Source organism: Rhinolophus sinicus, chromosome 5, assembly GCF_057876585.1.
Source record: "Rhinolophus sinicus isolate RSI-liver-muscle chromosome 5, RSI-T2T, whole genome shotgun sequence".
NCBI classification, from domain to species: Eukaryota; Metazoa; Chordata; class Mammalia; order Chiroptera; family Rhinolophidae; genus Rhinolophus; species Rhinolophus sinicus.
Genome location: NC_142505.1, coordinates 55052340 through 56071828, shown reverse-complemented (window position 1 = coordinate 56071828; position 1019489 = coordinate 55052340). Strand labels below are relative to the sequence as shown.

The 1019489-nt window shown below is 40.2% G+C and overlaps 3 protein-coding genes, 1 long non-coding RNA gene, 2 other non-coding genes and 3 pseudogenes across 13 annotated transcripts; 7 read left to right on the top strand and 2 right to left on the bottom strand.

The window, feature by feature from the left end:
* The first annotated feature begins 20397 nt into the window (after positions 1-20397).
* Positions 20398-26203, top strand: FEZF2 (FEZ family zinc finger 2). The gene is made up of 5 exons (XM_019728366.3): positions 20398-22580; positions 22949-23861; positions 24197-24331; positions 24519-24651; positions 25534-26203. The coding sequence occupies exons 2-5, from the start codon at positions 23007-23009 to the stop codon at positions 25791-25793; spliced, it is 1383 nt and encodes a 460-aa protein (XP_019583925.2). The 5' UTR covers positions 20398-22580; positions 22949-23006; the 3' UTR covers positions 25794-26203.
* A 33090-nt stretch (positions 26204-59293) lies between these two features.
* On the bottom strand, positions 59294-75467 carry CEP15 (centrosomal protein 15). 6 transcript variants are annotated; one of them, XM_019728368.3, is made up of 6 exons: positions 75372-75467; positions 74623-74706; positions 73909-73992; positions 72364-72487; positions 63680-63754; positions 59294-61806 (listed from the first exon to the last, which is right to left on the bottom strand). In XM_019728368.3, exons 3-6 carry the CDS (start codon positions 73959-73961, stop codon positions 61672-61674), a joined length of 387 nt encoding a protein of 128 aa, XP_019583927.2. In that variant the 5' UTR covers positions 73962-73992; positions 74623-74706; positions 75372-75467; the 3' UTR covers positions 59294-61671. The 6 variants fall into 6 exon arrangements, with proteins under 6 accessions (XP_019583927.2, XP_019583926.2, XP_019583928.2 ...); XM_019728367.3 differs by having other exon boundaries at positions 73909-73989; XM_019728369.3 differs by having other exon boundaries at positions 73909-73989; positions 75349-75403.
* A 31964-nt stretch (positions 75468-107431) lies between these two features.
* PTPRG (protein tyrosine phosphatase receptor type G) lies at positions 107432-801288 on the bottom strand. Of its 3 annotated transcripts, none has more exons than XM_019728372.3 (30): positions 800087-801288; positions 616011-616115; positions 403955-404134; positions 393641-393789; positions 322038-322133; positions 263900-263966; positions 243053-243210; positions 232532-232724; positions 212487-212671; positions 209366-209474; positions 203697-203746; positions 201139-201919; positions 187236-187368; positions 175326-175412; positions 162838-162929; positions 152000-152091; positions 144873-144969; positions 136229-136311; positions 135907-136041; positions 134780-134914; positions 132655-132827; positions 131058-131193; positions 130329-130475; positions 128299-128392; positions 127341-127417; positions 126729-126857; positions 123334-123480; positions 122489-122631; positions 112493-112628; positions 107432-111915 (listed from the first exon to the last, which is right to left on the bottom strand). In XM_019728372.3, exons 1-30 carry the CDS (start codon positions 800169-800171, stop codon positions 111769-111771), a joined length of 4341 nt encoding a protein of 1446 aa, XP_019583931.2. In that variant the 5' UTR covers positions 800172-801288; the 3' UTR covers positions 107432-111768. The 3 variants fall into 3 exon arrangements, with proteins under 3 accessions (XP_019583931.2, XP_019583932.2, XP_019583933.2); XM_019728373.3 differs by having other exon boundaries at positions 187236-187365; XM_019728374.3 differs by lacking the exon at positions 175326-175412 and having other exon boundaries at positions 800087-801287.
* Positions 447580-447683, top strand: LOC141567421 (U6 spliceosomal RNA). Its single transcript, XR_012490003.1, has one exon. It is a non-coding gene; the product is annotated as a U6 spliceosomal RNA (small nuclear RNA).
* LOC109445750 (small ribosomal subunit protein eS7 pseudogene) lies at positions 472430-473089 on the top strand (annotated as a pseudogene).
* Positions 722705-751503, top strand: LOC109445754 (U1 small nuclear ribonucleoprotein C pseudogene; annotated as a pseudogene).
* On the top strand, positions 766496-767738 carry LOC148758253 (NAD kinase pseudogene; annotated as a pseudogene).
* On the top strand, positions 792605-792708 carry LOC141567374 (small nucleolar RNA U13). Its single transcript, XR_012489969.1, has one exon. It is a non-coding gene; the product is annotated as a small nucleolar RNA U13 (small nucleolar RNA).
* A 43038-nt stretch (positions 801289-844326) lies between the features above and the next one.
* LOC148758252 (uncharacterized) lies at positions 844327-1014767 on the top strand. Its single transcript, XR_016021438.1, has 3 exons — positions 844327-844466; positions 913852-913960; positions 1014629-1014767. It is a non-coding gene; the product is annotated as an uncharacterized LOC148758252 (long non-coding RNA).
* Positions 1014768-1019489: the final 4722 nt, after the last annotated feature.

The window sequence follows — 1019489 nt, the reverse complement described above, 5'->3', positions numbered from 1 at the left end:
CAGTGTTTGCATTCAAACAAAGCGTGTGCCAATTATATATGATTCTTATATATTTGTTAAAGCATTTTACAAGATTCTCTAAGCTATGGAGCACTCTTCTCCTTCCTCAGTCCTTGGCAGAACTAGAATCACCTAGGCTTGAAAGAAGTCAAACATTTTGTGGCCTTATCTGTTTTACTGTGTCTGTCACTAAATCAGGCTGATCTTTCCTTGGGGCTGACTGAGGTTTTAGAGAAATGACTACTTTTCCAATAGGACCAAGTAGAATGCTCACCAGTTGGTCTCTACAAATCAGCTCCTCTAAAGAGCATATCCCATTCGTGTTTAATCCTTGAGGTCTGCAGGTGCAAATCAGCAGTCCTTCCTGCCTTTGGTGGGATTATAAGAATAACTCCCGTTTATTGAGCAGCTATTCTATGCCAGACATCCTACATGTATCACCTCATTTAAATTTCACAACAACCTTAAGAGGAGAGAACTGTTATTATCCTCATTATAGATGAGAAAATGGAAGTCAGAAAGGTTAAGGTAACTTGCCCAACTGCTACACAAGTCCATGTAGAAAATGAATCCCGAAATCCTAGCATCGCACTGGTAATACAAGTGGTACAGCTATAGCATTCACCCGATGGCACAAAGTTAAGTCTGTGTGGCAAAGCCAGGGTTTTAAAAAAATACATTTGTATTAATTATGTTTTGAGGTGCAAAGCTAAAGCATATTTCCTGCAATAATTACAATTAAAAATGTGCAAAGTAAAGAGGGAGCACATGCCCGGAGTACAGGAGCCGGGAAAGGGGAAAATTCTCAGGAACACTGGAGGAGAGCTACTTGAGTGAGTTAAACAACTAACCAAAAGACGTGATCCAAAAGGCATAAAGAGAAGCAAGTCAGAAAAGACTCTCCAAAGACAAGGTTTAAAACAAAATCCCTTCACAAGCTGGCTTCACTGCAGGCTAGCACTGGTGGCCCTATTGAGTAGCATCCCCCGTTGGCGACCCTGGAAGGAGGGCTGTGGAGAAGGAAGTGACGTCAGAAGAGATCAGGGAAAAAGAACTGACCAAGGTTAAGTCTCGGTTATCCTTGACACGCTCTCAAAGCTGGGAAGGAGTCAGTTTTGGTATCTTGATCTTTGTTTTTTATTTCCTTTGGGACGAATCTTAAGTTTTCTTTCCCTTTTTGTTATTTTTTTTTTAATTAAAAGACAATATACATATAGAATGCACAAATCAAATCCTCAGCAATTGGTGCAATTGCTGGGTGATAGGGTAAAGAAAGGTATATTCATTTTTAGAAGACACTGCCAGTTTTCCATAGAAGGTGGGTGAAATTATATTCTCACCCGCAGAGTATCAAAGTCCCTAATAACACTAGGTATTGCCACTCTTTCTAATTTGTATCATTCTGGTAAATGGTGTAGTGGTTTATAATTGTGGTTCACTGATTACAAAAATGGAGTTGGTTGTCTTTTAACATATGTATTCGCAATTCACGTAGTCTCTCATGAAATGCACGTTTCTTTCCCCTTTTCTGAAAAGAGGAAAATTGCAGAGCTATTTGAGAACTGGTAGGGAAGAGGCCGTAGAAGAAAGTACCAGATGGATGGTGAGGCATAGAGATGTTGAGGGAAACGTTAGCCTGATGTAAAAGCATGCGCTGTATTAACAATCAGTCCACAATAGTTGAGTACACACTGATCAGGCACTGCTAGAAACACCCAGGCTCTTTGTAATCCATTCTCTCTCATAAGTCAGCAGGGCCATTCTAAAAGGAAGTGTGATCTTGTCCCTCGTCCAGTTAAAAGCATCCAGTGGCTCCCCTTGCTCACAGTATGAAGCTCAAGGTTATTGAGGCGCATACACGGCTGTGTGCAATCTGATCTTCACCTGCCCCTCCAGTTTCCTGGGTTAACTCTGCTCCTCTTGCTCTCTAGGTTTCAGCATCTGCCACCATCGTTCACTTCCTCCTGTGCACCATGGTTCCTCCCACCTGGGACCCTCCTCCTAAGTACCTCACCTCATTCTTCAAACTCCAGCTAAATTTGACTCCCCAGGGAGGCCTTTCCAATCCCACCCTCAAGTCAGCATTTATTTCCCTGATATATATCCTCATAACACTCTCAACTTCTCTTTTATCACTATTCATCACACTATTCGTGAATGGGTGATTTGCCTCATTACGTGTTTCATGTAGCATTTCTCCAATTCAGGAGAGTGTGGTCTGCACCAGCTTCCCTACTCTATCTTTATTCACTAAATATATAATTAATAAACAAAAGATAAAAGTACAAAAATGTAGATGATTTGATTGCTATTCTCTTAGAATCTTTAGTTGGGGTTGTATAAATCTTCAGAAGACCCATATAGATTAAATATTATAAGATTCAGAGAAGAATGAAGGGGAGGAAGGCTTTCTGGAGGAGGTGGGTCTTAAAGAGCACACAGAGAGGACAGGAAAGGAAATGACCCAAAGAAGTGGTAGGTGAGGGGATGTGCCACTTGGCTGAAGCCGTTTTCTTCTCTGATGGATTCCCAGTGCACCTTGTAAACACTCAACAAATACTTGTTGACTTAAGACATTCATGAATATGCTCAGGGTGTTAGGAAAACCTGGCTTCATGGAAAGATTTATGTAAGGGGTTGGGAGAGATTAAGATGGGAAGGGCGGATTAAGGTTTCAAAGGACAACAGTAGTTTCATTTAGTTTGGGTTTCTTGGTCTGCATAACACAGCGCTAACCAGTATTTTTATTTTCTCAAAATATTTAAAGAAAATTTTTAAGTTAAAAAAAATCAAATAGAGCAGAGTTATATGATGCCTCTTCCTTCCCCAACTCATTTCCCCAAAGTAGCCATTGCTAACAGATGGGCACATATTCTTCCAAATATGTTCAAATCATATACAAGTAAGTATATTGGATATATATATATATATATATATATATATATATATATATATATATATATATATATTCCAATATAGGATCATTTCCATGTCTGCACATATAGATTTTCCATATTATTTTTAATGGTTGTGCTATATTTAAGATTTTCTGGTCAAAGAAGAAACAAGAGCAAAGTAAGATAACTGAAAATCCAGGATGAAATTTAGGATGGATTAAAACACAATGGAGGAAATGAGCCATCTGTGGAAGTAACCCAAGAGACTGTTTGAAATGTGTGACTAAAGAATTTCTGAAACCCTCCCAATCCAATCCCAGTCTAACTAGACTTTATTCTAATTATGTTTCTGTATCTGCTTCTCACTAGACGGCCAGCTTCTTGGGGTCAGGGATTGTTTGTGTATGCCAGGCTGGTGCCTGGGGTCTGGTAGGTACCCTAAGGATTGGGTGGATTGAATGGGTGCGCATTATGGTCACACCTGAGGATGCTCATGAGCAAGAAAACAAACTAAACCTATTGCAGTGCACTCTGTCAATAAAGAAAGAATTGCTAAATAAGGTGAAGCATCTCAACAGCTTTAGAAAAACTATCCACCTCACTACTAACATGACCTGAATTTCCAGTGGAGGCACGAACAGACATGCTGTCATTAATGTGGGTTTCTATAATAATCTTACAAAATCAACCAACCAACAAGGGTGGTATCATTGTTGTTTTAGCATAAATTTAATTAGGTCATTTTATTTAAATTTTAATCTCCCAAATAAGTGCATGTGTTCTTTGTGGCCAGTTTCCATCACATGATTAACAAATCTGAAATGAAATCAAATTATGCACAATTCTGCGATTCTTGGTAAACAAATTTTTAAAAATCAATATTCATCTTTTATTCAAGATTGTTTTGCTTCTTCATCTAAATACTAAAATTATCATCTGTTTTCCTTCTTATGAAACCGTGCATTTCATCTAAAGCTGTAAATCTGCATTCGTTGTAACTAAGCAAAACATGAGAAAAAGACCAGTGATGGTGCGATCTGCCAGCAGAGTTCTCTACTCTGACAAGATGTTAAAGGTCAAAGAAAAACACTGCACAACAAATTAATCACAGCCACCAGCTAACAAAGGGATGAAATGATCACAATTAATACACATAACTATAAGATAAGAGGAATGCCAACGCAACAATAAGCCAAAAGTACACAAATAAAATTTCTTTTTATTTCCTAAGAATTGATGGTGCAATGGCAAAAAGCAACCGTAAACATAGTTAAGTTGGCATATTTCCCTCCGTCCATCAGAAACAAGTTGGCTTGTTTCCTAGGTGGTGAATACAATGGAGAAGAATAAACAAGGATTTGCTTAAATCTCCAAGCAGAAAACATAATTGAAGACAGGACAAATTTCAGAGAAAGTGTTGGAAATGTTGGAATGTACTTAAAATCAAAGGCAACATAAGAAGACAAATAGTGGTGATATTTGGTACAAAGAAAAGTACAATTTATGTGGAAGCTATGACTAAATTCAAGTTCCAACGTCACTATGTTATTGTAACTATGACTACTGAAATATGCACTTCACTCCATCTCCTCAAACACCTTCTGAACAGGGGTTTGAGCACAATAAATTCCTCCACACTATTCTTTGGTGCAATTACTTTCATTTTGAATTAAAAGTACCCTTCAAAAAAATCAAAAGTCACGATTATAGACTAAAAATTCCAGAGCATTTGAAGAAGGTCGATATTGCCATGATTTGGAAAGTTGAACTCATTTTTTTTTTTTTTTTTTTTAGTTTCAGGTGTACAAAACAGTGAAATAGTTAGACATTTATCATTGATATCACTCAAACAGTGACAACCCCCTCCCCCCATTCACTACCCCTCTGACATCGCACACAGCAATTATGTTTCCACTGTCTCTATTCCTAATGTTGTACTCTGCTTCTTGTAAATATATATATATATAAATATATAAAATTGTAGTTGACATTCATTATCATTCAGCTTCAGCTTCAGGTGTACAGTGCAGTGATCAGGCATCTACATCGTCCCTGAGGTGGTCTCCCTAATGAGACAAGTATCCATTGGATACCCTACAAAATCTTTACAACATTATTGATTACATTCCCCAAATTAACTTTCGTAACCCTGTGGCCATCTTGTGGTTACTGACTGTGCTTTCTAATCCCCTCACCTTCCCTCTTATCCCCACCCCCTCCCATCTAGCAACCCTCAGTTTTGGAAAGTTGAACTCTTTAGAGAACACTTTAACTAAACGACCACCTCTAGTTTTGTTATATTTTGAAAGCTGAAGTCCTATGAAATGATCTTTGGCAGGACGAGGAGATGACTTACTCTCCCAAACTCAGAATAGTTCTGATAACATAATTCTGGAGATTAACAGTGTGTAATGATCTCTGAATCATGCAAATGGGTTTCTTTCTGCACTGATAACAAGAAAAACCACCCCTGATTTATCTTTTACAAGTTTTAGTCAGAACGTTTATATTTCATTGAGTCTAAAACAAAACTTTTTTTCTCTTTTAACATCTCTCTAAAATTGGGATTCCTTCCAATGTAGGGAAAGAAACTCACATTGTGTCTACCCTCTGCCACTACCATACCTACGTAACAAGGACGCTATGCACACAAGCTTGGGTTAATCATCCTTTGGAGAATGCAAGGAGAATGGGGTATCTGTCCCAGGGAAGAGTCTTCCACACACTGATCTGGGGGCAGAGGCAGAACTAGGAACTGACTCAGGATGGACAGGAAATAGGTGCCCCTGTCCCCGATATATTGGAGAAAGATGCTTCTTGAAAAAGGTGACCTAGATCCTGTTATTATAAAGAATGGGGACTCCAAACACTGTAGTTAAATGTTAAAGTAAAGGGGAAAGTAGGGTCACAGGAGTGTAGACCATTGGGTGACAGGGGTAGCAGGAGGGGGTAGAAGGTAGAGATGAAGAGCACAGATTCTAGAGTCAGGCTGACCTTGGTCCAGACTTCAGACAATCAGTGGCCATCTAGCCATCTGACCATGGTCAAATTACTTAATTTTCCTAGGCCTCAGTCTTCTCATCTGTAGAATAGAAATGTCCAGAATAATACCTTAAGCATTACCTATTGTTAGAAGCTCATTGGGTTACCACCAACATAAAATGTGTTAATACATGTAAGCTGCAAAAAAAAACAAAACCAAACAGACAAAAAATACCTACTAGGTACTCAGTAAATGTTAGCTAATATTTTAATGTTAATTTCTTAAGCTCTTAGAGCCTGCCCCATGTTACAGGCTCTGAACAGATCACGGGTATGGCTAGTCACTACCCTTTAGAAGTTGGGTTCTGCCACTCACTGTCCCTACTCCACCTCTTCCCAGTACATGACTCATGACCAGCTGTACCCTGGGCAGAAATGTGTTGAGCAAGGTATTGTTGATACCCATTCTTTTTTTACCATTGCTTTTGTACCTTGGAAAAGCAGCATTTGTCCCCCTTGTCTATGTTTATTTGCACTCTCCTTTTCTTTCCTTTGACTGTGGATCTCAGTAAATAATTGCTGAAGGAATGAATCAATGAATCAATACATTTCTTTCCATGTCTCCCCTTCTTTATCAATCACTGCTTTAATGTGGGTTCCCTGGACACAGACCCTGAAACAAGGATTCTAATGCAAATAGCTTACTTGGGAGGTGTCCCCAGGACACACCAATAGAGGAATGGGGAAGGGAGACTGGGAAGGGAAGGCAGCCACTGGGGTAGCTACAGTTTGATCACTCTAGAGAAAGAGGAGCCAGGGTAGAACAAACATATATTTTGGAGTTATCCCTCCTAAAGGTGAGAGAGCTGGGGTATTTATACCCCAAATCCTTCTCATCGTTGGTTGAGGGTGGCTGAAAGGTAAGGGCAGGGAAGGTAATGAATTCTCCGTCACTTCAAGCCTACAGGACAGGCGGACAAAGAAAACTCTGGTCATCACACAGAGCCCTCTGGCAAATAAATACAAGAACAGCAGTGGGAAAATCAGGGCCAGTTGCAGTGAAGTGGTAAGGACCAGGGAGTGGGTCCGGCACCAACAGCATCCATTATAATTGCCTTCCTACAACCCAGGGCAGAGACGGTGGTCCATGTTGGCCTGAGGACAGCAAGATGGAAACAGCATTTCTTAGGCCAGAAACGTTGCCTCACCAGGCTAGGCTTGAAAGCCTCCAAAGAGTAGTGAAATAAATTCCAACCTTCACTACAGTGGAATACAATGGAACCAGAAAAAGAAGTACAGTAGATTTTTATGTGCTGGTACTGAAAAATATCCAAGATACATTGTTGAGTCCTTTTAAAAACAATCAAGGGCAAACCAGCATTTAAAAGAATTAAAAAGTAATAAATCAATCTATCTGCATGCATGTGTGTGTGTGTGTGTGTGTGTGTGTGTGTATATATATATATATATACACACACACACACACACACACACACACACCTTTTCAAGAGATTAAATAGACATTTGTCATTTTGGCTTCCCAGAATCGTAATCCAAAATCCATGGAAATAGAAGAGAAACGGAGGTTTCTTCTTCCTGCCCCCGACAGCTAGAATGTGGCCAATGAACAGATGCTCTAGCTTAGAACTTTGACTCTTACGAGACAGACCTGAAAGCAAGGCAGCATTAGAGGACATTCCAGGGGCCTCTGGTGACAGGACAGCAGAGCTGGCCCCGTGGCTCTTTATGGTATGCCTCAACTCACGTCTTTTGGTACCTGACCAGGCGTGTTTCCCCAGTCTTCAACAGAGTCTAGGAGCCACTTCATAAACTCTTGTTCTGCTGTCAATTTCTGTTGTTGAAAACTAAGAGCACTGAGCAATATAGGAGGGATTCAGAAGCTGGTAACAGTGTTTACCTCTGGGAAAGGGAACCGCAGACTTTGCATGGAAAGATGTATTAGGTTGGTGCAAAAGTAATTGCGATTTACCAGGTTAAAAATAATTGCAAAAACCGCAATTACTTTTGCAGCAACCTAATATTTTTCAGCTCATATTGTTTTATGTTGTTTGATTACTTTAGCCATGTGCATTTATTACTTTTTCAAATTCAAAGTATTTTAAAGCAGTATAATTTAAATAAATTTACTTTGTAAAGTGTCCCGACAGAGCAGCCTCTGGACTAGAAAAATGTGGAATTTAATTACAGTACTAGTAGTGGGTGCAGGATGGAAGGTTAAATATTGCCCTCTAACCTCTCATCAAAAAGAGATTCTTAATCTGGAGGGTGTAGCTAGAATTCAAGAGGTCCATGAGCTTGAATAGGAGGGCGATGAAAGGAGGCAGCAAATCACAGTAACATTTACAGCATCTGTGACTTTTTCACCAAGAGAAATCATAGGTAATTTCACATTACATTACAGTTCTTGCAATATCCCAAATTATCATTTATACCATCAGTACTTCAAAATTACCTTAGTTATTAGACCTGCCACCAGAAAGAAGCATATATATCACTGTATCACATATTTATTTTTTTAAGATTTTAATAACTGTATATCAATATAATTGGTCTCTTTTGGAATTGTACACATTTTATCTTATGCATTCAAAAGCATTACTTGGAGAAGGGCTCCACAGTCTTACCAGACTGTCAAAGAGGTACACACACACACACACACACACACACACACACACACACACACACACAGGGAAAGGCTGATAACCTCTTCCAAAGCTCTTCATCTTTCCCTTCCTCATCCTACTCCTTCCTTTCTCCATTGTCTCTCTTCCTAATTTCCTTACCTATAAAATGGGCACAATGCATTTTCCCTTTTTATACAAACCATGTGAGCTATACCCTTTTAATTTGCTGAAAGAAATCAAACCATCAAACTGGCCAAAATAGTATGACAAATGATAGTCTATCGTTTACTGTTTAGGGATATTATTAGTAGGTCATGTTTTTGTATTTCTAGATAGGATCAGATAATAGTTGAGAGCAATAGGTGCAGGGTCCTATGCTGGTTAGCTTTGAGTCTTGGCTCTGCCACTCACTTAAACATGGGGACTTCCACTAGTCACTATACCCGCCAAGCCTCGTTTACTCCATCTGATGATAGGGATAACTGTTCCACCTGCTCTCTAGGGTCACATGGTTAATGCAATACTAACAATAATTGCTAATAATTACTAATCTCACAGGGCCTGGCACATAGTAAGAAACCAGTAACGGCAGTTGCCTCTGGGGAAAGAGACTAGAGATTTAGGATGGAAGGAAGACTTGATTTTCACTGCATATTGTAATATGTCGCTTGAACTCAATAAGTGTCAGCAATTATTGTTACAACCAAAAAGTCCTTGAGTCAGGAAACTCAAAACTCTGATTTACTAATAACCTCCTAACTGATCAATATCAATTTATTGGGCCGGCCCTGTGGCTCAGGCAGTTGGAGCTCTATGCTCCTAACACTGAAGGCTGCAGTTCGATTCCCACACGGGCCAGTGCCAGATGGCTCAGTTGGTTGGAGCACGTCCTCTCAACCACAAGGTTGCTGGTTCGACTTCGGCAAGGGATGGTGGGCTGTGCCCCCTGCAACTAACAACGCCAACTGGATCTGGAGCTGAGTTGCGCCCTCCACAACTAAGACTGAAAGGACAACTTGACTTGGAAAAGTCCCGAAGTACACACTGTTCCCCAATAAAGTCCTGTTCCCCTTCCCCAATAAAATCTTTAAAAAGAAATCAATTTACTTACTTCTGCATACTCTTTAGGTGAGAAATTAATCTAAACGGCACACATAATTCAAAGGAGAATACTTTCCACACGTAACTATGCTAAATAAGCATATACTCCAAGTTTATTCAACAACAGGGATAGAGACTTACTTACTATGGCTCTTATTTCATTCCCCAAGCAAGCTTTTATGTATGGAATAGTAAGTTTGTCCTGTACATTACTTTGTACCACTTCTGCTTCCATCCCCGAGGAACCTACGGAGATGTAGGTGGGAGAAAGAAGCTCTGAAGGAAATCGTTATTCTGGAATTAAAATAATATCTTCTCAAAATCCAAGGAAAAGTCTGGGATGGCTTCCTTCTCTTCAGATAAAAACTAGGTACCTTTTAAAATATGAATAAGGAGAATGAAAGCACCAGCATGCATTCCAGAACCAGAAAATAAAAAGTGAGTTTGCCTGCTAACTACAGTCAGTAACTAAGAATCTTCACTTGTGCTGAGCAGCATTACAGGATGGGGAGATTGGGGGTGGGGGTGGGCAAAGGACTGTGTCCTTAAACCAACATGAGACCTACCCTGTCTTTAGACACTAACAATATGTGGGGGGGGGGGAAAGATGTAGTGCAAAAATGCAATGCTGTAAAGCTGAGTTCAAAGGTATACATGGCAGAAATATAAAGAAAAGAAAGCATGATTCTTTCAGTTGTTGGATTCATCCAACAAACCGAGTGTGCTTGGTGTCCAAGGGGTGGGTGTGACGGCAGGGACCAAAGCTGGACAAGAGAGGCCCCTGCCGCCCAGGACTTCACAGGCCAGGGGGCTTAGACAGCAAAGATTTACTCTCAAAGGAATGTTCAAGAAGGAGTGGCAGAAAGAAGGGCAGCATCTTAAGAAGTGAGTTTTTAAAATTGCCAACACCACGGGGATGCTGTCAGCAAAACGCAGACTGTGGAAAATTCCACAGAACAAAAAACAAACAACAACAACAAAAAAAAAAAACCACAATTTTTTTCCCCAAGAAATTACAAGGGAAACAAGAAAGAGATGGAGAGAAACCTATAAATTAAAAGAGATTTAAAAGGCATAACAAACAATTATAATGTATGGACCTTTTTGGGATCATGATTGAAACAAAGAATTATTTTAAATTTAAATTGATATAAGACAATTGGAAATGTGAACGCTGGGTATTTGATAATGTTAATGTATTAGTATTAATATTTTAGGTGATGGTACTTAAGTTATTTATAGATAACAAAATATTATGTCTGTGACTTGCTTTAGAATAATATGAGGGGGGAGTAAATGGGGATGCAGATGAATCAGAATTGGCCATGGATTGATTTTGTTGGGGCTAGGTGTTGATACATGGGTTCATTATATTATTCTGTACTCTGCATATGTTCAAAATGCCTCATAATACGGCTTGGTTATTTTTTTAAATCACCAGGAGTGATCAGTAGAAATCAGAGAGGTAATGAAAAGTTCGCAGTTCCCTGACTGGAGAGAAGCTCAAATCCAGCATGAAAATCTAGCCCATGTTGAGTAAATAACCCTCCTCTTTGCACCTTCTCTCCTATTTGTGTCTATTGACAGGACCCTCTTTTCATTTCTAGTACTTCCTTCACCTGGAGCTTCTGATTTTTTTCTAGGCATGGTGAGAGATTTGAACTGGTCCCGTTGTTCTCAGGAGTGCTCTGGTCCTGGCCCACCAGCATGCACTTGCAGAATGTCTGACCAAGGCCAGACCAAGGTCCCTTGGGAGCCCTTTGGGACAGACATAGACCTCTTTGGCCTCATCAGCCTGAGGCTCTCACTCACAGCTCCAGGTCAGCACCCCATGCGGGACCTAGCTGGCCCAGGAGGAGACAAAGGTCTACAATAGAAGGGGCAGCAGCTCTCTTTCTGACTGGGAGCTTCTGAAGAGCAATGGAGTGAGGAGGTTTCTCAAGGAAATCTTCAAAATCTAAAGCAATCTGGAACCATCTGGATGCCCCAAAGTATGTGACACTGGCCTCCCCTTTCTTTGGACAGTTCTCTCTCTTTCTGGGACATCCTTTTCCCATGTTTCTTTCTCTATTCTGTCACCCAGTTGTGTACCATCATTTCCATGTTCCAAATTCTTCATAATTTGGTACCTGAGCCTGCCCTGGACAAGAACATAGGGGCAGGAATAGCAACGAGATACCATTTGGGACTTATCAAATTGGTAGGGGTTTTTTAAATGATAATGCCCATCATTAGTGAAGGTGATGGGAAAGAGGCATTGTACAAGGTCTGACATTTAAGTTCGCAAACTTGTTGCAACAATGTTGCTAACCTTTTTTGATATCAGAGGGATTATTCATTATGAATTTGTACCAACTGGACAAACAGTTAACCAAGTTTATTATTTGGAAGGGATGAAAGGCTGCATGAAAAGTTTAGATGACCTGAACTTTTCACCACCAATTCAAGGCTCTTGCATCACGACCATGCACCAGCTCACACAGCACTGTCTGTGAGGAGGGAGTTTTTAGCCAGTAAACAAATAACTGTATTGGAACATCCTCCCTACTCACCTGATCTGGCCCCCAATGACTTCTTTCTTTACCCAAAGATAAAGGAAATATTGAAAGGAAGACATTTTGATGACACTCAGGACATCAGGGGTAATACGATGACAGCTCTGATGGCCATTCCAGAAAAAGAGTTCCAAAATTGCTTAGAAGGGTGGACAAGGCGCTGGCGTCAGTGCATAGCTTCCCAAGGGGAGTACTTCAAAGGTAAAGAGAATGATATTCAGCAGTGAGGTATGTAGCCATTTTTCTAAAATGAGATCGTGAACTTAATTGTCAGACCTCATTCTCCCTTTCCGAAGGGCAGTTTGCCAGTTGGTATCTAAAGCTTTAAAAAAGTCCCTATCTTTTGCCATAGTAATACTACTTCTGGGAATTTGTTCTAGGGGAATTAGTTATGCACAAAATTTATGTATGAGAATGTTACTGATAGAACTATTGCAAAAAATTGTGAACAACCTAAATATCTAATGACAAAGGACTGTTTAACTCATGGTAAACTATATTGTGGAGTACTACAGAGACATTGAAGTCATATCTTAGCTGCATACTTAAAGCATGGGAAAATATTCATGCTATATCAAATGGAAAAGCAGATTATAAAGTAGTAGGTATACGATGTCAACCTTGTACATACATAGAAAGCACATATGCCAAAGCCTTGTCTGTGATTTCTGGGTAGTAGGATTTGCACAGTTTTAATCGTGTTCTTTGTAATTCTCTGCTTCTCCCAAAATGTCTCCACTGATTACTTTTTAAATCAGAAAAAAAAAACACCTCACTTTATTTACAAAAGCAAGTAAAGAGCAGAAAAAGAAAGTTAGTTGCCCTCTTCTTCCCTTTCTCCCCCATCAGACTGAAGAACCATAGTTACAAATAACAATGGTTATTGTAATACTATTGTAATAATGATAGCAAGCGTCCTCGAGGAGCTTTCCTTCGGCCAGTCACCACTGCTGAGTTCTTTCTGTGCATTTTCTCTGTTAGCTCTCACCACCCTGTGACAAAGTACATGTTCCTCTCCTTTCAACAAGGGGCAAGTCGGGCTTGCAGAGGGCTTTAGTGACCTGCCTCTGGACACAGCTAAGGGAGGAGCCAGGCTTCTAACTTGATCTGATTCCAGAACCCACTCTGCCTCAAAGACACTCAGCCCTACAAAGCCCAGAAAGGAGTTTCATGTTGTGTTATAACATCTTAAGAAATGCCATGCTCCAGAGAGACCCACACTACCTGGACCAGAACTCAAGTGTCAGAAAAGGCACCTGGCAATGAGCCGCCAAAGGGGATGTCTACCCACCCATCACAGAAATAACTCCAGAAACCCACTATTTATTAGTTCAGGGTGTGACCTCCGTTGGAGTGAAAGTTTCTTAATTTTTTAAAAAATGTTTATTGGGGAATAATGGGGAACAGTGTGTTTCTCCAGGGCCCATCAGCTCCAAGTCGTTGTCCTTCATCTAGTTGTGGAGGGCGCAGCTCAGCTCCACATCCAGTCACTATTTTCAATCTTTAGTTGCAGGGGGCACAGCCCACCATCCTATGTGGGAATTGAACCGGCAACCTTGTTGTTGAGAGCTCGCCCTCTAACCAACTGAGCCATCTGGCCACCCCTTCGGAAGCTCAGCGGCAGCTCCTTGTCTTCAGTCTAGTTGTGGAGGGCGCAGCTCACTGGCCCATGTGGGAATTCAACTGGCAGCCCTGTTGTTCAGAGCTCGGGCTCTAAACAAGTGAGCCACCAGCCACCCCTCTTAAATTTTTTAACTTCGCCCTCAGGGAGTTCTTTGGGTATGTTTTTATTTGTTTGTTTGTTTGTTTGCTGTGGGTTTTTTTTACTTTTTCCCTCCGGCTCTGCCCTCTTTGAGAATCTTGGACCGTGCCCATTTTCCACGCCATTTCTGGTTTACAGAAGATATTGATGCATGCCTATTGGTTGCTGGAAGGAATGTAAGCCGCATGAAAGGAGGGATTTCCTCTATCTTGGTAAGCACTATGTACCTGGCATGTAGGTGGTGCCCAATATAGAAAGTCTCAAAATAGTTGTACTGGCTAACCAATGAATGAATTATATCATCTTGTGAGATAATCCTCTCACTCTTTCAGGATAAGAGAATTTCTATCTTCTTAGTCTATCTAAATTAGAGCTCCAGCTCTTACCTCCTCACCACCACCGTAATTGCTTTAGTTGTAAGTTCTTGTTATCTTTCTTAAAGTGCTGAGTTCAGATTTGCCACCAGTGCGACTGGCAGAATTCAACATGGATTTGCACAAAGGGACTGATTAGGTTTGGTTTCTGTGTCGCAAGGCTTTTTCCTGCTAAAATAAACTTCCCCACCCTCTCCCAGAGCAAAACTGCTAGTTCTGCTAACTGGGTCACTTGCCAGAGAGCCAAAATTCTGTCTTTTTTCCCCCTGGTCTTGTCTAGGGCCAAGACCCAGTGAGTGGAGCTCTAAAGACTTGCCAACGCTTTCTATTAATGCCAGTTCCTACAAACGTCCCATACCCCATCCTCCAGTCTTCAAACAGATCCTCTACTTCTCAAGGCAACCTGCCAGACTGTGTCTCTGGAAAGTCTAAAGCAGTTCCTGGCCTGAGGTTCTTCACCTGGAGACCTGGGCAAAGAGTACATATCCAAGTTCAAAGCTGCTGCCCCACTGCTGAGGTCTTAGGTGAAAAGAATGCTTCAAATGAGCTCCCCTGATTAAACATTCTTGAGCCCAGGGAAGTTGGATCAACTGTCCAGGCTCCTATGACAGTTGTGTTAGAAGTTTGGATGCAGCTTGTTTTAAAAAATCCATACAGGAGGCCAATTAATTGATGTGGTTTTCTGGTCCAGAGGAAGAAATTCAAGGTGCATTACTCAAGAAGCAGGTGAGGAGCATACTCTTTGGGGAAATGTGTGAGGGAGGCAGGTCAGATAAATTCACACTGATTATTCACTTCTTTAACAAATATAGAGACATTATAATAGATATATAGAAATGTAAACAAATAAATGTATTTGACAGACATACAGAAGTATAACAAATATATAGAAAATATTCAAATAGTAAATGTATACGGCTCAACAATATTCATAAACCAAAACCCTGATCAGAAAATAGAGCCTTACCAGTACCCCAGAAGCCTCCTTTAATGCCCCCAAATTTTGCCTATTTTTTTTAACTTTACTTAAATGGAGTAATGCAATATATAGCCTTTATATCTAGCTGCTTTTGTTCAATATTATGTTTGTGAGACTCACTGATGCTGTTTAGCATAGTAGTGATTTGTTGGTTCTTATTGATGTATAGTATTTAATTTTGTGAACATACCACTATGTATTTATGATGGTTATTTATGATAGTTATTCAGACAATTTCCAATTTAGGACTATGACAAATAGTGCTTCTATGAACATTCTAGCACATGTCTTTTGATGAACATAAGCACACATTTCTATTGGGTATGTACTAGTTAGGTGTGAAATTGCTGAGTCATAAGGAATGCAAATGTTCAACTTTAATAGATGCTGCCAACCAGTTTTCAAAGTGTTTGTCCCAATTTACACTCTGCCAACAGTTTAGACTAGTTGTTTAGCTCTGGTTTTCTAGTATGGTGGTTAGGAGCACAGCTTCCCAAAACGACCTCTTACCAGTTATGTGACCTTGGACGTGTTATCTAGCTTACGAGAGCCTCAGTTTTCAAATCTGTATAATGGGCATATTGATTACATACACTAATTTCATAGGGTGAAGTGAGAACTAACTAGAGTGGGTATTTAGCTTAGTACTGTGTCTGGCCTGTAATAGGCCCTCAGTAGTAAGTAACCATCCACTAATGTCTAAGTGGCTTAATCCACAAAGAGGGAGGGTCTGTGTGTGTGAGGGAGACAGTGATAGAGGCAGCAAGATTGATTCATTCTTGGTGGAGCTCTATTCAGCATTTTTGCAGTTCCCATTTTGTCTTTACCTAAGTTAGACTACAAACTCCTTGGGTGAAGCGTGCAGACAGAAATATTTACCCAGGTGAACAGAAGATGGAATTCGGCTGAACATGTAAAAGCTCAAGAAACCAGAGCAGGGAAGAATTTTTTCATTTGCATGCACACCTGGAAAGTTTCAAACCAAAACAAACCAAACCAAACCAAACCAAACAAAATACAACCGAGAGATAGATTCGCTTGCGAAGGGATCCCAGCGTTTCAGGCTCTTATCCAATGGACCATCCAGGTCAGACCTACGCAGTCCTGCAAACTTCCAGAAGTTTGGACGAAACTGAAATCAGTTCCTGTCACCCCATTGCCCCTTCAGCCCCTCCTTTACCCTGCCGGCTTCACTCGTGTTCTCGGCACTTAACGCTAACACCTTTGGGCAGGCTCCACCGTGCAGTTTAACTAGCTGCCAAGTTAAATAAAGCGGAGGCTCCTAAGCGGTCTTCCCAGGAAGTCAGAATTCGGCATCACCGGAACTAGGCAGGGCCTGGTACTCACACAAATGCCTTTTTATTTCATATGTGTTTTTAAAATATGCATTATACACACTCATATATGTATATGTGTATATAATATGTATTTAATATATCCCAGTTGTTCTTTAAAAACGATTGTTTCCTTTGGGTTGCACATCAAAATCGCGTGGCAAAAGGAAAATGCGTTTGCGCGAGGCGACTGTGTTCCGCACTGCGCCTCCCAAAATGACACGTCCGCTGGCAAATTTGGGGGCGCGGGTATTGGATCAAATTCCTAATTAAGTGGCATTTCTAAGTGAAGGGTTGTCGATAGCAGTATATATAGATCCACACATATATACACAATATGCATACATATGCATATATATGATATATTTTAAATATGTGTGTGATTATATTTGCCTCCAAGGCAGAGAGGAGAGCACATCTAACTTGCAGGGTAAAGACTGCAGATCTGCTCTTTTGGGAGAATCCCTTTGGCCTAGAAGCGCGCGCACTGCCCAGATTTCCGAAGACGCAGCGAATGTCCTCTGAGGTGATCACGGAATGGGTTGGGAGGATTCTGGAAATCATGACAGGTTTGCACCACCACCCCCATCCCCCACTGGCTACAAAACCGGCTGCCCTTGGCTTGTAGGTGCCTCTCCTTTTCCTGGGTGAGAACGAGTCTGTGGGTGCATTGAGATTTACAAACCAGTCCCCGAATACAACGGGTTCTTGCAAAACAGCCGCCCGATGCAGTGGGACGGGCGCTCGGCCACCTCGGCTGTGGGCGTCGCAGCCTCCCCGAGGACGCGGGCAGATGCAGACGGCTCTGGCCCATCTGTCCCTGGAGGCCTGGTCTGAGACTGTGCTGGCGCGCTCTGTGCGGGCACCCGGAGCCCGGGAGCTCTCCAGGCGCGACTGGCCTCGCCTGGCCGGTGTGTCTGGGACTCTTTGTCTCCCGGCCGCACTAATCCTGCAAACCGCGCGCACGAAGGCAGAGGCCCCTGAGCCTTGAATGAGCCCGCCACTGGCAAGCCGGTTCGAATGTTTTCAATAAAATGCTTCCGGGGGGGGGGGGGGGGAAGGGGGTCACAGAAGAATTTCTCTTTAGGAGTTAATCTATTTTCAGCGGTTAAGCGCAGCACCATGTAAATCAGATCCCAAATGTCCCTTTAGAAAGAAGTAAGGAAAAGAGGGAGACTCCTTAAACCTTAAAGTTTGTTTAGCTTGGTTCCCGCCCCCCCCCAAAAAAACAAGTTACAGAGGAGCGGGGAGAAAGAACATCAAATCTACACAGTGGGTGTTTCCCCAAACTCAGCCGCCTTAAGCATATTGTCTGCCCCCAAGCTGTTCAATTCCTGGGAAGATGGTACAGGACAATGCATTATGTATTGCAGCCTAATAATCAGGAGAGAAAATAATAGTATTTTAAATAATAGTGTCTCTTGGCATCTAGAGCCCAGAGATACAAGCTGCCAGGGCTGGAATTACAACCCCTTTTTGGAGTAAGACGCTTGCTTTTCCCCTCTGTGATCCCAGAAGTGATGCAAAACGTTCGCTCAAGAAAGGGGTTTTCCTCTGAGATTGTCTACATAGTGGAAGGCATTTGCTAAGTCATTTGTCCTAAAGTGAGGGCTATTTCAGGCATTAAATTTTTTTTTAAACAAAAGTCATCATTACAGTGTTCGGGTTAGTGACCATAAAAAGGCCACTGGGAGGGGGCAGGAGGAGAGGCTCTATCCGCGCCAGTCATATTTAATATGCTTCCTACAAGAGAAGCCCCTGAAAAATCAATAGACAGCAGCCAGCTGTGCTTAAACTGCGATTTCAATTAAAACATTGAGCTCCATTGGGGTTGAGCCTGGATCCCCAACCAGTGCTGTGACAGTGGCTTGGCCGGGGTGCGGCGTCCCACAGCCCCCAGATGCCCGAGGTCGCGCGGTATGGGCCAGGCCCAGCGGAGCCGCAGCCGCCGCCGGTGCTTGGCACCCTGCTCTGCAACGTGGGAAGAGCACAGGCCGTGGAGGGGCGTCAGGCCTTACTCTGGCAGTGTTTCCCCACCGCAGCCGACGTGTTGAGGCCCGAGCTTGGGCCAGATGGGCTGAGGCGAAAGCGTCTGGCTTTCCGCTGAAGCGCAGGAATGAGATGGGCACGTAGCTGAGGCCTCAGAATGGAGGAAGACCGCACAGTGGGCCCAGACCTGGCAGGCCAAGAGCGATGGGCTGCAGCCCGCGCCGTCCAGTGAGGCTGGCCGCCGCCGACCTGAGCTTCCCGGGATTGCGGGAGCGCAGCGTGGGAATCCGGCATCTGGGGCGCAGAGCGCGCTGAGGCCTAGTGGGCCTTGCTGGGGCCTCGACCGCGTGCCCCCAAATCAAGTGGCTCGCTTGGTCCAGCTGTCCGCCCGAACGCACCCGAACCTCCAACGTGGAGTTTGTATACCAGTCTGCGTTGGGAGAGAGACCGGGACTTTCATTCAGTTTGTCACCACGGTCTCGGTTCACTTGGTATCGGAAAACCATCGTGTAAAAGGAGAGGACTTCTTGGAGCGGGAGGTTTCGGAAAACTTTATTTTCCACGAATGGATCCACACCCTTGACACATCTGCTTATCCCCGGAGCTTCCTCTTGCCCTTCATGTCGAGTTATTTTGGATTCTTTTCTCCTCACTGAAAATGTGTAGGTAGAAAAAGGTTAACTGTTCTCTCTCAGGACCCCTCCAACAAGTCTCTAAAATTGTCAAATTTCAATTCCTATGGTTATCCCTCTTAAAAAAAAAAAAAAAAAAAAAAGCATTTCAGCCTCAAAAGAAAGAAAGACAGAAAAAGAAAAAAGATAATGCAATTGAGAATGAATTTGGAGGATTGGGGGGCTGCGAATTGAAATCTCAGCACTCCCTCCACCAAGCGCCATGTTTCCCTAGGACTCTATTATTCTGCCTGAAATCATCTCGTTTACAGAAAATATTTGTTTGCACTATTAGTTGGTACTGGAGTTAATTACTCAATGTGTTAACGTGAAGTAATATGTATAAAAGTAGGATCAGTGTTTATTGTGTGGGTGAGCTGTTGAGCGGTGCTTGAATAAACTGCAATTAGGGTTAGATAGAGATTAATTAACATGTGAGTGGCAAGGTGTAAAATAGTTTCCAACCCTCCACTTCAATATAATCTGCAGGCGAGGGAAGAAGTTTGTGGAAGCTAATTAAATACTTTCATAAAAGCCAGTGTATTCACCCAACATTTGGAAAGAAAGGCGCATTAGGGGCAACTTGTTTTTACCCAAACGTTTTCTTTCTGTGGAGGTAGCACTCCTTTGTGATGCCGGGAGAGATGGCTTATGCGGCTACGAAAAGAGCTAAGGATGGCAAGGCAGGTTCGCAGGAAGACTTTGGGAGCCTTTCAGCCTGATGGAGCTTTCAAACCAGCATATCATTCGAGCTGCGGCTGAGATCAACAATTACCCAGTTTGGAAAAGGGGTTGGGGTACAGTGCTGATGGCTAAACGGGCTTCACTGGGAAGTCTGGATAGAAATTCAGGTTTTGAGATCCTGTGGGGTCTGTTTCAATGTCGGGGTGAGTTGTTGGTTTGTTTCATGTTTGGTGGTGGTGGTGGTGTGTATGTGTGGGGTTCATCTGTGTTTTTGTTTTCACATTAACATAGAGATGGGGGTATATTGGTCTGGAATTGTGCCTCTCTAACATCTAAATGAAATGGGCTGTATGGAAATTGTCCTCCAGACAACAAGCCCTTTCTAGCTTCAAAATCTGGAAGTTGGGTGTGGGGGGTGGGGAACAGACTCACCACCGCTGAATTTAGGGGCAGTTTCTGAGCTTGACAGGCTGAAAAAATTAACCTTCGGCAGTCACCTTCCAGGCCACTTTCCCTCAGAGACTTTTCTTTGTTCCCTCTCCTTGCTTTCCAAGTACACTTTTCCATTCTCTTACCTGCCATGTCAATATCCTGTTGGAAATTGCACTCAGAGGGTGAGTGAGTAGAGAGAAGTTCTGAAGGAAAAAAAAAGGAGTGATTTGCCTGAAGTTAAAACTAGACCTTCTCTTGTCCCTTTTTTTCCCTGATGATTTTCCGGGGATGTTTTGCAGCAGAGAGGCCGCGGTGGAATGCTCAGCCCCTCCAGAGTGAAAAAGGAGAGGGTTAGCGTCCACCAGCACTTCCTTGGGCTCCACAAGATCGTGTGTCTTTGGAGATGGAATTTACTATCAAACTCTCAACCTTGTTTGCTCATATTATACCCACCATAATCCTCTTAAACTGTGGTTGCGGCTACAAAGCTCGTGGTCTTGCAAAAGCCGGCTGGCAAGATATAATTGTCCCGCAAACAAAACCATCCAAAAGTATTTTTTTAACCATGCACCCCCTCCTCCTTTCCTAAACCTAATTCTCTCCCTCGCTGTCTTGCTAGCCATCCCCCTCCCTATAAGAACCCTCAGCTTCGACCACTTTTGTTATCGCCAAGAGCACCGGGCCTGTTGAAAGTGCTGGAGCGTCTTTGAGCAGTTTGTTGTGATACGCAGGTGGAATGGTCTGCAAACAGATGAATTCAGCCCCTCCAAACCGAGCGCGGAGCGCGCTGCTTTTGTGCGCCAGGCACAAAACGCTGAATTCCTCCGAACTTAGTTGGGGCCTGTCTAGAAAAGGCCCTTTTCTTCCTTCTGCTTGTACCTCTGGCCACACTAAGTCTCTCCCGTCCCCCTTTAGGCCCCCTCTCTCTCCCTTCTGATAATCCTTCTCTTTATTTTAGAAAAACACAAAACCCGGTTCCACGCGGTGCTTTAGTGGCTAAAAGTGAAAGAGCTGCCTTGGCAGAATTCAGCTCTATGAATCACTTCGGAAAATTGGTTCGACTGAATGGCCTTAGGAGGAAAAACGTTTTAATAGGATCCAGGGGAGATTCTGCTGTTTCAATCTGCTCCTTAAACAGGTGGAGATTGGACCTTCCCAATTATGCAAACAGCAAGTACCCATCAGCGGGGAGAGCTGCCCTCCGAATCCTCCCCGCACGTAGCCCTAAACCAGCAGCAGAGCCGGGCTTTGCCTCAGACACCCGATCACAAATCAGCGATTCTGATCGATTAGGATCTCAAACAGTTCTCCAGCTTGCGGTGCTGTCTCCCGCAGCCGCAGGCGGGGAGCTGGCCAGAGAGGGGGAGGCGCACCCGCTGGGCGCCGAGGTTCCAGGATCTGGGCTCCGGGCCTTGCTCTTCCCCTCGCTTCGGGGTCGTCCTTAGGCAGCCGAAACTCTCTCCCGACCTCCGACGCCAGCCAAGGCGAGCTCGTTGTTTTTGCATAAATTAATATTTCCCCATTAACAAGTTCCCCCCTCTAAACGCGGCGCCCGCGTCCATGCGCCACATCCTAATGAGGTAATTATCATTTGCGCGTGTTCGGGGCTGGCGCCGGCTCCGTGGGTAAATGGCAGTTTATTAGCACGATGCCCAATTCGGGTGCAGAGGGCTAAGGGATACTTCGGCAACTAGACGGACACCCAGGGGCCCTTTGGGAAGGCGAGTCCAAGATCCTCTGCCCTCCCTGCGTCCCCCAAACCTGTAGGCCCCCAAAGTTGTGAATCACGCACGGAACTCTGCCTGGGTTTGGGCTCCCCCCCCCCCTTTTTTCCACCGGCAAAACCATCACGATTCCTCCCCCTCCCCCTTCCTTCTCTTCCCTCCTTCCCGATTCGCGAACCGCTCGCACTTTCCCAAGGGGAGCGCGGGCGCCAGTTGCCTCCTTTTAAAGTTTGAGGGGCGGTGGCGGCCGGCAGGCGCAGGGGGACACAGGGGCCGCTACTGGAACTGCGCCGCCGCCCAAGTCATTCCACTAGAAGTGACTTCATGTGATGTCAGCTGAATGTAAAAGACAGTGATCTCACGCGGAGGGGAAGATGTTTGCCATCAAAATGTGACAGAGGAAACACGCTGCATGGCTCGGAACGCATCTCCTTGGCGGTGGGGGAAAGAGGTAAATGTAAGGTGGTTCTCCTGGCCCTCTGTAACTTTGCCCCTTCACTGTCCACCTCCCAGCACGCGTGGAGGAGGCCGGGGTCCAGGGAACGTCTCAGGGGGGTTAATTTGAGACTCTTCTTTCTCTCGCTCTCTTTTTACCCCTCTCTCTTCTTTTCCTTTGTAAACCCTCCCCCTTCTCCCCTTTTCAAAGTCCCAGGGCAGGGGCTGGTGGGTTCCTTTGCGCGCCGGGTTAATGGGCGGTAATTTGGTACCCTTGGGTGCACTTTGTTCTGTCCCTGTTCATTTGAATGCAAATGGATGACCTGGACCTGACAAGGTGCTTATTAAATTGCGGTTTCCCTCCCTGCCTTTTCCGGAATGCAGACTTAGAGAAGAGTGGCTGCACCCTGGCCCAGACCGGCACGGCTCGGCTCGGCGCGCCATGGCAAGCTCGGCTTCCCTGGAGACCATGGTGCCCCCGGCCTGTCCGCGCGCTGGAGCATCGCCGGCCACTTCCAAGACGCTGGCCTTCTCCATCGAGCGCATCATGGCTAAGACGTCGGAGCCCCGTGCGCCCTTTGAGCCCCGGCCAGGGGCGCTGGAGGCGGACGGCAGCCAGGGCAAGAAATTGCTCAACCTCTGCTCGCCGCTGCCCTGCATGATCCCCCTCCAGCCCCTGAGCTATGACTTGCCGTCCAAGACGCTGCTCAGTTACTCCGAGCTCTGGAAAAGCAGCCTCCGGGCGGGCAGCAGTGGAGGAGGAGGCGGCGGCGGCGGCGGCGGCGGCGGCGGGGGGGGCCCGGTGTGCGGCGCCAGCGGCTTGTGCAAAACCAACTGTGGCGTGTGCTGCAAGGCCGAGCTGGGCCTGGCGCCGTCTGCGCTGCCCGCGGGCAGGGTCATAAAGCCGCAGGTCATCAACCACGCGGTGGGGCTGCCGGCCAGCGGCTCGCTCTACTACTTCAACTACCTGGACTCTGCGGCGTACCCTCCATCTGAGCTCCTCGGCGGCCACCTCTTCCCGTCTGGCCTCCTCAACGCACAGACCCCCGCCGCCCTGGCTGCGCACCCCAAGCTCTTTTTGCTGGAGAACGCCAAGTTGGCCGGCCTGGCCGCGGACAAGTTCCCCCATCCGGCCCCCTATGCCCATAAAGAGCGCTTGCCGGCGCCTCTGGAGCAGGTGCTGAAAGAGAACTCGGCCCTGACCGCCGAGCGCGGTGGCGTCAAGGGCCACGGCAAGCTACCCGGGGCCTCCGCGGATGGCAAGCCCAAAAACTTCACCTGCGAGGTGTGCGGCAAGGTGAGGCCTGGGGTCCGTGGGAGCTGGGAGGGGTAAGCAGCAGTAACTGCTTCCCTGAAGGCATCCTGGCATTCCCCTTTCTCAAGTTTAGAAGCTCCCCAGTAGCTGTTTACTCAAATCCGGGGCCTCAGTTTCCTGTTCTGTAAAATGGGGATGCCGTTGTCAGTGGCCACACAGGACTGGATGAGCTGTGGGTTGGAAAGCCCTTTGCAAAATGAAAAGGGTTCTGTTTTCTGAAGTGGGGTGTTGGTTGGGCAAGGAAAGCTGTGGCCTCCGCAGGCTGATGCTAAACTCTCCGACAGACACACACAAGGCCCCCTCGTATCCTTCCATAGGTGTTTAACGCTCACTATAACCTCACCCGCCACATGCCGGTCCACACCGGAGCCAGACCGTTCGTGTGCAAAGTCTGCGGCAAAGGCTTCCGCCAGGCCAGTACGCTGTGCAGACACAAAATTATCCACACCCAGGTACGTGGCCCCGGGTCCAGCCCGGCCAGCTCGCAACACCCCGCGCCGTTGGGGAGAGGATAGCCAAGGGTTTCCCTTACCCCTCCCGTGGGGCCGTGTCCCTTTAAGGTGCCCCTTCAAGGTGCCCCCGAGGTGGCCTCTCCCTGCTTGGCACTCAACCTCACTGTGCGCGCGCCCCTCTCCGCAGGAAAAGCCTCATAAATGCAACCAGTGCGGCAAAGCCTTCAACCGCAGCTCCACGCTCAACACCCACATCCGCATCCACGCGGGCTACAAGCCCTTCGTCTGCGAATTTTGCGGCAAAGGCTTTCACCAAAAAGGTAACGTGCGGGGCGAGGCCCTCTCCTCATCTCACCTCGGGACTCCGCGGGTCACCGCTAGCGGGAAAGCATGAAAGGATCCGGAGAGAGGGAGCGTGAGAGCTGCAGGCTCGCACGCAGCATTTCTTTGGAATCGGGTTGTGTCGGATTCGGGTGGAACCACTCCCCGCGGGGTTAGTAGACCTCTCTGGATTCCGGCTGTTTGCACAGAGAAACTCCGAATTTGGGAGGTAGAAAAGAGGGAAAGAAAGTAGGAGAAAAAGAGGGTATTGCCCTGTGGAAAAAGCTTCCCTTTGTAGCCGGGATTCCCCTTTCAAATGAAAAAAAGAAAAAAAAATTCGAGGCAAAATCCACCTCCTGGGAATAACTTAAAACTCAGGGAAACCGCTACTGTCCCTTATCCTGCAGCCCGGCGCCCGGCGTGGATTTTCCAAAGCACTGTCAGATCTCCAGGTCGTAGTTTGGGGACTAGAGGGAGTAATTCTTTTTAATGAGAAAAAAAGTAATAATAAGGGAAGAAGCCAGGGTTCGTGCTGATTTCTTGGAGCCAAGCTGCAGCCGGGAGCAAGACCCGATGTGTCTCTGGGCTGCGCAAAAGTTTCCTGGCGGGTCGAGCACAGCGGGAGGGACGCGGAGGGGGCGACGAGACCGGGCGGGGTAGGGGCTCGGGGCGGCTACGCGGGACTCGGCCTTCCAGCCTTGTCGTGAGAGCCCGGGGCTTGACGCATACGAAGTTTGACAACTTCTTCACTCGGAGAGGTCGCGCCCGCCTAGCCAAGCGTCGCCTTCTCTGCGCGGGAACCTAAGCCAACCCTGGGACGCCCAGACATCCCCCCTCATTCCACTTCATCCCCCCACTTTTTTGTTTTTGGTCTCCTGTAGGGAACTACAAGAACCACAAGCTGACCCACAGCGGCGAGAAGCAGTACAAATGCACCATCTGCAACAAGGCCTTCCACCAGGTCTACAACCTGACTTTCCACATGCACACCCACAACGACAAGAAGCCTTTCACGTGCGCCACTTGCGGTAAAGGGTTTTGCAGAAACTTTGACTTAAAGAAGCACGTGCGCAAACTCCACGACAGCGTGGGCCCCGCCGCCCCCTCCACAAAGGACCTGACTCGGACAGTGCAGAGCTGAGAGCTACTGCCTCGCCCTCCCTTCTGGCCCCATCCAACCCCCAAACAGATCACACGTATAAACTTATTTCTAAAATTAAGAGGGAAAAAAAACTATAGCAGAGGCTAAAATCTATTTATCGAAACCAGCATATTTTTGGAAAGCTAAACGTTTCCTCGATGACTGGAAGCAAACGAGTGGCTCCCACCTTTGTATATGCAGGAAACTTATTTAAACCCTGTGCGCCGAAACGTATTTAATTCCAGGCCTCGGCTTCTCCTTCGGGCGGTGGGTTTTAACCCCAGCCTGTCACGTGAACACCCGGGAAGAACTCGGCGCCCCCAGCCATCTTTCTACAGCAATGTAAATCCTCCTGTACAAGCGAACACGGAATATATACATATATCACTCAATAAACAGAATCATTAGTGCGCGTTTTCTTTCCCCCCTTTCCCCTTGCCGCGAGGTCAACTCAGCAACTCCAAAGAATGAGAAGGAAACAGGCGTTTATAGAATTTCCCTGCCCCAATGCGACTTCTTTTGGGGCGCTGGGGCCAGTGTGAGGCCAAAGCGGTGTTCCTGCGGCGCTGGTGCGTTAAGACCCCACCCCTTTGTCCCCACCCCCCCCAACCAGGGTACAAAGGCCTACATGTGATGCCAAGTTTCTATTTGGTGACTGTTCCGACGCTTGGAATTCTGGGTGTTGCCTTATTTGGGTGAGAAAAAAATTTTTAAAGGGGTTAAAAGTGGCGGGTTGTTGGCGAGCAGGTTTGGGGTGTGTCCTGGAGCAAAGCGCCGCGCCGCAGGGGGATTAGCTGCGGAGGCACTGCCCAGCCGGGGCGCTTGTGGGTATGTCCCCTTTTCCAGGCGACTTAAAGGGAGCAATTCTTTCTCCCTATTTTTCCTGGGGGCGAGAATTGTAGGCCAAGGGCCTGCAGCCCCGCCAGAGCTCTGGGGCTCCCTGGCCCGAGCCACTGATCTGGGACTGGACTCCGGGTGCTGTGCGCCCTGCCACGGGAGGGCGCACCCGGGCTCTGGGAGCTCTTAGCCGCCGCCTCCCGCTTCCTGATTACCGCGCGGTTAGCCCATTTCCTGAATAGCTATCTCCGCCGCCGAACTCGCTGATGAAATGATCTCACGCTTGCTTCCTAAGTAATGACCCAAATTAAGAGAGAAAACAGAGACCCTTCAAACAGCATTACATTAATCATCTAATCATTCTCAGGAGGGGGCCGGCCGCCGCTGCCCCGTTTGATCCGAATCTGGATAATCAAGAGCTCGGATTACTGGCTCGGCGCGCCGGACACCCCCCCACCCCCCACCCCCCCACACACACTCTTAATATTCGCGCGGCGATTCAGCCCACGTCTTCTGGAACAATGTTCCTCAGCGCAGGGAGAAATGCGGCGCGGGGCTGGGGAGTACGCTTCCATAGAGCCTTGTCATTGCAAGAACTAGAATGGCAAAGACTGGGCGCTGATCGGACGCGGATTTCCTCCGCAGGTGGAGGTTATTTGGAGGGAAAGATGGTTAATGAGAAAGGAAACCCCCAAAGTAACTCTGAGCGTGACTTGAGTGCTGGTTATGCCAACGCCCGGTATACAGTAGGCATTCAGGGCTTCTCGCGCCAGGGGCTTCCACAATCAGGTACTCGACACATATTCATTCTTTCGAATGTTCCCAACAACCCGTAAGATGGGGATAATTATTCCCAGTTTACGGACGAAGAAATTGAGGCAGACATATAAGTTAAATGTCATGCCCAGGGACACAGGACTAGGTAGGGTCTGCATTCGAACTCCAGGCTAGTGGGGAATCTAAACTGCTTTCAGTTCTTGTCGGTGGAAGAGGAATCTCCAGGTTGGGACCCGAGGAAAGACATTCGACTGCTGAGTAGAAGCTTTGCCCTGGTCACGAAGGTCCCCGGCCCCGGTCCAATTCGCAGACCCATTGCGCGGGGAAGAATTGTCGATTTTGTTTGCACAGAGGACGGCGACAGCTTCCTCAGGCTGTCGCGGGGGTATTTTTAGTACCTCCGATTCAGAAATAGGAACGTGTACATTAGAATTCCATTTCCTGAAAGGAGAGCGTCCTCGTTTTTTTTTTTTTTTTTTTGTATCCTCCTCTCCCCCCTCCCGCGTACCGCCCCCCCGCCCCCCCGCCCCAAGTCTGGGAAGACGCAGCCAGGGGAGGGGGGACTAGGAAGCGAGGAGGAATTTAAATGTTAGTTTGTTCTGGCTGCAGTTCACTAAAGGGAGATTGGGACCCGGAGGGATATGCAGATTTAACTCCGAAATCTTGGTAGATGCCACAAAACCCAGGAAACCCCACGATGGGCGAAGAGGACTTGGCCGCTAAGGATATGGAAATATCGCCTTGCTTTTCCCAGGCATCCATCCCCACCGGAGTTGCGGGCTCGGGCTGGTTTGAGTAGTGAGCGCCTTTCCTTGTTCTCAGAATAGGTTTTATTAGCCCCGCCTCATATACAGACCCCTTCGGGAGCATTTCTGGGAGATCTTGGGTGCGCCATGACTGTCGTCTCAACCAAAATCCTTTCCTTCTTGCACTCCTGAAAGGATCCTTTGCAGATGTGCTTCTTGGAGACTAGACAATGGTCAGGACAATGCCCCCCTCTTTATAAATAGTTCTAGAACTTTGGGCAAGGGGCAGACACCACACAAAATTTAGTGCAAAAGCATCTTATTAGAGAATTTGGTTAAAAAGTTGGCCTGCATGTGGAAATTGTGATCAAGTCCTCCTCTTTCCCTTTAAGAAGAAAATATACATTAAAAAAAAATGGGGCACCCCCATCCAGTGAAATAAGTTTCTATCAAGTGAGAGAACTTTGAGAAATTCTTCTGCAATAAAAAAGACTAAAAGTGTGGCCCATCTCATAAAACTGGAGAAATTTGTTTCCAGGTGACAGTTCTGAAGAGGAGTGAAGACAGCATGCTTGCAAACTAGATAGCAAATGAAATAAAGCTAATGGGGGGCGGGGAACAGGAGGCATCTCTTTTGGACTGCTCATCTCTGCAGTAATTGTGGCTGTAGGGCAAACCTGAGCAGAATTTCTTGCTTACTCTAACTTCCTTGAGGTTGTTTCCTCTTAACCTGATAGTTACTTAACCTTCACACCAGCTCCTGTCAATCGCTCTCACCTGAGAAGGTGTCATTTCACATCTGGTGGTAATTGTAGATAAAGAGTTCATCTGTATCTTTAGTGCTTAGCTCTGCTTTCCACAGGTTTGAAGTCACTCCTCCAGGTTTAAGATATCTGCTTCCTTCAGGCATGGGCTTCAAGAAAGGATTCCTCCACCTGAAAAGTAGTGCGAAGAGAAAAGAAAACTTTTGCCTGAATTACTAAACACCTTTCAGAGTGCAAGTTCTGAAGTCAACGCTAAGTGCTTTTAGTAACCATCTTACTAGGGATCCTTTTTAGTTACTCACCATGCATGGGAATTGATGAGTGAAAAGTCTTTGTTTTCTGACTTTTTTCCCTCTTAATGTTAAACTGTTTGCATGACTTGTAGTTTGCAATATTAATAAGTGACTTAAACAAGGTAGTCATCAGCTGCATATTAATATTTTAACCTTGATTAAATTGAAGAGGCCACCCTTAAAAATATTTGAAAAAATAAAATTGCGGGGGAGGGGAATCCTGTCACAGACACAAAAAAAGGCTCCAATTATCTTTTCCCCTACAAGATGTTTGTTCTGTCCATGACTGCTCACACTTCAGCAATCTTGCCAGCAAGACTCAAAAAAAAAAAAAAAAAAAAAAAAAAAAACCTCTCCTTCTTCCAAAGCCACAGCCTTGTACATAACAGATTGTACAGTCCTATTGCCTTAGGCGGGTTAGAGGTTCCTCTCTGCAAAGAACGACACAGAAGTTGCCAGCATCCAGACATATTTGGGGGAGCACTGTGCTCCTTCTTGCCTTGGCTGCAGAAGTGGGTCTATAAGGTCCCCATTTTCCTATTTGGCTCACAGGAGGCTAGGGGGCTGCCTGAGCCAGGCCCAAGAGTTAGAGCAACCAGGCATCCAGGTGTGCTGGTGCTGAATGGGCTGGGGGAGGGAAGGGGAGGAGTAAGAGTGAGGGTGGGGGCTGCCAAAGAGAGGACAGGAGTCTTGAGAAAACGCTGGGAAATAAACAACCTCAAGGCAGCTGCGTTGCCCTTTTCCCTGCACTTCCCTCTCAAACGTCTGAGCAACCAGTTTGCTCCTAGAAACATGTTAATTGCCAACGGAGCTCATTAAGGCATGCACATGCAAAACACAGCAAGAAAGATTAAATGGACAAAAGCGCAATAATGAACTGTCAACAATCGGGCCCATCTACGAGACCAGGATCACTCAAGAATGAGGCATTTAGAGGCAACAAAGGATTGTCTGGGACAGGAAGAAAAGACGACCTAGACTTTTGTTTAGTCAACACAATTGATTACAAATGAGAGATTAACAGGATAGCTTCAGATTTTTTAAAAAAGAGGCAGAAAAGAAAAGTCCAATTAAGTCCACCGAATGTTAACTACATTGCGTTCCATGCCTAGCCCCAAAGAAATTCTCATTAAACCATCCCTGGCGATCCCTTTTGGAAAGTAATTTGTCTCCCTGATGGAGCAGAGAAAGAGAATCGTGTAAAAGAAAGCGTTAGTTCTTGGCACAATGAGCTTAGGAGACACACTAGAAAGAGCCAAAGGGGGAGTTAATGAGCATCTGACAAACTGCTTGGATTCAGGCCTAGAGAACAGCGATGAAAAGATGAAATTGGCCAACAACTATTCTTTATATCAAACATAAAAAGGCCAATCTGAAATGGGGCTGCTCAAAACTGGTTGAAAGCACATAGCCCAAGAAAAGGAAGCCACGGCAAGGCTCCTGGGTGGACACTAGACAGTCAGAGACAGAACTCAACAGGCCATGAGCTAGGAAATCGGCAGAAAAGTGGGCTCTCCATCATAGAGGAAACTCCAACCACCAGCCCCAGGTCTTTGGAGGTGCTGATTTGAAGCTGTTGGTCCCCCCACCCCTACCCTCCGGGTGTACCGTTCATGAGTGAAAAATGTATCAGACTAGCCTTTGAGGGTTTCCTAAAAGTTCTGGTGATCTGGTCATTAACTCCTGGCATTCACCAAACTATTCCTCTCTCTTTTAGGGCCATAGGCCCCATCCCCCAGGGGCACCATATATCACCAGTTCACATTCAATTCTTCTACTCCTCCTCCTAGTGACCATTCAAAACCCTCACCCCAGGTGACCGCCTTCCTAATTCTGCAGAGGTAGCAAGGAAATGAAAACTGATCACACATGGCTTTGTGGCACAGGTCACGAAGTATTTAAATTATTTCTCATAGTTGTTCATCTGGCTTTAAGGAACCACCTCATTTTAACATTTCCTTTTTTGGAATAAAGTAGGTCAATGGTATATATCGATTTGAGACATGTAGTACATCTTAATTAAACATAAACGTCCAGGCACCCCAACAGCAGAAGTGTTTTGGAGGTTATTTTACATTCAATGTCCAGTAGAGCCAGATGAACATAATCCAGCAACTGGGGTGGGGTTTTCAACTGAGTCCACCAGCTAAGGAACCCAGAACAAATTCTGTGCTTCCTTAATGCTTTATTTCTTCCATCTTTGACGTGGGACCAGTGCCATCTCAGATACTAGAGTGCAGCATTTTAAATCTTGATTCTAGGTTTTGTATTCTTACTCTCAGATCCTAACAGCTATCACATTTCTGAAGCCTTGGCTTGCACTTCAGGCTTTGCTCATGCTTCATGGAAAAAAAACTATATTGGTGTCTAGAAGTAAAGAATGGAGAAGTAGTATACCAATTCAAAATAAAAACAGCCATCTAAGATTAAAGACTAGTGCTGGTTTTCAAAGCACGGAGGTGTTATAAAATCTAGAAAGGTGCATTTCAGGGAAAAGGGGTGGGGAATGAGACTTTACTACTGCAGACAAACCGGAGTCTGATATAAATAGTTCTTCACCAAGTCATCCTGTCAAGGCTACGTGCACTAATACACTGTCATCATTGTTTCTCTCCTTTCTTCAGTGTTTTTAGTCGTAGGTCATATTTAGAGCTTTTTTTTCCTCAAACAGTTTCAGTGTCTTCATTTTGACCCCGAAAGTGGGTGAGAGTGAATTGTGTAGGAAAGGATGACGTATTATCTGAGTGGTTAGGAGCCTGGCTGAACAGCTGAGTTCATATCCTCTCTCAGCCACTTATCAGGGAAAACTGTTTCCTTACCTGCAAAATGGACATAGCAAGAGTACCTGTCTCAGAGGGTTGTTTTAAGGCTTCCATGAGTTAACACATATAATCAGAACTTAGAGCAGCACCTGGCACATACATAGTACACATATCAGAAGTTAGCAATCATTATCAGAAAAACTCAGGTAGTAAAACTTTAATACCAAACTATGTAAAGAAACATTACCTTTCTTATTTTTTTGAGTTTTCATTACACATTGATATGGAGGCTTTCTTCGCCCCATTTTAAAGAGGAGCAAACTGAGTCGAAGATAGCATGAGTCCTTTGTTCACTCAACTGGAACGCGATGGGTGGGGACTCAGATGATTCTGTCTGACGATGGGACCACGGTTCTCACAGGAATGTACATAAGGATCACATAAAGGTTTTGCTAAAGGTATACCCGAATCCCATTTACTGACATGCTGAGTCAATAGTTTACTCTGTGGCCCGGGAATCTGCATTTTAACCTGGAGAAGTTGGCTCCCCAGACTACACTTTGAGAAACACTGATTAGCATCTGCGTTCTTTCCATCTCACCATGATACTGCCTTTGAAAGATAAAATAACATCATCAGCTCTTCATAAATTAATAAGCTTGATCATTCATTCAACAAACATGATGTGAACACCTCTAATGTGTCAGACACTGTGCTGGGCGCTGAAGTTACAAGGAAGAGAAGGACATAGCATCTGCTTAGAGTTTATAGATTAGCAGGGAAGAAAATCACATACAACAAAACTCCCCATATGATACTTGGTTATGAAGATGAAATTGGGCATTTAATCAGTCTGGGTTGGTGTGTGTAGTGGACATCTGTTATTTCTGCCTGCTCATCATCCTTCTCCCGTCTGGTAACAACATCTAACATTTCCTTTGGAGATGTCACCCCTCCCCCACTCTGAGTCCATATGGTTAAGGTGGGGGCTATTCCTTCCCTGCGTGTGCATGTGACCCAGGCCTGGCCAATCAGAGCACAGCATCTTCCTGGCCACATGAATGACTGGGGACTGTGCACCTGACCCAAATGGGGCCAATAAAAGCCCTACCCTGGCTTTCTGCTAGAGCAGAAGCCTTTCTTCTGTGGTTAATAAGTGGATTGGATGTTAGTCTGGGGTCCTGGTGTAGGGATATTTGTTACAATGGTAGGGAAGAACTTTCTGTGCTGATAATATTAGAGGTGGAAAGGGGAAGGAATAGAGAGTTGGCCCTAAAGGCCTCATTGGCCGAGGTGTGATCGAAGCCTTATGCACCCTTGACTTCACAGCTATTTGCTCTAAATGGAGTCTGTCTGCTCTTGCCCTAAGACTCCTGACTGATACTGGGCAGAAGAAAAGAAGTCTGAGATGCCTCTCGGGAGGAAGTGATGCCTGAGTTGAGTCTTCAAAGAGCAGGAGGTGTTAGCTATAGAGAAATGGAGGAAGGGCTCTCTTAAGCAACCTATGTGAAAGCCCCGAGGTGAAAGAAGGTGAGTTGATGCAACTTACAAGGGGTTTGGTATGGCTGGCTGGGTTTAATATCAATAGGTGTGACTTTGAAACTTACTGCTGCTCTGAGCAGTTGTAGGACTTGGGGCTAGAGGCTAAGCCTCAGATTTCCCCTCTGCTAAATGGACACCAAAAATAACATCCGCTCTAGGGGCTGTTGTGATTCAATGCAATGAAGCACGTCAAACACCTGATTCATTGAAGGCATTCAGGTAAATGATCGCAATTATTATCACCTGAAGATGAGGCATCTTAAGAGGGAGTGAATGACTGGTCAGCATTCTAAATTTCCTACATAGTCCCATGCAGTGGTCTACTGAAGCCAGAGATGTCTTAGGGAAGAGATAAGTACCCTAGTACCCTATGAACATCTGTCCAGCTCCTGAAGCCTGCTTGTTTCTGAGTGAAGCAGGAAGTGTAGGTGAAATATTATAGACTTGACAGTCACATGGATCAGCTGATTCAACAGTCACCACAGTGTGACTGTGGGTCCTTCCTCTTAACATTCTGAGACCTAATTGCTTCATCTTTTAAATCTTTAACATTCACAAGGGTGTTAGAAGGATTTAAATTAGATAATATGTGCAAAGTGCATGGCACATAGTAAATGTTAAAGTATAGCTATTTACTCTTACTACTGATTACTACTACTACGATTATTAGCATTCAAATAATTTTGAGAGCCTTAGCAGAGCAAGCAGGACTCACTGGTTTTTTAGCAAATAAAGTGCTGTAAGCACTACGAGGACAGGGATTCTCTGCTTTGTTCATTGCTGTGTGCCCAGTGCTTGGCGCATAGTAGGTACACTAAAATTAAGAGGCAGATATCAGCTTCTACTCTCCATTTGCAAAAGGTTACACTGCTCAATCTTCTGGGCAGCCACTTGCACTCTCATCATGTAGCAATTCAGTCATAAAACAAATACCTATTGGAAGGTCTGTGTGTCAGGCATTGTGGTTGGGATATATATAACTGAACAAGACAGACTTTGACCATGTGGCTCTTATATCCTAAAGGTGGAAGACAGATGAAGAACAATCCATTAAAAAACAGAATTCAACTGAGTAAATTTGAAGATCTTATTGGCTTTATTAAATGATTCATGAATTGGGCAGCATGCCGTCTAGAAAAGAAGGGAACACTAAAGGGTTGTACAAAATGGAAGGTTTTTATAGGAAGAGGAGCTATTAACAAAAGAAAGAATTACTTTTTAGACCAAAACAACTTCTTTTGGGGAAAGAGAACTGCAAGGGTTTTTATCATGCAAATTGCCTCTTCTTTCTATGGTGGTGGTGGTAGGGAAATGGAGAGGGCCCATGTGACAAATTACCTTACTGTTGCTTGACCAGAAGATTCCAGACTGGTTAAGATTATTTCTTGGAAAGGTTGAAACAGCAATTAGGTCAGGTATGAAATCTTGGTTTGTATCATGGACTACATCATCATGTTAAAGCACAAGTGATGCCATTTGGGGCCTGTGGTTTTTCTCTTTACCAGTCAAGAAATAGGAAATAATTTAGGATTATGGTAAGCAGCAGGAAGGAAATAAGAGAGAGTGACCTCTTAGGCTATATGTAGGTGAAGGCTACTTGAAATAGATGGCCACTACCAGTGTTGGTGCAGTTGAAGCCCCTGTTACACCCAGAAACTAAAAGAATTAACAACTCAAATTGGCCCCTGGAATCAATCCACTTGGACTTCAGCAGAAAGCCTCTCTTTCCCCACAGCTTGCACTTGCCCATTGGCTGGTCCAGCTCAAATCGGCTTGGGACTCAGAAAAAGGGTTTTCCAAGGTATGCTACAGAAAACAGCGCCCCCTGGGCTGTGTGTGCTCAAGGCCACTGACCCACATACCATTTTCCCACTGAATGGCATGGTAATTGATCAAAGTAAAAAATTTATAGAAAGAGATAGTGCTGCCATGTTTTTAAAGCATGCATTTCCCAGCCAAGTCTCCAGATGGAATCACCGAAGCAGCACGTCCTTGACTTAAATGTGACTGTTTAACAGTTATATTGGGTAGGCCATATTTTTCCACAGGGAGGTGGTTGCTTGTCTTAGGAACTTGAGACTCTTTAACAGACTTTTGGGTAAGAGCTTTCCAGGATACCACTCTCTCACACTTGCTGAAGTCACAGAGGTCAGAGACCTAGCTGTAGTGTCAGGAGACGCGGTTGCACAGCTCATAGAATGAAGAGGTTTGTAGGATGTCTCAGTGCCGATGACTGTCACTAATGAACAGTTCATAAGCGTAAGGATGGTTCAGGTGTTTGTTTTTGCCTGGTTATCCGCGTTCTGATTTTGCTTTGAGAAAACTGCCCTTCTCCACTGAGCACAGACCACTGGAATTGTGAAGTGGGCCTCCCATGACATGTGCACGGGCTACCGGACAGACATGGGCATAAGTTAGGTCATACAGATGCTTTCTTTGGAATTTGACCCTTGAACAGAGGGATAAGACTACACATAACTGATGCTCATTTATTCCAAGGAGACTGTGAATCAGCCTGTTACTTACGTATCCTGAGTTGCCCTAATCCCTGCCTTTCTAAACCTGGTATTACAACCTTCCCTTTGTTCTATTAGCTCCCCCATAACATTCCAGCGAGTTAGTTTTTCACATAAATTGGCTAAAGTTGTTTTCTGTGGCTTACAACCAAAGATGCTGACTAGTACAGTAATTTTCCAACCCATGACCTACCTTCTCCTTCTAGTCCTTAGAAACAGAACATTTGAAGACCAAAATTGGATTTTCCCGCCCAGCATTTTTCTTGTCTATCTGAGTCCCTTCTTTTAGTTCTGAGAATTTTCAAGTAGAGATGGACTACTTTGCTACATGAAAAAAATTTGGAGGAAGAAAACCCTATGACCCTATCACATCCCACTTTTATATTCTGAATTAAAATGTCTTCATGTTGAGGTGAGGTTAAGGCAAGCAACTCAGGGAAGAGGGAAGTTTAAAATACAGCACAACAATGATGAAATTTAGGGTTATTTTGCTTAGAAAGAGCTCTGGCTGGAGGTGGAGGGAGGAATGGGGAAATGTTTGTCAAAGGTACAAGCTTCCAGTTAGAAGATGGTTAAGCTCTAGGGAGCTAGTAACACAGCATTGTGAATATAGTTAACACCATTGTTTGAATGTTGCCACAAGAGTAGACCTTAAATGTTTTCACCACAAAAAAGAACTGGTAATTATGTGATATGATGGAGGTGTCAGCTGATGCTACCACGGTCATCATATTACACTGTATAAGTATATATCCAGTCAACACGTCGCCGTGCACCTTAAACTTATATAATGTTGTATGTCAATTATATATCAATAAAATTGGGGGGAAAAACAAAAACAAAGCACAAGTAAAAGAACTCCTCTCCCCCCACCCCCATGCCCCCCAAAAAGAGCTCTCAGGATATATATAATCTGATTATTTTTTTCCAGGGCTCCCATGATGTAGGGACAACTTGTTAAGTGTAGTCTATTAAAGAGGACATCTCAGCATAAACTTTAGGAAGAGAGTTGGCTAAGATCAATCGGGGAGATGGGAAGAAGGCTGGCTTTCATTCCTGGGGCCTCAGCCTAGAAGTCTGTGCTTTGTTTATTGAAGAACACACATCCTAAAACCTGGTGCACATTTGGAGCAAGAAGCATATTTATCATTTGTCCCTTTCCAAAAATGAATTAATATAATTTAACCCAAAACCTCATATAGTCAGTATAAACAGAAAAGGAAGATAACGAATGGGAGAAAAATATGCTAGCTGCAAGGATTACTGAGAGAGGACTGATTTGACAAACATTGAATCTCCTGGTACCACGGCAAAAGGGGAGGGACAATGAGACCTAGCCGAACCATCAGCTCTAATCTGTCTTTTGGAGCAAAAATTAATATAAGACCCGGTCTTATTTTACTATAATTTAAGACCGGGTCTTAACATAACATAATATAATGTAATATAATATTTTTGCTCTAAAAGACACATTAGAGCTGATTGTCCGGCTAGGTCTTATTTTCAGGGAAACACGGAATTATATGGATATTCTTCAAGAGACACCAGAAGGCAAATAGAACAGCTTCCTTGATCAGATTTTCTTGTAGCTTTCCTTTCAAGTTATCTCTTCAGTCTTGAATATTGTGAAGTATGTACTCATAGGCCTGCATGTTGATCAGGTTCTTATAGGTTAGCACCCGTTGGGTTGTGTGGTAATAGCTAGAAGGTACCAGCCAACTTCAGTCATGGCACAGCATTCCTGGAAAAAGAAATAGAGGAAACCAAAGCCCCGACTATGGTGGCTGATTCATGAAAATGCATGGCTTTTTGTAAATTGTCCTCCTGGCTGGAATTTTCTCTCATAGAAATTTCTCATATTTACACATCTGTAATCAAATTTGCAGGTTTTCTCCAAGCAGATTTGGGAGCAGATTTGGATGTCTTGAGTGAGCCAGAGTAAATGTGGGATTTAAACTGTAGGTCCAAGATTAATTTGAAGAAGATGCACGGGGTCTCTACGGTTTTCTTGCAAATGTATAAAATTGACATAAGACCATTGACTACCGCAGAGGAATATTTTGTTAGAAAAAGAATGTACTGGTGTTTGCCATTGCATCCCTCGAGGGGTGCTTTGTAGAACTCACAAGTGGCTGCTCTAAGCTTAAAGTACTCATCACATCACTTCTGGGTAGATCGTGGGAAATCAGTAGCTTTGGAAGTCAGTGTTATACATTCCATCCTCTGGGAAAAGAAAGGGCAAAGCATCTGGGAGATCTGGGAGATTTTATCCATGGAGTGGCATCTTTCTGCCCCCTCCACCTCTCTCTTCTTATGGCTACCTCCTTCTCATCCTCTGAATATAGATTACTTTGGAAAAGTCTTTGTTGGAAAGCAGAGTTAAATAACACACATTACTACATAGGTTTGGCCTGCAAAGAGGCTTATCCTTAGAGCCTTTACCTCCACTCCCTCTACTTTATCCTAAATGTTATTCTGCTGTTCTCCCTCACATTCACTCCACATTTCTTCCCTTCTTTTCCTTCATAGTACTTACCACAAGTCATATTTACTTGTTCCTTTCTTGTCTGTGCCCCACGTACACTGGAAGTACCCCCGTGTAGGGTTATGTGGTCACCAGTGTGTGCCCAGTGCCCAGTTCCGTGCCTGGCACATAGTAGGCACTCATCATGTGATGGCATGAATGAGGTCATGTACTTCCTCCTGAAAAATTTGTGTATTGAAAATAATACGCAAGATTTGGATTGTTGCTGGTTCTTTGCTCTTAAACTGGGGAGCAGAAACTCACATCAACAGAATGTATATGCTGTGATGAGAACTAGCGTTTATTTGGCATTTACTATACACAGGGAATTTTATGAACACTATTTTTAATTCTCTCAAACCTGCAAGGCACATGTCATTTTATTTGGAGGAAAAGAAGACTCCCAAAGGCTCCAGCTTGGCCCAGCTAGTACTGGCTGAGGAGGCCTTTGAAGCCGCATCTGACTCCCTGTCTATGCCCTTTCCACCTTCCCAGGATGTCTTCTCCCCTTCTGAACATGGCTAAATGGCTAATACCCTCAAAGCTCAGTTCAACACTACTTCCTTCCTCCAAAGGCCCTACGTGAGTTGTCTTTCTTTGAAACTCGTGCAGCTTTGTATCTATAGCTCTCGTATGATGTCTGAGATTTTTCTACCTCAGTCACCAATTTCTTATTCAGGTCCCTTTACCAGGGCTTCCTCATCCAGCCAGGTTTGGCTCCAGCCTCCTGCTACAGTCTCATCCTGTGTCTCTCTCTCCCCTGCCTGCTTTGGGAACTAGCTGTGCTGGTTTCTTTCTGTCCCTGCAACAGACCACATCATTTCATTTCTTGGGCCCTTGAAGAAGTAGTTCCCTCTGCCTCATGTACTCTTTTCCCCAGTGTTGTATTTAGCTTGCTTCTCTGCCTCCTTTAACACGTTGCGTACGGATCACGAGAATCTTCGTGTTTTTCTGAGTCTTCCTTGATACCCTGACCTAAGCTTCTCTGTGCATTCCCCTCACCATATCTATCATTATGCAATGTCCTTGATTTTATTTTCAGCATTATCACTACTAGCAATTATTTTTGTGTGCCAGTTTACTGGCTTTCCTTTCTTTCCCACCTGGGCATGAGCTCCGTGGAGGGGGGGGAGGGGGGGACCATATCTGTCATGTGCATTAGTATGTCCCCAGCACCCAAGTATGTAGCCTAGCGCAGTGCAGTGTTTGGCCCACAGTAGGTACTCAGCAAATATTTGTTGAAAAACATTGGATTGTGTCACTCCTTTGCTCAAAATCCTCTAATGCCTTACCATTTACAACTCAGAGTAAAAGTCTCACTGTGACTTACAAGGCCTTCACCCCGTCCCGTAGAACTGACATCTCTGAGCTCATCTACCTTCCTCCTGTCACTCACGCTGCTGCAGCTCCACTGGCGTGCTTGATGTTTCTCCTACACGCCAAGAACGTTTCTGCCTCATGACCTTTGAGGTCCTGAGGTCCTTTCTGCCTCAGGACCTGCATTTGCTGTGCCTTCTTCTGGAACCCTTTTGTCACCCTAACTGCTCTCTCCCTTCAGGTCTTTGCTCAGATTTTGCACTCCGATGGAGGCCTTTCCCTACCAATCATTTTGAAATGAACTTTTTCTTACACAGCCGCAGACACATACCCATGCTCACACTCACTCCCATACATTCCTTCTCCCAGGTCCCTGCTTTATTTATTGTCTTTCTTCCCCCTACTAGAGTGTAAGCTCCATTAGGGAAGGGGTCTTTATATATTTCTTCACTGCTGCATTCCCTGGCTCCCAGAATAGCACCTAACACATAGTAGGTGTTTAGTAAATATGGAATGAATGGCTGTCTTGCCCCTCTGATCTGCCCCATTGTTCTTCAAGAGATCCAGCAAACCTTCACTGAATATTACTTCAAAGAATGAATGAATCTGTCACTAGGTGCTAAATATGGTCCCTTCAAAGAATATACCAGACACATTTAAATAAACGTCAGATCTTCAGCAAACACTTGCAGAATTTTGGGGAAAATTATACTGAAATAATACTGCAAAGCTTTTTGCTTTCTGCTCTCATTGGTTAGTCTGGCTAATCATTAATGAAAGAAAATAATGTCTTTTCTTGCTGTGTTTTTTTCCCTTCTCACTGCTGACATCTCTGATGGCTTCCCCTCTGCAGACTCAGTTTCTTTTCATTGTAGACCTTCCCTAGGTGAGGGACCTGTCTTCTAAAGGACCGGCAATTGTAGTGATGCTTGGGGTGTCTATACTTTTGGTTTAGCTCTACAATCAACAGAGAAAAAAGCGAACAGAAAAAAATGAAGAGGTTGGATTTATGAAGCGTTTTTCACCCTTATTCATCCAAAGCTAAATGCCGCAGGTCAGGGGTTACCGTAATTCGTGTGGCTTTTTAATAACTGCAGGTCACAAGGTGTGGGATGGCACCTGCTTCTGTGCCAGCGGAGCTGTGGGATTCCATCATGTTAGAGTCGTCTTGAGTTTTCTGTTTTTGTTTGTTTTAAGAAGCAGCCCTTCCTTTTCATGTAGAAAACAGTTTCCTTTGGCCTAGATCGCAGGGCACTTTGCGGCCACCCACTGCAGTCTTTTCTGCTCAGCCAATCCTGTGAGCAGCTTTCCACCACAGCACACACTCATCAGCCTCTGTCTGCCTCACTTGTCAGTTTCCTCCTCTCTGCCCACCCTCATTTACAAGCTTCGTGGGCACAGGGAGAGTAGGAGTTCCCCCAAAAATTCATTGAAAAAGTAAGAAATGAATATAATTTGCTCTCCTTTTTCCCTTTCATTAGAGATTGGGTTTGCTAACTTTTATTTGACCTAAAAGTGAGTCACCCCCTAACTACTTTTCTTAGGACAGTTGAGGAAGATGAACTGTCTTATTTCAACTTTTTAGGAAATGTAGGCAAAAATATTTGCGGATTCTATACTCAACTATTCACCCTGATTTTTTAGAAAACAATTACATGTTAGCACAATTTAAATACTTCTGAGGGAGGCCTAATTAAAAATCCCTTCTCTAGCTTATTTTATAGAATATGAAAATCCACAGAAAATTTTCAAGGTTTAAAAAGCCATGAATTTCTGTAAAAACTCACCTTTTGTTAGCCACAGATACCCTTTAAGCCAAATAATTTCTACATCCTGCTCCAGAATTTTCTTCTGTTCTGAAGCACTTAGACCAGTTTTCAGAAGTCGTAGGAGAGAAAATAAATTCTGTCTCCAAATGATGTTTATAATCTCAAATCTAAATTAAAACATGTCGATTCCACAGCAATAGTCACTATGGAAATAGAAACATATAGGCCTCGATTCTAAATCAAGAGAGTGTTTAGCTGGGTGGTATATATTTTTCATCATGTTTTTGAAAAATCTGTTACAGTGTATGCATTTTCAAAGGCTTGGATTTGATAAGCTTCTAAGAAATAGTACATGTGTGGGTCAGATTAGAATTAAATGTACTTTGTATACTTTTCAAATGTAGTTTATAATTTCCTGCCCCTATTAATAAAAATCCTGTTGAATCATCAGACTGATTTTATGGAATTTTAAAAAATAAAACAAAAACATACATGAAATAAATCCATGGAAGCGTCTGTAGCAGGCAGATATCCTACACATTAGCTCCATTTAAATTCTTCTAAAATTCTAATGTTTTATTAAGAATACTCACAAGTATAGACTAGATTTTAAAGTGTTTAAATAGAATTGCCACTCACATCTCAATTTACACCTAATTATCAAGATTTATTTAGTTTTAGAAACTGTTTAAAAATATATTTGCTAGTTTAAAAAATTGTGAGCTTTAAAAAAAACAACCCAAAGGTAATAATAGAAATAATTTATTCTGAAGATATCATGTAAAAAGGTCTTTAAACTTATTAGAAGTGAAAAAGTTTTCTCCCCCTGCACAGTTGAATAAACAATAGATGTTCATCCTTTTAAAATTTCTCTCTAGCAATTAGTCAACAAATATTCCTTCAGCCAGTGTCTGCGTGCCTACTATGTGATAGGCCATGTTCTAAAATCCAATAGCACTTATCAAATAATAGAAAATAAACATATTTTTGATTATTTGCTTTAAATATCATAAGCCAAACATATAACTGCTTTACATAAAATTCATACTTATTTTCATTTTGAAATTACATAGTTCCTTTCCTTTAAGGAGCTCAAGATGTTTAGAGCCAAAACAATTACCTTCACATTATCCTCTGGAACTTAATGGAAACCAAGTCCTACCTATCTTTCGTTACAAAAGGCATGCCTTTCTAAAAAAGGGAAGGAATAATTATATACCCCTTGGTGGACAGAGTGATACAGCAATCCTGCCAGTTCCTTGCCACGTAATCTCGCATCAATTGCAGAGTGAGGTGGGCTAGACTCCCCTTCTCCACAAAAATGTCTGTTATCAAAATTTAGTCAATCTTCTCTCTTTTTTTCCCTCTCTCTTTCCCCAGGCATTAGATTAGATCAGCATCTCTTTCTCTGCTGATACTTAACCTTGAAAATCACCTGCTTATATATACTGTGCATGTAATGAAATAGGTCAGCTCATCTTGTGCCTGTGTTCAGAGCTTTGGTCATGTGCATATCCTTTTAAGTGCACAGCTTGTCTCGTCATTGGCCAGAACGCTAAGATCTTTGTCGGTAGCTGAAGACACCGTACGTCATGATGTGTGAGGTTTCCCCACCCCCCCATCCTTTTTGTTCTAATAAGGTTAACCTGGGTAGCAGTTTTCTTGTCTACCTTTTTGCTCGCTCTATTCACCTTCACCCATTTGCTAGAGAACCCCTAAACTTCTCAGAAAATTACGGTTAGGGTTTTTCCTTAATACCATACCAGCTCTTACACTTAGTTTTTGTTTTTGAGCTGAAATGACCAGCTGTTTTGGAGTCACACAGATCCACTCTAAGTTTAAGCTCCCAGATTGTTTAACAAATAATGGATATGAAGTTTTGCCTGAAATTCTGAAAAGCTACTGTACCATGTAGAGCTCTTAGCTGCAAGTAACATGCAAGTGGATTAAAGGCTAAGGAAATCGATCAGTTCACGTTATCAGCAGTTCAGGAGGAGGAGCAAGGTCTGTTTCTCTGTGATTCTTTAGATTGGCCCACCTCTATGTGAAGTTTTCCTTGAGGCTGATAGCAAGATGCTGAGGAGTTCCAGCCTCCTGTGCGGCTCTGACAATGTCCAAATGAACAATCTTCTGTCTCTTGAGAGCAGGAGAACCTTTTCCAGAGACCCTCCTGGCTGACTTGCTCTACTGTCTCATTGGCCAGAATTTTATCACATATTCGTTCCTAAACCAATCAATGGCAAGGAGAAGGGGATTGGCATGGCTGGCTTAGATAAACTGGAGGATATCCCCTGGAACTACCAGTTGGGGTGGGGCAGCTTCCCTGAAGTGCTCAAGGCTCAAAGAAAGGTGATACCTGAATGAAATCAAGTTGCAGTTAAGGGTGTGGACGAAGCAGCAATATAAATGCTAGGTCGCCAGCCATAGTGTAGTGACTGCTATATATGATTGTGGAAAAGAAGGCAAGAAAGGTATTCACAAAGTCAGAATGGCATTTTAGAACTAAAGGATGCTTTCCCCCAGGTTTGCAAAAGGTAGGTAGAGACTGATATGTTTATGTTTTGGATCATAGGTGGTTTTTTTTTAATACACACCTCAGCACAATAAAAACACTGAGTATAGATAGATTTATTTAATGTTAGGAATTCCCTCTTAGTACAAAAATAGAATTTGTCTTTTTTTTTAATTTAGGAGCTTATATAGTTAACTTGCTTTATAAATTAGCAGCTGTAAGTTACAACAGAAATAAAGCATTTAATAACCTCTATGTCCAAAGTTGAAATTATCAATGAAGAGAATTAGCTGAAGTCATCTGAATGTACTTTATAATTTGTTTTCCTCTAAATTTGATTTGACATTTATATTAAACCCAGATTTGAAAAAAAATGTTTTCGATGCTCCTTGGCATATCTTTGTACTACATTATGTGTTGCTGCAGAATTTACAAGATCAGCATTTAGATGTCACCAGGGAGACATACATCCTTGTACTGTGATAGACATTATCAGGCACTCCCAAAGTAGCAGCAGTTATTTACATTGAACTTAAGGAGGCAACTATGGAAATGTCAAGAAGCATTACGTTTTTGGAACTTGGAAACATTGAGGAGAATTAGGGTTTTTGTTTTTCATTTGCATTCAAGTGACCAAAAGTGTCTTTCATGTTAGAATGATTCCATATGAGTAGAGCAAAGACCAAAGTAGCTGATAATCTCAAACCATACATCACAAGCCTTTAGTGCATTTTGAACTCAACTTAGGGGGTCATCACCAGTGTTCTTTCTTCTTTCTAGTATTTAGTTTAAAAAAAACCCCAAATATCAAAGAGCATTATGTATAATAAGGGTAAGAATAGGTTCATTTCATTTGAACTTAATTTTTGTGTTATGAAAAATTTCAAGCGTATACACAAGTAGAAAGAATGGTGTCATGACCGACCTGTACCCATCACCCAGACCCAACAATTATCTAGATTTGTTCCATACCAGCTTCATCTTTTTTTACTTGTTGATATATTTTAAAGCAGATGACAGACATTATTTCATTTCACTCCCATATATTCAGTATGTATTTTTTAAAGTATAAACATTTTCTTACGTAACCATAATGTAATAATTATCATTCCTAATAAAATTAACAATTATTTGATATCCTGTAATATGCAATCTCCAAAATATCTAAATATTCCAATTTCCCCAATGGACTCTTTAAAAAATAAATCTTTTTACAATTGATTTATTTAAAACAAAACTTTTGTTTATGTGTCATACATCTGTGGTAAATCACAATGTAAAATAAATTTCTTAATGTGGGTTGCAGTCAAAAACATTCTGGAAAGTCATTGCTGAGTGCATTGACAAGGCTTTTTTGTTTGTTTGTTTTTAAACTTTATTTTAAGTGTGTTTTTTCAGGACCCATCAGCTCCAAGTCAAGTAGTTGTTTCAATCTAGTTGTGGAGGGCGCCGCTCACAGTGGCCCATGTGGGAATGAACTGGCAACCTTGTTGTTAAGAGCACCGCGCTCTGACCAAATGAGCTAACCGGCCGCCACAATTGGCAAGTTTTTGTTGGGGACTTGGGAGCAAATTTTTCTTCTTAAGGACAGGCAGTTTCTACAGAGGGCAAATAATATCATAAAGTAAAAAATTTCAGCAGTCAACTGCTTGTTTCTTCTATGTGGAGCTACGGAAATGCTTTGACTTTTTTTCTTCCAAAGGCAGTATCAGAATTTTCGTATTTTATGAGTATATAAGTCATTCATTCTGAGAGGCTATTGATTTGACTGTTTGTGGTACTTGATTAAATAACTAGACTAGAGGAGAGGCAGCCTCAGGTTTCAGAGTCAGAGTCTCATTCTCACATCGATAGTGGATTCAGAGTCTTGTTTGCTGTTACACAAAGCATTTTGTGGGGCAAGATGGCAAGGTCAAGTGTTTAGTTACATGATATATTTATACTCTTTCCATGTTCTCCAGGTCAACAAATTAGGGAACAGCAAGAAACAACCTTTTTTTTTCAGCAACTGTGTTTTCCAAAGTCTATTTTTCAATATCATCGTCTTGCCTTTCCAGCCACTGGGCCTTTGCGTATGCCGGTCCATTGGCCAAGAAGAATTAACTTCCTCATTCACTGTTTCTTCTCGTAGCCTTTTTCTTTTCTTCCTTTAAATCTGAATCTCCCCTTTCCTAGCAAAGCCTTCCCTGACCTCCCTAAGTCGTATTCCTCTACTGTGCCTCATGGACCACTCCTTTGTAGAACTTACTAGTATTGCAGTTTTACATTTCTCTGTTGTGGTAATTCATCTAATATCTCTTTGTCTGCCTAGTCTGTAAGCTCCATGAGAGTGGAGACTGTCCTTGCTCATTGTTGTAGCCTCTGCACGTTATAACAGTTGAACTCAAGAAATATTTGATGAATTTAACAAGTTTAAGTGCTGTCTACTGGACTGAATGCTGTCACCCATAGAGAAATGAAATATGCATGCTGAAAACATCTTTATAATTAAGCACCCTCATTTTTCTTTTGACTTAAGTTTTTTCTGGACTTTCAAAGAAGGATGGATGGGCAATTTATTAGGTGCCATGGTTGGTCTCTGTTCTTTTTCATGTTTAAAATAATGCAATGATTTTAGCAGGGCCACTTTTATAAATTGTGAAAGAGGTTTATAGATAATGACTTATAGATAATGACTGTTTGGTTAAGGCTACAAGAGAACGTAGTGATTTAAGATACATTAAGAAATATGTAAGGTCAGTTCTAGTCACTGAGACATTTTCGCCAGTTTGCAAAGCCATCACTTGTATTAGACACATGGGTGAATGGTGTGGAATGATTGGATGACGTCCCTGAGACGCAGCCTGGCACACAGGCTGTCCACAGTTTGGCCTCTCTAGTCTCAATTTCTGTCACTTCTTGCTTTAGCCTTAATGCTCCAATAATGTAGACCTTTAAATATGCTTTCTTGCCCCTAGCTCTGTTCTGAATATGAACCCTATCCCAATTCTCTCAGCTACATTCCTTGTACTTTAAAATATGTACACATTTTCCATAAATTATCTGTGTAATATTAAAGTGTTACATATAAAGATGAGGTCTTCTTTGACAATTCACTTGCTGCTGTGCCTTCCACATACAAATGGACATTTTCTCCTTGTGAGACATCTAGTATACTGTGTGTACACATTTTTAATAGAAATATATTGAATAATTCTGCATACTTCCTTTTTCACTTAAAAGTGTGTCTCAGAGAGGTGTCCATATTATCACATGTAGCTGGATCTCACGCCTTTTAACTATTGAGTATTATTCCATTGTATGAACAGATAATGAGGTTTTTAATCCAGTTCTCCTCGAAGGATATCCAAGTTGTTTCTAATTTTTTAATACTACAAGTCAAGCTTCAGTAAGCATGTTTGTATATATCTCATTGTCCAACTGTGTGAATGTTTCTCTAGAATATAAATGGAACTGTTGGGTCATAGGGTGTGTGAATTTCGGGGTTTTATAGAAACTGCAAATTACCCTGCTAAGTAGCTGTACCTGCTTTCACTCATACCAGCAGCATATGTGAGGGCATTTCTCCATATCTTTACCAACACTTAATGATATCAAACTTTGTTGATTTTTCAAATCTGATGGGTGATAAATGGTATCTTGGTTTAATTCACATTTCCCTGATTATTGTTAAGCTCTAGTATTTTTCCTTGGGTGATTGTAGCTATTTCCCTTTATGTGAAACTCTCACTTCTGGCTGCCCTCTCTGCTGACTTCTTTCTTGTTTGGGCCCTGGTTCACTGTTCTGGCTGCTCGGCTTGTCTGCTCTCACTGTTTTTGGCTCCTTGCTGGTTTTTCCTCTTGCTTTTGAGCAGGGCTATGTAGGTATTAACTTCTTTCTTTTTTAATTTATTCAAAGTATATTCATCAAGTGCCTGTTAAATGCCAGGCACTGTGAGAGGGGTTGACGATACGATGGTGACAAGACAGTGTCTCTACATCATGGAGCTGAATTTCAGTGGGAAAATAGACAACATACCAATGAGGACTACATAGTATAGTGTCATGTACTACAAAGATAAAGCAGGTAAGATGATAGAGGTTCTGGGCATAAGGGAGGCAGAGTCTTATTTTACTAAGGCCTTTTCTAAGAGGTAAGATTTGAGCAGAGACTGGAAAGAAGTGAGGGAGAGAAGAATCTTCTGAGGAGGTGGATTAGCAAGTGCAAAGGCACTGAGGCAAAAGTGAGGAATGGGAAGAAAGTCGGCGTGGCTGGAGTTAGAGGTCAAGGGGCGAAGTGTAGGGAAAATGTAGGAAATGATGTTGAAAAGGTAGCCAGGATCCAGATCATGAAGAACTTTGAAGGCCATGATATTCTTTATTTCAAGGGTAATGGGAAGCCTTGGAGGTTTGGGCCGATAGAGTGTCATTCAGATGACTCTTGTGCTCTGTGGTGAAAAGAGGACAAGTGAGGAAGTGTGGAGAGTAGTCAGGTGACCCAACAGTAGTCTGGACAATGGTGTCCAGGACTATGGCGGTGCACGGGGTGGTGAGGAATAGTCAGATAAGGGACTCATTTTGAAGGTGGAGGCAGCATGACTTGCTGATGGATTATGTGTATAGTGGGAGGGGGGAAAGAGTTGGTGGTGACTCTAAGATTTTGACCTGAGGTACTGGAGGTGCAGTGATGGCACTTACAAAGGTGGAGAAGACTGTGGGAGGGGAGTAGGTTTGAGGGGAGAAATCTAGAGCTCTGTTTTGGACATGCTTATTAGATATGCAAGTATAGAGTGGGCATTCAGCTCAAGGGAAAAATCAGAACTGAGAATATGTATCTGGCAGTTGTCCTCTTAGGGGATCACATTTAACACCATGGACTGGATGGTATCACTGAGGGAATAGCTAGAGAGGGAAATAGGGTCAAAGACTGGGCCAAGGGCCACAATAATATCTAGGAGTCAGGGACTAGGAAGCGAAGTCAGTAGACAGCGGTTGTCAAGGCTCTGGAAATCAAGTACAGAAGCATTTCAAGAACGAGGGAGTGACTAACTATGCCAAATGCTGCCAAAAGATTGAGAAGGGTGCATGCTTGGGACAAACATTGGACTTAGTAAGGTAGACGGCACAGGTGACCTCAGCGTGAGTAGTCTCAGTGGAGAGAGTTGAGAAGAAAATAAGAGGTGAGGAAGTAGAGATGCCCCTCATTTATAAGGCGGTTGGGTTGGGTTCAATGAGAAAGCTGTCAGTATTGCTTTTCTGCTATCTTTTCTTTAATTTTTATTGGGGAATATTGGGGAACAGTGTGTTTCTCCAGGGCCCATCAGCTCCAAATCGTTATCCTTCAGTCTAGTTATAGAGGGCACAGCTCAGCTCATAGTCCAATTGCCATTTTCAATTTTTAGTTGCAGGGGGCACAGACCACCATCCCATGCAGGAATTGAACCTGCAACCTTGTTGTTAAGAGCTTGTGCTCTAACCAACTGAGCAATCCAGCCGACCCCCTTTGGCAGTTCAGCAGCAACTTGTTGTCTTCAGTCTAGTTGTGGAGGGCGCAGCTCACTGGCCCATGTGGGAATTGAACTGGCAACCCTGTTCTTCAGAGCTCACGCTCTAACCAACTGAGCCATTTGGCCACCCCTGCTTTTCTGCTATCTTGAAGTTAGAAGTCTCTTGGCTAAATTCTCCTCTTTCACAATGTAGCACTGTTTCTTTCTCTCTCCCAGCTTCCTTACCTCTGTATACTCATCAGCCCCGTTCCCCAGGCTGTTAAAAGTCCTACCTTAGTCTTTTATATATATAACACTCTACTTTATCTGTATACACTGCTGACTCCGCAACAGACAAGAGGCTCTGAGGCAGCCACATTGTTTATTTCCTCCCATAATTCCTAGTCTATTCTGTGTCTCAGTAATAAATATTTGTTGACTTGAACTTTACTTCTGATTCCATTTCAAAAGGGAGGACGAGCTACAAGGAAGCTGTGTTCTAGTCAGAGGACAGTGAATTTGATGAGCATGTAGGGAAGTAAATAAAGAAAACGTGTTCTATTAGATGAGCAACCAACTATGTGATTGATGTAAAAATAGCACCACTTCTCTTGACACTGGTATTGGCAATGACGGCAGAGCAGAGCGTTTCAAGAACCTGGTGTATCTGTTAAAAAAAAAACGAAGTTAATTTTAAATGAAGGTTTGCACAAGGGTCTTTGCTCATAGCCTTTCACGAGTGAATGACAATGATGTTAATTCCATCTTGAACTCTTATGAAGTTAAAACATGCTTTACAGAGGCAGTGTTTCCTTTCAATGGAATTATAACTGGTAATTGCTTCTCTAGGGTTCCTCTGGAGAACATGTTGGTGTGGTAGTGGGAACAGGGGAGAAGCAGAAAGTAGGAATACTGAAACCCCAGGTATAAGAGGGGAACCCCCGGTGTGACTTCGACAGTCACTTAATGTCACATTGCTTCCATTTCGCCATCTATAATTTGATGATAGTGTTTGTAATGTGCTTTTCCTATACAAGATGCTTTGTTATCAGTATTAATATTGCTTCCAATGATTAACAAAGTCCTCTGAGGAAAAGCAAACCTCTGATTTCAGTATTCAGCTTCTTTTTATCTTATACCGTAAGAAAACCAATACCAAATTATTTGATCTGGCTTGCGGGCTCATGCTGTTTCATCTTTAGTAAATGTTCTCATCAAATGTACTTTTAATCAAGAGTCTGGTGAGAATGCAAATCCTAGTTTTAATATTCATTCAAAAGTATTTGTTGAACATTTATTATCTCCTAGGCATTGGACTTGGACTTGGGATTCTAAAAATGAACACACATCTAAATACAACTCTGAGGTCAAAACAATATTCTACTCTGCTCTTATAAACTTTCATTTACCTTCTGAGGTATTTTGTTGAAAGTGAATATGAGGGGCACTGGATGACTCAGTTGGTTAGAGCGCTAGCTCTCAACAACAGGGTTGCCGGTTCAATTCCCGCATGGGATAGTGGACTGTGTCCCCTGCAACTAAAGATTGAAAATATCGACTGGACTTAGAGCTGAGCTGTGCCCTCCACAACTAGATTGAAGGACAATGACTTGGAGCTGATGGGTCCTGGAGAAACACACTGTTCCCCAATATTCCCCAATAAAAAATTTTTAAAAAAAGAGAAAGTGAATATGAAAATGTCAATTAACTATTTAACCTTAAGTTTTTCCCCAAAATTCAGTAATTATAGTCTTCATTGTTAAATATTAGAGTGGATTTTAAAAAGTGCTTATGAAGTTACTGATTCAGGGCATTGCAAGGGCTCTTAGGATTCTCTAGTTTAATGTTCTTCAGTAAAATGTAATGCACGTCCTATATGTAATTTTGAATTTTCTAGTAGCTACTTTAGAAAAAGTAAACAGAAACAAGTGAAATTAATTTTAATGATATATTTAACCCAATATATTGAAAATATTTCCATATGTGATCAATACAAAAATTAACAAGCTACATTCTGTTCATATTGTCTTTAAAATCCAATGCGTATTTTACAGTTACAGCATATTTCCGCTTGGATGCTAAATTTTCATTGGAAATACTTGATATCTATTTATAGTTCATAAAACTTACCATTGAAAGAGTAGATTCACATACCCAAGCTGTTCCAAACATTCTTAAATTTTTTCCAATAATTGAAATTAAATAAAAATAATTGAAATTAAATAAACATTAAGTTTCCCAGTTACACTAGCTCCATTGAAGTGCTCAGTAGCCACACGGAAAGTTCTGTTGTGTAATGCAGGTGTAACGCACTGAGGAAACTCGAATAGCAGATCTGGAGCTAGAAACTTCTTTGGAAAGAGTTTCATAGACATTTAAAACCCACCCAGAACACTAACCTTTCAGAAGACAGGTGGTCAAATGAATTTCAGCACATTGAGTCATGCACTGTTTAGCTGCTGATAGAGAAGTTTTCTAGGAGGAATAACCTGCTACGTCCATGCTGGGTTGTCATGCATAACATTTAGATCAAATAGCTTACACCGTGGAAGTGTTCAGGTTATGTGCATTGAGGACTTTGTAAAATTGTGGCAACATATACATAACATGAAAGTTACCGTTTTAACCTTTCTAAATGTACATTTCATTGGCATTTAGCACATTTACACTGTTGTGAAGCCATTATCACCATCCATCTCCTGTTTTCATCTTTCCAAACTGAAACTCTGTGCCCATTAAACACTAACTCCCAATACCTTTCCCCAGCCCCTGGAAACCACCATTCTACTTTATCTCTGAATTTGGTTACACTACATACCTCGTATAAATGGAATCATACAATATTTGTCCTTTTCTGTCTCTCCTATTTCACTTAGCATAATGTCTTCAAGGTTTATCCATATTGTAGCATGTGTCGGAATTTTCTTCCTTTTTAAGCTTGACTAATATTCCATTGTATGCATATACCATATTTTAAAAATTGAGATAAAATTGACATAGCCTTATATAAGTTTAAGGTGTATATAACATGTTGATTTGATACATTTATATATTGCAATATGACTACCGCTGTAGCTTTAGCCAACTAGCATCTCTATCATATCACATAATTATAATTTCTTTTTTGATGTGAGAACATTTAAGATCTAGTCGCTTAGCAATTTTGAAGTATATAATACAGTATTGTTGACTAAAATCATTACGCTGTGCGTTAGATCTCCAGAACTTACTTATTTTCCAGTTGGATGCTTGGACCCTTTAACAATATCTTCCCAATTTCCCCACCTTTCAGGCCTTGGTAACCACCATTCTACTGTTGCTATGAGTTCAGCATTTTTAGATTCCACAAAGTGATATCATGCAATATTTGTCTTTCCCTGTCTGGATTATTTTACTAAGCATAATACCCTCAAGATCCATTCATGTTATCACAAATGGCAGGATTTCCTTGTTTCTTATGGTTAGATAACATTCCTCTGTCTGTGCTTGTGTGTGTGTGTGCTTGTGTGTGTGTGTGTGTGTGTGTGTAAAATTTTCTTTATCCATTTATTTGGTGATGGACACTAAGGTTGTTTCCATATCTTGGCTGTTGTGAATAATGCTGCAATGAACATGGGAGTGCAGATATATTTTCAATATCCTGATTTCAGTACTTTTGGGTACATGTCCAGAAGTGGGATTGCTGGATCATATGGTAATTCTGTTCTTAATTTTGGGGAACCTCCATACTGTTTTCCATAGTGGCTGAACACCTTACATTCCTTTCAACAGTGTACAACAGTTTCCTTTACTCCACATCCTCCCCAACATTTGTTGTCTCTTCTTGATGATACCCATTCTAACACGTGTGAGGTGATATCTCCTTGTGGTTTTGATATGCATTTCCCTGTTCATTAGTGATGTTAAGCACCTTTTGATGTATCTGTTGGCCATATGGATATCTTCTTTGGGAAAATGTCTATTCAATTCCTCTGCCCATTTTTAAACAGGATTATTTTTGTTGTTGTTATTGACTTCTGTTCTTTATATATTTTGGATATTAGCCCATTATCTGATATATGGTTTGCAAGTATTTTTTCCCATTCTGTGTGTTCATTTTATTGATTTTTTTCTTTTGCTGTGCAGATGCTTTTTAGTTTTATGTAATACCACTTGTTGATTTTTGCTTTTGCTTCTTGTGCTTTTGGTGTTATATCCAAAAAATCATTACTAAGACCAATGCAAGGAACTTTTCCCCGATGTTTTCTTTTAGGAATTTTACCATGTCAGGTCTTTGTGTAAGTCTTTAATTAATTTTGAGTTAATTTTTGTGAATGCTTTCAGATTGGACTACAATTTCGTTTTCCTGCATGTGGGTATCCAGTTTTTCCAGCACCATTTGTTGAAAAGACTGTCCTTTCCCTGTTGAGTGTTCTTGGCTCACTTGTCAAACATTAGTTAACAATATGCAGGGGTTTATTTCTGGGCTCTCACTTCTGTTCCTTCAGTCTATGTGTCTATTTTTGTGCCAATACCATACTGTTTTTATTCTTACAGATTTTTAGTATATTTTGAAATCAAGAAAATGTGATGCCTTCAACTGTGTTCTTCTTTCTCAGGATTACTTTGGCTATTTGGGGTCTTTTGTGGTTCCGTACAAGGTTTAGGTTTGTTTTTTTCTATTTCTGTGAAAAATGCCATTTGCATTTTGATGTGGATTGCATTGAATCTGTAGATGGCTTTGGGTATTATGGACATTTTACAATATTAATTATTCTGATCATGAATATGAGATATCTTTCCATTTGTTCATATCTTCAATTTCTTTCAGCAAAGTCTTGTAGTTTTCATTGTATAGATCTTTTACTTCCTTGGTTAAATTTTTTCCTATTTTTTTGTTTTTTATGCTATTGTGAATGCAATAGTTTTACTTCTTTTTCAGATATTTCATTTTTAGTATATAGAAATGCACCTGATTTCTGAATGTTGATTTTTATATCCTGCAACTTTACTGAATTCTTTATTAATTCCAACAGTTTTTAAAATTTTCTTTAGGATTTCCTCTATATAAGATCATACCATCTACAAATAATAACAGCTTCTCCCTTTCCAATTTCAATGCCTTTTATTTCTTTGTTTTGCCACCAACTTGCTCCAGGTAGGACTTCCAGTTGAATAAGAGAAATGAGAGTGGACATCCTTATCTTGTTCTTGATCTTAGAGGAAAAGCTTTCAATTTTTCACCATTGAGTGTGATGTTAGCTGTGGGCTTGTCATATATGGCCTTCATTATGTTGAGGTATATTCCTTCCATACCCAACTTGTTGAGGGTTTTTATCATGAAAAGATGTTGTATTTTGTAGAATGCTTTTCCTGAATCTATTGAGATGATAATTTTTTAAATCTTTCATTCTATTAATGCATATCACAGTTATTGATTTGTGTATGTTGAATCATCCTTGCATCCCAGGGATAAAACCCACTTGGTCATGGTGTATGATTCTTTTAATGTGCTGTTGAATTCAGTTTGCTAATATTTTACTGATAATTTTTTCATCTATATTTATCAGAGATAATGGTCTATAGTTTTCTTTTAGTGTCCTTATCTGGCTTTGGTGTCAGGGTAATACCGGCCTCATAAAATGAGTTTGGGAATATTCCCTCCTTTTAGATTTTTGAAAAGAGTTTGAGAAGTATTGATGTTAATTAGTCTTTCAACGTGTGGTAAAATTCACCAGTGAAGCCATCTGGTCCTAGGATTTTTGTGTTAGAAGGTTTTTGGTTACTGATTCAGTTTCTTTACTGATTACTGGTATGTTCAGATTTTCTATTTCTTTGTGATTCAGTCTTGGTTGGTTGTGTGTTTCTAGGAATTTATCCATTTCTTCTAGGTTATCTAGTTTGTTGTTTATAATTGTTCATAGTAATCTCTTATGATTCTATGTATTTTTGTAGTATCAGTTGTAATTTCTTTCATTTCTGATTTTATTTGAGTCTTCTCTTTTTTTCTTAGTCTAGCTAATAGTTTGTCAATTTTATCTTATGATAAAACCAGCATTACCTATGTTGATCTTTCCTATTGTTTTTCTGGTCTCCATTTCATTTATTTTTGTTCTGATCTTCGTTATTTCCTTCCTTCTGCTAACTTTTGGCTTGTTTTTTTCTTGTCTTTCAGTTCCTTAAGGTATAAAGTTAGGTTTGTTTATTTGAGATTTCTGTTTTCTTAATATATGTGTTTATTACTGTCTAGGAATTCCTTACTTTTCAAAAATTTGCATTGCACCACTTACTTTTATGAAAGACCTACATTGATACAATAATGACTTTTTTTGTAAAAGCAAAAATCTCCTTGGAGTTCTTTCAGTTAGTGAAAACAGGTATTAATGTAAGTCTTCTGTAAAAGCAAAATGACATAATTCAAACTTTTGGAAAGCAGGGGATATTCTTTGCTTTAAGTCATTCCGGCATACAAAAGGTTTCATAGGAACACTCTAATTTTGGATAGTGGGGGAAACCTGTAAATTTCTCTCTAAGAACTGTTTTCACAGCATCTCATAGTTTTGGGTATGTGTGTCTATTTTCTTTTTTTTTTCCAAGATATTTTTTGATTTCACCTTAGATTTCTTCTTTGATCCATTGCTTCTTCAGGAGTGTGTTCAGTTTCCACATATTTGTAATTTTTCTAGCTTTTCTTTTGTTGATTTCTAATTTCATTCTATTATGGTGGGAAAAGATTTTGGTATGATTTCAATCTTAAATTTGTTAAGATTTGTTTTGTGGCTTATCATATGATCTATCCTGAATAAAGTTTTGTGTCCACTTGAGAAGAATGTGAATTCTGCTGATGTTGGATGAAATGTTCTTTAAATATCTGTTAGGTCCATTCTGTCTAATATGTGACTCAAGTCCAATGTTTGCTTATTAATTGTCTGCCTGGATTCATTGCTGAAAGTGAGTTATTGAAGTCCCATACTATTATTGTATTGCTTTCTATTTCTCCTTTCACATCTGTTAGTATTTTCGTAATATATTTAGGTGCTCTGATGTTGGGTATATATATATATATATATATATATATATATATATATATATATATATTTCTGATTGTTGTATCTTCGTGATGAATTGACCCCTTTTTCATTGTAATGTCCTTCTTTGTCTATTTTTACTGTTTTTTTGCTTAGAGTCTATTTTGGCTGATAGAAGTATAGCTATCCTCACTTTTTTCATATACCACATTTTGTTTATTCATTCAACCAACAGTGGATATTTGGGTTATTTCCACCTTTGGACTATTGTGATTAATACTGCTATGAATGTTGATGTACAAATATCTGTTGAAGTAGTGAGGATTTTTTTTTCATTCTTTATCATAAACCTATTCATTAAGCTTACACAATGTTCAAATTAGTAGCAGTGGAAATGTTACTTCACTGGAAAATCCCCACTCAAGATCTTTGAATGGGGGAAAAAGTCTCTCTGTTCTAGTTATATTTTCTGAGAAACTATGAAACTGCTTTGTTTTCTTGCATTGAGAAGATATTCTAGAGATTTATACTGTATTAGACCTTCTCACCATTTAATATTATCAAGTATTTTTGTTTTTATCACTACCTTCAACCCTCTCTACTCGCTAACCCCTCCAGAATGTAAATTCTATGAGGACTTGGAGTTTGTTGAGTTGTTTTGTTAACTGCTATATTCTTGGTGCTTAGAACTGTGCTTGCTACATAGTAGGCAGTCAGTAAGATCTGTTGAATGAATGAATGGTGCTTGAATGTTATCCATCTCTATGTTTAATGGATATCATTTTTAAAAGCTCTGTATTTAGCTTATTTTGAACTTTTCAGTATTTGTTTTCCGACATTCTACTCCAAGGATATGTTTATAAGTGTTATAGATCTTATAAATAGTTGGAGACAAGGTATGAAAATTAATTATGTTGTATTAGGAGATCAAAGAAGATAGAGATGGACTAGAGAAAATATATAAATGGAATTTTGTCTCCCTTTAATTTGACTGTATTGTCCCGAAAATGGTATTGTGTAAAACATCAAAAATACTTCTACATTGATAACTTGGATTTAGGAAGGAATAATAAAGAATCCTTTGACCTTAACAGTGGAGAGTAAATGACGCAATTATCATCAAAAAGATAGAAAGGAACTAAATCGTCACTTTCTAAATTAAGAACATTTCACTGTTTCCACTCAATGCAACTATTTATTGATTTGTATTGCAGTCACCCAAGACACTACTTTAGCAGAATCTCAGTCTCTTTGAGACACAAATTAGAGTGTTTAAAATAGCAAGAACTTTAAAACATTACTATAAGGTAGAGGACCTGGTGCTTTTTCTTGTAAGCAAGGAAACTTGACTCTGAGAGGTAAGACGATGTCCGGAAGCATTTTTTAGCTTCTGTCTTTGTTGGAGTCATTTACCTTGTCTGCGATGTTAGTACGGATATAATCTCAGTTCCAGATAGAAAGGGCGATCACAATGCCAGGTGTCAAATCCACAAAGCAATCCTCTCCTTAATTGCTGGAGTTTGACAAGTCCCCCTGTTTGCCCAAGAAAACTCGAAATGTTCTTTTATTAGCAATAGAATTAAATTTCCTATGTAGACAAATTAACTTCTAAATTATAAGAGAAACAAACAAAAACACCACCAAAGAGAGAGAGAAAGATAGAGAGACCCCCTTATTTCAACCTGAACCTTTCTAAAATTTCTCTTTTCTTTCTCTTCTGCTTATTTTCCATAGATTTGTGTTTTCCTGTTTGAACTCACAGTCTAGTTATTGCCTTCTCTGAAGTAGTTTTTGGTCAGCAACCTAATTAAAGTGGAAGAGGTCAAAATAGACTATTGAAATGAAGCATGTTTTAAGCCATGTAGCTATTATATTTGGGCAATTCTTAAAAAGGGGGAAGAAACTCTTTAGAGAGCTTTAAAACTATTTTGTTTCACATAAAAGACTTAAAAATAAAATAAAAAGATGTGAATTGGCTTAGAGTAAAAAGACAAATTAGTAGACTAAGAAGGAAAAGAATATATTTTGTAGATAAGCCAAATTCATGGCCTTGTGCACCAAATTTTACACATTAAAATCCACCTGACAATGGTTTTAAAGTTTAATGTCTTCCTGTTGTCTCAACTGGCTGATTGCAAACCCTGGTTTCTCACATACGACATCCCCACCTCACCCTCAGCCCATCTCCAATCACGTCAGAAGTGACAAAATAATCTCCAAATAAGTTTAATTTTGATTTAAAAATATACCTATATATCCACCTTATTACTATTGTTATTTTGTTGTTGTTGTTGGCTAGAAAGGGAGAATGAGGCAGAGAAGACAAAATCGTGAAAAAAAACAAGTGAAAGATGAGTATTCTCATCTAAGTTTTACGTTGACAAGTTAAAACACCTTGTATATAATGCAGAGAAGAACAGTGTCTGACTTCTCTTTCATACATATTGCTCCCTGTGCATGGGAAAGGCCAGACGTCTGGTTTCCAGAGTATTAGGCTTTTTCCTTAGTATTTAGTAAAATTTATTTTTTGAACTTTGTAGAAAAACTGCAGCGCCTTCTGATCCTTAGCATTTTACAATTTAATAATTTCATATATTAGTGTTTCAGTAGAAAATGACCTTTGAATATTTATGCATTTGCAACAATCCAAGAAAGGCTGTGGAAACAAATGCTTGAAATGACCTTTATTTTGGAAAGGCTTTATTTTAAATTACAAATTCATAGTTTTCATGAAGAACAAATAGTAGGTATAATGTAGCGTATGGAAAAGGGACTAAATTGGGGTGGGGAAGGTAGGAGTAGATGACAGTTCTTTTTCCTTGTCTGATTCCTACTAATTGTGTACAAAAATACACATTAGATATGGTATTTCTCCCTTCCTTAATAAAACAATATTTGGAAATTCCTTGTAAAGCTAATTTGCCATGAGGAATAGAAAGGCTTTTAATAGGGTATCCAGGTCCCGATGGGATTTGTTTTTTCTTTTAAACATATAGCATGTGGTGCAATCTGTTGCAGTGTACAAGGAGGAGAATGGTGGAGAGAGCTCTGTGGGGCCCAAGAGTAAAGTCATCTCAGAGAGTTTTTGACGTATTAACTAGAATTGGAGAAATGGTATAGCTGTGACCTAGAAATACCTTACCCTTTGCCCTAAATCATAACTCAGGGTATAGTAAACTTATGCTTTCTTTAAAAACTATTTAGCAAGTTAGTCAGTTTAGGGGAGAAAAAACCTGAACCTTCTTTGGGATGGTTACATTGCTGTTTATTTTGTATTTTAATCTAACCTACTGGTGATTTAATTTACAGAACTCAAAGGAAGTGTACACTCAAATATTTGAGGACGTTAACGTATCAACCACTGTTTAATTTTGGAATGTGCCTACTTGCTTGACACAATATTTTACCATCTCAACAAATGTTTAGCCTTTTTTTCACTTGACTAAAGAGAAATAAGTTTCACATTGCTTCATTCACCTTCTTATGTGCATATGCTGGGAAAGATTGGATGTTAAAAAAAAAAAAACTTCCTCATGTTCCTTTCTACTATATCTAAATCTGTTTACCAATTCAAAGCTGCTAAAAAGCCCTGCATTCTCCTGCTAAATCAACTGGATGGCTAGAAACCAAACTGTAATGTAACAGGGAAAAAAATTATCAATTTATTTTTGTGACAGAACATTCTTGAGAAGGTATAAAAATTTTCTGGTCTTTTTGCCAGTTTTCTTTTTTCTTCCTTTCTCTGTCTTCCTTTTTTAAAGGCTTTCAGCGTTTAAGCTGATATTCTTTGTAGTTATATAACAGTTCTAATATTTTGTGACATTTTGTATTGTGACACTATAGATGAAATTGTCATCGGACTGACACTCTGTGCTGTTTATTCCTTAATTACAACTGTTAACACTGTAGAGAAGTGTGCTAATCTGCCAGTGCATATTATGAAAACAACGTTATTGTTACCCACACCAACACCCACTCAACAGGATATTTCCAAGATGATAGTTTAAAGGAACTTATCAGTACAATGGATGTTTCAGTATAGTTTGGGTGTTTTTTTTTTAGCTTGTCCTATTGTCTTCTTTTAAAAACACAAACCAGTTTGAAATATAAAATCTTTCATCGTAACATAGTATAGACTCCCTTTACTAGCAGGAGCTGCCTCCATAGTTAGGAAAATTATAAATTTTTTCGAGTGCTCCAACAGCAGTGGACTGAGGAATCTTAAAGCTATTTAGGGTTGTGACCCAAAGCTTTCTGACTGGCAGTTGTTTCAGAGATAATGAAAATAGAAGGGAGAGGGAAGGGCAAGTTTAAAGATGAAAAGATGAGAGAGGCGTTATTTGCACTCACAGGATTGGCAATCCTTAAATAACCAAGTCAAAATCCAATAACCGTTCCTAGCTCTAATAGGTATCCTTTTTCAGAACCAAGGCTGAGCCCTGCTGAAACTTGCTACGTATAACACACTTTATAGTTAGGGAAGTTTTTCCCTGCAGAACATTTAGAGGTTTGATTATCTATGATGGACAAAATACTATGAATCTATTTTCTGATAAGTATTACTATGCTAAAGCAGTTAAGTGTCACTGTCTTTTCATTTGATAAAAAAAAAAAAAAAAAAACTATAATAGCGAGAAAACAACCATGTTGATCCTGTGATTTGTCCCCATAATAAAATATCTGAAAAGTAAAGATTCTAGAAAATGTAAAATCAGAGCTAGCAATGGGTATTCACTATTTAAGTGATTTTTTTAAACAACACATACAGCACTCATTTAGCAATTTATTTAATAAACAGTCCACCTTTCAATAATAGTTTTTAACACTTCCATTAGTTTGTTAGAAAGCAAATTTGTGACCTTGAAATAGTAGTAGGTCTCTAAGTGATAACCTGAGACTGGCCATTAGATTCTCATAGCTTCATTGTCATTGAGGAGGTGATGGGACAGTATGAATATATTTGATTCCTAGAATTCCTGCAATGACCTGCATATACTTTAAAATTCAGCTTTACTAAACAGATTTTTTTAAATAGTATGTGAAGAAGTTATTGCTGTGCCTTGTTTCGAATGGTATTTTCTGCTTCATTTTGATTTTCAACACCAATAGGATATGATGCTCTTCCTAAAAGAAACTGTTCCCATTTGGGAATATATTCTTCTACTGATGCCCAGTAAAGAGTCTGGAAAAAAAACAACAACATCCAAAAGTAAAAAAGCATATCAAGCAATTGAACTTGGCTCTTCATAATAGTCTAAATGTTTATTCACTTAAGTGTGTGTGTGCGTGTACACACACACACACGCACACACACACACATATATGTAGAATGCACTTCCTCTACAGAATATTTTATGTTAATTTTAGAAAAAAATCTGGCTACTTACTAGTGTTAATTTTCAAATTTCTCAGTAAAACCCAAGGCTGGCAGAATTACAGGTTTTAGAATTTTATTGTGACTTTATACGCCCTCTTGTGGCCATTATTATCACTATTATCATTTGTAACTTTTTGTTTAATGTTCCAGATCCCATACGAAATGATTACCCATACTTAAGTTATTATTATCAAATGTTTAACACGAACAACTGCTTAAAACCTAACATAACAAGATCTGACCTGGGATGAGATCAGGAACTGAACTATAATTAGTGTGGTATAGTTGAATTGACCTCTTGAATTGAATTGTATGGGGAAAACATTTAAAAATGTATCCACTGTATCTTTCAGAGGAGCACTTGATATGACAAATTCTAATTTCTTCCCAATTTTTTTTGTACATTGAGAAAATAATATCAAGATTATCTAACCACTTTTAATTCAAATAACTTGGAAACTGAGCTACTGTATTATTGGCCTGACTGCAGCAGTCTATAAGTTACAGAAACATGTACAACCTCACCGTATCACGTCTACGAGCTTTAATGATTTCTTGGGTGACTGCACTAAGGAGGCCAAAGAAAAAGTAAATGCTTAACGCTCTGTGTCTTAGGAGGGCATTTTATATTAGATCATCATTATCAATCTCATTTTGGGACGTCGACCAAAGAGTTAGCTAGCAGTAAGAACACATAATGATTCACTCTGAGCATTAAGAAGGTACAGAGGTTCTGAAAGTTGAAAATGGTGAGGGATTCTACACATGTATACATCTATGCATGTGGTCTGAGAAACAGCCTGACATACTTAAAATAAAGGTCATCCTGCTGTGCAAGACTAGAGAAGAAAAATACCAACCGAGGCCTGTGGTTGGGAGTTTCTCTACCATTCACGGCTGGATTAACCCCTATTGTGAACGCCCTGTACAGGCTAGAGTAAGGTATTGGAGAACTCAACAAAGAAAAAGACGTGCCCAAGGCACAACTTTGTACCCGAGTTTTTTCTATCTTTGATCCCTGGCTTTTCTTATTACTCTAGATGACACAGAAAATTGCAGGGCAAATTCTCAGCCTTTAATCTGGAGTCTATTCACATCCCTGGTTAGGCAGCAAGCAAAACTGTATTTGAAAAAGGTCACTAAAAATATAAAATCAAACTATTCTATAGGTAGTAAATTCCCGTTCATAAAAAATTCGTTTATATGCCAAATATGGTTTTATTTTGCCAGCCATCTTCCCAATCTGTTCTTGAACTGAGCAAAATAAAACAGACAAAAGCCACACTGTACCACATACCACATATTTAAATACCATTGGTTCAGTTTTTGGTATGGGGACTAAACTGCTACTTCTAACATCAGCCAACAGGAGAAGCTTTGGTTAGGCATGCTGTCCTCTTAAAATGTAGTGCATACTGGCTGTTACGGTTTAACAGGATAGTTGTTGCTAAGTAACCAGGTGACAAGACACAGAATCTTTATAAAACTCGCACTTGATAAAATTGTTTTAAATTAAGATGTTTATCAGTTACCTGCTATGTACAAAGCATGGCACCTGTTTATTTTACTGAACAAATAAATGTGGGAAATGACACACATAGAACCACCGGCTGATTCACAACACACTACTACCAGAATAGGGACTCGTCTTTTACCCTTTGTTCCTTAGGGTTCTCACCTCAAGAGAAACGAGCTCAGGCGGTGCAGGTAGGTGAAGTCGGGTCTGTAGAGACTTTTCTGCTGCTTCTATATCCTGTAATGAACATCAGCATTTAAAAAACAATGTATTTACATAGCACACACAACCGTCACCTGTAATAGCATTGCCTATATCCTAGCTCTCTCACGTCAACTCTTCTCTGGATAGTTTGAAACTCACGGAGGGGCACTGAGGCAGGAAAACTGATCATCGCTTAATTTTCAAATAGAGAATTCAGGGTTTCTTTAAAATAAAAGGAGTGGTTCTTCTAAGTACTGTCTTTTCATTTTAAATAGTGAGTGCCAATAATTCTTGTAAAAAGAACTTCCTCTAAAACTGCTCCGAGCACTAACTTAGCTCTAAAATCATTAACAGCACCCAGATGGATAAAATAGACACTAAAAGCAGTCAGATACCCAGACCCACATTGCACCGACCTTCAAAGTGCAGAGATCTAGTCTCTCCAGATCATGTGCATGACACATTAATGACTGACGTTTCATTTGTTCAGTGTTCCACTGTTAAATTTTGTACTTGCGCAAATACCCCACATATTTAAAAGGTCAGTAAGGTACTGCAGTACTTTTCAACAAGAAACTTTTCACTATACTATCTAAGTTTTTAGTACTAGATTTCTAAGGTAATCTCAATGGCAAGTTTTATTGATAAGTAGTATATCATTCAGCTGATGGTGTTCAAGCCCTGTGCTTTAATTTGAAGCTTAACTTATAGATGTGGGTCTTTTCTCTTATGGTTGTAGAAACACAAGGGTAATTAAACTTAATTCATACCTTAATTCATACAAGGTAAAGATGTTACCTTGATACACATGTGAAGCATAAGCCCAGATATGTAGGACTCTGCAAGGTGTTCCTGAAACATTTCAGTCCTGTTAATGAATGCTCCCCAAATCAGCATGTTGTCATTTGCTTGCTATGTTTGTCAGGTTCACAGAGGCCCTGAGTGAAGGCCGTGTGAATTTGGTCTCTCATTTGAGCTTAGTGAGTTCATAGAAAAGAGAAAGTCCTCTGATGCATTGGAGCAATCTAAGTACAGGGCTGTTGGACAGACGGAGAGAGATGGAAAAGGGCGTGGGAGTGGGGTGTGAAGAAGCCAGCGCTGAAGAGGAGAAAAGAGATAGCAGATGGTAGCGGCGGGAGCGAGGAATGGGTGTGAAATGGAAAAGGGAAAAACAGGAAATTCCCTAAAGGGACTCCCCAAAGTTGCACAACCATTAATGCACCTGCTGTCTAGAGGAAGGTGATTTGAAGGGGAAAAACATCAATTTCGGGATAAAATGCCCATCTATTACCATGTCTCTCCCATACTAGAAGTTTACGTCTAAGCCACATGATAAAGAGCTTGTTGCTACAGCAGAGCGTGATGCTACAGCAGAGAAGACTAATTCTTCTGTGATTACATTCAGATTTTGGCAAGGTCCTGGAAAAATTATTTTTTACTTTTCTAAAACTAATAGAGTAAAATCACATCCCCAATTATACCATGATTCTAAGAAGTTATAAAGTTGTTAATGGTAGATCTAGGTGTCACCAGTACCTGTAGATAAGATTATAAACATTTTTCTTAAAGACCAGACAATAAGGATACTGAATGTCTCTTAATAGAAGATCAGATCTGCAAACGAGAGAACGAGTAGGGACACGTGGCCTGGTAAAGCATGACTGTTGTCTCTGCAGCATTTCCACAAGAGATTATCACCCTCCAGAGAACTTCTTCCTGAAGTGAGATTTCACTTTCTTAGACGTTTTGCTTACCTCTCTCACTCTTCTCTTTCTCCTTAGCTGGCTCCTTTTTCAGTCCTTCATGCTGTGTGGTCTTTCTTAAGATTTGTGACATCTGTCTTCATCTTTTTACTTTTTCTCCCTCCAAAATTGTCTCTTATCTAGCTTCAACCATTCATGTAGGGGGATGGATAACTTTTCTTCCAAGCCCTTATTCCCCAACCTAATAAAACTAAACTCATCTTCTTCTTACCGGATATACTGAATGTAAACAGTGGGGAGTCTACTCACGCAGCTATATCCTATATCCTCTATCGTTAACTCTTCTTATTCCCTATCATTTAAAAATCCAAAGCTTCAGGATGTCTCCTTGTAGCCCTTCCATGTCATTCCCAATGCTATGGCCTTATAATTATACTTATTCATTCAATAAGTATTTACCGAATACTTACTTGGACTTACGCCTAGACTATATCTCATTCTACTTTAATCCATACCTAACACAGAATTGATTAGTTTTGCTAAAAAATACTTTAAATATGTCCCTACTTGGACTGAAAAAAATTGATACCCACTACACAGAGGATGAAGTATGAATTCTTTAGCATGACTGAAAAATTTCTTTGACTATATGCTGCCAGAAGGAAAGGACTATACCGCATAGAACTTGAGAGCATCCAAGAATCTAACAAAGTTCAGGGTATGTACTTGACACTTAAATATTCATTACATGACGAAATGACTAAGGTATCAAAGAGTCCTGAGCAGAAACCACAAATGTAGAAATAGAAAGGTACCCAGGAGGGTAGGAGGAGGAAAACAGAAGAGGAGAGAGGCTAGCCTTACCTGACTATACCTTGTTATCTGGTTTTCTAGATTTGCCACTAGACCATTTAAAATTTATACAGTTTTAGAACAAATGAAAAAGCGATCTCTAAAAATTGAAAACAAAATGAGACAAATTTAACTGCTATCTAGTGGGTGGCATAACCACACAGAAATATATCAAGTGGTGCTAGAACACAGTGTTTAGATGGAGCATCCCTAGTGGGATACACCCTAGGACAAAAAAGAATTGTGAAAAGTATCTAACTGAACATCATTCTCAGTGATCATATTGTGGGTGGTAGAACTATTTGTATCGCAGGATAAAGTAAGTAAGTAGCTATGTTGTTCTTGGAAAATTCTTTGGGAACTGAGATTTTTTGGTTTGAGGAAAAAAAGTGAGAGGTCAAAGATTGGTGGTTTCAAGTTCAAAGTCTTGCAATCTTTTAATCGAACTGGAGTTATTGATATGAGCTCTTGATGTAGTTTATATTTAAAGGAAAGTTGCAATAAACACCCCGAGTGCCCATGTCAAGAGCTTTAAACATATTTCCTGCCAGAAGGATCCAGGGCTCCTTGGAGCAATGGTCAGTGCCAAATCTGGGCAGCCAGTGAGCCTGGAAGATTCCATCATACTGGAGAGAAAGGCAAACTGTTTAGATCATGTCAAAGGCCGTTTGGGGATAACTCGAAGAGGCTCCCTTTAGTAAAAACAGGATAAGTTGAGCATCAAAGGAGGAAAAATTGAAATGGATTGAAACATTTCAAATCCCAGATATATTTTTTAAAAAAAGAACAACTTGTAATTGGTCACTTTTGGAGGATACTAGAGAACTAAACTATCATTTTGAAAACTGATTACAGAGAAAGAATCAAACACTCATCATGCCTTTTCCTATATGAAGTGTATTTCAGTATAACCAAACAATTGACGAGGAGAAGTGTCTCTTCATATAGATAATCAGCAAGTGAAAAAGAAGGAATAAAAGAATTTGAATATCATTTTTTGCAACCCCTAATGAGTACATCTAGGCAATTATCATCTTTGACTGCTAACTCTCCCAAAAGAGAGACAGCCGGGCATTATGAAAGTTTTCTTCCCCACAACATACAACATTGAACCTGAATCTGATCAGGCCTCTAGATCTGAACTGGTCATTCAGTATCCATCAGCCTCATTAGCTGAGCACTTGACATGTGTCCAAATTAAGATGTGCTGTAAGCGTAAAATACACACTGAACTTTGAAGGCTTAGTAAGAAAAGGAAATATAAAATATTTACTTTTAATAGCAATTACATTTGAAGTAATATTTTCTGTGGGACGAAATTCATTTTAGTAACATTTTATTGAATCTCTTTTGATTTTATTGAAAGTGGTTACTAGAATATTTTAAATTGCATATGTGGCTCATATTATATTTCTGTTGCACAGCTTAGATTTTTCAATTTATAGGAATCCCAGGGATCAGAGGAACCTACTAAACGATACCTCAGCAATGTAATTAGCAACATCCAGACTCTTAGAAACTCTATAGGACAAAATGATCCAATTCCTTCAAAACTAAATTAAAAGAGGGAAAAAAGGGCCGGGGCGGGGAAGGACTTTTAGAGATTTAGAATATCTATCAATCACAAATTGGATTTTTTTGGATCCGATTCAGACAATTGTAAAAACATGTTTATAAATTAATCAAGGAAATTTGAATCCTAATTGGATATTTAAGGAATTATTGTAAATTGCTTCATAGTATTGGGATTTTTCTTGAAATAGTCCTTTTAGTGATAAACTCTGAAATATAGAGAGCTATATACTGGTCTATTTATAGATGAAACCATGCGATGTCTGAAGATTAGCTTTGAATAATCTGAGGGGCTGGGTTGGAGGAGAGGAATGTAGATGGAACAAGACTGGCTGGGTTTTGATAATTATTGAATGTAGGTGCTAAGCACATGGGAGTACATTCTTCTATATTCCCTCTCCTACGTACTCATAGATTGGAAATTTTTCATAATTTAATTAAAAAACAAGTTTCCAGTGTGGATGATGGCCTAAATGTTACTGCATGGCAGGATTCAGCAGCCTATATAAATGAGTTGACTCAAGACTAGGAAAGGTAAACTATGAGCACATTCTTGTACTGAGGTCTCTTTCTTCCTCCCCACACTCGACCCTCCCTCCCAACACAGCATATATATATATATATATATATATATATATGTGTGTGTGTGTATATACATATACATATACATATACATATACATATACATATACATATACATATACATATACATATACATATATATATATGGTGAACCCAGCTAAGGCGGGGCTGGGTTTAATCTTCTAATCTGCTGGAGGGGCAATTTCTAGGATAGAAAAAAAACAACACTAAGGCATGAGATACAGGATCAGTGGGACAAGAACATTTAAGCATTCATTACACTTATTCTTCATTGAATTGGAGGAAGTGAGAAATGCGAGAAAGGAAAAGGAGAGATGTGGACCTGTAAGTCACTGGCCATCCTGGGTGGCAGTTAGTTGGTTGAAGGCTCTAACTACCATGGGACACTAGCCTGTCCCATGAAGGCTTCCAGGACATGCCTGAGGGAAGCTGTCAGTGTATCAAATGTTCTGTAGCTCTCCTCCCATTCATTCTCACCTCTGGAGTTGATCGTCTTCCTCACAAGATGACATTTGTTACCACAAAATTGCCCATTTGGGTAAAACTAAGTTTTGTGGGGAGAAAGGTGGGAGAGATGGCAGTTCATATTCTGCAAATATAGAAACAAAATCCTCTCTTTCTCTTACAAATCCATAGCAATTTTATGTTTTTAAAAGGCAGGAAAAAAATCACCCAGCCTGTTTTCAAAGTCCACTATCTGTTAGGATACTTACCGATTTAAACCCTCACTGAGTTTTCTTCACTACTTACATTTCATATTCATTCTTTTACTAATATGTTTGCATCTTTGATGGGATTAGTGTCTTCCTTATTGCTATTCTTTTAAAAACACCTTTTGATATTCTTGCTAATTTATTTTCCCAAATGCATTTATAGAAACTTTACTGGGTTTGATGCACATTTTGTTGGGATTTTATTAAACCTAAAAATAAGTTTGTGATAACTGACTTTAAAAAAGTAATAGTCTCCCTAATCAGGATTAAGGCATGTATCTCCACTTATGTTTTCTCTTAAATCTCCCACTGAAGTGTAATAATTCTCTTTATACCATTCGTGCATATACTATGTCAAGGGCATTCCCACGTATTTTATAATTTTTCTAATGTGAACTCTCATATTTTCCAGCTGTATGTATAGGATTACTATTGATTTTTATATGCTTACCTTTTACCCCTTAATTTTAGTCAACTCATATTAGCTTTTAAAACAATTTTGACTTTTTTAAGTATGTAACCATACCATTTTAAAATGCTAGTTTTGCGTCTTCCTTTCCAAAAGTTAAAGCTTATTCCCTTTTAATGTTTATTATATTGGTCAGAACATCTAAATAAGGTTCAAAATGGATGGGTGATAGAGATCGTCCTTATTTTGTTACTATCTTTATAGGAATGCTTCCAAGTTTTAATGGCACCATTTTTGAAGCGTGTCCTGTACATACGTACATATCCTAATGTAACTTAACCTGTTCTCAACAAGGGGTATTAGGAGTAGTTATTATGGTGTCCATATCTCTAAACTAAGGGATTAGGGCAGATCAGTGTTTTTCAGTTCCTTAGAGCCATAGCAGGGCAGGCAAGGAAGGGCTGAATGGTGGGGTTTTGGGCCAAAGCAGATCCACTTTGATATATTTTACATCTCTATAAAGAGCTTTTATGCTAAACAAATTAAAAACCTTTGGATGACAATCTGATATAATCTGTACGCTTTTTAAAGTCTCTCCCAATTCAGAATTCTGTAATCAAGTCCTATTTATTTTACTTTCATAATAACTTCTATGGTAGAGCCATTAAAATTATTTCCAAAGTTAAAAAAAAACAACATAGTATGAAAAAAAGGATAAAAAATTGCATATACAGTTATTCAAAATATGTAAAAAAAAAAAGTCAGGGAAGAGACAGCAAGTCTGTGACAGCAAGTACTGGGATGTAATAGGTGCTCAATAAATGTTTATTAAAAACTGTAAAGAAATATACAAAAATATATTAATTTCTAGATAGGCAGGATGACATGGATATTATTTCATCTTATTTGCTCTTTGCAGTTTTTTACAGTGAAATTATATTACTTTGATAATCGGGAAAAAACCGTATCACACTGTTTTCTCATGACTATGAAACTAGGTTCATTTTCTTCCTTCTAGATGTGACAGTGATTTCACAGCTACTATTATATCCAATATCTCCATTCTTGAAATCACTTTGCATCTAAATAACAAATGAATCCTTCTTAAATACCCACTCCTATGTTTCTTATATAAGTCTCTCTTTTTCTTTTGCTCACACATTTCCAGTACTACATAATCTCTACATAGCAAGTCTTAACTTACTCATTTGGTCTCACAATACATATTCAACCTTGTTTCCTCTGACTTTCCAAACTAGTTCTCTCACAGTCCCATGAACATTCATAGGGCCACTTAGTCTTTTCCTGTTGGCTCCTCTGTAAGAATCCAGCCTTGCCTTCTGCCTATTCAAACACAACTCCAGTTTAGTTCCTCTCTGAGACTTCTTAGAATATTCTAGCTCTCAGATATTTTTTTTACATTTCCTCCTATACTAGGAGTGCTGAGTATTCCACATAACTTAGTGTTTGATCATATAGTCTCATATTTTGTTTGACAACCTTATGTCATCAACTAAGCCTGCTAGCTATTTGATATAAAGAACTCTGATTTATACTTATTTTGTTCCCACTTTCTAATCAGGAATAGCTCAACAGAAAGGCTCCTCAGGGCACTCATCAAATACTTGCTCATTAAAAGGAGGATGCTTGAAAACTAAACATTATTACCTGCACTTGCTGCAGGTAAGTAGTAACCAAGCCTTTAAGCCTTCTAACTTAGTTTTTCTGACTTTTCACAGCAAATTCCAAATTATCCTATAGATTTCCATTTAAAAATAAATATTGCAAACACCATTGGGCAAGTAAGACATATGGCAATATAGAATGCTTTGGTAGCACTATGGCTGTGACTTAAATTACTGTGGATCAAACTGCCAGAAGCTGAGAAGATAACTGAATTTTCCTCTTCCTTTATCTAGTGAGGACAGAAGATAACTATATTATGCCTATCGATGAAAATATTTAACAATAAAAAACTGAAAACACTGCTTTATAACTTAAATAATATAGCCTTACTTCCAAATGTTTTAGTCATAGGATCTCTTGGAAGCTTGACTGGAGGCAAACTTTTAGGGTTTTAATTATGGATGAAGCCATACAATTTTGGAAGCAAAGTATAGCAAGCAGCCAGAAATGTCACACATATGATTTTACTCCAAGTGGGCACATTGGCCAAATGGTGAGGCCCTGCGTAATCACACTTTGACCACCCCCTCCATCACCATCAAAAGACATCTTGGAAATCTGTTATCTTAGATAGGAATTCTGTGTGTTGACTATGGCTCCAGTAGGGCAAAATCAAATCGTTCTTATTTTTGTGATGTGAAATAGTTTTGAGTTGGATCTAACGACACTATAAGTACTCTATGGTATTTCAGGATCTCCGTGCAAATATTAAGTTGATGCAAAAGTAATTGCAGTTCAAAAGGTGAAAAATCATTGCAAAAAACGCAATTACTTTTGCACCAACCTAATAGAAGATGAAAGATGGAAAGTTACATCTTGTAATTATTACTTGTTGCACAAAAGATGACCTTAAAGTTCCTTCTGTAGTCATGGATTTTCTGGTTGATTGAAAACATTTAGCTTAAGCAAACTTCAATTTTTTTCATTATCAAAAATGAGAATCCATATGCTAATTATTTTATGGGTCTGAAAAATAGATGGTGCTTCATTAATTCTATTTATTACTCATAACAAAGGCATTACATAAATCACAATTATGAAATTCACTTAAACCCATTTTGCAAAGGTGGGAAAAATCTCTATACTCAAGTCATGGAAATTTACCTTTAAAAGACTAAGGTTCCTTTTAAAAGCAGTCTCAGCTGCTTGAATCTGAGATGCCTTTTCCTTGTTTTGCTCTCCAAATTTATTCTTCATTTGTTGAAGTAACATTAATCTTTGTGATACTCTAGAAAAAAATGAAAATTACTGTATAAAGTTTTTTTTTAAAAAAGGAAACATTGCTTGACCAATATAAAACGTTCATTTCTTAATTGTATTTTACTTTAAGTTCAACCTATTTTGAAAGCCAATTACTATGTCTATTAATAAGACAGGGAAAAACTTAGGTAGTTTTAAGTCTTAAGTCTGGATAAAATTATTTTTATTTTCATTAACATATATACTGTAAGTATATGCTTCTGTCTTTAGCCTCTCTGGTCTTCTGAAATTATTTTAGAGTGTTGAAAATATGTTTTAATTTTTGGTGAAAATGCAAACTGTAATACATATCCCTTTGTACACATACTTATATATACCTCCGCACACACATACATCGATATAACTTGCTATACGAAACCTTCTGCTTAACACTTCGATACCCCTGAATCTCATGTTACACATTTAGAATTGTGCTAAACTTCCATATGTTTGAAGAAGCAATAAAAATATTTTTTTCCTCCTTTTTTTCCCAAAGAAAGATGATGGTTCCCTATTTGAGTGAGAGGCTATGTATATGCATGCATACTCACAACAAGGTAAAACAGTAATTGAAGAAAGATGTAAAAAGTTATGAGTAAATTCTCAAACTACTTTATTATATATAGTATACTTTCAAAGTCTCTCAGTGGTCAAATGCTCATTTTACAAGTTTTCGGTCCCCTTAAATGTTTAATAAGTAAATATAATAGGTTCAATGATTTAAAAAAAAAAGATGTAAGTGGTATATATGACAGTCTAACCATTTCCCAAATAGTTGTGGAGATGTTCAAGAAACACTGTCTCATAGGGCTGTTATTGAAAGTAGAACTAAAATTGTGGTCTTTGAACAGTCTTTTTTTGTAAAGAAATTATCTTAGAAGGCCAAGGAAGAGGGCCTAGTAAATTAGAGAAAAGGAAAACATGGGAGTCCACAGACAGAGATGGAAACGGGTTAATACTAAATTTAAGGGCAAGACTGGCTATATACTTTGCAAGGCCCAATACAAAACAAAAATGTGGGGCCCCTTGTTAAAAATTATTAGGAATTTCAAGACTGCAATATTAGAGCATTGAACCAAGTGCAGGGCCTATGGGTGCAGAGATCTAGCGCTGGGTAGGAGGCTTAGAGGAGTCCATTAAATATTAGTGTGTAGCCTAGAAAAGGTGAGAGGAAGGGTGAATTTATCTAGATATTAGTAACAAAAAGTAAAAAGATATAGAACATAATTATACCTTTTAATCTTTGTTATTCTTAAGAGACAGTGACATTCTCTAACACCAAGATCTTGCAAATGTCAGAAAATTTAAATGACAAACTTTCGGATTTTTAAGTCTCTCTGTGCACATAATGTTTCATTAATAAAACCAGTATAATTTATACACTTAGATTAGCCTTTTAAAAAAACTTACATTTCTTCATGTCTTTTAGAAAGGCGAATTTCTTGAGCAAACAAGGAAGTCATCTTTAGTTAAAGCTGCCTTATAAGCTTTCTGCTAAGTAATAAAAACATTTAAAGTTACTTACACCACATGTCTTCAGCTTTGCAATATTTGATCATTTTAGTACCTCAGTCTATTGGTTCTCTTAGAAGAGAAAAATAAAACTTGAGATGTAATAAGGTATAAAATGAATTTAAAATGCATTTAAAAACATTTTTATTTGTGAGGCATAGTTCTTCTTAGGCCAGATGCATCCAAGAATAGCATGAGTCAGGTAAACTCAACATGTTTCACATTTTCCCTTCTTTTTTTCCCACATTTTAACCTTATTCAGAATTCAAAACAAACAAGCAGCTGGTACTAAGACTAGTAAACATTTTATTGAATCAACAGAAAAAAAAATCCACTCTGTAAAATTCAGCACACGAACACCATCTCTCACACGTGTGCACACACACATAGACAGGCAGGCAAACAAGTATGAGAACCAACTGGAAATTCATGGTCTTTCCTTTATTGGAAGATTGCCCAGTCCTACCATCTCTTTTCCAAATAGGAAAGTATTTTTTCATGTGTCATTGTGGGGAAAAGCACAATTGGTCCCTTCACCTGACCCTGGCTGCTCAGGACTCTCATTTGGAAAGTTTAGGAGAGCCCATTTTCACGGCACGTGAGCAAGCTCACCTTGGCTGAAGAGACAGAGGTCTAGTGAACTGCTTGGAGCCTGTAGGCAAATCATCCGCTTGGGTGCAAAAGTTGAAGGTGCTGCTGTAAGGGAAAATAAGACAGAAATAAAATTCCTTCCTGGAATGAAGCATTGGCTTTCCTAAATTTTATGAAATTAAACACTGACTGCTACCGCCTGAGTGTCCAGCGCTGATGGAAAGATTGAGCTCTTCCTTCAGCACACATGTATTGAGAGTAGGGAATTGGAAACGCCCCCCTGCCCTCGTCGGCTTTTTTTCAAGGCATTGGGGTCTCATCTTCAGAACCACGGACAGCAATTGCTCACAGGGTCCCCAGAGAGTGTCAAGTTACAGGTATTAATGTTTTCCTCTAAAATCACTGCAGGCCAATCCTGGCTTCCTTCCTCCCAGTTTCCATTGCAGCGCCAAGGAAGTCCCAGAAAGTTAGTCCCTGGTAACTTCTTTTCGTTACGCCTGCCATCAGCACTTCACACAAACCTCACAACAAATTCTGCCTTTTGAACCGAGGATCCGCACGGTCTCAGAGTCAGCAGCCCTCCCACCACCGGAACTCCCGCTTACACCCAAAGGACTCATACACTGGCCTCATCACCCCAGCTCTTCCCTTGAGCAACATCCACCCCACCGGCCCTGCAGGCACCGGTGCCGCCTCGGACAATCAGAGCGCCCACGCGCGCGGTGATGCTTCACTACCTTCACTCACCCAGACCCACGCCGACCTCTTACCGAAAGGCGCCGGTATCTGTGCAGAGGCTGGGTCGCTGCGCAGGCCTGGGCGTGGCCACGCCACCATCGTTGCGCACGCGCAGCAAGAGCTGCCATCACAGCATAAAGGGCGGGCCTCTGGAGCGCAAGGTTAGGTGGCGCTGCTCGGAGGGGAGAGCTCCCGCAGGCGGCCGTTAGGGACCCTGGGGAAGTTCCTTCCATTTGGCGGTAGCTCAATTTCAGAGCCTTTTAACGTGGGAGCGGATTATGTTCAAAAGTCTTCAGAGAGTGAAGCTGATTTCTTACAAGCTAGAATGTCACAGTGGAAGGTGGACATGAGGAAAAACGTCACAGTATGAATGGACTTGACAGCCACTAAAAGCACTGTGTGATGAACTTCACCCTGGGCGCCCGTGCTGAGCACAGGAGCGAAGGCCCTGCCGGCTTGTAGTTCGCACCCACGTTTTGGAGTTTGAGTGTCAGTAGCTGTATTTATGTGGATTTGCTCATTCATGGACTCCCCAGAACACCTGGTGAAATGGGTACAGTACCATTGTCCTCATTTGACAGAGAGGAAACAAGCTTGGCCATTCATTTATTTAGGTCATAGCTTGAAGCCAGCAGAGCCTTTATTACGTTTCCCACAGCCCTCAGGACACATCCCTTACTGATGTAAAGCGCATTCTTAAACATCCTTTTGCCTCCCCCCCCCTTTAAATAATTTTGTGAGGTACGTGGTACTCTCCTTAATTATAGAGGAAGAAACTGAGGTTCAAGAGGTAAAACTCTTTTCTTCCTAAAGGTTACTGAGTTAGTGAAGGGCAAAAGAGCTAGGACTCCAATCCAGGGTGTCTTTTATTTTTTTCTTTCCAAATTATCGACAGAAAATTTAGCTCCTGCTTCGGGACTAGGACACTTCATGTTTCCTTTTCTTGGAAATCCAGCCCCTTCCCCAGATTCAGTTCCTCATCTTTCAGTGTTATTTCCTCAGAGCAGTCCCTGAACCTCCAGCATAAGGTTGCAACTCTACTTCTTCTCTCTCTCCTCCTTCTCCTGCTTTATTTTTGTCCACAATAGCATCATTCCACTTATAATCACTTGGTCATTATTTACCAATTACACTCCCTACTAAAATCTGAATGACCTTAGAACAGGTATTTTTTGTTCTTTTGTATTTGCTGCTGTGTCCTCAGCAACTAGGACTGCCTGACATACAAGTGCTCATTAAATATTTTCAATGAATGGACAAAGTGATTCCCCGACTGAAATTTCATCATAGGTAAGAGGTCTGTCTTCAGTTGATAGGATCTTAGACTTAGCTGTTCCACAGCCTTACTTAGTAAAGATGAAAGAAAAATTAACCCTTGATTGCTTCTGTGTTCTGGGAATGCAATAGAGCTTTTGCATGGTTACATGGCACTCTTGTTTATCTTTTTTACATAAAAGGATTTTTTTTTTTTTCACAAATAAGGATTTTTTTCTTAAGTTGGTAATGGGTTGCATGAACTAGAGAACAGAGTGCACATTAAAGCATTTGTAGGTTGCTCGAAACAAACTTTACTCACTTCCCTGTTTTGTATAAGTTTGCCTAGTGACACAGTTGGGACAAATCCAGCTCTTTCAGTTTTGAGCCCAGCTTTTGGAGGTCATTGTCTGCCTTAGCAGTGAACCAAGGAATACTTTGGAAATTTGCATGCAAGTTTTAGTAGAACAGTAATCAGGAATACCTCACAGACACTTAGAGTTTATCTGCACAGACAGTGATAATTTATAGCATCCCAGAAAAGTATAACACTTACTCTCTACTTAAAGGTCTGCTATGATAGTTCCCTTCCTCATGACTTAGCTCACGATTGAGCCTTTCTGTGAGACGGTGTTGGGGACAAAGACTCTCTGGCAATTGCAGACTACTAGTATACAGCTTCTGTGTTTATTATGCAAATTTGGGTACTATCTGTAGTGAGATATTCATAAGCTATGCAAATTAACCGAAGTAACACCTGGCCCCCATAAGGGGGCATTCTGTCAGTGTGTAGTGAAGTTAGTATTTCCTAACCTTGGACTAGTTCTGTGCACCAGCCTCATTATTTAGAAAGTACTGTGTCATTTAGTCATAAATTCTATAAAGATATATTTATTAAAAATCTGTAAGATGTAGTCTTCGCCCTCAAGACCCTAGAACCTAGCTGGATGGATTCTTAAGGTATACCAAAAAAGCTAGAGGATAACAGCTGACAACATAAAAATAACTTAATATTTATTACGTGCTCATTCTTTACCAGGCATTTTGCATGAATTGCCTTACCTCATCCTCATAACAACCCTATGAGCAAGATGCTGAATGAACTCTTTCTATCCCCATTTTATAGCTGAGAAAACTGAGGCTTAGAGAAAAGATTCAAGATCACACTGCTAGTAAAGGAATTTCAGCTTGTTTGATGTTAATAGTCTTAAGTAATTATGTATATTATATTAAGAATGTGCAATTAAAAAGTATTATGCAGATTATAAGGGTGCTAGAGAAGAAAGAGCATTTTGGAAGACTGAGGTAGATTTTGAAAACAGTGGAATTTGGAGGTCTGGTTTTGTAATTGGGTGTATCAGGTGGCAGGAGAGTGGAACGTCTTCCAAGTGAAGGAGATGGCATGCACAGAAGTGTGTGTCATGAGAAAACATCTGGGATGAGGGCCAGTGGAAAGGACGCGTGGAGAAGAATGCTTTCGCCTCATTTCTGCCAATTTTGAAGGTTTCATTTCTGGTGTCAGAGGATTTTTAAATAGAGGTTTGACAGTAATAAGGAGGAGTTCTTGGAGAAGGTGAGACTGGTAAGTAGAGAATAGAAATAAGGACAGAGGAGGAAGGCTTGAGGGTGAAAAAGGAAGAACAAGCTTTATAGAGTAAGAAATAATTAAAAGAATTGTAGAATCTTTGACAATTTCAAAGATTCCAAATTACTACGTAACAGCAAATTCTATTGATAGCTTTTTTATACAGTCTTTTTAGACCTCCTTTGGGTTTACTCTGGGTATACAATTACAAAGAATATAAAGAACTCTTGCCTGAAATGGAGTTCGTTTATCTTCCTGTTGCAGGAAATCCCAGATGAAATTTGGTAAAGTGGGTCAAATTGGCTGTAATGGCTGTACTGCATTTCTTCACTTTGAAATAAAATCATTGGCAGTGCCAGGTGGGTACTAGACTAATCTGGGGTGGGGGGAGTGGTAGTTACCTCCTCAATTATACAAATGTTGAACCACTATGCTGTATACCTGAAACTAATATAAAATAATATCAAATTGTAATTGAGAAATAAATAAATAAATCATTAGAATTTTACATTTTTCTATAGTTATGGACTGTCCATTTTGTTATTGAAAAATATTCCACACTCAAAATGTATCTGAAATGCTTTAAATTGGCCCTTGATGGGTTTTGACCAGAGAAAATTTACAACCAGAAACCTCTTTAGGATCTTTTGTCAATGAATCAGCTATCAATCAAGGTCCAATCAGATAAAACTCTGCAATAGAGCAATCATTATCACAGCTGGTAGCTATATTCTTGGCTGAGAGAACAGGCCATGCTGATAAAACTATGCTCAACCCTAGAGATTTCCAGTGAGAATTTGCATATGCCTTTTCCTTCTTGAGAGAGCAAATTAAACCTCACTAGTTCTAAAAGTCACTTGAGAAAGCATTAGCATTTAAAAATTGAACTCACACATGATAATTCTCAGCAACTGTGTACAAAGTAAATATGTATACTTTTTTACTTTCCAAATATCAGTAATTTAAAGCTCACACATCCTTTTGTCTTATAATGACAGCTTTCCAGCTGTGTATAATTTATAAAGTTTTTTTTAATGTTTTATTTTTTTGCAAGTCATCTCTTTGATTTCCTAGTAGCTTTAATTGCATTCGCTAGTCTCTCGATAACTCTTTGAGTCAGGCTTTTTTTTTTTTTTTTTAAATAGGTATCTTGGCTCCCGTCTTCTCTGCCAAAGACTTTCTTCTACTTCTTTTTTTTTTTGATACTGGCATTTTTTTTTTTTTAATTGGAAAATGTTGGTGAACAGTGTGTTTCTCCAGGGCCTCATTGTCCTTCAATCTAGTTATGGAGAGCGCAGCTCACTGACCCATGTGGGAATCGAACTGGAAACCCTGTTGTTCAGAGCTCGTGCTCTAACCAACTGAGTTATCCAGCCGCCCCAGACTTTTCTTCAAGTTGGAATTTTCTCTTTCGTAGCCTTCCTGCCTGATTCTTTATTTTCTTCATGTTGTTTTTTTCTTTTGCTCTTACAGTCCTGTAACAACTTTATCATTAGTCCACTATTGCATAAGCAATTAAAAACCTTCTTAAATGCATACTTTACTTGGTAAGCATTGTATTCTGCCATTCTCATCTTTTTGTAATGCTCTGCAACTGTGTTTATTGAAAATATTTCAAGTCTCTTTGCACCAGCCATTTTATCATCATTATTGTTTGCTATATCCATGCACTTGAAAACTTTTATATGATTTTCTTTGAAAGAACAAGAGTTGCCGTTTTAGTGCATTGCAACTTCCTTGTTTCAGGATCTAATAGTATGTAAAAGTATTGTTCAAAAAGGCTGTTGTGGTTTAACGCGTTTGGGACAAATAATTTTTAAAAAATCCATATCCTTCATTTATATAAGAACAGCATGAGAAAATGTCTTACCTCACCTTTTTTAACATTCATGAGAATACATTTCTTCTTTTGTTAGCACATCAGGTCTTATTTTCAAATTGGATTTTATTTTTCTCTAAGTATCCTTTTTGTATTGCTTTTCAGTAACGACTTTTTAAAATTGAAATCTGAGCAATTGCACTGATGAAATATTCTGATAAATGTCCTCAAATTTGGATACACATGTCACTTTTAACTTAAGAATATTAAAAACTTTAGTTAAATATACACTTGGGATTTGGCTAATTTTTATAATCATGCTTTTAGAGGTAAAACATGAATTCTTAAATGTCTTTATATATGGGTCTGCTTTTCTTAAGCTCTGAAAAAAATGCAAATAAAAGGACATAGAAGTAGACAGCAAATTAATTTTATTTAAGTTTTGAATGCATTTCACCAAGTCCAAATGTGTAGTCAGTTGCTTATTGGCTTGTTTATACATTCAAAAGTAATGTTTTAATTAGGTTAAATGTGAGCCTAACCTTTTGGTCAACCTAAAATACTTGCAGCCAGTGGAAATGTTCTTTGAAAAATTGGATAAAGCTATTATTTTACAATTTTGTTGCCTGAAGAATATTTGTTTGATATGAAATAGGGGTTAAACATGTTGGCTTATATGCCTCAAACTTTGAAGAAGAATAGTGGAGGGGAAAAGAAATGGATTCATTTTAACTCTAGATGGCAGTTAAACACAGCTAACAAAGACCAACTTCTTTGAAATACAGAAACACAAAAATAGTAAAACACACACACATTCTGTTCTACCATCTAGTTAATTATATTCTCAAAGTGATGTCTTGGATTGATATTACTAAACAAACATATATAAAATGTAATTACACACAAGTGGAATAAATAGTGTAGGCCTGTAATTGCAAGATTTTTTCAGCTGGTAATATGGCCTACACCTGTGCAATGCTTTATATTGCTTGTATTTTATTTTGTCATTTTTACTAACATTTAATCTAGTGTAGTTTCATTTTATGTACAATTATTTACCAATATCAATTCAAGCCATATGCCATTGGGAAAACTATTACATATTTAATGTCTTGAAATTTGAAATATAAGCAAAGCCTATTTTCACGAAGAAATGTGTTCTATAAAAATCCACTCCAAAATCTGGGATAGATATCCATGCATGTACATTTGAGATTGCTTTTACTTTGCTGTGCATTTAAAAATATATTTTTACATGTAAGCATTTAATTCACTATGTTTGCTGTTACTTTTTAGGGTACTAAAATTATGTTTCTGATAATATTTATAAGGGAAAGGAAAAGCTTGTCAGATCATGCTATGTTCTCATCTCATGGTTTCAGCTGTTTAAATAAACTGTCTTTCTATAGACTTGTAGAGGGCAACTATCCCTTGTTTGTGATTGCTGTACATTGATATGGTGGTTAGCAAACAGCACAAACAGGACTTACTGTGTACCTGGTTAGTCTTGTTCGACTTGTCTGGGGGCTTAGAAAAGGGAAGGATGCGATATTTAAAAAAATGTTTTTTAATTGCAGATTCTATATGAAATAACTAAATCCTTTTGAGAGGACTTATTTGATTGACTTTTGTTTCTTGTGTGTAACAACTTATGCCCTGAGTCAATTTCCAAACAGTGGATTATTGAATAGGCAGCAGCTGATGCCCAGGGCAAATGTGTGCACCAGGCTGTTTATAATTGTTCCTTGGTTTCTACATGGAGCTGGTTCCAGGACCCCCGCAGGTACCAAAACTGAAGATGCTCAAGTCCCTTATATAAAATGACATAGAACAATGCATATAGTCGGCTGTCTGCATCCTTAGATTCCCAACCATGGATTGAAAATACTGTTTTCTATCTGTGGTTGGTAGGGTACTGAGATGCGAAACCCATGGATACAGAGAGCCAACTGTCGTTCCAAAACCTTGTAGGCCTTGCACAGTGAAGTTTACCTCTCAGCCACAAAGCTGGGGAGTTCAGTCAGGGCAGCCTACTGCAAGCTAGACTTTGAACACCTCTGATTCTGGAATAAGCATTTACCTTTTGGTAGAATAAATGTTCAGTAGGCTCTCCAAGAGATTGAATTACATCTTTGAGAGTTTCTGTGCCCTTGGAGTTATTCCCTAGACTCCGAACTCCTAATAGCAAGTGTTGGTTTGTAATAGGTTCTTGATTAATGCTTGTTGAATATAAGTTGGCAAGAGGATAAATGCTTTGTTTCTTTCTTTTTTTTCCCAAGCATCATAAAAACAGTCCCATGTTACTCAAAAACTGAAGTAAAAGAACTTATCCATTTATTTTAGAGAAGTTCCTACTAGAATTTTATAATGATTAATGCACTTGCTGCTCATCTCTAACAGATTGTTGCCTTGCTTGAATACAAAGGTGCCAGAGCTTCTGATTTTTCAAGTGAAGACAGAAATTTGGATTTTCACTTGAAATCTGATTTTTTCAGTGTTGGCAACTAATTCAAATGAAAAACAACAAAGCAAAAAAATATACATGCCAGCAGACGGCTGGTTTGCAACCATCAATGTGTACCACTCTCATTTTTTTAGCTTATTATTTTTTATAGCATGCTATAAATTTTTTTAAATTAAAGTTTATTGGGGTGACAATTGTTAGTAAAGTTACACAGATTTCAGGTGTACAATTCTGTATTACATCATCTATAAATCCCATTGTGTTCACCATCCAGAGTCAGTTCTCCTTCCATCACCATATATTTGCTCCCCTGTACCCTCATCTACTACCCCTCTCCCTTTACCCTCCGTTAACCACTGAACTATTGTCTGTGTCTATAAGTTTTTGTTTCTCATTTGTTTGTCTTGTTCTTTTGTTGTTTTTGGTTTATATACCACATATCAGTGAAATCACATGGTTCTCTGCTTTTTCTGTCTGACTTATTTCGCTTAGCATTATAATCTCAAGATCCATCCATGTTGTCACAAATGGTCCCATTTCATCTTTTCTTACTGCCGAATAGTATTCCATTGTGTATATATACCACAACTTCTTTATCCATTCATCTATCAAAGGACATTTTGGTTGTTTCCATGTCTTGGCCACCGTAAACAAAGCTGCAATGAACATTGGAGCACACGTGTCTTTATGTATAAATGTTTTCAGATTTTTTGGGTAGATACCCAGGAGAAGGATTGCTGGGTAATTCTATTCATAATTTTTTGAGGAACCTCCACACTGCCTTCCATAGCGGCTGCACCAGTCTGCATTCCCACCAACAGTGTAGGAGGGTTCCTTTTTCTCCACAGCCTCTCCAACACTTGTTACTATTTGTCTTGTTCATGATAGCCATTCTAACTGGGGTGAGGTGATATCTCATTGTGGCTTTTATTTGCATTTCTCTGATGATTAGTGATGTTGAGCATTTTTTCATATGTCTATTTGCCATTTGTATGTCCTCTTTGGAGAAATATCTCTTCAGGTCCTCTGCCTATTTTTCAATTGGATTGTTTGTTTTTTTGTTGTTGAGTTGCATGAGTTCCTTGTATATTTTGGATATTAGCCCCTTATCGGAGGCACTGTTTGCAAAAATCTTCTCCCATTCAGTTGGTTGCCTCTTTATTTTGTTGATGGTTTCTTTTGCTGTGCAGAAGCTTTTAAGTTTGATATAGTCCCATTCATTTATTTTAGCTTTTACTTCCCTTGCCTTTGGAGCCAAATTCATAAAACGCTCTTTGAATCCAAGATCCATAAGTTTAGTACCTATGTTTTCTTCTATGCAGTTTATTGTTTCAGGTTTTATACTTAAGTGTTTAATCCATTTTGAATTAATTTTGGTACAAGGTGACAGATAGCAGTCCAGTTTCATTCTTTTGCACATGGCTTTCCAATTTTCCCAGCACCATTTATTGAAGAGGCTGTCTTTTCTCCATTGTATGTTTTTGGCTTCTTTGTTAAAAATTATCTGACCATATTTATGTGGTTTTATTTCTGAGTTCTCAATTCTATTCCATTGGTCTATGTGTCTGTTTTTCTGCCAAAACCATGCTGTTTTGATTATTGTTGCACTGTAGTACAAGCTAAAGTCAGGGAGTGTGATACCTCCAGTATTGTTCTTTTTTCTTACGATTGCTTTGGCTATTCAGGGTCTTTGGTGGTTCCAAACAAATCTGATGATTTTTTGTTCTATTTCTTTAAAGAGTGCCATTGGAATTTTGATGGGGATTGCATTAAATCTGTATATTGCTTTGGGTAATATGGCCATTTTAACTATGTTGATTCTTCCAATCCATGAGCACGGAATGTCTTTCCATTTCTTTGTGTCTTCTTCAATTTCTTTTAAAAATATCAATTTTTAATGTCTTCAATTTAAAAATGTCTTGTAGTTTTCAGCATATAGGTCTTTCACATCCTTGGTTAAGTTCATTCCTAGGTATTTTATTCTTTTTGCTGCAATTGCAAAAGGAATTTTTTTTTTCTTTTTCTGAGATTTCATTGTTAGTATATAGGAATACAATGGACTTTTGTACATTGATTTTGTAGCCGACAACTTTACTGTATTCGTTGATTGTTTCTACTAGCTTTTTGGTGGAGTCTTTAGGGTTTTCTATATATAGCATCATGTCATCTGCAAAGAGTGACAGTTTAACTTCTTCATTCCTAATTTGGATGCCTTTTATTTCTTTCTCTTGCCTGATTGCTCTGGTGAGGACTTCCAACACTATGTTGAAAAGCAGAGGTGATAGGGGACAGCCCTGTTGTGTTCCTGAATGTAGAAAAAAGGGCTTCAGTTTTTCACCATTAATTATGAGATTAGCTGAGGGTTTGTCATATATGGCCTTTATTATGTTAAGGTATTTTCCTTCTATTCCTATTTTATTAAATGTTTTAATCATAAATGGATGTTGTATCTTGCCAAATGCTTTTTCTACATCAATTGATATAATCATGTGATTTTTGTCCTTTATTTTGTTTATGTGATGTATCACATTGATGAATTTGGGTGTGTTGAACCATCCTTGTGCCCCTGGGATGAACCCCATTTGGTCGTGATGAATAATCTTTTTAATGTATTGTTGCATTCGATTTGCTAGAATTTTGTTTAGGATTTTTGCATGTGTATTCATCAGAGATATTGGTCTGTAGTTCTCCTTTTTTGTGTTGTCCTTACCGGGTTTTGGTATCAGGGTAATGTTGGCCTCATAAAATGAGTTAGGGAGTACTGTCTCTTCTTCAATTTTTTGGAAGAGTTTGAGCAGGATTGGTATTAGATCCTCTTTGAAGGTTTGGTAGAATTCACTATTGAAGCCATGTGGTCCCGGACTTCTGCTTTTGGGAAGGTTTTGGATGACTGATTCAATTTTGTTACTGTTGATTGGTTTGTTTAGATTTTCCAATTCTTCATGGTTCAGCCTGGGAAGGCTATATGTTTCTAAGAACTTGTCCATTTCTTCTAGGTTATTGAATTTGGTGGCATATATTCCTTCATAGTATTCTTGGATGATCCTTTGTATTTCTGTGGTGTCTGTGATAACTTCCCCTTTTTCATTTCTGATTTTGTTTATTAGTGTCTTCTCTCTTTTTATCTTAGTGAGTCTAGCCAAGGGTTTGTCAATTTTGTTAATCTTTTCAAAGAACCAGCTCTTTGTCACATTAATTTTTTCTATTGTCTTTTTGTTCTCTATTTCATTTAGTTTTGCTCTGATTTTTATTATGTCCTTTCTTCTGCTGACCTTGGGTCTCATTTGTTCTTCTTTTTCTAGTTCTTTAAGGTGTAATGTGAGGTTATTTATTTGGGATTTTTCTTGTTTCTTGAGATAGGCCTGTAACGATATAAATTTCCCTCTTAAAACTGCTTTCGCTGCATCCCAATAATTTTGGTAGGATGTATTTCTATTGTCATTTTTTTCTATGTATCTTTTGATCTCTTCCCTAATTTCTTCTTTGGCCCAGTTGTTCTTTAAAAGTATATTGTTTAATCTCCATGTATTTTTGGTTTTTCCTGCTTTCTTTTTGCAGTTGATATCCGATTTCAAAGCCTTGTGATCAGAGAATATGCTTGGTATGATTTCAATCTTCTTAAATTTGCTGAGGTTAGTTTTATGTCCCAACATATGGTCTATTCTTGACAATGTTCCATGTACACTAGAAAAAAATGTGTAGTCTGATGTTTTAGGATGAAGTGCTCTATAAATGTCAATTATGTCCATTTCATCTAATGTGTCATTTAGGGCTGCTATTTCATTATTTATTTTCTGTTTGGATGACCTATCCATAGCTGTCAATGATGTATTTAGGTCCCCTAGTATAATTGTGTTTTGGTCAATTTCTCCCTTTAGTTCTGTTAGTAGTTGCTTGGTATATTTCGGTGCTCCCTGATTGGGGGCACAAATATTGATGACTGTTATGTCTTCTTGTTGTATAGTCCCCTTTACCATTATGAAATGTGCATCTTTGTCTCTTGTTACCTTTATCACCCTGAAGTCTGTTTCATCTGATATCAGTATGGTTACACCTGATTTTCTCTGGATACCATTTGCTTGGAGTGTCAATTTCCACCCTTTCACTTTTTGTCTATGCTTGTCCTTTTAGCTGAGATGTGTCTCTTGGAGACAGCATATGGTTGGGTTTAGTTTTTTTTCTTTTCTTTTTTAAAAGATTTTATTGGGGAAGGGGGACAGGAATTTATTGGGGAACAGTGTGTAATTCCAGGACTTTTGTTTTCCAAGTCAAGTTGTTGTCCTTTCAGTCTTAGTTGTGGAGGGCGCAGCTCAGCTCCAGGTCCCGTTGCTGTTGCTAGGTGCAAGGGGCACACCCCACCATCCCTTGCAGGAGTCGAACCGGCAACCTGTGATTGAGAGGACGCGCTCCAACCAACTGAGCCATCCAGGAGCTCAGCGGCAGCTCAGGTCAAGGTGTCGTGTTCAATCTTAGTTGCAGGGGGCGGAACCCACCATCCCTTGCAGGACTCGAGGAATTGAACTATCAGCCTTGTGGTTGAGAGCCCACTCGCCCATGTGGGAATCGAACTGGCAGCCTTCGGAGTTAGGAGCATGGAACTCCAACCGCCTGAGCCACCGGGCCGCCCCCTGGGTTTAGTTTTTGATCCAATCTGCTTCTCTGTACCTTTTTATTTGTGAGTTCAGTCCATTTACATTTAGGGTGATTATTGATATGTGAGCATTTCCTGTCATTCTATCTTTAGTTTTCTGGTAAGGCTGTGTCTCCATTGTTTCTTTGCCTTTTTGTTGTTGTCTATTATTTCTGTGTGGTGGTATTCTATGATGTTTCCCTCTGTTTCTTGTTTTATTACAGTATATATTTCAATTCTGGATTTTTTTTTGAGTGGTTACCCTTAAATTTATGTAAAAGAAAGTTTGATATTTAGAGTATTCCATTTTCTTCAGCACGCTTACTTTCTCCATTCCCATATTCCGGTTCAGGCCTTTACTCTCCCCCTTTTTATGTTTTGGTTGCCACAAATTGTCCCTGTTGATGGTGGTCGAATAGCCTCCTTTAGTATTTCTTATAGTGCAGGTGGTGTATTAGAAAATTCCCTCACCTTCTGTATGTCTGGAAAGGTTCCTATTCCTCCTTCATAGCTAAAGGATATCTTTGCTGGATATATTATTCTTGGCTCATAATTTCTCTCTTTCAATAGTTGGAATATTTGGTTCCACTCCCTCCTGGCTTGTAGAGTTTCTGCTGAAAAATCTGATGATACTCTAATGGGCTTTCCTTTGTAGGTTACCGTCTTCTTTTCCCTGGCTGCCTTGAGGATTCTTTCTCTGTCGTTGATTTTAGACAGCTTCAATACAATGTGCCTTGGAGAAGGCCTGTAGGTGTTCTATTTGGTTCTTGGATTTGATGATCCAGTTCTGTCCACAAGTTTGGGAAGTTCTCATCGACCATCTGTTTGAATATATTCTCTGTTCCCTTCTCTCTTTCTTCTCCTTCTCGTATGCCCATTATTTTTATATTGCTCTTTCTGATGGAGTCAGAAAGTTCTTGTAGAGTTCTTTCATTGCTTTTAAGTTTCAAGTCTCTTTCTTCTTCCATCCGTGTAATTCCAGGTTTCTATCTTCGATGTCGCTGATTCTTTCCTCCATCTGGTCAACTCTACTACCTAAGCTGGCTATTTCATTCTTAATTTCTTCTATTGAGTTCTTAATCTCCAGAAATTCTATTTAGTTCTTTTTTAAAATTTCAATCTCTTTCGTAAAATGCTCATGTTGTTCTTTGATTGTGTTTCTGAGTTCATTAAACTGCCTTTCTGTGTTTTCTTGCATCTCATTGAGTTTTTTCAGAACTGCAATCTTGAATTCTCTGTCACTTAAGTCACATATTTCCATATCTTTAAGTTCCTTTTCTGGAGACTTTTCACTTTCTTTCTGAGCTGTCTTGTTGCATTGGTTATTCATGGCAATTAATGATTTATTATTTCTCTTCCTAGACATCTACAGGAGTGGGTTCTGCAACAGGTTGATAGGAAGAGATCTTTCTTTTGTTTTCCAGTACGTGTTTGTAGAATGTTTTATTTTCTCTCCGACTGCAGCCTTTTTTTCTCTCTCACACTGCAGTGTTGTTTTCTGCAGTATTCCAGCTTCTCACACAATGGGGGGATTCCATGGAATGTGGGCTTCTCCTCTGTTAACAGTTCACCTGGGTCATAGGGCACCACGTCCCTATGGGGATGCAGAGAGCTTTTGAAGTTCCAAAGCTCTTCCTGCACTGGATTCAGAGCCCGTGTGTTTCAGCAGTTCTGTTTACTCCTGCAAGGATCCACCCAGATAGGTGGGGACAGGGGCGGGGTGAGTTGTGAGAATTGGCCCAGAGCAATGGCAGGCAACCATCACCACAGCCGGTCCTTCTTCCATAGCTCCCTCTCCTTTGCCGGAACTAGTTGGGCTGCGAATCTGTGTCTGCGGTCCACAGTTCTCAGAACAGCAAATATTCTGTTCTTTTGATCTGACACTGCTACTGTTCCGCTTCTAGCACTGGGCAGGTGGGGGCAGGGCAAGCTCTGGGAGGGTAGGGAGGGGGTGGCTAGTCTCAGTGCCTACGGCTTCCATCCTCTGCTCGGCAGTGAGGGTTTAAACCACTGTTTTCAGCCTTCTTCCCTCAGTGTTTTCTCCGAGGTCTCTGCCGAGAGCATTGGTTTCAGCCATGTTATATGCTGCCCCCTCAGCCCTGTGGGCCATAAGCGGAGCCCTAGCAGTCCGAGTTCTTCCCTCTTCCGCAGCTGTGGTAGTTCCAGGATGCAGCGAGCTTGGAGCACTGAGCTTGGTATGCGTCCTGCATCCACGCGGCTCCATCTCCGCACTTCTCCCTCACCTTCTCCCCCGCTCGCACAATTCGCCCACCTTTAGGTGAATTCAGTAGTGGGCCTCTTCTCTTGGTCTTGCCTGTCTGCTGTGCAGGGAGTCCTTTGTGGAGTTATAGTTGTTCAATTTGTTGTAAATTCCAGGGGAGATTTCCAGAGGATCACCTCATGCCGCCATTTTGATGATGTCTGCCGCATGCTATAAATTTGATTAATTTAAATCTTTTAGTTATAGTTGCTGTCCAGTCATACTTTTTTGAGGTTGCACTTTAGTTATGTTGAAATTAGATTTTGAAGTCTTTCTAAAAGTCTTCAATTTCATATCCACTGTGAGTCTCGAGTAATATCTACAGATACCTACTTCTGTCCTTTGTATTTTGATCCCTCCAAATTTCATTCTCAAAGAATAACCTTAAATTAAGTTTTGGGAGTAACTTGCTATAGTTACCATGTGCCACTCACTTAACTTTGAGTCTCAAAATGCAAGTACTAAAGAAATGTATGATAGCCTCTTCATTAATTTTTCTTCTACTTTTTTCCTTTCTACAATCTTCTCTACAGTTGGAGTGACTTTTTTTTTTCCAAAACATAAATCAGAACTTGTAACTACCCCCCACCCCTTAAGACCTGTAGTGGCTTTCGACTTCTCTTAGAGTAAAATCCACACTCCTTCACATGACCCATATCAGGCTAGATCAGGCACTGCTTCCCTCTCTTACCAACTCATCTCTTACCAGGTTCCCCCTCATTCACTCTGATCTCACTGATTCACACCAAGCTCAGTCTCAAGAACTTTCGTACTTGCTGTTCCCAATGCCTGAAACATCATCCACAGAGCTTTATCTACTCTTCAACAGGTCATTCTTAGAGTCCTTTCTTGCCCACTTTGTAAAAAAATAATGCCTTTCACCATCACTTTCTGTCCTTTTACCTTGCTTTATAATTTTTTAATAGTGTTTACCTCTACCTGATATATATATATATATATATATATATATATATATATATATATATATATATATTTATGTGTATGTGTGTATACACCTATACATATACATATATCTGATATACTGTTCCCTTGTTTAGTCTTTCTCTCCTACTAGAATATAAATTTCATGAGGAGGAACATTATCTTGCTGACTGCTGTATCCTTAATACCTAGAATAGCACCTAACCCTATTCTGCATAACAGAATTGTAAAATAAATGAATGAATAAGATCTAGGTAGCCACTGTAGTAAGTATTGAGTGGTGGAAGAGAGGTCTAAAGTTTAAAAAGGGCTGCAAAGGCCAAGGTAGGAAGTTATGACTCAGGAACCTCAGTGCTATGCATTTGATATATTTGCCCATCATTGAAGCCCATGACTCCAGTCACGTTTTTTCATTTTTAGAAATTTCATTTTCTGTGTTGTATAACAAAATTAAAATTGGTATGTTAAACATGCTTTGTAGAGCTACATTCATATAAATAACTTACTAAATTCATGGCATGGTTTTGCATGCAGACTACTCTAATAATATAAAACCTGTTGGGAAGTTATCCTTCTGAATCTACACTGCAATGTTAACATTTGAAGTTCACAATAAAATCCTGGGTATGTGTTTTATAATAATATTTTGAATTGCTATCAGCTAACTAAGGATTCAGAGAAATAAAATTAATTACCTATAGGGTATTTTTTTGTTTTGCATATTCTTAATTTTTGTAAGTTTTTGGTAGAGAAGTAAGTCACAGAGACAACATAGAAAATATATTAACTTGTTAAAATATTTCAGCATTATTAAAATCAAGATTTTCTTGAGTAGGTTTTTGTTAATTAAAGTTTATTGGGGTGACAATAGTTAGTAAAATTGCATAGGTTTCATGTGTACAATTCTGTATTACATCATCTGTATATCACATTGTGTGCTCACCACCCAGAGTCAGTTCTCCTTCCATCACCATGTATTTGATCCCGTTTACCCTCATCTACCACCCCTCCCCCCTTAACCTCTGGTAACCACTAAACTATTGTCTGTGTCTATGAGTTTTTGTGTCTTCATTTGTTTGTCATGTTCCTTTGTTGTTTTCAGTTTTATATGCCACATATCAGTGAAATCATATAGTTCTCGACTTTTTCTGCCTGACTTATCTTGCTTAGCTTAATAATCTCAAGATCCATCCATGTAGTTGCAAATGGTACTATTTCATCTTTTCTTATGGCAAAATAGTATTCCATTGTGTATATATACCACATCTTTATCCAATCATTTATTGAAGGACACTTCGGTTGTTTCCATGTCTGGCCACTGTAAATAAAGCTGCAGTGAACATTGGACCACAAATATCTTTATGGATAAATGTTTTCAGATACACTGTTGGTGGGAATGCAGACTGGTGCAGCTGCTATGGAAGGCAGAATGGAAGTTCCTCAAAAAATTAGGACTAGAATTACCATATGACCCAGCAGTCCCTCTCTTCGGTATCTACCCAAAAAATCTGAGTAGTTTGTTTTTATAATTTTGTTTGGCATGAGAGTCCTTTTTTATCTATCTATGTAAGACAAATATTCTAAAAAAGATTTAGTAGTACAACAGTGGAACATTATCTTATTTATTTTCCAAAGCTGTACAATTTTATGGTTCAAATGAACTGACAGCTGTTGAGTGCTTTTAAATTCCTTTTAGGATCACTGTTTTGTTTCCATTGATAGTGTATAGTCTGTTGAGAGTACTTATGTGACTTTATGGATAGCTCTGTGAAAAAACACTTCACTTTATCTAAATATATTTCTCTGCCAACTTTGCTATACATAAATATATCCATAAAAACTTTCCACCTTGATTAAGAGTAGACCACCTTTAAACCTAGAATGTATAAAAAAATATAAAAGTGATAAACTCACCTTGCTATCCCAGATATAATAGCAATTTTAATGTAGTTTATGCTATGAATCAACCTAAGAAGCAGAGTTCTTACCTTTACAACTTCAAACCTTTACAACTGAAATACACTGGAATCTTGGACTGATAATAGTTAGAGAGGCAGTGTGGTGAAATGGTGATATTGCCAAATTAGAACGCATGGATTCTAGCTCTGCATTTCAGGCTCAGGAGTATTTTAGTTCTAACTTATTCTATGAATTTCCAGCTCATATCTTTTCAAAGATAATATTTTCTCTCATCTCTGAAATAACATGAGCTGAAAAGACTGATAAACTCTAAATTTATTTAGCATGTGAATAAAGGTATTTATACATTTATGTAAGATGCAAATAAAGGTAAACTTTTTACAGTAAATCTTGGAATTGTATCCTTAGGTTTACATATTTTATTAGACTTTGTGAATTAATTTTCCCATGCTTTTTAGACTCAAAAGAACCGAGTCTTCATTGTTCATCCTGAAACTTACAAAAATTAATTCTCAAACTTCACTGATAAGTAAATTATCTAAAGTTAATTTAAAAATGTTTTTAAACCCACAGAGTAAAGTTTCCCAAGAGAGTAGAATTATCAAATCTATTGGACTTTGAGATATTTTTGGGAAACACAAAATTATGCGAGTAATTCTATTGAATCCCCAGATGTATGAAAAAGATTCAGTTATTTCTGACTTACTGTTTAGAAGAGAACTATACTACTTGTATTTAAATTCTGCAATTATTCCTAGGGAATTTTTAAGTAAGAGTGACCTTTATCTAAAATTATACAAGAAAATTCTGATCTATCTTTGAAAAAAGATATATTTTCAGGAAAATAATTGAGAAAACTGAACTATCTCAGACAGTCTGTTTTGTAGTCTTTTTTTTTTTTTTTGGCAGTAACATTATTAATATACCTATATCTTCAATAGCAAAAGTAAAGACCAAACTTTTTAGCTTGATATTTAAGGTCTTCCATGGTATAGATCTCGTCCTAATTTTCAAGTTCATCTAATTTTTTAAGATGAAAACTTTGTTTATTCAAGATTTTCCCCATCATCCACATGAACAAAATGGCCTTTATTACCTAATTTGACACTCAGAATTGATTGATCTCTTAAGGTTCAACTAAAGTATCCTTTCCTTCTTGAACTTTTCCTCTGAACTCCTGTGGCACTTATTTATGTTAATGATACTAATCTATTTGAAACCTAAAGATAAGCTGTCATGTATTGTTACATAAATGTTCAGGTCTGTAAATGTTCTTTGTACATGAGTATGTATGTTTATGTGTGTATTGAAAAGACTATAATTATTTTACATTATTTCTATCTTCTACAGGCCTTAGACTATATAGATAGGCATATACGAGGTGTGACAATTAAGTTCGTGAACCTACCACCGTGTGCTTTCATTGTCAGCTCTATATAAACAGCTCGGTAAGGTTTCATAACCTTGGTATATCAGTGTCTCACAGCTGTGCTCATGTCAATGTGTGGCGGTGTCTTGCTGAGTGGCATTCATTATTGTTGTTGTTGTGTGCCATCACGAGAATGCCTGAGCTTAAATTAGAGCAACAAACAAACATTACATTTCTTGTTAAACTTGGCAAGAGGAAGTGAAATTAGGGACATGTTAGTCCAAGTTTAATGGGATAATGCCATTAAGAATACAACAGTGTACAAACGGATTAAACATTTTTCTGAGGGAAGAGAATTCGCCACTGATGAAGAGAGGTCAGGGTGGCCAGTAACGAGCAGAACTCACGAAAACATTGCAAGAATTCATTGAATCGTGTGTCAAAACCATAGGCTGACTGTGAGAAGCATAGCAGACCAAGTAAACATTGATAGAGACACAGTTAGGAAAATCTTAACTGAAAATCTTGGCAGGAGAAAGGTGTGTGCAAAAATGGTCCCAAAGGAGCTCACTGATGAACAAAAGCAAAGGAGAGATGAAGTTTGCCAAGACCTTTTGGAGAGGCAAGATGATGTTTTGGGCCGTGTTATCACTGGTGATGAAACATGGATGTACCAATATGACCCTGAAACAAAGTGTCAAAGTGCACAATGGAAGTCAGCCAATTCTTCACAACCAAAATGGTTCCATTAGTCCAAATCAAGAATCAGAACAATGTTGCTAACCTTTTTTATGTCAGAGAGATTATTCATTACGAATTTATACTAACTGACAGACAGTTAACCAAGTTTACTATTTGGAAGTGCTGAAAAGGCTGAGTGAAAAGTTAGACGAAAACTACCTTAACTTTTCACCAACAATTTGTGGCCCTTGCATCCCGACAATGCACCAGCTCACATGGCACTGTCTGTGAGGGAGTTTTTAGCCATACATAACAAATAACTGTATTGGAGCACCCTCCCTACTCACCTAACTTCTTTCTTTACCTGAAGGTAATGGAAATATTGAAAGGAAGACATTTTGATGACATTATGACATTCAGGACATCAAGGGTAATATGACGACAGGTCTGATGGCCATTCCAGAAAAAGTTCCAAAATTACTTTGAATGGTGGACTAGGCACTGGCGTCAGTGCATAGCTTCCCAAGGGGAGTACTTCAAATGTGACTGTAGTGATATTCAGCAATGAGGTATGTAACACTTTTTCTAGGATGAGTTCGTGAAATTGTCAGACCTCGTAAAATACATCCAATCAATGTTAAAATGGTTATGATAGTTACTTTCTCCAGTAGTATAGTTCTTGGTTGGAAGTCTGACTTCACATTTAAAGATGGACTGACCCTGAATCAACTCCTAGAAACTAGAGCATAGACTCTCATTTAAAAAAAAACTCTGGCAAAAAAAAGTGTTAAAAGATCGATTAGGAAACGAACAATCTTTATACAGGTCTCAGTTACTAAAACTCCCTCCTCACATGGTCATAGTTGAGAGGTTATCTACCTGTCAACTTACTATGTTAAAGGAAAACCACTCAATCCAAGGCTTTTTGGGGGTGCTGGCCATTTTTATCTTTTAGTGCTGGTTTCTCCTTATAAGGTAACACCTATCTCATGTCCTCATTATCTCATGTTCTCATTCTTCACCCACCACCTTTATCTTCTCAGGAACAATGCCTGCTTTACAAGATACCAGATTAGGATAAATTGTTATATTAAGAGTGTAAGAACAAATTGGTTCATCTTACTATTAAAAGTTACAGGTTAACTAGTCAGAAACAAGAGAAAGTCATCATCTGAGCACTGGGTGGGAGTGAAGGAAAGGGCATTCCAAGTGAGGGAGTGACAGCAGTAAATGACTCAGAGTAGGAATGGAACAGTGAGCTGATGGATTAGTGACTGAACAGATTGGACTTGCCTAGAGCAAAGGTGTGAGTTGAGAAGAAATATGAGGTTAGATAAATAATAGTAAAGCGAGGAATGATGATATCTTTAAACCAAGAGTTGACATTTGACATGATTCAGAAGGAGAACTATTAAATGTTCTAAGGAGGACTTGGTTGAAATTTAAGAGCGATTAATTAACAGAGCTTTGTACTTGCATTCTCCAAAAATGTTTTTAAATTTATTTTTTTATATTTCAATTACAGTTGACATTCAATATTATATTAGTTTCAGGTAATGATGAGCGGGGGGAAAAGAAGGAGGGACACAGGCTGGAATGGGGCTAATGAATTTATTTATTTAGCAATATCTAATCAATTTAGTTAGCAATATCCAATAGCAAAAGACAGATGCAATTAATAGAATGTGCTAATTACAGAAAGCAAAGGTGGTTAAGAGTAAAATATGTACATTGATAACAATGTCATGTCAAAGGAGTATACATACATACAAGTTTAAGAGATCCCAACACGTTTAGTATTGATCAAAAATCACTTGGCTAAATATACAAATAACATCAGTAAGGAGTATCTAAAAGCAGTAGTAAGCTTTATAGGATAGTAACTATTACAATAGATACCAAAAGCTCACCAAACTGGGGGAGAACAGTACTAGAAAAGTCATAAATCAAAACATTGCCAGGTGTGTAGCTGAGAGAAACTCAGGCGTCCCCCACACCACTGTTTGCTAGTTCCCAAGAATGCTGCTGCTGTTACCGCTGTTGTTGTTGTTATTGTTGCAGTTGTTGGAAGTTAGCAAGGCTTCTGATACTGCAAGCTGCAAGCTGCATACAAGTTCCCAAAGATGCTAGAATGATGACAATTCACCAACAAAAGAAGTCTCTACTGTCCATTGAGGCAAGTTCTGATCTCTTACTCTGAAACAATCTAATCCTGAAAAGCAGTCCCGAAACAGTAGATCTTCTGAATAGCAATGTCTTGGAACAGCAATCAGTCAATATCAATATGCTACTTGAGGTCTGTCTTATATATCTCTTTAGATGCACCCCAGAGCCAAGTTTTGTGTTTCTGCCCCCCCTCTCAAGGAATGGCCAGTTCCGGGAGGGCAGTTACTGATATGAATGCTGTCCATCCGGCCGAAGGGCCAGTTCATCCGGATAAGCAACAAGGCCTGGCGATGTGCCTGTCTCTTCATCCTGATATAACTTAGCTATTTTTTTGCTTCATTTGCTGATGCGGGCAAAACAGAAAGTAACATTATCTCATATCTCTCCTACTCGGGAGGATGAGACTAAAGCGGGAATTCTCTCAACTCCTGATCACAGAATTTTTTTAACCCTAAGCTAACTATCACCTCCCAGCACAGACAGAGCAGTAGCTTCGTCTCACATCTCCCCTACTCAGGAGAATGAGACCAAAGTGGGAGAGAAAAGCAACCTCATCTCATGTCTCCCCTGCTCGGGAGAATGAGACCAAAGTGGGAATTTAGTCAACCCCTGATCACAGCACGGAAATCACCTCACATGCAGGAACAGATGAAAGCTAATAGACAAAAGCTCACATCAACCAATGAAGGCAAATTTTCCTCAACATCTACCCTACAATTCAGCCTCAAAATTTGTATTCATTGGTAATAAGTCATCATTGTCACTCGTATTTGAGTAGTATCCCAGTACACTTGATAAAACTGTAAATGATATGAATAATTTACAAAAAGCTAACCATCACCTCATAAGGAGTCTCTCATGTGAGGGAACAAAAAGCAAACCAAGGGAACAAAAAGCAAAGAAAGGTAACCATCACCTCACATGCAGTTTCTCATGTGAGGGAAAAAAACAAACAGACAAAAGCTCACATCAACCAATGAAGGCAACTTTTCCTCAACATCTACCCTACAACAACATTGTGGTTAGAAATTTATATAATTTATGAAGTGATCTCCCACCCCAATTAGTCTGGTACCCACCTGACATTATACATAGTTATTACATTATTGACTCTGTTCTCTATGCTGTACTTTACATCGCATGACTATTTTGTTACTACCAATTTGTACTTCTTAATCCCTTCACCTTTTTCACCCAGCCTCCCAACACCCCCTCTAAACCATCGGTTTGTTCTCTGTATCTATGAGTATGTTTCTGTTTTGTACTTTTTGTTTATTTTGTTCTTTAGATTCCACATATAAGTGAGATCATATAGTATTTGTCTTTCTTTGTCTGGCTTATTTCACTTAGCATAATACCCTCTAGGTTCATCCATGTTTTTGCAAGATTTCATTCTGTTTTATGGCTGAATAATATTCCATTGTATACATGTATTGCATCTTCTTTATCTGATTGTCTATTGTTGGGTGCTTAGGTTGCTTCCATAGCTTGGCTGTTGTGAATAGTGCTGCAGTGAACACAGGGGTGCATATATCTTTTTTCATTATTTTTTTTATATTTCTTCAGATAAATACCCAGAATGGAATTACTGGGTCATAAGGTAGTACTATCTTTAATTTTTTGAGGAACCCCCAAACCACTTTTCATAGTGGCTGCATCAATTTGCAATCCCACCAGCAGTGCATGAGGGTTCCCTTTGCTCCACATCCTTACCAGCACTTGTTTTTTGATTTATTGATGATGGCCATTCTGACAGGTGTGAAGTGATAGCTCATTGTGGTTTTTATTTGCATTTCTCTGGTGATTAGTGATGCTGAACATCTTTTCATAAGTCTATTGGCCATCAGTGTATCCTGTTGTTTCTTTGTTTTCTCATTTTGGCTGTTTCTCTGTATTCATTTTTAGGTATTAGGTAGATCTCCTATGTCTCCCAGTTTGCACTGGGTGGCCTTATTTAGTAGGTGTCCTGTATGGCCTGGTGGCACAGTCTTCCTGATCACTTGCACCATTGCTCTGCGAGTGTCCTTTTTGTGTGTTGTGTGTGCCCTCCTGTTTTAGTTGAGCCTTGATTGCTGTTGGCGAGTGGTGGGTGGGATTGACTCTCAGGTGGTTTGGTTGTGAGGATTGGCCATGCCCATAGCATAAGAGCTGCTGTGTGGGGCTGACCCCACAAAGTGGGATTTGCCCTTGTGGGCTTGTGTGCCTATTGAAACCACCCTTTGTGAGTGCCACTTGTGGAGCTTATCAGGTAGTGGTCTCTTGTGGTCTGAAGCTGACCTATGGGTGTGTTGGTTCTAGGTCCTCTAGGGAAAGGCATCCATGCAGGCTACTGCCTGTGACTGGCCTGGAGCTACCTGGTGGGAGCTACAAAGTGATCTGTGATTGGTCGCTGCCTGTGCTGGAACTGGAGGCTTGTGGGAGCTGCCACACTGCGAACTTAGGCCAAATGCCACAAGTACTGGGCCAGGGACAGCTCAGCCCAGGGCCCAGGGCAACCCAAGGCCTGATTCCATCTGCCAGCCTCCCATAAGGCTCAGGTTCTGAAAGAGCCTCAGGCAGTACTTGAGTTGGGTGGTGCAGGGTGCCAGGAAGTCACCAGGGTGGGGTGAGTAGTTTTTACCAGATTAATGCAGATTCAGGTTTGGTGCCAGTGCTGAACCTGGGGCTACTCTGCAAAATGCCCAGAGCACACCGAGGCCAGCCGCCGCTCTCCTCAGGGTTGCAGATGCCCAAGAGTTGTCTAAGAAAAACTGAAGCAAGGGTTAGGGCTGGTTGCCTACCACCGAAACTACTCAGGTGGCAGGCAAGCTGAGGCCGTCTCTTTGTTGCTACAATAGCCTCCTGCAGTGCATGGGGTGGGGCGGTTACCTCAGTGCCAAAAGTGCCTCCCACAGTGTGTGAGTTGGGCAAGGTGGGGTCCCAGGGAGTCACCGTGGTGGAATAAGCAGAGTTCACCAGGCCAATGCAGTTTTAGGTTTGGCTGTGGGGTGGAGGGCTCAACAAACACAAGATGGCACCCACCTGTAGGTTACATGGGAGGACGTCAGCATTATGGTGGCTGTACCTCTAGCCCTTGCCCTGAGGCCACATAATTCAGTCTTTCCCTGTTTGTCTCTGACGCTTCCCAAGTCTCCCTCCCTCTGCTGGAGTTTAGGGTGAGTGCCTGTGAGCAAGAGTCTGGCACTTTAAGAGCACACCTGGGTTTCCATTAACATTTAGTCTTGCCCAGATGGATGAAATCCCCACTGGTTTTTCACAGTCACATGTTGTGGGGATTTCTCTTCCCAGCACTGGAACCCTGGGCTTGGGAGCCCAGTGAGGTTGGGGCCCCTCTCTCCTCCGAGGGTACAAAGGCCACCAACATATTCCCCTTCACTGCATGCTGAACCACCACACATGGGTGTGAGGCCAGCGTGTTTCGCATCTCTCCCCTCCTACGTACCAATCTCAAGTGGCTTCTTCTTTATATCCTTAATTATAGGAGTTCTGTTTCACTAGTCTTTAGATGGTTCTCCAGGTTGATTATTCTGTAATTTAGTTGTAATTTTAATGTGATTATAGGCAGTGACAAGCTCAGTGTTTACCTCCTCTGCCACTTTACCTCTCTAAAAATGTTTTTTGAACATACTTGTTAAAAATATTCTTTTCTATCCCTTGTACTCCATATAACATGTGGCTTGCACATAGCCTGCATGATGCAAACTCAACAATATCTAGTACTTTGTTTTCTTTGGACACTATGCCAGTGTGTTATTTATTTATTTATGTATTGAAGACATACTGGTTATTCTCCAATAACAGATTTAATCTTTCCTTTTTTAAAAAAAAAAATTTTTTGGAGGAGGGAATATTAGGGAACAGTGTGTTTCTCCAGGGCCCATCAGCATCAAGTCATTGTCTTTCAATCTAGTTGTAGAGGGCGCAGCTCACTGGACCATGTGGGAATCGAACCGGCAGCCCTGTTGCTCAGAGCTTGTGCTCTAACCAACTGATCCATATGACCTTCCTAATCTTTCCTTTTTGATTTCTACTTCTCTTGCTGAATATTGTAGATATGAATCTGAGTGTAGTTTTCTGTGGTCTATTGGACTCTAACAAAGCAACATAATCTTAATAGCAAAAGATAAGTATGACAATATAATAACATTCCCTCTGCTAATTTTAACTCAGTTTTTACTCAGTAATTTAACATAGGGGTTGTACTAATCTCCTAAGCTTTTCCATAAACAAAATACATTAATAACTCCTAATTGGGCTATCATTAAAACATATTTGTGGAATGTCACCAGGAAAACATAGCTACACCAAATATTGACTTTTGAAAATTTGGAAAATAAAAATAGCTTGTAAGAGTATAGCTCTAAATAGAAAATATGTTTCATCTATTTACATAAATCATTGTGGAAGAATAACCTATTTACTAGATATTGAGTTCTGGGTTGTCAGGTTTCTTCTTACAACACTACATATGTCACTCTGTTGTCGCTCTGTATGGCTCATATGGTTTTTGACCAGAAGTCAGCTGTAATTCTTATGTTCCTCCCTTTTAAGTAATGTGTGTGTTGTGTTTTTTCTTAACTTTGGTTTTCAGCAATTTGAAAAGGATATGCCGAGGTGTCATGATTTTCCCCCCCATCCTTCTTGGTGTTCTCTAAGCCATTAGGATCTGTGGTTTGGTGTCACTAATAGTGGAAAATCTTGACAATTATTTCCTGAAATATATTTTTTCTGCCTTTCTTTCTTCTCTTTCTAGGATTCTAATTATGTATCTGTTACATTATTTGATATTGCCCACAGCACTTAGACTCTGTTGTAATGTTTTTGTTTGCTCTCTTTCTCTGCATTTCATTTTGGGTCCCATCTATTAACTTATCTTAAAGTTTTCTAATTATAATAAATATATTCATTGTGGTTTTATTTGTCATTTACATAATGGCTAATAATACCAACATCTTTTTATGTATTTACTTGCCATCTGTGTATCTTCTTTGATGAAGTATCTGTTCATCTATTTTGCCTATGTTTAAAATTGGATTGTTTCTTATTATTCAATGGAAGGAAATAAACTGAAATTAAGATAGCTACATTTTTAGCTTGACCAGCTGAGTATGTGCTACTGTTGTTTACTTAGATGGTAGAAGACTGGGGAAAGAGTAGATCTGGGGGAATAAATCAGAGTTGTGCTTTTGTCAGGTAAGTTTGGGATCCTTATTAGACTTACAAATGGAGATGTTAAATATTCAACTGGATATTAATTTAGAGTTCAAAGTATAGGTTGGAACTAGAGATATACATTGGTACTTATTGGCATATGAAAATATTTAATTCCATGGGATTGGATGGAATGACGGAGGCTGTAAATAGAGAGAAAAGGAGTTATTTTAACAGAAGCCTAGGGCATGCCAGCATTTAGAAGTTGTAGATATGAACGAATCCAACAATGGAGGCTTGAGAAATAGCAGATATTGAGGTAGGAGAAAAATGCTACCTTCAAACCCTAAGTAGTTTTCACTCTCCAGAAGTACCTAAGGGAGCCACATTTCTCAGACCTGAGATAGTTCTCAGAACCTTCTTTACCAGTAAAAAAAATCACAAGACAAATTACAGAAATTGTGGGGACAGAGCCAGGCTTCACGCAGTTTCCAGGCTCTCAGCTTCACGTGGAAAGGTGCTGGCTCAGGTAGTAAATGGCCATCAACTGTCATTGGATGGCCATCAGCTGTGGCTAGTTGGCCGTCAGCTGTAACCAGTGAGCCATTGGCCACTAATATAACTGCTGTGGCTACGCTAGTAGAGAATGGGGGCTAGCAAGAAGATGGTGGCTGAGCTAGCAAGAGTGAATTGTAGTTAGCATGGCGGATTGCAGCTAGCAAGTGAGGTTGGTTGGTTGGCAGAGAGAAGTGGACGGCAGGTAGCGGATAGAGTGGCTCCTACTTCCTGTGTCTCCAACCCAGCTGCCAGTGAGACTATAGTGGTGTGACCCCCCTATCCAGGGCTCTGTGGGTGTTCCTTTTTGGCCTCACCATATACTGTGTTCTTATGTGGGGAGGGGAGCTGAGACCCCACATGACATCCCTGCGTGACAGAAATGAAGAGATTTTTGAATTTCTAAACTTTATTTGTGGTGTTTTTGTTCAGTAGATGGGTCTGACCACTTTATCTGTTATCCCCATTACTGCTGTTCCCTCTCTGATTTAGTTTTCTTCTTCGCCCTTTTACTTGACATTATGTTAAATATTATTTATGTATTTGTTGTCTGTCAACTGTAAGTTCCATAAAGTCAAGGACTCTATTTTGTGAACTACTTTATTTATCTCTAGCGCCCAGAACACCCCCTAGTCCATAGTGGTTGGTGTGTAAATATTTATTGAGTGTTTAAAGAAGAAAGTGGTGGGGTCAATTGCTGACAGATTAGTGGAGTTGAGGGTAAAGAACAAAGTATATGGAGAACTTGATAAGAACTGTGGGATGATGATAAAGGAACCCCAACTTAAACATGTTGAGAGAATGGAAGAAAGGAAAAATCTCATGACTATAGACAACTCTCTCAAGAAGCTTTATAGTCAGAGTGAAACATCAAAACGAGATGCCAGTCAAAGGAGTCTTGGCATTAAGAGGTTTTTTAAGTTGGTGATAATAGAGCATATTCATATACCAAAATGAATGATTCAGTAGAGAAAGAAAAGTATCTGATTCAAGTGAGAAGAGGGCTAATTATACAAATGAAGTCCTTGGGAGGACAAGACGGCATGGACCACCTACAAGCAATGGAAGGTAGAGGGTTGGCCTTACATAGGAGCAAGGACACTTCTGTTGTCACCAAAGGGGAGAAGAATGCTATGAGTTTCAGATGCAGGGAAGTTGACAAGATTTGTAGTTGACTTTTGCCTGAATTATTGAGATAAGGCGACCCCAAACCCTTTACATTTTCTTATGTAAAAACCTTACCCAGTTGTTAGTGGAGGTGTCATAGTAAACCATAAAGTTCTGGAGACTGTCCGTATTACCATTTGGAGTGGTTTTGCAGTGTACAAAGCCATGTCTTCCGTTTGGGGTTTATGTTTTAGAAATAGAGAATATGACGGGGATGCTAACAATAGACCACAGTTACTGCCAGCTGAGTGGCCAGGACGCGCTTGCCGGGTGCACTCCCTTCTTTAGAGACATGGGTTACTTCTGAATCTAACCCAGAAAATTTTTATAACACTGAACAAAGGGGGGCTATTGAGGGAGATGAGGATGGGGTTAGCTGCTGCAGCATTTTATAAGTTTTCCTCAGTGCTGTTGAGAACTTGAGGGGATAGTTAGGCCTAAATCCTTTTGAGAATAGCGAGGACTCCTTTATCATTTTTTTTAAAAGCCAGGGATCATTTTTAAAAGCCAAAGGATGGTTCTGTAACTATACATTCTGGGTGCTCACATGCACACACTCACATGAGGCATTTAAGATGAAGGGGGAAATATGAAATGCTTTGTCTAGTAGAGAATAGCTGATTACTGGTACAGTGAAAGCTTAAAGGTAAAGAATCCTATGCAACCTGCTGGGATGTTCAAATATTCTTAAGCAATGTGAGAATTTTGTCCTAACTAAAGTGTCTTAATAAATAGTATTAATGATATGTTCAGTTTAAGTTCACATAGTTATTGTGCATCTTTCCATGAAAAGTTATTTTTTATATCTAGTATCTTTTTGTAATAGCTCAATGCATATTATTTTTTTAAATGGTCAATTTTGAAACATTTACAGGATTCATGAGTCATGAATATGTTAAATATTGGAATATATATTTTAATTATTAAAAGAACAAATTGTAAGATAAATAACCTTAACTTATTTATGCTAATTAATTCTTCCTTCAACAATTAATAAAGCTTTGGCAGAGGAAACAGATGATCTCATTTATGTAGTGAGATACTCTTAAATAATGTGCTTTATAGGCTTTAAGAACAGGAAATGTCTCTCATTTATGGCCACTTCTTCATAGTATGATAGTGAACAGCTAAAGAGGCCAAGTTACGCCTAGGATAGGGAAGATGATAGCTGATAATTACAGTGATATATTGAAAGTAGTGGACATGGTATAGAAGATAAAAATTGAGGACAAAGGAGTTATCTTCGTTTATATTCGTTTATATATATCTACTGTTTGTATTCGTTTATAAGGTTTGGGGGTTGAGCTAGGGCACTGTAGCTAGTGAGAGAAACCACATCCATCTTTTTCATATGTACACAGTATTCTGCATTTGGCGTTTGACATTGGCAAATATTATGAAGCCTTCTGTTTCACTTTTCTAAAATTATGAAGCTTTTCCTTTAAAATAAACTTTCTTTGAATGCACTGAGAGATTTAAACCATTAGAGAAATATTCCAGCCTTGGGGCATTGTGTATGTTTGTCCTTTCCGTGCTTCTGCAGTTCGTTTCTGGACAGTAACATATATGGATTGCTCTCATTGTCTGTCTTCATCCCCATCACCTCCCTTGGGTCTGATTTGATGCCGTGAGACTCCTCATTAGTGAAGGAAATATCTCAGTATTACTACTTAATTGGGCAAGCTAAGGTCATTGACTTTTTGTTTCATGATTGATAAGAGGCCTGCTAAGCAATTAAAGCAAAAAAGATTATAGGATAGTTATAATGGCTAATATTAATTGACTCTCCTAAGAGCTTTGCATGAATCATTTTATTCACTCCTCAGAGCAGTCCAATGAAGTAAACATTTGTTTCTCTATCTTACACATGAGGAAAATGGCATAGAAAAGTGAAGTAACTTGCCCCAAATCACCCAGTAAATTACTGGGCAATTCTGTCCAGTAAAGTGGCAGAACTGCTTGGAACCCTTGGCTGTTTGACTCCATAGTTCTCATTCTTTAACTTTTTTTTTCACTATGGAAAAATACTTTTCTAAGTTCCAGGAACAAATTTAATGCAGAATAAACAGAATTTTGTGAGCAGTCTATACGTTAGGGAACATCAATTGTTACAAGTTTTACTTGTTTGTTCACACTGATGAACAACCATCTTTTTCACTCTTTCCCTAAAATCATCTCTACTGTTGTGCCAAATTAAGTATTTTTGCATAAATTGGAGAACTAATTTTTAAGACTAAATTATAATCTTTGCCTCATCATCTGACTTGAAATGCCTGCCAACAACTTTACATTCTGTACAGAGTAGAACTAACATGTGGCCTGTGGTAGGCATTTAGCAAGTGCTTATGGAATGAATTCTAATGGAAAGCTGAAGATATCTACTATTTAGAATGTTCTCCTAAGCTGTGCAAGGCCCATTGGCTATTTCCACCAAGCCTGACTTTACACCCTGCAGAAGTACTGGAGGGTGTGGGGTAGGGAGGATAATAAGGTCATAGGCCAGTAACTATAGAAGTCGAATTATTTCACATTGCCATAAATCAGATAATTTCCTATTTTTCAGTTTTTAAGCAACACATGATTATTAGGTTCAGATAACCTGCTTGTCTACTGATCTCTCTGCCAAACTTCATAATCACAAAACCAATTGTATGCCTTGCTGGTTCCCAACTTTTTGCCCCTACCTTCTAATGCCTTCTGTTATTTTACCAACACAGGGAGAAATAAAACCAATGTCTTTACTCCTGTCTCTGAATCCAGACATGGTTAGTAGTGACTTGTTTCTAAATCTTAAGGTCCTCAACAGTGTGAATTAACTGTTCGAAAATGGATTTTGGGGTCAGTAGCTTTTGTTCTCATTTCTTTGCCCCATTCTTGGTGGCAGAAATGAAGCGTCCTTGTCTAGGTAGACTCTGGACAGTTTGTTAATTATTTTGAACAGTCAAAGCTGCTGCTGTATGGAACCACCTTTGGTGGACTTGGAAGTAGTTAGGAATGTAGGAACCCCCTTTGTCCCATGCTGGCTTCCTAGGATTGTAACGATGGAATACCCATGTGAATACCTCTGCTGCAGCCTGAGATGGAAGATGGTCTCAAAGTGCTTGTGCTCTTAGGATCCAGGCAGGTTACTTAAATGGCTGACAAATGGCAGACAGAAGCTGATAGAAGAGATGTAGACTCTGGTGAACTGGAGACTACATGCCTCACCCAAAAGGGGCAACCGACTGCTACTCCTTTCCAGCTTATTAGTGCCACGTGAGAACATCGGCCTGGTATTGTAACACCAACCAAGTTTGTGAAAGGAGCTTGAAATCTGAATCTTAATGTAAAAGTTTTCCTTTTTCAGATGTCGGATACTAGTAATATGAATTTTAACAATCATGGGCCAAATAAAATACATCTGTGGCCTGAATACGATCTACAGGCCGTCAGTTTGTGACCTCTGGTATACTCAGTATGTATTGAGTTCCCATGGGTGTAATTTGAGGAGGACTATGGTTGTATCATCAGTAATTTGTGCTGAAATTGGTCTCCCTCCCAGATACCACTGGAAAAGGCTAGTACGTCATTTCTTAAATTTCCAGTTTCTTAGGGAGAATGAAATATCAATTCTTAATCTCCATGGAAAGAAAAATTGGAGCTCTGATAGTAATGAGTTGAATTCCTGAATGTGAGGCCACTGAAAGTTCAAAGAGCATGGTGGAACCAAAGCTGCCAATTTCGGGACCCCTGTTTGGAAATGTCAGAATTCCTTCTAAGGAGAAGCAATTGTAGTGATCCTATTCACAGATGCTCCAGAAGTCTTTCCAGGATGTATCCTTTATCCTCCATAGTAAATATTAACAGGAAGAAGTTGCTACAAATCTAGTTGATACACTGGGGAAAATATTAATTCTTAACAGCAGACTCTGAATAAAGTTTGATTTAGTATGTAGGTAAAACTTTGTCATTGTTTACTGTTTAAAGGAGGAAGAACTCAGAAAAGATACTTCCTTTTGGTTTTCTCCTAATATTCATTTTACTACCATGGAAACTAAGATGAAGCATTAGTGGATATAAATGCGATCTGTTAAGGGAGACTGATGGTTCTATTGGATATATTGTCATAGAAATGCTCGGCACTAATGAATACATCAAAAACCATACTTTATTTTATGTATAGCAATACAATTTACATATTAAATAACACTATAATAGAATGATTTGATATAGTTTTAAACAGAAGAAAAAGGGAAAAATTTCAGGTTACAAAACCCCTCCCCCCTGAACATATTAAAAAAAAAACAACCACTTTTTCCAAATGGGTCAATGCAATGGATGTATTCAGTGACTATGTCTAATTCCTATTGCACAAATGGTCTGTGGAATTAAAAAACAAATGCCAACTTTCACAATCACTGCCTCAAAGAAATAACACATTGGATTCTCTTGGAATGCAAAGATGGTTGTTGCTACTTCAATACACGGAAAGTCGAATTCACATATCCACCACAAAAAAAACAAAAAAAAACACAAAAGAAACAAAACAAAACAAAAAACTATGACGGAGTTGAAACTAGAAAAAAATTAGCTTTATATGAAAATATAAAATTCTATGATTATATACCATAGATACAAAGTTCCCAGAAGATGCTTATCCAAGCAACAAAATATTTACAGTTTTAATGATTTTAGCTATTTCAAAATGAAGTGAAAGAAAGAGGAATCAACATGAAGGTTGAGTTTTTTGTTTTTTTTTTAAGAAACAATGGCTGCTTGCTAGTTTCAAATGTCCTAACAAAAAAGGAGTCACTACCCCAAATGTTGGAGAGTTGTGACATTTTATAAAATTGGCTGTCTCCTTTTCTGGAGATTTTTATTTCTTAAAACTCAAGATATTTTTCTTGAAATTAATTATCCTCTGTAGAAAATGCTTCCCTTTGCAAATATTTAACAAAAATACTAAAAACAGTTTAACAGCTAAGACAAAGTACAGGCCAAATATCATTATTACAATCCCTTCTTATTTGTATCATGCCTTCTTTCTAGAGATAAGTAAAGCCAGTATTGTATGTTAAATGGCAATTAAGGGAAAGCGCAAAGGGTTAAGTGAAATTACAGTTTTTTTAAAAAAAAAACAAAAAGCAGGCATTTTCCCTTCATATAAAAAGTCACTGGCACCATTTGAACATAAACTTTCGGAGTTGAAATGCATTTTCCAGTATAACTGCTAAATTCTTAAGACAAACTACATTTTGATTATTATTTCTTAAATAATGATGAGTTTGAATTTCTTTTTCATATTTTTTGCTTAGAATTAGTAATATGTATCTTTGGTAAATTGGTATCTATATTTTAATTTTTAAATACAGTCTATATGCATTTAAGAAAAATTCATAACAAGGCAGTTGTGCTGTGTCATTAAAAAATAATTAAGGGTATCTGTTGATTTAAACATGTCACTCTGGGCTAAAAACTCCAACAGCCAGACCTTGAACACCGTACCCTTCTCTGACCTTGTTGGACCCTTCAACTTGAAATAGACTTTAAAAGCTCCAAGGCATAAAAATTAGGAAAACCAATTACTAAGCTTACTCTTCTTGAAATTCAGAAGTTAACTTTTTATATATATATATAAAAAAAAATGTAGTTTTTGGATGCAAGAAAACGTTCTCCTGACGGAAGTGAGGTGTCGTTTCTCTGATGTCCAGCACGGCCACTTGGTCTGATCACTGCAGGTCCCTTTTGAATGATGTGTGCATTCTGTTTACCTAGAGCTGAATTCATACACCCAAGAAGCTTATCTTATAAAATAGCACACGTTAATTTGCTATTTCCTTTCCCCCTGAGTGCAAGTGGTAATCACCTTGTTATGTAGTTAAGCAATGTGCTCATGTCTCAAAGAAAACACCATCTTTGAAACTCTGCCTCTGGAAAGATGCAATGATGTTTTGCCAATAATAAATGAAGAATAGTAGCGAGGACACACTCTCTGGTGAAAGGGAGGAACTGCTGTATAGAACTCTCCTCCGGGAAGTGTGTTTGGGTCACTTTGGCAAGATGGGCAAATAGCAATTGCTCACAGTTTAGTGGGTCAGGATTTGTACAGTGGTTCAGGCCTGCTCTAGACACACAGTTGGCTCAGAGAACTTCTAAACCATCCCGTAACGTTTCTATTCTGTTTAAAAGTGGTCTCTTTCTTTTGTCATGATTCTGATGTCCATGTAAGAGATTGTCTCAGAATTTGTGTTGGAGGGTGTGCATTTCCATGAATCGAGCCCTCTGTAAATAGCACAGAAGGGAATACTTGCTATGTGTCTTCAAACCAATGTTTACTTTTACATTACGAAAAAAATTACTGAAGGACCATGAACCCCAACTGGAACATTACTTCTAAAAGTCAAGTCTACTGTGCCAACTACTGGAAAGAGTTAGCTCATATTAATACTCTCTACAACCAAAGTAACCTACTTAATTGACTAAGCTGATCTAGCTCTTGCCATGATCTGAAACCTGTCCCTTCCCGATTCCCTTTAGCCTTCTGGCAGTTGTAGGGTCCTACGTTCAAGCTTTTTCTGAAGTGTTAGGTAGAGCTTCTAATGGGAACAGAGGGGTTCAAAGGTGTCTTTGTTATCTAGCACATACAGTGTAGCAAACTTTGCTGCTTGCACATGTCCTCTCAAGTCAACACAGTTTGTCAGCAGTGGACTGTTCAGATTAGCCTAACCCTGGCAAGGTATGCAGTTCATGAAAATGCCCTTGACTTGGCCTGTGCATTGGAACTCCTGGTTTTGGCCTGTCGCCTCTCTCTCCTTAGCAGCTTTGTTCCTTCGACACCATTCTGACAAATTTCACAGGAAGCCAACTCAAGATACCCAGAACCTCAGTGCTGATTATCATTAATGTCCTAATGCCGACCTGTATAGTGTAATAGCCAGTGTGGATTTGAAGTTTACTGTCATAAAAGTATAACCGAAACCCTTTTATGCCTAACAGGCCCAGTTCTGGTGGTGATTTCACTGCTGACAGAAGATGTCCCACAAAAGCAAACAAGCAGTGGAAGAAACAGATCTAAGTAGCCTCTTTTTCTAACTAATGGAACTGAAATTCCTAATTAATGCTCCTAATTTTGCCGTTAGGTACTAGGGTGACTATGGCTCCAGACGCTAGACCGAATCACCTCCTTGGGCTGTGTCATGATCGTCAACCTCTTTTACTGGAGTGCGTCTGTTCTTGAGGCTAAATTACACAAAAGCACACAAAGCCATCTCTCTCTTTTAAAAATTATTTGAAAATGTAGCTATCACCTTTTATTCAAGATTCTAATTTTCTCTCTCCAAATCAGCTTTATCCACGTGTGGGAGTTTAGATAGTCCTAAGACTTTTGCTAATACAGTATTTTCAATGTAATCCTAAGTAGAAGAATCTATGTAATTATGAGATTTATCATGAAACATGTGGCAAAAAGGAAAGAATGTTAACTATATAGGTAGCTTTTATTACATTGCTGTATGAGTCATAGGGATTTTAGAGGACTAGTTTCAAAATTACACACCTGTAAAATTTTCATTATTCCACCTGCTGTGAGGTACACTATTATAAACCAAGAACCATTAATGGAGAGTCACTAAAGGGTTTCATAACTCAGTTGTGTAAAATACTGCCATCTCTCTATTGTAAAAGATAGCCCTGATTTTAGGGTGTAGCTATTTCAGAGTCAAAATGTAAATAACACACACTATTCACATAGCTACTGTGAAAACTGTAATACAGAGATATCCTTTATTTTGACACAATTGGGCATTTTTTTAATGTATGAATATAAATTTGTAACTAATAAGTGATGTTCACATGAAGCAAATCTTAAACCTTCTAATTTCTTAATTGGTATCTTCACCATCATAAATGGAACTGTTTCAAGGCCATGAGGATGACAAACCTTCTTAATAGCTCCCAATAACCTTCTGTTCTTTAAGAGAAAACAAAAGTTCACCCACTCCATTAAAATATAGAAGGAATACGGTATTGAATAATGTCTAAAACAAAATAGGAGAGGAGGACTGAGGAAAAATACAGCATTGCCTGCTAGTAGAATGCAACTGCTTTAGCAATAATAATAATAATAATAATAATAAAATCAAGATTCACTGTCATTAAGAAAGACCGTCACTGTACTGAAGTAAAAAGTAGCATGTATGTTGTTATGGAATGTCACATCAGGGTTTTAGGATTAGATTATAGGCAGTAACACTGATCAGATAGTGCAAACTAGGTGAAATTGCGTTTCACTGGGTGAAATGAACAGAGGTGCAAATGCTCAGTAGAATACCATTAAGACATAAAATGGCAAAAAATAAATATCAAAACTTTTATCAGTGTAAAAAAGTAACTGGGTTATTGTATAACCTAGAGTCTGGCAAAAAAGGCCTCAAAAAAGTTCTCGATCTTCAGAAGTTATACAAATTAAGTGCCCGTTCGGGATTCCAATCACACTAGAGATTCCATGCTCTCGGCAGGATCGGATTCATCGGCGATTAGAACAGCACCATTTTTGTCCACTGTCATGGGACCGTTTCCATTTTCTTTAGTGCTGACCAAGCTGAGCATTGCTTTATAGACAAACTGGTATTGTTCCTGAAAAACAAGAGGAAGACCCTTTGAGCCAAAGAACAGCTAACGTAGAAATACCCATTCAAAATGTAAGTGTGAAAAACATACTAGAGAAACCAGAATACACAGTTGATGCTGTCTAGGAAACTTAAAACATATTCTGAATCTTTGTAACCAAGACCTATGCCTTCTTCATGTCCTTTAGATCTCTGCTAGCTTGGGACTCATTCTCAATGTGGGCAGTACATTATGGTAACAGAATATCCGTGCCTTGTAACTAGAGAATACTATACTCTAGAAAGCAGAGTTTCTCAATGTCTGCACTACTGATTTTGGGCCAGATAATTCTTTGTTGTGGAGCTGTCTTATGCACTGCAGGATGTTGAGCAGTTCCCTGGGCTCTGCCCACTAGACTCCAGAGTACTTCTCTCCAGCTCCTGTTGGGACAACCAAAATAAGTCCCCAGACATTGCCAACATCCCCTGGGGGGCGGGGTGAGGGGTGGGGCAAAATCACTCCCAGTTAAGAACCACTGCTCTAAAGTGTGAGCCTAAATTTCAGCTGATGTTGTACAGAGTTCCTAAATAAGCAAAGTACTTACAATGTCTGTGAATACACCAGGTCTCATAAGATTGATCATTTTTGCAACCTGGAAAACATCCACAGCATTTTCATTCTCTAGTTGCTGGGACAGGGTGGTAAGGGCACACAACATTCCTGCTGAAACTGCTCCATATCTGGGGGAAGAAAAAAAAAGCTACTTCAGACTTACTAAGGGATTGAGTACGTTGGGATGAAATTACCATCACATATTTTCTTAGAAGCTAAGTGGACTGTAGTGACACTTATTCTAGGATACAGAAATGAATGAAATTCTGGACAGGGAGTGAGATTTCGAGGCTAAATCTTTAGATAAAGATGACATCTGTTTATGAATGTGAGATCTCCTAAACTGGTTTATCAGATACTTAGATTGATATTTAATATGAAACGAGAGGTTCAGTATTAAACTTGGGAGAGTTATAGAAGATTTGATATTGGGGACGAGTTGGGTGATATAATAGGTAAAAGAGAACCTTAATTATAGGCTTTTGAACAAGTGGAAAGGTGAAAGACTGAAAAATTTTTTTTCAGACAATCCCAATCAGCTAAATTGAACTTATAAAATATGAATAAAAATGGAAATGTATTGCTCAAATGCAGTCAAGTATTCTCAAAATAAGTTCCATATTAAGTAATTATTTTTGGCCATGAAGTGGAACTTTCCAAATGAAGGCATCTTCTATAAAATTCTTGGAAAAATATGGTTCTTTGCTTCACACACACACACAAGCTTAGAAGAAAACACCTTTTTTTATCAGGCAAAGATGGCAACTACCATTTTTTACAGGAACCTGTGATGGCACATAGTTTCCATATTAGTGATGAGAAAACAGAAGGATTAAATAAAATTGTTCAAGGTGGTGTTTCTACCGTGTTTCCCCGAAAATAAGACCTAGCCGGACCATCAGCTCTAATGCGTCTTTTGGAGCAAAAATTAATATAAGATCCTGTATTATATTATATTATATTATATTATATTATATTATATTATATTATATTATAGACCCGGTCTTATAGTAAAATAAGACTGGGTCTCATATTAATTTTTGCTCCAAAAGACACATTAGAGCTGATGGTCCGGCTAGGTCTTATTTTCGGGGAAACACGGTAGTAGAAATGAAACTAGATCTTAGATGCCCTGTGACCACTGTTCTGTTAAAAACTATTAAAGATGTAGTTTCTGAATTATTCTTACATGAAATTAAAACATTGCAGATGTTTTACATCTCTAATCCAAATAATACCAGTGTCCCCCTAACCACCGCCCAACTTCAAACTCTCTGGAGGTGAAAATTGTTATACTTTGAGACGCAGCTTTCCAGATTTAGGTGTATCAGTACATTTCAGTCCAGCTTGTTATTTCAGCTGCGGCATGCAGACTGGGCTTACTCATTTCCCTAAGGATGGGCGTGTAGGTTGCTTACATATGTTGTGCACATTAGAAGGGGTGCCAGCATATTAGAGCTAGGCCACAGGTGTGCCCATTGTCCGTTTTAAAGATATTGTCCGATTTCTCTCCCAAGTGGTTGTTAAATGTTTATACTCCTCCCAGTGTAAGAATATTTGTTTCTTCTCATCATTTTAAAGTTACGTGCTTTTGCTAATCTGGTGGGTACAAAATTGTATGTTACTGTTATTTTAATTTGCATTTATTGATTACCAGGGAAGTTGGCTTTTTATTCACTGACCATCTGTGTTTCCTCTTCTGAAACTGCCTATTAATATACTTGGGCCATTTTTCTATTGGGTTTGTATCTTTTAATGGACTCATAGAGGTTATATTATCTATGATACATGTTGCAAGTATATTTTTTCCAATCTCTAGTTTCTCTTAACCTTGTTTGTGTTATACTGAAGTATAGTTTAGATGTAATCAAGTTTATCAATCTTTCATTTTTGGCATTTTTGGAATCTTGTTTGAGAATGCTTTCTCTAGCCTAGAGTTTTACATTGTTCTACTTTTATTTTTTACATTTAATGAATTCACCTGAATCTTACTTTTGTTTTGATGTAAAGTAGGTTCTGATATTAGTTAGTTTTCCATTGGATAACCAATTGCCCCAGCATTTTTTATTGAATAGTCTCATCTTGTCTCATTGACTAGAGCAGCCTTTCAAACATATAATAAATTCTCATTTTTGCAGGCCTGTTTCTGAACTCTCTGTTTTTGCCCATCAATCAGTTTGTCTATTTTTTCATTTTGCCACATTTGTTTTATTTCATATAGGTTTTTAATAAGTCTTGATATCTGATAAAGCAAGATTCCACAATAGTTTTGGCTATCTCTACATTTATTGTTTCATATTGTTTTTAGTGCTTCAAACATATTATTTTTCATTTTTCACTTGTACACTCATTTCCAAATACGTCTACCCTTCCATTCCATCCCATGTCACATTAATTTTGAAATGGGATTGTTAAGAATATAAATTTTTTTTTTGCGATTTTGTTCAGGTGGCATTGAATGTACATCGGTCTGAGGAAATTAACATCTTTTTGAGTTCTTTCTGTTCATGAACATGAAGTCTTTATTTATTCAGATCTCTTATGGCTTTCAATTAGATTTTATAGTTTTCTTCACAGTCTTTGCTAATTTCATTTTAGGTTAATTCCTAGGTACTTTTGAGTTCACTTCAAAGAATGGACTCTTATGACATTTTCTGTTTGGTTTCAGTTGATGTACTACAGAAAAGTAGATTTTCACATGGTGAACTTGTATGCACTGCACAGCAGAACTCTCTTTAGGTTCTAATAATTTGTGGTTTCTCCAGGAAGTTGGCTACATCTTTGCCTGCCAATAATTCCAGTTGTGCCTCTTTCCAACTTTTACACTTCTTATATCTTTTGCTTTCGCTGTGTTGGTTAGGAACTCAATAGTTTTGTATTCTATCACTGCAAGGATGTATCACGTTCTATTCTTCAATGGTAAAACGTCTCACGTTTTTAATACTAAATAAAAATGTTTATTATAGGCTTCTGATAAATAACATTGATCAAGTTAAAGAGGATGCTGTACATTTTGTCTGCTGAGAGTGTTTTCTTTGGGGGGGCGGAGATTGTGAATGGGTATTGCTTTATTGTATGCTTTTCAACATCTATGAATTTTTAAAGAAATACCTGTAATAATGTCCTGAATTCACTGAGAGATTTTTGGTAACATTTAACCAGCTCTATATTCCCAGGATAAATCTTCTTTTTTTATGATGTATAAATCTAACACACTGGGTTTTACTGGACGGTATTTATTTAGATTTTTGCTTCCATATTCTAATAAGATTGACCTATACTTTTCTATTGTGCTGCTGGCCTTTTTTGTTTCCCTTTAAATCAAGCTAACATTAAATCTGCTCTCTGGGTGTTACTGTTCAAATGCAGCCTGTCAAGACTTAGTGGGACTTAACCGCTTTGAGAACTCACCCTTTTACTCAGTTCTTAGTCATCACTAACGTGTGCTGTGCTCTCACTACTGCCAGGCTCGCTCTTAGGTATTTGATATGCACCAACTTGAGCTTCACAATAATCCTGTGTATGTAGGTATTATTATCCCCTCATTGTGAGGTGGAAGAAACAAGCCACATTCAGGTGAAGTAACTGGCCAAAATCTCAGAGCTTTTATTTGAGCTGATACATGTAAATGGCTCAGAACAGAGACCTGCCCATCTACAGTATGTCTAAACAGTATCATTTGCGCTGCTTGTGAGCTAGGGCTAAAAATTTACTAGTACAGAGTTATAAATAGTTTCACATGTTTATTTTATATTCCTTAAAATATTTATATTTTTAACTTTTGTTATAGAAAAGCTCAAACTCACAAAGTACAGCAATCCTCACTTAGCCATCACTAAGTTACAACAATTACCGTCAACAGCTCAAGGGCAATCCTGTCTCATCTCGACTTCTTCCCTCAGATATTTTGAAGCAAATTCCAAATATTTTGTTCATTAATAGTTTAGTATAAAACTCTAAAAGGATTTGAAAAAGATAAACATCACACCTAAGCATATTAACAATTCTTAAATATTTCGATTAACTACAGATAAATGGTTTTTTCTTTTCTATTTTCCAAAGTGGTATCTTTTATTAGACTTTATTGCTTAAATTTTACTATCTCCTCCCGGCTCCCAATTGCTTTTATCTTTTAATTCCTTGCACTTTTTGTGGATTTAGCTGGTTCTTTTTCTGGCTTCTTGAGTTGAAACCTTAGTTTATTTTTAATCTTTTCTCCAATATACGCAGCTTAGGCTCTAATTTCTTTTCTCCCAGTGTAGTTCTCCTGGTACATCATACCACGTTTTGAACTGCACTGCCTTCGTCTTCATTTAATTTTAAGTATTTTCAATACCTCTTTAGCCCATGAATTATCTATAAGTAATTCTAGATATAAGGACTTCAGTGTCTAGGTATAAGGATTTGGGGTCTCATTTCATTGTTGGTTTTTAATATTAATGCACTGTAATCAATGAATGTGGCCTTGTATCATTTTGAAATGTATCAAAATTCCATTTATGGTCCATTTATCTAAGTAAACCATTTGCCTTTGAAGAGACTATATGGTCTCTCAATACAATCTTAGGTGCAGACTTTCATATATCACTATTACATCAGCCTTGTTAACTGTGGTATTCAAATCTCTCTGAATGTCACTGTTTAAATGTATTCTGATCATTCAATTTAAAAACTTACATCTTTATTCAGTTAGAAAATCTCAGCCATTAGTTCTTCCTCTTCGATCTCTCTCTCATCTCTCCATGGGATCACCTCGTAGACATGTTACAACATCTACATCTAGCTCCCATATCCTAGTTTGATTTTAGGTTTGTCCATTCTACTGCTAGCATCTCTCTTATTTTTTTCCATTTCTTAGGCTCTACTTTGTCCCTGTTTCAAAATACATGTTTTGAATTCATTTCATACAGTCTTCCTTTGAATCTCTGAGCATACTTTAAAATCCTATTATGATCGCTCTATTAACTGACGTACTGTTTGTTTTCTCTTTCTCATCCATCATGTTGTCTTTCTTCAGATTCTATATTGCACTGAGTTTACCACTGCATTCCAGCATGGTACTGATGCTTTTCAGGAAGGGAAGAATTTCACCTTTGCTTTATCTGTTCCAGTGAAACCGTTACACTCAGGGTCTTTTTCCCCCTGACCTCTGTCTTAAAGCTATGCGTAGCCATTCAGATAGAAAAGTCAGGTATTAGGTATTTTATTATGCAGTGTGCACTCCACGTGGGATCACTCTGGCCTTTCCTTGGACTGCCTTTCCTATGTGTAGCCACTTTTACAGAAGAACCTACATTAAAAGGAAGTGCCTACACGAGGAGACTTGAAACATGGCTAGAAACTAGGTCAAATCAATCAAGCACACAGATACTTTTAAGTATCTTCTACAAACCAAGCCTTAATATGGAACAATAGAGACTGAAAAAATACAGGCCATTTTCTTTTAGCTGTTTAGGAATTAAGTAGAATTAAAGGATGTTTGTCAAGTTTCAAAGATTTGCACTTAAAACTACAGGGACTTGGTCAAAAAGTGGAACAAGCGATTTATAAGCTACATAAAGTAAGACTAGTATATAAATTCACTGGCTTTGGCAGTTTGGTTGCCATTTCCTCAAAAGTAATGCTTGTTTAACTAGTGCTGTTATGGGGAAAAAACCTATTTTCATCTTTCCCTCTCTGTGCTCCAAAGAAATCATAAAAGAAATGCAAGTACTTTAAGTTCTCAATACACAGTCATGTTTTTAAGTGTTTTATTCATATTTTTTACTATTTCATATTACTCACAATTATTATAGTTTTGCTTTTAAGAACTTGTTTTTTAAATGAGAACCAAGAATGCAATCCAGTTATAACCCTCTCACTGTCAAGTGAAGCTTCCCTTAGAAATCTTTAGGGCAACAAGGAAAACAGAGTTAAAGCTTGGATCTGTAACAATCCTGGGGAAAAACTAGCAATACAAAAGCCTTGCATAGGACTTTAAGAAATTAAAACTTTGTAACTGGATTTAAAGTAGGAAACAAAGTAGGAAAAAACCCCAGTGTGAGGAAATTGGAGACATGGTTGCAGGAGCGTTTATGTGAAAACCCGCTTATGTGAAAACCAACGGGAGGCAGTGTTAACCAGCAGGATTACACAGATCTGCATCTGACTATGGCAGGGCCAGCTGCCAGACGTGCCACCTGTGCAGGTGTGTAGGGACCCTGCTTTGATCGGTTCCCCTACTCAGAAGGGTTGTGCACTTAAGTTGACTGCTCTGCTGTTGCCATTTGGAAATTCTTGTTTCTTAATAATTTTTGGATAAGGGTTCCTGCGTTTTCGTTTTACACTAGACCCCACCAATTCCGTGGCTGGTCCTGGCTCTGACACTTAACCAATGATATGTGTACACAGTCCGTATTACTTAGCTTCGCTGTGACTATCTTCTCCCAGGTGAAGCTGAGATCCTAAAAATGTCCCTCCTGGTGGGGTAAATTTGAGGATTTAATGAATCAGTTATGATTTGCGAGGTTTCTTTGCAGCAGTTGCTGGAGATGGCAGTCCATAGATTTTTGCATCTGCTATAAAATATCTCAGGACCACATTAAAATAAAAAGTTATTGAAAAATTCCGAAGAGCTTTTGCTTACTTGGGCTATATTTGTCAAATATTTACTGTATCAGAAATTAGAACCAGGAAAATGTTAAAACACAAAACTATGCAAGCCCACATTCCATTAGCCGTCAGAGTGAGGATCATTGCATAGCATGAAGTTCTGGAAAACTGTACTGTACATTCATGACAGAATGAGAGTGAACAAGGCAAACAGTATCTCTGCATTATTATGAAAATAGTTTTGACCTCTTGGATCTCCTGGAAGGGGCTTAAAGACCACTGCCCCAACCAGGAGCTCTTAGATCACACTTTGAAAACTGTTAAACGAAATTAGCCCACTATGATATCCCCAAATAGCCTACTGTGAGATCCAACAGGGTGACAGATGTATCTGCAGAGTGGATTAACTTTAAATATTTGCACAGGAAAGCTATTCTCTGAGTGAGTGAAGGTCTAATGTACTATTATCTCCTAAGACTGTATAAGAACCATGTCTGTCTTTAAAACTTCTGTAAAAACTAGGCTCTGTTTTTAAAATGACAGCAATGGTACAGCTCAGCCTCTGAACAGAATTGTCTTAAACAGGTGAATACAGGATGCAGTGAATAAAGCAGTTTGCTTTTAAGCTGTAAAGCAGTTTGCTCTTCTCAAATAGAATCAGTTTACTTTTTGGTGAGGAATTGTGTCCTTAGGTCATGTATCTAGAAACCATGCACGTGATACACAGCCACGAGGACCCTGTACCATTCAGGAGGAGCCTGAAAGTAGGTGTTAGAACGATCTCTATGGAGACCAAATAGATACCACGAAGGTGGAGCACTAACAGCTAGTATCTTTGAGTTACAGCAGAAGCACTCAGGTCTCCTTTCCAAATTTGTTCCCTTCTACTTTTGAGCTTAAAAAGCTTTGTAAATTGGCTTTATATGAGGTTGGTGCGAAAATAATTGCAGTTTAAAAGGTTAAAAAAAGAACTGCAAAAACCGCAAGTACTTTTGCACCAACCTAACAGTTCACAGTGGAATGTAAGCAGGCAAATTGACAAAACAAAAAGCAAGGTGCAAGGCACTCTGGGGAGAGCTCATACAGGGGTACACAGCCTTAAAACCTTGTAGGTCCTCACAATTTAAAGCACAGTACCCCTTCATGCCGATATCTGTCTAGCACCCACTATATGCTAGGCACTGGGCTCCACCCAGTGGAGACTGGAATAGAGAGTTACCACTGCTGGTCTCAGTGATGTGGGAGCGACGGGCCTGTGGACAAGTCGTTACAATATATGACAAACAGGAAGGGCACTGGGAAGGATGTGACGTTTACGAATGATTTTGATGATCACCTCTGAAATGAGTTGGAGACAGTTTCAGAGACAGTGACTTTGAACTTGTGTTGAACGAAAGGGCACTCAGAGGAAACAGTATTTGCAGGGGAAAGGTGGTCTGTAGGAAAGCACTTCAGTGGAGGACTGGGTGGTAGCTGGAAAAGTAACGTGGGCCAGACTGTAAAAGAATTTGAAAAGTGAACTGAAAGAATGGGTACCATCAACAAGAGCTGGTGGGCGGGGGCAGGCTGGAAGAGGATGAGCTTGGTTTTAGACGAGCCACATAGGAGGTGTTTGCACGCCACCGGGAAGGATAATGTAGAGGTGCAAAAAGCATGTAAGAGGAAACTGAAAGGCAGCTGGTATTCCTCCAGGGTAGAAATTTTAAAGTTGTTCTTGAGTAATGTGGAAAAATAATTTCTATGGAATCACTTAGCTCCTAAAGATGACGAATGGAGACCTGAACACATTTCTTTAGGTGGTTTTAATCCAGCTCACCTGTCTGGTATTTGTAGATCTACTAGTTTAGGATTAATTTTTTCTTTTCTAATGTAGGCCCAAGGGCAGCTACCTTCAATTAATTCCAGAGGTGATCTATTCAGCATGTGGCATAAAATAAAAGTCACTGAATAAGACAAACACACCCAAAAGCTGAATAGAGATAAATGAATGAAACAACTCTATTGAAATGGTCTAACTGGGCGATGGTGTTTTTTCTTTCCCTCTTCCCACACCATGAAACAGGAGGTTAGCTGCACTACTGACGTGAGGGCTGAATTCCTTGGAGCACTAGTATAATAGCCAAATTAGTCATAGAACTGGGGCAGCAACATTAGGATTTGGTCTGAATGGATAGGACACGGTAAAACTCAGATGTCATTTAAAAATCTGATTCAGTTTACTGGGGAAAAACTTCTAGAAATAGCCCTACCTTTATGTTATAACTGCCTCCCCTAAAGTTTCATAGCCAGTAGCAACTACCCCGTTATTTTGAGGCTGTCTGTGTGCTATCTAAACACTGCCGGTGGTTGTCACATTTCCAGGGACCTTACTTAGTGTGCTATTGAACTAAAGCTTTGATTATACTGCTCTTCTCATCTTAATTCTGAATCTAATTAAGTCGAGCCAACATTCTGAAGTAGTCGCTACTTCTTAAGAAAGACCACAGAACCCTTTCGAAGCAACCAGTCACTTCAAGTAGGAGACAAATACAGATTGAGGTGAGGTGCTGGCCTCGGCCAAAAATCTTTGTGCACTTCCTGTTATATCGTTAGTTCAAGGAAAATAAAAGACAACAATAAGCTTTACTCTCAAAGTTATTAATACCTATGCTATTGAAGTAGTTGGTAGTTTAACAAACATGATGAACGTACTGAGAATTTGCTGACCAAAAGAGCTAGAAAGGTCTGTGAGGTTCTTAACAACCTGGGGTTATGTCAACTGCAGGTTGGGTCCAGCTATGAAGTCTGACTCCAAATACGCATCTACCCTAAGTTACATGTCGGGCCCTTTCCCTCTTACCAAGGTGAAAGGGGGCTGGATCTGAACACCACTGGTACCTTAGAATCTCTGCACCAGGAGCAACTAGTTCTCTTTGAGATTCATATTTTTTACCTTTAAATCCCAAAGACGTACTATAAACTTCAAAACACATTGTAAACTTAAATAGTTTAATTTATTTATTACTAATCAACTAAACCATATTTTAAAAAAAATTTCTTCCCTAATAAATGTTTGCTAAGAGTCAGTGCAGGAATGTTACAATAAATGTAACTATTTAATGAATGTAAATAATGTAATGGTTTGAATATGTTGTTGAAACCTCAGAAAGCACATAAATCTACTGCTGTAGGCTGAGATGCAGTGCTTCCACCTTTCTAGAACCTACCCTCTAGGAGAACCTGAAGACTTGGAAGGTTTGACAAATTAAAATGCAAAGAGAACCAGATCACCTTGCGCAGACACACATGAGAAGTAAGGTGGGAGTTAAGGTTTGAAAATCCATCTTCTCTTTCCACTACTAGAGCAATGCAACAACAACAAAAATGTATGCTTTAAAATTACAAGACAGATCCATACTCATCATGAACAATGGTGGGGCCATCCCTGGTTAAGGCCTCTTCCTTGATGACGTTGATAAGTTCAAAGGTACTGCTTATGGGGGCATCTGGGTTAGGCCATTTGGGGCACTGGAAGTGCCGGACTTCTAGGACGTAGTCATCCTACAACCAATACAACAAGCATTTATTTCATTCTCTCTACAGTCGAATCACTAGAACTCGCTCCTGAGAAAGCACGTATCACAGCTGACTGAAGAATGCCAGATTAACTGACATGGACCTGGTAAGAAGGAAAACTCGAGGGAGGTCTGCCTGCTATTAAAAAATGAGCAGGTCACGATAGTGAAATATTAGAGTAGGATTACAGAATCCTACTGTATTCAGGCTAAAATTTCAAGTGACAATTCTTCTTATCTTTAAAATCAAAGGAAAAAAGGAAGGGGTTAGGAGATCATCATTTAAATTACTAATATAAGACAGCTTCTCTCTTCCCTGCCCCCTAAGAAGGCAGTTATTACACATCACAACATGTGTAACAAAAAGTCTTACCATCGCCGTAACACATTGCCAGGTTTACATTTCTGACGGCAGACAATATTGAGCTTTAGTATATTGTTTTTATAATTAGATCAACAGAGCTATTTGGATGTGTGCTCAGTCAGAGGACCTAGTTACACTTCACCTATCCAGCTGGGAAAGCAAATATTTGAAGGAAGAAAAAAAAAAGGGGAAGTGTATATATTTAAGATTAAGCCATACTCCAATGTCTGGCAGCCTCGGGGGTGGTAAATTACTTCAGTATTCCTTAGAAGGATGACCCAGGGCCAAGAAAGGCTGTTACTAAGGAAGTGAGGTTTAGGTTACCTGTGTAGCTTCAAGGATGAAGTCATGGATGATAATTTGTTCTTCATTAGACAGGCACAGCCTGTCTTTGCTGATGAGGGTGACGGTGAAGGCCTCGCAGTTCATGGATTCTTCTCTACTTGGCCAGTACACAAACTCGTCCTCTGCCTGTGGGAACAACAACAACAAAACGTCCTCTGCAGTGCTGCCAGACATCGGTTTGTGAATTTTCTTGCAAAATGATTCATTATGTTTGCCGTATCTCTCACGTCATCTTTGAAATTTGGTTCATAGAATTATATCCCCGTCTAATCGTTCTGATGTCAATGGTTATTGTATCCTATTTTAAAATGTATGTGATGGTAACTATTTTCTAGCACTTCTCACCTGTCATGGTAACAATCAAAATGCATCTATAGGGGATGTCCTAGCCCCAGTTGAGAAGTGCTTTGCAATATAATTGTCATAATGAAAAAGGAGCCGGGATTTAGGTCAATTAATTGTAACCTATTATTCACAATTGCTTAAGCAACTAAGACATGCTAATTGTTATTTCCTATGGATTATGTTAATAACAGTTCTACAGGGGATTAGCATCCTGCAAAGGACTTTCATAAACATTATGTAATTTTTACAACATACTAGTGAGGTAAGGGATTTTTATCATGTGCCTTTACAGATGAGGACTCCAGGGCTCAAAGAAGTCCATGTGTTGTCTAAGGTCACACTACTAATAAATGGTAAGGGAGAGAACCTTTATGGAAATAGGTTGTACACGCAGAAGCATGTTGGCTGGTAAGTACCAGGTGTTCTTTAAAAGTTAGTATGTTCACGTTAGGTTTCAAAAGGGAGTAACACAGAAAGTCTTTCAACCTTGAATGAGGGTAGCTTTCTTAAATGTTCATCTATTTTAAAAGTAAATATTCAGGCTTGGCACTTGTATTCTCTTCCTGAAAATTACAGAGGCTCCAAAAAAGTTAATTGTTGCATAGGTTGGAGGAATACAGTGATTTTGACAGTAAGCTCCCTTCCCCCTTTTCTAATCAGTTCAAACAGCAAACTGTAGTCTGCATATAATATATAGATTTCTATGGGCATTTTCTTGAAAATGCTAGATACGACTAGTGAAGTCAGAAATAACTCTGAATAGTGTTCAAAACAAAGAAGGTTTTGTTTACTCTTACATTGTTGCATCAGAAATGAGCCAACAGTCCAATAAGACTTATCACCCTTTCAAGTTTCAATACAGGTTATTGCCAAGTACATTTTTATTTTTAAAGCTCAGCATAAGGGGAAACAGATTAGCAATTGGGTTTAGTCTATACAAAAGAAGTCTGTAACTGTCATGTGTTTTAATACATTTTATCCAAGATGAAATGAAATTAGGGCCCTTTTAACAGATACTAAAAACAGAAGGTATGATGGGTAGGGCCTCTAAATTTAACCAATATATTCAGAATAAGCATAGGATTTAGGATTGGATGTGATCCTAAATAAATTAATCTATCCTAGCCTTGAATTCCACATCTGAAAAGTGGGAATAATGAAACTACCTACCTCAAAGACTTTTTATGATGCTACCGTGAATAGTAAGTAAATAATGTGACTGGTCTAAAGACTGCCAAAGGGATTTTAGTTATGATAGAAGAAAAGCAGAGAAAAACTTTCGGATAGAAGTAATAAACTAGGGGATAATAGATCATCTTGAAAGACTGAGAAACATAAATGCTACTTCTTAATTCAGTAGGCATCTGGTCTCGCGGTTATTTTGCTTACAAATATATTTATGTAGGTCAAAGATGCTTCGGCATCTGTAACGAACGGTGCTTTCTGAGGTAGGTACCGGGACTCTGGGCTAGTCACAGAATTGTGGTCTTGTAAAGTTACAGTATTAAGTAGCAAAAAAGCAAACGTAGGAATCTAGAGACATTATCTTTAGGAAAACTGCAATAAATCTGCCTTTGGATCCTGGAGCTGAGAATGCAGACATGCATGACTCCAGACTGGCCCCCTTAGGCCTCAGAGACGCTGAGACTACCCGTTCCAGGGCAGTTCCTGTACCCACTGTTTGCAGAACACCTATCCACTTATTTCCTCCAGTCTTCCCCTAGCCTCCCCATGCAAATGTGCTTGGGGGTAGATGCTTTTGGTGACTGCCCTCTGTTAAGTGACAATAAGAAAATACTGACTCATCCAACAAATGAACGAACATTTTAACAACCCTAAATGCCTCCAATTGCCACATGCCAAACAGAATAGACCCCTACTGCCAGCTAATTTGAAAATTTACACTCCAGTTTTTAGCTTCAGATTCTCAACTTTGTTGCCATTCTATCATGCAGAAGCAGCCTTGGTATTCGGAAGCTGGAGCAAAATGCGACAAAGTGAAGAAGTTCCTACTGACTGGCACACAGTCAAATGCATGTCATCCAGACTAGGGGTTCAATCACAGGCTGTTCTTTCTTGATTAAAAAACTCACTGATCTGACACTCATGGAGGCAGATCCTCAGTGGTTTTTGTTTTTGTTTTTACTCCATGGGCTTACATGTCCTTACAGTAACTTTTGAACCCAACTAATTCAAACTTAGAGATCTAAGCACAAACATTTAAGCTCATTTTTATAAACGTGCTGACCCTTCTCCTATAGAGTTTAGAGATCTCCATAGGGAAGGACTAAAGTTCTTAAAAACCACCTTTAAGCTGGAACGAAATAGCCTTTCCTTATCTCCTTCCTGTAACAGAGCTGGCTTACCTATGGCATGGAGGGAAAGGCATGATACGTTCTTATTACTTTTGATACAATTCAGGGGGTGAGGGTGGGAAACATTTTTATGATGAGGGTGGGACATACACTAGAGCAAAAGATTAAAAGCAATAGCTCTCGAGACGGTGACTCGGGTTCAAATCCTGACTCCAATTATTTGTATGTGCTCTTGGGCAAGTTATTTCCCTCAGTTTTCTCAGCTATTAAATGAGATGACAATAGTATCGTGTTATACAATTGCAGAGGGGACTGAATGAGTTAGTTACTACATGTAGAGTCCTAAGCACAGTTACATACTCCAGTGTTAGCTGCTATGATTTATATTTTTCAAAAGTGACATAGCAACTAAGAGGTTGGGTTAAGGTCATATATTAATGAGGTTAGTTAAAAGGGACTTTTCAAAACCTTTTATCACACTGCCATGTACTGTACAATTGAGGAGAGATAACCAGCATTAGAGAATCCAGTACTAGAACCCATAGGGATGGTAACTGTGAGACTACAGAAGGGATCTGTACGGACTTAAAGAGGAGAGGTTGAAATTCCCTCCCGAACATACACAGACACTATCGCCCTGTGGCAAGGTATCAAAGTAATTTATGCTCATGGCCCCACAGGCTCATTAATATATAGCAGATGTGCTTTACTTACCAAGCTCTGGTTGTCTGGCAGCATGACAATGATCTGTGCATTATGATCCCAAATCATCCGCCAGAAATCTTTCGTAGTATGTGGCAGGGGATGCTGGGTTATAATAAATTCATTGCTCCTATAATAGCCCTTCAGTGAGGGAGACGACAAATCAGTGATTATGAGTGTTTTATTCTAACTTTGCAGTAGTAAAATATATTCATGAATTAAGACAGCATTGTTTTGACGGTACTAAAATAATTGAAAAAGGCAGTCAGTGCATTTGGCTAATTTTTAGATGTAGGTCTGCTAACAAGTGTAGACAATTTTCTCTCTACATGCAATTCACTTCCAGTTACCCCTGCTGTTTTTACTTAACAGTAATTTCAACATTTATTCAAAGATTAGATGGGTGAAATTAACAATAAAATTAATTCCTTAACAAGCATTTTTCTACCCCCCACTGTTTTAGATGTCTTTTGTTAGCAATTTCAAGATACAGAAATCTCTATAATTTTGATATTACACATTGAGAAATTATTTGAAAAGTGAAATCAGTCACATAAGTGGTATCTGCTCTTTAGCACCTTGCAGTTTAATTGACTTTATTTATAATTAACTGTTGACTCTCACCATGATATACGAAGCATTAATGTAATCTGTTCCTTTCATTCCAGGCAATGGTGCAAGACCCACCCGAGCACGCTCAGCTATCAAATGGAAAAACACAAAAACACCACGTTGCCTTATTATACACATAGAACCAACGGCACTTTCTCAGATACACTTGGCGAGTAATATACCCCCTGGTTCTCCTTTCTTTTAAGACTTCACTATATTTTTAACCAAGCTCAAGTGTTATCGGCTAAGGTAGAATGACATTTTGCCACACATTTCCAGAAGGACATAGGCATTACAGGAATAAAATTTTACTGTGGGAGAGGTTTTCACAGCAGATCACTAATGCCCTGTGCAGAGGCGACAGAGGGTTTCAGATACCATTTTTCTCTGCTTTGCTATTCCTACAATTGTACCAGTGTATTTTACTTGGCTCTTCTGCCAGCCCTCTATCCATATCTTTCTCCCCACAAAGGGCATACAAGGCAGTGGCGTTTCCAGTAGGTACTCTCTCCAGTGCTCATGCCTGTGTAAGGAGCACACAGCATCCTCTGCGGGGTCCCGAGTTAGTTACACAAAGGTCACCACCTATCGACAGTGCTTTGATCTCAATAGCCACGATACTTTAGTGGTGTAGCTCTCCTTGTACAGGTTAACGCAGGACTCGAAGTTTTAAAGGAGTGTTAATGCCACAGTGGCAACACTTTCCTGTTTTAAATTAAGACAGGGTAGAAGTAACGTAATTGGTGAATTGTGAGGTGAACTGAACTGAAGCTAGATTTCATGTCACACGATGCAGAGACTTGCTGGCACTGGCAGCCAGCCCTCCCAGCGTCATCACACTGCCTCAGTTGTCCTGCACATGACCATTCCCCTTGGTAGTAGCTGCCTCTTTCTTTACATAATGTATAAATATCCAATGGCAAAAAACACTGGCACACTTAACCAAGTAAAACTGATTTTGAGATCTTACATGGCACGACTGAAGAGTTTCTGTTCTTTTCTTTGTTACACTCTTTCTGAGCACTAAAGCATTCCACGTATTTTGCATTACATTGTGTAACCAGCTGCAAGGAAAGCAACATTTTAGTTTTCATTCAAAGGTATAGTTGTAGACATGTTCACTAACATAACTATGATAATCATTTCACAATATATACAGATGACAAATCATTACTTTGTATGCCTTGAACTTATAAAGTGTTACCTATCAATTATATATCAATAAAGGTGGAAAAACAACAAAACAAACAAACAAAAGGTATAACTGATAGCATTTGACGATCTGGCAAAAAATACCAGTAATCAGATTACTAAGGAACAAAAACATGTTTAAATCCCAAAGAACACTTTTGGTATTTCACTAGTGGCACTTCTCGCAATGATCTTGGTTGTTCGTATGCTTGTTGTATTTCTGCTATCAGGTACTAGGCTTCTTGATGACAGGTACTACGGAAGTAATAGATATTTACTCAGTGTGGATTTTTCTGTGGATGTCATTGCTTCTGTAAATTTTGTTTGTGTAATTCCTCATAGGCCCATGAGCTCAGGTGGGTCTATGCTAGAAAAGACTGCTTCACGGGAATAAGAGCCAATCACATTTCTTAAAGATTAAGAAGTTCTCACTAAATTTCTTAGAACTGACATTGTTCTAAAGCTGTTATAAATAGTTAGCCCAGTAGTTTGGTTATTCTTTCATTGATATAAATTGTTTGAAGCATTTTGTCCATATTTTGGTCCATCATCGAGTTTACGGGAACGGTCTCTTCCAAATGCTTTAGTAATACTGTCAAGGGCCTGGGATGTAGTTTTCAAGTTTCTGATTCTTGTTTCTTTCCTTCTACTTAAGTTCTAAAGTGGTTAGTGTCTGGAAAAGAAGCAATTACCTGATTCCCAATGGAATAAACTGATTTCTTTGATGAATTTTTGTTTTTTTAAAGGATGTGTGAACATATATTGCAGAGATGATAAAGAAAGGCAGAATTTAAGAGATGCTGGTACTTAAGAATTCATTTGAAACATTTAAAAGGAGACACTACGGCCCCACTATGAATTGCCTCAAATGACTTTTAGAAAAGTAGTTGGGAGGTTATAAAAGGAGAGCTAGAAATTTGAAACTGTTATGACTGAACTCTCAGTGAAATTAGATCTATGTTTCATTTCATATCACTTATTTGCTTGGCAATCTCACTTGTTCAGCTGAGATTTAAATGAAGGTTTCAAAGTCTATGAGAAAGTTTTACCATGAAAACTGAAACTGTACAGATTCATCTCCTTTCCATCTTGACACAAAATGAGAAGTTACATATAGAACAAGGTGCAAAAAACCACAGAATTTAAAAGACTGAAAGACGAATTAGTGATTAGAGAGACAGACAGTTGAAAGTTATCATAAATCCTTTGAGATAATTCAGTTTTCTGATCTTAATTACTTTAATAGTCCTTATAGTCTCTCTTTTCACCTTTACTTGAAGTCAGTGCCATATAAACCTTAGATGCCTTTCAACTCGTGCATGCCCCGGTCAAAGAAAAAGAACAACCATTTAGGGAAAGTTAACCTTTCTCTAATATTCTTTAGTAACTCTTTTCTACTAGTTTCTAAATTATCTGCTAAGACAGTCTTTCAAATAGCTTTATTTTTTAGACAGTATGTCAATAATAACCGCTCTTATTAAGGGTAAGGTAGATTAGCTCAGAAAAAATGCCGGGGCTAGTTTTTGTACTGAAACGACTGAGTCAAAGCTTATGCCACTGTGGTCAGGGGCTGAGGTTTATGTTCAGATAAAGTCATAAAAAGTCGAACTGCTCACAAGAGCAGTTCTACTTGGATACCAACAGTGCATACATAGATGGAACTTTATTTTCCTTTGTGTTACGTGAGGAGTACAAATATTAATCCATTTCAGTCTATACATACACACAAAAAATGACACCCCCCCCCCAACTCAAGGCATTTCTTTACTTTCTTGCTATCTCACCAAAGAAATGTATGCGATGGCCTACCTTGAATTGTTTTTCCAGTCGTGTCTTTCCTCCTACTCCTGGTATGAGGATGCTGTTAACGTAGCTATGCAGTTGATTTGAAGATACTTCCGTCTCCTTCCCAAGAATGGCTTCCAGCAAGGCATCATGGATGAAGATGTATTGCTCCTGAAAGGGTCCAATGCATGGCGGTCACTGGGGAGAGCTGCTAAGGGGCAGTCACCTCTATCCCATTCACAGAACCTACCTTTGATGAGCTCTTCCGCTAACAGGCACCACCCAGTGAATCCTTAAGCATTTGCCCCGATACTTACTTGCTGACCCACCATTACTTGTTTTGGGGTAGAGACTATGTTTAGTTCTGTATTTCCATACATGCCTAACACAGTAGGTTCAATGCAGCACACAATGGAGAAATGTGTGTTCAGTGAAGGCCTTTAGAGTAACTCTCACATGTATTTCTCAGGTCAAACGGCATGTTTAACTCTTCATAGCATTGAACACAGCCCTACATACAACCGTATTTGCTACAAAAGTGCTCATGTAGTTGTTGAGAAATCCAAATTTAAGATCCACACAGAAATGGAAAACGATGAACCACAGGACAGTATCACGGCCAGGCTATCTTCTAATACAAACCTGTAAATTCCTTTAAGCTCTAAGAGAATGAATCTGTCTCCTCAATATCGTTCCACTTTCATTTCAAGAATGTGCTAGAGTCTCATGAGAGCACCGGCAGCTACTCCTTACCTCAGTCTGGACGAGGTAGTTACGCTGTGTCCTGATATGCTTCAGGAATCCCAGGACATTAACTGTGCTTTTGTCTTTGATCTGTTGCAGCATGCTGTCTATTACAATATAGGTGCCTGTCCTGCCCACACCAGCGCTGGAAGACATGAGGACACTCAACTAGTACCTTCTGCTTTGTCACATTGTGAACGCGGATTGGAAAAATTACAATCCAAATCTCTAAAGAGCATAGAAATAACCCTGTTGTTTCTATAAGTTATTAGTGCATTTCCTATCTCATCAGTCTTGATGGGGATCAAAGACTACCTTTTTATCATAAGAGCTGCAGAAAAAGGCCACACACTTGCTTTCTCAGCCTCCCTTGCAGCTCAAGCAAAGGATGCAACTCAGGGATGCAAGGGACCGCTAGGTGTCTTTCTTGGCAGCAGCCATCTCTACCCAAGGACCACATCTGCTGAGGCAAATGTGTAAGGAGTTTTCACGTGCTGTTTGGGCATGCACCTTGGTCTCCACCTCTCCCTGTGATTCTGGAAATGCCCATTAGCCTTTCAATAAACTCCCATTCTGCCCAACTCCCCCAGCCTGCTCAGTATTAGAAAGTTCCTATTTAAAGGGGCACTTTCTTTTAGTAATCCAGGTATAGAGTAAGAATACAACATCTGGAAAATATGGCCTCTTATTCACATTTTTGCTATTAAACGAAAATACTCAGGAAGATCTACGTTCTGTCGTACAGAATAGGAAGCTTCTTTAGGCAGAATCCTCCCTGTCTTCACCTCACACAACTCAGTTGATACCTAAGCTCTTTGATATACATTTATGTCTATTTTAATGATTCCTAAATGGGTTGGCAAAAATGTAGAGTACGCATGGGATTTGAAACAAAAGGCGGTTCGATTTCTGGAAAGGACCTTGCAGTAGTATAAGAACACCCCAAAAAAGTGCATAGCACAGGCTGTGTAGCTATGCAACATAAATCACACACTAAACAATACTCATTTGAATACCAAATGAAAAAAAAAAAGTTAAAAATGCAATTACAGATGCAACAGAATGAAAGCATTTTTAAATAACCAGCTAAGGTTGTTTAAGGTAGACAGAAAATAGGCTTTATGGAAGGCTTTCCCAGTGCTTTTTAAAGGTATTTTATATAGCATGTGTAAACTAAAAAACTAAAAGTCCTTTCATACATTTTATAATTATTATTTAGAGGAACCCTACAGAAAAGCTGTATACAAAAACTCAAAATCTCTAGTGTGGAAAGCTCTCAACTTGTGTTTAAGGTCAGGTTTTTATATATTAGGAGCAGCCTACAAGTCCTGTACAAACAATGGAGGTTTTATTAATAATAAGATGATATAAAAACTAGAGATTCATTGCCAAAGACTAGCTTTTGTTGTAACCCCAGAAGCAGCAGATGACTTCTTCATGTCATGGGAATACAGTTACTTTACATAATCCTAACAGGTCTTATTGGTCCCAGTTTTCAGTGGAAGACTCGGTCTCTAAATCAAACAAGACAGTAGCAGGCCCACTTCCACGGCCCCGCCCACTTGCGGTGCCGAATCCAGGCAGAAGGGCAAGACGCCAGCCCTACCTGCAGTGCACCAACACAGGGCCCATCTCCGGCGTGCGTGCTGCTGAGGATCTCCTCACGAAAGTCAGGACCGGGAGGGCGTACTCGGGAACTCCCATGTCGGGCCACTGCGTGTAGTGATACTGGATCACCACCCTTTCGTTCTGACGCCCTTTGGGATTTCCCTTCTGACCCTGTGAGAAAGGTGAGAAAAAGACGTCTTGAAGCTGAGTGTGGGCATTCTGGATAAAAATAACGTAAGCATGTTAAGGAAACAGGACCTCTGATCTCATTCGCCCTTATTACCATTCCTGGGCCACGTGATTTCCTCTTTGTGGCCATCTCATGCCATAAATGGAGACATTTCCTGGCTGGATGGGAAGTATCAGACATCTCTTAGAAGAGAAAATGGTTTAAGACTGTACCAAGAATGAATGCTTAATATCAGTCCTTTGGATTTGGAACCATCTAGAGCACTTTAGAATTTCCTGACTTCTTGCCCTAGCTCCAAAGGCCCTACTGCTTTGCTCTCATCCGCCTGTGGGCCACGGCTCCCTGCTTGTCCCACTGTCCAGGCTGAACTGTCAGGAACCCAATTGCTGGCTGCCGCTGTGCAGGCCGCGGAAGTGTGGGGAACGTCCTAAGTTACTATGGAGTCTCAATTTCTAGAGTCAAAGGCAAAAATAAATTTATCTGTCACCTTCATAAATGAATTTTTCAGAGTGGTTTTCCTTTAAGTGGCTGAACTTTTTACATTTGAACTACTCTGGATGAAAAATTTCTCAATAGATCACTTGCCGTGATACGTCTTTCCTTATTACCAATAACTCTAAAACTAAAAACAATTTTTGATGACTTAGGGTCATGAATAAATCAACACTGAAGCTTGTACGGTGTTTGGCCTGGTGCTACAAAGGCCCTGGATGGCTTTGATTTCTTAATTCTTCTGTTAACTCTCATTTTCCTGTTTCTTACTTGCAGTTATTATTTTATCCTCTCGTCAGTGTGCAAATATGTAAAGTTCCTATTTGACTTCTTCCCCTGACATAAGCTGTTTCTAAAATGAGAGTCCGTGGGCCATGTTTAAGTATGTGAAAGATTTCCCTGAGTATTGGGTTTTTTACATATAAACTGGTTATTGCTTAGCTTGAGCCAGCTAACAGTTCTATTACAGAGAACACAGATAACTACACAGATACTTCTGCCGTTCTCAGAAAAAAGCTATACATAGAAAGGACTCTTAACCTTGGACCAGAGATGGGCTTCAGAGTCACTGAAATAGTACATAATAATGTGAGTAAATGTGAATTCTTCTGGGGCAAGGAGGGTACAGTTTTACCACATTCTCAAAGATGTGCAAGACTCAGAAAAAAATTAAGACCCGATGCTACAAACAGCTGCCATCATTCCCAAGTCTCTGCAGAGTAACTCCATTTTCTTCATGACCATCTCGAGCTTGCAGCACTGCCATCATGATATGCAAGTCTTCATAGGACAATGGAGTTTGAACAAGAGAAACTGAGGTAACTTGAAAGCAACATTTCCACCAGATGTGATTCTCAGGATGTTAACAGTTCAATAGAAAGGGGTTTTATTGTTAAGTCACATTAGGAAACACCAGGTAAAACAAAGTTAAATAGATTTCTTAACTCTAACACTCTGGTCACCTATATTCATTGTACACGTCTAAGGGTGGGGATGTATGTTACACAGCATTCATTTTCCATACCTCATTAAGTACCAAAATCTGATTTTGCAAGCATTTTCCATTCCTTAGAACACACTTTGGGAAACAATGCTTTAAAGCTCTCAGAAAATTGGAATTAAAAAGCTAAATCAACAGATGCTGCCATATTTCCATATTTACTGGTTATCAAAACCTAAGAGGACCTTTTTTTTTTTTTAAATATGAAGCCTTCTTCATGAAGAGATTAAAGAACTCAATCAGGCCAGTTAAATTCTATTATGTGCTTTGCCAATATCTTTCACACAATGCATTGATGTCAATCAAAAGAGTTGTGAAAAAATGCTTTAAGATACTTTTTTAAAACCAAGTTGGTTCTGAGAATTGGCCTTGGTTGTACAGTAATTTTCATACAAGTTTTAAAAAGAGAGGCCTTGGCAGCCCACCCAATTCCTTTCGTACCTTTTTCACTTTTGTATTTCTGACTGAAAAACGACGAACAGTATAGCAGGCGTGTACTTTTGTGCTCTTCAGCGTGACTATAATGTTTCCATACTCCTCACTATTCTCTGTGGGCCAGTACTGATCACATTTTCGCTGCAAAAAGAAAAACATTATAAATTCCAACTGCCGTAATTGTACTGTTGATAATGTAATTTCAAGTGACAGAGTTAAGACACCGGTAATATCACCATGTAGTTGACAGAAAAAGGAACACAGGGGCTGAACTTCTTACAGGCAGGTATTACCTCTGAAGAGGTTAATCTTGGGACAAGTTTGGCCCAAGATCATTTGAGAAATAGGCCTACTATTCATGATCATCTTTCAACACATGATACACTTTAAAGAGAGCCTAAGAGAGAAACCTGTATGCTTGACCTTTAAGAAATGTGGGTAGGACATGTTATAAAGGGAGTTGAAGTGAGGCTGGGCCACATTCGGTTACCAGTAACTGAGAATATTCGTGTTACAGCTTGGGTCACTGAGGCAAAGAGGCACTCCATAGTCAGAGCGAAGCTGTAGTGATTCTGAGTACTAAACCTGGAACTTAGCCCTTATTCCAGCCTAAATTAGCACCATGTATTAAAAGTTCATTTTCTAACAAAGTCTAAAATATTGTCTTTAAAAAAGGTTCTCTTAATGATGGTCAAGGTGTTTAAAGTCCATTTAATTCCCCCAGTCTGAACTGTTAGTAGTTCTCTGACTAAACTATATTTCTTCCAACTTCCCTGCTTTTGCTCTATCACCATACATGGAATGCCCTGCCTTCTCTTTTCAGCCTCCTCTTAACATCGTTCAAATCTCACCTCATATAGTTTCTTTACAAAATATCTGTACTAGAAGATACATTCATGCATTTTTCTAACATTCACATAATACCTTATTCATCTCTATTATCACATTTAATCCATTCTTGTAAGTGGGTAGTTCTCTTTCCCCCTAGACCACAAGCAAGGTAAGGGCAGAGAGGGCACTTTTCATTTCTGTAACTCTTTATACCTGGTCAAGTTCCTACCTATAACAGGTACTCCATAAATATTTTTTGAACAAGGATACACGATTAACATATTAAGCCAAAAGGTGCTTACTCTTCCTTTTTCCACAAGATTCGTAATCATGATAATGATTCCAGTGTTTTGTTCCCAAATCATTCTCCAGAAATCTTCAAATGTAGACTTTAAAGGTCCCTGGGTGGCAATGTAGGCTTTTGCTTTGTTGTAACCCTTCAAAGGTGACACAGCACAAAGTACGATGAAAGCAGTATCACAGACCAGTTAATAATTCAAGTGCCATCCATATTGAATAAGCTGTGTTTTTAGTGTAAGCTCTGTGCATCATTAAAACACATTCAACAGTCTCTGAGGCACTCTTCAATTATCGAACAGGTTTATAAAAACATTTTTGACTTACATCGACATAGTTTGCATTAATGTAGTCGCTGTGCTTAGAGTCTTTTCCTGGTAAAGGTCTTAACTTCACTCTACTGTGATCATCTACAGAGGATAAGAAAAAAAAAAGAAAAAGAAAAACCATAATGTATAATTCAAAAACTAGCAGCATTCTGAAGCACACAATAAAGCAAACAGGTAATGTGGCGTCTCCCAGAAGCTCCCTGAGAAATCTTTTGCCAGAACAACAACTAAAAATTAAAAGATACAGCATTCAAACTAACTGCACAAATATAGGGACACTTCTGCCTCAGGCTCTGACCTGTGAGTGCCCAAAAAAGGAATGCTGAGGTCATTATTAGTTCATGCAAATTGCACCCCTCCAAAATGTTCTTGTCCTATGTTTTAAAACCAATTTACAAGGCCTTTGATTACCCATACCCCCACACCCCCCCATTAATACAAACATAAAGCCTGATTATTATACCAAGTTGACAACTTCTATTTTCAGAAGATTCCATTGCTAAATTCAGTTGGACTCCCCATGACTCCAACAGAACCTAATTGAGGGAACTACAACTGCTTCTAAGAGTAGTGTCATTGCAGGAATCTGAGTCAATGAACAGGTTTTTGGATCCACTTAACTTTAACTTATGAACAAAACGGATGTGATGCTATGTGCCTCTAGTTGCCCAACTGAGCTTGTAACTTTAGGATAACAAATTGAATAAAAAAAAGCTGAGATCACAATTTTATTTTTCCTTACCTAGAAAAGGGCAAAAGCCAATTTACATTTGTTTATACTCATGATCATGAAAGGCTAGTTCAGAGGATTTCAAGTCAAGATGGCAAAGTAGGTAAAGGCTGGGCTTGCCTCCTCTCATGACCACACGAAATTACAACTAAACTACGAAACTTTGAGAATCGTCCAAAGCCTAGCTGAACCAAAGACCTACCTCTAAGGACATAAAGAAGAAGCCACTTGAAGACTCTAGGAGGGGCAGAGAGATGGAATGGGCTGATCCCACACCCGTGTGTAAATTAAAAGTTGGGAGGGATATCTGGCTGTGGAGGTCCCCCCCAGAGGAGCGAGGGGACCCAGCACCATACCAGGCTCTCCAGCCCAGGGTTCCAGTGCCCAGGAGAGAAGTCCCCATAACTTCTGGCTGTGAAAACCAGCAGAGATTGTGGCTGAGATAGAGGGCAGCTGGAATCCCAGGCACCCCTCTTAAAGGGACAGTGCAGAGACTTATTCACTGACAGACTCACTTGCTGCTGAGCTCCAGTGCTGGGGCAGTGGCTCAAAAGATGCCAGGGACATAAATGGAGGAACTGAATTGTAGGGCTTCAGAGAAAGGGCTGGAGAGGCAGCTTTCTGCCAGAGAGAAGTGCTGCAGAAGACACTGTTCCTTTGTTGATCCCTACCCCCTGCTGGCATGCAGACACAGGTGGCTGCCATATCTAAGTCTCCAACAACCTGGCCAGCAACATTCATCAACCCCTCCATGGTGACTCCCTGAGACCGTCCCCTTAACTAACTTTAGGGCCCACCCACTCTGCTTCCAGTGGCTTTTCCACACAAATGGCCTGCCTTGACTTGCTGCAGACTTTCCTGAAAATCTCTCAAAGGCTCACAAACCCCAAACAAGTAGCATTTGGCTTTGGCATGTCCCGTACCAATTGCTGAGCAGGCCCAAGCCCAGCACTAGTGATAGCCGACCTCGGTTTGCAGCTTGGCCTCACGAGGTACCTCCAAGTTCAGCGTGGTGGCAGCCATCTGCAGATTGCTCTGTGGTTCATGCCAGGTGGCCCTGGGCGGGGCACAGGTTTCAACTGACCTTGGCCTGTGGTGGACCCCCCTCTCAGGGGGTTCCAGGGCTGGCATGGCCAGTGGCCAGCTTCAGACCAAGCAGGAGCATCACCTGGCCACCTCCAGGGATGACACACTGGAAGGGCACAATGACACACTCTGGGTAGGCACCAGAGCCCTCCTAAAGCGAATCCTGCTCCGTACAGTTGGCCTCTGCACCATAGCGCCTCCCCTGTAGCTATGGCGAGTCCTCACAACCAATCAGCCTGAGGGTCATTCTCTCCCACAGATGTACAAACAGCAACCAAGGCTCAACTACAACAGGAGGGCATACATTACCCACACAAGGGACACATCTGGAGCACCTGACAGAGGTGACCAGGGAGACTGTGCCCCTGGGCCCCTTAGTAAGGACACTTACTAAGTAAGGCCACTCTACTAAGACCGGGAGACACAGCAGCCCTACCTAATACATAGAAATCAACACAGGGAGGCAGCTAAAATGGGGAGACAAAGAAACATGTCCCAAATAAAAGAACAGAACAAAGCTCCAGAAAAAGAACTAAACAAAATGGAGACAAGCAATCTTCCAGATACAGAGTTCAAGACACTGGTTATAAGGATGCTTAATAATCTCAGGGAGAACTTCAATAAAGAGATAGGAAACATAAAAATGGAGATAGAAAACATAAAAAATACCCAGTCAGAAATAAAGTCTACAATAACTGAAATGAAGAATAACATTAGAGGGAATCAACAGATTAGATGAAGCAGAGGACTGAAAAAGTGATTTGGAAGAGAAGTTAACAGAAAACACTCAATCAGAACAGCAAAAAGAAAAAAAGAATCCAAAAAAAAAAAAAAATGAGGATTTTGTAAGGACCCTCTAGAACAACATCAAGCGCACTAATATTTGCATCATAGGGAACTAGAAAGAGAAGAGAGAGACTGAGGAATTGAAAACCTATTTGAAGAAATAATGACAGAAAATTTCCCTAACTTAGTGATGGAAATAGATATGTAAGTCCAGGAAGTGCAGAGAGCCCCAAACAAGATGAACCGAAACAGGCCCACACCAAGACACATCATTTTTAAAATTTCAAAGGGTAATGAGAGAATCCTAAAAGCAGCAAGAGAAAAGCAGGTAGTTACCTACAAGGGAGCTTCCATGTCACTGTCAGCTGATTTATCAACAGAAACTTTGCAGGCCAGAAGGGATTGGCACAAAATATTCAAAGTGATGAAAAATCATGGACCTATAAGCAAGATTACTCTACCCAGCAAAGCTATCACTTAAAATCGAAGGAGAGATAAAGAGCTTCCCAGACAAGAAAAAGCTAAGGAGCTCATCACCACCAAGCCAGTATTAAGTGCTAAAGGGATTTCTTTAAGAAGTGGGGAAACAAACAAAAAATAAAGAATATCAGCAATAAAATGGCAATAACTGTGTATCTGTCAATAATCACTTTAAATGTTTAAATGCATTAAATGCTCCAATCAAAAGATATAGGGTGGCGGAATCGTTAAGAAAACAAGACCCTTATGTATGCTGTCTACAAGAGACCTACTTCAGATGGAAAGACACACACAGACTGAAAGTAAGGGGATAGAAAAAGATATTTCATGCAAATGGAAACAAAAATAAAATCTGGGGTAGCAATACTTATAGCTGACAAAACAGAATGTAAAACAAAGGCTATAACAAGAGACAAAGAAGGACCCAGTAATCCCACTTCAGGGTATTTATCCAAAGAAACCCGAAATACTACTTCAAAGGGACATATATATCCATTATGTTCCATTGCAGCACTGTTTACAATGGCCAAGATACAGAGGCAACCTGGGTGTTCATCAATGGATGAATGCATAAAGAAGAGGTGGTACATAGTATACCCAATGGAATATAACTCAGTCAAAAAAAGAATGAAATCTTGCCATCTGTAACAACATGGATGGACGTGCAGTAAGTTAGACAGAAAAAGACAAATGCCATATAATTTCACTTACATGTGGAAACTAGAACAAAATAGACAAACAAAACAGAAACAAACTCACATACATTTTGATGGTTATGAGATGGGAGGAGGGTTGGGGGGAAGGTGGAAAAGCAAAAAGGATTAAGAAGTACAAATTGGTAGTTACAAAATAGTGATGGGGATGTAAAGTATAGCATAAGGAACATAGTCAATAATACTGCAATAAGTAAATATGGTTTCAGGTGGGTACTAGATTTATTGAGGTGATCACTTCGTAAGTTATATAAATGTCTAATATAATACTATGTTGTACACCTGAAACTAATATAATATTGTATATCAACTGTAATTGAAAAATAAAAAATTATGAAAAAAAAGGCTAGTTCAAAAAGAAGTCCAATAAATCGATTAGCCTAGCCATGAATGACAGAATATATCAAGCACTTTTTGATATACTCTTTACATTCTTGGAACTGTGAATTGTTTTTATAGTTCTGACAAACTCTCAGACTACAGCTGATATGAACAGGGATGCCCCAAATGAAAAATTTCTCCTAAGGCACCTGGAAACAAACTGCTCTGCCTTAGCAGCATTATACTGTATATTGTTACTGCTCAGACTGACCAGTAAAAACACATATTCTTCAAGTTGCAAAATTCATAATTAATGAGGCAGTAGAATGGCTAAATAGATCAATATAGGAGGTGGCGTGGTGGCATCCACCTGTACCTTGAAAGCTGTGATGGCTCTGTAAGAGAAGGCTTTTCCTACATTATTTTTCTGGTATATCCATGGACTAATTTTACTTGTTCCATGACATTTCCATGCTACTCTTTGCATTAATATAGGGGTAGACCAATGTGACAGATGATATGCCCAGAATCTGACCAAGTGGCCAAGAAAACACCAAAACCCAACTCTGAACTTATGAAAATAAAACCACATGGAATTCAATTTGTGAAAGTAAAACCAGAAATGAACTTATAAAAGCACAACCACACCTGACCGGAGATGGTGGTTTTCCAGCAGAATACCATGACACTTGGTCACATCACACAGAAGAAGTTGCTTTGATTTCCTCCCTCTTCTTAGCCAAGGCAGTGGAGTCACTAGAAGTAAAGGTTGCTCCGGTGGACAGAATGATGCGTGTGGCTATATTCAAGGCACATATGTGTACATAACCCTGCCTGACGTACATGGATAGAAATGAGTTCTATACATGGCCAAGTCCTCACAACCTCAGCAACGCCTTGACTGCATTGGACAACAAATATTGCCAGAGTCAATTCATTTAAAGACTTGGACAGAAAAGAAAAATTTGATTCTTCTTACTTGTTCTGTCTTTTACCTCCTCATTCTCTTAGACAACTGAAAGAAATAAATACTCTTTTTAAAAAATGACTTGTGGTTTTTCTAAAACTTTATTTATGAGAAGAAGTAAAACTATATTCTTGGATGACACGCTCTTGTATTTAGAAATCTTAAGGAATCCACAAAATATAACTATTAGAACTAATCAATGTGTTCAGCCAAGGCTATAAGACACAAGGTCAATATATAAAAATCAACTGTATTTCTACACATTAGCAATAAACAATCTGAACAAAGAATTAGACAATTCCATTTACAATAGCATTTAAAAGAATGAAATACTTAGAAATAAATTTAACAAAAGTGCAGTGTTTATAAAATGCAGACTATGAAACATTGTTGGAAGAAATAAAATATGACCTAAATAAATGGAAAGACATCCCATCTTCATGAATTGGAGGACTTAATATTGTTAAGATAGCAATGCTCCCCAAAGTAATCTACACATTCGATGCAATCTGTATCAAAATCCCAACATTTTTTTTAGAAATAAGTTGATACTAAAATTCATATGGAAACACAAGGGACCCAGACTACTCAAAAAATTTTTGGAAAAGAAGAAAGTTTGAGGACTCATGGTTCCAATTTCAAAACTTATTACAAACCTATCATCAATAATCAAGACAGTGCAGTATTGACATAAGGATACACATTAATGGAACAGAATTGAGAGTGCAAAAGTAAACCCTTACATTCATGGTGAGTTAATTTTCAATAAGGGTGCTAAGACAATTTGGTGGGGGAAAGTAGAGTCTTTTTAACAGATGGTGCTCGGACAACTGGATATCAACATGCAAAGAATGAAGTTGACCCCTACCTCACACCATTTATAAAAATTAACTCAAAATGAATCAAAGACTTAAATATAAAAGCTAAAACCATGAAACTCTTTGACAAAAACATAGGTGTAAATATCCATGATCTTGGATTAGACAATGGTATCTAAGATATGACACCAAAAGCATAGGCAACGAGAGAAAAAAATAGATAAACTGGATTTTACCAAAATTTAAAAAATATGTGCTTCAAAGGACACCATCAAGAAAATGAAAAGACAAGCACAGAATGAGAGAAAATATTTGCAAACTATCTATCTGATAAGGGATTTGTATCCAGAATGTATAAAGAACTTTACAACTAAAAAAAAGACAAGTAATCCAATTAAAAAATGGGCAAAGACATAAAGCAGAATGAAATCTTACCATTTGCAACAATATGGATGGACCTAGAGAACATTATGTTAAGTGAAATAAATCAGACAAAGAAAGACAAATACCATATGATCTCACTTATATGTGGAATCTAAAGAAAAGAATAAATGAACGAACTAATCAGAAACAATCTCAGAGACATAGAGAAAAAACTGAGGGTTGCTAGATGGGAGGAGGGGTGGGGATAAGAGGGAAGGTGAGGGGATTAGAAAACAGTAACCACAAGATGGCCACGGGGTTACAAAAGTCAATTTGGGGAATGTAATCAATAATGTTGCAAAGATTTTGTAGGGTATCCGATGGACACTTTTCTCATTAGGGAGACCACCTCAGGGATGATGTAGATGCCGGATCACTGCACTGTACACCTGAAGCTGAAGCTGAACAATAATGAATGTCAACTACAAGTTTTTATATATATACATAAACTTGTATATATATATGGTTACAAGAAGCGGAGTGCAGCATTAGGAATAGAGACAGTGGAAAAATAATGGCTCTGTGCGATGTCAGAGGGATAGTGGATGGGGGGAGGGGGGTTGTCACTGTGTGAGGGGTATGAATGATAAACGTCTAACTATTACATTGTTTTGTGCACCTGAAACTAATAAAAAAAAAAAATGTCTTCAGAAAAGAAAAAATGGGCAAAGAATCCAAATAGAGATTTTTTCCAAAGAAGATATACAAATGGCCAATAAGCACAGGAAAGATGCACAGCATCACTAATCACTAGGGAAATGCAAATCAACACCACAGTGAGATACCACTTCCCAGCCGTTAGGGTGGCTCTTACCAAAATAAGATAAATAAATAAGTAAAGTCACAAGTGTTGACGAGGATGTGGAGACATTGGAGCCCTTATATATTGCTGGTGGGAAAGTAAAATGGTGCAGCAGCCACTTTGGAAAACAGTTTGGCAGTTCTTTGAAATGTTAAACATAAACTTACCATATGACCTAGCTACTCCATTTTTAAGTATAATGCCAAGAGAATTAAAAATATATGTCTGCACAAAACCATGTATACAAATGTTCTTAGGGGCATTATTCATAATAATAAAAAATGTGAAACAACTCAAATGTCCATCAAATGATACATGAGTAAACAAAATGTGGTATATCCACACCATGGAGTATTATTCAGCCATAAAAAGGAATTAAATACTGACACAAGCTATAACATGGATAAATCTCGAAAACATCATACTAAGTAGAAGTCAGCCACAAAAAGCCACATATTAGATGATTCCATTTACATAAAATGTCAGAATAGGCACATTACAGAACGTAGATAAGTGGTTTCTAGGGACTGTGGAAAGGGAGGGATTGGGAGTGACTGCTAATGGGTAAAGGGGTTTATTGTTGGGATGGTGAGAATGTTTTAAAATTGGTGGTGACAGTTACACAAAAAAATCTGTGACTATACTGAAAAATCACTGAAATTTACTTTAAATTTAAGTCAACTTTAAATGAGTGAATTTTATATGGGATGTGAATTATTACCTCGCTGCAGTGTTAAAAACTATCTACAGTAGTGTTCAAAGTTAAATGGTGCAATTTAAATGCACCGTTACATAAAATTCTGTGTAGTGTGTTCCTTAATACCATGAATGTTAACCGTAAACATTTGCGCTCCTGCCCTTAATGTCAACGAACAACATTATCTGCCAGTGACCCAAGCCCCAGTGTCTAGGAAAAGTGGCATTCAGGCCAGAGAAGTAGCCGGTGCTCTGAGGGATTCCTTGAGGCGCCGTAAGAATCTACTTGAGTCCTGAACCTCCTGGATGCTCTTGACCCTGGAAATATGCGGGACAGAACAAAACACGGGGGCCACAGGGACTCGAGGTTTGTAACTGAAGGTACAGACCAATTCCCTAGTCTTAGAAAGGTGGGTTTGAAATCCAACTTACTTGATTCAATTCTCAGAATTTCTACTGTGTGTATTAAAAGACTTAGCTGTCATTGGTTAAAAGCCATGTCGAGATAACCACGACATTAAAATTTTGGTTCCCAGCACTGGATATAGAATCACTTCATGTGAAAACCGTGAAGCTCAGATACCTTCTTTCAATCATCTTATTATTAAGCTTAATGAAAGAGATCTGACAGCTTCATGAAAGACTAAGCAAAGCCCCCACTTCTTCCTATACACTGTTGAAGACGGGCTAATGGGAGGTTAACTTGCAAGTATAGTTCTCTCTTGGCACCCTGATTCTGACTGTTTGGCTTTCGGCTTATACCCAGCATGAAGATTTCATTTCCTCGTAGTTGAAGAGAGTTTCAAAGTTCAGTACTCACATGCTAAAATGTTGATGTATCTGTTTTTGTGCTTGTTATCTGGATGATTGGAATGTTCTGCAGTGATGTTCATATCAGCCGTACAGCGCTGGACTTCCTAGGGAAGAAAACAGCAAGATTTCAAAGATTTTAGACACACTTTAGACGTTGAACAACAAGGTTGTAGAAAGAGAGTAACTATTTACACCCAAAAGCATAATTTACTCCTCCCAAGCCACTGCCAGTGTTACCTCCCCAAACTCAACTTCAGAAATAATTACTACTGACATATTCATAACAAACCTGTGAAGGATGTGAAGATAAAAGGATTTCATTCTTTACTAATTCATCAATCACCCACTTTATTACAGATTCTGACGTAGGCAGGGGAATTACGAAACAGTATCGCTTTTTGGATATGTCAAAGTCTGATGCGTGAGAAAAACATGCAAAGAGATAATGAAAGTCAAATGTGATTAACAGAAAAGAGGCCTGAAGAAACTAAGATAGGAGCATGGAGGAAGATGGGAGACAGGAGGTAATTTCCGAGTCCTAAAGGATGAGCAAGAATTTTCCAGTCAGATGTATCATCTCCACCATGATTTGCAGTATGTTTACAGGTCACAGAGCCTCATTTTATAACTGTCAGACTGCAAATTGACTATAAAGACTCAGTCCTGAAATGACACTAATATACAGCCCAATCAGTTGTCATAACTGGCTCAAATATATGTCTCTGATGAATTATTTGGGAACTCTAATTTTATTTAAATTACCCTTCTTTAGAAAAACAGCAGTGGAAGAAGCAACTCTCTTTGCCATGGACAGAAACATCATCCATTAGCCTAAAACAAGGTTGCTGAAAAGTCAATTTTTTTCTCCCCTGTGTGCTTCAAACCCAAGAAAGTACGGGAGCTAACTAATAAGGCAAGTCATTAGCAGTGCACAGCTGCCGCAAAGAGCAGGAGCAAAGTGACACAAAATTATCAGGAGAAATGTTTTACACGTAGCAGATGTAACAGAGTTTAGGAGCATGCAGACTTTTTCTCACAAAGGAGCCACATGGCAATTACGGATGTTTCCTACAGTATTTACATTAGGCATAATGAAAACAAGGAACTGGCTGTCTTTTTTATGCACAGACTACTTCTCGGTGAGGAGCCCCTCTCTTCTCTCCATGGAGGAACTCACTTTTCTCAAGGAACTTAAGGTATAAAAACATAGGGGCCACTATTGATCCAAGACACCGTATGCACGGACTCCTTCTTCTTGGTTGCTGTATATTGAATTTTTCATAACAGTAGCCCTTCCCTGTTGTCCATTGAAAAAAGAAAACAAAAAGCCCCACACGTATTAATTCAACACAGCTCTCTGGGGAAAGTGTGTATCATGACAACTCTTACTCTTTTCTTAGTCTTACTAAATGTGATAAACTCTGGTATTTTCTATTCTACAATGGATTATAACCCATGGTTTGGCAAATGCTGGTTTAAAGGGGCGTAAGGCTGCCTATGGCTCTTTTCTCTGAAATAAGATAAAGTGTTTGGCACAAAGTAATGAGTCTGGTATCTTCACATCTACAAGAACACAGCGACGCGAGCCACGTTCAGCATACTTGGGGAGCTGGCCTCTGAGAATTGCCTTGAAAGCCTGAGCTATACTCAGGGGCAGAAAACCTTTGGAAATAGATTTGTATTCTGGAAGACACTAATTCAGTCTATACACAAACCCCTGAAATAAGTTGACTTCCTTTTGTTTCTGCGTTTTGAAGGTCAAACTTCCAGCGTGTACCTCTTCAGGGTTGCGTTGCTGAGATATCTTCTGCTGAGAGATTTCAGCTTTTAGTGCTTTTGTTCGAGATTTGCTTTGTTTATTGATATTTATTTTCCCCACTGTGTAAATCTGACCACCCCAGCTATGGACTAAGGTTGAGCCTCTATTATGATATAATGCAATTGACCAAGGCTGCTTGGGAGCAGCTGTCTGCACTGTTTAAAGCAGTCATTCAATATGGCCAATCAAACTCTTTGTTATCTAAAACCCTTGGTCTGATCCGTTGCCTCTATTTCACTTTTCCAATTATGTGAATGACAGAAAACAAAGAATAGTCATAAATAATGTTAAATCTGATTTTATTAGAACCCAAGGGGTTTGCCTAAGGCTTTCTGATTTTGTCTGGATGATAATGCCATCTGTAATTCCTTGCAGTACCACTTGGCTCATTTAGATGCTGATAATATCATCTGATCCTGGAGTGGCTTTTCTCCATCAGAACTGGCATTTCAAAGTAAATGTGATTTTAATTGGTGTTAAAATCCTTTGAAGTGACACTGGCCGATGGAGTGTGTACAGGAAAGTTACCTCATTCAGCACTGACAAACAGTTTAAGATTTAAGCTTGTATGTAATTTGTCTACATAACAAAGCTGGAATTCTCAAAATGAATATTCTGAGTATTAACAGGCACACAATCACAGAAGACAGCCAACTGGAAACAGAAGATTTAAAATAAAGTAAAACAAAAAACCAAGCAACCAACCACTAAAGTTGATATACTCAGAATTCTTGGGAGATGAAACAGGCTACATCATTTCTGCCTGGAGTTGATATGAGAGGTTGTTGAAAGGGAATGTGGAGACGTACTGTTCTACCACTCTGTGGCTCAATTCGAAAAAATAATTGAACGAAAACACACCGAGAAATCTTTCAGATTACTCAGCTTCACAAAGAAGCAGAGAAGACAATATTTTGGACTTGGTGACCCAATATGTAGAGTCTGAGTTCAGGCAGCCCACAGTTGTGTTAAGAGTACTGTCCCACAGAAGACTGATGAATGTAGGTCATGATTACAGCCCCGTGCTTCAGGGTTGGGTGCAGGTATTGGTCACGATACATCTTTCTGCCTCCTCTCCTCTGCTCAGGCTCCAAACGGCTGCCACACTGATTTTCTTCAAATATTGCTTTGACTTTATGCTCTTACTCCGAAACCTCTGGATAGATTCCACATTGCTTGACCAGGTTTTCAAGTTTCCATCCTGTCTTTCACCAACTCCCTGCCCAAATCCAGACAGTTTTAACTTTGTGCCTTTGAAATGACCAGAAGGTTTCCCCATCTTTCCTTCAGTGCCATTTACCTTGCTAGGAATGCCTGTCCTTCTCTTCCCCTAGCCATATCCAGATGGCTTTCTCTAAAACCACTGCCTTACTGCCCCAGAAAACCAGCCTATCTTTGGAGAGTACATCTCAATGCCTATCACACTATAGCAGGTCTATAAAATAATGTTTTTCTATACAATGTGTGAAATTCAGCAAACTCACTTTCCCCCTACTCTTGGTAAGAAGCTCAGCTTAACCAACCATGATTTTCTTCATAATAAGGGTTTAAAAAATGTTTTTCTTCAAGACATTTAAGACCTAACCTAGGCATTTTGTCACTGAAGCTCAGGAAGCTTTACAGGGTCGCTTTCTGCCATCTTGAAGGCAGCCTTACACCTCTGTTCCTGATTATGTCACGGGCAACACTAGACGTCTGCACTGGACAGAAAGTGACTGTGGCCACTGGTCCCTTAGCACATGGGCTCAGGTGGACAAAGCTTTTTCTCTTGATTTAAAATGAGCAACCGGCCCAAATTTAGCTCAGCTGGAGTTGACTGTAATGGAGGTGATGCCCCGAAGGATCTCGTCATGGGGGATTGGGCCTCTGGTCTGATCGCTGTGCTCAGCCTTTAAACTAATGAGGCTCCGGAGCCCTGCCTATTAATTCTGCCGCCCCCTAGAGCTTTGGAGCTCCCTCCTTTGGAAAGATTATACTACCATCGCGCCTTTGGAAGCCTCCTGGATTATGACTGTGGAGGCCAGGGAAGACTGAGGTTGCAGTCAGCTCAGGTAGCCAAGGGAACAGAGCCATCAAACACTATCCTGACACAAGGATTGATGTTATTTCCAGTGACTGCAAAATCTGCTAAAGGTAGAATGTCGCCAGCTTTTCATAGTCTCCAACATTTATCTGACAAGATCAAAAAGCTTGCTTTCAGCATCATCTTTACACAAAGACTCAATATTACCACTTAATCATTTTTCTCATTTCCCTCCAAGCAGTAAAGTTCTGAAAATATGACAGCTATTCGCCATCTTCCCCCACCACTTCCATCCATGATTTTTAAACAAGATGGGGCAAATAGAACTTTTGGTCAAATACCCAGTCAAAATTCATAGGAGCCCTTCTCCTTTGCGCTCCTCCACTTAATTTGCTTTGCCCTCCACCTACTTCAGCTGCGTACACTCTGGCCTCCACCTCCACCAGACTGAACTTGAGTGCAGTATCTCGAATTCATCTTTGTGTATTACATGGTGTCCAGAGAATAACAGGTACTCATAACTGTTAGATGAGTTGCTTTATTTCCTATTAAGGGCCAAATATCAACTATCATGTGGTATTTCTCTATCATCTTATGATTCGTTGACTAATTTTAAGATTTTTATAAGTCAGATTATCAGTGATCTGGGAAGGATCTAGACCAAAAAGATCATGTAATGGGGCTCCCAGCAGTCTTAGTGGGGGCTCCTTATTTTGGCTGCTCCCCCACCTGCTTTTCTGCCAAGGTAAGTGTTGGCCCGTCAGCGACATGATCAGTTTTGGACAATCACTGGTAATCTTGGTTTTTTTCTTCTTCTGACTTCAGCTCATTACAAGACACTGTAATGAAAGTCTGGAGGGTGTCAAAGTTAAACATGTAGACTCCCTTCAGAAAGCCCTGGTCTTAATACGTACTTCTGCCATTTCAAACAGAGTCACCCAAAGCCTCAGTGTTCTCAGGGGTCAAGTTTCCTCATCTGTAAAATGGGGACAATAGAACAGCACCCACTTCATGGGATGACACTGAGGAGCTAAGGAAATGCCAGCCATCATCATTCCACATAAAGAGATCTGGAAATCTGGGGTTGAGGTTACTACTCTCTTTCCATAAAGGTTTTGTTTTGTGGTTTTAAAAGTCACACAAGATCTCTTTTTCTGACCTTTGTTTTAGAGCTTATTCCTATCTCTTGTGGATAAAACAGCTGTTAATACTATCTTATAGATCCTGTTGTCAGTTTTGCTTTTTAGCAGATCCACCAAAAAAGAATAATGCTACTGGTTTTAAATACTTCAAATTTTCCCTAAATTAGAAGATGACCATATATTAGTAACTTTTTATACTGTGTCTCCCCGCCCCCTCCCAGCCCCCCCCCCACCCATGTTGCTACCTCACTGTTCTTTAAAGAAAGGATATTCTTCCTATTCTGAATAGCTCTGATTTTAGATCTTTCAAACCAGGAAAGATTTTGAAATGACAACAGTAAGACAATGCCTCCCTCCTCCCTGCCCTCCCCACTCCCTTCTTATAAATACCAGCTAATAATATTTAAGACATACAGCTTAATATAGCTTACAAAACCTAGCCACAGTAATTTTTTTTTTTTTGGATAGAAATAGGGTGCAGATGCCCAGGATTTGTTAACAGGCATGATTTTGATGCAGCAAAGCCCATTTTAAGTCAGATCAAGTTTACAGAGGTGTAGCTGATTAGTTTGAATAATTAAATGGTGTCAAAACCAGCTGTGATGAATAGCGCTGGGGTCTCAAATCATAAATAATTGAGAAACTGGAGTTGCATTTGATCGTCCTCATCAAATTCTGTCCTCTAGAGGATAAATGTTTGTCCTGAATACCATCAACATTGTTAAATGCCTCAATATTCTTGCTCAGTCATCCAGCCAACAGTCAATTGAACTAAATCACTTTAGCACCACACACATTTGCTGTCCTCATGAATACAAAATGTTTGACTTTAAACCGTGTTCTTTGTAGTTGAATAGGCACCTTTTTGGTAAGCATCTAACAGCCGCATTAAATACCTGACATGTTTTGTTTGTTCCATGAAACATATGACTTTGCAAAGTAAATCAGAAGGTTCCTCTCTACCACTTTCGCTTTGATTCTGCTCAAAAAACAAAACAAAAACAAAAAACGAAGGGAAAGACTTTATTTAAAAAGAGTTGTCAGTATAGATGCTCTCAATGGCCTTTGGGGACTCCGAATTTGCACAGAGACAGGAAGGAGCTGTTAGCTCTCTTTCTATTTCTCATCCTCCATGCAAAGTAATTGCGCCTCCCAGCTGTATGGCTCCTGACAGTCTCAAAGTGCTTACCTTCCATTACTTCCTTGGAAGCTCGTAACCAGTTTTGTGAAAAGAGCTGGGCAGGTTAGTCATGATCATCATTTCCATTTTAAAGTAGAAATGAGACAGAGAAAGGAACCGACTTACCCAGAAAGCTAGGAGACAGCTGAGCTGCCATGAAAACTTGGCCTCCTCGGCACAACTCTTGCTGCCAGAGATGTGCCTTAGTTAAGCGCCTCAGTGAAGAAAAGGGCAGTCTGTTTAATAGCTCCTCATCGACACCCTGTCACTGCTGAACTGGCAGGGAACCTAGAGTTGGCAGGGGGTGCAAGCTGCTCTCTACCTTGCTTCCTACACACCAGTTCTGAAAATCCAAAGGCTGTGTTAACCCATGTCTTCTCTCCAAGGATTAATAATCAGGACAATAACAACCACCTTTGCACCGTTAAGCCAGCCCTTTCAAAGATGTTAATCATTTACTTTTCCCAGTAACTTTAGGATGGAGGTGACATTAGCACCATTTTTAGCAACGAGGAAACGAGGGATCAGACTGGCCCGAGGATAACGAAGCTCACTACTGGTGGGGCCAGCATGGCGTGTCTCATGTCTCAGAGTTCAAATCTGCTGTGTCCCCTACCCCTTATGCATCCTGGAAATGACAGGAAATTAGGAGCCTTATCCTTTGTATTAGGGCTGTTGCCCAGGTCAGAATTAAAATGAAGAGAAAACCTGAGTTTGCCTCTTTTTTTTTTTTTTACCACTAAGCCACTGTTCTTTCACAGACTTGCATAGGTAACCAACTCCCTCCCTTTCACCTAATTTTTATTGGGCAAAGAATGCCTGTGAAAATTGTAAGTGTAATAAGTAAGGAAAAGAAAAATATCTCCGCTTTCCTCATTGTTGTGCTTGGAGTACATTCATGTCAAGTTTACAAAAATCTCTGTAAAATAAGAATTAGGTTTCTGGAAATTAATTTCATATTGAAACATACCTCAAAATCCTCGGAGAACCCATGCTGGTTATTAGAATAGAGCTCACCAATGTGTTTCACAAACTGTTTGACAGGAATGGCTTCCATGTCATCTGTGGGAATAAAATGGTATTCAGAGTCACACAGAATACTTCCACAGAACAAGTAACACAGACAAGGGATTACTGAAGACAAATATTTGATTTTTGGAAGGAGTCGTTATAATTGTATCACCTGAAATAGATGTCGTCAAGAAAATTATCAGGATTTATTTTACATGAGGATCTCAATTATGATTTTGAATACCTATAAGCTAGGTTAAATACAGTTTTTAAAAAAGGCACTTTGCAAAGAATTACCTTTTTTAATATTCAAGGCAGTTTACATATTTAAATTAATCACACTCAACTAAAAGTCTGATTTTATCAAGGGTACCTATTTGTCAAGAAATTTTATCACAACCTAGGGTTTCTTTATTTTAAATTGCTATTCAGTGGGGTCTAGCTTGAAGTTGGAGCAATTAAGTTCTATCTCCAATCTTTGAAATCTATGCAATTTTTATACACAATTAAAGATAGATGCCATTGTAGAAGCTGACTTTGGGTACAATGCCATCTATGTTTAACTGTTCAAAATCTGAGTTCAAGACAGCTGTGTGTACACGATGCCAAATAATCAGTTTGGCTGAATTAACTGTATTTTTTTTGTGTGTGTGTTGACAGAATAGGTATAGATTCAGGAAGATTCCACATTCCCATTTACTGTAGGGTCACTTAACAAGTATGTTTTCAGTTCATGAGCCCTCAGTATGTTTTAAGCTGATTTACCCAGATCCAATCTGAAACTTGAATAGTGCTGTAAAACTGCCACACCCCACTAACGGGAGCTCCCCAAGCTCTTCCCTCTCTTCTTCCCCCGACCCTCCCCCACAAATATTTCCTTTTAAAAATACTCCGCTGAATTTGAGATAAACAACAGACATGACATTTACTTTATTCAGAGTGAAAGATCTTTGGCAAACGCACAAACATCTAAACTGCCACAGATGCTTTTCTTAGCAAAGGGTATGAAGATCTGTATGTGTAAATGAGGTCCTACTTTGGCAAGAATGGTATAGATCCAGGCCTGACAATCTGATTTCTCTTCATCTGGTGACAGTTAACATTGACTATGTCATTCCTTCTCTACTTTCTTTCGAGAGAGCAAAGCTCTAGGGTGGCTTTTTGCATCTATTGACATTTCAAACTTGAATCATTCTTAAGCGGAAAATAGCATCTCTTATACTTTGTTTAAGGAAGGTGATTTATATGTTCATAATCCTAGCTGCTTAGCATAGAAATGTTACTTATCAAATAAGTGGTGCTCTGTAAGCACAAATTCTTTCTGTGTGAACAATTAAAGACCTAATCATTTTAATAGGCCACCTTATGAAAAAAAATTGCCAAGTTATTTACAAATATTTCAGGGTTGAAGATATTCATGAATATGCAATCATTTTGCACGCCCAAGAAATCTATAGCTCCATAATGATGTAACCAGCATTAACAAAGTAAGCAGAGCCAAAATGTTTCCCCAGAATATTTAGCAGAATGCACAGTTCAAGAAAAATTTCCAAAATTATCTGATTAGTTCACTTAAAATGTTCATAAGTAAGCAAATTCTAAAATAATTATCAAGTGGCAAAGAAATTATTTTAAGCTGAGGAAAGGGGTAACATGTGCAATGTTGGAGAGTCTCTAAAATATTAACCCAAGAATAAACACATCTTCAGACAGAGGCAAAATCAGTGAGATGGGACAGAACCTAGCCCCACAAACACTCCAGTATATAGACTGCAGCATTTCTCTCCTATTTATTTTGAAAGACTCAACATTGTTTCCAAGGGCAGAGTGACATCATTACCAGTGTTCACAATTTGAGGACAACATTCCACAGTGACAGTCTAGAATTGCAGATTCTTAATAGTTATGCAGCCATGATTAAGCAGACAAACTCTAGTTCAAAGTAACAAAAAACCTGTCAGCTTTAGAGCTAATTTACTCTACAAGGTACAAACCACAGCATTTTAAACGGCTTACCTAAAGTCATTAAAAAAATGCTTTTATGTTAACAACTTATTATTTTTTCCTGCACAGTGCTCAACTATAATACCCCAGCTAATGCCATACGTGCCCACAAACCAGTCTGCCTGCTACCCCCGTGGCCAGAAGCAGCAAAAAATCCAACAGAGCTCAGTGTGATAATCATGGCAATAACTGACTCACGAGGCTCTCCAGTTTGCTTCTTTATCCAAAGAAGTCTAACTGTACCCCTCCAGGTTTCCAGGCACCACCAGTAACATCATAAAACTGCCAGCCAGACACACACACACACACACACACACACACACACACACACACACACACACACACACACACAGTGTACTGACCACCATCAGCTACCCAGATAACACATTATTTGTCTTTTAATCAAGACAAATGAAACTAAGGGGTCATAAATCTTTTTTTCCTCAATATTAAGATGAATATAAGGCTATGACTAATTACAAGTCCTAATAGTTTTCCTCATATAGTTTTTCTATTAAATTTCTTTCAACATGAGCCAGATAATTATAAAATTGCTGTGTCTCGCAGAGGGCCAAGCAATTAGGACATCCTCATAGACCTGAGCTGCTCCATTTTTATGTGGAAAGACCCTGTGTTATAGGAAGATATCTATCTGTAAGATGTTATTTGTACCTAAACATCTGAGTTTCATTAATGAATGCAGAGAATATTAGCAGCGTAACTGTGGACCAGGCACTTTCTATGCCCTTTTATGTACATTATTAACATGTATTATTTTCATCCTCATCTTACAGTTAAGAAAACAAAATCAGAAAGATTAACTGAAGGCTGGAGTATGGCAGCGAAAGCTGGCCACAGACCCAAGGTAAACAGTGCTCTGACTTGAAGAGAATGGATATCGTCTGGGCACAGTGACTGGGAAACCACTGGACGAGGCATTTACTGAGGCCCTAGGACTCAGCCAGCTATTAGGGACATCGTCTCTGCCCTTAACATTTGGGTCGGAGCAGTGATGGACATAAGAAGGTGAGTGCCAGGAAAGTACGTAATTACACGTTGAAGACTACACAGGCCATAAAAGGGACAGATTTGATGACTTAGGTTGAGACTAAATGTCACTCATGTAATAGTGATGGGGGAGAAACATACAGATAAAAGGTGTGCTGGAATCCAAGTGAAGATGTTTTCACTAACTGCAGGTTAGATGGGAGATTGTTATGGTATGACGGAAACGGTGTGGTGATCGAGTTGGTATAATGAGAAGAGAGCTACCGTTTATTAAGCCCTTACTGGTTGCCTGGGACTGTGTTAAATACTTTTCATACATTTATCTTCACAAGAACTAGATAAAGCAGCCATTGCCACCCTCATATTACACATAAGGAAACTGAGGGAACTTGTCCAACGCAACCCAATCACGAAGTGGCAGAGCTGAGGTCTGAATCCTGGTGTTATGAACCCACAGCCTGTGCACCGTCGTTGGTGGGATGCTGTCTTCATTCTCAAGGAAAAGCAAACATTCTGAGGATCGCAGTTAATTTAATGAAATGTTACTTTATAATTTTGTGCCAAAAATGTTACTTAAAAGAATTTTCCCATAACAAAGGTTTAAATTAGGCAAAAGTGGGACCACTGCTGTTAGCACTAAATCACCCCATTAAAATGTTTGCCTTAGCTGTGTGAATCAGCTCTTGAAAAGTGGGCTTGTTATTAAATAATATTATTTATATTCTATTCCAAGATGGTAGCCTTTTGTGGTTGGAATTCAGTTCCGTAGGTCAGAGGATTTTTATTTTGGCCCATCTGCAACAAAACGTCCTTATGTACCACTTCTGATGAAACCTAAAATTAGTCTCTGGTTTGTAGGTTCCCAAAGCAGAACATTAGAAGGGGGGAAGGGGGGGAGAGGAGGGCGGTGAACGTCCACTGAGAAGAAAGTATCAAAGCTGAGAGAGTCTAAGGAGCAAAGAAAAAGAGCTGAATAATGTAGACCGCAACTGCAACACTGCAGGAAATAAGGAAAAATGCATTTGAACATAAAAATGCATTTGAACAAACTCTGTGGTTATGTGTGTTTGTACTTGCATTTCCCACCATTGGAGGGAAATCTCCCATACTTTGTCTATGCTTCTAACCTACTTGCATGTACTAAACTTGCTATCTCTTCATCTTAAGGAATAACAGATAAACAAAAATGGAAAAACTTAGCTTTCTTGTCTGCAATTTTGGGTTTTGATATTCGAAAGGAAAAATCAACAGCCGAGGCTGCCCCTGAAAAGCACCACAGGGAGGCACTGCCGAGGGCCCAGCCCAGGGTCCAGCCCAGGACATTGCTCTACGGTAGGTTCTGGCCTGTACTCAGTAAAATTGTGTAGCTGTTACTCTACCAGCCTCCGGTGATGAGGCTCTTCCTGTGTCTTAGGCACCAGAGGCAAAGGTGTGAATGGAAAAGCCAGCGCTAGACTGCCTGGCGATGTGACTTCACCTCTCTGTGACTCCTCATCTGTAAAACAGGAATAGTAGCAGTGCCTGATTCACGAAGTGTTATGGAAAGTAAACTAGGTAACATGAATACTTATAAGAGTGCCTGACATTTAGTAAATGTGTAATAACTGTGCTTACCATTAGGTGCTAACTGCTTTACATGTATGACCCTATGACCTAGGGGTTGTCATTACCTCCATTTCATAGATGGGAAAACTGGCTAAGAGAGACCACGTAACTTGGCAAGGTCCACTGTCATTATCAAGTAGGGCTAGGCTGACTCCAGAGCTGGCTTCTTCCACCTTATGTGACCTCTCTAGACCTTAAATTGAACATTCATGGTTAGAGAGGGCAGAGAACCATGTAATACATTTTAAAGAACCTTTCCAACAGGAAGGGCTGAAATGAATCACTTTGGCTTTAAGGGTAAGCGTCAGTTACTCAGTTACCTGGAAAACTCACACTGGCATTCTGGTCACCTTGACGATGCCAGATAAAAAGTATTCTAGTATTTACCTTCCTACCAGGATGCTTAGTGGCCTGCGTTGACTGGCTTAAGGTCTGTTTAAAAAATACCCCTGCTTGCTTACTCTGGCAGTGTGTGGGTACACATATAATTACCATTACGATTCCAGAGGGCCTTAAATCACTCACTCTGTGACCAATCTCTAAATTTCATTTAACCCATAGCAATTACCTCAACCATATTCTAAATTCCAACCAAATCTGTCCATGATCAAGGAGAACACACAAAGTCACAGTACAATACTTGGCAGAAGTCAATCCTGCTCAGACCTTCTCCCACAACCATAGCCATGACTGGGCTGTGGTTATCAGATACTGATAACCACTCCTCTAGTGGACAGACCTCGATTTTAGGAACTCAGTCCCCTTCTTGTCTGCCTTCTCAGCCTCCAAGGACAAGCTCAGGCCTCTCTCCATGCTTGGTAATACCTCTGTGGCAACTTAGGAAGATAAAGCAAATATGAACTAAAAGAACATTATCGACGTGTTAGCTCCTGAGTTAGGACACAACAAATAGATTTTTGTCCAGACTCTTAGGATGCAAGCAGTGTTGTGGATATTGGAACATTTTATTTCCTGCCATAAAAAGAAATATCTTTTCATTTATGACACAATGAAGTCAATAAAGAAAGGGCTTCATTATAGTCAAAAGACCAATGAATCTCCTTTGGAGATAATCTCTGTATAAATAAAATATGCCAACAAGGTTGGTTTAATCCCAAGGGTTTTAAACTGCATGTTTAAAACCCTTTTATATGCTGGCACCCTGCTGAAGCCAGTGACCTTCCAATTATTAAGATGTATTTTAACTGCTGGGAAGGCATGAATCATTTCTGGATTTCTAAGCTACTGGTTAGCAGCAACATTTTGTTTTGTAATGCTCTTATTAGAAAATTATATTTTCTAATTTCCAGAGAAAAGCATTTATAAGAACATCTGTGTTTAACAATGTGTACACTTGGAAAAGCCCTTTCAACATTCTCTATAAACAGGTTAATTTCATCAGCTAAGTTCTGATTTTAAAAAGCTATATATAATGAAAGTCTAAAAGAATAACATAATACAGTGAATATAATTTGTAGGTGACATAGGTACATAAAGCTTCATTAATAACTGCAATGAAAATATTCAAGTTTGTTGTTTCACAAGAATATCCCGAGGTTGCAAACACTAGATTTTAAGAGTACTTGCAGATGTTCAGAATAATATGGATGTCAAAGGACAGAAATTTGTGACCACTTCAGTATCTTAGAAGATGGGATGCTTATGAGGGGACTGCCAGCTAGATTATTACATTCAGATATGTTCTAGCCTCACACACTAAAAATGAGAAACCAGTAACCATGGAACATTTGATTGTGAAAAACCGTTAATGAAAAATGAAAGAGCCAAAGCCCCTTTCATTCTCCTACAGAAATCACAGTTTAACTTATCTGGGGGGCTGGCAAGGGGGGCAGAACTCTTTCCTCATATATTGTACAGAGAGCTGGCACTGTAGTTCAAACTTTTTGTGATGTCCCTTCTACAGAGATTGGACCCTAACCTCAAAAGCATTTCTTTCATGTTGGATAAATACTCTTGCATTATGAGTTTTCTAATGTGGCTAATTAACCTCAGCCACCATATTCCATCTTGAGCATTTCCACATTTTACATAAGTGCGGGTGACACCAGAGAAAAAAGTCTTTATTCTTACAAGACTGTGTTCCTATAGTGAATCAGAAGAACACACTGAAGAGTCTAAATTCCTAAATTTGTTAAAATTAGTAAAATTGATTAACTCAAGATTCCTCAAAAATACCTATAAACTACTGTCTCCAAATGCTGACTATCAAAAGGTTAGGAAAGCTTTTCTTAACGATTTGCCTGTTTTGTATTACTTTTCTAAAGTCAGCATAACTTACTGATTCTACTTATGCTTTGGGATTTAAAGACCTGAGCTATTTATTTATGAATTTTAACCACAGCAGAATCATCCAAAAGTTGCTGATTTAGTGTCTAAATTTATTCAACGTGTTTGTGAATTGCTCCTTAAGACAGTTAAATCACACAGGCTTATTTTTGCATAGGGAATAGGAGTATTGGTAGACTGAGTCTTTTCCTTAGGCAGGAAGAGAAAAAAAATGACTAGAAAACAAAGGTAAGAGATTTTTTTGATACGGAGGAAACTTCAACAGAAAAATGATGAAACACTCTCTAGGAAGATGAAGGAGAATTTAATGCAGAAGCAAATGGTCAGTGCTAGTGAAAGAAGACAGTAATGATAAAGAGCAACTCAGAAAAAAACTGAAGAGAATATTCACATTTTGAATTTGAATTCAAATTGCCTGATTTAATGAAGCAATACCCAAATGAAGAGCCTCAAGACGAGCTTTGAGAACTGTCAGAGCAGCATGCCAAGAGGTGGCAGAGCCATTTCTAAGCATCTGCGCTTTGAAGTCACACACAGAATTCCAATGCTCGCTTCACCATTTATCTATGCAACCTCAGGCAAGTTACATAATGGTTCTGAGCCTCAGTTTCTTCATCTGTAAAATGGAAAGGTCAATCGCACCAGTCTCTATAAAATTGTCGTTGGTAAATGCTCAGTAGATGGTGATGATGATGGTTTTTTAAAAAAATTTCATTGTAAAGGAAGTTCTAGGAACGGAATATATCATACATTTTACAATGCTGACCCAGGAGCTCTGTTTAACAACAGTTTGGTACCTGAATTTTCCACCTCACCCTGTTGCACACATTTTTAACCAGTATAATGCTTCAGTTTATTAGTAGTTGTCTGGAGATATCTTTTTTTTAATCTATTATAGAAAATGAGCTTAAGTGATAAAATAAGTTGATTAATCTGGGACCCAGTAGTCTTATTATTAGGTTTTGAACAACGATAATATATAACTAAAATCCAATGGGCAGAATAAGTATTCCGTATGAGCTGGATAAATATCCTGTTCGTTTTAGAAATAAGAACAATTAGTTAATTCCTAAGGTAAATCATTTGAAATGATCCCAAGGAGGTGTCCACTAAAAAAATTTTGTGTTAAGTTTTAACAGAGTGAAAAGAACAAATCTATTAAAAATTGTTTTTCTTATAATGAATTTTCTTACACAAGGCACAGCTTGTACTGTAATAACTAGAAGAGACCATAATAATAAAGAGAATAATAGATTGTTAAAGTGCTTCATAAATGACAGTATTTTATAAATGTAACTATTAAACAGGATGGTGGAGTTTTAAGAAAAATAAGAAATTGTCATCATGTTGAAAATTCTTTAAAGGTCATGTAGGGTATCTCCTTCCCAGTTAAGGGTGAAATAAGTTTATCTAGGCATCTCTTCATAGTCAGATAAGGCTAAACTACTTGTCAAGGATGCATCTACTATGCCAAGTGAGGCACAACTGCGTACCATGGATTTCTTAGTCAGTGGAGAACTTGAAGACATTTTCATTGCATGTACCAGTGAGCAAGAATTAGGAGAAAGTCACATTAAAAGAAAGGCCTTCGGGTTGCTGAGTATTTCATTTAACATCGAAAAGCATTTCTGGTCTAAGCTTCCTACTCACAGGTGTGGCAAGGCAGGTACGATCGCTGGCATTTTCTGAGAGTTCTGGTGAATGGCGAGTCCTAGAGCCCAGGTCAAAGAGAGTGGCCCACCCAGCCAGGCACATCCAGTAGATGTGGTTCAGGGTTAGGGACAGTCTTAACCTGAGGACCCTGCCATGCTTGTTTCCAGGGCTGCAGGATGAACAATATGAACAGTACTGTGATTTGGGAAGGCAAGCTTCAACAGCTGACACTGCTGGCTTACGTTATGGTTTCCAAAGTGCTTTCACACACATCATGCCACGTGATTTCTAAAGCTGCCTCACGTGCAACTCGGGCAGACATCCTGCCCCTTTACAGATTCTGAAAATAAGGCTTAGAGAGGCCAAGTCATTGACCAAAGGTTTCATGGTAAATACAGGGCGAGATCCTAGGTTTTCTGACTCCTAATCCAGTAGGAAAATAAAATAAAAACTGAGACCAGCGAAAGAAGTATCTCACCATTTAACCTTTTAAAATGGATTTCAACTGCCCAGCTACCCAATCTGCTTTGTTTGTCAGATGAATTAGTTCAGAGAGAGGGGCTCCCAGGCATTTCCCAGAGGTCAACAAAGATTCTAGGTGATGCAAGAGGAAAATGATTACACATGCGGTATTGCACAAATCTAGTACATTCGACAAAACTGCTTATTCTATGAGGATGGAAGACTGATGATTCCTTTTCTGCTTCTTCTCCTCTCAAAGGCAAGAGTGCAGTTTCCTCTACCACGAATTAAGGGAAACGGTTAGTAGAAAGGACACAGTAACACACCTGTTCTGTCTGTATGGGAATCATTTAGTGGTCACAAAATAATCCAATGAGAACTAAATCGAAGACTTTTCTGTAACCCTTTTGTTTCTGTGTGACAAGCATTCCTAAGAGAAGCTAACCAGATGGGGAAAACAAGGCCAATTCCAGCAACACCTAATGACTTAACAGGTACAGACACATAAAGGGCCAAAGAAGACCCCAATGAAAATGCACCTAGTGATTTGCAAACAACAGAAGCATTCCCTCCGGTCCTCAGAGAATGACTGTACTGCTGAGCTTCACAGCTTCACAGCCATGGCCTTTTAGGAACTTTCAGGAAGGTTTTCTGACATTCATTCATATTCTCTCTCTCTCTCTCTCTCTCTCTCTCTCTCTCTCTCTCTCTGTCTCTGTCTCTGTCTCTCTCTCTCCCTGTCCCTCTCTCTACCCCATCCCCCCACCCCCCATCTTTTACCAAGTTAAAGAATACCTGCTATGTGCCAGGTATTATTCTAGAACTAAGGAGACACCCCTTTTCCTTTATGAAACTCTCGTTCTAGTGTGTAGACACCACAAACAAACAAGTATAATATACGGTATATAAGACAGTGAAAACTGTTCTGGAGAATGAGGCTGACCAGTGGGATGGCCCTACAGTAAAAGTAGAACCTCTGTTTACAAAATAATAATTAATGTCAAGAGGGTGGAGATATAAGATATTTAAAGATAGGTACTTACAAGCACATAATGAAACGCAGAGGAAGAAGTTCAAATTGGGCAAAAAGGGAGGGACACCAAATAAACATGGTGGGGGCCACCTTCAAACCCCACAGCCTATCTGTCACAACTAAGCTGCTGCTGAACTTCTAAGTGGCTACGGCATTTGCTGGGATTTACTGCAGTGCATCCCACCAATCCTTACTCCTACCGTTAACCGACTGTTCTACCTTCTTATTAAACGACAAATGAAATATACACTAAACCAAGAACATATCCCTAGACATCCACACAGACATCATAGGAACCAGAACTTCCAACTCTAACATGAATTATTTTCAGAGTAAGGAATCATAGGAGAGAACTCACTTTAAAAAGATGTGCTGCAAATTGTGATTTTTTAAAAAAAGCAAGCACAAATTGCCTATCAAAATGGAATTTAGTCTAAGTAGACTGCAAATATGTAAGCATGTGTTCTCCCTTTTTCTTTTACTGTTACTTCCCTCCCTTGCATGGATTAAGTCAGTTATTTGTTCCTCTTAAAGAGGATTTCATTACTTTGCAGATATGTAAAGGAGCAAAGATTTAATTAAATTACCCTTAGCTAAGGATCTCTTAAACTGAGCAAGCTTTAAAAGGCTATACAAATATTTTGTCATGGCTGTCACATACAACTGAGAACAAAAGAGAAAAACAATTAGTCCACTGGAGAAATAAGAGGAGCGTCTTAACTTACCCGGAATAGGAATAATAGGAATACTTTCATTGGGGACCACCCGAGGTGAACTGCTATCTTCCACATAGAAATGAGCTGTCTGAAAACATTTTCTGTGTAGGAAAGAGAAAACATGCAAACAGTGAGACCACAGAAACACACTTTGTTTGAGTTCATCATTTTTCAATTCTTCCTTCACAGATTTCCCCAGCTTTAAATATCACACAGCACTGAGTAACAAAGTAACAAGATACAAGGACAACATTCAGCCTATACCAAGAACCCCACATAGCTGAAGAAGACCCGTTTTTATTTTATTTATTATACCACACCTATCGTGATAGTCAAATGGGAAAGGCTCAGTAATGAACCACTCAAATAAATGAAAATTTGGCACGGACAGAGTAAACTTGCTGCACAAACTGCTAGGATTTACCCCCTTTAATATTTCTAAATTTGACGTTACAAAGGAAGAGTTTACTATTCTAAACCCTCAGCACCAAGTTCAAAACCACACCTCGAACCCTCCCAAATGGAGTCATCAAACGGCCCAAGGACACAATAGCACCACAGTCTTAGTGCTTTGCAAAGGCCCTCAAAGCTGCACACAGCTTTTTAAGGGGGTCAGAGGGCTTCAAGGGGGCAAGCACTCAAAATCAGAGGCCGTTGCCGGACAAAATCAGAGATAAGGACCCGAGTCCCTCAAGTGTCATCTGCTTGGTTTGGTTTGGTTCTGTTTTTACCTGGACTTCAGGCAAAGCAGGGAGCAGACACTGGTCATCATAGGATAGGCAGTGAACAGAAAAGCCATCGGCAGCTCACTCAGCCTCTGCCTACTGATGCTGGCTGGCCCTGGGCTTTCCAGCACGCACGTCACTGCTCATTGCGGCCCTAATGAGCTGCCGGAAGCACAGGCTGAATATTTAATGAGGCTGCTCAGCGTGAATGGCTATTGTGACCAGAGCCGGGTCCCTGTTCATCTGGCAGAGGGGCTTCACAATAGCTGGCCCTACTGCTGGGTCTTTTAGCCAAGCAGGCGGCATCCTTCTGGTGCTCTGTGACTGGGATCCATCCTTCTCTGGCGTCTCCCACCAAGCCCCATTGATACAACAGCCCAGCTTTGCCTTTTCTGTACTCCAACCACTGGAGTAAGTCAACTTTTCTTCAATGTTGTCTTTGCTCATCTAATCAAAAGTGTCCTGGGATGATTCTGTTGGGCAGACTAGGTTTCTGTGAAGCCGAAGAAAGGGGCCGGGGGGGTGGGGTGGGGGGGTGGGAGGGCTGGATAAAACAACTCTCTAAAGCAAAGGGGATCTCAGCAGGAGTGGGGAGACCTCCAAGTCCTACAGATTATTCTACCTTAGCTTTGTATGGAGCTATTATAACCGCACACAATTAGAAATGGTCGCATGTCACAGTGTGAGGCATTTTTCTTTAAGCAGTGCCTATTTTCAGATGGAAAGAAGCTCTAACCAATTGTACATGTGGGCACCGCTCTAGAAGATCTGGATTGCGGCTCCATACCACTATGGGATCCGAACATAAATCACTGCCACTCTCGGCACATGGCGCGCGGGACGGCCCTTGCCGAGCACTGAACAATGATTTTTTTCTAGGAATTGCTTGGCATTTGTAATATAAATAATGAAATAAGTTGTCATCACTTGTTGTTTAGCTGCCTTTTACTAAATTTGGAAAGAACACCAGTCTGACGTAAGCTGTAAGGATATGAAATGCACAAAATGCCCTAGGGTTCTGGGGGTAACCAACCTTCTCCTGAATGTCAAATGATGGAAATCCACATGAAAAAAACGTGACTTTGATGTTTGAGGTAATAGCTTCTGTTTCTAAATTGGTCATCAAGTTTTCTACTCTTGAATTCCTCCATTTGTCCGTTCCTCCCGCCCCCCCCCCCCAACTTGCACGGATTTCCAGAATGCAACCTTTAAGTTAAAACATAGGTTATAGACTTCACAGATGAGCTAGAACTTTAACTGCCCAGTGTCATAGCTAAGAAAAACTTGTTTTTGTTGAGATATTGGACCATTCAAGTATTTAGTAGCTCAAAGAAGAACTCTACAACATTGAAACAAACGTGAGCACTCCTTACAAGGTCAGACTTTAACCAGAAAACAAAACAAAACCCATGGAAAAAAACCCACAAAGAAATAAGTCTATTTCAAGACAAAAATTACTGTGCCTATCACATTTCTAAAACATAAAGCAATTAGTAAAAAAGAATAGTCACTGGCCAAGGTACTGTTACTGTCAAGTGATTTGGAAAGGATAAACTATACTGTAGCTCCCTTTTCTGGAAGAAGACAAGCACATAGCTCACCAGTCTCTCAGTTACATGTGGAGGGAAAGACTCCACATTCTCTTGGAAAAAAGCAGTGTGGATCAAAGCAAATCACACTCCAGTGCCCCATGTGCTTCTCCTTACAATGGATTTTTCCTGGAGCAAAACAGCTCTGATTGCCAGAGAAGAGCACTGCCCTGGGCCTGGAGGGCAGGCCCCACAGCTGGGAGAGGCTCCCCACAGCTGCATCTAGCTGCCCTTCACACACACAAGGGCCGGGGAGGGCAACTAGCTACAGAAGACCTTTGGGGGAAATGTCTTCCCTAAGAATAAAGGTTTCAGTGGACTCAGCACACATTTGTTCAGCACCCACTGCACAGCAGGGGGTGTGCAGATAACACATTCAACACATTCTCTACAATCGCCCAGAAGCCTTAAAACCATTCCGTAAGGCTGGCTTAAGCATTCCAGTAATTTAGAAAGAATTACCTACATAATACACGATCTCTGCAGAAAAATTAAGAAGTACAAATTAACAATAAGAAAAAAAATCCACTAAAATTACCCCAAATCCTCTTCATAGTGATCATTAACATTTTGGGATGTTTTCTGTCATGCTTTTCCTCATTCACTGTTCCTGGATCGCTGATGATGAGGGGCTGGGACCAGACTGATAAATAAGACAGACAAGGTCCCTGCCTCATGGTGCTTATGTTCGTTTTCTGTCTCTCTCTCTCTTTCTCTCTCTCTCTCTCTCTCCCCCATACACACACACAAATGCACACACACACACCCCAGTAAATTTCAGTCAAGCAGTGGTTATTAACCAGCAGTGTATATCTCTTTGGATTGGAGAACTTTTAAAATACTCATGCTGCATGAGCCCCATTCCTGGTGATTCTATCTGACCAGGTCCTGGGGTGGGTGGTGGGTGGGTAAGGGTTGTCACAGGCCTGTGTATTCTAGAAAATCTCCCCTGAGGATTGTGGTGTGGACTGTCCTGATTAAGGAGCACTGTGATACAAGAGAAATGGTCCCTGAGAGTCTACAGTACTTTTCACTAGGGAAGCCACTAAAGAAGAAAAAAAGAATCTTGAACGGCAGGTACCATAAAATGACCATAAAATTAAGACTCCAGAATTTATAGGGCCCACATGCGATAGGAATCAGTGGCAAGTACGTATTCAAGGATGTTACCATAATCATCTCAAAAAGGGAAAGAAAAAACTGTACTGCACATACTTTGAACAGTTTTCTGTTCCATTTCTGTTACAACCTCGATTATCGGAAATAGGATGGAATTCTCTCAAATGGAGCAGTGTTCTGCCACCCATATTGAATAAAAGTTTTTTCTCAGATCACAGAAAAAATTTAGATTTCTCAAATGAAAGATTTTCCTCTTAAAGCTACCCTTGAGAGCTTGTTTGGAGGTTCTAGCAGGGGAGCGCAGCTACTCGTATACCCTTGACCGAGAAGACGGTCCTCTCCTCTATCGGGGAAGGTCGTCCTCTTCGACCGAGCGCGCAGCTTCGGGAGGGACGCACATGGATCGGTGAGGGAGGAAGGGGACACCCGCCTAGCCAGCCAGATCAGCCGAATCAACCCTGGCGATCAATGGGGTGACAGATGTCGCAGCCAGATCGCCCTCACATCCAAAGCTACCCTTTAAACCACCTTTGTGGACTGCTCTACGTGTCTGCCAGGGAAATAAATTTTTGTCTCTATGAAGGAATTGAATTTGTCATATTTACTTCACTATTAAGTAGTTCATGATGTTCTGATGTCCTTAACTCCAAGGGTCCTGCCACTTGAACACATTTGAAAACCCATGAGTTAGACGGCAAAAGACTACCCCACGAAGTACCAAGACAGACCTACATTAAATTCATTGAACACTCCCAGACGGAACCAAAAAAGACACAGCCCAGTTTGCACGAGAATTTTTCCTCAATTCAGACTCAGTGGGTATATGGGCCAGAATGAAATGGCAGATGTGAATCTGTTAGTTCCTGACTTGGTAGCAACTCTCATATACATGCCTGTCACAGAGTAAGCAGTAAGTAAGCATCTCGCTGTTCTAAATGTGAGCTGACTGTTTAATAAACATATGCTTTTTTTTTTTTCCATACAACCCAGCCCCTAACCTAATAATGTGTTGGCCATCTTTGGTCAAGCCAAATGCTCCTGGTGCTTGACCAAAGATGGCCAACACATTATTAGGTTGGTGCAAAAGTAACTGCGGTTTTTGCAATTGTTTTTAATCTTTTAAACCACAATTACTTTTGCACCAACCTAATAAATCTATGTGCATCTCACGGGAAGCTCTAAGCAAAAATTTAAACAAGCTTTCTATGTTACTCTCCATTCATCCATCCCTTTTTAGAAAACCACCATGGACTCAGTATTTTAAGATTTCTAAGAAAGATTTGATTGGAAGTCAAGAGGGTCAGGTGTGATATCCTGTCCAATAGCTGATCAAATTAATGTGGGTTGTGGTACTAGCTCTGTGGTCTCAAGTCTGCACCTCATGGCCCATGGCCCAGGCCTGGATGGTGCTGGAGGGCTTGTGGTAGGAATGGGCGTGGATGGATCAGTCTGGCTTCTGAAAAGCCCATGGACACTTTATACTTACAATCACGAAGATTTGGTCTTGGACTGAAATTTCTAAAAATAACTTTTCTTTCTTTCAGATAAGGGAGATATTTTGACGAGAGAGACTTTTTGAAAAATCAAAAATTCTACACTTGAGAAAGCATAGCACATGCCAGACAGACTACATCTTCTAGTCGGGGATGCAGTAAACATTGACCAGCATTAGTAAAGCCACCAACGTCAATTCCCTGAGCTCCGCACTGAAACACACACACTGCCAGCACATGACAGGCTTGGCGTGTGTAACTGGCCCTCTTGACTAATGAAACACACACACACACACACACACACACACACACACACACACACACACACACACGCACACAACCTCTGCAGCTGCTCTGACAGTGCTTTCTAAGTATTAGTAAATACTCAAGTTACAGAGGCTTAATAGTCAAACAAAATATAGCAAATGAAAAAGATAAGCAGGAATCTCTCGATTCTCCATCTCCACTCCTCTTTTCCTTCCAGGAATCTGACACACTCCTAAGGCAGAGCCCCCAGAATGACCAAACTTCTGCAGAAGGGTTTTCCTCACGCTGCTCCAGTTTTTCCAGGAACCTGCTTAGCTCACTTCCGACATGTCCTAACAACTTTCTTCCTTCTACTTCTTCCTCCCCTCTGACAAGAATCTGGGAATAATTTAGGTGACTGATACTTTTCAAAAGCAAAGTACTGTTTTTGAGCCTCGAAAGACTGAATACTGGGAATGTCCAGAATTCTACTCAGCATTGCTGTGTATCAAAAAAGCCCCTCAAAGGCAGCATCCAGTCCCGATTACAGGAGAGATGTGTCAGGTCAACAGATATCGGGGTCAGAATGTACATCCCTTTGACAAGCTTGAGCTGTCACACTGTCCTCACCCAGGGTCCTCGGCTTACAACAACACCACCACCTTCAGTGTCTATGACCGCTGGGGCAAGGGCGGGGGCAGGGCCACAGCACAATGTCTAGACTCCTGTGAAAACCTGTGATTATAAAACAATCAAGTGTTGATATATAGGGATTAGAAACCAAGTCACTGTCTTCAAATTAAGCTCAATGGTTTTATAATCACATTAGAGTGACAAGGAGTTTGTCAGCAGTGTGCAGTTTCAATTGCTAATTGCAGACTAGAACGGGGCAGTTGGCTGAGCTGCTGTTGAATATTAATTAAGCAATCTTAACTGATTTATATACTGCCCTCATTGAAATTTACAGTGGCACGCCTGCTAATAAATCCCACTTATTCTCCTGCTGTCAAGTATAGAAATCACATTAATATTTACTTTTGTAAATGGAGCTGTTGTAGTAAACCATGTATGAATAAGAGCCACTTATAAATAGAAGTTGGAAACATTCACATGCCTTCAAGGAAGATGATTGAGAGTGGTGTTAAAAAGAATGTGGAGATTGATTTATTAGGGCAAAATGTTTTGAGAAATTGAAGTGGCAAAGACAACAATAGGAGGAAAAGGCTGTGGGTGTTGTCGGGCTTTCCCTCAAAGAGGAGTGTCTGCGTGAAATAACTGAGGGGTCCCCCTTGGAAAAGAGCCCACTGTAAGTTCTGAATTGAGTTTTTTTATGTGCAACCACTCGCTGTCAAGTTTCCTTTGCTGTTGGTTAAGTGATTCTATTTGTAAAACTCAGATTGTACTCACAGCATCTTTTCAGGAAGGGTTCATCTAGAAAGAAAAATCCAGATTCGAGCCTCTCATTTACATATTACCCAAACATAAAAAAGACATGTGATCTGACAGATGTGAATGTACTTTTGGGGATAATCAAATGGCTATTTGGAGGGCAATTCTGGAAATCCTGGGACATATGGTTGTCATACCTTGGATAATTGGGCTTGTCGGATGTGAGGGGATGAAGGGAAGAAGGGAAGAAAGAGCAAACAAAATTACATTGGAGATGTATGCAGTGTGAGAGAGAATATAGATATTAAACCAGGAGAAAACATTTCAAAATATTTTGGATCTCACATGAGTAGGAGCGATGTCCTATTCAACTCTTGTTACAGCTGGAACTGACAAAAATCTGATGTCTGCAATGAAAATTTTACTGGAGGATATAAACTGCCTGCAATTCACATCTTAGGAAAGTGGGAGAAAATTAACAAATTATATACACAAAAGTTGTCTCAAGGCAGCATACGCTCTTGCTAAGCATTAAGTTTGCCAAGAAATCCTTGCAGGCACCTACAAAGAACTGAAATGCTCGCAGTAATTTCTAGGAGCTAGGAGAGCAAAGTTCATTTCATGAACCACATTTTAACAAGACCAAGAACCTGAACAGGGCAATTTTTAGGTGACAGCTGGCTTTAAGAAGTGAGCTCGGAGCAGCACCTCCCAATGCTCCCAGCTGTTACCCAGGAAAGGTGGCTTGAAGTCAGGGCTTTGAGGTGGCTGTTTCACACTTAGTGAAGATGCTGGCCTGGAATGTTCTGAATTTCTGCACCAAGGCTTGAGGGCCTCTCCAGCTCATCTTGCCTCTGTTTGAGGGCACTGACACAATCCCCCGCTGATTGGGGAGATAAATGGGGACACAATGGTCCCACTCGTTTTGGGCAGGAGATAGGAAATGGAAACTCACATTTTATTTATAGCACATATGACTGAGTACCTTATCGTAAAATGGTCTGGTAAAAAGCTTTTGGCAATGTGGGGACAGAGTCCCAGAGAGCAGTTTCCAGGCTCTCGGCCTCACGTGGAAAGGTGCTGACTTGGGTAGTAGATGGCCGCCAGCTGTGGCTAGTTGGCCGTCAGCTGTAACCAGTTAGCCAATTAGCCCCTGACATAACTGCCGCGGCTGTGCTGGTTGGTCATTCAGTTGGTTGGCAGAGAAGCGGACAGCAGGTTGCAGGTCGTGTGGATCCAGCCTCCAGTGAGACCATAGTGGTATGATTCCCCTATCTATGGCTCTGAGGGTGTTCCTCTTTGGCCTAGCCATATCCTGCGTTCTTATGTGGAGAGCGGGACCAGAGACCATGCAGGCCGCCTCGCACAGTGAGCAGGGTCGACCGCACGACAGGCACCTACTTATTTCATTAACATACAGACTTAAATAAGTCCGACTTTTGCCTTGAATGTTATTTTAAGGCTCTAGTGAGGTATTAAGTGCCTCTTCACTACATAGCCCCAGATTGTAGTACTTTTTAAATACTTGGGACATGGGGGGTGGGGGAGAGTTAATTCAGACATCACTCTATCAACCAGGTGAAATTCCAAATGATTTAAGACATTAATAATAAAATTTGAAACCATAAAAGAAAGAGTAACCTCAGAACAGAGAAAGACTTTCTAATGATGATTCAAAATCCAGAAACCAGAAAAGAAATTTATGGGTAAGTTTGCTTCTATAAAAGCAGCAGCATAAACATATGTAAAAGGCAAATCATAGATTAGCAAAAAATTTTTGGAATCTATGTTGTTGACAAGGGATGTCTCTGTTGATTACAAAAAGACCAACAATGCAAAGGGAAGAACGAACAAAAGATCTGAACAGTTTACAGCAAAATACAAATGACAAACACATCAGAGATGCTCTACTGTACTTGTAAGAGCAAACACATTAAAACTACACTAAGACACCATTTTAATTCACCTGAGGTTAGCAAAAACACCGAAATTTGACAACACAGTGTGCTGGGGAAGCTATAGGGAAATAAACCATGCTCCTGCATAGCTGATAGAAACCCACTGGGGAGGGCAATGTGGCACCATCAATCAAAATTAAAATGCGTGGAGCTTGTGATACCACCCATTTCTTGAATTTATCCTACAGACAGACTTATCTACTTGAAAATGACACATAAAGGTATTCACCACTGTATAGTTTATAATAACGAAAGACTGGGAACAACCAAAATGAAAGCCACAGGGGGCTGGTTAAGTAAATAACAACACATCTATACAGAGGAATACCATGCTGCTGTAAGAAAGAATGAGGAAATTACGTATGCATAGAGAAAAATCATGTTAAGTGAAAAAAGCAAGGTTTCTGATAGTGTATACAGCATTGTACTGTGTAAAGGGAGGTAAGGGGACACAGACTCGTATTTGCACGTGTACACACATAACAATGTCTGGAAGAACACAGAGCAAACTAGTTGTGGTGGTTACCTATTTGCCAGGAGGTAGGGAGCAGGGTGGGTGGGTGATGGAATGGAGATCTACGGATATACATAATTTGAAACTTTTCAATTTTTGAGCCGTGTCAAGTATTACCTATTCAAAACTTAAATCAACAACTTTTTTGCAAAATTAAATATGTGGGTTTGATTTTAACTGTTTTTTTCTTGTCTTTTCTGGGGGGATAATCAACTACAACTTTTTGCAGCCATCATCTTGCTTTTAGCGATTCTGCACAGACCCTTCCTCCCGTGGTGGGAGAGGGCTGTTTCAGAGAAGTGAGGTTAGACAAAGCGGCAAATGAGACACGGTCTGTAAATGCCCGTGCATAGGCTTTGCAACAGCTGTTTTTAATGTTTGGAGGGGTGCTATTTAGGCAGCTTTTGGGGCTTTTCTCTTGATTCCCTGCCACATTTTGGATGGAGATGCAGGCCACGAGAGGAGAGAAAAGGAAAATGGACAGAAAGAGGCAAAGGTGGGAGATGAGAGGCTGATTTTCCCTCATGCACTCCAGCCTCCCCAAGCAGCCTGGTGGAGGAGGGAGGCGCCGCCTGTCCTCGGGAAGGCTTTTTGTAGAGCAGTGGAGGATGGAAGTGAGTCCGGAGGCTGCCGCAAAGGCTGCTGGGATGGAGTAGGGGGACGTAAGGGGGCAATGGGCTGGCGGTTTTCAGTGCATAAAACCCTCAGGAGGAATCAGGAACTGTAGGCTCTGAAGGAACAGAGTAGGGAAGGGTAGCCAGCATGAGGAAGAACAGGGACTTTGAGCCCCTGGAGGACTGGATCTAGGTCTGGCCCATCTGGTTACCACGGAGTACTGAGGACAAGGGGCATTGCTCCGGTCACAGACCACCAGGGTGGCAGTCTCAACTCAGCCACCTAAGCAGGTGGCCCAGCCGAGGAACTTCTCAGAGCCTCAGTTTCCTCACCTTCTCAATGAGGTACTATCTTTCACACACAAAGTATTTTACATAAGTTACCTCATTTTATCTTCACAACAACCCCATGAAAAGGAACTATCATTAGACCCATTTTTTAAATTCGGTTGGTGTAAAAGTAATTGCGGTTTAAAAGGTTAATAATTGAAAAAATTGCAATTACTTTTGCACCAACCTAATAATGAGGAAATTGAAACTCAGAAGGCTTTGGTAAGTTTCTCAAGGTCACAGAGCCAGGAAGAGGTAGAAATGCAGCTAGAACCCACCTCTTCCTGAGCTAAAGTCTGTCTTTCTTAGCTACTATATTATTTAAAAAGTAAAATATATGATTCACAATTAGGTGGATTCCATAAATGCTTGCAGTTTCCAAGATGGTTCTCAACTTCTAGACCTACATGAAACTGTGCTTCCTCCAAGCTTCTGACACTTAGAAGTAGGGAAGATACCAGAGGGTATTGAGTATTGTGTAACAAAATACAGCCTCTTAGGATTTAAAATATGAGGTGTGATAAAAAAATATGGTGAATGTTTAAATTTTAAAAAAATGATTACAGTAAAAGACACATTGCCATTAATCTCTCTCAAAGTACTCCCCCTTACTTCGAACACACCTTATCCCATCATTCTTGCCACTTTCCGAAGCTGTTCTGGAAATCCTCTTTCGTGAGTATATTTATTTTATTTTTTAATTTTATTTATTTTTTCAATTTTTTAACTTCGCCCTCAGGGAGTTCTTTGGGTATGTTTTTATTTGTTGGTTTGTTTGTTTGTTTGTTTGCTGTGGGTTGTTTTACTTTTTCCCTCCGGCTCTGCCCTCTTTGAGAATCTTGGACCGTGCCAATTTTCCACGCCCCATTTCTGGTTTACAGAAGATATTGATGCGTGCCTATTGGTTGCTGGAAGGAATGTAAGCCGCATGAAAGGAGGGATTTCCTCTATCTTGGTAAGCAGTATGCGCAACTAAAGACACTCACCAAAGAGGACTTCCAGAACTGCTTCAGAAAGTGGCAAGAACGATGGGATAAGTGTGTTTGAAGTAAGAGGGAATATTCAGGGGGATTAATGCCCAAGTGTCTTTTACTGTAATAAATTTTTTAAATGTAAACATTCACCATAAAACTGATCACAGCTCGTACATCTGTAACAAGGCCACTCCCACAATGGGGGCCAATATGAATTAGAGTTAATACAGTCCATGGCTAAGGTATCATTTTGGGAGAGGACTTAGAAATTGGGTGTGCATTTACCTTTGTGCTGTCCATGAGGTGATACTGGCTTTTTAAAGAGTTAGTCAAAACCCCATTATATTTACAATGGACTAGGCATTGATATGTTGTCCAAGGTTTGTTCTCTCTCTCTCAAGATTAGATCTTTGAATCTATACAGGGGGGTTTCTATTTCAGGTTTACCCTGGAGCTTTGAAAATGGATTAGACATTGAAAACTTCAATAAGTAAAAAGAGATCAGAGAAAGAATAATTGTATTACCAGTATCAGCCGTTATTGCCTTTCCCTACAAGACCAAAATTGCATTGTACAGCTCAAAAGAAGGTAGATCATAGAGTTTCTCATTAATCTTTCATAATTCTTGTGCTATACCTTCTCAGATCTCATAGGTACACCTGATTATAGTGAATGGATATTGAAAATTTCATCTCAATAATCTGATTTACCTCCAACCAATGGAAACAAATCATTCCTTGTAAAAACCCTAATATAAATTCTACAAAATTGGTTCATTGAAAGTAATAAGGGACTACTCACAATATTGACTAGTGAATTATCCTAATTGGCAATTTAATATTAAAATATTAATTACCGTATTAATATTAAGTGGAGTTTGCCTAGATAAGCCTTATAGAAATATTACCAAGTGGCTCATGTGTGGTGATTAAGATTGCATAATCATAACTTCTAAAGGTTTATTATAAATCTTTCCAGGACAATTTTTCCAAGTATTCAGGCTATCTAGAATGCATGTGCTTTTATTTTTTTTTTTAAATTTCATCCTTCTTATGAAAAACACATGACATATCCCCCTTTGCTCACTTCTTTCTTCCCTTCCTGCTCTTCTTTGCAAACTTTTCTATAAATTTAGGTTTCTAAATAATATTTTTTTACTCGTACAGCTAAATTCATGCATAATGTTTTTTAATAAACTCTCAAACATGCGAACATCTGAAATTTAGGAAAGAAAATGGATGCAACAGACATACAGACCCACAAACATAGAACACCCCAGTATGTACCATCCTAGGAAAAAAAACACCCCCAAAACCGCAAAATGAAGCAAAGCAAGCACACACAGGACATACTTTAATTGGTACCAGCTACCCACAAGCTGCATTGGTATTTGCAAATCTTACTTTTGGGAGATGGGTGGGGTAGAAACAGGTGAGTTTCAGCATGTGCTGTCTAGAGGACTTTAATCCCCATGGCAACAAAACAAAAATCCGGCAAGCCAGTCCCAGCCAAAGAGACACCCCCCTTAAGCTTGACCGCCCCTCACCTGCTCCCCTTCTCTCCTCTCTCCCCAGAAGAAGGCACTTCATGGAAACGTCTGGGAAAGCCCTTCGACTTTATTTTGTTACACCCTCTAAATGGACAAAAAACAAAAGAGAACAGGTGTAGAAGACAGTACTTTCAATTGGCCACCAAGAGTTCCACACAAATGCCCTCCCTCCCATCCCCGTCATTGGGACTCCTTTGGGACATTTTCAAAAGAAAGCTTACACACAAAGGTGACTGGTTTTATTAATTTTTTTTAAATGCTGAGGCAAGAAATATGAAATGGCAATTTTGTTCTTAAAAAGCTGTTTTTACATAGAAACCTGTACCACCCTAGTATTAAGAGAAGGTTAGATTATCACCAACCCAATGACTTTTCTCATCCATATGCCTATCTTTCCACCTTTGACATGTTGTCCTGGCAAACAGGATGGCTTAAAATAAAATACTGTTGGAATGAACAGAGTTCAGCAGGCATCTAGGGGATACACTTTCAACCTCCCTTCCACCACAAATCTCTCTGAATTTGCTGTATTTTCCCCATGCATTTCTCTCATTGCTGGACAAACACTTTCCTGATTCACAGTACAGATTGTGGAAGCCGTGAGAGGCAACCTCAGAGAAGACAGTTGTCAAGTTATTACTATACACTGAGGGGGTATTTAGCTTCCCCATAAAACTCAACTAACCGGAGCAGATGAGACTTGGCTCTAACATTTGAAAGATGTACTTTTGTCATACTATAAGAACACCGGAAAGTGTTTATTTAATTTGATTTACTCCCTTAACCACCTGGGCTCTGGGATTTCTCACTGACATGACTGCTATTGTTTACAAACTCGGTTCATAGAACCCAACTGCGTGGAGGTTCTCTTTGGGGAGCTCTGTCGAATCCCCTCCAGAACTCTGAATTCAGGTATGTAATTCCAAAGCACATTTGTTACCTTCTGATAGACTTAGTGGCTTTTACTTTAGCAAGGAAAATCCTCTAATTTTCAAGTGTTAAGTTTTTCTTCTCCCTTCATGCAAACTTTCATTTATTTCGATTATTATTAGGTTCCATATTGGGCAAGAGCGCTTGGAACAGGAACCAAACTAAGGAAAAATCAAAACGTGGGAATAGGATGTAAAAGGGGGTGGGTGGGTGGGTGGGAGTGAGTGTGCTGTCATTCAGAACTTCTTGTCTCCCTCTATTGAGTACATTCTGGAACTACAACAACTGTCCTCAAAACGCCGGGAACATACTCAGTGCGGCTACAAACATTAATCTGAAGAAATCACGAGTGTGTTGCAGTGTTTTAGCAAATTTTCATAGAAACTTGAAATTTGCAGCTTCGTAAAATATTTAGACTTCTTCTCAACCCTTAGCCCTACTCTGAATTCTGCCAGATTCACTCTTGCGGGAATTTTGGAGCAGAGCCGGCTATCTCCGCAGTTTTTCCTCACACACAATCACAGGCGCTTAGAACTACCATTCGTAAACTGACAACATTTTCCTGAGAAGCAAATGCCATAAAACCAATAACTAATATCTCAAATAACCGAGGGGGCTAGCTGAGCAAACCAACAGAACAGACACAATTAATCCTGGGAGAGAGGACAGTCAATTCTAAGAAATCCAGAGAAAGGTGTTGGTGATGTAGAATCGACCGAACACAGTTTCCCTTTCCTGAAAAGTGAGCTTGATGTTAAAATGTGTCCATCCACTCCTTCCTTACCAGAATCAGTTCGTCTTTAAGTGTCATAGAGTATGTTTACATCGCAACCTTTAGTAGTGAATCTCTCCCTGCTTTTGTCTAATGACTACGTGTTAGCCTGTTCCAAGAGCTTGGACTGGTATCTCTGGGCCAACTCGACAGCAGGGGGCCGGTTACTATAACAACTGACAGTTCTCTTGAATTCTGAAAGGCCCCAGAGTAGCCATTTGGGAAAGTTACTGAGCAAAAAGTTGCCTGGGATCCGCAGCTTTGGCTGGCACATGACTCAGGTCCCCGCACACGGCTACGTGGAGAAAGAAAACAAAGGTGCCCCCCTCCAGGAACAGCTGGGATAATGAAAATGCTCCCCGCTGCCATGTCTTTTAGTGTCTCAGAGCAAGAAAGTTTAACGCCAGGGTCATTCTGAACCCCAACCCTCTGACACAAGTCATATTTTGGCACCAGGGAATGAGCCTCAGCTCTCCCTGTTGGATTGACACATTGTCAGGCTTTGAAGAGCTGAATTGTAAAAATTACTCCTAATGATTAAAAAAATATTGAAATTCAGCCACAGATGCAGGTTCCAAAAAGACACGGCACTCACCACTATTAAAAGAAAAAAAATCATGCCCAGAATATCTGTGGTCCCATGAAAGATTTGTTTGCAGAAAAGACAATAGGGATCATACAAAGCCACCAAAAGGTAGCTTTTGAAAGCTCGGATTTTTCTAGACTTGAGAAAAGTTGTATATAAACCTACCTTTCGATTCTTATTCGCTCCCTCGAAGGAGCCACACAAGAGCAGCTGAGACTGACCCAGTGCCTTTGCACATGCAGAATCCCCTGGAAAAGAGTCTGATCCCACCCATAAAAAAGGACTTTCTTCTGCAGAGAGGAAGGGCAGGTTGAGGGCACTTTCTCTTTGGCAATACTGAACACGCCACAATTGAGTGCCTCTTGGTCAGCTCTGACAACAGGTTCGTCTGCCCGGGGCATTAGTCGCTTTTCTCTGCTCTGTAAAAATCACAGCTGAACATTCTCTCCTCCACGAAGCCTTTCCTGGCTCCATCTCCCTCCCACCCCACCCTGGTGGGGGTCAGAGTCCTTCCCAGAACACACAGTCTCTCTGTTTGTCACCACCCACCACTGCAATTCAGGGGAACTCAACTGCTGGCACAGGCCAGGCAGAGGACTTCGGGGAGGGCAGAGACAGGCAGACTGTCGAGAGGGTGCCCTTCAAAGAGGGGCCGTCCTGGCGAGCTCCGTCCAGCCCACCTGTGCCACACGGATGTGAGAACAATGCTGCGGCTCTCCCAATTTATCACGTGAACCCAGACAGTTGGGGTTTTAATAAAATCTCCCTATTGTCAAAATAATCCTGAATTTTGAAAACAACGTCAACTAAATAAAACAGAGTTGGAAGCCCATGGTTTTTGACCTCTACTTGGGATAACCTTTGTTTACCAGCTCATCTCTTGCATTAACCGACAAGCTTCTGGAAGAAATTGACTCCATCTCCTCACTGAATCCCCCCGGTGCCTGCCACAAACTAGATGGTTAAAAAATTCTCTGAATGACTGAACAAAGGAAATAATACATGGGCCAGCCATAAAAGCTCTTAGGCCAATAAAACAAAACCCTAGGTGTGAGAACCTTCAAACCATACTTGCGGTATGATCCTGGGCAAGTCATTTCCCTCTGGAAACTTCCTCCCTTGGGAAGAATGTGATGCCGTCCTGGCCACCTTGGCTCCCACATCTGTCTGCTATGAGGATTAAATAATGGAATGGGTGCTTTGTATTAATTCAACCAGTATTGTTGTGGTTAGCGACGTCCAGTCACATGCATGGGAGAAATGCCTGCTGCGCCTGGCTCCTCTGTGGCTTTGCTGGGGTCGGAGAGGACCACATGCCTCACCCAGACCCAGTCCTCAGTGAGTAAACCTGCAAGTGTCAGCTGCCAGAGCAGATGGGCGGACAGTGTGCGCCCGCCCCACAGCTCTGAGTGTCACTGTTGCTCCTGGGGGAACACGAGCGGGATCTGAGTTCCACTGGGGCACACGTGGTCAGTCATTCCACAAGCGACAGAGGGGCGCTACCTCAGCCCTCAATTGACTTTCGCACGCATCTGTTTGTTTGCCGGAGCCTCCATTGTGCTAACACAAACCCCACACACATTTGCGGTTTGCATCGCTTCATATTTATTACACTATCTCCCAGTGAACATCCAGGGAAGAAAAAATTGCGATGTCAACAAAACTCACAGTGTTTTCATGAACAGCTTTCTTAATGAGGAGGCACCAACACGGGGCAAAATTTCTGAAAGTCTAAAGATGGGAGGAAAAGAGAGACCTTTTTCTGTCTGCCTCTGAAGCTAAATTGGTATTGACTGATTTACCACAGGATTCACAGATGGCTCGGTCATGTGCTGAGGAGGGGCTTGCATTTCTCAGTCAGAGCGTGAAATCCTTCTAATACCAAACTTTAACAAACCTGTGTCAGATGTTACAATTCCCACTTCAGAGTCTCGTTTTCTGATCCAGAGTCTGTAATTAGCTCAGTCCTAACGGAATCTGAGCAGTTAAGCTGCTCTACCTTTCTGGAAAGTTCTTTTCTGAGGTCGAATTATGGTCAATAAGATGCACAAGTTCTTAACAAGGTAATACAGGACTGATCAGCCGAAACTAAGACAGAACAAAGAGGTTATATTATTCCACATAAAAATCTATTCCGCTTCTAGAACACCTGGGTATACAGTTGGTCCACTTAAGTTTTCTTCCACACTGACCGTGGCAAATCCAAATCATAGAATCTTTTCAACACACAAATGTGCGCTATAAAAACAGGCTCTGGAAGGAAGTCAGTGCTTCCCGGTATGCCACTCCTCAGTCATGACCTCGTTTTGCCTAGGTAAGACAGTGGGCTATACAGTCATGCTCGCTGGGTTCAAATCCAGGATCCTCCAAAAATTAACAATGTGACCTGGGCATGCCATCCGATGATCTTACCAAGCCTCAGTTTTCTAATTTTCTGATCTTCGAAATGGATGTAATAATTCCTAGGGTTTAAATGTTGATCACATTTCTGGTATGATGAATATTCAATAAAAGATGCTTGGCTCTGTGGGCCTTCTGATATATAAAGCCATTTCAGGGGTGAGACTTTGCTGATCAGAGAGAGAAGAGCTACATTCAAAGCAATTTCCCTCAAGATTACAGAAAAAAAAAAAACCCTATAAACTAAAAAAAGCCTTCGCCAACACTCATCGTTTTAAGTGGACACCAACGTCTTGCTCACAGTGGCTAAGCTATTGTACAGAACAAGTTAATAAACAAGCTGCATGCTGATCCGACACCCTGAGCATAGCTCTTCTCCCAGCATCTATCTCAAGTTAGGCAAAGCAGAAAGAAACCTTCCCCAAAATGTCCTGTTCTTTTAGAGTGGCAGCAGCTCTGCTGCTCCATCCAAGTCTCTTCAGGAATGTGAGGTCACTGGTGCGTACAAACAGCTTGTGGTCGGTAAGGCAGGCGACCCAGAGCTGTAGGAAAGCACTTTCTGACTGTAGTCATTTAAAACGTGTTTTACTACCATCTTGAGCAGTGAGGCCAACATGACTCACTTCAACAACTATCATGTTGATTTCTTCTCCCTCATTTCGAGAGTAAGTACTACAGCTCTGACACAGATTGCAATATTTAAAAGGCATACACAGGGCATCGTTTACAAAAGGAAGCAAGCTGTAATTGTTAAGTGGATTTGTGTTGATTTTGTCTTCGGCAGCTGCCCCCCAACCCTGACCTGACTCTTGCCCCAAAACCCTTGGCGTACATTTCTTCCCAGCTTCATCGCGACTCTGCATTGTCATGGATTTGGGTTCCTACATCTCTTTAAGGCAGAGCACTCAAGAGAGAATTACACCATCCTATCTATAACAACACCTCAGCTAAGAATGTTTTAAAATAAACTTCTCCCACAAATCCATGTTGCTGCCTGTAAAAATACTGCTCAAATGGTCCCTAATGGGCCTCTGCATATCTTTCAGTTGACAAAAAAAGATCTGGGTTCTCTCCCTATGTTTTTTAGTTTGGGCCAAATGGGAAGTAATGAGACTAATGATTGTCCTCCAAAATTGTCCCTTTTGGGGAACATACTCTTAACCCAATGACACGCATGGGCCTAAATACTCCCGATTCTTGTGGCAGTGTTCACTGAATTCCCATGTGCTTCCGTATCTTATCTGTGTCCTCTGGGCTGTGTGACTCGCAGCAAATGGGATTGAAGGATGCCACGTCTGGGCCATGCCATCGAGAGCTGAGTGTCTCCTCGCTTTTCCCATCCCTGCTGCGCAACGTGGGAGACGTGTGTTCCAGAAAGAGGAGCCACACTGAAGGAGGGCTGCCCAACCCCATCAGACGTCACATGGGAGAAAACCTTTGAGCTGTGAGGCCCCCGGGGTGTTGGAGTGTCTGCTGAAGTGGCAATGACGCTTACTCTGATACACCCAACGCTGACCGAATGAGGTCGACCACGGGCATCAAAGTTGTTTGGGGGGGGAGTTATGGGTCATATCTTTAACCTGGTGACTTGGGGTTTGCTCCTCTGAAACTGCCTTTGGCCCCATTGGGAGCATCACCCAAACTTATTTCATCAACTTTCTTCTTTGGCCCAAAGGGGTTCTGCTCAGCTGGTTCACCTACCTCTACACTAAGCTCGAAACAAATACCTTTTATTTAGCTATTTCTAGGATATATACTGCGCACAACGGAGACCATTCAAAGACTGAACTCTAGAAAGAAATTCCAAAAGTTATTTCCAAGCAATGTGTGAAGCGACAGATATGTGATTAGAAATTGTGTACAGCTCTCCCGTGTGACTACATTTACGGGACAACATTCACTATCTGTAAATCTGATTTTTCTTTATTAAAGGACCACCACTTCTTTTTAGGCACACCAGGACCCAGAATTATGTTTATGTTTTTCTCTAAAGTCAGGGACAGCACAGCTCCGACCTCTGCATAGCCACACAGTTAAGCAAGGGGAGAGCACCTGCCTCGGTCACGGGAACCAAAGGGTGCATTTCTTCCCTGTTTGCAGGTGAGGAAACTGAAGGTGGTGGGCGAGTCTTGCTAAGGCAGTGTTTTAGTCTGTTTTTTTTTGTTTTTTTTTTTCCCATTGGCACCTCTTCTTAAGGGGACTTTAGACGTTTTTCCCCCCTAATTATGTACTATATATATACCTGTGCTTTATACACAAAATGAGTCAGTTTTTTCACCTCCTAAGAACCCATTTTTACCCCTTTGGGGACGACTGCAATCCTGTTAACAATCCATGCTCGAAGGCGACACAGGCGTGAGTCAGAGTGAGTGGTGGGGCTTGGCTCCAACTCCAGGCTCTGACTGGGCCCAGGCTCCTGCTTCTCACTCCACAGTCATGCCTCTTTCTCATCTGGCCTTCCTGCAGAGTCAGCTCCTTCAATGCCTTTTCGTCACCCTAAGGATACGGCACATATCCCTTCAGGTGGCACCTATGGCCTTAATGACCTGGCTTTTGCTGTCCCCACACTTCGCTCCTAGGACACTGGACCACATGGATCCGCTTACAAGAGGCCGGGTTCCCTTTCCCCAGCCCCAAGCTCCCCCACCCTCTTCACTGGCTTACAGCTGCTCATGCCTCAAGACCCGGTTTGGGTATCAGACCCTCTGGGGAGCTTTCCCTGACCCCATTCCCCTTCCCAGACCTGGCTGAAGTCCCACCGACACGCTACCATAGCAACTTGGACTTACTCCTTTCCAAACACTCTCCATGCTCTATTTACTCATCTGCCTCTGCCATTGGACAGCAAGGGCCTTGAGGGGAAGGACCTCGTCCCTGAGTCACTGGGCCCAGCACAGTGGTGGCAGGTATTCCGTAAGTACCGCGTGAATAGTAGGAAGCTGCAAGGGGCTCCGATGCCCATGCAACAGTATAAATGGCTTTGCAATTTCTTTAATAACACTTTAAACTGCTATATGCCCTCTCTGATCCTGCAGTTAGGATGGGGTTGAAAGGGGCCCTGATGTTTCCAGTCCTCAGCACATGCACGCATCACACCAGAGCCCTGAGAAGCTGAGGCTGGCCACACTGAGCTCAAATGCGCCCCCTTGTGTCTTTCCCACTATTCACATGGGTATTTCCCCGCTACCCAAGTTTGAATCTTCTTTTCTTAGTGCAAATCCCTTCTCTCCTGATCCCAATTTCACAACTTCTTTTAGAGGCAACCGTGGCCACTTCTGTCTGCCTGGTACCCCTTTCTAGGCCTTGATAGTCCTTAGGTCCTTAGGGTCCTTAGGGAAACACCTTTTCCAGCTTCCCCAAGTGTGGCTTTGATGGAAATGACTTCACTTCTGGGCTCTGCAGTTAAATATAAGACCAAGGCCTGACAAGAGTCTTCCATCTCTCTGGCCACCAGAAGGCTCTGGGGATGGACAAATGACTTGAGTCAGTCCTAAGAGACACCATCTTGGAATTAACTAGAACTGTTAGAGAAGACAAATTCCCTTTCCACTGGGATAGGGGTATACAAATCCAACACGGGCCCGACGGCACCAGGTGGGAACAGTCAGAGGGGCTGCCTGAGAGAAAAGACCCTACAGAGAACAGATCCATGACACTGAGAAGGAGAAAACAGAGACACACAAAATGAGCCGAGTCCTGCTGGTCTTGCTCCATCTTCTGAATTTAGCTGAGCCTGAGCCTCCTTATCTTTTCAATTCCACGAGCCAATCCCTTTCCCCTTCTCATGTGTAAGGCAGTTTGAAATAGATTTTTGTTAATGGCAACAAAAATAGTTGGATGAGAATACACTGCTTAGCCCACAGTCGGCCTTCAACAAATGTTCTTTCCCTTCTCTGGTCAAAGAAATGATGGTGAATCTAACTGTACGGCATTGGCTCCTGCCCATTAATCCACTAGTCCCCACTCCATCAGACTCAGCTGAACCTCAGTCACGCTGAGCCTTCACAGTATGTAGGTGTGAGGCCTACATCCTAATGGTTAATAAGCTCCTGTGTTCCAGAGTGAAGATGTCCTGTGTTTAGGACCAGGGTGTACCACTTCCTGCAGGACCCTGGGCAAGTCACTTGACCTCCAAGAGCTTTTGGTCCCTTTCTTGTAAAATGGAAGTAGTAATAGTCCCAACCATAAGGATGTGTTTTAAGCATCACATGAGATGGTGCCATCCAAATGCTTGGCACAGTGCCTGGTACTAAAAAAGAACCCGGTGAACACGAGCAAGCACTGACCCTTATCGTACAGTGAGAGACAAGGGGACAAACAGAATTCATAGAGACATCTGGTTTCATTTTCTACTATTTCATGAAGGCACGAAATTGCTGTGTCAACAGCTCTAAGTGAACAGACTCAGAAACCGGAACAATAGCTGCAAAGGGTCAGTCCTGGGTGGCAGAAGCTGCCACCACAGTGAGCTGCTTTCAACCCCTGGGTGCCTGGCCTGACAACTGAGGAAACGATCCAGAAGGTTTTGATCTGCCTCAGTGCTCTACTTATGTCAAGTCTACTTGTCACTCGCCCGCTCTCCCTGTGCCTCGAAAGGCAGAGAGCTGCTCTCTGTCCTCGCTTCCACCCTGCGTCGCCCATGGGAAACACCCGTCTCTTCTGCATGTACCCTTTTTCTGTGCGAGCTCCCCAATGCTTCTTTCACATTCATAAGAAGAAAAAAAGTTGGAAAGAAAAAAGGTCCTTGTCCCCTCCAGGCTGTTCTGCTTACGCACTCATCTGTCCTAGTGCTAATGCAGTTTTGCTTTCCTTGCTCTGGAAGAATCTTCTCCCTCACACTCACTTTTGTGTGTGGCTTTAGGAGTTTGGTAAAAGCTCACAGGCCAAGTCTAGTGGATGATGTTTAAAGCTCTGGTTACTTTAAACCAAGCTTTGAATACACACACACACACACACACACACACACACACACACACACACGTGTGTGTGTATATGAACATAATAAGTATATTTTAAACATGAAATATTAATGTATTATTCAATGTAGGTTTTCTATTCAGAGTTTTTCAAAAGTATAAACAATTGCCATTTTCTAAGAGGAAATAATACATCAACGGAAGGCTCTTAAAGCTCTCATTACTACATTTCACACTCTTTCCTACAAGCAGCCTGTACTCAACACACACGTTTTGGGCAGCCTGGTCTCCATGTCTGCTTGGGCTGTTCTGGGGGGGGGGGGGCAGAGGCCCAAGGGGGGTCTATCAGAAACAATCCTGGGGTTTTTGCTAGAACTGCTTGGAATAGGAACTTTTAACACTGAGACTGCTAAGCTAGGGTCACCCAGCTGTGGCCCTCTCTGCTCCTGTGCAGGGATTCAGACACTAAAACTACACAGCCCTGAGCAGAGCCGCGTGACGCAGGAGCAGACCTTTCGCTACGTCCACGTGCTCAGGTGAACCCATTTTAGGCAGCCTCCAATTTACCAATGGGCTCCAGACAAGTACTTGTTTATAAACCACTTTGTTCTGGGGAAGGGATGACATGGAGGTGAATCTAGTGTTCCTAGGTTCACCCCAACACACCGTGTAATTCACAATCTGGCTGGTCTGTCGCACGAACAGTGCTGTGATGACCGGGGGAAGCCTGAGATGGCCCCTTCTTTATTCCCTTGTTCCGTCCAATTGAGAGTAGACCCAAAGACATGACCAGTCTGTCAGCAGCTTCTGCTGACCTCCAGTCAATTCCCATCACTTCACGGCTACCCTCATCTAAGCCACCATCACTTCCTTTGTGGACTAGTAGTCCCCCAGCTGCTGGTCCCTCCACGTCTGCCCTTGCTCTGCTTCAGTCTCTGCAACACAGTGTCCAAGTCATCCTGAAGTCAGGTCACAACACTGTCGTGTACGAAACCCCTTTATCTTAGAGTAAAAGGCAACGAGGTTACAATGGCCCACAAGGCTGTACACGACCCCACTCCACTCCACCCTGTTTCTTCCTGACACCCCCTCCTACCACTTTCCCCCACTCTCATGTGCTCCAGCCACATTCACCCCTTGCTATCCCGAGGACATGCCACCCATGCTCCTGCCTCCAGGCCTTTGCATGTGCTGCTTCCACTGCTTGCAACTTGCCTCAGATGGACCCCATTTGACTCCCTCTTCCTTTGCTCAAACATCACTTACCACTTAGGCCTTCGCTAACAACTCTGAACACTCACCCCTAGGCCCCAGGATGCGCCCCCCTTTCCAGATTTAGTTTTCTCCATTACGTCCTTAACACCATCTCAGGTATCACATAGTTTACTTACTAGCTTTGTTTATTGCCTATCTCTGTCACTGAAACGTAAGCTCCAGGAGAGCAGGGATTTTTGTCTAGTTTGCTCCCTTTTACATCACCTGTGCCTAGAAGAGTGTCTGGCATACACTAGGGCTCAAAATTGATTGAATGACTGGAAAGGAGGGAGAGATGCAAATATAACTCCTGTTCAGCACTGATGAAGCTTGTTGGATAAAGGGCAGAAGCGTCCTACATTCGTCTGAAAGGTGAAAGCCAGGCCAACCAGTGGACCAGCCTGCCTCACTCAGCTCCACTGGCTGAGTGTGTAACTGAGGAAACAGAATTTTCAAGCAGAAGCTGCAAGCAGGCTTCCCACGGGAAACAGTGAGAACCAGTTCAAGGACAGTGATAACAGAAGGATGGCTTATAATCTGCCAATTATATCTTACATGGGTTAAATGCCAAATATGCTAAATGTGTTCCTATCATCGAATTTTCAGCAAAAGGCTATGGAAAGAAATTAAGGTAAAGAGGAGTTCTTATACAACAAGGTGAGGCATGGTCTCCAAGAAACTGGAAATGCTATGAAACTTATTAAGTCACTTTGCAGGTGTAGACACTAAAGCTCAAAGTGGAAATGGGATTTGAATCCAGCAAGTAGCAGGGCTGGGATTTGAACCTGGATCTTCCTGAGTCCCAAGCACAAGCTTTGGTACTAAATCCCAGGAGCTCTTCATCAGACACAAGTATTTCTCCCAGGTGGTGACGTTAGAAACACTCAACTGCCTTACCTTTTAGAATGAAGGGAAACCCCACAGGCCAGTCCCCTCCCAGGGCAGCGTGCTTCCCCTCCCCGCAGGCCAGCCCCCTCCCAGGGCAGCGTGCTTCCCGCAGAATCTGCCCCCACCTCCTCCCGTAAGTGCCACCCACCCGGCTCACTCACCTCCAGTAAACGAGCACAGCAATGAGAAGGATGAGGCACACGAAGGTCAAGGCTGATACCACAATCAGAGGGATGATCCACTCCATCCTCCCTGGAGAAGGGCGGCTTATCATCCCAGAGGTGTTCTTTTCTGCTGCAAAGAGAAACCATGCCAGTTAGAGGACAGAGCCTGGCAGAGACGGGGAGCCAGCGTGTGGCGCGGGCTTCTGTTCCAATTTGGGTGCTTTCAGAGACCTGGGCTCCCGCCCTGGCTGCCCGATGACAGCAGGGACAACCTGCTGTTTCCTCCTGTTTCCTACTGAGTCCCAACTCAAAAGGGGCCTTTTCTGCCTGCCGGCTGTATTCGCCCAAGTTCAAGACGTTTTTAAAGAGAGCTGTGCGGAAGACAGACATGCAGCCTTACTGCAAGAACATGACCGACCCAGGGAGGCCCATGGACACACTGCAGAAATGTGCCCAGCCTGCAGAAGCACCACACTAGCCTCTGGAAAGGGGCAGAGAGCCCCTTAGATTCACTCGCGCCCGCCGGGGCGGTAGGGGCGGGGGGGGGGGGGGATGGCGTGACAGGTTTTGCTAAGAACCGGCTGTGAAAATAATGGCTATGTATTTTCTTGGCCAGCTTAGCAGCTATCACCCCTTCCCCGAGTAACTGCACCCCAGTTCTGCTTTGGGAAACCACCTCGCCCTAACAGATAGTCATGGTGGGACAATCGTCCAGAAGTGGAGCTCCGCAGTCTCCCAGCCAAAGGTAAGTGTGGGAGTCAAGTTAGGACAATGGCTCAGCCAGCCAGCACCCAGATGGCTCTGCCCATCAGTTCCCAATCCCCGGATCCCTAGAGATCCTGTTTCTCCTCAAATCTGGGTCTACAGCTTTTCCTTTGATGCCATTACCCTCCCCCAACGTCCTCCTAAAAGCTCTAAGACAACTGAAGGTAGGAAGCCATGCCTCATTCTGCTCCCAGCACACATCTGCCTCGAGATAGCAGCCAGGCTAGGGGTTAACAGGGCAAGCTTGTGAAACAGCTCGAGGTTCTCTCTGGCTCACCAAGGCCTCTTACCCGAGCAGCTCCCTTCTCTGCCTCTCTCAGGCCCCGATCTCTTCACAAGTCCCCAGGAGACTCTGAGGAGAACCTGTTCTCTCTTGTAGCGTGAGGTAGGTGTGTGGAAATCTCCAGGAGGCCCAAATAAAGCTCAGGTGTGGTGTGGGGCTGGAAAGAACACAGGGGCACCAAGCAATCGTGGGAGGCAGGTGGCGAGAAAGCAAAGGTTAATGGTGATGGCAGGGAGAATCCCCTAGAAAAATCCAAAGCGGGCAGCAGGCTGACTTGTACTCAGCAAGGATTCCTCCTTCTCTGCAAAAACGAGGCCAATGTTCAGCCAGCACTACGTGTCCCTCTGCAGGATGGACTGAAGGCAGGGCAAATCAGGCTGGGTTTCCGAGTGAGAGAAGGTAGGCTGAGCAGGAAAGAGGTAACTAGCCTTGGGAGCAGATTTTTAAAGAGGCAAGGCTCCTGAGTGATGAAGTGTGTTGCAGTGCCTTTCACTGGGTTTCCTCGAATGTAGCTTATCTTGCTCACCTCCTCTGTCTCATGCCAGGCCATGTGAAACAGGCCAGACTTATGCCCAGCTCACAGGCAGGAAGACAGAGGCAGGCAAGTGAGGAACACCCTGATTGAAAACCACAAAGGAGCACTTCATGGCTTATAAAGTTCCTTCCTAATGATGACAGCCCATTTCTCTCGACCCCTAGCTCCACCATTTTTTGTTAGATACCTCGAGACAGTGCGGGTTTGGGTCCAGACCACTGCCACAAAGCAAGGAGCAGAATAACGTGCGTCATAATCTTTTTGCTATTGGAGGCTCTTGCCTTCAATTTGTTAAAAAGCACAACATCTGTGAAGCGTAATAAAGCGAATCACACAAAATGAGGTCTGCCTGTATCTACCAAGCTCCTGGTGTGTGCCAGGCGTGGTGCTAGGGGCTGGGGGGCATCAGAACATTACACAGGAATGACTCTATGCTAGTGGGGTAGGAAGCATTTAAAGGGGGAGAGGCAGATGTGACGCCAGGGGAAACACAAAGGGACTGGGTGGACAGCTGTCTTAGCCCAGGGGTCCTGGAGGGGCTCCCTGACATCAGGGGGACACCTGGAGGATGACGGCGAGTGAGCCAGGCCAAGTGCAGGGGAAGAAACGTGGATCTGACACAGGGCACTAATGCGGTGGGAGTATGAGAATGACGGGAAGCGGGACCAAGCTGGAGCGTCAGAGGCCACCTCAGCCAGGGCTTTGTAGCCCGAAGTAAGACCTGGGTTTAGTCCCAAGGGCAGTGGAAGCTACTCCAGGGTTGCAAGCTAAGGCAGACAAGGATGAGACATGCATTCTCTTCCTTGATATAAAGCTGGAAGAGCAAAGCTCGGGACCGGCCAGGAACCAGTTACAAGTGAGAATAACTTTGCAGGAGGCAGCCCCGCTAGGCAGTTACCTGGCTAGTGGGGGTGGAGGTGTATCTCAAAGACGTGGAGCTCCTGCTGATGGAGAATATGGCAGGAGGGTTGAACTCAGTATCCACCCTGGTAAGCCCTTGTGTCCTGGAGGGACTCCCAGCGTCCTCATTCTTGCCCTGCCTCCTTACAGGAAAGGGCTGCTACGTGGAAGGCAGGCGGGGGAGGCAAATCCATGTCCTAGTCATCCTAAACCGCTGAAAAGGACTCTAGGCCAAATGGTCCCTGTGGGGCAGAGTCCCAGAGAGCAGTTTCCAGGCTCTCGGCCTCACGTGGAAAGGTGCTGGCTGGGGTAGTAGATGGCCATCAGCCGTGACTAGTTGGCCGTCAGCTGTTACCGGTCAGTCATGGGCCACTGATATAACTGCCGTGGCTGATCTAGGAGGTAGGTTGGCAGAGAAGCGGCCGGCAGATTGCGGCTGGCAAGTGCAGTTAGCAAACGGATTGTGAATTGCGGATTGTGTAAATCCTACTTCCTGTGTCTCAGCCAGCGAGACCGGGGTGCAGGAAGACCCCGCGTTGGGGTACTGGCGTATGTTTGCTTTTGTGTCTCGAACAGCCGCCATTGAGAACACAGTGGTATGACTCCCCTGTCTGTGGCTCTATGGGTGTTCCTTTTTGGCCTGACCATGTCCTGAATTCTGATGTGGGGAGTGGGAGCTGAGATCCCGCGTGACACCCTGCATGACAGGAGGTGATTGGCACACGACATTGTATTGTCCCTGAGATGCCACGTGTTGGCTGTTATGTCTGTCCCGCCCTCCTCCCTCACAGAGTGAGGGTTAACATTTTCATCAGATTCTCAGAGACCTCCAGCAGTTAAGACTGTGAACTATTAATATGGACTCCTCATTGTCAGAGGAAAGAATGAAGGTCTGCTGAGGATCAGGGTCCCGATAAGTCACAGCTAGCCTGGGGCCAGGGCTAGGTTTAAACTCAGGTTTCACAACTGAGTCATTTCTCTTTCCAACACTTCCTCATGCTTATATGAAAATTTTTTTGGGGGGGAGGGGTTGACCATCATGTGAAATCCCACTCTGGACAGGCCCCAAATGGCAGTTTCTGTGGAGATCACAAGTCTGCAACAACTTGCAGTATGAGAGAGAGAACTAAGGAAATTATTCTGACAGCAGCTTGATCATGACCTTCACTCACAGCAGGCAGCTGGATGTGTCTGGGTCTTTTACATAACGGCCAAGCAAAAATACACACGTTACTGGATTTCCATGTGGGGCATAATAAAGTTGATTTCATTTTCAAGTTCACAGTATTGTTTTGCCTTCATGGTTCCAGGAGCCTACATGACATTCCATCTCCGCATAACCATGTGAAACCTGCTCCTGTCACTCTCCTGAGGAATTCCTCCCTGCCCTGAGGGACAGCCAAGCCCTTCAGGAGTCCCACCCCATCGTCCCCTGCCACTCCCCACCACTGTGATCCCACCACACCCACCCACCCAGCGATGTGCTGGCCAGTCCCACCTCTCTGCCACCTCTCTGCCGTTGTCCCTGCTACTCCCACTGCAGGAATGCCTTTCCCATCCTGCCACCAGAAACTCCTACTGCGCCCTCCATCCGGTTCACGTGCCACCTTCTCCAGGAGGCCTCCCCAAGCCTTCAGTCTGTGGTGTCTCTGGAGGGCACAGGTTCAAATCCTGACTTCTACTTTGTGACTGTTAACCAATAACTTAAATCAGTTTGGGCCTGGAGTTCATCATCTATAAAATGGGACAAAAGAACCTACTTTGTAGGTATGGTGGGAAAATTCAATGAGAGTAGAATGCTTGAAGTGTGCCCGGCCCGAGGAAATGCTCAGTAAACACTGTCATTGTCCTCGTCCTTGCCATCCTGCTCTTCTCTTTCCGCACACATCATAATCGTCACTGCTCCTTTATTACTGTAAGGTCTCCCAAGGTAGGGCTCATTTCCATCTGTATGTGGAAGACCAGTAATAAAGTTCTGTCCCCGAGAAGCTATGCAATGCCAGGCCAGTTACTTAACCTCTCTGTGCCTCAGTTTCCTCATCTGGAAATGGAGATAATAATAATATTGCTCACTATATGGTGGGGACGTGAGGATCAAATGAGCGGGAACATGTGAAACACTGAGAATGCTGTCTGGCCCATAAGCACCTGCTTAATGTTACCCGTCAGGATTCGCACCATCACCATCATCACTCACAGCGTCGCTCATTATTACTGTCACCATCCACTCCAACACTCAGCACAGCACCAATGCAGACGGAGCCATCGCACAGGACCTCAGAACCCGCTGGGCGTGAGTACTGGGCTGCCTGTAAGGAGACTGCCGGCCAACAGCCAGAACCCCAAGGTTTACCCTGAGACAGACCACACCACACTGCTGCCGGCCTTCAGAAGATACGCCTGCCCTGCTGCCTGACTCAATCTGTGGCCCAGCAGGCCCTCCAAGGGGAAAGTGCCATAGGAGAGTGACCTACTAGAAGCTACTGGGAACACGTAACATGGGCTGGGTACACACTTTTCCGCCCGTGCCTTCAGTCCTCTGACCACCTTTCCCATGCTGAGGTCTGCAGAGACTGGAACATACTATACCATTCCCAGTGCAACCAAGATCCTGTACTTCAGTGTCAGGCAGACCTGATTACACATTCTGGCCCAGGCCTTGCTAGCTGTGTGACTTTGGGTAAGTGACTGCATGTCTCTGAGCCTCTGGTCTCTCCTCTATTAAAGGGATACAGATGATAAGCTCACCTCTCGGGGGACTCACAAGGTTTAAATGAGATAATCCACATGAAGCAGACTGTGTAAATTATGACTATATAATTTACAGGGCCAGATGCAAAATCATGGGTCCTCTTGTGCAAAAATTATCGAAGACTTCCAAGATGGTGACAGCAGAGCATGAAAACAAGCACAAGGTTCCGTGTGACCGACTGCACAGGTTCCGTGCCCATGAAGCCACCCTGACCGGTCAGGCATTAAGCACAGTGCCTCGCTCAGTGGAGGTGTCCTGAGAATGTTCTCTCTTTTCTGTCTTTCAATGGAACCAAGCAACAGTGCTGACAGTGGGATAAAATCAGACGCCCCCAACTGTCAGGAGCAGCTTACTTGTATTCAGACCTTCACTTGTAACCCGGCCACCTCCTGTAAGGTCCAGCAGTACTTGGCTACCCCGTTACTAGAGGGTTTGCTTTCTTCCATGATGCCCAAATCCTGACACCAGGATAAGTGCAGGACCTCTGGGTTAACGCAGCTTCTCCTCGTCTCCATCTCTGATTTATCCAGATGGTTTGGTTCTCCCTGCAGGACTAGCCCTTCGATTGTTGCCTGCCATGGGTTGTACAAACTGGCAGCCTACAGATGTGTCTGGCTTGGTAGCCCTCCCCTGTAATTATTATTAAGTTGTGAGTTGGCTGTTAACATTTAATAAGCCATCGAGTCTACATAAAAATCAGCAGTGGAATCTTCTACCGGAAATGTTCGAGGTTGGCAACACAGGCATGAATTCCCACATGACAAACATCGGCTGGAACCACACAGCATGCTCTCTTCAGAGAGGGTGTGGGTCTCACTAGTTTGCCACAGTCCTCTCTGCTCCCTAACGTCACACACCAGACCTGCTGTCTTCATCCCTGACTCCTGTTGCCAGCTCACTCTAACCAGTCTAATTTCACTCTGTGGGACGGCTCTCCACCCAAGGTATCAGCAGAACAACACGAACTTAGGTCTTTTAAAAACGCCTCATAATCAAAAGCAAAAATCATTGTTTAATATACTCCTGACCCAGATTGTGAAATCACTAACCTGGCTCAAGAGAAGAGGCTGTTTCTATACAAGGCAGCTTTCCCAATTCAATATTTATTTTCAGAGATTTAATTTTCCAACCACTTAGAAATTAACCACCATGCTGTAGCTCCATTGATATGATGTGGGCCATATACCTCAGTAAATTTGGACTTTATTCATAGTCTTTCGAGAGCTGCACCTTGCTGGTCTGTGTGTAAGAGGATGAAATGTGAAGGGGTAAGAACTTACATCCCCTCCCCCACTGTGGATGTGATGTGCAGATGAAGGGCTGCTAGGGGGTCAGAAGACACAAGGTCAGCCGGGACTCAAAGAGCCTGCTTCAGAAAAGTCTTCCAAATGTGAGCATTTGCGGGAGGGAGGTAAGGTTCAATGACCTCCGCTCCCCCTCCCTAGCTTTCCTCCTCCCAGGTTTTATTTCAGCATCCAGCAGAATCTGAGTAAAGTGCCTCCATTCTGCTTAAAAAAAAAATTTTTTTTTTTAAAAAAGAAAAGTAAAACAGTTTTCAGTGGCATATGTCATCACTGAATTAATGCTGTTTGCCTTTTACTGGCTTGGCTCTCATCCCAGTAGAAGCAAATAAAAACGGAGTACAATGTACTATAAATGCTACAGGCAGTAATGCATCAGATGGACCCATCTGAAACGCTTCCTACCCCACAGTAAGGGCGCAACTTATGCTCCAGGACTAGAACCCCGATGCTGTCAAGATAAAATGGGCTTGGATCGGAGAGACCACTACCTGGAAGAGGGGAAAGCAGGATTCTTTCACTGCTCAAGAAAGATCAAAGAAGGACAATCTGTACACTCCTGAATCTACAGCCTGGTGTGACCACTGGCTTTTCATTTTTTCTGAGTAATACCATTCATTGAAAACCACCCACATCTGTGAATTACGGTTGCTGCTTTAAAAAAGAAAAAAATGTAGCAAAAAACATAAACTTTACCATCTTAACCATTTCTAAGACTATAGTGTTAAGTATATTCACACTGTGTGCAACCCATCTCCAGAATCTGTTTTCATCTGCAAAACTGAAACTCTGTACCCATTAAACAACATCCTGCTCCCCCCTCCCCCCGACCCTGGCAACCACCATTCTACTTTCTGTCTCTGCGACTTTCACTACATTAGTTAGGTACCTTGTATAAGTGGAATCACATATATTTGTCTTTTTGTGACTGGCTTATCTCACTTAGCATAATATCCTCAAGGTTCATCCATGTTGTAGCATGTGTCAGAATCTCCTTTTTAAAGACTGAATGATATTCCATTGGATGTATCGACCACATTTTGTGTATCCATTCATCTGTCAGTGGACATTTGGGTTGTTTCTAACCCTTGATTACTGTAAATAATGCTGCCATGAACGTGAGTGTATAAATATCTCTTCAAGACCCTGCTTTCAATTCTTCTGTTAATTCTATCTATCTATCTATCTATCTATCTATCTATCTATCTATCTATCTATCATCTATCTATCTATCAATCAATCAATTATCTATCTATCAGTGGAATTGCTGGACCATGTGGTTGTTCTATTTTTTATTTTTTGAGGAACTACCATTCTATTTTCCAGAGCAGCTGTACCATTTTACATTTCCACCAATAAAGCACAAGGATTCCAATTTCTCACCAACACTTGGTCCTGACCTGCCAAACCCCCACCACACACACGTCATTGCCACATCCCGTGGCTCTGGCATCAGTCAGAACAGAAGCTGTGTATGTACTACCGTATGTCAAATACACCACCCATTACAAACTGAATTCCTGACTCCAACCTCTCTGAAAACCTCTTTGTTCTCCATGGGTCTGGTTTCCCACACCAAGAGACATATAACCTGTTCTAGCTCAAAGATCACTCAGTAGGGGACAGAAACTTCCAAGGACCCAGATACTTTCTGGAGGAAAATAAACCACACTGGCAAAGAATAACCCCTTCAAGCCACTGCAAGCTAGTTTCTTCTGATATTCCCACGACGTGATAGGCAAGAGCGGGGGCAAGCAGAATTATGGAGAAAACTCCCGAAAAAGGAAGCTGACCAACGAAATGAGCCCTGGCTGAAAACAGCTCCAAGTGGTTGTCATACAAGTGCCTGCTGCTGTAATTTATTTTAAATAAAGGATGCTGCATCTCTCCCATCTCCATCACCCCCAGCCGTGTCTCACAGTCATGGTTTCTGTCCTGCCTTCATGACCCTGTATTACTACTTAGTTTTGTCCTGAACTACTACTTTCTTCCTTCACATCAACTTCTTTGAGAAGGAAACTTTCTGTTAATACTATAAAGAGTTCTCTCAGCCACGGCACCATCGACATTTTGGCCAGATACCTTTTTGTCGTGGGGACTGTCCCTTGCATTGAAGGATGTTAGCAGCATCCTTCGTTTCTACCCACTCACTACATGCCAGTAGCAGCCCTCCTGCGTAGCCATGACAATCAAAAATGTTTCCAGAGATTATCAAATGTCCGTAGGGAGAAGGAGGACAAATATTACATCTGGTTGAAAACCTTTGCCATAAACAGAAAGTTGGTGTATTTTTTAAAGCACACATTCAGATACTTAATAATTAATATTTCATCTAAAATCATCCTGTTGCCCACTTGGGGAACAAGCAAGTTACAAAGCACGGAGGAAGGCGGTCCTGTGTGGGGTGGATTCCCCTGAACCGTGGAGTCAGGGCCCGTGTTTGAGCCCTGTCTGGCCATGTGCTGTGATGCCCAGGGCACTTCCCGAACCTTCTGAGCCGAGCCTCTGTTTCCTCACGGCCTGACAGCAGCATAGACCTCATGGAGGTGCTGCAGGATAACTGACACAGCAGTTGGGCTGTGAGCACAGGCAACCCCAGCACAGAACTAATGTTAACTGGTGATGTTATTGTTTCTACAATCAAAGGTTTTCAAGCTGGGTTCCTTAGAGCTTAAGCACAAAGAGGTACCTCAGGGTTTTCCCAAAGGAGAGGGGTGGTTGGAGGTTAGCACCTTTCACTGTGGCTCAAAGCAGAACAGCGGCCACAGGTCTCTGACCAGGTCTGTTCGTTCTTATCTCCTGGGCAGGACAAAATTAGACCATAATTTGGCCTGGAGACTGGCTTGCTGACCACTGAACTGGACCATCCCTTTAGCAACTGGCTCAAGGGTGACCAGGGGGAGGTAGCTGGCAAGCTTTCAGTGAACCATTGTTTATACATTGGTAAAGACACAGTTTGCAAAAGGAGTTTCCCTGATTTAAGGAAACAAAAAAGGAAAAGCCTAGCACTAGGTGATGAGTTTGTAGACTACACCCACCCTAACGCCAGGGCATGCTATACTGACCCCAATTGATGCAAGAACATTTTCTTGCATCAATTGGCTTCTGGGGGTGGCTTTACCACATTCAGGCTATGGCTCCTGAGGGAAGGATCACATCGGCTTCCCATGCAGCACACATGCCACTGAGGGCTTCATGTGAAACACATGCTAGCAAAGGCCTTGGTGAGAGACGGAGTGATGGCACATAGGCCTCCAATCCTTCTGATCAGCTTCTAGGGCAGTTCCAACTACAGCAACCAACTCTACAGTACAGGCCAAGCACCAGCGTTCCTCCCCGGTATTGTGTTTCCCCGCAAATAAGACCTAGCTGGACAATCAGCTCTAATGCATCTTTTGGAGCAAAAATTAATATAAGATCCGGTACTATATTACAAATTATATTTATTATATTATATTATATTATATTATATTAATTATATTATATTATATCATGATGCATTCGAGCTGATTGTTCGGCTAGATCTTATTTTCAGGGAAACACGGTAGCACAGGTGAAGAAGAAGAAGAAAAAAAGAAAACCCGAAAAAATGAAGAAAGAAATTGTTTTTAAAATTTGGACTCACAGATTGGGCGATTCTGCACAAAGGCCTGGGTTTCTGGCTCACTAGGCATTCTCCCTGGCTGTCATCGGTGGGAACAGAGAACAGAGTGAGGTGGCCCTCTTTACAAAGGACGTGCGCTCTCTAGTTTGCTGTTGTCCTCACCTCTCCCTAATGTCTAACACCTGGTTCTCTTCTCTCCCGTTTGATTTCTGTAGGTGTCTAAGTTTGCCATTTGTTCTACAGAAGGATGCCCTCTCTTTTCCTTACCGGTGAATTAATACACTAAAGCTACTACTCATAGGACTTGAAAAGATGTTACCAAATGTCAAGTGAATTCAAACAAGCCTTTTGGAGATGCTGGTAAAAAGAGTTTGTACTTTAAACATTAATGCTTTTTTCAAAGACACTAAATATTGATTGAAATAGTTGTTTTTACTTAACATGAAGAAAAAAATAAATGTGGGACAGATTTTAACAAATGTACATGCAAAGTCTTTAAAATATGCCATGACTAAGATGAAAACGATGGCAATTTCATTTAAAAAATAAATACAAAGCTGAAGAAGGCAGACAGGGGAAAGAACAGGATAGATGGAAGTGAGGTGAGATACCCTGGGGGTCGTGAGCTGATGTGGGGGTTGAAAGTTTTACCCTCAAGTTACTCACATCCCTTATTGTCCAAGAGGCACAGACATATTTCTGCCTCAACTAGGGCTTGGCAAATGAGGGCTCACAGATCAAATCAGGCCTACTGACTGATTTTGTAAACACAGTTTTATTGGAACTGTCACATCCGCTTATTTATGTATTGTCTTTGGTTGTTTTGTGCCACGTGACAGAGTTGACTAGTTGCAACAAAGACCTATGGCCCACAAAGCTGAACATATTACTCTTTGGTTCTTTGAAGAAAAAGTTTGCTAATCTGGCTTTAACCAGTCACCACCCCCACTCTCAAATCAGAATTGCCTTAAAGTCTAAAGATCCCTTAGTGCCTTGGGAAGAAATGAACCTTCCCACGGAAATGAAGGTGGCGAGGAGATGCTCTGCTTTACCAGTGTTGGAGGAAAGTTCCTGGAGGTCATTTTTAATGCCAGCTCATTGGGGACCAGTCTCGTCATGCTCCTTCACGTCCGGGGGGACGAAAACCTGACCTGCGAGGGGCTTCCTCACTGTCACCGTTGTGCCTGTGTGGTCTTCCGACTGCTCACCCTGCCTTGTCACCGACAGCAAGCCTGACTCCATTTACTGGCATCTCCTTCTGCACTAAGGCTGTCACCATCCCCACTTTACAGAGGAAGACGCTGAGCCAACACGGCCTTAGGACCCCAGAGGATAAGGGGCAGAGCCTACGGCGTGACCTGACTCCAAAAGCTACTCTGCCAAGGTCGCAGACACTCAGAGGCCTGACAGTTGAAGCTGGACGTCCACCCGCCGCACGCCTGGCGTTGGGACTCCCCACGGCTTACCAAGTGGGTCTTCTCTCCTTTCCCTGGAATCTGCAATTTGACTCAAATGGCAATGACGTATTTCCACATACCTGGAACATAGCCCAGGTCCCCATTCCTGTCCAGTTCCTCAAGGTGTGAACAAACACTCCCCACCTAAGCTCTTAACAGTCCTCTTTCTCTGGAATGTGGGCAAGGAATTGTTTGAGAGGAGCCGCCTGAGAATACTACTTCACCAGAGCCTTCAGCCCAGAGGCAGAACCACTCAACTTCAGGTCCACCACTTGTTGCCAGGGAGACCCACAGGTCCAAGCCCACATCACCATCACCTCCCAATAGGCTTCCTGTGTGCACTCTTTATAACCCCACATAGAGCCCTGAGTAATCTTTCAAAAAAGTCAACCCGAGGAGGATGTCTCCTGCTGAAATGCAGCCCTGCTTTTCTGCTGCCGTCAGAATCAAATCTTCAGCATGGCTGATGAGCCCCTTGCAGATCTGAGCGCTGCCCATCCCTGGTCCTTCTGACCCTGTGGTCCACACACACGGCCTTTTGGTGGCTCCTTGCCTGCTCCATGTTGATCCCACGTTACAGACACTGGACCTGCTCTTCCTGCAGCTCTTCTACAGGTCTGTGCATGGCTAGCCGCTTCTCACCACGTGCGTCTCTGCTCAAATGTCATTCTCCCCAACTCTGGGAGTCACCACCACATTTGTTTATTGGAATGTTCTCAAGCTCCCCCACTAGAACCTAAACCCCAGGGAAACAGAGGCCTGTCTTGATCTATGTTCTGATCCCAATGCCTATTTCAGTGCCTGGTACACAGCAGCGGGTACTCAATACATCTTTAACATCTTCAAATATAAGAAATTGGACTTTTTCACAGCCATTCCTAGAGGGAATGTCAGTGTTCATGTCGGAATGCCATCCGACAGCTTCACCAGTGGCCTGATACTGCCTTCCCTCGATTCTGCAGAAGCCTCCTCTGCACCTTTCCCTAAACTCACGACGACTGAGCAACAGCCCGAGGAAGACCACACTTCAAAAAAATGAGTCCATACCGGCGTTAAGGAGGAACATAATTCAAAACATGAAAATTTATTCTAAGTTGTATCTTAACATACGAGATCTCAGCTTTAGATGAATTTTAATGTTTACAAGTGCAAAAGCAAATAAATATTTACCAGTTGCTTTTTTTTTTTTGCACTTTTATAACTCCACAACAGCTTAGATGCAAAAATTGTTGCTAAACATCTTGTAGTCTGGCAAAAGGAAGAATTTATTAAGAAAACCCCTCACAACAATAACAACCCCTGATGCTCAAGGCTTCCTTGCAGAAACTATCAGGATGGTTCATTAACATCTGAGCGTATAATGGAGCAACAAAGCTGCCACCAGTCAGGGTGATGGGGACACATCCTCACGGAGGAGTCCAGACCAGCCCTGCCCCGGTCTCACTACCTACACACTGGATAATTCATATAGCACATGGGGCTCTGGGATAGAGAGCCCCATTTCTTGGGATGGGACAGTGTGGGGAACAGTCCACCCCCCTGCCCCCGCCACCCTGCACACATTGGAGCCTCTCATCCTTTAAGTTTCAGGATAAATGTCACTCTCCAGAGTGGCCTTAGATAGGGATGTCCCTGCCTTTTTCACTGTTCTCTCTGACAGCACCCTGTTTATTTCCTATTACCATTTCACAATCTCCAACTTTAGGTAGCTGGTTTCTGTCTTGCCAGCTAACTCGCTTGCTTGCTTTCGAAACTTCCTGCTTCCTAACTTCCTGGCGTGCGCTCTAGCTAGCTGCTGTCACTTGTCTTCGCCTCTTTCTTGTGAGCTTCCATAGGCGGGGACCGTGCTCACCTGGCTTAGCACCCGGCGCAGTGCCTGCCACCAAACAGGCAGTCTGTAAGTACACGTGTTGAACAAGTGACTAAAGAATTACGTCTTAATGAACAAATTGCTTAAGAGCAATGTCTTCTTTATTCATTTAGTTCACTGCGTGGTTGAAGTCCTTGGAGCTATTCTGAGAAAAGTAGATTTTACCGAGAACCAAATATCAAGGCAAGACTTATTTCAGCAACAATAAAAAAGTAGGTTATTCTTATTAGAATAATATATATATATAGACCACACACACACACACACACACACACACACACACACACCCCCTTTAAGCCAGGGACATACACAAGTCTAAGAATATTAAGCATTTTCTGGATCTTCACACCCTACCCCAATTATTTTCTAAAGGGTAATCAGTCTTACACTGATCATAGCAGCATAGAGCCTCAATAGAGGACGGGCCACTTACCTGGATTAACAGTGATAAATCTGCTATCCTCGGAAAGCCGGTCCCCTCGGGACATAGGCTTTTTAGACGGCACTGCAGGGCTCTTGGGATCACTCCCTTCATAATGTTCCTCTGTGACTGTGGGGGGCACTTGGGTGGAGGTGACAGAATTGGAGTCCAGGCCAGGGTCGGCGTCCCTTGTGTCAGCGGGCTGGTCAGTGGGGATGGCAGTACTGTCTTGCTCGGGCCCAGGTATAGTCTGCTGCCCCCCATCCTGGGCAGTTCTATTGGGAGACGAGGGCATGGGGGAGGGCTCGGTCTGGTTCTGCTCTTGGGCGGCGTGGGTCACCCCACTCTTCTCCTTCTTCTCGGAGTCCTTCTCCCCCTCCTCCTCATGCTCCCGCTCCCCATCCTCACTCTCACTTTTCTCATCCTTTTCCCCTTGCTCGGTACCCTCATTGTCCTTGGTCGGTGCCGAATCGCCGTCCGGGCCTGGAGCAGCCACGGCCTCTGTGGTGGCCTGGACTGGCCTCACGGCCTGCTTGCTGGCCGAAGCTGCCGTGGGGAGACGCGTGGGCCACACGGTGCTGGGGAAGGAGGAGATGCCACTGCCGCTGAACCCCAGGCCAGCCAGGAGTGTGCTGGTGACCACCGAGGCCACTGTCGCCTGGCTGCCGCTGGAGGATGGGCCCATCCCAGTCGCCATGGAAACAAATGAGAAGGGGATGCCAGAGGATGTCCAGGTCGAAGACCCCGAGCTGATGGGGGCCATGTCGGCTGAAGAGGCAGGAGACGCTGTGGGCTTGAAAGGGTCACGTGAGAGGTTGGGAGAAGGGACAAAGAAAGAGAAAGCAGAGATGTGTCAGTCATTAGGAATGGGAATGAGGCCCTGGTGATGACCCTCAAAGGGTTTTACTGGTTTTTTACTTTACTCATGGGGTTTCCCAAAGCATGGTGTCAAAGCTGACATTAGGTGATCCGTGGATGACCATCTCTGGTCTTAACGGTGTTACAATTACTTTTAACTAGCACATCAAACCCAACATTTCACTGACATTGCTCAGGAGGAGGCTGGGTGGCAAAAGTAGCATTCAAGTTGGCTGAAAGGAAAACATCAAACGAGCAATGAACTGGCAACATCAGAGGTCTACTGTTCTTGCGTGACAGACACTGGGCGAGGCAGGAGGCCTTGCTTTATTAGCCATTACTAGAGCTTGTGGAGAACACACAGCTCTTAGGTCCAGAAAGGCTCCATGATCTGGTTCTGCCATCGGATAATGAGGAAGTGGATGCACAGAGAGGGGAAGTGGCCAGCCCAGGTCTGCAGGGGCAGGGTCAGGAGCAGGAACCACACCCGACACTGCAGGCCTTGGGAACTCGTTCACAGCCCTGCATCTCCATGTCATGCACAGGATAGGTGCTGCACCTTGCGGTCTCTGGGTTTATTCATGGCAAAATCTTTGCCCATGTACATGCCACAGTCAGAGTTCCACTTAACAACTGCCAACGATGTGCCGGGACTTCCCATGCTACCCGGGGGGCACACATAATCATCATCCAGTTCTACAGATGAGGAAACTGAGGCACAGAGATATGAAGGGGCAGAGGCAAGGCTGCCTGAGTCCAAACCTCAGCTCATTCTTCCCACCAAACTAAATTGGGGCTCGATTGTGGGTCTGTACTCACATACGGTACCTGAGGAAAACAAGAAGTGTTGGTCTGAGTTATGAGTTTCAGTTCGTATAACCTGGTATACAGAATCCAGATTCCAACCCGTCCGTAATATAGTTGAAAACAATATAGCCAGAACGCCTTAGATTTCATAACTTTATCACCAAGTTTTGGTGTGAAAACGTTATAGTTTAAGGACGATCAAGTGAGTGAATGTTGAGTTCTGGGGCTGGTTAATGAAATACCAGAAGCCACATAAGATAAGGCACTTGAGTCAATGAAGCCAAAGCTTGAGTCGACGATGCCTCACTTGTTCTCTGGGTGATGCTGGGCCTATTACATTAATAAGCCTCAGTTTCTCTAACCATAAAATGGGGATAATAGTAACACCAATCTGTGGGATGCGGTGAATGGTAAATAAAATAACGAAATTATCTGTGCTCGAAACCCAGGAAATGCTTAGTAAATTTTAGGTTATTATTGTTATTACCAATGATGTGATTAACATTATATTTAGTTGTACTAGAAATGGGAAAACATAGGTATTTATTGAGGTACCAGATATTTGCAAATCCATGTAACTCTGGGCAAATGACAACCTCTGAATTTTACAATTATGTGCAACGAAGGGCTTGGAGCAGACCTCTCGCATTCCTACATCCTACGATCCTACAAATAATAATAAAAAATCTGGAGAGTTTTCACCTTGACAAAAATTATACTGTGTAACACTACTGCTTGTTTTCATAGTGTACTGAATTATAAAGAGTGACTGTAATTTTTTCTGTATTTTAACCTCTTCACATTAAGTAGTTTAACAACATCATACTGCCACCTCGTGGGGACAATTTTAACTGCATGCAAATTAATAACCATCCATGACAAAGCAATTACCATTCTCTACTTACCACTCCTGTTTTAACAATTCTGGTCCCTTGGAATATTCGAGTGGTATTAGCTGAAAAAACAAAAGAAATTACACTGTAAACAATATGAACTTTTTGTTGTTTTTGTTCCCCCAAAAATGTACTTATATACATAAATCTGAATCACATATAACTTTCATGTCATGAAACTTTATTCCTCTTTAGATTTTTTTTCCAACCACTTAAGGATATAAACCCCTTCTTAGATGGTGAGTCATTAAAAAAGATGCAGAGGGCCAGTTTGCTGAATCTTGTCTTAAGCGAATAGTTTAAAATTTTTAAAAATTGTTACTGTTCTCTGATTTATTGAGGAAAAACTTAATACAATAAAATGTATTTGGGCAAGTAAATCTTAACTGTAAAGTCTAATTCATTTTTACCTCTGTAAACAGCTGTGTAACTATCACCCATACTGAGATACAGACATCTTCCAGCAGCACCGCAGGTTTGCATGCGCCCCCATCCACTCAATACCCCCCCTCAGAGTCCTAGTTTGGAACTTCATATACATCGAGTCCTGTTATTTCATTGTTCTTCTCTATTATCTTTTTGGTTTTAATTTCTTACATTATCCTTTCAGTGATTACAATTAACATCCTAAGCTTGTCACAGTTTACCTTAAATTAATACTTTTAACACTTTCTAAAAATGTAAGAATTATAGAATTATGTAACGCTATTTGCCTGCCTCACCTTTTGTGTATTGTCATATATTTTATTGCTACTTAAGTTTTAAAACCCACCGTTGCTTTAAATGGTCAAATTCTTTTCTATTAACCACACATTACTCTTCCTGGTGCTTGTTCCTTCCTGCAGTTCTGTTCACCCATGTCATTAAACAACATAGCTTTAAAAAAATGTTTAATTGTGGTAAAATACACGTAACAGAAAACTTACGATCTTAACTACTTTTCAATATACAGTTCAATAGTGTTAAGTATATTCACATTACTGTGTAACGAAGCTCTAGAACTTTTTCACCTGCACCCATTAAACAAGTCCTCGTTGTCCCTCCTCTCAGCCCGACAACCACCACTGTACTTTCTGTTTCGATAAGTGACTACTCTAGGTGTCTCATATAACTGGAATCATATACAGAGGGTGCCAAAAAAATGTATACACATTTTTAAGAAAGGAAAAAAAGTATTAAAATTGTAATACAATGAATGATGCAACGTTCATTTGATTACCGCCATCTTTTGAGTGAACATGGTACTACACATTGCTACCCAACTCAATTCAACTTCGAAAAGTAACACATAGATAATGTATCTTAAACTGTGTATACATTTTTTTGGTTCCCCCAGTACATTTGTCTTTTTGCAACTGGCTTACTTCACTTAGCATAATGTCCTCAAGGTTCAACCATGCCTAGCATGTGTCAGAATTTCCCTCCTTTTTAAGGCTGAATAATATTCCATTGTATGTATACCACATTACCCATTCATTATTGATGGATGTTTGGGATGCCTCCACCTTTTCGCTGCGAATAATGCTAAATAGCATAACTTAAAAATATATATATCAAAGTGCTTCTTTGTCATTATCTCAAGAACCAATAGTGCAATATAAAATAAGAGTTTGCTTCCTGTATATACATGGCACTGAAAAATGAGCAAAAAATGCTAAATACCAAAATAAGCAACATTTGTACCTGCTGTTGTCTTTATCTAAACTAGAAGTGGCAAGTGACCGACATAATTTTTGTTTGGCCTGCAAGCTATTTTGAAAACAATTTGCTGCCATTGTAAGCGATAGCTTTGTAAACATTATAAACAGTAGTTTTTACCTAAAAATCCCAATTTCCTACTTATCCTGAAAAAAAAATCACAATATTTGGCAAGACCAAGCTCACCTTCCTGCAGGAAAACATTTGGCTGGGGCTTAATGTCCGTTACCCCTTTTCAGTGGGCACATGATCTCAATGCCCACCGACAGGCCTCCCCTCATTTGTACATGTTCCCTGCGTGGCCTCGGGGGAACCCGAATTTGGAACCCTTGTCCTAACCATGGATTCATTTTGCATAGCTGGAAACTGAAATGTGCAGACAGACAAATGTGGAGAACAGACCAATCTAGAAATCAATAACAATCAGATCAAATGAGGCAGCCTAGGACGCCAACAGCTCTTGCCTGGCACTAAAAACAACCTCTTACCATCATTTAGTTGCTCTGGGATTAAAATTGCACTGCTTCAGACAGGTATATGCACCTCCCTTTGTTAAGGCAGAGAAAAAGGTTCCCAGGAGACCTGCTTTACCTGCCCTTTAATAAAAGGCTCTAATTAAGACCAACACACTAAACAGCCACTCCCATCAGCATGCCTGTTTTCATTAATCTTGAACAATTTTCAGCAGGGTCAGTTCTGGCTGTGGTGACTAGGAAGTTTCTACAGGAACTTTCAGGTCAGGAGTGCTTAACCTGGGTTGGTGGGCTGAATGGAATTCAGGGACAGGGAAAAAATGACACCGCACTGTCTGTCACTAAACTCTCACTGAGATATAACCCTTCCATCCACTATGAACACAAGTAACAATTTCAGCTGCATTAATAGGCCCTGGGACTTTGTCTCTGATTGAAATCAGTTCTTTTCAGACTGCCTTTCAGTTGTAGCTATTTTGGAATATCATTTCTGTTCATCATTACTCAGAAATCACAATAGCTAACAGACCCACCACTTGTCATTTAATACTTTAATAAAAAAGCACACATATTACTACATTCCAAATTTATTTGTTTAAAATATTTTGACAACTGTATTTGAACATAACTAGTTTCCTGTCCTATGTATTTCACTGTTTTTTACTTTAAAACATTTTGATAGAGGATCCGTCAGCTTTACTAGGCTGCCTAACACGGCTGTTGCTCAAAGAAAAAGCTCAAGAACCCCCATTTTCCATGATTGTTAAGAGTTGCAAAAAGGCTTTGAACACTTAGTAATGAATATTTTTATCCCTCTGTGGAAGACTGGGGGATGTGGGTAATATTTACTCTTTGGAGGTGGTCCATTGCTGTGTATAAATGACTGGGCTTTGGAATAAGAAATCCAACTCTGCTTAGTAGCCAAGTGATTTTTAACAAGTTATTCAAGTGCCCCGAAGAGCATTTGCCCATCTGTTAAGATAACACCGATATTACAAACTGCCATGAGGTCAGATGCAATAACTTATGGGCAAATGCTCAGTAACTGTGACCCAGCCTATAGATTCTGGTTGCCGTTATCACTGCCATATTTAGCACAGTAAGGTAAACGCAACATATTTATTGCTGTGTTATAGAGAACGTAAATATTGGTATATTTACAATGATAAGGTAAATATTCCATGTGACTTGCTCATGCTCCCAAACCAGATGTAAACTTTATCACTGGGAAACCTAATTATTCCCTATAAGACTTCCGTGAAATTCTGTAAGCTTTTCTCCTTTCCCTTTTTACAACTTAAGGCCAATAGTGGGTCCGTTTTGTACACTGGCCTCTACTGCTCATGAACTCCTACGTGGCTCACCAGACAGGTATGTTAGCTTACCTCGAATGAGATTTAGTTTTTACACTGCCCACTGGATGCTGCAGGGAAGATGCTAAAGCCACTGTAGGGAGGCCTGAAGGGCCCACACCTCTTTGTCAACACATGGGGACAAAGGCCGACATACAAAAAGAGCAAACTCATGTCCACCCCAAGCAAAGAAAGTCTGTGGACAAAGGAAACACCGGCCATTTTCAACAAGTTACTGTGATCAGATATGTTAAATATCCTGTGCTTAGAATTTATGGCGGACAAGGCCTTTTTGAATTATATTACATTACAAACATTTAATTTTTCAAAGTCCATGCAGAAGCCAGCAAGCTCAGGGAGCCTATTAATCAAGAAAGGCAGTTCTGCAGATTCCAGGCTCTTGGAGCACATGGGAGGCCTAATCATGATTTATGTGGCCTAAGTTCCAGGGCCCCAGCCTCAGCAAGCACCTACTCTGGCCTCCTGTTCTCTCTACCCTGGGCTGTTGCAGACCTGGCCTCGCCCACAGTCCCTCCTCAACCCAGACAAAGGGGCCAATACATTCAGGGCACAGGTAGTAGACACCCGAGCAGTGATTCATTTGTGAAAAAGATACATTCATGCTAATTTCAATTCGTTTAAAAGGAAGGATGAGATAATGTGAACATTAGCAAAGAATATTTAAATGCAAAATTGTAAAGCCAGAAGGGATCCCTGGAGGCTGGAGGGCTTTTTACTCTGGGTTCATCGTTTATTAGTTTTTATATCAAACCTAATAGTAAGGGGCTATTTATAGTCGGTACCAGACACTATGTGAATTATTTCACATGCATCACCCCATGTCATTCTAAAGGTCCCTGTGAGGTCACTACTGTTAGTATGACCACATTTTGGACTGTGAAAGTGCAGCTTAGAAAAGTTAATAAACATTCTCAGAGCTGCAGAGATACTAAGTGCAACCAGGACTCAAACTTGGGACCCCACCCCCACCCCAAATTCCAGGGCCCAATCTCTAGCCCAGGACTTCTCAGTCTTTAACGTGCACGCCAGTCACCTGGGCCATCTGGTTGAAACTCAGATTCCTGGGCCCCGCCCTCAGAGATTCTGAGGCAATTGATCTGGGAGGGGCCCATGAATGTGCATTTCTCACAGGCTTCCAGACGATGCTTCTGCTGCTGGTCCAAGGCCTACAGGCTCTACAGTGCCCCGAAACTGTATGCATGATTTTGGCATTTTCTAGGGAACAGCTTTCCTCAGATACATGACTCAAAAAGGCTAGAAACCACTGGCCTGGTATGTCGGTTTCTCTGAAACTGATGACCCATCGGGGAGGACCTGACTGGCAGAGCAAAGCCCGATGCCCTGGTCTCACCCTCCATGCTGGACTGCACACATCACAAAACCAAGTCTACAACTATGGCCCACAGGCTGGTGGCCCAGTTTTGCAAATAAAGTTTTGTTGGAACTAGGATTAGGGCCGGGCTAGAGCAAGAAGGACAGAGTAGATCCTGTCTTTATTTAAAATTCTGATATTTTGTTTATGATTTTTTAAAATTGATTTTGCTTCTAAAAACATTCCATTAAAATATGATTTATCTCAATTACTGAGGTTTTTTTTTTGATGCCTCTTTAAATTTTGCACCAAGACAAATGCCTCTCTCGCCTCACTAGTTCTGGCCCTAGAACTTTCTACTAGTCGCCAAATCAGGAGGAACATATATCTATTTCTCAAGAAGTTCAAGGATCCCGTGAACAGGGGGTTGTCTGTATGGCTTGCCAGCTGGGGGAGTGAATGGTATCTCTTTGGGCTCTCGTTCTGGAATCATCTAGAAATACAAGAGGACATTCCACAACACAGCTAGGATTTGTGCTCGGACTCGGCATTAGACAAATACTTGGTTCTCCACAGATGGAAAATAACAATAATAATGATAAAATCAACACTTTGTTTTTCTTTTCCTCTTCTGGCCTCTGAAAACCCCCACCTAAAAGACAGGCCTAAATTCCTGAGGCTTTTCAGGTGCGATTTAAAACCCCACACTGATTCTTAGACCAGGGTTGTTTTCTTTTGTTCAAGCATCGTGACAAGAAGAAGACAATGCACGAAGGAGGGGGCTCAGGGGCACTCCAGGCCGGACGAGAAGGAAAAGGGCCTCACCTTGAAAGAGCATCGTCTGACTGAAGTCGCTGCGCATGTCGTTCCGACACACAGCCTGGACACGGAACAGGTAAAGGCTATCAGGTGAGACATGGCTAATGGTAGCTTTCTGTAGGTGGAGAGAGAAAGGCCAGTGAGTTGGTCTGAGGGCCTGTACACACTTACCCTCTAAAGCCAAACCTAGAGGAATGCTCTGTATTACTTTACAGCCTGACAGACATGATGCTTCCACACTGACCAAAGGCTCGCTTTGAAAGGAAAGAGCGGCCAGAAAGAACCTTGCTTAGGAATCTGTTTTCAACACCGAAATATGCAGGATACAAGACATAACAATCAGTCTTGACTCGTAGTTTTTACTATGGCTTGGGCTGTATCTTCAACCCTTTCTATACTCACAGGGTTGGACTTCTTTCATAGCTACTGTACCTTATAAACTGTAATTATCTACCCTAGATGGCCTCTAGAATTATCAAGTGCACTGTATTTCCAGAGCCAGGCAGAGATTATAACATCAGCAACAAAATCTCTGCATGTCAGTTTCCTTGCAGTTTAAAGGTCTCGTATCTAGACCATGGATATTACAGGGCACGATGCAGGAAGGGCACCTTGCTAGAGGTCAGACAACATGAGATCTAGCCTTGTCACCCCATTTATCAGCTGTGATGCTGAGCCCGTTGCTCGATGTCTTTGTCCTCTGCTACCTTCAACAGTAAGGTGGGGAAAGGAACAGCTATCTCACAGGGTTCTTGGGAAAGCTAGGTAACATAGACCAGGCAAAGCTTGTTCATCGGTAGTCCACACAATGCAGCAGGAAGAACGCCCCTGGTCTAACACAGAGGCCGGCAAGCTCCAGCTCCCAGGTCAACTCCTCCCCCTGTCTGTTTTTATAAATAAAGTTTTATTGGCACACAGCCACGCCCATTCATTTACATGTTGTCTATGGCAGTGTTCACCCTACAATGTTAGGGCTGAATTGTTGCCACAGAGGACTCATGTCCCACAAAGCCTAAAATCTTTACTATCTGGTCCTTTCTAGAAAAAATTTGCCAGTCCCCAGTCATCGGACACCTGACAAATCCAGGTCCCTATTCCTGAAAGCTTTATTCCAAGAGCCTTTAAAAATGAGAAAACAGCAACTACCTAAGAAAGCAGACAACGTTTGCTTTGTGAAGAAACAAGCAACAAAAGCAACTGATTTCAAAGACTTCTCTAATGGATGAAATGTCTTGTCATAGAAATGTGTATTCTGGGCCAAGTACAAAAAGCAGCTCTGGGAGCTTAACCGCTGAGTGGGTTTTCCCAATGCAGCTATTGAAAACCTCTGACCAGGCATTAAAATGTTATTGTGGCCACACCTGCCACCATTGCCTAGAAAACTGCTTCCTGGAGAGAGCAGTAGGTTGGGGTCACATTATTTCACTTAAAGCCTCATTTATCTCTTTTGGAGGACGTAGTAGTCACATCTGCCCTACAGGTTTGCAGTGAGGATGTGGACCAGGCATGTAAATTGGAAAATGCTGCACCAACGCAAATTATTACTTTTCAGTTCTGGGCTACAATGTTAAGAGAACAGCTTTGTTGCCACTAAGTTAGCTGCTTGACTTCTTGAGGAATTAAGAAAATTAATTTTGTGTGTCCCAAAAGAAACTACCCACCCCGAGAAATTCTTATTAAAAAGAACTTGCTGTCAAAGCAGGTTTTTCTCTACATCTCTCTCTTTCTCTGAAACTAATTTATGCCTCATTCTCTACACCTCTGACCCCATCTTCTGTTCAGAGCAAAATCTTCCCTGCATCTATGCAGGGATTTATTAGAATTCACTCCAAGCCCCTATCTATTCATCTTTGCATGTTTAATTATTTTCCACTTAGAACAAGAAACTGCCTAAGCACCTACATAGTTTCTGCTGATTAATGCAAGCCATCTTTACTTCAGAAAGAGAAAAATCCCTTACGGACTCCCAGTAGCGACAACACAAAGGTTAAAATACATCATCACCTTGGGTTATTTCAATAGATTCCTCTCTGATTTCATGAAGCTCATCACTCCCTAAAATGACCCAGATAACAATGTCTAGTGGGGAAATTGAAAATATAAATGGAAATGAAGTAAAAGAATCTTCATCTAAAGGAATATGAAAAGTATTCTGTAACTGATTGAATGGGCTCCGGGGACTCTGTACTGGGAGAAAAAAACAAAGTGATAACAGTCATTAAGAATCCCACTCAGTGCGACTGCACTTTTCATGGGCATATACAATTACGGATTTCATTATTCTAAAGCCTTCCTTTGATTAAATATAAAAGCAAGGGCTTTCAAACCCAAATGTGTCACATTGAGTTTCTATGCAAGGACGTAAAGGCTAGTGCTTGTTGGAGGGTTCGCTTTTCCAGGGGAAGAAGGTGGCTTCTACAAACATCTGTTCTGAAGGGCTTTGTTGGGCATTGGCCACTAAATATTTATGCAAATTTTAAGATGAGATGTGGACTTGGGCATGTATAGCTCAAAGTGAGGTAAGATATTAGCAGTGTCTGAGAACAGTGGTTACAAACTACGTGGCCACAGGATCCAGCAGGTAGGAAAGTGTGAGGCAGATTGAATGTGACAAGGGAGCGGTGGGGACTGTGCACAGCTGCCTGGTGGTGGTGACAACAGCAGGAAGGAAGACGGGGAGGAGGATTCACTGTGATCACGAGAGCTAGTACTTATATATAGTGCTGGCCATGTGTCAGACCTGTGGTACATTCACGAACATTTACTATTTCTAACGACCCTATCAGATGAAAAGGGCTCAACAGAAGCTTTCTGTTTTTGTAACAACGAAAGAAAAAGGAGTCACTTTTGATGGGCCTAATTATAAAGAAATTAACTAGCTTCTCCTGTGGCACTGGCCGGTTGGTATACGTGAGGCTGGGATGGCACCCAGGCAGGCACTGGCCACAGCTCACCATGGTAGCGACACGCCGCAGCAGAGCCCGTGGCAGTGCCAGCCCTCAGGAGGCAGCGTGAGGCTGGGGTGACACAGATAAAGCCACCTGTGGTGCCAGGCAGAGATGTGGCAGGACCCTTCTCACAACCTCAAGGACAGCAGGGGCCCTGACAGGGAACAGAAAGATTTTACCAGGTCTTTGTCGCTGTCCTTTGTAAACGTCTTCTCCTTCTCGTCCTCGTTCTTCGTCCAGCTGTAGGAGATCATGTAGTTCATGATGGGGGGGTGGTAGATGGTCTCGGGCTGGCTCCAGGACACTTGCAGCGCCGTCTGGTTCAGAGGCTGCACCTTCATGTGGATGGGCGGAGAGCTGCAAACTGAAGACACAAACGGCCACGCTCAGGGGGCTTGCGGCCCCACATAGCACTCACTCCCCTGCCCTGCATGCTGAAGGAGTCCAACCTCGAAAAGGTGACACAGTAGTATAGGAGGCACCATACTCCCTTCACCCAAATCTGCCTGCTATTAGCATTGTACTGTATCTGTTCTCCCTTCTCTGTCTTTCTACACACACACACACGTGCGCGCGCGCGTGCGTGCAGTTTCCCTGCTAAATCATCATAAGCAAGTTGTGGAAATCCTGACACATCACTCCTTAATACCCTGGCCTGCATCTTCTAAGAAGAAGGACATTCTCCTATATGATTGCAATAGACTGAAGGCTTTGCTCTCCCACCCCCCCACATTTTTATGTGGAAATCTAATCCCGAATGTCATGGTTTAGATCATGAGGATGGAGCCCTCGTGAACAGGATCAATGCCCTTATAAGAGAGACTCCACAGAGTTCCCTGGCTCCTTCTGCCACATGAGGACAGAGAGGAGGTGACATCAAGAACCAGGAAGTGGGCTCACCAGACAGTGAATCTGCGAGTGCCCTTATCTTGGACTTCCCAGCCTCCAGGACTGTGAAAAATAAATTTCTGTTGTTTATAAGCCACCCAGTCTATGGTAGTTTGTTATAACAGCCTGAGCTAAGACAATAACCCTAATACCGTTACCACACCTAAGAAAATAAACATTAATTCAGTAATACTATCTGATACACAGTCCAGAATCAAATTTCCTCAACTGTCTCTGAAAGATTGTTTATAGCTGTTTTCCCCCTTATCGCAGTTGCATTTAATTGTTATAAGTCCTCTTTCAACCTAGAATAGGCATCTGACCTTTCTTTCTTGATGAAGTTTTTGTAGAAGCCAGTCCATTTGACCTGTGGGGTATCCCAACAAACTAAAATTGTAGATAAAATTTTATTGTAAATAAATCAGAGTATAAACAAATAAAATCTAAAATGAGACTTTAAATACGTTTACAGCAAAGGCACATACACAAAAAAAGGATGCTTCCCTCTGGACCAGAAGGACCGTGGATCATTATCCTGCTGGGGGGCACAAGGAAAAGTCAGGCTAGCCCTCTTTTTATTTATTCCTTGTGGCTGGCAGCTTTGAAGTGGGCGTGGTAGTTATGCACGTATAAAAGGGTTGAGAATATCACGTCGGCCTTTAAAGCGACATTTTAGCCTCCAAATGTGCTCTTTCTCTGTGGCTGTGGTTCCTGCCTCCATGGGGCTTGGAGTTTGAAGCAGCATTTCTCCGCCTCACTACTACTGACTTCTTGGGCCAGACTAGTCTTTGCTCTTGGGGGGCTGTCTTGTGTGTTGCAGGGTGTTCAGCAGCATCCCTGGCCTTCATCCACTGGATGTCAGTAGCAACCTCCCTCCAAATTATAACAACCAATAATGTCCCCAGATAATGCCAAATGTCCCAGGGTGGGGGGCAATCATCCCCAGTTAAGAACTACTGGTCTAAATGGGGAGCTGGGGATTCACCAAAGAGTCACATACGTGGCACTGACATTACACCCCGGATGGGACAGAGGGAGGGGAGGACCGGTATGAGACAGTTCCCAAGCACATCACAGGAGGCTTTGACTCAGGCTATGGGGCCCGGTGGACTCTCTGAGGAAGGCACACTTGAGAGCTGAGTGGAGATTAACTGGGTGGGAGTCAGGGGAAGAAGGAGAGGGCAGGCCAAAGAACCACAGGACGGGGCCCAGCAGTGCAGGGGGAGAGCTGCAGAGGGAGGCTGCATCGGCCCAGATGAAAATCCTGGCCTTTATCGTAAGAGCACTCAGAAGCCACTGGGAAGATCTGAACCAGAGCATGACACACAGAGGTGTGTGCTTTACAAAGATCCCTGGTGCTTCAGTTGAGCATAGAAGAACCTAGAGGGCCAGGAGTGGAGGAGGGAGGCCCGGGAGGAGGTGCTGCCGATGGCCAGTTGCCTACAGACCAGGGGGAGAGTGCGGAACGGCAGGTTCTAGAGGGAGTAGCCAGAGGTGAAACCCAGAGGCCTGGTGACACGCTGTCCGAGGAGGGGCCTGAGGGAGGGAGACGCAGTGAGGACCACACTCAGGTTTTGAGTGCAGAAGGTGAGCACCACTGGAGAAGCTGCGCCAGAGGACCCTGGTTGGGTTGGCGTCTCCCAGGAGCCCACCATGGCCAGACTCCCCCAGAGCCCCAAGCGCGAGGCAGCCCGAGGCAGCCCCGGAGAGCAGGATGGCCTCCCTGCTTTAAGGAGCAGACAGCTGGAGAAAAGAGGAGATTGGTTTTGACAGGGAGGCATTCTTTTGCTCTTCAACTGCCAAATCACGATGCAGTCGGAGAGATTTGCTTTGTGTGACTGAGACAGGAAGGAAGGGATAAATTAATGAAGCATTCCCACTGCCCTGAAGAACCCCGGGAGGCATCTTGCTGCTTGCCGCACACATGCCACCAGAGCAAGGACATCAAACAAAGAGTCTGAAGGGAGATGCGGGGGGTGAAATGACAGAGTGTGCACACTAGGTGACGCTAACATACCATTTTATTAATAAAATAGCTCAACTTAACTGGCTTCCAGTTTCTCAAGACAGGAAGGGGGAAAGTCAGAAAAGATCTACACCCCCATCTTTCCAAATGCCAATAATGAACCAAGGAGATTTATATATTGGGAAGCTTCCATCCCTCACAATGATGACCATGTCAGATTTCCTGACTTCTACATATTTTCTCACCTCCTACCATATTCTTATTTATCTCCCTTATTCTGAAGCCATCGCTTCCCTGCTCCAATTAGTGGTGAGCTGTATGGATGGTTCTGTGAGCTGGATGCATGTATCTCTAACAGTTACATCATAACCACATAAATAATTCTTATCACCCACACACGGAAGCAACCATTCTTCTTATTTATTCTTTGCAATTAAAATAGCTGGATTTTTCTTTGCTGATTAAGATGATTCATGTTAATGTTTTGTTTTGTTTTTAAAAAAAGAAACCCAAGTAATACAAAAAAAGAAGTTAAAAAAAAAAATCACCCCAAATTCCAGTACCCAGAGATAACTATTATTTACTTTCTGGGGAGTCAACATCCAGATATCTCTTCCTACACACGTAAAAGCACATACATACAATATGATGTAAATGGGATGGATAGGATGGATGCACTATGGCACTGTAACTGAGCATTTTATTTTTGCTGTTATGTTTTACTCAGTAAGTCATGGAAATATTCCCTTGTCAATTAATGGAGCTTGGCATCACTGTTTTGAATGACAGTAGAGAATCCCACTGTCCCAGTGTACCGGAAAACACTGAGATAAGCTCACATAGGAGTCAGGTCTGGCCGCCCTCTAACAGGACCACCTACCAGGACAGGAATTCAGTAACCAAGGTGTCTCCAAAGAACCACTCTTGTCCCACACTACACATCAGAGCTCCAGGCCAGGGGTTTGCAGGCTAAGGAGCCAAGTCCAGGCCTGTGCGGCATCCAGGCCTGTGGGATGAGCAGACAGAAGAGAAATTTCTCTTCTATTCTTCATCTCCCTCCTGCTTGAGAGGGAGGGGCTGTCTGGGCCAGATTTGGAGAAGGCATCTGCAGAGTACTAGCAGGACCTACAGGAGATGGCAAACTTTTTCTGTGAAGGGGCAGGTAGTACATCTTTTCTGTTTTGAGGGCCAGCCAGTCTCTGTCACAAATACACAACGCTGCTTTTGAAGCACAGGAGCAGCCTAGGTGATGTATGCAGACGACTGTGGCTGTACTCCAGGAAAACTCTTCATGGACCCTACCTGTCAATTTCATAGGCTATTCATGTGTTATTAAATATTCCACTGCTTCTGATGTTTTTCAACTGTTTAAAATATAAAAAACCATTCCCAGCTTGTGGATGTACAAAAAGTGGTGGTGGGTGAGTTTGGGTCGGTGGTTTGCTGGTCCCAGGTCTAGAAGACAAAGGGGAGGTGAACCGTTATCTGAAACATGTTTACCGACTGCACTGGTATTCTTTGCACTGAATTCTGCCCTTTACGACAGCCTAAGAGGCCCACCCCTCCACAGAGCTGAGATCCTTCCTTGCATGTAGTGCCACGTGGAATTACATTATTGATTTCACTGACTATCTCTAATACATGACCTAATTCCCCCACTAGAAATGTCAGCTCCACGAGGTTGGTACCTTTTCTGTCTTGTTTGTTACATTATCCTTGGTGCTAAAACAGAACCTGGCGCACACAGGGCTTGCGATAAATATTGGCTGAAGGGCATGCTGGTTGCATGGAATAAATTCCTTCTTTATCCTGGTCCACAGGTCCTGTGTGATGTGACTCCCTTCCATGTCTCCAACGTCACAGCTTCCCACTCTACTCCTCGGTTCCTCGTCTCTGGCAGCCCCCACGCCAGCCTGCAGGAAGACCGACTTCAACATCACGATGGTCCCCCTCGGGTCTCTGTTCCCAGAGCCACTGTGCTCCCCAGCCCCAAGAGCCAATCACATCGCCAGTCCGTGTCTCTGTCCCTCTGACTGAGCTGTAAGACCTCCAGGGCAGGACCAGGCCTCGAATTCCACTGATGAAATGACAGAAGGTATTTTGCTCTTTAGTCAGGACCCCTGATAAAACTCCCATCTACAAAATCGGTGCCACACAATCCATTCCTGGGCTCACCTTCAGGAGCCGCAAGCTCGTGTGAGGAACCTGTCCTCAGCCTTTAACTCACACTTTCACTACAGGGAGATCTGCTAAGCAGAAAAAGCACTTGGTCTGCTCAGGTGACAAAAATCCCAGCATGCTCGGCAGTTGGGGGAGGCGAGAGGAGCAGATGCCCTTCCAAGAACATGAAAATAAGCGGACAGCACACTAGTGTGCCTCGTGCTTCTCAGTTCTGCCTGCTTTTTCAGTGATGGAAACCCTCCTTTCAAATATAGCCTCCCCCCAAATTCCAAATATAAAACAGGCAAAAGCAGCACTATGAGATTTTACAGGAACAGTTTGGAAAAGCTGGTATAAACAAGGGGGGCTTTGGAGCCACACCCACACAGACCCTTGTGTTCTTCCTTATCTGTAAAATGGGTGGCTAGTACCCAGCAACAGTCTCCTCACACAGCGGGCTGAGAATCACAGAGAACACTGTGGCTAAACCCCAGTCAGTAGGCACGAGGCCATGGCACACACAGGGACAGGCGGTTGGGCCCATATGGTGTTTTACAAATTGGTGTATTTTATATGTAAAGCTGGATTTTTAAATTGCACCCACACATGGCAGCAGCTATGCAGAGCAGCGGAGCAGCTCAGACTGGGTGTGTGTGCTCAGATTTGCCTCAGTCTCCACCACTCCCCATTGCCTCTACCCAGCTCTCTTCACCCACAGCTGCCGGTCCCCATGGCCAGGGGAGTCGTCCACTGGTTTACACGGGCACTGGGAACCCTGCCACAGGACACTGCCAACGCCCAACACCCACTGCAAACCGCACCTACCACGGAGTCTGCCAGTCATCCTGACGCATCCTTTTGCACAAATGGAAGCCTTTTAACCATGTGGGAAGCACCACACCCAGTTCTCTAAACAAATGTCCCTGTGAGGTGCTCCTGACATCAGCCTTCCCCTTCTCGGGGCCTGATTACATTCCCTCTGGTGTCTAATTGCTTTGTCTCGGATGATGTTCATGCCAGCCCTGAGAATTTCTGCCTTTATTCTGAACCACCTTTAATTATGATCCCAGACTTGGTTAAATAATGAAGAGGCTTCTAGCAGAGCACCCAAGGTCCTCTGACTCTATATCAATGTCAAGGATATTTTCTCAGCGGTTCCACAAGTAAATGGTAGAATCCTCCACCCCTACCACACTCCTCTTCATTGTCAACACTCAACTAAAGTGATCTGTCCTGTGGGAAGTCGGTGTAACTTCCAAGTGCCTGAAACTGTTTGGAGTTGAAGGTCCTCCCTCCCCTGCGCCTGCCTCCTCCAAGTTTCACACGTGAGGCAACAGGCCCATTATTGGTTAGGAGGCAGGGACGGTACTGCTTTGGTGCCAGTGCACCAATTCACAATGCTTGTCAACAGAAATGGAACTGCTGCCCACGGAGGGTGGGGTGTGACATCATGTACCATACACGGTGGTGTCGGTGGTGTAGGAGGGACCAGCCTGGCCTAAGCCAGCCTAGGGACAGTGAGTGGATGCCTCCTGCCAGCAACTAGCAGGGGCAGAGAGAGAGAGCAGGAGCCCCGTCTCCTCTTACAGCAGAAGGAACAATTCACGTGGAATGGAGCCATGAGCCTTGCCTCAGACAGCTTAAACACCTGACATTTCTTTATCGCTGCAGCTCAGCTCAAGAACCCTTAAATATGGAGTCCTTTAGGGAAAATTTCCAAAGAAATGGCCTCGGGGAAGGATTTCTCTTTTTGAAGGGCCGTATTGAAGAGGTTTAGGTAAACACAAAATCCCCCAAAGAAGACTATGTAAGACTTCAAACCCGGGATCTTGGCACTCGGAGGTGTCACCTCCCCCTCCTTGCCTAAGCTCATGAAAGGGAAACTGCACGGAAAAGGTGCCGGAACCAGGAAGAAGATCAAAGCAGGACCCCACTCCAGCATTCTGGGGATTTACAACATCCCAGGAGTATCTAGTCAGAGCTGCCAGCTGCCCAGGGCATGCGGCGGACCAGGCTTCCTGTATTTCTCTCAGATGATTCACGCAGGCAGAACAGAACCCAAGAGGCAGGTTCGATTCCTCTCCCCATTAAAGATGGGTGAGGATACTGGGGTCCAGAGAGACCAAATCACTGGGCAGGGCTGCGGACACAGACTGGGAGGAGGGTTCAGAACCGGAACCCAGTCTGTCATATTCCACCAGAGGGATGGGCCGGTCAGCCGTGTGCTATCCACATACACCTTCCGCATCTGGTTTCCTATCGCAAGATGGTAACTAAGATGTCAGGAGGGTTAGTCAGAGTGCTTCAAGGTGAAAACTGTCCCACGCAGGCGCTATGCATCACTACTGCGGCCTTAGGTCTGTGGCTTCTTTGGCAGCTTAACTATCCTTTGTGCAAAAAGCTTCCTTCCCACTCCCTCTGTCTGCCTTCCCTACCTTCTGTTCTCAAGTGTCACGTGACAGTGTGGGGTCTGACAACTTCTAGAGCAGTCTTCAACTCCTTCAAGACCCTCTAAAGCTGGACACAGCCCAATCACCATTCTCCCCCATCAGAAATGCAAACTAAGTTCATGGTCCCTCATGCCATCATGGGGATGCCAGAGCCACCCCCAAGGCCTTCACTCTGGGCCGTTCTGTGCTGACATAGCAATAACAAGTCCCATCTGATGAGCCTCGCTCTGGGCTCGGTTAGCACATTTCACAAATTTGTCATCCAAACCTCACTGTCATTCTGTGGGGCTGCTGGCGCCTTCCTATTTTACAGACTGAGCTCCAAGACAGTCATTCAATCACTGATTCACTCTGGAGTCAGACTACTTCAGTTCTGGACATACCAGCTGTGTGCTCTTGGATAAATGCACGAAATGCACAAGCACAAGCTGACTGGTGTATAGGAAGTGTGCAATAAGGAGTAGTTCTTGTTAAATATTTATTGAGAACCTGCTCTATGCCAGGACCCTAACCAGGAGCTAGCGATAAAGGTGAACACAAGTTGACATGGTTCTTGACCTCCTGGAGATTATGGGCCAGAGGCAGAAACACACCAACCACTTAGTATCAGTTCTCTGTACTTATAATCTAGCTTTTTATTTATTTATTTATTTTATTTATTTTATTTTTAAGATTCCACGTAGAAGAGAAATCATACAGTATGACTTTCTCTGTCTGACTTAGCATAATGGTCTCAAGGACCATCCATGTTGCAAAGAGCAAGACTTCAATCTTTTTTATGGCTGAACAATCTTCCATTGCATATATAACACAATTTCATTATCCATTCACCCACTGATGGACATGTAGGTTGTTTCTATAACTTGGCTATTGTAAATAATGCTGCAATGAACATGGGGTGCATATATCTTTATGAGTCAGTGTTTTCGTTTCCTTCAGATAAATACCCAGAAGTGGGATTTGTGGATCATGTGGTAGTTCTACTGTTATTTTTTTGAGGAAACTCCATACTGTTTTCCACAGTGGCTGCACCAATTTACATTCCAATCCACAGTGCACCAGGGTTCCCATTTCTCCACATCCTCGCCAACACTTGTTATTTCTTGTCTTTTTGATAACAGCCATCCTAACAGGTTGGAGGTGGTATCTCATTATGGTTTTGATTTGCGTTCTCCTGACGGTGACTGATGTTGAGCATCTTTTCATGGACCTGTTGGCCATCTGTATGTCTTCTCTTATTCTAATATTTGGTCTCTGTCCCCAGTCCCTGACACAGAGCTCCTAAATCTCTGGTAAATTCCTAAGTGATAAAGAGCACTAAGGAGCATCTTTTGTTCTATGGAGTTGACTGTGGGTGGGGTCCTGGATGGCTTCTGGAAGGCGGCTGGTCGCTGGAAAGGCCAAGATATGATTAGAAGCTTGGAGTTTTCAGCCCCTGCCCCCTTTCCCAGAGAGGGGAGAGGGGTTGGAAATGGAGTTAATAATTGATCACGCCTATGTGACGAAGCGTCCATAAAAATCCCAAAAGTATGGGGTTCAGAAAGCTTTCCATCTGGCTGTTCATCTGTCTTCCTCTTTTTCACATCCTTTAATAAACTGGTAATCATAAGTATTTCCCTGAGTTCCATGAGCAACTCTAACAAGTTAACCGAACCCAAGGAGGGCGATGTGGGAATCTCTGATTTGTAGCCAATTCGGACAGAAGTTGTGGGTAACCTGGGGACCTGCTACTTGCGATCGGCGTCTGATGTAGGATGGGAGAAGCCTTGTGGGACTGAGCCCTTAACCTGTGGGATCTGAAACTACCTCCAGGTACATAGCATCAGAACTGAGTTAATTGTAGGGCACCCATCTGGTGCTGCAGAGAATTGCTTGGTGGGGGAAAACCCATATATATTTTGTGACCAGAAGTATCAGAAGTTAAGTGTTCGACATGAAAGGAGAAAGACACAGGAGTTGGACAGCTGTGTTTTTCCCTACTCAGGAGGGAGAACTGTAACTAATAGACCTGTGGAGTTTTTCTACACTGCCCTGTGGCATCCCTTCTATTCCTTGAACAAGCCTGGTGTGCAATCCCATTTCTCGGCCAACAATGGAGTACTAGATGCTCTGTGTAGCAATTACCATGGAAAGCAGCAAGTTGGAAAACTTCCTTATCCGTGAGCTTTCTCTGCTGTGTAACATATAGGAACAGCTCTGTTGCTATATGTAACAGAGCCACACACTCAAAATACAATAGCAGCAGCTAGTGCCTGGGAAGGCAGAGGCGGAAATTCAATTCTCCAGTTCTCCAGGCATGCAGTTCCGACTTTCCCACATTATGCTATTCCTGACCTCTCCTCCCTCCTTAAAGTTTTTTTATCTACGTAATATCCCTCTTCCTCTGAGAAAGGCCAAGGGAGGTGTCCATGTCCTGTGCAGGAAAAAGCATTGTTCAGCTCAGTGCTAAGGGAGGTGGCAAAGTTCAGAATAATGCATCTTCCTGGCCCCACTTGACAACAGCTACTTCTTGAACACTGGGTGGAAGGCTGGATTCCAAGGACCCTAGGGCCCTTCCCTCTATTTCAACTTTAAGATGCCGTGATTTCCTGCCCAAAGGGCCAAGTAGACCTCTCCCTGTTTCACTGAACACAGTATCCTTTCCATGTGGTACCTCTTAACTTCTGCCTTCTCCCACTGCCTTGCTCTAATCTAGGTTCCAACTGAGAGTCTGTAGCAGAGACCAGGGTGCAGTTTAGGGTGGGCAATTGCCCAGAACCCCGGTACCGGAGCTGGGTTTCCTTTGGCTGAGTCTCCTATTTCCCACCACTGAGATGATCTTACAGCCCTGTTTATTATAAAGAAACTCCGCAGGCACTTAGAGTCCTGTAGTTGCCCTCAGCAATTTGAGACTGTTATCTAAACACCATCCAAGATCTAAGATCCCATATGTTGTCTCTTAAGTAATCCCCATGGCCATGTCACGTGATCATCTAGTGACCCACACTGATGGGGTCAGCCAGGTTTAATTTACATCATTGACTCTACATGATTATGATACAATAGGTCAGGGTGCCCTCATTTGTTTCAGTTTGGTCCTGAAAATGATTTTTCTCTTAGAATTAGGTGTCACTAAGGCTTGGTACCTACTATATTTAGAAGGGGTGTCCTGGTTCTTGCTCAATATTCACCTAGCTAGCTTTGGCACCTACCTCTCTGACTAGTTCTGGTTCCGGGGGACCTCGGCATGAGCTCCACTGTTTAGATTCCAACCTTGGTTTGACCCCCAGATGTGGCTCTGCACCAACCAGTCATTTGGTTAGGGGTGGTTCCAGGGTCTCCCATACCTGGGGACTGGCCTCAAGCAACTCTTGGGCGTGGTCAAGAGGACCCAAGAGAACAGGTGGCCTGCCACGTGCATGGAGAGACCAGGCTCTGAAAAGGCAGCACCCAGTGGGGAATCCCCTAGGCAGCACTAGGGAGGGACTGAGAGACCTTGGCCTCTGTGTTGCCTCTGGTATGAGCTCGCGGAGCTAGGCCTTCTGGCTGGCTGGTGAAAACCAACAGTTTTAAATGGTCAGTATACTCTTCTCTGAGAAGATTCCTTTCTTCTGGGAAGCCTTTGCTGGTGCTAGTCAGAACATAGGAGCCACAGGGCGCCATGCACTTGATATATAATACCTGTTAGCATTTAGTGTCAGACATAGAGAGCACCTTCTCAACACAGGCAGACAGCTGAAACAGGGCAGCCAAGACACTCCTTTGGGTCCAAGCCCAAAGGAATCATAAAACCAGTCCAGAGAGGGCCCAGGAGTGAAGCCAGCAACCACGACGACCACTAGCTATGCTGAGAAGAGGAAAGAGGACTCGAGAGGACTCAACACGAGCTCCCAATTCAGTGCCTTTACAGATGCTCTTTGAATCTCAGGCCTCAGGGGCTGAGGAGGTGAGGCTGTTTCTTATGCTATGGGAAAGCCAAGCGTTCTCTCCAAGTTCATGTACCTGAAGAAAAACAACTTTAACTAACGTGTGTGTTTGCGGACTAATCAGTGGGAAGAATGGGGAAGATGAATAGTCCGTCTCCCAGCTATACTCGTCCTGTGATTCCAAGGAGATGCACGCACACATCTCAGAAGCTCATGCTTCATGGGCTGTGAATGCTAGTTAGTGAGAGAAAGGGGACGTGTGTCGCTCTGGGAAGAAGGATGCTGCTGGCCTTTATTAATTTCCAGATTGTTGTTCACAAGCACCGTGGTGCCCACACAAGTAAATGCAATGTCAAGGAAGGTTTTTCTAGAGAGCAAAGAAAAGCTGAAGCCCTAGGAGGGTGGCTAAGTCGGCCTTGAAGATCATACTCTGCCTAACCTGCCTGGAGACAGAGAGGACTGAGTAATTAGGGAATATTTATACTATGAAGACAGTAGACGGTCTTTGGCGTCTGCTAAAAATATTAGTTGAACGCTCCCTAGCCATAAAGCAGTTCTTCCTGGGAGCATCCTGACACTACCACCTGCCACTTTCAGTGCCTCCATTTCAAGTGTGCTAGAATGGTTGTTCCCTGGCTTGGAGAGAAACGCCCTCGCTCCATGGTTTTTTTGAGATGAATGCTTCCATCTGAGTGGCTTATGGTCAAAGTGAAGGATAGCGTCCCAAATCCTAGTAGCCTCTCTGATTTCAGGTGCGGAGAGTGACGCAGAGTCCTACTCCTACGCCCGTAAGAGCACGCAACCTGGGCTAGACCATAAATGCCCCAACTGGGTCATCTCTTGTGACAAGGATCTTTTCACTGCTGGCCACGTGGCATGTGTGGGTCAGTTTAGTCCGTCCGTCCGTCTGTCCAGCCAGCCAGTCTAATATTTACTGAGGAACTAACAGTGAACATTGCACTCCGTCTCCAACAAAAAAGAAAAAGAAGATAGCCTTACCTCTCATGGAGCTAATTTGAGAGCTAGATATCAGAAGAAGAAGAAAAATCACATGAATGTGCAATTCCAACTGTGCTACAGGAGAAAAACACTGGTGTTTTGACCCAAATGGCTGGGCCAAGGCCGTCAGGAAATCTCCCTGGGGAAAGGACCCTAGAGCCGAGCTATTTAGGCTGAGGAGGGGTCGCTTAGGCACAGAGGTGGGACATCGCACTCTTATGTGCAGAGTACTTTCCGTGTTTCAGGCTTCGCAGTGTATGTCCCCTCTGCTGTCTCATCTAAAGGGCCACAAGCCAAAGAGGGAGCTGTAATTATTATTTCCATTTCACAGACAAGGAGAGCAAGACTTAGGTTATTAACTAGAGTATGAAAATGTAGTAGTAAATAAATGGTCGACCTGGAATTTGAGTCCAGGTGTGCTTGACTCCAAAATCTATATTCTTACTCAGTGCCTTATACTGTCTCATTCATTCATTCATTCATTCATTCATTTAATGAAGAAGGACTGCACACCTACTATGTCCTAGGTACTGTGTTAGGGTCTGTTGATTCAAGGATGCATAAGATCCTCAGCCTGGAAGACCCCACTGTCCAGATCAAGTGGATGGACTGGCCTCGCAGGGACTGACCCTGTGATCAAGGCCTCAGCAGCCTGTGCCACAAGCACCCAATATAACCTGGTAAGAGCAAGCCAAGCAAATAAAGACTGATTCCTTCTGAGAAAATAAACCCCCATCTTTACCCTATCCCCATAAGTGTATTTAGTTGTAAAGCTCCTTCCTTTAGGGAAGGAGTAATAAACTGTGTTCTTCAAGCGGCCTGATGACATCTAAAACAAAGAGACCACACTTGTGGATTCATTGGAAGCTGGCAGTCCCTTTGAAAACAGAAAGAATGCTGCATTTGGATATAAGAGGATCTCGGTTTCTATCTCAGCTTTATCACTTCCTGGATGAAGGCTCTGGGTGATCACTTGCTCTCTCTGAGTCTCAGACCCTCATCTGTTAAAGGGAAACAACAACACTGCGTTGCTCTCTTTGCACACCCCATCACCCTCCATCCAAACTGTGAGTCAATCTCAGAGGCTCTATTCCAAAATCCATCCCTAAGGATCACTTCTACCTACACCAGGAACACAGGCATCCAACCACTGGCTTACTGCCTGGAATATTTCCATCCGCCTCCTGCTGCTCTTGCATATTCCACCCCAGGTCCTCGGCAAATATTTTTCACGTAACAGTGATGGGTTTAAAACCTGTTCAGATCATTCTATATCCCTGCTTCAGACCCTTCCAAGTCTTCCCACTGCTCTAAGATGACAATCTTAACTCCTTAACAAGAAAAGTCTTTCCCAGACTTCACTCTTACCCACCTCTCCATGCCTCAGGGCCTCTGCAAATGACCTCTTCCTCCAAGTACTTTCCAGGGCTCCCTCCTTATCTCCACTCCTGATCTATCCAGGGCACAGATCTCTTCCCCACTGCTTCTACGGTACCACTCTTAGCACACTACCCAACTTGATCTCTGAAGAATGCTGAAACTCTGTCATTGGTTGACTTGTTTATCTTTCTCCCCACAAAAATGTAAGCTCATGATAAGGAATTCTTCTCCTTTGTTCCAGTCCTTTATCTCTAGTGCCCAGAACTTGTTCATAGTTGATGCTCAACAGATATTTGAAAAATGGAAAGTGAATCCTGACAGAGGTTGTTTTTGAGGATTAAATGAAAACATACCGAACAGAGGCAGCTAGCATAGCACCTGGTACACAAAAACCCTCCCGTCACCTTTTTAACCATAGGTGCTTCAGGCACAGCTCCTAGAGAGTCAGGGATTATTTAATGGCAGATGAAGCTGTCTGACAGATGAAAAGAAATTCACTGGCTACAAAATAGAAGCCAATGTAGTTAATGCTACACGAAGTGTCTAGGAAATATCAACTGTATGCCAGCCACTCAAAGGCAACTTACACCAATTCTTTATATGTTTATATAAAATTATAGTAATCATGGGATGTCTGAGCATGTAAAAATGTTTGGCATGACCTTCAAAAGTATGAGGAACCCAGAAATTTGGAGAGTTTTAAAACAGCCCTACTTTTTGCCTTCTTTCTTACTCACTCCCAAGGTTAAAAAAGTAATAGCTAAATGATAGTTCTTTTTTAAAGAAGGAGGTTAAGAACACTCCATGGGGGCTGCATTAAAAATGTGTTTCCTCTAGTACTTTTCTGAGCTAAAAGTTTCTGGAAGTAACAAGATAACTTTCTGGAAGAGTTTCTGGGAAGAAAGTTGCCTACAAAAGAATTAAGTGCTCATATCAGAGCTTACTTCAATAAGATAAAATAACTCAAGCTCATTAATCTGGTGAGTGGAAATGATTAAACTGAAAATAGAACAACATTAATGTTTTCTCCAAAAATAGCAGAAAACCAAGATTTCAATGTCAAACTCTCTTAAAAAGCAATCATGGATTTACTTCTTTGTTTGCTAATTTGGGTGGAAAATGTAATGCTCTTTTTCAATGTATGCTGATTTAAAATAGGCTAGTTAGTCATTCTCACACAGTGGTACACGTCCTTAAAAACTGCTTTTAACCAAAACAGGAATTGAAAACGTGCCTAAAAAAGGGATCCCTCCATCAGCAGAAGCAAAGGCCATTTTCCAAAAAATACAGCACCGGCTGAGGAGACTGGAGGGTACAGGGACAGCCCAGTGTCCTCTCCGTTTCCCTTGCTTTCATTACATTATACAGTGTCACTTTAAGCCATCAAATCAAATTATCAGTTCAAGTGGTTTTGATTCCACTGTGATTTGAACAGGTTTCGTTAAATTAATAAACCATATGTTTCATGTTGTTGGAAGGAAAGTTATTTTTCTGCGTTCGCTGCTCCAAAAGTCTTCACAATAGACAGCATTCAGCACTTAATCGCCAAATGCTCTTCCTTGCTGGGATGTGTTGCAGAATAACTGAAATGACAGCCCATTAAATTCTCAAGTCTGTCCAAGTTATTTACCGACAAAGGGCAGACTGGTGAACTGGATGTCCCCTGAACAATCCACCAAGCCTAAATACTGTTTCCATTTACTGGAACTAAAGCTTTATACTTTTTATGGATGACATCCATTCTAAGTTCTTCTTCGGCAACAATGCAATATTAACATGCCATCCCCCCCTTTTTGGTGCCTCACATGGCCACGCGTCTCATTCTTGGCACTGAAAGGCTTGATTCTGTTTTCTCTATTCCAGTACATCCAATCATCCTGACAGAGGGCAGGATCGGGGCGCATTAACTCAGGCATCCCCCACCGTGCTGCTCTGTGAACACTAGTTAATGATCGCAGCCGGGGGGGGGGGGGGGTGAGGGACGTAGGGTGCTGTGTGCAGTGCACCGAGGCCCTGCTTACAATGCTGGTGGAAAAGATGAGCAGGTGTTAAGGTGAAGTGGTAAGTGGTTGGTTACCAAGTTACCAAACCTCTAATTGGTCCGTGGGTCTTGGAGTGGAATGGAAGAATAGAACCATCCAACAGACATTTTCACTGTCACTGCCACTACCATCTTTAAAACAGAAAGCATTTACCTTAAAGCAAACCTAAGATTAAGTTCCATCTTTGTTCAAGCCATCCACTGGAGCAGGGGTCAGTAAACTATGGTTCTCAGGTCAAAGGCAGCCTGTCTCCTATTTTTGTAAATCTAAGTTTTTTTATTTCTACATCCAGGCATGTATACCGGGGGTGCCAAAAAACTGTATACATATTTTAAGAGACGGTATCTATGTATTACTTTCTGAAGTTGAATTACAGTAGCAATGTGTAATTGTAGAAGTCAAACATGACTTGTATTCATCTTTTGTTATTGGAATATATTATTACAATTTTAATATAGTTTTTTCCTTTCTTAAAATGGGTTCACATTTTTGGGCACCCTCTGTATATTATCTATGGCTGCCTGAATGCCACGTGGCAGAGCTAAGAGTTGCAACAGAGGCGATATGACCCACTATTGGGTAACTAAAGAAGGTTACTGACTTCTGTTTTAAGTAATTAATTTATTTTTCTTTCTTCTGTGACAATAGCCCTATGAATGCGTAGCTCCATGCTCAATGTCACAGCTCTCCTAAGCCCTGAGAGCTTCCAATCGTGATCAGAGACAATGCCAATCAGACAGGATCGGTTCTTTCTTTTTTTTTTTTGCAGAAGACTGAAGAAAAAGGAACACTTCCTGTATCGGCTCTCTATTACTTAGATCTGCAAAGTACATAATCTAAGCCCTCCAGGCTGCGTGATGACTGCCAGCACCAGTGGTGTTTTCTCGGGGACAAAAAGGAGCATTTGGTCATGGGGACCATGGGTTCCGTGGCATGTGCATTTGAAAACAAACAGGGACATCATTAGTTATCAGGGACGTGCATATCAAAACCCCTGAGAGACACTACTTCACATCTACCAGGAGGGCTAAAATAAAAAAGATGTATAACACGTGTTGGTGAGGATGTGGAGAAGTCAGAACCCTCCCACATGGCTGATGGGAATGTAAACTGGTACAGTTGTTTTGGAAAACAGGTGGTAGTTCTTCAAAACTGTAAATGCACAGTTACCATATGACTCAACAATTCTGCTCCTAGGTTTATATCCAGGAGAACTGAAAACTGAAAACACTATGTTCACACAAAAACTTGAATATGAATGTTCATAGCAGCATTATTCATAACAGGCAAAAAGTGGAAAAATCTCAAATGTATAGCAACTGATAAATGGATAAACAAAATGTGGTATATCCATACAATGGTATACTATTTGGTCATAAAATGGAATGAAATTCTGATACATGCTTGAATATGGATGAACCCTGAAAATGTGATGCTAAGTGAAAGAAGCCAGAGACAAAAAGCCATATATTGCATGATTCCATTTGTATGAAATATCCAGAATATGCATGTCCATAAAGATAGAAAACACACTAATGGTTGCCTGCAGCTGGGGAACTGGGGGGCAGGAGAAAGAAGAGGAAGGACAACAGGAGAGCCTGGCTACTAACTGGTGTGCTGTTTCTTTTGGGGGGTGATAAAAATGTTTTGAAAGTATATGGTAGTGAGGACTGCACAATTTTGTGAATATACTAAAAGCCACTGCAGTATATACTTTAAAAGAAGGAACTTTATGGTATGTGAATTAAATCTCAATAAAGCTGTTATTAAAAAAATAAAACAGAAATACAATTCAGTAATGAAAAGGAGTGAGCTACTGATACATACAATAATATGGATAAAACTTAAAGTCCTAACACAGTGAAAGATAAAAATAGATCACAGGTTGCCTGGAGTAGAGGATAGGAGAAAGAACTGGCTGCAAATGGGCATGAAGGATCTTTCTGGGGTGATGAAAATATTCTAAAACTGGATTGTGGTGATGATTGTAAAACTATACATTTATTAAAAATTATTGAACTGTACACTTAAAATAGCTGACTTTTATGGTATGTAAATTATGCCTTAATATGGTGTAAAAAAATAGGAACTTTCGTACACTGCTGGCGGAAGTGTACAGTAGTATGCACAAATGATCAGTGTGGGAGACTATTTAGCAGTGTCTAACCAAATGGACACATGCACGTGTACTCTGGGCTAGTCTCTTTACTCCTGGGTGCACAGGCTATAGACATGTGTCCCTATGCCCATTAAAAGGCATGTTAAAGAATTTTCACAGTTACCAAAACGTGGAAATAATCCATACATTCATGTATATTGAAATGGATAAATTCAGGTACAGTCACACAATGAATTTAGCAATAAGAAAGCACAAACTACAACTACCTGCGACAGCGTAGATGACTCTCAAAACCAGTAGAGAGCAAAAAAAGCAAGATACAAAAACAGGACATCTTGGGTGATTCTGTTTATATGAAACTGACCAGCAGGCAAAACTAACTTGTAACTCATGGTCATGGTTACCCTTGGGAACAGATGGTGACTAGAAATGGAGAGATGGAGGTGCTCCTGGGAAGCTGATGTCAGCTTCTTGATCTGAGTGTTTGTCAACTGTGTGTATTCGGTGTGTGAAAATTCCTCAATTTGTGTATATTTTATGTATGTACTTTTTCTGTATGTTATACTCCAATGCTGTATTTAAAAAAAAATAGGACTGCACCTACATGTTTCTGCCTCTAGAAAGATCACAAAACATTTTAATATTCGTACACCTTGGGAGTCAGCAACGGACACTATGATAATTGCAACAAACCTTCAGAATGAAGAACTGACTCCTTATATTTAAGGATGGGTCCAGGGCTCGCTCAAATTCAGAGAAAGCCCTTTCAGGGGATGCTCTTGCCCTTTTTTTTTGACAATTTAAGGCAATGGAAACCATTATCATCACTAACATCCTTGGGTATTAAGGGCCACACCTTCTCTTTACAAGCTGTATCCTCAGCTTGCTCTTTAGGAAAATAACTTTCTGTCATAACCTCAGCAATTCTGAACGAGCAGATCGTTAGCTCATCTGCGAGGTACTTTCCTCACCCTCTATATTCACCTCTCATAAAATAGTCAACCCCTAAGAGACCCCTTTTTCTCCAGCCAGTTCTCTTGGGAGAAAGCTTTTGAGCTCTGTGGTTTTATTTTTAGTTTGGTTTCAAAAAAATTAGCCCAAGTGAAGTTTTTCTTTGCCAGCCCAACCTAAGCTATTTTAGAGGTTTGTGTGCCTAAGTCTCCCACTGTTACAAGCTGACAAATAATACCTTGGACAGAATGTCAGCCCCAAATTACTTGAATCTCACATGTTCTTTACAGAACCTGGCCAGGCTAACTTCTCCTCACCATCCTCAAACAAAATCACACAGACAGGAAGGAAATGATCACATTCTTAAAATTCCCTTCTTCTTCTTTTAGTTCTTTTTCAGATACATGAGCCCGGGAAATGGGCTCACTCTTATCATAAAAGTGCAGTTATTTGTTAAGCTCATTGCCCCATTCCTACAAAGGTCACATGCCAGTAATCTGGTCCCTTTTATTGGGGTTGGGGGCACTCTTGAAATGAAACCTCCCCATAAAACTCACTGCACTACAAAGAGTACGTGTTAATATAGTGCTGATAAATGACACAGCTCTTCCCATATTACCCAAGACCACAATTTTGAAGGAGAGCACTGACATGGAAAAGATCCATCTCTTCACACTTTAAGAAAACGCCTTCTTAGTCCCTCTCCCTTCAAGTAGTAGGACTTTGATCAGTCTCATTCCTCTAAATGTTTCCCAAGTTCTAAGCCACAATTATGACAAATCACAGACCTTGAAACGAGGGGTGCCAGGGTAGGATCAGACTTTCTAGTTTCCTGGGAGAGAAATTCACGTTCATTTCACATGAGAAAGTAGAAATGGAAAAGATTAAGATGCCTGAATTTATGTTTATCAGATAGGGGATTAAACCATTAAATAATAGTTTTAAAAGGCCATGCCGGGTGTGGATCTTAGTAAGAACGCAGCAGACTAGAGTCTTGGGAGCAAGTCCAAGGTCTTGATGTCAGAGCTCAGAGACAAACACCTGATCTCAACAGGGAAACAGTTGAAAAGTAAGACACCCAAGAGCTTTCTTTAAATATGGATGAACTAGTATTAATGTTACAAGGTAAAGAATCAGAGAGAATGACTGACATATTACTAGTCAAAAGGGCAATTCTGAACATATCTGTTTAACTGAAGTTATTCCCACAACTGCTTCTACTTATCATCCGAATAGTCTCTTTTAGGAGAGAAACATATGCTCTTGACACCGAGTTCCAATTTTTTGGCTAGTTTCGAACTCTTTTTAAATTAATTTATGACAAGGAATCTTCCTCAGGGCAAGGGCACTTAATCCACATATACCTTTAGAGGCTTCCGTCCCCAGTGGGTTTTCTAAGAAGTCTGTCATGTCATGGTTCCAGGCGTCTCGGACAGCAGACTTGGACACCACCCTGTCATTCAGACCCTGCTGTGGTCGAAAATTATTTCTCAGATACTCCACTGACTTGACGTGGTCTTGCTGCTCCGTGGTGAAGATAGAATAAAAAGCCTCGAGCTGAACAGAGAATGAGAGGGAAGAAAAAAAGAACATCAATTAGAAAAGCTACGTGGTCCAAAGCGGGTGGGGGTGTCAAGAAGACCAAATGGTAGGAAGTGCCAATGCCAGGTGTGACAAACCTGGCAGGACACATCACTACCATGGGGCTTATCGGTCTGAGGTTTCAGTCCTGCAAACTAAACAGGAAAACACTTCACTTGAGGGTGTAAAGAATTCTTTTAGTTTGAGTCTCTGACAGAGTCCAGTCTTTCCTCAGTGCCCTCTCCACCCACTTCCCGCAAGACCTTTACTTTACTACTATGGGAAGGAACACAGAGTTATGGTGAAAGTAGATTCTGGAGCCACAGACTGCTTGGGTGAAATTCTAGCTCCATGGTTCAACCACTCTGTGACCCTGAGAAAGTTGCCTAACTTCTCTGAGCCTCGAAATTTCCTCACTGAAATGCGATCATTTCAAAAGCATCTTTGTGTCAGCATTTAATGAGATAATCCATGTACAGTGCTTAAAAAACAGTTCCTGGTTCATAAGAGTTCAATAAATATTAGTGATTTAAGTCCTACTAAGTATCTTCTTACATACTAGGGATCCAGTTCAGCAAAGTTGCTAAAAGCATAGCTTGCAAGTTAAACGGCCCAAGGTCAATATTTACCAGATGGGTAATCATAGTCAAACTACTCAAGCTTTCTATAATTAAAGTTTCCTCATCTGTGAAGCATTTAATACTAGTACCAATCTTATCAGGTGTAGAAAAGTTTAAAATTGATATAAGTCACTTAGCATCTAGTAAGTCCTCAGTAAAGATTAGCAGCTATCATTATTATTAAAAAACATTTTCCACAAGGCTACTGACCAAACTTTCAGGGAAAAGCAAAGAAAAAAAAATTCAAAATGCCAGGGTCATATTTTTATTATCAAAAAGGATTCCCCTTGGCCCCCAACGTCCTGATCATGAAAACAGGTCTTTCTATTATATAATAGAAGAGGAAAGGAGTGGGGGCTGGTGGCAGAGGTTTGTTCTCAGTGGACCACAAAATTATTCTTGTTCCCAAAGAAATAGACCGTAATCTAAAATTCCCAGCCACCAAAAATACTAACTCCTTGATGTGGGGTAAGAAAATGGAATGAAGTAGTGAGAAGCTGAATGAACTCTTAGTGGCCCATCTGGCGTCTCGAACGCCCAATCAGAAGGTTACTGCAGGAGAGAATGACAAGGTGGAAAGAAAGGTGGTAGAGAGATGCTTCCCCAGTAGGCACTGAGAGGCCTCCCTAGGCTGCAGGACCAGAAGGGGCTAACACCACTGAAGGAAAGAAACAAGAGAATTACCACCTGGGTAATTCGAGGTAAGTCTGGATGGTCATTTTGAAGCCCGGAACTAACCCTAGAGTTTTTCAAACAGCCTCAGAGAATGAGGCAGAAAATGACCTGTTTCCAGTCCTGAAACTCCCTCTTTTTTGCATTAGAAAGCAATGAATACATAAATAAAATACACAGTGATTAATTCAGGCAAGAAAAATCATTTAAGTATATGGATTCACCTATCAATTCACCTGCCCTCCAATTTTCCTGCACATGTAAAGTGATAGTAAACTATGAAATTTTTTCTAATTGTTCATCAACATAGAACTAGATGGTCTCTCAACCAGCCTTTTGAAACCAAAAGTAGCCTGTGTTAGTCTAATTCTCTACTATTCACATAATATTGTTGCTATTCAGAATGTGCCCTTTATCTTTCTTCCTTCTGATGTTCCTTCTATATAGTGAAGGGAGAAAGGCAATAAAAGCAGAAAACATTGCTAAAATTGGATGGTTTACTCTGTCTAAATGTGACCCATTCAAGTGAAGATAATTGGAGGTGCTGAAAAGAAAAATCACCTCAACTTAGCCCGGTATACTCACTTGATACGACTACCAAAATCCAAACTGAATTCATCCAAAAATCAGAGAAGGTTTCTGATTTTCTTAGAGAAAATAACTTCTTAAAATTACATGAAAGGACACTCTGGAGACAGTCTAAGGAAAGACCAACCAAAATGATTAAAGGGATGGAGAATAAATCGTGTGTGCAAAGGTTAAAGGAAGTGGAATTGTTTAGCCTGAAGAACAGGCGAGTAAGGAGTAATTTGATTAAAGGCTCTTGCAAGTGGAAGATGCTGACCAGCTCTTCTCCATGTCCAGAGAGGGCCAAATAAGAAGACATTGGTTTAAATTAAAGCCTTAGAGACGTGAGTTGAATAGAGGGAGGAATACCTTAACTTTCTGCGTGATTTTTTTTTTTTTTTTTAAATGGACTGGGCTACCATACATAGCAAGTTAGAGTCAAGATTTATCTGTAAGAGATAGCCTTCTGTAGTGAAATAGTTTAATATGTGAGATGCCAGGAAAGGATGGCCTGGGAGACTGTCTCAGCAATACGACTCTAAGGTTTGTTTATTTTCTAGAATACTTGCTTCTTTCACAAGATAGCATTTAAGTCTAAAAAGTTTATTTCTGATGCCTCTGGAAAGAATTAGTCATACAACTGTAAAAACAGGCAGGTTCTCAATTTAATGCAAAAATGCTTTCGCTTAAATTGCTCTTACAGCTTAATGACATGCTACGGCTTAAAAGCCCGGCCACTTCCTTGTCATTAACTCAACTTGCCAAAGATTTCGAAGGACAGATCAGATAGTTCTGAAAGTGAACTAATGACCTGAGCAATATTATATTGTCAACTGGATCATACCTTTGCTTGACAGTCACACAAAAGACGAAAAGGAGGACAAGCTTAGCAGACTCATCAACTGTCCTTCGGTAGGTTGGCAGCATTCACTACAACACTGTCATTCCTCTAAATAGAATGAAAATTGCCAGTGGCCTCTCCTGTTGGTAAGTGGCGTGCTTGGCTATTGAGTGGAAACCTCCATGATCCCTGGATTGGCAAGGGGAGTCTTTTCACTTTGGCAGGTGAACAGTGATGATCTAGGCCAGAAATCTACTGAAACAGTAGATCCCCCTTATCAGCAGTTTTGCTTTTTGTAGTTTTAGTTACCTGTGGTCAAATGCAGTCTGAAAATACTCAATAAAAAGTTCCACAAATAAACAATTTGTAAGTTTTTAATTGAATACCATTCTGAGTAGCGGGATGAAACCTTGTGCTATCCTGCTCTGTCCCACCTGGAATGTCAATCGATCATCCTTTTGTCCAGTGTCTCCACACTGTATGGGCTCCCTACCCGTTAGTCACTTAGCAGCTGTCTCAGTTATCACATCGACTGTCTCGGCATTGCAGTAGTTGTGTTCAAATCACCCTTATTTTACTTAATAATGGCCCCAAAGCACATGAGTAGTGATGATGGCAATTCGGATATGCCAAAGAGAAGCCATAAAGTGCTTCCTTTAGTGAAAAGGTATGCATGTATAGGAAAAAACATAGTATATCTAGGGTTTGGTGCTTTCTGCGGTTTCAGGCATCCACTTTGGGTCTTGGAACAGATTCCCCGCAGGTAAGGGGAGATGACTGCATACCTTTACACAGATAATTCAGGTTGTCCCTTGATCCTTACCCGTGACATGTAACTACATTCGCTAAAGGTGAAACTGACCACCATCTGGGCCTCCATTTTTTTGATTCCAAAGGATGTCATTTACGGAGACCACAATGAGAAGGTGCCTCCTAAAGCTGTGCCACATGGCAGCCCCACATTCTGCTGGAGCCGTAGAACAAACTGTACACAGCTGTGCTTCTCTGGGCGTCTGACCAGCTTACTCTGTCCGACTCTTCTAGATCTGGTTAACAGCCAGACAGTGATCCTTTTAAACTGTACATAAGATTATGTCATGCCTCCATTCGATACCCTTCAATGATCTCCCATTGTCACTGTGGGGCACTAATGATTTGGCCTGTGCCGGATTCTCCAACCTCCAAACTCTTACTCTTGCTACCTAGGCTCCAAACACTGTTTTTAATCCCTGCTTGCTAAATACGTGACCGTGGTCAAAGTATTCAGTGTTTCTGACCTTTAGTTTCCTTACTTGTACAACGGAGGTAACATCCGCAGCTATCTCATGTGGTTTTTGTCACTATTAAATGAGTTACTACACATATGTGTTTGGCATAATTCCTGGCATGCGGTAGCTACTCAGTGTTATTATCATTATTAGTACTATTATTATTATTTTATGAGGAATGTGGTAACCATGATTGTACTCTAAGCTTCCAACAACTATAAGATGCTCTATCTGCTTCTCCCTTCTCTTTCTCCTCATAATGTATATTTATCAAACCCATTATGTGCCATGTACTTTGTTATGCACTTTAAAAACATTATTTTGGTTTCTAACTTACATTTAGCTTAAGATAACATTAAAGTAACATTAATAATAGCATGTCATTCACACTAGCAGCTACTATTTACTGAGTGTTTATTCCATGCAAAGCATTGTACTAGCTCAGGGTGTTACGTGCTTTCTCTTAGTCCTCATAGAAATCCCATAAGGTTGATGGTATTAGGATATCATTATTCTGATTTTTGACTGATGAGGAAACTGGGCTGAGCGATCTTAAATAATGTCCCAAGATCACATAGAAACCAAGAGGTGAAGTGAAGATTAGAAATCTAAGTCTGCGCGACTCTCTTTTTCAGGCTCAGCTGCTTCATGCCAAATGCATACCAGGCCCACAGCATTATTCACTGGAAGAGTGGCGCTGTAGTGGAGAAACTGAACGTGGTGACAGTAGAAGTCCCCAAACAATTCCTTTTAGCTAATCCCAAAAGACCGTTCATGCAGGGCACCCATTATCGGCACCATAAATCTATTTGCACTTTCTGCACTCTGGAAAGAAACGGCCTATGGACCAACACAGAAAGAACTGGGAACTGGGAACAAGATGGTGGACACGAAGAGAAAATGCTATCCACCTCACAAAGCCTGCACTTTCAAAAATTTACCTTATTCCTTTCCAGAAGCAGGTAATAAACACATTTGAATTTATCTTTACTTTAATATGTAATAACTAATGAAGTCTTTATCATTAGTAAAAATAAATGAAAGTTTTTATTTCTATAATATTAAATTGACTTTTTAACTTTTGAAGTCAACATGTAAAACATTTTTCTTTTATCCCTGCTTGGGGAGTTGTAATTGCATTTTTAACTGGTGCTGTTTCAAGAACAATTTTAACCTTGAATTGCAAATGTGTTAGCTGGAAGTGTATATAAATCATTTCAACTTAGTTTTTATTATAAAAATATTACAAAGAATAATTAGTTTTTAATCTGTTGGCTCAAATCAAAGGAAAGCTGAAATCTATTCAGGCCATTCGTGTGCAGTAAGAGCTCTCGTCCACAGGACGTAGGGAGAGGACCATTGTGGCTGAAGAGGGAAAATGAAAGAAAATCAAAAGTAATATTGTTATGAACCATTAAAAGGGCGATGTGCACAATATTTTATGGGATGGGTATATAATGGCAATTAAACAATGCCAGAGTCCGTTATAAGCATAGTAAGAAACTCCAGGGTAAGCATCAGGAACTGAAATATCACACCTAAGGTCAAGGAGGCACTTTAGCTTCACCATACATTTAAGAGGTGACAGGGGAGTACTGTTTTGTTGCCTCATCATTAAACAAGATAACAATGATGGAATATTAAATTCTCAATAGCCTGGAGCATCTAAAGTTTTACTTATTGGAACATGGCTGCAAAAACAAAACCCAAGAATAACAAACTAACTACAGGGCCATGTCCCCACCTTGTAGCTGCAGACATCTTTTCATGAAGGCAATTAGAGAAAGGCTTTCTACAGAAAGGAAAAGGATTTAATCACAATTAACAAAGAAAGCTATCTGTATGGATTAATAATGACACCTTCACCCCACCATTGAGGCAAACTTCATTCACATGCACTGCACATTATGTAGTTAGAATACACACTTTCTGAATTAAGTAATTAATCAGTAGTTGTGGTCCTGAGATAAACCACAACTACTGGAAGTTGCAACAGCCAGTAGTCATATGTAGCTCTTCCACCAGAAATGTGGCTAGCCCTACACATTGAAATAGTAATAATCTAGAAAAATTGGGCTAAATAAAATACAGGAAAATTCATTTCACATGTTTCTCTTTACATTTTCATTGTGGTTACTAGTAAATTTTAAATGACGTATGTGGCGTTTGCTTTATTTATACTGGAGAGTGCTGCCCTCCAGCCTTGGTGATCATTTAATAACAGCAACAAAAAGCCCGCCCAGTGTCTCTCGAGCACTTCCTGTGGTGCCGGGCACTAGTCCAGGCATTCTACACACATTCTATCATTTAGTCTTTGTAAGGACTCCATCAAGTAGGTATTTTCATCATCTCCACTTTACAGATGAAAACCAAGGCACAGAGTAGCAGAGTAGTTGAGTAATCTGGCTGAAGAATGGAGCCAGGGATGGAATGCAGGCAGTTTGGCTCCAAATGGAACATGGTCTTAAGTCGAAAGAGCTGCTCTCCTCTTTACTAGAGAGATAACATTGGTTTAAAAAAAAAAAAAAGTCATGCAAATAAACCTTTCCTATCCACTCTGGCTTACTGTTACGGGAAAGGAAAAAAAAACATCCAAAAGCAAACAGACTAGACATGTTCAGACATTTACTGCCTTTTTGATTGAGTCCCCAAGAAGCACTGAAATAAAATTCATGCTAAGGGAAATTATAGGCAGTGTCATATTTTAAACTACAGGAAGCAAACAGTCCTGGAAAGGGGAGGTTGGGATAGTCTCCAATGGCCAAAGCACCACCATTTGAGAGCCACTGCTCTAGGATAAAACACATCCTAGTACATTGGACTCAAGATGGTCGTGTTCTCCAACTAGTCATGAACAGTGCAGGCATCTGTCTCAACGTGGCAGGCCTGTTCCTTTAACGTCCTATACCCGGACGGAGAGTGCTGCCATTTTGTTTGGGTGACAAAGTCACGGCACGATTTTTGCCTGATATTAACAGTAGATGTTTAATGGAGCCACAGAAGCTATCCTGACTGCTGGCCAACCAAGCCAACATGCGATTTCATTAGCAACACCGTATTTAGATCTAGATTATCACACAAACCAGAGTCAAGAGTTCATGGGCTACGGGGCTGGTTTGAATGTCCACGTACACTCCCCAAAGAGAATAAAACAGAAAAAAGTAGTTGCTCATATTTATTCTGTAAGGCTACAAAGAAATCCACCTCACACAAGTCCACCATTTGCGCTCAGCATTTATTTTATGGTGAACATGCCCTCACTTTCATGCCTATGGGCACCCACACTATGCAAGAGAGAAGAGGCGACTGAGCCTTTGAAGAAAGAGAAGGATGAAGGGCCAGGGATATTTTCTTTCTGATAGAAGCAGACATAGAATTCTGTCTGCTTGGCTCTTCTGAATTGGCTATTCGCCTTTCTGAAATGAACATGCTGTGCTAACTTCAGAAAGAATGTTGGCAAGGTCAGGGTGAGAGGGTCTGATGCGATAATACTTGGATGGCTAAAGCTTTCCTTTCTGAGGGCTGACACAGCTGTGACCTCCATGCAGCTAGTGAGCAAGAATTCAGTTTGGCCACATAAAAATGAGTTGTTTTCCTCCTTTGGGAAACAGACAGGGATAGATGAAGCTGTGCTCGATAAAAGTAAAGTATTATCTTAAGATGGTTTATAGTAAAGGAACTGGGAAACAAATGTGATCAATTTCTTCACTATTTCCTTGAACCAATAATTAATACCTACAGAGAAGTCATATGCTGAAAGTCAGAGAGAAAAACTCTTCCATCATTTCTTCTCTTTGAGCATATAGGTGGCAGGAAGTGGAAGAGTAAACAGGTATTAACAAAGAAAGGCCCACTTACCAAATGTCAAATGTTTCTAATTGACAAACACTTGACAAGACATCCAAGCCTAAAACTCTGCCTTTTGTTTGGACCCACTAAATATCTGAAGCTGAAATAAAATCTAGTATGTGTGAATGGACCTTATTTCTTCCCAACTTAACTACCACTCTTTAGCTCTGTGCCCTTCACAGGGCCAAACTTGTATTTCCTAACCATGTCATTCCCAGCCCTTCTATCTCTGAAGACAAAAAGCATTTATCTTAATTGACAAGGATTCCTTTTCAATGCCCCTTCCCCAACCCTGAAGCTGTAAATCTATGGATTGTAATTTTATTTAATTTAACGAAAACAATGCTGGCTTCACCATTAGGAAGAAAACTTGTTTCATATTTCATTATCTCCTTAAGGCTGGCAGATCCTGTTCAGAAACCAAACTGCTAATCCTTTCTTCACAAGAGTGGAATTAAAAGAAAAAAAATCTGAAAGTAAAATGTCTGCCAACAACAGTGAGGCCAAATAATCAATTTTGCCTGGCCCTATACCATCTACCCGCGTTAGTGGGATAGGATATGGTGTCTCTTCTACACATAGCTCCTTCTGAACAGCCTGCTCCATTTACCCCTGATGTCTCAGGATGCTACCTGGCAACTCTGCTGATTTATTCAAACTGGACCCATGAGGACCCAGGGCCAGCCAATTCACTGGTTGGCCCATGTCTGCTGGATCTATCTTCTTGAATACTATGACATAAGACCCACATTGCTGTCAACTGGTAGCTGGTCCTAGAGCTGAAAGGCCAATTGGTACAAGAGTAACCATATTAGGCCACACAACCCAAACAAACAACAACAACAAAACCTATGTACAGGGGGAGAGAAGGGACCAGAATTTTGCAAAGGTACAGAATAATAAAGCCATGGCAGAACATCCAAGATTTAAGAGCCTGTGTGGCCCTGGAAAGAGAGCCATATATGCGTATGCCTCACTTTCTAGTTCCATTCCTGGTCACGATGGCTCCATCTCAGGGTGCCCCTGCCCTGCTGTTGTTTCTTGAAGATACTCCCTCTATTTGAGCTACCTTATATAGGTTTCTGTTTCTTATCTCCAAAACAGACCTGACCAGGACACCATCCAACGCTGTTTCCCCCTGCTCACTGTTCTGTATTCTTTGCCCTTGTAAGGAACATCTTTGGACCATTCCGCTGGCCAGCCAGGTTCATAACCTTGTGGACCGTGTCTTCAGTCCTATTACTGATATTATCACATCATGCCAAAACCTCCCCCTTCCCGTACAACATCCCTAGCCCTGGCTGTCAAACTCTGGGGAAAAAGCATTTCTATGAATGGCCCTGATAGGAGGAAGCTTCCATTTTTATACATTACTGGTCAATGGCTCAAATTCCGTATTTACAAATCCCACTCATTGTTCCTGGTTCTAGTTTCTGGAATTATGGAGAAGAAATCTACTGCTACCTCAGTGCATTCTGCACTTTTGACAACTAACATACCCCTCTAAGAATTGCCCCCTTCCATCTATTATCCCTGAGGCGATTTCAAGGCTCCTCACCCCCCTAGTGGCTTCCTTCCTCTGACACTGGCCCCCACCTCTTGTCTATTTCATCACTTCTTACCAGTGAACTGCTTCAGCCTAAATTCACCTTCCTATGAAAACTGCCCAGGGCATACTCAGAGAGGAGCAGTTCAGTACCGTGGTTAGCAATGTGGGTTTTAGAATCAGACAAACCCAGGCTTGATTTCTGGCTTTGACATTCGTGAACCACGACTCCTTGGCATGTTGTCCGATCTTTCCACGCCACAATGTACTTATGTGTCCAATCTCAGTGTAATACCATCTCTCCATGTTGTTTTGCATGTAAATGGACTGTGTATAAACTGCTTAGCAAAGTGACTGGCACATGGAAAGAGCTCAGTCAAGGGTGCTTTTTCTTTTATTTCTTCAGGTATGGAAATCTCTTCTCTGAACTTTGGGTAGATTTAGTGGTCCAGAGCTCGGTCTTTGTGATCAGACACCGTGGTGTGGTTATTGGTTGCGTGACCTTGGGCAAGTCACTACACTTCTGTGTCTCTCCTGCATGAAGTGGGTGCAAATAGCAGCTACGTCATAACACCATTGTTCATAAGGATGAAATGTGTTAACACATGTCAGGAGCTTAGAAGAGTTCTTGGCACAAGATATCATCATCATCTAGGAGAGCTCAAAATTGAATACTTCCCCTCAAAATTGAATACTTCCACAAAACCTGATTTCATGCCTGTAGTTTTCATCAGCTAGTTAATTTGTAGCCAAAAAACCGTGTTTTATATTTTATAATTCTTGGGTTCAAAAACATGCCTGTTGGAAAGAATGAAGGAAATCAATGAGAAGTAGAGGGTCCAAAAATAAAACATTCTAACTGGTGTATTCTAGCAATGTTATATAAGTAAGTCAACACAAACGAGTCAGCACAGAAGCCCCATGTGGGGCTCAATATGTACCTGATGGTAAGAGATGGGGAGTGGCTTCCGGAAGACGATCCACTCCACAATTTCACTACACGGTGGGGTGGTCAGAGAACCTGTGTACCGGTAATAGCTGCCCAGGGATGCAGGCAGGAGGTCCCGGAGGACGAAAGGATCCAGAAAGGTCTCCTTCTCTGTTTGGGGGAAGAGGGAAAAGAAAAGCACAATGGTAAGTCATACCGTGCTGCAGACACAGGCAAAAACCCTCTGCATGCTGGTGCCACATCACAAGCCTTATGTTTGTTTATATCCTTAGAAGCACTAGCATTTGGTGGTGGGAGAGCCACAGAAAACAAAGCGTGTTTCCCAGGGTGTGTTCTGAGGCACCAACATTGCACTGTATTTCATGAAAAATAGGTTCCATGATGAGCAACACTGGGCAACAATGCGGTCCCTCCCTCGTCCCCCAGGAAATGGATAAAACACTAGCATACTAGAGACTCTGAGCAGTCTTACGGGAAAGGACTGAGCTTGATTTTATTTAACCCAAGCCCTTCACAACCTTCTTTCACCACAGAACACTTCCCTATCTAATACGTATGAAGCAATAATCAGTGGAACAAACTCTGGGACACCCAGGAGAGAGCCAGCGTGAAACGAAAACTGTAAGCCCAGGGTAAAGTGCAGCTCCAAAGCTGGTTACGGCTCATGATGATTTCCCCAAGGCCTATGGAAATCAACATGAAACCTAACCAAGGAACAACCCTGAACTTACAAAACGGGGGCCCTGAGAATAGGCTTCTTCTTTTTACAAAAGAGGAGGGTCTTTCCCGAAGTAGAGGTAATGACATTTAAGCTGAGACCCAACAATTATACCTCACAATAAATCTATGAAGAAAACAAGGTACAGAAGGGGTTAGTACCTGCCCAAGGTCACAGCTCCTAAATAGCAAAGCTGGCATATGAACCGAGGTATGGTGACCTCAGAGCTTGCAGGGTCTGACTCAGCTGAAGTGAACTATGTGAATATTGAAGGGTAGGGGCAAAAGAGGAAGAGTATTTTAGGCCTTGGGAACAGCATGTGCAAAGGTGCTGAGGCAAGAAGAAATATAACACAACAGCTCTGTGTTATAATTCTCCCAGTCAGGCTCAGGAGATCCTTCAGCTTCTTTCACAAATCAAAGGAGGTTCTAGTATCTACCTGAGTCCCCAAAGGTCTAGCCCTGAATTTAAGGCTGGGATTCCTTCCTCAGCCCTTTTAGGCTATTACAGTCCTGCTAATGGCTTGCCTTATTCCTTAATGGCCTCCACAGGGGGCTGGGGGTGGAGAACCAGCACATGCTTGAGGCACGTTAGGGATCCAGGTTGCTTCATGGACACACCTGTGCCTACAGGAACATCCTTTCCAAGACTCACACCTCCTCCCTCTTCTTTCAAGCAGAACAAAGGGTAGTTATTGGGGTGAATGTGTATCCCTAACTTAAGAGGTCTATGTAATGGAATAATGTAAAACCCCCAACAGAAATCACTTAGAATAGTTAAAATTTCCTCTTAGTAGAGATTAGTTGAACAAAACAACATTTATTTCGCTTTTACTGCATGTCAGGCACTATTCTGAGTATTTACATGTTGCAAATATTTAAACAGCACTTACTGTATGTGCCTAGCCAAGTCCTGAGAGCTTTATAAAGATTAATTTAACACTTAAAATAGTGCTGTAACGTTGGTCCTATTATTACCACCAATTGACAGAGCTGGAATGCAAAACCAGGGAAGTGAGTTTAGAATCCAGGCTTTCATTATTATTAAACCTTCATTATGCTGTCACTTCATAACCCTATGAAGTACATCACTGTAATACTCCAATTTTACATCTGTGGAAATCAAGGCAGAGAGAGGTAAAATAACTAAGCTCAAGGTCACTACTGCACAGTGAAATGGCAGCAATTATTCATGAGCCTCAGAAACCATGGCTGATTCTTACATAGGTTTTTCAATTCATTTCTTAAAAGGAAAAATTAAATATTAACAATGAATGCAAAAGTCTTCAAATCAAAGGGTTTTATAATCAAAATGACAAAAGTGGTTCCTGTTGGACAAAAGGCTGGAAATAATGGAATTGTCCCTGCTCCCACTGCCAAGTCTGGACTTTAATTTAAGCCTGGTTCCCAGCCGCCTAATGATAGGGAGAATCTCTGTGAGTGTGCTTGGCTGGGAGAAGGAGCTAGTATTTTGGCCTTTGCTTGCACTTCCTGGGTTGTCTAAATAGCCAACACAAGGCTGGAAACAATTGAGGGTGCATAGGGCTTGGCATCACAAACCAGGAAACCACCACCTTCATTTCTCCCTCATGTTGTAGGTGAACTCGGCCTCGCACCACAGCCTACAACCTGCCTTAGGATCAGGGGCTCCAGACTGAATGAAAGTTTTTTCCTTAGGGGCCTGACCCAATATTAGGATCACAGTTAAGAATGCTGTAGGCAGAAGGAAGAGGCAAAACAATCACTGTAAGCCTTGAGGAGGCAAAGCCCACATGAAGTACCAGCCTTTGAGGAAAAGGCTGGGGCTTTAAAGAACATAAAAGATACAGCAGAAACAGCTGCGCTACCAATCTGAGACCAGATTTCAAAATGGAACACTGCTTCAGCAGGATCAGGACTCTTAAATAAGTTCTATGGCCTCGTGAATTCGGCAGGGACTCGTGGAAATTGCAGGCATGACCACTGCTACAAATGCAGAGGGCTTCTCTGTCTTTGACAAGGGCTTCTGAGGCAGGTTCTGGCTTTAATTGACTAGATGGATGGTGGGGCGGGCAGACCTGATGAGGGGGACAGAGAAGGTGGCTTCCCTGCTGGTTCATTCCACCACCACCACCATTGCCATTGGACGTAGAGCTCTGAGACCTGGAAGGTCCTGAGACAGCCCTAGTTCAGTGGCCTCAAGTGAAAGAACCCTTTCTTCAAACAAAAATCTTAGGTAGGAGCTGGGCAACTCAAACAGCTGAACGTGTAGGCACCACGGAGGAAGCTGAGCTGGGAACCCAGGGACAGTGAAAACCACTGCTTTAGTTCAATTCTTTAATTTTACGGCTGAGGAAATGGAAGACCAGGTTGAAGTAATGGAGCCAAGGTGAAAACCTGGAGAAGACTACAGGCTCTTGGATAGGGTTCTTTCTTCAAGGAAATGCCCTCGGATCTGGAGCAGTAAGCCTGGAAGCAGGAAAAATCACCTAGTGCTGAAAACCCAAATTGAAATGCTGCCCTCTCCTCAGCACCTCTTTTCTCCATCCCTACAGGGATTGGTGAAGGGAACAGATACTCAGTCTGCTGGTTCAAATCCCGACTCCTCCACCTGTGAGCTGTGTGATCTCAGTTTCTAAACGCTCCCAGGTTGTTCTGAAGATTAAATGAATCAGTACAAGAAAGGGGTTCAGAAAGAGCTTGGAACATAGTAAACATCTCAGAAACAATAAATATTATTCTAATTATTCATTTTGCTATTACTGTTATTATTATGCCTCTAAACTACCAAGGCCTAGCCATGTACATCTTACATAACCATGTATTTCTTTTAAGTGTTTGTGTGTGTGTCTTTGTTTTTTCCAACTGGATTACTAGTGCCTTAAAGGCACGTCATGTCTGACATTTCCTTCATCAACCTGAGCAGTATAGATGAGAATTTTTGAGTTCTTTGCCAAACATCTAGCATGGTTTTGGAACCAACTGACATTTAACAGCTGTGTGACCTTAGGGAAAGGTCTTAACCTCTCTGAGGTATTTCCCTTATCTGTAAAATGGGAATGATGAGAACGTTTACTCCTCAGGGTTGCTGTGACCATTAAGCAAGCTAATAAAGGTAAGGGGCTTAGTTAGCACAGTACCTTGTAAACCCTTATTTATCAAGGCCAGCACTTGGTTCAGAGCAGGCTGGCTCACATAATGTTTGAAATCAGGGATTAGCAAATGTTTTCTGTAAAGCACCAGGTAATAAATATTTTGGGTTTTGTAGGCCAAGAGGCAAAATCGAAGATGTTATATAAATTTCCACAACCTTATTAACATCATTCAAATGCTAATAATAACTGAGGACAATTTTTAAAATATAGGTCTTCTATAATAAGAACGGAATTCTTTTTGGGAGAAATTGCCATTTCACTTAATTAGGGTTCAAATGTAAGAGCCATTCTTAGCTTAGGGGCCATACAAAAATAGGCAGTAGAATTGATTTGGCCCTCAGGCCACATTTTACCTCCCCTATTTTAAGCCAAGTGTTGGGGGTTGGGGACTGTTAGAAAGTCACCTTGCTATTCATACCAGAAATGGAGGGGGCGGTGCGGGGCCGCTGGTGCGTGCTACAGGTTCTGGTGCCTCCATCACTAATGATGATTTCTTTTGTGAACATACATTACAGAATTAAACTCCTGAGTTGTTTTGTTTTCCTCTTGAGTTTTCTAAGTTCAAACTTAACATCAGTTTTTACTATCTTCCTAAAAATACCATTTCCTGTTCAGTCCCACGGGCAGTGATCCACTGACAAATGGGGTGCTCATGATGCTTAATTCTAAGTCAGAAACAATTTTAGAAATGGTAGCCCTGTATTTCCAGCACTTCCCACAAAGCCTACATAAGCCACGCTTAACTGGCTCGACCTAAGACTGAATATAGCCAGCTAGAAGAAGGAAGAATATACTTTTTAGCTGAAAACTCAAACTCTTCCACTAAGAAAATCTTAATACATGTAGACATTGTAAAGTAGAGAGAAGTGCTACAGCCAGGCCCCCTAGATTTGAATCCTAACTCATCTCTTTAAAGGTCTGAGACAAGTTATTTAACCTCTTTGTAACAGTTTCCTCATCTGTAAAATGGGATTATAATAGTATCGACCTCATAAGGCGATTCTGAGTATTAAATGAATTAACACTAGTTATGGCTTAGGAGTGTGTCTGGCACAGAATGAGCACATTACGTGCTTGTTAAATGAATCTTCTCATAAAAGGGCAGTTTGACTCCAAACCCAACCTGATCAGAGCATTCTGTCTCCAACTTTTATCCTAATTAGTAATTTGAATGAAAAACATTCCTTTTCCAGCCACTTAACTAGTTGAGAAAAATATTTGAAATACTCTACTTATCCTAGCACTCATTCCATTATACCATAATAAGCAGGCACTGTGCATTACTTGATAAAAGAATAGAAAATAAATGAATCTCATATTCCAATTTCAAGGATCCCAGTGCTGTATGCAGACAATATTATATTTTAATAATTAATTGTTCATCAAAGAAAAAGATGAGGAACAGGGATGCTAAATTCAAAGTTATTCAAATTGCAAAAATGAATAATGTATGACTTTTATATTAAATACACACTGTATTAAGTAGTCTACATTTCACCCACTCTGTCTTTCATTTTTACACATTTTGACCAAAAATATGAATAATCAGTTAGGGGAGGTTTATTTAGAAAAAGAAATACCTTATTTGAATGCAAACGGAGTATATCTGAAGATGATTACATTTTTCTTATCAATTAGAAAATTTTGTAGGAGGACTTTCAAGTCATGGTGAACCATTAAACCCAGCACGGCCCAGTTATCCTCGCAGTTTCCTTTCAACACTAAATTATATCTGGCTCGATTCTGTGTAATTTCTTATTTCTGATAGCAGTGCCAGGAGGCAATCTTTAATTAAAGAAAATTTGAAAGATTCAAACATGCATAATTGGATTAAAAATGTGATCATTAAAACATTAGATGATAATCATCTGATTGATTACATTTTTTCAGTGTGTTAATAACCTAGTATTTTCAATGCTTTAGTTATATAGGAAAAAAGAAAGCCCTTTATAAGATACGATGAACAATCAACATATAGGAGACCTGTTCAGTAACCAAGAATTATGGAATTGCATTGAGCGTGCGCGTACGCCACACACACACACACACACACACACACACACACACACACACACACACCAATGAACAAAGTATTACACTGGAAGTTGTACGGACAGTATGTGGTGATCTCTAGGGGTAGGAAGACTGGTACCACCCCAAAACAGGGAATCAACCAATTTTAGGGAAGTGTGTAAGATTAAACTAACAATCGAAAGCCCAAGCTTCTATGTTTAGATCAATGATTGTTTAGTTTTTTTCAGGGTTTCCAAAACTTTTTAAAAGGAAAAGCTACTACTTTTTTCTTAAATACTTAAAATCGCTGTGGTAGGGCTAGCCTTCTGCTTCGTGTTAGGGAGAACAGGGGGAATGATGGTGGAAAAAAGTGGGTATTAGGTCACTCTAAATGGGGGAAGAAGATTTATGACAGTGCTGCTCAGAGTTAGTATGCATGCAAATCACCTGGGGAGCTTGCTAAACTGTAGATTATGATCGAGTACATGTGGGGTGGTGCTGAGATTCCACATTTTTAATAATGCTGACCATACTCCAGCATCCAGTTTCCACAAGCACTGTACCCATGTGTCCCTATATCCTCTGTAGCCTCATCCATTGCTACTTTCTGACCCTTAGGTAGAGCCACAATGGCCTCTTTGCTGTTCTAGGTCACACTACCCCAGGACCTTTGCACTGGCTCTTCCCTCTGCCTGGAACATTTCTTCACTGCTCTCTACTCATGGCTGGTTTGGGATCAAATGCCTTTCAGCTGCTAACAACTTAGTCATATTTGAATGATGCATTTCTCGATGAGGTTTCTCCTGACTACTGTCTAGAACATGGCAATCTTAAGGGCAGGCTCACTGAGAAAGAATCATTTGATTAAAAACCTGAAGGCAGAAGTGAACTATGTGGCTACCTGGGGGTCCTGGCAGAGAGAAAAGCCAAAAGCCAGTGTGCAAAGGGATTCTGCCTGGGGTGTGGCTGGAGTGAAATGAGCAAGAGGAAAAGTAGAAGAAAAAGTTCAAGAGCTCAAAATATGACAGGCTCTAGGAGGAAAAGTCAGCTGCTGGTTAAGTACAAGCTGGAATTTGATGAAAAATTGGGAAGCAGACAAAACACTAGACACAGAGTCAGCAGTTCTGGGTTAAGTCTGGACCAGCCATGACTGGACTGTGTGATCTGGGAGGAGCAAAGGGTCTGACGGGTTGGTGACACAGCACAGAAGCCAGAAATGGGAGGTCAAGATGGAAAGAAAGAGCCTGAGGGCCAGATCCAGGGATTTTGGGAGCGTTGGGAGCGTGGCACCTAGAAGTCATCAGGAAGGTCAGAAAGCATTAGGTTTTAATGAAGACGGCGGCAGATGCCTCCCAGACGAGTTAATTTTATGATATAAATACGAGCAACGATGCTTGTTGTATATAACCAGATGTTGACTATCAGGCATGTCATCTCTCTGTCATCAATAAGGAGAATGAAATGGGAAAGACAGGGCAATGAAATGGGCTGGCCCGTTTTCAAGGTGTAGCTATCTACAAGGCTTCGTGATAGATGATTTTAAGGAATAAGCACTAGCCTGCCGTGACAAGATCCTGGGGAAGTCTCCCAAGAACCACGGAGAACTGTGGGATTCCAAAGAGTTTTAAAGGGTGCTAGTTCCATTTCATCTTACAAATGAGGAAAATGAGGTCCAGGGAAGGCGAGTGACTGAACCAAGATTACTTAGTGAGGTGGAGAGTGAACTTGGACCTCCCGATGCAGAAACATTCTCCACCAGTGTGCAGGAGATTAAATGCATACCCCTCGGCCTTCCCTATAGGCACAGTCCAGAGAAAATCCTACAGGCCCATATTACTGCATCAATATCTAGTATTATTACAGGGTCTGGGCAAGGGTGCCTAGAGAGGGAGAGAAGTCACCTGATTAATCAGATTCCTGTATTCGAGCCACTGAATGATACAGTCATATAGCGACAAAATAACAAAGTGACAATAATATCAAGAAGGCTAGCCAAATGAGAACCAGCCTCAAATTCAAATCTAACCTAAAAGGAATCACTTTTGAAGTCTTTTTCTGTCTTAACATTATTGTTAAGGACACTATTAGTGATAAAATAGAAGCCACACAGCATCCCATTTCCTGGGTTTAGCTAAGAAAAGAAACAGAAATAGCTAACATCTAAGGTGGGGGGTTTGACACATCAAAATGAAGGAAACTATGGAAATGGCTTAAGTGCGCCTGTTTCTAGAAGATTTTGAGATCAAAAGTATTCAGATAAGCACCTGCCCTTCCTGGATCCATAAAAGACATGAGCCAATTAGTCAAGCCCAGGGTGCTGCATATTTATAGCACACTTTCAGGAAAGTCCCATGTAATTAAACGCTAGAAACATAAACTTCAAACGGGAAATTCTGTCGCATGTTAAGATGTTCAAAATTACCAGTGGGCTATAGGTAATATAGCATTGGCTCTTCCATTCAAGTGGGAGACAATAATGTGAATGGTTTCTTTCTTTAAGGTAAACACTAAAACAGACACCTCTTTAATTCCGTTGATACACATTTCGATTTTATGGTAGTTTGGGCAAAAATCAAATCACCATCTCTGTAAAGTCTATCAAATGGTAAGGGATGACCTGAGTGGGTGTGTACATTGTCCCAACATAAACCAAACATTGTGTAAAGACAACAGTCTTAGCAGAGCTACTGTAATAGCTACAGGGTAGATAAGGCAGAGTTGACAAGCTTTCATGGAAAGTGCCAGAGAGTATTTAAGCTTTGCAGGGCAGGTAGTGTCTACACAACTACTCTGCCGTTGTGGTATAAAAGCAACTATAGACAATATGCAAATGAACAAGTGTGGCTGTGTTCCAATAAAACTTTATTTACAAAACCAGGCAGCAGGCCAGATTTGGCTCACTGATTGAACTTGCGGACTTCTGATTTAGAGGACAGTAAACACATGCCAGGCACCCTACCTTCTCAATATTTTCCTTGCCTTAAAGCATTTAGTAGCAATGCCCAAGAGGGAGATACTTTCATTATCCCCATTTTACATGGTGGAACCTCAGGGACAGAGAGATGCATCAATTTGTACAGGATCACACAGCTCACCAAGTTGAAGAGCTAGAATTCAGATCCAACACAGCCTGAACTCTGAAACATTGTTCCAGATTTCTTGCTTGGTTGTACTCCTGAGAGTACAAATTTCAGTGAAAAATAACAAAATTCCATTTCTTTAAAAGTACTCCATAATGCAGATTTTTTATAAAAACTTACTCCAAAGTTCCAACTGCTTATTCCTGTGAACACATGAGATTATTTTGCAGGCAATTAACATTAGTCTTTCTGACCAAGAACGGCAAAGCCAAAAAAAAAAAATTTCCTCTTGAGATTAAAATTTTCCCAAAGGGAGGGAAAATTTTGTTCCTGATCTTACCCTCAAACATTGAGTAGCACTTTTTAGGCACTCGGTGGGTGGGAGGATGAAGAGACACTATGATTAAAAGAACTTCAAATTCACAAACACAAAACAGGCCAAAGCCCCTCAAACCACATTAACTCACCTCTGCTCCATCTTCTTGCTGTGGGATTATAATGACAGACTACTATTTCTGCCTAATAGATGATTCCCCCCAAAAAAATCCCTTGTTCTAGGACTTGTTCTCTTCTTCCAAAGTCCATACAAGATATTTTTCATAAAACGTCAGCCACTTAGCCTCTGTCAGAAAGTTTACGTCAAGATCTTTGACCTCAGGGATATAATCACAATGGTGCCGGAGTGACAGTGACAGAATACGGTCCTGTTAAGTGTGTCTTCACTGGCCCCTTCAACAGTCTATATGATGGACCTCAATCCAGACTGAAAGAAGCAGGTGGTGACCTGGCTGAGAACAGAGGGGGAGACGGCCTGGGAGCACCGGGAGTCAGTGTGGAGTCACGGGGGCCTCATCCAAGCCACGCAGCCAGACCGCTTTCCTTGTTGCTGTCTGTACTGGGGGCTATGACAACTGTATTGCAAGAGGGTTTCTGGAGGACTCTTGTCATGCTGATTGGACCCTGGGCTGGTGCAGAGCCCAGTGCACCAGCACAGTAGCAGTGAGGGGCCTTTGTTTTTCTTCGTCACCTGACACCCCTGCCCCTTGATTTCTTATTTCCTTTTTCTAAATTCCAAAAGGAGGTACTGGCTTCCCAATTTATCTCTTAATGATATAATCCCAAGGCAGTTCTTTCTCTGGCCTCTGATCAATTTGTAGAGAGAACAAACAGCTTGCCAGGGCTACTTATGGTAAAAAGTTTATAAAAAAGAGCTGCCACTCCTCTCTTTGCTTGTTGTGAAGCCACTTGGTGCTTGATGGGTCCCAGAGGAAAGCACTGTCTGGATCTTACTTTGTAATGCTAATCACTGTCTTCTTTGATTGTGAAATTTAACATATGAGCAGAAAGGTGCACAAAACACAAATGTACTGCAGACAAATGATCCCAAGGCAAACCTTGGTGGGACCACCACTCAGAACAGGAGGTGCCCTTGCCACCCTCCTTGAGCCAGTTCCTCATCACTTTTCCCCAAAGAGTCACCACCATCCTCTTCTTAAAATAACCATTAGTTTTTTCCCCTTTTAGTTTAACCACCTGCATGTGCAACCCTAAACCATACAGGTAAGGTTTCCTCAGTTTTTGAATTTTAGGCTGAGGAAGGCTCTATGCACTCTTCAGACTCTTGCTTTATCATGGTGCTGAGAGGAGCCCGTGCTGTTGGAGGCACAGATTCTACTCGTTTCCATGGAGGAGAAATGTTCTATTGTGTGGCACACTATGCTGTATTTATCCAGCTTGCTAACAAAAGGCATTTGAGGCCTTTGTAGGTTTGGACAGTTAGAAAATCGATGCCACAGACATTTTTGTCCACTTCTCATGATATGTTACATCTGAGTTTCTCTAGAGGACACACACAGTAGTGAGACAACTGAATCCACTTGACGAGATACCGCCAAGTTCCCAGCCAAGCATTACAGTTCCCAGCATTCCTAGCCTTGCCAACGCTTGACACTGTCAGGAGTTTGACTATTTGACTATCTGGTGCGTGCTGCTAGATTATTTTTGAGATTTGTGAATATAACATCTTTGAGAAATTAATGTATTAAATATGTGGTGTATTCTTTAACTGATTTACAAATAGTCAAATGCACAAGTCTAAGGGGACAAGGTGGTAAATTTTTATATTATACCTATTAGTCATCCTGCAGGTCAAGGTACATAATATTTTTATCACCCAAGAAAATTCTCTCATATCCTTTCTCATTCAATATACCCTCCACCCCACTATTCTGACTTTTATCACCATAGATTACTGTCACCTGTTCCTGAACTGTATATAAATGGAACCATGCAGTATGTGCTCTTTTGTTTCTGTGTAAATCAAGTAGTTCATTATTTTTAATTGCTGGGTACTATAACACGGTATGAATATACCACAGCTTTATCTATCTAGGCGCCCATCGGCAGACGTGTAGGCTGTTTCCACTTTGGGGGTATTATAAACAAAGCGCCCGCATACAAGACTTCTTGGGGACACATCCTTTGGATATCTACCTACATGTCTAATTGCTGGCTCGGAGGGCAAGGCATATGTGTAACTTTGGCAGAAACGGCCACATGGCTTTCAGAAAGGGTGCACCATCTGCATCTCCACAGCACTTGTCACGGAGTGCCAGGAGTGCCACACCCTGGGGCTGGTTTCTTTTTACAAAGCGTATTTGTGGCCAGTGATGCAAGGCCAGTTGGATAAGATAAAGCCTACCCACTGCTTTAAAAGGAATTCAGATAGTTCCAGGTCCAGTGTCTCTTCTAGGTTATTCTTAATCATAGAAACTTCAATTCTAGCAGGTGGGATATGGAAAAAAAGACAGATGAGGAGGTACCAGCTCGTTCCATCACATGAAAACGCTTGACTGGATAATCACTTTGCAAATTGATCATATTTCTTCCCTTTCTGCTAGGTGCCTGGATTAGTTCTAGCTGTTCTATGGCTTCATCCATAGATTTGGGGAGTTGATGATGAGTATCTCAGGGCCGAGGAAAAATGGGTGGAATACATAGCAAGCAAAAGTGAACCCAGTGAATAAACCAGTTAGGTAGGGAATCTACTCCTCAAGGAAACTTTTGATCTTCTCATAGCCCCAAATCTCATTGCTGAGTGTTAACAAAAGCTTGTAAAAGCCTCGTTTTGTGACATTAACAGAAAGGTGTTCTCAGGTGACAATTTATTTGTACTTTCACTGATAGCTTTCTCGGAAGAGCCTGGGGAGGAAAGATAGGCAGCGGAGTCACCTCACTCTGACTGGCGGGCGAGGCAATTTCTAACTGTCCCCTCACATTCCACTCACTAAAGTAGTACATTCAGCAGAAGAGGTGAGTGATAGCGAGGAGGGGGACAGGCAAAGAGCGACAGAGAGTCAAAGCCCAACAATCAGACAGTCACTCAAGCAAGCTTCCTTTCAAAAACAAAACATTGGTCTTTCTTAGATAATTAACATGAGTGAATGAATGGTTAGTGTTTCAACGCCTTCTGGCAGTATTCTAGAATATGTACACTAACAGCCTGCTGGGTTTTCTTTGGGTGGCTACTATGAAAAAGAATAGAAAGCAGGTAATCCAAAAACTTGAAAAAATACTTTGTAATTCACATAGGATATAATGTATATTTCTTAGCATTGGTCAAATGGGTAAAGCTAAGGGAATGCCACATTTCTATTCAAGTTTGTGGATGCAGACTGGGGATACAAGTAATTCCCATATAGCACGGTTATTGGGTTCCTTAAAAATGCCATGTTACACGAAATAAAGAACTAGTACAAGAAAGGGTGTTAGGTTCCAAAAATTAAAAAAGCATACTATTATATTTTTATAATTAAGAGAAATATCTTTATTAAAGTGATTTCCACCAAAAAGTGTAACATATTAAAATGTATTAAATAATGTTTTCTTCGTCACTACTAAGCTTTTATTACGTTCCATTTTGTTTGGGGATTTCCCTAATTTCGAATGAGATATCTTTTACTTTTAAAAGCTCTTATTACATTCTGTGTTGTTTGGGGATTTCCCCAATTTTGAATGAGATATTTTTGCTCTTAAACGCTCTTATTACACTCTGTGTTGTTCAGGGATTTCTCTAATTCTCAAACCGTGTTAGAGTGAAACCGTGTTATAGAAATGCCATGTTATACAGGGATTACATGTAAATCAAATAAAAAAAAACTGGAACTAGCATTAAATGCTCCAATCAAAAGACACAGGATAGATGGATGGATAAGAAAACAAGACTCATACATATGCTGTCTGCAAGAGACCTACTTCAGATCAAAAGACACACATAGACCGAAAGTAAAGGGGTGAAAAAAGACATTTCATGTGAATGGAAATGAAAACAAACTGGGGTAGCAATGCTTGTATCAGACAAAATAGACTTTATAATGAAGACTATACCAAGAAACAAAGGGGGACATTACACAATAGCAAAGGGATCAATCCAACAGAGAACATCAACCTAGTGAACATTTATGCACCCAACATAGGAGCACCTAAATATATAAAGCCAATATTGACCAACATAAAGGCAGAGGTTAATAGTAACACAATCATAAAAGGGGACTTTAACACTCCACTGACACCAATGGACAGATCTTCCAGACAGAAAATCAACATAGAGTGAGCAGCCTTAACTGACACCCGAGACCAGATGGATTTAATTGATGTTTTTAGAGAATTTCACCCCAAAGCAGTAGAATATTCATTCTTTTCAAGTGCACATGGAACATTTTCCAAGACAGACCACATATTAGACCACAAAATAAGTCTTATTAAATTTAAGAAGACTCAAATCATCAAGCGTCGTCTCTGACCACAATGGTATAAAACTAGAAAACAACCCCCCACCCCACCCCCAAAAAACTGAAAAATACACAAATACAGGGAGGTTAAATAACATGCTACTAAATAATGAAAGGGTCAACAATGAGATCAAGGAAGAAATAAAATATACCTTGAGACAAATGAAAATGAAAACACAATGACCCAAAATCTATGGGACACAACAAAAGCAGTCCTAAGTGGGAAATTCATAGCAATGCAGACCTACCTCAAGAAACAAGAAAAATCTCAAATAAACAGTCTAACTTTATACCTAAGGGAACTGGAAAAAGAATAGCAAACAAAGCCCAGTGTGAACACAAGAAAGCAAATAATAAAGATCAGAGCAGAAATAAACAAAATAGAGACTGAAAAACAGTACAAAGGATGAATGAAACAAATAGCTGTTTTTTTTAAAAGACAAAATTCACAAACCTTTAATCAGACTCATTAACAAAAAAAGAGAGGACCCAAATAAATAAAATCAGAAATGAAAGTGGAAAAGTGACAACAGACACCACAGATATACAAACAATTTTAAGAAAATACTACAAGCAACTATATACCAAGAAATTGAACAATATGGAAGAAATGGATAAATTTCTAGAAGCATACAATCTGTCTTCCAAGGCTGAATAAATAAGAAACAGAAAATCTGAACAGACGAATTACTACCAACTAAATTGAATCAGTAATCAACAAGCTCCCAGCAAACAAAAATCCTGGACCAGATGGTTTCACAGGTGAATTTTACCAAACATTCAAAAAAGAATTAACACCTATTTTACTCAAACTATTCCAAAAAATTCCAAGAGAAGGGAAGCCTCCCAAGCTATTTTTACGAGGCCACCATTATCCTGACCCCAAAATCAGACTAAGATATTACAAAAAAAGAAAGGATAGGCCTATATTCCTAATGAACATAGATGCAAGAATCCGTACCAAAATACAAGCAAACTGAATAATACATTAAAAAGATCAAGTGGGATTCATTCTTGGTATGTAAGTTTGGTTCAATAACTGCAAACCAATTAATATGACACATCATATAAACAAAATCAAAATCAAAATCATATGGTCATAGCAATAGATGCAGAAAAAATGTTTGACAAAATCCAGCATCAATTTATGACAAAAACTCTCAGCAAAATGGGAATAGAGGGAACATATCTCAACATAATAAAGGCCATATATGATAAACCCATACTCAATGGGGAAAAACTCAAAGCATTCCACTTTAGATCAGGAACAAGGCAAGGATGCCCACTTCTACCACTTTTATTCCACATAGTACTGCGAGTCCTAGCCACAGCAATCAGATAAGAAAAAGAAATAAAAGGCATCCAAATAGGAAAGGAAGAACTAAAAGTGTCATTATTTGCAGATGACATGATGCTATAGAAAGAAAACCCAAAAGATTCCACCAAAAACTATTAGAACTGATAAATGATATCTCATTGTGGTTTTTATTTGCATTTCTCCGATGATTAGTGATGTTGAGCACTTTTTCATACGTCTATTTGCCATTTGTATGTCCTCTTTGGAGACATGTCTCTTCAGGTCCTCTGCCCATTTTTCAATTGGGTTGTTTGCTTTTTTGTTGTTGAGTTGTGTAAGTTCCTTGTATATTTTGGATATTAGCCCCTTATCGGAGGCACTGTTTGCCTCATTCCTGTTAGAATGGCTATCATGAACAAGACAAATAGTAACAAGTGCTGGAGAGGCTGTGGAGAAAAAGGAACCCTCATACACTATTGGTGGGAATGTAGATTGGTGCAGCCACTATGGAAGGCAGTGTGGAGGTTCCTCAAAAAATTAAAAATAGAACTACCTTATGACCTAGCAATTTCACTCCTGGGTATTTATCCAAAGAAATAAAAAAAACACACACTAATTTGAAAAAATATATGCACCCCTATATTTACTGCAGCGCTATTCACAATAGCCAAGATATGGAAACAACTGAAATGCCCATCAATAGACAATTAGATAAAGAAATTGTGGTACATTTATACAACGGAGTATTACTCTGCCATAAAAAAGAATAAAATCCTACCATTTGCAGTAACATGGATGGACTTAGAAGGTATTTGCTAAGTGAAATAAGTCAGCCTGAGGAAGACAAATACTGTATGATCTCACTTATATGTGGAATCTAAAGAACAGAATAAATAAGCAAACAAAACAGAAATAGACTCAGATACAGAGCATAAACTGATGGCTGCTAGATGGGAGGGGGGTTAAGGGGATGGGTGAGAAAGGTGAAGGGATTAGGAAGTACAAATGGGTAGTTACAATATAGTCACAGGGATGTGAAGTACAGTATGGAGAATGTAGTCAGTATGTGGTAAAAACTATGTATGGTATCGGATGGGCACCAGACTTATCGGGGGGAACCACTTCACAAATTATATAAATGCCTAACCACTGTGCTGTACACTGAAGGTAATATAAAATAATATTGAATTATCAACTGTAATTTAAAAATATACGTATCTGTGTATATATGCTCACGGCATGTAAAGTACAGCATAAGGAATATAGTCAGAGATATTGGACTAGCTACGTACAATGTCAGAGGGGTAGTAGACTTGTTGGGGTTATCACTTTGTGAGGGGTATAAATGTCTAATCATTATGTTGCTTTGTGTACCTGAAACTAATGAAAAAATTAGAACTATACTAAGTTCTTTGGAACCAATATTTTTATTAGGTGTGGGTACTCCCAAGGGCTGGTTCTTGTATATAAGAAGCACTATAAGTGACTGACTCCATGCCATGAACAGGAGTCACAATTTCTCCCTAAATCTTTCTTCTCCAGGGGATACTGGTGGTAGTGCAAATAAAATACCTGATTAGATACATTTCAGTGCTTCCATCTATTGCTGAATGGATAGACAGGACCAGAGTCAATAGTAAATCACCTCTTTCCATTCTATTGATATTTCTTCATGGCGCTCAAGTTTGTAAAAATCACAGTTTACTTAGAAAAATGAACACATACGAAACAGCACTCTATTTTGCCAAGAGGTTTCTAGGTTTACCTCCCCCCAACATTAGAGAAGCAATGTCACCGAGCTCAGAGCCTCAAACATGCTACATCTCTCACTACCAGACACCTTCATGTATACTGTTCCTACTTGAAACCCTACACCCTCTTCTCTGCCTGGACAACCTCTAAGCATTCTTTAGTTCTTAATGGTCACTGAGATACCTTCTCTAACCTCCCCGCAAGTCTGAGTTAAAATTTGCTGCTCCCTATTCTTCAATGTAATTATATGCTTAACCACATGAGTCTGCCAAGAGCTTATACACTCAGTGAGGGCTGGTCCATCTCTGCTGTGCTTTCTATGCCTAACTTCGTGGTATGCTTAGATTAGGCACTTAATACCTGTGCACAAAAGCAACGAGCACTGCTGTAAGAACCTCTGAGCATTTTAAAGACGAGAGAACCAAAATATGATTTGGGAAATGTCATTGGAAGAATGTGAAGCTCTGTGCCAACCATGGAAGTGCACCCCTAAGACCTTCCTTGCAGAGATAAAGTGCTGTGGGGAGACTCCTCAGCTAACAGCTTGGAGCTGCTGTACCTTTTGGATCCACCCGGTGTTCACATGGACGCCACTCTCACTGGGGTGCTCCAGCCAGTGAGCAAACATGGTGGGGAATCCAGGGCTGGGCAGGCCTCTCACAGGCAGTCTTGGCTCTGCGGTTGTCCGACGGCCTGGCCAAGACGTTCTTAGTGCTGCCTTCAGCCAGTCCTCCTGGCTTCCCTGTCTCCCCTCAGCAGTGTCAGATCTGTGCCGTGGTCCCAACACTTGCCCCGCTCCTCTCCACACACATACTCCTGCTTCCTCTTCTCTTCGTCCTTCACAGGCAGTCATTCCTGGCCAAAACAACTCTACTGCACTTACAATTGCATTTTGGTGTCTGCTTCACAGAGACCTTAATGACCAAATGCCAAGTATGGCTGGCTGGTGTGACCAGATTATTCATTCCCACTCCAGCTGAAGGAACATATGAGTCTTCCTATTAATAAAACATTCACTTAATGAGAAATTAATATTCTAAGATATGACTCCCAGAGCTGAAGAAATAAAAGCTAATTCTGGACTGTAACAAAAATCGATATTGATTTTTTCTCTTTACACACCACTACCATCATTCCCAAGCCAGAGATTCTGTGAGGGGCACAATTATTTATGTCCCATCAAATTAACAGGTCATTCAAATCCCTCACAGGGCCTTCAACTGAAAATGTTTCTAGTTCCAACAAAAGTTTTTTATTCAGCTATCTCAAGTGTTCACTCTCTTTTGGAAGAATGAGAGAGGTGATAAGGGTTATCAAAATGGACGTTAACAACAGCCCAAGAACAGAAAGCAAAATTATGTTTCCAACACCTGACCCTACTCCTTTGTCTTCCCAATCCAAGCAAAAACCTGAGTGGCCTTTAGTGTCTCCTCCCCCTCTTCCAGTTTTGTATTTTGATATTTTCACTTATTTGTATGCTTACTTGATTCATTCATTTGGTTACTATTTATTGAGCATCTACTATTTGACACACACCCACACTCACACCCACACACACACACACACCACATGCAGGGGTTCTTGCCCTCATGAAGCTCACACTTCAGTAGATAATGTATGAATAAATAAGCGGACAAAGTAATTTCAGATACTTTCATGTGCTCCGAAGAAACTTAGGCTGATATGACAGAGACTGATGGGAGTAGGGAGAGGGTGGGTAATGTGAGCTGATGATTCAGGAAGAACTTTCTGAGGAGGCAAGGTCTGAACTGAGAACTGGGAACTGAAATAGTAAGAGGGAGACACCTTTACTATGAGTGAAGGGATGACCTTCCTGACAGGAAACGGAAACAGCCAATGAAAGGCTGGAAGGAGAAACACACTGGGCAGTCTGCATGGGGAGAAAGGCAGCCCCTCACCTTCCTCTAGGTCCTCGAGGGCTGGCCTCCATCTGTCTTAGTCAGCACGACAACCCTGTGACCACACAGGGTGGACACAAAACACATTTGCTGACTGCATCAGTGAACTTCCTTTACAGGTCATTTCTTTTTGCAGGTCTCCTCTCTCAATTAGAAGACTGGGTTGAAACCACATCCCAGGCATCTCTGCCACCCTCCCATGCCTGGCAAAGCCTCCCTACATATTACAGTCTCTTAGAGGGTAACTGGATAATGAGTAAGGATAACACGGTTATGCCAGCAGCGCACAGCTCCTGAGCCGAATGATGACTATGAGTGAGCTTACTGAGACTTGGGGCTCTGAGGGCTAAAGGAAGCCCAACTGCTTATTTTTAAACATGGAACCTCCTTCAATTATCACTGTGCAAATAAGAACACACAGATCTACTCAAACACCATAGCTGGTGGAGTGCTTCCTCTCCGGCTGAAGAGTGGTACCTATTTTGAAGATTCTAGAATTCTTTATGGTGTGTTTGTTTTAAAACACAAAGAATAGTCTGGCGGAAGGGAGATCTATCAATCATTTACTATATTTCAAACTCCAAAACTCATTATCTACACTACGGACTAGAATTTCAAGAAGGAATTTGATCAATTGAGTGTTACGGGTACCTTTTGGGAAAGGAGGTAGAATACACAACATGCTGCCCACGACACAAGCTCTCTCTGCACTTTTGAAGCTGCCCAGCGTACAAGGCAAACTCCCCTATCCTTCCAAAGCCCACTATCAACATCAAAACACAAATGTGCAGACAGAATCAGTTCAGGCAAAAGTGTCTTGTTCCCTGGGGGAACTGTCATATGACCTACTTCCCCGCTCTGTGAGAGGTTTGCTTCAGAGACACAAACTGAAGTTGAGAAAAAGTGAAGGAAATGTTTTACATGTAAACCTGTACAGGGTGTTTCCAGTCACCCTTCTTTTTCTGCGTTCACTTAGTTTATTATTGTTACTTGCTGCATGATTGAACGGCTATGCGAGCAGAACAATTAATCCAAAATCCCATTTGCTTCAACTGAACACTGACAACTGGTTTTAGTTTCCCTGAGAGAAGGGGGGGGGGGGGGGGGAGGCGATGTTTGTTAAGCTCTGCAGAGTTGGCTAATGTCAAAAGACAGTCCTCCCAGAAAGGTGTGAAGGCGTTTTATCACAGCTGTGGAGATGAAGGGAGATTTATTATGGTTACTAATGCTACTTCTGCCAATGTCTTTGGAATTCTAATTAGAGTATTAAAACTTTGCAAATCATTATATTACATCTAGAATCCACCCCTCCCCTGTGACAAGGGTACTTTTGAAATTAGAGGACCCTGATGTCATAGGTAATGATGTATTACTGATAATAAAGTTGCAGGAAAATTTTCTCCAATAAAAACCAGTTGGGAAAGACAGAATCCATTTATCTTACTTTCTCCCTCAGTTTTATGCCTGAGGAAAAGATGTCTGCTGCACAGAACAATGGCCCAGCTTTTACCATCAGAGTAGCTGATGATGCTTGCTCACGTGCGACAAAGTTTAATGACTTGTCACGGCTACTTAAATTTTTTCCCTAAATCTGAGAGGCATCAGGAATATAATAACTGTGTATGGTGTCAGGTGGGTACTAGATTTATCAGGCTGATTACTTCGTAAGTTACATAAATGTCTAATTACTATGTGGTACACCTGAAACCAATATAATATTGTATGTCAACTGCAATTGAAACATAAAACAATTATTTTTTTAAAAATCTGAGCAGCAAATCAAGACATTTATGAATTAAAAGATAATTGACAGAAGAATATTTTTTTTGAAGCGATATGAGACAAGTGGCAGGTTTAACGGACATGAATGGCACATCTTAGGGCACTTTGATTTATAACATAGACATTCAAACTGGTACCTGAAAAGAAATAAATTGCTTACTGTTAACCCAGATCCATTTGTAGGTAATAAATGGGTGTGCTCTTTACCCATCAAATAATGGCTCTAATGCCCTTCAACATCAGTGAATGAGGAATGAGTGTCACCCTCTGTCCTCTGCAACATAACCCCATTTCTTTAGGAAGAGATCTTGGCCCTTCACATCCCAGCAAAAGGAAGTGTACGGGGCCTACTTACCGTGATGTACGACGCCCTTCAACCCATGGATAATAGGATCCAGTGCAGAATTGTCCCTTGGACTGACCTACATGTAAAGGAAACATGATTGGTTAAATCTATTCTGGCATCAGGCACAACAGTTTCAGTTTAATCTTCTAAGGAGAAGGAGGAAAAAATAGATGTGATCTAGCACGCTGCTTAGGTCTCACATAGAACATGGTTCTCACCAAACATAGGAGATCTATGACATAATATATCAAGTGAGGAAGTCTAAATCAAAAGAAACTTAGAATACACGAGAACAGAAAAGCAACACCACAGTCCCAGCAACATTTTGAAAAGCAACAGCAAGACTTTCTTCTTGCTTTGTTTTATTAAAAGTGGACCCTGATCAGCTAAAAACTCATAGAAAGTCATCACAGAGCAACAGCAATCCATCATTGACTGAACGTTTCAACCTCTTATTGTGATCGTGTTTATTTCTCGTTTTTAGAAAATGTATCTGTTCCTTGCAAGCCTACTCTCATTCTAAGGACCTCAGTGTTCTGTGCCTTGTCACATATTTATAAGAGCATTTCTAAGAGTCACTCAAAAGCAGGAGAGAGAAGAGGAGAGGAGAGAAGAAGAGCTTCAAGAGACAGTGTCTCCCACTTTCATTTCCTTCTAGGATTTTAAATCTCCCCATTAGTCAAGCCTCTTTGATCTTGACCCTCACCCATTCTTTCCCTTAACGTTCTGATACTGCTCAGCATATGTTCTCATTCTTGCCCTTTCTAGAAGATTAAAATTCCACCAGTATATTATAATTTTGGTTTGCAGGTACTTTCTTTTAGACACATACTGAAATATTTACAAATGAAATAGAAATGATGATTGAAATTTGCTTCCAAATAATCCAGGAGTGAGTAGCACAGGAAGACAGCAGGATATAAATGTAACAGGATTGTCCATTAATCAATCATTAATGACCTTGGGTGATGAGTACTGGATAAGTCATGATACAATTTTCTCTACTTTTGTGTATGTTTAACTTTTCCCAAATAAAGAGTTTTTCAAAATCCATCATCTGTGGTCAGCACAGCTCCTGAATTTGTTTTTTCAGGGACGGTATTTACGTTTAACCCACTTTTAACATAATGAAGTTGAGATATCAGTGAACTTTCAATGTATAGCAAGACCCAACTTATATTTCCTAATGAATCCAGAGGGATCCAGGGCCATCTTTGGTTAAATTTTAAGGTAACTGAAAACTTTCCACACTCCTTCCCTCTTTACAGACTCTCCCTGTTGGGTTGCTGTTCCCACTTTGCTCTTTGATAATAACCCACACCTCATACTTTTCTTCCTCTCTTCTACCTCAGCGTCTCCAGGTTAGAGCAGTAGTTCTCAGCTGGAGGCATGTTTATCTGTCTCCCACTCCCCACCTCACACCCCTGTGGGGGACATTTGGTCACGTCCGCAGACACTGTTGGTTGTCACAAGCAGGGGTGGAGGAGGAGGGTTACCAGTATCAAGTGGGTAGAGGTACGGCTGCTGCTAAATATCCCACAGTGTTCAGAACAGCCCCTCCACCCCATCCCTGGCCAAGCATTATCTGGTTCAAGATAATGGTGGAGAAGCTGAGGTGGAGAACCCCAGGTCATGTGATCTGTGAGTAAACAGTGATTGCATATTGTCTAGATCCCTGAGTGATAACTAAATTGAAACACAGGTATCATTATATGGTATTATTAGGTTGGTGCAAAAATAATTGTGGTTTAAAAGGTTAAAAATAATTGCGAAAACTGCAATTACTTTTGCACCAACCTAATATGTTTATGGACTAATAAAATTATTTGAGATTTGGTCCTATATCGTAAACACTGTAGGTATGGAAACAAACAAACAAAAAAGGTCCAGTGTATGAGATCACAAAAGTGGAATTCTGGGAGTTGGCGTAAGTGTACTTCCAAATTGCCAAACAGGAAGTTCAAGCCAGAGCTTTAACACAATGGTTGAAGCACAGAAACATTCTCCAAAGGCAAACATCCACAGAATATGACAAAAATGAAAAAAATTGTATTTGCACCATAGCAAATGATTGATCAAGAATTTTAAAACGTGGTCAAAATGAAACCACAACTCAAAAACACAAGATAAGAAAGTTTACCAGTAAATGTGGCCAATTTTCAAAAGTGACAGAACAAAACAGGAGACCAGAGAAATATCCCATATCAAACTGAAGTTATAGACAAAAAGATGGTCTCCCTCTCTCTTCTGCAGATTGAGTCTGGTAGAGATGTTATTGCCAATTCAACTACCTGTAGTTACTCTAATACTTGTGGGAAATGGCAAAATGACCACAAACTTCCTGCCATCCCTGTCACAGGCGTGTTTAAAGTTAACTCTGGGACTCCTTCCATCAAGAATGCACGTCAACTTTTCTACCCTTTGAAACTGGATACCACGTGACTTGCTTTGGTCAATGTGACAATAACCACACGATGCGGGGCGGGGCTTCCATAGGACTTGAATGCAGGGCTTTACACTCGCTTGCGACTCTTTGAAATCCTGAGACCACCAGGTGAACAATCCCAGGCTAGCCTACTGGAGGCTGAGAGAGCACATAGAGCAGACACAGGCAACCCCAGCTGAGGTGGTTCTAGACCCATCAGCCTGCCAACTACCAGACAGGAGAATGGTTCCATTCGAGACCATCTAGCCTCAGATGCACCCTGTGTAGTCTGCACAGACCAGCCAACCTATCGAATCATAAAGTCATTAAATAATTATTGTTTTAACTAATTGGGATCATTTGTTACAGAGAAAAATTTAGCTGTTAGAGTTTCTACGAGTGAGTAGAGATGGAGGGTGGGTGACAAGCTATGATATCAATAATTTTCTTAACCAATACACTTTCCTTATGGTTTGTCTTACAGGTTTCTCAGTGAGATTCTATGTCAGAAGACACAGCACTTGCTGTCAACCTGATCAACTCATGTACTTCCCCAAAAACGTGTTACCCTTTCTCTACCATGGCAACATTTCAGATTCTCTGATTTTTGATCCTATCTGCAGGGGCATGTGTTGTAGTCAGGTAGACCCTCAATGCATTTAGTTTGATTTGATGATGTGAAAACTCAAAGAAAAGTGTTTCTAATCCTTCATGACTTATACCCACTGATAACATTTTTAGCTCACGTAAGATGGAAATAACCAGACAACCTAATCCAATTTCAATTTCTCGTCCTTCTGACTAGAGCATCCCTGTGTCTAATCACTCAGGCCTGACCTTACTGGAGCTCAAGGGCCTGACCCCAGACTCTAATCAAGCCCACAAATGAAAAGCCTTCTATAACGCCTGTTCACCTCCACAGCCTCCACTGCTGGTATATATAGCTGGGGCTGAGAAGCTGGGTGAGGAGAAAGGACGAGAAAAATGGAGATGATTGGCTGGTCAAAGTAACTTAGTAATAATACTGAGCTCGTTCTCCAGCTGATATCTTGGTTCTAAAATTCAGGGTGGGATCCAAATAGCACACTAATAAGTGGGTTTGTTCCAGTAAGGCACAACCCTAACTGAAATAGTCCCTTCCACTCAGTTTTAACCAATTTGCCACTTCAAAAAAATTCAAGGACATAAATTAAGCAATTTGGTCAGTTTTGAAATATGCCTACAATAAAGAAGGTTGTTTTAGCAACCTGTGTTTACAAATTCTGGTCTCCATCCAGGGTTGAGGAGGCCAAGGGATAGGGAAAATATAGAAGTCTGAGCCAGAGATGAACCTTTCAGAGTCTCCATCTGTAAAATGGGGATACAATCTCATAATGTGTTATGAGGATTAAAGGTGTAATGCTTAGAGCATAATGCTGAGTACAAATGCAACTTTCTACAGGGGTGGACACAACTCGGCAACAATTTGACCCAAACACTGAAATTTAGGTCAATGTCAAACAGGAAATTTATCCCTGAACGTCTCAATGTGCTTAGCTCTAAAAGTAATGCTTCAGTTCAAATTTCAAAAAAATCCAAATTTATGTTTTATGTGACATCTGCTCAATTTCATAATATGTCACTCCTTTTCAAAGCATATGAGGAGTGTTCCTGGCTCTTGAAATTTGCTTCCTTCATAACTTGAAGATCAAAGGAGTTATGCAGTAACACTGAGAAGGTAGCAATTGCACAAATGAGCTTGAAATGGACGAGAAGAAATAGACACCCCCTTTCCCTGCAGAGTTTGTGCTATCATTGCAGAACTTCGCTCTGGGCACTTCCATTTTTGAACTTTCAAGGGATTTGTCATCCTCAAAAAGAGGGCATACGAATGTGACATAAGGCTCTGGTTCAAGCTTTTAAGTGTCTTTAGATATAACCAAAATACATATAGACATTAGCAATATAGGAAACCATGATATGTAGGTTTGGGCAAAAGGCCACATTTATATCAATGCTGATGAAATCGAAACTTCATACAGCTTTCTTTCCAAATAACAGTCTACCATAAGGATTCAACCAACTATCAAATTCATAACCAAGTGATCAATAATGTCCAGCGATGTTTCTATAATCCAGGCTCTACTGGAAGGTCTGTGTTTCTTCAGGCTTGAAGCAAAATGAAATGGAGACAGAGCGGTCCCGGCAGACCGCATGTGCCTGCGTTCGGATACGCGCTGCCATTTACTTTTCCTGTCCACACTGCCATTTGGCCCTTGACTTGGATCTTAATAATCTTCAATCTATCAAGCCCTGGCCATCTGCTAATAGGATGGCCAAGACAACCTACTTGCCTTGAATCCGACGTCGCCAGCTGCTCCTCTAGTCCTATAAACATCACATCCAGCCAATATCCTCTTGTGGGAAAAAGGATTTATTCCTGCTGAGGGTGAGCGGCTCCACCACTACCCATGGCTGCAGAGCAAAGCGACAAACAGCAGGACCAGAGACTCTGCACAGCCTTTAGAATGGCAGAGACGACGAGCTATCCTCGCTGATGACTGGCAGGTAACTGTGTATTCAGAAGTGACAGTGTCTTATCAGGACAGCGGTAAGTACTTCTCATCAGATCTGGTTTCAGGTCTGATTCTCCTCTCCTTCCATGGCTCTTACCTAAAGAGCCATGTAGTGAGGATGCTGTAGCTTCTTTCTTTCGGATGTGAACACCTTGGCTACCAGTCGCCAGATGTTGGTTCAAGTTGCTGTCAAGAACTTCCCGGCACAAACCATTTATAACTTGGCTATTTTTCACTCAATTGTATTTCAGTTAGGCCTTCCCAGGAGACAGAGTACAGACCAGATTTCTTTATTAATAAATTAAATATTTGTCAATAATTTAGGAAATGTACACGAAGACAATAATAGCTTCAAACCACTAACCACTGATCTATGTTGAAAACACCATTCTTCTCCCAAATGTCCTTTTTAATACTCACAAATATGACTTCTGGTTGTACAGAAGCCTATTGTCTCATTGTTTCTAATGTACAAATTTACTTCTTCTTTGTTGCTGTCCCAACACTTTCTAGTCTCTCCCGACTATCCCTGCTGCAATGAGATGACAAAAAGCAGAATCAAAGGGGCAGGAAGCATCCCAAACGGCCTGGAATAAGGTCAGAGAGGGAAGCAGAGCTACAATCCAGAGTTTGGCAGAACCGAAGAAAAAGGGACTCTGCAAAGCTGCAGGACTTTCCATGAAATGAAGGATTTCAGTCTCCCAATCAGCTAAAGGCAAGTAACCAAGAGTGGACACTCCTGGCCAGGAGGCTTGGTTTAACTTTGAATAATAAATTTCCAGCATCGTACATTTAGCTGAATCTGATAGAAATGCAAAACAGACAGAGGCATCTCACAGGAGAAGGAAGATCTCCAGTCGGAGGGGCAGGGTATGGCTTCCCTATCACCATTCATTTTCCAGCACTTGACAGCACAAACTCCTGGGGATGGTTTCCATCTACAGATCAGAAAGCTCCAAATTCCTCAGCCATGGGATGGGATTAATACGACAAGGCAACACAATTAAAAATGCTAATAGGACCCATCCTCCCCCCTTCAAATGGAGCTCAAGCACTGACACGCTTACTTAATGTTAATTCATAATATAAGCGGAAACCAGTCAATTCACCAGTTATTCATCTCAGGAGAACTGAGATTCATGGTCAGAGAAGGCCCCAGAGGAAGCGAGTTGAATGGTCTTGCTCTATTTAAACTGCCATTCTCTGTCCTCTGCTCCCACCTCTCCAGCCCACCAGAGTATTTATTATTTAATTGTCACACTTGGCTTGGAGGAGCCTATTACTGAAAAGAAAAACCAACGCAGCAGGGTGACCGAGAGGCCCAGCAACAAATCTGCACAACTGCAGAGCCTGCCAGCAGCTGGCTTGCCTATTGTCAGTACAGGCGATTTCTCATTTTCACCAGGATCAAACTGTCCCAGGCTGAGTTTCCGGTGCCATTTCCTCTGGTTTGGGATTCACTCAACACTCAATTTCAAAGACAAAGCAAAAGAGAGAGAGCGGAAGTGTGCAGGCTGGGGCTTGTGGCAAATGAAACTTTCATAGGGGCCCACATGGTGATTTTTGTCCTTCTTTGCCTTTTGAATGCCTTGTGTTTCAGAGCCCAGAAGGCAGTGGAGGAAGCCTTCACAGCACTTAAAGACAGAGTCCCGGAGCCCACCCGTCCCACCTCTGCCAGTCTGCTCAAAGTGAAGGTTGTTCTTGAACTGAAAAGAGGCAAAAAAGAAATTCCAACCTAGCAAAGAACAACCTAGAGTCTTAAGCTACAGTCAAAACATTTCACACAGATATTGTCATGACCTTTGAATTAAAAAAAAAAAGTAGGCGATCTGGGGAAGCCTGGGGCAAGAGAAGCTTATTTCGGGTTCAGTGACTAGCCTGCAAGTTACGTTGGATTCACTGTGGCAATGCTGACAACTTTGACTTTCTCTTGTTAATAATCTGGCCATGCACTGAAAAGCCCCAATAATATCAAAGGCTTAGGGGAGAAAGGAGAGCTGACTGTTACCATACGTAGCAAGTGACTTCAACTGAAAACACATTAGATGTGAACTCTCACCCTTGCCTTTTCATTCCCCTGAAGCAAAAAGCTGCTCAGGGCACTCCATTTACAAAAGACTCGGAACCCAAAAAGCCCTGTGTGGAGACTGCTTTAAATCTCCACCATGTATGCAGCAAGAAAAATATAAGAGACGAGGCATAGAGGATCAAAGTGGTCGCCAGAATGAGCCTTCTGTTGAAATTTTTTTTCTTAGTAGTAGGTAGGGTCATCACTTTGGAGAATCGGAGGTTCAGTAATTAAGCATCCAGATGGCATTTAGACGGGATGGGGGAAGACTATGTAAGTATCATGTAGGTATCATATATAAAATATTCAAATGACCTTGTTCATCTTACAGCTGTATAAAGAGGTGACAGGGGTAAATGGTATGGTGTCCTTAGTCCAAATCACAAGAGCCTAGCCTTCACGCTCATTCACTCAACGGATATGCACCAACTGCTTACTGTGCGCTGTGGCAGGCTGACTCTAAGAAGGCTCCCCCGGACCCTGACTTCAGGTATTCAAGCCCCTGTGTAACCTCCTACCTTGGAGGGTAGGCTGATCTAGTAGCTTACTTTCAGCCAGTAGAGTGTGGGAAAGGCAAAGGGAAATCATGTCTGTGATTAGGTTACGAGAGACCATACCCTCCATCCTGTCAGCAGACTCTCTCTGCCTACTCAGCGTGCACACCTCGATGAAGCACATGGCCATGCTAGAGAAGTCCATAGGGTGAGAAACTCAAGGGAAACTGAGGTCCTGAGAACTGAATTCTGCCAACAACCTGAGTGAGCATGGAAGTGGATCCGTCCCCACCTGAACTTTCAGATGAGACCCTAGCCCCTGCTGACACCTTGATTGCAACCTTGTGAGAAACCATGAAGCTGAGGGTGCACAGAAAGTGTGAGATGGTGAATGTGTGCTGTTCTAATTGTTAGGCTTGTCATAATTTGTTACACAGCAATAGATAACCACATGCCAAGAACTGGGTACCAGGATATGATATTGAACAAATCACACCACTCCTCTCTACAGAGCTTAGCATCTAGGTTTACCTCCCACAGAAGCAGGAAAGCCCTGGTTTCCATTGAGTCCACCCATCACCATCTTCCTCTCACAGGTACATTAGCTACTAAAAGCCAGTTCCCACCTTCTGAATAAACTCTTAACCTGTCACAGACCTGAGCCGCTATGTTACATCACAGCTTCTAGAGTTTCAGAGGAACCAGTATGTTTAGAATCTAAGTGCCAACCAGGAAAACGTGGCAAAAATCATGAGCAAACCCCAAATGATGCAAACAAACATTGATAATTCTGGGACAAAGAGTTTTCAGCAGCTTTTATGTTTAAACAAAGATAGAAAACCAATGAACTGCAGCATCAAACCTAAGGCCTTCTTCATGAAAGATATCTCTGGGCAACACACCCAGCGACATGGACTAGTGTGGGCAGCCACGCTAAGTGCAAGCTAATCACACCCCCCAGCGCTTATTGGAGCAGGTATTTCTATCCCATGCTTTCTGTGGAGCACTGAATGATTGCTCCCACAGTGTCATCTCTGCAGGCTGATTAAGTATCAAACCACTGTCCTAGGCAACACCTCTCAGGGCATTCCCTATGCCAGACCACACACTCACGTGAGGGCTTGGTGCCCAACATGATAAGGGGGCCTCTTCTCCCTATTACTGTCCTCTGAAATCAACCTGTGAACTCGTCTGAACATCTCACTTTACCCACCAACAAACCACTGAAAGTTGTTTTCACTAGACATTGTTAAAGCTGTCAGAGTACCTGATTCGAGAGCCTTTGGTAAGGGATACAGAAAGATTATTTAAGTGGACAAATGGATTCAAATCCACAAATTAGGGAAATTCTTTTCAAGTAAGTGGTAGTCTAAACAAAGGCCAGCCCTATATCACAGGGAAGACACAGATTAATGCTAACTGAACAGTTCGGTTTTGTATTTAAAATGCACCTGAGTTCAACAGAGGATAAAATTAAATTGCAAGGAAGAAAGACAAAATCTTTCCCAGCAGGTCTTGATTGATACAATAAGCCATTTGTAGCGGAACAAAATGGAAAACCAGAAAGTTTGTTCCCAGCGATTATTGCCTCACTGGGCCAACTTTCTCTCCTTTGAGAAAATAATATGATTTCTTCATAGAGCATGTAGTCTACTAACTTGTGCTCAGGATCTTTCAATTCCTCTAGCAGCTCAGATGGAAAAAATGGCCCCGGTGCGGGAGGTGTAGGTAACACTTAAACAGGAAGAAGCTCATCTTATAAAAACTGCCTTTGACAATAACTGAGAATAAGTCACTCCTTAGAAAACAATTCGGATTGATCTCCTGTAGTTCAATGTGATGAGCTCATTTTGAACAGCAACTTGAGAATATAAGGCTAGTGTAGTGGGTGCAGTTTTTGAAACCAGGTTGGTATACCTGGGTGCAAAACCTTGCTCTTCCCCGTAACCGCTGTGTGATCATGGGGGAAGTTCATTACAATCCTACTCTGCCTCAATTTCCTCATCTGTAAAATAGGGATTACTCCCTATTTTACAGATGAGGAAATAACCTCATAGGGTCACTAAGAGGATTAAATGAATGTTTAGCACAGTGCCTTAAACACCCGAGATTCTTAAAAATGTAGCTATAGCCACTCTTTTTGTAAAGAGGCAGGCATGTCGTGTTGGTATCCCCCGCACCACCACCCCCCCAGAGAGAGAGAGAGAGGCACAAAAATAACTCTACTTCTGGTTACAGACAAATAGTTTTGAGGTTCCAAGCTAAATTCAGTCAGTCGTGACCCCTCCACCCTCCCCAAACTTTCATTTCAATAAAATGGTACCATCTTTCAACACAGTAGACCAAACCCCAAACCAAGGAATTATTTTGATTTCTCCTGTTCTTGACACACCCACATATGATGTACAGTGTTTCCCCGAAAATAGGACCGGGTCTTATATTAACTTTTGCTCCAAAAGACATATTAGGCCTTCTGTTCAGGGGATGTCATCCTGAAAAATCATGCTAGGGCTTATTTTCCGGTGAGGTCTTATTTTCGGGGAAATACGGTAACAGAAAGTCCAGAAGATTCTACCTTCTAAACATAACTCAAATCTGTCCACAACCTTTCTCCAGCTCCTCCATACCAACTCTGTCTAGCCTAGCCCACCACCACCTTGAACCTGAAAAATGTCCAACAGCCTTACCTGTTTTCCCTGCTTTCTCATACCACCCCTTATTTTCTTTTCTACAGACATTGCACCAGTGATTCTTCTGGCTATCCACTGGAATCACCTTTAGTGTGCTTTAAAAGACCAAAAGCAGACAACGACAAAACACTGTTTTGTTTGACCTGAGCTTTAAAAGCTCTCTAGGTGATTTCTGAGAGTGAGAACCACTCAGAATGATTTTTCAAAAATTAAATTCCACACAAACTCTCCAGGATCTGGGCCCAGGCAACCTGCAAATTCTTCTTCTTGCCATGATTCCCATGGCTCATTACAGTCCAGCTCCCCTGGCCTCCACCTTCTTTCACAAGTATTCTGAGCATTTCCACCTCCAGGCCTATGCCCAGCTGTCCCCTCTGCCTAGAATGCTCTGCGCAGGGCAGATTCTCACTTTTCGGACCTCAGCTCAATGTGACTCCATCAGGAAGGCTTGCCTGATCACCTCCAAAGTGGACCACCCTAAATATTTGCTAGCTCATCACTCTTTAGTTGCCTCCCAGCCCTAATCTCTGCCTGTCAATACCTAAAGCTCAGTCTACAGCCCAGGTGGTCAGTGCCCTGGAAGGAAACCCAGGCTGGAGGACCCTCCAATGTCACCAGGGTACCGCCCATAACACATCCCCTCTCATAGCACTTACCACACTTTAATGACCTGCTTCCACATCTGCCTCTCTGACCGGGCTGAGCTCCCTGAAAGCAGGGCTCATACTTTTATTTGATTTGATATTTCAGCTCTACTTTAGTGCCAGCATAGAGCAGATCCTAACAAATGTTTGTTTTCTGGAAAGCTATTAAAGAGGTAAAAAGAGGAAAGCAGTAAGGGAGAAAAAGATAGAAGAACACTTTAGCCAGAGGATGTAGAGAATTGAAAGAATTTGGGGGTTTTATGTACAAAGAATTTGATTCAATTCCTGGCTGTGTATTGGCTGTGTGACCTGAGTTAAGTGCCTTAATCATTCTGGGCAACTGTATGATGATGCCTAACTCCAGGGCTGGACCTGGAGGGGTAAAATGAAGGGACGTGTGTGACAACAGGCATTACATTCCACAGCGTACATACCCGGGGATTACTGCACTGAGGGGAGCTTTAGTTTTATTTTCTTTCAATTCACAACTGACAAGTGGTACTGAGGCAGGATAGACAGCCTAAGAAATTGACAACACACTCCAGGGTACAATATGAGGTGCCTCACTGGATACACAAGTAACAAGTGACTGTATCCAGCACCTGTAGCTGGAGAAAAACAAGAACCAGTTTCGTCCAGTTATGTTAATCCAGGACAGGACCTTTAGCTAATTTTAATGACATTTGCATTGTGGTTACTAGACTCCCATCATGCATCTGACGCCATGACACTTCTGGAGGAACCAAATAAGTAAGAAGAATCGGGAAACAGAGGGTCCTGCCCAGGGGAGGAGATGAATGAACCATGTCAATGAGATGTCACCAATTCCTGCCCAGGAGGGATAAAAACCCCTGATCGTGATTCCCTGAGAGCAACTCATTTTCTGAGTTGGCCCACACTTCCCTCTTAAGTGTATACTTTCATTTCAATAAACTTTCTGTCCTTCCCGGCATCTGTCTTGCTCTTGAATTCTTTCCTGCGCAGGGACAAGAACCCAATCACTGTTGCTCCGGTTTGAGTTCTCTCTTGGACATCTCCGTGAGCCTCTGGCGACAGTATGGATATAATAAAGGAAGACTTTGCAGGGAAAGGCAAAAGGAAAAAATAAATACTAATGTATTAATGAAGACTACTAAAGCAAGTTTCTTGCCTTTTATTCTTAATTAAACACACGATCTTCAAAGTCATGTTGCTTTGCTTCAAACAAAAGTTCTATCACTGATGACGTGTGATAGGGGTCTGGAAACCATGGCTATTGGGATAATCCCACCCACACTGACTGTTCCTGTAAATAAAGTTTTATTAGAACACAGCAATGCCCATTACTTTACATATTGTCTGTAGCTGCTTTTGCACTATTAATGACAGAGATGTTGGGACACAAAACCCAGGGCCTGCAAAGCCATAAATATTTACTATCTGGCCCTTTACAGAGAAAGTTTTTGCCAATCACGGTTCTAAGCAAACAAATTACATAACATCCCTAAATCTCAATTTCCTCAATCTATAAAATGGAGGTACTAACGGTATTTCCCTGAGTTGCTGACTGAGAAAGTCAAATGAGATAATTCACATAAAATACTTAGCAGAGTGCCAGGCAAATATGACAAACTCAATAAATATTGATTAAACATTTTTGTTAAAATTATCAATGTAAAACTTCATCTGTTCATCCATCCAACCTTTCATTCATTAATTCACTCACTAACTCACACATTCAACAAATAGTTACTAAGCACCTAATAAGTGCCAACGATTGAACAAGGATATATTTTACTGCAGATATTTCTATTACATGAACAAAAGCCAAAATAAAAAAAGAAAATGAAAATTTTCTGTCCACAATGTGCTCAATAGTGACATAAGTATTAGTAGACACAGTATTAATACAATGTCAGCCAGACTTTGGGTTTTGTTTTGTTTGCAGAGGAAATGTGACAGGAAGCCTAGTGCCTCTCCCACAATAAGCCTTGAAAAGATTGTCGGGGAATAGCTGATTGATTGATGGCTGTTACAAAGGGTCCAACCACCAAGTAGCGAGGCTTCCAATGATGGCAGAGGAACCGCCCATGGCATAGCAAATGATCTGTTTGTCTGCAAATATCACATGAAAATCACCCAAAATCTAGGAACAGTTTTTTACAGGTGGTGCATTACTCAGATCTTGGTATCACTACAAAAGTAATACACGATGGCTGAGTGTACTGGGAAACTGAGAGTTGCTGTAGAATGTTAAATCTGCAGAGTTCAACACTGTGATATGAGATGCAGTACAGTAATTCTGTTGGTAGAACGCTATGGAGAACAAGTCACGTAAAGTAGTTTGTGAGCCTGCTTGGAGAGGACCCTTTTAAGTTCTCAAACGTTCTTAAATCTCAGATACAACCTTTATAAAATGTATTGTGTGCTTTATTGCCTTCTTAAACATAATCTAAGCCTCAGTAAATGACTAATTCTGGTCCTTCTTTTTTTTCCCCTCCCCCCTCCTCCCACCAACTCTGAGTCAAGCCGTTGTCCTCAGTCTAGTTGTGGAGGACGCAGCTCACTGGCCCATGTTGGTATTATGAGCATTGCGCTCTATCTGGCTGAGCCAGTCGGTCTCCAGCCATCAGCCTTCTTAACTATACCTGGGTGACCAGTTTCCAATAAAGCCTAAGTCTCAGGGTGTATGCCCCCCATGCTAAGCATCACGAGAAGGTAGATCACTGGAGAGTGTGGTGTGTGTGCACCAGTACATGGATGCACTGACATATAAATTAGTTCCTCTGAACCTTCAAAATTACTTTTAAATTACTGCCTGTGTATTACTCCTCAAGGTTGTCAGGTAACTGGCCCACAAGTAAGTTGGGTGCCAATAAGACATTGCATTAAGCATCAACTCTAAGATGCAGAGGTCCTTAAATTAAAAGGACCCTCCCATAGACACTGAGACCCTGGATAAAATGTGTGTTATGATTTATTTTTTATGTTCATTGTTAATTCAGGTTTAATAGAAAATAATGAAGTACACAAACCTTAAGTGTATAGCTATAAGAACTTTCACAGATGCAACCTCAGACCAGACACAGACAAATATTTCCAGTACCCAGAAGCCTCCCTTATGACCTGTCCAGCCCCCAGTTAGTATCACCACATACAATTAATGGAATCATGCACCAGTCTCTTATTTTGTTTGTTTTCACTTATCACTGTATCTGTGAGAGTTTCCATGTTCCAGGTAATAGAAGTTTGTTCTTTTTTTTATTATGGTAGAGAATCCCATTATATGAAAATACCACAATTTGTTTATCCAACAACTTGCTGTCTTAGTGGAAAATTATTTCTCTTTCTGTCATAGAAACCATCACCAATTTGTTGCAGTTTATGGAAAGCTTTTTAGCCAATAATGTACTTGTACATCAGAGAGGGCTGCAATGTTTCAGGAACACAGGGAACACAGAAAAGATAGCGAATTTGAACTTTATTCAAATGGTACCAAAAGGAATGGCCAATACTACGCTAGATTCTAAATCTGCCCCATGACCACGGGAGTCAACAGAGTATTTTGGTCAAGTGCGAAAACTTTAAAACAGGAGTCAGACAAGTTTAAGATCTTCAGGGTGAGTCCTAGCTACCTGCCTGCCTCTTGGCAAGTCACTTACCTCCTTGAGATTAAATTCCCTCAACTTTGAAATAAAGCTATCCTCCATAACTTCTTAAAACTAAATAATCCATTCATTGAATAAGCACATGCAAAATACTGGTTATTACTATATTATAATACTACAATATATGCAATATACTTGGAAAAATGCTTTCAATACATGCAAACCATGATTGCCTCATTAAAAACATAGTAAGCTTGTTTGTTAACAACCCTCCTACTTATATCCTCCCCCACTGTTAGAATGTACCCTGAATCAATCAATCCTGTGCCAGGTACAGTTACACTCTATAATTTAAATTGAAATTCTTACATAATAAAGAGAAATTAATACTACTGACTTCAAGCACATGTATAAGTGACATTAATTCTCTTCTTTGGGCTTAGCTGTCAGTCAAGAGCAAACATGAGTTTAACAGTCTTTCCTCCATTATCAATCACTTTTCACAGAGGAGTAACCCACTTGCTTATATTCCCAGCTCCTTGAAAATCTACTGATATTACTCAAAACTACAGAGCAAAATTTAGCTGGGAATTTGTGCCCAAGATAAACATTCTTTTTAATATCTTGATGGAAAGGGAAATTTTTTTGTTTGTGATTTGAAGTCATTTGCATTAGTGTTGAGAAGATCAACCAATAGGAGGTTTATCTATGAATTTTAGATACTCTGTATACCATCTCCCATGAAACCAGAGAAGATTAAAATCCTGTCAGATTGGAAGTCAGCCCAGTGGGGTATAGAATAATAAGGAGGTAGGACAATAAGAGACAAATGTGATGGTGGCCTCAAAATCTTTTTCGTGATAGTCTAAAAATCTACAAGCTTTGAAAGGGCCTGTGTACAATTGAAGCATTCCCTTAAATGCCATTTCAGCAAGGTCATGTTCATTAATGCTAACCCAAATGTATAAATTGCCAAATTTACTTTTGGTTTAAAGAACAGTTACTTTTTAGATTAACTTAGTATCTTTAGAGGTTATCATTCTTGTTAGTTTGTTTCCTATTAACTTTCTTATATAACTTAAACAGTTGAAGTACAGAAATCACTAGGCTACTGCAAATAGAAAGGAGGAAGAAGGAGATTCAATAATAGCACAAGAACTTTGTGAGTTCAAAAATGACCTTCAAATCAAAAACGCCCTATGTTGATGAGAAACCTGTCAAACAAATACAGGCATTCTTGTGTAGAGTTGTATTAATCTGGGATAGCCTTTTAATAAATACTGGGCATACTCACTGACCCAGAAAATTGTCAAAGAATTTATGTAAAGAAAAAAATTTGGATAAGTAGATAAGGGCACAAACATGTGAATACAACACTTTGTTGTTATTCATTATAGGAAAAAATTGGAAACAACTAAGAAAACCACCACTAATAGCTAAGAAGTTAAATAAATTGTGGTTATAACCTGTTCAGTGTAACACTACAAAGTGGTTTAAAAAGATAAGAAAAATCCGTATCTGCCAACATCAAGACATGACTATGACATATTACTAGGGTCAAAACCACTTTATACTAATTTCATCCTATTTAGATGACACATATTTATAAATGCTTTTAAAACTTCGGACACCACACAGAGCAAATATCAGTGGTTCCCTTGGGAGGATGGGATCAAGGACATACCACCTTCTTCTTCTTCCTAATGGACCTTCAGGCTGTACAATATGATTATTTGTAGAACCAGAAAAAAAGTTTAGTAGCATTTTGAGAAAACATTATACTCAAATGTTGATATATTTGTATATATCAATTTTGATAATATTTATATCTACATCAAAATTATGTGTATGTTGTGATTTCGATTGTGTACAAATATACAAATGAGAAAGGAATTAATTCAGATATGCCTGTATTACAGCAAGCGTTTTGGCAAAGACAACCCAGAATAAGTGGAGGCAATGCGGTGCTGTCTGTCTGACACACTGCCAGAGGCTGTCAAACAAGAGCATCACTTCTCAGTGGGTACCATACTAGGCCACACTCCCACATCACTAATCTTTAATCCCTTCTCCTCCCATGTGGACCTGGATGGGGACAGAAAATGCCGATATGGAATATCTCTGTAGACTTTAGGGAATCCAACCTCACTTTGACCTGGTCAAGGAAAATAAGGAAACGTTTTGCTAAGCATAAAACAATTTTTCCAAACAGCCCCAGAGTGAAATCAACTCTCAGACAACAATCACTACTTTTATTCTATGAAATAGTAAGGCATATGATTGCTTATACCGGAATAGGGTTTAAAATGACATAGTCCATCCACACTGAAAGGCAGATAAAATCTGAAGAAACACACTCCAAAGTGACTACTGGGAGAAGAAACACACTCCAAAGTGACTACTGGGAGAATAGTTACAGTGAAGAGTTGACATGTGACACCAAACTACAGGAGCTACCTTGCTGTTTTTCTTTCCCATTCTTCATGGACCCATCGTCACAGACTTGCACACACACATCTTAGGGACATAGTAATGGTTCTGGCTTAACTTAGTAGTAGTTACAACCTCTTCTATTTCACTAGCAGTACCTGTGCAAACATAGCTCAAAATGATTTCAATCAGGGGAGGAGAGCGGGGGAAGATCCAAGATGTCGGAGTAGATAAATGCTGTGCTTGCCTGCTCCAGTGACCATGTTAAAATTACAACTAAATTGTAGAACAATCAACCTGGAGAACCATCTGAAGTATAGTTGAACAGAAGTTTTATAACTAAGGATATAAAGAAGTAGCCATGTTGAGACCAGTAGGAGGGGTGGAGAGGCAGAATGGGCTGGCCTTACACTTGTGTGTAGCGGTTGAGAATCAGGAGGGATATCTCAGCCATGGAGTTTCCCCTGGCCAGGAGTGAGGGCCGCAATTCCACAACAGACTCCTCAGCTTGAAGTAAGGTGCCAAGAAGAGGAACCCCCAAATCATCTGGCTGTGCAAAACAGTGGGGATTCCGACCATCCCGATGGGATGGAAGGCTGCAGGAAAACCAGATGTACCTTAAAGGGCCTGCTCACAGAATCACTAGCTCACAGGCACTCACTCTGAGCTCCAGAAGAGGGACAGTGACTTACAAGATGTCAAAAGTAAGAGACCAAGTTGTGTGGCTTCAAGGCAAGGACTGCAGGGGCTGTCACCATTTTCCATCTATAGAATCCTTCAACCTTACAACAGGCAGGTGGGGACCATCTTTCCTGTGTTAAGCCCTCCTCCACAGGGTCAAATGTGATTTTGAATTAGCCAGATAAGCTCCACTCCTTCCATCCTGTGACTCCCTAGGACCCTGCTCCACCAACTCACACAATGCCAGAGGGAATTTCCCAGCAGTACCCAGTACCACCCACATTGCACTCTTTCTTAGACAACTCTCGGAGGTCCAAGGGCCCAAGGCAGGCAGTAGCTGGCTTCAGTGTGCTTTGAGACTTTTGCTGAGTAGTTCCTTGCTCAGCACTGGCACCTAACCAGAATCTAACCTAACGAACATCACTTGTCTCACCCTGGTGATTTAAGATCCCACCACACCCAACTTACATACTACATGAGGCTGTATCAGCAGCTGAGAATTATGAGAGGTACCAGGCAGCAGAAGGCCTTGGAATGTTGTGGGCTTTTGCAGAGCTACCCCAGGCTTGGTATTGGTGGCAGCCATTCTTGGTTTGCAGCATGGCCTCTCCCATGGGCCTCGTGGTCTAACACAGGAAGCAATCAACTACAGAGACGCTTTGTAGCTCCTACGACATAGTCCCCAGCCAGCCACAGGAAGTGGCTGACCTGGGCCTGCACCAGAGCCCCTCCCAAGAGGCCCCAAACCCAACATACATGGAGGTCAGCTTTAGATCACAGCAGAGCACCACTCAATTAGCCCCAGAAGTGGCACACCCAAAGGGTGGTCTCAATAGGTACCAGCAGGCTCTGGCAAATAGTAACTTATAAGGGAGCTTCCATAAGATTGTCAGCTGATTTCTCAACAGAAACTTTGCAGGCAATAAAAGGATTGGCACGAAATATTCAAAATAATCAAAAGTAAGGATATACAACCAAGACTATTCTACTCAGCAAGGCTATTTTTTAAAACGTAAGGATAGATAAAGAGCTTCCCAGAAAAGAAAAAACTAAAGAAGTTTATCACCACTGAACGAGGATCACAAGAAATGTTAAAGTGACCTTTAAGAATAAAAGAAAAAAAGAAAAATGAGTAATAAAATGGCAATAACTATTTATCTATCAATAATCACTTGTAATGTAAAAGGATTAAATGCTCCAATCAAATGACACTGGATAGCTGAATGGATAAGAAAACAAGACTCATATATATGCTGTCTACCAGATACCCACTTCAGATTGAAAGACACACAGAGTGAAAGGGATGGAAAAAGATTATTTTATGCGAATAGTAATGAAAAACATCTGGGATAACAAAAAATCGAAAAACTGTAAAACAAAGGCTATAATGACAGACAAAGAGGGATGTTACACAACGATAAAGGGATCAATCAACAAGAGGATGTCACCTTTATATAAACAAGACGGTATCACCTTTATTATGCACCCAGAATAGGAGCACCTGAATATATAAAGTAAATATTGACCGACATAAAGGGAGAGATCAACAGTGATATAATCATAGTAGGGGACTTGAACACCCCATTGTCACCAATGGATAGATCTACCAGACAGAAAATTTACAAGGAAAAAGCAGTCTTAAATGACACACTAGACCAGATGGATATAATTGATATTTTTAGAGCATTTCACCCCAAAGCACCCAAATATACATTTTTTTTAAAAGTGAACATGGAACATTTTCCAAGATAGACCACATGTTAGGCCACAAAACAAGTCTCAATAAACATAAAAAGACTGAAATCAATAACCAGCATCTTCTCTGACAACAAAGGTATGAAACTAAGAATCAATTACAAGGAAAAAACACTCAAAAACACACCAACACATGGAAGCTAAATATCATGCTACCAAATAATGAACGACAAGATCGAGGAAGAAATCAAAACCTACCTTGAGACAAATGAATATGAAAAAACAACAAATCCAACTCTATGGGACACAATGAAACTAGTCATAATAGAGAAATTCTTGGCAATAGAGGCCTACCTCAAGAAACAAGAAAAACCTCAAATAAACAGTCTAATTCTCAGAAAAGTGGGTAAAGAGGGAACATATCTCAACATAATAAAGGCCATATATGACACAACCACAGTGAACATCATACTGAGTGGGGAAAAGCTAAAAGCATCCCCCTTAAGATCAGGAACAAGGCAAGGATGCCCACTTCCACCAGTTTTGTTCCACATAGTGCTGGAAGTTCTAGCCACAGCAATCAGATAAGAAACAGAAATAAAAGGCATCCAAATGGGAAAGGAAGAAGTAAAACTGTCATTATTTACAGATGACATGATACTACATATAGTGATCCTGAAAGATTCCACCAAAAACCTATTAGAACTGATAAATGAATTTAGGAAAGTAACAGGACATGAAACTAATATTCAGAAATCAGCCGCAGTTTTATAAACAATCAGAAAGAGAAATTAATAGAACAATCCCATTTACAACTGCATCAAAAAAAATAAATTTAAGAATAAATTTAACCAAGGAAGTAAAAAAAAATTGAATTCAGAAAATTGTGAGACATTGAAGAACAGCACAAAGAAAAAAGAATCCAAGAAAAGGAAGAGTGTTTAAGAAGCCTCCTGGGACAACATCAAGCATACCAATATTTGCATCATTGGGGTACCAGAAGGAGAAGAGACAGCAAGGAATTGAAAACCTATTTGAAGAAATAATGACTGAAAACTTCCCTAACCTAGTATAGGAAATGGATCCTGAAACCCAGGAAGTGCAGGAAGTTCCCAAAAAATGAACCCAAAGAAGCCACACCAAGACACAGCATAATTAAAATACCAAAGATTAAAGCCAAAAAAAAATAAAAAAAAATAAAATAAATCTTAAAAGCAGCAAGAGAAAAGCAGTTAGTTACCTACAAGGAAGCTCCCATAAGACTGCCAGCTGACTTCTCAACAGAAAATTAGCAGGCGAGAGGGGTCTGACACAAAATATTGAAAGTGATGAAAAGCAAGGACCTACAACCAAGATTACTCTACTCAGCAAAGCTATCGTTTAGAATAGAAGAACAGATAAAGAGCTTCCTAGACAAGAAAAAGCTAAAGGAGTTCATCACCACCAAACCAGTATTACAAGAAATCTTAGAGGGACTTCTTTAAGATGGGGGAAGAAAAAAGATAAAAAATATGAATAATAAAATGGCAATAACTACATACCTATTACTTTAAATGTAAACGTATTAAATGCTCCAATCAAAAGACATAGAGTGGCTGAATGGATAAGAAAACAAGACCCTTACATCTGCTGCCTACAAGAGACTAACTTCAGATCAAAAGACACACACAGACTGAAAGTAAAGGGATAGAAAAAGTTATTTCATGAAAATGGAACAGCTCTCCCCAAAAAGCTGAGTAGCAATACTTATATCAGACAAAATAGACTTTACAACAAGGCTTTTAGAAGAGAAAAAGAAGAATCCAGTAATCCCACTTCAGGATATTTATCCAAAGAAACCCAAAATGCTACTTCAAGGGGATGTGTTCATCAATATATTCATTGCTGCATTATTTACAATGGCCAAGATATGAAGGAAGCCTGGGTGTCCCTGAATGGGTAAATGGATAAAGAAGAGGTGGAACATATGTAGAATGGAATATTACTCAGCTATTAGAGAGAATGAAATCTTGCCATCTGCTCCAACACAGATGGCCTAGAGTGTATTGTGCTGAGTGGAGTCAAGACAGCAATAGACAAATGTCATTATGATTTCACTTCTAAGTGGAATCTAAAGAACAAAATAAACAAACAAATGATACAGAAACACTCAGAGATACAGAGAACTTTTTGATGGTTGCCAAATGGGAGAGGTGTTAGAGGGATGGTGGAAAAAGGGACAGGGATTAAGAAGCACAAATTGGTTATTACAAAGTAGTAATGGCGATGTAGGGTATAGCACAAGGAATACAGTCAACAATAATGTAATAACTATATATGGTGTCAGATAGGGACTAGATTTATCGGGGTGATAGATAGAAGGTGCTTGAAGGCAGGGTAAAAAAAGTGAAGGGATTAAGAAATACAAATTGAAAGTTACAAAACAGTTAATAGGATGTAAAGAATAGGAAACATAATCAATAATATGGTAATTACTATGTATAGTGCTAGGTGGATAGCAGACTAGTTAGAAGGATCACTTGTTAAATTATATAAATGTCTAACCACTATGCTGTAAACCTGATATAATATACAGCACAGGAAATATAGTCAATAATATTGTAATAGTGTGGTACGATGTCAGATGGTTGCTGAACTTATCATGGTGATCACTTCTTTAGGTATAAAAATGTTGAATAATTATGGTATATACCTGAAACTTCATAATATTGTATGTTAGCTATAGTTTGATAAAAATCTTTTAAAAAACTGGAGTAAATGGGAAAAAAATTCAATCAAATAAGTTAGAATACTAAGGAATATATTTAACCAAGGAGGTAAAAGACCTATACTCAGAAAACTGTATGACGCAGAAGAAAGTGAAGAAGATAAAAAAAAAAGATAGCATATACTATGCTCATGGATAAGAAGAATTTGCATCGTTAAAATGTCCATACTGCCCAAAGCAATCTACAGATTCAGTGAAATCCCTATCAAAATACCAATGGCATTTTTTACAAGCGTAGAACAAATAATTTGTAAAATGTACCACAAAAGGCCCCAAATAGCCACAGCAAACTCGACGGGGGGAAAAAGGAGGTATCCTGCTACCTGATATCAAACTATAAGGCTATAGTAATCAAAACAGCATGGTACAGACACACAGATCAATGGAATACAACAGAGAGCCCAGAAAGAAATCCATGTATCTACAACCATTTAATCTATGGCAAAGGAGGCAAGAACATACAGGGGGATAAAGACAGTCTATTGAATAAATAGTGATGGGAAATCTGGACAGATACGTGCAAAAAAAAAAAAAAAAAAAAAGAAAGAAAGAAAGAAAGAAAAAGAAACTGGACCACATACTTAACACCATATACAAGAATAAACTCAAATGCATTAAATATTTAAATGTAAGACACAAAACCATAAAACTCCTAGAAGAAAATATAGACAGTAAACTCTCTGACATTGCTCTTAGTGATATTTTTTCTGATCCATCTTCTCAGGCAAGGGAAACAAAATAAAAAAATAAAAAAATTGGACAACATCAAACTAAAAATTTTTGCACAGCAAAGGAAACAATCAACAAAACCAAAAGACAACATACTGAATGGGAGAAGATACTCGCCAGTGAAACGAGGTCTGGCAACTAAACTCACGGACTTGTTGCAACAATGTTGCTAACCTTTTTTTGATATCAGAAGGATTATTCATTATGAATTTGTACCAACTGGACAAGCAGTTAATCAAGTTTACTATTTGGAAGTTCTGAAAAGGCTGCATAAAAAGTTGGACGACCTGAACTTTTTGCCAACAATTCACGGCTTTTGCATTACGGCAATGCACCAGTTCATATGGCACTGTCTCTGAAGGAGTTTTTAGCCAGTAAACAAATAACTGTATTGGAACACCCTCCCTACTCACCTGATCTGGCCCCCAGTGACTTCTTTCTTTATCCAAAGATAAAGGAACTATTGAAAGGAAGACATTCTGATGACATTCAGGACATCAAGGGTAATACAATGACAACTGTGATGGCCATTCTAGAAAGAGCTCCAAAATTGCTTTGAAGGGTGGACTAGGCACTGACCTCGGTGCATAGCTTCCCAAGGGAAGTACTTCAAAGGTGACCATAGTGATATTCAGCAATGAGGTATGTAGCACTTTTTCTAGGATGAATTCACAAACTTAATTATCTGAGTTCATACATCTGATAAGGCGTTAATATCCAAAATTTATAAAGAACTTACACAATTCAACACCAAGAAAACAAACAATCCAATTAAAAAATGAACACAGGACCTGAACAGACATTTCTCCAAAGAGGACATACAGATGGCCAATAGATATAAAAAGATGCCCAAAGTCACTAATCACCAGAGAAATGCAAGTTAAATGATGGCCTACATCATCATCATGCAGGTATTAACTCACTGCTGTCAGAATGGCTATCATCAACAAATCAACAAACAAGTGTTGGCGACAATATGGGGAAAAGGAAATCCTAATGCACTGATGGTGGGATTGCAAATTACTTCAGCCACTATGGAAAACGGTTTGGAGGTACTTGAAAAAATTAAAAATAGAACTACCTTATGACCCAGTAATTCCACTTCTGAGTATTCACCCAAAGAAATCCAAAATACTAATTCGAAAAGATACCTGCACCCTACGTTCATTGCAGTCCCATTTACAATAGACAAGATATGGAAGCAACCCAAGTGCTCTTTAACAGACAACTGGATAAAGAAGATTTGATACATACACACAATGGAATATTATTCGACCATACAAATGAATGAAATGTTACCATTTGTGACAAGATTTTCATAAGTGAAATAAGTCAGTCTGAGAAAGACAAATATCATGGGACCTCACTTATATGTGGAATCTATAGAACAGAACAAACAACAGAGAAACAGACTCATAGATACTGAGAACAAACTGATGGTTCCTAGAGGGGAGGGAGGTTGGGGAGCTGGGTGAAAAAGGGGATGGGATTAAGAAGTACAAATTGGTAGTACAGAATAGTCATGAGGATGTAAAGTGTAGCATAGGGAATGTTGCAACAACTGTGTATAGTGCCAGGTGGGCACTAGGTTTATCGAGGGGAATCACTTCATATGTATATAAATGTCTACCCACTATGCTGTACATCTGAAATATAAAATAATACTGAATGTCAACTGTAACTGAAAAAAAAATTTTAAAAAGAAAGAAAACACTTGTAACATGTAGAAATCATCACATTGTATACCTAAATATTACAGAATGCTGTATCTCAATTATATCTCAATGAAGCTGAGAAAAAAAACACTTAAAAATGACTTCAGGCACTGCCTGTATAATGCCCAGGTAGGATCTGCGGAGGACTACCCCACAGGCTGGCCGCAGTCTGTTCTCTGTCAAAATAATAGCAGTTGGTATCCGTTCGTATCTACTGGGAGGGTTTTATGTGCCATATACCACACCACGTGCTTTCCATTCATTATATCACTTTGCTTGCAACAACCCTATGAGGTAAGAACAAGTAATCATTCTCATATAACATATCTGGCAAGTAAGGGTTTGTGAGAACAAATGGTTTGCCAAAAGTCACAGCCAGAAACTGACAGTGTAGGTCTCACCTGAGGCCATGGTTTTTGGGTACAAGCTAAGTCGTGGCCTACATCATCATCATCATGCTGGTACCCCACATGCATGGCTCCCCTTCCAGGACTCCCGATCAGTCATCCAATCCTTCTAATGCTTAAGGATGGCAGGGGCCACCAAATATCCTTTAGAAAGCTGTACAGGTTCACACACACACGGATGAAGGCTTTATAGACAGATATGTACAAACAACAGATGCCCTAATTAGCATAGGGAACAGTATTTTGGTGAGACAATTGATGTTCAAGGGAAAAATGGATCCAGGTTGAATGGTATTTCAGGAATACCATGTTGAAAAATAATAGGTTCCTTTTATTTCAGGACGTATCAGAGAGCCTTTGTCATGCTACATTGCACTGTCAGTCTTTAAGAGGAGGAGGATACTGTAATAGAAAGCATTTCTCAGGACTCCATCGAGGTCAAGCATCTTGCTGGACCAGTGCTCCTCAAAGAATGTGCTGGGAAAGGCTGATCTAGAGAATTCCAGAGCATCACCTTCAGCCATGGTTCCAAGCTCCAACAGGTGAAGGCAACGCTTGTCAATGTGATTAAATGTCCCTGCAAGAATGACACAGAGCACAGAAAAGGGCACACAATTCCACTCAGGGGACTCACTGAAACAAGTCTGGAAGGACAGCATCTTAAATACAGAGGGAGCCAAAAACATGTATACACATTTTAAGAAAAAAAAACCACACTGTATTAAAATTGTAATACTCAATACATACCGATAACAAAAGATAAATACAAGTCACGTTTGACTTCTGCAATTACAAGAGGTGCTCAAAGTGGCTACCATCAGTGTCTAGACACTTCTGATTACAGCAAACTCTGCTTGAGCAAAGTGTCCAGTTGTACACATTTTTTGGCACCCCCAGTATTATTCTGTATAGGATACATGTATAAAGGACACCAGTATCTCAATCTGGCTCCATGAAGGTGCCTGTGGAAAGCTTCCAAAACCAAAATCTCTTGACACTGAGCCTTACAATCTCCAAACTAATGACATTGCAGAAAGCCTTACTGCTTCATCCCTCACAGCTGGTTTCCAGTAATTTATACAGTAAAAGACATGCCTCCTAAAGTCCCAAAGTGTACATATTCAGACACAATTTCAAAGATCTAGTGTCATAAACCATTTCCATTGATTACAGAGGACCTACCAATTTGCAGCCCTTGAAATTCCTACCAGCAAGTACTGAGTATGTAAAGAAAATGGGAAACATTCGGAAAGACAAATGAATGCCCAGGCACTTAGAAAGGTGAACAGATTGTATAGACAGAATACCCATGTCCTGCAACATTACTTAGTCTAGTAATACAGAGCAATGCAAATGCAAATGGGACTGTCGGCTGCCTTGCAAACTCTACTGCATTGTTGGTTAACTTTTTTTTTCTTATATATATATATATATATATATATATATATATATATATATTATTATTATTATTATTATTATTATTAGTTTCAGGTGCACAAAACAATGTACTAGTTAGACATTTATCATTTATATCCCTCAGGCAGTGACAACCCCCTTCACCCCATCCACTATCCCTCTGACAGATGGGAATGGGGGTGGGGATAAGGGGGAAGGTGAGGGGATTAGAAAGCACACTCAGTAACCACAAGATGGCCATGGGGTTACGAAAATCAATTTGGGGAATGTAATCAATAATGTTGTAAAGATTTTGTAGGGTATCCGATGTTGGTTAACTTTTTACACACCCAGGTCCCACCTCCCTGACAAACTTGCAAGGCAGGGCCTGCGTAGCATTCCTTTTTTAGCACCTCCTCCAGCGCCTAGCACGCTGATGTTACTGCATAAATCTCTGCCAAGTGAATAAATGCCTTCATATTATGGAGGCATAAAAGGGTATTGACTTATTTTGTACTCAAGGCAGTAAGGCTGGTGGGAATATTCAGCACCTCATTATGGACTGTCTGATGTAATCCATACGGAAATCAAATCAGTTAGTGAGCATGTCGAAGAAAACAGGGTGTTGGTCATGAGCTGGCAGTTCAGTAGCAATTAATTCTTTCTGCAAGTGGCTTTTTTCCTGACTCTTCTCTTTCAATCAGAGTCTAGCCAGGAGACAGAAACCACATCACAAATTCGAATATAAAGAATTGTTAGCAAGTAAAAGGTGGTCAGCTACCAAAGCAAGGGAAGAAAGAGAGCTGTAAGAGAAACAGGAGAAGGAAAGGCAGAAAGTGGCTACTACCTCAAGAACTGAGAGGGAGGGAGCAAGGAAGAAATTAAGAACGCAGAAGTAGGGCCTCCCCCAAAGCTGATGTTCAGGCCTCTTCAGGGAGGGTGTGGATGTTACAGGAGCATACAAACCAGGGCAAGGAACCTTGCCCGAGGGCGTGGGCTGACAATGAGCCAGAGGACTGGCCCCCTAGGTAGCAGAGAAACATGCTGGAGAGTGAGAGCTGGCCAGATCATATCCGGAAGAGTCACTGGTTGGGTGGTGGAGAAATTGACCAGGAGGCACAGGCAGAGAACAGCTGAACGGCTAAGAATGGAGTTGGGCTAGAGTTGGGCTGAAGGAGCAGCTGACCCCGTGGTGAGGAAACCTGCTGGAGTGTGTGGCTGTACCTGTGTGAGAGCTGCCACGGAGCCTCCCTGTTGCTCATCAGCTGCCTACCATGCCCATGGGGCACAGAAGCAGAAGCCTCACCCTTCGCAGCGTCCCCCAGCACCGTCTACTGACAAAGCTTAGTTACAAAGGAGACATGTTTACAGAGTTCAGCTCAAGTATGGCAACAATGGGCAAAGAAAGGTGGACTTGAAACTGAGAAGCAATAAATGGCTACCTGGCACCGTTTTCATTAGAGAGTTTGAGTGAGAAGGTAGAGATTTCCATTGATTCATCATCAATTGAAGCCAAAAGTTCTATAAGGCACAGGTTGAAAGTTTTTTCCTCTGTAACAGGAGAATTAGGAAATAGTAAATACTTAGTACAATGCCTGACACAAGTAGGTGCTCAATAAATATGTAATAAATGAATGAATAAACAAATAAGTAATTTTAGTGTTGTATCTTTGACCATGACTCTGGTTAGTTTTCCAGATTCTGGAGGGAATATCAGTATTCAGACCCAGTAAATGTATTTTATGCATTTTCTTTGTTGCAAGATCAGTTAAGAAAACCTTCACTATAATATGTAACATATATTATTCAAATTCAATTCACATAGAAAAAAATCTCCAGAGAAATTGTAATCCATTTTATACAATGGTATATATAGCCAAAATAAATATTTCTTCAAGTTACTAGGTAATTGCTTAGGATTTAGAACCCTTAGTTGAATTATAAAAAGCTGTCTTTATCATTAATATCTGTTATAACAGTTTTTCGTACATGTCTTTATGGTCCAGGCATATCAGTATACTTTTAACGGCCCAGAAGCCTCCTTTTTATGAAAACAAGGGGACAGCAAAATCTCAACTGGAATTTGGAAGTGATTAATCATTTTACAGACATATACTTCATTGTATAAATGATTTACCAGACCAATCGCTGGAACAGCAGCAGGCTCCCTTGATGTACCTAAAAATTTAGTTCTATTGACAAAAATTGTATTGAGACATAATCCATCACAGGCACGTCCATTGTGAAAAGTGAGATATAACCAACCATATGTCTATCATTTCTATTTCTATAACTAGCTATTCCACATTTCTCTTGTCCTCAAAATTAACTAGAACACCTTGAACACCTCTAATTTACAGGTGAGAGAGATCATGGTTCAATACCACATAGGAAATCAAGTTCTTAATGCTGACAGTCGCCTGACATTGATATTTCTAGTGAAGACATCCAAGGAAAGAGACAGCTACCTTTTTTCTTTTCAATAACGCTCTTATATTATCAATTAATTATATTCTTTTCATAAAACCATATGAACCCTTAGAAAGCAGACTGGGCATAAGTTGTATCCCTCCCCCGTCCCAAATTCAGCACTACAAGAACAGATTAAAATTAAAAAGATGTTTTCTACATGAAACAGCTACATCACAAAGAGCCATGCTACACGAAACACATCAGTATCTGTTTCTAGTAGAAAGCAGTTTTACTAAACACATTATGAGGTCATTAGGAGGTTGCAGGGAACCAAATAAAATCAGGCCGAGGACTGGGAGAGAATAACATATTGACACCCCAAGTGAGACAACATTCAGTCATTAGATACCTAATGGAGTCCTTCCCTCTTTGATTTCACTTTCCTGCCTGAGTTAGGGCTTGCAGTACTTCTCTGTTTAGTGCGTGATATCGGCCGAATGGTCCAAGAATTGGCTAACTAACTCTGATGCTACAGTCCATCGAACACTTAAAAAAAAAAAAAAAAAGTTTTACCCACCCTGAGCCCGTCGCTGCCCCTCTCTAGATTCCATTTCTGTGTCCATGATGATAAAACCATGGAAGTAGTAGAAAATCTGCCTATATCATCACCTCCCTTTCTGTTTTGGTAGCGAGAACTAATTTTACCTGGGTAAAATATACATAAACTTATGTATAAAAATATAGTTATATTTGAATGGTTACCACGACAATAAAATTTTGGAATTATACTTTAGATACACGATAAAGATCATGATAAAGATAGATGATAAAGATCAGTTATTGTGATATAGTCTTGCCATCTATAAGGAGCAATAATCCCTAAGTCTGTGACTATTACGCCAGAAAATAATTGTACCAGAAATCTTCACAGTGAAGCAGGAATTGCATCTATCATGCTCATTGCTGTATACGAAGCACATACTGCAGTGTTCACTGAACACTCATTAAATGAACGAATTAATATACTTGAGGAGAGACCAAGATCCAAGTTGATGTGTGATGATGGACAACTTGTTACTAGGTAAGTGAGTAGTCTCTGATGACCCAAATTACATGCCAAGGGTTCCATGTTATCTCTAGAAGTTGTAGGATTTATGACTTATAGACCCTCACCTGCCCAAACTGAAACGTTGAATCCACCCAAATTGAGTCTCTACTATATGCTCCCTTAAGCTAGTTTCTTATCCACAGGCCCCTTTTCCGGAAAGTCTTCCCAGAACTTTCAGGTCTTAAATGACTCTGGGCAAATGAACTAACACATTTCCAAAGCAAAGTCAAAATCAAAGAGGCTTTCTATGCTGCTTCTGTATTTATAAATCTTCACTCTCCTATTGACAGTGTAGTTTTATAGTTGTTGGTTTTATCGTCCATATTAGAAATTCATTTGCAGCAAGATAGTTAATAAGATTTTTAATTTCTTCAAGTTTTATTTGCTGGAGGAAAAATAAAGTCATGTCAAAACCCAATAAACCTATGACAGTAATTAACCCAAATCACACACCAGAACATTAATATAGGTATTCGGCCACACTGCTAATACAGATGCCCTAGAAATACAATGAATTTTTCCACTGACAATGACTAAGGCATGTTATTTGGCTTAGTGCAACTCTAGCAATAAATTTCCATGGCAATTTCACTATAACAACAAACTTCCTACATTTATTTTAAAAAATAGGTACTCATAACTCCACAATGACCACACTTCTTTAATTGAAGTGTTTTCCCCCTCAACTATAGTTAAAATAATTTATTTATTACATTCATCATTAATTAAAAGATGCTAATTGTAAGAAATTTAGAAAATACAGGCAAACTGAAAAAAAGTCACAAAGTTTATCTTATTATCTAGATGTAAGCAACATTAATATTTTGCTATATAGACTTCCACTCTATTCAATGCAATATGCAATCATTATGTGACAAATACTGTGCTAAGCTCTTTATGTGAATTATCTCATTAATTTTTACAATGACCTTATGCAACTGATAAAGTATTACCATTTCACAGAGAAGGAAATTCAGGCTTATAGATGTTAAGGCTTGCCAACGATCAACAGAGAAGTCCACCCAGGTACCCCTTACATTATGCTGCTTCCCAAGTGTATGGCAAGTATATGCACAAAAATAGTTTCATTTTTCCAGGCTATTAAATATTCAACATCACTGTTAGTAGCTGCTTAAGATGCTACTACACAGACAGACCATAATGTATGCAGCCCATCCCACTATCGGAACACATAGATCATTTTAAAATGTTCACTATTATTAATTTTCAGTTTGAAGGAACATTTTTACCGCTATGTGCATATCCATGTTCACTTCCTTAGGATAAACTTCTAGGGTAGATTTTTCAGATTAAAAAAAAATCTGGAAAGTTCTACCATTTTGGACTCATGGTCACCCATGGCTGCATTGCCAACTGTCTGTTCCAGACTTGACTCCATAGACAATGTACAGGAGGGCCTTTTCCCCATGAAGTGTTCACGTGACTTCAGTTCCTCACCACAATCAAGCCTAATGAAGTATCAGAGAATGCGCTCAAGCCCGCTATTTCAAATGGTCCTTGATGCCATAAACACACACACCATTCTACACTTCTCCACCAGATACTGAAACTGCTGTGAAATAGCCTACCCGTGCCTGGTGTATACCAGGTATTGTATCATCATTCACTAAGTGAACGACTGAATCAACAACTGAAGAAAGCCAAGATAATTACTAAGAGAAAGACAATTTCCAGATAACAAGGCACAGGACTGAAAGCCCTTTAGGTCAGACTTTTCAGGGTGATATAGAGTTGCAACTTAATCTTGGCCATTAGCGAGGGATTCTCACATTTGGCTCTCAAAACAACACAGTACAGAATGAAAGAACAGCACTCATACACTGTAATTCCACCGTGACACTGCACCTGAGTCCATGAGTTGGCTGAAACGGCACCATAACAACATCTTTCTGTCATTTATAATAATAATAAAAAAAATCCCTGCAAGATTCCAAACTAGTGTTGCCATAAAGTGCATTTTGTGTTCTTGTAGGAAGGCAATGTAGCAGAAAGTGTAGGCTGCTGCATGGTGTGTGCCCTGAAGCAGGGGGCACCATACAAATGATAACCTGAGTGAGACAAATATGCCACATGGCTTCCTTCATAGTCAAAACCAGGCAAGGCTTACTCTCTGCCCATGTGGTCAGAGTACAGCAGCCATGCTGAATCAGTTTTACCAGCTGGAACTGGAAGAGCTTTGCTATAATTTGAGAATGTTAGAACGGACTATTGGTGATTCAAGAGATTTTAAGCAGCAAAAATTACATAAGCATATAAATATGAGTGAGAGAGAGAGACTGGGAATACTAGAGTACTCGGAGGTCAACAGGAAGACATAGCCGATTACAGAGAAAATTTAAGCATACTCTTCCTTTCTGTGCCTTGTGTCAGAAAAGCCTATAATGTCAAAAGTTCAAAATTATCAGCTCTTCTATTTTTGCACTCCCCTCCAGAATGTTAGCTTGGCAACAAGTCAGGGGCAGAACTTTGCTGGTAGATCATTTTCGGTTGCACAGTCCAACTGATTTGATAATGACATGTGGATTTGATAACAGATATATCTAGGAGTAAAATTCTAACGTACTCTTCAGCAAAGCATAGTTCTGAGCAGCTATGCTGGAGAATCAAAAATATAGCAAACATTCTAGAACCTGAGCTAACAACACTGGTTAATTAGAGGGATGGCATAATGCTGACTGCACTTTAATTTTATTGATGATTTTATTGCAACAGGATCCTGCACCTGATGGTGAGGATGTCAAGAGAGAGAAAACATGACTCAAATTATGCGCAACTCTTACAAAATATGCAGGTTGTTTCAAAATTTGGGTCTGACTGAAAAATCACATCCAAACCACGTAAGCTGTTGAGACCCCAATACTCCTCCAAAGTGGGCGGGGTCGCCAGGCTGCCCACTTCCTCCACCGTGTCCCTGGGCACTGTCTCAGTCTGTGTGCCTAGATTCTCCAGTGACAGGTGTCATCAAAATGCAGACAGACACTATGCCACCTGGCCTGGGCTTGCTGCTTTTATTCCCCATCTGTCACAAAATGATAGCAGAATGAATAGAAGGAGAAAGCATCACAGGCTTGAATTTCTTCATGGGAACTAAGGAGATGGAATAAACTAGGGATAATTAAATAATCCTGCTGGCCTTTCTAGGTATATCTCAGACTATGGAAACAGGAAAGATTTTTTTTATAGCTATAAAAATCTCAAGCATTTGAAGTGCATGTATCATTCTTATTTTACTCCTTTAGAAGAATTAAATGTAGAATGTGTGGGGAGAGGAGGCAAAATCCCACTTAACACTGTAACTGGTGGTGAATTGGTGAGAGTTGAGTGCTACAAAATCTCATTAAGAGTTTGACTTAACGGCTGGCCCAGTGGCTCAGGCGGTTTGAGCTCCGTGCTCCTAACGCCGAAGGCTGCCGGTTCAATTTCCACATGGGCAAGTGGGCTCTCAACCACAAGGCTGCCGGTTGGACTCTTGAATCCCACAAGGGATGGTGGGCTCTGCCCCCTGCAACAAAGATTGAACACGGCACCTTGAGCTGAGATGCCTCCCAGATGGCTCAGTTGGTTGGAGCATGTCCTCTCAACCACAAGTTGCTGGTTCGACTCCCACAAGGGATGGTGGGCTGTGCCCCCTGCAAGTAGCAACGGCAACTGGACCTGCGCCCTCCACAACTAAGATTGAAAGGACAACAACCTTACTTGGAAGAAATCCTGGAAGTGCACACTGTTCCCCAATAAAAAGTCCTGTTCCTCTTCCCCAAATTAAAAAAATATATATGTTAAAAAAAAAAAAAAAGAGTTTGATTTAATGGACATATACCCAGAACAGTCAGAATGCAAAAGTTTGTCTTCCTTGTGTTGTGAGAGAAGCCAAACATGCCGCAGAAAAACGACAGTCTTTAGGTTAAGTATTCGATAGCTAGAAATACAAAATAAAGAAAATTTGATGAGAAAAATAACAGAAAAACAGAAGTTATGAGAAAAAGTCTATTTCAAAACCTGATTTTATAGGACTGAAAATCATGGAGGAAAAAAGGGAAGCAGAATACCACAAAAGATGGTCAGGATGCAACAAAAAGGCTTGAAGTTTAAGTCTTAACTTTCAATAACAAGATTAATAAATGGAAAACATAATGTCACGGAAATTATCTAGAGCAACAAGCTAAAAACATCTCAAAACTTGTTAATCACACTAAACCTTGACTTTAGATAATGGCATAAGTGCAAGAGAAATTTCTGTTAAGTGCCACACAGTATGGCCAATGTTGCAATTTCAGCCCAATACTCTTCCTTGTGGGATGGGGAGTGAGCTCACAAATCAGAGGCTTATTCCTGAGTCTTAGCGATTGATTGCCCTGTCCTCTCAGACCTCTCCAGGGTTCACCTCTCAGGAGTAGAAATCGTAATTTTAAAAAAAGATCTCCTAACAACAAGTATTATAGAAATTCCTACTCACAATAAACACCATTCTTTTCTTTCTATTTTAAAAGTAAGGTTTTAAAACGTGATAACAGGTATTTAATAACTTACCCTGAATTAGGCACTAGTCCAGGTACCAAGGAGGCAAAAATGGGTCAGATAACAGGACCCCCCCACCCCACTAGGAAGTTTACATTTAAGAATGAAGGACGAAGCTGTACCCTGCTGTAAAACAATATAGAACATGATAATAATAAAACAGGAAAAGATATGAACAAATATATTTTAAATGGGAAACAATGACTATCAATGAAAATTTGAAACATGTCCATCCTCAGTGATTATTTAAATAATAATAAAAAAAGTCTTTTTTTTTGGGCCTATTAGACCAGGAGAGATTTTGAAAAATAATAATGTCCACTACCTGTTTATGGTGAAATGGGCACTGTTATACATTTGGTGGGAGTACAAATTGGCATAACTCCTTCAGAAGACTGGAAGTAAGAATCAAGAATTTTTAAATAGGTCAAGCTCTTTTGGTTCCATCTCTAGGAAATGGTTTGTAGTAGAAGAAATCAATCTGCAGGGGTAGGTTTGGGCCACACTAAAACATCTGGATTTTATTCACAGGTAACTAGAAATTCACTGCCAAGTTCTAGACAAGCATAATGATAAAAACAAAGTGTTACTAGTTTCAAGGGACCATGTAGAATGGCCTGGGAAGGCTGTGAGTCTGAAATCAAAGAGAACATTTCAGATACTTTACAAAAGTTCAAGGGTAAGTGAATAAGGGTTTATAAAAAGCTTACAACTCAAAAGCCAGTCTTATACATGTCAAACCCATTAATATCATTATTTTAAGATTAGTTGAGTTGAAAAAAAAAACAAATTATTCTTTGGCACACTTTAAATCCTGTGTGCAAACAATGTGATAGACTGTCGTAATTCTTCACATTTCAATTGCTTGTTTTGGCATTTTATAGACTAAAGTTCTACGTAATTTCCCTGAAAATTTCCCTTTCAAACTAAACTTGTTTTGTCTCATGATGCAATAGAATCGCTGAGATAGCAGTTAAGTGTATGCTTCATTTTTGTTTTTTTAAACAGTTTTACTTTTGTGCACCCATTTGCTTCACAATCACTGAATTCCTAGGCCAGGTTCAGGCAACGGAAGAGCCTTTGTAGTTTTCTGATCTAGTAGGTTAAGATGTTTCCTTTCTCTGGTAGCAGGGTATAGGCATACCTGGCTGTTAGGCTACCATTCACAGGGAAAGCCAAGAAAACAGGGTACAGGCCACCAAAACAAGACCAACTAATCCCCCCGTGTTATGGCACAGGTTTCGCAATTCAAATCACCTGTGTTCAACAGTAAACTTACAAAACCTTTGTAAGATATGTTTCCTGTCAAAAATGGGGTCACTGCCATTGGTAAGACTGCAGCTATACATGCCTGTGTCACATTTACGACGTGTAGACAAAGACTGCTATTAGGCCACAGGGAACAGCTTTAAGTCCAATATATGTTGATCCATGATCAAGTAGATCCCTTTCTATTTCTGGAACTTGGTTAATTTTTCTGGTTATGATATCAAAAATTTGGTTTTCCTGAACAGTATCATCTGGCTCATGATTTTCCATCTTGAGCCTTATGATCCCCTCCCCAAAGGTGGTGCTTCCCCCAGTCTTCCTCAGCCCCTAAGGCTCGCTGCAACCTCTGTACAACTCTCCTGGGCGGATGCAGCCATCTTTGGCTGACACATGACTCATCCCAAGGTGGGTGTGGTCTTCACTTTTTTATGGTAATTTTTCAACATAAAAGTAGAAAGAGTAGTCCAATGAGCTCCTATGTACCCATCCCTCAGCTTCATGACCAATCTTCTTCCCTCTATGTCTCCACACTCCTCCAATTATAATGAAGTAAATCCTCAGTCATATTTTATTGGCATTTTCATATATATATATATATATATATTTTTTTTTTTTTTAAAGGAGCTCTTTCAAATGTTTTTAAACAGATTCCTTTAGACTTTGGGGTACTACTTTAGCATTGCAAATTATAGTTTATGGAGGCAAACATTTAAATATGGTTTAGCTCAGAGGTAGGAAAAAAATGAAAAAACAAAACCCAAAAGAATCCTGCTTCTACTTTTCACCAGCAAAAGACAAAAAAAAAAAAAAAAAAAAAGTCTATATTTGAAATAGCATAAACAACCCATCTGTCCACAGCACAATGGAGAGACTGCACCATTTGAAAATGCTTCCCATTATTTATTCCATAAAGTTTTTACTAGTACTTATCCCATGGCTAAAATGCCCAAGCATTTAGCCAACTCAGCTAAAAAATTATGAGATGAGAACCGAGGGAATCATGAATTCAGATCACATACTCCCATGTGCTTCTTGGATTTTTGCATGTGATTGGAAAGGAGAAAAGTATCCAGGCAGATTTGGTATTTGTCCAGATGCACACACTTTCTGACTAAAGTGATGCCAAATTAGGGGTAGAGGAAGCCTGGTCACTGTGGTTTGACTGCACAGAAGATGGAAGATATGGCAATGACAGGGAAAGGGCAGGTTTTCAATTGTGGGAGGTACACAGAAGGCTTCATCTTATTAATTTATTTAAACCTGCCTCAAGTTCTAATAACAAAAACATCACACACTCTTTATAAGATACAGAAAAGACTAGAACATAGGTCACTAGTACTGGAAATTGGGTCATATGCCCTTCCAAATTTTACATACACACACGAACACATTTTGCAGCATGGATGAGAACATTTGTTATGAACACCGCATAGGGCAGAACAACAATAGTGGCTAAATTCAGGGGTTTAAATACTGATTTCTCTACTTATGAGGTGTGTGACCTAATATCTGGACTCCACATTTTGCATTTAAAAGTGAAGTTACCAAAAAACTATTTTTCTCATAAATACTATGAATACTTACCTCAAAGTGACCTGATATATGCAAAGTGCTCACATGAGTGCTCGGTAATAGGTATTATATATGTGTTTCCTATTCCTAATTGCTTTGTTCGCCTATGGTATTAACATTTTTTCAACAAAATTAATAATGTGCTTTATATCATTAAAAGTCTCTATAAATCATAATTTTTAATGGCTACATAATATCCAATTTCAGGATGGGCCAAATTCGCTTAATCCTTTCCAAAATACTGGGCATTTGGGTTTGTTCCACCAATTGTACTACGATAAATAATAGTTAATCAACACTTTTTGTGCCCAAAACTTTTCCAACATTTGAATTATTTTCTTAGGATTGCTTTTCAGGGCTAACATATCATTTTGAAAGACTAGTCTAAGTAGTGATGGACAACAAGGAATTGAAAAATTAGATCCCACATTAAGGGTTTGTTAAACCAGAATTTGTGGTGAAAGAAGAAAGATGTTTATGAAAATTCCGAACTAATCCAACTTTGAATTCTAGTCACAAGTGCAAGCAAATTCTCCTTATACAGTCAAATCCCAGGCAAGGGCCCTAATTCTAGCACCAATTACAACAATTTCCAAGTGTGGGAATTTTAAAAATAAATCAGAAAACACAATATATGTGTAGGCTGGTGGCCATCAGAGGTACTTCATGTCTCAAACAGCTAAATTTGGATTAAAAATTCATCATCTCAGAGTTTGTCCAGTGACACTGAGATACACATTTTTGTTTCTAAGACATCCTGTGTTTTAACTCTTGCATCCTTACAGTCAGAATACATTGTGGTGGTAACCTTTCAAGTTCATGGATTCAATTCAGATCTACCATCTATTAATAATGAGCTATAAGCATCGAAGGTTAGGAACTATCAAACTTGGCTATCATTCTGAGAGTAAACATAAAAATATTTAGCATGACTTCCAGAACATTCACTTGACCTGTCCACACGTGAAACCTAAGAGAAGGCCGACAGATACAGATACATCAGCTTTCCTGGAAGGCAGTAGAGAAGACAAGCTTTATAAAAGCTAAAGGTCTGGATGCTAGTTCCAGCTCTGTGACCTTGGGCAAGTCACTTAACCTCTGCTCTTTCTTTTCCCCAAGTCTGTTAAGAAAAGTGACTAGGAAAAAAACCTGGGGCCAGGGTGGAGGGTGGAATGAAATCCATAATGCCTTATTTTTCTACTTGTCTTAAGGTTCAAACAATGCAAGTAAAGGCACAAGATCAATTGCCAATCCCTGTAGAAAAGTAAATGGATATTAAAATACTTGTTCTAGTTGTTTTATCAGTGAGTCATGTAATCTCTCAAAAGTTTAGTATCCATAATAAAAATAATCTCTAATTAGGATTAGTAAATCTCCAAGATAGTAACCATTCAAAGCTGGGAAAGTATGATGGCAGTTATCATTACTCTGAGATATCTATTGCCTGTTTTAATGATGGTTAATTTCCTAGCATTATATTTTGGATTTGAAAATTTTTTACTGAAAGTACTTTTGAGGATCCCAAATGCCTCCTCTTCTGGAGAGTGCTTTGTGAGATAACGATGTTTGGCCATGCTTGTCATCCCACTAAAATATTTCTAAAAACATAAATAACACACTTTGTGTACCTCATAAAACAGAAAAAAGGACTGAAGAGAAAAATCAACACCATATCGCTGTATTAAAAATGCATGATTTAATTTAACCCAAATTTCACAATAGAAAGACTACACTAGAATGAAAATTCCATACATGAGATTCTTTGGGAAAATGAATTTCTAGTTTTTAGGTATTTTCTGACTTATAATTCCGTATCTATTATTTATGAAATATATAATTCAATATTATTTTCATTATTATTTAATACACATAATGCAGTGAAGTTAACTATTGGACTATTGGGGTTCTTGGAAATTCTTTTTCTGGGCATTCTAGATACAGACAGTACAAAAGACTAATAAGTGAAGTTTATTTCGTGTAATTCACACAAGGGATACCGTCCAGAAATTTGTTTTCTAAACAGATCCCCTACTATGCTATGGTATTTTCTAATTAGATGAAGGGGTGTAGAGGAGTCAGCTTTTGCCCCTACAAGAGGTGTGCACACCTCCCCCATTCACATTTATATACCAGTAACATGAGTATGTAAAAACTGTACCATTACTCATGAGTGTTAGAACACTGGGTTCTGTTGTGGGGTTCATTTAGGTTTTCATTTTCTGGAACAGTTACAGGTCTGGAGTAGTATCACCTTTGGCAGAACATCCTGACCCGTACTTTATGGGAGTCGCAGTCTCACTCCTCAGCTGGAAGATCACATGAGCAAGATCTAAAGGAACTGGGAAGGCTACCCTTTCCCAAGTCTATTTTATACCATTAGGTTTTACAACCAATATCTCCTTTACAGTACTAAGTGGAACAGGCCATCAGTAACAAAGAGAATCTGAGCTCGCCTTTTGCTTAAGTGCACAATAATGTAACTGCTAGCTGGGGGTTTCTTTGTGTTTCTGACAGTGCGAACCTAATGGTCTCATGTTAAGCTAGCGTGGCCTCCTAATTTCCCTCAAGATGAATGGCTTTTTGCTTTGTGCTTTTAAGATGAGCTGGTAAACTGTGTATGTTTAAAAATCTTTCTGTGCTATAAATGAAGCCTAAATGAAAGGTCTTTGGAACTGTGAATTGCAATAGAGTATAAAATGCGATCAGGTACTTCAGCTAGGGACCATCCACTTAATTTGTTCTTTTATTGTGACCATTATAATAAGGCTTCAGCCTGATCACCAATCTGTTGTGAAACACAAGAGAGTAGAGACATAATGTGATACTATGAATGACGACTGTGATTTTCATATATCAGACATCTAAGGACTATTTGTAGAAACACACAAAGGAAATCCCCAAGAAGTTCAACCTACATGGGTTCACAGATTTCACAACACAGCAGCAAAATTAACTTGTGCAATGGAAAGCAGTCAATTGTATTTGCAGAGACGACACATGGCCAAATGCACACATGAATTGATAACCATAATCACGCTCCTGTCCAGCTCTCCAAAATTAAAATGGAACCAGAAGAAGACCGAAGTCCCATTCAATACACTCGTACAGAGCACAAAAGAACACATAAAGAAATAAACACAGCAGGAGAAAACATCAGATATGAAAAGCCGCAGGAAGTGATCACAGAAAAATTGCCAGTATCAAGACAAAAATGAGGATGTTTCTACAAACTTGATCATGAACAGCATTTATTATAAAGACCCGTCTGACCTGCTTTCTTACCCCAGAAGTGTTATTTTCATGAGTCACCAAGTTGCTTCCAATGTATGCTTCCAGATCCTGAAACTAATTTTCTTCCTCCTACGTAAGAACATAAAATTCCTACAATCTTGATAATAGAAAGAGATCATTTTTCCCCAGGTCTCAGCTACCACCATCTCTTTGCTTTATGCCAAACGGACGACAGTGCATCCTTCTGGGCTTCTCTCCAGCTCAGTCTTCTCACCTCATCCTTCTGACCTGCTCCAAAATGCCAACCAAGTTAGTCCCATGCCCAGCCAGTTTTGCAATGGCTTCCCGATAAAAGCCCCGAGTTGCTGGCCTTCAAGGCTCTGTGGGGTCCAGCTATAGCCTATGGCTTCCTTTCAGGTCCATGAACACTCGGTTCTCCTGCCTTGGGGCCAGGTCACATGCTGTTTATTCCCTTGGAGCTGAGAACTTCTTGACCCAGCGAACCTCTGCTCAATCACATCTTCTCATAGCCTTTCCTGACCCCCAAACTGAGCCTGATCCCCATCACATGCTATCAAAGCACCGAATGCCTCTTTCTTTCACTAGACAGAACACACGTTTAATCATGCATCCATCGGCACATTTATATGGTTAAGATCTATTCCCCTAACAGATCGTGATTCCCAAAGGACCAAGAATGCATGGTGATGTTCTTACCAGGGCAGCCCCAATGCCTAGCAGAGTGCCTGGCACACATTCGGCTACAAGAAGTATTTGGTGAATGGATACTGAGAGGCCAGATTATTCTCTACACATAAACTGGAAAGGTCTAGATAGTAACACTCTTCTTTCACTGAGAAGGCAGGATGGTCCATGATCCACTATACTGCTGTAATGTCCAACTATTGTCATCTGTATCCCAAAGAGCCTTGGAAGTCCCCAATTAGCTCGTGCCCAACCCAAGTCACAACGTTTCCTTTTAGATGCCCTTCCTTCCTTTGCCTCGCAGAAGGCCACAGGGGAGGTAGTTTTGACATTCTCACTCACTGGCAGCATCACTGCCTAGCAGAGTCCCCTCTGACACCAAGACTGTCTGCTTAACAACTTGTGATGGTAAACACTGCTCTCACTCTGCTTTATGGCCCAAGAATTTTTAAATGAAGCTTTTATAACAAGGATGTAATTGAAGGCATGGTACTTGCCAGGCACCCGGGCTGATTTTACACATTTGCCCGACAGAAAAATGCTGTGGACCATTTCATCATTTATAAAGCCGGAGAGAAGATTATTACATCGGGGCTCTGGCAGATCCACACACGGAAGGTAGATTATCATTCTGCTCAGCAAAGTCAGCCCGTGAACAGAAGTGCCCCTGTGCGGCAGGTCACAGCCTTCCTGATCTGGGAACATCAAAAAATGCCTCCTGGCAGAAGACAGCCAGATGTGAGCAGAACTGCTTCTGAGCTTCCAGAAAGTCTCAGCGGCAGCCGAGGCGTCCTGCAGCCAATGGCCCTTGGATGGCCTCAGCAGGGACATGGGGCTGGGCTACGCAGATCTCCAGTAGGTGCCGCCAGGGCTTAGAACATTCTAGCACAGAACATCCCCAATCTCTGACTGAGTCCGCGGGACTGGGGGAGCTGCATGGCAACAACCATAACCCCAATCCGATGGGCCTGACGCGAGGTTCCATAGGCAACCACTAAATATGATGCGTCTGCAGGCCGGCTAGGGAAAACATGAAAGCTCCCACAGCCTTGCATCATCCAACTTCTAAGAGAGCTGCTGGCAGGAAAAGTGGTTCAAAAACATAACTTTCCCGAATAAAGACTCTTCTTTGAAGTCCTAATTGCCTTAGGTCCCAAGTACTGTCACCAGGGCACCCACCCTAAAGCCGCACTCCTGGGAAGAAAAAGGGGAGCCATGAAGCTTACGGGATGGAAGAAGCAACATAATACTGAGGTTGAGAAGAAGGGAAGCGTCACCAGAGTATGAAAGGCATGGATTCAAAAACCTACCATTTTCTAGTCGAGTGACTTTGGGCAATTCGAGTATGTCTGGTTCTCGGCTTCCTCAGTGGTCAGTTAGGGACAGGAGTTCCTGCTGCACGAGTGTGAGGTGCCAAAGGACATAATGGGGACAAACTGGCCCACAGAACTTAGATGCATCTCTCATATATAATAGGAGTAACAGAAGGAGCCGGGGCATGAAGAGGGGATACAAACTTGCTCCCCACTCTCCCACATTCCCACTAAGGCTCACCAGCAGCAGGAATTTGTGCCGACACGAAATTAGTCAGAAGCGCTTAGGAAGAAGCTGTTTCCCCTCCCTGCAATTCCTTGCTCCCAGTTCCCCTCCCTTACCCCCCCCCCAGGCAGGGGTAGTCCCCCTTAATCCTGGGGTACTCAGGCAAGCCAGCCCAGCCCTCTCCTCTGGAGCTGCCTTCCCAGGTCCCCAGATGCAGCCTCGCCGGACAGATGGGATGCCCTTGCTTCCGGCTGCCAGCATCAAGCAGACCCTGAGCTCGCCCCTTGTCTTGGGGTTAATGAGCTGGCTTGCCCTACTTGGCCTGTTCATCCTCTGCAGGGGAAGAAACATAGAGACTCACGTGAGCCCCTGGTCCTAGCTGTCCTCTTCAATCCACCTTATCACTAACAAATCTCATCCTTGACTTTCTTGTGGCTCAAACAAGGAGGGGGGACGACGAGTAGTCTCCCTGACACTTGTGAGTGTATTACTATCTCGGATAATACAACAAGGGGGAGTCACCAACAGACAACAGCGCTTCTGGAAACTGTTCACCACAAAATGAGAACAGAATCCCAGTGGGAATGGTGGAACGCAGAACTGTGGAGGGAAGGAGGGTCATCAGGATCTCAGCAGTGGAGAACACGCTCTCAAGAGAACTAGAACGCCACAGAGTAAGGCCAACAGGAATCACCAACTGCCCAGCCAGGCAGACAGTTGGCAGGTAGGGGTGGGAGCAGAGGACAATTTCGGAGCCCAGGGAGCCCTGGGAGCCAGGCAGTGGACACGCTAGCAGAGCTCAACCTGTGCTGCACTTAAGAATTACACGAGGAGCTGTTGAAAATACTGATGCTCAGGCCACCTCCCAGACGAACGGCATCTACATCCTGGGAGTGGAACCCAAGCACCAGTATTATTCAAAGCTTGCTCAATGATACCAACGTGCAGCCGCTGATGAGGACAACTATTCTAGGCTCTCTCAGCCCACTGAGTTTACAGAGGAAGAGAGAAAAAACACCATTGGTAAAATGACACAGCCCCATTCAGGTGAGAACACCTTTCTTCTCACACAGGGCAGGTTAATCACTCCTCCTTTCACATTGCTAACTGCTGCACTTGATAACTGATGTTCACCACTGCACAACTGACAATACCTACTAGTGCTTAAATTATAACGAGCGCTAACATTTATTGAGGACTTATAAGGTACAAAGCACATGTTCATTTCACCTCTATTAACTAATATCAAGCCTCACAACAACCCTCCAAAGTTGGTCTCTTATGATTGTCTCCATTTCACAGATGAGAAAACCGAGGGAAGGAAAGGTTAAGCAAACCTGACTGAAGTCTACTACTACTAATAGGCAAAACTGGGATTTAATCAAATAATCTGGATCTAGAGTCTCCTTTCTTCGTCAAGCAGACTCTCGTGTAATCTCTTTTGCTTTCATGCAGTATCTCTGTGGTAAGCATTGAGGTGATAACACCAAACAAGCAAAGGTCCTTGTCTTAAGGAGCTTGCAGGGTGTGCGTGTGTGTGCGCGCGCACATGGAGTAACCTCCTTGATGACAGGGACTGTGCTTTACTTATTATTTATTCTCTGGACATTGTCCTGACCACTGTGCATGGGACACCACGGTGACTCCAGGACTGCAAAGGGCAAGAGCACAGAAGGCAAGGGAAGGGCCTCCAGAGAGGAGGGCGGGGTATGTGTACGGGGCGATCTCATCTCTTTACATGAACACAGAATCACAACTGCCAAAAGGCAGAAGGGAACGCCTCTCCCACTTACAGCCTCAGCCTTGGGACCACATCCAACATGGGGACGAATGAAACGAATGGCCAAAGAAGCAATAACTCCCATGCCATAGTCCTTAAAACTCGCATGATCACATCGTTATTGCCGGCAGTGCGTCCAACCAAGCAGACACTAACAGGGGCGCTCATAAAAGAGGATACATTTCCAGAACAAATACGGCCACAAAAACGCTGCCTGGTTTACGCCGTTAACACTGGAAAGGAACTAACCACCAGGAATTAAGCAGTCCTTTGGGGGCCAGAAAAAACGTTGATGGGGACTTTTTACTTCCAAATGGTGTCCCCACCATGTGCAGGTATCTCAGCCACATCAGTGTGTTACTTTTCTCTCGCCCAGCTGACGAGCTCCTCTAATTAAATAAGTATTTATGTCACCATCCAAGCTGTGATGACTAATCACTTGAGCTCCTCTTCAAAGTAGTCGGAGAGACATGTAGATGCTCCTTGAGGAAATCTGAATGTGGCTACGTCCTTCTGCATTACTGAGTTACAGCACCAATGGCAACACTTGGACTCCAGAACCTCATCCCACAGCCAAGGCCATCAGAGAGCTGAAGCACCCTCCACCAAAATGCAAGAGGACGGGGACGATGCATGTATTTGATGCACCCAAAGCAGTATATTTAATTTAATGTGTCTATTCTGGGCCAGGCTTCAGGATGTGGGAAAGTAATCGTTCAAAATATTCCCTTTCATTTCAGCATTTCAACTCTAGTTGTTAGTCATTATCATCACCATCAAAACTACTATTATTTTAACAAATTTTATAGAGGGCTTCAAAGTCTGCTCCATAGTGCTTTCATATACACGTTCTCACCTGAAGTTCACAGCAAGTGAACCAGGTATCAGTATTTCCATTTGATGGACAAAGGAATGAAGGCAGAGAGGGAATAAATACATTTGTCCAAAGGAACAAGCCAGTAAGTGGCAACTCAGAATTTTAGTATAGAACTTTCCACTCCAAAAACCCAACCCTTTCCAATGGCTTTCCTAGACATGAACTTCACAATCAAAGGGAATCTAAGCATCTGAGGAAGGTTCTGGAGTCAGAAGCTCCTTCTCAGAGAACTGTTACGAGCATTAAATAGGATAATGTATGTAGAACACATGGCAGAATTGGCAGTGAGCTTGATATATGACCAACATCCATAACTATCACCTATTGTTTTATTATTATTTATATTCAAAGAGAATCAGAAGCTGAAACTCTCTTTTTAGAACACTTGGGATTTTTTCACCTGTCATAACTGTTTAGTGGGATGAGGACATCTTTCACCCGTACAATACAAAATACAGAGGAAGCCAAGCTTTAGCCTATTTACATTAAAAAGAAAGAGGGAAAAAAAAAAAAAGAGAGAGTAGCCAAGCTACCAAGTTCAGAAGTGACCCCCTACACATTCATTTCCTTTGTTGAAAGATTTAGAAATTGGTTTTGTATTAGCTAGCTGCTTGCTTTTCTAAGCAATCTGGGGCTAACCCCTATACAGACATACCTCAGAGATACTGCGAATTTGGTTCCACACCATCATAATAAAGCAAATCCCATTAATATTTTGCTTTCGCAGTGTATATTAAAGTTATGTTTACACTATAGTCTATTAAGTGTGCAATTGGCATTATGTCTAAAAACACAATGTATATGCCTTAATTTAAAAACACTGTCTTGCTAAAAAACGCTAATGATCATCTGGGCCCTCAGCGAGTCATAATCTTCCTGCTGGTAGTGCGTCTTCCCTCGACACTGATGAAAATGTGGTATTGCGAAACGCAGTAAAATGAGGTGTGCCTTACTCAGTTTGGTTAAAATACAAATAGAACTAGTATCTGGCAGTCATCTCTGGAGAGTGCCGAAAAATAAAAACAATTCATTGAAACCTCAGTAGAATGGTGTTCAAGGATGCAAAGCTACCTACCAGGGAAAACACTGTAAAAGGTTGAGTAAGACCCGAGTAATGTGGATTGAGAAATCCCAGGAATTGAATTGTCAAAGAGTCGGAACTGGTTATTCAGAGATATCACTTTATTTCATTACATGTGGTTCACACTAGTAGTGTGATTTTAGGAGTGCCCCTCACCACACCCATTTATACGACATATACGAGTTCTGTTACAGCCAAAGGGCTAATATCAAGTGAACACTATATAAAATCAGTTGATAATACCCAATTGAAACACACAAATGAAGCAAATCCTTCTCATTGCATCGTGATCTGTAGTACTGATGTGCTAATTAGAAAGCACTAATTTAGAAAGCACTGATGAGCTTTCTGAAGTAAAATAAGTCCTGGCTTACTTCAATTTTGGACAAACCCAAATTCAAGATCTAAAATGAATTAGCTCTACTTAGCATTTTATACACAGCTACCTACGAATCTGCACACAGACCAAATTCATATAACTTAACACATATTCAGAGAACACAAAGGGCTGAGAAACACAGAATCTGCTGTACAAATGTGCCCAGGCGAGTCAATGCATAGGTCCATTTCACAGCTCTCACAAAACCCCAAACAGGAAAATCCTATGCTAATAATTTTCTCAGAAGACCTGGGCAGGCATACTAAAGAAATGATGTGACTTTGATGCTTACCTGTTGCAAGTTAAAAGACAGCAAAATAAAATATTTCTATTATGGAATTTCGCCCATCTTCTCTGTGTCCTAATCCCTCACAAACACAGGAGTTGAGCTCCTAAAAAATTCCCCAGTTGGCCAAACATCTTACCAAGAACTAGGTGTTAGAGAAAAAGGGGGTACTGGATAAATCAGAAAAGTTTCACATAGATAAATAAATGTGTTTCTTCCTAGTTTGCTGTCACATCATGTAAAAATAACTGACTGGATTTCCAAATAGGAAAGATCTGTGCAAACAGGTCTGTGTTTATACTATTTATGCCATGTGGTGTACAGGACATGTGCTTTGGGTGTATAGGTCAGGCACACTCAAGAGACACGCAGGCATCATCCAGAACAAACTGAGAAAACAAAAGCTCGGGGCTTCAGATGGTACAGACACACCATATACAGGAAGACGCCATCGGCAGAGAAAACGAACAGTACTTTTAGTGTAAACCCTAAACATGAAAGATAATTGCAAGCTTCTTGTTGTACGGACAACTGCATGTCGCAGCACCCCAAGCGAGCAGCATTGGGATTCATACAGTTAAAGGTGGCTACTCATTCCCTGAGACAATGCCTAGATAGCCAGAGAGAAAAAAGGTTTGGAAAAGAGACAATAACAAACATCTGAAATAAAACTAGCTTAATAGCTTTAAAATCCTGCCCTAGGAAATTACTTCTGCAATGCCATGGAAACAGCGTAGAGGTAGATTTGGGGGGCAAATTTTCCTGTAACTGTCAAAGGGAGTTTTCATTCATCTTTGAGTTTTTTACAACCAGCTCCCACTGATTTCGGGTTCAAAGGCGTTTGCACAAACTCTTACCTTTGTTTACATTTTTATGTCTGAGTTAAAGTTCTACTAAATTGGTGTGTTTCACAAATCATTGCAGTGCCTGCAAACAAATACCCGTATGGGCTCTTTAAGGGGGGCAAGATGTAGCTGACCTAGAAAAAGGGACGATGTCCGTATTTTAACACATAAATCTTTTTTTTAATGTTTTTCATATTTATTATCTTTTTTAAAGTTAGTTATAATTTTAAGTTTATACAATTTAAGTTTTGATAATGGCTGCATTTAACAACAGGCGAGCAAAATTTCCTGACAATTTAACAATGAGTTATCATGAGCTCTACACTACACCACTGAATTCTGTCCCTTAATACTGCTGTTCCAGAATGTTCCAGACTTGAGCCTTTTCTCTCCTCAACCTAAGTACCTTTCTTGCTTTAAGTACCTTTCTTGCTTGGTCTCAAAAAGTCTCCTGATCTCCCTATATATTCTTTTCCAGCCCAGACTTCTCCCCTGAGATTCACATCCACAGCTCCAAATATCCACAGAATATCTGTATCTAGACGTTTCACCAGCATATCAAACTCACGACCTCCAGAGTAGCTCCAGCCCCTGTGGTCTTCCTGTCATTGCTCACATCCACTCAGTCTCTCCCAGCTCCTTCTTTTTGTTCTCTTACATCCCATATTCAATCAGTCACCAAATCCTGCTGATTTTATTTGCAAAATATGTTTGAATCTGTTATTGCGCTAACCTACCTCTTTTTGTTAGGATGCTGAACCAGAATCCTAAATGGTTTTTTGGCTCAGGGTCTTTCTTCCATCACCACCCCTCTTTCTTCCCTTCTTTCAAATTATCCTCCACAGAACTGTTGGAGACGTCCGTTTAAATTGCGTGTAAATCTTTATGCCTTATCTTAGAATCCGGCTGACTAAACCTTGGTTGGCCAGGGACCAGGGGGTTTCTCAAGCATGGGGTTGTGAGTTATTATTAGTAGTTATTCCTATCAGCCACTGAATACCTCAAATAGCCCTCACTCCCTGCCCTCCACTTACTGAGATGAAAACATTCTGGTGTCTTCAAACAGTTGATAACCGTAAAGCAGGGTTTCTATACCTCAGCACTGACATTTGGGGCCAGATAATATTCTGTTGTGGGGAACTGTCTTGCACATTGCAGGATGTTGAGCAGCATTCCTAGTCTCTATCCACTCGATGACAGTAGCACCAAAGTGTCTTCAGACATGGCCACATGTCCTCCGGGGGGGCAAAATCCTCTGTCCCCTCTACTCCTTGTCCCTAAGAACTGCCATTAAAAATGCTAATACATGACTGAATCTTTACTCCATTCTTATCTGACCTTTGCTCACTATCCTTATCTAACTACACCATCCATTCAGTACCCTTTATAGTCTTTTCATAAAAAAGAGAAAGCGAATAAAAAACTGTCTTTAAATCTTTAAAATAATTACAGATGCAGAGCCCAAGACAATTTAGAATAGGATCAAAGAATTTAATTATGGGCAAAAAGAATAAGAACACAATTTTAAGTTATAAAAAAATAACTCTTCCGATACCTGCATAATTGGCAAAGCCCCGACAGCATTTATAGACACATGATAATAACCGGAGCTGGTGATAGAGTTTGCTCTGTATCTTCTTCAACGGAATACCCACATTTTCCGATTCAGTACTGCACTAAGAGCACAGACCCTGGAGATATACTGTTGCTGCTGCAATACTGGCTCCAACGTCTACAGGCCTGTGTAATCTTGAGGAATTTATATTGAAATAAACTCTATGCCTTAGCTTCTGCACCTGTAAAATGGATGTAATACCTTCAGGGGGTCCCACTGAAGATTAAACAAGATAATACTTAATGTAGAGACCTCATTTTAGCGTTTTAGTTTTACATAAATTAAATTAAGTCCCCGAGAAATGTTAACTTTTATTAGCAATGTTTGCGTTCTATTTGGAAGCATCTTGCCAACTAGTTTATCTGAGGGAGTGAGAGTGGGGAGAGGAGAGTTGCCAGTTGCTTCTAATCTTGGGATGCAAAGTGCCCTATGTGTAGACTTCTCCCAAGAGGTCTAATCAGCTAAAGCATTTAGTAGATGACACTCCAGGGAGGCCACAGCTAGGAAAAATGAGACAGCTGGACTGGGTGGCATGGAATTAAAATTCTTGCCTTGGTAGGTTCCAAAGAGCTATGCGACGGATCATGATCGCTGAACCTGTCGGAAAGCCAGGTCTCTCATCCGTCACTTTAGGACGATCACTACAGACTTGGTAATATGTTCTCTGAGACTACGGCAATTAAATTTTCTGACATATTAGAACTAATGTCTAAAACAACTAAATTCTAAACTAAATGATAAGATTCTAAACTTTCATTTAGTGATGGGGAAAGTAAAGTACTTGGTAATTGTCCTTGAACTGCAATGATTTAATTAAAGAAGATTTTCATAGGGTCACATTCAAAGACCTCAAAGTCTCTTAATTACGTAATGCTTCGCCAATTATTAAATAGTCCTCTGTAATGTCCACTAAGAGGAAATTTGAATTACAGGCCATTTGCAGACATGAGATGTACTGAAAACACCTGATAGGCTATAAATTCAATGTTGTACATCCACAAATCTGTTCCAAAATTGCATCTGAACATTAAAAATGACTCTGGCCTTCACTTAACGGCAAGTCCTATGAAATCAATTAGCTGTTAAAATAGTTTAATTGGAACATATGTATTTTAATTTTTGTGTGTGTATAAAAAAAGTCTTCTCAGTCAACCCAAAACATTTGGAAATTATACTTCTAGGTAATGTAGTGAAAGAATTGAACTTATAACTGGATGAAAGCAAGGATGTGGAAAATGTGAGAGGGATGATATTCAAACAGCAGCAACTGGAAAGGAATAAATTAAGAATCATATTAGTTTACTGCAATTATCCTGAAAAGCAGTGTAAAAAGTTTTAACAACCTACCACCATTCCCTGGAACAAACTCATATGTTCTCTAACTCAAAAACAGTTGCTGGGTTTTGTTGTTGTTTTTGTTTGTTTGTTTTGTGAGTGTTTGATAGATGGGTGTAATTACCATTTTTTTCTTCCCTCCTTCCCTCCTTGCTTCCCTTCCTTCTTATCTCTCTTTCTCCCCTTCCGTTCAGTTCCCTCCCCTCTCTTCTTTCCCCTCTCTTTTACTTCCCTGTCTCCCTCTTTCCCTTCTTATGGAGTGGGGGTCCTTGTTTCACATCACCAACAGGATCAGTTAAAAGTGAAAAAAAAAAAAAAAAAAAAAAAAAAAAAAGACCTATAGCAATGATAGAAAATGTATTCTTCATTTAAAAAAGAAAAACATTCCTCAGTATGGTAAAAATGTAACAAGACCAATTTATGTCACCATGAATAAAAGGAGTGATTTATACTTTAACAGTGGTGCTTCGCTATGTAGAAAAATGGAAGAAAGAAGAAAAATGGAAAGAGTCAAGTTCTAAAATTCACAAACAGGAACTTCATAAACTGAAAATGAAATACTCATTATTTTGGAATTACACACAAAATATAATTCTTGTATTCGTTTCTCGATATTTCATCTGCCTAACCTGCTCCATCTTCTATTTCCCAATGACAAAATACTGCTACTAGTGAAGAATTCAAAGGCCAACCCTTTTCAAAACTTACAGTTCCCCAACAACTTTGAGGGCAGGCTACACTTCTGAGGATACATTTGCCATGTTCATGGAGAATGACACAGAGAAAGTGCTTAATAAATACTGCAGAATGAGCCAATGAGTTAGCAAATGAGAGCATGAATGAATGCGAAAACATTTTGTTCACTTACAGAATCTGAAGGAGAAAAGGGAGAACGAGACAAACATAGACATGTAAAGACCTGGCAAGAGCAAGAAAAAGCAAGAATCATACATACAGGTGTGCTGAAACACACAGAAACTGATCCATCAATTATCACAGAGAGACCCTAGGAAAGAAATAGGAGAGACAGAAGCAAGCCACAAAGAAAAAGAGCAAAATAATAATAATAAAAAAATGTTTCTCCACCCACCATCTACTGAGATAAAAGCATTTTGGTGGCAAACTTTATTAAAACATTCGCAGACACAGATACATCCACATATTCTTAGCAATGAAACACTTCTTTAAGGTCTCTGAACGCACTTCTACTTTTAAGATTTTTAAAGCCCTGTTGCTTTTTCACAACTACAGGCCTAAACAGAGATGCATCCCTTTAACATCATGTCAGACCCAGTGGAGCCCCAGTTAGAGTCGCCATCCTCAATGAATCAGCCGACTCACAACCTTCAGTTTAAGGTCCTTCCTTGACCATCTCAAGAGTCTTGCATTTCTGATATCACCATCATCTTTCTTAGGTGAAGCTTACTTAGCCACCTAGATATATGCTTTTCCAATATAGTGGTAAGCACCCTGAGAAGGTTCCTAAAACTCAGTCGTACTCAGTACATACTTCCTGCCCTGCACCGTAATTCATCTTAAGACATTATGTGAGGTTTAGGGAATGGTTGGTAGTGCGATACAAAGAGAAGAGGAACAAGAAGACATGGACCTTGACCCTGAAGAATTTATATCTTAGTATTTCTCAGGTCTATACCACCTATTACCTGTTTATAATACCCTTAGGCTGATAGGCTATCAGGTTGTTCCTTGCCAATCAAGGATGTTTCTACTGAATTCAGCTAAGTATTTGCACAACCAAGTCCCAGAGTTAGCCATTTGCAAGAGGTGCAGCAATAAGTTAAGACCCCCAGTCCTCAATGATCTCACAGTACGAAGGCAGGAGAAGGTAAGTACAATTATAGCTTCAACGCAAGATGGAAGGCTAAGGAAACACGGGGTTAAAAGAAGGACAAATCACACCTATCTCTGGGGGCAGGGGGAAGGGGAGGTGAAATGCATGGAAGTGGAGAGAAAGACGTCCTAGCCAGCCCTGGATGGATGAGTCATCCAGAACCCCTCCTGCCTTCTCCGTGTCTATAAATAATCCCAGGTGCTGCCATTTCATTTAATTACTAAGCCTCTCCAGATGGAGAAAAATAATTAAGCAGTCTGTACCACCGACATGATCTAAAGAATGGGGTAGCAACTTGCGAAACATTTCAGTTTTTAAGTTTGCTTCCAACGATGAAAAAAGGGCAGAAATGAAGAGGGGGAAAGTGAGCTGCATAGACCTTAGGGAAATCCAAATGACTGCAGTCAGATTCTGGGTAGAAATTTAAATAGAAATTAAGAAAAAAAATACTGGTGCAAAGGGGCTCAACTCTCCCAGCAGAAGTAAAAACTGCAAACATTAAATGAAGAAACCTCAATAGAGTTCTTGAACATAGGCTGTAACAAAGAAATACTTTAAGACAATCTATAAATAAATCAGGACGCAATTTATTTATTTCTTAAATGTACAAGAAATATGCCATTGACTGGGCCTCTGGATGCAGACATGATAAAAATTTTATATCTTTGTGTCTGATGCAAATATTCAGACTACACCCAAAGAGGTCTAACAAGGAAGCTAGAAAGAATATCACACACAACAAAAGTTTCTAAATGTATTATAGATGCTCTTCAAGAATCATGCATGTATAATTCCAAAGTTCAATGGAATCAGGAAATATTAATAAAACTTCACGCATTTAAATAACAATGGCAACTGAGTCGTAAAATCAAAGAGATGTTTCCCCTCCAGATCATAAATTCAATGATAATCATGTGCTCCTTGGAAAAAACACAATAATCAAAGCTAGAAAACCACAATAATCAAAACTAAAAAAAGCTTGGGATTATCACATTTCTATGAGCATCAGACTGAAATCCATTAAGATGGTTACACGGTTAGAAGGCCTTTCAATCTGGTGGGAAAATGGAGAGAGGGAAGTGTTCATGAAGAATGGGGAAGAAAAGATTGGAAAAAAGAAAAACCAAATCAGAACCCAATTCAGAGGGTGATGATAGAAGATTCTAGGTCTAAAAAAATATAGGCCTAGTTAGAGGTAAAGTCTTTCTGAGTATTGGGTACTCTTTATAAACTTAAATCAGAACTCATTAAATCTTTTTTTCCCCTCAAAGCAAAGTATCCTTCTACAAATTACCTAATCATTCCACTGTCATTTCAACTTTCTTATAAACACAGGTTTTCATATTTTTATTTCTTTAAACAGACAGATAACCCATGTCGAGTATTATCAGAATAATAGACTATTTTAAAAGAGCATTTTAATGACTTGGTATTTTACATTTTTACAGGAATTCAAATCAGGCTAGCAGTAAAGAATGACAGAGGTTCCACTTTAACAAACAGAAAACAATCATTTGAATTTTTGTACTTACATAAATTAGCTAAATAAGCATTTAATTATTTCTTTAGTGGTTTAACAACAAATATCTCTATCCCTTGCCAATTTCTTATCTTAATTTATTTATAAAGCCTTTAAAGTCAAACTTCACCCTTCCTTTCCCTTATGTTGGTCCAAAGATGTGTGTGAACTATCAAACAGGTGCTTGTTCCTCTAGACACATTACTAACACGTGTTGGAAAATTGTAATATAGATTCCACTCAGCAGTGGCTATGAAGAGAATCCACCTTCTAGAGGTTGTGTGGGCCCAAATGCACACAACTGGACACGCTACCATGGTTTGCTATCTTCCATACATGGAGGCAGTCCTTCCTTCCTTCACTGGTGTTCACGCAAAACACTCAGGAGAGATCCAGCTGACCAACTTTCAGCCCTGACACTGACCTTCAACTCTGGCTGTAACCAAAGGGATTAGGGTAACGGCTGGGGTCATGATCTTAAGATCATGTTGACATGAAAGCACGAAGAACACTGCCCGAGACCACGCTGTAATGGGAATGCAAACCCCCTCCAAAGTAGATAGCCAGTGGGCCACTACTCAGATCTTGATTAGTTACATCATCTGGACATCTTACATAAAATCTTCCATATTTAACTAAAGAAAAGACTTGTGAACTCTGCAAGTCCAACAAGCATGTTGTGAGCCACAACAGGACCATCTGCAAGCAACCCTAGTCTAGGCCAATAGATGGTTCCTTGGTCAACCACGTGCCCCCCAGGTTTGTGCTTGTTTCGGTGTTTTGGAAACACGAATGTCATCATATCCAATCACAGCAAAGGCAGTGAGAGAGCCGAAATTGCCTGGATAATAGGCATATGGTGAGGAGGCAAAAAAGAAACAAAGGTAATGAAAATTTCAGTGTAAAAAAATTATTCTAGTGTACGGAGTAAGTCAGCATCAAGGCTACAAACAACACGTATGTGGGGCTTAGCCCTGCCTAGACATGGGCTCGTGGCACTCACCTCATGTCCCTCTGGATAATGAATATGTGGGTTTCTGAGCACTGAGTCAGCACAGCCACTGGCCAAGGGGAGGAGCTTCTCCACTCCCCTTTCTAGTCATAATCACACGGGACTGTGGTGGGTCCCAGTGGACAGGAGCTGATTGCATTTATTGTATTTAATGGAGCAACTAACTGGTAGCATTCCTGGCACGGAATCAGTGCTGAAAGGATGATAAATATTTTCTCACAACTGAAATGTAAGATGCCAGGTTTGAACCTGGAAGTGTATATCACGATTGTAACTGACTACTGTAGGAGAAATACCAAACTCCCAAATTTAACATTCCTATAAGAAGATTCAAAATATGAAGATCTCAAAATATAGGCTCTAACTAGACTGCCAAATTAAAATAACAATAAAACAGATTTCCATTGCATGTCACAGTGGGAGCTCAGATGCATAAATGCATACGTGGAAAACAAAGGAAGAAGCTCAGCACCGACACTATCTAAAAAAAATTCTGTTCTCTTTTATATTATATGCCCTCTATTTTGTGTCTGGAGGACAGCAAGCCAAAATTTAGATAAGAACATACCAGATGAAATACACATTAAATTTCTTTGTATGTGAGCTAGTAGTCGTGTCCCAGAAATCCTTTAAAAAGTCAAAACCTAGATTTCACAGTGAGGTGTTTTGCTGGTTTGTAGACTAATGTGCCTTGCCTACCTAAGAGTCTAATTGTTCTTATATTTAACAAGTGTTTATAGAGCTGAGAAAATAGAAAGCATTGGGGTAGAGCATGCTGTGAACGCGTCCTTCCAGTACTCATAAAAACATTTTTAAATTTTATTTTCCTATAATAAAGGTGACCTATAGATTAGGACCTGGTTGGAGCAGGCGTGGTGGGCATGACAGAGAAGGAGGCAGGGCTTAGATTTAATGACAGGGCTGTAGGAATAGAGGTCCAGCTACATGAAAAGCAGCATGCCAAGAGGACAATAACAGAAAACAAGGGATTAACCATGTAAGTGGGCATTGGTTAAGAATGGTTCAAGTGACCCAGTATTGCCAAAGACAGACTGATCATGTTTTAGAAGCAGAGGGCTTCAGGCAGAACCCAAGCAAGCTGCCCACAGGACAATGCCAAGGAAAGACTTCTATTCATGCGCAGACGACACATACCCCATGGGGTCTCAGAGCAACAGAGATAGATGGATATGGATACACAGAATTTGGCATTTACCAAGTGTCTGCTCTGTGCCAGGACCAATGCTACGGATTTCATTTAATGACTACTACGCGCTTGATAATGTAAAGTTGGTACCCCCATTTCACAGATATGGATACTGAGGTTGGAAAGTTTAAAGAACTACGTCACCATTATGTTAAGTACAAGAGATGGGATTCAAAAGCAAATATTTTTCACGGCAGTGAATAGCTCTTAAAACACTACTCTACTGTGGTTCATGAAAGTAATCAGGGAAAAGAGATAGGTGGGGGGACAGTGAGAACAATGGGGAGATCTGCCCAATACAGAGCATAAACAGATGGCTTCCAAAATACCGGACCATGATCCACAAAAAGAAATACATTTTATAACATGACCCAGTACATACACAGTATGTCTCTCTGTGTGTAAATAACTAAATAAAAGTTGTACAAAATTATTGTGATACACTGATATTTTCTGTGTTTTTTTTTTCTTGTGTTTTTTTTTTCACATTCTATTCATTATTTTTAAAATGCTGGTCAGGACTCACAGAAATGATTTCATAGCCTACTAGTAGGTCAGAACCCACAGTTTGAAAACAAATGCCATAACCAATGCCGATGACCACCACTCTATTGCTTTTGATGTTTGGGTAGAATATTAGCCTTTTCAATTTTTGACATATAATCTCCCATTTGAGCCTTTATCCCAAAAAAGGTAAGGGAGAGCGAGATGGTAGCTAAGAGGGAGAGATGAGCAGTGGAGAGAATCATCTATCATGTGTCACACACTCAAAAAGGCAGTGAAATTAACATACTCCAAATAAAAATGGCTCCAGCTCAATGACAAAGGTGCTTGCCCCAAAAGACAGAGGGTAAAGGCCCATAATGGAAAAGTTCTGATGTCTTTAGTTGTCAGGAAGACATCATTTTCCAACAATGACTCTGGTAAAAGGGCACCTCTATGTAGTCTTCAGGCAAATTTTGAAACTGAAAGACAAGTCACATACCTACAGCTCAGGTTACCTTCCACACAAAAAGCACCAGATCTCCTCTAGGCTACTTGTCAAGACACCCAATGATCAACACTACTTTAATTTGATTTGACTTATTAAAAAGTCTGGACAGCATTATCTGTGGAAGGATGCAAGGTTTGGCTTTTAGGTATAGAATCAATACATGAGCCAAGAACTCTCATAAATGCAAACACATTAAAAGAGAGAAAGGATGGGAAATCATAAAAGTACTAACGTGGAAATGGTCTCAATAAAACTTGAGTTGCCATAGGGATTTCTGGGAGGGAAAGAAAAGGGATCTCTTTAGAGAAGTGACTGATGCTATTTATTAATCTACTTCCAAGTAATGTCAAATTTTAAAGTTGCTCCAAAGAAAACCACCTTTTTTTTTTGTATCAGCCTCTTAATATGCTGAAGGAACCTGTTCAGAACGCTTCACCAGTGAAGTAACTTAGATGATAAATGTGTTCTTCAATCTGTGCACCAGTCAAGTAGCAATAAAATCAGAATAATTCATGCAAAAATTTTCATTATGTTTCTAAACATACTTATTTACATTTTAAATCACACAACAGACAATATGAAGTATCTTTCATTTAGACAGGTGTGAACGAGAAAACAGATGCGTTCATTAAACATAGAACAATTTGGTGAATTAAGAAAAACTACTCTGAAAACTCTCTAGGTGAAGTACTTGGGCCACTGTTAACTTACCTGAAAAAATATGGCCATGGCTCCGATTATTCTGTTTTCAGAAATTGCAGTTTGAAAGCTGTCAAAGTCGTCTGGATTGTAAAAGAAAATCTGCATCTGTAAAAGAACAATTAAAAATGTATTATGAAAAATTTTGACACCTACATGGAAGTAGAGAGAATAATACAATGAGCCCAGATTCCCCCACTTACTATAATTTTGTCAAATGTATTCATCTATCTGTAGTTTTTTCTTTGCTAAAGTATTTGAGAGCAAACCCCAGGCATCATATCATCATCATACCATTTTACCTCCACTTACCTTCACCAGGTATTGCTAAAACACACATCTTCTCACATAACAATGATGCCTTCTTGGAGCCCCCCAAATAAACAATACTGACACCTTCCTATTACATAGTACTCATGTCATGAAAGTTCCCTATTAAGAAGCAAAATTTTAATGGAGTTAAACATCTTGAAGTAGAAAGTGAACAAAGCCTGTGAGATTCAGTCCACGTGTTAAAATGATAAAGGCTCAAATGGGCGCATCTTTATAAACACTGGCCATTCTAATAAATGTGAAAGGTCCTCTCAGTAGCCTTGAGAAGTAGTCTAAATGGAATATTTGTTTGAATCCACAAAGAAACATAACGGTAGTGTTAGTAACAATGCCTTACACTTTACAGTTTGCAAAAAGTCATCACATACATTATTTCACTTAATCCATCTAACAACCCCTGTGAAGACAGGGCAAAAATTACTACACTCAGTTATAGATGAGGAAATAGTACTTCAGAAAGCCGATGTTAACATGGCTAAGATTAAACATGAGAAAGAGTATAAAATTCAGGTGCTCTCCTCCCAACCTTAAAGACCTTCTCTTCCATTTGGCTAAAATTTCTCATTCAAAAAGCAGAACACCGATAAATCAACTTAAATTCATTATACAATTTTAATGCTTGAACACTCCTTGATATTTCATACAATTCAGAGAAGAAAAATGGACCACAGAGTAGTCTCCTGAGCCCACATTTATGATAAAAATAACAGATGTGGGCTCCTATTCCAGCTCCCTCTTTCACTTGCCTGTGAGACCTCAGGCAAGCAAGCTAATTTCTGAGCACGGGCTTCCTCATGCACAGAATCAAGTACTTGCCCTTGGTGGGTGGATATGGGGAGCAGATGAGTGAGTATAGTGTATAGTATACAGCACATTAGACCCCACCAGTCTCAACAACTCACCACCATCGCCACCACATTGTAAAGCTAACATTTGATAGAGACCTGAAAATGTCTAATTCCACTGACTCTTCTAGACTGAATCTACTCCTTACAGAAAATCAAATCTCCTGTATCATTAGCTCTCTTCTATGACCTCTGCTTCCTCACTTTTCCAAATGATATGACGCTATTTTCTGTAATAGATGGAACAACCGCACCCCAAGTAGAGTTTGGAGATTTGATACTGAATGATAAATTCCCAGAGGGGAAAGTGAAGTTGCCGAGATTAGCTGAGGGAATAGCTCAAAGGTAAACAGAGTCCTGCTGACTGAATTAACCAAGGTGTTAAGAGCAAGGTGATATTTCTTTTCTGAAGGGTGAAATCAGGTTACCCAATCAGGACACTTTCTAGTAAAACTCAAGTACCCAAGTGGCTAGGAGAAAGATCGGTAGATTTTTGTCTAGGATTTTCTTTCTCAAAGCGAATTGTTTTTTTCTCAGACTGTAAATTCCAGCTGAATCTGGCAGCTTCTTACAAATGTGTTGCCTTTAGGTTTGGACAGCTGTAGACATCATGAATTCACAATGAGAAAAATCCATTCAATGAGGTACAGATTAAAACAGTTTAATATTGAATGAATTTCTTTGGATACATTGCCACTAGCCCAAGAAAGAAAATTGACACAAGCATATTCAGAAAATTACACTTCACTTTCCTTTTAAAACTCAGGCCCTCAAATTAAGTAAGTTCCCAGAGTGTTTTCTTATTCTTCAGTGCATGGGTAAGGGTGGCATTGTTTAATGTATCACCTGAATAGCGTGTGATACAAAATACTTTAAGGCCTCTTCAAGGGCATTTTCATTTACAACTGGATGAGAAAATTCATTTTTAGAAAATGTCTTTGAGTCATGGCTCCACCCATCAGGATAATAAAATGTCTCATGGAGAGAACAGTAGCATAAGTCTGAAATATCAATTTTCCTTGCTGTTTCTCTCAAGTTGTCGTCTACTGAATTATGTGAACTTCTGAAGCTATCTTAAATGTGAGAGTCAATAAGTACATGGAGTTTTGCTGAGTAAATTGGACTTTTAAGTTGTTTTAGTGTTATTGTTGATGAGACAAATTTGGGCAGAGGCTGGAAATCTATTTTCCAGAAATATCTTTGGAAGGTGTTGTGGTGGCTATTAAATATCTTGAGCAGCCATCAACTTTCTGTACCTGCTGTCAAGAACTATACTCAGAGCCTTCCTTTCAGCATTCCCCAAAGCGTGTTCTTTTGAATAATGTGAATCTAAGTGACGCTTACTGTATAGCAATCCTCCGGAAGAAACGTGGAGAACTAAGCTGAAGAAAAGATCTCAAAAATCCAGCAAGAAAGAGATCTTTCACTGTTCCCTCACCCACGACCTGCACCCACTGCCACCAATTATTTATATTTTGCCCCACTTACATCTTCTTTCCTCACATGCAATTTTTTTTTTCTGAATCATTTGGCAGGAAATAGGAGAAAATATGCCCCTTTACCTATAAATACCTAAGCACATAATTTCTAAGAATGAGTATAATTCTCTTATTTAACCACAGTATAATTATTAAAATTTGCAAATTTCACTTTGATACAATACTATATACAGTGCGTTTTCAAATTTTGGCAAGTGTCCAAATGAGTTCATTATAGATCATTATTTTGGTTCTCAGTCCAGGAATGCAATATACAATCAAATTTTACATGTAGTTATCATGTCTCTATACAGACCACTCTCCCACCCCAACTTTCATCTGGAACAGTTCCTCAGCCTTTCTTTCTTTACTTTGGCAATGTGAAATAGACAGGCGGGGTCTGTCTCATGGTTTTTCATGATTAGATTTAGGTGGTGCATTTTGGGCAGGTTACCCCAGAATTAATATTGTTGTCTTCACAGTGTACCATTTCAGGAAGCACATTAAGTGCGTTTATTCTAACAAGAGGGGTGTTTAACGTGATCACATGGTTAAGGTGATGTCTGCGAGGCTTCTCTACTTTAAAGTTATTAATTTTCCTTTTGTAACTAAAACGTACTTTGTAGGGAGATATTTTGAGATTACATAAATATCCTGTTCCTCGTCTAACTTTCACCCACTAGTTTTAGTATCCATTGATTATTTTTTAACTCTACCAGCTTTCAATATTCATTAATAGCATTCTAATGTAAGAAATAGCCTTCCCTCTCCACAGTTCGTTCGTTCGTTCGTTCGTTCGTTCGTTCGTTCGTTCGTTCATTCATTCATTCACTCATTGATATCAACAGAAACTCATTTGTTTTTGTTTCTATTTTATTCAGTGGGTTATAATCCATTACTACCAGTATTTATTTTTAAGCTCAAACTGTCTTAGATTTGCTCACTAGCAAACTCTTCAGATTCCTGTCATTCTGCCACGTTCCCACTTTTTTTTATTTTTTAACACCTTATTATTAGCTGGCACAGATGCTCTGCTCCAGTCCTAAAACTGGTCATTTCTTGAGTGAGCCCTGGTTCCTTTTAGTGAGGAATAGTATTTAAGACCTAATAATGTTAACTCTTAGTGTTTTCTAAATATGTTTGAGATTAGAACACTTTGGTTCTTCAACAAAATTACACAGCTGAAGCCTATATTTGTCTATTTCAACCAGACCCTCTTTGCAAGGCAAGGAAAGCTGGATCAACTTTGTATAAATGGATGTCCCTCCACCATGCAGAGTGCCATGAGACATGTAAGTCTTCCCAACAACAAAAACAAACCACATGAAGCTCAACTAAAAAGCCACTGGTAGACTGTTGAGCACCAGGGTGCGATCAGGGAACAGTTCTGAAAAATCTTTCATACTCATGAGCAAGAATCAGAAGGCAGGATGACTCATCGAATTCTACCTGTGAAATGGCTGGAATGGACAAACCCCCAGGCATGTCTCTAGCCAGATCAGGGTGGTAGATAATATAAAACATAATAACGCGTAACCTGATATTTGGAAAATAGAACTTTACAGGGCAGGGGGAAAGCCCCAGCACTGACCAGGAAGCATGTGCTAAAAGATAGATGTGGAAAATGCCTGAATGAATGGCAACATTGCCAGGCGATGGGAAAGATGAAATCGGTACTGTGAGCACAGGGTTGACAGCAGTGGGTGCTCTACTGTTGTTGGGTGTTAACATGAAGTACACAGTCACAACAATATGAACACTTAGGTTCCCTTTCTCCTGCTTTGCATTTAAAATGACTATAGTTGCAATTTGATGTAAAAACTACCTATATGCCTGGTTTCCTATTTGTATCACTCTGTGTGTTAAGCTGAATGAATAGAAAGCAACAGATCTGAAAGGCCATTGGAGGAAAGTGGGAATTCAGGGTGGTGACAGTCTCTCATTGGCTGAGCTGTTACTGGGCAAATAAGGAATTCTTCCCTCCTACTGAAGCAGTAAAGTAGTATTGGCTTGCAAGGTAGGCAGTCTCCTGCTGAGGTCAGCAATTGGTTATTTTTCTTGTGATTGATGTCCAGTTGTAGTGCATGGGGGCTCCCTCTTCTGGCCACCCTACTCCATTTTAAATGAAGTTTCCCTTTATTCTTACAACATGTATAGATAAATGTGACCCCACAACAATCAGGATGCAGAACAATTCCATCATTCCAAATTCCCTCACATGTAATCTCTGGAAACCACTAATTTGCTCTCTATCCTTAAGTATGGCCTTTCCCAGAATGTCATATAAATGAAGTCATTTAAAAATGTAAAAAAAAAAAAAAAAAAAAAAGGCGACAGATCTGAAAATTAAAGCCTTCTATATTTTTATTAATGTTGCTTTTCCAACATGTAGTGAATGCCTACTGTGTGCCAGGAACTGTACTACCATCATTCTTTCACACTCACTCAGGTAGCTACCACCATGATCCTGATTTTACAGCCAAAGAAAGCAAAGATTTCTAAATTTACAAAGCTCTTAAGGAAGGAGGGTAGGGTTGGGATAGACACCTCATCTTTCCAATCCTACTGAAGGTCTTAATCACTGTGCTTCCTTTCAATAGGCATAATTTTTTGCTTAATACCTATAAAATATAAGGCATTATGACAGATGAAGACACAGCTTATACTTGGGAAGACTAAACTATCAATAAAGAGATAAGTTAACTTTTGTTTTGAATGTGAAACTTGAGTCACAGGTAAATGTACCACAAAAAAAGCATAAGGCAATTAAATGGCTCATGGTCAAGTGAGGTATATATTAAAAGAACACTAAAATAATACAGGCAATGGGTGAGACATTTTCTTGAAGGTGGACTTTCTATTCTCTGATGTTAGTCAGCTCTCACGTCTCCATCCTAATGGTGGCAAGAGGATATAATCCTAACACAAGAGTGAAAAATCCAACAGTACCTTCTTTGGTGAGTTAGAAAGCACTGTATTTTACTTTCCTCTCAAAAAACTTACATTTCTTCAATACACACATACATGGCCCAAGAAAATTTCATGATGAATTAAGGAGGGAAAGAGCATTTAGATAGCTCAGAGGAAAAGCAATCCACTGACCATTTGGTAGACATTTCCAGAATACTGTTGGGCATCTTCAGTAGAGTGGAAGAACCCCCAAGAAAAGATACAGGAAAATAATAGGTGAGATGTAAAAAGGATGAGATAAAGATGGCGACCGAAAAGGCAACAGCAAGAATTAAAAATCACAGAGGAGGCAGGAGGTAACAAAACAGAAGAGGTGAGATGTATTTTTTAGCACACTCGGTGCTAACCAAGTAATTAGTTAAGCCGGCTGAGAACTTGGTGGGGGACAGGAAACTGTTGCCTAAGAATAAAAAAATGTGTAGTGAAGGCACAGTAGAAATCCAAACACAGGTAATGAACTGCTGGTTCCACGTATTAGAAGATTTGCATAGGATGATGCCAGAATTGAGGTTTTCATATACAGGTTCTTGATATTATCTGATTTTTAGATTATGCTGTACCCTAACTACCATTAAGCCAGATCACACACACTCAACACAACATGCTCTAATTCTTGATTCTGCCATTGTCATCAGACAGGAAGATCTATGCAGGCAGGACTCTATTTGCCTAATGCAAGGCTGGTCTTGAACAGTGCTGCTCATTCTAAGTACCAGTGATTTATTTGTGGAGTGAATGAGGAGGGACTCTGAGAGGCAGCAAAGATTGCCCAATGATAAAGCCGCAAACACAATAATGAGGTTCTTGCTATCTCAAGGAATCAGTAAGAAAATGAGTAGCAAGGAGAGATGAGAATAGTAAGAGAACAAACGGATTTACACTGAAGGAGAAAACACTGAAGAAAATGCAAATATATGCCAAAAATCACTGTGAAATGGCTAAGTGGCCCCAGGTATGGTTCCGCTAAACACAGATTATATTATTTTCTCTTTTATCTACAAGAAATTCAAGCAATTTCCTACCCAAGCAACTGCCTGAAATTTTAATACTCCAACAAAAGAAAATCTATTCATTTAAATCATGGAGAAAAATGACAAATACATACTATACATATCATATAAAAATGTATAACACAAACACTCTGAATTCAGAACTACGATATGGGTATTTTATATCAACGAACAGTTTTTACTCCCAGTTACCTTTTTACAGAGTCATTATTATATTTTTATCCCCTGCGATGGTTAATTTTGTGCGTAAACTTGATTGGGCTATGGTGCCCAGTTGTTGGGTCAAACATTATTATAGATGTTACTGTGAAGGTATTTTTTAGATGTGATTAATATTTAAATCAGCAGACTCTGAGTAAAGCAGACTACCTTTCATGACGTGGGGGGGACTCATCCAACCAGTTGAAAGCCTGAGGTCTCCCTAAGTAAAAGAAATTCTGCATCCAGACTGCAATGAAGAAATTCTACCTAAGTTTCCAGACTTTGGACTTAAGACTGCAACTCTTGCTAGAATTTCCAGCCTGTTCTGCAAATTTCAGATTTGCCAACCTCCAGAACGGAGTAAGCCAATCCCTTACGAACTCAGTCTCTCTCTCTCTCTGCCACCCCCCCCCCACATATACATGCGTGCGTGCGCACACACACACATATACACATGCACACACACATAAAAGAGAGGTACATCTCTCTGACCCTCCCTCCTATATCTATTATCTCCCCTATTGGTTCTGTTTCTCTGGAGAACCCTGACTAATACACCCCCCAAAGTCACTATGGATTTGAAGCCAACACACCCATATGTATGTTTATGTGTCTGTGTATCACATTGTAAAACCATTCTGCAATCCAGTTACTTTCAGAGCTTCTCCGAGCTCTGAGCCCTGTCTTCCCCATTCACCTCTTCTAACAGGCTTCTCTCCTAGAGAATGTATGTAGCCTGTGTTGCAACTCAGCTCACTCTCTTGTGACTTACAGAAAAATGTACATGAAGTTGGCAGCCAAAACGACTGGGTGATATTAAGTGAAGATCAAGGAACACGGGCTACAGCATTAGATCTGATTTGTATCCTGAAGACATTGGAGATCTCTAAGGTTCAGTGACTCCTTCTGTCAAATAGAGGTAATACTTACCTCATAGGATCATTGTAATAGATTCACTACTCACATGCTTTGGAAAAGTAAGAACAAACCAAATAGCTCTCACTTTTTATCATTACGTATCTTTATTACTTCCTTTATGACCAGAAGAGATATGTAAATTAAGAGGAAAACAAATTGTTTCCACAGGCCAGCCAACATCCCAATGAGTCATACCACAAGGGGTAGTAGAGAAATTTACTTGTGGGCTTCACATAGCCTTCACGGGAAGAATATTTTTAGAAGAACTAGGCTCCCAAGAATAGCAGGTATTCAGCCTCTTTGCAGGCAAGGTAGCATTTAGATAAACATTCTCAAATGCTTGCTTTATACAATATCATTAATCACAGAGTGCACTAATCCTAATTATTTCCTTTTCACACTTGACCTATAACATGAAATTGTCTTCATCTACTTTACAGCAGGAATCCAAAATTTTGGAGAAGAACCCAAATTGCACACCAGACCTGTAACTCATATACAATCAAGTGTCAGGATGATTTTGGGATCCCTTTTAAAAGTCTCGGTGTGTAACTTGTTTATGCCATTATAAGTCTATTTATTAGCTGATTTTTGGAATTTCTGTCTCTGTGATGCATCTGATTAGTCAAATAAATATTTAATCTTTGGAATTTTCCCTTGGTAGGGAAGAGTTCAGGCTGTTGCTTATAACAGTTAGTTGAGTCTTTCAGGAATTTACTGCGCATGATTCATGAGTTATTTTGTACATTTCAGCATAGCTTGAACACAAATGAGGTATGTTCAGCATCTGGCGGTATGTTAGCCAGGTACCCTTAATATACTCAGGTAAAGGGGCAGTAAGCAGTAGCTGTGTGACCCAGGTGAAGTTAGTCACCCTCTCTGAATCTCAATATTCTCATGGGTAAATTAGGAAAAGAAATACATCACTGAATCACAGTGGGGACTAAATAAAATGACAGGAAAAGCACCTGGCACACTGTAGGCCTCCAACTGATTCACATGTATTTAAAAACTAGTTAAAGGGGGAAAATACAAATAAATTAGTGAAAGGGCTATAGCAAATTGGAACCTGCCCAAATGCTAATCAATAATGGAATGGATAAAAAAACTGTGACATAGTCACACAATGGAATATCTAATGGAATGAACTACAACTACCGGTAACAATATAGACGAATCTCACAATGCTGAGCCAAATAAGACATATCTAGTTATCTATATATATATTTTAAAGGATATACCATGTGAGTCCATTGGAATAAAGTGCAAAATCAGGGAGAACCCATGCAGTTAGAAACTGCACAATGGTTACCCCTGGGGGGCAGCAACTGGAAGCAGGGTTGTGGGGGTGCCAGTAAGTGTCCATTCTTGATCTTGGGCCTGATTGCAAGAGTATAAAATTTTGCTCAGTTGTACACTTAATATTTGTGAATTTTCCCTTTGTATATTAGACTTTAAAAAGAAACAAATAATATTAGCAAAATAGGTGCACTTTTAAAACTGGGATAACCAAAAGTATAATGTCACCCAATAATAGAGCAGGGCCTAGTTTGGTTCTCTGCCCTAAACCCATTTGATTCGACAGAGGCTACTCTAAACCACAGGGTAAGGCCAGAGAGAAATTACCTGTCTGATAGAGCAAATTAAGGTGACTGTCTCTGGTTTGTAGAACCATGCCAGCCTAGGACCAAACAATAATTACGCTGACCAAGCCCTGCTTCTTCCCACTGTTTCCCTTCAGGCAGACACTGCAAATGAGTCCAAGAGACAGCCTCCTCCATAAAACATTCCACGAGGGCTGCTTAAATGCATCCAAATCTTTTCCAGACACGAAAAAGCTAAAAGAGTTCATCACCACCAAACCAGTATCACAAGAAATGTTAAAGCGGCGTCTTTAAGAAGAAGAATAAAAAAATAAGAATATTAAAATGGCAATAACTACAGACCTATGTAAATAGATTAAGTGCTCCAATCAAAAGCACAGGAAGGCTGAATGGATAAGAAAACAAGACCCTTACATATGCTGCCTGCGAGTACAAGAGACTCCCTTTAGATCAAAAGATACATGCAGACTGAAAGAAAAGAGATGGAAAAAGATATGTCATGAAAATGGAAAAAAAAAATAAAAAAAGCTGGGGTAGCAATACTTGTATCAGACAAAATAGACTCTAAAGCTAAGGTTATAAAAAGAGACAAAGAAGGACCCAGTAATTCCACTTCTGGGTATTTAACTGAAGACACCCAAAACACTACTTCAAAGGGACATGTGACATGGATGAAGCTAGAGGGTATTACCCTAAGTGAAATAAGTCAGACAGAGAAAGACAAACACTGTGTGATTTTCCTTATATGTGGAATCTATAAAACAAAATAAATAAAAACAAACAAACAGAAACACATTCATAGACACAGAGAACATTTTGATGGTTGTCAGATGGGAGGTAAGGAAAAGGGGAAAGGATTAAGATGTGCAAACTGACAGTTATAAAAACAAGTCATGGGGATGTAAAGTACAGCATAGGGAATATAGTCAATAATATTGCAATAACTATGTATGGTGTCAGATGGGTACTAGACTTATTGGGGCGATCACATTGTAAGTTATATAAATGTCTAATCACTGTGTTGTATACCTGAAATTAATATAATATCATATATCAACTGTAACTGAAAAATTAAAAATTATTTTAAAAAAGAAAGAAATGTATCCAAAGTTCACAATATTTTACATGAATGAATTAACTCCTTTAATCCTTCCCATCATCTTTGGGGTTAAGTACTATTCTTTTCTCCAGTCTATGGCTATACAAAAGGAAATTAAGGCTGAATACTAAATTTTGTCTAAGAAGTAATAAAACTGGGACTCAAACCCAGGCATTTGATTGCACCGCCCACATATTTAAAATCCTCTCTGTGCAACAACCTGACCAGAATTCTCATTAGCAATGAGAACTACCCATTAGCTACTTCTAGGATCCTAACATAAAGCTTCCAGAGCAGTGGTTCTCAACCAGGGGTGATTCTGGATACCAGGGGACATTTGTCAAGATCTACGGACATTTTTGGTCATCACAAGTGGGCAGAAGATGCTATTGGCATCTAGTGGGTAGAGGCCAGGAAGGCTGCTCAACTGTCTCTACACCCACTGTCACATGAAATCGAGTCAATGGATATGGCAACGCATTTTGATTTTCTTTCCCTTTCCCACTACGACTGAACTTTAAGGGGGTGGGAGGCACATGTCTGCTGCAATGGGGCTCAAAGACTGAGAGAGCAGTCTTGCCCCCACCCAAAAACCAGTAATTTCAAGACCATTTTTTACCTATTCATACGAGAGTTCCTGTAGTACCTTTCTATTAAAACAACCTTTCCTTGCTTCCATCGCTATTTTATACATAAAGTTGGTTCTGAAATGCTGTGGAGCTTAACACCTTGGACACAGTGGAGCGGGAGGGGGTCCATAGGTGCATCTGGAACTCATTTGTATTTCAAAAACACGAAAATAACCACCGCAGTGTTTGTGCTCTTTGTAATATGAAACTTTTTAGAAATTGCTTTGTACTTGGGAGTAACAGCCATATGATTCACCATGAAATGAAGTCTGGAAAATCATTTTGGATAAATGGACCTATAAATTCAATAGAATTTCCATGACAACATAGATTGCAACACTCAACCACAAATAAAAGGTTATAAATCATTCAAACCCAACTAGGAATCAGCAATATGTCTCCTGTTTTAAAATATAAGAAACCTAAAATGTAGTTTATTTGTTACTTACTCACCCAAAGTTCCCATTAGAGTTCTTTCCTCACTTCTGATATTGTATTTTCTACCCCATAATAGGTTTTTGGGAAATGACGATGCCAAGAGCTTGCAATTAAGTAGATAAAATTAACCCAGGATACAGTCGGTTGTATTCCTCCCTTTCTCCCGGCCAGGAGCCTACAAGAAAGCTTGTGCACAAAGTTATGTGGTTTTATCCAGAACACTGCTTTGTGCCCTATGCAGCTGCTGCCAAATCAATGTCTCCATAAGAAAAAGGTTTATGCGAAACATTTCTGAGAACACCTATGCAAGACAACCTGGAGCCTTCCCAAATGCTTCTGAGTTCTATAAATCAAAACCACACCCTCCAGTGTTCTCAGGACAATCTCTACAGTGAAGCCTTTTTGAAATGAGCTGCGCCAACCGAACTAGAATATCTGTTCTTTAAACCCGGCCACTGCTCCTCAGGTCATCTGTTACATTCTGGTGCAGGTTCCCTTACGATAGACTCTTCCACATACAGTATGCTCTTCCACGGTGGTGCTAGCCCCAGGATCAGGCACTCACTAAATGACTGGAAGTTATTTCTCCCACGGGAGAAAATGTGTTGCATCATCACTCTATTCAGAATCTCTTTCATTATTAAGTCTCCCTTACAGACAGCAGCTTTGGGGAGATGACTGGTGGAGTGGGGGGAAATAAACTTATAGAGCCACGGATCTGGCCTCCAGAAGAGCTGCATATCTGTAATACTGCCAAAGGTCTTACATGTGTGCACTGGACAGCGTCTATCACTTTTTGTCAGATGAACTATTATGGTCTCATCCATTACCACGTACTGATAATTCTTCACGACATTTTCAGCCCTGATCTCATGTCGTCAAAATCTTCAAGGGTTCTGGCAAGCCAGAAAGGTTAAGAATCATATATATATATATATGTAATATAATATATATATATATAATCATATAATATACATATGTACATAATATATGATTTTATATATATAATATACATTATATATATATATATATATATATATATATATATATATATATATAATCATGTCTCTATGAACACAAATCCTTTCTCTAAGATACCTAGATATAGATCAAACCGCCCCTGAAAAGGGTACAAACCTCTGGTATTCTAGGAAATGTATGAGAATACCAATCTTCCTACCCCATCGCTACCAGTGGATTTATGGATCCTTCTTGTTTTTTACTCATTGGAAGGATACTTAGGTTCTCATTTTTAATTTTCAGAATAACCAATAAAGAATGTGGATCTTTATTCATTTTGAAAATGATTTTTCCTTTTTATAATTCAAAGATGCTCTTTATTCAGAAAATTAAGACTTTGCCACAAGTGTTGCAAATACAAAGACAAATACACAAGTACATTGGCCCCACCATCCTTGGTATCAGGAAAAAAATTTGACATATACAGTAAATAGGAGAATTGGTAAAATAATCTATGGAAGGGAGAAAAGAAATTGACAAATAGGCACTGACATTGGAAGTTCTCAAAGATATATTGCTAATGGAGAATGTCAAGATGAAAATAAAAACACATTTGCCTTAGAAAAACCCGAACAACAAAATACTGTATGAGTTGTGTATGCAGCTGCAGATGCACAGAACTAAGGAAAGGAAAGGAAAGGCTGGAAAATAACGCAAACTAATAAGAGTGGTTTTCTCTAGGGAGGGGACCTGGTTTGGGGGCAAGAAATGTGGTTTGTTTTAGCCCAACTGTCTAAAATATTTGCTGGCTCTAAATAATAACTTATGGTGGGAGGGGATCTCCTTTAAAATGAGAAAAAAAGAAAAGAACAACTGAAAAAGAAAAGAACAAAACCCAAATCCCCAGCACTGCTACAGAGGTGGATCTGGTTAGGGAGCCACTCAGAAGACCAGCCTCATCAGCAAAGTGCTCCAGAGGAATGAATTGACCAACTCCTAACAACAAACAGCCCAGCAGCACACAGGAGATGGTCCTCCTTTATGCCTGATGTCACCTTGACACAATTCACTCTTCATTAATTTCTGCTGCAATGAAACACACAGCTACTCAAGCTCACTAACAATCCAAAGGAGGGAGGGAAAAAAAAGGAAAGACTGAGCCACTGTTTCTGATCTACACACACTATTCAATTCATTTAACACAACTGCTCTGTTGAAAAGCATATTCATTTAGACTAATAATACTTTCCCACTTACCTAGCCATAAAATTACGGTGTGCACACCTAGTAAACACAAAGTACTAATTCTCCCAGAATTAGTACTAATTCTAATCTTTGGTCAGCAAAACACCAGCGAATTAGGGAGCAAAACAAGGCTGCCCAAAGCTGGGCAAAGCGCCAGCTTTGCTGACATCCTGGGTACGACCTGAAAGGGGTGACTTCGGGAGAAGTTTTTAGGAAGCGGCTGAAGGCCTTCTGGTCACCACTAACGCTGGCGGACAGAGCTTTGCCACCATCATTGCTTTGATCAGAGCTCAAAATTCTCTTGACTGAAAGATCCTCCTTCGCATGAATTCCCCAGAGTACGATTTTGGATTTCAGAATCTTATAAGCAGAGTGAACACATGGTGGAATAGCAAAGGTATGATTAGAAAATGTAAATTCAAGTTCAAGATCTGCCTCATCTGGTAACAAAAGCGTGGGCAAATCACTTAATATTTCTGGGTCCCTGTTTCCAAACATGGGAAATTCAGACGATGTTATTAGATAACTTAAAAAATGTTTCATGATCAAATATAACCTTATAGACTTGGTATTAGGATATAATACCACAGGGAAAATAAGAATGCCACAAAACCTATGGGATGTTATCAATATTATCTTTTTCCTCATTATTACTATAACTATTATATGATATAAAACTTCTTTATAAAAAGTAAGTGTCTGTTCAACTCGTTACTTGGTACCAACTTCATCGATTGTTACGACTTTAGATCAAGTCCTTTGTGAGTTAGATTTTCCCATTTCTCATTTGGCTTCATATTCTCCCCACTCCCAACATTCACTATGAAAAAGTTTTAACATGAAATCAAAGGATATTACTGGAACACCTTCATAGCACCACCTAGATTCTACCATTAACCATCTAATACACTTGTTTTTCTCAAACAACAGTCCATTTCTTTACCCATCCATTTATTCAGATACTGAGCTTTAAAGAAAAAAAAAAAACGCACTGGCACTGGCACTGAGAGCCAGACATTGTCAAACTAGTAACCTCAGCGTTAAGAGAAAGCCAAGCAATGCTTTCCAAGCTTTGGGCCCAAGCCAGAGAAGGCCTTGCTGGTTTGCAAGGGGGTTAATAACTCTATTAATGAGAACATCTTGAGATTCTGATAGCTACATCTTGGCAGGGAACTATTAATAATTTGGAATAAAGACAGAGTTTAAGGGAGGGGATAAAAACAACAAACTATCATAAAGCTTTATGAAGCCAAGTATCTACAGGAGACAGTGTCAGCCAATAATCATGTTATTAATTGGCTCCATTCATATCTCGTCCTGATTAGCTAATACTTGAACACATTCAGAGAGACTATACATTAAATACAATTGTGCTCAAACACTTGTATGTTTTACTTGTCTTAAACCTACATAATACATAATGTAATACTGAACACACCCAGATGTCTACCCAGGAAGCCAAGCCTGGTTCACTATCTCTAAACTTGAGATTCAGCCACCATAGAGAGTCATCCCAACAAAACTCCAGTCCAAAATCTTAATGAAGAAGGTATTTTAAATCAAAAGATTAAAACTGGCTGCCTTAATTGGGATTTGAGCGGTGTCACAGATGTTACTACGGAGATTCATGGAGTTCAAAAAGCATTATTTATAATAGCAAAATGCTGTAGACAAGTTCACTGTCAATCAATAGGAGGAGGACTAAACAACTGTGGTGCATCCATACTGTGGGATATCATGCAGCTCTTAAGAAAAAATGGTATCAATTCTATGTCTGATATGCAAGGATGCCCCCAATATATTATTGAATTTTTTAAAAAGGCAAGTTATAAAACATGATGTACATGATCACCTCATTTTTCAAGTAAAGGAAAAATAATACAGAAATACACACAAGGAGGAAAAAAAACCCTGGAACAATCTACCAAAAATTTAACTGTGGTTACCTCTGAGAACTGAAAATGAAAAGAGAGGCATGAAGCAATGGCTTTAATTTTTACTTCATACGATCAGTACTGTTTAAAGATCTTTCAATGAGAAGAATTTCTACTGTAAATATTTAAAATAATAAATAAAAGAGCAACCACAAACGCAGACTACACTGGGACCAAACTGCACGTGAGATGACAAGATTTGTTACCAAACTTTATGTAAGCACTGACAGACATCCAGAATAGTGCACGTTGTAAGTGCATTCGTGAGTGACCTTGACATTTCAGGGTGAGCTCACCCATGTAACACTCTCACTGCAGGAGCCCCACCTGCTTCCATCTGGTCACAGTCCTCAACCAAGAGTAACCACCTCCTGAGTCCTAACAGCCCACATTCATGCTCCTGACCAGAAGGCTTTTATGCTCATTCCAAACATGAGATTCGACGATGCTTCCAAGAAACCTGTCTTTTCATACCAGGCCTCAGTCCACAGTCTTCCAAGGTTGCCAGCTGTAGGATGCTATTGCTTGTTCCCTGGTTTATTTATGGATGATGGCTTGTAGGAGTGGTATCAGTCTTTAGAGGGCAACCTACAGAACTCGTTTCAAGGTGATTGCTAGTAAGGTAGGTGGAATGGGGTCCTGAGGAACCAGAATTTGAAAGAGTCCAAGTGCAAAAATCACAATCTACACTTTGTGAGCTCCACTTATGACATGCACGTTACAGAGACCAGGAAGTTCTATGTTCAGGACCAGTCTAAGACGGGGGCACTATTGTTAGCCTCCTTTTCCAGACTCGGAAAGGGAGGCTTAGGAAAGTGTAGGAACTGCTTCACGAGCAGCTGGTGAGCAGTCCGGGACCCAGACCTGCTACTCCGCCACAGATCAGACACCTGGGGAGTGCCCCTTCGGGCTGGTTACATGCCCGTGATTCACTTCTGCCCGTCAAGAACTGCATGCTGCTGTGGAGTCCCCAATGGGCAGGACGCCCAGCAGACACCATAACGCGGGGCAGGGCAGGACAGAGACCTCGCCTGGGGATCAGAGGTCAGCATCAGTGGGTTCTGGTCACCGGGGCGCTGTTTTCTTTCCATGGGGAGCCTGCACCTGGTTTGTCTCACACCTGCTTTGCTCCAACTTCAGGCTCTGTCCCAGCTGCTACATGCTGTTAGCGACTCTGAATTCAACCTGGTCCCTACGCCCTACTAGAGTCACCCTGAGCAGCACCCAAGCATGTCCTACAGCCCAGCACAGACCAATGCCCACATCCCTGGTACACAAACTCCCCAGAGCCATAAACACAGGGCGAGAACAAAGGCTGGCACGATCCACAGGAGATTCTACCTGGATACTAACAAATGGGAAGAGGGCAGGTTTTGAATGAAAGAACAGACACATTTAAACCGAACATCTCAATGTCATCACACTGTCAAGCTCCCCCCCCACCAAAAGGCAACGTATGCTCACTCCCAGTTACCAAGAAGAGGTTAGGAACGGGGTTGCACCTGACACTGCACAATAAAGACACAGAGCTTATGTGAAGAACTATGGCCAGGTAAACACACTTTTCCATCCTGCTTTCTGAATTGCTTAGAGAATGGCTGGCTTCACGGGGATTTGCATGCTACGGAAAATTCATCTGCACATGCATTGTTGTATTTTCAAAGGGGTTGCTGGTGGGGTTTTATTTTTATTCAGGGCATTCTATTCCACCTTAAGAGAGCCTGTTGTCCTGTTCTGAAGGTTAGAGCACTGAGCTGTATTATTATTTCTTCAACTGCCTCCACCTTGAGCTCCTTTAACACGCGGGCTCAATAATTCCTACCAACGGGTCCCTCCACATGATTATCCATTTGTGCTGCACGGAGATACCTTGTTTTTTTGTTCCCAGCCAGCAAGCAGAGGCTTGTACAGATCATACAGCTCTCTGAGTTTCCTGAGTCTTCAAAAGCACATTAGGACCCATCTGGAGTCCTCAGACATTACCTTTTTGGGGTTAACTGCACAGCAGGTGGATGTCTTTCCTTTTCAAAGCCATTCTCTTGGGCTTCCAGGCCGTCAACACTGGCTCTTGGAGCCGTGAACCTGTACAGACACTGCTTTGGCAGAGTTATCTTTGTTAGTTGACATTCCCTGCAGTCAAGCTCTGAGTTCATTTTCCAGTTTTTTGGGCTGTTACCAGTGTCTACAACCATGACAAGAGAAAAATGCACTGACTGATGGGGGGGCATAAGGATGTCCTGGGGTATAGATACCCCAACACAGGAAATAACGTCCCTTGGGTGCCCTGGCAAATCAACCCACAAAGAAGCATTTTTACAAAAAGAAGAAGAAGAAAAAAAAAAGCTCCATCTTCCTGAGCAGTAGAAAAGAAAACAGTGTGAACTGGAGGATGGAGGGTGAGGGTGAGCCTTAAACCAGAATTTCTGGACAGCTCTGCCATGTCTGGCTGAGAGTGGCTATGGCTTCTCACCATAAAGAACAAGGTAAAAACATCACAAGGTGTCCTGCAGGTGTAAGCAGGGTTTACCGCCCCTTCTCCCAAAGTAGGAAGGCCCATTAAAACTCTGATCTTCTTTGCAACTATCTCCCCAAACAGTAAGTAAAACCTTAACTTCTGGTCTGCCATCAGGATCATTTGCTTTTTTTTTTTCTGAAACATGGATTAACCCCTTGTTGTTCCAATGAAAGATTGTCCTGCAGGGCGTCCGGCGGGGTCTCAGCTCCTGCTCCCCACAAGAGAACACAGGATATGGTGAGGCCAAAAAGACGCACCCATGGAGCCATAGGTAGGGGAGTCATACCACTATATTCTTGCTGGCAGCTGGGTTGGAGAAACAGGAAGCAGGAGCCACACTATCCGCAACGCGCCATCCATTTGTCTCTGCCAAACAATCTCACTTACTAGCAATCCGCTTCTCTGCAATCTGCAATCCACACTCCGCCACTTGCTAGCTCAGGCACCATCTTCTTGCCAGCCCCCATTTGCTGCTAGTGTAGCCACAGCAGTTATATTAGTGGCCAATGGCTCACTGGTTACAGCTGACGGCCAACTAGCCACAGCTGATGGCCATGCAATCACCGTTGATGGCCATTTACTACCTGAGCCAACACCTTTCCATGTGAGGCCGAGAGCCTGGAAACTGCTTTCTGGGGCTCTGTCCCCACAAAGATCTTTATCTCAAATTTATTCCAAAACTACTATTTTGCTTTGAAACACCTCCAACTGTCCAGAGAGTATGCATAACATGCTTTGGGTCTTTAGCTCTGCTTTCTCTTTTCCTCCTTCTCATGTCCACAGATGCCACAGAGCCCCAAGCAAGTTCAACAAGGACGGCCTGTCTTCCTCGCCCTCATCACCAGCACCGCTCCACATAAACACGACGTCTAAGCAAAACTCAGCAAGTGCCAGCCCTCCCTTTCTAACCAGTGGCTGCCTAATGCTGTCCCCCTCCCCCCCCCGGCCCCCCGGGATATGTGGTAATGTTTGGAGACATTTTGGGTTGTGGCATGTAACAGGGAGAGGCGAAGGATGATAGTTAAACATCCTACAGTGCACGTGACACAATAAAGAATCATCCAGCCCAGAATGTGAGTGCCAAGGTAAGAGACCCTGTTCTATTTAGACGACACAGACGACACCACATGCTTCTTGCACACAATAGAGGGCACGTAACTTGTATCTCAATGGAGATTCAAAACCTCCAGTTTCATGACAACTGGACTAACACTTCTCACCAAGGCATATTCCCAAGTCAATCCTGTCTGGCCAAAATGTTCAGCTCATGATGTTTGCACGATATACTTGGATATGGACCCTTTGCCCTAATGTGTGAGGGCACAGCTGTTAGAGCCTCGGGCTATGGAGTCACAGGGAGTTGAGACTGAATTCTGTCTCTACTGCTAAGTAGGTGGGTGAGCTTATGCAATGCTATGGTTTGAATCATGTCCCCTAAAAAAGATGCTGTGGTCCTGAATACCAGAACCTGTGAGTGTGACCTAATTTGGAAATAGGGTCTTTGCAGGTGATCAAGTTAAGATGAGGCCATTACAATGGGCTCTAATCCAATGTGACTGTGTCCTTATAAAAAAAAGAAATTTGGACAGAAAGACACCGGGAGAACCTTATGTGACGATGAAGGCAGGTGATGTATCTACAGGCCAGACCATGCCGAGGATTTGCAGCAAATCAACAGAAGCGAAGAGAGAAAAGCACAGAATAGACTCTCTTGCACAGCCCTCAGAAGGAACCAAGCGTGCTGACATCTGGTCCTTGAACGTCTAGCCTCCAGAACTGAGAAACAATCAATTTCTGTTGTGTTAAGCTCGCTGCTTGATGGCACTTTGTTATGGCAGCCCTAGAAAACTAATACAGGAAAGTTTATGTATGCCTGAATTTTCTGTATCTATTAAATGGGATTAAAGATAACAATATCTAATTCTGACGGCTGCTGTGAAAAGCAATTGTGATAAAGTGATGCAGTGACGAGCCCGTGTTAGATGTTCAACAAGCAGGTAGCTGTCCTCGCATTCGCATGCCCGGACTCAATGATTTGAACCCTTTCAGCTCTACTTCTGGTGCACCTTCACCCTTTTTTCTAACACATTTTGCAATTCTAATCCAACATGTAATACTGTAAGTACGGTGTCATCTTTAAAATGAGTGTAATGCTATAATAATAGTCCTGTATTAATTACTGCTTTAAATTTTGCAAGGCAGCAGAAGCGTGGACTCGATCCCACTAATACTTGAAACATAATTGGGCCTTAATTACAATATTAGCCACAATAGCAATTTATGATGTGAGTATATTAATTCAGAACAACCAGAAGCAGAAAAGCTTAAGATGTAATTCTACCTGGAAAACTGCTCCTCGTCTTTGAAGACTCACATGAAGTGTTACCGGCTAGGTGAAGCATTTCCTGACCAATGAACAATCACTGTCACGACCTGCCCCTCACAGACCCCGAGGCAGGGACTGCTTTTTACTCCGAAGACAGGTTGTAATTCAGCCTTTATAACTCATCTCTAAACCTCTTTGGCGACATACCTGCCTCTCCCGTGTAAGCACTGTGTAGTCAGAAAGCACATCTTTATCATCTTTGAAAGCCCTGTCACATGCTGCCGCATGCCTAATAAATGAAGAAATAATGCAGTTCTGTTAACACTGCTAAGTATGATTTTAAAAAGGTACACGTATAACAGGAATTTCCGCTGTTGTTTCCATTTCTGTAAAAAATGAATTCAAATGTCCCAAAGAGATGGTGATTAGGCAGCCTGACCTCATCTGTTAACATTGCCTCTTCCTCCTGACAGTCTTCCCAGGAGACCAGGTGAAGTCAAGGGACATCCAGAAGAAGCAGGACTCTCCTGACTCTTTTCTCTTCATCAAAGTGCCTGGCCCACGTCTCTCTCCCTGGAGGCCCCACTACTGTTAGGAAACAACAAGCTCAGCAGATCAACAGATCCTCACAAATGGGTCTGTCAACACCAACATCTTAACAAGCCCCTCCGAACATTATACATTGTACATTAAAGACCAAGTGGAGAGAGAGAAGACCAAATAGAGGGATCAAACCATAATCCAAAATAGTAGCTAACTAATAATGGACACCTCGAATACTACTGAAGACCTTCCAGAAGATTCCGGAGACAGACAGGACTTCTCCCTGGCTCAGAGCTATAGAAGCTATTGAAGTTTGAGTATCCCAAGAATAATATTCTAACACAGTCAAACTAGGATATCAGCAGCAATTAACTTTGGTCATGAACAGACTACAGGGGACAGAGGAGGACCAAAGTCAGCACAGCGACAACTTTGGGGTGAACATGAGGTCCCTGACTGGGAAAGCGCACAGAGGCAGACATCAAGGGTGATGGAAATGTCTCATCTCGTATTTTATCTGGATGGCGGTTATGTGGGTGTACATGTGTAAAATGCATCAAGCTGTACACTTCCTACTTGAAAACTTTATTATAGGCATGTTATATATACCTCAACGCAAAGTTTTAAAAATTCAGGGCTGCATGAACAGCTGGCTTGGCCGAGCTAGGAAGACAAATTATCTAACCACCAGTTGGAGCCCTCTGACCCTTTAAAAGCCCTGAGGGTGAGGGGGAATATGGGGAGTGTCCATACTTTAGTTTCCATTTGGAGAAGAAATCTTAGACCATTCCCTGAGGACACAGCAACAGGCCCCGAGTATAACTTGCTGCATACCTTTGATTCCCAGCACCGCAGGTGTGGACCAGATGTTGTGTTTATCTTTCTTAGAGCAAACAAATTCATGCCTTCAGAATATTAAGCACCAGCTAGAGGAGTTTCAAATATATAAAAGCAAGGCAGTGGAGTTCAAAATACAGATAATCGCTTACAAATTACTGATTTCCTTTGGAGAGCAATTACATTTATAAATATGAATACAGTCTATATTAAACCAAGAAAAATGACACTCAAATATCTGTCAAGAGTTTGATGTACCCTCAGAAAAACATTTTTTCGAAGTTGGAGAATGCACACTAACACATCGCTTTCTCGAATGGTATTGAAACTGGAAAAGCAAATGGATTTAAGAGATTCTGATCTAAAGAATAGTTTAAAGTTAATGTGTTGGTCTGAGCTGAGCTTCCTGGCCACACTGGGTATCTCCCTCTATTCTGTCAACAAAGCAATATGCAAATCCGACAAACAGAGGGTAGGCAATTTATGAACATGTAAATACAGATGAGGTATTTTCCTTACAGCTTAAATCTAACACTAAACGGCAGTTTATTTATTCTTCTTCTCTTCTGTCCTATCAAACTCACGCAATAAGGAAATGAAAGGCTAACCAAATGGGCCATCACATAGGGGCCAGAGTGCCAAAGCCTGGCCATTTCTTTTTTTAGAGAAAAGTGGTCTCTATTTTTTAAAAATCATGCATCTAACCCATGGTACAAATATTTTTTGTACATGCATTCCCACTATTTTTGTTAACTGGTAAATTATATACTTAGATTATTGTACTATATAACACAATACATTCATTCTAAAACATACAAAAGTAAAAATACAAAATGGATACAATAAGGGTAAAATAAACATTATTCCAAAATATCATGCTATCTTTACCACTTGGTAATAATTCACAAAACGTTTTTCAGGTGAAGTTGATGGTTAATGACAAGGGACATAAAAACATGTCAAATTTTCTTGATCATTTATAATTTTCATGACAGATCTGATTAGATCCTCATTAATTTTTACCTGTAAGATGGCTAACAGAGAGCAGGTTGATTAAGCCATTAGTCTGTTCTGGGAGTGGTGCTTTAGTTAAAACAATATTGACACCTACCTTCATTTATATAGGCACACAAAAACTGCAATTGATTGCAATATGTTGAAAGCAATTGAATGCTCACACGTTTTGGCATTCCCATACTTTCCAATGGATACCTGCCACATACTTGAAAGACATGTGACCACCTGACACACAGACCACATGACGGTGCCAGCTGCCATGTATATATCAAGTATTAATAAAGCTTTCTTTTAATTGATAAAACATAAAAATAGCATTGTAACAAACACTCTTGGCAGACCCCAGTGATACAATGTCATGCATCCATCCTGGAAGATAATTTTTTCATGTATCAGAAATCCCCTGGGTAGTTTAAAGTAAATACAGATTCCTAAGCTCAAGATCCAAAATTCCAAGAGGTCCAGAGTGGGCCCCTAGAATCCGAAGAGTTTAACATGATAATCCCAAATGAGGTACTCTGTGCCCCTAGCTTTGAGAAATTCTAACTTGGTTTGCAAGTACGGCAGAAACCCTCTGCAAATAATTATCCAGAAGACATTCAATCACATTTAGAGTATCCTTCCTAGCACAGTAGTTCCTCACCTTGGCTGCACATCGGGGTCATCAGGAGGCTTGTTGAAAAAGCACATTTCTGGGCTCCCAAGCTAGACATCCTGATGACGTAGGTCCAGAGCAGCCATGCCAAACAAATCCTGTGGCAGCCAGTAGTACCTAGTATCCTAGTGCCTCTTCAATCCAAACTGGAATCAATTTGACAGTGAGACTCTTGCGACTCTCTATATCTTCTTCATGGATGACACTCAAAAAATACTTGTTGGATTAATGGTCCCAATGGAAAGAGGAAAGAATGGCAGCCTGATGTTGTAGAGTAAGGAAACCTGGAGGTGAGCCTCCGTTCTGCTGCTAAGTAGCTTTACGTGCTGCCTACGGGACACCTGTAGGTTTAAACACCACCTCTCGTAACCAAGTTCTGGTTTTGTTTGGATCACAATTCACTCCCCACCCTTCGAAGAAAAGCTTCCTATGGCACTTTAGGCTCCAGGGGTGGATGTGTGATCCATTCAGACACAGCAGAAATAAAGTGGGATTTTTATAGTCAGAGAAGTATTTTCTTTTCCATTGGATTTGAACCTAGGAGGATGGAAGCTGGTGCTGTGGAAGGCAACCCCAAGAAGACAGCCTGCTTCAGAAGAAGAGCCAGGCCAGAGAGAGAGATTGCTGGTAACTGGTGTTGATTATCATAAATCAATCCTACCCCTGGCCTTTCCAAATATCTGAACCACTAAATTTGCACACTTTTCTTATCTGAGATTGAGATGGATTTTGTAGTTCCCAATCCAAACAACACTCACACACCTGTGCCACCCACTCAATATCCTGGTTCCCCACTTTCCTTCTGTAAAAAACAAGGACACAGGGCTGTCTCTCAAGCGTGTCAAGTCTGTACTTCTGTTATTTTCTACAAAAGTGAGGAGTCTCTGTCTCCTGTTTTGTTTTCATATACGAGAATAGATTTATGGTGTTTTCCCCATTGTACCTCCTTTAACAATGTCCCTATTTAGATATTATCCTTTCTTCTGATAGTGTCGACATCCACTAAAACACTCAACAAGCTTAATTTTTCAATCCTTCGGCAGCTTTAAGAAACTCCTTGATGTCATTTGAAGCACATAATCCATTTTTCTAGTATTTCCCCAATTTAACACTATTTTTTGATGGCTTTCAGGGTGCAGGAGAAACAATCTATATAAAGCCACACAGAAATTACTTCCTAATATCACTTTGCTTCAACCAACAAATTTTAGCTTTCCTCAGAATTTATCTGAACAGCTCAGAAATATTTTTCTTCGCTGCTCTGAATTCCCTTTGACTTATCAAGCACATTGGGGAATACAGAACTCACAAAATGTTCCACGTGTCATTTTTCCTCAGAAGTTTTCCCATCAACATGTTATACATAATATTCCAAACCTATGTAAGTTCAAAAACAAATTACCTCTCAGTATCTCTGTGAATAATCTAGACATTTCACTCCAGTTGATAATTGTAATGGGCACCAGACAACGAAAATCCTACACATCACTTGGAAAGTTACTGAGTAAAGATGCATTTGATTACATGAAACAACAATCACCTTCAAAGTAAACTTTTCTTTATTTATACATGCATTACCATGTAAATATATCAAATGGTAAAGACATTTTTATCAGACTGGGACTTTCAAAATTACTTCTGAACAAATCCTTTTACCAAATGGTTAAACACCTCATTAAGTTATTTGGAAATGGAGAAATTCTATAAACCAAGACTCATTTTCAAAAGAAAAGAGGATTGCATAATCTGGGGTAAAACCTTAAAACAGCACACATGAGGCTCATGTTACATAGATCTCAAATGGACAGGAAATAGCTTGAGTATTGAGTTAGCTGAAGGATACAAAGGCAGTTGGAAGAGTTTTTCTTTTTCCAGATTCTGTTTTTAAAGAACTAACTTTTTAGAGTCTTCACCTACTCATTCTGTTTCAAGGTTATCAACTTCAAATTTGTGTCAAAGTCATTTCTTCTTTTTGATATTTCCTCATTCGGTTCACAAAATATTCAGCTATACATTGTATCCCCTTTGAAAAGGCCAGAGAGAAACAGGCAGCAGGCCATTTGTTCAAGCTTATCTCAAACTTCTTTTGCTCAGAGCCTTTAATTAAATGAAAGTTATGTGCCTTCACTGGACCAATTTTTGAATTATACATATTCTCCAGCTTTGTTCCTTGCAGGAGGGGAAAAGGAACACATTCACCTTTACAGATCAAATGAAATGTGATGTGATGACACAGCAATTACATAATGCAGGTAACGTGCATGATTCTAGATGGAGAATTAAGGACCACAACATTTTCCTTCAATTTCAGTCTACAAGTGTTCCAGGAGCTCCCAGGCACTAAAACAGACTGCACGTTAGTAAGTTTAAAAGGCGGCAAGAAGACATAAGTTTATATAAAAGATTGTCCTTCCTGTTGATAACATTGCAATATTTCCCTACATCTTGACTTACAAGAGGTGATTAATAGCTATCGTTTTCTAATGGACGGAAGGATTTCCTTTCAATCTTTCTTGTCTACACTTAGCAGTCACAAAATATGTATTTAGGGAGAAATAAGAATACACGCTAGACTGTTTATTCCCCGAAGAATCAAAGGCAGGTAGCAGACAAGGTATAAATTGCCAAAGAAGCAGGTTTCAACACCCAGTACCCACCTGAACCCGATTAGATATTTTGGCTTGTGTAGACACTCTCCCCTGGGTATGTTTTCTCTAATTCTAGGAAAGAGCAACATTCATTGCCAACTTCTTTTCTTTCTTTTTTTTAAAAATAATAAAAGCAGGCTTTTTATCATCAGTATACAAATGCACCCTCTTTCTCCATAAAACATCATTATTATGTTAACATGTTATTTAAATATGAAACACTCAGAGGTGGCTTGCAGAGGTAATTGTCTTACTTTCAGCAGGCTTCTAAGAAAAGCAAGTTTAGCTTCCCAATATGAAATACAGTAATTAATGGAGTGTCAGATTAGTAATGCACATAAAAAAAAAACTACAAGTAAAATTAGCTATGCATCCCACTGTTTTAACTACAGACTGGAGCTAAACTGTGCTGGCTTTTTTGAGTTGGTGTAAATCTAAACCTGAAATCTGGCTGTAAAAGGTGGGGGGAGGATTGATAAGGATGGGGAAAGAGAAAAGCCTACTGCATTCATGAATTCAAAGGCCTCTGCTAGAATGATTTCTATCTGGGACGCAGTGGCCAGCCATCCTGAGGCGTATACCATCGCCCAGGACCTCAGCACTGCCACTGGCATTAAAGAGGAGGAAACACATATTACAGAAAGTGACAGCTGAATGGGGTAAAAAAGTCTTATATAAAACTTGAACTTCATGCAAGTCTGAAACTGTGGGGAGACTATTTAAATCACAGGAAGTTGGGCACTTGAACCAAGGAATCCAAACAGTCCCTGCATTCTAGAAGCTACTTTCAAGTAAGCATAGGGCTAATTATGTAGAAGTACATGGGGTCGTGTCAGATAGCATGTTTTAAACAGAAAGCCTAGGATTTAAATTTGAGATGAAACGTGCAAATCCAGCAGATAGGGGTTCTAATTCTGAGCCCTATTTGTGGCTCTGGCACTTATACACATGCAAATAACCCACTCCGTGTCCCACTTACATCATACATCATACGGGATGGTAATATTACCTACTTAGCACATTTGTGAGAATTGAGTGACATAATGTTCATAATTAACTCAGCACATAGTTAAATGCCCAATACACAGTAGTGGTTATCATTAGCTTATTTTTTCTGCTGCGTATGGCAGGTCTGGAACATCCTTTAAGGAAGGGTTAAAACAATCCAGGTAAATAACAAACACCTACCACTAAACTTAAGGATAATCTTCCCAAAAGATTTCTTTAAAAAAAAATTCTTCCTTGGAATGAAATGGTACCAAGATTTTGGCAGGGAAAATGTGACTGTAGGTGATTCAGATTGTAGGTGATACATGAATTCTGAAAATTTGATTTAAAAAAAATCAGCACATAATGGGTAAGAGACAGAAAGTTCCCCAGGCTGAACATAGGGGAGAAAGACTTGGACTTAAATGGAAGGTAGCAGATAGGTTTAATCTAGCATGCAAACGCTCACTAATTAGTGGTGGCTGCTTGGTTCCAATCTTCAAGACGGATTAGGAAATCCTGTCAGACTCAGGGGAAAGGATTCTATGATCAAGCAGAGTAGTCTAGCATGGGCTCGGGAAGTATACACATAAGGTATTCATTATTCCTTTATTACATACTGCTGTTATTCTTCCTAAAGAAAGAAGAGGCCAGTGGAAGGTGGACAGTCACATGGGAGAAAAACAGAAGAAATCCCACAGGGTTCATTCCCATATGCACCATCAAAACACAGACAGGGCAGAGTGAATGAGAGTACACAAGGATATCCTTTGGAGGAGAGAGCCTGGTATCATCAACCATCAACCTCATCCAATATAAGTCGTGCTCCAATTCCATTCTTACCTAGCTGGCCTTCTGCAGAAGGTTTATAGTGGGGAGAGGGTGCCCTGGTCAGGGAACTGGAGCATCCTATAGTTGACAGACACGGCCTTCAATAACAACTGAAGAGCTAATTGCTCTTTATGCAACAATCTCATGTGGGGGAAGTGGAGGCGCACAGCAGGTCCTGGGGAGTCATCCACTTTCCCATGAAGAATCCAAGACTGTGCTGGCCCAACTGAACACTGTCCTTGAGATGCCCTAGCTGAACAGTCACTGTCTTTGGCCCTATTGCATTGTCTCACTTTGCCCATCCAAAGTGTAACTCAGTCTTATTTCAAAAAACGGTATCTATGAATTAATGCAAAGCTTGCATTATAAAAGGGAAAGCTTGAGCATAGTTTTCAATGGAATATCACTAGGTCGGGGAGTGGGGAGGGAGGAGCTCAGAACCATGCGTTATACAGGTTATGACCTGCTAAGAGAAGAACTAACATATCTTATTCAAGTTAATGACTGGTGAATGATGGTAAGTGCTGAGTGACTGCTTTCACTCTACATCTATTTAAGTACTGTAACTCATTACCAGGGGCACTTGACGTGGTATAGAAATCAGCTTTCAGGGCGATGCAATCTACTTAACACATGCCATGTATATGCTTTCTGATTCGTAGAGATTTAAATCTAAAAGCTGGACAAAATGAGGTTGCATTTTACATAATTCATGTCTTTTGAAGAATTAAAAAGAAAAGAAAAGTCCAGTGAGAGAAAAAAATGCATCAGTTTCCTTTCCCATTTCTTGGTTAAAGGCTGTACTGCTAACTCAACATCAGCTTTGGAGCCTCCACGTGGGTAAATTTAAATTTCCTTCAGATAAATGTTTTACCAAATGAGAAAATGCAATTTTTAATGAAACCAAATAGCCTTAATTGGTTGTGATGGGAAGTAAACTCAGAGATAAACACTGCATAAATAATTCAGGGCTTTCCATCTGGGGAACTTCTTCCTGAATTGGATTACGAATATTCGACTTAAAACAGAGTTTGCAGGGGCGGCTGGATGGCTCTGTTGGTTAGAGCGCAAGCTCTCGACAACAATTTGCCGGTTCAACTCCCGCATGGGATGGTGGGCTGCGTCCTCTGCATCTAAAGATAGGAAAACCGCGACTGGACTTGGAGCTGAGCTGCGCCCTCCACAACTAGAATGAAGGACAAGTACTTGACACTGATGGGCCCTGGAGAAACACACTGTTCCCCAATATTCCCCAATAAAATAAAAACGAAAAAACAAAAACAGCGTTTGCATCATTTGAAAAGCAATAACTGAAACTAAGCTAACATCCCAACACACAGCTAAGAGTTGAGGTGGCATTCGGGGACAACTCTTTTGAGTTTCACAAAATGGCTGCCCTCACCCCGTGACACCGTCATTCCCATTCTTCCAATGAAAGCAAATTAAAACACTCATCCTGGTCACACTCCTTTATCCTCTCCTCTTCCACAGTACTGTTTAATTTAAAATAATTATTATGCTCAGGCTTGATGAAAAGGGTAGGTAAGAAATGGTGCCAAGTCTCCAGGACATACATGATAGAATGCATTATGTATCAAGGGCTCTAATAAACATACAGGAAAAAGTAAATAAGAATACATAAGAGTAATTAATTCCAATGGGTGAAGAGGGAACACTTAATGGAAGCGCTGGCATTTAGGCTGAGCAATGACATATCTGAGATTAGAAGGATATTAACAATAATGACAATATGGCTGCACAGTATATGTTATTGATTATTTTTCTTTTTTATAATAGGCACAGCTAAGATTTCAGAAGTATTTACTGTGTGACCTCCATGAACTAACTGCTTTACATGCAACAGCTCATTACAATAACCTCAAGAGGTTGGCATCATTGTTAACTCAACTGTAAAGACGGGGGGGGGGGGGGGGGGGGGGGGGAAAGAGCACAGAGATGTGCTCAGTACTGCACAGCTGGTCAGGAGCCAAGCTGCGAATCCACATTCATAATCAGATTCTGGCAATCCTGCCTCTGAAAATGGCCAGCATTTGAAATGTGACAGTAGAGCAGAAAAGGTTCCAAAGAGAGAGGCAAAGAGAAGTAAGAAAGGGGTCACGGCCAGGTAGAGGGTGTTGGTTCCATTATCAATGGGAAGAAATTATCTTCCAAATGCCTCACCCAAGAAAACTGAAAATTTCCACCTTAATCTTCCATCTTGCTTCTAGCTCCTTGTACACATTAACCATCTGCACAGAGCCACTCTGAGTTTTGAAAAAGCTGCCCTGTTCTCTAATAGCCTCTGACAGAGATTTCAAAACTTCATTTCACTGACAGTTTTGTTTTCTCTTTCATGTATTTTCTAACTAAATTACACCACCCCTTGGGGAGGGGTTGGGTCTTTCAGTTTTATGAAACCCACAGAAGCTATCATGATCCCAATAATAAAACTGGCAGGACTTTAGAAAAAACAAATGAGCCATCACTAAACCTTGTTTTCCTATACCTCAGTCAAGATGCTTTAAATTCTAAGCACACAATATAGTCCCGATTTACCAAATTTTAAACACAAGGCCAAAAAAGACCTTTTAAAACAGAGGACAGTATCTTATCTGCCCTTCAAAAATAAAACAAAACCACTTTTCCTTCTCTGTTGTCCTTCGTTACTCTCTCATACAGGGTTCTAAGTGATTGCATAAGGGGAAAAATCTAATTGCATTATCCCAAGGCAGATATAAAATTCTTTAATAAAATAAACACCGCCACATTAAAATCATTCTGAAATAGGCAGAAAAGTCATTTGGTGATAATTGAATGTTGATTTAAAAAGTCTTGATGTGTGCTGCTGGAGAGAGAAAAGAGAATATGAAAATAAACAATATTGCATTTTGGAAGACAAAACGCTGGAGGTATATCTATAGAGTTGACTCTACAAAATAAACATAGAAGCCTAATGAAAAAACATATTGGGCTTCCTTGTATTTGTTGATATGTTTTTATAAGATCAAATTAAACAGAACAGGAAAATGAGTTTTGCCTTTCTTTATGCCTTCTGTCTGTTAAAAATGAAAATTTCAAACTGATGAACTGATTACCGCCACCTAGCATAATAACCTCCTTGACACACACTACTCAACAACAACAAAATGTACCCTGAAGAGTATTTTCCAATGAGAAATTTGTTTTTACTACAGTGTGGTTAATTATATGTAAGTCAAGGTTTGACCCTTTACCATGTGGGTCAAAAGATAAAAGGTCACAGCCCTAACTCCTTATCCTGGGCTCCTTGATATGCAAACATGACATGAATTCACTTAAGTAGGCAACCAATATTTATGGAGCACCTACCTTATGCCAACGCATGTACTAATCCCTGAACACACAGGGATGCACGTACAGGAAGAGGTAGCATCTTTAGGAAGCTCATGGTCACACGAGAAAGACGAGGAGAAAACAAGCCCTTCCAGCATAATGTGACAGAAACTATGAAAGGAGAAGCACGTAGGAGAGGCACCAAAGGAGGAAGTTGGAGTCCTAAAGGCTTCTAGAACAAAACAATTAAGAAGAGACCCAGAGGATAATTAACAGTCAAGACTGGCCATGTGGGGTGGGGGAGCAGTAGGAAGAGAGTTTCAGGCAGAGAAACAAGATGCTGAAGGACCAATAATATAGAAAGAGAGCATGAGGCCCAGAATAACTGTCCGATGGCCGAGAAGGCTAAATATAGAAAGGGTTTTAGCAAAAGAAAGACATGCTGTAGAAATCATGTCTTTAAAACATGGACAGTGAACCACCCTGTGACTTGTTCTGACAGCACATGGTCATTGGATCCCGCCTTCAAAGCCCAGGTTTACTGCACACACATCCCTGGGCATGGCTTTAGGACAGGCTGTGTTAGGGCTGGAAACACTCTTCACATCTCTGCCTCCACAACCAGAGACGAAGCTCTTGACCAAAACTGTGCCTCTCTGAGTTCATCCCAAATTCTAAGAGCTCCAGAAGTAACTGGCGTGCCAACCACATCAGATTTTCAGTGACCTCTCAGAGGCAGCACACAAAGCAGACAAGAGCTAAGACAGGTCTGGGTTCTGACCTCAGCTCCCCATTTCCTGGGGTAAACCCTTGGGTAAACTAAACCCTGTCCACTGAAGAGGGATGACGATGACACAGAATCAAGAAGAGGCTATGAGGGTTAAATGAGATGACGCAAAGTACTTAGCACTGGGCAATCACGTGGCAATAAGTCAACACAAGGCAATACTATCCTCAGACTCACCAGCACCACCCAAACCACCATCACCCCAGCACCGTCATCATCAAAATCCTTCTCACCACCACCATCACTACTACCCGCATCATCACCACGGTATCGGTCACCATAGTCACAACCATCACCATCACAACTGTCACCACCCCATATATCTGAGCAGAAAGGTCTAGTGCAGGATTTTGCAGGCCGCAATGACAAGTTCCTTTTAGCTCACCACTTTAATCCACGAGAGTCTCCCAGAATTTCAAACAGGGCAGGGAGCAATAAAGGCCAAAAGGTGATTTCTAAGTACAGTAGAAAAACATCTGAATATTCCAAGAAAGGGGGAGTAGTTTTACCTTAAGGGAGGGATTTAGGAGAATTTCCCTGCATTACAAAGGGGAAGAAATCCAAGGACATCCTCAGCGCCTTGCTAATGTCAGGCTGAGAGTCCAATATGTTTCTAGAATTCACAAATGGTATCTCAACCTTCTGACACCAATCTGCTCACCCATGGGAAAATATGCTGGTGTTCTTCAAATTCTCAAGCGAAGAAATAAACATTCTGTGTTCTGAATTTATCAAATTTGCCATCCAAAGAGGCTTTAAGCCTCCAAGTCAATCGTTCTCTGAAGCACTGCTGCAAAGAATTACTTCTGCTACTCATTTGTACCAAAAAAATTAAAACCAAAAACAGTAACTATTTAAGGACTCCTTAATACCTTGTGCGCGCTGAACAGAAAGATCCACTATGCATGAGCTCATTTAATTCTCATCACTACCACAAGAATCAGATATCATCATCCACAGTTCACAGAGGGAGAGACTGAAATACTTGCGAGGTCATGTGTCTTCACTCAGATTCACTCAGCAAAGCGGGCAGAGCCAGACCTGAGAGGTTGGTCTGTCCAACAGCATCATCTGTGCCCAGTCTCTGCGATGCCTCCTGCAGCCTGGCGACCCCAGCACTTGGCCTAAGTAAGCCACCCAATCAAAGTCAGCAAAATTATTGAAAGTGCTACATGTGCAGAGCACAGCTTCCCCCTAGTTTTAAGAGCCGTACCCTCAGAGGCCTAGGATGAAGCTCCCTCAAAACAGAAATCAAGGTGTGGCCCCAGCTTACCCTGCCGTCACCGAGCAAGGTCTCAATCCTTGTACTTCACTACCCTATGTTCATTCAGCTTTAAAACTCTGTTCATGAGAACCATTCGAATAAACTGTGTGAAGATGGACGGACTTATCAGTTATGTCTCAGAGAGCTTCCACGGGAAATGAAATTGTATGTCTGAATCATTACCCACAGTATATTCCCCATAGGTGCCCAGTGCTACATAAATGTATTTCTTCAAGTGTGCCTTTGTGTCTGGCATCTTCCAAGACATTAAAACTGAGATCTTGGGGGAAGCTGTCTGCAATGTGAGAAACTTGGAATCCACTTTGGTGTATGAAATATAAATATGCTTAGAAATGAAAACACTTTCTTCTTATGTTCATTAGGAGGAGTCTTTCAAAATTTAGAGACAATCCTTGTATTATGCTTTATACACAGAAGCACCAAGCAGCTATAAAAGCAACTTTTTAAATATTAAAGACTTGGCGCTGGTTGTCAGCTGGAAAAGTAACTACCTATAAAAATACTTAACACTGAAAACCATCAGAAACCAACAATTTCTTATTTAATCTATTTAATGTCAAGAGTGTCTCACTGAGTAGAATAACTTTTTAAAATATTTAACACATAGAATCACTCGGCGGCTGAGCAGTTATTTTTTATTAAACATACTTAATGATTAGCGCAGTTCCAACGCTGGGGGAAAAGGCCCTGCCGTAACTATCAGAAAGCGAAGGCACCAAGTGTTTTCAGCTGTGCTGGAGCAGACCAGCGTCCTTACAAGGAGTATTGATTGACAAAGCGTATTTAAGGGTCACCCGCTGGAGGAGTGCCTACGTGGCTCATTACCCCAAACGTATCCTGAAATCAATTTAACGCACGGTCACATTTAACCATCATCTATGAAATAAATTCATGAGGATGGCAGATAACAACAGTTGTGTACATAGACTCTCTTCAGATATGACCAACAAAAAAAATGGAAGTTCAAATTTGTGTACGAAACCATGATTTGCTTTAAGTGAAGGAAAATGTGGGACAAACACCCAAGTCTTTGGAAAACATTCTATGGTTTCATGTTGCTGTTACTCATCTTGTTTCCACAATTCTATTAGAGGAAAGGAGATTTTTCCCCCCACAGCATGAAAAACTGATTCTTACCAGATATGGTAAGAAACTTTCCAGAAGCCTCTTCTTTTTTTTTTTTAACTTAAATAGTATATATAAACACATCCACTTGTTCTCTCCCTCCTACCCCATCACACACACAATTCTGCCTCATTTCAATTGTGGCAATTTTGTTGACTAAGAAATAAAGCATAATTATTCACTAGATAAATTATAATACATTGAATCAAATGTTCTGCAAAGACTACATCAAGTGCTACAAATTTAGTGTTAGTTTCTAAGTTTGAAGGAAGGTCTGCATCACCCACCTGAGGGTATGTATGGAGAGACTTTTGGAGAGAAATGAGAAACAAAAATCCCCTTCTTTTTAAAGATGACACATCTTAACATACATTGTTTCCATTTAATCTTCAAACCAAACCCATGAGGCAAACAGTACCAAGCCCATTTAGCAGGCCAGGAATTAGGCTGAGAAAGAAATAAGAAGCTGGAACATGAGTGCTACCTGTTTGACTCCGTGCTTTTTAACTTTCTAACATATCAAGGCTCAGTATTACGGACTGCATGTTCATGTCCCCCCAAATTCAAAACTTGAAGCTCTAACCGCCAGTGAGATGGCATTTGGAGACGGGGCCTTTGAGAGGTGATTACGAATAGACGATGTCATGAAAGTGGGGCTTTCAGTGCTCTTTGCGAGCGCGAGCTTGCTCTCTCCGAGCGCGAGCTTGCTCTCTCCATCCGAGTGCACAAAGAGGGCATGTGAGCGAACAGCGAAAAGGCTGCTACCAGGAGCCAGGAGCAAAGGCCTCAGAAGAAAACTCACCCTGACAGCACCTTGGTCTTGGACTTCGAGCCTCCAGAACTGTGAGAAATAAATTTCTGTTGTTGAAACCATCTGGTCTCAGGTGTTTTGTTATGGCAGCCCAAGCCGACTAATATATTCGGTCACAGCTGCACAGTTCCTAGATGGATTAGAAATTTGACTGGCGATGAAGAGTTTGACCTGGGCATCTGAGAGCCGACCTGTGTAGCCTGAGCATCTCAACCAGAGGTTCTCAAATAGGGGCGATTTCCTCCCAAAGGACATTTAGCAATGCTGGAGACATTTCTGATTGTCAAAACTCAGAGGGTGGTGCTACTGGCATTTAGTGAGCAGAGGCCAGGGATGCTACTAAACATGTTACGATCACAGGACTGCACCCAGCCCAAAATGTCAGTGTTGCCACGTTTGAGAATACCTGCTCTGGAGCAACGCCTGGCATACAGCAGGTCCTGAGTAATCACTGTTGAATAAATATCTGGATGAATTCAACAGGTACTTACTGAGCACCTGCTCTGCCAGACACTGCCAGTGTCTACAAAGGAAAAACAGGTTCTGGTCCTTCTCCAGGTGGGCTTCTATTCAGCAAAAGGAAATAAGTTTCCCAGAAACACTATGAGTAAGGTCTGGCAGGCAGGAGTGACCTACTCTGTAAACAGGTATAACTTCTCCAGGTTTTTAGAGAATGCAGACATCCAAGTAGAGAAGGCACATAGGCAAGGAAAGTTAAGAGGCAAGGATTCGAGGTGTCAACTAGAACATCAAGGAATAAATTCCAGGGGCCGGCCTGGTGGCTCAGGCGGTTAGAGCTCCATGCTCCTAACTCTGAAGGCTGCTGGTTCGATTCCCACATGTGCCAGCAGGCTCTCAACCACAAGGTTGCCGGTTCAACTCCTCGAGTCCCGCAAGGGATGGTGGGCAGCGTCCCCTGCAACTAAAATTGAACACGGCACCTTGAGCTGAGCTGCCACTGAGCTCCTGGATGGCTCAGTTGGTAGGAGTGCGCATCCTCTCAACCACAAGGTTGCCGGTTCGACTCCCTCGAGGGATGGTGGGCTGCGCCCCCTGCAACTAGAAACGGCAACTGTACCTGGAGCTGAGCTGCGCCCTCCACAACTAAGACTGAAAGGACAACTTGAAGCTGAACGGCACCCTCCACAACTAAGATTGAAAGGACAACAACTTGACTTGGAAAAAAAGGCCTGGAAGTGCACACTGTTCCCCAATAAAATCCTGTTCACCTTCCCCAATAAAATCTTAAAAGAAAAAAAAAATAGTGAAATAAAAACTTTCAGACATACAGCATTATTATAAAAAAACAAAAAAAAGAAATTCCACTGACCCAATAATAATTGTGCATCATACCGATACGAAGGACTAATCTGCATACAATTGAATACATTCTGGCATGCCCTCTGCAGCCAGACGGCCTGGGTTCCCCCCCGCCCCCATGCCATCACTTAACTAGCTGTGTGAGCTAAGCATCACTAAGGTAAACACTTGTGGCCTCAGTTTCCGTATCTGTTAACTGAAGATAAAAAAGCATGTCTCTAATAAGGTTATTTTGAGATTAGATAATGCACTCAAAGATTACCATCATTAAATAATGACCATGACTGGCTTCTGTACACTAGGGAACACCAGGAGTGCACTACAGGGGGTGGAGGGAAGTAGTAGCAAATTAAGCCTGAGTTATGTGAGTGCAGAGCTCTGCATGCGCCTGTGTCATCCCACAGCTGCAACATAGAGGAATGGAGCGGGCCCTGGAGGCCGTGATTTGCTCATGGCCATTTAATCAAAGGATGGTACAAATTACCCAGCATTTGTCTTCTGGCTTGTTCCGTAGCACATTGCCTTAGCTACTGCTGTTCTTGATGTTTATTTACACTGTTTCTTTTTGGACCCAAATCTCAGTAAAACTGCTCTGGGGACATTTTTATCTCTTTCCTTCCCAAAAAGTTGCATATATAAGTGAACCATTAGATCTGAATCAAGTCAGTGTATCACACTGAACACCCATAAAAGGTAGGCGAAAGTATGCCTGAAGCCAATACCCTCCATTTGTTTAACTCTTGAATGGATTTCAGGACAAACTGTACAAATCACATACACGTGTCACATTCTCCATGCTCCCTATTCAATCCAATTCCCAGTAGAGTGAGGAGTGGCAGGAGGGCTGGCCACGGCCCCCAAATAATGCCAGAGTGTGGACAGAAGGAAAGATGATTTGGAAGTTGGGGGAAAAAAAAAAAAAAAGAAAAGCACGTTTAGTTTCTAATAACCCAGGATCTATTATTCCCCAATATGGATTTTTGGTCCTACCTAATCTGCAATTCCCTCAGAGTTCTGAGATATTCCAGATCAGACTCCCCTCCTTCAAGGCTTTGCTTCACACCATTCTTAATGAGGCCTCTTAAAGCTATAACCCCCGGCCCAGTTATTTGCCTTCATCTACTCTGTTTTTCACAAGCACTTTTCACCTTTTTATCATACGATTATGGACAATGTTTTGTGGTCTGCCTATCCCTTGCCAGAACGTAAGTTCCATGATGACAAGAAATTTTACCTGCTCACTGATATATCCTCCCAAGTGCACAGAACAGTGTCTGGCATACAGAAAGCACTCGATAGTATGTTGACTACATCACTGCATTGACATGACATCAATCCTTTACCCATGAAATCTATAGGTAAAAATTATTAACAGTGCTGGACATGCACCTACAGCTGTGTGAGGCTTAAATATTACCCAGTGCCTGAGAGAACAGCTACTCTCAGCAAGGACTGCATCTAAAATGAGGAATTTCGCATTGGATGCACCGCCAACTTTCCATCTAGGAGCTGCAGCTCCTCCATTAGAGAATGATGAATGTCATTGTCATAATCAGAAAATTTCCATGGTTTTCAATGTGCTGGCTTTTATGCTGAAAGCCAAAGCATTAATAAAGCAATTGAAGGAGTAGGATTATAAGTCTATGAATGTCAGTGGCAAGGTTTCACATATGTCACTTTGCAATAATAAAGGAGTTCGGAGAAAGTGCCGGGGACTGGGCAAAGCAGGACTACTTGTATTCTTTTTTTTTTTTTTTAATAGAGGATAGTGAAGACCAGAAAAAAAGCAAATACATGAGAAAAATGAAGGGGGATTCAATTAATCATTTCCCCTACTGACACTTTAATGCATTATTGTTACAATTACTCCCAAATGTCCGAGAAGAATCTTTACACCTTCTCACCCCATCCTACCCTTGTCCATTTCTCAGGACATGAAAGCTGAACTGCAACCTTTCCGACGGGCTTTATGTTTGTTTGAAGGATCTGCTTCCCTGTTTCCAGGTGCTACTAAGGTTTCTGAAATATCAGGCTTGCCTGGTGACCAGGAATTCTTGTCACTCTCCTCTAGCTTTGACTTGTACTTGGAGAAAACAACTCTTCAAATGCAGAGTCTGAAAACAGTGCCATTTTCAAGCTCCAAGCAGAGCCTTGATGTTCAGATTTCAACTTGAAATGTACCCCAGGGCTTTGCTGTTCCGATCCAGTGGCGCTAAGTTACCCAGAGGCCAGGGGCCTGCCTGTGGAGCGCACGGTGAATGCGGGGCTCTCCCAACGTTTAATATTCTCACCCATCGCCTGGATCAGGATGGTACAGTCCTGCTGCCAAAGAAGGAGCCATGGATGAGGACAGCCACACAGACTAAGTTAATTTAAGAGGAACAGAGTGAGATCGCTCCCATTATAGTTATTGAACCGGCACCTCCAGAGACTAGCTGCTCTGGAGTGGAGGCCAAGTCCACTACAGACAATCACCACAAAACCCAGCAAAGCCACAGCACTGATTATATTTATTGCAACATCATTCATAGTTTTCTTCTGCTGGCATGGCTATTTTCTAACTTTCTTTTAGGGGTGGGGGTGCTGAGGGTACTGCTGTAATTCCTTCCTCTCAATCGCTGACTAGCCATGTAGTGACCCTCACAACAGACAAGTCTACACCAGCTGTTGAGAATCTCGATGGACATCTACCGCTGAGTATGACTCTGACAAACTAGGGTGACTAGAAGAGAGCGGCTTGAAAAACATCCTACCAATTGACCCAGCACACAGCTTGGAGCAGTGACCTTTCAAAAAGACCTCACAGAGGCAGCCACTCCAGGGTCTGAACTGCGGTGACACTTCTCAGTGCACTTCCTAGCTGGGTGACCCGGGGCTCGTGACTTTAACCTCTTCGTACGGCAGTTTCCTCATATAATGAGGAGATAATACCATTATCATAGGGTTCCTCTGAGAATAAAAATAATCCATACGCTCAGCACATCATGAACACTCAGTAAACACTAACTTACATTCTCATTTTCTCCATAAAAATCATCAGTTACCAAGTAATGTCCCTGGAAACCTCGAGTAGTCAAGGGGGTTGTTACCAAATTCTCTCCCTTTTTTCCTCCCTCCCTAACTTGCATTTACTGAAAAAGGACAGGGGACAATGAGAGTAAATAACAGGGAGACTAGCTAGATCTCAGCAAGGAAGAAAGAGAAAAAACTTCCTGCAAAAGTGACTTGTGAACTGAGACTTTGAAAAAGGGGAGTCTCAGCTCTGAGGCAGGACAGGTCAGGAGAGCAGGTCCAAAGGTCCTGGGGCAGGAAGAGGCAAGGCCATTTGAAAGACAATTGTGACTGAAAGTGGAGTGGAGAGAATAAGGGAAAGAGTATTTCCAGATGCAGCTGGGGTGGGAGGCAGGCGGGGGGTCATGTACATGTAATACTTTTATAGGATGCCTGTGTCGGCCTGTCACAGGCAAATTGAACATCCAATGTGAGATTAAAACAAGATGAACTCATCCTGTCTCTATCTTAGAACTAGGTCGGTCATTCAACCATTTCAATATTATCTTGCAGGAGCGAATTTATAGATAAGCCTGTGCAAATTCTGCCGTCTGATTCCCCTTAGCATTAATAGTTCTGCCTGACAAAACCATCTGCCCCGGCCTAACACTCCACTCTTTAAGTCTCTTACACATGAAGAGGCGTCATGATTTTTCACTGATCTGAAATTAAAATTTCCAGCCGTAAAAAATATATTTAGATCCAAGGCTACATGTCACTTCTGAAATCTTGTCATTTAAATCATGTTAGGCGTTGAATGAGATATAGGTGAAATTTAACTTTCACTGCATTTTAGTCTCGATCATGGCGAATTTATAACCCAGGAGTAAATCTTGCTGTCAAGGGAAATGTCTTCACTAAATCAGATTTGTTGCTTCCCTCCTTCCTTCAATACTTCTGTAAAATTGGAATGCTCTTCATACAATCCAGGGGTTTAATTCCTTCCTGGGCCACAAAAGGTCTATTGGTGTTGCCAATTTCACCACTGGAAATTTCAGAATTTCCTGTAATAGTATAACCTGGATTCAGGTTTGGTCAGCAAAGGCAGTGTTGGATACTTCTACTTAAATCTTTTGTTATTACAGCTAAAGCAGGGGTGTCCAAACTGCGGCCCTTGGGCCAACTGCGGCTCACAATCCATTGTTAATTGGCCCGCAGCAAATTCCAAAAATATATTTAGTTTACTTAAATAAACCAGGTGAGGCAATACGTACTTCACCTCGAGTAAGTGGCCCGGCTGTTTGTGTATTTTACTGCATATGGCCCTTGGTGAAAACCGTTGAAAAAAGTTTGGACACCCCTGATGTAAAGCAACTGACTGGGGAAAGGTCACCAATAAGCTTCTTTGTAGTTGAATTCCCTCACAGTCCTTTTCCCCATGTGATTTAGAGGGAACACGTGATACTGTTGACTGCTCCAGTATTTCTCAAAACAAATGTGTCCCTTACCTTGTGTACACACAAGGTTTCCTTTGCCTTCTCTGGCTATTCCACCTCAGTCTTCACTACACACCTCTCTTCCCCTAGTTGTCTCCTAAAGGCTGGTGGGACTCCCGGCTCAGGACGACCAGTTCTCACTCAACCCAGGTGTCTCAGCCACTTTTCATCAGCATGAACAGGATAACTTCCACAGGCATGCTACCCCCTCTCAAATCGGTATTTCCAGTTCTGACTTGTCTCTCGAGTGGCCGATCCATCTAACCAACTGGTTTTTTAGACACTGCCAGTTGGGCATACCCTTGTATATCTAATTGCAGGACGCATCCTGCCCCATCCACTGGGCTCACTGACGCAAGGGAGCACCACCGCGGACCCAGCTGTGCAAACCAAAAACCTGTACATCATCTCTCCATCTTCTCTCCACACCCAGCACTAAGACCGGTCAACCTCCTTTCCCAAATATCCCTCACATCTGTCTACTTCTTTCCCTGGCCCCTGCCTCCAGTCAGATTTATTAGACAAGTAACAATCATCATTTACCTGTATTAATTCAGGGACCGCCCAAGGTTCAGACTATCGGCGTCCTCAACGCATTCCCCCGTCCACTCCACAGTCCCAGGCACCACCTGGCATTACTCTGATGACATCACTCTTCTTCTTCAAAACAATTTAAAGGATTCGTATTTCGCTTACGATAGATTCCAAACTCATTATTGCCATATCCCCTGTCAACACCTGTAGTCTCCTTTATTACCGTGCTTTTACTCTGCTTTTACTCTGTCCATTAGCTGTGCTGAACTTTTCCCTCAAATGTGCTATTCGCTCCCTAAACTCTGAGTCTTGACAAGCTTTTCCCTATTCCTGGAACCCACCTTTCCCAGGTCCCACTATCCAACTCTTCTATATTCTTTAGGTTTCAGGTAATATGTAACTCCTCTCAGGAAGCAGTCCTTGAGCTTCTCGACTAGCTAAATTACTAATTTTATGTTCTTCCAATGTAGCGTGTAGGTCACCTATCATCCTGTAACTGCAATTAAGGTATAGTTCTACTTTGTGCACCTGTCAGAGACTGGTATACAGTCAGCGCTCCATACACCTTTGTGGGGGGTCAGTCTAAATTCCTGCCCCGTTCCAGAGGTGAATCAGCCTTCATCAAAATAGAAGACAATGGCAATTCCTTGTCTTGTTCACACTTGTGCACAGACACTCATGTCATACCCTTGGATTTGTCTGCAACTCACCCTTCTTCATTTCACACTGTTTGCTGTTCTTTAACTGCTCATGGCTGCCTTACATTCCAAACTGGATTTTATAATTTATGAATCCCCCACCATTCCAAGACCTACGCCTCCTCAATACTCATTTGAAAGTCAACTGATTGACCAATGATGGCATTTCCAGTAAAAGCCTAAAAACCTTTACCCGTAATTATGAAACATGCTCAAGCTGACTAATATCCATTTAACCACAATTCTATAATAAATCCTGAGACTGAAAGTCTTACTTTATATAAATGTTGTATCACTTATTAAAAATACTAATTAATCTTATGTATATTTTGTCCTCCTACCTACCTCTAATAATTCCCTAAAGCAATATTTCAATTAGAGTGTTTTTACAAGTAACTAATTTATGAGGATTTTGACAGGTTGATATTAGGTTACCATATAAATATCAATAACAACAAAATTTTAATCAACTTGCTTTGGTGATGTGTCATAATGCACTTAGGTAAGTGTAAGAAGTGACTTAAGTTAAAAAATCACAAGGGAAAAAATATTCCTAGCACACCCTTAAAAATGGCTTTTAGAACTGTGTGTATATGTAGAATACATATCTGCATAAAGGTAAACCTGTGTTTGGATACACATGATTTCACTAAAAGCTTCATGCAATTTAAAACCTGAGTCACTCAGAATACACAAATGATAGAGACAAATTGTAAATAATATATTTGCTCAACAAACTAATAGCCTTTAATAGTAACGTAAGGATAATCACGAAAGCAATTTATAAAGCCATTCAACCAGAGCCAGAAAATGCAAGTTAGAAAAATCAGATTGGACAATGCCTTGTGACAGGTGGAAAGTAGCCAGGCAAGAGGAAATGCCCTGTGTTACTTTAGGAACATTACTCTTGCATGGTATTCATAATTCACGTTTCATCATCACCTATAATAATGTTTAAAGTAAATGCAAGGTCTTATGAAGGAAGATCTGATCTCACCAAATAAACAGGAGGAGATATATCTGTGTGTATGCATTTCCCCTTTTTCATCCTTCCTTTCAGAACAATCAGAATAGGAACTGGTTGTCTGGGATAAAGAGGGAGTTTGAAGGTCACTCATGTTGTAGTCAATTTGCCTTGGAATTTAATTTATTTGTTTTTAAAATGTGGACAGCATCCAGATGGTAAGTTTTCCAACAGAGATGGATAAATTAATAAGTAAATAACTCAGGCATCCCTTCAGAGGACATGCTGCTATTTTGACTTGTTCATAAATAATACCTAGTGTTTTAGCCATTTTTAAGGGTGTGCTAGGAATATGAATTGCAGCTGGAACTCCTCTGTTCACCTTTTGATAATGGGCCCATTTTTAAATAACATCTTTCTCCTGTGTTCTAGGAGGCAAATCTGAAACTTCTGAAGATGGAAGCTGATCTTTGAGAATGAAGTAACAAGCAGTGTCTCCGAGTGGACTCTAAGAAACATCTGTGTAGTCATGCTTGTTAACCCATGTCCAGATGATACACAGCAACTTGCAAGACCACCACTCCTAAAATTTAATGCTGGCCCACATGCACATAGTCCTTCAGAGCTAAAAATGAACAAGTTCTTAGTGTGAGAGAGAAGGAACATTTTAGGGACTCATCCAGCCTCCTCTGCTCTGTAAACACCCACACAGAGGGTCGTAGAGGTAGGCCCAGGTCTGCCATGGGTGTTCTGCACACCATGGCCACGGCCAACTGGACCAGGTATGGACCACGTGACCCAACTGGACTGGTCAGGCACCTTTCTTTCCTGGGTCTTTGGCATTAGGTCCAAAGGGCTGCTGGTATCAATCCCTAGTCTAAAACCTCAACAACTATCAGGAACCAAAATGCATCATGAGAACTGTGAGAACCTGTTTAGCAGAAGATACAAAAGAAAGCATGAAGACACAAACAGAAACTGAAGATGTAGAAACAGATTTCTGTCCACTTTCTAGCCTCTTTCTAGCCACATTTGTGCCCGTGAGTTCCATGAGACACTCCTGTATCTTTATAAGAAACTATCCTTTTAGGTTTAAGCTGACTTGAGTTGGTTTCTGTTCCATGCAACCCGTGAGTAACAACAAAGCTACAGTATAATGACATTTCTCTAAAGAGGATGTACAGATGGCAAACAGACATGAAAAAATGTTTAATGTCATTAATAATTAGAGAAATGCAAATAAAAACCACAATGAGATAACACCTCACTCCTATCAAAATGGCTACCATCAACAAATCAACAAACAACAAGTGTTGGTGAGGATGTGGAGAAAAGGGAACCCTTGTACACTGTTGGTGGGATTGCAGATTGATGCAGCCACTATAAAAAACAGAATGGAATTACCTCAAAAAATTGAAAATGGAACTACCTTTATGACCCAGCAATTCCACTCCTGGGTATCAATTCAAAGAAACCCTAAACACTAATTCAAAAAAATATATGCACCCCTATGTTCATTGCAGTGCTATTCACAATGACCAAGATATGGAAACAACTGAAATGCCCATCAATAGACAGTTGGATGAAGAAACTGTGGTACATTTATACAATGGAATATTACTCAGCTATAAAAAAGAACGAAATCTCACTTTTGCAACAACATGGATAGACCCTGAGAATATTATGCCAAGTGAAATAAGTCACACTAAGAAAGAAAAAACTAAATGACCTCACTTATATGTGGAATCTAAAGAACAGAATAAATGAGCAAACAAAACAGAAATAGACTCAGAGATATAGAAAAAAAACTGTCGGTTGCTAGATGGGAGGTGGGAGGGGATGAGGGAGAAAGTGAAGGGATTAGAAACGGCAAATAGTAGACACAATGTAGTCATGGGGATACGAAATACAGTATGAAAAATATAACCATCAATGTTGTAAGGATTATGTAAGGTGCCAGATGGACACTGGACTTATCAAGGGGATCACTTCATAGACTGTGTAGATGCCTGATCAATGCGCTGTACACCTGAAGCTGAAGTAGAATAATATTGTATGTAAAATATATGTGTGTGTGTGTATCTGACAATTAAGTTCGAGAACTCACCCTAGAAAAAGTGCTACATACCTCATTGCTGAATATCACTACAGTCACCTTTGAAGTGCTCCCCTTGGGAAGCTATGCACTGACGCCAGCACCTAGTCCACCCTTCAGAGCAGTTTGGGGGCTCTTTTTCTGGAATGGCCATCAGAGCTGTTGTTGTATTACCCTTGATGTCCTGAATGTCATCAAAATGTCTTCCTTTCAATATTTCCTTTATCTTCGGGTAAAGAAAGAAGTCATTGGGGGCCAGATCAGGTGAGTAGGGAGGGTGTTCCAATACAGTTATTTGTTTACTGGCTAAAAACTCCCTCACAGACAGTGCCGTGTGAGCTGGTGCATTGTCGTGATGCAAGAGCCATGAATTGTTGGCGAAAAGGTCAGGTCGTCTAACTTTTGGTTAACTGTTTGTCCAGTTGATACAAATTCATCATGAAGCTGATTATGATGAATTCATCAGATTCATCATAATCCCTCTGATATCAAAAAATGTTAGTAACATTGTTGCAATTAGTTCACTAATTTAATTGTCAGATCTCGTATGTAGTCACGGGAGGAGGTGGAGTACAGCATAAGGAAGACAGTCAATGGTATTGTAACAGGTATATACGATGTCAGAGGGGCAGTAGCTTGGGGTGGGGGGGTTATCGCTTTGTGAAGGATGTAAATGTCTATTATGTTGCTTTGTACACCTGAAACTAATAAAATTTAAAAACAAAAGAAAAAAGCTACAGCATATAACAACATTCTGTTTTCAAATTGTGATATGACTTCCTTTCATGATGGCTACCAGGCAACATAATATGGTGGCAAGGCTTGACTACGAATAGTAAGGTATGTGCATATTTGGAAATGCAATCATAATACCTCAGAACTCCTGTTCCTCCATTTGAACTAAACAATTTTCTTCTGACGGAATTAACACCAGGATTTAATGAAACCACATATTTCATAATGTGTTTGGTCATGCACTTCAGTTCTGTTTTGAAACCGAATCACTTCTCTCCTAAAATATGACAGATTAAACTATTAAAAATGTATAGGCTGTAATTAGTGCATCGTTGCCAGAAACACAAGAATATTTTCCAGTATAATGTGGATGTCACCAAAGAAAGATCATTTGAACAAATGCTTTATAATATTAAAAATATAATGCATATCTTTCAACAGGATAGTAAAAGGGTACCTTTAAAAGTGTTTATCTCTTCTATGGAGGACGCCTTTTCTCCCCTTAAGAACAAAGAGCCATGCAGATTCTGACTTCCAGTAAACCACTGTCTCATCCTCTCCGTAATTAATGGATGCTTTGATACCAAGGAATCCTACAGAACATTTTTCAAGTCTTAAACACAGGCTGGGCTGATTCACACATAGCACATCTAAAAAGATCTGGAGAATAAATAATCTCGAGTTGCAAACACTTACCCCGAGCGTTTGGGCACCAACAAGATTTCCAACAAGGGATGTGATTTTTTATTATAACAAGGAAAATTACTTACTGAAAAACACAAAAATGTGCCTCTCTTCTAACCCCTGGCATTGTCCTACAGACAAAAACACACATTTCCTGGATGATCATTTAGCAAATCCTTTTTTAAAAAATCACTCTGGCTCTGGGGCACATTTTTTGATGGATTTGGAAATCCGTGCTCATGAAGTAAGTTTATTTCTTTGGTGCGGCCTCAGAACAGGTTAAGGTCTGATTAAGCTAGCCTACAGGTAAATTTTTGTCAGCTGCTTGGCTTAAAATATGAGTTGGCACTCGAAAATATTTGGAGAAATTAGAATTAACATGGCACAGAGGCTTTTTCAGGTAAGGGACAAATTCCTTTGAAGCACACACTTGCTTTCAGCCAGGATAGTGAACATATAAGACTCTGGCTGCTGAATGGCGAAGGAGGAGGTGATTTACTCTGACACAAGTCCATTGGGTAGAAGCTGCATTTTCCAGGGAGGAGTGGGGGCGGTATAAGAATGCTGTGGTTTGGAAGTAGAAGTGGAGCAGCCAGTCACATTCTACGACATGACTTAGAATGCCAGCCCTATAGGCGGTGGAACCAGTTTATGGCTGACTATGTGGACACAGCCAGGGCAATAGAGGGAACACAGACTTCCTTGCCCTTACAACGTTCAGGCCCAGAAGGTAGGTCTTCTCTGCCCTATTAATTAGCAATTTTGTAATCTTCTGCAGAAAAATAATTTTGAATGAATATAACGAGGTTCATTACCCAATTACCCTATTAAAGAGCCACTGGGGGAAAAACACTATGAAAAAGGAAAAAGAAACAAAATAAAATTCAAACAGTAAAGGGCCCTTTTCCTCAAGACAATACACTATCTAAGCTTACTCTAAATGGTTATTGTGAATGAGTCCAGTTTTGACTCAATAGTAGTAACAATAATAAGAGCAGATATAATCATAATAATTGTTACAATTTATTTGACCATGTATTAGGCACCCTGCCAAATATCATCAACACATATTTGTTTCGTTTTTTCCAATTTTTAAGATGAGAAAACTGAGGCCTGCAGAACTGAAGTTATGTGAGCAATTCATGCAGGTGGGAGTGAAAGGGCTGGCATGCAAACCCAGCAATACATGTTTGAGTTCAAATCTTACACACTAACTCCCCACATTACTCTTTGTGCCTCTAAGGAAAGCACAGAGTGGGCGCCCATAGTAACCATAATACTTTAATGAGCTATGGAAAAGTCAAGATATATGCAATGTAAGGACTTCTCTAGGAATTATAAAACATGGAGAAATAATGTAAAAAAAATTTAAAGGCAAAAATATTGCATTATCATTTTTTCTATTTTTTAAGATTTTTATTAAAATATAGTTAACATACAATATTATATTAGTTTCAGGTGTACACCATAGTTATTCAACATTGATGTACCTAAAGAAGTGATCACCATAAATCCAGCAACCATCTGACATTACATCCCCATGACTTATTTGTTTTATACCTAGAAATTTCTCCCTCTTATTCCACTTAACATTTCCGCCACCCCCCATTTTCATTTTTTATTACAGTTGACATTCAGCATTATTTTATATTACTTTCAGGTGTATAGCATAGGGATTAGACATTTACATAATTTAAGAAGTAATGCCCCGACTAGTATAATACCCACCTGGCACTATACTTAGTTGTTACCATATTATTGCTAAAGCATATTCCCTATGCTTTACTTTATATCTCCATGACTATTTTGTAACTATCAATTTGTACTTCTTAATCCCTTCACCTTTTTCACCCTGCCCCCAACCCCCTCCCATCTATCACCCCAACAAATCTAGTACCATCAGACACCATACATAGTTACTACAACATTACTGACTATATTCCTTATGCTATACCCTACATCCCCATGACGACTATGTAACAACCAGTCTGTCCTTCCTTTTTCACCCACCCCACAAATCCGCTCCCATCTGGCAACCATCAAAATGTTCTCTGTACCTATGAGTTTGTTTCTGTTTTGTTATAGGTGAAAATCACATTGCATCTATCTCTCTGACACTCCACTTAGCACAATACCCTTTAGGTCCATCCATGCCATCTTGCAGATGGCAAGAACCCATTCCCTTCTCCAGCCAAGCAATATTCCATTGTATATATGTACCACCTCCTCTTTATTCATTCACCCATCAGTGAACACCCAGGCTGCCTCCACATCTTGGCCATTGTAAATAATGCTGCAATGAACATATGGATGCACATATCCCCTGGAAGCCGAGTTTTGGGTTTATTCAGATAAATACACAAAAGTGGGATTACTGCATCCTTCTTTGAAGCTTGTTATAGACTTTCTTTTAAAATCTATTTTGTCTGGTATAAGTATTGTTACCCCAGCTTTTTATGTTTGTTTCTATTTTCATGAAATATCTTCTTCCCATCCCTTTACTTTCAGTCAGTGTGTATCTTTCAATCTGAAGTGAGTCTCTTGTAGACCGCATATATTAGGGGTCTTGTTTTCTTATCCATTCAGTTACCCCTATGTCTTTTGTTGGAGCATTTCATCTATTTCATTTATAGTAATTGTTGATAGGTATGTAGTTATTGCCACTTTATTATTCATATTTTTTATTTTTTTATTTTTCCATCTTAAAGAAGTCCCTCTAAGATTCTTTGTAATACTGGTTTGGTGGTGATAAACTCCTTTAGCTTTCTCTTGTCTGGGAAGCTCTTATAGGACCATCAATTCTAAATGACAGCTTTGCTGGGCAGAGTAATCTTTGGTTGTAGGTCCTTGCTTTTCATCACTTGGGATATTTCCAGCCTATCCCTTCTGGACTGCAAAGTTTCTGTTACTCAATCAGCTGACAGTCTTATGGGAGCTTCCTTGTAGGTAACTGCTTTTAAGATTTTCTCTTTGTCTTTAACCTTTGGCACTTTAATTATAATGTGTCTTGGTGTGGGCTTCTTTGGGTTCATCTTGTTTGGGACTCTGCACTTCCTGGGCTCCTACATCTATTTTCTTCGCCAGATTAGGGAAGTTTCTGTCATTATTTCTTCAAACAGATTTTAAATTTCTCAATCTCTCTATTCTCCTTCTGGTACCCCTAATGATGCAAATGATGGAAATCTTGATGTTGTCCCAGAGGCCCTCCTTTTTTTGGATTCTTTTTTCTTTTTGTTGTTCTGTTTGCATGTTTTCTGCTACCTTATATTCTAAATTACTGATTAAATCCTCTGCTTCATCTAATCTATTGTCAATTCCCTCTAATGCATTCTTCATTTCAGTTAGTGTAGTTTTCATTTCTGATTAGTCTTTTTTTGGGGGGGAGGGGAGAAGGGAACAGGACTTTATTGGGGAACAGTGTGTACATCCAGGACTTTTTTCCAAGTCAAGTTGTTGTTCTTTCAATCTTAGTTGTGGAGGGCGCCATTCAGCTTCAAGTTGTTGTCCTTTCAGTCTTAGTTGTGGAGGGCGCAGCTCAGCTCCAGGTCCAGTTGCCGTTGCTAGTTGCAGGGGGCGCAGCCCACCATCCCTTGCAGGAGTCGAACCGACAACCTTGTGGTTGAGAGGACACGCTCCAACCAACTGAGCCATCTGAGAGCTCAGTGGCAGCTCAGCTCTAGGTGCCATGTTCAATCTTTAGTTGCAGGGGGCGCTGCCCACCATCCCTTGTGGGACTCGAGGCATCGAATCGGCAATCTTGTGGTTGAGAGCCCTCTGGCCCATGTGGGAATCGAACTGGCAGCCTTCAGAGTTAGGAGCACGGAGCTCCAACCACCTGAGCCACCGGCCCAGCCCCTGACTAGTTCTTTTTTATTATCAATCTCCATTTTTATGTTTTCTATCTCTTTGTTGAAGTTCTCCCTGAGATCATTGAGCATTCTTATAACCACTCTTTTGAAGTCTGCACCTAGTAGATTGCCTGCCTGCATTTTGTTTAATTCTTTTTCTGGAGCTTTGTTCTGTTCTTTTATTTGGCACATGTTTCTTTGTCTTCTCATTTTGGCTGCCTCCCTGTGTTTGTTTCTATGTATTAGATAGAGTTGCTATGTCTCACAGTCTTAGTACCCTGTTTCCTCGAAAATGAGACCTAGCCGGACAATCAGCTCTAATGCGTCTTTTGGAGCAAAAATTAATATAAGACCTGGCCTTATTTTACTATAATATAAGACCGGGTCTTTAATGTAATGTAATGTAATGTAATGTAATGTAATGTAATGTAATGTAATGTAATGTAGTGTAGTGTAGTGTAGTGTAGTGTAGTGTAGTGTAGTGTAGTGTAATGCAATGCAATATAATATAATATAATATAATATAATATAATATAATATAATATAATAATACCAGGTCTTATATTAATTTTTGCTCTAAAAGATGCATTAGAGCTGATGGTCTGGCTAGGTCTTATTTTTGGGGAAACAGGATAGAATGGCCTTATGTAATAAGTGTCCTGTGTGGCCCAGTGGCACAGTCTCCGTGGTCACCTGGACTGGGTGCTCCAGGTGTGTCCCGTGTGGGTTGTGTGTGCCCTCTTGTTGTAGTTGAGCCTTGGATGCTGTTGACACATCAATGGGAGGGACTGACCTACAGGTTGATTGGTTGTAAGGATTGGGCCGTGAGTACAATGGAGGAGCTGTGGTGCAGGGGCTGAACCTACGGAGCAGGTTTCACATTGGCAGGACTCTGGTGCCTGCCCAGCCTGCTCTTTGGGTGTGCCATCCACCCAAGGCAGAAGGGGGTGTTCTAGCTCAGTCTGGACACTGGGTGTGTTATCCTTTGGGCTTTGTAAGAGGGGCCCTCCACAGGCCAAGTTCAGCTGCAGCCTTGCCTGTCCGGGGCTACCTTGCATGAGCCACAAAACAATCCACAGATGGTCACCACCCATGCTGGACTTGGAGGTGCCTTCAGAGACCGTCACGAACGAGCCCAGCTGTGGCTATTGCCAGGCTTACAGCTGCTCAGCAAGAGGCACGGGACATGCTAAGGCCAGATGATGCTTGTTTAGATTTTGTAAACCTTTGGGAGATTTCACAAAAATCTACAACATGAACCGAGATAAGCCATTTGTAACGGTTTGGGTGGGTCTGCAAGTTGGGTGGGGTATGGTTTCAGGGAATCACCAGGGCAGGGCAAACGGAGTTAGCCAAGTTGATGGAAACTCAGATATAGAGGCTGCCTGCATTTGGACCCTAGGAGGGAGGAGGACTCAACAAAGAAACAAGGGTCTCCACCAGACCTCTTTCTGGGAGAAAGCTGCCCTTCTAACCCTCACCTTAAAGCTAGACAATTCAATTCCTCCCCTAATGTCCCTGATGTCCTCCAAGCTGCTGCCCCAGTGCTGGAGCTCAGAGCTACAGAGTCCATCAGCGATTAAGTCTGAGCAGGGACCCTTTAAAAGGAGGGCCCGGAACTACAACCACCTTAGTCTCCCTCAGCCACAATCTCCACTGGTTTTCACAGCCAGAAGTTATGGGAACTTCTCTCCCGGGTACTGGAACTCTAGGCTGGGGAGCCCAATGTGGGGCTGGCACCCCTCACTCCCCCAGGGGCAACCTCCGCAGTGGAAACTCCCAGTACTAATGGTCACATGTGGGTGTGGGAACAGCCCATTCTGTGTCTCTGTCCCTCCTTCCAGTCACACAGTGGCTCCTTCTGTATATCTTTAGTTGTAGAGCTGTGACTTGGCTAGACTTCAAGCGATTCTCAATGATTTGTGTTCTGTAGTTTAGTTTTAATTTTGATGTGGTCACGAGAGGAGGCAAGCACAGCGTTTACCTACTCTGCCATTTGACTAGGAAAAATCATTTTCAATTTTTAAGCATGAAGTTACAGAAACCTCTGTATCCAAGAACAGCTAAGACTAATATTACAAAGCCCAATGATTAATACAATCATCATCAAACCCTTGTATGTGATAAAAGCTGCTTCGGCCCAAGAGATCAATTCCATTATGGCTATTTATTCAGTGATGCTAGTAACTAGGAGAAATAAACTAGCCTAACGCACACCATTGATTACCAAGTCTTAAGACAGATGGCATCACAAAGTTTAATGCATGGGTTGCAAAATCATTTTTGTCTGTAATAGCATAGCCTTTACTGAAAAAGAAATCGTTTAAACATCATTACAATAAAGTACTGCAATTTCTATTAACCTTTTGAACAACTTGTGATTAGAAATATGTCGGTAAAATATGAAAAAGAATATAAAAATAGTTTTGCCTTCTAAAAGCCAATACTTGAAGAAGACACTGCTTGAGGTTTTCTCGTTAACTCTGATAAAAACTGGCAAGGTTATCATGGAAGACTCTACATAAACTGTCCCAGCAACCTTTTCCAATCGATTTGCTTTTATTTTTTATGCTAAAACATTGCTAGCTTTTACGACTAGGTAGAAATTAAAGGGATAAACCATTAGAACCATTGAAGTCATATGAAAAAAATTCAAAGGGAAAAAAATTACTCCAGAATGGCTACATTTTACATTTGTCAACAAAACAAAATCTTGGATCCTCTTTGAAGTCCTAATAAATTAAAACCAGGTCATGTGAATCAAAAAAATAGATGAAAATTTGGTTATTGTGATAAAGGAAAAATAATATCAAAATAACTAGAAAAATAGTTTTATGTAGTATTGAATTGAGAATTCCTACAACTTGTAGATAGAGGAATACAAATAGCAAACATTCTCAAGAGCCCTCCTGGTCCTCTGCCAAGGTGTAAAACTAAGTACTCAAATACCGAAGCAAAAACGTAAAACAAAGTTCCTCATAGCAACATCGCTACATCTGTATGTTTGTTGCTATATATATGCATTCAGACCTATAATATTTTTACCGTAAGTTCTTCTCTTAAGCAAAGAGGTGGGTAGTGACAGCTCAGACACCACATACGAGACATTTTTGTACTTTGTCCACTCCCCATTAGTGTCTGACTCTGACTTTACTGCCCACATATGGAAACCTTCTGGTCTAACTCCCAGCCTATTACTAAACATCTTCCTTCTAACTGGGCTCATAAGCATGAGTTTCACACTCCAGGAAGATAACTCTCATGCTAATAAACAACAAGAAATTGCTGCAGTTAGGTCAAAATGACAGAGGTAAACGACTTACTGTTAAAATACAGATGATTACTGAAAATGTGGAATAACTTCCCATTATCGGATACCAGAAAATTGGAAAGTCTCATGTCAAAAAACAAGGCCCAATTCATGATCCTAAATACAGGAATATGAATTTAACTCTAAAGCATTTATCAGATCTACTGAGTTTAAATTCATTCATGAATTGATCAATCTTATCTATTAGAAAACATGTTAAGGATTAGAGAAGGAAGACTTATGTCCCAAAATTTTTACTCTCATTCTTCAGATACCCACCTGATAGAAAGGGTAACAAGTGGTGAAATGGTCAAAAAATTTCACAGAAAAGTGAATAAACTGGAAAATCCACACACAGCTAATGAAAATTCAGATCAACACTACTTGGAGTTTACCATCCACTCCATCTCTGCTTAAACACAGGTAGTGCAGGCTATCTAAGTTTGATGGAATGGAAAATAAAAAACGGTCAATTATAGTAACACAGCCAAACATTCTTTTGAAGTTGCCTGGCATTAAAAAAGCACATGTATTTTTTTCTAGCAAAAATACCAAAAAGATCAAGTAGTGAACTTTCATTATAGCTATTGCCAAAATAAATTACATCATGAAAAAGTGGGGAATCAGTAACAGCGTCTTGATAGAGAAATTCATTTGTTACTACTACCAGGTTGAGTTAAACTAACGTACATACTGAATTAAAGCAAAAAAGACTTGGAAAAGGATGAAAGTGAGTTGGTAACCACTAAATAGATATTCTCAAAACACAATTATTTCAATTGTCCTTCCAATAATGATCAAAGTTAGACTTCTTTGAACCTCTTGATGTCTGAGAAAACAACTATGTGTCCTAAGATAAGACACTCATTGAAGACATAATTATTTCCCAACAGAAATGGGGTTAATAGCACTATTACTGAAGGATTATTGCACAGTATCTTGTAGACTTGTTTTTGATAAACCTTACATTTATCCAGGGTTTACAATGTTCTAAAACACTATAACTACCAGTATCTTCTCTAACGTTTACCACAGATGAGAAAAGTAGATTTTAACCTCTCCATATTCAAGACTTAGCATTGCCAGTATTGGCTGTGGGATCTCAGAACAATCCATCTCCCTCGGTTTCCATAGCAGAAAAAAAAAAAAGGGCAGATTTTGGGTACCTCTAAATTTCAGAAAGTTTAATCATTTCTGGTAACTACGTCTGCAAATTATTTTTGTTTGTGTGTTTACGTATACATGGAAATAAGCAAAGATGATGAAGAGAGAGCAGAAATACATATTCGAAAATAATACTTGGGAGAAATGCATGGCAATAAACATTTTCCAAAGCAGAGGGAGCATTTACAAATAATTTTAGAAGAAAAATGGCTGCAGAAATCCTAGCAAGAAGATGTAAAGACAACTGGAAGGGACAGGAATCTTTGGCCGAAATGTCCAAATGGCTGTACACCAAAAAAATATTCATTTGTATCCGTAGTGCTGATGGACAGTTGAGATAAATTTCATCATAATGTTTTTGATCAATTCCATCTTTAGCCAAGAAGAGTTCTAATTTCCCAATGTTTCTGTCTAGACTATAAAGATAAAAACCTCAATATCTTCTTATTAATATATTTATACATCTGAGGTTTAGTCAGGGGGAGGTATGAGTATAACACAGAAGTATAATTTACTGAACAGATAATAGGCATTGTTGCTACTGGTTTTTTCTGTTTTATTAAACTATTTAGAACAGGTAATTTAATCACAATGTATGTAGCAACAGAATTACTGTAGCCTTTTGAGGTTAAATTTAATTAATTAGTGAAGTATCTTCCTAAGTAATGAGTGCTTTGTTTTGAATTTGTTTATATTATTTCAACATGCAATAAGAAAGTTGAAGAACACATTTTTTAAAAAGAACAGGCAGAAAAGGGCTTCAAGTAAACAATATATCACCAAGCAATTAATTATCCATTTTTATTAACTAAAGTAATAGTTTTTATTTCTGTAGAAATAATAGTTCTAGAGAAAAGCCAAGTATACCTCACATGCAAAATACCTTTCAAACACTAGTGCTTCTAGGTTTTTGGGGTTTCTGTTGTTTTTTTTTTAATCTTAAACTGTTGCTGGATGAATTTCAGATCCAAAAGGTGCATCATTCTAGCTCTTAGCAAATCGATTTACTAATCCACCCAAGACTCTATCAATCCTGGAGTCAATCTTTCTACCTATCACCAAAAACCAGGGTTCTATCCTCATTCATAAGAACATTAGACATGTCAAATAAATTGAAGGTCCTATTCAAATCCCAGCTCCCTGCCAGTTCTGATCTCTACCTCCATCATTCACACTATAATCTACTTAAATTGAACAAAGCCTGTTGGGTAAAACCTGCTGAACTTTCCACCCTCTCCTGAGCCAAGGGAAGGTGACAAGCATTGTGCCTGCCAGTCGGTATGTCAAAACAAAATGCCCATCAATACTGATTCTGGTATGCCACATGCTGGCACTAGAACTAGATGTGACTAAAAGATAGAGACATTTTGTAAGCTCCTTCTTGAGAACCTGAGCTGGCAGACTCCTTCTATGTCTAAATTAATTAAGTAAAGACCAGTGGATTTCATTCTTTTATTCTGCAAAAAATTTAAATAGGTCACCTACAACCTACAAGCTTTGTGCTGACGCTGAGGGTACAGAAGTTAACAAGAGGACAGCTCTAGTCCCTGCCCACTAGTGCTGGTAGAATAGCCAGTTTACTGACAGCTTGCAGAACTCTAGAAAATTCAGGAGACTAGTAATGAGGTTATGAAGAAAATTTTATGTAAATTTTATATATTCTGTACATGCGGAGGTAAAAAACAAATTAGTCCTATAGAAAAGGAATCTGTTCCTTTCTTTCCAGATTCTTTACCTTTTTTGGAGGGGTGGAGAGAAGAGTATCAGAAAACCATACTAGAGTCTGAATGACCATTAAATAAAAAAAATAAATAAAAAAGAGAAGACATCTAAACATACAAAATTTCACATATAATTTCAGGAGGTTTATTAGACCCATATTAGGAACTTTGCATCCTGGTGAGGGAAAGTTAATTATTATTATTATAAACAGTTTCAGAATTTATATATAAAACCACAAAAATTATATTCTCATATAATACCAAACTAATTAACTTCATATAGCATCCCGAACATTCTTAACTCATAAAGGCAAAGGCAGACAGTGTGCTTTGAGATTAAACATCTTGGCTAAGTGATCACCAGTTCTAGCTCAACAATAAGTTGTGATGGTCAAGGAAGTATATTTTACACAAAGAATGTAATACACATAAAAATACAGAGATTTTTTGCTTTTTCAAACAGATTTCCAGCTTCTTTATAGAAAACGCCAGAAGTTCTGACTAATGTTGGCTTCTATTCCCAAATGTGAACAAACCAAACCGCCCAACATAGTACTATGATGCTTCTAACAGCGGAAAAATGGGAACAGCCAAAATGGTCATCAACAAGGCACAGCTAAAATAAATTGTCACATCCACACAAATTTATTGATCAAAATTTATTGAAGCAAAAATGTATTGATTATCTACTATGTGACACTAAACTAGGCGCTTTATAAATTGCATACTTTTAATTCCTCCAAAAACTCTCATCAGGTGGAAATTAGTATTAAATACCAGTTTACAGATAAAGGAACAGGTTAAAGAGATTCCCAAAGTCTTCTAGCTAATAATGAAATTCAAACCCCAGTAATCTCAGAGCCTAAGCTATGCAGATAACTACTTACTGATAATAAAAGACTTCCATTCTCCAGCAAGTAGAAATGAGCCTATAAAACTGCAGCAAACTGGCATTTCTAACGAGTGTTATGTGTTTGCAGGAAAAACACATACTTTCTTAACTCATACATATATTGTTTGAACTATTTTATAATGAACATACATTACTTTGATAATCAAAAGACTATAAAACCATTTATTTGCATTTTGAGAAAAAAAATTTATGCTTTCATATACTACCTTTGTACTTGTTTCTGCTTAGAAAAAATAAGGTCTCAGAAATGCCATTAAATTAGACCCATTGTTCCATTAGCTCTTACCTAATCTTAAAGTAAAATGAGCTATTTGTGAAAAATTTGTAGAATGCAGCAAGGTACAAGTAAGAAAATTCATTTCTGAAGAAGTGAAGAATATTTTAAAATATGGAAAATACTCATAACATGTGAAGTGAGAAAGCTAGCTATGATCATATTCACTTTGACACTGACTATACTTTTATCTCTCCCCCCCAACCCCCTGCCAAACACTGGAAAAAAAATAGATGAAAATGATAACGGAGATCATCTGTGATTAGTAAAAAGTGGCGCCAAAGCTCAGACTCCACCCAGGTTCCTTAAGTGATTTCTATCAAGACAACTTTAGGCTCCACAGAGATTTCTATCAGGATGACTCTTAGAAAAACAGAGACACTGGTTATTAACTACTGTTTGCATGAAAAGATGTTTTTAATTAAGTGACGATTAAATGATACAATACTCATACATGTAGAGAGCTCTAAGTTCACATAGTAAGTAGTTTTTGAAAAGATAATTATTATTATTGTCCCAGGAGTTGTTCTGATAGAACTATGGGGGAGTATCATTTACTCCTCAACACCTGATTTCAGGAGGTCCCCAGAAGGACTGAGGGAATGAGATTTTGAAAACTCTCCTGATTTATGTGACAGGAACCCTGATAAGCATCTGAGGCTGGCCTGGGGGCTTTGCCCCAGTAGTAATCAGTTTCTTTATTTACTAGATCCTGTTTCTGTTGGTCCTGGCTCCATTCTGGGCCCCCAACATCGAAGCTGATTCCCTTCCAAAATACCCAGAGCCACCATCACACTCTGTCCACACACCACTGTTCACGCCAGCAGCTGCTCTCCAGGTGAGGCAGACTCGCCTATGGCCAGGCCAGCGACAAAACCGGTGTGCCTTCTAGACAGAACGCTTCCTCTTGCCAGTCCTTATCCGCCTCACACCGGTGGGATCGGGCCTCCTTCTGCCCTGGGAAGCAGCTCAGCTGGCCCTGTCCTCCCTGTGTCCTCTCATTTTACCTTAGGCATCTCATTCCAAGTGATGCCTTGCTCTTTACTAGTTACCACTCGAGCAGGATCTGTTGAGTTTTATTAATGTGCTCAGTAGAGAGAAATCTCATATTTTGTTCTTCTCCTTACCATTAGCATTTGAAGAAGTAGCAACACCTTAATTCAAATGGTGGAATCAGGCACTTTTGAGATTGACACGATAGTAGCCCTCAGTCAACGATTATGAGATACTGGCCCACTGGAAAGCAGGGACAACACCCCCAGAGTCTACAAATCATCTATTAAATTTGACTCCAAATCCAGTTCCTGCCTACATCATGGGATTCTAGTAAACGATGGAAAGGAAACAGTGAGACTGAGTAGAGTGGAGAGGCATTGGTGTCCACGTTAAGGATACAAAACATTTTATTTGAATGTGGAAAACAGACTGTCAATTCAGAGTTTTTGTTCTGTCGTGTTCTTTCACCAGTAATATGGAATGAGTGAAAATGACTTGAATTTAGTTTTGGGGGGAAAAAAAAAGAAAGAAAAGCCCATTTGATTTTGATGTAAATTCCAGTTAAGATTCACTCTGCTTGGCCTCTTGGGGGCCATGAAGTCAAGGGCTTTATTTGTCTTGTTCACTATGAAATTCCCAAATGCTTACCACAATCCTAGTTCTCAGTGAATACAGAGGAAGGCACTGTCTGGGATGGGGTGAGGGTGGAGCACAGGGAAGAACCTGGCAACTTCATTACTCTTTGTGTACGGGAACTGGAGAATGTTCTAGTGAATGAACCTGCAGAAAAATGCAGCATACAATTCGCAGGGCTCCTCCCTGAGCTCATGAATGAAACTGATAATCTGAACCTAAAATCCCCAAAGGCGTGCCTTTGAACTCTGCTACAGTCACTGCTCGTGTACGGATGAACAGCTCCCAAAAACCTGGACCTCACCGACTAATTGGAACATTCTGCCTCAATATGAAGATAGAATAGTTGTGAATATAAGCTGCACTGTAGAAGAAGAGACCTTAAAGAGATCACTTTGTGAGCTGCACAACGAATCCTCAGCCTAGCAGCATGAGGCAACAGGATGAATGGGTTTATTTGGGAGTAACTAATTTAGTTGGGTCTTTCACGTCCTTAATACAAGTGGTAGTTTTGGGGGAGGACCTGCTTCTTTAAACATCCCTATTATGAGTGAATTACAACTTTTCATTCTCAGGGATTAGAGTTCCTTGTCTTTTAAACCACTGAGACAAGATCAAGATAGGATACGAGAATGTTGGTTTCTTAACACATATTATCGCTAACCCTTTTATGGGACTGTACCCATCAGCGCCAAAATTCATCAAGATGGACAGACTCCTCTATCCTCCGGAAGCTTACATGAAGAGAGAGAGAGAGAGAAACAAAGAGAGAGAGAGAAGGAGGTGAGTTAATAAACAAGTAAACAAATCAATAAGTAATTTCAAAAAGTGATGGGTGCTAAGAAAATGAAACTGGGTAATAGAAAGGAAAGTGACTGAGTTGGAAAGAGGGAGAGCATGCAATGTTACAATGGGTAGGACTTGGAATGGAAAGAGCCACAAGAAGAATAACCAGGGATAGAATATTCTGGACCGAGGAAACAGCCACTGAAAACAAGATGGGGAGCATGGGTACTAGAATGAATGAGTAGCCAGATCAAGTAGGTAGGATCTTTGGATTTATTCAACAGCAGATAGGAAACCACGGGAAGATTTTAACAGTAAAAAGAAAATGTAATGCAATTCACATTTTTAAAAGTAAACTTGGGTTACTGTATATGAAGTGGATGGTGGGAGGCAAGAGAAATGTTTTAGGAGTCTACGGTGATGGTGATGGCTTGAACCAAAGTGCAAAGAGTGGCAGAGAAAAGAAACGGATGGACTGAGGATCTGCAGTCTGACGTGACACGACGCTCATGCCTAACACTGACAAACTCTTAGAACACGCCATGTCCTGCTCCAAGCACTCGACATCTCTTAACCCCAATTAAGCCTCCAAGAGGGGAGTTTGTTGTATTATCATTATGTTTAATCACTTTGCTATGTTATAGTCTTCTTTAGTGTCTCACATATTATGCAATAAAATTGGTATGTAATATACTTTACACAAATAAAATTTCAATAGTATATAATCAAATATTTAAAAGAAATATTAAAAATCAAATGCAATGCTATATTTTACAGACCGGTCAGTTATCAATGACTTTCTCTCCTCGATTTGCTTGTTTTATGAAGAAATTATCACCTGAGGTAACATCACTATCCTATCTCCCTTGATTAGCATGTTCTTCCCTCAAAACAATCAGAATTCAACCTCTTCCCACTGCACCCATCTCTGGCCTCAGCTACCATAAAATATTATAATCATCTTGAAATATTATAATCATCTTCTGACTTCCGTGTCCACAGGTGTTTCCTACTTTCAAGTGCAGCCAGAGGGATCCTTCTAAAATAGAAGACAAATAATGTCGCTCCTTTGCTGAGAATATTCCAAGCGCTTCCCTTCTGTCCCGGAGTAAAAGCTGCGGAGCTTCCCACACTCCACAAGGCCTCCTGTCATCAGAACCTGACCCCTTCTGCTGACTGCATTCCTATCACTCGGCCTCTTGCTCGCTCTACTAGGCCAGGGGGCTCTGCCTCAGGGACTTAACAGCTGCTGAAATCAAAGTCCCCTGAGGCCGGGGCACTTGGTGTCCCACACAGGGAAGATGCTGTTAATCCACTGAATGAACAAACATTGCTGATCATTTAGAAACCAAGACCATTGTAAGGAAGTAATTTAAATATATTACATAGCATCAGGGCATGGAAAGGGGCTCTCTACTGAACTGCTTGGGGCAGCATTTCCCCTGTGTATTCTCCTCATAATTAGTCTCTCAGGATATACAAATAACAAGAGTTCCACAGCCAACGAAGTTTGGGAGATTCCTGGTAAAAGGAAAAGTAAGCATGTTCCTCTACTGGAATATTTCTCAATAATTTTACTGTTAGCCCGTTAACAAGCGATGAGAGGGAGACATATTATGCAGCGTTTCCTAAACAGGTATATCTGACCACACATCACTTTTTACATAGAGCATTTAGACGGGCTAACAAGAATCCAGAAAATATACTGAGAGCACATATGTATGGTTAGGGTATTTCAGCCCACACTTACCCTAACAATAGCTACATATAAATTAAGTGGTGAAAAAAGAGAAAGAGGGAGGGAGAGGGGAGCAAAATTCAAAGGCAGAAGCAGGCTGAGAAACGTCAGATTATGGGATGAATTTTCTTTCACCCCAAGCCTTGGGGTGAACACTGAGGCATGAACTCAGATTCCTTGAAATACTGAACTTTACAAACCAGTGCAGTAAAGGTTTAAATAGGAAGATTCAGAAATCAAAGGTCTACCTGCATAGTAAGAGCTGGGATTTAGAGCTTATTTTATTATTAACCCAAATATCTTCCATGTATAAACCAAAGTTGTAAAGCCCTGTCTTCTAAGACATCCTCAAACATTCAAGAGATGAAATTTATATCTTTAAATAAAATAGGGTTTTGGTGAATTTGCCCAGCTGGTCTCCATATATCGCAGTAAATGTACCCAGAGCAATATCTGTGCTCAACACAGTGCCAGGCCATGCAATCCAGAGGGAAGCTTCAGGAATCTCCTCCCTATTCCATTAAAGGCAGGCACTGTGACATTCTATGCTGGGGATCGAAAGGGGAGGGCGGAAATAGACTTTCTTTCAATCTTGACTTCTTTCTATTCCTTATAAATCTTTCTGACTGTCCTTTCTGAGTGATGGTGACACTAAAGAACTTGCTAAAGCCTTTAGATTTAAGATGGCTTCAAACCTTCCTGCTCAAATGTTGACGGGACCAAAAAAAAAAAAAAAAAAAAAAAAAAAATTTAAGAGGGAGGGCATTTCTGAGCCATAAGCCCATAAATCTCCTTGATCTGAACTTACAGTAAACACACCTGACCTGGCCGCCCGAGGTACCTTTAGTGCACAAAGGGCTCCCAGCCAGCTTGAGTTCCCTACCTTGGAAGTAGATTCTCACAATAGTGTTCAAAGCCCCAGGAACAAATGTTGTAAAGACATAGATACAGAGACAGACAGACAGACAGACAGACAGACAGACAGACAGATAAGGAAAAACTTAAAGCTTAGAAAGAATAAAGCCTGTACCACCTCTAGGTGAAGGCTTTTCAACAACCATGTCAGATCCCAGTGCAAAACTGAACTACTCTATATATTTCTTCGTTGGAAGAGAAAAAGTGCAATAATTACCACAGTATAAAAATTCCTCCTAAAGAATTTTCAGTCTTTTGGCAAGTTTATGCTCTAAATTCCCTTAGTGTGAGCTGGAGCCCATAAGTCTGCATATTTCAGTACAGTAGCCACTGGCTGCCTGGGTATTGGGTGTTTGAAATGTGGCCAGTCCGCATCAAGATATGCTGTAAGTACAAAATACACACCAGATTTCAAAGATACTACAAAAAATAGAATGTGAAATATCTCAGTAATAAATTTTATACTGATTCCATGTTGAAACAGTAATATTTCAACGTATGAGGGTTAAAATAGATTATAAAAATATATTACAGTTTTTAATTGATTTTATAACAATTATATAAATTATATAAAATTAAATAAATTATTAAAATTAAACAAAATCACTTGTTTCTTTTTACCTCTTTTAATGTGGCTACCAAAAATTTTAAATTACAATGTATGTCTCACATTATATTTTCTATCAGACGGTGTTGCTCTATGTGATTAAAAATAAACTAAAGTTGTCAATCCAGATAAATGTGTAGTGTTTTCTACAGATATCTGTCAGCAAAGAGCTGATTTCATTTTCTGGTCCCTTCCCCTCTCCTCTCTGTATGTTTTACTATTGGTTCAACCATCATTGATCAATTGAAGCCCTCTGATTTTTTTTCTTTCCTGTTATACAATAAACAGCAGTTAAAATTCCCACATAATTATTTCCACTGCATTGGTGATTCTAAGAACAATTTGAAGATAACAAAAAAACAAAACAAAAAATGACAAGAAAAAAACCAAAATGACTTATTAAACAAAAAGAATGCTGGTTCAGATTTTGGAGACACTGGAGCAAGGATTCCGGTGTACTTGCAGTAAACCTCAGCTGAGTCCGTTATCTTCCCAAAGGCTCAGTTGTCCCATCTTTAAGATGGGTATGGTAAGAGCTCTTCACTCATAAGGCTGATGGGAAAATTAAATGAGGTAACTGACAGAGATAATGCCTATTAAATGGTATCTACAGTATTATCATTACAGTTACAACCACCAGAACCACAACTCCAGCACTATCGCTGCCACCCTAAGCCTTCTCTCTGGTTGTCTGAGGGCCCCCTCGAGTCATCAAGTTTCTATATGGAGAGTATCTCCAGTTTCACCAGGTTTTCATTTTAGAGAGTGTTGTCTGCTTGTCTGTGATTCTCAGTGTGATTCAGTCAGTTCTCAGCACGCCACATGTCAGTGACAAACCAGCAAACAGCCCTGAGCCAAGTTCACATGGGAGGACGATTGTGCATGACGAGGATTGTCAGACTTCACAGAGATTTACCACACCAGGGACCAGGGTTGCTTTTACCTCACAAAACCTGTTCTCCGGCTGTGTACAACCAGAATTCACTTCCCTACTGAGCGTGCTCTAAGTACTGGGGCCTCCTCAAACGTTCCTCTTAATTAATACAGGACACACACATAAAAGATCAGCCAGATGGAGATTAAATATTTCACTAGTAAAGGATGAAACATTCTGCTCTGAAATGGAATCTTTATTTCAATAAAGTCATTAATTAATTCTCAACCAATTCCCTTGCAATTTGATGGCAGTCACTACAGAGGTAAACACAATTAACTCCACCACAGAACAGCAAACAACAGATAACCGCAGAACCATCTCTAACATTGCCCATGCTCCAAGGGGGGGCAGAACAAGGAAAACGAACACTGTCTTGAGCGCCATCAACACAGGACTCTCTAGGAACAAAGCAATGTTTCAGAGAACCTGCAACGATTCCAGGCATGTAAGTAAAGGACGAGGGAAGAAAATGTGTGATGTTGCAAAAGTTACTTTTAGTAGAAAATGCTCAATTTCCCTTTAATGACAGTCCTCGTTAATGGCAGTTCTCTCTAAAGACAAATCAAGATAGTATCAAATTAACAAAGACAATAAATAACTGTTTTGTGTACAAGCGAACTGGTTTTATAATTTTCAAGATATTTAAAACCCAAATCATCACTGGTGTCCCCTGAAAACATTTATTTGAACAGGACTCCATTTCTTATTTCTTACAATGAATGTGGGCTAAAGAAGGAGAGGAGAACGATCTAAGCCTCGTTTCCAAAAGACTGGTATTACTAACTTACATGAATAAAGGAGAGGGACAGTGGTCATATCAGTTTGGAAAAACTCTGAGTCAAAGATAAACACATTTCTTCAATGGTAGATTCTTCAAAGACTTTAATACGCCAATGTACAAAATGAATCTTCAAGAAGGCATTTCGTACATCTAAATTCACTTCCAGCAGCAAAAAAGCGATACATAAGAAGTGCTAGCCCAACTGAATGCTCCAGAACACCAGGTTACTGGAACCAGGGATCAATGCGGGAGCTCAACCTCTGGCTGAACTGGTCCACATGTGAGTTCGGTAGCAGCCTGCCACACGTGCATGAGTGTAGAGAGGGTGATACTGTGTGATGCCTTTGTGTGTGTCACGAGTGCATGAGCTCACCTGGGAGAAGGCAGGCAGAGGCAGTCCCCTTGGGACAAAACCCAGAAAGCCAATGCAAGATAACAGTCTAACCAGAATATAACAGAAGCATCGGAAGACCCACGATCCCTTTCACAAAGAATACAACTGCAGACCCAAACAGAACGCTCAACTGGAAATGAATCACAGAACAAGGTCAGCCAAAGACTAGCAGCTTTTTGCTCCTGGACAAACCTTAAGTTTGACTAAGACTTTTGTACACTATCACAACAGAGCAGGGAGGAAGATGAGAGCAGCACCTTAACACATGTAGCCTACCAGGTAAACAAATGAGTCCATGTGCTTTTGTCATGGTTGTAACTAACACATGCTCTTTGGGGCATAAAACACCAGGGCCATGCTATGGAACCAGATTTTCAAACCCAAGTCCATCAGTCCTTCATCAGTGATCATGAAATCTCAAAAGCGTCTCAGACCAGAGGTGGTTTGTTATTGCTGTTATTTATGATTTGGGGGCAAAAAGTAATTCGGTGGGAAAACTTGACGTGAAGAGATGTAACACAATTTAGAATATTGATATTTCCTTAGTGTGAATATTCATCTGCATGTTGCAGAAATATCAATGGAGTCCAGGGGTACGTATAGTCTCAGATCCTACATGTCCTCTGGAATAAAACGGCATATGCACATAATACCTTTCTAAAAAGGAGATTCCAAATTCTAAAACATCTGGCCTCAAGGGTTTCCGTTAAGAGACTGCAGACCTGCACCATATGGTTATGTGAGCTTGGTATATATTAGGGAAAATGTCTTTGCCTCTATTCACTTGCTAAGATGCTCTAGACGGAGCTGAAATGAACCAGCTGTGGGTTTCACTGGAAAGGGCACACACAATCAATTTGGATCATTTAAGCTTACTGAAGACTTCAACTCATGAAGCACCAATAAGTCTGAATCAACAACTCCTGCAATCTCTAATTGTAATAAACAAGATTTTAATTACCTAAGACAACAAGCATGCAAGGAACCTGCACTTTAGTGGAGCTCTCAGAGGTTTTATCTGGAGATTTCTCTTTACCTTAACTCCACCGTCAGTTATTAGTGGAAACACTGAATGATTCAATCCCTATCAGTGTTACAGGAACATTCACTTAAGTTACCAATCACAGAACAGGGAATGAGTATGGGACAGGGAGAAAATTTAGGATAGGACAGAACCTGTCCGAACTGTGATGAGACAGAAAACACAAAGTTGAGTAGCGATGGAAGAATCAGAACAGGACAGTCTGATTCCAGTGTTTTAATTACTAGAATATCCTGAGCCTTCTGACTTTAAAGACACTGAATCATATCTGCAAAGTCCCTTTTGTCATGTAAAGTGGACTTGGGAGTGAGGGCATTACCCTGCCTACCAAAACCTCCACTGGTCTCTCTTTACTCCTTAAACTTACTAAGAATCACCTGCCTCGGGGCCTTTGCATATCCCTGTTCTACAAGCAGGGTCCAATCCAGCTCTTCCATTTTAGTAAATACTGCTTGATAAATATATTGTATCTTAATAAACATGTCTCCATAGAGATTTTCCAGCTCTCCTTTAGAGACCTTGTCATGCGGGAGACCTGCAGGCTCTCAGCTCCCGCTCCCCCCATAAGAATGCAGGATATGGTGAGGCCAAAAAGGAACACCCACGGAGCCATAGGTAGGGGAGTCATACCACTATATTCTCTCTGGCGGCACTATACTCTCATTGGAGGCTGGATCCACACTGTCCGCAAACCACCATCCACGCTTGCCAGCCCAGCCGCCATCTTCTTGCTAGCCCCCATTCTTTCTCCTCTTTCTCCTAGAATAGCCACAGCAGTTATATTAGTGGCCAATGGCTCACTGGTTACAGCTGACGGCCAACTAGCCACAGCTGATGGCCATGCAATCACAGTTGATGGCCATTTACTACCTGAGCCAGCACCTGTCTATGTGAGGCCGAGAGCCTGGAAACTGCTTTTTGGGGTTCTGTCCCCACAGACCTTATCACAACTGATACCACACAGCTATTTATGTGACTGCTTGTTCAGTTTCTGTGTCATGACTAGATCAAGGGTAGGGACTCTAACCTTCTGGTTTACCCTGTAACCCAGCACCTACACTGACAAAAGGCACTCAAGAAGACATTGGTGCTGGGCAAGAAATAAACCTGAATAATAGGAGGTGAGGATATCTAAGGATCCAGATTGCGTCTAGTCTCCCACAGGCATGGCATTGTAACCTGATTCCAACTTTCTTTCCTAACTGAGCTGTAAACAATGCTGGCTGGCGATTGAAGGGCTTTGGTTTGGTTTTGACAAGGACATTTATTTTTCTATTAGACTGGATGTTTTTAAGTGTAGGAACTACAAGACCGAGTCTAGGATTGCAGCCAGGAAAATGTGGAGAGGTCTAATTTCTGGATGTGTAGAGCTGTAGATGACCTCAATGAATTCCTGGGAAGCAGCAAAACCTACAAAATTGGGTTTGTTGCAATTTACCCTCAGGGGGCAGATCCAGATTCTTGTGGGGCATATGTTTAAAATTCCACCTGCAGAGCTGATGCACTGAGGCAGCTGCTGAAATACCAAATAGCTTGACTTTATCTTAAGGGGAATCTAAAGCAACCAGAACTAGCAATGCTCTTACCCAGAAGGCAAGGTACATTTCCTCCCTCAAAACCACAAGAGGATGGAACAACTCCTCAAGCAATCAGTCCTCATTATTCAATTATTCAAATTACTTAAAACAATGCCACACAAATAAAGGAAGGCTCCGTGCCACTAAACACACTGCTTTTCTACCCAAGAGTCTCACAACAGTAACATTTTGGGCAGGAGAATTCTTTGTCATGGGGGCTGTCCTATGAATTGGGATGTTTAGCAACATCCCTAGCCTCTATCCACTAGATGCTAGTACCGAACCACTGCCCACAACAGTGACAACCAAAGATGTCCCCAGACAATGCAGAATGTCCCGGGGGGGGGGGGGGGGGGGGGGGAGGGACACTGTCTCCAGTTGAGAACAATCCTAGTGCAATCTTCGACAAGGACTCTTCTCTGATGCAGTATACAAGACAAACACACAATATCTGGATCGCTGATAAATCACTACTTGATGCATTATCTTACCATAATTTTAATTTCTCGGAAAACAATGTAATTATATGGAAAGAAATAAACCAAGTCTGATATGTTCAAATAGTGCAAAAATCTCAGGAAGTGCTGGTATTGATAAAGAGCTCAAATAAAGCAATTTAACATAAAATATTCCAGACGTGTTTTGGGCAAAAGTGAGCAACTTTTATGTTCATATTTTAAAGTTAAGTTTGATCCTGTTACCTTTGATCTCTGAAATTCAAGTGCCTCTAAGTATATCCACTAAGTAACATGTTTATCACATTAAAAAAGAAAAAAAGAAAAAAGAAAGAAAAAAGAAAAGCTATGAACCAGATGGGCTTGGATGAGAAACCCAATTAATATAGGCAGCCTTACCATCTGACATTACTTAAAAGAAATAAATTCAAATAACTTGGTCAAACCATAAGTCTGGGCATTGTAGCTGCCGTTTCTCATTAGCTTCTGAATTTCATGGCACTCTTTGAATAAAAGAAAACTGAAATATTCACTGTAAGGCTTGCGGCGAGATAATGAGGCTAAGAGAGTCAGGCGGGTTGAGAAAGGTGAGTGCTTTATTCTGCGCCCCCGGGCAAGGTTCATGGGTCCCCAGAAGGGGCCGGTAAAGTCGCGCCCAGGGAAGAGCGAGGGAGGCATATATGCGATTTTTGGGGTGGGGGTTGGCTGAGTGAGGTGGCAGTTGAGCAGGACCCCCAGCGCAGATCGGGCACGGGCAGCTGCATCCAGGAGTTGTTTATCGCACCAGCGGTCTGCTGCCTTTTCGGGGAAACGCCAGGGGCCCCAGTTTCTGTCATGTGAGGAGGGGTCTGACTTGGCAGAGAGGTCTGACTTGGCTCCTGGCCGCTTTGACCATGCCCGTAGATGACTTAACATTCACTTAAAGTAATAAGTTAAAGAATATGCATCTAGTCTACATATATTTCCAGAATCCAATGGGAGGAGGAGACAGGCCCGTTTTGGCATGAGGGAGTGTGATTACGAATGAGGTGGAAGTCCCTAGCGCCCAGCTCCAGAGTTCTTTTCCAAGGTGGCTGCCAAAATAAGTTTTCAAACTTTCAAGCTCAAGTCTTTTGTCCAGAACAACACTAACTGAACAAATAGGAACCCAATTCTAAGATAAAGAGGCTTTAGAGCAAAGCTAGCTGGATACAAACCATCCCTTCCGCTCACACTGCCCAGGGGAACCCGTCAGTAAGAACAGAAGGGAAAGCCCAAACTTAAAAATATGATGTAATCTTGCTTCTAGGAATCAAGTTTTCCAAGTACAAATAGAGCTAAAACTTCTAAGAAATGATCCATTCATTCCATTTAAAGGGAGGAGAAGAGACCATTTAGAAAAACCCTACTCATGAGACTTATAATTACTGTGAGTAGGACAGGAAGTCCCACAGATAGATGACTCCTCATACAGGAAGAACTTTTCTTACTGAGAATTTCTCAGCTACACAAGAAAAAATATGAAGCATTTTCTCAGTTATCTCTGGTTTCTCCAGAAATTACAGAGAAGAAACAAATCTATCCATGAATTCGGGTATCTATAAACAAACGAATATTACTGATTTTCTCATCTTGTAGGGATCTTCTGCTAAGGTTCAAGGAAGCCTAAAGAGCCCGTGAATGGGCTTGCGGAGCTATGGTGAGGGAGGATAGCCTATACGTGATGTGCAAATCTGTGCGTCCATACAAGCATTTTCTCTAAGGATGGGAGTGTCAAGTATTCATCAGCTTATCAAAGTAAGTCATGATTTAATAGAAGTTATAAAACACTAAGAGCTGTCATCCCATATTCAAGTCCAACCATAGGCTTGAATGTACACCCATTCTGTTCTTCCATAAACTTGTAAATCTTACCACATGAGGAACCAAACAATCAGCAAACAAGGGTGTTCCAACAAAAGAATATTCACATCCCGATCACGATTAAAGGTAAAAATAAGGTTAGCCATGGAAGGGGTGTTCTGTCGCCGTCCTACACTGACAAAGGAGTCCAGAGACTTGCTCTTCCCCCCTCCCTCCTACACCAAAAAGAAACACATGACCTACTACACCCACCCCTTTCTTCTATAGAGCAGCATAGATCTTTCTGAAAACCGACACAGGGGAGGCAAAATGTCACCCTCAATCTCAGCAAAGTTAACACAGAATCACACCATCAACGGCCGAGTACTCTTTTTCAACAGCTGACAGGAGCAAACAAACCTTAAAACAGCTTCCCTATGAGAGAATGTTCTGAGACTGTTCTCCCTGTATCAACTAACTTTTCTCTTTTCTAAAGGATAAAAATGAAGTCACCTGAGTTTCATACAGAATTTCACCTTTAAAAAGCAGGGTTTTAGAAATCCACAGGGAAAAGAAACCGCATCAAATGAAACAAATACCTCAGTGACCAGAGGTGAACCTACTAAAACCATGATGTCTACATGCTTCTCCAGATAAACAAAAATGAGACACTTGAGGATGGATATTCACCTGTCATGCTGTATGTACATAAAAGATTTCCAGAGGCAAAGGTAGGGACGGTACAAGTTTGATTTACAAAATGACTGGTGGTAAAGACAAAGCATCTCATTAATGTAAAGACCTGATGCATAGCTACAGTTTGACATCTCAAGTTTCTCTCACCTCAACAGGAAACCGCCTGCCGTTGATGCTGTGTTCAGAGCCCGCGGAGCCGTTGCTATGGCCCCAGTGAAATTCTACCTTCTCGGCCTTGAATCTGCCAGGGAGGCCAGCGCCGCTGACAAAATAGTCGTCCTTCAGAAGGATGGCAACTGTATAAAATGGAAGGGGAGAGACACAAAGTGAGTTTCAAAACCAAACTTGAAAGATTTATGTGCCTTCAAATAATATTAGTTCATGATTGTTTGATGTGAATTATTTCCTCACGTACCTGTTAAAAAACAAGTCAAAAACAACTAGTCTGAATAAATTAGCACATTCTAGTTGCAGAATGTTCTCAAGCACCAGTTGATTCCAAAGCATGAAAATTCCCAGGGAATGGTCTCAGAATTTCCTATCCATTTAACAGATGGAAAACACTGGAAAACGATGACAGAGTAAGTCACTCTGAATCAGGGTCTCCTAAATCTTTTTGATAATCAAAGTTACCCGGAGAACGACATAACTGGGGCTTACCCCCAAGATTCAAGGTCTGAAATAAGATGAGAAATATATTATGTAAGACAGGTGTGAGAGGCACATTTCTTTAATCAAAAAACTGAGGCAAGATATCAGAAAATGTGCAGGTTCTTCCACTATTAAGGCAAAAACAGTGAGAAGGTAGCAGGGATTGGATATTGCCTTCATTGTTTGGTGCCCAGGAAAGGGCAGTGAAAATTCTACTCATTAACTCACTCAAATAACTGCAGACAACTAGATTTACTTTACTGTTTCTATTCATTCCAAGTATAAGAAAATTCCCTTGGCCTATCTAAAAGAACATGTAAGAATGTCTATGAGGTCCACAGGGAACCTAAATCAATTCAAACCCTAAATATCAAGAACACACCCCTCTACCTTAAAACATGGGAATGAGAAACCAAGAACAAATAACTTGACTTATACTAACAGAAAATTAGTTTTTCCAAAAGGAATGTAATATCCAAATGCCTAAAAAACAGATTTTATTTAAGTGATACATCCCCCCCTTTTTGCTTTCTAAGGTGAATTCATTCATTCAACAAACACTTATTGGTTGCTAAATAAATGTAAGATGCCAATGAATACACTGAATGATTTCTGATCAAAAGCCAAGCTTACTGACACCAAGGAAAAGCTCTTCTATCCTAACTGTCTCTTCCTAAAGAAATTCCAGTTCAAGCTTTAGAGAAAAATCCTGCAGAAAAATTAGGTCTCCATTAAAAATAGGGGCTAGACTAATAACCTATTTCTAAGACAATGCAATTATCTCCAACACTTCTCTATATAAAGGAAGGATTAAAAACAAGTAAAGGAACCCTGTACATATAAATAATCCCTTTTTATTGCACTCAAAAGGCAGTTTTTCCTTGAAATTCTGAAAAATAAATAATAAATGTTCAATTAGTGGGACAGCAAATTAAAGGATAAAACAAAGTAAAAGCAAGTGCTTCTTATGTTGATTAAACATGCTAGCTATGGCATTCTCCCACCTTTACTGTGTGCTAGGCAAGATTTAGAACAAGGGTTGGAAAACTTTTTCTGTAAAGGGTGAGAAGGCAGTAGATGGTTAAGGCTTTGTGGGGCCTATGGTCCAGATGCAACTACTCAACCTGGTTAGTCTCTGGGACACAGAAGCAGCGAAGCACAATACGTAAGTGAGTGGGTCAGGCTATGTTGTATAAAACTTTATTTATCCACACTGAAATTTAAATATAATTCTCACGTGTCATGGAATATTATTCCCCTTTTGATTTTTTTTTTTAACCACTAAAAAATGTTGAGTCAAAGTGGTGGGGTTGTCATTTGGCGATCTCTAAAATACAATATGATATTTAGAAGATAAAATATTATACTAAACCAATCATATACCTTCAGTTCCAAAACCAAAACACCTATGAATTAGTGCAGTAGCATCTTAAATACTATTGATTACGCTCAGCCTATTATAAATTCTATACATATTTTACATTAAAAGAATGAAAGCAAAGCATTTTGAGTGCATCTGTTACAACACACCCAGGGACTTCCAGCATCTTATAAATATTTGATTTTACCTACATCATTTATTTCTCTGTCAGGGGTCATTTTACTTGTTTTATATGAATAATTAAAAGCATAATTAGGAAACTGTACAATCTGAAACATTAATCTCATTTTTCATTTTACAGTATTTCTCACTAGAGCACACAGCATGTTACATGCATGCGCCTCCCTTCCGAAAGTGGCTTATATTTTTGTTTACACATAAAACTGGGAGGAGAGAACTTTCCCAGCTATCATGGAACAATTTTCTGATGACCACTGATAACACTGCTCTGTTTCAAAACAAAAGGCACCAACGGTAGTCACTGCAGAATACAGAATGCATTAAGGGCCATGAGCTCAGGAAATAGATAGACCTGGGTTGGAATCCCATTCTGTCACGTAACACTGGGGTGACCTTGGGCAAGTTACTCAATTTCTCTGTGCCTCAGTTTCCACTACTGTTCAAAAGGTGGCAGCCTGGCAAGGCTGCTTTGACACCTAAGGGAAATCACACACATTGCTGAAAAAAAAAAGCAATTAACACACTGCCAGAAACTCTGCATGTGCACACTCACTGTCGGTTATTGTCAAACTCATTTCTAGAAACATGGATGGAGCTCAAGTGCAGCAGAGACGAGCGCTCCATTTTCAGACAGAGTTCAATTTTAAAGCAATGCTGACTTTCCCATAAAATAAAAAGTGTATTGGGCAGGGATAACAGCCAGAGTAGGTGTGACTCAAACACTTGGGAGATCTTAAGTGTTGAGTACGTGCTGTGAGTTCACTAAAACACAGAGAAAGGTGACTGTCCTTTTCTTGACTGTATCTATCCTTTGGTCACATCACGGACAATAAAATCTCAATTTGGTGCTAATACGCCCTCCTCACTAGCTTGATACTCATTTCCCCCTTTTACCCAAGAGTAAGTATTATGCTAGAATTTAATAATTTTGGTAACTTTGATTTATTTTCATAGATTATAGACTTCTTTTTTGTTTAACATAAGTCTATCCATGTCAAATAGCACAGATTTTTCCATTATGGTGTAAAAAGTTCTTTTAAAATCAATTTGTTTATTTAAAATAAAGTGAGTCAATTGAAAGAAAACAGTAAGTAAACAATATCATAACAATAAATAAATTTTAATTTTAAAACAGCAGTAGAGTTGAATTTGGATAAAGTGACAATTGGGAAGGTAATAAGCAACAGCCGAGTATTGGAAAATGACGGCACAGCAGGAGAAGGCAGGAAAGGTATGTGTGGGAGTGGACTTTCCAGAACTAGGCCCTCTGGCTACTGAACTGCTAACATGAATTGTGATTAAAGCAAAGCAGAATGATGGACTGAGTGGAAAGAGCTGGGGGCTTCAATTTAGGGTTTCTTAACCAAGAGACGAAAATCCACAGCAATAGCCACCCATGGCCCCTGGGGTCTGCACCCTCCTGATACATTCTGAGAATGGGTATATATATCTGGACCCTAGACCCACTGAGTCTGAATTTCAGTCGAGACTGGCCACTGTCCATTTGTGGAACGTTATTGCTGTCCTCGGTGCCTCAGGTCCTGTTCTATAAAATTGAAATAAGACAACAGCAACTTCACAGGTTTGTTATGAGATCACAAGGGCTGACATACGAAGAATGGTCAAAAGAGTAATTCATACAGGACATGACAGCACAAAGACCGCACTGTATGAGTGTTGTTTATAAAGGTTGTTATCCTAGGGGGAGAGGAGCCACAGCGTTCAGATCCCCCCTGTGTCTGGGGAACCCCATCATGTAAAAAGGCGCAAGGGCAGGTAGGAGTCATACCAGGGTAAGGAACGCCTTTTCTCCTGAGTTTGAAGGGATGACCCTGTGGGGGCAGAGCCCCAGAAAGTAGTTTCCAGGCTCTCGGCCTCACATAGACAGGTGCTGGCTCAGGTAGTAAATGGCCATCAACTGTGATTGCATGGCCATCAGCTGTGGCTAGTTGGCCGTCAGCTGTAACCAGTGAGCCATTGGCCACTAATATAACTGCTGTGGCTACGCTAGCAGAAGAAGAGAAAGAATGGGGGCTAGCAAGAAGATGGCGGCTGGGCTGGCAAGTGTGGATGGCGGTTTGCGGACAGTGTGAATCCAGCCTCCAGTGAGAGTATAGTGCCGCCAGAGAGAATATAGTGGTATGACTCCCCTACCTATGGCTCCGTGGGTGTTCCTTTTTGGCCTCACCATATCCTGCGTTTTTGTATGGGGAGCGGGAGCAGAGACCACGCAGGTCTCCCGCATGACACATGGCGCAGCGAGCAGGGTCTCCCGCATGACAACCCACTCCTGGCATTCTTTGCAGGAAACCCACCAACTGTTTACAAAGTAAACCCAACATGTGTATATAATGCTGGGCTACACAAATGTTCGCACCAAAATCTGAGTAAACAGCACCAGGTGCCAAAAGTTAAATAAAAATTGACGGAAGAGAAAATGAGCTGCTTAATGTCTTACCTCCACTACCCCCCACCCTGGCCAATTTTTAACACTGTAAGATGGGAAGAGACTAGCGTTATTGGATCTTAATGGTGAGTCCCCCAGACCACCTGCAAACCTAATGCCCATCAGGGGGATTGTCATGCGGGAGACCCTGCTCGCTGCGCCATTTGTCGTGCGGGAGACCCTGCTCGCTGCACCATTTGTCGTGCAGGGTGTCATTCGTGGTCTCTGGTCCCGCTCCCCATACAAGAACGCAGGATATGGTGAGGCCAAAAAGGAACACCCACGGAGCCATAGGTAGGGGAGTCATACCACTATATTCTCTCTGGCGGCACTATACTCTCACTGGAGGCTGGATTCACACTGTCCGCAAACCGCCATCCACACTTGCCAGCCTAGCTGCCATCTTCTTGCTAGCCCCCATTCTTTCTCTTCTCTCCCTTCTCTTTTCTAGCGTAGCCACAGCAGTTATATTGTGGCCAATGGCTCACTGGTTACAGCTGACGGCCAACTAGCCACAGCTGATGGCCATGCAATCACAGTTGGCCATTTACTACCTGAGCCAGCACCTGTCTATGTGAGGCCGAGAGCCTGGAAACTACTTTCTGGGGCTCTGCCCCCACAGGGATCCTTTTGGGTCCCTGGTGAAGAGGGAAACACTCTGGTCTGGAGGTCAAGATACACGAGTTCTAGTTCCAGCCTCCTACTAATTGTCCTAGAGGGACCGGCATTTATGTTTTCAAGTATTTACCAAGTAATTACTGGGGAAGAAAAGCTAAGTAAATCAGACACAGCACCTGCCCTCATGCAGTATACGGTCAGTGGGAAAGATAGGCCACAGTAACTAAACCAACAACAGAAGCAAACCTGCAAGTGGAACGAGTGGGAACAGGTGAGCATCCAACCACAGACAGGAGAGGGGAGGGGGTATCATCAGCGAATGATGGAATCACCTAAGGTGAGAGTTCAAGGAGCCATCCTGGGGAAGTCCTGACAGGAGAGGAACACAGCAGGGGGAAAGCTCATGCAAAGGCCGTGAGGCAGGGAGAATGAGTAGGAAGCCAGGGTGAATGGCACTCAGAGAGGAGAGTGTGAACTAGAGAATGAGGCAGGGACAGTGAGCAGTCGGTCTTTATCCCCAAGAGAAATGGTTGAGAGAGGGAAAAACACACACACACACACACACACACACACACAAACACCAAACTTCATATAGTAGAGCAAGAGAAAGTACAAGAAAACAAGAGGGAGAGACAGACAGACAGACACAATCAGATAAGAACAATAAGATTGTTCTAGCTACTAAAAGGAGAAGGCTTGGGAGGAAAAGCAACAGTCCTCAGTAGGAATAAAAGTTAGGACGTTACTGCAGTCATCTAGAAAAGTGAAACTGGACATGTCAAGTTGGAGCAACCTCAGATATCCAAGAGGTGTCACATCACAGGATTATCCTGGGTCTCGGTTAACTCACAACTATTTCTTAAAACCATCTAAGCCAGACACTGTGGTATGTGGAGATAAATAGGCGAGAATGTAGGCAACGAAAAAATATATATAGTAAACAAATATAAAGTGGACAGATAGAAGTAAGATGCATTATGATGAATGCATCATGGTGTAGGGTGAAATAAAAATAGTGGGAAAAACAAGCAACAACAACAAAGCCCTCCAAATGGTTAAAATTCATTGGAGACCATGACTTATTAACATACATCAGAGGTTCCATCTAAGTATTAAATTCTGATCATTTAACTAGAAGCTAATGTTAGAAACAGCAAGATTATCTTGAAATGTTCTTGATGAATGCATTACCTTTTGATTCTACAAAAATGAAAGAAAGGGAAATAACTTTAGATGGAATCAAATGAGAACTGGCACAAAAGACAGTTATGGCTCCTCGGGAAGAAATAGAGAGATGCTATCTGTCTTGTAAAGATATTTTAGACAACTTTTGAGAAGCGGGCTCCGTACAACCACTTCCTCTATTGATGATGCTGGATTGGATATATAACACTCTCAGCATTAAAACTGTTTTATGGGAAAGTTACTGTCTGTACTAAGCTGCTTTAAATATTAACTTTCTTTATTCATATTTCAATATCCAGAAGACAGTCTATTTTACAGATAAGTGGTCTGTAAATTTCCACACACACACAAAAATAAATACTTCTTCCTGATCTTATTTCTAAAAGTACAAGGTTCAAGAAAAGACTTTTGGAGAAGTAAAACACATGTTGCTTAAAAATTAATGATTAAAGAAGTTTTTTCATCTAGGCAGGCAAGTTATAGTGAGTGATCCTAACAAAGACAGACCATGTGGCTCGTGACATGCGGTTTTTGCTAATTAAAGTTTTCTTTATTCTGATAATTGTAAATTCACATGCAGTTGTAGAAAATAATACAGAGCACCTGTGCCCCTTTGTCTAGTTTCCCCAAATGGTAAAATGATACCATGTATCATTACGCAGTACAATGACAGGTGTTTTTTTTAAACTGGTGTTATCCAGGTTGCCTATCCACACTACTGACTGTGGATATCACCAACCCCCACTTTTAATTTCGACACACAGCACCCTGACCCATATGTGTATTGTTGTTCAATTGCATTTCTATGATCCGTGCAAAACAGACAAGGCAACTCAATCTTCATTTCTCTAAAACACTGGAAAATTTATGAACTCACTTGCACTTTAAGGATTACAGGATGAAAGAAGTTTCTAGGTTTCTGCTTATCCAATAAATAAAACTACAAAGAACAACACAGGTTGATTTCTGAACCTAAGTTTCTAAACTGAGATAGACTGAAGTCTTCAAAAAAGAAACAAAAAATCCCCCCAGAAAAACAATTCCGCGTCCTTCTTTAAAATTCCCTATAAATGGTCGCCAGTTTTAGAACACCACTCCTATAGAATCATCTTAGGCTATTTATGAGCTATTATCCTATCAAGTATGAGGTCATGAATTGCATAGGAATAAGTACAGTCTGGGAAGTAACGAGGATTTATTTCTACGTCTCAGAGGCGGTGCTTCTACTGAAATTCCGGAGACAGCTGTGTTTCTGTTTGGATGGCTGTGTCTAAAACCAAACGCATGCACTTGCGGATGTGCAACAAGTTGTGGGTCACTCTGGGAAGTTAGCAGAGTGACAGAGATTGATAATCAGCTTCTGGAAGACAAAGGTAATGAATCAACTTCCATGGACTGAACCCTACACTCCTCTAAAACCTGTCATTGGTGATATCAAGCTGAAAGCTGTCACTGAAATGTGTTATCTTTGCAGAAGGCTGTCAAGCATTGCAAGTCAAGTAGAAAACCTTATCAGAGAGCCCAGCGGATTGCCTTTGGCAGGCTTCTGGAATGTGGCACTCAACTCCAAGATCTGATGACACCCAGCGTGGCAAAGCTCCCCTCCACCACAATCTGAGCAGCAAAATTCGCATCACAGTTCTCCAAAGGCCACTAATATTGGAAATATAAAACAGGACCACTGGTACAGAAAGTCCGAATTGTAGCAATAAGCATCCATCTACATGGGGAGAGTCGAGGAGGGTGGTGAAAACTTGTGTACAAATAACATGACGGTACAACATGTCTTTCCTGAGCTGAAATGGGTGAGTCAAGGTACAGCAGAGAGTAGCCTGCTATAAAGCCAGAATGAGAACTGTTTATGAGGATATTATGAAAAGGAGCCCAAAGCCAGGAATCATTGTGCTGAGTTGAGTAGGGAGCAATTCTATGAACATATCAGGCCAACCCAAAGCAATCAACCATGAATAATCCCAGACAAATGCTGGTTTGGAGAAAGAAAATGGATCCCCAAAGCTGCACGTGCAGCCAGTTAGACTACAAGAAAAGGCAACTGTGACTCACGCCATGACTGGGACCAAAGGGCTGATGGTGAAGTCATTTTAGCCCAGCATGAGGGCTTCAGGCAGCCAAGGCTCCTAAAAGGATTACTAAGAGTGGTTAGTAGTGACATCCTCCATTACAAAGGGGGGGGAGAGAGAGAGAGAGAGAGAGAGAGAGAGAGAGAGAGAGAGAGAGAGAGAGAGAGAGCTTGTTTTAATGGGTTAGGGTTATAAGATTCCAAAAATAAGATATGAAAAATATCTTTAGCACCAACAGAATACCAGATAGCACTAGTCAAAGATGTATCACTAACACTCTGATGTTTATTTTCACAGCAGACAGTGGGGCATAGGAAGACATTCTCTGGTACTTCCACGGACAATCTATAACCGACAGCTGCACAACAGCGATGAAGAGGGAGGCGGCTCTTTGCATCCGCAATGGTGAAAACGTAATGTTTCATATTCATAGATCCCAAAGCCCAATTCACAGGAGGATCAAATTGCTGGTCTGATACACAAAGGGATGAGTAAACGTTCATCTGCATTTTAACACAGTAAGAAATATTAAGAAAGCAAAATCTCATGGAAGATAAGAATTTCATTTCCACTGTCCAAGAGAACTTTCTGCAATGACAGAATGTTCTCTACCTGTGCTGCCTGATATCGTGGCTGCAACCGTATGTGGCTACTGAAATGTGGCACGTGAAACACGGCTAGTACAGTATCACTCAAAGCGATATACAGACTCAATGCAATCCCTATCAATATTCTAATGGCATTTTTCACAGAAGTAGTAGAAATGGTCCTAAAATTCCCACAGAACCACAAACAATCCTCAACAGCCAAAGCAATCCTGACAAAAAAGAACAAGGCTGGAGGTATTATACTTCCTGATTTCAAACTATACTATAAAGCTGTAACAATCAAAAAACTATGATATTGGCATAAAAACAGACACACAGACCAAATGAACAGAATCAAGAGCCCAGAAATAAATCCACGCATATATAGTCAACTAATATTTGACAAAGGAGGCAAAAATACTCAATGGGGAAAGAATAGTCCCTTCAACAACTGATGCTGGAAAAATGGGATATTCACATACAAAGAATGAAACTGGACCCTTACCTTTTACCACTCACAAAAATTAACTTCAAAGGGACAGAAGCCTTAAATCTAAGACCTGAAACAGTAAAACTCAGAAGAAAACATAGGGAAAAATCTCCTTGACATTGGTCTTGGTAATGGTAATTTGAATGACACCAAAAGTACAAGCAACAAAAGCAAAAATAAAGAAGACTACATCCAAAAAGCAAAAGGAACGATGAACAAAATAAAAAGGCATACTGTCACATGTCAACGATTTCTCAATACACCTGGAAAATAAACAAGTCAAGTGACCCCCCCATCCCCCCCCCCAAACAACCCATGAAGCCCTGAATGTGTATCTTCTCTGATTTCAAACACAGTAAATAAACAATTTAACAAAGGGACAGGAGGGAGTAGACGAAATGTGGCTAGCAGAACTGAGGAAGTGAATTTTAATCTTACTTCATTTTATTAATAAAATAAATTTAAATTTAAATAGCCATATGTGGCCACTGGCCCATACTGGACAGAACAGATTCTTGAAGTCCATCCTATATACTTTATGTATGTTGACTCATTTAATCCTTACAACCCTATTAGGTTGATACAATTTTATTATCCACGTTATCATACTTTTTTGAAATATGAGGCACAGAGTGGTTAAGGATTTTGCCCAAAATCACATAGCTAGTAAAGCAAGAGGCTGGTTCTCAAACTCAGGGCGGAGTCCCAAACTCTCACTGAGCTATACGTTCTCCATAGCTATGTTCACCACTTAAGGAGCAAGTCGTGGTTAAGGTAAATGCCAGAGACATCCAGAACTAGTTCATGTTGCTTTGTGGACAGGTAAAGAAGACATCGTCTACCTGTTTTCCCTGTGTTTTTCATCCAGGTTTTGTTAGAAGACTCATTGTCGAAGCCATCGAGTTGCAGCTCCTGGTACTCTTCCCCAATACGGGCGTGCTGGTCTAAAATGTCTATAGGAGACTGGTGACGGCCCCCGCAGCTGACACTAGATGTCACCCAGTGCTCAGGCCCATAGGCACCTGTTAAAAGAAAACAATACTTCAATCCTCGTGGCTTAAGGGTCAGGAATGGAACAAATAAGAAGTAGGACGTCAAGAACTGCATCTCCCACGGTACATTTTCCTGCTCGTCCCCACTCCAAAGAAGTCAGTGCATTGAAAACTAGGGATCCACGCCATTTGCTTGATAGGGCTAGAAGATGTAAGAAAAGATATGTTGCTTAAGATAGTTTTGCTTCTTGATTTGTAACAAACATTTGCTAACTTTATCTGTAATCAGATTAGGGGAGTTGAGCAGGTCAGAGTTGTTCACATTTTTTAAAAATTTCAAACAAGTTTCTGAAATAAGCAAAGCATTTATTCACCAGAAAACGCCTTAAACAATTTAGCATGCTTTGCTATTAGGAAGAGCATACTAATCACAACTTTCTTATTTCCTAGGAGTCAGTGAACCAGAAAAGGAAAAAATAAAAAATGAAAGCAACACAACACTGGACAAGTGTCATTACAAACAATCTAGGCAATGAGACAGGGTTTTCCTTTGGCTAATTGTGAAAGATTTTTTAATATGGCCAGAGTTTGTACACTTGTGAATTAAGGCACTCACCTCTCTGTCCTATGAGATGCAGATATGAGGTTTCCTTCAGGCTGGATTCAACACTCACATAAGTAAAGATTTTGGGGGCACATATGCCACAGAACAAAGTTAGAGAATGCATATTCCTAACGAGTACCAATCAAGCAGAGTCAGAGAAAACACACTGTGTCTGCTTCTCTGTCCTATTTGGAAATAATCCGGGGTGATGTCTCCTAAGTTGATAAGTAACTGAGATATTTCTGCCCCTATCTTTAACTTTCTTAACATGACAAAGCAGGAGAAGCTTGTTGGGGAAAAAAGATCCTTTGCAAGAAAGACTAAGATACATCTCTTTTTGAGAATTCAATATAGAGTAAGTCTAAACTTTACAATTTTTAGAAGATGGAACTTAGGCTAGCCAATTAATAAAGCATAGCTTGTGTATATACGTACATATACATACACATGTGTTCCGGGGCTTTTTAGTCTTATTTTCTTCACATATCAAATAGAAGAAGATGAACGGCCAAAGTGATTTTAGGAGACCAACTCGCCCAACAACACATATTTTGCTCTCTAGCCAGTCTTGTATGATGCAGGACACAAAGACACCTGAAGGTAAGTCTCCCTGCTACTAAATAAGAGCCCACACCTGTGGCCAACTCCCCACCACACACTTATTGGCATGGGCTTCCCCATTCCCCTAAGTCTGATCGTGCTCACAGCTGATATAAACAATGGTACCATGAGAAAAGGGAAAAACACAGAAAATCTTTTCAGTCATGGTAATGCAAGGTTCGTGACTGCAAGAACAATTGACACAGCAACCTAAAAATGATTCTCATTTTGTTATCTGGCAAATAACTTGGCCTCATTCTATGCCAGGGTCATTTCCCCTAATCTTCATCCCAAACAGTAAAAGATACTATCTAAAAAACAAAACAAAAACACAAATGTTCACTGATTGGCAAAGATTTAGCAACCTTAGGGCACTTTTCAAATTCTTTTACAAGTACTTTCTAGAAAAAGTTAACATCACCATTTTCTTTGCTGTAAGACTCCAACTAAATTCAGAACAGCTGAGGTCTTTTCACTCATGTTATTTTGCCTCTTGGTCGAATTCGCTAACGATGCATTTGTGATGAGTCATAAAGGAACAGAGTGCATTTGCATATATTCTAGTCAAACTTTATTTTGATATTGCATCAATATATTTGAAGAAAAAAAGGAGATGAAAGAGGACATAATGAGTGGACCCAATTATCCTGTCCACTCTTTAAATTTTCTTCCAGGTACCAAAAAATTCTGTTAAAAAAATTGAATGAAGTGATTGTTGATACATTTGATGGTTGACCAAGTGTAAATTCTGTTTAGCTACAATTGGGCCCATATATTCAAATTATGGAAACTAATATTTTAATATTGTGTGTGTGCACACACACTTGCGTGCACAATGATTTTTAGAAACACACCAGTACAAAGTACTCAGTGGAAAAATAAATACACCGTAAAATAAATCCAAACACGTATGACCCCAAAGACATACAAATATAAGCCATCACCTGTGTCATGCGGGGCAGCCTGCGGGGTCTCTGGTCCCGCTCCCCATACAAGAACGCAGGATATGGTGAGGCCAAAAAGGAACACCCACGGAGCCATAGGTAGGGGAGTCATACCACTATATTCTCTCTGGCGGCACTATACTCTCACTGGAGGCTGGATCCACACTGTCCGCAAACCGCCATCCACGCTTGCCAGCCCAGCCGCCATCTTCTTGCTAGCCCCCATTCTTTCTCTCTTTCCTCCTTCCTAGCGTAGCCACAGCAGTTATATTAGTGGCCAATGGCTCACTGGTTACAGCTGACGGCCAACTAGCCACAGCTGATGGCCATGCAATCACAGTTGGCCATTTACTACCTGAGCCAACACCTTTCTATGTGAGGCCGAGAGCCTGGAAACTGCTTTCTGGGGCTCTGCCCCCACAACCTGCAAAAACATATAGACACCTGATAATTAAGAGACTAATAAAAAAAGGTACTCTGCACCTGAAATCTATGTAATTTTACTAACAATTGTCACCTCAATAAATTTAATATTAAAAAAAAAAAAAAAAGGTTCTCTGCAACCTCTGAAAGTACTTGCAGTTCATATTACTTCTGATAACCTTCCACACATGGGTGAAATATAATTTAGCACTCTGAAAATATAATTGGGGTTCCTACCGTGGGGTTCATTTACTCACTGGTAACAATCTGAAGATTTAAGCCGACTACATGCTTGCTTTCACACTTCCACCCAATATACGTTCAAGTGAAATGTTAATTGAAACGGATCTTCCACTTCAGATTTTAAATTAATTCTTCTTTGGAGGGCTTCATGCTCCAGACACCCTTGCCTTACAGAAACCCCTATGTCATTAGTGGAGGAAACAGAACACTTTTTCCAGGCTTGCGGGTATTGATTACCTATTCTCACATCGAAGCACCACTGCCACTCCACCCTGTATAAATCTCTTCAGTCTTAAGACACTTTATAAAGGACTGAGAATTACATCATTAATCATTTGTAGTTGCACAAGTCTCTCAGTACTGAATGCTTTGTTTTTCAGAACTTTAAATAAATGCTTTTAAGTAAGAAACATGACACTAAATAAAGACTGTGGTTAACTTAAACCTCGTTTGGGGAAGCAAAAAAATATCAGCAAGAAGCCTTCCTCTCTCAGATATGACACTGCCCATCTAAAACAAGAAGGAAAAGTCACTTCCACATTAGTTTACCCTTACTGACTTGCCTGGATGAGCAGGATATTTACATTTTGGCAGCTGGACCCTTTTCGAACAGCTCAGCAACTCTGACATGGCCACCTAATATTCAAGGCTATCTTCTCAAAAGGGGAGGGGTGAGGCACACCGAAGAAACCACAGGGCAGCTGGAGCTGCCAAAAGTAATTTCCCACGTTCAGAATCTTGTAGGAATGAAATCTTGATGAAGACATACTGCCAACATAGTACTAAAAAGTCTATCAGTTTAGATTGAGTTTCTCACTCAACTATAATGAGAAATATTTTCTTTTTAATGAATGAAAAGGAATGCCTCTGAAACCTCTGGCTAAATGTTTGGTCTCAGTGTAAATATCTCCTTGCCGGAGAGGCTTCCGTGCACTGCACCCTCCTGGCGATAGGTTCTCGGTTTCCTTCAGACACGTATTTACTATTGTCATGTGTTTTGTATTCCTCAGTGTCTGCCTTCACCACTAGGTGGTTTACTCTATGAGAGCAGGTTCCTTCTGCGTCTTGTTCAACTTCATTCCAAAGCCTAGCACAGGGTCCCATATACAGTAAGTCCATAATACCTACTTTCTGGGGCACAAGTAAATGAATTGGAAGATGCGGTTAAAGGGTTGCATAATTCTGCCCTCTAATGATATGGACAGCATGTTCTCTGTGCATTATTTTGGTTTTAATTTTATACTTCTATTTGCTGACTTCTTACTAACTCTCCCTCACTCTCTTCACCTGTAGAGTCGGATGTAAAATTCATTTCTTTCTCTAGTCATTAATATATAAAATTAGTCTGAATGGTGATAAGGTACAATAAGCTGCAAGTATATGGAATCTATGTGCAAATTTCACAAGCCCACCAAAGGCAAGTGTGGTTTTTTAAAAAGAAAGGAACGTGACATAACTTTGCTTTCAATGCCTTTTGTGAAGCATGATTATTTTTAGTGTTCTCTTATTTTGTTCTGTTTTAACAGAGTTCTCTAATCAAAGCAGGTCAATCAAGGAGGAAAATTAGTCTTGTTAATCAATTCATCACTGTTTTTTTTTTTTAAATATTAATTTGACACCTGCTCAGTACCACAGTGCTGAGAAATGGGTGCCAGCGAGCAGGGCTGCCCCAGGTCCCTTGGGCTGCCTGCGGTTCAGTCTTCTCTCCTGTACGCTGGGGAAAATTCACAGTGTCCACGTGAAATGGTGGTTGTGAAGATTAGAGGAGATAATCCATGTACAAGTACTTCTAACAGTACCAAACAATAAAACTCAGTAAGTGGTTGCATGCTGCAATTATTGCCATTCTTATTGTGTTATGAAACGTGCAGCAAGCCTTCGAGAGCCTGACTACATAATGGCAGAAACCAACATGCCATCCAACCAAGGGCTAAGGCAGGTGGAGGCAGGCATTGTGCGGCACACAAAGAGAGAGCAGGGCCTCCCTCAGGACAGGGCTTCGAGAGGAGGTGACCCTTGAGGGGACTCACTACCTGAGGTTCAGTAGGTCCTTGGCCCTCCCACGTGAGCAGAGAGCGAGAATCAAAAGTAGAGTTGACCCCTCCGTGAGGTGAAGCTTAATCCCAGCACGGGCTGGATTGAGCGACTAGCTTCCAAAGCACAAAGCAGGGAAACAGAAAAATGGCAACTTCTGTTGGGGAAGCCTGGTAAGTAAGTACCACCTTAGCCAAGGGTTAACATTCCTCACAATATCGTGGATTATCATGCATATCCTCATAAAATGTGATAAGAAGAGCACATAGACTTTGTGGGATACTTTCTGAAAATCCGTAACCCCAGTCTGCTCATGACGAAAACATCAGACAAACCCAAACTGAGGAACATTCTACAAAATACTTGGCCAATACTCCTCAAAAAACCCAAGGCCGTGGAAAACAAGACTAAAAGAAACTGTCACAGACCAAAGAAGACTAAGGAATCACGACAAAAAAATGCAATGTGGTATTCTAGAGAGGCGGGTCCAAACATGGAAATCAGCAGGAAAACTCATGCGCTCTGAATAAAGTTTGGAGTTCCGTTAGTAGTAACATACCAATGTTTGTTTCCTCATTAATGCTTGTCATAGGGTCATTTTTTTGTAGTTACTCTGACAACAAGATGAAAACTGTTTATGCAACTGCACAGAAGCCAAATAAAACCTAAGTTTTGTTAATTGGGTTACATTTTAATATCCAGATTTTACTGGATTTACTGTTATATATTTCGGGGCAGGTCTGAGATCTAACAGATGAAGGAAGGTGGGCACATAATGCCGGGATTATTGTCAGATCTTCATTGCATGAAAGGAATTTGCATGGCGCAAAGCCCAAGGATAAAAGAGGCTGGCCTGGAGAAAACACAGCAAGCTTATGGCTGATATTTCATTATTTAAGATTATATAAAAACTTTACAAAGTTGGACCAATTCACCTTTAAAATTATGGTTAAGGAGCAGCATTAGTACCTTAACTTTTGACTCATTTGTACATTAAAAGAACCCAATTCTACCTCCTTGGTGTACCACCAAAAAGTCACTGTATTTTTCTCATTTTGAGATGCTACAATTCAGCAGACCAGCATCAGGAAGACATATTTCTACAGTGGAACAAATTAACAATTGGAGAATAATTCTAACTGGACTGCTTAAGGCAGACAGAATTCCCCACGTGAAAATCAAGGCAAATACTGTAAATCTGGGATAACGTCTGAGATCCCACTTGATGTTGTCCAGTGTTTCCTTAAGGAAGATTTAACCCCAAGAACTTGGGTGACATGCATACATTTTGAGCTAACCTAGTTATTTTGTTCAAAGAGAAAAATCAAATAAAAATCTGAGAGAAACATCTTATTTTGTCTACCACCTCCAACAATATTACTTGAGAAGTCCAAACATGAATAAATATAACTAGCTGGCAAAAGACTTCTTTACAATTTAACTGTCTCACTTCAATATAGTTTGCTATTAATACCTGACCTAAGAAAAAGAGATAAAAGATACTTATAGAACATCTAAATCTCACTTTTGTCTAAAAGCAGGGAACTTCAATATCTATGATTTGTATCCCAAACAATGGTTTCTTTAAATACATAAGAGGTTCTTTGCAGAAAATAAGCATACACCTTGAATTTATTTTACCATAATATATTCAAATAATGGTTTCTACTCACTAATGAAAAGCCATTAAAAATAATGAATTCTGTCCAAATCTAATTAAAAACAAAACTAATATATATGTTATATGCTGTTTCTAGTCAAATATGCTTATTAATGCCTTCCTCAAGGAATTTATATTAAAAGTATTACCTGCATCTTCCTGTATACTTTTAACCAACAGCAACAATCCAAAAATACGTGTATTCATTTTGTTACTTAATAGTATAATTAATGCTTTTTCTCCCAAATCTAAAACACATCTTTAAACTATTCCATTTTTTAATTAAAAAGCTTTATGGGACTTAGTTTATGATTCGTTTGCATTCTCCACGACTGGTAATTTAATTACCTGTTGTGCATCAATTGTTTTATAGCTAAAAAAAAAAGTGCTAAAAAAGCATTCATATTGCTCTACTGTTTTCATTTTATTCATGTATAATTATGAAGTTGTTCAACATTGTTGATAGGAATACTCTAATTTTTTAAGCCAGTTAAGAAGGTAAATTTACCTTCCAAACAATAAAATACTTTGGCAAATTTTTCAGTTTTAAATTTTAGGTATAAAAACTTCATTCCTCCTCCATTTCACATCAATGGTGTGTTTTAAGGTAATTATCAATAACTAACCATAATACTAGAAATATATCAGACAATAACATCAGAAATGGAATTACTTTATTCATTTTTTTTTAATACCAACTATTATTTCCCAGGATCTCTGTTTTAAGACTGAGTACTAAAACTAATTTCAGGTCAAATGAAACACAGCACACATTTTTAAATTGGGAGTTTCAGATTCTAACCCTGATGCTGAAGATCTGCCTGGAGCCTAACTGACTGTTCTAAAAAAGGAAATGAGAGTATTACAAAGAGTGAAGATGCCAATAGTGGGTACACAGGAGTTCTGAGCCACAGACTTGCAGGCTGATTGATTAGTGATGTCTGCATGAGCACTTACGGCAGTAGTAACGCATGCACCGTGAGCACGCAACTCCCAGACTGGAGAATCCTATAGGTCCTTCAAAGACAAAGTCTGTACCCGGGATTAAAAAGTTATATCTCTCAAGTTGAATCTATCCACATCCAAACATGCAATCAAAATTTCTACTACTAACTGGAATGGTTTATTCACTCAAAATCTAACTAATGCTGTTTAAAGTTGGGCCAACTTTATTTTTGTTTCTTGTACATACAACATAGAATTAGTTACAAAAAGCATCTGATCTATAAACAAACAAGTCACAATTCTTACTGTCCAATGCCAAACATGTGAAGTGTTTATAAACTGTAGGTAAGTTTGTTCCAGACCTGAAGATTTCAAGTTGTGTTTGTCTTCAAGCAATCAACACTCTCACATGACAAGGATCTGTTCTTTCAGAATTGTGACTGTCCCCGTAAAACTTAACATAAACAAGCATCCAAGGACTGAAAAGGTCACATGGCATAGTGTAAAAAACACTGGGTAAGAAGACTAGCAACTTGAATTCTAGTTCAAAGATGGTAAATCAGCTTTAACTCACATGTTAGTGCCAAATAAATGTATGATCACTTATCAATAAAGACAAGGTTAATTAGCAATGTCTGTCAAGGGTACCAGAGGACCAAGTGGTGACAGCCATGTCACACATTTGCTCTTTCCATTTTAGTTTCAACTCTGGAAAGTGCAGTTGAATGAGACAGTGATAAAGTTTTACAATGATTCCATTTCCTTACATACAAATTACAAGATTATATCATATCATTTCTAAAACTCGTAAGAGTTCTAAATTTTATAAAACACTTTTTGCAACACCTGGAAGAATCAAACCGGCACAGAAAACATTTGTTGACACTCTAGCAAACACTCAACCCTACTGGACACATTCCTAAAAGTAACCACAGGGATGTGATGAGGTTAAATAAATTATTATATACAGAGCATGTCCAGTACATGGCACATACTGAGTGTTCAACAAATGTGATGGCATGACTCCTCCTGGCTACAGAAATACGTAACTCCTGATTGGTATTTGGCAATGAGTTTAATCCCCTGCTCCTTAATAAAGAGATTGACTCAGGAAGGGATGTTAACCCAGGATTAAGCCAATTAGTGCACGGGATTTCCTGTCTGAGGGAATGGCTCAGTTTGGTACTAAGCAAAACAAGGCTGAAGACTCTAGTTCAGAGCCTGAGGGAAGAACCTACCTTCCTTCCAGAATGTGAATGAAGAGGAGGTAGAAGAGCAGACTGACTAGAAACCAAGAAAGAATCAGCTAGAGACCACAGCTGATAGGTAAACAGGCAGGCAACAGTCCAAAAACAAAAAAACAAAAAAAATAGAGGTAGGATCTGATCAAAACTATTCCTGAAATTTAAATGTTATCTCTGGACTTTTCAATTTTAAGTGTCTTTGTATTTAAAATAGCTTGAGTAAGCTTTCTATTATTTGTAGAAAATATAAAATATAATCAGCATGTTGGTTGAAAAAGACCCACAGTTGAATTATTTAATCCTTTCTACATTCATCACTAAGACGAAAATGTCAAATTATAAAGATAAAAATCATGCATGCTGGATGTTGTATATAAGGATATTTCCTGATTCCTCTTCTTTCCTCTGTCTCTTTCTTCCTACCCTCTTTCCCCACAGAAGAGGAATAAACTTGGGTAAGTGTTTAAAGATCTCAATTAGGCAAAAAGAGAGGGAAAAAGCTCTGAAGTTCCCTGCTGTAAATTCTTACTCTTGTAACACCGGAGTCACAGGGTAAGAATCCCGGAAAGTCTTAATAGCAACAGTTGCCTCTCACCAAAGTCTTCAGCCTTAGAGAGGAGCCACAGCCTGAGTTATTATGCACGGAAGACTTGTGGAGGGGACCACATATTATTCCCAAAGGTCAAAGCTGCCCCCCAGGGAGGGAAACAAAACTGACATTTAAGGCTGGGATTTCCTTTCTCCAGATGGAAGGCCTTTTAAGGCCTTTTCACCCCATTACTCTCTATTGTCAGCATCTTGCCCCACAATGTGTTGTCAAATATAAACTGCTCCAGCTCATGAGAAATTCCAATCACAAGTAGGAAAAGGAAAATTTCCAGAGACAGAATTTGGGAGTTTGGTGTTTGGGAAGGATAACCGTCTATATATATATTCTAACCTACCGACAAAAGGGCTGAGGGAAAAGAACAGGAAAGTGAAAACAGTTTTATGAGGCACTCACTTAACAGCTGAGGGACTGGTGTGTGGGGGTGTATGGGACAGGAACACACTTCAGAGGGTGCAGACAGGATGGTGAATACCCTTCCTATGACAACTATAAAAGGAGGAATGTATGCTCCCAAAGGTATTAACTATTAAACGCTATCTGGGGAAATGTCTAGACATAAAGCGCCACATTTATGAGGTGAAGTCAAAACAACATGATGGATTCTGTGTCTCTCTGTCACACTGTGAATAGTTCACTTTAACTTGGACTTTTCTCTATTACAATACATTTATAGTGTAAATAACTTCCAATAAAGAGGAACTAGAAAGAAAATCAGAGAGATTTAGCAGAAGGAACAGTGACAAGAACACTAACAACTCCCTTCATTCAACTAATCAGAGGAGCCTTGGCTAACCTAGCTGTCTAAAGTAACACCCCAACGACGCTCTTTCCTTATCCTTGGTCATTTCTCTTCCTATTATATGGTCCATGAGAAAATAAGATCCATGACGTCAGTACGTGCCTATTTTGTTCACACAGCACACAGAACATAATAAATAAATGCTGTGCAAAAGGGTTAGGAAGTAGGATGAGGCATTCACCAAAAATTCAGTTCTCAAGATCAATAATATTTTAATGCAGTATTTTATAGTTTAAAATGAATGCAAAAATTCCATGATGAACAAAATATAAAAACTGTAAATAAGAATATGATCAGTAACAGTGCTCTACAAAGTCATATTGGAGTCTGAGGCAAAAGGAAAAATCAGTAATCAAAAATATTCCACTAAAATATAATTCATCTTGATTGATGAGTTTTTTGACACCCTCATCCCAGCCCTACTATAAATTACTGAGTGACATTTAATAGTACACAGCAATAAAATGACATCAATAAGGTATCATCCACTTGGAGAATATTCACTATGTGCCAGGCAAGGTGATGAAACCTTTCTACATTTAATCTACTTTGATTCTTTCAACAACTTCTGTCAAGTATGTAGTAGTTGCCCCACTTCACATGTAACAAAACTGAGGTTCAGAAACTACAAAACTTGCCCTCAGATAGTAAATGACAGATCAAGGTATCAATTCCAGACTCAGGAAACTAACTTATACTCTAAAACAGGGGTTTGCAAGCTGTGACATGTGGGCCAAATCAGGCCCACCACCTGTTTCTATAAATAAAGTTTTATTGGAACACAGCCACATCCATTCATTTATGTATAGCAACGGCTGCTTTTGTGCTATAACACCAGCCTTGAACAGCTGTGATAGACACAACAAAACCTAAAATATTTACCATCTGGCCTTTTGTTTATAATATGAAGGAACTGGCATCAATGTAAATATTCATCAGTAGGAACTTGCTAAACAAACTACATTCATTACTTAATACTATACAGTGGTTCAAACGTAGATAATCCTACTTTAAGATAAATTCCAAATGGGTCCAAGATTAAAATATTTAAAATAAATACATAAAAGTAGAAAAAGCAGTTGTGGGAAAATTTGCAGTAGGGAAAGCATTTTTACATGTCATGTAAAAAGGAAAAAACTGCAAAGTCAGACAAAAACTGACCAAGTCAAATATAGTAAAAAATATTTAATTTTCTGATTCCAGAAAGCACCATAAAAAAAAAATCAAACAAATAATGAGCAAAATATTTGCAATTCATACCACAAAATGGAAAGTTCTTTAGTATATCAAGAGATTCTAGAAATAAACCCAAAATCCTGTATAAAAATGAGCAAAAGATATGAACCAACGGTTCAAACAAAGGCAATACAAATGGCCCCTTAATATAGGAAAAGTTGCTGTGCCTCACTAATAATGAGAAACGCAAATTAAAATTATAATTTGCAAACATCAAAATATCTGATTACACACCGTGAGCAAGGATATTTTCAAATAAGCATTTGCACTTATGGCTATTGACAGAGTGACACAATCTTTACAGAAGAAAATTTGACAGTAACTATTAAACTGACATAGTGCACTTCTTTGACCCTGGTATTAATTAAACAAATATGCTTGCATTTAATACAAGGTTAAGATTATTTGTGGCAGCATTGTTGGTAACATCCAAAATTGGAAACAAGACAAAAATCCATCACCAAAGGGCTAGTTAACTAAACTATGGCAAACCAGTGCAATAATAGTGTAGAACCAGTGCAACAGAACAGTGTAGAACAAGAAAAAGAAACCTAAGCTAAAATGGTAAAACTTACAAGTTATAGTTTTCAGTGTAAAAAACAATATACATTGTAATACACTATACCATTTGTTTAAAAATAACAAAATAAATGACCACCTACAAATATTTATTGTATGTACATAAAATGCTTCTGAAAGTATATTTAAGAACTGTAACATTAGATGATGAGGAAATAGAGATGAGAGATTTTTCACTACTCACTTCTTTTTACTCTTTGAACTTTAAACCATATTAATATATTACTTATTTAAAAGTTAAATTTTAAAAACTCACAGAAATTTACAAAGGAGGAAGGAGTACCTGACACCATTCAGTGGGGAGAAAGCTAATTGCAGAGCCATCATGATGGAATTACATCCTATGACGTAAAGACAAAAACTAAATATGAACTAACACCAGTGATGAAAAATACACAAAGATTAAGAGGAAATTTGCTAAACCATTAATGGTAGTTACCCCTGTGATGGGAGTTCCAAAGATGTTAGTACGATATAGGAAGCTATTTATTTTGAGAACACATACATGTAGTACTTCCGTAATTAACAACAACAAAAACTTACTTTAAAAAATTGGACACATACACTTCAAGACCTTGACCTGGTAACATTCTCGATGGAATCTGGACTTTCTGAGGTCTTAATACATTATGGCATGCTCTCTCAACAGGGGTAACATTCCCCCAGTACAGTTTATTCTTGGGGGCAAAATTTGTTACTTTTTATCTTTAAAGCACAGATAGACAGAGTACATAATCAGATATACAGTCTAACTATGGTATTAAAATTTCATAGGCTGGGGGTGATTAAGGCAAAAATGTCTAAAAAGGCTCCTCGAGGGAGGGGGGCAACAAAAGACAACAAGGTTGAGAAAAAGGGATTAGGGAATTGGGTGAGCAAAAAAGATCCACAGGTCTTTTTCATGTGATGGTAAGTCATATCCATATTAAATCAGAAATTCTATTTCAACCTTAAAATGAGACAATTATTTTTTAAAGCCAGTACTACTGAGAAGCCATTATGTTCCTCACTGTAATTTTACATTTTAATCCCATATGAAAACCCTGTAAATTAATAATATACCCTGTAAGTAATTACAAATGGAGAACTGAGACTCAACTTACTAGCTGTGCAAGCACTGAAGCTGTGATTTGAACTAGTCGGTACAGCTCTTCCATTTGGCTGTACCATCTGTTGCTCCTCTACTAAATCATATTTAATTTTCACCCATCATTCATGCCTCTCAGGAAGTGGGAGATCCTTATTCTGTCATCAAGTTTGAGACCTCTGCCTCCCGGCAACATGCCATTCACAAATTTAATAAATCCATCTCCTTTGTCAAGTTGTTGATAAAAATGCTCCAGGGCCAAAGATAGAACTCTCCATCATTACAGGGGTGCATTATCCAGAATTCCCTGGGAAGAGTTTTCCAATCTACTACAAATCCTCATTTCTCCATTTCAACTCTGAGAGTATTATCAAGAGAGAGTCTGTCAAGGCTCTCTCAGAAATCCAAATACCCGTGTTGGCTGCATTTAAAAATCTTGTAATGTTTTCAATACATGGCAGGATTCTAAAACGGGGGTAAACGAGGGACCTCCTCGAAGAATACCAGCACACAGTGCTTCGAGGGCAAGACACACTTTAATTTCCTCACCCCTGTTACCCACACCTGCCAGGGCAGGCATGGGATAAATTAGGGCTGCACCAAATAAATGAGGCATGCAAGGGAAATATAAAAAATAACGACTGTGAAAACACAAAAATGGCCGGCTTTCGTCTTTTTTTCATTCTGTCAAAAAGTCGTAGTCAAAATAAAATGGTTGATGAAAATCTTCACAAACCTTAAGGGTCAGTTTTATATTTTTAGGGACTAAATTGATCAATGATGGAGAAGAAACAAATTCCACTGTGCGAGTTACAGATGGGGTCTATTTATGCTGACAACAAAGAAAGTGGTCACCATAAACAACAACAACAACAAAAAACCCAGGAATGTAATTTGTGAGTGAAATACACTTTCATTTCAGAATTTAAGTGGCAAGATAGGGCCATGGAAAATGAAAACAGTGGCTCCCAAATGCTGAACCAAAGACCAGAGCCAGAGCTGGGCTTTATGCAGCGGAGGATGTCATTAAAAATAAAACCCACATTCCTGAGCCTATATCAGAATCTCCAAGAGTGGGGTCAAGAAAACTGTGCTTTGAGAACAATGAAAATAGCCATGAATAGTACTAAGAGCTGACACTGAATACTAATTGTTACCAGACATTGCACTAAATACTTTACAGGAATCATCTCACAGAATTCTCAAGTCAACCGGAAGCTATGAACTTCATTCACTATTATTATCCCTGTTACGTAGATGAGGCATGTGAAGGTCAGAGAGTAACCTGTCCCAGATCACAATCCTAGTAAGCAGCTTTTAACACCCCACCCCCACTCACACCCATGCGTTATATACAGCTAACATTTACAGGCCACTGGCAATGGACCAATGTCCATGGATTAACTTATTTGCTCCTGACAATACCAACCCTATTTCATGGAAGAAGATACTACAGCCTAGAAAGGTTAATTTATTTGGTATTTACATCACACCACTAAGCAAGTAGTGGAGCCAAAAGTCAAACTCACATAGTTGCTTCCAGAGACCCCCGTTAAAATATCCTGCAATGGTAATATCTACATGGGTGCATACTTCTTGACAGTTCTCATATTAACCAAATCTGGAGATCAATTTCAACTTGGATTGCATGCCTAGGTCCCAAAGCCTGCTCCACAAATAACTGAATCTCTCAGCCCAGGCAATTGGCTGGGGAAAATAGCCTACTGGTAGCTTTGACCTTGGTTCCTACTAATCAGCAGAGAAAATATTATCAAAGTACTAACATTTTAAACAAAGCCATGTGTTTGTAGGTGAGGCGCAAAGCTAAGCAGAACGATAAAGGAAAATGAGGTGAGTAACCAACTGCTTTGGTTGTTTAAAGACAGCTCTTCACAGAAAGACAGAATCCCCCATAATTACCATACTAAATTTGAGAAGACTAATGCCAGAAACATTACAAAACTAAGATGGAAGGAAAAACTGATGGAAAAATTACATGTTTACCTAATTAAAATCACACATCTTTCTGTTCTAAGAGGGTCTGTCCTAATCACTGTAACAAAAGATTTTTAAGAATTGACAAACAACAACGCACTCTAAAGAAAACTGTGGTGAGGCAACAGATATCTACAGTAAACACTCAAAGAAAAAAAGAAGGTTTGGTTTAAGGTGTGGCTGTGTGGTGCTGGTTCAGTAATTCTTCGACAAGGTGATTCAGTATCATGAAAAACCACCGGAAAAAAATATTCCACCACATTTGAGGTACATTATTAAGAAGACAGAGCACAATTTGACAGTTAAATGGGGGACTCCTATAAGTCTGGGATTCCCCCCCACACCAAAAAAAAAAAAAAAAAAAGGAAAAGAAACTAATCCTATTTTTTGACAATACAATGAAGAATCCTATTTGGCAAGATGCATAAAAACCAGAATTAATAAGAAACTGAAGTTAGGATCCATAGCTTGTGACTGAGCAGGAGGCAGGACATATACTTTTCCTTCTGGATTCTAGAACTACCACCCTGAATGATGCAAGCATATGTCAATTCCTGTTCACCATATTGATGAACTTAGTTGGAATTTTTCAGTTCAGGAGCTCACATCCCACAGAAAATGTTTAGTGATTTCCAAAACAGTAGGATCCTGGTTGTGAAAAACAAGCCCTTTAATTAGCAAATTAGAAGTCCCTTCCTTGCAGATAAAACTGCTAATGCAGACAAAGCCTCAATATAAAATAATCATTTTCAGAAGATGCTGGACAAAGACAAGAAAATGTGCTGTCATCAGCTTTCATTCTCTTTGCAGCCTTTGTACTCAACTGGGGGACCACTGTTGAAGGGGAATTTAGCCCTTTCCAGTTAGAAGAGGTTGCTTTCATTTATTGGCATTCAATTTTCTCCCCAACTCCCTCCAAAACCACCTAACTCAGGGGGAAAAAAAACAAAACAAAACAAAACAAAAAAACACATTTGATAAAGAACAGACATTTCTTTAAGCAGCAGGCTGTTAACCATGCTTACTGAGTCACGTGAACAGACCTCTGACACCACCGTGGTTCTAGGCATCACTTAAAGTACTTTACTGCCTATTTCATTCTCAATCTGCTTTGTAATAGGTCAAACTAGGGCTGTCCCCCTCTCTTTGGATAAGATCCCAGAGAGGGAAGCAAACTGCAGGACACCAGAGAAATCAAACTCCTCCATGGCCTGTTCATACTCTATCAAAGCTAATAGTGAGTAAAACTTAATACCCACATTGCTCTTGCCCTCCACTCCTCATTTGTCCAAAAAGTCCTGAGCCCCATGGACATGCACGCCCCTTCTGAGACTGGAGGAATCACTGGTACCGTCAGCTAACACTGCCCTGCAAGCCTGGAAGCCTGCAATTCTGAAAGGGGTCCTGATTCTGAGCCCTCAGGACACGCCGCCTCTTCTCTCCTAGGGATTACTGCGACTGTCTCCTACCCAGAGTCCTGACCCACCTTCCCCTCCTCCTGACTATTACCAGCACAGCAGCCAGTGATTTTGTTAAAACGTAAGTCAGGTCATGTCACTCACCTGCTTAAAACCCTCCACGGTAGCCTTCGTCATTCAGAAGCAAAGCCAAAGACCTGCAAAATGGTCTACAAGTCTGACCACATCCGCTCCCTGCCCCCGATTACCTCCCTGATCGCAGCTCCCACTTCTTTCCGTATTGATCTCTCTGTAAGAGCCAAACAGGCCACCTTGCTGTGCCTTGAACACGTGAAGCATTTTCCTGCTGTCCTACTTAGGGTAACAAGTAACCCCTCACCTCCTTGAGACTGTCAATCATATGTCACTTTTCAATGAGACCTGCTCTGCCACTCAAACTGCATCCCTCATCCAATGTGCTTTCTTCCCCTTTTTGTTTCTCACTCTATATAGCACTCACCTTCTAATACTTTACATACTCATTTGTTTTGTATATTATCTGTTGTTTATTCATGGCACCCCCTGGCATGAGAACTCTGTAAGGACAGGGATACACCTCTTATGTGCACTGCTGCATACACTCAGGTCAGTAAACATTCTCACAAACAAGGGAGTCTCTGTGCAAAACAGAGAGGGTTTTAACAACTTTGTGTAGGTTCAACCCTTTCTGGTGTACAATTCAATAATTTTTAGTAAATTTATAGAGTTGTATAACCATCGTGACAATCCAGTGTCAAAACACTTCCAATACACCAAATGGTCTAGAGAAGAATTTTTAACTGGAAATGTACCTACATTACATCTCTTCTCATTACACAATGAAAACTTCCTAGAAACTGCTAGAAGTTTCTGAAGGCCTTGCTCCTAGACCACTATTAGCCATCAACATATGATTTCCTTTGGTTTCAAGACACAAAACTATTTTTAGTTCATACACAGTACTCAGTCCTGTGAGAGCAATGGAAATAACATAAATGGAATCTGAATTCTGTTCTTTTACCAGACACTTCGGGTATCATATACAGGAAATCAACACACAAATATTGATTTCTAGCACTACCTCTACCAAATGGGGAAAAGATGTTCTGCACTGAATGGGTTGCTACAGTTCCAATGGGACGAGATTCCTCGCTCAGATATGCCCAGCTATGTCTTTCCTTGATGGCAAGCCTACAATTAGCAACCTGAACTTTTAGAAATTAAGTGCTCCTTCAAATTACTATTCACTAATATTCAAACCACCCAGGGACATTAAAGAACTAATGGCAGGACAGAGAATAAGCAAAAAGTTAACCAACCTCACACCATTAACCTTTGATTTTAGAAGGATTCAAGAAATTTAGAATAAGTAAGTGGCAGGTATAATTTCCCATGTAAGAGCTAACTTGGCTCAAATTCCTTAATTGGGTGGTTCGTTCCTAACTTGCCATTGCATGCCTACCAGTTTCAAAGTCAAGAATTCAATATGATTTGAAAATTCAGATCCAGATCCTAGGATTTTCATGGAGAGTTCCAAATAAACTCTGAACACCCACCTTAAACATCAAAATTAAGATACCACTACTAATCTACCTTTACTATTAATTATGTGAAACAACTCCTTCTAATCCCAAAGGTGGTTTATTTTGTCCCTTGCATATTTGTGGATAACTTCTTACACATTAAGAACTATCATATCAAAGCAAAACACACATTGGGTAGCAGGCCTTCAAATATTACTTATGATTTGCAGACAAAGCTATTAAATTAGCTTCCAAAAGCACCACACACTAATACCAAAATTGAAAATGGGGCAACTATGTTTTCTTTAGGCCTCATTACATGTTTCTATTTTCTGTACTTTATATGGTAATTTTTAAAAACAAGGAAGAAAGAAAAATTCCTTAAGTATAATTTTCTTCCAGACACTACACCACAGTCAGGAGACAACAAAGGAGTTAAAATCATTTTTCCCTTTTCCTCATGAGAGATGGAGTTTCTCAACACCACCCACAAGTCACCCAGGTACCCTACGCTGGTGAAACAAATTGACTTGAACTGACATTATTAACATAAACAACCAGAAGCGACACTTCACATGGTTCAAAAATGTGGCATTTCATTAAATTGCTTAAGAATATTTATGATTGAAGTGAAATGAACGATTATCCATGCTAAAAAGAAATAACAGGAATCTATCTATTGCTGGAGACAGATCTGCCTTAAAATTTATCTCAAACTTATTTTGAAATGTGATCTTAAAAACAGCCTCATTGGTTTCATATTAATTTGCACACCCATGTAAATAAATCTATCTCACAGATATGACTGAGAAAGCACATGGGCGTGTTCTATCTCCCCATTGGAGCTTTCCAAGGGGGGAAAAACGTTATCCCTGCATCTCTCCTCACCCATCACAGCCATGAGGCATGCGGGGCCAGATGGTTTGCTACCCAGGATGGCTATGTGCAGATGGAAGATGCCACATGTTTTAGTCCTGAATGCTCAGATGTGCTCACCATGTCCACAAGGCACATGCAAGATGGAGGGAAGGAAGGGCTCTAAGGCTGCAGCATACTGCGGGAAAACCTTTCTAAAAAGTGTGCTTTGGAAAGCCCAGCTTCACCTCACCTCCTCACTTTATTCCCTGAAAACCCTCCACTAACCAACCTGCCCACATCCTGCCCCGCTCAGTGAAACCTTCCCCATTTTCTGAGAAAGATCATTTGCATCATACAATTCAGACTCAGGCTATTATGTGCCCAACAGTTATTTTTTATTTCATGTACTTAATTAATATTACCCAAGAACAAGTCATTCATTCACAACATATTGATAACCTTTACTACTCCTATTACGCATTCCTTGATGCAAATATTTGTTCAAGGTTTTTATTTAGGGCTCATTTTTACTGAGCTCTCCATCCAGTGTACATCGAAACACCACTGAGGGACAAGGTTCTCTTCCCCAGCGGAGAACACCTTCTTGGGCACACAACTACTGCCACTCTCGCTGTAGTGGCAGGTACCTACCATTAATGAACCATTTATTGAACCAGCCAAATGGCCTGTAATACTTCATTTTACTCCTCATCCCGTCCTATGTCAAATATAGTATGACGTTCCCGTTATATAGATGTGGAAACTAATCCATGAAGGAGTTAAGTCACATGGACCTGGAATACAGACTCTGGTGAATCTCAGACTCATTTGTACTCTTAGTCTTAATCACACATGACATCAACATTTCAAGAAAATGTACAGAGAACAGACACCATGTCTCAGAAGAACTTAAGGGTTTAAATAAAAGTGAGCTATGAGAACAATTACCCAACAAATGTTCTTCAAGCTGGACCAGCTGTGTTAACATACATTTTCTTTGTATAATCCCCTAAAATGGCATCATCAATCCCAGGAAACACCACCACAACCATCATCCTTCACCCTGCCCCCACCCACCTCCCATTTAACAGGTAGGTGAAGAAAGTCAAGCAGAGGGGTCTGAAATGAATGGCTCAAAGACAATTCAAAAATGGCAGCACTTTGGTTTTACCATGTTCACACTCTGTATCAAACAGATCTTTCCACACAAGAAACTACTAAGGATCAGAGTACAAGGGCAGAAATATTTTCAGACAATGCCAAATATGTATTAATGTGTTAACAGTTTTCACATTAAAACCCAGTCATGCTACATGGGGGAATCGAAAAACCTAAGGAAACCCAGTTTAGTAAAGGAAGAGGGTAGTGCTCACACACCATTTTTATTATTACTTAAAATATGTCTTATATGCTCACCAAAGAAAACTGAAAAGCCATGTGTGTGTGTGTGTGTGTAAAATACATATGTAGTCACAAAATACGTTTTGTTTGTATATAATTTTTAAAAATATCCATTCAATTTGACCGAGAAATTATAATTCAAAGAATGCTTTCTTACAGCAATAGTCAGAGACAGACAGACAGCTATCTTAACTGACATGGAAAGCATTTGTTTAAATTAGTAAATTAATAATCAGTGTTCAGGGGCAGTCGTGTGTTCTGTATCTGGGAGAATGTCACTCATTTCTGATCATTATGCCATTGGTTCTGCTCCGCTTTTCACTATACACCTTTTCTTCCCAGTAAGAGAATGAATTGAGACATCTAAAAATGCAGCTAATGTAAGGCCAACGGTTTGGTGCATTACTAACATTTGGAATAAGGTTTGAGACCATTCCTAGGTTGTGCTAAGACTTCTTACTATCTCTGACAAGTAGAGTGGAGAGTGGGGCGTTGAAAAAAGCAGAGATGAATTATCTTGCTGATAAAACATGTAATAATAAAATTTTTCTAATGGTGGTTTTTAACACTCCATTCTGCCTAGTTAAAAAGACTTTACAATTCAGTGTGAGAGTTCCAATCACAGATGATCAGAATCCCCACTGACAGGCCCATTCCCCACCAGGAATATGGGTATAGGCCAGGTCTGTGACACTCACGGCAGGCCTGTGTCCGGTGCGTGATGGCCCAGGTCCGGCCTGGGCTCTGTGTCATATATTCACATTGCTTTCCTTTGGGGGCACTAATCTTTAGTTTTTCATTCATTTGCTTGAAAGATTTGAGCCTATTTTCCACCAGCCCAAGAATAAATTTCATGGCAGTGCCAACAAATAGCTACCATGTTTTCCCGAAAATAAGATCTAGCTAGACCATCAACTCTCATGCGTCTTTTGGAGCAAAAATTAATATAAGACTGATACTGGGTCTTATATTAATTTTTGCTCCAAAAGACGCATGAGAGCTGATGGCCCGGCTAGGTCTTATTTTTGGGGAAACAGAGTAGGAGAGAACTCGGGCCATGGACCTCCCCAAAGTCGCCTAAATAAACATACAAGCTAAGTAACAACGAAGTGCTTGTTTCCCCAACATTAATGCAAGGCAAATCCCACTAGCTCCAACTTCCACCTGTAGTGACTGACTCTCATATAGAAATGTTAGAGCCCACCTGTCCATTTTGCTCTCCATTGTTCCCACAGAGTACAGCAAAAGCATCAGCACCCAGACACTTGAGTGAGTAAAGTGAGGAACAAACTAATAAGTGAATGGCATGAAATAAAGTTCTACCAGCGACTGTAGTCATCTGAAAGAATGTCGTTCATAAGGAACTGATGTGGCATTATAAATTCTGAGTCTCTGTCCCAGAACCCCACCAGTGCCACCACAAGCCAACCTCGTATCAGCACACCTACCTAAAACAATGGTTTGCTATACAGGCTAAGCAGGCTACACATCCCATCGGAACAAAGCCATGCTGGCCTTCTTGACACCCCCACTCCCTGCTCACCAGGATGACTCATTAACAGCCCAATCTCAGGTGTCTCAGGTAATGTCTCATCCTCTGACTGCTGGTGGCTGCCTGTTTGCAGCACTGCCTGCTGTGCATACAAGCAATTAACTTACAATGCTTCACTGGCTCGCACACATTCCACGGCATCGAAAAACTCACCAGCAGACAGTTAGGCACGCAAGTCTCTTCCGAATTAAACTCGATAATCAAATATCACATGTTAAGTGTCAGTCCCTATGAAGACCTTGTGGGCATGTAAGTCACATGTCCGGTGAGGAGGCATGATGACTATGGTTAAATCTCACTCCTTTGAACTCCATTAATTCAGATGCTATGGCAATGCAGACAGAGCGAGAATAAAGGCTTGCTGTTTGCTACGGAAATGGGCTTGCTTGGAGAGTCCTGACATAAAGCTGTATGGATCAGGCTCGGCTACACGACACGCTCAATAACGAAAGACATCACGTATACATAGCCTAGTGATTAAAACCATGAATTCTAGAACCTGACCACTGAATCGCACCTTTGCCACTTTATAGGTAAGTAACCCGACAACTTACCTAAACTCTCTGCACCCCACTTTCTTCATTTGTACAATGAGGATAATAACAGTACCTAACACATAATACTATAATGAAGTAAAGTGCTTAAAATGGTACCTAGCAAATAGTGAGAATCCTACATATTAAATATTAGCTATTAATACTCCAAGCATTATTATTACCTAATACTGACTGATGATATCTAAAACTCACTTACGAACAACTTATACATCCTCTACTCATGAATATGGGTACTTCTTAAGCAATTTAACTTAGCATTGTACTTATTCTGGGTTCTTTACTAACTACACAATTATTTCATTTTTGTAGGCTTTCTTTTAAAAAAAAGAAGGCTGAATATTTCAGAGAGACACTAATCTAGACTGAATTTTCTTCTAAAATTCCAGGTCAATGAGAGGATATGCGATCAAATGAAAATAGTGGGTTGGAAATACCCAGTGACTCATCAAAAAGGCTTTAAAAGAGCAAAGCCTCAAGCTCAGGCTGAGCCACACACATAAAGCTGTGACAAAACAAGGACAGACAAAGGAACTATAATAAAGAGTGGAAAAAAGGGGCTGACGTAATAAAGTCAAGAGGAGATTCACATGAATGGAGAATTACTGGCTCTATAGGCGCTTGGAGAAACCCAGAGCAGGTTGTGTAACTTTCTCTTGGGTGAAGGGCAGTTTAACGACTTGGAATTCAACAACGCTGGACATGGGGTTTTGACCTTTAACTAACGTTTTGCTCTGGTAGAGGTGATGGAGATGGATGATGAACTCATAACCCCACAATAAATAAATACAGGTACAACGCTGCCCAGGAATGGACACCATGGGGGGAACCATCCAACACATTGCACAAATGTACAAGAAAGGATCTTTCCATGACATTTCCCACCTCATTCACTACTTGATGCCTCAGGGAGGACTGCTGATTAACTTTATCCTCTCTAAGTCATGGTTTATGTTATAAAGCCATCCTGCCAATATTAGCAGAATAGTGCCTGATACATATTAAGCACTCCAAAACTACTGACTAAAAATGAGTTATGTATCATTTATTATGATTTGATGATTTATAATCTTTGGTATGATTTATTATATTCACAGAAATGATTAACATTTGGTTAAATATGACTTATTGACTAACAAATGAGTTCACCAGTTTTGACTGTATTTCCCAAAGTCTGTACTCATTCTTCAGAAAAGCTTGATAAATTTGATTATGAGTACAAAAAATGACTCTTGAAGTTACAAACAAGTTTCCGATATGCATACCACTTAACTCTCACCATTTCTCTTTGAGATGAGTTGTGTTATATGCATTTCACAGATGAGGAAAACTGTATTCAGAGAAGTTCAAGACGTTCATTCAAGCCACGTAGTTTCAGGAGCAAAGCTGACATTTGGCCACCAGGTACACCTGATTTTAAACCCTCGTTTTCTAGTGCACTTAGAGCTGATTTTCTTATATCTTAAGGAATAAAATAATACATTCCTTTTAGGCAGTCTACTATCCAGCTCTAGTCTTCAGTGTCAACACAGCTGTCAACAGTCGTCCACAATGTTAAACAGACTCTTAGAGACACATCCCTCTCCACGTGTGTTTCTTACTCAGGCTTAGAGAAGCTTAGGGGACTGAAAAGCTTAAGGCGTCAGATCTATTTCAGAGAAAACACAAATCAACACACATACAACCCAGCCCTAAAAACCACACGAGTCCCTACATAAAAAAAGGTCTCTAGATACCAAGGAGGTGCCTTCACTAGTGAGTAGAACTAGATATACGGTAACACGGATGGCCAGGGACTATGAAGAAATTCAAAGCTAAATTCAAAGCAATAAATAATAAATGAGCCCATGTTTGTCAGGTTCCTCAGGTTCTAGCTACGTGAGAAGGGACTGATAAAGGTCTCTGCAGTCACCTCGGAGTTTCTAATTTAGAATCTGGAAATGGGCATTTCTCACCAGCTGCCAGGTAATGAGGGTGCCACTGGTCAGGGACCACACTTTGAGAGCCACTGGTCTAGAGACAGCAACTCCCACTCAGCTCCAGCCCACTGCTGAAACTGAGACATGGAGACCCAGGGAAACCTTGACAGTTTTCAACGAAGCTGAGTTTTCTCATTCTATCTTTATGTTAAAAGTAGTACATGGATCAAACAGAACAAAACTTCAAGACACGAGTGTGCCATGCTTGAACGCAGATTTGCCTCAACTTTATTATTCAGAGGCCGAAGCAAAGCATGAAGCCACATTTTAATCCCCAAAATCAGAATCCAATCGGACCTGGGCAATAAAGGGAAGTCAAATGGTTTGTTTTCACTTTCCTTAGTCAAGCAAATTTTAGAATTGTAAGATATCCACCCCCCACTGCCAAGGAAAAATTCTGCATATGTGGGTCCCCTCACTCAGCCCCAAAAATGTCCTTCGAAAACAATAAGGAAAGATAAATTCAAAGCAATAAATAATGAATGAATATATATTCACAGATGTTCACCTTGCCTAAGGTAATGTTTATGTGTAAGCTCTACCTTCCCCCTTGCTGGCCGCCTTCCAGGTAACATCTGTGGCCCCTGTAAGGGTCTCCTGGCAAGATTAACATGACGAAGAAGATGGTAATGGCGAAGTTTATACAATACTTAACTGGCTGGCTTTGTGTAGAGAACACATATCATCTTAATGAATCCTTACCAGATCCCTGCTCAGACAATACTAGTATTAGTCCTATTACATAAATGAAAAATAGAGCTAATGTATCAAATAACTTGCCCAAGATAATACAGGCATGCCTCGTTTTGTTGTGCTTAGCTTCACAGATGACGCATTTATTACAAATTGAAGACAAGACCCTCGACCAGCAAAAAGACTGCAACTCACTTTACTGCGGTGGTCTGCAACTGAACACACAATATCTCAGTGAATTGGGGCTGGGATTTAAACCCAGTCTCTAGTGTGCAAGCTTTTACCCACACCATTAACTGTAAAAATGTAAGAAGCTGGAGTACCTGAGTATGGGATACACTAGTCTCAATACAAAGCTGTAGCTTCTTACTACCAAAAGTAACAGGCCAAACCCCGGCTTGTCCTCTGATCCAGAAGCAAAGGGGGTAAAACTGCCTACCATGTTCATCCAATAAAACTTGTCTTATCTAGATGATTAGCCCTGCATTTGGGAAGAGAAAACAGTGACTCTCATTGGCTGTTAAGCAGAGTATATTACGTTTCTTTTTCCTGACACAGATTCCATTGATCTGTTTTACTTAGTCTCTAGAGTTGACTTAAGTGTATGACTTGACCAAATGATACAGAAAAACAACCCCCAAAGCGAAATTATATTATGGACATTGTAGAGTGTTATGTTCGTGACAGGGCAGCTAACCGCACAAACAGGGAACTTATCACCCTGATACGGAGGGCAGGGTTCAATTTCAAGTGCTCAAGAAGAGGCTATGTCACACCTCTAGGAGATGTATGACAACCAGACAACTGCATTTTAAAGAGACATTTATGAGACTCCAACTGTATACCAAGCACTAGCAACCAAGGTGAACAAAGAGAAGAGGGCTTAAACCTTAGGAGCTTGCATTCTAGTGGGAGAGAAAGGCATTCACAAGTAAACAAGAACAAACATATACAACTTCACCCTGTGAAAAAGAATATGAAACAACTGAAGGTGGAGTGAAACAGTCAGAGGAACTCTATATAATACAGGGAATCTTAAGGAGGTGACATTGAAGCTGAGCCCTGATGAATAGATAAAGATGAGGGAGAGGCATTCCTGGCACGTGGAACAGCACGAACACAAGCTGGAACAGGGAAGACAAGGGCAAGAGTAGCACAGAAAGCTGGGGAGCGGGGCAGGGCTCAGCCCAAGCAGATGTAAAATGAACGGAATGAATAATTCTCTACAAGTATAAAGAGCATGATCATTCTCATGAGCTCTACGGGTCCAGAAGAGAAAAAGACCTACAGACAGAGACTGACTGACAGATGCTGAGGCCATGTCACAGCAGCACCATCAAGCCAAGAGAGAGACAGTAAGGTAGCAGAGCGGGGCTCCCAGGACATCCCCATAAATGGCCCCTTTCTCGCCCCGAGTACTGGCTGGATGTACTTCTGAGCCTTGGGTCATAGAGACACACCTGTACTCTTCACATAAATTCCCCCCTTTGCCTGAAGAAAGTTTATGTGGGTTTCCATTCTTTCCACCCAATGGTCCTTGACTGATATAATGAGGGTTCAGAGGGTCTTTACTCTAGAAAATTTGACTATCTCCAATTTAACAAGTAATTACCAAGTACATAGTCTGTGTTCTGCAGAGCAAAGATGAGCACGACTCAGTTCCTGTCTCTGAAGACTTCGCCATCCAGGAGAGAGATAATCATAAAGGCAACTTGTGCATGGCAGGCTCATAAAAGAAAACAACAAATGAAAAACCCATAATTATGGAAGCATGCAAAAGAGGGTGATTAGTTTAAATGAAGGGGTCAAAGATGGCTTCATAGGAGAGGCAGCAATAAGAACTCTTGATGCTCATCTGTCCTCAAATAAAGGCAACATCACTACATTGCTTTTTTTTTTACCTGATTCAAGAAAATTCCTTGAATATTTGTAACCAGCCCAACGACATGCAAAAATAAAATAATAATGTCTACCATGGTTTGCTTGGGGGAACAGAAAGTGGATCCAACAGACCAGCAAAACACATAAACCTCATTAAGGCAAATCCTCCAAGCCAGATAAGGAAAGCAAAACACACGAGTCACAGATTATTAACTGGCTACAGACATCTGCTTTCAGATTAAGAAAGGGGTCCCCTCACCGCCTAAGTGCCATTGTTTCAGCCCAAAGACTCTAGCTGAGGCTTTCAGGTGGGCTGATTCAATAGTGCAAAACTGGCTGCTCCAAGTCCATTAAAATGGAATTGCATGAAAACAGGGGCTCTTCACCAACAGATGCAAAGGAAAAAATACAGAAACTGCCTGCAAGAGGCAAGATGTAATTCTTTTGACCAGTCACTTCAGAAATATGGGGAATACATTTCTTCCACTTTCTCACAGACAAACTATAGAATGACACCTACAAACTACTAACTGGAGGACACAAGGCATCATGTTGCAAGACTAATGATTACCTAATTGTTAGCAGGGATGGGAAAGAAGTGGCAATTACCGACACCAGCAGATCCAGTATTTAGTGATTACATGTTTGCATGCTCTCCATAAAAATGCTGCCTCCAAGTCAATAAATTTGTGGAGTGCATTATACAGCACAGTGCATCATTCACCTAGAACCACACAGCCACAGAAGCAGAGCAGATGGCAAGCGAGAAATATTGATCGCCATGAATAATTTTTACTAAAAAGCCTATCAAAACTGGATTTTAATATATTTCAAAATAATTTATTCACTGTGGCCTCACTGTTTTACATTTCTGTTTATAAATATTTACAATGCACTACCTTCATACAATAATTCTTATTCAGTGTTCAGAGGAAAGAGAAAGGCATCGGAGACCGACAGACTGACTCTGAGTGTGCCTCTACTAAGTCGTGTGACAATATTTTAATTTAGCATTAATTCTCAACTCTTCTCAGTTAAACAGATATGGCTTTATTTGCTCTGTTTCAGGTGATATTTACAGACAAGCAATACGCATCACAGGGCCAGTTTTTTTTGTAATGATTTACTGATACAGTGGAGAGACTTCAAATTCGTATTAATGTGGAATACTAACAAGTTTTCAACCCAACTTCCTACCTACGTTAAACAAGTCAACAGAGTAAAAGAAGCACATCATAGGGCTGGGTATGACACAAAGCAATTTCATTAATGAATGCTTAAAAGGAGTGAGACACACTGAGGTACTAGTCCAGTACAAAGAGAGATACATAGCCAATAAATAAAAACCCCTCCTGGTGTGACATAACCAGTCCAATCAGAAATGTCACTACATCCTAAAATGGCTCTGAAAATAAAGTTATGCTATTATGCTCTTCCATCGCTAACAAGAAAAATGTCAGCATACGGGTATGCTGAAGTTTTAGTATATTCTATCATTTTAACTTATCAGTAACAATCCATTTTGCTCTGCTCCATCTTCCTGAGGTTATTAGCTTTCAATTTCCCTAGACTCGACCTCACGATTTAGCGTCTGGTACATCAACTGAGTTGGATGTTGAACTAATTTTCAGAACAGGGATTGGTAAATGATCCTAGATCTCTCCAAACAAACCAGACTGTGAACTATTAGATCCTCACTGATCCTCGCTGATAATTTTATCAATGAATAGTGACGCTGCGGGGCAATGCTATTAAGTTCTGACCAAAAGTTTCAGTAGAAATGTTCTGAGATGATTCTGCATATAGAATGAACATTCGTATCAGTAATTGTTTCTTCTTCCATTACTTTCCTTCTCTGCAGAATAAATGTGTGAGTATACAGTGAGCATACGTGTATGTATATGAGGGCTGGGTGCTATGGTGATATATGCAATATAAATAATAAAGGAAACAAAAATTGAAAATAATTCCTCCTGGCACTGTTTGGACGATGGGAATCACATGTCTGTTGGAAATAAATACATGCAATACAACTCTAGGACAGAGAAGTCCATATTTTAATAAATACATTTCATTAGTTTACTCGTTTATGCTTTTACATTTTCAGGTTAAAATAATGGGTTGGTATTTGTTCTTTTCCCCAGAAGCAATGAACTTGGTAACTCCATCTCTGAAACTGAAATTATTTTCTTTAATGAGCATAACATATTATGTTGTGTTACCTACTTTAGGAATGAAGAAAAAAATAAGAATTCTGTGACACTCCAGTGATATGAAACAAAACATTTTTATTCCAGACAATATTAAAATCATCTCTTGTTAAAGAAGTACTTTCTCAAGTACATTTGTATATACACATAGATATGTGTGCCTGGGAATGCTATTATTTCAGTGGAACTGAAACACAATATAAATTTTCACTCCCCAGAGTAACACGGTATGATAATCACCAAGCACATTCCCCTGCCAAAGTAAATTTAAGACAAGGATATTTTTAATAATGGGAAACTGTAGGAAAATTTGACATTTAGTTATAATTCAGCAGGCAGATTTCTAGTCAGATATCTATGCTGCTCAGATTCTAAACATACACATAAATACATTTAAGCCATAGTTGTATTTTAAAGCCATTTTATTCCTGGTGCCTAATTCACATACATTTAATGTAGATGTTCACAAATTTTTCCTAAGTCCAAAATGCAAAAGCATAGTATTGTGTTTTAAATATAATTTTAAAATTAAAAATAATTTGAACATTAACATCATTAGCTAATGGTTTTTATCTTCTTCTGGGACAAAAGCATTAAAATTCAATTTATACTAAACATTTACTTCTCATACAAAAAAATGGTCATTAACATTTTCCAGTTAAAAACATCTAACATCCTACTGGGTCAAATAATAAAGAAGATAAAGGTCTGAAAAAAACATGAAGTAGAAAAGAAATGAAGCTCAAGGATATGATATATATAGTAAGCACACAGGTCTAGAGCAATCAGTAATTCTTACCCATCATGTTTTCAGCCTAAACCATAGTTTATATTCAAGAACTAAGGAGGGGGTTGATGTTAGATTAATTGATGGGCGATGCCATTATGTAAGGTCATTAAATTGAAATAATACCATGATTATAACAGTGTATCATCACAAGTTGGTTCGATCAGACCATTAGAAGTTTCCCAGGACATGTTTTTGTTGTTTAAACTCCAACACAGGCATCCCTTTTACATGAACTGTTTTCTCTTCAACTGTCTCCTTTTCCTTCTGATTTGTTAAAGCCCTCCGCTCCACATCTCAATGAGATGTTCTCTCCTTTACATCTCCTCTTGATCTTTCTGGTACTTTATGCTGCAGAATTCCCATAATTTCACCACGAGATACTTCCAGCAGATTTCTGCTATAACTTAGCGCAGGAAAGAAAAATGGATGTAGTTTGGGATTTTGTAAAGGATAAAGGGAAATATCTTACGAGTGTAGGTAACTGAAAAATCTTCGCCTTAAATTCCCCCCTTGCATCTCCTGAGTCCAGTCTCCCCTCTCCAATCTCACCTGTGCCATTTTTCAGGGTTGTAGGAATCATCTCCCCCATGAGTCTGTGCGCGTCCCTACTGCTTACTTCATTGAACAGAAAAGCTCTACAAGCTCTGCTTTCTCCAGCGACCCAATCCATTCCTCTTTGCCCAGGGACACTAAATACAAGTTGGCTTATAAGCTGGCCTTGTGTAGGAAATAGACGTCCCTTTAAATTCAGAATCATGGGAGACAGTCACTCTATGAACAGAGTACAATATCTGAGAGCAGCAGATTCCTACAGCACTCCTCATGTTTGCTCTGAGTGGTCGGGAGAGCTGCATGCCCTGTATACACTGAAGGGCCTTTGTTTCGTTTCCCCTCACTCTCAGAGTGCAGTTGAATGTGACGAGTTAAAACAGTGTAAGGTACATCTCCACAGTCCTTCTACAGTGGGGGAGAAAGTACAGCAGTGAGCCTTGGGGCTAGAAATTATGTTAATTAGAAGAGCAGCAGGGCACAGCCCCAGCCTGTGGGAGGAAGAGCCCCTGCCCCATAGGACAATACAACAGCCTTGTTTATTACACTGCTTAATTGCCATTGCAATACCCAGCACTGATTTACTAGGGAGATCTCAGGCAGACCCTTAGAAGTGCTGCTTGGTATCCAGGAGTGTTCACGTTCCTACAGAGGCAGTGAGACAAGAGATTCTCCCCAGTTTGTTTTGTTTTGTTTGTTTTTTTGGGGGTGGCTTTAGAGAAGTTTCAGGTGCGTAGCAAAACTGAGAGAAAGGTACAGAGATTTCCTATATACCCTGTCCCCACACATGCACAGCCTCTCCCAATATCAACATCCCCAACCACAGTGGTGAATTTGTTATAACTGATGAACCTACACGGACTCATCATGATCACCCCAAATCCATAGTTTACCTCAGGGTTCACGCCTGGTGTTGCACATTCTATGGGTTGGCCCAGGTGGAATAACAGGTAGCCATCATTACGGTATCATACAGAGTGTTTTCACTACCATAAACCTCCTCTGTGCTCTGCCTATTACCCCTTCCCCACCCGCCAACTCCGGTCAACCACTCATCTAATTTACCTTCTTACTGCCTCTAATCGCTTTGCCTTTTCCAGAATGTCATGTAGGTGGACTCATAGAGTATGTAGCCATTTCAGGTTATGTCCAGGTGTCTAAGTACCAAAAGACAAAGTCAACAACAGAAAGTCAACAATTCCTTTTCTAACCATTCCCTTTGTCTGAAAGCCTACACCAGTACCTCTGCTTTATTTTTGCTCTGAAGTAATCCTTAACCTTCAGCAGCAGAATAAAGGTGATGCTGGGTGCTGGGAGAGTGAGTGGGGCTCTGACATAACCGGGAGTGAGAGAAGCCTTCTGAAGGAAGTGATTTAAGCTGAGCCCTGCTGCATGAGTTAGACTCTACCCAGGTGTCAGTGAAAAGCAAGGCTGGGAGCTGCGGAAGATTGCCAAGTAGACATGGTTATAGCTGTAGATAAAGGGATTGCAGGGAAATTGTGGACTTGATGTGGGGCAAGGGAGGGACGCAGGGAGAGATCACAAAGAAAAGTCATCGTAGATTCTGGAATGTATCCTCAGACCGATGCAAAGCCACTGAAAGGTTGTCAACAAAGGAGTGACAGTCATATTTCCATCTTTAGAAGATGTTGCAGACTTCCATGCAAGAGTGGGGTCACAAGAAAGCAAACTTGGAGAGATTTCCCAAGGTTTCCATAGTCACCTATGCAAGAGATGATTAGAGTGGTGGCAGTGAGTATGGGGAACAAAATGGATTCCAGAGACATTCAGAGGTAAAACTGACATAAGCTGGCTAATGATGAACATGGAGGGAGAAAAGAATGCCAGGTTTGGAGCTAATGCGAATTGACTTATGGTTCTTCCATTCATTGGGACAGGAAGGACTTAAAGGAAACAGGTTGGAGGTGTAAAAAAAAAGTCGAATGAGGGGGTGTTGAATACTGAGCTTGGTTTTAAGGTGCCCTGAGGAACACGAGGTGTCAAGGAAGAAGGAGGCTACACGGCCTTTAGGATCAAAAGGGAGATCTCGGCCAGAAATATCAACTGGAGAGCGCTCCTGCGATAGATGGTAATTTAAGCCATTATGAGGTTGCCTGGGGAGACAGTGTACACAGTGAGCCCAGAAGGAACCTCCAGATAGGTCCTTAGAGGAATTCCAACAGTTACAGGGATTTAATGAATGACAATGGTTCGACCCTTTTATCATTCAGACCCTTGATGTGGTTAACATGATGGCCTGACCACAAAACAGCAAAGAATTCTCCTTCACTGCTCAAAGCAAAATTACCCACAAAAACTTTAAAATCCTGACTGATAAGCCAGGTACTCAGGTTATCCTATGAGGTCAGTGGTGGTTTTGGGGGGTGGGCGGGACAGGCTTGCAGTCCTTCCAAAAACAGCTAAAAATAACCTGCCTGTCCTTCTCAGATCTGAGAAATAGTGAGATTCTGAATCTGCAATTTTTGATTTGGGTTTGAGTTATTTGTTGATACCAGTTACACAGAGAGGACTTTACAGCAACAAACAATTCCATGGGCAACAAACAGAGCACACACTTTCTATACTTGGTAAGCAATCAGTATTTAGTAAGCTGTTGCCAAGGAGAAATCCTTGCACATTCTCCCACAAACATTTTCTGTAGACTGCTCAGAGCCAGGCCCGAAAATGGGCACTGGAGATACACAGGAACATGGAGCGAGTCCTCTGTCCACAGGAAGACCAAGGACAGAGGTGACACGTTGGGCTGCACCCTGCTGCTAATTGATCCAGATCTAAACACGTCAAGAATTCCTACCACCACACAAAGATGAAGAATGTTTCTGAAAAGGCTGCCTGAAGAAAATACATAGGCATGATGTGATAAGTACAGTACTAAGTGAAAGGATATATTTCCAAAATAACATAAAGATACAGTCTATAGAGGTTAAAGAAACAAGAATTCTGAGAAAATTTTGAATTTTATGAAATTTTACTATGAATTACTATGAAACCTAGAATACTAAAAGCTATAGTTTGAGGAGACCAGTAAGAAACCAATAAGAAAGGACATCACACTTGCTATACAGTTGTAGAAGAGGCCTCATAGAAAACACCGGACAGACTAGACTAGAAGTGATTGTCACTTCCAATTCTAGTAACTAGGAGAAAGAGTTCAATTGGGAGGGGAGAAGACTCTTTTCCAATAAAAAAGATAAGATCAGAAGAAGGTGAAATAGACTGAAGCATTCCTACTTTCTGCTTGGGTATGCATTATCACATCTGACAGTGGTTAGTCTCTCAGAGCTAACGGACAATCCACTGTCTCTTATACTACTTAGGAAAATTATATTTTTATCCAGTTCCAAGTTCCCTCGATGCAAGTTCTGCAAAGACAGTGACCTGAAAGGGAAAGACGGGATGGTTTGGAGTCTCCTGGGTTCATTTATACAGGAAGTGCTTGTCTCCACATCCAGAATCAAAGGATTACTGCAAAGCCTCCGTGATTTATCCCAGGCCATTCTATTCTTCAACATGAGAATGTTTATGAATACAGCCTGCCATGTAATAGTACCTGAGCTCTCTTTCCAGTTTTGATTCTATTAATAATTTAAACCTAAGGATCTAAAAATACCCAACTGCACATTTCCTGTAGCAGGCAAAAATATGGCAAAATAATTACGAGGGTTGAATCAGCCAGATGAGGTATGAATCAAGATTTCCTAAGTGAATGACGACTTTTTCACCTAATTACGGCAGTCTCCCCATATGGGACACATTCCAGGATCCCCAGTGGATGCCTAAAACTGTCAGGTAGTACCAAAGCCGATATATGCTATGCTATTTTCCTATACATACATACCTATGATAAAGTTTAATTTATACATTAGGTAATTTCATGGATAGAAGATTTGTTCTTACTGTAGATCTTAGCAACCTCAACATATGATATCCTTATTAAGTCAAGAACTTTTCTTTCACTTGAAAGGAAGCACTTGAAGGCTTCTTTTTTGCGTGTCCGAATTGCCGGCATCACTACTCTTGCACTTTGGAGCCATTATTAAGTAAAATAAGGGTTACTTGAACATAAACACATGATACTGTGATAAAAGAGTTGAGAACCTAACAGCTACCAAGACACTAACAGGCTCGAAGCCTATACAGTATGGATAACGCTGGACAAAGAGACGATTCACGTTACAGGTGGAACAGAGGGAAAGCACAAGATTTTTATCATGCTACTAAAAATGGTGCATAATTTAAAACGTATGAACTGTTTATTTCTGGAATTTTCTGTTTAATATTTTCGGACCACAGTTGACCGCAAGTAATGGAAACTACAGATTAGGAAACCACGGATAGTGGGGGCTACCACACCAGAGGTGCAAGAAAGCAAATGCAATCTCTCCCTAACACAACCACACGAAGAAAAACTTGTAATAGAGGATTTTTCAAGATATTAATAAAAACCATTTACGACATCATTGCTGCTCCTTAAGTTCTACTTGAGGCTTAAATCCCAAAAGAAATACCAAGAATTACTAGTCTTTTCAAAGGTACCATTTACACTTTTTCTTTCAGCATTTACTTCATCGAATACCTACTCTGTAACAAAAATAATAACAATATAAAACTTTTGCAAGACTGGAACTCGCAGAAGTTCCCACAGCCAAGCAACAGAAAAATACAATAGGAGGCATTAATTCATAACAGAGGTGTAAGCAAAACTGCATAGGTACAACAGGAAACAAGATGGTGGCAATTCAAAGAGGGGAGAGAGGTGGGTGCAAAACGAGTATCAGGAAAGATTGCACAACTCAGGAGCAGGTTCAGAAAGAACTTTGCAGTCCATGCAAAGTATTTAAGACTTTATCTTAACTGGTCATGCAAAACCACTCAGGGGATCTTGGAGGCAGGGTCCTGATCACCTTTTCAAAGTTTACCAGATGATCTGAGATAGTCCAGGCGGTGGTTAAAAAGCAAAGGCTTAGGAAGGAGAAATGTCCTGGGTTTCAATGCCTGAGCTGCCATTTGGCAACTGTGGGAACTTAGTTTCTTAACCTCTCTCTGTCAAACTCCTCACCTGTAAAATTAGGATAATACTGGTTCCCAAGCAGGGTGAGCAGTACAAAAGATAAACTACATTAGGCCCTTGTGCAGCTGGCATCACGGGGTAAAGGCTGCACGAAACCTCACCTGGATCATGGATTCTCCCCCCTCCAATGCCCAGACCCTGATTCTGCTCCCATACTCAATTTCTGAAGCTACTCTCCTTAATCAGACAGCCTGTATCAGATCCTTTCCTACATATTTGTAACCCTCAAAAAATAAACTGCCACAGAATCATCATTCTGTTACCATCAATAAGAAAAGCTGTATTATAATTTTCCACCTCATTTAAATCCCACTTTTTCCTCAGAGACAAAAAGCCCTTTTATACCCATTTTCGTTGTTTTTAAAGTCAGCGGGTCACACGCTAAACAAGAAAAGACCTTAGGGGGAATTAAAAAGAAAAAAAATCAGGCCTTTGGTCAGACCATTTGAGCATTCCCATTAAAAACCATGACATGTTAAGGTCCCATGGCATTATTTTCTTTATATATTTCGTTAAGTGCCTTTGACTCTCTGGAGTGTTAGCAAGTTGAGCTCTGTTACTGAAAGTGAAAAAGAAATGCTTTGTTCTTTTCCTGACAGCTATATTCCCACTGTGACAAAGATAATCATAGACATTAAGAGTGGTAACAAGCTATTAGATCATCGACTCAGTGGTTCTTCCAAGGAAGGCAAAGAATCTAAAATAACACAGTATCATGACTGCATCCTCAAAGGTAAATACATTAATTCTCACTCCCAATTAACAAGAAGGCTCTTTACACACATAAGCTAAATCCCTGTGTGCTTTATAAAATACTCCAGGTATCCACTGTCAGCCTCCTCTTCAGAGATGGTCAAACATTTCTACATCCTTTCTCTCTCCTTTTCTAAGATGCCCCATCTCTTACTCCCTTGATTATTTTTGCCACTGCAGAACCAGTCGATACCTCTGCCCTTTATTGTATCTATACAATATTTGGAGAACATACCCCACCCATTTTTGACCCCTACACCAACAGCGTGAAAATACAATAAGCTCAATGAAGAAAGGGATTTGGGGGTGTTCTGTGCACTATCGAACTCCCAGCACCTAGAATGATGCCTAGATATAGTATAAGCCCAATAATTCTTTGCTGAAAAGATGAATGAATGAATGAATGAATGAATGAATGAATGAACAGACCACAGTTTCCTTCCTAATTCCTTATAAAACAGGTGCTGTTCTTGCCTAGCCAGCTTTGACTCCTCTCCTTATGATGACACACATGTATTTCCTTTTGGGTAACTATCACCTCAGTCCATACTCAGTCTTTCTGAAAAAGGCAAGTAAGGTGCCAGGACCTCCTCCAAAAAAAGAGACAGGCAGAAATCCAGACCTAACAATTAGACAGACGCATCCCTCTGGATGCAGAGAGAAAGAGAGAGACTGCTCTAACTATCAGACCTTTGCAGGAAATGTTAGGGGGAAAAAAAGCCCTTGTTCCATTGGTATTGCAAGCCACAAGGGTGATTGACTTAAGCCCAGAAATGCTGAAAATCATAACAAGGAAAGGACCCACCTAGAAGGGAAGCCAAAACAGGCAGAGGCACACAAGACGTAGTCAAGCGGAGACCCAGAACCAGCCCAGGACTTTTCAATTACTTCAGTCCGTAAATTCCAATTTTTATCCCTTCACTGAGTACCTCTGTGCACTTTGTCTCCAGCTGCCATACCCATGTTGCCCAGGCACTGGTCAGAACCATCACTGCAGAAATTCATTCACCCCATGTGTTTTGTTTTTTTTTTTAAAGATTTTATTGGGGAAGGGGAACAGGACTTTATTGGGGAACAGTGTGTATTTTTCCAGGAATTTTTCCAAGTTGTTGTCCTTTCAGTCTTAGTTGTGGCGGGCACAGCTCAGCTCCAGGTCCAGTTGCTAGTTGCAGGGGGCACAGCCCACCATCCCTTGCGGGAGTCGAACCAGCAACCTTGTGGTTGAGAGGACGCACTCCAACCAACTGAGCTATCCGGGAGCTCAGTGGCAGCTCAGCTCAAGGTGCCATGTTCAATCATTAGTTGCAGGGGGCGCTGCCCACCATCCCTTGAGGGAAATCGAACCTGGCAACCTTGTGGTTGAGAGCCCACTGGCCCATGTGGGAATCGAACCGGCAGCCTTCGGAGTTAGGAGCATGGAGCTCTAACCCCATGAGACACCAGGCCGACACCCCCCCCCCGCCCCCATGTGTTTTATATGTATAAATTCCTCAGGTACAAATCAATCATTGTCCATTCCATCGTAAGGTAGTTTCATCAATTGTTGTGAATTCTCTTTTTTGGTTGTGCATTTTTAAACAATAATTCTATATACATTGAAAAGATACTCATTATACAGGCCAACCACAAAACTGACCTTCAGTCCATAAAAGTTTATCAACCTCTGCAGGCCCACCAATTAGCATGGGATCAAAAGCCCAAATGCTGATATATTTATGCTGGACTAATTATCACTGCAGAAAGAAAGCACTGTCATCTTGGTCAGTCCACTTTGGTGATTTTAAAAAGAAACCTGGGCCTTTCTATAAAGGAATGAATCTCTGCTGGAAACCTCAGAACCTCTTCCTGACTTAACCAGAGCACACATTCCCCAAGAACGGATTTTAACAGAACGCTAGTTCCTTTATAAAGGAGCTGTCACTTCTCATCATACCATGTCTAAATTTGTTCAAATGTTTTCACTAATTTGCAATCATTTGGTAAAAATGTTCTAGAAGAGATAAGATACCAAGAGGAAATCTAATGGAAGAACCTGCTCGTGTCCTACTGATTTACTGCGCTGGAAAAGGTCTTTCAGAGTTGAAAGTAAACAGATGTCTTCAAATTTCTGCAACAGAAGACAGCAGTGCCAAAATGGCACACTGATGTAATAAGCCGTACTAATTACTGAGCACAGGTATTTTTGGCCTCTCATTTACAATCAAGACAGAGCTAAATCCTTGGCAATGCAACCTATGTGTGCTCGGCTTACCTGTGGATAAGCATCCCACTGGGAATAAAATCTGCACACAGCAATTCCTGCCACAGAAAGAACACTTCTGAAGGCAGCCACAGACTCACTACTAAATGGTCCCACAGAACAGTGTGTGGGCGGGGGGGGGGCGAGGAGTGATGGGGGGATCCTGATGCTCTTCCTTCATTCTTCTTAATTATAACCTAAGTCTTTAGAAAATCACTTCTAAATAAATCTTCTCTGCTCCCTAAATTAAAGCCTTTTCTGTACCCCGTTCCAAACCTCTCAAACATACCAGGAATTAATGTTTTTATTTATTGAATTAAAAAGTGTGTTTTGCTCCTCAGCTTCTGCCAATGGTAGAGTTCCTCTCAGAGCACAGCTTTGATTATAGATCTGGTAGACAGAAAACTTGAAACTTATCATCCTGTGTGATTTCATTTATTGCTAGAGAGGGTGGAGCTGATTTGGGGATTAGATGAGGAAGACACAAAATACTAATCCCCAGAAGCACCTTGCGGACCTGCCAGCAAAATCAGTGTTTAATTTTGTGCTGTCTAAATATTTAAAAACTAAATCACAAGTCCAGTATTCTAAATAACACTTTATAGTTTGATACAAAGAAGAGACAAGAGTGAAAATACCTTGAATGAAAGAATGAGTCCATCAATCAAAAAACTTGGCAAGGCAGAGGAAAGCTCATTTCAACAGTGATGTTTAATAACCATCTAGCTTAGGCAAGCCACTTCACGTTTCTGTGCTTTATTTATCTCACCTATGGGATAGGAACAGTAACATCTGCTACTGGGCCTGACCCTCATGGTCTACATCAGCTTTGATTCTATATTCAGAGTCCTCAGGACAGTGCTTGGATACACAGTAAGTGCTCAACAAAAGGGTAGCCCTTGTTAATTTGAATAGACAAAACTAGTGTATCTTCACAGTATGTAGGCACGGTCTACCAGACACAGCTGTAGATGGATCCTTTGCGGTTCAGGTGAGTTCACGCAATCTCCCAGATGGGCCTCGATTTTAAGTTTGTCTTCAAGGACTTTCAGTGTCAGCTGGATCAGACGTTTCACCAGATGTCTGTCAAAGTATACAAAATTTCCTACTAGATTAAGACGTTTCTGATATTTGGTTTATAATGTGTTGGCCAGGACTCAAAACACATACTGATCTCCTGTTTAATAGTCACGAATTCAGATGTGCCTCTGTGCTATTCCATGCAGACATATCTCACAGTACAACCAGGTGAAGGAAAGAAAGAGAAACATATCCATTCAATGGAGGTCTTCTTGAGATACATTGTGACTTAACTGTCATTCCGTTCTTTCTCAGCAAAACCACTGCAGTCTGTAGGGCAGATCTCAGGGAGAACTTTACAAAATACTATCTTTGACACCACGGGGAATTTCAGTAAGGGGCGGGGCGGGGGGCGGAGCCAGCTGGCCAAAGACTCCACCTTGTCTGGGTTTCAAAAGGTTTTGATGCAGAAGCTTTAAAATCATACAGATAAATGCTAGACCATGCAATTAATTACAAACAAACAAACAAACAAAAAACAGTCCATCTATCACGGGTAGTAATATATCTCAGAGGAAAAGAGTACAGATTAAAATTGAAAAACAAAACTGTTTCAAGATTATACTTGGGCAAGGCAAAGCCTGACAACTACTGTAGCCATCCCCTCAAGAATTCAAAAGGCTTGAAACTACAGACAATTTGATTATAGTGGAGCATGAGGTTGTCTGGCCCTTTGGAAAAGGGAGATTCAGCCTGTCATAAAGTCAAACTGACAGGGACTTGAATTCATCTTAATTTAGGCTGCGGACTCTCACTGCAGCCAGGCAACTGTGAGCTGAGAGCGGAGCAGGAGGAAACGATGACAATGCCTGACGCGCTGTGTTCATCTACCATACAACGTCACCCACGCATCAGAAGGACATCGCCCTTGCCAATCCTAATTATGAGAGGTCATCAGTCGTAAGAAGCAACCCAATGATAGGGACGCTAATACATGAAAACCGCGCATCATAAAACTCAGCGGCTCTCAACCCAGGGCGATTTTGTTCCCTAGGGGATATCGGGATGACGTCTAGAGAGATGGTCACACTGGGAGGCACTACCCCTGGCATCTAGTGGGTAGAGGCCGAGGACACTGTTAAACCTCCTACAATGCACAGGACTTCCCCACAAGATGCCAATAGTGCTGAGGTTGAGAAACTGATGAATTGTGGTTATTTTGTTTGCTGCTGTAACCCCGGCATATAGGTCTTGCTCAACATATATTCCATTTTAAAAATGCAATTACTTTCAGTGTAACTGAGCTAAAGGAAGTATAGAGATAGCCCCAGGTGACACTACCACCAAAACCCTTGCTGCTCAGTTCGCTCTCTTCTCCAGACTCGGGCCTGGTGATGATCTCCAGGCATCTGTTAAACGTCAGCCACCCAGTCCAACGACAGCACAAGTCCTCTCTTCCATTCACGCTTTGTTCAAAGAGACCCCCACTAAGTGACGGGTATGAACATTTTCCAAGGATCCCATCAAGAGAATGAAGCACTTTACGGCATGATGAGGATGCTGGTAAATCAATGACATTGTGAAAGCCACTCTTTCTTTAAAAATCTATTAATTGCTCTGTGTTCTTCAGTATTGCACAAGTGTAATCCTACAAGGTAAGAACTACTACATGTGGTTTTATTAGCATTTATGTATCCACATTTTTAGAAAGTAGGCTCAGAACAACGAAACGATAGGCCCAAAGTCCTAGACAAGACTAGGGGTAAGCCGAAAACACCAAAATTCTGCCCCCTAATTCAATTCTCTTTATACTACAAATCATCATTTTAAATGTACACGGATCTGTTTTTGACATGGAGATTTTTCTGCATCTGAATGTTTGTGCCCAAACATCAGGAATAAAACTTGTAATGAAAACACAACGACGGATACACAAATCACGTGAATGTTGCAGTGACTTGTCGGCATTACTGGAGTATTCTATGCTGCAAAGCAAAGTAACTGTCTGTATCTGGAGAACACATCTGCTTCCAGACACATGACAAATATCTGTGGACACGGGTCTCCCCACTCTAACTATAAATGATGCCTGTCTCCTGATTGTAAACAATATTCTGGAAGTCTGAAGTGTCTACTTGAAGGAGAAGCTACTCTTTACTTTGCATCATAATTTATCTTTGGGAAGAAGGCTTAGCCTAAGTCCTTTTTTTTCTTTTTTTAAAATCACATTTTTCTATACCCTGGGACAAAAACAAAGGTACTTAATGGAGATATAATCCATTCTTGATTATTTTCAACATTAAAATGAAAACTGACCATATCTTTGTTTCAAGATTTAGAGCAGGGTTTCTACAGTGGAGCAGAGATAAAAATAACCAAGAACAGCCCACGGCTGGGTGACGTGCCTAGAGCTTCTAGTTAACAGCTGTGGAATCTGAGGCTAATTCAAAAACTTCTCTCAGCCTCAATTTCTTCATCCCTCTAAAAAAAAAAAAAAAAGAAGAAGAGAAAAGAAAAATGATAATCATTATCTATCTCTAAGACAGGTTGGGAGAATGAAATGAAGAATATGAATGAACCTAGCACAGGACTTAGCATAAAGTGGACAATAAATACTTGTTGGGCCTGACTGGACCTCCACTAATAAAGTGTGCCAAACTATAAATGACCAAAGGGGCCAGGCAGTAATAGGGTCAAGGGAAACACTGGATGAACTTGGCCTAATTTATTTTCCCTTATTTAATAAGTAGATAAAGAAAACAGGTATTTCACTTCTTAGATCTGCTACTTGGAAGACAACAGCAAATATGTGGTGACAAATAGCAACTAACATGTGGCCTCTGAGTTAGAAGGCAGTAGGGACAAATGTGGACCACGGCTAAGGCAAGAGCACCCATCCAGATAAGGGGAGCAGCGCCAGCTTGGCTCTGGCTAATTTTTGTCATGAATGCAAAGTATCTGATGTTTCAAGAAAAATAAATCTATGTTTTTACATGTTAGATAGCACATCAAACATTTCTTTAAAAATGAAATGTAAACCGACAGGGTGTGAGCCAAACTGTTCAAGACCATCTACAGCCAGACGGCCAATTTAAGAACTGCTCTAAAAGGCCAAAAAAAAAAAAAAAAAAAGGCAAAAAAAGCAAGGGGATGTTTAACTGGCCAAATTCAAGAGGTCAATTCAGCACACATTCATATTTTAGGACCCCCAAATCATTGGCCTCCCACTGATCCTTTCCCCCTATGAGAAAGCCCTTGTAGAGACTCATGTATCTCAGGCACTGCGCTAAGGTCTTTACCTGGATGAAACATATTTGGAGACAACAGGACAGTGGTTCCTAGAGAGTAATAATTCATTGCCATCTTTGATCCATCCAAGTTTGGGAGATAGGACTTTTCCTTCCCATGTAACACATGAAGAATATACAATGCCATCAGTCAATTTGCCCAAGAGGAACCAATGTGTTAGGATCAGAATGCCAATCAGTCCAACTTCAAGGACAGAATTACTTCCACCGGGCCACATCTGTTTCACCACCATGTACTAAGCATCGATTGAATCCATAGGACTCAATACAAAACAGAATAGAATTTGGTCTCTTCCTGAGTAAAATACATAATCCTCCTGGAAATAATCACAAGACATATATGAGCATATGGCGAATCAGATGCAGAAACAATTAGAACAGAAGCCAGCAAGTGAAAAATAAATCTCAAAACCGCTTTCAGAATTTTCTCACCATTTTGAATAAGAAGTTCTAAAGTCCATTACCACTCAGATTTCATTCCTTCACGCGTGATCTTTGCAATTCGTGCCATACCAGTTTGTCACCCGAATGACTGACTCCGTATTGCCCTATAAAATGACTTTTTTTTTTTTTTAACATTAAAGAAGATACAGAAGATATAAGTCATGCAACAACGTCAGAAACAGGTAGTGATGTGCCCACTTTGGCAACACTTATACTAAAAATGGAAATGATACAGAGATTAGCATGGCCCTGTGCCAGGATGACACCCATATTCATGAAGCATTCCATTAAAAAAGAAACGGTAGTGATGAAGAGACTTGAACCCAGCCAGACTTCCTTCGACTCAACTCGAAAGGTCTCCAGCATTTGATTTTGCTGTCTCTCCACCTAACATGGACACGTTAAGTTCTAGGTACAGCAACTCCATCTCTTTATAAAAGGGCAAGCTAGAATGTTCTATTCCGCTTTCCAAAATAGATCATTATTATTTTTGAAATAGCAAAAGTCAGCATTATTTGGACCCTTGGATCAAAGCAGGAGAATAAAGTTAAACACATCTGTCAAACTTTTCATTTACTATTAATAAAAACGGAAGCTCATGGTTTCAGAAATAGAGTATGGATTACATTCTCCAAAATGCAGCACCTCACTTCTTTCACACGCCCATACCTCAAAATAAAAATCTTAGAAAGTCTTAGGCAATTTCTCCATATTTGCTTAGCATTTTGCTACGGTGAGAGATTTAGCCATATGTGAAGACACTGCAATTTCATTAAGCATTGGCTTTCCTTTAGGCTCCATCACTTACAACTTTTTAGGAGCTCTACAGGTATTCACTCAGCTCCGCTATGCAAGCATCCTGTTTTGAAACTCACTGGAGGTCAGGCGCTTGTTTGAGGTCTGCGTAGCAGCACATGATGTCAAGTTATTCCATTGCGATTTGCAGTCCTACTGTGAATAAGTATAGAGCTGTTTTGCATCAGAAAACCATGTTTTATTTTTAAACGTTTCCTGAAGTTGTGCAAATGCTCCCAACACATTACAAGAGGGACTACCAGTTTGGCCTGATCTGCACAGCGTCCAAACAACTGTCTAAACCAGGAGTGTGGACCTTGTGGCTGTACCAATTTCTGGTTACCCAGGAGCTTCAGTAACATAGAATGACTGAAATGACACATTTACAGTCAACTTCAGCAGGCTATATCACGTCATTATTAATGTCTGAATTTAGTTTCCATTCATACAAGAAGGAGCAGTTTTTACATTAATTACTATGGGATTGAAAAGCCAATGCAAAAATCTGGTCACCATCAACAACTCCTGGATATTGAATCATGAACAGTTAACCAATACTAATACCTCTTCTCATTCCAGAAGATCTACCTGCTCATTTCTTCTAGGAAATAATTTTAATAATTGTCATTTTCCACTTTAAACTCAAGTTTTGTATAAAATATAGCGCAACAGCAACTATGTCAATGGACCACACCCTAAATGAGAAACTGGTGACAGCTTTCATTAGCAGGCCCTTCTGAAAGGTTATTGGGAAAATATAACTAATATAAGTGGGGTACTTATGCATTTCAAACACGATATCCATTATAGAGTGCTGAATGCTAAATCAATTTCCCTTCTCTACTGGCATTTACAGATTCCTTAAGAACACCTAAAATAGAACTTGATTCATAATAAATTTCAATTTACATAAAACTCCAGGGAAATATATGAGCCATACCAAAAGTCTTTTTCCAGATCAGAAAATCTCTAATTTGCAGAATAAGATGGTGAAAATACTCTCTTAAAACCCATTTTCAAAGTTTATGGCCATACAAAAAAGTTTATAAACCCATACCATGTGGTTATCCAACCAAATCTGGAAAAAAATTTAAAAGTAAAAAATAAAAGAAAAAAGACTGTGCAAGGGAAGAGGAAAAAGCCGTCCAGGGGGGAAAAAAAAAAAAAAAATTAAAGCTTTGTTAAAAATGAGCCATTCAGATTTGGTTAACTACAGAGAAAAGAAAGTTAGATTAAAAGGAAGAGTATTTTTAAAACCTTTACTAAGATAACATAGATAACTTCAAACACAGTCTTAGAACAGCGGGAAATCTTAAGTCCAGACAGAAGGAAAAGGTGGTGTTATAGTTTGAAATCCCAATAAAGGCACCCAGGGCAAAATTCTATTCTAAGAGAATTCACAGGAAGAAAACAACAACAACAAAAAAACCCAAGATCAAATGCAGGGTTGTTTTTCCTTTTCATTTACAGCTTAAAAGCTTCTTGGCAATACCAGTAATCTGTCAGAAAGGGTAAAAAATTATGCTTAATAGATAATTTTAAGACTTTACTCAAAAGATGTTAATAAATATACTGGAGCTAATAGTTGGAAGTGGCACCAGCAGTTAGATGGGCACAATGTCCTCCTTTTGCCGTCACCTATTATAAATCTAAAAATATGATCACTCTGGCTGCATGTTTCCTGCCTAAAATAAGCAAGAAGCTGTGAAAATGCTTCTACGTTGCCAGGTCTCAAAAAGAAGAGAGAACTCATAAAAGGAGATTTCTTCAGCTGTCTTCATCAAAGGCAAGTTGGTTTTACATTTTTAAGTGTTTGCTGGGAGTAACAGATATATGATCAACTCCAAATTCTCAGTGAGGATAAGGGGATTTCTAATGGCTTCTAAGACTCTGGGTCTGAGAACCAGTATCTAAGGATGGACTGGCCCAGAATCTGGGTTTAGTTTACAGGGACTGCAGCTCATCAAGTCCATGACATAAGAATGTAGCGAGGCTTGCGTAAGCTCCCTCGGGATTCCAAAGGACAGTTTGCCACAGTGATGAAGCCAGGTCTGATGGGCACATTCAATCTCACTACTTGCTGACTCTCACAGTTTAGGTCTCCTCCAAGACTGAGATCTTTCAAGGGAAAACACTTGCAACTGATATATCCTGAGTGCTTTCTTTGGACTCTGTATCTCAGCTAAGTGACAGGGGGCAATGATGCACTATTTAGAGACGTTTCCTATTTTAGTTCAGAACATGCTGAGGGATGTCTAAAAAGAAAGCCCCAGTCTGCCTGGGCACCAGATACCTGTGAGGCTTAAAAGCAGGAATTTCTTAAGTGTACCTCACTTTTCTGAATTTCTTCGAGAATCGAGTTTTGCTTCTAAGACAAACATCCTTTTCCTTCGTATAGCTTTTGCAAGGGGATGTTTTCAATGGTTGTTTTGTTATAAAGTAAAACCACAGAAGGTATTCCTTCCCTATTATCACATCTGGTCATTCTCTTCACATGTGAGTTATAAATAACACACAATTTCCACATCCTTAAAGGTCTGAGATATAACCCAGAGCGCTCACAGTGTTAGGAAGAACTTGAAAGTGATTTACCCCCATTTCACAGCAGACACATTAAGGAAAAGGAGAAAGGCATCATTTGAGCAATGCAGCTGCAATGGAAATGAGGCCTTTTCAACACACAGCTCTCCCCTCTGGCCCTCGTTTGTTCTTCCAGCAGATTGGGCACAGTTCTGCTTCGACTGGTGTGTGCACGCATATATACTGCTGTGTGACTGCCAGGGGTGGGCTGCTTGCGTCTAGTTTCTGGCTTTCACTAATCATTTCTTTAGTGCACACTAAAGTGTGACAGCGTGGGTTGTCCTGGTAAAAGCCGAGCTTCCAAGTCACAGCGGATAGAGTTTAATGACTGCTCAAGAGCATGAGGTCTGGAATGAGACCTTCTGGTACGGAGTCTCATTTCTGAGTAGGAAAACGGAGCAAGTTACTTGCCTTGCTTGACCTCAACTTTCTTGAAGAGGATGGAAATGGTACCTATTATGAAGGGTTATTAAATATTCTAAATGAAGTGTTTAGACCCCTGCCCAGGTCAGAACAAGGCTTAGGCAAGGGTGGCTATTACTAATATAATTTTAAGATATACATACTTAATATAATCAATTGGATTTGAGACATCTTGCAAATACGTAGAAAATATAACATTGTTTTAAAAAGGGAGTGAGGGCACCTGAAACTGAGGCTAGGAAAAAAGAAAAATCAACAGTAAAGCCACTGGCCAAAGTGAATCCCTACATGGCTGCCACTGCACTAACAGCGGCCCCCAAAGCATCACTGACCCAGCTACTCCATATGCCTAGACTCTCTGCCCTACTTCTCCCATCTTCTAGAGGAGGGTCAGGAAAGTTCATGCCTTCTACTTGCAGTGAAGATTATTTATGTGAATTTTTGGTGGGGCAGCCTATGTGGGTGGGTGTGTATGCGCATGTGTATCTCAGCCTCTCTGTGCCGCACAGAAAGGAGCTGCAGTCAAGAATGTGGAGAAGACAAGGTGCTCATCAAAAGCTCATGAAGTAGACTGCTTGCTTTCCATCTGTTACTTGAAAAACTGAGAAGCTATGTTCCATTCTGTAGATCACACTTTTAAATGAGAAATGAGCAAAACTGAAATGTGTTTGGAGGTGAGAGACAAGTATAGGGAAGGACCTCAGCTTTTGAAAACGTGCGACAGCTGAAAGTAATGTGCGTGCTGGGTGGGGGGAACACGGGGAGCGCTGCACCTAGCACCTGACTGACTTCGAACTAAGTAAAGGCACGTACTTGGGATGGGGTTCGATCTGCAAACCCTTGGAATAGAAGGAAGAGCAATGAGAGGGGGGTAAAAGAGGTTTGTGTAGAATTCCACCCTCAGGAAGTTCCAAAGATGAGATGGGCTCCATTTTATCCATTCACTCATTCAAGCAATACATCATATGCATCAGTGATGTGTCAACTACGGGTCTGAATGCCTGAGACACGGCATTTAACAGAACACACAGACTCCTCGTGGTGAAAGAATTACAAACCACGTCAATTCAACGGAAGGAAATGAGTAATAGAACCCTTAAGTTTTATCTGGGCAAATGGCCACCCAATTGACCACCTTTCCCACCTTCCCTGGCAGCTACATATACTTATGTGGGTAAAGTCTGATCACTATGACAAGGGTGGAAGTAGCATATACAGCTCAGGGTTTGTGCACATACGGAATGGGACCTACCCTCCACTTCCCCTTCGTACCTTCCAGCTGACCGGAGGGCTGACATGATGGCAGAATAAGAAGACAGAAGGCACCTAGGTCTCCAACCCTGTCACCCCATCAGCGTTCAACTGCTTAGCTGCAGACTATGACATGGGAATGAAATTCACCAGGTTGTTTAAGCCACTGTGACTTGGGCAATATTGTTTTAGCAGATGAACAAGACTGCAAATACACATGCCTAAAAAAGACACTTTGATTTTCTGAATGGCAGATCAGGTGAGAAGATCCAGGTCCCAGAGCAAATGCAAGGACATAATTCACTGTATCACTGAAACATGCATCTCCAGGGGTACTCGGACATTCATCAAAATACGCACTGTCAGTGATCCTAATTCTAATTCATATAAAATAACATATACATATGTATCTCCATATACAGAACTTAATGTGATGAGAGCTGTGTTTAAGATGGACAGCTTTCTTCTTACTCTAACTAGGATATGAAACTTGGATACACTCCCCCTATCACTGAGAATGAAAACACCCAGTAGAACAAGCTAATTGTTCTCACAAAGTGAGGTAATTATAACTGCATCTTTGAGTCCATGAAATATTCAGGCACCAAAACACAGGTGCAGGAGTGAAAGCTGGGACCCCAAACTGATCCACGTGTGGCTCACTTGCAGAGAGAAAATTTGTTTTCCCTGGGCTTGATGGCACAGACACCTAATGGGGTAAATTTCTACAGTGGATACTATTTTCAAACCAGCTGATCTACTGATTACTTGTTTGGTATACATGCCAAAGAAAGAAAAGACTGGTATCATTGAGGAGACAAGGGGGAAATCTATTACATTATCTCACTGCTACTGCTGAGACACAGAGTTTGAAAAACACTCTAGAAAATGTAGGGAAACAATGGGACTAAAAAGCGGAGCAGAAGATGGCTGACAGTCACCCCTGTTAATGTGAAAAGATCTTAGATGATCGTTTCCAAAAGTTTATTGCTACCAAGTTAGCAAAGAGTTACATGGTAGGAATCAATTAATCAATGAGTGGAAACTATTAACAGCCAACATTTTAGTTATCACTGTACTTCACCAGATGCTATAAGCAGAGTGACTTTGAGAATCTTATTTTATTCCCTCAAAAACGCTGAGCTGTGAACTGTTATTATGACCATTTTACAGATGAGAAAACTGAGGCTTACAATTGATGCAAAACATTTAATGAGTGTCTATAGAGTACCACACACAAGTACTAATAGAGGGCAAAGAAGATCAAAAAAAGACAAGGTCTCTGCCTTCACAGACGGATATTATAACGCAGAGGGCACAAGGTCATACATATCCCAGCAACACTCTGACTGGCCACCAAGTTTTTAAGATTTTATTATTGTTACTCTCTTAACTTGAAATGGAAGGGAGCATGAGGCTTTGATGGACACCCTGTCTTCTCTAAACTCCTGACTGCTTCATTCTGTGTGGCACAGAGTGGCAAATAAATGCAGGGAGCAGAGAGGCTCAGGCTGTACCATTTCCTACTACCTTTTACCTCCCCTGTTTGATGTGTTTATAACCCGTGACTGCATTCCTGCAGATAGTGCTTTGGAGAGGGAGAAAAAGAAAGTTTTTTCTCCAACAGTTTTGCTTGTCTGACCACAAATTCACATCAGTTTCCTAATTGGCAGTCCCCTCTCCAGACTTTAGATTAAAGCAGCAAGTGGGGGGTTTCACTGGTTTCTTCTAGCTCTAATCTTAGTCAAGATTAGCCTTCCTCATGCCTCTCAACAGAATGAAACAAGGAAGAGAGCATGGCACATTATCCCTGAAAACCTACAAGGGATCACCAATAAAGATCAAAGAAATGGTGAGACAAGTGAATTGTTTCGGACTATGTGACCAAGATTTCTGTCGTGATGGTAGTTACAAGTTTTGGGGTCAAAGGATACAGGTTCAAATGCCACCATCTTTCTCTTCCTTTGCAACTGTGCCAAGTCTCATGACCTCTCTGGACCTCCATTCCAACGTTGTAAAATGAGACTATAAAACACTACAATGCTGAAGGCTAGCTGTGATGAGGCAAATGAAACCACAAGAACAGTGCCTTGCCCACGGTCAGAACTCAGCAAATGACGGAATTAGATGTTGTTATATTTGACCCTTTTCAAGGCTAGTGCCAAATGCACTTGGTCAGCTCACGCTGGGAAGCTCATAATACATTTCAGCACTCACAGTTTTCTACATCTTTCTCCTAGCTAAGATGCTGGAGACAGCCAGAAATAATCACACTATTTGTGAGCCTATGTTTATGCAACAGAAACAAAATGGAATTTTATGGTCTGCTGTGCCCACACTGGGATAATTCCACGCAGCGCTGTGTAACAAGAATTTATGTAATATCCAATCCACAGATGCAGCTCCCAGGCCAGCAAAGCTTTACCAAACTAGTGGCTTCAGAGAGGAGCCAGCCAGCCCTACACCTGTAGACCTAATCTTACAACTAGCACTTGACAAGCAGCTAGGTAACTGACCTAGAGGGTAAATCTGATCATAACCATTTTTAAAAAGCAAACAGATTTGCCAGGGGAAATAGTCTTCACAGATAATAAGTTTCAAATAATAAAACAAAAAAAAGTGAGAAAAATAAAAATACAAATGCAGATTAACTGCCACATTTAGGATAAAATAAAGTGCTGCTAGTTGATAAGAAAGGAAGACAATGTAGAACAGTATGTTTCAAGCATAATCGTCAACAACAACAAAACCAAAGGTCTCGCTTTGGAGCTAAGCACAGGAACCGCATGCTGTTAATAAAGATGAGAGTTTGTGATGTCGTCCATTCAACAACAAACAAGGACTAAACATCAAAAAACGTTACCAGGAGCATTGCTTTTGAACAATCTATGGACAGTTTTTGTCATTGTTTTTATTTTTTGTTTTTCTATTTAGGGTACACTATTTATTTTTTAAAGAGGGTACACTCTATTTTTTTCTTAAACTACCACAAGCACACAGACCTGACTCCATTCCTAGTTTGGCTCTCCTCAAAAACGTAATCAGGGTAGACCACAGATTTAGCTAATATGCCCCCTGGGCTGAAGACGCAGCATGGTTGGAGGTGGCTGGGAAGGCAGCCGTCAGGAGAGAGAAGGCTTATGCTTTGAGCAGGAACCCAGCTGGGACCAGGCACACACAGTGCGCCTTTCCAGAAGATCCAGTGAGTTTAGCTTAACTCCCAAAGTAGCATGGAAGGCAGAGTGGTCACATCCTAGTAAGGAGGGAATCTAATGACTGTGGACATGCTATCACCTCGCAGGATAGGATGGAATGGAAAAGCTATTTGTGCTGAACAATAGTCCTATGTATTAAACACTGTCAAGCAGAATTCTAGAAAAATGGATGTCTGTTCCTTTAAACATTAAAATCACAATGATTTACATTATTGGGGGGGGGGGGGGAGTAAAAATTCGTCCATTCAACAACTATTCCCTGAGTGCTCACTCCATGGGGAGGGCAGGGGTAGTGCCTGAGGGAGTGGGTAGAGACAAGCTCTCTCCCTGATGGGGTTTACATTTCTGAGGTGGAACTATAAAACAATTCTAAAGCAACTAAGAAGTCCACAAGGTAACTTGGAAGGAGTCAGAAAAGGAATGAACCTTTAAGCAGAGACGCTGATGGGGAGAATAAGCCAGGCGCAGAGCCTCCCAGACACAGGGAACAGAGAGAAAAGGCAGATGAGACACTGCAACCTGAAGCAGCGGTGCGTGTACTGAGGTATCTGGAGGAAGAGACAGACCGGGCAGCTGAAGACCTAGTCAGGGAGGCCAGCTGCAGCCAGACCTCAAGAGCCACTGATATCCACAGGCTTTGGCGCTTCCTAAGTAATGAATGAAGGCTGCACTGCCGTTTTCCCCTTTGTAGTGGATCAATAGCACTACTACCAGTATGATTTCTTCCCTTATTTTATTTTAATTTTGAAACACCCAGAGATGATGCCCTGGAAGACGGCTAGCTCACCAACAACAACCACAGTCTACGGGACATTCAGAGTTTTGAGGTCTTTTGTTTTTCAAAGAGCTTTCAGTACTATGCTCTCTCCTTTCCCCGCTTGTAATTTGTCACTAACTGACTGATGAGGAAAATCGTTGTTACTAGTAAGTAAAAAGTAAGAGGTAATGATGTAAAATCCAGTCCTCCACTCCAAAATGAACTGATGTGATGGATCATCCTTATGCTGTGAACTCCTCATCACACAACTAGGGGGTGGGGACGGAGGGGGGGGAGGGGGGAAGGAAGTGGGAGGGAGAGGGAGAGAAGTAGGGGCTGAACATGTCACAACTCGGACCTTCAGAAAATCACCAACACGCTATTCTTCCAGAGGAAATTTGTTGGGACTAATTGTCTGGTGCGTTTGGGTCAAAATTTCTTTCAAAGTCATCCTAGAAAATAAAAAGCCACACAAAGTACAAACCCCAACTGATATAGCTACAAACCTTCTATATTCAAATCTTCCTAAAGACATGCATAACTGATATAGTCAAGAGGGCTCTCACCATCATATTTTGTACATACGGCTGTATTTATAGATAATGTAGGTAGCCCCATCTTTATTTTTCTCAATAAATATGTACACTGGCAATTTGTCAACCTGATCATGGAGAATTAAAAGCAATCGGTAAAAGTCAAAAAAGACCACATTCTCCATTGCTCTGTCATTGAGTATGTACACAATATCCAACTACCCAGGGAAAGAAAGGGCATTGCTAATAACTTTAAAATCTGAGATTTCAGGGGCCGGCCCGGTGGCTCAGGCGGTTTGAGTTCCATGTTCCTAAGGCTGCCTGTTCGATTCCCACATGGGCCAGTGGGCTCTCAACCACAAGGTTGCCAGTTCGATTCCTCGACTCCCGCAAGGGATGGTGGGCAGCGCCCCCTGCAACTAAGATTGAACACCGGGCACCTTGAGCTGAGCTGCCACTGAGCTCCCGGATGGCTCAGTTGGTTGGAATGCGTCCTCTCAACCACAACGTTGCTGGTTCGACTACCGCAAGGGATGGAGGGCTGTGCCCCCTGCAACTAGCAACTGGCAACTGGACCTGGAGCTGAGCTGCGCCCCCCACAACTAAGATTGAAAGGACAACAACTTGACTTGGAAAAAAGTCCTGGAAGTACACACTGTTCCCCAATAAAGTCTTGTTCCCCTTCCCCAATAAAAAAAATCTTAAAAAAAAAAACAAAAAACCTGAGATTTCATTACTGACAGATAATTCAAGACCTTTTATGTAGTAGAAATTGGTATACATGAATCTGTATGCATATGATATTCACCGAAAGAAAATAAAAATCAAGAACCTGAAACCGTACACAGGGAAACTTGAATGCAGTTCAAGGTCACAGGATGTCATTTTGCAAAGCACCCATGGATGGGTGATGGCCGCAGGGACAGAGCACACAGGGGGTGTCTGCATGGAGTTTGCAGGGTGGCGCTCACACCAAGGCTGGTAAACAACCTGTGCTTCACTTTCCAAATGCATTTCTGTTCATCTCAGGTCACAACTAAAATGAGTTGAACAGTTTAATTCATCACCTTTTGGGCAGTGATCCACAATAAAAAACTCACATCCAAAGGACAATTTGGCTCAATTAATGGGCTTTTCTCAAAGGAAGCGCACAATGAAAACCACATGGAAGCCAAAAGGACTATTTATTCATTTTACAGTTCAATGTTGAGTCCCAATCTAGGAAAGACACCTTAGAACTAAATACGTGATCATTTAAAAATCACTGAATTAAAAGAGAACAGTGTTAAAGGAATAGTCAATCTTGTAAAGCAATGAAAGATTTCAAAACTTAAACATTAATTTTCAATAAACTAGAATTTTATAACGTGAAATAGCACCTCCGTCTTCATTCCCAAGGACAGAACAACCACTAGGAAAAAACGTTTAGCTCAGAAGGTTCCCATTTGTTATTTTTTAAAAATAATGCTTTTTTACAAAGATAAATGTTTGCTACAATTTATACAAGTTTTGGGTAATGCCTTAAGTGTCACATTAAATAACAAAAAGCTCTGAGGCAGAACATTTGGTTTTGGTTATACCACTCCGGGGTTCGGCGGCAGCAGTACTGAGATTGTGGGCGACGTAATTCATTGACATGGGGGACGCCCCTGAGCATTGTGTGATGTGGGTAAGCATCCCGGGCCTGTCTCTGCCCACTTAGAGGCCAGCAGCAACATTTCTCCCTGTTGTGACAAGCACGAAAGCCTCCAGACACTGCCAAGTGTCCAGGGAAGGGGACACACAAAATCACCTTCAGTTGAGAACCCACACAGCTACACACTGTCACGACATAGGTGCCACCTTTACATAAACATGTCAAATTTGAAGAGAAATCACATTTTCAACCTCCTATCGCCAACATTTTTGTAATTTTGAAAATGAACCTAAAACTTCTAAAATAAAAAAAAACTAAAGTGAAAAAAAAATGACACTGGCAGTGCCTCAGTCTTCTCAGAGTCATATCATCAGAGGGCTATAAAAGCTTTAGTTTTATGGAGACTCCCAAACAAGGTCCGGTAATTTCAAAGCTACTAAACATCAGCAATTTACTCTAGGAAATATTGGTCCCATCCATAAAAGATAAATAAATCCCCTCCTCATGCAGTCCGACAATTGCTATTATTTTTCTTTCAGTAAATTCATGTAATTTAATCTTCCCAATAGAAAGTAAGGAATAAAAAAATGAACAGGGAGGCAAAATAACAAATTTGATTTGATAATGTGATTGGGTTTCATTCCACATCCACTTGAGACCAGAAAGCATCACATTCTGTGTGGTTAAAACACATCTGAGTTACCTCAGTGTTTCGTGGGATCTCGAGGTGGGGCTCCCTTATTCGGGAGGGGGAGACTCGGCATGCTGTGCTATCATACTGTCCAAGTTTCTCAGGCAAGTCCCCAGGCCGAAAGAAGGAGAGAGAACCATCAGGGGCAATGTAAGCAGCTGCGTGGGGAACCAGAGGGAGCTCAATGGGCCATGCAACCCTGCTTTGTCCTCCCAGTGACAAATGAAGTGATCGTGTGTCAGTCACTTAACCTCTCTCCTCATATTCCTTATAGCAGAAGAAGGATGGCGGATAATCCATCATCTGGCTAATTTATCTTCCTCCACAACTTCACGGAATACTCTCCAGATTCAGATAAGTAGCCGCCAAAAAAAAAACAAGTTACAGCTTCCTGACAACCCCTTTCCCACCCCATGCCCCCCACACCCCACCATCTTTGAATACAAACCTACTTTACTTGGAGAGGGGAAAACATCCAACGTCACCAAACAAACAATTATGAAATCTTTACAGAGGAATCTTATCTCAGTTTCTACTAAATATTAAAATTGTTACAAGAAGAAGATAATCTGATTTATAAACCATAGAAATTACACAGCTTTAAAAAAGCCCTCAATTTTACAAAGCAAGAAAATCCTACAGCGAGCTTTTCAACCTTATAGACAAACCACACCAAATACAGCCCCAGGGTTATTTTGTCTCGGTCATGCTTAAAAGGAATCATTTTGCAGACTCAGAAGAATAGCAGCAAACCAGCAAGTTCCCAAATGAAATCATGCACTTCTCAGAACCCAGCCAGCACAGCCACATAAATGGGATAGAGGGTTTCTGGCCGACACTCATGGCCAAGTTCATCCTGTTTCAACAGTACAGGATATAACCATTCTCAAAACAGCCAAGTGGGAGAGCTGTCCAGCTGGCAAGCAGACTTCATATAGGCCTCTCCTCATACGGCGCTAACAACAGCACACCAGTTAATGACATTCCAAGGGACAGTTGAGAGCTCTGCCTTACAATGTGTAGCAAGTCTTGAAAAGATGACTGCAAGAAAAGACCTGATGTCTGGGACCTAAAGATGTACCGTGAGACCAACCCCATTTCCTGTCAGCTAGGCTTTTAGTTCCTGGGGAAGCCCTCAGCATTTTGAACAGAATACATCTGAAAGAAAAAAAAACCCTGCGTGCTTTGGAAGCGAATGTGTCTACCGATGGAAAAGATCAAGTGAACCAAACAAAAAATAGAAACAGAATTCTGAAATGGAATTTGGTTGCTTAACTGTGGAGTTTCCTGTAGTCAAAAATAGAAGCCAGACATTTGACAGTCATCTGTACTCATGCAGTTGCCTGTAATGAGTGATGGCGAATGGTGTTGAAATAAAGACAAGAAATGCCGTGTCACCTGTACGTGCTAAAATATGAATAAAGAAAAAACATTTACAGATTTTGCCTTATTCGTCTAGACTTCCCCCTCCCCCCAAACCCCATAACACCATGAGCACTGCTAGAATTTGAGGGAGAAAAAAAGCAATGGGATGATCCTCTAACTAACTGTTGTCCACTATGAACACTGAACACCAAATGCACTACGATTTTAAATGTGAAATATCATGACAAACTGGAATTTATAATGGCATTATACCAACGGGGCTACCAACCACTCAATCCACTCCTTCTCCAAGTCTCGGTTTAAGCATCCTTAAAATGGCCTGCCATGGTCCTGTAGACCAGCACTTCTCAGACCGCAATGTGTCTGCAAATCACCTGAAATTTCGTTAACATGCAGGCTGGGTTCTGATTCAAAAGTTCACGGTGGGCTGTGACGTTGTGTACGTCTAACAAGCTTCTAGGTAAGGTGATACCCCTGGTCAGAGGATCAAGCTGAGAGCAGCCAGGAGCTGATTCCTATGGAAACACTATGGCTTCCGAGACAACAACCTTCTTTCTTCTCGATCAAAGATCCTTGAATTCATTGGAGAGCAACGTACTCAACCCAAAGGATGATTCATGCTGGAGACAAGCCAGTCCTGTGAATCCAGTCCTCGCTGCTCCAGCTTTGGCAAATGATTTGTAACAAGAAGTCTGCTGGACTTCCTGTGATGAAAAAGTAGTTTTTCTGGCTTCCTTAGCTCCTGCTTTGGTCTCTACCATGTGAGGCTGGGCTACAGAAAACCGAGGGAGCCATCTTGTAACCACAAGGTGACAAGGATGACAGTGAAAGGGCACCACACAAAGGAGACAGTGGGAAAAAAAAAAAAAAAAGGCAAGAGCAGGGGGGTCAGCAAGCTATGACCCACAGGCCAAATGAAGATTACAATCTGTTTTTGTAAATAATGTTCTATTGGAGCCAAGCCACATCCATTTGTTCACTGACTATTTATGGTTGTTTTTATGCTACAGCGGCAAAAATGAGTAGCTTCAGCAGAGACCATATGGCTCTTAAAGCCTAAAATATTTACTATCTGGCCCTTTTCAGAACTTTGCTGACCACTGGCCAAGATCATTAAATCACCTATCCATATGCTTTATTCCTTCTTCCATTTCACCTTTGTAGCACTTCCAGCATAAGGGATTACTTCTTCGATAGTTGTCTTCCCCATCAGATAGTACACACTTTAGCTACCTTGTACAGTACTAGGCACATGGGAGATGCCCAATGCCCAATAAGTTGAACAAATTGTAATTCAGCACATATCTCTTAATCAAGATGTTTTTGAAACGTCCGTTTCCTTCTTTGGCTCTCCAATAATATAAGGCATTTAGAATATACTAAAAATGACAGTTCCTAATATAGCCGCCTATTAATAACAATAACCTGCCTTTGAGCCTCCACAAACTCCGTTTCCTTCCTCTTAGACCACTTCCAGGCAGGACAGAATGACGTTTCCAAATCTGGAATTGCCATATCCAGAAGCGGGAGACCCTGAGCCTTGGGAGTCCAGGTCAGAATTTGCGTGACCAGTAGACCCCTGGCAAACAGCAGGATGGATGGTCCATGTTCCAACCAACTGGAGTCCACACCAGAGAGAACACACAATAGCCGGCAACCTTTGGTGAGCCCAAGAGGAAACAAATTTTGAATGAAAAAAGAAAAGGAAACAGAAGCAGGAGATCCAAGGATAATAAAAACCCCAAGTTCCTGCAGCATAAGAGCTACTGCAGGATATCTTAAAGAGACATTTAAAGTTTTTATGAAATTGTCTTGTCACCAAGTAGTATGATGGAAATGGATGCTTCACGAGTTATTTCAAAGATGAACAGTTCTCTTGATAAAATTAGCAGTTGATACATTCCTTCTACTATATTTTAAAGCATAATGGCACAATGATAAAATAATAAACATGGGCTGTGGAGTCAGAGCCTGGATGGAGCTCCTGCTTAGGGACCTGGGAACATCATTTTACCTTTCCGAGCCTCGGTTTTCTAAGCCATAAAATAGGTATAATACTAATACCTTTCCTATGTATATGTGAGATGAATACTTACTGGATGTTAAAAACAAAAAAAAATGTTGCTGTTTCATTTTTAAAGCAAAAATGTAGAAAGTCATTCAAATACATTACCTAAAAACCTTGATCCTTTTTAAAATTTAACTGCTTTTCCCCTCAAACTATTGTGACATGAAACCCTTTATTTTCTGTATTGCAAACACCCATCCCATATTATTTACCTGTAGCTGATCATTAATAATCTATTATAGGCTATGTCTGAATATTCCTCCTCAAGGAAATATGAATCACAAACAGAGATATTTAATATGAGGCCTTTGTTTTTAGGGAAAAAACAGACGACTTCACTCAGCAAGTAAAAATATACCCGGGAATAGCAAATATCATGTATGTTTAAATCCACTCTTAGCACTATTCTAAAGCTATTATTTGTCATTACACAGTGCAGGGCCCCTACCTACACATATGCAAAACAGAGCTTAGTTTCGTGATGTTTGGGGCAAACACACACAACTAGTTAAAGGGCTCAAATTTATAAAGAAGACGGAGCTGATATATCATGTCAGCACTAATTAACTTAATAAATTTTAGTCAGTTCCTATTAAGCTGTGGGCACTGGGAAAACAACAGGGTTCAAAGGGTTCAATTCTAATGGAAGAACATAACAATGGCTAGTGGGATAGCTTTTCAGAAAAGGATTAAAGGAAGTGGGGAGAAAGGAAGAGAGCGTGTCAGAAGTACTATTTTTAAAGGGCTTATTGGTATGGTATGTCTCCATGGGAAGGTGAAATTTGAACACACATCAGCATGGAGTGAAGGAGCAAGATATATGCCTTGAGGGTGGGGTGGGTGATGGAGGTACGGAGCAAAGCATGTTCCAGACAGGAAACAGTAAGTGCAAGGCCCTGAGCCTGTTCCACAGGAGGACCTTCCTTGGGTCCCACAACAATCTCTCTCTCCCTCTCTCTCTCTCTCTCTCTCTCTCTCTCATATGCACGCATGCTTTCAGTCTCACTCAAGCTCTCTCTCTCTCACACACACACACATACACACTCACTCACTCATTCACTACGGGAGTATGTGCCCCTTGGTGCCCTGTTGTTTCCTCCCTGTGAATCCCTCTACTGTTGCTAGCTTTCTCATCCATCTCCCACTCCTGACCATGTACCCACATAAAGCACAAAACCTGTTTGCCCAGCATTTTAGCACAAACATTCATGAAATGTTTGCTGAATCATGAAGCAAATTTTCTAGATGAATACGCAGGTGATCCAGGAGAGGTATGTTTTCCAACACTATTGGTACATTAAATTTTCGCCCAGAATAAGTCCAATAAGGTGACAACAGGACTGTGGCTGAGGGGAAAGGGCACGTTGCTGAGGAAAAGCATCCTAATGGCAGTTCCGGTGTACTTGGAAGTAAGTATGTGGCTCACCAGCCGCCCATCCTTGCACAAATTTCAGCAAACTGAAATATGCTGTCTGATTAAGTAGAATTTGCATTTTAGAAAAAGTTTCCTTTATACTAAATCTAGATTCATGTTTGAAACAATTACAAACAGGTCTAAATGCTTCATTTATGTTAAACATAAAGGCTATAGAATCTCAAGTGACACATAAGGATGTTAAGGTATGGTTTAACTAAGCTAAATATGCATGCGTGCTGCTTTTTGTTTTCTATAAAGACTTAATGGAAGGAAACCAATTTTCTGACCTATAACTACAGAATCCAGTAACATCCCTCAGCAAGGGGTATTACATTCCAATGTGTCATTTTCCATTTCAGATCTGCTTCTACTGTCCTCCATTAAAACCTTACAAACCTTCTCGTTCCTCCATCATTTTATTTTTATCCAGATTTATATATACCAGTATCCTGATGGTTAAATGAAAATCAAAGAAAATGAAACTTTACTGAAGCCAAATGAGTAGCATGCCCAATCCTGTTTCCCTTAGCTGCTCTCAGTAGTTGTTAACTGGAAGGAAAGGAGGGGGAGAGTGAAGGTAGAAGAGGGCGACAGAGGAGAAAGGAGGAAATCAACTCTTAATAATTTTATTAGAACAACACCCTCTCAGTTTGCTGCAACATAAAGTTACCTACTATAAGCCAAAATTTATGATGCTTGTTGAAAGACGTTTGTTTGTTTGTTTGTTTGTTTGTAAGTTTACAATTGAACAGGAGAGACCAAAAGAAAACATCAGAATTCCCCAAATCTAAGATAGCATCCATTCAAAATTTACCTTTATTAAATTATATCATTACAATTTTTAAAGTATTACGAATTCTTTAACGAATAGCATACCAATGTTTAAAAAACGCACTTATTTCAAAAATATAAAAATGTCCATCTTATTTTTTCAGTGTTATCAACTACAGTCATTTTGTTTTACGTTAGAACCTCAGGCCTTATTTAACTTATAGCTGAAAGTTTGTACCCTTTATCAATCTCTCACTATTTCTATCTTAAAATGTCTTCTTTGTCTTAGTATGTTTAACTTAAAATGGAGATGTACTTCTATCAAAACACTCAGCAAACACCTATTAAAATGGCCAAAATGGAAGCACTGATAACAACAAAGGCTGACAAGGACATGGAGGGACAGGAACCCTCATACGTTGTTGGTGGGGATGCAAAGCAGTACAGCCTGTTTGGAAGACATTTGGGCGGTTTCTTACACAACTAACCATACTCTTACCGTAAGATCCAGCAATCACTCTCACTGATACTTGACCCAAAGGACTTGAAAACTCATGTCCACATAAAAACCTGTATAGCAACTTTATTCATGACTGACAAAACCTGGAAATAACCAAGATGTCCTTCAGCAGGTCAATGGATAAATAAATGGTGATACACTCAGACAATGGAATAATATTCAGCACTAAAAAGATACTATCAAGCCAAGACAAGACATGGAGGAACCGTAAATGCATGGTACTAAATGCAAAGAAGCCAATCTGAGAAGCCTATATACTATACAAGTCCAACATATATGACATTCTGGAAAAGGCAAAGCTACAGAGATAGTAAAAAAGATCAGTGGTCGCCAGGGCTTGGGGGAAAGGAGGGATGACTAGGAAAAGCACGGAGGACTTAAGGCAGTGAAACTACTCTGTAGGACACTATCATGGTGAACAGACGTCATCATAAGTCTGTCCAAATCTGCAGAATGGAGAGCACTGAGCGGGAACCCGATGGCTTGGGATGATGATGACGTCAATGCAGGTGCATCATTTACAACAGGAGCCACCTGGCGGGGATGCTGATCCTGAGGGAGGCTACACCTGTGTGGGAACAGGTGGTATTTGAAAAATGTACCTTCCTCTCAATTTTGCTGTGAGCCTAAAATTTCTCTAAAGATAATATTTTTAAAAAAATTTTTAAAAACTCAGAAAAACCTCATCTGTGTACAATGGCATTCGCACATTTGGGAGGAGCTTGCAAATGAGGAAGGATAGCAATGATTTCTGGACATGTTGTCCCAGAGGCACAGAGTTGGAAAAACTTTGGAAAGTGCATTTGACAAGTGAGGATGGGTTTGTTCCAGAACTGAGCTGTGGCGACAAGTACGGGCATGCCTTAGCTCCTTACCAGGAAAACCTCTCCTCATGTGGGGACGCCCTCCTCCCTCCCCCACACTACAGCTCATCACACTTCTGAGATTACCTCTGCAGCGGGACCAGTCGGGTTTCACACTTACAACACTTCCTGTTATGGGCGAGAATCAAAAGAATTCTCTAACTGGTACCTGGGATCCCAGCACCACCATGTGATAATTTCTTCTTCTTCTTCTCATGGGTAACTAACAGAATTAACAGGCAGTGGCTATTGGTGGCTGCTCTTAAGGCAGGCCGAGGGAAGAAAGATTTCTTTCTGTGTCCCCGTCCTAAGGACAGGCTAAAGAGCTGAAGAGGGATGGGTGGAGGAAAGCATGGGTAGCAAATTTTTATCCAATTTCTGAAGCATTTTTGTTTTCAAAATGCTGCTTTCTCATACTAGGTGGCTAGATAGCGTTCAAAGATAAACTAAAATGGATTAAAAAATGTAAAGAGTTGATTTGAGCAAAAGTTTATTACAATGGGGCAGCACCAAACTAGAAGTGGGTAGAGCAATCCACTAACAGAAGGTGGGGAGAGACTTTTATGGAGAAAAGGTGGAAGCAAAGTAAGGAAACTACTGATTGGCTATGGCTTAAAGCCTAGTTGGATGTTTGTGATGGGTTGACCTTAGGATTTGATTTCATAACCTTGAAGCATTTACAGGCTTAGATTTTGGTTTGGTACATAGGCTGCCATTTCAGTCTAATGGCCTCCTTGTGTAATTAATTATAACAGTATATTAGTGGATAAGTAGGTCTATCAACAAATGAATCTAGATATTGTCTGGCTTTTTATTTGCTTTCTCTTTGTTGCAGCATAAAATACAGAGTAACCACTTAACCATTCTCTAGTTGTCCTGCTATCCCTGTCACATCCTTTGGAAAAGCCCCAACACTCCCCTATTCGATCACGGACCACCAACCACATCTGCACGTCCAACCCTCCACGCAGCACCTGGAAGGAAGCAACGGACAAGCGATTGTCTGATGGTTGGATGCCACGTAAAAACGACACTCCCAGTACAGTTCGAAAGCTGTGCTTCCCAAGGACAGTACCAGTCTCCTGGAGTTCAGGTCTCCGCCTTCACATGCAGGGATCACAGGAATGACAAGCACCAATGTGTTGACCTCTTGGGAGCATTTCCACGACTGGGAACCAAGTTAAAAACCAACTCACCCACTGCAGTGTGGGAGCAGAGTGCTGAGATTTCCCAGCCCCACAATCACAACCACTGGACGCTCCTCAAGAAGCCATTAACAGCATTTACAGAGGGATAATAGGACATTTACAGAACCAGGCTTTCCCCAGGAAGTGAGGTAGACTTTTTGACTCACAGTGCAAAAGAAATCAATGAGGACCAGTTGGCCAGCTATACAAAACGTACTTAAACAAAAAGGAAAAGGAGGTAGAGAGATGGTTTAAATCACTGCCATATTCAGTGAATGGCAAGGGCATTCCCCACCCCCAGCCCCCCCACTACATCCATGGTGTCTAATTCAAATACAGCCCCTTTCAAAACCTTAAAAGGTTATAGGAAACCATTCCAGGCACCTTTCTTGTCTGTGTGATTTCTGAGCTTACAGCTAAAACAAACAGACAACACTGATAGATTTACTAACTGCAACTGGCATTTACATACTATTTCCTATACTCTTATTATTTGTACAGGGAGATGCTATGCTCATTTTTAGATGAAGCTCGGAGAGATTAACTGCCATGCCTCTCTCTAGTTAGTGTGTCCCGTAACCAGAAAACGATGAAGCTGAGTATCAAATCCAGGTCTGGAACCCACTGGTTTCACCAGACTACCATGTAGCATCTGAGGGTGATTAAAAACAAATAAATAAAAATATGTATCTCCAGTTAATAATTGATTTCTTTCTTATTTATGGCCTGATGAGTCCAAATGTATCTGTGTCCTTATGACATAAGAACAGCTGTTTCTTTCTGAGTTGAGAGTGACTCACTTTCACACAGATATCAAAATTTCTGCTCATAAACCTATAACACCACATCTAGAAACCATCAATCCATCCCAGGCTCAAGGCAAGGACGTTTTGTTTAGCATCTTTCTCGGATCATTTTTCCGCCACACTGCCTCTCACCCCACTTCCTCCTCTGTTCTCATTTAAGAGTTCTATCAACTGCTTCCCACTTTAAACTTCTATTTTACTGATCTCTAAGCTGCATGGTGTCTTTGTTGCAGGATGTGGCCACATCCTTTATCAGTGCCTGTTTGGGTTATTGACTCAATGTGAAAAGAAACTTTCACTGAATGTTCCTTGTTAGCCAGACCCGGAACCGAGATTTTGAGAGGTGTTTGCTGAGCTCTCAGGAGCCTACAGATACTGAGACATCACAAGAAAGCTTGTATAAGAAAGGCGTGTCACCAAACTTCATACATGGCTCACACCAAGACAGGGTGTCATTTTAGCAAGATGCAAAGAACCTGCAAGACGAAGATGAGTTAGACGCAGAGCAACTGCCAGGCAACTTGGCATGTTCATCGCTTAAACACTCCATTTCATTCTAAGGTACCAAAACGATAATAGACTTTATTCTAATTGGATTGTCTGCAATGAGCCAATTTAAGTGCTAAATGCTGCAAATTATTCAGCCTGACATAGCAATGCACTGATGTGAGCCGCTGTAGGGCAGAAGGTTTGTGGAAAGTGTGGGTTCCTGAGGCATAATGAGGAGCCAGGAGTCTAGGCTGGAAGACCTGCACCGCACACATTCACACTGATTCAACAGCTGCCAAAAAGCACCGGCTGCCACCTTGACCAAAATGCATCTGCCATCAGCCAGCCAGTACTGATACTAAGGCATTCCAGCCCCCACATCACTGGGACAAAGACATGTCAAAGGCTTAACAGGAGGACAGCTCAGAACACAAGGAAAAATTATCCACAAGAATGGACATCATTCATCATCACTTTGGTTCCATTATTTTGACATTTTCAGAATGTAATTTTTAAACTTATAAAGACACTGTTATAGACTAGACTTTCATATATAGTGATGAAAAGCTTGAGATCTGGAATGGAAATGGATTTACCACATTTGACCAAAGTTAACTGACCCCAACGCAAGTTATTTAATATTCCTATACCTCAGTTTCTTCATTTTAAAATAGGCGTGATAATAGTGCTTATATGTCCCATGACTATTATGAGAATTGAATATGTGTGTGTGGGGGGGTGGATTTTAGACATATATAAAGCCCAATACAAGTTGGTGACTAAAAATATATAATGACTACAATGTATATAGATAAACATAATAACAACAATACCGTGTTTCCCCGAAAATAAGGCCTAGCCGCACCATCAGCTCTAATGCATTTTTGGAGCAAAAATTAATATAAGACCTGGTCTAACCCTAGTAAAATAAGACCGGGTCTTATATTAATTTTTGCTCCAAAAATGCATTAGAGCTGATGGTGCGGCTAGGTCTTATTTTCGGGGAAACACGGTTCATATACTTTTAACTTTTCTTCCAAAACAGGAATAATTCAACAGGCATCTACGGAATTCCATGTGTAACCCAAATTATCACTGCCTCATATTAGAGTACATATAAAAAGGTGCCTGATTTGAAAGTTGAGATTTTATTCACAGCACTGTTCTGCCATGGCTTCACTTCAATCACTTGTAAAATATAGAGGGGGGTCAAAATAGACAGTCTCTTGGATGCCATCTAGCACTAAAATTAGAATTTTCAAAATTAATTTAGAACTATGATAATCTTGTTACTAAAATAATTTTCAACACTGCCCTATTTCTAAATCAAACTTTATTTTCATTAGACCTTATAGTTCTGTGTATAAAGTAAAAGTGGCTAGAATGCTACGATAACCTCAATTTACAAATGCCAACAAAGAAAAATATAGAGCCAAATTTTAATGGCTTACAAAGAGAATGTTTCTTCAGCGTCCTGACTAAAAGGTAAATTAAGATTTCCCTCCTGTCAAATACAGCTTACTCCCTTTGGGCTGGGGGATTAAAGTGCGATAATATTCATGTCTGATTTAACAGTGCTCTGTATATATTCTATTCAACAGTTGAATAGTTTACTTGACGACTTTTAACTCATATGTCCAGACACATTAATTCACAAATGAGCTGTAATTGTTTCTGCTGTTCAGCTAAGAGTTACAAATGCAACCCAAGCTGTCTACTGGCAGTGTCACTATTTGGGATTTCCTGTGTTATTTGGGTCAAGTATTTGACTTTAAATCAAGCAATAATATGATGCTTTGTACTCTAATAATACCCAGTAAGATTTAGTGCTCTTGTTGAAAACTTAATTTCAATTAACACAGAATATCTGAAAAATAATCAGACACAAACACTTCCTGAACTTAGGGGGATGGAGGGAGGGGCGTGGAGAGACAGGAACACACAAGTTCCTTCTATAAGGCCTCACTCAGCAAAGCCTCAAACTACAGCTTCTGAAGAAGGATTCACAAACTTGATCGCACTGATCTCCAGAAACAGGCTAAGGAATAATAAGATGATGACCAATAAGGTATGTTCCACGGCTCTATTTGCTGAAAAACGCCTTCCTGCAGCTTGCAGCCTTCACTTGCTATAAAGCAGTAAAGAAACATGAATACTTCCACATTAATCAGGATTTCGGCACAACACCCAACCTCCCCACCCCCCCACCTCACCAGTGCATCCCTCAACCCTACCATACTCAAGCCAACAGGAGGGAAGTGAGAGGTGTCCTGGAATATTGAGAAACACAGAACAGGCAAAGTGGCTGAGAAAGATTGCCTTGCTTAGAACATGCCAGAGGGAAAAGGAATGCAGGATTACTAATAGAGACATTTATCTGAAAATGATTTTTAAAATTAGGCCACTTAAAAAATTATTTTGTAACTTAAACAAATTCTCATTTTAAAAGAGTCAAAAATACAGTGTTTGGTGAAACAAACTACATCCCTTACAAAACCCGTATGTTCCCTGCCCATTTTCTCCTCCTCTTCAAAGGAGAGGTTATGATTTATTAGGTGTATGTGTATCTTTCCAGTTCTCTTTCTATATAACTGACTTATAACTAGCTAATCAAACGTTCTCTTTAGGGTCAACCTTTTACTTCCTTAGTAATAAGCTAGGAAGAAAACTGAGCTAATGAAACTAGGCAGATATGTCACTCTAAAAAGGAAAACCTAATGTCACTTCAGAACAGTATCTTCATTCATAAAGACAAAGACGGTTCTGACTTACGTATGAAGAAAACTTTCAGATGCTTAAACCTGGAACAGGAAAACCAGGGGATGGGCAAACACCCGCTCCCACACCGCTGTCTTCATAGCATGAAAGAAACGTAAGACAGTGATGACTACCAGATGGCAGGGAGCTGCCAAATGCGGTGGAGTCCCCAGCACATTTCTTAAAATTGAGCAGGCGGCAGAAAGCTCAAGTCCCCAGAGGGCATTGATTTGACTTAAAGTAAAAGGCCTGTCTCCAAGAACATCAGTGAACTTTACATCTTATGCCAAGAGCCAGCATGGAATCACAGAGAAATATTACGTCAAGTAAAATTACCGCTTTCCAACATAGGAAAAGTGGGTCAAGGAAGTCAAAGAGACAGAGGAGACCAGTAGAATCTTTATCTTGACCTTCATCTGATTTCTGATCGTGATGTCAATTATAGGACCATCTGCCAGAATTCTGTTCCACTCAAGCTTCCATGAGAAGAAAAGCAACTCCATTTGGACGGGAAATAAACCAGAGTGTTATTCACAGTGATCCCACAGTGAAATACAATCAATTAGACTGAAAAACAGGTGGGGGGTAGTTTTCCTTTTGTTATAGCAGGGACACAAAAGAAAACCTCCTTAGAAAATCTGCACTAATCTCTGAGAGCTGAGTTCTTCCTCAGACCATGCCTCTCAGTTTACGTGGCTTTTGAAAAATCAGACATTCCCACCGGTGAGTAGAAAGCAGCAACATACGTAAACGCTGGGGATATTCCCTCAGAGGTTCCCAATGTAAGGGAGGGCACTCCACTTGAGATGAAACGAACAGGGTAACAATGATCCAGCCAAGGAGGCCGAGTTATTGAGGAATATGCTATAAACAGAAATAAAAAGGCCCATTCAACTGGATAGCTCTTCAGGAGGATCACAAAAGAAAGACTATAAAAAGGCAAAAGAAACCCACATAGACTCATCCCAGGCCGGCGATCACCAAGGAGAAGCCCATGCTCAGTTTGAGCGCGAAGATCGTGAGCCCAAGTGGAGACAAGCCGGCCGAGTTCAAGTCCTGCGTCTCCCAGGCGCTCGGACCTCAAGGCCCAGCTTCGGGAGCTGAATAAAACAGTAGCCAAGGAAATTGAGGTTGGTGTCGATCGGAGAGCTATGATAATCTTTGTTCCTGCTCCTCAACTGAAATCTTTCCAGAAAATCCAAGGCCGGCTGGTACGCGACTTGGGAGAAAAAGTTCAGTGGGCCGCACGTTGTCTTTAGCGCTCAGAGGAGAATTCTGCCGCAGCCAACTCGAGAAAGCCATACAAAAAATAAGCAAAAGCGTCCCAGGAGCCGCACTGACAGCCGCGCACGATGCGATCCTGGAGGATTTGGTTTTCCCAAGGGAGACTGTGAGCGAGAGAATGCGCGTGGAACTGGACGGCAGCCGGCTCATAAAGGTCCACGTGGACCAAGCCCAGCGGAACAACGTGGAACACAAGGGTGAAACTTGTTCTGGTGTCTGTAAGCTCACGAGCAAGGATGTTAATTCTGAATTCCCAGAGTTCCAGTTGTAAAAAAAATAAATAAAAAAGACCCAATAAAATACCATTCACAAAAAAAGAAAAGAAATCCACATGGAAATACAAAACCTAGAAAATTCTTAGCAACTATTCAAGTCCCACATCACAAAACCACATATCAATCCACCTCATTAGTGGACTGGAATGAGGGGAAAAGGCGCCCATTGCATGGGAATGCACCCACCATTTCTCCTTGCCCAGTGTCTTGTATGGTGAACATTTTGCCCAACTGTCCATTACAGCCCTTCACATGTAAAAGTTCATCCTATGTTCAGCATGAGAAAAACCAGTAAAGAGAAGAGAAATTGGGGAGAAAAATAAATATTCTTAACTGGTGTAAAAATAAATAAATAAATAAATAAATAAATAAATAAATAAATAAATAAATAAATAAAACCTAACCATCGTTATGACTTGCTTCAAATCCATGCAGTTCTGTCTCCCCAATAAATCCAAATACCCTTATCAAACCACTCTTGAAATAATTCTAGGCTCTGCATAATTTAAATGCTTTAGAAGAAACCCCTAACTGCATGGAGAATAAAGAAATGCCAACCTTCCAATCCTAGCTCCCAATTGACAAGAATAAGGGGAATTAAATATCAAAACTATGTAGATTATTCAAGTATATCAAACAAAAAGCCAAAAGATCAAAAAAACAGCCATGAAAGTTTTGGGAAAGATTGCCAGTCTTCTGTGCACAAGAATCAATCATAATGACAAATTCCAATGGATTTTTTCCTTGCTTTTTATGGGGTTTTTTTGTACATTAAAGGGTAATTGAGTCACGCTTAAGTGAAGTTTTGCAGTTTGAGTTCAGTAAGCAAAGCCTAATTCTAAATGATGCTGCGACACTATGGAATGCAAATCCATAAACAACTTTTAAATTTAAAATAGAACCAGGAAAACACACTCTCTATTATGTGAATTTCTATCTTTTCAGTGGAATATGTCTCACCCCAATGAAGAAAAGTGTTACTATTTTGGTTTGGTTTTAGCAGTGCTAAGGGGCCATAACTACATTTAAATGGAATTATTTATAAAGGAGTTATTTCTAAAGCTGACTCTATATTATTGCATATTTTCTAAGAATATCAAAGAATGTTATTAGAAGCAAATCCTGTGAGGTTCCAAAAAACTCAAAAAAGTAGTAAGTTGGAAGATAAGATCCTGACTGCTTGCTCCTTATGCCACTCACAGAATGGAAAGATTTGATTATGTTAGGAGGACATCAAAGGATGCACACTGACAATTTAAATACAGGAAATTGAGGGCGGAAATCATCCTGGTGAAAAATTTACAGATTTACCAGAAGAGAAAGAAATGCAAATGGAAACAACTTTAACGTTATACTTCAGAGACAGTAAATCACAAATAAATTATTAAACTTAATTTTGGTGGAGCTCTCGATAAACAGGTACATACTGCTTAGCAATGAAACCAAATAAGAGCTGTTCAAAAGCAGTAATTCTGAAGAAATAACGTGGGGGAAAAAAGAAATTAATTTATATCAAGAAATACTGTATTTCATTACAAAGTGATGAAATTGAAAACAACCTAATGCTTCAAAATAAGGGAACAATTATACAAACCATGACATAGCCGTACAGTATATAATGATATTTAAGCTAGTAATATACACACACATGCACATCCCTATTAAAAATAAACCTGTAGACAGTGTTAACAGAGAGGAATGTATTTAAGTATATTTATTTGATCAGCAAGAAAAATGCAATTAAATATATTTATATAGTAAATGCAGAACACAAAATCAAAAGGAGGCCCCAATGAACTAATGATCTAAATGTTCAGTAAAAATGAGGCACAAAGCCAAAGTCATGGAATCAGTATTTAATATGCACACACTTTCATCCCTCTGTCAACATCAATTAATTGCACTGCTGTGTGTCACGTGCTAAGCTAGACGCTTGGGATCCAGTAGAGAGAAATAAGACGCAGGTACAGACCTCAATGAGTTCCCAATGCCTCTGCTCCCCTTTTTGTCTTTAAAACAAAAAGTTTATTAAATATTGGAAGTGTAGAAAAAGTTTCAAAGAAGGAAGCAAAGTTGCCATGGAAAACAGAGAAATCTAACCTAGTGTGAAGATGGTTTTGGGGGGTGGGGGGTCCTGCTTTCCTGAAGATGTTATGAGAAACTTGAAGAGTAGATACTTTCCAGGCAGAGGAAGGCAACAGGAGCAGAGGGAAGAGCACGTGCTAGGCTGGAGAAGGCACAGGAAAGGTAAAGAAGAAGTTATCTGTGGCTGGAACACAGAGCCAGAGCCCAGGGGAGGACCTGAGTCAGTGATTAAATCACCGGGGTGGAGGGGGTTGGGGGAGTGTCCTCAAGACCCAGCAAAGACTCAGGCCTTTCTCCTGAAGGTCAACGAAAGCCACTAAAGGTTTTAAGCAAAGCAGTGACTCAACAGGGTTTGCTCACGTTTTCTTGGCTGCACTGCAGGGAGACTGGAGCTAATGAGGGAACAACTACACAAGTGCAAGCAACATTTTAGGTTGTTAAAAGGCCAAAAGAAATGCAAGGAGTGAGCTCAGGGGGTGCTTCACAGGCATCAAGTCTGCTCCAAGCGCTGCGAAAAACAACTTCATGGTAAACTTCTTAAACAGAGTTAACAAAAATGCAGCGACCACTGCTAGAAAAGTCAGGAAAATTCAATTTTTAAAACAGAAACAGATTTAAATAGGCAAATTCCAGGAGGGGGAAATCTAATGGTTAAAGATATAAAATGATATATATTAACCTCACTAGTAACAAGAGAAGACAAAATTAAAAGAGTTAAATTATTGGTAAGCTCATGTGAATCCATATACAAACAATGGTGGTATAGAATGGTACAGTCATTCTAGCAAGTGAAAGAGATGATTTGGGTGAAATTCATTAATAAACAAATTAGTTATTTTGCACAGTTCACCAAAAATTCAAGAAACCCATTTTTATATAGATGGATACATACCCATATACACACATCTTTGTATATAAAGGTTCTTAAGGCAACAGGTTATAGACAAGCCAGGTCCTTTCTGAGACAATAAATGGAATGGGATCAATGGATTCTACATAGCTATTGAAAGCAATTAACAAGATGTACATAAAACAATGTAGATAGATTTTCAAAGATGGCATTAATTAAAAATGCATAACAGAATGAGATCTATAGCATAAAAACCTTCAGATGAATTAAAACCATTACTAGTGAGGATCTTTGGAGAAAAAGAATGAATCAGAGTTCAGAAAAATAAAGATAAAACAATCCACAAGGGCCTGTTTAATAATGATAATATACCAGGGAATATACGATACTCTCTGATCCCTATGCCCCAATTTTGATAATAAAGTTTCTAAATGATTTTGAAACAAACTTTAATCTTTATCAGTGATGAAAACCTCACTTGATATTTTATCATATCATGGCAGCAATATTAGCAATTATATTTTTCCAACAAATCTTATCAATTGTAGCTTGTTTTTAAAAAATAATTTCGCTACCTTTCACATGTAAACTGCACAGTCCTAAAGATTAAACCCTGAATTGACAGAGATTCATATTAGCTAGCTGGAAAGGGTACACTTAGCTGAGAGAACAGCTTCTTTATCTCCAAGAAATACTTATGCAACTTGTACCATTTGCTTGACCTCTTGTAACAGGAAATCTGGGATTCCTGGTAACTGATCTCTGCATTTTCGACTCAAGAGCTGCCACTGAGCCTGTGGGCCCCAGTGTGCTCAAAAAAGTATCACAATATTGGCCAAGGAAAGAAGCCAAAAATAGCCTCGCTATTAAAAGTACCTGGTTACCAAAAAGGGTGGGGAAACCCATTTCATTTCTTCTCTTTGGAAAAACCTTTTTAGTCTTTCTGAGAAAAATAAGGCATTAGTTAGTGCAAGGGCAAGAAAATGAAAGGAACACCAGGAAATTGCACTTGGAATAGGCGGGCCCTGCTTGAGACCCCGCCAGCACATCAGCTTCCATGGACTGTCCAACAAATTCAGGCACTTGAGACCCTTATGTGTAAGCATACATAGCCTGAGAAGTGATTTAAGTCTGCCATCACAGCAACATAACTAATGCTCTTTCTTTTAAGTCAGTATTATTCACTTTTATGTAGATTCGTGGTAACTTCTGCCACACCAACAGATTCTCATTATGTCTGCTTAAGCACATAAAATCAAATTAATTCATGTTTGCTTTCTTCCTATCTGCCCTTAATTCCTGCAGAAAAGAAACAAAGAAGCAGAAGGTTCCAGGTTTTATTACTGTGCTGAGTCACTAAATTATGCAGGATTGAACTGTTGATCCTAAATTACTCAGAAGTCGAACCAAAATGAACATGTATACCAGGGGCCAAACACAGCTGATGACCTCCATAAATAAATATATATACATATACATATACATATACATATACATATACATATACATATACATATACATATACATATACATATACATATACATATATATATATATATATATATATATATATATATATATATATATGAAGTGGAGAATCTAGCTATATGGATATAGATATAGATTTCCATTTCTAAATATTTTCTAAAATACTGATTTTAAATGTTGGTTGAAACCTGTATCTTGGTTCTTGCTTAAAATTTACAAAGGAAACAGGTTTTTCAAGCTTTACCACAATTGAGAAAGAGGTTCCTCTGACTGTCCGATTTCAGATAAAATCAGAGCAACTCAAGATTTTCCTGCATGGAAAGTGATCATCTGTGTCCTCTTAATTACAGAAACTTTTATCTGCACTTTGCTTACCGTTCTACCTGGTGTTGGAATAACCTTCCAAACCAGAAATATAAATTCCTAGAATAAAACATTTCTTCTGTACTTCCCTTCAGCACAGGGTGTTGCTCATAAAAGGACCTTCCATAAATACTCTCATTCAAAGATGACAAACGAATTTCATCTTCATATGACTGATGGAGGCAGCTGGCAGAGCAGTGGTGCAAACAAGCAAGAGGGCACATCTGTGCTCAGCAAGGAAGGCTGATCGATTAGTGATGTCTTCCATGAGCATGGAGAGAGATGAAGTACCTGTGATCTAGAGTTAAGGCGTTCTAATTGTCCGGTTTTTAAAATAATTTACATTTGAGAGTCACCCTTAAGCTTTTCGTAGTAACACTACAAACAAGGTATATTGTAAAACAAATATTTACAATGAAACACCATTAATGTGAAAAAGGAAAAGGAGGGGAACTGTGAAGGAGGGCGGACTGGTAGCTCACTGTAACAGGAACTGTTATCCCAAAAAACAACTGCTTAAGAAAATGCTTTATAATTTCAAACTTTGTATGTGTTAGGTTGTCCAAATCAAAAGTGCAATGATTTCACTTAATGGTTCAATTAATTCCATTTTCTATTAAGGAAGAAAAATAGACCTTTCCCATAGAGAAAACCGGGCATTTTTCTAAATGTTTTAGCTGAGAGCAATAGTAGTCAGATACAATTTTTAAAACATAACTCAAATATGTTAGATTTCTACAATAGAAATACAATCCCACAGTTTTTAAATCCCAGGTTTTAAAATGTTTTCTTCAAATACAACTTCACTTTCTCCATAGCCAAAGAGAATCTGTCCAACTTTAATGACTATACATGCAACTCTGGAGCTAAATGAAAATCTGAAAATAAGGCTAAATATATTCATGGCTGTCTAAAATTAAACACATTAATGAAAAAATTAATATTTACATAATTCTTTCTGAAGAGCATATTTTCTCCAAAGCACAAAGGACCTTCTTCCTGGAAACACAATGAGTGTTAAAATATTAAATATGCTTCATTTCTTCCAGACAAGAAGTATTTGGAAAGTCAAAGGTACAGAGATAAAGAGTGAAGAAACTTTGGCCTTTGCTTGAATTTTTATTGATTTAGTTGAAAGACTTCTAATATTACCACTGTTTATTCCACCCTGAAAATCAACAAAGTTGGGCAAATATCTGAACCTGCTTGGTTTGATTTCAGCTCTCTCTTGAATGTATAGATCTTTCATTCACGTAGAAGCAACTCTGAGGACCTGCTGGGAGATGAATTTAAGACACTTTTTAAGTCCTGGGGATTTGTGTTAAGAGTACAACAAATGGACAAACTAGTAAATTATGCCAAGAACTGTTAAAAGACCACCTACACTCTGAAAAGATGTAAGTTCAATCCAGGAAATGAAGTTTGGAAGGCCAATGACCCAGAGGGTTGGATCAAGTGTCAAAAGACGGAAGGAAAAGTGATCCTGAAAGAATTACTCAGCCACTGAATCTGGTCTAGGCCAGCAGATTCTAATACGACTCCTGGAAGTTGCATGACAAGACCATTTAAAGGAGGGAGATGAATCTTGGAGGCCGAGGTTCACTACATACTGGAAATAAGTTCACGAGCAAGCCTCCTCCTACCTAACCTCAGTTTACCTCCACTGAAGTATATGCAGCTTGCCTGGCTCTCATGAGTAACACATATGTGAGTGTAATATAAACTACATCGGTCAGTGCAGTCAGGTTATCAGATAACCTCGTTATCAATTATCTATAGTGCAGCAATATAGAGCCGGGAGAAGCTTGTCCTTTTAAAAAAAAAAGGCAGCTCCTTTGAGGTTTTCTATGGGTTGATAAAAGCTCTTCCTTAATCAAAGTGTGGGAAAAGGCAAACAGCAGGAACCAAATGTAAAATTTTCTACTCATTTACAACTTTGCTCTTGAGCATCAAAAAGAAAGTCTTTCCGATTAAAATGCAAGATCACTTGATCCTTTGGAAACATTTAACAATTTACTTTCCTGGGGTGAAAACCCAGTGTAAAAGTACTGCACTGTTTTTTGTGAACTGGAAAAACTATGTATGTGAAACGCCTACACACTCACGCACGCGCCCCCAACTGCGTGTATGTGTATGTATATGCCCCCTTTGTGGCTTTTACACACTGGATTTATACCTTTTTAAACCACCTAGGGGATGGCTTTTTAAAACGACTACATTAAATTTTGAGTAACCATTTAAATGCAGTGAAAAATCCAGCTAGATGCTTGCAGATTACGTAAGAGTTAGAAAGGTGACCACAAAGCCGGAAGCCTGTGGGCATCTGACAGGAAGGTTTTAAATCCTGTAAAAGAGGCGGTCTACAGCCATGCTGCAAACAGTACAATACTGTAACACGGTCACTCTCAAAGGACCCTAGAAGGCCAGTTCAGCACTACCCACAGTTGCTAGGGCCTGTAGGGAGATGGTTATTCAAATGACATTAAAAACAAAAACACAGCAGTGGAAACCACTGGCCCTGCTTTTAGAGGCAGAAAACAGAGGGTGTTTGCATCCCTTTCTCTTGGCAAAGGAGTTTTTCTTTTCATGAATCTTTCACAGTCTCTTGAGTCCTGAGAAAAAACCCAGCTCCTTCTGGATGGAGACCTAGACTCACAGCAGGGCCCAGCTTCAAGTGGTGGGTTCTGGCAAGTCTGAAGCGGATGAAGGCCCCACAGCTGCACTTGGGTGTTGAAAACGAGGAAGAACGGGATGAGGTTATGCCAGAGCTGAGGCAAAGAGAAGCACAGGCTGGGTCTGTCCTGGGTACGGAAAAAAAATGCACAAACCTCATCAGATTCCCTCAGCCCCAGCTGGAGAAACTGAACACCCAGATGAAAAAGGCTATTTACAGAAGCATCTCTTCCTTCCAATACCTGAATGACATCCATCTTTCTGACTGACAAATTAAAGTGGATCCAGACATGTGAGAAGATAGAACAGACGCATATAAAAAGGAAAGGGGTGGGGAGAGCCTTTAGATTTTAATGACATGTTTCCTGTTGATAAAATACAAAAACAATTGAGTAAGTACAGGACTGCCATATGACCCAACTGGAAGACTCTAGTTGTAATTTGTTTAAAATAGAGAATATACATTTGTATAATTCAATGTGACGCTGGTATTCATTAGTAACATAGGACCTTTGGCCTGTAATTATTAACTGGATTTCCCTTAAGGTGCCTGTCTCCACTACAGTATGGTGTTCTCAAAGTACCATCTGAGCACAGCAGGGAAAGCCTAAGGAGATAAATTCTATTCAGATGGAAGGACTAGGAAAAGCATCAGAAGGAAGTAGCTTCTGGGATTGCTTGGGGAAGTTACATGTTCATGGCTGAGGGCAGGAAATACCGCGTGGAAAGAAAAACATGGGAAGAAGTAGGGAGGTGGGGCATGGCATGGTTTGTTCGAAGGATCCGGGATAAGCCATCGGTTTAGACAGAGTGCAAGGTACATAGAAAATGCGGGAGGGTTATGAACTATAAGAAGTTGGGCAGGTCTTGTACGTGTATATGCTCCTGACACACACATTCAACCCCAATGACATATCCAGGAAAAGCAGCTCTTCGTGGTAGGAAAGGAGAGCTGAGCAAAGGCGCAGTTCTGCTCATCACTTAGGTGGTGAGTCCTTTATCATGTCCACAGGGTAGAGTGCAACCTGCACCAGAACTAGAGTTCATGTTTCTGTTCACTGATACATAGAATAATGCCAGGTATGTACTATCTGCTCAATAAAAGGTTTTATCGATTGATTAGGAAGAAAACACCATTGGGAGAGAGTGGACAGGAAGAAAGTTCATGACTACCAAGTACTCACTATGTGCTAAGACACAGCTCAGATTTTACAGGTATGAGTTATTGTGGCCCTTAGAAATGTATGATGTGATTGCTTCCATATTTTATAACTCATATCTTTCTCTCTCTGAAATCAGGACAGATTTTGTAATTGATGGTATTTTTAGCAATACATGGAATTTCTTCCTTAGTGGTACATAAAAGAGTGCTAAGTTTACAAACTACTGTGAAATAAAATAAAATTTAAAATCCACTTGATTAAATAAAAAGACTGGGAATCTCAAAGTCCAGGTGACGGAAACTAGGCTCCATGAATTTCCGTTTGCTCCTTGGGCCTAGATGCTCCCATCTCCAAGCCTGTGCTCCCATGGCCCGAAGTATGAACAGCCCAGCCACGGACAGCTGCACTCTGGATGTTCTCCCACCTAACCCTGCCCTCGCAAGTGGGCCAAAAAGCTTTCTGAGGCCATCCTGGCAGCCATGTCACCCCTCTTTGACCCCGGTCAGCCTGGGGACAGAAGAGAGTGGCTGTCTCCAAGCCTCCAGAGCAGGTTAACTGGTCTGCATGTGGAACACCGCATGCAGAGGGAGACAGGGGCACCCCACACTGCATTATGACCAACCATCCATGGGTACTTAATATTCCAATCTCTCCATACCAAGCTGGTAGGAAATACAGTACCTTCTCATCCAATCTGATCTTTTCTGCCATGTTTCATTACAAGGTAAAAATCTTCACTGAGAAGAAAAAGGGTGTAAAAAATAGGCACTCATACCTATCAGGTAATATTATTTTAAAATGTCATTTTTATTAAATAGATTCTTTTTTTTTTAATGGTGCAACTATCTGGTGATAATATCAACATTAAAAAGTAAAAGAAAAGGCATTCTACAAAAAGTGGGTCCTGAATGTGTCTAAAATAGGATGGCTCAGACCCCAGGAACAGGTGGTCACGCTAGGAGAGCAGTTGGCAAATTGGCTTATCTCAGAGGCAGTGTGAAGAGCTCTGCGCTTCCTGAAGACTCTGGGATGCTATTAACACCCATTCCAGTTTCAACGGACAGTACAAAAGGAGACCACTTCTCTGAGGGTTGGGGGATCTCCAGGTGAAAATGGGGAGGGTATAAACTGTGCACATGTAATGCAGCTTTACCTCCTGACTTACTACTTCCAATGGAGCTAAAACACTACTTTGAGTTTTTCTTATTTCTTTTCAACTATACCTGACGTCAGTGTTTATCTCCCAGAGTGAACAATCGATACCCTTTTCCCATCATCAGCAGTCAATAGAGACATCCACTGATTAAGAGTAGAAAGCCATGATAACTTCGTGCACATAGAAACTCAAAAAGATGCAGCTCACCACCCACCAATCCAACCTTCAAACTCACTGTCTTATAAAAACACATTGTAGGGCAGCCAGATAGCTCAGTTGGTTAGAGCACGAGCTCTGAACAACAATCCCGGTTTGATTCCCACATGGCCCAGTGAGCTTCGCCCTCCACAACTAGATTGAAAACAACTAGCTGCCGCTGAGCTTCCGGAGGGGCAGCAGGATGGCTCAGTTGGTTAGAGTGTGAGCTCTCAACAACAAGGTTGTAGGTTCAATTCCCGCATGGGATGGTGGGCTGCACCCCCTGCAACTAAAGATTGAAAACAGTGACTGGACTTGGAGCTGAGCTGCGCCCTCCACAACTAGATTGAAGGACAACAACTTGGAGCTGATGGGCCCTGGAAAAAACACACTGTTTCCCAATATTCCCCAATAAAAATTAAAAAACAAAAACCAAAAAAACACATTGTGAAAAATCACCTACCATCATCACTGTGTGGTTTTATCTGTACCAAAAACTATAAACATCTACCGACATGGTAGCAAAACATAATTTAAGAGAAAGTCCCACAAAATATAAGCAATACAGACAGATAAATTTATTGGTTTCTGGGTTTAACAATATTTATATGCAGACTACTATACCCTCTGAGATCCACATTCATTCACCTGTTTTGCTTTCTGTTTCCACAGGGCACCACTGTCTTTATCAGCAGATAACACTGCTCAGCTATGCGGAGCATTTAATATGTGCCAAGCCCCCAACTAAGAATTTTCCATGCTTATTTGCATTGACCTTCACAGCACCTATATGAGAAAATTACTATTAGCATCCCCAAATTAAAGATAAGGTGAGATTTGGTGAAGTTAGACCCCTTGCCTGAGGCCACAATGGATCCTGGACCTGTATCTGGCCAGTCCAACTCCAGAACAATTATTCTATACTGCCACCTTCATTTTTGTTAAACTACAGGACAAGAATATAGTGGCAATTGCCTAAAATACTGTGTTCTGAATTCCCATGGACACTCCCCTCTAACCTGTCTGATAGTTATTACTACCTCAACAATCCTGCCTCCAATTTTTGAGGTGGAAAATGGGTTTATAAGCTGTAAATCCCAAATTTAACGCATGTACCTCTGCATTCATGGAACTACACTCGTCTTAGCATTGGAGAAAGGCAGCGTTGGAACCAAACTGCAGTCTATTTGGAGGGGAGCACGCTCAGGCATTCCTGCTGGGATGGATGAATGCCAGGAGAACCCACCTTGCATCAGGGGATGGGACTAACAGTGTCCTCGCCAACTCTGCAGGGATGCATCAATTTACGGACTTCTAACAGATCCACAGATGTGTCTGTGACAGAAGGAGCAGGCCTTTAATTGAGAGATTGGGGGAGGGAGGATGAACATCACAGCAGCAATGGTAGAAGTCATTTATTTTTCTAATTAAATTCTCAAATTGGTGGGAGTAACCTATTAAAAAATACAAAACAAACCAAATGGGAAAATGTGGATTTTAGAGGTTAGCATCAGCATTATTTTTTTTTAATGATGATACAGATAAAAGACATTACAACCTTGTGTTGTTTCCTTATTGCTTCCAACTTTGGGTTCTGGCCATCATGATACCATGTCATCTGATACTTATAATTTGAGCCGATGCACTCAACAAGACTATTTGTGTCTAAAACTGTGTCAGAAAATTACATTTCTTTAAAAAGGCATTTATGGAGCAATTTCTATTTGCAAAGTGCTTTCCAGTTTTTCGTTTGTTTGTTTTTTTGAAGTAATTCTTCACAACAACCATGTAAAGTAGGTCAGAGGTTTTATCCCTTATGCCTCCCTCTTTCAAAAAGCTGAGTCAAAGAAGGTACAAAAAGGTTAAGTGATTTTCCTGGGGTTGTACACAACGTTGCTGGCAGAACGTAAAATGCTTCTGTGAAACCTCAGATGGTGACTTCTTCCCAGTGGTCCTCATTCTTCTTCCAGCTCCGTTTCAGAATTTCCTGGGATCTTTGTCTCAATGAATATACACAGATTCCTGGGACCGTGTCCAAACCTACTGATTTAGGTCCGGGAAACAGCTCCTAAAAACCTATTCATAAATTCCCCACATGAATCTGCTGGGCACTTTAGTTTGGGACTCACTATGGTGGGTCTTCTGGAAGGTTCCCCCTCCTCTTGCACAGGCAGTTTTAAAGACACTGCTAAGACCTCACCAAGGCAGAAAGTGGCATCTCTCTGTAGCAATTCCATTTCCACATTCATTCCACAACCACCTGCTACTTGCCACCTTGTTGCCTGCTGATATCATGCAGCCGTCCCATGTGCAGCCAGCACCCCACGACCAGAACGCCTTCGGAGAGCACACGAGGTTCCCAGGCACTAGACAGAGTGGGTGACTTGGATTATTTCACTTAATCCACGCTGAGAGAGATGTCCCCATTTCAGATTTAAAAATTTTTTGAGGGATTGAACCAGTTGCCCAGGTATACAGTAATACTAATTCCCAGAACCCAGGTTCAAGCATGATTAATCTAACCCCACAATCAATAGAATCATTTTCTCTTTTTTTTAAAATATTGTTGCTGTTTTTTAAATTCTCTTTTGGCTCTTTAGTCCCCTGTATTTTATCACTTTGTGGCAAGTGAACCATCAACAAACAGCCCTCTTGGTATTTAAGGTCCTTCCCCATATGCTTTGGCCAATGATAAAAGAGAATCCATCGCAAAATCATATAGTGAGGAGGGCAATGCCTGGGGAAAACAATGCAACATAACATGTAGCACCTAATCCCATGGACAATTCAGAAAAGCTACTGTGTTTCCCTGAAAATAAGACAAGGTCTTATACCATATTTTCCCGAAAATAAGACTGGATCGTATATTAATTTTTGCTCCAAAAGACGCATTAGGGTATATTTTCAGGGGATGTCTTATTTTTTCATGTACAACAATCAATATTTATTCAAATATGGTCATGTCATCTTCTTCTGGAACATTGTCATAATGTACTAAATGCGTCCATCTGGCTGACAATCTTAACTGGGGCTTATTTTCGGGGAAGGTCTTATTTTCGGGGAAACACGGTAGGTGTTAAAAGGAAGTCAGATGATTCAGACGTATCAAATAACAGTATCTCCTCCAACAGTAGTGGCCCGGACTATCTGAAGCATAACTATCTGAAGAGATACAATGAGAAAGAAAGACTAAGTCACCCAAGATGGAGAGAAAAATAGAAGAGGCATGAGGGCAAACAAGTAAGGGCACCTGTGTGCGATGTTTTAAGAGCTGTAGGCTTCATGACTCCTTTCCTTCCCCAAACCCAGTATCATGAAAATAAAATGAGAAATTGAAGGATTAAAAAAGAAAAAAAGATGTAAGCTATTCAATCCTCTACACAACAACCTAAATAAGAAAAATCATATGTTCGTATCAATTGTCATAGAAAAAGCATTTGACAAAATCCAAAATTCGTTCATGATAAAACTCTGAGGAACTCAGAAATAAAAAAGAATTACCTCAATGTGATAAACAAGCATTTATTTAAAAAAACAAACAAACAAACAAACAAACAAACCTACATTTAACATTATATGTCATGGAGGACTGAATGCGTTACCATGAAAATAGGTAGTAGCAAGGAAAGGATGTCTGTCTGCTCTTGTCACTTATTCAACCCAGTACGAGAAGTTCTAGCCACTAAAAGAAGGAATAAAAAAGAAGTAAAGACATACAGAAAGAAAAAGATGAAATAAAACTATCTCTATTTGCAGACATGATTGTCCACACAGAAAACCCCAAGGAATCTGCAAAATAAAACTTTCTAGAAATAATGAGTGAGTTCAGAAGGTGGCAGTATAAAAGATCAACACACACACAATCACATGCTTATATACTAACAATGAAGGAGAAGGAAACAGAAACAAAAATGGCATCATTTATACTTACTCCAAAGAAAATGAAATACTTAGGTGTCCCTTCAACAAAACTTGTACAGCATCTGTATGGCTGAAAAGTCCAATGATGTCGAAAGGAAATAAAGAGGACCCAAATAAATGAAGACACACTGTGCTCCTGGACTGTGTGACACAACATAGTAAAAACGTTAATTCTCCACAAACTGATCTATAGTGTTAATGAAATTCCCATAAAAATCCCCGCCATTTTTGTAGACATAAACAAGCTTATTATACAATTTATATGGAAAGGAACAGCCCTAGTATAGCTAAAACAATCTTGACAAAGAAGAATCAAGAGGGAAGAATCATTCTGCTTGATATTAAGACTCACTATATAGTCACAGTAATAAAGAGAGTGAGTGCAGTGTTGGTGGAGGGATAGAAACACACATCAATGGGACCGAGGAGAGAACCCAAAAATAGACGGCACAAACATGCTCTTTTTAATGAAGATTTAAAATTAACGACAGAAAGATAGCCTTTTCAACAGATAGTGCTGGAATAACCAGACACCCACGGGTGGGGAAAAGAACATCGAGCTTACCCAAATATTAACTCCAAATCAATCATGGACTTAAAGGTGCAACTCTAAAACTTGTCAACAAAAACACAGGAGAAAATCCTTGGGACCAAGGACTAAAAGAGTTCTTGGATTTGACACCAATGGCATGATCTGTAAAGGAAAAGCTAATAAATTGGAGCGACTCAAAATTAAAAATCTCTGCTCTGCGAAAAGCCCATATGAAAAGAATAGGAAGACAAGTTACAGACTGATAAATACATGTGCAAACCTAAAACCTGACAAAGCACTAGTATTTACTATATATAAAGAACTCTGAAAATTCAAATGTAAAAAAAAAAAAATCCAATTATAAGAGAAAATGGACAGAAGACATGAAAACACATTGCACTAAAAAGAATATAAAGATGGAAAATAAGGACATGAAGAGGTGATGAACATCATTAGGGAACATCATTAGGGAACATCATTAGGGACATGAAAAGGGATGAACATCAGGGAAATACAAATGTAAACCACACTGAGATTAGCACTACATACCTATCAGAATGGGTAAAATAAAATACAGCGACAAAAGAAGAACTGGCAAGGATGCAGAGAAACTGGATCACTTATTCAGTGCTGCAGATGTAAAACGGTTCGGCCACCCTGGAAAACCATTTGCCAGTTTCTTATAAAAGTAAACATGCAACTACCATACAACCCAGCAATCGTAATCTTGGACATTTATCCCAGAGAACTAAAAACTGAGGGTCACACAAAAACCTGTACACAAATATTAGCAGCATCTGTGTTTGTAACAGCCAAAAACTGCAGTCAACCCAGAGGTCCCTCAACAGGTAAAAGCTGTGGCACATCCATCCCTTGCAATATTACTCAGCAGTAAAATGACACAGACTACTGATAACATGCAACAACTTAGATGAATCTGCCCATATTAGTTTGATGAAAGAATCCAATCCCAATTTTTGAAGTGACAACATTGTTAGATATGGAGGGCAGAATAGGAGTTTCCAGGAGTTGGGGATGGAGGTAAGAGAGAGGTGGGTGTGGTTGTAAAAGAGAATCATGAGAGATCTTTATGGTGTTGGAACTGCTCAGTATCTTTACTGTGCTAGTGGATACAGGAACCAACTCAGGTGATAAAACTATACAGAACTTAATACACGTGTGCATGGGCGCGCGCGCGCACACACACACACACACATAAATTAACCTCAGGAAAGCTAAATAAGATCAGCGGATGATATTAAGGAATATATGTCATATACATTATATATCCTACAATATACTAGTTTCATTAAATGTTACCATGAGAAGAACTGGGCAAAGTATATAAGAGATCACTCTGTATTATTTTGTACACAGGCATGTGAATCTAAAATCTCAATTAAAATTTTAATTAAAAAAAAAATGTAGGTGGCTGACAATGACAGAGAAAATTTTGAATGGTGGGGACCCTGCAATATAAATGGTATCTCTTTTAAATTTCTCAAAGGCAAGCCCAAAGCAGTGTTTTGAAATGCAAAGGATGCCTTTTTAAGATGAAGGACTTTCCAATACAAGGCCTTCTCAATTGGGATTTTGATAGAATACATCCAAAGAACCAACTCTTGCTTATCTGCACCAACAGGAGAAAAGTACCACATAAAAACGAAATCATACCATTAAATCCCAAACTTCATTTTTATCAATTGCTTCAGCCTCTATTCATAATAAAACTTTGCCTGAAATTGCTACCACAAAGCCCAATAAACAAATATTTAGGAACACAAAACTTGACTTCCTAAAATAAAATGCCTTCCTTGTGATATTTTCAAAGTCAAAAGGTGGCCTCCTCTGTCTTAAGATATGCGGATAATTGCTCCTCAGTTTATAAGGTCAAAATCCTACACATTTATATGCACGACACACAATTTTACAAGCTGGGAAATCTGGAGCAATCATTAGCTGAACTGTAAACTTAATCACTGGCAAGATAGGCCAGCAGACCAAAGGAAGATTAAAAGGACAGGGAGAAAAGCATTTAAACACCCACAAAGGGGCACACTCTGTTGCTAAGTAGGAAGCATAGTTGGCTTATGGGAAGGATGTGAGCGTCATCTCTTTGTGGTCACTTTCTCTAAAAGGATGGTCCAAGCACTAACCCAGGTGAATCATTTTGCAGAATTCCTTGGCTCCTGCCCAGACCTACTAGGTCAGAATAATGCTAAAACAGAACCACTGTGAACCAGGTACAAGTAATTTTATACACAGGAAGTTTCAGGATCCCTGTTAAAATAATTTCACGCTAATAATTCATTGCTATCTTCATCATACAGAGTAGTCTGGAAACATTTTGATTGTTACACTAAGGAGTGTAGTGAGGGTGGCTGTGCTATTGGCCTCTAGTGGGTAGAGACCAGAGATGCTGCTAACCATCCTACAATACACAGGACAGCCCCCACAGCAAAGAATTACAGGGCCCAAATTGACAGTTGTGCTGAGGTCCAAACTGTGACATAGAGGATAGTTGCACTGGGTTTAACAAGAGAATACTCACATACTATAAAAAAAACATGCAACCAACTTAGTAACTTACAACTACTAAGTGAAGGTGACTTCCAAGGGTACAGGTAGTTCTTATTCCCTTCACCCTCTTAAGTCTGATTCATCCCAAGGAAGGTAAGACTCTTTGTGATGGTTATGCTTCAAGAGCATCAATGATAGAGCCACAAAATCCAAGTCAGAATCCCAGTTTTGCTACTTAACATCTGGGTGACATTAAAGTAGGTAATTACCTTTGGTGAGTCTCAGTTTATAATCTAAAAGGGAACTCCATAACTGTTCTTCCCTTTAAGAGCTGTTAGGAAAATGAAAATAAGTAAAATATGGCTCTCAGAGATTCAGCATAGATCTCAGACAATAAATGCATTTTATGATTGTTAATGATTCTCACCCTTTCTCACCCTCAACTTTTTATTTCTCAACTGCCAGTGAAGTGAACCACTTCTGATTCTACCTACATCTTTCTCAGGTTAAAGTTTGTTACTCTTTTAACTATGTTCCTCTCCTGCAGTGCTAGAAAAAAGCTGGCCATTTCTAATTGGTCTATAAACTTAGTTCCAGTTGCTATCTCTGTGGATGATCCAATCAGCATATTTAGCTGCCATTTAATTCACTTCACTAGTACTCTCATACAAGGGATAACCTTCATTATGAGGAAACCAACCTCCTTCCCTATTATTTAAGCAATTCATCACAAGACTGACAACAAAGAAAAGTTTGGCAGATACAGAGGATGCCAAAAAAATGTATATACATTTTAAGAGAGGAAAAAACTGTATTAAAATTGTAATGCTCAAAGGATGAATACAAGTCACGTTTGACTTCTGCAATTAAAAGAGGTGCTCAAAGTGGTTACCATCAGCATCCAGACACTTCTGATTATGGAGAACTACTGCTACAGCAACGCTGACCAAAGTGTTAAGGTCTCTTAAAATGTATATACATTTTTTTGGTACCCCCAGTATATTCCTTAGGAGTTGTTTGTAGAAACAAAATGTTTCTTTTGGTCCAAAACCACACAAACTAGATGCCACAGCTCAGGAATCTAAGTCTGGTCAACAAATATTTGTTGCACACCACTGAGAGCCTGGGCGGTGAACACACAGGCATGGCTCCTTCCCTCATGTGGAAGGAAATGTTTGTGTCTAAAGAGTCCAGAATGCACCATGGAAACTAATTAGACAAAGGAAAATCTTTCAGTTACAGGAAATAGTATCCAGTCTTCAAATGGGTCTTTGCAGGAGGCTTCAAACCACAGAGGCAGCTCAACTATAGTGATTAAGAACTAAAACACTGAATGGCTCTTCTGCCTACAACCAATATAACCTATCCACGCTGGGTCTTATTTGCTCGGGATGTTAATAAGAGAGATAAAGCAGTACCCACCCCGTGGTGTTCTTATGAAGATTAAATGAGTTGTTTTAGACAATGCAGCTGGAGAGTACCTGGTGCTCAAGTACTAATGCTATGATTATCCTGATTACCAAAGGAATTTGAGTTTTACAACCTTGAATCTTATAGTTCTTGATTCTTCAACGTGTCTACCATAACATCTTTCAGCAGCTTGCAGGCACTCGTGCTTTCCCAAAACATTGATAAATTCTTAAATTTTCCGCTCTCAGAGCATTCCAATCAGAACGCCCACCCCATCACACATGGCTCCCAGCAGTAGTCATCTGCACTCATCAGCAGGTAGGATAATGACGTACCACCACTCAAGGTAGTAACATCTGTTCCATCCCTGTGTTAGAAACTGAGAATGGAGGCTCTGAACATATCAAGTTTGATTCTTTTCCCCTAGTATACCTTCTCCTTAGTGATTAGCCAGCCTCGACCTTTACGACCATGTAATTAAAAACTGAACAGTGTCCCTAATTTATTACTTCGTTAGTTAATATATGTAGATATTGATAATCAACTAGAGGGGTCCAGGTACCTACCTCAATGTTACAATCATACAGCGGGGCTTGAAACCTAGATCTACTACGTTAACTATAGCTGGATGGACTGGAGAATGTTCCTTACGCGGAGATAAACGTTCTCATCTATAAAATGCAGATGATACCAAGTACTTCACAAAGCTGTTGAGAAGACTGAATGAAAAGCTTTCTTAAAAATAGCATAATGCCTAGCATGTTATCAGCACTCAGTAAAACTGAGCTATTATTTTCATAGTGACAGCAATTTTTAAGTTATTTTTAAAATCAGCCAAATTCATTTATACTGAAAAGGAATAATCAGTTTGTGTTGAAAATTTAGTGAAATCTCACAACTGTCCTTTGAAAAGCGCTAACTTCAGGACTGAACCTTGTGTGTGCAAACATCTTATATTAACTATCTTCTTTACAGTGAGATACTGAACATCTTCCCATAACAAGTTCAAGGGTCAGAAAAGTATCAGTAAGTGCCTGATGTAGAATGGCTTAAAATCACAGTCACCCCGTGTGCTTTCCCGAAGATTAGCATCTTAAAAAAAAAAAAAAAAAAAATTCTGTATCTAGAACTGAATTCTCTGAATCATGTATCTATTCAAAATCATTAGGAAATCACCAGGTTGACTCACCGAAAAATGGACAAGACTGAAAGGATTCTTTTAAGTCTGCAGAGCTGTGTTTCTTCTATGAGACAAAATTAAACGGTTTGCACATAGAACTTCCATGTAGCCTTGTACCATTCCGAGGATTCAGAAAAAGGTCTCTCAGGGCCTGGATCTGAGTCAGCTGATATCAAATGCAGGATAGAATGGAGGATGAGAAAGGTCACTGTGATATTAAATTTTTTAATTTTTAAACAGATAAAACTGACACCTGAACCAACAGTTCCTTTCCATAGAAACACCAAATTTTCAAGAACCAATGTAATGATGTTAAACTGGTCAAAGTTTGTGAAAGTACATTACTAATTATAAAACAAAGAGCTGTCTTTTCATACTGACTTAACAGTTTCAACAGTATTTGCAGAACATTCCTCATTTTCTCTCACACTGATACAGGCAATGTCTTCTGTCAGAAACTCAATGGCTGAAATAGGGCTGAAGTTGGGTTTGGATTTAAAAAGCCAATTTTTATACCAAATACCCTTTTTCAAATTCAGGAGTTCAAGAAGTAGACTTGATTTCACCCTCTGCACATTTAGAACAAAAAGTGATGGACCCTAAATAACAGCTATTTCAAGGAATGCCTGTAATTTGATTGTTGCAAAAGCTGCCAGATGTCTTGGCTCAAAAACTACAGAGCTATTGAGTTAGGACCTGCAAAGAAAATTGACAAAACCAGAGTATGAAAAGGCCACAAAACAAAGAATAAAGACAAAACAAAAAACTCACAAATATTTCAAATCACCCATCACCTGTATGGGAAACTGCTGGGCTTGGCTAATCCAAAAGACTCAGAGAGGTTCACAGGGAAGGGAGACAAGGAGGATCAAAGAATAGAAATGACAACAACCTTTGCTAAATTGTCGCTGTAAATTTGGCAATGCAGTTAACCTTAAATATCAAGCTATGCATTATTTTCCATCCAATAAATACCTTAAGAATAATAATTGAGTTTCAAGTCTGACCTTCAGACTGCCAAGTGAATCATACTCTGCTACTAAAAAGAATGCAATAGCTGTCCCCAGATACCCTGCAGAAAGGCTTGAGAGGGAAAAAACTGAAAGTATGTTTCTTCAAAAACTATGAGAATAGTTATGTGTAAAATCTCATGATTTGGCAGCCCCTTGACAGAACACTTGCTAAAATGATTCCATGTGTTTCTCTCAGAGACTCTTCCCCATCCTCAGTTTCTCTGACATTGATTCTTGACTTGTTCGCAGGTATAGCTCTGTATTGTGTTTTTAATTAAATCCAGATTATGAATATGGGCCTGCTGCAGAAGTGACAAGGGAAATAAGCTAAATATTAGAATAAGAAGAAGGAAATACACACTAAATCACATCTGCAGCTCATTATGGGAATAGTTTAGCAGGGCACGACTGATTTCTGGGGTAGAGCGTGAAGCCATGCCCCTAAGAATCATCTACTTATTGGAAGATTCCAGGTTAAGACAATATTAATTAACTATAATGCCAAGACTAGCTAACAATTCAAACATACACACCAGAAATAATAACAACAGCCTTTTGTACGAGCAACGTGAAAATACTGATAGAGGGAGCAATGCAATCAGTAAATTTTTGCATCTTGGACTGTATCAATATTACATGATTGTGTTAAAATTTAACTTTCCTAATCAAGTTAGATATAATAGGGACATGTGCAAATGGAATGAGCTGGAAAAAATTCCACTAGCCAAATCTGAGGCAATCAATTTGAAAACCAAAATAATGATAGTAATAGACTATAACCCACTGAACAGAGCAAGACTACATGAGTCCTAATGATAAACATCAATGAGTGGATAAGTTTGTAATTGGGAGAGAAAAGAAAGTACTTCCTTCCAGCAGAATGACAACTAATGCTGAGAAGTAACTGTAGAGGGGTCACAGTCAGAACGTCACCATTCAGCAACCGTCATTAACAACATCAACAATTTATCAAAGGATGTTAAAACGAGTGGGTAAAAGTTTGATGAAAAAGAGCCTATTCACATAGAGGCAAAGTATCATCCAATAAATCACTTATTAATAACAACTCAGGAAAATAGTAGCTTTACAGTTGAGAAATCTGGTGGATTTCACCTGACACCCAAGCCTTCCTGATATGATGCACTGAGAAGAACACGACATCACCAATGGTATTCCAGCCACAATGCATGACCTAAATCAAATCATAAGGAAATATCAGAGATACCTAATTTGAGGGACATTGTGCAGAAAACAAACAAAGAACTAGCCTACACTCAAGATGTCAATTTCATAAACATGAAAAGAAATGCTAAGGAACTGCTCCAGATCAAAGGAGACTAAGAGGACCTGAGAACTCAATGCAATGTGTGATCCTGGATTGGAGAGGAAACCGCCAAAAGGGACAGAATAGAGGCAAATGGAATATGAATATGGAATGAGGATTCAGATAATTGTATCATATCAACATTGAACTTCCTGATTTAGATACATGAGAAATACCTTTTCCTAGGATATACAAGTCATGGGGCATAATGCTTGAAACTTTATAAAATAAATATACACCAATTGAAAAAAATTATTACAAAATTGGTGAATTGGAATCAAAGATACACAGATGCTTTTGTACTGTTCTTTCAACTTTTTTGAAGTTTGAAATTATATAAAAATACAAAGATACCCAAAAATATTCTTAAGAGTGTAGAGAAATACGTGAATAATTTACTCGGTCATGAAAAACATATTCAAGTACTTTTTATCTCTCTCACACTTTTTTTTTAACACATCTCCCTTATTTGATATTACCTTAATCCGTTTTAGTATTTTCCAGTACTCTCTGATTGAATCTATAACATTGTCCCTATGAAAAATTAGATTTTGAGTAATCTTACACTAATATCTTTGCATTTCCAGAAATGTGATCTCAGCAATATTTAGGTAAGTGGTTTATTAATTTTTGTTTAAGAGTAAAGAATATATGCAAAGATACTCTGAGGCCCTCTTTTTTGCCCTAAATAAATATGGATGATTTAACTGTCAGCAATTTGTTCCCTCTTTGTGTCCTACTGAAAGCTATCATCTATAATTAAAGCTTGGTAATATATGGCTTTTTTTTTGCAAAACATCAGTAATCCAATCATACTCGTATAATATGATTACTGCTCAAAGCCACCGCACAGCAAACAAAAGATTAAATAGCAGCTCACATTCAAAATCCCAAGAATTTCACTAATTATTAAGGTAAATAAATTTCCCTTCTGGTTATGTTTTTATTTTGCACTATCCTTAAGAAATCTAAATATGCTTCAAGACTGGGGACATGTTTGTAAATAGTGCACTGGGAAATCTCTAAGTGAGAAAATCTTCAAAGTTTTGTTGGACTCTATTCTTCACATATGTTTTTTCACTGTGTCTAAGGGTCTTGTCAAAATTGGTTTAATGGCTCTTGGTTAGGGAGAAGAAACGACTGCCAGGGGTTTAGAAATCACAGCAGTCTCATCCTGTAAATTTGTTTTCAGCTTTCCTTCCTCTCCACGCAAAGGGCTGTATTTGTTTTACCCAGCTGAATGAGTATTTAATGAAGGCACTTAAAAATAAGATGTTATAGTTATTTATACTTTAAAAACAGCATTTTTAGATAATGTTAAAGTGGAAGACAATCAGAAAATTGGAACCAGAGAGTTTTTTCCTCTTATTAGAAAAGCATAAAAGACGCTTCACTGCTTTGCTTGATCATCCATGAACACTGAGCACTGTTTGATTTCATCCCTCATCAAAACTTCACCTAAAAAAAAGGGGCGGGGGAAGTCCAGTCCTTTTGTTGACCGATTCTCCAACAGCAGAAAAATGCCCCAACACTCAGAGTCTATGAAGCAAACATATAATCAATTGTTTACACTCAATTAAGCAGAAAATAAAACCCTTCTATTTGGAAGAAGACTATCTATAAAACACAAATCTGAAAAGAAATAGAAAATGGAAGGGCTAGTTAATGTAGCTCAAAATGGTCTTGGGTCATAAGTAAGTAGGAAGTGTTTCTCCAGCAACAGGTCTTGTGTCAAATAACCCCTCCCTTCAGCTTCCCTATTACTTGATTCAAAAGGTCTACCTTTCCCTCTTTGACTTCTGTGGGTCCTAACAGCTATAGGTGGACTCCAGCAGAACATAGGATAAGATGTAGAACAACCAAGGACAGCTATCAATGACCTTGAACACTATCCTACTTACGCCCGGTCATCCATCTTGGCAATGGTTTCCTTGTGATCTCCAAACAAAATATCCAACAAACAAAAATACCATTCCCCACAAAAAGACACAACAAATATAGATAAATAAATGAACTATTAGGTAGCCATTAAATATGACATTAAGATCTGAACATTCAAAGAGGAAATGCTTACTTCTCTGTGTATTCTCAAATGACCATAGAAGGAAATGGTTTTATATTCCATCCCCTATAAGAGGAGAGTAATAATTTCTCCATGTCAATCCTCTCACCCTCTTCTCTCCTGAAGAAAGAGATGGCTTTTCTGATTTGTAACTGGAAGGAGAGGCCTAGAAAGTATAGTGAAGTATCTCACAGGTTCTCTAACTTAAGGAATAGCTTGTTCATGATAAGTTCTCTGCCCATGGATGGGTCCCAAGATTCAGACCCGAGGGAAAGCTGTAAAGATGCTTCACTATGACTGATGATCCAAGTGGTGCTGTTCAATTCAGCATTACCATGGATGAAATGGTTAGTTTGATCTGACACCTGGTCTTTATCTCAATTGTGGAGACTCATCGGGGGAAGAGTGAGAGGATAACAACAAAGTAGAATAATAAGACTTCACACACATGAGTTCCTGCATAAATTAACGTGAATGTGCACATTAAAAAAAGAAACTAGAAAATAATACTCTAATTAATAGTGGCTAGCTCTTGGTGGTAAAAGAATGGGTAATCATTTTTGCTTCTTTAGGCTTTAGTGTATTTTCCAAATATCCTACAGTATTAAAAGAAATCCGCACAGGTGTTTTTGGGAACAGAACAGCAGAGCAGAGATTTACAGACAAAACTGAGAACAAATTTTGCCCAGTGTCTGGTTCTAAGCAAAACTGTCACAGTTTACCCTGTTGCATGATCTTTGAAATTTACAAATTGGTTGAAAAGACAGCAAAAAATCCCACCTCTACACCTCATCTACTTGTATTTTCATAAAAGAACATAGTTTTCAAATTGGCAGAGTTAAACAAATGACATTTTGCTCCAGCCAACAATGAAAGCAAACACTACATGTCAAGATTATTTACCAACTACAAATGCGGGACGGATCTATAAGCAGCTCTGGGCATAAGAACAGGTATTCGGATTACACCTGAAACATCCTACTTTCCCAAGCTTTAACCATGTTTTTCCTCTGCGGTTTTCATTTGCTAGGGGCATTTTCAAATCTGTCAAGAATCAAATGTGAAGATCACTCCCTAAGAGTTTAGAAGTGGCATGTGGAAACACTGAAGCACCACGTCGGCTTGTATAAACTCCTGTTTTTTCAAATAAAAAAGAGATGAGGACTTTTAAAAATAAAAAGTTCACGCCTTTAAAGAGAACCGCACCATTACCAAAAAAAAAAAAAAAAAAAAAAAATCATGTCTTTGTTCAAAATACATAGCTATTCCTCACTTCTTCAAACATATCAACGCATTGCCAACCCTGAGGTCAACGGATAAACTGTTCCCTGGGCCAGAGACAACATCCCACCTCATTAACCAAGAAAAAACCTTGAACCGTCTTACTTTTTCATGGTGCAGCTTAAAAGCATTCCTAAATAGATCCTCTGCAACCTCTATTCACGGCAGATCAACTGTCTCAGAACTTTCCTTCCTGCATAGGGCTTAACACAACTTCTAACCATTTATTGCATATGTTTCTTACCTTTTGCAATCCCCCCACTAGACTCAAATCTAAGCTCCCTAAGGGCAGACTCAACATCTTCTCATGTAATTGTTATGCTCATTACAGCTCACTGGCACACCATGTAAGTGACTGACACCAACTCTAGTTCAATTTCTAAATCCATATTCTTCTCCTACAGCATTTGATTGCAGGAACATAAAAATCAATTTAGCAACCATACAGGTAAATTTCAAAGGGAGGTAAAGGGGAAGGCAGGAGAGAAAAATGTGAAAATCCCAAAACAATTTAACAGAGGCGAGAGGAGAGAAAGGGCCACAAATGTCCCAAAGATGTCATACATTTTTTATTGTTGTCTGCCATTTTAATCACCAAAAGCTTGTAAGTGAAGACAACAAAGATATACTAAGGTGGATGAAGGTGGTCCAGAGGCACAAACTTCCAGCTGTAAGATAAATAACTACTAGGGATGTAATGCACAAAATGATGACTGTAGTTAACACTGCTGTATGATATGTAGGAAAGGTGTTGAGAGAGTAGAGCTGAAGAGTTCTCATCACAGGGAAAAAGTATTTCTTGTCTATATATGAGATGGCGGGTGTTACTTTATTGTGGTTAATTTATTGTATGATATATGGAAGTCAAATCATTATGCTGTAGAGCTATAGTGCTCTTTGTCATTTATATCTCAATAAAACTGGACAAATTAAATAAATACTGAAGCAGGAAAAAAAAAGAATACAACAAGGTAAATACTTTAACCCATAAAAGTTATTTCAAACTTTATGACATGCATTTGTATATTAACCTCCTTTCTGGCTGTGTTTTAGATCCTAACTCTCTAGAGTGGAATTTTTATTGACTTTTACATATCCCTGTAAGTTACCTTAATTCCTTTTCTGGAACAGCATGACTTTTGAGTTACTAAATGAGAAGGAATGTTCTTTTAGAGGTATTTTTAAAGGACACCCTAGCAGGAGAGATTATTCTGCCTGGAGAAATCATAAAAAGATTCCCAGGTGATAGGACGTTTGTACTTCGCAGGACTTGTGGAATGGGCCATTGCTCCCCAGATAGAACCACAGAGAAGGACACAAAGGGAGAGGGACCATGAGGACCCCCACCAGTGCACAAGTGGTAAAGCACCTCGTATACTGTGAACAGAAAAAAGTTGAGGGGTGGTTTGGTTAGATGACAGGATAGGTAGTTGAACATATAAGTTTTATATAATTTTTCTTCAAGGTTTTATTACCTTTACAGTGATAATTAAAATTCCTTTTTTTAATCCCAAAAAGGATATACAACTTGGTGGCCCAGCCTCAAAACCTCTGTCCATATGAACTGCCAAGGCATTCAACAGTGGATGTCGGCAGCCTTGACGAGAAATTGAGAGCACCGGAGTTGAAGGTTATAAGGTGAGCTCTGTCTACTAAGAGGAAGACAGGCATTAGGGTAACATCAAGCACCTACTAGAAATGCCGAATCAAGATGGCAGAGACCCAAGATGGCAGCTGGGGAAAGGGAAAACTGCGGGCAAGTTTTGAGAGAGGTTTTGAAGGAAGAACAAGAAGAGACTGGGCCTCTCATATAATCTGCAAAGGTCTGTGTGTCTCCTTTCTTTAGGGACATGCCTGAGATAGAAATAGACAAAAACAAGTGCTTAGGATTACCCAGTATAGCAGGACAGACAGACAACACAGTGTAACAGGGATTCTGACAGAGTAAACCCAGAACACACTGAGTTCAAAGAGCAACACTCTAAAAATGAAGATATCAATGGCATGAGGTATAGCCATTTACATGCATAATTCTACGACTTAAAAATTTTGACATTCATGGGAGTGTGTGGGACTTCTAAACTTTTCTGGAAAAATACAGATAAGTGAAATGACACCGAGCTTAAAAACCTATAGTACCTCATACTCACCATGTCACCAAACTTGGACCACGCTGAATCACCTCCAGGATCAATGACTCACCTATCTAATGCAATCAGGAATGACTCCATAGTAAGTGCATTAATATAACTTCAAAGTATGTCCTGTCAGAGCAGCATGGTTTCCAAGACACTTTGGCTTCCCAGAGGGTATAAACCTATTTTAACAAACCTAGTCTTTCAGAAAGTAAATATATCTGAGTAAGCCATCCCGTTTGGAAAAAAACAGCTTTCCAACTAGTCACTGGCATTGTGTAAAAAGTGCAGGCAGTTGACTAAACCACAGTTTACGAGTTACCCAGATGCTCTTTAATTATATTTCAAAATGCCAAATGATTTTTCCATTTGGAAAATTGTTCCCAGCTTATGTTCTCAGGAAATGAAAGATTTGGCATGTACTTTATTGAGAAGGAGGGGCATTGTCAGTAGTAATACCATGTAACTGGGAGTTAATCAAACGTAGAATTCCCATCCCACAAAGCTCTTACCCACAACAGGAGACTTCAAGGGGAAAGCAGTAGTTCTGTTATATGTGTGTGTTACTATGTGTGGTGATTATAGAGGATTGTAAGAATATACTTCATAGAAGTGGGTGCCACGAAAGATGATTAAAACTCTGAAATAAACATTTATTTCAAAGGAGTTACACGCATGTTCAGAAATAGCCTCTACAAAAAAATTCAGAAATAAACACAATGACAATCGAATCTATTGCAGTGTTCATATTCCAATTCCAAATTCAACACCAGTACATGCTTTGTCTATGATTACTTTCATGAGTACTATGACAAAGGTTAATAAAACCCATTATACAAACATACAATAGAGGACTCTAATACATCTGTCTCTAAAGTTGATGCTTTATCACTAAAAACCTGTAAATATTCTTAGATGTGTACTTAAGACCGAAAAGACATAACCAAACTAATGCAGAGCCAGTGGTTCTCAACCAGGGCCGATTGTGACATGTACACTCCCACGCCCACCAACACCCCTAGAGGCATCTGCAATATCCAGAAACATTTCTGATTGTCACAACTTGGGGAGGGCAATGATACTGGCTGCTAAACATCCCAAAATACACAGGGCAGTGCCACACATAAATGAATTATATGGCCCAAAACGTCAACAGTGCCGAGGTAGAGAAACACACCTGAAGAGGAAAGCAGAGCTCCCAGATGATCAGAGCTAGTGATTTTCCAACTGTGTCCCATGGTCTTTAAGAGGTCCTTCAGGAGCTAAGCCAGTGAAACGGAAGGCAGCAGGCTAGGGACGTGGACTACTATTCTCTCTTCACTTTTGTAATATTGCAGGTGGGAAAGGGGAAGAGGAGTGTTGTGTCAAAGTATTTGAGTGAAATGTTCTGTAACCAGAAATCATCAATCAGGTCAACTCTATATTTTCAAGGAAATAAATGGCAACCACAACGTTCCTTTGAAGAAAGAAGCTATCACTTTTACTATCACTAACTTCCTTCCTATTCGGCTCGTAGAAAACTCAAATAGCTAGAAAACTCCTCCTGTCCAATGTAAGACAAGAACACAAATGATATGAAAATGATGTCAAGAAGGTAGCAAACCAGTGAGAGACGCCAAACGGAAACGAGAGGGAATGGTAGGGAACGTGGCAAGGAAGACAGCATGCTCTGTCTGAAGAGGTCAGCGGCTACCCAGGCTAACCTGCTCCAGTGAAAGAAACACTGGGAATTCTTGGTACTGAGACTAAAATCTCTCTCAGTCCAGCTTCCACCTATTGGCCACCAGTCTGAATGCTAATCACCGTGCTGCTGTGTCCAGAGGACAAGTGTTTGCAATCACTATCGTGTAACTTCCCTTTTTGGCTAAACGTTATGCCCTCAGCACTGACTCCTTTAGCTCATCCTCCAATTACACGGCTTCAGGCATTTTCACCCAGCCTTAAGTTTGCTCCTGAATGCATTTTAAAATAAGAATTCTTGCAGAGGTGGTGGGGAGCAGATAAAAGGCTAAAACTGTTCTGCATTTATTAATTGTGAATTTGCCTGCCTCTAGCAATGAGTCTAAATTTCTTATGAAGGGCTAGTTTTGTCCAGAACATCAATGATGCCTGATACTTGGTGAGCACTCAATACATATTTGGTGAACAAATGAATTAAAATATCCTCATGACTTCGGCTGATGTGACCATTCTATTCATAGAGCCGGAGAATGTGAAGCTCCTTTTTACACTGCAATGCAGTGAATATGCACAGAAAAGAAACTGTCACCTGAACCATCACTGGGGTCAATCTTCCTGTAAACACATAACAAGCCAAGTCCAGGAAAAGGTCAACGTGCTGCAGTGGGAACCACCTCTAGTGCAGTCTGTCACATGCTCAACTACAAAATGAATTTCAGTTTGCTTCGTTATACCGTAAAGACGTGTAGCAGCATCATGTGAGATTATCTACATAGCCCAAGAAGAAGATCATATACCCTAAAGGACAGTAAGAAGCCACGGATGCCTCGTCGCACTTTTCAGCACTTTACTAGAGATTCTAACTGGGGCAATTAGGCAAGAAGAAGAGACAAAAGGCATCCAGATTGGCTATGAAGATGTAAAACTATCTACACGTGCAGATGATGTGCTCTTATGTACAGAAAATCTTACAGAAAACTACTGAAACCCCAATAGGGCTAAAGAACAAATTCAGCAAGTTTGGAGGATACCAGGTGAAAATACAAAACTCAGAGGTTTTTCTATACACTAGGAGTGAAAAATCTAAAAATGAAATTAAGAAAACAACTCCATTTAAATGAATGTCTAAAACTACCAGCTATCATGGAAGGATATTAAAGATCTAAATGAATGGAAAGACATTCCATGTTCATATATCAGAAGACTTAAAATTGTTCTACCGTGTTTCCCCGAAAATAAGATCTAGCCGGACCATCAGCTCTAATGCGTCTTTTGGAGCAAAAATTAATAAGACCTGGTATTGGTTATATCATATCATATATCATATCATAACGGGTCTTATATTATAGTAAAATATGACTGGATCTTATATTAAGTTTTGCTCCAAAAGATGCATTAGAGCAGATGGTCCTGCTAGGTCTTATTTTCGGGAAAACACGGTAGTATTCCCAGCTGAAATGAACCTGAGTGACACAGACAGAAACAGCCTAGAAGCTGACAAAAAAAGCTGTCCCTCTAGGTTTTCACTGCCTTACTATTAATCAACAGGTTTGATCATGTAAAGTACAGCCTTGTAGCCCTGTACTCACGCTTCCCAATCACTTTTGTGAGGAATTTTTAGAATTTTGGTTTATTTCTTATCAAAAAAGGAAATGAGGTAAAATCCACAGGATTTATTCCTGGTGAACTTATGTTGATTCTTAATAATGACCACTTTTCAGTTTTTTATTCCCTCAGTGAGGTTTTCTATTACTATATGGAAAGAGCTGAAAAGACCCAGAATCCAAGTATACACAGGGTAGTGATCTTATAGAATAACATGCATTACTGGTTAACCCATGTCATTTGATTGCTCTGCAAACGGTCAAAGCATATGAAAATATCCTGCCCTCCAACTCAAAAACTTGTAGGATTCCATCGTGGTTTTCAAACCCGGGGAAATGTCAAGTCATAGCCAAAACAGCAATGTAAGCCAAAAGCACCTGGTGTTCACACTTTATATTTCCTAGCCTGCTCAGCAATCAACAATTATAGAAAAACCAAAAGAAGAGATAAAAGAATTAAATCCTAATGGTTCCCATTTACTATTCTCTGAAGAAGGAAGGCTCTGCAGAGCAAATGGATCTATCACTCAGAAGACTTGTCAGGTCTCCCACAATTAATTTCTTTCCATGCGACGCAGTTAATTCTTTAATATTCATAAAAGGCCCCATCAATAAAAGTGAAAATGTTAAGTGTTTCGGTGAGTTTTAGTGATAAATGCCAGAATATGAGCAACAATTCTGATACCCTGACATTTCCAGTGAAAATTATCTTATACAGAAAGTCCCAAATTTAACAACAGAGATCTCAGGAAGTACTTCACTCACTTAATAAGTCTTGGCCGAATTTCAAATTAAATACTCTATTGTGTATGGAGCTAATTAAGATTAAACCCAAAGAATGATGGGGACATTTACTGTACTTTCAGTAATTATGCCATCCTGCTATATTCAAGAATACAGCTTGTTATTCCTAATTTTGAAAGCTGTTACCACTAACCCAATAAACTGCACAACACAAACCGCTTGTTGGGAGTTTAAATATCTTGGCACTAAAGAAATACTTTAATTCAGCAGCCAGCATTAACTTTATATTTTCTTATTATTATCATGTTCATTATTTCAGTCCCATTGCATCAGACATTTCTATACGTAAACATGTTAGCATCCCAAGAGCTTGTTTCTGATGTGCAATTATAGTTGCATGTTACTGGTTTTTCTACCAAGGCCTACACACAACCGCTGAAGTTTATTCTGTTTAGTATATTTTTATTAACCACTTAAATATGATAAATTTCTGCAAAGTGTTTGGTCAGTTCCCCCTCCCCCCCCTTTTCCTGGTCTAATGATAAACTACAAAGCAACCAAAACTAGGCACCTATGTGGCTTCTCTGTGGTTTACTTATTAATCCCCTGCTGAGTGGCGTAAGCATTTGTACCAAAGTTTAAACACACAAAATTAACTTGTGAGAGCTGGGCCAGCATTCTCAGGCACCTCTCAACTGCTACAGAACACTTACATTCTCAATACTCAGGGAAGAAACATCCAAACACCAAGGCACACTGGTCCAAAAATTAAGTAAGAGCTGGAAATTGCAGAATTTAAATATGACTCTTCTTCTTTGCACATTAAATGTAAAATGTTCTTATATTTGAACCCAGACATTTGATGTCTAGGAAGTTACACTTTAGATACAAAATTAGATACAAAACAAATATTGCACAAGGTAAAGACTCCATAGTCTCTTTCTGATACAAAAATGTAGGTCTGAATTAAAAGATGTATCTCTTAATAACAATAAAGGAATGCACAGAGAGACGTTCAAGACTTTATAAATGAAATTTGGGGGACAGCTGAAATTTCCATAACTATATCCATAAATAAGTAAATACATTATGAGACTAAAAAATGTAATATTTTACAGCAGATAATTAGCATAAGGTAGAAATGCATGTACTGAAGAAAGCCGTGAATTAGTTAGGTGAGGAAGAAGGAGGCAAGTGATATTAGGTTTGTACACAAGTAACTGTGGTTTAAAAGGTTAAAAAATTGCAAAAACCGCAATTACTTGTGCACGGACTTAACAGAAAGGCTTACACAGGATAGTCACATTCTGTTTAAAAGGTATTACCTAGACATGCGTTTGTGAACTTGAAATTCTGGATTTGAACCCAACTTCTAACAGTAGGGGGTGGTACAGTGATAATGTGAGAGGGAGTGGAGATAGGAACTGAGTAGAAGGAAATTAATCGTTTCTACTTTATATTATTTAATTCTGTACTATTACTTTTATTATAAGACTATTACTTTTATAATATTTTTTTAAAATGCCAAACACTAACCTCAAAAGCTTCCTAATGTAAACTCCCTCAATTTAATAAATTAATTTTCCATTTAATCTTTGGAACCAACACTTTCATGGTTTTAATAATTCATAAAACTAACACATTTGTGAACTATTTATGTGAAATGCTACTGAAATTGCTATCTGGATGAGAAAACAACAGAAACTGTTTGTTTTGTTATACATATTACGTACTGCTTTTTAAAAACAACAAATTTGTGTCCAACAAATTTTAGATTTACTGAAAAACTGTACAACTGTTTAGTTTCCATATATCCTTTACCCAGCTTCCCTGAATGCTGTCACCTTACACAACCACAGTACAATTATCAAAACAGAAAATTCGCATTGTGTGACACTGCTGAACTAAAGACAGGCCTTATTTGAATTGCACCAGGTTTTCTTTTCCTGTCCTTTTCCAATCCCAGGAAGCTATGATGCACCGAGTGATTTCTTCTTAGCCTCCTGCAGTCAGTTAACAGTTTCACAGACTTTCCTGGTCTTTCATGATATTGACAAAAGAGTCCTGACCAGTTACTGTGGAATGTCCCTCAATTCGGGGTGTCTTGATGTCACCCCAGGATTGGAATGAAGTTTTGCACTTTGGGCAAGAAAACCAGAGAAGTGATGTTACGTCCCTTCTAATTATTGTTTTTAATGGTCAAAATTCCTTTCATGACATTGGGCTGTAAAATACAAAACTTTTTTTTTCTTTTAAGGAAAACTGCTTTTAGTCAATCATGATTAAGACTGAAAAAGTAGGAATTGGATTTCAATTACAAGGTTTCCCCCTCTACCAATTGTGTCCCACACCTTAGGTTCTTATCAAAGAATGAAATGGAATCTGGCCTATACTTCATCTCGATTCTTGGCTTCAAGAGGGTAGGAGTGAAAAAACATTCAACAAGCTCTGCAAGCTTTATTGTCCAGTTACACCTCTGCAAGGAATGATGAAAAAGAATAGAAGAACCTTGGCAAAGGCTTCTTAAAGCCAGTCCATAAAAAGTGTGTGTGTGTGTGTGTGTGTGTGTGTGTGTATCTGAACCACAACTCTAAGCACACAGCCCTTCATTTGACAGATGTCTGAACTGCCAGCTATCCAAGTCCCAAAATATGAAAACAGAGCAAACAGCTCTTTCAAGCCACTACTAGGTACCTTCATTTTGAAACACTTCCCAGTTCCCTTTATATATAAAATGGAAGTTTACTGATTAATCAAGTAGTCTGTATAACTAACATTAAAAACATTATGAGTCTTTTAAAAAGAGGACCCCTTTCTCTCAAAGCCTTTTGCTTTGCAGATGGAATTCAAGTGTCTCTGACGCCCAGAGCCCTTCTGAAATGGCTCCCTGAACGGTATCAATAGGAAACACCTCAAGTGTCAGTTGCTGAACCAGAATGCAGCAGAAAGAAGACTTCAGCCTTTATTAACACTTGATATTCTAAGCAGGTCTGTGCTGTGACATATGATTTCAACACACTGAAAAAGGAAGAAGAAAATGAGAAGAGGGATCAACAGCCAAAGCAACTGATTCCCTCAGATCTTTATCCACTCTGATTTTCCCTCTTTAGATAAGGGCACTTGGCAGAGGGAAAGGAGGGAGAATTTCTAAAGGTAACAATTTCCTGCTCTTGCTTATCCTATACACCAGATAGAGTCCTAGGATATGGGGGACTGAACAGGTTCATGCCACTCCTGACCTGCTTTGTCTTTCAGCTCTACATAAGAGTACGTCTTTGATGCAGGTTTATTGTACACTGAAATAACACCAACGTGATGAGGCCTTTGGAAGTCCAGTCATGGGCCTCAGCCTATACAACTCTCGGACCAGTCCAGGCCAGGATTTCTCAACCTCAGCACTATTGACACTTCGGGCTAAGTAATTCTTTGTTGTAGAGGAATGCCCTCTGCATTGCAGGGTGTTAACAATATCCCTCGCCTCTACCCACTAGATGCCACTAGCACACTCCTCGGCTTCAAGTGCTACCAATTGAAACTGTCTTCAGCTATTGCCAAATGTCTCCTCGGGAGCATAACCACCCCTGGTTGAGAACCCCCCACTGTCCTAGACCAAGTCCTACAAATTGAGAGTGTGTGAGGAAAAAGAAAAACAAGAAGGGGAAAAGTATTGTGGACATTTATGTCCTTTACTTGATTCGAAATGCACCCCATCCCAGAATTCCCCATACATTTGAAATTATCCTGGTGCCTTTAAATACCCAATCCATCAGCAACACTGAAAACATATTTGCATAAGCCAGATAAAACCCTGCAGAGAAGTACATTTGATGAAACGGCTAACATTTATGACACCACCTTAACCTGGATGGAAATTGGGAGGGAGGAGCTAGAGCCCTGGAGGAGAATCTGTGGGTGCAGTGTGCACGGAGCTAACACAGCGATACATGTGTGAGTGATGCCTGAGTCGTGAGTTGAGCCGCACCTAAGCGCAGAAGCTCCACGTGGCATGCCACAACTGTACAGACAAGATTGCAATCCTTTCTTCCCCCCAAAACAACTTTTTTTGGTGACGGAATACCTAGTGGACTCTTATTTTACAGTGCATACAACAACCTTCAAACTTGAGAGCATGAGCTTCCCACAGTTGGTTGAGGGAATCCAGCAATGCCTGCTAGGCCAACCCCAAATCTCAACGCACGGAACAGAGAGAAAACAGGGTAGCAGCACCTACTTCCTGTATGGCCCAGGGAGAGCTTCGATTGCAGAGATGAGCTGAGTACTGAGGAAATAGCGCATGCTCAGTGCTATAGGCTCTGGATTCTCGTGGCTGTGAAAGAGGGTGACTCAGAGCTTCTAGGGCTGGGGTCCTGTAACTGCGTTTCAAGTTGCTTTTCCTACAGTGATCTATAGCAAGGAAAAGCGCTAATGTTTATTCTGTGTCAAACACTGTCTGGTATTTGAATCAACAGAAATAATCCCATTCTCTGCTTACTACCCTGTGGACACTGTTCAACAAAAAAGCAACAGGGCAGAAGAAGGCTGAGTCTCTTGCCTCATACTCTGCAGTCATTAAGAGTGGGGCTTCCAGCCACAAATCCAGAAAGGCTGACTCAGCATCCTGACATTGCTACTCATCTACACTGCCTTCTCAGCTGTCGCTCATTTTTTCTCACATTAGAAAGCTAATGTGTGAAAAAATGTCTTCACGGTAAGCAGACAATGGGATGGGAAAAACTACCTTCCCACTCCCACGAAATAATACCCACATTCACACAAAACACTTCATGTGCCACGCAATACCAATTTATTTTCCTCAAGGAAATAATACTTGATAACATAAAAATAAATGCCAAATGCAAGCCAGAACCCATCCTATTTTTTTTCTACCAGCTACCTCAAATTAAGAAATGTTTCAAATGCCCAGAAATAATATAACTGACAGCCATATAGCCACTACCATTATTTAACAAGATCTAATGTTTGCTGCTTGCTTGAGATGTTTTAATATTGAAGATATGGAATGTTATAGGCTAAAAATGTATCCACCTTGATCTGTCGTAGAAGCGGCATGGTCCCCCAAGGGATGGATGCACCATATATATTTACCTATTGCCCAGTGAAAGTCTTTCAGGTTGTAGACATTTTTTCCCATCACAAACTGTTATGAACATTCTTGCACATGTCACCCAGGCTACATGTATCAAGAGTTTTCTCTAAACTACAGATGGAATTACCTGGTCATAAAGCATAAAAATGTTAAACTTTACTGCATGACTAAACAGCCCCCCCCCCCCCCCCAATGGTTATATCAATTTACTCCCACTCAATGGCTCTGCTAAACGGAAAAAAAAAAATCACATTTTTCAACTCAATAATTTCACTTTGTGACTCCTCACCATTTCAATGATGGATGGGTTTGGTTCCAAACCAACATCTCAGATTTGATAAGGATAGATCTCACATGAGAAATGAAATTTCCAGGAAAGCATCTTCTTTTCCAAAGTCATAGTTTTTACCAGGCTGGGTCCTTTACTTCTGGATTTTTCTGGGGACACCTGGATTGGACATTCAGAAGTTTCAAATACAAACCAGCCAGAGAGTGCTCACCTCTCAAGAAAAGCACTATGCAGCTCACTGAGACAGACAAATTGAAAAACTCCACAGGACAAATTACTGTGCCTCTGTGAGTGTGTGAGTGTGTGGGTGCGTTGATACACCTCACGGATGGTCAAGAAAAAGAATTGTAACTACTGCTGAGTGAGCACTTTCGTGCCAGGCGAGGCAAGAACTGCCTGCCATCACTAAGCCACCCTCAAGACTAAGTGTGACCCCATTTTATACGTAGGGAAACGGGCTCAGAGAGAATCAGTAACTTGCCCAAGAGCACCAAGCTAGTGAGCCTCAGCGCCAAACCCAGAAAAGCAATTCGTTCTTTCTCCAGAACCAACATTCTTATTAGGTATTTCAAACACCAGCTGCACTACAGAGACTGCCCTTGACTACAAGTGCACATTCTTTTCCACAGGAAATATATTTATTTGGACCAATCTTCTCCATAACAAGACATTTTGAAAAGTGTTTCCCTTACTGAGGTTTCAACAGTAAGGGCAGTATATGAGAAAAGCTCCTTTATCCTAGAATCAACTGCTTCCATGTTGGCTGAATAAGTGAAAAGGTATTTTCAGCTGCTGAGAGCTCTGAGCATGGCTTCTGAAATGTTGGGCAAGAACAACACTCAGCTTTGAAATACAGAACCCTGGTTCCTTACTGCCTAACGGCCTTTAAAGTTTAAACAGCCTTGCTTAGACCAACAGAAAGAAAAAGAGAGAAAGGGAGAGCCATTTACCTCCCTCCAAAGGGAAGGCAAGCAGACCGCATTGCTTGGTAGCTGCAGTTCCAAAAGCCTCGGCGATTTCCAGAACCGCTGCCCTGACTACCGAAGCTACCACCCCCAGAATCAATGGGAAGTGGGACACAAGATAAGGCCAGAGAGAAACAAGTCTTTCTCCTGTTCCCCTGTGCAAACTTGTCACTTTCAAGGTAGCTCATCTGAAACCGAACAGAATAGTGAGGTCCTGGCAGAAGAGGCCAAATAAAAAAAATTTAACGCATTAACAAAAATTTTAACACATTCCTCCTCTTCATGGAAATTACCACAGATTCTGTAAAACAATACATCCTACGATCCATTTGGGCCCAGAGGATGAAATTTTTCTACTAGAATCAAATTTCTAGTGGATAGGCAGCATTTTTACGCTTTTTAACAGTAAAAGGGAATGTGAGAAAAGTGGAGTGTTGGAAGTAACCTTCAAGATGCTCTATTTATGGCCCCTTCATTTTGAAAACAAGAAAACTGAAGCACAGAGAGACTGACAATCTAAAAAAACAAACGAAACAAAAGTATTCTCAATTTTTCCTAAAACCCAATTTGAAATTTCATCTATAACTCTAATCCACTGCTTATTCCTAAACAGTGGTTTTTTGTTGTTGTTTTTAGAAAAACTTTCTTAGTCATATTCATTAATTGAGTTTTTGGTAAATGACCTCATTTATTTCACAAATAGAATTCTAATAAAACCCAGCTATTATTATTATGATTGCTACTACTTTAACCCACATTTCAATAGGACTTCACGGTTCATACAGCACTTTCACATATTTTTATATAATCATCTGATGCTCAAAACTGGGAGGTAAGAATCATTCTTCCCACTTTACAATGGAAAATGTAGCATCAGCAAAGTGTATTGCACATAAAAACTATTTACATGTACTCCCAACAGAAGGCAAGAAAACAATGATACTTACACAATAGCGCATATATATATATATATATATATATATATATATATATATATATACTTTTTTCCTAAAATGATGGGAACAATAATGCTGGATGTTTTTACTTCACATGTATTCTTACTTGGATGATTTTAAATCATAGTATTATATTTTAATTAACTAAAACAATATGCATCATCATTGTTTACTCCCTCATTTAAAAAGATACTTGAAATGTTTTCAGAGTTACATATTTAAGTGTTTTCTATCTTTAAAGCCCTAACATGTACATATCTAAAATTTAACTTACAACGGCTCTTACACACTCCCCCAAAACAAATATCCCAATCTCTTCTACTAGAAATACTAATTTCCATATCAAAGAGAAATAAAATATAGATCTACAAAATAACACTTACATTTAAGCTTACAGCAGCTTTATTTATTCTAGCCTCAAAACAGAAGCAACCCAAATGCCCACCAACAGGAGAAGAGATAAATAAATTGTGGTACCAACACACAGTGTACTAGGACACAGCAAAAAGCAAGAACAAACTACAGGTACCTGCAATTACAGAGACAAATCTCACAGATGTGCTGAGAGAAAAGTTCTGGCTCAATAAAGTACATATATTAGTCCAGGCATAGGAAGACTGAGAACAGACCAAACTTCACGGAGGTCACAGAAATTAGAACAGCGGTTGCTTCCAGGAGAGGGCGGCTGATAGATGAGGAAGGTGTGCAAGGGACCATTTATGAGGCGCTGGAAACATTCCCTGCATCCTGCACAGTGGTGCTTACGTGGATATGAGCACGTACACCATTGGGTTGACCAGTGAAGGTGTGTGCACTGTGTGCACATATGTACTCTTTCATAAAAATAATAATAATAATAATAAAACTCATTCGCATAAGTATGCAGTAAGTGGCATATTATTACTGCATTATCTAACTGCTTCCTCAGACAAGGGACAGGGTGACAAGTTTGTGCTCAGTGAAGGGATACACCCTGAAAAGCTACAAAGATCTCTGTAAATAGTTAAAACATCTCTGATCAACATACTCCTTGGTGTATATACAAAGGCTAATAAATAGATACATCTGTGATTTTATTTGATAATATAAATAAGTGATATTCTATCGACTTATTAGCATTTCAATAATTAGAAGTCAAAACAAAAGGAAGAATAAAAGTTTTACTTAATAGTAATTGATCTATTAAAATGCTATTTTAGTTTCTATGTAATAGTATTCATTCACTTAACAGAGCCTTTCCTATACTACCATGTTTCCCCGAAAGTAAGACCTATCCGGACAATCAGCTCTAATGCATCTTTTGGAGCAAAAATTAATATAAGACCCGGTCTTATTGTACTATAATATAAGACCAGATCTTATATAATGTAATGTAATATAACATAGTATAATATAATATAATACCGGGTATAACATAACATAATATAATACCAGGTCTTATATTAATTTTTGCTCCAAAAGACACATTAGAGCTGATTGCCCGGCTAGGTCTTATTTTTGAGGAAACAGGGTATGCTATTTGAGTCTTACAATAACCCTAGAAATATATTATGAGCTACATTTTCTTAACATAAGTGAGTTAGGACTCAAATGAGTCCAATAGGCCTCTTGTGAAATGCACAGAGGTTCAACACGGAGCCTTCAGAATTGGAGAGCGGGGTACAAATCTTACACCTGGCACTTACTAGCTACCTAGTCTTGGGTAAGTTACTTCTCCAAGCCAGAGGTCAGCAAACTATACAGCCCACAACCCAAATACATCCCCACTCACCCATTTTTGTTTTGACTCATGGCTACTTTTGTGTGATACAGCAGCAGAGTAGCTATAAACAAAACCAGGGGCCCACAAAGCCTGAAATATTTGCCATCTGGCCCTTTCCAGGGAAGGTTTACCAACCCCTGCTCTAAAATTCATGGAGCACATCTAGGGAGCTACTGAGAAAGGTGTTTACGCAGAGGGCCTATGCCTGGTAAAGCTCACTGGGCACTGGTGAAGCAGGGGAGCAGGAGGGTAGGGGTCCCAGTGGCAGGAAGGGTGGAGTAGGAGGGGAGAGTCACACTGTTGAGAATGGTCCGCAGGGCTTCCTACCACCGTCAGCTTTGGGATGTTCACAGATAATTACGCTCAAGAATATATTGGCATAACCTGAAAGTGTGCAGTCACCTGACTAAAAAGCAAATATTCATTCTGGGCTTTGACATTTTTTCAGTCATGCAGCCAAAATACGGAAACTTGATTTAATTTGTCACAAAGATCTGCCCACAGCCTGATCTCAAGATGTTCTTTTTGTTCTTGCAAAAGAGGACCCAAGGGTACGTCAAGGACACCCGTAAGTCGAAATAGAAAATAAGTTCTGAATTCCTTGGAGATGCTTCAGAGAAGTGGCTGTGCAGAGAAATCGTGGTACACTACTCATCCTGTGTACCCCAGCCGTCACAGACAGCATCACCGATACACAGCGATGGTGAATGGGCTGATGGCAGGTATTTCAGAGCAAAAGGAAAACCAGTGGCAGGAAAGGCCATAGGGACGAGCAAGTGAAAATCCATCCTCCTACAGTCTACAAAGCAGGGCAGCGGGCCACAGATGGAGCCAGGTTAGTTTTACCAAAAAAGTTCTTAGAGGTGACCAAGCCAAAAGCCAAAGATCACATAATTCTGCTGAAATCTAAGAAAAATTTCTGAGCAAGTCATCAAATAAGACCTTGTTATAAATGTGCATGTTGAATTAAATATGAGGCTATTTCAGGTACAAATTCCCAAAGGAATTCAAAATAATAAGAGCTCTAGAGAACCTGCCCCTAGAAACCTCATAAACGATAAGAAATCGTATTTGAACTTGACCCTGAGGTGTTTGCCTTGCTTTGTGCTTACTCAAACAAACAACAATAACAACAAAAACCCTTTACAAACAATTTTCTGTTACAAATTAATCTCGGGGTAATTCTATAAGTCAAATGTATTCACGTTGCTCGTCGAAATCTTTAAAATCAAACTCACGCGACAAAAGTATAACAGAAGGAGAAAGAATGGAAGTGGGGAGAGAGGGCACTGAGAGCAAAGGGCCCAGGTGGGATGTCCACAGCTTATCAATGAACAGCAGAGAGGCCAGGGTGCTGGGGCAGAGGGGTAGGAAGTGAAGTCAATAAGATAACCAGGGTCAAGACCCGCAAGTCCTTTCTTCTAGAAGTTAGAGATTTGGGAATCAATTTTGAGAGAAGCAAGGAATCACGGGAGAGCATTAAGCAGAGAAGTGACCTAAAACACACTTCACTCTCTCTGATCTTATGGCTCTTCCACCATGAGATTAGACACAACACAATCCACTGCACAGAAGTTTTATAAGGGTGACATGAGATAACTAACATTTGAAATGCCCAGTCGAGAGACTGACACAAAAGCAGGTCGCAAGACATGTTCCCTCTGTTCTCCTTTGCATTTCTTCACTTGGCTAAGGGAGAAATTTGGGAGGTAAGTAAACAGTAGACCTTAAACACAGGTCCAGCTTGTTAACCACAGCTACAGGACAGCCACAGAGGAAGGGAACCACCCAAGCTTCTGGTGCTCTGGGGTGCCTGGAGAGAGGGGCTGAGCCCATCACGGCTCCAAGAGCTCACACCTGACAAACCATCACCAGGCCCCAGGCTCAGGCTGGAACTCGAAGCACCTCTGGGCTTCCTGGACCTTAAAAAGGGTCAGAAGCATTTGTTTATCCCCAACAACTCAATTTCAGGTCCATTAAGGGAAGGCCTATATCTTCCATCTCTGGAACTTATCCCCAACCTCGCACAGGATAGGTGCTTAAGGAATCCCTAAGGAAGGGTGAGAGAGAGACACAGAGAGAGATGGTGAAGTACAGGGTGGAGAGCCCGGGTTGTTAAAGAGCTGGAGCTGCCCCGAGGCCCTGCTTCTGCCATTTACCAAAATGGAGGGCTTCATTGTACCTCTCTGGGCCTCAATTCCCCTAATTTTAATATGCAATTCCCCTAATTTTAATAAGAGTCATGAAAGGATCAAGTGAATAACGAATGGAAAGGTCTTAGTAAATGGCTCATAAAAGCAATGAATTATGCAAGTTATTATAAAACAGAAAGGGGAGTAAAAAGAGAAGGGGAAAGACTCACAAACTTCTGGTTGTGGAAAGGTCACCCACTTCAGCCCCACCATATATGCACAGCCTCTGAACTAGCCAGCTGCCTGGAGGGAGCCCATTCTTTTGGCTGTTTGCTTCCATCAATTACCCATTTAACCATCCTTACTTCAGGCAACAAAGTTAGCTCAATGGGGCAGCTGGTGTGTCTCCACATGCAGCCACTCATGGGCCGTGGAGGACAGCTGCAGGCTGTGGGAGGCAGGGGGTACAAAGGCCATGCCAGGCCCTCAGTAGGGGCACCATCAACGCCTGCTGCTGCTGAATCGCAGTGACAAGAAAACCCTGCTCTTCTCCAGAAGGAACTTGTGGAGCCAGGAGGCCATCTGGTACTTTTCCCTTTCCAGTCCTGGCTTGAAGGTTGATGTTCTGACCCAGTCTCCAGTCAAACTCTTCTCTGAACTTGGGCCCTTTCACTCCCACGTCTCTCTTCCATAGGATAAAAGAGCAACCAGTTCGAAAGGGGAAAATTCTGTGTAATGTACACTGCATAGAAAGGAGCTCCGCGCACATCTCGCCCCCACCTCCGAGCCTGGTGCTCTACAGTGGGGACGTGGTCCCCCTTTCCCTGCTCATCTTCAGCCATAGTCACCATCTCACACCACTGGGCAGTGTCTCAGAAGCCTCCCAGCTCCTGACCAACATCACCTTCCTGTCGATTACAAGGCTACAGGGAAGGGAAATGATCGTGGCCCCGTGCAAACAGAAGTGTGTGTTACTGTGCGCAACATGAAGAACTTTTCTCTGTGCACGTGAAGACTGGGAAAAGGGAAGCATCACAGACAGTGTAGAATAAACAAAGTGATATCCAGTCACAGTAACTGGAGGCAATGTCCCTAACTAGTGGACAGGTCCAAGTCAGCCCATTCCAGGATGCTGGGGGAATGGTGTCTGCATGAATGCTCCAGACCACGTGTAAGTAGGCACAGAGGAGTCCCCGGGTTCTTTTCTAAAACTATCCCACAGGAGCCTTCCCGATATCCTTACGTTGGTCCATGAAAGGGGTGAAAGATTATACCTGTAAGCAAACCAGAGCCCCTCTGTTTGGCAAAGAAAGCCTGTATCGGCACTTACTTAAGTGCAGCCTTATTATGGCAACAGCCTACGGGATGCTAATTAGATGTCAGTGACTGTGGAACAACCGCTGAACCTCGGCATTGCCTAGAAGAGCACAGATGCAGCTGAGCAGTGTGACACCCCAGGCCTCCTGTGGCTGCTCTGGCTACACGGCCACCAGAGGAAATACATGTTATCCTTGAGGCAGTGGGCTTAGAAATCTGGCTACACTGGCAAAAGATTCACACGCAGAAAAGGAAGGAGAACTTAGTCCGGGAGAAGGCAAACGGAGTCTGCCATGTCCTGTCATGGAAGAAACTTGCGGCCACCTTCCCTGTCAGCAAGTCCAAAACAGGATGATTTTATTACGATCGTGTGGGTATGAGACCATCCGTATTAGAACAGCGCCCCTCCGCCACCTCCTCCACAGCTGAGAATAGCCAGGGAACAACACACAGAGAGTATAGACTCAGGTACCAAGTCCAGAGTGCCTGAGTTTGAATCTTGACTTCACCACGTACTAGACATTGCTTCGGACTGAGCACTCAGGTTTCTCACCTAGAAAATGGGAAAAATCACAGTACTTTCCTAAGAGACTTTTTAGAGAATTAAATCAAGATGATCGCACAATGAAGCTCTCTAACTGGTAGCTGCTATTATCATCACTGGTCCTGTCACTGTTGTGGTGGCACACATGGGAAGAGTTTGAGAATAGACAGCATTCTAATTGATACTTTTCTGACCCCACAAATACCCTGGCCATATACACAAAGCAACTCCCCAGTTTGCCTCTGGACATCCCCACTGATCAACAAAAAATAAATGGTCCTCGATCTGGACAGGCAAATGTGCCTGACCACGCCACACTGGGGGACCAAAGCAGAAAACAGTCTCAGAGTAAGTGAAGGAGGAAATGACTGAATGTGCCCATGTGATAGTGGCAAGCTGACACTAAGCATCCTTCTAAGACACCTAAATCTCACGACAGAGCTTCCACAGAACCATTTAAATAGCAGGGTACAGAGAAACACTGTGAAACAATCTGGAAAGAATGAGAAAACAGACACTACACATTATGACGAGATGGATCCCGTGGTCTCTCCTGCCTTCTCGGTCTATTCCGAAACTGTGGTCTCCTTTCAATTTCCAGAGCACAGATGTTGAAGGGAAAAATCTTAAAATGCCTGGGTTATTGAATGTTCTGCGTGGCTGGTGAACCAGATTTACAGACAGCAATGGCTGCCAAAGGATTATAGCTACAAGGTGAAAAATTAAGAGCGAAAACAAATTCAGTTCACCATGCAAAGCTGAACTTGATAGTTCATTAGAGAAAGATCAAGTGACAAGCAAATGACTCTGGTTTCCTCATCACCCTGGGATTTGCCATAGTTCTCCCAGAATCCTTGAGATGCTCAGCTCAGCTGTTCTGCTTATCAGTGGGCAACATTAGAAGGTTCGGAACCTCCACACCCAGTGACCAGGGGTGAGAAGAAGCACGATCCACTTCCCTATGTATCAAACAGAGATGCATATCTAGAGATCGGTGTCACAAGGCAAAGTCCCTATGTTGCTTTGAGAACCGAACACCTCTGTCTCCTGGGGTACTGAATAAAACCCTGAGTGAATAAATAAAGGGCTGAAATTAAGACTATGTCTTAATTAGGTAGCAGGAAGAATTCTATCACCCCAGGTAACATCTACGAAGCAACAGCAATGACACATGCACAGGGATTGTTTGATTTTGTTCTCATAATTCCCATGTGGTATTATTTCCCCATTTTACAAATGAGAAGGAATGGGGACTCAAAGAAGTTACATGATTGGCCTCAAGTTCCACAACTTAGGAGAGGGTAAGATCTAGGACTTGAACCCAGCGCTCTGGTTCCCCGGCCATTGTCCTTAACCAGCAGGCACCTAACCCTGTTCATGTTCTTCAGAGTCGGTACGGATAAGTTAGTTCTGTTGAACACGTATGAAAACTCTGACATTCGTTTCAGGAAATTCTCTTCATCTGCTGAACTGCCTCTTTTCTAGTGAAAGTTGCATATTAATTACACGTGCAAAGCTGGCTTTTCCTTGTATCAGTTTAAATGACATGTTCAGAATTTTATGAAAACCTAGGAAAAAAAATCGTGCTCATCTAAGGCATGCAAAGAGCAGGAGGAAGCAGAGCCCTGCCTTAGAAACCCCGAGTCATGTTTGTCCAAGGTCATGTGGGGGCTCCTGGGCCCCACAATGAAAAGCTGGGAGAAAGTGCCTTACACAGTAAATAAACAGAGCAGGTAAAGGGAACACAGAGGCATCCTGTACCCATTACAAATTCCTGCCCTGCAGACCCTTCTTGTTCCAGAAGAATGCCCTGAAAAGCCCAAGAAGGCCAGAAATTAAGTATATGCTAGTGGGAACTAAACACACACACTGATTTGCTCCCAAGGTTTAAGCCAGGGGTGTCCAAACTTTTTTCAACGTTTTTTTCAAGGGCCATATGTGGTAAAATACACAAACAGCCGGGCCACTCACTCGAGGTGAAGTACGTATTGCCTCACCTGGTTTATTTAAGTAAACTAAATATACTTTTGGAATTTGCTGCGGGCCAATTAAAAATGGATTGCGGACCGCAGTTGGCCCATGGGCCGCAGTTTGGACACCCCTGGTTTAAGCGATTAAATTCCCAACTAGATTTTTTCCCCTATATATTATCACGAAAATGTTCAAACATGCAACAACGTTGAAAGAATTTTACAGTCAACATATACCGGGGGTGCCAAAAAAAACCCATATACAAGTGGACACTTTTGGTCAACATTGCTGAAACAGTATTCTCCGTTATTAAAAGTGTCTGGACGCTGATAGTAACCACTTTGAGCACCTCTTGTAATCGCAGAAGTCAAACGTGACTTGTATTCATCTTTTTTTAATCGGTATTCATTGAGTAATACAATTTGAATACAGTTTTCCTTTCTAAAATGTGTACACATTTTTTTGGCACCCTCCGTATATGCCCACCACCTAAATGCTTTCATTGACATTCCCAAGGCAGACATATAGGTGAGGCAGCTGCAACCTGTCCTCACTAAAAGAGAGGCGTGAAGAAAGGCGACGCCACAGTACCAGTCCATTGTCAGCCCCTTCCTCAGAGTGTGAAGTCCTCACCGTGCCTGTCCCTGAGAACTGGCAACCCAGTGAGATTGGCTCATTTCATTGGACAGGCAGCTCCTGGGTCTGTACAAGAAATTCCAGGCCACCGCGCTAACCCATCAATCTTGCTTCAGAAAAAGGGGCCAGTTCCTCTACTTTATACCCACAGATTTTATTGACTGCTAAAACTTGGGAGTTTGGGGTCACCTAGTGAAATCTTTCATTTCACACCTGAGGCAAGTAAGACCCCAAGAGGTTAAATGTTATGCCCAGGGTCACAAATTAGGAGGGAACTTAGAACCGTCCCATTAACCGCCTTGAGTCTTCACAGACAGACTGTTTTAGCTGATGCCAGACAGAAACTAAGAAAACAGGAGGGGAATCCCTTGCAATAGATTTTGACAAGCAGAACTAGTAAACAAAGTCCAGACAAATAAAAGGTAACTGTATTCCGCCACCGCCACTCTTTAAGCCTGGAAAACACCCACGTTACCAGTAACCCATATCACTAATTATGGTTCCTTGGTTCAAGTTTCAGGGAGCTCATTATTCTAGGTGACAATTATCAAAAAGTTCCAATATGCGTATTACACAATGATACAATTTCAAAGTCTAAGAACCCCTTCAAGTCTCTGCTTGTGTCATTTCATATTTCTGCCCCCATAAGATTTTTTCAATCTAATTTCACAACTCACAATGCATGTCTCAAACAGCAGTGCACCCCTACCATACATGACAGAAAATTTCAATAGTGCAATAAACCTACAGGTACCCGCACTGCCCTCCTGTAGCAATGACGGTGGAGGAGTGCTCCAGCAACTGAAGGAACTCCAAACAGACTGAGTATGCCAACACATGCCCTCCCTCGCCCATCTCTAATTAACACCACTCTAGGCCTCCCTATAAGGCTTGTGAAAACCACTGCGACTGATCTGGGTTCCCCTGGAGCTGAAAATTACTTTGCCAATAGCAGAGACTACTACTTTCCACATAAACAATAACAAGGACAGCCTCTTTGGTGACCCCTTGTCGTTTTCCTTTATGTCCAGCATTTCTCCGAAGCTTTGAAGACAAAGGACAGGACTCCACTAACAGACAACTATAAGACAGTGAAAGGAAGACAGCATTTTCTGCCCTCAAGGACCTTTTTCAACAATGATGTCTTTGATCAAAGTCTTTGTGGTATTTTGTTTTCAGGCCCCAGTTTCACAAAAGCTTCAAGGAGCCCCATCTATGACAATTTTTTTTGACTAGAAAAAAGCTACTAGGTGGAAACTCTGGTGAACAACAATTATAACAATCTGCCTTTGACACCTTATGTCATTGAAAATACCATAATAAAAGCTGGATGACTAAAGGATCTCTTCACATAACAGTGCGTATTTCTTTAAATTGGCAATTAAAAAAAACAAAACACTTATTGATACACTCGACAATTTGGATGATTCACCAGAAAAAAGTCAGACTCAATGAAAAAAGCTAATCTCAGATTACTTACTGTATCATTCCATTCATATAACATTTTGAAATGACAAAATTGTAGAAATGGAAGATACCGTGTTTCCCCGAAAAATAAGACCTACCCCCAAAATAAACCCCAGTTAAGGTCGTCAGCCAGACGGACACATTTAGTACGTTATGACAATGTTCCAGAAAAAGATGACATAACTGTATTTGAACAAATGCAAGTTGTACATGAAAAAATAAGACATCCCCTGAAAATGAGCCCTAATGCGTCTTTTGGAGCAAAAATTGATATAAGACCCAGTCTTATTTTCACGGAAATACGGTATAAGACCTGGTCTTATTTCTGGGGAAACACGGTAGGTTAGTGGTTGCCAGGGATCGGAGTCGGAGGATGGGAGGAAGACGGGTGTGGTTATCAAGGGGCAACACCAGGGATCCTTGTGGCATCGGAACTGTTCGGTACCTTGACTGCGGTGGTGGAGACCTGAACCTCCACAAGTGATGAAACTGGACGGAACTTACTACATACACATATGCACATGTGCACGCACACACACAGCCAAATGTCTAAGAAAACTGGGGAGATCTGAAACAGTAAGCTAGGTGGGTTGTATTGATATCAATATCCTGGTTGTGATATTCCACTATAGTTCTGCACAATGTTACCACTGGAGGAGTTTCCCAGTTAACTAGGAAAAGTGTACAACTACCTATAAAACATCAGTTATCTCAAAAGTTTTAATTTAAAAAAAATCAGCTACCCGTCTATGCCCTGGAGGGAAAAAAATCCTTTTTTTCTCCCTGATGGCAGGGAAGGAATTATCTACGAGTCTATGACAGCTGGAAGGACAAGCCCAATTGTCAACAAGATGGAATATGATGATTGGGGGACATATTAAAATTTAGAGAAAGGATTTATTTCCTTCTCAATCCAGCACTCTTATTAGCTGTCTCAATTTCACTTCCTACCTTGAGGCAGAACTTTTCATTCTGAAATGTACATAGAATGTTTCCTCCTCTGTATCTCAACATCTTTGGTAACACGACAAAACAATTACACAAGATTAAATCCACTGATGTACGAACGGGAAGCCCTCAGTGTTTTTCCAGAGTTTACTAAATTTTCATAGCAAATGATAGTTAACAAAAATGTGTTCTATTGATCAAAATTGAGGACATAAGACAAGCAGTCATTGGACAGGGCCATTCGTTCTACAACTATTTGATATGCTCGACCTCTATCAGCTTTTCCATTCTTCAATTTTCTTGCTTATGAAAAAAAATAAGAAACAAATCAAGAATCTTGACCAGTTCAGTACTTGACTAGCAGCCATAACCATGGGCAGCCTACTACCGCCTCTAGCAAGCTCTGCTTGTGTCGGTTCTACACGGGGTTCCCATAAGATTTTGCTTGAACAAAGTTTTCCATATCTAAAGAAAGCACGTAAAGGGTAACGGGGCATGGGAATAAATAAGACTTTACTTCAAGAAGGCTCTGATTGTTCCTTGCTGTGACAGTCTATGATTTTAGACAAAGAGTAATTTAAAATCAAACCTTCGTTTGAATCTCAGCTCCGTGATTTAGTAACACTGTGAAAGAACTACTTAATAGTCCTCCCTGGGGCTCAGTTTCGTCACTCTCACAAAATTATATGGATTACAGTGAGAAAATGTCCTTACAGTCTGAAACAATGCCTGGCACATAGGAGGTATATAATAAATGGACAATAGTATTGTGATGATAAAGAAGCCAGACATCTTTAAATATTTTAAAACATTACTATTAAAATATATTTAAAATAGAATTATTTTGAAAAGTAGATTATCACTCTCTGTTCTTCGCTAGATTAACCTCCATTCCAGTTAAAGTTTTTTAAAACAACCCTAACCAATTCATAGACACACCCATAAAAATATAAATATCCATCCAGGAAATTTTTTGACCCCATCTTCTAATTTTCTCATCACAACCTGCCTATGCAAATCATTGGAAGTGGTATTTACTAAAACAGGAAAAGCAAAGGATGGTGTGTATTTTTAAATTTATTAGTGGGCAGTATATTAAACGGAGTTTGTAATGAACTACTCTATAATGCTAGAAATAAACTTTGTGGCTATAATCTTTAAAATTCAATTTATAGTCTTCTCCAACTGCACACAAAAGCATCATAACTAAAAGTGCAGGATATTTTACTTTTACTAGTAAAGTAGGCACTGAGCTGCCATAATTTTAGCTCCCCTCAATTAGCATCTCATGACCTATTTTCAACAGAAGCCACTTATAATAACAATGAGTGAGTTTCTTAACTAAAGTACTAATAAAGAGTAAAAATTCATTTACCTCTTCAAAAAAATACACATGGGACACCTAATATTCTAGAAAGGTAAAAAATGTCTTTTTCTGTGCTGCACTGAGAAAATAATTAACACATTAAAGTTATTTGGTTTAGTACCATGAAGATATTATCATTCTATTATGAACACTGTATTGATTATAGGTTTGTTTTTTTTTATACTAAGTGGCAAATTTGTACTCGTTTCTAAGAATAAAATTGGCTTTAGAAGTACTGTTAAAGTAGAATGTCCTTTTAAAAGAAATAAATGGAGTTGGTAATATTGTTAATAAAAATAGACTCAAATACATTCACTGAGAAAACGATCTCCATCAACTTTCTGGCGTACTTCTAATAGTAGTGCCACCTGTTGTGCAAAATGAGCTTCTGCACATGTGGTTTTCCTATTCTGTACTACCGGGAAGCAAAGCGTTCGACTGTCTTTATAAAGATAATAAGTGTTTATTTTCCTTCATGCTTTTTGTCACTTCTGATAACTAAAATACAAATGGACCACACAGAAAACAACCTTTAAAAAATGTATTACAACCTTTTTAAAGCATGCATCATTTTAACAGAGTCGCTATCACACAAGGGTCGTTTTGCATTTGGCAATACCTGCAGAAATCACAGTTGTCAAGACTGAGGTGTGGGGGTTTTGGCTTCTAGTAGGTAGAGAGGTTGAGGTCATCGCGGTTGCCATGCTCACTAGCACCTCCCCCAGTAGATATCAGAGCAATGAAGGAAACAGTGATGGCAGGAAAAGAAACGAACTCTTTGAGAGCTCTTCTAGGTGTAGAAAGAGGAGCAAACTGAGGTGTGCCCAGAGGGGTGTGTAGACATTTGCTCCCCCGTAACTCAAGGGAAATCCAACCCCAGGCTCCACAACAACTTGACATCAGCAGTTGTCTCTCCCTCAGCTTCCTTGGTTTCATGACTATCGGTCCCCTAAGGTCCCCAGAACATCAGCTAGACAGTATTCACACAACCGGAAGCTTTCAACCTCCACAAGCTTCCTATCATGAGGCCTGAAGCGCTAGGCAACCCAGAAACATGGGAAATAAAAGTAAGAAATTATGATAATTACATACATGCTTTCCTTTTAAAAGGTCTACCTTATTATTTTATATCCCCATATAAAACATTACAGAACTATAAAGACTACTTGACATAAACTTTGTGAAGCTATTTCAAGTCTTTCTTCAAACTGAGTTTTGACGTTTTACGTGGAAGACCAAAATATAGAAAGTAAAATTTTGTGAGACTCTATGGAACCACAGAATTTTAGAATACACTTTGAAAACCACCAGACTTGGGCGAGAATCCAGCTGTGTTAGAAGGGGTATGAGAGCATCTCTAGCTATACCGTGACAACATAGAGGGGGTTCATTACAAAAACTGACGGTGTAAGTTGCAACAAGATGATCACAAGACCTGTGGTTCTCAGAGAACCACTTGGGAAAATTCCAACAGGAAAGTGGGGGGGGGGGGGGGTCCACAATGAGCTACGAGAAGAGTCCAATTGTCCAGCTCTGAAATCTTTATGTCCTACTTCTGTCACCCCCTCGGTGCTCATGTATTAACAAAACCAGCAGCAAAGACACAGAGTTTAGCCATCTTTTTAGAGCCCTGAACATGGGTCTGGGCACAAAACAGACAAGAAAATGCTTGTTGTCAAACATCAGAATCATACAGTAACTATGCTCTCCTCCTAATGCAATGAAAATAAGAAAAAGACAAAATCACAGCCAAAAACACTTTATACCTCTATGAACTAGCAGCTCCCCACTTTTACTAGAGAAATTAATGCAAATATTTAATTCAGTCAGGGAAAAAAGAAAACTAAAACAGATGGGATTTTGAATCTTAAATTCAAAAGTGTAACATGCAGACACAGCTACAGCCTTTTTGGTAAACCAAAAAAACAAAATATCCCTCTCTACTGCATTGTCAGCATTCTCTTCCTCTACACAGCCTGTATCATGGATTTGTTAGGATGCCTGGTTCTCCAAAGAGTGATACTGTCACCTGAGATCTGCTTTAAATCTCAGGTCAGTATTGCTCACTCAGACTGCTCACATTACAGGAAAAGACCTGTTCTGTGTCTTATCAATGTCAGTCCAATAGCACAACTCTTAACAAGCCTGCAAATTGCTAATGCTATACATATACATATACATACATACAGAGGGTGCCAAAAAAATGTACACACATTTTAAGAAAGGAAAACTGTATTACAATTGTAATACTCAATATATACTGATAACAAAAGATGAATACAAGTCAGGTTTGACTTCTGCAATTAAGAGAGGTGCTCAAAGTGGTTACAATCAGCGTCCAGACACTTCTGATCACTGCGAACTACTGCTTGAGCAACGTTGACCAAAGTGTCCACTGTATACATTTTTGGCAACCCTGCTGTGTTTGTCTGTCTGTGTGTGTGTGTAAAAACAGTTCACTAATACAGTTTTCCTAATAGGGCAAGTTAAAAAAAAAGTTTGTACACACACACACACACACACACACACACACACACACACACATTCAAGAGGCACAGACCTTAAGAGAAAAAAATCTCAGTGTTTTGAAATGGCGTGCAGGGTTGGGGGAAGGTTAAATGGGTTAATAGAGGGAATAAATGAATGTCTTTATACACCTTCCCTCATTAACTTCTCACAACAGATGGACTGAAGTAGGTGAAATCAGACCCATTGTATAGATTAGAAAACCGAAATGAAACCAACCCACCTCAAAGTGGCTTAAAGAAGACAAAGTGAGGGGGTGAAGGGGCTTACTGGCCCACCTAACAGAAACGTCAGGGTCACCTGGTGCATCTGTATGTCCTACGACTAACGACAGCTCAAAGTCTCAGCTCAACGCTCTCTCTCATGCCAACTCAGTTCTGCGTCCCAAGGCCAGTTTCCTTTTCAAGCAGGCCTCCCTCTCCTGATAAGCTACCAGTAACTCCTACCTTCCATTCCTAATAAGCACAGAAACTGCAACACAGAAAGGCCTTCTCTGTTCATGGCAGTTGGAAGAAAACTATAGAACGGAGTCTCCTGAGAGGGGCCTGGGCCACACATCCACCTCTGATCCAGTCAAAAGAAAGATAAGACCCTGAATGCCCAGGCCTGAGTCACACACCCATTCCTAGAGCCCCGGCGGGGGGTGGGGTGGGGGGGCAGCTCATCAACTTAGAGGAGAAAAGGGAGGGGGGCACAGTTTTCTCCCCGACAGCCGTCTTAGGTAAGGGCTTTCCTGGCACCCTACATTACTTATCAATTGCTGTGTAACAAAATCTGCCAAAACTCAGTAGCTTAAGACATCAATAAACATTTATTATCTGTCACAGTCTCCATAAGGTCAGTATTCAGCAACAGTTTAGCTGGCTGGTTCTGGCTTGGGGTTTCCAAAGAGGCTGCAGTCAAGATGTCAGCCTGGCCTGCAGCCACCTGAGGCTTAACTTGGACTGGACAATCCACTTCCAAAGTGGTTCACTCACATTGCTGGCAAAACAGTGCTGGCCGTTGGCGGGGGCCTCGCTTCTTCCCCCGTGTCCCATGACATGGTGGTCAGCTTGTTCCAAAGGAAACAATCTGTGAGCCCAAGGCAGAAGCCAGGGTGCCTTCAAGGCCTGGTCTTAGAAGGGACAGAACAGTGAACAACACATACGAAAAAGTCCTATCCTTGTAGAGCTCACATTCTACTGTGGGAAACAGACCATGAATAAGATGAATGAACAAAATAATTTAAATAGTGATGAGTCTGAAGGAGAAAAAATTAAAGCAGAAGTATGAGAAAACTGAAGTGTTAGATAAAGGTGTGCGCCAGCCTTAAAACACCTGCCATGTTCCTCTCTTTCTGGTATTCTCGTCCTTTCCCACAGGGAATCAGAGCTGGTTTGTGTGATCAATAGAATATGGCAGATGACAGTCTGTGACTTCTAACAGCATGAACTGCAGGTTCATCTCCTCACCTCTCTGGGACTCAGCTGTCAGCGCATATAAGGAGCAACATATTTATACCTAAGAACTCGGCTCAATTATAACATCACTGAAGCTAGAGGTGACAGTATATGACTACGGTTTTAAAAAATTGTTCACATAAGAAAATCAGAATTGCACAAGTGGCTGTATCTAAACATAGACCTGAATCTTAGTGTCACATTCAGTTTTTAAATTCTTATCCCAGGTACAGGGCCCATCTTATAATCAGTGTAAAAAGTGCTTGAAATACAATCCACCGTGACAAATTCTCACAAAAGGTCAACATGAGCCTCATTACAATTTTAGAACTGACCAGAAAAAGAGAAAGCCAGACCACCTGGAAAAACAGTGAAGAAACAAAATGCCTCCTTTTCAAAGATTTTGTTTAAGGAAGGCTAGAAGCAGAGATAAAAAAAAAAACAGTATCTAGGATTGTCTTTAAACATGTGAGAAAGAAGTTTGTTAACAGACAGTTTTGTTAACTTCTCTAAAATCTAGGCACAAAATCATCAGAAATCTTTTCCCATCGACCAAAAATATAGCCCAATTGCATCAATACTGTATTTGTTATCAATTATTGCACAACAAATCACCTCAAAATTTAGTGACTTGAAACCACTAATACCTATTACATCCCAGTTTCTGAGGGTCAGCCAATCCAGATAACTATAAGGATAAAACATTAGAATATTATACGGCCCCAATTTAAGATGCCAATTTCTTAACCACATCCCTTTCGATTTTGTACTTTCAAAATGATGCTATCAAAGGCCAAAGAGAAAATAACAAACTGACTGTACTAGCCATACAAGAACTCCAATCAGAATACTTTCCTAGCATTGTAAATAAATAACCATGAAGCCATCAAGAATAGTCTAATAATTCCAGGCCTCTTTATTACGTCAATTCTCATTTTACTTCACCTTAGTCTAATTTTTTGAAAACAGATACTTAATTCAAACAACCAGTTCTCTGCCATGTGAGTAAACATGTATTAGATGTGAAAACCAAATTCTGAAGATGATAGGTATTGATAAATGAAGCTATGAGATCTATTAGTAAATTTATTCAGTGGCAGCAGATATTGTGGGTTTTCTGGCCACCCAGCAACGGTATTCCTCCTTCTGCTAAAAGCAGCTGAATCTCCTTTTGTGTTACTACGTCTTTCAGACTAGGTCTTTCGATGGACCATTCAAGCAAGGTATTCACCTTCCCCTAGACTTGGGCCATTGTATAACCAAGAGACTTTCAAATGCCAACAGTGAAGACAGGGTCTGAACAGATCCATCCCTGAATCTAACCCCTGCTGAATTGGGATTTTCAGCATTCGCAGAGATTTTCCCAACTCTCCTATGTTCCTGTGCCAAAGTCCATCTTTGCTTCAGCTTAGCCAGAGAGCCTTCTGTGGTTTGCAACACCAACGGACACGACAGATGCAGCACTAAGTTACTAACGTTGTGTTATGTGTGGACACAGTGAGAGTGCCACAGAGCAGGTGTTCACCAGCCAGGGCACTCTGCCATCCGTGAGCACGCAGACAGAGGGCAGTTGTTACCATTCTGAGAATCCCGCCTCACATGGCATCAAGCTCATTGCGGCTGTATGCTCTAAAACACCTAGCAGCAGAAGCTTTCTTTTATCAGACACATCATGGGGAAGAAAAACTGAGATCTGCTTTTACTTATGTACTACTTCATAGAGCGGCATGTCTTGCTTTGCAAAAAGGGTCCCTAAAATTTTGCTTAAAGAAGGTGTTGTCATTCTTGCAGTATCTATTAAAATTGTAACTGTACAAGGAGGCACGAAGACAGGTGTTCAGTCAAGTATCAATCTTAATGTCTATAAAATATAAACAATCTAAACATCCAGTAATGAAGAAGCAAATAAACAACCATAGAATAGCCCCAGTAGGAAAATACTACACATCACTTTAACACATGAAACAACTATGTAGGAAGTATTGTGGACAACATGTTGACACACAAATAGGGCAGACAGCCAATTTTATTTATATTTAGTATACTTATACACATATGTACACACACTAACATATTATACAAAAATAAAACAAGGATGTCAAATGTTTCTCAAGGGGATATAAAGATACTCTATATACACATTAAAAGCGAACTAGTAGTATAGTCACAAAACCAGTGAAAGCTTTTATTTGAGAGAAAGAAGTAGAAAGACCGGGGATAAGGGAGCAAGCTGGGAAAGACGTTTGTAGAGAACATTTTAATTTTTTACGAGGAGAATATAACCATGTATTTTTCTTACAATAATTATATGTTGCCATGCAGCAGCCTACCCATCTGTCTCCTTGTACCTGTCCCTAAAGAAAGGAGAGTCTATGAGACGGATCCTTTCAGGGACTTTGCTTCACCTTTGTGCTTGCACCTTATGTTTCCCTGTTTGGCCCCAAAAGACGGCTGAGTAGTCAATGACAGGTAAGATTCTCAATTGGAGGGGGTGGAGGGGGGGACAACCCAAGCCAGACACAGCCGCATGGGGACCATCTGGGGAACTCGTGGGGTCAACAGAGGTGGGCACAGCCCCCCATCTTCCCCCGGCTAAGGAGAGCCTCTGCCTCTGCGGCTGCATTCCTTCCCACAACCTGCAGGGGAAGTGACTCTCCATCTAGTCATATGCATAAAGGTTTTGTCCCTTGGGGAGGTACATACATCCTGAGACGGACAGTTCTGCTGCCTGCAGGCAAGGGTGATTGGCTTGAATCAGTTTCCTATTATAATGTATGGGATTCAGATCATGAGATTTACAAGCTTTATCTCCTTTACTTCCTCCTCACCTAACTAATAAAAGCTATGTGTTGGCCTGATTCAGTGCTCGGTCCTTGAGCTGGAGTCCCTTGGCCCTGCTTGCACTCTATTCTTGGCTGCTGTATTTCTTAACCCTGCATCGCCCTTCTAGCTTCTCACAACTTTTGTTGCGCGGGACGCGACAATTATAAATTAGTCATAAAAATATTATAGCCTGGAAATTTGCAATTCAGCTTAAGTCAATTCAGCTATTCCAACTTCTCAGAAACAGAACGAAAATACAAAAGGAGTTTCAACTGTTATGGCAAGATGATTCCAGACACAAAGACTGGGGTTAACAAACTAGTTCAGCACCCTCGTCCTTCTGAATCTGCCATGGGTTTACCTGGGACTTGTTCTATAATTCTGGCTACTTTCCGTAGGACATATTAATGCAGGACGAGGGTGCATGTAATATTAATATATTAATAAGGACATATTCGATGTAGTCACTTTTTGATTACTATGCAGACTTTCCTCACATATCATCGTCCCCTGTTTCATTAAGTTCATCATATATTCTCCAACAACAATTAGCAGATAGACATAGTAAACTGGGCTCTCGTCACTCACGGTGAAGTACCTTGTCTCATTTCAAATCCATTTTCCAGGGAACGCTTTCAAATAGTTTAAATCATATAGTGCTATATTCCCTCAACTACATGTATCTTTTCACTACATTTCCAGTTTATAAAATAAAGTCGTATAAAATTATTCATGAACTTCCTATATAATAGGTTCCAATAATTTATTCAGGTAAGAACTGGACAGACTGAACCATCCACCACTGTGCTGATCTGAAAGCACTAATTGTGGCAGTGGTTTTATGAAGAATGTTATCTATTTCCATCCTGTACACATTTAGGAGAAACTTTGGTTTCCTGTTCCAGGGTGCTGTCCAAAAAAAACCGACTCCACAGAAGTCTGCAAAAATAATCCTTGGCGTTTTGTTTCAAGAGGAATACTTGGGAGTGTTTCCCACTGAGAAAGGAAATGGGATCGTTCAGACTGCATAACGTCCCCATGTGCTCCAAAGACTTGCAAGAACAAACACAATTTTGGCTTTAATAATGTTTAATGAAATCACTCTATCACAGGCTCTCTCGCAAGGGGAACTGTGCTGTGATGTCAGGTAAGCTTCATGCTCTTCTCCAGCCAATCCACCTATTATGAGACTTTCTTAAGCCTCAGATTCTTCATCTTTGTTACAAGATGGGGATTATACCTGCCTCTTCATAAGATTCATTGCGAGGATTAAAATGAATGCATTGTGCTTAGCAGAATGCCTGGCACACAGTAGGGTACAACGACAGTTTTATCACACACACACACACACACACAGTTTGTTTCATAAATGGAGTATAAATGAAGTATTAAACAACTCAAGATATAATATAAAAAATTACAAAATGGTAGTTACAAAACACTCACGGATATCAAGTACAGCATAGGAAATGTAATCAGTAATATTGTAATAACTACATATAGTGCCAGGTGGGCACTAGACGAATTGGGCAAATCATTTTGTAAATTATATAAATGTCTAACCACTATGCTGTACACCTGAAACTAACATAAAGTCATACTGAATGTCAACTGCAATTGAAAAGAAAAAACGATGTAGTATACTGAACTACTTAGGGAAGGGCAGCTCTTTATGTTCCATATTCATTACAGCAATGACTTCAGCTTAACAAAATGCTTCATGAGTAAAAGTCTAAAATAACAATTCTAATATGAAAAGATTAATAATTTTTCAATCGTATTTGTTGCTGTAAGAGGTATATACATTAAAGACGCTCTAAAGTATAACCCTTTTATAATAACATCCTTAACTTGAAAAGATAAAAAATCCAAACATCCCTTCAGCATTTTCCCTTTCATTCAGACTCACTGATGGCCAAGTAGGCCAGCAGAGGCATTTCAGGGCCCAGGGGAGTGTGGCTCAGAGGTCAGGCGCACAGTTTGCTCTTAACCAACAACTGTAAGAACCAGCCTAGCATCTAAGGTACAGCCTCTTGGAAAGAAGGCAAAAACTGCAGAAAGGACGGTAACTCATCCCCACCCGCCGCCCCCCTTCCCTGGCCCCCAAAGCTCACAACCACGACCAGCACGTTCCAATCCCCATCCAGGAGGAGAGGCAGCCCCCAAAGGGAGGTGTTCACCTCTACTTCAGGCCTGAGATGCTACTCCCTGCCAGCCCTGTGTCCTGAGCCACTCTGGGCCAGGTTCTCTGACATCTGCTCCAAAGGACATCTAGCCAAACGAAAGGGTACAGAAGAGGTTTGTAATGTGCCCTCAGCCGTGGCTGGGAATTAGGAAAGGCTTTGCAACCCTTCCACATTGTGAAGCAATTGGAAAACCAGAGCAGCGAACCCTCCTCATCCCATCTATTTACAGCTCACGGTGTGGGGCTAGGAGTCCTTGAAAATACTTGTATACAGTCTCAAGAAGAAAACCAGGGAAAGGGCAGAGCTGGATCCAAAAGCAAGCTCTATATATAGAATGCAATTATGTAAGAGTTTAGCCACGGAGGCAGAATCGGAACTTCATCCTGCACAGAAGAGAAGGCTGCTTGGCCAGTTTCTCCAGCTCTTCCAGAACAAAAAGTCCCCGGCAATTTTTGGCTGTCTGACCGCTAGCTCAGTTTTAAGACAAAGCTTTTTGTTTTTTCCCCTTTAAAGCATTTGTGTGTTTTGCCCTTGGATTTCAGGACAAATAACATACTTCATATAACTCTTTCAACCTTCTGTACTTTTTTAAACTTAAGTCGTAGAAGCTACGAGCAGCCTCAAATCCCCCCAAACGTATTACCCCAATAGAACTTTCTGCAATAAGAGCATACTCAGTATGTTCACCATCCAATACAGTAGCCACAGGCCACAGGGGGCTACTTAGTACTTTGAAACATGGCTGGCAGGCTGTGTGTTTAGTTTGCTGGGGCTACATAGGAAAAGTATCACAAAGTAGGTGGCTTAAAAAAACTGAAATTTGGGGCCGGCCCTGTGGCGCAGGCGGTTAGAGCTCCATGCTCCTAACTCCGAAGGCTGCCAGTTCGATTCCCACATAGGCCAGTGGGCTCTTAACCACAAGGTTGCCAGTTCAATTCCTGGAGTCCCACTAGGGACGGTGGGCTCCGCCCCCTGCAACTAAGATTGAACAGGGCACCTTGAGCTGAGCTGCCTCCCGGATGGCTCAGTTGTTGGTTGGAGTGTGGGCTCTCAAGCACAAGGTTGCCAGTTCGATTCCTCGAGTCCCACAAGGGATGGTGGGCAGCGCCCCCGCAACTAAGATTGAACACGGCCCCTTGAGCTGAGCTGCAGCTGAGCTCCCAAATGGCTCAGTTGGTTGGAGTGTGTCCTCTCAACCACAAGGTTGCCAGTTTGATTCCTCGACTCCCGCAAGGGATGGTGGGCTGCCCCCTGCAACTAGCAATGGCAACTGGACCTGGAACTGAGCTAAGCCCTCCACAACTAAGATTGAAAGAACAACAACTTGACTTGGAAAAAAAAAAAAAGTCCTAGAAATACACACTGTTCCCCAATAAAGTCCTGTTCCCCTTCCCCAACAAAATCTAAAAAAAAAAAAAAAAGAAAGAAAGAAACAAACAAACAAACCTGAAAAAGTTGTTATTAAAAAAAAAAAAAAAAAAAAAAAACCTGAAATTTGCTGTCTCGCAATTCTGGAAGCTAGAAATCCCAGGTCAAGGTGTGAGTAGGTTGGTTCCTCTGAGGACTAGGAGGAAAGTCTGTTCCGTGCCTCTCTCCTAGTTGCTGGTGGTTTGTAAGCAATTATTGGCATTCCTTTGCTTGGAGAAGCATCACACTAGTCCCCCCTTCACGTTCAAATTGTGTGTCTATCTGTGTCCGAATTTTCTCCTTTTATAAGAACACTAGTGAAACTAAATGAGGGGCTCATCCTACTCCATCCAGTATGGTCTCATTGCAGCTACTTGCGTCTGCAATGATCCTATCTCCAAGTAAGATTACATTCTGAACAACCATGAATTTTGAGGGACCATGATTCAAACCAAAAGACTGAGGAACTTACTTTCAATTTTATTTCATTCAAATGAATCTAAATGGCCACTAATGGCTAGCAGCTACTGTACCGGACAGCATAGGCCCCCAAATAGTTTTCTCTCCCTGTACTCATTCACCAAGGGCTTACTGCGTCCCAGGCACCGCGTGAAGCTCTATGCACGGAAGGTACTTACCGCCAGTTATCCAAGGAGGAACCCTAAGTTCAGAGAGAGAAAGTACTTGTACTCTGTTCAATATCCAACAGCCTCTAAGTCAGGGCATGAATGAGTACGTGGAGTTTTTCAAACAGCCAAAGCCCACGCCTTGAGCTGATCCAGCAGCCGCTTCCATTACAGTGTAACTTCTGAGTCCGTCCTGGGACAGGCAAGGGTCCCATGGATGACAACATTCCTACCTGCCGCTTACGGGAAGACAATTCATCACTCAGATATTAATTGCTAGTATAGGGATTAATTACTGGTTACTGTACCATTGGCTCTTAATCAGGTAGCAATTATCTCTTAAACAGTACATGTACAAACAATAAAATGTAGCAATTCAAATCTTTACAGCATTTATCAGATGTTAGACACTGAAGTGAGTGCTTTATACAGATATCCTTCAATCCTGACATGAATTACTATCACTATCCCTATTTAATAGATGAGCAAACTGAGGCTTTAAAAGGTTAAGAGATTTGCTTCAGGTAACAGAGCAAATGAATGGTCCTTAACTCACATTTGCCAGGGTTCCCAAACGCTACCTGAACCACTCTGTCATATGATTTCACAAAACTTATTAATACATATGCTTAGGTACCAATGAAATAATGGAAAATGCTATGTTATCTGATAGGAAGGTTTTCACAGCCTCCAAAGGGTTCACCATGCAAAGATCCCACTGCGATGTAACACAGACAACCCAGAGACATTCTTTTCTAATCCTCCATAATACTATACACCCTTACGTGGAGTGTGTTCCTTGAAGATATTTCTGGTGAGAACGGTTTAACTCAAGTAATGGGTTTACATGAGAATTTAAGGATAAAGTATGTGATTTTAAAAAACAATATCATGGCTTTTCACCAGGAAAATGGAAATGTTCTTTCAAATCCCCAGATAATAAGATCAATAGACAATTCCCAGTGGAGGCACTTGCTTTTGGACTGACTAAAGCAAACGTCTCTGCAGTTCACCTCAAGAGGCCACTCCTCAATTCAATCATCCTCACCGTGAGGCTTCGTTCATCCTCCTCTGTAGTCTAAAATCCATTCTGTTTAATTTCAACACGGTACCCACAAGCTGCTCTCCCAAATAATCGCCCTCCCTCGGTGTTTTGCACCCACTACAAACCCTTGATTTGTAACTGTTCATTCAGAGCCCCTACCAGATACCTAAAAGATGCCTTTCAAACCAGTTCTAACACTTCAAAAACACAAAAGAACAATATGAAACAGTCTCCACCAACAAAATGCTTAAAACAAGATGCTTCAAACCGGCTGCTAGGGGAAAAAATGGGACAAACCTCAAGGAAACAGAATGAATGAATCAAATTTCCCTTTATTGATAAACAGTCAAGTAAGAAATGGATATTGGGCACGTCGTAGGTGACAAGCACTGTAATGAGACTAGGAAAAGAGCAACAAATAAGTCAGATATGGCCTTACCCAGTATGTATAGACTTAAAAATCTTTCAGTATTGTAATACGCAAGGTATTCAACCCCAAACTATGAAACCACTTAATATCCTTTTTTGAGTTACATAACAATACAGTTCCAGAAACTAGGATTGCCAGAGTTAGCAAATAAAATACAAACCAGTTAAATTTGAACTCCAGATAAACAAATACTTTTTTAGTAGAAGTATGTCTTATATTTTATCTGGCAAACATAGCGTATACTCTGGCAAAACAAATATGAAATAGAGATTTTTGTACCAGAACTCTAACAGTTAAATAACTTCAGGCCAATTAAAACACAACAATCCTCATGTTTAAGTGTAAGAAGCGAGAAACAAGAGAACCTGGATCATCGTGCAATTCCAGGAGAGTTGTAAATGGCAACTCATCGCAACTGGAAAGAGTATACCTTACACGAAGGCATATCGTGTGGTATAAGTGGCAAGCTACCTGTTTTACGATTGTCATTTTTATTATTTTTAATACTAATATTTTCCCCTGCCCCCCCCAATTGTTTTCAATTTAAATTGGGTGAACAAAACTGGAAGGTTTAACTAAAATTTTGTTATGAGATTGTGGTTTCTGGATTTGTTTGATAAATATAGTTACCGGAAACAATACAGTGTTGAACAGGGCAAGAGATAAATTAGCCTGTCTTTGAATACGCTCTCACACCCTACACCACATTTAATCCAAAAAAGTCAAGGTTAGCAACCTGCCCCTCCAAACATCTATCAATGCTGTGTGCATTCATCACTCAGCAGCAGTAAAATTTCTTGTTTCTAGCGAGAATACCACACACTTAAAAGGTGGCAGAGTCACTATGACACATACATGCACACATAAACACAAACACACATTCTGATGAGCAGACACCAGCCTGGTGAGCAGCAATCCTTGACTCAAGGATTGCTTGAATCTTGACCTTAGTCAGCACCAGAATGTTTCCAAGGTAGGATGGCCCAAATCTCCCTTCCATACATGTGTCACTTGTATTCCATGGCCAAAGAGACAATATTCTAAGGGTGCACATTAAAGCAACCCAATTTATATTTGGAATGTGCAAGGTGCTTATTGACAGGCTACAGTAAAGATATATACTGCTTCAATAAAACTTGTTTTTCTTCCTGCTGACACAAATATAGTAAATTTCCCAAAGTCCCTCAGTCCAGTGCAGGAACGCTCAACAGAAACCATGTAGGTCAATGGAATGTGGCAGAAGTGATGTGCGCCACTTCTAGGCCGGACCCAAGCTAGATGGGGATGCAGAGCTACAAGAAAGAAGGAGCCTGGGTCCATGAATGACAACCTAGATGGGAATTACTAACTTTGCAGGAGTTGAAAGAAAACCGTTTTATTATGTTGAGCCAACGAGATCTGAGAACCTCTTAGATTCACCAGTATTATTAATATATGCCCAAGTCATTGCAATGCAAATGGAAATCCAAATTGCATTTAATGAAATGAAATTTAATGAACTCGCTCTACAAATGTGTCTGTTGCTCCAGCTTGATTATAACACTTCCCTACTTTAGAGAAAAATCTTTTATCTCAGTTTCACATTGACTCATTCAGCAAAGAAAATCCACTTTTGCAGAGTATGTCTATTTAAACTTTCAGAAGCTACATTACCAGCATATTTGCAAGTGGCTAAGTTACGTCTACAGTTCCTCTGGAACAAGAAGCACCAGACAGTATTTGAAAGAAGAAAAATAAATACCAAGGGTTTTCATTACAAGAAAAAGCACACCCTACATTGTGGTACAGCAAAAACAATAGATATAGATAAATAAAATATATATATGGGGCCCAGAAACAGACCCACGTACAAACAGAAACTATTAATAAGAGAGAAATAAATGAATGTAAGATAGCACCTGCCTTCAGGAAGTATTTTGAGACAATGCATAGCAGGGAAAATTAATTGAAATGTTTTAGTGAAGAAGCTAAAATGCTAACTGAGCTTATATGTAAGATATTTTAATAACGGTGGCAGTTCCCAAATTCTTCAGTCTTTCCCAAATCCAAGAGGTATATTCCTGAGGCAATTTTCCTCTCTTTTCTATCACCATACCAAAAATATTCATTTTATTGGCAGAATTCCATTGACCAGAAAATACTTTTCCTTTACAACGCTGAAATCTTAGCTGAAATCCTCCTCTAATAAAGCTAAAGAGAAATATATTATTAGTTGATGCCAACATCTGATTCCCAAGGTCCTCTGGCAGAAAGTCTCTTCAAAATTGAATGTCTCTTTAAGAAGAATACAGTTCTCCAAGTTATCAATTCCTTGCACTTAAAATGCTGGAAAACGCAGACAAAGTAAGATAACACTGTAGTCTATGTTCATGCCATGGATATCTTAGGAAATTCAAATTCTACAACTACTGAAAGGAATCCCTTTCCAAACCCTCCTTTCACGCATAACTTCAAAGAGAAAGGTAGGAGATCGAAGAGCTTCTCATGTTCATTTTCAATCAACTTAATTAAGGTACAATTTACATAAAATAAAATCCACTCGTTTTAAGTGTATGATTTGGTTATTTCATAAAAGATAACTGGCACCACAATCAAGTTCTGCAACATTTACATAACCTCAACATGTTCCCTCAAGCCCCTTTTAGTCAATTTTCCTCCCTGGTGTCTGTAGACTACCCAACTGATTTTCATCATTATAGTTTTATCTTTTCCAGAATTTTGCAAAACTGGAATCATACATTACATCATCTTTTATGTCTGGCTTCTTTCACTTAACATAATGTTTTTGATATTCATCCAAGTTGTTGCATGTATTTGTAGTACGTTTCTGTGTACTGCTGATTTGAATTTCGCCGTAACAATGAATGTAGCACCAGTTGATAGATACTTGTTTCCAGCTGTTGACAATTATGAATACTCATGTATAAGATTTTTGTGGGCCTTATTGTGATCACTGTAGTTTTACAGTAAGTCTTGAAATCAGGTCAGTTCTATCCTCTAACTCTTTGGAATTTCTTTGGCTATTCTAGATCCTGTGTAATTTCTAATAAATTTTAGAATCGGGTTGCCAATTTCGATAAAGAGGAATGGTTGTATTTTGATTGGCCTAAAATCCATACACCAATTTCTCACTCTAATTTTAACAGATTCCAATATGAGTATGTGGGGTTCCAGTCTAACTTGTTTTCCATCTCACACCTCTGCCCACCCTGACACTGCCATTTAGACAGGGCTCCTAAACCACCATGCTGGCATGTAGTAGGAATAGCTCTGAGCATCCCAGAAGGATAAAACCTTCTCTTCCGGTTCCCACCGTTGCTCCTACTCTCCATAGGACTCCTGTACCTCCCTACAAACACTGCCCTAGGCAGCCTACATTCCCTCCTGGGTTGCACAGAATTACTTGATTCACTCCAACTGTGCCTCAGGAAACTCTCTTGGGCTCTGGCTTGCTCTGCCTCCAGCACCTCAGAGTAGCTTCTCAGGGAGATCATGACTCCTACATCAATCTCACACTGAGGTGGTGGGGCCGACTGCAAGATCCCACCACACAGAGCTCCCTTCACCACGTGGCACATCCATTTACGGTCCTTTGCTTAGGCACTTACCTGTACCCAAGCAACTTTACCATTCATTACCGTTTAGTTAATTTCATTTAGTAAATTGCCAGTGGATAGAACCACATCATTAGGGGGTTATCTGGTGTCATTTGTTAAGCATGAAAACATTTCTTGCATGTAGGCAGGTGGGTTGAATTTAACCACATCTCCTTTGACCCAACAGTCAAAAGGATTCAATAAAGAAGGTTTACAGAGTCCACCTTTTTGTACCTCTGGTTAATTCAATGCCCCATTAGTCGGAGTAATGACTTTATACCTGTAGGACAAAGATTTTTTTTTTCTTTTTCTTTAACAGAAAAGAAAAAAGAAAAAAAGAAAACCTCACAAAACTAAAGTCACTGTAAAAAGAGCAAATGGTGCTTAATTTCTCCTAGAGCAGGGGGGTCCAAACTTTTTTCAATGGTTTTCACCAAGGCCCATATGCGGTAAAATACACAAACAGCCAGGCCACTCACTCGAGGTGAAGTACATATTGCCTCACCTGGTTTATTTAAGTAAACTGAATATATTTTTGGAATTTGCTGCGGGCCAATTAACAATGGATTGCGGGCCACAGTTGACCTGCGGGCTGCAGTTTGGACACCCCTGTCCTAGAGTATGCACTGAAGATCACTTGAATTCATGTCTTTTCAACAAGCATCTGACTTGGAAAAACAAATGAAACGTTTTTCCCAGCTCACTATAAATGCTGTCTTAAATACACATAAAACACCTCTTTACAATTTCTTGTTTTAAATTCTGTAACAGTCACAACGTATGAGTTGATGCTTTTTTAGTTTTTCTCTTTGTTATACTTGGTGCAAATAATGGATGTATTAAAGGTATTATAGAAACATCAGAGATATCTATCTGAAATTACCTATTTTATTATTTGTTTACTTATATATTGTCTGTCTCAACACATCCCTCCTGCCTCCAAAGCAAACTCCAGAAAACAAAACACATTTTCTGTCCCATTCACCCACACCCAGAATGTGCCGGGCCAAGGGAGGCACAGTGATTCTTTGATGAGTGAAAGGGTTATTAAAGCCCATACTCAAATCATCATGACCAAAGTAAAACAGTTACACAAGTCACACTCTTATATCATTTATCATAAAACCCAAATCATCCTCATCACATACTTATTAACTGCTTATTAAATTACTTAGTTTAAAAAACGAAAGCCTAATTTTTTGTTGCCTTAGAACAATAACATTCATTTGCCCAAATCATAATTCAGTATGTAAGACATTCACTTTTAGATAATGTAGATAATATTACAACCAACAATACCTTAAACTTTAAAGATTTAATTAATAACTGGAAGAATACGGATCAAAATGGGTCCTGGATATCTGGACAGAGAATTAACAAAGAACGTTCTTGAGAAAGTTAATTATATTTAGTAAAAAGAATGAAAGGCAACCTAAACAATAGCAAAGTATTATCAATTAAGGTGCAATCGTACAAAGTATTGTGATTTAGCCATTATAAGTACCAGGAAATGCTTATGATACAATACCAGGAGAAAATGCAGGCACACATCTAAATATATCTGTGCATATAAATTACAAGTGTATACATTAATAAATGTGTTCTGTATTACCCAAATTCTAAGACTCCGTGAATTCTGAAATACACAGTCATTTTAATAACACCTTTGGGGAAGTCAAAGAAATAGCACCACATAAAAAACACAACGCTAAGATGCATTAGAACTACAAAATAACTCAAATGTGTGAGAACGTTGAGTTTTATAATGAAGACAATGCTGTGTAGGTGAGGGTACATGGGTGAGAGCTGATACAATACCACATGGAAGAACAGTTCTGGAATAAAATCCACAAAATGTCAAAAAGCAATTCTTTTTCCTTAATTCTTATTTTTATTTCTCTACATGTGTTTCTTCATTTTCCAACTTCTCTACATTGAGCATACATTGCCTCTATAATCTTCAACTTCATCAAAAACATCTTAAAGTGTTTTTTACAAACAAGCAAGTAATGTTGCTATATAAGTTGTATGAGGTCAATTCCTATCCTTTCAGTTCAAGTCTCAATTCTGTCAAGCGCAGTTTGAAACATTTCAAGCCAAAGCTTCTGGAGCTGGCCCATCCTAGAAATTCCACTCTTGTGGCAGCTGGAGAATATTTAGCGTTTTACTTTAGTTGTTTGTGCATTTATCTTCCTTGCTGGTCTGGGGTATCTAGGAGCAGCTGGACATATTTTTAAAGAAACAAAACAGTATCCTAGAACATTCTCTTGTGTCCACCACTTTCTGTGCATGTGAAAGAATAGTCTTTCATTCTACAGAGGCCAATCTTAGATTTATCTAACAACAAACATTTTTCAGGTATAATCAACTCAAGATAACATATATATGTTTAATACATCAAATAAGCTTTTCTTGACCAATAAAAATGATAATTTCCTGTGAAACAAAAATCTTTATTTCTTTTTTCAGTGATGTTTCTTATTACAATTCAGCATTTTAGAACCCACAAATCAAAGTTATTTATTACCTTACAGGAGATATACCTTGTTGGTTTTAGATTTGCTTATATTAAAAATTCTCTGATAATAACATAGAAATCAGAAACCTGCGCACTTCTCTCACTCCTCACTGAATTCAAAAGCACTAGTTTTCCAGACATTTTAATTAGTATGTGCTAACTTCATACTATTGTTCACTTAAAGACTAGCCCATTAAACATGAAAAGCTTAGATTTTATAGAGCTCCTTTTTAAATGCAATCTCTCAGAATTCTGGAAACAAAGACACTAATAACATGCTATCAATTTTATTTACAGAAACACAAGACAAGAACTAATTCCAAATGACAGTTTGAGCAGGATAAAGCAAATGAAGAAAAACAGCTTAGAAAGAATCGTAAGAATACTCAATTTCTCATTTTGACCAGTTGTTTGATATAAAATATTATAGTATTATGAAAATAAAACTTACTCAACTTTTTAAAAAGATTTTCTAACTTGGTATTTGATTCAAAAGGTCTGGTCCACACAAGCAAATTTAAGTCATCACTTACTTAATGAATCATCTTAAGGGTGTCACAGCCCTAAGCTGCTAAGTGGATTTATAAGGGGAAGGAAAGCTTGGTATGTATCCGTGAGGGTCAGTAGAGGAGGCAAGGCTTACAGAGGCAGGCAAACTGCGTAAAGAATATGGAAAAGTCAAGGGCATACTAAAACTTACTAAGAGGTTAAATCTGGCAAACATTTTATAATTAAATCCAAAACGGTTCTTTCAAAGAAAAAATAGTATACATACCTGTGTAGTTTTGGTGGCCTCAGTTTACCATCAGGACCAACCTCTTCAATTGATCTGAGGTAAGTCACCCAACAGCACCACCTTCCCAAGTGAACTGCCCCTCGTATACTAAGTTCAAGACTATGATCCCAGGGCCTTCTTTTGTAGATTTATAGATTCTTGCTTTGGTTCCCTTCCACTCACCCAATCTGGAATCTCAGGTCAGTCATTTAACCTCCCTTGGTGTTATGGACTAAAATGTGTCCCCCGAAAATTCCTATGTTGAAGCCCTAACACACAATGTGATAGCATTTGGAGATAGGGGCTTTAAAGAGGTAATTAAGATAGATGAGGTCAGAGGGTGCACCTCTAATTCAACAAGACTGGTGTCCCCACAAGAAGAGGAAGACACATAGAGGACAGACTAGATGAGGACACAGCTAGCAGGTGGCAGTCTGCAAGCCAAGGAGAGAGGCCTCATGCAGGAGAAACCAAACCTGCCTACACATTGATTTGGGGACATCCAGCTTCCCAACCGACGAGAAAACAAAAATCTGTTGTTTAAGCCCCCCAGTTGGCAGTGTTTTGTTACAGCAGTCCTGGAGGACTAATATACCGGCTACAGTTCCTTCACCTATTTTTGGATGATTCCTCAAAATTGAACACTGAAAGCACCTCACAGTTGAAACTGAAAAAGGCATGAAGCAAGGTGTCTGGAAGACAGTAAGGGCATAGTAAGTAGTAGCTGCTGTATTTGGTACCACTAAGCACACCAAGTAAAGGCAGGAGATGAAAACCTAGTGGCTTGTTCTGGAATTGAGCCTACCATCCTTGTACACTAACACCAGACCCCAAAATATTACCATCCCAATGCATTCACTTCAGCCATTTATTTCCAAGCACTTACTACACACTCAGAAAACAAGGTGGAAGGTGAGAGAGATCACAGGCTAGTAGATGAGACAGATAAGAAGAGGTACATGCTGTGAAAGAGTCACACACAGAGAATAAGGGTTTGGAAAGAAGAGACCGGGAAATTCAAGACACCTGTGGTTCCCAGTCACAGCTCAAAGAACAAGGCCTGAAAACACCCAAAGGGTCATTCACTTGCAGTGGGACCCAGATATCTGTATTTTTAACAAATGTTCAAAGTAATGCTGATGGAAATCAGGTTTCAGAAGCACCGATGGTTGCCAACAAGACTGCAAACAAGTCCAGACCATCAACGACTAGCATGGCGGCAATGTCATGAAGCGACTAAGGAAGAAAACTGACTCCAGCGTAGAACACTAGATGCAGGAAGGGCTGACTGTAGCTGATGCAATAACCTAAGCCCTTTACTTTGAAGAAAACCTGGAGGAAGGGTCCCAGTAATACAGCCACCAAAGGCAAGACAGATTGCATCTCACCCAATGGGCGAAAGACCCGGAAACTACCAAACCTGACAGCATATTTCTGAATATAAATGTAAATAATCTTTCAGCTGACCTGACATTTAAGATGTGAGACCATAGGTATATTTCTGTATTTAAAGATGGAAAGCAAAGTCAAAGGGAGTGTCACTATGAAACAGAGCCCAAAATGTAAATAAATCAGCCTACAAACGAAGGCTTCATTGGCTTGGAATGGCAATCTGGCTGAAATAAACTCCAACTGCCTAAGCCTGGAGCCCCGCATTCCTGATATGTCCACTTTAAAGAATTTTCCGGATGAGAAACCAAAATGAGAATCACACATCAGAACCAGATTTCTAAATAAATTAAGCTCAACAGGAAAGGAAGTTTTGTACTCTAAATTGCCCGCCTACCAGGGAGAATATTTTTGAGAGAAAAAAATTATCTTAAGGCCAAGAAGGCAATCTATGAAAAAAACTTGACAATAAAAATCTTCCAGATGATTGATTCTAAGGCCAGTTTTTATCAAAGTCCATTCCAACAATTGTAACTGCAGATTTTTTTTGTGAAGAAATGACTTGAGAGAGGCAACATGTCAAAAGAAGATGCTATAATAAATAAATTTCCTTTCAAGGCCAATGTCTTTTTTCACAAATAAGCTAAAAGAAAGGATATGAGAGTAGGCTATCTGAAATGTTTACTTGCCCAAGAACAATACCTTCTGAAGTCCTAACACTGACCTTCATTAATCATATTAAGTTACTATGCTGGGACTAATTGAAGAAGTAATGTAGATAAGAAATAAAGAAAACTCCTAACCTTGTGTATAAGAATACCTAACACTGAAACAGAGATCTCCTTTTATAGATGAGCTTGCAAGGAAAATACTCCAACACAAAAGGCACGAAATATGCAGAAATGCATGAGAAGGGGTAGGGGAAGAAGAACGTATCTGGGAATGGGTACACATACTGGGTACAAGCGTGCAGGTTTCTCTATTAGCTGTAGGATAACCGCCAATACAACCCCAACCCCAGGCATAAAATCTAAATTTATGAAATAAACCAGATTAAACCAGTAAAAGCTCTTGTGATTTCTTCTGTGAGTTTCTAAAAAGGTTGGCTAAATCGAAAGTCTGCATGCCAAACTTTGATAGATGTAGCAAACTCCCTGCAAAATTGAAAGTATCAAAGTACATGCCCTATAGAATATTTAGGAACTTGTGTAGAATTCTTTTAAAAACTGTCAATCAAGAGACTTCACCTACACATCAGACCAATTCTTCTCCATCTGTCCAAGAGGAAGAAGCAGGAAAACAGAGGATTAAGAATCAACTCTCTAGTCCCAGGAAATTATTCCAAGTCCCAGTTTTCTCAGCTGTAAAATGAAGATAACAAAACCTACCATGTAGGAGCACGGGGAGAAGTAGGTGAGACAGTGTGAAATAAGAGCCTGAATGCCTGAAGGCAGCATACAACAGTGGTGAACAATGTGAGCGCGGAAGCCAGAACACCTGGGTTCAAGTCCAAGCCAATCTCTTATAAGCTGTGTGACTCTGGACCAAAGGCTTACCCTCTCTGTGCCTTAAGAGTTCCATCAAAAATGAGACTGTACCAGCATTTATCTCATAGGGTTGTTATAAGCATTAAATGAGTTAGCACAGGCAAAGGGTTCTGAGCAATGCCTGGCATGCAGAAATATTAAAAAAGAGAGGGGAGTATTTTTTTTCGTCAGCAAATTCAGTATTCCAAACCCTATTTCCAAATCCAATAATTTTTAAAGTAGAGCCTCCATCACCATGTCAAAACTAAAAGCACAGCTGTGGAGAGGAACATGCCTGCTACAGCTAGATGGAAATGTGAACTCATCTGCATGGAATTGTGTATGCAAAGCACCTCCTCCTTCTTGTTAGGCTGAACAACATGATTACACTTATTTTGGCAGATATAATTTCTTGACTGACTCTCTCGGATATTTTATAAGATACAAATGTATAAATCAATGTATAAATAAATTTCTTTCTTCATCTGGAAATGTTTTCTTAAATATTTTTTGAAGAAAAAAAAATTCCACCTAGAATAGCTATAAACAATAAAGATGTGAGTTTATCCTCTTTTCTCTTCTAATAAGTAATTTTTTAGTCTTCTCAAGAGGCAATTAAAAAATTTTACCGCAATAACTATGCACTACACACACACACAGACACACACACATACAAACACACACACACACACACACACACACACACACACACAGTTAGAACAATTCGTATTAAAATTCTATCTCCTTTTTTCAGAGGAGAAAACATATCAAAAATATCCCATGAGAGAGAGAAGTCAAAAACACCCAGCATTCAGTTGGTTGGAGTGCACCCTCTCAACCACAAGGTTGCCAATTCGACTCCCGCAAGGGATGGTGGGCTGTGCCCCCTGCAACTGGCAACGGCAACTGGACCTGGAGCTGAGCTGCGCCCTCCACAACTAAGACTGAAAGGACAACAACTTGACTTGGAAAAAGGGCCTGGAAGTACACACTGTTCCCCAATAAAATCCTGTTCCCCTTCCCCAATAAAATCTTTAAAAAAAAACTAAAAAAAAACCCCCAGCATTTAGTAGTCCTTTCTGTGTTTTAATGGTTACTGGCATCATCTCAACTCATCCATTCCTGAAATTCCTGAGTCATTAATAAGGGAAAGTCTTGTAGATGGAGCAATTAGATTAACACAGTAAAAAGATAACAATGGAATCCATGAAAGAAAAATGAAGAGCCAGGAAAGAAGAATGAATGGTGGCAGTGAGTCTAACTTCACTGTCACCTGGGTGAAGCATCAAGCCAAGGAAGTGATATAGGGTAAAAAACAGGTGTCACCTGAATAAAAAAAGAAAAACACGGAACCAAAAGTTTATTGTAGTTGTGATACAAACAGGCAAAAATCACCCGATGACTTTATGCAAATTATGATTTAAAATTGTTCGCTTAACTGCTGTATTTTTTTAATATCTTCTTCCTTCTCTTCACCATAAATGGATATTGTGTTCTCTCACCAAGTTCGTGAGACAGATGTTTACACACAGTATTAATATAGTTCAGTGAAATAGTCTGCAACATCAGCTAGAAGTATTCTGAGCTATGACTGAATTTGATCCTTCCATAAAAATATGTTAGATACAGATATGGCATTACCTCAGCTTTAAGTATACAGCTCAGTAAATGAACACACTTCACAGATAAATGCCTATTACTCTTCTAATATGTCTCAAAAACTTGAAAATACCAGACTGCGCGAGTTAAGACTTCAAATATTGAAACTGAGTGTTTGTTATTTAAACATTCTCATTAGTTCTTAAAAATGAACAAAAGCTACCATGCAATAACAAAACACAAATTTCACTTTGGCTCCAAACATCATGATTTGCTGATGCTTCTCATGAGGAGAACCATCACCAGTTTTAATCAGCACAATCAAAGATGGAGAGAAAATCATTAACAACTCTGCCAAGGATCAGCAAACCTAGAGAAAACCTGCCTCCAATTCAAAATTAATATATATGTATGTATATACATGTGTCCACAAGTTTCATATATGTATATTTGTGTGTGTATACACACACACACACACACACACACACACAGAAGATTTCTGCTTTGTGGTTGAACTACAATCACACAACTAAATTAAACATGATCAACCTGAAAGACGAAAGCATCCTTCATTACAAGAGAGTAAGACAGCTCACGCTGTATAATTCCAAAGCATAGCAAAATTCACACGGTGAAGTTTCCAAAAATATGGCAATTCCGATTTGCTACACAGCTTTTCAGAACTGGCAGTATTCCCAGGGTTATGCCAGATGACATCACAGCATTTCTCATAGCCGGATTTTAAATACATTTTTAAGTGAATATATTTTACCTGCCTTTGATGTACATCTAACTTTCAGAGACAGTTACTGTGTATAAAAAAATGTGTTATCTTCACACTGCAGCATTGTAATATACCATCCTAAAGTTTTTGTCTTCTTTCTGTACGATATGTGCACCCTCTGGAGGGTGCAAGAACCTCATGGTATTACCAAAACTGAAATGGATGAAATGGTCTTCCTTATTTCCATGCTACACCAACAGTGCCAAACAGATCACAAAGCAAAACAACATTTTACTCCAAGTTCAGGACCACGATAGACCAGCTAACTAAAATTACCAGGTAATTTTCTGGACTGCAGGCCTCTTGAGGGTTGATAGAAATTTTCAATGCAAAAAAAAAGTAGCTGAGCCATACAAAAACACATAAAACCCTGCCAGCGTCATCAGTGTTGGAAATATACTTTTCTTGTGAATTAATACGCGCTCCCTGACAACACTGTCAAGTGATTTGATTTCAACTCTAGTAGAGTCAAATGCCGGAGGGGGCGGGGGGTGTGCAGAGGCAGTCCAGAGAGGATCAGGCAGCATTTGCTTTTGCGGCAGTTAACCCACGGAGGCATTTCTTTTGGACTGATCTTTAAGCTGGCTTATTTCCCTGGTGGTGTCCTTTAAGGCCGTGATCAGCTAAGTAAGGCGTGATGAATGGCCCCCAGCCTGCACCAGAGGCGACACAGGCCCGTTTGGCCCTGGCCACGGAAACAGAAAGGTCATTCATTACCAAATGTGAACAAACAGTGCACGTTTGTGATAAATAACGGTCATTATTGAACTACAATGCTCTCTGGGAATTCCTCAACACTTCCTTGACATTAATGTACTATGTGTGGAGGGCTCAGCGAGGTTCTCTCCATATGATTTAGTGCTTCGTGTTTTATGTGGGATACCAGACACATTCACTTCTCCTTTGTTGGGATGCATGTGTCTGAACAAATATGGAATACCTTCTTTTCTCATATTGCACATCAAATCTTCCTCCTCTCTCACATATATACACGCATACGCACACACATACATTCTATGTGCAAAGGATGTATATCTGTATCAATGCAAGCAGATACTAACAAAACATAACACTGAAAATACTGGAGAAATAGTCTGTGCTGGGCTTTGTCCTCTTCTGAGCAGAGAGTCCATTACATAGGTAAGTAAATTACACCCATGGTCAAAGGAATAGAAGAAAATACATAAGATATGGGCCCAAATAAAGAGGTTCCTCAGGGAAAAGAAAACCACAGCTCACCTTTTTTTTACATAATCCTTACCACTGTGCCTTCACACAAGCTGGTGTCACTGCAGGTAAGACTTGTCATCTCTCCCCACATGGCTTCACCAAGCCAATTCCCAATGACTTAAGTCCAATAGCCTTTCCAACACATCCCACCCCAGCCATGCACACTGTGTCACCCCCTTCAGGGGGTGCCAGGGTTTGCACAGTGTCTCCTTGAGAGCCTACATAAATCACCTTTTGGGGTGCCCAGCGCTTGTTACAGGTCCATGCATTCACTCACTATTTGGTGTTACCCACATGCCAGGAACTGTGCAAATAGAGAAGAGGAGGTCAGGCCATGTGTAAAAACAAACCATGTCTACCTTCTTCCAGTCTAGTGGCACTCTCCGCCCGGGGGAGGGAGGACTTATAACTTCTGTGGATTCCCGGACACTACCGACCACGCCTGGTACATTGCAGTTGCACAACACGTGTGTTGCTATATGGTTCCATGAAAGGACCTACACATGTATAAAAAGATATGAAATATCTTTCTTACTGTCACCCAGGTTAGATTATTGCATATGGAAGAGTGATTTACCCCTCCACCAGCCTAGGATTTTAAACCTTTAAAATGTGAATAATTATTTTGTTGCAATGCTTGTAATGTAAAATTCATATAACCTGACTTGATACACTAAAAAAAAAAAAATGGCATGTAGAAGAGGAAAATCACATACTTACCATAAAATGTAGCAATGAGTCAGTACTAACAGCTAAACAAAAACTAAGTATTGTACAGGGAACAAAAGCCAATAATGCATAATTGCCTTGATCTAATAATTATGAGTTGATTTAAGGAAAATATATATATACATATATATGTATATATATATTTTAATAGTAAGACCAGTACCTAATATGTCCAAATAAATAAAATAACACTAAGTATCTCTCTTCAAGAACTACACATGAGGTAATGTGCCATTTTATGATATCTTAATATAAACATTTTTAGGGTACTAATGAGGACAGTACATACTCTATTCTTCATGTAATTCTACAAAGTACATAATATTTTCTTAGATTGCTAAGCTACCTATATAAAAAAAGACTATCAGTGAAAATCCTTGTATTTTTCCAACTTGATATTAATATTTATCTCATTTTATATCTAATTATAATTGTACAATCTAATACTGGGAAGGAGATAGCTAGAGAACTAGATGCTATATACCATTTCCCTGAAAATAAGACCTAGCCAGACCATCAGCTCTAATGCATCTTTTGGAGCAAAAATTAATATAAAACCTGGCATTATAATTATATTATATTATATATTATATTACATTATTAGGCCCGGTCTTATATCATAGTAAAATAAGACCGGGTCTTATATTAATTTTTGCTCCAAAAGACGCATTAGAACTGATGGTCCAGCGAGGTCTTATTTTCAGGGAAGCACGGTATGTTATACTGCAGAAACAGTCCTCTGCAGAAACAGTCCTCCAAAACAAGAAAACAAGGTGTTTGCTCGCTCATGCTGCACCTGTACAGTCTAGGAGACTAGGTTCCACATCTCCCTCACTCAGGCGCTCAGCTGAGAGGAGCTCTACCTTCACATGTCCCTAATCGCAGAGGATTGAAAAGGGGTACACAGCACAGCCAGAACCCACTCTTGAAGCTTCCACCTAAAGGTGGCACTACACACACCCACTCACATTCCAGCTGCCTGCTCCGAATCAAAGGGCCATACCCAACTCAGAAGAGGGCAGGGAATGTTAATGCTACGTCTGCCTAGAGGTGTAAAGCTAAAAATATTTCTTGAAACAGTAATTACCACTTCAGTCACCAAATGACTTCAGGACAGGTTAAGTTTTGCCACCATATGACCAATTAAAAAAAAAAAAACTGCCATTTTCAGAAAATGTTATGTTTCAGCATTGTGTCTAAGAGACTTTAGTCCTATAGTACTTAAAATACAGAGAACAGGGGGGGTCACTTATCTTTGCTTAGAAAAAAGGTTCTACAGGGTCTCGGAATAAACAAGAGGCAGGGTAAGAAGCAAGTATTTTTATCACCATAAAAAAAAACACAAAACACTTAATTCTAGGCTCCCACCAACATACACACTAAACATCTAACTATTCTTACGCTTTTTAACAACTTAGCAGCCACCAAAAGTAAAAAGGGCAAAACAGTACAGACATTAGAATTTTAAGTTCTGGAAGATGTGGAGAACTAGATGAGGTGAAACCAAGATTACTGTCAAAAACTTTTGTGGAGGTGGGACAGCCAAGTGCAAGGACAAATGCCATTTCCCAGGGATCCCCAGTGACATGTATTAATCACCAACAACCTCCATGTCATTGGTATGTTGGATCCACTTAGCATCACTGCAGGTTAGTCTCCTGGTGCCTCCATGATTTTAATGTATTTGCCGTGATACCCACCATATGCAACACACCGTGGGGGAGAGTAGGTCTCTTTGACAGAAAACGGATGAGGGAGAAACAAATGAAGAGGCTTCTCCAGACCACACCATCCAAAAACCACACTCATCAATAATTTAAAAATTTTTTTTTAATTTTCAGAAATCTATTTCATCCTCTCAAAACTATACAGACTGTTCTTAATGATAATGGAGGACAAGAAATTTTGAGCACTCTCAATGTGCCATGCTCACTGTTTTTAATATGGATTATTTCTATGAATCTTATGAAATTGTCATCTTCACTTTCTTAAGAAGAACATGAAATTTGCAATAACAGAACTGTGATCAAATCTTGGTCTTATTCCAATTTTGTAAAATTTAGCTATCACATAATATTATCTTCTATTTAAAAAGAATTCATTACAATAGACATTATAAAATCACCTAATCGATAGGTATGGAATATTTAAATGTCCACATTTCCCGTTGTATATTCTGGTCCTTATTATTCCCATGGGTCGTGACCAAAAGCAAACTCATCTCTTAAATGACCACAAGTACTTACTTGCATACTTTTGTACTTGCTCTATTTAATCTGTGTTCAGTATGACCAGTCTTCTACTTGAAGCATTTATTTCACTGGGCTTCAAACTAAAACCTGAGAGGACAGTAAGCCCATTGGGTTTCTCTGAATTAGCTGTGTGCTGAGACACATGGATGCATGATATGATCAAGTTCTTACCAATAACCCAGAAAATCTCTCCGGACCATATAAGCAACAGAGGTTAAGTTTTCTGGGGCATTTCAGTGCACTGACCCTTCTCACAAATTCCCCCGCAGAGCAGACACAGGAGCCAGGGTGAGAAGACAATCCCTTCTCTCTACTCTGGAATGTCTCCTTCAGCTTGCCATTCTGTCGCTACCCAATTCTCATGAGAAGAGGTAGGGCTCTGAGCCATACCTGATAAATCAATTGGATGATGGGACATCAAGCACATTTCCCCAACTGTCCTGGGCTCTCTCTTACGAGGGTCATGAAATCTAAGGAAGCCAGTTGGACCTTATAAACATGAGACTGTATAAATCAAGAAAATCTCAGTGTCACTAAAACATCCCACAGAAAGTGAAAATGAACTTGCAGCTATGTTTTCCTGGCTGCAACAGAAGCCATTTTCAACGTACATGCCGGTTTGCTTCCATACTCTATAGTCATATACTATCCTACCTGAGCAACCTGGTACCATTGCTCTACTGTTTGGGAGAGAAAGCTGCTTACTATTTTATGAAGTACAACCTTACCAGCAAACGAATACAAATTCTACCTGGCTTCCCAGGCAGAATGAACACATTCATCTATAAATATGACAATTATTTTTGATGGAAAAGTCTAGAAAATATTTTATAATAACTCAACAGGAATATTTTAGTCTGGTTTGGGTAACTAACTACTCACGGTCTCTGACCCAAATCTCACGAGTGTCAACAAATTTTTCAGAATCACTAAAACATTGATACATATATTACCAAAACACCACGATGCATATTTTAAATATCTTACAATTTTATTTACCAATTATACTTCAATAAAGCTGAAAATAAAAGAATAAAATTTAAAAGAACTAATATATATCAGTCAATTTGTTGGACATACAAATTCAACAACTGACGTCCTGTTGCTCTATTTTATCAATTTCTACTTGCATTGTGAATCCATGTGAATTTCATGTCCATGAGGAACGGTTTTTTGGTGGGAGGTTTCTGTTTTATTTTCTTTTGTTTTGTTTCACCTAATATCTAGCCTACAAAATAAAAATAACATAAATGACCACAATAGTTTTTCCTTTCCATCACGTCTGCTAAGTTAAAATCTATTCCATTTTAATTACACAGATTTCTTACACCAAATATGCATACCACAGTTAAGCTCTACTTATTCCTCTGCACTGAGTAATATGATCTCACTAATTAATAACCCCTGTGCAACTGCTTCATTAACTCCAGCTCCATCAATCTCCCAATGTAACCAAACATTCAGGTGCAAAGTGCATGAAATGGGATGGGGTGAATGGTGGAAAACATTCAACCTAGGGTAATCAAATGCCTCAATAACTCCTGACGAGGAAATACAACACAAAAAATATCTTAGGGATGTTGACCCTCAACTGCCACAGAGCCCTTGTTCTTCTCTTTCCTTTGAAGACAAACACAGAGAAGGTGTTCTCAAACATCCTCAGCCATGTACAGGATCTGTCTAAAGCAAGCGTTGCCTTTTCTGTGTGTTCTTTTTGGGGAGGACGGTCTAAGGACACAGGTAGAGATGAAATTCTGCTACTATGTATGGCTGGCAGAATAAAGATTGCTACCCCAAGCATCACCAACTATTTCGGCACCAAAACTACCCTCTGAGTGGCCATGTGAAAAATAATCCCACATTGGAAAATTCCTCATTGTTTAAATTGAAAAGTATTAATAAATCTGTGGACTATTAGAATTTTTACAAATATAACATTCTCAAGGATGTAGCTCCTTTCTTTCAAGTGCCTGTTTTATTTTTCTTGTCTATTTGATTTTTCCAAACAGTAAGGATCCCTGTGAGAACAGAAAAAGATTTTCTCTCTTTGCTTTTCTCCAGAAGGTCGCTGTTCTGCATTCATTACCAGAGCTGGCTGTGAGTGCTTCCATTGGTGAATTATTAGTGAATAAAGTTCAGGGACAACATAAACGTGTTACACTTCATTAACGGAAAAGTTAAGTCTAAAGTCAGGGACAAAACAAAGAAAGTCTCTAAACATCAAGCCAAGATTCCCAACAGGCCAGATTATTTTCAGGCTGCCTTTTATCGTCTCCAATTATAATGTGAAACCCAACCATTACTTACTTCATACTCGGGAATGTGGATGGAAAGTGAAGAGGTGAACAATAAGTAACAGGCAAGGAAGTCAAAGAAACAAGAGTGAAAGGACAAGAATGTTTGCCTTAGAGGAGCTATTCCAAAAACAAACTGAACAAACTCACAGTGCTTCCCAGTCAGAAAACAGAGATTGTTTTCTTGGCTCTGCCATTGAAACATAAGTGCTTCAGGCAGTTACTTAACCTGCCTGGGGTGCAGTTCCCTAACCCCTAGGAGAAGGAGTAAGGCACATTACTATGATGGGTGAGAGGCAGTTAAATTACTGGGTCATGGTCCCGCACTGGTTTAGGTAAACCTGCCCAGTGCAAGTTACACAATGCCCTAGGAGCTTTGTTTACTCATCTGTAAAATGGACATAATGGTGCCGGGGAAATCCAGTGGTGCAAGGGAGAATGTCCTCTATTTGCATCATCATCAGTACCCTCATCACTCCTATTGTTCGTCACATATTTACATCACATCTTATTCTTCCCTCCAGTTTTTAACTTGATAACCTTCGTTGTCTCTCCCTCTTCTTATGTCTCTTTCTTGTACCCTTAGGGTCATCCTATCTTTCCTTTTTCATAAAAAGTCACTTATCATTTAAGCCTCAGTTTTCTGGCATTCAAAATAAAAGAAATAGGAATTGCCACAAAAAATTAAACAATGCAAAGAATGTAAATCTTCTGCAGGTTTCCGTCAACCTGAGAAGAACATACAAATGAGGACTGACTGAAAACCAACGAGAACAAACCAAGGATGATTTTTGTTGTTATCATTGTTAATATTACTGAAAAAGTTAAGGCTAAGGATAGCTATCAACAGAGCAAATCTACAATGAGATGAATACTATAAAGTGTAGACAAAATCCATTAAGAGACACAGCATTAAAAAATTCTGACTAAGGAAAGCAGTATTGGAAATGCTTGGTATACAAAAAGAAGTAAGTCCATAAATGTTTATGATGAATCAAAAAAACAAAAACGTGTCTTGTAAAGGTGTTAGAGGAGTAAGTAATGAAGTTCTTCAAGGGGCCCCGGAACCTTAGGAAATCACACTCACATACAATCTCCCACTACTCTAACTGAGAAAGTGCAAAAAAAGGAACCCCCTGAAGATGAATGCTGCAGCTGTTAGTTTAACAATCCCCAGCAACCAGGAGCCTCAATTTACTGCACAGCAAAACCTGCTTTTTCCATCTGTATGACCACAGTGATTCAACACCAAAGAATTACTAGTTTGATCACCGACAGCCAAGAAGACAAAAGAAACACAGGAATGAGAAATAAAAAATGTGCTTTCCATGGTGATGATTAATTTTATGTGTGAAGTTGACTATTTAGATTTTGGTGAAACATTATTTCAAGGTGTGACTGTTAAGGTGTTTCTAGATGAAATTAGCATTTAAATGGATAGGCTGAGAAAAGCAAATAGCCCTCCCCGATGTGAGTGAGTATCAAGCAATCTGTTAACAGCCTAAATAGAACAAAAAGGGCAAAGGAATAAAGTCAACCTCTGACTGCTGGGCTGAGACAAGGGTCTTAGGCCTTCGGACTCAGGTGGAACTTACACCACTGGCTCTTCTGGGTCTCGCGGGATTTTCAGCTCTATAATCACCTAAGCCAATTCCATATAACAAATGTCTTACTTGGATTGGCTTGGTTCGCTTTATTTTGATATATATATCTCCATATATCCTACTGGTTCTGTTTCTCTGGTGAACTCTAATAATATTCTAAAATTTCAAGTGAGTTATTCAGCGTCCCTTGTTCTCTTAGTTCATTGGCCAAACCTTTTTTCCCCTTAATTTATTCTTTTTCATTGTTATTAATAAAACCCAAAATATCATAAAACACTCAAAAATATGACTTACCAATTCCTAAACATCCAATATGCACAGCTTCCCAATTGCATTATAATTTTTTCTATTTTACAATTTCATTGATTCAAGATCCAAAAAAGATCCACACATTAATAGCATAAAGTGATGTACTCCTATGTAAATCTTTTAAATGACTGGTTCCCCTAGCATCTCCTTTACCCCTTTGTTTAAAAACTAAATCTTTTATATTGTCATGTTCCCATTGGTCTAGATTTTGCCAATTTTGCTAATTATATCCCCATGGTATCTTTTAACATGTTACCCTATTTATTTTCTATAAATGGATCTAGGTCTAGAAGCTTGATCAGACTATAGTTCCATATATTTCTGGCAAGACTAGTTCATACGTAGTGTTGTGTACCTCTATGAAGTACATCATGTCTAGGTGTCTCCCTTGTCATGTGAGTGGCCTTCGATGATTATTGCCTAGATCCGTGAATCTATTTGGGGTGGCAAATCGGGATCACCACTGGTATTATCTTCCCTGAATCCACCAAAAACTACAAGTATGACGATCTCAAAGACAAAACTGTGGCTTTATTAGCTGAAATATTTCTATTAAGATGCTTCATCAACCATTTAGTTACCTGCCTGTTCTTAAGACGGTCAAAGTTTTAACAAGTTTTAAGGTTGTCTGAATCTTATTCTCTACTAAATTCTTCAGGAAGAGCTCACAGGAATAATATTCCCTGATTTCTGGCACATTAACAATAACTTGCCTGCTGGTTGATACTTGAATATCAGTTTGGCTGGCTATAACTTTCATGGCTCAAATTTTCTTTCCATGATTATCTTAAATGTGATACTCCATTGTTTGTTTTCTTTTGGTTTTTTGGCATAAAGCATTGCTGTCAAGAAAAGTTTCATGAGAATCTAATTTTCTTTCCCTTATGTACTGGTAAAGTCATTTTTCCTGGACACTCAAAGATTTCTTTTTCCTTTCATTAAAGACCATACTTTGACTATACTATGTCTCAGTGATGATTTGAGATGATTTTATGAGGAACAAAGTGGCTCTTCCAATTATGTAGCTTCAAGGACTCTTATTTCAGTAAATTTTTATGGTTCTTTCATATTGTTTTTTTCTTGTTGTTGTTCTGTTTAATTTCCATTTCTTCTTGTAGGATTATTATATATATTTGGTTCACTTTCAGATAGTTTGTAGACAACTTTTCCTGAAATATTTTTTCGTTTCTACATTTTTTTTTTATTATTAAAATGTTCCATCTCCACCTCTTCTACTTTATCAAAGTATTAACAATTGTGTTTACTTGCTACTACATGTTGTTCTAGTTTACTTCTAATTTCTAAAATCATTGTTTTATTTCTACTTCTTTTCCTGAATTCTGCCATCTTTCTTTTCAAATCTTCATTTCTGAGTTTCTCTAATGCAGATGTATAATGCTTTTCTTTTTTCTTTTTTTTGTATAATGCTTTTCCATACCTCCTATTATGTTCTTAATATTTTTGTTTTTTGAAAAATACTAGGTATATAGCTTTCAATTAGCGTTAGTAGTGTTCCTTATTTTCTCTTTAACTATAATAACTTTGCATGGAGTTCAACTATAAATCCTATTGCTCATTTTTTATGTAAAATAAATACTCCCAAACATTGGGGGAAGGGAATTTGTAGTTGAGAGTCTCTCATTCAAAGGTCTAGATCTGCTGCTTTTATTGACCTCACAAAAGAACTGACCATGTGCTCACAGATCTGTGTGTTCAGCTCCCACACGTGTATCTGAGCCTTCTCTTTTCTTGACCCTCACTGCCCCATCTTGCTCAAGCTGGGTTCTACTCCCAGAACTTCCTCCTGGATGCTGAGTTCTACCATAGAAGGGACATTCAGTTGGTTAGTTTAGAAAATGATAGAGCCCAGACATCACCAGACCTTCCTCCATGGCCGTCTCCTTGTCCTCACTCAGGAACAAGAAAGATATCCTGTGGAACCGCTCTTAGCTATGGATGCACATTCCACGTGGGCCCAGCACATTTTCCTATGGGTATCTGGGGCTAATTTGGGAGATGAAGACATTCCCTTGTTTTCTTTCCTCTAGGGTCAATTCCACACAGGTCTTAGCTGTTCAATGGTTTGTCTCAGACACACATATTCTGAGATGGATACAGATACCTTATAACCTAGTTTTATTGCAGATACTGGTTGTGGTTTTGTAGTTTAGTTTCCCTACTTCCTCTATTTTTTTCATGGAAAAATTTGAGATTTAAAATCTGTCACCACTGGTGTTCTCTGCCCAGAGTTCATAGCAAACTGAAATTATAATAATTCTAAAGTCAAAAGAATCAATTCTTTTGTATTTCTTGTAAATATTAATAAGCAAAAAATATTTCAACTGTCCCTCAAATCAAATACCAATCTACCAATGAAAATCTATGAAATTTTTCAATCACTTTTAAAATTTCTCATGACATAATTTTCATGATTTAAATGAAAAGGGTTTAGAATTATCTTTTCTTAGATTAACATTAACTCTTTGTATAGGTATCATAAAATACATACAGAAAAAGATTCAATAATGAAACCCTCATGTATCTACCGACAAGTATCACAGCATTAAATTTAAATTAATATTATCAATAAATTATCTCTCCCCAAACACTCCATTTGCATGTGAATTCACAAAAGATACCATTCTGTCAATTCTGTCTCACCAAAAACCTTCAAATCTGGTTACTTCTCTGTATCTCCCCCATTATCACCCTCAATGAAACTTTCGTTGTGTCACCAAGACCACTGCAAAAACAGCCACTGATGCCACTCTTCAATCCATTTTCAAATAATGCATCAACAATTTGAATACATGTGGCTACGGTTACTCTTCTGGGGAGAAGGTCCCCAAAGAGCCCTTGGCCTCCAAAACCTTAAGAACCAGTAGGGCTACAACTGTCTAGTAGCTACATGGATACAGTCAACAGTCCACCATTTTTTCTGGGTTTAAGAATTTTGTTCAGGAACGCAAAGACACAAATGGCGGCAGGTCTCAAGTCCTACTCCGAACTAAGGTGCCTTGCTATTTGAACTGCACCTCATCTAATAAATGTCAGAGTTTGACTAGGTGATCTTTCAGTCACCTTCCATATTTCATAACAAAGTTAAAAGAGTTATTCGACAGCAAGCAAGGAATACCCAGCAAACTAAAGGTATTAGGTCTGCTACCGAAAAATCTTCATTTGCAGTGATATTTTCAGGGGTTAACAATGGCCAGTAACCAATGATTTTTACGAAATAATACAGCCTACTATTAAATAAAAATGAAAATAGTGAGAAGTCCATTTTAGGACTTCTAAACACTAGTTATGTTTCCAGGGCAAATTGGGAACCGGGTCTGCTTTGTTCACCTCTATCTCCAATGCCTATCACAGTGCCCAGCATGTAATGGGGCTTGTAAGTATTTGTTGGATGGACGCATGGGCCTCCCTTAACCTTAGGAAGAACCACTGTACCTTTCATTTTGCTTGGTAATGACTGAGACCATACAGCAACACTGGCAATAAAGAAGGGATAAACTACTTTTGCTCAGTAAAACAACTGAAGCCCATCATCTGGGTCCCTACAATCTTGCCAATATATAAGCTCATATTCTCCATTGGTTCAAATAAGAGATGACACTGGAAAATGGTTATCGCCATTATAATGTATTCCATCTCTAGGCAGCATTGGAAACAGGAGTATAGCTGGCAAGATGGGATTTCTTTTAATAATTAACAAAACTAAATCTGAGAAAGCAGAACCATTAACAACCAAACTAGCAGGCAGGTTACACAGAACCTGAATCTGAGGCAGCCCTTCTGCGCAGAGGGGAAATGGACTAGACTCAGGGCTCGGCACATGTGAATGTGAATCCTCTCTCTACCACTGGCCACCCTAAGCCTCAGCATCTTCAGTAGTGCAATATGGGGCCAAAACTGTAGTTGTGATGGAGGTGCTTCGCCGGGGTAAATGAGACCAGGTGTGCATAGCATTCTCCAAGTACTTGGCACAAAGCAGAAATGCAGTCAAATTTATTCTCCAGAACCCTGCCCAGTCATCCCAGATCAATTTTGAGACAGAGACAGAGAGAGAGAGAGAGAGAGAGAGAGAGAGAGAGAGAGAGAGAGAGAGAGAGAGAGAGAGAGAGGAGAGAGGAGAGATAGTCTGTAAAGGCACCCAATTTTTTACATATGTTCTTTCTTTCTCCTTTTACTTACACATTAAATAAAGACTAGACACCCTAGGTAGCTAATCCTAAATTTATACAATTTAAACAGCCTTCCATATAACTCACAGTTCCCTGAGGACTGAGAAGACTTTATGAGCATTCCTTAAATTATAAACAAACAACAAGTGGAAAACATTTGGGGCGACCAGGCAGAGGGTGAACTATATAGCAAGTCAAATCTCAACAAAGCAAGTTACGTCCAGACATAGTTCTCCTGGAGGATTTCAGAGCTGCTCTCTGTTAAGAAAAAGCAAAGCCTGTCCTTGACTCTGTTCTTTTATGTAAGAGGTGGAATGATGTCATGGCTACTGAACGCAAGCTCATAAGTGAGATGATTCAAGAGCGCATCCCAGGGTCACCAGCAGGCTGGGTAGCACTGGGCACAGTTAAGGAGCCCCCTGGAGGAGCTACAAGACCCAAGTTCAAATCCTCATCTACCACTTACTAATTGTGACGTTGGGAAGGTGCCTTAACTTTCTCCACTTTAATTTCCGCATCTATAGAAATATCTCATAAGATATTATTTTTAAGGATTAATGTAATAGCTAAAAGGCACTTAGAAGAATGCTTGGTACATATAAAAACACTACATACATGTTTGGGACATAAAGAAACCACTTTGCTTCTTTAGTCATATAAAAATGTTAACAGCCCCTTCATCACAAGATTGCTGGGATAAACTGAACAGATGTTCTATACAAAGAATATAGCACTGGGCCAGGAATACAGTATGTGTTCAATAAATGACTATTAATACCATAACTGCAACTAACACTATTATAGTAAAGGCATCCAGAACTCTTCAAGCTGTAATGGCTAAAAAATAAACCAGTACAATTACACACACACGTGCACATGCGCACACACACACAAAAGCAGATTTTAGTTCTTATATTCATCACTCTCTCTAAAGCCTTGGACCCCGTCCTCAGCCATCAAGTTCAGCCCCACGTGATACCTCATGCTAGAGATTTTTACTATGATCGACCTAACTAACCTGCCCTAGCATCTCAAGACCCTGGTCTTTGCTAAATAATGGATGGGAAATCTGTTTAACATAATCTAAGCAATTATTCATTGCATGTAACAATTCTGATCATAGGATTTGAAATTTAAATGTCTCCATAAAGCGCGGAGCATCTAAGACCCTAAGACAGGGATGCACATTTAAATGAACCCAGCATCCTGAACCAGTACGTATACATTAAATATTCCTCAAGCCAGCAAAAGAGTTGTTCTCAGCATTTGTATCTCTCTCAGTGCCCTCAGATACTTCCCCCACTCCTATGGGCATCACCGGATTTAACTCAGGGCTGGACCAACATAGGCAGGACTAGTAAGTGTGCGTAGTAGATCTTTAAAGACCCAGAACCATTCTTCTGATACTGTTTGCTGCCCCTTAAGAATCTGTCCTATGGAAACCAGCTAATTGAGGAGCTACCTGGAATCCTAGGAAATTTAATGGTGAACCTGACTTTAAGTTGGTGAGTAAAGCTGTACATGTCTGTTTAGAACAATTCTCAACCTATACTGTGGAAAGCCACTAACTGAGGCATTATGTGGAAACTTAGGAAATTGGGTAACAAATCTGGGTTTAAAATTATGAGTTTTCATTGTATTGTAAAATTACAGATCCATTTTCAATGATCTTCAACCTCGTATGAAAGATTATGATGTACAAAAGAAAAATTGATCATGCCCTAAGAAGAAGGTAGAGAATAAATTTGTTGAATGGCTGACAGATGGATTGACAAAGTGAATAAAGAAATGAATGTCAATACTGTTGCTCAATTACCTTTCAGAAGGTAAATCTGAAATCATGGCTACGACATCCTAAAAAGAAAATAAAAAATAAAACTACCAGAAAGAAGTTGCCTGAGAATCTGTTCTTTGCAGCGAGGATGTGCTGTATCAGGGGACAACCACCTCGTCATCCTGCAAAACCACATGCATCTCTAAACCTGTTACATCCCAGCAGTTTTACCACCCGAGACTAAGGAGAGATTCGTGGTTCTCCCCACTGTGTCCTCAAGCACATTCTGAAATAAAAGCTCCTTCTGAAGATGGGCCCACTAATAAATTAAATTATTTCTGTTATGCCATAACTAATGGAGAAAAAGTGCAGAGCTCAAGATGAACAATAATCTAAACCATTAGATCTGATTTGTAACCTAATGACATTCTGGAACTGGCAGAGGAACAAAACAAAAGCTGAGCTGTAATAACAGGCAAGGTGTGCTGTCAGCACTCTTGAGAAAGGTTTTATATCCTAAGCCTGTGGGAATTTGGACAAGGTCCACTGTACTATTTTTTCCTTATCTGACTGACACAGCCATTACACCTTTAAATTAAGTTTAATAATGTGCATTGCTTTTGTTAGTCAGAATATGAAAGCTACAGTTGTGTTTTTTGAAAAAGCAGAGCATTTTACAGTACTAGACTCAGGCATGATTGAATAGGGCACTTCAGTGGAATTCAGCTTTGGTCAAAACAGAGGGCGGGTTACATGACCCTAAGAGAGATTGATTTATTTCCCACATTGCTGATCACTCTGGCTCCTTCCTCAGTTTTCTGGACGATGAACGGATACATTAGTCAACTTGGCTGCTGTATAGGTCAGATTTCTGCTACAATAATATTATGTGACCAGAAAAAAAGAAAAGACTTTCGGTGGTGGACAACAATAGGGCTTATTTCTTGCTCAGGTACGCTGGATGACAGCCTTAAGCTGCAGGTGGGGGCCAGGACCTTCCACACATCTCTCATCCTGGGACCAGCAGCAACCTGGGAACGGGGGATATGCTCTTCTTATGGCAGGTGGCAGAGCAGAGAGGCCAAGTAAAGCACATTGAAGCCCTCTACTCATGTGCTTCCACTGACCAAAAAGAATCACAGGGCCCAGCCCAAAGTCAGCGGGGCAGCAAGGTACCCACCCACCTGGGGGCACAAGAGAGTCACACACCAAAGGGCCTGCATGGCTATTATAGGGAGACAATATCAAATCTGTACAATAATCAAGTCCACCACACATGAATGTCAAGTTCACCCTAACTTGCCCTCCTGCTGACAGCCTCTCATTCCCCACCACAGGGACATGGAAATCGGCTAAGGAAGGGCTTTGGATGCAGGGAAGATCATTCATAGATGAGCAGGTGACCAGTCAGATACTCATTCTCTCTCTCTGCAGCATCACCTTGACAGTGGAACACTAAAGGCCCATAAAAGCAATTTCAGCAGCCCTGTGTAAAGCCCTTCTTGGGGATGAGATTTCTCCATTTGTCCTTGAATTCCTTATAATACATTATTATAAGTGCCTGTTCAGTCTTTTTAGTTCAAGTGGGTCTCTGTCACTTGCCAATCGAATGGCCACAGTGGAGACAACTGAATTTTTATACAGAGAGAACTGAGAGCAGAAATTTGTCCAGAAGAGGTGCGAGTGGGGGTGCAGAGTCAGACCTGGGGGCTCATTTCCACCTGGTGTTGTGTAACAGATACACTGCTGTTTTTATAAGGTCATATGCCTTAGAGGAGACAGGAGCTAACGGAGATTACTGAAGGGAGTCATTTTAAAGTATGTTAAATAAGACGTCCCTTTGACACTGGCACTGCCTATGACAGGCCCCCTAAAAAGAAATCATTCCATTAGGTTCTTGTCCCAAGGTAAAGTATGCAGTAGGGCTTCTGGGAAATGTCTGATTCTGACAGAAAGAGCGGTACGGAGAGAAACTGTTCTTTTCTGCTATTCGCCCAGGCATGGGACTGAAATCACGAGAGGACGGAGCTTCAGTCTGTGCACCTAATCAAAAAGCTTCCAGGGTTCCCAAGTGTCAAGTGAATAGAGCCTACACTCCTTAGCTCAGTCTTACACATATCACCAGACGATGTCTTTCCACTCCCCTTCATTCCAACAGAGAATGATTATATGACTCGCCACGGGTCTTGGGAGCTTATAATGTGCCAAATATATTCCTAAGCACATTACACATAGTATGCACTTAATCCATACAATCCTGGGTGGTCAGTGTTACCACGTCCATTTTACCAAAGGTAAAAAGACCAGAACTCACATGCAAGTTTCTCTCCGTAAGACCACATCCTTTTTCAACCAGTATTTCTTGGGTACCTCTGTGTGCCAGACACTATTTATTCCACCATATCATTTCCTCTTCCAGGTCGTTCTTCTAAGCTTCCTCTCAAATATGGCAGCAAAAAGCCATAAGCAATCATATCTCCTCGGAAAAAGGTGCATTTTTCTCTTCTTTCCTCATGGCCTCCAGTCCTCCCAACTATACTATGTTAACTGAATTACACCTTCCACCAAATTTGAGGCTGCAAGGTCTTGACGAAGGTACGATCTGCTGCTCATTCATATCTAACTTTCCCACCCCACCCCATGGTAATAATAACAGAGAACAGTTATGGAATCTCTACTACGTGGAAACAGTAAGCTAACATTCCACATATTCTTTTATTTATTCCTGCAATATAACTTTATGAATTTTATTACCCTTGTTTACAGGATAGGAAACAATGTATGGTAAGAGCGAGTCAGCTGGCTAAGGTCACACCTAATAGGTAGCAAGAACAGATTCAAATCCAAGAGATTCAGTAAGAAATAACAAACACAATTTTAATGTTATGTTATGGGGCACCTCAGTTTTCATCAACTAAAACACAAAAGGTCTAACTATAAAGCACTTGGATCAAAAGGCTCCATCAGAAGTGGACCCAAGTTTAAAAGCCCTTTTTACTGCCAGATTTGAACAACAGACTTGATTTTGAGAAGAGCCTTCACTGTATACCCTGGCCCATTTCTATGTGGGAGGGCAGGAAAGGGAGGAGTTTAATTCAGTATTATTTAGGCGAAGGGATCCGTGCCCAATGTACTGTATGTTCCAAAGGCTTTAGGCCTAACTTGAAATCTGTGTGAGTTTTTTTTTGAAAAGGATGCTGTGTCTTACATAATTGAATCTGTTTTAAGATCCAATATCACATTATGGAATTTAAATGACTTACATTCAAAGAAATCAATTCCTGCTTGGGAAGGTTATGATGAGGCTGATAACCTATTTTAGGAGTTTCCAAAGTGGACCAAGGGACCACTTGCAGAAGTGCTTAAAGGAATATACAGATTTCACAGTCATGGAATAGGGATGTGTGCTACTTAGAAGGGTCCCCAGGGGTTCCGATGAGCTGCAAACTTTGAGAACCACTGGATTCTAGTCCAGCCCACACCTCAAGTGCTAACACTTTTGTAACTTAGCAGTTTAAAAATTACCAAACAAAATCAGTGAGTTTTCTCATCATTTTTTTGGCCTTAGTCTCCAACAACTGCAATTTTGAAGCGCTCCAGACTGTGATTATTAAGTTTCCCCACATTTGGTTACATCCACATAAAAGGCCTGATTCTAAAGAGCTCATTCTCTGCGTTTCAGTGGTGCCTGTTGAGAGTTCTGTTTGTGTAATGCTATCAGGATGGTGTCCGGGTAGGATTACATTAACCAGGGAGTGGGAAGCACATTCTGAGGAAAGCAGCTTGCCTTTCAATAATCTGATAAACAGGCGTTAACAGAAGCACCACAAGTGCTGGACGCCAAAGCCTGCACGCCTTTGTTGAACCATATGTCCAAGTGTTCCTAGCTCTACACAAGATCAAAAATGCAGCCTCCCAGATAAAGTCATTCTCTGAGCTTCCCAATGGAATAGGAGAGAAAGAAAGAGCTTTCCTTATAAGGATGATGCAGTCCCAATATGTAGTTCAGCATTTGAAAGGGTAAACAGCCCGATAGCATTCAATAATATATATGTCTATATACATACATATGTGATGTAGGCACATTCACATGTATATGTGTACATACATATTTGATCCTGTTATGAATATATTTACATGTAAATGTGTGTGTTTATAGGGTTTACACATCACTCACACACACACACACACACACACACACACACACACACACACTCCACATACACATACATATTTCCTGGAAGTCTTAGACTATTTCAGCTTGAATCCGTATCAGCTAAAAAATTAATAAAAACATAAAAAAATAAATAAATCAAATAAAATTAACCACCGGGACTTACACTGATCAAGATATGCAACACTGCACTGACCACAATTAAGACATTTATCAGCTACTAAATGATGAAAGAGAAAAGGGGAGAGGATGAAAGAAAAACGCACAGTTCTCAAGGTCAAATCTAAGTTCTGACAATGTCACTGGCATAACATACACTTCTGTCCCCAGGACAGAGTGGAAGCAGACATGAGTAATGACAAGTAAGTTTAATTAAACTCCCCATCTGCTTATAAGTCTGATGAACTTCAAATCGTACTTGCTCACCAAGTCAGGGTCTTTCCAAGCAATAATCCTTTCTTTATTAATCTTTGACAAACTATTAAATTTCCCATTTTTCCCCTGACCAATGGTAGAATGCCCTCTTTCCCTATGATTTACAAGTAGTCTCAGAAATTAGAAAGTGATGTACAGCTCATGCAATACATTTTAATAGGAGTTTGAATGGCTTCTCTTTCCCTTTTTCGAAGTACAATATCACGAATTGTCCTCTCTGTGCATGTGATAAATAACTTGGGCACAGAAAAGGAAGAATTTTTAAATGGCAAGAGAAAAGGCATGATTTTGTATTCTGTTTATGAAGGGCCTGCTCTCTGAAGTGATAAAAGCTGCAGTCCTGCTGTGTTTCCACCTGCAAAACTCCTATTAAATCTAATACAACTTACAGGGTACACAAGCCACCGCGAATGAAACCTAATTTCCATCTTGGTTCATTTGATTTCCTAAAATTACATCAACAGAAAAATCAGATAGATGGTGGATGCTGGTTTCATGGGGCTTCTAATAGGTAAAACCCTCTTTTAGTATTTAAAGAATCATTACCACTCTGTGGTTCACCCAGGGCCTGCTGGAATCTACTTTGTCATCTCCTTTCCCTATTTCGTCACCTCCTTTCCCAATATCCCAACAGATGTTGCCAACACAACTTGCTAATTCCTCTATCACATTTTTTAAGATAATTTCAGAGGGAAAAACGATATTCATTAAGATGCACTGTAAATCCAGAAGCACACAAACGTCCAAGATGCAGAATTCAAAGGGACTTAATCATTAAATTCAATTTTCCACTCATTGCATCTAAAATACGTCACAGAGCAGACAAGGCATATGTATTTAGAACTTGGATGAGAAGGGTGATAAAACAAAGTCTTAAACCCATCCTTTGCAATGCCCTTTGAATTATTATGGGGAGGCATCGCCTAGATGCCCTGTGCCGACAGATGTATAGGCTGACTTTTGAAACCCAACTTTGTTTCTGACCAACACCATAATTGCCCACAAAGTCCTTTCTAAGATTATTCAATCAAGTATGCTTGCTATAATCGGATTCTCTCCCTCTCTCTCCCTTCACTCTGAAAGACCAAAATGATAATGCTGAAATATTATTTCGGTTATCCCTGCCCCATAAGCTCCGGCTAAAATGGTATGCAAGCTCTAGCAGAAACCTAGGCACATAAAATTGTATTCAGTACATTTGATACTTGTCGATTCAAAAGAAATTAGCTCCAAAGGCCTATCCCAGGACTTTAACAATCATCCCACCAAATTTTATCACCATGTAGTAAAATCCATAAAAAGGTCTGTTTTCTTTTTCTTAAATGGCAAAGAGGGAATATGATGAACGGCTTAATAGAAAACACAATACATAATATAAAAACAAAAGGTCATGTCAAACTTTGCAAAGTGCAAGATTTGTAAATTCGCTTACCCCCTTTTCATTATCCAAAATCTACCCTTCATACACAATCACATCAAAATGAAAAATACGAGTATACCTCTGGTAAAGAATAACTAAAGAGCACTCCTTTATTTTCTTCCTATTACAAAGTAAATACACTACAAGATTTAATAGTTTATGTTTTCATGCATCCCAGCGAGATGGCCGATCTGGGGACTGAATCTATTACACCCTTCTCCTTAAAACTTCACAACCTCCTGGGCTCTGTTAATTACCGTAACCCAGAAAACAGTCCTCAGAGGGAAATATCATCAGTGGGTAACATACACCATGGGACCACTTTGATTTTTTTCTTTCTTTCCTTTTTACAGGAGGAGTCGACCTAGGATTTTCTTTAACAGGCAATTTATTATGAATATAGTTGGTGGCTTTTCACTTGTTGGTGCACTTTTTTAAGAAGAAATAGGAGACCAACAAACAGACCATGGCTCGATGCTAGAAAGCGTCCCTTACAGCAAAGTTTCTCAACGCTAGTGATTATTTGAACCAGATAATTCTTTGTTATGGGGGCTACGCTGTACATTGTAGGATGTTTAGCTGCACCTCTGGCCTCAATCCTTTAGATGCTGGTAGCTCCGGCCCTATTGTTAACAACCACAAATATCTCCAGGCATTGCCAAATGTCCCCTTGGAGATACAACTACCCCCAGTTAGAGGAAGAGAGACAGCCCCTTTCAAATTACTGAGGTCAGTCTCGGCACTGCTAGTGCAGGAGTGCTGTAGGTCTGTCCAACTCCCTGGGTTTCCAGCGCCCATCTCCAATGAAGCTGGGAGCCAAGATCACTAGCAAATGTATCAGCAGACCTTTATCTTCAGGGATCTGTCAAGTCCTTCATAATGTGCTATCATAAAACTGAAACCCAGAAGGGAAAAATGCCTGTGTCTGCAGAGGAGGGAGGAGAGGTAGCCTTCGTACATCAGGAAAGGGAAAAATCCTAGGCGTCAAAATTGCTGCTTTGGCAAATGCCTGATGCTACGAGACCTATTTTTAAAAGTCGGAGGGGAGAAAGCAAAGAAACAGAAAAGTCAAAGTATGTTTATAACATCTTTTCATCTTTTTGACATATCAATGAAGATTTTTTTTTTTTTTTTGGAGAGACAGAAAAGTCAGTAACTCGTGCAGTAAAAATAAAGAATGATCATATGAAGAAGCAAAGCTACCCATCAGCAGTTTTAAGCTACCCTTAAACAAAAAGACACTGATGAGATGGATTTATTTTAACCCCTTGGCAGAGGACATGTCCAAAAACAGTTTATCACAAGGTTCCTTTGGGATAAAGGTTACGATGTCATTTGGGTCTATAAAAGCAAAATCAAGTCTGGCAGCATGGAAGCTAAAACCTGAGATTACATTCCTTGCCCAAGAAATTGGGTTATTCACACCTCAGTAAAGAGGGTGCTAATATAGTTCTAACCACTAACCCCAAATGCCCCACAAAGTTAGCAACTGTCTTCTGGGAGGAGAAAGGCAGGCTCAGCAGTTAAGTCTTTGTTCTTAAATCTAAAGCAACAATGGAAACATGGGACTACTCCAAAACTACTTTGCAATGTGGGTTGGCCAATGGTAATTAACACTCCTTTGCTGTTCTGATACGTAATAAGATATCTAGAAGTCCAGTACACAGAACAGCAGGTTGATGTTATTTACAGGAAGTTCATGGGAATTTAAGGGACCAAACTTCTTCCCAGGGGCCTTGGAAACTGTCATTTGTCTGTACTTCAAACCTGCATGCCAATCTTTCTCCATGAATAAACGTGGTCATGTTCGCACCAAGCATTTTCCAGAATTTCCCAGTGAACCGTAAATCAACTCTAAGGGAAAGGTAGTGATTAATACCACAAATGGATTCAGTCACAGTAGATTTTTCATACCTGACAGCTGTGTCCTAGAGGAAGTACAAAAGACCTAGGCATTGCGACTTTGAACTTTCCAAATGCTGGCGATTCTTCTAACAGACCCAGAAGATCCACGACAAAGAGATGTTTTTAAGTCTCTTGAGGAGGAGACATGTGCGAGCACCCGGAAGCGAGGGTGTGGAGGGAGAGAGCCGAGCTGACCACCACATGTTCACATCCCAACACTGTTCCTGGTACAAGAGCAATATTCAGGAAACAATGTAGAAAATTGTTGGGGCAAAAACATACTCATCAGGTGTGCGATAAACCATGAACGTAAGTTGAAATGGTATTGTTCTGTGTGAGAGGTGCAGTATTCTCCAAGAAATGCTTCAGGCATACCTTCTAGAACCACATTGTCCAGTACTGTGGTTAATAGGCACGCACGGCCATTCAGGCAAGTGAAATGCAACTTAGTCAGAATTGACATGTGCTTGCCGTGTATAATACACACTGGATTTCAAAGACTTAGCAGGACAAGACAATGTAAAATGTCTCACTAATGATTTTTTTATTGATTCGATCTTGAAATATTTTAGAGATATGGAATAAAATAGACTCAAATTTAATTTCATCTGTTTCTTTTTTACTTTTTTAATGTGGCCACTAGAAAAATTTCAATGACATATGTGAATGACATGTATGATTCACATGACATTTCTAAAAGGCAGTCATGTTCTAGAAGAGGAGTCAGCCAACTTTTTGCCAACGCCTGACAGTCCATATTGTAGGCTCCTTCTCTGTTCATGGTGTGAAAGCAGACATAATATGGACAATAGATCAACAAATGGGTGGGGCTGTGTTCCCATAAGATTTTATTTACAAAACAGGCAGATGAATTTGCCCTGGGAGCCCGAGTTTGCCTTCTCTGGTCTAGATCATTAACAGTCCCCTATAAAGAGGAAGATAAAATATACCAGGGGCCCCTGATATGAATTCAGCCTGCAGATGTGTTCTTGTATCCAGCGTGCGTTTTGGGCAAATCTGAACTTGAACGCCTTAGACCGGGCGTGGGTGATCCAGTTCCCACAGTCACCCCGTCCACTCCTGAGTCTATCCGTCCTTCCTCGGGCAATGGCCACATGCAGTTAGCACTCCTTCTGGAAAACCGGTGTCATATAAACAGGTCTTGCAAAGAGCCAGACAGAAATGGAACCAGATAATGGGAGTTCCAATCAGGGGCTAAGTTAGCTGACCATATAATTTACCATCCAAACCAGGCCAATTCTGAGAATGAAAGGGGATGTAATTAATGATTACATCTGGATAACAGGCTTACACCAGAATGCATACAGTTATCCTACTGATAAAGGAAGCTAGGCCTACAATTAAAACACTGGTCATCTTTATCCCAAATGCAGACACACACAAGGATGGGAACAGCGGTGCCTCTTCCTCCAAAGTACATTGCGTTAAATGAACCCTACCTAACACAGCTAACAGGGTCGGCCTCCCCTAGTGTCTGTGGAATGCACACTGTGCTGGGCTTCATCTGCTCTCTGGTCACCTTCCCACACTCTGCATCAGCATCTCTGGGTAACAATCCTGCGGTTTTCATCTGGGTCGTCACACCTTCCCTATCCAAGTCAGGAACTAATGATTAAAAAGCATTCCACCCAGGCTGGGGAATGAGTACATGGGGGCTTATGACACTACTCCCTACTTTTGTGGATTACTGATTACTTCCATAGTTTATAAAAACGATATTTTAAGGTTACACCCGAACTTCAGGGTGGCAGCATGGCCCTCCGTTAGCTTAAGATAACTAACTATACCAATACCGGAACTAGGGTGCACCGGACACAGCTTGAAACACTGAACGATGGGGCGTTTGGAGAAAGGGCTTCCTCCCAAAGAACCCTTCCTGCCTCCTTGCTGTGGACAGTGAGCTGACAGCGCCATTGTGATGGGAAGTCAGTGTGAGGATAATGCTGACACTGGGGGTGGCAGAGCCCAGACACACAAACAAACAGTGTCTGGCCCAAACAAAAGCTGAGGACAACACAGACTTTATTCTTCGCCTTTTCTGTCAAAACCAACTTGAGTTTCTGTCACTTGCACCTAACATGGTTATTCATATAACCATCCCGTTCCCCTACCTCACCCCCCACCTCCTCCAACCCTCTTCTCTGTGTAAAAAAAAAAACACTACACACAGCAGACATATATATAGATAGATAGATATTACTTCCCTCCTCACAGTGGCATGTATCTGTGGTGTGTACACACACACACACACACACACACACACACACCCTCCAGGTACAGACCACTAGGGAGGAATCAGGAAAATATGTGTGCTTTTGAAGTTAAATTAAGCAGTCAGAAGCCATTTCCCACTTCACAAAGCACTCCCATGAGCTGCCAGTGCATCTGTTCTGTAGAAGCAGCTGGTTCCACACTTTCTCACCTCCCCAGGAAGTCCTTTCCTAGAGGGACTCTGACCCTGGCCGTGTGGGTCAGGGGCTCCGCTGGAGGGACACTGCAAAGAAAGCTTTTAACACATTTCTGCTTCCTTCTTCCTTCAAGGACTGCACAGAGCTAGGACCACAACACGGGTCACTCACTCTCCTTTCTCCACTGCTGTCACCTCAGGAAAATGTTACCTTGTCATTCAGCTTGAAACACCAGCCCTGTGAGAGCCTCACAGAGAACTCTAAGCTTCAGACACAACCTGGACATCACTCAGAAGGAGCAACTCCAAGGCCGCGAAGATGCTGAGATGCCTTCCTGAGACTCTATCTCCACAGTCTCGCCACCTACTCCCTGGATAATAAAAACTCTTTATCCTCGACCGGGGCTCATGGATTTTGTAAACCATGCGGTTTCTTGTTTGTTCTTATTTTTGAAATTGCTGCTGTAGCATCATGTCACCTGTCTTCAACTCACCTAGAAACCCTACCACCTTTCTACAAAACTGGATCTATGAAAAAAATACGTCAAGTAAATATAAAATCAATAGCCTGCCCTACACATACACACATACACACAAACTACTTTGTTCACATAATCACAACAATTACTTATTAGAGAATTAGAATTTGCCAGCCATTGGTTTAAAAAAAAACACACAACAACAACAAAACAAAATAGCATCAACAACACTTTGAATGCCTTAGGAGAGTGGTAAAGAACAGACTTTTTAAAACGCAAAGTGACTGAAAATATTTTATGCCTTTCTGGGAAAAGTTTTGTACACAGTCTAGGAAGAAAAGCCGGATACTGCAGAGTTATAACCAGCATTACCCTGGTGAAGCAATTTCAGGGCTGACAAATTTTTCAACTCCACTTACCAAAAGAATTCCTTGTCATCTACTGTCATATACAGTATTTTAGTGGGAACTTTTATGGGGGAGGGGGGGTACCTAAAATGTGGAGCTAGAACCTCCAGTTACAGTTGTGTCCACTATGTCCCGCACTCATCTGAAGTGTTTCTTTCCTATCTCACAGCCAATAAACACTTTGAAAGCCCTGTGCTGTGCTGGGCAGGGTGAATCTTTGTGGGAAAAGTTTATTCCTATAAGAAATAATTCATGCAATCATCTGTGTTAGAATGCAGACGAATACTTGAGGAAGAAAGACAACAGTATGCCTCCATACTATCTAACAGGATTACTACTGGGATATGCTTAGATTCAGCAGACACTTATTTTATGGAGGGAAGAAAATTCTATAAACTCTTTGTCCTTTCCTTTTTCTGTTCCCTTCTCTTCTCTTCTTCCTTGGCCCCACCCCACCCTCCGCCCCCACGTACTGGTCCTCCCTCTCTTTCTCTCTGATATTGAAAATAAGAGCTGAAGATCAGGGAACCCAGGAATGGAAATACAAGACCCCTTCTCCACAGCAGTCAGCACTAAACGATTATGACACCTGCTGAAGACCCAGAGTTTGTCTTCACGACTCTGAACACAGAGCTCCAAGGAGCCACTGGCAATCGATGGCACTAGAGAGGAAACCTATTTTCCAATACAAACAACTAAAAACCCTGATTTATGAAGGAGAGTATAGGGAGGTAAAATGACTACTGGTCAATAACACTAGAACTAAAAGAAACTAACCTCCCAGTTCCCAGACCTGGGCTTGTCCTTCCACAGGTGGGTGCCTTTCTCATAGTGATGTTTGTACCAATGCTGAGGAAAGATAAGGAAATCAACATTTATTATACACCTAACACTTCCTACAATTACCTTATTTCATGAAGTTGAAGAAGACATCACTGATTACAAGACGCATCCCAATTTCAGTGATGTTCAAATGTGAAAAAAAAAAAAACACACAAGAAAACCCGTCATTTTTCAAACACTACGAAATGAAAATTACATCCTGATTTCAGAGACGTTAAAATTTGAAGAAAAAAATCTCAGCATCAATGAAATCTGTGTCATTTAATCTTTAGGGGAAGCCTACAACGTGGTAAGCATCATCTCTGTGTTTCCCAAACAAAATGGAAACCACACTCAGAGTCAATGATGGACGTCTTAGCCCCTGGGATGGAACATTCACAAGATCCCCGGCCTTTAATAACCTGACAGATCAGAGACATGCTTTCTACCTTTTCCTACAGTCCTTCACTTGATTTCTTATTTCCACACATACCAAGGTGGATCCAAAAACTAGCCCTTCACCTGGGAGAAAACAGCGGTTACATAAAAATATATGGAATATGTGACGGGCCAGCCGCCACAAGTCGATCGGTTCCTGAATGGGGGAGTGGGAATGAATAAAAGACACTCACATATGATGGCGATCGCGGACCCCAGTGATGCTGGAGACACTAAGTTTATTTTACTGCACCTATATATGCAGTTTGAGTACGTGCAACTTAGCAACGAAAGTATGCATTATCTTAGCAACTGTAAATTCTTTAACTTTTACATAGGAGACACAAAATTCACTGAAACTCCCAAAAGTAATTATCTTATCAATTGCCCTGATAGGCATCAGCTTCTGTGTCCGGGAACTGGCCTTCCCACCACATACCTGAGCAGCTTACAAGCTTAAGCTCCCCCCAGGTGCAGGCAGAAACAATTGCCTCAGGGGGAGGAAACAGGGAGCATAAACCGAGCCATTCTGTAAAGCTCAGAGTTTCCTGTAACCATGGCTCCCCACAGGAATAAACCAACATTGACATTCGTGCTCTAAAGACTTTTCAGTGCTTACTTAGTACGTGCCACCGGCCCTCTTAAGCCTGAGCAGATCGTGGAGAAACAAAATCATGGCCTTGGTGTCCAGTAAGAGAGACGAAAACAATAAACACGTTCACAGGAAGAACACAAATAACGTGATATATTAATAAGGTAGGCGTGTTCTGGAGGGGTTACACTTAAGAACCAATTTTTAACCTGTGATCTAGAGGATTCAGCCATGAAAATACTAAGACAAGCGGATACTTGGAACCATGTATCCAAGGGTCCAAAGGTGTGGTCATGAAGCATGAAGGCACAGCCCCCATGCTCCCCTCTGACTTTTGCCAAAATGTCAATCCTACACACAGGGGTTACACAGGCATTCATCCCTACACACCTTCATTTTCCCCAAGGAACCATATTCTGCCCAGTCAGGCTCCTCAGCTGACAACCACCTGCTCTCCTGACTGGATTTAATAACACCTCTTCAATAACCCCTAGAGTGAGAGCTATTATTTAGTACTGTCTTTGTTTTTGAGTCGCAAAAGAGGGAAAAGCATCAATAATCTTTGCTTCAGGACAGTTTTCTACAATCTTCTATTTCTACAGCTAAGATTAAAGGGCCACAGATGCTCAGGAAACGTAACGCTAGTTACCTGAGTGTAGACTATCAGATTAATAACACCGACCATCGGCCTCCCGGGTCGTCCGTCTCTTTAATCTTGCTCAATGGTTAACATTTGGGAAACACTCCTTTGTCTCCCAGAGACATTCTTTTCAGTTATAAGCTATGGGGACATCCCACCTGGTCATCAAATTTATTGTGATGATTATTAAAGTGAATTTGCTAATATTAATGCCCACTTTCAACTTGAGGGTCTCAGCTACAAATTTCTCCTTACTTTGGCTGGTGAGGAGCGGGCCAAGGACGAAATCTGAATAAAGTTAAGGGGAAATCTGCTGCTGTTCAATTTTTTAATATATCATTTAAGACAGAAGTAGTGATGCATTTATCTACCCAAAGCCACAATGAACTTTTACTATCCAGAACCCTCTTCATCATGGTGGGGGGTTCTGGGGAAGATGCAGGAAGTGTGTATAAAATTCTACAGTATAACATAATCAATAGCCTTAATAACAATAGTTGGTTTTTACTGAGCACTTATCAGCCACACATCTGTACTTGTCATTTAACCTCTCAACATTTCAAATGGAGATACTGTTCTCATCTACTTTTTACAAATGAAAAAATGAAGATTTAGTGATGTTACAACTTTTTGACCTTCACAGCCTGTGCTCTCAAGGCCTACTCCACAAAGAAATGTATTTCAGAAGATAAATCGTAAGCAATGGACGCAGACCATCGGGGCTGAAATCTCAGCTCCACTATTAGTTGTACAACCCAGGAAAGCTAGTTAACCATTCTCAGCCTCACTTCCCTCATCTGTAAAATGGGGCTATCATAGGGATCAACATATAGAGTTGGTTGAAGGACGGAACAAGACACGGGGCATGGTGTCTGGAATATATGTATTAGGCACACAGTGAATGTTGGTCCCTGGTATTACTCAAGGTACTACTACTACTTAGAGTGATGTCACATTCCTGGTTGACTTTACAACATCAACAACTTCCTATTGATTTTTTATTTATTTTAGCCTCGCATATCATTACCAAATGAATCCAAATACCATCATAATACAACATGAACCAGAAATCATAGAGTACACAACACACCCAATCCATTTCTCATTCCCATGGGGAAGCCTGGAAGGTCCCATTGTCGTAAACCAATTCAGAGAATAAAAACACCACTTTTTAGATACGCTCCAGATGCCACAAAAATCTTCATTATAACCGGATGAATTCAACTCATTTTTCAGAGTACACAACCTGTAGATTATGGTTAAAATGCATAATGGAAATATCCATGTTTCAAAGACTTTTACATATTCAATTTGCAGGCAGCAATCTGCTCTGATATTAGTAAAGCATGCTATCACTGACATGTTACATTTCAATTTTCTTTACACCCAAACAACAAAATATTTAAACAGTTAACATCTGCTCAAAGACCTAAAAAAGGAAAGGCATAGGCGGTATATTGACTACGGGAAAAGTCACATTGCATAGGGGCCAAGTTTTTGAAAGCCTGACCTATTGTGTCAGAAAAGGAGAGCCAAATGCCAGAAAATGTATGGAGGGAAAACTGAAACCATAAACCATCTGAGAAAATTTAAATGAACAGATGGCAACAGGAGAATAAAGACAAGGAGAATTTAAAAAATAATAATAATTCTAACACATTCTTTAAAAAAAGAAAAGATATCCCAAACACAAGTCCATACTAATGAATCATAATACATTTTATTCTAATTAAAAAAGTAAAATGGGGTGGAGGTAGAAAGCAGGAGAAAGTAGTGGATAAGATAGGATTTTCAGCACAAAGCAAACAGATAGACCAAAACCGCATTGCTATCCACTTTTGGAAATGTGACCTCCTCCGTGGAAATCAGTTTACTCCAACAAGATATCTGGTGAAAACAACTTCAACATGCCATGGAAAACATCAGCTTTGCTATAAGTGAATAATAAAAAAGATGTTTATGTCTCTATAGCAGGAAGAAACAGAGAGCTGATAATTTGCAGTTTCTTTTTCACAACCTAGCCAAACATGGACTTAATTTCCATCCTTTCAGCTAAAAGGAAATGGGTGAAGTGGGGTACCCAGAGTGAAGACAAGCAGACAGCATCTAGAATACGGTGCCTGAACACCTGTCAATTTGCACGTTAAGGACCTGTGCTGATAATAGTAGCTTGTTTTTTGTGTGTGTTTTTAAATCAGCGACTTTTTGTGCCCCTCCCCCTAGTATATGACTTGGGTATCTTTTCATTGAAAGGGGCATCAATCTAAATTAATAAAGAAGAGGAAAAAGAATTAAATGACAAATAGAAAGTTTAAGGCATGAGGCTTCAGGTTCTGCTAGTTCCAGGGGCTGCAGAGGTATCATCACATCTCTGTTCTCCTTCTAATTTTCAGGCCAATAAGTTGCGCTCACAAGGCCAAAACTGCAACACACTTACCTGTGGATGCGAAACACATCTAAAAGAAGACAAACTCTGTTGGTGAGGGGTCCATCTGTAAGATGTAAGCCACTCACGAATGTTGCTTGGGACATGTGACCAGTCTTGAAACCACTACTATGGCTAGGTACTGGAACAAGCTTGGGTGACACACCTATCCATGTGAAAGAGACCAGGCTAAGTGAGTTGGCCCACGCCTGTTCTAATCACTGCCATGACCAGCCCTAGTAGAACCGTGTACAGTGGGGAAGGAGAGGGGATCTGGGGGAGGATGGCTGGACCAGAGAGACAAATCTGGAGATGCCTCCAATACTTACGACCGCTCATTCTCAGAGACCTTGGCTCCAATTGTTCATATTTCTTGTGCCACCCTCATCACCTCTCTTTCAGTTTTCTATTTAATAAATGAATGGTAAGCTGTGGGCTGGGAGAAGAAAAGAAAAGAAAACATCCCACGGGGAAAAAAAAGGTTAAGGGAAATGTGAAAATCACAATTAAGATTTGAACTGAAATTCCAGAATTCACGGGTGGGAAGGGGCCAAGAACTGAGAGATATGCGGCATGTGCCAAGATGAAGCCATGAAAGGCAGGCTCCAGGGCAAAGTGAAGCCATAAAGACTTGTGTGTGGAAGAAGGGGAGGGGCTCAGCATCCAAGTGCTTGCCAGAGCCCCCTTTGGTGACACTGCAGCAACTGTAAGGCTACAGATTCTTTCAAACTCTGCCAATTCCCCCTCCCCCCAAAAAAAAGCACTGTTCTCTGAGGTCACAGCAACCCCAGCAGAAAGATGAGGTCTAATAACAGGTATTCCAGCCTCTAGAAATCAGGATCCTACTTATTATTCATGAAAATGCATTAAATATGTAGCTTTCTGCTTTCTTCTTCTCTTAAAGCTTTGCAAATCACTAACAAAATCCAAAAAGTGAGAAAAGATTCAAATAAATTCATTAATAAATAATATCCTGAATACCAAAGACCACCTTAAACAATGTTCCAACTGGAACAGAGATTTGTAGTTTATAGAATAATCACTGAATAAGGATTACAAACCAATTTATTGTACATAGCAGTCTTGGGCACCTGAAACTGTTACAAATACCTGTCCAATCTCTGCCTCAAGGAGATTATCTACATAATAGGATCGTTTTAGTTCCTCAAGTTACTTGGTAATGATAAATCAAAGGCGGAACAACATGTCTCAAGGAACTCATCTTTGCAATAGGAAATAATTTCCCAGCCTCTGTGGGAGCAAGCCTGAATTACAAATCTAAGAAATAAGACAAGTATCCTAGGTAAATGCCAACTCTGTTTGTCCTGCCCTGAGAAATGATTTTTTCTGGCTTCCCAGACCTATCCTCAAAGCTTCATATCTAATAGCTCAGGATTAATTATATATAAAGATATGTGGGGAAGTAAAGTCACATAAAAATTACATCAGACTGCTTCCCCTGTTTTCATGAATAATTTAGCAACATGGCAACAACGGGTTGCATTTTTGTTGTTTTAAACTGATGACCCCTGTCTCATCTTAACACAATAAAAGGAAAAAAGAGATGTTGATTTATAATCCGTTTCAACCAAGAATTCCTTTGGTGATACACAACACCAAAAGATCAGATTTTACATATACTTTCTTATTGATACACAAAGCCTTAACAAATCAATCATTGTACCTACTTACAGCAGAGATGAATGACTTATTCAGACATACTTACCTAGATCAAATAATTAAACCACAACATGAATAACTGAATTTCAGGAAAGAAATTACCAAAAAAAGAAAGTCAGAGAAGACAAAGAATTTTAGAAATGGAAGGGGTTCTGAGCCTCAGAAGTTGTCTCTGTGAAGCTAACTGTCAAACCAATGGCCAAATCCATAGCTACAAAGGTTCTGCTCCAGTATTTAGTCCAGGCAGGAAAAGTATATATTCATAATCTTACAAAATATTTTATCCATGAAGGTCAGTAACACCTCAGCAGCAATTCGGTTTTCCATGATAGTTCTCATTCTAGCTGTAAAAGCTGAAATAAACTCTACATTGATGTTTTCAGTAAAACAGCATCTGTTCTGAGTTTTGCCATCAAGTCTGATTTTAAACCAAGTCACTGGACTAAAACACTTTTCATTCAACTGCAAGTTCATAATAAATAGGCTCTTAGGATACCTGTGAAGACAAGATGGCTCTGACATGTACCCCGAACTTGAGGAGGAGACAAGCAGGATGCAGGGGAGGAGTCAACAAACCCTAATGGTCCCCCACCCAGCAGCAAGTCCAGCAACTTCAGGGGATAAGGGCTTTCTAAATGAACAGAAAAACAATTGGTCCCCAGGTTTTGACCAGTGCAGGAGTGAGATGGAGAGAGGGCAATCATCCTCGGTCTTCCACTGCCCACAGACTAGACAGCAAGGGGTATCATCACCCCACGCCACTCCACTGAGCTCAGGTGCAACCTGTGAGCTCTTCAAACCAGGTGGACACCATCCATTGGAAGTAAACACAGCAAATTAAAACCCACTGGCCAAGCTGACACTGATGGGTACCAGGAAAAAGGTGCAGAAAGTGAAGTCCTACATAATTTGCTGTACAGAATCTCAACAAAGGTAGCATAAGCCAGTTGTGGAAACTCTCTTCGTGTGCAAAATTCACTGTTCCAGTTTTGAGGACTACATTTTAAGCATTATATTAACCTCACCTCACTTAAAATGGAAGCCTCTTTTAAAGGGGGTCAATTATGTGGTAAGAGATGAAACTAAACTTTTGGTGGTGAGCACACCATAGTATATACAGATATTGAATTACAATGGTGTAATTTGAAACTGACATAATGTTGATAACCAGTGTCACCTCAATAAAAGAAGGCATGTTGCAACAGACGGAATGCAGAATATGAGAATCCAGCTGTTTTCTCCTAAGACGAACACTGAAGAGATTTGCAAAAATGTAATATAATGCCACTCTTCTCACTATTTTTTGTGGTAAACATTTATGTTAACATGCAATGAATTTATTATTATAATTTTAATGAAATATATATTCACATTTAGAAGCCTAAAATAAAAACCAGTCTTTTGAAATAAAGTACATCCAAAGTAATATCTTATCACTATCTGAAAAAAACTTTCATTGTCACAATCTAAACACTTGAATGATTTCTGAACTCTGTGCTTTTCAAATAAAAGATTTAAATATTGACACTTATTTAACTATAAATTCAGATATATCAGGTCATGAAAAGAAATAAAAAAACATCTATAGAAAGGACTGAGTACAAAGCACACTGAGAGGTCTTCCGAAGGGGCAATATGGTATTATTTTTGTCCTCTTCATGGATCCAGTAACATTTGATGCTAAACTATGGTAGCAATCACAACATTATATTTAAAGTTACCCATTTATGTGTAGGTCTCCCCAACTAGTATGAGGTTCTGTAAGGACAGAAAATATATGTCAATCATACTTATAGTGTAAGAAACCAGACGTACCATACACCACTAAACAAATGTCATACACATTCATGACAACTTCAATATTACAATGGTTGTTTGACCTGCTACTAGATCTTATTATGCAATGTTAATAAAATGTTCATTTGTTGCATATCACACATTGTAATATTTTGATATCTCATTAGTTAGTTCCCTCTATAATCCTATGTACTATGATTTATAGTTTAAAATATCGATTCTAAATATAGTAGTCCTAGGCACAAAATGTGACCCTCACCCTTGATACTTAAGACGGCCCTACACAGAATGCCCAGAACTGAAAATAACTCTGAACCATGTGAATAAATCAGTATTAAAGTGGGAAAGGGAAAGAAGTGGACCAATATGCCGATTTGAGGACAGAGGAAGAAGCCAGCAGTAGAAGGCTCTGAAACTAGGAGCTACCAACTTTGGATACTGTGGCTGTTGCTACAGAGCCTTTATTTTTCTCAGACAAACTCACACATTGGTAGCCAACCCTATATCCCGCGCCATCTTTAAGAAACAACCACAACAGTGAAGACAGTATCCTTGAGGAAAAAATGGCCTAATTTCAAGACTTTTAACAGAACTCCATTGGGTAACAAGGGGTATTACTACAACCATCGTGGGCATGAATGCCTACCAAAAAAGGTAATTGTCCGAATAAGCAGAAATAGCTTCACAGCCCATCAAGTCAATAAATCGACCTTTTAAGAAGTTTCTAAGAACAAATTGACTTTAACAACTCCAAAGAAACCACTGTGATATAATCGTGTCTATCCCACCAAATTAAAGGCTTCCAGTAAGCAATGAACATTAAGGTCCAGAACAGGCAAAGGGAGACATTTATGGTCCAGGGGGTCAGTGAGGAAGCATTTACGTGTCCCCAGAAAGGCCTGATAAATTAGACCACAGTAATCCAGTTATTGCCTGTATCGTCCTGCATTACGTAGGGACCTTTTACTTCACAGCTCACTGAAAACCAAAACAGTAAGTAATGAATGATACCACTCGGAATCTTTCCAGTTTCCAACTCCAATGAGATAACGCATCCACTGAAACTAAACACAGGCAAGTTTTTTCAAACAAAGACAAAATGATGCTATCAATGCCACCTCCGGTCCAACAGGAACAAGGCAGAAAATGGAGTAACAGTATAAATTAAATAATTCCTTGTAGGAAGGTTTTCTTGTTTCTGGATTCTTTCCAAAGAAATTTTTCTTAACTTTAATCATCAATAGGAAATATAAATGAACAATGAACAGCCACTAAGAATTATTTGTCACTGTGATTCCTTCTTTAACAATCATCTTATTGGAGGTGAAGGGTGGGGAGAAGTTCAATTCAACAAGCAACTTGTTTCTCAGGTTAAAGAAGTTTCCCCCCCCCCTTTGGCCTTTTCCATATAGAGACTCCTTTAGCCAATGTCATAAAACACTTTTGAAGAAACACATTATTCACCTACTATTTTCCCTTTTGGGAAACAAGTTAAAAACTGAAAACTGTGCTTTGTTTAGAAAAACAAACAGTGGGACATGAAGACCATATCCCACTGTTTAATCCAGAAAGAATTCAGAACATATCTATTTTCCCTCTGTTGTTTCAGCACAGTTAAGTGTGTAATGCTTCTATTCCCACTGGGATATTTCAAAGACACCAAGCTAATTTTCCTCAGATTTAGCATATTCTAAATCTACATGATCTAATCAGACAGAGAACAATCATTTAAAAATATATTAGTTTCAAAACGTGATAGGCATATGTCACCTCTGATGTTTGAAAAAGATCATTAGACATAAATCTAAAAATAGAAGGGCCATAAAGGTAAAAGCAGGCCTTTGTCCCCAAAATAACACGCCTGCCTATTCCTAACACGACCAATGAGTATACCCATCTTCGGGATGGGTTTTTTCCTGCCTTTCCACATCTTCCCTACCTTGACTCTCCAACCAACCCTGAATCCCCACAACAATTATGACAACTAGCCCAGTCATTTTAAATGTTTTCTTAAACTTATCAGAGGATAAAGGAACATAAACTTGTGACCAACTGATAATGAAATGTCTCATAAGGCTTAGCTATCAAGTCAACCCAAAGCCAAAACTAGACTGAAATAAGATTTTATTATATCATCTTCCTAATCGTGAGGTAAGCCTAAACTATAGTCTGCGTTCTTCTCTCACATTAAAAGCTACAAAAAATCACGGAAGAAGAGAAAGAACAAACTGAAATTATCAGAAGCTAAAATAAAGCACTAAATGCCCGAGGCAAATCTTCCTCTTTTAATTTCTGAACAACCACTTTGATGCATGCATCTGACACCACCTACTCCACCCCTCTCAGATAACAAGGGAAAATATGTTTTTTAAATTTCACAGTGAATGGGAAAAAAGACAAGAGGCACCTATGATTTGGGGAGGGTACCTACACCTGTATGTCGTTGACTTAGGGTGGCATTTTATTTATAAATCTAATTGCAGGTTGTCAGCTCTAGTTGAGAGAGGGGTGAAGAACAGGGATAATAAATAGCAGGAATGGTGAGAGAAATGGTTCCTTACAGGCCAAGAGAAGTATGACAATCAAAGGAAGGAAAGTGCTCTGTGTGTGTGTGTGTGTGTGTGTGTGTGTGTGTGTGTGTGTGTGTTAGGCTGTACACTAGGGTGTCATTATCATGACCCTACATATATGTTCAACCCTGTTTACATGATTTCTAATGAATTCTCTACTGTTGTCTATGTATTTCTGAGTATAAAGATGCTGTATTCCAAGATGTGTCACTATCTGTGCCAGTATGCTTTCAATTTGATGTGCAATGTTTTATATTTCTTGTTTTATTTTCTCCCTGAAGGATATCTGTTTATGAAGTAGACGCTATTAATTGAAGCCAGGTCTATACCAGCAAAAGAGAGCAAGACCGACACAAATTATAAAGCTAATTTAACACCAAAAAATCTGTTTTTACCAGAAACATGCAGCTAATAAAGACCTAAGGACTTGGGAAAGACTTTAATTAGCTTGAATTATCTGGGTAATTACATTGATTTGTGCTAAAGTAAATGCATTCTTAACTGGTAAAGCTAATTATATAAATATATATCTCTTCTACAATTTTCTACAATCTCTTCTACAATTTTCTAGATTTTTCAAACAAAAGGGTTTTTCATTTCACTTTTCTAAGTAATAAATTCTGCACTTAATTTTATATTTCTATAAACAAACCCCTGCTGTGGACATGACCTAAAAAAAGCAATACATCTCTGAATTGTCTTTCCCCGAACTGGATCATTCTAAAAAACAAATATAGAGATTAATATGTATAACCTATACTTAAGTCACAAACGTGGCTTGGAAAAATGGTTAGCAGTTGCCTGTTAGAAGCACAGCCATGAAAATGTGTGCATTTCCACAAGTAATTAGCCTTTTTTTCCCTCAACTATTTACAAATGCATAAATATACCTGTGCTCTACGTAACAATGACAGACAGTGACAACATATTGATATACAGTGCCACTTCGTAGTTGGAAATGAATATTTCATTAGCTGAGTGATCACTGCTGGGTTATGACCTTCAACTCTCTAAATTTAAATTCATCCATTTTCAGACTATTAAGCTGTTCTTGAGCACACCACAGCAATTACAGATGTAGAGGTAAATTTTCAAGATAATTTTTAATTCCAAAAAAAGGTCAAGGACATGCATACTAAATTCTTTAGAAGAACTGTATCTCATAATAAGAGCAAATGGGTAATTCTGCTTGTTAACGATATTTGCTTCTACATGTAAAAAATGGAAAGGCAGAAGAAACAGAGCATGATCACTGAAAGAAATGATCACGCTCCTAATTTCCCAGTACAATGTACAAGAAACTTCAAAAAGATTAACTACCCAGAAGATCAACTATCTAGATCTAGTTTGTGCTTCATAGAAGATGAGAGCAAAGCATAGATGTCAGCTTCTAATTCAGCTTCAATTATCCCATTCACAGTACCCTTCCCAGGAATAAATTATGATTCCTTTTACACACACACACACACACACACACACACACTTCGGAGGTTACAAATATGTCCTTGCAGACTCAAAAGTATTTCTATATTATAGTACACATTCATAAGACCATTAGATGAAGGATAGTTGCTTCTTGCCTAGTCAAACCTCACCCCACCACACTCACCCCATCACCACCACCGTCACCACCAGCATGGCTGTCTGTTCAGCTGAGCTGCTAAGAACAGGATGACAGGCTCCCATAAGTAAGGCTCTATTGACACCATTGATTACTCTCCTCCTCAAAACTTTTGAAGCAGTTTCTGGCTCAAGAGTTTCACTGCACACGTTTCTCCGTTCCTAGCCTTCTCTTACCAGCTCTTGAAAAACTGGTGTTTCTCAAGGTGACGTTGCTCTATAAATTCATCTCAATTAATCCCAAATCTTCATTCCACTCCAAACTTCAGACTCAAAAAGTCAATGACCACAGGACTTTTCCAACAGGACATCCGGTTAGCACCTCAGATTAACTCAATCAATCCCCTGCACAGATCCCGTCCACAGCTCTCCACTTTGAAGTCCAAACCATGGCACAGAGACTCTCAACATTGAGGCCCCTATTTGGCAATCCACACATGGTCTCTACTGCCTGCCCTCAAATTTCTTCCAGGGTTGGGCATCTGCCTGTGGCTCCCCAAAAGGAGCTAGGTCAATTCTAATCTCCACACTTTGCTCATGCTTTGTCCACAGTGTCAGATATGCTGCAACCACCCCCACCCCACCCCAAACAATTTCAATCTCTACCCTCAATACACACCCGTCTAACCTTCAGCACCCAGATGGCTTCTATTTATGCTTTATGATTCAGCACAAGTATGACCAGCATCACCCCAAAAACACTTTCCTGCCCACCTAACCCCACCTTAGGATAGATTAAAGCTAAGTCCCACAACTGCATATACACTCCCCTATGACTGTAGTTCTCACATGACAGTTATTATGTGAATTGTCATCTGGGTCTCTCCATCCTAACTACAGTGAACACCATTTAAATTCTTTAGTACCTAGGGCAGTGCTTAGCACAAAGTGGATTGTCAATAAACATACCTTCAAAAGTGAATTACGAAGTTAAATAAATGACACTTATGTAATTATTATCTTGGAAGAAAGAGCAAATAACCCTCAACTGAACTATCCCATTAGCAAGGGAAGAGTCAGTGATGCCCCAGGGCAACCAGATGATAAATTCCTCTTATCTTTCTTCTGCCCTTGTCTCTGCCTCAGTTAACACCATCAATTACTCCCCTCCTTAAAACTTCACAGCTTCTGGCTCACCCAACACTCTTGCTCAACTGCACACTAAACTTCTTTGCATACGTCATACTTTTAAATCAATGACTGGTGAAATTATTTGTCTCATGTCTGTCTTTCATACTAACTAAGTGTGAAGGCATGGTTAACCAGCCTGTCGGACGGTTCACATTCAATTTCTTGACTGATTTAACACATGACTCAACTGATGAATAAAGCACTGTCCTCATCTATTACTAAATTAGCAGTGATTGGTCTGTCAAATAAGCCCAGCAATATTTTGAAAAATAAACAACATCTGACATTGAGGAGATGATAAGTGAGACAGGTACATGTGTTTCATTTAAAACAAGTTTTAATGAAAGTCAAAGGAGGATGGAAACATGACATACCTTGCTCTTTGGCCTTGTAAGACTGACAGTCATAGTGAAACTGCTATTTCCCAAAATTACAAAAATTGTACACAAAATAACTACCTACTGAATGTCTGCTTACGACTGTAATTATATCCATCCAGTGAGGTAGCACTTGTCAACCTGTGCTGAGCAGAAACTCTGACGCTTTAAATCACATTAATAAAAATGGGAAGACTAATAATTATTTAATAAATTCAGTTACTTTAAATAATCAACATTCTCATAAGTCAACTGAAAATCAAATGTTTATCTATATTTAAAACTGGATGGTGTAACTGTGCTGATAAAAACCCTACTATGGTCATGGACAAAACAGTCTTCAGTGGGGGCAGAGAGGGGGGGCAGAATGCAGGAAGAGATGGCATGGATCCCAAGTTTAGGTTGTGTTCCACACAAGAGTATTCTTTACTAGTTTCAAAAAGAGAAATCAAAAATAGATTTGAAATAATGATTGTTCAAAAGACAGTCATCAGACTGAAGTTACCGTATTTCCTATCATTTATTCCTATAAAAACAGACTGAATGCTCATATATCCTTCAAAGTTTTATCTGAAAAGCACACACAAGGAAACCTATTTTACAGGAACCACTTTGTAAATTCCATTTCACTGGTTCTTCTACTCCTAAAGGTTTATGAACTTTTTAAATGTAGGTGGAAGGAGGGAATCAATAATGATTGATTTCCCTGTAGATACAGCCACAGGGCATCCTCCCTCCTACAGAGGTCATCACTGAGCCATTCCGACCCAAATCCTTTTAATATCCCCCTGTTCCCTCACCTTTTTGGCAGACACTCTGAAGTCATCTGAAATTAGTTAACATAACTGAAGAGACCCAAGTCAGATACTCTAAGAGCTGCATAATTACAAAAATCCCTCCCCTTCCCTCTGGAGGCACATTCTGGGAGACCTCTGAGCTAATCGATGTTTTTGTTAACAAAATCCCATTAACTTACAATATCACAGCATCAAGTAAATCACTCTCTAAAACAAAGAAGAAGGACATAGGCACACATTTTCATTTCATAGACCTTTTATCTTCATATTGGAAGCTAATTGGCAGGAGGGCCTAGGAATTAAGTTTTTCAAATAGTTCATGAACTGAAAACAAATTCTCAGATCATGGATGCAAATTCAAGAGTCTCAGGGTTGGGGGGGGATGAGGCAAATAATATAAATGGCAGAGGGCAAGAAATTACTGAGCAGCAGGGACTGACTAGAAGGAAGAACTGTAGTCATGAAGGAGTTCAGGCTCAGTGCGGCCGTATTGCCTGATTTTATAGTTTGATTAAGAATGTATGCATTGTGCTCTTAATTCAAGGAAGAGATTAATAGTGATATTTCAAATTAAAATCCTCAAGTTTGAAATGTTGGAAACGAATTCAAAGCTGTTACAAATACCATGTAAACAAACAAAATATTTGTAGACCAAACACAGACCAAATCAGACACGAATCTAGTTTGCCCCTGATTTAATCACACGCAGGAAACACACTATAGTTTCATTAAGCATTCCCCAAATTTTTACTGAAGGCCTAAGTATCTGCCTGTCCCCTAATCAAGATTCTGATATTTTCCAACTTTATATAATGGTCCATCCCACAAAACAACAAAGTCGGATTGTCATTACCCAGAGCTGCTGATTAAATGATTCATTTCAAGTAACTTGTCATCATTTGATTCTACTTCGTATAATAACCCTGACTTTGTCTTAGTCTGAGAAACACACTCTAGGTTTCATATGTGACTTCCGTGTCTGATAATGAAGTTTTGTGGACATCAAGCTGTTGTGTCAACTTTTAAGGTAGAGTGTCTTAGTTTTGAGGTTCCGCAGAAATAGATCCTGAGGCGAAGAGTCAAGGGTCAATTCAAGTTGACCCTTGAATAACACAGGCTTGAACTGGGTCTACTTATATGCAGATTAATTTCAATAAACACTGTAAATGTACTTTCTATTCCTTATGATTTTCTTAATATTTTATTTTCTCTAGCTTACTTTTTTGTAAGAATACAGTACATATAACATACAAAACAGGTATTGACTATGTTATCAGTAAGGCTTCTGGTCAACAAGAGGCTATTAGTAGTTAAGTTTTTGTGGAGTCAAAAGTTATAGGAGGATTTTTCGACTATGTGAAGGGTTGGTGCCCCTAAATCCTGCATTGTTAAAGGGTCAATTGTACCAGTACTTTACTTAGGAGGGGACCCAGGGAACAATAAGGGAGGGGAACTGAGACAGGGAAGTATTATCCAACTCCAGTCAGTCAGTGGCTGCAAGCTGCTGGCTTAGTGGCATGGACTTGTCCACCCCTTCCCAACTACCAAGTACAAGTTTGTGTGGCTCAAAGAGCCTTCAAGCAAATACTCATAAGTGCCAGCAGGTAGACAGCAGGCCACTGTGGGGAAAGGGAAAAGAAGTCCTTGTAAACGAGAAGAAGAAATATGAGCAGAGTATTAACAGCATCCATGCTACCCCAACTTCTTGGCATACCCTCCTAATGAGCAAAGGCTTACACATGGAAAGTTAAGAAATCGATCCTCCTACATTTAGAAGGTAAGGTTTGATGGGAGGGTTTGACTCTGGGCTGGCTCATGCCCATCTACTTTCAACAGACCCTTCACATAACCTACATCCCTCAGCCTCTCCTATCTGCATCTCATTGTCTAGAGGGCAATGAAAAAACAAAAGCTCATCCTTGGGAGCTATTTTAGTCTCTTCCCTCCAGGGAGAAGTCATCGGTGAGGTACAGTGCCAAGCACCAGGCCGGCAGCCCCCAACACCAGCATGTGTAATTAGGAAGGCAATTAGGAGCAATCACACTCTTCTGGCCAATTACTGCCTCTCACAGCGGGCTCCCTCTCAGAACTAAGCCTGGACTTGAAACCTACTTGCACAGCATTACGTCCTCCACTTTTGTCTCTCCGAGGATTCATCAGATGTTCCCCCAGTTTACTTAGCCCTAAGCACTCCCACGAGAGTGTAGAACTCTGTGCAGTTTCTTAATGGATTTTAATCTATGGCCAACAGGAGTGTATCTCAAAATAGCAGTATGACCGACTATAAGAAGTGTTCAATAACATCTAAGATAGACTAAACCTTTACAAATTTCCCCTCCTTGGAGAATGAGTGTGGATGTGTGTGAGTGTGTGTGTGCACGCGCAAGCATAAGTAAATCTTGAAATAAATGTAAATATTGCTCACCTTTCATGATTGCTCATGCCCCTTCGGATCTCTGATACATCCCATACAATTCTGCAGACGCTATCTAGTACATACCTGCTTTCCTCCTCCCCTGCCTCTGGGACCTCAGCTCACATGACTCCCATCTCTCCCACTTTACTCAGACCTCCATGGCCTCCAGACAGATGCCAGCATCAGCCAATGGCTTTCCCCATCCCATGTCCTTTGTCGTACTCGCTACTCCTTCGCCTGGAAATTGTCCCCCCGCCCCACGCCCTCCCTCTCCGGTACATCACACGAGTGGGAGACCTTCACTTATCATCCACCTAAAATGGATCCTGACTGCTGTTATCTATCACAGGCCCATTCATTTCCTTCATGGCTACAATAGGTGAGTTATAGAAACTGATGTGTTCACTAGCTTCTTGCCTGACTGCCCCATAGATGGGTCTCATGAGAGTAGTGACCAAAAGGGTCACAATCCTTAGGACAGCCACAATGCCTGGCATGGAGCAGGCCATCAAATGTTTGCTGTAGGAATTAGCCAATGAATGAACGAATGTAAGTTTCCTGTGCATCTTCCACATGACAGGTATTCACCTATAAGCTAAATATGCCTGGTACCTAAAACCCTGGCAATTTAAGTGTCAGGGTTGAGAGTTAAAGGAATGGACAAAGTAACAGAACTTCAGAATGCTGTACTTTATGGGAGGCTCCCTTAGATATGGTTAACACATTACTCGATTACCATCGACCATGTTTCACGTATCTAGAAACATATCTACTCCTAATGCCCTCTGACCATGTGCCATAAAATACGCATGTGTTCACCTCACGTGACCATCCTGTCATATCCTCCTTGACCTCTCCAGTCTTGCCCTGAAGTCCATGGTTTTGGCTACAAACAGTCCTTGGCTTTCTACCACCCTTTTCTGTGTGTCCCCAATTCTCTGATTACCCTGGCAGCATCACACTTACTGTCCTGTATTAATGAGTGGTGGGATCTTATCGATCTCTCTGCAACACTGGGAAAGCTGCCCAAGTCCTGAAATTAACAAATGCTTCTTGGTAGCCCCAGGGCCTAGGAAACGTATTATCACCTAACAGGTGCTTAATAAAGAATTCTGAACTTAAAGAGGAACAAAATCCAGCTTCAAACAGCTTCTTTCTCTGCCTGTGCTGTATAATACAGTGGTCACTAGTCATGGGTGGTTATTTAAGTTTAAACTAATTAAAATGACATAAAATTTAAAATTCAGTTCCTCGGCTGCACTAGCCATGTTTCAAGTGCTCAGTGGGCACATGTAGCTTAATGGCTACTGTATTAGCTAGCACAGAACATTTCCATCATCGTAAAGAACTCTTTCGGACAGTGCTGGTATGGATCTTTACAAAATAAAGCTATAAAGTACACATTTTATTATGTATTGACTGGAAGAAATGTTATTTCTGTGTTCCACAGAGACATGTAATTCAATAAAATACATCAAATATTTATGTAGGAACTTCTCTGTGTATGGCACCAGGTTAGGCCCAGCAGAGATTCAAAGAGGAATGACGCTTAAAGCTTGCCCCTCAAAAATTTCACAAACCACCATGGAAAGCAAAGCAGACCAGTCAATAATTAGCTAAAATTCAGTGCAAAAATAATAATAAAGTTACAGAGGCATGCAATCATTAATTCAAACTGGGAGGTGGAGCAAAATTTAAAATCTGGCAATGTTTAGGCAAAGAAGTGGTTTTTGACATACATTTTGAAGACAGGGAGGATTTTAACAGACAGCAAGAGGCTACCCCAGATTCAAAATCTGTGTAAATTTGGATCCAACTGCAGGAAAAGTATGAAGTATAAGAGAGAAAATGGCAAAATATAAGGCTACAGATCACCGCGACCAGAGAACATCAAGAACCTGCAGCCTCCAGTTCAAGGGATGGAATTTCTTGTGTAGAAATAAGGAGCCACCCTAGGAAGGCCTGAGGGTAGATGGCACCTTTCTGGCTTACTAATGATGGTAGCTTCTCCGAAGTTTTTTGAGACTGAGAAACTACTCTGATCAAGAGAAAATAATTAATAGACACAAACTGGTTCTTTCCATAACCATCAAGTAATATCTGGGGTTTCTACTCATGTTTGGCAAAGGGGGAAGCACCCGTGTTTAGGTCCACCTGTTCAATAAAACTAAAATTCCAGTAATAATGGGAAGTTGGGGTCCCCCCAAAAGCATCTCACCTTTTAAGGAAGTAATTCAACTTCATGGCTTTTATTCATCCCAAGTGAAAACAAGCAAAACCCTTTTGGATTGGACAGCAATTCCATTCCCTCAGCAAAGAGTACCCCTTGGCCCCCAAATCAGTCCCCGTGACAAAGATAAAAATCGGGAAATGTGGAATTGTCACACTAACCTCATCCCCTGATATCAGAAGCTTCAACTCTCAGCCAAGAGCTTTAGTGTTTGCTCTACATAGGAATGAGATACTTATATGAAGGTATTTTTGAATGTTGAGCATTTGATAAAGACTCAGTTTATCTTTTTATCAATTAAATTATTGAAAGGAAGATTTCCTGTATAAGGCAAGCATTTTTCTTGCAACATTATTTAAATACTATTAAAAAAGATATGAACACATTCAGGAAATAGGGAAGGCCATGTTGCTTTGTAAGATTCCCCATAGTCTTGCAAGTTTCAAATACTGAAAGAATTTTCTTTAAAGGACAAAATGTGACACCCAATCACAAGCTGGTTAAAACTATTAAGTGGGGCGTCAGGGGACAGGACTGCTCCTGGGAACTGAGAACTACACAAGGAACTGGATGGAGTAGGTGTTATGTAGGAATACACTACAGCTGGGGGACAAGTCAGACACAGCCCACTACCTGGGCTACTTGGCATCTTGTCTAAACAATAACCTTTTTAGGGTTGTGCTTTCCTACCGTGTTTCCCCGAAAAGAAGACCTGGCCGGACCATCAGCTCTAATGTGTCTTTTGAAGCAAAAGTTAATATAAGACCCGGTATTATACTATATTATATTACTTACATTGTATACTGTACTGTACTGTACTGTACTGTACTGTATTGTATTGTATTGTATTATACCCAGTCTTATATGAAAATAAGACCCAGTATTATATATTATGTTATAATTATATTAGACCCGGTCTTATATTAATTTTTGCTCCAAAAGATGCATTCGAGCTGATGGTCTGGCTAGGTCTTATTTTCGGGGAAACATGGTAATAGTCTGAGAAGCTGCTCAACAGCGACATGTGCATGGGGGTGGAGCAGAGAGAGTAGCAGGCAAATACCCTGTACATTCTGCTGTCTGCATGCACAATTCTATTCATTTCTCCTGTGTTGATTATACTGATGCTGATTATAAAATGATTTAACTTTGAAATCTCCCAAGAGAGTGGTCAAGACACATTCCGCCTTATGAACAGAAACAAACTGAAACAGATTGGGGATTTGCATCAAACTGAGGCTGCCAGAATCTGTGTGCCCCAACGTCCTCTGGTGCTACTCTTATGCAACACAACTCCAATACCCATGCTCACATTACTTACATAAAAAGCCACATTTTCAAGTGCCAGGAAACAAACTCCAAATGGCGTACTAGTTATGTCCATACTATCTTTCTGCAAAAATGAATAGTTGAAGCATATAAATGAATAACTATGCAGTCTTGACCCAGACACACTTTCCCAGTGTACTGGCCACACTAGCATGAATGTCTTACACATGGAGACCCCTCGGTCAATAAACTCATTTGGACTTTGCCCGTGTGAATTAACTAGATTTTAGGAAAAAAATCTTCCTTTGATGTCATGTTTTGCTGTGTTCTGTGCGGTAAACTTTCAGGAAGGATTGCAATTTCTTAGATGCTCTCAAAGCCTGAAATGGATGATCAAGATGAGAGGCACAACTTTTTAACTCATGAACAAATTTTTACTAAGCACATAATATGTGCTATGCCCTTTTTTAGGATCTCAGGAAACAACAGTGAGCGAAAGGCAAGTTATTTAATTACGTTCCTTGATTGTCACACTTATAAATAACAATAATAACTGTACCCAACTCTTCGGATTGATGGTAAAAATTAAAAGACATTATTTTCCTAAAACATCTTTACACAAAGGAAATGGCCAACAAATTATTACTTATTCAATAACCACCTTCAATCCGACGTCTCTCATTTTGGCCACATGTATCAAACTTCCAAATCTACAGCATCCCTGGAACTTTCTTCCATTATTTTCCACCAAACTGGAGTCCTTTATTATTTTGCCATCACTCATCAATAATTAGGTATAAATCTTTCCTCTTGCTCTCTCCTCTCTTCTGCTCAAGTAAATAATAGATTTGAAACCTATCAACAATATATATAACAACATAAGCAAACCACTAGATGACATCCATTTCTCAAATATTCTATGAGGCAAAATTGCATCTCCTAAGTCTCTAATTAATAAGTAATTGTTATTGGATGGCCTTTGTCACTTTTTTCCTGAATAATTTCTACCTGACTACATTTCACCAGAAAACCTTCCCAAGATTTTATTAGATTCAATTTCACCAAACACAAACCTACCACTACACCAGCCCCCAAACTCATATTTATTCAGACATGCACCTGCATGTTTTGATATTAAACTCAGCAAACCAACATCTGATATTTTAAATGTTGTCTGCCTATAAAAGCAATTCCTTCGTGGTTGAAAGATTCACTTATTTTCCATCTCTATATTATGGAATTATTCCTGACATTTCTCCCATTACTTGGGATACAGAAATAATCAAATCTGAACAGCCTTGTACTAAAGGGCATGGAAAAAAGAAACATCATATTCTTTGATCTAGCAGTCCCATTTTTGACACTATCTTCTACAAAAATAAAAGCACCGGAACATAAGAACAAATACTGAAGCACTCTAATAGTGTCAAAAGCTGGATATAATGCAAATGTCCATCAATAAGGAAATGTTTGAATAACTTAAGGATTATGTACACTATAGAACGAGATGCAGTTATTTTTAAAAAACATGCTGTATTTATTGACTCACATGAATAACTACTCAACACTGTAAAAAGAATGTTACCAAAAATAAAATGGTTAAAAAGAGAATGCTATGAAAGTGTTTTGTATGTGTGTATTCGCACGCACACACGCACGTGACTAAATGTTAGAATAGTTACCACAGTTTTGCGCTCAATTCAAGCTACCCCAACACTACTGTGGTTCAAGAAAGAAAAGAGAGGGGGACGGGGGAGAAGGGATATCACTTTAACATTATTCCAAAGACAGTTCACTAAAATAGGGAACACATTAAGCCAAGGTGGAAAATACGAATTGTGTAGGCATAAATAATTATTTTTGGTGTTTTAGGATTTATATCTGATCTCCACTGTAATTAGTATGCAAAACAAAATAAGTTATGAGGAAAGCCAAAAGATTCAATTAATAACCCCAGCATCTTAATGATCTTTAAGTGTGAGTGAATGCGTAGACAGAAGTCACCTGTAAAGGTCAGCTCTTATAGTATAAATTAAACTCAAATAACTACCAGGATACAAAATTAATGTGCCTTTTAACATACATAGAAAGTTTTTAAAAAGACAAAAAGCCCTGAAGTTTCAACAACCCTTTTCTTCTCCCATTTTAGGTGCCAGAGTAAACCTGAGTTGAACACAGAGTAAAAGATTTGGCACATTTTCCAGTCTCTACTCAACATTATGGAAATTAAAAGCTTCATTATGGTCAAGTGTCAAAGTTTCATCATAATGCATCTTATTTTCTCTTTCTTCTGATTTTTTAAAAAGGCACCGTACAGTGTAAAAGAGATAAGAGTCCACTTTCTTTTCATTGAACATGACACCTCCCACCTCACCAACCTCCCCAAATATGAAAGACAAATAGAAGGAAAAATAAAGGAGGCCATTGCAAATGGTGAGCTGCAGCTGTCCCTGGAGAGATACAAGAGCCAGAGAAAGGGGCACCTTCTCTAGATCCATTGGGAGGTAAAGAGGGAAGGGAGAAAGTGGTGCCAAACTGAAGTTAAAAGCCCACGGCACAAAGGTAGAAAGTAAAAAGAGGTGTCACAAAGGGCACTGGTGTCCATGCCAAAGAAAAAATATTGCTTGGCAGGTACAAGACAAGTAAAAAAACGGTTTCATTCTGCTCCAAAATTGAAAAAGGCAACTTTTAATCGCATTAAAATACAAATCTGAAAATAATATTAAGAGTTACTAAGCTATAATTCTAGGTAAAATTCTAACCCATATTAACGTAATTTCCATTTTTCTAAAAGAAGGTCTCAAACTACAGCTCATTTTAAATTCTTTATGAATCCATTTCCACAAAAACTAGAGATTATCTGAATGAAACAAAAATTAAATTTGGGGGGATGGGTGAAAGGGCGGGGGCCAGGGAAGGACATGCAAAGAAAAGCATTCAAAGAATTAGTCCCATTCCCCCATACATAAAAAAAATACATGTATGTATGGATGAATGGATGCACATTCTGTAGGCTAACATATTCAGAGAATTAACATGATGACCTTATATACGGTTTTGATTTAATTCAGGCAGCATCGTTAATTCTTCACATAAGCAAACGTGAGATGAAGCACTATGGCTATAATCCATCTAAGGTAGACAAAGTCTAAAAACACACCCAATCGTTCATTGCTAAATATTAACCTTAAACGTGAATTGTACAGCCCAGGTGCAAATATATATCCCATTAACTAGGCAAATCTTTATTGCTCTTCATCTTCAGTCTGAGCTACAATCAAGTTCATCCAGGCTTTCCAGAGCTGATATGGCACAAACCAAAGGCAAATAAATTCTATGCCACTGTATTTATAGTAACAAATGGTTAAAATAAAAATAAATAAATAACACTTAAAACTCGCCCACCTGCAATAAGGAACCTTTCACAATTACCTAAATAAACTTGTAGGTCAAATACCATGGTAAACTTTTCTTTCTATCTAATATTTCTACACTATTATATACTGCTACTATCTATTATTATATGTCTTACATGTGCTAAAGCAGTGATTTTCAACCAAGAGTGATTTTGCCCTGCTTCCCCAGGAAGAACAAAATGAGAGACTCACGTCATCATTTTTCTTTCTCCATACTCTCCAATCACAGTAATTCCCTCTTCTTTCTAGAAATTCGATTTCCAAACTTAACGTTTCCAGGTACCCTCACTGCTGAGGCCCAACCACGTGCAGAATGACTTAATTAAAATCTTCCTTTTTATAACAAATTAAGTTCTCAGGGGGTTTATTCCTTTCATCGAACCATTGGTTGGTGACAATTCTATTACTTCCCAAATTCAATATGACATAAAACCATCCCACATTCCCATACATCATGACCCTTTTAAGGAGGGTATTATACAAAACACATGTCCATATATTTAAATGTAGTCATTTCTAGTAAATATTTCCATCTATGGCAACTTGAATACATATTTTCATCACATTAAACTAAATGGCATTTCATCCCCCAAGGAATTCTTTCATACACAAATGCTCCATTTCCAATAAGTAAGGAAGAAAGAGGAAAATATATGTGATGTACACTGGCATGGCTTTTCCTTTAACCAAGCATATCACTGTATTTTACTTCAGAGTTGATGTGAATCATGTGAAACTCATCATTGCAGACTGAAATTCCCCTGTACCCATACTCTGTAACACCAGCAAAGCCCTCTTAGGCTGTTAGGAAATAATGATGACAGAAGACTGATGCAGCTCCTGAGAACCCATCTCCTACCCATACTCTCCCACAAACAGCCCTCTGCGTCTTTCCCCTCCCTGCCTAATGCAGTGTGTGAGTGCAGAGTAAAGGTGAAGTGTCCAGTTCAATATTAAGAGTGGAATATTAAAGGCTCTGAGAAGTCCTGCAGTAAAGAAACCTGAATTATTATGTTCCTCTCAGCAAGTCCCAATCTTCCTTGGCCACGGGACCCTCCTGCCATAAAAAGCCTATTAACTAGTGTTCCAGGTACAGACTTTGGGACAACACTGAGCAACCACCTTTACTGGGCTCCTTGCCAAGGACAGCTTACACTGAGATTCAGTGGAGGTAAACCCAGAGATTTTTGAACAATTCTGGACGGATCATATATTTGTTTTCATAGAAACTCTACTTCCAGAGGCTAACAAGATATCAGTAAAATTATTTAAATCTTTAGATAACTAACAGTTAAACTAACTGTAAAAGTCTCCCAATGTCTAAAATTCATTCCAGTAGTAAATGTACCTACCAAAAACAGGACACACATCATACCTGGAGTTACAGAGACATAAATTCATGATTCGTTATAATAAAGGGAGGGACTGGTGGCTTTTCTGATGAATAACTCTGTCTTTTAATCGAATTCTAAGACCATAGACATGGATTCTAACAACGGTTTTTATTGCTGGTATTTTATAGACAAGAATCTTAAATCAGTATTTTTAATTATCACAGAGGGTGCCAAAAAATGCATACACATTTTAAGAAAAGAAAAAAAACTGTATTAAAATTTTAATAATATATACCAACAACAAAAGATGAATATGAGTCACTTTGGACTTCTGCAATTACAAGAGGTGCTCAAAGAGGTTACCATCAGCGTAATTTAATACATTTTCTTTTCCTTTCTTAAAACGTGTATACACTTTTTTCGCACTTTTGGCACCTTCTGTGTATTTCATGTCCTCTCAATGCATAAATCTATTCTGTTCTGTAATGAGAACTCAAAATCTAGTATCAAATATTCATCTGAACTTGTATTTTAAGAATTCTGTGATCCACTGACGTGCCTTTGAATTCTGAATGCATATTCATTCTACCTTTTATATTACAGCTGTACCTAATTTATTAAAATAACTTAAAACATCTTAAATGCCAAGCAATTAACCTGAAAAAATATTGAAATGCTCTTAATATCCTGCAAAATGTATTCTACAAAGGGCTGAATTCACTGGAGCTACCTTTTAGACAAATTACTCAGAATAATTTTGGAGTTGTCTACATAGGGAAAATTAGGAAAAAGTATTTACTACAGTGAAATCATTATGTATCTGAATAAGCTGAAAGAAAATAAAGAGCATGGTGTACCTTTCTCACCACTAAAAAAATCACTTACTAAAAAACTGGAGTGTGGCAATCCTCCTATTCTAAGTAACATATTTTAATAATGAATACCTGTTTTACAACAAGCATTTTTAATGAGGAAAACCTATTTTAATATAATAATGGTGTTAAATAATACATTTGTGATAGGAACATACTTTCCTTTTTGTAATGCAGTGTGTATTTCCAGAGAGATCTGAAATCTCCAATCTACTCCATTCGTCTATAGATGGGAACCTGCAAATGTGGTATCAATCAGCCAGGTTAGACTCAAAATCTAAGAGAAAAGACTTAAAAGAAAAAATACTCCAAAAATAAAGTCTCTTGTCAACACCAAAGACTGAAGAAAGTCTTTTGGAATTAGTCTAGAATGAGAGAAAAAATCCGGAGTAATAAAAACATGCTACAATAATTCCAACATCCAGCCCTTTGGGGAAAAAAGTGCGTCTCATGTGACTTTTGCCATCAATAGGCATCTAGACTTGAGCTCCAAATTTCAGGGACCAAGCGAGCTGGACAACCCACATCAAAACACAATTTAAGTGGATATGTCAATACTTTGGTGAGATGTTACCCTTCCAATTTAAAGAAAGAATATTTCTGGGCCAGCCTGTCCTATGAATGATCTGACACCTTTTCAAACTCTCAGTAGATCTACAATAAGAGTAACAGGATAAATATATTAGATCTTGGTATATTTAACCTTTAAAGTCAATGACTGTCACTGATGATGAAATTTTGTTTTCAAAAGAGAAAGAGGAAAAGCGACTTTGAACTCCCTGGGGGCAGGGACCACATGAACCCTTCTTTATATCTAAACAAGCACAAGAGGGCGTGAGACTGAGCAAGCACGTAATAACCATCTGCTCTGCAGAAGTTAAAAAGTCACCGTGACATGTGTAGATAAATATACACACATTTCTACACCCACACACAATGTAATTTTTGTTTAAAACCTACAAAGACGGTGAAAAATCCATTCTGGGAGGAAACTGTGGCCATTATTGTAACATTTACATAACTCCTAGCAAATATTAAGCTGTGGACACCTGACAAAACGCTGGATCTAGATGACCTGTCAGTCACCATTCATAGCTCAATTTTCCTTTCCACTCCCTTCGTTAAAAGTGATCACTGAAGAAAGTGTGTTATGCCCTGCCTTGCTTTTTTTTGATCATCTAATGCAACTCTCTGTCTGTCTGTCTGTATTTATTTATTTATTTATTTATTTGGGTGCTTCATCTATTTTACTTTGTTTTTTTATTAATTTCAGGTATACAAAACAATGTAATAGTTAGACATGCCCAGCTTTGAAGTGACTCATCAGGGTTTATACCGGGTAACTGTCAATTTTCTCATGGTGCTGCAGAGGCTTGATCAGTTATTCTGGGGGGGTCCTGCGTGGTTAACAACACTGAGACAAATATTATTTCATACCAGCCTCTTAGATCAAAGGGTTGACACAAAGAATAGTCACCAGGGACCTCAAAAATAATAATAATAAAAGCAATCTCACCACCTCTTTACTGCGTGTGGCTATCTATCATTCATCACCTTAACACAACGTGACAGGTGGGCTTTTCAGCACGACCAGAGCTGTGATTCATTTCTTAATGATTTCATGTATAGACTCCTGGAATGGTCAAGTTGCCAAGTTTTCCACTTCTCCTCTCCAATCTCCAAAGAAAACTGAACACCACACCCTTCACTTGATTCTGTAATAGCTTAGCCATCCTGCACCACACAGCCTGCTCTGAATTTGAGAAGCTTGGGGTCTTCCTGAATTTGAGAAGCTTGTACACTTGGAGCTTGTACAAGTTCTTCAAAAAGATCTCAAATCAACATCTGCATCTAATGCTTTCCCCGTAAAAGAGTGTTTGTAAGGATCAAGTTGCTCCACTTCCAAACAGCTCCAGTGGCTGGGAGGGCAGGGCCAGCAGAGAGGTGTCAGTGCTCTGGACAGGTCTCTGACTTGCTCCCCAGGGAGCCACTTCCCCACACAGAAGGTTTCCCTTTCTGCATATCTTGGAGGGTTGGTGTGAAAACCAATTAAGCCAGACAAGGTAACTAGCCCACTACCTCTCAATAAACGTTACCTGCGGGCTTCTCTATAATGTCTAAATCCTCTGAACAGTACTGTCCAATAGAGCTTTCTGCAAAAGATGGAGTTCTATACTTATGCTGTGTAAAAGGGTAGCCACTAGCCATCTGTGGCTACTAAAAATATGAAATTTGGCTAATATAATTTTTATTACTTTTTATTTATTTTATAACCACGTATGACCAGCAGTGACAGAACTGGACAGTGCAACTCCAAATACTGTAAAGGATCCCAAATTCATGAAGCTTTATTATTTTATTTGTACCACATCAGGCTTCTGAAATTAAATTTTCCTTTCAAAAGACATTTCTTTCCTATAACTTCTTGCATTGTTACATACCATGGAGTTGCTTAAGCTTTTACTACCTGGAAAAGATAAAAAGGACAGCAGGTGCCATAGGCTACTTGTCCAAAAGCCATTCTCCCTGCTACTTCTGGGTAAATCCTGATTGGTCTTGGCCAATCACGCTAATCCCATTTCTCTTGCCAGTGATTGGATTTAGTGTGCACATGAGATCCAGTTCTGACCAATGAGACTGAAGGATTGATTAGCCAGGGGTTGGTTGCTTTGAGGAGTATTTTAGCTATTCTTAGAGACAAAAGAAAGGGATGCTTTCTCTTCTTTCTCTGGACTTTATACCTCAGCACTGGACTGCTGGAACTGCTCGAGTCATACATAGTGCAGCCTTGAGGAAAGTGATCTTAAGGACCAACCCTACTGCCTAAGGATGGCAAAGGAGCAAGGACCGGGAGTGTACCTTAAAGATAGCGGAGGTACAAAGATGCTGCTGTCTAGATGTGCCCTGCATCTGTCTACAGGAGAAACAGAAAACTGCCCTCATTATTAAGCCAGGAGAATCTGGAGGTCTCTTCCAGAAGCTAAAACATGGTGGTGTATCATATGAAAACAAATCCTTATAACTTATATGCTCCTGGAAATGACTTCGGATGAATATGGGAGAAAAATCCTTGCAATACTGCCAACCGGGAGGACTTCTATGACAAAGGAAAGCAAATCGTGACTAGTTCCTTCTGGCACAGCAGGTACTTGGTCCAATTGGCCATGAGTGTTAAAAGTACCTTTTCACACCCCAGTGGATGGTGAGAGAAAGGGCAATTTTTACACGAGAAGGATGTTGTAAGATAGCTCATTAGGAAGTGGTAGAAGAATGTAAAAGCCACAGGACCTTCAAAAAGTGTCAAAATCACCCCCCAAGAGGAGAGTGTGGACTATGTACTTGGAACAGCGAGAAGAAAATACCCCTCATTATCACAGTGAGTCCTAGAAGCAGAAACACACTGTAAATGGCTTCTCTCATCTTTACAGACACTAGTCAAACAACCTTGTAGCGGTTCATATTTCATTTTTCTGCTAAAATTTCTCAAAATGACAAATCAATACCAAATGTACTCATGGCATACACACCCAGCTAAAAGGAAGAACATTGTCCTAAGAGCTAGACCTGGGGGGAAGGGTGGGACAGAGAAAAATGGGTTCCAGGAGGGAAAGAGGCCAACAATAATTGGGACAGAGAAACTAAATGATACCTTTGGAAGCAGCCAATTTCCATGCAGCTTCAAGAAGGAGCTTGTTTTCCTCGCGGGGAATGGCCTTCAAACTACGAGAATATGGATCAACATAAACAGGAAATCTGGATCAAGTGGCTTCCCAAGCCCAAGGAAGATGTCATGGTCAACGAAATTCACTCAGTGGGCTGCAGAGCATAATACATGCCCTAAAATATTGCCACAGTCCAGCTTTTCACTCTCTGAAATTGCCTCTATCGTGATAAGCAGGGAAAATATTTAAATCATTTGACAAATCAGAGGCAATAACCCCTAACAATGGATGGTGGAGGATGGGTTAGAGGTCCACTGCTTAATCCTGAGGAGGTCCCCAAATGGGAGGAGTGGCCAAGTAGGTGAGAGAGAGGAAATTCAGGGGTCTTGGGCCAGGAGGTAGTTTAAGATTTTTAATAATTTATATGGCTGTACCAGAATCAGGACATACAATAGGCCATACTTTTTAAAATTAGGGCACTAAATATTTTCCTTAATTTTTAACACAATTCTAGGAAACTTTATACCCTTTGTGATTTTTCACATCACGGATGTAGGATGACTGTATGGCATGTAAGAGGTTTCCAATTCTTCTAAGATGGTGATTATGTCTCCTAGAGAAAAAGACTTATTTTGCCATATTAGAATACCAGCTGTACAACTGCTAAGTTAAAATCTTTCTTTAAACTGGCTCACTTGTTATAAAATCTTAAATATATAATTAACGAAAAACTGAATACACCAAAATGGAAAATTAGCATGTCCTGCCACATATAAAGCGTCCCAGGAAATAATGAAAATCACAAGATTAAGTTCTAAAATATTCTAACAGCGGAAGTCTCTGGGAGAGAAGACCTGTTTCTGTTAATATGTACGCAAGGGACAGAAGTGTTCTAGACCTATTAGCAACAAATTCTGAGTTTCTCCTTGATAAAGAACTCAATAAAAAAATGACTTCATTGCGTTAAGGTCAAGTCCTTAAATCAGAGTAGAGTCAGTTTTCATATGACATAAAATTTCATTCAATAACACACTCAGGGAAAACATTAGTTATTATACATTATACAGTATTATTAAAGAAAAGTAATATCACTAGAAACCATCTCTAAAGAAGGGATGGTTCTAAGTTATATAAATACTTAGATTTTTTATTTCTGTTTTTTTTTGTTTTGTTTTGTTTTAAAGGAGGGCCCAGCTCACAGTGGCCCATGCGGAGATCGAACCAGCACCTTGGTGCTACCAGCACCACGCTCTAACCAACTGAGCTAACCGGCCACCCCATGATTTGTTTTTTAATCTCAACAAGGTCTTAGTTACATGATTTTAAAAATGGGGTTTGATATAAAAAAGAGGACAGGATAAATTTTAATAGTAACAGAGACAACCAAGAAGATACATTACCTTAATGCTACTCATCTCAAATAGGGTCATGAGACATTACCAGCTGGGGATGGAGATGAGGTTAATTTCAGGATCACTTAAGAAACCACTGAAGACTAACATCAGCATTTTACACTGTCATCAGACTGGAAGAACCCTCCAGGTGAACTGACCACAAGAGGACCATATAAAACACATCATTTTTGCTCAGGTACAAGATTACACTTAACCTTGTGAACTGAGTTCCCCTCTGCATTTAAACAGAGAGAAAATTTAATCTTTTAGTACACATTAGACACTTATTCCAGCTATGTATTAGCAATATTGAAAGTTCACAGTCCACCGAAATAGCTCTCCCTTAACTTTATATTGCCAGCGGGCTCACCCCACCAAGAGACAAGACAAGGTAAGAAGTAAGAGTGTAGTTCAACTTAATAATTTCAGCAAAAGAAGGGCCAATCTGGCGTTATTCGGCATGATATATTATCAGTATTTTATTTACCCCCCCAAAAAAAATCACACCTTAACAATATCCAAAGGGAAAGATTGAATATTCCCGTTTTATGTAGTCAGAGAGTGGGTTTTATGGACCAAATGAGATATAATAAATGAGTATATTTTGTTAAGTTAGAAAGGAAGACAAATAGCCTTAAGTAAATCACACAGCCAAATAATTGCTTTCCCATTATTAGGCATGTATGAGACTAGGTATATTTTCCCCTTGAACCTTTAAATTAGTTATGTCCCTCCACTCTGCACCCCAGTCCTGGCCCCAAGAAAATAATTGCAAAGGAGAGAACATCATCCTTTGAAATTTATGACTAGAAAAAAGATGTGTGACTTAGATCCATCACAGATACAAAAAATACACACTTATAGATAACTCTCTATATGCCTTCTGTAGACCCACTAAATTTATATATAAGTTACTGAATATTAGGATTTATGTTATATCAAAGGAAATATTGACTTCATCTCTGCCTGGGTCAATATCTACTGCTTTGTTCAATAAATCTTGATGTTCAAACTGAGTTACTATCAGTTCATTAATTTCTGCATGGTTCATATCAGCATTTTATAAAATCTGAAATGCCAGTGAAAATGTCTACCTAAAAATTTTAAATACAGCCAATTGAGAACACAAAAAGACTTTTGCTTTCCTTCTGGCTTTCTCTCCACTCAAAACTGTTACAAAGAAAACTGCCTGAATTCCATATAATTCAGCCATCTATTCTAAAATAAAAGGATTATTTTAAAAAACACTATGAATGTAGTGGTATAAGGAATTAAATATTCTAGATATAATTCTATATGATATTACAATATTAGAGAAGCATAAATGTAAAAAGGCAATATCCCTCATTTCTCAATGATAACTAAAATTAACTTTTGTGTGTAACCTCCAGAATTTTGATCTCTGTTCATTAATGGGACCTTATTGACCCTATTATTTTAATGTATCTTCTAGCTCGACCTATTTCATTTTGTAGATGTTTAGTTAGTATTCCATCATAAGGTTGTACAATAATTACCCAAGTCCCTACTGATGGTTATTTAGGCTGTTAAACACAATGCCACTGTGGGGATATGATATGCCCAGTGTTTCTGAAAGACAATTCCTACAAGTGCTAGATCAAAGACTATCAATATTTAACATTTTCACAAATATTGCAAAGAAGCCCTCCAAAAAGTCTCCATCAATAAAGAAGAGGTGGTACATACATACAATGGATTATTACTCTGATATAAAAAAGAATGAAATCTTGCCATTTGCGACAACTTGGATGGACCTACAGGGTATTATGCTAAGTGAAATAAATCAAAGAGACAAATACCGTATTTCCACTATATGTGGAATCTAAAAAACATAATAAACAAGACAGAAACAAACCCATATATAAAACAAACTGATGGTAGCCAGATAGGGAGCTGTGGGAAAAGGGAAAAAAAGGTGAAGGGAATTAAGCACAGACTGTCAGTTATCAAATCAGTCATGGAGATGTAACGTACAGGATGAGAATATAGTCAATAATGTCGTAAGAACTATGTCCGGTGCCAAGCGGGTACTAGACTTATCACGGGGATCACTTCGTAAGGTATATGTCGTTCACCTGAAATTAATATAATGTTGTATGTCAACTGTAATTTAAAAATTTGTTTTTAAACAGTTCAAAAAGGCTCCATCCCAGGGGTGGCCGGTTGGCTCAATTAGTTAGAGCACAGTGCTCTTAACACTAGCTTTGCCGGTCGGATCCCCACATGGGCCGCTGTGAGCTGCGCCCTCCACAACTAAACTGGGGCGACTGCTTGACTTGGAGCTGATGGGTCCTGGAGGAACACACTTAAATAAATAAATAATTTTTTAAAGGCTCCATCAATCCACTACCATCACAGCCAATTTAAAAACTAAACTCTCAGCTTTCCATTTACACGTTTTAAATGTCCCATCATAGCAACCATTGAAATTGTTATCACTGACACATATCACTTGGTATCAACTCAGCACTGAACAGTATTTCATCATCCTAATATGCTTTGCAAGGGTCACAAGGACACTAAGAAATTTATTGACGTCTTCTTATAACATACAATAGCATCAATTAACTCTACACACAATTGTGAAACCATCTCAAGAGAAAAGATTCCAAGAAACGTCAGAACTCAGGTGGCAAGGACTAGAATAAAGTGTTTTTTTCTAAAAGAACAAAAAAAGAAATCTCTAAGATGCAGGAACAATTTCTTTCAAATAGTGAAGAGGAAAAAAACCAAACCCAGCCAAGTACTGAAAAATGCTCAAGGTATCCTAAGCAGATGGCAACACATTTTTCTTTTATACATAAAGTCCTGATTAGTGTGTGACCATCTGTGTTTTTTCTCACCCTATCTATCTTTGTAATCACAGATCAAGTGTAAAAGAGAAAAGAGTACCTATAGGAAAAAACGGTTTGTTCCACAATGTGTTCCCACCTTGAGGCCCTCCTCTTCCACATTTAAGTAGGAACAGAGAAATACAAAGATTAATTACAGACAGGTTCTGCCCAAAGAGTATAAAGTTTAAAGGGTGTAAGAAATATGAATAGAACCATATGAATAAGAAATGAACAAAAGATGAATAAACACTCCACCACATCTCAACAGGTCCGAATTTGTTTAAATCTTTATAACCAACTCACCACCATTCCTCATTTACTCATTTTGAACTAAATGTAATGTCACCTTCAATCTTCCTGGGGATCATCCTGAACACTTCACTTTGCTTTCTCTTCCATGTGCTAATGGTAATGAATTCCCAAGGGCCCTTTCCTTTTACCTATCAAATCCCTGATGATACAACCCATCATTTTCCATCCTGCCCTCTTCCTCAATAACCAATCCTTAACCCTCCGACCAGGGGTCTTATTCAAACGTAAAATCCATTTCCACCATGAAATCCTTAACGACTCCCTATCATCCTAAGTCACAAGTAGGATAACATAAGGACTGTCCCTGGTACAACTCCAATACTCTGCGTTAGTCCCTTAACTCTCTCCAGCCGACCGTATGCTCTAGACGGACTGAGCTGCCTCCGGTGCCCCAGTCACTGCCAGATCATTTCACGCCCCAAGGCCTTTGCATGCCTGGCAAACACCTGCCCATCTTTAATGTCTGGGATCTGGCAGCAGCAATGCTGAGGAGCTCCTATGGCCCCTCCCAATAGGGCACAACACCTGACATGCAATAAGCAATCAATAAGTATACTGAATGAATAAATAACTTCTGCTGACATACTATAAATAGATTAATAGGGAACTGTAGAGAAGATAAACTTTAATTGTAAAAAACAGAGGGGAGACTGATGAGTAAGAGAGAGAGGGGTCAAGCTAAGCATCAAGGTGGAGGTACTTTTGAGCTGGGACCTGGGAAGATGGATCTTAAGGCTGATTCCTCCCCAACAGTGTAGTTCCATTAGATCAGAAGGTCTCTAATGCAAAGGAAGTGTCTGGGGAAATGATTCACTTAAGAGACGTCATAGGAGGCTTTAGGAGAGGGGCAAATAATATAACAACATTAACATTGAACTTTGAGGTGCTATAGTGCCTTCCATTCTTCTAATGACAAAAGCAGACTTCGGCAGGCATGTATATTTTGCTTTACCCTGTATAAACATTATTAAAAATAGGCATAGAAATGTTATTTTAGGAATTTAATTATATCTTAAGTTCACCAGGGGAGCTCATTACTTAAAAAGGATCCAACAGCGAAAACTTTTGTAAATCACCCAGTAATTTATCTGAATTCCATGGCAGGATCCCGTTAGTGAGTTCTGAACCACAGACTCTGGCATGAGCTCATTTATCCATCCATCCATTCATCCATCCACCCACTTGAAAAATATGCACCCAACATGCACAAAATGAAATACTCTTACACACAGCAGGAAAAACAAGGAAGCATAAGCTATACTAATCCTTGTCTTCAAGGATTCTACATTCAACTGGGGAAATGAGACGCATACCTGTGTGTGTGTAATAAAACAAGATGCTTATATGAAAAGTGTAGTGGGGTGGCATATAACTAAGAGCCAAACAGGTAATACCTATTCCATTCCAGAACAGAAGCCAAGAATTATACCAGGTTATTACAAATATCACCTCTAATCCTCAAAGCCATCCTGCAAGGTGTGTGCTTTTATCTCCATTTTACAGCTGAGCCAGGCAGCAAACCCTGGGGACAATCAGAAGGACCTTGCATATCTCCTCCCACAATTTCCTGGACATGGCACAAATGCCTCTTAGGATAATCCTGCCTGACCTTCACCTACCACAACACCAGATACCTCTTGCAAGAAATTTTGGTCATTGCATGTCTCGCTTTTGGATTTCTCTAAAGAGGAGAAATGTTCCCCTTCTTCTGATTCGTAGAATCTATCTACACAGAAGGAACATGAAATACAGAGTATTAAAAATGCAGAAAAACAAATAGGATAAGTTAAAATGGGGTAGGAGGAGAAACCGCAGCCTGTTTTTCTCCAAGTCTCTGAGGGGGAAGAGAGAAAACAGACAGCTTTATAAAAATGTCTCAAATTTCCAGTTGAACTTGTTCCAGATTTGTCTCTCATTTCCCTTTCCGGCAAAGATGACCTACCTAGCATGTGTTATTTTTTGTGTAGTAATTACAGAAGTTCTGGGCAAACTCCAAAATTCATGAGCTGTCATCACCTCAAGTAACACAGAAAAATATCTGTACCTTAGTCAAGTGAAATTAACAGAAAAGAAATTGGTTTAATACTTCCAATGAAACACTCTAATTTGAACTATTGCCTTTTTTTTTTTTGTCAGCGTAATTCTGCATGAAATACCTAAAAAGGTCTTTCCACCTTTTCCCCTATCTTGGTATAAGGAAAATAAATCCAAAGATATAAAGCCATCTTGAAATTACATTGCTATTATTAACAGTTAACAGTAATATCTTACATTTATGTGCTGTTTCATATATCTTATTCATGATATTTTCTCATTGAACTCAGATATTACGACCCACCTTTTTACAGCAGACAAAATTAAGAAGCTGAGAGGTAACCAATCTTCAGATGATCACAATGGGTCCAGAACACATTATCTCCAGGCTCCTCCAGTTCTCTATGCTAAAGCCGTAGATGGTCACAATGGAATTGTCTGATAAGCCTACAGACGTCAAGTTTTTGGCATGTCAAATATAAATAGGATGTATGTATTATCCAAGGTAATGCAACTTGGCTAGTCCTAAAGTGCAAAGTTACACTAATACTATTAGTGAATTACTATTGTGACAATATCCTAAAAACAAGCTATCTACAGCTGAAATGCAACTCTCCTCAAGTGACTGGGGTGGGATGCCACTGGAGTAACCAGATCAGTATCATTCCCCAAAACCCACCCACACAAAGGCAACCTAATGAATGAGCAAGACACAGTAACCCAGGGGGCCCGAGAACTGCCAGCATCCACCCATCTCCCTCATCCGTCTCCCACAGCACATCTTTGTTCCTTGCAAGTCCTCTCCAAAAGCAGCACCAGACTCACTAGGAATGCTAACTACAATACTCGCTGCAGATATTACAGCTCAAAGGAAGAGCAAGGCCAGGGGCTTAAAAAAAAAAACATGTTCCAAATCTCTGAACACTTCTGTTTGAGTCAGGCTAACATCTGCTCAAAAACCCAGGCTGTATCAGTGCGATCAGAAGTTGGCAAACCTTTTCTGTAAAGGACCAGATAATAACATTCTAGACTTTTTGGTGAAAGGCCTATGTGGCAACTACTCAACTCCTCAGCTGTAGCATGAAACCAGCCGAAGACAATACCTAACGGAATAGGCATGGCTGTGTTCCAATAAAATGTTACTCAGAAAAACAGGAGGGGGTTTGTAGTTTGCCAACCAACCTCTGAACTTAAGGATAGTTTGCTTAACCCTCATTCCCAAATCACAAATGGGTAATTCTTGTGAATTATAAATGATATAATTCAACTTGCTTAGCTGTCAGTATCACCTAGTAATCACCCACTGACAATCATAGCTGCCTACTGAGAATTCCAATAACAACAATATCAATCGCAGCAAAAGTAGTAATAGTGTCAAAAAGAGCAAGAAGTAATATTAGGTACTTTACGACAGGGATTTGTTCAATTTTCATACATATCATCTCATTTCATCCCCATAACAACTCTATGAAGGAAGTGGTAGTAATTATTCCTATTTCAAAGGTGGGGAAACTGAGGCTCCCGACAATTAAATAACCCTCCCAACCTCATAAAGATATTAAGAGATAAAACCTAGATTTGAAATGTAGTCTATATGAGTTCAAAATTCATACTTTCACACACCATAAAACCCCCAAGCATCAGTGGCATTATCTTAGGAGGAACAAAGACAAATCTGTGAATTAGAGGCATGAGATTGAAACCTGGACTATTAAACCAATCTTTCAGAAGTGTCCTGCTTTGCTTTTGCTACATTTAAAAAAACGTTGCCCTCTACAAACAACAAGGCTCTCGTTTGGCAGCCCCACTCTTCAGGCAACACTTAACAGCTAAAGGAATATATACCTGCAGCAAATAGTCCGACATCTGGTTTAGTGTGCTTCTAAGGCTCTGGTTTGAAGCGCCAAAAGGAACAGGCAACAAATCTTATTCCTTCCTGCCCTTTCTTTATCTATTTGCCAAATGCTAAGGAATGTCTCTGATGGACCCCAAGTCTTCTTGACCTGAGAACCAATATTCACCACTTCGTGAGAGTGGAAGCTGAATTTGCTACCTCAAAATATGCCTTTTGGGATATCGGTTATATGAAGTTGGTTTTTAAGAAACAGAAGACTCAGAAAGAAACTTTGGCCTTCCCCCTAACTGTGTAAAAGAACTGAGAGAGAGGACCTGCTCCAGGAAGGGAGCTACCATCACCGATAACTACAGTTTAATATGAACTAGTGTGTGACAGAACCCAGCAAGGCCCCTCTGATTGAAGTCCTCTGTGTCCCATTATTTCAAGATGGCCCAACAAACATTTGTTTACAAAACATTAAACTCTTTCCACCGCCTTGTAAATTGCCTTACTGCCCTCCAAAGTCCTAGACCACCAATTCCCACACCCTTCCTTTCTCTAGAATGACATGCATACCTCATTTTGCCTTATTATCTTTGGAATTTTTACGCTTATGTGAATTCCCCTTGCACACTTATTAAAATTTGATTTTCTCCTGTTAATCTGCCTTGTCATTTGGATTAGTAGTTCAGCCAGAAGAACCTTCTAAGGATAGGAAGAAATTTTATTTTTCCTCCCCCACAGGTGTGAAGCAACCACTGATATGGTGGAATTTTCAGAAAATTTAAAGCATGAGGACTCTGTATTGTCAACTGGTCAAAATAACTTCCAGACAATCCACCAAAAGGGTGGTTTATTCAGAAAAGAAAAAGAAACAAACCACCACAGCAGTATGAGAAAGCACTCCTCTGGCGGGCCTCCCAACCAGCAGCCCACGGGCAAAAAAATAGAGCCCCTTCCCCAGGTGGCCTCTGTATATATTATATACATATATGTATATATGGATCCCTCCCCCAGAAGTTACCACAAAGTTTCAACAGGAAGTCAGGACTAGAGAGTTAACAAGGGGCCCAGCTCTGCCCATAGTCCTCCCAGCTCTATGGTTAATCATTTTAAGATGCCAGTTCACTTTTATCAGTATCATCAATTGGAAACTTCTCTCATTCTTTTCTTCTCCTTTATTTCCTGCATTATGCCCAGCAAGTGACTTCACTGGTTCTTCCAAACCAGTCCATATCTTTCTGGGGGATTTCTCATACGACAGTCCTAACCCAATTTCACAGAAGAAATTAGAACAGGGTTCACAAACTATAGCCTATGGATCCTATTCAACTGGCCACCTATTTTACTGTGGGGTGCAAAAAAATAAATGGTTTCCATACTTTTAAATGGTTGAGGGGAAACAAATATCAATAAGAAGTATAATATTTATTGACACATGAAATTCAAATTTCAATGTTGATAAAAAAAATTTTATCAGAACACTGTGAGTTTGTCCAGTATTATCTATGGCTGCTTTTGCACGACAATGGTAGCTGTGTAGTTGCAACACAGACCATAAGCCCTGCAAAGCCTAAGCATATATGCATCTTTACAGAAAAGTATGCCAAACTCCTGAAGTTGAACTATCAGCCCGTCCACCGACAGAAGTTTCCAAGCGCAGACACAATGCATTCCAGAAATACAAAATGGAGACTCATTAAATACACCAGAATTAATGATATAAACAACTGCTCCATCTCAAAAACCACGCCACTTATGTCCATTCTTAACTAAGTAATAGGAAAAGTGTAAGCCTTTCATTCATTCCTTCACTGACATTTTCAATTGGAGATGCTGATGGGCTGTAACTCCCAATTTCCTGACTAACAGCATTATTATTCTAAATTGATGAATATAAGTAGTGGCCACTTTATGCCTCTTCCTAACTGATATTGGAGCCATAGAGTACAAAAAGATAAATTTTCTTTGGATTTCTTGGCAAGAAGATATAGATACGCATAAGTATGTGTATATGTATGTATGTATACACACCCGTAAGTTTGGCTTTCATCTCCCTATTTCCTTCATTTATCAAAAATGTTGACAAAAAGGCTCTAATTAGATCATTCTAATCACAAGGAACCGGGTGTGATGGAAGACTTCAGAATCACTATCTGTTCTTTGCAAAACAAAACAGATAGGCTATTCTCCCTGTAGGGGCAGGAGATTTATCAATAGACAAAAGGATGCAAAAAGCTAATAGATAAGGTGTAATTAAAGATCAGGCCTATTCATTTTACACTGACATAAATTTAAGAGGATATGCAGGAAGAATTTCTGCATTTGGAACCTGAGTATCATTATGAAAATAATACCTTACCTTTGCGTTCTGTATGCAACAACACTGCATAATATATAGATTTGTTATTAAGACTAATGTTCCATGCCTCCAAGCCCTCTCATACAAAGAACTTGAATTATTCAGTGCCAACGTAATTTCCAAAGTGGTCTATCTTCTTCAAGCATTCCTCCTTAATTGGCTGCAATACATTTTCCGTATATTTTTGAACATCAAAATCTTTTTTAGAAACAGTAATCCACCTATCATGTATTTGCTAGTTGTTGGAGGCATACTTTAGAAAGCTCTGTGTATTTTTGTAGGTTTCCACTTTTTTCCCCCTTAAAATGTAAGAAAGTTATTTACAATGTAATAGTCAACATGGTTATAATACTGCTCTTTCTCTCTCTTCACTGGCTCAAAGGCTGAAAGTCAAAATAAAAATGAAAAGAACTGCAGAACACCATCAAGTAGAAGGCTGAAGTATATTCAACTAAGAAGATCTGATTTGAAAATAAAGTTGCACTTTTTTAGATTGAACCATAATAGATTACTTTGATAGGGGATGCTTTATAATATTTAGCAGATATTTAGCAACTCAAGACTAGCCTTGTATTTTCTGCTCTCTGAAATCACGGTCACTGAAAAGACAGAAAAGGCTGTGTCTTTTGGAAAATTACAAGTTTGGTACACTAACCCATTAACAAGTTCAGAAAATAAATTGAGGGGAAAAAGCAGGTTGAGAAAACAGGTGGGAGAGATAAAGTACTTAATATAACCTTGAGGAAAAACAGTCTTGAAGATTTCAGCTTTTAGGAAACTACAAAAGGTTTGAGCAAACAGAAGTCAGGCATGAAAAGTGATTCAGAGTGTGCTTTTGAGTGAGTTGAATGGGATGTGAACTGGCCTGCTGACCCTGGTCAGACCAAGTCAACTTACCAGAGTAGGCCCAGTAAGGGTCCCCGGAAGCCTTGCGCCTGCGGATCTGCGCTGAGCTGCCGTGTCTGTTCTCCTGCAGAGCCCCAACGTAGCCTTCTGTCAGCGCTGGAAGACAGGGAGAGCCACATGAGACAGTCATCGCCCCCAGTAGACACAGGAAGGTTTCAAGTGCACACAACTGGGTGACTTCCTAGAAGCACAGACCTTGGAATAATTGAATAGAATCCCCTGGTTATACAGAAAAACAACTATAGGAGACCCTACAAAAATTACCACGGTTACTATTAGTATTAATCACAGCTTACAATAAGTCTTGACTTTGTGCCAAGAAGCACAATACACTAAGCCCTTTATATGCAGTATCTTATTTAATCGAAAAAAGACAACCAGGTAGAAGACACAATTATTCCAATAATGGGACCTGTGGGGACAGAGCCAGGAGTGCAGTTTCCAGGCTCTCGATCTCACATGGAAAGGTGTTGGCTCAGGTAGTAAATGGCCATCAACTGTGATTGGAAGACCATCAGCTGTGGCTAGTTGGCCATCAGCTGTAACCAGTGAGCCATTGGCCACTAATATAACTGCTGTGGCTACGCTAGCAGCAAAATGGGGGCTAGCAAGAAAATGGGGGCTGAGCTAGCAAGAGCAGGTTGCAGTTAGCACGGTGGACTGCAGCTAGCAAGTGGGGTTGGTTGGTTGGTTGGCAGAAAAGCAGATGGCAGGTTGCGGATCCTGTGGTTCCTGCTTCCTGTGTCTCCAACCCAGCCACCAGCGAGACCATAGTGGTATGACTCCCCTATCTATGGCTCCGTGGGTGTTCCTTTTTGGCCTCACCATATCCTGCGTTCTTATGTGGGGAGCGGGACCAGAGACCCTGCATGACACCCTGCATGACAGGGCCATTCCATAGATATGCAAACTGAAGCTTAGAGAAGTTAAGTAACTTGAATTTGCCCAACATCATACAACTTGACCTTGAACCTGTGGTTTTGGTTCCAACTACGGCCTAAGTGCTAATAGCCTCTAGCCTCATTTGATCCTCTCCATCTCTTTTGCAGACGGAGGTATTCAGGCTCAGAGACACTAAGTTACTGGTCCCAAGTCACGCAGGCAAATATGCAGCAGGTAGGGAACCCAACATCAGCATGCCTGCATCAAAGCCAGGCCCTCTACCCTCCACATACAGCACAGTCTGAGTCCCTGGAGACTCCCCATGGGGAGTATCAGGCCTCCACATCCTTTGGACTCCAAATAGTCACCTGTTGTACTTGAGGACATGAAATTTGAAACTCTCCCAGGCCAACATGCTCAGAAAACACCGCTTAATGATGTATTTTTTTAAAAAACTTAAAATGAATCCAATCTTCTGCCCAATGAATCCCAGCTTCAATGAATCCCAGCTTCAATGCTAGCTACAGTGTTCGAAGCCCTCCCCTCCCATCCCATCTTGGATGCAAATTTCTTTTGTGAGCCCACACCTGAATGCACTGATGTGTAAAAAGACAAATATCACAGGTGCCCAGAATCTAAAATGAAATGGAATTACACTTCAAACAATACATCCCAGCTGTCTATGTCCACATTTAAATGCACCCAAACAAAATCAAATGTGCTTTCAAAAAGCAAAGAAAACGGTTAGGGGAACTGTATATCCAATTAAAGATTAAGATGGCACCAAGAAAACACAATACATATTCTATTCCAAATTAGTCAAACTGATCATCATCATCATAATAATAATCTCACCATGAAGGCATTATTAGCTTTGTTGACAATTTGACAGTCACGAAGAAAATTAGGGAACATGTACTTTATGCTTACATGTCAATGCAAAGACTGGTTTTAAGAGAAGTAATGCCTGAACAAACAACGAAGATGCTCCACACAGATGAAGCCTTCAGAGGGAGGTGGGAATCCTCTAAAATCCTAAAACACATCTATAAAGTAAACCTGGTGTCACGCATGCTCACTGGTCCTAAATGACAAAGTCAAAATCTGAGTTACAACCCAATTTTAAAGTATGATGAAGGTTTAGGTACCTACCTCCCAATCCATTCTACAGTTTTACAGATGAGCTATTCAAAGACCAGGAAGCTGACAATTCTAAACCTCTAGCACTGAAAAATTAAATTCTCCATCTCCTAGTCTCTTAATCTATTTTTATTTCATACACTAGAGCACACCAAATAAATAACTGTTAGGCTTCTTTATCTTCTATGCATATGGGAAACTTTTTTATGTATCTGTCTACTATGCAGCTTAGAGCTAGTTCACTTTAAACAATTATTCCCAAATAAGTCTTCCTTTCTGTATCAGGACAACGAGTAAAAGAGTGTCTTGACCTTCCTTGGGAGTAATCCATGTGGTTTCCATTAGGGTATGTGGTTGAGCCTCAGTTTCGTTGTCTGTAAAATAGAGCTGAAAGTACCAACCCCATAGGATAGTTACGAAGACAACACAAGTTACTGTGAGCAGAGCACCTAACTCAGCACAGGGCATGTAGTGCTTCTCAACGCCTGAAAACCTGCTGCAGACACTGTTTTTGTCATCGTCATACCCCACTATCTCAGCCAGGAGTCACAGACTGGAGAGCCACGATCTCTTGCCTGCATCCCTGAAGCTCCAGGGGTGGACCAGGTTTGGCTTAAGCCTGTCAATTACTGTAAATTATGCCCTGACCCCACCCAGCGGTATGTTTGGGGAGACACTGGCCAATTGGAGACAGTCTTCTCTCTTCCCGAAGGTATTATGACATGAGCCTGAAGCCTCAAGGGGGTGAGTGAGGGTCAAGTAGGGGATCAGCAGAGGCCCACAAAAATGTAACAAAGCAAGAAAATCTATAGATGACTTCTGTTGACAAAATTTAAGCCAGAGACAAAGCTAATTTAAAACCAAACCCATGGGTGCTTTATATTGGGGGTGCCTAAAAAAATGCATGTACTTTTAAGAAAGGAAAAATCTTATTAAAATTGTAATATACACCGATAACAAAAGATGAATACAAGTCATGTATATGCATTTTTTGGCACCCTCTGTATTTACATGAACCAATTACCTTCCAAAGCTTACTTTTCTGTCTCTTGTATGCAGAAGATCCCCAAATGACACTAACTGTGTGTAATGCAGGAACTGTGGTCCCACTCCCCGCACAAGAACGCAGGACATGGTGAGGCCAAAAAGGAACACCAATGGAGCCATGGATAGAGGAGTCACACCACTATATTCTGGCTGGCGGCTAGTCGAGACACTAAAGCAAATATCCCCAACAAGGGGTCTTCCTGCACCCCAGTCTTGCTGGCGGCAGGCGAGACACAGGAAGTAGGATCCACACAATCCGCAATCCACCATCCAAGCTTGCTAACCCCACTTGCTAGCCGCCCTCCGCTATCCACCATCTGCTTCTCTGACAACCAACTAAACCCCCTAGCGTAGCGACGGCAGTTATATTAGTGGCTAATAGCTAACTGGTAACAGCTGATGGCCATCTGATCACAGCTGATGGCCATCTACTACCCAAGCCAGTACCTTTCCACATGAGGCCGAGAGCCTGGAAAGTGCTCTCCTGGCTCTGTCCCCACACTGTGATCTTAGTAACCTTCAAATAAGTCTCTTCAACTCCTGGTCACAAAGTTCTCCATCCATAAAAGGCCAGTTTTACAGCTTGGACTCTCACCCTCCAGAGACTGGTGTTTAATTGGTCTAGGGTGGGACTCAGATGTCAGCACTTAAAAAACATTCTCTAGGTGGTTCCCTTTTGAAGCCCGAGATAAGCACAAACCTCCCAGATGAGCTAGACCTAGGGTCCCCTTCAGCTCTGACATGCTGGATTCCTCCCCTCCTGCCTATAACTTGACAGGCTAAGGTCTAACACTAGTGAAGAGCTGGCTGTGCAGAAACGAACAGCCTACTGCAGAAACCACCCCGCTGTGGCGTCAACCTCAGAATATAGACACACAGATTTGAACTGAGCCAGAGGTCTAGCCAGAAAACTGAGAAACAAACGAACCAGGTGGGTATCAAAGTAAAGAAGCGATGAGGTTAAGGGTATTAATTCCTATACCTTTCACATTAGATGTTACCTAGTATCACAATCTCCTCTACCGGTTCTCCACCTTTTTTTTCTCCCTGAAAAGGGGGTGCTTTCCATTTCCCAAAACCTTTGAGAACATCAGGGTGGGGCAAAGGGGGACAAAGTCTGCCAGCAGTGTCTCTCATTGGAGTGGCTTCCGCAAATTACCCATCCTGTCAGGAAAGCAAAGCGACTGAGTCCAGAGCTTCATCGGGGAACTCTGAGAGCTTCCAAGTACTTGAAGTAGACCATAATGCCAAGTCTTTAACTAGACTGGATATAGGCCATAGGCCTTGGGGTCCCACACCTGCCAGCTCCCTGAGCCCACTAAACAATTAGTGAAAAAGCGAATTCAATGTAAAGATATATTGAATTCAAGAAGCTAGCGAGGTCCATTATCAGAAGGTCCTCCCAACACTACAAAGTAGTAGAACCTCTACCCCAGAGAGCAAATACCTTCCCAGCCATCCACATAGATCACACCGTGGTGTAAGGAATCTGAGCTGAGCGCTAGAACTACCTGTCTTAAAGGTGGCTCAACGTGGGACAAAGGTAAGAGGTGTGATCTTGCTGTATACAGACCTACTTGCAAGAAGTAACATAGGGGACAGGGCCATCCCACGGAAGGTGGCTTAATCCTGTCTTCATTTCACCCCCCGGAATACTGAAGTACAATGTGGGTTGGACACGGCAAGGTAAGAATGGGCAGGAAAACCTGTTTTTGAAGGGTATGCTGCATAGCCTATGAAGGGTTCCATACTCCATGAAGACAAGAACTCTCACCTACCACCCTGGATGGAGCCTGGCATATGGTATGTGATCAATAATTAGTGAGTGAGTGATTGAATGACTAAATCTATAAACAAGAAATAGAAAGGTTGATGGTGTCTGTGTTGGGGTAAGAGAGTGTGTGTGTGTGTGTGTGTGTGTGTGTGTGTGTGTGTGTGTGTGCATGTCTGTGTTTATATAATAAGCCACAAGCAAAAACACTACTTTCTCCTCTACTGTCTCACTTTCTAGGCACTGCCCACCTGTTACAAACAACAAACACCTACCACATGAACCTGGAAGGAATGACCACAAGGACCTCATAAGCCACCCCTAAGAGAGGCAACTCAGAAACGAACAGGGTAGCAAAGGACTTTATCACTCTAGCACCAGATTTCTATTTAACACATAAACTATTCATTAAAGATTACTATACTTGGTTTTCCCTTTTAATTCATCAATGTCAAGTAATGTGATTTTTCCCTGAATAAGAACATAATCATGTACCACTGGCACTTGCACATTTAAAAAAAAAAACATCTTAAGTCCAAAATGTATTTTAATCATAGACAAGTTTTTTTAAAAAATAACTTTTAAACATTATTATTTGAGCAGCAGTCAAAAAGGTGTATCGAGTATATTAAAAATGTGTGGTAAAGATACAGAATCAGCCCGTGAAATTCAATCAATTTTAATATTGTGTGTATTCTTCTAAACTCATACAGCCAACCAAGAGCGGCATGGCAATGACATGGTGAGGCCATGAATCATGCTATTGATTTTCAATATCTTCTGTGCAGAAAATTAAATTATGCAAATGCATGCCTTTACGGATCCTTACCTTAATGTGAAATTGCATACTTGCTTATGTCAGCAACTTAACTACACAATTAAAAATGGAGCATGCTGATGAAAATGTGTAGTCTCACTCTTCAGAATAGACAATAAGTGTAAGTCTGCCTATACTTATCATGTGACTCACAAGAGGGAGGAGTTGGTGTTCTGCAAACATATATTCTACCAAGTTCTACAGCACCAAGCCCACTATGGTTTATGGAGCTGAAGGTGTCTGTCAGCAGGGTTTTTAGTGGTGTTACAGTGCTCCAAGGAACTGTGACCGCAGTGATGGAACAAGTGTAGAAGACACAAAGGATAACGTAGTAGTGTACACTGGTACCCAATGCTAGTCAAAGAGGTTGTCTCTAGTGCAAGTTTGACCAACACACATAGGCACACACCCACACACGCATGAGCGCGAACAAACCTGAGCACGAGGAATACCAAACTCAGGCACCTTCAAGGATCTGGATACTGTAATCACGAAATGAGTTTGGAAAGGAAAAACCCAACTACTCCCATCATCCAGGACAATTTGAGTTTCTCAATTTTGACACGCTGAAAGCAGATTTCAAAACCAATAGCAGCATTAACTAGCCAGCTATGCTTAGGTCTCACTCAGCAGCAGGAATCTGGTTGCTAAGCAGAGAACTAAATGAGTGACAGGTATTTTCATCAGGAAGTTTTCATAAACTCTATCACCTCTCAGAACTTCTACCAAGCATACCTCATTTCCAGCCTAAAGTGAAAAAGATAAAAATGTTTCCAGACCCAAAGGACCAATCCTCTCCTATAAAAATATCCTAAGAGTTATCTACCACTGGAGATATAAACACAACTGTTTCCTATGTACATAATTTCATTTCCCAGAGCCACCGGACATACCGTGTTTCCCCAAAAGTAAGAACTAGCCAGACAATCAGCTCTCATGCGTCTTTTAGAGCAAAAATTAATGTAAGACTCAGTATATACTATAATATATTATACTCGGTCTTATAGTAAAATAAGACCGGGTATTATATTAATTTTTGCTCCAAAAGACGCATTAGAGCTGATGGTCCAGCTAGGTCTTATTTTCGGAGAAACACGGTAGTTTGTAACAAGAAATGGTTTTATTCTGGGAATATAAAAGCAGATGTGTATCCCATCAGCCTTAACTATAATCTTCAGGAGGTTTCTATGTAATCCTTACTCTCAGGGTTTCATAGAAATTTTGACTTGGGGGCAAAAATAGAGTTTTAAGCTGTGTTAACTCTTCTGTGTTAATTTGTAGGCTGAACATTTTTCATACAAAGAGACCAGCTCCTCTAAACATTACATTAAATAACATCTTGACATAGATGTCTTTTCTTTGGTTTTACAGTCAGAGAGAAGGGTTACTGAATCTGCATGGGATAAAAATAAACGCAGTTACCTATTGATAGCCCATCTTTTTTTTCCATAATTGCAAACACCAGAACTGAAATTACAGCGTACACAACTAATGTCTTGCTGTTTTTAACAAAGGTGGTGCATTTACATACGCATTTGTATATCAAATGGAAGTCTGAGGTACCCACCAAGAAAGGAAGACAGGAGGTCTCTAAAAGCATTTCAAAATAACTACAACATCCTTCCACATTTCAGTTTCATCTTACCATGCTGAACCAACAATGGCCACTGCTCCCAGCTATGTCATGGTCTCCTATAGAGAAAGTGGTTAAATGGCAGAGGTTATGTGGAGGTGAAACCAGGAAATTTATGAAACCAGCCCAAACTTCTGTCTATGACATGGTAGGACATCTTGTACTCAAAGCAAAATAGTGTAGTGACACTTGAGGGCATTTCTGATTCTAACTGTATGTCCAATACTAGGTCATTCCAAGGGACTTACAAGCCTGGGAGAATTGGTCAGCTTCCACACAAAATGGAAAACAAAACATCAGGACAAAGAAATTCTGTTTCCATAGTGCCAGAATAAAAATTACTTAAGATGATGGATGAATGAGCCCGCCTATAAAGAGTCCTAGTTCTCTGCCCAAGTTAATGCCAAAAATAAGCCCAATAAAAATAAATAATAGGTATTCATGTTTTCAAATCCAGGATGCATATTTCTCCCAGAATGGCAGACAAGCAGTTAAATAGGCTGTTTATATCTATTATAACTTCTCATACAACAAACTAATTAAAGATCCCTCAAGGATGGCAAAATCGTTATCAAGCATAATTTTCTCTAAGTTTTAAAGAACACTTAAGAGCATTAAAACCCACACAATAGTCTAAAATGAATAAATCTTTATCTTTCTTGTGCCTACAATGGGCAAAACTATCAAATTCTAGTTAAAGTAATTAAATATTCCAACCAGCCTCTCATGTCCTTTGTGCCTGTATTTCAATTAATTGTAGTAAAATGTACTTAGTGAGTGTCCCAAAAAGTAGAATCAAGAAGTACATTCCTAAGTAACTACTTCATTACAAACGCTCCCTCCCGTTGTTTGATACTGAGCTAACCTCACACATAATGATTATATTACAGTAAATTACCTATTCTATCATATTCAAATGTACTTATTGTTCCAACTACAAAAAAATATATTTTTCATCATCTGAACAGTGATGAACAGACCTAATATAGAGCCATGACTTTGTTTTTTTAAGTAAAATAGATTACTGAAACTTATAGGCATTTCAAAGGAAGGAAGGATCACACAGCGTTGTAGTACCCAAGAGGAAAAAAGAGAACAGAAAAAAGGCGTGTAAAAATGACTTAAGTCAAGGAAAGAAACAAAACACTGAACTCTCTTCATCTTTTTACTCTAACACTGATTCCAAAAGGCAGAATCTTTTTTTTTTTTAATCACACAGGACTAAAATGCACAAAAATTAAGAGCCATGCCTCTGCTATGAGCTACATCATAATTTTAAAACTTCAGAAATAAAAATACATGCTTCCCAACAGGTCCAAGAAAAAGTCCACTTCGGAAACTGATATACAGGAGATCCTTATACATTTGTAATGAAGATCTAAAACAAACACTGCGGTTCACCCTTCCACAAAGGCTCCCTCCTAAAAAAGCAGTAAGGCTCTGGCTTCAAATATTTTATAACATCAGATAGAAATAAATCAATGAACTCTTCCAATTCATTTTAATACTGTTTGGTTCTCAAAGAATCAAGTCCCTTAATTTAAAAAGATTACTGGGGAAATGAGGATTCGTCATGCATAGTGTTGTAGTAATATAACTTGCCACAAATCTGTACTTTAAATTTTACAAATTGTGCCATCTCTTTGAATCCATAATGATGAACAGAACTGGCAAGTACAGAGCAGAGGCTTCATACTGAAGGCCACCATACTAAACACAGCCATCAATCCAGATGTTGTGTTTCACCTACTGTATGTGTATGCATGTGTGTGTATGTATTTAATTAATTGCCAACATGGGACAATCCAGGAGAGAGCCCCAATATCTGTATTTTTTTAATGCAAGAGCTCTCCTTTGTTCCCAAATAGCAACACTATGCCATGTGAATATCAACTAGCTTTTTAGAGAAGAATCATGACCCCAACCAATCACACTGGATCATTTATATTTCCTTTCTAATTCTTATGGCCATCTGAGTTTGCCATCCATGGCCGGGCCCAATAATAAGTTATGTACTAACTCAATTATTGCCTAAGAGGCAGGCACTATTAAAAGTACTATCAATACAGTGGTTCATGTAATTCTTCCAATAATCTTGCGGCTTAGGTGCAATTAGTCAAAAACAGTATGTAACCTGCCCAAGAACACACAGCCTTGAACCAGACATTACTCTCAAACCTATACTGAACAACTATTCTTCACAAAATCAAATTTTAGAAATTATAAAACTATCTGTGAATTAAGAGCTACTCCACCTGCTCAAAAATAAACAAACATCCCAAATGAAAAGGTTTGTACATGGGCCTCAGAAAACTGAAAACACAACAATTTCAAAAGAAAGTAGTTGTCTATTCTTCCAGCCACTATTAGCAATTGTCTAAGATAAAATCATGTTCGGAGAGTAGTACTAACAAAAATAGTGATTTTTCTAACATGATATGGAGTATACCCAATTACAATTATACAAACATTGATTATTGTCTATAAAAAAGAAAGTCACTTCTATTCAAGCAGAAATAAAAAGTCACAGCTTGAGTTAGAGAAGCAAAGTGATATATTAATAAATTCTCTTTATTCATTTTTTTAAAATTTATAATTGGGACTGTCTAATAATTTTTTATCCCTGAGAAATAAAGGCTAAGCAACATAACTTGGGCTTCTTATACAGTTGAGTCATTTTTATACACATAGTCCCTGTGAAATATTGAATGAAAACTATTAAATAAATTTTTTTTTAAGGAATGAAAGGAAATAGACAAAAAAAACACACACAAAAAAAACACCCTACATAAATGTTGTTAGGTGCCCATTTCATAATCATGGCACATCTACCAACCATAGCAAAATGTGCCAGAACTGAGCACATGAATCACATTTCCAGAACTTGGATGTAGTGAGCTTCATGGTGACAAAAATACCCTCCAAGATAATACCCAAACCATAGAAGATGGGAGAAAACACATTGTAGGCACAAGTCCTAAGTTCTGAGTTTTGGGATCAAATACAGAGGGCACTCCAACTATGACATACTTTTACTCAAGATACCAAGCAAAGCTGTGGATAAGCCTGAGTAGCTTAGTAAACCCAGAAATCTGTGCCCTCAAGGGCAAGATCAGAGCTGCCACTGTGAAAGACACGACTTAAGTGGAGCCACATTACAATAGAGCTGAAATAGCCATTTCAGGGCAACTTCCCTGCACACTTTGTTTTATCTTTCTAACTGAACCAAACCACCAATATTCATGGAAGTCAGTAAAAATGAGAATATCCTGTTTGTATGGACTGATAAAATTGAACTTTGCTGGGGTGGCCAGGTGGTTCAATTGGTTAGAGCATGAGCGCTGAACAACAGGGTTGCCAGTTCGATTCCCACATGGGCCAGTGAGCTGCACTCTCCACAACTAGATTGAGGACAATGAGGTGCAGCTGAACTTCCAGAGGGGCATCGGGATGGCTCAGTCGGTTAGAGCCGGAGCTCTCAACAACAAGGTTGTCAGTTCAATTCCCGCATGGGATGGTGGGCTATGCCCCCTGCAACTAAAGACTGAAAACGGCAATGGGACTCGGAGCTCAGCTGCACCCTCCACACTAGATAGGAGCTGATGAGCCCTGGAGAAACACACTGTTCCCCAATATTCCTCAATAAAATTTATAAAATTTATATTTTTAAAAAACTAAACTTTGCTGATGACTAATCAATGAAATACAAACCAAGCCTTTTGAATCTCAAGCCAATCTATGAAGTACAGATCTAACCTTACTTCATGTAGCACCAATGAACTCTTCTTTAATACAACTTACCTCATCTTCCTGCCCTTTTCCCATAAAAACCCTGAATCCCTCTCCTGCAGGGGGGTGTGATGGAGGGCATTATTTGGGATTCTCGCTGGATCTGTACTCCCTAAATTGCAATTCCTTTCATCCCAAATAAACATTTTTTGTTCAGTTATTGCCACCTATATATTTAGGTTCACATCTCTTAAATCCTGGGAAGCCAGCAGCCTGTAGCTGTCTGTTTATTCCCTGGAGATTTGCACTTCTGGTCAGCCAAGTATCTCCTCCACCTCCACATTTACTATGTTTAAGTGGTTCCTAACTCCTTTTGGCCAAAAAGAGAATTTCTGGGGAGTCTGGTAAGATGTAAGCCAGTATTCATGGACTACCTGAGGCATTCGACAGTGCTTACCCCACATTTCTCGTGCCCTCTCAGAGCTTCAGCCCACGAGGGTAGGTGTCAGTCAATGAGTACAGAAATTATATTTTGTATACATGGTGAAAAAACATGAGAATTAAATGAGACAAACATGGCAGAGCCATAGAGAAAACAGGTAGGGAAGAAATGTACTTGGAGTAGTCGGGGAAGGAGATACCATTCGAGTTGACCGCATTGGCAAGATGGAAGGACAAAGTTCAGGATGAAAGAACAGCACATGAGGACCACCAGGCAGGAAAGAATGTGGCATAAGGAGGCCACTCTGGCGAAGCTCCCCTACCCCTCCACCCCCCCACCCCCGCCCCAGAAGGAAGCTGAGGAGAAACAAGGGCGGTATCCTACAGGACTTGAAAGGGCTTTGCTCCTTTTCACCTAAATTAGGATTTGCACTGTATTTTCTCTTAGAGCTTTATGTGCATAGAACTATACACTCAATATTATATAAGAAAAAAAGTTACCTGTGAAGGGAACCCAAATTTTGCAGCCCTGAAGCTGTATTTGGGATATTGACTTGCAGCTGTTTATTAAGCAACAGACACAGAAAGCACTTTTGAGCCTCCCCCCTTTTCTGCTCAAGATTCAGATAGAAACCTGCTTTTTAGGTAGGGAGCGTGGGCTTAATCACCTTAAAAATCTTCACCTAGCATTACTCAGGAAGACTCTAAGCCTGTTAGCTAGATACCCTGTGTCCGACTGTTTCTTAGTTGCCTAGCAAGAATTTTCTTCTCATGTATGTTCATTTCTTCCTCTCTACCTATAAACCACCCGTTCTCACTTCTGAAATCTAATGCTTCTTCTATCCCTCCCTTTTTCCTTTGTCCAAAATGGCTTATATACCCAATGTTGCCTGCTGTCTTCAGGATTTTCATGGCTTTGTGGGTTCTCCATGCCCGTGTACTGAGCTTTAGTTTTCTCCTGTTCATCTGTCTCTGTTGGTTTGATTATCAGCCCAGCTAGATAACTTAGAAGGTGGGAGGAAAAATATTAATTTTTGTTTAGCCCTCACAGTTTGGCAAGCGAGGCAGGAGAATTAATGGCTCAGACACTGCTAGCTCCTTGGACTGCTGCAACCATGAGGTCATGGACCTCTGACATTAGCGGGCAGAGGTGGTAAGAATTTTCCTCTGTCAGCTTCTCTGATGGCTTATCTGCAGGGTTCCATGGAAGTTGGAAGTGGTGAGAATCTTTTTCTCTCTTCTCAATTTAGATTGGCAGGAGAAAAATGTTTCTGAAACTAGTTTCTTGGGCAAATGTAACTCTGATAAATGACTTGTTTTTAGTCTCTTGTTTTCTATTGATCCCTCCAGAGATGGTCTATTATCTCTGCCAGATGGATGACACATATGCATCTGCTGGGCAGCCAAATAAGGCTGTGCATCCAAGCTTAGGGAATCCTAAACCTTATTGTGTTCAAGGAGGGTAAAGCTCGTGATCCCCTGTGTGTTGGGGCAGCTGTTGAAAGACAGGGCTCCCCATCTTTCTTAGGCTACCTCTGGGAATGAACTGTTGATCTATGAGGGCTGCATCCTTTGTGCTCTTTACAGAAGTCTTTTGCTTCCTAGTTTCCCAGAAAAAGCTTATTGGTTTGAGTTGCTATAAATCGTATCATCAAGTGCCAGAAGATGGATGCTTTGAATTAGAAAAACTCCAAAACTGGAAAATTTTTAGAGCGCTCTCATATTGGTATGATTAACTAGCCATTAAGACACCCTTAATAAGATGGAACGATAAAAATTAGAAACCAAAGTCCACCTGGACCCCTTCCTATTTACCTTCAGTCAAGGGCAAATGAAAAATCTTGTCTTCTCTACAATTATTAGCAATTCTGTTTATGTCTAGGTTTGCTGTGATATCTGTGTTTCTCTGTGCTTTTATATGTAAGGTACTACCTTCAGATGGTATGACTAGTTTATAATATTTGATTAAAGGAATTAAGTGCTTATATAAATTAGGAAATAGAAATTAACCCAGATGCTTTTCAAGATCACATGATCTGGGAAAATATTTTCTATTAAAGCTGGTCTCGGCTTGGATTGATTAAATAGATATGTCTTTTAGAGTTAACATTGAACATCATGGTACTTTTGTTTTACCTAGATGTACAGAAATAAGCTTGTTATCTCTGTCACAAAATTTGTCAAGAAAATATCTTGGGTAATAATTAACTTTGAAATCTCAGAGTTATTAAGAACTAATTAATAGATGTAACTAAACTGAAATGTTTTTGATGAAACTTTTCAGTAATATTGTTATTTGATATATAAGAGTGTGTGTGTGTGTGTGTGTGTGTGTGTGTGTGTGTATGCATAAACAGTTTTCCAAAATCTTTTGGTAACTTGAAACTTTAGAGTTTTACTAAGTTAAATAAAAAAAATTATTGAATATCTAGATATTTCAAAATAACATGAAATTCTGAAACATTAATAGATTAATCTAACATGTTTTGACTAATTACACAGAGAAAGTAAAAGATAAATTTGGATCTGTTAATGAACATGACTTGTACTTTACTTAAAAACATGTTTCTTAAAAATATTGCAAATATTTGTCAACAAAAGCTTCAGTTTCTAAAAGTTATGAAATATACTCATAAATTTGCCAATTTAAAGAATACTAATTGCTTACTTTTTAGTAATCACTAGAAATTGAGGTTTCTAAGGTTAAGAATTCCAATTAAGATGGAAAGAAATTATGTTTTTGGTAACAGAAGGTATAAGGTATGTAGATACATTTTTGAAGGAAATTAAAAGAAAGTAGTTTATCCTTAAACTGATTATTTCTGAGTGAGAAAGAGGCAAACTGAAAGGGACAAGGAAAGTTGTAGAAGGTTTGTGAAGACAATCCCTAAGAGATGAAATGTTATACATCGTTGAGCTGAATAAGATTGGAATAAATATCCTTAAGTAAATGAATTCAAATATCAAAAGAAAGCTAATACAGAATTAGAGTTTGGGTCTTTATCACTCTGTTAAAAAGAAAAAGGTTTCCCTGTATTTATGTTCTGGACTATATAAGATACTATGAAAAGCTTTCTGCTGAAAACGCAAAGATTCTGTTTTATTATAGTTTTCTGTATTTTCTCATCTTAATCAGGTCTTTGATTACTTAAGAATCTCCTCAATGTTAGGAACTAAAGTTTTGCTAACCTGTATTTGATTTTTTTATTGTCACTTTGGGTAAATAGATAATTTAAATTGTTTCATAATTATATATGATGTTTTTGATCAAGTGTATTTGACAACCTTCCCAGGATTCAAATTTTAAAAGGAAACTTTTTCTTAATGTGGAAATGGCTTTGGGCTATCCCAATGGGCCCCTGAATACTTCAAAGATTTGTTCTCTCTCCTTATAAAAAGAGAAATTTTAAACACATTAGCACTGTCTGGTCTACTAAAATTACATGGAAAGCTTAGTCAAATAAATAAATAATAATTACGTTGTATTTGTATGGCTATATTAATACTAAAATGGATGTTATAGGTTATAAAAATCTCCAAAAGTCTACAAAGTTCTGATACATTTTCATTTGTAACTCAAATTGTTATCTTAAAATGTTATGTTACAGAAAAGCAAATTTCTTTGTCAAGGTTACAATCAGATCTATAACCATGTCATTTTATGTTTACTGTCATTTACAGATAGTCATGACAGTTTGACTCTGATGTTTTTGCAAATATGTTTCATCTTCAGGAAGATCCCAGAAAAGGACTGACTTATTCTAAAATACAAGTTTCTGAGAATAAATTTTCAGATCGTACTTTAAGGTGGAGAAAGATTTCTAGAACTCTAAGGAATAACTGGAATCATGGAAATACTGGCAAATGATTAGAACAAAAATTACATGGGACTGAATGAACTCTGAATAGTTATAATTTTTCTAATTTTTTTGTTTGATATACTGCTGATTTTTAAAACTTTTTGTTTTCCAGATATAAAGAAACTTGTTCTAGATCAATTTAGTAAATTATACTGTTGCAAGCAGTAGTGAAATATGTATATTTTTCTCCCTACCTGATCCCTCCAGAATTTGGAAACACTTAATGAGTATTATTGTTTTCACGGCAGTACGGTTGTTTGCATAAATTCAATAAGAACCTGTTCTTTTTTATAACAGGACAAAACTGAAAACTGGTTGTATTCACCACGACTTTGACTAGAATATCAGAGAGACATGCACAGACTCTGGCTGTCACCAGAAAGCTTGAAGGAGTTGACACTGAAAGCCAGTAAAAGCCCTGTGGAAAATCAGCCTGGTACCTTGCTTACATGGTTCACAGCAGTCTTTTCAGGTAAGGAAAAAAGGTTGCTTTCCTGGGAGATACAAAGAAAAAAACCTCGATATATTTTGAGGACCTCAAGAACCTGAGGAATTCACCCAAATCTATAGGTATTGCACGCAAGGTCTGATAGCAACTTTGTGGCTTGGCTTCTTAGCCTTGAGAGGCTCATTAAATTCAATCTGGAAATCCCTTACGAAAATTCCAGCAACACATTTTTAAAAGAGCGTATATAATGAATTGCTATTCTTGTTGTACATATGCAAATAGCAGGCCAAATTTATTGAAACCAGACTTACACAGTAGTCTTGAATTGGCACTCTTTGATAAAAATTAGGGTGGTTTTAGAAAGGAAAATTATGTTTCAATAAAAACTAAATACACAGTTGTAGATATTAGATTCCAGTTAATTTTCTTTAAGGTTTTCCTTTTCACCTATAAACTGGAGTGGATTCTGAATTTTTCTAGTTTCCTAAATATTTGGCTGCAACTCTCCGAATTAATATTTCATTTTTCTCCCATCCTTTGACTTGAAATTATTGAGAAGTATAAACTTTTTTTCCTGAGCCTTGCAACTACAAACTGCAGCTAGATGACATGATATAAACTTCAGGGAAATCATCACAGCTCATGCTTAACCAATCTCAGTGACTGGCGCTGCTTAATCCATGCGGAGTTTACCTGAGAACCTGATGACATCATCAGAAATATTCAAACTGCAGACCTTGAAAATCTATCCGATATTCACTGCCTGCCTTCATTCCAGCGAAAGAGGCTTGGAGCCTTACAACTAGAAATCTTGTTGACTGACAGCCTTACAGGCTCTGAAATGGTGTGTAATTTGCTCTGATCATTAACCTTTGTTTTTCTTTGTTTTCATAGACATATGTCTTACTAAATACCTGACTGCTTACACAATCTAGGCCTCACTTTGGGGGCCCATCTGCATCACAACCTCCTGAAATGTTTAACTGAACTTATCCTCAGGACTGAATAACTGGATCAGTGAAATGTGGAGCACCTACCCACTTATTCAAAGTTTCAAAGGTGGGACTGAAGGGAACCAAAACTTTGCCACCCTGAAGCTGCCTTTTGTGATATTGACCTTAATTTGTTTATTAAGAAACAAAACTCAGAAAGCACCTTTGAGCCTCCCCACTTTCCTGCCCAAGAGATTCAGACAGAAACCTGCTTTTTAGGAAGGAAGCCTGGGCTTAATTATCTAAAGACTCTTCACCCTCGCATTGCTCAGGAAGACTCCTTAGCTAGATACCCTCTGATTCCCACTGAGTGGCTCAGCAAGCATTTTCCTCTCATGTGTGTTCCTCTCTGCAACTCCCTGTAAATCGCCCATTCTCACTTCTGAAATCCAATGCCCCTCCCATCCCGTCCTCCTTTGTCCAGAATGCCTATATACCCAATGTTGCCTCACTCTCTGGAATTTCCATGCTTCTGCAAGTTCCCCATGCACGTGTATTAAATTTTGATTTTCTCCTGTTAATCTGTCTTTGTTCATTTGATTATTAGCTGAGCTAGAAAACCTTAAAAGGTCGAAGGGAAAGTATTATTTTTTAGCCCCCACACCTGCCTGTATGATACCTGCAGAGGAACAGAGCCCCCTACTATGAATGTCAGAGGTAGCTTAGGGGGGTGATGTTTTTAACCAACAATGTCATCACTGTTTAAACATGGACATGGACATGGCTTTAAACCCACCTTCATTTCTCTCTGCCTCCCCAAACTGATTTTAAAAAAACCTCTCTCTTCTACAAGCAAATGTGAGCAGAAGGGTAAGCAGCCTCCTAAGTAAAGAATAATTAATAAATTAAGTCTACAGAAACTCAGCTCTGCATGATGACAAAGATTTTATCATTAACAACTAACTGTTCAGGACTATCTATAATCATGAAAATGTATTCAGGGGTAAATATGCTTTGTGGCTGGCAGAGAGATAAATTACCAAATATACCCCTCTCTCAGTAATTTGAAGTCCATAGGACCATTTCTCCCTCCTGAAAAACTGATACAAGCCTCCCCCATATGCTTTGTTTGATTCAATCAATGAAGACCTGTCCCTGGAATTTAAAAAAAAAAGAAATAACCCCCAAAAGTGGGTAGTATCGCCCAGGCAACCACTTAATGCTACTGGTCAGACTATCTCCGGCTACTAGTTCATTTTTGATACCTCCATTTTCAGTAGGTGTTAGTTTCACTTCCTTTCCAGCTAGCATGAGGTTTGCTTTGTTCTCTTCAATTGCAGAAAGAAAACATCAGGAGAAATATCTTGCATTCTGCTTTGCTTGAAGAGGAGTTCTTAACTTGAAATAACTCAATGCAAGTCTCAACTAAAATAACCTAAAGGGCTATTACAATCCTGGATAAAATGATTTAATGAAAAATTCTAACCCCATAAAAATGTTCACCAGATCACATCAAGATGTATCTGTAAGTCGGCTTTAACTAGCTCTAAAAGCAGTTTCTTAAACTAATTATACATGTGTGTGTGTGGGGGGGGGGGGGGAATTGTTTCTCCGTTTTTGGAAAAAGAGCTGTTATTTAATCAAAAGTCCTTTTCTGATGAAGAAATGGAAGCTATTAAATAAGCAGAGTTTGCTTTTTTTCTTTCCTGGTTGTGCTTTTTTAAAACGTTCTCTGACTCTGACCAATCACTCTACAAAATCCATTTGAAGAAGTCAAATAGAAATAACAGTTTTATGACTTTGGAAAGCTCAAATCCAAAACTGAAACTTCCGTTCAGTTTCAGTTTTATGTGTATACAAGAAGCTGAATGAAATCAATTGCAAGGAGACTTTTCACTTCTGAATTTAAGTCCTTTCATGACTCTGCAGTATCAGTCAAACTGGAGGTCAGAGGGGGGATAAAAAGACAGTTTCCTTTATTTATTTTTATTAATATAATGATGCTGAAAGGAGATTTTTTTATCTTTAGAAGTTTCCCTATCAGGCAAAATTGAATGAAGTAACTTGTTCCTTTGATTTTTAGACGGCAGATGAGAAAGACATGGTATATGCAGTGAAATATTCTGGAACAAATTGGTACCACGCATGTACCGAAATTACAGGACCGCAGATCACAGAAATCCTGAGTGAAATCTGAAAAATAAACATTTCTTTAAATATCACTTACAAAGGTTTATTAAACATATTTGCTCTTAAATATCAACTCTCCATAATCAGTGAATGAGTATTAAATGAAAAGGTGAGAAGAATGGATGGCATTAGAAGCTGTGGAAACCTCAAGCTTTTCTTTTGGGCCAGCTCATGTTCAGGCTTATCCATTCTTCTATATTTAACACAATGGAGCCAACTGCAGATTTCAGGTGTTTGAAAAAGCACTCTGTGAAATGAATCTAGAGCTTTCCCTTCACTCTGCAGTAGAGGGGATACAGATCGTATGAACAGAAAGTTCTTTATTAAGGTAATGTTACTCAAAGTGAAGACATGCTCAAAACCAGAACAAAACAGTGGATAAAATGAAGAAATAGGGCTCAAGATATTGTGGCAGAACCAAAGATTTTTAACTATGTTTCAGAAAGAAGTAAGAGTTATTTTTAACCTCTATCTCAAAATGTCAGAGAAATAAATTCACTCCTAAAATTCTTCCTGCCCTGCTTTAGTTTCTAAAATGAACAAGCATAGTTAATAAAGATGCAGAAGATGGCTACTATTTCTTTAGCACTTGCTACAGACAGTGAGACACTGCACAGAGCTCTTCAGCTGATCTCCTTCAATCCTCACCAGAACTTTGAGGGGTAAATAAATCCTCTCCGCATCCCATTTCCTGGGGCACAGAATAGTTACTTAAGCACCTTGGTCAAAGTCACATTACATTGTACATGACAGAGAAAGGAATTCAAATTCAGACACTCTAAACAGGTAGAGGAAGGGAAATGACGCTCCACTGACACTTCCCCAGAAAGTCTGAGGGACTGAAATATGGAAATGGATGGTGCATACTTAGGTTTATATATATATATGGACCCAAATATAAAATGTCACCACAGGATATATTTGCACTGATTCCAGATGACCTTTGAACTAGGATTCTCCTGGACAATTCTAATTTTACCTATTCTGTCTCAAGGTCCAATCCTGTGTCACAGAAGAAACACAATGTGTTTTCAATGGTTACTTTAAGAGCTTTCACACTGAAACAATCTCCACTCTAAAAACTCTCTAGTTACAACTAAAAATACTATAATAAAAGTGATAATTCCTGAAAATTATTATAAGGCTTGCAAAGAGAATTCTAACACTACAGCCTACACAGGAAGGCATTATGCTTAACACCAACTAACTGCTGAGAAAACAACTCACTTTCTGTAAAACACAGCAAAAGAATGTTTCACACAGGCATATGTTCATACCGTAACTGAGAAGAAGGGGTTAGAAGAAGCCTTTAGAACCGCCATGTGCGATACAGTGGTCTCCAGCCACATGGGCCTACCCTGCACTGTGTTGTAGTGTAAAATATACACAGAATTTCAAATCCTTAGCAAGAGAAAGGATTGTGAAATGGCTCATTAACATTTCTCATTTTGATTACATATTCAAATGATATTTTAGATATATTGGATTAATTCAAAACATCAATCTCCATCTAAAATATCTGGAACATGGAAATCAGCTTCTTTGTCCCTTTTGTGACATACTTCCTACTAATATTACTCCTGCCCCACGTACAAAATGTGACCTAGCATTCTTTAGTAAAACCCTCTCTTCCTTCTATCTACCCCATTCCCACAAATTAGGGGAACTCAACTTCTTTGTTTTCCCTCTTCTATTCATCAAGAGGCTGCTAACTCAATGGGGAGGGAAGGGGTGTTTTTAGAGAGGCGTATGGTCCGCTGGTCCCTTCATTGCTTTAGTGATGGAAACGCAAGGCTCATAAATCAACAGGAGGCCTGATGGCTTGACATTGAAGAATACAGGAACATCAGTGTTCCTCCTTCAGGCCGGGCTATGTTTCAGAGACGACTAAGGTAAGGGGACATACAGCCTATACAGAGAAGAGAACAATTTCATTTTAGATTAGACACGACTATCCTTGAAAACAGAACCAAATGAATCACTATGTTCAACCGGGAAATACAGTTTCCCTTCTCATAATGACCATGAACATTTTCCAGGACCTTTCCCAAATCCCACTCTGCTTACTGTCAGCTTTCTAATTCCTGGCCTACCTCTCTGAAAGAGGACAGGACATGCTTTGGAGGGCACAGGCCCAAATGCACAAACCACTGCTTTAAAGTGCTGGTGCAGGAATACACCCCTACGATCATGATGTTCTGTTCTACAGTGAGGCTCCAGAAAAAATGTTACAAACCCCTTCTGGGATCAGACGCAGGTGGTCCACAGACCACATTCCGAGCAACACTAATTTGCTCAAATCATCAACAAGGTGAATCCACTGCTAACAGAAAACAAGGAAAATGAAAATCTTTTATAAAGTAAGTTTAGAAAAGTATTTTTAATTAAGCCCTCTAAACTGATGTGTCTGCAGAAAGCCTAGAGATAAAAAGTGCGTTTTGCATTTCTTTCTGCTCTGGGTTTTGAAGGTCACGGGACTCACAACAGATGTGGCCTGGTTTGAACCATAAAGGTCTGTCTGCATGGCTAATAATTTTCAGTGAAAAAGCACAACAGCTGAGGTGCTGTGGCTGCAACAGTTGGTGGGCTCCACCCCAAACGGACAGGCCCCTGGCTCTGCCAAAACAGACGATGTCCCTTGCAGGCCAGCTGCCCAGGGGTGAGACCGCAACTTTACATGCCCTGCCATAGTCACAAACCCCATTCCACCAAACGAGTCACTGCAGACCTAAAGAACAGCCATCTACACAAACCTAAATAGCACAATAAGATGCTCCATCACTTTCCTGGAACCAAAGAAATAATGAATCATTCCCTTGCTGGCAACAGTCTGGGGCCATGAAACTGATCAATAATCATATTATCACACATCTAGGCATTTCCGCAATAAATTCTTTTTTTAATAGCATGTGTTGCTTTTTATGATTATACGAGCAATAAATATTTGTTGTAGAAGCACATTAGGTGAAGTCCATTAATGAGCAGAGTACATTAAATGGACAAGAGAGAACATAAAAAGCACAAAACAGAAAATAAAAATAACCATAACCACTGTTAAAATGTGGGTGTATGTACCCCGTTTCAATAATCAATAGGGTCATTTTTTTAAGGCATAGTGAAGCTTTCAAGAATGAGTCGGTGTTAAACCTCATCAACTCCCAAAGTGGAAAAACGTGTAAAACTAAAGCTTATTTCCATAAAAATTAAAAGTACCACCACTAACAGTCCATGTGACTTTACCCAAACCCAGTTATTTTGTCTGTAAAGCACAGGATTGGAGAAAGGCCTGCGATGGTCACTTCAAGTTCTGGCATTGTCTAATGTGAACAACTGTATGACTCTTGTTGAATAATCCAAATCAACCAAGACCAAACATAGCCAACTGGTGGCCCCTACCAGAAGCCCATGAACATAGCATGTCATGTCAGTCACTCGCCAACATTTACAAAGGGGAAAGGACACCTAACAATCCAGCTATCGTGTTCTCTTTCAACATTTTAACACCAAGTCCTACTAAACCATATGGCAATAATTGGCTGCAGATGCACCATTGTGGGTCACCTTGACTCAGTATAAACTTTACCACCATCCCCACCAATCGCTAATCTGGCCCCAGCTGAGATGCCAGGGATTCGCTGCCAGTCGTCCCTGCTCCTGTGCTTAATTTTATAAGATGCTTCAGTTATTTATGGTGTGCCTCCCTGGTCCTTTTAAACAAGTGGGTTTGCAAATCCTTTAGAAAACATCTAGTATGAAAAATTACAAGATATTATACACACACACATTAGAGATAATCGTAGTTGAAAACTTACTATGGCTAGTCACCATTTTAATCCTTTAATTTAATCTTTTAATTCTGAATATCCCTACAAAATAAGCACCATTGTTCAACCCATTTTAGGTGACTAAAATCAAGGTTTAGAGGATAACTGATTTGCTCAAGGTCACATAAATAGCATGTGGCAGGGTCATGTCCAAGCCCAGAACAGCAAAATCAGTAAATATTTCAGGACTCTGTATGTAATTCACTCTTCACAAATCATCCATCCTTCTTTGCCAGCTAAGTAAATATGAGAGACATGAATGCAGGATGAAAAAAAGGAGTAAGGATGGAGACGGGACTGAAAGGTCCAAATGTCAACAGAGGAGAAAAACAATGAAAATATCAAATAGTTCAACCGCAAACTTGTGAACTGATTCACCACGGAGACAGGTAGATCAGCTATCAACAATAGCCAAAAGCAAAAACGGTAAAGTAGATAAAATTCAGCCATGCTCAGTCTCCACGAAGTTTCACAAACTGCTGATGAGAAAAACAATCCAAACCACGGAAATGAAGTTAAGAGAATGCAGCATATGTTGTTTCAATGTCACATTGGGGCTGAATTTAACAAACTTACCCAAAAATTATTTACTGAGGGGAATGTCCCATCGTTTGACTTGCTATTCTCATTGTGATTAAAGGCAAGACTTGGTGAAGTTACACATTAACCTGTAGACCTACAGCCAGTTTAAAAAAAAAAAAAAAAAAAAATAGGCTACAGTTTTATAACTGTAGGATATTAACCAGTGTTGGATCTAACTTACAATCATATTCAGGCATTCCTTATTACCTAAAAAAACGCCCAATTCCTCCAAATGCCCTTCCAACCAGCTTTACCATATTCCTGTTTGTTTCATTAATGGTTTGAATTGGCTATCTATGAATTCTGTTTGCGTAAGAGTCACAAACTTTGTGAAAATCATGATTTGACTGCAATGACTTAAAGCACTCTCCTGAACAGTTCAGGCCTAGCGCTCTGTCTTCCGTTTTCAAACTGCTGCATTCAGAAACATGCCACGGGAAATCAAAATTAAATTCTATAGCTCAATCTTAACAAGAACAACTGAAGACATCAGAAACTCAAGGGAACAATCTAATATAGAAGATTTCTGGGAGTACAAATATATAATAATAGCAATCCTTAGTGCTGAAACTTCAGGCATCTAAACGTAATTTAGAAGGCAGGCATTGGAGGAGATATAATTCAACCACCAGTCTTTAATGGATTATAAAATGGTCATACAGGCAGCTGTATGTCCTAGGTAGGAAAGGATCTGCTTACAATTATTTTGGTATTTTCCATTTAATGACAGTATATTTCTATTATAAAAATCCTTAATATAGTGAGATTTGATAATACAAGGCCTGACAATTAAGTTCGTGAACGTGTTGCAACAATGTTGCTAACCTTTTTTGATATCAGAGGGATTATTCATTATGAATTTCTACCACCTGAACAAACAGTTAATCAAGTTTACTACTTGGAAGTGCTGAAAAGGCTGCATGAAAAAGTTAGACGAGCTGAACTTTTCGCCAACAATTCATGGCTCTTGCATCACAACAATGCACCAGCTCACATGACACTGTCTGTGAGGGAGTTTTTAGCCAGTCAACAAATAATTGTATTGGAACACCCTCCAGACTCACCTAATCTGGCCCCCAATGACTTCTTTCTTTCCTTTATCCGAAGATAAAGGAAATATTGAAAGGGAGACATTTTGATGACATTCAGGACATCAAGGATAATACAACAACAGCTCTGACAGCCATTCCAGGAAAAGAGTTCCAAAATTGCTTTGAAGGGTGGACTAGGCGCTGGCGTCAGTGCATAGCTTCCCAAGGGGAGGACTTCGAAGGTGACCATAGTGATATTCAGCAATGAGGTATGTATCAGTTTTTCTAGGATGAGTTCTCGAACTTAATTGTCTGAGCTTGTATATTCCCCAAACATTCTTTATCCAGTTTTCTCTAGATATACTCTAAAAACCAAATCCTGTATGTTTCAACCATTAATTCATACACATCTCTATCCATGGTGGAAAAAAATCCTACCAAGTCATAAATTAAGAGATTCTTTCAATTGAAGGGGATAGTAAACAGTAGAAAAAAGAATATTCAGAAGCTCAAAAGACAATGCTGCTACACATAAACCACAGTAATGAAACTCAGTGTAAGGTTGGAGATAGGAACTGCAGCTCCTCTCAGATTTATGTTATAAGGTCATAGAGCATGATGATTCATAGGAAATATTTAAACTAGAGAAGTTAAATTAAATGTGTGGGGAAAGTCTGTCCTCCAACACCCATCCCAGCCACAATCATAAACTCAACAGTGCCTTATTTGATACCAATAAGGAAAACACTCAGCGAGTTGCCACCATGTGCCTATCCTAAACCTACGGCAGGTAACACTCAAATTTCACAGCACGCTCATGCTGAGCCAGGCTTTGTCCTCTCAATCCTGATCAAAATTGGATGCCAGAAAGAGAATAAAATAAAACAGATTGCAAGGAGACATCACCAATGTGTTGGAATTGATCCTCAGGATAAAATGTGCCAAATTAAAGTGAAGACTTCTCAAGGGGCACTGAGGTCATTTGTACTGAAAGAACACAGTGATCATTCTTAATAACAAGGAAGGGAGGTAAGGAAAAAAGGAGGGAGGGAAAGACGGAAGGAGGGGGGGAGGGAGGGTGCGAGGGAGAATCAAGTCCCAAAAGAGAATACCGTCAAAAAGGAAGAACAGAATGAGGAATCCCTCTGCCCAATTTTAAGACTTGTTACAAAGCTACAGTTATCAAGAGTGTGTGGTAATAGCAGACAGATAGAAACACAGATGAATGGAACAGAAGAGAGAACCCAAAAAGAGTACAGCCAACTGATTTTTGACAAAGGTGTAGAAGTAATTCAATGGAAGGATAATCTTTTCAAAGATTACGGTGCTCTATAGAGCAATTGGATTATCCATTGGCAAAAAAAGAAAAGGAAAAAAATTTTGACCTAAACCTTATACCTTACATAAATATTAACTCAAAATGGACCATAAATTTCAATGTAAAGCTCTAAAACTTTTAGGGAATAGGAGAAAATCTTCTGGACTTGGGGCTTGGTAAAGAGTTCTTAGATATGACACCAAAAGCATGATCCAAGGGAGAAGAAATGAATAAATTAGTCTTCATCAAAGTTAAGAACTTTGGTTCTGAAATGGGCCTTGTTGAAACGAAGAGAGGACAGGCTACAGAATGAGTAAACCACATATCCAACAGGGAACTGCTATCTAGGTTGTACGGAGAACTCTCAAAACTCAACAGTAAAAAAACAATCCAAATAGAAAGTGAGCAAGGGACAAGAAGACACATTTTACCAGAGAGGACAGCAAATGAGGACTTGAACGGATATTCAACATCACTAGCCATTAGGGGAATGCGAATTATGACCACAAGGAGATACCACTGCACACCTATCAGATTAACTAAAATATAAAACAGTGACAATCTCATGGGAATGCAGAAAAGCTCAATCTCTCATGCATCATGCACTGTGGGTGGGAATGTGGAATGCTACAGGTATTCTGGAAAATCGTTTGGCAGTTTCTTAAGTAAAACAAAGCATACATTTACCCTATGATACAGCAATTTTACTCCTAGGTATTTGTCCCAGAAAAGTGAAAACTGATGTCCACACAAAAACCTGTATACAACTATTAATAATTGACTTTTGTTCTGAGGCAACCAGGAACTGGATAAAAATGAAACCTCCCTCAACAGGTGAATGGTTAAACAAACTATGGTGCACCCATGTCATAAAACACTACTCTACAATAAGGTTACGTGAACTACTGGCGCACACAGTAACCTGGGGAGATCAGGGACATACGCTGAGTGAAAAAAGCCCATCTCAAAAGGTCACGTACTGTGTGATTCCATGTATATAACATTCTCAAAAATCACAAAATTATACGGATTCAAAACTGATTAGTGGATGCCAAGAACCGGGGATCAGTGGGTGGAGGAATGTGTGGTTGTAAAGTGGTAAAATGAGGGAAATCTTTGTGGTGATAAAATCATTCTGTATTTTGATTTCCGTGGTGGTTGTACCAATCTACATACATGATAAAATAGCATAGAACTACACATGCACACACACACACGTACACACACACTGCACCAATATCAAACTCCTGGTTTTGATACTGAACTATAATTATGCAAGATGAAACTAATAGAGAGAACTGGCCAAAAGTTACATGGGACCTTTTCTACTGCTTTTGTACCTTTGTGCAAATCTACAATTATGACAAAATTGAAAGTTAATAAAAAAAAGAATACCTTTAGACACTAACGATGGCCAACGTTTTTGCTTTCTAGCCAATTCATTTTGATAACTCCACATGGACATAAGGAAATCATACCAGGAAAAAAATGTGTGTTTAAAGATAATAAAACTTTAAGAGTTTTCCTTTGTTGTCCCCAAAATTTATACACATATCCCATTTAGTAATATGAGGGGTGGGAGACAGCACAATAGATGACACTTCGCAACTTTTTGGAAAGATACCCCCACAAATAATCTGATCCTGAAAATTAAGGTTGTATTAAGGGAAAAAAATAGAAAAGCCACCTTTATTTTAACTTTATAATTTCCTGTCAATCATCAAATAAAATACTAGGAAATAAAACAAGAGTCTGTTAACACACATTACCAGGCCTTTAGAAAATGTACCAATTAAGAGATGGATTATATCATTTCTAAAGACATTTCCTGAAAAGAAAGGAGAAAGGACGTAAGCATAATCCTAAATATTTGGCCTCGGTTGAATACTGAATAGTTCTAACCCAGGGACAAATTATAAAACCAACTCCTTTAAATTATTCACCCACATCTGCCCAACCCCACAAAACCACTCCCCAAACAATCCTTTAAGTTCAATTTCTCTCTCTCTCAAATCATTCAAATTAAAATAACGCAACCCCACAAAACCACTCCCCAAACAATCCTTTAAGTTCAATTTCTCTCTCTCTCAAATCATTCAAATTAAAATAACGTTACTGTCATAACTTCAAAATGTGGGCTGGCACCTCTATACTGTTCTTAAGAGGAGAAAATAAAACATTTATTCATATACTCACGATCCAATAACTGTGTATTAAGCATCTGTCTGCCAGACACAGTAAATCTTTTTTAAAAAAAGAACAAATCTGTTTAAGTTTAAAATTTTAACCAAAATAAACAGACAACATTAAAAAAATTCACCATCATTAATTCCCCATTCATACTAACAGTTTCACTCTGAAGTTGTAATAAAATTATGGGAAAACGGGACTATAAATTTGATACTGACTTTCATATTTCGACTAGTTGCTTAGAATTTGAAACTTGCAAGGCAGACTGCTGCACAAACAGATCTCCAAAGGCCTGTTGGAATTCCAGCAAGTGGACAGGCTGCCCATCGTACCTATTTCCCACCCTTACCCAGCCTGCTTCCTCTTCCAGCTCAGAACCCCCATACTCAGTCCTAATTCCCCCTCCACCACTCAGCTGTGAGCCTCAAATAGGCTGTCTCAATTCACAACACCGGTTAGGTGGTCCAAATTGGTCTAACCCTCTTTCTGCTGGCCTGGATGTGACACACTATAGGTAGCACCATTTTGCCACCTTATGGAGAACGACTGAGGACAAATCTGATACATAGAACATTGGAAACAATCTGGGTTCCTAATGAGGTCAGTTGGCCACTGTTTACCTGGAAATCCACTATCCCTGGATCTCTAGTACCAAGGATAACACTGCTTTTTCCTCGTTGCTCAGAGTTGAAACTCGCCTCACTTGCAGCCGAGAGCAGCCTAAGTGATACATGAATCTTGCTTACATGGCAGCCCCACCTAGGGTGGTACCTGCAGTTTTTAAGAGAATCAAGTCCTCCAAGCATTTCCTGACTTAGGAAAATATACAGGGCATGGAGCTAAATATGAAAAATAGAACACGCAATTGTCCTAAAATATAATGCTCATCTTCTTGATTTTTAAGGACTGTATAATATTCCATCATAAGACAGAGTCCAGACCTATTGTCAGCTGATATGGTAACTTTGTGTAAGAAAAGGTACCTCTTCCTCTGAATAGTTCTTGGCCATTTGCCAGGATAAAGGCCAAACATCTTTACTCATCAGTTACACAGAACCTCTGCAGTGAACGCACATCCTTGTTTGTAGACATCTCCACAGCTGGAGACAGCTCCAACTGAAACTTCTAGGAAGCCACTGCATCATCCTTCATCTCATCAAATCTCAAATGGTTAGCAGTACAATCCAATCTGATGGCACTCTATTATTTAAAGCACTAAAACAATTCTGGTTGCAAGTCTAATGTAGGCATCCAACTGGAACCGTACCCAACGCGCGCGCAGTCCCAGATGGTGGCCAGTGACCAGGAACAGAAATGTACAATAATCCCAGCGAGGAAAAAAATCAAGACTGAAAGGTCAAATCTGGTGCAAATTTACAATGGAGTTGAAAGGCAAGAAGAAGTTAAATAACCCTGTAAGATATCACCAGAAAGATGTCTGGTTAAGTGCTAGCAAACAGAATAGACAATGAATTAAAATTACAAGCGAGAAGAATGGACTTTAAGAGATCACAGGTAAAATACTTAAATAATCAAGGCCAACACAGCAGAAACAAGTGACAAACCTAATTGGCTAAGTTATAGTGGCCAGTGTCTTGCAACGGAATGCTTCAAAAGCCTCTAATTGCATTTTGCAATGACTGGGATTAATTCACAAAAGGAGATGAGCTTTAGAAATTTAGCTACATCAGATGTACAGGTTTCACTTCCAATATTGTCTTAATTCACTCAACCAGTGCTTACGTTGTGCCTAGCGTGAGCTCTGGATAGAGCAGTGAAAGAAATGGACAAAAGTCCTTACCATCCAAACCTCTACCGTGATGTCAGAACCCAGGATGGTAGTGGCCCTTAAAGTGGGAAAAAGTGACTAAAAGGGGACACGAAGGGGCCTTCTGAAGGGCTAGGGACATTCTGTTTCTTGCTCTGCGGGCTGTTTGCTTATATGGGTGTGTTCAGCCTGTGAACATTCATCCAGCTGTGCACTATAATGTGTGTGTTTGTCCACATGCAGTTTGCCATGCAGTAAAAATGAACAAAAAATCCCTCTGCCATCATGATGCTTATCATCAAATGGGGCGGGTGTAGGGATAAGAGATTATAAGCAAGATAAAGTAAAATATATAGAATGCTAAATGGTGCTCAGGACAAAACCATAAATCAAGGAGAGGAGATGGTACAAGTCAGGAGTGGGCTGTAATCTGAGATCAAGTGGGCAGAAAAGGCCTTACAAACATCTGACATGAGTGGAAACCCACAGAAGAACAAGCCATGGAGGAATCTGGGAAAAGAATATTCCCAACAAAGGGAAAAGCATCTACAAAATGCTGAAGTGGGAGGGTGCCTGGGAAAACGTGAGGAACAGCCAGAAGGTCAGTGTGGCTGGAGCAGAGCGAGCGAGGGGTACGGAATTGGAGGAGCCAGAGGGACAGGGATCAGATGTCATATAGGTGCTGGCCCACTGAGAATCCTCACTTGAGGCGAAGGGGGTGTCAATCAGAGGAGCAGCGAGATCTGAGTTAACATTTTAACAATACTCGACCTGCTACTGGTTCCAGATTCACAGAAATCCGTTTTTTTAAATAATGCAGATCAACTTTCATAGTGATATCACTGTACACTCCTGAGGGTGCTTACGAACGACAGAGGCTCCCCATTTAGAATCCTTTCATTCAACCCAGTTATTTATCCACTTATTTGATAAATGAGAGTCAGAGAACCAACACCAAAACATGTTTGCTGACTCAAGAGTTTCTATTTTTTTCCACTATAATTCCTTTTATAATTAAGCAAAATGCTGACTTTCAGTTTTCCTTGATTTAGTAGTTTCACAGGTATTTACAGAGGCCCTACTATGTGTCCAGAAGTGAATTATTAGAAGGGAGGGGCTGGCCCTCAAAGTCAACAAGTCACTGTGATTCAAGGAGTTCAGAGTTAATGTTAGCAGAGGGACAGGTACACTGGAGGGCCATGTGACTCTGAGCTTGAGGCATGAAGGAAGGTTTCCTGGAAGAAATGACAGCCAAGGGAGGTCCGCAGGACAGGATGATGTACGAGAGACCAGAAAGATAACACAGCACCAGGTTTGGCACAAAATAACTGATCAACATAAGTGATCACAGCTATTAGCTGGGTCACCATGTAACTTCAAAATCCCTGCTCTTACTCACCAGCCCTGCTAGCAAAATACACTGTGGATTATTCAAACATCTTCCTCGCATGATGTATAGTTGGCATTACTCCCAAGGAATAAAATCTCTAATTCTGATTCCACTGCTTTGGAACGTGTGCTCCTTTGGGGCAGCAATTAGTTGGGCCTTGTCTAGACCAAGTTTGCAATACAAATTAAAAGGAAAATGATTTACTGGTTTAGGAAACTCAGTTGGTACCCTTCAGACAGACACATTTGTATGTGCCAGACAAGACAGGCTCCTATGGTGGCCAGGGAGGTGTTTCAGTAGAGGAGGGTTTTTCAACCTCAGCACTATTGGCATCCAGAGCAGGAGAATCATTACACTGGGGGCTGTTGTGTGCATTATTGGATGTCCAGCAGCTGTGCCGGTCTCCACCTACTAGATGCCATTAGCAAGACCCTCCCCCAAAGATGTGACAACCCAAAATGTCTCTAGACATTGCCAGATGTCCAGAGTAGCAAAATCGCCCCCCAGTTAAGAAACACTGCAACAGAGAGGAAACCACAGCCCTTTTGGAGTTTCTGAAGGAATACTAGGGAGAGCAGAAGTAAGAATGGAGAGAACTCACTGCTCCTCCCGACGCATGACACTTCTGTGTCATTCAATAAAGAACCATAAATGGGATGATCAGAGAAATTCAACCCAACTATTAGCCCCCGTTTTCCCAAGCCTTATACACACAGACTCAACTGAGAGACAAGACTTCAGATTTGAGCTGATGAAGAGGTAATTCCTATAAGGAAGAAATGGGATGAGGGGCTGACAGGAGGGGAAAAGGTAAGGAATCAAAATGGGCAAAGGTGGGCCACTGCACAGGTTGATTCTACTTCATCCAGGTTCCCTTTCGTTGCTAGTAGTGCCACCAAAGACGCTACCTCGGGCTGCATCACAGAGGAGGCATGGAGGCATGGAGACCCAGAAGAGCCTACAGCAATGATGACAAACAGAGAGGAGGGGGCACACGCTCTAAGAATGCCACTCCCCAGACGCTTCTGTAGGAAAAGTCTCCACACATCTGTCATCCCCTCAACTCTCAAGTCAAGGGCCCTTGATGAGTGCTACAGAACATTTGGAGTCCGTTGCTTTATTAAAGAAATTGATCCCAGGGCAATTCCTTGATTACATTGTCATGTACAGCACAAGTCAACAAATTCTTTCCCAAAGATGTCTACAATTCAGTAGCAAGCAAATTAACAGTGTTTCATATATGGAATCCTTGCCGAAAATGAGGTTTGGGGATTTCTATGGCTTTTACTAAGCCAGGTGATGGTTGTTATCTATACCACTTTTGAGGGATCGCTGGGGACAATTTACGACGCCAAGAAAGCTATACATAACAGGTAAGAATTCAATGTAGATCGTTGATCCCCTTTCAACTTAAGACCAAAATTTCAAATCCACTGTGCGCATCACAATTCAATGACTGCTCAGTCAGTAGCACTGAATTCCATGCCTCTGTTACAAACGGAAAAGGAGAGGGGACAGGACACCGGGCCAAAAGACAATCTTGCTGCAAAATCCAGCTCTCAGCGGCGAGCTCATCAACATGTTCAATGAGCCTCCGGGTCCCTTCTGCTATCTGAAGGCCCTCGTTTCTAATTGCCAAGGAAAAACCTCTAACTCACCAAAGCACAAAATGTAACACCCAAGCTGCTGTTCCCGACACACCGAATTTCCTTGATGTGTTTCAAAGCAACAGAGATACTGGCAAACTGTCCATCTTCCCTGCTTTCCCCTCAACCCCAATAACATATACAAAACAGTCCGGGATTTTAAAACTAAAGGACAGTATCAAAACACCATAACTCACTAAAGCCAAAAATGCATTAAAATGGCTGTGTCATGTGGATCCAGCCTTTTGCAGCATGCAACACGAATCTACCTGGCATTTTTCTTTCTTCTGTCTTTTTTTTTTTTTTACCTGGCATGTTTCAACTCACTTCCACATCCCATTACAGTAGGACAGAGTGAAAAGAAGCTACGAATATGGAAGGAATCTTTTAATGGAATAATTGATGTCATTAATCTAACAAATTCTTCCCTGACAGTAACAGGTCAACAGTAGGAGAAGGGAGTTGGAGTTTCTAAATCTGTTATGTTCTCAGAGTCTTAGTTTTTATAAGCTGTATTTAGGCAAAACATGGGCTTAATATATTCTAATACCTATAATAAAACACAAACCATTCCTTACAATTACACCTACGGTTTCTCCTTCAAGCCCAAAAATATATATCAATTTACTGTTTTTGAAAAAACACAAGTGATTTTGTTTTCCCATACAATGAAATTTTGAGGCAGCTCTCTCCCTCAAGTTCTGGGTCTGCTGCTTTAGGCCCTGAGAATTTGGGTCTTAATTTCTTCATCTGTAAAGTGGGAATAATTAACAGTATACATCGCATTGGGTTGTGGTCATAATTATGCATTGCATTTAGAAAGCATTTAACAAATTGTAACCATTAGTATTATTACTACTATTCTACTTTCCTATGGGCATTCAGAGATTAATCACAGGAAGCATGGAAACAGCTAGCATGGACTGTTCAACTGAAGAGACACAAAAACTATTTATAATGTGCGATTCCAAGAAACATTTATGAAAATTGGACAAGAGCATCAATGTATCTCTTGCAATAAGGTCCAGAAGAGCTTAAGGCAAAGAAATAAGCCACCAATATAGAATATGGAGTCAAAGTCCCTGGGAATTTTTGTAAAAAGATTAGGCAAATATTTTTACAATATTGTTAAAGTGCAATTTTTACAAATTGTTTTGTGTTTTAGCCTTAAAATACTGTGAATATAGGACATTTCATAACCCAACAATAGAAAATGGTGAGGAAACATATAAAGACAGAAATAGATATACCATATTCTTTATGAGAAGGGACAATAATTTGTTTATATATCCGTAGGTTTCTGACTCAAATAATAATAATCTAAAATGCTTATAAAATTTACTGCTTTCCCTTAGGGTAAATGATCTCATGTTTTGCTTTGCTTATCAGAAATTGATTTATCGCTTCCAGTTGAGACATATCCTTGATAAATACCAAAATTTCCTGTCTTATAAAGATATTACGGCCCTACAGATAAATTATTCATAGAGAAAAACCAAGAAATTACCACAAAGTAGCACTTCAGAGGCAGAAACATACTTCTGCAGGGTTCAAAATGACGTTAGATCCTAAGATTCGAGACATAAGCCCCATTTCTGAGGAAAAAGCAAATAAACCGTTCCCTAAAGAGTCACAGAAGAAAGCGGAGTGGCAGGTGACGCTGAAGCTAGGACTGCAAAGCCATTTCTGCCGCTTCCCTGTGATTCTGAAGGCCATTACACAGAAAGGAACCAGAGATATTCTGGTCTACGTCACCACAGGGAGGACCCTCTCCCTCTCTTGTGTCATTACATCCCTCTTAAATCTAGCACAGTAACCTATACACAGCAGGCAGTCGATAAGGACCTGCTGTGCAAACAAACAAAACAAAAAATCCAAAGTAACCCTTGCACAGAAAAATACGGTGATATATTTATCAGGTTATTAGGTCCAGGCACCAGTAATAGAAAATGCCAAAACAACAGTGGCTAAAACAAGACTAACAGTTACTTCTCTCTACCATTAATGAAGTTCAGAGGTAGGGAGGTCTGGGAATGGTGAAGCACTCCATAATAACAGGGCTCATGTAGCACCTTTGAATACATTAAGAAAAGCTACCGCCGCAGGTAAAAGCAGCCTTGCAGGGACATGGTTTAGTAGCACAGGATCCCTTTGTGGAAAGTAAAAGGCCAATGTTTCTCCAGGTACACAACTTGGGAAGCAGAGTCTGGATTGAATTTCTGCCCCTGAAATTCTCAGCCAGAGGTCCTTCTGCAAGAAATAATCTGCGTACCTATACGCATCTTGTTGCCCAGACTGCTTCCATCTTGTGGCTCTGCCATCTTCTGCATGTAATACCAACGGCTCACATTCAGCCATCATGTCCATGTTCCAGCTGATGGCAAGGAAGATGAGATTAAGGACATGCCTCTCTCCCTTTAAGGAAACTTCCTAGAAATTGCACACCATTTCCACTTATATCCGGATCATCAGCCAAAATTTAAATCACACCAAACTCCAGAGCCTGAAGGCTGGTCTTTATTCCATGCAGCTTTGCATCTATCCAGAAAAATGGAGCTTCTACTACAGAGAAAAGAAGAAAATCAGTAATCTCTAGGCCACGATCCAAGGTTCCATTCATACTCTGGTATACAACAAAAGGTAGGCTGTGGCCTCTCCTTGGGGTCTTCAGAACTGATAGAGCTGAAGTCTCAAAAAATATATTAATGGTTGTAGAGCTCATACTTTAGAAAAATCAGAAAGAACTTACTAGAAAGGATTTTAGAGATCATTCAGTTCAAATCTCTCATTTGAATATTAATGTTTCATAACATATACCACTTTGCACAGGTATATAACGCTATATTTTAAAAATATGGCATTATCATTCATTTGTAACCTACCAGTCCTTTGTTAATTATTACAACGAATGCTTTAATGCCTTTTTAACACTTAAATCATCCGTGCAATTAGCACAATGTCTAATAACAAATGGAAATGGGCACATAACTTTTGCAGGCCATTTAATGAGACTGTGGATGCCTCATTGCCACATAATAGATAAGGTGACCACCTTCTACAAACCAAAAACTGGGGCACACTGCCTGCCACACACAGGAATGACGGTAACCACAGCTGAATAGTGAGGCCAGCACGTAAAATCTTGGACTCTATTTAACTACAAATATTACTAACTTTTAGCAAGATTACAATATACTGAATGAAAGGGAGGATGAGAATTAGAATAACCTAAATATAAGCTCAAAGGGGAAGGGTTCTTTATCTCTAGTTCTCTGCTGTATCCCCCTGGCCTAGCAAAATACCTGGTACATACAGGGGCTTAAAAAATATTTGCTGCTACAAAGACTCTGTCAAAACTCTGATAGGAACCTCAAGAGCCAAATACATGCATTCCAGGAATTTGCAAGACATTGGAAAATCGAATCGAAACAAACAAAACAACAAAAAAACACCCAGATGATGAAAGGGAAGACTTGAGGTACTAGATAGGAATTCCTGAAGTTGGTAAAATGTTGTTAATACACTGCATACACAAATCCTAGGAATAGCAAAGAACATCATTCTTATTCATCTTATTTCCCACAGAGCACTTAGTCAATAAATGGTCAACACACAATTGATTATAATTGCTGAAGCTGCTCTGTGTGATTCCTGTGCATGTTTTTGTACTTTTGCTACATTAAGTATGCATACACAAAACAAGGCATTACTTTGAGTAGGAACGGAAAGGGTATAGATGTTTAGGGACTTAGCAATTTTCTAGAATTGTCTCATTTAAAATAAAAATCTCTTAAGCAACTGTGACAGCATAGTAGTATTTATTAAGTGTGGGTGCCTGGTGTATTTTCTCTATGTAAAAATTTCCTACAGTTAAAATTTTAGACAATAATTATGACAGTTAAACTAGAAGCAAAAGATTTTGCTAAGAAAATAGTGGCATTAACAACGTTTTACCAAATGGCCATTTTTTCCCCAGACTAACATTTTTCTAAGTTTAAAGGGACAAACATGATTCACATGTGGTAGTGAAGGCAGGATGCTAAGAGAGTAAAGAGAAAACCGTATTAAACACAAGGGTCTGAGGAAGTGGGGCCACTTCCTAGCCCAGTGACTGGGACAGGAAGTTCCTTGTGGTATCTTTTATCTCTTCTTATATCTCTGATTCTTACTTTTAAAATGGAGATACTATTATCTAACCACATGGTATTATTTTAAGAGTTCAGCACAGCACTTGGCACACAGTAAACTATCAATCATCGATACCAATCACTATCATTTAAACAAGGAAGAGGTTCAACTATATTCAACCACATTGATAAGGAAAACATTTACGTGGAAAAAGCTGAAGTTCTTAAGTATCAGCTATCTTCCTTTTCATATACAAACTTGTCATCATATCTTAAATTTCTTCACTGTCAACTCAAGTGGCTTCTTTACTTTATGCACAATTGTTTCATTCTACAAACCTATGGCTCAAACTTGGAGGGGCTGCTGCTACTGCCAATAATGGGAGTGAGAGACACTCGCTGTTCCTTGGCCTACATCCCTAACTCCCGCCTCATTTCCCGGGCTCAGTTCTTCCCCTAATGTGGACCCAGAAACAGCAGCATCAGACCCCTGGAGGCTGTTAGAAATGCCACTTCTCTGGTCCCACTCCAGACCCTGGGAATGAGGCCCAGCTCTCTGTGCTGGAACAAGCACTCCATGAGACTCTGACCCAGGCTAACGCTTGAGAACCACTGGCCTATCTTTCCCATTTGAGCAAGGATGGTTTTTTAGTCTTAAGGTAGCTAAGGAATGCCATGTAGGGTGTCATGCGGGGTCTCTGATCCTGCTCCTCAAATAATAATGCAGGATATAGTGAGGCCAAAAAGGAACCCCAACAGAGCCACAGATAGGGGAGTCATACCACTAAAGTCTCGCTGGCGGCTGGGTTGGAAACACAGGAAGCAGGAGACACACGATCTGCAACCTGCTGTCCGCTACTCTGCCAACCAACCAAAACCCACTTGCTAGCTGCAATCCGCCCTGCTAACTGCAATCGGCGCTTGCTAGCTCAGCCACCATCTTCCTGCTAGCACCCATTTGCTGCTAGCGTAGCCACGGCAGTTATATTAGTGGCCAATGGCTCACTGGTAACAGCTGACAGCCAACTAGCCACAGCTGATGGCCATCCAATCACAGTTGATGACCATTTACTACTCGAGTGAGCACCTTTCCACGTGAGGCCGAGAGCCTGGAAACTGCACTCCTGGCTCTGTCCCCACACTCCACCCCTATAGGGTCTCGCCTCACAATCTACGTGACAAGCGTCTTCCGCGAGGGGCCCTATACGAGGAGCCTGGAGGTGAATGCAATATCCTGGACACAGCCAGGCTCTCTGGGCACAGCCAGGGTTTCTCAGGGCACCACCAGTACTTCTGGGCACAGCCAGACTTCCTGGGCTTCTTAGGGTACCACCAGTCTCCCCGTACACAGCCAGGGCTCTCAGGGCACCACCAGTCCTTCTGGGCACAGCCAGACTTCCGGGATACAGCCAGGGCCTCTCAGGGCACTGCCACTCTCTCTGGGCACAGCCAGACTTCCTGGACTCAGCCAGGGCTCTCAGGGCACTGCTACTCTCTCTGGGAACAGCCAGAATTCCGGGACTCAGCCAGGGTTTCTCAGGGCACTGCCACTCTCTCTGGGCCTCTCAGGGTACCATGCTGGAACAACAGCGACTCACAGTCAAGGTGTTTGCATATTCTCGATGGCAGCCAGTCAAGACACAAAAGCAAACATCCGCCAGTTCCACTACATGGTGGTATGTTCCCAAGCAAACAGTCAAGCGGTCCATTAAATTAGGGATGGAAGGCAACTCCTCATAGTCCATAGTCATTCGCCAGGGCTGTCCTGGGGGCGAGGGACGACCTTGACCTCACCCTATCTCCCACGGAGGACTCAGCAAGCATTTCCTCCTGGGAGTACAAGTCCTGCATCCAGGCGGCCTTAGCAAGCACTTCCCAGCCCACAGGGCCACAACAGCCTTCGCTTTCTCCGGCCTGTGCTGGTTGGGTAACGGTCCATGTCTTCCCACCACTCCATGTGGGTCCAGCTCTCTGGCAGCTGCTCCTCCTGGTCTTCCTGAGACTGAGTGTTCATATGCACAAACTGCTCCACCACCGTTCGGGGAGCTTTGGCCAGCACCGTACCCTGCTCGCTGTACCATTATGTCCTGCAGGGTAGCATGCAGGGTCTCTAGTCCCGCTCCCCACATAACAACACAGGACATAGTGAGGCCAAAAAGGAACACCCACGGAGCCATAGAGAGGGGAGACATACCACTATAGTCTCACTGGAGTCTGGATCCACATGACCTGCAACCTGCTGTCCATTTCACTGCCTGCCAACCAACCGACCTTGCTAACTGCAATCCACCGTGCTAACTGCAATCGGCGCTTACTAGCTCATCCACCATCTTCTTGCTAGCCCCCATTTGCTGCTAGTGTAGCCACGGCAGTTATATTAGTGGCCAATGGCTCACTGATTACAGCTGATGGCCAACTAGCCACAGATGATGGCCATCTAATCATAGTTGATGGCCATTTACTACCCGAGTGATCACCTTTCCACCTGAGGCCAAGAGCCTGGAAACTGAACTCCTGGTTCTGTCCCCACAAGGAGTAATAAAATAGTCAAGAGTAGAGACTGCAAAACATTTTTCTACAGAAGGGTAAGTAGTAAACACCTTCGGCTTTGCAGACCAAAAATAAAAAATAAAGATTATGTAGATATTTATGTAACTATTTAAAATGCAATGATTTAAAACTGTAAAACCCATTCCTGGCTGACAGGCAATACAAAAGTAGGTGGCTGGCCACACTTGTTGAGCTGCAGTCAAGAGCTTAGGGTCCACCAACTTATATAACATTGTGGGGACAGAGTCCCAGAGAGCAGTTTCCAGGCTCTCGACCTCACATGGAAAGGTGCTGGCTCGGGCAGTAGATGGTCATCAGCTGTGACTAGCTGGCCATCAGCAGTTACTAGTTAGCCATTAGCCACTGATGGCTAACTGCCATGTCTACGCTAGCAAGAGGGGATTGCGGACTGCGGATTGCAGAGAGGTGCAGATTGCAGCTAGCAAGTGAGATGGGTTGGCAGAGAAGTGGACGGCAGATTGCGGATGGTGTGGATCCTGTTTTCCTGTGTCTCCAACCCAGCAGCCAGTGAGACTATAGTGGTATGACTCTCCTATCAATGGCTCCGTGGGTGTTCCTTTTTGGCCTCACCATGTCCTGCATTCTTATGTGGGGAGCGGGACCTGAGACCCCGCATGACACCCTGCATGACACACATGTATTGTCTGGCTTACCCTCTCATTAGCTGTACCCCCAACATGCAGGCATCTTCCCTCTACCTCAATGGACTCATCTGCAAAATGGAGATAACAACAGCTTTGATACCGGGGGGCTATGGAAGGAGCTTAACTTGCAATGGAGTTAAAGCACAAAAAGTCCCAGTCCTACACGGTGCGGAAGTAACCCACCTGCTGCTGATTAACTTGCGTTCACTGTGGTCTTACTACTGTTTACTTCCTTCTGACAGACTTAGAATCCAAACTTGGCAGGTATCACGACGCTTTTTTAAATGATCCTGTTTGATTTGTGTTCTTAGGGCAAGTCCCCTCAAAGGCGGAGAGAGTAGCCACATAAAAAAATAATACATTTCCAAAACACTTTAAGAAACCCAGACCAGTACTGTCCATTCAGAATTAAATTTTTATACACTGCTCAATTTAGTTAAGAGCCAGCTCATTAGAAAAGATCTGACAAGCCAAGGTTTTGGTGAGCTAATGATGTACTTGGGGTACAAAAGGCATCCAGTGTCCCTTGGCTCCTAGAGGCAAGACGCTGCTCAAGTGATGACATTAAACCACAATGCTCCCTTCACTTGGACAGACAACAGATGATATTTAGGTCGCCCCATTGGAGTGATTCAGTATTTTTTAATGGACTTAAATCACCAATTGTCTGGGATATGCAGAAAAGGAGGGCAACCTTTTCATTATTTGTTGATGGGAGTAACACAAAGTGACATAGTATATTGTGGAGACACTGGATGCATTAAAATTAAAAATACCTTTTAATACCAATTAATCTTCTGTGTATTTAATAAGATAAAAATGCACATGGTAAAGATGCACATGCTAAGTTTTGTTTTGTTTTCTTTTCACTACAGCATTATTGGGAATAGCATATAAACTGAATAGCTATACTATGGAATACTACGCAGCAGTTAACAATGATGAAAATATTATTTACAGAATGACCTGTGCAGATCTCCAAGGCACATCAAAAAAGTATGTTGGAAAAAAAGTATGTTGTCTAACAAGACACATACACCTTCTATGTAACATGACAATTCGGTATTTTCCATATTCAAAGGAACAGTAAATGCACAAAACTTACAACATTTATCTTTTAGAGAGGTCTGGAATTCATACATTGCTTTTTCAACAACAACAAAAATCAAACAAAATTACTAACATACTGGCAGAATAAGATAAAAATCAGAGAAAGAAACCGAGTTAATGTCGTTTTTATATTCATTCTCAAAAGCAAGAAATTAGGGTCTCCCTTCTCTGCTAGCTTTACAGATACTGCATCACTATATATTGTCCAATTATTACAACAAAAACAGGCCAGGGACTTGATTTAGATTAAAGATGGAGCTCATATAGAGCATTCATTCAATGGAATAGCTCCCAGCTGCATCCTATGCATTCTCCCAGGTTTTTTTGTTTTTTGGTGTTTACAAAGATTTTTTTTTTTTAATTAATGAAAGGTAGTCCCCAGTTTTAAAAGTTCTCTTTAAACCTTAGTGCCCAATGCATTTCAGAAAGTCAATAGATTGCAAGCATTTAATCTTCTCTGCATGAGCAGGGATCACATTCCACACTGTCAAACAGCCATCCCTCTTCAGAGGTGGGATGGGGAGGTCACCTGGGGCGTCGTGCTTTTACAATGTAACTGTCCCTTAGGACACATACAAACAATATGAACCAAAAATCCAAGTGACAGAGAGGGCCAAGATGGTGGGTTAGGTAAATGCTAACCCTACTGCATACAAGAATCACACCAAAATTACAAATAAATTATAGAACAATCAACCTCAGGGATCATCTCAAGACTAGCTGAACAGAACCCCTATAAATAAGTCTATAGAGAAAAGGCCACATTGAGACTGGTAGGAGGGGGAGAGACCCGAAGCAAGCTGACACCAGGCCCACGGGCTGAATGCCAGGAAGGACATCTCTGTGGCAGAGGTACCCCTGAAGAGGGAGGGGTCCCAGCTCAGGTGTCCTGTGCCTAGAAGAGGAATTCCCATGGTATTTAGCAGTGAAAATCAGCAAGGACTCTATCTGCCCGTCCTGGTGGGGTGGAAAGTGGCTGGACACCCAGGCGCCCTCTTACACAGCCCACACAAAGACTCACTCACTTGAAAAACTCACCTGGTCTCTGGTGGAAGGACAGCAGCTTGGGAGGCCCAAGGATGTGTGGGGAAGTACTGAGTTGTGTGGCTTTCAAGAGAAAGCTGGGGGGACATGAGCCACAGTTGTACCTGTATGGGGCTTGACACGTGTGGCCTGCAAAAGAGTGCCATCTTTCCAATGTTAAGCCATCCCACAAAGGGTCAAGTCTGGAACCACACTGGTCTGGTTGAATACACCGCCATGGTGATGCCCCAGGTCCCCACACCCTGCACAGCTGACACTACATCACCCAGGACACTCTTAACTGCTGGGCTGCTGGGCCCACCCCAGAAGCCTTTTGGCCCCAGCTGTGGGCCCTCAGTGACCCAGGAAATGTTTGCTAGTAGCCAGTGACCCAAGACCTGCCTCTCAGCATCTCTTGGGCAGCTCTCCGGAACCTGCAGGCCTGAGCCGGGCAGTGGCTGGATGCGATGTTCTCGCGGTGTTTTTGTGGGGTGGTCATGGGCCCAGCACTGGTGCAGAAGCTGAGACTGCATCGACTTTTTAGAAAACACCGACCACAATGCTTAGCTCCCTGCAAACAACCCTGCCCACCTAGAGCTGCAATGCCAGGGGCACTCTGGGCATAGGGTGGCCAGCCCCTCCCCACAAGCTGCAGAGGCCTTTTACAGCATTGGACAGATTATGGCAGTGGACAGTGACACAAAACCTGCACGCAGCCCTCTTGGGCAGCTCTCAGAAATTTTCAAGCCTGAGGCAAGCAGGGCCTGACTGCGGTGTTCTCCAGGCACTGTGCAATCTGTTCACAGGCCGGGCATAGGTGTAAGAACGAAATCTGCATTAACTTTGTGAAAACCAGTAGCCACATCTTGTGAATCACTTAAACTCCACCCCGCCCAGCTAGTGTTACATCACCGAGGGCACTCTCAACACCAGTCAACCAGCCCGACCCATGCACCTAAGGAGACTCTTTACATAGCTGGGCCTTACGGGTAGGGCAGGCATCAGGTAGCAATAGGCCTTTGGGGACCTTGGGCCTTTTGCTAAGCTGCCTCAGGCCCACCACTGGTGGCAGCCAGCCTCGGATCACAACAGTTAGCAGCCAACCACATATAGCTTTATGGCTCCTACCAGGTAGCTGCAGGCCAGTAACAGGCAAGGCTGAAATTGGCCTCATGGGAGCTCCTCCCAAGAGACACCAGAAACAACACATCCAGAGGCCAGCCTCAGACTACACCAGAGCACTACCTGGTTAACTCCACAAGCAGAAAACCCAAAGGGGGAGAGGAGGGTCTGAAAAGGCACAAGAGCCCATGGGAGCAAATCCTCCTCTCAGGGATCAGCCCCCACACACTAGTTTATACACTGTGGGCACAGCCAGTGCTCACAGTCAGTCAGCCTGGGAGTCAATCCCACCCACTGAGGCATCAAAATGAATCAAGGCTCAACTACAACAGAACACACATAACACACTCAAGGGACACTCCTGTAACACAAGCACAGGAGATCAGGGAGACTGTGCCACTGGACCAAATATTAGGCCACCCAGCAAAGACTGAGAGACATAAGAGACCTACTTAATACATAGAAGCAAACACAGAGTGGCAGCCAGAATGAGGAAACAAAGAAACATGTCCCAAATAAAACAGGTGAAACCTCCAGAAATAGAACTAAATGAAATGGAGGCAAACAACCTATCAGAGAGACAGTTTAAAACACTGATTGTAAGAATGCTTAAGGAACTTAGTGAGAATTTCAACAAAGAGATAGCAAGCATAAAGGACATAGAAACCATTAAAAAAAAACAGAAACAAAGAATACAATAACTGTTCAAAATGGCGGCGTGAGGTGAGCCTCTGTAAAGCTCCCCTGGAATTTACAACTAATCAAACAACAATAACTCCACAAAGGACTCCCTGCACAGCAGACAGGCAAGACAAAGAGGCCCACTACTGCATTCACCTAAAGGTGGGCGAATCGCGTGAATGGGGTTGGAGGGAAGGGAGAAGTGCGGAGACAGAGCCAGGCGGGCGCAGGACGCAGACCTAGCTCAGTGCTCCGAGCTCGCTGCATCCCGGAACTACTGCAGCTGCGGGAGAGGTAAGAACTCCGACTGCTAGGGCTCCGCTTATGGCCCACAGGGCTGAGGGGGCAGCATATAACACGGCTGAACCCAACACTCATGGCAGAGACCTCAGAGAAAAGACTGAGGGAAGAATGCTGAAAACGGTAGACATATGAAAAAATGCTCAACATCACTAATCATCAGAGAAATGCAAATTAAAACCACAATGAGATATCACCTCATCCCAGTCAGAATGGCTATCATCAACAAGACAAATAATAACAAGTGTTGGAGAGGCTGTGGAGAATAAGGAACCCTCCTATACTGCTGGTGGGAATGCAGACTGGTGCAGCCGTTATGGAAGGCAGTGTGGAGGTTCCTCAAAAAATTACAAATAGAATTACCATATGACCCAGCAATCCCTCTCCTGGGTATCTACCCAAAAAATCTGAAAATATTTATACATAAAGACACGTGTGCTCCAATGTTCATTGCAGCTTTGTTTACGGTGGCCAAGACACGGAAACAACCAAAATGTCCTTCAATAGATGAATGGATAAAGAAGTTGTGGTGTATATACACAATGGAATACTATTCGGCGGTAAGAAAAGATGATATAGGAACATTTGTGACAACATGGATGGATCTTGAGAGTATGATGCTAAGTGAAATAAGTCAGACAGAAAAAGCAGAGAACCATATGATTTCACTGATATGTGGTATATAAACCAAAAACAACAAAAGAATAAGTCAAACAAATGAGAAACAGAAACTCATAGACACAGACAATAGTTTAGTGGTTACCAGAGGGTAAGGGGGGTGGGGGGTGGGAGATGAGGGTAAGGGGGATCAAACATATGGTGATGGAAGGAGAACTGACTCTGGGTGGTGAACACACAATGGGATTTATAGATGATGTAATACAGAATTGTACACCTGAAATCTATGTAATTTTACTAACAATTCTCATCCCAATAAAAAAAAAAAATACAATAACTGAAATGAAGAATATACTAGAAGGAATCAACATATAGATGAAGCAGAGGACCAAATCTGCAATTTAGAAAACAAAGTAACAGAAAACACCCAATCGGAAAAACAGAAAGAAAATAAAAAAGAATGAAAAACATGAAGATTGTTTAAGAGGCCTGCGGGACAACACCAAGTGCAAAAACAATCACATCATACAAGTACCAGAAGGAGAAGAGAGAAAGCAAGGGGCTGTGAACCTATTTGAAGAAATAATGGCAGAAAACTTCCCCAACCTGATGAAGGAAATAAACATACAAGCCCAGAAAGTCCAAAGTCCCAAACAAGATAAACCCACACAGGCCTGATATCAAGACACACCATAATTAAAATGGCAAAGGCTAAAGACAAAGAGAGGATCCTAAAAGCAGCAAAAGAAAGACAACTAGTTACTTACAAGGGTACTCTCATTATCATCTGATTTCTCAACAGAAACTTTGCAGGCCAAAAGAATTGACACAAAATATTGAAAGTGATGAAAAACAAGGGCTACAACTAAGACTACTCTAACCAGCAAGGTGATCATTTAAAATTGAAGGAGAGCTAAAGAGACTAAATAACATGCTACTAAATAATGAATGGCTCAACAATGAGATCAAGGAAGAAGTCAAAATGTACCTTGAGACAAATGAAGATGAAAACACAATGACCCAAAATCTATGCGACACAGCGAAAGCAGTCTTAAGAAGGAAATTTATAGCAATGCAAGCCTACCTAAAGAAACAAGAAAAATATCAAATTCTCAGTCTATCATTATACATAAGAGAACTGGAAAAAGAACAGCAAACAAATCCCAAAGTGATAACAAGGAAGGAAATAATAAAGATCAGAGCAGAAATAAACAAAATCAAGAGCCTGAAAACACAGTACAAAAGATCAATGGAATCAAGAGCTAGATTTTGAAAAGATAAATAAAAATGAAAAAAACTTTAACCAGATTCATCAAGAAAAAAAGAGAGGATCCAAATAAAATCAGAATCGAAAGAGAAGTGGCAACCGACACCACAGAAATGCACAAAGTTTAAGAAAATACTATTAGCAAAACTATATGCCAATAAATTGGACCATCTGGAAGAAATGGGTAAATTCCTAGAAGCATACAATCTTCCAAAGCTGCATCAAGAAGAAATAGAAAATCTGAACAGACTGATTACTACCAAAACAGAATCAGTAATCAACAAATTCCCAAAATCAAAAGACCTGGACCAGTGGCTTCACAGGTGAATTTTACAAACATTTAAAAAAGAATTAAGACCTATTCTCCTCAAACTGTTCCAAGTAATCCAAGAGGAGGGAAGAGTCCCAAGGTCATTTTACAAGGCCACCATTTACCGATTCCAAAACCAGACAAAGATACTACGGAAAAAAAAAAAAAAAAAAAAAAAAAAAAAAAAAATATATATATATATATATATATATATATATGTAGTATATATATGCTGATATCCCTCATGAACATACATGCAAAAATCTTCAACAAAATATTAGCAAACCAAATTCAGCAATACATTAAAAAGATCACATACCGCAATCAAGTGGAATTCATTCCCAATATGCAAGGTTAGTTCAATATTCACAAATCAATTAAAGTGAGACACGACATAAACAAAATGAAAAATAAAAATCATGGTCATCTCAATAGATGCAGAAAAAGTATTTGACAAAATCCAGCATGTATTTATAATAAAAAAACTCTCAGCAAAGTAGGAATAGGGGGAACATACCTCAACTTTAATAAAGCCCATATGTGACAAACCCACAGCTGATAATAACATACACAATCGGGAAAAGCTAAAAGCATTCTCCTTAAAATCAGGAACAAGGATTCCCACTATTACTACTTTTATTCAACACAGTTCTGGAAGTCCTAGCCACAGCAATCAGACAAGAAATAAAAGGCATCCAAATAGGAAAAGAAGACGTAAAACTGTCATTATTTGCAGATGACATGATTATTATATACAGACAACACCAAAGAGTCCACCAAAAAACTATTAGAACTGATAAATAAATTTAGTAAAGTCACAGAATACAAAATTAATATTCAGAAATCAATCGCATTTTATACACGAATAAGGAACTATCAGAAATTGAAATTAAGAAAACAATCCCATTTACAATTACATCGAAATTAACCAACAAAGCAAAAAAGACTTGTACTCAGAAAATTAGAAGACATTGAAAGAAATTAAAGAAGCTACAAATAAAGGGAAACCTATAGCATGCTCATGGATAGAAAGATTTAATATCATTAAAATGTCCATATTACCCAAAGCAATACACAGACTCAATGCAGTCCCTATCAAAATACCAATGGCATTTTCACAGAACTAAAATAAATAATCCTAAAATATATATGGAACCATAAAAGACCCCAAGTAGCCACAGCAATTCTAAGGAATAAGAACAAAGCTGGAGCTATTACGCTACCTGATAACAAATTGTACTACAAGACCATAGCAATCAAAACAGCATGATACTGACATAAAAATGGACACATAGATCAATGGAGCAGAATAGAAAGCCCAGAAATAAACACAAGCCTATATGGTCATTTAATCCATGACAAAGGAAGGAAAAACTTAAATTGTAGTAAATATACTCTATTTAATAAATGGTGCTGGGAAAACTGGACAGATGCATGCAAAACAATGAAAATGGACCACCTTCTTACACCATGTACAAGAATAAACTCAAAGTGTATTAAAGACTTAAATGTAAGACACAAAACCATAAAATTCGTAGAAGGAAATGTAGGAAATAAACTCTCAGACATTACGCTTGGTAACATTTTTACCGATATATCTCCTCAGGCAAGGGAAACAAAAGAAAAACTAAACAATGGCACTACATCAACATCAAACTAAAAAGGTTTTTCACAACGAAGGAAACCATAACAAAACAAAAGGACATCCTACTGAATGGGAGAAGATATTTGCCAAAGATACATCTGATAAGGAGTTAATATTCAAAATTTATATATATATAAAAAAAACTCATACAACTCAACACCAAAATAAGGATCAAATTAAAAAATGGGCGGAAGACCTGAATAGACATTTCTTCCAAGAGAACATACAGATGGTCAATGGACATATAAAGGATGCTCACCATCACTAATCAGAGAAATGCAAATAAAAACAACAAGGCAACAAAAACAAGTGCTGTCGAGGATGTAGAAAGAAGGGAACCCTCGTGCTGCACTGTTGGTGGGATTGCAAAGTGGCGCAGCCACTATGGAAAACAGTATAGAGGCGCCTCAAAAAATTAATACTAGAACTACCTTATGACCCAGCAATCCCACTCCTGGCCATTTATCCAAAGAAATCCAAAACACTAATTCAAAAAAATATGTGTGCCCCTATGTTTATTGCAGCGCTATTCACAATAGCCAAGATATGGAAAGAACCAAAATGCACCATCAATAGACGATTGGATAAAGAAATTGAGGTACATTTATACAATGGAATATTACTCTGCCATAAAAAAGAATGCAATCTTACCATTTGCAACAACGTGGATGGACCTAGAGAACATTATGCTAAGTGAAATAAGTCAGACTAAGACAAATACCATATGATCTTGCTTACATGTGGAATCTAAAGAACAGAATAAAGGAGCAAACGGGACAGAAATAGACTCAGATAAAAAGAACAAACTGATGGTTGTTAGACGGGAGGGGTTTAGCGGTTGGGTGAGAGAGGTGAAGCGATTGGGAAGTACAAATTGGTAGCCACAAAACAGTCACAGGGATGACAGGTACAGTATGGGGAATGTAGTGAATAATCTTGTGAAGACTAAGTAGAGTGTCGGATGGTACTAGAGTAGTCAGGGGGATCACTTCATAGATTATGCAAATGCCTAACTATTGAACTCCACACCTGATACTAATATAAATATTAAATGTCAAGTATAATTATATAGATATCTATCTATCTACTATCTATCTATCTATATAGAGATAGAGATAGAGATAGAGATAGATAGAGATAGAGATAGATAGAGATAGAGATAGAGATAGAGATAGAGAGAGATAGAGAGAGAGAGAATGTGAAGCACAGCACAGGGAATGGTCAGTGGTAACAGCTATGTACAGTGTCAGATGGGTAGCAGACTTAGTGAGGTTATCACTTTGAGAGGTGTAAATGTCTAATCATAGTTATTTTGTACACCTCAAACTAATAATAAAAATGTAAAAAAAAAAAAAAGTTACAGATAGGTTGCCAGGGGTCCACGGGGAGGGAAGAAAGGATGAATGGGTGGAACACGGGATTTTCAGGTCAGCAAAAACTACTGTATATGATACTCTCAGTGCAGGTATATATCATTAGACATTTGTCAAAATCCATAGAACGTACAACAAAAAGAGTGACCTCTAATGTAAACTATTTTACATTAGTTATTTTAGTTAATAATAATTTTAGTTAATAATAATTTATCAATGTTAGCTCATCAATTACAACAAATGTACCTCACTAATATGCTAATAATTGAGGAAACTGGTAGGGCGGGAGAGGGCATATATGGAACTCACCATCCTTTCCACTCCTTTTTTGTAAATCTAAAATTGCTTTTAAAACAAAGTCTATTCGTTTTTTAAAGTTAAAAAAGAAATCAGAATGAGAGATGCAACACCTTAAAGTGGGAATACACTTGTGTGTTGCTACACTCTTGCCAGCACTTAGTGAAAGGTCAAAGGACAAGGGTGACGGGAGGGCAGAAAAAACAGGATTACCTCCCTGACCAGGACACCTCAAACACACGGGGCGGCACCAGGCCTTGGGTCTATTCCCACCCTCATCACGACTGGGGAGGAAATACCACTGCTCATTCACTCAGGCATCATTCAACAATCTGCATGATGTCCCTGCCACACGCAGTAAAACAAATGCAGCAGCCCATGAGGACATCCGTACCTGGCTCTGGTGAAAGAAGAACACGTAAGGACGACTGGCAACCTTCCATAACCCCAAATTTATTCAACATAGAAAACGCCCCTTTTTTCCATGGTTATGTTCCTCCCTCCTACTTTGGTGACAAAATTCTTTTATGCAATGATAGTGACAATAAATGGCATCATTTTTTTTCTTTATACATCCTTATTGAACAATCTTAAAAGTAGTTAATTTAGATCAACCCTCCCATTTTCTTTTCAACTGGTCCATATCATCCAAAGCTGGAAACCAAATGATATCCTTGAACCAAGAAACGGAGAATAAAGGAATAATCAGAATCTATCTACCCCTTTTCCAACCTCCAACTCCCTCTCCCCAACAATCAAAACCCATCAAATACTGCTACTTCACTCCCCAGTTTCCAAGTGCTTTTTCAACACTGTTATTTCCACCTATTCTTCACACCCATCACAGGCATTCTCCCCAACTCAACTCCAAACCTCAGGTGCTCAAAACACCTCTGGGTGTGTGGTCATTAACAGGTGAGGAGATAATTCCAGGCTCTTATGTCTCCCAAAGCCCTTCCTGCAGCTAAGCTCACCCACTGCCTGGCACCTCTGCCCATACCTCCCAGCAGGCTCACGCTCTCAGCAGGGCTGGCTAGCTTTATCATGATTTAACAGGTCTGCTCTGAACAAGGACCACACAAGGAAGGTAAGAATGGGGCCTGTTTGCAGGATGCTGGGGAAGCTGTGCTGCAAATGGGCAGGAAGCAGAAACCTTCACATCACAGGGGCCGGGCCATGGCGACTGTTCTTCAAGAAGCAGGTGGGTATTAACCCCACCGGAATGAATGCAGTTCATTTCAAAGGATGCATCAATAATTCAGCAAGCAAGGAACAAACAGATGTTTGTTACTGGGGCTTTGTTAGCTTTTTGGTTTTGTTTCCATCAAAAGGGCATCAGGTAATTATGGTTTATTCACAGGAGTTTTTCTTTAAGACAACAGTCACCAAGAGTTTTTCCAGAGAATTTAGAAAATCAAATTTAATATAAGAGCGATGGGGGTGGGGGTGGGGGGAAATTCTGCCTCCTCCATGAGACATTTGGCAATGCCTGGACACATTGTTGGTCGCTGCAATTGGAAAACTCTAGTGAGCAGAGGACAAGTCTGCTGCTGAACATCCTATGATGCACAGGACAGTCATCTCAAAACAATGATCGTTCCACAGTGTCACATAGCGCCAAGGCTGAGGAACCTCGCACTAACTCATTGAAAGCCTCCACAGTCCTCAGTGCTGGGAATCCTCAGTTACCATGTGCTTTTTGTAGATGGACACACTGAGGCACAGAGTGGGTTAAAAACTGGTCCCTATAGACCTGAGACTCCAATCCAATCTGCCTGTCCACCTCCAGAACCCGCCGTCTTCACCGTTCCACTTACCTGGCCTCCCACACAACCTGTTTTTGCCTCTCCTCTCCAGCAGCTATTCACCGAGTCATGTTCTGTCCCCTCGCTATAAATCCTAGGAGGGCAGGGCTGGGCCTGGCGTATTCACTTCTCTACCCTCACAGCACAATGCTGCCTCAGTGGCAGCCCACAAAGATGTTACTTTAAATGTGACCAACTGTGCATCCAGCTAACTTTGGTTACAGGGTGACCGTGGAATGTCATTTTTCCTTTCGTTATGACAGTGTATACCGGCATCCAGATACAATAAAAGATGTCTCCTCGAAAATGCAGAGAGGTGAACATTTGTCTAACATTAGAATTGGAAATATCCTTCTAATCAAGGAATCCTGAGCAATTATGTATGAACAAGCCCGTATGAAATTTGACACAAATTTGTATTTGTTTTTCAAAGGAGAGAGCACCCTTCAGATTACCAAACGGATCGAAAAACCATGGAAAGCACCTTCGATGCAGCCCTATATACGCCTTTTGAAACGGAACAAACTAAGGCCTGAGAAAGCAGCTGTGCCAGGGCCATATGACCAATTAGCACAAAGGAAGCAAAGGAAAGATGATGTCAACTGCACAACCTATGGCTTAGCACATATTTCCGGTTCCTGAATTTGGATCACTGGACCTTCAGTACCAAAGCCTAATATTACACAATATGAAACCAAATTAGAAAAAGCGCCAGCCAGGTTAAACATAGTTCCCCTCCACCCAATCTCGTGGAATCTAACATCACTGTAACAGAAACATCTTCACAACTTTTAAGATGCATTCTTCTTCTGTTCCTCATTTTACAAAAGGCATCAGTCTGAAAACAAACTGAAAATGACGGGCAGTTTAATGGTCTGGCACCTGTGTAAGTGGGGAAAACACAAGTTGCCAAGAAACACCTTGTGATAGCGGGACCTGTAATAAGAAATTTGTGTTGGGTGTTTGTCCCAGTTCCAGACAGTGAGCTCCTAAAACCAAAGGAGTATCTTATGTTATTCATAACTAGCCCCTTTCAACCACACCTGAGTCAACAAGGTGACTTTTGGAAAGCCTCAGTAAAAATCCCAAAAGTATGGGGATCACAGAGCTTTTGAGTTGGTGAAGCAGAACACCCCCAAAGCACCAACAGGGACTGAAGTCCCTGTGCTCGGGACCCTTCCAGACGTCATCCTATGTCTCTCTTCATCTGGCTGTTCATTTAAATCCTTAATATAACCTCTGTAATAAGCCAGTATCTGGGAAGTAAACTGTTTTTCCCCCGAGTTCTGTGAGCCATGCTGGCAAATGATTGAATCTGAGAAAGGTGTTGTGACCAAAACGGACAGAAGTTCTGGGGAAACCTGGGGACCCACCATGCAACTGTCATCTGAAGTGTGTGTGTGTGTGTGTGTGGGGGGGGGTGTATCAGGGAGTCTTGTAATACTAAGCCCTTAACCTGTGGGATCTGAGTTAAATTGTAGGATACCCAGTTAGTGTGCGCAGGGATCTGGAGAATTGCTTGAAGTGGGGAAATCCACATATCTGGTGTCACAGAGCTGTAAGAGGGTGGTAGTAGCTGAAATTAGAGAAGGAAACAATTTTTTTCTCTTTTCGCAAGTCAAAGTACAAGTCCATTGAACTTCCACAAAAACCTGCAACTTTGTCTCCTGAGATTTTTAAACTATAGACAGCAACAAAGGGTAGTGGTAAAGTACCAAGTTCTGAGATGGGAAAGATGACATGAGAGGAGCCATATTGAAAAAGAGCCAGAGTAGCCATTTCAGAGGAACTGCTGTGTATGTCTTGTTTTCTTTAGCTTCCTAAATGGACCAAACCACGAAGAGTCCAAGAAATTAGTAAGAACGAGAATATCCTGTATGGACTGATAAAAGTGGACTTTGCTGATGACTGACTCACTAACAATGAATGAAGTACAAACCCAGCCTTTTTAATCTGAGGTCAAAAATCTATGAAGTACAGATCTAACCTTATCTCATCTAGCACCAATGAACTCTTCTTTAATACAACTTACCTCACCTTCCTCCCTTTTTCCCATAAAAACCCTGAGACATCACTGCAGGGACCCTATCTGGGCTTCTGCCTGCATCACGACTCCCTAAACTGCCGTCACTTTGGTGCCAAATAAATGCTTTTTGCTCCATGACTACCTCCTAGATTTTTAGGTTTAACAGAGGATAAAGGACCAAGGTTCCAATCCAAGCTCTGCGCCCACCTTATGATTCCCTTATGGTTGGGACTCAAGGGAACTGCCTGCAAATGTGTGCCAACAGGCATATACAAGAATGTTCTTGACAGTTTATTCCTACAAGCCTAAAACTGGAAGAGACTCTAAGGTCTACCAAAGGAAAGGGGGCAAACTACCTGTTATGTTTCGTGCAATCAATAATACTGAAGAACAAGAACCCCTTGCAACAACACGAATGAACTTCATAGACTTCACGTTCAGCAAAAGAAGTCAGACGCAATAGAGCACAGAACTGTATGGTTCCATTTACTTGAAGTTCTAAACTAGGCAAAACTATCTACAGTGAGTGAAATCACAATAGTGGTTATCTTGTTGGGAGTGGAGAGAAATGACGGGGTGGCTGGGATGCTGGAAATGGTCTGTATCTTGATCTGGAAGGCGATCGCTCAGATGAAAACAGTAACACACGGATCCAGCCATACACTTAAGATTTGTGCACATATATTAAATATTACAATTCATATTTACATATTTTATTTATATTATATATTCATAATACACTAGATATTTATAATACGCTTTACATCTATGTATATCTTAATATAGTAAATATTATGGTTAGTATTAATATTACATGTTAGTTAATATATAATCTAATTTATATAGTATGTTCCTAACTCAATTACCAAAGAACGGTTGTTTAAAGATAAGTAAAGGAAAACACCCAATTCTGCCACTTATTAGCTGAGGTACTGATGGCCAGCTACATAACTTCCTGGATCTCAAATTATTCTTCTCTAAAATGGAGATAAAAAAACCCCTATTCTCATCAAGTTGTGGTGAATAGTAAACCAGGTAAGAACAGGATGCTTCAAAACACACAGGCTGCTATAACTTCTGTCAGCATCATTATAACAATTCCTAAAGACATTTTTGCCCTTCTTTCTCTTCATTCATATAAAGGTAAGAACTAGCCACTGGATTGCGGGCGTTGGTTGTTTCCACCCCCACCTTTTAGCCCACCGAACCCCCATGAAAAGAATAGGATAAATGTAGTGTTATGATAATAACATGCAACTGGGGACGCAACATAAATAAGAAAATGTGACCTGGGCTTCTTCACACTCAGACCTGCCAGCGATGTGAAAACGGAACAGCACTCCTCAGCTGCATCCTGCATCCAAGGGGCAACTCAGGAGTCAGCAAGCACCTCGTGAGCAGGGGTTCCAACTTGAGACGCGTCACACTGCTATTCTGCATCTCCTGACAAGACCAAGAGGAAACAGTCTCCAGAGAATCAGAGAGCCCAGCATGCTTCCTGATTAATCACCAGAGGAAAAAGCCCACATGGTGTGATGGTAGAGTGCTCCCTGAACACACAAGAAGAAATATGTAACCAGCAGTAAACAGAACAGAGAGGGTCAAGCAAGAGGACAGGGTGGGGGGGAACAGTAACTACTACACTTGTTTTCAGAAAATCAGGAGCCCTATCCTCCCAGACTGTTTTTACTTGGTTGCTAAATGCTGGGGCTCCTGACATGGCAAGGCCTTTTGACCTGGACAGAGGCAAAGTTTACAGATTTGTTTTAATGATAGGGACACGTTTGTTTCTATCCCAGTTGTTAGGATGTTTTACATGCATTCCCTGTGCAGTACAGACACATGCCACTTCAGATTCACAGAAGCAACAGGAAAGACAAGTAGCAGATGTAATCACTGGGGAAGGGGAGTACACACAGAGTGAAAGTGACACAGCTGAATATGAATCTGAGGAAATGGAAATATTTATCCTTCCACACTCAGAAGAGAAAACCCAAAATGTGAACGTTCTGGAACAAGGTAAGACTGTTTCGTTGCCTTTTTTTCTTTTTTTGAGGAGCCCTAGTGTTCAACCTCCAAAGGCAGTCAAGTTCACTTTACTATCTTTCAAATACATCCTCACCAAAGTTATCACCGCTATAAGAGGTAAATTAAACAGAAATGTGTTATAATAGGTAATAAAAGTAGGCAACCGGGGAATTCATTGAGCCCAATTTAGTTATAAATTTCCCTTAAAGTTAAGCTAAATATAAAGAAAAGGCAATTAGGTATATGCTTTTAGCACTGTGTTGAATTACTTTAATATTCATTCCTATCTAGCTGGGGCGACAAGAAATCTTCCTATGGAACATTCTCAGCTTATTTGAAGTTTTTTATCCCCCAATCTATTTACTCGCGGGCACCTATGAAGAAAACAGATCTGGATAAAGTGCTTTTGCCTTTCTGTATGAGGACAACCCCATATATGTGGGTTTTTATTAGGATCTCACAGTATGGTTTTAGCAATGTGTGACTAATTTATTTCTTGGTTGAAAAGTCAAGCTTTCGAAGCATATGGAAATCCTTGGGGGGTAGGGGGTACACCAAGGAATAAGGACACCTTGGGTATGAAAATTCCCAAGGTTTCCAGAGCCACCTGTTCATGAAATAAAGATCAATTCCAAGAGGACCACAGAAACACAACCACCCCCCAAAAGAATCCAGAGTTCCAGGTATCTTTGTCATTAACACTGAAGTATGAAACATGTGTTCTGGAAAATCCTGAAAAGCTCTTTCAAAATTAGCCACACTAAGGTTGAGACACTTTTTATATTTAACCTTATTTTCTTGGAGCTTTTCAAATGTTTCAGCTTTATGCAAATCATTCTTTTAGGCTTCTCTGTCATCAGAGGCATTTTCCTGTTCTGAAGTTCCTTTCTTTTGTTCCCCTTTACTCCAATGAATTCAGACTATCTTCTGGCTTTTATTTCTCTACAGTAGTAAAACTACTGTGATATAGTGGCAGAGAATTTAAGCTAAGGTGACAATCATTTCAGAAAATGAAGCAAACCTACCTTCATAAACCCCTACTACGCAACTAAATATGCCTCCTGCAGCAGCGGGGAAGGAAAACATGGTGACCCTCACGTTTAGCTCAGAATAAGATGACAAGGGAACTTGGGAATAGTAGGTAAAATCAGCTGGCATTTATAAAGTGATACATAACCTAATTTCCCTTAATGATGTCTACAGAGCAGCAATTCTCAAAGTATGGTCCAGACAGACCTGCGCTTCCCCAAAATACTTTCAGGAGAGTGAGTGTGAGTTTCCCAAAGACTGTCTGACTTGGAACATCACAACAGACTGAATGAAAAGCAGTAATGAAAATATAGTTGCTCTCTGTTGAACCGGACATTAAAGAGATTTGCAGAAATGTAAAGCAAGCCACTCTTCTGACTAACGTGTGTTTTTTTAAAGTTACTTTTCATTAAAATATTATGTTCCATGCTATCGTTTTATTAGGATTGTTTTTAATTAACTAATAGTTTTTAAATATCTCAGTTTAAAATTTTAATACAATAAATACCAACAGATATAACCCACATAAACAAAAGCTTTTAGCGGTCCTCCATAATTTTTAAAAGCATAAAGGAGACCTGAGATTAAAAGATTTGAGAACCACAACTATAGAAAAGAGATCAGCAGACTACATCCCATGTGCCAAATCCAACCTGCCTGGTTTTGTAAGTAAACTTTTATTGGCACCAAACTACATTTGTTTACATGTTGTGTATGAGGCAAATCCAGCCTGCTTTCACAAATGTTTTTATTGATAAAATTTTACTAGGACACAGTCACACCCATTCATTTACTATCATCTACCATCTACTGCTGCTTTCCTGCTACCTAAGGGCAGAGTTCAGTAAGTTGTAGCAGCAACAGTAGGATTTGCAAAGCCTAAAATATTCACTATCTTCTTTAGAGAAAAAGAGAATGATGATGATTACGATCAATCTTACCTGACCACCTCCCATGAGCAAGACACTGTGCCATAAGCACTTTACACGGACAAAATTAATCTTCTCAGTAATTCCATGAGGGCGACCCTGCCACCACCCCCACTATACAGAGCGAACTTTTAAAGCTCAAAGGGTAAGGGACTTGCAGGTGACAAGGCTGTCTCAGTCCATCAGGCAGCATTCAAAGCCAGGTCTGACTACAGGATCAACCACTATCCGACTGAAGCGTTAAAAAAACACTACCTTTTCAAACGACTTCCAGGAAAAAAGACAAAAATCTTATTGCTGGCTGCCCTACACTGACAAAGCCAGAAAAAATATTTCTCCATTGAAGAAAGCATAGGACGCCAGTTATTTCCACCACAGACTAGTTCTCCGGTTAGTTTCTTACTCATCCATGTACCTAACCCACCAAAGTGGCTAGTTAGTGTAGACACACAAGTGTCTTCACGCAGCCCATCACCAAGAAAGACTTGTAAAACCCAGGATGGGCTCATATTGGCAATGGGTAGGGTTTCCAGGAGGGAATTCCCACCTGTCCTCAGGAATTTTTTTTCACTTTCCTGTTCCTGAATCCCAAGATATAAACTGTTTTCTGTTCTCCATGATGAATCATTTCCACAAAGTGACAGCTGATACTACTGACACCTGGGTTCAAGGAGCCGATTTTCCCGATTTCCTGACCAACTTTTCTTGGGATTCGGGAGAGGGAAAGTGAGAAAATTTCATGAGAACGGGCGGGAATTCCAGAAACCCTAGCAATGGGCACGTCCTTTTTGTATGTCAATTACACCTTAACAAAGCTGTAAAAAAAAAAAGAAAAACAGTAAGTAATGATAATGGAAATCTTTTTATCCTTCCTTATCTCAGGGGAAAACAATGGCCATTGACTATGACGTTTGCTATACATTTTTTCGGTAGGTATTATTTATCAAATTAACAAAATTTCCTTCTACTCCAAAAAATAAAAGATAAAAAAGAAATGAGCATGAGGTTAAAATTTTGTAAATGGTTATACACTTCAGATATTAATTTGTGGTACTTTACAATAACAACAACAAACACCATGTTTCGCTGAAAATAAGACCTAGCTGGACCATCAGCTCTAATGCGTCTTTGGGAGCAAAAATTAATATAAGACCTGGTCTTAGATTATATAAGACCGGGCAGGTCTTATATAAGACCGGTGTTATGTTATGTTGTGATGTGATGTTATACCTGGTCTTATATTATATTATATAAGACCTGGTATGGTATGGTATTGTATTACATAAGACTCGGTCCTATAGTTATATTATATCATACTATATTATGTTATACTATATTATATTATACCCAGTATTATATTAGATTATACCCGGTATTATATATTATATTATAATTATATTATTTCAAGTCTTATATTAAAATAAGAGCAAGTCTTATATCAATTTTTGCTCCAAAAGATGCATTAGAGCTGATGGTCTGGCTAGGTCTTATTTTCAGGAAAACACTGTACTAAGCACAACCATGTAAGCATTAGGGGGAATTTATGGGTACCACATGGTAGGAAGAACCAGGGCAACATCGTCAAAATTTAAGTTTTAAGAACTTGCAGCTATAATCCAATCAAGTTCAACTTCATATTAACGGTGCCATAGAATGTTATTAAAATACTTCCTTAAATATCCATGTACCAACCCCCTTACTCAAATACATAGTTATTCACTCAGTCTAGCATTTGTGAACTAGGGCTGTTTATTAAAAATTAGTGTATATTTAATATAGTAGTGTTTTCATCTCAAAAGTGATTGGCTCTGAATATCATATAATCAACAGCATCTTTGGTCACAATTATTGTTGTACTTAGCTAAAACAAATACAAAGGCAGTTCCTGAGGTACACCACAACCTGAAGTCTAATGCCAATGCTGGAATTTTCTATTTTTAAATTTTGAAAAAATTTGAGACTATGTAACAAAAATCCAGAGTGAAAAAACTAGCCCACTCTGTAGAAGTAACCTTTGGCAATAGTTCTTCCACATCCTTTCAAAGACTCTGTGTGTGTGTGTGTGTGTGTGTGTGTGTGTGTGTGTGCGCGCGTGCGTGCGTCTATGTGTGTGAGAGTACACCTGCATGTGTGAATGCGTAAGACAGAGAGAAAGAGAGAATCTTCCTCTCTTCCACACCTCACTGGGGAAAAATCAAATAGACTACCATACACGTTTTGCATGTAGCCTTTTTTCACTCAGCATCTAGATCAGAAATCGTTTTGTATCAACATATAAATGGCTACATAGTAAGCAAATACGTCACAAGAATTCTAATTTTGGATATTTCGGTTGTTTCAAGTTTCATGCTATCCCAATAGTTGCTTCATTTATTATTCATATACATAAACCTTGGTACAGATTTATAAGTTTCTCCACAGGTTAAACTCTAATTAAGTGGCAACTCAGAGTCAAAGGTATGCATATTATTTTACTCTCTATGGAAACCTACGAGTTATGATCAAACAATACAGTGAATGTTTCAATAAAAAAACTTATTTCAGTAAAAGACACATTGCCATTAATCCCCCTCAAAATACTCTCCCTCACTTCAAACACACTTATCCCATGTTTTTGCCACTTTCTGAAGCAGTTCTGGAAGTCCTCTTTCGTGAATGTCTTTAGTTACACTGTTGTGGCTGCCTCGATGTCCAGAATCAACTCAAAACGTTTACCTTTCATGGTCATTTTGACTTTGGGGAAGAGCCAGAAGTTGCACAGTGCCAGATCCAATGAATAAGGTAGATGAGGACACACCATAATGTTTTTGACAGAAATTGCCGTACCAGAAGTGATGTGCGATGCAGAGCCTTTCATTGTGATCACAATATATGGTAAATGCTGCTGCCAAGTGCCATCCAACAGAAAGGCAGAGATCTTCAATATAATAAGCAGCATGTTGAACCTTACTAGCAGTGTGTGACAAGTTTCAACTTGTTTGGTGCAGTTAGTCGGGTGTGAGCTACGGTTGAGAGAAGGTGTGTTTTAAAGTGTGCTGTAAATCATCCTCCATCATGACAACGCTCTATGTCACACATCGTTTCTGTTATGGCAATTTCTGTCAATAAATACATTAGTGTGTCCTCATTCACCATATTCACAGGATCTGGCCCCGTGTGACTTCCGGTTCTTCCCTGAAGTCAAATGATTCAGGACATCGAGGCAGCCATGACAGCGCAATTAAAGACACGCACGAAAGAGGACTTCCAGAACTGCTCCAGAAAATGTCAACAACAATGGGATAAGTGTGTTCAAAATGAGGGGGGAGTATTTTGAGGGGGAATTAATGGTAATATATCTTTCACTATAATAATTTTTTTTACTTAAACATTCACCGTATTGTTTGATCACACCTCGTACAGGTCGCCTACAAAGAGTTCTGAACCAAATATACATTCCCATTGACATGGTGCAGTCTAGTAGGTAGATAGTAGAGTACTTTTATCCATACCCTTACTAATATCAAACATTCTGATCTTTGCCAATCAATATAAAATAACGTTGTTTCACTATGGTTTTAATATGTAAGAAACTTTTTAAAAACCTATTGCTATAATGGCCCCTTACTAGTTATAATCTTTTCTTTCTTTCTTTCTTTTTTTTTTTTTTTTTTTTTAAGTCTTAAAGACCAAGGGAGTAAGAAAAGATCATGTTAAGCAGTTTGGGCCTTTTTTACTAACCAAACATCTGGAATATTTACTACATTGCAAAGAAACCCCTGGTGCATTTGGTATCTTGGGTTTCTTAGCTCACTGGTAAATTTTGGATCAGAAAAGATGAGAAAAAGTGAAGTCACAGAAAGTGGAGTTGGAATAAACGAGTGTAACTAGTCATCAACAAGATGCAGATAAATGTATGTAGGTAGGGGTGTAGGCAAGTACATGGGCGTGTTCATGTGTGTGTGTATATGTGTGTAAAATGGATCACTGAATTGACACTTGGCTTAAAGTATAAACATCCTACCTTCTTACAACTTCATTTTGCTCTCCTCTCCAGGCTTTAAACATGTTCTAAAAAGTGTTCATATTTTTAATTATTGAAAGCAATATATATGTGATTAGATTGAATTAAAAGTTACAATAATATGTTAAACAGTATGGTATAATTCAACTTTAGTATTATAGAAAGGAAGAAAAATCTTACATTCCCTTTCAGTAACAAGTTTGGATAGGGAGAAACTGCAGGAAAACAGTCTACCATATTGGGAAACATTAGAGTAAGGAACATGGGAAATTATTTATCAGTTCTTATTTTTTTATTTAAGCTTTCTTGAGATATAATCGACATATAAAATTATAAGATGTTTAAACTTTGCATCACAATGTTTTGATATATGTAAGAGAGTGACTATCACCCCAGTTAATTACCACATTCATCACCTCACATATTTATCTTTTTTCTTTTTTGATAACACAGTAAGTTCTACTCTTTTAGACAATTTCAATTATACAATGCAGTGTTATCAACTATAGTCACCATGTTTTATATTAGACTCTCACATCTTATTCATCATGTAGCTGAAAATTTGTACCCTTTTACCAATTTCTCCCTATTTACTAGCTATAATGTTAATGCCTTTAAAAGACTTACAAAGCCCTTCATGAATTGGCCTTTTGCCTACCTTATTTCAGTTTCGTGTCTCTTACATCCTCAGCCACTCCTTAAAGAATTGGTATTTTTGTGCCCACACATCTGAATACATGCCCTTCTCTCTGCCTAAAATGCTGTTCCTTCCCTCTGAAATGCCCATGGTTGACCTTCAAGCCCAACATGTCGCACTCCCTACTCAACTCAAATACCACTTAGAGACAGATTTCATTGCCTCTTCTCCCTCCCCATCCCACAACACACATAGCTTTTAATATCCTTGTTCTGTAGCAAATCATAGTTTTGTCTCTTTTGTTGGACTATTAGAGCATACATTTCTAAAACAAGGACTCAACTATCTTTCAGTGCTCATTAGCACTAAGTCCAGTCACGTAATGGGCAGTGAATGTCTTATGAATCTACTGGATCCTGACAGATAATACTAACATGAGTATATATTCAGTTATAGCACATTACCTGGGTATTTAACCATAAGAGTTCAGAATACATTAGCAAAATCACATGTGTCTCTTTAAACTTAAGAATATCTCATGGGTAATACGTAGAAGCATTTGAATATTCCTTTACATAAAATATATTATTTCCCATCACAAAACCTCATGGAAACATAAAAATCATTTATTCTAACAAGTTTTGGAGAGGTATTAAATTAAAAATTTCTCATATATTAATCATTTATACATCTTGCTAAATAGTTGGATGTTAATATTATGCCTACCTCTCCATAAAACTGAATTATCTGATGTAATGAATGGGCAAATTGAGTTTTTAATATTCTTCCACTGTTCATCTTTTTTTCATTTTTATTCCAAGGAATAGCAACCAATTAATAAAAATTCTTAGTCTCACATCATATCCAATTGCTATAAAGACAACTGTTAATGAAAGGGCTGGGAAGATATTGAATAAAATGTACAGCATACTAAAAACTTTTACATGTGCTTATATAGAAGTAGCTAACTTTTGCCATGAATTTTTTACTTCTGCCCATTTCCACAGTATAACATGTAGTAACAGCAAGTAATAGCTATCAAACACCGTGTGTCACAAGCTGTATTTAGGTTATTTTTACATAGCATATCACTTAATACATCAACTTTATGGCATCAAGGAACTTTGTTATTCACACTTTATGGCTGAAAACCCCCAACTGAAAGCATAATACGAGGATGTATTACTACCAAGTTGTACAATGGAAACTTGAACACTGGATTGTCCAATTCCATAGGCAGGCTTTTTTCACTATGTACATCTGTATTCTGTGTATTATAAATCGCCAATGTTTATGTTTAAAATTTTTTAAATGTTATTTACAACTTACATACAACACAAAACTCTTCATCAAACCATTAACTGGCACCCCAGTTACTAAAAAACAGCTAAGTCTTTAAAGCAGGGAGGATATATAGTAGAAGAAAATTCATTATTTATCATATATTATTCACAGTTTAGCACTAGAATGTACAAAATTAAGCATAAAAGTAAAGAAAGTATGAAATGCTCATTCTTCATCCTATTTACCTTATGTGCTCTCCATAACTTAAAAACGTATTTTATCTTCAAACCTGTATGTGATGTAACACCCTCTGTTCATGCCCCCACCAATAAGTTCTTTATGATTCAGGGTTCAAACCTAAGTCCTCTTTACTTAACGTGATTCCACTACTGTACCTACCAGCCTTTATGAAAGCCCCAGCTGCCCTTTCTGGTATTAAAATTTTACTGAAACACTCGATGCTCTCTCCAGTCTTGGTGGGATCCCAATAGTGACCTCAGCTAACGTATTGTCTGCACTGATCTTGTTGGGATGTTTTCCAGGATTTGTATATACATATTGTACAGACATATTATCATTGCACAAGATTAGGACACATATAGGTCCAAACGAAACACAATGGTCACCTTTTATCTCCTTCCACCCAATACTGCTTCATGCCCCTGAGGGAACATAGTTTTGTTTATAGATTTTTGGTCATTTTTCTAAGTGAATATGTGTTCAGTCCCAGAGATAAGACATACAGAACAGGCTGGTCTTTCTGCTCCTTTAAAAAATAAAGGATCACACTCCATATTGTTTAGCAACTTGCTTTTATCACCCAACAATATAGTAAACATTTTTCCATGTCAGTATACATAGACTTTGTATACTGACAAAGCATACAAAGATCTTTGAGAAGGCCTAATATTCCACATTTTTGCTGTGCTGTATTTTATTTCACCATTCTTCTATTGACAGATAATGTGATTTTATTTTGCCTACATAAAAATACAGCCATTCTCTCCAAAAATCAATCATTTTCTAAGCAGTTTCATCTGAGAGATGTAAAAAACTCTAATGTGTCTTTTGAGAAAGACAATTGCTGAGATCTAAAACTGCCTGGCACTGAGTGTATCATTGTATTAATTTCCTTTAAAAAAAAAACACTCTAGCAAAAGCCTGACACAAACTCAAAAGCCAACAGAGGGCTGCTGTCACTCAAAGAGCTTTGCTCTGGTCAAATAGTTAAAAGGGCATTTCAAAGAAAACAGGGGTCAACTACCAGAAACCATGTGAGTGAACGGTTTTCTCTTAGGATGTGGAATTTATAAATGTCACAGTGTATGATGATGATGGGGAAGGAGGATGAATTTATCCCTTCATGGACCTTTACGGTAAAAACATATTTAGTGTTTTAGGGTCCCAGGCATTCCCTGATTTTGTTCATCTTTGTTCCACTTGTCTGACTGTTTTGCACATTTCCTCCACTTTGCATGTATCAGATGTCAAAGAGATGCAAAACAAGGCAAGCAGGGACCTGAAACAGGTGTTGCATATAACACATGTCCCTATCGAACATGGGGACAAGTAAGCATTTGTCCTGGAGAGAATGGGTTAACAGGTCATCCTGAAACAAATGCTCAGAAAGGGACCTGATTCTGATGCTTAGTAGGTCTCTGCCATCTCACACTATCCCTTCTGGGGTTCAGTGGCCTTACACGAAGTCCCTGCACTTAAGAGTGATAGCAACCCCTGGGAATCACCGTGTTTGCATTCGAAGCCATCTGCTCTGCACAGGAAAGCTGGAGAAGTTGTCACATCAAGTCAGGTCCACTGCCTGGTTGGAGCTAATGCCAGAATAGCCTGGCAAAGCTCTCCCCCATCACCTCACCCATGGGAGGTCTTGGACAGTGCCCAGAGGAAGGGAAAAAACAGAGGTAGAACAATTGTGTGGGAAGAACAAGGAGACTTGCTAGAAGCTTTGCCCCTTTGCCTGACTGACTCCTTCCACTGATGGGCTTTCACTCCAAAGCACTTGCACACTCGTTCAAACCTTACTGAAAGCTTCGTAGCTGGAGAATTTTCAGAATGCAAACTGAGATTCCCAAATGCTTCCAGTATAAAATAAAGCGAAGCTGGTTAAATTCTCAATTTCTCTGATCAACTTACTTCAGGGATGGAATAAGCACACTCTAAAATGGGCAGATATCTATGTTATCATCATTATGATTGTCATACCAGTTTGTTCTCTGCCATTTCTTGACAAAATTACTCACTATCAATAAATAGAAAGACTAGAATTTCTAATGCTACTTTCAACTGCACTACACAGACGTGCCCCTGAGAGCAGCAGATCTGATGCAAACCAGTGCCTGCAATTCACATCTGTCCTTGCCACTTCAGCTTTGCGCCTAAATTTCCAAGGGGACCCCAGTGCTTGGCATCCTGGAATAGATTCAGTCTTCCCAACTGGGCAACCACATCAGCCTCTCGCTGTGTCTAACTTAGTTTCAGCTGCCCTGGAAGACAATGATTGCCTATTTATTTATTTATTGGAGGTGCTCTCCCGAGGACCCCCTCCAAATGAATTTCATATATGCCATACAGTCTACATTTCAAGTCAGACCATCAAAAATATGCATCTAGTCTGACTGAAAATCCTAGAGTCTTTGTAAATCCAGTAAACATATTATCGTGTGTGTACACGTGTGAATGTATACATAGTTTCAACTCTTTATTATAGATGACAGTAAGGGAGCAGTTATTTGAATCATTGTCCCAAATAAGTCATTCCAATCACAAAATCACTTCTGGCTGGTGTTAGGGATCTTTGTTACAGCAGTTCCAAATATGAATTGCAAAATATTCTCCTTAGGCTAAATGGGAAATATAATTTTCATTCCTAGAAATAAAACCCAGAGTGAAAGGTTGTTATGGTAAAAGGAGTCCTAAGACAGAAGTCAGGACGCCTGTGCTAAGTAAGGTCTGATTCTCTAGCACTGGGTTCCTTAACCTAAAATCGCAGGTCTGTTACCAAACCTCAACCTCTGACCCTCTCTGTAAAGTCAAAGGTTACACCAAACAAGGCGGGATAGTTCCCCTGATGCACTGAGAAGAGAGGTAGGACAGTCCACAAATTCAGCAGGCAAGTCAAGGTCAACCCATGCTATCTAAGATCCTGTTACTGACAAGCCTCCCACAAGATAACCTAGAAACAGAAAGCTGGATGTGGCAGTGTTTACCATTTACCAGGCAATGACCCAGAAACAGGAAAAGGACACAGAATTTAAAGTAGCAGCTGACAAGGGCACTAACAATTGAATTTTACAAACATAAGCGTGAAATCCTTTGGTATGGAAAATGCAGGGCAGAGGTTGGGACACAGGCTCCTTTCACTTATCGGAGTTGCCACATCCCCCGCAGTAAGGAGCCAGATGAGATTGCTCCAATCCACCAAAGAGCTGCAGGACCAGGGAAATGCTAAGAGTCTTTCCCGCCGTGCAGCTAATCACTGACAAAGCTCAAGACCCGCTTCCACAGCTGGTGGCCTCTGAAGTCTCTGGAAAGATGGTGGCAGCCAGGAAAGCAGGCCTATGATGAGCTCATGTGGAATCTAGCTCTGATTCCTCAAAGATCCCCAGCTGGGATGACAAATGTCTGGATACAGACTCAAGGCTGCCACTTGGGAAGCTGCTCCCGAGGTTGATCAGCATACGGCCCTTTTTTTGGCAGCACTTTAAATTCTGTGTCTCAATGATTGAGGACAGAAAACAATTTTCCAGGGCAACACTGGTCTAAATCCTGGCCCTGCTTAAACTCCTGTAAATAATACAAATCTAGCTGGAAACATGGATTTCTCCAGAGGATGCTTCTCTCTGGAGACCACATCTCTACCTGGCAACATACCTCCCTGACAACCACCTCAGTGGGCTGGGGTAGAGAAGGGGATCTCTGCCAGTGCTCAGGAAGGTCAGACACCGTGAGAAGAAGAGACTCAGGGGGCACATCTCTAAACCATGTAATTACCGAGGAGGTGTACTTAAGATTTCTGCTAAGTAGCTGCTTGCAAAAGCCTGGTATCCAATTCCACTTCTGGAAGCTCATCTGAGCTTCCCACACCCCTATCAACATAATGGCGTGTGATTTAACCTGTCTCATTCTGTTGGCCTTTAGCAGACATAGAAACAACAAAAAAAGTCATAATCCTACCATAAAGCTGTCATATTTTGAGGGCTACTTAACAAACTGATTTCCCGAAAAGGAGCAGGTATTGTCGCACATTACACACCACCCCCACAAATGTTTCTCTAAGTGAATGCAAATTGGCCTCTAAAGAATTTGTCTAAGGTGTTAATAAAAAGATTTCTATGACCAACGAAGCCACAAAGTCCTACTTAAGAAATAATTCACGCTTTCCTAACTTCTCACTCCTTTTCTTACATTTGTATAAATATGGAAGTTAACGGTTTCCTCTTCTTTTCATTGCAATCACTTTGCTGGAGTGAAAAAAAAAAAGAACATCAACCAGTAACTTCCAAAAGGGCCCCCAAGCCACACTTACTTACTCAGGTCATGCCAGGTCCCCTAATGTCCAGCCACAGAATCCATTTATAGCCCTGAGAAATACATCAGATGGTGGACCCCCACCCCCGAACCACCCACAAGAATCATTAATCGTCATTACATGAATAAACGTTGGCTGTCACCCTGAACAGAGCTAACACAGACAGCACATGTGCCCTGCACCGCAAATCTGGGTCGGGGGTACCCTGGAGTGTAGCTACATGCCAATTTGGGGCATCATTGAAGGCCCCATAAAGCAAATTCAAGATAAACCAGATAATAAAATTTTCAAGTCCAACTATTCCCAACATTTCCTCCAAATTGGTGAATATCTCCTTGGTGTTTTCCTCTCCACAGGAAATAAACAGGTATTTTATTTTATTTCAGTGTAGGTATTATCTAACTGGTAGAGTTTATATGATCTATTTTTCCTGCTCCTAATGGACAATGCAATTCATTTTGGGGCAGTTGGTTTGGGGAGATTTCTTTACTGACTATTCTGAATTGATAATACATACGCATATATCATAACAGTCAAAGTCAAAAGTACAAAAGCGTGGACAGTGAAAACCGTATCTTCCCTCACCTCCTCCTGAACCCGCCTCCTCCCCGGACAGCACCTATTACCACGGTGCTGGTTATACTCCCACATGCATCCCCGATAAAAGGAGCCCACTGTAGATATTGTGGTGCACCTTGCTGTTTCCCCCGAATTAACAAGATATCCAGGAAAATACAGGTACAGATAGAGAAATCATAGATAGATAAACATATGTATCATCAGTTCATACACAATTGCTTCACTGGAGCAACATAGGTAATAGTGCCATTATTATCATACTAATTTAGTAAAACAACCCTCTTAATGGGCCATCAGGTTGTTTCCAATCTTTCCCAAATCCAAACACTGCTGTAATGAAAAACCCTGACATAGTCATTTTGCACTTGTGGAGGTTCATCTGTAAGATGGAAGCAGAGTTGCAGGATCAAAGGGTATGCGCATGTATAATTGTGACAGACGGAGCCCAAATTTGGAAGTCATACCAGTTTCAAGTCCCAAGGGTGATGTCTAACATTACCAATTCCCCACCGCCTCACCAACTATTACAGCATCAGGCCAATCCTAAAAGGTCATTAATACTGGCACCTTGAACAATGAGAGGTAACAGGGTTGGTGTGGGCCAAACCTCCTTCCACTGGTTCCCCCAGCTCCCCTGGGTCTGCCCCATGGCAGCAGAGCAGTTAAGGCCACAGGCTTGGTGGGCAGAAGAGCTGAAATCCCACCCTCTGCCACTCCAGAGTTGAGTGACCCTGAAGAGTCTTAACATCTAAGTTCTCTAAAGCTCAGTTTCCTCATCCATAAAGTGGACTGCATGCATGCATTCTCTTACTACGAAACTAGTTACAAACTAGTTGCAAACCGATTACAAGCCAGTCCCTCCCCACTACTGAAATGCAGCAAAGATTAACTGAAATAACCACAATGTATGGCCCCGTGTGAGCATTTAGCAAATTCCACAATGACTGCATTCCCGCTCACAATCCAACAAGAGGTAAGTGATCTTTCCACGGCCAAATGACAGGTCATGGCAACAAGAGAGATGGCCCTTTGCATGCCGGGCTGCCACGGAACGCCCTCCTCTGGCCTGCTGTGTGCTGGCAGCCAATTAGATGGCAAGGGCCGCACCATGGTGGCAGAGATATGGTGTATACAGTTTTTATTACCGTTGATGATAAAACGCTGTGAAGGAAATAAACAAGATGGAAAATAAGAAAAAGACCGGGCCCAGTTTAAATGGTGGAGCAGCCTGGCTGAGGGATGGTGTGTGGCAGGCTACAGGTTGGTTCATCACTCAGATCTCCTATCAAGAATTTACTGCTTATATCACAGGCAACCTTTGCTCCAAAGCTTCCCGCTGGCTTCGCTGAGACTGTCAGATCCGGAGAGTGTTCTGAGGTCCCTCCTCTCCAATTCTGCTTCCTCCCCCTTTACCTGTCACATTAACCCCCAACAACCTCCTTGTATCACTAACTCAACATCTACGTCCCTGAACTGACACCAACAGGGTACGCCAGTGGGGTCCATCAAGGACACTCCTACCCTTAACCAAACCCTGGTCACTCCCTCATCAGTCCTTCCTTTCTAAACAAGCTAACCCGCCCTCCACAATAGGGCTTAGCGTAACCCTTCTCCCTCAGCGCTCCTATGTGCACCTGCCAGCTTCCCTCTCTTGCATGCTTTCTGCCTCCATTGATAATTCCCAATTCTCAATTAATAAGTGCAGGCACTTTGCCCAAATCTTCACAGGCACTGTTAATGCAGGGCCTCAGCTCCCGCTGCCGGCAGGTGAACGCAGGATATGAGGAGGCAGAAAAGGAACAACGGAACCACAGGTAGGGGGTTCATAGCACTTTATTCTCGATGGCAGCTGGTAGAGTCACAAGAAGCAAACATCCGACAGTACCCCAACAAGGGGTCTTCCTGCACCCGGCTCAGCTCGCTGGCGAGACACAGGAAGTAGGATCCACACGATCCGCACCATCCGCAATCTGCATTTGCTAGCGTGCGAGGGCAGTTGTATACAAAATAATAGTGGCTAACTGGTTACAGCTGATGGCCATCTAGTAACCGAGCCAGCACCTTTCCACATGAAGCCGAGAGCCTGGAAGCTGTTCTCCTGGCCCTGTCTCTACAGGCACTGTCCCCTTTAGTCTTCACAACCGTTACCTTATGGGGTAGGTAGGTGCTCTTACATTTAAGGGACAGGAAAAGGGAGGCAGGGAGGTCATCTTCAAGATACTAGACTTAGGCTAAATAATTGGTCCGAGGGTCAGTCAACGGCAGGGAAGGGAATTAATATGCAGGTACCTCTGTTATCAGAGATCATGTTCACCACCCTGTATTGATTCTTTTGAAACCTGGATCCCAAACTCTACTGCAGAAAGCCTTCTCCAGTAAATTATAGAACTTAAATCTCCTAGTTCCTTGGAATCTTACAGGCAAGCTTTAATCTATTAATTCACATTTGTTGACTCTTGGTTTTGAAACTGTGCTAAGTGATTTCACATGGCCCAAATTTGGCTTCCAAACGAAGCTGTAAATTCCCCAGGATCAAATGCCACTAATTTTACAACTTTGAGTATTTCCCACAGCACTTGGGGTGAGACTGGCCACACTAACAACCACAGCAGGTTTGGGAGCGCCTGTCCCATGCTGAGAGGGCCCCTCAGGCCTGTTTCCTGTGTTTCTCCCAGTACTACTGGAGTGGCACAAATCCTGGCTCAGAGACAACCCACATTGCAATGACTGCATTTCTGAAGGGCCTTAAATGTTCTGAACAAGACACTCAAAAAAGGAAAAACTAAGCATACACTCCCTTTAAAGAACAGCTGACCACTCATGAAAGAACACACGGAGTCACCTACCTGCCACCAAACAACTCATCCTGCAGAAGAGCTAGCCACAGTGTACAAACATGGAGAACAGCAGGAAAAACACCCCCGCTGCCACCACACACATATACGCAGGTGTGAAACGGGAGACCTGTGATTGCCTCAAAACCCAGAAGGCTCAAACACTTCTGTTTGAGCTACTCTTAAAAACACAGAAAACACCTCTGGTCACTTCAGGAAACAAAGGAGAAAATAGTGGCAAATGGAGGTACGACTTTCTCAGAGCTGTTTTGTCTCCAGAGAACGCCAAACTAGTGGGTGACTACAAGGCCATGTTATATCCTGCCTGCTGGTTCCACGGAGATGCTTTATCTGGACCATAAATAAAGAGGCACATGTCTAAACGTTACCAACAGAGCAACACATTCTGATCACAGCCCCAAGATAATAATCACATAATTTTACTTTGTGCCTGAAGGCTATTATTAAATGCCTAAACTCAAAAGGGAAGTTTCCTTTATAACTCAAGTGACCGTGTTTCTTCAATGTGGCTTTATTTGCTCTGTGCCTAATGCCAAACTGTAGCCTCAAGTCTTCCACCGATGTTTTTCAAGAAGGCTTCCAAAACTGAAGTGAGGGCTAAGTTCAAAGTCCAGAGAAGGCTCCAACAGCAGTACATGAAAGAACTAAATATAACAGATGGGAGAAGGGAACACGATGTCCTATGAAGAGGAAAACAATTCAAAGGGATTTCCAGTTTAGTTTGGCTACTGAAACCATGGTTTTGGAAAAGGCCCCAGATTCAAAAGTACTCCTGAGACAGCCACATAACCTCAAGGATAAAGGAGCTGTTAAGTGTCATTTGCAGGGGCGAGTTCGGATATTTGGTTAACCAGATAGTATGGGAACCACACATTTCCTAAAAGGGAACAAAATATATCCTTGACTTGGAATTGAAAATACAGTTCCACAGAGAATTGACTAATTCTAGGCCAATCCAGAGCAACAGCTGTTACCACTCCTTCACTTCCCTGTAACCCATTCAGAAAACCGTCCTGGGCCTGAGCAACGGCTGCCATTCTCCTTCTGCGAGGACCCTCCCCAGGCTTTCCAGGGTGGGCTGCTGTCACTTGTCAGCCCAGCTGTCCGCAGCCATCGTGCTGATCTTTACAGCCTGACTTTTGCAATGCTGACTGCAAAGAGCAATTCAACTTGAGAGAAAATAAAACCACCGCGGTGGCTCAATAATGACTCACTCTTCAGCCCAGGTGTGACATCCCTGTAATTAGTCAGCAAGACACCTTGAGCTTTGTTAGAACTAAAAACAAATCCATTTATCTGCCATAGAGGAGCTATTCATGCCACATGGAAAATTAAGTAAGGAGGAGAGAGGGAGAAGGGGAAAAAAAAAAAAGCTTTCCACTTAAAGACAATTTGGCTAATGGATCACATATGTTCAGCTTTGTCTTGCTCTGGCCTTTTTCGGGTTTTAAATTTTATTACCCTGGGGCATTTGCACCAAACGAAATCTTCTGTGTTGCTTAGGAATTAATCCACCCCTGCTGTTTATTCCTCATTTGAGTCATAATCCTCCGTTTGTGACATCACAATTAGCCACTTGTGGTGATGATTATAATGTCATGAACAAAGGATTATGACTTGGAGTTGGAAATGAAACAGCAGGAGCACTAAACTGCTGGGCAAAGAAGTTCTTCTTTTCAAATAACCATACCCAGCAATCAAGAATTGTCGGGTGGGAAAGCAGAGTGGGATGTCGCATAGCTCTAACGGAGAGAAATTCACCTTTCGATGAGCAGTGCTAAGAGAACTGGACCAGTGGTTCTACCTGGTGAATAAATACAGAACATTTACCAGCTACATGTTTTTTTCACTAGTCGGCTTTTTAAAAAACAATGTATGTTGAACAGTACCAAAAATGCCTATGTATCCTTCAGGCAGACCCTTCATCGTCAATGTTTGGCTTCATTTGCTTTATAACTCTCTATGCACATAATTTTCCTCGACCATTTGAGAGTCATTTGCAGGCATTATGCTCCTTCAGCCCCAAATACCTCAGCGAACTTAAGAACAGGACATTCCCTAGCGTAACTATAACACAATTATCAAATTCAGGAAATTTACCATTGCTGCAATATGGTCTAATTTACAGTCCATATTCGAATTTCACAAATTATCCCAAAATTTTCTTTGTTATTTGTTTTCCTTACTAGCTCACTTTACAATAATCAAGAAAATGAAGCCAACATTTTTTTTGCAACTCTCTTCAATGGTCAACAAGATTACTAATCCAAAATTCAAGATTTTTAACAATTTAAATACAGAGTAAGAAAAATCATAACATCTACCATTTATTTGGTGCTTATTATGTCCTCAACAGGCATTTTACATGAATTATCTCATTTAAACCTCATAAAAACTCCATAGGGTGTGAGTCCCTATATTATAACCTATATTTTACAAAAGGAATGAAAAACTATCCCCAGAAAAGGAAGCACATATTGGAAATTACATCAAGGTGAAACACACATCCTAGACCTCTCCAATGACAATGTTTCCTGTAAAGAGCTGCATTCAAGCTGGTCCTACCTAGCAGGCAATCTGACATGAGTAGATTCCTGAGACCCAGTCAACCTTCAGGACAAACTGAAAGCAGATCGATATTCCCCTGTAAATGAAGACTGCAATTATGAATGCGGATTACAGGGTCACAGCTGATGATAATGTTTCGGCATTTGATCATTACAGAATATTCCAATACATGTCTTGTCCTCTGAGCAAGTTTTATGGTTGGTTGTATAGTGGGCAGCTTCTGTGGCCTTATTAACTGCCTATTTAATAGATCCAGGAATGCCATTTATTCTAAACAGAGGATGAAGGTTTTAAAAGCAAGAAAAGCAGCTTTTCACAGGCTAAAAGCTTTTAGGATGGGATGGACCTTAAATCGCCTATTTCACAGAGACAGAAATGGCTCCAAGGGAAGATAGGACATTATTACATTTTTTTAGGAGAACATAAAGACAGAAGATTAACTCAACCTGACTCAGAACCAAAGCTCTTCATCTAAACTGGTTATGGAAAGGAACAGAAATTCATGACCTAAAAGCCATGACCACATGTGAAAATAATTTCTATACCACTCGTTTCCCATTAAACACATCCCATGGTGCACCTGACATATGTCATGCACAGATTTCCATCACCCAGCAAACTATAGTATAGACACCAAACACCAACCAGGTACCAATAATTATTCTAGTGCATCCTCTACCCCTGGTCATCCCCACCCAGCAATCTGTACTGGAACCTTATGATCAGCAAGAGCCACAGGAAAGATCTGCTTACCAGTGTATCCCCACAGCCCATGCTAGAGGCTGATATCTCCATGTTCCTCCCCCCACCCTTTATCACCTATGTCTCTTTTTTAAAAGAATAGAAAAATCCCTTCAAAAGCAGTTTACACATTACCACATATTCTGCCTGCCCCCACAATTTTCATTATAAAGCTGAATAATTGCCAACATTTTTAAATTGGGACATTCACCTAAACACCAGTATTTCTGGCTTCCCTGAGACTCAATTATGGCAATAGTGGGTGCACATTCATCCAAGGCACTGTTGGTGGATCAGAGCCAACCATCCCAGATGAGGGCCCACCACCACATCCCCACCTACCCTGCTTCACTCACTCGTTTCTCTGGTGTCCTCATAATTAACTGTCTAAAACAGGATGCTCCAGAGAGTGAAGGGGGGGCACTGTTAATAACGACACTAGGACAAACTGGCATTAACGGACTTAAGGTCACCCTCCTCGGGTTACCAGTGTTGGCTCCAGCTTCAAATCTCTGCAGGTACATCTCTGTTCTTTTCTAGCCCGACTGCTTCGGTTTGCTGTGTTCATCAGTTTTGCCTTGGGATTGAGAGACTGGGAAATTTTCATGTCTAATTAGTAAATTGCTTAAGGGGACAATTCAAACTGAGATAGAGAAAATGTTCAAGTAGTGGGGCAGTTGAGAAAAAGTAGGACAAACAGAAGGGAGCAAGGTGTCAGGGATTTTACTTCTCCTTGGGATCACCCTTAACTTCCCATCGACTTTCATTAAGCCTTGTGAACCCTCCCATCATTGGAGGTTTTATTAGTTGGAATCTAAGGAAGAGACCTTGAGACCGTACTGTGAAGGGTTTTCAAGTGATTACCAGAGTCACTCTGGCATGGGTGGTGGTAGGGGTGCTAAATCTCTGGTACCTTTTAAGTAAACGCAATACAACCTCCTCTGAAACTGAGCAACTACTCAAAAACCCAGCTAGCATGCATTCTCTCCTCCTGATGAGCTGTCAAGATCTCCTTTTAAAATGAACCCCATGTGCAGTTGGGCTCCTTGCCAAATGTGGCAGCCATTAGTCGGAAAACTGTTTGAAATGCTCAAGCTTTGGAGTCATATAATCAGAATCAATTAATGTACCATTTGGGACTTTGTATATACATCCACACCTGAGGTAGCAAGCTTTCCAAACTATCCAATTGGACTACGGCACAGTGTTGCAGGGTTTCTATCAGTCTCTCCAATCCCATCAGGCTGGTGTCCTTGTGAATATTCTCTCCTCTTAGTCAAATAAACTTAAGTAAGGAATGACTGTATTCACTTAAGAAAACTAAAAGCTAAAAACCACTACTCCAGAAAAGTTTAAGAGGAAGAAAGAGGACAAAAAGTGTCTAATACAGAGATCCTTAATTGCGGGGTTAGGAGAGCATTCAGCATCATCCAAAACTTTAGGGGTGGAGATGCAGTCTGAAAGAGCACATCGGAGGTCAAAATGGGCAATCGTTTTACATTTATCATCCATGTTCCTTTGGCTTGGAGAGGGCATTCGCATCCAGGTCTTTGACGCGATGTGAGACTGCAGCTGGACGCTGCTGGAGATGAGCCCGCATTTCACCGCCCTTCTTACGGCCTGTCTAATGATGATAAAGCACCCCCTTCCACTCAGCAAGGAGACTCTGCTCAGGCTCTGCGCACAGCATGTCGTTTCCAAACGAGGTGTATGTACCTCTGGGTACCGAATTTCCCAAAGAGCTTTCACAAATTTTAATTCATAAGGTAGTGCAGCAACTCTACCAAGCACTTCTCTTCCCCGCAGTCCCGGCCCAGTAACCCCGAGTAGTCTGTGTAACCCACTCCTGCTCTGGGTGTTCCACAGCAACGGGGCTGACAGTTTTCAAAAACTGCTAATTTAAAAAATATGTCAAATAAGCAAGCCACTCTACCGCTCTGGGACCCTACACAATAGAAATTTGGTTTATTCCAAATCAAATTAAGAGGGACTGAAAATGGAAACTCAGTAAAATTTCGCCAGAGGCATGGGTAGATAAGAAAGAAATTTTTAGACACGTAGCAATGGGCAGATTTTAATCACCGGCCTCTATGTAGGCTTCCCATTTGCATAGTTATCATTAATAAGTTAACACCCATCTACCAAAAATTCACCACTGATCCATTGGGATCTTGATCCAAGCTACTCAATGGGGTGACTGTGGCCAACCAAAAATCTAAAGCTAGCAGTGTGACTTTCGCTGAACAAGTTACTTTATCTCTCTTGGCCTCATTTCCTCACTTGTAAAATGGAAAGAATCATAGAATCTGCCTCTGAAGTCTTCTGTAAAGATTCAGTCAGGTAAAGTAGGTACCAGGTATAATACAGAACCAGTCCCATACTTGTAAGAGGCTGCGATTAGCATTAAAATGTATTCTTACAACCCAGGTAGTGACCCACATTAAATGTATTCTTCTTACCCAAATTAACTTGAGGCTCACGAAATACGTGATATTCATCACTAAGGATTCCCAATCGAACGAACTGTGGATACAGATAAGAAATTGCCGGTCCGTTTTCACACAGTTGTCCTGTCTCTAGTCTGTGTGGCGCCACTGCCGCCTGGCAAGGAAAGGCCTAGGAGAGCCCTCAGGTGAGAAATGGGAATCAGCAGCTTGTGATGAATAAACAACACAATGCCAGACCACACATGAAATATCCAGTCTCCATGTACACAACAGTATCTCCAGAAGAGTCAAATACAACTGTGTCACATGGTGAACTATTATCAAGGCACTAAGACATGTGACAATAAAAAAAATTTGGTGGTGGTGTGTGTGTGTGTGTGTGTGTTTGAAACTAAGACTCATTTGAATTACAACTCAGCATTCAGAGAATACACTGATTTCACAGACTTTAATAATAACTTTTCTAATTGAAGATTTCTGTTTCCCATCTCTTCAGTTATCATAATTCAAAACTACTTGTTGAACCATGAAAACAAATAAAAATTTAATCAACAAAATGGAAGAGGACTAAACAAGTTTGCATCCATTTACAAGAATGGTCTAAAATACTGAGAGCGGAGGTGTACAATAATAGGGTCTTGGTTAAACTATGGCGATGCTACAAATTATGGCCATGCCACAAATTATGGTCCATGCTACAATGGTATGACAAGTGACTGCTAAGAATGATGACAATGGTGTTAATCTGTAGAACCTAGAAGATGTTTATGACTAAGTGACACACATATAAAATTTTTATTAAGGAAAATTCAAAATTCAATTGCAAGAGTATAGTGAACTCTCATGTACCCATTACCCAGCAAAAACTATCCAAAATTTAAGGCTAAAATCTTCTTGAACCTGAAACATAAGCACACCCTCAACTCTCCCCTCAATTGTTTGGAAGCCAATAGCAGACACATATCAATCATGATATTCTATGGTCCAACGGGAAAAAAGACAATATAAGACTGCCTGTAAAGCATAATCCTGTTTTTTTGAAAAGCCAAAAGTATATACGTACTAGGAAAAAGTCTATATTCCCAAAAGGTAACAGTGATCTCTATTGGTGATGAGAATACTGGGGTACATTTCCAGCTACTGTGTTTTTAATCAACTATCTCTACAATGAACCAACCACACATTACCTGCATTATAAAGACAAATCAAGGTGTAAGGGAGGGCAAAGTAAGTAAAGGGCGGTCAAATATATGGTAACGTAAGGAAACTAGACTTTGGGTGGTAAGCATGCAATAGAGTATACATATGTCGAATTATAATGGGTACACCTGAAATTTGTATATTTTTAACAAATGTTGCCCCAATAAATTTAATTTTTTTAAAAAGAAATAGCTTTTAGGGAAAATTCTAAAAAAAAAAAGATAAATTAAACTCAAACTCACCCTGTCCTTCAGAATACTTTAGTACCAAAAATGAAACTCTCCACTCATTTTCACGAATATGCAAATTTACTGTTAAATCTTATTTTTTAATATTTTCCTAAACATTACCATTCTTGATTAGTGACCCCCCAAAAATGATCCAAGCCAGCAATGTAAAAGTATGAGAAAAAAATTACGCACACACACACACGTTTGTATAAAGAACATTGCTTAATATCCATCATGTGCCAGTTTTTACTAGAAATTATTATTCAAAAAATGTTAAGAGTTGATGCAAATTTATAGGGCAACAGTGCTGAGTGACAGACATCTGTGGTAGGGTAATGCTAGGCTGTTTCTTGCTTTGTTGATTCAACAATCAGCACTGAATGTCTTCTGTTGTAATTTATTTTAACTTCTGCTTAATTAAATGCATAAAAGAACTAATGTGTTAGATTTGGGGATTTAAAATGACTTTCACCCAGCTGTTTTTAAATTCACTAGGAAATTTCTTGAATATAATTGTACTTTTAGAGGCAAAAAACCAGGCTGTAACCATGACATTCACACAGAGGGGAATTATCACCTAGTGAGTCTATCTGACAACTTATAAACAATAATTCCCACCCAGAGTTTAAGAGATAGTCTAGGAATTCTCCAGCTACCTCATAAGGTGATATAAAAATTGCAATAAGGAAAGGTCAGGATAAAATTACTTTAAATTCATTCTGAAACAATTCAAACAGGTGCTCAATAATATCTGCTAGATCTAACAGAATCCAGCAAGCACATCAATAACGTTTTGGAGAATTAAGGAGTCTTCTCCTGCTAACCCTTCCCCCAATTTTCAAAAAACTAGGGTATTTACAGAGTTCTGTTAGGGCTTTAAATATTTCAGGTAATACTAAATTCCAAAAATTAGAGAGAGATAAGATGGAAATCAGTGTCCAGATCTTTCTACTCAGTCAAGTCAACATTTAAGCCTCTCGTAAGAGATGCGCTATAGGTGCTTCTCATGCACAACGACATGCTTCTTTTTCCTATAACTGAGGTATAATTGACATAATAACATTATATCACATTAACATAGTCAGGTGTACAGCATAATGATTATATATATGTATGTGTGTATATATATATATATATATACACATACATATATATAATCATTATGCTGTACACCTGTGTGTGTATATATATATATATATATATATATATATATACACACACACACACACACACACACACACACACACACTGCAAAATGATCTCTGCAATATGGCTAGTTGACATCCATCACCACACAGTTACAACTATTTTTCTTGTAATGAGAACTTTTAAGATCTACTCTCTTAAGCAAATTTAACATATCCAACACAATATTATTAGGTTGGTGCAAAAGTAATTGCGGTTTAAAAGGTTAAAAATAATTGCAAAAACTGCAATTACTTTTGCACCAACCTGATAACTATAGTCCCCATGCTGTACATTACATCCCTAAGACCCACTTATTTTATAACTGTTAGTTTGTACCTTTCGACCACCTTCACCAGTTTTGCCCACCACCTGACCCCTGGCCTCTGTTCTCTATATGAGTCCAGTTTTGTTTTTCTTTAATATATTGTATTACAGCAGCTTAACATAAGGAATTTACATTCTGCATCCTTACTCCAACTCACCCATCCAATCAAGTGTTGTTCAGAGTTCCATAGTTAAAAAGAGGAACATGGAGGGATATACGTTCTACTCAGTCTGACCCCTAATGCCAAGTTTGCATTCACTAACAGTGCTGAATTCAGTAACATTTATAATGTAGAGTCCTCACTTTGCAGACTGGAATATCATAATATGAGCCCAATATTGTAACATCTCAATCTGGTATTTTATCCCACGGGACCATTCAGGTTCTTGGTTATTTACCAAAGAACTCTAAGCCAAAGTTTTAGAAAGAACCTTGGCCAACCTGTTAATCCACGGAACTTTCAATTACTTTCAGAAAGCACAAATAACTGGCTTTACATGCAGGGACATTTGTTTTACATGAAAGGCCAAATTTAACTTACTAGACTCCAAAACATGAGTGACTCTAAGAAAGTTTTCTCTGCAAAGCATTCACAACACTTTTGGGGGAAATTCTAAGACCTCAAACACAATAATTAAGCCACACGGGGAAGTCTTTTCCCATAGACAGATTTTCTTTTCCCACCAGTCTCTCCTGCACCCAATTTCAGCCTGAGGACCAACATGTTCTCCACTGAATCATGTTCTCAACTGAAACCAACTAAACCAATTGCCTTACCTGGCCTGATTCTTCCGGCTTTACCATGTTTCTACTTTATACCTCCCCCACGTTACAGCAAGCTCATTCTGTAGAGGTCTGGGATTTCAGTGACCACAAAGCGAACAAAGACTGCCAGTGAGGAGGTCTTTTCTGCAGCTCTACTTAATTATTTCTCAAAGTACTAAGTAATAATTTTCAAACGACAGCACAAACTGGATCCTGACCAATTCCTGTACATTATGAAAACTTGCATGAGGGCAAATGAATGCCTCTGAGCAGGACTCAGGAAAGCCTCCCATAGCAAGTCCCCTTCTGGAAGGTTTCCATTTCATGTTGCAAAGGTTAATGAATTAGTGGGTTTCCTCTAGGTCTAACTTTGGGATTTTATCATATGGGAAACAGAGATAAGTAAAAAGGTGTGAGGCTGATCAATATGGGTGCAGATAATGCCATTCTGAACACAGATTACAAGTCTGCAAAGCTCTGTAACATCATTTAAACAAATATGACAAATGGACTCCTATTGGGCAAGGCGCTCTTAAGAATAACAGGTTTTCTCTGAGAGCCAAGTGACATATTGGGAGCCTGGGGAACTAGTTCATTCTCTGACATCTTTAGATGACACCTTGCTGGCCTAAAAGAATTAGCAAATTTTCAAAAAGAACTGAATTTCAGAATAAGTCAACCCTCTCCTGGGTCCTCCTGAGTTTTTTAACATTAGCCACTGACTTACAGACAGAGTTCCAATGCAACTCAATCCATTCCGATTCAACAACAAAAAGCTAACAATTAGAATTTACTGCATACCAGGCTCAGTGTTGAGCTTCCCAAGAGGCTATTATGTATGAAGCAGGTGTTTATCTCCATTGAAAAGACAAGGAGATTACTGTGGTCTAAATGTTTCGTGTCCCCCAAAATTCTTATGTTGAAATCCTAAACCCTAAGGTGATGGTGTTAGGAGGCAGAGTGGGTCTTGGGTGGTGAATAGGACATAAGAGTGGAGCCCTCAAGATTGGGATTAGTGCCCTTATAAGAGAGACCCCACAGAGCTAACCAGTCCCTTCCACCGTAGGAGAACACAACGCGAAGGCACCATCTTTGAACCAGAAAGTGGCCCTCCCCTGACACCGAATCTGCCGTAACATTGAACTTGGACTTCCTAGCTTCCAGACCTGTGAGTAATAAATTTATTTGTAAGCCACCTAGTTTATGATATTGTTAGTAGCATCCTAAAAGGACTAGCACAGAGACGAATGCTCAAAGGAGTGAATAAAGTTGTCCAAGGTCAAACAGCCAGTGAATCGGGATTTGCACAGAAGTCTAGGTCCGCTGGACTCCAGAATGGAGACTTTTAACCACCCTATCAAGCTGCCTCTTCCCCGAGATAAGCCACCCCACCTACTGTACTCAGGGAGAGCACACTTCCTGGCCTATGGGATCTCGCAGGCCCACCTGCCACACACACTCCTTGTTCCCAACCAGCTGTCCACAATGTCAGGATATGCCACAATCCGTCTCAATCTGTGCCAGTCTGTCTCGAGTACAACTGATTTTTGTGGCCATGGAAGACACACACCTCAAAAAGTAATGTGTGTCCTACAGACCATTAAGATAAACCTGTGCAATGCCGTTCCAAGCAGGAAGTCCCTGCTTCAAAGGAGAAGGAAAAGGCAAGACATTCATTCGTATAACAATATACTGTAGGCACCATAGTAAACTTAAATAGACTAACAACACTCCATCTGAAATCGCAGTAGAACTGTAATGAACGGTGCTGATACGTCTGTGAAGAGCAGACAGGAGGCCGGACAGGAGTGCTGCTCCTACAGACACTGGAAGCCATGGGCACGCAGCAGGTTGTCACCACCGTCATCACCGTGAGCATGCGCAGTGTCCCTTCCGGCCTCCGTACAGAGACCAGCACTCCATGCTGTTTGGAATTGGTCCTACTGACCCAATGATGGGTCTCAGCGAGTAACTCATAACATCTCAAGCTCTAAGCCACAAAAATCATCCATCAGCCCCACAGGAAATGAGACACCGAAAAATCTCTGCCTGCACCAAAGACTTCTGCTGTAGGTTGGTGCAAGGTAATTGCAGTTTAAAAGGTGAAAAAAATAATTGCAAAAACCGCAATTACCGTTGCACCAACCTAATACTTTTTGTTTTGATTGACATAAGCTCAGTCTACTCTCAACCTAAAATCAAAATTTTAAATAACCGATCCTAGAGAGCAGCCACAAGTACCTCCAAGGAGGTAGCAATAATAAAAATGCAATGCACAGTATTAGTTGTACCCAATGACAAAATTATAATTATAAAGCATTTCTACATTAACTAAAGTTCGGCGTAGTAAGAGAGCCTAAAACACTAGGCCACTGTTGACTTAATATATAATAAATAAGTATTCTGTGAGTTAGGTGTGAGCAAAGAGCTTTGTACAGCAGCTCATACTAATTTCAGATAAAAAGGAGACTGTGTGGTAGAGTGAATCCTCCTAATAAATAAAACATACTTTTACCTAAAAATAACACCATCTCTTGAAAATATCCAAGAGTCACAACTGTTGTGATTTTACTCCAAGAGCTCATTAAACTTCAGAAAGTGTCTACACTGTTCAGCAGGGGGTAATGCTCACCAAGTAACCTTTTAAAGTAATAAAACCATAAAACCAATTAAAAGCCTTACACATTTCTTCTAACACTTTCTGTAAAGTTTGCATAATTTCTGATTTGACAAAAGAAACTCATTTCTTGTCCCGCCCCCCCCATTCATTGTTGTGCCATTCATCAAGGAGCCACCCCACATGTTACCATTCCCTTTCTACAAAAATAGGCCCATGGTTTCTATCCTAAAGTTGTTGCAGAAAAGCAGGAAGAAGGAAACTCTGAGAGCTATTTTCAAATTTCGCATAGAATTGAAGCCTACTTTGTAGAGTAATACTGTTGATACTCATTTTCCAACTCTGCAGCATCTTAATTGCACACTCACTGACAAGTGCTCCTCAATCTGTCTTGCCATGCTGTCTCCAAATTTTCATGTGTTTAACTCTATCTGCTCCTTTCCCCTCTCCCACAAAGAATTGCTTGAAATGCCCCGAGGGAGAGGTGTGTCCTATAAATGTTTTAATATCAACCATAACACTGAGAATGAGCTGAATACTTGGAGCCTCAATGTATTAGATGAATGTTAACGGAATCATATTTGAAAGCTTATGAAATTATGATTCTTTTTATTTTCCTACCTTTCTGGACCACACAGGTGGATGAGAATGGTCTTGGGCAGGGGTGACAGACTTTTTCTGTAAAGAGCCAGGTAGTAAATATTTTAGGCTTGGCCAGCAACCACTCAACTCTGCCAGTATAGCAAGAATACAGCCATAGACAATAAGTCAACAAACATCATGGCTGTGGTCCAATAAAACTTGATTTACAAAAATAGGCAGTGGGCCAGATGTTTGCCTGTGGGATCTGGCTTCCACCCCTGGTCTTGAGGATCACGTCTTAGAATCTGCAGAAATGACGTTAGAGACCAGTAGTAGACCAGGCTGCCACTTATGAGCTGGGTAATTCTGGGCAAGTCATTTAACTTTACTTTGCTTCAGTGTGCTTGTCTATAATGCAGAGGAAGATGTTGGTATGACCAAACCTATCACACAGGCTTGTTCTGAGAGGCAAGTGAATTAATATAGGCAGCCGGCACATATTAAGTACCATCAAATTTGTTATACGTATTATTTTTAATATGACTAATATCATTATCCCAGAACCAGTACCAACAGACATTTTTATTTCTAGTATGCTATCTGAAAGATGCCAGACATTCTAGGAAAAGTTAGAAAGAAATTTTCTCTCCATCTTTATGTCAATGTCTTCTATGCATCATAGACAGAAATTTTTAGAGATTTATAGACGTTAAAATGTCAACTCAGATACATAACCTGTACAATTCAAATTTAGCTTCTTGGGAATGCATTTAAGTTTTTAGCTTATTCATAAGTTTTTTGTGGTTCTCTTAGAATCTGAGTTCTGTTATGATTTGGGGTCACAGAACACCATTTCTGCTATTGTTTTTCAAAGTCCATCCTAAAGTGATTAAATGCTGGTTTAAAGCAACAGGAAGGAGCAGACAGCTGGGCCTAAATCATCATCAATTCAGTGAATGAGTAACAAAATGGAGGGAAAGTCACTACCGTTATATAACTTCTTTATTAAGGACAAGAGATAATATTAAATTGAAGTCACTTGTTCATTAAGTGCTGTTCCACACCATTTCTGATAAAAGGAAAAACCTGACATTGGGCTTCGTTAAATACCTCTCTACCTCCAGTGGTCAAGAGCCAATCGGTCTGGAGACATCATTGGTATCACAAGTAGGGGAGGGGGGGAGCTACTGGCATCTAGTGGATAGAGATCAGCAATGTTGCTAAACATCCTACAATGCACAGGACATTCCCCCACAACAAAGAAACACCCGGCCCCAAACAGCAATAGTGCTGAGATGGAGAAACCCTGCCTTGGACTTAGAAAAAGTGAGCAACAGTAAAATCACTGGCTGGTACATATTTATCATTTCATTCCACCTTTATAACCACTCTACAGAGCTGGTTTTTCTTTTGCCCACTGACAGACGAAGGAAAAGATGGCCCAGAGGTCTGGCTGCCTGCTCCGGGCCTCAAGGCCTCAAAGAACTACACACAGTCTTGTTGAGTTTACTACACACACTTCCCAGAAGTGGAAATTGTTTGGCAAATGAAGACTGGTAGGTTTAGCTTAAAGAAAATAAGATATCCAAAGTCTCTGAGCTGCTATCAAAAGAGAAGCCTCATCTCCGCCAGGCCCAGAAGTAATTCAGACAGATAGCAGGAGAGGAGAAATCTCATCACCTTCACACCAGGAAGAAGCGTTCTGCAGCTGGGCAGCGCGCCCTTGATCTTGACCAGCCAGCATAAGAGGAACAGGGGTTTTATGGAGCACCTGGGAGTTTATTACACTCTGCAGCTCTTTCTCCTTTATAGGATTTTCTGCCCAAACTCAATGGTCACCACCATTCTGCAGAAGTTAACATCATTCTTTATTTACCAAGTCACATACACAGCCACCTGTCTCTGGTTCCCAGTGTCATTAGCCATTTTCTTTGACAAAAAAAAAAAAAAAAAAAAGGCTTGACTTCTACTCCTTTCAAATATAATCTTATTTTACTTCATTTTCAGGACTTCTCAAATTCACATACAAAATTCCCACTAAAAGAGCTTCATCTGCACATTTCATTGTTAGAAAAATAAAGGGTTTCTCTCTCTCTCTCACCACACACACACACACACACACACACACACACACACACACAAGCACATATTGCAGAAGGCCAAGCAATACATTTCTTATTTCTTCCAGGTCTCAGGTTTTGAATAATAGAAAGGTAGGAGCTCACGCAGCCAGGATTACCCCTACCTCCTACACAACATTTATTTCCCTTCTTCAGAATTCCACCCCCCGACAATAGTACAGCAATACAAAAACAGAACAGAACAAAATCTGACACTAAGTATGAACTCCCTGTGACGGCCCCATTCAAAGAGGGGTCCTGTTAATAGCAGCAGTATGATTTAGCGGAGAATCCCAGGCCTTCCAGTAACCATGTAAGACCGGGATTATTTATCCCCATTGTACAGCGCAGGATACTCAGGCTCAAAATCACATGGTGATGTCCATTCGATCACTCAAAAATACCTACTGAGAACCTCCCATGTTCCGCGACTCCAGGCACTCAGAAGTGAATGTCACTGACACATCTTGGCCTTTGTGGAGATTACAATCTTCTAAGCGGCAAAACCGGATTTCAAACCCAAACCTGAATGGAACGCCAATGCTCTTTGCTCTTTCAATGGTTTTGAAAACTACGTCAATGAGTCACATGAAAAGCTACTCGCCTTGGAGATGAATCAGAAGCCAATTTCTGTATTCCACACGGACGTCGACAGCACCTGCTCTGCCCGCCCTTATCCACCTGCACTCCTGGAGACTGAGCCACGTGTGCCGAGTCCGCATCAGTCACTCAGATGCAAGGTCTTTAAAAACTGCTATTGAAACATATCTTCCTTGTGCATGCAAAGCACCCAATGTGACCCCAAAACATTCCCCTCTCTATCTTAAGAAAGGCCTTTCCCGGGGTCCCCACCATTGTTGGTCCCCACCATTGTTGGTCCCCATTCAAAAGGTATGCCAAGGACAGGAAGCTCCTTATGGCTTCAGGTTACTCCAATCTATCTGGCCCCCACCAATAACCTGTATTAGTTATCTATTACTGTGTAACAAACAACCCCACAACATAGTGGCTTCTAATAGCAAACATTTACTATCTCACAGTTTCCGTGGGTCAGGGACTCCAGAGGAGTTTAGTTGGGTGGTTCTGGCTCAGGGTCTCTCGTGAGGTTACATCAAGGTGTCAGCTGGACTGTAGTCACCCAAGCCTGTGACTTTGGATGGAGGGTGCACTTCCAAGCTCACTCACATGGCATCTAATGCCCTGTTCCCCTCCACAGGGCTGCTTCAGTGTCCCCACATCAGGGCAGGTGACTTCCCCCAGAGTGAATGATCCAGGAGAGCAAGTCTCTTTAGAGACCCAGTCTCTAGAGTCACTGTCATGCAGGGTGTCAGGTGGGGTCTCAGCTCCCGCTCCCCACATAAGAACACGGGACATGGTGAGACCAAAAAGGAACACCCACGGAGCCATAGGTAGGGGAGTCATACCACTATGGTCTCACTGGAGGCTGGAGTCACACGACGTGCGACCTGCTGTCTGCTTTGCTGCCAACCGACCAACTCCCCTCAACTCGACTCAACTCCCCAAAGCAGCCGCAGCACTTATATTAGTGGCCAATTCACTAACCGTCTACAGCTGACGGCCAACTAGCCACAGCTGATGGCCATTCAATAACAGTTGATGGCCATTTACTAGCTGAGCCAGCACCTTTCCACGTGAGGCCGAGAGCCTGGAAACTGCACTCCTGGCTCTGTCCCCACAGTCACTATCACTTCTACCTTAAGTCCAGCCCATACGCAGTGGAAGGAGAATTAAGCTCCAGCTCCTCAGAAGAGGAGTGACAAAGGATTCAGGGACACATTTTAAGCTGACTATAAGACCTTATAACCCCTGTGGGGACAGAGCCCCAGAGAGTAGTGTACAGGCTCTCAGCCTCACGTGGAAAGGTGCTGGCTCAGCTGTGGCTGATTGGCTGTCGGCTGTGGCCGGTTAGCCGATTGGCCGCTGGTATAACTGCTGCGGCTACGGAGGAGAGCCGAGGATTGCCTAGGAGCCAAGCAGAGCCGAAGAGAGCGGAAGAGAGGAGAGGAACAGGATCGAGAGAGTGGAGGAGAGTCGTCGGTTGGTCGGCGGAAAGGCGGACGGCAGGTCGCGCGTCCAGTGGGCCCAGCCTCCAGTGAGACCATAGTGGTATGACTCCCCTACCTATGGCTCCGTGGGTGTTCCTTTTTGGCCTCACCATATCCTGCGTTCTTGTGTGGGGAGCGGGAGCAGAGACCCCACAGGCCGCCCCGCCTGAAAAATGGCGCGGCGAGCAGGCCTTCCGCGCACGACAAATGGCGCAGCGAGCAGGGTCTCCCGCACGACAACCTCCCTCTAAGCTGAGAAGAAATCAGATCTTCAGGAGAACCCAGGTTTACTAACCACAAATCTAGACCTAGAATAGAAGACAAGTTCACAGTTGGTTTCTGTTGCTTGGTCTGCTAACCAGATCTAGTCAACAGGTCAGCTGTACACCAAAGTAGGAAAATCATACTTGATGAGGCATTCGGCCTAGTACTTATTAAAAATTAAATTATCGGGCCGGCCCGGTGGCTCAGGCAGTTAAAGCTCCATGCTCCTAACTCCGAAGGCTGCCGGTTCAATTCCCACATGGGCCAGTGGGCTCTCAACCACAAGGTTACCAGTTCAATTCCTCGAGTCCCGCAAGGGATGGTGGGCAGCGCCCCCTGCAACTAAAATTGAACACCTTGAGCTGAGCTGCCACTGAGCTCCTGGATGGCTCAGTTGGTTGGAGCGCGTCCTCTCAACCACAAGGTTGCCGGTTCGACTCCGGCAAGGGATGGTGGGCTGTGCCCCCTGCAACTCGTAATGGCAACTGGACCTGGAGCAAGCAGCGCCCTCCACAACTAAGACTGAAAGGACAACAACTTGAAGCTGAACGGCACCCTCCACAACTAAGATTGAAAGGACAACAACTTGACTTGGAAAAAAGTCCTGGAAGTACACACTTGTGGGGACAGAGCCCCAGAAAGCAGTTTCCAGGCTCTTGGCCTCACATAGACAGGTGCTGGCTCAGGTAGTAAATGGCCATCAACTGTGATTGGATGGCCATCAGCTGTGGCTAGTTGGCCGTCAGCTGTAACCAGTGAGCCATTGGCCACTAATATAACTGCTGTGGCTATGCTAGCAGAAAGATGGGGGCTAGCAAGAAGATGGTGGCTGAGCTAGCAAGAGCGGATGCCGCCAGTGAGAATATAGTGATATGACTCCCCTACCTATGGCTCCGTGGGTGTTCCTTTTTGGCCTCACCATGTCCTGTGTTCTTATGTGGGGAGCGGGAGCAGAGACCCCACTTGGCACCCTGCATGACAAATGACGCAGCGAGCAGGGTCTCCGGCACGACAACACTGTTCCCCAATAAAGTCCTGTTCCCCTTCCCCAATTAAAAAAAAAAATACATCAGGCTTATTGACATAGATCATTTTTTAAAAAAATTAAATTATCAAAATTTGAAAGAAAAGTGTAAGAGACTGGGGTTTCTGATGCACCCGTGTTCCTAAATCATTATTTTCTTTTCCACAATTGCATTTCAAAACTATCTCATAAGTGCTGGGTTTTTATGCATCTAAGGCTGCATTCTTTATATAAGAATGTTAGATCTATGCAGAAATGAATATGTACCCTTTACTCACTGTATAGAAAGGAAAAAAAAAACTAGATTATTTACAAACTAATAAACATAGTCCTTTATCCACTGCAAAATAAAAAGGGTAGACTTTATAAACAAAAATAACAAACTTATTTTTTAATTTCTAGTGTTTCTGATATTTATAGCAAGATAAAATGTCTCAGGCTAGAAAGTTATTCACCAAAGATGCCATAATTCTAAGAAACATTTAGTTTCATAAATGCTTACATGTTTTAAACTGCCCCAGGCAGCCAGACCAATAAGATATAAACAAGCACAAGAAAGAACATACAGAAACTTGGGGCGAAAAAAACGTATTCACCAAAGTCAAAATCTGCTATTCCTCCATCCAGAAATATCTTCTCTTTTAAAAAAGAAAGGCAACTTTCATTAAAAAAAATAATAAACAAACTTCAGAATAATCTCAGCCATCAGTAAGACCAGCCACCTCTTTTTTAAAATGAAGGGAGAAATAGTAAAACCTGTTTAATGAATTCTTTGAGGTATCCTATGTCCAATAATCACCATTATTGTCAACACATGGATACTGTTACACTGGACTAGATGCTGCTCTGGAGATACCCTCTGCATCCACCCCATTAAGCCTCGTTTCAACAACATGAGGCAGGTATGACTATTACCCTTATATTAACGAGGAGGGAACTGAGGCTGGGGGAAGTTAAGTCACGTTACCACTCACTAGTTACGTGAACATTCGGCAATCCAGCTTCAGAGCCCATGCTCTTGACCACTATTTTATACTGCTGCTGACACCCTGTACATAAGGCCTCTCTCAAGAGAGTGCTTGGAAGGCTTTGGGTTTAGATCTACCTCCTGGTCAAAAAAAGAAACCTAAGGTAATACCTCTCCACTATCTTCAGAAATCACAAGCGTCCAGCTGCATTAAAAACCCCAAAACAATCCTGTCAGGCAGGTTAACTGACATTCATCTACTTAATGTTTCCAAAAATTTCATTCCTCTCATACTATGTTCATGGTTTCTGCCATATCCCCATGCCAACTATACACTAATTGACTCTTTATTTTAAAAATCAGCTCAGTCCTTTCAGTTTAATGAACTTGTTTTTAAAGGAAACTATACATTACATCCAGGAAAGAAAAATTAGTATCATTTGGTTTGGGTAAACAGATTATCAAAAATACTAAGTCGATCATGACACTATCCCACTGGACCCAGATATGACCTTCAGTATCCATCTCAACACATGGTCTAAGCAGTCTCTCCCTGTTAATCACCAGTGACACTCAAAATGATATCTACTAGCCAGACCACATGTAATCTACTCTATTCTTTGAATAGAGAAGGAACTTGACACTTAGAGGTTTCTTAAAAATGTGCATCTGCCTAAGCTTTTTGGGGTAGAGAATGCTCAAACTCAGGACCCAGGCTTCCATTTCCTGACTCTCCTTCCTGCCACCTACCTCCCACTGCCTGGAGAAACTATCTACAAAGGCTTTGTCACTTTAAGAAGCATCACAGCACCATCAAACCATCTTCCTCTCCAATGAAGCAGAATGCAGTTGGTCAAAAGCTACGGAAAATTGAACTAGAAAATACTCAACTGAGCAGCATTATTTGGACTTGCACAATCATAGCCTTTGTTGATGAAAGAAACATACATTTTATATGCCTACACGAAGCCCTGAGAACATCTAATCAACCTGACAGGTGTGGAACTAAAAAAATTAAACCGCCAGCATCCTGTTTTTGGTATTCACCAGGCCATCGCTCAAGACCCTAAAGAGCAGAGATCAGCAAGTCCTTCAGGCTGCAGACGCCCCGGGGTGTCCCTGCCCAGCATCAGGCACTGTCAAAGAAAAGGGAGCAGGGAACAGGACCGTGGCAGGAGAAAACACAGCAGAACTCATATTCCTGAGCAATTCCCAAAGACGTCCTCCAAAGCCAGCCACAGAAACAGTGTTTCATTCCTGGTCTGAAAAATAGATTCAGAAGTTAAGTGCCAAGGGCATGACAGGCAGAATCCAAGATGTCTAAATCTAAAACACCCATCTACTGGGTTCCTACTCGGAGACGACATTTTCCTGGAAGCAGCAAAGAAATACGGGCCAGGGAGCACAAAATAACGACCACAAGGCTCTAGGCAAGCTCATTCTTTCATTCTGCAAATATTTAATCTGTTAGGTGCTGGGTGCTAGGCTATAGAGCAGTGAGGAAAAAAAAAGACTCAAATCCCTGACTCTCAAAGAATTAGTATCCTAGTTTGGGAAATGAAAGTAAAACAAACACTTAGCAATAAGTGATAGAAGGAAAACAAAATTTGAAAGCACTAGTGTGATGGGATAGGAAGAATAGAAACGGGGGAGGTGGGGGGAACCTCCCCCTATTTGACCCATTTTAGAAATGGAGAAATGAATTAAAACTGTCATTACCTTTGCCAACATCATACAAGATAGTTAATGTCAGAGCTGGTATCTGAACCATAGGTACCTGGCTGCAGGACCGATCCAAGCTCTTGAGCATGATGGCAAACTGCCTCCTCTAACCCTGTGCCTGCACCTCAGTCCTCATCTAGTCACTACCCTGGGACACTATCTTCCAGGGACATCAGGATTCACAATGTCCAGCAGCAATGTGACCAGCTCTGAATACACAGCATTGGTACCTGCTTGGTCCAGTCTGGAACATTCCGATTCTGGGAGTTTTGCAGCCCCTGAAAGTTAGGTCCTGTTTCTATCCCATCCCAGGGCCTGGAACTCTTATATTTCCCAAACATCTCCATGGAGCTGTCTGTCCACAGGGTGCGTGCCCAGGACAGTACAGGAACCGCTGTGGAAATGCACACTCACATCACTAACAGCAGCAAAGCCGAGCCAAGTGGACCCCAGCTGCTCAGCAGCCCACTTTCAATAAGCAAAGCACAAGCATATTCCCCGTGGATGTCTGTTATCAATCAACTTCAAGACAAAGAAGACGGCACAGCACTCTCAGGCATGCGAACTGCACTCTTTGAAAAGGAAACTCCAAATGCTCCTTGTGAATAACTGCTTTAAAGCCTCCTGTGTTCGTTTCATCTTTATTCAACTGATTTCATGTTGAGCTAAGAAAATTAGGGGGATGGGGGACAGCACATACAAGAAACACTACAGTACAATGAATCCCCACGAAATCAAAAATATATGCAATGATTTAGCTGCAAGCATGTACTGGAATGCAAGCTACATGAACACAGGGATCTGTTTTGTTCACTGTTCTATCTTTGGTGCCTGAAACAGGGGTGGCTGGCATGTAATAAGTTATAAATAATATCTGGACAATGAATAAAATCATTACTTACAATAGCAAAAAAATTGGAAACAAATGGAAAGCTATGAGACTAGAGATCAAGAAAGTAAGGAAAAACAGGATAGAAATCCCTCAAAAAAAAAAAAAAAATACAGCTGCCATACAACCCATCAATTCCACTTCTGGGTATTTATCCAAAGAAAATAAAAACACTAATTCAAAAGATATATGCACCCCTATGTTCACCGCAGCATTACTAGTAATAGTCAAGCTATGATGTCCATCAATAGATAAATGGATAAAGAAGAGGTGGTATATGCAGTATTATTCATATACTTGCCAATCTTGCCATTTGTGACAACATGGATGGACCTAGAGACGATACTATGCTAAGTGAAATAACTCAGACTGAGAAAGACAAATACCACTGATGTGGAATCTAAAAATAACAAAACAAATGAAGACACAAAACAAAGCAGAAATAGACCAATAGAACAGAGAATAAGCGACGGCTGCTAAAGGGGAGAGATATGGGGGGATGGAAATAAAAAAGGAACTAAAGAAAATATCTTCAATATTCATGAATTTTAGATACAATCCAGCCAACCCACCCCCTATTTTGTGGAACAGTAAGCTTTTGGTTATTCACATGTAAATTGGGGGCTGTGGAAGCATTGCAATTCTGTATTTGCTAAGGCCACTTCTGTGTCACCTCAACTTTTGCATCAGGTGAGGGATGCTCAGGAAACAAAGTCAAAAGGAAGGAAATCCTTTCATGAAATAAATGGTACCAACATTTAAGAATGAAATAGCCAACTGTACAAATATGCATTACCACATTATCAACTTGAATATACTGTCAAAAAAAACTGAATATAACTGACATTCTTTCTTGACTAAGAGGTTTCAATGATAATATTCATTCAATTCATATTGTTAAGTACCTATTATGTGCCAGCCCTGTTCTAGGACCATATAAGAATGAATAAAACTGATACAGATTCTGTCAATCTTACCTTAATCTACAGGGTAAAGGAAGATCATGAATAGGTCAATAAATAAACGAAAACATAAACTTGCCAATGTGGTTGAATGCTGGGAAAACAATAATCAGTGATGAAATAAGTAGAAATAGGGGAGGGAAAGATAATACCTATTTCCTGTCATTTGGAAGGCAGCGCTGTACCCATGTCCAACTCTGAATGGACCTGGCATGGGACTCAGATACTCAACCAGCCCACCTGCAGGATGACTCAGTGAGTGACCAGCGTCCCTTCTGCTCTACATATTGATAAGCTGATTAAGAAAGCATGGAAGAACCCTCCTCTGTGAAACCATGTAAGCCTTGGGCTGCAAGCAAGTCCGCAGAACAGAACAGTCAACAGACCAGAAATATGTTATAAGTATATACTCATCTAACAGCCAAGTCTCAAAATATATGAAGCAAAAATTGACAAAATTCAAACTACATCTATCTCCTAAGTGCGCTATGAAGACTTGAGAATGTATGTCAAGTATCTGGCATATAGAGTGTGATCAAACAATATGGTGAAAGTTTAAATTTTTTTAAAAAGGTAGTACAGTAGAAGACACATTGCCATTAATCCCCCTCAAAACACTCCCCCTCGCTTCGAACACACTTATCCCATTGTTCTTGCCACTTTCTGAAGCAGTTCGGAAGTCCTGTTTCGCGAATGTCTTTATTTGCGCTGTTGTGGCTGCCTCGATGTCCTGCATTGATTCAAAACGTTTACCTTTCATCATCATTTTGACTTTTGGGACGAGCCAGAAGTTGCATGGTGCCAGATCCGGTGAATAAGGTGGATGAGGATACACTGTAATGTTTTTATTTGACAGAAATTACTGTACCAGAAGCGACACGGAGCCTTTCTGTTGCAATCACAAAATACGGTGACTGCTGCGGCTGAGTGCCACCCAATGGAAAGGGAGAGATCCTCAATATGGGAAGCGGTGCATCGAACCTTAGTAGCAGTGTGTGACAAGTTTCAACCTGTTCAGTGCAGTCGGGTATGAGCTATGTTTGAGAGAAGGTGTGTTTTAAAGTGTGCTGTAAATTGTCTTCCACCATGACAATGGTTCATGTCACACATCACTTCTGATACAGCAATTTCTGTCAAATAAAAACATTACAGTGTGTCCTCATCCACCTCATTCACCAAATCTGGCACTGTGTGACTCCTGGCTCTGCCCCAAAGTCAAAATTTTTCAGGACATCGAGGCAGCCACGACAGTGCAACTACAGACACTCACGAAAGAAGACTTCCAGAACTGCTTCAGAAAGTGGCAAGAACGATGAGACAGGGAGCAGCCAGTTAGCTCAGTTGGTTAGAGCGAGGCGCGGTGCTCTTAACAACAAGGTTGTCGGTTTGATCCCCATATGGGCTGCTGTGAGCTGTGCCCTCCACAACTACCATGTTTCCCCGAAAATAAGACCTAACTGGAAAATAAGCCCTAGCATGATTTTTCAGGATGACATCCCCTGAACATAAGCCCTAATGTGTCTTTTGGAGCAAAAATTAATATAAGACCCGGTCTTATTTTTGGGGAAACACGGTAGATTGAAACAACCTCTTGACTTAGAGCTGATGGGTCCTACAAAAACACACTAAATAAAAATTTAAATTAAAAAAAGTATACAAAAGCCAGAAAACCAAAACTACCTAAGACAATTAGATTAGCTTTAAAAACAAGAAAAAGAACGATTGGATAAGTGTGTTCAAAGTAGGGGGGTGGGGTTCCTGAGAGGGATTAATGGCAATGTGTCTTTTATTGTAAAAAATTTTTTTATTTAAACATTCACCGTATTGTTTGATCACACCTCGTAGCAGGTACTCAGAGTGGTTCAAAAGGCTGCCCAAAGGTGGGGTGGGAACAAGAGCGCCACTTCTTGAGTGACCACCACTTACTTCCCAGTGCCTACGCCAAATGCTGTTCAATTATTGGATCCATTTCTCACAACTCTATGAGGCACAACAGTAAACTGAGGTCCAAAGATATTAGTAATTCACCAAGGTCAAAGACTCAGGAAAGGCACGCAATCCCATATCCCTTTTATACCTCATTTGTGCTCCACCAGGTTTCCCGAGGCCAGCCATGAAAAACTGGATGAGAGAGACACCATTCTGTCAACTCTCTGTGTAACAGATTCAATTCCTTAATTAGCCTTACATGTTCCTTGACAGTTCCCCCAGTTAACAAAGCACACACATGCTGTTTCTACTAGATTCTGGGTCATGCTGGTTTCACTAGAAAACTGGAAGCAGTCTGAGCCAAAGTTAATTCTAATTTCACAGGCAAGCAGATTCTAGAGCTTCCCTTACATAGAGGCTGGGCCCCTTACACAAGGGAGAGGTTGCCTGGATGAGCAAAGAAATGTGGAAGAGTGAGAGACAACACTTATGAGAAAATAGCAGGGCACAAAGAATCCCAACAACAACAAAATCAAAGCTATATGCAATGACTTAGCTACAAGTATGGAGCTAGTCTGTGAGATCCATGAGGGCAGGGGTCTGTTTTGTTCACTTGTTCCATCCTGGAAACCTGGAACAGAGAAGCATTAAAGAAAAAAACGAAGAAAAATTAAATGTCCAACATCAAAATAATAGAAAAATAGACGCTGGTCCATTAATTGAGGATTACTATTGTTGCAGCTGTTAAAAATTATGAGGAATAACAGACAAAAGAGGTAATGTCCATTATGAACCGTGCTGGGAAAAGGGACTTAAAAGAAATGGGAAACATCCATAATACAAAGTGAAAAAGCAGGCTGTGAAACATCACAGACAGTATATCCTTTCTATCCTTGTATGTCTACCTTGTCTTGCCTACTATGTACAGATAGAATGACAAGGATGAAGACCAAAACGTCAAGTCACGGTTATCTCTAGCTTATGAGATGACTTTTTAATGTTTTGTTTACAAGTACCTTTTTTATTATTATGTTTCAGGTATATAACATTATACAACTTATAAGTACTTTAAAAAAACCGTCTTTTCTCTATCTTACATGTATTCATAAAATGTTCTACAATTAATACACATTTGTAGGTTGATGTAATTTCTACCTCCATAAGATCCAGTGGTTATATGGTAAATCTCCCCTCCTTTGTCAAGGAGATTCTGCAGCTGCCCAAACAGATTTCTGACCCGTTACCCAGGGACAAATAGCTAGCTGTTACTTTAGAAGAGTGGTTCAACAAGGGGTTGGGGTGGATTGTTCCCCAGGAGACAATTGGCAATGTCTGGAGATACTTGGGGTTGTCCCAACTGAGGTGGGGGTGGGGTAAATTCCACAACTGAGGTAGTTGAATTTACTGAATAGAGGCCAGGCATGCTGCTAACCATCCTGCAATGTACAGGACAGCACCCACAGCACAGAATTATCTGGCCTCAAAACATCAATTTTGCTGAGGTTGAGAAACCCTGCTTTAAAGTATGATGATGGCAATTGCACTGTAGGGAACCTGAAAGCCTACCAAGCCTACCCTAAGTAAGAGGAGAAGAAAAATTATTATTAACAGTACTTAAAATGTTTTGTTACCAGAGGAGAAAGTTTTCAGAAGCACAGAGATGGGGCATATTGGTTCTTCTGAAGATCCCCTCACCCTAGCACTGTCCATGGCACACAGCCAGAGCTTAACAAGTGTCCCGTGCACCAGGGAACGCAGACTGCACCATGGAGGAGAGTCCAACTGGAGAGTCAGGCACAGAGAGACTTGAAAATCAGCTCTGCCAATAGCTAACACACTCTGCATCTGCAAAATGAAGATTACAGTGCTATATATTCAATTATTATATGATTTACACAGGACAGGGTCCATGTGTAACACTGTCCAAGATACACAAGAGCCACAGTCTTAACAGATGACCTGCGAAGCACAATGCACACACCCACCAGCCTCCCGACGTGTGGGTGCATGGAAACTGCATAGCTTCAAGCTCACTGCCAATGAATCCAGTGAAGGTCAATTTCCCATATGGACCAGTTACCAGCTCCTGGAGAAAGCTTTGTCCCATGAACTTGGCCTAATCCTCCAGCCTCAGTAAGCCGGTCCAGGACGTCCTATCACCAGTCAACCAATAACTGCATGAGCACATAAATAAATAGCTGGTACCATCTACCACCAATATTTTTTGTGAAAGTTCTAAAAGAAGAGTAACAACAGAACAAAGTATAGACAGTTTTCGGATTTTGGGGTTTTGTTTTGTTTTTGTAAGTATAAGTCCTAAGGGGGTAAAGATTACCTCTGCTGAGACTGGAAATCGGTATGCAAGAACTTAGTCAACTAAACCCTACCAAGACACCAGATGGTGTGTTAAATATGTTGGGATTTTTATCTTATAGCCAACACACCCATCTGGTAGCATACAGAAATTATGTTTTGCCTTTAAAAAAAATGAGCGAGTGTACAAATACACCAGTGTAATTGAGGTTGATGAATAGGCTTCTGAAAGTGTTAGGCAATGAAGAAAGAAATATAAACATTCACACAGATAAATGTATAATTTATCTGAGCCATTAGAGCCAGCAAAATCATATAAACTTTTTACTAGACAGCTCCACAGCCAAAAATATAGGTTTGGGTTGCTGAATCATTGTTTAGATGTAAATAGGATTCCTAAAACTTTTATTGGTAGTTAAAATTAGTTTACAACATAAAGTAAACAAGAAAAGCAAGCCATAAAGCCAGTGGTGAAAACCCCTTCCAAATGCTCACATCTGACAAAGACGTTCATTTGCAAATCAAGAGTTAAAAACACAAAGCCGTTGAAAACCAATGCATTAATAAATTTCAAAATAAAACTTGACTGTGCATTCGAAGAAATGTTTATTTAATTTGATTGTATGTTCACACTAGTACTCAGAAACATTTATTCCACAGGAAAGAACACTGCTGTTAGAAACACATGGCCTCCAACAGGAAACGTCTTCCTCACTCAGTCATCAGCCTGAGGTTCAAGGTCTTCCTCGTGAGAACTGCAGATGCATCCAATGGATGGATAACTATTGTTTCCTGTTAGGTCAGGTGCCAACTTTCCTTTCCCCTGGCCAGGGCTCAATCATTCCTCAGCTCTTTTTTGGCTGCTTCTCAACCGTTTTGTGCAGAACTCTCCACTCTGCTCTTTAAACATGAGTCTCATTCCACAAAAATCTTGTATTACACATTCCCGCTAATGTTCCTGGGTGTGTGGCAATGGCCATTTCCGTAAGACTCCGCTGGCATTCAATGATTTTAGGATTACAGTATATGCAGCCCCCACCCTTAGCTGCCTTGATTCAGTTTTGTTAACTCATTCATCAAGAGATCTATTTCTCAACAGCATCACAGAGCTCTGCTTTTCCTACTTTCATTATGTATCACTGCATTTCTACAGGGGAAAAAAAAAATTACCAGGCATTCAAATCCCTGGTGCTTATAGGTTTTATTTTTCCTTTTGGGAAGAAAAGAGGAGAATTTAGGACAGGGAGAAACCAAGAGACACCCCTTAATAAGTTTAGTAGTAAAACCCACGGCCCTGTTTACTAGGACCTTCAGGCTACTGTTGGTAAAGGATGTTCTTTCCTCATTGGCTGCTTCTAATGAGCCAGAACATAGGACACTGGCTGAAACAGGAGGTTTAGGGACATAAAAAAGCAGGGTCCAATCCCCAAACTGAGGCTTCACCCATTACAAGCCCTGTCAACAGCCATATGACCTTGAGTGAAAAATTAAAACTTTCTTAAGTATCACTTTGCTCACCTATAAAATAGGACAATCTACTTCAGAGAGGAGTGAAGATACAAGCAAAGAACCTCACATCACACTTAGCAAAACAGACCCTAGTTATTATTCGGATTGAGTCCAAATCTGCCACTGGGTGTTTAACCTTGGTAGTATACTCACACCTGACTGCTTCTTCCTATCACTGTACTATTGTAAACCTGTATGCTTTTCTTAGCTTGTGTGTTTGCTGAGGCAGTTCCATGAGAAGACCTGCTTTACTTTTTCATGTAAATAAATAATTGCTTCAGCAAAGATCACAATCTTTAAAGTGGAGATTCACTACCCAATTCCATCCCCAACCCAACCGCCAACCATTACTCTTCTTCTCAACTGGAGTTTGAAATACGCAAGGAGCACATGAAAAGTATTCTCTTGGGAAACATTCAAGCAATATGCCATTTTTCTTCCAATAGAGGGTAATAGAACCTAATAGAACATTTCCCATCCCCTCTCTTTGGAGGAAGTGGATTCCAGATGGCAGCCAAATGAGTGTGTCAGACGTGTGTGTTCGGCAGCAGAAAGCCTGGGAGGTGTAGGCATTCTCTTGGTACATTAATCTGGGCTCACCCCAATCAAACACCCTGGATTTGGCTGTTGGCACAAAATGAAATGCTTTTTGTCTCAGGACAGAGAATTCAAGATGTATATTCCAGAAGAAAATTTCTCTCGTACCACAGGAAGTTGGGAGTATTTCATTCTGTCCCTGGATACTCTTTTTTGCTGCCCAGTTTTCATTCCTCCTTCTTGTGGGGAAAATGTGTACTCTGAGAGGGGCAGGCAAAGTGTCTTATAGCTGGATCCTTGAAGCCTAGGACTGTGCCTGGAACACATGAAGGCATTCAAGGACGGGAGGGCTGCGTTCCATGGGTATACCAGGGAATCCACTGTGGTTAGGTGCTATTGAGTCCAGCTAAGACTCAGTTAGGAGGGCTTGGCCACGGAACAAGGGCTGCGTGGGTAACGAACCTACAGCTACATGCATGTGTTGGGCGTATTTTCATCTCAGTGTGGTTCACTACACCCTACAGTAGTTGACTACTTCCACTGTTGGAATATTCTCAGGTAGCCTTGCACAGGATCAGTTTAGTCAAACTTTAAGGCCCCAATTAATGGGCCTCAAAAAAAAAGCCATAATCAGAATCAGGACACTGTATAAGGGAACTCTCAAAGCATGGAGAGCATCAAATATTCAGTGCTGCTTTAAAAGGCCATCTAGGAAGGCAGTTAACAGCTCTAGCTCCAAAGACAGAGTTTGAATTGCTGTATCTGCCAGGTAAAGTCCTGGATGAACTTGAACCAAGTTTCCCCCTCTAGAGAAACAATATTATCAACCCTCCTTTGGAGAGTTGTTATGAAGATTAAATTAGATAGTATAATTACTGTTTGGGGAACATTAAGCCCAATAACGGTTTGAATGAGAGCAAAATGAAAGACAGAGAGAACTGTTCAAAAACTGCCAATCTAAGTTGTAAGTCTGGCTGAGAAAACTCGTTTGGCTGATTCCTATAAAACTAAACATGTATTGGCCACATGACTCATCAATTGCCCTCTTGGGCATTTATCTCAGAGAAACAAAAATTTAGGTTCACTTAAAAGCCTGTACACAAACGTTCGTAGAAGCTGTATTTGTATTGGCCCAAGACTGGGAAAATGTCCTTCAACAGATAGATGGATGTATATCCATCTAACAACATACTATTCAGCAGAGAAAAGGGGTCAATAATTTGGATGAGTCCAGGAAAGTATGCTGAGTACAGACAGCCAATCCCAAAGGTTACATACCATGCAACTGCATTCATATGACATTCTTGAAATGACAATGGAGTAGTCATAGCCAGGGGCTAGGGATGGGGGCAGAGGCTCAGATGTGGATATAAAGGGACAGCAAATGAGATTTTGTGGTGATGGAACAGTCCTGTATCTTGACTATGGTGGCGGTTACATGAATCTACACATGATAAAAACGCACAGAACTACACACACACACACACACACACACACACACACACACACACAACATACACAATTGAATATGTGTAAAACTGGTGAAATCTGAATAAAATCTATGAATGTGACAATGTAAATTTCCTGGTTTTGATATGGCCCTACAGAGTGTACCATTGGGGGAAACTGGGTAAGGAGTACAGAGCAGTACTGTGGGGGGAAATGTTTCAAACTGAAGTTATTTTTGGATGTGTAACTAACTCTAAGGGTTTTGAATGAAGAGGATGAATATTCTAGAGGCAAGGACAATAAACCTACTAAGTCTGATTTAAGAAAAATAATTTATTGAAAGTATTAGGTAGCTTAGCTCCCAGAATCACTAGGTGGGATAGATCAGGGATTGACGAACTCTAGCTAAATCCACATATTGTCTATGGCTCCTTTCAGACTGTAACTGCAAGAGTTGAGCAATTCCAAAAGAAATCGTATGTTCCACAGAGCCTGTGATATTTACTATCGGGCCCTTTACTGAAAAAATTTGCCAGCCCCTAGATAGATAACCAAGTTCAAGAACCAGGCCAGTTAAGGCAATGAGGTCTCTCGGCTGCCACTGAGCTTATCAACAGTACGTTATAGCCACTGCCAAAATGGCTTTTACTCTGCCCCTGTGTCTTTGCAAAACCCTAGCAACAGATCCAACGTCTGGGGCAGATGTACGTGATTGGTAGAATCCAGGTCACATGTCCCCACACTAGCTGCAAGGGAGGCTGAAAACCTGAACATCAGAGAGACTGCCTCCATCAGGACTCATACAGCAGGAAAGCCCAAACCCAGAAAAACAGCATAGAAGGGATATGTGGAGTGTGGACAAAGCCATCAACCACAACCCAACTGGGTAGTTTTTATATTCTGTGGTTCAACCCAAACACTGGGTTTTATGCCAACTTGCCCAATAAGAGGTGTTAACCGTTGTCAATATTTGCTAAGTCTGGCCTTCTATTTGTTTACTTTCATCTTGAGTTTTCCCTTATATCTTTTAGACTGTATTTTTATCCCTGGTCTGGAAATGCTTAAATTTTTTTTACATGCTCTTAGTTTGGCAGGAGGAAAGGCAACACCCAAGCTCAGGAGCCTCTTCAACTGTGTGCATTTATGAAGCTAATTTTAAAAGACAAAGTAAACCAGGCAGCCCTAATGTTCTAACATCTTCGTAGCAGTAAATGGGTTCTGTCAACCATAAAGCAACACCTCTTCTCTCGTTGGATTGACTTTAAGACAAATGAGTATCTTGCCTGTTCAAAGCAGGAGGCAAAAAGTTCCAGCAATATAAAGCTTGCAAGTAACAGATAAAAAGAGCGAAAGGATGGTATTTTCAATCATTATCTCATTCAAAACATCTTTTAACTTTATACAGTTTCATAAATCTTGGATATCATACTTATAGATCATATTCCTAGCATGCCCATTTGCAGCCAGGACTTCTAACTCAAAGGTTCTTACAGTTAAAGAAAGCCAAACTATCATAAACTGGGATGGAAGACAAACCACTGATGGGGGTGGGGGAGTGGGGAACCCATATACTTAGTACTGAAGCTAAATCTTGCAAGATCTAAGTTTAGGACCTATCATAAACAGTCATCTCCCAAAATACACGAAAAATCCACTGGCTTTACAACCACTATTGAATTATCTTCAGCTGCTTTTAGTTCTTCTCTGGGATTACATAGTTCCCTTAGTTCTATCCCCTCAGAGATGAAAATCTATGGTCACATATATCGGCCATCCCCTTCTTTGGAAATGATATATGGAATTCCGACTTAAGGTAAGTCACGTTAGTTTCACAGAAAGGTTTCACAACGCACAAAAATAAAACCGAGGCTTGTGGGAGACAATGTTTGAAGCCTAAAGCTCAAAGTTAACTTCAACACATCTGACAAAAATGATTTTCCAGAGCTGAACAGAGGCCTGACACAGTAGGTGACACCTCTTTATCATTTCTGAGATCTCCAGGGCACGTAATTAGCACCCAATTAGTTATTAATAACTTAATATTCACACATCTGCTGAAACTCTGTAGGTGGGCACGACAATTTAAATGTGATTGTGAGCACCTCTGTTAGCACAGGTGCGATACACAAAGGATTTGATTCCACAGAGTCCAAAGGGGGCAGGGGGAGGATCAGAAGCCTAATTTGTTCCTTTCTACAGGGTGTAAATGGTCAACTGAGAAAAAAGGTTATCCTAGGTGATCTGGAAGTTAAATTAAACTTAACTATTATAAGACACAATCAAACTGCCCATGTAACAAGCATTTGCTGACTGCCTACTATATGTAACCATTTAATGCCTTAAAATGCTTCTAAGAAGGTTAGAATATCAATAATTAGTATTCATAAAGCCATTGTTACACACCAGGCACCGCTTTAATCACTTTAAACACATGTATTACTTCACCGATTATTTCATTTACTCCTCACAGCCACCCTATAAGGTAGCTCTAATTATTGGCCACCATTTTACAAGTGGGGAAACTGAGGTAAAAGTTCATGTCATTTGCCAACGATCACAAAACTACGTGGAGCACAGTAGTTTTCAAACTCTGTTTTGTCCACACTACAGCCTTTGCCTTTAACCACTATGCTGAAATTAACCACTTTCCAAGGCCTTGTACAAAATTCCACATCAGAGGGCCCTCTGATCACAAAATATATGTTTCTATGAGGTCTCTAAACAACCCGAGCAGCTGACCGTACCCAACACACCCAACCCAATTATTTCAAAACACTGGTGAGGGCAGTATGAAGTTCTTTTTCCAAACTTGCATGGAATATGAACACACAGGGTCACCTTCTATTGCATTTTCAGTGCTCCTCGCTTACAAGGAAATTTTATCCTTCAGACTAATAAATGTCAAAGACTAGGGTGGGATCATTGTTTTTAGCTTGATGAAAATGTTAGATACTCACTGCATTTTACAGACGCAACATGGCCACACCTAAGTTATAAAGATGGCATCTTTAATATATCTGTTTAATATATCTATAAGCAAAAGCTACGCAAAATACTGGGGATGAATATTGCCTTAGCATTTCCAAGAATTTTCTGAAAGAAGGATATGTGCTAAGATTTAGTTAAAAAGATTTCCATCATAGCACTCATTATAAGATCCAAAATTATAAGCACCCATTTATTTAACAATAAGGAAATAATTTAATAAAATCACAGTACAAGCATTAAATCAAGTCAATTCTAAAGGTTTTAGAGGAGTATTTAATGGCCTGGGACAACAGCAAAATAAACAGTTGCATGAAAAGAGCAGAGTACAATTGTATTCCTTTTCATCCAAATAAAACAAATCTGAGAGACATATACATGTACACACAAATAAACTGAAGTATTCAAGGTAACTACCTCATTTTATCTGTGTTTATTTTATTTTATCTTATCTGTCTTTTTTTATTTTATCTGTGTTTATCACATTGAACCCATGTGGCTTTTACACCAGGAAAAGCTTTTTCCTAATATACCTTACCATATCTTCCTTTTTTATTTCTAATTAAGGAAAATTTCCAACAAACCGTAGAATAAACAGAAGCCCCACCTCACCTACTCACGGCCCAGCTTCACAAGATTATGAACCCACAACCAATCTTACTTCACAATACCCACCCAACTTCCCTCCTTGCATATTGTTTGAAACCAATCTCAATTATATCATTTCATCTACAAATATTTGAAAATATAGGGCTCATTTTGTAATCCATAAAATCATTATCACTCCTAAAAAAATGTTAAATACTTGCCTAATACGATCCCATTTCCAATCAGGGTTCAAATTTTCCAAATGCCTATTGTTTAACTAGCTAATGCATTTGAATCAGGATCCAAACAAGGTCCACAGAGATTGGTTGGCATGTCTTTTAAAATCTTTTTAATTTATAGGTTTTCCTCTCCATTCCCACTTGCAATTTTTTCATTAAAACCTCCAGATCCTTGGCCAGTCTGTAATTTGGCCTATAATAATCTTATGGTGCTATTTACCATATTTTCCACTCCTCTGTAATTCCTGAAAAATGGTACTTGGGACACTTAAACACAGTCGGGTGTTTTTTTCTTTTCTTTCTTTCTTTTTTTTTTTTAATCTGGCTGTCCCCTTTTGTGATACTGAGTGTTGATGTCCCTCCCATGCTTAGATCCCTATTAGTGGGGTAAAACATGACGATCCTCTATTTCCATCACTGAGTCTTCATTTTCAGCTACAGTTTCTTTGAGGAAAAAACTCCCCTCCTCTACTACTAGGTTACTCAGTACTGAAAGCTATTATTAATTTTTAAAATACATAAATAATACTTAGACATCTAACCGTCCACCACATATAGAATCACAGAACCACAACCAAAAGCCTCGTTACTGTCAAGTCAAATCTGGAATTCAAGGAGCTCTCCAAGAGGTCAGGATGGACGCACTGGAGTTTAGTTTCCTTCCACTCAACACAAAGCACAGCGAAAACAAGACACGCGGGGTCCGCAGAGAACCCAGAATGGCTCTCGCTCCGCAATGCCCTGCGGCACAATGCAGACCTGTTCAGGGGGTGGCGGGCCACAAGCTCGCCACCGGCTCTTGGATTCAGACCACTCACTCATCGGTCGCTTTGCCAGAATCGTCAGAGGTCCCCGGGCTACCCACCTAACCCGAAGCAGGCATCTGTGAACCCAACAGAAGCTCCCTCAAGGCCAGCCAAGAAAGGTCCTCGCACGAGGGCAGCAAAGCAGAGAGAACTGACAAGCTGTACACGAGAAAAATGGAATCAACAGTCAGAACTCAATTTAACGATGGCTTTACAAATTGGAAGGCGGCTGGGCCCGAGGCGGAGAAAGGCGCGCACCACAGTACGAGGTCAGGGTCTGGCTGGTGCGCGGCTAGAGGCTGTGAAAAATGGCCGAGGGGGCCGATTTAATAACTCAGGGTCGGCACTTGGACTTCTGCGTTGGTCCTTTGATTTTTATAAACTAACAATCCAGGCAGGTGGGGAGCGCGAAAACAGCTCTGCAGGTAAACCCTGCCATAACCCCGCTGGTGACAGCGCCATATTTCCCTCCGGGGCTTCCAGCTGGAGAAGCAGGGCGTGACCTGCTTATGGCCAACAAAGTCACCTCAGAAGGCATTCATTAGCTAAATGGGCACCAGCCCACAGGAAAGAGACCTGGGTCATTAAATATAAATGCAAAACCAAATTAGACCCATCCATCCTAAATTTCAGATCTTTGCAGCAGGCAAGGTTTACTTCCTGCTTTTAATTTTTCTAAAAGGCGTAAGAACTGAAATTACATCCCATGACTATACTTCTAGATTTGGGCCCCACTCCTCCCAAACCAAACAAAGAAATTGGCTTTTTTCTTAATTGCTGTCAGAGTTCATGAGGTATCTGTTAACACTCCTAAACCTGGATTTTCTATGTAAGTACTAATGGCCCATTTTTTAAACAACCACAGCCGGTCTGCAGTGGGACGAAACACAAAAGCTGATAAGCCTTAAATGAATTGGAACCATTATCTAAATGAGAGTCCCAACTAACTCAGTAATTTTCCTCTAAAAATACTTTAATAAAATGGTTGGCACAGAAGAAAGCAAGGAGAAATAAACATTTGCAACATTTCTCTCCCCCCCCCCCCATTAATAAAAATAATTATTGGCTAACAAACTACCACAATGTAACTGTAGCCACAGGATAACCATGTGCTATGGCTTCTTGCTTTCCTGAGGTTTTCATTTTGTCCCACTCATATAAATGCCCACATCAAGAATGTTTTATGGTGGATGTTCTATATATATTTGAGGAAGGGAGAGGAGGACTTAGGCTGAAAGGAACAAAGGAGAAAGGAATTTACTCATTTCATTAGAACCTAAGTGCTACCTCGGAGCTAACAGGGACACTCAAAGGAAAGGACCAAAAAGTAAATAAAGCCTCAGATTCTTCTCTGTAAATATGCCTCTAATTTCACACAATCAGAAAACAACCCGCCTAGATCTCCTGTGGCCAACGCTGGCAGAGCTTTCCCTGGTACCCCACCCCCTCCACATCTCTAGGCTGAGTTCTTCAGAGACCTCCCAAAGGCTGAGGAACACCATCGATCCATCACCCTCTGCTCTGGAGGGCAAATACCTTCCCAATCAAGCACTGACAAAAGAGAAAAGATACTCAATAGAAGAGGGCCCTCTGTTCATTCCAGATTCGTTCCATTCTGATAGTGAACAAAGAAGAAACCAGAAGAGCCATGAAATATCCAAAAGCAAGTGGACCTTGAATAAATCACTGTACTACCTTTAAAATAACTGCAGTTTGTGACAGACTTCATTTCCTGAGAGCCCATTTTACAAGACAAATAATGGGGCAGGATGATTTAACAATAAAATTCAGACTCTGGATCAGACAGCTCAGACACATGCTAGCCACAGGAATTTAAACAGGTAACTTCTTTCCTCTGAGAAGTGTTTGCCTGTTAAATGGGACGATAATAGTATGTAGCTAGCTCCCTTTGGGGATTGTATGAGAATAAATATGGTAAGGTGCAGAAAGTACTTGGCACAGGGGCTAACCCTCTGTATATGCTTAACAAGTTTCATACATGAGGAGAAAGAATAATGAAGATGAAGATGATGATGATCAACACCTATCACACCCTGGAGAGAAAGCCCATTTCACTGTTGGAAACAGCCAGGGTCTACACATCACGTCCTACTCTGATTTCTCCAGAGGGCAGCTTTCATTTTGAGGAAAGAGAAGACAAAGATGGCTGTCCCTCGCCCACCAACCACATGAGCTCATTTCCTCCCTTAAGGCCACTATACATTTTCATGTTCACATCAAGCTCTCAACCAGGAAACTAAGCTGTCCATCGTGGACTGGGGACAGGAATCTCTGAGAGGGCAGAGTGAGGGAAATGTCTGGATGACTCGTGGGCAGTAAAAGTTCAAAGTAGGAGGCAACGCACCGCATCTCCAGCAGAATGCAAACCCAGTTAAAGTCAGCCAAGTAACTATAACTCTTTGAAGGATGTCTCCCCACCCCTATCCTGTGCCTAGTATGTGCTACGTGTTTTTTTTTTTAATAAAAAACAGAGAATGATGCAACACATCACCTAGTTCCCTGGATGGAAAAGTACCAGCTCTTGAGAGTTAGCGATATACTTCTAGTAAGCATCCAGAATTTTGAACTTGTGCTTTTGTCAGCTAGAAGTAATCGAGATCTTTAGGTTACAGTAGGGGACTGAAGAGTGCCCCTCCGACCCCCCCAGAAAGATAAGTCTATATCCTAGTAACCGGAACTTGTGAATATCACCGTATATGGTCAAAGAGTAAATGTTAGCTTTACATGGCAAAAGATATGATTAAGTTAAGCATTTTGAGAGGAGGTGTTTCTGCAAAATTATCCAGGTGGATCCTAAATCCAATGACAAGCATCTTTAGAAGAGCGATATGAGTGAGGCGAAGGGCGATTTGACAGGCAGAAGAGGAGGCAGTGGGACCAGAGACAGAGATGGGGCCACAGTCGTGGTATGCCAACAGCCACCAGAAGCCAGAAGAGGCGAAGGAAGAACAGTCTCCTTTAGAGCCTTCAGAGAAGAGCATGGCTCTGGCTGATTTCTGACTTTTGGTTTCCAGAGCTGTAAAAGAACAAATGTCTGTAGTTTTACATTTTGCTGTGGCAGCCCTAAGAAACTAATACAGTTTCCTCACTCACAAGTCCACACCTAGGTAACCGAGTTGAGTCATCGTCACCTTCTTAAGTAGTCCAAGAGCCACAAATAGAAACTGGCAGGTACCAAGTAAAAAGCCATGTAAGAAACTAACTACCCAAGAGTGCAGCTCAAGGCAGTTGGAGCAAGGCAAGAATGCAGGGATAGTGTAGCACAATGACCAGGTATTTAAGGAAAATGTGGGTATCAGCTGTAAAAAAGATCGCCTAATACTTGAAGTTGACAATCCAATATATACTTAAGTTATACATACATATACATATGCACACATAATTTTTTAATAAAATTACCTGCAAATTTGCAACCAAACGAAATCTTGGAAGAAAGGATCGCATCTTATAGCCTGACCTCGGGCTTCATGAATATGAAACCTGAAACCTTCTGGATACAGAGCCCTCACTTCCTACCAATTGGCTCACCTCTGGGTCAAGGTTTCTCAAAATGGGATTGAAAGACTACAAGGGTATTCTCCAGAGTCAACAAGTTCAAGGTTTTTATATCTATGGTAAACTAAAAATATTCTCACTTATGAACAGCAAACCAAGTAACAACCCTGATAATTGGTAGTCAAAAGACACCTTCATGCACTAAAACTTAAGTATGTTTGTGGGGGTTGGACAAATTCACAGAGTTCTTGCAGGATAGTTCCTCCTTTGATAAGGGGTCTGTATATAAATTTGAGAAATCTCTCTCTATGGTATAGTCCTGACAATTTGTTAAACCTAACAGAAAAAAAAAAAACACTACATACAAATATTAACTTAAGTATCCTTAATCTTGAAAAGAAAAACACCAGGATGATTTCCATGACAGCATCCAAAGAGAATCAGCAATAAGATGTCTGTCTTCCCTCAGCCTTTTTAGTTTTCCTAAGGCCTCAAAGGGTCACGCTGTGTGACTATCTTCAAATAATAACTTTGTACCACAACTTTAAAAATAGTGGCTAAAGATTTGACAAATCTAATGACAACAAACCCCCATTTAAAAGGCCACCAGGAATGTTTTCTTTAAATTGTGTCCTTAAAATTCCACAAGATTGATTCATAGCTCCAAGTGATAACTGAAATCTGATGATGGTATGGAGATTACACAGTTCTCTTAACGAGATTATTCCAATCTGAATAAATAATAATTCACAGACTTGAATAAGATGGCTATCCTAATTTATCACCATCACTAGTTAGGCAGATCCTCAAAGGGCTGGGCTATGTTCTTGTGTAGGAAGTTTCTCTCTGTGGTGACCAGCAGAGTTTCAGAGGTGACTGACGTCTTTCTTTACGGTGTATGGCCAACAATGAAGAGCACACACGCGGAAATATCGAAGAACACTGCTGAAGAAGGGCAGTGTGGAACCTGGTCAACTCCTAAGAAATCTCAAGTTTCACCAACGTGTGCTCCAGAATCATAAACAGCTTCACTTCCTTCTGAAACTGAAACCTTAAGGGAACAAGGCTCCAAAGGAACAGGAGGTGTTTTCTGCTTGATCTGTGTAGCTCCAGCTGTCACCGAGAAAGTCACACAAAATTCTCTAGTCTACATATTCTTGCACGTAACACAGCCCCTAACAATGTGCCCTGCAAACGTTGAGTACTTTGTATGGATTCCTTCATTCAATCCTCCCAATAACATTGTAAAGTGTGTGCTATTATTATCCTCATTTCCCAGATGAAAAAATTAACCAAGTTAAGCATCAACTAACTTGTCCATGGTCATACTGATAATAAGTGCTGCAAGAGCCAAAATTCATATTCTGGTCTGGGCTGGAACATGAAACAACTAACTAACCTAACTAGAGATGAGAAATTTGCATAGATAATCTTGTAATACCAGAATATCTTGGTGCTGGGGGAAATAAAAGGATGTTTTTATAACCAGTAATACTTTGTATTAACATAAAAATGGGTTAGTCCCCTAATTCTACAGACCAGTGGCTAGGATGAGGTGACACTGCCTCTTCCACAGTAACAAGTCACATAGTAGAGAAGCCACCCCCAACCTGCACAGTATTTTGATCTATGCTATATATGAAGACAGAGAATGGAAATTTAACCAATTGGCACAGTATACAAGGTTGGAATGAACAGATCACACAATCCATCGAAGAGCCAAAACTTCAAACATCCAGCAAGGTAGAACCAGACTAAAACCAACCACATAAGATTTTACCATATAAAATATTATATTCATATTAACCAATAAGTAAACACAGTACAGGAGCAAGAAGACCACACTGTTCAGTCAACAGAGCATTTGGGACAAATACTTATAACAGCATTATCCATAATAGCCAAGAAGTAGAAACTACTCAAATTTCCATTAAGCAATTAATGGATAAACATAATGCAGTATATTCATAAAAGGACCATTATTTGTCCATAAAAAGGACTGAAGTTCTGATACATGCAACAACATGGATGAACCTTGAAAGCATTATGCTAAGTGAAAGAAGCCAGTCACAAAAGGCCCCATATTGTAACATTTCATTTCTGTATCTGAAACAGGAAAATTCATAAAAAGAAAAAGTAGATTAGTAGTTACCTGGGCTAGGAGGTGTTGAGGGGAAATGGGGAGGTGACTGCTAAAGGGTATGGGATTTCTTTGGAGGGTGATGAAAATGTTCTAAAATTGATTGTTGTGATGGTTGCACAACTCTATGATCAGAAGAAAGACACTTTAGATGAGTGAATTGTATGCTGTATGAATTCTGTCTCAATAAAACTGTCACCAAAAAAATCTGGAGCATTTAGTTGCTTGTATGGTTAAATACAGAGAGCAGTATACTATAATTGCTGGGAAAGCTAATTCAGACAGGCTCAAAATCAGGAAGAACCTACCCAAAACAAAAAAGATTGCCAACATGAACGAGTGAGCTCTTCAGTACTGGAAGCATTCAAGCAGAGACTACCTGATTTCTGGTCAAGAATACAACCAAAAGGATCTATTTTAATTGTGGGCTGAAAGCTGGAAGAAACCATCCCTAAGATACTAAAATTCTAATATTTGTCATGGATGACACTTAAGTGACTGAAAAATTAATTGAATTAGGGTATGTTTAGGATTATAAAATGTGCAGATATGCTGCTGAAATCAAATCCATACTCCACCATTTAATAGTATGGCCTTAGGGAAGCAATTTGCCCAAGACTCAGTCTTTTGTAAAATGGAGTCAATAATAATAATAATAATAATAACAAATCAATTCTTTATAGGCTAATTAGTAAGAATTAAACAACATGCTGATGAGGGCCTTCTCATAGCATCTCACTGGATTTTTAACCACATGAGCCATAGTGATAGCACCTCAACATTTTTAGTTAACACTAGATGAACTATAATATAAACATTTCTAACTAAAACTAAAACACCATCCAGTAGCACTCAGTTAGATTAAAAGGGGCAGGACCCTCTCCTAAACAGAAAGCCCAATGTGTGTGTTGTTTTCCAATAAATATGTAGAAGTTTTAAGAAATATTAGTGCTATTTTAATACCTTAATGAAGGCATACTATAACATTGGACAGTAGAACTCTCCCCATCCCACAAAAAAAAAAAAAAAAAAAAAAAGCCTCAAACTATTGAACTTACTAAATTAACACAATACAACATTGGAGTATCCTACCTTTTCCTTCATTCTCATCATGCTTGACAGCCTGTTTTTACACTAACTCATTTTACTGGATACTATTTTAACATAAAAAATAGAAGTCCCATGCAACCAAATCACACCTGTAATACAGTTGTCTGACAGGCCCCAGAGAGTGGAAGTCTTTATTATACACTCAGGAAGTCCATATGTGTATTTTACAAGGTCGCAGCTCTCTTTGGAACCTTGTCTATTATAAATACCAGCTTTAGATATATTCTCACTTTGAGATCACTTACACAGGTGACTATTTGCAGGGCAAACAAATGCAATCAAACACTAAAGCTTCAAGGAGATTAGAGAACTGCCAAGGTCTGAACTATATCAACAGCTCACAATCAGTTCATTCAACAGTGCTTTGACAGTACTACACCCGCAAAACAAACATGCCAACGGGGTGCACATCAGATATGGCACCACATTCCAGCAGTTTATTTCTGAGACTTACAGGGAATGTCCATCATTAGAGCTGTTCCCAGAAGACAAGCATCTCCTCAGACAGGTCTCCCTGCCACAGACACTGCCCCATGTAGTTAGGGAGCTCGCAGAAGGAAAGGGGGACACTCCCAAGCCTCTGCTCAGTGAGGGTCAAGAAGGAAAGTTTTGTCTTACAATCCGTGCTTTAAAAAGAATTCTGGTCTAAAAGTTTAGTTTCCACAGAAAAGCCATTTGACAAAATCCAACATCCTTTTACAGTAACACTCAACAAACTAGGAATAAAAGGGAACGTCTTCAGCCTGCTAAAGGGCATCTATGAAAAACACACAGCTAAATATCATCCTCAATTGTAAAAGATTGTATGCTTTCCACTGAGATCAAGAACAAGATAAGGTGTCTACTCTTACGGCTTCTATTCTGGAGGCACGTCTATTCACTGGAGGTCCTAGCCAGGGCAATTTGGTAAGAAAAGGAAATAAAAGACATTCAGCTTTGAAAGAAAGAAGTAAAACTCTCTATTTGCAGATGTCATGATCTGGTATATAGAAAATTCTAACGAATACACACACACACACACACACACACACACGAACCTATCAGAGCTAATAAAGGAATTCAGCAAGGTTGACTACCGGGGGTGCCAAAAAATGTATACACATTTTAAGAGATGCTATCAATGTATTACTTTTCAATGTTGAAATGAATTATGGTACCAATGTATAGTATGACATTCGCTCAAAAAATGGCGTTAATCAATTGAATTCTTACGTCATCATGCGACAGGCAGGACAGTCAAAGAAAACGGCGAAAGAACTGTTGTCGTTCGCACTTCCACTGAGACGGGAGAGCTGACCTCAATGAGAATTTGCCAAAACAATGGATAGGACAAAGAGGGGCGGTTGAGTTTCCCCACGTTTTCCTGACTTAACACCCCTTGACTTCTACCTATGGGGGGACCTTAAAAGATGTGCTGTACCATAGAAAACAGGCTACACTGGCGGTACTTAGTGAAGAAATTGAAACAGCATGCGCAGCGATACAAGTGAACACTTTACACTGATGGTAACCACTTTGAGGACTTCTTGCAACTACAGAAGTCAAACGTGACTTGTATTCATCTTTTCTTGTCGGTACATGTGATACTGAGTATTACAATTTTAATAGTTTTTTCCTTTCTTAAAATATGTATACTTTTTTTGGCACCCTCTGTATACAAAAGTCAACTATATTTCTATACAATAGCAATGAACAATCCAAAAGTGAAGTTAAAAGTTTATTTCATCATCTTAAGGTATATAAATATTGAATCATTATGTAGTACACCTGAAACATATAATATTGTATGCCACCTATAATAAAAAGAAATGTTTTTAAAGTTTGTGTTTCACATCAGGCTTGTCCCAAATAAATTCCAGATTTTCGATCTATAAGTTAGAAATTACAAAGTCATTCCAATGACTCTCATTTCGGGCTCTTAAAAATCGTACCTTAAGCAATTAAATGTTCATTTGTTCACTTAATAAAAACTTATCAAGTGCTTGCTATATTCCAGGCACTAGGGTGACAGTGAAAAAAAAAATCCCTGCCACGCCCCATCATGAAACTCCTAGTTGGGAAAACAAGACAACAAACAGATGAACAAAAAATTCTAACTTCTAATAGTGCTAAGTGTCATAACAAAAATTAACACAGAGAAGAGAGATGGAGGTTGATGGAGGTTGATGCTTCAGATGCAGGGGTCAGGGAAGACTTCCCAAGGTGAGATTCTATTATACAATAAACCAAATCAAAACAGGGGTTGGGATGGTTGCGGGGTGGCTTCCTATGCAACTGGAGCTTAAGAACCATAGAGTGGAAACAAGCTTCGTGTGTTCGTGAAACAGCCAGCAATAGGGTATGCAAGGGGGCTTGTCCAAGGCTAGTCCTGGGAGGAAGACAGATCGTGTGGGGCCTTGCAGACCACGGTCTAGAGTGAAAGCTTTACCCCAATATGTAATGAGAAGCCACAGGCAGGGAGGGGAGAGGAGGGGAGAATGAAGGGGAGTGATATGATGTGATCACTCTGGTCCTTTGTGGAATATAGTCATTAATGCTGAATTCAAACACATGCGGTGAATTCAAACTCGCTGTGTGATCCTAGGTATGTTGCCCTACCTCTCTGAGCCAATACCTAATGTAGCTCAACTGCGTCCCAGATTTTCTATGGGACTAACACATGATATGCTTAAAAGCTTTTTGCAAACTGCAATTCGCTGCTGAATGCAGAGCAAAATGGTCATCATCCTCACCAAGGCCTTCCCTCATCTCCTAAAACAAGTAATTTCTTTCTCTAGAAACAAAGAGCACTTTATCTGTCTACCTCCATTAATACTTATCGCTTTCAATCCAGTATTATAAGCATTATCTATGTACCTTCTCACTTCTAGACTCAAATCTCACCTCTGCAGAACTGATACTTCCTATTACTGGTTTACACTGCCTCCCACACACGCACACACCAGATTGCCATCAAAGCAACTACATCATTTTATTACAATTGATTACAGGTCCATCTTTGTCCCTAGATTGTAAATTCCTGGAAAGGAATTTCCATGTCTGGTCACAGGTCTTACCTCCAGTGCCTACATCACTAAAGGGTAAGCTTTGCATATGTTTGCAATTTCCCTTTTCTCTACTGATCAAGAAAGGGTCTTAACATGTGAGTAGAATAAATACTTTGATAGTATTCAAACTATTTACAAAAACAAAGGGCTTAAAAATTTTGGCAATATGTGTTTGTATATAACAAATGTAAATTTTAGGAAATGATACTCATTTAACAAATCTGGGAGGATATATCCGGCAAAAAATCGCTAGTCTTTTTTATTCTCACTACAATTTCAGGGTAGGAAAACTACAACCATTAGCTTTGATTCCGCAATCCCAAAAACAGTTCCTATCCCCAAACAGTCTCAAGATTTGAATTTTAGTTCATCTTAAAGATACAATTTCCTTTTATTATTGAAATATATCTGACATATAACACTGTGTAAATTTAAAGTGTATAACATGTTAGTTATATTTACATATTGTAATGTGATTGCCATTGTGGCACTAATTAGCACCTCTCTCACATTACGTAATTATCTTTTTAGTGGTTGGAATAATTAAGTTCTAGTCTCTTAGCAAGTTTGTTAATTATAATACAACATGGTCTGTATTCACTATACTGTACATTAGGATCTCTAGGGTTTACTTAGTACTTGTAAATCTGTACCCTTAAACAAGAGCTGTCCTATTCCCCAACCCCCACCCCTCACCCCCAGGTAACCATCATTTTACTCTGCTTTTATGAGTTTGTCTTAATTATTTGTTTACTTTAATAATACAATGTGAAATTATTTTATTGAAGAACACTGATTAATTAATTTGATTTCACATAGGTCCAGACAACTGTTTTAAATCTGATGATTTCCATGAAATGCTTCAAATACAAGTGTAATTCCTATTGTGTGTTATCTACCCCATTGAAAAATGCAAACTCAATTTGGTTTTCGTATTTTTGATAAACACACCAAAGTAACTAAAGACTCAAAGCAGAAGATACAGAAATTGGAGGTTCCTTTTTTTTCTTTCATAGTTATTCTGCTGCATACTCTCAGTTCTGGAGAGCAGGACAGTCTGGTTATATTTCTGTAATCTCTTTTGATACTCCATTCTTTCTGTGTGGAACTCAGTTTAATACCTGGTGGTCACTGGTTTATCACTCTTCATACTGAAAACTTATGAGCAGCTTGTTCTCAGGAATAAATAGCCGTTTAGAGTAAGGTGTCCATTTAACACATTTTTATGTGTCCACTGATACATAAGTGGTTCTCAAACTGTGGTCCAGGCCAGCAGTAGTAAAATCAACCGTGATGGCGTTAGAAATGCAAATTCGTGGATTCTACTCCAAACCTACTGAATGCTAAAGTTTGAGAACCACCGTGCTATGCAGTTAAAAATAATAATAAATGGCCTCTCACACTCCACAGAATTTATAGACTTTAAGTAAAATATTGGTGAAAACATTTAATTTCAATGGAGCCAAGTGCAAGATATAAGGGTCATAGTCGGGGAAAAAAGAACCTGTTTTTCTCAAGAGATCAGGAAAGGCTTCAAAGAGGAGGAGCCTACACTTCAATTATAACTTGAGAAAGAAAGATTTTTCACACACACACACACACACACACACACACACACACACACACGTGAAACAGGCATTCTAGATAGAATTAGAATGAGAAGATTCAAATCTAGCCCTTAATCAGGCAAAGGTTTCATGGTTCTTGGTGTTTTAAATCATCTATAGAATCCTTTGTTCTTAACCTGGTTTTCAGAACATCACAGTTAAGTCCCAATCTCGTCTGAAGAATACACTTGGGACTATACAGAGAACAAAGCCAGGAAGCCACCATCTAAAGGAGAGCAGTATAAGAGAGTGGTTAAAGGTTTGAGTCAGAGAAAGAACTGGCACAATGCTAATTTTGGTTCTTATTCTTAACACTTGGGGTTAGATAATACTTTTGTGTCCATAGACAAGTTGCTTCATTTCTATGATGTAGTTTTCTGACATGTAAGTAGTGATAATACTACCTACACCATGGGCCTATTGCTTATTGGGATGACTAACTGAAACAAAGAGTTTGGCTTTCTAAGATTCCACATCTAAGTGATATCATACAGTACCTGTCTTTCTCTGTCCGATTTATCTCACTTAGCATAATGTGCTCAATGTCCATCCACGTTGCTGCAAATGACAAGATGTCCTCCTTTCTCATTAAAGATGCATGTTCTAAGCTGACAATTACTATAGCATTTTGGAGAAATTACACTAATATTTCTTACTACCCTTGTTGATAAAGAAACTTCAGATGATAAATATTTTGAGCCATGCCAAACCACAAACACATTGCAAAAAATGTCAACTGAACTGGAAAATTCCTTTGGCTGAGCCCATTTTTACAAAGATCCCCCATGAGCTATCCATAAAGACAGTAACTTTTTTCTGACTGGAGGTGGACAACAGAGCAAAACATCTCCGACTTGGAAAAAAAGTCGCTATAATAAGAAAGCATAGAATACTAAAGTATTAACAAGTGTAGTATCTAAAACACTAAAGAAAACTTCATGTTTTATTTCTATGTGGCTTTCGTATTCAGATAGGAAGGTGGAAAGCCAAAATAGTGGAACTGGTTCATTAAGTGAATTGGCTCAAGTAAACTACTTCAGAATAAAGTTCATGACAACCTTTTATTGAATGCTTATCTCAAATCTGCTCTGGCCAACAACTCCATAAAAACAGATCTGGAATAAGGTCCAGGAAACAAGCATACAGTTCTCTCCCCCATCACTTCATTTCCTACCAATAAGATCATCCATCTAAAGCATACATCCAGCTGACCAATTCCTACCGCCCCATGGCCCAGAAACAGCACTTGAATGCACACCTCTGTCATTAGCCCATGCTCAGTGTCTTTGGGCACATGACCGCAGTAACTTCTCCAATTCCATGATTTACTGTCCATTACTTGAAAAGCTGTTCTCCATCCACCTTCTAACTGTTTTCAAATATTTGCTCCAACACCAGACTCCATTTCTGGCATGGTAGTCCTCACTAGCCTGACAGAAGAGCCCTTGACAGAAAAAGAACCCAAAGCTGAACATGGGCACACTTATAACCCAGAGAGCCTCTAAGAGATCAACTGGAATCCACCACTTATTACCTCACAAACTCCATGAGTCTTCAAAAGAATCTACAGTAAGCCTTTACCCTTTTTATGTCCTTCTTACCTGAGACCCCAAAAGTAGTATCAGTTGCAAGCTTTCTGAAGATACTGTTTTCCTACCTACCACAAGGCTCGTAAGCAGCTTTGTTCACAAAGATCTCTATATATCATCAAGGAGACCTTTTCAACTTCAAGGTTCAAACAAAGCAGCAATGCAGACAAAGAGCCAGCAAAGCCATTTCAGAGTAACCAAACCTACCAATGTTTGTCAGTCCTTCCTGTGCCCCTATTTTATCCAGAAAATATTTGAGCTATAGATCTAATTTACACAACCTTGAAGTCGGTGCAGGTACCCAAAGTAAACTGCTTAAAAGCACAAATGCCTAACTCCCAAGTGCCTGCCCCTCAACTTCCCAGATGGAATCAATATGAAGCAACATCATGGTGAAAATAGATGGCCAATGTTTCATTGAAAAACTGCCCACACCCTAGAGACTGAATATGGCGGGTTAGTTACAACCTCGACTTTCTAAAGACTGGGGTGCGTTTATCAACAAAGATGCTTAAGAGCCATGAGATCCTGATCAAGTTACTTAAGCTCTCTGAGCTTCCTTTCCTTCCTTGTAAAATGGGAGTGATTTTCACCTTGCGTGATTTTTAGATGGAGAAAGTTAGATGTTTCTTAATGCAGATAAATAATACCTCTTCACCCCACCTTCCCTCCCTCACCTCCAAACTGTTTCAACTTAATCACACCTTTTTCCTAGCTCCAAATAATTTACCCTCACCGTGGGTATTACATCATTAGAAGCTGATAGGGCAATGTTGCTAGAAAAAGAGACAGATAACGAAGACAAGAAAATGAGGGAGAATCACGAGAGGGAACAGGAAACAGTTCATGTTCAAGTTAGGCAAAGTTAGACAAAAGAGCAAAAAGAACGTAATGCCTGTTTGCCTTCGTTCTCAGTGCCTAGCACAGAGCTGAATACACAGCAGGCACTCCAAAAACCTACTTGCAGCATGAAGAAAATACAAAAATGGAAGTAATGGCACAACACGGAGACTGGGGATAGATCGCTCCGTAAATCCTGGCTTATCCCAGCTATCTAAACTTAAGCTCTCAGGTATGACCTCAAAAAACTCTGGCAGTGTCCTACTGTAGCTGTTGTTCTCTTCACACAGGAATGTTCGACCAAGGCACAGGAAGATTTTCCTTTGGCTAGATTTAAAAGCTGCAGAATGTTAAACCACACCTCATTTGACCTTAATAAACCCAGGATACAAGAGACCAGATTTACTCATTTCCCCCAAGTTCTCCCATTTGAATCTTTCATATCTTGAACTACTTTTAATGAACTTCTACTGCATTCAGCAAATAAAGAATCCTCCCATTGATAATTAAACACCTAATTCCTACGAAGACATTCAGGGGGTGGGGGGAGGGTGATGTCTGATGAAAAAAAGTCTTACTCCAGAGGGCTGAGTTCAAATAAAGGAAAATGGGTCATTAAATAAAACCTGCCAATTCTTAGAGGCTTGGTTGCTGCAGTTAGTGATCATATTCACATTTAGCCTACTTTGAGGGAAAAGGTTATACAGTATATTAAAATATTTATTACCCAATACTGAAAAAAAAGTAGGTCTTGTAAAGTCAGTAGTCAACATGAAGAATGGAACACAAGTAAGTCATGATTATTTTTAAATTTTTGTTATGAAATTTTCAAACATTCAAAAATAGAAGAGTCCCCACACACCTATATCCTATCTTCAACAATTACATATATGGAAAATCTATTTCTTTATCCCTTGATCCACCCTCTACTCCAACTGGATTAACTTAAAGGTAGTCCCAGACGTAATTTCCACCATAACTAATTCAGGATCTATCACTAAAAAATAAGGGCACTTTTTAAAATATAATTCTAACACTATTATCTTGTCTACACCTAAAAAGGAACAATAATGCCGTAAATTAGATAACATCCAGTAGGCAAATTTCCCCATCTCAAAAAAAAAAAACAACAACACTGATTTGATCAAATCAGGATCCAAAGCCCACACATTGCATTTGGTTGATATGTCTCTTTAATCTCTTTTAATCCAAAAGTTCTCCTCTGTCTCTTTAAACTGTTTAATATATTTGTTGAATAAACAGTCATTTGAGGTAAAAATAAAATTCCAGTCATTCTGGGTTTTGCTGATTGCATTCCAATTGTGTCATTTCACATTATACTCTGTCCCCAGCATTTGATCGAGAGTCTTGATCTAATTAGTGTTCTTTTTTCCAAGAATACATCATAGGTGGTGAGATGGGCCATGTAAATTAAATGGGATGACATTTTAACGACCAGCCAACCAGACTTCCTCCTCCACCAAGTGTTTACTCCTGACCCTGCAAGAGGCTGGCACCCAGCTGCAGGATACAGACCCACCAGTGAAAGAGCGGTGATCTTCCCTTCCTGGCTGAGCTCCTGACTCTGAGACAGTTAATAATTTAGTGGATGCAGAGAACTAAGCCTAATATTGTCTTTTTTGGTCTCACATGTAAACATTCTCAATTCCTTGGCATACATAGGTTTCAAACGGTAACGCTCTAAATAAAAAAGATCACGATCAAGTCGCCTACCCATTCCACAATCTGCCAATATGGAAAATGTAACCCCTGATGTCTTACGTTAAATAAAAAATGGAATTCAGGCTACAAAATCCCTTTTTAATGGCACACCAGCAGGCAAATATAGATTTTCAAGCAATAAGCAATTTCTATTATCACTGCTAAGGGAGGGGGGAAACAGCCTTTCTTTTTTGCTGTTGTCAGGATGGACGATTAGCGTGTAGGGAAATGCATTTTTAGTTTTTAAAAAAGCTTTATCGGGAAATAGGCCGCCATAAAGTAATTCATCTATAAAGTAATAAAGGATGTCATCAATTTTACCTTACACTCAAATCACACTCTTGATTCCTATTCAGCTGTATTTCAATTACGCCTTTTATTTGAAGACAGGCCCCTACAAACACATAATGTCACCTACAAGTGATCATCAAAAAAAACCCTGTCGGGACAGGAAAGTTATTTATTTAATGCATAAACTACTCTGCTTTATTCCAGAGGTAACGGTCTCAATGCTTGAATTATTTGCAAAGAAAAAGAAAGCAGGTGTACGAACATGGGGTTAACAATTTTTTCCAGATTTCAAAAGAGTATTAGAAACTTTACAACGGTGGAAATGTCAGCATTTTTACATTTTTATACTTGGAATGTGATTTAAGCCAGTCCCACCCAACTGAACTTCCATTGGAGGCTGAGATGTTCAGGAGTATTGTTATGGCGCACTGTAAATAGCCTGAGGTAGCACATCCTGGGCACACTGTTAGGGTGACACTCCAGGGCATCACTGTCACGTGACTTCACCAAGAACACCAATGGCCCACAATATGTAAGGCTGTGACCACACTGACACTTTATTCTAAAGAATTTCAAAGAACGTGGAATGACAGTAGTTGCTTGTATTTCTTAGTCATGGTCTTGAAACTCACCCATGTAAATACTCAAATCCAGAAGTGCCGTAAAAACTGATAGTCATTGCCATAAAACTACAACAAATGGCCCTTTGACACGCCCTTATTGATGTTTAGAATCTAGAAGTGTAAGTTAAAAGCCATTTGCAAAACAGAAACCCTTTTTTGGGAGGGAAGACAATTTTTCATAAGGAAGTATTTGATTCTTTTGTGAAGATTTTTTTTGTCACCAAAAAAAGGGTAAGAGACTAAAATTTCACAGATAATATGTTACACATGTACTGTTCTGGGTTGAACTGTATCCCGCAAGAAAAGGATATATTGAAGTCCTAATTCCCAGTACCTCAGAATGTGACCTTTTTTGGAGATAAGAGTCTTTACAGAGATAATCAAGTTCCAAAGAGCTCATTAGGGTGGGCCCTAATCCAGTATGATTGGTGTCCTTATAAAAAGCGGAAACTTGGACACACAGACATGCATAAAGGGAAGATGATGAGAAGACACAGACAGAAGCCAAGAAGAGAGGTCTGGAAGGTCCTTCCCTCACAGCCCTCAGAAGAAACCAACCCCGCTGATACCTTCATCTAAGACTTCTGGCCTCCAGAACTGTGAGGCAGTAAATTTCTGCTGTTTGATCCACCTACTTTGTGGCACTTTGTTACCACAAGCAATCCTTGAGAACTAAAACATTTACCCATATATAATATGTACGTAATATGTGATAACGGTAACAGTAATTTCAAAAGAAAAGTAGCAGCTGTCAGTCAGGTTGGTAAGCACTTTGCACATACTATCATTAAATCCTTAGAATGACCCCACAGCATAAGTGTAATACTTTGTCCTCATTCTACAGATGGGGAATCTGAGGTTTGGCATCAGGATCCTGTCAGAGACCCGTTACAAAGGCTTAAACAAATAAGGGTTGGTTTCTTTCAAATAACAAGAAGTCTGGAGGTAGGTGGCTGCAAGTAGACACTAAGCAGCTCAAAGACACCCATCTCTGCCATGCCCTTGGCCTTTTCCTCGTGGTCTCAAAATGGCTGCTATAGGCCCAAGCCATCACATCTGTATTTTACATCTAAAATGCAAAATGTGAAAAATTACAAACAGCCCAATTCCAACCTGAATGAATCTATTCAGAACAGCCTTCCTGGAAGCCCCAAACGACAGCATCAGCTTGTAACTCATCAACCATCCTATCTGCATGGGAAGTTAGGAAATGAGGATATTTTTTAGTCAGTTTCACTGATATCCCATTAAGGTAAAGCTTCAGTTAGAAGAAAGGAGGGAGCGGATCTTGATTAAACAAATCTACCAAAGGCCCAAAGAGGTTTAAAACTTGCTCAAGTTCTCAGCTATTAAGTGGGAGACTCAGGATTCATACACAAGCCTCATCTTAAGCTCAAACCCATCCCTGGAATCCCCATGCTATAGTGTACCCTTGGCAAGCCCAAAGCCTGGTGAAGGGGTGTGGTCCTAACCGAAAAAAAGTAGGAGAGGGTTGAACCTACAAGGAGCTATTCCTGAGTATAGCAGCCTCTCCTTTTGGTTTGAAAGTAAACTGAGAACCTCTAAACATCCACAGATTCAGTAAGGCCGGCAGAGCCTCTGATACACCACAAACAACAGCACTTTCTCAATAAATAATTGAGGCTGCATTGGTGCTTGGCAATAAAATTTAGGAATCACTTTATTCTTCTTGCTACTCTTCCCCAGGTATCTGTTCACGTCATAGTTGTAGTTCTCAAACAGGTGAAGCCTTTCACAGATAAATAGGATAAGCAGCTTGGACAGATAGTCCTTTACTTGGCTTCTACAAACAGCAACTGAGGTTTTCTTCACATCTCCTTTAAATGCTCCTTCCCAATTATAGAAAGCCTACATTTATAGGCATCCGCTCTACTTCACTGTCAATACAGTCTCAGCTAATTGAAAGAGATTTTCTTTCCCAATGTTAGATAGCATCATTCAGAAACCAATTCTCTAGCCAGATGCAAAGGTAAGGAAAACTAGCCTAAACACCCACAGTTGTAGCACCCCTCAACAAGTCACTCACTCCCCAGGGCTTTCTTGAAGACCTCAGAGCCTCTTCCTGCTTCAGCATTTGGTAACCCACTGAAGCCATGTGGCAGATAACCTTAAGAGAAAGATATCTCTGGCTGCAGTTACCTCATGGTTGGTACCTTCCCCCCACTTCTCCAGGTTGCAAACCACCAATTTTCCTCTGCTTTATCCATGCAGATGTCCGTTTCTCCCCAGCCAAGTCAACCAGAATCTCTGCCAGAGACAGATCTGGTTCTTGAGTGGTGTCATTCCTAAGAACAAGACACGGCAGGGGCCAACTCATTCCAACACCACTTGGCCATGACCTCCCACTGTCCAAATTCCTAATCTAGCCAAGCTGCTTATCCTAGTTTTCCTTCTCCCTAAGAATAAATACACAGTACTCTTCCAAAGCCACGTTTTGATTTAAGTCAAATTCCATCCCATTGCTAACAAGGAAATCCTCTTGCATCAGTTTGATACGCATGTGAGATATTTTCCTGTTACGACACAGTGCAAAATTAGTCTCTCCTTCAGTCTTGGGGTGATGCCTGAAATTACAGAACAGGAAAAAAAGGACATTATTACTTTTAGTAAAAGTAGCAAAATAATAACCTCTCTTTATTGTACTTAGGATGCAAATGTGCCTTCCTAAAGACAACGTGCAAAAAAGGAAATGACTTGAGGCACTTAATCTGATTCATTAAGAGGCAATTTGCTAACTGGAAATAACCACAATGCATTGCCCTTCATCTATGCTCAGTTAGTCACACAATTGATACTTGCCTATTAAGGTAAGCCTGTTACAAAATGAGCAAAACCAGAAAACAGATTCTAAAACACAGGAAAAGTTGCACTTTGCTAAGTTATAGGATTTACAATTATTTGCATAATAAATCAGAGACAAACACTTGCAGTTGCAAAAGGAAAGTAATTTACAAGATTCATAAGTCCCTGTTATTTAGTAAAATTAGATCTTTACCTGCAATGTCTACAATTCTGACAACATAATCTTTCAAATCAAAATGGGTGGCAGTTCTTAAAATATGTGCTGCAATCTGTCATTTAATAATAGCAAAAAAAAAAAAATTATCATCCAACGTGACTGACAATGGAAAACTACAGAAGTGTACCAACTTCTGTTCAGCACTAATTACAATTAGCAAAATCTCCTTTCTGAAATCCTTCCAGCTCTCCCTTCCTCATTCACCTTCTCTAATTCCAAAGTAAGTCCTCTGATTCAACCAAAACCTTAAGTCTTCTCATGTGAAGACAGAAAAATGTCTTTTAACCTAACAACTAAGAATTAGTTCTTTGATTACACACACACACTCAGCATGGTGCTTAGGAGACAGGCAAGATAAAGCAACCAACCACACAACAAAGACTTGGTTTCCACCCTCCAGAAACCAAACTGACTGGGGGAAAGCAAATAATTATATAACTGTGCCCAGCAAATACTGTATACCACTTGCCATTTTGATTTCTAAGAGCTCTGAGGTTGGAGAAATCCCTGTTGGCCAGAGTGAGTGAAGGCTTTCGAGAAATACTTTCAAGAATTCCAAGAAAGACAAGGACTGCTGAGGGAATAATTATACCATAATTAAATGGGCATTTACCTGATGCCAGGCCTTGAGCTGGTTCCTTCACATGCACCCCACCTAACCCTGCAGAGAACTACATGGGTTAGCAATGATATCCTTTCACGGATAAGAAAACAGAGAACCAGAGAAATTTACCAGCTTGCCCACCAAGATCACGGAATCAGTACAGTTTAGAATAAGGGATAAATCTATTGATTCCTTCCTTCATTCATTCAAGGACTATAATTATTCTAACTTCAAACCCCATTCAGAGAAAAAGACCTCAGAGAAGAAACATATATGGAAAACACTGTGTCCCAGTTTCCCATGGCACATGCTTCCCAGGCACAAAAAAAGGAAAGAAAGGAGGGAGGGAGGGACACAAAGAAGGAAAATTACTTAGGTAAACCAGGAAGTAAACCTCTAAGGCACAGCATCCAGATAAAACATGAGATGTCAGCTGTAGTTGACTTACTCTATTTCTATCCTACACTTTACATCTTGGACAGAGAACCACTTCTGAATGTTTAGTATTAATCCCATCCCATCTGCAACTGACACAACACATAGGAAAGGTTCAAAATTAAAACTTATTTTAATTTTAATGCCTGTAATATGGAAGGAAAGATACCCAATATTCTCCATGACTTGACAATGCCCATTACCTGACACTGTCACCTAAGGCAATACTAGCACCTACAGTTCCAGCACTGAGCACCCAGGTGTGCTCCAGGGATAAGAGTATTTTACCTTCTATCATAATAGTGGTTACTTCATGCTTTACAGTTTTATGTTTTATAATTTACATAATATTTAGTATAAGACCACATATACAATAATAATAAATATACATATATTGGGGCCATGGGTCAATTTTTTTTTTTTTTACTGATAAGACAATGAATTCAGATGAATGAAGACCACTGACCCACACACTTATTAAAAGAGTAGACTGTAAACTTCCAGTACCTTCAATAGCCAAACTAAATGACATCACTTGGGAACCACTCCATCAGCTAGAGAAAAAAAATTTTTAAAAACTCAAGTTTCATTTCAGTCTCTCTTTGAAAGGTATTTGATTCCTAGCTGATTCTGGGCACAAACAATGGTTGACCATTACAAATCTGTGGGGCCACCTCATTACAAGTTCATACTGCAACCAAATCCCCTTTTCCCTCTGCAAATTCAATTCACATCAATAGCACCATATATCACTGGCTACTGCTGTTGGCTGCCTGATTTTGAAACATAAAATTTTTTTTTAAAGATTACTGCCAATACATAATAGGCAAACCGCAATTTCAATTCCCTACATATGTGTTTGAAGGGGGAGGGTGTCAGGAGCTACACAAGCTACAAAATGTAAATGAAGCCTGTTGTTATCAGCTGTTTATAAACCCCAGGACACCCTCCTCCCTTATTCCACCAGTCACAAAAGGCAGAAAAAAAAGAACTCAATAGTGGCGCCATTCAAGAAAGTCCTTTTGTTATTCAACTCAGTACTAGTTCCCTGGTCTCCTAATTTTCCAATCTATATACACAAAATGCAACAAAATTCAGCAGCGATGGCTGTACACAGTCGATCTTCATTAGGTAGAATTCAATGTGAAGGAGTAAAACACAACTGCATGATTTTGTTTATTAAGATGTTTTCATCACCAACTTTTTATGAATCCATCACTTACTAGAGCTAACATTTAAGGACATCTACTCTAACTAACAAAGATAGACTTCCCAGGGGGATAAAGCAATTCAATTTCCCCAAAGCCCATATGCAAATCCACTACCCGGTCTGTTGCAAACTTCTGGCTCTGTCAAAGATATCACTTACCTACATGACATACTGCTGGTCCATCACTCACCTTCCACTAACTTGCTGGATTCTTCCAAGTTTAATTTAATCTACTAGCCATTGTTACTGTAATGGGAGAATAAAATGCACTAGGTCCATGGTGAATCTGTGCCTGTTTTTACATTGGGAGACAAAGGAGGGCACGACGAGGTCAATGTTTAGTGCTGGATTTCTCAACAGCCTCCCTTTTGACATTTTAGACCTGTTCTTTCCTGTGGGGAACTGTCCTGTGCACTGTATGATGTTTTAGCAGCGTCCCTGGACTCTACCTATCAAATGACAGTAGTATCACCTCCCAATACTGACAATCAAGTGTTTCCAGACATGGCCAAATATCCAAGGGGGTAAAGGAGGGGGGATTGTGAACCCCTGGTTGCGAACCACTAGTCTAGTGGGTCTACATACCCTCCAGCAGGCAAAAGTTTTATGTATATGGTTTGTATAAGATGGGAACAACATGCATACATCCATTGCCCACCCAGGCAATAGTCGAGCATGCCCATAAACTTTTACGGGACATTGAACAAAGTCAAGTTTGCCTACCAACAGTAGAAGGCTCCTGATCAAAGGTCCTTTGTAAAATTAAAAAAAAAAAAAACTGCTACTTTATCATTGCTCTGACTCAATAACAATCCGGAGACCACCTGGGAAATATCTGGCGTAGGTTTTCCATATTCATCAACAGAAATCCTACAGGACCTTTAGTTTCATGGGCTAAAATTTTTCATTTAATCAATCGTCAAGAAAACCTTAAGAAAAATTTCTTCAAACACCCTTAATAGAAAATGGATATGCTATGATATTTAGTTCAATAGAAATAAAGAGGTGAAAGGGTTTTTTTTTCCCCTAAACAACCACCACTGAGCTTCTGAAAAGCCAATGCTAAAAAAGACAATTTTTATTTAACAGTTAAAGAAACTAGCTTCCAAAAGCTCAATTGCCATCTGCAATTATAATCAGGCCTAATTTAGAATACCCCACTATGTTTTAGTCTTAATTAAAAATGGCACATCCTTGCAAAAGAATGCAATGTGAATGCACAATTCAAATGTGAGCAGGACACACACACACACACACACACACACACACACACACACATCCTCCCTCCCTAACACTGGAGTCTAGGCTCAGGAGACTTAACCAGTTCTCCATAGATATAACTGCAGTATAAACTTTGTTTACCTTTCACATTTTAAATTAGGAAGGCATGTGGATTATGTTAAAACAATATGCCAAAAATACAAATGGATTTTTTTCAGCCTCTCCCCTTTCACATAACACATGCCTGATCCTGTATTCCAGCCACTATTATCTTCACTCTGCATAAGAAGCACAATGCTTCAGTGCAGTATTTCCATTGACGCAAAGTAGTTTTTCCACCACACTAAATAATAAGATTTACCAAGTACCACTTGGCCTCTTTGTAAGCTTAATAATTAGTTATCATAATGTGTCCCTGCCTGTTTATAATTCAGTGTAATTTTTACATTACAATTCCCGAATATGGTCTCCAGTACAATCAGCCCTTTGCCAATGGAACATTAATGCAGACATTATCTGAAAACAACTGCACAAACTCCTGCTGTTGGTCAAAGCCATTTAAAACAAGACAAATACAAAGAAGACATAGAATGGAGAACCTAAAAACAATACAATCACACCTTTAACCTACAGGGTTAAAGAGAAGTGTTCTCCTATCTACCCATTATGTGGTGACTCCTTGTAAAAATCCAACTTATTGCAAAATTCATGTTAGATTCAGGTTTTGCTGCTGGAGCAGAGCCTCTAGCAAGGAAGGCAAGAGGGGGGGTGGAAGCTGTGAACAATAAGCGTGCCTCCCATGGAAGCCTGTAAAATTAAGTCTCTCTCAGTTGGACTATTAGCTTTATTTAGCTAATCAGGAAGAAAGAAATGAAGGCCATCTGGTTCTTTGAATAAGTTCTTTATCTGATCAACACTATCTTCTTGAAAGTAAACTTATGCACAAGGCAGCAGGAAAAAGCAGTAAGAGAAGAACAGCCTTTTGAATTGCACGTAAACCCTGATAAATCCACATGCAGATCAAGTCCCTATTTTATACAAAGAAATAGAAGCGTGATTAAATGCCGATGCCCTAATTGGACAGACTTCATGGGATTCCTAGCTCTGCCACTTATTAACGGGTTAGTCTTTGGCAAAAACTTTGACCTTTCCAAAGTAGACTGGATCATTGGCCCTGTACCCAGGTCCTTTGCCAATCAACTTGCAATTCCTCCCACAGTGTGCTCCTCTGTCTCTTCTTGCCTTGGAGCTTGGCCATGTGACTTGTTAATTTGGTAGCTTAACTTCAATTCTCTTTCCTTCAACAAAGCAGTATACCTGCAGAAGAAGCAACAACTCTTCAGTCCCACAGTGGGTTAGGGGAATTAAGAGCCCACCAACAGCTTCCTAGCAAGATGGCAGAGTAGGTAAACCCTGTACTCACCTCGACCACTTCAAAATTACAACTAAACTACAGAATAACCATCATTAAGAATCACTGGAAGTCTAGCTGAACAGAAGTCCTATCACTAAGAAGCCACCTCCAGACTGGAAGGAGGGGTGGAGACATGTAACAGGCTAATCCCACACCGACCTGTGGCGGGAGATATGTCTCAGCTATGGACAGACCCCAGAGGAGCAAAGGGTCCCAGCCCAACACCAGGTTCCCAAGCCCAAGGTTCCAGTGCTGGGGGGAGAAGTACACAAAACTTCTGGCTGTGAAAACCAACAAAGATTGTGACTGAGTGAGACATAGGGCTGCTGAAGGCCCAAGTGTTCCTCTTAAAGGGACTTAATTGGACTTTATTGCTGACAGACTCACTTGCTCTGAGTTCCAACAGCTCAAAATGTGCCAGGGTCATATGGAGAGGAATGGAAATGTCTGACTTAAGAGCAAGGGCTGGAGGAGCAGCTTTCTCCCAGATAGAAGTGCTGGCAGAAGCCACTGCTCCTTTGCTGAGCCCTCCACTCACCATATCACTATCAACCCAGCTAACACCATTCACCCTGACCTCGTGATTCCCTGAGACCCCACCCCACCCAACTTGCCAACCTACCTATGCAACTTCCAATCGCTTATCCATACAAACAGCCTTTCTTGCTCATGCTGCAGACTTTCCTAAAATGTCTCAAAGGTTTACAACCCCAAACAAGCAACATCTGGCCTCAATGTGCACATGCCTCTTGCTAAGCAGCCCCAAGCCTGACATTAACAACAGTTGGCCTCAATTCCCAGCTTAGCCTATCCCAGACAACTCCAAGCCCAGCACAAATCACACTATCTGCATCTCACTTTGTAGCTGATACCAAGTGGTCTGGGCAGGGCACAAGCAGCAGCTGACCTTGGCCCACACCACAGCGTCCCCCTCAACCCCACCCCCCAACCAAGTGGCCTCAGAACAAACACACCCAGTGTCCAGCTTCAGACCATACCAGAACATCACCCAACCACCTCCACAAAAGACACGCCCAAAAGGCAGACGGGGGCAGGCACCAGAGCCCTGCTAAAGTGAATCCTGTTCCATAGGGTCAGCCCCTACACAACATCTCCTCCACTGTCGTCACACCAGTCCTCACAACCAGTTAACCTAAGGGTCAATCCCTCTCACTGATGTGCAAACAGCAATCAAGGCTCAACTATAACAGGAGGGCACACACAACCCACACAAGGGACACACCTGGAGCAACCACTTCAGGTGACCACAGAGACCGTGCCACTGGGCCCCACAGGATACTACTACATAAGGCCACTGTACTAAGACCAGGATACATAGCAGCCCTACCTAATACATAAAAACAAACACGGGGAAGCAGCCAAAATGGGGAGACAAAGAAACATGTCCCAAATGAAAGATCAGAACATAGCTCCAGAAACAAAACAAAAATAACCAAAATGGAGACACGCAATCTATCAGATGCAGAGTTCAAAACACTGGTTATAAGGATGCTCAATGATCTCAGGGAGAACTTCAACAGAGAGATAGGAAACATAAAAATGGAGACAGAAAACATAAAAGAACCTGTCAGAAATAAAGAATACAGTAACTGAAATGAAGAATACACTAGAAGGAATCAACAGATTAGATGAAGTAGAGGTTCAAATTAGCAATTTAGAAAATAAGGTAGCAGAAAATTCCCAATCAGAAGAGCAAAATGAAAAAATCCACAAAAATGAGGATAGTTTAAGGGGCTTCTGGAACATCAAGCATAGCAACATTCGCATCATAGGGATACCAGAGGAATAACAGAGAGAGCAAGGAATTGAGAACCTACTTGAAGAAATAATGACAGAAAATTTCCCTAACCAGGCAAAGGAAATAGATGTAGAAGCCCAGGAAGCACTGAGTACCAAACAAGATGAACCCAAAGAGGCCCACACCATGGCACAACATAATTAAAATACCAAAGGTTAAAGACAAAGAGAGAATCTTAAAAGCAGCAAGAGAAAAAGCAGTCAGTTACCTACATGGGAGCCCCCATAAGACTGTCAGCTGATTTCTCAACAGAAACTTTGCAAGCCAGAAGGAATTGGCACGAAACATTCCAAGTGATGAAAACCAAGGACCTACAACCAAGGTTACTCTACCCAGCAAAGCTATAATTTAGAATCGAAGGGCAGATAAAGAGCTTCCCGGGCAAGAAAAAGCTACAGGAGTTCATCAACACCAAACCAGTATTACAAGAAATGTTATGGGGACTTCGAAAAGAAAAAGAGATAAAAAATGAATAATAAAATGGCAATAACTACAGATCTAGCAACAATTACTTTAAATATAAATGGTTTAAATGCTCCAATCAAAAGACATAGGGTAGCTGAATGGATAAGAAAACAAGACCCTTACATATGCTGCCTACAAGAGACTAATGTCAGATCAAAACACATAGACTGAAACGGATGGAATTTATTTCATGAAATTAGAAACAAACAAACAACAACAACAACAACAAAAACGTGGGGTAGCAATACTTATACCAGACAATACAGACTTTAAAGCAAAGGCCATAACAAGAAACTAAGAAGGACCCAGTAATTCCACTTCTGGTTATTTATCCGAAGAAACCCAAAATACTAATTTGAAAAGACATACGCGTCTATATGTTCACTACAGCATTATTTACAATAGCCAAGATATGGGAGCAACCTAAACGTCCATAATAGGTGAATGGATAAATAAGTGGTAAATATATAAAATGGAAGATTACTTAGCCATAAAAAAGAATGAAATCTTGCCATCTGCAACATCGATGGACCTAGATAGAAAGTATTATGCCCAGTGAAAAAGTCAGACAGAGAAAGACAATTACCATGATTTCACTTATAAGTGGAATCTAAAGTACAAAATCAACAAACAAACAAAACAGAAACAAACTCATACAGAAAACATTTTGATGGATGCCAGATGGGAGTGAAGTTGCAGGTAGAAGGGTGGAAGGGATTAAAGGTACAAATTGGTTTGTTACAAAATAGTCATGGGGATGTAAAGCACAGCATAGAAACTACAGTCAATGATACAGTAATATTTATGTATGATGTCAGATGACTATTAGATTTATCAGGCTGATCACTTTGTAAGTTATATAAATGTCTAACCACTATGTTGTACACCTGAAACTAATATAATAGTGTATGTCAACTGTAATTGAAACACAAAAAATTATTTTAAAAAGAGAGAGCCCACCATGAACCAATCCAACCAATCCAGTGTGGTCAGGGTTGGGTCAGCAGGGCTGTCACATCAAGTTGGTTACTTAATGCACAGCACATACGTCAATCAGCTCAAGTAAAACCCAGCCCATACACTACTCCTGACAAGCTGAGTCCCTTGGCATGGAGCTGCTTTCTGACAGGAGGAAGGGGTACCATTTTCTTTGCACGAAGGCACCATCTGTCTAGAAGGGGCCCCAAAATATGATGAGGAGGGCTTCTGCGCCTAGCAGGGAGAAGGGCTGGACATGGAATGTTGACATCTCAGAGACCTGAAGGGGGGCGTCTACATGGAATAGTGGCCCAACAGAGTGTGGGACTGATTGAATAAGTAAGTGTATTCAAGCAATGGGAGCCAAATTACTCACTGTCAGAGAAGGGAGTTAAAAAATACAGAAAGGAGAAAACTAAACTGAACCATGTGGTGTTGAAATGTTTGAAATTAGAGGTAGTGAACTCATTTTTAATACATAAAAACAAAAAAATAAGTAGATATAAATATGTGTATATCCATATCCATACACACATACACACACACACACACACACACACACACACACACACACACACACAATCATCCCTTGATGTTTCCACTAAAAGACTCTGGTTGCTGTAACATCTCACAAGCAATAAACGCACCTAATCCCCAGATCTTGGTTCCTAAGTATCATTCTCGTCTAAAAGGAATCAGCGGTCCAAGGCTCCTCAGCTCCTTGGCTGAATCCAGTGCTCGGGTCAGCAAAGTACAAGATGAACCAAGAACTTCTTTTTCCAGAAAGTAAGGAAGTGCTTGTAATAATGGTGTCATATGTCAAAAGGACATAGAAACCGGAGGAACAGCGTGGCCAATGGCCAACAGAGCAACATGCCAAGTTTTCTTGTGACTACTGGGATATACACCTCACCATGACTCTTATCTGTGAAAAAGACACACTGCGGTGGTAGGAAACACAAGACAGAATGTGAAAATTATTATCAGACATGGATGGAAGGGCAGGCTCAGAGCCTGATGGACAAAACCACTGCCGCATTTCAATAAGGAAAGGTACCTCCTATTAGATTCTCTGCTCCCCCTCCAACAAGGGCAATGATCCCACCTTCCCCCCAACCTCTCAGGTCTTCCTTGCCCTGGTACAATGCCATCATACTATATGATGGGCCCTCCCATGATGCCAGCGATTGCTCTTTTTCCTGGGATGATGCCTGTGGGACCTGCTTCTGGAAGGAGGCTGCCTATGGGAGGCCACATGCCAATGATGGCAGGCCTCCCAATGATGAGACCTCAGACCCATCCCATATTGATACCCACTCAACCACACAGATGAGGAGAGGGGAGCCTCTTTCTTCCGGCTTTATATTACTTGTTCTACTTTACCACATCATGGTGTTGTGATTCTGGGTGTTTTCTAACAACATGACAAAAAGACTCCTCCTTCCTATCAAAAAGAGAGTAGTTCTGGAGGGGAGTAGTGGGACAAAAAACAAACAATTTTCATTTATACTGTCAAATGTGAAAATAAATTTGTAAACCTTATTAGCTTAAAAAAAAGGACATGGGAACCAGCTGGAAGGAACTCCCACAATCTAAATATGGGGGAAATCTGAGCATCAAAATAATGTAGTAACAGATTATAACCCATGAAATAAAATAGAAATCCATCAGTCCAAACTGATGTAATAAATAAATAAGTTGAAAGTTTAAGGAGAATGGTCTTCAAGTACCTATCCACAAAATATTTACTACAATGGGGGTGGAGGGCAAAGTCATTTAAAGTGGAGAAGCCTGGCAGATGCTGCCTTTGTCAAGTGATCAAAGTTAACATCACCAGCAATGGACATACAGAAATCACGTGCCACCTGATAAGATGCAATGAAAGGAACAGAGAATCACTTCCACGATACGTGTTTCTGCCCTGATGCATAACCTGAATCAAACCATGAGGAAGCCTCAGACAAACTCAAACTGATGGACAATCTAAAAAATAATTGGTTTTTATCTTCAAAATTATCAAGGTCATAAATGTCCAGGAAAGTTTAAGCAACAGAAACAAAAGACTAACAAACAGCACATGATCCCAAATGGTTCCTTTTTTACTGGGACTCGGATAATCGGGGCAAATTTAAATGGGCTCTGAGGATTAGACAGTAGTGTTGTATCAAAGTTAATTTCCCGATTTTGATGTATGTATTGTGATGTTATAGGAGAATGTCCTTTTTTGTAGGAAATGCACTACAAGTATCCAGAGATGATAGAGCACCAGCATGGCGATAAATCCAAACTGGTTTGGGTTGGCGGGAGTGGGGGGTAGGGGAAGAATTCTTTTATTTGTTGTTACAATGTTTTAAAAAAATAAAGTTTTAACCTATAATGGGTACAGTGCAGGATGGCTATGGAAGAGGTATGTAGGTCCTTTTAGAAGGTGGATGGGGAAGGTCACTCCAAAAAGACACTTGAGCTAAGCTGTTCAAGAGATGGAGCAGCCATGTGAAAATCCAAGGAGTAGAGATAATTATGATGCTGATTTTAAAACAAAACAGCACCATCTTCTAACTTTTATATAATGTTTATTGAGTACTAAGCAATGTTCTAAGTCCTTGCCATATTTTAACTTCTTTATTCCTCATAACCACCTTACATAGGATTATTTAAGTATTATCAAGTAGAATTATATTACACCCAACTTAAAGATGAAGAAACTGAGACACAGAAAAATTTCAATAGCTGACCCAGGTCATGAGGTTGGCTAGTACCACAGCTATGATTTGAACCTACCGGCGGTCTGGCTCCAAGGTCTGTATTTAACTACTCTCCTCTGCCACAACATTAAGGCAACCTCAGGCAACGAACTGTATGTGATACTGACGCAGGATGGAGCCAGGACTATTGGACCATCCTAGCCACAAAGACTGGCGCAAGTGAGTGGGGAATGGTGGAAGACGTGTGAAGTAGAGGCAGATCCATTGCTGAGAGTCTGGATATTTTCATGCGTAATGGGAAGATGTATCTAAAAGCAGGGAGACTACTGAGAAGGCTGTCACCATATTTTAAATCAGGATGGTGGCCTAGACCAAGTCAGGAGCAGAAGAGATGGACAGCACTGGCCAGAGATTCAAGATTTATTTTGGAGATAAAGCAAACAGGACTTGGGTGATTGTTCTAGAATGCCAGGCCATAAAACCACCGTTTATGTAAAACTATATACACCATCCAAATTCCTTGCATCAGACTACATACAGAGAGGTCATCGTGTATTGCTGGTGGTTTTCAGTTCTGGTCGCCTCACGATGCCTTTAAAAAAAAAAGAGGAGCAAAGAACCCGACCCTACCTTCTTCTTTCCAAGGCTTTCAGTAACCCACTAATAGCTCACGTTTTAGTGCAACTATACCATGTTCAATATACATAATCATTTTCCCACGATGATAAACAAGGTTCAGTACATTTTGATTTCATAGCTTTCCTCCATACAGACAAGCTCTCCCCCACCGATTAAGTCACTTGTTCTCCCTGAATCTCATCAAAGATTGTACCTGGCACTATAATTGGGAGGGTTTTAAATAGATAATTTCACCTTGAGAGGATGTTCATTTGACTCAACATATCCTTCCAATCTAAGAAACACACAAATTCCCTTTCACCTCAGCATGTCTTTCTTTAATTGTGACAGCAGTGCCGAGAATTTCATTTTCAAAGAGCTGACTGAGCCACAAGGGACTATTAATACCTAAATATTGAAGCAATCCTGACGCTTTGCTTAAAGGGAAGCTGGATTTGCTAGATGAAAAGGTTCCAAAATGTCTCTGGTCTACGCCTTTAACAACAACAACAACAAAAAAAACCCAAACATGTCTTTAGCATATTTTCATCTCTCTGCATTAAGTCAGAAAGTAAAAGGCACAGCTTATTTCTCTCTAAAAAAGCCCTTTGCTTTCTATTGCCAGTAACTGCATTTGCTAAGAATGCTGCTATGTTTGAGTGTCCTCGTCTAAAGGGTGTGATTTTATCCACTTTTGAATATGGAGGAATAAATATTCTTTCAGTTCTCTGACAGTCTAAGTGTATTTCACTCTCCAGTGCTGACTATGGCTATAGAAAGCGTTCCACACGGCAGGTCTGAAGCGATACAAGGATGAGCACGGCCAACAAGGGATGGAGGGAGTGTGCGGGACACAGCTGACCTGTTCTTTGTCATCCTCTCATTCATCGCAAAGGATATTCCATCAAATGAATACAAGTCCAAAAAAAAAAAAAAAAAATTAATTCCAGAACCAGAGAATTCAGAATGGGAGTAATAGGATCCCATTCCCCCGACGCTGATATCATCAAATTCTCTCACATGATTTACAACCTGGCAATCTATCTCTTTCCATTGATTACTCTGGTATTATGGGATATAACTGCTCTCTGCCCATTCCAAGAACTCTAAAGTATTGCACTGAGAATACACTAATGCACCTTTAATGCTGAGAAGACGGGGGGAGGGGGACCCCAAGGAACAAAATAGACTACAGAATGCATAAAGCTGAAGTTCCTTTCAAAAGCACTGGAGAAGTTAACAGCTTTTCAGGGAGGCAATCATGCAACTCATGCGCAGCAGCTACCTGGGCTTTCCAGTTAACATTTCTAACTGGAAATAGGTCACATGCTACGTTGAGCCTGAGGCACCTATGTACCTCACTTTGGGCAAAGGCCATCCAAGGAAACATTCTGTCTAGACCTGATCAAATTGCGGAGTCACTGCAAATGTTAGGGAAAGATGCTTCAGATCCTAAGACCTGAGTTAGACAAGCTCTGTGAATGAAAGCCTTCTCTGCTATGTGGATTACTAGCAATATGGTTTATCAAAACCTTAATGCTAGGTTGTGCAAACTCCAATCCACTGTCTCGTCTTATACAGTCTGCAAGCTAAAAATGGCTTTTACACTTTTAAATGGTTAGGGAAAAAATGGAAAGAAGAATATCTTGTGACAAACACATGAGAAATACGTGAAATTAAAACTTCAGTATCCAGAAACAGAGTCTCACTCGAGGAACACAGCCATGCCTGTTTGCTGACGTATTGTCTATGGCTATTTTCAAGCTGTAACACAACAAGTAGGTACAGCTGCAAAGCCAAGAAGGTCTACTATCTGGTCTTTACACAAAAAGTTAGCCAATTCCTGTCTTAATTCCCCCACAAATTTCAGGAAAACAGCTCCAAATAAGGTAAAAGCCCACTAGAAAAATGTAGCCACTGAGAGAAAAAAACTGTTCCTTACGTACTTCTAAATAGACTCCTTTCTCAAAAAGCTCAGCAGAAATGGCCCAACATATATTAAGTCCTCCCCAAAAAGCTTTCAAGTGTGTCACCTCTGTAGCCAAGATGGTGGTTAAAACTAAAGCAGGAAACTGATGAAAATACAAAATGATGAGGAAGGCCTGTGCTGATCACTCTACCTCCATGATTCCATTTGAGGTGCACAAAAAGGTCCTGAGGAATGGTTATCCCCATGTTACAGATGAGGAGACTGAGCCCTAGAAAGGTTGTTGAATGTCTTCACAAGGTCACGGCAGTACATGGCACCTTCAGAGCTTGAGCCTACGTTTCATTCGCTCAAACCCCAGCTTCTAACTATTACAAGATGATTAGGACTTCTGTTCAAAAACTCACAGCGCTCTTGCCATTCAGAAAAAGAGAATGAGACAGTAAGTGAAGGACATGAGACCTACCTTTAAAAAGGATGACCATTGAACAAATAAACGTTTGTCATATCAAATGCTGCATGCTTCAGTGTTGAGCTCTTAAGTAACAATCAGTTCCTGTACTCACTATCACCCTGAGTACGGCCAAACCCATCTAGGCAAACATGCTATATAATCTCTTCATCCATCTGCTGTGAAGATGGCTGGCTTCAGCCCAGCATCCTTGCCCCATGGAGCCTCCTTCCCCCATGCTTACCTCGCAAGGGTAATTTTCTATATCCAGCAATAAATCACTTGTAATCTCAGAGACAGTGACACTACGTCTACCAAATGATTCAGGTCTTCCAAAATCTCTTAACAAAGCCTGATGCCACCGATAGTAGTGGCACTGCAGATTTTATTACCATGATTGTGATGATGCCTAGTAGTGAACTCACACAGCACTTACTGTGCCAGGCACTGTTCCAAGCACTTTAAATGGACTCATGTATTTAACTGTTAATCCTCACATCCCACAAGGTCAGCACTATAATTACTTTTATTGTACAGATCAGAAACTTGAGGAACAAAGAAACGAAACGATTTGCTAAGGTCTCATTGCCAGTAGGTGGCAGAGCTGGGATTCAAACCCAGGCAGTGTGGCATCGGAATTCACACTCCTTACCACATACCTCACTGCCTCTCCATACGAGTTCAAATAAAAACACTTACATGTGAAAACCAATTGTGCGAGACCAAGATTATCTGTTATTAATAGTAAAGGGCAGTGTTTAATTTTTACAATTGAAAAAAGGTTGGGAATATTTGTGCAGGTTAAGAAAACATTTTCTTAAAACGCAATGTTATTTCTTACTTAAAAAAAAAAAAAATGTCTGGAACATTTAGAAAGAGTGAGGTGCTTCAAAGTTGATTTTACCTTCACAGCAAAGGTCAGGCAGTGACCCCTTTCTGTTCTATATTCTTCTCAGGGCCTGAAACTGTTTGGATTATACTAAACACAACTCAGCCCTTCCTTGAAAGGTGAGGCTCTTTCCATAATGAAGGCTTATCAACCTATCAACCTGAAGAATGATTTTCAGAAGTGTTTTAATCGTTTAATTCTTATTAATCCATAACTAACCCTCGACAGACACCAGAGGGCTCTCGGTACATGTTCAGGCTGAATCTGACCACAAACCATTGATGGCAAACACGCGGTACCCTCGCCATTCACACTGAGCCCATGGCAGGTGTCATGATATCCCTCTTCCCCAAGGAGCCCATCCTTCTCAACAGAAAGATGGAGTATTGTCTTGGATAATAAATACTCCCAGGGACCTATAGCAAGAATTCACAGTAAAGCCATTAAGATGAAACCCTTCCACTGCCTAACTCTAAATCAGTGAACACCTTCTTTATCACCAGTAGTTCATGGGGTCTAGAATTGTACTGGGGTTTCTCCCCTAGTCTGCTTCTTATGCCGACTCATGATTGTCTTAACCAATAAAGAATTTATCATCATCTCACACAAAAGGACATCCAGTAGCAAGGCAGGCTTCAGGGCTGGTTGACTCAGCGGCACAAGGATATCAACAGGAATCCAGATTCTTCCCTTCCTTTCCAGGCCAGAAATCCTCAGATCTGACTTTATCCTCAGGCTGGCAGCAAAGCTGGGGGTGTCACACACTGACAGTACCCAGAGCAAGTAGAAAGACAACCAGTTTCCCTGGCTTCAAGGAAAGATGCAGCTTTCCACAAGAGGGCCCCCACGCAGACACATCTTCTCCTTCCATTGGACAGTCAGATCACATGGCCAGGACTGAACCAACCTCTAATAAGGGATGGAAACCAAATAAACCCAACCCTGCAGCAAGGGTTTGGCTTCTCCCCTGCTTCATAGAGGGTGGGCACCTATGTAAAACTGAGGCTCTATTAGGGAGGAGAAGGATGCTGCATAGGCATCAAACACCATTCTCAATAGGCCTTCCGGCTTCAGCAAGACGCAGACCGGAGATCACAATTGGACACCCAGAGGACAAGCCTAGCCAAAAGACTTGAGTCTTCACAGTGTAATAAAAGCTGAAGTCATTAGCAAAATTTTAAAATTGGAAGTAATTAAGTGAAATTTAAGACCTCTATTTTCTCTTGAAATATTGGAATGATCTAACACTGACTCAAATTCCCTCAGGGCAACCATCAGCCCAGGCCAAACAGAGCTGGCCTTGGAGAACAGGCATGTTGTGTCCAGTTCTCCAGTCTGCCCACTCCCTGTGGCTCTCCTACCTCATTCCTTCCCTTCAACTGCCTGAGCCTAGACGGCATGTACAGCCTCAGGACTGGCCATCATCCAAATCCAGGTGGAGAAAGTGGGCTCTCGAACTGGGAAAACCTCGGCTTTTTTCAGAGAATTTAGTTCCAGGGAGAAACAGGAGGGAAGTCAGGTTAATAATCAGAAATTCCTAGCTACATTCTCAGACTGTTCTCCCTCCCCCACCAAAAAAAAGCCATGTAAGATTTAGAGTTTGTGGAGCTGCTTTTCTGTGAAGAAAAACCTGTCGAATGAAAGCATCAGAGATCCAGCTCGGTGCAGCCTCGGGTTCAGGGCGGCGTGTGATGCTTCTGGCAAGCTTCTGGCTCCAGGCATTTCAGTTTTAATGAATCCGCAAGTATAGAGTTTGATCCGACTCTTGAATTCATGCAGCATCCTCTCAAGACAGTATTCCTAAGTTTTTAAGGAGACCCTCACTAAGAAGATAGAGGATTTACACTAAAATGAAAACCTACCAGGGACTTCCATTTACCCGAAACTTTTATTTCACAGGTGGCTGTCTACACCACATCTGTTTCACCAGCTACGGTGCTGAGGAAGGAGGGATCAGGAATGCTAATTCTAGACTCCTGAAGTTATACCAAGATGACCTGTTTAGGATGTGTCTGTCTCTCCAGGTTCCAAAGTGGGTATATGTTATTTTCACCTGCCCATAATGCTCTTGGCAAAGATCCTTTGTTCCTAAAGAAAAATGCCATTCCAAGAGGCTAATATAGGGGCTTTCGCTCCTACATCAATGACAGAGGTGGGGACAGTTGAGCCTGTGCAGTTCTTGGTCTATCCAAATGTGACCCCAGCCTTGATAATTAAGAGTAAGGGGTAATATTGAGACTCAGGAAGAGTTTCTGTCCTAAGAAATAAGGAGGTCTGTATATCACATAAGTCTGCAGGTGTTAGGGGAGTGAGGCTGGCCATCACAAGAGTTGCCAGAAAAAGGTAGAAAGGGGAGGGGGGGGGGAAACCAAAAGCCCTAATACATGGTTTTAGGACCTGGATATAGGTATGTCTACACCCATGTATTAGATAACACCAGTAAATTCTTCTGTCTGCTTGAGGTACTTTGTGTTGATTTCTCTACCCTTCAACTGAAAATTTTCCCACAACCACCAAGAACTGAACTCTGCCAACCTGTCAGCAAACTTGGAAGAGGACACTGAGCCTCAGATGAGATCACAGCCCTGGTTCACTCATTGATTTCAGCCTGAGCAGTGGACTCGTCTAATTCCCAAGACCCATGGAAACTATAACAAATGTGTTGTTTTAAGTCATTGAGTTTGTGGTGATTTGCTACACAGCAATAGAGAAAAAAAAAAGAATAAAAAGACACCAGATGGATGAAGATTGTCACCAACTAGGAAAATGGCAGAGAGGTAGGACCTCATGACCTTTTAAGGAAACATAGCTGCGGAGGACTATAAATCCTTCCAGTTCTGAGACCTAGTTGCCATCCTTTAGCACAGTCCTTGGCACTTACCAGGGCTCTCACTACACACTAACTGAATGAGAAAATAAACATACGCATGACTAACACCTCGCCCAACAAGAAGCATCAGGAACGGGAGGGAAGGTGCCCATTTCTCAGCTGTGGGATTTCCTGAAGAACAATGTGGTAGCACCACAAGAAGGGTCTTTGCCTCCAGATAGACCTGGGCTCCTCTCTTACCTGTCCCTTCTATCAGCTCTGTGAAGTTTACCTACAGTTCCATCTTCTCATCTGCACAGATGGGAACAACTCAAAAAGTGGTCACGAGGATAAATAAGGTAATACATATCTAAGGGTACCAGGCTTGGTCCCTACAAGTTTTACAAAAATTAGCTCTTCCTTCTTCTCTACTACTGTGCTACAATTAACCCTCCACGTGGATTTGGCACAGCTAACGGGGTTCTGAAGCAATAAAACTCACGACAAGCAAGTTGACAAGAGGCAGCAGCATCTGGATTCAAATACCTAATATGCTAGCCAGGGCTATTGTTCCAATTTGCTCAAAGCCCAATTCCTCATTTGTTAAATGGGAATAATGATACTTACATTACAGGGTAGTCGAGGGAGTTCAATGAGAACACACGAAAGAAAAAACGTAGTACATAATAAGCCATTAAAGTTATTATACGTAAGGGCTCTTGGATTTATTTCTATTATTTGAGCTGGCAAGAGCAAGGTGTCCCAATAGGCAATGTAAGGCGACTGGAGGACGTTAGGAGTTGAATTGTGTCCCCACAAAAAGATATGTTAAAGTCTTAACCCCCAGTACCTCAGAATATGACCTTATTTGGAAATAGGGTCATTGCAGATGTAATTAGTTAAGATAAAGTCATACTGAAGTATGATTGGTGTCCTTATAATAAGGGACAAAAGACACAGAAGGAAGATGGCCCTGTGAAGACATAGAAACAGAGAGAACGTCACGTGAAGATGAAGGGAGAGATCGCAGTGATGTACCTACTGGCCAAAGCATGGTAAGGTTTGACCGCAGGCCAGAAACCAGGAAGTGGTAAGGAACACATTCTCCCTCAGAGCCTCCAAAATAGAACCAACTCTGCCAACACCTTGATCTTGGACTTCTAGACTGCAGAACTAAGAGACAATAAATTTCTGTTGTTTTAAACCACCTAGTTTGTGGAACTTTGTTATGGCAGTCCTAGCAAACAAACATGGAGGTTGGCTCCAGTTAGTGGTGTATTTGTAAATGTTTACTTACCATCCAGCTCTGGGAAGGGGTTGGATTGCAGCATTTGCTGTTGACCATGGTGTAAATAGTCCCACCACAGTTAACTTCAAACTACCAAAATGCCATCACTAACTGTCAAGTAGGAAAGAGTCGTATAAGTAGCACATCATCATACAACAGTAGTTCTACCATACAGATACAACAGACAAGGCTCAAGAGCATAAATAACAGTAAAATGTATTAAAATAAAGATGAGTGATGACTTTAGAGTATTTACTACTTCTTAAATATAATTGTAAATTTACATAATTTTGTTCTTTAAAAGATTGTGTTTAATAATCAGCTCACAAAATTCCTGAAAATGCAACAATCAATTCCCACAAGCGTGCACACGCAGCTCCCTGACCCAGGAAAAGGTACACAGAGCAGAAGAGAAGCACACAAAGCATAAATCCTCCTCCCTCACATGTCTAAACTACTCCTGGCCCTGGGAGTATGGTCTTCAAAACTGAGCCCCTCTGCAGAAGAGGGGTCACATCTGCTGCCAAACGGAAACAGACAGTGCTCGGTTAATTAAGCAGGTTTTAGTGCAGCTAAAACCCTGGCCCTATCTTCTCCCTGATCCCATAAAGCATTCATGGCAGTTTGGTTTTCAAGCAATACAGGAGTAATTTGAAATCAATTTCCCCTCTCTTTGATGAACAATGGACTATTTAGTGTGGCCCACAGAGAAAATTAGAAGCCGCGTACGTGAGGCAGCTACCTGGAGCCCCAGCTGCAGCAAGCGCTACACCTCCAACCCACCTCTGATGCTTCACTGGTACCCCCATGAGGAAGCTGGTCTTATTCCCCTCTGAACTGTCATCAGCACTGGCGTGGGTATTTGACCCTCTCTTAATTACAGGGGCATAGGGACCGTATTTTATCCTCCTTATTCAATCAACACATGTATAATGAGCTATGAGCTAGGTGCTCTGGAGAGCCCAGTGACAGATACAGCCTCAGCCCTTCTTGCACACACAGAGATGGGCAGAGGCTACGAGGGCCTGAAACAGAAGCCTAACAAGGTTCCCATAAGCGCAGTACAGAGACACATTTGTCCAATTAGCCAGCTGCATCTCGCACTCGAAGGCTGCAATTCTCCCACTACTGTCTAGACAGTTGATCCTGGACCACTTTAGCCTTCACTTAAAGTCGATCATAACAATACCTGCTTTTATAGGGTTACTATGGGGTTCAAATGAGATTGTGTAAGAGTGAGTTGGCTGTCCCCTCTACCACATTTGACTTTACCTCCTTTACACCTTTACTCAATGGCAGCTTTTTCCAATGAGGAGTATTTAAAATAGGTGGATCCTATCTAACTCCTCACCTCCATCGACTCCCAAGTTCCCTTAACCTTATTTCTTTTCCTGATATTCATCACTTTCTAACATGTCAGTTGCCCCCCACCACTACTAAAACACAAGCCCCCAAAAGGCAGGTATCATCATGTTAGTTTTGTCACTTTTTCAAATAGCTTAAAATAAACAGGGTATATAGCAAATAGGAGGAACTCAATAAACATGAGGGATGCATGGATGGAGACGAAACTCTTACAGAAGTGTCTATATCTCATTGATCTTTGAATCTCCCAACATTTTACACAGATCATTCTCAATCATTGAATAAATGAACAAAAGAATTGAACACTGATTTGAGCCCACAAATACCAAGATTACTCAAAGCATATAATAATATCCTTACTTGTTCCCATTTCCCTCTGGATGAAAAAAACCTCTCATCATATGGCAAGCACGCTCATATACTATGGTGTCTCAATGTCTTTTCCAACTATGTTCTGGTTGAGAGAATTCAAGCAAGAAAGAGGTGGGGGAGGGTGACCAGAAGCCTCTACCCTGATTCAATAAGAAATTTTTTAAAAAATCTATTTTATATACTGAGATTTCGAGTGAGGTTTTTCTTTCTGTGGGTTTTTTTTTTTTTTTTGGTATGGGAAAACTTTTTTTTTCTACGTGCTTTTTTAATTGAGATATAACTGGCGTACTTATATGTGGAATCTAAAAATAAAAACCAAGTTCATAGATACAGATTGAACAGATTGGTAGTTGCCAGAGGCAGAGGGAAGAGGTCGGCAAAATGGGTGAAGGGAATCAAAAGATACAAACTTACAGTTATAAAATAAACAAGTCATGGGGATGTAATATACAGCGTGACAACTATAGTTAATAATGCTGTATTGTAAATTTGAAGATTGCTAGGAGAATAAATCTAAAAGTTCTCATCAAGTGAGATTTTATTTGCAAAATAGTTTCCACTGCTAAAGGCAGACTTGAAACACCCAACCTTAAGACATAAAAAAAAAAAAAAAAAAAAAAAAAAGTCAGACCAAACTTTCATTTAATGAAAGGAGATTACCATTTGGGGTAGTGAGGAGTTTAAGTTGAAAAGTCAGTGTACAAGGTTTTAGCAAGAGTCAAAATTACCCTAGACAAATCTCTGTAATCAATAAAAAAATACAGAACATGTTTTTATGTCATGATACATGTATTGTGTAATGGCAACATCTGCCATCCACTGCGCTTGATTAAAGTAAATCCAAGTCTTCATGCAAGTGAGTGGGGATGAGAATTATTATGCTTTTCGATACCCAGAGGAAAACAGAAGATGAGTAGGAGATTCTAGCGTGTTTACTCTGTTTTATTCCATTATAAAGTCCCTATAACCTTCATAAACATCAATACATTGTTTGCTGTGGTAAGCAACACAGGATATGTGAAAGCACCTAGAAAAAAACTGTAAAACACATATGTTTACTAATTTTGAATCTGTAGGTGGCTTGATTGAAACCATTCTTGAGATTTTTAGAGACACAAAACCAGCTATCTTATCCATCTGTTATGAGTTGATTTGCGTCCCCCTCAAAGTCATATATCCTAACCCCACTAACCCCCAGTACCTCCCAATGTGACCTTAATTAGAAACAGGGTCATTGCAGAATTAGTGAAGATGAAGTCATTAGAGTGGATGGACTTTAATCCAATGAGACAAATGTCCTTATAAAAAGGGGAAATTTGCACACAGACACGCACACTGGGAGAACGTGCTGTGCAGATGAAGGCAGGGATCAAGGTGATGCTTCCACAAGACGAGGAACGCCAAAGATTGGCAGCAAACCACCAGAAGCTGGGAGGGAGGCATGGAACAGAGTCTCCCTCTCAGCTCTCGAAAAGAAACAATCCTGCCCACAGGACTTCTAGCCTGCAGAATTGTGAGACAAATTTCTGTTGTTTAAGTTACCCAGACTGTGGTACCTTGTTACAGCAGACCTAGCAAACTACCACAACATCCAAGTTCACGTTTTCCTGTGGCCCCACTATCAGCCACTGCATCCAAGCTTAGACACTGGTCTCCCGGCTCTAAGAGGAGTTACAACCTGACTGATTCCTGAGTTTAGTGAGTGTCTGATGTCTCTCCACTCTATCAGTAACTAATAAACCCTAACATGAGAGATAGGAAATGGGGCAGCATAGGATGACCAACCACACGTCCTGGTCCACAGATAAGAAGCCTCCTCCGCAAAAAGACAGAGAGGCTAGCTGCACTGCCTCGCTCCAGCAAGAAAAGCCATTCTCCACCTCTCTACTGGGTTGGCCCTCTCCTTTTCTTCCCCTGGTGAATAAAAACACCCAAGAGGAAATGCGGACTTATTCATCAACATTCCTAGCCAGACAGTGAGCTGCTTAATGGTTTTATCGATTCCTTGTTTTGCTCTACATTATGTGTTACATTGGCTCAAGCAGTCCATACAAGAAGAATCGAGATGGTGTTGGCAAAAAGGCATTATTTCATTTTAAGCTCGTTACCACTGAGACCAGTCAACCAAAACAGAAGTAGCCGAGTTTCAAAACAAGCATGTGCAAAACTCCGATCCATTCCATGCCAATAGCTCCTTCCTGAAGCCAACATTCCTTGATTTCAAAGCTCTATCTTAGTTGGTAAAGAAAAACAAACTGTGGCAACAACTGTGCCCTTTAAGTGGATTTTTCATGCTAGAGTAATGTTTTGTTTTGTTTTATACTCCAAGATAATGGTTCCAAATGCTTTAAGGGGATAAATTTCATATTAGTAAAATGACTCTAATTACAGCTAACACAAACCACTCTACCCGTTTCATATAAATATCAATACGTGGCAAAAATAAAACCACTCACAAAGCCCATCAAAGACATACAGGATCTTCAGTGCCTTGTAAAATTATCCATTTTATTGGTTAAATTAAACATGATATAAGCAAACAACACATAGGATATTAAAACAAATGTATTGAGGTCAGTGACGTAACACCAAACTCAATATGGTAAAAAGATTAAATCAGACCCTTTAAAAAATGAACTTGGCCGCTTTGACAATGTGGTGGGCAGTAGGCGGTATCCTAGAGCCAACAGACCAGGGAAAGTGAAATTTGACATTAAGTGTTCTAGGCCCTTTACTCTAATCATCTATACAGTTACTAAACGTTGGGTTAAATGGCATAAAAGCCTTGAGAAAATTGTCCAATTCTGAAAAGCAGTTGCCATTCCAAACTCATATGCATGCAATTATCAGTTTTGTTTATCATTTCTATCTGTCAAAGAAGAAAATCACTAGCAACTGAGAGAAGTAGGTTTGAAACCCACTTCTACCACTAACCCACTGTGACCTTGAATGGGTCTCAGATGCCCCAGACCTCAGTATACTCATCAGGAATGAGAGCGAAAGGCTGGATGACATCACAACCCAACAACAAAAAAACCCGTGTGTTTTAAAGCCTCATGCAAGGGACTCATGCACCCCCCCACCCCAATCATTTGTCAAATAAATGAGGCAGTCTTGTGTGTTTCACATTCTGAAAAAAGGATTGTTTTAAAGCGGTTTGAAAATCACTAGTGAAATTTGGTCTTCTGTTTTGTTTTTCAAAGCAATCCTATTACTTGTAGAAACGAATATCTATGTTGTTTCACACTCACAAGAAACATGACGTGACCATAAAGCAAAATTGCACTTATTTGTAAGCTAAATGTGGATATCCAGTATTTTCATGTACAAAGGAAAAACAAAGTTGAGACTAATTTCAGGAGGTTCAACAATGAGGTGACAAAAATACAGTTTTTGTCTTAATCTAAGCATTTCAAAATACGCAACTTTTGAAAAATACTTTGTCTTAAGACACCTTTTGGCCAAAAGTACTGAAAACGGATCTGAAAAGCATACATTTTCCATGCTGCTGAAACCAAATACAAGTTGAGATTGTTCAAATTTGTTTTCAAAACTGACCTCCTACCTAAACAGGGTTTGCCTTTTAAAGATGGGCTATGTATAAGTTAAATGGGGGGGGGGGGTTTAAAATATTTTCAAGTTGTGCTAAAGAATAGCACTGTGACTGCTGTTCAGTGGGGTCCAGCACCGTGGCCACAGGGCCAGGGGCAGGCTAGTGACTGGGGGTGGCAGCAGAGCCCAGGGACAGGACGAAGAGATGGCCCTAAAGACCCCTGCAGCAGTGTATAGCATTGTGATTTTCTGATCTAAGCCCTCGTTTACTATGGAAATGGAACAGAAAAAGTCAACATGAATAGGAGCTGAGCGCAGACTAGCGCTGAGGGCTCAGCCAGCCCTTCCAAGCCCGCCAAGGACAGCTCCCCTGCCTTGCCAGCCCTGGGGAGCACCGAGGAGCTCAGGAGGACCCATTCTCTACACGGGCCCTGCCCGATGGCCACTTTGGGGCCAAAGGCCTGCATGATATAGAACCCCCAGACCACCACACACGTCCAGCGCCTGTCAACTAGCGGCTGGCGTGGAATAAGCTCCCCAAAGTGTTCTCTTGTCATCGGGAAGAGCCAGACACCAGCCTACTCCAGGCCTTCAAGGAGGAGTACACCATGGAGAACAGTATGATTGTGCGTGTGGAGAAGAAAGTTCTCAAGAACTATAGTGAGTGATGACAACTTTGGACCAGTTTAAAGGAGGTTCTGCCCCTTCAGAGATTATGATGACATTTCCAATCAGATCGATTTCCTCTCGTGCTTGGGAGAAGAGAGAACACTGCGTTAGGCCTCCTGGCTTGTCAAGAGCAGCGTGGCTCCAGTCATGGCGTTCCACCTGGGCTTCCTGAGCCTTCAACTTCTAAACGTTCACTCCCAAGTTACTCAAGTGTGACACAGGGGGACGCAGGTGTTGTTCTTCGGGGCCGGCTGAAGGATCTCAGAGGGAAGGCGATGGCTGTACCCACCCCCACCGGAATCGGTGAGAACAGGGTGCTGGCTGCAGTCCTGGACACGGACATCACGGAGGTCATACAGTGCCAGCTCTTGAACGAGGTGATGATGGAGCGGCCCCTCCTCGTACCTATCCAACGTGGACGTCTACATGGACTGGCACCTCATCACCCCGTTGCATGGCAACAATGTGATCGGCTGCCCCCCAACCCGGAGCAAAGTGTATGCACCGCAGGCAGGGCTTCCGCGATCTTGCCCACCCGCCCCCACTCGCCGTCATTCCAACCCACTGCGGTCCCCACAGGGAATGAGCTGAACATGTAGCTGTCACTGGAGGCAAGGAACACCGGCTGGGTGTCCTTAAGTTGACAAGAGGCAGGAAATCCGCCAAGGAGACACCATCAGCATCACTTCCTCTTGCTGCCCACTCCCCTCCATCTGCGTCTGACACCCTGTGAGCCACTAGTGTCTGCATTGGAACCGGAGGAGAGCACGGCTCACGTTACAGAGGAGGAGGAGAGCGAGGAGGGCAGGCCTATCCTGCTACTGTCGCCACACGGGGACCCCAGAGCCCCGAAGCCCCTCTGGTGTCTTCCGTTTCCTTTTAGCCACCTTTTCACTCGCCCTCTGAAAAACAGGCTGACCTGAACTCGTGTTGTAAACGGTCCCACGCTGGATCGCTTATCAGACGTCAGGTCACGTGTGGCTGCAGCCAGAGAGAAAAGCCTGGAATCTGCCCTGTGCCGACCAGATCAGCCGTTTTCAACATTTGAAATCCGACTTCTTTTTTCCATTTCTAAATAAGCAAAGTTAGCAATGGCAGGAGCTCTCGAGTCAACACCACACACACCTGTGCTGTCGGTTACCGTCCTGCCTGGGGACAGAAACAGCCCAGATAGAACTGCTTGTCAGGAAGCTTTTCCATAAATCAGTCTATTGAAATGCAGAGGGAATCAGAATGGATTGTCTATCCTTTGTTGTTAAAAATAAATGTCTCATGGCCAAAAACATACACATATATATACACATATACATATAGAGAAATATGATACTGCGATCATTTCAATCTGCAGCTGCCTCCACTTTGTTTAAAGAAACAAGTATAAAAATACAACATGTAGCTTTTCTAATCTTTTACCTTTTACCGTGAAAATCAGCTAGACTTCTTGTCCATTATATGAACCAGTTACCCAAACCTTCAAAATCAACAGACTGTAAGACCCAAATTCGTTCATAGATAGAAATCTTAGACACAGTTCCACGTAGAGTTTAACAGCTGCTGTGTGTATATAAATGGTATTCCACTTACTAGCTCATGAATAGGACGTTAATTATTTCATTTAGTAGAAGGGTCAAGGCCTAGGGCCAAACTACCTAATCATAAATTAAATTCTCTTACACCTTCTCTGAAGTAGAGCCATACCCCTTTACCCAAATTCTGACATCTAGTCCCTTTCCTGGAACTGCAACACTGCTGACACATCTTGGAGAACACCCAAACCTTGAGGGCACATTCCCAGATGTAAGAAAAGATACCTTGGAGTTCACATAGTTTTCCTTCAGTTAACTTCTTTGAACAGCGGAGTGACACTATATAATCAGACTTTTATCTCTATCTGCAAAAGAAAGAAGTACAATTTAATAAATAATTTCCTAAAATGTGACTAGGACTGTGCACCATCTACCTATGGTGCAAACAAACGGTTCATCAGCTAACAGACTGCCAGCAAAACTGCTACATTCAGGGCACAAAGGAAATGATTCTGTCCAGGGAGGTGGGAGATTATCACAGCTCAGCCACCAGCAGCACGTCCAGATGGAAACCAAAAAACGTAGACCGTCATCTGTGTGTTCTGACTAAATGACAAACATCTGTGAACAGACAGGCTTTCAAACTTTTCACCTGGATTAAGAAAACCTCCTTCATTTTCCCACAACAGATTAAGAATGGTTAAAGGGAAAAAAAGTGCATTAATTGTAACAATCCCCTGTGATCTCAGACTTTAGCTATGCACAGATCAGGCCAATTTTATTGTAACATCGTGTTTCTTCCTGTAAGCTATTTCCCCAAACACACTGTGCAGATTTCTGTCATGCTTTATTGATAAGAGTCAGGCCTGCAAGCAGGGCTGCCAGATTATTAGCATAGTATAAGTTACAGACATGCAAAGTACTGAAGGATGTTGGCTCCATTGGCAAAACCAACCAAACGGCTGATTTGAGACTTAAACTGCTGTACCAAGAACCTGGAACAAAGCAGGTACTTAATAATATTTGCCAAACTGAGTAACACTCTACCTAAGAAACACAAAGTATCATCAAGTCCTGGGTGTGCTTCAACAGAAATAATTGATTTGGACCCCGGGAGGGTGTGGAAAGGGATTGCTCAGGCAGCCCTCGGAAACGGCTCTTGTCCTCCAAATAAGCAGCATTTGCAATCACTGCCTCTCTTCAACTAGGACTCCCAATGTCTGATAGCTATAATGAAGGCCTGACCTACTTTACTTGAGCCCATCAGCACTTTAGCCACCATGTCAATTCATACTTGGTCTGCTCAGGAGGGAAGAAATGTCCATGTAACTCCCAGCCCACAGCTGCACCCTGCATAGGCCGAGATGCAGGGCTCTGTACTGTAATCCTCCGGATGAGTACTTTCATCCTCTCTTTGTGTTTAAATCTATTTGGTCCACAGCATTCTGATTAGTCTGTACTGGGCAGAGAACAGGCTTGCAAAGACTTGTCGATTCCATCCAAATACTCAGGAACAGTCTGGATACTCAGCTAAGAACCATGCCTACTACACAGTTTTGACTCTGGTTTTAAAATTTTATTTTTTTAAAGTAATTCTATCAATCAATACACATTCATTACATGCCACAGTGAACACCCTGAGATGCATTTTATTTTTTAAACACAGCTGTCCATCGACGGCTTACATTGCTGATAAAGCTCTAAGTGATTAAGGAAAAAAGAGACTGCGTTTGCTGTGATAATACACAGATCTGTGTATCTTTCCAACTGCCTTCAAGGTTGAAAGAAATGAGGTTTTGATGAGTACCAGCTAGCTATTAATTAGATTTAGTAGCAACAAAATATTACTTTTCAAGCACTTTAAAGAACTGAGAAAAGCTACAGAGCTCAGCAGAATTTTTCTTTCTGTTTTGGTTTCTCTGACCCCCTTTTCTAATTCTTCTCATTAAAAATGCCTCGATCTGAAAGGAAATGAAAAGAACAAGAACAAGAGCTGATGAGTAAAAGCAAGTGATGATTATAAAAACCTCCTTCATCTATCTCCAATTTTCAAAACCCATCTCATTTTGTTTAGCTAAGAAAAGGAGAGCTGTATACACAGCTTACTTTTAATAAGGAACAGGCTCTACATCTTAAGTGGTAAAATTCCCACCCATGTAACCACATCTGTTTTGACTGTAAGGAAAATTTGGACCACCTTCTTCCTTTCTTTTTAATCCTATTATTTTCACTTAGTTAAGAAAGGTAATGCTGATTCCTGGGCTGAAAGAAGAGGGCTCCCAAAAAGCAAGTCATTACCGGGGGGCCTTTCTTGACATATACTGTTTTAGGGTTCCAAAGGTGTCTGTCCTGATGGAGGGACCGAGGTACACGGGGTGTATGTGGACAAATGCTGCAAAGAGGGGATATAGAGATATGGGTCAAGTTGCCTGGATTTGTCCGAGCCCATTGCTTCTCAAATTTCTACGTACATAAGAATCACTTGGAGAATCTTCTAAGTACAGATCCAGAGTGGCGTCTGCGATCTAAGATTCTGCATTTCTAACAAATTCCCAGGCAATGCAGATGCTGCAGATCAGAAGATGACACTCTGAATAGTAAAATATGGACTATCCTAGGACAAATACCTATTCAGAACCTGTGTTTTTGCCAACCCGGCGTCCACTGTGGAGCTGCAGAGAACCAACCAGACATCAGGGAGCTCAGGGGGTGTGACATTTTTCCTTTTTATAACCCCAGCTTTATTGGGGTATAATTGACAAAGATACATGATTTTCAAAGACTGTTGAGTATCACAAGACGGGCAGATCTACCTTTCCCATAAAACGAGTAGTTTTTACAACTATTAGTAAGAAAACAATTTGAAATCATTTTAGTTACATATAAAATTTATATAAAAATAAAAAATGGTATGCTGCAGTATCTGCTTGCTCTAGCACAGTTTAAGATCCAGAGAAAGAGAAGATTCAGTATGTTTCCTTTTTTCCTCCAGTGCCTCTCTCTGAGAAACAGTTTCTCCGGACTCCTTGGGGCTCACTGAACATTTTGTTTATGCTCCTTTATTTGCATGTCAGTTTCTAGTCTGTGAGTGCTCTGACAGCTATCTTTTCTAGTCTCAGCACCAAACTCAGTAACTGGGACACAGTAGAAAATGTACAATTAGTGCCTAGTAAGTGTCAGACACCGTATGTGGCTCTTTACCTCCATTATCTTTTTGAATATCATCTTTGAGGAATGATTCTCAAGGATCCTCACAGAAAGCCAGGTTCACAACAGGATGAGTAACCTAGCTGGCTAAGCCTAGAAACAAGATTTGAACCAAATCTGGCTACCCAGTTCCAAAACCTATCCCTCCCCCCCCCCCCCCGCCCCCCACACACACGACTATATCATCGTGCTTCAGTAAATATTGCTAAACAGGAACATATCACATGTTCACTGTCAAGTTCAAAACCTGTCATCCACAGGTTCTCTCTAGCTCGTCTACACACTTCATTGCCCTCCCCTCTTCCTATTTCCTCTCCAAATAGTTTCCACGCGACGGGTCTGGAGGTAGATGTCACTAACCCCTGCTGTTATGACAGCTTGGCATTAAGGCAGAGACACCCTGGACATTTTGACACTTCTTCATTTCTGTCACTCCACAACAAACCAAGGGAGAAAAATATGTGGGACATCCTTGGATTAATGTACAGATGCTCCTCTACATACCATGGGGTTACATCCTCATAAAATCATTGTAAAGTAGAAAATATCTAAGTTGAAAATACCGTTAAGTCAAAAATACATTTCATGGGAGATCCAAGATGGTGGAGTAGATAATTGCTGTGCTAGCCTTAATCCATAAATACATCAAAATTACAACTAAATTATAGAACAATCAACCTGGAAAACCATCTGCAGTATAGCTGAACAGAAGTTTTATAAGTAAGGATATAAAGAAGCCACGTCAACGCTGGTAGAAGGGGCAGAGACTCAAAATGGGCTGGACCCACACCCACCTGTGACGGCTAAAAATTGGGAGATATCTGCCACAGAGTTCCCCACAAAGAGGAGAGGGACTCCAAATCCCCAACCAGGTTCCCCAACCTGGAGTACTGATGCCAGGAAGAGGAGGCGCCACAATTTCTGGCTGTAAAAAACTGGAGATTCCAACCATCTGAGTGGGAGGAAAGATGGCAGGAGACCCAGGCATCCTCCTAAAGGGCCTGCACAGGCATTCACCCTGGCCTCCAACAGAGGGACGGTGACTCTGGGGGATGCCCAGACATCCGCCAGAGACATATATGGAGAGACTGAGTTTTGTAAATTCGCTGTGAAAACTGGAGGGACAAGTCTTCCTCTTCTCTGTGTGAGGCCCTCCTCCCAAGCAGCCAGCAGGCAGGTGCCTCCTTTTCTGTGTTAAGACCACCCCCTACAGGCCAAATCTAAATCTAATTGGCCTGGAGAGCTCTGCTGTTCCACCTTGCTGACTCACTGAGACCCTGCCTCACCCAAACTGCATGCAGCTGGAGGCTTTATCAGCAGGTGAACCTTATGGAAGCTGGCAGATGGCAACAGACCTCAGAGAGTCCTGGCTTTTTGCGGAGCTACCCCAGACCTGGTACTGGTGGTAGACGGCCTTGGTTTGCAGCATGGCCTCTCCCACATGCCTCCCACTCCAGCACAGGCAGCAAACAAATGCGGATCCCTTTGTACCTCCTACCAGGTACTCCCTGGCCACTCACAAGCAGTGGCTGACCAAGGCCTGCACTGGAGCCCCTCCCAAGAGGCCCCAGAACCAACATATTTGGAGATTGGCTTCAGACCACAGCAGAGCACCACCCAATTAGCCCCATAAGCAGCACACACAAAGGACAGTCTCAACATGCACCAGAGCCTGAAAAGGGGAATCCTACTCCTTGTGGTATGCCCCCCTGCACAGCAGCCAATAAGCTGTGGACGTGGCCAAATCCCACAGCCAGTCAGCCTGAGAGTCAATACCACCTACTGACATGCCAACAGCAATCAAGGCTCAACTATAACAGGAGAGCACACACAACCCACACAAGGGACACTCTTGGAGCACCCAGAGCAGGTGACCAGGGAGATTGTGCCAGGGGCCCACAGGACACCTACTATATAAGGTCACCAGACAAAACTGGGAGACATAGCAGCCCTACCTAATACATAGAAACAAACATAAAGAGGCAGCCAAAATGAGGAAACAAAGAAATAGGTCCCAAATGAAAGTACAGGAAAAAACTCCAGAAAAAGAACCAAATGAAATGGAGGCAGGTAACCTACCAGAGACGTAGAGTTCAAAACAATGGTTATGTGGATGCTCAAAGATCTTAGTGAGAACTTCAACAAAGAGATAGCAAGCAATGAAAAGGACATAGAAGCCATAAAAAAGACCCAGTCAAAAGTGAAGCAATTTGGAAGACAGGGTAGCAGAAAACACCCATCAGAACAGCAAAAAGAAAAAAGAATCCAAAAAAAGGAGAGCAGTTTAAGAGATGTCTGGGACAACATCAAGCATAACAACACTCGCATCATAGGGGTACCAGGAGAAGAGAGAAAGCAAGGGATTGAGAATCTATTTGAAGAAATAATATCAGAAAACTTCCCTAACCTGTAGAAGGAAATAGACATACAAGCCCAAAAAATGCAAGTGTCCCAAAAAAGATGAACCCAAACAGGCCTACACCAAGACACATCACAAATAAAATGCTAAAGGTTAAAGACAAAGAAAAAATCCTAAAAGCAACAAGAGAAAGGCAGTTAGCTATCTACATGGGAGATCCCATAAGACTGTCAGCTGATTTCTCAACTGAAACTTTGCAGGCCAGAAGGGACCTGCACGAAATATTCAAAATGATGAAAAACAGGGATTTACAACCAAGATTACTCTACCCAGCAAAGCTATCATTTAGAATGGAAGGACAGATAAAGAGCTTCCCAGACAAGAAAAAGCTAAAGGAGTACACCCCACCAAACCAGTATTACAAGTAATGTTAGAGGGACTTCTTAAAGATGAAAGAAAAAAAAAGATTAAAAATTATGAATAAAATAGCAATAACTACATATCCATTAACAATTGCTTTCAATGTGGATTAAATGCTCCAATCAAAAATACAGGGTGACTGAATGGATGAGAAAACAAAGCATATGCTGCCTATAAGGGACTCACTTCAGATTGAAAGATACACACAGACTGAAAGCAAAGGGATGGAAAAAGTTACACATGAATATGGAACAAAACAAAAAATCTGGAGTAGCAATACTCATATCAGACCAAACCGTCTTTACAACAAAGTCTACAAGAGACAAAAACTGATCCAGTGATCCCACTTCCTGGTATTTATCTGAAGAAACCCAAAACACTACTTCTAGGGGACGTGTGCACCCTTATGTTCATTGCAGTATTGTTTACAATGGCCAAGATATGCAGGCAGCCTGGGTGTCCCTCAATAGATAAATGGATAAAGAGGAGGTGGCACATATGGGAAATTGTTTGGCCATGGAAGGGAATGGGTTCTTGTTACCTGCGGCGACATAAATGGACCTGGAGGACATTGTTCTGAATGTAGTATGTCAGACAGTAAAAGACAGGTGCAATGTGATTTCGCTTGTCTGTGGAATCTAAGAACAAAATAAATAAACAAAACAGAAACAGACTCACAGATACAAAGAACATTTTGATGGTTGCCAGATAGGAGGAGGTTGGGGGTGGGTGAAAAAGGGGAAGGTATTAAGAAATACAAATTTGTTGTTATAAAGCAGTCATGGGGATGTAGGGTATAGCATAAGGATTATAGTTAATAATATTGTAATAACTATGTATGGTGTCAAGTAGATACTATATCAGGGGATAGATAAGAGGGGGGTTGGGGGGCAGGGTGGAAACAGTGAAGGGATTAAGAAGAACAAATTGGTAGTTACAAAATAATCACAGGGATATAAAGTAAAGCATAGGGAATATAGTCAATAAGATGGTAATAACTATGTATGGTGCCAGATGTGTACTAGACGAGTCAGGGGGATCACTTCTTAAATTATATAAATGTCTAACCACTATGTTGTACACCTGAAATTAATATAAAATAATATTGAATGTCAAATGTAACTGAAAAATTAAAGGGGCAGGGGTGTGAAGGGCAATAAGTGGTCCAAATTTCCAGGTATAAAATAAATAAGTTATTGGGGATGTAATGTACAGTACAGTAATATAGTCAATAACATTGTGATAGCAGGTACAGTGCCAGATGGTTGCTGGACTTACCATGGTGATCACTTCTTTGGGTATATAAATGTTGAATAACTATTGTGTACATCTGAAACTAATAAAATATTGTATGCTAACTATACTTCTAATTAAAATCTTTTTTAAAAATGCATTTCATACTCCTAACCTACCAAACATCATAGCTTAGCCTAGCCTACCTTAAACATGCTCAGAACACTTACATTTAGCCTACAGTTGGGCAAAACCATCCCGTTGTCACTGCCCAGCCTCACAGAGTATCGTATGAAATGTCACTAGCCCGGAGAAAGATCAAAATTCAAAATTCTAAGTATGGTTACTACTGAATGCATGTTGCTTTCTCACTGTTGTAAGGTCGAAAAATCCTAAGTCAAATTATCGTTAAGCCAAACCATCAGAAGACAGGTACCATCTGTACACTTGGCCTGCAAATATCATAGCAAGCTCATCCTCCCTGCCCTCTCAACCTCCCAAAAGAAAGAAAAGTGACAATAAAGACAAGAGGCAAGGCTAAGCAGACCAGCTGGGGAAAACAGAATCACACCCTAGGGCAGGGGTGTCCAAACTTTTTTCAACGTTTTTCACCCAGGGCCATATGCGGTAAAATACACAAACAGACGGGCCACTCACTCGAGGTGAAGTACGTAGTGCCTCACCTGGTTTATTTAAGTAAACTAAATATATTTTTGGAATTTGCTGCGGGCCAATTAACAATGGATCATGGGCCGCAGTTGGCCTGCGGGCCGCAGTTTGGACACCCCTGCCCTTGAGTGTCCAGGCAGAGGGAGGCACAGGCTAGTCAAGAACCCCATTTCTATTTTCCTATCACCCAGCAGTTCCAATTCTCTGTTATCAACCCTAAACAAATACTGGCAAATGTGCATAGGAAGTGCATATATAGAAAGATTGCTCTCTGTGAAGTGACTTTAACAACCATCAGGAGGAAAACAGCTAGTTACTACCTCTGCACGATATTAACAATGAAATACTATATTGCAATTAAAAGTACTATAATACGTATTCGGTTTTGACAATATTTTTAAAAACCATTCTTGAACGAAAAAGCAGAATGACACAGAACATTGTTCCTATAACAATAATCTATGTATTATATTTGTATAAAAATATATATAAACCTATTAAAATAGCTTCATATTCTGGGGAGGGAAGATGAAGAGATTTAAGCTTTAGCTGAAATGTTCTACGGAAGAACATATTCATATATTATATGCAATATTTTTTACTTAAAGAAAAATAAATAAATGCCAGTGGTGCCTGCCCCAACAGTAGGTACTTCCTTACTCCACCATCTCTATCAGAAGCAGGTGACAACATCCTGAGAAAGCACATGCCCATAGGACATGGAGACAAAGCCTGGGCATTTCCAAATGTCTGTGCCGTACCCAGTGACCACTCACCAGAATAGCTGGGAAACCTGAGGTCTCATGCCCTCAGGGCTTCCAGCCTCTTAACCCTCACTCCTGAACTTCTTGCCTCAGATTCCCTAAAGCTGTGGGACTCATGCTCTAGCCCGACAGTTTTCATAAATCTAATCTAATAACTGACCCTGACCACATTCCACTTGTTTTCCATGCCAGGTTTAGGCATCATCCATCGATCCTTCAACACTTTTCTAAGCAGCAACCAGGCACCCAGCATGCTGGACACAGCAGTGGACAAGGCTATCCTGACTGCACAGACCAGTAGTGATCTGGGGTACCCCCACTGACTGCAAACATAACATCCCCACAAAGCATCTGAATTCTGAAAGTCCAGAATGACATGGAACCAAGAACCTGGAGCCACCAAAAAAAGCTACTTTCAAACCCATCCCTTCATTTACCAGCTAGCTATGTAATTGGGGGGAAATTTTTCTCTCTGTGAGCTTCAAAGTTTCTCATTTTTGGATGGCAACAATCTCTTAGAAGATTGTCTTCGGAGACCCCTGCTTCATGGGGTTGTGGTGAGGATTAAATTAATATATGCATAGTTCTAAATTCAGGACCTAGAACATGTCACTCAGCAAGTGGTGGTTTCATTAATAATATATTAATTATATTAAATCATTATATTATATTAATATATTAATTATATTAATTAATTGTATTGCATTAATGAATATTATATTCATTATCTTTATAATATATGTTATATTATATATTATATTTATAATATAATTATATTATATTTATTAATAATATTATATTATATTTTCTGTAACAGGCCACATGGTAAAGTTTAGGCCTGCAGGTGATATGGTACTCTACTGCTTACAAAGGTGTGTGGCTGTGTTCCAATAAAACTTAATTTATGGACCTGAAATTTGAATGAAATGCCATTTTCATGTCTGAAATTATTTTTTAAATCTTTTGAACACTTTTAAAATGTAAAAACAAAACAAAAGAAAACAAAAATATTCTTAGCTCACTGGCTGTACAAAAAAAGGCAGCAAGTCAGATGTGGTCCCAGGCTACAGTTTACTGATCCCTGGGTAGAGGAAATCCTACTCCTAGAGCGAGTCCAAGAAATCCCAACCTTTCATGAAACAAATTATTCCTCCCTGCAGAGAGCTGACTGTAATGCTGTTTGTTGCAGGAGTTGTCAGCACTGGGTTAGTTGGGGAAAAGCAACAGAACACCTATGCACTTACACACACGTATGTATGTGCATGTATGTATGTTTATATATGAATAGTTATATAAATAATTCATTTCTCCCTCTTTGTATTTTGGGAGTGTTTGATGACATACATAGCATCAGTATAATAGTATAACTATGCTATGTAATGAATTCTATTTCCCAAAAATTCGTGTGTTGAAGGCCTAACCCCCACTGTGATGGTATTTGGAAGTGAGACCTTTGGTAAGCAATAAGTTTATGAAGGGATTAGTGCCCTTAGAGAAGAGACATGAGATTGCTCTCTGTCTCTCTCACTGCCTTGGGAGGACACAGAAAGACGACAACCACCTGCCAGCTAGGAAGAGTGCTCATCAGGAACCAAACTGGACAGCACCTTGATCTTGCACTTCCATCACCCAGACTGTGAGAAATAAAACTTGTGCTGTTTAAGCCACCCAGTGTATGGGCAATTTGTTAAAGCAGGAAGTGTTCACTAATATAATCTATAATGTAGAAAAATATGCACACTAGGCGTGTTATGTTCAAAACTTTCTCCCCCCAGTAAGAGTATCAAATCAAAGAGTTGAGGCACAAAGTTGAAGGGAAGAAAAGGACTTGAGGCAAGTTCCACATGGCTCCTTCTCAGTAACAGGACACTGCAATAAAGAACAAAGGATAACCTGGATTTCATCATGAGAAAGCATCACACATAGCCAACGTGAGGGACATTTTACAAAGTAAGTGGCCTATACTGTTCAAAGGCCAAGTTCATGAAAGACAAAGGAAGTTCCAGATTTACGAAGACTACAGTGGCAGGATGACCCTACGCAACATGTCATCATGTATTTGGACCCTAAACCAGGAAAAACTTTTTAAAATACTTAAAATCTTTTGTTTTCCTATAAACGACATCAGTGGGATAACTGACTAAATTTGAATAAGCCCTATAAATAATAGAGCTGTATCCATGTTGATTTTCTGTTGATGATTATATTATGCTTATGTAAGAGAACATCCTTGTTTTGAGAAAATACACCTTGAAGTAACTAAAGATAAAGAAGCATCACGTCTGCAACTTTCTTTCAAACTGTCGAGAGAGGAGAGAGAGAGAGAGAGAGAAAGAGAGAGAGAGAGAGACAGAGAGGGAATGTGTGTGTGTGAAGGGAGAGAAAAAGAATGCAGATGTGATAAACAATATAACAATATTTGGGGAATCTGGGCAAGGGGATACAGAAATTCTTTGTACTAATCTTGTAACTTCTCAGGAAATCTGCAAGTATTTCAAAATTTAAACATTTAAGGACCACGAATAAATGATAGCTACAAGTCCTGCGTTAAAGCTCTTATACAGAAAGCATGCCCATTTGCTTTGTTTCTATTTTACAAAATAATGTAAGGTGATATTTGCCATTAGTGCTTCAAATAATCTACAATCAAGATTGTGTCTATGTCACCACAGCACCTTGTGGGAGGAAGCAAAACACTTCTCCCTCCCCCATAACAGAGGCCCCATCAGTGGACCAATTACAGGCAATCACCCTGCCCTTGGCGCCTAAGACGTGAAGCACATTCCCTCTACATCAGAACTGGAAGCAGGCAGACATACCTGGGCACAGACATACCTGGGTACAGACATATGGGGCTGATACTTCAGCCCTACAAACGGTAAGAAAAAACAGACAGTAAAAGGTTACTCAGTCTGTTTCTTGATGTCCTACCATGTCCTCATCAATGCTAGTGAAAGAATCCAAGTAGGTCTTTCCAGGGAAGGGAGACGCCCCCAAGACAGATGGGACATCCAGACCAAAGGGATGGTCCCATGCCTCTTCCATCCCTGTTCTTCCAGTTTGTGACTATCACCGTGGCCAGTTCCTTCCTGGGAAGCCATCCTCTTGAGACAGTACCAACTTTTTAGTAGTATTCTCCCTGCAGACAAGATAACTTTAGAAACTGTTAGTTCAAATGAACAGAAGGAACAGCAGAACTTTAGTAACAGGAGAGGTTTAGTATCTGTGGCAATCCAAGACGACCACATCTAAAAGCATCCCCAATTCCCCTGCACTGAGAAGGTGCTTGCTGGTTGCCGTATCATCTTCACACACCAGAGTCCAATCCCACACCCTGACATGAAAATGACCTGCTAATTGGGTCCCCAGTGCCTCCATCGCAAATAGATCCTACAACTGGCAGTGTAATTAGCAAGCTTCCGCTGCCAAGACAACCACCTTTATTTCCCCTGCTGAAGAAGTTGTCCTTCTTGCCCTTAAGTTTCAAATCCTAGATATTTTCGGACGGAAAGGTCTGCTCAATCAGAGGAATCTATCACCTAATGAAAGCAATTAAAGTAGCAATTATTCAAAACTCGTATTAGCTAAGCAAGGTGAAAAATAAAAAGGGGGAAAATTAAGCAAAAAGCAAGCCACGTTAATAATTCCCTTTGTCTCAACTATCCAGAAAAATGCATGTTAGGATTCAAAAGCCCAATGCCCTGATTTTCATCATCTTCTGTGATTACCAACTTGAGGGTCCCACAGAAAGACAGCAGTACCTGGCACATAGTAGTACCCTAACAAATTATACAAGTTTGGGAGAAAGGAAGGTCTCTTCTTCAAGAATCTTCTGTCATTGACCAAAGGAGAACTTGGATCTTCATCTTTCCTCTCCTGAGAACTAAGCTTTATGCTGAATAAAAGATGCTTTAGTATCTTTCACAATATGATTCTAATAGTTTGTTTTTTCAATGTTCCAACAATGCACCAAAAAGCTACAGACGAACATGGTTAAGTCATTAGTTATGACTGGGTGTTGAGGTTAGATTTTATTTTCCTCTATGTACATTTATGACCTCCCTATTTTCTACAACAAACATTTGCTACACTTCAATAGAAAAAAATCATGAAAGCAAGATTAAAATAGCAGTCCCATTCAAACACAGAGAGCAGTCTTCAAACTCCAAGGTGCTCCAAATCACCTGGGGGTCCTGTGGGAAAGAAAACTCTAGGTTCCATGAGTCTGGGGTAAGGCTGAGATCCCGCATTTCTAACAAGCTCCCAAGTGATAGCTGGACAAATTCAATGGCGTTTTGATTGCCAATGATCTATAAAACACAGAAGTAATCCAGGTGCCAATAATCCCAGTTTTAAAGCGATGATGATGGTAACAAGCCCTTAAATCAAAGCAGGGTACCACCATCAGAAAAATCTTACACTGAAAAATTAATGCTTTCTGGGCCCCTGCCAGAAAAAGGGAAAAACAAAACGAAACAAAACGGAACTTTACTTGAAAGCATAGTGCTCTGCTGGAAGCACTTGTCTTCATAGTTAAAAACAAATGAAATTGCTTCTTATTGATTTTAATTTAGGTCGGAACACTTGCCATCCAATAACGCCCGCAGAGGAAACCATGAGTGGGGACAAGATATGATGAGAGACAATCTCGCGAGGCCATCAGGCAGTCTCTCTGCGTCCAGTCTCAGCAGTAATTAAAACAGAACAGACAGGATTAGGTGTGGGCAAAATATATGCCCAGATTCACAGCTTTGCATTAATCTCATCCTCCAGGGCCTCTTACCATTATGGACTCTTTTTATTATTTTTTTTTAATTCCAGCTCTAAATGTTGTTCAATTAAGTTTTACTCGTTTCCTTACAGATCCTTAGGATTCTCATTTACAAATAAAATCAAGAGAAGCAGTTAAGGCGAAGTATTACCAGCATGTCTCCTCTAGAGAGGCCGTCCCCAGCACCGAACAAAATAAAAGTCCTGAAATTCCTGGAGATAAAAAGCTCAAAATCAATGAACTTGAAAAATCAAACAGGGAAGGAAACCATTATTAAATGACTATTTTTGGCAGGCAGGAGAGACGGTTCCTGTCCTTCCCAACACACCTAGTTACCTGCCCTGATATGTACTTACGTCTGATTCTGGTGCCCTGTGATTGAAAATGACCGAAATCAACCCTTGGTTAATACAGGCAGAAAAAAATATATATTGAAAGGATCTCGGACATTTCAAAGAACCCAATCAACAGCCCAACAATCCAGCTTCTGAAAGGGCACGGATCAGAACTGCTCTGGGGATTGAGGCAGCAGGAATTGAGAGAGATGTCAATCTTCGTGTCTTGATTCAAGCATCCAATTCCAGGGAGAAAAGGTGGGCCTAGCCTAGTTTTTGTACCTCAAACAGGGGTGGACAGAGTCCACTGATTAGCAGAAGGCCCCATCAACTCCATCGAGAGTTGAGAAATGACCACCCAAAGAGCAGCAAGGATGCTATTGGCAAAACATGGTAAAGGGATGCCGGGCATGTACAACAGAGATATAGTAACAACAGTACCTCCAGCCGTGTGCTTGCTGGGGACCAGTGCCTTAGTTACATTAGAATTTAATTTTTACCTCAATTCTGTGAGATAGTGACCATTGCCCCATCTTATGGAGGGGGAAATTGGGGACTAGGTCACAAAGTAGGTCCATGACAAAGCAAGCAGACACTACAGTCTCAGTGTACAAGACCTCTGTGAAAAAGTCATGCAGCCTTTCCCTGTGCTATCTCGCAGTCTCCACGGACAACAAAATCAAGTCCAAATGCCTCAGCCTGGCATTCAAGGGCCAGTCAATGCATCCAACTTTGGCTTCCACGCCTCTCAAAGCTCGGCAGTGTCCATCTGCAAGCTGACAGTCAATAAGGCTTTATGCCATGAGGAAGCAGCCAAGATACAAAGCAGACATGGGTCCAAGTCACATAACTGCAAGATATCGCCCTTGAAATAAGCCCATTCACCCACCGGCCAGTCAGCTTAACATGAAGGCTCGTTACTGCCTCTGCTTACTAGTGCCCCCTCTTCCATGTGCACATATAAAATACCAGCCAGGCTTTCGAAGGTTTATAGAGCCGCCACTCCCAGGAATGTCATTCTCAATATTCTATTGCTCCTGAACTTAGGAACTGAACCAGTATTTCAGCATTTTATTATGTGTCCAGCCTTTCACAGCTAGGCAAACTGTTTTAGGGGCCTTTATCTTATTTCCCCAATTCACATACATTTTAGAACCCCTATACACCACGCAAAGGGCTAAACACGTGACGTTTCCACTAGTATTCGACTGGAATCCATTCTTTTTCTTTAAAACTGGGGCTTTGGCTCTATGGAGAAAAACAACCAATTTGACCTTCCTTCTCACCGTTGAGCTTTTGCACTTGCCGTCTGATTAACTAGTGTCTGGAAAAAATTAACAGATGTGGCAAAAAAGAAAGAAGAAAACAAACGTTGGCAACTTCCTTTCAGGGAACTGACTCTATCTAGGTTTACAATAGCTCCTCTAGGATACAACTCACTAAGAGCTCGTGAGGTGGGTTCATTATTCACAAAGAGTGCCCACCTATTCAGCCTTTGGAAGTATCCACCACCGAGAAAGAAAATTTTAATCAAATTCATCCCCGGATACCTGGTTTCCTCCTTGGCTATAGATGGTACCCAAAATATCGACAAAAACACAAGTGGACCAAACCCCAAAGCCTTGGACAAGTCAGAGGGCGAGAATGTATGTTTGCTGTGCTCTGGGACTAAGACAGCAACAAAGGAAACACAAATGCTTTCCCTACTTCACAGACATTACTTTTCTGTAACTAGTTGGAACCTCCAGAAACCAGCAGAAATCACAGTACCTTGAAAATGTGCTCTCTGCAGATGAAAGGTATTATTATATCCTGTTACCTACCCAAGGTAACTTATGAAGAGCTCCTGAAAGGTTTCTGCAGCCAGAAGAAAATACAGTGGTTCCCCCAGAGCCACAAGAAATATGTTCCAAGATCCCCAGTGGATGCCTGAAACCGTGGATAGTACTGAACCCTGTATTATGTATGCTTTTTCCTATATATTCCTACAATAAATTATAAATTAGGCACAGTAAGAGATTAACAATAGCCAAAAATAAAATAGAACAATTATAACAAGGTACAGTAATAAAAGTTATGTGAATGTGGTCTCTCTCTCAAAATATCTGAGATCTAATCTGAAAATTGATATGGCTACTAAGTGACTAATGGTCAGGGAGGACATACAGCATGGGGACGCAGGACAAAAGGATGGTTCACCCAAGATGACTGGAAATTTCATCACGCTACTCAGAGCGGCATGCAATTTAAAACTTATGAAAAGTTTCTTTCTGGAATTTCCAATTTAATATTTTTGGACAGCGGTTGACCACAGGTAACTAAAAGCGCAGAAAGTGAAACCACGGATAAAGGACTACTGTAATAATCTTGAAGTCCTTTTACTTTATTCTTGGCCATAGGAATAAAACACTTACCCAGTAAGGCTTTTATTTTTTCCTTCTTACCTTTATGTACATTTCATTTACTGGGTTGAAAATGCAGTGTAGCATTTCATCAACCCTATGTCTGAATACATACAAAGAACTAACCCTATTCTGTGTATCCCTATAGTGGCCAAGTGGGAAAAATCAAGATCTCTCCAAGTTAGTTTTCAGGCCTCACTTACCTGGCCTTTCCACTTGCCAGAATTCAGCTATCAGGCTTAAAGCACCCCGAGTTCAATCCACTAAGTGCAATTCACATTGTTAGGGAAAAGATCACTGGCTTTGGAGTCAGAATCCTAGATCCATAACTTTCAAAGCTATCCCAACTGGGTAAGTTTTTTAACTAAGCAAAACTTCTATTTGCACACCTAGGAAATACAAGGATGAATTTCAGATAAGGTGTGTCCAGCCGCTAGCATGAGGCCCACCATGCTCGTAGCAGACACCCAATAAATGGTGGTTTGTGTTAGCCGTGCCACATTGTAAAAACACCTGTGGCAGTAACAGTAGAATTTCCAGATACCTGGCCTCACCCCTGCAAGACTGGCTGGGGAGGGAGGTGCTCTTCCTAGAAATCAGGGCTTCCATCAGAAAACAGGACACAGGAGTAAACTCCCAGATCCACTGAAAAGACAGCGAAGGAGGCAGCTGTCAGTAGCAGATGCAGGTGATCGGACCATCACTAAAATGGGGTTTGCCTTGACCCCTAGTGGCCAGGGGAGCACGACGGCTCTGCACGCACATACGAGTCTAGGTCTGGAGGACTATTTCCCCTTAAGAGTCACTCTGAAATCTGGCTCTGCTGAAGAGTCGGAGGAAGTCCTCCTGGGAGAACTCCCTTTCTTCCCCTTCCCACATGCACCTGCACAGCAGCTCTCATCACCCCTCCCCAGGGTTTCCAAGGCAGGCTTACGACTAGGCGTGAGGACCCACAGGCTCTTTCAACACTCTGACTTGAAGACTTCAACATCCTTGTTTATCCTTCACAAAAGAATTTATAACTGAAACCCAGATTCTTATCACCTGCACCAAACAAAGGGCATGTGTCCAGCCTGCCAAACATTCTCAGGGAAGGAAGCCTTCCCATCCAGAACCTGAAAAACAATTAAAAGGGATGGCTTTTCCCAGCCGTCCCACTGCTTCCCTCCCCAGCATCAGTCACCCCTGCCCTAGTTCTTAACCTTGCAAGTGCAAACTGACACACAGGACCTCATGCTAGAAGCCCTCCTGGGCAGACCTGAGCTTTCCAATAAAAGTGTATTTTGTCCGTCTCTCACATTTTCCCTAACTTCCATTTCCAAATTAAGTAGCGAGGTGGTGAGTGCAGAATATTTACTCCACCTAGAAAAGCCACCCATTTTAACAGTGTCCTGGAGAAAGGAGCCAAAAATCCTCAGAGGTGTGTTTGGACTTCTCTATACTACGTGGATACAGAGACTACACCTCAATCCACCTCCATATCCACAGGTGTATTAAAGCCTGAACCACTAGTAATAATCTGGAGTCCAGCAGTTGGATCTGGTATGAGCTTGGCTACTAACTAGAAATGGGAAGATGTGCCTGAATAAAGCAAAATACCCAGGAGAGCACACGCAAGGGCCCAGGATGCTGTGAGGAAGGATTCTATAGTCTCCTACTCCAGGCAGGAGGGAATGAGCACTGTCACGGACTGGCACTCCTGTCAAAGAGCTTCTGCAGACCGTTTGCAATCTCTAAAGATGCCAAGGTCCCTTCTACCTTTCATGTTGCTGAGCATGAGCTCAAACAGAACTCTCAAGGTATTTTCTAAGCTGTCCTTGATTTCCTAGGCAGCAGAGGCTGCTGGCATTTTAAAAGTATGCAGGTCTCTTTTGCAACCCTCCACGAGTCCCACATGTTTCACCACCTAGAAGCTGAAGAGGGAGAAATCAAAGCCAGGAATTCAGCTAAATGCCCACTCGGGAGCCAGTAAAATAACAATAATGGCTATTATTTTCAGGTGCTTACTATTTGCCAGGACTGTGCCAAAAGCCTTACATGGCTTACTTCATTTACTCCATAAACAAACTCACGGAGCAAGGACTGTTACCCCACTGCACAGATAAGCAAACAAACCCATAAAGCTCAATGACCCCACTCTCTGTCCTGATACCCAGACTCCAGTGCTTCCTAGTAACAGTGCCTTCCAGAAGGCAACCAACCCTCTGCATCCGTGACCAGAGCCTCTCTTGACACTGTGTTTTGAAGGGGCAGGAAAGAGAGAAGAGGTGATCAATGTCACAGACGGTGTGATAGCTGAGAACGGTTCTTCTGGAAGGTGAAGTGAGGGAGCAAAGGGCAATAAAAATACAATGCAAGCCACGAATGCAAGCCATGTATGTAATTGTAAATTTTATGATAGTCACAGGAAACAGTAAAAACAGGTAATATTAATTTTAATAATGTATGTCACTTAACCCAATATATCTAAATTATCATTTCAATAGATAATCAATGTAAAAATTTAATGAGATATTTTACATAATTTTTCATATGTCTTTGAAATCCAGTGTGTATTTTACATTTAAAGCATATCTGCATTCAGACGGGCCACATTTCACTGCCCATTAGCCACATGTGGCTAGTAGCTTCCATGCGGGACAGTGTAGCTCTACAGACATTTCAAAGCTAAGGCTCAACATCAGAGGGACCCTTAGGGGGAAAAAAATTAATATCCAGGAAACAAATACGGGATTACTTGATGTCATCCAAGTACTTGGTATATTAACCAAACACCACAAATTTATCTGATGTCAACTTCTCAAAGGAAATCCTTTCACCTTTTATCCCTACTCTGTAATTTCCTTAATAAAAATAACACGAGTCAGAGGACCACTCAAATTTTGAGAAACAAGTTAGCCACCCTAACAGTAACAATGAATTTATTCAAAGTAAACACAAGATACTGTACCAGGTATAAACAACATGGGGAAAGGATCCATTCCGTCAGTCACAGTTTTAATAACTGCGGTCACCAAGCCCACACACTTACTTAAATAGCTAAGAATTCAGAAAGGTGTCACTTTGGAATATAAACAGTCCTACAACAGCCATAATCTGATGCAAAACCTCTGGGCTTTAAAGAAAGGGAAAAAGTCACTAATTTTAGGTCCCTAAACCTCCATTAGCAGGGCTCACCAATTAGAATATGATGTAATCACCATCAAGAGGTTAGATTTCTTTTTTTTCTCCTGAATGAATGAAAGTGAGTCAAACATGAGCGTAAAGCAGTTTCATGGATCAGGATACTTGCTATTGATACCTGCTCTTTCAAGTCAATTTCGAGACAGCTCTATGACTTAAAGATTGTCCATGTAGCAGTAAACCTATTTGCAAGGATATGAAAGCCCGTAGATAGCTTTTCCTTATATTTTCAAAGGTTGGCTGTGTCTCAGCATAGCTCAGGAATGGCACAAAAGTCTTCTCCAAGCCAACCCTTGCGAAGCATTCATTCTAAGACACCAGGCATTTGCAGGAAAGAGCTCCATGATTGATTAGCAATATCTGCCACAGCTATGGGCATGGGAACCTTCATTTCAAATATTGATCTCCAATCCCTGTGTAGAAAAACTGTAAAATAACACAATGGCAAGAAGACAAAATATGCGCTGCAGACTTCCACCACAAGTCTCCATCCATATGCACCTAGGGTCCCATGTTAGCACAGAAATAAATACAAAGCAAGGCATTTACATTATATCCACACAGACAATTTCAGTAATAAGAAAACCAAAAGTAGCTCTGAACCTGTTCCAAGCTGGGGGCATACAGAGCAAATTAAAAATCCAATAGCCATCGTTAGTAAATCTCTGTCAACAAAAATTGTTCCTGAGTAGCCATGTGCACATTAAATTTATCCATCATTTTCTCTGCTAGCTGAGACACATGACAGCATCCAGAAAAGCCAAGTTCAAATTTCGATTCCTCCACTTCATTCAACGTAGGATTGCTGCTTTCCCTCAGTTCCAGTTCTCCCATCTCTTCATAGGGTTGCATGGCAGTAACTGAGAGCATACTTATGCAAGCATTCGTTTCATAAACCGTAAGCAACAGCTATTAAAAGCAGGTGTCATTTGTAACATCCTGCGTATCTAATGCTATTCTGATGCTTTGCACACGATATCTCATTTAATCTTCCAAAGGACTCTAGGAGGTTCAAACTCCTCCATTTTACAGATGAGAAAACCAACACAGTTAAGTAAATAGCCCAAGTTGGTAAAGGACAAAGCTAGAATTCACTGACTGGGGCCAGTTACTTAACTTGACTGACAGATCTGTGCAATTCAAAACACTTGCATTTGGCAGGGCCTCTTTCATCAGAATCCACTTGTCTCAAGTCTCATTTCCTCAAAACCCTACTAAAGGTCCCAAGGCATAAAAGAGTTATTTGCACAAACTCCTTTATCTGGTCAGAGTGCTTACATTTCACCCAGATTCTCCAGAAATCAATTTTCCTTCCACTTAATATAACCAGTGAAGGCAAAAACCTCAAGAACCAGCAAAGTAACTCACTTGTATCAGTTACGATGCTTCAATCACAGAGTTTTTCTTTTAAAAATCATACTCTAAAAAAATGTCCAGAAAGAAGTCTAATGCCGGAGTTACCCACCCTCTATCACATGAAATTATTTCAGCAGCTTCTGTCCCAAATGACCAATTGAGAAAATGAGGGGCTGATGCCTAAAATTGTCAAGTGATTTACACACATAGATGTAGAGAAAATGGCTAGTTTAGAAGAAAAAACAACTGGATAGGAGAGAAATAAAATAGGGCAGGCAGTGACTAACAATGTGTTCTAGAAAATTTTGCTCCATGATGTACCAGCCAATATCTGTCTAACTGAGGGCATTAAATAAGGTGGTCAAACCAATACCTGTCAAGCAACAAAAAGTTGTCAGTTCAGGCAGGCCAAGCCCTTCTCCTGGCCCAACCTGCCCAAAGCCATTGCTAGTCAACAGGTCACTATTCATCTCACGCTTTATAATTAGCACAAGCAAGCTCTACTGACCTCTACACACCTCATGTCACTATTTCTAGAACAACCAAAGCAGAAGTGAAGATGTCTACTTCTAGATAGACCTAAAGCTAAGGCCACTTCTGATGCAATGGATACTAGAGTCCCAAAACGTAGCCTAAATTATTCCACAAGAGAAAAAAAAAGGTTTGGGACCATGAAAGCATAACCCTACTGCCCCACAAGACATCTGACCTCTAATTAGAATATGTTTTGTTTTCAGCAATAGATACCTTGGTGGCCAGCAACAGGAGATACAAATTTAGCTTCTCCCTTTTTAAAGAGGGACTTGAAACACCATGACAATATACACATTCTGAATTCTCTTCAGGAAGATGTTAACCTTGAATATTTCTCTTAAGAGGATGAAATATACAAATGTGGGATTTCTGGAAACCACATACACTGGCACCAACGTCTTGTAAAATGTCCTGTAATTGTTTTAGAGAGCACTATCTGTTCCTTCCATCAATCCTCAAATATGCCCACTCCCACCAGATACTGAAAATACAACAGGTGGAAGGAGGAATGAGGTCCTGCCGTCAAAGAACGTATCGCCTACTTAGGCTATGAGTCATGTGAGAAATTCATGTGAACATACTGTATATTATAAAAACCAGATAAAAAAGATATGCTGGAATTAGGGTGAAGGAATCACCCCCTCAAATCTTTGACCTGTCCATGCCAAAAACTTGCCACTCTACCGATTCAAAGTTCAGGTTTTCATCTGTCATTTTTTGAAAAATTAAGATACGTGATTATTTCCATCATCTATTAGAAATGGATTTCATGTGCAAAAAATTAGCGGGTCAGGGATGTTATGTGGAAAAATTATGATCTTTGGCAAGGGATCCGCTAATATTACACCTCTAATAATAACTTACGTAGATCCTACTCTATGGGTCAATGTCCTTCTCTCTTATGTCCCCACATCGTGCCTTCCTCCAGTAGTCTGACAACAAGAAAGTGACCAAAGGGGCTATTTCTTCAAGTCAAATGGGAGCTTTTTCAAAACACAGCTTTTTTCAACAGAACAAGCCAGCAGCAATAGGAATCGCCACATTACCGTGCGCTGTCCAAGCAGCATGCTATTTGCAGAGCCAGAAAAGGACAGAGCCAGGAGAGCTAAGCTGTAGACTGATGGGAATGGTCACTTCATCAGCCAACGATGCACGCGCACACACACTTACACACAACCAATCCAGGTAATACAACACCCCAAACAAGCAACAACAAAGAATCTGTCCCTCAGGTAGAAATCTAGAATTCACCTACACGCAGGTGCCAAACACCTCCAGGGACCAGCTGAGTATTGTAAATAACCGCTGCGGGCCAGGCTCCATCTCAAGGGGACAGCCACTATTTAGTTCCAGCTTACTGTTGTTGGCAACCAAGAACACAGGCCGTCCACACACCTCATTCTTTTTTTTCAGGAGTAACCTCGACTTCTGTGGGAAGCCCCCCGCCCCCCGCAAGGGCAGTGGTTTCCATCTGTTTTGGTCATCACTGCCTCCCTCCCCGTGCCTGGAACAGTGCCTGGCACACTATGGGTACACAAGTTATACTTGTTGATAGTACAAATGTGAAACACCCTAATTTTTAACTCAACTGTTTTCTTTTTTCAACACAGTATGACCAAAGAACATGTCGGATGCCACCTGCAGAACTCCAGATAACGCAAATGACTCTTTCTCCATTTCTCTTGTCCAGAGTAAGACAAAAGATCCGAAACTAGCCTCTTGGTTCTCTTTTTAGACAAAGAATACTGCCACCACTATTCCCATCATAAATCACATTAAATACTTTTAAGGTCACACATACCTCCGCTGGCATGAGCAAGCCTCCGTTTTTTTGACCTGCACTCCAGGAGAAATAAGGTTTAATGTTAAAAAAGGAAAATAGCTTATAGGCATTCCATTAACCAAGATCCACTCACCACCTTATCTGCTACTCCCTGGGGATACTCTGTAGCAAGGTCAGCAAGATAATCAGCGGGTTCTTAGGGCCTTAGGAAGCAAACTTTCAGTGGAAAGTTAACAAGAAGTCCACCGCACAAATCACAATATAATATGCAGTGGTCACTGGACTTGCATCTTGCAGAAGGACCACAACCCTTCCAAAGTGCCTAGGCTGGAATCACCAATCCCTAAAATTCCAGAATAATTTTAGAAGCCATTTCGTTAAGGGTAAGGAAAACAACCCCAAAGGAACTGAGAGTCTTGCCCAGATCCCACAGCTGACTCGGCTGGCTCCCATGGCTAGTTCTAAACGCCAGAGGAAAACCCAGAACCCAAACCACTCTTGCCAAGTACAACTCCCGCAGACCTTTTCTGAAGTTGTGATTCAGAACCTACAGCACACCCTTAAATGATATAAAGCATAATAGTATCACATTATTAAAAGTAACCCTATTCAATGCCCCCCAAAAAAGTTCTCAAACTACAAACTAAATCGACGTAGATCATTTTGAAGAGTCAAAAAAACTAACAAATTCACTCTATCCAGTTATTATCAGCTTATTCAGAAGCTAACGTAATTTGCTGAAAGGTCATCTCTTCCATGTAACCAAATAAAATCCTACACTAATTGCATTACTTCCTTATTTAATTGTAGCAAATACAGGAAGACACCTTTATTTCACCCAGTGTTTATGGTACTTGCTTTTATATGGGAAAAGCACTAGGGTGAAACCACAGGCTGGGTCTGTCTTGTAATTGGCCTTCCTGTGCAAGTACGAAAAACAGCTTCCAAAGAGCAACAACCAGTTTGAAATTCAAAATAATCCTGAGATGATTAGAGAGACATATTATAGCCACCCCCACTTACTACAAGGGTGACCTTGGACAAGTGGCAACCTCCTTCAGCTTTAGTTTTCTCATCCTAAAGTGGGGATATTCATGGTTTCCACGTCCAGAGAGGATTCAAGCAGCATATAAAAAACTCAGGCACAGCAAGTAGATCAAGCCAAGAGCTAGGTGAGTGTGGGCTATTGTAAGCACTGTTATTGGCCCAAGGTAACACTGCTACAACACATCAAGAATTTCAGTCTGATCCTTTTGTAGTTCATAAGTGTGATGATTGGGTGGTCACGCTTTTGCGTGAGATGTGCCTCCCACAAACCTTGTTACGACATTGGCACATTACCCGTCTGACATTAAAAAAGAAAAAAGAAAAAAAAAAAATTTCAGTCTGGCCCTCTGGGATCCCAGTGTGGTTCCTAAATAACAGATGTATATATCTGGGACTCCAAGTCTCCCAACATCACCAAACGCCACTTCCACAAGATGCTGGGTAATTTGGCCAAGGCAGCCCAGCTACCCAGTGACAGAGCCAAGCCATCGGTGGATTCTTAGCCTCCACACTCACTGAATCCAAACACTTCAGAAAAGTGGTATTTTTTTTTAAATGACTAGAACTCTCTTATAAATAAGAACTCTTTTGTAAATAACCACTGCTTTGTAAATAAATCTTTTTAAGATTCATGACGAACTAGACTCTTGGAAAGTCAATTACATTCCCTCACTAATCTGAACTATGCTTTGGTATTTGGTAAATTGCTTATGGCTGTGTTTCCTATCCAAATCATTCCAAATTGATGAGTTTATCTGATATCAGTGCACTGTGGAACTTAATGAGGCTGCAATGGTGTAAAACCTCAAAATACCTCCTGGCTTCATATAGTAACTGGTATGAATTCCTCAAAAGTATTCCCTCTGCAATATCAATCGACAACCTGCTTCAGTCTTCTCTTGAGAAAAATAGTATCACAGACCCAAAAATAAGACCAGTTGTCCTATTTTCTGACATGGGAGTGTTAACATATTCCATGAACTATGCTTTCGTTTCTTCTTTTTTAGTTGCTAGATTTCAGTAGCCAACTGTGTCACTTTGCTACAACCCAAAAATAGCTAAGTTGAGTAGTTTAAAAATCACACTTTGTTGTTTGGCCAGAAAACCATCATGCTGATTTCAGTTTGCAAAGAACTGATTAGAAGGCAGGCACGAAGCACAGTGCACGGTTCTCTCAGGCTCTGCAGGTCTGAATCTACGCAGACGTGGAGACCAAGATATTAGCGTGAGCAATGGTCACACAAGTACAACATAAAAGCAACACCCAAATACAACTGCTTGCTTCTCAGTAGTGGCACAAGATTAAAGCCCAGAAAGGAGAGTAGCAGAGACCCATTCTCCTTGGTTACCTTACAGTCCAGAAGGTCTTAGAAGAATGGGTATTCCAGTGTGCAGGACCGAGCAACTCTTTCCAGGAAGGATAACACCACGGAAGGGAATTTGGGACACTCACATGGCAGAGTTTAAGCCTGCAGAGAACATCTTTCCCTTTTTTAGGTGGGAAAGTGGAGACCTCCTTTGCCATGTGAGTAAGGAGGTATCTCAGGCTTCACTGAGGCTTTCTCATCTTACACCTCGAATCGTAACCATTTTACTAATTTTACATGGGATGCCCTTGGGCCAGTCCTTAGTCCTTCTTGCCCTCAAGTACAAAAAAACAGCATGTGAGTTTTAATTTCTAAAATGCTCTTGTTTTTGCATGCAGTTGTCCTTTTTATTTTCCTCTTCCCACATACTCCTCATCTCTTCAGTACACATGAAATAAAAACAGTTAATTTATTGAGCACTTACTATTCACCACACACAGGGCTAAGTCCTTTAGCAAGCATTCTCATTCAAGCCTCATAAAGACTTTAGGAGTCAGGGTACAATCACTATGTCATTTCACAGAGGAAAAAATAAAAGAGAGGCAGAGAGGTTAAGTAACTTGTCTAAGGCCCCACAACTAGTAATAGCAGAGGCCAGCTGGCTCCAGAGACCATATTCTTAAGCGTACTTTGATATACTCCATACAACTTGCCACAGCTACCTGGTTTTGAAAGAAAACAAAAAGCATTGACAGGTTCTAGGTTCCTAAGACTTCTCCTTGCTATATGCTGATGAAACAGTACACAATGATAATCATAAACTGGTTGACAGACACCAAAGTTCTCTCACACACACCCCCACCCAAATTATATCAGTAGCACCACCCAATTCAGTTGGAGGGGAGAGAGGGGTGTTCAAAACCAGCACATTTGGAACCTGGTCTGCTGTCATTCCTCCAGTACTTTCTATGTTTTTTTAAACGTCATATCAAGTGTCATGGTCATACAAACTTTGAGCCTGCATAGGCCTGGCAATCATCTCACATGGGTATTTTTTCTGCCAGTCAAAACACCAAACATTTTGCTGTAGATGATGCCAGGTGAAGTGGCCCCTCCAATTACACGCTTCCCGCCAGGAGGAGACAGGAGCACACAGAGCCCTCTAGCTACTTCAGGCAATCTTGCACAGCCGTCACTATAAACCTCACAATCCTTTTCCTAAGAGGAGCAAACCACAAATTGACATTATGTATTTCCATCATCAGAGACTTTTCTGAAAATGAAATTCACTGACATTACTTCTAGATCTATGTTTTTAAAGAGTCAATTCTATGATCTTGGAAATTTGAGACAAAGAGGAATTGTAGGACAAAGCAGGGAGAAATAAACAAGAGTTTTCAAAACATTTTTTTTGGATTTTTGTTGTTGTTGTTACACCACCACATAAACACAGTATCAAAAAAAGTCAAATCAGATGGCTTTTTTACAGATGTGCATTTGATCTTTAAGTGCACAGAACACTGCCGTAGTCCTGGGGTTGGTTCTTAGCAAGCTGGTCACTCCCATTTGTCAGACAGAGAAACCCAGATATCAGATCTTTTAATCATTTCCAAATATTTACTGAGGGCCTAATGTGTGCCCAGGCCCAAGCAACCTCATTCCGGAACAAACTGTTACTGCTGCAGAATTCCACAAAAGCTCTCAGTGCCCGCTGGGGGCAGGCTCTTCTCGGAAGACCATTTCTCACTTCCTTGAGTACCTCAGTAGCCACTAGCTTTGCCTAGATCAAACTCAGGTGGAGAACTACAAGGCGGGCAGGGCACACTTCCCTGGCTTCCTTTATATTGTTTGATACACAGAGCTTTTATTCTCTACACAGACACAGCCAAAAATGCAGTTTCAGTGATTACCACCTGTCATCTGATAGTGGGCAACCCGTAACCGAAGCACACCAAGGATTTATTTGGGGGCACATCAAGCACTTTGGAGGTCACTTTAGATATCCTGAATTTCTCCCATAAACCCTGAATTCTGAAATGTGATGACATGATGGATGTGCCACAGAATGAAAGTGTTAATCACAAAGTTTTCACTCTTGCAATTCAGAATGCACATCCTCAGTATAGTCTGCATCCTGCTTAGAAATGACGTTGCATTGTGCTTCGTGCTCTTAAAATGCTGAATGGAAATTCAAATTTAAAAAGTAAACAAAAACCTTTCACCATAAAAGGGAAGAGTTAAAGCAACAAGCATTAGCAATACTTAATTTGCATTCTTCATGTAGGTAAGACTAATGAAAGTGTCCATACTGTCCTTTGGGTCAAGAAGTTTCCAAAAAATGGGGAAGGGGTAAGGATGCAGGAGGGGGCCCCTTAATAACAATTGCTCTGGGGCATCTGAAACGATCTTACATGAATGGCAAGAGAGTTCATTCCAATCGGTGCACTGAGAGACAACTGATTATACTACATTAACTTGGGAGTTTTTCAAAATAGAAGCATGAATCTGAGAGGGGCTTTGTTTTGTTTTGTTTTGCTGCATAAAATCATCAGCATTCCCTGTACTACTTCATATAAACAACATAATCTTTTATTCAGTGAAAACAAGTCCATAATTAAGGGGAGATGCTCAGTTTCACTTATTGGCTAGTACTTTTTCTCATTTCAGCCAACCTTTCCTATAACCTTTCCGCCACCATCAACAGCAACTTCTCCTATTTCCAAAAAGTCCTGTTATGTCAATTTGTATTAATGTGCTAACTTCATCAACTCTGTAATGTGAATACTGTTTAGAAGGAAACATCAAAGATTTCATTCCATAACTGTGTCGGAGGAACCAAGACTGGATAAAGATTCTTCATTTTCAAATAAGACACTTGAAGGGGGAGTGTGGGGACGAGACTGCATGATTTCTCACCCCATCCCTCAGAGCAAGGTAGCTGACTTAAAAATATCACTTTTGCATTTTTTTAAGGCCATAAAGGACGTCCATCAGGACTAAAACATGTACAGGCAAATACACCGAGACAGCTTAGAGGGAGATGCACAGGACATCAATCATGGATCCTCAGATTGTGACACCTCCAAAATATGCCGCAGAGCTTATCCATCTGAAGTATTTCCAACGTCAGCCTCTGGATGTAATCTAATTAGGGTACAAAACATATCAGAATCAAAGAGGTTTCACTCTGAGGATGGAGAGAAAAAAAATCAATAAAAAAATAAATTCTCTTTTAAGTTTCTTTTGAATAGCTTAAGAATGAAAAATGCATAAAACGTTACCCCTCTCAAGCAACATGTTTTATATCCAGTTGGAGTCACTTACAATCTCAGTGATAGTGATATATACCAAAGGCTTATTAAATGAACGAGGAGTAAAATAAAGAGGTGTTGGGGAGGATGGGGGGTGTGGAAGGAGGAAGACTGAGTTGGTAATTGTAGCTGAGTGGGAGGACCAGAGTCCATTACATTTTTCCATTTTCACAAGTTTTTCCATAATATTTTTACGACATGTAAAGAAAAGAACGTACTATGTATGCACTATATCATGTCTGATCACCCTTCTGCTCTAGAGAGTGGAAATATCACTTGAAACACTAACAGCAACGCCATACTTTTTTTGAGAGACTAAAAGGCATTGTTTCACATCGGCTGGGGCAAGACCCATGCCCTGCCATGGCTGTTTCCAAAACCCTTCCAAATTACAGCTCCCCTGTATCCTTACAGATGCTTGAGAACTCAAATGCAACTGAAAAGTTGGTTTAATTCTGAGAGGAAACAAACAAAACAACAAGGAATTTTGGTTAAAACTTCACAAAAAAGGACCCTAATCAAATACCAGAAGCATTTGCATCTTTCCTGTCAAGCAGATTAAACGCTTCCAAGGTTATGAAAGGCAAGGGGGATCCCAAAGCGAACTCAAGGTTCCATGGGGTTTACAGCCGGCCAGGAGCAGCAGCGCGTAGCTGAGGTCGTCTGCTCCGCAGAGGCGCATCCGCAGCCCCCAAGCCTGGGACCCCGACCGCGCGGACCCCATCCCGGCTCCCACCAAGGCCTCAGGGCACCGAGGTGGCCGAGCATTACCAGCGGAGGTGGCAGGAGCCCGGCCGAGTGGCTCGAGAGCGCCTCCTGAGGTCCAGCGTTGTCACGGCACCTTCGGAAACCCGAAAGCCGGCGTCTCCCACGGCTCTCTGACATTTTAACTTTGCCTGGTTCCAAGCGCTGCTGCACCCTCTCCGGCGGCACTTTCCCAAACCACATCTCCTCTTCCCCGTGCTCCAAACCACTGCCCCTTCCCTTTCTGACACCCTTCGGCTCTCGGACCAGGGAATGCGCTATTTACCTCGCAGAGGGGGCACTAAAACAAAATATGGAAGATTAAAATTGTCCAAGCCCCACCAAGGCGGGACCACTGGCGGTCCCATTTTGGATTTCAAGCTTCCTCACACCAGGAAAAAGAAAATCACGACCAGCCCACTGACTGCATGCCCGAGCGTAAGGAGAAGGCCAGAATGGAATTAGAAATTCCTTGTTTCGCAAGGCTATCCTGCTGCCTCCCACTACCCCCAGTAAAGCGTGACCCGTACAGAACTCGAGCCCAGTGTACACCTGAGTCCACTCTGCCGGAGTCCACAGCAAAGACGAAAGTCTAGAAGGAGCAGACGACTAACACCAATACCGAGCAGTGATGTTTTAAGGGAGAGAGTGCATTTTTAAGAGGAAATGCCCACACCGCCTTACAGCCCCAAGAAGGCTGGCCTCTGGTGGGCAAACCCCAAACCTATGGGAGAGTGTGGATGCATGCCCTCGCTCGGCATCAAGCTAGGTTTCTGGGCTGTGGCAGAAGCTCCGAGAGATGATTCCACGGGCAGGAGAAAGCACAGAGGGAAAAGGGGGTGCCGAAGACAAGTGTTTTGCCTCCGCCCCTCGAGGCCACCCCCATGCCTACAAAGGGAACACTCGCTACCAGTCCCCGAGGGCAGTAAGAGTGCCCGCGCCCTGCTCTAGGGCGCACGACGGAGCTGGGGGAACCGCTGCACCAAAACCCGGCCGCCGGGAGACAGGCAGCTGTCACCAGGGAGAGGAGAAACACCGGGGCACGTTCCCTTTTTTGTTTGGTACAGATAACACCCACCTCCGGGTATCCAGGAGCTGGTGGATGAGAAGGCAGAAAAGCTGGGGGTTCTCTGTCCTTAAGAGAGCGAGGGATGAAAAACGAATCGCCCCCTTCTACTTACCCCTTCCCCAGTCAGGGCACAGAATGTGGCCTCCACCCCTGGGGAGGGGGCCGGACGGATTCGCGGGAGCTTGGGGCTGTAGCCCGGGGAGCCTGCAAAACGGTAGAGGGAGGCGGCTGGCCTCTGCCCTCCAGGAGGGGAGAGAGGAAGGGGGGTCAGCTGGTTGAGGGCTGGAAGTGGAGGGTCGCCGAGCCGCACACCGCAACGTGCGATCACTTATTATCGTCATCAATTGCAAATACTGTCCCTGTCTTAACCTGGCCAAAAAGGAGCGAGTGTGGATCTGCCAGCCGCGAACAGCCTGCAAAAGGGCAGAGATGAAGGTAGGCAGGAGCGCGAGAGACGGAAAAATCCGCCCGGGCGCGAACAGCAATCCAGCCGCCGACGCGTCCCCGGCGCCCCGACCCGACCAGCCCAGCCGACCAGAGTTTCGGGGTAAAGGGGCTGCAGACCTCCCTAAACCGCCTGCTCCTTGCACTCCCACCGCCCCAGGCCCCCGCTCCCGGGATGGCCGCCTCGCACGAGCACCGAAGCGCAGCCCCGCGCTCCAGCCCCGACCGGGGGGTCCCCTGGCCCCCGAGACCAGAACGCAGACTGTTCCCAATATCCTCAATAACCACGGTCAATCTCCAGATACCCTCCGCCGAAAACTACCCTCTCCAAAGGGTCGCGGAGCAGCAAAGCAAGTCACTAATTCTGAGCTCCTTTAATCAACCGCCTGAGCGAGGGGCGCACCCTGGGCCCCTCAAACCCACAGAAGCGTCTTCCCTTGGTCACAGTCTCCCCAACCGCCCCAGAACTCTAGTTCTCGCAAACGGCGTAGGCTCAGCAGAGAGAGTCCCCTTTTCTCCCGACTCCGGCTCCCCCAGACCCTCCCCAAACCCGAGCGAGAACAGACCCCCTGAGGCCCCTGAACCCTTCCCTGGCCAGCCCCTTCTTCCATCCTCCCCAACCACGAGCCTCCCTAAATGCCACCAAAGCCAGCAGAGCAGATCCCTCTCTCCTCCACGGGCGTCGGGCCCCCCTCCACCCTCTCCGGGGTCCCTCGGACCGGCGCCCGAGCTTCGTGCCCGGGCGACAACTCCACATCCCCCGCGCGCGCCGGCCAGGGCCGCGTCTCCTCGGCGGCCGGCACTCACCGGGGAAGCACACGACATAATGGAGCACTGAAGTGGTGATTTTCAGGAACAAAATCCACCAACACGGTTCCAGTAACCTCCGCATGTCCGAAAACGCACATCGAAAAGAGAAAGGCAGGGGGTAAACTTGTTGAATAAGTTCTTGCCTCCGTGTGAGCCTCCGCTAAGCCCGTGCTCTTCCCCTGGTCAACCGTTCTACTGGCCCCCAGTGTTCAGAGGTCCGATCGCCCCTGGAATCCGGGAAGCCGCCGAGTGTCCCCGAGAAACCTCAAAAAGTGACCGGGAACGCGGAGCCACGCTGGGGACGATCCTCGGCCGAGAAGGACTGCTTTCCGTTCAAAAAGGAGCAAGCCGAGTGAGAAACGCGAGGAGTCGGAGGGAGGCAGCGATGCCCGGGGCCCGGGGCAGGCAGGTCCGCAGGCGGCGGCGGCGAGCAGCCGAGGATCCCCAACTTGAGTCGGCAGCGCAGCGCAGCCCGAGAGCCGGCGGGCGGCCGCGGGGCTGAGCGCGGCGCGGCGTCTCCGGGCTTCAGGCAGGCAGCTCTTTCAGGGCCCCGGGAAGGAAGGAGGCATGTTTGCGAGCGGGGAAGGGGAGGGGAGAGGCGGGGGAAGCGAAGAGCCCCCCCCAAAATAGAAACGGCCGGAGGAAACGGAGAAAAACACAAAGGATCTCAGAGGGGTGCTGGAGCCAGGGCGCCTTCAGTCCATGCTCCTGAAAGTTGTGGCTCTGGCGCAGGCTGGGGAGGAACGGGGAGCGCGGGGCTGGAAACTGGCCATGCCTCCATACAGGAAGTAACATGTGAGCATGGATCCTGGCAGAGACTTTAAAGCCGGCGAGCGAGCAGGGGGCGCGCGGCGGCGGCGGCGGCAGCGGGGACGCGCGAGCAGGGGCGCGCGGCGATCGCGGCGACGCGCAGCAGAGGCGGCTGCCGGCGGGCGCGCGCGCTCCGCACTCTTAAAGCAGCCACGCTCGGCTACCACCCTCTCCACAGGGTCGCACGGTCCGGTTCTCACCGCCTGCGGCCCCGGGATCTGCGGGCTTGCCTGGGGCAATCTGGGGCCTGGGGAAGACTCTGGCCGAGTCTTGGAGGGAAAGAGGAGAGCGGCTGCCTTCCGGGACCTGCAAGTCTTTGCCAGATTCCCGTCCTGCGAGCTCTTAAAGACACCGCGCTTTGCGCGGGCTTGGCAAGGTCTCCTCACGTCCGCGTTACTCCGGGATCCGGGACTTGGGGGGTGGGGGAGCTAACTCGGAACTGAGGAGAAGAGCGGGGCGGCCGGTTGCCTTTTTAGGGGCCGGGGTATCCCGTTGGTTTTCATCGCCCTGGCAGCACCGCGGCGGGGCGCGCCCTGCTCACCCGCTGTTGGCGCCCCCAGCCCAGCGCATTCCCCCGCCTGGAAACAAAGCCGAGCAGCCTTTGCCCTCCGGCGGCGTCGATATGTTTGTTTGTTTGTTTGTTTGTTTGTTTGTTTTTTCGGGCTGCCATTGGCCGAGTCAGAGGCTGAGGAGGCTGGGGGAGGGGAAGAACATCGATCCTTGACTGGCAAAATCCAGTCCTCCCGAACCCCACACCCCATTTCGTCGCGCCACGACGAATCCGTGGCGGAGTTTTCCCGACTCGTAGCTCCACGAAAGGAGCAAAGGTTCCCTCACTCGGGCCTGGTGGCAGGGTGGGCGCAGGAAATGCGCCTCTTACCCCTACTCGGGGGGTGGGGGGGGGGGCGGGCTCGCCCCCGCCCGGTGAAAGGAGCCCGCGGGGCTGGACCTATTTCTTTGCAGCTACCCCGGGAACCGCTGCTGCTTTAGCAATCGGGGAAAGGCATCGGGGGAGAAATGGGAGGACTGGCCTTATCTGTAATGAGTTTTGTCCCTTTACTCTCGGTGAGAAGATCCTTATCGTTTAGACTTCTAAGCGCCCTACTTTTCTCTCTTAATCTGGCACTAAAAGTGGGGAAGGCGGGCTTTTGATTAAACGTAACTGAGCCTAGGTAATTAGCCATTTGTAATTTTTGCCTAATTTTTCTGCCTCCTGTTTAAAAATCATCTTGACAAGTTTTTTAACGGGCCCCGCTGTTACATCCCACCATGCAGGGTCCCCCACCCACCCAAACATCCCAACCGGATACTAAGTTTTCAAATAATACACAGATGCTACCGCAAATTGTGATTAAGGAAGCAGTTTCACACCCACACTTCCAAAACAAAAACCTTTGAAAAGTTACCTTTGAGATTACGGACTAATAAAAGCCAGGAAGTTCCCGGGGAGGGCCCGCGCTCTATCTTTAGCAGAACGGGAGTGAACATCCTCCCCCAGGGCGGGGAATGAGTCGACTTTGTTTGCTTTGGAATTTGGCCCTTCCTGGTTTTGTTAAAATCCTTACTCCCGCATAAATACCTCCGAGGGTCAGTTTTTTTGGGAGTGTTGTATTTAAGGGATGTCGGTCATCAGTGGGTGCTTTGAGCGAGGTGAGTATGACCCTCGTGTGTTTGACTACCGTATTAAAATTGGGTGATAAAATGGGGAAATCCGTGGACTTTGAATTAGAACGGAGCTCCAGGTGAATTTCCTCCTTTGCAAAGTGGATGTCATAAAAACTGCCATTTGTGGAATACTATCTACCAGGCACTGTGCTGAATTCTTTCCATAAACTTCATTCAGCAAATTTATTGAGCACTTACTGTGTGGGGGGCATACTAGGAACACAGCCATAAACAAAAAGGACAAGGCCTGTGACCTTTGTGCAGCTTACCTTTCAAAGTACAGAATACATAGTGTCACAGAGTTCTTGCAACAGTTCTGCCAGCATTAAGAATTATTTCCCCCATTTTATAGACAAGGAAACCTGCTCAAAGGAACAAAATAATGGATCCCTAGCTAGTGAGTAGCCAGCTGGGATTCTGAGGCCTGTCTACCTCCACAGATGTGAAAGGGAAAAGAAATGATGATTTGAGAAAACACTGAAATGTGGGATGGGAAAAAAATGGCTTAGGAGTGGGGAAACTTCACATGGGTTTGGAGAGTGAATTACTACTACTGTACTAATAGGAGATCACGCTAAAAATTAACATCAAATTAGGTCTGGCCTGGTGACTGTCCTAGGACCCAAGGCTGAAGTTTACGCAAATTGCTCTTGGAAGCACTCTTACAACCCAGGCCCCACCAGTTTCCATAACAAAATAGAATTTTACAGGCATGCCACACAAGATGCCTTCTTATTCATTCTACAACCAGTTAACAGGACAACTCATACACACTACACACTGTATCAAGTCTTTGCTGCACAAAATGACACCCCCCCCCCCAGTGTACCTGCCATGCTCCCACTTGGTGTTTCCAACCCCCGCCATCCCCCAGGGGATATAGAGGCTCCACAACACAGTGAGCACCCCAGGAGAGGGTGTGAGGGGCCTGGGGGTGCCAAAGGAGAGAGGGTCTACTCTGATGCAAAGACAAGAAAACTACAAAGAGAAGGCGCTGGTACCGGTAATAAATTACCCCAAACTCAGCAGCTTAAAACAATACACATTTATTATCTCACAGTTCTGTGGGTCAGAAGTTTGGCATGGTGTATCTGCTTCCTCTGCTCAGCACCTCCCTAAACTGAAATCAAAGTGTTGGCCAGGCACTCTCATCTGGAGTTTAGAGCCCTCCTCAAAGCTCCTTCAGATTATTGGCAGAATTCAGGGCTTTGTAGCTGTCAGACAGAGATCCCTATTCTCCTGCTGGCTGTGGGCCAGGGGTGGATCTCAGCTAGAGGCCTCCCTCAAGTCTAGGCCACATGGCCCCCTCACGACATGACAACTTACCTCTTCAAAGCCAACAGGAGACTCTCTCTATAGTCAGCTATGAAGGAGTCTTGGGAGTGACCATCTCATCCCTTTTGCCATATAATTTAACCTAAGAAAGGAATTGACTATCCCGTCACATTCACATATCCTTACCCACTCTCAGAAGAGGGGATTATACACCGGAAGTAGGAATCTTGGGGACCATCTTAGAATTCTGCCTACCATAGTGCTGGTAGTCTTTTTGAGTATAGACAAGTGGTTAAAGGCGAAAGCTATTAAGCTGGCAGTTGTTGGGTTCTGATGTTACTTATACCTGCTCAATTGTGCCTCAGTTTCCTCATTTATAAAGAGGGAAAAGTAACTGCACCTACTCTTAAATTGAGAAGTTAAAAAGAGTGAAGTTCTTAGAGCAGTGCCAGGCAGGCATCTAATAAACATTTAATAAACATAAGCTATTACTGTCATCTGCTCAACAAGCTTATGCAATAGGAAATGAACATCTGTTATTTTCTACCTGCTCAGCTTCTATTTCTTTTCTTCTAGTAATAGCACTCCACTTTTCTTTTGTACTAATCTCCCCAGACAGTCTTGATGAGGCTGACCCCTTTTCCTTCCATCACTACACTCTGCCTCGGCGTCTTCACTTCCCTGGCTTTGCAAGGACATATGTTCCAGCCTTGTCTGTTTGGAGCATCTCAGCTTTCTGCCCTGATTGACTTCAGGGTGGTTACATACTTCCACTCTATCCAATGAAAGTCACACTTCCTCCTGGGTTAGCTCTGCTGGATGAACTTAAGCCTTGAGAAACAAAAAGGGTTCCACTTGGGAAGAGCCTGCTTGAAAATGAAGCTGAGACGCAGAGGAAAGCAGAGGGGAGAGGTGGAGGCAACAAACCTCTGATATCATCCCTTGAGTCCTTGGATTGAGTCAGACTTGAAGCCAGATCAGATCCTGGACTTTTCAATTACTTAAGCTGACAAATTCCTTTTATGCCTTTTGCATCTTGGAATTGGGTTTTTATTAAGTTGAAACTGAAAACTTGAAACCTGGAACTGATGGTAAAAGATAAGTAAAATATCCACATTTTACAAAGAAAAAAGCAGGAGCTCTTTGAATTAAGTGATTTGGCTGAGGTGGCTGACATAGTAAGCAACAGAAGTTTCAAACTTCTGACACCAGATCCACTGTATCAATCATTTATTGTGATGTTACGAATCATTCCAAAACTTAGTACCTTGAAACAAGAACCATTTCATTTGTTCTTGATTCTGTAGGCCAGCAATCTGGACTGAGCTCAGCTAGGCAGTTCCTTTGCTAGTCTGGCATGATGTCATTCACGCAGCTGCAGTAACAGCTTCCCAAGGCTCAACTGGGATTGCACAGTCCTAGGTGGTCTTACCCACATGCCCGGTAATTAGTGCTAGCTGTTGGCTGGGGCACCTCAGTTCTCATCCACTGCCTCTCCAGCGGCCCATCTCAGACTTATTCACCAAGAGGTCTCAGGCCAACAGGAGAGTGAGAGTGCAAGCTGTGAGGCATCTTGAGATCTAAAACTAAGTGGTAAAACATCACTTCCACTGCATTTGATGGGTCAAAGCAAGTCTAAAAGCCCAGATTCAATGGAAGGGTGAAATAGTCTCTAGTTCTTGAGGAGAGGAGCAGCAAAATAGCATTGCACAGGGGCATGAAAACAAGGGTGGGAGAAATTGTTACCTTTGCAAACAATTTACTTCATCTACTATTAAAATTACATGGTGCCTGATGGGTTGAATTGTGTCCCCCAGAAAAGATATGTTGAAGTTCTAATCCGTGGTACCTCAGAAAGTGACCTTACTTGGAAGTAGGGTCTTTACAGATATAACCACATTAAAATGAGTTTATTAGGGTGGGCCGTAATCCAATACGATTGGTGTCCTTATAAAGGGGAAATTTGGACATGGATACAGACAAGCACAAAGGGAAGATGTTGTGCAAGCCCATGTGACCGGAGTGATGCATCTACAAGCCAAGGAAGCCCAGAGATTGATGGCACACGCCAGAAGTTAGGAAGAGGCAAAGAAGTCGTTCCCTCCAAGTTTCAGAGGGAGTCTGACCCTGCCGACACTTTGAATTTTTACTTCTAGCCTCCAGAACTCTGAGACAATAAATTTCTATTGTTTTAAGCCATGCACTTTGTGATACGTTGTTATAGCAGTTCTAGGAAACTTAAGACAGAGCTCATTAACCTTTTCCCCTAGATGGTTTTCATGTGTAGACAAACCACACTTGTGACTGTTTTCAACCTCACAAGTGAATGCTTGCAAAACAATAATAACAGAAAGGCTATTCTGGTCATTCTGACTTTAAATTTAGGGGCAATGTTTATGTTAGGATAAAAGAAAGTAAGACTTAGCAAAACATGTTCATTCTGAAGAAAAAGTAACAAAAAAAAACCTCCAAGTCCTCTAAATATAATGGCATTTGCCATGACATGAAGCCCTATGTCCAGTGGCCTAAATGAACAAGAAGTGGTGCTAGTTGAATATACTTTTTAAAAAGTAGGATTAACTACTAATAGCAAATATACCTGGTGAGGCTCTTTTGGTTACAAGTAACAGAAGCTCAGAACAAACCAACTGGGACAAAGAGAGGAAGTCAATGATTCACTTCCCTGCTGGAAGTTTAAGTCTTTGAGTAAGACTGGATCCAGGGACTCCAAATTCACTCTCGAGATCCCATGGCTTTTCTTTTCTCCCCTTTGACTTCCTTGTCTGGCTCTTGGTGACTCCTGTTCTCAAAAGGATACGTTTCCCAGTGTCCATATTTGATTCCCCAAAATGGATTTTGATTGCCCTTGCTTGGGTCCTATTTCTGTGCCTGGACCAGGGTACTGGACTTGACCTACCTGGTGATGGAGGCAGGGCTCACTCCTGATTTTCAGCAAATTAGAAGAACATGGAAAAGGAGAAGGATAGGCAGGTAAAAAGTAGCGAGAATCTCATTTAATCTTTGACAATAGTCTTCAGAGATAATTATTATTACCCATTTTAAAGAAGTGAAAACTAAGGCTTTGTGAGTTTAGGTAATTTGAATGAAGCTACCAAAGACTTGGGAATAAGGCGGGAGTTCAGTTGATGAAGTAACGAGGCTCAGAAGTAAGTCTTGAAGTCTAGTTACAAGACGTACATGCTAAAGTCAGATCATCACAATAACATAACACACATATTGTGAGTCCATGGTAATCAGATGGTGACAATAATTTATGAACAAGAATCTTCATCACAGTATTTCCAAATAAAAAGTGGGAGAGAATTAAATGTTCAACTATAGGGGATCAACTAAGTAATTATATAGCCATTCAGTGGAATATTATGCTATTCACAATGATCTTTTTAAAATTGGACTTGTTAAAACTTAAAACCATTTTTATGCAGCCATAAGGTTTTCCACATTTGCAGAAAACAAGAGGACTTCAAATAAATATGAAATGTGTGAAAGCAATGAATTTAGGTTTTATGTTTAGTAGCCAAATTTTTGTTGTTAGGATGGTGGTAAAAAAACAAGGGACCTCTTATGCTACCATGATGCTGATGTCTCCATAAGTTTTTGTTTGTTTGTTTGTTTGTTTGTTTTTTTATTGGGGAATGTTGGGGAACAGTGTGTTTTTCCAGGGCCCATCAGCTCCAACTCAAGTCGTCCTTCAATCTAGTTGTGGAGGGCACCGCTCAGCTCCAAGCCCAGTCACCATTTTCAATCTTAGTTGCAGGGTGCGCAGTCCACCATCTCATGTGGGAATTGAACTGGGTAACCTTGTTGTTAAGAGCTTGCATTGCCAACCAACTGAGCCATCCGGCCGCCCCCCAGAAGCTCAGCAGCAGCTCGGCGGCAGCTCGTTGTCTTCAATCTAGTTGTGGAGGGTGCAGCTCACTGGCCCATCTGGGAATCGAGCCGGCAACCCTGACGTTCAGAGCACATGCTCCAACCCACTGAGCCATCCAGCCGCCCCATAAGCATTTGTTTTTAAAAATAAGTTAATTGTAGAAAGAAGTTTTAAAAAGAAAATACATTTAAAATAAATTAAAAAGAAAAAACACTTATGGAGACATCAGCATCATGGTAGCATAAGAGGTCCCTTGTTTTTTACCACCGTCCTAACAACAAAAATTTGGCATCCATCCACAAAAATGTGTTTGAGGAAGTTTGGGATCCAACGCTATACACCAAGTAACCTGGAAGGAATCTTCCCACCCAGGTATCAGATAAACGCAGACAAACCTCATTCCTGGCTATGGAGACTATAGTGGCCTGTGAACTGGTTCCAGGCCCTCTTAGGATCGGTCTGAGAGCCCCTGTCAAATACTGTCTTAGACAATCACTCATAGGTGAGATAGCCTTTGTGGAAGTCCAGGTTTCCAGAGGAGAAGTTCCAGCACACCACTGGGGGAAAAATTAGTTTGGACACATTAGAATGGGGAGAAACTAAAGACTGGAGGTGGTGATTCCTACTTTAAATGTAAAGATAGTAACAAAACTTCAAGGAACAGGAATAATCAATGTGACATGATACCACCAAAGGATCATCATAATCTTCTCGTAATCAAACCCATACACATGGAGATCTGCAATTTATCAGATAAAGAATACAAAATAGCTATTTTATTGAAACTATGAGCTACAAGAAAACACAGAAAGACAATTCAACAAAATCAGGAAAACAATAACTAATAAAGTGAGAACTTTAAGAAAAAGATAGAAATCGTGACAGTGAACCAAAAAGAATTTCTGGAGCTAAAGAAAACAATGAATGACCAAAAAAAAAAAAATAATAATGTGATAGAGAATGTCAATATCAGAATGGATCAAGCAGAAGAGATAATCTGTGAGATAGAAGACAGAAACTTTGGCATTATCCAGTCATAGGAGTACAAAGGAAAAAGAATGAAAAAGAGTGAAGAATGTTTACATGATCTATGAGATGCCAACAAAAGAACAAAACTGCAAATTATTGAAGTTTCAGAAGGAAAAGAGAGGGAAAACAGCAAGAAAGATTATTTAAAGAAATAATGTCAGAGAACTTTCCAAATCTGGAGATGGGTTTAGCTATCCAAGTTCATGAAGTTCATAAGTCACCAAACAAAATCAACTTTAAGAGGTATTCTTAAAGATGAAGTATAGTAAGAATGTTAAGGATCAAAGACAAATAGAGAATTTTAAAAAGCAGCAAGAGAAATAAAGTTCATAACTTACAAGGGAACTACCAAAAGGTTATCAGCAGATTTCTCAGTAGAAACCTTACAGGCCAGGACAGAGTAGGATGATGTATTTGAACTGATGAAAGAAAAAACTGCCAACCAAGAGCGCTTTATATGGAAAAGCTGTTCTTCACAAATAAGAGATTAAGACTTTCCCTGACAAACAAAAGCTGAGGAAATTTACCACCACTAGAATTGCCTTACAAGAAATGTTGAAAGGAGTTCGTCAAGCTGACATGAAAGGATGCTAATTAGTAACATGAAAATATATGAAAATACATAAGACACTGGTAAAAGTAAGTTTATAGTCAAATTCAGAATACTATAACACTGTAATTTTGTGGAGTATTAACCATTTAAGTCCAGTATAAAGGTTAAAGGACAAGAATACTAAAAATAACCATAGTTACAATCATTTGCAGACGTAAAAGAGATAACTTCATAATTTAAATAAAAAACATGAAAGGGTAGAATTTTAGTATGTGATTGAATTTAAGTTGTTATCAGAATGAAATCAATATTATAGCTATAAGATGTTTTATATAAGCTGCATGGTAAATACAAAGCAAAAACATACAGTAGAGTCACAAAAGACAACAAGATGGGAATCAAATCATATAATCACAGAAAATCATCAAATCTCAAAAGAAAGCATCAAGACAGGAAGAAAGGAACAAGAGAAGTATAAAACAGGCAGAAAACAATAAGATGGCCTTAGTAAATCCTTACCAATCAATAATTATCCTAAATGTAAGTGGATTGAATTCTTCAATCAAAAGACATAGGGTGGCTGGATGGATTTAAAAAAAAAAAGAAAAAGACACAACTACATGCTGCCTACAAAAGAGTCACTTCAGTTTTAAGGACACATGTAGGTTCCAAGTGAATGGGTAGAAATATTCCCTAAGTGGAAACCAAAAGAGATGAGGGATAGCTATACATATATCAAACAAAGTAGACATTAAGCCAAAAATGGTGGCAAAGAACAAAGAAGATCATTATATAATGATAAAAGGATCAACTCATTAAGAAGATATAGCAATCATAAATATATATGCACCCAACATCAGAGCACCTAAATATTTAATCAATTAATAATAGTTCTGAAGGAAGAAATAGACAACTATACAATAATAATAGGGGACTTCAATAACCCAATTTCAACAATGGATAGAACATCCAGACAGAAAATCAACAAAGAAATATTGGAATTGAATGATACTTTAAACCTAAGAAACACATATAGAACATACGATCAAACATCTGTAGAATACACATTTTTCTCAAGTGCAAATTGCACATCTCCAAGATAGACACGTGATAAGCCAAAAAATAAGTTTTGGCAAATTTTGGAAGACTGAAATCATACCAAGTATCTTTTCTGATCACAATGGTATAAAACAAGAAATCAGTAACAGGAGGAAAGCTGGAATATTCACAAATATGTGGAAATTAATAAAACAAATACAAAAGGGAAATAAAAAAAATCTTGAGAAAAACAAAAATGGAAACACAACATATCAAAACCTGCAGGATGCTGCAAAAACATTTTAAGAGGGAAGTTTACCATAATAAATACATTAAGAAAAAAGAAAGATCTGAAATAAACAAACTTACATGTCAAGAAACTAGAAAAAGAGGCCCAAACTAAACCCAAAGTTAGCAGAAGAGAGGAAATAACAAATATCAAAGTAGAAATAAATGAAATAAAGAGCAGAAAAAAAATTAAAAAGATCAACAAAAATAAGAGATATTTATTTTGGAAAGATAAACAAAATTGTCAGACTTTTACCTAGACTAAGAAAAAAGAGGCAAGACTCAAACAAATAATATCAGTCATGAAACAGGAGACATTAGGGCTGATACTACAAATATATAAACTACATAAGAAATTACTATGTATAATAGCATGCTGACAAATAATGTAGAAGAAATGGATACAGTTTATAAACACACAACCTACTAAGACTGAATCATGAAAAAATTAGAAAATATTAACAGACTAATAATGAGTAAGGAGAGTGATATCAGTAGTTAAAAACTTCCCAACAAAGAAAAACCCAAGACCAGATGCTTTCTTTGATGAATTGTATCAAACATTTAAAGAAGCATTAACACAAATCCTTCCAAACACTTCCAAAAAAAAAAAAGAAGAGGTTGGAAAACTCCCTAACTCATTCTTGGTATATGTGCCGCCAAATTGAGCACAAACCTAACTCATTTTGTGAGGGCAACATTACTGTGATACCAAAGCCAGATAAGGACAACATTATACTCAACTGTGGAAGGTTGAAAGCTTTTCTCCTAAGGTCAGGAGCACGACAAAAGTGCCCATCCTCACCACTCCTATTCAACATGGTACTGGAAGTCCTAGCCAGCACAATCTGGCAAGAAAAAGAAATAAAAGGCATCCAAATTAAAAAGTAAAAAGTAAAATTGTCTTTGTTTGCAGAGGATATGATCTTATATAGAGAAAATCTTAAAGACTACACCCAAAAACTGAGAACTGATCAACTAATTCAGTTAAGTTGCAGGTTTCAAATTCAACATACAGTAGTCAGTTGTGTTTCTATACACTAACAATGAAATATCCGAAAAAGAAATAAAGAAAAAATCCCATGTAAAATAGCATCAAAAACAATAAAATACTTACAGATAAATTCAACCAAGTAGGTGAAAGATCTGTACATGAAAACTACAAGACTTTGATGAAAGAAATTAAAGAAGATACAAACAAATGTAATGATATCCCATGTTCATGGATTGGAAGGATTAATATTGTTAAAATGTCCGTGTTACCCAAAGCCATCTAGAGATTTAATGCAATCTCTATCAAAATTCCAGTGACATTTTCACAGAAATAGAAAACAAATCCTAAAATTCGTATGGAAACACAAAAGACCCTGAAAGCCACTGCAATCTAAGAAAGGAGAACAAAGATAGAGGCATCAACCTACCTGATTTCAAACTTAATTACAAAACTATAGTAGTCAAATATTATGGTACTACCATAAAAATAGACACATAGACTAATATGTCTATTATTTGGTCAGCTAATATTTGACTATAGACCCAAGAATACTCAATAGGAAAGGACAGTCTCTTCAATAAATTGTGTTAAGAAAACTGGATAACTACATGCAGAAGAATAAAATTGGACCCCTATTTTACACTACTCATAAACTTAACGCAAAACGGATTAAATACTTAAATATAAGATCTGAAATCATAAAACTCCTAGAAGAAAACATAGAGAAATTAGCTTCTTGATATATTAGTCTTGGCAATATTTTTTGGATATGTCACGAAAAGCAAAAGCAACAAAAGCAAAAATTTATGTGGTACTACATCAAAATAAAAAGCTTCTGCACAGTAAAAGAAACAAAATGAAAAGGCTACCTAAGAAATGGGAGAAAATATTTGCGAACCATATATTGGATAAGGGATTAATATCCAAACATATAAAGAACTCCTACAACTCAATAACAACAACAAAATAATCAAATTGAAAATGGGCAGAGGAACTAAATAGACATTTTCCAAAGAAGACATACAAATGACCAACAGGTACATGAAAAAAAATGTTTGGAAAATGCAAGTCAAAATCAAAATGAAATATCACCTCACACCTGTTGGAATGCCTATCATTAAAATACAAGCAGTAGCAAGTGTTGGCCGGCATGTGGAGAAAATGGAACCCTTGTGCACTGTTGGTGGGAATGTAAGTTGGTACAGCTACTGTAGAAAACAGTATGGAAGTACCAGAAAAGAATAAAAATAGAGCTGTCATATTATCATCAATCCCACTTCTGGGTATATGTCCAAAGGAATTGAAAATATGATCTCAAAGACATATCTGTACTCCCATATTCATTGAAGCATCATTAATAATAACCAAGATATAGAAACAACATAAGTGTCCATCGATGGATGAATGGATAAAGGAGATGAGAGAGACAGACAGAGAGAGAGAGAGAGAGAGAGAGAGAGAGAAAGAGAGAGAGAGAGAGAGAGAGAGAGAGAGAGAGAGAGAGAGAGAGAGAGAGAGAGACTGGAATATTATTCAGCCACAAGAAAGAAAGAAAACCTACCTTTTGTGAAAACATGGATGGCCCTTGAGGGCATTGTGTTAAGTGAGATAAGTCAGACAGAGAAAGAAATACTGTATGATTTAACTTACATTTGGAATCTAGAAAAACCGAACTCATAGAAACAGAGAATAGAATGGTGATTACCATGTGCTGGGGTGGTGGTAAGAGAAATGGGGCAGATGTTGGTCAAAGGTTGATCTCCACTTCTAAGATCAATAAGTTACAAGGATCTAATGTATAGCAATGTGATTATAGTTAATAATATTGTATTGCACCTTGAAAGTTGCTAAGAAAGTAAATCTTAAATATTCTAACCACACACACACAAAGGTAATTATGTGATGTGATGGAGGTGTTATGTGGTAATTTTGCAATATATAAGTGAATCAAATCACTACATTTTACACCTTAAACTTACACATGTTGTATGTCAATTATATCTCAATAAAGATGGGGGGAAGGAAATATTTATGTTTTGAAAAAGTAAAAAAGGCTTCTTGTCTTAATAAAATGCCATTAAATTAATTAGAAGAGGAGATTTAGTCAGAATTTCAATCTACAGCGTCTTCAACTTAACAATAAATCCGTTTAATTTTTATTTTTATGTGAAAATATGGGCTGTGTTGCTCAGTCTGTACTCGTTAAAGGATTCTCAAAAACCCTGGAAACATACTCCTTTCAGCAATATCAAATAGGAGCATACTACGAAGCCAAGGGATCATTTTAGAAGATCATGTTATTTTAAAAAAAATTATCTGAAATGTGCCATTTTGTATTTTCCTTACTACAGATCACACATTGTATTTGTATGTGAAACAACAAATACAAAGAGTAGTATGACAATTGATCATTAACCTTAATCATTCTTTCCTTGTTCATATTTAATAAATACTCATCTATAAATGTTACTTATATCACAATGCTTTATAAAGAACACTCATCACATGCATTAATCATGGATTTTTATTAAACCTCATGCTCAGTGTGTTCCTGCCTATACCATACCTGTTGCTCCTTTTTCCTTGCCAAGAGAACCCAGATTTAGTTTGAAATGGTAATAGACCCAGCCCCAATGTTGCTGCTCACTTTGTCAGATATTTGATTTCCCATCCTCCTTTGCAACTACAGATAGTCATATATTCCAGTTCTGACAAGAAGACTGAAGCAGAAGACTGCTTGGCAGGGAAGGGGGAGACTAAATGCTCTGGGAAAGCTTACTTTTAAAGGGGATACCAGATATCTGCCGCCTGATGAGACTACATCACCACCTTTAAAGTAATCTTGCCAATAAAGTTGAATGTGAAATCTGTGAATTTTATCAAGCTTCCAGATCCAACTATCAATTTATAGCAAATGCAGAAGAAAAGGGAATATGTTAAAAGACATCACAGGAATGAAGTCAGCGAAAACGCAGACCATGAGAAACCACAGGACAAACAGGCTTATTTCTTGAACAAATGCATTGCAAATAAAAAAAGGGCATAATCTATAGATTTAAAAAAAGATTTAAGAGCCATAGCAATCATTTGCAAGGAATACTGATTCAAATAAATTATCTGAAAAGAGTGACATTTATGAAAATATCAGATATTTGATGATATTAAAAATTTTAGGCATAAACAGTATTGTATTTATGTCTAAATAAAGTAATCTTTCTTTTAGTTATAGATGCTAAAATGTCTGTAAATGAAATAATAATTATAACTGACTTGCTTCAAAATATCTTTGAGTGGGAGAAGTAGGCAGGGATATAGATGAAACAGGTTTGGCTATTAGTTAATCATTGCTGAAGCTATTTTATAGGTATATGGAGCTCATAACACATATTATCTACTTTGATGTATGTCTGAAATTTTCCACAACAGAGATCAGGTCATGATGGCAGAGTATGTAAACGCTGTGCTTCCCTCCTCTCACGACAAAATCAAAATTACACCTAAACTACAGAGCAACCATCATTGAGAATCACCTGAAGTCTAGCTGAACCAAAGCCCTACAACTAAGGACATACAGAAGCACCCACCTCAAGGAGTGGCAGAGACACAGCGTTGGTCCCAAATCTGCATTGTGATAATTAAACATCAGTGGCTGTTTAATTATCATGTCATGGCTGCAGAGGTCTCTCCTCAGAGGAGCGAGGGGTCCAGCTCACACCAGGCTTCCAAGCCCAGGGTTACAGTGCCAGGGAGAGAAGTCTCCATAACTTCTGGCTGTGAAAACCAGAAAAGATTGTGGCTGAGTGAGACAAGGGCAGCTGCAGTCCCAGGCTCTCCTCTTTAAGGGCTCATGCGTGAATTTACTTGCTGATGGACTCACTTGCTCTGAGCTCCAGTACTGGGGCAGCAGATCAAAAGGTGCCAGGGACATAAGGGGAGGAACTGAGTTGTCTGGCTTCAAGGCAAGAGCTGGAGGGGCAGCTTTCTCCTGGGTGGAGGAGCTGGCGGAATCCATTGTTTCTTTGTTGAACTCTCACCCCTCCTGGCATGCAGACACAGGCAGTCACCATATCTGAGTCTCCATCAACCTTGCTAACACCATTTGTTTGCTCTGATTCCCTGAGACTCTGCTCCACCCAACTTTCGGGAATACACAAGTGACTTCAAGTGGCTTTTCCATATAAGCAGCCTATCTTGGCTCATGCTGCAAACTTTCCTAAAATCCCTCAAAGGCTCACACACCCTAAAAAGCAGCATCTGGCTTTATCATATCCTGTACTTCTAGCTAAGCAGCTGTAAGCCCCTGCACTAATGACAGCTGGCCTCAGTTCATGGCTTGACTTCTTGAGGCACCTCCAAGCCCAGCAGGAGTGGTGACCATCTGTGGATTGCTTTGTGGCTCAGGCTAGGTGGCCCCAGGTAGGGCACAGGTGGTAGCTGAACTTGTCCTTCGGTAAGTCTCCTCCCAGGAGGGTCTGGGGCCAGCATACTCAGTGGCCAGCTTTGGACCCAACCAAAGTATCACCTGGCCACCTTCAAGGCCAACACAACCAAAGGGCAGATGGGACAAGCATCAGAGCCCTGCTAAAGTGAATCCTGCTCTGAAGGGTCAGCCCCTGCACCACAGCTCCTCCACTGTAGTCACAGCCAGACCTCTTAAATAATAAGCCCAAGGTTCAATCCTTCCCATTGACATGCAAACAGCAACCAAGGCTCAAATGCAACAGGAGGGCACACAAACAACCCACACAAGGCACACACATGGAACACCCAGATCCGTGACAAGGTAGACTGTGTCACTGAGCCCTGCAGCACACCAACTACGTAAGGCCACTCTACTAAGACCGGAAGACATAGCAGCCCTACCTATTACATAGAAACAAATACAAGGAGGCAGCCAAAATGGGGAGATAAAGAAATGTGCCCCGAATAAAAGAACAGAACAAAGCTCCAGAAAAGAACTAAACAAAATGTAGACAACAACCTGCTGATGCAGAGTTCAAAACACTGGTTACAGGGAGAACTTTTAACACAGAGATAGGAAACATAAAAATAGAGATAGAAAAGTTAAAAAGAGAACCAGTCAGAAATGAAGAATACAATAACTGAAATAAAGAATATATTGGAGGGAAACAACAGTAGATTAGATGAAGCAGAGGATCAAATCAGTGATTTAGAGGCTAAACTGACAGAAAACACCCAAACAAAACAGCGAAAAGAAAAAAGAATCCACAAAAATTAGGATAGTTTAAGGGGCCTCTAGGACAACATTAAGCATACCAATATTCTCATCATAAGAGTACCAGAAGGAAAAGAAAGAGAGCAAGGAATTGAAAACCTATTCAAAGAAATAGTGACAGAAAACTTCCCTACCCTGACAAATAAACATACAAGCCTAGGAAGCACATAGAGTCCTAGATGAGATGAACCGAACAGGCCCACACCAAGATACATCATAATTAAAATGCCAAAATTTAAAGACAGAGAATCTTAAAAGCAGCAAGAGAAAAGCAGTTAGTTACTTACATGGGAGCTCCCATAAGACTGTCAATTGATTTCTCAATGGAAACTTTGTAGGCCAGAAGGGATTGGCAGCAAATATTGAAAGTGATGAAAAGCAAGGACCTACAACCACGATTACTCTACCCAGGAAAGTTATCATTGAGAATCGAAGGGCAGATAAAGAGCTTCCCAGCAAAGAAAAAGCTAAAGGAGTTCATCACCACCAAACCAGTATTATAAGAAATGTTAAAGAGACTCCTTTAAGAAGAAGAAGAACAACAACAACAACAAAAAAGGGATAAAAAATATGGATAATAAAATGTCAATAACTACATACCTATCAATAATTTCTTTAAATGTAAATGGATGAAACACTTCAATCAAAGGACATAGGGTGGGTGAATGGATAAGAAAACAAGACCCTTACCTATGCTGCCCACAAGAGACTCATTTCAGATTGAAAGACACACACAGACTGAAAGTAAAGGGATAGGAAAAGATATTTTATGCGAATGGAAACAAACAAACAAAAAAGCTGGGGTAGCAATACTTACACTAGACAAAATAGACTTTAAAACAATGTCTATGACAAGAGACAAAGAAAGACCCAATAATCCCACTTCAGGGTATTTATCCAAAGAAATCCAAAACACTACATTAAAGGGAGATGTACATCCTTATGTTCATTGCAGCATTATTTACAATAGCCATGAATGGATGAATGGATAAAGAAGAGGTGGTACATATATGCAATGAAATATTACTCAGCCATAAAAAGGAATGGCATCTAGACATCTGCAAGATCATGGATGGTCCTAGAGTTTCTTGTGCTGAGTGGAGTAAGTCAGAGAAAGACAAATGTCATATTCTTTCATTTATATGTAGACTCTAAAGAACAAAATATACGAACAAATAAAACAGAAACAAATTCATAGAATCAGAGAACATTTTGATGGTTGCCAGATGGGAGAGGGGTGGGGGGAAGGGGGAAAAAGGGGAACGGATTAAGTCTTACAAATTGGTAGTTGCAAAATTGTCATGAGGATGTTAAGTATAGCATAAGAAGTATAGTCAGTAATATTGTAATAACTATATATGGTGACTGATGGGTACTAGATTTATTGGGGTGATCACTTTGTCAGTTATATAAATGTCTACTCACTATGTTGTACACCTAAAACTAATATAATATTGTATGTCAACTCTAATTGAAAAAGATTATTTAAAAACAAGTAAAAAAATTTTTTTTAATTTTATTTTATTAAATTTATTGGGGTGACAATTGTTAGTAAAATTACATAGATTTCAGGTGTACAATTCTGTATTACATCATCTATAAATCCCATTGTGTGTTCATCACCCAGAGTCAGTTCTCCTTCCATCATCATATATTCGATCCCCCTTACCCTCATCTCCCACCCCCCACCCCCCACCCCCCTTACCCTCTGGCAACCACCAAACCATTGTCTGTGTCTATGAGTTTCTGTTTCTCATTTGTTTGTCTTGTTCTTTTGTTGCTTTTGGTTTATATACCACATATCAGTGAAATCACATGGTTCTCTGCTTTTTCTGTCTGACTTATTTAGCTCAGCATTACACTCTCAAGATCCATCCATGTTGTCACAAATGTTCCTATATCATCTTTTCTTACCGCCGAATAGTATTCCATTGTGTATATATACCTTAAGAAAAAAGAACAATAATGGAGGTATCACACTTCCTGACTTTAGCTTGTACTACAGGGCCACAATAATCAAAACAGCATGGTATTGGCAGAAAAACAGACACATAGACCAATGGAATAGAATTGAGAACCCAGAAATAAAACCACATAAATATGGACAGATAATTTTTGACAAGCTAAAAACATACAATGGAGAAAAGACAGCCTCTTCAATAAATGGTGCTGGGAGAATTGGATAGCCACGTGCAAAAGAATGAAACTGGACTGCTATTTGTCACCATGTACCAAAGTTAATTCAAAATGGATCAAAGACTTAAGCATAAGACCTGACACAATAAACTGCATAGAAGAAAACATAGGTACTAAACTTATGGACCTTGGGTTCAAAGAGCATTTTATGAATTTGACTCCAAAGGCAATGGAAGTAAAAGCTAAAATAAACGAATGGGACTGTATGAAACTTAAAAGCTTCTGCACAGCAAAAGAAACCATTGACAAAATAAAGAGGCCACCAACTGAATGGGAGAAGATTTTTGCAAACAGTGCCTCCGATAAGGGGCTAGTATCCAGAATATACAAGAAACTCATGCAACTCAACAACAAAAAAACAAACAACCCAATTGAAAAATGGGCAGAGGACTTGAAGAGACATTTCTCCAAAGAGGACATACAAATGGCAAATAGACATATGAAAAAATGCTCAACATCACTAATCATCAGAGAAATGCAAATCAAAAAAATTTTAAAATAGCATAGATAATAGTAAAGTATAGTAATATAATTAGGAAATCACATTTTATTTTTAATTTAATTGACTTAATTGTAAGTTTATATAATTAATTTTTCATAATGGTTGTATTTAAAAAACAACTTACAAAATTCCTTAAAATTTAACAATTAGCTCTCACAAGTCAGGATGACCACCTCTGGCACATCACTGCTATCGTCTTCCATGTGAAACTCCCTACTCTCATTCTTTCCTGTTTCCAGGATCAAATGCATAGGATTCGGTTAAAGTTTGGGATTCCACAGAATCATTTGAGGGAACTTGGATCCCTGATTGGCCACATGGAGCAGAGATTCCCATCTCTCCTGACTCTGTTGACTCACACTCGATTGAGAGTAAGACATAAACCCTTAGCGTGTTAAGCTCCTTGATTGTGGGGTTATATGTTGCAGCAGCTAGTACTGACTACCCTGACTACACCATTAGAAAAACAAATGAATCCTCATTCATTGAGTCCCACATTTTGTGAATCACCAAACCCAGATGAAAATGTTTTATAAAATACAGATTCCTGAGCTCCTGGAGATTAAGAATTTTCAGGTGTAAAGTCCAAGACATTTATGTTGGAAAGGCTTCCTGATTAGCCAGGTTTAGGAACCATGGATCCAGTCCATCTCATTTTCCTCCAATTATTGTTACTAAAACATCCTTATAGTTTTGCAAAAGAAAATTATTATCTGAGATATGTGAGGCACAATTAGAATAAGTCTACTTCAAAATTGAAATTGGTTGAAGTTTTCTTTTTATTTTAAAAATGTATTAAAATTCTATATTTTGTTCCATAACAAATATTGATACTTTGATATTATTAAAAAATAAAAGAATGAACCTACACTTAAACTTTACATACAAAGTTAACTGAAATGGATCATAGACTTAAATGTAAAATATAAAAGTATAAATATTTTTGGCGAAAATGAGAAAATCATCAGAATCTAGGGCTAGGCAAAGAGTTTTTATAATTAACCCAATAAACAAAATTCAAGAAAAGGAAAAAAATTGACCCTATAAAAAAATCTAAAATTTTTAATCTGTGAAAACTCATATGAAGAAGTTGAAAAGATAAGATACAGAGTGGGATAAAATATTTGCATACCACATATCCAACAAAGGACTAGTATTTAAAATATGTAAAGACTTCTCAAAACTTAACAGTAATAAATAAATTAGAAAATGAGCCAAAGAAATAAAAAGACATTTTGCTCAAGAGAATGTATAGATAACAAATGAAATTTTTCTCTATCTTGACTATATCACTGTCAATATACTAGTTGTGAGATTGTATTATACGTTTTTTGAGATGTTATCTTTGGAAGAAATGGGGTAAAGCGTTTCTGGGATGTCTCTGTATTATTTCTTTTCTTTTCTTTAACAACAGTTTTATTGAGATATAATTCACAAATCATAAAATTAAAAATTAAAAATGTACAAATCACTTTCAGTGGCTTTCAGTATATTCACAAAGTTTTACAATCACCATGATCTAATTCCAGATTTTTGTCACCCCCAAAAGAAATCCTGGAGCTATTAAGCACTCACTCCCCATTCCCTATCATCCTATCCCTGGCAACCCCCAATCTGCTTTCTGTTCTACAGATTTGCCTATTCTGAATATTTTATATAAATGGAATCATACAATATGTGACATTTGCGTCTGGCTTCTTTTACTTAGCATAATGTTAAGGTTCATCTGCATTGTGGCATGTATCAGTACTTCATTTCTTTTCATGGCTGAATAACATTCCATTGAATGGATGTACCACATTTTGCTTATCATCACTATCTAATTTATTTGATTTTAATAAAATAACAAGCAAATGTATATGTTCCTGGGTACATGGAAACTAAGCTCTAGAACAGTGTTGGTCAAAGTTGGCTGCATATTAGAATCACTGAAAAGCCACGGCTCATGTTGATTAAACATGATCTGTCTAAAAAGTGGAGATATAACAGACATATAACATATTAGTTTCTAACACATTAGATTCATGATATGTATATATTGCAAAATGACCACAGTAAGTCTAGTTAACAACTACCACCACACATACTCATAGTTATAATTTTTTTTTCTTGTGATGAGAACTTTTAAGATTTACTCTTAGGAACTTTCAAATATACAGCATAGTATTATTAACTATAATCACCATGCTGTAAATTATAATCCCAGGATTTATTTATTTTATAGCTGGCAAGATGTACCTTTTAACCCCTTCCACCCACTTAGCCCAACCCCACCTCCTGCCTCTGGCAACCACCAGTCTGTTCTCTGTATGTCACTTCAGTTTTTTGCTTTGTTTCGTTTTCTTCTCTCTTTTTTTTTTGTCTGTTTGCACATATAAGCGAGTTTATACAATATTTGTCTTTTTTTGTCAGACTTATCACACTTAGCAAAATAACCTCAAGCACCATCCATGTTGTCCAAATGGCAAGATTGCCTTTTTTCATGGATAAAGAATATTTCATTGTATATATATATATATATATATATATATACATATATATATATATATATATATATATATATATATATATATATATATATATATATCTATCTCACATCTTCTTTATTCATTCAACCATTGATGGACACCTAGATTGCTTCCATGTCCTTGACCATTGAAAATAATGCTGTAATGAGCATGGGGTTACATATATCTTTTCTAGTTAGTGTTTTGTTTCCTTTGGATAAACACCCAGAAGTGGAATAGCTGGAGCATATAGCAGTTCTACTTTTGATTTTTTGAAGAATCTCCATATTGTTTTCTATAGTGGCTCTACCAATTGATGTTCCTACCAACAGTGCACCAGAGTCCCCTTTTCTCCCCATCCTTACCAACACTTCTTATTTCTTGTCTTTTGATAATAGCCATCCTAACAGGTGTGAGGTGATATTTCATAGGACCTTTTATTTGCATTTCTCTGATGATTAGTGACGTTGGACATCTTTTCATGTACCTTTGGGAAAGGTATTTCTTCTTTGGGAAAATATCTACTTATATCCTCTCCTCACTTTTAAATCAGGTTGATTCTTCGCCTTTGATTAAGCATGATATTTCTAGGTAGAACACAGATATCAATATTTTCAAAGCTTCCTAGGTGATTCTAATTTGTAGCAAAGTTTGATAAATGATACATATACAATTTGATTAATATGGTTGTATGATAGTGTAATGTCATTATTTCTAATGATATTACCAGTAATTTATATTTATAAATTTTTTACATTTTGTAGTTATTTAAATTTCTTACAACTTGTACATATTACATGTACAATCTCAAAAAATAAAGCTATTTCAACTTTAAAAACAATCTACTGTTTTAATGTAAGTCTGGGAGTATTTACTAAAACAAATACAGGAACCTATGTAGTAATTAAATTTTATTATATAACTTCTATTTTTTAATTTTGAACAAATGAGGTTTCACATACTTATTTTGTACAATATATACATAATATTTATTTTTATATTTAATTTATATATTTCATTTTTATTGTAAATCTTTTTGTGTAACTCACCTATAAATCTAGTTAGGACTCTTGTAGTTATGACAAAAATCCAGCTCAAACTGGCTTAAGCAAAAAATGGAACTTTTAAATCTTCAACAAAATACTGGCAAGTTGAACCCAACAATATATAACAAGAGTAATACACTATAAGCAAGTATGGTTTATCCATGAAATACAAGGCTGGCTCAGTATATTCCATCATTAAAAATTAAAAATTACTCAGTATATTCCATCATATTAACAAACTAAAGAAAACTACATGAACATAACAATTAAAGCGGAAAAACCATTTGACAAAATTTAACATCCATTCATGATAAAAACTCTCACCCAACTAGGAATAGAAGTTCCTTATCATGATAAAGGGTATCTACCAAAAATCCACCGTTGATCTCATACTTACTTGTAGAAGACTGAATTCTTTGTCCCCAAGACTGGCAACAGAAAAAAGGATATCCACTCTTATCACTCTTATTCAACATGATTCTGGAAGTCCTAGTCAGTGAATTAAAAGCAACCAAAAAAGGTATATATACTAGTAAGCAAGAAATCAAACTGTCCAGGGGACGTGATTGTCTGTATAGAGAATCCCAACGAGTCTCCAAAATATTCCTAGTTCTAATAAGTGATTTTAGCAAGGTTCTAGGACATAAGTTCAACCTACAAAAGTAACTTGTATGTCTACATATAATAGTGAATAGTGGAAAAACCAAATTCAAAAACTAATTTACAATATTTCCAAAAAATGAAATACTTTGTTATAAATCTAATAAAACACATGCTGATCAGCATACTGAGAATTATGATATGCTGATGAAAGAAATCAAAGTAGAGCTAAATACAGTGGTACCTCGGTTTTCGAACATAATTCGTTCTAGAAGACTGTCGAGTTCTGAAACGTTCAAAAACAGGCACGGTTTCCCCATAGAAAGTAATGCAAAACGGATTAACCCGTTCCAGACCTTTAAAATCAACCCCTAAAACTGCATATTTAGCATGAATTTTACTATCTAATGATACCATTGATCCATAGCATTTACGGCATTCATAAACCAAAATGTTCGTCAATGGAGAGGTTCGAAAACCCAGGTACCACTGTAGATGAAAGCTAGACCATGTTCATGGATTGGAAGACTCATGATGGTTAAGATGTCAATTTTCTATAAATCAATAGGCCTAATGAATTTCTGATCAAAATCTCAACAGTAATTTTTCTAGATACTGACAAACTGATTCTAAATTTATGGAAAAGAAAAGGAACTAAATAGCCAAGTAATTAGGAAAAACAAGCATAAATTTGGAAGTCTCCCACATTGCTTGATTGTAAGACATGCTATAAAGCTACATTAATCAAGTCAATATTTTATTAGTGAAGATATAGACACAAAGAACAATGAAATATAATAGAAATCCCAGAAATTGATCCACATAAATATGGCCAATTTTTATAAAGTTGCAAAGGCAATTTAATATAAGAAGGATAAGATTCTTTTCAACAAATGGCATTGGAACAATTAGACATCCATATGCAAAAAAAAAATAAATAAATAAAAGAAGAATGCTCAGCCTATCCCTCACATCTTTTCCAAAAATTAACACCATACAGATCATAAATATAAATGTAAAACATAAAACAATTTAAAAATTTAGAATAAGGCATAGAAGAAAATCTTTCTGATCTTGAGTGAGACAAAATTCTTCAATAAGACACCAAAAGCACAATCCATAAAAGAATATTGATAAATACGACTTCATCAAAATAAAAACTTTGCTCTGCAAAAGATACTGTTAAGAGAATGACAAGGCAAACTACAGTTTCTGATAAAATATTTGCAAATCACATATCCAAAAAAGGATTTGTATCTAGAATATTTAAAGAACTCAAAACTCAATGATAAGAAAACAAGCAAAAATAGGCAAAAAAATATGAACAGATACTTCACCAAAGAGTATATATGAATGACAAATTAATACCTGAAAAGTTGTGCAACATTGTAATTCATTATGGAAATACAAATTAAATCACAATAAGATTTCACTACACACCTATTAGAATGGCTTTTTAAAAAAGGCTGACAATACCAAGTGCTGAGTGGGAGGCCTGGCAAATGAAACTCATTGCTGGTTGGTATATAAAATAGTATAGCTACTATGGAAAATGTTATAAAGTTAAACACATACTTCTCATATGACCCAACAATTTCACTTCAGGTATTTACCTAAGTGAAATGAAACTTATCTTTGCACAAAACTTTATATGTGAATGTTATAACAGTTGTATTCATAATCACCAAAAACTGGAAACAATCCAAATGCTCTTTAATGGGGGAATGTATAAACAAATTATGGTACATCTAAGCAATGGAATGCTACAATATAAAGGTAAGAACTATTAATACATGCTACAATTTGGATGAATTTCAAAGAATTATCCTGAGTGAAAGAAACCAATCTCAAAAAGTTACATTTGTATGGTTCCATTTAAGTAACATTCTGGAAAGGATAAAACTATAACGATAGAGAACAGATCAGTATTTGACAGGTTTTAGGGGTATAGAGAGGGCTTGACTCTAAAGGGGCAGCATGAGGGAGGGAGTTTTTTTTGGGTGATGAAATTATTTGTATCATGATTGAGACTGTAGGTATACATATTCATATACATGTTTTAAAACTTATAGAGCTATGCACCAAAAATAAGTCCATTTTATTATATATACTTTTAAAAAATAATTTTTAAAAATTGTGGTTCAGGGAACACAGGCTTCAGGAATCAGTGGCCTAAACAATGTTAACAATAGTTAGTCTTTCTCGGGGCCAACCCAGTGGCTCAGGCGGTTGGAGCTCCATGCTCCTAACACCGAAGGCTGCTGGTTGGATTCCCACCTTGGCCAGTGGGCTCTCAACCACAAGGTTGCCAGTTCAATTCCTTGAGTCCCACAAAGGATGGTGGGCTCCACCCCTGCAACTAAGATTGAACACGGCACCTTGAGCTGAGCTGCCACTGAGCTCCCGGATGGCTCAGTTGGTTGGAGCGCATCCTCTCAACCACAAGGTTGCCAGTTTGTCTCCTTGACTCCCGACTCCGCAAGGGATGGTGGGCTGTGTTGTGCCCCCTGCAACTAACAATGGCAACTGGACCTGGAGCTGAGCTGTGCCCTCCACAACTAAGATTGAAAGGACAACAACTTGACTTGGAAAAAGTCCTGGAAGTACACATTGTTCCCCAATAAAGTCCTGTTCCCCTTTCCTCAATAAAATCTTTAAAAACAAAACAAACCAAAAAAATCCTCCTCTCCGTAGGCATTATTATCTATATATATAAAAAAGAGTTAGTCTTTCTCTAATTCCTGTCTCTCTTACTCTACGCTGTGTTTATTCTAACCCTGGCCTTCTCTTTGATGAGACTGACTCGCGTTGGACCAACGTGGGTCATGTGTCCATTCTGGAATAATGGACAGTGCCCTCCTGTGGCCAGAGGAGGGGAATATGCTGATGGGCTGGGCCTGGGTTATGTGCCCAGCCCTGGTAGCCTGATGATCAAACTCAAAATCTGGGAGATGTTGTTCCCTGAAGAAAAATAAAGTTGCTGTTACTAGAATAAAGACAATATGTGCTAGACAGGCAGAGACTATAGATGTCTGTGGCTTCCACGTGGCATTTTTGAAATTCTGGATTATATTATACTCTGTTGACTATGTGCTATCTTACCTATAAACAATAAATTCCTTGAAACTAAGGATTCTACCTTATTTTGCTTTTTAGCTTCCAACACCACATATTTTCTTCCACATAGTAGGAGAGAAGAGTATTAGCACTGTGCACAAATGATAGAATAAATGATAACTAAGCATTTATGAGTATGTCTATAAAACTATACATTTGTGTATACATCAAAACCTCTAAAGGCACATTATTTCATGTTTCTCTGAAACCACATTAATAGCCACGTTCCTATTCAATTTTGCTTCTCTTCACTGAGGTTTTAACTTGTGTAGCTCAGTTTTCCAACAACGGCAAATCAATCATTACATCATCATCCATCATGTCTGAGTTCTCAGTAATGAAGGTGTCTTTTTTTCCACATTAGCAATTTGGGTGGGCAAAAGAGCCATAAAGATGTATGACAGAAGACTGAAGAATTGGATTAAACAAGGTTAAACAAGATTCCATTTTCTGGGTCCCTTTTTGCTGCAGGAATTTTGTTGATCCTCAGAATGAAGGGGCCAATTGTTTGGAGGTTTTTTCTTCAAGCTCTCAGAAGAAAATTGTACTGAAATCATTTTTTTGCTGTGTTATTGGAATAGCAGAGAGCTGGGAAAAGCAACCCAAAACAATGACTTCTTTATTTTGAAGTTATTAAAGGAAATATTTTATCCACCTAAAATCATAACTTGTAGCAGCTATGGGGTCCAGGTTAATTGCTCTAACATACCACAATTTAGGTGTACTCAGTGCCACAGCCACAGGCCCCACATCATTTGGCCCTCATGTCTCCATTTCCCTTATTACTCTCCATTCCCCCAGTCCTCACATTATTCCATCCACACCTGCTTTTTGTCTATTTCTCAGGCTTAACACTTAATTCCCATTTTGGGGTCTTTGTAATTGCCCATCCTCTGGCTCAGGGTTTCTTAACCTGGGCACTATTGACATTTTGGGCTGGAGCATCCCTTATTGTGAGGGGGGCTGTCCTGTGCATTGTAGGATGTTTAGTTATTTCCCAGGCCTCTATCCACTAGATACCAATAACATTCCCTCAGCCCCCCAGATGAGATGCAACCACCAAAAATGTCTTAAGACTTTGTCAAATGTCCCACTGGAGGAGGGGAAAACCACCCCCAGTTGAGATCACAGACCTTGCTGGAGTTATTTCCTTCAAGTCTTGGCATAGCTATTCCATTTTCCTCATTCCAAGCTCAGCTTCTGAGAGGCTCTCCCTGATCACCCTATCCGACTGGTCACTTTCTAGCAAGGCACACACTCTCCATCACAGTACGCGATCACACAAAGAATGTATATGGTCCTTTTGGTTTACTTACACTTTGCTTTCTCCTCCAGTGGAGTATGAGTCTCACACAGACAGGAAGGGCACATATCTGCGTTGCTCACTAGGGTCCCCAAACTTCGAATAGAATATGCACATATTTAGGGCTCAATACATAGTTAAATATGTTGGGTTCATGAACAAAAGAGGCGTGGTTTGCAACCAGGACTTTCTCCAGCTCGGTCATTGGCATTTTCCACTACAGAGGCTCTCTACATCTTTCTCTCTTAAAATTTCTTAGTCGTCTCTATCTTGGACTTTGTAGGAACAGCAAATAGGAATTATTCCTCAGACTGGCCCTGCCTTTCTTGCCTCCACTCCCCTCCTCATGTCATTTCTCAAGTCTGAATGTCTTTTGCCTCATTTTTACCTGATGCCGTTCTTACCAGGTTTGAAGACCTGACTTAAATTTCACCTCTAGCTATAGGCGCTGAATGTCTGTAGCACAGGCACCATTTCCTGTCCTTAAGGTCTACTCACTTCCAAGTTAGCTCTCTTTGTCTCTCTCTCATTCTCTTTCTCTCTTCCTCCTCTTCCCTTTCATCCATTCATCTGGGCCTTTTGTGTACCAGACCCCTCTATCTGATCTCAGAGGCCTTATGGCCCTCCCGAGGAGACAGATTATAACACAGTGCATAATATTTGCATTGTGAATGAAGTGTACAAGGAAAATCTCAGTGGACCGGAAAAAGCTTTGTGAAACATCTTTCACATTATATCATATTATAGGTGCTCATAGATGTACATTTCTAGATTTTCAGATTTTCAGGTCCTTCAAGACAGAGACTTTTTTTTTTTTTAATTGGGGAATATTGGGGAACAGTGTGTCTTTCCAGGACCCATCAGCTCCAAGTCATTGTCCTTCAATCTAGTTGTGGAGGGTGCAGCTCAGCTCCAAGTCCAGTCACTGTTTACATCTTAATTGCAGGGGACACAGCCCACCATCCCATGTGGGAATTGAACCGGCAACCCTGTTGTTAAGAGCTCGTGCTCTAACCAACTGAGCCATCTGGCCACCCCATGGACAGAGGCTTTTTATTTTCGTTATTTTCATCTCTGTAGGTGCCCTCCCCAGCATTCGGGTGGTGTTTTTAACATAGCAAACACCCAATAATTACTTTTTGAATCAGTGAATAGTTTGCTTTTAAAATACTACTGATAAGGATAGTATCTTCCCCCTACGCCCTAACCTGAACAGAAAACACATTTTCAGTCTCTTTAGTTAGCATAAGGACATCTCTACTGGGAAACAAAAAGTCTTTAAATTTATTCTATCCCTCAAAAGACATATGGGGTGCTTGAAATTGAGAAGTCAGGTGCCTGAATGAGGAGCATATGGGAAGAAACAGACAAATATTAAAAGTAATTCAAATAGAAGAGGGCTGTTGAACTGGAAAACTAGTCATGGTGTTAATCAGTTTCCACTGTGAACTGTTAACACTCAGAACAATGCTGAAAGCACCTGGAAGGCACATTTGTGAAGTCAGGAAGCCACAGCAAACATTGCGTGGTTTTTTGTTTTGTTTTGTTTCTTGTCTGTCAACTTCAGAAAACAGAATAAATATAAGCTTTTTAAAAAAAATGTGTAAAAGAGATGGTTTGGGTTTAGCTTACACAGTTATGTGATTTATAGACTTCCAAATTGTTCCATGTAGCTAAAAATAGAGGATTTGAACTTGAAGTTCATAAGTTATGTTAACAGGAGAGTTTCTTTTCTCAGCCTCGGGGTAGATGCATTCCTCGTGGCGTGTGTTCTGAGCGCTGAAAGGCAGGGCATGGAGAACCCGCTGAGACTCAGACGAGGGGGCAAGCCAGGCAGATGCTGAGAAAAAAGGGTTTTTATTTCAACAGTCATAGAAATACGTGGTGCTGTGATTTACAACAACCTAAAGACAATTAATCCAGTAGCTGGAGAAGCAGAGTGGGAGGGAAACCATGAGAGGTAACGAGGACAAGAAGGGAGGAGGACAGGTCATGGACAACCTCAAATTCTGCTTTGTCAAGCAGAACGTCTGGCACGGAGCAGAGGAGTATGAATGCTGGCCTCAGAATTCTTATTTTAATGCTCCGATCTGTCCGTTTTTAACAAAGGATGGGCGAGAAGGCCAAACACACATCCCTGGAAATGATCTGGCATCAGCGGGGAAAAATCTCAGACAGACTCATTATCCAACTACGTTTCCTGTACTGTTCATAGCAGCTAATAATAGGGCCCCACTTACTAAGCAGTTGGTACTGATGGGCTAAAGGTGGGCATTATTATTCCTATTTTGTGGGTGAGGAAAAGTTTCAGAGAGGTGAAGTGACTTGCTGAAAGCCACACAAGCTAGGAAGTAATTTGCAAAAGCAGAATCCAAAAGCAGTTCTTTCTAGCTTTATATTGCATATTGTCGGTCTACACTCTTGCTACTCAAACCCACAGCAGCACTGTTACTTGCGGGTTCTGTAGGAGTGAAGAACCTGGAATTCAACCCAGACCTGCAAAATCAGAATCATTTTAAAAAGATCCTCAGATGATTTATATGCTCACGGAAAGTTGACAAGCACTGCGAATCCTTGCTACCTCAGTCTATTGCTATAGCAATCTTAATCCTTGCTATACATTTGGATCACCAGCAGGGACAATTTTTTTTTTTTTTTTTTTTCGGTAGGAAACGTCTCGTTGACAGCTCAGAGCTTAAAAAAATATATATACACATATATAAAAAACACTTCTGCCCCCTCCCCCCGTGAGTGGGTCCAGGCAGCTCATTCCTGCAGGGGGCAGGGGAGAAGGCTATGAGGCAGTGCCTATTAAGCAGGGACATTTTAAAAGCAAAAATATCAGGCCTCACAGGAGAACAATGATATCAGATTCTCTGGGGGTGGAGTCCAGACATTGGTAGTATTTTCAGCACTGAGATAACTCTACTTCTTAGCCTCTGAGGCTCCGTTACTAGGCTGTTTAGCTTTTGTGGACGATTTGCCTTTTTTCAAACCAGAGATTGTCTAATCCAGTGGTTTTCCACCTTTGCTACATACAAACACCACGCAGAAGGTTTAAAAAAATTCTGATGTGCAGACCAGGCTCTATACTAACTAAATCAGAAGCTCTGGGGATGAGCTAAATTTTAATGCTCCCAGGTGTTTCCATGTGCAGCCAGGGTTGAAAACTCCTGCTCCAATTAGAATCTCTGGGACCTGAATCTCACCAAATCTCCAGCAATAAATGCCAGTTGCAGGAAATATGAGGAATAGAAGAACAAGTGAAATAACACCATGGGGAAGCAATCAGCCAAATCAAGAAGGAGTGACAACCCAATTTCACTAACAAAAACATCAGTGGTATTAAAAAAGGGGGAAGACATCCAATATTGTACTTTCTCTCTTTTGGGGTACAGATGTCCACATTCTTTTTAATAATAAGTTTTAAAAAAAATCTTTGGGGGTGAAGCCCAGGAATCTGCATTTTAACCCTGTCTTCAGGAGATCCTGGTGCATAATTAAACTTTGAGGACTCCTGTTCTGGAGCAGGAAATTCTTTATGCCCCTGGGCTTTCTCAGTTTCCACTCAATTGTGTTCTGGGACTAAAAGCACAATTCTTTTCAGTTTGCCATTAGCTCTGGGACTGCTACATTTTTTCTGGGATTGTCTAGATCTGCACTACCCATTACAGAAGCCACCAGCCATATGTGGTTGGTCCAAATTGAAATGTTCTGTAGGTGTAAAATATACACCAGATTTCAAAGACTTAGTACAGGGGGGAAAAAGGTAAAATATCTCATCAATAATTTTTACACTGATTACATGGTAAAATATAATATTTTAGATATATTGGGTTAAATAATACCTATTAAAATTGAGTTCCTGTTTCTTTTATGTAAGATAGCTGCTAGAAAATTTAAAACATTTAAATTACATATCTGGCTCATTATATTTCTATTTAACAGCATAACTCTAGAGTTTTGCTCTTCAGAATGTAGTCCACTGACCAGCAGTAACAATGTCCTCTGGGAATTCGTTAGAAATGTAGAGTTGAGCCCCCCCCCAGGAGGACTGAGTCAGACTCTGCTTTTGACCAAGATCCTCTGCCTCTGCCTGCCTCTTAGGCTTTCGTCCTTTAATTTTTGCACTGTCTGAAACCCTGTGTCTCAAAGAGGCTCCGCAGATTCCTTTAGTCCATTCCCCTGCCCCAGGAAGCATTGCATTCAGATTCTCTTAAGTATGTGCACCGTCGTCACCATCATCATCATCAACTTATCCACCTTTTTGTGCAGAGCCAGGAAACAGAAAATTTCCTCCTCTTTTAACCTCTTTCCTGCAATTTAAATCTTTTAATATCCAGCTCTGTTCTCAATTACTGTAGAATGCCAGTTACTTTATTCCCCACCCCCCTTTTCCTTAATACTTCCTCTCCTAGACCTTTAGATTTTATTTCCTTTCCTCAGCTAATTCCATCTTTGTCTCTTAGGACCCATTTCTCAGCCCTTCCGATCGTGGCCAGCCCCTTTTCAGGGGCACACTGTCCCCCTCCAACAAATTCACTAAATGCTGAAGTGTCACCAACCTGTTCTTTATGGTAAATCTGAAAATGGCTAGTGCCAGGTAGATCATTTGGAGAGAAGGCTTTGATAAATGTTCCCATCTTTGGAAGGTCAGACAAAAGAAAAAAAGAATAGGGAGGGGCTGAACTCCTCTGAGACCAAACAGGAAAGAGTAAAGTGAAGTAAGTGCTTTTGCCTGTAATGGAGCAGGTTCAGTGGAGCAAAGAGAGTATGCAGGAACTTAGTGATTCTAATTTTGGCTCTATGATTAGCTTTCATCACAAACTCAGGAAAAGTCACCAAATCTAACTGCCCCAATTTCCTCCAGTCAATGGGGACGATGTTGCCCTTCTACCCCACAGGGGACTTAAAAATAAATAAATAAATAAATAAATAAATAAATAAATAAATGAATAAATAAATAAATAAAAAATGGGCACTGTAAAAAAAACTGAAAACAAACGAGTTTCTTTGTTCAGGAGCAACATTTATTTCAACGTGGGTCATGACAATTATCCCCCATTTTGGAATTTCTATGTGTATTTTATTGGTAAGATAGTACCTTCATTTTGAAAAGCTAAATAGTTCTTTAAGCAAGTCGTTATTCTAGAACACCTCACTGATATAAACGAGCTCATAAAATCCATTTATATTGATTTGGTGACTCGGGGACCCTCACTTCCATAAGTAAAATGAGCAATTTAATACTCAACAGAGAGACCCTTCATGACAAAGAGGAAATTTAAGTGTTATTATGCCCATATTAAAGCTACAGATATTCGGTAGTGCAAATCTCTGAAAACTGGAAACAAATTCATTTTTACTAAAGGGATCTCACGGAGAAAGCAATCCTATAAAATTCCTAGTGCCTTTTTTCCCCTCCAGTTTTTAAAAACTTGCCTTTTCTCCCAAGGCTCTTCTTAGTTCTGCTCAAAATGAACCCAGGCCTCTGAAAGCTAAGCTTATCACCACCATCTAACATTATCCTGTAAAAAACATGCTAAATCAGTTACATTCCCTCCACAGTGTGATGATTCTATTGCACTTAACATTTATATTTTACCCTTTAAAAATTAACCATATTTTGCATTTCTAAGACACTTTACTTTTACTAATTAATATCACAGTTGGGAAAGTGACTTTTATTCTTTTCTCCAGACAAACAAACTGAGAGTTTAAGTGATTTACCCTTTCGGAGAGAGGAGGTCACAGACAGAATTCCAGGATTTGAACCTGTACAAAGACCATTAAGGCAATTTTTCAAAGACTTAACAAATAACCACCTGGTGATGTTAAACTACTGTGAAGAAAGCAGTTATTGGCCAAAATTGAGGTCTACAAGGAGCACCGTGGATGTTTTTAAAATTTATTTATTGGGGTGACAATCGTTAGTAAAATTACATAGATTTCAGGTGTACAATTCTGTATTACATCATCTATAAATCCCATTGTGTGTTCACCACCCAGAGTCAGTTCTCCTTCCATCACCATAGACTTGATCCCCTTACCCTCATCTCCCACCCCTCCACCCCCCTTACCCTCTGGTAACCACTAAACTATTGTCGGTGTCTATGAGTTTTTGTTTCTCATTTGTTTGTCTTATTCTTTTGTTGTTTTTGGTTTATATACCACATATCAGTGAAATCATATGGTTCTCTACTTTTCTGTCTGACTTATTTCACTTAGCATCATACTCTCAAGATCCATCCATGTTGTCACAAATGTTCCTATATCATCTTTTCTTACCGCCGAATAGTATTCCATGGCGTATATATACCACAACTTCTTTATCCATTCATCTATCGAAGGACATTTTGGTTGTTTCCATGTCTTGGCCCCCATAAACAAAGCTGCAATGAACATTGGAGCACACGTGTCTTTATGTATAAATGTTTTCAGATTTTTTGGGTAGATACCCAGGAGAGGGATTGCTGGGTCATATGGTAATTCTATTCGTAATTTTTTGAGGAACCTCCACACTGCCTTCCATAGCGGCTGCACCAGTCTGCATTCCCACCAGCAGTGTATGAGGGTTCCTTTTTCTCCACAGCCTCTCCAACATTTGTTACTATTTGTCTTGTTGATGATAGCCATTCTGACTGGGGTGAGGTGATATCTCATTGTGGTTTTGATTTGCATTTCTCTGATGATTAGTGATGTTGAGCATTTTTTCATATGTCTATTTGCCATTTGTATGTCCACTTTGGAGAAATGTCTCTTCAGGTCCTCTGCCAATTTTTCAATTGGGTTTGTTTATTTGTTGTTGAGTTTCACAGGTTCTTTGTATATTTTGGATAGTAGTCCCTTATCGGAGGCACTGTTTGCAAAAATCTTCTCCCATTCAGTTGGTTGCCTCTTTATTTTGTCGACGGTTTCTTTCGCTGTGCAGAAGCTTTTAAGTTTCATATAGTCCCATTAGTTTATTTTAGCTTTTACTTCCATTGCCTTTGGAGTCAAATTCATAAAATGCTCTTTGAACTCAAGGTCCATAAGTTTAGTACCTATGTTTTCTTCTATGCAGTTTATTGTGTCAGGTCTTATGCTTAAGTCTTTGATCCATTTTGAATTAATTTTGGTACATGGTGACAGATAGCAGTCCAGTTTCATTCTTTTGCACGTGGCTATCCAATTCTCCCAGCACCATTTATTGAAGAGGCTGTATTTTCTCCATTGTATGTTTTTTGCTTCTTTGTCAAAAATTATCTGACCATATTTATGTGGTTTTATTTCTGGGTTCTCAATTCTATTCCATTGGTCTACGTGTCTGTTTTTCTGCCAATACCATGCTGTTTTGATTATTGTAGCCCTGTAGTACAAGCTAAAGTCAGGGAGTGTGATACCTCCAGTATTGTTCTTTTTTCTTAAGATTGCTTTGGCTATTCAGGGTCTTTTGTGGTTCCAAACAAATCTGATGATTTTTTGTTCTATTTCTTTATAAAATGCCATTGGGATTTTGATGGGGATTGCATTAAATCTGTATATTGCTTTGGGTAATATGGCCATTTTAACTATGTTGATTCTTCCAATCCATGAGCACGAAATGTCTTTCCATTTCTTTGTGTCTTCTTCAATTTCTTTTAAAAATGTCTTATAGTTTTCAGCAAATAGGTCTTTCACATCCTTGGTTAAGTTTATTCCTAGGTATTTTATTCTTTTTGCTGCAATTGCAAAAGGAATTGTTTTTTGCATTTCTTTTTCTGAGGTTTCATTGTTAGTATATAGGAATGCAATGGACTTTTGTACGTTGATTTTGTAGCCAGCAACTTTACTGTATTCATTGATTGTTTCCAATAGCTTTTTGGTGTAGTCTTTAGGGTTTTCTATATATAGCATCATGTCATCTGCAAAGAGTGATAATTTAACTTCTTCATTCCCAATTTGGATGCCTTTTATTTCTTTCTCTTGCCTGATTGCTCTGGCAAGGACTTCCAACACTATGTTGAAAAGCAGAGGTGATAGGGGACAGCCCTGTCGTGTTCCTGAACATAGAGCAAAGGGCTTCAGTTTTTCACCATTAATTATGAGATTAGCTGAGGGCTTGTCATATATGGCCTTTTTTATATTAAGGTATTTTCCTTTTATTTTATTAAGTGTTTTAATCATTAATGGATGTTGTATCTTGTCAAATGCTTTTTCTGCATCAATTGATATAATCATATGATTTTTGTCCTTTATTTTGTTTATGTGATGTATAACATTGATGGATTTGCAGATGTTGAACCATCCTTGTGCCCCGGGGATGAACACCACTTGGTCGTGATGAATAATCTTTTTAATGCATTGTTGTATTTGATTTGCTAGAATTTTGTTTAGGATTTTTGCATCTGTATTCATCAGAGATATTAGTCTGTAGTTTTCTTTTTTTGTGCTGTCCTTACCAGGTTTTGGTATCAGGGTAATGTTGGCCTCATAAAATGAGTTAGGGAGTACTGTCTCTTCTTCAATTTTTTGGAAGAGTTTGAGCAGGATTGGTATTAGATCCTCTTTGAAGGTTTGGTAGAATTCACTAGTGAAGCCATCTGGTCCCGGACTTTTGCTTTTGGGAAGGTTTTGGACGACTGATTCAATTTCATTACTGGTGATGGGTCTGTTTAGATTTTCCAGTTCTTCATGGTTCAGCCTTGGCAGGCTATATGTTTCTAAGAACTTGTCCATTTCTTCTAGGTTATTGAATTTGGTGGCACATAGTCCTTCATAGTATTCTTGGATGATCCTTTGTATTTCTGTGGTGTCCGTGATAACTTCCCCTTTTTCGTTTCTGATTTTGTTAATTAGTGTCTTCTCTCTTTGTATCTTAGTGAATCTAGCCAAGGGTTTGTCAATTTTGTTAATCTCTTCAAAGACCCAGCTCTTTGTCACATTAATTTTTTCTATTGTCTTTTTGTTCTCTATTTCATTTAGTTCTGCTCTGATTTTTGTTATTTCCTTTCTTCTGCTGACCTTGGGTTTCATTTGTTCTTCTTTTTCTAGTTCTTTAAGGTGTAACATGAGGTTATTTGTTTGGGATTTTTCTTGTTTCTTGAGATAGGCTTGTAATGAGATAAATTTCCCTCTTAAAACTGCTTTTACTGCATCCCCAAAATTTTGGTAGGATGTATTTTCATTGTCATTTGTTTCTATGTATCTTTTGATCTCTCCTCTAATTTCTTCTTTGACCCGGTCGTTTTTTAAAAGTATGTTGTTTAATCTCCATGTATTTGTGTTTTTTCCTGCTCTCTTTTTGCAATTGATATCCAATTTCAAAGCCTTGTGATCAGAGAATATGCTTGGTATGATTTCAATCTTCTTAAATTTGCTGAGGCTGATTTTATGTCCCAATATATGGTCTATCCTTGAGAATGTTCCATGTACACTAGAAAAAATGTATAGTCTGATGTTTTAGGATGAAGTGTTCTATATATGTCAATTATGTCCATTTCATCTAATGTATCATTTAGGCTGCTATTTCGTTATTTATTTTCTGTTTGGATGATCTATCCATAGCCGTCAATGATGTATTTAGGTCCCCTAGTATAATTGCGTTTTGGTCAATTTCTCCCTTTAGTTCTGTTAGTAGTTGCTTGGTATATTTTTGGTGCTCCCTGATTGGGGGCATAAATATTGATGACTGTTATGTCTTCTTGTTGTATAGTCCCCTTTACCATTATGAAATGTCCATCTTTGTCTCTTGTTACCTTTTTCACCCTGAAGTCTGTTTGATCTGATATCAGTATGGCTACACCCTATTTTCTCTGGATACCATTTGCTTGGAGTGTCAGTTTCCACCCTTTCATTTTGAGTCTATGCTTGTTCTTGTAGCTGAGATGTGTCTATTGGAGATGGCATATGGTTGGGTTTAGTTTTTTATCCAATCTGCTACTCTGTGCCTTTTTATTGGTGAGTTCAGTCCATTTACATTTAGAGCACCGTGGATTTTAAGGGTAAGGAACATCTATACGAGGTGAGTGGCTTCTCTCCCTGGAGGCAGCCATATGGAAGGCAAGTGGCCCAATGATAACAATAGCTGACGTTTCTTGAACACTGAAATATGCACAGGAGTTTACTTGCATAATTTTATTATCTCTCCAATATGTTGAGATGTGTATCTTATTATTTCCATTTTACAAATGAAAAAATAAAAACCTTAGAGAGAGATAATAACTTGTCTAAGGTCAAAGGTTAAAATGTAAACCAAGAATCTGAAGCTAAAAACTCAAGTTCTAACCAATACCTCTCTGATGTTAACCCTGTAATTAAATGTGCAGAAGTCATTCACCTTCTTAAACTAAATATCCACACACACTCTGCTTCATTTACAGAATGTCAGTCAATGATTTCTGATTTAAGTTTGAAAGCCTGGTAGACTAAATCTTACTGATTTTAAAAGTTTATTAAAACAGGACACGCTATATCATTCTTTCTATTTCTCAGTTGTAAACTGCATCTTAGAACAGAATAAACAGTTTGGAGATAAAATGAATGACAAGGGCATTGATTAATTAAGAGGATTGATGGCTCTTATTTTTAAATCACCGAAAGCAACAAGCTGAGTTTAGTGCATATCCATATCTCCATATTTCTATTTCTATCTCTCTGTCCATCTATCTATTTTTTTAAATACCATAATTGCTTCATTTTCAGTAAGATGAAAGAGCAAAATGTTATCCAGGATATTGTGTACTTGATTTTAAACACATTTAAATTCAGACAATCCCAATTTCTTCCATTGTACAATTTTTTTCTACTCGATTTCTCAGAGATTTCTTTTTACGCCTTAAAAAATTACTAACATCATTTAAAAATATACATATCTATTAGTATGCATGCTTTTAGTAGCAACACTAAGATAATAGCAGAACTTTCTTTGAATGTTTTTGTGTATTTGATATTTATATATGAAGGTCTCATCTTTCAACCCTTAGCTAAAGAGTTACTTTATCATTTAGATCTTGCTTATCTCTTCCTTACTTTTGCTCACATCATCCTGAAATCATCAGGTTTTGTTTTTTATTCAAAGCTTAAATATTGTAAAATGGTCTACTTTGGTTGAATTAGGCCCACTGACTTTTTTTCCTTGTAGTGTTTTGTTACCATTTGAACTAGTTAATAACATTAAAATTCTGGAAGTTTCACACACGTATACATATTTCCACCTTCTCTTGAAAAATCAGAAGATCTGGATATACTGAGCCCATATTCCCCCACATAACTTGGTGGTGAATGGCTCCTTTTGACAGAGTAAGTGGGGAGTCCCCACTATCCCGTGTCTCACATCTGGCTATTCCCTCAGTTGCACTTGGGTTTGTTGACTGGTTGTCTCCTCCAGCCTGTGTCACCCATCACCTCATTTGTTTAGTTCAGAGTTTTATTTATAACATCTATAGCAATGCCTGACACGTAGTAGTGCCTGATAAATACTTATTGTGAGAATATGGAGAGGATAGAATAAATTCCGTTTGACTTGCAAACATGAGGATCAAGGAATTGCCTTGTGAAAGTGTTAAAATATGTCCACAAATTGTTTGGTACTTCTCCCTATAAAAGGTAGAGACAAATTCCCCTTCCCTTGCATGTGGGACAGACTTAATCACTCATTGCTAATGAACAGGATGTGGCTGTGATCGTATGTGTGATTCATGAGCCTGCGTTGTAAAAGGTATTGCCACGTTCACCTTGCTGGCTTTTGGATCACTCATTCTTATGGGAAGCCAGCCTCAATATTCTGAGGATGCTCAAGCAGTCCTACGGAGAGAGTCACATGGTAATGAACCGAGGCCGCCTGTCACCAGCCAGCACCATCCTGCCAGGTATGTGAGTGGGCCACCTTGGAAGTGGGCCCACCAGCCCCAGTCAAGCCTTTGGGTGACTGCAGCTTGGACTGACAGCTTGATAGTGACCTTATAAGAGGCCCTGGGCCAGAGCTGCCACCCAGCTAAGCCTCTTGTAAATTCCTGACCCACAGAAACAGTAAGATAATAATTGCTTATTTTCTTAAGCCACTTGGTTAGGCAGCAATAGGTAACTAACACGTTTCTCAAATTAACCAAAGTAAATTTGGTTGATGATAATTCGTGTGTTCTTTTTGATGGATATTGATTATCTCGGATGATGAGGGTAGGTGAGGACTCTGGTTCTTCCTGCCAATATAACTAAATGAAGAAACAAAGGCAAGCCTCAGATCTAATTCTGCCATGCAAACATAAAACGATCACACATCCAGTTTTGTGAGCTCAGTAAAGTCCCTATTCTTTGTCATTTTAGGCCCCTTGATAGCATTTTGCATGAAAGGTTTATTTGAGGACACATGTGACCATGTTGCAATGGTTGAATCAGATGAAAGAATCCTCCAGTAAGTAAGTCAGGATGACACAGAACTGAGTTGTAAACCTTAGGTGTCACTCAGGAGATGTTAGGCTTCTGGGCTCACCAGATAATTATACCTCATCCATGCCAGAATGAAGATGCCTATACACAATTTCCTGCCAACTTCACATCATTTCACACATGAAAAATTATTTTAACATCTCTTATGCTAATTAATAAAACTTCTGGTGTGGATTCAGATAGGGATATTTAAAGCTCTTGGGGAAAGGGCTTCTCTGGTGTGTTGATTCCTGATAAAGATCCTTCAGATGCTGGCTGAATGTGGATTCTTAGTGAGTTCACCACACCGAGTGTGGTGCGTGTAGATAACACGTGTATCTTAATGTCTCTACCGATGTATTTTGAAACAAGTTATAAGCAATAGAAAAACAGAGACGTGAGGGAAATTACTTTGATGCAATGATAGCCTCCAAATAAACTACCAGGCAAACTAACTCAGAGGTTACTAAACTGAAAAGTTCACAAACCAAATAGGATATTCAAATCATATGGTTTATTGTAGCAACTTAAAGTACACATTGCAAAGCCAGGGGGAAGAGGTGGGATTCGTTAACACACCTAACATAGGGTACCAATGGATGAAAGGCCCACACTATCTGAATTCTGGGGATCTTCTCTCTCTCTCTCTCACCCCCACATTCCCCCATCAGTCTTCTTGTTGATGATGTGTTTATGAGGACCAGAAATGAGATTTGAGTAAGGTATACAAAGATGAAAGGTATGTGTGAAAACACACGCTCTATCTGAGACACCTGCAGGTACTGCTGGCCAACATCTGTAGCTTGCCAAAAAGCCAGATGAATAGCCATTGGTGTTCCTTGGGCAGAAACCCTGGAACCGGGATGAATGTCACCAATAGGAGCCAATTTAAGACTCCAGAGATTGAATATTGCATTGTTCATGTACTCGGAAGCAACCATTGTATTAGTGTAATTTCCTACACAACATCCTTTAAAAAAAAAATCTTGTTCTTAAGATGTATAACTGGATTATCTGTGCCTCTTGGTTTTCAATCCTTCCTATCTATGTTTGGCACATGTATTCCTCTACTTAGTTTATCTATGTCTAATGTATCTCATAAGTTACTTGTTTCTATGTTTAGTCTCATCTATTTGCTTCTCTTATTTTCCTTGCAGAACTGAATAATCTTAAATAGCATAGCAAACACACAGTGCAAGAGACTATCACACAAAATTAAGAGATTTCAAAAAAAAAATACTGTTTTTAGAAATGATGATAAAACCTATTATACAAAATTCACTTAGCTTATCTATCTTTGGAGATAGCCAAGGGGAAAACCTTTATGTTGGTGGTTTGTTTATCTAGAGATTTTCCCTCTAAAAAGAGAGGGTTCTGAGAAAAGCAGAGATTGCAGAATTAAATTCTAAGTGGGTTTGTGCAAATGAAAATGGGAGATTGGCTAATTCAATTAATTTCTATTCATGTCATCAGTGCAACAGGAACGCCAAGCATTTGATCAGATTCAAGAATCAAGTGAAGCAGGATGCAGGAAACCAAATGGCTTTCCCAGAATTCCAGCTCTGGCAAGAACATTCTTGGTTGAGTTGTGTCAATCAGTTCAGCACCAAGACCTACAGTTCGCTTATGAGACCATACCTGCCATAGAAGACATTCCACAAGGGGGAGCCGATTTGCCCAACTGAGTGAATTATTTCACTCCATAAATCACTCTGCTGGTAATTCACCTGTTTTTCTTGAAACCTGGAGCTGTTTCAACCACCTCTGACAATTCTGAAATGAATATAAAAACAGGCTCCCTTGGAGTGAAAGAGAACAGTAAAAGTGGAAAGCAGTTACAAAGAAGTTTTATTAATACGGAATTTCATAAATGGGTTCTCATTATGATATGCAACTGAGCACTTTATTCTGCACTTTTCTGGCTTCGCCCCAGACCTAACCTATTGAATTAAAATCTCAGGGGCTGGGGGTCAAGGAATCTGCATTTTTAATAAGCGTACAAAAGGATATGTGCACTGAATTATGATCAACAGAATTATGGAATTATTTTAACAATACTCACAAGGACAGAGTAGTCTTGTTTGGATTTGTGTAGAAGGTAAAGCCCTTTCTTATAAACTTGCAATTAGAACCACAGTGGGTATAGCTGAAGTGCAATGAATATTTTTCCATCCTTGTTAATAAGGTTGATAAGACACTGGATGAATTAAAAAAAAAAACAACTCATCAGGTGACACCTGTGGAATATTTAGGATGTTTGGGTATATTTGAGCTTTGGTAACTCTTTTTGGTTGAGTTTAAATGAAAGAAAAACTTGGAAGCTAATTTCATTTAGAATAGGATTTTCTCCTCTTAGCACAAAACCTAATGATTTTTTAAAGGCCTGAGATAACGTTTTCAAATTGAGTTTGGGTTTACTTAAATGCCAATTTCAAGCTTAGATTCCTTCCTATCTCTTCAGCTCCCATTTGCTTCATTCATACTTGACTCTTCACCAAGTTACTCACCTATTTGGGCGTTGAAATCCTCATCTGTAAAACGGGAATAATAGCAGAGCATACCAACCACTGTTTTTATGAAGATTAACAATAACAACTAAAATATAGTCCCTGGTCCACAGTCTTGAATTTCCTTCTTATGCTGTAGCCACTAAGGGTGCAACTCATCCTCATCAATGTCTAGGCAATTGGCTGGAAGATTCAATTTTTTTTTTAATACAGAAAAAAATAACAGCTAAGAACCAATACCTTTCAATTATCCATTTGTCTCGAGGGATCATATGCATTCCAGCAATTTGCCCACCCAGGTAACACCTATTTTAATGGCTCTCCAACCTTTAGAACAAGAACTGCCCTCAGGGCAGGATTTTCCAAAGTATGGGGCTCAGAAGAATCACCTAGGGCACTTTTTTAAAAAAATACAAATTTTAGATCTATTTTTAGACAATCCAATTTAGTCTGTCTGGGAGGAGAGGGTGCAGGCATCAGAATTTTAGACGCGATTCCCCACGGGAGCCCTAAGATGAGGTCAGGTTGCTAGTGTGGCCTGAGGGCTTCACTGTCTTTACTAATCTCAGAACTGATTTCCCTGGTAAAAATATCTGCTGTCTTCTTCTCCCAAGACAAACTGGTTTGAATGGGAATGGGCAGCCAAGGGGGCTGACTTTTATTTGACTGTGACCCCCTGCTGGGGTGACCTCCTTCTTGTCATTTCCTCAGCTGTGAAATGAGGGTAAAATGACCTCATGCAATAGGTGAGGAGGTCCAGCTAAGACTGGGCATTTAATAACAGAAGCGTATAGGATTATAATAAGTGTTTTTCGAGTGTTCATTGCTGGTTTCTCAGAGAATATGTTCAAAAGGAGCGCTGCCTTCCATTTCTGATTTGGCCAGCCAGGCTTGTCTGCAGATGCTCCTAGTATTCCAGAATTAACCTACAGTAAGTGAAGTTAGGATGGGCTGAGTGAGACCTTTCCACCCACTGTGTTTGCTGCCACTCTTACTATGTCAGCTCACTGCTTGAGATTAATAATGGCCTGTTGGCAAACTACATTCCAGAACTTGTCTTGAATTTTTCTTGTGTTCTTTGATGTTAGATGACCTTGGTGAAACTATTTAGGGAGCCACACATGTCTTCTGCGGCATGTCCCAGGCTCATTTGGCAAGTAGAAGCTCTGGGCACCGTTCCCACTGTCACTCATTCTTGAACTTGGTCTCAGAGACTCCACATTGCATGCTGGGCATTAAGAAGGACACGCTGACCTTTTCCAAACTGACGGAGGGTGGCGACAGAAAGAGCACTTGGACGTGGATTGATCCAGGTTCCAGAGGCACTTCCGTGATCTTTTGTGTGTGGCTTGGATGTTTCCAAACTTCACACTGTCCTTACCTGTGAAAGAAGGAGGGGAGGGCTTCCCTTACAGGGTTCTGAAGACTGAATAAGGTAAGGTACGCAGAGCACCTAGGAGACTGCCCTGCTGGTGGAAAATAATAAAATTTTAGTTGTTCTTGTTATTACCAATTTTAGCAATTCTTAGATGCACATAGTTTTTCACATTTTTAACCTCTTCAGAAATGAGGCTATCTTACAATTTGTGGCACGTCATGGTTTAAATGGCAGCACTTTTTCGTGGTGGCACATTAAAAAGTGGCATATTCTACAACTGATGTTTTAGGTTGGGTGACAAATCACAGCAGCCATCATTGTCAGAATCGTGCTTGCGTTATTGTACCAGGAGCCATATGTATTCTCTGATGGAACAACTAAGAAATGTGTAGGTATTTTTTTCAGTTTTTGGATGATGCCTGGCTAATTACCTTTGTCTGTCTTTGACCTATCGAAGAAGTCTGCAAAATGACCCAGAAGCCCTAATTCTGGATGCCTGCTTCAAGAGAACACTATCCACGCACTGACATGCTTAAGTTACTTTCCCAAGAAAGCAGACTGCACTCTCTGCCTTCAGAGACCTGATTCAAAAGTCTTTCCTGGAACTCAGGAAGGTAGCACAACATCTGATCCCATATTGTTCCCTCCAGCGAGAGGCCAGTAAACCAGTGAATAAGACCCAGTTGTTATGGACCCCTGTGGTGAAAGAGGAAATAGGTAATTGGTGGTGGCACAGACTGATTGTCCTGCAGTACCTCTGTTGTACTCACCTGGAAAATCAAAGTGCCCGTAGGCCCGTGTGCTAGTTTCTGTAAATCCTGTCTGGATTCTGCTCTTCCTCGAGTTAACCATGTTGATATTCTTGGTCCTGCAGTTAGTAAGAGTTTACCTTTACTAAGTACCTACCTATCTCATCCCAATCTATATCATCTCATTGAGCAACTATATAATCTCACGTAACTCTCTCAATAGCCATATGACAGGATGCATTGTAATGAGCATTATATGGAGCAATTGTAGAAATCTGGGTCCAAATCCCAGCTTTCCCACTTACTAGCTGTGCAGCTTTGGGTAAAATTCTTAACCTCTCTGGGTCTCAGATTCCTATCTTTAAAACAGAGGTAAAAATAATACTTGTCTCTGAGAATTGATATGAGGATTAAGCGTCATTATTCCTGTGGTCTTCTAAGCACCATGCTGGCACATTGTCGGCCCTCAATGCAAGTTCCCCAAAAGTGGTTGTTACCACGGTTTCTTCAGCACCCCGAATGCTCCTTGGCACATAGGTGCTTAATAAAAGTCAATTTCTGAGAGAGAGAGAGAGAGAGAGAGAGAGAGAGAGAGAGAGAGAGAGAGAGAGAACACGAAGGGAGGCAACACATCAGTTGATTGGTAAGAATGAAGTATCTCCTCCTAAGCTTTAAGCCTGTGCTGGGAACTGCAGAGGCCCAGGTGAACAATAATAACACTTTGTATTTATATAGTATTTTATAGCTTACAAAGCACATTCATATATTTTCCTTTATACCTCCCAACAAACCCAAGGTAAAAAGGATATTCTTTTTCTTTTTAAATAGGGATTTTTTTTTAGCGTTCTTTCTTTTTTTTTAATGAAGCCTTCCAAACATTTCCCTTACTTTTGTATATTTATATAACATAGGATTACATACATAGTTATATTTTGCATACATTGACATATACTGTGAATATTCTTTGTAACAAACTTTTCACCATGCCTTAGAAAATGTCTTCTTTTCGGCACATATAGATCTACCACATTCTCTTTATTTATTTATTTTTGGTTTATTTTTTAAAGATATTTATTAAAAATATAGCTAGCATACAATATTATATTAGTTTTAGGGATACACTATAGTTATTCAACATTTTTATACCGAATGAGGTGATCACCATAATAAATCCAGCAACCATCTGACACCATACCACACTATCATAATATTATTGACTATGTTCCCTATGCTGTACATTATAGCCCCATGACTTATTTGTTTTATACCTGGAAATTTAGTCCTCTCATTCCCCTTCACCTTTACATCACCCTTTAAAATTTTTCAATTACAGTTGACATTCAATATTATTTTATATTAATTTCAGGTGTACAGCATAGTGGTCAGACATTTATATAACTTAAGAAGTGATCCCCCTGACTAGTTTAGTACCCACTTGATATTATACATAGTTATTATCATATCATTGACTATATTCCCTATGCTTCACTTTACATCTCCATGACTAGTTTGTAACTACCAATTTGTACTTCTTAATCCCTTCACCTTTTTCACCCACCTCCCAACCCCCTCCCAACTATCATCCCAACAATTCTAGTACCCATCTGACACCATAAATAGTTATGACAATATTATTCACTGTATTCCTTAGGCTATACCCTACATCCCCATTACAACTTTGTAACAACAAATTTGTACTTCTAATCCCTTCCCATTTTTTTACCCACACCCAGAACCCCCTGTCACAGTCTCCCTGGTCACCTGCTTCAGGTGCTCCAGGAGTGTCACTTGTTGGTTGTATGTGCCTTCCTGTTATAGCTGAGCCTTGATTGCTCTTGGTACGTCAGTGGGTGTTATCGACCCTCAGGCTGACTGGCTGTGGGGTTTGGCCACGTCCACAGCTTATGGGCTGCTGTGTGTGGGTGCTTACCCACTGAGTGGGATTTGACCCAGTGGGCTCTTGTGCCTGCTGGGACTACCCTTTGGGCGTACCACCTATGGGGCTAATTGGGAAGTGTTCTGCTGTGGTCTGAAGCCAAACTCCAAGTATGTTGGTTCTGGGGCTTCTTGGGAATGATTCTAGTGCCGGCCCAGGTCCGCCACTGCCTGTGACTGTTCGTGGATTACCTGATAGGAACTGCAAAGTGATCCATGGTTGTTCACTGCCTGTGCTAAACCTGGAGGCACTTGGGAGAGGCTACATTGCAAACTGAGGATGTCTGCCACCAGTACTGGGTCTGGTGGCTCTGCAAAATGCCAGGACACCCCAAGGCCTGCTGCCACCTGCCGGCTCCCTAAGGTTTAGCCACTGATAGAGCCTCGTGTGGCATGCAGATTGGGTGCAGCAGGGTCTCAGGGAGTCACTAGAGTGGGAAGAATTGTGGTCACCAGGTTAATGTAAATTCTGGTTTGGTGCCACTACTGAGCCTGGAGCTACTCAGCAAAAGTCTCAGAGCACACAGAGGCCGGTTGCTGCCGGGGGACTGCCAGACTCCTATAGTTTTCCAAGGAGGAGTATAATGCAGGTGGGCCTGGCTCCTCCCAGAGAAAGTGCCTTGGTTGGGGCAGAGTCCCAGTGAGTCAGCAGGTTGGAGCAGTGGAGTTCACCAAGCCAATCAGATTCAGATTTGGCAGTGGTGGGGGCAGGCTCAACACAGAAAAGATGGCGCCCGCTTGCTGCCGGTGTGGGAGAAAGATTTCACACAAGGAAAATGCCGACTGTCCTCCAGTCCTCCGTCTGAGGCCACATACCTCAGTCTTCTCCTCCCCATATGCCTCCGTCACTCCCCGAGTCACCGTCCCTCCATCTGAGCCCAAGGTGAGTGACTGCAAGCTAGTCTGTACATGGGCCCTTTAAGTGGACGTGTGGGTTTCCTGCAGCCTTCCATCCCACCCGAATAGCTGGAATTCCCACTGTTTTTCACAGCCATATGTTGTGGGGGCTCCTCTTCCTGGCACCAGTACTCTGGGTTGGGAGACTAGTGTGTGGGACTGGGGTCCCTTGCTCCTCCAGGAGGAACCAAGGCAGCCAAGATATCCTTCCTGATTCTCAACCTCCACATGCAGATTTGGGGCCCATTCCGCATCTGTACCCCTCCTACCGGTTTCAGTGACGTGGCTTCTTTATATTTTCAGTCATAGGACTTTTTTTCTTTTTTCTTAAAGATTTTATTGGGGAAGGGGAGCAGTATTTTATTGGGGAACAGTGTGTACTTCCAGGACTTTTTTCCAAGTCAATTTGTTGTCCTTTCAGGTGCAGTTCAGCTCCAGGTTCAGTTGCCATTGCTAGTTGCAGGGGGCACAGCCCACCATCCCTTGCGGGAGTCGAGGAGTTGAACCAGCAACCTTGTGGTTGAGAGCCCGCACTCCAACCAACTGAGCCATCCGGGAGGCGGCTCAGCTCAAGGTGCCGTGTTCAATCTTAGTTGCAGGGGGTGGAGCCCACCATCCCTTGCGGGACTCGAGGAGTTGAACTGGCAACTGTGTGGTTGAGAGCCTGCTGGCCCATGTGGGAATCGAACTGGCGGCCTTTGGAGTTAGGAGCACGGAGCTCTAACTGCCTAAGCCACCGGGCCGGCCCCAGTCATAGGACTTTTGTTTGGCTAGACTTCAGATGGTCCTCCATGTTGATTGTTCTTTAATTTAGTTGTAATTTTAAAGTGCTGAAGGAAGGACACAGGCACAGTGTTTATCTACTCTACCTTCTTGGATCTGTCTCTCAGAAAGGGTATTCTTATTAGTATCTTCTGAGGAATCGGAGGCCCAGAGAGGTTAGAGAACAGAGGACAACTTAAACGCCTCCACAAATTGAGGAGAATGATTACAGAGCAGAGGTTGTGGGTTTAGCAATAAGGAGGTCCTTGGTGACCTTACAGCAAGCACATTCATTAGAGTGGTGGGGAAAGACATCAGACCTTGGGAACTGAGGAAGGTATGGATAGAGAGGAAACAAGAATCAACCTCTTGGCAGCAAAGGAGAGAAATGAGATGCAAGCAGGATCAAGTAATGGCTTTTTCAAAATAAGGGTGACCTGTGTATGGTTATCCACTGGAAATGCCTTCTTCAGGCTGATTTAGAAAGGAATAAATCATGGCAGCTGAAGAATCACTTTGAAAAATGATCCTCTGCTTTGCAAAAGAATTCTTAATAGACTGGGAAAAAAATCGAAGTGGTCAGTCAACACAGGTAAATATACTCAGCCTCCTTTATAATAAAACAAATACTAAAGAAAGACTGAGATACCATTTTTCACCAATGAGAGTGACCTAGATGAAGCAGTTTGATGATATGGAGAGGAGGTGAGGAGGTGGGAACATAGGGACTGTCATGTACTGCTGTTGGGAGTGGAAGTTTGTGTACTTTTTTGGGAATACATTTTGAGAATATTTACCAAATTTAAGATGCACATACTCTCACACCCAGCCATTTCACTTGGAATTTACCCTGTAGATACACTTGCATTTATGTGCAAAGTTGTTCATTGGAGCATTGTTGTGTGGTGTGTGGTGTGTGTGTGTGTGTGTGTGTGTGTGTGTGTGTGTGAGAGAGAGAGAGAGAGAGAGACAGAGAGAGAGACAGAGAGAGAGAGAGGAAATCATCTGAATTTCCATGAGTAGTGGAATAGTTACATAGATCATAGATATTGGTATATCCATTCAGCAATTACAAGAAAGAGAGGGACTCGATATCTCCTAACATGAAGTGGAGACCATCATGTATTGATGAGTGCAAAAAGAAAGGCACATTTTATAAAATCACACTGGAATATGCAGTAAAATTGGCTGGGAGACGAGAGAAGATTAAAATTGATTATTTGGGAGTAGTAGGAAAGGAGAGGAGTGACCTTTACCTTTCATATTTTCCTCTTTACTATGTGTGTGTGTTTTTTTTTAAAGAAAACCATGAGCATGTATTACTTATAGCATTTAAAATAAAATACTGATTTGAAAAATGCCCCACAATATTTCTTTAAATTTCTAGGTCTCTTAGTACACTTACAAAAATTCCATTTATAAAAATTTGATTTATTCACTCTTTTTTCTGGAACACATCTACTGCGTTAAGGTATACCAATACAGTTAAATGACCCATCACCAATGGGTTTCTATAAAGACTTTTCTTCTCCACTGGCCATTTCCTCTGCTACGGAGACTAAAATTGCCAGGGAGTTAGAGTCTCTTAACCTAAGTGATTAGAAATCTTTCAACACCCTCAGTGCAATCAGGCTCATTTGAAATGAGTCTAATTACAAAAGATTGTTGAGGAATCTGTCCCATTCTGGATTAGCAGATGGAATCTCCCAAATCTGGTTGTTCATTATAAGCTCTGGGGAGCTTTTTTAAAAAAGATAGTCTTATATTACTCCTCCCCATTCTGACCTAATAAGGTTGGTGCCCTAATCTTTTTTTTTTTTTTTTTTTTAATTCTCAAGAGCTAGGTTAGGTAGGGAACTCCTCCAGTCTTGTCTTGCACTGTTTGGAAAATTCTCTCTTTTGTTTCTTAGAAATTACTATGCAGTGGTGCAAGTAATTCTCTCTGGAACAGGAGTGTCCCTATTTATTGGCTCAGCAATTAGGAAGAGGTTTACAGTTGCCAGAAGTCTATTGACATGCAGAGGGAATGCTCAGGGGAGGACAGTGTTCCTTAAGCTTGTCCAAGAGAGAGTTTCAGCTACAGAGAATGCCTTCTAAGAGATCACAGGTATGGCATCTGTTGAACTAAAATTGTAGGAGGCAGGCCTGGTGAGAGCTGTTTAAAGCAGTACTTTCCAACAATCTAAAGACACATAGAGCTTGTCAAGGCAGTCTAGGTGGAAGTAGGAGCCACTGCTGAAATAATTTCCCCTAATGTCTACCTTTGTCAAAGCCTTGCTTATGGTTCACTTAACAGAGATGGACATCAGTCTTGGAAAAAACTCACTTTGGTCTTGAATATAGATATCTTCCTCCTTCCACCCCCTAAATACTATGTCATCTAAAACATTACCCACAGATTGGTCCCAACTGTGCTTGGCATTAAGGGAACTGCCTATCAAGACCTTTGATTGTACCCCCTGCCCCCGATCCTCCATGGAAATTAATCTGCTTTTCTGTGGCTCACACGCATTTAAAACAAAACTTGTTCGGGCCTGCCTGTCTCTCCAGATTTATCTCTCACTGCCACCACTGTTTTTGTACCCTTAGCTCTGACCTGATCTGCTTGCAGTTCCCTGAATGCTCTAAGTTACTCCACACTCAGTGCCTTTACCCAAGCTGTTCCTTTGCTTTGCCTTTTGGGTTTGATTAACTCCTACACTTCAACTCCAAAGTCAGCCTGCAGGGAGGCTTTTTCTGACCCCTGCACCAGGATATGTCCCCTTGGAGCACACTTGTATGTCTCTGCACCTCTCTGATCTGATCTTCAGAAATTATCATTTTACTCTCTAAAAATTCTATTCATTTATATTTGCACAAAATATCTCTGGACTATATACTAGACATTAATAACACTTGTTTGGGCAGTTGAATAGCTGGGAGACAGGAGTGGGAGGGACATGCGTCATTGTATGTACACTTTTTGTTCCTTTTTGTACTATTCCAATCAATACAATTCAAATTTTAAAACAATAACAAATCTCAGCTGCAGAAGAAATTTTATACTCTTCTTAGATTAACATCTTTTAGGCATATTCCGAAATCTGTCTCTTTTAAAAAAATCTTTATCTTTAATTTCACAAGTAATATGTAAATTCTCTTCATTATAAATGCCAATGCAAATTAGACTTTCTGGTACCAGGCCTCTCTAACATGATACTCACAAAATTTTCATTCTGGTCTTAAATATATTTTAAGTTGAGTGGTTTTTTTTTTTTTTTTTTTTTTTTTTTTAATCTCTGGGGTGTATTACAAACCTGAAGAGGGTCAATTGTTTATACATTGTGGACTTGAGGTGCTTTTAAATGAATAATATTGGGTTTTGCTGAAAGGGGTCATTAGAGTGACTGGCTGTCCCAGTTTTCCCAGAACTGAAAAGGTTTCCTTCCAGGATGCTGGACTTCAGTGCTAAACCTAGGGGTGTCCATGCAAACAGGGATGTCTGATCATTTAGAATGAGCACTCGCTCCAAGAAAAGGGATGCTGGATGGTATCGCGCGAGGTACTGGCCCAAAGGCCACTGATTAGCAGCTCTGGTTCTATAGCTCCTTCCTCATCTTTCCAGAAGCAGTGTTCATCAACTTTATGACATTTTAAAAAAATACTTTAAATTCTGTTTTAAATTTCATAATGAAATAAATGAAATAAAAAAGGAATTTCTATGACATTTGATGCTGTTATGTTCTTAACTGAAGCTGGAAGATTTATCACCTTTAATGGTGCATGCAAAGCAAATCTTATTTTTTACTTGAGACCCAAAAAGAATATACCATTCTGACTTCATTCCCCTCTGAGATAGTCCAAGACTTACTAAGTCAAGAACCATTGAATATAATTGTATAGTATGGTAGAAATAAGTAATTAATAAGTAAATTAGCTGATTAAAATAATAAGTTTGTGAGTAAGAGGGGCAGAAAGACCTATAAAAAGTACTCAAGCTGAGGAAAAAGTGAAGGAGATTAATTCACTTAGAAGTTGATACAGAGAGCTCATTGCATTTTCAGGCTAAAACTGAAATGCATGCTGAATAAGGCCATTCCAGACTTCATTAACCAGTAATCTATGTACATAAGAGTGACACTGAGCAAATAAATGTGGAGGAGCAAAATAAATAAGTTTTTCAAAATAAGTGTCTTTTAACAGCAGTAGGCTAATTAGTTAGAATAACTGAACAACTCTAAAAAGCAAGCCTATGAAGAAGTTTTCCTCTTTGATGCTTTCCCCCCTACTCACCATTTTAGTTCCTCACTTACTTGTAGAACCGACAAGTAAAGGAAGCAATTTCATATATTCTGTTGTTCTTTTTAAAAAGGTGAAAGATACTGACTGGAGGCTTTGTCCACAGAAGGGTTAGTCAGATCACACATCACATTTTAAAATGGCTTACTTTGGCTATTTCAGATGGTTTGGGGTACCCAGAGTAAAAATTCCTCACCTGGAAAACTTTCTGGGAAACAAAACCGTCAGGAATTTAGAAATCATCAGCAAAATTTTGTGTTTGTATCCATGTGTGTTTTCCTGAAGAAGTCTTCAGCTTTGTTTAAAATTTTCAAAGGGTTCTGTCACCCCCAGAATGTTTAGTAAAAATTGAAGAGCTATACAAAAGTTCTCTGTCTCTGTCTCTCTAATCTTTTGGCAAAAGGATTTGATAGGGCTTTCTGTTTGCTTTACTTGCAAAGGGCTGAAAATCCAGCTCTGTAGGCAGAGGAAAGGATACTAGTCTTACATCTTACCCATTGGTGACACAGATAATTACACCCTACAGATAAATACATAGACAGACCCGCATACTGATGGCTTGTTGATTGCTGAGAAGAGGTGCGTAAATTTACATAGGAGTTAAGAAATAGAAAGGGAGAAAAGAAATCTAGGCCCGTATATTTTCCTTTTCTAATGGAGTGGGGAGACACTTAGTGAGGTCAGCTGACTGAAAAAAAAATGGCAGCCCTCTTCAAAGGTGAAAGTAACTCTCAGTAAAGGTGAAGTTTGAATCGGTAACTTGGATTCTAGATGATGTCAGAAGAAATATCAAAAATTCAGAAATAGGGAAGAGCTTGCTGGTGTTCTTCAGTGCAGTGCTGAGTTGCCTTTATATTGTCAGAGCCATTTTATAACTATTAAAATGCAGAGGCTAACTTATGAATTTTTGTCTGATAGGGTTTAGATAGATGAAATTCAATTCTATCAGGTAGAGCAGATAACCATAAAGGTTGCAATTTATGATCATATTGGAAATTAATCAATTCTTTAAAAAAATTGAGGTAAAGTTCACATAACATAAAATTAACCATTCACTATTTTAAAGTGTTCAATTTAGTGGCATTTAGTATCTTCAGGATGTTGTGCAACCATCACCTGTATTTCTAAAACATTAATCAACCAAAAAGGAAACTTTGTACCCATTAAGCAGTTACTCTCCATTCCACTGTATTCCTAGCTCCTGGCAACCACTAATCTGCTCTCAGTCTTTATAAAATTGCTTATTCTGGATGTTTCATGTAAATGGAATTATACAATATGAGGCCTTTTATATCTGGCTTCTTTCATTTAGCATAATGTTCATCGATGTTGTAACATGTGTCAATACTTCATTCCTTTTTATGGCTGAGTAATATTCCACTGTATGCATATACCACTTTTGTTTGTCCATTTATTTGTTGACAGACATTTGGATTGTTTCCACCTTTTAGCTACTGTGAACAGTTGATACCATGACCATTCTCATATAAGTATTTGTTTGAATAACAATTTTCCACTCCTTTGGGTATATACCTAGCAGTGAAATTGCTGGGTTATGTAGTAATTTTATGTTTAACTTTTTGAGGAAGTGCCAAACTGGTTTCTACAACAGCTACACCTTTTAAATTCCCAACAACGACAGACAAGTGTTTCAATTTCTTTAATTCTCGTTAACACTTATTTCCCATTTTTTAGGGTTATGGCCAACCTGGTGGGTATGATCTCATTGTGGTTTTGATTTACATTTCCCTAATGACATTGAACATCTTTTTATGTGCTTGTTGACCATTTGTATATCTTCTTTGGAGAAATATCTCAAGTCTTTTGCCCTTTTTTTTTTTTTTTTTTTTTTTTTTAAGGAGGGCAGAGCTCATAGAGGATCGAACCGGCAACCTTGGTGTTATTAGCACCACACTCTACCCAACTGAGCTCACTGGCCAGCACATCTTTGCCCATTTTTGAATTGAGTTGTTTGTCTTTTTGATATGGAGTTGTATGAATTTTTAAATATATTTCGTATATTAAATAAACCTCTATCAGATAAAGAGTTCTGACAGTTAGGGTCGTGAACTCATCCTAGAAAAAGTGCTACACACCTCATTGCTGAATATCATTATGTCACCTTCGAAGTACTCCCCTTGGGAAGCTATGCATTGATGCCAGCACCTAGTCCACCCTTCAAAGCAATTTTGGAACTCTTTTTCTGGAGTGGCCATCAGAGCTGTTGTATTACCCTTGATGTCCTGAATGTCATCCAAATATCTTCCTTTCAATATTTCCTTTATCTTCGGGTAAAGAAAGAAGTCACTGGGGGCCAGATGCAGTGAGTAGGGAGGGTGTTCCAATACAATTATTTGTTTCCTGGCTAAAAACTCCCTCACAGACAGTGCCATGTGAGCTGGTGCATTGTCGTGATGCAAGAGCCATGAATTGTTGGTGAAAAGTTCAGGTTGTGTAACTTTTTCATGCAGCCTTTTCAGCACTTGCAAATAGTAAATTTGGTTAACTGTCCAGTTGGTACAAATTCATAATGAATAATCCCTCTGATATAAAAAAGGTTAGCAACAGCATTGCAACAAGTTCGTGAACTTAATTGTCAAACATCGTATGTCATTAAACAAAAAGTAATGAAGGAATGGATACAGTACAAGTAGGAGCTTTGGGAGAAGAGGTTGATAACTTGGGCAGACTAGCAAGGGAAATATTTGTACTACGGTGGTGATGCTTCTGTGCTTTTGCTGAAAAAAAGATGGAAATACAGGTGTATTGGTCTTGGAGTGATATGGCAACACAGGGAAGTGTCTCACATTGTTAATCATTTTTCCAGTGTTCCTTCTTCTTTTTGCGGCTTCTCTCTTCCTACGTATCTATTGTTCAGGTTAATTCCTCTTTTCTGAATCATCCCTTAGACTTTGAAGGAAGCCTATTTTCCTTCCTTCCTTCCTTCCTTCCTTCCTCCCTTCCTTCCTCTCTTCCTCTCTTCCTCTCTTCCTCTCTTCCTCTCTTTCTTTCTTTCTCTCTTTCTTTCTATCTTAGATTTTATTGGGGGAGGAGAACAGTGTGTTTTTCTCAGGACCCATCAGCTCCAAGTGAAGTTGTTGTCCTTCAATCTAGTTGTGGAGGGTGCAGCTCACTGGCCATGTGGTAATCAAACCGGCAACCCTGATGCTCACAGCTCACGCTGTAACCAACTGAGCCATCCCACCACCCTGAAGGAAGCTTATTTCTAAGAGGCAGTTTTGTGTAGGGATGGGGCACACAGACTTTGGAATCAAATTTCCGGGGATTGTAGTCCAGCTCCACTACCTACTAGATAAGAGATTCTGGGAAAATTACTTAGCACCTCAATTTGCTTACCTGTAAAGTGGGGGAAATTATATTATCTTCTTTGTAGAATTATTGTGAGTTAATTCATGTGAGTTAACATGACAGCACTTAAAATGGTTCCTTGCATAGAATGAGTGCTCCTTAAATGTTAGGTATTTCATTATTATATTATTATTATTGCCCAGGAGCTTGAGCCCTCAGTTGCAGTAACAGGGAGTCACAGAAGTCTTCAGGGCCCTAGAGGAGGAAGTCTCTGAAGAAGGGTTGTTGGAGGAACCACAGAGAATATGTGGTCTTGATGCCAATAGTGAGAAATTTTGCACAAGTGATAACTTGCACAGGAGGTAGATTGGATGGATTGGGCATCTGCTTTAAACAATCAGATAGGTAGGCTCTAGCTCACTGCTGATTGGCCTGGCAGATGCAATTCTTCCTACAAATGTGGCTTTGTGTGGGGGAGGGGCAACAGGACTCCCAGGGGAATTTCTTCCTCCATTTCCAGCTGCCATGGCTCCAATATCCTCCCAGACCACAATGGTTGACTCACAAGCTTCTCTTGTTTCCATGCCTAATTCCTCTACTGCAACACTGTGGTCCTCCTCTTAACTATGCCAAAGACGTGGTTAACACCTGACCCCTTCTCTTTGCCCACGACTTCTGTTCAACCCTTCCATGTACTGAGGCAAAGAAGATAGAAGGACAGAAGTACGTGATTTTAAGGTGGGGATCCCAGCTGATTGGTGGGCTCAGAATCTTTCTTTTTTCTGTTCTGCCACCCACAGCGTGTCAGCAACATGTGTTCCTTCAAGGTTGCAAGATGGCTGCCACAGCAGCAGAAAGCAACAATGTCCAAAAGCAGGCGTGGAGAGAGAACGAGATTTCTCTTGTTCATTTCTCTCTTTATCACAGGAAATTTCCCCCTCAAATCCCATTGGACTGGGTCTACGTCCTAACTTCAAGGAAGCTCAGAAATGGAGTATTTGGATTTTCAGCTTCCCTTGGAACACGAGGAAGGCTCTGCTGACAAGAAAGAAGGATAGGAAATGACTGTTAGGTTGGCAACTAAGAGTGTCTGCTACACAATACCACTTTCTATTATATGATTGCTTTACATTCTGCATCACCACATCTGAGCCGCCTGGCATATCTTGTTGGTACAAAATGGATTTGTTTAAAGACGCTACTGTCTTTTTTTGTCTTTTTTCTCTTTTTTTAAAGATTTTATTGGGGAAGGGGAACAGGACTTTATTGGGGAACAGTGTGTACTTCCAGGACTTTTTTCCGAGTCAAGTTTTTGTCCTTTCAGTCTTAGTTGAGGAGGGTGCAGCTCAGCTCCAGGTCCAGTTGCCATTGTTAGTTGCTAGTTGCTAGTTGCAGGGGGCGCAGCCCACCATCCCTTGGGGATGTCAAACCGGCAACCTTGTGGTTGAGAGGATGCGCTCCAACCAACTGAGCCATCCAGGAGCTTAGCGGCAGCTCAGCTCAAGGTGCCGTGTTCAATCTTAGTTGCAGGGGGTGGAGTCCACCATCCCTTGCGGGACTTGAGGAATTGAACTGGCAACCTTGTGGTTGAGAGTCCACTGGCCCATGTGAGAATCGAACCGGCAGCCTTCGGAGTTAGGAGCATGGAGCTCTAACCGCCTGAGCCACAGGGCTGGTCCTGGCCCCCAGATGCTACTGTCTTGAAACAAGTTCTTGTGCCTCTCATTGACCCCCCAAAAAATGGAGTCCTGATTGAATGTCGCTGTGGCTAGGGAGCCCTGTATGTCTTCTGCCTTTAGGCTTCTATAGAGTTTGTTATCCCCTAAGAGCCAATTTAATTCAATTCATCTGATAAAGGACAACATAGGAGAAGACTGCTATTGTCCCTCAATGCTCAGGAGGTAGCTTTGTGTTTGCTTATTGTTTTTTTAAGTTTGATTAAAAATCCAATAAAACAAACAGGTTACAGTGTATAATTATCACTAATATCAGAGCAGTTATTTTCATGCACTTATGAAAAGAAATACTCCAATATTTTTATCTAGCCTTGCATTTAGAGGTAAATTCACTGAGAAGTTCCTCTTTGTCATATTTCATGGTTCTGCTCTGACCCAATATTAGAAAGTTTAGCTTTTTTCCTGTTTGCATATTTCCCACTTTCTTGATCTGTTGTTTCTTTGCTTGAGCTTTTAAAAAATAGTTATTGTTTAACAATGCATGCTGTTGTAAAAGAAGATACAAATCATATAAAACTACAGAAAGTAAAAAGAGAAAGTGCCTCTCTCTTGACCCCTCCTGCCCTCAGCCAATTCCCTACCCTGAAACACCCCTCCCCACAATTGTCCATAGTTAATTTTGTTCTTGGTCTAGGCCTATACAAATATGCATCTATAGACTTATGCGCTTTTTAAAAAACCACATTGCATATTGTTGTACAACTGTCCTTTTTCATTTAACAATATATCCTAGTCAACTTTTTTTTTTCATCAGAAAAAATTTATTTGGGAATAAGAAAGGACTGTAATCTTATATGTGCAGACAAGGTGAGTCATGTACACACACCCCAGTCAACTTTTCTTATGCTTATATATATTTATTTGGTATTTTTATCATATTATATTTCGTATAATGTACCTTTTGCAGTTGTCAGACCATTTTTATCTCATGCTGCTCCTTTTTTCATGGTAAAAAGCTCCCCTTAACTAACACTATAATGATTCTTTAAAGAGTTTTTAAAACAGCTCTAATAAACTTATGAATACTAACATCTTCATAGAATACAATCTTCTCTAGCATGGAATTGGGTAGAAGAGGATTCTATGATTTTATAATGATGATGATTATGATAACTCCTACTTGTGTTTATACATTTTAAGATAATTTTCTATAAAGGATCTCATTTAAACTCTAATGATATTTTGTTCTGGAAATGCCTGCAGATTTTCCTGATAAAACTATTTTTATTGTAATAAAGTCTTAGAGCGTGAGCTGGGAACAGCATGATAATGTTATTACTACCCATGCAATCATTACTTAATATAGATGAAAATTAATAGCTCCAATAGTACTTCATGCCCAGCCTTACACAGCTTTGAGTGTGAGTTTCCTAACTATATCCTGCTGCTTTCCACTTCTCAGTTTCAAAATAAAATACATGAGGGAAAAATGACAGAATTCAAAGGAGAAGGACAATGCTGCAATTGTAGTGCTAGATTTTAATACCCCATCACAAGAATTGATAGATTTGAATTTTGTTTTCTTTTTGCTGTTCTGATTGGATGCTTTCTCCTACCTTATCTTCCAAATTGCTGATTCAGTCGTCTGCTTCATCTAAGCTAGCGTTGATTCCCTCTAATGTATTCTTCCTTTCAGTTATTGTAGTCTTTATTCCTGTCTAGTTCTTTTTTATGTTTTCTATTTCCATTTTTATATTTCCTATCTCTTTGTTGAAGTTTTCCCTGAGATCACTGAGAATCCTTATAACTAGTATTTTGAACTCTACATCTGATAGTTTGTTTGTATCTATTTTGTTTAGTTCATATTTTGGAACTTTTTCTGTTCTTTTATTTGGGACATGTTTCTTTGTCTCCTCATTTTAGCTGCCTTCCTGTGTTTGTTTCTGTGTATTAAGTAGGGCTGCAATGTCTCTCATTCTTAGTAGAGTGGCTTTATGTAATAGCTGTCCTGTATGGCCCAGTGGTACAGACTTCCTGGGCACTAGAGCCAGATGCTCCAGGTGTGTCCCTTGTGTGGGTTGTGTGTATGCTCCTGTTATAGTTGAGCCTTGGTTGCTATTTGCACATCAATGGGAGGGATTGACCCTTGTGCTGATTTGTTGTGAGTACTGGCTGTGAATACAGTGAAGGAAAAGTTGTGGAGTGGCTAACCCTATGGGACAGGATTTGCCTTAGCAGGGCTCTGGTACCTGCCCAGAGTGCCCTTTAAGTGTGTTGTCATTGGAGGCAGCCAGGTGAAGCTACAGCTTGTTTTGAAGCTGACCACCTGGGAGGGAGCTCACTGCAGGCCAAGTTCAACTACAGCCTGTGCCCTGCCTGGATCCACCTGGCATGAGCCACAAACCAATCTGCAGTTGGCTACCACAGCACTGTGCTTGGAGGTGACTTGAGAGGCCAAGCTGCAAACCAAGGCCAATTGCTCCAAGTACCAGGCGTAGGCTTAGGGCTGCTCAGCCAGAAGTATGGGATAAGCTGAAGCCAGATGCTGCTTGTTTGAGTTTTGTGAACTTTTGAGAGACTTTAGGAAAGTCTGCAGCATGAGCCAAGGTAGGCGGTTTGTATGATAAAGCCACTGGAAGTGGCTTGGATCTGCCTGAAAATTGGGTGGGGCCTGGTCTCAGAATCATCAGGGTGGAGCCAATGATGTTAGCCAGGTTATTGGAGACTCAGAGATGGCAGCTGCCTGTGTCTGCATGTTGAGAATGGGAGGGCTCAACAAAGAAACAATGGTTTCTGCCAGCTCCTTTATCTGGGAAAAAGCTATCCCTCCAGCCCTCATCCTGAAGCCAGTCCACTCAATTCCTCCCCATATGTCCCTTTTGCCCTTCAAGCTGATGCCGCAGCTTTGGAGCTCAGAGTGACTGAGTCCATCAGTAAGTAAGTCCATGTGTTGTCCTTTTAAGAGGAGTACCTGGCGTTCCAACCACACTCCATCTCACTCAGCCACAATCTCTGCTGGTTTTCACAACCATAAATTATGGGCACTTCTCTCCCTGGCACTGGAACTCTGGGCTGGGAACCCTGTTGCAGAGCTAAGACCCATCACTCCTGCCAGGGAGACCAATTCAGCTGAGATATCACTCCCAGTTTTTAATAGTCACACATGATGTGAGGCCAGCCTGCTCCGCATCTCTGCCCCTCCTACCAGTCTTGAGGTGGCTTCTTCTGTATGTCATTTGTTGTAGGGCTTCGGTTCAGCTAGACTTCAGGTGATTCTCAAATGGTTGTTCTGTAGTTTAATTGTGATTTTGATGTGGTCCTGAGAGGAGGTAAGCGCAGTGTTTACCTACTCTGCCATCTTGACCAGAATGGATCTAAATATTAAGAAGTTAGTTCATTCCAAGCTGATCCACGGATTTAACACAATCCCAATCTAAATTTCAGTCATCTCTTTTTTATAGAAATTGAGAAAACATCTTTTAAAGTGAAATGTAGATGCAAATAACCTAGAATTGCCAAAACACTAAAAGAACAACAAGGTTGGAAGCCTCACTCTTCATTGGATAAGAGAGATTTTATGCTATTTTGATTATTGTATTCATCAGGCTTTACTGTAATTATTGTTACTATAATGTGTGCTCCTTGAGGACAGGGACCATGTCGTAATCATTTGTCTTAATCATCTCTTATCTTAACACATGCACAAATGTTTTTAGTAAAATGTGCTGAACTGGTTAAAAGATAATGAACTTTTTTTATTTATATGATTTTAATTTGAGAAAAAAGAAAGATTGGGTATCTAAGTCATTGAATATGTGAGCAAAACTCTGTGGTGATAATATCAGAAATGTAGCCAGCCTTCTTTCTTTCCAAGAGCATGATCCAGAATCTTGGGACTCTAATTTCCATTTAACATATGGGGAACTTCCCTGGAGGTTACTCAGTGAGTTTGGTTTTACATCAAAGAATTATTTGGAGTCTGGCTTCAGTCAATTCTAGGTTTAATTATTCATTGCAAGTATTGACATCTTTGTATATATTGAATCCAACGATTCTGATATTTGATTGCATGTGGCTTCTCTTTCTTTAACATTATCATCACTCAATTCTTCAAGGTGAAAGCGACAGACTCCTTTCAACATTTAAGGTGAACTCCTTCATTCTAGGTGACATCAGCCAATGGATTTTATATCTTGCCAATTCTCAAATACTTTATTGTAATCCACTGCCCTGGGGACTTTTATTAATAGCTTTGATAAATTCAAAAGGCCATTCACTTTCTCTTCACAGAAGTTGCAAATTGGCATGAGTCAATGTTTGAGTATTTCCAACCATTCTGCCTACCCAAAGTTGTTTATTTGCAATGAGATTTGGTCCAGTTTAGTGTCCATTGAGATGATCGACAATGGCTTTTGAAATCATCTGTTTTTTTTATTGCTTATGTTCAGGAAACTTCATAGCACAGTACTAAAGTCATCCCAGTCAAAGCCTATTGTTCCTTCCATTAGGACATTAGGGACTGCACCAAATCAAATATAAGAAGCTTTTTCTATCTATAATAAACAAAGATGCTCCTATTTGATTTTCTGGATTTCTCACTCTCCCATGTCTTGACCAAGGAGATTTAAACAGCGTCAAGGAAATGCAAAACATATAATCTGTTCAGATAAATCAATCCAACACTGTCTACTCTGAGGGTAGTTGTGGGGGACACAAACAAGGTACATGCATTAAATGATCAGATTCAATCTCACAGATAACATCTATAGGTAGATGCTGTGGTCTATAGGCAGCATCCAACTCGTCAATGTTTGTTGAGCATTTGTAACATGCCACGTTAAGTGCTATGAAGACTTCAGAGATGAAAAAGATAAGGTTCCTGGATGTATATATGCCAATCAAACAAAGAAATATATGATAAAGATCAAAAGAGGGGTCTGAATTAATGCTCTTAGATCTGAAGAGGGAAAGAACCTAACAACTGGCTAGACTGTAGAAGGTTTCATGCAGGAACATGGTATTTGAACTGAGTCTTGAAGGATGAATAATAGTTACATAGGGAAGGAAGGGTGTGCCAGTTGGATGAAATAGCACATGCACTGGCCTAGAAAGAACGTATTAAAAGTCTTGGAAGTCAGAAAGGGGTCAAATCCATCTGTCGTGGATTATGTGAATGGTCTTCTTGTCATCAAAACTTCAACATGCCAGCTGTTTTATTCATAATGCAGAGATAGGAAGCAGCTGATTGGTTTGACCAAGAGTCACCTCTGTACAAAAGCCATCTAGGGATTTCTAGTTAGAAGGAATATATATTGTTTTATTGTTTTTCAAAGAATAGCTTACTTGCTGAGTAGAATCCAATCCATATGTAAAGATTTTGCCTTGCACACAAATACTGGGCATACATTTTCTCTCTGTTGAAGAGGATTGAGGGAATTAGAGCATGATCCTGCTCTGATTTAAGCAGGGTCTAGTTAGGTTGGACCCAAAGGTAAAGAGCTTTCCAAGAAATGAGGTTGATACAACTTTGATGATTGGTGTTTGATACAAATATCAACCTTGAGAATCACAACATTCTAGAATTGGAGGAAATCTTAGTCACTGTTGAGTCATGTATCTGCACTCTGTTCTGGAGAAAATAAGCCTAGTGTGCTCAAGTGATTTGTCCAAGAATGCTCCACAAGGTTGGGGCATAATTTCAAATAGAAATATCTCAAATTTCAATTTAGTCATTATCCATAGTAGGAAAGAGAAGAATGCCATGGGTAGCCTCAAGTCATTTTACTTGAACTTAGAATGTGATACATAATTTTTATATCACCTTTATATTATTTTTATATAATTTAGAAAGTAAGGTGACTTTTTTTTTAAAGATTTTTTTTGTTTAATGCTTTTGTGATTTAATGTGTATGGGTTTTGGAATCATTTCCATTTATTTTATTTTATTTTTTAAAGATTTTACTGGGGAAGGGGAACAGGACTTTATTGGGGAACAGTGTGTACTTCCAGGATTTTTTTTTTCCCGAGTCAAGTTGTCCTTTCAGTCTTAGTTGTGGAGGGTGCAGCTCAGCTCCAGGTCCAGTTGCCCGTTGCTAGTTGCAGGGGGCACAGCCCACCATCCCTTGCACAGAGTCAAACCGGCAACCTTGTGTTTGAGAAGACGTGCTCCAACCTACTGAGCCATCCAGGAGCTCAGTGGCAACTCAACTCAAGGTGCCGTGTTCAGTTTTAGTTGCAGGGGGCAGAGCCTACCATCCCTTGCGGGAGTCAAGGAGTCGAACTGGCAACCTTGTGGTGGAGAGCCCACTGGCCCATGTGGGAATTGAACCGGCAGCCTTTGGCGTTAGGAGCACGGAGCTCTAACTGACTGAGCCACCAGGCCGGCCCCAGTACGGTGACTTTTTAAATTATGTTTGGCTTATGCTAATATTAATATTACTTTGTAAATTCTGTACTCACTCTTTGGATATGTGCATTAAAGATGGGGAAGAAAGGTACCAAGATTTATTGAATGAAAAGTAGATGCAAATATTAACATGTAATATTTATTGACTACTAACTATATGCAAGGTCCTGCGATAAGAGTTCACATATATCATCTCAATCCTTATAACAACACTCTGAAGTAGATACTATTATTTCAATTTTACATGTGAGGAAATTAATGCACAGTTAATTAATATGACCAAGGTCCCATAGATAGTAGGTGGAGGAGCTAGGATTTGAACCTCGGGAATGTGGCTCCAGTACATACTATCTACTGCAAGGCTAAGTACAGGGGGGATAATAATGGCATATCTCTCAATGTGTTATTATGATCTTTTCATGAGTTAATACATGTGAAATGCCCACCTCAATATCTGATGTTTAGTTAGTACCCAATAAATGATAAAAACTATTATTGAAAGATGAAGTTACTTGCGCAGAGTTGCCAAGCTGATTAAAGAGCACCATGATTTTAACCCATATAATACTGTATTGATAATCTTGACTTTAGTATGTCATCATTTGTTGTTGCTTAATTTTGTTTTGAAAAACTTAACCTGTTGCAGTATTTCATAGGCCAGTAAAAATAAAATTTGAATTCCATGTTAAATATGCATAAATCTAAAGTAAACATGGATGAGCTCTTCAATCACCATGACTTGAACATTTAAAAAACATATATGCTATACTCATGTTCATAGCAGCATTATTCACAATAACCAAAATGAGGAACCCAAGTGTACATTGACAAATGAATGGATAAGCAAAATGAGGTACAAAACAACGGAATATTATTCAGTCTAAAAAAGAAAGAAAATCCTGTCACATGCTACAACAAGGATGAACCTTGAGGATATCATGCTACGTGAAATAAGCCAGTTATAACCGGACAAACACTGTATTATTCAATTTACATGAGGTGCCTAGAGTAGACAATTTCAGAGACAGTAAGTAGAATGGCGGTTGCCCGGGGCTGGAGGGTGAGGGGATGAGTACTGTTTCCTGGTTACAGACTTTCAGTTCTGCAAGATGAAAAAAGTTCTGGAGATGGATGACAGTAATGGCTGCACAAAAATGTGAATGTACTTAGTGCCACTGAATTGTACATTTAAAAAGATAAATTTTATGATATGTATATTTTATCACAATTAAAATGCATATATAGAGAGAAATAGGAATTTGTGTATTCAACCAAATGCAAAGGGTGTCCCGGTCATCACAGTAAAAATGAGGTATTTTTGAAAACAGAAGTCGTTTCCTTTGTTACACACTGTGAATACTACTTAATAAAATTTTTGTTTATTTTAAATATTGAAACATTAATTGGAACTTTCAGAATTCAGTAGTGGAATGGTGGGTTTCAATACTCCTCTTCTCTGCTGTTTTTCTAATGTTCTTATTTCTAAAACCTAATTCTCCTGGGGAATGTATTACTCCCTTATAGCAGGTGAACAGTTTTTATAATTTAAATATTTAAAAATTTGAGGCCGCTTTGGGGAGGGAGGATATAGTAGGGAGAGCTGCTGTTATCTTAGGGACACCATATTAAAAGTAAATTGAATTCTTCATTCCCCTCTGGAAAAAGAAATAGGGACTAATACTTTTTTGAGCATCCATTAGCATCCATGGTTTGAGCAACCATGCTAGGCACTTTGTATGTGTTATTGCATTTAATTCGTATGGGACAAAGATGAAAGAAAATATATTGAATTTAAGAGACTGCAAGCATTTTCCTCCCTTCATTTCTAAGGGGAAGGAGTCTTGCTGTTGCATTCGTTAAGGAGCTACCTTTGTTGGTAGGATCCAGGTGTTCATAAATGAAAAGAAAATCAAGCGATGAAGTGACTCAGTTTATCTACATCCTTGGCATCTTACTATTGTGTGCCAAATAATCCTTTATTTGGGGGCCTGGCCTGTGCATTGTAGGATGTTTATAGCATCCCTGGCCCCCCACTTGAGAATCACAGATATACATGTTTAAAAGATTGAGGCTTGGAGGGGGGAGGCAAGCTAGACTAGAGAGGTGACAGAACCGGTTGTAAAGGACAAATTTGGGGTGGGGGGGGAGAGAGAAAGGAGAATTTGTTTGAGTTACTCCTACAGATAGAGAATGAGTGAAGCCCCCAAAGGATTTTTAAGAAGTTATCTATTAAAAGTGAATTTCTCCCTTTATCATTTTCTTGAAAGTTTGAATAAAATTTTGAGTTGCTCTGAATTGTGGTTTTCTATCTGGTTTTGTTTCTTTGAATGTGATTCTGTGTTGCAACTGGAACATGGTAGTAGTTTGCATAGACCTTATATGGATTCCATTCATAACAGTCTTTCAAATTCACATTATCCCTATTTTTATAGATGATGCCCTGACCTCTCCAAGAGGTCAGATTGCACATTGTACCATTCTACCTCTTCCTTTTGCCTTCACTAAAGGGACCATGTTTAGTTTTCTCAAGCTTTAAAAAAGACTAGTATGAAAAGACACTTCCTTTTTTTCTTTTGAAGTGATATCATAGCTTTCAATCAGAGTAATTTAATATCTGACTATTGTGATTCAGAAAAGTCTGTGTGTAAGTTTCTTATTGCTTTTGTAACAAATTACCACAAATTTACTGGCTTAAAATAATAGAAAATTATTATCCTATAGTGCAGGACATCCGAAATCAGTCTCCGTGGATAAAAATCAGGGCGTCAGCAGGGATTCATTTCTTCTGGGGACTATTTCCATGCCTTTTCCAGCTACTAGAGGCTGCGTACATCCTTGACTCATGGCTCTGCCTCACTTGAATCTGTTTCTTTCATCCTGTCTACTTCTGTCTTTGACCTGCCTGCCTCTCTCCCTCGTACTAAGGACGCTTGTGATTACTTTGTGCCCACCTGTTTAATCCAGGACAATCTCTCCATTGCAAGATACTTAAGCACATCTGCAAAGTTCCCTTTGCCAGGTAAGGTAACATGTTCACAGGTTCTGGAGATTCGGATGTGGAATTTGGGGAGCCATTATTCTGCCTCCCACAGCAAGGGTATAAGAACATGCAGTATGTGAGATCTTATTCTGATAACATGCTTGAATTGTTCAATTTTGACATGATTTTTTTAAAATGTGAGATTCTCAGGCTTAGCTGACATCTAATTTTCACATTAGAAAAGCGATGGAGATTAATGGAATTATAGCAATGTTGATGGAGATACGACAAAGTTTCAAATACAAACTCAAGTTCCTCTTTAACCTCATTTCTAGTAGCAGTTAGCTTGTGGACCAGGTCATCCACAAGAACAAAGCAATGGTTACAACATATCCAATGGTCTTCCTAAAACATATCACACATCTAATGATTAAATATGTGGCATAAATCCTCTTGCAACAGATTCAAAAGTGTCGCATGCCCAGCATAGCTCTGAGCACAGATCAGTGCTCCATGAATGGTGTTTCAATGATCAAAAGACCACAGAGTCATATCAGGTTTTATTAATGTTGAAATATGTTGGCAGCAGATGGGACTGAAAGCCGTTCCGTCAGTTGTATATTAGGGGGAACTGGGGTTTGACCTGCACCACCTAACTATCAGTGAAGTTCATGAGTTAGATGTGTTTGTGTTGATGCCTCTTCCTTGTTAATATGCTCAAACCAGTTTCTCTGAGGTGTCTTTTCTTTACTCACTTTTGTGTTGTGCTTGAAAAAGTGGAATCCCATGTGCTTCAGTACTTGCTCCTAGAAGTTCTGTCATGGGCTGGAGGGGTAGTAAAGCATATGAGTTAAGAGCATGGACTCGGCAGCCAGACAGATGGGGTTTCAAATTCCACCTCTGCCATGCGCTGAAAAGTGCGCCTGCCTTGAGCCTCAGTTTCCTCACCTGAAAGGAATGATAACAGTGCTTTTGAATCATAGGTTTATTGTGCGGATTCAAAGAGAACCATGTGAAATGCTGAGTCAGTACCTGGCACACAGTGACCACTCAGTACTTGGGTGCTAATATTAGTCCGATTGAATGAACACCTATTAGCCAATAGGGTGGTCAAACAGGCCTTCTGGTATTTCCTGTGCCCATGAGTATAGTGGTACCTCGGTTTTCGAACGTAATCCATTCCGGAAGACCGTTTGAGTTCTGAAATGTTTGAAAACAGCCGACAACTAGGCCTCAGGATCTTGAACTCAGTGGAAGCCACGTGACATGTTTGACTTCTGAGGTGTGTTCGAAAACTGAAGCATTTACTTCCGGGTTTATGGCATTCATAAACTGAAATGTTCATCAACGGAGAAGTTTGAAAACCAAGGTACCACTGTGTTTTTAGGAGATTTTTTTTGAGGGAAGAGCCTATTTATTCAGGATAATATTTGTGTCTCCTCAACTTGTGGGAAACTGGTTAAGTGCAAATAGATAAAATGAATATGCACAAAATACTAACAAATACAACATAGGAAGATGCTCTGTCCTCTTCTCACACTTAACCCAAGGCTGATGGGTAAAGGTGGAATGAATAGAACAATCCCTAATATTTTCTGAGCTCTTATTTTGTGCAGTGCTTGTCAGGGACACTTGGGAGATACAAGATACATGAGAAAATGTAGACCCTTTTGCTCTGTATCTTTGCAATTTACTAGTCACCCCCTAGGTGCTTTATAGGCATTATCTCTAATCATGATAATGACCTGCAGTGTCAGCATTTCCCCCCTTTACATAGGAGAGGAAATGGAAGAAGTTCTGGGCGCTCACAGCTAAATGAAGTGTGAACTCAGGCCTGCTTTGTCTGACTTATATGACCTACTTTCTGTCCACTCCGTGTGTTTGCTTCCCACTCACTATCCTCAAGGGGCACACAAGTTGTGGACAGAGTACGCATATAAACAAAAGCTATATTATTAAGTGACACAAAATTGGCACAAACTATGTGGCAGAGACAATACGGCAGCTCTGGGAGTTTATGGTAGGGGACTCAGAGTACCCCATGGAAAATGAGGTCTGATCTGGGTCTTAAAAACAAGTAGCCCTCAGAGACTCCAAGGAAATGGGTAGGATTTTCCAAGCTCTCAAGAACCTCTCAGCAAAAAAGGGATGAAAAGAGGCTTAAGGCAAGGGGACAAAAGGTTTAATTTCTATGTTTCCTCTTTGATTGACTGGTACTAAGTTGGGAATTCTGAGATAAAGAGTTATTCCTTTGCTTAAGAACTGTCTAAATGACTGACTGAATCATTGAAGTAAAAGCGAACAATAGGCTGAATATGATTAAAAAGGTATTGAAACTGGCCTTATGCTTTTTTAACCTCTCAAAAGGAAGCCTTTGAAGATGTGGAGTTAGTGATGAAAGTAAAAACAGGGGATGTAAAATGGTGCAGCTGATGTAGAAAATAGTTTGGTGGTTTCTCAATAAGTTAAACATCACATTACCATGTAACCCAGCAATTCCACTCCTAGGTATTTACCCAAAAGAACTAAAAACAGATCTCCCAACAAAAATGTGTGTATGAACATACATAGCAGCACTATTCTCAATAGCCAAAAGGTGATGAACAGATAAACAATGCCCATCAACTGATGAATAGATAAACAAAGTGTGGTATATTCATGCAGTGGATATTATTCAGCCATAAAAAAGAATGAAGTACTGATACACGCTACAACATGGATGGACCTCATAAACATTATGCTAAATGAATGAAGCTAGATACCAATTGCCTCATATTATATGATTCCATTTATATGAAATGTCCGTAATAGGCAAATCCATAGAGGCAGAAAGCAGATTAGTGGTTGCCAAAGGCTGGAGCGGTGAGTGTGGGAGGAGTAAATGCTTAGTGGGTATAGAATTTCTTTTGGAGGTGATGAAAATATTCTGGATCCAGACAGAAATGGTGGTTGTACACCATTGGGAATATACTAAATGCCACTGAATTGTATACTTTAAAATGATTAAAATGGTGACCTTTATTTTACCACAATAAAAAAAAAAGAACCATAGCTGCTCAGAAGATCTTTCTTCTGAAATGTAGGACACATGGATATGAGGCAGTATGGGGATATTTGCATAAGCATCAGGTAGAACTTGGGTCTTAAGCTAAGAATATGAGAAGTTAAAAATTTCAGGAATAATGCTCTTATTGTCCCTTCAATTTATTTTTTCTATTAAAGTCAAATAAAATTAAATTTAATATTTTAGTTAAAAGCCATATAAATTGTTTAGTTTTAATAAAATATTTCTATCTAATCTATTTATCAAACAATTTGTTTATCTATGTAGTCAACCTTCTATCTGTACAAACATGGAAATTTTTCCATAATAATGTTCACCAGATATAAATAATAGTAATTTCTGGATGGTAGAATTTGAGGTGATTTAAATAAACTTCCTATTACTTTTCTATATTGTTTGGATTCTTTATATTGAATGCATATCACGTCTATGAACATCGTCGTGTGATTTTTCTTAAACAAGCAAACATAGTATATAGAGGCAAGCCACGATGTAATGGCAATTAATTCTGGGGTAAATCTGGTTAATTGTTACTTCTTTCCTGGTACTTATTTGGGGTACTTTTTGAATTCCAAAAAGAAATATTTTGAAAATTCGTAAAATTTTGAGGCACATTAAAACATTGCCCAATGTCACAAGGCTGCTAGGGGTGGAGCTGGCGGGGGTTAAAATTCAGATTTGCTTGACTCCAAAGCTCAATTCTCAGCCTTGAGTTAATCTTGCCATAAGTAGGATGGTTTTATTTTTCAAAAATTCAACCTAAATCCATTTCTCCTCTGGATTCTATTAGTGACTGAGTCCTACATCTATCTTCCAAAATGCCAAGACTGCAGAGGAGGAGATTGTCTGTGCTACAGCTTAGGAACATGAATAACTCACTCCATTTCCAGGAAATTATCCACCTACTACAAAAATGCCCAGAGATGGAGCATCTGCTGTGTACAGGGCACAAATCAGAGGCGTTGTTCAGAGAATCTGAGTCTGAAGTTGTCACGAATTAAGACTCCCAGTAGCCCAATGCAGAGGAGGCTTTGTGATAACAAGACATTCATTTGTTCATCTATTCATTTAGTCACTGTTTATTGAGTTCCTGGGATTATATAATGTGTTGATCCCTGATTGTCACTAATATGCTCCTTAACACTTTTTTGCTCGCAAGAGACGGAAACCAACTTAAACTAAGGAGAAAGGGAAACTTTACAACAAAAATACTGGGCGATTTTATAGGATTCAAAGAGCATGATGATCTGTCTTAACTTTAGGCACAAAATGGCACCAGGGATGGGATTTGATGGTTTATTGGAAATGCTCTGAAGACACATTGTCCGAGTTTGACTCTTTGCTCTGACATGAGCCCTCTGATCTTGGGCAATTCACTTAACTACTTGGTGTGCTCATCTATTAAATGGGTATAATAGCAGTAGCCTCCTCACAGATGATTCTAAGCATTAAGGAGCAAGGCGTGTAAGAAACTGATCCCAGGGCCTGCTATTTAGTAAGCATTCAATAACTGCTAGTTCTTTGAATTCTTATTATTATTACTACACGTCACCACACTTGATTTTTTTAACTTTCCAGTCCACATGGTGAAGTATGACCACTCAGTCCTACTGATTTTATGTCCTTGGTCCAGCCACAGTGAACAAATTAACCTGACATTCTCTTGGTTCCAAATCCAAATTTCTAGAGAAGAGATTGCTTCGCTTTGTGAAAGAGACATCCATCTTTGATCCAATAAACTGAATCCAGTAGGCAGCGACCTATTGACTAATCATGGCAGCCAAGAACCCAATGTTGTATCCATGTGGACAGAAGGAAGGGGGACAGGTCATGGACACTGCCCAGATAAACTGAGAAGTGTACAGTATACCAAGGAAACCTCTAAATGTGCAACTTCTAGGTGGTGTTCAACAAGAAAAGGAAAAAATTAAAAAGGGAAAAAATAAGAACCAGTTTTTGCTTTATTTTGGATATACAAAGAATATCTCTGTGAATTCTCATCTTTCTTCTCAAAAACAAAATCAAAACAATAATGTTCTTGGACAAAACATGTCATGATGGAGACTTCGCAAATTGCCAGGGAGATCATGGAGAAAATGATACACTTGTTCTTATCTCGTTCACAGAATATGCACAGGGATGGACTTAGGTAATAGCCTCAGCTCTTTTTTCCATAGTAAACTGGTGTGTTTTAACAAAATCTGTCACTCTATCAGCAATAATAGACTTCTCCACATGTTAACGTTAAAATCTTTTCATTGTAATGGATCGACTTTACTAAACACCAGGCTACATTTTCTTGTCGAGTAAGATGCCCTATACTGTCTAAGCTGTGACACGCTAAGATATTTGGGTAATTTTATTCAAGTCTGGTTTTCTAATCTAATTTCAGCCTCTATTAATAATCACCTAGGTTGCAAGTATCTTTTATTTACAATCATTTGGTTATAAGTAACAGAAAACCCAACCTAAAGACCCTTACAGGAAGGGGAATTTATCAGCTTATTTTACTGAACAGACCAGTGGTGGGCAGGCTTCAAGGTATAGATTGATTCAATGGCTCAATCCTATCACTAGGGCCCCAGTTTCTGTTTGTTTTTCCATATTGTCTTCTCCACTATCAGTTTCATCTAAAGATGGACATTTTTTTTTTTTTTTTTTTTATGGCCACGAAAGCCTGGCAGCAGGAATAGGAGCCACACTTACCTGTTTTAGCAGAGAGGAGAAAGTTTCTTTTGGTGGCTTCCACAGAAAAGAGAGGACCCTTCTATCTTAAAATTCTTCCAAAAAGTCATTCACTCTGACTGGAAGGACACAAGCCAGTCAGGGCCTCTCCTTGGCTTCTGGGCAGAGCTCAATGCTAGCTAAAGCTTACGACAGAAGTCTGAAGTCCTATTAAAAAGGGAGAAGTCTAGCAGGTATGTAGGGGGAGGCAACCAACAAATGCTCACTCCAGAATGTTTTTTATTTCAAGGTACACTCATTTTATGTTTTTCCGAAAATTACAATGCAATGTAATCTTTTTGCCAATATTTGGTGAGTGTGGTTAGATGACTGACTCTAATTAGAGAACAATCATTCGCCTACTTATTATAGACTGCCTAAGAAATAAATTAAGAGGGTGGGCTCTAGTTTTTCCTATTGAAGACATCTATCAGAAAGATGAGATTAGTTTTGATTTACCGTGTTTCCCTGAAAACAAGACCTAGCCGGACAATCAGCTGTAATGCGTCTTTTGGAGCAAAAATTAATATAAGACCCGGTATTATATTATATTGTATTATATTATATTGTATTGTATTGTATTGTATTGTATTGTATTGTATTGTATTGTATTGTATTGTATTGTATTGTATTGTATTATATTATATTATATTATATTATATTATATTATATTATATTATATTATATAGACCGGGTCTTATAGTAAAATGAGACCTGGTCTTATATTAATTTTTGCTCCAAATGACACATTAGAGATGATTGTCCAGCTAGGTCTTATTTTCGGGAAACACGGTGTTAAAGAAGCACCTTTATGTTTAATGACTTACTCTGCAGACCTGTTTTCATAGTTTGAAGGGAATCATGCTGAGACATCTTGATTTTGGATTTAAAATAGTTCCAGACTGACTACTGAGCCCTGTTCCCACAATAGAGCTACTAATTATTTAGGCATTGGTGAGCTTTAGCCTCTTCTCATTGTCTGTCAACAGCTAAATTTATGGTAATGCCTGAATTACTTGAAATTACATATAGTAGGGATATCTGTAAAAAGGAATGTTGAAGGGTGGGCAAATTGTGTAACAGAGGGGAAAAAACCAAGTTAGATGAAATTTGGAGCCTGACTATTTAAATGGTGTACTTTATGGCCTTCATTGGTTCTCTTTGAACAAATAAAGCAAATTTGAACATCTGGGAAGAGTGATTACCAGAGAAAAACATTAATATATCAAGGTAATTGTTCCCTTTACACGACTTTTCCCTGGTGATCTGAATACTTACCAGGATCTAACATCGTTTCCTCTTCCCCATTTGTCTTTTAAAGGCTTTTGAAATCTTCTCAGTATTAAATGCTTGACTTCCCATGGAGTCCAGCAGAAGTCTAATACCATTCCTGGTGAACTTGAGTATTGATAGAATTGAATAAAACTATTGGCTGTCATTAATTTAGTAAATTAGCAAGGAACATCATATCACTTTGTTCCAAAATATCTCCAAAAGCTTTATCTCATTTTTCTCACATGAAGAAAACCAAAAAAAAAAAAAAAAAAAAAGTGAAAAAAAGGAGATAAGCAAATAGTTAAAACAAGTCATTCTTTCCAATAAGCTACTTACTAGTATTTTTGTTACTATAGGTATCTTTGGTTGTTGTCCTTAAAAATCGCTGATATTTTTATTCATTCACATGCATACATAGAGTTTGTTGAAAATTGTTCGTATATTTTTTCTTTTTGTTTTTTTCTTTTCTGTTTTTTCATATCTAATACTTAAGTATCCCTGTGTAACAAAGAAATGAACGTTTTAAAATATTTTTGTAATTCTATGGATGGCAAGACACAATCTTTAAATTACCCTGTCCTATTTTATTCTGGAAGTGTTGTGGGATCACACAGGTAGAATTCAGACTGCAAACCTGGGTGAAGCCTGGCTTATAGTTACAGATTCTCAGGGGAGTCCTTTTTTCTTCTCTCAGAGCTGCTTTCTTTTGGTTCCTTTCAGAACACGAGGTTTATTTCTCCTTGCTCCTAGCAGCCTGTTTGGGTCTCTACTTTACGTGGGAATACCAAATAGGTACCCCTGTACCCCCAAACCCACCCCTCAGTCATCCACTCTAAGCAGCTGTCAATGCCAAAATTCAAGGTCTCTAGTCTCAGAATAATGTCTCCCAGGATCCCTGCTCTTTGGTTCCTGTCCTGTGGAGAATCCTTTTCGTCTCAGACCAGAAAAGGACTTAAACAGACATTTTTATATTTTTAATCCAGCTTTCACTTCTTTCATTCAGCAATGTTGTTTATCTAGTGTCTGCCCTGCTATGTGAAAGTGCCAAATTGCTTTCTAAAAGGGTCTTTCAAAGATTTGTTGACAAATAACATGACTTGGATTTGTGAGATTATACATTTAGGAACACTTACTAATCTGTCTTAAATCTCTCTGTCTTTTTATTTATTTTTTTAAAACAATTTCAGGTGACCTCCACAACCATTCCACACCAGCCTTGTTGAAGTCGGTTCTGGTTCAGTAATTCATTCTTCAAATTAAAATAATTGAGCCCATATCCCGTAATGAGAGATTTGGTAAGGACTCAAATACAAGGCACATCTCTTCTTTCTGTTGGATAAATGTTTGAGAAAATAAAAACTGACCTTATATTCATGCATTTGTGGTGTTCTTACACAGACACCTATTAGACTTCTCTACTTTCTGTACAGTTAGTCTGTAGAGTCTTAGTCTCCCCTCAAGGCCTTTAGTGTCTCGAGGCTGGAAACTGGCGTACTTATTCTGTGTCCCTTACTCCCAGCATCCAGCTTGCTCAGAAAATGGTGGAATTAAATCACTGGTTGCCTTAGAAGTGTTTCTGTTGCTCCATCATGTTTTATATATTCTCAACTATTTCCAATTTACTCTTCATTAATTTTGGCCTCAGTTGGAGCCAGAATTCCCATCTACTAAGGGAGCTATGTGTTTCCCCTATTATCAATGCATTAGCTTGAGAGGAAACTGATGGACATGGTGTAAAGATGCACCTGTCTTGGCTGACTATAACTTTTCCCTTTCTGCCAACACAGGCAGAGTAATTTACTGTCTCCTCCATCCCACTTCTTATCTGGGCTCCTGCATCGGGCATAAACAGTTACACATTTACACATACATTACTGCAGGCTGTACGTCCCATCCTCAGCTGGCTGTATTATTCTCATTCCCAGTATATAGCTCAGAGCCTGGCCCACAGAAGTCCCTCACAATTTAGAATAAATGAATGAGTCCACATGTGGGGAGAGAGGGAGAGGAAAGGGGTGGGGGAGGAGAGAGAGAGAGAGAGAGAGAGAGAGAGAGAGAGAGAGAGAGAGAGAGAAGAAAGAGAGAAGAAAGAAAGAGAGAATTAGGTTTAAAAGTCCTGGCAACTCCACCAAAATGTTTAATCGCCGTACCATTGCAGAAGGTCATATTGAGTTCAAGAAAGCAGTTTTTCTCTTGTCTTCATTAAGACCATTAATAATAATCTTTTTGAATGCTTATGATCCATGTGCTAGGAACTGCGGTGAGCACTTGACCTATGTCTCAGGTTGGGTTCTCCAGAAGCAGATGCTAAAATGGAGTTGGGGTACAAGATGCTTATTAGGGTTCAACACTGTGAAAGGAAGGAGGAGGAAGCAGGATGGGGCAGAGGAAGAAGACCATCATGGTATCCTTAGTAAGGCTGGAATAGCCAAGCCTTTATACTCATGTCTCACTCAGCGACAGGGTGCAGGCCGCCCCAGGAAGCGTATGTCCTTGACTGAGGCGCTCTCTACAGCTGACGCCGACTCCGAGACAACTGACAGCTGGCGTGCCCGCTGCCTGCACTTCCTGCAGTTGGACACTTAGTTCTTCCTTGAAGGGTCTGTGGGTGGCCCATCTCCATGTTTACCATGTCATACATTATTGGATTTAATCAGCTCAGCAGCTCTATAAGCTGGATACTGTTAATCTTCCCATTCTTTAGATGAAGAAATTGTGGCTTAGGGGGGTTAAGGAACACGTCCAAGTGGTGAAGCCAGGATATATATCTAGATCTGCCTGACTCCCCAGAGCTGGGCCTTTATTACACTAGATTACATTAAAACAAGGACTGAATATTTATTAGAGTCCTAAAACCTCAGATTGGGAGAGGACCATACATTTCCTTACTTAAGTCAAATTCTAAGTTTTCAGTGAGATCCCTTATCCTACTGCCATATATCTTGTACAGTTTTTGCCCACGAAGACACAGATGGGTGATTAAAGTTGGGTATTAAGGAGAATAGAAAGATAGTAGAAATAAATATGTCAAGTGAACTTTTAAGAGAGAGAATATGCAACAAAAATTTTAATCAGAGTGACACAATTCATAAAAGACTTATTTCTGTTCTTCACAATTCCAAAAATACGTATTGAGCACCAATTCTACAACAAACGTTGTTGACAATGCCATGGAAAACAAAAGGAACAAAGCTCCTACCCTTATGGATCTTATTTTCTATTTTGAAAGGCAGATGTTAAATAATTGCAAGATGGATAAATTTGATTAAAATCATAACTTATTTTTTTAAAAAAGATTTTTATTAAAAATATAGCTAACGTACAAGATTGTATTAGTTTTAGGGGTACACTGTAGTTATTCAACATTTATATACCTAAAGAAGTGATCACCGTAATAAGTCCAGCAACCATCTGACACTTTACCACGCTATCACAATATTATTGACTATATTCCCTACACTGTACATTACATCCCGTGACTTACATGTTTTATACCTGGAAATTGGACTTGTTATTCCACTTCATCTTTCCTCCCTTTTTTTAAAATTTTCAATTATACTTGACATTCAATATTATTTTATATTTCAGGTATACAGCGTAATGGTTAGACATTTCTCTATAATTTAAGAAGTGATCCCCCTGACTAGTCTAGTACCCACCTAACACTACACATAATTACCATGTCATTGACTATATTCTCTGTGCTTTACTTTACATCCCCATGACTAACTACCAATTTGTATTTCTTAATCCCTTCCCCTTTTTTCAACCACACCCCCAACCCTCTCTCATCTGGCAATCATCAAAATGTTTTCTGTATTTCTGAGTTTGTTTCTGTTTTATTTATTCATTTTGTTCTTTAGATTCCACGTATAAGGGAAATCACATTGCATCTGTCTTTCTCTGTCTGACATACTCCATTCAGCAAATACCCTCTGGGTCCATCCATGCTGCTGCAGATGGCAAGAACCCATCCCTTCCCTGGTCAAGCAATAATCCATTGTATATATGTACCACCTCCTCTTTATCCATTCTTCCATCAATGGACACTTAAGCTGCCTCCACATCTGGCCATTGTAAACAACGCTGGAATGAACATACGGATGCACACGTCCCCTTGAAGTAGTGTTTTGAGTTTCTTTGGATAAATATCCTGAAGTGGAACTTATAGCCTTTGTTTTAAAGTCCATATTGCCTGGTATAAGTATTGTTACCCCAGCTTTTTTTGTTGTTGCTTCAATTTTCATGAAATATCTTTTTCCATCCCTTTACTTTCTGTCTGTGTGTGTCATTCCATCTGAAGTGGGTCTGTTATATGCAACATATGTATAGATCTTGTTTTCTTACCCATTCAGCCACCCTATGTTTTTTGATTGGAACATTTAATCCATTTAGATTTAAAGTAATTATTGATAGATATGTAGCTATTGCCATTTCATTCTTCATAATTGTGAGTTTTTCATTTTTTTATTTCCATCTTGAAGAAGTCCCTCTTAGATTCCTTGTAATACTGGTTTGGTGGTGATGAATTCCCTTAGCTTTTTTTGTCTGGGAAGCTCTTTATTTGTCCTTCGATTCTAAATGATATCCTTGCTGGGTAGAGTAATCTTGGTTGTACGTCCTTGCTTTTCATCACTTTGAACATTTTGTGCCAATCCCTTCTGGCCTGAAAAGTTTCTGTTGAGAAATCAGCTGATAGTCTTATGGGAACTCCCTTGTAGGTAACTAACTGCTTTTCTCTTGCTGCTTTTAAGATTCTTTCTTTGTCTTTAACCTTTGGCATTTTAATTATGATGTGTCTTGGAATGGGCCTGTTTGGGTTCATCCTGTTCTGGAAGCTCTGTGCTTCCTGGACTTGTATGTCTATTTCCTTCACTAGGTTACAGAAGTTTTCAGTCATTATTTCTTCAAATAGGTTTTCAATTCCTTTCTCTCTTCTCTTTCTGGTACCCCTGTTATGTGAATGTTGTTGTGCCAATCACTCCATCCCTTGCCAGTCCCTGTTCTAAAACACCACTTCAGTAGTCTTTTTTTAATTCTAATTTTTCAATTACAGTTAACATTCAATGTCATATTTGTTTCAGGTGTATAGGACAGTGGTTAGACATTTCTACAACTTATGAAGTGATCCCCCCATAAGTCTAATACCCACCTGACACCATACATAGTTATTACAATATTATTGACTATATTCCCTATGCTGTGCTTTACATCCCCATGACTATTTTGTAACTACCTATTTGTACTTCTTAATCCCTTCATCTTTTGCACCCTGTCCCCCAACCCTTCTCCCATCTATCAACCCTCAGTTTGTTCTCTGTATCTATGATTTTGATTCTGTTTTGTTTGTTTGTTTATTTTGTCCTTTAGATTCCACCATAAGTGAGATCATATGGTATTTGTCCTTTTCTGTCTAACTTATTTCACTTAGCATCATATCCTGTAGGTGCAACCATGTTGTTCAAATGGTAAGAGTTCATTCTTTTTTTGTGGCTGAGTAATATTCCATTGTATATATTACCACAATTTCTTTATCCATTTATATATCAGTGGACACTTAGGTTACTTCCATATCTTGGCTGTTGTAAATAAGGTGGCAGTGAACATAGGGATTCATATATCTTTTTGAATTAGTGTTTTTGATTTCTTTGGATAAATACCCAGAAGTGGAATTGCTGGGTCATAAGGTAGTTCTATCTTTAATTTTTTGAGGAACATCCATACTGTTTTCCTTGGTGATTGCACCAATTTGCAATCCCATCAACAGTGCACGAGGGTTCCCATTTCTCCACATCCTTGGCAACACTTGTTGTTGATTTATTGGTGATGGCCATTCTGGCAGGTGTGAGGTGATATCTCATTGTGGTTTTAACTTGCATTTCTTTGATGATTAGTGATGCTGAGCATCTTTTCATAAGTCTTTTGGCCATGTGTATGTCCTCTTTAGAGAAATGTCTATTCAGATCATATTCTCATCTTTTAATTGGATTTTTTTTGTTGTTTTTTTTTGTGTTAAGTTGTGGTCAGAGAAGATGCTCGATATGGTTGCAATCTAGTTAAATTTATCGAGACTTGCTTCGTGGCCTAACATGTGGTCTATCCTGGAAAATATACCATGTGCACTTGAAAAGAACATATATTCTGCTGCTTTGGGATGACATGCTCTAAAAATATCAATTAAATCCACCTGGTTTAATGTGTTATTTAAGGCTGCTGTTTCCCTGTTGATTTTCTGTCTGGAAGATCTATCCTTTGATGTCAATGGGGTGAAAAGTCCCCTACTTTGACTATTACTGTCTATCTCTCCCTTTATGTCCATCAATTTTTTTTTTTTTAAAGATTTTATTGGGGAAGGGGAACAGAACTTTGTTGGGGAACAGTGTGTACTTTCAGGCCTTTTTTCCAAGTCAAGTTGTTGTCCTTTCAATCTTAGTTGTGGAGGGTGCCGTTCAGCTTCAAGTTGTTGTCCTTTCAGTCTTAGTTGTGGAGGGCGCAGCTCAGCTCCAGATCCAGTTGCTGTTTCTAGTTGCCGGGGGCACAGTCCACCATCCCTTGCGGGACTCGAGGAATTGAACTGGCAACCTTGTGGTTGAGAGGATGTGCTCCAACCAATTGAGCCATCTGGGAGTTCAGTGGCAGCTCAGCTCAAGGTGCTGTGTTCAATCTTAGTTGCAGGGGGTGCTGCCCACCATCCCTTGTGGGACTTGAGGAGTTGAACCAGCAAGCTTGTGGTTGAGAGCCCCCTGGCCCATTTGGAAATCGAACCAGCAGCCTTCGGAGTTAGGAGCATGGAGCTCTAAACGCCTGAGCCACTGGGCTGGCCCTATGTCCATCAATATTTGCTTTATATATTTAGATGCTCCCATATTGGGTGCATAAAAGTTTATAAGGGTTATATCCTCTTGTTGGATTGATCCCTTTAACACTATGAAATGTCCTTCTTTGTTTCTTATTATAGGCTTTGTTTTGAAGTCCGTTTTGTCTGATATAAGTATTGCTACCCCAGTTTTTATTTTCATTTCCATTTGTATGAAAATCTTTTTCCATCCCTTTACTTTCAGTCTGCATATGTCTTTCAATCTGAAGTGAGTCTTTGTAGGCAGTATATGTAAGGGTCTTGTTTTCTTATCCATTCAACCACCCTATGTTTTTTTATTGTAGCATTTAATTGATTTACATTTAAAGTAATTGTTGACAAATATGTAGTTATTGCCATTTTATAATTTGTTTTATGTTCTCTCCCCCTCCCCTTTTTCTTCTTAAGGAAGTCCCTTTAATATTTCTTGTAATTGTGTTTTTGTGGTTATGAACTCCTTTAGCTTTTTTCTTGTCTGGGAAGCTCTTTATCCCTCCTTCAGTTTTAAATGATAGCCTTGCTGGGTAGAGTAGTCTTGATTGTAGGTCCTTGCTTGTCATCACTTTGAATATTTTATGCCAATCCCTTCTGGTCTGCGAAGTTTCTGTTGAGAAATGAGCTGACAGTCTTATGAGAGCTCCCTTGTAGGTAACAGCTTTTCTCTTGCTTCTTTTAGGATTCTCTCATTGTCTGTAAACTTTGGCATTTTAGTTATGATATGTCTTGGTGTGGGCCTGTTTAGGTTCATGTTGTTTGAGCCTCTCCGCTTTCTGGACTTGTATGTCTATTTCCTTCACCAGGTTAGGGAAGTTTTCAGTCATTATTTCTTCAATAGGTTTTCCATCCCTTTCTCTTCTCATCTGGTTCACTTACGATGCTTGATGTTGTCCCAGAGGTACCTTAAACGATCCTTATTTTTTTTCTTTCTGCTGTTCTGATTGGGTGTTTTTTGCTACCTTTTATTCCAAATTGCTAACTTGATTTTCTGCCTCATCTAATCTGCTGGTTATTCCTTTTAGTGTATTCTTTATTTTAGTTATTGTATTCTTCATTTCTGACCAGTTCGTTTTTATGGTTTCTATGTCCTTTTTTTTGCTTACTGTCTCTTTGTTGAAGTTCTCACTAAGTTTCATGAGTATCCTTATCACCAGTGCTTTGAACTCTGCATCTAGTTGTCTCCTTGCCTCCATTTCATTTAGTTCTTTTTTTGGAGTTTTCTCCTGTTCATTAATTTGGGACATTTTTCTTTGTTTCTTCATTTTGGCTGCCTGTCTGTGTTTCTTTCTATTATTAGGTAGAGTTTCTAGGTCTCCCAGGCTTGGCAGAGTGGCTTTATATAATAAGTGTCCTGTGGGACCAGTGGCATGGTCTCCCTGATCTCTTCAGCTGGGTGCTCCAGGTGTGTCCCTTGTGTGGGTTGTGTGTACCCTCCTATTGTAATTGAACCTTGATTGCTGTTGACATGTCAGTGGGTGGGATTGACTAGCTGTGAGGATTGGCCACAAACACAACATATGTGGAATAAGTGACCCCTTGGAGTGGGATTTTCCCCAGAAGGGTCTGATGTCTGCTGAGATCACTCTTTGGGTGTACCACTTCTGGAGCTAATTGGGTGGTGCTCTGTTGTGGTCTGAAGATGGCCACCAGGTATGTTGATTCTGGGGCCTCTTTCGAGGGGCTCCAGTGCAAGCCAAAGTCATCTGCTGCTTGTGACTAGTTCAGAGCTACCTGGTAAGAGCCATACAATGATCTGTGATGGGTCATTGCCTGTGATTGACCTGGAGATGAGTGGGAGAGGCCATGATAAAAATTGATGCTGACTGCCACTGGTACCATTCTTGGCAAAAGCCCAGGGCACCCCAAGGCCTGCTGCCACCTGCCCTTTTCTTGTAAGGCTTAGCTGCTGAAAGGACCTCAGGTGGTACATGAGTTGGGTGAGGTAGGGTCTCATGGAGTTACCAAGTGGGGCAAGTGATGTTCACCAGGCTAATGGAGATTTAGATTTGGCTATGTGTGGGGAAGGCTCAACACAGGGACAATGGCAGTTGTCCACCTAGCCCTCACTGTGACGTCACACAATTCAGTTTCTCCTTGTATGTTTCTGGTGCCTCCCAAGCTGCTCTCTCTTCCCTGGAGCCCACAGTGAGTACCTATGAGAGAGTTAGTCTGTGTGCAAGCCCTTTAAGTGGGATCTGGGTTTCTTGCAGCCCTCCATCTCATCCAGATGGACTGATTTTCACAGTCAGATATTGTGGGGATTCTTCTTCCTGATACTGATGCTCTGGGCTGGGGAGCTTGGTGTGGGGTTTGTTCCCCTCACTCCTCAGTGGGGTCTTCTACAGCTGACATATCCCTCCTGATTCTCAACTGCCACACACAGGTGTGGGGCCAGCCCGTTTAGCATCTCTGCCTCTCCTATCAGTCTTGATGTGGCTTCTTGTTTATATCCTTAGTTACAGGAATTCTGTTCAGCTAGTTTTCAGATGGTTCTCCATGTTGATTGTTCTATAATTTTGTTGTAATTGATGTGATCATGGGAGGAGGTGAGCACAGCATTTATCTCCCCTGCCACCTTGACTGGATCCCCTTATTGGCATCTACTTTTCTTAATGCCCAATTTTAGAGTTGTGTGTTTGAAGTCTTCTAAAGCTTGTGATGAGATGGGGGTAGGGGAGAGTAGAGTCTTCCTGACAAATTTGAAGAGCTAAGCCTCACAGTTCTTCCCATTATAAACAGGCAATCTACCAAGAGAAATGTCATCCTGGTGAATAAAATTCTCCTTTTTCTTACGTAAGAATAATATGACATGGAAAGGTGCCTACTGAGGCTATCATTCGCCTCCACCCCAGATTTCAAGCACTGGTTTAAATGCCATAATTTTTGTGCTTTAGAATCTTATGAGTGACTTCTTGTGTTTTGATGTCTGTAATTGATTTTAAATTATGCCAGCAGAGATAGTATGATCTAAATATGTGGTTGATTAGTTTTATGCTACATTCTAGGGGCAGTTAGTCTCTCTGATTGGAAATATGCTCCAGAGATGGCCAGTTTGCATTTATTCATAAGACCACACTGCAGATGAATTTAACCGCAAGTGCTTTCTAAATTTATCCTTGGCAGATACCAAAGGTCTTGTTAATTAGCATAATAAATATTAGAAGTGGGTTTTCATTAGTGGAATGACTGGTGTTCAAGATATGTAGATTGGCTAAAATATTTTAGAGAACTTCCAAATCTCACGTGAATAGGACGTTACGTTCAAGTGAGCCTGTTATTCTTCAACTGTCAGAATGGTGTCTATAGTTTGTTTCTAATATGGCCCCGCCTCCCTCCTCTGAGTTAGGTGATTCTGCTCACCTGATGCTTCTAGGAGCGAATGGAATCCTGTCTCAGCAATATTGCTGTATGGATCTCAAGGGAATTTGTCATGCGAAGAATGGCTGGAACACACAGAATGACAGAGAGCTGGGATGTAATCAAGCTTGGTGGTTGAGGAGTTTGGGTTCTGCTTGCTGATAAATGTTTATCTAATAAATGTTTGTTTGTGTGATATAATTTGGTATTAGATTCACTTTTATTGCAGCATGGTTTAGGGGAGGTAGTTTACATTGACTTATCTCTAACTCCATATTGAACAATTGATTACTGAACAATAATGATGTATCTTGGAACTTATATTCAACAAAAACAAACAAGCAAAAAGCACTAGTTTATACTTAACCAAACTGGGCTAAGCCAGTTCACACTGTCCTACAGCATCCTTCCAAGACAGAGATAGCTACATCTTAGCAGAGAGTTTGTGCAAATGCCAACAGTGATCTTAAAATACAGACTCTGTTTCCATTCTTCATGGATTTTATCAGAAGAATCATTTATCTTGTAGAAAAAAAATACAGCAATGCACTTGAGGTTTGAGAATATTTTTTAAAAATTTTATTGGAGAATATTGGGGAATAGTGTGTTTCTCCAGGGCCCATCTGCTCCAAGTCATTGTTCTTCAATCTAGTTGTGGAGGGTGCAGCTCAGCTCAAAGTCCAGTCACAATTTTCAATTTTTAATTGCAGGGGGCACAGTCCACCACCCCATGCGGGAATTGAACTGGCAACCTTGTTGTTGAGAGCTTTTGCTGTAACAAACTGAGCCATCCAGCTGCTCCGAAGTTCGAGAATTTAAGCATTCAGATTTTTAAGGTGTCTAGGCTGTTTCAAACACTTCTTGGGAATGTCTTGCTTTCACACTGGTGTTCTGATCACATGCCTTTCCTCTCTCCCAATGAGAGCAGCCACCCAGTGATATAACTTTGTAATGCCGTGATAGCAAAATATGTTGCAAATAAATGAATGATGTGATTGCAAAAGGCACACAGGAAGGTTCAGTTCATAAAACAGTCTCTTCTGATTGCATTCAACAAAAAGTGTTGTGAAAAAAGATATAGAAAAATACGTGGAGGAGAGGTCATTACCTTGAGCTGAGGATGATGCGAAACTGCTTCATGATGTAAGTTAATTTTGAGCTGGTTCTTAAAGGGTGCATAGAGCTTGGATACACACCTACAAATTCTTCCCCTTTATAAAAATATAAAGGTAAAATATGTGAAGTTATTAATGTGATTTTTTTCCAAAAGGACCATTTGGTACAGTCACATACAAAATAAATGGCTGCTCATTACTCTATCAAGGAAAAAATTGTGAAAATCAAGATGGTGGGGAGAAATATGGATGAGATTACAATGCACTTGTTAAGGCTCGTGAACATAAGATGAGGCCAGCAAAAAAGGAATTAGCTAATGTTGAGGAGAAAAGGAATGAGAAGGTATTTTAGTTGCGTATTAGCATGGGGGTATTTTTGAGAAAATGGGATTTGCCAATAAATGAGGAGGAGCATGAAATAAATAAAGCTTTGGTAAGTGGTGGAACCATTACCCACCTTTTTTTCTGTTCATGTCTAATTAGACTAATGGCAAGGAGAAATCTGTAAAATTAAGAAAAATTGCAAAAGGGGTATGTAGTAAAGCAGGCTCTTTCTCTTACTTTTTGTAGGAGTGTAAATTGGCAAAAACTTATTTGTAGAGAAATTTGGCAGTTTATCAGTCAGGTTGTACTACAGTAACTAATGACCCCCAAATGATGGCAACGTAAAACAATACATGTTTATTTCTCATTCACGCTGTGTGTTTGTGGTGGGTCAGTGAGCGCTGTTCCACATGGACCTCCCTACAGGAATCAGGCTGGTGGAACAGCCACTACCTGGAATATTGCTGGTACCTGTGGCAGAAGATAAAGAATACTCTGGAAGGCTTCAAATTGGCAATAAAATGGCGATGACATATGTCTCTTGTACTCACAATTTATTGGCCAAGTCACATGGCCCAATACAGGCAAGGTGACCAGTAGATGCAGCCCTATGAGACAGAAAGCTGAAAATATTTTGGGAGCTGAACAGATGACTGCTTTGGCCCATAACTATTAAAATAAAAAATGTCTACACCTATTGACACAGCAATTCCATTTTTGGGAATTCATTTTAAGAAGATACTCCCATAAATACCCAAACCTGTATGTTCAAGGATTTTCTTTCCAGCTTTGAAAATCTAAATGACCATCGATAGTAGAATGATTAAACAAATAATGGCATACTGATGCATTATAATTCTATAAAGTCATTAGAAATAATAAGATACATGTTCCAGATAAATTAAGTGACTTAAAAATGACTAAAGCTTATGCATAGACTGATGCCATTTATGTTAAAAATTATATATGTTAAAAAATTATTGAGAGGAGTTAAAAATTTGTAGAGAGGAGTGATCGTGCAAAGCTGTTAATAATACTAACACAGCTATTGTTTCTTGAGCACTTATTATGGTCAGGTACGGTGTGAAGAAAACATGCTGAGATGTTTTCTAGCTGAGGTAAGAGGAATTATTATTCTTAGGGAAAAAAAGTCTACAAATATACCAAGTATTTGAGTTCCAGGGGAGGTAGGAAGGAACTTTTATATCAACTTGACCAAATGTTTAAAACACAGAGACAGGGTGAGAATCCTGGAGAGAGGCACTGGTCGTAGGGGTCTCTCAGAGAGGTGGGGTGGCCTGGCAAATGGCTGTCAAATGTTTCTGACAGCCTCCTGGAGGAAACTGTGAAGACCATCTTGAGAATTCTTCTGAGGACTATGAATTGCTGGAAACAAGCAGTAGGGTTTGTCCAGAATTACTCATGTCGTGTAATTTGACAGTCCTTTAAAAAATAGAATTAATAGGTCGGCGAATAAAAGACGCATTGTGAGCCTCTGCATTGGGAGCTCAGCAGGACTGTCTCAAGAATCCCTCCCATATAATTTTTGCAAATGGGCTCCTGCTGGCGACATGAGTGTGGATTCAGAAATAGGTGGGAGGCAGTCATTTACACATTCAAAGTCACATGTACAAGGATGTTCATCACAGCAACGTGTGTAACAGGGAAACACCGGAAATGATGTAAATGTCACCAATTGGGGATTCATTAAAAATATTTTGGAATATCCGTGGAATAGACTATTATGCAGTTGTTTAAATCAGGGGTTGGCAATCTATGACTCACGAGCCCAAACAGCCCCACGAGTTAGGAATGATTTTTATAGTTTTAAATGATTAAACAAGTTAAAAGAAGAATAACACTCTACGACACGTGAAAACCATGAAATTCAAATTCCCATGTCCATAAATAAAAATACATTTTTAATACAGCCATGCCAATTCATCAATGTATTGTTTCCTTTTGCTTTTACACTGCAGTGTATTTGTGGCAGGGACCGTGTGAACCGAAAAGCCTGAAATATTTACTGTCAGGTCCTCTACAGAAAGTTTACTATCCCCTGTTCCCGAATAGATTATTAAAGGAGATTCTTAAGACCTGCAGATTCATTTTAGTCTCCTGCCCTTCCTGATGTGTCTGCACTTCCCTTTTTATCCTGGTTCTTTCTCAGCTTTCTTTGACCTGGTTTATTTTTACTCACTTTGTTTTGTGTTTTCATTTAGTTATCTGTTTCTGTCTTAGAGTTGTTGCAGATCATTTGTTATTCTAAAAATAAAAAAGTTAGTTTTTTGTATTAGTCCGGTAATACTTAATGATTATTTTTTAAAAAAATCAAACAATATATAAGTGTGTAAGGTACAGCTGTCAGTCTCTGCTACTGGAATGGAAACTCCAGAAAATAGTGACCATATCCTCCTTATATCCTCAGCATGTAATAATACAAGGCAGGCACATAGTAAGCCCTCAGTAAATACTTTTTAATGAACTACTATATGACTGAATGAATTATAGTTATATGTATATATAAAGTGGGGTCTTATGCAACATACTGTCTGCGTGTGCTTTTTTCTACATAGTGATATATGAGGTACATCAATATACTGGATTGTATTATACATGCAATGAGAAAGCGCGTTTTCCTTCTTTCCTGGCAACAGAAAACACACCCCTTTGCGCGGGAGCCAAGGCCCTTGTAGTAACTTGCCTTGCATGACTCAAACGTAACTTCAGGCTAACACAGTGGATCACAGTCATGAAGTCTTTCATTAATCTGATTTAGGGGTGACACACGGGCAGGGAGACGGGAAAACCAGCATGGAGCATTTCCTGGGCCATATTAGGAGGCTAGCTGTGTTTTTTTGCTAGAAGTACACACCTCGTTGCTCTCCATCCTGCTCAGCTTCTCTTCTCATTTCTATTTTCTGACTTGCTACTCTGCCCTCCCTTTCTCTCCCTTGCTTTTTCCTGAAATGCAGTACATGTGGGCAAGTTATTATAGTAACACAGCATTCCAAATGAGGGGCACAGTGCATCTTGTCTTTTTTTGCCGTAGACTTATGCATTATGCTGAGCAAGTTTGATTACCTCTGTTTTATAGATAAGGAAACCGGGACACAGAGAAGTGAAATAACTTGCCCAAGGGAGAAGTCTGTCTCCCACAGTAGTGCTCTAAGCACTCTGCTGGGCTGCTGCTCTAGCACTGCCATCTTCCGTCTCCCATCTCAGCATTATTCTTCTCTGCTAGATGGACTGGGCTTTGCTCACCTGTGTATCCTCAGGGCCCAGCACAGAGCCTGTGCGCAGGAGCAGACACCTGTTAACTAGCTGACATGATGGGCTCGAAATAAACTTTATGATGCTCCATGCACAGCTGTTTTGTAAACGCTTTCATACAATGCTGGGGAGTGGGATGGGCGTACTTGATTAGAACTTTTTGGAAGGAAACTTGGCAATATATAGCAAAATATTTTTACCTTTGGGCAACAGCAATTTTACTTCTAGGAATTTGTCTTAAGGAAATAATCATAGATGTGTGTGCAACAATTTGCATATAATGATATTAATTGCAGTGTTATTTATAATAATGAAAAACTGGCAATAGTCTAAATGCCTGACAGCAAAGAATTAAATAGATTATAATACATTTCTATGAGGGAACATTATGCAGCTGGGAAAAAAAATTACACTTAACAGGCAAGTAGGGAGAAGGGAAGAATGTTACTCCAGAGGTATATCAAAAAGTGTCAGTTGTGTTTGTGATGATTTATTTCTTAGGCTGGGTGGTGGGTACAGGGTATTCATGATATTATTCCTTATTCCTCTTTATGTATTCCTTATACCTCTGAAATATTGAATAATTAACTGAAAAAATAAATTAAAAATTATGTTTAGAATGTTTAAAGATGTGGAAGAATAATAAAATATTACATTTAAACAAACAGAGTTTAATAAATAATACCAATAGAATCCCAACTTTCTACATCAGTGTGTATGTATAAGCATAAAAGTAACACTTCAAACTTTTAATTGTATTTATCCTTGTGAAGTGTGATTACAGGTGATTTCTAATTTTACAATAAACCAGTATAATTTTTGTAAAAAAAAAAAAAAAAAGGTAGTAGTTTTAAATTTACCAGCTCTAATCCATGGCTATTTTCTCATTTATGTCTAACTTCCTAAGCAAGAAACTCTAGCACAATTTAAAACTTGTCTTTTTCTTTGTATTCACAAGTCCAGTTTTTGCTAGATTTTACCATTTTTTCCCCCTTCACATTTCCTCAATCCCTGCAAGGTTTTAGACTTGATTTTTGTCTTATATCTAAAGCAGAGGCTCTTTGGGTTACCCACACCCTGGTCTAGCAGTGTTGAAAACTCCTGTGTGTTACCTTTGAAGCAATCTGAGTTTTATTTTTAAGCTCTGTGAGGACAGAGATCACAGGGTTTGGCAATAAATTACTTGTGAGGAGCCAAGGATGGTGATAAGCTGCAAATTGACTTTGTAACTTCATACTAGTGAGACATGTTGGGATACTCACGGTTCTATCCCGTCACATCAGAAAGGAAGGAAATATTAGTGGACCAGAGTCCCTCACTGGGGTGTGAGGCATTAAGAAGCAGAGTGTGCACACCAGGATAAGTTCAAGGAGGCAACTCTGACCTGTCGTCTCTCAGTGATTCATTCTGAGGGAGAATTTGCTTGAAGTATTGGACGGTGGTGCTAGGGCTATGACCTTGGCCTGGTAGGAAGGTGTTCTTGCTTCTTAAAGAAATCACGACTGAAGGAAAGGCAGCAAGGTAATAAGGGAGGCCACACAAAATGAAATGGTTTCCTGAAGACTGAGGAACAGCAGAAGTCAAGTTCATTTGGAATGTTTCAGCATATGTTCTGAATTTGAAAACATTGTGCAGAAGGAAGGCAAAGAAATAAGATTTTGCTGCATAGCTTAGGAAATGTGTGGGAAAGTGTTTGTAACAGGAGGACCAATTTTAAGAGCTTCCTGTCTGTCTTTAACGCTGTATCCCTTTCCCTCCTAGAACACAAAGAGTAGTTCCAGATGGATGGATTTACAACCTCATCAGATAATCTTTGTGGAGGTCAATCTATTGCTTCCCATGTGTATTGCTCAACATTTTTGTGGTTGCAAGTGACAGAAACCCAATTCAAAAATAACTTAAGCAAAACCAAAAGGGCTTTATTGACTGGTGTGATTGAAAACCCCAGTGAGTAGTGCCACTTCAGTCATGGCTGGATTTAAAGGCTTGCAGAGGGACATCAGAAATCTGTCTTCTGTAGTCTCTTGACTCTGCTTTCCTCCTAGTTGCCTTAATTCTTAAATCGGCTCTCTCCTAATGGTGCCAATAATGGCCTGGATCTGCTAGCTTAACAAACTCAGCAGGAAGCACCTTCTTCCCCAGGGCTCCTGCAGAAGCCTAGGTCTGAGTCTCACTGGTCTGGCTTGTGGCACATGTCCATCTCGAGTTCATCACGGTAGCCAGGAAGATTGAATGCCTTGACTAGCCAGGCCTGGGTTCCCTGACTACCCCTGGAGCTAAGCAGGTGGTGTCAACCCTGCTGAAACTGCACAGAATACAATTGGGAAACCGAGGTCTCCCAGAGACATACTGGAATGCCATCCTCAGAAAAGGGGAACAATAATGACACTGGCCAATCAAAAGTCTCAGAGCTCCACTCCCCACTGGAAGTCCCTTCTTCTGAAGATCAAGATATTTGTAGCATCTAAAACTAGTTCGTTAACAATATTGCATAACACCAAAGTACATAAGATTGCCTTAGCTGGGGAAAAGGGTCACAGCCCTTATTCTGTTCTGCTGTAATTTGTTCTGCAATGACGAACTCTTCAGCCAGAAATCTGTGACCAAAGGCTTATTACTATAGAAATAAGGGAACAATTAGCATCTATTTGTCATTGGAATGTCATCATTTCATCAGGAGTTGCTAATAAAGGCGCTCTTTTGGTTTTCCATGCTTTCCTATGGATTTTTCACATCCCATCAGTTCCCTGAGGTCATGGCCCACATCAACACACTATCAGGCAGCTAATTAGTGGCTTGTCAGATGTTCACTTGGTTCTACCAACTCTTCCTCTGCTTTTAGGCTAACAGAGGCTCCTGAGGTACACAAACGAAGAAAAGCTAGTGAGGATAATTCTGAGTTTTCCAGCATAAGCACAGCATTTTTGAGCTCTATTTTAATAGTGACAAAAAAGATCCTTATTATTTGCAGAGACTACAAGCATCAGATGCAAAAGAAGAATAATTAAGTATTGTGAAAACAGGGTCTCCTTATGCTTCTGAAAAGATTTGACAAGTTTCCTCATGCAGGAATGACGGCTGGAGGTAGCTAATAGAGGTAACATGTCCTTTCCCCAAATGGTCAAGTAGGGAAGTACTGAAAATTAAGGGCAGTGTTTTTCAAAGGTTGGCACTTAGATCTCTTTCATCAGAATTGCCTGAGGTATTCATGGAATATCTCTTTTGTTGCAAACTTGGGAATCTAACCAGCTAATTTGAGTCAAAAGGTATTTGTTGAAAAGATATTTGAACAAATAGAATTGGGATTCATAGAATTGAGAGACAAGGTAGGAACCAAGGAAACTCTGCGGCCAAGAAGCAATAAATAAACAATTGCCCGATGGCTGGAATGGGGCATCGTTGTTCAACTTCATCATCTCCATTTCTTCCTTCACTCGTATTTCAAAGTGTTGGGAGAGGGCATACGCTCAGTTATGTAATATCATGGATATCATACATGCCAATTCCTTTGCTAAACCAATCAATGGGAAAGGGGGTTTGTCTTCTATGCAGGTGATTGCCTGGAATTGCCCTCCCAGCAGGACCAAACTCAGCAGGGGACAGGCAATCCCCCCAAATGAAATTAGGTTGATTTTAGGTCAGGGAATGAATGATAGACAGTTGCAAAATAACAATTTTCTCTCTACCTAGGAAGCTTGTTGAAAATACAGATGCTGGGTTTAAAACCAATCTTATTGAATCAGAATCTCATAATGTGAAGCCCTGGTATTTCTATTTTTAACACGCTCCCCAGGTGAGAATTACATACACAAAATGTGGAAACCACTGGACATGGTGGGGAGGGATATGTACGTGTACACACATCTGAAAAAAACATTAGTGGTTGCTGAAACATCAGCTTGAATGGGTGGGCAGAAAAAAAAGACTAGTGCAGTTAGTAATCAAAGTTCTAAATATTGAGTCCCTTTTTCTTCCAAATTTACTAGGGAGCACGAAGGACCTACTCTTGGCAAACATTTAAGAATTGCAAGAATTCCTTGAGTATTTGGCATGCAATGCCTGCAATCAATCCATGATATTACAGAATAGATTCATTGAGGGTTAGCCTTAGAAGGAGTTTCATACTCATTTACTATTCACTTACATTTGCAATATCCATATTCAGTCATTTAATTGGCAGTAGAGTTCGGTGGTTAAGAGCTTGGGATTGAAATCAGACAGAACTGGGTTCAAATTCTGCTCTGCCACTTACTGGTTCAGTGGTCATGGACAAGTTACCTTACATCTCAGTGTTTCATTTTCCTCAAATATAAGATAAGATTAGTAATACCAACCTCACATGGTTGTTCTGAGAATTAAAATGAAAAAAAACAGATGTGAAATTTTTAGCATAGTTCCAGATACAAGGTCTCTGCTAATTTAGTAGTAGCTATTATAATTAATAACTAATACCAGGTATTTATGGATTTCTTACAGGGGTGATCAAGAGAAGGTGTTTACTCTCAAGGGAAGGAAAAATAGTCATTTTGTGGTCTGTAAAGAGCCCACCAGAAAGGTATCCCTCCTTCTCCTTGCTCTTCACTGGACCCTTCAGGGTCCCGGCATCAAGTTCTTGAGTTTCTCCACGCTGCCCCTCCTTAGCCTAGTGGTAATGACGTGTCCTTTCAGTGCTCTGAGTGAGGGCGCTTTCTCTTCCTTCATAGTCACAAGGGGAGCACCTATAAGAAACTGAAACCTTTCTGTTTTTCATATTGACATTACCTCTAAAAATGTCTACAGTTTCTCCAAGACTCTATCCCACAAAACTGACAAAGAGAGAAAAGAAAATGATGGGGGTGAGGGTAAGAACATCACATCCGGCCTCGGACACTTGAAAGGCCTTTCTCTACCAGTGCAGCATTAAGGTATCTACTAGTTAGTTGTGATGAAAATCGTTAGTAGCTGATAAAAATAAGACTGAAGAGACAATTGATAATAAATGTTGGACAGGACGTGGAATAACTAGAACTCAGAAGCACTGCTGGTGAGGAATATAAGATGGTACAACTATTTTGGAAAATAGTTTGGTAGTTTCTTTAAATGATAAACTTAGACCTACCATAAGACCCAGCCAGTCTTCACCTAGGTATTTAGTTTAGAGAATAAAAGTATATGTCCACACAAACACTTGTGCAGGATTTTTTTTTTTCTTTTTAAGGAGGGCATAGCTCACAATGGCCCATGCGGGGATCGAACCGACAAGCTTGGTGCTAGCAGCATCACGCTCTAACCAACTGGGCTAACTGGACACCCCATGCAGGAATGTTTATTGTGGATTTATTTATAATAGCTCAAAACTGGAAACATGGAAACAACCCAAGTGTCCATTAACAGATGAATGGCTAAACAAAATATGTTATACCCACACAATAAAATACTATTAAGCAGTAAAAAAGAGTGAACTGTGGATACACACAATACGGATCAGTCTCAAAATAATTCTGTGAGTGAAAGAAGTCAGCCCAAAAGAGTACATACTGTATAATTCCATTTATATAAAATTGTGAACATACAAACTTGTAGTGATAGAAAGCTAGATCAGTGGTTGTCTAAGAATGAAGGTATAAGGAGGGATAAAGAAGCATAAGGAAACTTTGAGGGCAATGGAAATATTTAGGTTTATTGCAGTGATGGTTTCACAGGTGAATGCATTTGTCAAAATGGATCAAATAGTACAGTTTAAAGATGTGATTTAGCGTACTTCAATTATACCTCAATAAAGTTGTTGTTTTAATTAAAAAATGACATTGGATTAGAAATCGGGAGGCAAGGGTGTCAGTCCTGGCTCCTATACAAAGCCCTAGGACAAGTTTATTTTTTACTTCTGTGTGTCTTCATCCTTTCATTTTAAAATTGAAAATAATAGATCAGTTTATGTCTAAGGTCTCACCCTCTTGAAAATTGTGGTTGTTAAACGGCCTTTTGGCCAATAGGTATCAGTTTCTTCAATTGATCTTCTAACTCTGTGTTAATTTTTTAATCAATTTACTGAATTCTCAGATTTTAAAACACAGCGGGCCAATAGAATGAATTTTTTTCAAGTTTGAAAAGAGATCGCTATAAGCCTAAAGTCTTCATGTTAAGTCTGTTATCAGTACCTGCAGCTTCATAAGCAACTCTCAGATGAGGGTTATGTGTTAATAATGACATATCCCTTGAGGGTGACAAACATAAGAGAAATATGGTCACATTTCCTTAACATCACCTTAATAGACTATGAAGTAGCTGGACCAGCTCACACATTCTCCACTATGAAACCTTCCTGGTACTCTTCTGTGTACTAACATCCCTTTCCTGGAATCCAGAAGTAGTTTGCCCCCATTCTTATCGTCTATAATATGGGCATAATAACAGAGCTACTATGAGGGTTAGAGGAGATATTACAGGCAAAATATTTTATAACAGTTCCTAGCACACTGTAAGTCCTCAAACAAATGTTAATTGCAATTGTTCTAGTTAATAACATCACTGGGCAATACAGTTTTCTAAGTACATGTGTCTTCGTGTCTTCTCCTTAAGGGAACAGTAACTGCTTCAGACTTGGTTTGTGGCCCCTAGGGCCGAGCACACAGTGGGTATTCAATGAGTGCTTTTGGATGAAGGCACAAATGATGACTAATAGCAAACATAGGGACTCAGGATGTTAATTTCTTCATTGGACACACAGCCTCTGTATGAATCTTGCTGACTGCAAAGGAAATGTCACCAACTGTCAGAAATATAGCAACACATTGCTCAAGCATATGTGCCAGGGAAGCCAGAAACTTGTTATTGTATGTGTGAGAAATCCACAACCAACACAGTCAAATGCACATGGACTCTTCACTGGACTCCAACAATGCATTTACATACATTTCATTATCTCATGACTTTACAAGGATCATTTATCACTATACTCCTTTAGGGAAAGGTCGTGGGGCAGAATTAGAACCCCAGTTTGGTGGTGTCCCTCCCCCTGTGCTTTCTTTCTTGTTCTCTGAAGGCTGTTTGCTTCCCCCAGACTTGACTCATTCACTTTGGAAGCTGAAACAAAGACTTTCATACTCAGAGAAAGAGGCTTCCGGCCCAAAGATTTTCGATGCATGTTTTGGGGGTGAGTTTTTCTATTTCCCTGAACTTGATAAGTCTCTGGCTAGGGAAGAGGGGAGAGGAGTTGGGGCCCCATTCAGACTGGAAGCTGACTCTGTTCCAAGGTCAGTTTGGAGGCCATCCAGGAGAAACCGCTAACTGCCAGGCGCCGGCCCATCTGACACTGTGTCCAGCTTAAAGTGATAGTGGTGGGTGTGCTGGTGACTCTGACTGGTTATACTCACATATCACCAACTACTGCTTTGAGGCAACTTCCATGTTTCTGCTCTACGAGGCCCTTCAAGCACTTCAAATAAGGAGTGTGAGACTTAGACCCGGTATGGGTTGGTGGTGGTGGGTACATTGGGAAAGCCTTGATCAAGCTGGGACAGCCATAGAACCTGCCGGAATTTACCCTGTGAGCCACGGCACCCCTGGACACATCATCTTCTCTTTCAGTAGTAAGGACAACTCTAGAATCAGACTGCATGGGTTCTAATACTAACTCTACCATTTTTTAGCTATGTGACCTTGGATACATTTCTCAACCCACTTTGTCATCTTTTCAATGCTAATTAGTATTCTTAAGTTGTAAGCACCAGAAACTGACTCTAACTTAAGCAAAAAGTCATTTATTAGTAGGATGTCAGGGACTTGTGGATTTGAAGACAGCATGCATGGGATGTTAGGAAGAAGGAAGCCCCAAATGGTCTCCTGGTCAGAGGAGACTGCTCTGAATGCAGTGCCTTCCAGTCTCATTCTCTCTGCCCAATGCTCAGATTTTAGGGAGGGAGCACTTGCGAGGCCTGGAAGCCTGGGTTACACCTTGACACTTGGTGGGAGGGTGGGGCCTGTATCTATCAGTCCCAAATAGAGAGTATCTCTTGGGAAAAACAGTTTCTCTAGGGAAAGAGTGACTGTTAAGAATTGTGGATTCTGGGGAGTCCCCAAACAAAAAATGCCCATTGTACTAACATACATGATTTTTATTAGTATTAAAATGAGATACTGGATGTCAAGCTCTTAGCACAGTGCTTGGAATAAGAGTAGACAGATACTCAGTATAAACTGGTTGTTACCATCCACTGGAGTGGAGTCTCCATGAGGCCAGATATTATGTCTATGTTTGTCTACCACTGCCGGGCAATACTAGTGAGTCACTAGATAGTTGCTGAATGAATAAATAAATGAATATCACTATGTAATTAATGTGTCTGATTGTATTTTTATAAATTATGTAGTATATCCAAAACCAGACACAAAATGTGAAAAGTGAAACTTACCATTTCTCCTGGTTTGGTTTAAGATCAGAAAACATTTAAGCTAAAAGGTCTGTATCTTTGACCCTTGAAGTAAATTCCACAATGATAATCTCTGGATATTTTAACGTCAATGCTTCTAATTTTTCCTGGAAGCATCTGTTGTTCACATGTGATGTGCTGTGCTGATTTGGTGACCTCTGAGTGGGTTACATCCTAGAACGAGATGGAATATGTTAAGAGATCTTAGTGCCTTAGCCTTTATTTGAGAGTCATTACTATGATTGTTTTCACTACAAAGAAGTCAGGACATCGCTGACGTGTTTATTCTTTATCACGGACTTAATCCTTGTGATCTTTAGTTTCTTCAGTTTTGATGCTTAATATTCAATCGTTGGCTTTACACTCTTCAGGGAGAGTTTTTTTTATACCAATCACTTATTCATTCTTCACTCATCCAACAGATTTTATTGAGTGTCCACTTTGTGCTATGGACAGTGCTAGGGGCCAGAGAGTTACATGATGAACAAAAGTCAACGTATTCAGTTTCACGTGGAACTAAGCATTTAGGGAAAGAGACTGGCATGTATCAAATACTCACACATACATGTAAAACCATCTGTGATAAGTGTAACAATGAGAGATATGTGTTGTCTATAAAAAAGATCCAGCCTTGTATGGACATCAGGAAAATCTTCCCCTACTAAGTGATGCCTGAGCTGAGAGTTGATGGATGAGTTTGCATTAACTAAGCAAAAAAGAGAGGAAAGAGAGTTCCAGGGAGCACGAGCTGAAAGTGCACACGCTCTGAGGCTAGAAGGGACTTGGTGGAGACTGGCTAGGAAAAGCCAGTGTGGCTGGAGCAGGGGAATTGGGGAGCACATTTTAGATTGTGGCTGGAGAATTGGATTGGGTGTCAATTTGCATAGGTTCTTGCAGGTCATGTTAAAGAGTTTGGTCAACAGAAATACAAGGATCAAAGAAGAATACTATGAAAGACTATATGTCACCAAATTCAATAACCTGGAAGAAATGGACAAGTTCTTGGAGATATATAACCATTCCAGACTGAATCATGAAAAAATGGCAAATCTACACAGAACAACCAACAGCAAGGAATCAACATAGTTAAAATGGCCATGTTATCCAAAGCAACATACAGATTTAATGCAATCTGTATCAAAATCCCAATGGCATTTTTAAAAGAAATAAAACAAAAAAATCATCAGATTTGTATGGAATCACAAAAGACCCCAATAGTCAAAGCAATCCTGGGAAAAAAGAACAAGGTATATGTTGAACAAGCCTTGTGCCCCTGGAAGGAACCCCACTTGATCATGATGTATAATATTTTTAATATGATATTGTATTCGATTTGCTAGTAATTTGTTTAGGATTTTTGTATCTGTATTCATCAGAGATATTAGTCTGTAGTTTTCTTTTTTTGTGTTATCCTTACCAGGTTTTGGTATTACACTTCCTGACTTCAAATTATACTACAAAGTGACAATAATCAAAACAGAATCATATTGACAGAAAAACAGACACACAGACCAATGAATCAGAATTGAGAACACAGAAATCAATACACCCACATATATCTGAGCAAATAATTTTTGACAGATGAGCCAAAAACATACAATGGTAAAAAGAAAGCCTCTTCAATAAATGGTGCTGGAAAAATTTGAAAGCCATCTGCAAAAGAGTGAAACTAGGCTCTTATCTGTCGCCATACATCAAAATTAACTCAGAATGGATCAAACACCTAAATATAAGACGTAAAATAATAAATTACATTGACAAGAACATAGGTACTAAACTTATGGACTTTGGCCTTAGTTTTCATGAATTTGACCTCAAAGGCAAAGGAAGTAACAGCAAAAATAAATGAATGGGACTATATCAAACTTAAAAGCATCTGCACAGCCAAAGATACCATCAACAAAACAAAGAGGCAACCAACCAAATGGGAAAAGATATTTGCAAACAACACCTCTGAGAAGGGGCTAATATTTAAAATATGTAAAGAACTCATACAACTCAACAACAACAACAATCCAATTCAAAAATGGACAGAGGACCTGAACAGACACTTCTCCTAAGAAGACATACAAATGGCCAACAGTTATATGAAAAGATGCTCAACTTCACTAGCTATTAGGGAAATGGAAATCAAAGCCACAATGACATACCATCTGTTAGAATGGCTATTATCAATAAGACAAGTAATAACAAGTGTTGGAGAGGTTGTGGAGAAAAAAGGAACCCTCATACACTGCTCATGAGAATGTAAATGGGTACAGCCACTAAGCCACTATGGAAAACAGTATCAAGATTCCTCAAAAAATTAAGAATAGTATTACCCAACAATCCCTTTTCTGGGTATCTAGCCCCCAAAATCTGAAAACATTTATCTGTAAAGATATATGTACCCCTATGTTCATTGCGGCATTTTTCACAGTGGTCAAGACATGGAAACAACCGAAGTGTCCTTTGATAGATAATTGCTTAAAGAAGATGTGGTATATATACAATGGAATACTACTCAGCCATAAGAAAAGATGAAATACTGCCAATTGTGACAGCATAGGTGGGTCTTGAGATTATCATGCTAAGCAAAATGAGTCAGACAGAAAATGTGGAGAACCATGTGATTTCAGTCATATGTGGGATAGAAAACTGAAAGCAACAAAGGAATAAGACAAACAAACAAAGACTCATAGACACAGACAACAGTTTAGTGGTTACCAGAGGGGAGGAGGTAGACGAAGGTAAAGGGGGTCAAATATATGGTGATAGGAGAAGAACTGACTGGGTGGTGAACACAATGCAATATGTAGATGATGTATTATAGGAATGTATACTTGAAACACATACAATTTTATTAACCAATGCCACCCCAATAAATTTAATTTAAAAAAATTAGAAAATATTTTGAATTAAAAGATAATAAAAATATAGCGTATCAAAAAAAGTTTGGTCAGCAATAGATTTTAATCATGGACATGGCCCCATAATATTTGTATTTTAACAAGACTACTTAAATTCAAAACACTAATTCGAAAATGTATATGCACCCCTATGTTCATTGCAGCATTATTTACCATAGCCAAGATATGGAAGCAACCTAAGTGTCTGTCCATCAACAGACGATTGGGTAAAGAAGATCTTGTATATATATACAATAAAATATTACTCTGCCATGAAAAAGAATGAAATCTTTCCACCTGCAACAACCTGGATGGACCTAGAGGCTGTTATGCTAAATAAAATAAGTCAGACAGAAAAAGACAAATACTATATGATCTCACTTATATCTATCACTGGTATGTAAAAAACAAAATAAATGAACAAACAAAATAGAAACAGACTCATAGTTACAGAGAACAAACTGAGGATTGCCAGCTGGGAAGAGAATGGGGGGCTGGGTGAAAAAGGTGAAGGGATTAAGGAGTACAAATTGGCAGTTACAAAATAGTCATGGGGATGTAAAGTACAGCATAGGGAATATAGTCAATAATATTGTAATAACTATGTATGGTGCCAGGTGGGTATTAGACTTATGGGGGGATCACTTTATAAGTTGTAGAAGTGTCTAACTCCTGTACTGTACACCTGAAACTAATATGATATTGAATGTTAACTGTAATTAAAAACTAAAAATTAAAAAAAGACTATTGAAGTGGTGGTTTGGAACAGGGACTGGCGGGGGATGGAGTGATGGCAGCACTCCAGTGTATTAACTGTGACTCAAGTCTACAGAGACATATCTTGGATTGGTGTGTGTAGCAGATGACAACTGTGGTGAGAACTATTCCACCAGGCATGTTGTCTCCCATCTATTACCAACATCTGATAACTGACAACTCAAATACTGTTTAATGTTGGCTTCCACAGAGTCCTCATTAGCAATTAGAATTCTACATCATCTCTCAAATAGATCTCAGTAACTTCCATAAAAAGAAATGTGAAAGAAAAAGACCTAAAACAGATGATACTTTAATTATCTCTGCCCCTGCAAGATTTTATCCTTTCCACATTCCTTTTTATAAAAGTAGCTGTAATATTTCTACCAGTCTTCCATTCAGTTATTTTTCACTCATTTACTCATCCAACAGATTTTATGCTTACTATGTCCACTCTGGCTCTGGGTGTTGGTGAACCAAATATGAATCAAAGAGTCTCTTTCCTCCTTCACAGAGAGCACATTCTAACAGGAGGGAAGATCAAAATGTCAACAATGAACTAATACATTGTGATGTGTTCTATGATAGATATACGCATATATGCAGGTAGGACAATTAAGTTAGTGAACTTTTCATTGTGTTAGCTCATGATGGAAAGTTCTCGAACTCAATGGTCTGACCTATGTATAAAATGATGTATGAGTTTAGGAAAAGGAGTGGTGATTGCATCTATAGAGGTGACAGGTAAAGCTTTGCCAAGGGGATAATTTTTGGCTTGATTATAATGGCTGGTAGCTATTATTGAAGAAATGGGAAGTCAACCATATTGGAGGAATATTTTAAATTAAGTATGTAAACCAGTATGTATTTGGTTTGTGGGTATATAACTATATTATGTATGCTTTGAATATATGCTGGGGAATATTCTAGTCAAAGTAGAATGTTCTAATCCTGTGTCCAGTATGGTAGTCACCAGTCACATATAGCTATTTGCATTTAAATTAATTAAAATTAAACAAAATTTAAAAACATCAATTCTTCAGGAACACCAGCCACATTTCAAAGACTGGGAATTGTGGGTGGTCTGGCTGGTTTCATTGTGGTGGAAAGTTGAGTTGAAATTGGGTAGGGCTGTGTGCCAGAGGAACAAGGATGAAATGTCAAAGGGACAGTGAGGCTGTAAATAGAATCGTTGAACACAGCTTCTGAGCTTGAGAGCTTACTGGGCATTGCAGACCCACTGTGAGTCTGCTGACATGGTTGCAGCCAGCAAAATCCAAGTAGGCAGTTGTAAACCCATCCGATCCTGCCTCTTGGCCTGGACACTGGGCTGGGTGAGACAGTAGCACTCTTTCACTGGTAATTGGCTTGGGTAACCAAGTTTTGTCAGCTTGTTTCTCAGTACTTCCCACCTTTTGCTCTCAACAAAGAGCGTTCCAGGCTACCTAACGATGTTATGTTGAGTGGAAGAGAAAAAGGTGGCTTGGATGTGCATCGAAGCAGCAGGAAAACCTTGTTCAAAAGAATGAAGGAGGGAAATCCATGGCATGCATGGAAATAATTCTGTGACTGAAACAAAAAGAATTTGAGGAACGTAGTGGTAAATGAGGTTGATAATTTAGGATGGGCCCGAGTGCCAAGGGTTCACTGGAATGCTGTGACACCAAGGCACAGTGGAGAGACCCTGGTATTTGGAGCTAGAGGTCTCTGATGTACTGGCTCTGTGAACTTGGGTGACTTAAGCTACTTTTTTTGAGCTTCAGTTTCCTCATAATTAAACCCTGTAAGTAGGAATTTCCTACTGAAATGAGTATCAACATTTTAAATACTGCAATTTAAATATGCCAAAAATTATAGCTCGTTTATTTCCTGTAACTTATCTAAACGTCTTGTGTGCCCATTCCCTTAACCTTGCTTAAACATTTGGACAGATCTTCAGTTCAGTTCTCTCAAAGGCTCGCCTTTCCTCTTCTTCCTCCTAAACTGGTGCCTGTGTACACAAATTACACATATTGTTATGGACTAGAGCCTGACTGCTGCTCCACAGGCTGGTCCCCCCAGGTCTCTGCTGGCCTCAGGAAGATGTCCTTGGTCCTACTTGGTAATTGCCCCCTGAAATTTAGAGATGGTAAAACTTTTGTCTTATTTTCTTGGTTAATTTTCTTTGGTGTGTTTTCCTTCCTTCGCGTGCTGATGTGGGGCTTGCTGCTGCAGATTCCCTGCATCTCAGTAATATCCTGCGTCTGAGCCCACACTCTGGTTGTTCGCCCCTAGCCTCTGCTATATAGTCACCTCTCCATGGACTGCTGACTCTCACCCTAATAGTCATCGTTTTGTATTCCTCATCGGGTGTATGGGAAACACCTGGGTTCCTTCCATGCCGTCTCTGCCCAAAACATGCCATGCTTCCTTTTCCTCCACTGTTACAGATTTGTCGGAGGGGCCCTAAAATTAGTCTCCTTCCAGAATTCAAGTGGAAAGTAGGTCCCAAATCCCTGAGGTTTTCAGGTCGCCCCTTATGCTATCTGGTAATTTTAGTGCCTTTCACTCAGCTCCACCCAAGCCCTTGACTCTGAAGGGAAATTAGTACCCTTGTGCCTGACTCCTGGCTTTCTTTTCCTCCACTTTGCCCCCAGACTCCCTTGCCATGGAAATACTCTTCACTTTCTGTCTGGGCAGCTGGGAAATTTCCTTATGTCATATCCTGATTTCTAGGCTCCTTTAGCTTGTGGTAAAAAAGGTACATTCAGATCTTTTACAGTTTTACTTTTGGATTGTTCAAGGGTGATTTTAGAATTGCTTTTTCTTTCTTAACTAGTCTAACTTCCAAAATCACTGTTTCACTGGTGTTGTCATTGTCCTAAAGAGATGGTGATTAATGGAAACACCAACAGATGAAGTTGGGGGATATTTGAATCTTAAATGGCAAGTGTTACAGAAATAGACTGTTAGAGCAGAATTTGTTCCCGCACACTCTCAGAGGCATGGCTTCTCAGGTCCCTCAAAGTCTTCATAAGGACCTATAGCTATGAATGATATTACCTGTGCTGAGTGAGGAGTCTGCCAGTTATGAGATGCTCCTTTGCCATTCTTTTTTTTTTTTTCAAACACCTCTGAACATTTTTCCTGTCTGACTTTTCTGGAGACTCTGGCCTTCCCAGTGTGCCCTACATATGAGGTGAGATCAAACCATACGGTGAATGTTTAAATACATAAAAAGAAAGTATTACAGTTAAAGACACATGGCCATTAATCCCCCTCAAAATATACCTCTTTGCTTCAAACACACTTATCCCATCATTCTTGCCACTTTCTGAAGCAGTTCTGGAAGTCCTCTTCCGTGAGTGTCTTTAGTTGTCCTGTCATGGCTGCCTCGATGTCCTGAACTGATTCAAAATGTTTACGTCTCATGGTCATTTTGACTTTGGGGAAGAGCTAGGAGTCACACGATGCCAGATCCGGTGAATAAGGTGAATGAGGACACACTGTAATGTTTTCATTTGACAGAAACTGCTGTACCAGAAGCGATGTGTGACACGGAGCCTTTCCAATGTGATTGCAAAATATGGTGAATGCTGCTGCCAAGTGCCATCCAATGGAAAGGCAGGGATCTACAATATGGGAAGCAGAGCATCAAACCTTAGTAACAATGTGTGACAAGTTTCAACTTGTTTGGTGCAGTCAGTCGGGTGTGAGCTATGGTTGACAGAAGGTGTGTTTTAAAGTGTGCTGTAAATCATCCTCCATCATGACAATGCTCCATGTTACACTGGTGATGTCTTTTTCTGTCAAATAAAAACATTATGGTGTGTCCTCATCCACCTTATTCACCAGATCTGGTACCATGTGACTTCTGGCTCTTCCCCAAAGTCAAAATGACTGTGAAAGGAAAATATTTTGAGTTGCTTCAGGACATCAAGGCAGCTACGACAGTGCAACTAAAGATACTCTTGAAAGAGGACTTTCAGAACCACTTCAGAAAGTGGCAAGAACGATGGGAGAAGTGTGTTCGAAGTGAAGGGGGCATATTTTGAGGATGATTAATGGCAATGTGTCTTTTACTGTAATAATTATTTTCTTTAAACATTCACTGTATTTTTTTTAATCACACCTTGTTTTGTGCAATAGAGTCCCAACTCCTTCCTTAGTGTTCACTGTAACCCTGTGTGAAGTAAAGATCAATTCCCTGAGGCACCTATCCATCAGCTTCTGAGGTCCACTCCTGTGGCATGGACTCCAAACGCAGATTTAATGGTCATAACTGAGCAATATTTTTTATTGTTTTAGCACAAGTTTTCTCAACCTCAGCACTATTCACATTTTGGGATGGATAATTCTTTGACGTGGGAGATCTTCCTATGCCCTATACGATGTTGAGCAGCATCCTTGGCCTCTATCCTCTAGATACCAGTCATCCCTTCCCAGTTGTGACCATCAAAAGTGTCTCTGGACATTGCCAAATGTCCCCTGGGGGACAAATTGTCCCTGGGTGGAAACCGTTGCTCTACTGTGTATCTGCTCTATTCAAGAAAAATGGAAGCCATTTACTCAATAGGTAAAAGCCAAAGGGTACATCATTTAAGAGAAATTTTTAAAAACATTTGTTTAATAATTTGTAAAACATCATAATTATTATGTTTTTAAATGAAATGTTTACAAAATGCCCAGCATTTAGGTTTTCTTTTTTCTTTTTTTAAAATTTTATTTATTTATTTATTTATTTATTTATTTATTTATTTATTTATTTTAAATTTATTGGGGTGACAATTGTTAGTAACATTACATAAATTTCAGGTGTACAATTCTGTATTACATCATCTATAAATCCCATTGTGTGTTCACCACCCAGAGTCAGTTCTCCTTCCATCACCATATATTTGATCCCCCTTACCCTCATCTCCCACCCATTTAGGTTTTCTTAATGGTTATTTTGAGGATTTTGGACTTAGTCCAGTAGGAAAGCAATTTGCCATTGAAAATTTTTAAAACAGGTTCTTGACAATATCAGATTTTACAAATGTATTTCTGATGGCACTGTGGAGGATTGATCCAAGGAGGTAAGGTTGATGACAGCAAGATTAGTCAGAGTTCAGAAAGAAAATTCTAATTTTCCCCAACACCAATACAAAAGTGTACACACACACACACACACACACACACACACACACACACACACACACTGGAACTCAGATAATTAGCTGAAATCAGGGAGCCATTCAGACGTTCTCTCTAGAAAGACTGGGAGGCCAACGGCCAGATCTCCTGTCAAACAGGTTTTGTTGTAAGATACTGCACCGTAGAAGATTGTAATGTAAAGAAGCCTTTTATTTTTCACCTCCTAGGTGCACCAGACTCCAATCATAAACATTTCAAACGTGTTAACATTATAAAAATCCATTTCTTGAAGATGGCTTTCTGCAGGTATGGCAACATCATTTACAATGCCCAGAAGTCTCCTCTTTGTTAGAATGGAGTAACTCATTGGCAATATTCTTTTGGAAGTTTCTAGGGAGAAGTGATGGATTGTTTGTGTTCAGTTTTGGCACTGGTACCCTCTTCTATTTCATAATTTACCTGCTTTCACAGAACACTTGGCTCCTAAGCATCCTAGGACATAACTCCATTTTGCCACCTTGTACATTTTGTATATGTTGCATTCTAGTAGATGAGAAATGGCCATGGGTGCTGCAAACATGAATTTAGAACTTGAATGTTACGTGGATCAGTAATCTGTCTTAAAGAGGGGGAGCAGCAAGCTGCCAAGTTCTGGAAGCAAACAGTAGTGTTTCTGACTAATTATGGGCTAAAACTTGTGCATGCTGGTGTTTCCATTTTGAACTAGTACCATTTATAAGACTAGCTGCTTATCTACCATCAGTAGTTGACAGACATAGCCATGCCACGCTCTCATTAGCTTTGCAGGTGTGGTTTTCAACAAAAGGCAATTTATGCACTTTTTAAAAAAATTATTAGTTTCAGGGGTATAAAACAATGTAATAGTTAGACATTTACACCCCTCACAAAGTGATAACTTCCCTCCCTCAATCTACTACCCCTCTGACATCATATATAGCTGTTACAGTTCTACTTACTCTATTCCTTATGCTGTACTCCACATCCTGACTATATATATATATATATATATATATATATATATATATATATATATATATATATATATATATATATATATAAATAATTATAGTTGACATTCATTATTATTCAGCTTCAGCTTCAGGTGTACAGTGCAGTGATCAGGCATCTGCACCGTCCCTGAAGTGGTCTCCCTAATAAGACGAGTGTCCATCGGATACCCTATAAAATCTTTACAACATTATTGACTATATTCCCCAAATTGTCTTTCGTATCCCCATGGCAATCTTGTGGTTACCGATTGTGCTTTCTAATCCCTTCACCTTCCCCCTCATCCTCACCCCACTCCCATCTAGCAACCCTTAGTTTTTCCTTTATGTCTCTGAGACTGTTTCTCACTTATATGTGGAATCTAAAGAATAGAATAAATGCACTTCTTTTTTTGTGTTAGGAAATTGGAGAGATTTTGCCCATCTCCACTCCCAGGCTCTGCCATGTCTCTTTCCAACCTGTAATCATTTTTACTCTACCCTCAATAATTAGAAAAATGAGCTATGATAAATTTGCTCTTAAATTAACTCAAAGAATGTTCCCATACAGATTGCAATGTTAAATGTCTTCCTAAAAATCAATTAAGTCCTTGAAAAGTTTCAGTGCATTGAGAGAAATGGTTTAAAGAAAAATCTGCAGCATATTCCTCCATAGTTGGATGTTTACAGAACTCCCTCTTCTTTTATGCTGCACATAACAAATCTCTTAGGTTTTGCTTATGCTGTACTGATCTGCCACTTTTGATTTTTTTTTTTTTGAAACCCAAACTAGCTACTGATATCCTGCTGCTCAAACCATGTAGTTCCACTGATTCAATGCCAGATAACTTCTCTCAATACAAAAGTCATGTCTATAATCCACTGGCAGGCCACCCAAAGTGGGCTTTTGATATTTCGGAGTTGTTTTGTTGTACAGTACCAGCCTCTGGCTTCAGAAAACACTGTTTCATAACAGTTGTAATTGCCAAGTCCATTTTTCTCATACACTAGGCCAAGGTTTTCTGGAACATGTTGCTTTCCCCATATTAACGGGCTCCCTTTCTCTTCCAACTCTCACTCTCTAAGTCCCTTCTACATTGTACCCTCAGGTGGTGAATGTATTGGAAACTCAATTGTAGAACAACCTTTTTCTCAAGGAGAAAATAAGGCTCATGCCAGCTTACAAAGAGAGCAGGACAGATGGCATTTGCATCCCAGAATGATAATGATGATGATGATGATGATGATGGTGATGACAATGGTAGTGATTATATTGCTGTTAATGGGAACAGCTAATATTTGTTGAGGGCTTATAAAGTGCCATGCTTGATGCCAGGTTCTTTACATATATAATGTTCCTCACAACAATTGTACGAAGCACTGTTGCTCTTCCCATTTTGCAGATGATGGAGCCAAGAGAAGTTATTAATCAATGGTGATTATAAATAAAGAAATAAAAGTTGTCCTAGTTGTTGATGGTCAAAGGCAATATCTAGTGACATTGATTCATTCATGCTTTTTATTAATAAAATTTTAATTGTTACCTATATACCAGGGCCTGAGTGCTAAGCTATACAAGTCTCCCAGGTAATCCTTAATGTGCCTAAAGTGATGATTATTTTAGGCATGTATTGAAAATCTGTAATATACAGGAATTCTCAGCTGATGTCTAAATGAAGATTTGCCATGTTGGAAGCTTGCTGACAGGAAAGCCCAAAAGACACATTTCCTTGTAGGATATTGAACCAAGTATGGAAGGAAATTTGCTCCGTTACTAATACTATTTAACCTATTTTTAAAAATTAAAATGACTTGCCAGTTATAAAAAAATATTTTAGAGTATTTTCATAAGCAGTGAAAATCCTTTGTCCCATTTATTAATTTCTATTGATGTGATTGGATCTTTGCCTCCAAAAGTATCATAATCTATTTAAAAAAATAGTGAAATCTGTTTTGCATAGAGGATGTCCCTCTAAGTTTGTTAAGTTTTTTGTGTAGTTTGAGTTATTTAAGAATGGATTTGTCTAATCATAAAATATTAGAATGGGGTTCACTGAACTATAAGTGGGACAAAAACATATGTATTTTTTTTTTACATGAGTACTAAACTAGCGGAACCCATTTTCTGAGGGATGGTATAACACAAATATTTAAATTGTTTAAAGAGGCTATATCAAAGTTTAGAAATGGCAGCTCAGGAACACTGCTTTTTGAATTTGAGATCATGGAGGCTACACTCTCTTGGAGCTATTAATAGCCATCATTTGTTGAGCAATACTATGTGTATGCACTGTGCTGTGCAACTGTCTGAAATTATATGTATACTTTCACCCAAACTCCCTTGTCAATAGTGTTATGGAAACGAAAAGCTGTACAATCATAGCGATTAAGGATCATTTCTTTTTTGCCTTTAATATGCAATTAAAAAAAGAAAGAAACACAGGTGTACTCATCAATATAGACATAAGGATGTTCATTGCAGGGCTGTTTTGAACAGCTAAAATCCGAAACAACCGCAATGTCCAACAATAGAGAATTTGTTAAACAAATAATTGTATTAGTCAGGGTTCTCCATAGAAACAGAACCAACAGGATCTGTATAAATACGTAAGAACAGATTTGTTATGGGAATTGGCTCACGTGATTATGGAGGATAAGGAGGCCCGTAATATGTCATTTACAGGGTGGAGAACCAGGAAAGCTGGTGGTATAATTTAGTCCAAGGCAGAGGTCTGACAAGCAGGGGAACTGATGGTGCAACCCCTGACGGAGGCCCACAAACCAGGAGCTCTGATATCCAAGAGCAGGGGAAGGTGAGAAAGTTTAAGAAGAGAAAGAGAGAGAATTTGCTCTTTGTTCTATTTGGGTCATCAACTGATTGGATGTTGCCCATCTACATTGGTGAGAGTGGATCTTCTTTACTCAATTTATTTGTAAAATAATGTTTATTTTTTTTTCTATTACACTTGGCATTCAATATTATTTTATGTTAATTTCAGATGTATAGCATAGTGGCTAGACATTTATATATTTAAGAAGTGATCCCCCTGACTAGCCTAGTACCCACCTGGCACTATCCATAGTTATTACCATATCATTGACTATATTCTCTGTGCTTTACTTTACATCCCCATAACTACTTTGTAACAACTAATTTGTACTTCTTAATCCCTTCTGCTTTCTCACTCACTCCCAAACCCCCCTCATCTGGCACTGTCTATCTCTGTCTGACATACTTCACTCAGCACAATACCCTTTAGGTCCATCCATGTTGCCACAGATGGCAAGACCCATTCCCTTTCATGGCCAAGCAATATTCCATTGTATACTATATGTACCACCTCTTCTATATCCATTCTTCCATCGACGGACACCCAGGCTGTCTCCACATCTTGGCCATTGTAAACAATGCTGCAATGAACATATGGATGCATCTGTCCCTTTGAAGTAGTGAGTTCCCAGAAGTGAGATTACTGAGTCCTTATTTGTCTCTTGTTAAAGACTTTGTTTAAAAGTCTGTTTCATTTGGTATTGGTATAAGAATTGCTACCAGAGCTTTTTTGTTTGTTTGTTTCCATTCTCATGAAATGTCTTTCTCCTTCCCTTTATTTCAGTCTGTGCATGTCTTTCAATCTGAAGTGAGTCTCTTGTAGGCAGCATATGTAAAGGTCTTGTTTTCTTATCTATTCAGCCACCCTATGTCTTTTGATTAGAGCATTTAATTGATTTACATTGAAAGTAGTTATTGATAGATATGTAACTATTGCCATTTTATTATTCATGTTTTTGATCTTTTAATTTTTTTCATCTTAAAGAAGTCCCTCTAAGATTTCTTGTAATACTGGTTTGGTGGTGATGAACTCCTTTAGGCTTTCCTTTTCTGGGAAGCTCTTTATCTGTCCTTCAATTCTAAATGATAGCTTTGCTGGGTAGAGTAATCTTGGTTGTAGGTCCTTGGTTTTCATCATTTCATATGTTTCGTGCCAATCCCTTCTAGCCTGCAAAGTTTCAGTTAAGAAATCAGCTGATAGTCTTATGGTAGGTAACTTGTAGGTAACTAACTGCTTTTCTTTTGCTGCTTTTAAGGTTCTTTCATTGTCTTTAACCTTTGCTATTTTAATTATGATATTTATGGTGTGTGTCTCTGGGTTCATATTGTTTGAGCCACTCTGTGCTTCTTGGGCTTGTATGTTTATTTCCTTTGCCAGGTTAGGGAAGTTCTCCATCATTATTTCTTCAAAAAGGTTTTCAATTCCTTGTTTTCTGTTTTCTCCTTCTGGTACCTCTATGATATGAATGTTGGTACACTTGATATTGTCCCCGAGGCCCCTTAAACTATTCTTATTTTTTTGAATTCTTCTTCTACTTCTAAAAATGACTATAGTGGAGGAATTGTTGGGCAAAGGCTGATCCTATGGAACACAATTTGCTTTAGCAGGACTCAAGTGCCTGCCCAGTCTGCCCTTTGCATGTGTCATGCTTGGAGGTGTCTTGGTTATACTCCAGCTGAGTTTGAAGCTGGCCACCAGGTGTGCCAGCCTTGGGGCCTCCCGGGAGGGCCTTCACCACTGGCCAAGCTCAGCTGCAGCCTGTGCCCTGCCTGGGGGTACCTGGCATAAGCCACAGAGCAATCCACAGATTCCCACTACTTGTGCTAGGCTTGAGGTGCCTTCAGAGGCCAAGCCATGAACTGAGGCCAGGTGTTGCAAGTGCCAGACTTAGGGCTGCTCAGCCAGAAGTAACAGAGATGCTGAAGCCTGATGCTACTTTTTTGGGTTTTGAAAACCTTTGAGATATTTCAGGATAGTGTGCAACATGAGCCAAGACAAACCACTGATATGGAAAACCCACTGGAATGTGCTTGGGTGTCCCCAAAGTTGGTTGGAGCAGAGTCTCAAGGAATCACCAGGGTGGGGCAAATACAAGGTGTTAGCCAGGTTGATGGCGACTCAGATATGGTGGCCACCTGCATCCATACCTTCTTTACTCAGTTTATTGATTCGAATGCTAATCTTTTCCAGAAACACTCTCACAGATACAACTGTTTTGCTATCAACAGTTTAAAAAGGCAACCCACAGAAGGAGAAAATATTTGCAAATCATATATCTGATAAGGGATTAATATCCAGAATATATAACAAACTCCTGCAACTGAACAACAACAAAATGAAAAACCCAACTCAAAATTGAACAATAAACTTGAATAGACATTGAATAGATATATAGATGCTATATATAGAGAGTGAATAAGCAATGAAAAGATGCTCTACATCACTAACCATTAAGGGAATGCAAATTAAAACCACAATAAGCTACCACTTCACACTCATTAGGATGGCTAAACAAAAAACAAAAAAATAGCCACCAACCGCCCCCCACCCCCACCTAAGAAAATAACAAGTGTTGATGAGGATGTGAAAAATTGGAACCCTTATGAACTGCTGGTGAGAATGTAAAATAGCAAACAGTATGGTGGTTCCTCAAAAAATTAAACAATACTACCATATGATCCAGCAAGTTCAGTTCTGGGTGTATACCCAGAAGAATTGAAAGCAGGGATTTGGACAAATATTTACACCTGGATGTTCATAGCAGCATAATTTACAATAGTCAAATCGTAGAAACAACCTAAATGTCCATCAACAGATGCATGGATAAACAAAATGTGGTATACTTGTATACATACTGTCAAATATCATTCAGCCTTAAAAAGGGAATGAAATTCTGATACATGGTGCAAAATGAATGAACCTCAAAGATATTATGCTAAATAAATAATACAAACACAAAAGGATAACTATTGTATGTTTCCACTTATATGAGGTACATAGGGTAATCAAATTCGTAGAGACAGAAAGTTGAATAGAGGCTATTAGGACCTAATGGGAGGAGGGATAGGGAGCCATTGCTAAATGGGTCTGGAGTTTCAGGGATGGGAGGATGAGAAATTTCCAGCGATGGAGAGTGATGATGTTTGCACAAAATTGCAAATATGAATGTACTTAATGCCACTGAATTATACACTTAAAATGATTATAATGGTAAATTTTGTGTTAGGTATATTTTACCACAATAAAAAAATTAAAAGAATGCAGTTGAACCAAACTGCATTCCAGAGGAGTCTTTAATGTTCAGTGTAGTCCATCATAGTAGTGGCATAACATGGTGAATAAGTACCTTCATTCCAGAGACAGCCAGCCAGCTGCCGTAAGAGTGAGCCTCAGCCTCATCACTTACAAGTGGTGTGACTTGGGACAGGTTACTTAATTCACTGTGTCTCACTTTCCCTAGCTCAGAAGTCGGCATGATTGAGAACAGCAGCAACTGCATGGATGGGTTTGAGGATGAGATACAGAATGGAGGATGCTTAGCGAAGTGCCTGGACTACAGCAAGCCTTTAGTGAGTTAAAGCTATTTTACATATGCTGAATAATAAGGACAATTTATGGAGTTTTTCAATGAGTTCTTTGCTTCCTGGGCTATCACTTGGGGGTGGTATCTCTGTGCAGTAATCCATTTGCATGGACGTTAGGAGCCTTAATATATTCAGTTTGTTTTAGCCTCACTTCCCCATCATCTGCCTAATGAACTCAGACCTGCCAAGGATGAATGACTCAGACAGGTGAGGCTTGTCAGCCATCCTTGGCAGAGATCCATGACATAGGTATAATTTAGCAGCCATTTTCATACTGCACGTTTTTGCCTCCCACTGCGGTGCTGGTCCTCATGTCTATGTGTACATTGTAGGGCTAATGATATTTGGGGTGTGCTTTGTGATATGGTTGAGCAAGAGGCTATGTGGGATATTATTTAATTAGGACAGATGTGTCTCCATGCCATTTAAGAGGCTATTTCTTGTCTTGTTACACAATTTCACACAGCATATCTGAGGGCAGAGTTCTCTTTGAACTCTGCAAGAGGTGGGTCCTTAGATAAGCATCACAGACTTTGGAACATGAGTTAAATATGAAGAAGAATACATTGATTTGCCTTTACTCATTAGGAATTTGGGCAAATTTAACTATTCCGAAGCTTACCTTTGCACTAGCTATGAAGTATGAGGTTATAAAGTAAATGAATAACATAATAAGATAGTTCAGGTAAATGTTTAACTCATTATTGAGAATCAGTTGTTTTTTTAAGAAATTAACTGAACCAAGTCCTAAGAATTCTCCCAAATGCTTTTTTCTGGTCAAATCTGTCTCATTCCTCTCCCCCATCCCCACAACCCCCTGACTCCCCAATTAATTTTCTTCCACGCTATTTTATTATATACTTTTGTCTATTAAGTAGGAAAGCCTGTTCCTCTCTCCTCTAATGAAAACTAATTCAGACTATTGACAGAGCACCCACTTAGTGTGAGAGCCTATGTTAAATGTTGGAGACAGAGAAAAATGAAGCATGGAGGCAGATGACTGCAAGAGTAAGAGCATGGACACCAATGTTAGATGAACTTGGATTTGAGTCTATCTGTATCACTGAGTGGCTGTGTCACTGTTCTTAATCTCCATGAGCCTCAGGTTCCTAATGCATAAAATATAGAGAACTGCAATATCTTCCCCCAGAGGACTGTTATAGAAATCAAATGAAATAGAATATGTCTATTAAGCAGATATTTCTAGTTGCAAGGGTCAGAAACAGAACCCCAAATCTCATAAGAAAAAAAAGGCTATAATGGCTCATGTAACTGGAAAGTCTAGGAGTGGATTTCAGGTATAGTTGAATCCAGGGGACTTAATGTTGTCAAGATTTAGCCTCCTTTTCCATCTCTGGATTTTGCTTTCTGGTGTGTTGGTTTCATTCCCAAGAGGCCTCTCCAGTTTTCTGTTATTATTTTTATAGCTAATCACCACAGCAGAGAGAGATCATCTGCCTCCCAATAGCTCCAACAAAACTGGGACCAATTCTCATTGGATCAATTTGGGTCATCCCTGACCAATGACCATAGTCAAGGAGATGAAATATTTTGAGAAGGTTAGTCTGGGTCACATGTCTACTCACCTAAACCAAATGGACTACAAATGTGTGTGTGTGTGTGTATGTGTGTTTGTGTGTGTGTGTGTGTAGGTAGGTAGGTAGGTAGGGTCAATGGAAGGAATGCCTCCAAGTAAAATCTGAATGCTGTTTCCAAAAGAAAGAGGAATGGGTGCCAGTAGGCAAATATCAGGGGTCTACAAGAGCGGGTTAACACAGAGGCTGACATATAGGAATGTTTGTTATTGTTATAATTATTTCTTGGGAAATTATTAAAATGAAAATAAATTAAAATGGAATCATGATTTGGTTAAAATCACGAAAATGATTAAAATGAAAATAAAAAGAGGGAAATGATCCAATTTCCTCTTACAATAGAGAGGATAAACAGGAAAACAGAAGGGGCCAGGGTTGCTACAGAAGGCCTACCAGCAGCCACTGTAGGAGACTTGGAGTAAGAGTGACTGAGAATACTTCAAGGATTGCCTACTCCTTGGCAGTTCCAGAGAGTATCATTGAGTGGTAGTACAGGCCAACAATAAATGCCCTAAATAATGACTCCTTATAAAATATGTTATTTTATAATGTTGGAGGGGTCTCTGAGTATTTTAGAAGTATTTGGCCCTCTATTAATTGGATAGGCTGCTCGATAAATTAATTGATCTTTTAAGAAAGCCAGATTTATGAAATCCTCCTGTATTTCTTTGGTGTCCTCCCCCGCATTTTGCACATAGGTGGCATGAAATAAGGAGCTCAGTAAATACTTGCTGATTAATACAGGTGAAAAGACACAATTAATGCACATTTGCAAATGAGTCATATACCAATTAAAACTAGCCCTAACATCAGGTCCAGTACCTTGTTAGCTATTCTTTTTCATTTCAGGGGCAAGTACTAGAAAAACAACATTTATTTTATTTTTCAAATATTTTCCTGTTTATATTTTACTAATTTAGATTGGCCTTATCCTCATTAATCCAAATTAGTGCCATTTTACAATATACACACTCTTGAATAATTATTCTTCCGTTCCCACACTATTTAAAAGCTGTTTTCTTATTTCAATTTCTCAAAAATGTGACTATTTTCAGTTCTTCTGTTTTAAGCTCAGGTATCTTTTAAATGGACCAAAATAAAGATAAATATCTTGCATATAAATGCTTAAAGACAGACACCTCAATTTCAAACTTTATTCTATTTACAGCCAAAGGAAAAAAATTGGTATCAAATTCTCATTATTTATAATCCCATTATGTCCCTAAGACATTGAGTCATGTAATGTTTTGGCCTGATTGATGTTTTTTTTCTCCTTTGTTTCCTTTTTTTTTCCTTTCTATTATTGCAGGAAGATCAGTATCTCAGTTTCTGAAAAATGTGTTTCAAGATCTATTTCATTTAGGAAGATCATATGATAAACAGGAAGTATAAACAGTTTACCATCGAATCCTTTTAGGTTTGCAATGAACTTTAATAAGTTCAATCCACTGTTTTCCATCCATCATGCCTTAAAGAACATATTCTGCTTGATTTATGATGCACAAGTTTATTATTTTCCTAAGTTATAATCAATACCTATATGGTACTCTGATTAATTAGGAAGCATTTTATCATTGACTTTGCATTTATGAATCATTAATTCATTTTTTCTTTTTGCTGTGCATTTCTAGAGACTATGGCCAGTACTTTTGGGTTTACATCCTCTTTTGGTGCTAAATCTTTTCTGCCTAGAGCAGTACTCTAGGCCCTGTTCTATTGTCTTTAAAAAAATTCCCCTTAACTAGTGGCTCCTATCACTATGTTTCCTGTCTATGACTGCACTTTTTGGTGCTAGGGTCCACTAGAGGGATTAATCAAATATTTATTGGCTCAATATGATCATCAGAGAAAAAAATCTTAGAGGAACCCATATCACACCATCTGGAGCAGTTGTATAAAGAAAATGTAAAAATTCACATATATATTTAATGCATATATCTATCTATCTATCTATCTATCTATCTATCTATCTATCTATCTATCTATCTATCTATCTATGTATTCACTAACTGATCAGCTTGTCTAGGGAATCTACAGTGTATTTAAAAAAACAAAGTCAGTTTTCTTTAAACCATACCTGGTATAATTCATGAGCCATCGAAGAGACTGGGCAAAGGCATAACATTTTTTTTTTTAGAGTACAAGTTTTTTTGAAAAAGGGTAGAAAGGGTAGACCAGTTGGGTGATTCCTTATTTCAAATCATATATTCAAGTATCATGTGAATGGCAAGGATGGAATTATGGTCACTTAAATGCATAATTTTTTTTATTGAGTTAGAAAAGTATAAAGTATGTAGCTGTGATATTGTTATTTTAAAAATTATTTACTCAACATCATCCTCCCCTTACTACTCAGGAGAGAGGAGGATACTGGTGGCTGAGAAATATTGGAAGTATTTCTGTATCTTTTTGTCATTTCCAGCCTTAATCCTTTCCACATGGAAAGATTATTTATGTGAAAGAGATTATAGAAGCATCACACTGTGTACTGGTGGAGAATGTAACATCAAGCACTCTCCACACAGTGATGTTGCATTCTATATTAAGCAATTGCATGACACTTTTTATGGATACCTGAAATGACCAGCTGGCTCTATTTTCTGGAGCAAACACTCAACATAATGACAGTGTGTAATGCCTCACCAGATGAGTAAATTATCAATATTGTGGGGAATGGTTTTAGTGGTCTTGCAGGTTGTGAAGATGAGGAAGAGGCTATCACAATCAACGCTACCTTAGCTTTGGCTGGTGATGTTATCTGGACACATTCTGTTACTCTTTATAGCCCCAAATGACTGGGTTGACCACTCTGATTTTGCTAGGATCATTTTTGCACTAGCTAAATTGCAAGGAGGATGTGAAACTAAAAGTGGATTGCAGGCAAATCTGTTCAGAAAACAGAGGAAGATAAAATTAAAGATTAGACAAAGGATTTTGGTTACTGAAGATAATCTATATGACCATTTTCAGTCTCACAGTTTTTTAAAAACAGCAATACTGAGGTATAATTTATAAACCATGAAATTCATTTATTGCAAGTATATAATTCAATGATTCTATAGTAAATTTACAGGTGTGTGACCATCACGACAATCTAATTTTTGAAGATTTTAATCACTCCCAAAATATATGTCCACTTACAGTCATTTCCTATTTCCTACACTATCCTCAGGCAACCAATAATCCACTTTCTGTTTCCGTAGGTTTGCTATTTCTGAATATTTCACATAAATAAAATCATACAATATGTGGTCTTTTGTATTTGGCTTTTTTCACTCAGCATAATATTTTGTGGGTTCATCCACATTGTAGCATTTATCAATATTTAGTTCATTTTATAGTATTCTATTGTATGAATATATCACATTTTTTTTGAATATACCACCACATTTTGTTTATTCCCTCGCCAGTTGATAGACATATGGATTCTTCCCATATTTTTGCTGTCATGAATGATGCTATTGTGAATATTTGAGTACAAGCCATTATATGCTTTCAGTTCTTCTGGTTAGATACCTAGAAGTCATTTTGCTGTGTTGTATGGTAAATTTATATTTAATATTAAAAAGAAAAACCTTCTAAACTGTGTTTGAGAGAAGATGCACTATTTTATCTTCTCACTAGCAGTGTATGAGAGTTCCAGTTTCTCTACATCCTTGTCAACACTTGTTATTGTGTGTGTGTGTGTGTGTGTGTGTGTGTATGTGTGCATGTTTCAAATGAGTTGGTTTAATTCCAGGTGGTACAGAATTTGGTGTGTCTTTTTGATTATAGATAACCTTGTGTGTGATGTGGTATGTCATAGAGTTTAATGGGCATTCATTCTCATCCATGCATTATTCAATCATTCATAATTGAGGAATATCAACTATGTACCAGCCCCTATCCTAGGTGCCAAGTGTGCAAAGAATAGAGAAACATCTCTAACAATAAGAAGTTCATAGACTAGAAGTACAAAAGTACTAGAAATATTTAATTGTCTGCCCCACCCTTGAAGCTTTCTAGGTAATATACCCTCTTCCTTCCTTGCCCTCAGACACTATGGGTTGGACTAGAGATAAACACTCGACTCAAAGGTGGCCACTCTGTTGGCCACGTATCTGTGACTTCGAAGACACGGCCAAAAGTCAGATGATTTTGGCTGCCCAGCTACTCTCTCAGAGAGGTTGTCATAGAAGGTGGGCAATCATATAGGCAAGTCATGTCATCTGGGGTCTGAGGATATCACTGCTTGAGTGTGCTTAAGATGAGTAGGCAGAGGAAGCCACACAAGAGGAAGAGGAAAGAGTTGATTCTGAGCTGCACACATGAGAAAAACAAAATAGCGAAATCTTGGTTGTCTTCTCCATGCTCTGGTTTGCATAATATCCAGCTAGATTTCATTTCCTCTTGGACTCTATGAGGTCGCAGTACAATTAACCCCCACCTCCCATTTTCACTTGAGCTACTGAGTAGGTTTCTCCTGATTATATAATCAATTATATTCTCTTCTTTGAGAACAGCTATAATGCTAACTCATGATCATTTTGTGGGCATCCTTATTCGCAGGTCCTTGTAAACAGGCCCTTCCAACTGATCATTATGTATCACTTTTTTCTTTCTGATTATGGATATACAGGTAATGTTTAATTATCCATATTAGTAAAGGTAAACAGTGAAATGTATAAGCCAAATCACCAGATTTCCTCCTCCTCTCAAATTTCAGACTGTACTTTGTAATGATTAAAAAATAATTAGTGGTAGTCACTGAATACATCATTATTTATTCAGGAAACATTGGTGACTGCCTATCTAGCCCAGGCACTGTCTATAACTGGAAAGCTGAGATGAATAGGAGGTCCTGGCCCTCAGTGATCTTTCCCTTGGATGGCAGACTAGAGTCACATCCAGTAACACAAAGGGATTAAAAATGTATGTGGATAGTTCACAAAATGGATACAAGAAAGGGGATGATATTATTGTGCTTATCAGGTACATGATGGCATTATTTCCCTTGGGAATGGTGCCACAGTTAAATGGCTGCCTGAGAGCTAACCTGCCCCCAATCCCTTCCATGAGGCCTGAGGAATAAATTATGATAAAAATTAACAAAAGTAATTCACCTATAGCAAGCAAAGAAACAGAGGAGCTTAAGTGAAGGTAATAACAACCCCAGAATGGTGGCCTCAGAGGAGAGAGAAAAAAACAAAACCCAAATGCAAAAGAAAAACAAAAACAAAAAAATCCCAAACAAGCAAAAAAACCGAAACCCTCCAAGATTCCAGAGTGATTGGAAAGATGGAGGACAGGAAAGATCCTGCCTGACTCCACAGAAATTGACTAGAGATACCTCAAAATCTGAGAATTCTCACGGACACCCGACCCTGGTGACAGAGGCACCCCAAGAGGTCTTTTTGTTGCTCTCCTGACTAATGCGCTTTGGAGATGGCCCTGGGAAAACAGGTGAATTGGATGTGACTGACTGGATTGCCTCCCTTAAGAAGTGAAAGTCGGGATGGCCTGGTGGCTCAGGTGGTTGGAGGGCGGTGTTCCTAATGCCGTTGAGTAGCCAGTTCAATTCCTACATGGGCCAGTGATCTGTGCCCTCTACAGCTGAGATTGTGAACAACAGCTCTCTCTGGAGCTGGGCTGCAGTGAGCAGCCAGAGGTGGGTGTGAACTGCCAGTGAGCTGCTGTGAGTGGCTAAACAACGACTGGTGACCAACTGCCTCAGCAGGGGGGTGGGGGGGGCACAAGTCTCATAATACCAGTATGGGCCAGGCAGCTGTGTCCTACACAACTAGACTGAGAAAAAACGGCTTGAACTGGAATGGGGGCAGGGGAGGTGGAAGAAGGGGGAAAAAAACAAAAAAAAGAAGTGAAAGTCCCATGGCTGGATATGAGGAAACACCCGGAAGTCTGAGTGCACCCACTTCCTAGGTGGGTGACGCTCCTCCAGTGGATACTGTGAAGTGGGTTCAGGTAATTTAACCACATCAGTGAGGAGCGTACAGCTCAGGGATTCTTATGGCAGCCCTACACCACCTCCATGGGCACCCATGGAAAATGGGGAGGTTCGGACGGTCTCTACCTGGTATCCTCAGGCCATAGCCTTGAAGGGAAAGCCTTGAAAGCTGCAAGTTTGTGTGGGGGAACCTCACCAGTTCTGGGACAATGGAAAACTGGCATAGTTTTCATCAGGAGCAACACTAATACCAAGTGTCAATTTGGGCAGAAGCTCACCTGCCAAGCAGACTGTGCCCATCCCTCTTGGGCCACCACCCTCTTTGTTCTGGTTATGCCACGCCTGTGTCCGGGGAGGAAACAGGTAGAGCAGCAGGTTAGCACCCAGCAGAACTAACCTCCACTACCAGCTAATGACCTGCTGTGGGAAATAGGGCACGTGGGTGCAGTCATAATCCCTACGGTCTCTGAAGCTCTAAAAATTGTATCATGCAGTCAATCTGCCTTCAACCCATCTACCTGCTAGTAAAGTCAGCTGTGGGAAAGAAGTTTCTGGAGTCACCTCAGGACCTGTTCACTCTACAATTCAAGGATTGAAACCTTGAACTTCTGAATTTGCTCAAGTGTTTGAGATGAGGCGGCACGAAATGGCTTTTAGTAAATGATGCTCCTTAATCTTTGGCGTGTTACTCAAATAACTACAAATGAATGGAACTGCAGTCTTTGGGCCGTTTAGCGAGATTCTTTATAGCAAGCTTGGCTCCCACCAGCGGACTATCACTCTAAAAACACTCTGGGAGCAATTACACACTCAGTAACCCCTTATTAAGTAGCAATTTTATCTAACCTTTCCCGTTTCCTTCTGAGTGTGAGAATAAAGGGAGAGATGAATTAAAACACATCACAAAGCTCCATATGCTCTCACTCTCCTGGACAGTATGGAGAACAGCAGGGTGGCTGAGCATATGCGCCCACGCGATGCAGGAGATGGGGGTGGGAATTTTGGTTAACACCTCCCACTCTTCCACCACCCACACTTTGGATCAGTCCGAATCCCTATTGCTGAAACGGGGAGGTGTGGGAGGCAAATAACGACTTGCTGGCGCAGTCCCCATTTCAAGTGGCAAATGTACATGTAGCATTAATCCTGTTTCTGAGCTGGGGGTCTTAACCGGATGCTAGAAACAACTGCGAAACAGCATGGGACAGAGTCTCTTGAGGAGGGGGTGCTCAGCTGTTTCTCCCTTCTCATTTCTCTTAATTCTTGATGGTAAGAGTCTTCAAATTTTATGAGCAGAACTAAATTAATTTATGACAGATTATGCCTGTAATAGGCGCTGAAACAAAGGCATACAGATAAGTAGGGAGAGAAAATGGATCCGGAAGTAGAAGACCCCAGAATAATGCATTTAAAGTATTTTTACTGGCATCTTTCTTTCCTGTGTAATAATTCCAAATTACCTAACAACAAATGTGTGCCCCTCCTCCCCGCTTTCTCTATTTTTCCTGGCCAGTGAAAACAATGAATAATGTAAATAAAGAATATTCCTAGGATCTCCCCTCCTCCCCCTTAATTCTGGGTCTCTGCTACCATTCTCCTTGCCCTTCGTTCTGGAAGATTTGTTACCAATGATCATGAGGCCTAATAAATATTTTCTCCTGATGATTTGGGGGTAAGGACAAAATTAAATTTCAGTTTTTTGACATTTTTTTCAGATCACTTGTTTTAGGAGTCTGGCTCAAGAGACAATCCAGTATCACGGAGCCAGACTACCTGTCCCTGCCTGTCCCGGTGCTAGCACGTTCTGGGCAAATTTCTTAACCTCTCTGCCTATGTTTTCACCTGTTCAGAGTAGGGATGGTAATAGTATCTACCTCGTAGGGCTATGTGGAGGCAAAATAGTTTTATATGGGGAAGGAATTTCAAACCGTGCTTGGACACACAGAGTAGGTGCTCACTGAAAATTAGCTATAGAATTCATTTATTGAACCTACATTTCTCGAGGACCTGCTGGTACAAGGAATCGTTACAAAGTTTAAAGACACAGAGTCCTAGAACCTGCTTTGCAGTACCTTTAAAAAAAAAACTAAACAGTATCTTGGGACTATTTCTTCATGTTATCAAATATCATTTTTAAAAACATGCTCTGTAGTATCCTGAAATTCGGCTAATCTGTTGGACAATTAGATTGCTGGATGCTCCCCTTTTAGGTGTGGATATAGCTAGTGTAACATTGCCAGAGCAATCATTCTTCTATGTTATTCATTGTTTGCCTGCTGCTCTGTCTTTAAAAACTATTTTCAGGAATGTTTTGATGCATGTTCGGGGCGGGTACCTAATTTGATTTTTCAGTGGATGCCAACTATTCCAGAACACTACATAATTCCTTCCATTTCTCCCTTTGAATTTCTTTTCTTTTAGATTTCTTTAGTTTCCCTCCTCCTTCTCTCCCCCCATTCTCCCCCTCTCCCTCCCTCGTCCTCCTTTTTTGTTTTCCTTTTGCTGGAGGGTAGGTGGAGGGGGAAGGCAGTTATCAGGGCTGGCTGGGAACAAAATAACCTGACTGGCACCCATCCCCTGATCCTGCCTCCATCTAATTTGCACAGGTGGGATCATAGGCTCCACCTCATTCCAGGTTCTGAGAACATTCTAGATTCCCTAGTTGGAAGAAACACCATACATAGCCAAAGCTTCACAGCTCAATGTGAGTCACACTTGTCATTCATCTTCAAGCTTCACTTCTTATTTTCATGTGATCTTGTCAACGATTGGAATAGCAGGCCCCTGCCTTTCACCCCTGCTTTTGTTCTCAGTTTAGCAGCGCTGGGTCAATGGTGTTTCTGTCTTGTCCCCAGGCTTTGTAGAGCTTGGTCCTCTGCTATCTCCTTGACCAGTTTTCTAGATTCTACTCCTACTCTCTGGTTTAACCTGACTATCTCTTTTGCACTCTGAGGTCAGCCTCCTCCCCAGGTCCCAGTCAGCTCCTGTCTGGCTGGTTGCACCAAACCCAAACCGGACATGAAATGAGAAAAAAGAAAATAGCCAAGTCACTTCTTATCTCCTTGTTCTGGTTATCTATTGATGTGTAACCAATCACCCTGAAACTTAGTGACTTAAAACAACAATAATATTTCCTTATCTTTCATGGTTTCTGTGGGTCAGTAATTTGGGAAGGGCTCAGAGGGGCAGTCCTGGTTTTGGTGTCTCATGCAGTTGAAGTCAGAAAGTGGCTGGAGCTGGAGCAGCTGGGGGCCAGCCAGGCATTTCTCTCTCTTGATGTAGTCTCAGGGCTTCTCTAAGCAGTCTTTGCCCTGGCTAGGTTGGCCTTCGTCACTGCATGGCACCCTCAGGGCAATGGGATGGCTAACGTCACAGCTCAGGGCTCTAGCAGGAGTGTTCAGGTGAAAAGGGCAGAAATGAAAATGTATGACCTAATCTTGCAGGTAGCATTGTGTCTGCTATACTCTATTGGTTGAAACAGTCACAAAAGCCAGTTCAGCTTCAAGAGGAGAGAATTAAACTCCATCTCTTGATGAGAGATGTGACCATCTTTGGAAAATGCGATCTACCATGTCGTTCCATCAGATCTTTTCCTTTAGTTTCCCTCCAACATAATACACTAAACTCTTTGGAGAAGTGGATAGACAAAAAGAGACTCCTTTCTGCATGCGTCCTTTCACCTAGTGAAGGAATGCCTGTTTGCTGTACAAGCAGATCAAATCCTCGTCCATCCTCTGTGAGGCCTTCTTCAACTCTCCATAGTGTTGTCACCGCTCCTGAGCTATAAAATAACAAAAGTTGAAATAGTGTCTTATATTTTACAAATCACGGTGCCAAATATTCCACTTTCTATAGTCATCGTATTGTATTAGTGTGTGTATTTCCCCTACGTATACACAGGAATTTTGTATTATGAATCGTGGTGGGTTTTGTCATAACTTCTACCACTCTAGCATTGAGACTCAAAATAGTGTCTCATGGATATCTGCTGAATGGATAAATGAATGAATGAATGAATGAATGAATGAATGAGTGAACGAATGAAAATAAAATATAAAACCAAGACACAAGGAGTTGTGCTGAAAAACATTATAATTGGAAGTAAACTGGATTTAAAAGTGCCTTCCTTTAAAATTGCTTTGGGCTCCAGGTATCTTTTGTTGGTGGGCAGTGGCCTAGTACAGATTTCTAAGTTCTCTGGAAGATAGGAGTTCACCACAGATACCTATTATTTACTCTGAGCATCCTCTGGACAATACTGCCTTCTACGCTCAACAAACTAGTTAAAAGCAGAGTTGTTGACAGCCAAAGTTTAAATTAAAGGGCTGGGATACATCATTAGACATATGGTCTCCTAGGAATTGAGATCTTTCTGTAGTAGGTGGAATTTGTAACCCTCTGGCCTCTAGGACCATATGGTTATATTTAGAAGTGCCAGCAAAAAGAAATACTTGACTTCAGTGCAAGATTCTTTTTTGCTGCTCCTCCCCCACAGCCATAGAGAAGTTTCTTGAGCAAAATGTAAAAGCATAAAATAAGCATTTGGTTCAAATCAGTTTACTGATTTGTTAGTGATAAGTTCATCTTGTGTATGGAATTGGTTCATCAAGGGCTATTCCTGCTGAGAGTCAGTGACCTTGGCTAAGCCTTAATGCGGGCAAGGGGCATGATCTCTACTATATGACTAGACTCTTAGCTACAGCTGATACACTGGGCTGACTCCTCACCTAGGACAACCACTCAGACCAATACCTTAGGAGATAGCCTGGCTTTATAAGATTTGTCCTAAGTAGAAATGAAACAAAAGAAGCAAAAATAAACTCCACTAGCAACAAGCAATAAGGAATTAAACTGATAAAAATAGTGCTATTTACAACAGTATCAGAAAAATGAAATACTTAGGGGTAAAATTCATGAAGATGTTCAAGACCTATACACTGAAAACTATATAACATTCCTGGGAGAAACTAAAGATGTTATAAATAAATAGGAAGATATTCATGGATTAAAAAACTCATTAGAGTCTCCCCAAATTAAACTGTAGAGTGCATGTAATCCCAATCAAAATTCCAACAGACTGTTTGCTTAAGAGGCAAATCAAAACAAAACTTTGAAAAAAAAGGAAGAGAGTTGGATAACTACCACTACCTGATTTCAAGACTTACTATAAAGTTATAGTAATCAAGACATGGTATTAGTGTCAAGATAGACAAATATGTCAGTGGGACAGAATAGAGAGTGTAGAAATTGATCCACACATAATCTAATCAATATATTTTGACAAAGGCCATTCAAAAGACAATTAAATGGAGAAAGAATATTTTTTCAACAAATAAATGGCACTTTATAAAAATTAAAAATTCCTTCTATTTAAAGCAAACAGTTAAGAGAAGGGTAAGATAAACCACAGACTAGGAGAAGATATTTGCAAATCACATATATGAGAAAGAATTTTTATATCACATACATAAAGAATTCTTGAAGTATCATGAGAAAAACAACCGGATAAAAAAATGGGCAGAAGATTTGAACAGAAAACTTCACAAAAGAAAATGTATGGATGGCCAAGAAGCAGATGAAAAGATGCTTATTATTCATTACACATTGTTATTCATCAGAGAAATGCACATTAAAACCACAAGTAAATACAATCACTCCTATTAGAATGGCTGACGTTAAAAAGATGGACACACTAAGTATCAGTGGGGATGTAGAACAACTGGAATTCTCCTGCACTGCTGGTGGGAATGTATAATAGTGCAACCACTTTGGAAAACAGTTTGGTGGTTTCTTACAAATTTAAATATCCACTTACTAGGAGACACAGCCATTCCACTCCTGGGTATTTACCCAACTGTAATGAAAGCACACATCTGTACAGAAACTTGTCCACAGATGTTCATATCAGCTTTATTCATAATAGTCAAAAACTGTAAACAATCCAAATAACCATCAACAGGTAAATAGATAAACAAATTATGGTATATAGCTACAGTGGAATACTGCTTAGCAGTAAAAAAAGGAATGGACTGTTGATACACAGAGTGTCATGAATGAATCTTGAAATAAGTATGCTAAGTAAAATAAACCAGACAACAGGGATATATATGAGTATGATGTGATTCCATTCACAAAAATGTTTGGAAATACAACCTCATCTATAGTGACAGAAAGTATATGAGCAATTGCCTAGGGATAGGAAGTGGGAGTGGGGAGGGGCAGAGGAGAGGATTAAAAAGGGGTGTAGGAAACTTTGGGGTGACAGATAAGTTTCCTCTTGATTGTGGTGACGGATTCACAGGTGTGTACATATGTAAAACTTACCAAACTGAATTATAAATGTGTCAATATACCTCTGAAAAGAAAGAAGAAAGAAAAGGAGGGACGGAGGGAAAAAGAGAGGGAAGAGAAAGGAAGAAAGGGGAGAGAAAGAAGAGAGGGAAAGAAAGAAGGAAGGGAGGAAGGGAGGGAGGGTGGAAGGAAGGAAGGAAAGGAAGAAGGAAGGAAGGGAGGAAGAAGAGAAGGAAGGAAAGAAGTCAAGAGAAGCAGAGACCAAGAATGGCTGTGGCATGCTGAGAGTAGAGCTCCAGGGAATGGCCTCTGCGGGCTCCCATGGAGGAGGCCACAAGGTAACCAGATGGCTAAGTGCCTCGGATCCTGAAGAAGCCACAGTTCAGTTCCCATGAGGACCAGCAATCAATCTACTGTTCTTTCTGAGATTCCTCTCTCCCTCACTGCCGCATGTATCCCTACAATATTCTCAAGTTAGTAAAAACAGCTTCCAAACAACCGAAAGGAATGCCAGGTATTTGGTTTGCCTCACAACAGCCCCATAAACTTGAGTTTAGTTTTTTTAGTTTCTTTTTGGTGTTTGTTTTAGTTTTCATTTCTCCCCTCCTCGCCACGTGATATAATTTGGGGGCAGTAGAAAGCATGTACTCAAAACATCTCCCCCACAAACCTGCCTTGGGATCTGGTTACCTTGAGGCCTCCTCCATGGGCGCCCACAGAGGCCATTCCCTAGAGCTCTACTGTCAGCATGCACAGCCATTCTTGGTCTCTGCTTCACTTGACTTCCTTTCTTTTCTCCCTTTCTTCTCTCCCTCTCTTCTTTCTTCCTTTCTCTTCCCTCTTTTTCTCCCTTCAAACCTTTGGTTTCAGGAAGATTTTGCTACATTTTCTGGAAGTTTTAAGGGTTCCAAGGATGTATTTCAACCACTAAGGAAGGAAAGGGTGGTTGGGGATCAGATGGTCTATGGGCCCCTCACCCACCACCTCCAGCTGAGGAGGTTTAGTTATATCTATTTACATACTCACGTCCACATAAGAACTTTTTTGATGAGGGGTTCTGTGACTAAAGAATCAGTTCAAAAATGATGCATCAAAGCATCAGAGCTCCATACAAAGACATCACTCTATCATCCGGACAGGGATTGAAGATGCACTGCTTGAAGACAAACATCACAGGAGGGATGATGCTGACTTTTCATGTATCTGAAAGGTCACCATGTGGGTCCAGAGAAGCAGCAAGAGGCTGGTTTCAGCTTGATGGAGAGCAGGAGTATATGTTTCTAGCAATTCAAGCTCTTCCAGCAATTCATTTTTAGGGCAGTGTTGTCCCTGGAGACATCCCAGCAAAGGCTTCAGGCTGTCAGGGACAAAACTAAGGGGATTCCCTCAAGGGTAGAAGAATGGACTGTCACTGTCAAGATTACATCCAAACTGTAAAATTCTGTGATTCTGGGTAACACAGCAAGCTATTAATATGTTACATCCCCAGTGAACTTCTTGGTGAAATGTTATCACCTTATTAGATTCTGAGAGTATGGCTTTCAAAGAATGTGCCATAGGACAGTTTGAACTAATTTTAGACTTACAGAAAAGTTTTAAAACCAGTCCAAAAAATTTCATTTTTCCTCTCCCAGCTATTCCTAATGTTTATGTCTTACACAACCATATGCAATGATCAGAACAGGAAATTAACATTGATATGACACTATTCACTACATTGAAGACCTTGTTTGAATTCCATTAGGGCTTCCGCTAAAGCCTTTTCTCCAACAGTGAAAAACCTGGGTCTTATTGTTTACAAGATATTTAGTTATTTGACCAATGTTAGAAACTACATAAGGTGGTTTTAAAATTATTAACACATTTCCTGACTAAATTATAGCTCTATTACCCAGAATCACAGATTTTTAGAGTTTGATTTTAACCTTAGCCGTCATAGTTTATCTTCCTCCTCTTGAGGGAATCCCCTCAATATCGTCTCTGACAGCCATTCTTGGGGAGGTCTTGGCATGGTTTTTCATTCAGAACTATGTTGTTGTTCATTCAACAGATATGTATTTAGTACCTATCTAAAACTGCGTGTAGACACAAGAGACACACAAATAGTAGATATGACTCTTGCCTTCTAGAAACTTGTCTAGAAAGAGACAGAGAACTAAATAGACAATTATAATGGAGTCGAGTATGAATAGAAAAAAGAAAGTAAATGATAATTACAATACATGGGATGGGCACCATGGTAGGATAAATACCGGGAGTGCCCAAAACATGTATACAAGTGGACTCTTTAGTCAACGTTGCTCAAGCAGTAGTTTGCTATAATCAGAAGTGTCTGGATACTGATGGTAACTACTTTGGACACCTCTTGTAATTGCAGAAGTCAAATGTGACTTGTATTTATATTTTTTATGGGTATATATTAAGTATTATCATTTCAATACAGTCTTCCTTTCTTCAGATCTGTACACATTTTTTTGGCACCCTCCGTACTATGCGAGCATAGAGTGGGCACCTCGCCTATCATTGAGTATCAGAAAGACTTCCTGGAGAAGATGATGGGTGAGCTGAGTCCAGAGAAATTGGATCCCTAGATTCAGTTTCCCCTAGATTTAGTTTCACCAATTTCTTCTCTGTATCTTCCAACTTCAAGGAATCTCATTCTGAAAGCGACCAGAGGATCTACATATATGAGGTGTGATTGAAAAATACAGTGAATGTTTACATTTTAAAAAATGTATTAGAGTAAAAGACACATTGCCATTAATCCCCCTCATAATACTCCCTCCTCAATTTGAACACACTTATCCCATCATTCTTGCCACTTTCTGAAGCAGTTCCGGAAGTCCTCTTTCGTGTCTTTACTTCATCTTCCATCATGACAACGCTCTGTGTCACACATCGCTTCTGGTACGGCAATTTCTGTCAAATGAAAATATGGTGTGTCCTCATCTACCTTATTCACTGGATCTGACACTGTGCGACTTCTGGCTCTTCCCCAAAGTAAAAGTGACCATGAAAGGTAAATGTTTTGAATCGGTTCAGGACATTGAGACAGCCACGGCAATGCAGCTAAAGACACTCATGAAAGAGAACTTCCTGAACTGCTTCAGAAAGTGGCAAGAATGATGGGATAAGTATGTACGAAGTGAGGGAGAGTATTTTGAGGGGGATTAATGGCACTATGTCTTTTACTGTAATAAATTTGTTTTAATATATTCACCATATTTTTCGATCTCATCTTGTATATTCACTGAGCTAAGTTATGTTTGTAAGGCATTTGACTAAGTTGTTATTCCATCAATTCCTCATAACAACATTGGCATATCTATAGAACATGATATTTGGCTGCTGTGTAAAGAAAAACTATTAGAAGGCAAGAATGCAAGTTATGGCCAGAGATGTTGCAACTTGGGTATACAGAATGGGAAATTAGACCAGTGTCAGCTGGGTCCATTACTAGCTGTGGGATCTTGGTCAAGTTACTTAACCTCTCTGTCATCTATCAAATAGGGATGAAGCATACCTATTTCATAGAATAAATGTGAGGATTGGGAATTATCGATAAAGTGAGATCATGCTGTAAATACATAGCTGCCATGTTCATTACATACATCTGTCAGGGTCCCAGCAGGGAACAGATTATACATTCAAATCATGATAATTCAAGAAGAGTTTAATTATGGGACAATTTTTAAAGTTATTAGCAAGGTTTATGGAAACTCACAAAAAGTAATGTCGTACCCCAGAAGTCCATATCATCTCTGCACCTAACAGGATGAGCAGGAGGGTGGTTACCAGAGCCAGGAGGAAAGTTTGAGTAGAGAGGACAGTCATAAAAGGGGATGTGATATACAGCATGGTAGCAGTAGTTAGCAATACTGTATTGTATACTTGGAAGTTGCTAAGTGAGCAGATCTTAAATGTTCTCACCATCATCACCACACCAATAGTAATTGTGTGAGGCAAAAGATGTGTTAACTAACCTTATCATACTAATAAATTTCACAATATATACGTATGTCAAATCATCATTTTGTACACATTAAACTTACACAGTATTACCTGTCAATTATATCTCCACAAAACTGGGTGGGGGGTGTGAAGGAGGTTGTGATGGTTGGCTGAGGGATATAACTAGACCGAAAGGACCCCTTCCTCCCTCCCTTAGCTCTCCTGCTGGTGTTCCCCACCCACCAAACCCATGCGAAAGTTAGTGTCTATGAGTCTTGTCCGTTCAATTCAGCCTTCTTGGACAGAAAGCAGGATTAGAAGGGTGCAGAGTGGCTCTAGAGGGGCAAGTGGAAGTTATCTGGCTCAACACACAAGGCAAAGGAGGAATTCTGAGAGATGGGTAATCAGCTGGGAAGATACCCCCAAAGGGTCCACTCTATTCCCAGCTCACTATCAGTTTGCCCACTCACTGCCCTATCTCTTGGCCCATCTTTTAACTGGAAATTTCAGTAGACATGTTATTTCCCCTGCCAGCCTCCATTGTCTTTTTTTCTAGCAACGATATCAGCTTTTTCTTTTAAAGATTCATCCTTCCTTTTTCTGTTGGTCTTATATGATTGGAGTGGGATTCTGTCCTGCAAGGGTGAGTATGTGACCGAGGCCCAAATTAATCAACATGCCTGGTCCTGCTGGCTGTTTTGGTTGGTCCAGGACTGAGAACATGACTCAGTTAGAATGTGAGAACCACAATGAGTCTTTTGCTAAGAATTTCAAGAGAGAGATGGGAGGAGCGGTTACTCCCATCTTGCCATCAGGAGACAACTTTGAATTTGAAAATGAAACCAATCTGGCAGAAAACTAGCCTGAGAACCCTGAATCCAGATGTGCCTGAAGGTAGTACCATCATTCAACTTTGCAGTTAAAAAAGCCAGAAAATGATATTTTCACTTACGTTGTTATAGATTGGATTTTCACCAAAGAGTCCTGATGTAGAAAATGACCCCACACTTTAGTTCCTTTTTTCTATATAATAACTTTAATGTAAACCTGGACTTGAATATAAACATTAGCCAGTATCATCATTAGAGGCTGTTCTATATATCCTGTGCTTTATACTATATTCCTTCAAACAGCAGTGTTAGTGATGTGCCAGCATAGCATAAAATGGTAATCAGCTGTAAATGTAATAATAGGGTAGTAGAGATTTGTGTTTTAAAACACATTCTTGCACAATTACTCCCCCTATTAAATTCATACAGAAAGCTGAGGTTGGAAATCAAGATTGATATCACATATTTGCTAAGTGGCTGTCTGGGTAGAAAATGAAAATCGTGCTGAAAGTTAAAATCCACTATTTGACTGAATTGACAAAATAGTAAAATTCCAGTTGATTTCATTCCCAGTGTCTGGTGCTTTTATAATTTTTCTTAACAAAAACTATGATTTGGGAATTAGGAGACTCTCTTTAAATCATTGATCAGCTGTTCTGGTTCAAATGCCTCCATTTCAATATAATTCTTAAATTTCAGCTAATTGAATGTTAGAATGGAAGGAGCAGTTTAAAGAACGTGACTTCAAATTAAGAATTTAAAAAGTCAGCTCTTAAAGTTGTTTTTACTTAGGAATTTAGAACTTGTTTTCTCACATGACAAGAGGTTTTTTTTTTTTTGTAACTGCTTTATTAAAATAGAATTCCCATGCCATAAATGTCACCCTTATAAAGTATTAAATTCATTGATTTTTCAGTATATTAGCAAAGTTGTACGATAATAACCACTATCTAATTCTAAAACATTTTCATCTCCCCATAAAGAAATCCAGTACTCATTATCAGTCACCCCCATTTTCCTCTCACCCCAGCCTCTGGCAATCACTAATCTACTTTCTATCTCTATGGATTTACCTATTCTGGACATTTCATATAAATTGAATCATACAACATGTGGCCTTTTATTACTGGCTTCTTTCACTTAGCATAGTGTTTCCAAGTTTCATCCATGTTGTAGAACAGGAAATCTTTTGCCTGAGCTTTCAAAGAACAGTGAGGATCTTGATATAGGTAAGATGCTAGTCTCCCTGCACCCCCGACGTTCTGATTCACCAATCCATTCTCCACGCTACAGCCAGAATGTTTTCTCACAACTACATCAGCTGATATTCCTTCTATCTGCCCTCAGCAAGCCCCAAGGCACTGCCTGGCTGCCCTGGCCTACCTTCCCAGCTCCATCAGGCTCTTCTCTCTTTATTAAGTCCCTGACATGCTCCCTCCAGCCGATGGCATATCCTCATGCTGTTCCCTCCACCTTCGGCTGCTCTTCTTCTGTCTTAAATAAATTCCTGAGATTCCTTCTTCAGATCTCAACTCAAGTATCACTAGCTCAAGTTTAGATCATGTTCCTTAATTACTTTCCTTTGTAGCATTTATTCAATTTCTAATTATACCCTCGTCAATGTGACTATCTCATTAATTTTTATATGCACCGACTGGATCATAAACTTTCAGAGAACAGGGATCATTTCTGTGTGGCTCATTTAAAAAAAAAAAATTCATGATTCCTGGCCCATAGGAGGTGCTCCGTTTGCCTCAAAGAATTTCTAAAAGATTTTAGTATAGTTTTCATGTTTGGTATGTTTATGAATAGTAGAATTCTTTGAATATTGGAAACTCTGTCAACTGCAATATTGGATTGACCTTTGTCTGACCAGGCTGTGTAATCGAGTTCACTGTTCTTTGTTTAATGTTGACCACACTGGTCAATAACGGTGAGTTAGAATCATGCAGAGAACAAAGGAAATGAGGAATTAACATAAAAAGCACCCCCCCAGGTTTATATTAAAACAATTCTCTCCCTTTCCCCCTCTTTCCCTCTCTGCTTCTCTCATAACCAGAGGAAAACATCTTTCATGTTAAATTATAGACCTCGTTCCTTTCCAAATGAGAATTAGCAGATATGTATGTGTGTGTGTGTGTGTGTGTGTGTGTGTGTGTGTATATATATATATATATTTTTTTTTTTTTAAAAAAAATACCAACACTACAGTTTTATAGAATAATAAATGACATGATCTCATCTTTTTACAAGGTAATTATATTAGAAAATCTCTTAAAAGTTTTATATACAGTTGATTTAAATGCCTTTAAAAACAGATGATAAACTATGGCAGATTTCCTTTAACAAAGACTAATTGATATCCTGAGGGACCAAATGAAATGTTATGGAAATTCCTGCCTTCATAGGTGTTATGAAATTCAAAATCTATATTGAACATCGGTCTACACCAGTTCTTCTAAACTGGCAGTGATTTTGTCCCCCCTTCGCCGCCAGGGGTATTTGGCAATGTTTGGAAACTGTTTTGGTTGTCACAACTGAGGTTTGGGGAGCTAGTGGTATCTAGTGGGTAGAGGCCAATGACGCTGCTAAATGGCCTGAGATGCTCAGGTCAGGTCAGCTCCTGCAACAAAGGATTATCAAGCCCAAATGGCAGTAATGCCAAGGTTGAGAAAATCTGGTCTATGTAAAATTAGTGTTTTGAGGTGTTATTAAAATAAAACAAAATGGTGCTTTATTCCTTTGTTAATGACCAGCTTGTGGAAATTCTTGAATAATAAAACATGTCTTCCTTTGTTCGCTCAGCTAGAGCATGTCTTTACCTCCTACTCCATGCCAGGGCCTGGCCTGGGCACTGCATCACATGGTTTACAATACACGGTGGTCATCATTCAAGTGCTTATAGTCAGAGAATCAGATGCCTCACCTGGGATGCGAAGAATCTTCAGTGAAGACATGATACAGCTGAGTGTATCCTGAGGGTGATCCAAGTTAGGAAGAGGAAGAAAGGACATTCCCGGCAGAGGGGCTAGCACAGCAGAGGAGGGGAAGGGTGAAGCAGATCTGCAAGCTGTTTGACGTCAGCTGTGTAGCACTGAAAGTAAAGGGAGACCAGAGATATGGCTGAAAGGGTGCGTGAGGTGGGGGATGGAGGTTCTTGTGTGCAGCTTGAGGAACTAGAGGGAACGGAAAGCAGGGCTGAGATTTACGTATCAGAACAATGTAATCTAATTTAAATTTTATATGCGTACTTCTAGCTATCCTGGAAGTGATGATTTTAAGGGGTCAAGATTAGATCCAGGAAGACCAATGAGTAAGCTGTTGCAATCATCCAGAAAAAGTATAACGGGTACTTGGACTTAAGCAGTGACAATAGGCTGGAGAGCAGGACTTGAATGGAGATATATTAATGAGACAGAATCAGCAGGGTGGTGATTGATTGGATGGGAGGGCTGAGGGAGAAGGGGCACTCAGAGAGGAGTCCCAGGTTTCCAGCCTGGGTGTCTCCGGAGTGTGTAACCTCTTCTTAACTTGACATCTGCAAAGACCCTATCTCTAAATAAGTTCATGGGTTCTGGGGGTTAGGACTTCAACATATTTCTCTGAGGGACACAATTCAACCCATAACAACATGCTGTACTTTTAATTATTTTTAAATGTTAACAAGGTTACACAAGCTTAGGGAGGATGGGTGCTAATCCAATGACTGGTGTCTTTATAAAATAGGGGAAATTTGGACACAGATACAGAGAGGGGAAGGCCATGTGAAGACAGAGACACACAAGGAGAGTGCCATGTGACAACAGAGACAGAGATTGGAGTGATGAGTTAACAAGTCAAAGAATGCCAAGCATAGCCAGCGAAGGCCGGGAGCTAGGAAGAGGGCAAGGAACAGATTCTCTCTCAGAGTGTCCAAAAAAGAAACAACCCTGCTGACACCTTGGTTTTGGACTAATAGCCTCCAGAATTGTGAGGAAATACATTTTTATTGTTTAAGCCACCCAGTTTATGATCATTTGTTACAGTAGCCCTAGGAAATTTAGGCATATATCCATGGTTAGAATATTTAAAAATAAAGATAGTGAAACAGCAATTTACAAATGAAACACTTTATATTTTTCATTTCAATGGATATTTTGGAAATCTGTCAACATCAATACGTATAGAACTGCCTCTTTCTTTTAAGCCACTGCCTAGTGAAAATACCAATGTTGGTGGTGGGGCAAAGAAAGAGAAGGAAAAAGAAGGAGAAGGAGAAAGGAGAGGTAGTTAGGAGGAGACTTAGCATCTTGGAAAGGGAAAGTTCCAAGAAGACCTCAGTCATCAACTGGATCCGATAGAGAATCAGAACTGAAAAAATATTCTGGTGATCGGTACTGTGGAAGTCTGAGGCAATTGGTGTAGGAACATTTAAGGGCCGTTAGAGTAACAGAGGCTAATGTTAAGCCAAAGATCCCTGTTGTCCAGGTGCCCATTCTCTGAGACAGGACAAAATAATGGGCGGGACAAATAATCATACAAAATGATATGTAGGTGAGTGTGAGGTACAATAGAATTGAGATCGGAAATAATTAATTATAAAAGGTATAAAAGGCAATGTTATATTTTAGCATGGCTTCAGAAGTCAATACAGGTATGCACTCACCTTGGGCTCTGTCTGAAAAGGTGTTAGACAATAAGACTTTTAGACTTGTGTATTTCACCTCTCAAAAATTGCCTGCTGTCACGGTCAAGAATCGTACTTTATAATTATATAAATAGATCCTCCTAACATTGAGCACGGATTACATTCTGGGCACTGTGTCCAAAGCATTACCTCATCTAATTCTTACAACTCCCTATGAGGTAGGTCCTTTCAGTATCGTCGCTTTGCAAATCAGAAAACTAAGGTCAATAAATTATTGTTTCTCAGGTCACTCAGTTAGAAAGGAGAGGTGCTGGAATACAAATTCCGGGCTCATGTGACTCCAGAACCCATACTTTAGCCACTAGTCAATAAAACATAATGGATGGAGAAGGGAGAGGAAAGGGCGCTCCCCTCTCATCATTTAATGGTGAATTTTTGATAACTATAAGCAAGTTATAGCTGCACTGTGTCCCCCGAGCAGCATTGTCCAACCAGACTGAACAGACAGGGATTATGTGGGAGCAACACATTTGAGCCAGGTTTGTTCAGCTGCAGGTGAAACAACAGTTAGTAGAGCCTTCTGGAATATTGTCAAATTTAAATTTCTATCTTACTATATAATACTATTTTCATTGCCTCTGAAAAATGTAACCCATTGGCAGAAGAACTGAGCTTGGTTCTAAGACTCAGTATAGAGGACAGACCTTTAGCCCCGTTAGTCTAAGATGTGAACTTGGTGAAAGGGGTTGTGGAGGTCAGAACCTAGTGGGCCCTGGAGCAGTGGCCCCCTGATGCAGTGGTCCCCTCCACTTTACAATCCAAGGTGAGATGCTTTCTAGTTGGCTGTTTTTCTTTTAAAAATATGTATAATATACATAAATATATACTCAATGGAATTCTATTCTGCCATAAAAATGATGAAATAGTGCCATTTACCATAACATGCATGGATCTTGAGATTATTATGCTAAGTGAAATAAGTCAGACAGTAAAAGTCGAGAACCGTAGATATGTGGAATATAAAACTGAAAGCAGCAAAGGAACAAGACATACAAATAAGGAAACAAAAACTCATAGACACAGACAACAGTTTAGTGGTTACCAGAGGGTAAGTGGGGAGGGAGGTGGTAGATGAGGGTAAATGGAATCAAATATATGGTGATGAAAGAAGAACTGACTCTGGGTGGTGAACACACAGTGTGAGATATAAATGATGTAATACAGAATTGTACACTTGAAACCTATGTAATTTTACTAACCATTGTCACCCCAATAAGGTTTAATTTAAAAAAATATAAAAATATGCAAAGATGTAAATTCTAAATTAATTAAGAATATGAGTATTTTCTTTTTTCTATTAATCATTAGGGGATTTTGTAAATTTATGTCTACCTGTATTAAGTTCTTTTACAAAGTCAAATAATGAAGGGTATGTTACTTAGTATCTTTTACTATTTCTAGGAAAGAATTTACAGAGTACTAGAATATCAGTTCCCATCTACTTTGTATTAAAGTTTGTTTATTTTGGAAAGAAAAATATAGATAATAATACAAAAAAGTATGTATATCTGTATACATACATACATATAATATGTATTTGTGTGATTTCAAGCATACACAAAAGTAAAGAGAATAAAATAGCAAACATTTATGTCAGAGATGGTATATGAGATGTTTAACAGGTATTAGTCATCAGACAGTCAGAAGAATGTTAGGAATGACAAGTGAAGGGCAACACTGGTCAATACAGCTGAGCGGCAGCTCTTTCACCTCCACTCCTAAAGAAATGCTTCTGTTCACTGTAGTAGAAGCATACTTTGAGATTGAGGTAGTGTTTTTATAAACAACATTTTTATAATAAATTTTTTAAAAGAAATTTTTATAAAATGTTTCTACTCTGTCTGGTCTATTGTTAGCATTCAATAAACATTATTCATTTATGTTTCTGATAAAATGTGGAATAAACAATAGATATATTAGTTGTAAAGTAAATAGAAACAAGGGCTCTGTCTACACAGGGCAATTTCTATTTATTGTATTGTCTCACCCAAAATGTTCCTAACGCTTCCTCTTGATTTTTGATCTTCTAAAGGCCAGAAATACGGTAAATGAGAGAAAGAGTTAAGGACAGGGTAAGAAATGATAAGCCTGTGCTTTTGTTGCACATACATGTTGGGATCTGCCCTTTATAGTAATTCCCTGTGCTGACAAGTCAAAAGTAGTTTGTCTGGAAAGCTCCACTTCAGTACAGCAGGGCAAATGTGTTTATTGCTACTTTTGCTGGTAGAATAGTTATAAGGTAAAGCCAGTTCCCAAGTTAAGAAAGAGTGTCCCTGTCGTTTGTAATACATACTTGTTAATTCATTTTTCCAATTCTTGGGAGTCACCATATATGGCCATAATACAAGGTACACTTCTCTCTAGATCCATGAACCTTATCATAAAATAGTAGTGGCAAGAGTGTTAGATAAATCTTGGAGATAATGAATCCTGACTTACCTACCTCAGGTTTCTTGGAAGGATAAAATGAAATAATGGATGTGACTGTGTTTTTAAACAGCAAAAAGTGTTACAAAATTCAAGGAAGTATTCTTTTGTGCCTTGTGTGTAAAATTGTTTTCTATCATATGCATTGTTTATCAGCTCTTCTCCATGTATATACCTATGAAAAATGCATTCATACTCTTTCTCTAGCCTCAAAAATATTAGAAAAATTTTTTCTGTTCCTTTATGAAGATAGTATCACTCAGATTTTCATGAAATTCTCAGTTCCTCATTTATTGTTTTTATATTGCCCAGGGTGAGTTTAAGATAAGTATATAGTTCATTCTCTGAGGCCTAGTAATTTTTGACCAAATCTAAACAGCACAAATGAAAGGATCTCTCTGGGAGTAACATCTCCAGTCCAATTTGAACATTTATGGATCAATCTGTTGATAAATTAATACTGTGATATACCAACATATTATGTCACCCACATGGATAATAACATACCCACAGTTAATTTATAGATGTCTCTTTTTTTTTCCTGAAATGGAGGCCATAACCATTTCAGGCTCCCTATTCAAATATATCGTGTTAGTCTTTCTTCTAAGGCATCATTACTATTTTTTTTTTCTTTAGCCTTGCCAGTAATTGCTTTAACTCAAATAGCTGTCCATTCATAAAAGGAGAAATTGGAGAAATAATGTAATAATACATATTTGAATGGTTTTTATTTTCTAACAATGTGTAGCTTTTTATAAATAAAACCAAAGACATGAAACTGGAAATAAAATGAACATGTGAGCTGTATACATTTGTCTCTGAATGCTACTCAAGTAAGGAATGAGTCTCCAGATGAAAGCAATGTGAGTCATTTCAAATCTAACAACCTCGTATTATCAAAAAATTGCATTGATGCATTTGTAAAAATCCACGAAGAATTCTATAAGGAACTTTTGATCCTGGCAGGATCCAGGGGTAGAAATACAGACTGAAGGGGAATATTTGTGTTTTTTTATCCAGTGGATTTTGCAACATAAGTAATCACATTTCATTTGCTGATAAAAAGGTATTAGATTTTTAGACTAAAATAAGGATCAGATTTGAAGACAAAAATAATTGCATTTCCCTGCATGGAATGTTAAAACTAAAAGAGACTTAGCATCTACTTTAGGTATAGATCTTTCTATATCCCACTTACATTACTTATTAGTCCCTGCATTCCTTTCTGCCAAACCTTTGGATGGCCTCAGAATCGTCTCAACACAGACCTCCAGGCAATCATTACTAGATAACTGGAGGTGACATATGAGTGAAAACTTTATCAATCCCCTACAGAGCATTTCAAATAATCATCTTTAATTTCCTTAAAAAATATGTCACAAATATTTCTTGTACACAATTATATCCAGACATTGGGCATATACACAAATAAAGAGCTCTCAGTCTTGCCCTAAAAGAGCTTATACTCGTAGTTTAGAGAGGGGGAAGTGAAGTTAGCAGGTGATTAAAATGCTGTGGAGTAAGAGCCAAAATGGAGGTACACAGAGGTGACATATAGGATGGCCTCATAACATAACCTGGGGTTGGACTTGACATTTTTTTTTTTTAAATTTTATTTTATTAAATTTGTTGGGGGTAACCACTAAACTATTATCTGTGTCTATGAGTTTCTGTTTCTCATTTGTTTGTCTTGTTCTTTTGTTGCTTTTGGTTTATATACCACATATCAGTGAAATCACATGGTTCTCTGCTTTTTCTGTCTGACTTATTTCGCTCAGCATTACTCTCTCAAGATCCATCCATGTTGTCACAAATGTTTCTATATCATCTTTTCTTACCGCCGAATAGTATTCCATTGTGTATATATACCACAACTTCTTTATCCATTCATCTATCGAAGGACATTTTGGTTGTTTCCATGTCTTGGCCACCGTAAACAAAGCTGCAATGAACATTGGAGCACACGTGTCTTTATCTCTAAATGTTTTTAGATTTTTTGGGTAGATACCCAGGAGAGGGATTGCTGGGTCATATGGCAATTCTATTCGTAATTTTTTGAGGAACCTCCACACTGCCTTCCATAACGGCTGCACCAGTCTGCATTCCCACCAACAGTGTATGAGGGTTCCTTTTTCTCCACAGCCTCTCCAACATTTGTTACTATTTGTCTTGTTGATGATAGCCATTCTGACTGGGGTGAGGTGATATCTCATTGTGGTTTTGATTTGCATTTCTCTGATGATTAGTGATGTTGAGCATTTTTTCATATGTCTATTTGCCATTTGTATGTCCTCTTTGGAGAAATGTCTCTTCAAGTCCTCTGCCCATTTTTCAATTGGGTTGTTTTTTTTTTTTATTGCTGAGTTGCATGAGTTCCTTGTATATTCTGGATACTAGCCCCTTATCGGAGGCACTGTTTGCAAAAATCTTCTCCCATTCAGTTGGTGGCCTCTTTATTTTGTCAATGGTTTCTTTTGCTGTGCAGAAGCTTTTAAGTTTCATATAGTCCCATTTGTTTATTTTAGCTTTTACTTCCATTGCCTTTGGAGTCAAATTCATAAAATGCTCTTTGAACCCAAGGTCCATAAGTTTAGTACCTATGTTTTCTTCTATGCAGTTTATTTTGTCAGGTCTTATGCTTAGTACTTGACATTTTTCTTAGGAGATGATGCCTGCCTTTGTCTTCATGAACAAACAGGAGTTATCCAGGCAAAGCTGGGATATTCTGGACAGTACTCCTCAACCCTTTTTGTCTCAGATCCCTTTACACTCTTGAAAGTTGTTAAGGATTCCTCAAAAAGTGAAATTTAGAATTACTATATGATGTAGCAATTCTACTTCCAGATATATACTCAAAAGAATTGAGAATACAGTCTCAAACAGATACTTGTATACCAATGTTCATAGCAACATTATTCATGAAAATGTCCATCAGCAAATGAATGGATAAGCAAAATGTGGTACCGTGCTTCCCCCAAAATAAGACCTAGCCAGATGGTCAGCTCTAAAGAGTCTTTTGGAGCAAAAATTAATACAAGACCCAATATTATATTATATTATATTATATTACATTACATTACATTACATTACATTACATTACATTACATTATATTATATTATATTATATTATATTATATCATATTATACCTGGTCTTACATTATAAGAAAATAAGACTGGGTCTTGTATTAATTTTTGCTCCAAAAGATGCATTAGAGCTGATGGTCCAGTTAGGTCTTATTTTCTGGGAAACATGGTATGTATGTGCATACGATAGACTATGTTTTTTTTTTTGAAGATTTTATTGGGGAAAGGGAACAGGACTTTATTGGGGAACAGTGTGTACTTCCAGGCCTTTTTTCCAAGTCAAGTGTTGTCCTTTCAATCTTAGCTGTGGAGGATGCTGGTTCAGCTTCAACTTGTTGTCCTTTCAGTCTTAGTTGTGGAGGGCACAGCTTGCTCCAGGTCCAGTTGCTGTTTTCTAGTTGCAGGGGGTGCAGCCCACCATCCCTTGCAGGAGTTGAACTGGCAACCTTGTGGTTGAGAGGACGCACTCCAACCAACTGAGCTATTCAGGAGCTCAGCGGCAGCTCAGCTCAAGGTGCCGTGTTCAATCTTAGTTGCAGGGGCGGGGCGGAGCCCACCATCCCTTGCGGAACTCGAGGAGTTGAACTGGCAACCTTGTGGTTGAGAGCCCACTGGCCCAGGTGGGAATCGAACCGGCAGCCTTCGGAGTTAGGAGCATGGAGCTCTAACCGCCTGAGCCACCGGGTCGGCCCCACGATAGACTATTATTCAGCCTTAAAAAGGAATGAAATTCTATACATGCAACAACATGGCTGAACCTTGAAAATGTTATGCTAAGTGAAATAAGCCAGACACAAAAGGACAAATGTTATATGATTTTACTTATATTGGGTACCTAGAATAGGCCAATTCATAGAGACAGCAAATAGAGGTGACCAGGGGTTAGAGAGCAGGGAGGAATACAGAATTATTGTTTAATGAGTACAGAGATGTTTAGGTTGATGAAAACATTCTTGAAATGAATAGTGGTGCTGATGGTACAACTTTGTGAACACACTCATTGCCACTGAATTGTACACCGAAAAGTGATTAAAAAGGTAAATTTTATGTTATGTATATTTTACCACAATTAAGAAAAAGTTGTTAGGACCCCAAAGAGCTTTTGTTTATGTGAATTATATTTATCTATATTTACTGTTTTAAAAATTAAGATTGAGAAATTAAAACATTTAAAAATAAAATACTAAACCCATCACCTGTTAAATAAATAACATTTTGGTGAAAATAATTACATTTTCCAAAACAATAAAACTGACAAAGAGTTATATTATTTTTTATTTTGACAAATATCTTTAATGTCTATGCTTAATAGAAAACAATTAAAAAAATAAATTTATTGGGGTGACAATGGTTAGTAAAATTACATAGGTTTTAAGCATACAATTCTGTAATATATCACCTACATACCACATTGTGTGCGCAACACCCGGAGTCAGTTCTTCCATCACCACATATTTGACTCCCTTTACCCTCTTCTACCATCCCTCCTACCCCCTTACCCTCTGGTAACCACGAAACGATTGTCTGTGTCTATGAGTTTTTGTTTCTTTATTTGTATGTGTGGTTGCTTTCAGTTTTATATCCCACATTTGAGTAAAGTCATACGGTTCTTGACATTTTCTGTCTGACCCATTTCACTTAGCATAATAATCTCAAGACCCATCCATGTTGTTACAAATGGCAGTATTTCATCTTTTCTTATTGCAGAGTAGTATTTCATTGTGTATATATACCACATCTTCTTATCCAATCATCTATCGAAGGATACTTTGGTTGTTTCCATGTCTTCGCCATCGTGAATAATGCTGCAATGAACATCAGAGTACATATATCTTTATGGATACATGTTTTCAGATTTTTTGGGTAGATACCGAATTGAAGGATTGCTGGGTCATATGGTAATTCTATTCTTAATTTTTTTTGAGGACTCTCCATACTGTTTTCCTCAATGGCTGTACTAATTTACATTCTCACCAACAATGGATGAGGGTTCGTTTTTCTCCACAGTCTCTCCAACACTTGTTATTATTTGTTTTGTTGATGATAGCCATTCTAACACATGTGAGGTGGTATCTCATTGTGGTTTTGATTTGCATTTCCCTAGTAGTTAGTGAAGTTGAGCATTTTTTCATATATCTGTTGGACGTTTGTCTTCTTGGGAGAAGTGTCTGTTCAGGTCCTCTACCCCTTTTTTAATTGGATTGTTTGTTTTTTTGGTGTTGAATTGTACAAGTTCTTTATATATTTTGTATATTATCCCCTTATCAGAGGCGTGGTTTGCAAATATCTTCTCCCATTCAGTTGGTTGCCTCTTTGTTTTGTTGATGGTTTCTTTTGCTGTGCAGAAGCTTTTTAGTCTGATATAGTCCCATTCATTTATTTTAGCGTTTACTTCCCTTGCCTTTGAGGTCAAATTCATAAAATGCTCTTTGAACCCAAGGTCCATAAGTTTAGTACGTATGTTTTGTTCTATGCAGTTTATTGTTTCAGGTCTTATATTTAGGTCTTTGATCCATTTTTAATTAATTTGGTACATGGTGACAGATAGCAGTGTAGTTAATACAAAACAATTTTGTCGTAGCCCCGTTTACTAATTTTTTCCTTATGATTAGTGCTTTTTTGATTTTGATATTGTCTAAGAAATCTCTGCCTGCCTCAAAAACCTTCTGAAGGTATCCTACATTTTCTTCTAGAAGTATCATAATTTAGTTTTATGTTTAGGTCTATGTTTCATTTCTAAATTTTTGTGTATAGTGTAAGGTAGAGGTTGAGTTTCATTTTTTTTTTTTTTTTACAATATATATTTCTTAAATACTTAAAATCATTTCTAAGTATTTATGTTTTTATGTTATTATAAATGGTATTTTAAAATTAAATTCTCTGATTATTGCTAATATAGAGAAATGCAATTCATTTTGTGTATTGACCTTATATCCTATAATCTTGCTAATTTCACTTATTAGTTCTAATAGTTTTTAAAAAATATATTGTTTTTTATTTTCTATGTAGACAATCAAGTTATCTGTAAATAAATACTGTTTTCCTTGTGTGCTTTACTTTGGTGCTTACTTATTGTGCTATTCCAATATTTATATTTTTTCTCTATCAATTTTTATAAGAACTATTCTTAACGAAAATTGTTCACTTAATATAACATCAATTTTAATGACATAAAATTGTTAGTAACATATTCTTTTTTTTTTTTTTTTTTTTTTAAGATTTTATTGAGGAAGGGGAACAGGACTTTATTGGGGAACAGTGTGTACTTCTGGGACTTTTTCCAAGTCAAGTTGTTGTCCTTTCAGTCTTAGCTGTGGAGGACGCAGCTCAGCTCCAGATCCAGTTGCGCTGTTAGTTGCAGGGGGCGCAGGCCACCATCCCTTGGGGGAGTTAAACCGGCAACCTTGTAGTTGAGAGGAGGTGCTCCAACCAACTGAGCCATCCGGGAGCTCAGCGGCAGCTCAGCTCAAGGTACTGTGTTCAGTCTTAGTTGTGGAGGGCAGAGCCCACAATCCCTTGCGGGAGTCGAGGAGTTGAACCGGTAACCTTGTGGTTGAGAGCCCGTGCTCCAACCAGTTGAGCCATCTGGCCACCCAGGAGCTCAGCAGCAGCTCATTGTCTTCAATCTAGTTGTGGAGGGCACAGCTCGCTGGCCCATGTGGGAATCGAACCAGCAGCCCCGTTGCCCAGAGCCCGTGCTCTAACCAACTGAGCCACTCATCCACCCCAGTAATATATTCTTATAATCCTCTTACTATCTTTAGAATTTGTTGTGATATCCTTTCTTTCATTCCTGATGTTGACAACTTCTGGGCTTTATTCTTTTTTTTTGGTCAGTCTTGTGAGGGGTTCATAAATTTGGTCAATCTCTCCAAAGAACCAACTTTTTTTGGTTAACTTTTTTTTCTATTATTTTTGTGTTTACTATGTCACTAATTTCTTCTCATTGCTTTGTTTCTTCTGTTGACTTTGGATTTAATTTGCTCTTCACATGCTGAAGATGAGAATTTAAATCTTTGATTTTAGACCTTTTTTCTTTACTAATAACATCATTTAAAGCTACTATAAATTTGCCTCTCAGAAACTTTAGTTGCATCCAACAACTTTTCATATGTTTTAATTGTGTCTTGATTTGAAATATTTTCTGATTTCCCTTGAGGCATCTTCTTTGATCCATGGGTTACTTAAAGGTATATTGTTTCGTTTACAAATCTTTGCTCTTTTCTGTATACTTTATTGTAGAGTTAGCAAGATTTACTGATAAATTGGATATTGAATATGAAAGAAAGTGGTAATTGAGGTTCACTCTAAGGGCTTTGGCCTCATCACCAAGGTGAAAGGTACTGTGATGGGGAATTCTTGCATAGTAGCATGTTTAGTATGAGAAATCACAGAGTTGGTTTTGGACACTTCAATCATTTTGTTGAATGTGTATTATGAAAGTCAGGGAATGACCCTCTGACATTCTAAAAGAAATTTATTATTCTAATTTTCTGTGTGCTGGAGTACACATATGAAGTAGAAAAATAAGAATTCGAATAAGGGAGTGCTCAATAAATATAACCTCATCAGAAAAGAATTCATCATGTGGTTCTCTGACTTATGTTTGATTATGAGTGCAAAATTTTGAGAGTTTCAAAAATTAGCAATGTAATTCACAGTCCACTTAAGTGTCATAAGTTCGCTTGAAAAAGAAATAAAGGGTCTGTGGCACTTGCTGTCAGTTATGTGAAAGGACAGTAGTAAAACTGTGCTCCACCTATGAATGGCTACCATGTGGTTCTGTTATTGGAAGAGCACAAGAAAAACAAAATAGTCACCAAAATAGAAATAGTGGAAATAGTCATAGATTGAGTAGTTCTATATTCCAGGATGTGATGAGGTTTACATGGAAAAATCTAGTAGTTTATGGCTCAGTTCATCTTCTTGTCTGTTAGAAGCTATGTGAGACAAGATGATAGACTTCATGATCTTATCTTTTGAAAGTGGGTACAAGCCCAGTTAATATATTTTAAAAATTCAATTAATTTCTTAAGGTTTTGCCACTGGTTTTTAAAAAAGTGAAATATAGTAAAAATCTCCTTTCCACCCATTTCATTCATAGATCTGGTTTTCCTCTACCCCGTTCAATAGAAACCACAATTTTTTGGTATCTTTCTAGAGCTTCTTTATGCACATAAAAGCAAATATTAATATATATTTTCTTACCTATGTATACAACAGTAGTATATTATGCATACTCTTTTATACCTTGCTTTCTCACTTAGAAATATATACTGAATTAGTTTCCTAGCTGCATATTAGTTTCTTGTACAGTTGTATCATGTACCATAATTTATGTAACCAACCAATCTCTTTTTTTATACATGATAAAATAGACAATTTAGGAAGTGATTACCAGCATTGTAAAAAAGTGGTCTTTGCTGTGTAGCACATTTATTCTAATTTAGTGTGTTTCCCTTGTATATTGAAAATATTGTTTAACTTTCTCTAAGTGATTGATTTTACACCTACAAAATAATATATTGAATGAATACAATTAATTTGTTTCTATTTTTTTGACATTCAATATTATTTTATATTAATTTCAGGTGTATAGCCTAGTGATTAGACAGTCATATAATTTATGAAGTGACCCCCCTGACTGGTACCTACCTGGCACTACACATAGTTATACCATATTATCAATTATATTCCCTATGCTTTACTTTACATCCCCATGCGTATTTAACAACTACCAATTTGTACTTCTTAATCCCTTCGCCTTTCCACCCTGCCCCCAACACCTCCCATCTATCACCCCAATAAATCTAGTACCCATCCTATACCATACATAGGTATTACAATATTATTGACTATATTCCTTATGTTATACCCTACCTCTCCATGACTGCTGTGTAGCAACCAATTTGTATTATTTAATCACTTTCCCTTTTTTACCCACCCCCAACCTCCTCCCATCTGGCAATCATTAAAATGTTCTCTATCTATGAGTTTGTTTCTGTTTCATTTGTTTATTTTGTTCTTTAGATTCCATTTATAAATGAAATCATATGACATTTGTCTTTTGATGTCTGACTTACTCCACTCAGAGAAATACCCTCTAGGTCCATCTGTGTTGTCACAGATGGCAAGATTTCATTCTTTTTTATGGCTGAGTAATATTTCATTGTATATATGTACCACCTCCTCTTTATCAATTGAGGGACACCCAGGTCGACTTCATATCTTGGCTATTATAAATAATGCTGCAATGAACATATGGATGAGCATATTACCTTGAAGTAGCATTTTGGGTTTCTTCGGTAAATACCCAGAATTGGATTTACTAGGTCCTTGTTTGTCTCTTGTTATAGTTTTTGTTTTAAAATCTATTTTGTCTGGTATAAGTATTGCTACTCTAGCTTTTTGTTTGTTTGTTTCCATTTTCATGAAATATCTTTTTCCATCCCTTTACTTTCAGTCTGTGTATGTCTTTCCATCTGAATTGAGTCTCTTGTAGACAGCATATGTAAGGGTCTTGCTTTCTTATTCATTCAGCCCTACCCCCAAGTGTTTGATTGGAACATTGAATCCATTTACATTGAAAGTAATTTTTAATAAGCATATAGTTATTGCCATTTTATTATTCATATTTTTTATTTTTATTTTTATTTATTTTTTTATCTTAAGGATTCCTTGTAATACTGGTTTGGTGGTGATGAAGTCTTTTAGCTTTTTCTTGTCTGGGAAACTGTCCTTCGATTCTAAATGATAGCTTTGCTGGTAGAATAATCTTGTTGTAGGTGCTTGCTTTTCATCAGTTGAGTATTTCAGGCCAATCCGTACTGGTGCAAATTTTTTGTTGAGAAATCAATTGAGAGTCTTATGGGAGCTCCCTTATAGGTAACTAACTGCTTTTCTCTTGCTGCTTTTACGATTCTCTCTTTGCCTTTAATCTTTGGCATTTTAATTACGATGTGTCTTGGTGTCGGCCTCTTTGGGTTCATCTTGTTTTGGACTCTGCACTTTCTGGGCTTGTATATCTATTTCTTTTACCAGGTTAGGGAAGTTTTCCATCACTATTTCTTCAAATAAGTTTTCACTTCCTTGTTTTCTGTCCTCTTCTGGTACCCCTATAATGCAAATGTTGTTACACTTGATGTTGTCCCAGAAACCCCTTAAACTCTTCTCACATCTTTTATTTCTGTTTTTTCTTTTTGCTGTTCTGATTGGGGTTTTTTCTGCTACCTTATCCTCTAAATCACTGATTCACTCCTCTGCTTCATCTAACCTACCGTGTTTCCCCGAAAATAAGATCTAGCCAGACAATCAGCTCTAATGCATCTTTTCGAGCAAAAAATTAATATAAGACCCAGTCTTATTTTACTATAATATAAGACCGGTTCTATAATGTAATGTAATGTAATGTAATGTAATGTAATGTAATGTAATGTAATGTAATGTAATATAATACCGGGCCTTATATTAATTTTTGCTCCAAAAGACACATTAAGGCTAATTGTCCGGCTAGGTCTTATTTTCGGGGAAACACAGTACTGTTGATTCCCTATAATGTATTCTTCATTTTCATTATTGTATTCTTTATTTCTGACTGGTTCTTTTTTATGCTTTCTATTTTCATTTTTATGTTTCCCATCTCTTTGCTGAAATTCTCCCTGAGGTCCTTGAGCATCCTTATAACCAGTGTTTGGAACTGAAGTATTTGGTAAATCGCTTGTCTCCATTTTGTTCTTTTTCTGGAGCTTTGTTCTTTTTCTGGATCTTTGTTCTGTTCTTTTATTTGGGACATGTTTCTTCTCCCCCCATTTTGGCCACCTCCCTGTGTTTGTTTCTATGTATTAGGTAGGGCTGCTATGTCTCTAACCTTGGCAGGGTGGCCTTATGTAGTAGGTGTCCTATTGGGCTCAGTGGTACTGTTTTCCTTGTCACCTGAGCCGCACACTTCAGGCATGTCCCTTGTGTGAGTGGTGTGTGTTCTTTTGTTGTAGTTGAGCTTTGGTTACTCTTTGTACATCAGTGACAGGGATTGACTCTCAGGCTTATAGGTTGTGAGGACTAGCTGTGACTAGGGGCGGGGGGTGGCTGTTGAGCAGGAGATGATTCTATAAAGCAGGATCTGCCTCAGCAGGGCTCTGGTGCCTGCCCAATCTACCCCTTGGGTATCTCATCCCTGGAGGTGGCTGGGTGATGCTTCAGCTCATTTTGAAGCTGGCCATTGGGCATGCCAGCCCCAGGTCCACCTGAAAGGCAATCTACTGTAGGTCAAGTTCAGCTGCAGCCCATGCCCTACCCAGGGCCACCCAGCAGGAGCCACAAAGCAATTTGCAGATGGCTGTCATCCATGCTGTGCTTGGAAATGCCTCAAGAGTCCAAGCCACAAACAAAGGCCAGCCACCACTAGTGCTGAGCTTAGTGCTGCTCAGCCAGAGGTACAGGACATGCTCAAACCAGATACTGCTTGTTTGGGTTTTGTGAACCTTTGAGAGTCTTTAGGAAAGTGTAAAGCATGAGCCAAGGCAGGCAGTCTATATGAAAAAAGCCACTGGAAGCAGCTTGATTGTGCTCAAAAGTTGGGTGGGGCAGAGTCTCAGGGAATCAAGGCTAACAAATGGTGTTCACAGGGTTGGTGGAGACTCAGATATGGTGGCTGCCTGCATCTGCATGTCGGTAGGGGTGAGGGCTCAACAAAGAAACAGTGGCTTCCACCAGCTCCTCTGTCCTGAAGAAAGCTGTCCCTCCAGCCCTCATCCTGGAGCCAGAAAACTCATTTTCCCACCATATGTCCTTGTCGCCTCTCCAGCTGCTGCCCCATTGCTGGAGCTCAGAGTCAGTTTTCCATCAGTGAGTAAGTCTTTGTGCGGCCCCTTTAACGAAGAGCCTGGGATTCCAGCTGCCCTTTGTCTCACTTAGCCACAATCTCCGCTGGTTTTCACAATCGGAAATTGTGGAGACTTCTCTCCTGGGCATTGGAATCCTGTGCTGGGGAGCCTGGTGTAGCACTGGGACTTCTTGCTCCTTTGGGGGGAACCTCCACAGCCAAGATATTCTTCTTGATTTTTAATGGTCATGTGAGTATGAGACCAGCCTGTTGTGTGTCTCTGCCCCTCCTACCAGTCTCGAGGTGGGTTCCTCTGTAAGTCCTTAGTTGTAGGGCTTTGATTCACCAAGATTTCAGGCAATTCTTAGTGATAGTTGTTTTGTAGTTTAGTTGTAATTTTGAGATTGTCATGACAAAAGGCAAGCTCAGCGTTTCCCTACTCTGCCATTTTGACCGGAACTTGTGACCAATATTCTGTTAATAGATAGCTTTACAAAGCTTCTGTTAATAAAGCTTTGTAAAAATATTTTGCTGTTAAAATTAATGCTGCAATGAATAACCTTGTACCTACATCATTTATCTCTAGGGTTAACTCCCACAGGTGGAATTGATATATGAAACAGTATTTGCATTTGTAAGTTGTTAGATATTGCTAAAACTGTCCTTCATTGACAAGTCCAGATATTTCAAAATCTTTATTCAAAATCTTATTTCAAAAGTGTTCATTTCTCAAGTCGTATACAGAGTTCTACTTGCTGCAAGAACTTTTCTTCTTTGTACCAGAGAAAGGAAGAAGAGAAATAATATTTTTTGGATACTATTTCATATGCAGCTTAAAATTCTTTATAAAACGAAGAGAGGATATGAAAGAAAAGAAAATTTATTTAAGATTGTAGCTATCATCTCTTATTCTTGGTTATTCATGTATATGTAGCCTTACCACCACTCTTAAGTTGGTTTCCTTTTTATCAAAGATGAAAAACTAAGGCCCAGAGGGTTAAATATTCCACCCAAGGTTGTGCTAATGGTTGTTCAACAGAATCCAGAAGATTTTTTTCTCTCTCTTTAGAGGGACATGTCTATAACTTGGAAGATTCTTTTTTCTTTTCTTTCTTTCTTTTTTTTAAAATCACAATCAAACTCCATATGCCCTTTGATGGTAAATCCATCTCATGCCTGATTCTTGTGTTGGGATGAACTGCTAGGACCATATATCCTGACCATTGAGTTCTGATTCACCCCAAACTTGGTTAAACAATGAAACTCACTGTGATAAGATGGCACAGAGTTAAATTCTGTAGGATAGATTTTGTTCATAGTTCTGTAGAATATCTTATCTAATAATAGCATTTTCAGTTACACAATTTATGATAAGACAATGAAATCTTTTGCTTAAGGATATAAATTAATTGCTGGCAGAAGTCAGTCAAGAAAAAGTATATATGTTTTGACTAGAGTCCAGTGACTAAGGAGTCTTAATTCAGGCAGGACACTGATTTCTAGGTGACATGAGGCAGTCTATTTAACAATGACTGTTTCAGCATTCTATCTGCAAAATGGAGGGGGGATGTCATTATTGATAATGATCACTAACAATGTACTTGGCATAAAATTAGTCATGATTTCTGCTGCAACATGAAATGTGAAATGGGTAATAGAACAGACTTTATAGCCAGACAGACCAGGATTTGAACCTTCCTCTACTCTTTATTGGGTATGTGACCTTAAAAACTTCAGTAATTTTTCTAAGCCTCCTCTTCTTTATCTGAAAAATAATGATATCAGTAGTACCTACCTTATAGGGTTGTTGTAAAAATTTAATGAGATCACATGGATAAAATGTTTAGCACAGAGCCTGGACATAATAAGTACTCATTAAATTGTAACTGCTATTATTATTATTATTATTATTTCATGTTGCTTCTCATTCCTATCGCATTCCAATCTGCTAGCTGTTCGGGCAGATTTCTGTACTGTGTGAACAAGCTTTGTGTGTTTAATGTGGCTTTATGCTCAGCTAAATCAAAACACAGGGGTAAAGCTCTACCTGACCTTGTCAGTGATTAGCTTTTGCCTTTTCAAGCGTGAGATTTGATTATCTTTATCATTGTCTTAGCTTGTGTTACCTACATATCATAGAATTATTCCAACCTTTTAATATCCTGTCACAAACATTTATCTTTTTGACCTTCAATGGAGTGATGAAAAGATTGCCTGCTCCTGAATACATCTATCTCATGTAATATGAAATTACCAGTATTTAAGTTTAATATATACAGTATGGTGATTGAGATGCCATAAGCCTTGATTCATCCTTGCCACTAGATGGCACTATAATTGAACACATTTATTATAGTTATTCTTCCCTATCTAGGAAAACAAGCCATAGAAATAGGAGCTAAAAAGTAGCCTTCCTCTGCGAAACTGAAGTTGACAGGGTTAGAAATAAGGACATTTTTGTAAGTGGGAGAACTTAGTGTTTGAGTATTATGTGGTTCAGGTTCCTCCAAAATCAAATCCTGAGAAAAAGACTATACACATGTTTATTTGAGATGCGATGTTGAGGTTAGGAATGAGGGAGAAGGAAGATAGAGGTTGGAGAGAAAATATATACATAAGGGTGATGGTTCAAGGCTGTTGCTATGGACAACAGGGCTTAATTCTCCTTGTGGGGACAGAGTCTAGGAGAACAGTTTCCCGGCTGTTGTCCTCATGTGGAAAGTAGATGGCCATCAGCTGTGACTGTTGGCCATCAGCTGTAACCAGTTAGCCAATTAGCCACTGACATAACTGCTGTGACTGCGTTGGTTGGTTAGTTGGTTGGCAGGCAGAGTTGTGGACAGCGGATTGCGGATCGTGTAGCTCCTGTTTCCTATGTCTCCAACCCAGCCGCCAGCGAGATTATAGTGGTGTGATTCCCCTATCTAGGGCTTCATTGGTGTTCCTTTTTGGCCTCACCATATCCTGCATTCTTATGTGGGGAGCAGGACCCCGCATGACACCCTGCATGACACTCCTGAAATGTCCTAAGAAGGTCATGGAATGCCTTCTAGAATTGTCCACATAATGGTTAGGAGGCAGGAGTGATTATCCATTAGCTCCTGTCCATTGGTCAAGATTGTCCTGGAATGTTTCCCTGAACATATGTAAGGGCCAAGAAAACTTCTGATATTCAAGACAGCAATGGGGCAGAAAGTAAATATACTCAGTGTGGGCTATGGCGTGGGTTATCAGGGGTAGCAAATCTAAGCTTGCATTGAATTATCTATTCCAACCTAGCTAAAATCAGATATAAGGCTAAACGGATGTGACCCTGGGTACCAGATGTGTCTGCTGCATCTACCTAATAAATCATGTTCTCTGTAAATTCTCCTATTTGAAACAAAAAAGAATCCTAATGTGCCATCTGCAACTCCATATCCTTAGGGATTACCCAATAGGTATTCTGGTAAATGCTTAGTGAATAAAAATATAAATGGTTACTTTATGAAATTCACAGGAAGGAGATATGTTACCCTTTATGTCCTAGTATGAAATGTCCAAATCTTGCCCTTTATATCTCAATATGGAAGGATTCCCAGATCTTTTTACCCTTCTGTACTAGGATATAGGAGCAAGAGTTGTTTGTTGTTGTAGGAATCAGAAGAGTTTGCTAACGGGAAAAATAATGGCTTGGGTAGTAGTATGTAGAGAGAACTGTATTAGACAGAGTCAAGAGAGTTCAGAATCTACCTGTAATGTTGGATAAATAATTTAGGTCCCCCTAAACTAACTTTTAGGACCTCAGTGTCTTTACTGTAAAAGGAATGTATGGCTGAGTTCAATCATCTTAAGGTTTCTTTTAGTCCTAAGATATTATGAAAATTATGTAGAAAAACAGTTGACTTTTGCAAATGAGCACGTTGTAGTCATATGTATATATATGTTTACATGATAATATTATGAGTTTTTAGACATTGGAATTGATTATCCACTTGAAAATGTGGAAATCTTGATCTTTAAAAATAGAAACTCCATTTTTTTGATTCAGAATGGTGTCAGATATGCAAGCAAATAGAAGTAATACTAATTCTAAGTAAGATGTGTACAAATAATACATATGAACAGAGGTTCTTTTTTATTGTTTAGCCATATGACATTTTTATTAAAAACTAAGTAATTAATAATTATTTTAATGAAGGTAGGAAGAAGGATAAGATCACCTTTAGAGGGAGGGTAATCATATAATTTATTGGACATACTGGACACTTTTGACAGTTAAAGGGGACATTAGTAATAATTTTTCCAGGATAAAAGAAATAGAACCATCCCAGGGAAACTGGGATACAGTATCATTTTAATTAAAGGTTGATTTCAATTTCTTTAGTGGTTGAGCAAGTAGTAATGAGAATTGAAACCCAATTTTCTAATATTAGACTAACTTTCCCCACTGAGAACAACTACAAAATCTTAGTAAAATACAAAATAACAGCTGTTTGAAGCCATCAGACAATAACCAAAGTGCCCAAAACTTGAAGGGGCAGCATCTCAAAGAGCAGAGAAAAACATAATGTGATAACTGCATTTACTGGTGCTTTTACTTATATAACATTTGCTAATTTGCCTTGCAAGTCACGGAGAGCAAACAGAAAGCAGAAGTCTAGGGCTTGCACCAATATCACTAGGCTAGAGAACCCCAAATTTAACTTCAGCACTATTGATATAGACAAGGTTTAAGGACCAAGATCCTGAAGAAATGGGAACTTCAGAGAAGTGATTCCAGAATTCTCTTTACAATTTTCCTTCAAGGCATTAGCAAATTCCAAAGCTGGGCATGAATGAAGTGAGAGTCTAAGAAACCCAGAGAAAAGTAGTTGCCAAGGGGCTAAAATGCTACTCAGAGCTTTTGGCAGTCTCACACACTAAGCAGAGACAAAAATTATAATTTAGAACCTGCAAAGGAGAAGAAATACCAGTAAATTCCCCAGGCTTTTAAAAATAGACCTCTGAAATGTTACGACTGATGATAGGGATAAATCAGTAATAGATCAGCCCTCACAAAGTCTTAAAAATAGCCTCCAGTTATTTCAGTCTCTAATTGGATCAAGGTTTCTTGCCTGTTGGGCAGAGGAAAAGAAAATATTCTCTGGAGAAACATAACATCATCCATAGTTTCTATAATCATCATATATAATATCAGCAGTCAATCCAAAATTACCAGCTATGCCAGGAAACAGGACCAAATGACAAAGCTAAGAAAAAAAATTGACAGTAAACTAGGCATATAGGTCATACAGATAGTGGGATTAACAGAAATGTAATTTTAAAATAAATATGATTAATATGTTAAAGAAAGCAGATTAAAACAATAGAGAATGTCACCACAAAATTAGAATCTATGAAAGTATAACTAAATGGAAATTCTAGAGCAGAAAGAATTAAGAAGTCAAAAGAAGAGTTTACTTGCAGATTAGACACAGCAAAATAGAGAATTAGTGAGCTGAAAGTAGGTACGTAGAAAATCTTAAGTGTGAGGTGCAGAGAGGGAAAACTAAATGAAAATAAAGAACACATATAAGACTTGGTAGGACACATATAAGACTTGGTAAAAATGTCTAATTGGAGTTCCAGAAGGAAAGAAGGGGGAAATGGAGTAGAATAAATGTTTGAAGGTACACTGGCCAAATAATTTTCCAAACGAATGAAAGATATCAAACTGCAAGTTCAGGAAGCCCTATAACCCCGCAACAGAATAAATACAAACTATCATAGCTAAGAGTGTTGACACATAATGAGAAAATCTAAATCATATTCAGAGAGAAAGGACAAGTTGCTTTTTTAAAAGCAACAATAAACTAACAGTTGACCTTTCAAAAGAAATAACAAAAGCTAGTAGATAATGAAATGATATATATATATGTCCAAATATTCAAATCTTACCCTTTATATCTCAGTATGGAAGGATTCCCAGATCTTTTTATCTTTGTGTACTAGGATATGTATATATAGTGCCAAAAAATGTATACACATTTTAAGAAAGGAAAAAAACTGTATTAAAATTCTAATAATATATACCAATAATGAAAGATTAATACAATTTATGTGTATACATTTTTTGGCATCCCTGATATATATGAAATATATATATATATATATTGCTCAAAGAAAATAACTGCCAAAGAATTCTATGCTCAGTGAAAACATCCTTTAAAAATGAAGGTAAAATAAAGACATTTTAATTCAAATAAAAATGGAGACAAATTGTTGCTAGAAAACTCACACTAAAATAAGCGGTAAAAGGAATTCTTTAGCAGAAAGTTAATGACCTTAGATGGAAGTGTGGAAATGCAGAAAGGAACGAAAGCAGCAGAAAAGATGAATATGTGGGTAAGCCTAAATAAATGTTGACTCTTTCCAACAATAATAATAAGTTCTAGTGTGTTTAAACTATATAGAGAATTAAAATACACAGCAACAATTGCACAAAAGGCAGGAGAGGAGTAATTGGACTTAGTATTGTGAGATAATCGCACTATCTGAGAAGTGGTACAATTTCTAATTTAAGGTAGATTAATAAGTCCTGGAGGTACATTTCAATATCTAGAGTAAACACTAAATAAACAAAAGTGTATAAATAATAATCTAATAAAAAGGAGAAACTGGAATGAAAAAATAATTACTTGATTAATGAAAAAGAATGCAAGAAAGGAGAAAAAGGGAGCAAATAGTAAAGTGGCAATTTAAGCTCAAATATATTAGTAATTATATTAAATGTAAATGGGTGAAACATTTCAATTACACTGAATTCAAAAATCAACCAAATATATGCTGCTTACAAAAGACATGCCTTCAACATAAGGTAACAGAAAAGTTGAAATCAGAAAGATGAAAAATGATATGGCATACAAACACTAACCAATAGAAAGGTGGTTTATCTATACCAGTAGTAGACTAAATAAACTTTGATGCAAGAACTATTACTAGAGATAAAAGGGTCATTTTAGAAGGACAAAGGGACAATTCAGCAGGAAGACATGTATTAAATTTTATGCACCTACTGACATGGACTCAAATGCATAAAAACAAAACCAGATATAAATAAAAGGGGAAATAGACAAATCCATAGTCATCATATTGAGACTTTTAGCGCATCTCTCTCAGACAAGAAATTTAGTAGAGATATAGAATATTGGAGCAATATAATTAATGAACTTTCATACGTGTGTGTGTTGTGTGATACTGCATCCAACAAATGCAAAATACACACATTATAGAAACAAAATATCAAGTAGATATTTCATGAGTTAGGGAGCTGCTGAAATAAAAATAACAAGAAGTCATGTGACAATGTCAGAGTGAAAGGACAAAGCATCCCCCGTGTCAGGTGTATGCTGCCCCGGACAAGCTCCACATTGTTTCCTCGATTCTCTGTAGTGGAGATATCGTCTCTGCTTTCTTCCTGGAAAAAGAGAGTTGCTGCTTCTTTTTCCTCACCATGCAGGTAAGATGTGAGCAAGAAAAATAAAGTTGTCTTGTGGTATTGAAGATAGGAACTTGTTAGCTTGTCAATGTAGGATGTTTTCTGAAGATCTCTTATTTCCATTGTTAAGTGCAGAATTTGCACTGAAAATGTTTTTTCTCTTTTAAAAATAGTTTTCCCTCTTTATACAAAGAATGTATATTTAGTACAGAAAAATTGAAAAAATGGAAAAGTAAAAGTATGAAAACAAATACATTCTAACTCTAAAGAAAACTAGTTAACATTATAAATTATTGTATATAGATTTTTTCTCTACCTATGTATATGTACACATATATATTGTTTTCTTGTTAACAAACAAAACCATATATAGAGTTTGTGTTGTCTTTTCTCTCTAAGGTAGTAACATAGATATTTCTTATCATTGAATATTTTCCCACCTTAGTTACCTTTCACTGGCATTTAAAAATGTATTTGAAGAGAATTAGAAACGTCTGACACTCAAGTGTGATTTTATTATCTTTTGATTTAATTATTGATTGATTGATTCATTTAATCATGAAATATTTACGATCTGCCCTCTATGTGCAAAGTACTAGATAGGAATTTTTGTGGGCAGAGACTATGATCTTGTTCACTCATGTCCCTAGTGCCTAGAACTATGCCTGGTATGTGGAGATGCTCAGTAGATATTATTGGATGAATGGTTATGGAACGAACACTTAGTGTTTCTACTAGTCCCACCCCAACCAGGGGTTAAAGTTTTTTTTTAAAATAAGCCACTTCACTGCCATGAATATGTCTCAGTCAATTCTGGGATTGGATTCTGAAGTGCGGGGGCTTGACTCAGTGGATAGCTTTTCTTGTTCCAAGAAAGGGAAGGAGGCATAGTGAAATCCAAACTCCACCTGTTTTATGGTCTTTGATTATGGATAGAGACTCTTCGCACATGAAGTGTGTGTGTGTGTGTGTGTGTGTGTGTGTGTGTGTATACTAGAAAAGTACTTCAAAAAAGTTCTTCACATACGTATTTATTCTTTGAACTACAGTGTATTTGCATTTGCTCTACTGAGATCTCTCAACCGACTCCATACACACCCCTGAGTTCTCCCATTAGCCTTCCCAGTACTTATTCAGAACACAATGCTCTCATAGTAAAGTACTGCATATGGAAACTCAAGCTGGAGCTAGGCAGACATGGCGGTTTCTAATCTGAAAAGGTAATTTCCTCTCTAAGGTTTAAGATTAAAAAAATAATTGAGCCTCAGGTAAAGGTCTGTCCTATAAGAAAAATGACATTTTCCTTTGTGATATTTTCTTATTGAAGATTAACAGTAGAGGTTGTCTGGGAATGTGTGTAGTGGGAGCAGGCAGGGGAAGGGGACCCATTCCCAAGCTTATTTAGATCAATTCATATATATAACCAATGCCTAGGAAGTCCTACAGCTTCAAAAGAAGGGGATCTTATGGCCCCTGGCAATATTTTTGATTCTCTTGGCCTCTCTATGTGCCCATAAATTATACCCATTATGCTGTGACTTTTACGTTTGTGCAATGGGGATGGACATAACTTGTAATGTTTCTTTGTTAGCTCAGTATTATGTTATGTTTTCAGAGCTAAACACAGAAAAAGAAGGCCAGATCTCCTGGTATACACATAAGCTGGGGAAATGGTCTGATAGCCACTGTGTTACTGTTACCAATATTTAAAAAGTGTTTTAATATATTATTTATTAGAGTAAAACATATCCATGGTTTAAAGAGCTATTCTTACTGACTTAGCATCAAACGTGATCTCCCTTGCTGTATCCCTCCCCACCACCAGAGGGAGACTCTTTTAACTATTTCTTTATTCAGGTGATCTCTTCAGTATCTCTCAATGATATTCCTTTCCTATGGTTTTTCAATTTATCCACTTTGGATTGTTGACTGCAGACTCCCCAAATAGACCACCAGAAAAACCTGTTGATCAAGCAAAGCTAAGTTTATTATATTTACTGCAATAGGGAGAACACCTTGACAGAATCTCAGTGTCTCAAAAATGGAAGGTCAGGATATTTATAGTTTTAGGTGATTTTAAGGCAAGTCTTGCAAAGCAGAAACTGATTGGAATTGGACTGAGTTTCTGGGGTATTAATTTTGGATTGGTGGGCACAGGATGATATTTTGCAACAAATGTTGATGAGCAAGCAAGCTATTAGTCTTGGCAAGAAAGCTGTGTAGTTAGTTCACAGTCTTATCTTCCTGGAGCTAGCACCTGAGTTATTTATAGTTTGGTCCTGGTATAGTTTAGCACAGAAACAGAAAGATGGATCTGGGTTCTTAGGACAGTGCTGAGTAACTTCCTGCTTATGATACAGGAAGATTGAAGTAGATTATTTACATGATCTCCTTGCCTCATTCTTCTAAACTAGTTCCTCCAATGACCAACTCTACTCGTTTACATGAGAAACATAAACTTCCAATTATTTCCATCACTAAATAGCATCTCTTTGCATCCCTTTCCACACCCCCCCAATTTTCTAGTATGAATTTGTCCTGTGATTCTTGGTCACAAGGAAACATATTTCTTTAGTTTGCTAAAATTAATTGCAGGCAACTCAGACCTCAACAATCTAGTTGGCGTGAGTATAATCAGTGTTATTTGTGGCACCACTCCTCCCAATGCTGGAAAATGGTCCCAGGGACTGACGAGTGTCCAGAAAAACCAGTTACTGTGGCTCTTCTCTTGCTCCCTAACCTGCGTTCATTTGAGGGAAGGTAGTTCTGAGGGCACCCCTCTTTTCTCTTTTACATGGCAGACTTGGCTACTGGGACTTCATACCATCTTTCAACATCATTAAGCTTGTGCCTAGTCCTTCCAGAACCCACATACTCACCTCATCAATCTTTTGCCAAACCAGGGGTTCTGTGCGGGTGTGGGGCATGAGTCTTCATCTTCAACGAGCCCCTCCATTCCTTGGTTTTAGGGGAATCCAGCTTTCTAAGGTGTAAGGCTACTTATTTTCTTTCCCTTCAATTTTTGAAAACCTCTATCTGTGCTACAACCAGGTTCTAGCATTCTAATACATGCAGGAGTTGAAACCGCAGGCTCTGCCCAGCTTAAAATTATTACGCTTTCCAGAGTTATGCATGCCTTGGAGCTCTCTAAGCCTCAGTTTCCTAGCTAATGGGAATGATAATAAACCCTACTGCATATGGTGTGGTGAGGATGAGATAACTTAATTGTCATAAAGCATGCTTTGCACTGTGCCTGGTACTTAGTAAACTTTCACTTAATGTTAGCTATTATTATTATTATTTTTTAAATTAAAGTTTATTGGGGTGACAACTGTTAGTAAAGTTACATAGATTTCAGGTGTACAATTCTGTAATACATCATCTATATATCACATTGTGTGTTCACCATCCAGGGGCAGTTCTCTTTCCATCACCATATATTGGATCCTTTTTACTCTCTTCTATGACCCCCTCCCTCCTTACCCTCTGGTAAACACTATAGTCTGTGTCTATGGGTTTTTGTTTCTTCATTTGTTTGTCTTGTTCTTTTGCTGTTTTCAGTTTTATATAGCAGATGTCAGTGAAATCATATGGTTCGTTGCTTTTTCTGTCTGACTTATTTCACTTAGCATTATAATCTCAAGATCCATCCATGTTGTCGCAAATGGTACTGTTTCATCTTTAATTATGGCAGAATATTATTCTGTTGTGTATAGATACCATAACTTCTTTATACATTCATCTATCGAAGGACATTTTGGTTGTTTCCATGTCTTGGCCACTGTAAACAAAGCTGCAATGAACATTGGAGCACACGTGTCTTTATGTGTAAATGTTTTCATATTTTTTGGGTAGATACCCAGGTGAGGATAGCTGGGTCATATGGTAATTCTATTCGTAATTTTTTGAGGAACCTCCATACTGCCTTCCATAATGGCTGCGGTTTTCTTTGTTTGTTTGTTTGTTTGTTTGTTTTTTAAAGGCTTCAACTCTACCCTGGCGTAAGAGAAGCTGAGCTCTTCAGGATACAAAGCCTTGATTTTACCCTAAGGAAGAGAGGAGAAAAATACCATGAAAATTAGAGACAGATTATTTCTTCACCCGTGTATCCTGTCACATTAGAAGCCTCGGTTTTAAGATAGTACAGGATTCCCTTAAACCAGGAATTGGCAGATTAGGCTGGCAGGCCCCTCGCTTGGTTTTGTAAATGAGTTTTATTAGAATACAACAACACGCATTTGTCTAAGTTGTGTTGTAGCTTCATAGCAACCATAGACTATAATAAATCTATGGCCCACGAGCCTAAAATGTGTAACATTTGTCTCTTTAAGAAAAAGTTTGCCAGTTCCTACCCCAGACCATTTAGTTTGTCTTTGGTTTAAGTTAAAGAACATTGAAATCTTTACCCTGGTGCAATGGTGAATAGCGTGGGAGTCACAGGCTCTGATCTTCTTGGTGAGGCTTAGCCTTCAAATGGGAGAAGGACGTTGACAGGTCCCTCACGTTCTCTGAGTGCCAAAGGGAAATGACTGAGTGTCTGGGAGCTGCCCCCTCTGCCTTGCCCATATGGTTAGTGGGCCTTCCAGAATCTTCTTCTGGTTCTTCCCTTAGACACAGGTCAGGGAAGAACCCAAATTTTAAAGGACCCCACATATGACAAATATCCAAGCACTAAGATGGTTTTTCTTTTCCCTCTTGTAAGAAAGTTGAGTAAAAAATTGACTGTATAGTAACAAAGGAAGAATGACATTTGAACCTATGTGGGCCCCCACAGCCTGAGGATACAGGACTGAAGGCTTGTAAGTGTGGGAGGTGGGGAATGGGGAGCGAAAAACCACAGCCTCTGTGCTTTTGTTTCAGGTTGGCAGCCTTGAGTAATCATAAGCAGATGGGGTTTCTCAGGTAACTGGATGGTATAGTTTTTGGTAAAAACAGCTTTTTTGAGAAATATTCACATACCATACAATTCACTCATTTCAAGTGTACATTCCAATGGTTTGTAGTATATTCACAGTTATGCAGCCATCACCACAATCACTTTTAGAATATTTTCTTTACACTGAAAAGAAACCATAACTATTAGGAGTTACTCCCCATTTCCTCCTAACCCTCTCAGCCCTAGGCAATCACTAATCTAATTTCTGTTCCTAGAGCTTTGCCTATTCTAGGCATTTCATACAAATGGAATCATACAGTATGCGGTATTTTGTGACTGACTTCTTTTACTTAGCGTAATGTTTTCAAGGCTCATCTGTGTCATAGCATGTATTAGTACTTCACTCCTTTTTGTTGTCAAATATTCCATTGCCCATTGAACATTTGGGATGTTTCCACTTTTTTGGCTAGTAAGAATAATGTTGCTATATGAACATTCATGTACGAGGTGTGATGGAAAAATACAGTGAATGTTTACATTAAAAATTTTTCTTACAGTAACCGACCTTAAAGTACTCCTCCTCACTCTGAACACACTTATCCCATTAACCTTGCCACTTTCTGAAGCAGTTCTGGAAGTCCTTTTTCATGAGTGTCTTTACTTCCTCCTCCATCATGACAATGCTCCATGTCACACATCACTTTTGGTATGGCAATTTCTGTCAAATAAAAACATTATCATGTGTCTTCATTCACCTTATTCACTGTATCTCATACTGTGCCACTTCTGGCTTTTCCCCAAAGTCAAATGACCATGAAAGGTAAACGTTTTGAATCAATCCAGGACATCAAGGCAGCCACGACAGTGCAACTAAAGACACTCGCAGAAGAGGACTTCCAGAACCACTTCAGAAAGTAGCAAGAATGATGGGATAAGTGTGTTCGAAGCGAGGGGGAGTATTTTGAGGGGGATTAATGGCAATGTGCCTTTACTATAATACATTTTTTTAAAAAACATTCACCATAATTTGTGATCGCACCTCACACAAGTTTTTGTGTGAGCATGCATTTCCATGTCTCTTGGCTACCTAGGAGTAGAGTTGTCTACTAAAATTAGGTTGTCTTTTTATAATTGAGTGGTAAGTCTTTATATATTCTGGATACAAGTCCCTTATCAGGTATAAGGTTTGCAAATATTTTCTCCCATTCCATGGAATTTCTCTTTCTTGAAGTACAAAAGTCTGAATTTTTGATGATCTAATTTATCTATTTTTCTTTTGTCATTTGTGCTTATGGTGTTGAATCTAAGAAGGCTTTGTTTAACCCAAGGTGATGAAGATTTACTCCTATGTTTTCTTCTAAGACTTTTATAGTTATGCCTCTTAAATTTAGGCCTATGATCCATTTTTAGTCAAATTTTCTATATGGCAGGAATTACGCCTCATTCTTTTGTTTGTGAATATCCCCACACCATTTGTTGAAATGATCTGTACTTCCCCCATTGAATTGTCTTGGAACTCTATGTAGAAGATGAATTGACCATAAATGTGAGGTTATATTTCTGGATTTTGAAGTCTATTTCATTGATTTCTTTGTCTATGCTTATAGACATATACCACACTGTCTTGATTACTGTAACTTTGTAGTTAGTTTTGAAATTGGGAAGTATAAGTCTTCCAACTTTGCTCTTCTTTATTCAAAGTCATTTTGACTTTGGATCCCTTGCATTTCCAGCTTGTCAATTTCTGCAAAAAAGACAGCTCAGATTTTGATATGGATTGCATTGAAACTGTTGGAAGTATTTAGGAAGTACTGCCATCTTAACAACATTAAGTCTTCTAAACCGTGAATATGAAATGTCTTTCCATTATTTAGGTCTTCTTTAATTTCTTTAAAAAATGTTTTATAGTTTTCGGAGTATACATTTTATAATTCTTTTGTTAAGTTTATGCCTAAATATTTTGTACGTTTTGATGCTACTGTGAATTGAATTATTTTTTTAAATTTTGATTTTGAATTGTTCATTGCTAGTGTCTAGAAATACAGTTGATTATTGTATATTAATATTGTATCCTGCAACCTTCCAGAACCTGATCATGAGTTCTAATAGTTTTTTAAGTCCAGTTTCCACCCATAGGTCCTGAGTTGGAGCCAAGGTCTAGTTTCCATCTTGTCCTGCTCAGCACTGGGCTGCAGGGCTTGGGTGAGATGCTGACTGGGGTTAGGTTGATTTGTAACTTCTAGATATTTCAACATGCTATGCGGTCTCCATTTGTACTCTTTCCCTGGGTCCCACAAATAACATGGCTGAGCTTGTTTTCTATCTGCGACTCTACTGCCTCAATACTCCACAACTATCCACTTGCTTCTATTCTAATGCATAATATTCTATTATTTAGATATTCATTCTCTTGGGTTAAAGCATTAATCCTTTAACACTCTCCTTTACCCGGGACAGATTGTTAAAATGAGGCTAGATGACTGACCACTTGTCAGATACAGTGTAAAATAAATGTGATTAAACTAAGAATGTGTCCTTTGGGTGTGGGTTGAGGAATCATGACCACAGTAGCTATAATGCCTGTCCATCTTTAAAAGGAAGAAGTAAAAGGTAAACTGTGTTTCTTAACATCTTAATTCAGGAGAAAGCTAGGCTTTTCTCCAAAATGATTTTTTCTATCCATTTTATTTTCCTCTTTTTATTATTTTTACGATGTATTAAATTGAACCATTTACTTGCAGTGAGCTAGTTAAGACAATTTCCTTAGCATTTGCTGAATGATTTGGCAGGCTAGACGTCCTAGAACTAAATTGTAAAATCCCATTAAAACCTAGTCATATAAAAATAAAAGATGCTGCCTCGTGCACTCTATGACATATTATGGTGAGGTCTTATCACATTACAATAACAAATGCCAGAAAGAAGTGACTACTGTGTAATAGAACATGATGAAGAGAGAGGAGTAGATTAGTGATGCAGCCAACTGAATTTAATTAAATCCCATGTCCAAATTAGTTCCCTGATTGGCATGTTAAAAGAAAACATGTTTACTATGATAGCTCAAGTAGCACAATTGTTGTTTTAACAAACAGGCCTTTTAGCCTCTTTTTTGTTGTTGTTGTCTTCAAATTTCTTGCCATCTCAAGGATAAAGTAGGTAATACTAAAGCTGCTCATTTCTCAGGTGAAGAAACAGGTTCAAAGGGTGTAAGTAGCCTGCCCAAGTCACCAGCTAGTAAAGGGCAGAACTGGAATACAAACTTAGGTCAAGAAGATTCCAGAACTTGTGCTCTTTCATCTATGCTAAGGGTTAGCAAACTATAGCCTGCAGGCCAAATTTGGCCAGCTGTCTGTTTTTAGCACAGTCCAAGAGCTAAGAATCATTATTATATTTTAAATGGTTGAAAAAAATAAAAAGAAGAACAATATTTCATGACGTGAAAATTATATGAAATTCAAATTTCAGTGTCCATATGTAATGTTTTATTGGAACATGGCCACATCCCTTCATTTATGTATTATCTATGGCTGCGTTTATACTACAGAGTTGAATAGTTTCAACAGAAATTATATATGGCTGGCAAACACCAAAATATTTACTCTCTGTTCCTTAATAGAACAAATTTGCCTGCAACACTCCTCACATACTAAATTAAATATTCAACAGGAGGCTGGGGCCCAGGGATTTGTGTATTTTTAATAAATTCTCAATATTAGTTTGAATACTTCTCAAAGAAATTATCATTACTCTTACATCATGATTATTTATGTATTTCTTCCCCTCCCCCATCAATGCTTGAGAGCTAGGACCTTGTTAAAGTATCTCTGAATGAATAAATGAGGATGGCATTTATGCATTATATTAGACATATATTTCTGAATTTTTCCTATATTCTAGTTAGTCCTCAGTGATAAAACAGAATATCCACAGTCTGGGGAGAGAAGTAAAAGGGTTGTGATAAAGCTACATGGTAAGAGGTGTATATTAATTAAATAGAATAATACTTGCTGTTCATAATGGCAAGTCATAGGACCCTTCCAATTTCAAAGATTAAATTATTTTGGTCCTATTGTAGTATTAGATGTATCTTATAGAACTTAAGGTTTTGTACATTGGTAATACAAAAGTAAGCTATAATAGGCAGGTATCATTGGGATTTGGTAGCCAGAGGACAGGGTCTTAACTATGCTTGGAATGGAATGGAGAATTGGTGTGATCCTTAGGACTCATTTGTACAGCTGTGGTCTGGCTATTAGAAAGAACACAGATGGATGTCATTATACCATAGATGGAACCAGATACAGAGAGCCCATTTTAACTTTAATAGGAAGGAGTCTAAAGTTCACTTTTGGCACTTAGTATCATTATGATATTTGTTGAATAAACCTAATAGATTTTACAGTATTTTTCAAAACTTGACTTAATTATAATTTTCTAGGAACTTTTTTTAGCTCCCTTTGTCAATATGCTAGGGTACCATAGTAGAATGGAAAATAAATTTTCAGTTATAAAATTACCTCTATCCTTTGGTCATGGAAGGAACAGCTGTTATCACACTGCCAAAGCAAGCTCAATTTTTGAGAGACACTAGTACATTCCATGAAAAGCAGAAAGATGAAAATGACAATGCCATCAGGAAAAAACAAACAAACAAAAAACTGACAGCTTAAAAAAAACACTTTCTGTAGATACATTAGTTATCTATGGCTGTGTAATAAATTATACAAACTCATCAGCTCAAAACAGCATATACTTTTTACCTCTTAGTTTCTATGTGTCAAGAATCCAGGCATGGATTGGCTGGATAACTCGGGCTCAGGACTTCACAAGATTACATGGCCAGGACTGCACTCATCTCTAGACTCAACAGGTTGGAGAATCTACTTCCAAGCTTAATCTTAAATTGGTGGCAGGATCCAATTCCTCATGGGCTATTGAACTGAGAGCCTCAGTTCTTTACTGCCTATTGGCCAGAGGCTTCCCTCAGTTCCTGGCCACATGGATCCCTTCGGGGGTAGCTCACAACATAGCAGCCAGCTTCCATCACAACGAGCAAATGAGAGAGCAATAGAGGGCAAGGCCGACATCTGAGTTATTTTGTAACCTATCTCAGAAGTGACATTCCATTACTTTCACTGTAGTCTTATTTATTAGAAGTGGGCCACGAGATCCAGCCCACATTTAAGGAGAGGCACTTACACAAGGTCATGACTATCAAGAGACAGTAAACCACAGTTTAATTTTTTCTTATTACCAATGTAATACGTACATAAAAATTCAACTATTGAGAAACACCACTCACTGATAAAATGTGTACTGAGTACGTACCATGTGCCGGGCATGAGGGATGCAATAATGTTCCCTGCCTTCCTGTCGCTTACATTCTGGAGCAACAAAGCATTTAGAAGCGTACTGCAGTGCTCAGACACAAGAAGGCTCTCAAAAGACGTTAGTTATTTTTATGTTTGCAGAGTAGACATCCTGCCACAGAAAGAGAGCCAAGCTACCCCAGGCATCTCTAATCCTATTGTAGACAAACATGATTTGCTTAGCCAGAGCAGAAATGGACTTTCTTTCACTTACGCTTAAATGAGGCAATTTGTAATAGTTTGCAACACTACGTACTTGTAACAGACTTTCTCACATTTATGTTTTTAAATTAGCTTTTGCCAGAAAAATATGAAAACACTAAAATGTCCCATGAAAGTAACTGTCCTGGTAGTTTTCCTAGAGTGCCCTTCTGACCAGCATATCCTTTTTATTATACACACCAAGTTGACCTAATATCTTCCAGCTCTGAATTATTTTAATTGCTTTCTTTTCTGGATGCATCTTTTCAGTCTCTCAAGTGTTCTCTAAAAATGCCTTTTTGAACTATACACAAGATTTCAAATATGTGCCCAGGTATGCCATTATTCTGTAGTTGCTTTCTCTAATTAATATTCCAAATCTCAAAAACTGTCTCAAGATTTTAATTGACTTTTATCACCCCCCGATCTCATTCAAGTTCTGTGCTGGCCATCCTTGCATATTATTAATAAACCATGCACACTGTGCTTCTCTCACCTGCTGCCTGATGTTTAGTTCTTTCTTGAACTTCGTTTTGAATGACAACTGAAGAATAACTTATTGTACTGGGCTTCTACCACTAGTATAGTCTGCTATTGTTTGCTATACTAATTAGGACAAAACTGTCAATCAAGGCAGTTGCTCACTTTTGAGAATAGACATAGCTTATTTGTCTTGTACATAAATTCCTTCATATAGTATAGAACAAACCCCCACACCATTGAGAGAATTATACTAACAAATCTGAGTTATAAAATATTTCTACAGAATTGTTGATTTAGTCTCCAAGGCTTAGAAATACGTTTCAAAAATATGGCAAAGGATAAGAATTTTTATGAATACAGTACCTGTTCATTAAAATGGGTATTTTGAAAGTGTCCTTTAAAATACCTGGCATAAGTTCTTCCATTCATCATTCTTCATTGTTAACGTCATAGTTTTTGCCTACGTAAACTTTCTCCCAGACCCTTTCCAAGAAACGTTACACGGATTGCCACCAAATTAACATCATCGATGTAGTAGCAGCTGGCCATCTGAAGCCTCATGATCTTTCTGTGGATCGATGTGCTCACAGGACTTCTGGGCATGGCACACCTGTTTGTAGTCGTGTTGACTTTTCCCCTGTTCAAACAGAATGTTTGCTGATGCTCTTTTTAAGGTCATGGATCCATCTGAAAGGGGAAGCATAGCCAACTTCTACTCAGATAGCCTAGGTGCATGGACACTACTATACAGGCAGTGACTTTCACTGATAAATGACAAGAAAACACATTACTAGGACTTTAGCCCAGTGAAGAAGAATCAGGGGGAGTCACACCTGATAACTTTACGATTCTTTTCCCCCCAATTATCAGAACACTGGAATCTAAAGATAGTGCAGTCACAAGAAGAAATATTTGTGATTTATTATCTTTCAAGCTGGGTGGTTACAGCCAGAGGAAAGTGGATGGAGTTTAAGAAAATTATCTGTGTGTCTTACAATGTGACAGGCTGGTCTTCTTTCTACTCCAAGCACATACTGGGCCACCCAATAATGATATTTTCTTGTGGCCTCTGACATATTTACTATGTTCTTGCTACTATTGCCTACTTCTATTGGGGATTCTCAACTCCAAATCCAAGGCAGCTCTAAAATAATTTTCATCCATGTGCCAGTCATCTGCCTGTTTCCCTTTATACCTGCTCCCTGCCTCCCCTTGTTCATTTCAGTGTCCAGATTGCTGATCCCTGCAAATGACATTTCCCTGGCTCCCTTGAAAAGTGACTTCTCCCTGGGTTTTGCCATTGGGAGGCACTGGAAGGGGAATGTAGAGTGAGAAGAGGGGAGAGGCCAGTGTCTTTTTTTCTCTCTTTTTCTTCCCGAGGGTGACAGTCCATCATTGACTGTTTTTCCTTCACAGTGCATCCTCTCTGTGGGACAGTCCCTCCCTCTTTGGTCCAGTCCCTCATCGGGCAGCTCCAGCTTTTGTGCTGTAGTAACATCCCCTACTCTCTGTATGCTACCAGTACTAGGGTAGTAGCCACTTTCTGCTATTGCAAATTTTGGGGTGGCCTTACTGTTCCTTGTTTAGTTTTTCAGCTCATCAACCTTTTGTAATTAGTTCCCTGTATTAAGTTTTCTTTTTCAAACTACCTGACATGAAGACTTCTGCTTCTGGACAGATGCAATAGACATACTTCATCCTATTCCTACCACTAAGTATAACTAAAAGCCCTGGAAATAATATAATAAATTATAATATAATATATAAGTATGTATAATATACAATATAATAATTATACATAATAAATACAAATTCTATAATTATTATATTATATATATATAATTAGCATTATAGTATAGTGTATACATCAAACAAATATAAGAAAGGTGGAGAGAAGGCAGGCTCGTTAGGGACTCTGAGACCCAAACAACTACATGGCAGTGAGTCCCCTGGGTTTCATTTTTGTCTCATATATCTCAGACTGGCTCCTGATGAAACTGGCAACCCTAACCTACCAAGGGGTGCAGATAAAGCAAAAGCCTGCTTTCTTTAATCAAAGGAATAGGAAAGTGGCATCCTAGCAAGACAGAAAAGTTTTAGAAAATAACTGTTGTACAGAAATAAATTGTTGCCTCACCCTTATCCCCACCTGCAAAAATGGATTAGGAAGCCAATCCCCATCCTTGCCAGGCTATACCTGAGGTGCCAAACAACAGAGCTACAAAATACATGAAACAAAAATGATAGAGCAAAAAGATGAAATGGACAAATCCACAATTATAGTTGAAAACATAATTGATAGAATAGCTAGATAGAAAATCAGCAAGGATATGGAGGAACTCAACATTATCAATCAACAGACTCTACTAGACATTTATAGAACACTCCACCCAATAAGAGCAGAATACACATTCTTTTTGAGTGCCCACAGTACATTTACCAAGATAAACTACATACTGGGACATAAAACAAACTTCAAAAAATTAAAAAATTTAAAAGAACTGAAACCATACAGAATGTGTTCTTTGATCACAAAGGAATCAGATTAGAAATGAGTATCAGAAAGCTAACAGAAAAATCTCCCTATACTTGGAAACGTAACATACTTCTAAATAATCCATAAACCAAAAAGTAAGTGTCAAGGCAAATTAAGAAAAAATAAAGCACACAAAACATTGAACTTAAAGCACTTCAGGTGAAGTTTATGGGACACAGTGAAAGCAATGATGAGAGGAAAAATTATAGTGTGAATGCTTATATTAGAAAAGAGGAAAGGTCTCAAATCAGTAATCTAAGCTCTTACTCCGGAGCCTAGACTGAAGACTACTCAATGAAGTGACTGTTGATAAAGGTCAGAGCAGTGTTAAAGGAAACTAACATGGGATGGTGAAGTCCCTCAAGTTTAGTAGGGGTGGAAAGTACTACCCTCCTTTAGGCCTGAAGGCTCAAGAAAAGGGAGATTCTGCTGAAACCTAGTGAGAACTGCAGCTCTAGATTAAGGTGGCCTGGAAAGAGCTCAGAATTTATATAAGAATGCAGCCACTGCCAACTTGTGGGAAGGGAGTCAGGGGGAAAATACCCGGACTTCTCTCTCTTTCTGTCCTCTGATCTATGGTGTTGCCCATTAATTGAATTAACAACAACAACAACAACAACAACAACAAAGCCAAAGGGAAAAGAAGACTTGTTCCATAAAGCCCTCCCAGAGCATTGAATATGATTAATGATGGAGGTTGGGTCTGAAGGGACAAATAGAGAATATTCAGCACAGTTTCTTTCAACATTATCCAGACTTCAAGTATAAGCCAAGTATGTTCTAGAAAAATCTCTAGACTACTTTAATAAGAGAACTATTTGTAATCATCAAACATGTAGGGGTTTGAATAGAGATGTTAGATTTTAAACAGCTTGAACTACTTGAAAATAATTTCCTCACTTATTTTAATACCTGTCCTTCCCCAAACTATGTGTAATCAACATTCTATTTAGAAATATTGTTAAGCAATGGTAGACATTAGCTTTAGCCGGGAAACATCGTAAGCAGGTTAGTATTTGACTTTGGCTCTGTCCTTTTCTCATTGAGTGACCTTGGGTAAGTTGCTTAACCTCTCTGAGCTTCTGTTTACTCATCTACAAAACAGGATGATAATATTTACTTCCAAGGATGGTTGTGTAGCTAAGAGAATTAAATGAAAGATGCATCTGAAGGCACCTGGTAGCAACTCAATACATGTTGATTGAATTTGAATCACAAATTCCAAATTAGTTGGTTCAAAATTCATGAGGAAGGCCACAAGTTAGAATTAAGCATGAATTTTTAAAAAGAGAAGAAAATCTGTGTCTAGATTGTTAATGTCACTTATCATTCAATTATGACAATATGATAAGTAAACTGTTCTCTGTTGATGGATTTTTACCATGTTTTGATTACAAATGTGAAATCCTTCCAGAATTCAGCTCATATTAGAAATTCAATGAACTTATTAATTATCTGATAACCTGCAAAAAAAAAAAGAAGCAAGCTTTTCGGTATAGAATGCGAGTTACATCAAGAGTTTGTGCTTTGACCATTTATTCAAAATTGAGCATTATTGGTGAGCATCAACTAAGCCCAACGTGCATCTTTTTGCAGCCCCTCTCAAACAGGTTGCCATGGTAATGTTAACAATCACAAATTCTTAATAGAGACTACTGAGGGTGTGAAGAAAAAATAAATATTACAGGTAGAGTTTTGATTCAGAAATATTTTAATTGCTGCGGTATTAAGCAGGTTTCCTTTTCAGTAGCAAGCTCAGATTTGATTATTATAAACGCTTGTCAATTGTAGCAATCTTTGTTTCTATCAATTATCCTTTTACTGGCATACTTTTCAAGAACAAGCCAGCTGTACTATTCTAATAGGCAGGTGTATTTTATACATGAGAATTACCCTGCTGGGTCAGAGCCACGCTCTTTGTAACTGGACTGTGACAGAAGAGCCTAGAATCATATCAATTGCTTTCCCTTTCAAAGCAATTTTAAGAGACCCAAGGCTCTGCTTGCTGCTACTGGATTTTTTTAAACAAAGGAATCGATGTAAGGGATCATCTATATTTGGATGGTCAAAAGTTTTAGCAGCAGAACATTTCCCCTCTGTGTGTGTGTGCGCGCACACACACACACACACACACACACACACACACACAGAGTCTTGCAAAATCCATCATATAATTATAAGCACCGTGAGAGCAGGAGCCTCGTTAGTTCTGTTTGCACTCTCTCCCTAGTGCCTAGATTGGTGGCTGGCACACAGTATGTACTAGTAGATGGAGTCAGTATAGGATGGTGGTTTACAGCAGGGGTCAGCAAAGTTTTCTGTAAAGGACCAGGTAGTAAATACAGAGGGTGCCAAAAAAATGTATACACATTTTAAGAAAGGAAAAAACCGTATTAAAATTGTGATACTCAATATATACTGATAACAAAAGATGAATACAAGTCATGTGTATACATTCTTTTGGCACCCCTGGTATTTTAGGGTTTTCTGGCCATATGATCTCTGTCACAACTACTCAACTGCTCTTGTAGCGAGAGCAGGCATACACAACATGTAAATAAATGGGCGTGACTGTGCCAATAAAATTTTATTTACAAAACCAGGCGAAGGATCAGATTTGTCCCATGAGCTTTAGTTTACCAACCCAATCTGCCAAGCTCTAGTTTAGAGCATGATCTACATCTGGACTGCTGGGGTGTTTATCCTGGCCCTGCCAGTCATTACTGTGTTACCCCGAAAATAAGACCTAGTCAGACGATCATCTCTAATGTGTCTTTTGGAGCAAAAACTAATGTAAGACCCCATTTTATATAATATAATAAATATAAGACCGGGGCGTATATTAGTCTTTGCTCCAAAAGACACACTAGAACTGATTATCTGTCTAGGTCTTATTTTGGGGGAAATACGGTAGCTGTGTGACCTCGTTACTAAGTTATTAATATGGGGAGTTAAGTTCTCTGTGGCTTAGTTTCTTCACCTGTGAAAACTGGGGTAATAATAGAGTCTTTTGATGTCAGGTTTTATGAGTGTGTGAAGCTTTAGGACAAAGATCTGCCTTGTGTGTGAGTATTCATTGTTATTACCATTTGCTGAATCAACATTAAATAGACAAATCAGTCTTAAGAGTACAAAACAGAAGTATGCCTTTAAATATATAGCATTTGACTTTGTTTAAAGATAGTGACAAACTGGGAAACACCAAATATGAAATTGCAGACGTTGGATAATAGTTTTCTGTTGTTCCCAGCATCCCAGTAATTTTGTTCTGGTTGTACAGTTATCAGGAAGCACCTAATAATGGTTTTAAATAGTGATGGTGTAGATAATCATCTCATCATGCAATCTCAGGAGACTTCAACTAAGCGGAAATGGCGAAGGAATTTTAAATCTCAGGTTTATATGAAAAATGAATTAATCTGGCTGCACAAATTAATACATTAGACCTAAATTGGGTATGTGATATATTTGTGTATGCATATTATTTTTTTACATGTTATTTTAAAACATATGTATATTTATACACACATATGAAACGTGAATCAGTTATACGTGGGTTCCCCAGATGCCTTATAATTGTGTGTACACACACACACACACACACACACACACACGCATACGCATGCACATGAAACGTGATCCATTTGGGTTGAGTCTCTGGAGGCCTTCATGGAATCCTTGCATTCGATGCACTGGCCGTGTTGGAAGCTGTGCGGCGTGGTGATGACTTGTAGTTGTGATTTGCTTTGATGTCTCCTGCCCTCCTCTAATCTATTCTCTGCACGAAAGCCAGAGTGACGTTAGAACATGCAGTAGCTCCTCTCACCCCCCTGCTGAATATGCTCCTCGGGCCTCCCAGTGCAGGGGCACCAAATGCAAGCTCGTCACCCTGGCCTCAAAGGCCCCAGTGGTCTGGTTTCTGCCTGATTCTCAACTTCACCTTGCACCCCTCCTCTCACTGTCTGAGCCTCAGCTCCCATCACACAGGTGAAGTAACTGACAGTTCTTTCTGGCCCTTCAGCATGCCCCCCTCCTTTGGTCCTTTGTCCTTGTTTACACTCTCTCAGCCTAAACCCCTCTCCAGAGTCCTGCCAGGCTGCTTTCTTTCAGTGTCACCGCTTTGGAGGTGACCACTCTGTGTAAAGTGGCACCCCACCCATCACCACGTACTTCCTCGCATCCCCCATTTACTTTCTTCATAGCATTCATCATAATCTGTAATTACCCTTAGCTGTTCTCATTCCCCCCTAATAAAACGGCATCCCCATGGCAGCGGGGACTTGAACATCTTGTGACTGTTGATCCCCTGTCTAATGCGGTGCCTGGTACACACTATGGAAGTATTTGCAGGCTAGATGCCTCTAGGCAGGGCCTGCTCTACATTATTTGCACAGCCCAGTGCACAATGCAAATGCAGGGCCCCATGTTTCAAAGTTACTACGGATTTCAAGAGGCTGCTAGGGGAGCATGGAACCAAGTGCAGATGCTTTTGAAAGCTGCACACCCATGACACTCACCTAGCCTCCAGGTAACTTAATCTCTCCAGACTCAAGTTCCTCCTCTGTGAAATGGTAAGGACAGCAATGCTCCCTCATCAGGAGCTGGTGAGCATTAAACGAGATCATGGAAGCACCGGGCTTAGCAGCAGTGCTCTGCCCTGCACGTCAGCACTGTAATTAATGATCAGCCTGGTCCATGCGAGGCGAAGCCCCTGGAGCTCTAATTCTCTGGCGTTCCTCCTTTCTGAGTAGCCTCCCTAGCACCAATTCCGAGTGACTAAGCAACGCTACCCAGTAGGATGGGGATATGGGTTTTGTGTACAAACTATTGACACACATTTAAGGTGTGGACCGACAGCATATTTGACTTGCTGAAAGGAATGTGTCAAAGGGACTTGGGCTGCTATGAAAACTCATTTTACAATAGGTAAATCGTGTCACCCTTCTGAGCCCACCAGTGACACTAGAATGATAAATAATATCTGCCACCCACCTTTCTGACGAGCGTGAGGCGAGCATGAATTGGATTAAGAGGAAGCCAGTTGAACGCTTTGATTTTCTTGGCGAGGGGCTGTGCAGGCACTGCTTGCTGAGTACGTGCCTATTGTCACACTCGTTGTTTACTTAGTCTGTGTGGTTCTGGTTACCCCGTGCATTGGGTAACAAATCAATTGCACCTTGAATGGAAACTGTTCACAGACTCTCACATTTTGATTTATTTTCATTGTGCAGCTGGTGAGTCAAGTTAGTTTAGAAATGCAGAGAGGAAAAGCAGCATGTCTTTTACATTTATATTGTGGTCTCCCAGGTGTTGGGAACTGTGTGTACTGAGAGATGCTGGCTGACTCCCTGGGAGGCAGCAGCAGTTCATTTGCTGAGGGGAGCGCCCTGCCTGTGGAAGACCTGGACACTGATTTTATCAGTGGTTTCTCTCTGCAGAGGAGGCGACGGTGAACTGGAAAAATAACATGTGAGCGGCATGTATTACATAGCATACAGCACTGTGTCTGGTGTTTGACGGGCTCTGAGAGATTGCATGGTGTAGTGATTAAAAGTATATGCTCTGATTTGGCAATTGGACCTCAATAAAGCTGGGGAAGAAAAAGTTTTCACCCTGGACCAGACAAGTGACTTAACCTCTCCAGATTTCAGGTTCCTCATCTGTAAAATGGAGCGTGGTGGAAATCTTCTGTCTCTCCAAATCTACTCTCCACACTTTCTACCCTGATTTCTGCTCCTAGAGGCTAGCTGCCTGGATGCCATCAGTCGGCTGTGGCACCCTGTGCTTCCTGTTCAGTTTGGCCAGTAGGGAGCTTGTGCCACAGCTGGAAGGGAGAAGAGTGAGGTTGGGGTATTTATTTCCCCAGTTCTGCTTCTGTGAAGTTGCCTTGGGTTAACCCTGCCCTTAGCCAAACATCACCATCTCTCTACAACTCACTCTCCCTTTCAGTTTCCTGTAATTCTACCCTCCCCTTTCCCCTGCAGGCCTAGAGGGGGTGCAGCTCTGCTGCTCCCCACCTCAGGTCCCTGCACTCTCCCTCATAGTTCCCTACAGCCAACCTGCATCTTTGTAAATAGCCTCTTTGCAAATGAGCCCTGCTCAAAGTTCTTTAATGTAAGTGGCTATTTGTTTTCTGTTAGGATTCTGATTGATACCTGGGGATAATCAGAGTAGATACCTACTGAGGTTGGAGTTTACATATATGTAAATATGGATAGGACAGTATCTGAGACTTGGGTCAAATAACTTGCAGAAGGTCTCAAGTGTGGTGAACATCTAGTGGTTGTTCCATCAGCATCGGCTCGTCTTTCCCCATCTCATCCATTTCAGGTTTCAATTGAGACTTTGTAAGAGTTTGGGAAAGTTGATTCCACCTCTGGAATGAGCCTCTGACTTAAACTAAGACAACGCATTCCATGCTCCCGCTGGCTGCTGGCCGTGATTGGTTCAAGTGCAGGCACTTGACTTAATCTAGTCCACTCAGTGTGGCTCTCGGAACTTTTGTTGGAAATTCTGGAGTACAGATGCACTCAGTGCCAAGCATTGGATGTAGCTGCTGTCGGCCTAGCTGGAAGGAGCATTTCATCACTGACCTTGTTTCCGATTGCCACGGCATGGTGAGGAAAGCAATTGACCCACTTTTGTCAGTCTTATTATTGTTTTAAAATTCTCTGTAGATTATGCACCTCTTATTGTTTATGCCCAGGATAGACTGCTCCCTTCTCCCCACCCTTGGACACCACTGCACAGATGCCATGTGCTAGGGTGGTGGGACGGACTCACCTAAAGCTGCTATGGAAAGCAATTTGAGGGTGAAGCTAGGCAGAGAAGAATCTAGACAGCAGCAGAAACAAAACTGGAGCACGGCTCAAAGCACACCTCGTTTTCTTGGAGAGGGGATATGCAGGCCTTCCCTACCACTGGACTTTTTCAATTATGCCAATCAATAATTTTCTTAATGTTGAGATTTCCTTTCTTCCTCCCTCCCTCCCTCCCTCCCTCCCTCCCTCCCTCCCTCCCTCCCTCCCTCCCTCCCTCCCTCCCTCCCTCCCTCCCTCCCTCCCTTCTTTCTTTCTTTCTTTCTTTCTTTCTTTCTTTTTCTTTCTTTCAACAAAAAGCATCTTTAGTGATATGCCTGGATGACATTTGGATTTGAAACCAAGTCTTCCTGGCTATGGAGCCTGACAATATTTTCATCTGCTCATGTTTTGCATCCATTCGACTTTCATTGGTCAAACCACACCTCATTTTCCTTCACATGAGATTTTCCATGATTTCCTTTATTATGTGAGTTTCAGCGTGGAGGCCAAGCCTGTGCTGAGATCTCACGGGGTCTTCTTACTCACTGTGGGCAAATCCTTCTCCCTCAAAGCCTCTGCTCTTCCATCTGTAAGTGGGGAGGTTGGACAGGATCTGTCTTTCCTGGTTCTAATATTCTGTGAGCTTCTGCTTGTGTGAAGAAAACCAATCTTTGAGTTAGTACAGCCTGTTTGGTCAGAGGCTAATGCAGGTTTGTGCCAATTAATAAAAATGAAACAACCCTTCTCATTATCACAGAAACATGGACCATTTTTTCCACCTTACATTAATTTCCCCTAATTCAAGCTTCCTCAAATAATTATGCTGCACAGTTTGGCAGTTTAGTACACACTTCCTTGGCGTGTTCCTGAATTGTCTCACATGTAAATGTCTCATCCCCCTGGATAAATATTAGGCAACTTGCAAGCAAGATCCCCTCTACTGGTTTCAAGTATGGTTTCCATCCTGGACCTGTCACCTCCATGTCCCTTAGGCACCTCCAAAGCAACTTGTCTACAGCTGAACTTATTTTTTCTCTCCCCGTTCTGTCCTTCCTTGTGTGTTCCTCATCTCAGTGAAAGCACCGCTATTTGCCTTGTTGGCCAAACCAGAAACCAAGGAATCTTCCCTCATGCCCACTCAGTGTTGTTGATTTGGTCTCCTTTAATGTTTCTTTGAAACTTGTATTAGTTTTCTGGAGCCCCCAAGACAAATGATCACAAACTGTATGGCTTAAATAGCAGACATGTATTCTCCCACATTTCAGGAGTACAGAAACCCAGAATGAAGGTGTCAGCAAAGCTGGTTCCTCTGGGAGCTCTGACGGAGCAGACTCCATGCTTCTCTCCTAGTGCCTGGAGGTTGCCAGAAATCCTTGGTATTCTTCGGCTTCCAGGTGCATCGCTCCAACGTAGGCTTCCAACTTCACATCACCTTACTCTCTGTGTCTCTGTGTGTCCTTTCCTGCCTCATAAGGACACTTATTGGACTCAGGACCCACTCTTATCCAGTATGATCTTATCTTGACCCCTACCTGGATTGCATCTGCAAAGGTCCTATTTACAAATAAGGTCACTTTTTGAGATTCTGGGTGGAGATGAGTTGGGGCAGTATGTGTGTGGGGGGGAGGGGTGGTGCTGGGGGAGAATACTATTCAACCTACATCAAACCTTTTCATTCCATTATCATGTTCTAAGTTCTGGCTTTTCCTCCAACAGCCTCCTGACCCCAGCTTTGTTTTCTCCTTACCCCCAACCCACCCTTTACTTAATTTTCAGGATTTTCTAAAATGCATACCTCTTCAGTTCCTTGCTCCTCTGTTTAAACTCTTTCTGGACCCACCCTCCCCAGTGCCAGAGAAATGGTCCTTAAGCTACCACAGGGGCCATCTAGGCTCTCCATGACCCGCTGGAGGGCACATGGATGGTTATCTATGCAGCATCCCTTCCCCCCTTCTTCCTAGGAACAGAGCCCTGTGGTTTGGGGCAGCAATGAGCCCAACTCTATTTTACCAACCTCCCCAGCAGTTGTTGCTTGTATTTGGGACGTGGCATAGCTCTGCTCAATAAGAAATAAATAAGAAAATGGGAGCTCTGGAAATGATAGGTAGATTTGGCTAGTACATAACGTTTGCTTTCTGCCTTCATTTTCTTCCCCTCTTGGAATGCAGACAAGATGCTGAAGGTAAAGTAGCTATCCTGTGACCACAGTCAAGTACACTCTAAGGGTGCTGAGCTCAGTGATAGGAGGACCTGAGTCCCTCATGGCACTGCCCGAAACTGCCTACCCTGGGCAGTTTTATTTGCAGAGGTTGTATTAGAAAAATAGAAGCTTTTAAATGTTGGTCAAAGAGTATGACCTTTCAGATATGCAGAATAAATAAGTTCTGGGGATCTAATGTACTACCGCGTGACTCTAGATAATAATACTGTGTTGAATATTTGAAATTGATTAAGAAAACAATCTTAATTGTTCTCACCAAAACAATTTTAGAAAGGTAACGATGTGAGGTGCTGGATATGTTAATTAAGTTGATTGTGGTAAACGTTTCACAATTTGTACACATGAGGTCGGATAATTAAGTTTGCGAACTCATCCTAGAATAAGTGCTACATACCTCATTGCTAAATATCACCAGTCACTTTTGAAGTCCTCCCCTTGGGAAGCTATGCACCGACGCCAGCACCTAGCCCACACTTCAAAGCAATTTTGGAACACTTTTTCTGGAATGGCCATCAGAGTTGCTGTTGTATTACCCTTGATGTCCTGAATGTCATCAAATTTTCTTCCTTTCAATATTTCCTTTATCTTCAGGTAAAGAAAGAAGTCATTGGGGGCCAGATCAGCTGAGTAGGGAGGATGTTCCAATACAGTTATTTGTTTACTGGCTAAAAACTCCCTCACAGACAGTGCTGTGTGAGCTGGTGCATTGTCGTGATGCAAGAGCCATGAATTTTTGGTGAAAAGTTCAGGTTGTCTAACTTTTTCATGCAGCCTTTTCAGCACTTCCAACTGGTAAACTTGGTTAACTGTTATGTCCAGCTGGTACAAATGCGTAATGAATAATCCGTTGATATCAAAAAGGTTAGCAACATCGTGGCAACACGTTCACGAACTTATTTGTCAGACCTTGTATACACATGTCAAAGCATCACATTTTACACCTTAAATATAAATTATTTTTATTTGTCGATTACACCTCAATAAAGCTGAAAAATAAATAAAAATAAAATAGAGGAAACAAAAAGAAAAACAGACACTTCATTTAAGGTACTTATTATTCATTTAAGGTATTCTTTTGGGGGTCTGTTACTCACTGTCAGATTCAGTTCCTTACTGATGTTTGATACAGCTGTTTACCTGCTGCACCTCCAATGTCATCCCTTACCCTGTTCAAGTTTGTATCCTAAATTCTGGCCCTGCTGTATGATTTCTTGTATTGTAAAAGCACAGCATTCTCTTTTTCACCACTGAACCTTTGTAGATAATGCCCCCTCAACCTTGCGATGTTATTTATTCTCTCTTGGGCCTGGTCAACTTCTATTTATCTTTCAGACTACACTTGCTCATGGAAGGTTTCTAACCCTTCGGTGAGGCTTAGTATTTTTGTCATTCCATAGGTGTCTCCAACCTAGTTCTTAATGTACTTGTATTGGAAAAACCCAGTTTTCCCCTCTTGTGTGTCTCCTTTACTTTCACATAGAACACTTCACCTCTGACTCTTCTCGTCATCAAATGTGTGGGACTTTCCTCCCACCAAGCAATTCTCCATGACACCAGCTGGGTATCAAACAATTTGACTCAATTCTGACACTATCTATCTGCACATAGCATCAAACCCCACGTGTTAAGGGCTCAGTCCCACAAGACTCCTTCCATGCCAACCGCAAGTAGCAGGGCCCCAGGCTATCCCCAACTTCTGTCTGACTTAGCTACAAATCAAAGGTCTCCACAACCTCCTCCTTGGGTTTAATTAATTTGTTAGAGTGGCTCATAGAACTCAGGGAAACACTTATGTTTATTATTTATTAAAGGATGTTATAAAGGATACAGGTAAACTACCAGGTGAAGGGATATAGAGAGAGTTAAGGAGGGTCCTGCGTGTAGAAGCTTCTGTCCCTGTGGAGTTGGTGTGTGTCACCCTCCTGGTGCATGGATATGTTCTCCTGTCTAGAAGCTCTCCCAACCTTGTGTTATTGGGATTTATATGGAGGCTTGTTCACATAGATATGATCAGACTCCATTTTCAGCCCTTCTCTCTTCTCAAGGGAATGGGGGATGCAGCTAAAATTCCAAGTTCCTAATTCTGGCTTATTCTTTCTGGTGACCAGACTTTATCCAGGAGCCACCCAGGAGCCCACCCAGAGTTGCGTCATTTGAACAAATGACAATCCTATTACTCAGGAAATCACAAGGGTTTCTAAGGAGCCCTATGTCACGAACTGGAGTCAAAGAACAAACATCAAAACAAAAAATGCTCCTAATGCTCTTATCACTTAGGAATTTATAAGGGTCTCAGAACCTCTGTGCCAGGAACAAGGGGCAGAGACCAATAAATGTATTTTCTATTATCTCACAGTACAAATAATCTGTTTATTTGTCTGTCTCTTCCTCAAGACCCCAAGGGAAAGGATCAGGTCTTTTTATACCCAGTGCCTTGCACAATGTCAGATACTTAGTCGATAGTAAATAAATGTGTGAATGAAGGATGGAAGGACCATGTGGAAAACATGATGCCAGACACATAGGTGGTATTAAAGAAATCTTATTGAATTAGATGTACATGGGCCACATTCCACCCTTTGTTATGCACGTGATTATACAAACCATATGTAATCAAAGCTTGATATGAGACTTTGAAGCAGATTAGTCATTCATTATTTAACAAACATTTATCAATTGACTATTATACAGTTTTTTGAGGGCTGGGTCGTTATTCACATTTGCATTCCTAATGCCGCATCTGGCAGTTGAAAAGTACATGATAATATTTTTTTCCTCTATTAAATTAAAGAAAGGTAATAATCAGTGCTGTGTGTTTTCAGAGGAAGGAGAGGGTTGAGAAAAGAATCACAGAGGAAGTGGCATTAGAGCTGATGAGTATGGATGGTGGGGCCCAGGACTCCCCCAGCATCATCAGCATAGGCGAAGGTATGAGGATGGAAAGGCATGAAGAGTGGTGTCTAGTCCTGTTTGATGAAACTAAAGAAGAGTGAGAAAGCCAAAAATGGGAGATGAGTCAGATCATGGAACTCTTAGGATAACAAACCATTTGTCCTCTATCGGTCTTGTTACCTGTAGCAGAGATTACTACTTGCCTTTCCAGTATGTGTTCACCCCTCCTTTTAGTAACAGAACCTTGACGTTTAGCTGGGCATGTTTCACAGCGTCCTCTGCAGCTAAGCAAGCCCATGTGAGGGAGTTCTGGTCAATGAGATGTACACAGAAGAGTCACCTGGGACTCCAGGAAATCTATTTATAAAGATGAGTGTGCTCCTCCTTGACCTTTCCGCCATCCTGCTACTGGAATGAGAATATCTGGCAGAGATCAAACGGCCAAGTCAGGCAGGGAGGTGGGGCTGCCTCTAGGCATCTGCTCAAAGATGGATAGGAGAAGTCTGGTCCTGAATGACATCATGGAGCTGCCAGACCAGTCCTCAAATGACTTGTCCTACATGAGAATTCTCCCACATGAGCAAGAATAAGCTTGTTTTCATTTATGCCAGTGTTATTTGGTGGTTTCTTGTTTTATGTAGCTGAATCTGATCCTAACTGATACATCACCCAACTTTAGTGTTAGTAGTGTTGGGGAAGCAAGATGAATTTTCCACAGAGTTAACTGTCACTCCTGGACACGCTACCATGGCCTGGCAGCCTTCCCCTTACAAAGCCATGATTACATATTCGGTTTCTTAGGGTTTTCTCTTCCTATGACTGGCTCTGGAATGGGACCAAGGGTCTCCAGCCCTCCCCATTCCTTTGCTGCCCCTGAAAATAAGCATATGGTCCCTTTCTACTGTAAGGGTGTTTATAGATAATCACCAGGGGGAAATCCATCAGGAAGTAATAAACAGGGTAGTTATCAGTGGTCTTATACCATTTTCATACATAGCTGTAATTCTTCTTTATAGTTCTGCTTTCACTGGAAATTATCAGGGAATGTATTAGGTATTTATTGCTGCATAACAAACTACCCTAAAACCTAGTGACTGAAAACACTAAATGTTTATTATTTCAGATTCTGTGGCTCGAGAATACAGGCACATGTTAGCTGGGTGCTTCTGGCTCAGGTCTCTCCAGAGATTGCAATCAACCTGTTTGCTGGGGCCGTAGTCATTTCAAGGCTCAAATGGGGTCTGGAGAATCCTTTTCCAAGCTCACTTTTATGGCTATTGGCAGGCCTCTGAAGATCCATTTCTAAGTTCCCTTTTTCAGTTGTTGGCAGGCCTCCATTTTTATCCATGTGGCCTCTCCATAGGCTGCCTGAGTATTCACATGACATGAATGTGGTGATGAGAGAGAAGGAGAGAGAGTGAGAGAGAGAGAGCAAGGCAGAAAGAGATGAATTCAGAAGACAGTCTTTATAATCTAATCTTGGAAGTGACATCCCATTACTTCTGCCATATTCTTTAATAAAAGCAAACCAATAAGTGTGGCTTACCATCCTGGGGAGGGAGTACACAGGGCATGATTACCAGGAGATGAGAACTTTGGGGCCATCTTAGAGGTTGCCTACTACAGGGAAATTCGCTTGTCTTCGTGCTCCATTCTTTAATTCCTGAGCTAATAGCTCTTCAGTTGTCCTCACGTCCTAAGAAGTTTTCTTTTCTAAGTTGGTAAATCCAATGGTACATTCATTCTAAACAAACATTCACAGAACACAAAAGTGCCAGGTACCAGGGACTGGAGATCGACTGGTTAGTATAATAGACATGGTCAGCGCCCTAAAGTCCAGGGGGTGCCTTGGGCACAACAGTTTATGGGAACTCATTATATTATATTTCCCCCTGGATGTGAACAACTTAAGATAATCACACATTTTGTCTCTGTACCTCCAGCCTTACTCATTTGTCTCCTCCAACTAGTCATTAAGGGTCCCCTGGACTCAAGTGACTGATTAGGAACTTTTCCTCCAGCCCAGACACCTCCCACAAGAAATGTAGTGGATACAGGTTGGTAGGGAGGGAAGTTTCTGGAAAAGGTTTGCATTCCAATCCCAGCTTTACTCCTTCCTAATTAAATGCTGTTGTATACTGCATTTCTCTAAACCTCATTTTACTTATCAATGAAATGGGGACAAAAATAGCATCTACTCATGGGTTGCTGTGAGCATTAAATGAGAAAAAAACGTGCATAAAGTACTTGGCAGAGTCTGGCCCATGGTAGGCCATGGAGGGATGTTGGTGACTCCGAATCATTACTTGGTTATTAATTTTACTACTCTCACCCATTTGGAAGTAGGAATCAGCATAGGAAAGGAAAGCTGCAGTCTGTCAAGTCGTGTTTGAGTTACCTTAAATGCTCTTGCCACAAGCAGGGCTGGGTACAAATAAATTAACTAATGAAGGAAAAAGGCTATATGTTTTGACTTGGTATAACTGTGATCTGTTTTTGCAATTGGGAAATAATCTTTTGGTAAACAGAGAAAGTGGAACATGTTCAGAATAATAGCGTTTAATCAAAATGATCAAATATTTAGCATGCCTGATACCAGCAAGAGCTGGTATCAACCTTCAGAGAGTCAATCTTCAGAGCTCTCAGAGTATGCCATCCCTTGTAGCGCGCATTCGGCTTCTCAATGTGCGCCCAACCTTTAAATGTATTCTGAGTTTTTCACACATGCGCACATGCTGGGAATGATAAACAGCAGGTTTAAGAACACATTGTAGAAATGCCAATTTCCAGATGGATTTGTTTGCTACAAAATTAGTTAACACTTGATTTATGACATAGTGGGTGGTGAGGAGATGTCGGGTGGGTACTTATACCCACAGAAGGTGAGACCTGCCATGGCATGGATGGCCAAAAAGAACTGACAAAGCTGAAGGAAGTACTCAAATTATTTTCTGGAGATAACTCATCAGAGCTACAGAGAAAAAGGGAATGGCAAAACCAAAAAGCATACAAGCTGGTGGGTAAATGTTAACCCCTTTTAATGTCAAAGCTGTAAAATGAAGCTGTGAATTGGTTCTCTGAGACTGCCTGTTTTGTTCCAGAATGGTTGAAAGTGTGTAGGAAATCCAAAGCCTTAAATCTATTAGACAGTCTCCTTCCCTTCCACTTCCCTTTCTTCCTTGTTGCTTCTTTTTAAAAACAGTAACATCTCTTGGAAAAGGCATGACTCCAGAACCCATGAAGGCATTTGGAGGGAATCCTTGTATAGCAGACATTCTCTGTGTTTAGACATGCTCTAACTTAAACCCTGAAAATGTGGTTATGTAGCAGCTCTTAATGGTAACTGATAGGCTGACTTTCCCTGTGAGATGCTCAATAAGAAATGTTGAAAGAACAAATGGTTGGTTCCTGAGAGTCAGCATAGGCAGCTGGACTTTGTGCTAACACCATCTCTGCTGGTGACTGGATGTGTGATGTTGGAGGGATGGCCACTCGGAGTTCCATTTTCCTCATCTATAAAACACACACCTCATGGGGTTTCTGTGATGACTGTGGCATTCCTTCCTTCATTCTACAAATATTTATTGAGCACCTACTATGTGCCAGCCTTAATCCCAACATTGGAGATACAGAGATGGCCAAAATAAAATCCCTGTTCATAGTCCAACGGGGAAGACAGACACCCAACAGAAAAAATAAATGTCTATGCTGTGTAAGGATTTCTTTACAATACCAGGGTGCCAAAAAATGTATACACAGGACTTGTATTCATCTTTTGTTATTGGTATGTATTGAGTATTATAATTTTAATAGTTTTTTCCTTTCTTAAAGTGTGTATACATTTTTTTTTTTGGCTCCCTCTGTATATATCTAGGAATAGAATTAATAGCTGTCATCTACTTAACCTGACTAAATCACTCTTCATAATGTCTGCACCTGCCTCCCCCCCGACTCCGGCAAATGAGGATGCTTTACCTCTATATCCCCACCAACTCTAGCACCATCCAACTTCATGATTTCTTCCAGGCTCATAGACTTAATTTGATTTTTTTCATAATTAGTAATGATTTTGAGCATCTCTTTGTATCTTAGAAGTATTTCCTCTACTGTAAATTGTGTATTCATATCCTTTGCCTATTATCCTATGGGAATTGACATTAAGAGTTGTTATTATTGATTTGAAGGAATTCTTTGTGTATTTTAGACCCCTGCTGTCCAACATGGCAACTAGCCACGTGTGGCTTTTGAGCACTTGAAATGTAGCTAGTCTGAATTGAAATACGCTGTCAATATAAAATACACATGGGATTTTGTACACTTAGTTTAAAAATGTATACTATTTCAACAATTTGTGTCAGAAAAGATTGATATACACAAAATACATTATTACAGCTAATATTGTCTATTTGTATTACTTTTCTAATTCTGTGGTAATCACATTCATCAGCAATTTTGCCCTATGGTTGGTGCTTTTGAAGTTTTGTTAAACGAGGCTTCCATGTCTAGGTCACAAAAATATTTTCCTATGATTTCTCCTATTACTTATAACATGTTACCTTTCACATCCTTTATATATGGTGTCACACCAGGATTTGGTTTTCTTTTTCTCTGTGTGATAAGCCAGTTTTCCCAACACCATCCACTAAGCAGTCCATCTTTCTGCCATTGATTTGTGGTGTCTGCCATTGTTGGATGTTATTGTATGTTAAGTTCCCCTATGCACAATTCAATTTAATTAGTTGACAATATGGAAAAATTGGGAGGTTTCACATATGAGTTTAGATTTCCAGCTTCTCTTGAAAAATTGGAAGGCCTGGCAGCACTGGGCTTGCTTTGCTCCATGATAACCTACAGCTGGCCCCCAGCAATGGCTGTTCCTTCAGAGAGAGAGGAGTCGATCATTTTCCTACAATCCCCAGTGTCTCCTCACACTGAAGCTGTGGGTTTATTTTTCATGGTGCTTGTTTTGCTGTTTTTCTTAAGGTAGAGTTAAGAGGAAATAGAACTCACATTGTGCCCCTGCCATCTCTCAATAGTGGGGAAAAGAGAGACTGAGAAAGTCTGCGTGACTCCTTTACATTACCTTCCTAGCTCCATACGTATTTGAATTTACCCATTAATCTAGACTAATATTTTAAAAACGATATAAAAATCCATTTCAAATGAAATTTTAAGTGGAATCCCACGTGGAACTGCTCTGGTGGAAATGAACAGGGCCATTTTCCTGGGTGTGTGAACTGTGCAGTTGTACAAGGGCCACTGCATTCAGAAGGGCCCCATAGGTAAAAAGTCTGTTGTCACCATCCTAGAATTCTTAATAATTTTATTTTTGAACTTATGTTTTTTAAGTGAAGTCTGAGGGGACAGTGGAGCATACACATGAACAGATGAGATGGGCAGATACATAGTTTCTTGCCATTCATTTGCATATAACATCATATGATTCTCCATGAGCACTAAATTCTAGTTGATCCAGGATGTGTGGGAGTTCAGCAACATTCAAGGCCATTACAGGGTAAATGGGTTATATATATGACTGAGTACATAGGCGCTGAGGTCACATTTTTCGTTCAAACCAGAACTTGCTTCTAACACAGAAAGAAGATAATTCTCAAAACCACAAATGACCAAGGGACCCTGTCATATCCTTTCTGCCTCCTGTTACTTCTCTGTATCAGCCAAACATTTATGCTGAAAATAATGATAAAAAGGAAAGGAAAAAATAAAGCAACCCATAGTATTGGCAGAACATGTGCAAATTAAGAAGTAAAATAAAAACCAGTTTAATTCGTTTTGTGCAGGTATTCCTTTGTTCTTGTAAGAATAAAATACATACGCATGTATGAGCTACAAAATATAAATTGTGTAATTTCAATGATTTTGCACAAGTGCTCTTATTATTTGCACTTAAAAATTGCACATTATAAAAGCAAATGATACAAGTCATGCTAATAATTTAAATTTTTATTTTTTCTTTACATAGAAAAACACTAAAAATCAAATAAAAAACACTATGAGAAGTCAAAAGATAAACCACGGAAGAAAGACATGAGTTTTTATATTTTAATACTGTTAGGGAGAAAAATTTACCTCTATGCTGTTAGGTTCTGTGCTTGGAGGCCTGCAGATTAAACCGACAAAAGTCAGGTTAGCAAGAGAAAAACAGGTTTTTATTCACATGGGTACTCGAGAGTTCACAGCATACTGTGACCTAAGAAGTAGCTAGAACTTGGGGCCATATACGACCTTAAAAGGGAAGGGGTTAAGGATTGCAAGGGACAGTCAATGGTGGGCAGCGACAGAGAAATATATAAGGGACACTAATGGAAGGTAAGGTTTGTTTTAGTAAAGGCCTGTTTATGCAATTTCTCACCACTGTACCAACTTCTCATGTCTGGTGACAGGAGTCAGTCTTTTCCCTGGTGTGGGAAGCCTCCCTTGGTGGGGGATTTATGGCAGTTGAGTTCTTTTGGAAGCTCTGTTTTTGGCAGAAAGGGGGAGCACAAACGAAACTTCTTCCTGTATCTGTTGATTCTTATATGTATTCAGGTCAAAGTAATTTTTATGCTACAACACTATATTCTCAGTTCCTACAAATAACTTGCATGTTTTTCCTGCTTTTTGAACAATGGCCCTCACATTTTCATTTTGCACTGAACCCTGCAAACTATGTAGCTAGCCGAGAAGTGGGGTGAGAGGAGGCTAGAGGAGCGCAAAATCCCATGTATTAAGCCTGTCTATCAGATGCCCATGAGGCATCTTGGTGAAATCCCAGGCCTCTGGTGATCTAGACCAATAAAGGTGTTGGATTTTCCTTGGCTCTCTCTCGTTCTCTCTCTGTCTCTCTCTCTCAGCAAGCGCTGTAAGTTCTATAAGGAAAAGAACTTTTCTACAGGGCAGTAGGTTGCACAATCCCAGGGGCATCCTTTACATGGACTGCAACACAAACGTCACCCCCTAAAGCTTGTGCAGCACAGTGGCCTCTGTACTTTCCAGGACGGCCCCAAAAAGGGAATTGTTGGAAAGACGGTGAGAGTGTTGAGTTCTCTTCCTCCTCCATTGACCAGCTCCCATGACACCACCTCCAATTACATCCCTTCCCCCAGATTTCCCTTTGCATCTCAGTTGGCTGTTCTCTCCCTCTTTTAAATTTCTCTGAGTTGCATTTCTGTTCTCTTTTAAACTGTTTTTGCCTCTTAAAAAACTGTTTTTTGATTATTTTAAGTTGGTTATTTTTAGGAAGCAAAGACTCAGAAAGCTTTGACCTTCCCACTAACTGCCTAAAAGGAACTTAGATAGAGGACCTGCTCCAGGAAGGGAAATATCATCATAACTATAGTTTAACATGAACGAGTGCCCAACAGATGGGGAGGAATCTAGTAAGGCCCATTTGTTCAAAATCCTCTGTGTCCCTTTGTTAAAGGTGGCCCAGCAAAGATTTATTTACCAAACTTTTGCTTTCCTAGCTTTTCTATCTCCATGTGAATTGTCTTCTTTCCCTTTGAAATCCCAAACCACAACTTCTGCCCCCGTCTCCATAGCTCAAGTAGGCATATTAGCCTTAACTGCCTCATCTGTCCTTGGGTTTCATAATTTCTTATGAAACCCTTGTGTCTACACATGTAATACATTTGGGTACTTTCTCCTGTTAATCTCTTTCATGTTAATTTGATTATTAGTTCAGCCAGAAGAGTTCAGAAAGGTGGGAGGAAAATTACTTTTACTCTCCTACACTTTCAAACATGGAGTCACATTATACATAATATTTGGTTAGCTATTTTTTTTAACTTCATATTTCAACAGCTTTCCAAGTTCTTAAATATTTCTTCCAACATCCTTTATAATTGTTGCAAACTATTCCATCAGTATTAATAGGTACTTAAAAAAAAAAAACTATCATTCTTAAGTACACTCTATTTAAGACATATTTTTACTACAGTAATGCTTCCGTGAAATCCCCATAGGCAACTTTTTTTCACACATCTGCGATTATTTCCTGAATGTCTCTCTTGTTTAATCTTGTACATGCACAAATCGTTTCTCCTATTAACCAAAGTTTGAACTTCTTGAAATCAGCATGCAGGTCAATCCATCTCTATTTTCCTCAGAGCATTTTAAAAGGAGGCGGACTTCTGAAATGCTTATCAAATGGAATAATTTATTTGTATGCAGTCTTCCTTAAATAAAATAAAAAGATAGCAAAATAGGTAAAGGGGTCAAGTTAGCCAATTTATGGCTGACTTTTAGAAACTGCCTACGCTTCAGTTTTCTGTCACATGGGCTTCTGTGGATCCCCCACACCCACCCCATCTTTCTGAGTCAAAAACATCTGGCTGCATTTTAAATCGATTCACACAATTTGTTTCACCAGCCACTAGACCCCAAACTGTTTGCAGCCATGCTTCAGCCTCTCTGGTGGTAGTCAGTGGGAATTGTGCCTGGACTGGGAGAACGGAATTTACCCTTCAGTCATTGTGTTAAAATGATTCCCCTCCTGGAATTGTTTAGTGTGAAATAGGATTATTTGCATTCTATTTACTCTTTACTGTCTTAATCAGAATGACCTCCAGCTTAAATCCACCAACTATTGGATTTTATTATATCTTTCCAGGAATCCCTCCTATAAGGTTAACTTTAAATATTGCATTTCACCAAGCATGGCATAAAGTTCACTCTCCTTTAGAGACAAAATACTCCAGGGCTTCAATAAAAGACTCCAGACAGAATTCTAAGGATATTGAAGTAATTTTGGGCCCTCTTCTCTTCATTGCTGCGTATAAATACCGCTTAGAGCAGCCTTGCCCACATTCTAGGAGTCTCTGGGTGTTAGGGCCTGTCTCCAGGGAAGCTCCGGACTTTGTTTACTTGATGAAGCTACTTACTAAAGAGACCTTCTTAATATTGTTTCTCTTGAGTCCAGAATTAATGTGTGACCCTGCCTTTGTATACCCTTCCTATAAAAGAAAACCCAAACCCAATGGGTCAGATGTTTGGGAGCCATATAACATGGGTTGATAAATAAATACAGCTGGTCTTTGTCTTTCTGCCTCTGGATTCTGTTTCACTGCCTCCCCAGTATTCAAGCATGATGAAATGGTAAGCCCTGGGAGATGAAGTGGCCAAAATAATTATTAGGATTCTGTCTCACCCTCTCCCAGTTGCCCGCCCTCTTCTAGTTTCTAACGGGTCAGATAGCCTCTACTCTCTAACTGATGTCTGAAGCTACCACCAGCTCTTGGCTCTAGAATTGGCTGTCTAATGCTTATTTGATCTCCTGACACAGATAACTGTGGTCATTTTTTAATCTTGAAATCTCTCTTTACTTCTCTGTAAGCACTGGTTCCTTCCCCCACTGCCACCATGGAGAATGATGATTCTGGTGGTGATTCTTACAAATTCTGAAATCCTGTACAAACAGAAGCATTACCATATCTTGCGTGGTGTGGCCTTGCCTACTCTTCTACCCTTCCTCCTTTTGCTCTATTCACACTTAGAGCATTTTAAGCTCTAAGGGACAGGGGTCATTTGTGTATACTCCTCTCTCTTTCTGGAATGTTATTCCCAACTTCTTCCAGTACTGGTTCTTTCTCATGCTTTTGGACTCAGTCTAAGTGTCTTCTCCTTGGAAAGGCCTTCCTAGACCACCAAGGTGATGTTGTACATATTTAACAATTCTTAGGCATAGGTACCAACAAATCAGAACAGGCTCCACTATTCACAAATAGTATCTTTGTACTGGGGCTAACCAGGTGAGTACCAGCTCTTGCTGACCCACCTGATTACTTGATTCACAGCAATAATTACAATCTGTAAATATTTATTTGTTTTTGCGTTTTCTCTTTGTGTGTATATTCCCTGGTAGAATGCAGTTTCCATGAAAGCAGGAAGTTTTCTATCTTTATCACTGTCAAAGAAGAAAAACTTTTCCTCTACACTCAAATTCAGTGATTGAGGGCCTGTGAATTAAACTAACAAAGATTAACATGAAAAAAGACAGATTTTTATTCACTTATGGACATGAGAGTTAACAGAAAAATGTGATTCACAAACAGCCAAAGATAGGGGCTTATATGTTCACTTAAAAAGGGGAAAGGGAAGGAGAAGAAAAGGCTTTTATGGGAAGAATAAATGGGTTTCTTTAGAAAATACAAATGGGTTTTTTGGAGAACAAAATGGGAGATAAGAAAGTTTGTGATAATGTTTGTTTATGCAGGTGTGAGTACTCTGCTCCTTCTTCTTTATGCCCTGAGAAGAGAGTTATGGAAATTTTACTCTCAGTTTCCTTCCTGGGAGGAAGCTGCCCCCAAGAAGGTCAGCCTCATTCCCAGAAGTTTCTGCCTTTAGTCAGAAAATGGAAGCTCCGAAAAAGTTTTTATTCTGGATCTGGTGAATCTCAAATGTTTCAGTTCAAAATAATCTTCATATAGACTCTGAGGGTCCAAATGGGTCCCCACATCACTAGCATCCACTACTATGCCTTATACACAGTAGGTACTCAGTAAATACTTGTTGAAATATGAATAAATGAAGTGGCGAGTAGAGTGCTCACCATTTGCTCCTGGTGACCAGTAATTCATTATGGTTGCTTGACCCAGGTAGAAGTGTGTGTGTGTGTGTGTGTGTGTGTGTGTGTGTCAGCGCGCGTGTGTTGTCGTTTATGTAAAAGCTCAGAAAAAAAGAATATTCACAATGCCCTGGAGAAAATGGATTCGTTAACTTTATAATTTCAAATACATATTTCTTTTTTGGAGAGTTGGTAAATCCTATGACACAATGAAGATGTAGCTTGTAGGTAAGATTCTTGATGATAGGAGCCTTTTTCTTTTTGTATTACAGGATGGAACAGTGTTTTGAATGTACTAGTCCAGAGAGAGCTACTCTTCATTTCTCTTAACCCTTGAGATCAACATGGGTGGGCAGCTGCTGAGAGTAAAGGCTCTGGGAGTTCTCTAAGGGACAAGGAGGGTGAAATCCTTGTTGGTGAGCAGTTGGGTATGTGGAAAGGGGAGGTCTTCTCAGGAGCTTTGTGGAATGAACTAAGGAGGCAGATTCTCCCCATGGCCTTGTCTCTGTCTGAAGTGTTAATAATTATGAGGCAGTTGCTGTCTCATTATCTACATGGATGACATTTAAAAAACTTTTTCTTTAATTCAAAACTTCAAACATACACAAAGTAGAAAGGTTTATAGCATGCACCCATATATACCATCACCCAACTTTAACAGTTATTTACATTCGGGTAATCTTGTTTCATCTCCAACCCCCCTCTCCCCTTTCCCTTACATTCCTCAAAGTCTCCCTTCACTAGATTATTTTAAAGTAACTCTCAGATAGCATATTCTTTCATCTATTATTACTTCAGATCGCCTTTCTTTTTTTTTTTTTCTTTAGACATTACGTTTTTTGTTTTTGTTGTTGTTGTTGCTGTTGTTATTGTTTTTAAGGAGGGCACAGCTCACAGTGGCCCATGTGGAGATTGAACAGGCAACCTTAGTGTTACCAGCACTATGCTCTAACCAGCTGAGCTAACCGGCCACCCCTTCAGATCTTATTTCTAACAGATGAGCACCATTTAAAAAATTATTACTGTATTTATTTATTTTTGGTGGTTTTGTTGGTTTCCTGTTTATTTCTTTTTTGTGATAAAATAACCAAATTTACCATTCTAACCATTTTAAATATATAATAATGCAGTGGCATTAAGTACATTCACATTGTTGTGCCAACATCACCACCATCTATCACCAGAACTTCATTATCTTCCCAAATTGAAAGCCTGTACCCATTAAACAATAACTCTCCGATTCCCCCAAATGCCCAGTTCCTGGCAAACACCATTCTACTTTTTGTATGAATTTGAATACTCTAGGTACCTCATATAAGTGGAATCATACAATATTTGTCTGATTGTGACTGGCTTATTTTTCTTAGCACAATGTCTTTGACTTTCATCCAGGTTATAGCTTGTGTCAAAATTTCCTTCCTTCTTAAGCCTGAATAATATTGTATTTGTGTGTACATCCCACATTTTATTTACCCATTCATCCTTCGATGAACACTTGGGTTGCTTCTACCTTTTGACTATTGTGAGTAATGAATATGGGCATACAAGTATCTGTTTGAGTCTCTGCATTCAATTCTTTTGGGTATATACCTATAAATGGAATTGCTGGATCATATGGTAATTCTGTTTAATTTTTTTTGGGGGGTGAGCATATTATCTTAAAAAACACAGCCGCAGTGCTAATTTACACCTAAAAATTTAACAATAATTCCTTAATGGCAGAGGCTTTGTAAGAGACTGTACAGTAGTAGTTAACAGGTGAGTCATCAAACCTGGCTACCTGAGACTTTGGGCAGGTCCCTGAAAGGGCCTGTGCTTCAGTTCCCTCATCGGTAAAATGGGGCAAATAGGTTAAACGAGTTAATATACGTGAAGCACTGTAGGTAGTGTCTGTCCATTGTAACTATGACTCTACATGTTGGTGTTGCTGTACACTTGGAGGATCGGTGCTGCCCATGAGAAGTGCTCATGTAGGTCTGATCCTTGTTCTCGGTAGGTGGCTAAGGGATGAATCCAAGATTTGGAGCCTAAATGTAAACATAAAAAGACCACAAAACTCCACACACACACACACACACACACACACACACACACACACACACACAAAATCTGATATGAAATGTATTTAGAATCAGAGAGAAAAAGACAGCAAACAACCAGAGTCCCTGAGATTCAAGCTTCTTTCTTCTGAGACCACTTTAGCCAGTTGATCTGCAAATGCTAACAGGAGCTCTTGTTGGTTTCCACCTGGCTTCCCCTCTCACTTAGGGTTGTGTGAGGTCTAAATGAGTTATAATATGTTATGTGCTTAGAGCAGTGCCAGGCATAGAGTAAGTGCTCTATAAATGTTAATTATGATAGTTGGTAAGTCCTTTCTCTGAAAGAGGAAACATCGGAAGAGGAGGAGTTTGAGGGTGGAAGTTGGGGGAGAATGTAATCAGCCCAGTTTGGGGCAAGAGTTTGCAATGCCTTTGAGAGATCTGAGAAGTGATGTCAGCTAGTGCTCAGCAAGTGTTTGGCGATGATGATGATAAGATGAGGAAGGCAACAATGTCAATGACGATTACAGTGATGACTATTGAATTGGCTCTGTCCTGGGCAGGTTTCTTTACTCTTAGCCTTAGAAAGGGCAGACTGCCTGGGAGCCTGAATATGAGGGTGAGGATAACTGCTTCATTGATTTCAGTTCATGGAGGGAATGGATTCAGACAAGAGTTGGATTCTAAGCCAGGGGCTCCCAAATGCCAGAAGGTAGAGGTGTGTACTGTAGCAGAGCCTGCATCCACTCTAGCATTCCTTTCTCTCCAGGCAGTCATCCAGGGTCTCTAGACAGAGTTATCTGGTTTTTCAGCCTAGGGGTACAACTGGGGTTGGATGGTGGTGGCAGTAAAGCAAGACCTATCTTTGCTTGCTTGGGGATGGGGGAACTGGGAAAGAAGTGTGGGAGCAGCGGTTATTCCATCAACCAAGCACTGCACTGTTTGCAGCACAACTGGGAAAGAGAAGGTGAGAGAGGGAGCTAATGGAAATAGTCCTTTCAAAGATAATTTCAATTAACCTCTTTTTCATTCCTAGCCTCTGCCAACTCTGCCCAGAGTTTCTTTAGGGTTCCCCTAAGCCATTTGTCTCTTTCCTCCTATGGTGTCTCCTCCTGCATACTCTTCAGTTACTGTCTCACTCCTGCTTCTTCACCCACAAATAGACTTCCACCCTCTACCCACCCATCAGAAATTTGTCGAGGTGCCTTATTCACTGATGACCCCCCTTCAGTGCTTGTCTTGGTTATGGGTTGATTCTTTTACTATCAATTATTTGGTCTTGACAGGGAGAGAGGATAAATGCTTATAGTCAACCCTCTGTTTTTAGTGGATGCATTTCTACAGATGTCTAAAAATACCTCTCACTTGAATATTCCATTTCTAAGAAAACAATCTATTCTCTGGTGTCAGAAGTGAAGGGCAGGGCTGGTAAAGAATTATCTAAATCAAATATGAGAGCAGTGACAGTTGTCCAGGGCATATTTCTGTTATCATTAAATTTCTTTGTTGCTGCTTTTGTTTATGGCTTTAGCAAATACGGGCTCTAATCCTCACATAGGCCATTGAACTTACTAGTTTGCTCTCTGCCTACTGATTTCTGCCAGCCTAAGACAAAGGTTCCTATCTTTAAAGTAAGTTGATTAAAAATGCCCCCATTTTCCAAATACATGGTTACCAGTTTTGCTTCTGACTTTTATCACTCAGTTTTAAAACAATCAAGAACCTGAAATAGACTCCAGTGATTCATGGCCCACATAGCAACAGTGCATGGAAGTAGCACGACAGACCTCCAGACTCTGGGAACTACAGCAAAAAGCTAGGACACCCTGGCCCCAAAGTCACACACTCATTCCTTTACTTGAGAGGAATATGAACTGTGAACAGAAACTCTGTAGGAATGCAATGTATGCTGAAGCCCAGTGTTACTGAAATTCATTGCTTTTGTGGAATCATTTCCTCAGCCTTCATTTAGCTTCAGTTACACATACAGTAAGTTCTCACTTAGCATGTCAATAGGTTCTTGGAAACTTTGACTTCAAGCGAAATGACATATAATGAAACCAAATTCACTATAGGCTAATTGATATAAACAAGAGTTAGGTTCTCACGGCATATTTCTTTCTGGTCACAGAAATGTCACCAAACTTCTAAATAAAGACCCAAACACTTCTAATATTAACTATTGAAATAAATGTGAGCTATATATACATTTAAGAAAGACAAATTAAAACAACGAAGATAATTATTTTCCCACCTGCTTGTTTCAGTTCAGGGTTGTGGATGGCTGAGCCTATCCTGGCAGCTCAGGGCAAAGGTGGGACCCATCCTGGAGAGGACGCCCTTCCATCACAGTGTGGAGAGAATGTGCAAACTCCACTCAGACAGTGGTCCCAGCCGGGAATCATTTTTTTTCTTTCCATCAACATTATAACATTATTCAAGGACCTGCTGTACTTGAGAGTGTCTCTTCCTGGCTTTGGGTACTATTTTTGCATTTGTATTAAAGAGCAGAAAAAAGGAGGGGAAGCCCAATAAGATATAAATAATGGAAAAGAGTGGGAAAAAAAATCTTTGTTTGTAAGTGTATCAGACCTTATAAACTTATAAAACCCACGGATCATTTCCGTGGCAGACTGTTATGGCTCCAAAAGAGCCATCGTGCTAATGTAGCAGCTGATGATCTTATGCAGAGTCTCTGCGTACTAAATGCCCTTGTGAAATTGGGAATGAAATATGGGGACGGAACATAGCCAATAACCATTTTTAAAAATAATGAAGTACACTACCACCTCACTCTTCTACCAGCCCCCGCCAAAATCATGAAGAGCCGAGTCAATGGAATGAACTAATTGCCTGAAAATGTAATTAAAGGAAAACTGTATGTGTAGCAGGAAAAAAACAAAACTAAAATGGGCTCGTAGTTTGAAGCATAAAACATATTTTTGCACTCGGTGAAAATGGATGAGCCTGTGCCACATTTCAATTCAGTAGCTGATGTTTAAGCTTCAGAAATGAAATCATAGACACGCTGGGTTTTAGAGAAGGGATGTCGGTGGGGACCTGGCTTTGCCAAGGCACTTCGAGCCTAAGTAGCAACACCCTGCTTGGTCATGCTGGAGAACGGACTGCCAATTGTGCCAAATTATATGACGCTTTTGAGATGTGCACAAATAGCCCATTACACTTTTCACAGCATTCCTTCATTAAGCCTGCAGAATTGTTTCTTTATGTTTTTCTCATAATAGCTTTTGAAAGGTCAAGAATTGCTTACTTGACTTTCTGGTGCCCTTCAGGGAATAATGCCATTAACCATTTGTTGCTTCTGCCCCTCCAAGCTGACATTTGTTCTAAGGTTTCCCATTGGTTGTCAAGACTGGGTTCCCTCTCTCCTCCAACTCACACACACACACACACACACACACACACACACACACACACACACACCCTCAGTTAGGGATAAGGAATAGAAGGAGGATCCTGAAATCTCTGCCAGTTGAGATTTTGTTTGATTTTCTCTTAGAGTTGATGTTTAGCTCTGTTGGCATTTGAAAGCAGTAGAGGGTGCTGGTTTTCAGCGTGGATCAGACAACCCAAGCTCAAATCCAAATCTACTCCTTCTGAGCAGAGTAACCTGGGGCAAGTCAGCTCAGCTCTCAAAGCTCGATTTCCAAATGTGTAAAATGGGGATGATAGTAGTATCACCTCATATGGTGCTTTCCTGGCATAGAATAAGCATTAAAATGTTGACTCAAAACAAACACACACACACACACACAAAACAGCTAGCCCTGGAAGCCTGCTAAGAGTTGACCTTGATTGACAGCATTGTACATATATATACAAACTTCTATTATCCACCTGATGGCTCACTTCCAGCCTTCAGTCAGATCTGTAAGGAGGCAGTAACATTTATCAGATGTCTTCTATTTGCCAATGGCTTACATATGCTTCTCATTTAATTATTTATACATACCTATAAAATAGGTATTCTTATTGCCATATTATGCATGAAGACACTGATAATCAGGGCTAATGATAATGGCTACCATTTATTGAGTGTTCACTACCGTGTTTCCCTGAAAATAAGCCCTAGCTGGACAATCAGCTCTAATGCGACTTTTGGAGTAAATATTAATATAAGACCCAGTCTTATTTTACTGTAATATAAAACCGGGTCTAATATAATATAATATAATATAATATAATATAATATAATATAATATAATATAATATAATATAATATGAAACTGGGTCTTATATTAATTTTTGCTCTAAAAGACGCATCAGAGCTGATTGTCTGGCTAGGTCTTATTTTCGGGGAAACAGGGTATGTGCCAGGCACTATCTTAGACATTTTTATCTATTTTCCTGTCAATGGGTAATTCAGTCATTTCCATTTTTGTTTTGCTATTCTGAAGGGTGCTCCCATGGACCTTCTTGAACATGTCTTTGTGTGCAAATGAATGGGATTTTCTCTTGAGACTACATGTCCAGAACTAGAACTCCTGGGTTACAGATATGTGAATGTTTAAATTTACCAGCCAATACAAAATTATTTTCCAAAGTGTAATAATGCATACTCTCACCAGAATGTGTAAGCCTTCCTGTTGAGCCACACCCTCCCTTAAACTTGGCATTCTTAGTTTTCCTAAGCTAATGGGTATAAAATGGTATTTTGGCCTTGATTTGCATTGCTCTGATTACTAATGAGGTTGATAATCTCTTTTTATATTAATTGTCCATAGATGCCTTCTTTTTTGTGAATTGTCTGTTCATGTCTTTCACTGGCTCTTACAGTGACCTGGGAGGGGTACTCCGCCAAGAATTGTCTCTCTGATTGTTGCAATCCCATGGGATCCAGGAACATAAGCACCCCTGGCCTCCAGAGCCAGGCAATCAAGGGGTGTCTCCTGGGTATAACTGCAAAAACTGAATTACCAGATATAAAAAATCGAGGCACCAAACATGTGGAGAATCTCCCCTCTGGGAAATACTGACACTCAGGAGCATAGCAGAGGGGAAATGCAAAAATGGCACCTACTGAAAAGTGGGGGGGGGCAAGAAAAAAAATATAAGGATGGTGCCTGCCAGCTTTAGCAAGGCAGAGAGTGAAAGATGGCATCCGTCAGCTGGATCATAAAGATGGCACTCTCGGGAAAGGAAGAAAAAAGATGTTGCCAGCTGGTTTTAGCGAGTCTGAGGGAAGATGGCAACCACCAGCCTCCAACCCCGGTGAGTGTCCCAGCAGGCCCTGGCCCCTCAAACCAATGCTTTAAAATTAGGAAATGAGTCTCATTCACATAAAGTCTGGGAGCTTTTCAAAGGCTGAGTCTGCACTGGGCCCTGGGGTAGGCAGCTGTGCGCCTAGGCCCTTTGAAAAGCAGTTTCTCTGTTCACCACAGCCTTGCCCGTCTCACGGGTGTGAGCCCCGGTTGTCTTCAAAGCCAGATGTTTTGGTGGCTTGTCTCTCAGGTTCTGGTCTTCAGGCAATGCCCTGCTGGTCTCAGTCGTTGGGGTGCCAATGTTGATATGAACACTCCTGAGGGAGATGTTCTGGTTTTGAGTCCCCCCTGCCCATTGTGGGTCACTGAGCGAACGAGGTGGGGTTGGTAGTGGTGGGGGCAGTGATATGACAGATTCATTTCCTACCAGCTTCTGCGTGGTTTCCCTCTCCTTTGCGCGGTGTGAAGGGGTCTCTTCTTCAGGTTTTAATTTTGTTACAGAAGAAATTGTTCCATATAGCTATAGATTCTGTGGGTGTGTCTGTGGGAGGAAGTGGGTTTAGAATCTTTCTAGGTTACCATCTTGAACTGGAATCCCGAAGACCTCCATCTTTTCCTGTCCTCAGACGCCCGTGCTCCTGGTTCTCAGGCCTTCAGGCTCAGATTGAATCATGTCAGCAGCTTTCTGAAGTGTCCAGCTTGCAGAGAGCAGGGTGTGGGACTTCTTAGCCTTCATAACCATGTGAGCCAATTCCAATAATAAACAAACAAACAAACAAACAAACACACAAACAAACAAATCCTTCCTATTGGAGAACCCGGACTAATACAATGGCTGTTCCATTGCTAATATTTTCTCCCTGCTTATGACTTGCCTTTTCATTTTCTTTAAGGTGTTCTTAGCATAAGCTCTTAGTCTTAATGGAGTTGAATTTTCAATCTTTTCTTTAATGATTAGCGCTCTTTGCATCTTGTTTAAGAATTTCTCTCAATGTTCTTTATTTCTTCCTGGCATTTAAGTTCTTGCTCTATTGGTAATCGACTTTTAAGCCAAATTATATTTTTCTATTATGGGCAACTGTTTTTTTCCAGCTCAATTTATTGAATTATCTCCTTCTTCCTCCATCCCCTACTGCTGCCATATTCCCGCTTTCATATATCAAATTTCCATATGTATTTCTGGGCTCTCTATTCTATTCCGTTGGTCAGTTTGTCTGTTCCTGAACCAATATACATTGCTGCTAGGATTTTATAATGTACCTCATTATCTTGTGGAACATTTCCTACTCTTTCACTTCTTCTTATAAAATTAATAAATATCCATTTTAGACAATTGAAAAAGTATAGGAAATTCCAGAGAAATTAAAAGTTATTTATAATTTCATCATTTAAGTACAACAGTTAACATTTGGTGTATATTTTTCTACAATGTACAATACACACTCATATGAAAACACATTTGTATGTACATAAATATACACCATTCACACTTGAACAAATTTAAAATAAATATTGATTGCTTCCTATAGTCAAAGCTCTATGTCTAAAACTTTATTGTTGCTAAAGCTCAGAGAATATTTAGGAAATATGGTAATGTTTAAGGTACTAATAATAATGTTAGAAGGAAATTTGTTTCCAATTTGGCAGCTAATATGATTCCTCTTTGGGTACCTTAGTTCAGGAAAGAATTTATTTTGAATCCCTAAGCTTTATTATTGCCCTAAACTATAAAATATAAATCTTTCTCCATCCCTAAAGTGACACACTTATTCTCCAAGCAAACCACTGTTCGTTTGTTTAACAAAACAAGAAAACATGCTGTGTTACATTTTTGAAGTGCTAATATACCGGTGGCCTTAAAACCAGATTTGTGTTTGAGTCCTCAGTCTGCCACTTGTCACCTTTGGCCTTGGGATAAGTCACAGAACTTCTTGGAGTCTCAGTTTCTTAATTTTTAAAATGATGTTAATATCTATCTTGCAGAGTTGCCAGGAGTATCGATATATTTATTTAAAAGCCTCGTAAATGTTTGCCAGTACTTGTTTCTTAAATAGTAATCAATTCTGATTTTATTATAAAAGTAATCTGAGCTTCTTATAAAATTTTTGAACAGTACAGAAGGATATGCAGTGAAAAACAGAAGTCCCTTCCCTCCAAATGTATCCTGTTCTTCCTCCCTCCTCCCCCAATCAATCTCACTCACCTGAAGAAACAACATTAAATTCTCAGGACATATTATTATTAAGAACATTCTAAGCTTTCATGACAGGCAAAAATCCTTGAGATCCTGTATAAACATCACATAACAGGTAAGCTACAAAAATCCAGAACGTTTCATTTCTTTAAGTTAGCTTTTATTTTAAAGTTTTTCTATTTTCAAACAATTTAGGAAAAAATAAACAAGTAGAAATATTGAAATCATGAAGGTGATTAGAGGCTATTTTAAAACCAACAGTGAATAATTGGTTTATGGGTATTTATTGTTTTTTTAAAAAAAATTTGTTATAATGGTAATGCATTCTTACGGAAATGTCAAACAATCCGGTGCATAAAGTGAAAAATGAAATTCCCTTTCACACTTCCTCAATCCAACTCCCCAGAAATAACTACTTGGAACAGGTTTGATGTCTTAACTTTCATATTCTTTACCTACCAGACTTGAAAATGTCTCAGCTTAATTGCATGCTTTCACTCTTCCCATAACAGTATTAATTTTGCTTTGGTTTGCTTGGTGCTGCATTAATTCATCTAGTTATTCCTTTATTAAGCATATACTAGGTACCTTCTCTGGGCCAGATACGAAGCAAGGTGCTGGAGACTCTTGAAATGTCAGGTCCAGTGTCCTCATCCCTTGCAGATAATTATAATATTGTGTCATAACTGCTTCCTTATAGTCAGTTAGTGCAGGATGCTGTGGGACTGTAAGGGAGGGACACCAAACCAGCTGATCTGGGAAGACATCCTGGAGGAAGTGATTTTTTAGTTGAGAACTGAAAGCTGAATAGACATTAGGCTGGTACAATGGCCAGAGCTGTGGGACACAGCACAATGGAGGATGATAAGAATCTGGAATGAAAAGCACAGCTGTATAGCAGCAAGGGCTGGAGATGTCTGAGAGAGATGGATGAGGCTGGAAAGAAGAAGAAACGGGTTAAATCATGAAGGGCTTTGCAGGATATGCTAAGACATATGAACACTGAAGGGAGCAACATGTTTGTGTGTTGGAAGTCTCCATCTGTCCACAAAGTGGAGGAATTATGAGAGGGGTGAGCCAGCAGGCAGGGCAATAGGAAATGGTTGTAATAACCCACGTGAGGAATAATAGCAGTCTGGATTAAGGACGTGATAGTGGGAGTGGGAGAAGGAGATAGATTCAAGAATGGAGGTCTTCTCTATTCAAGGACAATTGATGCCTAGAAAGAGTCATTGAAATGAAGCCATTGAGTGCAGGGATCAATTTTTAAAGTAAATAGTGAAGGCAAAAAGACGACTGAAATTCTAACTTGAAAAATTAAACTGAAATTAGTTTTCAAATCCCTATTTTAATATTATAAACAATTACTTAAATTATAATCACAATTATGAACTAATGTTCAGGATGAAGAATGAATCAGGAGTTTGGGAGGCATAATTTTTCAACACAAATTTTATGGTAGTGTGATAATGACACCTTTCACTTCATGTTTAAGTTTTGCAGCAAGGTCATAATAAAAATCACTCTGAGGGAAGTATTTGGTCTTCGTCAATTTTCCCAAGGGTATCTTCTTTTGATATTTAGATAATTTTTCTTTTAGAGGTACTATTATGTTGTCCACCTTATGGGTATAATTGACATATCACATTATATTAGTCTCAGGTGGACAAAACAATCATTTGGTATTTGTATATATTGCAAAACGATCATCACAATAAGTCTAGTTAACATCTGTCTAGTTAATATTTGTCACCTTACATAGTTACAAAAATTTTTTCTTGTTATAAGAACTTTTAAGATCTATTCTTTTAGCAACTTTTCAAATACGCAACTATAGTCAGCATGTTATACATTACATCCCCATGACTTGTATATTTTATAACTAGAAGTTTGTTTTTGACCCCCTTCATCCACTTCCTTGGTTTTTTTTTAAAGCTGTTAACTTGTTTAACTAGGCTGATTTGTCATAAAGACTTTGTCTGTACTTGGAGCACTTCTCCCAGATCACTTTTACTGATTTCATGAAACTCTGTATCCTCTAGAACATTTTCAATTTGTCTTAGCAGTTGATTTGTTTAGAATTCATACTTTAATATGGATATTTGTAATTGGCAAGTAACATTTAAGTCAAGAGTAATGTTATAAATGGCATGTTTATTAGTAAATTTTTGTCATAATGACTTTTACTTTTCCATGCAACTTGTTGCCTATGGGGACTTGGGTAACGAATACTTGGATAATAAGAAAAGCTTATAATTATCTGTCACCTGCTCACCAGGATCATGTCCTAGCAGGGAAATGTGGAACAAAGCTCTCCTCAGGGAGAAGGAAAATAGGTAAAGTCTTCATTTTCTAGGACTAAGTCTTTTGTGTACATCAAAGACAGAGGAACACATCAAATACCTTCTTAAAATTTCTCTTCCATACTTGCTCAGTTGAAGGTATTTTCTCAGCAGTGCTCACATCAAAGGCCACAAGATTTGCTAGAAGCATCTTTGTCACTCTGGAAGGAAGCCCATATCTCATTACCAATAAGACAGCATCATCTTACCCACTGATGTTTTCTCAGGGAAAAAAATAACTTTTTTTTTTTTAAATTTTATTTTATTAAATTTATTGGGGTGACCATTGTCAGTAAAATTACATAGATTTCAGGTGTATAATTCTGTATTACATCATCTATAAATCCCATTGTGTGATCATCATTCAGAGTCAGTTCTCCTTCCATCACCATATATTCGATCCCCCTTACCCTCATTTCCCACCCCCCACCTCCCACCCCCCTTACCCTCTGGCAACCACTAAACTATTGTCTGTGTCTATGAGTTTCTGTTTCTCAAAAAAATAACTTTTTTGATGGGAATATAATGTTCTCTCCACCCACTCTCCAGTCTCCCTTGCCATCCCCAACCAAAGGATCCAAGGAGATCCTGAATTCTGTTTATGTCTTCATTCTCATAAAGATTTAATTTACTGGGTTCTGTGCATTGGTCCTTATTTTACACCTTTGTTAAAAGTCTTTTGATCAATGATACATTGATCAATTATCTAACTACCTCATTCACTCCCTTCTTCCTTTTTTTCCCAATTTTCTTTCATAAATATGTATCAAGTACCATTGTGTGCCAGGCATTAACTATGCTGGGTGCTGAGGCTCCAATGCAGATATCAACCCAATAAGACGAGAAGCATCAAAAGGAAGTGACCAGATCCAATTTGTATGGATTGGAAATATTCCCCTTACTCCAAATCTTTCTTCCTGGATTGTAAGGTGCCAGTTGTAAATATTAATAAGTAATGGTTTTTATAGAAAAGCCTAAGCAATGCTAGCCCTAGCCAGACATGCTATTCCACCTTTGCTGTTTGACTTCTCTTTCCATGTCCTTGGTTTCATAGGGATCTTTGTGAATGACAGCAGTTTCCAGGAGTAGGAGCTCAGATTGGAGTCACAGAAGTGACTCTAAAACCATGGTTCTGTGTGCGTGGTCCCAGGAGTTTAGGGGGTACACGTAGCCCAGTCTATGCCTGGGAAAAGCTCAGGGGATTTTATATCACACAACCCAACATTCCTTTTTCCCAAAGCTGTTCTCAATACAGAGATCTTTTCCACCTTCTCCTCTGCTCACTATTTTCCCTCTCCATTCTTTTATTTTCTGCCGGCCCAGCCTTCTCTGCGCCTGGATCTTTCCCTTCCTCTCACATATATCTCTGTTTCTTTAGGAAAGCAATTCAGCTCTGACCTGGATGCTCCAGTCTTGCATCCCCACACCCACCATTTAACAACATGATCTTCAAGTAGGTTAAAACAACAAAAAACACAAACTATTGCACTATAGAAAGTGGCCCTATGGATCACCCACAACAGATGCTCCAGTGCAGCAGCCTTGGCCGTAGGTGTCCTCTGCATGCATTCATTCATTCATTTATTCATGCATTCATTCATTCATTCATTCATCCACTGATATTGTGCAGTGGTATCAGTTCCCCTAAAAGCAGAGTCTGAAACAAGGGCTTGGGTACAGGTAGTTTATTTGGGAGGTGATCTTAGGAAGCAGGGGTGAGGAAAGTGAGTCCGGGAAGGAGAAAAATCCTGTAAAGATTCATTATTGAACTGGTTATTGCGGTGGGCACCTGGGGTTCAACCTCAAGGGGACTCTGAGGAACTGTGTAGAATACTGCTCAGAATTGTCCTTCTGAAGAATGGAAGGGTGGGACATTTATCCACCAACTCCCATCCCCCTCTGGATGAGGGTTACTCTTAGGGGCAGTCACACCCCTCCCTCTGGCCTGCCCTACCCTTGACTGAGCAAGCTCCACAACAGGAAATCTGGGCTGCCAGGGGAAACTGTCAAGAGGCATGGGAGCTGTCCCCCACAGCTGCGGCTGAAGTCAGAGAAGGTCTGGGGCACCACCAACAGCTGCTGCAAATAGCATTCATCACAGTTGTGCTATCATCATTCCTTCTTGCTTGGTTTCTTCCACAAGGTCAAGGACAGCTTCCTCATCTTTGTTTCCCCAATGCTTAGCTCCGTGCCAGACTCACAGCTGTCCTTCAGTTTTGCTGAGTGAATGAGGGAACTAATGAAGGAACAACGGACTGAAACCAGAAACCCGAGTTCCAGTCACCACTGAGTCCCTAATTTCTGTGTGACCTTGACTATATTGAAACCTCGCATACAGCGATCTGGTTACTTATGAAATTACAAATTTGTATTAAAGAATAAATCTGAACGTCCAAGCATTATTGTAAAAGGAAAAAATTCCCCGTCAGTGACTGACCTTAGAATAAAACCTGGTTCTCTAACTTCATGGCTCTCTCTAATTCTAGGTTTAGTCCATCTGAAGTATAAAGGTCCCACTGTGAAGCAGTAAGGGCGTGTTACAAAGTTGGTTAATCAAAAAATGTTTTCTTTTCCGCACAATATGTAGCTTGAAAACTTTCTCTAACGCGCTCATGTGAGGAGAGATAGAATGCTAATTTCCCACAGATTCATTATCACCATGAAATGAAATTTTGGGACACATCAGAGGTAAGTATAATGTGCAAATGTAGAATTCAACAATTTGAGTTTTAGCTGCCTCATGTTTTTACACCTCTGTCAACAAGACCCTTGTTAAAGACTTTCCCCTATTATTCTACTCGAACAGAAAACAGAAGAGATTATTATAATATCCAGGAGAGAGAGGTGTTCTTTCCAGTTAACCCTTTACGAAAGGAGCCCATCTATGTGTATTTTCCTTTTTTTTGTGTGTGTGTGTGTGTGTGTCAGATCACAAATATTTATTGTGCTCTGTCCTATGCTAAGTCTTGGGGATATCATCTTGGAAAAACTCATACTCAGTCCCTCCTGTTGTGGAGCTCACTGTCTACTAGGGGAGGACTATATTAATTATTTGGAATGAGTAGCAAATTACATTCTGAAATAAACACTTCTAAAAAAGAAATGTGATTTTGTCAGAGCAAAATATAATGCAAATCATATGGCCTGGAAGATTAAAGAAAGTTTCTTCCACAAAGTGGGATTTGAGTAGAAAGCTAAAGAATGAATAAGTAAATAAAAGGTGGGACAGCATGTGCAAAGGCCCAGTGGCAAGAAAAACAGGACGCCTTTGAAGTCCTGATAGAAGGCCAGGGGAGCTGGCTTGCCCAGAATGAGGAGGAGTGTGGGGTGAGTGAGGCTGGCACGGTGAACACAGGCCAAACGAGGCAGGCCTCTTGGACAGCCAAGGATTCTGGTCTAGGAGCAATGGGAAGTCACTAGACCGTTTCAGTAGGACCTGGTGACAGGAGCAGATTTGCATACTTCAAAAAGAGCCTTTGTTTTACATTCTTTTATATTTTGCATTATTATACAAGCAACTCAAAAATATTCATTTTTCCTGAATTATGCTAACAATTGCAGATACATATGTGTGTGTACACACATGCAAGCCCACACATGCACACACACACACACACACACAGACACACACAAAAGATGTCAGTCCAGTATTATCATTATCTCTCACTCTCATTTGGATAAAATTTAGTTTGCGCTTCTGGTCACTGGCTGCATATATCTGATAACTAAATTACATGCTGAAGTGTCATGGGGAATAAATAGAAAATCCTATCACTACATATGAAGTGTGCAAGTGAAATTGCCCTTTTCTGTTGGAAGGGGTGAGAACAACAGCCATTGCATCAACAAGATGGGTCCAAAATGAATTGTCTGGTGGTATCTGCAGGGCTCCCTAAACTATGTCTACAACATTCATTACCTTCCCCAAATATCTTCGCATATCCAAAAATGGATTAAGTTGCTTTGACAGGCTCTATTTTTTATGAACCTCTTTGGCTATTACTTACTATGTTATTTTCCTCAAGGTGCTCATGGACTGATTTATGATTTCATTTAGGGATTTGACTGGTAGTTTGGATACGCTAACTAGCCCACCTTTTCCCGGATCTGCTTTTGGCTGCTTTATCTCCAACTCTAAATCAGCCTGCTTAAATTTTCCTGGTACATAAGTCTTAATGACAAACACTGTATTGGAGGTACGTCCTATCTTAGCCGGTTCATTGAATGTGTTCAAATGAATCTCATCCAGCTCTGCTGATTTATAAATATTTAAATTGTATAAATATTATTTTACCTGCCTCTTATTAATTCTGTTTCTTGATATTCCCAGAGACTCATTAATATTTATCTTACCGAGTTCCTGCTTCCTTCATTCTTTGTGTTAAAGACAGAGACGAAATAGTAGTTTCATATTCACTCTTCTTTGCATCTTTCATACTATGTTCTCACCCTTGGTTTAGCACAAGTAGTCGTTGTTTTCTTGGGCATAGTGTCTTATTGTATTTTTATAAAGCTTTGCCATTAATTTCCTGTTTCTTTTGCTTCTCTAATTCTGCCCTCTCATCTGTATCCTGGAGTTATATTTTCTCCACACTGCTTATTCTTTTCCCTAAACTCTACACAATTGAATTTTTGCATCCTCCCCCAAAAGAAACATTTATGCTTTAAGACTTGTATACCAGAGCAGGTTGGTTATATAACAGTACCCACCAGCCACTTGTGTGTTCTTTTTCTAGAGGATGTACTCGAGTGCCCACACCCATGTTTTTCCTTTCAATAGAACAACACAAGTAGTAATCATTTAGTTCCTGAAAGATGGTTGGATGCAGTCCATTCATTTCAGTGCATGTCTAGAAAATTGATCTGAAGCAAACAGCAAGTGAATATGAAACCCAGACAAGGGATTTCCAATTACAAGTAAAATGTAATAATAAAAAGTGGAAGAGTCCAGGAATATACCTCATCAGAAACATACTGAAAATTTTAATGTGTTTTCAAAAGAGTATGTACTATTTACTACAATTAAAATAAAAGAGTACACACTGTACCATTTTGTGAGTTTCAAGAATAGGCAGAACTGAGCTATAGAGACAGAACTCAGAATAGTGATTACCTCTGGGGATGGGTATTGACTGGAAAGGGCCTGAGGATGCTGGAAATGTTCGATATCTTGATTTGGGTATTGAGTACATGACGGTGTACATATGTATATACATAAAAATTAATCAAGCTGTACACTTGGGATTAGTGCACTTAAAAAATTAGCACACTTTACTGTGTGTATTATACTTCAATAAAAAAGTAAAACAAAACAATGTGTTTACAAGGCCATTTGGTATAAGGGGTAATAAACACTTGCAGTAATTACAGACTATATCTGAGGCTATCTGAAGTATAATTATTTTTGAATTTTGATACATACCCATATATATTTGTTATTGGAACACTTTCCTGCTCAGTTGGTTGGCAGAAAGAGAATGACCACGGCTACCATTTCCTGAGTGCCTGCAGGGTGACAAGCCTTATGCCCATAGTTTGTCATCTCAGTACAGGGAGGTGATCTTATTCCCATTTTCCTGTTGAGGACGTACAGCCAGAAAGATCTTGAGTAGTTGCTGAAGAGCACATAGCTGAAGAGAAGAAATTAGAGATTTAAACTCAGGTTTCTAAAACTCCAAACAAAGCTGATGTGCCTCCTCCCACTCTGTGTGGTATCCAGGTATCCTGGACGACTATGAGTTAGTATTTTTATTAGTCTTTTCTGCTATAGACCAGGCACTGCTATGTGTAACTTTCACATATTCCTATCTCTTCTTTTAGGCAATAAGTGAATGTAGGTACACTGAAATCAGTAGTAAGTCATATGAGCTGAATTTTATTTGGTATTTAGAATGTGCCTGGTGTTATCCCAAAGCATCAACTTAAATTAGTACAGGAAGTCTATGTAGAGATTCAAAGTATTTTTTTTCCCCACTTTACATATGAGGACGCTAAAACTCAAAAGTTGAGTGATCAACTAGCTAGTAAATTTCAGCCTCTGGTAGTCTGACTTCAGAGCACACACCCATCACCAATCCATTATACTGTGCATTAAAGATTTTTGAAAAATGTAATGGAAAGAAGAAATAGACTGATCAATTTTTTAAAATCTGAAAACAATTTACAAGAACAATAGACATGAGTACAAGGAATATTTGTCAGATTTGCATCCATTATTAATATGAATTTAAGAAACAATATTGGTTTATTGGAATTTTCTGCTGTTTAGAAAGCATATGAGTGTAGCAACTGCATAGTATTCGGCATTTTTTGCAAGAGGTCATGCAATTGATGCCAGTTCTCATATGAGTGGTTGAAAGCTGAGGTTACCATTTCTGCCAGTCATCTGTCTACAGACTCGTCACTTAAGAAGACAGGTCTAAGATACCTATACCTCTCTCTTGACATGCTTTAGTGACTATTTCTGGTGCTTCTGTCGGTGTCTTGGATCATTTCAGTCCAGTTCTATTATTCTAAAGGTATTTTCTTATGTCCAATAAAATCTATATATTTAGGGTCAAATATTATCTCTATGGAGACTCATCTGTTGGTCACAAAAGAATTTTTGTATGATTTCATGCACTATCCGACCATTATATTCTCTTGTTACCCAATTACCACATCTTTATTTTTCTTGCTATTTCTCTCCCTACAGATTTGGAGCTTTTCATCATAAAGGACTTCCCACCTTGCTTTTTATTTCTAATAGATAACTTGTAAGAATAGCACAATGATCAACTTTATACTCTTCACCTAGATTCATCAGTTGTTAATGTCTTATCACATTTGGTATTTATTTCTCTATATATACATATGTGTATAAATGTGTTGCATATGTGTGTATAATGTAAATGTATGTATACATATACATATATACACACACATCTATTTTTCTGTACCATTTGAGAATGAATAGAAGACTTTGTAACAAATACTTCAACAGTCATCTCTTGAGATCATGAAATTCTCTAACATAACCACAGTACAATGACTATATTTGGGGTGTTTAAGCTTAATTTAAGACTATTCAATATTCTGTCAATATTCAAATTTCTCCAATTGTCTCAATAATGTTCTTATACTGGTAACTATTTTCTTTTCCAATCCAGGATTCAGTTGAGGATTCCACATTGTATTTAGATAACACATCTCTTTGGTGTCCTTTAAACTAGGACAGTTCCTCAGACTTTTTAGTGTTTCATGAACAAAGGTTTTTATTTTAAACATCTTCGTTTAGCCCCCCCAAGTTCCAAGCATGGTTGTAGGTACAGTCACTCATCAAGTCCCTAATTTGTTTAATGGATTATTCCATTTGAGCCCTGCAAAACTAAAATACTAAAATGATTCTTGTGCACTTTTGAAAAGATGGAAATAATTTAAAAATACATCTTAGAACTTCATTGATTCTCTGTCGTTCATCCAGTAAACACGTTTGCTGGAAAGACACAAAGAGAGAACTTCCATCTCCACCTTTAAGATGCTCAGTTCTTAAAGTGAAGGGATTAAGGAGTGCACATTGGTAGTTAGAAAACAGTCACGGGGATGTAAAGTACAGCATAGAGAATATAGTCAGTAATATTGCAACAACTATGTATAGTGCCAGGTGGGTACTAGACGAATTGGGGGGGATCACTGCATAAATTATGTAAATGTCTAACCGTTATGCTGTACACCTGAAGTAATATAAAATAATATTGAATATCAACTGTAAGTGAAAAAAAAACACAATTAAAAAAAAAAGATGCTCAGTTTCTAATTGCAGATGGATCTAAAATCCCTTTTCAGGAACAAGATGATTTTGGTGTTACGTGCCAGCCTGAGTTTTAGAAAGAGAGCAGAGTTCCTCCCCGTCCCTTTATTGCTAAAGTCTGATGAACCATGGGAAACACCACAAATACCATGCTGAAGAGGAGAACAAGTTCAAATGCAAAGCGTGAGTAATAATAAAATATTTTTCTGCCAAAAGTTACTGTTTTGAATGCTTCTATCACCATCGTACACAATTTCCTTTGATACCAGGATGAACCTTCTGAGAAAGCAACTTGGGGCTTCCTCGCAAAGCAAGGAAAAAAATTAGCAATTATTCAATGACTAAACAGACGGTTGTGTGAAAAGTTGCCATAACAACATGACCAAGTTGTCCATGTGGCTTAATTTCAGTCACATTGAATTGGGCTTGATGTCGTGTTTTAAAATGGGTCAATATGTGAGGGGTTTCGAAGAAAAGATATAAATATGAATTGTGTGGACTGAGTTCTCCTCTGAATGCAAGTCTGCCAGTAGGAGAGTTTACAATTTACTCTCCTCATTTCTCCATCAAACAGAAGTATTTTTCTATGAAGCGGAGCTTAAATGCTGTTTCTGGAAATCTTCTTTCATTGCACAGAGAATTTGATAAACTATCAAGTTACACATTGCCATTAAGCAAATCAATATTGAGTCTATCATCCATTAACAAATTAGTAGAAAATCTGAGTGTGTCTTCTCCAAATGCGGAAGTTAATGTCAGTCACGAGCATTTTTGAAGATGTATCGTTTTATTGGCTAAAATAGAAAACCACTTTTATGATAATATTTTTTTTCTCTTATGGTTTTGAGGAAAATATTATGATCATTAGTATTTATTGAGTACTTTGGGTTATACTGTATGAATGACATCTTTTATATGCCTTCTTTCATTTGATTCTGCACAAACAAACTATGAGGTAGGATTTTATATTATTATCTTCACTTCCAGATGTGGAATCTAAGGCTCAGAAAGTTTAAATAACACATGTGGTAAGTGTTGGAATTGGGATCCAATCCCAATGTTCTCTGTGTTGGGATCCAGTGTAGATTCTGATTCAGTAGATGTGGGGTAGAGCTTGAGAGTTGACATTTCTTCTAACCCCCCTAGAGGTACCAATGCTGTTGGTCCAGGGACCATACTTTGAGTAGCAAAGGTCTAATGCACTACACAGTGGTTCTCATGCTTGAGTATTTTATGAACTCTTTGTACAGGAAAAAGTAGTGGACCCGCAGCAATACATCTGAGAAGCCTAGGTGTGGAAACAGCAGTGATAAGCGAGAGTCTAATTCTATTAAACTGTCTTTTAATTAGGAAATATCATACAAAAGTTGTTTTATTTTTATAACTGGCAAAAAGAATTTAGATTATAATGTGGGTGAAAATACTTGTCTGACTCATGAACTACCATGTAGAGTCTTTGAACTCTTCGGGTGCTTATGAAACCCAAATTGAGAAATGGGACACTCCATGTTACATGGCAGTTTGTAAATCAGTCACACTGAATAATCCACATTTATTAAGTAGTATTCGCCCAGTTTCCCTGGTTGTTGCTACATTAGTAAAAGAAAAGCTATTATTTAGAACACCTTACATAGATTGTGGTTCTTTCAAAGCAGTTATGTTGGATTACCTGTAAAACAAATTTACATAATCTTCATTTTACTTGCTTCCTTTCATCAGCACAGTGGTACCTCGGTTTTCGAACGTAATCCACGAGTTCTGAAACGTTTAAAAACAGCCGACAGCTAGGCCTCAGGATCTTGCACTCAGCAGAAGCCATGCGACATGTTCCACTTCTGAGTTGTGTTCGAAAACCGAAGCGTTTACTTCCGGGTTTATGTCATTCATAAACTAAAATGTTTGTCAACGGAGATGTTCAAAAACCGAGGTCCCACTGTATATAAATAGATACCACTAAAGATAGGACTAGAATGCAAGCTTTTCCATTTTTGGCATTCTATTGAGAATGTGTGATGCATAGAAAATTCTAAGAAAAAAGTTCTTATGCCTTTCCTGATTTGTTAGGTTAGCAACTATAGCACTCTCTAAATGAGGGCTGTAGCTTTATCGCTGATAGGCAGGTCAGTACACTAACTTATTTAATTGGTGTTTTAACCTAAGTGACTGTTTCATTCAGTGAGAATGTTTGCTTGAGGAAAAGAGCCTGGGAAGAAGAGACAGGAAGGGGCCCTGAGCTAATGTAGGAATGTGTACATCTCAGTTTTTTACCTATGTCCTCTTGAAGGAGTTCAATACTGTATTTTGGTTTAAAAGATTGATTCTGAACGCAGACAAACCTAGATGTGAATCTTGACTCAGGTGCTGATCACCTGTACGAACTTGTGCAAGTCACGCCGGCCTCATTGACCTCTTTGGAAAGAAGAGGTAATAGGTCTCTAGCAGACATAGTACCTTCCAAGTCCCCTTAGATCTCTTACCATTGTCATGACCACCAGCTGCTGGTGGGTTTTCTCTCCCACCATGCAGTGCCTGCATCTCTGAATCTACATTCCCCCACCCAACCACCTAGCCTTGAACCAATGATTGACAGGTGTGGGATCTAAATAAGTCAAGCCTCCTGATTGGGACAACTCTGAGGTGTGCTACGTCTACACTTTAGTGAACATCAGAATCCCAGGAAGGTTTATTAAAATACATCATGCTGGGCCCCAACCCAGAGTCTCTCACTCAGCAGATCTGGGATGGGGCCTGTGAATTTGCCCTTGTAACAAATTCCCAGGTGGTGCTGATGCTGCTGGTCCGGGGCCTACACTTTGAGAACCACTGGCCTGTGCTCTCTCCAGAGTTCCTTGGGATTGAGCCAGTTTCCTAAATAATAAGACTTTGCTTCCATGGTACTCTTATTTGATTCCCTCTCCTTCCTGTTCCTGTCCTGCTTTCTCATTTCCCTCCCCACCCCCACCCATCCTGGACACACTTCTGAACATTTCCACACAAATTCTTAGTTTGGGAACCCAAACTAAGAGAAGGGCTCACCTCATAGAGGTGTTCTAAGGATCAAAAGAATGAGCTCTCGTTAACAACACTTACACTCCTCATCTTTGAAAATCCCCCATCTTGCAGACCTTCCCACAACCCAAGGTGACTTCAGTATCTGTCACCTAGATTACATTATAAACCAATATGTAATTAGTACCTTTCCAAATGAAAATATTACATCTATATTTCAAACTACCTCTATAATAAAAAAATATTTGTATGTAAATATAAATATTATATATATTTATGTATATCCAACTACCTCTTCCTGCAGATGTGATATCTCTTCCCAGGGAAGCTGCCCCAGCCACAGACCCCAGGCTCAGTTGGGAATCACTAAAGCAGATGGCCTGTGTCATAGGAGGAACAGCGTCCCCTTGGTCAGTGTATGCCTGGACAGGGGGAATAGAATTAGCTTGAAGGGAACAGACCTGGAGACAGGGAAATAAAGTGGTAATGGTTTCCTTCTCTCCAGTGGTGGGAAATTGGGACATCAGGGGAGATGGCATGGTTTGGCCTGTCTGGATCTTTGTGCTTTGGAGAGGATGTTACACTGAACCTGGGACCATTGCTGAACTATTAGCACTTACTTGTTTGTTGAGAACTGCATACTAACGCAATATTCTGTAATAGTGAAAAATGTGGGCTCTGGAATCAGATCGCATGGATCATAACCCTGCCTTTACCATCTACTTGTTTTGGGACCTTGGGTTACTGTAAAACCGTTCTGGCTTCATTTTCTGATCTGTAAATTAAAGATAATACTAATCCTCTCATCTGTAAAATGGTAACTTAAGAGGGGCTTTCTGTTTTGTTTTGTTTTGTTTCTCGTCTTTACCTCACTGATCCATGTAAAGAGGTCAGCACATTCTCTGTCAGGGAGTAAGTCAGTAATGTTATCACTATTGTTATTGTTATTATTTTCATCATGGTTATTATTGGTTTGTGGCTATTATTAGGACTATTTGGGTGTCAATCATTGGGCAGTAGGATGGCTACAAAGCCGATCCATAAACCCCAGCACTGAAATGAATGTCTGAAACCTGGGGAGCTGACATCTAATTTGAGTGGTTAGGCATGAGGGGCTGAAGAAACTGCTGGATGTGGATACCTGTGGAGCATCCTGCCTGAGGCTCCAAATTGGAGCCCCATGTGACCAAAATCAGTCAGCTCTCTCCTACAGCAGGGCTGGTGTTGGGATCCCCATGCCCGCGCACAGCTCTGCATGGATGCACTTCCTGCTAGGTGACATTTACCAACTCACCTGGCTTTATAGGATGATAAATGCATCACCAATTGAGGACTTTATACTTGTGGTTTGCAATTTGTAAGCCAATCTGCTGTAGCAAGCATGACTCTCTACCTACAATCCCAGAGGAGAAAGAATGATTGCACTTCTTAAATCTTTGCTTAAATTTTCTCATCCTGCCAGAATGGGTCCAGTTTCAACCTTGACCATGACTGGGACACTTTTCTTCTCAGTGTTCTCTTCACCCACTCTCCAAAAGGGTGCAGTGCAAAGGCCTTCTTGGTCTTACATGTTCCCAAAGAAAGCATGGGGTGCCATTCGATCACACTGAATGACCTTCTCAGGCTTGGGGCTCTGGAATTAGGGAAGACGTAGAACCTGGGTGCCTGGCTTCTAGCCTGCTTAAGCACATCAGAGTAGGCCCTCTGAGGTCTGGGTGCCCCCAGAGGGCTGCCATGGTTAGGCCTTAGGTCCCGGCTACTCAGAGGATCCCCAACATTTGTCGTCTTCCCCATCTTCCCTGAGAAATGCCTCTTTCTCCTCTCCTTTGAACTTAAAAGGTACTTCTCGTTCCATCATCTCCAGAAAATGCAAAATAATCATGTCAG

Excerpts from the sequence above, each read along its gene's own strand:
- FEZF2 (XM_019728366.3), top strand. The coding sequence starts at position 23,007 with ATGGCAAGCTCGGCTTCCCTGGAGACCATGGTGCCCCCGGCCTGTCCG. Across the intron at positions 23,862-24,196 it reads CCTGCGAGGTGTGCGGCAAG|GTGTTTAACGCTCACTATAA; the intron begins GTGAGGCCTGGG and ends ATCCTTCCATAG. Across the intron at positions 24,332-24,518 it reads ACAAAATTATCCACACCCAG|GAAAAGCCTCATAAATGCAA; the intron begins GTACGTGGCCCC and ends CCCTCTCCGCAG.
- CEP15 (XM_019728368.3), bottom strand. The coding sequence starts at position 73,961 with ATGACTTCCTTGTTTGCTCAAGAAATTCGCCTTTCTAAAAGACATGAA. Across the intron at positions 63,755-72,363 it reads GGAACCTTAGTCTTTTAAAG|GATATAGAAGCAGCAGAAAA; the intron begins GTAAATTTCCAT and ends TGTTCATTACAG. Across the intron at positions 61,807-63,679 it reads CTGAGCTCGTTTCTCTTGAG|ACTCTTTACTGGGCATCAGT; the intron begins GTGAGAACCCTA and ends TTTTTTTTCCAG.
- PTPRG (XM_019728372.3), bottom strand. The coding sequence starts at position 800,171 with ATGCGGAGGTTACTGGAACCGTGTTGGTGGATTTTGTTCCTGAAAATC. Across the intron at positions 128,393-130,328 it reads GACTGGAAAAACAATTCAAG|CTGGTTACACAATGTAATGC; the intron begins GTAGGCCATCGC and ends CTTTCCTTGCAG. Across the intron at positions 122,632-123,333 it reads TCATCCTTGAAGCTACACAG|GATGACTACGTCCTAGAAGT; the intron begins GTAACCTAAACC and ends TATTGGTTGTAG.